We start from the raw sequence: 1,095,818 nt of genomic DNA, 5'->3' as shown, positions 1-1,095,818 counted from the left end.
AATTATATAGGCACTCGTGAACACCTCGTTTTCTTTATATTTTATAATTACTTTGAAGGTTGGAGAGACTTTAAATGAGTAGAATGAAATTCGTTGCAATAAGGAGATATATTAAAATTTTCTTACAGTTAAATTGAAGTGTGTGCTTCAATTGCAGAAATATAATGCTGATACACTGAGTTTACACAATATATCGTTAATTGTTTATAATATGGTTGAGTAATTCTACAAGAGGTATCAACTACAAAGATGACAATGCTTTGACCACTCGGATAATTAGTCCCAATCTGGGTGAACAGTTTACCATACTAATAAAACTTTATAATAAATTTATATGAAACTTTGTCAAAAAATAGTAGTGATACTATTTGCCTCTAAGATTCCAAATTATTGGTAGAGACCAGCAGAGCTTACTTGCTCGGAACAGACTGACAAAAGTTGCCATTTTTCTGGGGTTTATGTATTCTTAAGGGAATTGGTTGTCCTTCTTCAATAAGCATTGATATGTTGATATCTCTTTACCTTGGTTAACTCTTTTTCTTCGGAAAGTATTTTGGGAGATCTAATTAGGTTGCCACACCATCCAGTTTAGTTTCATCTTGTTATAAGGGATGGTGATAATATTTTTATTGTCGTAAATTATAATTTTATGGCTTTTTGTTACAATTTGACTTTTATGATCCTGAACCTTAATTGAACCAATATTATTTATTTTTATCAATTTGAGTCATAGTACATGTGTACCGTTCGTTACAATATATTCGTTTTATTAATTTATTCCATGGGGGTAATTCCATAATATATAACTATAATACAAGTTAATAATTAATAAATACCGTTACTGTGAAGTCTCTGCTACCTGTTGATGTAGATCCAGTAATGAGTCTGATGACACTGAGAATTTCAACCACTTTGACTCGGGCACGCGCCTGAGTCCCTTCTATCTGATAGACTCCGCCCCCTCATCTCCGCTACGGAATGTTGATGCCTTAAATCTTACGTACGTGTTTACATGCATATGTTTTTTATTCACTGGTTGTATTGTGTCGTCTTTAACACTTTTTTTTTCATCGGTATTTAGTTTGAGAATAGATGGGTGAAGAAGGGGGGGGGGGATAACCAGGGGAGTAAAGAGAGCGAAAGTTATTACTGAAAAGCCGTCTCACTGTAATATAAAAGAGTATTATAAACTTTTTGTTAAATTTTTATGCATACGAAGTTTAATATACGTTCAATTTTATTCATATGCATGAATACAAACTTAAATAATAGTTTATTTCTTTTTATATCTAAATGTATATCAACTGATTTAAAATTTTGAAAACATTGAGGGCTTTTTATAATGTGATAATTTTTAGTTTTCAAATTGTGAATTAATTATTCAGCTCAACAATTTTTAATAAAATTTTTAAAAAAATAATAATAGATAAACAGAAAAGAATGAAACATGAATGAAAATATAACAAAAATATAGTAAATATACACAATATATAAAAAAAATATATATATTGTAAATATATTTTTTTTTAATATATTTGTTTATTATAAAAATATATATTATTTATACTGAAATATATATTTTTTTTATAAATTTTTTTCATGGGAGTAATCCCATAAGATATCACTATAATACAAATTAATAAATATCATTATTGTTAAGTCTCTGCCACCTGTTGATTTAGATACAGTAGGTACTGAGCCTATAGTGACACAATGAGAATCCCAACCACTTTGACGCGGGCACGCGCCTGAGTCACTTCTCTTTGATAGACTCCGCCCCCCCTCCCCATCTCTGCTATGAATTGTTGTATTGAATCTTACATACAGTTATGCGTGTTAACATGCATATATATTTTATTCACTGGTTGCATTGCGACATTCTTTAACACTTTTTTTTTTACTTTACTTTTTTTTACGTTTACTACTACGTATTGCTAAGTCAAACACTTATGTTTGTTCATAAATTATGATTTTATAAAATTTTATTTAATCTATGTTCATTTTCCTATTATAAAATTATTCTAAATATTTGTTAGTTCAGCAAAACAAAAGTAGGGTGGAGGTATATCATTTGAGGCCACGGCTCCATTTTCGGACATTTAATATTTTATTTTGATTAATGAAAAAGTATTTTTAAAAAATTCCATTCTAATACAGTATGAAAATCGTCTTTAAACGAACTAAAAAAATTAATTATGTCATTGCGTATTTTACAAATTATTTTATTTTTAATTTTTAACCTTTCCTTACTCGTGTCCACTCGCCCGACGACTTTCATCGCGCGGCGAGCACTGTGCCACCCATGCTAAAGGAAATGCGACGTTGCCAAATTATAATGCTATAATGAATTATTTCTTATAGTAACATCAGTAAGTTTGGCAACGTGGTCACAAAAATTAAATCGACGATTTAAGTCACAAATACCCATACAGTAATTGTTATTGCAATTTTAGTCAGAAAGGCGGCGTCACGCTCATAGTGCATGTAACGAAAAGTACTTAAGCTAGGGTTTTTTTATTTTCTCTAAATATTTTTTCCCCAACAGCTGAAATTAAAAACAAGATCGAATAGACAAGCAATAATACGGTCTATACAATATAACTAAATAATAAAAAAAAAATTATAACTAAACAAGAGCAGCCAGGATGAGAGTCGCTGTCAACAACAGCCAACAGTCCGAATATAAAATTCCAAAAAATACTTAAATAGGTCATTTTATTTAGTTTTTGTGTAACCTATGTAATTATTAATATTATAATTTTGATAAATAAAAAAAAACTTTAAACAAAACAAAAAAAAAAAGTAACGAAAAGTTAAGTGGCCAAAAACAGTACTTCTACCCTATGTGGCTTTTGGTAATGATTTGTTTGAATTATCGAGTAATCGTGAGCTCAATCCCAATAACTTGAGGCATTCTGGGAATAGTCGCATAAATTCCAATGAACTAAATCGTATGACATCTTACTCGCCATTAATTAATGACATCCGTTACAATGCAGACTATGAAAATTTCGACGCTGAAATCTTACCTCAAGCTCTTCAAGTAAAGGAGTTAAAAAAAAAATTATAAATCCTTTAATAATTACCTCCTACCAGTGTATTGCAATTACATTTTCTTATGAATAGTAAAATTTACAAAATTTGATATGGAATCGAATGGTGGTCAAGAAAATATTATTTACGCATCGTTTTTGTATCCTTCTAATTATAGCTTATATCGAAAATGTAACTTCAGGTCCCAAATTTAAATGTCAGTCCTTATTAGAATGGACAATTCAGAATTTTTTTTGTTTTTTTTTTTATTGAAAAAATACAAAAATGCATTCGCTTCGGGAAAACGAAATCCAGCTAAGACTATTAAGAACTTCTTTTTTTATTTCGAACAAAGAAATACAAGTGTTAAACAAGCTTATCCATCCCCTACTTTGACGATAGTATATCACACTTGTGTTACAATAGTATTCTACACTCGTTGTCATTAATGCCTGGCCCCCTGCATGGCTAAGATTATATAGTCTGGGAGACCAGGCATTAATGACAACAAGTGTACGTACAAAAAAAGTTTTCAGGAACTATACCCATGCGGTCAAGACTAAACGAGATGGAGGCAACCGTTGCGCATTCTGTCTGAAACTATGTCATCTATAGTGAGATTCACTGAAGATAAGTTTTCTCAATGGGTAACACTCACATTGTTATCAACGCATATATTCCTAAGTTAATTTAAAGCTATTATATGTTGAGTGGGTTTAAACATAATTTTTAAGCCGCCTTTTATTATAATATATAATTAAAACACAAGTTTATATTTAATGTAATTAACTTCAGAGAATGTTTAATAAAATTCGTTAATTGTCTAAATATTCTTATTTTTTTTTCATATATCATTTAAATATTTATAAAAAAATCACTCATAATTTGATTATTGTGAATTATCAAAACTGTTCATACTCCTTAATATTTATTTATCAAAAAAATAAGTATATAAACAGTTTTTTTAAATATTACTTGAATATCATTACTTTTAATTAAAATCTGTATTATATTTATGCATAATTGCAATTTTATATCACCCATTCTCAAAAATAATTAAAAAATTGAATGCACGAGTGACATTGTTGAAATTTTGTTGTACTCATCAAGAATAAATACACAAAAAATATTTTTCAAGTAAAAAAATTTATTTACTTATAATTTTCCATATTCATAAACTTGTAACTTAAATCTATTAATGCATGCATACAATATTTTATAATTATATATAAATTCTAATACGTTAACATTATTATTAACTAAAGTTATTACATTTTTATAAATAACATTTTTCATTTTTCAGTTTAAAGACAGATTCAACCAGGACCATTCACCAGTTAATATTCACTGATTGTCAATACTTTTCATTTTAACATAGTACAATACAAAATTTAAAAATTAATAATAAATACATTATCATTCAATAACATTAATATTTTGTTTTTGTCTTTGACATTTTTTAGAATCATTTTTTGATCCTATTATAAATAAATATATATTATAAAATATATTTAAAAAAAAAATAAAAACCCTGATCAAACAAAACGATTCACTTAATGATGAATGTATAGCATATCTGTATAGTAGTAAAATTGAATCATTTTGAATTGTTTTGATTCGTTTCTAATCGTTTTGAATCGTTTCTGTTAATAAGGGAAAAAAAAAAAAAAAAAAAAAAAAACAATGACTTATTTATGCCTTGGTAGATATACCTCATAAATAAATTCATCAAAATTGTCATAAAAAATGTTAGCGTATACAATCGGTGTACGTAAGCACTTGTCAGACAATCTGAACTTCGTAACAAAATTATTTTAATAAATATATCATTTTAGCTACTCATTAAAATTTGCTACGTCACTAATCCTTCACTTTCTCTACTGGTACAAATAATTTAGCCAGATATTTATTCTACCGATTTTATAAGTGTTGGATTCTACACTTTAGCTCTAATTCCGCAAAAATCATTAATTTCATTGTTTTTATAGTTTTTAACTACAAATAAATTTATACTTGCAAACTATTATCTATTACCCTTTAAAAAAAATCCAGGTAAGATCATAAGAGAATCCATAGAAATTTGTATAGGGAACTGTGGGTATCTAGATTCCCATACAAAAAAAAAAACATATAAGAAGTTAGATATCTGGATTCCCATGTGTAAAAACATCCATATAGAAACGTGGGTATTCTATGTAACCATATAAAAACCAGGACTTCTATGTAAAAATTTTATATACATGGTAAACCATTTATAAGTCCACATCCCCTAGTAGAAACGTAATCAAGTATCTGGCCAGTAACTGGCTAGTTTAACTAGACTTAAGCTAGGAACTGGCTAGTATAATATCCAGTAACTGTCTAGTAACTGGCCAGTTTTACTAGATAGCAAATAAAACATGGCGACTCTTGTTGATCTTGAGGTTATTGAGTATTAAATATTGATTTTATTACAATTAAAAATTATAATAATAACAACAACAACAATAATAATAATAATAATAATAATAATAATAATAATAATAATAATAATAATAATAATAATAATAATAATAATAATAATACACGGAAAAGTTATAAAATTTATTTCTTAATTTATTATATTATATTTTTAAATATAAAACGAGAAACATTAATAACATAAAACGTCGATTTTTTCAACTTCATCCATTTTTTAAAATATATTACCGATTATTTTTATTTTGAAAGACACAATTTTTATTTTTTGTTAATTATTTGTATTGTTTCTTGATGTTTACTAAATATTATTCAACTTACAGGTTAAAGTGAAAAAATAAACATACACATACACTAGTATAAGTAGAACATCAGTGTGACCAGGGGTAGGACACTCAATGCTTTGAGATGGGAACGAAATTTGTCCACTTTGCGAAACTTATTGTCAAACTTAACAAAATGAAACTCAAGAATCTATAGATTTCGAAGGAAATTTTATTTCTGACTATATAAAAGTTGGCAGTATGTTGAGATAAATGAATCTCCCTCTGCTGGTCATTAAATTTGGCGCGAAAAAAGCAAAAATTTAAAAAATAAAAAAAAAATAGGAAATATTTTGCAGAATAAAAGATGCAAGTGTACGGTTCATTAGGATCTATAAATAAATATTCTTAACAATAATTAAAATAAAAATATTAATTTATTCTCATACACTCAATTCATATTTTTTATTAAAAGCAACTCGATTTGTCATACTTTATAGTAGGTTAGAACGGAATGTCCTTTTTATCACGCCGCCAGGTAGGATTCGATTTTTTTCTCCGACATATAAAGTATTGAATAATAAAAAATTAATAAATATATAAGTAACAAAAAAAAAATTAAGTCGCGTAGAATAGAAAAAATTTCATTTTTAATATTTAAAAAGAAAAAGAATAATTAAGCAGGAAAATGATCAATTATAGCTTTTACAGGTATTTTATAACGAAAATAAAATAATCTATTATTTAATTAAATCTACATACATTAAATAAAAAAAAAAACAGTTTAATTTTTAATATTTGAGGAGATTAAGAATAATTAAGCTGGAAAATAAATAATTATAGCTTAAACAGTTTTTTCGTCCCAAAAGTAAGGTAACTTATGATTGCAACCAATCTATATATATTAAATAAAACACAGAAATTATAAAAATATATAAATTAAATTTTATTGTATAACAATCAATCACGAACAAGATATGAAAATAATTGAAAATAAATATTTGTAATATTAAAATGTCTCATATAGGGAAATCACTCGAAGCCTGTACATTAAAATCTTCATGAGACAACGTAACGCTCCAAATTAAACCAGCTAACAGTTCTGAAAATAAAAATTAATAAATTGTAATTATATATAATAATTTCAATTCGATTTAAGAGATTATAATTAATGAAAATCTACAAACCATTTGCCTTTACCACTAAGTTCAGAGATTTTCCTGTCATTTGCTGCCTTTTGTTCGTCAAATTTCACTTGTCGGTTTAAAATATTACATTGTTGTTGAATAAGTATAGTAACAACTTTACTAACAATTTTACTAGTTCGTAATTTAATCAAATATTTACAACTTTATACCTAATAAATGATTGACTGCCAAGAAATGTAAATTCGCGCGCTAAGATTAATATACATATAATGCGCTTGCAATTGTATAAAATATTTACAATTTAGTGTTATTTAAGTAATTAATGAAAAAAATATATATAAATATGTATACACACAACACGATTATAAATTCAAAAAATATTTACAATTCAAAGTGCGCGTACATTCTGTCGCGTTACTTATTCAGAAATGACTTATTTTTATACGCCCTTATAGGTTTAGAAAACTTTCATAGGCCAAAAGGGCGTATAATAATATGTTTTTTTGGAATTTGTGACGCGACGTGCTTATAAATTCAGCACACACGTCGAAAATTAATGGGTTTACAATAATTGTTTAATAATGAATCAATTTTGGAAACCAGTTCCTCAGCGGGTGAAGTCTCCATATATTTTAAATAACCATTCAATCTCCTTAATAGTGCTTGATGAGATATCCCTTTTTTTTTTTTTACCACTTGCTGCATATTTACATACTCCAAGCCGTTAATATTGCTGCTTTCATTGAATGGGAACGGATAAACTTTCTGAACTGTTGAATTCGTATCCAACATTTCAAACGCTAATTCTGTAAAAAGTTTTTGCGTAAATCTTACAATTCCTATATGTACCCGATGAAATATTCAACCGATAGTAATGAGTTCGTAACATAAGTTATTCAAATTGTATATACCTGATGAACGTGTTCTCTGCCTTCTAGGAGTCGCTTCTCTAACACTTGTCGCGATAGTACCCATATCTACCGATCTTCTTTTAGATTTTTGTTGAATCACATTTAATGGCGTCCGGCTTGCTTCAATATCGTCATTAATAAACGTATCATTTTCAGCAACTTGTAAGTCACAAGTATCAATTGCATGTGATTTTCGTTTATTCAAACTATTCTGCCAGTCATCGTGGTCCACTGAAACTCGAACAGCTATAAGCCAAAGATTTTGTTTCATTGAAATTTTCAATATTATCGGTGTTTAATTAAAATGTATCATAAAAAAATACCTATGCTAGATTCAACCACATTATTTTGAGGCATAAAAGACTTCATTTGCTCGTCATTTAAAGGAATGATCTCCGTTGCAAATATTGATGGAACCGCATCACTTTTCAGTTTCTTTCTTTTGAAAGAAACATAATCATCGTCCGTAAAATGACAACCGCAAACGGTTCTTTTTTGATACAACATTTGTGGTGTAAGGCCCAAAAGGTCCTCATCTCCTAGAAGACGAACCCACTCTTTACAACTAAAAAATAAAAAATTATTATATATTATTTTATTATAATAATTTATAAATTATTTAAAAATGATTTTAATATTATAATAATTTATTACATTATTTTATTTATAAATTATTTTATTATAATAATAAATTGATAAAAGTATTGATATAACCTCAACTTTATAGTATACTTACATTTTTTCATTCGATGTAAATCGATGTAAAATACATACATCATTTTTTCTGGAGTGTGTGCAATTATGAACACTACAAATAGTCATGTCTATTATCTTCTTTTAATTTTATTCAATTTTTAAAAAAACACTTTATAAAATCACAATACAGCGTGTCACGTTGCTTCAGTTTTGTGATAAAATAAACCAAAATGGCTGAAAGGCTCACTGTGGCTTTACTTATTATTATTATTTTCAGTGCTACCACGCTCATAAAACTCTTGTTAAGGAATTTTTTTTGTCGTTGGGTTTTTCTTAAGTTTCGCAAAGACGGGACAAAATTGGGCATGGTGGGAGGTCAGAGTGTCCTACCCCTGAGTGTGACCAATGTTTACGATTCAGTTATAGGTGGCGCAACTTCCAGTTTTTACCTAGTTTCACTAGCCAGTTACTGGATACGATTGCTGGCCAGTTACTAGATATGAACGCTAGCCAGATGCTAGACTTAATCGAGTAAAAAATTGAACATTTCTACTAGGGTCGGAATCTAAACTAGGTTTCCATTTGGATTTTTGCATTATGTGGATTCCCATGGGAATCCATCTAAGAATATAAATAGAAATCTACGCTAAATTCCTATAGGAAACCATATGGGGAATTCACCCGAAAATGTCATTTGAGAATCTAAGATGAATTCTCCCGTGGATTTTTTTCATGGGAAACACAGAAAAAAAGGATTTGTCGGCGCAAGAAATATTTTTAATTATGAATTGAAGACAAAAATTTTCTTAGAACTAGAAAAAATTTCTCGATGCAAGAAATTTTTTTTCATCCTAATAAATTTTTTTTTGCCCCGAGAAAACTTTTTATCGCCTTAACAAAATTTTGGTTTTTAATTTATAATGCGAAAATTTTCTTAAGACGGGTAAATATTTTTTGCGTCAAGAAATACTTTTTTTCTGTGTAGCACTCAAATTGTAGTTAAAATAATTTGAGCATTATTTATTTTCTATAATTAAAATAAAAAAAAATATTGTTCAAATATTCTGCTTTTTTCATGAAAAAAATAGCTGATAACTAATAATATTTGACGTAAGTATGATATTTAAAGTAAATAATTATCGTTCAATAGTTTTCTTTCTGAACTATCATGGTTAAAGACATTTCATGAATGTTCAACATTTCGTGCTTGTTTATATTTTTGAAAAGTAAAATGTCTGGTTAAAAGCAATATACTATATGCTCTGTACCACTGAAAAAAAAAAATGTGGTTATCGTAACCATCTGAAGTATTGCTAATGGTAGATAATTGTCATAACAAAATGTATCGTTAAATTGCCAATGCAGGATTGCTGCATTAAGGGCCAGTTTTTCAAAACAAGGTTATTTTAAATCCTGGTTTCAATTATCATTGCTGGTATATCTATATACACTGGTGACAAAAATTAAGGGATATCAAAAAAATTCCAAATTTTTGAGTGATTTTCAACATGCTGTAACTCGGTGAAAAATGGTCGTAGAGTAAAAATCAAAAAAGCAAATTGTAGCCTCAAGTTTCTAGTTATCAGATCTGGACTTAAAATTTTTTTATCATGCACGGTTATGGAGTAATCCTATGAAAACCATCGCAAAAAAAATTTCCAAATTTATTCTCGTCTTCAAAAAAGTCTAGGGGCTTCAATAATTTTTTTTTGATAATCTGACCTTATGTCTTCTTTAGGAAATTTTATGCCCTTTAATTGGCCGCCCTTAAAAAGTCTCAAAAAAGTCCATTTTGGCTTTGACAATCAATAACTCAGAACATATTGGTCGTACAGAGAATGGAAGTAGAGTTTTGAAAACTGCAAAACATTCTCTATGTATTATTAATATATAGATATACTAGCAATATTAATTAAAACCCGGATAAAAATAAACTCGGTTTAAAAAACTGGCCCTAACTATCTTCAATTTTGAATAAAAGTATTTTGATATTTCAACAACTCTTACAGATTGCTATTATAGCAATCCAAACTGTTAATTTAGCAATTCGAATGGTTATATAGCAATCTAGATTGTGAATATATCAATATGTGTAGTTATTATTACAATACATCTGGCCGTAGCAACCATCTATGTAGATAGTTGATTTAATAAAATATTCGATAGGTAGTATAACAATTTAGGGCGTGTTCAGAAAAACACTCTGGAGATTGACAAATATTTATAGTCGTCCCAACCAAAAAGTCGTCGTCCTACTGCCATTGGTTAGCACGAATTTCCTACATCCCCACTATCCATTTTAGGACGACTTTTTCGTCGGGACTACTATAACCATATGGTTAGTAAATGGAAAGTCACGTGGTTTAATTAAAACTAGAGGAACGAAAAAATCTCTGATTAAGAAATCTAATTTGAAATGATTTGAGATCACGCAACTCTTAATCATTTTGAATCATTCCAAATTGTCTGAATTGTTTTGCTTTCGAGTATAAATTTTGGAACGAATCATTTTGAATCATATTGAATTAAAAAATAACGAAATATTATTCTATGATTTGAATTTAAATGACTTAATAAATCATCGAATTATTTTAAATTGAATTAAATGATAAAATACTGTTGAGATTTTTGGTTCCTCTGACAATTTAAAATCATTTTAAATTAATTTGAATGAGTAAATAATATCGCAAATTTTAGTTTCTCGGGTGATTCAAAATTATTTGAACTTTCAAATCATTTGTAATCAAATTAATTGAGAAAACAATATTGCAATTATTTTGAATTATTTCAAATTATAATTTTATATATGATACAATATGAAATAATTTTGATTTTTCAAATCATTTCAAATTAGATTTCTTAATCAGGGATGTTCCAGATACTGCATTTACCTTTTCCGTAGAGCTTTTGAACGCGTTATGGTATTAACATTGTTCCTCTGATTCAACCAGATAATATTTATGAACGCACAAGTTGCATCTTTCTTTTCCAAAGTGAATTTTCGAACATGCCCCTATCCTTTACGCAAATAAAGTATTGCTATATTAACAATCTGCGATTTTATAAAGTTTAGATAGTTACCATAACCTACCGGTATTGCTCTTACAGCAATATTTTTTTCTTAAGTGTACTTACCTTTTAAGTAAAATTTAATTTTTAATTCGGAGAAAGACAAAACATTGCTGATAACCAGATTTTACTGCATAATCGGAAGAAAAATCAGACTTATTGTTTAAAAAAGGTAGATTTGATTGGTATGGCAGGTATGTGGCTCGTGAGGTCAATGCATTTAAAATGCAAAGTTCATCTAAAATTGAATGAATGCTTATGTCTAAATACATTGGAAAAATAATGAAAATGATTAGAAAACAAAAGAGACTAAAAAAAACAATTAATTCATACAAATAATTCCATATCATATGAATGATTCTGTAAATAAACTTATAATATTTATCTAAATAGTTGCGCCAGTTGGATGATGAGTGAGTTGAATCTAGAAGTCTGCCGTTTCTTAAATCTAGAAGTATTCCATTGTAAGCTAAAAAATCGGCACCAAGGATTGGCCGGTAAACATCAGCAATTGTAAAATTCCAGGGTAATTCTCGTCCTAATCCAAGATCTAGAGTAATGGCAGCAGTCCCGTAAGTTGCAATCTCAGTGTTGTTCGCAGCTTGAAAGTTGCTATTCCAATCACGATCTGGTTTTATACGAGCTGGTAAACAAGATCTAGGAATAATACTGCATACAGCACCAGAATCAACTAAAAAAGAAATCCCTGAATTTTCATCAGTTACAAATAGGCAATTTCGTGTACTTGAGGATATGTCGGTTATGAAACATATTTGTCTACTGCGAATTCCACGTTTTTGTTGATTTTGAGCAGCACTTTCAAATTCTTGCGAGTCCAAATTAGATGATGAATCCAAAAATTCTTGATCTGCAATAGACGGTTCCATTTCTTCTTGATGTACTTGATCGGCTGGAGTTTCGTGACTGCGAGGTGATTGTTGATGATTCGAAGAGAAGTTGAGATCTTGAGGTGATCCATGAGTTTCTGGATTGACTGGATAGATCATTGAAGATTCCGACACAACATTTTTTGATAATTGCTCTTTGATTATACCAAACAAAGATTTTAAATTGGCAAACAATTGGTTTTGCCAATTTGTACTAATTAATGAGTCAAACATTTTGGTACCAGTGTAGTAAATATAGTTGGGCAGGTACTGTAGGTACCAATACCATGCGTCTTTGAGTAGAAATTATAGATCACTGTCACTTAGCATAGCATTTATTGCTATAGTATGAACTGTTTCCGGATAGCAACAGTACAAGTGGTCCACTTTAATGTACAATATGTTTGTGATGGAAGTGGATTCTTGATTGTTACAATTATAATTATTAGTTCCCAATTGTGTAATTTAATTATGTATTATTATTGTTGATTTAACAGAAGTATTTGTCTACCCCTTGGTATAGTAGGAAGTAACGTACAGTAAGGCGCTGTAATTGTATTTGACAGCGATCTACTTTTTAACAGAGACACTTGTTCTACGCACTACTGCTCTGCTCGATGATCCGTGAGACAATGATGGAGCCACCAATGAGGATTGAGTGTAGGGCCCAATGCACGGCCCCCATAATGACTCAGCACAAATGGGCTACAGATGGAAAGATCTATCAAAAAATCGATTTTCGATTACCACTTCGAGTCTGTTCACTTCGATCTTGGAATCGTATATTCGACACAAAAAGTCGATTTTAATCGATTTTTGAGTGAAAATTGATATACAGCCAAATTTAAATTAGAGTTGCATATGGGGCAAAATGTATGTCACATTTTAATAGCATGGGATTTTTTAATATCCAATGACAGTAAAAAAACGCGATAGATTTATTTAAAAGTCGAATGTTAAGAATCGATTTATGATCAACTTCAAAAACTAAAAGTCGATTCTAAGAAATCGATTTTTTTTTAAAGAAATGTCGATTCTCGATATCTCGATTCGAACCGGAATCAACTTTGCCATCCCTAAAATAGGCTGAAAATTTATCTGCACACATAATGAACGATTTTTGGATATAATTAATTATTAAAAACACTAGCACAGATAGCAAGGTAAGTTTCCAGAAAAATACTTTCTGATTTTAGATCGATGTCTAATTTTTTCGTCAATCTCTATAGATCTAAAGGCAGATATTTAAGACTTTTCTACTTCGATCGAAAATTTCGATGCGGATCATCTCAACTTATTTATATTTCATAAAATTCGGTGAATTTTACACAAAGTTTTTGAAAATGCAATTAAGGGTAATTGTTTAGATTTTTTTACCATTATGAGATAACTTAATCATGAGCTGAGAAAATAACTGTTAGATGAGTACAAATATGATATCAAAGAAATAATAAAACATTTTTTTAATTAAAAATTGAATGAAAATACTGATCATTTATTATTTTTATCAAGAAAATTAGTATTCGATTAGCCAATGAGACTTTATGTTCATTGGATTCTACATCAATGTGTAAAATCTTTAAAAAAATATTAAGGCTGGACTGTACTAATCGAATTTTTGAATTTTACTTTTCTTTTAATTTATTAATCAATTGTTATTATACCAGTTTTTATAGTTTCCGAAAAAATGTGTAAGACAAACGTTTTCGGAAGATTTTCATCATTCGAGTGACGTGATTATTCAAAACGTAATTATAATAGTAAAATTCTAAAACTCGGTTAGTACTTCCTACCCTTAAAGATTTCCAGTTTTGTTTCAGCGGAACCGATAATTCTTGATCGTTAATCATTGTCAGTGTCAGCTATACAAAGCGTTCCTAAGAAACCAACAGGGCACCTAAATGTCAACGTTAAAAGGATTGCAGCAATACTCGCTCCAGCAAATTCAGGTCCCAGTTGCAAACATACCATACCTCAATAGCTACTTTGACTGCAAGTTAGCGTCAACTTGGAAAGTGAGTTTGTCCGAAATCTATGCTTGGTATCGATCGGCAAAATTCCAGCAAAAATTAAAGAGCAAGATTTGCGATCCAGGGGTAGGACACTCTGACCTCCCACCATGCCCAATTTTGTCCCGTCTTTGCGAAACTTAAGAAAAACCCAACGACAAAAAAAATTCCTTAACAAGAGTTTTATGAGCGTGGTAGCACTGAAAATAATAATAATAAGTAAAGCCACAGTGAGCCTTTCAGCCATTTTGGTTTATTTTATCACAAAACTGAAGCAACGTGACACGCTGTATTGTGATTTTATAAAGTGTTTTTTTAAAAATTGAATAAAATTAAAAGAAGATAATAGACATGACTATTTGTAGTGTTCATAATTGCACACACTCCAGAAAAAATGATGTATGTATTTTACATCGATTTACATCGAATGAAAAAATGTAAGTATACTATAAAGTTGAGGTTATATCAATACTTTTATCAATTTATTATTATAATAAAATAATTTATAAATAAAATAATGTAATAAATTATTATAATATTAAAATCATTTTTAAATAATTTATAAATTATTATAATAAAATAATATATAATAATTTTTTATTTTTTAGTTGTAAAGAGTGGGTTCGTCTTCTAGGAGATGAGGACCTTTTGGGCCTTACACCACAAATGTTGTATCAAAAAAGAACCGTTTGCGGTTGTCATTTTACGGACGATGATTATGTTTCTTTCAAAAGAAAGAAACTGAAAAGTGATGCGGTTCCATCAATATTTGCAACGGAGATCATTCCTTTAAATGACGAGCAAATGAAGTCTTTTATGCCTCAAAATAATGTGGTTGAATCTAGCATAGGTATTTTTTTATGATACATTTTAATTAAACACCGATAATATTGAAAATTTCAATGAAACAAAATCTTTGGCTTATAGCTGTTCGAGTTTCAGTGGACCACGATGACTGGCAGAATAGTTTGAATAAACGAAAATCACATGCAATTGATACTTGTGACTTACAAGTTGCTGAAAATGATACGTTTATTAATGACGATATTGAAGCAAGCCGGACGCCATTAAATGTGATTCAACAAAAATCTAAAAGAAGATCGGTAGATATGGGTACTATCGCGACAAGTGTTAGAGAAGCGACTCCTAGAAGGCAGAGAACACGTTCATCAGGTATATACAATTTGAATAACTTATGTTACGAACTCATTACTATCGGTTGAATATTTCATCGGGTACATATAGGAATTGTAAGATTTACGCAAAAACTTTTTACAGAATTAGCGTTTGAAATGTTGGATACGAATTCAACAGTTCAGAAAGTTTATCCGTTCCCATTCAATGAAAGCAGCAATATTAACGGCTTGGAGTATGTAAATATGCAGCAAGTGGTAAAAAAAAAAAAAGGGATATCTCATCAAGCACTATTAAGGAGATTGAATGGTTATTTAAAATATATGGAGACTTCACCCGCTGAGGAACTGGTTTCCAAAATTGATTCATTATTAAACAATTATTGTAAACCCATTAATTTTCGACGTGTGTGCTGAATTTATAAGCACGTCGCGTCACAAATTCCAAAAAAACATATTATTATACGCCCTTTTGGCCTATGAAAGTTTTCTAAACCTATAAGGGCGTATAAAAATAAGTCATTTCTGAATAAGTAACGCGACAGAATGTACGCGCACTTTGAATTGTAAATATTTTTTGAATTTATAATCGTGTTGTGTGTATACATATTTATATATATTTTTTTCATTAATTACTTAAATAACACTAAATTGTAAATATTTTATACAATTGCAAGCGCATTATATGTATATTAATCTTAGCGCGCGAATTTACATTTCTTGGCAGTCAATCATTTATTAGGTATAAAGTTGTAAATATTTGATTAAATTACGAACTAGTAAAATTGTTAGTAAAGTTGTTACTATACTTATTCAACAACAATGTAATATTTTAAACCGACAAGTGAAATTTGACGAACAAAAGGCAGCAAATGACAGGAAAATCTCTGAACTTAGTGGTAAAGGCAAATGGTTTGTAGATTTTCATTAATTATAATCTCTTAAATCGAATTGAAATTATTATATATAATTACAATTTATTAATTTTTATTTTCAGAACTGTTAGCTGGTTTAATTTGGAGCGTTACGTTGTCTCATGAAGATTTTAATGTACAGGCTTCGAGTGATTTCCCTATATGAGACATTTTAATATTACAAATATTTATTTTCAATTATTTTCATATCTTGTTCGTGATTGATTGTTATACAATAAAATTTAATTTATATATTTTTATAATTTCTGTGTTTTATTTAATATATATAGATTGGTTGCAATCATAAGTTACCTTACTTTTGGGACGAAAAAACTGTTTAAGCTATAATTATTTATTTTCCAGCTTAATTATTCTTAATCTCCTCAAATATTAAAAATTAAACTGTTTTTTTTTTTATTTAATGTATGTAGATTTAATTAAATAATAGATTATTTTATTTTCGTTATAAAATACCTGTAAAAGCTATAATTGATCATTTTCCTGCTTAATTATTCTTTTTCTTTTTAAATATTAAAAATGAAATTTTTTCTATTCTACGCGACTTAATTTTTTTTTTGTTACTTATATATTTATTAATTTTTTATTATTCAATACTTTATATGTCGGAGAAAAAAATCGAATCCTACCTGGCGGCGTGATAAAAAGGACATTCCGTTCTAACCTACTATAAAGTATGACAAATCGAGTTGCTTTTAATAAAAAATATGAATTGAGTGTATGAGAATAAATTAATATTTTTATTTTAATTATTGTTAAGAATATTTATTTATAGATCCTAATGAACCGTACACTTGCATCTTTTATTCTGCAAAATATTTCCTATTTTTTTTTTATTTTTTAAATTTTTGCTTTTTTCGCGCCAAATTTAATGACCAGCAGAGGGAGATTCATTTATCTCAACATACTGCCAACTTTTATATAGTCAGAAATAAAATTTCCTTCGAAATCTATAGATTCTTGAGTTTCATTTTGTTAAGTTTGACAATAAGTTTCGCAAAGTGGACAAATTTCGTTCCCATCTCAAAGCATTGAGTGTCCTACCCCTGTTGCGATCATTCCTTGATAGTCAAGTTGTCAGCAGGCTGGCGAAAACTTTCTGCCGTAGTTTGTTGCCAAGTTGGCCGCGAAAATTGGCATTTCTGAGAAAACTGGTGGCAAAAGTTGGCATTTTATTAGTTGACGGCAACATGTCACCAACTTTCTGAGAAAATTGATGGCAAAAGTTGGCATTACACTGGTTAATGGAAAATTGCCTTCAATTTTCTCAAAAAGTTGGCGACAGGTTGCGGCAGTAATTTGACGCCAACTTTTTGGGAAATTTAATAACAACTTATAGTCAACAGTTACAAAAGCTGAAAGTTGTTGATAACTTGTCGTCAAGTCGGTCACAACTAATGCACGTTCTGATCAGAAAGTCTGGCGATCAGGGCTTTTCTAACAATTTTCACTGTATGTTGTACTTATAGTTAGAAAACTGGACAATAGTTGACATCCCTGATAGCCACACTATAAATATAATTGCTCAGCAAGTTCTGCAAAACATTTTTGGCTAACTTAACGACAAGTTTCTGGCAAGCCTCGTACTTGCGTGCAAGTTGATGCAAATCAACTGCCGTCATCTGAATGTAATTTGACAGAAAAACTTGTCATCAATTTGAAATGAAACTTTCAATCAACTTAACGTCATTGTCTGACAGTAACATTTGTAGTCCAATTGGATTTAAGTTACAGACAATTTACTGTCAACTTAAAGGTATCTGTTTGCTCTCCAACACTTTCCTTTAAATTGGCTTCAGAATACGGCAGTCTTGAAGTAAACTTGTGGTTAAGGTGACTATCAGAGATATATTTGCCGTTGAATTTGAAAGAAATCTACTCAGAAGCAACTATAAAATTCAACTCGTCCGAAATCTACAGCCGGTATTAGACAACAAAATGAAAACAAGCTTTTGCTGAGCATCCTGACAATCTGAGAGACTATAAAGAGAGTGTACATTGATCTAGAAAAAAATATTTTTGGTTTTATCCTAAGAAAAATATCGGAGAATATGCGCATAAAATTTTGAAAAGTCTTTGATATGCATTTTTATTTATATAATATATAAATTATCAATAATTTTCAAGCATTCTCGTTTTATATTTGAATAAAATACTGTACCTCACACAATTTCAAATAAAATTTCGACTAAAAAGTAAATAATTTTTGTATATTAATCCTATCCTTTCAATATCAAATAATTAAAATTTTTTAAATTCAAAAATTTTTAATTACTGTTCAGAATTTCAAGCATAAAATTTTTTCGCGCGAATATAATTGAAAAAAAAAAGTTAAACTTTTAAAACTGCGTGCGCAGATGATATAGCAGCCATAATATCCGACGTATTATCAGCTCCAACAAGATTTTATTACCCTTTTTATTTTACATTGTTAATTAATTTCAAATGATAGGTAAGTTTATTATTTAATATTATAATTTTTTAAATTATTATTAGCTGATAATAAATTTAACAATCACATCACTATTTTTTAAATATTATAAATCAGCAATAAATACTTGTAGGTTATAAAAGCATGAAATTTGACAATCATACCTCATTTAATATTAATAACCTGATATCTGTATATTTACACAACTGATATTTCCAGATAATTTATGAAAATAAATAAAAATGGCAGAAAATAAAAGCAGTTCGAGTGTAGAGGAAAAACCAGCAGAAGTATCACCAATGAGTCAATGTTACGAAAATTATATTCTCGTTGACGTGGGTGCAAATATGACGAACAAAAAATACAGCCGTGATCTCGACAGTGTCATCCAACGAGCTAAAGATGCTGGTGTACAGAAAATAATGGTAATTGGAGCAAGTGTACGTTCGAGTAAAGAAGCATTGCGGCTGACAAGAATATATCCAGGTGTACTCTATTCAACAGCTGGTGTACATCCTCATGACGCTAAATCATGGGAGGATTCAGATACATTGAGTGAACTCGAAAGTATCGCAAGTAATCCAGAGTGTGTTGCTATCGGCGAGTGTGGTCTTGATTACAATCGAGATTTCTCAGATCCAGAAACACAGCGCGCTGTTTTTCATAAACAAATAGAATTAGCTTGCCGATTAAATAAACCGCTGATTGTTCATGAACGTGGTGCACAAGCAGATGTTTTAGAGGTACTGAGTCATTACAAAAATCGTTTGCCACCAGTGATGATTCATTCATTTGTTGGGATGGCTGATGAAGCACAATTGTATATCGATCAAGGATTTTATCTTGGTATCACTGGTTATTTATGTAAGGATAAATCTGACAGCGGTGTACGACAAATACTTGAGACTGGCAATGTGCCATTGGATAAAATATTAGTTGAGACTGATGCTCCATTCATGTATCCCAATACTAGAGCTAGTAAGCTACCGAGTCATGTTAAAGAAGCACTAACTGAAAGATCAATGACTTTTCTACATCGTTATTGTACTTTTCAACGTAATGAACCGTGTGCCTTGCCGGCAATTGTCGAAATGATAGCTGCTTTTATGAACAAATCACCTGAAGAAGTAGCACTAGCAACTGCATTCAATGCTCTTAAATTATTTGGTTTAACCCAATGATTTTTTATTTACTTTTATTTACAGTCGAATAAAAAATTGTGTAACTTTATTTTTAAGGGGGACTATTAGTATGATCACCTGAAGAAAAATGAGTTTTGGGAATTTTTTTAAAGAAAACTACTGCATGGAATGTTTTGATGTTTCAAGGATATATTTGTGGATATATATTGAATACAAGATAAATTTTTTGGACCAAAAAATTCAAAATTCAACGAGTTTTTCACAATTTTTTAACGGTACAAAAAAAAGTTCCCCACTGCTGCAGTGATAGTGATCTTCACGGGAAATGAAATAAAAAAAAAAACAAAATGTTTATTAAACTAGAAGGTTTCTCCCGTACTATGACTCTCGGGCTGAAAAAAAATTAAAATTTAACGAAATGGTGGAGTGACTGCTCTTCAGATGGCTGTAACTCAAAAAACTATTCGATATGTACTCGAAATTTTAGTATGTTATTTTTGAAGGTATAGATTCGAAATATGCAAGAAAAACAAATTGATTTTTTTCAAAATTTCACACTAGTGGTCCCCCTTAATTAAGAAACTATTAAAATTATAATAGTGGTGCTCGTCGGTGCTGAAAAAAATAATTTTCAACAAATCTATAGGCAGCTTTTTAAGTGCTAGTAATTTAAAACAAACAAATTAATCGAACAAAATTATAAAAATTAATTATATTACGAATAATTTATAACAAGTATAACTTGTTTTGGATTTTTAATTGTTATTATGATTGGATATTTTTGGTACTAATCATTGTTATGTATTTTAAAATTATAAAACGCAACATGTTTTTTATTTTTTAATAAAAAATATTAAATAATTCGTGACGATAATGGTACGAATTATAATTTTTTTTTTAAATTTAATTTTACGAACATTTTATTTAGAAACGAACTAATTATGTACAACTAACTTGTTTTATAATATATTATGTATTTTGTATTGTGAAATTTATTTTTTTTTTTCAACTAAATACTCAGTAGTTAGTGTCACCGACATTAATTATTTAATTATTAATTTTTTAAATTTAGTTCCAATAAATTTATATACAGCCAATATATTTTACTGTTAAAAAAATAACAACTATTTTCGTATAATAAAATAATTGAATTATAATTTCGCAATTAATTTAAAAAACTTTATTTCCAAATTAATAAAGATGAGTATGGAAGATTAAAATAAAAAAAAATTAAAAACAATTAATATAAAAGTCATTATATTTTGATGTACAATAAACTGATAAATTTTAATAATTCACTTAAGAATTAATACTAGCTGATAATTCATCACTTTTTAATCTTATTGCTTGTGAGACATATCGTACTTGTTCTGGCTCTGTAAAACTAGTCCACATATCTGAAAATATTGGAATAACCGTGTAATTTGACTCGGTTTTTAATATTTTAATTATCAATGACCACATGCCGGTGAGACGTTGAGAGTTACGTGAGTACGCATGTTTTGGAATATACATGATCAGAATGCTGGAATTAAAATTTCAATTCATTCATTTTTTAAACTTGAATTATACTCAAGGTAAAGGACCCAGTTATTGACTCTGTCCCAGTTTCTGATATTTTCAACTTTATTTTAAATTAAAAAAAAATTGACTCGAATAGATTAATAAATTTGTTTTTAATTTTGAAAAACTTATCCTGTGCCTAATTAATAGCAATAACAAAAATAAAAAGAAAGTATCTTAATAAAAAAAATTTTCAAGTCGGGAGTCGCTGTGGAAGATATTTTATAGTTACAGTGTAAGAAGTTTACGGAAGAGTATTTCAAAATTGAATATGTTATCTTATCACCATGTAACTATAAAAATATAATAAAAAATACATGGATAGGTTAATAATTAACTGTAATTTAGTTTTAAATATTAATGTATCATTTTAAGTAACATTTTATTATCAAAATGTGAGTGTCGATAATTAATCTCAATTTTATAAGTATGTCACAGTTATTGAACCTAAAATTCAATCATGATTTTTCAATATTGGTGATAATACGTTTGTTTACGTGAATATTTATATTGAGGGTGATCTCAGATAGTGTCTCCACTTTTTTAAAATATTCAATGACCTTGAACTGTCATAATAATATTAAAATTTTATTAATCAATTTAAAAAAATTTTAAGCATTAATTGAAAAAGGACAACGCAGTTACAATTGTCGCTGAGATATAGATTTTCTAAAAAATTACTCACAGTTGTTATCAATTAGGAGTTAAACGAAATTCGGCAAATAAATTTAATCCTACAAAATTTGAAAATTCGAATTATAAAATTGACATGAAGATTTTGCTGAAATTTATTTTCCAAATTTAACTGCGTTGCCTTTTTTTCAATTGATGCGTTAGCTTTTTTTTTTAATTAATTATCAAAATTTTAATACGGGCATTACAATTGAAAGTCATTGAATAATTTTAAAAAATAGAGGGCACTGTCCGATAATAGTCTTAATATTTTATAACATAGTTTAAATCGTTTATGTCTAAAAAAAATCGTGTTTTTAACTAATAATTTTTGTTTATTTAAACTTAATATCACGCGGCTTAACAAATAATAAATCATTTTTAAATATCAATGTCAGAAACTATAAAGGCTAATGTGAGTATCAGGAACTACAGTACAGGAAATTTTAAGTGTCAGAAACTAGGGCTTCAAACATTACTTTTTGAAACATTAATTTAAATTATTAATTAGCTTTAAATTGTTATTTTGCACTTATGCCCTTATTTAAAAATTATAAACTTGTTTATTATATAGAATACTATTTATTTAAATTGATTTATATTACTTATCATAAGATAATTTCAGCTGTCACTCTTAAAGTTTCAGAAACTGGGACCCTTACTTTATAATTATTATAAAAATTGGTACAAAATAATGTTTTCATCTCAAATTCGAAATTTATCAATTTATAAAATAAAAGCTGAACTTTCATTAACTTTAAACCGATTTTATATAATTTAAAGTGAATTCAACCAAAACATTTTGAATAATCTATTTTGTATGAATTTTTTAATTGTATATTAATAATCATTAAAGATCTAAATTTTATATTTTGATACATTTGAATTATGATAAAAAAAAGTTGATTAACTTACACTTGGCTATCTGGTATAGGTTTTATGTCACTGAGTTTTTGTACAGAAGGACTTTCGTCACTATTAATAGCGATTGGAAAACCACCTTTTCTCAAAATTATAAGATGATCTAAAATTTAAATAATTAAGTGTTATTTTTAGCTTATTACCAATTTAAGGTGTAACGGTCACCGATTTTCAATTGACTTTATTCAGCAGATAAACATTGAAAACCTCAAATGAAGAGTCTTTAGCATTTTCTTGAACCTCAACAGAGGGTTGAAAGTTTCAAAAATGTTAAATCGTCTCCAAGAAAAATCTTTTTAAAATTCATATTTAATTTACGAGTCCAACAAAAATAGTTCCGTTCATTTCTTCAAGTGTGAAAAAGAGGTCGGGTACCGTTTCGCCTTAAAACAAATCTATGAAATAAAATTAATAAATTAAAACTTACCGATATAATATGCAAAGGGAGTTAGGATGTAACTTTTAACATATTGAGGACCACCGAGAGACGATTCTAGAGCTGATTTCAATGGAAGCGAGGACAATTTGACCTTCGGAAAACTTGATTCAAATGATTCGATAACTTCTTTAGATAATAGCGGTCCAGAATAATCGGGACAAAAACTCATCACAGCGTAATGTAATAATAAAAGATTTTTCTGTTCTTTGTAACTGAATGTTCCTAGCAAATTATTGCTCTCGAATTTTTTGTCTACAAATATTTTTTCTAATAACCGTGGCCAATAGCAATCTAATGATGCTAAAAATAATGCTGTTTTGGTCAATGTCTGATGTCTTGATTCTAAAATTTGTTCTTTCAAAAATGAATCTTTCAGTGAGTCCCAAAATATTGGTTTATAATCAGCTAATGACATTCCACATATTATATCTAATACTTTGTTTGTTTTAAGTTCGCTAAGTATTGATTTATCTTCAAAACATTTAGCAGCGATGTAGTCCAAAATTGCCGATGACGCAAATTTAATTTCGTTCAAATTTGATAAAATAGTCAACGCTATATTAACTCCCATATCTTTAGACACTACCACTTGAACAATCGCTTCTACTAATCCTTCATTATAAAAATAATCCTCTCTATAAGTAATAATAAATTTACACATTAGTCAGTAATTTTAAACTTTATTTATTATTTAATTCAACTAATAAATTTTTATCATTCCAAAAATAAAGGAATATCTTAAATTTGCAGTCTGCAATCGCTAGATGACTGCCAAAATATTTCAAAAAATTAAGATACGCTCAAAATTTGTTTTACTGACTGATACACTGTAAACAATCCGGAGTGAATTCGGAATGATTACGAATTTTCTGTAACTCCGAATTCGTTTCATCACTCAAAGTTTCGGAGTTTCAGAAAAAATCACTCTGCATACGGAGTTTGTTTTTCCAGCGGAGTGATTTCGGATAGATCTGAAATTTATTTCAATCCGCATTCACTCCGATTCGGAGTTTCAATATTTAAATAAATTCCAATTCGGAGTAAATTTCACTTCAAGGGGATTAAATAAAATACAGTCGTCCGCTACGCATTCACACCGGATTCAATCCGCGTTCACTCCGCAAATTTTTTATAGTGTATTTTGAAAATAAATAAATAATAAGAAGTCTACTACCATTTCGGCTGCCGAATGGCCTTTTTTGTATTAAATATCTCGAAAATAGTTACAGTAACCAAAAAAAGGATTAAATTTTTAGGGTTTACCAGAGGTGTTGCCCACAGTTTATAAAGATAAATGTAGTATTCGATTTCAAAATATTTAAACATTTCAATGTTAGTAATTTAAAATATCATTAAAAAAACTAAGAATAAAAAACAAAATGAACATATTTTAGCGCGAAATTTAAATATTAATAGAATTATTGAATTTATAAAAATTAAGATATAAAACTAACTATTATAAAAAACATTTGAAACCGTACAAAGGCACAAATTCAAGTCAAGCTGAGACCTTCCCAGCGATACCAAATTTAATCAAAGTAACTAATTTTTTCATAGATATGGCTTGGAAAATTTTTCTCCATATTTTCATGATATGAGTATAATAATTAATTTAAAATAATAAAAGTACTTACGAGTTTTGTAATTTTAATGCAATTTTACGAATGATAAGTTCTAATCTGTTTGCATGAATTTTATCTACATACTGAATAATAATTTTTTGAACTTTTTGAATCAACTCAACATTTATGTCCTGATTTTTAATCATCAATAAAGCCATCAATATTTTTTCAGCTCTCCTATGATCGATATCACGTTCATTAAATTTATTAAGAGCATTCATAATGTATGGTAAAGTTTCATTGCGAGAATCCAACGTACTCAAATACGTAAGAGAATTTACTAGTGAGTCAAGATTTTCAGTATCAAGCTTTGATTTAACGTGAGTTTGAAATACAATTGGCAATGCCATTTTCAGAGCTTCAATTAGTGGTGTTTTAGTGTTACATCTCGTCAATAAAAAGTCAATAAATATTATCTGCTCTAATGATAAAGTATTTATTGAGTGACGTATTATTTGTAGCAGTGATTGAACAAGAACAGATGATGCTGGTACTTGAAAATACGTTAGTGTTTTAAGTATTTCAATAATGTCACCATGTTGTAATTTACGAATATCTTTCTTAACAATTTCACACAGCGATGCAAACTCTTTTCGCCTTCTTATAGATCCATCGTGAACATCACTCTGTTTATCAAGTGTAAATAAAGTTGACAAAGCTTCAACAGCTTCCAAACCATTCATTCTTTTGAAATTGCTATTGAACAGATCAAAAACTTCTGTACTGTCTTTACAATTTTTCCATCTAAATTGACATCTTTTGTATTGATTAATTTCTGGTGTTTGTTTATAATCAAACACTTGGGGCTGTAGTATATTACTACCTAGAGTATTGAGAATAAAAAAAAAAATCATCATTTAAACATCTGATTATTATTACTATTATAAGAAATAAAATATGAGTGTGAATGTAGCGGATATGAGACAATTTATAAATTTTAAGTAAATTAATTAAAGTAATTAAATTTAAAAAAATTCACGTACTGATTTTTTATTGATCTAGAAACGCAACTTTTAATTTCTATCCCACTTACATTTTATTTATTTATTTCAAAATTTTAAATGACTATAAATGTAGCAGACACACGACAATTTTTTAATTGCATATAAAAAAATTAAATAATTGAAAAAATGAAATTTAAAAAAATGCATGTACTGAATTTCGAATTGCCTAAACATGCATTTTTTTATTTTTATTTTATAAACATTTTAATTTATTATTTCAAAGTTTTAAAAATGGTCAGATGTCCGCTAACTTTACTATCATAAATTTTTAAAATCGCTAATTGTCAGGTACATTTACTCATAATTATATACATTTAAAATACCTTCTGTCGTAAATTTAGCATAAGATGTTCCTAATAATCTTACAGTTGTGTAACGTGATGATCCTAATAAATTCCTTACTGTCATAGACATTTTGAAAATATTATTTACACTGTTTGCCATTTTTTTGATTTTTATAACTGCTTTTTTTTTTAAATATTTATAACTCGTGTCCAGTATCTGGGTGACAAAAAATAACCTCAAAGATACTAATGTATAAAATTAAAACTAGTGACTTTTGTTTATTGTGTGATTGTTTATGTTAATAAGATTAATTCAATCTCTAACTTGTATCATTGATGGTTATTATATCTCATTCCATTTTTTTGATAATTTACTTTTTATTTAATTCGGTAAAATTATGAGACCGACAATCGCGTGATCAGGCGGTTGTGCTTTTTAAAAATAAAACATGTCTGCTAAGAAGAATTTATTTATATATATTTCGATTTGTATATTATTTTAAAAATGATTACAATAAATAATTTGTTATATGTATTGCAATTTTAATTAGTTTATTAATTTCAAGATTTATATTTTTGAAATTTATTTATATTTTTATTTGATTGCTGCAAAGTAGAGGGAAAGGGTGACTTGTGGAAATTCAAATTTGGCGGGTAAATATTTAAAGATAAAGGTGAATTTAAATGAGCAAAATATGTTTTCAATGATCTGCTGCAGCGTAACGTGTAACAGGAGAGTTAATTTGGCGGAAAAATTCAAAATTTGTATTAAAATCATTTGTAACAACAATCATACTGATAACATTAAATAAAATTAAGTGAATATTGCTGCTTCGTCGTAGAAGCTTAAAAAAAAAATGATTATTATAGGAAATGTATGTAAATTTATTTAAGGCGCATTCTGAAATGCGCTGCGAGCAGCTGTCGCGTAGCGCAGTCGCTGTATTCAACGTTCAAATTTTTGCTAAAGTGGGGGCGATCGAATAATTGCCAAATCGATTGCTGTGTATCAACTGGCGGTCGAATAGCAGCAGTCAGTATCATCGACAACGGCAGTAGTAGTCCAGATTCTTCTTTACGTTTAAATTGAAACACAGTATTGCAGTTAATTCGCGAAATTGTTCATAGTAATTATTTAATTAAAATGTGCTGTGTTTGTAAAATTTAAATTGTGCAAAGTGTCTGTGATGTCGTTAAGTGTTAAGTGTTCAGTGCTAGTTTGAAGTGTTGCGAATTGCTGATGCTGATAACTTCCAAGTTCCTGAGCAAAACCATCTAGCATCGTCTGGTGGGAAATAGCAGTTAAGTGACGTTTTTTTAGCTGCAATTTACATTAAATCTCCAAGTGTATTAGGACACCCTTCTGCATATTATTTCCCCACCAAGGTTTGTTCAAACACTTGCGTGTTTTTTTTTTTAATTTTTTAAATATTTGTCTATCATATTCTGCCGCCATTTTATTTTAACCTACGATTTTTAGTTTTCTTCAATTTCTAATAATTTATTTTTCAAATATTTAAATTTACCGCGCAAGATTACTTAATAAGAATAACTAATAAGGGAGCATTCCGAAATGCGATTCGCTACAGCTGCTCGCAGCGCATTTCAGAATGCACCCTACATCAAAACAAAAATTTTAACAACTCCGAATTCAAAAATTGAAATAAAATTAATTGATAATTTATCTCGTTAACGAATTAAAAAAAAAATATATATCGAATTTATTGTAAATAAAAAAAAAGCACACAATGACATCTATTGAGAAAACAAAGAACACCAGGACGATGATTATTGAGAGGTAATGGGTAACGGTCACCTGGCCAGGCTAACTAGTTTACACCTAGACACACACCCATTTAGTTGTTTATAAACTGTCATATTAGTGAGGTTAAAAAATAATTGGAGACAACGAGTCACGTGAATCAGCTGATAAATTTTTCTATCATTATTTATTAGTTCAAGAAAAGTAAATAAACAAAAACAATTGGTGGCAAAAACAATAACAGTAAAAAGTTGTTAAACAAAAATGTCAGTGACAGAGGAAAAAGTACAAGAACTCGATAAGAGTTTTTTAGAATTCATGACTAAATCTGACAATGTTGATCTTGCGACTAAAGAAATTTATGAAGATCTTCTAGATGAAGTATTAATGGGGTTTGTATTTGATGTTCACCGTACTATAAAAACTGGTAGTTCAGATGTCGAAGAAGGTATTCCAGATGATGAGTCTTATGCCATTGTTGGTACGTTTTTATTTAATACAGTTACTTTTTTTCTTCTGTACTTATTTTGAATTAAATTTAATTTCGTTTATTTTAAATAATTTAGATTCACCGGGTCTGGATGTTTTTGGCCAGCATCCAATTAAAAAAACCCAAGAATGTAATTGTCCGAATTGTGATAGAGGAGTTGCGGCATGTAGATTTGCAACTCATCTTGAAAAATGTATGGGTATGGGACGAAATAGTTCAAGAATAGCGTCAAGAAGAATAGCCAATAGTTCAAAAGACATGAGTAACTTTAGTGGTATTGTTAGTGATGATGACGACGATGCGGATTGGAGTGTCGCTAACGACAAAAGAAAACGTAGAAAAGATCGTAACGGTATTAAAAAATCCAAACAACAGCGAAATTCACAAAAAAATGGTGACGCACAATCGGGTGAGCTTCAAATGAGTAACGAAAATTCTCCGTCCAACTACGACAATATGTCTTTAGAAGATAAGCGAACATTGTTAGGACAAATATGTGGTGTTATTTCGGAGCATACTAAAAAACTTTGTACACGTTCTGTTCGTTGTCCTCAGCATACTGATGATCAGCGTAAAGAAATGCGTGCAAACTTGGAAGTCAGTGAGGGCGGACGTCTTAATCAGGATAATTTTCAAATAGACGTTGATATGTTTGATGAAAATGACGGACAGCAATTACGGGAAACACTTTCGAGATGGGAGTGCGAGGGTTCTAATCAGTCAAGTCCGGCAGACTCGGCCTCGACAGCTTCGAACTCTTCGTTCACGAGAAAACGCGAAGGGAAATCGAAAGGAAAAGGCAAAGGAGGAAAACGAGATCGTGTATCCCCCATTTCTCAGGGAGATTAATTAATTTATTTATTTATTTAATCATATCATAGTTATTAAGGTATTATTTTAAATGATATGACTTCGAATAGGTTACTCTGATCAAATATAAATTAAATGTATATAATTATTTATTACTCGGCGATAAATTAATTGTCAGTTTTTCATTTCGTATGAGAATAATTCAAGTTTGTTTATCAATACTGAGTATTGGAATTAATCAACTGTTATATTTATAATTTTTTTTAGAATAATTGATATTGTTATGATTATATTTAATGTGATTTATAATTATTACTAATTTATGTATTTCGGTGAAATGGGTTTGAATCATGGAATTTTTAGTTTGATTAACTAAAAAAAATTTTTTTCTAATTGTACAGTAATTTAATTTTGTAAACTACTTACATTCATGCGACAGGATAATGTTAATTTAAAATCAATTATATATTAAATTTTTTTTTTTAATGTACTCGATACGATCATAAAGTTGTATTGAAAATTTATTTTTATATCTCACTGCTAATAAAAGAGTTGATAATTTAAAGAATTTTTTATATTTATTTTATGTAAACTAAAAAATTCCACCAAATAGTTTTAATTAGTATTTAATTTAAAAACTAAACACTAATTTTCACAAAGATTTTATTTTTAAGAATTTGTAATCGGAGGAAAGTTTTTTTGCTTTTATTCTTACGAAATTATAAAGACTTTTTATTATTTACTTTTTTTTTATTGTGAATTCTTAGCTAAAGTACTTTATTGATCTCAATATTTTAGAGTACTTGAGTTACAACAATGATATTTTTAATCATCTATTTATTTTAGTAAATTATATAAAACTGAATTTTAATATTCTATCAATTCTTCAAACGATCGAAAGTAAATGAAAAATTAAAAAATTTCAAATACTTCAAGGGTTTCATAGCAACTATTACAAAAAATTTAAAACTTTTTTTTATGATACTAAAGTTAGCCGACGTCTAATAATTTCTGGATTTTTTTTCAAAAATAATAAATTATGAAAAGAAGTATTTTAAAAAATTGCACTTATAGTTTCATCAATTTTCTACAAGTGCATATTTTTAGTTTTTTTTTTTTTTTTTTTTGTAATTGATTTACTAAAAAAAATCCGAAAATTTTTAACTGTTCGTTAATTTATGATGCTGAAATTAGCTGACGTCTAATAATTTTTGGATTTCTTTTTAAACCATAAATTAAAAAAAAAAAAAAATTTCAGAAAATTGCACCTGTAGTTTTTTAAATTTTCTACATGTGCATATTTTTAGTTTTTTTTTTTTAATTGTTGAAAAAAAATCCGAAAATTTTTAATTGTCTGCTAATGTCAGGATCATTTTTTTTACAAATACTCAGTGCAAGTTTTTCAAACCGAGTTTATTTTTAATCCGGATTTAAATTATTATTACTAGTATATCTATATATTATTAATGTAAAACTGACGATTCGGTTTGTCATACTCAGTACTCGTGTAATTTATTTAAAAATATTTTATTTAAAAAAACAAAAATTCAATTTGTTTTAGTTTCCAGTCGAATAAAAATAATTATTTTCTCTCCACATCTATGAAGTATTTCCAGTGATCCAAAGAACTAAATTTATTGTAATTTTAATTTTAAAAAAATAATTTATGTTTTTATTAATTAAAGTACCTAAATATAAATTTATTACTGTCAGTCAGTAAATTCTAATTATCTACAATGGATTGAATAAAATTAAATATGACCAGTCGAGATTGGAAATAATTGTCATATTTTTAATTAAAAAATTTTTTCCTCAAATCCTAAAAGTTGAAAAAAAATCAAAATTCAAAAAGTAGATAAGACATTTTTAAAATAAATTTAAAACAAAAACTTTATTTATTTTTCCATTTTAAATATTTTTAAATTTCGCGCGCTTTCTTGCAGCTGAATAAATATGATATATTTTGTGTGAGCTATAAGTTCTGTAGCAAATACGTATATTTACATCCAGTTAAAAATCACAACAAGTTATAAATAAATTTTGTCGTGTATTTTAATAAAGAAAATATTTAAAAAATGTTGAATTTACAATTAGAAAGTGGAAATTGTTCCCTAACAATAATTAACTGTCAAGAAGACATATCAATTAATGAAATATGGAATAATATTGAAAGTAAAGTAAGTATATTTTTTCTAACCTCAACATGTAGTCGTATTTCATACATACGTTAATATTAAATTTAATAAATTAATGCTTTTCAGGGTTTGGTGCGCAAAGATTTTTACATTTTAAATAATGGACGAGTTGTCTATGATGAGGATGCAATCATCTCAGGCAATGTCAAAATAATTCCACGCCTTGTTGGTGGTAAGGGTGGATTTGGTTCAATGCTAAGAGCGATTGGTGCTCAAATTGAAAAAACAACAAACCGGGAAGCATGCAGAGATTTAAGTGGCCGTAGATTGCGAGATATAAATGAAGAAAAACGTTTAAAAACATGGATTGAAAAACAAGCGTTGAGAGAAGAAGAAGCTGCTGAACGTAAAAAGAAAAAACTAGAACGACTTTGTGCGGAACCCAAACATGAATTTAAAGATCAACATTATGAGCACGAGAGATCAGTACTCACTGAGAAAATAGATGATGCTATTGAACAAGGTTTCAAAGTTGCTGTTACTGATAGTTTAGTATTACAAGAAAAAGAAGTTAAAGTTGCTAAAGGAGTTAAGAGGAAGACTATTCTTGATGATGATGATATTGATTCTGATGAATTGGATAGTTCAGATGACGAGGCTCAGTCTAGTCCGAAGAAAAAGTTTGCTAGTGAGAGTAATGACTCGTCAGCTGATGATAAGCACATTAGTTCTTCAGATAATGATGAGTTTGAAAAATCTAATCAGAATTCAGACAAATCTAATGGATCAGAAATTATTGATAACAGTAATGATAAAAAAGCAGCAGAAGAGAACAGCGATTCATCATCGGTCGATAAATCTTCGAACTCTTCAGATACCGATCAAGAAAATAAAGTTGAAATTATAAATTCTACCCTCGAGTCACCGAAAGAATTGAAAGAGAAAGAAATATCTGCAAATTAAATTTAATTTATCGTATTATTATTATATACTTTTTTATTTATTGATAAATTTTTATGAGTAAAAATTTATAATAATTTTGAATTAGAAAATATTTATAGATAAATTTGAAAGTAACGAAATTTGAAAAATAAAATATTTAAGAACACAATTAATTTTTGTTGTAAAAAATTTTTTTTATTTATTACGTCAACTATTTGTTGAGTTATAAAATGAAATAAAATATTTTCTAATAAAAAATTGGTTCAGTTGTGATTTAAATTAACGAGGTTGTTATCTTGACATTTTAGTAGCAACAGAGCCAATTATTATTTGACTGGATTTTTATATTACTCTTTCATCGTTATATTGTTCTTAGGTAATGGAGATAAGCTGACCTTGATGTTAATACATCGATATTGCGCTACAGATTGATTGTAGTGTTCACTTGGCTATAAGCATATTTGTAACAATTATTTATTATTTATATAAATAATAACAAAGTTTATTATATATTTTACTTATAAATAAAATGGATTATAGTCAAATTTATTTTTTTATTTATCATATTATTTATTTCATATTGTTTTGTAAATCCGGTAAGTTAATTTTATTAATTTGCAGATATTAATTATTTAATAATAACTGATAAATTATCACTTTTTGAGGAATTAATTTCCTCTCAATGATTTTTTATTAGAAAAAATATTTCATTAATTCAAAGTATAATATTGTGTTTTAATTTATTTTATCGAAAAAAAACAATAATTGAAAGCTGATATCACAAAGCACCCTAGTTGGATGCTTTTAGAACATAATAAATGTGGAATATCAAATACCGATCGAATAATTGGCGGTAAAAATGCTTCAATGGGAATGTACCCTTGGATTGCAAGAATTGGATACAGTAGTGATTTAACTGGGTCCGATATATCATATCGGTGTGGTGGTACTTTAATTAACAAACTTTATGTAGTAACTGCTGCACATTGCGTCTCTAATTTACCTGGCAGGTATATCGTTTTGAAACTTGTTTTTTTTTTCGTGGTAATTAATGTACCTGAAGGTCGGAACGTTTTTCGCAGAATGAAAATGAAAAAACGAAATGAAAAGTAAAAAATCGACTGGATCTAGATTTCTGAAATGTTTCGCATAGGTACTACATTGTAAAAAATTTCGATGTAAAAATGGACCCGGAGAACTTTACACGGCCGTTTACGCGCTTTTACACCAAGACATTTACACTACACCGGGTCCCAAAAAATTTTTAGTGTAGTATGCCAGTCAAAAATTGCAACCAATCCCAATTACCCCTTAGTCACCTTTAAACAGTAAAGTTACATAATTTTTTTTCATTTTCGTTGCACGAAAAACGTTTCGATCTTCAGATACATGCACTGTAAAAAAATAGCGGATTAAATGCGGACCGAATGACTATTTATTTATTTAATCCCCTCGGAGTGAAATTTGCTCCCAAGGGGAATTTATTTTAATACTAAAGCTCGGAATCGGAGTAAATGCAGATTTAAATAAAATCTAGATCACTCTGCTGAAAAGACAAACTCCATATTTACTCCGTATGCCGAGTGATTTTATTTAAAAATTCTAAACTCTGAGTGACGGAGTGAATTCGGATCTAAACAAAATCCGTAATCACTTCGAATCTACTTCCGATTTTTTACAGTGTGTAATTTAAAGACTAAGATAATTTATTGGTACGATGTATACATTTATTTATTATTTTTATTAAATTAGTTTCAAAGTAACGGGAATACGATTAGGTGAACATAATTCTGAGACTAATCCTGATTGTGAAAATGGTTACTGTGCGGATCCTGTTCAAGACTTTAAACCTATACAAATGTTAGTTCACAAGCGATACAATACACCGCATTTTAAAAATGATATTGCTTTAATCAGATTAGATCGACCTGTAGTTTATAATGGTCAGTATTATTATTATCATTATTTTTTTAATTTTATTATTATAATATTAATCTTCATTAGTACATTAGTCTCTTGAGTTTATAATAAATAAATATATTATGTTGCAATATAGTAAACGTAACATAAAAGTTCTTGATAAAGAAAAATTATATTCTTTTATAATTTTTCTTTTATAAAAATTAAATTTCTTTCAATATTGTTATCAATTCAATTCATTTTTGATGCCTCGATTTAACTTATTTTTTATGCATAAAATAGAGAATGAAAAAATGAAATAAAATCAGATTCGTTAGAATGAGTATTTTAATTGTAAATCAGTCGTTAATTTTTTTGGAGTAAATTATAAAGAATAAAAAAACGGTCACTTGTGTATTGATAAATGTTGATGTAAAGTACACTCTCTTAAAATGAATCAGTGAAAAGACGTGCAACTCGGTAATTATTCACTGCTAATCAGTCCCAAGTATATCACTGGTTCAATTAGTGATATACTTAGGACTACTTTCGCAGTGATTATTCACTGATTGGAGTACTTTTCACTGATTCATTTTAAGAGAGCACTAATATGAATAAATATATGTAGGGTAGAAGTAGCATTTATGGCCACTGATAAAAGTATCTTTGAACACATTTTGAAACATTAATCATGTCGTTGCGACTTTTACAAATTATTTAATTAAAATTTTATAAGAATCCAAAACTGGACGTAAAGTGGCCAAAAATGGTACCTCTCCCCTACATATATATATATGTATTATATTGTTTTAATTTGATACAGGATTTGTAATGCCTATATGTATGCCCGCTGGAGATTTATTAAAAAAAAATCTGACAGGAGGAATAGCTGAAACTGCAGGATGGGGTATTTTTGATATAGGTAAATATTTAAAACAAATGCATTGGCTTTAATTGGCAACAAAAATTTTATTGTATACATTCATTTTTAATATTCAAAAAACAATAAACTGGAGCATTTTTTTTTATTTTATATTTTATACTCAAATAGATTATTAAATTTCATATCGTTAAAATAATTACCTGAAATAAACAACTTTCATGATATTAATATCTGTTAGTTCAAATATAGAGTTTGGATAAATATAAAATTTACTTTGTTTATTAATAAATATCTTTTTCCATACAGCGAAATTTTTCATTTTGAATTTTATAAGCTCGAATTCATTTTATATTTAATAATAATTAAATTTACTGACATAAAAATATTTAATTTAATTTAAAATTAATTTAACAGATAATGTATATTTTAGGACACGTTAATTAAATTTTATCTTAACTTTTATTGTCTTATTTAAAAAAACTTGCACATTTATTAATTTTATGTATATTTTAATCAAGTGAATTTAAAATTATAATTTTTACTTAAAATTCCTAAAACATGATAAATTTATTTCAGTAAATAATAATAATTTATTTATATTAAATAATTAACAGATCATCCAAAATCGAGTATAGTTCTTCAAACAATAAAATTGCCTATTCTGGAGACTTATATGTGTGTTAGGTCATTTAAAAATCAAGCTCAAATCGATGACATGCAGCTGTGCGTCGGTGGTACAGTTGGTAAAGATTCCTGTACTGGTGACAGCGGTGGTCCATTGATGAAAGTTGAAGCTTTAAATGATATTCCTAAATATTATTTAATTGGTATTGTATCTTTCGGAGCTAAACATTGTGGTCAAACAGCTATGCCTGCTGTTTACACTAGAATAACTCGCTATTTATTTTGGATTTTAGAAAATATATCACCATAATTTTTATTTAAACTTAGATAAAAATTTATTTAGCTTGATGATTATTATTAATATAATATATTTTTAAAAATACTATTTGTTATAAAAACTTTATATAATAATATTTTAAGAATAATTATATTTAATTTAATTAATTAATTAAAAAAAATTTTAATTGTTTAATAAATATAATTACACTAAAAATTATCCATGATTTTTGTCAATAATAATTTAAATTGCACAGAAAAAAAGGATTTCTTGGCGAAAGAAACATTTTGCATTATGAATTGAAGACAAAAACTTTCTTAGGACGAGAAAAAATTTTCTTAGAGCAAGAAATCCTTTTTTTCTGTGTAAAATTTTAAATTATTTTTACTTTTAAATACCAAAATAATTTTTTATTTCGAAATTTTAATTAAATAATATTTATATTTTTTCAGATCAATTGTATATGAAATATATAATATTACATTATTATTTAAAACAATAAAAACGATTGTATTACATATATATTTTAAAGTACTGGTCGGCAGTGGTTACAAATATGAGCGATAAGGGAGTAATCAAATTCTAGATGCTCTGGGCATATCGCCTACGATCGATACATCAATTAATTTATAAAAGAGGCACCTGGCCTTTATACGATGCTGGTAGCCCCATCTGATTCACCCCTGTGTGGCCTTAGCTACTTTAATATATCAACGATCCGGCTTGTAGCTTTTAATTATCGGAACTATGCATATAAAAAACTCCTATATCCCCCACTTGCCAACAATTAAGTGTTGTTAGGCGAAGCCTCTGTTTTTATTGCTTCGTTGAACGAGCGTTAGTTATTTTGTGGCTTCAACTCGCTCTACACAATTATGTCACTTGTCATGTTTTATTAATTTTATTGACAGGTATGCTAAAACTACTTTGCCAAATTTCTTTTAAATAATTCAAATTTATTACTTGCCATACACTCTATAGTAGAAAAGCATTTTTTAAATGGAAGCATAAATTAAGTTCACTGCTATTTCATATCTAACCAGACGGTTTTACTTATTTATGTCTTATACTTATAAAGGATTTATTTAAGCTAATGGAATAAAATTTTGTAAACGGAGTAATTTTAACACATTGGGGATTGACTTTTTTTTACATACAGGAAAGAGATAAGTGGGCTCATTTTTTTTTTCTTAATAATTAAAATTACAATCTGCTAATTAACAATAAGTGATTTTTATGATATATATTACAGGTGCTAAAGGTAAACTTTATAGCTTGTGAGGTATTTAATTAGTTGAATCGGTTTTTCAGATCTGACGGTTTAAATCTTTTCAATCTTCTACTAATTTACTCGTTGTTCAGTAGGTTTGTGAGTAGAGTGTTGGGGTAATTTATTAATCTTGTCTGGTAGTTGGTGCTGAATTGTTTTATTTCAGATTTTACTGTTTGTATTCCGAGATCTCTGTGTATGATCTTGTTTGACACAAACCGTGGTGCGTTAACTATAGTCCTAAGTGTTTTGGGCTGGAATCGTTGGAGTATTTCAATATTGGAATTGCTGGCAGTTCCCCATAGTTTTACGTCGTAAGCCCAAATCGGTTTTATGATTACCTTATATATTTTTACTTTGTTGTTAAGAGATAGTTGGGATTTCTTGCCAATGAACCAGTATTTCGGCTGCCCAATTTCAAAACAGTAACTAACGAAATAAAATTTTTGAAATATGAATTGAGTCATTTTCACAAGACTCCACTGAAACTAAAAATACCAAAAAATCGATTTTATAAAATTTGTCCCTTACTGTGTTTTGAAATTGGGCAGCCAATATATGTATTTCTCATTTTGAGTTCCAGTTTTTTTTTTTTTTAATTTTAATGTGCTTAGCCCATGTCAACTTCCTGTCCAGGTGCATTCCCAGGTATTTGACCTTATTTTTGAATTTTTAAAAAATAATTTATTTGATAAACTTCAAAATAAGTAAAATTTTGCAAAAGACTACTTATGTTTTATTTTTTTGTTCTACTAAAAATTTGTGAAAAAAAAAATCGTTGTAATAAGTTAAATTTAAAACCATTCTCTTAAATATTTGAATATTTTATAAATAATTATACTGTTCATTATTTTCAAAACATTAATTCTTTTTATATGTATACTTGATAAAATTTTTTTGAAGACTGTAGTATTAATCCCCCCTTTACAGAGTTTGATAAAATAATAAATTTTTTAATATTAGTTATTTATTCTCAGAGATTAAACCATAAAAAATGAAATAAAGTAAAGTTATAAGTTATAAATTTAACAACAATGTTATCTTAAGATTTCATGAATCAGGAGTTATATTACTTTCTGGGTGCGTTAACTGAAGAATTTTTCAGTACAACATTACATTACATTAGTGTACAATATATGATGAGGGCTCTTTCACAAAAGGTAGAGAGTTAGGGTCATAAGGGCTCCTTGATATAAACTCGAGTCCGGCTGGATGAGATCTTATTATGACGCTCGTCCGTAATAACCGTCTTTAGGTGTTGGCTTGCCTGTTTTAAGAATATACCACGGAGAATGAATCGTGGTTCTGGCACATTACTGAACTATTATTGTAACGAGGTCCTTTTTAGTCACGTTCAACGTTTTACGGACTTTTAACACTCTGAGTGCAGTAGAGAACAGATCAAGTGCGGTCATCAGACACGTGCTTCCTCTTTGGTCTTAATACACAATGATCATCATTTTCTACATTATCTTTTTACTCATTTATAAATAAAAACATTTTTTACTATTTCCAATAAATTATAAGCTAATTTTATCAAACAAGCCAAACTCAGACCAATCAGAGTTTCATGTTTTGCTTTAGCTTTTGTCTGCTAAATTCATTTTTGGATTCGTGTTGGCTCTATATTAAGAAAAATAATTTACGAATTCAAGTAAATGCATTTTCTTGACCGATTACTTTTTAAATTAAGTAAAATTTTTCTAAATTAAATGTATATCTATTTCATTCGAGTAAATCTTATAAATCAGGGACGATTATTCATGTTTCTGAAGATCGGAACGTTTTTCGCGCAACGAAAAAAAAAATTGGGAAGTAAAAAATCTACTGGATATGCCAAGATTTCTGAAATGTTTCGTATGTAGATGCTGGTGAGTCAGCTAAAAATCTTAGGCCACCCCAAACCTCCTGAACTACCCCTTAAGCAGTCGAATTTCATAAATTTCTTTCATTTTCGTTGCGCGAAAAACGTTTCGATCTTCAGGTACGTGATTATTCACTTGATTAAATAAAATAATTTATTTATTTATTTATGTAGTTATATATCCCCTATATATATGACACATTTTCTGGTAACTACAAGTTATTTTTCTCAGTGAATTCAAATTAGATTTGTATTTTATAGACCTTAAAATAATCATCTATCATTCTAAGCAACTAGATAGCCAACAGTTAAAATTGTACATGCGCTAAATTTAAAATTGTTTCATTATTTAAACCTTCAGAGATTTAAACTCTACATTTAAAGCGTAACGGTAACCAATTTTCAATTCCTTTTAGTTCGATGAATAAATATCGGACATCTAACATGTAGAGTCTTTAGCGTTTTTTAAAATACTAACAGAAGGGAGAAGATTTCAAATTCTTAAAAATTCTGATTGGTCTTCGAAAAAAACCGTTTTGGAATTTCCACACGGAAAGAAATTTTTCGCGGATACCACTATGTTGTATGGTCGATTCTACCATACTGTATGGTAGCAAAGATTTTTTCTTTCGTTTAAAAATTGTGAGTATAGATGATTTGACCATCACAGGAATGGTAACATTCACGATAGTCATGGCGGATGAGGCTATGTCAGTATGGGCGTCAAGCCCATACTGCTTGGCGGTATCCACAATGCTTCTGGTAGATAACGCTATTCAATATTGTCAAATTACTTATGCCAATATTGTAGTATTACCAAAGTTTATTTGATTCAAAAAATAGGTTATACTCCCATGAAAAAAATTTATAAAAAAAATATATGTTAAAATATTACAAAAGTATATTTTTCATATAAAAAAAATGTATTAAAAATACATAAAAAATATATAAATATATATAAAAGATGTATAAAAAATATATTTTAAATTGCTAACCTTTAGCTGATTTTCATATATTTTTTATATGTTTTAAATGTATTTTGAATGTGTTAAAAATATATCTTAGAATATATAAAAAAATACATATATATAAAAATATAAAAAAATTATATAAACAATATATTTCAAATATATAAAAAATACAATTATGGAAATATAAAAAATATATATAAAAATTATATTTTTACTGTAACCAACAACTTAGAATAAAAAATATATAAAATTTATATAAAAAATGTATTTTTTATATACGTTTTTTTTTATATATTCATAACTATATTTGGTATGTATTTTTAATATGAATTTTCTTTTATATGAAGAATAAATATTTTTTATATTTTAACATGCACTTTTTTTTATAGTAAATTTAACGTTTCAGGTATGAGGGATCATTTTTTTTTTAAATTAAAAAAATTAATTAAAAATCAAAGTATAAATTTTTTCAAATAAGAATTATTTCCTAATATAACCTGTGATCACTTGTTTACATAAATATATTTTTATCTATTTATCGACGAAGTATTGCAGCTACATCTATGCGGTATTGGTAGTAATCCGATAGTGTATTGACTACTGCACAAAGATCTATTGCGGAATGCCCTAGTGGCATTGCCGTTTCTTCAATGTAGTATGGGCCTCAAGCCCATACTTATCTGGTCAATTCTGCTATACAGACATGTAAGCTACACAAAATTTTCTGTACTATACAGTATGGTGAATAACGCCATACTTATGGTACTTGCTGCAATACTGTAATAAGAGTATGGTGGTAAGTACCATACATTTCTTTCCGTGCAGTTACTGAGAATAGTTACTGTACGAGTGCAGCAAACATAGTTCCATTTATTTCTCTCAGTGTGAGAAAGAGGTCCAGTCCCATTTTCCCTTAAATGCAAATTGTTATGAAAAATATAGTTTATATCCCAAAATAAAACACGATTTCAGAGCTCGTGTGATGGCAGCACTCACCCTCGGCTCGCGCAGTCAATCTCACCCACGACAAATCATCTTGTTTCATCCCTTGCCACACAAAATATACCATTATAAATAATTATATTTTTAATTTATTTATGTAAATATATAAGCAGCCAAATTGAAATATTATCATTCAAATGAAGTAATAAGTATTACATCAACAAGCAATTAGTAATTGTAAACATTTGTAAATATGTAATTTATTAACAAAAAATTAATATAACATTATTAAAAATAAATAACCGTATTGTTTTTATTGCTGTAACATTATTTTGTAGTACATAGAATATATGCATTACATTCACAAATGGTATGAGGGTGCAGTACATATAAATTTAAAGTTAACAGCGAAGCAGTTAGTGTTGGCGTATATTAACTCGCGCAAGCGCGTTAAGTTATTAGAGAATCAATTACTCGTTCCTATTGTTTATGATGACCCCGAGGCATTTCTTGGCACTTCTCTCATCTCCTCACATCGATATCTACTGTCGTTCCAAGACGAACGTTTTAACGATCTCCTCTCCTCCTGACTTGTTTTTATTTTTTACCATTAACATTTTGTTAAATCATATTTTCATGATGATGTATTATGGTTAGTTTCGTATACCTTAACTCTGATGCTCTTCACATTTCATTCTTCTCAATTTTTTTTTTTTTTTTTTTATTTAATCCTAAGTACATCCGCATTTCACGTTTTTTTTTTTTAAGTTTACGACCGCTTAAAAATTTTTCCATTAAAATAAATTTAAGTTATTTATTTATTTATTTATTTATAAATAAATTCATGTTATAAAATATTTAAAAACTTTAAATAAAATGAAAAATATATTTTTAATAGGAATAATTTTATTTAAATAAATTGAATGATAGACGATAAATATAAATAAGAGAATAATAATAAAAATAATCGTAAGAATAGTATATAAATTGAAAGAGAATAAACAAATAAAAAATGCTAAGAACATACCTAAGGCATATAAAAAAAAAGTCGATAGAAGAGAGATAGGTGTTAAAACACGGCAATTAACAACAAGAATGACTGCAGAGAGGGACGAGAACGACGGGGACCACCTTCTCAGGCACTCGCTCGCGGTTAGGTGGCAAGATTTACTGCCGAACCTACACGTATTTATGAACTACGCCTTTTACCTCCCTTGCCAAGCACGCACTCACTGTCTCTCCTTGTACATATTGCCTTTACTCAACTCTGAATAACAGAGAAAGATTATTATTTTATACTTATGTTTATGTATGATCCTCAAAGTGTAAGAGAAGAAGCATCGGTAATCAAAATTCGGTATCAAGAACAACTTTCATTACAATTGTTTCATGTTAAAAACAAGATATGCTAAATATATTATATGTATGCATATATATATATCCTTAAATATATTTATGAGGTTCATTTTTTGCGTTAATTTATTTGATGAAATATTTTTTAAGGCGAGTAATAAAATTGTTTATTTTATTATTTCGAGATTAAATAAATTGTTGGGGTTATTTTTTTTTTTTAATAGTAATAATTAAAAATTATTTTTTTGTGAAATTCTTTTTTTGTATTCAGTGATGTTATGAAGCTTGTGATGTGAGGATTATGTTGATACAAATTAAGTAGAGTATATTAAAAGCATGAAAAATTTCTATTGCAAACGGTAATTTGATTGGACAGGATAATGAGATAGTCGTTACAGTAATACGTATGAGGGGAGTCCACGTGTCGTACTATACGGTAATGCTCTCACGCGTCATCATCCCCTTCAGTGCCTTTTATACTGGCTCCATTACACATTGTTACTGTAACCACGCGAGAAAACAAAATATCTAAATGTCTAATGCGAAACAACGCCACGTGCGATCTCACGTTTCTACAAAAAGTGTCATGGAGCTGTATTTTAAATTTACTCTTATGGGTTTTGTTCTTCATGTTGTATCTTTAATGTGAGCTTTTGTTAACATTAAAAATACAATCTATATACACTTATTCAAAAAATTAAAGGAACAAGAAAATTTTATAAATTTTTTAGTGATTTTTGGAAGGCTGTATTTTCGTGAAAAATGATCGTACCGAAAAAATAAAAAAAGCAAATTGAAGCTTAAAATCTCTAGTTTGAAGATCTTTCAGCAAAATAATTTTTTGTGCCACGGTTTTTGCGGAATCATGAGAAAAAGGTCGAGACAAAATTTTTCCAAATTTTTTAGTTTTGTTTTTTAGGTCTACGGGGCCGGGAAAATTTTTTTCGAAAAAACCAATGTATGGCACGTTTAGGAAATTTATTCAGCTACGATTTGCTTTTTTTTGTTTCTCTGTACGACGGTTTGCTGCTGAGATATCAGCCTTCAAATGAAAAAGGATCCTTTTGTCTTTGATTATCGATATCTCAGCAACTAATGGTTGTACAGTACATTTGAGGGTGGTGTTAAAAATTTGAATAAATACCCTACAAGCTTCATTTTTGATTTAAAAAAAAAAAAATTTTTTGTATCCTTAACATCAATTTGAAAAACCCACAAAAAATGGCCATTTTCTGGTTTTTTTAGTCAACTCATCGCTACTCTGTAAATATTGACAAAAAAAATAATGTTGCCAGGTAATTTTACAGCTTAATGTACCCCTAAACACCCTGGAAATTTTCATATTGATCCATTGAACCGTTTGTCCGGTCCGATTGCTCAAAGTTTTGTAAAACAATTAAAGGAACAAGTTTTGTTCCTTAAATTGTGAAATCGTTATCAAAATGAAAAAATTAATTTTTTTTTATTTTCTTTTATTTTTGCATTAGTTATTTAGTAAATATGAGGTAAAGAGAAAAAAAAAAAATTTCCAAAAAAACGAAAAAAAAACAAGAATTTTTTTACTTTTTACTCGGGGTTTTTTTTTATGCCTTAAGAAATGATTTCTTAACTATTAAAAAATCGTTTCTTAAATAGTAAGAAATGTTTGTTAAATACAAAAAAATGATGTTTAAGAAATGTTTTCTTAAATACTAAGAAATCTTTTTTAAATGCTAAAAAATCCTTCTATTAGTTTTTTTTTTTTTGAAAGGCTCATTATGCACACAGAAAAAAGGGATTTCTTGGTGTCAAAAATTTTTACTCACCCCAAGAAAACTTTTACTTGTCCTAAGAAATTTTTTGCATTATAAATTGAAAACGAAAATTTTCTTGGGACGAGGAAAAATTTCTAGTCCTAAGAAAATTTTGATTTTATTTCATAATGTAAAATTTTTCTTGCGCCAAGAAATCCTTTTTTTCTATGCACCAAATTTCGTAATTTTTATTAAACATAAGATAATACGATCATATTATATCGTGAACATCGTGCGCGATCAGCATTTTACAAATTTTAACATCTATTTCCATAAAGAAAAATTAATTTAAAAAAATGGTTTATAATAATGACAGTAATAAGAAGATTAGTACTGACCAGAAACATCAAAGATGTACTAATTGTGAGGTACTAGAACAACAAGTCAAACAATTAAAACAACAAATTTCTAAGAAATTATATCCAAAAACAGCGAGACCGACGGACAAAGGCGACTGGCTTAGATTTCTTGACTTAGATGGTGAATCACAAGAATTAAAGGTCTTAGATTCTAAGTTGTATAACGAAAGTTTAGATGTCATGGCCATAAAATCAGAGGCTACGACATCACCTGACAACATGGAGGTTACCATAAAAACTCCCGAAAGCACAGAGCTCATGGCCATTACTCCGGAAATCATGGAGCGTATGTCAACAACTCCGGAAAGCATGGAGCTTATGACGATTATTCCGGAAAGCATGGAGCTTATGACGACTACTCCCGAAATCTTTGAGCGTATGTCAACAACTTCGGAAAGTAAGGAGCTTATGGCTGGTACTCCGGACAGTTTGGAGCTCATGGCGATAACCACTGAATCTGATGATTCTTTAATTGACGACCCCTTCGATAATTTAGTGGGCACTTCGCTTGAGACAAATGTGTCTAAAAAATTATATTCGACCATAGTAACAAGAATTAATGCCAATAAGACACACATTTGTACCACGATTCTTTCGAGTGAAAGTGATGACAGTATGAATGAATTGAGTCCTAAACAAAACCCATAAAATTATCGCCCGAGGGGTTAAAGTATAACTAATTAAAAATTTATTAAAAATAATGAAAAAATAATCATTAATAAAAAATTTTTCGTCAGTTGGACCGTTTACTCTCCAGCCTTATTTGTTATTAGTTGATTTAAAAAAAATATAGGGGAAGGGGGGGAGGCAAAAGGGGGTATGGTAGTCAAAACGGGGTACCTCCAAAATTTGATAAAAAAAATTTTATATTTTAAATGGTTTTTAAACATTCCAAAATAACTTCTGTAAATATAATTAAACGTTACTTTGAATTTTTTTTGGTAAACTTTTTCAAAAATCAATTGTCAGTTGAAAAATATTAATGACGTTTGTTTTATGATAAAAACTATTAAAAATTTTTTTTCTCCTTTTGTATCCAATAAACATGTAAAATATAATTTTTCTTCCGGTAAATTACTTACAAAAAAATTCAACTTAATCAAATTCGTTCAAAATCCAGAAATTTTTTTTTTTACCTTTTTTAAGGGGGTACTCCACTTTGCCCGCAGAAATGAAAAATTTTTTTTTTCAATGGTAACTGAAAATTTCTTCTATTTACTTTGAATATCATTAAAAAAAAAAGATTTAGCGTATTTGAGTCCTCGAAAACTTGGTATTTCCTTAAATACCCCCTTTTGCCCCTCCCTCCCCTATTCATCAGCAAGAGTTTTAAATTTATCATTAAAAATTTTGTAAAATTATTGTTTTTATGTGGGTCTTCTTTGCTGCATTTTCTCTTAAAAATATATTTTTGATGTTTTCCTGAGTGAAAAAATCATAAAATTTTTTGAGATAACAGGGATGATTGTTTATTATAAAATTGTAATCATAGTTAAAATTTTATATTTATAAAATTTTTTAATAAAAAAAAATAAGTTGATTAAGATTTTCGTTTCGTTTATTTTTATCTTTTTATTTATTCCTTTCACACATTTGTCTCATCACCTGGACATTTTCATTTCAGTAGTAGGCCTGTGTCCTCTTTATTTATCGCACAAGTTGTTTTATTTTTCGTTTGCCCATCGTCTGCACTGATGGAGAGGCCTTTAGAGATTTCACAGCCTCATTTGTGGCCCAAGATATTTCGATGGGCCACATCACAGACAGTAGTATTCTGTATACATATATATTGTATATAACTACACATATATATTTACAGCGAGAATGAGGGAGCTCGATCAGTATATAGAGAGAAGGAAGATAAAAAGTGAGAGAAAGAAAGAAAAAGTGCATGGTGGTGGCCTGGCGAGTGGTAAGGGCTCACGTTACCTTTGGTGTGGCCAGGTGTCCGGTTACCCCGACCTCATCTTCCTCTCGGTGCCTCCGCGAGTTTGCCACCATCGCGCAATGTCCACGCGGTATAGTACTTTTGTTCTTTCTTTCTTCGTATCGTCCTTTGGTTCTTTTTCCTGAAGAGCCTTTAGTCCTTCGACGGATCGTCTAGAATTGACTGCTAATTTTTTATTTTTACATTTTTTCTATTCTCCAAAGTATCCATTGACTCGTTTTACTCACCTTTGTGCTTTTTACCACCCACGAATTTTTAAAAGAATTTTTTTTGTATTTCAATTTTCTTACACTCAAATTGATATGCATTTTTTTTTGTCTATCGATTAAATTATATTTTTTGCTGAAGAATAAAATTATTTACTCAAATAAAATAAATTAAATTATATAATGATATATATATATATATATATACATATATATATGTATGTATATATATACCCATGTATACATATGTATTTATATATGTGTGTATGTTGGTTATAAATAAGAGAGAAAGAGAGTTGGCATATATTCGCAATACTATACAGGTAATTCAATCCTTATGTCGAGTGGGTATGCGTCTGATCGTCACATCCACGCGCTAGCCACATCGACGCACAACAATACAATTATAATATGTATATACATGTATGTATATTATAATGCAGCTAAATAGAAATAAGGAAAGGACATTGAACAAAATGCAGAGCACCGAGTTGTAAAAGTTTGACTTGTATGTTTTTTCTATCTCTCTTTTGTACGCCCTCTGCTCTTCCGTGTGTTCTGCAACTTCAGGGTGGCGTCATGCTCGAGACGCTTCCGGTGTTGTATTACGTCGAGTATTTCTCCCTCCGAAATTTGCTCTTTACTTGTCCTGTCTTCTAGTAGTAGTGGACGTAGTGGTTATACTGACGAGGACGACGACGACATGATATGGAAAGGAGCCAGTGGAAGAAAAAAAAATATAAAATTTTTACATCGTACGTATATGCGATGGTAATCCAGGGAAGATGATCATCAGAGAAAAGAGTTTGCATTATTATTATTATTATTTTTAAAATATTTAAATGACAGTGTCATTTTAAAAATCATCTCTCATATCATATTTGCATAAAAAAATATTTTTAATTTACTCTGTTTAATTTTTTATTCTGCATTCTCTATTATTTTAATTACTATAGACATCATTAAATTAAGCTGAAGATGCTTATCTTGTGAAGATTTAAAAATTTGCTTTCATGTAAACAAAAGACTGTTTGATCGTTTTGTTTAGCAATGTAAGAAAAATGAGTAGAACCGACTAACGAGCCAGCTCTCACTCTGTAAATTATTAACGATAAATTTGCAGCAGCACGCGGGGTCTTTATCGTGTCTGGAGAATCGGGAGGTTCGGCGATGTGGGCGGGCGATGAACACCAAGGCCACATAAACTCAACGTGGTGCCCAATGTCCAACGCATGTACTACCTAAACTAAACCTGCTGCTATATGCCCCATCATTTGTTCTTCTTGTTTATTTTTATTTGCTGTTATGTTTACCATAAAAAAATCATTCCTTCCCATTTCCGTCTTCTTATCATTCTAATGATAACTCTTAGCAATTTTTTTTTTCCCACAAATTTCGTGTTATTAAAGCACATACACATTGACTTGCATTTAAATATCCGTTAAAGTATTTTTTTTATTGTCAAGTTAATTAAATAAAAAAAAAGCTCATTGATTTAAATTTTTAGAAAAATGCGCGTTTACAAATTTCATATTAATGTCAATTTAATTTTATACTCGTATAAATGCGTGGGTAGTAGTAATAAAATATAAGGATGCATCCTGACCGTTTATGAACTAAATTTGATTTTTGAAACATGGTTAACGCTGAGATTAAACACGCGTGTCTCACGCACCTAGTATAAGTTAGTAATAAAAATAATAAGGCGAAAAAAATAATGATAATAATAATAATAATAATAAAAATTAAAAATAAAAAGAGAAGATCGAGCGTGTTTTCCCGGTTTGCGAGTGTGGGAGTCACGAGATGGCCACCTGTCCAAGTGTGGTATGCACCGATAGCATCGAAGCAGAGCCAAACGGAACGAACGCCCAACACTAAGCAAAGACAAGGGCGGTAACTCACCCCGACAAATTATAGACCGGTCTGACACGACGACTCGAGTCTCTCGACCCCTCACACTAGATACTTTTGTCTCTTTCTTTCTCTTACTCAAGTCCACGAGGTCGTAACTTTCAGACTGCCTTCTCACTCACACTCGCGATTTTATCTTTCTGTTTTGCTTTGACTTTTACACATGGGAATGTACGTAATATCCATCGAAATGAATTTTATACCAAGTCCTTGGTTTTCTTCATTTTTTTTTTGCCAATATTTATTTATGAACAAGTAATTTCAATGATTTTTTATTATTATTTTTTTAGAAAAGGAATTTGTTTCATTATCAGATTATATAGTGAGAGCTGTACAAATGCTTGCTGATATCAGTGATAAACATCTTAAATATAAAATTTGCTGATTCTGATAATTTTAGTTTTTTTTATTAAAATATACGAATAAATATTATCGACTTGATTTAAATAAAAATGGATATCATTTTTATATGTATATATATTTTTTTTATATTTTAAACAATAAATTGTGTTAAATGAGGATACACATATTTTTAAAAATTAATGACGAGCGTTTTTTTTTTTATTATCAAATTATACTCTGAAGTGATATTGTCAATATAAATATTATAAAATTTAAAAGTATTTAAGATGATAACATATTTTCAAATCATAACTTTGAAAATTGGAAACTTAAAAAAAAAATCTGTCTATCGGTTAACCCTGCGGGCCAGCCCCAAAACTTCCCGCTGTTTTCAAGCTCCTTGAGCTGATCAGATTTTGGAATTGCTTGGTCGAGTTATTTCAAAGATATTCGCAAATAACCGTTTTTTACCATTTCTTTCTCCCACGTTATCTCTCGAACAAATTAACCGATTGAGATGGCTAAGGCGGCAATCGATGCGTTTTATTAAGTTCTAGAGCTGATTAGATTTTGGAGTCGATCGTTTGAGTCGTTTCTGAGAAATCAATAAAACACTGAAAAAACTAAAAAAATTTTTTTTCGTAATTCGCCAATATTTTAGAGTCTACTCGATCAAATGATTTGAAATTTCTAGGAAAGTTGATGGCCAACAACATCTTTCGATTGCCACCTTAACCATCCAAATCGGTTCATTAGTTAAAAAGTCACAAAGAGTTTACATACATACATACATACACACACACACACAGACACTCGGACATCAACCTGAAAAAAGTCAAAATAGCTTCCTAGGACCTCAAAACGTTGACCTCTGATGATAACTTCTGATGAAAGTTAATGTGATTAATGCATATGTAATTATAAATAATGTTAAAATGTTACACGGAAAAAAATGAACCATATAAATTGAGAATGACAAGTAATATAATGATAAAGTGATCAGTAAATACCATCATTCTAAATAGTAATTTTTTCGTTTATGATTCAAACGTGAATAATCACAGGATAAGTATGTAAATTTATTGTCTATGTAAAAAAATTACTATTACTCAACAATTTGGATGATAGTCCTCTCAAAAATTTCAAATTTTGTTACTGATTATTTGAAAATTTTTTAAGATGTTCTTATGTTGACGCTTTATATAAAAAACAACGATTGAAGTCAGTATCTTATAAATGATTTACGATTTCAATAATTTTATTAAAATTATGTGAGAATATGAGCAATAATTTACCGTTGAAATGATTTTGAGTAATAGACCAAATAAAAGAATATTTCTCTCTCTTAAAATGAATCAGTGAAAAGTACTCCAATATCAGTGAATAAAATATTCACTACATAAATAGTCTCAAGTATATCACTGATTCAATCAGTGATATACTTGGGACTGATTTGTAGTGAATATTCACTGATCTGCAGCACTTTTCACTGATTCATTTTAAGAGAACTGATCGAAAAATTCAATTTAGTTACAATTTTCGGAGAAATTAAAGTTAAAGAGAGCTAGCACCCGATCACTTGTGTATTTCTATATCTATATATTTACTAAATCTAAATATAAAAATACATGGAGTGATCGAATACTATGGTTTCCTGATCAGATACTAGGTCTTTTACCAGAATTTACAAAAAATAAATTCAATTTATTTAAACATTATCTGATTGAGGAAGTACAAGTTTAATCCCTTAACCTGTGATTTAATAATGGCACACTTCTAAATTAAAATATTAGTGAAAATAGTGACTATTTACTAAAGTGAGAAATCACTAATTTCAATAGTGGTTTACTCTCCACTAGCATATTGGTGAATATTTACTGCGTCAAAATAATGATTTTCACTAATTTGTTTTTGGAGAGCAGATAAATATTAAGTCATATGTATCTAATTATAGAATTTTTTTGGAACTCTCTAAACATGAATTAGTGAAATATGTGAATATTCACTGATTCTAAGTGCCAATCGATCCACTTTTTAGAATTATTGGTTCGATTTGCACTCTGAATTAGTGAATATTTACTTATTTTCACTAATTCATGTTTAGAGAGAATGAAATAAATATATTAGTTAGCTCAAAACACTTTTTTTTTCATTGTCATAATGAATAAATTTCTTCCCGCAGAAAAATTTTTAGTAAAAAATTACCCAAAAAATATGATACTGTGAAAAAATGTGGAAAATATCTAAATTTTTCCCATGCACATTGTAAAATATATACGGAAAGAAAATTATGGGAAGTTTTGCTATGCATTATGAGAATAGTTACCATAATGATATGGGAATTGTACCCATACTGCAATGGGGATGGTTCCCATAATATATATATATATATATATATATGTATATATTAGGGTGCTTCGTTTGAGATGACTATTTTTTTTTTCCAAGTCCCATGTCAAAATATCATTGTAAACATTGAAAAAAAATTCTCACCAAAGATGAGCTCTTAATTTTAATTTTAAGTACTCACTAAATGAATTTGAAATTTTCCCATTTGATTAACACGTAAATTTTAATTTTATTTATTCAATTATCTATAGCTTTACGGCATTTCAAGATATTTGATTGACCATAGGTGGAAATCACAGAGGAATCGTTCCTCTTTGAAAGTGCTTGTAGCTAATTTATGTTTTGTAACCGAACTCACCGGTAAAAAATCGTAAAGCCAATTTTTTCTCAAATTCCATGGTTTCTTTTATTTTACTCACAAACCATCAACTTCACGACAAAATTGTACAGGACTTTTTTTGTAGGGAATTTGATTTCCTACAAAAGAAATTATGTAAGCCATTACCGTAGAGCTAGGAGTATTCGAGATAAATCCAATTAAACATCTCAAAATTTGAAAAATCGCTGTTTTATCCAAGATTTTAGTACTTTTCGGTAAAATCATCGCTGAAAACACAAATAATGTATAAGAACAAAATATAAAAATACATATTACACATTCAAATGTAAATAGAAAAAGTATGAAACAATTATCTTTGTAGGTGAGGGTGGGGCAGAGCGGCCCCCCTAAGCCAATCATTATTTTTTGTGGCTTTCAACCATATGATCACTTTACTTTTGTCCTATTTCGAACTAATTTATGGACATTTTGCCAAAATTCTGAAAAAAAAAAATTTTTTTTTTGTGGGGCAGAGCGGCCCCCCTTCAAAAAGTGATAAAAAAATTTTTTTTTTCGTTTTTGTTTTTTTTAAATTGTTTTCATCTTTAAGAATGTATTTCTTTCTCTTGACAACTATTTTTGGTTTTATATTACTCGAAAAAAATTTTTTAAAGCGTAAAAAATCATTCACTCTCGATTACCTTAATTACTAATTGTTATTTAATAAAAAAAAAAATCAATTCTATAATTTTATTTTATTTCAAAAATTTATCAACTAAAAAAAAAAATTTAATTTTTATAAATTTTTAGTGACCAAATTTGCCTCTTACATAGAGAAACGGCCGAAAAATATGAAAAAATAATTTTTTCGGAAGTTTCGGCTGGTCCATTTTGCCCCAAATGTCATGCGTAGGGGTAAAAATGCGCAAACATATCGGATTTATAGTAATTAGTCAAAAAAAAAAATTTTTTTTTTGGTCAAAATTTCAGGGGGGCCGCTCTGCCCCAGGGGGGCCGATATGCCCCACCCTCCCCTATTGAGAGAGAAAGTAATTAAAAAAGCTTCCGATGATCAAACAGACGCGATTGGATTAAATGAAGAAAAGACGGAGGAAATGTAGTAGGAGACAGTTTTGTTTTACATGACATATTTTTTATGATATATTAACCATGATATGTCTTATATTTTTTCGACCACAATTTCATTAAAAAGTACTAAAATCTTGGATAAAACAGCGATTTTTCAAATTTTGAGATGTTTAATTGGATTTATCTCGAATACTCCTAGCTCTACGGTAATGGCTTACATAATTTCTTTTGTAGGAAATCAAATTCCCTACAAAAAAAGTCCTGTACAATTTTGTCGTGAAGTTGATGGTTTGTGAGTAAAATAAAAGAAACCATGGAATTTGAGAAAAAATTGGCTTTACGATTTTTTACCGGTGAGTTCGGTTACAAAACATAAATTAGCTACAAGCACTTTCAAAGAGGAACGATTCCTCTGTGATTTCCACCTATGGTCAATCAAATATCTTGAAATGCCGTAAAGCTATAGATAATTGAATAAATAAAATTAAAATTTACGTGTTAATCAAATGGGAAAATTTCAAATTCATTTAGTGAGTACTTAAAATTAAAATTAAGAGCTCATCTTTGGTGAGAATTTTTTTTCAATGTTTACAATGATATTTTGACATGGGACTTGGAAAAAAAAAGTAGTCATCTCAAACGAAGCACCCTAATATATACATATATATATATGTTACTTTCCGTGTACTACTCGATAGCATGTAAATGAAGTGCAATTTCTACTAACAACATAGTAAAAATTTAGATATTATGGCTAGATGTCCTTACAGTAACAAACTTTATGGGTAATTTTTACTCAAAAATTCTCCGCGTGCTTAATTTACATTTTTGATAAAAATTTTTAACCCGCCAAATGTGAAATAACAATTAAATCTTGTGTATTTTCATATCGTGCATTTATTAATTGACTTAATAACAATTTTTTCTAGTATCGTATCAAGTATAACATAACGATAATAATAATAAATATATTATGCATGCACTTATATTGCAGTTAAGTACTGAGAACTCTTGACAACAGTTCTTCAAACACCTCCACCCTTTTCTGATTTTATCATCATAAGTTCACGTCATCTTTTAATAACGAACGATATTTGATCCGTGATTAGAATTACAATAGAATAAACATACTCTGTTGTTTAATTAATTTAATTATATCGTTTTAGATGAAATGGCGATTTCACAGTAAATTTTGAAAAAAAAAAAATCGCGTGCTACTGTAAATTTAAATAGTTGTAAAGTATACATATTTTTTGTGTTTGAGATTTAAAAAAATAATAAAAATAGATTTTATATTGATGTATCCGAGTATAAAAATAAAACAATATTGGAAGCTGCATACAGAAAATATATAAATGTGACTATCGAGTGGTCGAATATCGAAAAAAATGTGTCGAATACGATCATACTATCTTCGTGTGCGACAGAATCGATGATGTCGGTAATCTGATACAACAGCAACGTTAGCATTCATGTCCCGCAGACGGCTTCCATATATACATCCCAAAGGGAAAATAGAGAACGTAACTTCGATCATCCACAATACTCATATACAGCTATTTTATCATAATCATAATACATATATATATATATATATATATATATATATATATATGGAGAGGAGAGTGGGGCATAATTACACGACACTTTCTAGCAAAAAAATATTTTTTCTTTTAATCTTTATCTGTAGTCTCTGGAAAAAATATGAAGTAGGGGAGGGTGGGGCAGAGCGGCCCCCCTCCAAAAAGTGATAAATAAATTTTTTTTTCGTTTTTTTTTTTTTTTTTAATTGTTTTCATCATTAAGAATGTATTTCTTTCTCTTGACAACTATTTTTGGTTTCATATTACTCGAAAAAAATTTTTTAAAGTGTAATAAATCGTTCACTCTCGATTACCTTAATTACTAATTGTTATTTAATAAAAGAAAAAATCAATTCTATAGTTTTACTTTATTTCAAAAATTTATCAACTAAAAAAAAAATTTAATTTTTATAAATTTTTAGTGACCAAATTTGCCTCTTACATAGAGAAACGGCCGAAAAATATGAAAAAATAATTTTTTCGGAAGTTTCGGCTGGTCCATTTTGCCCCAGGTGTTATGCGTAGGGCTAGAAATGTGGAATTCTACTAATTTTTTTTTTAATTTGACGATAAAAATATGAAAAAATCACTTTTTCCAAATTTTGGGCTTGTCCATTTTGCCCCAAATGTCATGCGTAGGGGTAAAAATGCGCAAACATATCGGATTTATAGTAATTAGTCGAAAAAAAAAAAATTTTTTTTTTGATCAAAATTTCAGGGGGGGCGCTCTGCCCCACCCTCCCCTACGTTGGTCACCCAAAATAAGATGACTATTTCAAAATTTGAACCAAAACAAAATGTTTTTTCGTGTTTAATTTCCAAGTTATTTTATTATGAATCGTCCAAAAGTTGAGTTGAGAGTAAAATGAAATTAAAAACAAATTTTTTTTTACCCAAAATTATAAAATGGCCAATCTACTCGGGGTGACTAAATTACCTCATACTTTTCCTAAAGACTATATGTAAATATTTACAGGATTTTTTTTTTATTTTTTAAAATGGTGTCTCAATTTGCTTCACACATTTATGAAAAATATCGTGTCTCATTTTGCCTCACTCTCCCCTATTTATGTATGACGTATAATATATACAGGAAAGTATTTAAAAATATATTCTTTATAATATTTTATTTTATTTTAATTGTTTTCTAGTATATAGCCGTAGTAACGGCCTTTTACAATTTTTGCCTTTATATCGCAACTGCTTTATACTTCTCTTTCTGCCTTCATTGTGCGGCTGTGGCCCGACTTGTACTTATACTGTACTGCATCATTACGGTGATGCCCTACAACCTCCCTTTGTGCAATAGAGGTGTAGTGGCGTAGGAAAACCACAGAGAAAACCTAGCCAGTACAGTTTCGGTTTGGGTGAAGCTCCAGTGATCGATAAAATTCCCATTTTACCGATCACTGGATCTTCATCCCGGGCCTAACGATCAGAGACCTTCGTTCGAACCCGACGCGTGGCTAAACGGTCACCCAGCCAAGTAGTGGCCATGCTCGATGCTACTTTACACCAAGCTTTTTACCAAGGCTGGGCCAAGACTGGCTTACAAGCCTGGCCCAAGGTTCTACAAAGTTGGGCCAAGTCTGGGCCAAGCCTGGGCTCGTGGTACTTTCCTCTCTGGGAAACTGTTCTATCTCACGATATTGATTCTGGTACCTTTGAAACGCCACCGAATATGAACTAATAAGTTAAAAATAAATTTATAATAGTGTCAATTAATGCTTATTTTATGAATTTCAGTTATGTCTCATCATTCAGAAGTTATGAGTATAGATGGAGCTGCGAATGTAAATTATTTCAATTTTTCTTAAATATTCGAGATCATCAATTTGTTAGAACTTCTAACTTAGAAGAAACTGTTGAACGTCAAGACGCATTTTACGAAATTAAGTTATCGCTTACGGTTCAAAAGCTTTGTGGAAGCCTGGAATGATAATCTCGGGCCAAGCCTGGTTGCCAGACCTGGCCATGCTTGGTTACCAGACCTGGCCCATGCTTGGTTGCCAGACCTGGCCCAGGCTTCCAGGAAACGAATAAATTTAATTTAAAAAAATTTATTATTATTAACCTCGTAGAATTCATGATCATTAACGTTTTAATTATCTAAGGGAGGTAAATGATGTGAAAAAAACTCGGTGGAAATTCTGCTGGACTCTGGGCGCGAACTGCCGTCCTTCTGATTACTGGGTCCGAACGGTAGCTACTGGACGAACCTACCAACGTTGAACTGGTACATTCATATGATCTACTTATATAAACTATAGGTATATCCAAACTTGGGTAATCCTACCTTGGCCCAAGCCTGGCTTGCCATTGGATGGCCAAGGCTAGGTTACCCAGTCCTGGCCCAAGCCTGGGCCAATATAGGTGTGCCAAAGCTGGGTTCCCCAGTGCTGGGCCAAGGAGGGGCCCGTTGTTCAACTCTGGCAGCTCCTGTATGGGTTATGAGATAAGTTTTAATTACTGATTTTAAAACTTCATTTTAAATTGATTTAAATAAGAAATATACTTTTCTATTCCAGGTACTCTCCGTGTACGGATAACACTAGTCATTTTTAACTTCCCGCTAAGAAAATTGTAAATTTTCAAAAATTCGGGAAGTTATTGTTTTCACCGCGATTTTCGAAAATCGAGTTTTCATCAGATGTCGACGTTTTGAGGTCCTAGGAAGCTCTTCTGACTATTTTCAGGATGATGTTCGATTATCTGTGTGTGTGTGTGTGTGTGTGTGTGTGTGTGTGTGTGTGTGTGTGTGTGTGTGTGTGTGTGTGTGTGTGTGTGTGTGTGTGTGTGTGTGTGTGTGTGTGTGTGTGTGTGTGTGTGTGTGTGTGTGTGTGTGTGTGTGTGTGTGTGTGTGTGTGTGTGTGTGTGTGTGTGTGTGTGTGTGTGTGTGTGTCTGTGTGTGTATGTATGTATGGATGTAAACTCTGCATATCTTTTTAATGAATCGACCGATTGAGATGGTTGAGGTGGAAAACGAAAGAGTTTTTTGGCCGTCAACTTTGCTGAAAATTTAAGATCGATAGATTAGATAGACTCTAAGATATTGAAGAAATACAATAAAAAAATTTTTGTTTATTTAGTTTTTTTCTAATTTTTCAGAAACGGCTCGATCGATCGATTTCAAAATCTAATCAGCTCTGAAACACGATAAAGCGCGTCGATTGCCACTTCAACCATCAAATTCAGTTAATTCGTTCGCGAGATATCGTGGGAGAAAGAAATTCTAAAAGATGGTTCTTTTGAAAACAATGGCATACAAAAGTATTTTCGAGCTCGAAGAGCTTAAAAATGTATTCACAACAATGTTGTCGAGCTCAAGGAGCTCGAAAACTGCGGGAAGTTTTAGGGCTGGCCCGCAGGGTCAACCGATAGACAGATTTTTTTTTTTTAAAGACAATATAATTAATACCACAGGAAAATTTATTTATGAACTATTTTTTAAACTTTTAATCTTGTAAAGAAAAACTAATGCAGATAAATTGTTCATTCATAACAAACTCTTATAATTTAATAGTTGAGTTTGTTATATAATAAGCATGTTAATACATGTTATAAATTAGGTAATATTTTTTTAAGAGTATGCACTTGATATATACTATATATATATATATATATATAAATATAGAAAATATAATAAAATAATGATGATGAAAAATGATCCATGACTTTTTGACTAAAGTATATTATCAATATTGAAAAAATAATATAAATCATAACAGACCATTATAAATGAATCCAGTTTACCGATTTCACATTTTAATTAATATTGCATTGAAAATCGCGTTACTGGACTTCGTTATATTGAAAACCAAAAATTCCATGATCAAATTTTTAAATCATTATTTATAATTACGTATTTATTACACAATGAATTCAAGTTGATTTAACCGAAATTTGTTATGAAATAGCTGTTTTAAATTATTATTATTATCAATAAAGGATTCTATATAAAAATAAAAAAATTGTTAGTTTATCAATACATAAATATAATATATTACAATTCTGATTCCATAGAATCAATACACTCTAAAACCAAGCGTGTAGTCAAAATTAACACACTTGCAAAATAACATTGAAACGCCATAAGCAATCTATAGATTTTTAACACACCGTGAAAGGTGTTTTAAGTGACTACAAAAAACTATAGTTTTGTTTATGGCATACACATAGAACACATTTAATGTGTGTTAAAATAATACACTTGTAACACACTTGGTTTTAGAGTGTAAGCATCAAAGTGCTTTAACATTGAATACAGCATATAAGTACAGGGTTGAAAACCTTTTTAAAAAATTGAAATATTTCATTTTGTTTTTTTGAAAATTGTGTCAAAGAAATTGAAAAAAAAAATCGTTTTTATTTAATGTAATAAAAGAATAAAGCTTTAATATGAATGAATTATTAGTAATTATACAAAAATAATTACATCGGATATATAGACATATATGTTTGTAATATATTTGCAGTGTTGGAAGTAAAGTTGATATGTACCTGGCACGTATTGACGTTTTGTAAGCATACAGCTGTCTGGCCTAGCATGATTGATTTTCACGTATACGTGGATAGAGTTCAGTATATTATGTTTTTGGTTATCGTTTAGTACGTTTTAACTATATTAATAACTATCTAACGATTAAAGCGTTTTATTACAATACGAAGTTTTCTATATGAGTTTCTACTGGTAAATTATTTATCAATAGTTCAAGATAAAAACTTTACGCCAGACTAATTTATATCAGAAGTTCGACTTGCTATAAATATATATAGATATATAAGTATGAAGATATATAACATTTGCGTTTATACATATATATTTATTACATTCATATTGTGATTCCTGAATAAAATAATTTTATTCAGAGTAAAAAGTTTAATGCATATATTAGATATAAATGTATGTAAAAATATGTATATTTCATGATTATTGAGTAATTAAATTTTTAAGAGAAATTGAATTGACAGTTTGTATGATATAATTTAGCGTCAAGGCGATAAAGAATTACTTATACCAAACAGAGGGAAAGGGCATAGAATAAAACAATCGCGATAGGACATCCCCTGTGGCTGTATGGTGCAGAAAACACGGAAGTCACTTACTTCTTGAGGTTTCGATTTTCAACGAATGTCGTATCTGCACTCGTAGGGACCGAGATGATCTCATTACAGAAGGGTGCGACAATAAATGGATATAACCTTCCCATCATATATACAAAATTATACAGTATAATAACTGAATTCTCCAGTAGCATTCAATATGGGTGAAAAATCGTTAAACTTGCAAAATAGAGACAAAAAAACTAATGGCAAGTTCGTTTCGCATTGGTCCCTGGTTTCCATGGATGCCTCTACCACGGAGTGAAAATCGATCTGCTCGTCGCACGACTTCTGTGAGTATTACGGAGCATGCGGAATGCAGACACTGTTTTGTAGTGACTTCCATTTTGTTTTTATAAATATATGTTTTTAAAAATGATAAGTATTTATCATGATTTTGAAGATAAAAATTATGGAGATTTTGTAAATGGATGACAAGATAATAAATTTGTAATGATTTTAGGAAAACTGACGGTATCAGAATTTTTGTTTGTATTGAAATAAAGCATTTCCTTTTCAAATTTAATAATGATTTTCATTTTCACGTTGTAAGGATAGATATTTTAAAGGTGAGGATCAGTTTATTGCTGATAATTAACAGATATTGAGAGAATTCACATGTAATAAATATGACGAAACGCCCAAATAATTGTATATAGTAATGAGAACCTAGACTTGAATTTTTACAGCAGTAAATCTACTATTTTTTATAATAGAAATTTACATTGTCTGAATAATTAATATCGAATATGAAATTAAAATTTTTAATCAAATCAAAATAATGCTCGAAAATCTGTTTTGTTTCGTATGTACAAAACGTTTATCTGTTGAATATTGCTAGAGTTTTGGTTACTTCTATTCCTTCAATTCATTAAAAAAAAACTTATTCAGGTTTGTCATGATAAATTTTTAACATTTCATTTACACAAATAATTTTTTATGTAAATTTCATTTTTCACGTTTCATTTGTACTCTCTACAAACGAATTAGTGAAAATCACGTGACAATCCACTATTTGGCAGTGAATAGTCACTGTTTACTAGTGGAAAATATACCACTATTTGAATTAGTGACATACTTTTCACTAGTAAACAGTGAATAGTCACTATTTTCACTATTTCAAATTTAAGAGAGTAGAAAGTACTATTTATTCAATAATACAGCAGTGTAGCATGTCAAGTTGAAATAGTATAACCAGGATAAGTTTACTTTATCCCTTTTTTTTCTAACCGTTAAAGATGATCCTAAACAGATTTAAGTAAAACTATAGTTCAATACAAACGAGAGTTGAAAATTTTCCGATTAATACAATAAGTAAACTACTCAAAGTTTGTAGCATCAATATGTCATTAATAAATTATACATTGACTAGTAAAAACGAATGTCACTGAATGTAAGCTCGTTGATCATAATTTTGCAATGATGTAGACTTTTTATAGTGATTTAATCTTTGACAAGCATCAACAATATAGTTAACCTCAACACTTTTGAGATTAACAATGAAGATTGGTGGTTGTTCATCGGTTTTTTCATACCGGGGTATACACCGCACACGTAAATGCTAGGATTGCTTTATATATTTAAGCTAGTCGAAAATGCAATGACGTGAATGGGTCCCAGGACGTGGCGCAATTACGTGGGTATTCAAACTCGCCATGAGGCCCCGTCAAAACCGGACCGTATACCTGGCGCCTCTGTAAAGCTTTTGTAGACAAACGATAGCAGTTGACAAGCGAAATAACATGTATACACTGGTATACTGCTTCTGTAGTGATGAGTTTCTCCCTAAAATATTTCTTCGTAAATGTGCGCTGTCGTATTCTTATATGGGAAACCAATATATATATATAAACATATTGTACTTTTTACTTTTACTTGATTAGATGCTCTCTTTTACGGTTTTTCTATCTGTTATACGGCCGTTTTTACTTTTATTTTATTCTTTCATGTCCTTCTGTCTTTTTCTAAAAAAAGATGTTGTTCCCCAACTCTCATTGTTGTGCAATAACATGGAATTTTTCTTCCGTTGGTCATCAGAACAACACGGGAATTAATGTCCATATGTTCATCATTTATTGCCTTTATTATTTATATTTAATATATGCTGTGTTTGTGAATTCAATATTTTTATTTTATTCTTTATTCATCACCATATCCAGTGGTAATAGATGATTGTGCTGTGGCAAAAATTTGACACTCTTTAATATTGTTCTACCTGGATGAATTAATAATACTTATTTGAATGCGATTGTAAAACATATATCATTTTTATTATCCGCTGACACATGCTACTTTGCCAAACACTCGTGGGTCAGAATAGTTTAAATTAAAATTTTGAAAGATTATGATGTATGTGTTTTACATAGATATATATTATGGGTAAAGAAATAATACGAAAGAAAGCGAAAGAGATTTCAGAAGCACTCTTTCTGACGGCTCTGTTGAAAGAGGTCACAGCAGGATATCCCAATGCAGTAGTCTTGGTTTTTTGAACACAAATTGGATATAAAATGTCAGTTATTCAGGTGTGATTTGTAGAATAAAAATAAATAAATAAATGCTACTGCTTTGACCTCATAAATTGTTTGAATTATTTTTTATAAAATAAACTGAGTTTTTATTTTTTAAAGGCATTATAACAATCGCTCTTAAATTAAAACTATAATTGCCGCAGAATCAAATTTTGAGCTCTATAATAATCGTAAATTAATTAAATATTTCTAATACGGTTAAATTGAGCTTTGATATATTCGTTAAGACTCTTTGGAGAATTCTTAAAATTAAAAAAAAAAATTAAAAAAAAAAAAAAACGGAGAGAGTAGAGGCAGAATCCTCAACACGTGGAAGAAGTTCCATCAGTGACACCAGACATCCACGTCGTCCCGTGTCAATCAAACTGGCTCAATGCCGAGAAGAAGGTTGCATACGTAAAACAAACGGCTCAACTGTTCTTCTGTCAGGGCCTGATGTTTTTCCTTCTTTCTCTCCTTTGCCGGCGGAAAGGACTCCAGTCCCAGAAATGTGGTTTTTAACCCATCAACCGTGTACCCAAAAATTTAGTTAAACATTTATTTTCATAACTTCCGACACAGCACATATTTTCTGTATAAACTTAGCTTTTTAGTCTGAAAAAACATATATTGTTTTCCGAGCAGAAAAGTCGCAAGATGTTGGTATACATATCACTTAAAAATATGGTTTTCTATTCTAGATTATATATAAACAATTGCGATTAGTTATTTATACAGTTAACAAAACGTTTTTATTTTAAATTGCATACTATAATTTTATAAAAATACTATTACAATAATTATATTACTGTTTCCAAGTAAATTGACCGTAACTACTTGTTTCTATTTCTTCAATTAATGTCAAAGTCTCATGAACTTTCTTAACTGTCATATGATTTGTTTATCATCTTCAATTAAAAAGTTTTCATGAAAATTTATGCAACTGGTTCTTTCAAAATTTATTATGAACAAATTTATTCCAAAACTTTATTTTTTTTTGTATGTAAACAAACACCGACTTTCGACAAACACAAAAAGTGTTATTTTAAAAAAAGTAGTTTTATGAATATTAAAAAAAATGTTAAGTTTGAATATAACACAAAGAGATTGAACATTGAAAAAGTTTTATACAATAACAACAAAACATCCTGAGTGCAAATAAATAAAAGGCGGGGGCACATATAAAAGTTCTGAGTCACATGCTCATACCCCTAAGTTTTTTAGCTCGATTTAGTTATTTCGAAGGGGTAAAAAAGTGGGTTCAACTATCGCGTAACTAGTTAGTTGGTAACATATTCAGCAACCAATAGTACAGAGGCGTTACAAAGCTGACCACGCCTGCTATCCAATAGACGTTTATATTCCTGGGCCCTGAACACACTGAAAGGTCACGCCCCTACCAATGTGTGATTTGGTGGAGGCACGAGGATGCTGAAACGGAACAGTTAAGATGTTGTGCGCGAACCAGTCGTCTCACATGCGTGCGTTAGCGAACGTCATCATAGTGGTGAAGCTGTGTGTTGTAACACCTAGTAAACTCATTAAAGTGTTGTTTTTCTTATGACCTAAAGTGGATTAGTCAGGGATAATAATAACGATGATGATTATTAGGATAAAAACAATAAATATTTATGTTATTTATTGAAGAATGCTATTTTGAACATTCAAATAGTGATTTTAATCTAGTGAATTGTGTGTTAATTATCTAGTGTTGCATATCATTTAATGCGATAATTCAATTTATATATATTTTAAATTATTATATGTTATATATATACATATTTAATGGACGTCATGGAAAGTGTGTTATATGTGAATATAATATAACTTGACAAATGAAAAAAAAATGTTTAATTTGATATTTAAGTTGGGATATCACATTCTCACTAGTGGCTGAACTAATAATAGAGTGCTGGTTCGCTTGAGAAAAATATATTTAGGAAGTAGAGAGACGAGAATATGAGTCTATAAATACCGTATATTCACATCTCAGACTGTGTGTTCATATATATACTTATTGTACAACCTGTAAAATATATAAACGTGTAATAAAAAAAAAAAACAAGGTATAAATCCTTGTTATCATCTAGGAACATAAAATCCGTTTTGCCATTAATCAGATATTGGGTAGCATGTGATCAAGTAATACAAGACAATTAAAACGTGTATGAATTTTAAAAAAATCCATGTATTTTTAATGAAAAAGAGGCCAACGGATTAGAGAATAATTGTAGTTGACCTCGCGGTAGCTTGGTAATTCGAGAAATATCCCTGGTGTTAGAGTGGTGTAGAGAGTGTACACAGAGTAGGCAGAGGCAACAGCAGTAGCAGCAGCACCAGTGGCTCGACTAAAAATATCTTGCTTCAAGAAGTCCGTGTATACTTTACTCTATATTTTAAATCTACTTGTATTTAGTTTTCCATTTCTATCTGTCGAATGTCGTTCAAGTGATCAAAACTACACGCTTTCATTATCATTTTTATTATTTTATTTTTGTTAATTATGCAAATACTTGTCAGAAGACATGATGATAAAACAATTTTACTTTTCTACTGATGGAAAATAAAGATTTTGGGTAGTAAATTGTGAGCGCATAGACACAATAAATACAAGTAGGCATAGTAAGTTGGGTTTTGGAGAAATAAATTGATAAAGAGGAATAAGTATAATTTAAGTATATAAAGTAACAACTCAAGTGTTGGTGAGACAGTGTGTGGAGAACGTGTCAAGTTCACAGTGGAGGGTGGAGGTAACGGTGTACCTGGGGGCGTTATTGGCCCCAATGAGGTGATGATGGGCTACGGTGGTGCCGTGGGGACCAGTGGCGCTATGGGACCGTCTTCAGGAGCTGATGTACTCGGTTCAACTGGTGATTATAGTCCCCAGGGTACCCCAAACTCACTGGGTGGTCACGCCACGGGGTCCGTCGATGCTGCTGGCACTTACAATATTACTGGTAGTGCCGGAGCCCTTACCACTTACAGCCCTCAAGACAGTCCTGCCAGCTCTGCTGGAGCTAGTGCCAATACTAATGAAAAGCTGCCCACTTTTGGGTTTACTCAGGAGCAAGTTGCTTGCGTTTGTGAGGTTAGTCCTTTTTTTGGCTTATTGTTTGTTTTCTTGTTCATATATATTTTGTTTTTATACTGAGAGAAAATTCAATGTTCGGTTACTTTTTTAACGCAAGTAAATATATGAATAGTTTCAGGGTTTAATATTTTTTTAGTAAAACTAACGAAATTTTATTTTGAATTCTGTAGTTGGTCGGTTCAAAAATTTCTTTTTTTACTTACAATTATCTTATTATGTCAATATTGAATTACCGAATGATATAATAATCCATTGTTATTTATAATTTCTTTTGTTAGATTATCAATGTTGATTTTTTAATCATAAACACTGAAAATATTTATGTTACATAAAATAACTCCGTAAATTATGTTTTATTTTCTTGGTCCAATAATTTTTAATGTCAGTTTAATGCTTCGTCGATAGCTTGGTCTGACAACGAACGAAAAATAATAAATATTTTTATTATATCATTTGAATCATCATATATACAAGTATTTTTGAACCGCACACTAAAGTTTGTCAGCGCGTGATCCGACGTTAAGAAATAATAGCCGTATTTGAAAGTATGTTTATGTTCATTATATTAATATAATATTTACAATATATCAGTCAATGGGATTTAAATTAATTCACTATAAATATGTTTTTATTATTTTTATTGTTCAGTTAAATAATTACAATAACGTTAAACTATAAATATATTTCCTTATATATTAAATACTAAATTTTTATAATGAATTTAAATAATACAGCAATTAATAATATTACAAACAATATAACTAATATTAATATTTAGAATACCCAAAGTTATAAATGAAATAATGAATTAATTGTTTGCGCGAATAACGGCCGTACGTCGTTAGCTCCTTGCTTTCGTCACACGGAACTTTTAATAATTTAAATTAATAATAATACTATGAAATATATGTATGCAATAACACACACATATATATGAATGCAGTATTTAAAGTCATAAAACAATTGTATCGTTAATGATCCGTGTGACGTGGGCGCTAGTTGTCTTGTATCGCGAGGAAATAACAATTTCGGGTTAATCCGTTTTAAGAAAAAAGGTCATAAAAATATTAAAATAAAAAATAATAATTTAGGTAACCGTTAATTAATAAATAACTGTAGGTTAATGAGGGGTTTGTGGGAGATGATCTATCGGAAATCGATAAAGATAATAATGATTGAGGATACGATAATGATAATATATACAAGATATACTAGAGTAAGAGGAGATCGGGATGAGTTCTGCCGACTAACAGTGTGCCCCTCCTGTCTATCGTCTTCAAGGCGATGGTGTCATCTGTCCAGGTACTCCAGCAAGCTGGTTCCATCGAACGTCTTGGCAGGTTTCTCTGGTCATTACCACAATGTGCACGTCTTCAACGGCATGAAAGTGTGCTCAAGGCAAAGGCAATTGTTGCCTTTCATCGATGTAATTTCAAGCAGCTTTACCAAATTCTTGAAAGCAACTCATTTAGTCCACACAATCATCCAAAACTACAAGCCTTGTGGCTCAAAGCTCACTATATTGAAGCTGAAAGACTTCGTGGCAGAGCACTTGGAGCTGTTGGTTTGTATTTTTTATAAATATATAGTTTGTGGACATGTGTGTTGGTTTAAAATGTTTTATATTTAATGAAATGGGTTTATTTTTTTAGGGAAATATCGAGTGAGACGAAAGTTTCCGTTACCAAGGACGATTTGGGACGGCGAAGAAACGTCTTATTGTTTCAAAGAAAAGTCAAGAAGTGTTTTGAGAGAATGGTATGCTTCAAATCCATATCCGTCACCGAGAGAGAAACGTGAACTGGCAGAAAGTACTGGCTTAACTACTACACAAGTAAGCAACTGGTTCAAAAATAGAAGACAACGTGATAGAGCTGCTGAACAAAGGTTAGTGATAGTTTTTAAATTAACAGTTGTACTATGTTATATTATATGCGTGTGTTAGCGAATGATGAATATGAACATCACATATATATCAAAAAATTAAAACTGTTATTAATATAAAAAAAAAAAAAAATTAACTAAAGTGTGGATATATTTTTTTGTATTTTTAATCTTTGGATTCTTTGGATACAGTATACCCAACTCTTTTGAAATAACACGTTTTTTCACGAGCCAGTGAATACGACGATCATGGACCGCAGGCTTTGAATTAGCATACGTTAAAAAAAAAATAATAAAATAAACTAAATAAAAATAAATGGCCTCAGTGTAGCAGTTCGATCAGATGGATAATTTTTTTATAAAATATTCAACGCATGTAGATTACTACAGACTTTTTTTGGATATTCAACCGAATTTTTTCTTTAAAGTTTAATTTAAATGTCTGTCGTCAGATTTTTATTGTTTTTTGACAGCTATCGTCATTTTATTAATCCATCAAAAGAAGTCGAAAAATTGGTGGCTATTTTTGTATTCTTTACGATTGGTTTTATGGTATAGCAAAAATTTTATCGCAGCATTTAATATTTTATTAGATAGTATTATCATAAATAAAATGATTTATGTAGACAATAAATTATTAAATTCAAAGATAAACTTTGTATAAATTTTTAGCTAATTTGAGAATTTTTCGTATCAAAAATAACACCCAGCGAACCTTTGAAAGTAAAGATTTTATCTCGTACTCGTTTCAGTAAATTAACAGATCAAATTTAAAAAAAAAAAGGTGAAATGCCAGAAATACATTTTATTCCGTTAAATAAATGAATATATTATATATTTAATGGAATAATTTATGTAATTATTTTCTTCATTATCTTGATCTTTAAATGTCACTTAGTTTATTACTGCAAATAAATAATTATTTTTGACGGCAAATATTTAAATTAAAATTTTGACTGAAAAAATATTTCGTCAAAAACGTCTGAAGTTTTATAAATGTAGTGAAGAAAGAGTTTGCATTTATTTTGAATTCTGTTGGTCAGTAACATGATTTAACTTGAAAGAGATTGTTGATTGATATATATTTATTTGCTATAATATATCAGTCAGCACTTGACCATTGATGAAATTAGTGAGTCGGAAGCATTATCACATATCCCGGCTACTCAAATATCGGAATGAAAAATACAACTCATGATCCGTGTTGTCCCGAAGGTCGTTGCTCCACATCCGATTTTAGATCGCCGTCGAGCCCAACGTAATGCATTACCATCTCTCCCACAACGTTGTAAGACACAGGAAAAGCACTAAGAATATATATATACATGTATACTGGGTGAGATTCTTGAGTAATATCTCGTTCCATTTTTATAAGAAACTAATGTATGAGGAATTCGGTTGTTTAATATTTTGAGAATATGAAACTATAATGCTGCAGCATGAATAAGCTAACTTTAGTCAAGTAGACTACTATGATTCATCAAGTAATAACTATCAAAATTCGTTAGTCAATATTATATATATGAAATTATTTTATATTTCAATTAAAATAATATTTTGTTCTCTAATTAATTTATCAAGTTGATGTAAAAATTATACACTCAGTTGATATCTTTCTCTTTAGTTCCAAAACTTTTCTCTCTATTAATTATTGTTATGACTATGGTAATTTATAAACAAGAAACAATTTGTTTCTCGGAAGTTTTGCTTAATCAGCAATCAATGTTATGAAACATATTTCTAAAGGGTAACTTTTTATCAAATTTAATTCATGGAAAAATAATTTAAACTTCAAATTAAAAGTCATTGGACTTTAAATTATAATCAAGATCGAGGTGTTTAGGTTTTTTTTAGTGATTCTATTTAAGTTTTAATCTAGAAAATAATTATGGAAAGTTTTGAGCTGAAGTAAGTTGAAAAAATAAATAGTTAATTCTATTTATCAAAATAATAAATAAAATAGCTGAGCAAATTTTTGAAACATTTATATTCTGATCGCATGGGAAAATAAAATTAACCACATAGTAAGACAATGTATGTGTGTGTGTATATATAGAATGAATTGATGATACTTGATCGTACTTCCGAGACGTGATCATGCCTAGTGCGAATCTGCCACAACTGTTGAAAGATATAAAAGTTGTCATGAGACATCGCATCCTTACACTTGGACATGGTGTTTTTACTAGATTGGTTTGTATATATACTATAATGAAGAGAGAGGAAGTGGGAAGCACCACCACTGCGGAACGGCCGCGAAGTCGACAGGAACGATATCGAATTTCTTATGGCTTCTGTGTATTCCCATGGTAGCGTGTGGCTGCCGTCCTCTCTCTTGTATACATTTGTAAATATATATATATATATATATTCAACCACAAATTTTACGTGCTACAATAATATATTTCCAGAGATAGGTATATTAATAACAGGAAATCCTACAATATATTACTATATTAAGTCGAATTTTCGTTGTGATATGTTCATTATATTAGCAGTAATCTATTGACTGATCGCTATGTTTTGGCGAAGTTGATAATTGAGAATCGAGATATTCATCGACTGCAAAATTGTTTTCACCGGAATTAATAGTCAATTTATATTAAATTATTATTTATACATAAGTTTGAAAAAGTAAAAATCGTCATAGAAGAAGACTTTTTGGACTATCCAATTGTGCTCCAGAAAACTTTTCAACTTTCCGCTAAGAAAATTGATAATTTTTAAAATAAGAGAAGTTATTGGTTTCGGTCCGATTTTCGAAAATCGAATTTCTAACAGATCTTAACATTTCGAGGTTCTAGGAAGCCATTCTGACTAATTTCAAGATCATGTCCAAGTGTATGGATGTGTGCATGTCGTACGTCTGTATATGAATATTCTGTAACGTCTGAACGGATTAACCGATTCGGCTTTTGGAGGTGGCGTTTGAAGCAGCTTATTAATTCCGACAATTTTTGAGAAATTGAGCATAATCGATACGTTCAAAGATATTTCAGAAATGAAATTTCTTCAAAAATGTTTTTTTCGGAAAATTTCTAATTTACTCCATGGATTGATTCCAAAATCTAATCAGCTCTAAAACTCTATATCATCAGCCCTAAAATTGATCCGATAACTTTTTAAAATTAAATTGAATTTGTTTGTTAAATCGATCGGGAAGATATCGTACCACATAATTTTTTAATACATAAATCATATCTTGACATTTTCTCTAACAAATTCTCTAGCTCTGAAAATATAGACATTTATTGAAGGAAATGGTTATTGAAAATTAGTCTGTAATCAGTAATTGCTTTGATAGTTAAAAAGTGATATGGTGAAGAAAAACTATTTTTCAATGACTGAAAACACCAGACACGCGATACATATCATATAATTTAGAGATAAACGGTTGTAGGATGTTACAGGGGGCGGCTGCCAAATGCTCTCTTGGGATAAAGAGTACGGGGGAATAAGTGTCTCGTGGGCGTTTGTCCCCATGAGAAATAAAACAAGCATAGATATGTACCCTTTTATATAACACCTTGTTTCCCCCACGAGACAATGTGTACAAGCCAAGTTTTTATTACGTTGGCGCAGTAAGACTGTCACGGTTCCACGAGAAACTCAATTGAATATCTCAGCATTTTTTTATCAAGTCGACAAGACCTGAAGTAGCTAAGTATTACATCAGTATATCAGTTATATGATAGCTTTACTCAGAAATTCCACGTTTTATTATTATGTAGACTATGATTATTTGTGTTATGCTTCTCATTTTTCCAATATAGATAAGAAATTACTACAACTGCTGACAAATTTTTATCAATAATTCGTGTACCCGCTGTATCAAATGATTTGAATAATAATTTTTTGAATTATCAAGTTTATCAACATAGGAAATTAATTTAATCAGTTTTACCCTCGAACACATTCGTCATAGATTTCATAATCTTCTTATATTAAAATACATATTGTCCTCTGCATTTAACTATTCGTAAAAAAATTATAAATTTGTGGAGGAATCGTATCTAAATAAAATAAATAATTATAAAATGCATAATTTCAAGGACAAGATTAATAAGGTTTAGATTCGTATAAGAGAGGGAGGGACAGAATGAGCCTCTTAAAAAAAGGGCTTATATAATATATTCTCAGTTGTTTTTTAATTTGCTTTACTTCTTTCTAGCCCTTTACCACACAGAAAAAAAATTGTCGACTGAAAGTAAATATCCTTGATTCAAAAAAATATTTTTGAAAATTTTTTCGGATAAAGTAGAAATCTCCTCTGACCTAGACCAATTCTCTAGGCTCAAAAAAATCTTGATTTGGTTCTCAAAAACGTTTGTCTTTCAAAATTATATTTTCTTGACTCAAGATAACTTGTTTTCTGTGCATGTATTTAATATCAATATGCCACGTCTATTGAAAATTTTTTTCACCCCTTTTACTTTTTCTAGCCTTAAGGCCATGTATTCGGAATCAATATGCTCAAAAAATTAAAAATTCAAATTTGAGGCAAAATGGGCCCTTTTATGTTATTTCATCTTAAAAGCTAATTAATAAATTTTTTAGAATATTCTCTCTAAACATGAAAACTTGAATTAGTGAATATTCGCTGGGAACCAGCTATAAGTATACCATTGGTTGAATTAGTGGTATACTTATAGCTGTAGAAATAGTGACTATCCACTGATTCATAGTGAATTTCACTAATTCATTTTTAGAGGGTTGATATTTCGCGCTTAATTATTTTATTGTTTTGGATACAGATAAATTGAACGGAATATGGCATAGACTCGTATAGCTCAACTGGAAGAGCACTCGGCGCGTAGCCGACAAGGTCTCGGTTCAACTCTCAGTTCGGATTATTCATACACAGAAAAAAAAATTGACTTGATTCAAGTGAAATATTCTTGAATCAAGAATGCTAGTTTGAAAAATTCCATTTTTTTTGCTTCAAGAATTTATTCCTTGGCTCAAGGAGTTTCAGGATTCTTAAATCAAGATTTGTATATGCTTGGTTCAAAAGTACATTTTTTTCACACAATAAATTTAACTCTCATACCAAGTAACAGATTTACTTGGGTGAAGTTAAAATTTTGACGCCAGGTGGCGCCTCGATGAGTATATCGTATTTGCTTGTTTTTCTTAATTCTCAGTTGGTTGTAGTTAGTTTTGAATTGTAAGTTCACAACTATGTATGAACATCAAAACATAAATCTCGCCGTTGATAATTATTTTTATTTAATGGATATAAATATGAACAAATTTCGTTATCATGATACCTAAAGTAGTAAATAATTACTGTGTTCAAACTTTAAAGATTTTCACAGTAAATGTATTTAATTGTCAATGGTTATTTACTGGATAACCTCAAATTTTCTATTATTGAAAATGTGGTCATTGAACGAAAATATTATTTAAATTTTTAGCATAAATAAATTTTTTTTTAAATAAAAATATGCATTAAACTTCCAATTTAAAAATTAGTATAAGTAACTACACTGTAAAAAATTCGCGGAGTAAATGCGGATTAAATCCGGAGTGAATGCGGAGTGAATGAATTTTTAATTATTCACTCCCCTCGGAGTAAAATTCACTCCGCAGGGGAGTTTTCGCGGAGTAGATAATTTTTTATTAATTTAATCCCTCCGAAGTGAAATTCACTCCGGAATTTTGGAAATATTATTAATAAAATATAACTCCACATAATAAAATCGAAGTAAAAATTCAAGTATTACATTATTGATCAGCTGATTGCACACACATACGCACATACATATTCAGGCACACACGCGCACTCGCACACACACGCACGCACACATTTGCACACAAGCACACAATCAAACACACACGCATACATTTGTACACACACGCACAAATTTGCACACACGCACAAATTCGCACACATGCACAAATTTGCACACATGCACACATTTGCACACACACACACACACACACACACACACACACACACACACACACACTCGCACACACACATTGTTTAGCAGTTTAATATAAATTAATATAAATTTATTTAAGTATTAAAACTCCGGATTGGAGTGAATTGGGAGTGAAATAAAATCCGCGTCACTCCGAGATCACTCCGCTAAAAAAAAACTCCCAATTCACTCCGCATGCGGAGTGATTTTTTTCAAAACTCCGGAACTCCGAGTGGCGGAGTGAATGCGGAGTGAATTCGGATTTAGTTTCACTCCGAATTCACTCCGGATTTTTTACAGTGTATTGTATTAATAAACTAATTAATAATTTTAAAAAATATATTTGTATATTTCTCAATCGATTAAAATAACATCCTGATTCAGAAAATGCGCTATACTCAAACTAAGTCGGTATCATCCTGAGTCAATATTATCAGCCTCAAACCAAGAGAAAAAAATTCTTGGGAGAAATGAATATGCATCTTGTTTGAACACATAAAACGCTTCTTTCAAGAATAAAATTTTTGAAAGAAAAATTTTTATTCTCGATTGAAGAGTTATAATTTATTTATTCAAGATTGAACTTTTTTTTGAATTGAAAAGTTTAGATGTTTCGAAACAAGAAAGATATTTTGAAGAAAATAATTTACTTGAACCAAGTTAATTTTTTTAACTGTGTATTACACGCAGAAAATTTTATAATAAGACTGAGCGAAAAATTTTAGATAACGGTGGGACAACTCGATATACTTGGGAATTATACTATTTGTTTCAGTTATTTTTAATAAAATTTTATTCAAATATATTCTAAAAGATAAATGTTTTTACTATACCACACATATTAAACTGTTCTGATTACTTATAAATTGATGAACTTCTAATTTGAAATTCAAGTAGTTCCTCATACGTTATATATACGTTTCCGCGACCTACTTCTTTGTAGACAAATAGGCATTCCATGTCTAATCCGAATTCAAACGACCAACAATGCTTAGAGTGCTTAGAGTATTTTCAAAAATATTTAATCCTACGCTGCTGTCAGTAACTTTAACAATTTTCGGAATAATTATATATTATTACTAAAACTTTATAATAGTTTCAAAAATTACTACAATTCAGGAGTTTGAATCGATGAATAATTATACTACAAATAAGTAGTAAATTCATGATTACTTGAAATATATATTTATTGACTATAACTACTAGATGCATTCTGACATCTTTGTTACTGTAAGTAGTTACAGCCATAACGACATACTAAATAATAGTATAGTAGTTTCAAGTAGTCATGACTCTGAATATGAAATTAGGAGTCAAAATAAATAAATACTTCCAAAGGTATAATAGTACTAGAACTATTTTAAAAATTCCGGCATAGACTATGATAGAACACGGTAAAAAATATTGTGTTAAAATCAACACAATTTGTGTGTTAGAAACGGTCCACACAATATTTGTGTTATTTTTCAACACAGACTATTTGTGTTGAATTTCAACACAAAATTTGTGTTAAAATTTCAACACAAAATACGAGTGACATAAGAAGTAACTTCAACACTTTTTAAATGTTAATGGTGACACAAAAAAAATGTTAACTTTTATATTTGTACCATGGATTATTTTTAGGTTATCAAAAGTGTCAACAATTATTATTTAACATTTAACTATTTTGTGATAGTAAACATGATCCTAAAGTTAGCAGACAGTCAACAATTTTTGAATTTTTTAATCAACAAATCAATTACGAAAAAAAAATAAAAATATGCGCATGTAGAAAAATAAAAAAGCTACAGATGCAATTTTTTGAATATTTTTTTTTTTAAACTATACGAATCATGAACTTCGGCAACTTAATTTTTTCATGTCCAATTGAAAATAAATAAAATCAATGTCCCAAAAATAATCTAACCAAGCAAAACTGATGCTTAATGGCGCTTCCCGCGTGAATAGAAGGAAGACATTTTTTTTTAACACAATTCAACTGTCGTTTCAACACTTTTTTTGTGTTGATTTTAAAGTAACACTTAATAAATGTTGATAATATCGATTTTTGTACTAGGTAACACTTTTAAAGTGTTGAATAAGAGATCGATTGAAAATTTTAAAGTAACACAAAGAATTGTGTTGATTTGACACAAAATAATCAACACAAAAAATTTAACACGGACCGTTTTTAACACAGATACACAATATTTTTTACTGTGAATCAAATAGTTGCTTATTATTATTAATTGACAAAAGTGAAAAAACTTTCAACTCCTAAGTAGTATTGATTCACGTTCATAACGATAAAACCTCAAACATCACTTCACTTCCTCTGAATGGGATAACAAAAGAGGGTGAATGCGGTGGCAGTAATGGCCTCTTCGTAGCGTAGTATGTCAACAAAACATTACTGATGGCGTATATACCAACCCCAAAGACCACCATACTCTCAACGCGTGGGCGTGCACTAATTTCATGGACACGTGTGAGTATATGAAAACGTATTTGTTTTCCCGTCATTTTGTCTCTGTATATGTGCACATACAGGCCCCGCTTTATCTTGGTGTACTGACTCCCCTTTTGAATGTGAAGAGCACTGTATAGCATCGTAAAGTACGGATAGGACGAATGTCGAGGCTAAAGATGAGGGCTCAAAGAGGAGGATATGACCCTTTTATATACCTATTTCAAAAGATTTGATCTCTCTTTTTTATATAAAGAACAATTGAATTTTTTTTTGTACAAACATTCCTTCAGATATAATTGCTCTACATTTCGTATGATAGTATTCTTGCAACACACATTGTTCACATTTAAATCAAATTCTAAAAAACAGTTTTAACATTTAATGAAAATATAATTAATTGAAAAATTATAGAATTTTTATATAAAAAATAATAATTTTATTTTTTAATGTAATGAGATATTGAAAAGTCAATGACAGTTACTTTTTTTTTAAATATCTTTTTCCATAAAAAAAAGTATGTTTAATTTTGTTGAAAAATAAAGGGACGCTTGTTATATCTGTGGTATATAAATATATGAGTCAAAAAATAATGAGAGAGAAAGGGAACCGCTTTCGTCATTCTCTTGGAGCTCTTACGACCTTCCAGGAGAGTAAATATTGGCGCAGCCACCCCTAGGAGAAATCTCCCTTGGCTTTTAGCGACCAACTACCATCCGGCTTCATCCCTCGTTACGCCGCCCTCGCTTTTTGTTGCTCATCTCTAGTATGCTCGGTATAGCGACCACCATTTTGAAACTCTCTGGTAACTATATAGATAATTTCACATTTAACCGAAATATTAAATTGAACATTAAAACATGTATAGTAATGAAGTTTGATGCATCAATTCTCTAATAACTCTAAGAATTAGTAAAAATTACGTGACAATCACTATTTGGCAGTGAATAGTCACTTATTGCCACACAGAAAAAAAAATACACGCTGCAACAGGACGCAGTCCTGTAGGAGCAACAGGATAAAATCCTGTTGCAGCGACAGGATTTTCATGTTACAGCAACAGGAAATATCCTGTGGGAGCATCAGGACAAAATCCTGTTTCAGCAACAGGATTTTCATGTGATAGCAACAGGACTGCATCCTGTTGCAGCACTTATTTTTTTTTCGGTGCAGTAAAAAGTATACCACTATTTGAATTAGTGACACACTTTTTACTAGTACATTGTAAAAAATTGGGAGTGAATTCGGGGTAATTACGGATTTTAATTAAGTCCGAGTTCACTCTGTCACTCGGAATTTTATAAAAAATTATTCCGCATACGGAGTAAATAGGGATTTTTTTTGAGCACAGTAATTTCGGAGTGATCTGGATTTCATTTAAATCCACATCCACTCCGATTCGAAGTTTTAAAATTAAATTGAAGTCTTTTTAGGAGTGAATTTCACTCCAACCCGGAATTTCAATATTAAAATAAACTCCCTTTCAGAGTGAATTTCACTTTGAGGGGATTAAATAAATAGTCATCCACCCTGGATTTACACCCGTTCACTCCACTAATTTTTTACAGTGTAAACAGTGAATAGTCACTATTTTCACTATTTCAAAATTAAGAGAGTAAGAGAATAATGTTATTTTATTTATTCTAAAACAACAAACGGAAGATTAACTGAAACCGGAGAGCTATTACACCAATTGTTTAAGGCATTGCATAAAAACTCGTAAAATGTGAATGAGGGACCATCAGGAAGAACTTTTATATATAAAAAAAAAAAAAAAAAAAACAGCTTTGCAGTTGTTTTCAGAGTAATTCACGTTATAACAACTCGCGGGCGTACAAGTTGGATGTATAATCTTTTGGCAATCCGAGAAGTTGCAGTATACTGTTTTAAAATATATTTCAGATGATCTTGACCTTTAATACCATGAAAAAATTTATAAGCTAGTCTTTTATGTGTTTAAAAACTGACATGTAGGAAAATTTTTATAAATAAATTCATATTTTATTTTTTATTTTTGACTATTGTAAATAATTAAAAATATTTTTTATTTAAAAAATATCATTATAAAAAATTCTATTGACAGACAAGTAAAACAACATGACTAACATTATTAATAGTTTAAATTAAAAATTTAGTTGCAATAACAGTATAAACGAGGATGATGACGATAAACGCATTTTGCTCACATATTCACAATTACAGTTATAATACATGAGTTAAAATTTAAATGAAGTAAAAAAAATTTCGTAATTGGTAGTGTAATGTCGGTATGTAAAGTCAATGAAATAAAAAAACATCGATAAAAAAAAATTTTTGAAAGTAAAAATGAATTTAAAAATTTAAAGATTAATTTATTTTATCAAAAATAAAATATTTAAAAAATAATAAATAATTTAAACATATCTTAAAGATAAAAAATTGATTATATCTAAACGACTCAAGTCACGAATTTTTAAACTCGAAAAAGGTCAACCGATTCAACCTTATAAAATTTTAAAAACAAGCATATGCATTTAAATGAGTTATTATAAGCCAACTAACTGATAAATCAATTAACGTCATGTAAATATATATTTTATACTGATAAATTTAAAAATCAAAGTTTTTTCTCCATCAGTAGATTTTTTTATTTTTAAAAAATATCGTTCTTACATTAACTTATGGAAGCTACATGTGAACGGGGACAGAGGGGGCATTCATTCATGCACGCGTTCTCAGTAGCATCTTTCTTTTTTTACGATGTGTCATGTCAGTCAGTATGTATAATATGAGCATGTGTGATGTACATGTGTGTTAAAACATCGTAAAATAAAAAAAACGTTTCAATATGTATATACAGAGACCGGGTACACCCCTCCACGTGCAGACGCATCCAATTTGCGATTACGGCCATTGGCAAGGATAATGATCCTATTATTTAGTTTAACGAAGTCGGAGTTTTATGTTACGTTACATGTATTTATATCTACATATGTATAGATGTAAATATACATATGAGTTTATAAAATATTTTTTGGGTGTATACGAGAGAGAGAGAGAAGGAGAGACAAAAATGTATTGATCATTACTTTCGTATCCATTAAAATCATTTAGCGATATCAGCTTCATTATTTATTGTAATTAATTTAAATGATAATAATGTTGCAGATTAATTATTTGATAAAAAGCATAATTATATTTTACAAGTAAACATAATAAAAGTTTAGTGAACTTAAAGTTTATTTAGCTGTATATTATATTTGTATTAATGTATATGTATATATGTATATTATACATAGAAATTTGTTAATCTACAGTGTCTAGTCTCTATAGTCATTATGTAATGAGGTAGATTGTATGGCTCATAGCCGACGATTAAGACTCTTACGAGGTTGTCTCGTCTGGCTCATCTAAACGTTCTAATAACTTGACCAACAATTTATGTCTCACGGTCACATTTTATATTTATGTTACTTGTATATGTCTTTATACAAAACTAAATACGCGATAACTACATTAAATAATGTATTAAATAATTATGATCCTTGAAACAAGTGTGACAGCAATTATGTGGATTTTAATTTTTGATAAAAAATTATATGCATTTTGTTTTTAGTCAACACATTTCTCAGACATTAATTTATATAATTGTAATTTATGTATCTTACAAGTAGTAAACACATTTTACACATAATATTTGTTTATTTAAAGAATATTATGTCACTTAAAGATTAAATAACAAGACTATTTTTGATTATTTGGAAGGCTCAAAAATTTAACTCAAGCATATTTATAAATAAAATAAATTTTAAAATAGTAATTGAGATGATAAATAATTTTTTTTTTCAACTATTGTACACAGAAAAAAAAAGATTTCTTGGCGCAAGAAAAATTTTGCATTATGAAATGGAAACAAAAATTTTCTAAGGACTAGAAAAATGTTTCGTTTTCAATTTACAATGCAAAAAATTTCTTAGGGCAAGTAAAAATCATCTTGAGGAGAGTAAAAATGTTTTGCGTCAAAAAATTCATTTTTCTGTGTATGCATTCAAATTTTTTGAGGGTATAGTGGCTCACTTTGATATATGAGTTAAATTTTAGTGAAATAAATAAAGATGTTAAAATGATGAAAATTTTTGTAAAATATTCAAATTATTAATTATAACTATCAGTGATTTCAATATATATTCGACTGTAAATATATACATATATATATATTATACAGTTCGTCAAGTCACAGTGGGTGTTCCCTAATCTTGGATCAGCAACAAGTACGATAATCAGTGGTTCTACACCTACACATAAACACATAACGATTACATACACTCATAAAAAAATTTTTTTTTATCTCTCTATCATTGTCAGACGACTTGTATATAACATTTATTTTTATAGTTTTGTAATGTATATCTTTTTGGGTGAGCTAAAAAGATAGAAGGATATGGACTATTGAGTACATTGGCAGGTTCAACGTAATCCGGATTAAATAAAATTTTGTAACACCAAAAGTGTTTTAGTATGATCCGGCGCATCTTTGTACTTAAATTCATTTTTTTATCTTATTTCAGTAGTAGCTAAAATATTCTATCTTTGAAGCCTGTTATTATTATTATATGTCTAACAGTTTTTAAAAAAATTTGAGATAAATAAAAATAAATCATGTGAAATAAAAATATATTGGAGCCATTGCAACCTATTGAAATTGGTAAATAAACCCTATTTTTATTTACCTGAGTAAACTAATGTGGATATTGTTTAAAGTCAAATAACAGTGTTTTCATTACCATCTACTTATAGAACCAGCTGTCGAACCCCATGAGATTGCTTTTTGGTATCTTTGGTTATGGTTGAGTTTAAAAACCCGACGCGAATAGAAGTGTTGACGGCTCACCTGCTGTTTACCCACAGTAACTTTAAAAATTTTTATATATTAATAAAGTAAGAGAAAAAAGTAGCAATATTAGAATATATGTAAATACATTTCTTAATATCGGGTATTCTCTTAAATTTGAAATAGTGAAAATAGTGACTATTCACTGTTTACTAGTGAAAAGTATGTCACTAATTCAAATAGTGGTATATTTCTTACTAGCAGTAAGTGACTATTCACTGTAAAATAGTGATTGTAACGTGATTGTCACTGATTCGTTTTTAGAGAGATCAAAAATATACTTCATTAAACTTTTTTTTTCCCCATTTCTGCTAAGAAAATTGAAAATTTTCCAAAAAAAGAAAGTTACTCTCTACAAATGAATTATTCAAAATCACGGCAAATCAGTGGATAGTCACTATTTGTCCAGCTATAAGTATACTGCTAATTCAACTAATGGTGTATTTATAGCTGACTCCCATCGCATATTCACTAATAATAGTCGCATTTAATTTCATTACTTCATTTTTCGAGAGTATTCTTTTTTTTCGAATTATAGAAAATTTTATAATACACTCTCTAAACATGAATAAGTGGAATAAGTGAATATTCACTAATTTTGAGTGCCAGCCGAACCACTTTTTGAAATTAGTGGTTCAGTTTGAACTTGGAATTAGTGAATATTCACTAATTTTCACTAATTCATGTTTAGAGAGCACGGAGAAGAAAAATTGTAGTTTCTACTATTGCCGAATCGTTATTATTACAATCGCAAAATTTTTAGCTGTAGCTATCTTAATATTTTAACAATTATAATAGGTATAGTTAATTCTATCATGTGAGATGTTAATATGTTAACAGTTACTACTTGCGTTAGTAATATTAACAATCTGACGGAGCTGCGACTAGTCGTTTTTAATACCAAGATAGTAGAAGTTACTATCCTAATAATAAAAATTACTATATAGCATATGAGAGCTTACTATAATCATTTAATGTAGGTTTTATTAGGCAATATAATAGTAGATATTATGCTACGATAGTGAATATTACAATTTTTATTGCTTCGGGTAAAAAAGATATAAGAAAAGTATAATGAATAAGCTTCGATTTTTTGACTCCCAATTGATTCTATACATCATAAAAAATACATCAAATTGACGCATTGGAATAAATTTACAAAAAAAAAATAAGTACACGCGCGAAATACAAATTGGAAGTGACAAAAATTTTAATGCACAGAAATAATTTTTTTGGTTTTAAATTTATTTAATAATTTCAGATATATAGCTAATAGTTAATCAATAGTCAAATTGTATGTTTGTTTACTTAAATTATTAATCTATTATACAATTAAAAGTACTGCTACGAAAAATTTTCTTCAATAATTATAAAATCACAAATATAGTTTTGCTCAAGTGACAAAATCACGTTGAAATCAGTTGAAAATCCGACGCATACTATCGGTTTGTTTCTAAATTCAAATAAAGTTTAACCTTCGATTCTTCTCCGTATTTAAATGTATCAAATAAATATTATGATATTCAATGATATAAAAATTTATTTCAGAATTACCGTATTCATAGATGTAATATCATATTTCGGTTTCTACATCGTCATGCACTGCTATTAATTTCACACCACTGTGACCAACTTTTGAAGTGCAATCAAATATCGTACCGGATTTCTCATATTAGCTCAGTGGCATATATAAAGTACGAGATTTTATTTGAAATTTTAATTAAACTTTCGTGCATAATCAAACTTTTTTTTTTTAATTACATTATATTTATTTTTAATATTATAAGATCATAGTACAGTTATTTTCAATTTTAAACCTAAACATTATTAATTATATATTTATAATAATTTACTGAATTTATGTATATGGTTGATAAAAGATTATGATAAAACTATGGTTTAAATATTCAATTTAGCTTCATTAATTATTCATGCCGATTATGCATCAGTTATGTTTACTCTTTGTAATTTAAAATAATATCGTCAATATTATTTAAATACGCGGAGCATATATATTTTGAAAAAGTATTAAGGATTTTTAATTTGCATACAAAATTATATTATCACTTATAATAACAAGATAGTTTTATATGAGAATCAATTTTGAAAAAAAAAAAAAATCTATAAAGTTTTCAAATTTAATTGAAATTTTATCGTCACTATCTCTATATGTATGATTAATTTTAAAAAGTTCAGTTTGGAAGTTAAATTTATCGTGCGGTTATAAAAAATGAAATTATTTTGAATATTTAAAAAATGTTATGAACAATTTATCAATTTCAAATTGTTTTATTGTCTGATGAATATCTTATTTTATTATGTCCAAACAAAACTGTCGTATTTGTAATGAAAAAATTAAAAACCATAAAACAATGTAATGAAATTTTTCACATCTATTATTTATTATTTGTCTTATACATCTCACGCGTGTTCATGTATAAACCAAAGAAGAGTCACAGGAACTTATCGTTCAGTAAATCGAAGTTTCCAACGACCGACTGCTGGCCCAAGAATTTTGTATAGGTCCGGGTGGTTAATTTATGTGCCAGGCGATTAATAAAATTCACAACGCTAACCCGATCGAAATCTCAGCTTCAATGGTCGCACGCGCATATGCATATAAAGATGGTGGTCTATACTGGACCATTAAGAGACAAGTTCAACAAAAATAAAAAAAATAAAACGGTCAAAATAAAAAAGTTGGTAGAATAAAAAAAAAATAAAATGAAACAAAATTAATTAATTAATTCTAATAAACACAAGCAGATTAGATATAATAAAAATAAATAGCAAATGGTCAAGTTGACGAAAAAAAAAGTGGCACGGTACATGAATAAAACGATAAACATATCTCGATGGTACGTGTCAAGAATTCTAATCAAAACGGTAGAAACATGCGATACAGGAGAAGAAGAATAAGGAGAAGAGAGGGAGAAGTCTCGTGTCGCGGTTCTTGGGATGTCCCGTCGCGGAGGAGCCTGGACAAATTTACTACTAAGATGTTTGGATAAGACATACCTGGTGGACACCTCATTCGGGTTATATAGGCCCCCCGGATGCAACGGGTGGCACCAAAATACCTCTTTCATGTACTGTTTTTCTGCTTTTAAGTCATTCTCTCTTCTCAATAAGGCACCAAGAATATAACAGAATAAAGAAGACTCTGTATCTTGATCGTGTCTCACGAAAATAATTCTTATATTCCATCGTGTCTATAACGGGAGTCATTTCTTTATTTCTTCTTTTTATTTTTTTATTATTTTTTCGGATATCTGTCTAGTAACATTATTGATCTCACTTTTGATTCCCACGTGATTTTCGACACGGCCGTTTCTTTTTCATTTCATTGGTGTTTATAAAAATCAGATAGGAATTTCGTTTTCTTCAAAGAAATAAGAAAAAAAAAAGTAGTTCGTCAAGATATTTACGGTAATATATTTAAAAAATTTTTATCGGTTATAATTTTTATGGCTGTAAAGTATGTTTGTTTCGTGCAAATTCATCGTTAAAAAACACCCTGTACACGTATTAAATTCGCGGGGTGTCAGAGCCCCGTGGGTCAGAACGACTTGTAAAACAAGCGGTTAACGATAGCCCGTTGTCAGGCTGGAAATAGCTGCGCGTGCAGCACCGCAGGTCCTCCCCGGAGGTCTGCTCTGCTAAATTGAGTTTACGAGACGTCACCGCGAGAGGGAGTTGTGGTATGGTCTCACTTTTGCTCACTTTTATTCAACATTTTTTTCTTTTTTTCCTTTTTTATCTTCCTTTATTCCATTCAATTTATTTATTTTTGTATTTCACAACCGGCACGTAATTCTCACGCCCATACTGTATATCCTTGTTATAAATCACCGTCCATGTGCGTTAAAGTTGTTCAAGACTGTTGCTTCTTTAGCCATTACTTCTATATATCTTCACAACAAAATATATAGATGACATTACTTTATCAATATAATTTCTAAGTATATCTACAGCAATTCCAACATTTAATTACGAAAATTATCTGAAAATATTATATTTATCAAATGTATGTAAATATTTTGAAAATTAACGAGCAATATTTTGAATGTTCCAGTGGCCAGCGAGAAGATAAAGGCCATGGCGGAGGTTTAGTTGACTCTAGTAGCGAAAGTGGAGATGATACAAAACGTCAATCTATAAATTCGACGCAACAACCACAGCAACCATCCCCATGTGCAGTACAACAGCAACAACAGCAGCAACAACAACCGCGAATGGTTGACCATCAACAATCATCAAACATGTACCAGCTTCCCGCGCCTGTTTCTGTTCCTAGTCCACTCTCTTATCATCCAAACCACGGGAGCACGAGTTTGAGTCACTCTCATACGCCCACTCATCATATGCACCACGATACTAGCAGTGATAGTGGCGACGATAAAAGGAATATTCATCATCAGCTTCAACATCATTTACAACCTGGCCACAATACCAGTCACAGTTTAGTCCATCCTACTGCTACTTTACCACCACCTCCGCCCAGTTGTGCTCAACAAAAAAGCCAACTGGATTATATGCAATACTACAGTCCACAGGTAATTAATCAATAATTGACATATTTACAGTATTGTTCAAAATATCTTTTAATTATTTTAATTTCCGTAAGATGGAAATGGAGTTAGGTTATTCGTTTTCATTTTTAAAAATTGTCTTAAATATTAAAAAAAAAAATGTATGTATGGTATTATTTCAAAAGACCATATATAGGGTAGAAGTAGCATTTGTGGCCACTGCTCCCTTTTTGGACATAGAAAATTTTATTTTGAATAATGAAAAAGTATAAAATAAAATTTCCATTGCAACAGTGTGACAAAAGTATCTTTATACACATTTGAGAAATTATTAATTATGTCACTGTGTCCTTCAAAAATTACTTTATTTAAATTTTTTAAGTGTTCAAAACTGGCCCTAACGTGGCCAAAAACGGTACCTTCACCCTATGTAGATTTGACTAGATAATATTTGTGATATAGTAAAACATTTTCGGAGTAAACGCCCAATAAATCTGGAGTGAATGCGGAGTGAATACGAAGCGGATGACTGGTTTTTTATTTGATCCCTTCGGAGTGAAATCCGGAGATTATTTTAATATTGAAATCCCGAATCGGAGTGAATGCGATTTAAAATAAAATCTAGATCACTCCGAAATCACTCCTCTGAAAAAATACTCCCTATTTACTCCGTACGCGGGGTAATTTTTTTTAAACCCTGAAACTCTCAGTGACGGAGTGGATTCGGATTGAAATAAAATCCATAATCACTCCCGATTTTTTACAGTGTATCAGTTAAAGGTTCAATTGAAAAATTAAAAAAAATAAATTTATGTGATAGGATTATCTGATAGGGACACCAACATCAGCAGACATTCAAAAATCATTGCCTCATACAGCAACATCGATGCAAATGGGAGCGATAGCGCCATCGATGGGCAGTTTGAGTCCCATGGGGCCATCAACAATGTTACCAAATTCAATGCAAAGCGTTAATGGTATGAATGCGATGTCAATGAATATGGGCATGGGAGCTTATCAAGGCATGAGTTCAATGGGTATGGCATCATCTCATGCTGGTTATCATAGTGGTCTTGTATTAGGTGATTACCACTCGTTGTGACCCTGGGTTCCAGGCAATCAAGGCAAGCACAATCAAGAAAAGACTTAGGTCATTTATAAATAATTGGCTTTTTTTTTAATATGTACTACTATAAGCATTTGCGTTTTTAAATTATCGCGGCATTTAGTTTAGTAGAACAAATATACCAAAAAGTAAAAAAAAGTAAATAAATAAATAAAAGAAAATAAAATAAAAAATCGGAATAAAATGATAAATTTCTTACGTTAAACGAGCGATCAAATCGTTCAATTTTTAGATGGTAATTATTAAAAATTTCAAAAACAAAAAAGTTATAAATAGATAAACAGTTATAGAAAAAGACAAAATAGCATTTCCGTTTTGGATTATTATTATACAGAATACAAGCTTATTACAAGTACATTCAATATGTATATACAATGATTGTATACTTGTTTACACAACTAACGCACTATATTCCTCAAAATAATTAGTAAATACTAACGTCCATTATTAAATACTACTGTACCGAGTTCAAATCATTCATTTATTTTACTCTGATGTATAAATTTTTGAATCAAAAAAAAAAAAAAAAAAAAAAAAATAAGTACCATAAGAATATTTAATTTATATTAAAATAATTTCACATTCTCTATCAAGACATTGTCTAAATTTTTGAGCTTTTGAGTTTTTCTGTATATATGTAGATATTAGGTTTTATGGTCTCTGGATTAGACGCGTCAATTTATTATCATTATTAATATTATAATTTTTCTTTCGTTTTACTTAGATCTCCCAGTAATTAGTGGATAAGTAGTTAATAAAAAATAAATTTATGTAGTAAGTAATACTCTATGAAAAATTATCTAAAGTGTAAATAATCAAAAATTCGAATAAATTCGTTTAATAGAGAAGTTCGGAGCTAGATAAAATAATTATAGATGTAAATGAATATTTATTAGGAACAAAAAAATTTTTTTTTCAAATTTAAATTAAGAAATTTCTCTACTGTAAGATTAAATGTGATACTTTTGAAACGATTTATTTATTTAATAATTTGAGCGGTACATAATTTGAATATCTTTAGATATATTTATGTAAGCTTTCATAGGAAATTTGATTTTTTTTTTTATTAGTTAATTTTGCAAAATCCTAGCAAATCTTTTAATATTCTGTTTAATTATAAATTTAATTTTGATCGTGTCCCGGACTTTTCTATACGAGTTAGCGAATTAGAAGATTACAAACAGGATAATGGTCCATGGGACAAAACAGGGTAGAAAGCCAGAGTTTTATGATTATAAATAAATATATATATATAAATAAATAAATATATATTATATTATAGGGGGACACGCATACTACGATTAAATAAAGTAAAAAAATAACAACATTTTAAAAATGTTTCAATATTACGATAAAACATAAAAAGTAAAATTTGAATTTTTTTTAATCATTGATTTATTTAAAATTAAATTTTTTTTCTTTTTAATAAAATTAACGCGCAACAATTTTTTACACGGCCCTCTTTGGCACAATTTATTCAAACTACACCCAACATTCCGAAGAATGAATATTTTTTAGTGAAATTAACAAATCTACAGGATGATAAACAGCATATATGTCATTTCTTATACAATAATATATTTATTCACCCGAAATAAAAAATAAATAATTATATTAATGATCCCTTGTGGTTAAATATTTTTTTCGCACAAAAGGGATAAAATAGTTGCCAAATAATAAATAAATGTTTTACAAATAAAGACAACATTAAAATTATTATATATATGTATGTATATATATGTAATTCTGATATTTTTTGTTTTTACGTTTTTGTCAACTATATTTATATATATGTATAACTGTTGTATACTTATAACAGAAACAAAAAATAAATAAAAATAACAAGCGTGTTCTTTAAATAGACTACAGACATCCCATAAAGCACACATTAATAAAAATATATTTAAAATAAAATAAATAAACAATACTTATGTATTGTCGAGAATAAAAGTATTAAAATGTAATGATTAAACTATCAAATAAAGTTGATGTTATTTAAAATCATAAGAGTATTGATGTAGTTTGAATTTATTATTATTATCATCATATCACAACAAAATATATTTCATTAATTTCTATTAACAACTTTCAGAAATAATTCATGATTAAATTTTTGAATGCAAGTCCTGCATGCAATCAGAATTTTTCACATTTTTAAATTAATTTCAGTACACAGAAAAAAAGGATTTCTTGGCGCAAGAAAAATTTTGCACTATGAAATGAAAACGAAAATTTTCTAAGGACTAGAAAAAACTTTTTGCGACAGGAAATTATTTCACGCCTGAAAAAATTTTTTTCTCTTCCCAAGTAAATTCTCGTTTTCAATTCATAATGCTGAAAATTTTTAAGGGCAAGCAAAAATTTTTTTTCGACGAGTGAAAATTTATTGCGCCAAAAAATCCTTTTTTTTCTGTGTACGTATGAAAAAAAAAAAAAAATAGAATAAATAAATAAATTTTATCATGTATTTTATGTTCAAAAAAATTTTCTTTTAGAAACATTTCAATAATTTTGAAAATATTAAAAGTGATATAAAATATATCTTTTATAGTAGCAATGTGTAATAATTCAATTCAAATCTGTTGGTTTATTCAATGAAATAGAGCAACTATGACAAGATAAAATCAAAAAAACGTTCTTTTAGAATTTCCAGGTGAAGAATGAGCCTACCTGTCATCTATTACCGATCTTTAATGATACCAGTTCATTGCTATACATATATATATGTATCTCATAAAGATTGCTCTTTACTATATTTTAAACAGAATTCCCTTCGATTGAATGAGCACTGAAAAAGCGCATCTGGCTCGTTTTCTCTCTTATGAGCAGACGGTTCTTTTGTGCCTAGTCCAATTCGTATCTTATCCAGTTAGAGATCGTCCGGGATTTCGGCACACGAAATATTTTCTGTATGTTCAACTGTAGATAGAAGTATGCCAGGCAGTTTAAACAACATGCAGACTCTATCTGAACAGTTAATTTACAATTAAAATATATTTTTCTCAAGCCCAAATTATCTTTATGATCAACAAGTTGTTATAAAATAATTTACTTTTCTTTGAATCTTCGATGTATCAATACCGTCTTGAAAAAAAATTTTAACGCACCTTTGAGTTTTAAATTCTTTTTCCTGTCAACGAGGCGGAATAAGAGCAGTCGACGCATGCTCATCGGCGTGTTATAATTTCGTTTCCATTTGGTCGGGTGGGCCTTCTTTATACATACATGTATACATATCTCTATCTTTCTATATATATATACATAATATCAGGCGGGATTTCGAGAGATCGTAAAGTTAAGCCGCCCCGGACCCCACAGACTCCTTTCCTTTCACGAGATCCTGCGTTAGTTGTATGACAGAGTCGAGTGGAAAAAGATATGAAGACGAGAATAAAGAGAAGAGTGAAGTAAAATCAGAGATGAAGAAGAACTTACGGCAGGCTTCCCTATTTTTTATTTTTATTTTTTTCCTCTTAAAGGAGAATAGACCTTGCTGTCAAGTATACCATCCTTGACACGAAGCACTCACAAAGGCTACTTGTTGGCGCACTGCGCCAAAACTCAGTGTTATACACTTCAACCCAAAGAAAGCAGCAGAAGAGTGAATATAATAAAAGTATAAGAGGATATATAAAAAAAAAAATAATAATAAATGAGCAAATACTCTTTACATGGACGCGAAAGACCAGAAAAATTTCTTAAGGATTATCATCAGCTGGATTACTTTTAAAAGAAGCTTCCAAGAGCTCTAATAACACCCTACCGATTATATTCTTTAGCATTGTATAATACGTCAGGGGATTACAATTATTATTTTATAATCGTTTAAATTTTATTTTAATATTAACCAAGTATTTTATTTTAAATTTAAAAATTTAACTTTATCAGGTTTCTTTATTGAGCAGAAGCTGAATATTAATACTACTCGTTAACTAAATGTCGTTACTTTAATGTCATAAATAAATAAATAAATATTTCAAGTAATTTTTCATTTAAAAATTTTAATGGATAAATAAAATAGCTGTGAAATATCGTTCAGGGTTATCTACTTTATCTAAGATAATAGAGTATATTATTCGAGATTGTTATCAATATATTTTACTACTGAATGGAATAAAGAGAAAGAGATAAATAAATAAAATAATATGTGTAAGTACAATGTGAGCATCGCGTATATTATACAGTAGAGTAATGAGTGTGCACTGAGGCATGATGTCCAAGTAATAGCCTCGTGCCGTTCCGCATATAAGTATGTATACCTATGGATTGCATCTGTCCCTTGCTCTTCTTCATCATCTTTCCTCTGCTATATACTACATATACTATATATATACTATATATACCATAACAGTGTAGATCGAATATCCACAACAATAGTATCCCGAGTGGAATATAAGTTACTACGTGAGACTAACGCCCTTCTCAGCCTGTCGAAAATAATTATGGTATCTACAAAACTAGACCCTTCAACACGATCATAATAATAAGCTTACTTTCATTGCATTAGATCACACCAATAAAAAAATATCCCTCACTTGAAATTTTTCATCGAATTATGAATACAGAACATACTCATTGTTAAATTTTTACAGAAAAGAAAAAATACTGCAGTAAAAAAATGTATCTATTGGAAGTTAAATTTGGAAAAAAATCGGCTTGTAAGAAACGATTATTGATAGTGATTTTAAAAATATACAGGTGACAAATGGCACCCGGTTCGATTCCCATCAGCGGTATCTCGATCAAATAGCTTGTTATCGATGTATCGCAGTTGGGGATCTCGATGAGCAAGCGTTAATCTTGACGTCTCGTATTGTTTACTGGGTTGTCGACGTAAGTTACGAGGATAGAGTTTGGTTTGAAAAAGAATTATTGAGAGGGAGCTGTATACAAGGTAAGAAGAAATAAAAAGATGATGGTGTAGTGGGAAAAAAGAAAGTTGTAAGTGTGATGGCTTGGTGTAGTAAGTAGTAGTAGTAGTGTTGGTTATGTATACGACCTCCCCGAGTGATTTCGAGAAGGAATATTTATGGACCTACCATCTGAAATTCATTTTTGCTGGTGCATAGGTTGCCAAGTAATTTATTTATGATACGCATAATCAGTCATTTTATTCATGTGATCTTATATTTGATTTTTTAGTTTCATATATTTTTTTTTTTTTTTCAGTAAAATGTCAGTTAATTTTGTTTTAAATAATTAAAAAATAGGATAAACAATTTTTGATGTGGATTGAAAAATAAAAAATTATATATGATTTGGGAGAATTAAAAATTTTGAAGTAAATAATGAGAGTATTATATGAATGATAAAGAAAATGTAACGAAGACATGATTTATGAGGACATTTATACTTTATGAAAGATAAAAAAAAATGTAATGTATACTTTTGTTAGCTTACAAAGTAAAAGATGAGTTTAAAAAAAAAGTTTTAAAGTTCTATAGCATTATAGTTGTGGGCACAAATAAAGACGCGTTTTTCCACGTAATCAGTATGTCTAGAGCTCACGCGAACGTTATAATAACGTGGAGACAATTTGTCGAGTTGGATGATAGTGGAGGAGAGAGGATGGAAGAGGATCTCGAGATGATCTCTGTCTCGCATCTGAGATCCTGACGTAGCTTGCGGGAGCGTTATGATTTGTGAGGGTTTAGATCCTGGATCCTGTCTGCGTCGAGCGGGCACCTACGCTTTCCAGGAACTTCCCGATGGTCGTTCGTTCATTCGTTTTCTTTCTGCTCATGCCCTCGTATGGATGATAACTGGAATAGGATGAGGATGAGGATGAGAGGTAAAAGTGAGTGCCGGCCGCCGGGCAGATCAGACAACGCGATTGTACACAGAAAAGGAGAAGGGGTGTAATGGAAGGACTAATTTGTGAAATTTAAATTCCGACCTCGACGTTTTAACCGCGTATTATTCTACCTTACTTATTCTCTCTCACTCACTCTCTTATTTTTCAACGTGCCCTTATTCTATTCGCTTTTATTTCATTTTTTTTTTAATTCTATTCTATTGTTTGTCTTTTTCGAAGAAAAACACTCAGTGACTAATTTTTTTCGAGCATCATTTACTTATGATTATGATGATATCTGTTCATTAATTTCATTTTTACAAGACATTTTTTTTTATAGATCAAATATATGTATATATTTATTTAAATACTACTATGCAAATATTTAATATTCAACTACTAATAAATTTAAAATGATAAATCAAAACGTCACTCTATCTATTGAAATAAATAATAGTAATAATAAACATTTATATTAATATATACACTGTAAAAATAACCGGGTTAAGTACAGGTAGTGTGGGTGTTAAAATTTTCGTTGTTTCAACACCGAAAGTGGTGTTAAAGTGACACCACCACCGGTGTAAATATTCATTACCGTTGTTAAAATATTTTTTGGTGTTGAAAATGTTTTACTTGGTGAACATTTTTACTTACTCGATCACTACAGTTAAAGTGTTTTTATCAATTAATTAAATTATTGGTGATTGAAATGGCGGGCGTAAAATTATATAATTTTTAAATAAATTATGTATAGCATAAATAATTATTTAAATAAGTCCAAAGCAAAATTGAAATTTCCGTCAGATAATATTCATTAAATTTTTATATTTTTTTACATGTAATACATTTTTTTTCTAATTTCTATACGTGGAATGTTTTTTTACACCGATTTAACACCTGTATTTTAACACCGCCTACACCGATGTTATTTTTCATTTTAACACCGCAAGGTTTAAATTGAGTTCATTTTTAACACCGCTCTTTTTACAGTGTATACACTGAAAAAAAAAATATCTTGAGTTAAGAAAATATTTTTGAAGGCAAACGTTTTCAGGAACCAAATCAGGGTTTTCTTGAGCCAAGAGAATTTGTCTTGGCCAGAGGAGATTTCTACTTTACCCGAAAAAGTTGAGATTTTCAAAAAAATTTTTTTGAGTCTAGAATATTTACTTTCAGTCGAGAACTTTTTTTTTCTGTGTACATATTAAAAAAAAACTTGACTTTTGTAATAAATCAATAAGTATTTAATCTATAAAGACATTACATGGATTAAGTATATAAGCGTAGAATAAGCATTACAATAGTTGATCATAGACTCGGTTGAACTTGAGAAGAAATTGAGAGAACAGTAGACATATAGCGAGCAAGATGTTTATGAACTGGCGGACTAGAGCCGGCTTTTCACTGGTAAGCCCATTGTTGCTAGCATAATACGGTTATGATTTAGTTTAGGTCGCGAGGATACGAGTGGTGAGTAGACCGAATACGACGGGAGAAACGTGAATAGGGGGCATCCTGACATATAGTCGTGGTAGAAGGAAGACGGGAGGTACTACCCGACAAGGACTCTGGTATCGAGTTACATGCTAGGGCCCCTCAGGCCCATCCACACGTCTCTGTACGCCCTCGTCCCTCCCCTCGTTTCATTCGTTTGTCTCGTTGTGAGTGAATCGCTTCGCGTTTACATCAAAATCATTCAAGAGCATATCAACTCATAATAAAAAATCTTAAGTTTTTTTTTTATTTTTTTACTGAAAACATTTAACCGAATGCCGGAACAAAATTGATCAATTCTACTTATTTTATATTATTATTTTTATTATTTTATTTATTTAATCGACTAACTGAGAGATAAATCAAGTTATTTATACTGAAGTAACAAAAGTGATTACATTTAAATATGTACATCAATGATAATAAATTATATAATAAATATTTTTAAAATTATATATTGTACTGAAATAAATAAAATAAAAATGATATAAAATGAATATGCATGATAAAATTTAGTAGAAGCATATTTATAATAAAAAAAAAAAAAAGTACTAGACATAAAAAATAATTTTTCTTATGAAATCTAAATAATCCGACACTATCAAAAACATGATTCTTATTATTTTTGAACGTAAATCCGTCATAATAAAATACCATTTGCGCTTGCTTCAGTTTACAATCTAGATGTTTTATCATTCAACCATAGAAACAGGAAGGGGAAACAATAAATTGATGGGGTAATGAGGTGGTCTCTCCCCATACGTCGCTCCGAGCTAGAGTAGGGGATTTTGAAGAGCCGGCTCACCGGTTCGGTTGTGCCGATAGCGATCGAACGGGCACGCGGTAGAGGCGCTAAGTAACTACCGATTGCATTCGAGATATCAAGAATACTGAACAGTATATATGCATATATATATAAATATACTTCGTATAATATACTAACACTTTTATTTATTTTTCATTTCTTTACGTATATATATATTTTATAAGATTTATTATAGATATATCGTAATATAAATACAATTACACGAATACATATATTATTTAATGTCTACCTGTAAATTTTATCAGTTGATTTGTAAAAAAAAATTTTTGTTAAAAAATCTCTCCAATTATTTTATTCATAAATAAAAATATTTTGTCTATGAATTTATCGAAATAAAATGTTTAAATTTATAAAATGTAAGCATGGAACATATGTGTGATGTCATGATGTGTATGTATGAGTGTGTGTACGTATACATGATGGACAAAAATGAAACAAAGATAGTAAAGAGGGAACAGCGAGTGAGCAAATAAAAGGGACGCGAGTGTACAGAGAAAAAAAATCCACAAAATGTGAGGCAGAAAAGAGATAGAGTATAATAAAAAAACCCACCTCTTTTTCCTTTTTCACCTGGCTCACCGCGTGGAGACAGACTCCACGACACACGATTGGCTGGAATACAACCCAATCCGAGTTAAAGTTACCTCCTCGTTATAACAACATACTGCAATTGGAATCCAAAGTGTACAGAGGGATTTATATTATTTTATTTAGATTTTTTGAATTAACGTTAAATTTACGGTAGTCTCAAGACAAATGATTGCTATTTCTAAGGTACGAAAGACGTTGAATAAAAGCTATTATATATATATATTTATATATGTGTATATATGCTGTGCTAGTACAAATTGATGTTATATATCGAGTATATACTGTCAATAATAGACTTTATAATGTAATTTATAATCCAATTTGAAAGACAATCTTGATTTTAAATATTAGACAGTTTAAATTTAATGATCGTTTCTGAATAAAAATTTTAAATAATGTTTGTCGGTTTTTACTTGCAACAGTTTGTTAAATTTTTTACAAATATTTAATATTTATAATTTGAATATTAATTGCAAAAATTTTAAATCAGTTAAAATAATATCTTTACTGAAGTATTTAAAACAAAATTTTTTTTTTGTCAACTTTTACATTTATAAAAAAATTAATTTTTTTAAAAACATCAATTTGTTTACAGTTTATATATAAGTAGGATGTATATTTGTCTTTACTTTGAATTTAACTCAGTTGGCCAGAAAAACCAGAGTCAAAGGTATATAAGGCACGACCTATCCCACTGAGAATCGTGTTTCAATGCAGAAACCGAAAACCATATCATTATGACGAAACAAACTCCGGTTTGACACTTGTACATCTGATCGTTTTCTTTCTCGTTGTTGTACGTATTCAGGGTTGTTTATTTTAATGACTTATTCATCGAATTATGTAGTTAAAAAAAAAAGATAAAAAAATTACATCCGCGTACACACTTTTTAAATACATAAATAAATCTTTACAAAAATAAATTGATAAGTGTGATATTAAAAAGCGCATAATACAATTTAAATTCAAGTAGAATAAAGGCAAAAAAAATTGTGCAGTTAAAATATTACGCAATTGATGATTCGAAAAGACTGAGCAGTCCTTATAGCTTCAATTTGCATGATTAAAACAACGGACGTCGATGATAGAGCTTTACATTTGTCCAAAGTGATAAACATCATATGAATAATGATGATGATGATGATGTTCACACACGTCGAATATTATTGCGAGAATGCCTGATATGGAATTCTCACGGTACCACGCCAATTGGAGTCAACTCATCTAAATACTCTATCCTGACGAGCTACCCAGCCATCATATTTATCCGACGGCAGGCTGATGCTCGGTAATGTCATCGAGCGATTATGCAGCTGCAATTAAACTCATCTTGAGGCTTAATTTGTCTTTACGAACCTTTATAACTAATAAACTATCCTTCAATAGTTTTTTATTTTTCGTTTAAAAAATATGTCGCTGCATTAATCAATTTATTATTCAAATAGATTACACTGAGAGAAAAGTCGATAGTCATTTTAACTAAAAAGACTTCAACTATTTTAAATTAGTTATTGATACTAATGCGTTAGTATGGCTAACTATTCAGTAGTTGCTCAAACTAAAAAAAATTAATGAAAGCAACTAAAATTTTTCAGTCTCCGAAAATTGTTGTTTTAACTAAAAAAATTTAGTTGATAGTATATGAATTTTAAAATTAACTAAAGCTTAATTTTTTTAGTGTATGTAAATAAAAATTGTTTTTATTATAACTGCTGATTTAAAGTTAATATAAAATAGTTGTTATAAATATAAATCTAGTTAATGGAACTGAAATTTTGATGTTACTGTAATTGAGTTAAATGTAGGCAGGAAATGGATTTTTAATTTTTTTTCAAAACTTAATGATTGAGTAAATAAATGTTTTTGAATCGCCAAAAACTTTTTCTCAAACATATTTTTTTTTGCAAAATTTTTTTTTTCTAAAAAAATTATTTTTCGAAGCATTTTTTTTTCCAAAAAATTTTTTTAGGAAACTCCAGTTGTTAAAAATATTTTGAAAATAGAAATAAATATTTATATCAATTATTTAAGATAAATTGGAATACTTAAACTGCACTGTCGTATAAAAATTTTCGATTTAAGCATAAAAATATGTTGACTTGAGAAAAAAAAATTTGATTCAAGATAAAAATTGTAAGATAATTATTTACTTGGTGCAAGAAAATTTTTCTTGATTCGAATTAACATTTTTCGATGTAGTTATAATTCGCAAAAATATCGGATAATTTTAAAAACCATTTAGGATCAATATTAATAGCTGACAAAAGTTTTTCCTTTAGCTAATAAGGTTCCTCATTTGTACGTTATGAAAACCTAAATCCTAAATGCGTCTTTCAAATTTTAGTTTCTCTACACTGTAAAATATTATTGGACTCGGTGTAGTGTAAATGTTTGTGTAAAAATTGTGGTGTGAAAATTACACTAAGTATCGTATTAAATTTAGGCGGTGCGAATTAGAAATTTTTCCTCCCTCAAGCGTGTATATGTGTAATTTATGATAATTTTGCGTTTAAAGCAAATAGTCATGAAAAAATTAAAATTTTCAAAATACGAGTTAATATCTAAATAAAATTGCTTAAACCAAGAGAAAAATTTCTTGGGAGAAAACATATGTATGGAGGAGAGGAAAGTCACCAGTACTAGGCAGCAGTAGCGGGAGTAGTTCGATGCTCGCCACGAGATCGCGCCCAGCCGCTGTGTAGTGTCCCTGGCAAGATATATATCTCAGAACTGTTAAATTCCAAAATTAAAAACAATTTCGTCATCAGTACAACTCTATCATTTGACAAAGTAACATTTACATATTTGGATTGTATTATAGTTTATCCTATATTACATCAAGACATTGATATTTATTATTAATGGTTCAATAAATAATTTATCTTTGAAATTAAACTTGAACTTTAAAAAAAAAAATAATTCTAATTAAAACTCTATAGAGTCTCTATTTAATAATTAAAACCATGTGAATGGTATATTTGTACGAAAAAAAATTATTTATTTAATGGATTTAACTAAAAAATATTAATTGAATTAACTAAAAAACATTGTAATGATACTTAATATTTTTGTTTGCTTTAATGAAGAAGTTATAGATGAATTAACTACCGAAGTTCAGTTTAACACATGAAAATTCCTAATTGAATACAAGTTTAAAAATCAGTTACATTAACTATTTATATAGTTAATTGAACTAAAAAATATTTAACATAACTACTTAGAGATATTTATAATAACTATGTATTGGTGTTGTAGTAACTCCGAAAAAATAGTTGAAGCGCTATTTAACTGTCATTTTATAGTTAGATTTACTGGATTTTTCTCTCAGTGTACTATTATCTAGATGATTTTATACATTATTCGGATATGGAATTTATAAAAATATTTATCATAAATACTTTACTCGATAATTATTCTAATCATTAATCAAACACTTACTGTTCATTAATTTTTTTTTGTTCAAAATTTCGTAAAAAATAATTTTATTGTCGGTGATTATAAATTTCAAATGATAAATCAATAATAAATATTTGAATCAGCAAATAATAACCGGAATTTATATAAAATATTTTATAAATGTATCCTTTTAATAAAATAATAATAATAATTAACATAATTTAAGCCTGTATTGATTATTATATGTGTGGATATGGATTTATGATATTCTGAGACAAATTTATATTGACATAATTTAAACTCAATAATTAATACTAACATGAATGTCCTAAAGCAAGAACATATTTGAGGTAAAAGAAAGACGTTGAATGACTGCTTATGCGACAAATGCGCGTCAAGCTTCGCGCGGACGTCAATTATGATTAATTAGAGCGTAGACTGACAGCGGACGGAACGGCTACTTAATACTTAAACTTGTTTCAATCCCTCCCTTGGGCGACATTCACTTCCTCCGTCGAGTGTATACAAGTTGAGATCAAATTCTGTTTTATACATATACCTACATATATAATATATATCATCTTTATTCCAAGTTTCTCATTATCAAAAATAATTTTTACTAATATATATGTAAACATGATATAAAAATGTTTGCAACATCTAACCACTTGTTATAGACTATGTAAATATGTCTCAGAAACAATAAACAATATTATTATATTATTACTAATATATATATGAGTAGGGTAGGGATACTGTTTTTGGCCACTTTAGGGCCAGTTTTGGATTCTTGAAAAATTTAAATAAAATAATTTGTAAAAGACGTAGTAACACAATCAATTTTTTAAACATGTTTCAAAATACTTTTATCCAAGATTGTAAATAATGCATTGGCAATTCCTTTAGCCATTAAATTCAATTTTTTAATCGCGAAAAATTCCATTGACCATTGAATTTAATTTACAATGACGAACAATTCCATTAGCCATTAAATTTAAATTTTTAATGGCAAAAAATTCCATTAACCGTTAAATTTAATTTTTTAATGGCGAAATTTTCCATTAGCCATTAAATTTAATGTAATATTTTTCCAATAGAAATTTTACAAGTGTGCTTTTCTCCCAGTATTACAATGGAAGTTTTTTTAATAATTTTTCATGAATTAAAAAAAAGTATTAAATGTCCAAAAGTGGAGCAGTGGCCACAATTGGTACTTCTATCCTGTACACTGAGAATTTATTTTTGTTTGAAATGCTATGGTGTTAAAGTAAAGCTGGACTATCTTGACCACCTGATGGAAATTAAAATATACACATATGTATGCAAACATTACTATGACCATAGCAATTTTTGCATGTATTATTTTGATTTCTGCAAGTGGCCAATATGGTCCGGCTTTACTATGACACCACAACATTTCGAAGGAGAATAATTTCTCGTGTAGCAACAAATCCGCTATACTAATATAAAGGGCAACGCTGTTTGATTTCTTGCTAATAAACTTAAATTTTTTGTTGGCTAACTGTAGATCCAAAGTTTTAGTTTCAAGTGAATGGGGTTAAAAAAAGTAAATATATGAAGGACGGTCTAGTGACTTTATAATTTCATTACGGTTGCTCGAAAAAGCCAACGCACCGTAATGGCTTGGGTTCCCTTTCTGAACGTGTTTATTCCGTAGACCATCTGGCACCATCTTCGGCGATCTGAGCAATCGATCGGAACCGATCGAGATCGATCCCTCAACATCATAAAAGTATAACGAATACCAAGTGCTATTCACTCTTCAAACATGTAATTTGCTTAATTTTCATTATAATTTTATACATTATAAATTCTCTTTTAAAAAGACCTCCTCAACGTTTCTATTCTTAGTAACTTTTACTTATTATTATCTAGCCGAAAATAATAAATTAACTACAAAATTAAAGGATACACCGTATTATATAAATATGATAAATAAATATATATATTAACTATCCCGAAATGTCACTTATATAAATAATTTTTAGAATTTATTTTATAAAATCTATAATTTTAAATTTAATCCTCAATAGAATTTTTTATTTTTCATCAAAAATTTATGAAATTTAAATTTATTTTCAGATGAGTCAATACTGAAGCACTTGAAATTATTTTATGACAGCTCTTTAGTAAATATTAATTAAGAAAGCAAACATATATTTTTAAAATTAAACTCTGCTATGTATGAAATACGTATTTGATAAATGGAGGATTCTTTGGTATAAGATATAAAATATAAGGGGAGTTTATTATTTCTCAAGTAGTCTTCTTCACCCCCAGAAATTCACCCGAAAACAAGAATCCCAACGAATATTTTAATAAAGCTTTCAAACATTTGATTAAAGTCAACATATACGTATATACCTATGTATATTTATTTATCTCCACTCGTGAGTCGATATAAATATGTATACATATAATAAATTAAACGCCAAAGATAACCAATATCGCCTTTGTTTAATATACATGATATATCCGGTGTTAAATAAACTCTTGCCGAGAAACATTACGTCATAGTTTATTCAACAGCGGATTTTTGTTGTGGCTTGTGGCACGACGCAGGTCACAAAGCGAAGACGCAAAAAGACTAATCAAAATGTATAATAATAAAGTTACGCTATAAAATCATCATCATTGACGTAGATGTTTGTGTAACAAACTCATGTAGGCATATATACTTTAGATAATTTGGTTTGTCGAATTTAATCTCTCAATATATAAATGTAAAAAAAAAAATAAAATGTTTGAAAATCCAAAAATGCATACCTCAATCGCTCATTTTATTTTTAATTGTAGCTTTTACTTTATAATGATAATTTAGTTTTTTTTATCGTGAATTTTTATTCAACTTATAAGTATCGATTTGATTTTTTTATTTCTTATTTTCAGTTTAATATTTTTTTGTTAAAATTTTTTTTAAATATCCCGTCTTTTTGTTTTAGATGTCGCTCTTTTTTTTTTAAACTTATATTGTTACGCTAATGCTGCTTCCAGTAATTGATCAAGAAAAAATAAAAAAATAATAACAACAGTAAAAATACACAGTAAAAAAGGATTCGTCAAAATCAACACATATCGTGTGTAAAATGAACGATTTACACTTATTTGTACGTTATTCTAACATGTTGTGAGTGTCGAAAAAGTCACACATGTATGTATGTTAGAAGTAAAAATTTTCCAAGAATTCTTTAATGATAATCGAGATTATTTTTAACATATGTGTTGATTTGACAGTAACATAAAAAAGTGTTACTTTCGTATAAAAAAATAACATTATTATGTGTTAAAAAGCTGTGTGTTAAATCGACACACAAAGGTGTTAAATATTCAACACTCAGAATTTTAACACACGTTTTTTTTTACACCTTAACGATACGTTTTTTACTGTGTAAGAATGGCAGCCAAATTTTTCGTGAATAATCAATTTTAAGTTTTTAATTAATTGCAATTAAACTAAAAGGATTCAGATAATGATTTTCCTAAGGGTTCTTGTTATAAAAAATACCAAACAATAAAAAAAAAGTTGGGCCGATTAATTGTGTCTGTCGAGATCTCGAGTTATCGTGTTTACTAAGTTGTATACGCAACAATTGACAGCACTGGTTTCTTGAGTTAAAATAATTTATTTTAAACTAATAAAATAACGAATGGACTCAATGTTAGGGTAAAATTGTCCCTCAATAAATTCTCTATATGCTAGTATACAATTTTACCTATTTTGGTGTAATTAAAAGAGCGTAGAAATATTTTTGAGTGAGTAAAAGAATCGGAAAAAAGCCGTTCATAGAGTACCCTCAGCGCTTTCGTGCTTGAGGTGTGCAAAATACAAAAAAAGTATAAACATTAAATTAAGTCTTAACGTGTCTTAAAGTGTCTTTACGATGGCTCAGAACATATATATGTATTGAATTACAAATAATTTTCAATCACAAGATGGCAATTTTGTTCAGTGATTATTATTGGGTGTAGTGAATATCTCATCACCGGAAAATGATTGCATCTAGCAACACTTTAGCATAAATATAATGGAGATAGTGATGAGCAGAAAGATAGAAAAAAAGACATAAAACGATGACGGTGCAGCAGTTTCGGGAGCGTATTCAATGACTCTGCCAAATTAACAAAGATTTATGGGCACGCCTGCGGGACCTATATTCCATTCTATTAACGTCGTATTATACGCGCCCGTCAAATTACCTGCCACAGCAACTAAACGATCCGATCCGGGTTTTACTTAAGGAGAAATAGAGTGAGAGAGATGAAATAAAGGGAAAGATAAAGAGAAAGCTATATAGAACAGTAGATATACATATATAAAATGTATGCGCTAATATAATGTTCTTGCGTGATGCTTTCTAACTCACCTTGGGTATGATAACTTCCTATCCATCTATGGAATCATTTCAATCAGTTAGCTCTATTTCACTTCAACATTACTATTTAATCGTTTTAATTTTAAACGTTTAACTCAACTACACATAAATAACCAGGTCTATTATCGTTTATCGTAATTTATTTAAGTAGGAAGCAATAAAACATCAATTGGATTTGTTGATAGAATTATAAGAAAAAAGTGTCCTAATGTTTTTATGAACTGTTTCATATTGTGTACAAATATATAAAAAATGAATATATATATAAATAATATATACATGAAATAAAATTATAATATAACCGATATGTCTACATAATAAGTGCCCGATCATCTGTTAATAAGGAAGCTGAACTGCGATGGCCAAGATAAGCGATCGTATTCGTCTCCCTGATGGTAAATCTACATACTTTATACCTGGTGGTCCTCGAGGTATACCGAAACATCAGGTCCACTGTCCACTTCTCCCTTTTTGCCTTACATATACACGTATATTCCTCAACTCGCGAAGGCCCTACATAATCTATGGGGACGTCGAATATGTCGTCACGAATTTGTTAATTTGCCCAATGAACTAAAAACTTTACCCCACATCACTTTCTCTTCTCCAGATTCTCCGAAGAAGATGAAGAAGGAGAAGAAGAAGCAGCCCAATTTTTTTTTATTTATTTAATAATACTTGACCGATTTCTTTAAAATTGTAAATACTTCACTGAGCTTAAACTCTCATAAACTATTACATTTATTACAGCTTACAGCAATAATAAATAAAATTTAATTGCAATGTTTTCAATAATTATAACGATTTGTTGATGCGTATTAAGGTTGTTTATTGCACTTTTATGGGTTGCATTGTGTTGGTTGGATGAAAAAAATAATAATAATTTAAATTCGTAGTTCGGCCATTTAAGAATAATGTTAAAACGAGAAATAAAAAAAGGGCATGTGTGGTAGAGTAAAGGAGGGGTGGAGAGTACGCAGATCATGTTTCCACCCGAACAGACAACAATATCTGCAGACAAATGAGCATCCCACCTCTATTGTTCGTTCCATCGGCACGGCAAAAACGTGCTTCAGATCAGATGCTGTGCTTTACTTCCATCACTTGGAATCTATCTACTGTACTAGTTATTACATAGACAGTATGCTTATGTATAGTCCTGGATCCTGGCTCTTGTGGTTCTTCAATATATTGTGAATCTTCTTTGGTCTTCCTATTCTGATATACTAACTGAGTGAGTCCTATCATCAATGTGGGGGTTCTCCAATCAACCTGATGCGGGCCATTCGATTTCAATGCTTCATTGTATTTATTATTTTAAATTTTAAACTCAAGTACTTTTATTGTTCAAGTTAATTTTCTTAGATAAATCTGTTCACTGTAAAAAAAAAAAAACGGGGTAAATCCAGACGGTGTAGGTGTTAAAATTTTCGGTGTTAAATTTCAACACCGAAAGCGGTGTTAAAATACCTTTATGAACATTTTTAGTTACTCGATCACTACAGTTATCACCGATTTAACACCGGTATTTTAACACCTTCAAATTACACCGGCTATATCGGTTTTATTTCATTTTAACAACGCACGGTGTTAAATTAGATTCATTTTTAACACCGCTCTTTTTACAGTGTTGTTTTTATTGTTAAGGATTATCAATACGTTTATAACCGAAAACTTTTTGTATTTTATCCAATTTCAGTCGAAGGCTATTAACTCGAACACTTAGTTTATGGAGGAGCGGAAATTTCCTGAAAATTTCGACTTATCGAATGCCCTTTCCCTTTAAAAGTGTAATCTACAATGCATGCGCTCTTGCATTTACATCAATGATGCATGTATAAATATACGCAATCATAGACTAATGTACAGCATCGGGTAAGAGACAACGTAACTTATAACGGGGGTCAAGATTGTGGGGAAGTTCCGAGTTAATGGAATTCAACTGTACTTGTTATTGTCATGTATTATAAAATATATAATTTGTGTTGATAAAAATATGAGTTACGAGCAGACAAATAAAAAAGCGGTTTTACCAGTTTAAATAATAAAAATATTTTTGTTTATGACGGATGTCATAGACACTTGATATGCTTGGTAATACACGTGTTAACCCTAACCTCGTTATAAATGATAAACCGCAATCATGGAACTATTTTTTATAAAGTTTAAGTACGTACGCCCTCACGATATCACGATTTACGAGTCAGATGACTTGGTGAACCACCAATCTATTGCATAATCAATGCAGTGGTCAATTTGTGGCTTAACTTCTAGACATGTCCAAATTTTTTTAATTTTTTTTTTAAAAGTAATAACAGCAATATATATTTTATAAATATAAATCATCAAAGGTCAATAAGTATAATAATGTTTTTATTGAAAAACTTTAATTTATCTTTGGAAAGTATAGACAATTTTTACTAATAATAGAAGGGATCAATTTAATTTTGTTTTAATCGAGTAATTTGATATCAGGTGGATTATCTAGTTTAGTTTTAATTGCTGATGAATATTTAGAGTATCGGTCCGAATTTCATCGTTAGATTTTTCATTTTCATTATTATTATTATTATTATTATTATTAATTGACGTTTTTAAACTACCATCATTAATCTTCTGATATTTTTCATTAGATACATTTCCTATTTTTAAATTATGGAATTAAGTTTTGATATTAAAATAAACAAATTTGTAACTAAGTATAACTTAAAAAAAAAATGAACCTTTTGTTTTATGAGGCTGAAGATCCGACTGAGTATTAATAAATTTCCAGAACTCTTTGACTTTGGCTAATTTACTTGCACTAGTTTCTTTTGAAAACACAATTATTATGTGATTGTTATTCATTTGTGCCATCTTTATATAAAAATATAAAATTTATTCGTAAAACAAGTACGGAAATGTTACTTCGAAGGTCTAAGAATATTTACTTCCCTACAAATACGTGAGGTCGAAGTTGAAAATTTATTTAAATTGAAATACTATAAGTTTATGATTACGCTTTGACAATTTGGTCCTGATATTTAGACATAAATATTTTGATATTGACGATTATTTAAATATTGGTTTATAGACAATTTTATGAGCATAAGCACCATCTGTGGTGCAATTATACTGTTTATGTCCTGAAAGTCTGTTGATAAAAAAGTAGTAGCTCAATCAACAGTCAAATTAAAGCAGATATTTCACGTGTACGTGAAATTAAAAATTACGATAGCAAAAATTGACTTCGATGAGAACTCTCTAGATGATCAACATTTCAACTCGAAAATTGATAAGAAAAATTTGACATCTTGATGACGTCTAGTACACAAAAAATTTCATTTCAATTTTTTGCTCTCTCCCACACGTAAAATTACATACAAACTTTATATTAAATAGCAGCTTTAATTTTACGTCAAATTCACTTGTTATTTTACGTATGTGAGAGCTAAAAAGTTGAACTGAAATTTTTTATATATACTGTACGTCACCGAGATGTCAAAAGTTACATTTCAATTTCTGAGCTGAAACTTTGGTTTCTTGGGATAATTTTCTAAAATGTACTGATTCCAAACATTTCTAATTCTCATGATTTGAGTCCAGTCTAAAAGAATCATTTATTTAGTTATGTTTAAACTGTATAAGACAGAATTTTATTAAGTAAAAATGACTTCAAAAAGAGCGACCTTCTAAATATTTTTAGTTTTCATAAAAAAATTTAAAATTATAATATGTTATTTTATTTTATATTGTATATTTTATATTAATATTTAATTAGTTTAATTGAAAATAAAATAAAAAATTGAGTGTCAGCGATATTGTATGACCATCACACTGAAATTAGCCAATGTTTAATAATTTTTGGATTTTCTTAAAACGATAAATTAAAAAAAAAAATATTTCAAAAAATTGCACATAAAATTTTTAAAAATTTTTTACATATGCATATGTTTAATCGTTTATTTTTTTTTTTTAAATTAAATTGTTAATTGTCTGTTCACTTCATAGTCAGGATCATGTATGATCGTAATTAAAATTATATTTCTGTCGATTCCTCATGAATTATTTTTTATGTTTATAACATATCCTCAACTATGATAAAAAACAGTTTAATAAAAATCTTAAAAGACTCACCGGTCGCTGTGAATGTTGAAGTTTATAAATAATCATTTTTATTCGTTCAAACGAGTCTTGGTAATTGTCTATAATCGGGGCTCCTGTTTATATCAAGCAAAAATCCAAATATAGACAAATTGCCATAAAACCAATTTCATTCTCTATCATTTGTCGGCGGATTGAAGATACATGTGCTTAATTAGGTGTTATTTAAGCCACAGTAAGTTATAAGTGTACACCAAAACTCAAAGTATATGTCTTGATACTGCTGATGATTTTCAACGAAACTAAAAAAATATAAAATGTTGTAATTATAAAGTAAATGAATTTTAATATTATTGTTTGCTGATTATAATTACTATCAGTGAAATCATTTAAATTCTGATACTGAAGTTTTTGATTTTTTTTAAACAGTAAATTATAAAAAAAAAAATATTTGAAAAAATTGCACCTGTAGTTTTTTAAATTTTCTACATGTGCATTTTTTTATTTTTTGTTTTTTTGTAATTGATTTGTTGAAAAAAAAAGTCCGAAAATTGCTAATTGTCTGCTGACTTCAGGATCATTTTAAATTAACAATGGTAATGATAATTACGCAAAGTTAATTACCAAAACATGCAGAAACAATGAAGCCTAACCTGAAGCTATTTAATTCTTCTAAAATTTTTTCAATTTTGTTTAAATTTCTATAAACATTCATTTACATATATCTTTGTTATAACTATCTTATTATTAAGATATTAAACTAGATTACTGAAACACTTGTCACACTTAATAAAATACAAAATGAATTTTCAAAACAAAACTTCCGAACGACTCGATGCTCAAGATGGAGTCATCTCTCATGTTCCCGCTTTTTCAAAAAGACAATTCCGTATCGGCCATTTGTATTTTTTTCAAATTATGACCACACACTTTTTTACTCATCAATATTTATAAGTTTATATTTAACGCAATTAATTATGACTTTTATCAGATTATTAAGATATTTTTTTAAATTAAACAATTGCTAATTATATTAAAATTCGAATAGTGCAAGAATAATGATGTTGCACTTGAGAATTATACTTTAACGTTAAATGTCTACTGTTATGTTACCAACATAAGAAGTTTATTTTTATACTGATAATTTTTTTAAAATTCCATCAAAAATGGATTATCAATTTACTTAAGTGTTTATAATTAGTCGATTTAATATTTATTACTATTGTAATTTTTAATAGATCCTGGATTCTGTATCAACTATCAGGAGCGTCGGCTTCTGGAAGTTACGATTGTAGACTAAGTTATCATATGATGGACAATCAAATTACTATTTTACCAGTAGAATGTCCATAATCTAGAACAAAAAAAAACCTTCAGATTTGGAAAGGTTAGAAACAGTTGTTGTCATTTTGTCAGTCACAATTGATAAATTTAAATAAATTTATTGTTATCACAATATTACTAATAATTTACCTTTATAGATTTTTTTATGATAAACGTAAGTAACGTTAATTTGTTTGAATTTTTTTAAATCAAATATGTTAGTTTTATAATTATTGGTGATTATGTCCTCAATGATAAATTTAATTACTACAAGAAATCAGCATAAATTATGATTTTAGTTTATTATTAATTAAGTAATTGCTTATAATTATTATAATGAATGTAAATTTTTATAGTAATGAATAATTTTTTGATTGTAGTGCTGGTAAAAAATAATTTTTAAAAAATGGCACACTACAAAGGAGCAGCCAGTGAAGCTGGAAGAGCAATGCAGCTGATGAAGAAACGTGAGATAGCTCAACAAGAGATTGAATTACGTAAGAAAAAAATCGAAGATGATTTAAAAATTCATAATATTGAAAATAAATTTGCTACTCACTACAATGCTGTTGAGCAGCAACTCAAAACATCAACAATTGGTTTGGTTACACTCAATGAGATGAAAGCTAAGCAGGAAAATATTGTACGTGAGCGTGAAAGAAAATTAGCACAAAAAGAACGTGAGAAAGAACAAGAAAAAGAAAGAGCTTTGGCTGCTAAACAAGCGGAAAAAAATAAACAGAAACGACAGATACAGGCGCTGTCATTTAATTTAGAGGAGGATGAAGATGAAGATCAAGTGTCTGATGTTGATGATGATCGCAATGACTCTGATGTTAAGACGGTTGAGAAATCAGACGATGATTCTAAAGATTCTATTCAGCCTGTCAAGAAGATCAAAAAGAATCCAGATGTTGATACAAGTTTTTTGCCAGATAGAGAAAGAGAAGAAGAGGAAAATCGGTTGCGAGAAGAACTGAGACAGGAATGGGCTATGAAACAAAATGCTTTGAAAGAAGAAGAGATTGAAATTACTTTCAGTTATTGGGATGGATCCGGACATCGGAGAAGTGTTATTATGAAAAAAGGTAATTAATTACTCTAACTGTTAGTTTTAATTAATGGATCAATTTATCTAATTAATTTCATTTATTTATTTGTTTAACCTGAGCTAAAAAATTAGTAAAAATTAATTAAATTTATTTAAGGAGGGTCTATAGTAATTTCGTCCCAACTTTTTTTTTAAACAAAAACTCTAAACGCCAAATTAAGAGCGAGGCTCGATGCATTACTCTATAATCTAGCAATCTACGTTTTCATTTTTCAAAAATGTTCATTTGTTGAAGAGAAAAACGTGGACAAAGTTTCTATTTACTGCGCAAGTACAACAAAGAGTATGATCCTGATGTTAGCAGACAATTAACAATTGGATTTTTTTTATCAACAATTTAATTTAAAAAAAAAAAAAAAAAAAAAAAATATGGATCTGTAGAAAATTAAAAATTCTTCAAGTGCAATTTTTAAAAATATTTTTTTTTTCTACAATTTATCGTTTTTAAAAAATCCGAAAAATTATTAGACGTCGGCTAACTTCAGTATTATATCATAAGACAGTACCGTTTGTCAATTTGAGTGTAATAGAGAAAAAATTTCAGCCCCTCTTAATGATATATTATTTAATTTTTATGACTCAATAAATAACAATAATTAAATTTTAAAAAATTAAGTCACATGTTTTAACTGGTATTAGTTTTGTATTTTATACAGGGAATTCAATATATCAATTATTACAACGTTGTCTGGAGGTATTGAGACGTGAGTTCAGTGAATTAAAAACTGTGATGGCAGATCAATTGATGTATGTTAAAGAAGATTTGATTCTTCCTCATCATTACACGTTTTATGATTTTATTGTTACGAAGGTGAATTTATAAATTTACTAGTTAAATGTTCAATTATTATTTTGTTTAAAAGAAAGATTTATTTAATATGTAATTTTTTTTTTTATGAACAGGCACGCGGAAAAAGTGGACCTTTATTCACATTTGATGTCCATGATGACATTCGTATGCTGCATGATGCATCTGTGGAAACAGAAGAGTCACACGCTGGAAAAGTTTTATTGAGGTAATTTTTATTTTCCCATAGATTTTTATTTACAAAATTAAAAATAAATATAGCGAAAAATATTTAATATTTATTTCTAATTACAGATCTTGGTACGAAAGAAATAAACATATTTTCCCAGCAAGCAGATGGGAACCGTTTGACCCGACAAAGAGTTATGACAAGTATACGATCTCTGATAAAAATAAAAAGAAAGATAAATCATAATTTATGGTAACGATTTTTAAGATTTACATTTTTATTTTGTACATAAAATTTGAGTGAGTATTTGATTTTTTTTTCTGGTTCAATAGTTGTAAGAATTCATTGGATTGACAATGAAATTATTTATTTTCACGTAATACTTCTTGTGTGGAAGATTTCTTAGTCAATAATAACTTATGTGAAGTTTTTTTTCCAATTCACTATAGACTAGAATAAAATAAAAAAAAAAACAGTTAAGGGATCAAATATAAATAAAATTAAATGAAATAAAATCAAATTAATTTTAAAAATTATTATAATTATTTCCGAATATGTCGTCATTTAGATGATCACATTTGTATACCTCTAGTTGTTCATCTAATTCTTTTAATGAATTTACTAAAATTTCATCAAACTTATAAGGATTAGGTTGATTATAACTATTTTCTAATATCACTTCAATAGGTTTGTTAACTGGCGAATCATTGCGTAACAATGATTCTAGTTGTAATTTTTCTTCGTCCGTTATAGAAAATATTTTGTGATTAAAGACAGCACTCTATTGGTTAAAAGTAAAATAATATTATAAAAAAATTGACGTTGTTCGAAAAAAAAAATGTAAATAAAATATTTTTACATTTTTAATTTCATGCGATAAATCTTGACAGGATTCAATTGATGAATCATTGGATTGATTTGTTTCGAGTTGAGGATTTGTATGATTAGAAACATCATCCGATGACACTTTTATTGAATATAAATTCAAATATTTTAGTGTATTCTTAGCTAGCCCAGCAATTTCAAAATTCGACATTAGTGATTCTTTTAAAATCTGACGATTTTTTAATTGTAAATTTGATAATTCATTTGATACCTCCTAGAAAAAATTAATTTATATAAAATAATTTAACTTGGTAGTTAATTTTAACTTGCCTTTAATTCTAAATCTAAATCGTTTATTGATTCATCAAGTTTTTCAATACGTTTCATTTCGTTTTCAATATTATCTTCATTAACTTCACTTATATCTTGATAGGAATTTGACAAGTCATGAGTCATGATATGTTGAAATTTAGTTTAGTTAATGTTTATAGAACTGATATTTAAGAAAAATTATTCTCAAGTTTATGCAAACATTTAATAAAAAACATTCTCTGATAACTTTGATATGTTTAGACGTTACTATGGCAATCAAATCATTAAGGAGATTCTCAGACAGTGCCCCCCCCCCTCCACTTTTTAAAAATATTCAACGACCTTGAACTGTCATAACAGTATTAAAATTTTATTAATTAATTTCAAAAAAATTGAAGCGTTGATTTAAAAAAAAGGCAACGCAGTTATAATTTCGCCGAGATATAGATTAAAAAAAAAATTACTCACAGTTGTTATCAATTAGGAGTTGAACAAAATTTGTTAAATATTTTAGCCTAAAAAATTTGACATATCGAATAATATTATTGACACGGAGATTTTACTGAAATTTATTTAACAAATTTTGTATTGCTCCTAATTGATATCAACTGTAAATATTTTTTTTTAAATCTATGTTTCGGAGAAATTGTAACTGCTTAGCCCTTTTTTTAACTTCCCGCTAAGAAAATTGTAAATTTTCAAAAATTCGGGAAGTTATTGGTTTCGGTCCGATTTACGAAAATCGAATTTCCATCAGATGTCGACGTTTTGAGGTCCGAGGGAGCTATTCTGACTAATTTCACGATGATGTCCGAGTGTATGAATGTATGTATGTACGTACGTACGTACGTATGTAAATACCTGTATCTTTTGAACGGATAAACCGATTTTGAACTTTAAGGTGTCATTCGACGCGGATTGTCAATATCTTGAAGCCGAGAGAAAATTGAGCTTGATCGGTAGGGCTCGTTCAGAGATGTTCCAAAAATAAAGTTTTTTGAAAAATGTTTTTTTTTGATAACTTTTAATGTGCTCGATAGATTGATTCCAAAATGGACTGGACTCTAGAGCTTTATAAGCCGCGTCGAATGCCACCTCAACCATCAAAATCGGTTCATTCGTTCAAAAGAAACCGTTGTCGAAAGAATTGAAAAAAAAAAAAATTTATATTTTTCCTGAAATATCACAAAAACGACTCGATAAATCGAATCTAAAATTTGATCAGCTTTAGAACTTGACAAAACGCGTCGATTGCCGCCTCAACCATCAAAATCGGTTAATTCGTTCGCGAGATATCGTGGGAGAAAGAAATGCTAAAAAATGGTTTTTTACAAAACAATGGCATACAAAAGTATTTGCGAGCCCGAAGAGCTTGAAAATGTATTCACAATAGTGTTTTCGAGCTCAACGAGCTCGAAAACAGCGGGAAGTTTTGGGGCTGGCCCGCAGGGTCAACTTATAGACCGATTTTTAATTAATGCTTCAACTTTTTTTTAATTAATTATCAAAATTTTAATACGGTCATTAAAAGTCATTGAATATTTTTAAAAAGTGGGAGGCACTGTTTAAGAATGGCCTTAAATTAACAATATATTTAAATAAGAAAAATGTATAATTATGCATAGGTTATTAATAATTGAAATAAAAAATAGTTAATGATCGTGTAATCAAATAAATTTGACAATCATTTTTGGATATCCCAATTCGTCTCGATCTCGTAAGGTAAAAGCCCCAGTTATTGACAGGGTCCTACTATTGACATGTTGTTTTAATTTATTAATTCTTTAATTAACTGTGTGAATAATCGCAATGATATACACTTCTTATCAATTTTGTGATATTTTCAAATAGAAAAATAGTTCTATTTTATTTCTGGGTATAAACTATTTGCTGTAAAAACAATTTATTTTCCTGAGTAGACCACCCTCCCTAAAATGTTTGGGATTTCTTAACAATTTCGTTTAGAGAGATCGTATTTTCAGAAACGGGTTCCCCTCTACAGTTCTAATGTAAATGTATCATTCAAAATTATTTCAGGTTCTTTATAGTCTAAATAACCCCAGAACCATTGATTTAGACTGATAAATCTTAATTATCATTTAAAAATAGGGGGTGTCAATAGCGACAGGCCACAAACTAAAGTAATTTAACTTCCTTAACATATTGTCATCCCAACAAGAGAATGCACCTCGGGTGTCGTCGGTTTTTACTCCCACTCTGGATGTTTTATGTGTTAAATGTTCTCCCACTTTTCTGTGCGCATGCACAGTTCATAAATGTTCGGTGGTGGGGGCAATTTCCGAGGTGTATTCTCTTACTGGGACCACTTTACAAATCGATATATTTATGTTAACACGCTGTCTAGTAATTTCATAATAAATAAAACGTTAAACAAAAAATTGTCGAAGCAAGAATAGTGTCGTCGAACTTATAAAAGAAATAAAACTGTGGCCTAGATGAATTGCACACCTCAAGCGCGAAAGCGCAGGTGTGCTTTATGGACGGTTTTTTTTAAATTGTAATTATCGTATTTTGTCGTTTTTAATTAAAATATTTATAATCGATTTGAACCTATTTGACGGTGGTCTTTACTCATTTTTTATAAACTGGGGCGCATTCGAGTTAGACTTGTCAATAATGGGGTCTATGGTATGTCAATAATTGGCTCTGATACTATTTTACCCTGTCAATAGTACCTACACACGACTTGTTGGTTATAAATTAATATATTTTTTATTTGATTTATCGCTATTTAAGTAAATGAATTAAAATATACAAGTAGAGACATCAATTAAAAACGTCCAATACAAAAAATGTAGATTACATTAATTTTAAACACGATAAAAAAATTCAAACAATCACAACATTCTTATAGTGTCAATGATGGGGGGTTTTACTTTAGTAGAACAAAAATTTTGATCAGCTGATTTTTTCAGTATTTTTATAATCTATGTTACTATTTCCACATAATCCCATTTTAAAAATAACATTACTTTTTAATCAAATTAAATTTGTCTTTTGAATTCGTCTTAAAATTTTTACCATAATTTATAAAATATTTATTATAATTAATAATAAAAAGATTTACCAGCAACAATCGTTTAAACCCGGGTCGAAAATAAACCCGGTCTGAAAAACTGGCCCTAAGTAATGATTATTTTTTATGTCTTGCTGTTACCATAGTTTAAAAACGTTGTAATAACGAGCGGTTCAAGATACATATACATACTTTTAAATAACGTTTTAATTTTCTTTATGCCGTTTATTAGGCAGATGTTATAAATTACGATTTCGTACATAGCAGATGCAGAGCCCCACTTTCATTACTGTTTGAATTACTTTTCTTATTGATATGAATACACTAATTTATTGTAATAACAATTTTTATTGGAAAAAAATAAATCATTTAGAATATATAAATCATTTAAAAAGAAACAAAAAGTAATGTTTTTAATGAGTTATATTTTAAAATTTATCTTATTAAATGCTAATAACAATAACAAACTGAAAGAAATTTATGAAATGAACAAGATTTATGAATGTTTTGTTTTATTATGATTTCGCGATTAACATTTTTGCGAGTAAGATTTTCAATTATTTTATTTAATTCGGTACGGATATAGATATATATGTATTTATAACTTTTCTATTTTTATTGATAACAAAAATAACTATCGATAGAAACATTTCCATACTTTGGAATTTATCGTTAATAAGATGCAAAAAATCATGATTGCAATCGTATTTTAACTTTTTTTATCCGGAATCATATAAATAGTCATACTTTCGTTGAAATTTTGACATTTTATTAAAGATTATTTTTACATTATAAATATTTCGAAAGAATTAAAAAATCGGTTCCATAACAACTGATCCCCGACAATTGACCCTACAGATTAGATCCAACTGACAACTGGTACTAATGACAACTGATCTAATTCATCAGTTCCATCAAGATTTTCATAACTTTCATTATCAATGATAATTTATCATCATCTCCAAAACCTTCATCCTCATCACTTTGAACCAAATGTCGATGGGATCAGACGTCGGTGGGATCAATTTGTAGAATTCAGTTGTCGTTGTATAAAATTGTTGGGATCAGTTGACGGCACACCTAAAAAATCATCCCAATTTAATTTTTTATTTTAAAACATTATAAAATAATTTATAACTCCACAATTTATTGCGTATTTGACGAAAAGTATTTATGAGCAATCGATGTAACTCTTGACTCTAGTAATTCTTGATACTTTCCATTTTCAATCGATCAATTTCGTACTGATATCTTCTCACTTGGGATTTACATCGGATAGTGTTACTTCTTCTTGGTCATTATAATTATTTTTATTATTAACTTCTGTTTGAGGTATAAAAAGAAAAAGAATGCCAGCTATAAAAGCTAGCATACTACAAAGTGTAGTAGGAGCCCACCAAGCAACATCACCAAGCAAATCAACAATATATGGCGCAGTCATAGCTCCAGTTTGCGCCATTACTACGCACGTTCCAAATGCAGTATTTCTCACATTACTAGGAAACAGTTCTGAAAAAAATACTAAACTGCCAGTCAAACATGCGGAAATACAAAATTTACCTGCTAATGCTAATCCCATTATTGTATTTTTATTTTCTTCAGGGACAGCTAAAATTGTTAACATTAACACAAATGCAACTATATAGGTCATAATGAGTGGTTTTCGAACGTTCAAAAACATCAGTATCACCGAAATCGCTATGACTCCTAGTATTTCATTAGCTGCCAATATAGACATATATACATAACGGCTCGATTTAAAATAATCTACACCTAAGGCTAAAACAGAACAAAAAATGTAATTTAGTTGATTTGGTTTACATACTTATAAGTTCAAAAAGTAAATTAAAATCTTACTAAGTGAAAAACTTGCAGTACAGGCAGAGTAATACGAAAAATTCATGATTATCATTTTTTTTCTCAAATCGGGATGCGTAAACAGAATTCTTAAGCTTTCGAAATTGCGATGAAAACAACTTTTATTTTCGTTTGGTGTTTCATGACATTCTCCCGATGACATTGTGAGTTCATTTGTTGAGTTTCCCACCATACTAATTGGTGTCATAACAAACGATTTATGATATTTTTCAATTATTTTTCGAGCTTCGTCATGACGATTTTGTGATATCAACCATCGCGGTGATTCTGGCATAAACCTGTTAAAATTTTTAAATTACAATTAATTTCAATACAGCTTGAAATATACATTAGGGTGTTTCAGAAACAACAAATTTTTTTTAGTATTCAAAAATTGAAAGTATACCTGAAAATAAAAATTTTGGTGCCAATCCGAGCTCTTAATAATGATATTAAAGTTTGCCTCAATCCATTTTTCTATTTTCCATTTAAATAACACGGGAAAAAAATATTTTTTTTTTTTTTAGAATTTCAATATCATGCTCTTAAAATCAATCAGAAATCTATTTTTTTAAGACTTTCACATTGAAATGAAAATAACTTGAAAACAATCCGGAATTTCAGAAAACTTTATTGGCAATAATTTGTAAGGAATAAAATTATCTACAAAAAAAATTTCATGACATTTTGTGACAGGACTGAGAGTTTCGCCGGAATAGTGAAAAGATCTCAAAATTTACCATAAATTTAACTTGCAGCTTAAATAACTTTTGAACAGTGGGATTTATCAAAAAATGATAAGAGGCTTTTTTGTAGAGCGTTCAATTTTCTACAGAAAAATTCAGTGTGCATATAAATCCGTTGATTGGTTTGTGAGCTAGAAAATTCTAAAAAAAAAAAATTTTTTTTCCCGTGTTATTTGAATGGAAAATAGAAAAATGGACTGAGGCAAACCTTAATATTATTGTTAAGAGCTCGGATTGGTATCAAAATTTTTAATTCTAGTGATACTTTTAATTTTTGGATACCATAAAAAAAAAACAAAAATTCTTTTTTTTTTTGAAACACCCTAATATACATTGATGATATAATTAAATTACCAAATGAGTATAACTATCGGTAGAACAAAACATGATATGGCCATTTGTAATTGCCTCCAATGAGGTAAAAAATAAGCCATACCTATAGTGAAAAAAGTTCCAACTGAAAATGTAATATCAAGAATACCTGCAAGCAGCTTTATCCTGTTACTTTTTGCGACTTCTGACACTATAAATTTCAATATTTCCATAAAACAGTAGAAATTATTTTATTAAAACTTCATAATAATAATCATTCCTTACAAATAGTATACCCTGAAGAATACATAGAACCCGAACTTACTCCGGTGAAGAATTTCAAAACAACATAAGCCCAAAACCATGGTACCAATGCAGTCAAAGGTCCAACAATAATTTGCAATATTATACTAATGATTAATGATTTTTTTCGGCCATATTTATCTGCGTATACTCCTAGAATTGCTGATCCAATCATTATTCCTAATGAATACACTAAAAATGTATTTGCTCGGTGTAATTTTTTGTCGCACACTAATTGCCACTGAAATTCATCAAAAAATAATAATAATCTTCATTATTATTATTAATTATTAAGTACAATATTTTGTGGTTATTACATACTTCGCTAACGATTGTTGATCCTTCTTTATCATCGAATGTAAATGATGAACAGGAAACTATCTTTGGTTTAGATTCAAAATCCTTGACATGTTGCACGGCTTCTTCGTATCCCAATTCCACAAGTTGTGTATAATTATAATTATATCGTTGACATGTGTCAACGATAGAAATATTATTTATTTGATTCGTAGTCCAATTTGTAGACGTGAGCTCTGGAGTTGAGCACCAATACTCAGGTATCTTTTTAGATGTACATTTCATGAAATATTCATACAATTAATTATTTATAAGAGACTTCAGCAAAACCATCAGAATTTATACGCGAAAATTCGGATTTAAAAATTTATTTTTAACCTCCCGTTAAGAAAATCTGTGATTTTCGAAAAATTCGAGAAGTTATTGTTTTCACCCCGATTTTCAAAAATCGAAATTTCATCAGATGTCAACGTTTTGAGGTCCTAGGAAGCTATTCTGACTATTCTCAGGGTGATGTCCGAGTGTCTTTATATATGTGTGTAAACTCTTTTTCACTTTTTAACTAATCAACCGATTTGGATGGTTGAGGCGGCAATTGGAAGAGCTTTTTGGCCATCAACTTTCCTGAGAATTTCAGATCATTTGATCAAGTAGACTCGAAACTATTGGCGAATTACGAAAAAAAAAATTTTTTTTTCTTTAATTTTTTATTGATTTCTCCGAAACGACTTGAATGATCGACTTCAAAATCTAATCAGCTCCAGAACTCAATAAAATTCGTCGATTGCCACCTCAACAATCAAAATCGGTCAATTCGTTCGTGAGATATCGTGGGAGAAAAAAAAATGCTAAAAAACGGTTTTTTTTCGAAAACAATGGCATACAAAAGTATTTTCGAGTTCGAAAAGCGGGAAGTTTTGGGGCTGGCCCGCAGGGTCAACCGATAGACCGATTTTTTTCATAAAAAAACCGATTATTTATTATTTCGTTACTCTTTAAAAATGAATTAGTAAAACTTACTGTAAATTAGTGGCTATTAATTTGATTTAAAATTTTTAGCTTGACAAATTTAATTCAAAATTCAAGTTCTACGACTAAAAATGTAAAGTAAATATTTTGGTATCGCATTTAATCCTCCTCTCTACAAATATTTTTCAAAAGTTGATACAAACCTCAGTAATAAATACATAGGACATGAAATTTATTCCAAATAATAATGACGCTAAAACATTGATGATAAAAATAATCCAAAGAAGTTTTGATCCTTTTCCTAGATCATCTATAGCTCGTAATAAACATTGTTCTTCTACTAATTTTATACGTTTGATATCCATTATTTATTTAACTATTTTTATTATATCACTATCAAATTTTTCTTATTTATTAACACACATTTTTAATTTTTTCGACGCTGCTTATCAGACAATAAAAAATTAATTTTAAGTGCAACAGATTGTTAAGTATAATTATAATTGATAAAACGATCGATGACTATCCCCACTTTTGTAACTGTTTGAGTTCGTTTTTTTTAACAATACAAATACATAAATTCACTGTAAAAACAACTTTTATTAATAACAGAGTGATAATTAGTGTAAAGAAGATAACGAAAAAAGACATTAATAATTGACGGTTATTTTATTTTCAAATAAATTTGTTTTTAAAACTCGATAGTAATCGAATCTTAATAGTAATAACATCTCATGATAAATTGAGCTATGATTTAATCAACAAATTTCTGCATTTCAATTAACTTTATTAAAAAAAAAATCTGGAAATCGATGGACCCTGCAGGCCAGCCCCAAAACTTCCCGCTGTTTTCGAGATCAAAGAGCTTGAGTCAATTTTGAGCCTTGAGCAGATCTTGATCAAGTCATGCGCAACTATTTTCAACTAAAGTCTTCCTCCAGAATTAAGTTATAATCTGGAACGAATTCCTTGTGTAAAGCTTGCAATTTAAATCTGGTCACAAGTATTTGCAGCAAGACACATACGTAGAAAAAGACACTAGCACCTATTGATCTTGAGAGCATGCTTGCTCAAGAATTGAAAAATATTGTTATATGGGTCTACAATTTTTTTCCATTATGCTGTAATATATATATATATATTAAAATACCTGCTGATCATTGACCTATTAATTCTTATATATTAAAAAAATATTGATTTATGGGTTCCTTCAAGTACTAAAAATGGTAACTAGACACTTACTTCCTTAACTATCGAAGTGTAATGTCAATTATCTACTTTTGTTCGAGGAATAGCAAGACAAAGAATTCCAGTCATAAGAGATAAAACGCTACAAAGTGTAGTAGGAGCCCACCAAGCAACATTACCGAGCAAATCAACGATATATGGTGCAGTCATAGCTCCAGTTTGTCCCATTACTATGCACGTTCCGAATGCGGTATTTCTAACATTGCTAGGAAACAATTTCGAAAATAGCACTAAGTTGGCAGTGTAATTTGCGGAAAAACAAAACTTTGCTGCTAATGCTAATCCTATAATTGTATTTTTATTTTCTTCAGGGATAGCTAAAATTGTTATCATTAAAATAAATGCAACTGTGTAGGATGTAACGAGTGATTTTCGACAGCTAAAAAATAACAGTACTACTGAAATTATTGAATTCCCTAGTACTTCATTGGCTGACAATATTGACATGTAAACATATCGGTTTGATTTCAAATTTTCAACGTTGAACGCTGAAATAAATAAAATTAATTTATTATAGTCAATTAGAAGCTTAGAAAGTTGAATTAAAAATTTTACCAAGCGAATAACTTGCCGCCGTGGTGACGTAATACGAAAAATTCATAATGATGATTTTTTTTCTCAAATCTGAATGCGTAAACAGAATTCGTAAGCTTTCGAAATTACGATGAAAAAAACTTTTATTTTCGTTTAGTGTTTCATCACATTCTCCCGATGACATTGTGGGTTCATTTGTTGAGCTTCCCACAATACTAATTGGTGTCATAACAAACGATTTATGATATTTTTCAATTATTTTTTGAGCTTCGTCATGACGATTTTGAGATATCAACCATCGTGGTGATTCTGGCATAAACCTGATAAAATTTAAAAATTATAATTAATTTAAATATATATTTATGATATAATTAAATTACCAAATGAGTATAACTATTGGTAGAACAAAACATGATATGGCCATTTGTAATTGCCTCCAATTAGGTAAAAAATAAGCCATGCCTATAAGAAAAAACGTCCCAACTGAAAATGTACTGTCAAGCATACCCACGAAGAGCTTTCTTCTTTTGCTTTTCACGACTTCCGAAACTATAATTTTAAATTTTTTTCATAAAACAATAGCAGATATTTTATATTGAAATTTCGTAATAAAAATAATTTCTTACAAATAGTATATGCCGAAGAATACATAGCACCCAGACTCATTCCTGTAAAAAATTTCAAAACAATATAAGCCCAAAACCATGGTACTAATGCACTCAAAGGCCCAGCAATAGTGTGCAATATTATACTAATAATTAATGAATTTTTTCGGCCATATTTATCTGCGTATACTCCTAGAATTGCTGATCCACTCATTATTCCTAATGAAAACACTAAAAATGTATTTGCTCGATGTAATTTTTTGTCGCACACTAATTGCCACTGAAATTCATGAAAAAATAATAATAATATTCATTATTATTATTATTAATTATTAAGTAAAATATTTTGTGGTAATTACATACTTCGCTAACGATTGTTGATCTTCCATTATCATCGAATATAAATGATGAACAGGAAACTATCTTTGGCTTAGATTCGAAATTCTTGACATGTTGTACGGCTTTTTCGTATCCCAATTCCACAAGTTGTGTATAATTATAATCATATCGTTGACATGTATCAACAATAGAAATATTATTTATTTCATTCGTAGTCCAATTTGCAGAAGTAAGCTCTGGAGTAGAGCACCAATATTTCGGTATCTTTTTTAAATGTACATTTTATCAATTATTTATAATAGAAGACTGCGTAATCAAATTTCATACGCAAAAACTTTAATTTCAAATTTTTTTTTTGCTCAAAAAGTGTATATAATTCAAACTTCATTATTAATTACTCGTACAAAAAAAAAATAGTTAGAAAAAGGTTGAAAAAGCGTTCATTACTCTAAACTTAAAAACGTGACATATGACGCACTTTTTTTGAATGATTTTGGAACTTTCAAAAGTACAGAGAAAAAAACAATGGTCTTTTTACTATTAATGATCGTTTTTACACTCTCTTGTAAAATTTTTTCGAGTCTCGATTAAAAGTGATAAATTTTATCATTTTTTTCAGTTCAAAATAAGGTCAGAAAAAGCCGATGTTGTGCTATTTCTCAAGGTTTTTTTTTAGCATATTTTAAAAGTATTAATACTATTAAGTCAATCATTGATTTTCCCCTCGAATTTTTCCGAGAGTTTAAAAATATTGAAGAAAAGTTCGTCGTTGTGTCACGCGTTGAAGTTTTGAATAGTCAACGGTTTTTCATCGAATTATTTTTATTTTATTAATTGATCATTTTCTACAATTTAGTCGAGCATAGCTGATGTTAAAAAACGTTTTATTTCACTATAAAGTTTATTAGTTAATTCCACAAAGTTAAGTTATTTTTTCTAGAAAATAAAAAAATCGTGATAACAATTTATACTTAATATTGCAAAGTTAATCCTTCAAAGTATAATATACACCGTTATGCTAGAATGAAAATTATTTCCACGCACAAAAATAAAAATAAATGTTTAAGCATCGCAATTTCATCTTCTTCTCTTTACAAGTATTTATTAAAAGTTGATTACAAACCTCACCGATAAAGACATAGGACATGGAATTAATTCCAAACAATAGTGTTGTTGAAAGATTGATGATAAAAACAATCCAAAGAAGTTTTGATCCTTTTCCTAGATCATCGATAGCTTGTAAAAAATATTTTTCTTCTACTAATTTATTTTCTTTAATTTCCATTATTTATTTAACTATTTTTATTATATCTCTATCAAATTTTTCTTATGCAATAAGTGCGTTTTTATTTTCGTGACACAGTTCATCAGACAAAAAAAAATAATTTTAAAGTGCAACTGGTTGTTAATCATAATTTTATTACATGGCCATTGATAACCCCCACTTTCACAACTGTTTGATTACGTTTTTTTCGTTAATATGATGAATACACAAATTCACTGTAAAAACAATTTTTATTTGAAACAGTCTGATCATTGAAGAAAAAAAGATAACAGTAAATGAACCCTGATTAAACAACTGAATTGATCGAATTAAACAGAATTAAATTTTTAATTCTATTTAATTCAGATAAATTCTGTTAATTCGGTACCTAAGTTAAAAACGAATTCTGTCTAATTCGGCAGGAAAACCAGAATTTGTCCAAATTAAAACGAATTTAAATAATTATATTCGGTTTAATTCTTATTAATTCGAAAATAATTTTCCAATTTCTGGTTCTGAACCCGAATTAAACTGAATTAAAACGAATTTGAAATTTTTAAATCGGTTTTATTCTGTTTAATTCAAATTCAAATTTTCAATTCAGTTGAACTCTGTTTAGAAGAATTTTACAGAATATAAAAGAATTAAAATTTTTAATTCGGTCGAATTCAGTTGTTTAATCAGGGAAATCAATAGTTGTGGGTCATTTTGTTTTTAAATAAATGTTTTCAAAACTTAATAATAACCGAGTTTTTAATAACAATAAATGTCTATACTCTATCAAAAAAAAAACCATGTGGGATTGCATGAGAACCCATAGAAATCCATATAGAAAAGTATGGATTTATGTAAGAATCCATAGGCATTAATATAGGAGTGTATAGATTTATATAAGAATCCATGTAGGATACAATGGGTACCTAGATTCCCATATAGGAACTTCACATATGAGCAGTTGTCTCCCTATAACTTCATTTTCGCTATTTTATTTCTTACGTAGAAAATATTTCTTGAGTCAGTATAAATTTTCTATCAGCGTACCTGATGGATTCCCGTATTGGAACTTCACATAAGAAACTCCGAACCTGCATCCCCACGTAGAAACTTCATATAGGAAACTGCGGGTACCTATATTCCCATATAGGAACTTGGATATATGGATTTTTTTGTGGGAGATTCATATGGGATCTGGGTTTCTATTTATGTAATTTCATAGAATATCTGAATAAAAGAACAGATTAATATTCCTATAGAAAACTATATGGGAATCTATATTGGAATCTATGCTAAATTCCCATATAGACTTTTTTGATAGGGTATGTAATAGTAGCAGTAAATATATATTTATTTCTATTTTATTAAAAAAATACACTCAGTTTCAAAAAAATTATACAAATTTTCAAATTTGAAAATCAAGGTCAATAATACTTTTACAAATTTCCTAGAAATTTTTTTTCTGAAAATACCTAAAAAAAAAAACATTGTGTCCACTTTCCAACAAGTTACGGACGTCAAACGCGACATATAAACGGTTTATCGTTTTTAAGAATAATTCATTTCTTAATTTTTAATTTTACATAATCGGGGCTGAAAGTCTTCTTTGGTAATATATGTTACTTTTGTCACTGATTACTTATTATTTGGTATTGTGACCCGATCCAGTAACTTCTCCATCTACATGAGTATCTTTTCCCGAATTTAGTTTTGTTTGAGGTATAGCAAAACAGAAAAGTCCAGCCATGAGCGATAAAACACTACAAAGCGTAGTAGGAGCCCACCAAGCAACATTACCAAGCAAATCAAGAATATATGGCGCAGTCATGCATCCAGTTTGTGACATTACTAAGCACGTTCCGAATGCTGTATTTCTAACATTGCTAGGAAACAGTTCCGAAAGAAATACCAAGTTGACAGTAAAACTTGCGGAAAAACAAAATTTCCCTGCTAATGCCAATCCCATTATTATATTTGTATTTTCTTCAGGGATAGTTGAAATTGTTATCATTAAAACAAATGCAACTGTGTAAGTTATGATAAGTGATTTTCGACTGGTGAAAAATTTAAGTATCACTGAAATTGCTAAGACTCCTAGTACTTCATTAACTGCCACTATTGACATATATAAATAACGGCTCGATTTGAAATTATCAACACTGAAGACTGAAATAAATAAAATTAATTTATTTTATATAATTAAAAGTCTAAAAAATTTTCATTGAAAATCTTACCTAGTATATAACTTCCCGTCGCAGTAACGTAATATGAAAAATCCACAATGAAAGTTTTTTTCCTCAAATCGGAATTTGTGAACAGAATTTTTAAACTTTCGAAGTTGCGATGAAAAAAACCTTTACGATCCTCTAGTTTTTCGTTACATTCTACTGATGATATTCGCGGTTCACTTGTCGGGCTTTCAATATTACTAGTCGATGTCATGACAAACGATTTATGATGTTTATCAATTATTTTTTGAGCTTCATCATGACGGTTTTGTGATATCAACCATCGTGGTGATTCTGGTATGAACCTGATAAAAAATAGAATTTATTGACATTATTATTTTTATTTTTATCATAAATTATTTCATTAAAAATTTCTATTACTGAGATAAATTTTTTTACTATTCATTTGAATCAATGAGATATTTTACTTGGAAAAATAAACTCAGAAAAAAGTTTGCATTAATTTTTAAAAATTAAATTAAGCAGAGGAACGATTATTTTCAATTCAAATCAATAATATTTACTCTCTAAAAACGAGAATCACGTAACAATGACTATCTGGCAGTGAATAGTCACTTATTGCCAGTGAAAAGCATACCACTATTTAAATTAGTGACATACTTTTTACTAGTAAACAGTAAATAGTCACTGTTTTAATTATTTCAAATTTTAGAGGGTAGAAAACTCTCTAAGATTAGTATATTGTGTGACAAGGGATGAAACAAGACGATTTCAGACTAATCAGACTGAAATCGTATTTCATCCTGAGTTACACACTAGATTTTTCATGATTACCTGCATCGGAACTTCAAGATTCAGTGTCAGCAGCCAGTAAGAAACAAGTTAATTTCAAGCCGATGATGCGGAGAACTTTTAGAGAATGAGAAATCTGTGATTTACAGTCATAAGTGCACTTATTAAATAGTAAATAAGACAAAAATATTGTTTTCACTCATTTTTTAGTAATTTTATTTGGTTAATTGAAACTGTTACTTAAAAAATGGAATGAGTAAACTGAAGTGACAAGTAAACGAATGATAGTAATAAGGCTGCAAATGAACATTAAATATAACTAACACAGAGCAGAAACAATTGTGTTTCTTCCCAAGGGAAGAAACACAATTGTTTTTGCCCGCTATATGAAGGTATTTGTGAATTACGAATTCGCTAGCAGTTGTTTGCTTGAAATTAGCTTGTTTCGACTGGCTGTAGAGATACTGAAACTTTGAGTTTCGATGCTGGTATCATGAAAATATATTTTTTAATAGTAACGATAAATTATTAAACTAAAACATGTTCTGTTGATAAAAGTATTTCTTCTGCTCAGTAAAATATATACTTTAGCTTGTAAGACTTAATTACCAAATCAATACAATAATCGGCAAAATAAAACATGATATGGCTATTTGTAACTGTCTCCAATCTTGCAAAAAATAAGCCATACCTATGAGGAGAAAAGTTCCTATTGAAAATGTAATATCAATAATACCAGCAAACACTTTTATTCTGTTGCTTGTCGCAATTTCCGACACTAAAAATTCAAATATTTTTATTAATCAGTAGTAATTATTTTATTTAAACTCCACAGCAATAATAATTTCTTACAAATAGTATACCCTGAAGAATACATAGCACCCGTACTTATTCCGGTCAAAAATTTCAAAATAAGATAAGCCCAAAACCATGGTACCAATGCACTCAAAGGTCCAGCAATAATTTGCAATATTATACTAATGATTAATGAATTTTTTCGGCCATATTTATCTGCATATATTCCTAGAAATGACGAACCACAAGTCATTCCCAACGAATACATCAAAAATGTGTTTGCTCGATGTAATTTGTTGTCGCACACTAATTGCCACTGAAATCAATAAAATAAAATCCACTGTTAATATTACTATTTATTCTAAATGTAAATATCTTATGTATATAATAATTACATACTTCATTAACAATCGTCGATCTTTCGCTGTCATCAAACATAAACATCGAGCAAGATACTGTACTTGGCATTAGTTCAAAATTATTTACATATTTTGTGGCTTCTTCAAATCCCAAATCAGCAAGATGTGTATAATTATGATCATATTTTAGACATTTATCAACCATGGAAATGTTATTGATCTGGTCTGTAGTCCAATCTATAAGTTCTGGTGTATAGCACCAGTACTCAGGTATCTTTTTAGATATACAGAATATGAAATATTTATTATGTTTCCATGTAAAAAAAAATTTCCTGCGGAAGTCATAAGATCTGAATCATGAACGTTCCGCTTGTAAGGGACTCAGAAACATTGACCGGTATTTTTTAGAAATAAGTTTATTTCAAAGAAAAAAGTATAAGTAAGCAAAGCATTGTAGCAGCATTGTCTGCAGGGAAATTTGGATTATAATTTATTTACAATTAAATATATACATTTTTAAAATAAATTTAGATAACTTTCATATCTTTTTGACCCGGTTCAATTGTTCGCTAAATTGACATAAGTTCTACTAAGTGTAGATCAGTATACTGGAGTTGGTTAGGTTATGTGCTTATGTTTATTAGTTGATTTTAACACGAAAAATGTGTTAAATTTACACAAATTTTCTGTCAAAAGAACAGATTTTATGTGTTCAATTTTATTTAACATAAAATTGGTGTTAAAGATCAACACAAACGCAATGTGTTGAATTAACACAAAAATTTGTGTAGACCGTTTGCAACAGACGATTTGTGTTGAATTTAACACAAAATTTCTAACTGTGTAGAGTAATGTAATCTTTACTATGCTGCATAGGCATATTCACTTGACATTTCTCTCTGTATAGTATCTGTTTCTGAGTGGCTTACAAGCGGAACGTTCATAATCCAGATCACTTTATGAGTTTTACAGGAAAAAATTTTTCTTTACACGGGTTATTTATAAAAGGAGGCTAAGTGACAATTAACACGTTTGAAATGAAAGTTTATGTTTCACTCTAATAAATTGATTATTTCGATATCGTTAATTAGTAAAAATTTTAAACTTCATCGATTGACAAATTTCTATCACTCAGTAAGGGACTAAGGTAAAATACCCAGTACTTGAACACATATGACAGTGTATTGTCTTTGACCACAATTTTAACAGGTAAATTTCATTATAACTGACAAAATCAGAGTGACTTAATAAAATATGTTCAATTCTAAATATGTAAAAAAAAAAAAAAAATTGGTATTACATATAGAAAATTAATTTTTTAAGTTATTTAAAAAAATCCTTAAAGAAGCCCAGTAGTTGAACATTAAACTGCGACAAGAAGCAGTACTTGAACGCCTCGAGACCAGTACTTGAACACATATTTAGTATAGCTTTAGACATTTTCTGTTACAATAAAAAGAAAAGATTTCAGGCCCAAAAAAAACGTATTTATTTTATTTAAACATTTTAATGTATTATTACAACAAAATAACAAGATTATAATTTTACTTATAAATTTTTCTGGGCTTAGGCATTTTCCAACCGCATAAATTACAATATTTTTAAATTCTGAAAAAAAAATATATGCATGATAATATTTATGGCATGTATTTATGGTATATTAATTAATTTATTTATTCTTATATGTTTTTTTACATACATTTATAAATAATTACGATTTAAAAAAAAGGTCTTACCTGTTGTTGACAGTGTAAGGTTAGAATATGTATTTTTTATTTTATTTAACAAACACTACTATTTACTTCAAAAATAATAAATTCTGTTTATAGTTTTCTTCTATTTAATTAGTTTATATACTTTTTTATCACTATGTGATGTAATTTATTTTTAAAAACACTTTAAAATGTTTATTCAACATCAAGTCAGAAATAGTTCAAGCACTACTGTCACGGAAAAATGAGAGACCGTATACTTGAACTCACGCCGCCATCTTGTTCAACTTTTGGGTTTTACATTTGAAATCAAGAGGTATAATTGAACGGCTAAATTTAATATAAAAAAATGATTGAAACACCTTATAAACAATAGAAGATTTGCAAAATGATCTATATTGTTAGTTGGTTAAGTTTTTTTGTTGAATACTCAAATATCTTACGTTATTTCACCATTTTTCTATTGTGGTGGTGACTATCATTTCTATTCAAAAATGAATACTAATCGACATTTTGATTGATCCCGTCATTAGATATTAAATAAATTATTATATTTAGTTTTAACATTAAAAACTATTTCTTATATCATTAAATAAGACATCAAATTATCTTAATACACATTAAATATTAATGTTTATGACAGAGGTTTTTTGATAATAGAAGAATTTCCAAACTGTTCAAGTACTAGTACCATTTTTAAAATTGTTCAAGTATTGGGTATTTTACCTTATCTTTTATAAAAAATACTTTGCTTCATTCATAAATATGATTTTGTTATTTTTTAGAAAAATATTTTTATTTAACAATGTAGTTTACTCGTTAGTATAAAAATATGTGATAGGACTAATTACAATAAAATTTTTAATTACAATTACTAGTATTTATTAAAAATGTATACAAACCTCAGCGACAAAGACATAGGACATAGAATTAAGTCCAAACAATATTGATATTAAAAAATTAATAATAAAAATAATCCAAAGAAGTTTTGATCCTTTTCCTAGATCATCGATAGCTTGTAAGAGACACTTTTCTTCCATAACCTTGATTTCTTGTTTACTCATTTCTTCTTAAACTATTTCTATTGTATCACAAATGAACTTTTAAATTTATATAAATATATAAAAATGACGATTTAATTTTTGTGACGTTACTTATCAGACAATATAATAATAACTTTAAGTGATACAGGTTGAAAAGACCAAATTTATAACAATAGAAGAAAGATAGTAATCCCCACTTTTCATTCTGTTTGAATACTTTTTTTTTTTTACTCTGACATCAATGTTTTAAATTTACAATAAAAACAATTTTTATTTAAAATACTGTGATAATAAAAGTAATGAAGATAAAAAAAATGACATTAATAATTTGTCGAAATAGCTTTTATGAGTTTTATTTCATATTCATTTAGAGTTGTATAAATTTCTAGGTCTTTACCAACCACAGTATCTATATCACATCATTTTATCGACCAAAAAATAAAATATCAGAAAGTAAATATTTTTCTTACTAATTAATTATTTTAATGATGTTCTTAAATTAGTTACATATTTTACACAGATAAATATTTTCCCATGACACGAAGATGATAAATTATTTTACAATTTCAAAAAAATTAGAGTAAAGTGATATTCAAATCAAATACAACAACTTCGAAAGATGAAATAAATTTTTTTTAGTATTAACGAAAAATTCTTGAAACAAAAATATGATATTTGAATGATTATCGATAAAATTCACCTGTTAAAAATCGTTTTTTTTCGAACACTTATTTTTTACATTCATACATTTAATTACATAATTATACACATGACGCGTAAACGAACTGATATAAATTAAATTAAATTATAGAAATTCAGTTTTGTAGACATAACTTATCAGGATTATTTATTTTCCTCAAAAGAAAAGGATCTGACGTCTAAGTAATATGTTGGCTTACGACTTAAATGACTTACAGTAGACTTATCAGATAGAATAGCTTCCATTACATTTTATTTTAGGCAATTACGCTTATAAATGTGTATATGTAAGTAAATCATTGCATGTATATATGTATGGATGTTTAAATAAGTCTTTAATTTTTTACAAAGTACATTAGCTACATAAAAATGCATGTCACCCGTTTCCTCTTATCTTTAAAAGTGGAAAATACATTAAAAAAAAAAAATTCGAGCCGTTTTTTTAAAATCATATGTAAATATATAACGTATATTTATATAATGCATTAACAAAAAATGTACATTAATATTTATTTTGAAACAAACATAATTTTTTTCTTTATTTAATTAAGAATGTCGTATATATTTTTTTATCTCAACATTATGTAATTTAATGAATTGTTTGATAACAAAACGATGCTACTAATTAATAAGTCTGCAACAAATTATTTTTAAGCGGAAAATTTTGGTTTATGAATAGATTAAAATAAAATTGGTTTCGAGTATAAATTCTTTAAATTAATTTAATTTTTGACAATTAAGTGAAAGCCCCCATTATTGACAAGGCCCCTACAATTGATATATTGTTTGAATTGATTAATTCTTAAATTAACTGTATGAATAATCGCAATGCTCAACACTTCTTATCAATTTTTGATATTTTTAAATGGAAAAATAGTTTTATTTTATTTCTGGGTTCACTGAAAGAAAATTTCTTTAAAAATTACTGGTATATTCATGGTAATCGTGGGACGAATGGCACGACCTAATCATTTGTGGGTACACTCAGAAAATTAAATGATAGGAATTATCATCTAGTGATGGTAAAATTTTTACTATCAATCCGATAGTAGTGAATATTATCTAGATGATTGTATAAATCATCTAGATCGTAATGTTTACTATATGGATGATAATTGTTACGATCATGTATGTTAACTAGAGTTAATTACTATTATTATTCTAAATAGTTATATCTATAATTTCTGATGGTAACAGTTACCATCAGAGATTATAATACTTACACGGTAAAAAATCGGGAGTGAATCCGGATTTAATTTAAATTAATATTATTATTGATGAGTTTTATATTTCAAGTATCATAGAACATAATTCGATGATAATCCGACCTACCAAGGGGTCTTGAAATATTTTAGACATCATGGAAATTTGCCAAATTCTGACCAGAGCGGCAATTTCCCATGATAGATGGAACCCTTCAATCTCCTCCGTCCATCTTACAGAATTCTGTAGGATTCAGAGAAGTCTCTAGGAAAAACGATAGCATATAAAAGTTAAGGAAGAACATTTCTCTACACTCAGAAAATTAAATGACAGGAATTATCATCTAGTGATGGTATTACACTCTAAAAAATCCGGAGTGAATTCGGATTGAAATTAAATCTGAATTCACTCCGCCACTCGGAGTTCCGGAGTTTAAAAAAAATCACTCCGCATACGGAGTGAATTGGGAGTTTTTTTAGCGAAGTGATCTCGGAGTGACGCGGATTTTATTTCACTCCCAACTCACTCCGGTCCGGAGTTTTAATACTTAAATAATTTTATATTAATTTATATTAAACTGCTAAACAATGTGTGTGTGTGCGTGTGTGTGTATGTGTGTGTGTGCGAGTGTGTGTTTGCGTGCATATGTGTGTTTGGGTGTGTGCAGGTGTTTGTGTGCGTGTGTGCGTATGTGCAAATGTGTACGTGTGTGCAAGTGTGTGCGTGTGTGCAAATGTTTGCGTGTGTGTATTCGAATGTGTGCGTGTGTGCAAATGCGTACGTGCGTGTGTGTGCGAGTCCGCATGTGTGCCTAAATATGTATGTACGTATGTGTATGCATACACGGAAAAAAGCGCAGCTCAAAATTAGCTAATAATTATAGTCGTCAAATAAAAATTACTTTCCTAAGAGAAATTTACAATCGCAATCCAAAAATTACTCTTATCAATGGAAAATTACATTTTTTTGTTGATTCTTACAATCAGTATTGTAAATTTTACGATTTGTAAAAGTTATAATACAGATTAGCAAAAATTGAATAAAGAATGGTAATAATCCATAATTATTTTACAACGATCGTTTTGGAAATAACAATATTCAAAAATCTCTTTGATAATATTACAATTCTGCGTTAAAAACATTTGTAAGAGTATAAATTTAATATTACAATTCATTAAGAATAAATTACTATAAAACTTATATTTCTTTTTATCTATTCTATAAAATTCAGTAGATAAAATAAAAAATATTAGTATAGAGTAGATAGTGATTTTCATTCGGAAACAACAGAAAAGTCACTCATGACTCAAGTTATGTTTACATAAATTTGGCAAAAATTATTCATTTATATCCCGATTATTACAATTTGTAAGATTATTAATTTTATTTTATAACATTTTAAAACTATTACTGAAAACGTTGTAAAAAGAACTCGGGTATTCTAAAAATTATAATATCAAATAAATTTTGTTGAGGTATTGCAGTTTTTAAAACATCGATAACGTGAATTGCTACTTAGCGGGTAAAAATTACTATTTGCCATTGTAACTTTTAATACGAGAAATATAATATCGACTGCATTGTATTTTATTTATATTTGACATATACTTCGAGATAACGGAAGGGTACCTGTAGCCGAGTGTTTAGCATGCTTGCACTTTAACTGGAATATTCGCAAGGCGTAGGTTTGAATCCCACAGTGGTAAAAAAAAAAAAAAGATGGTGGATTTTAAATTGGTATTGAGATATATACAAAAATATATACAGATAAATTCCCACGATATGTATATATATATATATATATATATATATATATATATATATATGTTGGAAAAAAATTTTATTATTACACACAAGGAGACAATTTTTACTATCTGGATTAGTAAAAATTCAATAGCAGTCTCAGTGAAAGTTTTATTCTAAGATAGATTTTTTACTAAATCAAAAGGTAAATTTTATTGAATGCTTTAGTTTTGTACTCTGAAACTCAAAGTAATTTTACTTATAATTTAGTAATTCATAGGATTAAGCGATTATAATTTTTACTCATTTAAAAGGAAAATTTCCACATTATTGGACCGTTTCAAGTTTGCCTCGGCGAAATAGTAATTTTTATTTGAAAATTAACGAATATTACCAGATTTTTTTCTCCGTGTATCAGCTGATCAATAATGTAATACGCGAATTTTTACTTCAATTTTATTGAGAGGAGTTATATTTTATTAATAATATCTTTAAAACTCCCCTCCGGAGTGAATTTCACTCCGGAGGGATTAAATTAATAGAAAATTATCTACTCCGCGGAAACTCCCCTGCGGAGTGAATTTCACTCCGAGGGGAGTGAATAATTAAAAATTCATACACTCCGCATTCACTCCGGATTTAATCCGCATTCACTCCGCGAATTTTTTACAGTGTATTAATTATAATCCCTGATAGTAACTGTTATCATCCGGATGGTAATTTTTACCATCCTGATAATAACCGTTACCATCCTGATATTATTATCTCTATTAGAAAAAATTATAACACTAACTATCTTTGCATTTAAAAACTTTCGAATCATTCTAGATGATTGGAATAAAAAATTTAGGATAATAAATACAATTACTTAATTTTCTGAGTGTAGAGATAATTTTTAAGTTTTTTTCAACAAATTATTTATTATTTCGTTACTCTTTAAAAATGAATTAGTAAAATTTACTGTGAATTAAGTAGTGGATATTAATTTGACTCAAAATTTTTAGCTTAACAAATTTAATTCAAAATTCAAGTTCTACGAATAAAAATGTAAAGTAAATATTTTGGTATCGCATTTAATCCTCTCCTCTCTACAAATATTTTTCAAAAGTTGATACAAACCTCAGTTATAAAAACATAGGATATTAAATTTATTCCAAATAATAATGACGCTAAAACATTGATGATAAAAATAATCTAAAGAAGTTTTGATTCTTTTCCTAGATTATCTACAGCCTGTAAAAATCAATCTTCTTCTACTAATTTTCTACGCTAACTATTTTTATTATATCGCTATCAAATTTTTCTTATTTGTTAACACACATTTTTAATTTTTTCGACGCTGCTTATCAGACAATAGAAATTTAATTCTAAGTGCAACAGACCGTTAAGTATAATTATACTTGATAAAACGATCGGTAACTATTCCACTTTTGTAACTGTTTGAGTTCGTTTCCTGCTATTAAAAACAGTGTGATAATTAGCGTAAAGATAGCGAAAAAATATGTTAATAATTGTAGGTCATTTTTATTTTCTAATAAATTTATTTTCCTAGAGTCATTATTACTTATGCTTATTTACATTTACTATTAATAAATTTGTATTCTGTAAAATTATTATTGTAAATAAGTTGATAAATAAATAAATAAATTTATTTTTAAAACTCGATAGTAATCGAATTTTAATAGTAATAGCATCTCACAATAAATTAAGCTATGATTCAATCAACGCATTTATGCATTTTAATAAACTTTATTAAAAAAACAATCTGGAAATTGGTGGACCTTGCAGGCCTCAAAATTTTTCGCTGTTTTCGAGATCGAAGAGCTTGAAAACGTTATTTTCAATATTTTCTAACAATACCTTTGATCACATTAGTGTGTTCAAACTTGAAAACAGGTACGTTTTATATTGAACTTGGGAAATTCAAGACATCGAACATAATTTATAAACAAGAGTTCTAAAATTTTAATTCAGGATTATGTCCAATAAAATAATAGATGATGGGAAATAAAAGGAGCAAAATACATTTATCCAAAAAATTAAAGGAACAAGAAAATATTATAAATTTTTTAGTGATTTTTGGAAGGCTGTATTTTCGTGAAAAATGATCGCATCGAAAATATAAAAAAGCAAATTGAAGCTTGAAATCTCTAGTTTGAAGATCTTCCAGCAAAATATTTTTTTGAGCCACGGTTTTTGCGGAATCATAAGAAAAAAGTCGAGACAAAATTTTTCTAAATTTTTTGGTTTTGTTTTTTAGGTCTACGGGGCCGGGAAAAATTAAAAAAAAAAAACGAATTCATGGCTCGTTTAGGAAATTTATTCAGCTACAATTTGCTTTTTTTTGTTTCTCTGTACGACAATTTGCTGCTGAGATATCAGCCTTTAAATGAAAAAGGAGCCTTTTGTCTTTGATTATTGATATCTCAGCAAGTAATGGTCACACAGTAATTTAAAGGGCAGTTAAATAAACTTGAATAAATTCTCTACAAGCTCCATTTTCGATTTTTTCAAATAAAAATTTTTTTTCATCCTTGATATCCATTTGAAAAACCCACAAAAAATGGCCATTTTCTGGTTTTTTACACGGAGAAAAAAAAATACTTTTATCAAGAACATTTACTTGAGACAAAAACATAAATTCTTGATAATTTTCAAGAATATATAATTTTGTCTCAAGAATTCGTAGAATTGAAGGAAATAATTTTTATTTAATTCAAGTAAAGCTATTCTTTTGTTTACTTAGAATATAATATCAAATTCATATAATAACAAAAATAAATTTGATGCTTTTTTCTCAATAAATTGATAATTAATAATAACAAAATAAATATTTTGAACGGATTTCTTGAACCAAGAAATTCTTGTTTGGAAAATAGTATTTTTTTTTCTCAGTGTAGTCAATTCATCGCTACTCTGCAAATATTGATAAAAAAAATAATGTTGCCAGGTAATTTTACAGCTTAATGTACCCCCAAAAACCCTGGAAATTTTCAGATTGATCCATTGAACCGTTCGTCCGGTCCGATTGCTCAAAGTTTTGCAAAACAATTAAAGGAACAAGTTTTGTTCCTTAAATTGTGTAATCATTACCAAAATGAAAAAATTAATTTTTTTCGGATTTCCTTTCATTTTTGCGTTAGTTATTCAGTAAATGTAAAGTAAAGAGGAAAAAAAAAAATTTTCCAAAAAACGAGACCAAACAAGAATTTTTTTACATTTTTTTTTTTTTTTACGTTTCATTCGGGGGGTTATTTTTTTTTTCGTTTTTCGGAAAAAATTTTTAGGACATAATAATTGTAAAAGCTTGAAATGAACCAACTTAGACTTACAAAGGATTAAATTTTACATACTCAGACTGACAAAGGCATGAATTAGACCTACAAATACATATATCGTAAAACGAACGAACTCAGAATTTTTTAAATCGACTCTCTGTTGGTCCCAAGCTGCTTCTAGGTTCTATTCCACTCTTAGGTATCATTAATCTACTGATAAAATCGCTGGATCACTTGCAGAAATTTTCTACTAGCCCTAGAATTTTTTAAATCGACCCTTCTGCTGCCAGTCCCAGGCTGCTTGTGGGACCTAATCTACCCTTGGGTGTCTTCTGTTAAGTCTAGCTACCTTTATTTTACGATTTATATACATGTAGGTCTACTTCATGCCTCCATAAGTCTAAGTAAGTTCAATTCAAGCCTTTGTAAGTCTAAGTAGATCCATTTTAAGCTTTCAAAATTATTACGTCCAAAAAAGTCTAATGTAGGTTTTCAATGCTCATTTAAGTTCAAAGTGTGCCTTAAATTTCAACTAGTAATTAATTTTTATAAGTAAAAAATAAGCCATGCCTATAAGAAGAAAAGTTCCAACTGAAAATGTACTATCAAGAATACCTGCAAGCAGCTTTCTTCTGTTGTTTTTCACGACTTCCGAAACTATAATTTTTAATTTTTTTCATAAAACAGTAGCAGTTATTTTTCATTGAAGGTAGAGTCTATATTTTTCTCAATTTATCTATAAACTGTCTTATTGAGAAGATTTGCATGCTTAGGTTTCCACTATATAAAATTGGTGTATTACCGTACGATGGTGTCCATGGATTATTTAGTGGAAAATTCATATAGGAATCTGGGTTCCTACATAAGTAATTTTGATAGAATATCTGAATAAAAGAACAGATTAATATTCCTATTGGCTGCGTGCACGAAAATACTAATGCTATTAAAACATCAGTGTGAGACGTATACATGCATAATGACAGCGCTATTAAAAAAGCGGACTGGAACTTTTTGCGGACCATACGTATACACAATACATATTTATTTCTATAGTAGTATGCGTAAGCGCGAGTAGCCAATAAGAAATCATACGGGAATCCATCCGAAAACGCCATGTGCGAACTCACGTAAGAATCTATGCTGGATTCCCATATGGATTTTTTTGATAGGGTATGTAATAGTTGCAGTAAATATTGTAACGAATGTGAAACTGATCTTTTAAAATATATGAATAGCTAGAAAACCAATGCGTTTTTCTCTTGATATATAGATGTGCCACTAAAGTCAGTCAGTCTTATATTGACAGCTTAACAGCATACGTCTTGTATCAATTAACTATATCTTTGACTGCCTTTCGTTTACTGCTGTTAATTGTGGTGTTGTTATTTCTATTTTAAGTGTGTTATTATTGTAGTGTATAAGTGATATTAATTATAAGTTCGGAATACTACAATATATATTTTTTCCTATTTTATTAAATAAATACACTCAGTTTCAAAAAAATTATACATATTTTCGAATTTGAAAATCAAGGTCAATAATACTTTTAAACATTTTTTAGACATTTTTAACTTCCCGCTAAGGAAATTGTGAATTTTCAAAAATTCGGGAAGTTATTGGTTTCGGTCCGATTTACGAAAATCGAATTTTCATCAGATGTCGACGTTTTTAGGTCCTAGGAAGCTATTCTGACTAATTTCAAGATGATGTCCGAGTATATGTATGTATGTATGTACGTACGTATGTAAATACCTGTATCTTTTGAACGGATGAACCGATTTTGAACTTTAAGGTGTCATTCGACGCGGCTTGTCAATATCTTGAAGCTGTAAAAATTTGAGCTTAATCGGTAGAGTGCGTTCGGAGATATTTCAAAAATAAAATTTTTTCAAAAATGTTTTATTTGGATAACTTTTATTTTGCTCGATGGATTGATTCCAAAATCTAATCAGCTCTAAAACTTTACAAGCCGCGTCAAATGCCACGTCAACCATCAAAATCGGTTTATTCGTTCAAGAGAAAACGTTGACGAAAGAATTCAAAAAAAATTTTCTTTTTGGTTTTTTTGAAATTTCTCAAAAACGACTCGAAAAATCAATTTCAAAATTTGATCAGCTTTAGAACTTGATCAAACATGTCGATTGCCGCCTCAACCATCAAAATCGGTTAATTCGTTCGCGAGATATCGTGGGAGAAAGAAATGCTAAAAAATGGTTTTTTTTAAGACAATGGCATACAAAAGTATTGTCGAGCTCTTCGAGACTCCACAAAAATTTTAAACTTAATTATTTTTCGTTCAACAAATAGGAACATAATTTATTTCTTAATGGTTAATTTTACATAATTGGGGCAGAAAGTCCTCTTTGGTAACATGCGTTACTTTTATCATTGATTACTTCTTATTTGGAATTGTGACCCGATTTAGTAACTTCTCCGTCTACACAAGTACCTTTTCCGTTATTTAGTTTTGTTTGAGGTATAGCAAAACAGAAAAGTCCGGCCATGAGAGATAGAACACTAGAAAGTGTAGTAGGAGCCCACCAAGCAACATTGCCAAGTAAATCAACAATATATGGCGCAATCATGCATCCAGTTTGTCCCGTTACTAAGCACGTTCCGAATGCTGTATTTCTAACATTGCTAGGAAACAGTTCCGAAAGAAGTGCCAAGTTGACAGTAAAACTTGCGGCAAAACAAAATTTCCCTGCTAATGCTAATCCCATAATTATATTTTTATTTTCTTCAGGGATAGCTGAAATTGTTACCATTAAAATAAATGCAACTGTGTAAATCATGATAAGTGATTTTCGACTGGTAAAAAATTTAAGTATCACTGTAATTGCTAAGACTCCTAGTATTTCATTAACTGCCAGTATTGACATATATAAATAACGGCTCGATTTGAAATTATCAACACTGAAGACTGAAATAAATAAAATTAATTTATTTCATCTAATTAAAAGTCTAAAAAATTTTCATTGAAAATCTTACCTAGCATATAACCTCCCGTCGCAGTAACGAAATATGAAAAATCCATAATGAAAGTTTTTTTCCTCAAATCGTAATTTGTGAACAGAATTTTTAAACTTTCGAAGTTGCGATGAAAAAAACCTTTACGATCTTCTAGTTTTTCTTTACATTCTACTGATAATATTCGCGGTTCACTTGTCGGGCTTTCAATAGTACTAGTCGATGTCATGACAAACGATTTATGATGTTGATAAATTATTTTTTGAGCTTCATCATGACGGTTTTGTGATATCAACCATCGTGGTGATTCTGGTATGAACCTGATAAAAAATATAATTTATTGACATTATTATATTTATTTTTATCATAAATTATTTCATTAAAAATTTCTATTACTGAGATAAATTTTTTTATTATTCATTTGAATCAATGAAATATTTTATTTGGAAAAAAAAAAACTGAAAAGAGTTCACATTTATTTTTGAAAATTCAATTAATCAGAGAAACGACTATTTCAAATTCACATAAAATTATTTAAAGAATTCTCTAAGATATTTTTTAGATTTCTGCTACGAAAATTTTCAAAAAAAGGGAAGTTATTGATTTCATTTCGATTTTCTAAAATCGAGCTTTTATCAGATCTTGACGTTTTAAGATCCTACACGGAAAGAAAATTATGGAAACTGTTCCCATAATTTTGTGAAATTTTTTCCTATACCATCATAAGAATTACTCCCATAAATTATGGGAGCAGTTCCTATAATTATAGAAATGTTTCCCATAATTATAAGAATAGTTCCTATAACTATGGAAATGATACCCATAACGTTATGGGAATGGTTCCTCTAATTATAGGAATGGTCCCTATAATTTATAGGAATACTTTCTATAACAATATGAAAATCATTCCCATAATATATGGGAACTATTCCTATAAATTATAGAAACCATTCCCATAAATTATGGGGACCATTCCCATAACATTATAGGAACTATTTCTATACCATTATGGGAACTATTCCCATAATGGTATAGAAATATATCCACATGGGAATAGTTCCCATAATAGTATAGGAAGAGTTCCTATACCATTATGGAAATCATTCCCATACTATTATGGAAACTATTCCTATAATATTATGGGAATGGTTCCCATACTATCATGAAAAAATTAATTTAAAGAAAAGTGTGGAAATCACTTCTACAATATACAGAAATATTATTAAATATAAAAACAAAAATTCAAACATTGAAAAAAAAATTTGCATTTGACAAAAACATTAAAATTTTTAACAAAATTTTTTTTTTTTTAATAAATGTAGTGTCGAAGACACTTTATTTGAATCTCTCCATATCATGACGGAAATTTCTACACTATTTTGCAAAAAAAAATTTTTATGATACTATGGGAATGGTTCCCATAACATTATAGGAATAGTTCCCATAATATTATAGGAATAGTTCCCATAATGGTATAGGAATTTTACCCATACTATTATAGGGATGGATCCCATCATATATGGGAAGCATCCCTATAATAGTATGGGTTCAATTCCTATACCATTATGGGTACTATTCCCGTAATGCATAGCAAAACTTCCCATAAGTTTCTTTCCGTGTAGGAAACTATTCTGACTATTTCCGAATAGACGTCCGGCCGTGTGTGGGTGTGTGTGTAAACTTTTTTTGTTCGACGATACCTTTGGAACAAATCAACCGATTTGAGCGTGTTTTGCGACAATCGAAAAGGCTTACCAAGACTTAAAACTTATCAGATTTTGAAGTCGGTCGTTCGAGTAATTTACAAGTTATACGAAAATAAAAAATAAACAAAAAATTTTTTTAAAGTTTTTGTTGCATAACTCGTAAATCACTCGACCAATTTAATTCTAAGTTTGATCAAACATAAGTCTCAACAAGCTCGTTTGATTGCCGTAAAGTACGTGCAAATCGATCAATTAGTTCCAAAGATACTGTCGGACAAAAATTCCTTTTTTCACCGAAATGTATATTTTTTCAGTCCGACTGTTTCATGAGCTCGAAGAATTTAAAAGTTTACCAATAATAACGATTTCGATTTCTCCGAGCTCGCACAGCGGGAAGTATTGGGATTGGCCCACAGGGTCAACCGTTTTTCAGATTTTTTTTTTTAATATCGACAATTTTCGAACTAAGACATGTTTTGTTGATTAAAGTATTTCTTCTGCTCAGTAAAATATATACTTTAGCTTATAAGACTTAATTACCAAATCAATACAATAATCGGCAAAATGAAACATGATATGGCTATTTGTAACTGTCTCCAATCTTGCAAAAAATAAGCCATACCTATGAGGAGAAAAGTTCCTATTGAAAATGTAATATCAGTAATACCAGCAAACACTTTTATTCTGTTGCTTGTCGCAATTTCCGACACTAAAAATTCAAATATTTTTATTAATCAGTAGTAATTATTTTATTTAAACTCCACAGCAATAATAATTTCTTACAAATAGTATACCCTGAAGAATACATAGCACCCGTACTTATTCCGGTCAAAAATTTCAAAATAAGATAAGCCCAAAACCATGGTACCAATGCACTTAAAGGTCCAGCAATAATTTGCAATATTATACTAATGATTAATGAATTTTTTCGGCCATATTTATCTGCATATACTCCTAGAAATGACGAACCACAATTCATTCCCAACGAATACATCAAAAATGTGTTTGCTCGATGTAATTTGTTGTCGCACACTAATTGCCACTGAAATCAATAAAATAAAATTCACTGTTAATATTACTATTTATTCTAAATGTAAATATCTCATGTATATAATTACATACTTCATTAACAATCGTCGATCTTTCACTGTCATCAAACATAAACATCGAGCAAGATACTGTACTTGGCATTGGTTCAAAATTATTTACATATTTTGTGGCTTCTTCAAATCCCAAATCAGCAAGATGTGTATAATTATGATCATATTTTAGACATTTATCAACCATGGAAATGTTATTGATCTGGTCTGTAGTCCAATCTATAAGTTCTGGTGTATAGCACCAGTACTCAGGTATCTTTTCAGATTTACAGAATATGAAATATTTATTATATTTCCGTGTAAAAAAAAATTTACTACGGAAGTCATAAGGTGTTCTAGATCATGAACGTTCTGGTTGTACGCGGCTCAGAAACATTGACCGGTATTTTTTAGAAATAAGTTTATTTTATCAAAAAAAGCACAAGTGTCGCAAAAATCCTGATAAAATCATGTCATATCATCAGCCATTGAACATTTGTGCTTTTAAAGTACATAATATTGAACATAAATTCATAGAAAAGGTTTGTTATGATTTGTTTCGGAACTTTTCGTGATTTTAATGCAAAATAATATTTACTATTTACTTGAATTGTACGATTAAATTATTCGTAAATTTTCTAATTATGCCAAAATTTTCTTTTTAGCGACTGAAAATCGTAATAGTTCTCCCATTAATTGAAATTTTTGTCAGAAGTAAATAGAGCTCAGATAGGAACCCCCGAAAAAATTATTTTTGGTTATTTTAAAAACTAAGCTCTCCGTTTAATAAAAATTGTATATTTGAAAGCTGATCAGAATTTTCTCGATTTGAATCAAGTAGTTTGAAAAGTTACAAATAATTCAAAAACTTTCGGATCCTCTTCTAAACAGTTGACGGCCGGATGTCGTATCGTTTCACGTCACTTCTGTGACTATTTTATTCGCTTGTCGATTGGTCGACTGAGATAGTGGCGGGATCCTCTTCTAAAAAGTTGATGGCCGGATGTCGTATCGTTTCACGTCACTTCTGTGACTATTTTATTCGCTTGTCGATTGGTCGACTGAGATAGTGGCGGGATTTTTGAAAAAATGAAGGCGAGCGAAGCGAGCATGTTATGTCTAGTAATTATAAATTTGATAAATAATTCGTAAAGTAACGAATAATTTGGAAATTCGAACCCGATTTGCACATACAGTAAAGCAGGATTCGTCGAAATCAACACATATCGTTCGTAAATCGAACGTTTTACACTTATTTATATGTTATTTTAACATGGCGTGAGTGTTGAAAAAGTTACACGCGTACATGTTAAAAGTAACAAGTTTTTCAAAAATTCTTTTTTGATAGTCGAGATTATTTTTAACATTTTTGTGTGTCAAAAAATCAATCGATTGCGACAGTTCAAACAAGATAAATACTGTGTGTTAAATTGACACACAAAAGTGTTAAAAATTCAACTCTCAGAATTTTAACACACGCTTTTTTTTATACTTTGACGATTTGTTTTTTACTGTGCAGTCGTATAAAATACTATCTGTTTCTGAGTAGCTTAAAAGCAGCACGTTTATAATCCTGTTCACCTTATGAATTTTACAGGAAAAATTTGTTTTATCATTTGTGCGATATAAGTGCTACCTTTGCGAACAAAAAAGCGTTCGCCAAGGTAGCACTTATATCGCATGAATGATAACAAAAAATATTTTACTTCATTCCTAAACATGATTTTGTTATTTTTTAGAAAAATATTTTTATTTAACAATAAAGTTTACTCGTTAGTAAAAAAATAAATTATGTGACAGGACTAAATTTTAATAATAATAAAATAAAATAAAAAAAAACGTTTGTGAACTTGTTTTTTTGTGTCATAGTTTCGTCTTTTTTTCTTACTAGCATTAATTAAAAATGTATACAAACCTCAGCGATAAAGACATAGGACATAGAATTAAGTCCATACAATATTGATATTGAAAAATTGATAATACAAGTAATCCAAAGAAGTTTTGATCCTTTTCCTAGATCCTCGATAGCTAGTAAAAGACACCTCTCTTCCATAAATTTTATTTCCTTTTTACTCATTTCTTATTCAACTATTTTTTTTATATCACAAATGAACTTTTAAATTTATATAAATATATAGAGGCTGAGGCAGCCGTTCGGCACGCGCGTGGCTCGGGCGATCACCAAAGTTAAGTAGCATCGAGCACGATTACTACTTGGCTGGGTGACTGCTTAGCCACGCGTGGGGCTCGAACGAAGGTCTCTGGCCGTTAGGCGCGGGATGAAGATCCAGTGATCGGTAAAATGAGAATTTTATTGATCACTGGAGCTTTACCCAAACCGAACTGTACTGGCTAGGTTTTCACTGTGGTTTTCCTACGCCACTGCACCCCCATTGCAAGGGAGGTAGCGGATCATCACCGTAATAATGTAGTACAGTATAAGCACAAGTCGAGCCACACCCGCACAAATTGGGTACAAAGGAATAATGAGCTAAGGAAATAAAGAAGCACGGGAAATTATAACGATATATTTTGTAAAAAACTAATAAGTCGTACAGTTAAAGAAAAATAACAAATAAATAGAAATAAATAGAAATGACGTTTTAATTTTCGAGGCGCTACTTATCAGACTAAATAAATACAATTTTAAGTGACATATATTGAACACACCAAATTGATAAGAATGGAGAAAAGATAGTAATCCCCACTTTTAATTCTGTTTAAGAATTTTTTTTTTACACTGACAGCAATATTTTAAATATAAGGTAAAATACCCAGTACTTGAACACATATGACAGTGTATTGTCTTTGACCACAACTTTAACAGGTAAATTTCATTATAACTGACAAAATCAGAGTGACTTAATAAAATATGTTCAATTCTAAATGTGTTAAAAAAAAAATTGGTATTACATATAGAAAATTAATTTTTTAAGTTATTTAAAAAAATTCTTAAAGAAACCCAGTAGTTGAACATTAAACTGCGACAAGAGGCAGTACTTGAACGCCTCGAGACCAGTACTTGAACACATATTTAGTATAACTTTAGACATTTTCTGTTACAATAAAAAGAAAAGATTTCAGGCCCAAAAAATACGTATTTATTTTATTTAAACATTTTAATGTATTATTACAACAAAATAACAAGATTATAATTTTACTTATAAATTTTTCTGGACTTAGGCATTTTCCAACCGCATAAATTACAATATTTTTAAATTCTGGAAAAAAAATATATTCATGATAATATTTATGGTATATTAATTTATTTATTTATTCTTTTATGTTTTTTTACATACATTTATAAATAATTACGATTTAAAAAAAAAGGTCTTACCTGTTGTTGACAGTGTGAGGTTAGAATATGTATTTTTTTTTTTATTTGACAAACACTTCTATTTACTTCAAAAATAAGAAATTCTGTTTATAGTTTTTTTCTATTTAATTAGTTTATATACTTTTTTTATCACTATGTGATGCAATTTATTTTTAAAAACACTTTAAAATGTTTATTCAACATCAAGTCAGAAATAGTTCAAGCACTACTGTCACGGAAAAATGAGAGACCGTATACTTGAACTCACGCCGCCATCTTGTTCAACTTTTGGGTTTTACATTTGAAATCAAGAGGTATAATTGAACGGCTGAATTTAATATAAAAAAATGATTGAAACACCTTATAAACAATAGAAGATTTGCAAAATGATCTATATTGTTAATTGGTTAAGTTTTTTTGTTGAATATTCAAATATCTTACGTTATTTCACCAATTTTCTATTGTGGTGGTGACTATCATTTCTATTCAAAAATGAATACTAATCGACATTTTGATTGATCCCGTCATTAGATATTAAATAAATTATTGTATTTAGTTTCAACATTAAAAACTATTTCTTATATCATTAAATAAGACATCAAATTATCTTAATACACATTAAATATTAATGTTTATGACAGGGGTTTTTTAATAATAGAAGAATTTCCAAACTGTTCAAGTACTAGTACCGTTTTTAAAATTGTTGAAGTATTGGGTATTTTACCTTATACAATAAAAAAATTTTTATTTAAATACTCTGAAAATAAAAAAGTGATATTAATAACTTTTTGAAATAGCTTTTATGATTTTTATCTAATATTCATTTAGAGTTGTATCAACTTCTAGGTTTTTACCAACTACATATATATTCTGGTCTTTACCAACTATATATATATATATATATATATATATTTTAGACTGGGCCAAAAAAATCGACTATTTTTTTTTTTTAACGATACTGTGGAAATATTATTTGGGATGACAAAAAAAAATTATTGTGACAATTTGAGCCTTTAATTTTAATATTAAGAGGTGTATCATCGCAATTTTGTATTTTTTTTTAATGAGCGGGTTTTTGTCTCATAACTCTCAAACCATCGAGATAAACGAAATCGACTCAGATACATTTTTTGAAGGAAATTTAATGCTCTACAAAAAAGATCTGATTGAAATTTTTCGTCAGATGAACCGTTTCTTTATAATCATGCTTTGAAAATTGGTATGATTTTAAAATTTGATTGTTCAACTTTGGAATTTTGTAATTCATGTAAAAATAAGTTTCTGGGAAAAGACAATGAATATTCTTGAAGGAAATTGAATGCTCTACAAAAAAAGTCTCTTAACAATTTTCGCTAAATTCACTCCTTCAAAAGTTATTCAAGATTATTGAAGTCGTTTTACATAACTTCAACCTTGAATAACTTTTGAAGGAGTGAATTTAGCGAAAATTGTTAAGAGACTTTTTTTGTAGAGCATTCAGTTTCCTTCAAGAATATTCATTGTATTTTTCCGGAAACTTATTTTTACACGAATTACAAAATTCCAAAGTTGAACAATCAAATTTAAAAATCATACCAATTTTCAAAGCATGATTATAAGGAAACGGTTCATCTGACGAAAAATTTTAATCAGACCTTTTTTGTAGAGCATCAAATTTCCTTTAAAAAATGTATCTGAGTCGATTTCTTTTATCTCGATGGATTGAGAGTTATGAGACAAAAACCCGCTCATTTTAAAAAAATCGAAAATTGCGATGATACACCTCTTAATATCAAAATTAAGTGCTCAAATTTTCACAATAATTTTTTTTTTCATCCCAAATAATATTTACACAGTATCGTTAAAAAAAAAAAATAGTCGATTTTTTTGGCCCAGTCTAATATATATATATATATATATATATATATATATATATATATATATGAATATTAGGATGTATCAAAAAAATCGACTATTTTTTTTTTCTGAATTATATCAGAAATATTGTTGGAAATGACGAAAACAGAATACTGTGACAGTTTGAGCTCTTAATATGAACTTTAAGAGGTTCCGCATTGCACTTTTCTATTTTCCATAAGAATAACATAAAAAACATTTTTTTTGCGTCTTCTGATTTTTATAAGTAGCTAACGATGCGTCATAAGAATAATTGGCAGGCATGTTTCTGTAGGTAATTGATTGCTCTACAAAAAAAAATTCTTATCATTTTTTGATAAATCTATTTGTTTAAAAGTTATTTGAGGTTGAAGTCGAATTCATATTAAATTTTGAGATCTTGTTACTTTTCCGGCGAAACTATCAGACCTATTATAAAACATTATGGAATCTTTTTTGTAGACAATTTTATTCCCTACAAGTTATTTCTAATAAAGTTTTTTTGAGTCCCGCATTGTTTTCTAGTTATTTTAATTTTAATGTCAAGCTCTTAAAATCGATCAGAAGACTATTTATTTTATGAGCTGATTAGATTTTGAAGTCGATCGTTCTGGAAGGCTCAAAATTTATAGGCTCAAAAGTTACTTTATATTATAAACAATATCCTCACCGAATTTCAGCCGGATATCTTTAAAATTGAGCTATCACTATTATGTTATTATAGCTACATCAATACTTTTTTAACACCCGCCAAGAAAATTTAAAATTTTCAAAAATTCGGGAAGTTATTGGTTTCGGTACGATTTTTGAAAACCGAATTTCTATCAGATCTTGACGTTTTGAGGTTCTAGGAAGTTATTCTGACTAATTTCACGATGATGTCCGAGTGTACGTATGTGTGTGTGTACGTCCCTACGTACGTATGTAAATATTCTGTAACTTTTGAACGGACGAACCGATTTTGATCGTCAAGGTGTCATTCGATGCGGCTTATTAATTCCTACAAACTGTAAAAAATTGAGCTTGATCGGTAGGGCTGGTTCAGAGATATTCCTAAAATAAAAATTTTTTTTTTGGATAACTTGTAATGTGCTCGATGGATTGATTCCAAAATCAACTAGGCTCTTAAACTTTATAAGTCGCGTCGAATGCCACCTTCAACATCAAAATCGGTTAATTCGTTCAAGAGAAACCATTGTCGAAAGAATTAAAAAAAAATTTGTTTTTTTGTTTTTTCAAAATTGCTCAAAATTGACTTGATAAATCAATTTCAAAATTTGATCAGCTTTAGAACTTGATAAAACGCGTCGATTGCCACCTCAACTGTCTCAATCGGTTAATTCGTTAGGAAGATGTCGTTGATGAAAGAAATAGTAAAAAACGTTTTTTTTCGAATATCTACAAAAAAATTGAATCGATCGATTTCAAATTCTAACCAGCTCTAGAACTCTATAAAACACGTCGATTGTCACCTTAACCGTCTCAATCAGTCAATTCGTTCAAGAGATATAATCGGAGAAAAAATAATAAAAAACGTTTTTTTTTCGAAAACAACAGCACACAAAAGTATTTTCGAGCTCGAAGAGCTCTAAAATGTATTCACAACAATGTTTTCAAGCTCAAGGAGCTCAAAAATAGCGGGAAGTTTTAGGGCCGGGCCCGCAGGGTCAACCGATAGACCGATTTTTTATTCAAAAAAAAATCAAATTGTCATTTTGAAATACTTATCCATTTAAATCAAATAATGCACAAATAAGTTAATCATTAAATGTTTAATAATTATAGAAGGAGCTTTCCATGTAAAACAATTTTTATTACAAGTTACTACAATATTTTTATAGATGACTGCGTGGACTTGTACAAAATGCGATACAAAAAATAGCCTTGCGTTAGAAGTAGAATCATGAGAATTTGGGCATTAAATATTGCGTTAATTTTGTGGAAAACTTCTACGTGCCAATACGTCACTATATAAATTTAAATCTGTCACAAGATGATAATGAAAGATTTAACGTCAATATTTTTGTATGACGCACATGATGTTGTGCGTAACCCTATCTAAAAATTCCCATAGAATCCACTCAACTGCGACAAAAACCGCATAGAATCCTATACACTGTATTGGTTTCTATGCGGTTTTTGTCGCAGTTGAGTGGATTCTATGGAAACTTTTGGATAGGGAAGAATATTAGTCACATGCCTCATTGATAAAATTGCTTTTGCGCATTATCATCCCCCGACAAAATATCTTATCAGCAAAACGTTCCTTAACAAAAAAACCCCCACCGTCATAAGCACTAAAATAAACATGAAAATTTAAAAACACCAATGTTATAAAGAAAGAAATTATATATTTATTTGAGTGTAAAAAAAATTTACATAACTTTTACATCACTCTAATCCAAAATAGCTTATAATTATAAAAAAAAAACAATATCATAGTTATTGAATTATATAAATACATTGAATATTGTTAGCCAAATCTTTAACATTGCGACATATATTAAACATCGAAATAACAATATAATAAGAGTTAATAATGAAGAATTACTCCAAAAGAATACTATAATACGTATTAATGATTCCACCGCCAAAATTTAAATCTTTGTTTGTTCTATTCACACCTAATTTGGATGCTTGTTTTTCATGAAAATTGTGGGAATGGATAAATAGTAAAATAAATTGAAGGTCGATGAAAAACTATATATTTTAACGGCTCGATTTTTAGGAAAATTGTGGAAATTATATCGAAAAATATTATGTCGGGAGATCTTTTATCTGTAGGATATTTTGTCGGGGGATGAAAACGTGTATTGCCGATAAAATTACTTACACCAGATTTGCTCAAGAAGAGCAACATATAAATATATACAATTATCTTCGTCTCTTTACCCCATCCCGATAGATAATTTTCGTTAAACTGCTTTGATACCTACTACTTTTCACTAGGAATTTGAACCATCTACCGTTATCTGCTTGTTTACATTAGTATCACTTTTTTTAATTAGTTTTATTTGAGGTATAAGAAGACATAAAAAACCAGCAATGAGTGCTAAAACACTACAAAGTGTAGTGGGAGCCCACCAAGCAACATTACCAAGCAAATCAACAATATATGGCGCTGTCATAGTTCCTATTTGTGCCATTACTAAACTCGTTCCAAATGCTGTATTTCTAACAATACTAGGGAATAATTCGGAATTGAGTACCAAGTTAGCGGTATAACTCGCGGAAAAACAAAATTTAGCTGCTAATGCTAGACCTATAACTATATTTTTACTTTTCTGGACGGCTAATATTGTTATCATCAAAATAAATGCAACCGTATAAGCCAAAATATTTGCATTTCGACAACTGAAATATATGAGAACCGCCGAAGCTGTTATATGGGCCAATATTTCATTAACTCCTACTATTGACATATATATGTAGCGGTCTGATTTAAAGTTATCAATACTTAGAACTGAAATAGAAAAAAAAAATGTAATTTAGCCGTGCAAAAAAAGTCGTTGAATAAGCGTTGAGTAGACCGAGAAATTATTCTCTTTTGAAATTCTGTGGGGTCATATCAAAGCTGGACCATGTTGGCCAACTGACGAAAATTAAAATAAACATAGAAAAAAATTACAATGGCCATGGTAAAATAAACGATTATATTAAAAATTACTGTAACTATTGTAAATTTTTCTATAGTCACAGTAATTTTTGCCTGTGTTTCTTTCAATTTCTGTAAATGGCCAACATGGTCCGGCTTTCGTACAACACTATATCATTTAAAATGAGAATAATTTCTCCGTGTTTTCTAAATTTCAAAATGTGACACAACGACGAACTTCCTTGATAAGAAATAAATGATTCAAAACAATTAGAAATAATTCAATTGTACTACTATACAGATATACATTCATCATTGAGTAAATCATTTTCTATAATCAGGGTTATTTTGAACGTTTTTTAAACTTTTAAGGATTCAAAGAACAAATCAATAGCTGACTACTATTGAATACTATTCAAATAAGCTGAAAACAAACGTTGAGAAATAGTTAAAAATCATTTTTTTTAAAAGTATTTTGCACGGAAAAAAATGATAAAATTTGACACTTTTAATAGAGAGTCAAAAAAAGTTTACAAATGAATAAAAAAATATTTAGTTATAGTATTTATCAAGTCCATTGTTTTTTTCGTTGTATTTTTAGAAATTTAAAAATAATTCGTCATTGTGTTACAATTTGAAGTTTAAAATAGCCACACTAGCAGATCCGAATTACGGTAAATTACCGGAATTTACGGCATTCAGAAGAATTACCGTAAAATGCGGTATTTTACCGTAAAGTACGGCAATTTTGTATTAAATTACGGTATTTTGCGGTCAAATACGGGAATTTATCGTAATCCAGATCCGCAAGGGCAACGCTTTTTCAATGATTTTTCATTTTACACAGGTAGCTACAATTAGGAATTTTAAATAATTAATCAAAATACTTACTAAGTGAAAAACCGACAAGCGCGGTGACATAATTTGTAACATACATAATCAAAAGTTTTTTTCTCAGATCTGAATTTTTAAATAGAATTCGTAAGCTTACAGAATTACGATGAAAACAATTTGTATGGTCTTTTTTTAATATTTCGGGATGTTCTGATAATGACAATCTGGGTTCATTTGATGGACCCTCTACAATATGATCCGATGTCATGACAAATGATTTATAATATTTTTCAATTATTTTTTGAGCTTCGTCATGACGATTTTGTGCTATTAACCATCGCGGTGATTCCGGTATAAACCTAATAATAAAAATCAAAATTAATTTTTATCAAAATTTGGTTGTATAAAAAATATTTTTCTAATATAATTTAATTACCAAATCAACATAGCGATCGGAAGAATAAAACATGATATGGCCATTTGTAAATATCGCCAATTAGGTATAAAATAAGCCATTCCTACAAGACAAAAAGTTCCAACAGCAGACATACAGTCAAGAACAGCAGCGAATATTTTCCGCAGGTTATCTTTTGAAACTTCAGATACTATTATGATAAAATAAATAAATAATATTTCCATGAGCCAATTATAATTGTTCTTACAAAAATGGGTAATCTTATATTTCATGATTGTAATTATTTCTTACGAATAGTGAAAGCCGAAGAATAAACAGCACCCATACTCATTCCTGTGAGAAATTTCAAAATAACATAAGCCCAAAACCATGGTACCAATGCACTTGAAGGTCCAGCAATAATGTTCAAAATTATACCAATTATCAATGAGTTTTTCCGGCCATATTTATCTGCATATGTACCTAAAATTCCTGAACCACAAGTCATTCCTACTGCATATACTAAAAATGTGCTTGCTCGATGTAATTTTTTGTCGCACACTAATTGCCACTGAAACCGATAAATAAAAACCCATTTTTAGTACAACTATTAATTGAAATTTATAATATCCTATGATGATCATTTCTTACTTCGTCGACAATCGTTGACATTTTACTGTTATTGAACGTAAATGATGTACAGTAAACTATCTTTGGCTTAAACTCAAGCTCATTGACATATTTTGTGGCATTTTCGTATCCCAAATTCACAAGATGCGTATAATTATGATCATATTTCTGACATTCGTCAACCATGGACACGTTGTTAATTTGTGCCATAGTCCAATTGGCATTTTCAAGTTCTGGAGTAGAGCAACAATATTCGGGTACCTTTTTTATTAAATATATATTTATTTATTGCATTCGTTGTAAAAGAAGGCTGAGGGAATAAAGTGGCCATCGAAAAATTTTTAGATCATATTTTTTTGTTTCATTACACACCCGCACGAAAAAATATGTATCCCGGCAAAATAGTATATATCCGGCTTATATCTTTAGTATTGTCGTATGTATGCTATTTTGCCGGCATATATTCCCGGATATCTATTTTTTCGTATGGGCAAGATCTTCTGGTCATATTCCAATTTCGTTCACCGGTAAATTAATTAATAATTTAAACAATAAAATTTATGTCTTTCAATAAATTAATAACATGTTTGATTGTTAATAAAATCGGTAATAACTTAGACTCTTAAATGAAAAAAAAAAAACTAAAAATTTTGGAGTCATCATTTCCCTCTCTCCTTCTTTATATTAATGGAAAATTCAATACAAACCTCAGCAATAAAAATATAAGATAAACCATTTATTCCCCATAGTATTGACGTTAAAATATTTATGATAAAAATAATCCAAAGAAATTTTGATCCTCTGCCTAATTTATCGATAGCTTGTAAGAGACAATTTTCTTTAATTAATTTATTTTCTTCTTCCATTATTTTTTTCTATATCACAAATAAATTTAACTGAGTGGAGCAACTCAACCAATTGATCTCAAAATTTCACTAAATAAAAATAATTATAAACTGTTTCGAATATATCTGGATTTATCTGAACTTAATAATTTGTCCTGCTGGTGCTTTTAATCCAAAGTAAAAATTTAATTTTCCAATACGAATTTTAAAATCGCTGATATTTTTTATTTGCCGGTAAGACATATAATAAGAATCATGCTGGAAAAAATTTAATTTCAATAAAACAATTGATAATTTCAAAAAATTATTTTTTATATTTCATAGTAGAAATAAATGCAATTATCGATTCCATAAAAATTTCTGTACAAAAAAAAAATTACTGTCATGTTACCTACACATGTCTTTTAATATTATTGATTAATTGCCACATTTCATTCAATATTAAAAAAATATATCAATAATTTTAACATCGTTCTCAGATTACGTCAATTCACAAACACTAACAATAATTTATTACAATAAACTTGTATCGATTAAAAATCTTATCGAGAAAAATTTTTTTTATTAACGTTTTCACTGTTATAAAAGACATGGTCATCGACGATCCCCACTTTTGTCACTGTTGATTTAGTTAATTTTTTTTATTGACATAAACATACCGCCATACTGTAAAAACAATTTTTATTTAGAAAGATAACAAAAAATGATATTAATAAATGTAGGCCATTTTATATTTTCAAATACATTTTTTAGAACTTAATAATCAAAAGATATTTCACAAATATATAGAATAATTAAAAAATAAACAATACAGAAAAACTCTTTTCGGTCGTTTAGATTTTTTTATAAATTTATAAAAATATATAATCGTGTGTACATTTTACGCATTAAAGAGAATCTTAATATTCATTTGTAACAGAAAGACAGCTTTGTTAATTTACTTAATTATAAATGTCTTGGATTTTTTTTTTCTTTTTATTGGAGATGTTAACAAAATAACAATGGATAACATTGAAATTCACCTATAGAAATATTATGACAGCTTGTGATAACAAAAGCTGATCAGGTAGGAACGCATAATTATAGATAAGGCTTATTCTAAACCTGTCGCGACAGTTGCACTCTTTGGTGGAACATTAGCCTTGGAATGGTGGAGCATAAGTTTTGGAAAAAAAATCATGTTTTTTTACTCATACGGTGTAAGCACTATTTTAGGCACGCTTTTTGTTCGACAAATGCTGTTTGCGTATTCAACTGTTACTTCGACTTTTGCGTGTTTAATGCGATGATTCACGTGCGACAATTACAAAATACTCGGCACGTAACCGACGCGGTCTGGGCTCGATTCCCAGTCCGGACTATTTGATTATTTTTCTGAATTTAGTTATAAATTTTTCTTTGAAATGATCCCTCTCTTACCCAATCCCCTCCTGTCCTAATTCTCTTTCCCCAATGCGAGAATGATGGAACGCTGCACGTACATGTTCCCGTATGTATGTGTACACGGAGAGAATTATCGAATCAATTTTACTCGTTAATTGTGAGTAAAACTGGGCCTAGATGAATAATTACTGGATATAGTGTTCAATGATGAGGTAAAAAAACCCAATATCGAGTAGCCTTTAAACAAAAAAAGAGTGAAAAATAAAGCAAAAGGAATCAGTTTTTATTCTTTCCGTATTTATTTTGTTTTTGGCCCAGGTTTAATCTACATTGTAGGGTAAATTTTATCAAAAAATTCTCTCCGTATACATGAATACATACTTTGCTAGTTTACAGCATTATTTAATGTGATTTTAAAGATGTGGAAAGCTTCATGATTTAGGCGCTCATGTGATTTAGTTGAGAATGAATAAAAACTCAGCTGTTTGTCGATCGAAATCATTTATTGATTTATCAAATTTTTCAATGCATTGTATTACATTTATGTGTTTTAAAATATCATCACATTTTTTGTCAGCGGTATGTATATTTTTTTTATGAATTTACCACACGGAAAGAAAAATATTGTCAGAATGACTATCTAACTTATCCTTAAATGACGTATCGTCAGAATAACGATTCGTATACCTTATTTAAGAATACTCACATGTTATTTTAATAGTCTATAGTATCGTTAAATTAAAGATATGCATTTAGGTTAGGATAAGTATTTCATTTATTTAATTCAAAAATACGACAAATAACCGTTGTAAACATACTAGTTTCATTGATATAAGTATCAGTTTTGCCAGCGTGAGGACCCGTATAGCTAAATTGGCTATACGTTGCATCGTTCTCGGTTGCCGGTTCCCTAAATACAGAGTTTGCGTAATAGTCATGTCAGAAATTCATAAAATGCCTAAAATAAGGATACGGATGGTCATTTTGACGATTCACTGTGAGGAAACTCTGTATAGCTGAATTGGCTAAACGGCGCATCATTAAGTAAGTTGAGTATAAAGCGTATAGCGAAAATAGCGATATGTATACTCGCTGTATATGTATACTCTGACGATACTGCACACCTCGAACGCGAAGCGAAGAGGTAGTGCTCTACTGTCGTCAAATGTCAAAGTAGGGTTGTCGTCAACTTAATTTTTCTCTCCGTACACTTTGTTAGGAAACATTAAAGTTTAGTTCTTTGATTTTTGTAGAACAAAATTTGGCATTTATATTATATATTTTCAATTCACAAATAAAGCATTTTCCAAAATTTTGTTTAATTACATATGCTAGCAATATTTTTTTTCTCGCCTCCGTGCGGAAAGCGTCAACTTTCGTCCCGTTGTGCATAATGAACTTGCCGCTTTCCGTCTCCGTCGAGGATAAAAATAGTATACACTCCTCGGGAAGTAAATAAGAAAGCCTCAGATCACATGTTTGTTGACCTCGGCTTCGCCTCGGCCAACAATTACATGTGATCTGAGACATTTCTTACTTTACTTCCCTAGGTGTTCAATATACTAATTCACCATACCTGCACCGAAAGTTTAAATTCCTGCCCTGTTTAGAGGGAATAAAGTCGTTCTTTTCTTTTATGAGAAAATTAATGGTACAAATCAGCATATACGCCATTCTTCCCATAAACAGAGGCAAAGATTCAAACTTTCAGGTGCAGATCTGGTGAAAAATAGTATACACAGCACGGAAGATAGGACGTTCCAATCGTCCTTCGGCTCGGGTTGGCAATTATACACGTGGGGTGGAATGTCCTACTTTCCTTCCTTGGTGTATAATATACTATTAGTAATTATTTTTGTCATCAAACATTTTTGACACTTATTATTTTCTCTCAATAAAGTTTTCCTCATACTTTTGATACCGCTCTGTTACCTCTTCTTTTTCCTCTGATTTTGTTTGAGTTATAAAGAGACACAGAAATCCAGCTATGAGCGCTAAAATACTGCAAAGTGTAGTAGGAGCCCACCAAGTAATATAACCAAGCAAATCAACAATATACGGTGCAGTCATAGTTCCAACTTGTGTCATTACTAAACTAGTTCCCAGAGCTGTATTTTTTACAATACTGGGAAACAATTCCGATTGAAGTACCAAATTAGCAGTATAACTTGCCGACGCACAACATTTAGCTACTGATGCTAATCCCATAATTATAACTTTACTTTCTTCGGGTACAACCAACCTACCAAAAACAGATTCTCTGTATAAAATCGCGCCAAGTACACGTTTAAAATTTTTTACAATTAAGAAAAGATTCTTTTTACAAAAAAAATAAATCAAATCGAAAAAATACCAAGTACCTAATATAATTCAAAATCATGAAAAACATTTTCATAGAATTGAAAAAATATTGAAAAAAAAAATTTCAATGTACTTGGTGTGCATTACTAAATTTATTCAAGCAAAATTAATTTCTAGAATTGATTTCGCATATAAATTATTTTCCAATAAAATTGAATGATATTCTTTTTTTCCAGTTTATAGGCACACCAAGTACATTGAAATTTTTTTTTTCAATATTTTTTCAATTCTATGAAAATGTTTTTCATGATTTTGAATTATATTAGGTACTTGGTATTTTTTCGATTTGATTTATTTTTTTTGTAAAAAGAATCTTTTCTTAATTGTAAAAAATTTTAAACGTGTACTTGGCGCGATTTTATACAGAGAATCTGTTTTTGGTAGGATTTGTCTTTTTTTTGTCGTGTTGATTGATAATGATTTTAACATACACTATTAGAAATCGATTTATAATTTAAGTCAAGTGAGCCTATATTGTTTATAGTATTATCTTGTAGAAACAATAAAATTGTTTGTTAACAATTGTAGTAATTTTGTACTGCTAAATATCATAACCTGATTAATTAATTTTTATAAGACAAAGAGCTGCAATTGTTTAACGACAGTTCCCTTTAAAGTTAACGTCAAATATATCCGACAACGTCGGACTTTTCTGTCAGTAATTTAAAACATCAAATGGCTTACTAGTTCGACCTCTCAGCACCTTCCACCTATTACAACTAGCATATGATGCTAACTATTTATCCTCCCGCCCCTCTGACCCAATGGAATGCATTTTTTTCAGAATCTCAATGGATTCAAAGTAGAAAAGGGTCTATTCATGATTTTTAAGCGTGTTATTTAGGTTTTAGGTATCGGGTGACAGGAAACATTCCAAAATCACTAAAACTATGTTTCTATTTTTCCGAATACAATATAATGATTTATTCATCTATTTATTCCAACTTTCTTATAATCTAAATAAATAATTTAATAAGTATGTAATACATTGATTTATTATTTAAATTATCGACTAATTATTGATAAGATGCAATAAATGTTGTAAGATCTCAATGTGTAAATTTCGAATGGAAGTTAAATGCACGCCTATTTATGATTTTCAAGTTCACTAATTAATTAATAGGTGGAGGCACTTGAGACCACTGAGGACATAACATGAGGAAAATTCCTTTATAGCACAGCATGGGGACTTCTGAAATCTCCATGTAGCACAGTTTGCTTTGACAAAAGTTTACTTACAAAAGTGTCCTTGAATTTTTCGTCAAATGTCCGTCAGCTTCGGACTTTTCCGTTTTTGACGACAACTTATATACAACCTGCTATACAATTTGATGTAAATTTACTACCCGAATTAGAATGCAAATTTACTTCAAAAGTTAACTAGAAAAAATTTATTGTCAATATTCAGGCAAATTTTTACATCAATTTATTGTTGACTCGGAAAATTGTAAAGTATTTTACCGTCATGTAGACATTTTTATGTATAAATTCGCTTATCTTCAGCAATGGTAAGAACGAACATTACAGACTTTTTTTTGTAGTAACAATTAACCTTTAAATTGAGGAAAAATTAACCGCAAATTTTTCTTTCCAACTTTTGTTGTCAAAATGTCGGCAAATTAAGGCAGAAAAATATTTAGGCAATTTCAATGTCAAATTACTGTCAATTTCAAACTAAAGTGGTTATTAGGAAAGTACCCTGATAGCCACCGTAACCGCAAGTGAACTTCAAGACACTGCCGTATTCTGAAGCCAACTTAAAGGAAAATATTGGAGAGCAAACAGTTACGGTTAAAATGTAACTTTAATTCAACTTGACTACAAGTGTTACCGTCAAACAATGACATTAAGTTGATTTTTCCAACTTTTGCTTTCAAATTGTCGGCGTATTTGGGCAGCGAATTCCGGTAATTTCAATTGTCAAATAACTGTCAGTTCCAAGCTAAAGTGGTTATTAGAATATATATATATATATATATATATATATATATATATATATATATATATATATATATATATATATGTATTAGGGTGATTCAAAAAACAAACAAATTTTTTTTTTCTTCCAAACAGGTTCAAAAGTTTCGTATGGATACAAAAAGACGCCTGTGAAAATTAGAGCTCTTAATATTAATATTAACATTGTCCGCATTGCATTTTTCTATTTCCCATAAGAATAACATGGAAAAAATTTTTTTTACGTCTTCTGATTTTTATAAGTAGCTAACGATGCGTCATAGAAATAATTGACAGGCATATTTTTGTAGGGAATTGAATGCTCTACAAAAAAAATTTCTTATCATTTTTTGAGGAATCGCTTTGTTCAAAAGTTATTTGAGGTTGAAGTCGAATTCATATTAAATTTTAAAATTTTCTTACTTTTTCGGCGAAACTATCAGACCTATTACGAAATATCATTGAACCTTATTTGTAGACAATTTTATTCCCTAGAAGTTATTTCCAATAAAGTTTTTTTGAATTCCGCATTGTTTTCTAGTTATTTTTATTTTAATGTCAAGCTCTTAAAATCGATCAGAAGACTATTTTTTTTATGAGCATGACGTTAAAATGAAAATAACTAGAAAACAATGCGGAATTTGAAAAAACTCTATTGAAAATAACTTCTAGGGAATAAAATTGTCTACAAATAAGGTTCAATGATATTTTGTAATAGGTTTGATAATTTCGCCGGAAAAGTAAGAAAATCTCAAAATTTAATATGAATTCGACTTCAACCTCAAATAACTTTTGAACAAATAGATTCCTTAAAAAATGATAAAAATCTTTTTTTGTAGAGCATTCAATTCCCTACAAAAATATGCCTATCAATTATTCCTATGACGCATCGTTAGCTACTTATAAAAATCAGAAGACGTAAAAAAATTTTTTTCTATGATATTCTTATGGGAAATAGAAAAGTGCAATGCGGACAATGTTAATATTAATATTTAGAGCTCTAATTTTCACAGGCGTCTTTTTTTATCCATACGAAACTTCTGAACCTGTTTGGAAGAAAAAAAAAATTTGTTTGTTTTTTGAATCACCCTAATATGTATATCCTTATGCATACCCTAATAGCCACTTTAGCTTAAAATTACCAGTAATTTGATATTAAAATTGCCTGAAATTCGCTGCCTGAATTTGTCGACAATTTGACAGCAAAAGTTAGAAAGAAAAATTTGCGGTTAATTTTTCCTTAATTTAAAGGTAAATTTTTACTATAAAAAAAAAGTCAGTAATGTTTCTTCTGACCATTACAGAAGGTAAGCAAATTGATACATAAAATAAATTGATGTAAAAATTTGCCTGGAAATTGACGAAAAATTTTTTCTAGTCAACTTTTGAAGTGAATTTGAATTCTAATTCGGGTGGTAAATTTACGTCTAATTGTTTAGCAAGTTGTATGCAAATCGTCGTCAAAAACAGAAAAGTCCGAAGTTGACGGATATTTGAAGAAAAATTCAAGGAAATTTTTGCTAAAGCAAACTGTGCTATTAGGGTAGTTCGGCCAACGACAGCCAATGACAACACCCTAATAGCACAGTTTGCTTTAGCAAAAGTTTACTTACAAAAGTTTCGTTGAATTTTTCGTCAAATTTCTGTCAACTTCGGACTTTTCCATATTGGACGACAATTTGTATGCAACTTGCTATTGAATTTGACGTAAATTTACTGCCCGAATTAGAATGCAAATTCACTTCAAAAGTTGACTAGAACAAAGTTGTCATCAATTTTCAGGTAAATTTTATGTCAATTTATTGTTAATTTGACTTGAAAAATTGTTAAGTATTTTTTTACCCTCAAATTGTAGACAATTTTATTTATAAATATGCTTACCTTCTGAAATGGTAAGAATGAACATTACCGAGTTTTTTTTTCGTAAAAAGTTACCTTTAAATTGAGCAAAAATTAACCGCAAATTTTTCTTTTCAACTTTTACTGTCAAATTGACGCTAAATTCGGGCAGCAAATTTTAGGTAATTTCAACATCAAATTACCGTCAATTTCAAGCTAAAGTGGCTATTAGGGCATCTGTATCTGTCATCGTGCTAAATATTATACGATTTTGATACCACCTAGCGGATATAACTAGATAGAACTTAAGAAAATAAAAGAAATATATTTTTTAGCAACCCACAAATAATATTTCTGTGGTATATATATCTACATATGTATGCAAAATCAGGAAACATTAAAAAAATACAAGTAAACTTTGAATGCGAAATGAATAAAAAAAATGCATCTTAGCCATTAACGAGGATTTATTTATACCATTGAAATCTAAAACGTTCTTATATTCTATTGATCGTCATCTCCTGATATGATATCGATAATTTAAGTAAGGATTGTTTGAATTTTATATCAGAATTTCTATATAACTCAATGAAACTATAGTAAAAAATACAGACTGAAGCACCGCTAGTGGCGCAAAAATGAATCATTGCTTTGAAAAAGTTTCAATGTTTTATTGAATCATGGCATTTCTTACAACTTTTTATTCTCTGGCAGTGCCCTTTTTGCATGAAAAAATTTATAAAAGTGTCTAAATTGGGGGTGCTATAGTATATGCTGGCCTAATTTCATTATTTAAATTAGTTCCCATTACTAAAATGAATAAAGTTTTATAATTTTAAGACGAACAATCAATCATCTTTCGAATGAAGAAGGAATTTTCTGAAAATTTATTATTTTAAAAAAGTTTTAAAAAATGAGAGCTAAAAAGAGCCAAAAACCACTATGTCTACGGAATAGATACACGGCAGGCTCGCGCCATGACACTTCACACATATACATGTGTTTGAACGTGTACTTGGCGCGAGACACTACCGTGTCTCCTGATATTGTGATCATTAAAATAAATCCAGCTGTATAGGTTACAATAAGTGATTTTTGATAACTTAGAAATATCAAGATTACTGAACCTGTCATATGTCCGCATGCTTCAGCAATTCCTATTATTGATATATAAATATAGCGGTTTGATTTAAAATTATCTACACTTAGAACTGAAATAGTATGAAAAAATTTAATTTAGCTAGTATATTTTATACAATTCGAAGTTTAGAATAATAATTTCGAATGCTCACTGAGTGAAAAACCGATTGTAGCTATAGCATAATTTGAAAAGCATGTAATCAGAAGATTGTTTCTCAAGTCCGAATGTGTGAACAAAATTCTTAAGCTTTCAAAATTACGATAAAAGAAACCTTCATGTTTTTTTTCTAATGTTGCAGGATTTTCTGATGGTGACAAGCTAGATCCAATTGTTGAACTTTTTACAACACGATTCGGTGTCATGACAAATGATTTATAATATTTTTCAATTATTTTTTGAACTTCGTCATGGCGATTTTGTGATATCAACCATCTCGGTGATTCTGGTATAAACCTAATAATAGAAATAAAAATTAATTTTCATCAAAAATCGCTGTATAAAAATATTTTTATAAAATATAATTACCAAATCAAGATAACGATCGGCAAAATAAAACCTGATATTGCTAATTGCAATATTCGCCAATTAGATATATAATGGGCCATAACGACAACAATAAAAGTACCAATGGAAAATATACTGTCAAGAATAGCTAACAAAAACTTTCTTGTATTATTTTTTGACAATTCCGATACTATGAATATTAATATTTTAATCAAACAAAGACAATTATTTTATTAAAATTTGATGGTAATAATTATTTCTTACAAATAGTATATGCAGAGGAATACATTGCACCCATGCTCATTCCTGTTGAAAATCTAGAAACAACATAGACCCAAAACCATGGTGCTAAAGAGCTTAAAGGTCCAGAAATGATTTGTAATATTATACCAATAATCAATGAATTTTTCCGGCCATATTTATCTGCATATATACCTAAAATTCCTGAACCACAAGTCATTCCTAATGCATACACTAAAAATGTATTTGTTCGATATAATTTTTTGTCGCATACTAATTGCCACTGAAAAATAAAGAATTAAATATTTAATATTAATTAATATTACGGGTGTTCTCAGACAGTGCCCCCCACTTTTTAAAAATATGAAATACCTTTCAACTGTCATAACCGTGTTAAAATTTTATTAATTAATTAAAAAAAAATTAACACTTTACTGTCTAAAAATGAATCAGTGAAATTCAGTACTTCATCAGGATATCCCTATTCAAATAAGAAGTTATTTGCCATCGGGTCAACCCGACGAGTTCCTGATCAAGACCTTGTCAGGATATTCTTATTAAAAAAAAAGTTATTTGCCATCGGGTCAACCCGACGAGTTCCTGATCAGGACCGTATCTGGATATCCTTATTCAAAAAAAAGTTATCCCATTTCTTCAAATATTTCATTTACAGGCTAAAAATTAAAAAAAGTACAAAAGAATATTATATAAAAATCACGTCAATCATTGTAGCACAGATTTTTTACTTCTTCATCAGTTATTCTTTGACATCATAATGAATATTATATTTACACTTTAAAGATCACTTGTGTATGTCAGCCCAGTGGATAGCATCGAGGACTTTGAATTGAAAGGTCGCAGGTTCGAGCCCAGCAGTTATCGGGATTTTTTATTAATAAAAAATATGTTTACTTCCTCTAATTAATGCTCTCAATACAATAGATAACGTTCTCGATCGAATTAAAATTCTCTTATTTTTTTCTTGCGATTTAATATTTTTTTAAAAATAATTACTAATAAGGTAATCCTGATAAGGATTTGATGAGGATATCCTGGTAAGGACCTGATAAGGCAATCCTGATATCGACGTGATGAGGATATCCCGGTAAGGTCCTGATAAGGCAATCCCGATAAGGACCTCATGGGTCTTAAGCGTTACATCCATATCAGGATCCTCGTCAGGATACCCTGATCGGGACCTTATTTGAAATAAGGTTAATCCGATAAGGACCTCGTCAGGACCTTATGAAAAATTCTAGTCGGGTGGTTGAATTAGTGGTATACTTATAGCTGTGGAAACAGTGACTATCCACTGATACGCAGTGAATTTCACTAATTCATTTTTAGAGATTAATTGAAAAAAGGACAACATAGTAGCAGTTTCGCCGAGATGTAACATTAAAAAAAAATTATTTACAGCTGTTATCAATTAGGAGTTAAACAAAAGTTGTTGAATAAATTTTAGCTTACAAAATTTGAAAATTCTAATTATAAAATTGACATGAAAGTTTTACTGAAATTTATTTAATAAATTTCGTTGTTTCCAATCGATATCAATTTAAGTAATTTTTTTTTTTAAATCTATACCTCGGCGAAATTACTACGACGTTGTCCTTTTTACAATTAAGGTTTTAATTTTTCTTTTAATTAATTGATAAAATTTTGATATACGCTTATGATAATTGAAAGTCATTAAAAATTTTTAAAAAGTGGGGGTACTGTTTAAGAATGGCCTTGAGGGGGACCACTAGTGTGAAATTTTGAAAAAATAAATGTTTTTTTTTTGCTTATTTCGATAGTCTATAGCTTCAAAAATAATATACTAAAATCTAAAGTGCATATCATGAATAGTTTTTTTTTTTGAGTTACAGTCACCTAAAGAGCAGACACTCATCGGTTCTCGAAAATACATTTTTCGAAATTGCTACAGCTATAACTCGAAGACAAATCATCCCGACTAGAATTTTTCATAAGGGCCTGACGAGGTCCTTATCGGGTTAACCTTATTTCAAATAAGGTCCCGATCAGGGTATCCTGACGAGGATCCTGATATGGATGTAACGCTTAAGACCCATGAGGTCCTTATCGGGATTGCCTTATCAGGACCTTACCAGGATATCCTCATCACGTCGATATCAGGATTGCCTTATCAGGTCCTTACCAGGATATCCTCATCAAATCCTTATCAGGATTACCTTATTAGTAATTATTTTTAAAAAAATGTTAAATTGCAAGAAAAAAATAAGAGAATTTTAATTCGATCGAGAATGTTATTTATCGTATTGAGAGCATTAATTAAAGGAAGTAAACATATTTTTTATTGATGAAAAAATCCCGATAACTGCTGGGCTCGAACCTGCGTCCTTTCGATTCAAAGTCCTCGATGCTATCCACTGGGCTAACCTACACAAGTGATCTTGAAAGTGTAAATATAATATTCATTATAATGTCAAAGAATAACTGATGAAAAAGTAAAAAATCTGTGCTACAATGATTGACGTGATTTTTATATAATATTCTTTTGTACTTTTTGTAATTTTTAGCCTGTAAATGAAATATTTAAAGAGATGGGATAACTTTTTTTTTAATAAGGATATCCAGATAAGATCCTGATCAGGAACTCGTCAGGTTGACCCGATGGCAAATAACTTTTTTTTGAATAAGGATTTCCTGACGAGGTCCTGATCAGGAACTCGTCGGGTTGACCCGGTGGCAAATAACTTTTTTCGAATAAGGATATCCTGACGAGGTCCTGATCAGGAACTCGTCAGGTTGACCCGATGGCAAATAACTTTTTTTTGAATAAAAATATCCTGACAAGGCCCTGATCAGGAACTCTTCAGGTCGGCCCGATGGCAAATAACTTTTTTTTGAATAAGGATATCCCTGATTAAAAAAGTGAATTGAAAAGTATTGAAAATTATCTCAATTCTTTTCAATCCCTCGGCGGTTTTGGAAAGTATTGAATGGAATTGAAATTTCGATCGTTTGAATACTTTCCAATTCCAAAGTGGAATTCGAAAGTATTGAAAAGAATTCAATCTTTCATCATTTCAATTTAGGTATTGAGAAGGATTCGGAAAGATTCAAAAATTTCAATTCATTTCAATCTTTTTCAATCCCACTCATGACCCGAAATGTGAAATTATTTAGGTATTGAGAAGGATTCAGAAAGATTCAAAAATTTCAATTCATTTCAATCTTTTTCAATCCCACACTTGATCCGAAATATCGGACTATTTAGGTATTGAGAAGGATTCAGAAAGATTCAAAAATTTCAATTCATTTCAATCTTTTTCAATCCCACACTTGATCGAAATATCGGATTATTTAGGTATTGAGAAGGATTCGGAAAGATTCGAAAATTTCAATTCATTTCAATCTTTTTCAATCCCACACTTGATCCGAAATATCGGACTATTTAGGTATTGAGAAGGATTCAGAAAGATTCAAAAATTTTAATTCATTTCAATCTTTTTCAATCCCACACTTGATCGAAATATCGGATTATTTAGGTATTGAGAAGGATTCGGAAAGATTCAAAAATTTCAATTCATTTCAATCTTTTTCAATCCCACACTTGATCGAAATATCGGATTATTTAGGTATTGAGAAGGATTCGGAAAGATTCAAAAATTTCAATTCATTTCAATCTTTTTCAATCCCACTCATGACCCGAAATGTGAAATTATTTAGGTATTGAGAAGGATTCAGAAAGATTCAAAAATTTCAATTCATTTCAATCTTTTTCAATCCCACACTTGATCCGAAATATCGGACTATTTAGGTATTGAGAAGGATTCAGAAAGATTCAAAAATTTCAATTCATTTCAATCTTTTTCAATCCCACACTTGATCGAAATATCGGATTATTTAGGTATTGAGAAGGATTCGGAAAGATTCGAAAATTTCAATTCATTTCAATCTTTTTCAATCCCACACTTGATCCGAAATATCGGACTATTTAGGTATTGAGAAGGATTCAGAAAGATTCAAAAATTTTAATTCATTTCAATCTTTTTCAATCCCACACTTGATCGAAATATCGGATTATTTAGGTATTGAGAAGGATTCGGAAAGATTCAAAAATTTCAATTCATTTCAATCTTTTTCAATCCCACACTTGATCGAAATATCGGATTATTTAGGTATTGAGAAGGATTCGGAAAGATTCGAAAATTTCAATTCATTTCAATCTTTTTCAATCCCACACTTGATCCGAAATGTCGGATTATTTAGGTATTGAGAAGGATTCAGAAAGATTAAAAATATCAATTCATTTGAATCTTTTTCAATTCCTCGGAAGTTCAGAAATTCTTTTATTATTTTGGGATTGAAAAGTATTCATTTTATGTCAAAATGAATACCTTGGGGTATAGAAAGTATTCGAAAGGATTCATTTCTCATCATTTTCAATACTTTTCAATTCACTTTTTTAATCAGGGATCCTGACGAGGTTCTGATCAGGAACTCGTCGGGTTGATCCGGTGGCAAATAACTTTTTTTTGAATAAGGATATCCTGACGAGGTCCTGATCAGGAACTCGTCAGGTTGACCCGATGGCAAATAACTTTTTTTTGAATAAGGATATCCTGACGAGGTTCTGATCAGGAACTCGTCGGGTTGATCCGGTGGCAAATAACTTTTTTTTTAATAAGGATATCCTGACGAGGTCCTGATTAGGAACTTGTCAGGTTGACCCGATGGCAAATAACTTTTTTTTGAATAAGGATATCCTGACGAGGTCCTGATCAGGAACTCGTCAGGTTGACCCGATGGCAAATAACTTTTTTTTGAATAAGAATATCCTGACGAGGCCCTGATCAGGAACTCTTCAGGTCGGCCCGATGGCAAATAACTTTTTTTTGAATAAGGATATCCTGACGAGGTTCTGATCAGGAACTCGTCGGGTTGACCCGGTGGCAAATAACTTTTTTTTGAATAAGGATATCCTGATGAGGTCCTGACAAGGAACTTGTCAGGTTTGCCCTAATAAGGCAAACCTTATATTAACCCGATAAGGTCCTTATGGTACTTCAGGCAAATCAGGAAGAAATTCTAGTCGGGATCCGATCAATTTGATTCAAATTACAGCTTCTTTTATATATGTTCCTACGTACCATGAACCTTCAGTTTTCCGATCGAATCAAAAACGTAATTTTGGCAGGACAAAAATCATCAAATTTTCGCGCAAAATTTGAAAGTTTTTTTAAAAACTCCATCATTTTGTTAAATTGAAATTCTTTTCTTAGCCCGAGGATCATGGTACGGGAAATATCATCTAGTTTAATAAACTTTGGTTTTTTTTGATTTCATGCACTGTGAAGGTCGTTATCACTGCGTTATCACTGCAGCAGTAAAGGGACATTTTTTTTTTTGGAGCTTTGAGATATTGTGAATAACTCACTGAATTCTGAATTTTTCGGTCTAAAAATTTTATCTTGTATTCATTATATACCCACAAATATATCCTTAAAACATTAAAACATTCCATGCAGTAGTTTTCTTTAAAAAAATTCCCAAAAATCATCTTTTTTTCAGGCGATCACACTAGTGGTCCCTCTTAAGTATAATTTATAGTATTTCATGTTGTTTGCATACTTCACTAACGATTGTTGATTTTTCATTCTCATCGAATATAAATGATGAACATGAAACTATCTTTGGCTTAGATTCAAGATTCTTAATATATTTTGTGGCTTCTTCATATCCCAAATCAGCAAGATGTGTATAATTATAATCATATTTTAAACATTCGTCAATCATGGAGACGTTTTTAATTTGTGCCATACTCCAATTAGCGTTTTCAATTTCAGAAATAAAGCATCGACTCCCAGGTATCTTTTTTAAAACACAATTAATAATATATTTTTTGTATCAATTGTAAGAGAATTTTTAAGAATTTTCAGTTTAATTATATTATCTTTAGCTTCTTCAAAAGTTATCAGTAGTTTTAGAATTTCCGAGTAAGTGCTCGTGTAAAAAAATCTTTAAAAAAAGGTTGAAAAAGCGTTGACAATTCCAACTTCAAACCGTGACACAATCACGAACTTTTTTTAAAAGATTTTTAAACTTTTGAAAATTCAAAGAAGAAAACAGTTGACTCAATATTACACTGTATGTAAATAATTTTGGTGTATAAATGGCTCTTGAGAACTTTACACAGTCGTGTAGTGTGAAATAACGATGTAAAAAATCTCCGGTGTATTTATCCATCTATATAATTTTAACACGGTGTAATCTACTTTTCTTACACCATTCCGTGTTACTCATTATAATTTTAATTGATGAGCAACAAATGATATTGAACATTTTCAACAACTTAATCAATAACTATATTAATTTTATTCAGATATTAAATAGTATTTTGAACATTTCAGTATTTTTATGATTATTTTTCTTAACACAAAATTATAATAAATTACACATTTGACGGTGGCAAAATTTTTAATGCACACCGCCTAAATTTAACTCGATATTTAGTATAATTTTCACACCAAAATTTTTATACCGAGTCCAATAATTTTTTATAATGTATAATAAAATATTTTTAGACTTTTTTGTCAACTTTTTTTGACTTTCCATTAAAAGTGATAAATTTTATCAATTTTTTCTCAGTACAAAATACAGTCAGACAGAAACTGATATTTTTTTCATTTCTAAACTTTTTTTATGAGCATATTTTAATAGTATTATGTCAATCACTGATTTTTCTTTTGAAATTTCAAAAGTTTAAAAAAAGTTAATCGTTGTGTGACGTTAAAGTGTAGAATAATCAACACCTTTTCCACTTTTTTTTAACAATTTTTTTTTTTTTACGGGTAGAATGCAAATAAATTTATTTTAACGGACATTAAGTTTTCAACTTAAAAATCAATTTTACGCTATAGAATATATGTTAAAAAAATATAATAAACGATTTTGTAGTCCTTTAAATTTTTTGACGAATTAAAATATTTCGCAAAATTTTTTGATTTTTTTTTGTTAAAAAATTGTCTATCATACAAAGTAGATTAAATATGTGTGAAGCTAATCTATTTGTAACTTGTTTGAATCAATGTAGCATAAAGATTTAGATAAGTGATAGAACTATACACATCAAACTAATAATATAAAAAGTAGCATGTACATAACTATGCGTAAAAAAAGACACTATTCAATATAATAAATAATTAGTTTCTGACATATTTTTCATAGTGTCAATATTTTAGACATTTATTTTATACTAATAATTAGTACAAATCTCTGCAATAAAAACATAAGACATAGTATTTAATCCATACTGTATTAACGTTAAAACATTAAAGATGAAAACAATCCAAAGAAGTTTTGATTTGTTTCCTAGATCATCTATAGCTTGTAAGAAACACGTTTCTTCTTTTTTATTCATTTCTTATTTAACTATTTTTATTGAGTAACTGACAATGTTGGTTCCTTTGAAGAACGCAGAAAAACTAAATATAAGTCCACTTTCACTTAGCCAAATTATCGCAAGTATTTTATGATTGCTCAGGTCTTTTTTTCTCTATCACTCTCAAATAAATGAACGTTACTATCCTTGTTGTATTCACACAGTAAATGAAAGCTTTATCATTTAAAACAATTAAAATGTCAGTCGCTAGATAATAGAATATTTGGGAGAAAAAAAAAAATTAACTACCAGCTATCCTTAGTTTAAAAATACATTTTTATAATTAGATATAATCATTCTTGTATATGTAATTGATTGCATGTTAATATTTTTTATCATAAAATTAATATATTACCTATATTTTTTTTCTTTTTCATCAAACAAATTATTCGCCTGTAACTAAAAAAATATCATTGAAGGTAATAAAAATTATATAAACTAATAAATTGATAAATTAAAAAAACAAACAGATATGCTTAAAAATTTTTAATTTATCTATATTTATTTAACTTTATTGTAGTCATGACACATTTAAATATTATTTTATATAATCAAAATTGATATATGCAGTATTTACAAAATACGTACACTGATAAAAAAGTTGACTTGATTCAAGAGAAAAAATATTGAACCAAGAATAGCATTTTGGAGAAAATGATTTTCTTGAGTCAAGAGAAAAAAATTCTTGAGCCACGAAATTATTCTTGGTTTAATTAAATTTCTCTTGGTTCAAGAATTTTTTTTCTTGACTCAAGAAAACCATTTTCTTCAAAATGCTATTCTTGATTCAAAATTTTTTCTCTTGAATCAAATCAACTTTTTTATCAGTGTAATTACCGATATGTTGAAAGTATATGAAGTATTCAATAGATAAATAAGTAATACTTGTCGATTATTAACAATTAAAATTTATAATAATGGATAATTATTTACAGTATGAAAATTGTTTAAAAATAATTTAAATTACGACATAAGTAAAATTAATAAGTTATAAGTAAAAACTACAATTCTGGTATAGTTGGATTCATGTGAACAATATTTTCAGGAAAATGATCCATAATAATATATTTTTCTTCACTTGGTTCAACAATATTATCAACAAATCCAAACCAATAAATAACAAGACCTGGGCCAAATCGATCCCAGTAGTTGAGAAATTGTTCTTTAACATGAGTTTTATGAATATAAGGCGAACCAAAACGTCCTTTAGACTCAATCCAATTTATTATGAAACCATCAACAGCCAAAGGAATTTCAAGTTTTACATCTGGAGTTTTATCGTATCCTCGTTTTGTTAAATCATCTTCCGTTAAATATGCGGCATTGCATTGGTTCAAGCAATGTTGAAGTTTTAATTCACATTCAATACCAATGGCCCTAATATATATCAAACAGAAATTTATGAATAATAAAAGACTTAATGAATTAATTAATTAGTATAAATTAGAACTTACTTGCCGAAGGAATCAGATATAAATCCATTTTTATCATCATATAATACACACTAAAAATAAAAAAAAATTAATAACTTCATATTGTATTAAAAAGTTAATGAAATATCGCGTTACTAATTCCGAAAGAACTTGTAATTTCTCTTTTTATTAACAATCGTTTTGGGACTTCAAAGCTAAAAAATGAAAAAAAAATTTTGAAAGTTAAAATGACATAAGGTAAATGACCCCTCTACCGGCCAGTTAAGCCTACATATTTTTTGAAAGCAATTTTTTAAATACCAAAAACCAATATTTTCCTAAATGAATTGAAATTTTTGTAAGGTCATACATTTAAAAAAAAAAAAAAAAAAAAAAACAATAATATCAAGTGGAAATTTAATAATGAATGAAAATACCATGACATCGATGTCCCCTCTATCGGACACTTCTTGTCCCCTCTATCGGCCAACTTAACGGAAATTTGATCTTATAAAATCAATTAATACAATTAGTTTTAAAAAAGTAATTATTATTATTAGATTTACAAGCAATTATAATCTTATATAATATATAATTATATATCTTAAATATCTCATGTGATAATTATAATATATTTATTAATTTTTTTGTTATTTTTTTGCTCTTTTAATATTTTTTTCTCTTATTTTTCTTTAGCTATTTTTCTTTTTTTTTTCAGCAGCTATAAATCTTTTTTGTTTTCGTTCTTCTGCTTCTAATTTTTTTCAATAGCAGTTTCTTTTCTTTGACTTTTTCTTCCTTCTATTCCCTCTATTTTCTTTAAGGTCATAGAAGTGTTTCCATTGCAAAGAAGAAATTACTAAGGCACTTTATCTTTGCATTTACGTTTTTTTTTCTGACTAGTTATTTTTCCGGGCCAAAATAATGCATGTTTAAAAGTCGGTGGAAAGTTTTCGGGGATATTTAGATTCTTGTCAGCATCAGATTGATTTTATTTTTCTCAATCAGCTAGCTGATCACCTGCAAAGAAACAGATTTAAATACAACATTCATGATCAATCAAAAATATATGAAATTCACCATGTTCATAGGTTTTATTTGTAGTTTCATTAATTATCTGAATTAAGTATCTATGATTTCAATGTTAACATCTTTAGCAAAATTATTTTCATTGTTAGGGATTATGTCACTATTCGCTGGTAACAATAAAACGTTATCCCCAAACTCGTTAATGTTAATTTCCGATGTTAATGTTGACATTTCAAATAATAGTTGATTAGGAACGATGTCTTGACATATAATAATTTAAAAAAAAAAAACAAAAAGCAGTTCATCAGTAGAAAAAAGACATTAAATAAAACAACTTTGCATAGACTTCCAAACCATAAAAAAGCTCAAATCTTTCAAATCACCATCCCATTCTCCATCAATACCAACTTCTTTAAATTTTTTCAAGGTATTTGGGTCAATATATTTCTCCATAGTTGATAAAGTTTCTTCTGTAGCTTCTGGAGATTCAATTTTATTTACATCCTGACTTTTTGTTGATTTATTTTCAAATTTATTATAATCGATAGCATTTGCTGATAAAGGATATAAACCCGTTGTTTTAAACCCATTTGACATAATACTTTTCAGATCCAAAGTGCCGACAGCTTTTTTTAGTAGTTTTGCAAACATCTCTTTTTTGATTTTGTCCCCATTATTTTGTATTCTCCAATCACTAATGACTTTTTGCCAAGCTAATTTTACAGGATGAAAAAATGAAACATCGAGTGACTGCACAAGATGTGTTGCATTAGGATGTAATGTAATTAAAACAATTCGTTTTTCACGGCAAAAGTCACTTACAGCCATCGTCAAACGAGATGAATGTCCATCGATGTAAAGGATAACAGGAAATTTAATTTTATTCTCCAGAAGCCATGGATAAAATATATTTGTTATATATTCGTAGAAATTTTCTCCGTCCATCCAACCACTATCCGACTTTCCTGTAACCCAACCTTCCGGGATATTTTCGCTTATACAATTTGGAATTCGTTGATAAGAAAACACAACTAATGGAGGTGCTAGATTGCCTGATGCACTAGCCACAAACAAGGTAGTGAGACATTCTTTATAATCGTTTTGAATTTTATTATAAACAGATTTGTCACCTTTTTTGACGAATACTTTTTCACCTTTTGGAGCTAGCACAAATGAAGACTTATCACCATTGAATACTCTATCTCCTTCAATATTAAGTAATAATTGCTTGTTTAATTCTTTTTCAACTTCAGAAAACCAATTGCAAATACTAAATTCACTGATAGATGCTCTAGATACAGTTAAATTTTGAGCAGTGCGTTCTGAAAGCTCTGGATGGCGATTTAAAAAAGCAGAGAGCCAACTACGTTCAGGAACTCCATTACTAAAAGGATGCTTTCTGTTTAAAGCTTTCAGAAGCATCTGAACACTTCCGAGTAATTGTGTTTTAGTGACAGGAAAACCATTTTCACTTATTAGCATCATCTATGAAACGCGGTGTTGTTCTTCTAAATTGGTTAAAACTGTTGATGGTCCTCCTTTTTGGATTTTAGGAGATAATTCTTTCACTTTATCACATAATGTAGACTTCGGTATATTATATTTTTTGCCAACTGCCCTTGCTGACTGCCCACTTTTAACTTCAGCAATTGCTGCTTTTAATTGTTGATTGTTATATTTTAATTTTTTAGGGCCTTTTATTTTATCTTCACCATAATTTCTCTGTGAAATAAAAAATTAATTAATTAATGAATTTTTTTATTTTAGATCAAATAATTTTATAACTACAAATTTAATATAAAAATTAATTAATTTCAATTAAAAACTTATCAAAAGATTTGTAAATCAACTATCATAATTTTATATCCACAGACAATAAGCTGGCCGATAGTACACGCAAAGTTAATTTAATTGTACCCATGCTCGGTCACCTTATTTTTAATATAAATCAATGGAAAAGTATTAATTTTTTTATTTCTAAAATTAATTTTTACTATACTAGTGATGTTAAAAATTTTTTTTTATATTATAGTTATTGTTTTAAATATAATATTTCTTGTCATCAAAAAAAAATTAACTTGAACCTACCTTTTAACAAGTCAATGTTAATGGAAGTTGGCGACCAAATTTTTTATTTGTTTATATAAATACACTTTTGATATTATTTAAATTAAATTTAAACTGTGATAGATTTCACAACCTGTTTTTAAATATATTTTTCATAGTGATCGACTAATTTGAAATCTACGAAATAATGAATTTTCAACGGAGTGGCCGGTAGAGGGGACATGACCGGTAGAGGCGTCATTTACCTTATTTCGTAAGTAATTCAAGTGAAACGGCCTTTTGGCTTTCAAAATTTTTTTTTCAATTATTAGCTTCAAAATAGGCCTACAAAATGATTGGCCAACCCCGAAATTCCCTGGTGTTTTCGAATCCTCTGAACTCGAAAACGTTACTATTAGTGACCTTTCGAGCTCAAAAAACGGTTGGACTGAAAAAAAATACATTCCCTAACGAACCAAAATTTCGGTGGATTTACCGTAGATTACGGTAAACTCACCGTAAAATGTCGATTTACCGTAATTTACGGTAATCCGCCGTAAATTACAGTAATTCGGTAATCCACCCGAATTTTCACGGCACATTTACCGTATTTTTGCGGTAAATTGACGGCAAATTTACCTATTTGCCGTAAATTACGGTACATTCACCCGAATTTTTACGGTAATTTACCGTATTCTGCGGTAGATTTACGGTGAAAATGCCATAAATTTACCGTAAATCAGGTCTGCTAGGATTACTTTTGAAGAAATCGACCGATTTGTACGTGATTTGCGGCAATCGAAAGAACTTGTTGAGACTTAGATTTGATTGAACTGAGAAATAAATCGGTCGATTTATTTGCAACTTATACAACAAACACTTAGTCTAATCAGTTCTAAGTCTTAGTGAGGCCTTTCGATTGCCGCAAAAAACTTTCAAATCGGTTGATTTACTTTAAAGATATCGTCGGACAAAAAAAGTTTACACACGCACACGGCCGGACGTTCACCTGAAAACTGTCAGAATAAATTTCTAGGACCTGAAAACATCGAGATCTAATGAAAACTCGATTTTCGACAATCGGACCGGATAAAATTATAAGTCCTTTTGGATTTCGTAACGTGACATTTATAAATAAATATGTATTGTTACCAAATATATTTCATAAGCTAAATCTGGATCTTCAATGAGCGTTGTATTCTGCAGATATCGTGATATAAACTTGCGAGAAACTGTGAAAATAAAAGTAAATATTTACATATTATATTTATAAATTTAAAATGAAAAAAAAAAAATGAATAACATTTTTTGTTACCGTTTGAAAAATGACGTTCTAAAATAACACGAGCTAATGAAACTGGAGGTAAACTCTCCGTAGCAGCCAGTCCAACAATTATTCCAGGTCGTTGTTCACTTTGTCTAGCTTCTATGTACCTAGAAAAAAATTTATTTAACTCACCCTCCTCTATATTAAAGGTAAATTTTATCTGATACTATAAAAAATTATAAAATTAATCAAATAATATTTCTTTTATAAACAAATAAAAAACTTACTGTTCATAATGATCATATTGAGTGCTAAGCAATTTATTTTTCCATGTTTCCTTTCTCTGCACCACCTCAGCAGATAAAATACTATGGATAGCATGAGACGAAACACTTGAAAATAATCAAATTTTTAAAAATATATTTATATTACATTTTTTATCAAGTAAAAGAAAAAAATATAACTTACTCAGGATACTTGTTAATCAACATGTGAGCACAATCACGTGTCAATCCTTTAAACTTTCCAATATCTTCGACAATTTCTTTATACAATTCTACCTTCATTTTTTTAAATATTTATAAAAAATTTCTTTATTTTTTAATTATGATAATAATGATAAATTACACATAAAAAAAAGTGATACTTCTTTCCTTCTTAGGTTATGTTGATTATATTCTCTTTTAAATGACAGCTGCTGCAACCTTCAGTCACATGTTGAAATTATCTTTTCTCACCTCCGGGCGGAAAGCGTCAACTTTCGTCCCGCTGTGCAAAACGAAGTTGCCGCTTTCCGCCTCCGTCGAGGAGAAAAATAGTATACACTCCTCGGGAAGTAAATAAGAAAGCCTCAGATCACATGTTTGTTGACCTCGGCTTCGCCTCGGCCAACAATTACATGTGATCTGAGACATTTCTTACTTTACTTCCCTAGGTGTGTAATATACTATTTTCTTACCGCCGGGCGGAAAGCGTCAACTTTCGTCCCGCTGTGCAAAACGAAGTTTTCGCTTTCCGCCTCCGTCGAGGAGAAATAGTATATTACACACCTAGGGAAGTAAAGTAAGAAATGCCTCTGACCACAAGTTATTGTTGGCCGAGGCGAAGCCGAACTTTACTTCCCTAGGTGTGTAACTATAGAATCATCAAAAGATTGGAGGCTGTCACCCAATAAAATTTAAGAACTAACAGAAAATTTAAAAAATAGTATATTACACACTTAGGGCAGTAAAGTAAAAAATGTCTCAGATTACATGTAATTGTTGGCCGAGGCGAAGCCGAGGTCAACAAACATGTAACCTGATGCTTTCTTATTTACTTCCCAAGGTGTGTAAAGCCTCAGATCAGTTACATGTGAACTGAGACATTTCTTACTTTACTGCCCTAGGTGAGTAATATACTCTAATTAGCTTCTTTACCATGCCTGCACCAAAAGTTTAAATTCCAGCCCTGTTTAAAGAGAAGAAAGTCGTTCTTTTCCATCTCTTCGGCTCGAATAGGCAATTATACACTCGGTTTGGAATGACCTTCTTTTCTCCGTTGATGTGTAATATACTATTTCTTGTATCTCTTAGTTTTCGAGTTATGAATTTTTTTCCGATTATTGCTAATCGGGCGGCGGAGCGGGGATCGGAGTGACCGCGGTTCTCAAGTTACCACTTCGCCGCCCGAGTAGGAATAATCGGAAAAAAAAGAATTCATAACTCGAAAACAAAGAGATACAAAAAAAAGTTATTGATTATAATCGCTTTAAAATGATATATCATTAGAAAAAAATTGTTTTATAATCAATTTACAAATTTAAAAAAAATGATTATTTAAACAAAACGGACCATTTTTTTAAATTTTAACTAGTAAATTCTTATTTAGTCAAAATACATAAAAAAGAAATGATTAATTTCTACACTCTAAAAAGAGCGGTGTTAAAAATAGACTCATTTTAACTCCGCCCGGTGATAAAATAAAATTACACCGGTGTAGGAGGAGTAATTCACCGGTGTTAAAAATACCGGTGTAAAAGCGGAGTAATACCGGTGTAAAAGCAGAGTAAACTGCGTCCGTTTGGAGCATTAACTTTAAAGATTATAAAACACAAAAAACGTCGGTTCTTTATGAAAATTAATAAAAAATATCATTTATTAACAAGTATAGTCATCCAGTAAGTAAAAATATTCACAAAGTAAAATATCTAACACCGGTAAAGAATATCTACACCGGCGGCGGCGATGTTTTATCACCGGTATAGTATATTTACACCGGCAGTGGTGTTATTTTAACACCGGAGAATTTTTTCTAACACCGGTACAGAATATTTACACCGGCGGCGGCGATATTTTTACACCGCTTTCGGTGTTGAAATTTAACACCGCCGATTTTAACACCTACACCGCTTGGACTTACCCCGGTGATTTTTTACAGTGTACTATTGATATATATATATATATATATATAAATATATATATATGAAGTGGTCTGATTTAAAGCTATCAATACTTAGAACTGAAGTAGAAAAAAAAATGTAATTTAGCCATGTAAAAAAAATTGCTGAAAAGACGTTGAATACACGGAGAAATTATCCTCATTTGAAATACTATGGTGTCATAGTAAAGCCGGACCATGTTGGTCACTTGACAAAATATCCGTATTATACTCCCGGACTATACTCATTATATTCTATCAATAAACTTTTCCTAATATTTTTGATACTGTACTGTTACCGCTTCTTTTTCCTCTGATTTTGTTTGAGTTATGATAATAACAATTGACACTTTTCTTCTTTTTGATTAATTTCTTAAATAACCATTTTTATTGTATAACTTATTATGATATTCTCTTTAAAGAACGCATAGAAACTGCATACAATTCTACTTCCATTTGGCCAATATATCGTAAATTTATTATAAATACTCAGGTCTTTTTTTCTCTATCGCTCTCAAATAAACAAACGCTACTATCCTTCCCTGTGGAAAAGGTCTTATAAAATCTCATAAAAAAAATTGGCTATGAGAAAACGATCAGTATTTGTCCACGAAAAATCTCAAAAATTCTTATACAATTATTTTCTCATAGATGGTGCATCAAAAAAAATTTTTTCTTAAAATTCTCATATAAATCATCAGAATCTATAAGAAACAGAAGCTGTAATATTGTGATTATAAGTACTTGTAAGTTTTTGAAAAATGTAAAGTTTACAATTGAGTAGATTTTGGAAATGAATAAGATTGTATGAGACGATTTCTGAAGTAATCATACAAGATTTGATACTGATTAATCAATGTGATTACAGTAATTTTCCATATAGTAACGAAAAAATTTATGAAATTGATTAAGGTTTATATGCTTAATTATTGAATTTTTTAGCATGAATTCAAAAAGTTTTTATTATGTATATTCAAGAATATTGGTATGAGTATTTTCGCGGAAAATCCTTAGGAATCTATTCACGAGAAATCTATGAAATTGATTCAGTTTATTTATTCATCAAAAATTACTCAAGTAAAAATTAATATTAAATATTAAAGTCATGATGTATTATGGGATATACTACAGTACAACCCAAACAGGTACTTGTTGGTCTGTCAAATGACAGAGGAGTACTCGAATAAAATCGTATTGAAATTTGGAATATAACACTTCTGAAATAAATGTCTTACCAGGGACACTACATGTCGTAGGCGCGATCTCGTGGCGAGCACCGAACTACTCCCGATGCTGCTGGCTAGCACCGGTGACTTTCCCCTTCTCCATATCGATCTTTTCTCCCAAAAAATTTTTTCTCTTGGCTTAAGCAACATTTGTTATTTTGGTCGGAGAATACAAAAATACTTGCGTGAAAAGAATAGTACTTGTTCCGAGAAATTTTATTCTGTTTAACCAAAAAAATGCATAAAATTTCGAAGAAATACATGTTAAATATTTTCTCATAAAATATGACAAATATTTTATGATATTCAATAAGATATTATCTCCTAGGATAACTCTTACTAAAACTTATAAATTCTGAAAATTTCGTATAAAAAAATAATCTTATTGCGATTTTGTAAGTATTATAACATCGGAATTCGCCTGATCAATTCTTATTGAAAATACATCAGAATAAACTGTAACAATCTTATAGAAGTGAAAGTACTTATTGAATCTCATAATCGTTGGCGGAATTCGAGTTACAAAATCTCATAAATTGAAAAATCTTACTCATTCTTTTAAAAATCTAGTGCGGAAATCATGATAGGAAAACATCAAAAGCTTTGACTCATAGATTCTCATAAAAATTCATATGAGAATTTTTTTAAATCTCATAGATATTTTCGAAGCTCATAGATTCTCATAAAAAATATTCAATATCTTATCAGAATTTATGAGAGCTTTTCCACAGGGAATTGTTATACTCGCATAGCAAATTAAAACTTGGTCTACGTTTATCTTTTAAACAAATTAATATTTTTTAAAAATAAAAACGTAAACTGCTAGGTCATAGACTAATACATCGATCCTCAGTCTACATTTTGCGTATAGAGTTTTTGTTTAAGAGAAATATTTGAAAAATAATAACTACCAGCTCACATTAGTTTAAAAAATACATTTTTAGGAAGATTTCTTTAGAAATCGGACTATTGCAATGGGTCTCATGTTCGAATTATCAAAGAATTTTGCCACTATATGTCTTATTTTACCGAGTAGAGTCAAAAAATACCATCCATTCAAAAGTTTATATATATAGATATACAATATATATAATAAGGTGATTCAAAAAAAAAAGTTTAATTTTTTTTTTCGCTCTTACCCCCTGAAGCGTTAGTGGTTGCCGAGAAAAAAATCCTCCCAAAAGATGGGCTCTCTAGCTCAACTCTAAGAGGTCGCTATTTCAATTTTAATTTCCCATCTAATTAACATGTAAAAATTTACTTTTTCACTAAAAGTGTAATTACTCGTAAGCTGCTCAATATTTTTCAAATTTATACAAAGATTTTCAAAGCTGATTCCGCAAGCTTTCCAAAACCCTATGATGAGTCAAAATTATCCCCAATTGAAGCTACCCGATGAAAAAAGATTTTATACAATTGTATAAAATTATATACAAAAAATGGCCCGATCCAATTGTATACAACTGTATAGAAATTGTATACAATTCTATACAAATTGTATACAAGTCTATATAATTATGTACAATTTTATTCAAATTATATAGAATTGTATACGATTTGTATAAAATTCAAAAATTTGTATAAAATATCTAATTATATATAGTAGGGTGGTCCTTATTTTGGACTTTTTCGAATTTTTATGCTCCCAGAGGCTTATGAGGTTCGAAAAAAATAAAAAAAAAATATCCTCAAAGTTTCAGGTCTCTATCTCAATTGCAACCCGTGCCGCACAGCGATGTAAGTTTCCCATTTAAATTGGCATTGAACAATTAATTTTCTATTCTGGCTAAAGTAATTGTTCAAAAAATTTGAAACTCTGTAGACTTTACCCTTATATTAGCAGCTACTCCTCAGAAATTTTACAGATTTTCAGCTACTATAATTTTGGGGGTACAGCATGATGAAAAAAAAGAAAAAAATTATTTTTTTTATTTTTATCTAAAATTTTTTTCAAATTACATATCAAACCACTCTGCATCCGTATCAGGAGTCCTTACTTTTTTTCATTCTCACATCCAAGTGGGTCAACGGCATATCTTTGTTGCACTAATACAGTAATCAGGAGCTTTGGACGAGTTTTTTTTTTTGAACAAACGAATATTTTCAAAAAATTAAAGCGCAGTTCGCTAAATAAGACAATAGTGCGTTAATGTGCAGTAGAGTGAAAAAAAGTAAGAACTTCTGATAAGGATGCAGAGTGGTTTGAAATTATTTGAAAAAAATTTTAGATGAAAATGAAAAAAATAATTTTTTTCTTTTTTTTCATCATACTGTACCCCCAAAATTATAGTAACTGAAAATCTGTAAAAATTCCGAGGAGTAGCTGCTAATGTAAGGATAAAGTCTACAGAGTTTCAAATTTTTCGAACAATCACTTTAGCCGGAATAAAAAATTAATTGTTCAATGCCGAAAACCCCGTGTTTTTTAAATGGGAAACTTACATCGCTGTGCGGCACGGGTTGAAATTGAGATAGAGACCTGAAACTTTGAGGATATTTTTTTTTATTTATTTCGAACCACATAAGCCTCTGGGAGCATAGAAATTTGAAAATGTCCAAAATAAGGACCACCCTAATATATATACGATGTAACGCGCGTTGTCATCAGGATAGTGCCCGCAATTCTTAACGGGTCTTCATGAAATTTTATACACTTATTTATTGGACAATTACCTTGATCAAGGCTTTATCCTTAAATAACTTTTAAACAGATAGTGATAGCTTAATTCTGGAAATTTTATCTTGAAGTTCGTACGAATAACTTTAATTTTCACTTATTACTTGTTTTTTTTAACATCTTTTCTAATGATTTGATGATCTCGAAAATTTCACAAAAAATTAAAAAAGCTTATTTTTGCAGCTTAGTCCTTTAATAACTTCGGAATGACAAGGCGTAACTCAAATCCTGAACATTCATATAATGTAGCTGATGAAATAACTATTAATTACACCACAGTATTGTATTTTTAACTCAGTAGTTCATTTTTTATGAAGTTTAACAAATTTTTGTATCTAAATAAGAAATCTATCTTTCTATTCCGGGTAAGGCCGGATGGCTCTTTTTATAATCAGATTTACTCATTCTTGTCTATATAATTGATTGCATGTTAATATTTTTTAACATAACATTAATATATTTTCTGTACATTTTTTATTTTTCATCAAACAAATTATTCACCTGTAACTAAAAAAAAAATCATTCAAGTAATAAAAATCAATTAAATTGATAAATTGAAGAATTAAAAAAAAAACAAACATACTTAAAAATTTATTATTTATATTTATTTCACTTGATCGTAGTCGTGACACATTAAAACATTACTTTATATAATCAAAATTTATATATGCTGTATTTACAATATATGTAAATACTGATATGTTAAAATTATATGAAGTATTCAATAAATAAATAAGTAATACATCGATTATTAACAATTGAAATTTTAAATAATGGATAATTATTTACAGTATGAAAATTGTTTAAAAATGATTTAAATTACGACATAAGTAAAATTAATAAGTTATCAGTAAAAATTATAATTCTGGTATAGTTGGATTCATATGAACAATATTTTCAGGAAAATGATCCATAATAATATATTTTTCTTCACTTGGTTCAACAATATTGTCAACGAATCCAAACCAATAAATAACAAGACCTGGACCAAAACGATTCCAGTAGCTTAGAAATTGCTCTTTAACATGAGTTTTATGGATATCAGGCGAACCAAAACGTCCTTTAGACTCAATCCAATTTATTATAAAACCATCAACAGCCAAAGGAATTTCAAGTTTTACATCTGGAGTTTTGTCGTATCCTCGCTCTCTTAAATCATCTTCCGTTGAATATGCGGCATTGCATTGGTTCAAGCAATGTTGAAGTTTTACTTCATATTCATTACCAATGGCCCTAATATATATCAAACAGAAATTTATGAGTAATAAAAGATTTAATAAATTAATTAATTAGTATAAATTTTAACTTACAAGCATAAAGAATCAGATATAAATCCATTTCTATCATCATATAATACACACTAAAAATATAAAAAAATAAATAACTTCAAATTGTGTTGAAAAATTAATGAAATATCGCGTTACTAATTCCGAAAGAACTTGAATTTTTTTTTATATTAACAATCGTTTTGGGACTCCAAAGCTAAAAATTGGAAAAAAAATCTGTCTATCAGTTGACCCTGCGGGCCAGCCCCAAAACTTCCCGCTGTTTTCGAGTTCTTTGAACTCGAAACGTTACTATCAGTGATTTTTCGAGCTCAAAAAGCGGTTGGATCGAAAAAAAATACATTACGCTGAAAAAAAGTAATTTTTGTTCGACGATATCTTTTGAAGAAATCGATCGGTTTGTACGTAATTTGGGGCAATCGAAAGAACTTGTTGAGACTTAGATTTGATTCAACTTAGAAATAAATCGGTCGATTTATTTACAACTTATATAACAAAAACTTAAAAAAAAAATTGTTATTGTTTATTGTTTGTATAACTTGTAAACTACGCGACCAATCGACTCCAAAGTAATCAGTTATAAGTCTTAGTGAGGACTTTCGATTGCCGCAAAACACTTTCAAATCGGTTGATTTATTCGAAAGATATCGTCGGACAAAAAAAGTTTACACACACACACGGCCGGACGTCCACCTGAAAACAGTCAGAATAAATTTCTAGGACCTGAAAACATCGAGATCTAATGAAAACTCGATTTTCGAAAATCGGACCGGATAAAATTATAAGTCCTTTTGGAATTTGGAACGCGACATATATAAATAATTATATGTTGTTACCAAATATATTTCATAAGCTAAATCTGGATCTTGAATGAGCGTTGTATCTTTCATATATTGTGATATATCTGTGCGAGAAACTGTGAAAACAGAAGTAAGTATTTACATATTACATTTATAAATTTAAAAAAATTTAAAATGAAAATAAAAAAATATATTACATTTTTTGTTACTGTTTAAAAAATGACGTTCTAAAATAACACGAGCTAATAAAGCTGGAGGTAAATTCGCCGTAGCAGCTAGTCGAACAATTATTCCAGGTCGTTGTCCGCTTTTTTTAGCTGTTATGTATCTAGAAAAAAAATTTTTTAACTCACTCTCCTCTATATTAAAGTTAAATATTATCTGATACTATAAAAAATTATAAAATTAATCAAATAATATTTTTTTTATAAACAAATAAAAAACTTACTGTCCATAATGATCATATCGAATGCCATGCAATTTATTTCTACATGTTTTCATTCTCTGCATCGTCTCAGCAGATAAAATACTATGGATAGCATTAGACGAAACACTTAAAAATAATCAAATTTTTAAAAATATATTTTACATTATTACATTTTTTTATTATGATGCTGAAGTTTGCCGACGACCAATAATTTTTGGGTTCTTTTTTAAACAATAAATTATGAAAAAATTGCACTTGTAGTTTTTTAAATTTTGTACATGCGCAAATTTTTTTCTTTTTTTTGTTTAAAACAAAATCTGAAAATTGCTAATTGTCTGTTAACTTCAGGATCATTTTTTATCAAGTATAAAAAAAAAATATAACTTACTCAGTATACTTTTTAATCAACATGTCAGCACAATCACGTGTCAGTCCTTTAAACTTTCCAATATCTTTGACAATTTCTTTATACAATTCTATCTTCATTTTAAAAGATATTTATAAATAATTTATTTATTTTTTAATTATAATAATAATGAGAAATTTCACATAAAAAATGTGATACTTGTTTACTTTTTAGGTTATGTTGATTATTTTCTTTTTTAAACGACAGCTGCTGCAACCTTCAGTCACATGTTGAAATTATCTTTAGAATCATCAAAAGATTGGAGGCTGTCATCCAATAAAATTTAAGAGCTAACAGAAAATAAATATATATATATGTATATACATATATATTACCGGCTGATTAGTTTTGTGTATATTCTTTTGTCATTGTATTGTATGTATTTAAAATTAAATTTTATTATTATCATCATTTAATAATAATTCAAATTGAAATTAATTATTGATAATAAATAAGTGTAATTATTATTTATGTTAATTGTCACACATGATTATAAATGAATAGAATAATTTTCTTTAATTAAAAGAAAACTAAATGTACTGATAATAAAATAATATTTGAATAATGAAAAAATATAAAAAAGGCAGTGAATCAAGTGATAAAAAAAAATCTACAAGTAATACTCTAGGTAATTTTTTAATTTTATAAATTTATTTGACAGCTAATGATAATTTTATTTTTAATCATTATAATATTGATTAATAATTTATAAAATTATTTTTCTATATAAGCTGCAAATGATGACAATAACAAAGAGGATGAAACGACGAAAGAAAAGGTTAATTCAACACCAAGTACACCGAAAAAATCAAAACCACCAGAGAGTAACAGTGAAACACCCGACAGTGATTATCATGATTTATTTACATTAACTCAAGATAAGAGTATAGATGTTACGTGGGATTGGAACAGTACACCGAGTAGAAAAAAAAATAATGACCGTACACCTAAGAGATCTACGCTGATACACAAGAAACGAACGTCTAATTCACCGTTGCTATACAATCCTACTAAAAGAAAAATAATAAGAAAAGATAATTCAAATAATCTTGATAAATTGAAAGCTGAGATGATTGCGTTACAAGCAACAATTGCACTGGAAACACACGTTTCTAATTCAGCTGATGAGTCTAGTGCTGGTCAGTCAAATAACGTTAATAATGATGATGATAATGATAAAGACGTTGACATTCCGGAAGAATTCAAATTTGATGATGATTTCAATGACGAGTCAGGTTTTGTTGTTTCGCTTCCTGATACTGTAATAATAAAGGACAGTGATGTTGGTAAAAATAATGATATTGATGATATGTTTGATGATTCAATGAATGATACAATGATAAGGTGTAGTCAAGAAATAGAAGAGAGATTAAAAATTACTCCTGATTCTAAGTCCAATAAAAATAGTAATAGTAATAATAATAATATGAATCGATTAAATAGTTTTAGTAGATCAAAATCATCAAATGATTTTAAAAATTTACCCGCCTCAAATTTTAAACCTCAAAATACTCTACCCGCAAACAAATTAACTAGTAAATTAATGTCAGAGGAGAGTCCAACAAAATTTACCAAACATAAGTCAGATCCGATCAACAAACCTTTGAATTTGAATGGACAGCAAAGTACATCGGGGTTAAAAAGTGATAATTCAAATGAAAATACCGCGAGTTTTGAGGATGATAATTTCTTAGATGATTCATTTGATGATTTTTTGGCATCCTGTGAAACGGATGTAACTAAAACTGAAAACACTGATGTGGTTTCGAAACCAACAGACAATCGTTATGGTAAAGTTTATAGTCCACGTGGAGAATCATTGATGACATCGAAAAAATCACATACATTTTTACCAAAAGTTCCTCATAAATCGTCATCGTCTTCATTTTCATCGGTACAATCTGGTGCTAATCGTAATGCTAGTGTTCCAATAATGAAACCAACCGGTACCATACCTAAAAATCCATCGATGTATAATAACAGGAACAGTAACAATAATAGTAGTAATAACAACAGTAATAATCGTATATTTAAACGTACAGAAAGTTCAACAAATTTAAAAACAAATGTACCAGTTAACGCTAGTACACCAACAAAACCACAAGACTGGAAATTTTTTAAATCTAAAAGTAATTCAGATTCAAGCTTTGAACAAAAAACAAATAACAACAAATTTTTAGCTCAAGATAAAAAATCACATTCAAATTTACGTAATAATTTTAAAGTCAATACAAGTACAAATTCAAAAGGTAGTTGCAGAGCGTTTACTGGGGCATCCGTAAGTACTGAACATCTGGCTGTTCGTCGGACTGCAACTTGTCTGGATTCCAGTAGTGCAAGGAAAAATATTGTTAAGGATAATACTCAGTTGTACAATAATGTTGACAGATTTGGGGGAAGAAGAAACGAAGGTCTTAGTATGTCTAAGAATAATCATACTGCCAGGCAGTTATCAGCAGCAGCATCATCATCATTACCATCATCGTCAAGAGATGTTTCTATTGGCATGCAGTCACTGCAACTCTGTACGCCCGAGGAGATTGAAAGAAAGAGGATTGAAGCTAAAATGAAATTGGAGGCAAGAAAAAAAAGATTGCAGGCAAGTAATAGTGATTTGGTGAGACCTAATGATAGATGAGACGCGACGATTGTTTATAGTGTTTGTTTATTTTATTATTTTCTTTCCTCTTTGTGACTAATTAATTTTTTACACAGATGTTTTATTCATGTGGAATGATTGGATGTGTTACGTTTATTTCTACCGATGATAAATTTATTGTTTACGATTATTATTTTTTTTTAAATTAAGATTAATTATTGTTTTAATTAACCTGAATTTTTTTTTCACATTCCATGTTTATAAAATATCTTACTGTGGTGTATAGCACTATGCAGTGTACAGTAAGTTGAAAAATTATATAATTTTTATATTTGTCGCTGCCTGTTAAATATTGTAAAAAAAAAAGAAAAAAAGTCAAAAATAGATAAAACTCAGGTTTAAAAATGTAAATATGATATAACAAGTTAATGATATTTTAAAATTGAAAAATAAATTTTCATTTTTTTATAATTTTTAGTTTCATTTATTTCATAAAAAAAAGCTCAAATGAAAAATTAAATTTGCTAAAAACATATTTTTAAAGATAATATTTCCTGATAGGTTTTCAAACTAAAGCCAGAATGAATTTGTATGATAAATATTATATATTTTAAACGAGAAAAAAGTGTTTTGATATTTCATAATGATATATGATGATGTACTGTTGAGATAACTAAATAATTAACTACAAAAAAGTTATTTATCTTTATACTTTTATATCTTTAATAAAAATTTTATATAAATAAAATTATTTAATCTTAACTAATATAAAGAAAGGTCTAAACAAATTATTTGATTACTTTTTAAATTAATGAACATTTTAAACAGAAATATATATTTTTGTATTTTTGATAATAATCTTGTCTATATTTTATTTTTTTAGAAAAAAAATATATCTTCATATCGATTATTTTTGTTATTTATCTCTATATCTTTATAGCACAGGTTGAGATTTCATCACTACATGTCTATGCATGTAATTATTGGAGTAGAGTGAAAAACACAAACAAAATTTTTATCTCAATAGGTTTTGAATTTTGAAAATTTAAAATTCTTTATTGGCTTCTTTATGATAAGTACAATATGAACAATAATAATTACTGAATAAATTTCTTTTTCTTCATTAATTAACAGCAATATTTCACTTATTTTGAGGTAAAAAACGATTTCTGATTTTGCACATCTCGAACGCGAAGCAGATTGTCACTAAATCAAAAAATTTTAAATTACTGGGATACCGCGAGGTATTGAAATAAAATAATAGAAATTACTTATATAGAAACCCAAATTCTATGGGAATCAAGTGGGAATTCAGGTACCTACAGTTTTCTCTGTAAATTTCGCATAGGGGAATCCAGATACCCTAAGTTTCTTCTCATGTGAATCCATATATTCCTATCTTAACTCCTATGGATTCTTACCCTGGCGGATCCGAATTGAGATAATTTTACAGTGTTACCTTAATTTACGATAAAATACGGTATTTTATAATAAAGGAACAGTATTTACGGCGATAGTATGGGATTCTATCATAAACTTGCAGTAAGAGAACGGTAATTTACTGTAAAATTGCGGCTAGCCTGAGGTCTTTTACCGTAGAGTGAAGTATTACACTGTAAAAATTCTAAAAACAAAAAAGCAAACGGTGCATGCGGTAAAAATGAAGTAAATTACGGTAAAGTGTCGCATTTTTACCGTAAAATACCGTCTATTGCTGTAAATTGCGCAAATTACGGTAATTCGTATCCGTCAGGATACATAATTCCGTACTTTCCTATATGGATTCCTATGGGTTTTCATGCAATCCCATATGGATTTTTTTGATAGGATAATTAATATTTAAGTATGTTATACATACATACTATTCCAATATCCCAGTTCAGGCCATACATACTCTCTTAATTTGAATCAGTGAGAAATCCACTGGTTCATTCAGTGAGTAAAAAAGTTACTGGTGAATCAGTGAGATTCAAAGTTGCTCACTGGTAAACCAGTGAGTATTGGGTTCACTGATTCAAACCAATGCAAAATTTAAGTACCTCGAGTGTCCGTTGTCAACAGCGACCTATGATTAGTTATACGTTATACCGGTTATAGAAAGTTATACATAACCTGATGTTTGTTTATTAATGTCGATTGAATTAATTAATACATTTCAAGTTAAATTGTGACTCTATTATTGCATTTTCTATTTTACATAAATTATATTATGTTTTTAATTTAAGCTATCCTCCAAGCCTTGATAATTTTTATAATTTAATCGACCATTATATTTGTAAAATTTCGAAGTTCGAGTGTAGTCTCTTTTTTCCACATTACTTTGAATAATTTGAATATGCTTAATATAATGAAAGTTGGATATAGTAAATTTGCGTAAATGTGCTTTTAATTTATTCATTTTACGTACAGTTAAGTTTGCAAAAGAATGGGCTTTTCTCCCACTACTTAGCTATGATGAAGTCCATGACTTTGCACTGACGCGCATGCGCAGTAATTACTTAATTGTAGAAAAATGGCGGGAGAAAAGCCTATTCTTTTGCTGACTCAACTATAAATAAAAATCTGTCTATCGGTTGACCCTGCGGGCCAGCCCCAAAACTTCCCGCTATTTTCGAGCTCTTCGAGCTCGAAAATACTTTTGTGTGCCATTGTTTTCGAAAAAAACCGATATTAGCATTTCTTTCTCCCACGATATCTCAGGAACGAATTGACCGATTTTGATGGTTGAGGTGGCAATCGGCGTATTTTATTGAGTTCTAGAGCTGATAAAATTTTGAAATTGTTCGGTTCAGTTGTTTCGAAGATATTCGCAAAAAACCGTTTTTTACCATTTCTTTTGCCCGCGATAACTCTCGAACGAATTATCCGATTGAGATGGCTAAGGTGGCAATCGACGCGTTTTATCAAGTTCTAGAGCTGATTAGATTTTGGAGTTGATCGTATAAGTCGTTTCTGAGAAATCAATAAAAAACCAAAAAAAAAAAAAATTTTTTTTAAATTTTTATTCTTTGTATAACTTGTAAACTACATGATCGATTTACCCCAAAATCTAATCAAGACTAAGTTTTGGTGAGCTCTTTCGATCGCCACCAAGTACGTTCAAATCGGTTCATCCGTTCCAAAGATATCGTCGGACAAAAAAAAGTTCACACACACACACACATACACACGGACGTCCATTCGGGAATAGTCAGAATAGTTTCCTAGGACCTCAAAACGTCGACATCTGATGAAAACTCGATTTTCAAAAATCGGACCGAAACCAATAACTTCCCTTTTTTTAAAATTTTCAATTTTCTTAGCGGGAAGTTAATAATGCCCTATGTGTAAAAGTTGGGTTATGATGAAAGTTATATCAAGTCACTGATGAATCAGTGACTTTTATGTCCGCCATTAAAATTCACTGATTTACCAGTGAAGTTCACTGGGTAACCAATGGAATTAAATGGCCGCCAAGATCACTGATCGAATCAGTGAGTTTTACTAGTAAACCACTGATTCAAATTAAGAGAATAATTTCAAAAGTGTTACCTCTAGAAATTACCGATACTTGAAAGCTACGGCTTGATTTGATGATAAATGCCGGCTATATCCGCTTCAACATAATGAAAATAATATTAACGTAAATTTATCATGAGATTTTAAGAACGTCATTATAAGTAGATGGAAGAGATTAATGGTTTTAATTAAATGATAAAATCATCTATTACTTCGGGAAAATGTATATTTTTTTTTATGAATAAATTTCTGATTCGAAATTTTCATAGAGTTTTAAAAATTAAGTGATAATTTTTAAATAGACTACTTAGCATTAAACTCATCCAAACTCGTTGGGTTTGTAGTCAAATTAATTCCGAAAAAAATTTGATTATTTATAAAGGGATAATTAAACAGAGAAGCCCAGCAATGAGTGATGAAATACCGCAAAGGGTAGTAGGGGCCCACCAAGCAACTTGACTAAGAAAGTCAATAATGTATGGTGCTGTCATAGATCCAAGTTGTGCCATAACTAAGATCGATCCCAGAGCTGTATTTCTAACGGCTATTGGAAATAATTCAGAAGCGAGTAACATGTTTACAGTAAAACTTGTTATTAAGCAAAATTTTGCTACCATTGTCATTCCCATGATTACATTTATGTTTTCTTTTGGAACAGCTATGATAGACAGCATACAAATAGACGCAAGTATATAAATTATACAACTTGCTTTTTTGCAACTTAATTTTAACAAAACTACTGGAATTGACATGAGTGCAATTAGTTCAATAGATGCTGCTATCGATGAGTAAATATAACGATTAGTTTCAAAAAGATCTATATTGAAAACTGAAACAAAAAAACATAAATAAATAATTGAATATGTATATTTATAAAATAAATATTAATTTTTTTCTTACTTAGACAGTACCCGACCGACAGAGTGACGAAGAATGCAAAATACATGATAAGAAGTTTTTTTCGCAAAACTGGATCTGAGAAAAGAATTTTCGATTTCCCAAAATATCGTTTGAATCCTTTTGTTTTCTTAGTTTTCACATCAGAACTTTCTGATCGTAATGATAGAGTTGGACTTTCTGTAATAAGAGTCGGTTTATTAATAGCTTTATAATATTTTTCGATTATTTTTTTTGCTTCGTCATGACGATTTTGTGATATCAACCATCTCGGCGACTCTGGTACAAACCTGACAAGTAGAATAACATAGATACGTTTTTAGTTAATGATAAAAAAATTAATTTGTTTAGATGAATAATATGTAAATTATAAAGAAAAAAATTTACCAAATGATAATTACTGCTGAAAAAGAAAAAAATGACAGTGCTAATTGCAAATATCGCCAATCCAATACAAAATACGCTATCCCTATAAGAACTAAAGTGCCAATTGGGAACATTGTATCCATAATTGTGCCAACTAAATTTTTTTTATGATTTTTTGCAACTTCCGACACTAAAATTTGAAAAATTATCACTTTATGTCATACATTTGTTTAAAGTATACTTAATTCTTCTTACAAATTGTGTATGCTGATGAATACATAGAACTAACGCTTGCTCCTATAAAGAATTTGGAAACAACATAAGCCCAAAACCATGGGACTAATCCAGATAAAAATACAAAAACAATTTGTAATACTAAGCCGACCATCAATGCTTGTTTTCTTCCATATTTATCTGAGTATATTCCCAAAATTAAATCACCTAATAATTTTCCAAGTGCATACGCAAGAAATGTATTTGCTCGATGCACTTTTCTATCGCAGACTAATTGCCACTTGTATGAAAGAAACATTAACAATATTATTATTATTATCAATAACCATAAATATTCGTCGTTGAATACTTACTTGATTGACAATCGTCGACCTTCCACTTTTATCAAATACAAACGATGAACAAGAAACAACACTGGTATTAAATTCAATATCTTCTACATATTCTATCGCTTCTTCATGTCTCAAACTTGCGAGATATGTATAATTATAATCATACTTTTGGCATTCGTCGATTATAGAAATATTTTTAATTTGTTCATCTGTCCAATTCGCATTTGTAAGCTCCGGAATGGAGCACCAATAATTGGGTACCTTTATAAATTTTTAGTTCATCACGTATAAATAGATTAATTTATAAAAAGTGATAAATACCTCAGCAATGAAGATATAAGACATCGTATGTAATCCATTTATCAACGATACTGAGACACAAACAGCCAAAACAATCCAAAGAAGTTGAGAACCCTCTCCAAGTTTATCCAAAGCTCGCAAAATATTCTTCTCTTGGGTTTTTTTATTTTCTTCACTTTCCATCATTTATTCAAATAATGCTAATGTATGATAGGTAAATTCGTTCTTAATAAAACCACATTAATAAAAAATATAAAAAAATCCTAACGACCTAATATCATAAGTATTGAATTTTAACAACCGTCTTCTTCAAACTGGTAAAACAATATGACTTGAATAAAATTCTTAATCATTTTTTTGTTTTAATATAATTTTTTTCATATTGATCAAACCTACAAACGATTGTACCATTTGTATAAATAAAAAATATACATAAAAGATATGTAAAATTTAAGTTAGGAAAATAGAATGGCTCGTTTAATAATATTATATTTAAATGCAAACTGTCTATTCTATAGTCCGACTTTTAATCACAGAAATCGCTGAACCCACGTAAAGGCCTCATTACTTTACTTTAACGTTATCATTATTATATTTTATTACTTCTCTAAATTTTATGATCATTATCATTATTAGAATTGCTGAGTATTACAAAAATAATTAAAATATAAATAATTTTTTATATAATAAAAGTTTCTGAGAAAATAGTAACACGTTAGTACAAAATACAGAACATCAAATTCCGGCTAGAATAAATAAGAAACTGCCGTCAGCCGGACCCACGTTACTGAAATGATAATATCAAGATACGTTTAAGTGATTCATTATCGCAAAGGAAATGATTTCGATAATCTATTCCAAGCGTTTACTGTCCTAAATGTTGAGGTGATTTACGTGTACCCATCTACAGATACTATTGAGAAATAACGCTAATTATACGCACTAATACTCTGCGCTAATAATCGATAAGGGAAATACTGGGTATTTGTTTAGTCTGACAGTCTATTTTTCTGTACTATTAATTGAAACGATAAGCTAAAAATTATGCAGTGATAAAAAACTCAGTTTTAAAAATGCAGATGAAACATAAAACTCTAACTTAATTATATGCCAAGGTCAGAGACCCAGTATTCGATCAGAGAACTAGTACTCAATCACTCGTGTATTTGTATATCTATATTTGCTAGATTTGACTAAATGTAGATATATAAGTACATGGAGTGATTGGGCACTAGGTTTTTCACCTTATAACAGAAAACTTTACAATTTGCGGATCTATTTATTTATCGTTTAGGATTAAACAAAAAAAAAGAAATAGTTCAACATTTGAATTTAATTCGTCTGAAAAACTTTTTGAGAGATAATATTTCTAGATAGGTCCTAAAAATAAAGATTGATTAAATTTTAATCATAAATCATATTGAACACAAAAAAAAATGATATTTGACAATGACACATAATGATCCAATGTTGAGATAACCCTGATTAAAAAAAGGAATTTGATAGAATTAAAAAGAAATAAAATGTTAATATTTTCAAATTCTGCTGAATACTGTAAATTCTTTTTCAAAATTCACGATTAATCATATTAAATACTTTTTAATACTAAAATGATCGAAAGAAGTAATAGGATATGACAGAATTAAACTAGCATTTAAAATTTCTGATTTTATTGAATCCTTTTAATCCTGAAATAATGTTTTCATTTAATTATCTTTTTAGGTTACAAAAGGATTCGACTAGTATTATAAATTTCTATTTCTACTGAATAATTTTTAATACTGAAATAATGTCTTCTGAGTCCTTCTGAATCATATTTTCATGATTGGATAGCATTCGTGAGAATATAAATTTTTTTAATTCTATCAAATTCTTTTTTTTTAATCAGGGAAGTGAATAATTGGCTCCGTAGTAAAATAATCGACAACAAAATAAGCAAACCATAACTTCACTCCAACAATGAATTATATATAACAAATTTAATAACAATGAATTTTTACAGTATCTTTAATATTTTATCTAAATTGAATATTAATATGTTATTAATTCTGCACATTTTATTATGATTATTTAACTGCAGTATCGATTAGTTATAGTTAACAACTATAAAGTTGCATATTGCAATTTACTCGTATACTCTTATACATCTTGAATACATTTTTGATATTAATGGAATTGTTTAATTTCTAGTAAAAAAAAGGATGAAAAAATAACTTGATTATTTTTCGAATCAATTTGAATTTTGAACAAAAATATATTATTAAGTTTTCGATTATTTTCTGTTATCCTTCTTTTTTATGTACAAGAAATATATATCTATATATATCTACAAATATTGTTTATCTCTACATCTTTATAGCACATATTAATATTTCATATATTTATGTTTACACACATATATATAAATATATATCTATAAAAATAGAATTTCTGTAAAAATCATAATTGTCTTATGAGAGACTTTAAAAAATCTTTGATTTATAAAAAACATAATTTATATTGAAGTTCGATATCCATATTTTTTTCAAGACCTTTGAATGTAAATATATACGACTTTAAAATTTTGATTTCCTAGAATTACCTTTACGAAAAAACTGGTTAGATTTCATGGTAATGCCGCCAATACCTGCTTGAAGATAAAAAAAAAAGAATTTTAATTGTTTTAAATTTGTCTTGACATTTCAATGACGTAATTACGAGAAGTTGAAAAAGATTACAACTTCAAATTGAATTGATGAAAATGTCAATTATTTAAAAAAAAAAAAAAAAAAATATAAGGTTTTTTTTTTTTTTAAGAATTTATTTAAAAAATGAGATATTCATTTTCAATGGACTGATTTATTTAAAATTAATAAAAATTTATTGGGGTTTCCGTTGAATAAATAAAAATAAATTAAATCATTTAAGTAGGGATAATTAAACAGAGGAGCCCAGCTATGAATGATGAAATGCCGCAAAGTGTAGTAGGAGCCCACCAAGCAACTTGACTAAGAAAGTCAATAATGTATGGAGCTGTCATAGATCCAAGTTGTGACATAACTAAGCCCGTTCCTATGGCTGTATTTCGAACCGCTATCGGAAATAATTCAGAAGCAAGTAACATGTTTACAGTAAAACTTGTTATCAAGCAAAATTTTGCTACCATTGTCATTCCCATAATTACATTTATGTTTTCTTTTGGAACAGCTATGATAGACAGCATACAAATAGACGCAAGTATATAAATTATACAACTTGCTTTTTTGCAACTTAATTTTAACAAAATCACTGGAATTGACAGGAGAGCAATTAGTTCAATGGATGCTGCTATCGATGAATAAATATAACGATTAGTTTCAAAAAGATCTATATTGAAAACTGAAACAAAAAAACAAAAATAAATAATTGAATATGTATATTTCTAAAATAAATATTAATTTTTTTCTTACTCAGACAGTACCCGACAGATAGAGTGACGAAGAATGCAAAATACATGATAAAAAGTTTTTTTCGCAAAACTGGATCTGAGAAAAGAATTTTCGATTTCCCAAAATATCGTTTGAATTCTTTTTTTTTCTTGGTTTTCACATCAGAACTTTCTGATCGTAATGATAGAGTTGGACTTTCTGTAATAAGAGTCGGTTTATTAATAGCTTTATAATATTTTTCGATTATTTTTTTTGCTTCGTCATGACGATTTTGTGATATCAACCATCTTGGCGACTCTGGTACAAACCTGACAAGTAGAATAACATAGATACGTTTTTAGTTAATGATAAAAAAATTAATTTGTTTAGATGGATACTATGTAAACTATAGAAAAAAAAAATTACCAAATAATAATTACTAATAACAAAGTAAATGATGACATTGCTAATTGCAAATGTCGCCAATCGGATAGAAAATAAGCTATTATTATAAGAAATAAAGTGCCAATGGGGAACATCGTATCAATAATTGTACCAAATAAATTTTTTTTGTGACTTTTGGAAACCTCCGATACTATAAAATTCAAAGGATTATTTATTAGTCACACTTCAGCCAAAATCAGAAATGATGGATTTCATTCTTACAAATAGTATATCCTGTTGAATACATAGAACTTAGGCTTGCTCCCACAAAAAATTTAGAAATAATATAAGCCCAAAACCATGGAAATATTACAGGTATAGGTACGAAAACAATTTGTAATACTACACTGAGAGAAAAGTGCTTAGTAACCTGAACTATTCAGCGACAGATATAAAAATATAGTCTCCTTAACCAATTTTTATTGTTACTGGAACTATATACTAGTGTGAATCAGCACGAAAAAATAGTTACATTAACTAAACTTAAGAAACTATTTTTGCCTCATTATGGTCACTACAAAACTTCAATCTTTTTAAATCAAGACTTAGTAGTGAACACAATATTACCTTTATCATTGAGTCGATTAACATAATATAGATACAGTAACTATGTTAGCTTAGTGACTGTATGATAGTTGGTAGAAATAATTTTAATAGTTGACTCAACTAAGAGTTTAGTTGCCGTCTCATAGAACTGCATTTATTTAGTTTCTTTTACTACTGACAAAAGTATCAACCGTACTATTTCATCTTAGTTGTCTAAACAACCAATTTCCAGTTAATTTAATAATTATAGAATATTTCTGCTGACTAATAATCAACTGTAAAAAAAAATTCAAAGGAGAATATAGTTATGGATATCCTTAATATTTAGTTTCTCTGGCTATAAATTCCGATCCTAATGCCAAAAGTGCGTACTGCAAAATATACACCTTATTGGTTCTGCTGAGCCAAAGAAGCGTATCAAACATTTTTTTTGCTTATCAATTCCGAATTGTTAAAAATGTGAAGATCGATTAAAAAAGTGAAAAAAAATTTTTTTTTTTATACCAAAAGGGCGTGTAAAAATTTTTTGTTGTCAATCAATTCGGAATTATTTATTAAAATGAAAATCAATCAAGATAATTTATATCTTTTCTCCCAATAAATTTTCCTTTTAGCTTAAACAACTTTTTTTTTTTTTTTTTTTTGGTTGAAGCATACAAAAATTCTCGCGTTAAAAAAATAGTAGTTATTCTGAGAAAATTTATTTTCTTCAAACTAAAAAATGCAATTGTTACTAAAAACTAACATATCTCCTATATTAAGAAATTAAAACTCTTTAAATAAGTAAACATTTTTCGATTTAAGCGTGAGAATATGTTGACTTGAAAAAAAATATTTCGATTCGAGATAAAAATTCAAGATAAATTTTTACTTGTCACAGAAGTTTTTATTTCTTAATATTAGATATTTTTTTGAAGCAAGATGTAATAGTTTTTTGTAGCAATCTGCACTTTTTTGTTTAAAGAAAATAAAATTTCTCTGAATGAGTACTATTATTTAGCGCAAGAACTTTTCATGCTCCAACCAAAACAGAATAGTTGCTTAAACTAAGGGATAAATTTCTTGGGAGAAAAGATATATATGGAGGAGAGAGAAGTCACCAGAGCAAGGCAACAGCATTGGGAGTAGTTCGGTGCTCGCCACTAGATCGCGCCCACCTTTTGTAGTGTCCCTGATAAGAAATTTATTTCAGAAGTATTATATTCCAAGCTTGAGAACAATTCTGGCATTAGAATTTATCTGTTATTTGACAGAGTGACTAGTATCATTTTTGATTGTAATATAGTATGTACTAAATTACATTATGACATTAATGTTTAACATTAATGTTTCCTAAAATAATTTTTGTAATAATAGAAAAACATCAAGTACATTTAATGTAATAGAAAAAAAATTTTCTGTATTTATCATATAAATGTTGGCTATTAAAGAAAGAAGAATTCAGTAACAATAAAACAAAATTTGCACTACAGATCGCTAAATAAATTTGTTTCTTGCAATACTAAATTATGGCAATGGTAACTATGAATGTTTAGTTACAATAAGTCAAATTAGTACATTCGCAGAAAGTTCGATTTTCTAGTGTGTACATCTAGACACAAATACTTTTTGCTACTATTATAAATGATCTGAAGAACTAAGTGTACATTATTAACATCACAATAATCTTAATGTTTATTAGACTAAGAATAAATTGCTTACTACAATATAAATTATAGTTATGTTAACTTTAAACTGATAGTAATAAAAACTTTCCCTAAACTAGTTATGTTCATTATTGCTATCTTAGTATATGTAACTAAAAATAGTAAGAACGACTATGTAGTCGTAGAGCACTTTACTGTGGCGTATTAGTTACTGAAACTGACTTCAATAGCTGAGTCGTCTGTGAACTACGATTCCTTAGTTCAGAAAACCGATTTTTTCTCTCAGTGTACGCCAATAATTAATGTTGGTTTTCTTCCATATTTATCTGAGTATATTCCCAAAATAAAATCACCTAATAATTTTCCTAGTGCATGTGCAAGAAATGTATTTGCTCTATACACTTTTCTATCACAGACCAGTTGCCACTGATGTTTAACAAACGTTAACAATATTATTATTGTTATCAATAATTACAAGTATTCGTCATTGAATACCTACTTGATTGACAATCGTCGACCTTCCACTTTTATCAAATAAAAACGATGAACAAGAAACAACACTGGTATTGAATTCATTATCTTTGATATAATCTGCGGCTTCTTCATATTCCAAGCTCGCGAGATACGTGTAATTATAATCATATTTTTGACATCCATTGATTATAGAAATATTCTTAATTTGTACATCTGTCCAATTTGCATTTGTAAGCTCTGGAATAGCGCACCAATAATTAGGTACCTATAAAAATATAACATTTATTTAAGTATAATTGGATTGTTTTATAAAAAGTGATAAATACCTCAGCAATGAATATATAACCCATTGTATGTAATCCATTTATAATTGTTACTGAGACACTAACAGCCAAAATCATCCAAACAATTTGTGAACCTTCTCCAAGTTTATCCAAAGCTCGCAAAATAAACTTCTCTTGAATTCGTCTACTTTCTTCACTCTCCATGATTCATTTCATTAATGATATATGACGGGTACGTTTTGTCGAAATAAAACTACTTCAATAATGGAAGCCGACGACATAATATCATAAGTATCAAATGTTAACAGCCATCTTCTTTAAACTGATAAAACAATATGACTTGAATAAAATTCTTAGTTAAATTTTAATCAGAACCTTACTTAGTTAAATGAATTAGTATCGGAGGATATAGGAACAAAAACTGGTGTAAATTAACGAATTATTACTTGCAAGTAATCATTCGTTAATTTACACCAGCTTTTGTTCCTATATTCTCTGATACTAATTCATTTAAAGTTCTTAATAATTTTTTTCTTTTAATATAAATTTTTTAATATTCATTAAAACTACAACCGATTGAACCATTTGTATAAATAAAAAATATACATAAAAGATATGTAAAATTTAAGTTAGGAAAATAGAATAGCTCGCGTAATAATATTATATTTGAATACAAACTGCTTATTCTACAGTCCGACTTTTAATCACAGAAATCGCTGAACCCACGTAAAGGCCTCATTACTTTACTTTAACGTTATCATTATTATATTTTATTACTCCTCTAAATTTTATGATCATTATCATTATTAGAAATGCTGAGCATTACAAAAATAATTAAAATATAAATAATTTTTTATATAATAAAATTTTTTGAGAAAATAGAAACACGTTAGTACAAAATACAGAACATCAAATTCCGGCTAGAATAAATAAGAAACTGCCGTCAGCCGGACCCACGTTACTGAAATAATAATATAAAGATACGTTTGAGTGATTCATTATCGCAACCGAAATGATTTCGATAATCTATTCCAAGCGTTTACTGTCCTAAATGTTGTGGGGATTTATGTGTACCCATCTACAGATACTATTGAGAAATAACGCTAATTATACGCACTAATACTCTGCGCTAATATAGTAGATAAGAAAAATACCAGACACTTGTTTAGTCTCACTGTAAGTTTACAGTGTATTTATTTAAATCATTTATTGAATCAAATTATCAAATACTTAAATTGGCACTGTGTTAATCCACTAATTTGTTGATTCACAATAAAATACATAATTCTGAACAATATACATTTTCAAGTCCAATTAATGGTTGACTTTTTACGTTAAAATCTAGGGATCTAATAAATTAAAAGAAGCAGACATAATACTGAATTTTTATAACTTTTAATCCGGAATCACTCTCAAAAAATTAACTGATTTAAATGATTTTGGTTGCAATCGAAATGTCATCTCAAAGAAAACGGCTGATAATATTTTCAATGTCACCGAAATTAATTAAATGATTCAGATAATTTCTACAGAATTCAATTGTGGTTGGTAAAATAAAAATAAATACAAAATTAATTATGATTATAATCTATTGATAAAATTTATCTAAGTTCTATTCTTCAGTGGTATTTCTTCTTCAGTGTTGATATCATTTTCATTATTTAGTTCATTTTTGGGTATTATAAAAATGAAAAGTCCTGTTGTAAATGATAAAGTAGCACAAAGTGCAGGGGGTGCCCACCAGGAAACTTGACCAAGCAAATCAACAATATATGGTGCTGTCATTGATCCAATTTGGCCCATAAGTAAACTTGTACCAAAAGCCGAATTTCTAACACCTGGGGGGAATGATTCTAAGCAATATAAGAAGATAACAGTAAAACATGCTGTTATAAAAAATTTTGATATCATTGTCATTCCCATAATTATATTTATTTTGCCTTCCGGAATTGCTACAGACGATAGAATAAAAATCGACGCAACAATGAGAAGTATAGCACTTGCTTTTTGGCAACTTAATTTTGACAAAATTATTGGAACTGAAAAAACTGACATTAGTTCGAAAATTGCTCCTATTGCTGAATATATATAACGATTAGTTTCAAAAAGATCAATATTGAAAACTGAAATAAAAAAAAAATAAATAATTGAATATACCTATACACGGAGAGAAAAATATCGCCAGATTAAGTATACGTATCGCTATTTTGGCTATACGCTGTATAGTCATCTTACTTAACGATACGCCGTATAGCCAGTTCAGCTATACAGAGTATCCTCACAGTGGATCGTCAAAATGACGATCCGTATCCTTATTTTAGGCATTTCATGAATCGCTGACATGACTATTGCGCAAACTCTGTATTTAGGCATCCGGCAACCGAGAACGACGATTCGTATAGCCAATTTAGCTATACGGATCCTCACGCTGGCGATACGGATACCTATATTAACGAAACTACATATCGTTACAAAGGCTATCCGTCGTATTGTTAAATTAAATAAACGAATACTTAACCTAACCCAAATACGTATGTTTACTTTAACGATACTATAGATTATTAAATTAATATGAGAGTATTCCTAAATTAGGTATACGAATCGTTATTCTGACGATACGTCATTTGAGGATACATTGGATAGTCATTCTGGCGATATTTTTCTCTCCGTGTAGATATATTGATAAAAATATAAAAAAATTTTTGATTTACCAAGGTAGTAATAAAGTGAAAAAGCAACAGAGAACACATAATACATGCTAAAAATTTTTTTTCTTAATATAGGATCTGAAAATAAAATTGTCGATTTTCCAAAATATCGTTTCAAACCTTTCTTAGAATTTTGTTCGGGTGTAGATTTTTCTAATGGTAATAATGTCAGTGTTGGGCTTTCTATAATAAGAGAAGGTGAATTAATAGCTTTGTAATATTTCTCGATTATTTTCTGGGCTTCATCATGACGATTTTTTGATATTAACCACCGTGGTGACTCTGGCACAAACCTAATGGGAAAGGGTATCAAAACATAAGTTGTAAAATAAAAATGATAAAAAAGTTTTTAGATAATGGACCGTTCATAAAATACGTTCGCACTTATGGGGGAGAAGGGGGTGTAGCTTACTATGGCAAGGTAAACAAGGGGGGACGAGGGGTCTAAGGAAACGTGACGTTCGCAGCTTCCCTGATTAAAAAACTGCGATTGAAACCAATTAATTCCAATTGAAAGTCTATCGAATTTCAATCGGAGTCAATCGGAATTCAGCGGTTTCAATCGAAGTTTTTAATCAGGTTGTCAAACAATTTTTAAAATTTTTCTCTCGGTTTTTTTAAATTTTATTTTTTCATTATGATAGAAATTTATTCTTTCATATTTGTGAGTATATAAATATTTCTATGTATATAATTCCGTCATAATAGGAAAGGGGGGTCAATCATTTGTGACGCAATATTGATAGGGGAATAGCGGAAATAGTGACGAAGGGGGAGGGGGGTCAACAAGAGTTAGAATTTTGTGTGACGTATTTTATAAACGGCCCCTAACTAAAATGAAAATTATAAAGAAAAATAATAATTTACCAAATAAGAATTATTAATGCAACAGTAAAAGATGATAGTACTAATTGCAAATGTCGCCAATCTAATAAAAAATAAGCGATACTTATAAGAATTAAAGAACCAATTGTAAACATTGAATCAATAATGGCGCCGAACACATTTTTTCTGTGACTTTTGGTAATTTCCGACACTACGATTTTCAAAATTATTATTCAACTGTCATACTTTATTGAAAAGTATAATAAATACTTCTTACGAATTGTGTATGCTGATGAATACATAGAACTAACGCTTAATCCTAAAATAAATCGTAAAATAATATACGCCCAAAACCATGGAACTAATGCACATGATGAAACTGCAATAGTTTGTAACAATACTCCAATAATTAATGCTCGTTTTCTTCCATATTTATCTGCGACTGCTCCCAAAGTTCCATCACCAACAAGTTTTCCAAATGCATATACAAGAAATGTATTTGCTCTATACACTTTTCTATCGCAGACCAGTTGCCACTGATATTAAAGAAACATTAATGACATTATTATTGTTATTAATAAATATAAGTATTCGTCGTTCAATACTTACGTCATTGACAATTGTCGACCTTCCGCTATTATCAAATACAAACGACGAACAAGAAACAACACTGGTATTGAATTCACTATTTTTGACATATTCTATGGCTTCTTCATATCCCGAATTCGCGAGATACGTGTAATTATAATCATACTTTTGGCATTCGTCGATTATAGAAATATTTTTAATTTGTTCATCTGTCCAATTCGCATTTTTAAGCTCCGGAATAGAGCACCAATAATTGGGTACCTTTGTAAATTTTTAGTTTATCACGTATAAATAGATTATTTTATAAAAAGTGATAAATACCTCAGCAATGAATATATAAGACATCGTATTTAATCCATTTATCAATGAGACTAAAATACTAGCGAATAAAACGATCCAAAGAAGTTGTGAACTTTGTCCAAGTTCATCTAAAGCTTGTAAAATAAACTTCTCTTGATTTTCTTTGTCTTCTTTAGTTTTCATGATTAAATCAATTAATGCTAATATATCACAGGTACGTTCTAATATTTATTAATTATTTACAGTAATTTGATAGAACAATATTACGAGAGTGATTTCTGACGGTTGACTTCTTTAGAATGATAAGACTGCATAATTATAGCACGCTTTGTTATTATTTTCTTTTTTTTATGTAATTTGTATTACATATAGATATGGATAATATTAGATGGAATTGCTGATACCGTACGCATATATAAGTAAGAATTCTTTATTTGAATTTATGCCATAATCGTTTTTTTATAATTGCCTAATATTATGATATTTAAAAAAACAAATATTTCGTAGTTAAGTAGATGTTTATTTACGAAAATTGGAACAATTACATACTAAATATAAATTATACTAAGTCCCAGGTAGATTAACGAGCTGTCAAAAGCCGGGCTTACGTTACTCAAAAGATAATTTAGAGATATGTACAAGTGATTTATTATCACAAAATTAATGATTACGACAAAAAAAAAATAAATTTTGCTTCTATTGTTTTAAATGTTGGGAAATTCATATATATTTCACAGTGATTCTGAAGAAATAAAATGAACTATACACAGTGATACGTGTTTCCACATTAGAGATAGATCAGAAGAATACCAGACATTTGTTTAGTCGCACCATTGAAGCAAAATGTACTTTCTTAAGTCAAAAATATAATTTAACTATAAAATACTTAATAACGTATTCTAAATCTATCAACTTATTTAGTCGTAGAAGAGTATGAAACTTAAGACAGTGTATATTTTGCAATCCAACTGCTAGATAAGTTTTATTTCGTTGAAGTCAAAGGATCAAAAAAGTCAAAATAAAGAAGATATATTACTAAATGTAATGTGAAAGCTTAGATTCACTTGTTACTTAATTTATAAATAGTATATTACGACTCTAGGCCAGAAGGTTGGATTTCCTCCAAAATATAAAAAAAGCTTGGAAAATCCAAAAGTGCACGGCTCATAATGCTTATTAAAAAATACAAAATAATTTATTATTTAAGTATCCTACTGAAGAAATTAGAATTGAATAAATGAGTAAAAAAAATAAATGCTATTGGTTTTATTATTATTATTTTTTCTTCATGCCCGGACGAAAGCACGTATTTTCAGCTTCGAGTTTATGGCAGAAAGTCTAACATTTCTGCTGTACTGGGATTACTCGCGCGCCATATGTAACAGCGGGCGGAAATAAAGTAACAGTGGGACGAAAAAGTTTTTCGTGTACACTGTTACCCGGTTATACGTATACTACCGTCACTTCGAGGAGATTTGCTAAAAGATTAATAAAAACTAAAAAACTATTTTTAATAAATTTAGTAATTTGAAAAAAATTAGAAATTATTTATGATACTGAAATCAGCCGACGTCTAGTAATTTTTTGATTTTGTTTTAAACGATAAATTATAAATAAAAAAATTCTATAAGTGCATTTTTTCAAACCTTGTTTATTTGAGTTTCTAAATTATTTGTTTGTAATTGAACAATCTCTGTATATTTGTTACATAACCGAGCCATACAAAATAAGAGTATACTCTAGTGACAGCTTTTTGTACCGCGAGCTGGCCACAAAAGTGGCACTTTCCGGAGTGTAATGCGACCAGAAAGATCGTAGAGTCATGTGGGGCAAGTGTGCCAAGCCCATGCATTCCAGTCCGAAATGAATGGGTTTACGCACATTTGACCCACATGATTCGACTTTCAGTTTGAAGAGCAAGAAAAATTTATTTTCTAATTAATTCAAGTTCTATTATTCTTAAGTGGAATTTCATCTTTAATCTTGATATTATTTTTATTATGTAGCTCATTTTTAGGGAGTATAAGGATAAAAAGTCCAGTTGTGAAGGATAAAGTAGCACAAAGTGCAGGGGGTGCCCACCAGGAAACTTGACCAAGCAAATCAACAATATATGGTGCTGTCATTGATCCAATTTGTCCCATGACCAAACTTGTTCCAAAAGCGGAATTTCTAACACCTGGGGGGAATAATTCTAAGCAAAATAACGCGATGGTCGTAAAACATGCTGTTGAGAAAAATTTTGATATCATTGTCATTACCATAGCTGTATATATATTTTCTTTTGAAATAGTTACGATTGATAGCATAGAAATAGACAAAATTACGTGAAGTAGAACACTTGCTTTTTGGCAACTGAAAAACATCAGAATCGCTGGAACACATGTGAGTGCTATTAATTCAATAATTGCTCCTATTGATGAATAGATATAACGATTAGTTTCGAATATATCAATATTGAGAACTGAAATTAAAACGAAAGTTACTAAATACTTAAATAAAGATATATAGAAGCATAATTTAAAAAAAAATATTAATTTTTTTCTTACTGAGATAATAACTGACTGAAAAAGTGGCAAAAAATGTATAGTACATAATAATTATATTTTTTCTCAAAATTGGATCTGAGAATAAAATTGATGACTTTCCAAAATATCGTTTTAAACCTTTTTTTGGGTTATTTGTCAATACACATTTTTCTAGTGGTAAGAATGTTCGCATTGGATCTTCTGTGGTAACAGACAGTTGATTAATAGTTTTATAATATTTTTCGATTAATTTTTCTGCTTCGTCATGACGATTTTGTGACATCAACCATCTTGGCGACTCTGGCACAAACCTGAAAAGTAGAAAAACGAATACGTTCTAAATTATAATAAAAAAATAATTTATTTAGATGAATAATATGAAAATTATAAAGAAAGAAAAATTACCAAATAATAATTACTAATAATAAAGTAAATAATGACAGTATTAATTGCAAATGTCGCCAATCTGATGAGAAATATGCAATACTTATAAGAACTAAAGTTCCAATTTGAAACATTGAATCAATAATAGCACCGAATACCTTTTTTCTGCGACTTGTAGCAATTTCCGACACTATGTAATTTCGAATATTATTATTTAATCAACATCTTTTGTTAAAAATATACACTGTAAAAAATTTGCGGACTGAACGCAGAGTGAATCCGAAGTATAAAATATTCCCATGATAACTATACACTGAAAAAAATAATCGCTAGCTGCTAGCGATTTTTTTCTTTAGCAGCTAGCGATTTTTAATCGTTAGCTGCAAGCGATTATTTCGCTAGCTGCTAGCGATTTTTTCTTTAGCAGCTAGCGATTAAAAATCGTTAGCTGCAAGCGATTATTTCGCTAGCTGGAAGCGATTTTTTCTTTAGCAGCTAGCGATTAAAAATCGCTTGCTGGAAGCGATTATTTCGCTAGCCGCTAGCGATTTTATCGTTAGCAGGTAGCGATTAAAAATCGCTTGCTGGAAGCGATTTTTTCTTTAGCAGCAAGCGATTTTTTCTCTAGCAGGTAGCGATTAAAAATCGCTTGCTGGGAGCGATTTTTTCGCTAGCTGGAAGCGATTTTTTCGCTAACACTGACTTATCGGTTCCTTGTATAAAAAAAAGTTAAGCATCGGTATAACTCGAAAATAAAACAAATACTGTTTTTATCATTAAAATAATTTATAAATATACATATAAATAAATATATATATATGTATATATATGTATATATGTATATATATATATGTAAATATATATATATACATATATATATATATACATACATATACATATATACATATATATATACATATATATATATACATATATATACATATATATATTTTTATTTATATGTATATTTATAAATTATTTTAATGATAAAAACAGTATTTGTTTTATTTTCGAGTTATACCGATGCTTAACTTTTTTTTATACAAGTAACCAATAAGTCAGTGTTAGCGAAAAAATCGCTTCCAGCTAGCGAAAAAATCGCTCCCAGCAAGCGATTTTTAATCGCTACCTGCTAAAGAAAAAATCGCTTCCAGCAAGCGATTTTTAATCGCTACCTGCTAACGATAAAATCGCTAGCGGCTAGCGAAATAATCGCTTCCAGCAAGCGATTTTTAATCGCTAGCTGCTAAAGAAAAAATCGCTTCCAGCTAGCGAAATAATCGCTTGCAGCTAACGATTTTTAATCACTAGCTGCTAAAGAAAAAATCGCTAGCAGCTAGCGAAATAATCGCTTGCAGCTAACGATTAAAAATCGCTAGCTGCTAAAGAAAAAAATCGCTAGCAGCTAGCGATTATTTTTTTCAGTGTATAACTGTAACTATTAAATTATTCGATATTTTTACTATGTATTGTATGAAATTAATATTAAGTGAGTTACTAAAACATTTTAAAAATTGAAAACATAATATATTATGTTCAGTTATTAATTTCGAAATCAATTATTCATCAAAATAATTACGTTTCTCGTAAAAAAGTTATTTTTTACTAAATATAAATTTATTTGTGTTAAAACTCCAGGCCGGAGAGAATAGGGACTGAAATAAAATATGCGTCTCTCCGGAACCACTCCGCTTAAAAAAATCCCAATTCACATCGCATGCGAAGTGATTTTGTTTTTCAAACTTCGGAACTCCGAATGATTCACTCTACATTATTTGAAGTGTAATGGATTATTTCTTACATATTGTATAAGCTGTTGAATACATAGAGCTAACGCTTGCGCCTACAAGAAATTTGAAGACTATATAAACCCAGAACCATGGAACTAATGCAGATAATGGCATGGCAACAGTTTGTAACAATAAGCCGATAATTAATGCTCGTTTTCTTCCGTATTTATCCGCGGCTATTCCCAAAATTCCACCACCTATCAGTTTTCCAAATGCGTATGCAAGAAATGTATTTGCTCTATACACTTTTCTGTCACAGACTAATTGCCACTGGTATTAAAGAAACATTAACAATATTATTATTGTTATCAATAACCATAAGTATTCGTCGTTGAATACCTACTTCATTGACAATCGTCGACCTTCCGCTATTATCAAATACAAACGATGAACAAGAAACAACACTGGTATTAAATTCAATATCTTCTACATATTCTATCGCTTCTTCATGCCTTAAACTCGCGAGATATGTATAATTATAATCATACTTTTGGCATTCATCGATTATAGAAATATTTTTAATTTGGTCATCCGTCCAATTCACATTTGTAAGCTCCGGAATAGCGCACCAATAATGAGGTACCTATGAAAATATAACATTTATTTAAGAATAATCGGATTATTATTTCATAAAAAATGATAAATACCTCAGCAATGAATATATAAGACATCGTATTTAATCCGTTTATCAATGACACTAAGATACTAGCGAATAAAACGATCCAAAGAAGTTGTGAACTTTGTCCAAGTTCATCTAAAGCTTGTAAAATAAGCTTCTCTTGAACTTTGTTGTCTTTCTTATTAGTCACCATAATTAAATTAATGAGTCAATGTGAATTGAAAGAAAATTCAGATCACTCCGCTGAAAAACAAGCTCCCTATTCACTCCGGTTTCGAAGTAATTTTTTTAAAAACTCCGCGACTGCGAATGAAGGCGTGAATTTTGATTTTGATACAATCCGTAATCACTCCGAATTCACTCCTGATCTTTTACAGTGTATCATAGGTACACTCTATTAATATAAAACTCGTGTTATATAAATACTTCAATATAAATTATTTACAGTAATTTGACAAAACAATATCGTGAATCTGATTTCTGCCGGTTATCTTTTCTAAAATGATAAAACGAATCATCATTATTTTTTTATATGCTTTTTATGATACCTAGATATGGAGAATACGCGAAACTGTTGTTAGCATATACTTATTTATAGAAATTATTTTTATCAAATTATACTCCTTTTTTTTAAATTAATGTTATGATTAACGTATATTATTATCAATAGTAAAATTACTGAATAGTTTTTATGATATTATGAACAATAAATATTTATTTTTTAATTCAAATATTCCGAAAAAATTACATGTATGCGCAGAATGTGCAATATAACGTCCCAGCCAGATTAACGAACTGTCAAAAGTTTGACTTTTAATACTAAAAAGATAATTTAATGATAAGCTAAGTGATCAACTATCAAAAGAAAATGATTACGATAATTTAATTACTTTAATCAATTATTGTCCCAAATGTTGAAGGGATCTACATGTATACTCTACCGTGACTTTAGAGCTGTACGTAATGATATATAGTATGTACCAGCGATAGACCAGAAAAATACCAGGCACTTATTAAAGTCGCACCGTTCAAGCACAGTGTATTTTTCTGAACTTATATAATTAATATAGCTAGACAATACTTGAAATGTTATTTTATAAATCTTTTAATTTGTTTAGTCGCGAAAGAATCTTAAATTTAGAACCGTATACATTTTTAAATCTAGTAGATAGGTATTTTTTTACTTAAAATAATCATAAACATAAGTTAAGATCTGATAAATTATCATTAGAATAAATCGATGTGCTTTTAATAAACAAATTGAATCGTAATAACAGGTAGCAAAAGTCGGTCCTTTCATGTTACATGTCTAATTGCCGTCGTCCATACAGATAAAATAGACCGTGTTAAAATCGACATTATTCGTGTGTTAGAAACGGTACACAGAAAATTTCTGTTATTTTTCAACACGGGCTTATTAGTGTTGTATTTCAACACAAAATTTATGTCAAAATTTCAACTCAAGTAGCGCTTAATAAATGTTAATAATTTCTATTTTTGTACTAGGTAACATATTTAAAGTGTTTTACACCCTAAAACCAAGTGTGTTACAAGTATATTATTTTATCACACACTAAATGTGTTCCATGTTTAAGGCCATAAGTAAAATTATATATATTTGTAGTCACTTGAAACACATTTAATGGTGTGTTAAATATCTATAGATTGCTTATGATGTTTCAATGTTATTTGGCAAGTGTGTTAATTTGGACTACAAACTTAGTTTGAAAGTGAATCGTTTATTTGAAAAACCCTATAAGTCATGTTCTTTACAAAATTGGGTTTTTTGCATTTTTGGGTTCCTTGGATGTCTCTCCATAGAAATCAATCAAAATATGCATCAAATCAGCGTTTAAAAAAAATTAACGGGGTGACAGCAATTTCTTTGAATTGAGAAATCCCATAAGTCAATGACTCAAATAAACATATACAATTTTAGTTTTACAGGAATAATTTTTTTTTTTATTCAAAATTCGCGCTTTTTTGAGGAATTAATTTCAAATGTTGTTTTGTTGTTGACTGTTATATGACTAATTAAAATGTTTAAATTAGTTCTAATTTTTTGTAATTTCTGAGTTTCAGAGTTCAAATACATATTTAATACTTCATTTTATCAGTATAATAAATGATTTGAGTGGAAACATTTAAAAACCGATGATTTTATAACTTTTTTTTCCGTTTGGTTGACAAATCCCATTAGTCAATCAGCTTTAAATAATTTTTTTGAGTAGTTTCAGTTAAAAAATTAAACTTTTCTTGTTGGAATCTTTTGCAGAGATGCTAACATTATTGTATTCAATTATTTATTTATTATTTTAATGTCAAGTTTTTCTAAAAAATTGTTTTTTGTGTTTCCTTAAAAATTCTGTTTCCTTGACTTATGGGGTTTCTCAAATAAACGATTCAAGTGTATTGTAGACCGATTTAAAATTTTAAAGTATCACAGTGAAATTCATTGATTTAACACAAAAAAATCTATAACACGGATCGTCTTTACGGCAAACACAATATTTTTTTATAAATTTGACTGAGTGATCTTATAAATTTTACTACTTTTAAATTTTATTTTGAATATGTAAGAAATTTCATGAAGAATTGTTTTCAATTAAGTTCAAGTTTTATTCTATATTTTCATTTCTTCTTCGGAATTAGAATTGCTGTCATTATTATTTAGTTCTTTTTTAGATATTACAAGAATTAAAAGTCCCGCTATGAGTGTTAAAGTACCACAAAGTGTATTTGGAGCCCACCAGGCGATTTTGCCCAGTAAATCAACAATATATGGTGCAGTCATACACCCAACTTGTCCCATAAGTAAGCTTGTTCCAAGGGAGGAATTTCTAACACTTGGGGGAAACAGTTCCGAGGATAATAACATGATGGTAGTAAAACATGCTGTCAAGCAAAATTTCGATAACATTGTCAATCCTAAAACTATATATATTTCATCTCTAGGAATTACTACTATCGAAAACATACAAATAGATGCAGTTACATATATAACAACGGTCGCATTCTGGCAACTCAAAAATATCAGAATCACTGGAACTGTCATGAGTGCTAGTATTTCAGAACTTGCTGCTGTTGCCATATAAATATAACGATTAATATTGAATGTGTCTACTGAAAATACTGAAAAAAGAAAAAGTGAGACATATATAGATATATATATATATATATATTAAGTTATTGAATAATAAAATGTTGATATTTTTTCTTACTGAGAGAATATCCAACCGATATAGAAACGAAGAATGAGAAATACATAATTATTATATTTTTTCGCAAGCTAGGATTTGTAAAAAGAATTCTCATACTTTCAAAATATCGATGAATTAAAATTTTGTATTGACTATTTTTCGTGCTTTCTGTTGGTATCGATTCACGCGTTAGATTTTCTGGAACTAGAGTCGGTGCGATTATATCTTTACAATATTTTTGGATTACTTTCTGTGCTTTATCATGACGATTTTGTGATATCAACCACTGCGGTGATTCGGGCATGATCCTGAGGAATACCATAATATTTATGCGTCATTAGTTGTAAAATGTGAATAATTAAAATAAACATTATAAACTAAATAAGTTTACCAAATAAGAATCATCAACGGAATAGTAAATACTGCTAGTGTCATTTGTAGGTATCGCCAGTTTGTTATAAAATAAGCAAGAGTTACAACAATACAAGTTCCAACAGGATACATAACATCAGTAAAAACGCCCAATATCTTTCTCCTGCTATCATTTGCAACTTCTGACACTACAATTATGAATAGTATTATTTAATTGTATTTTTTTGTTAACACTAGAATAACTTATATTATGTCGTTACATATTTCTTACAAATTGTATATCCAGACGAATACAAAGCACCCACACCTATTCCGGTTATTAATTTTAGAAAAATATAACCCGAAAACCATGGGGTTACTGCACTTGAAGGTACAACAATTATTTGTAATATTAAGCCAATAATCAATGACTTTTTCCTTCCATATTTGTCTGCGTACATTCCCAAAATTCCAAAACCTAAAAGCCTTCCAAATGCAAATACAAAAAATGTATTTGCTCGATATAAGTTTCTGTCACAGACTAATTGCCACTAATAATAAAAATAATTAAAAACTATGTTATAATTTATAATTACCAACATTACTCATTATTGAATGCATACCTCATCGACAATCGTTGATCTTTCGCTTTTATCGAGAACAATTGATGAACAAGAAACAACACTGGTATTAAATTCGATATCTTTTACATATTCTATCGCTTCTTCATGCCTCAAACTCGCGAGATATGTATAATTATAATCATATTTTTGGCAGTCGTCAATTATTGAGATATTTTTAATTTGTTCATCTGTCCAATTTGCATTTTTTAGCTCCGGAATCGAGCATCGATAAATGGGTACCTTCATAGATATATCGTTTATCAAAAATAAATAATTTGGTTCATAGTTAAAAAATAATGAGTACCTCAGCAATGAAAACGTAAGACATTGAATGTAATCCATTTGTTAATGACGCTAAAGCACTAACAATAAAGACGACCCATAAAAGCTTAGAACTACGCCCAAGTTCATCCAAAGTTCGTACAAGACATTTTTCTTGGTTTTTTTCATTTTCCATTATTTAGTTAATGAATTATAATATGCCACAAATACACAATAGAAAAATACAACATAGATTATAGATATATTACAAGTAATCGTTCATTTATGAATTTGACACAATTTTACAAGAGTACACGAACTGATGATCTGAAACCATCTACAGGGATAATATAATATAATTGAGATATGGCTCGTTAATTTATTTTTCAGATCCGCTATGCATAGATATAAGGATTATCATATAATAAATGAATTAATTTTTTTTTTTAATAACCAGACTTTTTAGTACAAGTATGTCTTGGTGCGTTCACGTGCCAGAATTGTGATTTTAATTCAAAACTTTACTTGTTTCATTTTATAGTGACTCCATAAATTATTACACAATCGAAAAATTTGTGTTAAATTTAATACAAATCACATGTCTCAAACGGTCCACTCAATTTTTTGTGTTAATTTAACACATTATGCTTGTTTCAAACAATAATACAGGTTTAAAACTTGTTAAAATCAGATAACGCATTAAACTTCAGTTAAATTTACACTTGATAGTGTCAAATAATTTACACAAAATATTTATTTAACCATTGAATTTTTATACACAAGAACACAACATTTTCAACAGTGTATATTAATATTATATCGGTGTTTTTCCGTCCTCATAATACGAAAGTGTATAATGATTTACCTATATATATTCCCGTATGTGTGTGTGCATCAACATATACTTTTCTGCTTAACAATTATTATTCAATTAAGTTACGATAAGCCACACCGTCTATCACACGGTAGTACTTCCAATTAATTATGTAATGCTGTTAACAGGAAATCTTGTGTTTATGCTCACACACTATTATTTTAACTTTTCTATAGCATTCATTTCTGCACATCATCTATTGACGTGTTTAAATAGCAATGTATGTATCTACCATTCTAAAAATTTATTTGAATGATTTTTCGGTAATTCTTTTTAGATTTATCTCCGTAAAAGCTACTTTCTTATTACTAATCGACTTCTACCCATTTAACAATTTTTTTCAATTCTTGAGCAAGTCTGCTCTCAAGATCGATAGGTGCTATAGTGTCTTTCTACGTATGTGTCTTGCTGCAAATATTTGTGACCAAATTTAAATTTCAAGCCTTACACAAGAAATTCGTTCCAGATTATAATTCAATTCTGGAGGAAGATTATAGTTGAAAATAGTTGTGCATGGCTTGCTCAAGATCTGTTCAAGGCTCATAATTGACCTTGAGCCTTGAACAGATCTTGAGCAAGCCACGCATTAATACCTACTGTAACTTTCATATTCTTGCGTACACTACCATGAGCAAGACATACGCAAATTTTGACATAGATTTCTTGATACACGATCTTGCAAAATACACATACGTAGAAAAAGACACTAGCAGCCAAGGGTCTTGCTCAAGATACTTACTCCAGAATCTTGCTCAAACACATGTTACTAGGGTATGTGTTTTAATCATAATTAATTGTTAACCTATATACACAGAAAAAAAGGATTTCTTGGAGCGAAAAAAAAATTCTTGCACCGAGAAAGTTTTTCTAGTTCTAAGGAAATTTTTGTTGAAACATAACATCTTTTTTGATATTTATTAAAAATTAAATTTCTGATATATTGTACTATTCAATCAGCCTTCAGAAAAGAATATAGAGAGTTGAAAAAATAATAAAATCAACAATCCGTATTTTATAATCAGGAAATAAATTATTATTCTGACAATGCACATGAAATTTATTAGACTTTTCGTGGATATATTGCAGGGATACATTTTTTAAAGATAATATTCAAAAATTAAAGTAAAGTATTAATATTTTTAAAACATGAATTAGCTTATAACTTATAACTTATAATTAGTTTTTTCTATTTTTATTTTAAGTCTATAAGTACAAATTTTATTTATAACAAGTCCAAATACAGAAGAAGATGATCAAGAGTACGCACTCTAAAATCAAGCTTGTATACAAGACTATAGTCAAAGTTAATACCTTTGCCAAATAACATCGAATACCATAAGCAATCTATAGATATTTAACATACCGTGGGATGTGTTTCAAGAGACTACAAAAAACTATAGCTTTAAATAAAAATATATTATTTACTATAGCTAATGAAAAATGTAAATAAAAAATTTAAATAATAATCTGATGTCATTCAGTGAAACTTCAAAATCGATATGACAACATTGCACGGAAATTAACATTGTGGTGATTATTTCTTCTTCAACGTAAATTTTACTATAACTAATTGTTTTGAGGTATCATGAAACAAATGAGTCCAGATATAAAAGCTAAAATACTACAAAGTGTAGTAGGTGCCCACCAAACAACTTTTCCCAGTATATCAACAATATATGGTGCTGTCAGAGAACCAACTTGTGCCAATACTAAACTTGTTCCTAAAGCTGTGTTCCTCGCGATGGTTGGAAATAATTCCGAATTAAGTAGCATGTTGACAGTATAAGTTGCTGATAAACAAAATTTCGACATTAATGCCACTCCCATTATTGTAATTTTATTTCCTTCAGGAATAGCGATGATCGATAGCATACAGACAGATCCAAGTCCATAAAGCATAATATTTGCTCTTTTACTACCTAAAAATATTACCAAAACTGAAGCTGTCATGTGTGCTAATATTTCATTAACGGCAACTATTGACATATAAATATAACGGTCTAATTTGAAATTGTCGACTGAAAAAACTGAAAAAGAGATTCACGAACTAATTAAATTATAAACAATTATAAATTTTAGATTAATGAAATTCCATACCCAATGAATAACTGACGGCTGTGGTAACGTAATGAATGAAATACATAATCAAAATTTTTTTTCTAAAATCTGGATGTAAAAATAATATTTTTAAACTTTCGAAATTTCGATGTAAAAAACCTTTATTTGTTTTTAATATTATTGGACTTTCAAGTGATGTCAATGCAGCCATTAAATTTTCTGTTTCAAGAGTCGGTGAGATAGAAAATAATTTATGATATTTTTCAATAATTTTTTGAGCTTCATCGAGACGACCTCGTGATATCAACCATCGTGGGGATTCGGGTACAAACCTGAAAAAGGCAAAATGCCGAACTCGAATTAACGCGAGGAAAAAAAGTGACTGTGATCTCCAAAAAATTTCTAAATTATTGTAAAGAATATTTCTGTCAAGTAAATAGATTGAAGCAAAAAAAAAAAAAAAGTTTACCAAATAACGATAACCAGTAAAAGGGCAAGAGATGACATTCCCAGGTGTAAATGTCGCCAATTTTGAAAAGAAAAAGCAAGAATTATCAAAGTAAATGTCCCCATCGGATACATTGAATCGATGATGGCTCCTAATAACTTCCTTTTATTATTTTTTGCAATTTCTGATACTATAAATTTAAATAGTTTTAATAAATTGTAATCGTATATTATAAAAATTAAAAATGTTTAATCAAATTTATGATAATATCCTACGAATAGTGTATGCTGATGAATACATAGCACCCACACTTATTCCTGTAATGTATTTAAAGATAAGATAAGACCAAAACCATGGAACTACTGCACTTAAAGGACTAGCAATAATTTGTAATATTAAACCAATTATCAATGACTTTTTTCGCCCGTATTTATCTGCAAATATTCCTAAAAGTCCTGTGCCAGAAATTTTTCCCAATGCATATACTAAAAATGTATTTGCTCGATACAATTCTCTATCGCACACTAACTGCCACTGAAATTTTTTTTTGTAACAGTGAATCGAAATTTATTATTATTAACAATTATTATTATCAGTTCACATTGTTGAATACATACGTCATTGACAATTGTTGACCTTCCGCTCGTATCAAATACAACTGATGAACAAGAAATAACACTGGTATTGAATTTAATATCTTTGATATAGTTTGTGGCTTCTTCATACCCCAAACCCGCAAGATGTGTGTAGTTATAATCATATTTTCGGCATTTATTAATTATAGAAATATTTTTAATTTGATTTATAGTCCAATTAGCATTATTAAGTTCCAGAATAGAGCACCAATAATCGGGTATCTTTTTGAATATACAGTTTATTGAATATAATTTATTTATTTAAAAAAAAATTATACATACCTCAGCAATGAAAACGTAAGACATTGAATTTAATCCATTTATCAAAGATACTAAAATACATACGAAAAAAACAATCCAAAGCAGTTTAGAACCTTGACCAATCTCATCCATAGCCCGTAAGAGATACTTCTCTTGTTGAATAAATTTATTTTTGGCTTCCATAATTTAATTAGTTATCAAATAACTAACAAAATTCACTCACTAAAACTCAATAATATCTTTATATTCTCACGCTAATCTTGTCAGAAGTGCAATAGTTGTTCATTTTTATTATACAGATTTCGTCATCGATGTCATGAGTTCTAGTTATTATCAAACAAGCCTAGTCCAATCATCTTATGCAAGATTCCCACTTCAGAGAAGATCTACAGTGCCACAGATCTGCCGAAAGATATCTTCCGAAAGGTCATGGTTTATTTAAGTAATTTTATATTATTTATGCAAAATACCAGTATAACAGTATAATCTTTTTCGTAGTTTAACTGTAAAATACAAATTAAATACTACCTATAGAAAGAGTTTTAAACATTAATATATTAAAATTTTCATATATGATAATAAAAAATAATCATAAATATGTCACATCGCTGATAATATATATATATACATAACATACACTGACCGAAACAAATATATATTATCAAGAAAAAATGCTTGAATTGAGACATTAGTTACTTAACTAACGCCAAGCAATTATTTTCTTCAATGGAGTAAAATAATTACTTTATTCAAGTATTTTATTTATTCAATGTCAGTTATTTATTTGTTCAATGTTAAGAAAAAAATTTGATTTTGTAAAAAAAATATGATTAGATATGTCTTTTTATATACAGTAGACTCGCGATTTTCTTCCAGTCCTCGGGGATTTTTGGAAGAAAATCGAGAGGTTAAAAGGCGTGGTAATTGGTAATGGGGATACGTATGTGTGAATATTTCGTGTATTTGTGCAAGAATAAAGGATCTTCAAGGAACATAGTGTAATATTCTAATATCTAATATTTATCATTTAACTCATCATATCAATGTGTGAAATATAGTTATAACTATTTTGATTTGTATACATTGTAGAATTAGTAACATTATTTGAATTATCGTTACAAATCTTAATTGACATGGTCCTTATATGATTGCTTTCATCCAAAGTAATATAAAAACAGTTATTAACCATTTTTTCGCTACAAATTTCTGAAAAACTTTCCTTCAAAATGTTAATAGCTATTTTATTTGATCTTTAGGTTTACTAAATAATGCGATAATAGCAAGAGCACAAGTAATACTTTTCAATCTGTTTTTGAATATATCTGTAAATTACTGGAATACGCAAAAATGAAAAACAAAAAAATTGTACGTTGTAAAATAAGTTACAGTTTGTCAATTATTAATATTTTTTTTAACTTATGAGTACATTGCTTACTATTAACTAACACTTATTATATTACGTACTGTATTACGTACTGTTGGGTAAACCAGTATGGAAAGGGTTCTGCGGGCGGAGCTACAAGGCAGTTAAAGTTAGAAATGACATAAAAAAAGGGTAAAATGGAAGAAAATCAAAGCGGAAGAAAATCGCGAGTCTACTGTATAAGGTAAGCGACCCAGTACCCGATCAGGGAACTATAGTACCTGATCACTCATGTATTTGTATATCTATATTTACTAAATTTTACTAAAAATACTCTCTAAACATGGATTAGTGAAATAAGTGAATATTCACTAATTTAGAGTGACAATCAAACCACTTTTTGGAATCAGTGGTTCGATTTGCACTCTAAATCAGTGATTATTCACTTGTCTTCACTAATTCATGTTTAGAGAGTAGATATACAAAGACATTAAGTGATCAAGTACTAAGTTCCCTGATCGGGTACTAGATCTTTTATCTTAATATTGTTTAGATTAGTTATATGAACGTTGATAAACATTTTTTTTATAAATAATTAATTTTACCCTACCTAAGATTCGAACCTAGACCGATCACGCGAGACTTATGACCTGTACGTTTGAGCTCGCTCAGCCACGATGGCTTGTTGGAAATAATGTTTTTAATAAACTTAAGGGGGGGGGGGTAGGGTTTTTAAATTATTTAAAAAAAATTTTTTTTTTAATTTTTTTTCTGGATGAACAATATGTCAAGAATATTGTGTACAAATTTTAAATCAATCCGGGTAAAACTAACGGAGTTACAGCGTTTCAAATGACCGGCCGGTATATCTGATTCTTATACCTGCCCGACCTGCCCCTGCATACCCCTAGTAGAAATCAGCTGCAATTTTCTTTGTTCTTCCGAATCCCTTTCTCCGGCTGTGTGTCTTTCAAAGGATGTAAACTGATGACTCAATATAAGTATAAAAATTCATATTCTTTGATTGATAGTTTATTTCAAATTTTCACGAATAAAAAACTTTAAATGGATTTTCCAGAAAACGTTGTTTTTAAAGTCCGTGAACATCATAACTCAAAATGTACTGAACCGATCCCTTTGAAAATTTGAACATTACTTCTTCACATAAATCAACAGGTAACTACGAAGAGTTTTTTTTTGTTTTTCATTTTTTTTTCTATTTTTTAATAACAAATTAACCGCGATTTTTTGAGCTAAAATCGCGTTTTTCACTTCCAAGTGCTGCAAAAAATCGAAAAAAAAAAAAAAAAAAAAAACTCTTCGTGGTTACCTCGAGAAATACATCAACTTTAAAATGCATATCAATTTTTTTTTTTCCGATGATCCGGTAACGAGTTATGATGTTCACCGCAAAACGACTTTTTTTCGAGGCGCCTCCGGAGATTCAACGTCACCAGCTTATTAATCAATATTTTTCGTTGAAAATTTTTTCTGATATTCTTTAAAAGTTGTACAATAATATGTGATTAAGTTTAATGAAATTATATTACTCGTCTCGCCGGGAAAAAATCACAAAAATATGCTTTTTTTTCGCCTTTAGACCCTACCCCCCCCCCCCCCCCCCCCCTTAAGTTATTCATCGATGTGTGTCATCTTAAATAATAATTTCCACAACTAAAAAAAAAAATTTTAATATTTAATATATTTATATTAGGCCGATTAATTGTGTCTATCGAGAGTTATCGTGTTTATGAAGTTTCATACGCAACAATTGATAGCACTGGTTTCTTGAGTTAAAATAATTTATTTTGAACTAATAAAATAACGAATGGACTTAATATTAGGTTCACATTGTTTGTTAATAAATTATATATATGCTAGTATACAATTTCTTATTTTGGTGTAATTAAAAGAGGTTAGAAATATTTTGGTGTGAGTAAAATAGTCGAAAAAAAACCGTTCATAAAGCACCCTCAGCGCTCTCACGCTTGAAGTGTGCAAAAATTAAAAAATTTCAATAACATATTATAAAAAAGGCCATTCGGCAGCCGAAATGGAAGGTAGATTTTCCAATTAATCTATATAAAAAGTTTCATACATACATATCTTGTGATACATGTTAGTGTATAGTCATGATATGAAATTAGGCTCGTTTTCTAAGAGTGAGAGTAAAAAAAGACAACGACTATTTTCGATAGAGAACTTCAGATAGTTGGTTTGACAAAACATTATATAGGTAATGTACTAAACTAACCTTCACGTAAACAAAGTATAGAAATTTTAATTAGTATGAGATCATAATTGTAATTACTATTACGATGGCAAGATCAGTTATAATTATAGGACGTACAGGTACGATTGAAACAGCATAAATAATAAAAAAAATACTTTTAAAATATAAAATAGCAGTGAAATTTACAGGTTCTTTTGTTCACACTATAATACAACTGACAAAATTGTATTATAATGGGAAATGCATAAGTTATGTGAAATGAAAACCATATTTTCAACATTTTTTGATTCCATTAAAATTTTTAAGGCTATCAAATTATTGGAAGAAATGGTCAAAACATTAAGTTTAAGGTCTTTAATTAAAGCTTATTAGACAATCTTTCAAATACTTTTTACTGGAGTTGTCTATCAGTTTTAGTTTTAATGTTATATGAACTTCAACAGTGAATAAAAACTGATTTTTTCGAAAACTCGTGGAAATTTCAAACAGCCATAACTTCACAACTATTCAAACGATTCAGCCCATCTTTGAACTTGATCAAGATAATCGCCTATAGAATAAGTGTGAAAAATTTCATTAAGATCCGATAAGAACTGTAGGTGCAATCGTAATGACAAGACCAGTTATAATCATACGTCGTAGAGGTACATTGGATACATCATAAGTAATAAAAGAAATACTTTTAAAATATAAAATAGCTGTGAAATTTACAGGTTATTTTGTGCACAATAAAATACAACTGACGAAATTTGATTATAATGGGAAATGCATAAATGATGTTGAATGAACACCATATTTTCAACATTTTTTGATTCCATTAAAATTTTCAAGGCTATCAAATTATTTGAAGAAATGGTCAAAACATCAAGTTTAAGGTCATAAATTAAAGCTTATTAGACAAGCTTTCAAATACTTTTTACGGAAATCATCTATGAGTTTTAGTTTTAAAGTTATATGAACTTGAAAGTGCATAAAATGTTTTTTTTTTTGAAAAATCGTGGGAATTTGAAACAGCCATATCTTCTAAACTAATCGAACGATTTAGCCCATCTCCGAACTTAACCGTGGTAATCGCTCATAGAATAAGTGTAAAAAATTTCATTAGCACCCGATAAGGATTCTAGGCGCAATCGTGTTCTCAAACCTTGGTTCTATTACATATATATATATATATACATACATATATAAATTTTTCAACGAATGGTATTTTCGAACTCTACTCAACTAACTATGATAGGTTGTGACAAAATTCCTTGAAAAATCGACCATGAGGACAAATACAATACCTAGATTTTTAAAAAAATCTACCTAATGAGCTATTTTCTTTTCAATAATTAACAAAAAATAAATTAAATTTTCAATCACTTATTTCTTCAGTAAATTTTATATATTTATAAAGATTTCCTTGCATTTAATAATTATAAAGAAATCCACAAATTATCATTAATATAACGGACAAATATTTAACATTTAAAATATCATTGGTCGATGAAAAATATATATTACAAACTGCAAAATTTTTATTAAATATCGATAAATATAAAACATAATATAAAATGTTAAAAACATACGATACTATGGAATTTCATATGTCGTAACAACAATAATAATAAATTTATTAATTATTTCAAAAATATGTGAGGAATATGGAGGATATTGGCAAAAATGAGCATCCTAGAAAAATAATTTAATTATTGGGATTTTTATTTCTTACCAATAACTTAATGGTCTCTCTATTCTACACCTAAAAAAATTATTTGTTTTCGAACGTTCTATAGCCTGTAATTAAATTTCTTGAGGTATCATGAGACAAAAAAATCCAGCTACTAGTGTTAAACTACCACAAAGTGTAGTAGGAGCCCACCAAGCAACGTAGCCTAATAAATCAACAATATATGGTGCTGTCATGGATCCAAATTGTCCCATTACAAAGTTCATTCCCATAGCAGTATTTCTAACGTTGCTGGGAAACAATTCCGAAATAAATATTACGTTGATTGTAAAACTTGCTGACAAAAAAAATTTTGCTACTAATGCTAATCCCATAATTATGCTTTTACTTTCTTCGGGGACAGCTAAAATTGTCATCATTAATATAAATCCAGCTGTATACGTTATAACGATTGATTTTTGACAGCTCAAAAACATTAAGACCACTGAAATCGACATATGTGCTAAAATTTCATTAACAGATACTATTGACATATAAATGTAACGGTTTGATTTGAAATTATCGATACTAAAAACTTAAATATAAATACATTTAGTTAATTAACTTGTTTTATATAGATTTAATTATTTTTAATGAAAGTGAATTAAAACTCTTACCAAGTGAATAACTGACCACTGCTGTGACATAATTTGTTAAGTACATAATCAAAATTTTTTTTCTCAAATCCGAATGTGTAAATAAAAATTTTACGCTTTTGAAATTACGATAGAAAAAACCTTTAGATTCATTCAATGTCGCAGGACTATCTGAAGATGACAATGTTCGCTCATTTGTTGGATTTCCTTCAATATGAGTCGGTATCATAAATGATTTGTGATATTTTTCGATGATTTGCTGAGCTTCATCAAGACGATTTTGTGATATTAACCATCGAGGTGATTCTGATAAAAAGCTAATAAACGTACAAAGTCTCGTATATGTAATAATTCATTAATTTTTACAGAAATTTATCTGTTTAATTTTATTAAATTAAAAATTTATTATATTAATATAGGGTCGGGTCAGAAAAAAATGGTATTTACAAATTATGGCGAAAATAATTAATTAAATAATGCTGTTAAGCAGGAAAGTATGTGTTCATGCACTCACACATATGGGAATATACGTGAAGCGTTTCACACTTTCGTATTATGAGGAAGGGGAATTGGGCAGGATAAGGAAGGAAACTTCTTAATGAAAAGTCTATAAATAAATTGAAAAAAATATGGATAGCCTGAACTGGAAGTCAAGTCTATGCCATAGTCCATTCACCGCCGGTCGTAAACATGGAGAATAAGGACATAAATCGTCTGCCGTAATGCAGAAATGTGTTACAGTAAAAATAATTTACTTACAAAATCACAATAATTATTGGCAGTGAGGAACATGCCATTGTCAGTTGTAAGTGTCTCCAATTAGGCAAAAAATACGCCATACTTATGAGACAGAAAATTCCAACTGAATACATAGAATCGACAACAGCAAATAATATCTTTCTTTTTTGATTTTTTACAGCTTCTGACACTATAAATTTTTTTATATTTTTAGTAGAGGTAGTAATCATTTGGTAATATATATAAGCTTACGTTATGATATCGATTATTTCTTACAAAGAGTGTACGCAGTGGAATACATAGCACCTATACTTATTCCTGTAAGGAATTTTAAAATAACATAAGCCCAAAACCATGGTACGAATGCACTCAAAGGCCCGACAATAATATATAATAGCACACCAATTATCAAAAATTTCTTTCGTCCATATTGATCTGCATATATTCCCAAAATTCCATTACCCAAAACCTTCCCGAATACATATACTAGAAATGTATTGGCTCGATATAGTTGTTTATCACAAACTAATTGCCACTGAAATTGATGAAAAAAATAACATGTTTAGTATTACTATTTGTTGTAAATTATAATAATTTGTGCTGATTGTTGGATACTTCATTAACAATCGTTGACCTTCCGCTCTCATTGAACATATGTGATGAACAGAATATTATATTTGGCATTAATATAAGATTATTGACATATTGTACGGATTTATCGTATCCCAAGTCCACGAGATGTGTATAATTGTAATCATACTGTTGGCATTCGTTATTTATAGAAATACTTTTTATTTGATCAATAGTCCAATTGGCCTCCGAAAGTTCTGGAATGTCGCACCAATATTCGGGTATCTTTTTAAACATATAGTTGACGAAGTATTTATTATATTGATTATAAGAAAGAGCTGCAGAAAAAAAAAGCGGCCAACCCAAAATTTTCAGTTAAAATCATTCTTTTATAGTCAAAAAAATAACACACGGAGAAAAATGTTGGTTCAAAACCTACTAATTTTTATTATGCTGTCGACGAAACTTGAAACAGTAAGGGAAGCATCCACAAAATTATTATGCTCATACGAAAAATTATTATGCTGTATCATAATACTTACTACGCGCGAGACACTTATCGATAAGATTTAATAAAAATTACTTCCATACATTATAATAATTGTGATGCGGCATAATAATTTTTCATAAGAGCATAATAATTTTGTGGATGCTTCCCTTACTGTTTCAAGTTTCGTTGACAGCATAATAAAAATTAGTAGGTTTTGGACCAACATTTTTCTCCGTGCAGCTTCTATGAAAAATTGAAAATTAAACAATATGGAAAAAAATAGTACCTAATTATCTTTTGATAATATTAATATACGATTAAACAGTATTTTGGTATAATGAAAATTAATGTGCAGAAAATATTTCGGGATCACCGTTTCAGTTTTTCTTCCCTTCTCTATATATATTTAGTGAAATTCAATGCAAACCTCAGCGATGAAAACATAAGACAAGGAATTTAATCCATTTAATAATGAAGTTGCAGTATTAAGAGAAAAGACAATCCAAATAAATATTGAACCTGTTTCCAGTTCATCCAATGCTTGTAAAAGATATTCTCCCTTTGTTAATTGCTTTTTTGGAATATCCATATTTAAATTGTTTTAATCACATCCAATATAATTTTACAAAAAACAAAAAAATAATAAAATATTAATCAGTAAACTATGAATTTAAATATTAATATTGCAAAAAAAAACTGTGTTCGTTCTTTTATGTCATAAGTAAAACTAACAATATACTAAAATGAGATGGATGCTTTTAACAATTACAATAGTAAACCAGTCAAACCATCTTTATTAATTAGTTAATTAGCCCTGGCGGTTTTGAATCACCTTGGAAACACCCTGGAAACAGGGTGGAATCACGGTGGATCCAGGGTGGTTACACGGTGGGCTTTTTTTCATTTTATCACCGTGGAATCAGGGTGGGTACACCGTGTAACCACCCTGATTCCACGGTGGTTACACGGTGTACCCACCCTGATTCCGGGGTGGTTACACGGTGTACCCACCGCGATTCCACGTACATCGCGTATTCACCGTGTATACACGGTGATAAAATGGCACAAACCCACCGTGTAACCACCCTGGATCCACCGTGATTCCACCCTGTTTCCACTCCCAGGGTGTTTCCAGGCTGTTTCCAGGGTGATTCAAAACCGCCAGGGAGTATAAAACAAGATATTATGTATACATTTGTTTTTTTTTGCATTTTGCATTTTGCATTATGCAAATGCATAAATTTAAATTTTCCATAACACACACAAAAAAAAAAAATTCTCGACTGAAGGTAAATAAATATTCTTGATTCAAGAAAATTTTTTTGGAGACCTAAATTTTCTCAGATAAAGTAGAAATCTTCTCCAACCAAGACGAATTCTCTTGGCTCAAGAAAATCTTGACTTGGTTCCCGAAAACGTTTGTCTTCAAAAATATTTTCTTGACTCAAGATATCTGTTTTTTCTGTGCATCTATTTCCGCGTGCCATTTGTTGATATGTTTACATAACAATGAATCAACTTTTTCACAAATTAACTTTGGTTATTTTTTTGCATTTTGTTGCTATACTATTGTTAATGTAATTAATAAATTAGTTAAATAATGCTGTTAAGCAGAAAAGTATGTGTTGATACACACACACACACACACACACACACACACACACACACACACACACACGCGCGCGCGCGCGCGAACGGGAACATATACGTGAAGCGTTCCACACTTTCGTCTTATGATTTTAGAGAATTAGGATACACGGAAAAAAAAATATTGCTCCTCGAACGATCTAAAGTATAGTAACTCGTAGATCGTTACCACAACAATACGTATGCTTATGCTAACAATACCATATCGTTCCAGTAACTATCTATTAGATAGCTGTGAGCCCTGTACGACTTTCCGTAGCCATCACTTCACACGGCATCGTCTAACCGGTCTAACCTTAACTAAACATCCATTTTCGCGCCAACTTTTGAATATTGTATAATTGTTGCTAGCAGACGTTAAATAAAAAAAATAGTGTAAAAAATAATTGTGATGTTGAAATATGGACCCTCGGGTAATTAATAAATTAACCGAGTAGAGTCTCCACAACTATGTTGATATATTTATTGATAAGTGTTTTTTTATGCTTTTTGTAATAAAATATTTCATAACCAAAAATCTAAATATTATATATTGTCGATGTTTTATAATTTAAATGTGATACGTAAATAGAAGAAAAATAATTAATAAACAAATGAGATCTGAATTATTATTTAATTTAAAATTAAATTACTAATAAATAAATTCAAAAAATTAAAAGATATATTTATATTTATATTTAAAATTTATTTAGACTATAACTAACTAATAAATCAGTTTTATAAATTATTTTATTTAATCAAAGTTATTTGCTTATCATTTATTTATGAATGATGAAGGTTTTTAAATATCTCATATAATTTTCAATGTGCGTGACGTCAGATAGGGCTCAGAACGATACCGTATAGATCTCAGAGATATCCACCGTATTGTTGTCAGAACAACAATACGGATACAGTAGATCGTTGCAGTAACAATCTAGTAGATAACTATAGCGGCTATAGCGTATTGTTACTGTAACTATACAGTATACTTCTGAGAACAATATTTTTTTCTCCGTGTATAAGCTGTTGTAGATATTGTAACTAAAACTATCACGGAAAAAAAAGTAAGCAAAATTTATTATATTGAAAGAAACCCAAAACCACCAATGGGATCTGATAGCTTTCACTTTCGACAAAAGTAAACAATTACTATTCCATTAGTAAAATGTGCTATCATAAATTAAAAATCACTAAACATTTGTATCTTTTATTTATGGAACAGTAATTTCTTACTTATGCCAAAAGTAAAAACTATCGGATCCATTTATGGTTTCGGGTTAATTTCCATAGAGTAATTATAACTAAATTTTGAAATCCGTTTTTTTCCGTGCACTTTTTAATAATTATTATTTGACTTTGAAGGAGTATAATTGTAATTAATCAGATTTTATGCTACTTTCTTTGATCTGTCATATTATTTTTCAACTATACGATTCAAATATTTATTAATTTGTGTAACTTATACATAAAGTTTTATAATATTTTTAACTTCCCGCTAAGAAAATCGACGATTTTCGAAAAATTGGGCAGTTATTGTTTTCACCCCGATTTGCGAAAATCGAAATTTCTTCAGATGTCGACGTTTTGAGGTCCTAGGAAGCTATTCTGACTATTTTCAGAATGATGTCCGAGTGTCTGTATGTATGTATGTATGTATGTATGTATGTATGTATGTATGTATGTATGTATGTATGTATGTATGTATGTATGAATGTATGTATGTATGTGTGTGTGTGTGTGTGTGTGTGTGTGTGTGTGTGTGTGTGTGTGTGTGTGTGTGTGTGTGTGTGTGTGTGTGTGTGTGTGTGTGTGTGTGTGTGTGTGTGTGTGTGTGTGTGTGTGCGCGTGTGTGTGTGTGTGTGTGTGTGTGTGTGCGTGTGTGTGTGTGTGTGTGTGTGTGTATGTGTGTGACCGGCTTATAACTTTTTAACTAATGAACCGATTTGGATGGTTAAGATGGCAATCGAAAGAGCTTGTTGGCCATCAACTTTTCTGAAAATTTCAGATCATTTGATCAAGTAGATTCGAAAATATTGGCGAATTACGGACAAAAAATTTTTTTTTTTTAGTTTTTTATTGATTTCTCAGAAACGACTCGAACGATCGACTTCAAAATCTATTTAGCTCTAGAACTTAATAAACACGTCGATTGCCGCCTCAACCATCGAAATCGGTCGATTCGTTCGTGAGATATCGTGGGAGACAGAAATGCTAAAAACGGTTTTTTTCGAAAAGCATGGGATACAATAGTATTTTCGAGCTCGAAGAGCTCGAAAATGTACTCACAACAACGTTTTCGAGCTCAAGGAGCTCGAAAACAGCGGGAGGTTTTGGGGCTGGCCCGCAGGGTCAACCGATAGACAGATTTTTTTATTAATAACCCCCATGAAAAAAATGTGTAAAAAAAATATATGTTAAAATATAAAAAAATATATTTTTAATAGCTAACTTTTGGCCTATTTGCGTATATATTTTGTATATATATTTAAATCTATTTATTCCAAAGACTTTTGAATTACTTTAGTCTATTTTTTTCCAGTTCTCTCTAATTTAATAAAATATTTAAAATAAAAAACTTGCAATGCTCACCTTGTTTTTAAATTCATCACTTTATTGATAACAAATTTATTTGAGGAAAAAAAAATTTCAAATAATCATCATTTGATATACTTTACTTTATTTATCCACTAAACACAATTTTATCGGTAAATAATAAAAAAGTACATCTCTAAATCTTGAAAAAAGCGCCATCTGCTATAAGAAGCGCGGCATCGTAACCATTTCAAAAAATTTCTTCTAGACCTTTTAAACAACAAATCATCTTCAAGATCCAACAGAACAAACCAATCATATCCATTATGAAATGTAAACGAGATAAAATATTTGTCTCTCATTGTGTACGAAGCTTAATGTACACATTATTGTTTCCATTGTGTTCACATCATAACCATAAGTAATGTATGTGTAAAACCCCGTATATATGTATGCGTCAGCATGCACGTGTGTGTCCATACATAAAATTCATATTTAACACAGATACTGAATGTGTAAACATGTATAGGGTGAGTTTTAGCGCCTCTAGCGGTAACAATGAACTTTAAAAATTTTATGTACCGAAGTTTCGGTTTTCCTGCCGCGGTCAGTTGCCACATTGCGCCCGAATAGCGCCGAGTAAAGATAAATAATGTTGTAATATAAACTATTCACGGTGTATGTACTGTTCTAATACAAATGTTCTGGATGCCATTCGGCATTTAAATTAAGTGTATTTATATTTACAATACAACAAACTAATATTAAACTTAAATGTATACTAAAAAATAAAAATGATAGTCAATCAAATGTAAAAGTTTTAAGTGCGGTTTTTAAAATCAGTGATTTTAAATCGAGTTTTAATAAGTTTTTAAATTAATAAGACATTAATAAGTTGTTTGTTTATTTTATTTAAAATATGTATTCAGACGGGCACGAAGTAGACGGCAGTTGGGTACTGCGCGTCTACGTTACGGATTTACAGGTCGAGAGAAATCTTCGCGTCAAAGGAGAGCTTCATATTGGCGGTGTCATGCTTCGTCTTGTTGAAGATCTTGGTAAGTCATCAGTTCAAGATATTTTTTTTTATATACTCTTAAATTTATTTTCAAATAAATTTATACTAATTTATTCTCATACATTTTTATATGTGAGCTTCTAAATAAATGAATAAAAATTTTTTTATTTAAAACCAAATTTTAAAAAAATATTTAAAATAGAAATTTAATGTTTTAAAACTCATTTAAAATTTTTTTAAGTAGTAAAATTTTCTATTCTGGTTCATACGACAAACAAATAATTTATTAGAAGTAAACGCAATCACTTTAGCTACTGCATTTTTGAATCATTATACTCCAAAATAATTATCATTAAACTGCCGTCAAAATTGAGAACTCGCATGGCTTTTAATTAAATACCGCTCATTAACTGTAACAACTCGTTTAATATAAGAAACTATATACATACATATGTACATACTTCAGATATGGCACAAATTCCAATCCTCAAAATTTTTTACATTTCACTGCGAACTCTCATACTGATAAATTTTTCTTGATTTAAAGTTTATCGTATAAGTTTTTTTAACAACTCACTATAATGACATTGTCAAACATTTTCAACAATCAAAAATTTATGTTATATATAGGTTTGCATATAGAAAAGAGCCGCGCAAAATGAAAATACAAATAGTCATTTTTAAAAATTTTAATATCTAATTTTTTACTTGTGGTTTATATTTTTACAAAATAAAACATCTTTTATTGTCAATAAAAAAAATATTTCTGGGTGTCCCAGTCGGCTTTCCTCAACATAAGTATATATTTATACATATATACATAGTTTACGGTTGAATTTTCGTGAAACTGTTTATCAGACGATAAAAATCAACTTTGAATGCAACAAGTTGTAAAATATGAGTTTATTACATAGCAGATGCAATCCCCTCTTTGGTTGCTGTTTGATTTAGTTTTTTTTTATTGATATAAAAATACACAGAGAAAAATAATCTATTGGAGCAAGAAAAATGTCACATCATGAAATGAAAACAAAATTTTTCTTAGAACTAGAAAAAATTTCTTACCCTAAAAAACTTTTTCTTGGCTCTAGAAAATTTTTTTATTGTCTCAAAAAATTTTTCGTTTTCAATTCATAATTCAAAAAATTTCTTAGGGTAAGTAAAAATTTTCTTGGGGACATTGAAAATTTTTTACTCCAAAAATCCTTTTTTTTCTGTGTACAAATATACAATAAAAATAATTTTCGTTATTGATGGATTTAAAATAATTTGAAAATCAAACATTTTGTAATTATAATATACATGTATATAATATAAAAAATGATAATAATAATGATAGCTTGTTATTATAATTTCAAATGAGTTTCTTTGGAATTTCATAATAACGGAGTGCATTTTATTGCATTTTAATAGGAAACAAAAAACAAAGTTAATGACGCATTTCTTGTATGATTTAGAGTCAACTTTATCAAAGGAAATAGCTTCCATTATATTTTATTTTAGGCAATTGCGATATTATATCTAAAATTAACTGTAGTATTCTTGGTAAAAACTATATCGTCATAAGCAAATGTGTAGATGTAATACTTCCAGTCATATATTTCATTTGATTCAGTACACACACATATATATATATATATTTATATTTAATATACATTAATATATGTATGTGTCTTTTCACTTTTTACAAGGCACGTTAAGCGCATAAAATTGCGTGTCACACGCTTGTTTTTCACTTTATACTGAAACATACCCAAAAAAAAAATACTTCCCATTTATAATATTTCACTTGCATATTTTTTGGCATTCAATCCCAAAACTCCAATTCACTGGTTTCATTTTTTTAATTTTACTTTATTATCATGACGTGATGCACTATTACGTTTATTGAAAAATCCTGTAATAGAAATGAGTCTGTTTATATTCAAATTTTCAGTGTCCCAGCTTTTATTTCCTCGACCAAAATTTTTTACTCCAAAAAAAGAGTCATAAAATATTTTTTTTCTCTACCGCTTCACAATTTGTAATCGAAACTGCAGCATAATTTGTATTGCAACAATATTTATTTACGATAAAATTTTTTTTAATACTCTCGTTGAATACTTGAAGTATTTATTGGAATGATAAACAAAAATTAAAATAAACAATTAATCTTTAGTGCACATTTAAATTTTCAAATGTTGCACAATGATTTTATAAATCAATGACATTCCTCAGTATATTTTCATTTATTATACGATGAATAAATACCATCTGTTAAAAATCACTCAAGTGGTTGTACATTTAGGCAGGATACGACCTTGAACAGTCGTCAAGTAGGGGAAGGATTTTGTGGTTCTTTTGTGAGACTTCACCATTACATGTTTTACTCAACATATATGTATGCATATATTTATACACATATACATATACACATATACCCACACATATAAATACAGCACTTAACATAGCTCAAAATCACAGGCATCACAGGTGTCCTTTTTGTGATATTTATTCATGCATAAAAAAGTTGACTCGTAAGATGAAAAATATCACTATATAATATTTAAACTGACATTTAAAATAAATTGTATACGTATATTTATTTTTTAAAAATAAACGACTCAATACATTTGACAGTAGTTCTGTTGTTGTTTTTTTTTATTTATTTTTGTATACAGAAATTGAAATTCTGCATCGAAAACAGGTCAAACGTCAAACTATAAATAAATTTGTAAAAAGTTTTTGTTTGCACTGAAAAAAAAATAACTTTTATGTAATCAATATTTTTTTGAGTAATAGATCGATATAAATTATTGCATTACTTATTTCATATCTAGCGCGATCATTTTCTTGACAGAAGAAAATCAAAATTTATTTACACTTCTGCAAAAAAAAAAAAAGATTAAAATATCTTGAAATGAACTTGGGTTTATTCGATTAAGAAAATTATTTTAAATGAAATCTTCAAATTTTTGCACCAAAAATATATATACAGTATATCTAATATCTAATATTCTAGATTGAAAATTTTTAATATCATAATTTCTTCTGGAAAGAATGTGCAATGATTCGAAAAGATTTTTTTTCACTCAGTGTACAATCTTATAAACATTTCTCATTTTATAAAGTCATATCGCATTACTATTTCCAAAATGACATATTTTTATATGCCCTTTTGGCTTTAGTCACTAAATTTAAAACCAAAGGGCGTATAATTTTTTTTTGAATTGTCAATCGTCTTGTAGACATTCTGAAGCTGAAAATTTTTTTTTTTAATTTTTAGCTATAAAATAAGTCTACAAGACGATTGGCAATTCAAAAAAAAATTATATGCCCTTTGGTTTTAAATTTAGTGACTAAAGCCAAAAGGGCGTATAAAAATATGTCCTTTTTGAACGAGTGACGCGATATATCTACTATTACCATTAAAGTTATAATTTAATTCCATACATACTAAAATGTAAATATAAGTACACATGTACAGTAAATTGAGGCGAGAATTTAATTGTTAAGTTAAGTGTAGCATCAGTTAAAGTATACGCATTTTAGTTCAAGATACCGTATGTCACCAAGCTTATGTGATGACAAGACAGCACTCTTATTATGGTCCTTCTGCAAAACGAGTAACTTGCCACCATGCTAAGACGTATGTAGTCGCTTGATATAAGAGAAGGCTTGGTCAACCTATAAGTATTTGCAATTCTGTGCAGATTTAATATATTAAATAAAATAAATTAAAATATCATTAGGATGTATTTTATGAAGACAGACAGAAAATTTCATTTAATTAAAAATGTGGTCTATTTTTTTATGGAAAATTTATCAAAAAATTATGCTTTGCACGTTTACGTTATACTATTGGAGACAAGGTCGTCCTTACGGTACACGTATTCCCAGATCGAGGCCATTGCACTTCACCTGGAAATACCATGACAGGTCGTGATTATGGGAACTATACAACACCTTTTCTATAAAACAAACATATCACTTTCTAGCAATTATTACATATTTCAACAACTTGTCTATATCATAACTGTACTTATCAACCAATTTAATCCATTCATTCATATTCATATTAAAACCATTTCATTTAAATGTCGCATTCAAAAAGAGATTATAAATAAAACGGTGGAAAGTTAATTCAATTTATTAAATCTCGAAACTATTAAATAAATTTGCTTATGCTTGTGCGTTTATTGTTATAATTGACAATACAATACTTATTGAAGAGATATGTAATTGATGTGTGTAACATTAAATACATATTTAAATATGTATATATATATATTAATGGGAAGAAAGAGAATAAAAAATAATTAATCATTCATATATGATTATATGTTTAATAAGTTTATTATTCAGATGATTCATTTTTTTCTTATTGTGTAATTTATTCATAATTATTTTTTAATCTTTAATTTACATTCATTTAAATTAGTTTTATTTTAAAATTAAGCTGATAAATTATTACTTTGTTTAAATAAAAATAATAAATTTAATTATAAATTAAAATTACATTTATTTAAAAATTTAAATTACTCTAAAACTGGTTTAATTTTCAAAACAAACTTGATAAATATTTATTTTTTTAAAAATATATTCCCTGAAATCCTGTTGAAATTAAATTAATAAAATTGTTTTTTACGAATTTAATAATTAAAATTCAATTTTGAGAAGTTCTTTAAATAAAATTAATTAATATTCATTTTTATTTAGATTAAAAGATTAAATTAAAGAAAAAAAATGTTTTTTTAGGAAATTTAATAATTTTAGAAATATTTTTTTTTATTTATCAAAAAACTGATAGTACTATTTCTACAGTATGTAAGTAACTTTTAAACAAGTTATTCTTTTAATACAAGAACAAAAAGTACTCATCAGCAAGTTTATGTTTTACGGTTGGGTTGGCTGGCCAACTTTCAGCGACGTGCCTTGGGATGTTCAAGGAAAAAAACTGTTTAGTCCTTTTGTCGCTGACTCATCATACAGCTGTTGATTCACAGATTGCTCACATTTATATTTTGCAAAATATTATTTAATAACATTTTGATAACATTACATAAAAAAAAAAAAATAAAATAAACATAAATCTTTCTTCTGCTATTTAGTTATACATAAATAATATAAAACTGTAATAACAATTCATACATATACTTAGAATTATGCTTTATGCATATTCAAGTAGATCCAGTAAAGTTACATTGAAACACGATATAATTGCGATTACCAATAATATGTAATTATCCGCGTGTATTGACCGCAAATATTAATTATTTAATTTACATTTTGATTGATAGATTTACCTGGGCATTCATTCGCAACCTAGAGTTCATATTCCAGTAACTTTTATTCTCATTATTATTTTTTTTTTCTTTCAAGTCGATAACTATCTACGATTATCAATTACATATTTATTTCTATTACGAAGAATCAGTAGCAGTGATTTAATAGTTATCTCATACAGAAATACGATAATTGGTAGTATGACTATGACTGTAATGTAAATTTTTCCTTTTAAAGATGACAATTCAAATAGGAGTAAAAGATTAATAACAACAATTATGAGGTAGATAGTTTATTTTATTGAAAATATTTAAAGGCGAAAGCATTGTTGACAATGTCTGGCGAATATATTGCCTTAAACCTTGACAAAAGTGACTCAATTACGTGCGTGGTTGGTTAAATTACGTCAAGGACGACATGAGTAAGGTTCCATATTACAAAAATAATGGAAACTATAAATAAATATTTATTCAGATATACTGACGCCTAAGTATCAAGCTGCATAATAAAAGAATACACAAAATATTAAACAATAATAAATTTCTATTTAAATTTAAATAATTTAATGAGTTAAAATAATTTTACTGTCCATAAATTGTCCTTATATGTTAATATAAGCGTGAAAAAAAGAGAATGTGTGTGTAGGATATAAAGACTGGAAAGATGATACATAAAAATCAACTTACTCGGTACACATAATATCTCATTTCCTTGTATTATGCCTATTATATGCTTACTACACATTATTACCAGTTAGTTTATAAAACAAGCAATTGTTAGATAGGATATCATAGTAAGCTGCTATATATTCTTTGAATTTTTTATTCCATTTCATTATTATATAATTTTAAATTCTTTTAATATTTTAATTTATAAATAATAATCAATTTTTCTCATACATTAAATCTGTATTTATTTATTAGTTTTCATTAAGTAGAATTGAAGATTATAATTAAAAAAATTTTTTTGCTTTTTATCAGTTTTTAATTTACGTAAAAACAAAAAAACATTGAAAAAAATTCAGCAAAGTTTTTTATCTTTGATATACATCTAAAATATAAATAAAGTAATTGTCTACTAAAATTAAATTTACACTGTAAAAAATCGGGAGTTAATTCGGGGTGATTACGGATTCCATCCACTCCATCACTCAGTTTCAAAGTTTTTACAAAAGATCACTTTGCATACGGAGTAAATAAAGAGTTTGTCTTTTCAGCGGAGTGGTTTCGGAAGTGTCGGGAGTTTAATTAAATCCGTATTTGGAGTAAATTTTACTCCGAGGAGTCTAAATAAATAAGCAGTCATCCGCTCTGAATTCACTCCGAATTTAATCCGCATTCACTCCTTAAATTTTTTACCGTGTATTTATGAAAAATTAATTTAGCAAAATTAGTGGTAAATTGCAATTTTATCAAAAATGTTTGAGTTCATTTTGCATTTAAGTATTTTAATTGACCCAATTTGCCCCATAATTCCCATTTTACGCTTCGTTGAGTTTTTGAAAGTATTTTAAAAAGCTCATTTTACCCCTCATAAATTATATATCAGCTAGTTTGCCCCAATTTCCGCTACTCTTGACTAATTCCAAATGAAATTGTTCCCGAAAAATTACGACCCGACACCGTATTCCCTGCATACTATTAAACTCATCAAAATTTAATACTTAAGTTAAATTAATCCAAATATTTTTACAACTAATTATAGGTTACAATATTGTAACAGGTGCATAAATGTATTTCATTCGCATGGACTTAAAGTTGTTAATATTGTTCTAACATTTCTCATTTGCGTCAGTAATAATTAAAAGCAATAATAAATATATCATTGATGTGAATAAGCATTAAATAATACTATTTTATCCGGCGTATCATTGATTACACCTTCAAACATATCACATTGAATTGAAATTAAAAGTGACAATTGCCATTATGAAAGTATAACAAATACAATTAATATAAAAATGCAATAGCAATAGTTTAAAAAAACAAATTGACATAATTATATTGGTGCCACTTACTTAACTGTCAGTGAGTACGATATAAAATAATAAAAAAAAAAATGTTGAGCGTGGGTAGAAAAGTCGAGTTCCCAAGAGAGGTATGTCACGTTCGTTGAGTCTTTGAGTTCCTTCTCTTTTCAAGTACGTATTGAGCGACTTTCAAGTACTTATAAGGCGAGCTTTCACCTCCAGATATCGCAAATTATCCAATTTTAAATTATTATTTAATTAAATAATGTTCATCTTCACTCTATTTACTCAATATTCTATAACACTTACCCGAAATTTATCATTTTTACAACTTTTTACATTGAGAGAAAAAAAACATTTTTAGAATATATACACATCAGAAAAAAATGTACTTGAAGATCAGAACGTTTTTCGCGCAACAAAAATGAAAAATATTTATGTAATTTAACTGCTTAAGAGCTAGTTCCGGAGATTGAAGGTGGCCTAAGACTTTCGGTTGACATATCAGCATTTATATCCAAAACACTTCGGAAATCTATTCGTCCAGTAGATTTTTTACTTTCAAATTTTTTTTTTTCATTGCGCGAAAAACGTTCCGATCTTCAGGTACATAGAAAAAAAAGAGTTATCTTGAGTCAAGAAAATATTTTGGAAGACAAACATTTTCGGGAATCAAGTCAAGATTTTCTTGAGCCAAGAGAATTTGTCTCTTATAAAGAAAATTCGTCTTGGTCAGAGAAGATTTATACTTCATCCGAAAAAATTGAGGTTTTCAAAAAAAATTTCTTGAATCAAGAATATTTCCCTTCAGTCAATAATTTCTTTTCTGTGTGTATTCTTACCAAAAGAAGTTATGTTATTAAAAATTATCAATTTAATATATTTTTGGTTCAAAAATTTGAAGATGTCAAACCAAATCTTTTTGGTGATCGAAGAAACTCAAGTTATTATGATCTTTTTTTTTGTAATCATGTAAATAAATCTAAATTTTCTTCTGTCAAGAAAATGATGCTTCGCGTTAGATATGACATTAATAATGCAATAATTTATATCGATTTATTACTAGAGAAAATATTGTTTTTGCAAGTTATTTTTTTCTCAGTGTAGATCGATATCAATACACAGTTGAAAATTTTGTGTTCTTCTGTATAAAAATTCAATGGTTAAATATTTTGTGTAAAATTATTTGAGACCATCAAGTGTAAATTTAACTTAAGTTTAATGTGTTATCTGATCTCAACAAGTTTTAAACCTGTACTATTGTTTGACACAAGTATAATGTGTTAAATTAACACAAAAAATTAAGTGTCCAGTTTGGGACATGTGATTTGTGTTAAATTTAACACAAATTTTTCTGTGTACTAACAATTTACTGTGTACTAACAATAAAATAAAATTTAAATTATTTAAGGTAAATTTGCATGAAAAAAAAAAAATTAATTGAATGAAGGTATTCCATTTGATTAAATAACTAGCTACATCCCATTCATCATTCTCTCCCTCTACTGATGTACTTGCTTCGTCCGTTAAAATTAAATATGTCTGGCCATTCAATTCGCTACGATACGATAGAAAATCAGTAGTCTTATATATGTATACATATATACTAATATAACAACTATATAGTATACACCCACTACAATATCATATAACATAAAGCTTTCTCTATACAAATATTGTTATATATATTTTATTTATTGCGCAGCATGTTTGCTAATACTTATCGAGAGCAGTGATAAAAAAATAACTGAATTTGATAAAATGTTACCTTGCTATGCGATAAATAAAAAATTTATATTATGTCAAGTATTGATTCTAACGAAAGATAGTAATTCTTCGTAAAGTAATGGATATGAGAACCAAATGTTCACGCTTAGTAATAGAAAAAACAAACTGATAACTTTTTCTGCTAGACAGTTCAGTAGACTCATCAATTCTCATCTTATAAGACTTCCATTAACTTTTTTTATTTTTACTCTTGAATATATTTAAGGGAACATATACATACATATTAATATATATTTTTCAATCTAATTTTTGAATAGTTAATTTCTTTGAAAGCTTTTTGTTTAAAAAAAAAATAAACGTTGAATGTCTTGACCGTAAAAATATTTTAAAAATACCCAAATGTACATTTCAAATATCGATATGAATATCTTTCTATAGGGTAGAGGTACCATTTGTGGTCATTGCTCCATTTTTTGACATTTGATACTTTATTTTAATTAATGAAAACGTGTAAAATAAAATTAACATTTTAATAGCGGGTTAAAGGTATCTTTGAACACATTTTAAAAATTAATTTTATCATTGCGTCTTTTACAAATTATTAAAATTTTTCAAGTGTCCAAAACTGGCTCAAAAGTGGCTAAAAACGGTACCTCTATCCTGTATATAATTTGGTTAAAAGAAAAATTCTGTGTTAATTATTACTGCGTTTTTTATTATTTCTTCTTCACTTTTAGTATCGACTGTTGATTCATTTTTGTTAATAAAAAATTGACGATGATTTTGATAGCAATTGAATAGAATTTTTATAAAGAGGCGTGTAAAAATAATATGAAAGAAATTGGTTGAATTAATTTTGAATTGTCTTTAATTTATTAATGTATATCTATTGGCTAACAAACAATATTCTAATTAAAGTTTCAATTGAATTTTTTTATATGAGAACGAATATGCGTAATTGGAAATTATGTCTCAAAAAATTGACTTACTGTGATGGTAAAGGTCTGGAAATTTGTAAATTTTTTCAATTTAACGTGGCTGTCTATACCTAACGTATTTTAGAATTTACAGTTTTTAAAAAATTTATTATTTCATCAGTATAATGAGAACCGAAAATAAGTTGCCATGATAATAAATTCATTCACTGATATATGCCTTCAAAAACTGATCGGGTCACTATAATTATTATATTAAATTGTCAAGTGACCTAAAACTTTACATTGAGTCCAACTACTCAAAACATGTGAAAAAAAAATTGATAAAAAAAAAAAGCCAGGAAAGTTGATTATTTTTTAGTGGCCATGAAATCATTACTTTTCTTATGGCAATGATTATCTTATCAATTCTATTGAATATTTTTTTAAAAATTGTTTAGTTTTCAGATTACAATATAAACTGGTTTAGATTATTAATGAATAAGGAATAATTAAATAAATTAGAGAGTTTGCGGAAAAACAGTAAAAGAGACAAACTAGGAAAGCTGACATTTATGGTCTATGGAGGTTGAAAATAGAAAATTAAATTTGAATTGTAATTAAACTATGTGGTTACAATAGACATTTTTTATTTTAGAAAATTATACCTTTAATGTAAAAATTATAGTCATAAATTTCCGTGGGGTATGAAAATTTCAATATATATTTCTATTTAGTAGATTAGAATATCTAATTGTCAGTAATATTTTTTTTCTTGAGTTTTGAGTAGAGGATTCGGGAAAAAATTAAGGAGCGCACCATTAACGCTTCGCAATTGAGGTGTACAAAAATAAAGTAAATTATATTTAGTTACCAAGAATAGTAAATTAACACACAATTAATGTCATTTGTCATAGACAAATTGACTTTGTATTTAGTGATAATAAAATAGTGTTTCTATTTAATGAAATAAAATGTCGAGAATAATGACAATTATTTAAATTATATGGATAATTTTGGTATTATCATAAAATAATAATAGAACACGGAATCAAGTTGGGAAGTGAATCAGTCGGATGTGATTCAGTTTAAAAGCATATACACAGCAGCAGGATGTTCATCCATACAGGAGCCTCGCGATTTTTTTCTCGCAATGCACACACCCGGCAGTAATACAACACAGTACAAAGTTGTATATAGCTGATATATGTTAAAGTTAAACGAGAATATGAGGACAATGGTACATTGTGTGAACTTCCTACAGTCTGTATATGAATATATATCTATATATATATATATACCATCCACGCCATACGTATATATGTATATATATAATACGACAGAGAGTGGATGAGAGTAGAGTGTAAAGCTGATGTGGTCACATAGAAGCATCCGTTTTTGATGGCGTGCCTTAACTTTATGTTTCTTTGCAAACTCTCCAACCAAACTAAACTTCAAGTCTTTTCTGCAGCTGCGGTATATAGTTTTAATATACATATACACATATACATATATAATACCAGAGGAACGATTTCGTAGCACGCGCAATGTGTTCTGTACCAAGCTCTCAGTTTAAATATAAACCGTGACGTCAGTTACTTTTTCTCTTTTCATCCACACGTCTGGCGCTTCGTGTGTAATCTTGAGAAAACATTCTTGTTTTTAAACAAAAAAATAAACCATTATTTTAGAGTTATCTTTGTGAATTTAAACTCAAGCCTTACATTACAATCCGACTATCAAAATATTCATAATAATTTTTAAAATTACTCTGATTCGAGGATTTTTTTTAACGTCACGGTTTAAAAATAATTATTCTTCGTAATATTTTTTGTTTATATTACATAAATTATGTCTTTATGATTAAGTTGACCTTTTAATTTTAAATAACAATTTATCTGCATAAAAAATATTAATTTTTAAAATACAAAATATTGCAATCAGTTATCAATTATTTTAATACTTGAAAAAAAATTTTAATACAAAAAATTAATTATTCTTGTGATCGATTTTTACTTTTTTTCAATAAAATCAATATTCAAATTTTTTGATTTTTTATGTACAAAAATAAATAAAACTACTTTTGCATAATTAGCAAAACATTCTTTTTTTTTTCAATTAATACTGTAAATAGAGACCGCTAAAGTATGAAAATTTATAAAATAACAGTCATGAATATTTTATCAATACTGTAAATATTTATCGTTAAAAATTGTAAATATCTTATGTCACTGGATATAAATATACTCATTTTTATTTTATTATTTTTTAAAAAAAATTTTACATTACAAAAGTTTTAAAAATTTTTAACAAAAGCATTCAAATTATTACAGTTATAAATTTTCCAATGCGATTATATTCCAGCTATTAATTTTTTAATACGCTAATAAAAATATATACATCTATCTATATATATATTTTAACCGAGTACATTTAAATATTTCTCTAAGCTATATATGATTATGAAACAAAATATAAGATAGTGGTGTATATATAAATAAATATATACATATATACACATAGACATATTATCTATATTACATTTAAATCACGAATCGTTAGATGTTTTGTTGGCAGTTTATATAACTTATCTGTTGGTGACATAGTTAACTAGTTATAGAGTCAAAGCAGCAGGTTCACTTGATTCTATACACTGAGACATAATAATAGCACTCTTTATACACCAAGTCTAGCTAAAATAATTATATAGCTACACTAATTACAGTCAAGCGCATAGATGACAAATTGATATAATAAATACCAAAATAAACAACCACAACAATAATAATAATTAATTAAAGAGAAGACAGAACACGATGGTTTCAGTGATAGTAATTATAATTACAAAGATGTACAGTGTAATTTTAATAATGCAAATGTCTTAGTTATGAATATTATTTAGTCATAATTAATGATAAAGCAAAAGATATACAATAGACAATGTAACAGTTGAAGAAGATAAGCTTCGTTTAAACTTTAAACTCTCAAGTTATATTATAGAACCAGCTGGTAATGTAACTGAAGGTGGTAAAACATTCCAGCTGGTCGGGTCAAAGAGTATTCATTAGTGCAATGTATTAAATGCGTGAGACCTTTGTCGCGTTTTGTTATGTGTTGGTTTAGTTTGCTTGTTAAAAATCTTAAGAAGTAGTTTGCTGTAATAGGAACCAATGAACGTTCTGCCTATTTACGCTATTTGTTAGTTTGTAAGCTATGCTATATTACCTCATTCTGTTTTATGTATGTACAGTCAACACTATGATGTGCAATGTACTCTGTATGGATAGTCCTTGGTTAAATACCACGCAATTTATTTTATTTTTATATTCAATCAATTTGAATTATTGTTTGCTATTCTGATGACTACCACTGTAATCTATTACTTTTGCTGTAGGCATCTATCTAACCTTTAGATATGCATTAACATTTCGCTGTTAATAATTAATAAACACAGGAATTATATGAAACTAATCTTTAAATGGACTCAATATGATTAATAGACCAAAGTCTTTATTTTTTAAAGCTCTATTTATGAGAAAAAATTGAAAGCGAAAGTAGAATGCACTCGACGCTTCGCGCTTGAGGTGTGCGAAATTAATCTTTATAGATTTAGAATTGAAATTAGTTTTTTTTTAATGCGAAGCAATGAATATTTTATGGTTTATGTAATTACTATTTAAATATTTTTATTTTATCGCAATCGTAAACACAATATACGTACATGTAATAGTTGTTTAAATGTATGAATTCTTGTACATAAATATAATTGTAAAAAATTTATAATTCCGGATATGTTGGGCACTTAGATATTTAACTCATTGATTATTCAACAACTATTGATATGTATAACAGTTAAATGACACCCTTGTCATGTTTGCCACTTGATACGTGAACAGACTTGATTCGCTCTTCAATATGATGTCGTTTGTAATATAAGTGTGGTGTTGTGGTATATAACCGCACATGCATTTAGTAATAGTGCACATGCTTTTATGATACACTATCTCATATACCGGGTGTCTATTTTTATTTATGATATCGATAATACATAATCATTCAAATAAACAACTATTATTATTTTTTTTTATATATATATACTTTTGAATTTTTATTTTCTTTGTTATTAAAATTATTTATTTACATGACAGTATTGCATTCTAAGAAAATTTATATTAAATTTTTTTTTTTTCTTATCAGGAAACTTGAGATGAAATTAGAACTTGATGTTAAAATAGTGCAGTTAGAGCAGTTGATTATAAAATAATTATTTGGAAATTATTTTTTTTTGTATCGATGATAAAAAATTTATAAAATTGCTCAGCTCATCTTAGTTTAATAAAAATTAAATATATTTTAAAATATTTATCTGACTATTATAAATTGAAAATTTTTGTTTCTAATTCATAATAAATCGAACTGATTAAAAATTCTAATTTAAGACGCTGAAAATTTTTGTATCCTTTTCCAAAATAAGAGGATTCAAAGATGAAAAAAAATCCAACGCAGCAGTAGGACTGTACTTATTTTGGCTTGTAAAAAATCTTGTCATGGCTCCAATTTGAATAATTTTATTAGATTTATCCCATCATCTTCATTTTCAGCGGACTTACGAAAATTTTTCAAATTAAAAAAAAAAGACCTCGAGGTCCTAAAGTGATTCTGTAAACAACTTTTTTTATTTTCTCACTTTTAAAATCTTTATAATTGAATAAAAAGTTCAGATTTTGCAATACTTTATATTAGTTCGAATGATGACAAGTGATAAGAAAAAAAAATGCTACAAGAAATCACAAAAGCTACACAGAAAAAAAAAATCTCAACTGAAATTATATATTCTTGATTTGAGACAATTTTTTTGAAAACCTCAATTTTCTTAGATATTCTAAAATATTTTCTTGAATCAATATAACTTTATTTTCTGTGTACTTTTAAAGGCCTGAAAAATATGAAACTTCTGGAAGAGGGGCAAAATACTGGTATTTCTTTGCAAATTTTATCATTTTTTAATTTTTTGATGTGGTAGTCTATCAATAATTTAAGCATTTAAGTAGAGTTCAATTCATCTAGAATAGAAAAAAAAATTTAATATTTTTATGACATACAAATTTGTAAAATATAATTTTTTTAAGAAATCTAAAGACTCGAATCTCGCGTATTAACTCTTATTTGACGACTTATTATTTATATGCAAAACTCCATTAATTTTCTAATATCTTACAATTATATTTTATTAATCAATAGCAACAATAACTGCACTGAAGTTTTGAATAAATGTAGTTAGTACAACATAATATAATACAACAAAGATCTTCATTCATTGAAAATCACGACTTAGTAAATATAATTATGTATAAACATATTTGTATGTATATTTTCCCTTGCAATTATTTAATTGAGTGTAAGTAGGAAATGTAAGTGTCATTAATAACAGAAGTACCAGTTATAAAATGGATATCATAAATATAGACTTAATTTATGTCATTTTCTCGTGAGTAATTTTTTCAACGTCACGTGACGGTGATTCATAATTTCCGTTTCGTCACCAAATTATCAGCTGAACTTAATACAAATCAACGCGGTTAAAGGTTTTCTATAATCTGCTGCTTACAAACTTCATATTATATTTAGCTATTCTACAAAGCAGTTATAAATATTTTACGGATCATTTGTTGTGCCGGATATTTTTAACCTTAAAAAATACATTTTTTTTCTGTATGTGCGGGCACTTTTTTTAAGATGATTACCTTTGTTATGGCTTATGACTTATGATCTATTGTAACATTTGGTCATCCTAATCTCCGGTCTTCAATCATGTCTCTTCCGGTATCAATGTAGATTCCTTTCTTTACTCTCAAGATAAATCGATAGTGTCAACATTTATGCGATCACTTTGTCAAAGGTTTCAAAAACTTTTTTTTTCAGGATGTAACGTCAAAAAAAAAGCTCGTTATTGATCTCCCGGGCTTTTAGTCACTGGCAGTAAAGAAGAAAAAAATTATATTAAAACCAATCAACTAAATATATATAAATATAACATGATACTTTTTTGTAGACTATACATACAATATATTTTATTAAAACATAAATATCTCAATTTAGTCATCAAGAAATGAATTAATAAAATAATCATAAGTTAATATTTACTTTTCATAAATTAATCTATAAAGAATACATTAATGAAACAATGATTTTTTTAATGAATAATTATATTGAGTCATTAGTCTCTGATATTTCTAATAATAGCATAACTAATTAAACCATTAACTGTTATATATTAATATATTTTCCCCTATCTCAATTATGAACTTAGCACTGCAGGGACGATGAGCTCATTTTTATCAATTAATTTCATACTTTTTTTATTTTATTTATATTATATATTTTTTTGGTTATCTATTTAACTCATGCTCATCCTCATTCTTAATAATTTACCACTGAAAGCAAACTCAGTAAGGCGTGTAAAGAAAAGAGGGCGAGACTCGGTCTATGCAATGAAGGATAAAATCGATTGTCACTAGAAATCATTCGATCAATCTTTTTTACTATTACATTTATTTAAGTAATATAAATCGCACTACTTTATTTTAACCACACTAAATCTTTTTATAGCCGTTGTAAACTAGATTAATTAAAAAATAATAACTGCAACTTGCTATTAATAAATTGAAATTTTATTTCAAATGAATGATTTATATTTAGCGAAAAATTTTGACGCAATAATTATAATAAAGTAATTGAAAATATATATGTAACGAAGTATAATATAACGTTTATTTATATATTAATTACATACTAATGCATTTAAATAAAATGTAGGCAGTACAGTTAAGTGTTAACGATGTTCCAATAATATCTATGATCACGTTTAGTATTCAAGCTCAGTATCCACGTTGTTTTTGATCTACTTCTTTGGCACCCGCCCTTTTTTGCGGTTTCTATAAATAATATGACCCAGTTAACTTTACGGGGGAGTCGCAGATCAAATTTATTATTTTCATAATGATCTAATTATGTAAAAAACAAAAAAGAGCAATCGCTTGTATTTTTAAAAATGAAAAAATTTCTATAATTTGAATCGAGGATGCAGATTTAAATATTTCTACTCTATTTATCTTATTCTTATTCTTATACTAAAAACTTAAAATATAATGGATCAAGGTCTGTTTTAAAAATAATATAAATTGACGTCTTAATTCATCAACTCCCGCCCGCATTGGTAACGATACAATCCGAATGATTCCGCTTAAAAATTTATAACACACATACATATATTTCATACTAATTGATAGTTGCAGTAATAGGGTCACGTGGCAGTAGGCTTTTACATGCACAAGATTGAAGCGATAGAGGGTAAAATGGTTTCTCTTTATTCAGCCAGGCTCTGTAGCATGCCATCTCTGGCCATTAAAAAATTGACCACACCCGTATGTAGATACATCATTTAATGTTGGGAAAAGCAAATTGATCCTAACGGAAATAACATATATGTATATATATATATAACGTTGAAATCAAACGTATCGAATTAAGTGACATGAAAGTTTGATATATTTATGATAATAAATACTCATTAATTTATTTGAATCATGTGAACCTATTATTGCTTCTATTCATTCTTTTTAAATATTATAATATACTGATATATGTTTTGATTTATTTTATTGATATATATTACTATTACTAAATATTATTATTAATTTTATTTACTGATTTAAAAATAAAAAATCTTAACTTAAATTTTAGTATAGGGGTGTTTGAATAGTTCAAACATACGTATTATTCGTATCGAATTGAATCGAACAATTCGAATTAATCGTAAGTTTTCAAATTATTTGAAACTTTACGGATAATTTTAAAATTTACGAATAATTTGAAAAGATTCGAACTATTCGAAAAATTTAAAATAATTCGGAAATTCGAATCGAAGAAGTATATTCAATTCGATTCGAGCCCAATTCACACACCCCTATTTCAGTAGTAAAAATAATTTTCATTTAAAATTATAATGAGTTTTTAAATGAATTCAAAAAATCCTTACAAATTTTCCCATAAATTTTGAATCAGATCTTATTTCAACTCTGGATTGAACAAAGTTTTATAAATATATGAATGTGTAGACGTAAGTTGATTCTCGTCTTTTAAAGTAAAAAACGAATGAATGTTAATAAAAATAAATATTTCTTCCCACATACGCTATCACAAATCTCAATAATCCATTCATCCCTTTAAAGAAACGTGTACTTTGTGCCCATCAATATTACTAAATATTCAAACTTCCCAGCAGCAATGCGTGTGCTGGGTAAAACTTTCAAGGGATTATGTAAAATAACTTCCGGCAACCTTTTGTGGTAAGTCAGTCGTTGCACGTAGGCGACACTAAATGCCTGTCTTCAGCTCAGAGACACCATATCAGGTATTCCATCGAAAAATTTAATACACACTCTCAAAAAACTTTCGATGAGTCCTATACCACTACTATATAAATATAGTGTGGATATAATATAATATATTCTAAATAAAATCTAAACTATCATGTTACATTAGTTTAGTATGCGGAAAAAAAATATTTATTGACGACTTTATCATTTTGAACAAGTTCTCAATTCAAGTTGTTAACAACTTTATTTTAATTTTCATTTTTTAAAACTATATATTTAAATATTTTTCATAAATAACTAACATTCTTTATTATTATTATTATTATTCAAATAATAAATAAAATAAAGAAGGGTAAAATAGACACCCTTTAAATTTTTCATTTAAAATCAAATTTAAAAGAGTAAATAAATCCCTCAAAATTTTTTCCAAAACTAGTCAACTTGACATTTTTTAATTTAATATCAAATCAAAAATTATTTTTTAATATTTTCTTTAAAATTTTGGATCAAATAATCGATAAAATTTTGCAAAATCATTATTAGAAGTAAGGAACAGATGTTTCTGACTTGATCCTTTTTTTGTATGATAGCTTATAGAAAATAAAATTTTGAAAAAAAAATAATTTTATTTAATTTTTTTCTAATGAGTCATCTTAATAAAATAATTAAATTTCAAAATATATAAATATAAAAAAATAAAATTTTAATTAAAAAAATATTTATTTATATATATGTTGACATTAAATATAAATAATATATAAAAAAGTATAACATTTCATAATAATTCCCCAAGTATATTTATCATACATTTAAAAATGCAAAATAAAAATGATAGTGTCCTTGATTAAATTATTAAATTCAACATACATATTCATTCATTCGAGCAGAGGAAGTTCATTATAGGAAACGTTTATTTTATAATGTCGTCACTTGCTTAAAGAATTGAACATTACGACTAACATAGGTGTGTTCATATTAAGTTGATACGAGTATTAGTCGAAAGTTCGTCATCCTATACGTTGACGTGTTAACAATATTTAATTACATAATTATATTAAAAACTTTTTTTTTTCTAATGATGACATTAAACTGCAAGTACATTAATTTATGTATTTTTTAAATTAAATGACAAAATGTCTCATTAAACGACACGATATCCATGAATAATAATAATTTGTTGTTATACACGATTAAGTATGAACTGCTTACAATATCAGTAACAATGTACTGACATGCAGACTTCAACGAGGTCAGTGATAAAATATACGAGTGTGCCACGATAAGAATCATAATATCTACGCTATAACACACACGTGCTCTTAGTTCTGCCCCCGGGATAAATAGATGAACTATTTTTTTTTTTAATGCTCTAGTATATATTTTTATCTTTTTAAATGCGCATTTATAAATCGATTATGATATAATTAAAAATAATTAATGTTTCATTAAATATTTATTACATAAGACCCAATGATTAAATTTAAATAAAAAGAATTTTTTTTTTATTTTATGATCTCATTAAAAATTATAACATTAATTTATTATTTATTAAGTAAAACGTTTAATGTTTTTATTTATAAATTAACATTTTTAGAAATTGTTAAATTAATTCCAATTTATTTAAAATAATTCTTTGAATTATTCTGCAACTATCAAAATTTGTAATTATAATTTTATTTATTTTGAACCCAAAATTATGCGAAGACTTTACCAATTGGCTCCAGCGGTAAATGTCCCGTTACCAAATAATACAAAATTTTTCATTAAAATCTCAGTCTTTCGATTTGTACCGGATTTAGTTGATTTGTATAAATATAACATTCTATATGCGAACTAAGGGATCAAATATGAAAGTCAAAGAAGTGTATGATCAATTTAAGATCAACAAATTCTCCTACAGAAGAGAAGTTGCTGATCGTATATTTTTCTACAAAACCGTAAATGGCCACATTGACTCCCCAGAAATATTAGAACAATTTGGTCTTGTCTGTAATAAACCAGGTTCGAGATCATACAGGTTGTTGAGTGCAACTCAATCATCAAAAAACTATGTGCACTATGGACTGAGGAACAGGATAGCGAATTCAGTTAACGATTATTGTGCTTCCATAAATTTTTTTGGTGATTCTTTATCATGATTTTGAAGAAAAATAAAAAATGTTGTACCACGTCACTAATATAAAATAGTATATGATATTATATTCTCGTTCTGTGTAGTTTTTGATTAAACACTTCTTTTGTAATAGTTAAATAAGATGTTTAGAGCCGATTGGCGTAAATAAATAAATAACCAATGTTATGCTTCACTCTAAAAAATTTGTGAAGTGAACGCGGATTAAATCCGGAGTAAATTCGGAGCAGGTGACTGTTTATTTATTTAATTCCCTTGGAGTAAAATTCACTCCGAAGAGGGGATTATTTCAATATTGAAACTCCGGTTCGGAGTGAAATCAACTCATAAAAGAAGTTTATTTTAATATTAAAACACCGAACCGGAAAGAATGCGGATTTTTAAAAAATCGTGATCTGAGTGACAGAATGAATTCGGATTTAAATAAAATCCGTAATTACTTCGAATTCACTCCCGATTTTTTACAATGTATATATCCCATTGTATAATATTTATAATTAATAAAATAAAATATCTTACGAAATAATAATTTTCATATTTAAATTTTATAACAAAAATAATCAAAAACTCAACCGTCTTATTCATAATTATTACTTCATGTTAATTAACTTTTTAATAAACTCCTTATTTACCAAATTTGCTGATAATTTATTTTTATTTTACAATAAATATTTTTTTCTAAGTATAAAAAAAGTATTTCTAAGTTTACAAAAAAATCCAAGTAAGAGGAAAGAGCACAGAGCTTCGCGCTTAAGGTGCGCAATAAAAATTTATTATATGTCTAATCTATTTACATTGCTATATAAATATATACATATGTATATATGTACGTATGTAAATATAAATTAATATTTAATATTTAGTTTTATAATATAATAGAGACTGTTAACTATAAAACACATGAGGAAACGTTTAAAATAAATGTGCGGTCATGTATAATACTCATACTCAGGTTAAACCAGGAAACGTAGAGTAGCTTTCGGTCACCATATAATTCTTAAGAATCATTTTAATTTGTCATAGTAAGCTACTAAGACTTGTAATATTATATGAGTGCAATATTAACAAGAAAATTTTTTCAATGTTTACTCATCTTTTAGTAGAAAAAAAAAAATAATAATAATAATAAATTAAATCTAGTCATTCGAATTTACATAATTATCTAATGCTAGTCATTAAAATCATCTAATGACTAATGGGTAATTTAATTTTTCTAAAATAAAATAAATCAAATTTTTCATATATAACTTTTTTTCAGTTAAAGTTCTGTTAATAAAATTTAAAAATAATTTACATTATCATTGTAAAAACAAAGTATAGGGTAGCTAAAATAAACAAACATAAAAAATGTATATATGTATATATATATAACGAAGAAAACTTATATTAAGTAATGTAATGTAAGGAATCTAATCCTCAAAGACATAACAGCAGACGTTTATAAAGATGAGAAACATATGTAAAATGGTTTCCGTTTCCCCTTAAAATCTAGTTTAGAGCACGTGCTTAAACAGTAATATAAATTGGTACTCGAAACCATACGAACTGAAGAAGAGTTTCTGATAATGATAACATAATCTCTCCCTTTATAAATAGTACACGATTTGTACTATTATAGCCTGAAGTTATAAACTATCAGTAGACTATTGGAAAATACAATTTATTATATTATCCTCGTAGGATAACATATATATCATTTCATTATTATATCTAGCCATGTGGTCACACCAAATGGCCTCACCCACGCTGACCCTGTTCGGGGTTCCGTATGAAATTACTCAATTGACCGAACATAATACACATTGAGTATCATCAGAAACTCAGGGATAAAGAAAATCAAGTTTAACTTAAAATTTTTTTAATTTTCTACCCACAAACCAGCAGCTGGAAAAATATTTCTGAGGATCCCCATTCCAGGCTTACCATTGAGTGTTTGTGTTACTTCTTTTTTACATCTTGAGCTTCCTTTATTCTATATAATATTTAACTATATATATATATATATATATGTATACTTTAACTGATTTTTCTCTGCATAACAGGAATATACGTAATAAAACTCAGCGTAGAAAGACTCGAGCTATGAAACCCCTTAAACACTACACTACAAAGTCTTTCACATTTTTCTTGTCTTTGCTAAGGGGTAGGTCTTTAGAATGAGGTCTTGGGAGTGGCTCTTGTACATACTAAACCCAAGAACAAAAAAAAATAAAAAATAGGGTGACAAGGGCTGTACTAGAAGTTCTTTCTTACAAAATACAACTGCCCTATTTATTTATGTAATACGTTGTACAAATATACATCTGAGGATTATTTGTGGACAAAATCTTTAAATAAACAAATTTAAAGACGCTTATGCGGTTTAGTTGGAAGCTCATTCTCTATTTAAATATAATACATTTAAAAGTATCTAAAATAAAGTAAAGATCAAAATAATGTAAATATACTTCAAACAAAGTTCTTTAATGTCAGTAGGTAAAACAAAGTTGAAAAAAAAAATACATATATATTTTCGGACAAATGTGTCAGTATAGTAGACTTTTATGGTTTTTCGTGCGGAAATTCAGTATTAAAACAGATGTTACCAATGAATGCATGAAATCCCACAGACGCACGTGTCTTGAATACGGTTGGTTCTGTATTTCAGCAACTGCATCGTCTAAAACATCCAGATTCTTGAGAAAATAAAATAAAATTTTTATAAAAAGACTTTAAACTGCCGAAAAAAAATCAACGTTTACGTATACAATATCAACACGAGTTACTTGCGTAAGCATTTAACGACTATCGTTAAATCGAATGCTTTTCAGAGCTAACATCCGCTTCAATGTATGCGTTGAACAGTAACGGACATCCGGAAGTATTACTACTTTCCGGATTTTTAAACATCAATGTCTTTTTTATTTTTTGTTGGTCAATTACTTTTTTTCTAATTATTTGTCATTTAAATTAATATTTTAGAACAATTAATTAGAAAATTTACTATTTTGAAGTATGAAAAGGATCGAAGAAAATAATCATAGATTTGTCCATCCATTTCCATGATTATTTGGAAGTATCATATCATTACTATGAAAATTTCAATGTGTACACTGTAAAAAATCGTGAGTGAATTCGGAGTAATTACGGATTTTATTTAAATCCGAATTTACTCCGATTCGAAATTTTAATATTAAAATAAACTCCCCTTTTGAGTAAATTTAACTCCGAGGAGATTAAACAAATAAACAGTCATCCACTTCGGATTTAATCCGCGTTTACTCCGAAAATTTTTTACAGTTCATTATTATTAATGTTATTACTTAATAAATTACTAATGATTGCGTTATTATGATTTTTTTGTAGATATTGCGATGGACTGGTCAGATCATGCACTTTGGTGGCCCAAAAGAAATCACTGGCTCACAAGAACAAGAAGCACTTTGGATCAGTATGGAGTTGCAGCCGATGCTCTTTTACATTTTACACCAATGCACAAAACACTTCGTGTACAATTGCCAGACATGCGTTATCTTGATTGTCGAGTTGATTTTTCCGTAAAGACTTTTAATGCTGTTATAAATCTTTGTAAAGAACTAGGTAACTCTTATTTAATTATTTTATTTTTTTAAATTATTCAATTTAGTAGTTTTCAAAATTTCAATGTTTTAATTTATTAATAAATGATCTATCAATAAAAATTTCATTTCATTTTTTTTTTAAATTTGTTTAAAGTAAATATCAGAGTTATTTTTTATAGAGTGAAAAAAAAATATATATAAATATCCTTTTATCACGCGAAGGTCGTGTTAGAAAAACAAGTGATAGCAGTTTTTAATTAAGCTAATGGGGTGATAAATTATCATACAATTAGAGGAAGCATAAAATCTGATTTGCTGTTAGTAACAAAATATATTATTTTATTATTAATTTTTATTTAATTTATTAGTTTTTTTTAAACAATCAATTTATGCTTACCAGGCAAATGAGGAAAATTACCAACCGGAAATGATCTTGACACATACTAGGTCATAAACTGTTGATAAATAGAAATAGTGACGCAATATTTACATTGACAATAACTTTATTATTTAATGTTTTACGTTGATCAAAGCAACAGTTTTTTTTAATCGTCACGAAAATATTTTAATTTTAAAGTAGCTCGTGGCAAAATTATTGGATTCGCGATGAAAATTTGAACAAATTTTTTTTTTCGAATTCACATATTTTATTCATGATTTTTATTATAAAATTTTCATATTTTTTGCTTCGATAATATTCGGAATTTTCGAAATTTCAGAGAAAATCGTATTTTTGGTCGTTGAATATTTTTTTTAGAAAGGTGCAAAAATTAACTGCTATTTATTAAAATTTTTTTAAACCCAATGATATTAAGTTTGACATTTATTGAGCGAAAGATGCAAAAAAAAATCTAAAAAACGGTTGACTCTGTGGGCCAACTCCAAAACTTCTGAGCTTCTCGAGATCAATAAACGATTGGACTGAAAAATTATACATTTTGCTAAAAAAAAGTAATTTTTTTCCGACGATATCTTTGGAAAAAATCGACGATTTGCACTCGCTCTGCGGCAATTGAAAGAGTTTGCTGAGAGTTAGATTTGATTAAACTTAGAAACAAATTGGTCGAGCAATTTACGAGTTATGCAACAAAAACTTGAAATAAAATTTTTTTTTATTTTTATTTTTCGTAAAACCTGTTAACTACTTGATCGATCAACTTCAAAATCTAATCAGTTCTAAGTCTTGATGATCCCTTTCGATTGCCGCAAAACACTTTCAAATCGGTTGATTCGTTCTAAAAATATCATCGGACAAAAAAAGTTGACACACACACACACACACGGCCGGACGTCCACCCGGAAATAGAATAGCTTCCTAAGACTTCAAAACGTCGAGATCCGATGAAAACTCAATTATCAAAAATTGGACCGAAACCAATAACTTCCCTTTTTTTCAAAATTTCCAATTGTCATAGCAGAAAGTTTAAAAAAAAAAAAAAACATTTTTTTTAAGGAATTAGACATCCAGAGGAGCTATCATTTTGTAAACCCCTTGAGCCTAATCACTTGAAGTACAACTTAAAAGATCTGCCAGCAAAAAAGAAGATAGAAAATCAAAAGAACGGGCATTGGAACGTGCCAGCGGATACAAACACTTTTATCCCAGTCAGTCAAAGTCCACAAGGATCGAATGGAAGTTTAGATCAGAGCAGTCCTTTTATGTGCGCTCCAGTCACCCCGAACAATAGGAATCACAGCACGCCCATCAGTTCTCCAGTTTCAGTAAGATCTACCTCTTTACTATTTTTTTTTTATATTAAAATATGTTTTATATTTTTTTCTGAATATATTAATAACTTATTATTATTATTTATTTATTTATTTATTATAGCATACGGGTACATGGAAGAGAAATAATAACTCGTCAGGATTTGGGAGTACCGGTTCATTCAATGCAAACAATAGTACAATGAGTTTAGAGGCATTAAATGGTGGCATGACCGAATCATTGGCTCAAAGCCCATCCGCGGCATCACCAGACGTTCATGCCAAACTAATAAAACCGAAAAATCTTGTCGAACGTGCACGAATGAACGTAGCATGGCTCGACTCATCTCTCTCAATAATGGAACAAGGCATTAGAGAATATGATATTCTCAGACTTAAATTTAAATTTTATTCATTTTATGACTTAAATCCTAAAACTGATGCTGTTAGAATAAACATGATTTACGAACAAGCTAAATGGCAGCTTCTTGCCGAAGAAATCGATTGTACTGAAGAAGAAATGCTTATGTTCGCTGCCCTACAGGTATTAAAAATATTTTTACACTAATAACATTAAACTGAAAACTAGTCCTGATAGATTGAACATGGGTCGTTTGTGTCCAAATATTCTACTGTAAACAGCCTACATGCCTCCGAATTTTGATGAAAATGCTTAATGAAAAAGGGATTTTCGGGGCTGGCAACAACTCTATCGCATAGTTACGTCCAAAGAAGACCTACGAATTCATTCAAATTTTTCCTTACAGAATCACATAGTTAAATAAGCAGCGGCCGCTAATAACCCATGTTCAACATTTACGAGTGCTGAAAACTTAGGGCTAGTTTTACTTCATACTTTATATATGTTCACTCTGCCCTCAAAGTTGTTTTATATCTTTTTCAATATTTAATCAACAGTTATTAAATTTGACCTACAGATAAAACAATTTTTTTTAAACCCACGGATATTTACCTCTATAGTGAAAAAAATTTTTTTTTCTCAATTTTGATAGAATTTATTCAAAATAATAAATTACTTCGGGTATAAAATTGATGCTTTTAATTAATAGATTTTTTTAAATTTAATCACCAAAAAATTTTCATTATAAACTTTTAAAAAATCGGTTTTAAAAATTGGTGACTACAAAAAATAAAAATATTTATTCGATAAAAATTCAAACAAAAAAATCTATTACATAATAAATTAATTTGTTACCTTTCGTAGAAAATGATATTTGGTTTATATAAAATGCCATAGTTGTTTTTCACGTTCCCTAGAAGACTTATGACTCACGATCCACTTGTTCGCGACCACTTTTAAATATTAATACGAACTATGTAAGCTAGATTGGTGTTGAAAAAAATTTTAAAATATGTTGAAATATAATTGCAAGTCAACCTGATCAATTATTTGATAAGGATTAATTAAAAAATTTATTTTATTACATTTCGAGGAAGCACGTCTCCATCATCGGGTCATAATATTTTAATTAATTTCAACGACACTAACTATATAATAGTTGGAAAAAAAAGTCAGCAATTAATACGGACACTTGGATTGTATCAACTCACGATTTATGACTTTTTTTTTTATAACACTATAAAAAAATATTTTTCATAGATATTGTTAATGGGGTTTTATAATGTAAAAAAATAAAAAATACTTTTATATGATGAGAAAATTTTTTATGAAACTATAAGGTCACGGGTCTTAAAAAAAAGTTTATCAAACTATTTTAATTTAGTGAGGTCCTCTTACTGATAGTCACGATCATAAATTACATTATAGTTACCATTATTTTTTTTCTCTTTTTTAATAAAATAAAAGTACTAAAAGTTCCCACGTATCTTATGACTGATCAAATTTATATTTTAATTAATTTAAACGAACAAAAAAAAACACTTGCAGCTAATGACAATATTTAAAAATTCATTATTAAAAATTCTATTCAATTTTCAAGGATAATTGTCATGGAAATATTAATTTTATATGAATATCAATTTGTTTAGATAATTAAAAAAATTGAAGCATAAATTTTAATGAAAATTAAATGTACACTGTAAAAAATCGGGAGTGAATTCAAAGTGATTACGGGTTTAAATTTAAATCTGAATTCACTCGGAGTTTCGGAATTTTAGAAAAAATCACTTCGTATACGGAGTGATTTCGGAGTGATCTGGATTATTTTTTAAAATCCGCATTCACTTCGATTCGGAATTTTAATATTAAAATAAACTCTCCTTTGAATCAATTTTATTTCAAAGAAATTAAATAAATACACAGTCATGCGCTCCGGATTTAATCTGGCGTTCTTCGCAATTTTTTTACAGTGTAACTGTGTAAAAATATATGTTCTATGTAATTAATCAAGATATTGAGTTGGATTTATATTCGAAAAATTTTTAAAATACAGTACCAATCTTTTTTTTAAAAAACCTTAATTACTTTTTGATAATTGATATTAGTGCGTTTATTAAGTCTTACTAATAAATTTCTCGTATTTAAAAACTAAATATTCATGGATAAAAATAATTTAAAATTAAAATTATGGTTTTTAAAACAAACATCAGCTTTAAAATTAATTGATCTATGGACAGTAAAAAAAAACAATTATTAAAATGACATAAAATGAAATTTTATGGCATTCATCACTTAAAAATTTAAATTAATATAAAAATAAATTATATAAGTAAGTTGATTTATATCCATCTGATTTGGAATTGTTAATAACTTCCAGTAATTTCCTTTAAATTTAAAAAAATATTAATAATTAATAGTAATAATCAACAAGTGTAAAGTGTAATTTAATAGACATTGAATGATAATATCTAACCATTAACGCGCGTGGGTACGGTCACTAAAAAATAATGAATTTTTTAAAGTGAACCCACGTACGTTCTCCTAGTTCAGGATAGATCGTGTAAAAATGAATTAACACGGCTTTCTCATTCTTATTTTTTAAACTCGTTGGTCTTTTCTTTGTTAATTCATTGTATGTCTTAAGTCTCACATAAAATATATATATCTATAGTACGATATAATACGGATATCACCGTATGTTTAACGAACAACTGCAACCCACGTCGATGACCTCGTGTTTTTATACATACACCTACTCATCACCAACAGGATCGATAAACTCGTCTCAAATTTATTCTCAGTATTTTCCATCAAGTCTTTTCTTACAATAATAAAATAAATATAAAAAAAAAAAAAATAAACAAATTTTGATTTATTTAAAAGGTACAAGTGAATCTCCAGGCAAGTATGCCACAGCCAAGTTACGAGAGCAATGGATCACCCTCACTGATAGAAGATGATATTGATGCAGCACTAACGGATTTACAAGTTAGTCTTGAAGGTAGCAGTATCAGTAATGGAACCAGCGATATTACTCAAGTACCAGAGCTCTGTGATTATCTTCGGTTCTTCAAACCAAAACGTTTTACGCTCAAGGCATTTAAACGTTACTGGTTCACATGCCGAGATCTACAGCTACGATTATATAAAACACGAGAAGAGAGCAACAGTTCTGAAGCACCAGCTTATATTATTAATTTACGTGGATGTGAAGTCACACCTGACGTTCATCTCTCTCAAGGCCGTTATGGGATTAGATTGGAAGTGCCCAGCGCTGATGGAATGACGGAAATGTGGATTAGATGTGATACGGTAATACATTTTATTTTATATTTATGAGTATTAGTTTAAAGTTACTGGAACTATAAGTATCTATATTGTAATTTATTATTTTTTTTTCTAGGAACAACAATATGCTAAGTGGATGGCTGCTTGTCGATTGGCTGCCAAAGGCCGATCATTAGCAGACTCATCATATGAAAGTGAAGTAAATAGTATCACTGCTTTCTTACAATTACAAAGACCAGCTCCAGCACCTGCGATTAGTCCTACTTCACTTAATATTACACCAGAAGATTACGTAGCGCCCAGATACTCTAAGAAACTTAGAGGAAAAGTGAGTGTATTTTTTTTACTATTAAATATGAGATAAAAATAGATAATCACTATACTTGATAAGTATTTTAACTCTGTATTTAAATATTTAACTTACTTTTCTCTAAAACTTTCTTTATTTTTTATCTAAGTACTTAGTTACTTGCTTATATCAACAAAGTCGCAAGTTTATTTAAATTCTCTATAAATCAACACCATTTATATACAGTAGTTTAACTTTTAATTTAGATGTAGTGATTACATAAATTACGATAATCGCGATCTCGATAAATACACGCGATTACAATCTACATTCCCAAGTAACACACGGATTTATGACATCTATAAGATGGCAGTTTTTTGACCTATCGATAAGGCACCAAATGTTGACAAAATAATCAGAAATTTGTCATTGAAAAAATATCTGGTTAAAAAACTTGACACAAATGATGACAGAAAATAACTTACAAATAACTGTCAAATGTGTCATTTGAACGATTTTTTAATTGACGTCTTTTTTAAGAAGGGAAAAAGAACACAAATTTTCTATGGCCCCTACTCAAGTAGCTCAGAGACAACTTTAAGATGTTATAGAAATGTCTTTTAAAAGAAGAAGACAAATTATTTTTTAACTCAAAGTCGTTTTTTTATATAAATAAAACGTACAGATGTTGGTCCTAGTGCCATAGAAAATTAGTATTATTTTTCCTCTGTGTAAAAAAAGATTTCAATTAAAAATCGTTTAGATGATTTATTTTGCCACTATTTGTAATTTACTTTTTGTCGTCACTCATGTCAAGTCTTTTAAGCAGATATTTTTTCGGTGACATAAATTTCTGATCATTTTGGTGTCTTATCGATGTGTCAAAAAACAGACTAAAACTTCTATCTTATAGATGACACAAAGTCAAGTGTGCTACTTGGGTAGGACCAATATCTGTACGTCTTATTTATTTAAAAAAACTTGGCTTTGAGAAAAAATAAAATTTGTCTTGTCCTTTTAAAAATCATCTTAAAGTTGTCTCTGTGCCACTTGGGATTTTAATAAAATAAATTAATTCTGTAATTAAAAAAAAAAAATTTTTTTAATCTCACTAGAATAAATTATTAATATTTAAATATTAATTGAAATATTTGCCGGTCTTAAAAAATAAAAAAATTGCTATAAATTAATTAATTTATTATTATTTTAGCTGGTACAAAGAATCTTAGAAGCTCATGCAAATGTTAAAGATCTTCCATTGATTGAAGCTAAATTAAATTACATAAAAGCATGGCAATCACTGCCTGAATATGGTATATCATTATTTATTGTACGATTTACTGGTAAAAATAAAGACGAATTACTGGGAATCGCTAATAATCGACTGATGCGTATGGATTTGCACAGCGGGGATCATTTAAAAACATGGAGATACAATACAATGAAGGTTTGTTTTTTATTTTTATTGTATTATTTAAACGATAATAAATAAATAAATATTTGATTTTAGGCGTGGAATGTTAATTGGGAAGTAAAACACATGATGGTACAATTCGAAGAAGAGAACATTATTTTTGAATGTCAATCAGCGGATTGCAAAGTCGTACATGAATTTATTGGAGGCTATATATTTTTGTCGATGCGTTCCAAAGAAGCTAATCAAACGTTAAATGAAGAAATGTTTCATAAATTAACCGGTGGTTGGGTTTAAAAGTAATAAAAAATAAAATAAAATAATAATTAATATCTGACATTTAATAAAAATGATAATAACTAAAAGTAAATATAAAATAAAAGATAATAATATTTAATAAAATAATTGTTGGATAGTAAAATTAACTACGAAAAGATAACGTGTTTGTTATGTAACATAGAAAAAAGTTATTACTTACGAAATATTTTAAAACATATACATGAGTGCCTAGTGACTTGTTATTGTAAAAATAATATACAATATATAATTTTATATAATTATAAATATATAGATATCTATTGATAATTAATTATTAATCGAAGATAATGTGCAACATGAAGTAATCAAACCAAAATTGATTTATATAAGACCGCGAAAAAATTTGAATTTTAATTCATCATTTTAATTGGCGGTTTTTTTTAAATATTTTAAATGCTATATTTATATACAAGATTTTAATCTAGACGTTTAGAATTTTTACAACTAATTTTATTATATTAATATCTAATTATTATTATTTTTTATAACTATTAATTATCACTGTCATTTTTTTTTTTTTTAATTGAATATTGCTTTTTATTTTACTGCTAGGTGCCACTCTACAAGCATTCAATAATTAAACCCTTGGATTTTTAAATAATAAAATTTAATTAATTAATTACCTGTGTAAAAAAAATTTGTTTGTTCATAATGAATTTAGATCTGACTTTCATCACGAAACTCAGATTGTGACACAAATATAACTTTTATCATGAATTTGTTCCGACTTTTCGTCTAGTAAATCCGTATCAATTTTAAAATTAATTTATTACGTCTTTGAATTGGACTTGGGATGACTTCGATAGAAACTTGACTGAATTTTTACTATACTAAATATTTTGTCATTCATCATCATTTCATCAACATTCATCGATTCAGAAATTACCAATAAATTTTTTTTATCAAGTACTTAGTTTACGTAAATCAATTTCGATTGTAAAATTAATTTAGTGAATGAACTTGGGTCACTTGGATAAAAATTTGAGTCATTATTTTGTTGTGACAAGTTGTTGATACAAATTTATGATGAAAGTCATATTTGTATCACGATCTGAGTTTCATGATGCAATTTAAGTCTAAATTCATTATGAATAAAAATTTTTTTACACGCATTTATAAATATTCATAATTATGAAATCGATAAAAGTTTTAGAAAAGTAAACAAAAAATTTGAAAAAAATATCTGAGGGTTAATTGATAAATTATTTAATGAATTTTTGTAAATTATTTGTCTAGTTTATTTTTTACAACTGAGCAAAAAAAAAATTTTAATTGTGTTTCGTTTTCACTGTCATATTAATAGATGTACATTAATTAAATAAAATATAAAAATCTAGTTTTGTAAATTAATAGATTATAGTTTGTATATTAAAAAAAAAGATATATATAAATATATATTTAAATTAATATCTGCGTTAGCTAACGTCGTTAAAAAATATAATATTATTGATTAAAATAATATATTTTATATGTAAGAAGCTTTATTGAATACTGTAATAAATAATCCAATTAAACACGAGTATCAAAAATATTGTTTTGTAAATATATAATAACTTTTTTTTCTTTAATCATTTAAATTAGTAAATCTGCAATTTTATGTTACAATTTATTAGCTGTATTTTTTAGGGGATTGAAGGCGTAATTTTTTTTCGGATCAACTGACATACTGGTATTATTTTTGGGTAATGTTTCTGGTTCTTTAAATAATTGCATTGTTGTTTTCATAATTGAGTCATTTGGAACTTGGGATACGTCATTCGCCTGGTCATTAAATTAAATTATACTATTAATATTAAGTTTCAATAGATAATCAAAGATATATTAATTTTCCTTCAAGGTGGGCACAAAAAAATGATTTCAAAATTCCCTGATATTTCCCGGTTTTCCAGTAAAGTTTTTCACATTTTTCCCTGATTTAGAAATTTTATTCGTATCATTAAGATATTCAAAATTTTGATTACATTTTAATTGTCAATAATTAAATTAGACGATCAAATCATGCGAGAAAAAAAAAAGTCAATAAAATTAATTAATAAAGCCTACTGTTGATTATTCGATGCTAAAAATATGAAAGGTAAAATATTTAATAAGAAATTTTATGATTAAACAGTAGGACCTCGTTATAAGACTCTTAGTTTCTCTTTCAAACTATCGCGATACCTGGTTTATAAAAAAGACAGAATGATAGTCTTACAACGAGATCCGACGGTAATTTCAAAATACACTAGTCTCAAAAATTAAGGGATATTAAAAAAATTCTAAATTTTTGAGTGATTTTCAACAGGCGGTAACTCGAGGGAAAATGGTCGCACAACAAAATCAAAAAAGACAAATTGTAGCTTAATGTGTTTAGTTTTCTGATCTGGTCTTTAAATTTTTTTATTATTCACAGTTCCGGAGTAATCCAAAATCAATCATAATGATCGGAAAAAATTTATTGAAGTTCATAACCGTTTTTAAGACGAGCAAAAATCTCGAAAATTTTTTTTTTCGATGGTCCTCTCAGGATTACGTCGGGACTGTGCATAACTAAAATATTTCAAGACTAGATCAAAAAACTAGACACTCAGAGCTACAATTTGGCTTTTTTGTTTTTGTTGTACGACCGTTTTTCTTCGTGTTTTTTGAATTTTTAACTGTCACGATTAAATTCCCGGATACTTTTCGAAATTCCCTGACATTTCCCTGATAATTCGCGATTTTCCTGGTTTGTGGCCACCCTGTTTTTCCCTAAAGACAAAATAAACTAAAATATAATTAAATTTTATGGCTTCTATTATTTTTGATCATTATTTTTTTTGAAATTTGTTTTTGTTGATTATAAGATTGATAAAAATTTTCAAATTCACATATTTAAATTTTGACCTGAAAGTTTTAAAAAAATACTTATGGTTGTGATTTGAAGTAGCGCTGATAAGCAAATCTGAGTAAAAATGAATTAATAACATCAGAGTCAATGATAATAAAATATTTGGAAGCTAAACAGGATTTTGTCAATAATTAAAATAATGACAGTCGTTCAATTAGTCCAAAATTTTTCAAATGGTTTTGTCACAACTATAAAAAAAAATTAGAAGACAGAGCTCACGTTCGATATTGTAGCTCGAATGCTTGTCGAATTTATTTTTATTCAAAACGTCAAAAACATAAAAAATTTCATGGCTTATAAATTTTTGAGTCACAAATAAAAACTAAACCTCCATTAAATAATCATTATTGTTAAAATCATTTTTCAAATTTTATGAATTGATATTTAAAATACTTTTTTCAATTATAACATTTGGCGTGCATTCCGAAATGCGCTACGCTACAGCTACTCGCAGCGCATTTCAGATTGCACTCTTGATCTGATGTTTTTTTTTAGTCTAAAAAATACAAAGTTCAAATATTGTAGAACTCGTTAACAAAAAAAATTCATGATCAAAAGTGAAGCTGTAAAATTATTAAAAAATTATTTTAACATATAAAATAATCAAATTTTATTCTAATAAGATAAAAGACCCAGTACCCGATCACCCATACGTTTGTATATATGGGGCATTCCATGCCAAATTGGACAGTTTTGAAAATTTTAATTTTTGATTTCCTTCGTTTTGCAGTATCCTTCAGAAAACTCTTCCTGGTAAATTTTGAAGTTTTTTCGATGACCGGTTTGAAAATCGCTCTTTTTTGTTTTTTCGCTCGTAACTTGCTGATGATGGTCCAAATCAAATCATTTCATTTTTTTAAATTTTGATTTCTTCATGCGCTTTTTAGAAAAAAATACGAACAAGTTTTTTGAAATATTTTTCTATGTGATTTTCAAGTTTTTAATTTTAATTATTTTTCAGTCATAAAGTCCTTTACTTTTATTACTATTGGTTACGAACAGACTTTACAACTAATTATTAATTTCAAACACCTGTTTACAGTGAAAAATTGTAAAAACTACTTTAAAGAATTTGTAAAATAATCAATAGTGACAAAAGTTGGCATTCATTATAATTAATAGAGAATACAAAATTTTTTTAATTTGCAAAAATCTAAAATATAATAGCCATGAAGGTCCTAGATCAGAACAGGCTTAAAAGTTGTGGAATAGATTGCAGTTTGTTGTAAAAAATTTTCAAAAAACTCAAAATAGCTATGAAAAAAGATTTAAAGTTTAAAACTTTAAAATCACATAGAAAAATATTTTTAAAAACTTGTTCGTATTTTTTTCTAAAAAGCGCATGAAAAACTAAAGATAAAAAAAAATGAAATGTTTTGATTTGGACCATTATCAGCAAGTTATGAGCAAGAAAACAAAAAAAGAGCGATTTTCAAACGGGTTTTCGAAAAAATCTCAAAATTTACCAGGAGTTTTTTAATGAGTACCTCAAAATATGAAAAAATGAAGGAAATCAAAAATTAAAATTTTTTAAGCTGTCCGATCCCTGATTAGCAAGTACGATTTATGATTAAAAATTTAATCATCTCTAATCATCAAAGGATTATTTATTATTTTATGATCAAAAACGATTAAAAATTTAAATCGTTTTTAATATTGTTTAATCATCAATTGACGATTCATGAGTATTTCAAACGATTAAACCATTTGTAATCATCATTAATCGTATTTTCTAATCATAAATTTGGCATGGAATGTCCCATATGTACAAATATATCGGGTACTGGGTCTCTTACCTTACTAATAAAAAATAATACCTGATGCTGCATCGACGATGAATGACCGAATCTGTTAGTAAAAGACAATTTTTCCTTTTTACTTTTCAACCATTCATGTGCTAGAACACGATCAAGTGTAAGTCTTATCGTAACATCCGGCTCTAAAATACGTTTGACAATATTAATAGCAAGTGGTGACAATGTTTTTAATGCACGAGACCGAAAGACCCAATTTTTCCCCATCTGATCTTTAAGTAACTTTTTAATATTGTCATCTTTGAATGGCATCGTTCCATTAAGCATTATATACAATATAATACCCAGTGACCAAACGTCTGCCAGTTTTGGATTATACGGTGTACCAGATACAACTTCTGGCGCCGCATAAGCCGCAGAACCGCAGTAAGTGTAACTCAGAACACGTTTATTATCCTCATCAACGCAAAAACGAGCAAAACCAAAGTCCGCTAACTTGACATTAAATTTACGTGACAGTAATATATTTTCACACTTTAAATCACGATGTGCAATATTTTTTCCATGTAAATACTGTAATCCAGATGCCATTTGACGGAACCAAAGCTTTGCTTGTTGTTCAGATACAACACCGCTACGAATTATGTGATCCAATAAATCACCATTATCAGCATAACGCATAAAAATAAATACACGTGGTCCTCGTTGCAGTATACTGTGGACCTAAATAATAATAATAATATAATTAATAATAATAAACAAACGATTTAATTAATAATATTCGATTAAAATACTTGAATAATATGCGGGTTTTCAACTTTCGTTAAAATATCAAGCTCACGGGGAAAAAATTTTTCAAGAAAATCTGGCGGTGCTTTTTCCTTATCAAATATTTTACATGCAAGGCGCATTTTTTTTGAACTATTGCCATCTAAATATTCTGCTAGATGAACGGTCGCATACGAACCCTATTTTATATTTTAAATAAATAAATACACAAATTAATTACAAATACAACATATATATTACCTGGCCAATTTTTTTTCCAATAAGATAACCACGCTCTTCAAGAGCGCTGACTTCGGAATTTCGCGGGCTTAATTTCGTGGCCATCCCAAATTTTCTTCATTGGCGAAAAAAACCAAATTGATTAATTTATTATAAATTTAATTTTTTTAAATATCAATTAAAACGCCAATTAACGTGGGTTATGTATAATGATTAAAATTTATTGATAACATTTCGATTTGAAATTTTTAATGAATTTTTTTTTATAGGTAGTTGTTATGAATATTATTAATTTCTTTGATTTACGATTTTTATAATTGAGGTACGCGTTTCAAAAGATGATAGAAGTAACTGGAATTTTGTTAATCAAATCCAGTTTGTACCTTGTTGTACACTGGAATTATTTAATATGATAATATAGTGTCAGCCATTACTTAAAATTAAAAACAATTGCCAATCAAATTATACTAAAATAATAATATTTATATGACTACTTGATATATTTAAAAAAAATAAATTATTGAAATTAATAGACGAGATTTATAATTAAATTTTTTTAAATTATTTTTTTTTTATTTTATCAAATTATACAAGACTCAGATGTGATTATGCAGCTGGATCATCGCCCTTGGTCGTACGAGTGTAAATAAGTTGGGCATGATGCTGAACAACTTGTTTGATGAGACCCTTCTGGTGGAGTTCAATGAGCGCTCTCCTGGCTAAAGATCCGCGAATCTTCAATCTTTCACTCACGATTGAAGGGGTGATAAGTTTGTACTGTGGTACTTCCTTAATAAGTTTGTCATAAGTACCTTTGTCAAACAACACCTGGTTGTTTAACTTGTCACGTACTTTTCCTTTGGACCACTTCTATAAATTTGAAATGAAAAAAATAGATATTAGAAATTTATTCAAATAAATCTACAGTGGAATCTATGATACTAAAAATAGCAGCCGGGAAATTTTACTTTTAATGAGTGTGACTGTAGCAGCCATCAGACAAATTTAAAATTATTAATAAATAGAGTAAATAATTTAAAAAATAATATTAATAAAAAATGCACTTATTAATTGCAGAATTTTTTAAATGCGTTTTTTATTAAATTCCATTTTATTAATTATTTACTAATAATTTTAAATTTGTCTGATGTCTGCTACATTCACACTCATTAGTTTTACTAATAAATTACATATTATTGAGAAAAGTCAAATAAATTTAAAAATTTGCGCGTGAAAATTTAAAAAAGTTTTTCATTTTCATTTAAAAAATTTTTTTTTATTGATAAGATATTTTTAGATTTTACAGGCTGGCGAATAAAAGTGTTGGGAAATTTTCTGACTGCAGTAAAAATTATGTTTGTTTTTGAAGTCTTGTACTTGTGAAAAATATTACAAGTGATTTCAAGGAAAAAGCGATAGCAAATTTAAACTTTTTTCTTCGACTGATACTAAAATTTATTGACTTTTCCAGATCAATTAATACCCTGTGGTGAATTAAAAAATCATTTGGTGTCCACTGCTTTTATTATCATAAATTTAAAGAAATTTTTGATAGGGTATAGGTACCGTTTTTAGACACCCGAAAAATTTAAATAAAATAATTTTTAAAAGACGCAATGACATAATTAATTTTTAAAATGTACTCAAAGATATTTTTATCCCACTACTAAAATGAAAATTTTGTTTATACCTTTTCGTTAATTTAAATAAAGTATCAACTGTCCAAAAATGGAGCAGTGGCCACAAATGCTACTTCACCCTAAGTAGAGTTGAGAAAATAAACGTAGTTATTATTTTTGATTTACCTTCTTTTTGGCTTTACCACCAGATCCTCCTTCCTTCTTTTTCTGAGTCTTCTGAGGTTGCTTGGAAGAACCTCCCTTCGTATCCTTTTTAGGCGGCTAAAAATAAAATTATAAATTTTTAAAATATTGAAAAAAAAATCATAATAAAAATAAATTTTAATTAATTAATAAAATATCAGTCTCATTAAATCAGATTTAGCTACCATGGAGATGGTCTAGATTTAATTTATCATCATAAAAATTAACCAAAAATTTAAAAAGTTAGGTTATGACTTTTTATCAGACACTTTTTATTTAAATTCAAAATAAGTTTAATTTTTTAAATAAAAAAAATAAATTAATTAAAATTGTTGATAATAAAAATAATTATTTTACTACTTAGACATTTGGAAATTGTAATAATAATAATAAAATAAAAAAATATGAACATGCCATGTGACTCAACAATAGATCAACAATAAAGTTTTAATAAAATTAAATGATTTAAATACTTGCTGAGTAATAAATTTGCAATCAATAATTTTTAATAATTATTTAGTGATAACTATTATAATTATTATGCACAATATAATTATAAATAAATAAAATAATTAATAACTGGTAGCGCTTACCATGATGACCGATTTGCAAAAGAAAGATAGAGACCTCCACGCAGATGATGTCGGATGTTCTCAGTCCGCCATTACTGATAAGTCAAAAGAGAAACTTAATTATAAATTTAATATTTAATTTATTTAAATGACTTACATTAACAATGAATATTAAAATTAAATAATATTTATTAAATTATTATTAAAGTACTTTTTTTTAAATAATAAATTAATTTTAAATTAATGGCATACGCAAGAAACGGAACGAGGAATTGAAACTCAGCAGGAATGTAATTAGTAATGTAATGTTGCGTGTTACTTTTTAAAGTGAGACGAAGGTATGACTAATAGTGAGTTGGAGAGCAAAAATAAAATTATTCTATACAAAAAACAAATAAATGATTATACGGTCCTGAAATTAAAGTAGCGCGTTGACGATAGATGGCTGATTTAAACTTTAATTATTTCCCGCCAATTTTTGAATTCAATGTATTTATGATTATCAAGGAAACTTTAAAGTTATTTAAATAATTTATCTTTGTTTCAATTGATACTAAAATTAATTAATTAATATTTATGATGATTTAATGCTTATTTGTTTAATAGATAAAATTTGAAAAGATAAATATTAAAGATAACTTTGAATAAATTAAAACGGCTTTAAATTTATAATTTTATCATATACGAGCCTACGAAAAAAACTCTCAGCCAAAATCTACCGCGGAATGTTTACTTAAAAAATTATCTCTCAAATAAATATTCAGCATTTTTAAATCTTATCATTCAAAAAGTTTATCACGATGAAATGACTGACAAAAAAAATTACTACCATTTAAAATCAAAACTATCGACAGTTTGGAATTTATCAATTATTCTAAACAGTCGATGTTGAAAGATTTTAAATGATACTTTATATGAGTTAGCCGACGTCTTATAATTATTTAATTTCTTTCAAATCGATAAATTACAAAACAAATTTTTTTTTTTAAATTCCATCACAGTTTTTTTTTTATTTTCTACATGTGCGTATTTTTAGTTTTCTTATTTTTCTAACTGATTTGTTGAAAAAAAAAATTCAAAAATTGTTTATTGTCTGTTAATTTCAGGATCATGTTTAAATGGCAGTTTTTTTTTTTTTTTCTCAGGGATTTCATCGTGATAAATTTTTTGATTGATGATATTAAATATAGTGAATATTTTATAGTAAAGATAATTTTTTAGGTAGACATGCTACCAAAGACTTTTTGATTGTCTCGATTTTCATATTTTATCGAATCGCTTATGGCAGAAATTCCAAATGTGGTAAAATTTTATAATCTGGGAATTAGTGGACAATTAACAATTTTCAGATTTTGTTTTCAACAAATCAATTACAAAAAATAAAGAAAACTATGAATATGCACATGTAGAAAATTTTTTAAATTACCGGTTTATTTTTTTTAAATATTTTTTTTTATAATGTATCATTTTGAAACAAAACCAAAAAGTATTAGATTTCAGCTAATGTGAGGAATGAGTGTAGATGTAACTGAAAAGTGGTAATTTTTTAAATTTTTCAATAAATGAATAAAATGTAAGTAGAATAAAAATTTTAAAATGCGTATTTAGATCAATCGAAAATCAGTACGCGCATTTTTTCAAATTTCATTAATTTATTTAAAATTTATCAATTGTCTCATGTCTGCTACATTCACACGCATACTTAGAATCGTAAGATACTAAACGATTAAAAATTTCCGTAATTTTTTTTTTTCAACAAATTAATTACCACAAAAAATTAAAAATATGTACACGTAAAAAATTTTAAAAATTGTGAATGAAATTTTTTTATAATTTATTATTTTGAAAATAGTTCAAAAATTATCAGATGTTGGCTAATTTCAGTATCATCTCATACTTCAGTATCATAAAATTTTTTTCAAATTCCTCAATGAAAGAAATTTCAAAATTTATGAGCGTTTACTTACTGGTTGCCACTAAAATTTTTTTATTTTAAATAATAATAAATTTATGAATGTGATTGAAACTGACAAGTGGGAATTTTTAAAATTTTTAAATGAATAACTAAAATGTGAGTAGAATAAAAATAAAAAAATGCGTATTTAGATCAATGAAACCCCCGTACGCGGATTTTTTTAAATTTAATTATTTCAAATCATTTATTTATTTATTAAAAAAAACACAATATTCAAATTTTTATCATCACAGATTCTATATAAATTGTAGTGCGGTGGTTCTAGTTTCCTATTCCGTTTCTAAATAAATATATAGAACAGTGTAAAAGTATACCTACAGAGAATGATAGCTGATTGGTTGATTGGTTCAGTCTATTCCCTTCACCCTTCACCTTTGGATTCAAGCCATGGCTGTAACCCGTGTGTTTCTACAGCCGGGAGTAGTTAAATTTATTTAAGTAACAATAATATATTAAATATGAAATTTATCAGTGATTAAATTTTTAACCATTTATAGTTATTGATTTTTTATTTAATTTTTATTAACACGGTAAGTCTATTAACAATTAACTACCATAACCTTACGGTGACGTAAGGTTGTTGACACGTCAGACAAATTAACTATTTCTTTAAATTTATATCCTTTTACTTTATTTTATTTATTAATTACACTATGTACATAAATAACGCACAATTAGTTTTAAAAAAATTTATTTATTAATTTCATTATTAATTTTTAATTATAAATTTAATCCATCGTGTTCCTTATGGTACATAATATTTTTTTTTAATTTTTTAAAAATCAACTTACGTTTAATCTTCTGTGTTTACTTATTAATTACAAAGCAATATAAATATTTATAAAAAGTATTTAAAAATTAATGTAATAATTATAAATTTCAGATTGTAAATTAATGAATTAGCAAGATGCTTCCATTATCGCACAAAGACAGCAAAAGCATAACTAGTAAAATAATTGAAAAAATATATGGCTGGAAAAGACTTATCTTCTCGGACCCCGACACAAGGAATTTATTTTTATTTTTACTACTTAATTTTTCATTTGCAATCGTCGAATTATTATACGGAATGTGGACCAACAGTTTGGGACTAATATCTGATGGTTTTCATATGTTCTTCGACTGTACCGCTTTAGTAACAGGACTGGTAGCATCAGTGGTAACTAAATGGCGAGCAAATGAACGTTACTCTTTTGGTTACGTCCGTGCCGAAGTGCTGGCAGGTTTCGTCAACGGATTAGGAATATTAGTTCTCGCATACTGCATAATGTCTGCGGCATTTGAGCGCCTTTTTGAACCACCAGAAGTAAAACACGAAAAACTATTTGTAGTTTCAGTATTGGGTTTGCTAGTAAATCTAGTGGGAGTTTATGCATTCCAACATGGACACAGTCACGGTGGACATGGTCATAGTCACGGTGGTGGACATAGTCATGGTCACGGTGGTGGACATGGTCACAGTCATGGTAACCATGCTGCCAACAGTGGACCTGTTGGCATTAGTCCTGGTGTCGGTGTCGGTGTTAACATGGAACTAGGACATGGGCACGGACACGCAGCTCATGGTTACGATCCACATTCACATAATCATAATCACAGTCATAATCATGATCATCAGGAAATAGAAATAGATACAACATTAGCAACAGGAAATTCACAGATTATGAAAGGAGTATTTTTACACATACTTGCTGATACACTTGGATCTGTTGGTGTCATTGTATCAGCAATATTGATACAAATGTTTGGATGGATGATTGCTGATCCAATTTGCTCGATGTTTATTGCAGTTATGATAACATTAAGTGTGCTGTCGTTGTTGAAAGAATCAACCAGCATTCTCATGCAAAGACAGCCAACGGCGTTGGATCATTTGCTTCCAGGTTGTTACAACAAAGTAACACAATTGTCGGGTGTTTACAGTGTACAGGAGCCTCATTTTTGGACACTTTGCTCGGACGTTTATGTCGGTACACTCAAATTAGAAGTTGCTAAGACAGTCGACCCAAAATACGTTGTTGCGCATACGGAAATGATATTCCATGCTGCTGGTGTAAGACATCTTACTGTACAGCTGGACTACACGTCTATGTGATGATCGTATGTTAGTGATATTTATGATAATGATAATAATATTGATTATGATTATGATAATATTTATAAATTAAATAAACAATGGCCAAATTGTTGTAAAGTATTGTCAATAAACCGTATGACTATTTGTGGTGCTTGTCAAAAAGAATTGCAATATCGTGCATTGATAAATAATGTTGTTGGTCTTATTAAATTTTTTGGCAATTATGTTGTCTCTAGAAAAAATTATTATAAATTTCATCTTGAAATTGTTTGATTAATTTCATTTTTTATGTTATTATTAATTTGTTGGATAAAATGGGGATAAATTTATAATAAATAACTTATTTGTAAAGATTTAAATAATTGATAATTTTACTAAATTGTCTGTAAAAAACTATATGAATTTTTTTGAGGCATTGAAATATCCATAGAAATGCGGAACTAAAAAAAATTTTATCTAAAATAAATTTTTTTTCATCGTCAGTTTGCTGATATTAGAATAAAAAATTGTCTTACAATTATTGGCTTGAAATAAGAAAAATTTTAAGGTACATAAATTATATATGTGTAATTATTTTTTTTTTTATGTAAAAAGAATTTAATTATCAGTTGTCAGTCGATATTTCGATGAAAAAAATTTATAAAATTTGAAAATTCGTAAGACCATTTTTCTTCTTTTTTAATTAAGTCTAAATAGATATGAAATGTTGAATAAGTTATTTATATTTATATATTTTTCCTTATTATCAAGTAAATATATTTGAAGATGAATATAAATAATAATATTAATGGTGTTAATGTTTAACACGCATGTGTTAAAGGTAACAATAAGTGAAAGATGAAAAAAAAAAACATTTGAAATGTATAATTTGTACATATAATTAATCAGTCATAATTAACTTGAAGGCTATAAGAAAATAAAAATTTATATCCTATCCATAGTATCAGATTAAAATAATAGTGGCGTCAAGGAGAACGTGGCAATAATACATTTAAAATAAATAATTAAAAATACTGAATAAAAATATTGCAATTTGAAATGTATATTGGAAGATTATATATAATTTATTGGATTAATTAAATAAATGTAACTACTGCCAAATTCTTATAGTTATTCAATAAATATGACAATTGTATTAATTTTTAAATTTATATATAATACAGATTAGATATTATTTTACTTTTATGTAAATTCTTTTATTTTGGAAATCAATATTTTACAAAAAATTCCGATTTTTAGTTTATAATTTTTATTATTTTTTTATTTTTAAAGACAGCTATCATTTATATACATAAATATATATAATTAGTAATTATAAAATTAAAATTAAGCTAATTGTTTTTTTTAACGAATATGAATTTTAAAAAATAATGAAATAAAAAAAAAATTCATTCGGACTCAAAATAATTAACGAAAGATTAAATTACTTCGTTTATAAATTTTATTTTTAACAAACGAAATTTATTTTAATTAATAATTAATTATAAAATTATATCTTTTATTATACTAATGTTAATTATTGAATTAATTAATATTTTTTTTCGTTTATTAATTGAAATTAATTTCAGAAGATCACATCTTATAAATTAAAATTTTTTATAAACAATTTTTGCTGAAAGTTCAGTTATAAATTAAAACTTAGAAGTATGTTTGAAAAAAATATTTATTTAGAGATATTCAAACTTTTTTCCAACTGTGGTTCAGTACCATCAAAATATTTATTTTATATTAATGTATTAATTCATTAATTTTGTTTAAATCAAAACAAGTGTAATTAATTACATATTTTTAATTTACAAAATATTTGAAAGCACGTCAAATATTAATTACAATTAACAAATTAAAAATATTGTTAACATTCCACACAACAAAAAGGATTTCTTGTCCCAAAAAATTTTTACTTATCCTAAGAAATTTTTCAAATTATAAATTAAAAATAAAAATTTTTTTGAGGCGGGAAAAAATTTATTGCGCCAAGAAATTTTTTCTACTTCCAAGAAAGTTTTTGTCTTCAATTCATGTTTCAAAATATTTCTTGAGCCAAGGAATCCTTTTTTCTGTGCATTTATTTTAAATTAAAATCCAGATATAATTTATTGTTGATTAAATTAAAAATATTTTTAATTGTAAAAATTAAACAAAAACTAATAAATTACTTTACATCTAATTAAAAATATAAGCTTAAGTTTTTTAATAATATTTTAATGATATTTTAAATGTAAATGATAAAAAAAAATAAATACGGATATATTGATGTTAAGTATGGAGCTGCCGTACTGCAGAAATGTGTTAAGTATAATATGTACATAATTAAATAGACAGAATTTTAATAATTATGTTTATTGAGTTTCATTTAAATTTACAAATTAAAATCTAGTTTTTACAATTATTTTAAACAAACATAAATAATAATAATAATAATAATATTAATAATTAAATACATTAAAACTGTTTTATTATTTTCACGATATGTGCACACATAAATTACATAAATATCTAGTATATATTGTAATATTGTATTACGATAAAAATATTAAAAATCAATACGTCTATTTAAAAATTTCAAAAAAATGTATACTTAAATTTAACTGTTTATTTATTATTTTTTTTTTTTTAATTTATTATTTAGATAAAAAAATATAAAAGAAAAAAACTATACAATTTATTCGATTTAAATGATAATTATTAATTAATAAAATCATTGTTATTTATTTTATAAAAAAGAAATACAATTTAAGCAAATGAAAAATACTACGCGCTCTTAATATAAAATATTACTATTATTTAAAATCTATTTATTAGTTCACATATACAATATACGTAATTGAATTATTTATAACTAATTATCTAATTTTGAACAATTCAACATAAAAATTATTTATAAAAGTTTTTATTCATGAGTATTGTGTTACGATTGAAATATAATATAATTATAATGACATGCTAAGATCATAAATTATAAGTTTATGTTCAACAATAATTAATTATACACTATTATAATTTATAATTTTTCAATTATTCTTTCATTTTGGCAGTTTTGTGTAAAGTATACTAGATAAATTTTTTATTTATACAATAATTATTAATACGGCTATAGTTATTTACTTTATAAATAAAATTTGCCAATTAACGCTAACAATTATTTGTAAATAAAGCTATCATTAATATAAACATTTATATTTTTTCTTATACTTTAAAATCGAGTATTGGGATTTATATTTATAAATATATTATATAATATAATTTACAATTCTATCTATCGCAACAATATATATGAATTTATATATAGTTAAACTTCTTATATATTGGTTTTTATCAGATTATGTATATAATCTATTATATATGAATGTATGTATAAATATTTTCTTTATTCAAAGCTTTTGATAAATATTAATAAAAATTCTTTTATCTTTTCTTTGCTCTCGACATCAGCAACGTTTTTGCTCACTAAGCTAGATTAATATTCACAAATGAGTGTGTATATATAATATATATACCTATAAAAACAAAATTCCTTCCAAAATGTTGGGAAAACTTTCAAATTTGTAAATTCAAATTATTTCTGCATAAAAAATTAAAAAAAAAAAAGTACAAACCTGGAAGAAAAGTCCTCACTAGTTGAAAATATTTGACACTTTTAATTATTTTAAAGTTAAAAAAATGTTCAACTCCAAGTTTAAAATTTTCCCAATTTTGGAAGCTCACAGTCATGAGCATTTTTGGAACAAATTTTTTTACACGGGTATACATATATATATATATACATACTTGTAAGAATATGTCATTTTACAGTTTTTATTTTTCGGTAACTGTTCAAAATCTCTTAGTAAAAACTTAATACAAATTCTTCAGTCCCATCTTTAATTAAAATTTTCCAGATTGTTTTGAATTTTTGACAATTATTTATTACGGAAGAGTCAAATACACAACTAAAAAAATTAACTTAAATTAAAAATAATTTAGAAATTAAAGTTGACGCTTGATTGTACATTCTTAAAAATCGGATTTTTAAATTTTGAATTTTTTATACATCTAGTATTATATCTAGTAATAAAATGTTTCAGTATAAAAAAATATCAGATAGGAGTAATAGGAATTTCAATCTACCGATTGATATTTCTTAGATTATAATGAGATTTTTTTGAACACAAGTTATTGATATTTTGAAAAATTTTAAGCAAGAATTTTATGACTTAATAGTAAAGTTCAAAAGTAATAACGTAAATTATTTTTTATTAATCATAATTGTAATTCTTTGGTAAAAAGGGATAAATTTTGCAATAGAGTTTTCATTGTCTTCTGACAAGATATAAAACTAGAAAATTTTTGATTAGTCAAAAAGAAAAAAATGTTTTAAAATTCTCATTCGTTTATTCGAGTATAAAAGGAAAATTGAATGAGATTTTTCCTCGATATATTTAAAAATTTTTATTGTAATTCAAAAAAATTTCCGTCTTTATCAATCATCCGGCTCTATGAGCATACAATTTATTAAAAAAAAGCTGATTGAATGAAATTTGTATGTCAGTTTATTAATTTCAAATATTTAAAATTTATTTTTTACAAAATTCAGATAAAATTTCTCGTCACTGCTAAAGAGACTGAATATTAAAAAAAACAATTTACATATTTAATCATTTCATGCTTCACAAAGCAGTATGATCAATAAGGTTGAAAGGACATGTTTTAATATTAAAAAATATCAACAAAATGTATGTATAATAAATTACGCAAGTTAATGTCAATCGCGACGTAAAATTCAAACTAACGATAGATTTCAAACGGTTTAATTTTTAAATTTATAATTAAAAAATTTCGAACAGTAAAGATAAAAAATATGAATTCTGTAAAATCACATATATTTATATATGTATATTTTATCATAAGACGTTTAACTGTATTAGTAACAGCCATTAAATAATTTTGTTTGTAAATTGTTATTAATTTAATCGTATGAAATTCATATAATAATTAATTAATAATTTCTTTTATTCAATTACATAAATTTAAAAAAATATAAAAATAAAGTTTTGATATTGTAATTAAAACAAAAATTATTTAAATGTATTCACGAAATTTTTTTGTTAGAATGTAAATGTAAAATGAAATGAATATATTTTTTTTTCCTATCTCTTTCATGCTCATGACAAGAGAGAAAAATGAATAAAATGGAAATTCTGATATTAAAGGGATCATATTCTATCCCCTTTAAATATGTCAGCGCTGGACGTTTTTTTTTTTCCCTCTTTTAAATTTAAAAATGTAGAATCTGCATTCAGAGAGGATTTACCTCAAGTTACTAATATTAGTTTCATTCATAATTAAACAATTATCATCGAAAAGATTTGAAATCTAATTTATCAATTATTTATTTAATTATTCCAAAAAGAGAATTTCAATTATTTTATTTTTTATGACCACTATGAAATTGAATTATCGTATTATTATCAAATATTAATAGTATTTAATATAAAATTTGTAAATACATATTTTATGTTTTTTTTTATACTAATAGTGTCATTTATAATTTCTACGTTATCTTTAAAATCGCATAGCGAACGCAGTATTTATTATTAATTGGTTAGTACTTCAATTTATTAACGATTTATAATTTTATAACTTTTAATTAATTAAAATTTTATTTTTAAATGTTTTTTAAATTTCAATACTTCAATTATTTAATTATCAACAATCGAATAATTCAATTAGTTTTTAATTGGATGAAATAATTGTCTACTGAAAATAACGTTTTTTTTTTTTTTGATAAAAAATTTTTATATTTTAATTACAACATTTTTTTCCGATAAATATTTTTATTTCTATTTTTGTTCATAAAAATTTTTAGATAAATTATATTACGGTACAACACAAATTTGCCTTTAAAAAATGTAACATTTTTTATAGATTTTTACGCACTGAACACTATGGCGTAAATTGAAATTTCATGTCCGAATTTCAGAATATGGTAATTGAGTTTCAGGAATATAAGTTTAGATATTTTTAAATTTAATTTTGAAACTTGCAAATGTTCGAGTTGTCACTCAAACCTTTAATTTTTTAACAATAAATAATAGTTTTTATTAAAAGACAAAGTTTTTTATTGTAAATTCAATTTGTAGTTTGAAACATAAAATATTTTCGGTGGTTTTTTTTTGCAACTTTCTTTTGGGTTGTCATGTACCAGCAATAAATCACCTTCCGTACTTATTTTTTCCTTTTTTTTTATTATATATTTATAGCTTGGAAATATTCTAATGTAATTTTTTTTCCTTGACACTAAAATTAATTATTAAATTTTTCAAATTAATTTTAAACTTTATATTTTTTTCTCAAGTTTGTCATTAACATCCAAGTAATTACTTATTAAAAAGTTAATAACAATATCGAAGCATAAATAAATAAATTATTAATAAATAGAACTTTTAGAAAAAAAAGACAACTGTCAAAAACAATCTTCTGGAATTCATTGGTAAACTTTCAACAAAATTTTTTTACGGCATCACGTGCACAGAAAACTTTAAATTAAATATTTTGCTGAGTTTTTAAAAAATTTTTTAAAATAGCATTTAAAAGTTTGGATTTATCGGGGTTGTGATTCTGAAATTTTCCATAAAATTAACCAGAGAAATTTGTAAACTTTCGTACGGTGGCTCGAAACATTTTTTTAGATCCAATAATATCCAATAAAAAAAAAAGTCGTGTAACTGCGACATCATTCAACTAACTCATTAATTCATAATTTTCAGACTGGTTTAAAATAATACTATTTTTTTGTCTTACACATACGAGTATCCTTGTTGTGCTCCAATTCAGTTAAATTGTACTTAAAAATTTAAATATAGAAATTTTATTCATGCAAATTATTTGCACTAATTTTATAAGATACTGAAGTTAGCCGTCTAAAAATTTTTGAATTTTTTTAGAAACAATAAAATATAAAAAAAAATTTTTTTCAAAAAATTGCACCTATAGTTTTTTAAATTTTCTACAGGTGCATATTTTTAGTTTTTCTTTTTTTTTTTAAATTGAATTGTTAAAAAAATAATCGAAAATTGTTAATTGCCTGCTAACTTCGGGTCATAATTTTGTTAATTATCATAATTTTTCAACTATAAAAAATAATTTTTCAGCACATGCGTATTCAGTTTGTAAAAGTTGAAATTTTTTAAAGGCTTAAAAAAAAATATTTATTCTTGTACTGTATCTCTATTAAATTGTACATTAAAATTTGATAATATTTAATTTTTTAAATATATTATTTGAAAACTTCTTTTTTCATTCAAAGACTTATTAATATTATTGTTAATAATAATAATAATAATTATTGTTATAAAATATTTAAAATGGTGCATGCAGCTAACTATATAAAGTAGCACAGTCTTTATAAATTTATCACAAATATTGTTTATTACTTAAACTTATTTTTATTTTTAGCATTTTTCTGCAATTTGCTTATTTTTAATCGACAAATAAATCCACCGGTGTAATTAATATCAATACGCTCGCCGTCTTCAACGGCAGCAACGAAAGCTTTAACAGCTTTAACATTAATATCTTTAGCACTTATTTCGACTAAATTACCTGGATATTTATCTTTAATCCATTTGCCTAATGTAGTGCACTGATTTTCCGTAAGTTTAATACCATCGAGACATAGCCAAGTTAGTGATTGTAAATTAGCAAGTACTGTTTGTATAAAGACATGCTCTATTTGTATACGTTTCACACTGTCAGTAACAACAAGACCATTAGCTTTTAAAAAACTTAAATTACAAAGCCGTAAATTTTTCGATATGTGTTTCATTGTTTTATCACTATTTTCAAGTGTTATTTGCCAGTAATTTATTCTTAATGTTTGTAAATTTTTTAAATTCATTGCCAAAGATGAAAAAAATTGTTGTAATATTTTATCATCAATAAATAATTGTGAGCCATTATTATTACCTATTTCCGATTTATCTAATGATAAATCTAAATCGCTTAGTACTGTAAATCCTGCGATAAATGGCAGTAATAAAGGACCACGCAATGCTAATCTATCGTTGACTGAAACCTAGAAAAAAAAAATACAAATTTATTAATTATAATTGCCATATGTTGGGGGTTTTACGCAGCGGTAGCAGTTCAGTATGTAATCAAAATAAATCAGGTTTCAAGTCCAGCTGACGTTGATTTATCATTAGATTTAAAAATTTATAATCAATTTTAAAGAGATAGCATACACAGAAAAACTGTATCATATTTTTTTAGGAAAATATGTTTTTTAGTTCAGTTTTTCAAGTTCACGGTAAAACTATCAAACATTTTGACATGACGGACTATTAAATGCAGCGTTGCATAGAACAGATTTTATACTAAAGGGAGATTTTAAAAGTAAATATTTCTCTACTAATTGGAAAAACGTACGGTCAATTCAAGATAATTTAGGTAATAATTCATTTTTACGCTCGGAAAAAAATAATTCAAATTTAAGGGGTAATGTTAACCGATTTTCAATTCAATTTGATTCACAGACAAACACTGGAAATTTAAAATACAGAGTTTTAGAGTTTTTTAAAACTAGAACAGAGGGCTTAAAATTTCGTAATTTAAAAAATTCTAATTCGTCTCCGAGAAAATTCTTTTAAAATTCTCATTTACTCTACGAGTGCAACAAAGCTAGTCCCGTTTATTTTTCTGAGTGTGAGAAAGAGGTCCGATGGCGTTTCCTCTTAAAAAGATCTAAATTTTTTTGAATTTTTTTTTTTTTTAAGACCTGAAATCTCTTTTAAAATAGTAATTTTTAATTTTTACATTTCGATAACTTGATTCTTTTTAGTTTTTATCCGCCTAGATCTCCACAGATTTTCATAGATCTACTCTCTTAAAATGAACTAGTAAAAAGTACAACATTCAGTGAATATTCATTGCACAAATAGTCTCAAGTATATCACTAATTCAATCAGTGATATACTTGGGACTGATTCGCAGTGAATATTCACTGATTTGCAGGTCTTTTCAGTGATTAATTTTAAGAGAGTAAATCATAAAAAAATCGATTTCCGTAGATCTAAATTATTTTTTTTCCAGTATTTTTTTTTTATTTGATATATTTAGTTCGCTGTACAGGAATAAAAATTTTATTTAAAAATAATTTCTATGCACTTTTGCTTGATTTTAATTGCTCAGAAAAATTCTAAAATAAGTAAAAAAAAATAAAAAATTATATGGTTGTTGATTAAAAAAAAAATCTGATAATGATAAATAATTTATTTAAAAATAGTTTGATATCTGCCGACGAAGCAGATGAAGTAGGCAGAGTAATCTTTAAATGTCAATAAGCAATTTATTATCACATCCTTTATATCTTCTGATTTGGATTTTAAATTGAAAAATGTCAAACCGTATATGAGCAATCAATAAAGTGCGAATAGAAGCTTTGACCGATGTTCCTCGGGGTAGAATAAGCTTCAAGCTCGTTCTCTTTGTATGAGAAAGCTATTTGTCAGAGTCTGATGCTGCTCACTCGATATCATACGATATATATGTATATATACATATAGATACATATAAATATATACTCACTTGAAAGCCGGCTAGACGAAGGAAAACTATCGTAGGGCATGTCGGGGGTGGTGCGGCTCTCAACAGTTCCGCTCCGACGTCGTCTCTACGACCTAATCTTGAAAGTGGACCTTCGTGGACGGCTAGATGCAGACGGGCATTGCACAAATTTAATTCACGTACACTTGTGCACATCAATAGCTCAGCAAATACTGCTAGACTGTCAGATTCCTGTAATTTATTCATCAGACATTTATTATAGTACTTTGTTAATGTTTGTACACCTCTTTAATTAAAGTTAACAACCTAAATTATTTTAATGTTAAAATAAACACAATTAATTTTTTTAAATTAACATTTCATTAATTTTGATTAGTTTTAAATTAAAAAAAAAAATAATAAGGTAAGAGACCCAGTACTTGATGAGGGAACTAGTACCCGATCACTCGTGTATTTGTATATCTATATTTACTAAATATAAGTACACTAATGCATGGAGTGATCGAGTACTAGTCCTCTGATCGGGTACTATGTCTTTTACCTTAATAAAATTAAAAAAATTTTTTTTTTCTGTAATTAAATACACTGTGAAAAAATTGCGGCGTAAACCCGCATTAAATTCGGAGTGAATACAGAGCGGATGACTGTTTACTTATTTGATCCCTTCAGAGTAAAATGCACACTGAAAAGGAGTTTATTTTATTATTAAAAATCCAAATCGGAGTGAACGCGGATTTAAATAAAATCCAGACTCTGAAATCACTCCGCTAAAAAAACAAATTCTCTCTATACTCCGTATGCGATGTGATTTTTGTCTGAAACTCCGTAACTTCGAGTGATGGAGTGATTTCGGGTTGAAATGAAATCCGTAATCACTCCAAATTCACTCCCAACTTTTTTAGTGTAAGATAAGAGACCCAGTACCCAATCAGGGAACTAGTACCTGATCACTCATATATTTTTACATCTATACTTACTAAATTTTACTAAATATAGATATACAAATACATGAAGTGATTGAATACTAGTTCCCTGATCGGGTACTAGGTCTTTTACCTTAAGTAATTTTTTATTTTTTCTAGCATTCTTATCAATTAATAATCACTTCCAATAGTCATGGAATGTATGGTAAATTAACCTTTTTTCAAATCCCCTGATAATCAAATTATTTATAAATATATATATAAAAAAATCAAAGCAGCTTTGAGTAAATATAAACTATCTAGTATTAAATCCGTTATAAAAAATATATATTTAAATAAAAAAATGCAACGAAAAAAAATAAAAAAATGTATATATTGAAATCCGATTTAATAGTAAGCCAAGGAAGTAAAGAGATTAACTTTAATAGACGTCGGATTTGAAATTATTTCCGTTTGACTTATCAATGAAATCGTTGATTTGGTTTATTCGAAAATCAATATTTTATTATATTTACTTTTCTTTTATTGAAATACCATTAAGATTAATATTTTAAGTAAATACTTAATCAGCTAGTCATATATTTTTACTTAACTTTACTGTTTCATTTTTTTTTTTTTTTTTTTTTAAGATAATGATAATTATATATATATTTAAAAGTGAAATTGCATTTTAATTTATCAAGGCGGATCGTAGATAATCTAAATTTTGTGGAGACAGTATATTATAAGGTGATTTATGAAGTAATTATAACGTATACGTAAGCTAGGTAATAAAGTGTTTGTATGTATTTAAATAAACCAGAGTTTATGGGTCCTCGTGTAATAACCGTTGGATTATCTCTAGTAGACTTTAATATACGACAAAACCGAGTGATAACATATATAACAGTCTCAATGTATTCATTACTCATTCAACAACCTTTTTACCTCTTTTTCAATTTTTTAAAAACCCGAATACTTTTAAATTACAATGAATTTAATGATTGCTGTCATTTAGCTTTACACATAATATTTTTAAATAATTTCATTTAAACCTTTGTCTTTTTAAATTATAATTATATTTTACGTCAATTTATACCAACGTTCAACAATAGTCATAATCATAATAATGATTATAATAAAATATTAAATTACTTTAATAGTTTTTAAGGTAATAAGATTTTTTTTGTGTATTATAATAAAATGAAAATTAACGGGGACGATGAAAATAAAAATAATAATAAATACTTATTAAGTTTTATTATGCTCGGTATTTTTTCTTCAACTTTCTTTACACATGTAACACTTATAAAAAGACACACGTATGTATAATAATTCTATAGATAAATCCAATTAACCTAGATGTACTAAAAAAAAAGTATAGAAATTTTTAAAAAATGAAAAGAAAAAAATTCTATTTAAATAAATTGAATAAAAAAATTTTATAACCCGGGATTATTTTAGGCAAAAATGAAATCTTTCGCGTTACTAATTCTAAAAGGGCGTATAATTTTTAGGTAGATTTTTCTAAAATCTAACTATTGTATTTGTCCTCATGGTCGATTTTTCAAGCAATTTTGTCACAACCTATCATAATTAGTTGAGTAGGGTTCGAAAATACCATCCGTTAAAAAATTTATATATGTATGTATATATATATATATATGGGATATAACGCAGTTTTGAGGACACGATTACGCCTACAATCTTTATCAGACCTTAATGAAATTTTTCACACTTATTCTATGGGCGATTATCACAGTTAAGTTCGAAGATGGGCAAAATCGGTTGATTAGTTTAGAAGTTATGGCTTATTGAAATTTCCATGATTTTTTGAAAAAATCAATTTTTTTCCACATTCAAGTTCATATAATTTTAAAACTAATACTCATAGACAATTTTCGTAAAAAGTATCTGAAAGCTTGTCTAATAAGCTTTAATTTATGACCTTAGACTTTATATTTCGACCATTTCATCCTATAATTTGATGGCCTTGAAAATTTTAATGGAATCAAAAAATGTTGAAAATATGGGTTTCATTCCACATAACTTATGAATTTCCCATTATAATCCGGTTTCGTCAGTTGTATTTTATTGTGCACAAAATAACCTGTAAATTTCACTGCTATTTTATATTTTCAAAGTATTTCTTTTATTACTTATGATGGATCAAATGTACCTCTACTCCCGATGATTATCACTGGTCTTGTCATTACGATAGCACCTACAGTTCTTATCGGATCTTAATAAAATTTTCCACACTTATTCTATAGGCGATTATCTTGATCAAGTTCAAAGATGGGCTGAATCGTTCGAATAGTTTTGAAGTTATGGCTGTTTAAAATTTTCACGATTTTTCGAAAAAATCAGTTTTTATTCACTTTTAAAGTTTATATAACTTTAAAACTGAAACTCATAGATAATTTCTGTAAAAAGTATTCGAAAGCTTAACTAATAAGCTTTAATTTATGACCTTAACTTTTATGTTTCGAGTATTTCTTCCAATAATTTGATAGCCTTGAAATTTTCATGAAATCAAAAAAAGTTGAAAATATGGTTTTCATTCCACGTAACTTATGTATTTTCCATTATAATACAATTTTGTCAGTTGTACTTTATTGTGAACAAAATAACCTGCAAATTTTACAGCTATTTTATATTTTAAAAGTATTTCTTTTAATATTTATGATGTTTCAATCGTACCTGTAGTCCTAAAATTATACCTGATCTTGCCATCGTAATAGCAATTACAATTATGATCTTATACTAATTAAATTTTCTATACTTTTTTACGTGAAGGTTACTTTGTTAGGTTACCTATATAATGTTTTGTCGAATCAACTATCTGAAGTTCTCTATCGAAAATAGTCGTCTTTTTTTACCCTCACTCTAAGAAAGCGAGCCTAATATCATATCATGTCTATATACACTAACATGTATCACAAGATATGTCTGTATGTGACTTTTTATAAATCTACCTTCCATTTCGGCTGCCGAATGGCCTTTTTTTTTTTTCATTGCCAATCGTTTTGTAAACTCATTTTATAGCTACAAATAGAAAAAAAAATTTTTAAAGCTCTTTTGGCTATCTAAAATTTTTTTCCCATTTTCGGCTTTAGAATAAGTCTACAATATGATTAGCAATTAAAAAAAAAAATTATACGCCCTTTTGGTTTTGAACTTAGTGACTAAAGCCAAAAGTGTGTACATATAAAAATATGATGTTCCCTTTTTGGGTAACTAAATTTTTTTCATAATTAAAATTATGAGTGAAAAACATTCTTTACACATTAAAAAACGAATTTTCAAAGTGTCAAGGAAAGCGTGTGTTAAAATTCTGAGTGTTGAATTTTTAACACTTTTGTGTGTCAATTTAACATACAGTATTTATCTTGTTTGAACTGCTGCAATCGATTGATTTTTTAACTCACAAAAATTGTATTTTATACTAAAGTATCACTTTTTATAGGGGAGGGTGAGGCATAACGGTCCCCTGAAGCCGGTAATTATTTTTTATGGCTTTTCATCTCTAGATCAACCTAATTTGGTCCTTTCTTAAGCAATTCTTAAGCCCCCTTCCAAAAAAAGCTTATAAAAGATTTTTGTTTTTTTTTTTGGACTTCAAATTTATTAAAGAAAAAATTTATTTAGCTGATATAACCAGTTTTATTGAAATTTTCATTTTTTGATTTTAACCATAATATAATCTATTGACCTAAAAGAGCTTTAATTAATAAATTTTTCAAATTCATTTTAGTCTAAAAAAAAATCATTTTTCTGTAGCAAATTTTTTTTTTTCAGGTGGTCCATTATGCCCCAGATATCGCAGATCAGCCTAAAATATCTTTAAAACATCAGAGATATATATCTCACGATATCATGATTTGACCGAAAATGAAAAAAAAAATTTTTACCGAGTTTCTGAAGGGGACCGTCGTGCCCCACTCTCCTCTATGTTACGGTCAAATCAACACAGAAAATATGTTAAAAATATTCTCGACCATCACAAAAAAATTCTTGGAAAATTTGTTACTTTTAACATATTTCGGAAAAATTATAATTTTGCAGTTACGAGATTTACCCAGAAAGGGGACGATAAGTCCGTTTAAAATTATTGACGCGATATTTCAATTATTTAAAATAAATAAAAATTTTTTTCATTAAAATGAAATTTATTTGACAGGTATGTCAATCAAATAATTTAAAAAAATTTAGTCAATAATTAGTTCAGGCAAGTTGTTAAGAAATCATCTTTTTTTTTTAAATGAATTTAAATTATTCATATAAATAAATTTTATTTAATTAATTTATTGGAATGAATTAAAATTTTCATGGTGAAATTTAATTAGTTTAAAACAAAGGGGTTGTAATGAAATTAAAATGTATTAATTATTTTATCTAATATATGAATTCATTTAAATGATTTCCTTTGATCATTTTCAATTACAAGATTTAATTTATTTAAATTAGTGAGCTAATTTAATTTACTTCAATAGATACTTTAAATTTTATTGGTGAATGTAAGAGCGAATTTAAATTGATATTGAAAATTTAAATATTAAATAACTGGAACATGTTAATTCGATTAAAAAAATTTAACTTATTCAATAGATATATTATATATAAAAAATGGAAAATTTGTCTGCTGAATTACCGATAGAAGTGTAGCCATAAGTATTTTGTTGAAGAGTTAATGCTACTGAGCGGTAGCGTAAAGTATTAGAGTGACTTGTGATTAAAAAGTTGAATCTCGGTGTATAGATGTATAGATATATGTACAGTCGGTATATATATAAGAACATGAACTTTACAGAGATATTTTGAGATGAAGAATACAAATACAATGCACTGGTTCGTTTTCACAAAGATTCACAAGGGACTGAACCTGAAACTAGTATAAGCTCTAGAGATGGTACTTGGTAATTGGAGACTTTGCTTCCGTGGCACGTTTCGATATTCACGTTTGGTGTAGGTGTAGGTGTAGGTGAAGGTACATGGTTCCAGGGTATGAGAAAGTTTAACAGTTTTCGAATAATGGGATGCAATGAAATGTCGCTGAGAGAATATATATATATAAATATATACATATACCTGTCGAGTGCAAATGCGCTCAAACTTTAGTCGTTCATTGTTATAGAGATGGGTTGTTGAGAATTTGTGGTTCGAATCAAATGGTCACCGAGTTCCAAAGTGTCTTATTAAACTATTATTTAAGTTTTCATTACAATCGGCTTATGCATTGACTATTTACTGATATATATTTTTATTATAAAGTGTAAAGTAATATGTTCAGTATGAGAAATTACTTTGGTATGTATAGAGGAAGTGATATACAGATAAGGCATCTTTTAAAGGACCCAAAAAATTTGAAATTTTTATTATTTTTTAGAAGGGTAGAATCATCTCACTTTGAAAATTAAAAAAAAGTGAAAAATAGTGAAAAGTTTAATTCAAATAAGAGTTTATAAAATGATAAATAACTAAGTTCGTTACCTCTATTCTAAATGTCCATCCTTCAAGACTCAGTAGACGGAGAGTTTCATTTCTCGCGAGTGCATGGCATAGAAGTCTCGAGGGATGATCATCAATTGCAAGACGAGGACTGGCTAGATCAAGAAGTTGGAGACACGGAGCTTCAGTAAGTGCAAGAACAAGAGGCATAATATCTATTGGCCTTGAGGCACCGGCTGCTCTTACAGCATCTAAATTTCGTGCTCGTCTGATTGTTTCTCCTAGACAACTTGCATCCAGACTTCCTTGCAGACATTTTGAGACATTCAAAGATCTTAATTTGCAGTTTTGTTCTCTGCAACAATTGTTATAAGATATTGATCGCGGTTAAATTACTGTATAAACTGCGGGTGCTGTAATAAAATATATAACATTTTTTTTTTTTTTTTCATATATCGAATTTCCCTCAGATAGACGATCAATTTACTCGGTGTAAAAATTATTTGAGATCATATTTCTCGTTCAAATTTTATACATTCACTATTTTTACTACTTTTTAGCCTTTTACGTGTATTTATTTTCAAATGAAATCAATTTTTTTTTATTTTATTAAATTTTCACAGCAAAGTTTGCATGCAAGCGAGTTATTAAATTTTTTTTTCTAGTTCCGAAAAAAATACCGGCTATCATTTAACAACTAACGTCTTTTGATTGATCAATTTGAATAATTAATGAAATGCCCACATATGTATAACCCGCCTTTTATTTCACTAGTTTCTATTTGATCAGTTAATTTTTTTAATTTTTTTTTTTTTTTAGTTTTACAAATCAATTTTACCTGAGTAATATTTGGCAATCTCATTACACAAGCTGACCCGGTTCGTTGTGCAAACAAAAACGTAAATTTAAATTTTCTCTCTTTATATATGTGCATTTATTATGAGGGTGAGTTTCATCGAACCATGTTGGTGAAGTTTTTTTTATTTTTAATTCATTTCTTTATTAAAAGGCTTTATATGCTTATTCATATTTATACGTTTAAATTTTATTTTATTGCTTACCGTCAAATACATTTGTAATTAGCTTTTAGTAGTTTACTTTTTTGTTAATTAAATTTATAAAAAGTTTTTATAATGAGAATATTTAAAAAGTTTATAACAAATTTATTAAAATTCATGAAATGTATAAAGGAATTTTTTTTATAAATTAATTATATTTTCTTTTAAATGAATTTTAAATTAAATAATTAATTATATACATATTCTGTTGTGTACAAAGACCAGTAACTAGGACACTATCAGTATTAATTAATACGCAGTGTAAATTTATACTGACAAATTACACCGCAGTATTATCATAATTAATTAACTTTTCGGTCAATTATAAATATCATTTTGAGAGTAATTTTGAAAGAGAGATTATTGACATAATTCTATACGTTGTCAAAAAAATTTTTGATTATAATGAAAATTAAAATAAGAAAAATTATTAAAAATTTGTGTAATTAAGTTATTTAAATTAAGCGAAAATTTACATAAGTCAGAAACGCCTTGTAAACTTAAAATAAACGAGCAACTTGCAGTCACTACGTCACTGCCCGAGTATCACTACCAAATATAGTAAATATCATTAACTCGTTTATTAAAGTCTTAAGAATTTACTTTCATATTTTTTCATTGATTCGCAAACTAATTGATTTCAATAATTGTATTAATTATGGGATTTTTTGAAAAAATATATACACGGTCAAATTTTTTTCGTGTCGTCAATATATTTTTTTTGCAAAATATATGTGCTACGATGAAAATACAAAAAACTGATTAAATTTTGTGGGTTTACCAGAAGGCTGCTGTCTTTCATTGATACAAAAAAAATTCAGTATCTAATCTCAGAGTATTTAACATTTTTTATGTCAATAATTTTATAAAATCATGAATTATTATTATCATATAAACATGGTATGGACTGAACTTTTTTTTATTCTCTGTTTATGATTTAAAAAAAATTAGAACAATTTTTTGTAAGGTAAAAGACCTAGTACCCGATCAAGGAACTAGTACTCGATCACTCCATGTATTTGTATAGATATATTTAGTAAAATTTAGTAAATGTAGATATACAAATACATGAGTGATCGAGTACTAGTTCCTTGATTGGGTATTGGGCGGCTGCCCAATTTCAAAACACAGTATCTGACAAAATTAAAATTTTTTAATCATGTTCACAAGACTCCACTGTAACTAAAAATACTAAAAAATCGATTTTGAAAAATTTCTCCCTTACTATCTTTTGAAATTGGACAGCCGTGGGTCTCTTACTTTATTTATGTATATTTAATTGGTATGATGTAGTATAATTACCGTATGGTACTGAAAATTTCATGGAAACCAGTTCCTTGATGGCAGGCAACGTCACATGTAGGAAGCGGATGCATCACAGGGAGACGATGACAAAGTACGCTGTCACTATTTCTCTTGCTATTACCAGAACTGCTGTCTTTGTCATTATCGTTTTGTGGAAGTGTGCCATTAGCAGTTGCTGGACTAGGATTGAGGCCAATACCTAATGGCAGACGTGGTAACGTTGCTGGTCTAGTCAAACTCCCGTAAGCTGCGAGGGTACCACGTGGAAGAGAAGAGTAGCACCGATTAACGGATAATGTTCCGAGTGTGTTTGATGCGCAACCGCTGCTTCCAGAGCCTGACCCAGACCCTGTATTTTATTTATACTAATTATCTATACAATTAATGTTTCATACTATACATTTACTAACTATTTATCTCTCAGTATAGGGGAGAGTCGGGCAAAATGGAATACTGCGGGTAAAATGGGGTTTCAAAAAACTCAGCGAAAGAATTTTTATTTTTTAATTGTGATTTATAACTCTTACAATTGCGTTTTTGCAGCTTAAAGTATCCAAGAATTATTTTTACAAAATTTTTAGGGGTTGACCCATTTTACCCGATTTTTTTTTTCATTAAAAGCAATCAAATATTTCTTCTAAAAGGAATTCATAAATTTCATCGCGATAAAATACTTTTTTAAGTTACTTCGGATTTTTAGAAAATAAATTTTGAATTATACTTCATATCTTTTAATTAATTTTTATAATTATTAACAGTTACTTTTTGATGCGTAGAAATTGTAAGCAATACATTCATTTTATTTATAGTATTAAAGTTAATGGACTCGAGTCGAAAGTTGAATAAATGAATTTAAAAAATGATAAAAATAATAGTCATTCTAATGTATATAAATATATATTTAATGCAAAAGTATTTGAGCTTAAAGGATTTAGAGTTTGCGGAAAATGTTTAAGTTAAATTGGATGAGTATTTTTTTTTTGTCAGTTATCTGGATGGATGAATGGTGAATAGATATAAGATATAAGTAAAGATTTTTATAGTAAGCTACAAATTTAGTTGGCAAGCGAATATCATAGGAAATTGAATTTACCCATACTAATCCCAGAGCTTGATGGATCTTCACTCTTAGTTCCCCAGCTTCCGGCAAGATTGAGTGCAAACAAAGGTCTTTCTTTGAGAAGGTTTGCAACAGATGCCAAACCATCACTACCACAGCTCAAATGGGGCAAGTGTAGTGCCTGTACTTGAGCACAATCGCGGAGTGTCTTGCAAACCCTACTGACTTGCTCGCTGGACAGATTCATATCGAGTACCACTCGTGATAGGTGAGGAGATGCATTTCTTAAACCTTGACAGAGAGCACACACTACACACTCCAGTCTGTAACAAATGATTCAATGCATTCTTTTTTTTTTTCAAGTGACAAGTAATTGAATTTAATGCATTTTCTGCTCAAGACAAATGAAATTATTTGTTAATATTTCTGAAAGGTTTAAAATTTTATTATTCTTTTATTAAATATTTTTTCATTCTTTAATAAATGATATTTATCTTTGTGAATTTTATTTTTTATATTTTTTATCTTATCTCAATAGCGCGGTAGCAATCCCAGAAAAGCTGGACAAATAAAGATTTTATATTTTCTATTACTTTAGTAAATGTGTAGATTCCTCTTAACTTTTATTGTATTTTATTTATTTTATATTTTTCTTAAGTTTACTTGGAATTAATTTTTCTTTACTTATATATTTTCACATAATCATTATAAGTCTTTTCTTTAATTTAACAAATAGCTGCGTAAATTTTCATCCTTGATCCTGGGTAATTTTAGTTTGTTAAGTTATTTTAAGAACGTGTAAAGAATGTTGGTAGAAAATTTTGTAGCTTGGCTTTTACTTTCAATTTATTACTTATTTAATTTTTTCTTAAGAATTATTGCGCTATTGTACTTTTTTATTTTTTATTTTTCTATATATTTTCACGGATCTAGACAATATTTTAGTGGTTTCTTTTTGTACTGTAAAACGTATATTGCACTACACTATTGCTCGTTCAGTAAATTATTTCATTTAATTAAATTTTACTCAAAAATTTTGTTAACGCGATATTTTTATTAAACCGGTGAAAAAATTAGTTTTCGTAAATTTATTGACGTGATATTTTGATTTATTTTTTTAAAGGAATATTATAAATTTTAACTAAATAATAATAAATATAAAAGTTACCGTAACTCTTGAAAAATTACTTTTTCAAAAAATTTTTACGGTGACTTAAAAATTAATGGATCGAGTCTGATAAATTATAGTCAAATTTTACTGATTACTTGTTTTGTTTCTTGAACTTGAATTTTTATGACCGGGTGATATTTAAAAATTTTTTCATCCCCTAAACTAATGAAAAAAAATGATACTGAAGTTCGCTGACGTCTAATAATTTTTGGAATTTTTTTTAAACCATAAATTATAAAAAAAAAAATATTTAAAAAAATTGCACTTGTAGTTTTTTTAATTTTCTACACATGCATATTTTTAGTTTTTTTTTTTTTTGCAATTGATTTGTTGAAAAAAAAAAATGCAAAAAATTGTTAATTGTCTGTTAACTTCAGGATCATAAAAAATTGGATTTCTTAATTACAGTCTAGTAAACAAAGCTCTGGTTCATTATTTTTGAACTATTGCAGAATTTTTTTTTTTAAAGTAATTTTTCATAATTTGTGATTTCTACAAATAATTAATGATTTTAAAAATATCAATAAAAACCTGATGCGTAATTTTTTGTTATCGGTTTAATGAGAATATACTAAATAAATTTGATGATATCATTACTTTTCTACAGTAACTTTGTTAAGAGATTTAATAATAATAATAATACCTGTCATTTGAGGATTCTTCTAAGCACGTAATAACAAGTTCAAAATCGTTAAGTTTCTTTTTACTAAGTACACTCTTGAGATATTCAGCGAGCCTTTGTGTTTCGTCAGTTGAAAATTCTTGTCCCAACAGTGAAGTTATTCTAACAAGTTTAACGCTTTCATTGTTAGAAAGTGCATTGAAGAAATTATTTAGATAAGTTGGATCAGATCCACGTTCAACTTGAAAGACAACTTCAAGAGCTTCAAGTGTACAAGCTGAGCTGGAAAGTATTTTCGCCCATCCTTCCAACTCAAGTGGTGATATTTGAACTAATGGAACTGGAGGCTTCTCATTAGGGGTCGGTCCGAAACCCGATGCTGCTCCAAATAATCGACAAACTGACAGAATATTATTGTCAGACGTTCCGGCGGCTTTAAGTAATGAGAATATCATTCTTGGTGGAATTTCCAGTGGGCATAGTTGGTTAAGAATTAAATGAGTTCGGGGGCCCAGTAATGCTGCTAAATGGCTTATTATTTCGGTGGGTAATCCATCTAACTCATTGCGCAATATGTTTGTGAATTGTGATACTGACGCAAGGTAACATGCTGCAAAGTATTGGATAACCGCTAGATGTATTGGCGTATAAATTTCTGTTTTTCGACGATGTCCGAAAGTAAAACCTCGTGTCAGAAACCCAAGTCTTGTGATATCGATTCCGCCACCACGAGTTCTTAACTCTGTTTCGGTGTAACAGCATTTACCTTTTCTCAAACTTGACAAAGAAAGTTTACCAAAGTCTTCGAGTTTCTTTTTATAATAAATAGGAATCTCTTCGTCAGGAGTCAATGAGTGCTCTAAACTTTTTTTAACAACACCTTTAATAGCTTCTTGTATCAATGTATTTGATTCGCTCGGCAATTTACCAGAATCACGATAAAGCGAACATAACATAATCCAACCTAATGGATATTGTATAAACTCTTTTGCAGACTGTGACTGCACATTTAAATTTTCTAAAAAATCACATGCATGCTCTGACAAGTTATTATGAATAAAATAAGCAACGCATAGTTTTTCAACATGGGACCACTCGAGACCAGTTAGAAGAATTCGGCGTTGTACCATACTCGACAAGCTTGATGAATTGTTTGGTGTACAGGTAACGAGTATTCTTGCATCGGGAAAAAGACGTGCTTCTAAAAGGTCTGCCGCATCTGCTAATGATGCCTTTGCACCTGAACATTCATCGTACCCGTCAAGAATAAAAAGCACACGGTCTTCTAACAAATGAAGTGTTCGCCACACTTGTGCTATTGCACCACCCAGAGCTGCACTTTTAGGCAGAAATTCACGTGTTAAGTAATTTATTATTGAATTTCCACGTAATTCACGTAATGGTATCATGAATGCAAGAGCTGGTCCATCGCCCTGATTTGCCCATTGATGAAGTAATTTCAAACATAAACTTGTTCGACCACTTCCTGGTCCACCTTCTATTGCAACTCGTCTAGGTCCTTCCAACAAAATTCCGTCACTCAACTATAAACACCGAAGTAATTCCTTTAATTAGTTAACTACCGATTAATTAATAGTTTAAATATTTTTTTTCTTTAATCTCCCGATATGAAAACCGAAAACTTTCAAAATAATTAGTTTAAATCCAATATTTGAAAATGGAGTTTCCCACACAGAAAAAAAGGATTTCTTGGTGCAAGAAATTTTTACTTGTCCCAAAAAAATTTTTACTTGCCTCAATTTCTTGGTGTGAGAATAAATTTTCTTAAAGCAAGAAAAAATTTCTTGCGTCAAGAAATTTTTTTTTTCTGTGCACAGATCTCAAAATTTTTAAATTCGATTATTTTTACGATGACGTTTAAGTGTGTGTGTGTGTGTGTGTGTGTGTGTGTGTGTGTGTGTGTGTGTGTGTGTGTGTGTGTGTGTGTGTGTGTGTGTGTGTGTGTGTGTGTGTGTGTGTGTGTGTGTGTGTGTGTGTGTGATTTTTTTTTGAGTTCGAAGAGCAAAAAGTTTTGAGGCTGTTTCGCAAACTCAACAATTTTTCCGATTAAAAATACAAAAATTTTTTTTTATATAAATGTACGATAAACATGAAAAATATTTAACTTATTATCTCATTTAATTAAAATTCTTAATAAAAATTTGAATATTATATATTGGTATATATTTGGTTAGAAATGTTGGTATTTATTATCATACAATATAAATATTGATGTAAAATATATCTATCACAAACATAAATTAAATTGAAATATATAGATACCTAATTTCGGAAACCTGGGGGTTTCTATCTATAATCGTAATTAATTAAAAGCAAATATCAAATTATTTACTGATTTAAAGGCTGAAAGTGTATTGATGTTTATGTATTGTAGAGAATAATTAATGAAGCACGCTTAATCCCCCAGTGATTTCATATTTAATATAGTTAATCGTCTATTTAATTATGGTAATTTGGAAAATTAACAACAATTATAATAATCATAAATTATATGTATTAGTTCACGTACTCGTATTGATGTGAAGATTTGATCGATTTTTATTCTCTCTAAACGATGCTCTTGGTCGTTGTTGTAGATAAGCTGTAAGTGGGGTTGAAAATGTGCTGGGCAAAATGTACCAGCTGGTAAAAATGAAGTCCATGGTGGCAAGTGATGAGGATCTCTTGTCGCTACTTCTTTGTAAAAGCTCTTCAAATATCTAATAAATGATATAAAATAATGGAATTTATTAACTCATTCAATTTATAATATTTTATTTAAATGAATTAAGTGTTAATTTATTTTCGATTAAACGCGTCCCAAGTTTCTTGAACCTGGACGAGTTTCTTCAACGGGTCTATTATTTTCGCTTTATTATGCACTGAAGCGTGTGCTGAACTTGAAAGACTCTTTGGTGGTACTTGAAAATTAAATATTGCTCACAGGTTAATATTTCACATTATAGTGAAATTTAATATAGACGTTACGCATAATTAAATTTATAATTATTTTTTTAATAATTAATTATTATAAGAGAAATCAAACATCGCATTTTCACTTCTTATTCTTATTAGAAATTTTTTTTTTTGTTGGTAAAGAAGTTATTGATTAAAAAAAAAAAAAATTATATTAAAGTGAGTGAAATTTATAAAGTAATTTTGAATAAGACAAAAATACCTTTAAATATTTAAATGCATCTCGATATTTTAAAACTGCATGAATATATTTAGCGGTCATTTCATGAAGGGAAAATGAAAAGAAAAGAAATCGCACGTAGTAAACCCGGAGATTTAAATTTAAAAAGGCCAATTTGTTTACCTAACCAAAGTGATTTAAATAGAAAAGAAAAGAAATAAAATGAAGATGTTTTTCACCGAAGTAGTCGTCCGACGGAGTCACGATCAGGTGAAGGATGTCCACTTGCACCGTCTAATTTCCTGGATGATGCTCGGACACTTGATAGATAAGCTGCTGGAGCTGGAGGTGGACTGCAGGGTGGATAGCAAACTGGACTACTATCTCCCGGTGTTGATACAGTGAAACTTTTTTCAAGTTCCTTTTTTTTATAAAAAAGAAAAAAAGCATTTTTTGTAATTTAGTTTATTCTGTATCAAGTAAAAAATAATTAAATATGAGATGAGAGCGGAAAAATTAGGACATCCAAAAATCTTTGTGGAAATTTATTTTCAAAATTAGTCTATTAAAAATTACCATTTATTTTTTTTTTTAACACTTTTACTTTTAAATTGTATGAAGGTAAAAGACCTAGTACCCGATCAGGAAACTAGTCCCCGATTACTCCATGTATTTGTAAATCTATATTTAGTCAAATTCAGTAAATATAGATATACAAATATATGAGTGATCGGGTACGAGTTCCATGATCGGGTATTAGGTCTCTTACCTTACAGATAATACTTTTGAATGTTGTAAGTCATGTTTATTATTTAAATACACTGTCGAAAGAGCAGTGTTAAAAATGGCGGTGTTAAAATACCGGCGTTAAATCGGTGTAAAAAAAAAATTCCGCGTATAGAAATTAGAAAAAAAAATCTATTACATATAAAAAAATTTACAAATTTAATGAACATTATTTGGAGGAAATTTCTATTTCATTATATACTTATTCAAATAATTATTTATGTTATACGTAATTTATTTAAAGATTATACAATTTTACGCCCACCATTTTAATCACCAATAATTTAATTAATTAATAAAACCAACGCTTAACTTTAGTGATCGAGCACGTAAACATATTCACAACGTAAAATATTTTAACACCGGGAATTTTTTTTAACACCGGTAAAGAATATTTACATCGGCGGCGGTGTTGAAATTCAACAAAAAATTTTAAAACCTACACCGCCTCAACTTACCCCAGTTTTTTTTACAGTATATATATATATATATATCAATCATTTTCACATGCATTTATATATGATTCATGTTAAATTTGATTTACAAAAAAAAAAAAGTTTTTTCATTTATTTTAGACGACCCCATTTTGTCCGAAAATGAAAAAAAAATTCTGACGCTTGAAAATTTGTGTTATTTTTTAAAACATAAGTACTAAGTAAAAAATTCACCATAATCAACATAAAAAAAAATGTGATTTTTTTTCGTAGTATCTTTATATTTCCAACCCTTCCCTATGTATGATTAAGTAGTTATTTATTCAGTAGGTGTGTACAATATAAAATAAAAAATTGTTTTCAGTTTTTAAATTCAAGTTATTTTAATATAGAATATAAAACATTGTATAAAGATATATAATAAAAATCATAAACTTAATATCGTAAGATAAGCGGATTATCGAAAAATAATATTCAACTTTCATAAAAGTTCGATAAAAAACTTTTTTGCTAAAATTCGTTTGTTGTTACAAAAACTTTCAGTATTGAGCTTTTGTATATCTCTGGAATGTTAGCAGATCGTTATTTATGATATTATTTTCGAGTTTTTTCTTTGTATTTTCCTTAAAAAGGTCAATCGTTTTAAAAATATATTGCAACATTGGGACGATAAATTTATCGAAATAAGGATGAGGAAAAATTTTATCGTAAAGAAATAAATAAATAAAAAAATGATAAAATCAGGGTAAAATCTTTTTCAATTTATTTTTTTATGAAATATATAAACAGTAATTATAAATAATAAATTTAATAAAAAATCATAATGAGTAATAATAAATGACATAAATAAATATACTAAAAAATATATTACTAATGTATTTTACATAAAAGTATTGAAGTCATTAAACATAATTTAAAATAATGAGTGACACAGAAGTAATGAGTAGAATACTTAGTGTTTTGCTTTGTGTTTGATGTAGATTACATAAACTTACCAATATGGAAGTACTTCCGAGACTTTGTTGTGAATCACTCAGCATAGCAGCAAGATCAGTCATCATTGAAGTTGAAAAACTTTTACGTGCTTGATGATAACAACGATGTTGTCGATTTTGTTGTGTCATATATCCGGAAATATTATTTGTGTTATCGATTTTCGATGACCAGATTTCATTGTCGTCGTTTCTTTGTAGTCCACAAAATTTACGATGGCTAATAAACTTATTGTCATTTTTAAACCAATCTGGATTAGGTCGAGGCTGTCGTGTTATTGCGTGTGATGATTTAACAGTGTTGTAATTCGAAAAGTCATCAGCACGGCTGTACCATAGATGACTAGGCGGATCGTGAGATCTCGGAGTTTCAATGGATTGAGTTTTTTCAATAGACGATCCCAATCCCGATGTCGTTGGTGTTGATGGATAATAAGAACGTTTCTGAATGTCTTTATTGTTTTCCACGTCATTAAGATATGAATCCTTGTCTCTCATTTCAAGTGAACGATTGTTTTCATGAATGTTGAGATTCGAATCGATTTCTGAAGACATTGTTGACGTATGAAAGTATTTTCGCTCATTCGTTGAAGTCCATATCTCATCAATTATTGAAGACTCTGCTCCAGTAGATATTGTTGGAGTTCTAGATATATTCAAAATATCTTATTGTATTTTTTGAATATTAATATAAATATAAGCCCTTCATATTATTATGCTAATTTTATTTACTTCATTAATATTTAAATAGAGTTGGGTAAAAAAGTACCAAGTACTTTAAGTATAATTGTATTCAGTATTTAAATTATTTTTGGGCGTATCTTGAAAGTATTTACACTCAATTATTATAATTTATGATACTTTGTACTGAATGATTCTGTATTCATTTAAATATTTTTATAAAAATTACTGTTTTATATCTATAACATATGTGCTTTATTATAAAATATAAGAAGATTTATTTAAACGAAATACATAATATAAATATATTGTGACGTCATTATTGATCGAGTTTATAATTTATAGTTTAATTGATAAATTGGCAATAACATTACTTAGACTTACTCATTATTATTATTTTTATTTCGTTAAAATTCATTATTTATAATGTTAGGATATTTAATATATTTAGGTATTATATGAAGTACTGTATGGATATAAGCAATTTCTTTGTCCCACTTTCACTGATAGGAAAAATCTAATATATGGATGTAATTTACGTGAGTAAGGAGGGTGTTCAAAATTGCTTGTAACAAGATTGTACTCTATATTAGAAATTTTGTAATCTGAATATTTAATCGCGAGTAACATATACCGATTTATTTTTCTTCCGATAAAAAAAAAAATAACGAGTACTGAATTTTAACCAAAAATCAAAAGAACTAAAATACTAATTTTGGTTTCTGTCAATATCGCACTGTAAAAATCGGGAGTTAATACGGATTTTATTTCAATCCAAATTCACTTCCAGACTCGGAGTTCCAGAGATTTAAAAAAAATCACTCCGCATGAGGAATGAATAGGGATTTTTTTATGGGCGGAGTGATTTCGAAGTAACGCGAATTTTATTTCAATCTGCATTCACTTCAGTCCAGAGTTTTAATACTTGAGTAAATTTGTATTTAATAGAAAGCTGTTAATTAGAAACATTATCATTTTACTAAATAATTAATTCAGATAATAATTTATAATTTGTTTTATAAATGTTTTAGTAACTCACTAAATTATAATTTCATATATATAATACATTAGGGTGTGCAATTTTGAGGCGACTTTTTTTTTCATCAAAAAAAAAACATTCTGAAAACTCGCAGGAAGGTGAGAAAAGAAGCCTGTTTAAAGCGGAGCTCATAATATTAATATTTAGAGGTGCCTATTTCTAATTTTCCATTTCCCATTTAAGTAACATGGGAAAAAACTTTTTTAATTTTTTGATTTTTCTAGCTCGGCATTCGCACCTCATATAAATAAATACATAGCATAATTTTGTAGAGAATTTAACGCTCTACAAAAAAGGTCTCTTATCATTTTTTAATAAATACATCTATTCGAAAGTTATTGGAGCTGGAAGTCAAATCTATAATAAATTTTCGAAACTTTTTACTTTTCTAGAAAAACTATCAGACTTAACAAAAAATGTCATAGGACCTTTTTTATAGACAATTTTATTCCCTACAAATTATTTTCTATAAAGTTTTTTGAAATTCTGCATTGTTTTCTAGTTATTTTCATTTTAATGCTAAGCTCGTAAAAATAATAGTCTTCTAATCTATTCTGACAAAGTTTCGGAAATTTATTATGGATTTGACTTCCAGCTCCAATAACTTTCGAATGGATGGATTTATCAAAAAATGATGAGACCTTTTTTGTAGAGCGTTAAATTTACTACAAGAATATGCTATGGACATTTAGATGAGGTGCAAATGCCGAGCTAAAAAAATAAAAAAATAAAAATTTTTTTTTCCCATGTTACTTAAATGGGAAATGGAAAATTAGAAATAGGCACCTCTAAATATTAATATTAAGAGCTCCGCTTTGAACAGGCTTCTTTTCTCACCTTTCTGCGAGTTTTCAGCCTGTTTTGTTGTTGAAAAAAAAAGTCGCCTCAAAATGGCACACCCTAATAATACATAGTGAAAATATTAAATTATTGGATAGCTATAGGCATAGTTTTTATGGGAATATTTGATACTTCGGTACAATATGAAATATTATCTCGTGGTATAGTTTATGTAAGTCGCATGACAGTTTGTGACAGTGAAATTATATTTGTAAAAGTTTTACTATCAGCTGCTCATAGTTTTTAAAAATCATTTCATGTCAATATATGTAAAGGGAGCTCGTAATTATTTCCGTATTTAATATGAACGTCAAAATATCAAAGACCTGAGCTCACTATGAGTATTAGTCATTTTTTTTTATAATTAATATTTTCCAAAACTCTTTATAATAGAATAATGAAAAGTTATCCACTTCGCGTTCACTCCGCAAATTTTTTACAATGCACGATAAAATACAAATATCGAGTTTATTCATAGCTTTATAAATAATAATAATAGCAATTTAAATTACGATTTTTTATGCTTAAAAAATAATCGATTAGATGAAATAAAAAATTTCGATTTACTTTGAATTGTAGAAAACAAAAAACAAATCAAATAAGTATCAAAGAAAGATTCATTTAAATTGGCAACACACAAATGGAAATAAATGAATCTTCAAAGTTTTATGGAGATAAAGATAAAATTAGATTAACTATTTAGTTTGAAATGTTTGATTAAAGAGTGATGTTCAATGTATTAGCTCATTCATTCCTATTTACGTATAATCCGTTTCCCTACAATCCAATCGTACTTTGAAAGCTTACTCACTTTTAATACTTTAATGCAGATTGTTTTAACTTTGAATAACTAAACCTACTAATTGTTTACGTTATTAAACGTTAATTAAATTAACTATAAATCAATTTCTTTATCCCAACTGTATAATGATTTAGAACTGAATAAATTTAAAACTCCAGTAAATAAATAATCAAATGTAGATTTTAGTCCATTAAATTTTATGACTAATAAATAATTGATCCCAGAAGATTAAAATATAAAATTATGCGATTAAATTTTTTACACTGAAAAGCTCTCAATCATTTGATCGTTTATTTTTTTTATGAAATTACCTTTCAATAATCACAGACTTAAATTATTGTATAATCACACGGATTAATTAAAATATTGATAGGTTATTCAATATGATATGAAGAGTATAATTATTGAGAGATTACGATAATCGAGATTATTTAAAAGCTGTTTTATTAATTATCTATTGGTTGTCACCGTAATTACTATAATTATAACTAATGATATAATAATAATAATAATAATAATAATAATACCTGTAGGATGTATTACGCTCATGCCAAATCTGTTCAGTGTTTTTTGAAGGTGTAGTTGGTGTTATTGGAATTGTCCGATGATTTGCGTAGTAACATCGCTGTGGAAAACCCATTCCTTCATCTAGACCAGCGGCCCACAATGATTCAAGTGGTAAATCATTGGTAGCAAGTGATGTATTGCAACCACCTCGGTCACTGGCTGTGCTACCATCATGATGTTTGTCCCTCATACTTGAGGGACATACTCTACCAGCACCCTGTAGTACACAGCACATAATGCTGTTACCACTGGCAACGTTGTCGGAGTCGCCAATTTCCGGCAACTCCCTGCTACCACCGCTCTGCAGGCAACCTATCGTGGATAGGTTTTTCAATCGTTTCTTAGCACGTAGTTAATCTTAACTTATGCTGTTTTTGCTTCTGCTTTTGCTTTTGATTATGATTTTTATTTTTATTTTTCAGCTGCTGCAATTTTGATGATTTTTTGTTCATGACATTATTTCTCTTTAAAAACATTTTGCTTGAGCTGCTTTATTTTTTATTCTTGCCGTTTCATTTATTTTCGAAGACCAACTTTTTTTATACATTCTGAAAAACGTTTTTATACACATATATATAAATATGTATATATAATACACATGTACTTTTTTTTTAATAGTTTTATTTTGTGACATTATGCATGACTTAGTGATATTACGAGTAATTTTTCTCGTTTTAAGTAGACCACTCCAAAGTGTATATATTTTTTAATATATGAAAAATTCTGCAGAAGATTATGAATATGCGCGAATTTAAACTATGAATTATGTTTATGAATCTAATGAACCTTTATGAGAATTCAATGGAAAGATAAATTATTTTTGTGTTTATATCAAAAGACTCTTGAAAGTATTCAAATAATTATTTTTGTAAGCGAGCGCGCTAATTTGTGTTTAAATAGAATTCAAGTTTTTATGCTTTTTTTAAAAAAAAAGTTATGTGAGTTCCATATTTTTTTAACTTTGCTGAAACGTCTGCTCAGAATTTTTTTTATTGGAAATTATTTTTTTTTAAGAGAATAAATTTATTTTACGTGAAGCTTTTAGTAACAAAAGAAAATTTAAGATACTTAGTATGTTATTATGAATATTTTGAATTAATAATAAGATTGAAATAATAAATTATTCGATACTGCGTATTAATTTTAATAAAGAAATGGAAAAGAAAAAGACTATGTTTGATGTTCTTATAGGGATTCTCAGTTTTATAAAAGAAACTAAAACATAAATTTTTTTTCACTTTTTAGTGAATATGTCAAAAAGCTTTACCAATTTCAGATGTTGAAAATTTACTGTAGATTTTTAAAAGTATTATTTTACTACACTGTAAAACGAGCGATGTTAAAAATGGACTCAATTTAACATCGCGCAGTGTTAAATCGGTGTGAAAAATTCTACATATAGAAATTAGAAAAAAAACATGTATTACATATAAAAAAATTTAAAAACATTTTAACACCGGTAAAGAATATTTACACCTACACCGCCTGAACTTACCCCGTTTTTTTACAGTGTACATATTAAATAATCAAAGAAAAATAATGCAAAATATAAATTTTCCACTTATTTATATGAGTTTAAAAACTAAAAAACTTTGGCCACTTTTCAAACCTTTGACTTTAGTTCAAAAGTTTACTACCGTAAAAAATACCGCTTGAAAAATGTGCAAAAGACATTGACCGTGATAAAGTTAAAAGTAAAAACTATAACTGAAATTAAATTACATTTCAAAATATTTTTATTTCAATGTAAACTTTTATATTTAGAACCTTTTCGAAAAGTTGATTTAGTAAACTTTTTGGCGTTTACATAAAATTTCAACAATCGTCAAATTTAAATTTCAAAAATAGGATCACTGAAGTTCAAACCAATCATGGACTCAGTTTTAGAATTTCCAGAAGTTTAAATCAGCCACTTATAGTTCGATAACTTGAATTTGAAAGTTTATCGTGGTGATAAATTTTATAATAATTTTTGCTTACGCAGACGAATAATATAACCCAAAAATTTTTTCAAAAACGATAAAGAAGTATTTTTATGAGTTCATAAAAAATGAAGCTCTACTTCTGCATATTTTACGTATCTTCGTATTCTCTATGTAATGAATCGGTTCAACTATTGAGGATTACTTTTTTTAATTGAAGTATTTTATAAAATCATAATTCTCTTTATTACTAATAAATCATATTAAAATTTACCAAACTTAAAATGTCTCTGTAAAGAACTTTTGTATCCATAAAAATAAATTTTTAACGACAGAATGAATTTTTTATGGCTAGTATCGGGAAAAATTTTTATTTAAATACATTAAATTCGTTACTGTAAATAGTGAACGATAGTTTTTTTTTCTTTCTATTTAATCACTGGTTTTATATGGCTGAAAAAATATATAAATAGGATTACGAAGAGTTATGATTCAATCAATCTGAAAATACTTTTTCGCCTCGAAAATCCATGATAAAGATAAAAACAATATAAATAAAAGTTTGCTGAACAATATGCACAAGATAACTGTAGTTATTGCCGGTAGTTTGAATCCATTACGACTGACCTCTCGACTATTAACAAACGAATTACATTTGGTGTCATGTGCACGCCACGTCTCAGTGAATGTCCGGTCGGTCGATGTACTGTTAAATTCAACACAAATTTACTTTTCCACTTGATCGTATATTTTATTATTATATTATATATTATTTAGTACAATCTGTAGCACATAACAAGTGTGTGTATCAATTTATTGAACCGTTGAATAAAGTGTGTATTCAACAAATCCCTTTTGTAAATATTTGTATTTTTTTTTTTTGAAATATTTCGTTTAGATCCAAACAGTTTCAAGTAATTAATTACTGTTGAAAAAAAAAATTAAATTAAAAATTAATTAAACTTTTTTCGCATACCTACAACAAAGAATATATCACACAATTATTCTGCTTCCATGATATTTATTTTTGTTTCGTACAATATATTTTTTATTTTATACTCCCGTACTTCCATTTAATTAAAAAATAAATTATTTTAAAAATTTTACTTAACACTAATTTATTTTGTTATTTCATTATTTACGGTCAAGACCAGTTGAATGTAACAAAAAAACAAAAAACAATAATTAAATATTTAATCAATAAAAATTTTTCACTTACCTAATTATAGTCAACAAATGTTTCGTTTACTAATAATTAAAAAGCGTTGAGCGGGTAAACATAAGTAAAGTAGGCAATTAATTCTTATGCCTTTTTAACATCGAATGCAATTCTATTTTATCTACAGTAGGACTCGTTATAAGACTATTAGTTTCTCTCTCAAACTATCGTGATACCTGGTTTATAAGAAAGACAGAATGAGAGTCTTATAACGCGGTCCGACTGTATTTCAAAAAAATTTGTCATCGTTTTATAATAATTTCAATAAGAAAAATTTTATTCCCCTTACTACTTTGTGTCATTTCGAAATCTATAATAAACCGACGATAGTTGAACTTTCGATAAAAATAATTTCCATTTTTTTTGAAAAATTTCGTAACATTCTGTCTTATCCATTCTTTCCATAAATTAAAAAAATGTCTAGTTTTTTAAAAAATTTGTATCAAACGAGTGATCGAATGAATGATAATTTAGATCCATTTAGGACATGTAATATTGACGTCTACTTGATACAATAATATTACCATGTAAATGTGTTTGAACAATATAAACAGACGCGAAGATAGCGGAAGTTAATGCTTTGTTCTTCATGCATTATTAAACTTATTTACTATCATATACATTTATAGAGAACCATTTACGGTTTGTGGTGATGTATAGGATGCATCTGACAGAAACTTTTAATTTTATGTCAAAAGCAAACCCTATATATATGTATATATAATACAATATTCCACCTTTCGTTTATGTTTATTCCGTCTCACTCACTCGTTTCATTCTAGATGACAAGTTTCATACCACTCGACTAACTAAATTTTCATATAATATACTATAAGTTTGTATGTGAATTGATAGGTATGATAGTGGTGATGATGATAAGTAGTAGTTAACTAAATACTATAGTATTGGTATCACTTTACTATAGTTATCTGTTTTATTCATCACTCCATAAAGTGGTTATACAATAAATTTGATTTGCAAATTTAATTTCATCTAATATATCACCAGCAATACCTTCGTCTGCTTTGAGAGTCTATTAAAATTATTTATTTATAAATATATTTTATAGCATACACAGAAATAAAGGATTTTTTCGCGAAAGAAATATTTTGCATTTTGAATTGAAGACAAAAATTTTTCTAGCACTAGAAAAAATTTCTTGGCTCAAAAATTTTTTCTCGCCTCAAAAAATTTTTTATTGTTCTAAGATAATTTTTATTTTCAATTTATAACTCAAAAAATTTCTTGGGTCAGGTAAAAATTTTCTTAAAGCGAGTAGAAATTCTTTACGTCATGGAATCCTTTTTCTCTGTGTACAGTTTTGAATTTATTTTTACATTAATAATAAAAAAAAAGTAAATTTTTGTTTTTCAACAAAACTTGAAAATTTTTTTTTTTAATTAAATTTAAAATAAAAAAAACAAAATAAATTTGTGTATTAAGCAACGCTTTATACTAGCATTCAGTTGAAAAAATATTTTTATAAAACAAATGTTTATTACATTTAATTTATTTTTCCTCATGCAATTCTATTGAATTTTATGTTTTTTTATCTATGATGCAAAAATTCAATTTTTTAATTTTTTTTTATTTATACGTTTTAATTGAATATAATATAAATATTTCATTTTCAACCGTTTGAATTTTTCGTAAAAAAATTAATTGGTTAAATGAATACAAATGTTTATAATAACTTCATTATTTTTCAGTATAAATGTTATCGAGAAAATATATATCATATTAAAAATTTATTTATACTACAGTATACATAAAATACTACACGTTGATATTTTAATGAAACATAAATAATTAATTTGCATACTTTCAGTTTTTATTTAGCGTATCATTTATGTTTTCAATACAGTGTAATGTAACGATACATTGACTACTAGCAACTATAATTAAAATAAATTTAATTCATGAAATTAAGTAGAAATAAAAAATAAACTTTTTACATATTCGTATTTTATAGATACTTGATATAAAAATTGTCAAAAAATTAATTAAATTTTTTTTAAAAACCCTAATAGATCCGAATTATTGTAATTTACGGCAAATTTATGGTAAATTTGCGGCAATTCAACGTAAAATTTGTGACAATATTGCGGGATTTTATGGTAAAAGTGCGGTATTTTCCGACAAATTCGCGGAAACATTGCGGTATTTTACCGTAAAGTACGGCGTTTTACGGTAATATGCGATAATTACGGCAAACTACAGTAACTTACGGCAAAATACGGTAGTTTGTCATAATTCGGATCCGCTAGGGAAGTACTAAAAACTAAGAAAATTTCAGCCTCTTCAAATTTTCCAATTTCTAATAATCATATTAATTTACCTTTATTTAAAAGCTTAAGTTTTTTTTTTTAAATTAAAAATTTCCAATAAATATTAAATAACTTGTCAATAAATATAAGTTTTGTAAATTTATTCTCTAAAAAAGTATTAATTATTAATAACTTCAAATTACAAAGTTTTAATGTTGAAAAGTTATTTTCTTACCTTAGCATTGAAGGTATATAAATATATTATATATATATATATATATATATATATATATATATATATATATATATATATTATATTGGAATATTTTACTCTAAAAGTTTTTTGATCTACTTTAATATACTTGAGAAATCGTTTGAGTTTTGTAGTAAGTATACTTAATGAATTCACTACTCGTCCTTTGAATTCATTACAGATACTAAATATTTTTTATGTCTCCTTTGAGATTTTTTTTATATCAGTTCATATATATAATGACTTATAACTTATAACTGGGTAAATATTTACGAAGCTACAAGAGTATTACCGGGACTGGCAAAAAAAAAAAAAAAAAAGTTTACTTTTTAGCAAAAAAATGAAAAATATGAATTTTCAAATTCAAAAAAAAAATAATTAGAACCAATGCAGTTCCAAGCTGAGCAAACGTTATTTTAATTACTGTGAAAAGATTAAAAAAATAAAAATTGTCGAAAATAAAATAAAATTGATGTATGAACCTATTATTCAGTCAGATATCCTCTTCGTGTTTAGAGGAACGTGTGAATTATAGAGGCCAATTTATATTTTTGCGTAAAAAAAAAAAACATTTGATTTGTGGTGAAATAAAAGTTTTAAATGAAATTAAAAACTATATTTATTTAATTAAATTTTATAAAAATAATTATTGTAATGATGTCGCATTTTTGTGTATGAATAAAATGAAAGAAAAAGAAAAGATCAAGTAGACTTAAGATTCATTTAAATACAATAATAATAGATGCTCGAGAAATGAAATCTTGACTTAAATTTTGAGGCAAATAAAAAGGCTAGCAATGGAAAGCTGTAGATAAATTAATGAAGACGGAAACCCAACAATAAAATATGAAATATTTTTAAGAATTTAGTGCCGGCTCTAGTTATTCTGTATCACAATAGAATTGTTTAAATAAAAATACTACAATGAATAAAGAACAAAGGAATCTTAAGTCTTGAAAACATTTAAAAACTTGATCTTTTGAATTGTTTAAACACCTTTAATAAATTCAACAATTGTTTGCTCTAGCTTACTTTCTGCAGCTCACTTACGACTTTACTTGCTTTTTTTTCCTTTGTTTTTAAGACCTGTTTTATCAACTTCACTTTTAGAATATATATCATATGTTTATTCTTAAATTCGTTATCAGACTCAACACTCACTTCTTTGTTTCATTGAGAAAAAAACTACTTAAAGTTTAACAGGTTGATTGAATTTAAATTTTTATTTTATTTAAATACAAATAAATATTCATTTTTAAATTTCATATCATTTCTCTTTTTTTTTTATTCATTCATTTTCTTAAAATCCTTTCACTTTGTACACTTTCACTGAAATAATTTTGAGTCTCATGCACCTTAATAATAAAAACTTGTCTTATACTCATAAGGAATTAATTTAACAACAATAAATTAAACGGCTGTCAATTAATTTATGAAAAATTAAAAAATTACGCGGGTAAATTATTTATAAAAATAAAAAATTAATGATGTGAAGATAATCATGGATAAATATATATGAAGAACGTTGTTTTGAAACAATGAAATTTAGTGAGGCGAAATTGCACATGGTCAGTAGAATGACAGAAAGCGCACTGAGTGTAACAGCCCCACCCGCGTACGGAAAGCCGACGCCGGGCGTAGAGAGATTCATCCCTATCGGTTGCCCCGAGCAACCAGGGTTGAAACGACGCAAGCGTCCCTCAACTTTAAAGACTAGGGCGCCGCCCGGTACTTTTTTACGTCTCGCTTTTATCTCTATTCAACTTTGCAAAAAATATTACGTATTGATATCTGATGTAACTAAAAAATCTATTGTAATCGTCAGTACCCTATATACTACTATTTTATATATACATATATACAAGGATATATATCAATATCTATGCACATCAAACAATGTAAACAATTCGATGTTTTGGCTCTACTGAAATTCTATATCACGATGCTTGTTCCGGTACAACGTAATAGAAAGTTGTAAACAAAAATTTTCTATTGTTTTCATTTACACTTGACATTAAAATAATAATAATAATAATAATAACAATAATTTTATTTCATACTTCTTTGTTTACACGTTAAATTTCTTTTTGATGTATGCACTTAGAATACAAAAATCACAGACTTGAGGGATATATATTTTGTCATATATGTCATACATGGATGGTACTGTTATTATATTATTGCAAAATGTAAGGCTATAAGAGAATCTATAACTCGTTACGAGTTAGATGACTGGTAACTTTGACATGCATGGATAATGTGTAACATAAAGCGCAGTGATGTGTACTAGGCAGCTTTGATTTATATATGTCTGTTATACATGCTATAGGGTTTGCTATTTCGTACATTATATGATTTTAGTACGTGACTATATAAACATGATATAATATGCGACGTAATGTTTATTGATAGTGATTCAAGTCACTATCCCAACAATTATGAAACTCTTTGTCACATGAAAATTTTAATTTTCTTTGCTTTGATCTTGATCTAATTTTCGTAAAATAATTGTTATTGAAAATTTTGTTTTCCAATTAATTGTTGGATTTTAATGAATCTTGCGGCAATAGAAAATTTATCAAGGGTCGCTCGAGTCAAAAGACAAATTCGGGTTTAAGTCTCAAAGGTCTCGATGAGGTTCTTGAGCATCAATTTAAAATTTAAATATTGACAACAGTACAGAAAGTTATCCTAGTTTAGTCCTCAAAGTAGTAGTTACGACCAATTTTATCACTTTGAGAACTGAACTGGAATAACATAATCTGGACTAGAGCCTCAAAATAGTCAAAACACGAAGGAATAATTTTATCCGCATTTGAACCGAAGTCCGGAATATAACTTTCCATTTGTTGAGGATTTTGAGGTCTTGATTATAATTTAAAATTGATAAATTAGTCGCATTTAGACCTCATAGTTCTCATTGAGGATTTTGAATACTACAATAGAGTTACTTTCTGGGCGGCAAAAAAAATATTAAAGGAATTGAGGCTTTTTAGGTATGACAGAGTGATTAGCTTGCCAAGTCTGGTCGCACCTAAGTATTATAGTCGAATATTAGGGCGCCACTGGAAGATGGACTCGGCCTTCCAGAACCGGATGTTAATTGTAATTTTTGATTCTCAGGGTCGTTTGTAAATTTTTATTTTGTGAGAGAGGAGAGGAATAGTGAACAGGCTGAAATAAATTTTATTAAAACTTTGCTTTTAATTTCAATTATTTTAAGCACCTTGCTTATTATTTATTTAACCAAACTATATTCTTATGACAAACTAATATTCTTATGACAAACTAAATATCTCGTCCCCTGGACGGTGTTCCTTATGACAAAACTAAATATCGTCCCCTGGACGTTTTTCACACTCCCACACACACACGTATTTTAAGCGTCTCCCGGACGTAACACACACACACTCTCTTTTTAAAAAACCGTCCACCGGACGTTAAACCCTTAACCTTAATACACCTTTATAAAAAACCGTCCACCGGACGTTAAACCTTATTTTCCTTAAATTCTACTTTTAAAAAACCGTCCACAGGACGTTAACCCGCATTTTCTTATTTCTAGTGTCCACCGGACATATCCTAAACCTAACTTATATTTTGTCCACCGGACTTACATCACAGACACAGTTTATTTTAACTAACATTAATTTGACTCTAGTTTTAACAATACTCAGTTACTTTTCCCCCTTAAATTTTACAATTCATAATTTTCAATACTCACAATTTTCTCATACTATAATTCACTGTATTTCCAATCAATTAATTTATTTTGTTTAATGTAAATTATAAATTAATTAATTTTACCACTTATAAATTTTCCACTCATTATTTTCTCTGATTAAATTTTTCTAATTAATTTGCCACAATTATTATTCATTTATAACTTTCAATTCCTAAATTTTTCACTGACAATTTTCACAATTAAATTTATTTCACTTTCAAAATAATCCGTTTCACTTTTTACTCACAATTTAATTTATTCAAACTCTAGTATCTTTTAATTAGTTTTTAGATATTTTATTCAACTTAAAATTAATTTAATAATCACGTTCTGACTAGAATTTGTTTTCGGGTTGACTAGAAATTTGACCGGTGAATTGACGTCACGCGGTTCCCGATTTTATTGACGTTAACTTGAGTAATTCGAGTAAATTAATAAATCTTAGGATTAATGCGGCCGACGGAATAAATTCCAGCCTGTATTAACCTTAAGATCAATTAATAAATTAATTTATAACGGCTGGAGAGCCTGGAATAAATTAATAAATCAATCGTTTTAATTACCGGATTATTTACGAGATAAATTTAGTTTTATTCTGGCTGTGGAGCCTTGAATAATTATTACAGAGTTTAAACCAGATATTGACGACAATTGACGCGACGGAACTTTCGAGAACACGAGATTGAACGGCTGGAGAGCCTGAACTATCCGTTTCTTTACGCGAGATCAACGGAAAGATATTAAGTAATATATTATAATTAATTTGCCAGATTAATAAAATTAATCAGCGGCTTGAATTAATTATAGTTTACCTCCGATTTTATTTCAGCAGTCCTTGGAATTTTTAGGTGATGATTTGCTTCGGGCTGCTACCAATCTCTCGATGTTAGTTGAGTTTTCAGGTTTCCGTTGTCCGGATTTCGTCCTCGTATTTTTGCTTCCGTTACAATTTTTATTATTTAATTCGCAATGTACTAGATAACCTTGTATTACAATGTGTCTGATCACTTTAGTCGTTCACTTACTCTTGTCTTCACTTGGCGTCCATCGCCTTCGGTCGTCCGACTGACTCTCTCTGGGTGTCCAACGAACTCTCTCGATTTTTGGCACGGCACTCCCTTATAACTCTTCGATTCACCCCCGGAAAACTCATCCCTACTAAATTAATTAGCAAAAGAGAGGGGCGGATGTTCGGGTCTCACTGATTAGCGACACCCGGTGACATGTCGAATCACTCAATTTAATAAACCGAATTATAATTAGGGCCCGTTATCGACCGTGGACAAATCCAAATTTAGATCTTAATAAATAGCCATTGGAATCTATTTTACCCTGTTACACTCCCCCCTGCCAGACTGTCACCCGGGTTCCGATGATCGAGAGGCCTGAACATCCTAAGAATAGGAAATGGCCGTGAACCCATTATCTAATATTCTTCTGTTTTCAGTCTGTTGTTCTTAAGTTATGTTTCTCCAGGAGCGTAATTATTTTCCAATGGTGTTCCAGTTGTCATTTACTTGCTTGACTACCAACGGACTGGTGAATTCTCTCGTTGATATCAGTATCTTGTGAGGCTGTTGTTTGAATAAATGTTGAGGCCTAAAGATCTGAGAATTGACCTGATGAAAATTTTCGCCAAAAGTTTGTCCAATTGTTTATTCTGGATTTAATTTATCACTGGACTTTGATGATTTAGTTTTTCCTTTATATGAGTATCCTCTGGCTTCCAAATCCTATGTTTACTTATGGTTGTCAACCCTTTGTTCTGAAGATCTTCAAACTTCTTTTTCACTTTAGGTTAAAACTTTAAATCCAGTTCTCGTTCACAAGTCATCGTTGCACTCATAGAATTATTTTTCTCACCGGAAATTAGTTCGAAAAGATGATTTTTGCTGCTTTCCTTAAATGCCAAGTTCTTATTTGGAACAAATGCTTCTGTTGATGACGTTGCTGGTATAGATGTTGAAGTCTGGACTGAGTAGTGGACCTGAGGCTCTGAGAATTGGTCGGGAGGACCTAATCCTGCAGAGGACGGTCTGGACGGATTAAAGATGGGGGCCTGAGGATTTAAGAATTGGCTTGAACGGCCAAATTTCGGAGTCCTCGACCAAACTTGATCACTTTCTCTATCAACTGTTTCGAATCCTGGATCTTCTAATAACCGAACTGTTTTAGTGATCACTCCATTAATGTTTACTGACTGGTCTTCTTTGATCCCAGAATTTATTTTATGAATGTCTTCGGTGTCAGTCGACATTCCCAACGTTGATGTTAATTGCGATGATGATGATGATGGTGATGATGAGGATGGTGAGGGGCCTGAAATAGAGTAAGGCGGTCTGGACAGGACCTGTCTCGACTCCAAGCGGCCGGAATAGTCCTTTTCCAAGTTAACGTTAATCAACCCCTTTGATATTCTTTGGACCACCTGAACCGACGGGGAATTCGGGACAGGTGTCACTAGTTTTTTCGATCTCCCTCAGTATTTGATGGAATTCTCTCTTGACCGGTATCCCAATAATCTCGAGACGTACTTGCTCTCGAATTACCATCTACCAGAGTTATTAAATTACACTTTTGTCTTGTGTGTCCAATTACAAAACATAAATTGCATACGTCTCGTCGCGGATTCTCACAGACTTCAAATGTATGTCCTGGAACTCCACAATTAAAACAGAGCCCTTTAGTTCTTGATAACGGTGATGAAAACCGATTAGAAGTCGATGAATATCTTGGAGCTCGATTAACACGTGGCCAGTAATAATTTGGTTGCCCTTGATAATACGGTGATCGGTAATTGTTGTTATTCGGTCTTGTCTGTACCCCATATTTGTTGTTATACGTAGACGGACTAGAAGATTCCATTGTGTTGCAATTTATTAACTCTATCTTGTCCTCTTCAATGCTGAGCTTCTTAGGTGTAGACTGTATTAAGCTAAATCGTGGTTTACCTTCAAAATTTAATGATTTAGGCGGTGAAGCTGGTTGTTGAGATTCCCCAATGCACTGAGTCGCTTCATGTAAAGCATTAAACAGATGCTCGTAGTTAAATACCGGTCTTGCAAACACCAGCAGTCTCAATTCATCTGTAAGATGATTTCTGATACACGCAACTTGTTCCTCGACAGGAGGTGGAATCTGCATGCTTTGGTATTTTTGTTGTAACTTTAGTACGAATTCTGTTGGACTTTCACCAGGTTTCATTCGGAGCTTACTAATCTCCATTATGATTTGATGGTCTGTTGCAGAGCTTCCGCAGGCTTTGATAAATTCCGACTTGAAATGCGAAAAATCTGTCCAACTCTTGTAGTTCGCATCGTACCATCTTGCTGCAGTACCATGTAAGATGTAGCTCATGGCTTTAAGTATTTCAGCTTGTGTCCAGTCCTCTCTCCGTGCTCTGGATTCTACTGCAAACAAGAACTCGCTGACAGACATTCCTTCTTGTGGATAAAATAAGTTACCCATTTTAAGACTTTGCATAATTCCTTTCCACCTTCTGTCATCTGTGTATAGAGCTGATGGACTTGATTGTAAATTTTGGATCGGAGCGGTCGACCTTGGCCTTGTATTCGGAGGGGCCTGAGGTGGAGGACCTGCCCACGACCTAAAATTGTCTTGAGGACCACTTGACTGTCTCTGTTGTGTCGCTTGAAGCTGTTGTAATTGGCCAGAAAGAAAATTAATTCTTTCTGCCAGTGGGATATCTTGACTTGGACCAGCTCTTTCTTGGTGAATTTCCGGTTGAGGTCTTGATGCAGCTGGGTGATCTCTCCCCCCTGCCAAACCTTGACCCATCGGGGCAAAGGTTGAACCGGCAAGTTGAAACTCAGCTGCTTGCCAATTGACAGGTGAACTTTCTCGGAACGAGTTTTCACGATGATTTGCCCGGTCCAATAATTCTCTCTGTGTCTCCATCATATCCCCCAGCATACGTGTCAGCATATTTATTGATCGCGAATTTTCTTCGTTGATGGCTCTCTGTTCCATTGACATTCGACGAGCTTGTTGTGATGCCAAATCCATTCTATTCAAAATGACTCTGAATTCCTGTGGAATATCTCCTCCAACAGCTTCATCTCCATCTTCAAACCGATCATCAACTATGTCAACTGGCATTGTGTCCTGTCTACCTAGTGGATAACGACTTTGAGATTGAGGTGGATTAATTATCCTGTTAATTGTTGCCGTTGTTACTGTTGTTACTGTTGATGTTGTTGATGTAGCTGTAGAAACCGTTGGTATTCGAGGTAAACCGGGATTATTCATTTGTTGTTGTTGACGACCACGACCATTTGATAATCTACGAGATTCTTCATTGACAAGTCCTTGTTGTAGATAATTATCCATTTTGTATGTGTATATGTATGTAATTATTTCAGGTGACAAAGTTTTCTTTTGGTTGGGGATTAATTTTAAGTTGTAAAATTTCTAAATATATTTTGTAAACTATTGTTTTATATTGTAAACGGATTATTTTATTTTGTAAATTAAATTTGTTATTGTAAATGTTTTAATCTATTTATGATGAGCAATTTGATGACTCATCAATGACTCATTAAATAATCTGATGATTAAAATTTAATTAAAATTCAATTAAACAATTAATTTGATTGTTAAAGTTTTATTTCAATGTAATTTTACTATTATCTATTGTGGCTAATTCTGACGCTAAATTTTATTGTATTTTTCGACAGTTTTATTTTACTTAATCTCTTGAATTCTTTTATTAGCTGGAAATCAGTATGAGTAATTTTATATGATTTTAATCCCCAATAATATTTTAATATTTATCAGTAAATATATTTTTGATACTTTTATTTATCTATTTGTTTGTCTTAATAATTTCTTTTCCAAATATTTCTTTTATATTTACCTATCTTTTTTCTTTATAGATTTTATCCTACACTATTTTATTTTATTTTAAAATTTTTCAAATAAAATTTCAATTAAAAATTTTACCCACACAATTTATTTTAAAATAATTTTTTCGAAATTAAAATTTTACCCACACAATTTTATTCCAGCAAATTCAAAATCTTCAGCCCTCTCACAAAATTTTACGGGGGGTTTACTTTTTAAGTTGGGCGCCAAATATGTCAGAGTGATTAGCTTGCCAAGTCTGGTCGCACCTAAGTATTATAGTCGAATATTAGGGCGCCACTGGAAGATGGACTCGGCCTTCCAGAACCGGATGTTAATTGTAATTTTTGATTCTCAGGGTCGTTTGTAAATTTTTATTTTGTGAGAGAGGAGAGGAATAGTGAACAGGCTGAAATAAATTTTATTAAAACTTTGCTTTTAATTTCAATTATTTTAAGCACCTTGCTTATTATTTATTTAACCAAACTATATTCTTATGACAAACTAATATTCTTATGACAAACTAAATATCTCGTCCCCTGGACGGTGTTCCTTATGACAAAACTAAATATCGTCCCCTGGACGTTTTTCACACTCCCACACACACACGTATTTTAAGCGTCTCCCGGACGTAACACACACACACTCTCTTTTTAAAAAACCGTCCACCGGACGTTAAACCCTTAACCTTAATACACCTTTATAAAAAACCGTCCACCGGACGTTAAACCTTATTTTCCTTAAATTCTACTTTTAAAAAACCGTCCACAGGACGTTAACCCGCATTTTCTTATTTCTAGTGTCCACCGGACATATCCTAAACCTAACTTATATTTTGTCCACCGGACTTACATCACAGACACAGTTTATTTTAACTAACATTAATTTGACTCTAGTTTTAACAATACTCAGTTACTTTTCCCCCTTAAATTTTACAATTCATAATTTTCAATACTCACAATTTTCTCATACTATAATTCACTGTATTTCCAATCAATTAATTTATTTTGTTTAATGTAAATTATAAATTAATTAATTTTACCACTTATAAATTTTCCACTCATTATTTTCTCTGATTAAATTTTTCTAATTAATTTGCCACAATTATTATTCATTTATAACTTTCAATTCCTAAATTTTTCACTGACAATTTTCACAATTAAATTTATTTCACTTTCAAAATAATCCGTTTCACTTTTTACTCACAATTTAATTTATTCAAACTCTAGTATCTTTTAATTAGTTTTTAGATATTTTATTCAACTTAAAATTAATTTAATAATCACGTTCTGACTAGAATTTGTTTTCGGGTTGACTAGAAATTTGACCGGTGAATTGACGTCACGCGGTTCCCGATTTTATTGACGTTAACTTGAGTAATTCGAGTAAATTAATAAATCTTAGGATTAATGCGGCCGACGGAATAAATTCCAGCCTGTATTAACCTTAAGATCAATTAATAAATTAATTTATAACGGCTGGAGAGCCTGGAATAAATTAATAAATCAATCGTTTTAATTACCGGATTATTTACGAGATAAATTTAGTTTTATTCTGGCTGTGGAGCCTTGAATAATTATTACAGAGTTTAAACCAGATATTGACGACAATTGACGCGACGGAACTTTCGAGAACACGAGATTGAACGGCTGGAGAGCCTGAACTATCCGTTTCTTTACGCGAGATCAACGGAAAGATATTAAGTAATATATTATAATTAATTTGCCAGATTAATAAAATTAATCAGCGGCTTGAATTAATTATAGTTTACCTCCGATTTTATTTCAGCAGTCCTTGGAATTTTTAGGTGATGATTTGCTTCGGGCTGCTACCAATCTCTCGATGTTAGTTGAGTTTTCAGGTTTCCGTTGTCCGGATTTCGTCCTCGTATTTTTGCTTCCGTTACAATTTTTATTATTTAATTCGCAATGTACTAGATAACCTTGTATTACAATGTGTCTGATCACTTTAGTCGTTCACTTACTCTTGTCTTCACTTGGCGTCCATCGCCTTCGGTCGTCCGACTGACTCTCTCTGGGTGTCCAACGAACTCTCTCGATTTTTGGCACGGCACTCCCTTATAACTCTTCGATTCACCCCCGGAAAACTCATCCCTACTAAATTAATTAGCAAAAGAGAGGGGCGGATGTTCGGGTCTCACTGATTAGCGACACCCGGTGACATGTCGAATCACTCAATTTAATAAACCGAATTATAATTAGGGCCCGTTATCGACCGTGGACAAATCCAAATTTAGATCTTAATAAATAGCCATTGGAATCTATTTTACCCTGTTACATAGGACTAAACTAGAATGTGTTTTTTGACTCGGGCCCGATTGAATTGAATTTTGATATTGAATAGACAACAGTCGAAGTAATTATTCAAAAAATGAAACTTGAAAAGTTTTAATTTTTTAATTTTTAGTGAATAACTCAGCAGAAACTTTAGAAATCACGACGAAAGCAGTAAGTTTTATAGAATTTTCTCAGATTTAAAACCAAGTAAGAGCCAATTCTTACTTTTTTTTTATAAATCCGTTTTATGAAAAAAATAAAAATTACTTTTTAATAAAAAAGATGTCAATAAAAGACATTTTAATAAAAAAGGATGGGATGATGTCCAGAAAACATTAAAGAGGGTAAAGATCAACTCTTTAAAATTTGGCTCTTGCTATTGGTTTTAAAATTGAACAGTCGTATAATTTTATGATTTCATCTAAATAAGTATTGTATAATTTTAGATAATGTTGTTATGCAATTTAATAATTGAAATAGTTTTAGTAAAATGCTGTAATTGTATGTAATGACAATAATTAATAGCTTTGGTAGTAGCGTAAAAAATAGATGGTGATGAAGAGTCATGACGCTATAGCGTATTACAAGTTCTTAGCATTTAGATAAAAGCATCTGCGACAATATTCCGTAGTTGTTCTCGCACTGAGTAAAACTTTTCTAATTGTCACAGTCTCCGTAAGTTTCTCAACTAATTTTATTTTTTTTTCTCTTACTTTATATTACTTTACTTTATTCTCAACATATATTCCATTCATTTTTAACGCCTTCTGCTTTTTTTTTCTTACTTTTGCTGTTTTTATAACACTTTTAATCTCATGAATATCTAAAAAAATATTTAGCTTGATAAATGAAAATTGAAATCTTTAAATTCTATTAATTTGTAGAGAAAAAAAAATAAAAAAGATCGATAAATTGAGTCGTTTAAGCTGTGCTTGAATAAGTGATAAAAATAATTAAAGTGGAAAAATTAAAAGAATGGTGGTAATAAAAAAAAATAAAAAGGGAAAAGTCTATATGCATTATCATTCAACTTTTTGAGAGGAAGGCATTCAAGCGCATAGTACGATTTATTGTGGCTTTTCTTGAGCGTTAAAGCGTACTATGTACTGCATACGTAATGCCGTCTACCCAGTTCAACTGAATCATAAATAGCTTCTACCACCTGTCTCTTTTTCTCGTTCTTCCTTATTTTAGTAATTCTTCTCTGCTGCTTACACCCAAACACGATAACACACTACTTTTCACATTTTCACCACCGTCATAATTTAAACTTCTTCATCATGTGACTTTCTGAGTGATGATACGATGACATGTGAATTCAATAAATATATATACTATTCATAATATCATTCCATTATTTAACAAGTATTTTAATTTTTCATTGTATCAGTATGCGAGTAAATTATTCATTTACTCCAAAACAATATTTAGTCATTTATATTTTTATAAATTTCATTACTAAGTAATTATTAATTCGTCCCCTTTCTGGATAAATCACGTAACTGCAAAATTATAATTTGTTCAGATATCGGTCAAAACATCTATTCTGCTACACGTGTGTTAATGGAAATATTAAAATTTAAAAGTCTCTCGAACATTCTGTTATAATTATTAAAATTTGAAGCTTTTTTTACGCGATAGCATACAGAAAAATAAATTTCAAAAATTAGTGTTTGAAATTATAACCCGAAACCTGGGTGTCAATATGGGAAATTTTAACCTCCCAAATAATAAATTTTATAATACTCCCTAAATATGAATAAGTGAAATAAGTGAATATTCACTAATTTAGAGTGCCAATCGAACCACTTTTTGGAATTAGTGGTTCAATTTGTACTTGGAACTAGTGAATATTCACTTATTTTGACTAATTCATGTTTAGAGAGTACGTGTCTTTAATTCTTTAAGTATCAGTTACGATTTTTAAAGTTCAAATATTAATTTTTCTTGCATAGACAATAAATTTTAATACTTATCTTATTTATCATTATTCACGTTTTAATTATAAATAAAAAAATTACTATATAGAATGATGATATTCACTAATCACTTTATCATTAGATTACGTGTCGTTTCTCAATTTATATAGTTCATTTTTTTCCGTGCAGTACTAAAGAATGTTTTTCACTCATAATTTCAATTATGAAAAAAACTTAGTTACGAGGTTTACCCAGAAAGAGGACGAATTATTATTTAAAAATAAATTTATTGAAAAGTGGAAAAATAAGGATTTAAAAAAAAATAATGGTATCGTAAAGTATTGCGAGAGTTATTTATATTTATTGGATAACGCTTAATGCATATATGATTAAACTTGAACTTATAGCATTTTATTTATTTTTGTGGAAAACAAAATAAAACGTTATCTGGCAACGATAAAGTTAACAAATAATTTGATGATTTATAAATATCTTTTTTTTGTAGGGAAGTCCAAGACAGGGTGGGTCAGTATATATATATATGATAAAAGTTTTTGAAATATATTTTAGGAAGATTCGAGCGAATAAGATCTACTTAAAATTTTTTTGTGGGAAAATAATCTACTTGTAGATTACAGAAAAAAATGGTTATAAATTTAAATATGTTCAATTTTCCAAAAATTTAGATCTTAGTATTCACAACATTTCGTTTTAAAACTAAATATTTTTTTTGTCGAGTATAGGTAAGTTCTTTTGTAATACTTTGTCTGTTTATCAAAACGGATATCGCCAACTTTGTTAAAAAAGTCATTTTATACTGAAAATTTTACAGAATTTGAAAACTTTTCAAAAACTTAATCGCTGAAGTAGAATAAAAGATTAAAAACTTTTAAAAAACGTAGTCGTAATGAAATTTAACTTATGTAATATTGAGTAATGCCGGAAAACGCTTAAGAAATTTGAATTCAATAAAAAAAAATTCAACTTTTGTGTTGATACACATTCAGAAATCACAGGCCAGGATCATATTTAATAAATTTTTTTCAAGTTGTCTATTTTATCCCGGATTCATTTATTTAAAAATTCAATGGATAAACGATAAAAATTTTCGATAAAATTTGTTAAGATTTAATGATTACTTTTTTTGTAATTCAATGTAATTCTTAACATCATTTTATCCTCATTCCTCTTAACTTCATCACAAAGACGATGTTAAAAAAATAAATAGTAATTTTATTAACGAATAAATCCTTAATTAAAAAGTTTTAAAATAAATCAGTCAAGTTTACTGGTATCTTCAATCAGTGTCTCATTTTGTCTCATTCCTACAAAAATTATTACAGGTTTAATTAAATTTAGTAACTCACCAATTTAACTGCATGATAATCCCCTTTCCTAAGCATATCCATTAGTCTTTGTCTCTCTATAATTTCTTTGGTAACATAAACTTTAGATTCATTCAATCGATTAGCTTCGCGTATATGTAAGTTTTTATAATCATCACTGAGAACACTATTAAAGTTAAATTGCTTAGCATGATTTGATTCAACCGATTCATTATTAACTTTTGGATTATCAACGATTTTTTTTAAACTTAAATTATAAACATCACTATTAATTTGAGTATTTGAACTATCATTATTAATCATGGTTTTTTGTTTAACTTTAAACAATTCAACGTGCATCGAGTCACTATTAGCTTTTGAATAAATTGGTTCAACTTTCCAAGAGTTTTTAGCATTAAGTAAATGGCTTTGAAAACAATCGTCATTCTTATGCTGAAATATTGAGTTTTCAGCAAAGTCCGCGACCAAAGTATCTTGAAATGTTGCCCGACTTTCCAGATCTTTAGTATGGATCGCTCCACGATCTCTATCTAACTTCAACGTACTTCTGCCCTCATAAGAGTCTTGTAGAATTTCATCCGTTACTTTATTTGTCTTACAACTTTTCGATGTCTCTTTTTTTTCAACTCGTTCTCTTTTATCCAACGATAATTTTTCTTCATCAATAATATTACTTGACAAAATATCATATTGATTTTTATTTAACTGATTAAACGAGCTCATAATTTTTTCATTTTTTATATCAGAAATTCCTTTATCTTTATCTTTACTTCTATTTTCTTCTTTACAATAATAATTATCACGTCTTTGTATCTTTGTACTAAAATTTTTAGTTTCTACAGCCGTCGATTTATCCAAGCAACTTTCAGAAGGCATTTCTAGGTCACCGCTATTCTGATCGATTTCTTTAGTCAAATTAATGAAACCTTGATCAGATTCTTCTTCATTGTCTTCTTTGTACACAGATCTCTTGGCAGCAGGTGCAAGAATACTCAGAAGGTCATCAGTATGAATAGTTTTACAATGCAATGACGATTTATTTTTAATCATTTCATCAGTATTCCGTGTTATCACACCATTATCATGTAATTTGCCAATGGTTATATCAAAATCACTATTTGTATTACAATCACCCAGTTGTTTACTTAGTAATTTACCAAGCGGCTTAAAACTCGAACAACCTGATTGATTATTTAATAAACTCTGTGCAGTTTCCTCTCGATTATTCCGATCAGTAAAATCTCTTCGTGGTGGCGGCGGAGGTTTTTTGACTTTATTTACCTCTTTGTTGGTAGTTTGTTGGTTTTGCTGATGATTAATAGACTCATTTCTAGTTTCATTGACGGATTCACTATTTACACGTTGATACACTCGTGCTGTAATTAACTGACGTCGGCTTTCTCTGGCCTTATTTAGTGCGGTTGCATCGTCTGTACACCTGATTGGTCTCTGACTAGCTGAGGGTATTCGTCGTATACTAGTACTAGTACTCACAGATTTAGATTTTGAATAAATAATATCTTGTTGACTATCTTGTTGATAATTATTTTTATCCACACTAGTTTTCATTTCTTGTTTACGGTATCGTTGTTGCTGTTGTAAATTAAAATAATCACCAGATGATTCAGACACAGTATCATTTTGGTTGTTAATTTTATAAACTTTTAAATTTTCAGTATCTTTTTGATGACGGTGGTTTCTCAAACCATTTCTTACTGCACAATAATCTCTGTATGTTTCCTTTTGTGAATTTATCTGATCATTACTTAGTATGGCCTTGTATTCACGTCTTGGTAATTGCTGTTCAGAATTTAAATTTTCAAAACTCACTGTGTCATTGAGGCGAGATTCCATTTTGTCATTAAGTAATCGTGATTCATTATTGCAATAACGTCTTTTTTGTTCAATATTACTATTTGATCTCGTTAAATATATTTCACGTTTAGTATTACCACTACTACTCGTGGTAGTATTATTATTATTACTAATATTTAATTTATTACAACTAGCATTGCCACTATTATTAATATTAGATTTATTTAACTGTAAATTTTGGCTATGATTTAACCATTCATCAACACGTTTTTGTACTTCACCTTTTTGTAAATACATAACTTGATGCGGTACTATTTTTTTATTATCATATATATTTGTATTTGATCGTACGATAAATGAATTAAGATGATCGTCAACAACAAATGATGCTTTGTGACCATCTGAAGAGATATGTTGTTGTTGTTGATGATGTTCTTTAACTCGATCTCGCGATCTTTGTCGCACCTGTGTCTGCTGGTTGACCCTGAGCACTTGTTTCTTGTCAAGCCTTTCACTTGAGTAGCAAGTGGGACGATGTCGCATTTTACCGGCTGTTATAAAGATTTGATCCAGCTGTTGCTGCTGCTGTAGATGCTGTTGCTCCTGCTCTTGGTGATGCTGATTGATATCAATATCAGTTTCAAAATTAACAGCATTCAAACTACTTGAATCTGATGATTTTTCACAATCAAGATCTTCATATTTATCGAGTATATTATTAACAGATTGTGTATCTATTGTACTTATATTGGAATTACTATTTTTTGGTATATTTTCGTCGCTACTAGAGTAAAGTTTATATTGATCTTCGTCATCAGCATCTGTATTGTCATTTTGTATTAGCCGGGGATTACTTACAAGAGACGACTTCGATTTTTGATGCTGATGTTGATGTGGATGTTGATGTTGATGCTGATGTTTATGATTATTATTATACGTTCTATACAAAGAAGTATCATTATGACTGAGGGGACTGTCGTCCTTCGGATTTTCTTTTGCGTCCATTGACGTACGACTTAATAATAACCAACCGTTTCACTGTTTCATATTTTTAATATTTACATTTTTATAAATATTCAAATATCACTTCAGCTATACCTTGACCGACTTTATTTACATTTGAAATCAATCTGAAACATGATAAAAAAAAATATTCATTTTAGTTTTTATATGCAAATCAATAGATACATAAATATATATAACAAAGTCATAGAATTATCAGAATTCGGTATAATATTTAATGAATTATAAATATTTAAATTTAACAGTACTAATAATGTTTCCTTTTTCCGGTTTACGTGACTTCCGAAATATGTATACATATACTATATGAATGAATAGAGATAGATGTAGAGATAGATGGATACTTGATGAGAATTTACGAATGTTTATAATCGGAGAATCGATCTATTCGTGAGACGAATTTTAACAGAGTTAAACGAACCATTTCAAGTACACTACCAATTTAGGACCCAGACATTTTTAATGTATGTAGATTTAAAAGAGAAAATAATATTGAATTATAAATAATAAGTTGATGGATATTTTTTTATTTTAATCATTTGAAATTTTAATGCTAAGCCGATTTATCGTGCTCTTAAAACTCTTATTTATTATGCAATTTTTTGTTTGTTTTTGAATATCATATTTTGAAATTTTTATTTATTTTAATACCCTTTTATTTTTATATATTTTAATGGTCGACTTCGATGTTCGGTAATAAATTTTTTAGTTTTATTGATTTATAATTGGAAATTTGGATAGCAAAAAAAGTCAATTACTTTTAAAAAAAAATTTCATATTTTTATAGAAATTAAATTTTCGTCATATAAATGGTTATTTTGTCAAGCGTTTTAGAAAATTTACTTATATGGGTTTCATAAAATTAAAATGTAATTTTTAATTTGAACTTCTATTTTAAACATAATTTTGTATGTTTATATCAAATATCGATGTATAGGTTATGTAACCGTCACTTACAAATTATTTTTTATTCAAAACTCTAGAGATGATTTGATACTTTTACACAATTTTTTGTAGCATCTTGAAAAAAAATAAAAAATTTGTATTTAAATAATAATGTCGATAATTCCAATTTATTAGTATAAATATCTTGAGATAAAAATATAGTATATGTAATAAAATTTATTTATTTCAATAAATGCTTATTGAGATTCTGTTCCAAGTTAAATTTTATAAATATTTAATAAACTAGTATTTATGTGTGTATATTTATGATAAATTGAGTCTAAATTATTGGCAGCAAATATGTTATCTGTTTAATACTAATAAATCTAGAGTAGCTGAAAATAAATTTGTATTCAATCTATATAAATAGGTATATACATTTTAAAAAACCTTAATACGTATTTTTCTTTCTCGGTATTTAATTTATTATTTATCTTTCAGTGTAAGCGATGCAGATAGATCTATTTTAATATTTCACGTCAAGTTTACAAAAAAGAAAAAAATTATTTTTGATAATTCATCAATTGATTACTCTTCGTTTCCAAATTCCTCAATTTGCTTTATCCGATTATTACACTGTAGAAAAATCGGGAGCGAATTCAGAGTGGTTACGGATTTTATTTAAATCCAAATTCACTCGGACTTTCAGAGTTTTTACAAAAAAATCACTCTGCATACGGAGTAAATAGGGAGTTTGTCTTTTTAGCAGAGTGATTTCAGTCCGCATTTACTCCAAATTTAATCCGCATTCACTCCGCAAATTTTTGACAGTGCACTAAAAAATATTGGGCAGCTAAATTTTGAAATCTACTAGAAGCTAAATTTTTTAAAGCCAATTTTTTTTTTTGTACTTCGACATTTTTATGAGTGTTGTCACGTCATTTTTCGACTTAAATGTCTTTTAATAAAAATTAATTTTTTGTTTTAAAGCAAAAATGTCATTTTTTTTTACCAGACAAATTGTACCAAAATTAAAAATTTTGTCCTATTGGATATTAAAATTGGGTAGTCGTATCGATGGAAATACGATTAATTAACCATTTTAATGGAAAAAATTTTATTTTACTGCACCAGCTAAAAACATGTAGGATAATAATTTGTAAAATTGTTACGGATGTTACGGTATCGATTTACTGTATGTTCGACGTGTCCCGAAAAATAAATTGAAATTGATGAATGGTTTTAAAAAGTTACTTTAAATATTAATATTATTTTAACAAATAAATGATGAATGATGAATGATGACATTTTACTGTCTCAATTAAATTATTTATTTATAAAAATAATTATTCATTTATCAAACTAACTAATAACTTTAATCGTAGCCATTTATTTAATAAAATTAGACATTTACGATTCCTTACAATTTATGTACAATGAAAAAGATTATAAAATAATTTGCATGGAATTAAATTAAAGTTTAATGTACATTCTTAGTAGCTACCAGTTACGCTCGAATTAAATAAGGTGTTGAAATTCTTCGTGAGAAATAATAAAAATTTTAATTAATCTCAATGTTCGAAGATATCATGTAAGTAGTTTTACTGATGTATATTAACTCCTAGTTATTTAATTATCATCATCATCATCACAATTCATCAGTTTAATTAAATAAAATTTTTTTATTCGGTTACATAACTTGTGTGTATTTAAAAATTGTGGTGTCATCTCTTGAGTGACGCCTACGTAAAGATTATTTTCTCTGTAACAGTGACTGTCTTTCTTAAATTAATCTTCAATATCATCATATCTCATTACACTAGGTTATCCATTTATGTACACGCCTACTGGTATTTTAATTAAATTAACACTTGATTATTGATCTCATATTTTGGCGAAAAAAAAAAATGTTTTTATCATCACGAAATTTTTTTAATTTAAATTATAATTAAATAATTGTTTTTTAATTTTAATGACAATAATTAAGTATGACACATTTAAAAATTTAAAATTCTATTAAATGTTTTTACCTCAATGATTAATCAATGACTCATTTAATTTAATTATTCATATATTTAATTTAAAATATATAATATTTGTTTTTTTTAAAATAATTAGTTAATTTTGTTTTGATGATTTATCAATATTTGATTTCATTTCGTAATTGATTAATATTCGATTTAAAATGTATCGAGTTTGATGTTTATTTTAATTATTAATCAATAAGAGTGTAAACAGTCCAATGTGCGGCTAACCCTGATAATTATCCAAACCAAATTTAATTATCATACTTTTCACATCATTATTTTATATTAAATGGAATTGAAATATATATCACAGTTGAGTATTATTTGCATAAAAAATTATTAAAAAAAATATATATATATATATATATATAAGCAAAAAAATGTCAATAAGTGTTGTAATTTGAGTTGATAGATGAGATGCGTGGATGATTGGAAATTTATTCTGTGGGCGAGCTGCTAATGTAATAGTATGATTCTATACATAGAACATGTTTTATGTTACATTACCGCGAGAATTGAATAAGCGAAGTAATCGCGCTATGTTATATTATTTGTTATTTTTTACTGTCATCGTCAAATTTATCTTTGAATCTATTCATAGATTTGGTATTCAAAGTCTTAATTTTTTATTTTATTGATAGTGAACTACGCGTTGATAAACTCACTGTGACTCATAAAAACATTAATTGTGGGGTAATTGAACCTTTAAAAATTTTTTTGTATACATAATCTATGATAGTAAAAAAAAATATTGCAACATTATAGAAAAAAAGGGACGCTGGGTATATTCGCTCTCACTTCCGAGAACGGATCTTTAAGGAATGCGAGAGTACCAGGGCCGTCACAAGACATCTAAAAGGGCCGACTATTTATTAAATCACTCCGAAATTCACTTCTTTCATTGCGCTATATTCGAAGCTATTAAAATCCTAAAACTCAACCGTTCTATTGTATTATAATTCATTGCATTGTGTCCTGTTACAAATGTTTACTGTCTTTTTAAACGAAACATAAATATGTAGTTTACTTTTTTATTTCCTAGACTGGAAAATAATTTGAAAGACATTATAATAAAATATAAGTGAAAGGCACAATTAGAGTATAAATAATATATGTGCAGAGTATTATACAAATTTCCTTTCATTTATTCTGGCAATGTGCAATGTGCATAGAAATAATCATCAGCTCAATGTACTTTTATTTTCTGAGTAAAGTCGCTGCATGGGGTTTTACTTGATGGGTCTCTGGACCCACCGCACGTCACATATGTTCTGCGCCCTTCGTTCATTTTAATTCTCTCGTTTCAGTTGTCATGATCCAGGAAAATTTTTAAGTTCAAGGAAATTTTAATAATTTTCATTCAAATTGTAATTTTTTTTTCTTTTAATTTGAATGTCAAAAAATATTCATATGATTTTAAACAACTTCATTGCTTATATATATATATATATATATCTTATATATATATATATATATATATATATATATATATATATATATATATATATATATATATATATATATATATATATATATATATATATATATATATATATATATATATATATAAGATAAAAACGCTATCGAAAAGAGAGTTTGTAGTGGATGTTATATATATATGTTATATATGTATATATAATATCAGAACATGCAATGGTTGTAGCTATTTGTGTAAAAGGTTATTTATTACTCTATCGTCAGTATAATCGGGATGGTATGTGTGGGTGTTTGAATTGTCAAGAGTTAATGTTTGTGAAGATGTTTCGGACGTTGTGAAAATACGCGCAACATGTCTGCTACTAAATTACTATCTCATTTTAATGTTTATGTATCTTTATTTAAAAATATATTTTTATAAATAATAATAATAAAAAAAAAATATTTTTCTGTAAAAAACATTCATTATTTATAAATTAATATCGACTTTTTTTATCGTAAATTCGTTACGTGAGATACAATTTTATGACATTTCAAGCAAAATGAAATGATATAAAATATAAAAAGTTGTTTTAAATTTAAATTTTAAACAATGTTAATAAATAACAATCGCTGGATAAAAAAAAACGTTGTTTTTAAATATTATATATCGTGTTATGGAGTAACTAGTATGTATAGTGTAACTGTTATTAATGAAACTATCAGTCAGGGTCGGCTATCATTTGAGCGGCAAGAGATCATTGGCATTAAATAAAATAGATAAATTCATTATCAGAATTGCAATCGCTTTTATTTATTTTTTTTCTCAATTGTTAGCACTTTGTTTTATCAATTATTATATTAAAAAAAAAAAAAATGTACTCCAATCCACAAAATTAAATTTTTAAAATAAATCGACCAGAAGACTTTAAAAAATCCACTTCTACTTACGTTTATTAGAAGTATTTTTATTAATCGCAATAAATTTTTATTGTCACGCACTAAAAAATAAATGTATGGAAATAAAATTTTATTGCAAATGCACAAACAAAATTTATATTTATATTCGTTTTTGTATAGATGAAATACGTTTAAATTTATTCACTGATGCGGATCATACGGAGCTCACGGAGATACTGAACATAAAGACATGGGCTATAGTATACTCAGGCCCCGATTGTATATAACTCCCACGTGGTTAGACCCGCGTGTCCACTTAATGTTTAAATGTGGGTCCCTGACCTACCGATCTCTATATTTATGCCCACTGATTTTTACACATTATTTTATAAGCTCATGTACTACAATAGTGTACTCGTTAATAGTCAACATAATTTATAATATTTAAATTGCGCAAATGTATATAAAGATGACAATTTTTTTCATAATATTTAAATTTAACTGTCTCAAGTTAAATTAATCTTGATTAATATTTACATAAAAATCGAGAAATTTAGAAATCAATGAAAATTTTTAAAACAATTAAAAATAGCCATTGATTATTTTTAAAAGAAAAAAATTCGTTAAAAATTCAAATTTACTTTTTTTATCATAAAGTCGGTGATAAAAAAAAATTACCGTGGCTGTAATTTTATGACTCAAAATTTAAGATATTTTCGGGAGTCTGATAAATCAAATGAATAAGAGAAATAATTATCACCCCAATATATACACAGAAAAAATTAATTTTCGACTGAAGGTAAATTTTCTTGATTCACTAAATTTTTTTTGAAAACTTAAATTTTCTAGAATAAAGTATAAATCGCATCTGACTAAGACAAATTTTCTTTTTTCAAAAAAATCTTGACTTGGTTCCTGCAAACCTCTGTCTTCCGAACTTCCGAAACATTTTCTTCACTCAAGATCTTTTTTTTCTGTGCAGCAATTCAAATATTTGAAGTTTAAATAATAAATATAGTTCAATTTATAAGTTTCTATAGTAGATTTTAAAATATCAGTAAAAAAAAAAATTTAGAGTCTGTTAATTGCGTATAAAAAATTTTCCAATAGTTAATGAATTATAATAATAGTACGGCGTTATCATCTTGAAAGTAGCAGGTTACGCATCACTGGAAGAGATATTGAGTTTTTATAGTTAGTTAGTAAAATATAACGGTAACTACAGTATCACTTTACAAACCGGAAAAGATCTAGGATTGTATTGAAATTAAGGTTATCGTTAGTCAAGTATGAGATAAAATATAAGTAAGATAATTTGAGGGAAACAGAGCACGTTTTAATTTTTTGTTTCAACATAATGTTAATGCGTTTTAAATTTATCTTATTGTTAAAAAATTGTAATTAAACTAATACTTATAGTTTTTTATGTATACCAATTTATTTAATATTAGATGATTATAAAACTTTCTCGTATTAAAGTTTAGAAAAATTAATAAATGGAAATCGAGAAAATTGACCTTTTATTTTTCTAATAATTATAGTGTTTAGTTGTTTGTATTTGTAAATAAAAATATACTAGCATGTTTATTAAAATGAACACAAGGTCTAATATTTATTTCTGATCTAAAATTAAATCCCATCTGATGTTAAGAGTAATTTTTTTTTTAATTATTACATTCATTATCTATTTACGTTACGTTTTTACGTAATGGATCTGAGTCATTTAGTCGTTTGCGCAGTATTTTTTCTTAATCATTTTCAAATGACATTTTCTACATAATTTCTGTTGTGAAAAATAATTACGTAACTTATTTAGGTAATTAGTGAAACAATTTATGTACTTCCTGTGACTGTACTTGAAAATTTTCATGAAAAAATTATTTTACAAATGTATAAAAATATTTACACTTTAAGCTGGAGATTTATCTTTTCGTAAGGTGAATGCTCCGAAACTTGACTGTGCCAAAATTCGGTCAAGATTTTTTTTTTCTTGATAAAAGGTATTTTAGGCAATGCAGTGTTATCAGCGATAATTTATCATAAAAATTATTTCAAAACTAAAGGAAAAATTTAAACCAAAGTTGGCGTTAAGTAGTCAACTCAAGGATATTTCAAATTTTTTTTTCTATTCATGTTTTTTATTTTAGTTGCCCTGACACTGCAGAAAATTTGGGGGGTGAACACGGATTAAATCCGGAGTGAATGTGAAGCGGATGACTGTTTATTTTATCCCCTCGGAGTGAAATTCACTCCTGAAAAAAATCATTTTAATATTAAAACTCTGAATCGGAGTAAATGCGGATTTAAATAAAATCCAGATCACTCCGAAGTCTCTTCGCTGAAAAACAAACTCCGCATTTACTCCGTATGCGGATTGCATTTTTTAAAAACTTCGGAACTATGAGTGACGGAGTGAATCCAGATTGAAATAAAATCCGTTATCATTCTGAGTTCACTCTCAATTTTTACAGTATAGATATTGAACATAAATTATGTAATTGATATATTTAAAGAGAAACTCCAAATAAAAGTTTAAATAATTTTTATCACTGAACCAGTTATCCTTTAAAAATATTAAAGTTTTAGAATACAATTTTTTTTTTATTGCATAATAATAATAAAAAAAAAAAAAAACAACCCGAGGTAGTAAATAAATGGATCGAATCCTATAAATTAAATATCTTTTACTCGGCGAATTTACGGTAAAAAATTAAACTATCATCAAAAATTTTTTACTGCACAAAAGTTTTAATAGATTTTTTATTTTATGAATTTACGAGTTGGTTTATTTTTAGCCGGTATATTGAATGAAAATAGTTGTCATATACTCGAGCTTATTGCAGTGTAAAAACGCAGTTGTACTCCGTACCGGCGACAGTATTGCTGTGATACTATACTGGTGTTTAGTGTTTTAGTGTTGTATTGTGTACATTGCACATACTATATACTCTTATTTTAGATTTTGGTGTGTATATGGTGTTCATATTCACACGTGTGTATTTAAACAACAGTACACACAATACATGGATGTTGTTTATTGTAAGCCTCATACGTGCATTTATTGTGTGCATTCTCTTTTGTTCCGTATTAAACTATTGTGGGTTATAGATGCTAAAGAATGCTCAGAGTCATACGATACCAGATGTTTATTCAATTGTCCACCCCTTTACTTTTAATTCCTCATTTTATTTTATTTTACTTTTTTCAATAATAATAACCCATACAATTATTCTTAATTAATAGCTAATATACTCTTTTTATAAAAAAATATTTGAATGCACATATTATTAATACGGACGTTTGATATGATTTTAATTAATTATATCCTATCACATATGAATATTTCATTTGTTAAAATTATCGGTTGATAATTTAGTCATAATTAATTTAATTTATTTAAGTGAAAACTTATACAATTAATTTTGATAATTAAATTTTAATTATTTATATTTGCAATATATTATATTTACGTTTATTAATTAATATTTCTGTTATTGATACTCAGTGTTATGGGTAAATTGAATTATGCTTTTTTTTAAGGTAAAAGTAGTTCATATTTATATGTATGTTTTTTTTTTAGAGTCTAATTGTTGCAAAGAGTATTATGATAAGATTTAGAAAGTTTCATTAGAGAAGTGATGGGTAAAATCGGGTATACAATGATTTTTATTTAAAAATTGTGTTTTAATAGTTTAAGATGCTCGAGATCTGTTGGTGTTCGAATATGTTTTACTTAAATTTAATTGTATTAACTCATGCTTGTTGAATTGTGTAAAAAATATTAAATAAAAACAAACTGTTTATTTATTTGGAGTCTCTCTATTTTATTCGAGAATAGAGAAATCATTATTTTAATGGCGATTGAAGGTTTAGAAAATTTTTTTTAAAGTAACGTAAAAAACTTAATACCCGATCAGGGACCAGTACCTGATCTCCCCATGTATTTATACACCTATACTCATAAATATAGATATTCAAATACTTGGAGTGTTCTAGTATTCGGTCTTTTACCTTATACTAAATAAGTAAAAAATTTAGCGTACTCATAGTCACTAAAGGGCATTTTTCTCTTCGTTCATATTTTTCCCGCTCTACCCTTGAAGAGTAGGTTTTAAAAATACCATTGATTCAGTTTATGGATATGTATTTATAAAACGCGCTTTGTCATCACAACAAACAAGGTGATTTTTAAAGTACTGACAAAATAGACAAGAGTGTGATCATCATATGTTGAAGTATTAACTATTTGAAATTTTAAAACTTTAAATAATCTAATTTTTGTATTCGAAGGAATTTTTTTAACCAATTTTCGAACTTTCAAGTTCTCGAATATCATTGCTTTTAGAAACTTCGAATTTTTAAAAAATACCCAAAGCTTGTACAATAATCTTGAATTTTGAATTTTTGATGTTCGAATACACAACTCAAGTTATGTGTAATGAAATAATTATATTTTTTTTTAAGAGGGTCCTTGTCGCATCTGTATAGTACATTAAGACGCTACAAATTTTTACAAAACCAATCGGAAACTTTCAAAAAATAAAATAAGGATTGCTAAATTATAGCGTAATGCATCAAGTTTGTATTCATCTTGTGATAAGAGCATTTATTTAGAAGAAAAACTCGGTCAAAATTACTTGCAAACCTCTTATAAAAAAACTACTTTCCAACTTGTGTACTTGATATTTTTTTAATTTAATAACTGTAATATTTTATTTCAATTGACAAAATAAGAAAAGCATAAAATCAAGTTTATTTTTTGCAAGACCTAAACTTATTCGGTATTACATTAATTACCGAACTTCTATACACGTAATAATATTGGAGCGGCTATTGGATTCAAAGAAGTTGTAAACTCTGAACAGATGGCGTTATCGGCCAGGCGACTATCTTAAATCATGTCTAATAATAATAAAAAAAAAAAAATATATACAATATCGGTCATTAATTCTTGCGCGGTAGCATAACATCGGGAAAAAAAAAACTTCTCTAAAGGAAAATATGTATCACTTTTTTATACAAATATTATCTATAAAAAAAAAAAATTGTAAAAAAAAAATACAATATTTAAAAATATATCTATATTAATTAAATGTAAAATTATAAATATGTATTGTAAAATAAGTGAATAAAAAAAAGTCCCTATAAAAAAAATCTCTAGATTTATAAATCACTAAAAAAAAATTACAATAAAAAAAAAAATTCCTACAAAGAAACATTTGCATATCTAAACATCTACTTAAAAAAAATATATAAAAATGAAAATCTCTACAAATAAAATATCTATAAAAAATCGGCTGTTTTGGAAAATCTCTATAAATCATCACATGTACAAATAAATATCTGAATAAAGTATAACCTCGAGAACTGGAAGCATTGCCACCACGTGCTCATAATCATGAATAAGTTCGTGTTGTAATATATAAGTATAAATAATAATAATAATAAAAATTATGGTTATTATTATGTTATTAAGAAAAATATAATAAATAATTTTAAACTTATAATAAGTGACTTCGAAAAACGTGAAAGATTCAAATCTGATAACTCCAAAGCACTGAGCCTGTAATAATTCATATAATTTTAATTTTTTTAATTTTATTAGTTAAACTTTATTTGAGAATATCATAAAATTATTATTATTTATTTTATAATTTTTAATTTTGTTTGACTATCAAGCCGTATGCCAGGATTCGATGAACGTCCAAAAATCACTTTTCTTTTTTAACTTCCCGCTAAGAGAATCGACGATTTTCGAAAGTCGAGTTTTCATCAGATGTCGACGTTTTGAGGTCCTAGGAAGCTATTCTAACTATTTTCAGAATGATGTCCGAGTGTATATATATATATATATATATATATATACTAATGCAAAAAATTAAAGGAGCAGAAAAATTTTATAAATTTTTTAGTGATTTTTGGAAGGCTGTAACTTGGTGAAAAAAAATCGTATCGAAAATTTAAAAAAAGGATTTTATAGCTTGAAACCTCTAGTTTAGGTGTATTTTTTCAAAATTTTTTAAAAGCTCCGATTATTGCGCAAACATGAGAAATACCGCGAGCCAAAAAATTTCTAAATTTTTTTTTTTTTTCGAAGAGCCCACGGACCGCGGAAAAATTCTTTCAACTAAACGAATGCATACATCGTTTAGCAAATTTATTCAGCTTCAATTTGGTTTTTTTTTTAACCTCGTAGGTCGATTTGTCGCAGAGATATCAGCCTTCAATTGATTATGATTACACAATTAAAGGAACAAAACTTGCTCCTTTAATTGTTTAGCTAAACGTTGATCGATGATTCCCAAAAAACGGTACGATAGATCAATTCAAAAATTTACAGGGGTCTTGGGGGTACATTAAGCTAAAAAAGTCTCTGGCAACATTATTTTTTTTATCGATATATGCAGAGTAGCGGTTGATTTACTAAAAAACCAAAAAAAGTCATTTTTTTGTACTTTCTTCTAATGGATGTTAAAAATAAAAAAAAATTTTTTTTTCAAAAAATGATGACAGGATCTTGTAGGGAATTTATTCAAGTTTTTAACGCCGCCCTTCAACTTTCTGTGCGATCATTGGTACCTGAAATATCGAAGATCAAAGCCAAAAGGATCACTTTCTATTTGAAGGCTGATATCTCTGCGACAAATCGTCCTACGAGGTTAAAAAAAAAAACCAAATTGAAGCTGAATAAATTTGCTAAACGATGTATGCATTCGTTTAGTTGAAAGAATTTTTCCGCGGTCCGTGGGCTCTTCGAAAAAAAAAAAAAATTTAGAAATTTTTTGGCTCGCGGTATTTCTCATGTTTGCGCAATAATCGGAGCTTTTAAAAAATTTTGAAAAAATACACCTAAACTAGAGGTTTCAAGCTATAAAATCCTTTTTTTAAATTTTCGATACGATTTTTTTTCACCAAGTTACAGCCTTCCAAAAATCACTAAAAAATTTATAAAATTTTTCTGCTCCTTTAATTTTTTGCATTAGTATATATATATATATATATATATATATACACTCGGACATCATTCTGAAAATAGTTAGAATAGCTTCCTAGGACCTCAAAACGTCGACATCTGATGAAAACTCGACTTTCGAAAATCGTCGATTCTCTTAGCGGGAAGTTAAAAAAGAAAAGTGATTTTTGGACGTTCATCGAATCCTGGCATACGGCTTGATAGTCAAACAAAATTAAAAATTATAAAATAAATAATAATAATTTTATGATATTCTCAAATAAAGTTTAACTAATAAAATTAAAAAAATTAAAATTATATGAATTATTACAGGCTCAGTGCTTTGGAGTTATCAGATTTGAATCTTTCACGTTTTTCGAAGTCACTTATTATAAGTTTAAAATTATTTATTATATTTTTCTTAATAACATAATAATAACCATAATTTTTATTATTATTATTATTTATACTTATATATTACAACACGAACTTATTCATGATTATGAGCACGTGGTGGCAATGCTTCCAGTTCTCGAGGTTATACTTTATTCAGATATTTATTTGTACATGTGATGATTTATAGAGATTTTCCAAAACAGCCGATTTTTTATAGATATTTTATTTGTAGAGATTTTCATTTTTATATATTTTTTTTAAGTAGATGTTTAGATATGCAAATGTTTCTTTGTAGGAATTTTTTTTTTTATTGTAATTTTTTTTTAGTGATTTATAAATCTAGAGATTTTTTTTATAGGGACTTTTTTTTATTCACTTATTTTACAATACATATTTATAATTTTACATTTAATTAATATAGATATATTTTTAAATATTGTATTTTTTTTTTACAATTTTTTTTTTTTATAGATAATATTTGTATAAAAAAGTGATACATATTTTCCTTTAGAGAAGTTTTTTTTTCCCGATGTTATGCTACCGCGCAAGAATTAATGACCGATATTGTATATATATATATATATTTATTAATTTAAAATATAATCTGATCAATAAAATACCGTCTTTAATTAATTAATTACAAATTTTTATTAAAAAATTTCTATCAAATACTTGATGGAATATGACAGTAACTTATTTTATCACTACTAGGTAACGTAGCTTGCAGTGAATAAAAAATTGAAGACCTAATTTACTAACTGCCACTAAAATAATTATTCACATGAGAAAACCTCCATAGCAGAATCAGTTGATAATTTTTTTTTATTTTAAAAATTTCTTTCTGATCATTTATCAGTAAAATCTTAAAGATAGTTGAATTAAAAATATTGTAAAATTATTAAACTTTAGATTTTTTTGACTTTTCGAGATTCAATTAATTTATTCACTGCGTATTCGTATCTTCATTTTCAGGTTTTGAATCATTTTTATCTCCATAAGTACTTATAGGTATTGTCTTTGCTGAATTTGAATTTCCACCAATCAAACGTATCTACGTAAATTAATAATGAAAATAAGTTAACAAACAAAAAAAAATAATAAAGTTTATACTTTAGAATTAAAAATGATTAAAAATCTATTTTAAATTTACGTGAGATTCATCTTGCACTTTGTTAATTGATTGATTAAATAAATTGCAGCATACAGCGAGAGGAAATGTTAAAAAAAATGTCAAATTAAGAATAAATTCAAGTTTTCTACAAACGAAATTTCATGAATAATTAATTCAAAATAATAAAATAAATTAATTGATTTTAAAAATATATGATATTTGATAAATAAATAAAATTTATTACCTACTACAAATTCTGATAGTTTGCGGTCTTTTTTCATCTCGATCAGAATCGATAGATGATATATCAGATTCTTCTATTTTAGTACCGTCGAGCAGAATATTTAAGCCCCACTGGCTAACGCCGGGTATGCAAAATCCAATAATCCACTTTAAAGTACCTGTAAATTATTCTCTATTGTCGAATATTATCGATTAATTTATCGTTATGAATTGTAAAGTTACCCAAAAGGAGTAAAACCACAATGGCCAGTGTGGTCCAGACCAAAATACTTTCGTAGATATTCATTGAATTTTTAAATTAAAACTCCCCTTTCAAATATTTACTTTGAAGACGTCAATAATATAATTATGGCCATAATTTTACATATAATTATTATATATTAAAAAAATTTATTTTCACTTCAATCTGTATTAATATATGCCTGTAATAACAGTACTATTGATATAAACTTTTTTTTTTTATATCCATAAATATTTTTAGCTATTGGAGGTTAATTAATATTTCTAAATTTATTTTTTATTACAAACAATTGACTGCGTAATTAAATGATTATTTCTATGAGACAAAAGTTTAAATTTGAAATTGATAGTTGCTTCGAATTGAAAAAATTTTGAGCATTTTTACTCGGTTTATACATGAAATAAAGAATGCATTTAAATTTAATTTTTAGAATTTTTTATAATTTTGTAAAAGGTTTTTTAATTTATTAGAACAGGCGGAAGCCATTTTTGGGAGTGAACATATATATGTAGGGGATTTGTTTTTTCAGTATTTTTTTTTTTTTTAGCAAAAAATGCCATTTGCAATTACACTGTTCTGAGTACAATAGATACCGACAAGCAGCCACAATAAATCTCTGTTGTCATTTATATCTCAAGCTTGAATTGTTGCCAGTTGTAAGGACACTCAAGATAATAAAAAGGTTAAAGTATTATCTGAGAATAATACTGTGAGACAGAATAAAATGCCTTGTATATTATAATTAAAAAATTTTAATAAATTTATATTGAATTAATTTTTATTTAATTAAAATTTTTTATTAAATTTTTCTGAATATTATTTTTGATAAGATCTACCTAAAATTTTATAAATTATGTGTACACAGTAAAGAAGGATTCGTAGATAATAACAGTGTGTTGAATTAACACTCGGAAGTGTTAAAAATTCAACACTCGTTTTTTTTTACACTTTGACAAATCCTTTTTTTTTACTGTGTAACGTAAATAAATCATACGTATGTCCTTTTAGACTATATTTCGATCATTTTAGAAGTTGATAAATTCGTGTGACATAAATAACCAACATACTGGACTTATAACTGTAATAAATTTCAACCGAGTCCATACGAAACTTATAAAAATTATTTATACCAAAAAATTATTTGCCACAGCTGTTAAAAGACAGTTTACTATTGCAATTTATATGTGTTTCTGTTGAAATAGTTTAGGATTTTGCGGGCAAAATGGGATGCTGAGAAAGTTATTTATCTATGATTTGTAATCGTACTTTATTACTTTTACACCTTTTTTTGAGCAATTTCAGACAGCCGGTCAGGACATATTTTTGCAAAATTTTTATCGGAAATTTTTCTTTCTTTCAAATTCCTTACTATTTTTGAGTTACGGTAGTTATTGTGCTTTAGAGGCCTCATCAGTATAGAATTCTATGAAACTAAAAAATGATATTAAGATAGATGTCTTAATGGTAATTTTAAAAAACTACACGGAAAGAAATTTTCTTTTAAAATTACCGTTAAATTCGCTGTAATCGTGGGACATAATGCGGCGCTTTTATTTACTACCATTTTTGAAATAAAAAATACGAAAAAATTTATTTATTTTGTGGTAGACTTCATAAAATTTACCGAAAACCGAATAAAATTTACAGTAGACTACGGTAAAATTTGTTGAAAAAAAGTTAAAAAATTATCTCATTTACCGACAAATGAGTAGGTCATGCCATTCGTCCCACGATTACAGTGAATTTAACGGTAATTTTTAAAGAAAATTTCTTTCCGTGCAGAATTTTTGACTGATCGTGAAGTGAGATATATGAATATCCCCTTTATGACACAGAGACTTCCCCTATGCAACCATGTAAGAGAAATTTCTACGTAGCATAGCCAAAAACTCCTACGGTATCATATGAAAAATTGTCATTTTTTTCCGCGGCATAAAAGTAATAAATTACAATTAAAAAAAAAAACATTTATTTTCAACAGAATTTTTGGGTACGTCATTTTTTCCGGCCTTTAAATTTCCCCAGAGAAATGTGTATGTGTACATATAGGCATGTGTATGTGTTTTATCATAAAGTGTCTTGACAAGTTGGTTTTATTATATAGCAAGCACAATGGGAATACCAATACAATAACCAGGTTTCAATATAGAGTATGGCTTCATTGAACTCTGGCATTTATATACGTAGTTTCTATAAAATCTCTTTAGTATTATTATAGTTCGATATGAAGTAATATCAGTGAGATTGTTATTTCACGGTTATGATCCGTGGAATCGTATCTATCAGTTAGTAAAGTATTTACATTTAAAAGATCAAGTTAGATTGAGTTACTTGTAAAATTTTAGATTAACTCGCTCTTACACCTTTATTTCTATATACACGTGTAGAATCCCACATACACTCAGAAAATATTACTAATTACTTATGTAACAAGTAAAGTATAGAAGTACCTAACTCCATATTTGATGAACTTCAAGTTTCTTTCTTCTCGTTACTCTACCCAGAAAAGAGCTTTATACTAATCTTGAAATAAATTTTATACAACGAATAATTTTATTACTTAAAAATGCAGAATTATTTTTTTAATTTTTTAAAAATAAGTTTTTTATAGAAAATCTGTTTCCAAAATTTTTAAATTCATTTAAAAAATATATCTCTTGTATCTGTGGTTGTTAAAAATAGTCATGATATTTAAAAAATCAAAATTAAATTGAAAGAGAGTTAATATGAAAATTAAGGTACAATAATTTTAATTATGTTTTCAAGAATCGTAATATGCGAACAAGTTGTTCAGACTTCCGATTGAAATAAATAACAGCATTCCCGGCAATGAAAAATGTATGAAAAGCTAATACAGAATTTAATTATAGTTGTGATTTTCGAGAAAGAATTTGTACTTCACCCTAAGCCAACAAAGTATTTTTTTTTATTCATCAAATAAATTACATTTTATTTAAATTATAACACCTGTATTTTTTAAGTATTTCCGCAAAAATAATTTAGATCCATCAGCATCTAATTTTTTTTCCATTTTAGATCAACATGATATATATATATAGAGAGATTTTGAGTTATTTGAATTATTCTTCTTATTTTTTATGGTACAAATTGGTAAAACCTTGATTTACTAGATAGAAATCGAGTAGATTTAGGAGCTTTTTCCAAGCTTTGTGTTTTTAACTTCTCGCGAAGAAAATTGAAAATTTTCAAAAATTCGGGAAGTTATTGGTTTCGGTCCGATTTTCAAAAATCGAATTTCTAACAGATCTTGACGTTTTGAGGTTCGATGAGGCTATTCTGACTAATTTCAAGATGATGTCCGGGTGTATGTACGTACGTATGTAAATATTCTGTAACTTTTGAACGGATGAACCGATTTTGATCATCAAGGTGTCATTCGACGCGGCTTATCAATTCATACAAACTGTAAAAAATTGAGCTTGATCGGTAGGGTTCGTTTGGAGATATTCCGAAATTAAAATTTTTTCAAAAACGTTTTTTTTTTATAACTTGTAATGTGCTCGATGGATTGATTCAAAAACCGTTGTCAAAAGAATTAAAAAAATTTTTTTTTTTAGTTTTTTTGAAATATTCCAAAAAACGACTAGATAAATCTATTCCGAAGTCTGATCAGCTTTAGAACTCAATAAAACGCGTCGATAGCCACCTTAACTGTCTCAATCGCTCAATTCGTTCGAGAGTTATCGTTGGAGAAAAAAATGGTAAAAAACGTTTTTTTCGAAAACAACCGCATACAAAATTATTTTTGAGCTCGAAGAGCTTGAAAATGTATACACAACAACATTTTCGAACTCAAGGAGCTCGAAAATAGCGGGAAGTTCTAATGCTGGCCCGAAAGGTCAACCGATAGACCGATTTTTTTTATTAAATTTAAAAATATAAATTTGAAATTTTAACGGATTAATAATTTGCCTTTTAGATTTCTGCAGATTTACAGAGATCTAAGCATCAAAAATTTAAGATCTATGAGGCCAAAGTAGAATCTAGGATTTAGGTCTTCCCGCACGAAAAAATATATATCCCGGTAAAGTAGTATATATTCAGCTTATATCTTTAGTATTGTCGTATGAATGTTATTTTCCCGGCATACATTTCTGGATATATCTTTTTCCGTGTGGGTTGATAGGTTTTTAATTTTTATTCCCATACATAAAAAATAATTTTGTTAAAAAATTAACTTTGTACTCTATTTGAATTTAAATTAAATTAAAAAGCCATCAAGACGTAATTATTTTTTGTATTAAATAAATTTATAATGGCTCTAAAAACTTAATAATATGAGCAAAGTTACTTCTATTTAAGCACTTGAAATTTTTATATTAATGCTTATTGCTAATTTGTATAGAAATATAATTTTGTAAGAAGTACTATAATTATTAAAATAAACGATTTCAAATTTACTTCTTCTTTTTCAAAATTAAATAATAAGCATACAATTTTTTTCATCAAAGAATTAATTAACGCTAAGTATAGTGTTTATAAAATTACAATTAAAAAAAAAAGTATTTAGATTAAATTTTTAATTAAACAGCAAAGATTAGAGATTTATATTTTGTTATCTATCCTAAGGGCTTGTTATGTACAAGAAACTCCTTTATCCCTGTTAATTTAATACGTTATTTTAACTAGCTGAAGTACAAGAGAAATAGGAATAGCTTTTATAGTAGTCTCTATCATTTTTCAACGAAAACCATTTTAACAATGGGTATTAAACTAATTAAATTATATATTTTCAAGCAATTAATAATCGTCATTAGTCAGTATTATAATTTAACACCGCAATAATGAGAAGCACTTTAAATGCTAATTGAATTAAAATACATTAACTTTGAAATTTTTTAAAATTTTTTTAAATGTTATAAAATAAATTTTCAATTTCAATTCATTAAAAAATTATTCAATTTCAATTAATAAATTTCGAAATACTAAAAGCCTTCAGTAATTTTAAAAATTCTAAATTTCAAATTTATATATATTATATGAAATTGATTTATCAATCACTGAATAATAATTGTCTATCAATAAATTAAATTTTTTTAAATTTATTAACTTATTAATTAAATTAAATTCATAAAAAATTTTCGACTAGTGGATTTTCATATAAACTATATATTGAATATCAATGGAATGAATTTTCATAAATAAAAATTTATAACAAAGGTTTGTTAATAAATAAATAAAATAAGAAAAAAAAATTGTATTTGTTATTTTGAAAAAATGAATTTTTTATTTAATTCATTTTCAATGAATAATTAAAAAATAACTATTTATAGTAATAATATTAATAATCATAATAATTATAATAATAATCGCGCTGGCGCGTTAAAACTAAAAGCAACTATTACTACAACTACTACTACAATGCAAAATTTTCTCTCCACTTCGAATCAATATGGCGTGTGACGTCACAGAGTAGGTTTTACCGTAGATGTTGCGCGCGAACAAGTGGAAAGGACTGATTCTAGTCCGACTACAACCCTAGTATAGGTACAGTTCAAGCATAGCTTCGGGGGTGGTGTTGCCGTTATTATAGTTGTCGTAGTGTTAAATATATATCTTATAATAGTTACAATAGTAGTGGTGTTTAAAGTGTGTGATGGCGTATGTCTCGTTGCTGGAAACCACCACACAAGTTAAACCAGCATCAAGATCAGCAGTAGCAGCACCAGTATCACCAGTACTATCTCAAATACAAATACAAATATAAATATAAATATACAAATATAGAGTGTAGGGGGTTGGCAAGCTTGTTACCGACTGTCAGAGAATTCAAGATACACTAGCAGTCAGATTTGAACGAGCATGAAGAAAACACGCGTCTATTTTGACGCGATTCACGATGACACTTGTGTTACCACTGACCTTGCTCTGTATCATTCATCAAGTATAATTAATAACAAGTTTATTGATCCTCTGAGGAAGAATAAAATAAATAATTTATCACCGTTTTATAAACAAAAGTCCTCAGGTTATTATTTAAATGAGTATGATGATAATTATAAAATGCGTGGTGACAGAAATAAATATAGAAAAGTTTATCATTATTTCAATTTAATTACTATTTTTGCTTTGGTGATTATCGGTTCGCAATCGGTAAATGCTAAACCAGAGGTATTTACAAATGCTTTTTTGGTAAAGATGAAACAACCCCTCGTTAGAGATATCGCTGATCAGGTGGCTCAGCGAAATGGATTTCTTAATCTTGGTCCGGTAAGTTTTTATCTTATTATTTTTATTTATTTTTATGTTTGTTATGGTTTTTATACTTTTTTTTCTTTGTTATTTCATATTAATTATATATGTATGTACATTGAAAGTGAGAGAGTTTCCGTAGTTACGGTTTAGACAAACACAGCTGTTATAAACATGGTTATACTTTTACACTATGTTGTAAGAAACATTTTTAATTAAACTTTTTTTTCTTTAAACTAACTTTTTTTTTTTACTGAAACTTGAAAAAAAAAATATTATTGATTTGAAATAAAACAAATGAACTTGAAAACTAGTGAAACGGAAAACAATAGATTGGATGAAGGGTTTTATTTATTGGAAATGAAAACTAATTATTGGAAATTGAAATGAATAATTTTTTTTTTTATCTTATAAAAATGTCAATCAGATCTTGTACATCTCACTTGTACTATTTTTGTATTGATGATATTATGCAATTTCATTTGTACTCCGAGAAAATCACGTAATCTCGTTATTGTAAATATGAATGGTATTACCGTAGCTGTCTCAATCAAAACCGTTTTTTTTTTTAATCTTACATAAATTAAACAATAATTTTTCATATTAAATATGAAATTTTGTATGTAGAGTATTTCTTTTTATGTAAGGAATGTTTGTCAATGACCATAGACAACTACGCTAAGCGTAATAAGAGGTAATTTTTGTTGAGAATCTGGAGTACAGTTTATTTTATGATATGAAAATCACAAATACTTAGAGAAAATAACGATGATAAAATGTAATGACCCAGCTTGGAACCAATTTTAGATTATGGCTTTCATTCCGTCGGTTAAGATATACTTTTACTACCATCGTGAATTTACTGAGATATTACACATAAAAAAAAATTATTTTGTTCAAAATCATGTCTGAATAAACTTTTTCTTTAATTTAATTTATTTTATTTTATTTACTTTTTTAATTATCAAAGTTTTTTTTATATTTATTTTTTAATTAAAAACTTTATTAGTTTATAAGACTTGAAAACTCTTAATGGTTGTATTAAAACAAAAATTGTTACGAATTATAATATCGAATGTAAGGATCTTTCATAAAACGGAGATGAAGTTGTATTTTATAATATAATTAACTTCCAGTATTGTTGAAATAAAGTAAATCGATATTATTATGATTATTATTATTATATATTACGATTGAAATGTAATTTATTAGCAAAATTAAACACCAAGTGCACATCAAATTGAATGATAGGTTCATTATATATTTATGAAGTTCTGAAACTTGGGATGAATACTTGTCTATACATAAGTAATAACTTATAATATAAATAAATAATACTTGGTAATGTTTTTTTTTTTATCAAAGCGAGGGTCGTGAAATATGCTCTATGTTGGCACTTTTTGTTTTTTTAGGAAATGGTAAATTATGAGTAATAGTTTACATGATTAAATGAGCCAATATATATAAGGCGTTGAACAAATAATTTATTGCCATCTGTCGGCTGATATTTCAATAATTTTATTTTCATTTATGATCATATTGATAAAAGAACGTTAATAATTTTATCATATTTATTTTAGTTTCATTTAATATTTTATTAATATCAGTGTCTGACATTTTTTGTTTGTTTTATGATTGATTATTTCTACAATCATAAATTGAGTTAGATTGAATTTGAGATGACGCTGAAAATAATTTCAAGGGTCAATATGATTTTAATAAACGAATATAAGAAAATTATCAAGTTTTTTGTGTTGCTAAATGGAAATTCTTAATATACCGTAGTTTTATAAAGATATCTATATATATATTTATAGATTTTTTTTTATTCTAGATAGTATTTGATTGGAAACTATTAAATAAATAGATTTTTGTTTCAATGTTAGAACATCATTTTAAAAAATTTAGAACATTATTTGGAATATTTGCACAAAAAATAAGAATTTGAAAATAAATTTTCATAATGACTTCTAAAAAAATTTTAGTAAAAGGGATATTTAAACCCTCAGTCGGAGAAAAATGCATTTTTCGAATCTTTCATTTATGGTGATAAATAAAAATAAAAAACATTTGGGGTGATTTTTATTATGTTTGCAGTATTATTAATAATTTTACAAAAGTTTGATAAAAAGTAATTATTATCATAACAATAAATCGAATCCTGGAAAATTACTTATTTTGTAACCACACGCAATAATTCAAAAACTAATAAACCGATTTCGATAAACCAAAAGTTCATTTTTATCGTGATTACTTTCGCCATCGCCAGCAATAGGATTATCACAATAGAGTCATGTTTCAAATTTTTTATAACCTTTAAATCGACACAATAGAGAGTAATCGAATTTTTATTATCCAATTTAAAATTTAAAATACATTTCTTAATCTAATCCGTGTAACGGATAAAATAACTACAGAAATAATTACCTTTTAGTTAATCGTTTTTTTAGCTATCACGAGAGCATTTTTTAAAAAAATTACTGCTCAAAAATTCCGATTACTCCCATGATATTGATTATTTTTTTCAATGAAATTCTATGACACTATAGTCAAAATACCAAAAAAAGTTTTCTCCCAACCAAAGCTTGAAAACTTTTTTTACCACAAAACAAAGTCAAAAACTAATTATTTGATCTTCTTAATAAGGATAGGATCTAAATGATTCAGATATTTATGAGTTAATTAGACTGACTAACGGATCATTTGATTCCCGTATTACTTAAATGAATTTTTAATCAAACAAAATACCGTAGATAAAACAAAGTTAATTTGGCATCCAAAATGGAAGTAGACCTCATTATTTATTTATTTTGGAAGTTTTATAATAAAATTGGATTGGTTCAATAAAATGAGTCACTAACACGCACAAAAGTGGTTCTTATTCCTTAAAATGTCTCTTTGATAAAATCGAATTAAGAATTAATTTTGATTGACATTTTTAATAAATTTCCAGATCAAAAACCGCCAAAGATAGAATAATGAAATTTTAAACATAACGTAGAAATCATTTCTGTCTTTTCTACCCAATAAACCTACAAGTTTCCGTTAAAAAGTTATTTAAAAAAAAAAGCGGCAGAAGTATAGCGTTTTTCATTGATTCAAAAATTTTAAATTACCACAATTTCAAACTAGTAGATCGATTTTTCCCATTTTCGAACTTTATTGAGATATTCATCCATAGAATAAGTGTACCAAGTTTCATTAATATGTAAGAGCGTTATATTATATTCATACATAAATTTTTGAACCAATGGTATTTTTAGAACCTACTCTACAAATAATGATAGACTATGGCGAAATTATTTGAAAATGCTACCACGAGGACAAATGCAATAGATAGATTCCTATGAAATTTACTAAAAATGATTGTGACTAATTTTGAATCAGTGAATTATTATTTCTGTGATAGTAAACTCTTTTATGTAATTTTGAAAACTATTATTGAATAAAGTTAAGATTATTTAATTAATTGATTAAAATTATTGAATCATATCTAAGTAAATTTACGTAGTAAAATATTACGGGAACCAATAATTATACAAGTATGACAGTAATTTATACAGCATTTCAATTTGTTTGTTGCTTAAATCTCAAGCAAACATTAGATAAACTTTGATACTCAACTAACGATAAATTTACAGTATTTGTGTTAATTTACATAGAGAAGCGCTACAGCATTTAATGGTTATATCAGCTTTAACTTTATCTTAAACTGTATTTATTGGCAGCAATTTGCACTTGCTGGAAAATTTCCTCCTGATCGCTATAATTAATTGAACATCACGGAGGAAGTCGAATTATCTATGCAATTTTCACAAACTTCAATTATCGGTTATTACTTCGTTATAAATTTATGCTTTTTTCTTATCTATTTCCGTTTTTTTTATTCAATAATATCAATTTATGTATAATTAAAATAAGAATATATCGAAATACTGAAGAGCGACGTCGTAATGACTGCAGTTTCATTTATAAAAGATTTTTTCTTTTAATTGTTAATTAAATATGATGAAGGCAAATAATTAAAAAAAGATAAATTGAAAGGGGTATAATTTATCAATGATCATTTCTATTTTATTAGAAAAATGAATTGACGGTCAAAAAATAATCCAATTTCAAATCTAAATACAATTTCACTCGGAAAATATTTAACCGGGAGAAATAATTATTTATTGGAATTGAAGGTAATTCAGCGTTAACGATTTGTGGTTTGAATAAAGTTGAGTAATCAATTCAAGAAGATATATATTTATCTTGACAAGTTACAAACTCAAATTGGAGATGATTGACAAATAATTCTATTGGTTATTCAGTTGAAAAATAATTTTATAATTTAAAATTAATTTTTAATATTTTCCTGGCAACTGAATTTATAGTTTTTATAATAGAAAATAATTTTCATTGAATTTTTTAAATATTCAGTAGGTAATTTCACGTAAATGTTGAGATGTATTAAAATGAGTTAATGCTTTGAAAAAAAAAATTTATCACAGTTCAAAAATTATGAAATTTCTCATAATTTATTATGACACAAAAAAATCCTGATATCTTTTAAACAATCGAGTTTATAAAAAAAATTTTTTCACAAATTTTGTAGTTGTTTTCGGGATTAATAAAAAAGAAAATACACTTTTTTATGTAAGATTGATAGTTTCACTCTAAATTGCAATTTAAGATCAGATATCGTGTAGAAATATTTAAGAAACTAAATAATTTTTCAAAAATTATTTTTTCACTATTATAAAATTATTTATAATGCAAAAAAAAAAAAAAATTGGAATAAAATATACAGTCATTGTATCCATAACATTATTATTTTTTTTATATAAATTAAATGATGATCCTTGAGTTAACAGACAATTAACAATTTTCGGATTTTTTTTTCAACAAATCAATTACAAAAAAATAAAAAATAAAAATATGCACTTGTAGAAAATTTATAAAACTATAGATGCAGTTTTTTCGAATGATTTTTTTTTATAATTTGTTTTAAAAAAAATCAAAAATTGTTGGACGTCGGCCAACTTCAGTATCACGATTCAATGATCAATATGTACTTTTATGGAGCAATAATTCATCTATGGAATAATAAATCCATTAAAATCTTAAGCATTAATTATTTTCTCAAGATAACGGTTTTTATTAATTTGAAAGTTGAGCTTTTACGGAAAGAGTTAACTCTCTTAGAGGTAAAGAGTACAGTTGCGTCGCGTCACATAACTCAATATACTCAATCGTCTAAAGTATCAGGTGTTAATGTCAGTACACATGCGGGTTTATATCTTCAAACACGTTTGTTGAGGTCAGTGGCCTTTATTTGCTAAAGATAATTACTCATAAAATTAATTTTATTTGCAAAAATATATGACAAACATATCTGTCATCATAATATATTTTATGTATTGATAAAATAAATATAGAACAGAATAGCATAGTAAAAAAAATTAAATCCGGCTTAAAGAGATCCCTGTATAGAAATGTAAAAAGTATTATAGACGACCTTTTATTACTGACGTCAAATATATAGCAGATTTTTTTTCTTTAACATATACATTTACATATATTACATTTATTTTATACCATCTACGTTTTATTTTTATATTGATTCAAAAAACAGCACATCAAATATATCAATGTTATACCTTTGATTTATTTAATGTATAAATGTATGTAGATATTTTTAACTCAACCTACACAGAGAGAAAATTAACGGAGTGGTTTCAATAAATTAAAGGAACCATAAAGATGAATTAGAGGGGCAGTATCTAATTTATTTTCACGCAACGGTTTTTAATGAAAATTTTTATTTTTCTTTTAATTTCTCCGACTATTGGTTGATTAATAATAAAATTATGTCAAGTTACATAATATTATAACGACATTACGACATTTATTATGTATATGATAATTACAAAATGTCATCAAGGTATGAATGATAAGGGACAGTAAATATTTTATTTAATTATCGCGTGAATTCATGACATATTTTATAGATTTTTTTCTATTAAAAAGGGAATGAATTTTTATTTATCTGGTGGAAGTAATTTTGAAGTATGTGTTCTTGGTGATTAGATTGTGTTGCGTAGGAGAGAAAAAAAAAGTCGTGACTGAAATCAATAACAAGTTGATACACGTAAATAGGGATGAGAATTGTTTTAGAATTTTTCATCAGAAAACATTTTTGTAAAACAGTTTTTTAATTTATTATAGTTTTTTTTTTTTACTGATGAAAAAAAATATATATTGCATTGCATATAGGAGAGATCGGGGCACAATAGTGCCCTAGGGCCTGACGGACCCCCTTAAAAAGTTAAAAAAAAAAAAAATTTTTTTTTGTCGTCATATTTTTCTGAGTTTGACATATTTATTAAGTTTGAGCGATACGAAATTCCTGGAGCATGACAGACCCCCGAAAAATTTTGAAAAAAAGAATTCACTTTATAATCGACAACTCGGCATTTTCACAGCGATTGCCACGAAATGGCCACGGACGCAATTTTGTTTTTTTCGGAGACATGACTCCTCAATTATTGATCAAAACAATTTGATTATTATAACAAATGTCATAATTTGAGAAATTCTTCCTACAGTTATCAGAAAATGGCATTTAAATAAATTATTTATGCAACATCAGGTACATAGTCGCGGATAGATCGCATGTGTAGATTCAGCCACATTCCCTGGGCTTCTTTCACTAATTGTCAGATAAAACCCTCCGATTTTCTTGAAAAATATTATAGGCGGAAAAAAAAATAGGCGCTGCAACAGGATGCAATCCTGTGGGAGCAACAGGATAAAATCCTGTTACAGCAACAGGAAAAATCCTGTTGCTCCCACAAGACTGCGTCCTGTTGCAGCACCTATTTTTTTTTCCGTGTATAATTTAAGAAATTAAATTTTTAGGATTAAAAAAAATTTAAAAGATGTTTCACGAACAATATTTTAGAGAAAAACCATACAGAGTTGAAAAAAAAATGTTTAGAGAATGATTTTTTTAATCATTTTTTGAAAGTGATAGAAAGTGAAAGTGGAGAGTCAACGTGCCCCGGAAAAATTTTATTTTTTAAATTATAGGAAAATTATAATGAATTTATTTGATATTGATCAAAACAACTTGTACCCGATGCTCAAAAACCATAAAAAATGATTAGCGGCTTAGGGAGGCCGTCGTGCCCCGACCTCCCCTGTAGATTTTTATTTATATTTTACGTCGAGTTGTGATTTGAAAAAAAAAACAGGCATCTATGAAATTTATTTTGTATAGGGTGAGAAAAATTTATAACATTTATGTAAAATAAAATATAAATATAAAACATATTTAATTTTTTTTTTTTTTTTTTCCTGTAATAGGTTTTGGGCAGCCAGACAGATTATCATTTCATTCACAATGCTCTACCGCATGCAAGAACTAAAAGATCCGTACCTCATACAAGACGGCTTAAGATAGATCCTTTGGTAAGTAGTTTTGTTACTTCGAAACTTCATAATCTAGTTTCGAAAACTTTTTCTCCTGAAATGTTATATTGAAATACCATAAACTTTGTTTGCATCTGCTTGTATTACAGTCGAGTTTTATTATACAAAAAATTATAGCAAACTTTGTTATAAAATTATGTGTAATACATGCTATTAATAAAACATAATTATGTAAATTCTACAACAAACTTTATCGGATAATATCGTATATTATAATATTATAATTAATTTTCATACATGAAATGTAAACATTACATAGCTTATGTATTTAAATTCTCTGTTCATATTAAATTTATTGTCATATGACCTGTATTGAAACTGCGTTTCAATGCCTGATTTCCCAATCAAAACAAGCTAATTTCAGACTAATGCGAATTAGTGAGTAGAAACTGATCAAGTTCTTCTCAAGGGAAGAAACTTATCAACTTCTGCCCGGTAAATTAGTTTCTGACTCCATTGCATCTCTGTCAGAATCGCATTCATTTATTGAAAACCTCTAAATATTTATATCATTGTATAATAACCAGCCAAACTAAAAGTTGTATTTGGAAAATGGAAAAAAAAATGAGTTCCTATAAAAAATATTATTAATTGAATACAAAGCTATTGTTTTTCTCGTTAAATTACCTAAATTTGCATATTTAAAATACAGTATTACATTTTCACCGCACCATTGGTAAAAAATTAGCTCGTTTCGACTGGTTCCAGAAATTAGCACTCCCAATATCAATGCAGGTAATATGAAAAATATAGTGCGTTTTACAGGATAAAACAAGATTTAAGACTTCGGGTAATGTCAGCCTTTGCCTTCGGCTCGGGCAATCAACATCCTTACCAAAAATTGTCTTGTTTCATCACTTGCCACACAATATACTACAGTTGAATCTCCCTAATGTGACTCTCCGTAATGTTACACTCTCTCTAAATTTAACAAGATTCTCTCCCTAGTGTTAACCAATAGGGATTGAGAAAGTTGACCTTTATGCCATCTACTGAGAAAAATTACAAACAAAGTGATGGCAAACAGTATTAGTTTCGCATTATCAGTGTCTTATTTAATTATTTATTTTGTATTTTGAATAAAATAAATTTCCGAGATGTCTTCATCAAAAGTATCGTGTTGTAGTCGCGGCTGTTCAAATATGCCGTATAAAAATAATACACAGGTGAAATTTTATCGTTTCTCCGAAAGTTCACTAAACACCGCGTGGATAACCTTCAAACGTCAAAAATACTTACGATAATTGTAACACTGTAAACATTGGAAACAGTGGTTTGGGCGACAGTTGTGCAGGTTATAACCGATTACTTATTTGACTCTTCGGTTCCTATAACATTTACAATATAACCAGATTCAAATAATTTTTGTCCTTTTTTATCGTTTTGACCTCTGACCCGATTATTTTTAATCGGTAAAAACCCAAATTTTATTATTTTTTTCATTTTTTATAAAAAAAATAATACTGTTCACTACAATGCTTACACCGCTATTGGCAGGGTGTGGAGTATAGGGTGGGGACAATCGAATCGATTGTAGCGCCTGCAGTGGACGAAATACGCGTTAAATCGCACTTGTCTTGTGAATAGTTAAATGAAAGCAATGTTAAAAAATAAGAACAAGTAGTTGTTGTGTTGTTAATTGCAAAAATACTGACAGAAATAGTAATTGCAAGTTTTATACATTTCCATCCATGATATTCATCTTTGGCTAAAAATTATTACGGAAATTTTTTAAATTACAAATTTTTAACCCAAAGTATTTTTAATTGTTGAGTTTTAAAATTTAAAATTACGAATAATTTAAATCACTTCAATTTCTTTACTTAATGCAAATTAATAATTTTAACTTTAAAAAAATTATAATTATAATTATTTTAACTAATTTGTTATTATGACTATTATTGTAGTTATTATTATTATTACAAGCTAACCTTATGTCGTTCAAAATAATATTTATTTTGTATTTATTAAAATTTTTTATACTTATTTTTTTCAGTACAATCTACTCTATATTTTTCCACCTTTCAAATGTGGTATCACACATATATTTCGCAATCTTTAAAAATTTTAATTATTTGTTTATAAAAACTTTCCGTATTCTCTCTGTGCTTTTTGAGGATGATTTAATGCGGTCGACAGATGTCGTTTTCGTCGCGCACCTTGCCAATACTTTTTTATTAAACACTAGGGCGCTCTACTTTCGACAAAAGTGCTGCCTCCACAGTTCAGGCACGATCCTTATCCGGTGTCCTACTACGTTTTTTTGTGCAACCAATAAAAAAAACCTTAGTGGTGGGCAATTCAAATTTTCCCACTTGTATCTATATGATTAAATCCTAACCTAAAAATGATTTTTTTTTTCGTACATCACACATTTCGACCGCGCAGACCTGAGCAGATAAGACACAGGTATTGGTATGGTGGGGACGACAGGATTTGTTAACATTACAGAATGGTCCTGGACAGGAGTGTTAACATTACGGAGATTTTAATGTATTAATTTTTAATTATATATCCTATTATTTAACAAAGAAATTTATTTAATGTAATATAATATTATATTATTTATAGCTTTATTTTTTAAAGGCCCATAGAAATACTTTAATTTTTTTCAATCGCTTATTATAGTATAGTTGACAAAAAAAAATTAAAGAGAAAATATAATGTAATATGTTATATTATAAATTTAAAAATTCTCTACCGCGGTGACAAAGTCATCCTGCACATGATATGTTGATTTTTTTTTTTTTTTTTTTTTTTTTTTTTTCACTTTTTAAATTGTGGAATAACGCACCTTGAACGCGAAATGGAAAGGTTGGGCTTCATTATCGACCTGTCAAGGTCACGTGATTTTTTTGTAATTTTTTTTTCCGTCAACATAACTAAGAAAGAGAATTTTCTTGCAGAGTCTGAGATTTTTTTTTATTATTTCATTTCTATTGTTGTCGAGAAGGGAATACTTACATAAATAAGCTGTTGAAATAAAAAAAAAATTAATGGAAAACTACAACAAAATATTTTTATAGGCTTCGAAAAACTAGAGCCTCTTCTATATATTTGATAATTTTTTTTGTTCAGATTTTACTTTTATTACTAATTTAACGTTTTCGTATTATTTTAAAAAAAAATATATAGTATATACCCATACTCGTAAAAATTGAAAATCTAATGATCATATAACAGCATAGAGAAGATTTAATAGAGACTCATATTAATGTAACGTTTTAACGATTTGATTATGAGTATACAGATAATAATAAATATTAATATTTGTTAATCCTTATAAATAAAACAACACAATAAATTTATACTAGGTTCACACAGCAGTACAGCAGATGGGTTTCAAACGAGTAAAAAGGGGATATCGTCCCTTAAGTGTGGATAATCTCGTGCCATCATACGATAGAAAATTAATTAAGGAGCAAGCAAGCCAGGATCCAACGGATCCATATTTTCAGTACCAATGGTATCTTAAAAATACTGGACAAAATGGGGGAAAACCTAGACTTGACCTTAACGTCGAGGCAGCATGGGCTCAGGGTGTTACCGGAAAAAATGTTACGACTGCTATAATGGACGACGGTGAGTCATATACTACAGATTATTTATTACTATTACTGCTTTTATAAACCAACATCACTCTTTGTAAACTAATACCACAAAACAAATCGACGGGATCATTAGTACACCTCCTCACTTTTTTTTTATAAACATTTTTTACGACATTACGTGCTCGGAAAACTTGGAATTGAACTTTTTCGGAGGTTTACTAATGGGGTCTGGCTGCCAAAATGACAATAATTTATTATGAGTTTTCTTTTTTAATTTGTTTTCACTCTTTGTTCGTTTCAGGTGTTGATTATATGCATCCAGATTTAAAATTTAATTACGTAAGTACTTAGACGCTTTTATTTTTGTCATTTAATCAATAACTGCCTGACTGTATATAATGCTTCAAATTGTATTCATATATTTAATATCGTATATACATTGACGTCACTGAGTATTATGACAACCTTTTTAGATAAAGATTATATCAATCGTGGGTGGTAATTTTTGTATTATTAAAATTTACATTAACTTTATATAATAATTTTCATAATATTCAAATTAAAGACAACCCCTACGGTCTTTTTGTTCTTCGTTACTCGCGGAAAATTACAAGTGAAAGTAGATACGTATATGTAGATAAATATAAAAGGTAACAAAGCTATAGAAGATTACTATTAACTTCCGGGATGATTGCAGAGTCTGTAAATTGTGTGGGTAGTGCGATATCAAAGTTAATACCTTGTCTACATCAGTATTAGTCATGACACTGTTGACCTTATAACAATAAAAAATTCATTATCTATCTATTTTTTATTCACGCAATGTGTTATATTCACACAGCATAGAGTGATGTATTTCGTATTCGTATTCATATTCATATTCATGCGTTGTTCTATATGGAAATAAATGTATTCTGTTCACTTGGAGTTTCTGAATTACTTTTTTTTTTAAACTTTAAGTTAATAAAAAAAATAAATCAGTTAAACAACTTTTTTTGTTATTCAGAATACTTTTAGACTTTTCTGTTAGAATAGTTAATGGAATTTTTTTATAAAAATACATTGCAATGAAAATCTTTGTTTACGTCAGTATAGAATCTAAATGACGCAAATAAAATTAAAAAAAAAAAAACTCGGAAAATTACAGTTTTATAATGAAATATTAAATATACATATTTAATATTGTTAGTATTAAAACTTATGTAGTAGTAATTATATTAAAATATCGAAGAATGAATTTTAAAATTTGACTTTTTTTGGTTTAATTTAAAATCACACTGATAGAATGATTCCTTAAATACTAAGAAATCTTTTTTAAATGCTAAGAAATCCTTCTGTCAGTGCATATTTACACAATATTAAAGTTTATTAAAAACTTTATTCAGATGTTAGAGCTCAAAAATTTATTATTAGTATTTTAAATATTGATTTTAAAATGATTACATTTATGTTAGTTATAATTTAAATTAAATCACCATTTTTTTTATTACTACACCGTCAAAGTTTTTGCCAGCACTTAATACAGAGGGTAGAAAGTAGCAAAAAATATAATAAGATAAGCCAAGGAGATAAGAATGACAATTAACCTTTTGAATAAATAAGTTACGGGTCCACGGAGAGAAAAAAATCGTAATGTTCACTATCGTAGCGTAATATCTATGATGTTAGTATAATAGAAACTATAATGTAAATACAGTAGGCTCTCCTCCCTGATTACGAAAAATGATTTTTTATCATTCATGCAATATAAGTGCTATCTTGGCGCACGCTCTTTTGTTCGCCAATTAGCTGTTTGCCCATTCAACTGTTTCCACGACATTTGTGTGCGTTGAACGATTATCTGCGTGCGACAAGTAAATTTGAGTGCGACAAGTAAACTTGTCGCACTCAAATTTACTTCTTGTCGCATGCAGATTATCGTTTAACCCACAAAAATGTCGCGGCAACAGTTGAATCAGCAAAAAGCTACTTGGAGAATAAAACAGCGAGCACTAAGATAGTACTTATATTGCATTAATGATAAAAAAAACTGTGTTCAATTCGTGCGGTGTTGTCGATTACCCACTCGAGCGAATGAGCGCACTCACTTCGTTCGTGCGCTCAACTTCGCTCTCGTGGGCAATCGACAACTTACCGCACTAGTTGTACAATATACTATAAATCCATGCTAAGTGTATTCTATCTATATATTAGTCAATTCAAGTTGTCTTAAATCATTCCAAATAATTTTTTTTAATCAAGGCTATGCTACATAGTAATTTTTACTATAAGTATAGTAGCCTCTACTATCTTAGTGGTATATTAAAAACGACTAGTCGCAGCTGCGTCATATTGTTAAAATTATTAACGCAAGATGGTAACGGTTACCATCTTTTGTGTAATTGTTGATATTACTCTAAAACCAAGTGTGTAGTCAAAATGAACACACATGCCAAATAACATTGAAACACCCTAAGCAATCTATTGACTGCAAAAAATTTTAAGTCCACGGTGTGGTGTGAATGATTTGGTGTTAAAATTTTCAACACCGTCGGTGTGAAAGTCGGACGACGCCCAGTGTTCAATTTTTGGCCGTGTGAATTAGAACGATTATATCAACGGTGTCAATGTTAACTATGGACGTTAATAGAATCATTAATTTAATAATTTTGAACCATAAAATACCTTATAATAGTCGTATAAATATCAATGGCGAAGGTTTATACATATTATTCATATACATATGTATATATATATTCATTTCAATAATAAAAACTGTTGTTGGGTGATTTTTAACTACAAATCTTATGATCGAACGTATGAGTTTTGAGCTAATAACACCGAAAGGTGTGAAAGATAACACTCACACCGTGTTAGAAGTACACCTCTTGATGATTCACTCTGTCAATTGATATAAAGGACACCATGTAAAGTCCTCGAGGACCATTTTCACACCGAAAATTTTTGACAGTGTAGATATTTAATACACCATTAAATGTGTTTCAAATGACTACAAAAAACTATAGTTTTGTTTATGGCTTTAAACATAAAACATTTAATGGGTATTGAAATACTACACTATGGAGACTATACACTAGGGTGAGCCAAAAAAAACAACCTATCGAATTTATGTCTTAAAAAAGACCTATATATCGAGAAAAAAATTCTCCCAATGGGCAAAATTTTTAGCTCAATTTTAAAAGGTGTCGGTAGCCATTTGAAATTTCCCATTTAAATAACATGCTAAAAATTTTTTTTTGATTAAAAATATTATAACTTTTGAACCGTGTGAGATAAAAATTCGACTCTAGAATATTCTTGTATGGCATTAAATTTCTTTAAAAAAAGTCCTGGGAGACGAATTTGTAAACTTGATATATCGTATACTAACAGGCCATCAAAGTCTAGAGTAAACAGAATCATACAAATTTGAGGCTTTGTTACTAAAAATGTCAATACTACGAGAAAACTTGTTATACATGTAGTGCAATGAAATCACCAACAATATCCACGTTGTTACAAATAATATTTTGTTATCGATCACAATAAAAGAAAAGTATTTGGAAAATCTAAATAAAGCCTTAAATTTGTATGATTCTGTTTACTCTAGACTTTGATAGCCTGTGAGTATACGAAATATCAAGTTTATAAATTCGACTCCCAGGACTTTCTTTTAAGAAATTTAATGCCCTACAAGAATATTCTAGAGCCGAATTTTTATCTCACACGGTTCAAAAGTTATAATATTTTTAATCAAAAAAAAATTTTTTGCATGTTATTTAAATGGGAAATTTCAAATGGCTCCGACACCTTTTAAAATTGAGTTAAAAATTTTGCCCAATGGGAGAATTTTTTTCTCGATATATACGTCCGTTTTAAGACATAAATTCGATAGGTTGGTTTTTTTGGCTCACCCTACTATACACACGGAGAGAAATGTCAAATAAATATTCCTATGCAGCATAGTAATGGTTACATTCCTCTATAGTTTGTGTCATGCCGCTCTTATGCGACTGCTTATACAAACTGTAGAGTAATGTAACCATTACTACTGACATTTTCCTCCGTTTACTATATAATCTCCATACTCTCTAAAAATGAATTAGTGAAATTCTCGCGAATTAGTGGATAGTCACTATTTCTACAGCTATAAGTATACCACTAATTCAACCAGTGGTATACTTATAGCTAGTTCCCAGTGAATATTCACTAATTTGAAGTAAATTTCACTGATTCATTTTTAGAGAGTATACTACACTTATAACACACTTGGTTTTGAAGTCATATATTAAGACAGTTACAATTAAAAATTTTGTGATTGTAATAATTACGATTCGGATATAATAGAAACTACAATATTTTTCTTTCCGTGTCGTATTTTCAATTTATTTATTATAATTCAACACTAAAAATCACGACAATGGTATTAAATTTGATTACTTTCCATAAAATACTAAATCCATTGAAAGAATAACAAAAATCATTGATTATTTACTTCAAGAGTGGTCATGCTTACAACAACTTTTTGACGTTAATATTAAAGTTAAGTGGCTTGAAAAAGCATCAAGCTTGTTAATTAGCATGTCGTTTTTATACTAGTATTTTTACTAAACCATTTTAAATGAACTGTGGGTATGATTTAATGTGAGTGAGTCAGTGAAAAGTTTTTATGCGAGAGTAAAACATGACTCGACATACCGCGTTTAAGATATGCAATAAAAAAGTAAATTTAGTTGATAAATATGAATAATCCTTAAAAATTTATTTTCAATTGCAGTTATCGAATGACATTTTTTAATATTCTGATAAAGAATGCCGTTATTTTTTATGTTGCAGAATGCAGAAGCATCGTACGATTTTAGTAGTAATGATCCTTATCCATATCCTCGATATACAGACGACTGGTTCAATAGGTAAATAAATTTATGTTATTTACCAATACATAAATATATGCATCTATTTAAGTTTCATTGTTACACGACATACTTTTATTGGATAAATTTAACGATACTTGGCTTGATAATTCTACTTGTAAATTCGGAAAGTTAAAGCGTTTTAAGAAGAGTTAGATCGATATCCACTTACTCACTAATGAATGTATTATTCACACAAAAGTTTCTGAAAAGATGTTAAAAGTTATAAATTTTAAATTTATACTTATAAAAGTTTTGCTAAAGAAAGTTTATATATTTCAGTCATGGAACAAGATGTGCTGGAGAAGTGGCTGCAGCGCGTGATAATGGGGTTTGCGGAGTTGGGGTAGCCTACGATTCTAAAGTTGCTGGAATTCGTATGCTAGATCAGCCGTACATGACTGATTTGATTGAAGCAAACAGTATGGGTCATGAACCAGATCTTATTGATATCTACAGCGCTTCATGGGGACCTACTGACGATGGAAAAACTGTAGATGGCCCGAGAAATGCAACAATGCGAGCTATCGTCCGAGGAGTTAATGAAGTATGAAGTAAACAGTTACATAAAAATTTTATATAAAAGTTTAATCCCAAGGTAATAAATTTTGACTTCAGAATTTCTTTCAGAGTAAATATTGAACGTGGTTAATTATCATCAACTTTTTTTTTATCTGTCAGTTAATAAAAAAAATATTTCATTTAATTATTTATTGTCTCGGTACTAAAGTCAATAGCTTTCTGATCGAAACGTAGATTAAAAAAATTATTAGAGCTGACAAAGTTGACATTTAATTTGATAGATAAACACTTGGATGTATTATTATTTGAACGTTAGTAAAAAAGGAAAAGTAAATTACTATTATTTTTTTTATTTAGGGTCGTCGAGGATTGGGGAATATTTATGTATGGGCGTCAGGTGACGGTGGTGAAGAAGATGATTGCAATTGTGATGGTTATGCAGCGAGTATGTGGACAATTAGTATTAATAGTGCAATAAATGTTGGACAAAATGCTCATTATGATGAGAGCTGCTCGAGTACCCTCGCATCGACATTCAGTAATGGTGCTAAAGATCCAAACACTGGAGTGGTAAATATATTTCTAATAATTAAATTAACTTGAGATATATAGAGAATGAAGGGAGGGGATGCTCGGGCTTAATAGGGTAACTAGAGCATTTTTTTTATTTAAGGGGGACCGCTAGTGTGAAATTTTGAAAAATCAATTCATTTTTTTTTTTTTTTATATTTCGATAGTCTACAGCTTCAAAAATAACATACTACAATTTATAGTGCATATCTAGAATGGTTTTTTGAGTTACAGCCATCTGAAGAGCAGTAACTTATCGGTTCTCGAAAATATATTTTCAAATTTGCTGCATCTATAACTCGAAGGCAAATCATCCGATCGATTTGATTTGAATTGCTGTTTTCTTTTATACATGTTTCTACGTACCTTGAACCTCCAGTTTTTCGATCGAATCAAAAATGTAATTTTGGCATGCCAAAAATCATCAAATTTTCGCGCACAATTTGAAATTTCTTTTCAAAGCTCCACCATTTTGTTAAATTTCAATTTTTATCTTAGCCCGAGGTCATGGTACGGAAAATACCTTCTAGTTTAATAAACTTTTTGGTTTTTTTGATTTCATGCACTGTGAAGGTCGCTATCACTGCAGCAGTGAGGGGGGGACTTTTTTTTTAGCGTTGGGAGATTGTGAATAACTCGCTGAATTTGGAATTTGTTGGTCCAAAAATTTTATCTTGTATTCATTATATATCCACACATATATCCTTATAACATTAAAACATTCCATGCAGTAGTTTTCTTTAAAAAAATTCCCAAAAATCATCGTTTTTTCAGGCGGTCACACTAGTGGTCCCCCTTATATTTGAATTTTAAAAAACTTCAAAGTATCAGTGACTATTTAGGAAAATTTTTTTTTTTCTTCGAAATTTTATTTTTACTCCCCTTCTATTCATTAATTTTATCACAAACAATATTTTTTACTTTAATGTATAAGTAAGCTCTTATATTCTAAATTTTGTCAGAATCACGACAAATTTAAATTTATTTTTATTATTTTGGGAATCACTTCATTCTACTCGAAAACGAAAAAAAAATTTATTTTATGGTAACTGACAATTTATTTTATTTTATTTAAAATAATATGAGTAAAAAGTAAAATTCGAGTTAAAAAAAACTCGTTGTTTCTTAAGCGTCCCTATTTCAGCTGGTTCTCCGTTTCATATATTAAAATATATATATATTTATGTTAAGTGCTTTTTACTGTTTGATAAAGATTAACCTAGGGTTTAAAAAAATATTATACTGGATGATTGAGTTAAATTATTTGACGGGTGATTTAAATAAATGAATAAATCAATAAATTGTTTCGATTGATGTTGAAATGATTTAGTTTTAAAAGCGGCTTTGAAATTTACTTAACGATTAATTTAACAAGAACAAATGGATGTTCAATAGTATTATGATATCAGTAATATCAAATTTAACGTTACACTGAGTAGATATGTTGACACAGAGAGCACCAATACATCCTATTCTCTCAACGTACCGAGTATTGAACGCTTTCATGTGATACATAAATTGGAACGACGGTTAACAGGACGACAGTTATACCATGACGTGACTGAAAATCTAATTTTCGCATGAATAATAATCTAAGGGATGGAAAATTTTCGAGTACCATTATAATACTTTTCTATTTATTTATAACATCATTTTTAAAAGATGTTGAATGCAAAATATATCTTTCATTCGTTTCTCATTCGAATTTTTGCGTGATGTGAAATAAATAGTATATTGATTTTATATAGAACAAAATGGTTTTTTTAAAGCTCGTTTTAGTTTTTAGGATACTGATGGGTATGATCTTGAAAACGTGTGTTTCTCCATATAAATGTAACAAGAGTTGCGATATATATATATAAATATAAGGAAAGTGCGGACGAAACGGGACCGGATGAGCAAAACGGACCACCCCGGAAATTTGTTGCAAATTGTTTTTAATCATCATTTTCGTACAATTTTGAGTGTCCAAAAATTTTTTTCAGAAATTTTTTAGTGGACTCAATGTATTGTTGGCCACATAAAATACATAAGGTGTCTTCTTTGCTACATATGTAGATTTTATATAACTTATTCATCTTCAATAATTTTGTTTTTTTCGGAATCTTTATTTACTGATAGTATTGCAAATCTCTTTTTTTTACTGATTAGATATAAATAATTTAATTACCTGGGTCAAAAATAAAACTTGATTCAGGCTCGCATCACCTTATTTTCTTTTCAAGTTATCGATTTGCCGACGATTTTCGTATAAGATCTCGACTTTTTCGAGTTAAATTAAATTTTTGTCAACTTTTATAACTTTTTTCATCTTAGTTTGAACTTATTCGTATTCTCTTCGAGCACGACAGTCATTCATCTTACTTTTGACTTGTTAAACCAAGTCAAAAGCAAGCAATATTTTTTAGTGTAAAAAGTGGTTTTCACGTTTCACCTTAGTTTGGACTTTTTCATATTATAATTTAAGTCGAATAAATCTAAACCAAGTCAATTTCGACTTGATTTCGATTTCTTCATCTTAAATCATGACTAAGTAATCCAATTAAGTCCATAAACCAAGGCGAAAACTCAATGTATTTCATACCTCCGTAAAAAAAAGTCGAGTTTGTCTTGTAAAAAACGGCTTTAAATTTCGACTCGGCAAACCAAGTCTAAATCAAATTTTATTTTTGACCCGGGTATGGTCATTTTTTACAAATAAAAGACAGTTTTTTTTACTTTTTTTTTTTAGTACGTTTTGATTGCAAGGAGAAAAAAGAAATTTCGTTTAATTCCAAATGGAAGTCAAAACAAGAAAATTCATCGTGTTCAAATGCACAAAAATCTATTTCCTTAACGCTCCGGTTTTGCTCATCCTTCCCCTATATTAGAAATATTTTATTATAAATTCATATCGAATAAATTTATTAACTTTTTATATATTTCTTGAGATATATATTATATATATATATATATATATATATATATATATATATATATATATATATATATAAATATACATTGAAACAAGGTAAAATATGAGTTCAATCTCATATTTTACCTTAATTTTGAATCCATAATTTATTACTGTTAAAATTGTGAAGCAATTCGAGATGCAAGAGATTAATTTGCCCAAAATTTTTCATATTTCGAAGGCTATTTCGTTTTACTTTAATATAAAAAAGAATTTTTTGATGGCAGTTTAAAATTTGCTTCATTTTCTTTAAATAAAAACGAAAAGTGAAAACTTTAGCATGCTCGAAATAAAAAAAAAAAATTCTGTCAATAAAAATTAGAGTTTCCTTAGAGTTTAGAAAATTTAATTTCATTTATGCAAAGCTTTGTGATAAAAAGTCTCATACTTTTAAAGATTAAATTAAATTACAAAATTTTAATAAAAACTATTTATATTTAATATAAATAATTAATTTTATCGTTCATAAAAATATATATAAAAAATAATTACGTTATTTAAAAACATGTTACAGGCGACAACAGACCTTTATGGAAAATGTACAACAACACATAGTGGTACGTCAGCTGCCGCACCAGAAGCTGCTGGAGTATTTGCATTGGCACTTGAAGCGAAGTTAGTATAATATTTGCATAGTAATGGTATAATTAGCTCTTTCACTAGCAACGAATTGCTTTTTTATAGTCTTGTTCGATACTTTAATCAATAAAATGTATGCATTTAAAAAAGTTTAATTTTCGTTTAACGACAAAAAAAAATGCTTAAAACATGGCATTGAAGTAATACTTGACCAGTAATTATGCAAATTTGAATTGAATTTCAGCCCACAGCTCACATGGAGAGATATCCAACATCTAACAGTATTAACGTCCAAAAGAAATTCTCTTTTCGATGCAAAAGGTCGATTTCATTGGACTATGAATGGTGTGGGGCTTGAATTTAATCATTTATTCGGTTATGGTGTCCTTGATGCTGGTGCTATGGTTGCTTTGGCTAAAAAATGGCAAACAGTCCCTCCAAGGTATCACTGTCAAGCTGGATCCGTTTTAACAAATTTGTAAGTTTTTTTTTTTATTTAATTAAATGTTATTATATTTTTAATGATACTGAAGTTAGCCGACGTCCAATAATTTTTGGATTCTTTTTTAAACAATCAATTATAAAAAATAAAATATTTGAAAAAATTGCACATATAGTTTTTAAAATTTTCTACATGCGCATTTTTCTATTTTTTATTTTTTTGTAATTGATTTGTTAAAAAATAAATCAGAAAATTATTAACTGTCTGCTAACTTCAGGATCATATATTTTTAACTTCCCACTTATGGATATGTGTAAATAAATTTTTGCCGTACGATATCTTTGGAACGAATTAACCGATTTGGAAGTAATAAGCGACAATCGAAAGGGCTCATAACGACTTAGATCCGATTGGATTTTGAAGTCGATCGGTTTACGCTCTAGCGGATCCGAATTACGGTCAATTACCGTAAAATACGGTAATTTAGGTAGAACCCTGCATTTTACGGTAAAATTGCGGCAGTTCACCATAAAATCGGCGGCAATACTGCGTTATTTTACCGTAAAATGTCGTACTTTGCAGTAAAATACCGCATTTTGCCGTAAACTTGCAGTAAATTGCGGTATTTTGCGGTAAAATACGAGAATTTACCGTAATTCGGGTCCGCTAAGGCGAGTAATACAAAAAATAAAAATTAATAAAAAAATGTTCTCTATGTATTTTTCATATAACTCATTTTCAAACTACTTGCCCGACTTGCCCCAAAATGTAATCAGTTCTAAGTCTCAATGCTCTATCCTAAGATACTATATGACAAAAATTAATTTTTTTTAGCCAATTGTATTTTTTTTTTTTTTTTGGTTTAACAACAAAATAAAAATTTTTTGACTTCGAAGAGCTCGAAAATTAGCAAAGAATAACGTTTTTGAGCTTTCCGAGCTCAAAAACAGCGGCAAGTTTTAGGGTTGGCCCACAGGGTCAACCGTTTTTCAAATTTTTTTTTTTTTTTTTAATTAAATGTTATTATATTTTTTTTTTAATTAGCTGTTGGAAATTAAAATATTCTATTGCTTATTAAATTATTTAATTACGAAGAAATTGAATATTTTATTAACCCTCAAACTACAATCGTAAAACATTTAACGTGAAATGTACGTCGGTAGAGTACGTAAGACGTGTATAACGGCAGTTATAACTTCAAACTTTGTAATTTATATTCCACTTAAAATTTAATTCGTTAACGAAATTAATGATCGCCCTAGTAAATTTTATTACAAGTATACTAAACAGAAGAATATATTTTTCATATAAATATAGCAGTCAACATTTCTCGAATTATAAACAAATAGATCAATAAATTGTGATATGAGTTATTTGTTATTGTGTTGAAATACCTGACAAATTAATTAACCTGCATATTATTAATTCTCTAATTAAAACTCGATCTGTATGCAAGATGTAATTGAAAAAATTTAATTAAAAATTTTTTATATGAAAACCAAAAGCTACAAATAGAATAAAATGTTATAATACACAGTTCTGTGGATGGATAAATTGTAATGAGATATTCTCATGTGGGCTTGTACATTGAAGGATGAGAAAAAGAGTATTTTATAAGTATTAAGTACTTATAGTTATAATTATAGTTTGTATTTAAATCATTTATATACCTCTACGGACATGTTATTAATTAATTACCAGGGGACTTAAGAAAATACGTAATTTAAATGCACTATGGCGTGAATGCACTTATTTTTAATAACTTAAAACTTTATCTTTTTTTTCTTTTAAATTTATTATTTATGATATATAAGTATATTTTATATATTTGCGTATGATATACATTATATCTGAGTATAAGCTATTTTTTCGTCCCACTTTTACTGATAGGGAAAATTTAATATACAGGCATAATTTATGAGTCAGAAATGGGTTCAAAATTATTTTAACAAGATTGTACTTTATATTAAAATTTTACAATCTAAATATGTGCTCCCTCATAAATAAATTCGATCGATTTACTTCTATTCTAATAAAAAAAAAAATAAGTACTGAATTTCTACTAGAAACTCCAAATTTAAAATTTCGATCCATACAAATTCAAAATTAAAAAAAAAAAAACAAATAAATGGCTGTACTTTTTAGTGTTTGTCGTATTTGTTGAAGGTCCGAAATATGATATTTGGTAGAGAAAAAAAAACTACTAAGTACAAAAATATTGAAGAATTTATAAATACAGTCGACTACCCGTCATAAGTTTGGTCTAGAGGACGTAGGGGAAGTTTTTTTTTAATTTTCGTTTTTCCACTACTTTGCGTTTAGTTTTGATCATAACTACACGTTATAAGTTTGTCTCATTTTATCTTATTTTAAACGTCATATTTACGTTTTGTCACGCCGGTATCTCGATTTTTCTCGTGCCTATAGTACTAAAACCTTTGCGAAATGTAGATCGTAAATTTTCATCACTAGTTCGTCTATTTTTTCCTATTTTTTGTTCATAATTTTTGACAATTTCAACGGAGGCTTATAACGGCCGGTCTGGTACGAAACTCAAAATAATGTTTAAGAGGGGAAACTGTTTGGACTCAATAACTGCCGATTGAAGCGAAGAGGCTTATTACGGACAGGCTTATAAAAGGTAGTCGACTGTACCCAAAATACAGATATCACGTTTGTCCATCCCTGGTACGTGTATTAATGCACGAATTAAGTTAATTGATTATAAATTGTAATATAACTCTATCATGTTGAGCATATTGTCTAGTATTCTTGTTTACACGATATGACGAACATATTTTGTTACCCTGTAGTTATAAATAGATTGTCTAAGGTTTCATAGTACAGGGTTGTATTTAGCAGGGTCAGTATCATCAAGGGATTGTCTTTGTTTGTTTGTATTTTTTTTTTTTTTTTTTTTTATTGACGGCATTTATTAACAGTTGATAAAAGTAAACAAAGAGATAGTCAAGCTATTTCGCAAAATTATAGGAGACATTTCACCTCTGATAAACTCACATAAAAACATACATATATACGTATGTTGTGTGCGTATGTGTGTATATTTTTATCTGAGTGTGGGGGTATATCATTAATCACAAGCAAAGGTTTACTTTTTCTACTAATTTACACCCTTTTTACTCACCCCATAAATGTTTTTATAGCGACATTACAACATCAAGACCTTGACTAAATAAATTCTGTTGACGTCAATGCTACGTCACTACCCCCATGTTATTGACACATGTGAAATATTCTATTTGGAGAGTAAGATTTAATTGGCACAAAAAATGAATATAAATCTTTATTGATAAATTGTATTTTCGAAAAAAAATGTATTCTATTTAGATTGGATTCTATTTAATCAACAGCAGTAAATTGATTAATTAAAAAATTTTTTATACCATAAAATAATTAAAATTTTTTAATTAAATTGGATTAAAAATATATTTTCAAATCGTACTTTGATAGATGGAAAATTACAAGATAAAAGTATAAATAGCTTAATGATTTTAATTATTAATTATTAATAATCTTGAGAACTTACATGAGAAAAGTTAAACAATTAGAACGAGGACGATAATTTAAATATCTGCCTTAGCGTGATTTCATAAAATTGACCCAAAAATTTATGCAACTCTGTAAATAAAGTTTTTATACTACGATCAATACGTCACCAACAATCCAACTATAGAACAGCCGATTTTGTTTACTCTATACATAATTATAATTTATTTATTTACCTCACGATACATTTTATTTTTAGTAAGTAGGGAATCTGGGGCTAAATCAAGTTTTTAAATAAAATATTTTTTTGTTTTAAACAACTGTACGCTCTAGAGTAATCAATTATTCTAACCATTGATTTTTTTATGTAAATTAATAAACATTTAAATTTAAAATATTTTGTACTAAAACATGTAAATTTTTTAATTTAGAAAAATAACGCAAGATAATTCAATTCAGCTGAAAATAAAAACTGACGCGTGTGCTGGTACTGAATCAGCCGTCAACTATCTTGAGCATGTACAGGCAGTAATTACTGTAAACGGTACGCGACGGGGTGATTTAGAGCTCTTCCTAACTTCACCCATGGCAACCAGGTAACATTTTTTTTTTATTTATTATTTATTGTCATCATTAATTTTATCGCCCGTAAAAAAAAAAGTTGTTAAATAAAATTGATGATGACTTGGTAATTATGTGATTAGTATTTTTCTTTTATAAAATATTGGACAATTCTTCACTTTTAATTTCATTCTTAACGTAATTCAAAAAAGGGTAAAAGCACCGGTTTTGAACACTATATCATTTGCAAGAATTTTATACTTTATTTTGATATATGACGGGTATAAAAAATATTTTTATTATGATGAGTTTTATTAAAATATCTGCGACTACATGAGAAACATCTGTCACGTGTACGCGTATTGCATGAATCTTTTTTCCGTGCAGTTTATTAAAATTCTTAGTATCCAAAATAGGTACATACTTTATTTATATTTTTAAATTTGAAAAATTTATCTAACAGAAGACTTTTGAAAAATTATTATTATGATATTATCTAATACGTTATTTCAAGTTGAGGAATATTAGCTTATATATTTTTATATATAGAGTCTTTGTTCTAAAGTTCGTAACCCACATTTAATTTTTTTTTATAAAAATTAAATCTTCAGAGCATTTTCCAGTTGAATATTATATATAACTTTACAGGTCAAATCTATTTAGAAATATGTTATAATTTTTATTGTTATATTTTTAAATAGTTTTAAACTCGTTCATTAAAATTTATTTATTTATACGTACTTAAGAATTCAATTTTTAATTGAATAGAAAAGACGGTCATGTGTTTAAATATTTGCGCAGAAATATAAAATGATATATATTAAAAAAAAAGTTTAATTAGACTTGAACTTATAATTGGGTTAAATATTTACTTAACATTTAGCATAAGAACTTATCAGGCTAAATAATAAATTTACTTTTTGAGAACAGATTTTTTGACTGTAATAAATTAAAAGTATATTTATTATTAATCTACAATGAATTAATTTTTATTCATAGAAGAATAATTATATACTGTTGTTTTTTAATACAGGTCAATGATTTTGAGTAAACGAGTTAATGATGATGATCATCGTGATGGATTTACCAGGTGGCCATTTATGACTACACATACTTGGGGTGAATATCCCCAAGGAACATGGTTACTTGAGGTAACAAAAAAATCTTATCGCAATTTAATAATTTAATCAAATATTTTTTTTCCGTACACAGAAAGAATTTTTATTCACCTCAAAAAAATTTTTATTTGTCCCGAGAAATTGTTTGAATTATGAATTAAAAACAAAAAAATTTCTTACATCAAGAAATCTTTTTCTGCACAGAAAAAAAGGATTTCTTGACACAAAAAATTTTTACTCCCCCCAAGAAAATTTTTTCCCAGCCTAAGAAATTTTTTGCATGATGATTTGAAAACAGAAATTTTCTTACGGCGAAAATGAATTTTCTCAGAGCAAGAAAAAACTTTCTGAGTCAATAAATTTTTTTTCGTCCCACGAAAATTTTTGTGTTCAATTTATAATACAAAAAAATTCTTACGCCCAGAAATTCTTTTTTTCTGTGTGCGTACAATTTTTTTCAAAAATTTTAACACAAAAAAAGAAAAGATGATTTAAAAAAAGTAATGAATATCGAGCCAAACTACAGTGCTTAGGAAAAGAACAGTAAGTTCACTTACTGCCTTTTATCTTATCAATGTTAATTAAACATTAAAATAGAAAAGCAGTAAGTGAAGTTATTGCCCTTTTTTTAAGCACAGCAACATACCTCTTTTAAATGCATTTTTACTTGCATTAGAATTTTAGTGTAGAAAAGTTAAAAAAAAAATTTTTTTTTTAACTCGAATTTTACGATACCCCATTTTTTTCAATTTTTATTGATTATTCAATAAATGAAGCGAATACTTTTTTTTACTTTCCAAAAATGAATAGTGAAATTAACTTCGAATTAGTGAATATTCACTGGAAACCAGCTATAAATATCCCACTGGTGGAATTAGTGGTATACTTATTAGCTGTAGAAATAGTGACTATCCACTGATTCGCAGTGAATTTCACTAATTCATTTTTAGAGGGTATGATTTTAAATGTTTGATATTGATCGTGATATATTATTTAAATATGATACAGGTAAGATTTAATTCGGAAACACCACAGCATGGATGGATAAAAGAATGGACGTTAATGCTTCATGGTACCAGCGAGGCACCCTACACTGGATTACCCGTTGCCGATCCACATTCAAAACTAGCCGTCGTTAAGAAAGCTCATGAAGAGCGATCAAGTGCGATGTAACGATTCTTCCCATTGCTATAAAATTATATTTAAAATTTAAATGGTAGGATTTTAATTTCATACCAACACTGACCCGAACCAAATACTCAAAAAATGATTAAAATCGATCTATAACCTGTCGTTTTATTTTATTATTTATGTTTTAACGTCTTCCTTAAAAAATTTTATTAACAATACATGAAACATGTGATTGAAATTACTATATTTATATATTATACTGCAAGTTTTTTTTTGTATTTTAAACTCTTAAATACAAGAGGTTAAAATATATAACGTAATTCCTTAAAACTTTCATCACTTTGATTTGTAATTAAAATTTTTTTAATACAGATAAATTATATAAATTTTGTTACCATTAAACTTACGTTATTTTTCCGATAATATGTTAATTGTTTTTTATTTTTTATACTCAAAAAATTGCACAAACAAAAAATATCATGAATTATTTATTTATAAGAGTACAATATTGATAAAAAAATTTTTAAAATATTTAATTTATATAAAAATATCAAATAGAAACAATGGTACTTGATATTGATATCAAAATTTAATGAAAATAGATATCGAGTTAGACATATAATCTATTATTGGGAACAATGAATTTGAAAGGAATTATCAATAATAACAGAAACAATAAATAATAAAAAAAGAAAGCTGTTATAAAGCTGATTCTTTTTGACTTTTAAAATTAATATTAAATTTACTCGCGTTTACTTGAATTTAAATTGTAAATGTATTTTTTTTTTCTTTAAGTTAATTTATAATAAGTTGTAAAAATTACTACTACACATTGATGTAATTAATATTTGTTATGTTTATTATAAATATATTGTATGATAGTTATTATTGCAGATTATTATTAAAACTAAAGAAACCTATGATGTTATAATTATAAAGTTTTATCTATTATAGAAATTATAAACAATAAACATTAATAGTAGAACAGAAATTAATTGAGAAAATTAGTCAGATTTTTTTTTATAATTAAATTTTTTGAATCTATTACATGAATAATAAACAATATATTTGAAAATATTATGAGTTGATGAAGTCATTAATTGATCGATTAATAAAATTATTATATTTAATAAATCTTCACAAAATTTTTGTATGATAAAAGTAGAAATTGAGTTTGTGAAGAAAAATATTGATAGCAATTTTAAAAAATCCAGTAAAGATAGAGAGAGATAAACTTTATAGAAAAAATATATATAATATATACAGATGACTTATACGATTGACGATTTGAAATCCTATTTAATAAACATATATATTTATGCATATATGTATATATATATATATATGTATGTATTTAATTATAGTTTGAAGACAGTTTAAAAAAATATAAACTTGGGATTTAGAAAAGGTATTCATTTAACTACTATCCAGTATAACTTTGTAGACAACTTAAAGTTGGCAATTAATATGTTGTCTTTACTACAAAAATTAATAGTTTATCTATAGATATTTATTTATTTTATTCTACAATAAAATTTTCACTTATTCAGACATTAAATATTATTAATAATCATTAAAATGATCAATTCTGCAAGATGAATTTTTACAAGCACAATTATGTTATGAATTTTTATTTTTTTAAATATAAAAAATATTTAAACTTTATTGAAGTACCTGCTAAATTTATTTTTTCTTTAATTTCAAATTGTAGAGTGCAGGGAATGTACGAAAATCGAAGGAAACAGATATATAATAATAATTATTACATGTATACATATGTGAGATTTAAAACAGTCAACAGAATAAATGAAATATAAAATTTTTATTTAGAATAATTTATTAGTAATATATTTTTAATTTCCTTCGTGAATCCTTTACTTTTTTATTTATATTAGGTCGAAGGAAGAGATAAATTGGGTATTCAAAATAATTATTTTTTTTTTATTTTCATTATTTCGCCTGTAAATCTTTTAATTACGCACTTTTTACATAATTTTTAACTATACTGTAAAAAGTCGGGAGTGATTTTGGATTTTATCCAAATCCGAGTTCACTTAGAGTATCAGAGTATTAGAAAAAATCACTCCGCATACGGAGTAAATAGGGAGTTTTTTTTCCAGCGGAGTGATGTCAAAGTGATCTGGATTTTACATAAATCCGCATTCACTCCGATTCACAGTTTTAATATTAAAATAAAGTTCCTTTGGGATTAATTTCACTTCAAAGCGGAGTTTCAAAATTATAATAAACTTCCATTCGTAGTGAATTTTACTCCAAGGGCATTAAATAAATACACAGTCATCCGCACCGTATTCACCCCGGATTTAATCCGCGTTCACGCCGTAAATTTTTTACACACAGAAAAAAAGAATTTCTTCGTGCAAGAAATTTTTGATTGTCTGAAAAAATGTCTTTTCTGTACAGTGTACACATTTATTTAATATTTTTAAATCATAGATAATGTTGCCCAAAAATATTCCATTTCAAACTTCAAAAATTTAAAAAAACTGACACCTCAAAAAATGATATCAAAAAATTTTTTTAGTGCGTTCATTTTGAATGTAAATAAATAATTTTTTTTTTCCAAAATATTACACTCATAAATAAAATAATTACTTTTTTGGAGTTTTGACAGTAAGTTAAAATTTTTAGTTGCCCATTTTATCCCGTAATGTTTTTTTTTCACCTCGTAAAATTTTCTAACATAAAATCTTAAACTCATTTCGTCATTTTCCTCATTAATACAAACAAAAATTAACTTTATTATTATTATTAACTTTCGAGAAATAGAAAATGAATTGATTTATTCCATTTCGATAACCGATTTATCAAAATGTCTTGACGTTAATTTCAGTAAAGAAAAAAAAAGTCTGAGGTAAGAAGTGATCTATCTAAATTTGAATCGTATTCAATAACAGATTTGCGAGTCAAATGTGCTATGATTAATTGCCCTGAATGGTAGAATAGGTATCCAGTGACATTTGAATAGTGATAAAATATATCTACATACATACATATACTAATAAATAAATAAAAAAATTAGTCAAAGGATAATAATAGCGGGTAGATTCAAGCACTGTAAATCATAATAATTGATTTTATTTGGTGTAACGTTACTACCGCTAGCATTTTTAAAATAATTATAGTTAATTTATAGCAATGAAATCGAATGCTTGTTATCCATATAAATAATGTGTCTTGGCGAGAGCTTATAATTTCATTAAGTTGACCTACATTCAAGTACGAGATTTTGTGAATATGTTTGTACGTAGGAGCATCAAATGCTAAAATCGATAAGACTACCACGAGGATCCATCTGAGTTTTAGTGCTACGGAAATGGATATTGGTGACTGATTAATATCACTTGGCTACGACTGTATTTTTATAAAAATTCATCTCTTCTATCCTTGATTTTATTTTTATTATTTTTTATTTTTTTATCATTTTTCATATACGCGCCAATTCGGCTACCGAACAAATTGTGATGTCACGACAAATTTTTCAATTAATTTTTTATTTTTATTTACTCACTATCTTTATATATTTTATTACATTAATCCAATAAATTTATTTATACTGGTTTTAGTTATTTTTTAAATTTCGAATAATTTGATGAATTTTTAAACCTACAGTTCAAATAAAGTTGTTTAAATGTTTACTATTCGTGACAATTAAAATTACAGTTAAGGTGAGTTTCGTAGTAGGCACAACATTTGAGGTTTTTGCGGCATTTAAAATGCCAAGAGCTTGCGCATTACATACATTAAGTTAATCGACAGAGAGGGAGTCGGTTGATGTGAGAATGCAAGAGTTGGTGGGTGATCAACCAGGAAGGGGTTGAAAGAGGGTGGAAAAGGCGCCACGGTGGTTGATACCACGTCCGTCTAGTAGTCCGCGTGTTACCTTTAAAGTACGTGGAGTACTGCATCGGTATCGTCTTTTTTCCCTTAACGGTATTTTTTACGTGAGCATGCTATTATTTATAAATACATTTTTCTATTTTAACTATTACTTTTATTTTTTTTTATTGTGAATAAAATTTCCAATAAATTGTTTTTATTTTTTTTTTTATTTAACTTTACCGAAGCTATTGTTTTAATTTCTTACAAGTTTAAATTTAGAATTGAATTTTATTTTCACATCGATTTTCTATTTAATGCACATGGTCTATAATTTTATATATGTATATTCATATATATGAAATTGTATCAGTATTAAAAAATAAAATTGTTTTTTCCTTTTTAATAAAATTTATATAAAACTGTAGATAAAATTTTCAGGAAACGACAATTTTGTAATGAATAAAAATAAATAATATATTTTTAAAAAACAATAACTTTAAAAATGTGTAAAAAAAATTATATTTGCAGACAGGAAGAGATGAATTGTGTTGAAACAAAGTTGTTACTGTAAACAAAGACGATATAACATTGTAATAATAACAATGGTTTAAAAAATAAGAGAGTGTAATTGAAGTATGTAGAAGGAAAACAGTAGAGAAATGAAGTTAATATAAACAATAAAGTTTGTTGGTAACAAAGTAAAAGTTCCGTCTGTTGATTGACGTCACGAAGCTCAGATAACAATACTGCAAATGTGGCTCTGTGTACGGTGAGCCGGGATAACCGTGGCCGTAAGGCCCGGGGTGGAATAACACGAACCGGCGGAGCTAAAATATCTTTAAGTACACGCGCGTTGTGTGTTCCGGGACCAGTGGCGGGGCCGCACGGGCCTAGTGGCGGTGGTGGTGGTGGTGGAGGCAGTGCTGGTGGTAGTGCTGGTAGTGGTGGCCCTGGTGGGCCTGGTGGACATGTATCAACTCAACAATATCATCAACATCAACGAGATCATCTCACGACGCCGACTCATGGACAAAATACTGATGAAACGAGCAATGCTGTCGACGAGCCCATGGTTCCTGTTGAAAGAGCTCAAAATACAGGAACCTGGATTTGTTGCATGCCCTGCTACTGGGTTAAACAGAGCAAATCTGTTCATAAAGCCCTGCTAACTTTTGCTATGCTACTTGTTACAAGTTTACTTGTTACTAGTCCCGTTTTATTTTTGATTACCACTCTGCCAGATGCTGATCAACCACGAAATTGTGCTCCCTTGGTAAGTAATTAATTATACTGCTAGCATAAGTTATAATTAGTTGTTTACATAATTATGATTTTTTTTTTTTGTCTGTTCCAAATAAATATATAATATGGTATTTTTAATTTGTTTCATACGAAATTTGAAAACGGCCAAATTCTAATTTATTTTTTTAAAATAAATTAAAAATTTTTAGCCTATTTAAGAAAAAAAAATCAATAAATCATAAGATTAATTACAGAATCTAGTTATGGAATAAATAATAAAAATTTTAATAGCAGAATAAATGAGTAAATTATATGAGAAATAAATTAATCAATTATTTTAAAAAATTTACTTTGTGAGTATTTACTCAGAATTTATTTTTTCGGTTTTAGGAATAATTAGATTAATTTAATAATGGATTTTGATTATAAGCTTTGGAAACTTATTTACACAGAAATTAAGTAAATTCTTCTTTGTATTTTTAGCTAAATGAAATTTGTATAAAAGCATTAAATTTAAACGGTAATTGACTTACACAAGCTGGTTTCTCGGTGACTTAATTCAGAATACAATAAATAATAATTTATTAGTCAAAGCGCCGTACATATTTTATTATTAAATATGCAAGTCTTAGTGTTTGACTAATTAATCAGTATTTCAAACTGAATTACTGTGGAATTTCTCGTATTTACAAACTAGATATACATGAAAGAAAAATAATTTTCAATTGAATTAATATTTCAAATAACTATCATCTTTAAAATTAATACTTTTTAAAATTAGTTTACTTATGAACCATAAAAAAATGATTATTGAAATAAAATAAAATAAAATTCATAGCGATTTTAATTTTCATAATATTTACGAGTAACCTGCAGTCACTACGTGACTGCCCAAATATCACTACTGAACTTATAAAATACGCAAAAAAAAGGATTTCTCGCCGCAACAAAATTTTAATTTGCACCGAGAAATTTTATGCATTATGAATTAAATACAAAAATTTTCTTGGAGCAAAAAGAGATTTTTTTGGTCAAGAAATAATTCATTGCACTAAGTAATTTTTTCTAGTTCTAAATAAATTTTTGTTTTCAATTCACAATGCAAAAAATTTCTTAGGGTAAGTAAAAATTTTCTTTAGGCGAGTAAAGATTTTTTATGTCAATGAATCCTTTTTTTTTTCTATGCACACTTTTTTGGCTTTAAGAAGCTTCCTAAAACCAAAAGGGAGTATAAAAATCTGTCATTTTGGAATAAGTAACGCGATATAAATTATATAGCTATATATTTAGTGACATTCGGTCATATTTAGTGACAGAATAATTAAAGTATTAATTTATTTAAAAAAAGGGGACTAAGCCCGGAGTTGATTCGGAGTGAATACGGAGCAAACTGTATTTCTTAAATTTCCTTGGAATAAAATTCACTCCGAAAGGGAGTTTATTTTAATATTGAAACTTCAGTTCAGAGTGAATTCGGATTTAAACAAAATTTAGATCACTCCAAAATTACTCCGCTGAAAAAATAAACTCCCTATTTACTCCGTGTGTGAAGTGATTTTTAAAAATTCTGGAACTCCGAGTCGCGGAGTGAATTTTGGATTTCAATAAAACCCGTAATCATTTCGATATCACTTCTGATTTTTAGGAGTGTTATATATTGCACACCTCAAGCGCGAAAACTCTGAATATGCTATATGATCGATCTATGATTTTCGACTCATTGACTCACATTAAATAATCTCTACATTCTTTTGATTACACTAAAATTTATAATCAAAAAAACTTAAAATACTATTATAAAATAAAAATAAAATGAGCGATTGAGTTGTGCGCTTTTTGGTTTTTCAACATTTTTACATTTCTGACTGATTTTAATTTGCCTATAACTTCAAGTAATTATTTGTTTTATATTTGAAAGAAATTTTTGAATAGTGCAATATATCAAATGACCATAGCGCTCGTATATATTTGATATACTTGTATACATGTTATGCCATTTAATAATGAACGTACTAATACTTGATGATGGTTTATTAATGTCAGACTACTAGATTATTTATGTCGCATATAAATCAACAGTAAATAATTTTCGATATTTTGTTTCCATAAGTTACGTCAGTGAGTCAATTATTAATTATTTAGTCATTTCAGATATAAAAGGAAATTGCATTTAATTATTCGTAAGCGTTTACATTTACATTGTTTATTCCCGCATCCATTTTGTCGTTACAGTGTATGTATATATTCATATATTTGAAACGAGAAATCGGTTTAAATTTTATGGACAAATTCAAAATTATACCGTTAAATTTTGGTGTGTGAATTTGTATACTCAATTATTTATGCAAATCAATATAAAATTTATCAAGTACATTTAAATGGTACAATTATTCATAAAATGTTTGTTAATATAACTACTTTGTTAATTTAATGAGAAGAGGTTTAATATTGATACAAATAATGGTCACTTGAAATTTTTTAACGTCAGTAATTAAATTGTTAAATTTAAAAGCCAATTAGCGTAGATTCGCTATGTCGTTATTAAAACGTTATCGATACATTTTTTTTTCTGTAATAAAATATAATGATTATTTGATTATTTACAGTTAACTGAATTTTACATAAAATTTAAAAAAAGAAAAAATTTTAATTAAAAATAAAAAAGTGATACAGATTAAAAAATGTCAGACGTAAATTATATAAAGAGTATATAAATTGATAGTGATAAAAATATTTTTAGAAGAAAAATAAATTTTTATGAAAAAAAAAACAATAGATATATGTATATATATATATATAGTAGTTAAATATAGCAAATGATATTTAGAAGGATAGAATGTATATTTGTGTACAAAGGCGTATAAATAAAAATATGTATAAAAATAGTTTTTATAGGAGTATAAATATTGTTAAAATAGATATTTTTTTTCACTTGTTGCATATGTGAGATATTTCAAGTAAACCAACTAACCGTTAATAATCAAACGCGATCTACAGTATACACTACACTACATCGTATATAACACATACAATATGACTTTGAACGGCCGTGATAAACCCCTGGTCAAGCTCACAGAAGCGCACGTGGACTTGTGTGTATTGAAGCCATAAAAAACCGTTTAGATTTGAAGGCAAATGTCAGGATCGATGCTTAAATTCTCTGATTTCTGTTCTATGAATACATTATTCCTAAAGTTACATTTTTTATTTTTTACTAAACTTTAGATTTTTAAAAAATGATACTGAAGTTAACCACGATCCTGAAGTTAGCAGACAGTTACAAATTTTCAGATTTTTTTTCTAACAAATAAATTACAAAAAAAAAAAAAACTAAAAATATACACATGTAGAAAATTTAATAAACTGTCGGTGCGATTTTTCAAAATATTTTTTTTTTATTGTTAATCGTTTTTAAAAAAATTTAAAAACTCTCAGACGTCTGCTAACTTCAGTGTCATAAGTTAACCGACGTCTAATAATTTTTGAATTTTTTTTCAAAGCTATAAATTAAAAAAAAAATATTTGAAAAAATTGCACCCGTAGTTTTTTTAATTTTCTACATATGCATATTTTTAGTTTTTTTTTTTTTTAATTCAATTGTTGAAAAAAAAATACAATTTTTAATTGTCTGTTGACTTCAAAATCATTTAAAAAAATGGTGTTAAAAATTTTAAATAACTGAGGATTAGTTTATTTTAATAAATAATCGGAGAGTAAATTAATAACTTGAGTAAAGCTGCATGACAATTTCGTTTTATATAGAATGCAAATATTAACTAAATTGTTATTGAATATTTCAAAATAAATTCGTGGCTTTTAAAAAGTTAATAATTGAATATTCAATAAATGAATAATTAAGAATGAAAGATGAAATAAAAAGTACGAAGGGAGTTAATATTCGAAAATATAAATAACAAATTTCGATATTAAATATTTTATTTACATGACATCAATGTCTGATTTTGTATTTTTCAGGACGAAGCGTGCATTAGAGAACGAGATGGACAGGATGAAATATGTGTTACGAAAGCATGCAGTGAGGGTTCAAGAAAAATGTTGGCATCGATGAACAGAGATGTGGATCCATGCAACGATTTTTATCAATTCGCCTGCGGTAGTTTTCGTGACCGAGAATCATCTCCATCTAGCTCTAGCTTTACTATTCTTCAGAAGCAAATCGATCGTAAAATTCAAAGTAAGTATCAGCAGATGCTATTCTATTTTATTATTAATTAAATTTTTATTTTTATAACACATACTCAAATGTAAATTGATATTTTATTACTAAACATTATCTTTAACAATAAAATATATTAATCCGAATTTATGATGTGTTAGCATCTGCTTTAAATTTAATTTTACTTTAAATTAAATTTTAAGACTTCATCAAGTTTCTCAGTCAATAAATTTCTACAAGTTTTCATTTTATAAATCGCCGTTTATAGAGGGGGGGGGGGAGGTCAGATGAAGTAAGATAATGCAAGCGAAGTGGAAGCATCTAAAAATTGTGATGTAAAAATTTTTTTTAATTTTTTAAGGCACTTGGAAATTTTTCTTATTCCATTAAATTATGAGCGATAAGTAAAAGATGTTTCATATTCATGATCGAAAAATGAATTTTGTTCTTATATAAAAAAATTTTCATTGATTCGTTACTTAAAATTGAATAAAAAAAATTTAATTAATCAGTCATTTATTTCAACTTTTTTTTTATAAAAAAAAAAAACTAATCAATGCTACAGAAACTAAAAAGTTAATTTGACTTTAAATGAATAATTAAATAAATTGATTACAAAAAACCGCAGCAGTTTTATATAAAAATTTCTTTTCGATGGAATATTTTTTATCCAATATTATTTAATCATATAAATTTTAAATATTCATATTAACTAAAAAATTTTGGAGTGAAATCCAGATACAGTGCATACAACGTTTTATGTTTGAGTTGTGGAACTGAATTTTAATTTAACGAGTTTCGCGTTGGTCAAAGTTCATATGAGCTGTTAATGTACCAAAAATAATGATAACAATTTATATGAAATTCGTCAAATATTTATGTTCAATGTTTGTTTTAGGTAGTGATAATTTATATTAGTTATTTACTTGTTAACAAATAATATTTGCTTATGTAAACAACTATTAATTTTGCAGAGTAAATGTTTTGAGTAAACCAGAGCTACGTAACGTTATTTTTATTGTATAAATATTTTAAGTTTAATCATAACAGATAACGTGTACTACGAGTTTACATTTTCAACCTCTCATATAATACTAATATAATATAACTTTTAAAACTGGGTCTTAAAGTTTTGCAGACACATGTTTCACGGTCAGGTTTTCTCATATTTCTTTGTCAGCGAATCGATAATATACAAATAAATCAACAATAATACTTTTGCATATTTTATTGTCCGTACATTCAAGTATGGAATATGATTCATTTGTTTCAATGCATAAGAATAAAAATAAATAAAATAAAGCGTCTTTTCCTTCATTTTGTTAAAAAAATGTTAATTTTTTAAGTGAATATTTTATAACAATAAAGGATTAAATGCAAATGGAAAATCAGAACGAATGTACGAATTATGAATTCTTATATGCGCAAGTACTTGTGAATAAGTTAGAAACCCGTTGAGTACAACGGGTAATCGTTGGCACATTGCTAAGATCATAAATCATCAGGGAAACCTTAAACTATCGTGAATTTTACGTAAAAAATATATAACTTTGATAGTTTTGCTCAAGGAAACTTGATTAATCCACTGAGTATTTATCTTAGACTATAAATAGTTATTTATACTATTAATAGTTAATTTTTTGAGTATTTATTACCTAAAAAGTTTAAAAAATGAGGTTTTCTATCGTTTTTTATAAATTAATAATCTCTTTGAAAATAAATAAGGTAATTATGCATAAGTACGGCTCTAACTATATTTGAGGACTGCAAATCGAAGAATTGATAAATCTCATAACTCTATTTTCAAATTTGAAAAAAATAATTAAGAGTTATTCAAAAATTCAGAAATTTTTAAAATCATGATATCTAAAATTTACACGGAAAAAAATTAATCGTGAATGCAACATGATGCAGTCATGTTGCATTCACATGATGAAATCATGTTGCATTCACATGATTTGTCATGTTGCATTCACATGATAGTCATGTTGCGGTAACATGAGAAAATCATGTGGCATTCACATGATTTGTCATGTTTCGGCTACATGATAATCATGTTGCGGTAACATGAGAAAAATCATGTTGCATTCACATGATTTGTCATGTTGCATTCACATGATAATCATGTTGCGGTAACATGAGATAATCATGTGAATGCAACATGATCTTCTCATGTTACCGCAACATGATTATCATGTGAATGCAACATGACAAATCATGTGAATGCAACATGATTTTTCTCATGTTACCGCAACATGATTATCATGTGAATGCAACATGACAAATCATGTGAATGCCACATGATTTTCTCATGTTACCGCAACATGATTATCATGTGAATGCAACATGACAAATCATGTGAATGCCACATGATTTTCTCATGTTACCGCAACATGACTATCATGTGAATGCAACATAACAAATCATGTGAATGCAACATGATTTCATCATGTGAATGCAACATGACTGCATCATGTTGCATTCACGATTAATTTTTTTCCGTGTATTAACTTCCCGCTATGAAAATTGAAAATTAAAAAAAAAAGGAAAGTTATTGATTTCGATCCAATTTTCGAAAATCGAGTTTTCATTAGATGTCGACGTTTTGAGGTTCTAAGAAGATATTCGGACTTTCGGATAAACGTCCGTGGGTGCAAGCATGTGTGTATGTGTGTGTGTATGTATGTATGTAACCTTTTTTTTCCGACGATATCTTTGGAACGAATCAACCTATTTGAACATTCTTGGTAGCAATCGAAAAGGCTCGCCAAGACTTGAAATTGATTAGATTTTGGAGTCGATCGGTCATGTAGTTTACAAGTCATACAAAAAATAAAAATATAAAAAGTTTTTTTTTTAGGTTTCTTGCGTATAACTTATAAGCCACTTGCTCGATTCGCCCTAAAATTAAGTCAGTTCTAAATCTTGGTGAGCTTTTTTTATTGCTACCAAGAACGCTTGAATCGGTTCAGTCGTTCCGAAGATGTCGGTGGACAAAAATTATTTTTTTTCAGTGAAATATGTGTTGCATCGATCTAACAGTTTTTTGAGCTCAAAGAGCTCAAAAATTTACAAGTAATAATGTTTTCGAGTTCCCTGAGATCAAAAACAGCAGGAAGTTTTGAGTCTGACCCGCAGAGTCATGCGGTTTTCAGATTTTTTATTAATTTGCTCAATTTTTCATGTATTTTGAAAAAAAAAAAAAAAAAAAAAAAAATGCTTAAAATGTAAAAAAAATCACTACATAAAAACTTTCAGGAAAAACCTTGAAATTGTAATTTTTTTTTAACATTCAACTAAAAAAATATACCGTCATTTTTTATTTTTCATCGTCATAACATTTTTTTCCATCAATCCGCGTTCAAACAGAATAATTTGAAAACAAAAGAAATAACCAAAACTTATTTTTTCGATTTTTTATCCTCAAAAATAGGAGAAGCCGCACTTGTACATAATTACCATAAGTAAATAATAGTAATAATTATAGTATTATTCAATGTATTAATTGTTCACATGATCCATCAATTATAAATATTAACTTTTTAAAGTGTTTTACTACACATGGAATTTCACATCTTAAATGAGTGATCTAATAATTAATTATAATTACATATTCAAAATTTCTAGCTTGTATAAATGCCTACAAAGTTTGTTAAATCAATATTGAAGACTCAACAGTCAATTATTCAAACAACAGTATTAACTATTGATTCTCTGCGTACTTGTGATTGTTCGTATATACTTAGACTGTTTACAACAGATACGTAAGAACATAATGAGTTTAAGATTACTCCAAACTACTTATGGGTACAGTAACTTTAGTTATGAGTACAGATACCTTGGTTACAAGTTTATAAATTTTATCTTATTATATTTAGTCTTGTAAAGTATTTAAAGTACAGTGTTTAAATATTTTCAAGGTATTTAACTCAGTATTGCAATCACTTTAGTGAAAAAATGTTTAGTAAAATTTTTTTTTTTTTTAAACTGTACGAGAAAAACCTATAATTTTTTTAAATAGTACCGCTATTGATAGTCTAGATGATATTTAAATTATTGATCAACTTATTCATAATGTATGTTAAAAGCCTCGCAGTCATTGTTTACGGCTTAAAACTTTTCTAACACTAGTTTCTATTATAAAAATTTCGATGCATGAATAACACCTGGTATTTGTATTGGTATTTAAATACTTTACGGAAGTATTTTGTTACCAATATACTGAATATAATACTTGTAATAAATTACCCACAAAATTTTTACATAATTTTTTTTTTTTATTAGTGGTTAGTAAACTCGGTATTTTTATTTGTATTTAAATAATCGCTTCGCTCATGCCGCCAAACCCATACTCGAGTATAATACCGATTCCACTATATGTATAAGATACTACTTAATCACGAGTGATATCTAAAGACTTTTGACTTTACTTCTCATGTTCAGTAAACTTCAGTTGTTTTTCTATACAAATTAAGTACTCAGTAAGTTCTTTTCGTTTTTGAAGCTATTCTCTAAAAACGAATTAGTGAAAATCACGTGATAATCACACGCAGAGAATTTCACGGTATTTTTTGCATCAGAAATTTATAGAAAAATTACTATAGTCATAGTAACATGAGGACAGTATGGAATTATTGTACAAATTACCAATACTGTAGAAATTTTTAAAATACATCGAACAGAATTTACAAGGTGCACTGTAATTTTGACGAAGCAACAGATAAAATTTATACCAACTGCATAATAAAATTTATTAGGTTCAATCAGAATATTTAGTATGCAGTTGGTATAAATTTTATCTGTTGCTTTCTCAAAATTACAAAGCATCTTGTAAATTCTGTTCGATGTATTTTAAAAATTTTTACAGTATCGGTAATTTGTCCGACAATAATTCCATACTGTCCTCATGTTACTATGACTATAGTAATTTTTCTAGAAATTTCTGATGCAAAAACTACCGTAAAATTCTCTGCGTGCACTATTTGGCAGTGAATAGTCACTTATTGCTAGTGAAAAGTATACTTCTGTTTGAATTAGTGACATACTTTTCACTAGTAAACAGTGAATACTCATTATTTTCACTGTTTTAAATTTAAAAGAGTAGAATATCCAGGTTCTAGCAAGGTTTTAAAATTCTAATCGTGTTAGAATAATGATTAATGAGGAGTATTCATTCATTTTTTTTTACCGATATAAATATATGATGTATTTTACATTCAGTGAGTGAAGATTTATTAAAAGTTGAAGTTCAATCGTTGAAGCACTACTGAAATAAATTTTAACTGATTTTTAAATACACACTATAAATTGAATAACTTCTTTTAGGTCAACTGAAATAAACTCTTACGATGTTCATCATCATTTTATTTTTTTTATTAAACGAAGTATTTTCATAAATTACTCGATAGAAAAAGTTTAAGCTTAGCAATAATTAGATTTAGTGTAAGTCATCTCATATATACATATATATATATATATATATATATATATTTATAATCATAATTATCAATTTATTAAATTAATGGGACTTCAAAAATACGAACTAACGGTGAAACAATTTATATTGTGTATATATTTACTTAGCATTTATTTAAGTTAAATTATAACTTTGAGAACATTACATTACCATCGATACACAAAACTGGTTGTTTGAGTCGCAAAGTTTGTTCGAAACACGGTTCACCTCACATATACATTATGAAAACTACCATTCAAGTTAAGATAACAGTATATAATCCTTTTTGAATTGCTGCCCATAAATCATTAAATTTATATCAATGTCAAGCCATTAATGCAATAAAAATCTGTGGGAAACTGTTACACTATTTATAACTTTCAAAAGTCTACACAATATACAGTAACTATATGTGCAATAAATAATTCTGAAAAAATTTATTTGAGTTTCCAAACATTTGAATTTAATTATATTTAAATTTATCAAGAAATATAATTGTCGACATACATGACGTAAGTTTAGAGAAAAATAAATTTTTGATAGCATTCTCGTTACTTCCTGAAATAGAGCATTCGATCGAGTAATTTTATATGCAGTGAACTCTGGATGTGTGTACAGTTATATAAATATGGATAAAGAGATGACGGAAAAAGAATAGTAGAGTAGTGTGAATTTGAAAGGTGAAATGATATTCATATATTCTTTTTGATATGTATATACTTATTTATGTATGTACCATTTTATATTTTACGACATGATTTTAATTTAATACTGAAGCAAAATGTTAACTTCGGATAAAGATAGTAAAGATAATTAGAAATTTTGCTGACTTTTCTCTAAGTCATAGACAGTGACATTAAAGGAGGGTAGAAATTCACTTTAAGTCACGTAAGATCAAAACTGAAAGACTGTTATATTTTTTTTGATAAAGTAAATATAATTTAATAGGCAAATACCCATTTGAAATGAAAGATGTGATACATAAAAAAAACATATACATTTAAGAGATTCCGTAGAAATAAATTCAGATTGGTTGAAGTATGAATAAAACATTATTAATAATTTTTTATTGCTTGAAAAATAATTCAGTCTTGTAAAAAATGACGAAAATGTTGAATTGGTCATAGATTATTAGAAATTTAGACGTTCGATTATTTTATATTGAATTCGTGTTAGTCTCGATGTGTCGAAAATATTTAATGAATTTTCAAAGCTGATTTGATGTAAATAACCGGTGATGTGACTATCGATCGATCAGCCCGAAAGAAACTGAAGAGCACTTGAGTTACTGAAAACTTTAAATCCGTTTTTCTGAAACTGTTTTCAAAGTCAGTGATCTCTTTTCCTCAGAAGGCTCACAGTTCATAAATGTATATAACATATTTCAGTACTGCAAGGACATCTATGAAACATCTAAATTATTTTCGTACCAATAACTTTACTAAATTATTTTTTTTTTTTTTATAATTAAGCCCTGAAAAATAAGTATTTAAAAGGCTAAGTTACGTCTAAGTATTGTTCATTCTCGTTTATTCTATTTTTAAAAATATTGATTTTGGCGTTTGAAAATGTGAGAGCGTGTTCTGAATTACAATTTGATAATATCTAACAACCAAATAGATAGATAATAGATTCGAGTGTTATCTTTCTAACTTCACAATTGGTTTCCAAGTTTTTTTAATTTAGTTTATAAAGAAGTTGAAAGTTTTTTTATAAATTTCAAATCAAATTGAATCTAAGTCATTTCAAGTTATAACAATAAAAAATTTTTTTTTGTTTTAATCGAATTATTAACTATATATTTAACCCTAATCGGTTGAACATGAGTCGTTTGTGTCCAAATATTCTACTGTAAACGGCCTACATGCCTTCGAATTTTGATGAAAATGTTTATTGAAAAGGGGATTTTCGGGGCTGGCAACAACTCTATCGCATAGTTAGAAACCCAAAGAAGACCTACGAATTTATTCAGGTTTTTCCTTACAGAATAACATAGTTGAATAAGCGACGGCCGCTAATGACGCATGTCCAACGTTTGCGAGCGCTGAAAACAGCGACACCGAATCAGCTTTAAAAATACATAATAAAAATAATTCCATAAAAAAAAAAGAATCATTATTCATTCATATTATCTGTTACAATCATCGTTATCGCAAATTTTAGGATAACTGTTTTACTATATTTTTTTTTTTACCTTCATAGCTCCGAAAAAGTTTGCTGTGTTGAAAAGTTCTGAAATTTGTATAGATACAAGCCGTTTTTTTTTTTTTTTTAGATCATCTTTTCGTGGCATGAAAAATGCATTTATTTTTTTTTAGTTTTTCAGCTGAGAAAACTGTGAGTAAAATAAAAAGTCCACGAAAAAAAAAAAAAAAAAAATAAGTTCGTAGTATTTCCAGGGATTCAAATGGAATGAGAAATTATATAAATTTATAATTTTCGAAAATAGATCAAAGTGGAAAGAGTTCCGAATCAAAGAAAAAAGAATGCTTGATTGCGGCGATAGCGAAATTATCGATAGCATTACTAATTTTTTCAAATAAAACTATCAAAGATTATTTTTATGCATTCAAGTCAACTTTTAGACGACCCAGACATCTATTTTTTTAATGAGCGAACGAAAAACCTTTAAAGGTTTTTGATTAAATATTAACTTTTAATTTGAATGCAATAATGATTCAGTTTCTCACGATAAACTTGAATAAATTATCATTGAATATAAGTAGTACGAAAAAGCAGGTGATAAAAATAATAGAATAAAAAATATTTAAGAAAAGTTTAAATGGAGTGGCTGATACGTTTACGAAGTTGCTTCATGCAAAATCAATGATGAATATTTGATATCCAAATGGTTATACTTGATGCATGAAATTACAATGATTGAACCATTATATACACAGAAACAAAGGATTTCTTAGCACAAGAAAAATTTTCTATTATGTAATGAAAACAAAAATATTCTTGGGACTAGAAAAAATTTTTTAGAAATTTTTTCTCGCCCCAAGAAAATTTTTGTTTTCAATTTCTACAGTGAAAAATTTCTCAGGGCAAGTAAAAAATTTCTTGGGATAAGTAAATATTTTTTGCGTCAAGAAATCCTTTTTTTCTGTGTACATATTCATAAATATGAGTAATAGTAGCTACAGTAATAATAAAAAATTTGTTCTTATCGTTATTGTTATAGCATTACTGGCCAATGAAACAGGAAAGATGGTCGGTGTTTTCGAGAAGATGGGATTTTTTTATTCAAACTGTGTTGCCCAAGCTGAAAAAGCAGTCAACTTCACACCAGGTAAAAAAAAATTAATCATGTATCCATGTATAATAAAAGTCTCATTTAATTGACTACAGTTATCCATTATATTTAATGATATTTTTCACGATGAATGTTTACGTGGCAAAAAAAAGTCGTAGAAATTCTGTATCACATATAATATTTTCTACATACTTCTTATAAAGTTTCGCCTACCTTTTTGCATACTGAACCGAAAGTTGTATAAGCTGATACCAATCAAGATAACTCTTTTCCGTAAAAAAACAGTTACAAATGGACTCCTAGTTAGTTTAATTACAGTTAAGTGAGGTTCACCCACTGCGATTTTTTAAATCCGAGCTCTTATCAGTTGTCGGCTTTCGAGGTCTTAGTAAACGTTTCTAATTATTTTTACAACGATTTTTAAGTACATATAATACGTTTGAGTTATTTGAAGAATTTAACTAATTCAGTGGATTTATTTAAAAGATCTTGCAATCTAATGTTTAAAAAAATAATTTATACCTAATTTTTATTTTGTACATTCTATAATTACCATATAAGAAAGTAATAATTTTAGAATGGAAGATTTGAAAAAAAAAAAAAATACTTGAATCTTCACGAGGTCCTAGAATGAGCTCTTAGATATTTCGGAGCTTGCCCACGAAGTTAACCGTTTTCCAGATTTTGTTATTACGGTGGTCAAGTATAAATAAATAATTTCACTGAAATAAGTACTGTATGTTGTTGTTATTTAGTTAATTGTTATGCAGTTTAGGCAAACATAAAATGTGTATCAATTATTACTAAGTTACTACACTGATTATAACTCAAATCTTGGCGGTTACAACACATGTATAATGTGTAATTTATTTGAGCTAACAATTCATTGGACCTCATATTTACCGGAAATATACCACAATTATAATCTACAATTAATCTATAATTGTCAGATTATATTCTGTCCTAAATGTATCTATAAATCAGATTATCGCAACATTGAAATAAATCTATGTACCACAAATCATGATAAGGTAAAATTTACTAGATTTATTTCTTGTTTTTATTATATTTACAGAATAAGATAAAAAGCTAAAAAACAACGGTGTTAAAAAAAATTGAATCAATACTTTTTTTTCACCATTTTTAGTATATGAATTTATCTATGAATAAAACAAAACTCATAAATATTTATGTATCTTCTCAAAGAAAAAAAAAATTCTATAAATATCACTCTCGACAAAAATAATATACTCAATACTCTCGATAGAAATTTAGATACGATGGTATCTTTTAAAATTAAATTGTCAATATACATAAAAAAAAAGATATTTAGAATTGACTAGATTTAATTTTCCAAAATTTTAAATCAATGTTGATCTCAAGAGTCATTTGTATCTGGAAAAAGTGTTGTATTAAATTTAAATCAGCTCATAAAATTTTTGGTTCAGTATAAGAAGTTGGGCGCCGTTATTTAAAAAATATATAAAAAATATTTTATGATATGAAATTTGTGTCATTGTTTTTCTATATAAATTCACTCATATAGATGTCAATCTTTAATCTAAACTCTTCTTTCATCACTTTTTAAAATCGAAATTAGTCACTTTTGAAATTTGGTACTTTTTTTTTAGCTTTGATCTATAGAGGTTCACACCGATCTTAATAATTACAAAACTAAATCTATCTTAGTAATCGACGAAAAATATAGGGAAAAATACATCTTAATATAAATGATTCATATTAGATCAGGAGTAAGTCATTGCTTAATACGTAGTATTACTTTTTAAACAGTAACCAGTGCTGTGCTACACAGTAAATGAAACATATGACTGGTTACTGTTAAAATAGTCGTCGTTCATATTTCAAGAGTATACAAACCCCTCAACACAGCTTTTGTTGCTGTAAAGAATGCGAGAGCTTACTATTTAGCGACAGGACTAGTTACTCAGAGATCTATGTAGATCTTACAATTCAATTTTTCGATTTATTGAACCGGTTGTTTCGTTACTTTTGGATTACATACAATATTTATATTTAGAATTTAATCTTCCAGTAGACTTTTGATACTATAGCTTATCATATTTATACATTATATTTGAAACAATGCGAGTATAATCCGTATTCTGGACGCAAATGATAAAATATTGTTTACTTTTTTTAAAGCATTGAATGAGTTGTATTTTTTATTGTTTGATGAATAATTTGAATGTTAAATTCTGTTTCTGATTTTTCTCATAATTTGATTATGAAAATAATAAATATGTAATGAGTAATGAAATAGAAATATAGAAATATGTTCTAGCTGTATTGAAATTAATAATTTTGATCAATAAGATTAACTTTGCTGACGTTAATTCTTTTTTCCTATTGCATGGCGATGTTTTTCTTTTGTTTTAACTTGACATATGTGACATTGTTATAACGGGTTAAAAAGAAAAATGCAATACAATGTCAATTGTTAAAAATGATCAAAAGAATTGTATTGTTGAAATTTACAAGTTACTGATGAAACAAAAAAATTGTGTCAATATTGTAAAAAGAATAAAACAAAATGGATAAGCTGAACTCAATATTTTTTAAAGTAACCTCAATATTTAATGCATTTGATTGATTTCACTACGGTCAATTTTTTTTCTATTTATTTTTACTGTTTCCTTTTTATAATTTTTTATTGACGGATTTGAATATAGCGTTTGTGCAATAACGCCGAATCACGCAGCAAAATATCGATACGAGGTAGAAAAAGAGATGTTCTGTGGATAAAAACGTTCCGCAGATATATCAAGTTGGGTAAATTCAAGAGAATTGCATCAAGAAAGAATAGACTATGATAAAAAAAATTGTGCTTTTGGTGGATGCAAAACTATATATTAATACTGCCAATATTATTCTCGTTGTTACTTATTTATATTCTCCTCTGTGAGATTTATTTGGTTTGTAAGTTTTGCTGTAACCTGAATTAAAAAAAAAAGTAAAATGACATTTTGATAAATTGACTTTTTTTTTGTTTTTTTAATGGCTGATTTTTTGCGATAAAATTGCATACGCTTTTGTCGGATTTTTTTATTTATAATGTTAATATATATGGTCATTATTAATCAATAGTAAATATTTATAGCAATAAATATACAATTTTTTATGGAAAAATATTTAGGTGACTGAATTCATAAATTTAAAATTTGTAGACAAATATATCAGTGCAATATTGTCAAGAATATTTATGACTGCCGAACGAAAATCACTTGAGTTTGTTATCTATGTTTTTGAAAAATATTTTTAATCAGATTTTATATAGAAGTATAGGGGATAAAGCGTGGGAGGGGGGATCAATACAGAGTTGTGCGAGCAAAACGGGTACCCCCAAAATTTTATTAAAAAAATTTTTTTTATTTTAAATGTTTTTTAAACATTCCAAAATTACTTTTGTAAAAATAATTGAGCATCGTTTTTAATTTTTGTTGTTAAACTTTTTCAAAAATCGAGAGGCAGTCGAAGAATATTAATGACTTTTGTTTTATGATAAAAACTATTAAAAATTTTTTTTTCTTCTTTTGTATCCAATAATTATGTAAAATGGAATTTTTCTTTATGTAAATTACTTATAAAAAAATTTAATTTAATCAAATTTATTTAACATCCAGAAGTAATTTTTTCACCTTTTTTAGGGGGTACCCCGTTTTGCCTCCCACCCTTCTCTACTATGTATCGTGTGTGATTAAGAAAATTTTTAGGATGATTATGGCAATAAATAATTTTTTCTTTTTTTATTACTTACTAGAGTCAAAAGTGTAATTTTTGCTTTTATGGTTGAGAACTTGGCAAAATGCTATCGTACAATTTCGCTGGCTAATCGAATTAAAAAGAGAAAACTACTTTGAAGTTTTTAGAGTAAAAATTAGTTTAGGAAATGTATTTAAGACGATGAACTTTCGGGAAATAAAAAAAACATTTTCAACAACTTAGTTCTTGCTACTTTTCATCTAATTTCTTAACAAAACTATACCTCAAAAGTTATTGAATCTAAAAATTAAAACTTAGAAATTTTGATAAATATCTAATATTTTTTTTATGAGTTAGTCCTTTTAAAATCATTAAAAATTTTAATGAAAAAAGCTATAAAATATTATAACAAATAATTCATTTTCTTACGTATGAATTGCTAAAATTCATTAAGCACTGATGTAAGCCTTCAAATTACCGACCGTTAACTAAAAAAGATTTGATGCATAAAAAATATAATGCCTTCGTTTTTATTACTCATCATAAAAAAATAGGTATCTTTGCTTTTTACATTATGCAGCGGATAAATTAAATATAATGTTTTAATCAGTTTATTATTTTATGTTAATAATAATATTACAGCAGTTTCATTTTAATGAACGCGGTCGTAAATAACGGGTACGCAAGTACATTTGCCATAAACTGCTTCCACAGTATGACAGGAACACAAACTACGGTTTGTTAATCATTACACAGCAGTACATCCGATATGTGAAGAGGTCAGATTACTTAATTAATCACAAATATATTTATATTAAACGAATAATTATTGAATTACACATTAACTATTGATATATAATTTATAATTGAGCTTATCGATATGCACTTATATGAAACACAACGCAATACGGATGAATTCTATAACATCAATAAAAAATTTTTCTATCATAGCCCTGTGATACTGTTCTCTTTTTGATCATTTTTTATTTCAACTTTAATAACATCTATATCATTATATATAATTAAATAGTATTTGAAATGTATTGTTGGAGAGTATAAATATTTTTGCATTGTTTGATGTTCCGATATCAAAGAGACATAATATAACTATTTTATACAATGTATTCGAGTGTTTATACATAAATTATCATTTTAATTATTTATTTTGCTACCATATTATTTTATCTGTTCATATCTAAATGTACTGTTGGATAATCTACGAACTATAGTTTGCATATTATAACATCCCAATACACAAGCAATTTATGTCGCACGTATTTGTAAAGCAGTATTGACAAATTCATATCTATTGCGACTAAATTCTTATTCTTGTAAGAGACATAATATTTCTTAATAATCAGTAAAAAATTTGGAGTGATTACGGATTTTATTTCAATCTGAATTGACTCCGTCACTCGGAGTTTTTAGTAAAATCACTCCGCATAAGGAGTAAATAGGAAGTTTTTCTTCACAGCAGAGTGATTTCGTAGGGATTTGGATTTTATTTCAATCCACATTTACTCCAATTCAGAGTTTAAATACTAAAATAAACTTCCCTTCGGAGTGAATTTCACTCCGAGGGAATTAAATAAATAAACAGTCGCCCGCTTCACAATCACTCCGCATTCACTCCAGATTTAATCCGCGTTTACTCCGAAATTTTTTACAGTATAATAAAAAATTAAAAATTTGATAAAATTTATGTATTTTTCTTGGTATTCATATGAAAAATAGAAAAATTTTTGGTAAAAATAATTTATAATTTAGTTTAATTATTTTTGTATTCGATGAGCTTTGTATAACTTTTACAAGTTGCTAGAAATAAGATATAAAGCCTATATATCGACACACTAATTATTGATGATTAATTTTTTCTCAATTTCTTTAAGCGTTCGTTACTCGCACTTATATATTTCTCTAGCATCTCATCTACTCTTAAGTAATCTTCATAAGTTGTAGAGTCAGGACGGCATCATGATGCTCATAGCGCGAGTAACAAAAGGTTAAAAATTATTATTATAAATATGATTTTTTGATTTATGTACAATGCTGAAAAATACACTTTTACTTTATAGGCAAAAGATTGGACAAAAAAAAAGTAATCAAATTTCGTGACGTTTTTGAAAACTAAGATGTCATAGAGATTATACGGCATGCAAATAATTGTAACATTTGAGTGATCAGTGATCATATAAAATGACCTATATTTAGTAAAAAAATCTGAAAACCGCCTGACCCTGCGGGCCAGCCCCAAAACATCCCGCTGTTTTCGAGCTCAGGGAGCTCGGAAATATTATTACTTGTAAATTTTTGAGCTCTTTGAGCTCAAAAATTTGTTAGGCCGGTAAAACATCCCTTCACTGAAAAATTATAATTTTTCTCCGACGATATCTTTGGAACGAATCAATCGATTTGAACGTTCTTGGTGGCAATCGAAAGAGTTCACCAAGAGTTAAAACTGATTATATTTTGAGATAAATCGGGCAAGTGGTTTATGAGTTATATGCAAAAAACCAAAAACAACAAAATTTTTTAATTTTTATTCTTCGTATAACTTGTAAACTACATGACCGATCTACCCCAAAATCTAATAAAGTCTAAGTTTTGGTGAGCTCTTTCGATTGCCACCAAGTACGTTCAAATCAGTTGATTCGTTCCAAAGATATCGTCGGACAAAAAACACACACACACACACACACACACACACACACACACACACACACACACACATACACACGGACTTTCATCCGGGAATAGTCAGAATAGCTTCCTAGGACCTCAAAATGTCGACATCTGATGAAAACTCGATTTTCGAAAATCGGACCGAAACCAATAACTTCCTTTTTTTTGAAAATTTGCAATTTTCTTAGCGGGAAGTTAAAAATGTTATTTATGAATAGTCATGAGGATTGACTAAAGTAGAAGCATCAAATAAGAAAATACGTTAACAAATATCCAATATCCAATATTTTTCTTAGATAATACCAATGACAATAATTGTTTTGTCGAATTTAAAAAGTAAACATGGCAAATCTGACTTACAATTCCGATGAAATAATCATTTGTGTTCAAAAGATCAGAAAAACAAAAATAAAATTCAAGCTTTTATTTACTCCCTGTACATAAACATTTCTAAATTGCATTTATATATAGTTTGATAATTTAAGGCAATATCAAATTAAAATAATTTTGTGTAAACACTGAAACAATTTCTTTCTAAATAAAGAATCAAAATAAATAGAAAAAAAGTATTTCCAAAGACGGTTAACTAAATATTGACAACTAGTTAGCGTTAATTCTTAATTCGTTAGCTTATAAATATTTACTCACAACGAAAAAAAACAAAAAATACACACACATATATATATATATGTCAAATTCATTGGGTTCGTTTCTTAAAACAGTGTGCAATTATTGGCAAAAAAAAGTGATAGCAAAAAACTACGACATTTATAAGTCTAGAATCTAAACGTCTTTTTGCCCTCCCACATATACAATTCAATTTGAATTACTCTTCTTGCCTTGTCCGTAACGTTTAAAAAACTCGAGGGATGATAAAGAATAGGTCAAGTGAATAAAATCTACGGAATAATCGATAATCTGATAACTTTATAGAATTTTATTGGTCGAAATCTCAGCGTGGCGTGATAATGACTTCCATGTATTCTAAGTCAATATAAAATATATACACTTTAGATCTTTTACAATTTTCTTATCGCAGTTAATTTATGTAGTGAATCATTGCTCTTATTAATTACTTGGAGAGCATCTCTTTATGTGAGCTATATGTCAGCCAAAATATTCACGGTGGTAAATTTATTCGACTTAACGAAAAATCAAATTTACTGGATAATGCCACTACGTAAATCTTATTTTTTTTATACTACCAGTATGAAATTACAGTTTTTAGTTCAATTACTCGATGATAACTTGAAAATTTGTCACTAAAAAATTTCAATCAGTTTTTATTTTTAAAAACACTCATTTTTTTATGTCGATAAATAGAATCGATTGAATTTTTGAACTGTTTTTAATTATAAATTTTTATAGAGTACAGTTTGGGAATGAATCAAACAAAAGTATGAGAATAAGTGAATACAGTAAAATCTGATCATAAACAACGTTTCATTACTCTTTCTTGCAAAAAAAAATCAAATTTACGTGAGAGTGAGCAGAGTGTCCAATGGTGCTTATAACCAGCTTCAACTGTAAATGGCAAACTATAAATCGTTATACTTAACGCTCGAACGAGGAAACATTATTGTCGTGTTTTAAGTTCTTAGCTGTTATGTAATATAAAAGCAGTAGTTTAGTTTATTAGTAAGCGCGAAATAAATGTAAAGGGTATCAGTAACCTTGACCAACTTTTTTTTTGAGCGAGCAAATAGCATTGAAGCTATTGATTTTAACAAATATATAAATTATTACTAAAGACAAGTACTAAATTAAAGAACAACATTTTCTTTAACGTTATCATCGATACTTAATTCAATTTTTTTTTCAATATCAAATTTTAAATTGTTTTTTTATCTTCGTAGCTAATAACTGCCAGGATATTAAGTCTACTTAATTTATTTGATATTTTTTAATATTAATACTTGTTAAATTTCATGAAAGAAAACATTAAAAAAAAAAAATTTTTTCGCGTGTACTCAATATTGCCAGGCTTTTCTCAATATTAGTTTGAATAAAAATTTTGTGAAAAGAGAATTTAATTTCAAATTTCATATTGTGTAATCAAAGAATAATGAGCTATATTTGAATGTTAATAAGATTTAAATTGTGATATTAAGAATAATGAATAATATGAAACACAATGAAGTGTGAAAACAATTTTCAACTATTTAGTTTTCATTTCGAAACTTAAGTAACTTTATTATAAAAAATTGTTGTATCAGCTCTTTCATTAATTGGTTTGCGCCTTATCTACTAGCATAATTTATACAACACAGTTTCAAGATTAAAATCAAATCGATTAGTGCATGAAAAATATAATTGTGCCTTGAAAATTAAATGTATTCAAATATAGTTTTACAAAATAATAGCGAGTTCATAAAATAAGTTAATTGACGAAAATTGTACTTAAATTTGACACTCAAATTAATTTAATTAGTGTATGAATCCCAATTAAATCGTAATGATTTATTACTATCAATGCGCACATATAATATACGGTTTCGAAAATGTGATAATTTCTTTATAAATGATTTGTATAATAATTATTTAAATGATTGTATTGAATTTATAAAAGAAATATTTGAATAATGTATTAATAAATTTTCGATTTCTTACTAAGCTTGATAACAGACTGACCTAGATTAAAAATCGTAGGTACAGAAACAGCAGTTTACGGTCACCAAATCACGAGCTTTAATTATGCGATAAGAAAAGCGTCAATAGTAATTAAGGTTATAAAAACTATTCAAATTAATAAAAATGTTCTTTAATCACGTTTTCACTGACCTTGATTTACAACATATACAATGAATCATAGGTCATACACAAAATTTTATTTTTCTCTTTTTTTAACTTCCCGCTAAGAAAATTGTAAATTTTCAAACGTCCGGGAAGTTATTGTTTTCACCCCGATGTGTGTGTGTGTGTGTGTGTGTGTGTGTGTGTGTGTGTGTGTGTGTGTGTGTGTGTGTGTGAATGTAAACTCTTTGTAACTTTTTAACTAATGAACCGATTTGGATGGTTAAGATGGCAATCGAAAGATGTTGTTGGCCATCAACTTTCCAAAAAATTTCAGATCATTTGATCAAGTAGACTCAAAAATATTGGCAAATTGCGAAAAAAAAAAAAATTTTGTTTTTTGTTTTTTAGTGATTTCACAGAAACGACTTGAACGATCGACTTCAAAATCTAATCAGCTCTAGAATTTGATAAAACGCGTCGATTGCCGCCTTAGTCATCTCAATCGATTAATTTGTTCGAGAGATATCGCGGGAGAAAGAAATGGTAAAAAAAAGTTATTTGCGAATATCTTTGAGCCAACTCAACCAAACCATTTCAAAATCTAATCAGCTCTAGAACTCAATAAAATGCGTCGATTGCCACTTCAACCATAAAAATCGGTTAATTCGTTTGCGAGATATCGTGGGAGAAATAAATGCTAAAAAAAGGTTTTTTCGAAAACAATGGCATACGAAAGTACTTACCAGCTCGAAGAGCTCGAAAATGTGTTAACAATAATGTTTTCGAGCTCAAAGAGCTCAAAACCAGCGGGAAGTTTTGGGGCTGGCCCGCAAGGTCAACCGATAGACCGATTTCTTTTATTTTAATTAAAATTTTAATCTTTTTTTGTTGATAAATAAAAAAAGAAACCAATTAAATTAAATCTTTAGTTTATTTTATATAGCTGATTTAATATGTATAATATATTACTGTCCAGCAATGAAAATTTTCCCTACAAGACCACTGGGTAATCCAGTGAGCCGCACAATCGGATTGTCCTGTACAAATGATTTACCGTGAATTAGTTTCATCCATAGTTATATAGATCATACACAAGGACTTTGGTTTATTTTTGCTGAGAGAAAATATATATACATCATTTTTTACCGGATTCCAAGGATTTAGTACGCAGTAAATCGTAAAAAATTCAAGGTTAAGAAATAGTCATCCGTATAAAGCAAAAATATTATTTATTGCCAAAAAATAATGATAAACTCAGTAATTTATTGCTTAAAAAGCATATTCAAAAACTGAATAAAAAATGTTTAATAAAATTCTTTACTTGTCACTAAAAGAGTATACACAGAATGACGATGTTGTATATAGTTCAAAAGTTCTTGAAAACTAATTACAAGTAAATAAAAAAAGTAAATGAGGCTCTTACACTCAAGAAATTCTCAAAGAGATTTTATGATGGCTTTTGTCTCTCTTAGAAATATAAAATAAAAGAATTCTAGTCACTATTAATGTCTAGTCAAAAAATTTTACGCTAAATTTAAAATTTAATTCTTGAAATAATTCTGAATTAAAAATTATTTTTATTTCATAATCAAGTGATAAATATAAAAAAAAAATTTTTTTTACGATACATATATATATATATATATATATATATATATAAAATGTACAATGAAATGAAGGTTCAAAAATCTAATCATAAATTTGAAAGGTTGAAGTTGATTTAATAAATAAACTAAATTTAATTTCAAGTTTTATAAAAGAAAAATGTGTATTCTACTGTTAAATTTGATGATGATAGAGTAAGTAATGAAACTACGCTATTAACTAGTTTATTACACGAATTACAATCGACGTTACTGAATTTTTTTTATAGATATTGTGTACGCGATATTGCAGTAGAGAATATCCGAAAGATAAAAGATCTGAAGAACAGAGAGTTTTATTTTATTTTTTGCTTGTCACGTTTAATACGACCCAATCTATCGTAAGTCTCTATGCTCAGTACTCTATTTTCTGTCTACATACCTTTTTGTTTGTTAGCTGATGATCATTTTTTAAATTTAAGTAATAAAAGTCCTTGATCAAAAATTCACGTCACGGAATGTAAGTCACAATCGGTCAATTACCTTTCTCCAGATGGACTTTTTTCTACGTCTGCTTTCTTTGTATTGATTTAACTTTATCTTGGTTTATATATCACCTTTTACTATCTATACAAGAGGTAAAGCAGAGCTTTTATGTACACATGTGATGAGATGAAATTCTTGCAATCTGAGTATATATCACGAGGCCTTTGAGAAAGCTCTTTAAAAGCATCAAACTATTTCAAAATACCGTCAACTTTTTAGATGTATATCTCTATACAATACGAGTATATATTTTTATAGCTTTATCAGTGTGGTAAAAAATGCTTTTAGTATTTAAAAACATACAAGCACTATATTCGTGAAAAATTGTAGCGTTTGAAATACCATTTGCAATATTTTTTTTTTCAAATTGGTATTGAGATAAAATTTGAAACAATTTTTAATGCAGTTAAAAATGTCGAGTTTTACTAACTGCTAAACGAAAAATGGATGGAAAAATTTTATCAATAATTTATAAAAAATATTTTGTCAAGTATATTAGTAGTAGTACCGTATTATTAATTTATTAAAATTTGTTCAATAAAAACGGGTGTAAAAAAAGCTTTTAACCCGAAAAAATAAAGACAAGTAAAAAGTAACGACCGTGAAGCATTGAACATATTTGTAAAAGAAAGCGTTGGCCGACAAAAATTACGATTTTGATTAAATTTCTGATTATAAAACGCAAAATTAATTTTAGAGTAAAACCGAAATCATTTTGTAGAACATAATTACCTTGCACTTTAAAGTGTCTAAAAATAATCGCAAAAGTAACAAATTACGACTTAAGACAGTTTAAAAAAAGTAATTTTCAGGTACTATATTTTGCTCGGTCCTGCCAAATATTTTTATTATAAATATATAATACGAAACATATCTGATGTTTTTTTTTTTAGAACTCAATTTGTTATCCCGATAAAAGAATCTCGCAAGTACTTTCTTGTCTAAGTGTATAGCACACACTGGAAAACGATCGAGTACGACCCGGAAATAAAGTTGTTTCCGGTACCACTATTTCTCTCTTTTATTCTTTCATTCATTTATAGTTTCAAAACAAGGTCAAGTCTATACCATTTTATTTTTTTGTCATTTATTTTGTTAATGACTATTTATTACAGCTATTTCCCCAATATTTTTTATAGTAATTTTGTAACATTCCACCAAGAGTTATCTTCATTACCACGGTCTATTGAGTTAGCAATAAAACTTTATAGAAAGGAAGTTCATGAAGATAATGTATTTCATAAGTATGAATGTTTAAAAGAGATATGATGGATATTTATAAATAAAATAAAAAAATTAATAAAAGTGTGAGTAAGAAAATATTACGTGACACATTAAATGAAATTTTTTGATTGACAGTTTATTCGCTGCTAGAAGAATCGGGTGGCTATATACCTCCAAAATCATCAGCCTCAACGGATATAACTCTTCTGGTGGCGACACTTCTTAAAATAAATGGCGCACCTCTTTTTGATTTCTATGTTGATGTCGACTTGTACGATCACTCACGGGTATCAGTTTTTCTCGATCTGCCCTCGAGACATTTAGCAGATTCGTTTTTCTCGAATAAATATGTAAGTCGAATTCTATCTCATATTTTTTTAATACTTGCAGCACTTTAGTTTTAAAAAAAATTTTATTTCAAAATGCTCTAATTACACACCTTAAATATTTGCGTTACGACAAAAAAATGTCTATTAAAATTCACGAAATTTCAATAGTTAGTTTTATTTATTTGATTTAATTTATAAAATTCTTTAGTCAATCGATTATTTAACTGTCTACTTACTCATGATTTAAAAATTTCAGGTAAATTACTTTTTTAATGCGATAAACTATTACGTATTATTTCGAAAACAATTATGATGAGTAAATATTGAAAAAATAAATAAAAAATATTTCTAGACAAAATTATTTTTAACAAGATTAGGCAATTATGACTATAAATAAAATTTAATACATAAAAGTTTACTCAGATAAAGTAGTACCGGAATTTTAGGTCTACATCATGAAGAAACTGCTGTAATTAAATGAAATAAATTAGATTTTTTTTTTCACAGTAACTAACATAATTTTTGAATGAATTATTGTATGCTAGGGAAAAAATAATTCAGATCAACGAAGACTTAAATCCCGCATTCTACTCAGACCTACATGGGTTTAATTTTTTAATTAATTAGATTTATGGAGGCCTGTGTAGATTTACGTGTAAAAAAGTTAAATAAGAGCAAATTGTTATACGAATAAAATTTTATTTTTGATTTTGAAGAGAATTTTGACTCATTGAAAATAAAATTTTAAAAAAATTTGATCTAGAGCTAAATTTTTTTTCCTGATACTATTTTTGAAAAGGTCTGAGAATTAAAATATTTTAATTACTAAAAAATAAATAAAAATTTTCAATAGATTTTATACTCTAAACGAATTGACAGTAAATCCTGAAAGAGATAAGCCTACTCAATGTACAGTTTCGATTTTATCAGATTTGCCCACATTCTAATGTCAAAACATACAAACAGACAAACTGACAATATCAAAATTTCAAATTACATTTCATTTTTTCACATAAATATAAATTAATATCTACTCTCTTAAATTTGAAATAGTGAAAATAGTGACTATTCACTGTTTACTAGTGAAAAGGATGTCATTAATCCAAATAGTGGTATATTTTTCACTGGCAATAAGTGACTTTTCACTGCCAAATAGCGATTGTAACGTGATTTCTACTAATTCGTTTTTAAAGAGTAATGGTATCCGATTACTTTGTTTAAATATTTTATTCTTGTAAACAATTAAAAATGAGTTTAATAAAAAAAGTCTACCTAAAAAATTAAACAGAAGTTTTGGAAGAAAATTGGAAAAATAAAAAATTATTTAAAACTTAAAAAATAAACAAATCAAGAAAGCAATTTATGTTAGGGTCTACTATGTATTGATTGAAGCAGAAAGTAAGATAAAAAGAGTTGGTAGAGAAAAAATAACTGTAATTGTAATTATTAATGACACGAAGACAGTTGAGGATATGTTGTAAAAAGAAATAGTCTAAAGGAATCGGTTGCAACATCAGTTGGATATCTATCAGTTGGGCACGACAGTCTGGAGCCGCGAGAAGTCGATCTCGAGACTAAGAGGATATGTAACATGGAACAGGGCATGGGTTGCATTGGCTCTCAGCCAAAATGTGCATTGACGATACGGCAAAACTTCTAATATCCCGCTATGACTTTACAGCTATCTTTTACGTTGGCAAGCATAAATTTTCTTTTTGCGGCTTCATGAACTTTGGCTAATAACCGATTTACTTTTATATTTTCAATTGTTTATTTTTTTTCTCAACTTCTACATACTTTTTGTGATTCGACCCGTCAGGCTTCAATATTACGTATCTGATATATGTCATATTTAATAAAGCTTCTGTAGCTTTCAATAACATTTTTGAGCTCTCAGATATTGATAATAACAGAAATATCGCAATAAATGACAGTAGTAATATACTTTACTTTTTTTTTTCTCATATAAAAATAACTTTTAAAGCTATTGATAAAAATCATCACAGACTCTCCCTCTCAATTATTAAAATTAAAATTTTTTCAGCATAACATTTTATGAATTTTACTAGCTATGAAATTTTGTGATAAAATTCACTCCGTGAATAAGAATAACCATAATATTTACGTTTATTCCGCAATGTAAATACACATTGTTTCTTCAAGAAACTTTTACTCGATTACTTTTTTTTTAACGTAAGCAAACTTTTTAAATATTCAAATCCAGTAAATGTGTTATTGGAAATTATGATCTATTTTGTTGTCAAATCAATTACTATCAATAAATTCAAAAGGAAAAATAACGTTTGAATTTAATATTTATTTGAGTACTTGTATGATATTGAAAAATAAATATGTCCCTTTTTATGGACAATAAAAATCAATATAACCACTAAGAATTATATAAAATTGTATTATATGCATTTTATGCAAAACGATCTTACTTTTGGCAAGTTTTCTCAGTATTTGTTTCAGTAGTAAAAACATTATTTTCTTAAACTTTAAATCGCTTTTATTTCATTTTATTTTTTTTTAACTTGGCACAGTTTTTTTTTGTTTTCCAAAATTATACTACTTTTCATAATTAATGATCACAATAAATAATAGATGAATGTAAATAAATTTGATTTAATGGAATAAAAAGAAATTTTAACTTTTAACAAGACATTAAACAAGAGTTAATACAATCGAAATTTTATGGATTCGAAATAATTTTCTTAAAATATATGTATATCGAAGACTGAAGACTAGTAGGAAATTGGCAATTAGCTGCTTTACCCTTCCGTAAAAATCTTTTAAATGCCTCAAAAGCTATTAAACTTTTATTGAAAATAAGAGACAGAAATCCGAATTATCCTTAAAGTATCGATTCCGGACACATTAAAAGACACGATGACGTAAATTTTTTTTTATGAAAGTAAAAAGACATTTTAATGTCGTCAGAATCACGCGTTAATTTTTGATAGTAAATGGTTTTTTAATTCGCAGAAAGACGGACCTAGATGGCACGCGGAAGCTAGTATGAAGAAAGTAATCCGTAAAAAAAGATCAAATCCTGCTGAGAGTCAAGCGTACACCGTTATCAAGGTAATTATTATCAAATTTAATAAACCTGAGATTAATTTAAAAATTAATATTGACCAAAAATTAAAATTTTTAGTTTAAAAATAAATTTATCTCTAATTACATTTAGCACGATATTTAATTTTTAAATCTAAATTTAAATTCAAATTCAACGTTTATGTAGAGTAAATGTTTTTGTGCAAGAATAACTCTTGAATTAAATAAATAGAATAAAAGCTAAAGATGATATATATATGTATATAATATCTTAAATTATATTTCTAAAGTGAAAGTTTTTAATTACACTGACAATATTTTTAGTCTTTTAATTAAGGTCTTAAAAATAGATGTTACTTATTTTATTTTATTTACAAAAGTAATTAAGATTTTCAAACAAACGTTTTCTTTGTAAAAGTAAAAATCTAAGGGATTTTTTTGTCTCGAGTTTAATTATAAAAATCCTAAGCCTATAATATATGGGATGATTGTAATGTAAATTAATAATTTGATTTATTTTGTGTCAAATAAAAATTGAACGATGAGTTTTTAATTTCTAATCATCGTTGGTAGTACTTGATCGTAAAATCTTTTTTAAAATTATGCAAATCCTCGGATAAATCCGTTAGATGATGCAGCTCCAGGATTTGATATACGGATTTAACTGTGAAAAATGATGGAACTCGTTAAAACTTTTGATAGAGACTATTTTTGAATGTCAAAAAAATACTATAAAAAATCTTGGTTTTATTCACTGCATACAATTATTCTTTGTATTACTACCCGAAAATATTCATTCTACTTCAAAATGTATATAGATATATTTTTTTCTAGAAAATATTTAATCTTCATTCTATTTTATTAAAGTTGGTGCAATGTTTACAAATATTAAATTTAAAAGTATAAATTTCTATATAAACATAAATAGGTAATATTTTTTTTTTTTCTAATTCAAAAATTTTCATCTGCTGAAAAAGTAATATTCAGAAAGTTTAAAACTTTAACAAAGTTTATAGTCGCTGTATACTTCAGTTCTATAGCTTTCGAATTTACCAGTTTTAGGAATATTATTCAATAGTTTCCATCCGTCAGAAAGTCAGATTTTACTGTGATGATTATAGTAGCGACCGAGCTAACCGACTGACAAGATCAATAATTCAAAATTTAATCAATAGGAACAGACACTTGCTAATGAAAAATTTTCAAAACTTTTTTTATTGAATCGGGAGCCCCAGACTTTTTATATTTTTTAATAAAGAAAAAAAAAGTTATAATAACATAGTATACTGTTATTATAATGTGTATGCTGTAATAAAATTTAAAAATACACTTAATAAATTTTTGACTTTATATATTTCATAAAAATAAATTAAACTGTATTTTTATATACTTTATTCTAAAAATGATATGTAGCTCAACAGATATTAAGAAACTTGGAAATTCTTCTGTTGCTTTATGGCTCCAAGAATTTATTTATAAAATACTTATAGTGTGGAGTAAGAGACCGACAATAATTTTTAAATGTTTTGGATTATTTTACATTTGCACTCTGCTCTAATTCCGCGTTCACTAAATTTATATATAGATATGTCTATATAGTGTATTGATATACGCGAGGAATCAAATCAAATTAATGAAGGATTTCAAGCTATTATCGTCGGTATTAAAGCAATAACTTATATCCCGATGCTGACAAGACAAAAACCTCAATTATAGATTGTTCAAAATATATATCAATATTATGAGTAGTCAGCAAATTCAATCACACTATCTGTCTATCTTAACGATAAGCCTCTCAAACTCACATAAATTTTTAAGGGTTTCTGTTAATTTGATTGATATTCAATAAGAATTTTTCAATATTTTCTTATCAAACAAAATAACGTATACTCAATAACTCGTCAATCAGTTGAATAAGAAAAAATGAATTACATCTAAAATTTATTACATTTTCTTAAAATAAATTTTTTAGTAATAAAATGTAGAATGAATCGACACTAAAACATAATGCCATTATTGAAATTTATAAAGTATTGACGATTTCCGTTGAGTTTTATTCTGAAAATAAATTTCACTTCTCATTGTGGAGAGAAAATAATTTTTATTTCTGAGAACAATAGAATGACCAATGAAGTTTTAAATAAATATTTTTATTACAAAGTTTTGTCGATACCAATGGAAATAAAATTGAATTATTTTAATGGAAAAATGTTTACTTTTGATCTTAACAAACTAAATTTTTTTTTATTCTTAGTGAATGTAGTGGCTTTTTTTTAATCAATATTACTTTGGATTATTCACAATTTTACAATAAATTAATTTTTTAAAGACACTAGTGAACTTTAAAAGTTATATTTTATTATAACGAAAAAATTCAAATCAATAAAATAGTGATTTCCATGACATTTTATTTAAAAAAAAATGTCGTATCTCACCAATTATAATTCCAATATAATTATACTAAATTATTAGTTACTCATTCAACTCCATCTCTCCCTATATTATAACGATTTTCTCTTTTCGAACCGTCAATTATTAATTATTTTATTCCGCGTTTTAATTGAAACACTCGAACAAAAATTAGTAAAAAGTATTCTTTACTTTTTTTTTAAATTTGAATTCAATTAAACTCTCATACTTTATCTCTGTAAAGATCCTACATTGTAAAAAAATTTTTGGACCCGCTGTAGTGTAAATTTCTCGGTGTAAAAATTTTGGTGTGAAAATTACACCAAATTCGGTGTTAAATTTAGGCAGTGTGAATTTAAAATATTTACACCGCCAAACATGTAAATGTATAATTTATGATAATTTTGCGTTAAGAAAATTAGTCATAAAAATATTTAAATGTTCAAAATACTATTTAATATCTAAATAAAATTAATTTAGTTATTGATTACGTAGTTAAAAATATTTAATGATTTTTTGTTGCTCATTAATCAAAATTACGAGTTACACGGAATGGTGTAAAAAAAGTAAATTACACCGTGTTAAAATTACACGGATGGAAAATTTCCACCGAGAGAATTTTACACCATTATTTCACACTACACGGCCGTGTAAAGTTCTCCGGGTCCATTTTTGCACGGAAATTTTTTACAGTGTATCAATTTTTTATCTGATAATCCCCAAAATGAGAGCTCAACGTTTTTAAAATGACATATTCTCGTGACAAATGTCAGGAGTTCCAGACTTTAAAAGTCATAAAATATGTAACTCGTAGCTTAATAAAAAATTTTGCACATTTAAAATTAATAGTTTAAACTCTGTTTCTGCTCTATAAATAAAATATCACTTATCTGACAATTATATTCAAATTAGTAATTAAAGTAAAAAGGGCTAAATAATTAAATGTGTTAAATTCTGTTGACAAAAATTTTCGAAGTATGCCATGTACTTGAAGCATTTTAATTAGTAATTCCATATCGGCTAGACATTTAATCGATTCACTTTATAAATACACCTACAGTAGCAGAGTTACGTAGTATTTACTAATTAATATTGAAATATATAACTTTGAATACTCAGTATTCTACATATCAACTACATTTTATATTATACATTCTATCAATATTATTTCAATAAATGTTTTACTCACGTCCATCGAATAAAATCAATCGTTTGACATTCGATAACGTACGTGAATAAGATCGTATATTGTAACGGATGTTACATTTGAATAAAACACAAGTTTTAACATCTTAAATATTTAAAATAAGATAATAAAAAAATATATTTATTGTAAAAGTTATATAAAATATTCAATAGTTTTAATTAATTTACAGAATTCAAGAGATGAATATAGATGTCGAAAAATAGAAAAAATACTTCATCAATATTTACCAGAGAACATGGAGAAACGAGAGCGTTCATATGAAACTTATCTTCTTTTACAATTTTGTTTATCTCTTAGCAAGGTATCAAATAATTTTTATTTATTTATTTACGGATTAAATTTTTTTTTTAAAAGTAATTTATAAATATAACTTTGAATTCTCTGTACTTGAAAGTGCACGTATGTATATAATTTAATTTTCTAGATATATCCACGGCAAAAAGATTTATATAATTGGGTTGATGTTGATCAAAGAGTATACATCCCGTATAATCTGACGTACCTTCAGGATAACTTCAATTATGTATGTTAATTAAAGAGAGATAAATAATTATTTAATGTACAGTTGAAATATTATACTCTGTTATTTATATGGTTGTTCCTCGGTTAGATAAGGTGGAAGACGCTGTTGAATATCACTGTGGATAAGGATACTTTTAACGATTTGTACAAGCATGGAACTACCGATGATCAATTTGTGTATGTCTACATAACTGCGCCTCGATATTTTAGAAGTTTGGGGAAATTGCTCAATCAATTTTCAAACAGGTTATTATTATTATTATTTTTATTATTAGTTATTATAGCTCACGGTCATTAAGTTACTTCCTGAATATAAACTAGTAAATTTATTTAATAAAAGTTTTTAATCAAATTAATTATCAAATAATTTACTTACTGAGTATTTAGAGAGAAAAAAAAAATGCATAAATAAAATTTTTAGAGATTAATTTTTTTAGTAACCGATTCGTTTACGCCTGGGTAAAAAAAAATAATTATTTTGACGTAATTTTAAAAAACTGAAAATAAAGCGAATCTCGCAAGTCAAAATCAAGTCTAGTTTAAGTTCTTTTTTTAATAAATAAAAAACATATTTTAAGATATGAAAACACATTCGGTTTTAATTTGCTTTTGCCTGAGTTGTCTTAGTACCGATTTACGCCAACTTAGTCAAATTAAAGTCACGTTGTCGTGGATTTGACTGAGTTGACTTAAATTTAAGTCAAATCCAAGTCAAAGTGACTTCAATTTGACTTAAATTTTTTAAGTCAAATCCAAGTCAAACTTGACTTGAATTTTTAAGTTAAAAAAGTTATAGTGAAGTTAAAAAAGTAAGGGTATTCAAAATCAAGTTAATTAACTCAACAGTAAACCAAATAAGTCCAAAGTCAAAACCAAGTTTTTTTTTTGACCTGTGCGGTTACCTAATATAGTGAATCAATATTTTATTTCACTTTTAATCTGAATTTTATGTAAAAAATGTAAAGTATCAAATGTTTACATTGATTGCGATGGTTAATTTTTTAAAAATACAAACAAGAGAGAAAACATAGGTCACACAATTTGATGTAAAAATTTTAAAAACTGATAAATTGTAATAGCGGAACGGAAATAACGATCTGACAGTTTTAAATATTTGATTTTCAATCATCGAATTTATACAATTAATTCAGACTTATTTCTGTGGAAAAATTTTTGACATTTATGTTATAAATGTGGAACAAAATATGCATAATAACTTTAATTAAGTCATCGATTTCGAACATATAAATGTCTTAATATTTTATCATATTAAGGTATTTATTATTTATAAAATCAATTCTAAAGTTCAACTGAATAATCATATTTTCAAAATGTAAATCCTCAAATTTTTTAAATAATTTATCATTCAGATAAAGTAGGTGACACTTAATAAAACATTTCTGGCACTTGATGCTGAATATTTAGAATTTTAAATTCAAAACTACAATATTTATTTTTACAACAATTTTTTATATTCCGCTCGGCATACGTTTGTTCAAATGAAATACGCGACTAAAATAAAAACCTTTTTACTTAACAATAAAACTCACTCAGTTAAAAGCTTTCGATTAAAAGTGACAGTTAATTTACTTTTTATTGTTAAACGTTTGATTTATTTGATTTACTTTGAATAAAATTAAATGACATTCAATTAATTTAAATAATACTCATCCTTCACTAAAAACAAATAGGTCTATAAATATAACATATTCTTCACAAGTAAATAATGGAGGTCAAATGTAGTTGTCTATGCAGAAAAACATTTAGCTGTACAAATATTCGTAGATGATACTCATACCAAAACCTAGAATATTCACGATAGCAATAGACAATCATTAGGTATGTAAAGTATCTAGAGAATTCATAGGTATACCCACGGGAATGATCTGCAACATCTGTGTGCTTAAACTCCTGATCGACTATATCTATACAACAGTCGAAATAGTTGGGATAATCAGTGGAAAACGGTCACAGGTGTTCAAATACTATACATCTACACTGACAACTAGCGTTAGGGATGGCTAACTGTTAGTTTTAAATGCAATGCTAGATTATTCAAAGTCCTCTCTATTCAAAGCCATTTGTATATCACCATTAACATGAGTAAAATGTATTAAACTAATAATCACATTATGCGGTCGCTATTATTATAAAAAATTATTATTATATTCATTAAATACTCAGTGTACAAATAACAAGATTAACTATGGGTTATAGGTCAAATTTTTAAAAAAATTTTTACTCAATTTAGTTACACTAGAGAAAAATATATGATACTAAAGTTAGCCGATGTCTATTAAATTTTGAATTTTTTAAAAACCCATAAATTAAAAAAAAATATTTAAAAAAATTGCACCTGTAGTTTTTGTAATTTTCTAGATGTGCATATTATTAGTTTTTTTTCTTTTTTAAATTAAATCATCGAAAACAAAATTTGAAAATTTTTAATTGTCTGCTAACTTCAGGATCATAAAAATGTAATAATTACTATTCTAAAAAAATTAAAAAGCTGGATTTTCAATTAAAACTGTCACTAGTCAAAAAAAATGCTATCTGTATATTTAAAATTTTTAATTTACCATTAAAACATACACTATAAAAAATTAGCGAAGTGAACGCGAAGTAAATCCAGAGTGAATGTGAGGCGGATGACTGTTTATTTATTTAATCCCCTAGTGAAATTCACTCCAAAGGGGAGTTTAGTTTAGTATAAGAAATCCGGTTCGGAGTGAAATTCACTCCTAAAAAGTGTTTATTTTAATATTAAAACTCCGAATTGGGGGGAATGCAAATTGAAATAAAATCCAGACCACTCGAAAATCACTCAGCTGAAAGAACAAACTCCCTATTTACTCCGTATGCAGAGCGGTTTTTTTAAACTCCGGAACTTTGAGTAATGGAGTGAATTCGGAGTGAAATAAAATCCGAATTCACTGCCAATTTTTTACAATGTATAATTTTTATATTGACTACCATGACTATTGATGCTAAAAATTTAACAAATAATGAAAATTACAATGTAAACTACACTGTAAAAAATTTGGGGAGTGAACGCGGATTAAATCTAGAGTGAATGCGGAGCGGATGACTATTTATTTATTTAATCCCCTCGGAGTGAAATGCATTCCGAAGAGGAGTAAACTTTAATATTAAAACTCCGTCGAAGTGAGCATGGACAAATAAAATCCTAATCACTCCGATGAAAGAACAAACACCATATTTACGCCGTATGCGGAGTAATTTTTTTTCCAAAAGCTCCGAAACTCCGAGCGACGGAGTGAATTAGGATTGAAATCCTTAATAACTCCGAATGCACTTTCGATTTTTTACGGTGTATATACGGTTACTTATTAAAATGTGATTATCGCTTTAATAGGGACGAACGAGGTACAATAAACGGAACGAAGCGATTAATTATTGTGCTATTGAAAAATTACTATATTTTTGGACAATTCTTAGTTTGTTCGGTCATGTATTAATTTTTGTGAAAATTTTTTTTCTCAATCCTCTTCTAAAAAGTTGATGGCCGGATGTCGTATCGTTTCACGTCACTTCTGTGACTATTTTATTCGCTTGTCGATTGGTCGACTGAGATAGTGGCGGGATTTTTGAAAGAATGAAGGCGAGCGAAGCGAGCATGTTGTGTCTAGTTATTTACAAATAAACCAATTAGGATATATAAATATTCATCTAGTTATTAATCAAAATTATATCAACTTGTTAATGACAATTAATGTCTGAATTTACAATTAAAATTTTTAACGTTAATTTATTTTATTGTGTACAATCAACGATGTACTGGAATTTTAGTGAAAAATAATAATTTTAATAACTCGCAACTCGTTACTACGTGAGTGCTCGAGTAATTATTAAATTTATATCAGGATTCTCATAAATTTTTAATTAGCTCATTAATTCAAGTAATTTGTTAATTAATTACAAAAAAAAACCATAGCACTTAAAATTATTTCAATTAATTTTCTAAATTTTTTGTTCAAAAATTTTTTTATGTCTCTATTATTTATAAGAAATTAAATGGGAAAAGTTAGTTTTCCAGATTTTAATTATAAGTTACACTTGTATATTAATAATTGAATCAGTCCACGGATTTTTTTTTAAACAAAACAAATTTTTTTATTCATTTTTTTAACCCAATTAAGAGAGCTATAAAAAAAACTAATTGAATATTTAATACTTGCGTAAAATGAGTTTCTTTTCAAGAAATTTAATTTTATATTTTCAAAGTAAGAGAATTTAAACGTCCGCCATTTAGAATTGTATAAATTACGAACAAATTATAATTTACGATGAGTAGAATTTCCAGATATATTTACTGCTATAAATTTTCACAAATATTGAAAAAAAAATAACAATAATGGTAGATATTTCTTGTAAAAGACAAGAAATTTAAAATTATTTGGAAATAATAATCATAATTTCCGATGGTATTTTAAAAATATTTATGAAAAAATAAAAATAGACATCGATAATAACAATAATTTAATATTTTAATATCTAGAGTTGTTCACAATGGTTTGCTACTTTTGTATGCAGTGGATACACTTCATGACATTGTGAACGTAACTGCCAGCAACAATTGGAATGTTTCCTGCAGTAAATTGACAAGAAATTTATTTTCTGAAATGGTTGGAGCCTTATATGTACAACAATATAAACCTCAATATTTACAATTACTGGCCGGTCGAGTGAGTTTACCGAATACTAAAATAAATAATGATAATAATTTATAGTACAACGTGAAAGGGCTACTTGAATTGATTTGTTATTTAGGTCAATAATTTATTCGAGCGAGTTAAGGAAACATTAGCAGAAAGGATATTAGTTAAATCTTGGCTCGATGATGATACCAGGGCACAATCTTTACTGAAGCTCACTGAGCTGCGAGGCAAGTTTCACGTTTGGCCTGGTTTTCATAATAAGTCTTTATTGGCGCATGAAATGGCTAAGGTAATCTTATAGCACTTTTGTCTAATCAACCGTCTAAGTACTGAATTACTGTTTAGTAATAATTATTTTATGGTTTTTTTTTAATAAGGTAACTATCGAGCCAGATTTTTTTACAACTGTCATTAAAAGATTTCGACAAATTCGTAACCTGAAGGACCAAGTTCTACGAGGAACATTAAATGATAGGTGAGTTGTCTATTCAATAAATAAGATAATTGATCAATTAATATCGCGGAATATGGGATACAATAGAGTAAACTGACAAATTATATTTTACCAAATTACAAATTTTTTTAAGAAAAATTACGTTTAACTATAACTCCATTGAAACAAAATTGTAAAACTAAATTTTTAAATATTTTTTAGCTCCTACATAAAATTTTCAACTTTTATTTTATTTTTCATTTTTTACTCTTAGATATCTCGTTGTGCCCCCCCCCCCCACCCTATATATTTATGTAAATTTAAAATAACTGATGTAATTAATATTTTTTAGATGGCGTAATCCGTATGCTGTCAATGCTTATTACGAATCTTCAACAAATTCAATAGGTAGAAACTTGCTAATACTTTTTATTTATAATTGAAAAAGAGTTCTAGCTACACTGTAAAAACTTTTTGGTGTGAATTGACGGTGTGAAATTTTATTGGTATGAAATATCAAGTGGTGTATTTTTAACACGGTATGAGTGTTTTCTTTCACACCGTTATGACAGAGTGTTTAGCTTGCCAAGTCTGGTCGCACCTAAGTATTATAGTCGAATATTAGGGCGCCACTGGAAGATGGACTCGGCCTTCCAGAACCGGATGTTAATTGTATTTATTTTATATGCTCAGGGTCGTTCGTAAATTTTATATTTTGTGAGAGAGGAGAGGAATAGTGAACAGGCTGAAATAAATTTATTTAAACTTTACTTTTAATTTTAATAACCTTAAGCACCTTGCTTATTATTTATTTAACCTTTTTATAACAATTAATTACTTATGACAAACTAAATGCGTCCCCTGGACGTGTACTTATGACAAACTAATATTCTTATGACAAACTAATATTCTTATGACAAACTAATTTTTACTACGTCTCCCGGACGTTTTCCACACTCTCACACACACACACACTCTCATTAAAAAACCGTCCACCGGACGTTAAACCTTGAACCTTAATACACTTTGATTAAAAAACCGTCCACCGGACGTTAGACCTTATTTTCCTTAATTACTAAAAAAAAACCGTCCACAGGACGTTAACCCGCATATTCTTATTTCCTAGTGTCCACCGGACATATCCTAAACCTAACTTAATCTTTGTCCACCGGACTTACATCACAGACACAGTTTCTTTTAACTAACATTAATTTGACTCTAGTTTTAACAATACTCAGTTACTTTTCCCCCTTTAATTTTACAATTCATAATTTTCAATACTCACAATTTTCTCATACTATAATTCACTGTATTTCCAATCAATTAATTTATTTTGTTTAATGTAAATTATAAATTAATTAATTTTACCACTTATAAATTTTCCACTCATTATTTTCTCTGATTAAATTTTTCTAATTAATTTGCCACAATTATTATTCATTTATAACTTTCAATTCCTAAATTTTTCACTGACAATTTTCACAATTAAATTTATTTCACTTTCAAAATAATCCGTTTTTCTCAATTTTACTCACAGTTTAATTTACCCAAACTCTAGTATCTTTTATTTAGTTTTTAGATATTTTAATTAACTTAAAATTAATTTAATAATCACGTAATGACTAGAATTTGATTTCGGGTTGACTAGAATTTTCGGCCGGTGAATTGGCGTCACACGGTTCCCGATTTTATTGACGTTGATAGAGTAAATCGATTGAATTAATGAATCTTAGAATTAATGCGGCCGACGGAATAAATTCCAGCCTGTATTAATCTTAAGATCAATTAATAAATTAATTTATAACGGCTGGAGAGCCTGGAATAAATTAATAAATTAATAGTTTTAATGACCGGATTATTTACGCGATAACTTTATTTTTATTCTGGCTGTGGAGCCTTGAATAATTATTACAGAGTTTAGACCAGATATTAACGACAAATGACGCGACGGAACTTTCGAGAACACGAGATTGAACGGCTGGAGAGCCTGAACTATCCGTTTCTTTACGCGAGACCAACGGAAAGATATTAAATAATATATTATAATTAATTTGCCAGATTAACAAAATTAATCAGAGGCCTGAATTAATTATGATTTACCTCCAAATTTTATTTCAGCAGTCCTTGGAAATTTCAGGTGATGATTTGCTCCGGCTGCTAGCAATCTCTCGATGTTAGTGGTGTTCTTTTCCAGGTTTCCGTTGTCCGGATTTCGTCCTCGTATTTTCTCTTCCGTCACACTTTTATTATTTCGTTCGTAATATGATAGATAACCTTGTATTACAATGTGTCTGATCACTTTTGTCGTTCACTAACTCTTGTCTTCACTTAGGCGTCCATCGCCTTCGGTCGTCCGACTGACTCTCTGGATGTCCAACGAACTCTCCCAATTTTTGGCACGGCACTCCCTTATAACTCTTCGATTCACCCCCGGAAAACTCATCCCTACTAAATTAATTAGCAAAAGAGAGGGGCGGATGTTCGGGTCTCACTGATTAGCGACACCCGGTGACATGTCGAATCACTCAATTTAATAAACCGAATTATAATTAGGGCCCGTTATCGACCGTGGACAAATCCAAATTTAGATCTTAATAAATAGCCATTGGAATCTATTTTACCCTGTTACACCGTTCGGTGTTATTACCTCAAATATTGTCCGATAATAAAATCTGTAGTTAAAAATTATCATATAATATATAGGTTGCAGCACTCCCGTGTAAAAGAAATTCGTTCCAAAAAGATTCCAAAAAAGTTCCGCACGTGGAACTTCTAAACATGAGACAGATTTGAACTTCGAACGGAACTTTTTTGGAACGTTAGTAATTTTGATGGTAAAAAAAAAAAATTTAAGAGCGAATTGAGAGTCGAAAAAGGACGTTCGTGGAACGTTTTTGGAATTTTTTATGGATGTTTTTTTTGTTCTATAAAAAATTCAAAAGTGGTTATTTTTGAACTATTTTGGCATGTTTCTGAAACGTCTTCAGTCTACAAAAGATGCAAAAGTTGTGATTTTGGAATGTTTTGGAATGCCTGTTTTAGTCCATAAAAAAGTCAAAAGTTGTGATTCTGGAACTTTTTTGGAATGTCTATATAAAATTCCAAAAAAGTTCCAAGAACGTCCTTTTCCAACTCTAAATTTGCTCATAAAACCTTTTTTCTACCATCAAAATTGCTAACGTTCCAAAGAAGATCCATTCGAAGTTCTAATCTGTCTCATGTTTAGAAGTTCCACATACGGAACTTTTTTGGAATCTTTTTGGAACGAATTTTTTTTACACGGGCTAGTATGCCATTATTATTATTGATGTAGATTTTAAAATAAAAATTAAGTATTTAGTGTCTAAGTAATCGAGAGTTTTAAGTAAAGAACTTATACGTTTACACCATTAGTGGTGTGAATGTTCTGACTCACACGGTCCAAAATTTAACACCATGCGTCATGTAACTTCTACACCGGCAGTGTTGAAAAATTTAACACCAAATTATTCACACCACACTGCGGACTTAAATTTTTTTACAGTGTACTGAAAATTACAGTTTTTTTTAAAAACTCGATATTGCACGCCTCGAAAGCGAAGCGGCGAGGTTGTGCTTTATAACGGACCTGTCAAGGTCACTTGACTTTTCCTCATTAAACTGTATATATTATTTTTATGTCACACTCACACGTTATAAAAAGCACATTAACCTAAAGAGGAAATACTAATTAATAAGACTGATACTTTCATTAAGTTATCCGATCCATATTATAATAAAATAAAAAAAAGTTCAATAAAAAATATGTATCGTGGACGTCAGTTAGTCTGTAGTCCAAAAAAAGTCTGTGGCACGGATATTTCGTGAACGGCTTGACAAAATGACTTTATTTTTTTTTTCACTGTCTTCAGAATTATGCAAAGAAGGTTCTTTTCGAAAATCACTACTGTAGACCCTCTCGTTTTTTTTTTGATAAATCGATTCTGTTAAAACCGGCACTATTCCATGTAAACAAACACACACTGCAGCCATTTTTCTTTTATTTTATTATCGGGAAGATTTTTTTATCATCGAACTTTGCTGATATCATAAGGTTCTACTTTACCATCAAATATTTTTTTTTTTTATTACCAACTGTCATAGAATTAACTAAATTAAAAAAAAAAACGACGAATTTCTTTCTAGATATTTATTAAAAAATTTTGTAATTAAAAAGAAAATTAATAATTTATATATTTCATTGTAACATGAGCGTTCGAGGTGTGCACTTTTGGATTTTCCAATTTTTTTTTTTTACTTGTATTCAATTACTGAATTACCAATTTCGAAAAAATATTTGTTATGATTTATTTTTATAAATATGTTTATATTCTAATACTTTTGGTATTTTTTATAAGACTAATTTTTGTTATTAAAATTAATTTTTAAAAATAATTATGTTTGTTTTCTATTTCTAAACAATCAAAAACAAAAGTGATACCACTTGCTATGATGACTGCCTGGTCATGGTCATGGGAAGGAGGACCAGCCTATTCTGCTCATGCAACTCTAGGCTCCGTAATCGCACATGAAATTCTTCATGTATTTGATCTTCACCATCGCTTGCCTTTAGATCCCGAAATAAATCTCAAAAACTGGGTTTGGATAACTCCTAAATCATGGAGTCAACTTGAAAGTAAAATCGAGTGCGTCGCCAGACTTTATGCTAAAAGATTCTGGAGAAAAGTTCAATTCTACGGCAATGAAGTGGACGTACAAGTAAATAAGAGATAATTATTATGCTGATTTTTAGAAATAATTGATACCTACTGACTAACTATCCATTTAATTTTAGTTTGACTGGAATGTCACGAGAAATGAAAACGTTGCTGATATTGGTGCTCTACAAATTTCTTATCAAACCTGGCATACACTCACTAACGGAAGAGATCGAGCTTTGCCAACTTTAGATGCTCTTCGACCAAGTCAAATGTTTTTTATTAGTGCCGCCCAGGTAAAAAATCTATCTGTTAAAATTATTCCCTTAAATAGTTTGTTATTGTCCAATTATTTAATAACTAACGGCGTTGTTATTTTTAGACTTACTGTACTAACATGACTGCCGAGGCCTATATCCTTTCCGTCGAGCTTGATTATCACACTCCGTCTCCAGAGAGGTATTCTATTACACACTATGTTAACAATTTGACATGTTCCATTAATTATTTTGTCTAGTTAATTTTATGAGATAAAAAAAAATCTAATTTTGAAGTAGAAAATTCATTTCATAAAATAAGCATTTATTAGGGGTGTGCGAATAATTCGAACTTACGAATTATTTGTAAATTTTTGAATAATTCGAAACTCCGAAATATTCATAAATTCTCGGTCATTCGAAAATTTTCTTTGGAACGATTTAAAATTGTAATAGTTTTTTCAATAATTCAAATTTTTGTCAGAGGTAAATAGAGCTTAGACTCGAATCTACGAAAAAAATATGTTTAGTAACTTTAAAAGCTAAGCTCTCTGTTAAATAAAAGTTAAATATTTGAAAGCTGACCACAATTTTTAAGATTCGAATCGAGTAATTTGAAATGTTACATAGAATTCAAAAACTTTCGGATAATTCTAAAATTCGAATAATAATTCGAAAAGATTCGAATAGTACGAGAAGTTTCGAATAATATGAGAAGATTCGAATTATTCAAATAGTTTCGAATTATTGGCAACGTTACGAATAATTCGAAAATCCGATTTATTCGATTCAAACCCGATTCGCATGCCTCTAGTATTTATTTTTAATGGATCTTATTTTGACGTTAAGTTATTTAATCGAAATTGATTTTTTCAAATTTTTTTTTTGGAAATTGCTTGTTTTACACACTTTTATTCTAAAATTGTATTGCAATTCACACACGTAACATAAATATAATGTAAATCACGAATTTTATTAAAAATATTAAAAACATAATATTTTTTCTATTTTCGCGAATGGAATATAAGTTATTTAGCATCTCATATAAAAATAGGAAACGCTAATTATTTAGTTCTGTCAAAAACTCTATCTTATCTTTGAAAAAAAGTGTCTTTATATTCCCTTTTATCGCGAGAGTCTAGTCAAAGTAACAAAGGACTTTTCATTCATCTATTTGAAGATGAAAAAAAAAGGGGAGATGCTATGTCACCTAAAGGTTATCTTCTACATAAATTCACTGCTAAAAAATTTAAAAGATGGTTTTGAAGATTTTATCAAAATTTCATGCATACAAATTTAAAATATAATCATTATTACATTTAAAAACTCATTTCTAAATATTTTTTTAACAACCTAATCATAGATTTTTATTCCACAAATTCAATATTAAGTTTCCTATTTCAATTAAAGTTATGAAAAGCAGAAATAAAAAAAAAAACAAATTGAAAATTTTTTATCGTAATTATGAAAATAATTATTTTTCATTTATACTGAATTATTATGATTATTTTCAGAGTTAACGTTGTTATGATGAACTCGCCAGCTTTTGCCGAAGCTTTTCGTTGTCCTCTTGGTTCACGAATGAATCCGCCTAACAAATGCAGCACATGGTGATAGGAATATTAAATAATCAGCAATTACTATTTTTAAAATTGATGGATCAATCACAAAAAAAATTGGCTCAACGTAAGATACTTTTAGACGATTTATGCTGACACTTGTAGATTTTAATCGATTTAATAATCAATGAATTAAAAAATTTATTGACTCGCCAATATCCAGAAAACACCAAACGGAGTATAAAAAAAAATTATAAGTCGCATAATAATCGTCGCGTACTTAATTAATACGTCGTACGTTTTAAAAGGTAGTTAATTATTTTACTGTAAATATTATTATATAATATAGAATATTATAAATTATAATAATGTAAAAGAATAAACTAAGAAACAATTTTAAATAATTTTTAGGCCTTATGGGATGGAGAATTTATCGAAGCACATTGATTAGATTGTTTGTCTTTTGCAACTATAAATGTTAGTAAAGCAGATCAATATCTTGCTAAAAAAAATTCAGAGTCTGAATATTTTGATCTAATATATATATATACGATAAGTTATTTATTTTATTATTTAAGCTTAAATATACATTATTTATATTTATTATCACCTTGAAAATAAAAATGACGCCTATAGTATTACTAAATTCATGTTAATAATTTACTAATCTATTTCTTTGTAAAAAAATTATGTTAACAAACTAATTAATATTAATAGAATAGAAATAATTTAATTAAAAATATTTTTCAGTAAAATACTGCGAATATTTGTCGAAAAATTTAATAGATTTTAGTAAATTAATTAATGCTATAGAAAAATGTAATTTCATTATGAAAATAGATGTACTAATAAATCTTAAGATACTTTAAACAAAGAAAAGTATAAACTTTTTTTTGTGGATAAAAATAATCGATACTTGTACAGAAAATTGTTGTAAGTTTTTTTTTGTTTTTCATAAAAACGTTTCTTAAAAAAAAAAAATTGAAAAATAAAAAATTTTTCAAACAAGTGTACCAATAATGAAATTTGGAGGATTGAAAATTCACATTTTTCAATGAAAGTATTCAACTGTGAAGGAACAAAAAAAAAAAAAAAACGAATACCACTGTCAATAAAAATTTATTTTTTTAATGAAACTTGAATGTCTTGATTGGTAAAATATAAATAAACGTTTATTGAAAAGTTACCGCGAATTTTGAATCTCGAAAAACTTTAAATTATAAATAATATCACATTCGCTTGAATATATTAAGCGGGATAAAATTTTTGCGTACTGCTCTTCTTATAAAAAAATTCAATTATAAGATACATAAATATGCAAGTGGTTTTTTTTCAATCTATAAAAAATCCAGTATAATTTGAATTGTTTTGAGAATTTTTTTAAAATGAAAAATAATTGATGTAATTAAAAAATTTAAACAGTTTGAATTTTATTTTTTGAAAAAAATTATAATGATTTGTACACAAAAAAAAAAAAGATTTCTTGGCGCAAAAAATATTTTTAATTATGAATTAAAGACAAAAATTTTCTTCGGATTAGAAAAAATGTATGGGCGCAAGAAATTTTTTTTTGCTTCAAGAAAATTTTTTTCTCGCCCTAAGAAAATTTTTTATTTCAATTAATAATACAAACAATTTCTTTGGGCAAATAAAAATTTTCTTGGACCGAGTAAAAATTTTTTGCGCCAAGAAATCCTTTTTTTCTGTGTATGCATAATTTTTATTAATGAAAATTACCGGAAATAAAAATTTATTGCGAATTTCCTAAATGAAAAAAAAAGCAATAAACGCTTTTTAGAAAAAATGCGTTCTATAAAATAATTTCGATGCGAAAAAACGATTTTAAGTCATAATTAATTGAAATATTTTTATGGCAATTTTTATTTGGTGATTTTCTGTGTATACATAAAAATAATTTAATGGAAAAAAATGTCAATTTATCGAGTCAAATTATACGCAAACGTAAATGGGACTCTAATCTATGTGGGTTAAGATGGATTTAAACATATAAATGAGAAGTAATACGAGAAAATAAATTGTAAATTATAAAAAAAAATGTTCTGAGTCGCAAAAATAAAAAGACTGTCAACTTCTTTGACTATTGTGTCAAAAAAAAATTGTGATTGCGGATTTAAAATTTGTCTGGAATAATAAATAAGTAAAAATAAGGCTCTTCAATTTTGTATCGTCAATATTTTTAATTCAATATATAGACTCTGGTACAATATAGAGAAAAAAGCTACAGCTAAGGTTTTTTTCACATTTAGAAAAGTTTTTTTGCAATGTAGTCGAATATAAATGGGAGAAAAAAATATATGAATAGAAAATAATTTATTTACGAGCAATAAATACTAGTAAATATTAGGATTAAAGCTGAATTTAAATAAATAAAAATTATTTTAATTATTAATGTCATATATTCCTAAAGGGCACAGTGAGTAGTATTGTTAATATTTAATGTTAAATATTGTTGAGTGCAAGAATTGTTAACTGTGATAGTTTTTGGCACTGCGCAATTTCGGGAATCCGTCTTAAAACTATCAAACTTCGTTGAAATTTTTATTAATATATGTAATTTATTATAATTAATAAATAACAGATGACAAATAAATTAATTTAAACATTTAAACCGTTGAATTTTATTATCATATTATTGTATGCAATGTGTAAACAGCTATATAATGAAAAAAATTAATAAACACCTTTTTATAGAAATAGAAATCTATAAGTATGTGCTTTATATTTTTTATTATGTGATTTAAATATCATTTATTTTGCTTCATATATTTATTATTTACTATTTATGAAATAAATCTATTTATAAAACTATCAGGGAGATTTCAATATAAAAACTTTTAAATTATGATTGAAAATCTTATTTGAAAAAATAAATTAAAATTTTTCTTAATTATATTTAAAGTCCAACAGTATAAATATCTATTACAAGGTTACGCATATAAACAAGGGTTAGTTCACTATAGACTAATTTTTGTGATATCATTTAGTGTATGATTCATAATATTAATACTTTCTAAAGGAAAATGAGAGCCCGAATTTATTGATTGCTAATGTACGACTAAAATTTTAAGTGACTAGAAAAAAATATTAGAAAGTTAACGTAATTGATTATAATATTTTTAATAATTCACATTTTTTGCATCATCATTTGACCTGTTATGAACAAAGTCAACATATGACTACCGACCTAAAAAGCAAGTATTTGTCTATGAAATTACGCGTCAAGTCGACTGACATAAGACAGTTTTTGTCTTGATGGGTATCGTACGTGAGGGACTGATGAGAAATAAAAAATTACTGCAGGGTAAACAGTAGGAGTAACGTTAAAGGAAAAAAATTTAATATAAAATAATTAAAATCAGGCACAATTTGTTTTTTCACCATACCTGCACCGAAAGCTTAAATTCCTGCCCTGTTTAGAGAGAAGAAAGTTGGACTTTTATCGTACACGAAAAAAAATAAATAGGTGCTGCAACAGGACAAAACCCTGTGAGAGCAACAAGATTTTTCCTGTGAAATCAATAGGATAAGGAACAAGTTTCATGTACCAATTTTTTTTGTCAGTATAATAAAATTTCAAAATTTAAAAAAAGATTTAAATGTTGAACGAAAATTCCAATTTTGAAAAAAAAAAATCAATTTCGAAAAAAATTTTGAATTTTTTTTCATATTTTGAAATTCCATTATACGGATAAAAAAAATTAGTACATGAAACTTGTTCCTTATCCTATTGATTTTACAGGAAAAATCCTGTTGCTCCCACAGGATGTGTCCTGTTGCTGCAACAGGATTTTGTTCTGTTGCAACACCTATTTATTTTTTTCATGTATGAGAAAACAATTGAAAAAAATTATGGCATGCGCCATTCTTCCCACAAACGGAGCCAAAAATTTAAACTTTCAGGAACAGATCTGGTGAACAATTGTATGAACAATATACACACTACGCAGGAAGGTAGGACGTCCCAATTCACGTGTTTGCCACCCTCGCCTTCGTCTTGGGTAGGCAATTATACACGCGGGTTGGAATGTCCTGCTTTCCTCCCTAAGTATATAATATACTATTTTAATAATTAAACAAACGTCAAATTTATTCTACAATCAGTAAATTTTATTTTTAAAAAGTACGTGGAAGAATTTTTTTAAATAATTTCATTGTTCGAGTTTTATTAAAAGTAAAATTTTAAATACATAGAAGTGAAAACTCGAGTTGTAGAAATTGAATTGAACGTAATAACTTAAGTTTTAATTTTTCATAGCGAGAAGTTAAAAATAAGTCTCGAAAGAATATTAAAAAGAAAAACTTGGTTCGTATTTATTCCATAATTAATGGAGTATAATGAAAAAAATAAAGTTTTTTTTATTGAACAAAGTAATCGAGCCTTGTAATTCATACACTTCTAAAAGTTTTGCCTAATTACAGATAAAAAAAAATAATTTTTCAAACTAAATATAAGTTCACTTATCATCTAGTTAGTTATTCCAACTGTACAACGTAGCAAATCAAAATTACAGGGGAGATCTGTGGAGACTGTAGCAACCTAGTCTCTAATCGTACAAAGTTTCGTATCCCATAGTTAGAAAGTTTTCAACATCACGTATTATCCCCTTCCGGAGAAAGGGGAATTCCTTGATATCATAATGGATCATTCCCACCACGTAATACTTGCTGGTAATTCAGAAGTAAAACACAAGTTATAACTTATAGCCAACGAAACCAAGTATCTAACAAGATATTTGGTCAAGAGTTTGCATGTCGACTCATGCATAAAAATAGAATATTTTAGTAACGATAATTATACCGACTATTGATGACTACTGAGAAATGATGAAACCAAACATTATAATCATTCGATTGAGATCAATTTGGTCATTAGATGAAAATAATAATCCGATTTTGTCACTATTAGTGTATTTTAATCCTGGTCTGCGAAGAGTTAGAGCTAATGTTGCTTATAATAATGACCCTATCCAAAAATCTATATGGAAATCTAGCTTAGATTCCTATATGGGTTCCCACATGGCGTTTTAGAATGGATTCCCATATGGTTTTCTATAAGAATACTGATCTGTTCTTTTATTCATGTTATTTCTTATATGTTCAGCAGTATATGACTTTTTCATACGGGAAGCATATCAATAGACGATAAACATAGCAATCCAGATACCCCGGATTCTATAGAAATTACTTACATAGAAACCCACTCTCTTAAATTTGGAATAGTGCAAAAAGTGACTATTCACTGTTTACTAGTGAAAAGTATGTCACTAATTCAAATAGTCGTATACTTTTCACAGGCAATAAGTGACTATTTACTGCCAAATAGTGATTGTCACATGATTTTCACTAATTCGTTGTTAGAGAGCAGATTCCTAGATGAATTTCCCACAAAGAAATACATATATCTCAGTTTCTATATAGGAATCCAGTTACCCACAGTTTCCTACGTGGATTTCTCATATGGGAATGCAGACGCACATGGTTTCCAGCATGGATTCGTATGTTAATTCATACACTCCTACATAAATTCCTATGGATTCTTACATAAATCCGTACTTTCCTATATGGATCCCTATGGGTTCGCATGCAATCTCACATGAATTTTTTCGATAGGGGATTCGTTCAATTTATCTGTATAAAATCACAGCCGCTAAATTTGTCTTTAGCTAATTTTTTATCAATATACTTCAATGTTTTCCTTCGATTGTTTATGAAAATCACCAAAATAACTCATAAAACATTTTTTAATTTTTTTTTTATATTCTAAGTTTTGCTATTATGTATTAAACAGCTCTACGGACCATAGAAGATTAACAAATTCACAAATGTATAAGATTTATATTCAACGTTGCGTGTTTGCGTACAATTAGTAAATATATTAATATATTAGTATTGATCCTCCACATTAACTCTAGTATAGACTCATTATTACCTAATTATATTTATACATATACATAATAGGTATTATTATTATTATAGTATTATATTATTTATATGTTAAATAGCACTGATGTTTCAGACGCATTTGGGCATGACAAATAATGAACAATAATAAAAGATTAATTATGATCATGCAGAGCTATCATCCTTCAGTCTGAAGCAAATAGAACATTTCATAGTTATGATCAATGTTTATAATGATTATAATTAATATTATTATTTGATTGATTTATTTAATTAGTGCTGAATATAATTCGATATGATTAGTATATATAATTACCGGAAATTGGATAAAGTATACGATTACTTAGCAAATGAATTACCATAGTAATTATATATGTAAACAAAGCTTCAAATAGAACTGATAAAAACAGTTTAATTAATTATCTTTTCCATTTAATTTTGAGATGAAAAGATACGAAATTCAATACCAAAGATACCAGCAGCAAACTTTTCATCTAAAATTTATCGCAAATGATCGATTACTTTTCGAAATAAGCCATCATACCGACAGATTAAAATATATACACTTACTCTTATATAATGCAGAAATAAAACGAAGTAACATTTAAAAAAAAAGTAGTCATAAATTTAAACAAAACTTCGTTTTAATTTGACACCCAATTAATTGAATACTATGTAAAACTTTTTTTTTATTTAGCAAAGTAACCGCAAGCCTCTAATTCATACGCTTCTGAAAGTTTTACCTAATGAGAAGGAAGAAAAAAAAATTTTTTTAAGCTGACAATAAGTTTGCATCATCTAGTTAGTTATTCCGATTGTACATTGTAGCGAAAAAAAATTACAAGGAAAATTCGTTTAAAAAAGTTTAACAATCTAGTCTCTAATCATACAAAGTTTTTTAACCGATAGTTGAAAACTTTTAAACATCAGGTATTATCCCTGCTTAGAGGAAGGGAAATCCCTTCGTATCACATGGATCATTCCCACTGCTCAGTACTTGAAAGTAATTCCGGAGTGAAACATAAGTTACATAGCTTGTAACGTATAGCCAGTGAAACAAAACATCTAACAAGACATTGGTCAAGAGTCTATGAATTAAAAAGCTATTTGTAAAATAAAGAATATGGTGACTGTTTATGAATATGAAGAACTTATGAAACCAATTAAAATGGTTAATCGACTGATATCGATATGGCCATTGGAAGATAACGATAATTCAATTTTGTCACGATTTAGAATTTTTCATCGAATTTCGATGTTTATTTTAATAGGAATACAAACAGTTGCTGTAACTGCTGATATTGTTCATCACTGGGGTAATATGAAAGAAGTTACTGAATGTGCTCTGATTGCAACAGCTTTTTATCTTTGCTTGTTACGACTTACGGTTTACACTATTCACGACAAAGATTTACAAACGTCAGTCCAAATAATGAAAAATGATTGGATTAAATCTGTTGGAGAAGATGAGTTAACACTTAAAGAAAAATGTTTGCCTATAATTAAATTAGCTAAATTTTTTATTATGACTGTGTATTCGACAATCGGTTTGTTTATGGTTGCACCAATTTTAGAAGTGAGTTCTTTATTTCTTTATTTTTCTCACGTACATTAAGTAACTAATTCACAGGTTTTTCACACGAGTGTGAGTACGGAATTTGACAGCTTATACTAAAGGTAAAGGCAACTTTTGTTTTCACTAGTTACGAAAAGTATTTTTTAAATTTAATGGTCGGAAAATAAAACAATTTACGACTACGAAATAAGTATTGATATTTGACGCATTTACCTTCGGTTCGCGCTATTATGCTCACACTAGTGCTGTATTGCTCGATAACAATAGATCAGTTACATTAAAATATTATTTTGAAATAGGTAAAAGTACTTGGAATGGAAGAAAAAAAGCTACCTTTTCGCGGTTATTTTTTTGAAAATCAAACAATAACCCCAGCATACGGAGGTCTCTATCTGCTGGGAGTAACAGGAGGGGCTTTTGGAGGAAGTATGATTGCCGGAGCAACAACTCTCAATCTTATTCTTGTGATGCACGGAGCGGCGAAATTTATGATTGTGCGGAAAAACATTGAAAGTTTGAAAAGCAATAGTGAAAATTCTGTAACTTTCATTGATTGTGTGCGAGGACATCAAGATGCGATTTTGTATTTAGATTAAATTAAATCGTCTTAATTTTAATAATCATTAAATGATTTTATTTTTTATCGATAGGTTTGCAGAACGAGTTGAAAACACAATAAACGTCCTTGTATTAGGACAATTTGTGATTAGTACTGGCCTCGTTTGTTTCGCTGGCTTCCAAATTACAGAAGTAAGTAACAAAAATAGTTACAGGTCCACTGGTCAGTCCTAAAATTTGTCACTGATTTTGAGTGCCATGAGTTCTTGAAACTCTGTAACACTGATGTTTTCTAAACACTACCATATCAAGAAAATTCATGTGGGATTGCATGGGAACCCATATAGGAAAATATGGATTTATGTAAGAATCCATATGAATTAATATAGGAGTGTATGGATTTAAATAAGAATCCATGTAGGAAACCATGGATATGTGGATCCCCTTATGGGAAATCCGTGTAGTAATCTGTGTACCTGGATTCCCATGTGAGAATTCATGTGTATCTGGATTCCTATATTGAAAGTTCATGAAGAAAACTGCATATCCCAGAGAGGAAAGTACGACGGGCTCAGGCTTGGCGCAGGCTTGGCCCAAGTATGTAAAACCTTGGCCCAAGCTTTTAAGCCAGCCTTGGCCCAGGCTTGGTAGGACTCTGGAATGATAACATTGGGCCAGACCTGGTTGCTAGACCTGGCCCATGCTTGGTTGCCAGTCCTAGCCCTGACATTTTTGCCAGACCTTGCCCATGCCTCGAGGAAACGAATAAATTTAATTAAAAAAAAATTTTATTATTATTAACCTCGTAGAATTTATGATCATTAACGTTTAAACTATCTAAAGGAAGTAAATGATGTGAAAAAAACTCGGTGAAAATTCTGCTGGGCTCCGGGCGCGAACTGCCGTCCTTCTGATTGCTGGGTCCGAATGATAGCTACTAGAACCTACTAATGTTAGACTGATACATTTATATGATCTACTCATTAAACCATAGATATAGCCAAACTTGGGTAATTCTACCTTGGTCCAAGTCTGGGTTGCCATTGGACGGCCAAGGCAGGGGCACCCAGTCTTGGTCCAAGCCTGGGTAATCATTGTAACGACCAGGACTGAATACCCAATCTTGAGCCAAGCATAGGCCAATATAGATGTGCCAGTGCTGGGCCAAGTAGGGCCCTGTTGTTCAACTCTGGCGGCTCCTGCATGGGATATCTGGATGTCCATGGAGAAAATCCACATAAAAAATTGTGGGTATCTAGATCACCATATGAGAAATTCACATAGGAATCTGGGTTTCTACATAAGTAATTTTTATAAAATCCAGGGTATCTGGATTTCTATGTCTACTCTCTGAAAACAAATCAGTGAAAATCACGTGACAATCACTATTTGGCAGTGAATAGTCACTTATTGCTAGTGAAAAGTATACCACCGTTCGAATTAGTGACATACTTTTCACTTGTAAACAGTGAATAGTCACTGTTTTCACTGTTTCAAATTTAAGCCCGGGGAAAACGATTTAGATCTGACCATATATAATTATATCTGATCAGATTTGATTTGTCAGATCTGGCCAGATCTTTAAATTGTCTCTATCTGACGAGATCTGGACAGATCTGATCAGATATAATTATATGTGGCCAGATCTAAACCTTTTTTCCCGGGATCCCTATTAAAAAAACAAAATTAAATTGCAAAAAAAAATAATATAGTTTTCATTCGATCCGAAATGTAATCTAACGTATTAGAAACGTTACTTAGAAGAGTTATACATGAATTTGATTGATGAAAAAATCCCGATGACTGCTGGGCTCGAACCTGCATCCTTCAGATCCAAAGTCTTTGACGCTATCCACTGCGCTGCTCCACGTATGTGATCGCGTGAATGTAAATAATCAGATATGAACAATTTTCATGATTATATCTGAGCAGATATAACAAGATCTGATTATGTTAATTGTTGTATTTAGTTCAGATATAGTTATATCTGGTCAGATCTTACGACATATACGCCGATCTGACTAGATATAATCATGTCTGACAGTCTATCTAGCCTAGATCTAATTATATCTCATTAGATCTGACCGGATATAAACGGTGGTTGGCCAGATATAATAAGATCTGATCATGTGTAATTATTAGTTCTGATCAGATATAAATGATCTGCAAAGATATAATTTTATCTGATCAGATATAATTTTATCTGGTCAGATCAAAATCATTTTCCCCGGGTAACTACTTAATCGGATCTGATCGAATCTGATGCTGTTGACAACTTCGATATAGTTATATCTGGCCAGATATGATAAGACCTTTTCATGTCTAATGTATTTTGCAATCCAGATATAGTTATATCTGTTTAGATCTGGCCAGATATGATAAGACCTTTTCATGTCTAATGCATTTTGCAATTCAGATATAGTTATATCTGTTTAGATCTGGCCAGATATGATAAGACCTTTTCATGACTAATGTATTTTGCAATCCAGATATAGTTATAACTGTTTAGATCTGATCAGATATGACTAGATCTGATCATGTCTGATGAATTTTTTAACTCAGATATAGTTATATCTGTTTAGATCTGATCAGATATGACTAGATCTGATCATGTCTGAGCTATTTTTCAACTCAGATATAGTTATATCTGTGTAGATCTGATCAGATATGACTAGATCTGTTCATGTCTGATGAATTTTTCAACCCAGATATAGTTATATCTGTTTAGATCTGATCAGATATGACTAGATCTGATTATATCTCAAATCCCATATCTAACCAGATATAAATAGATCTGATCAGATATAATTAGATCTGACCAGATATAATTATATCTGGTCAGATCTAATCCGTTTTTCCCGGGAGAGAGTATCGTCTACTAACACGCGTGTATGAATAAAAAATAGATTAATATTCTATTGGCAGGATACTTTTTAGCAAAAAATTGATTAATTGATGCTCTTTATATCAGTATTTGTAAGAAGTTCCCGGGAAACACGGATTAGATCTATTTATATCTGATCAGATCTATTTATATCTGGTTAGATATGGGATTTGAGATATAATCAGATCTAGTTATATCTGATCAGATCTAAACAGATATAACTATATCTGGGTTAAAAATTCATCAGACATGAACAGATCTAGTCATATCTGATCAGATATAACTATATCTGAGTTGAAAAATACATCAGACATGATCAGATCTAGTCATATCTGGCCAGATCTAAACAGATATAACTATATCTGGATTGCAAAATGCATTAGACATGAAAAGGTCTTATCATATCTGGCCAGATCAAAACAGATGTAACTATATCTGGATTGCAAAATACATTAGACATGAAAAGGTCTTATCATATCTGGCCAGATATACCTATATCGAAGTTGTCAACAGCATCAGATTCGGTCAGATCTGATTAAGTAGTTATGTATATATTATAGTACATCATATAAAGGATGAATAACAATGGGTCTTTAATTCTTTTACCATTTTATTTATTGACAAATATATTCCATTACATATTTGTTAACAATTTTTTTTACTATCTTTATTCATATGTTTAAAACAGTTATTTTGAACGTAATTATTAAATTTACTTAAATTATTGAATTGAAGCCTAAAAAAATTGCTGACTAATTATTGTCTATTACTACAATACAAATTATATTTTAATATATATGTTAATTTTTATATTGACCTATGATAAATGTGTAAAATGTTTAATGATTGAATTAAATAATTTAAGTAAATTTAATAATAAAGTTATTTATTTAAGTTTAAAATATTTTGAGATTGAGCTATAACTCAAAGATCTCACATTGGTCAAATTTATTGACGTGTAAACAAGTTTGGCTCGTATTACTTTCATTAATATAATTTAAGTTTAGGAATTTTTAATATAAGTGTATGATTAAAAATGTTATCTCAAGCGTAGAATGAGAATAAAAGACATATCTAATTAACAATAATTATCTTTCCTATTCCATAATAGCATCTGGATTTTATACATAAACATTAAAAATTTATCTAGAATAATAATAAAAAATATAGCAACTGAAAGATCTAGGTATCTCTATAGAGATCTGTTTGAATACATCTGTTCAGATCTAGTTATATCTGGCCATGTCTTGCCAGATAGAAACAATTTAAAAATCTAACCAGATCTGGTCAGATCTAATAAGATTGTTTTTTAGTTATATCTGGTCAGATCTGATTATATCTGGCCAGATCTCGTCAGATAGAGACAATTTAAAGATCTGACCAGATATGACCAGATCTAATAAGATTAATTTTTCGTTATATCTGGTCAGATCTGAAAAGATTATTTTTTAGTTATATCTGGCCAGATCTGATTATATCTGGCCAGATCTCGTCAGATAGAGACAATTTAAAGATCTGGCCAGATCTGCTAAGACAGATCTGGCCAGATCTTTTTATATATGGCCAGATCTAATCCGTTTTTCCCGGGTTATTGATTTGTATATTAAATCAAGAAGTATTACATCTTTATAAAAATTACAAATACATTTAACAATACACTAAATTAGGAATCGTATAATGTTATTGTATTCCAGGAGAGTTTATGAAAACGCGTACGCTTTTAATGGTATTTGTATCAATAACGTGACGATTTTTGTTAATTTTCCTAATTCCTATAATCCATACGATTCCCATATGGATTTGGCATGGTGTGGATTCCCATAGCAACCCATGACAGAATGAATATTAGAGTCTATGCTGGATTCCTAAAGGAAACCATATGAGAATCCATCCGAAAACGCCATGTGGGAACTCACATAGGAACCTAAGGCTGGATCCCCATACCGATCTTTTGATAGGGTAAATATGTACCTAGCTTCAAATAACAAATGTTATTATAGATGGCAGAAGACAGAGGACAACTTATGAAGTACACTTCCTTTCTCAATTCAGCAATTTTCGAGCTTTTTTTGTTCAGTTACAGTGGAAATGAATTATTAACTGAGGTAAGCGAATCATTAAATAACACCAGCTCTTAGTTTGATAAAAAAATGCCTTTTTACATTTATGTAAAAAAAATAATATAATTTAAATCAGAGTGACGCTGTTAGTCAATCCTGTTATGCATCAAACTGGGTAGGAACAAGCTTTGCAAAAAGTATGCAAATAATAATGACCCGCTCTCTTTCTCCCTGTAAAATCACAGCGGCTAAATTTTATGACATGTCATTGGCTAATTTTTCATCGGTATACATATTTCAATTTTTTCCATTGTGTCTGTTACTGGATTCATAAATTCATAAAGCATCTTTAAATTTGGTTTTTAGATTCTCAGTTCTTCATTCTCATATTTAACAGTTTTACGAACCATGGAAGTAGAATAAATTTACAAATGTACAAGTTAATTGCCATTTAACAATACGCATTTGTATACCAATGCATTAATATACATTATGAATATCAGTATAATAGTATTATATTTTAAAAATACTGGATGTAAAATATTATTAATTTATTAAAAACGTTCTTAATAAAAATAAATGAAAAATATTTAAATATTTTTAGACTTAGTTTAATATTAATTAAAACTTTTTTTTAGATTATGAGAAACTCAAGTCATCTGGTGAAATCTTATACAATTATAAATAAATATAATTTTTTTTGCTGTTTCTTTGTAATGTAATCATTGGATTAAATTATTTTTCGCGACATTTTAACAGTTATAGTGAAAAATAATATAATAAGTCGACTTAGGAATTATATTTGGTATAATTACCGGAAATTAGATTAAAAATAAATTTAAAAAAAGACATTTTTCAGTTGTTTAGGGTGGGGCGATCCATAAGACGACTTTGGTCTCGGGACCGACTTGAGAGTATTTTAATCATCTAGTACAACACGTGCAGCTATTCGGTGAACCCATATTCGAAACTACTCGGATTGCTTATATTTACTATTTTATTTTACAGAGTTAATATTTAAGAGTCGTTAAGTGTGAACAAATAATAAGTTTTTAACGTGATTGAGTTATAACATCTGGCAGGTGTTAAAAAATTAAAAAGTTTATTTTTAAGATGTACTTTTAAAAATATTAAGTGATAAAATAAGGCAATGTAGAAGTTTTTATAGCGACCCTTAAGTAGGAGTCAAAATGGCAAATATTAAAGTGGCTGTAAGAGTAAGACCGATATCCAACAGGTAAGTGATAATAGAAAATTTTTTTTAGCCATTAACGACAAAATATGAGACTGCATAAATTTATATTAATTGTAAATTTATTATCCAAATAATTATAATTGCTAAATTTATAGCATACATTTGTATACCTTAATGGACTAGAAAATAAAATGAATGCTCAAAATGCACTGACTCACATGGCTAAGATGAAGATAAAACAACAAACTCGGGGATTCTTACGTTCTAAAATACGAGTTTGGCTAAAATTAGACCTCCATTGAAAGTAGACTGGAGTTGAAGCCAGTAACAAATGTGGTGACACTAAAATAAGGACTACGATAACTTTTAAATTTCTTGCGTCTCTAAAAAAGATTCAGTCATTTTTAGAACAAATACGTATGACAGTAACATTTGACAGCTGGTTACTAGATTTTTATTTTTCATTTCTCATAACATTTTAGCTTTGTAGAAGTTTTTTTTAAGTTCTGAGATTCTCTGATGGTTTTATTAACTGAGTTTTTTAGGAAAAAAAAAAATATTGGGTACATAAAATAATGAAATGTATTTAATTTAAAGATTGTCTAAAGTAAAAGTGAAAGCAGAAAAAAACATTGCGATGGCCCACTAGTCAGTAGTTTAATGACTCCAACAGGAATAGCAAGAAACGAATGCTTAGCTTAGAATAACACCCTAGTTTGTGAGCTCATGAAGATTTGGTTCGTTTATTATGCTCGAAGCTGCTTTATACTTATACTCACGATTAAAATGAGAAAAGAGAACACAAAAGAAAATGATAAAATAGTAAAACAAAACTCATTGCTAACTGACTAATTTTATACGTGATATAAGATTTAATTTTATAAATAATTCAGTTAATGATACATGTAATTATTTATATTTTTACAACTAGTTTTTAAAAAATTTGAGATACCCAGAACTTATTAGTGCATTTTTTTTATGATCCTACGCAAATTAAATCCCGAATCATATTTCTTTTTTAAATATAGATGTACATTTTTATATTCGTTAAAAATGTGAAACAACTATAATTTTTTAAGGGTATCCCATTTTGCATGGAAATGATTTTTTTTTTCAATGCCAATTAAAATTTTTTTTCTTTTTCATTACAGAGAAATAAATGTAACAGGAGCGGAAATAGTTGTTCATACAGAGCCACAAAAAATTTCTTTGACAAATCTTAAAGTTTCGTCAAGCAAAACCGCTGACAGCCGGACTCGCATTAAGAGATACAGTTTTGATTACTGTTTCGATTCTTCCGATCCAACTGCTGAGAATTATGCAAGTCAAGAAAAAATTTATGATACACTTGGAAATTCGGTTATTGATGCTCTCTTCGTTGGATACAATTCTTGTGTCGTTGCATATGGACAAAGTGCGTCAGGAAAAACTTTTACAATGATGGGAGTCAAAGTAAGTTTATGATCTTGGAATCTTTTAGAATCCGGGGTATAGAATCAATCGAAAGACCATTATAGACCAATGCTAATTATTACGAGCTAATCGCTTGAAATTAATCGTTGTCCGTTTTAAGACCTCAAAACGTCGACATCTGATGAAAACTCGACTTTCGAAAATCGGAGTGAAAACAATAACTTCCCAATTTTTCGAAAATCGTCGATTTTCTTAGCGGGAAGTTAAAAAGAATCTTAGTATTTTTCGCTCTTTGAGCTCGAAAACAGCGGGAAGTTTTGGGGGTTGACCCCAACTTTAGGTAATCATAAAAAATTAATTTAGTGTACGATCTAGAATGAAATATATATTGAGGTGATTTAAATGTCAGCTGATATAAAATCACAGTGTTGGCCCCTCGACAATAAATTATTTTATGGTAACAATATTTAAAATTTCAATGCCTCTAGATCTTGTTGAAATAATCTTATTTTCAATCGATCGCGTATACGATAGCGGATTGAAGACAGGCGCATTTGTCTTCAGTAATGGAAATACTCTATTTCAATCAGCTTATTCAAACTCAGTCTTCCTTTGAAACGATAATGTAGCATTTATTAGATATTAATTTATGAAATAAAAAATGTGCTGAACTATTCTAATTAGCGATACTAATAATTGTCACTGTTAATTAATATATCATCATGGATATCAAAGTAGCTCTTTTCGACTAGATTTATTGGCATTTAAACTTGAAACTTCGATCCAGATAATTATGAAATATATAGTGCACAGCTGAAGACAAAACCTGCGGTATTTAGCCCCTCACAGCATAATATATTGTTGACGAGGCTATCAAGCTCAACAAGCTATCACATTTTAATTGATAGTCGTTCAAATACAATGATCATATTTAGTAATTTCATCACACGCTAGAAGTAATTTATAACTGATACTTGGTATTGAAATTTATTCAAATCATTTTTTAGTATAAAGACACTATAAAAAATTATTCCAATAACTTTTCACAGCAGATTCATAGAATTTATTAGGTAATAAGTGATCAATTTAATAATATTTCATCCCGATTCCGTGATACGATTAGTAAAAGGAATAGAATCATGACAAATTTTTTTGCAGGATGATCCAGGATTAATACCAAGAATCTGCAGTGGTTTGTTTACTCGAGCGGCTGATGAAATAGAAAATGGAAAAAAGCTTCATATATTTGTCAGGTAATGAAAGCTCATTTAAAAATAATAATAACGCCATCAAAGTGCTAACACCACATAATAACGATAACTGTGAGAAATTCAATGCTGTTCTCGTGTCGATTTCTGGGTATTCATGGACACGCACGAATCTCGTACAACGTACTTCTATAAATGTGTAAAATTATACCTCCCACAATTGAGGAGCGAATTGCACTAGAGCTTCAGTAGCTCTTGGCACCTGTTCTCGGTCAAGGTTTTACTGTTTCTTCCGTGCCATTCATCGTACATGTATATATGCATATAAGTATATCATTTTACTTTGAATCAAAGTAATTTTATTGTGTCATATTTGATTCTTTGATTAAAATTACTTCATGCTTTTATAATCAAAAAGTATATTTACTTCGTCATAAGTAATAAGAAATGAATCAACAATTTGAAGACTTTTGAAATTTTTTATATTTTAATAATTTGTTTGTTCATATTTTCAAACATATGTTTTATACTGAATTGAAAACTTTTTTTTTTATTTACTGAAAAGTTACAACTTATCCTATAAGATATTAATAAGTTTGGATGTCTTAGATTTTTATTAATAAAAAACTATCCAGTGATGTTTTCTAATTCTGACAGGAATTTTATTTATATGAAGCGTTGCGGGAGATCTAATCCCTGATTAAAAAAAATGATTTAATCCATGCTAAGTGTATATTTATTAGGGTGTTTCAAAAAAATCGACTTTTGTTATTTCTTCAAATGGCCAGCAAATTCTTTCAGAGAATAAGTTCTCAGAATAGATTAGAAGACTATTATTTTTACGAGCTTGACATTAAAATGAAAATAACTAGAAAACAATGCGGAATTTCAAAAAACTTCATTGAAAATAATTTGTAGGGAACAAAATTGTCTATAAAAAAGATCTAGTAATATTTTTTGATAAGTCTGATAGTTTTGCTGGAAAAGTAAAAAGACCTGGACATTTATTATAAATTTGACTTCCAGCTCCAATAACTTTCGAATGGATGGATTTATCAAAAAATGATAAGAGATCTTTTTTGTAGAGCATTAAATTCTCTACAAGAATATGCTATGGACTGATTTATATGAGGTGCGAATGCCGAGCTAGAAAAATAAAAAAATAAAAAATTTTTTTTCCCATATTATTTAAATGGGAAATAGAAAATTACGATCCGCGACCTGTAAATTTTCAAATTAAGAACTCTTACTTTGACGAGGTCCTTATTTTGGCATTCTCTGAAAGAATTTGCTGGCCATTTGAAGAAATAACAAAAGTCGATTTTTTTGAAACACCCTAATATTTATGGGGCATTCCACGCCAAATCGACCACTTTTGACCCCGACCCCTTTCGATTTGGCTGAAAATTTTTTTTCCTTTTATACCCCATTAAAATCATTTTTCAGAAAATTTTTAAATTTTTTTACCCAACCCAAAAAAAGTTATGAACTTTTCAAAAATAAGGCTTTTATTTTATCAAATAGCTATAACTTCTTCAAAAATTGACTAATCGGGACGTTTTTTTTTTCAAAATTTTTGTCATTGAATGTACTTTTCGGAACAAAATACAAAAAAATTTTATGATGATAAACTCTATGAAATTTTCGGCTTTTTAAAAAAAAACCGTGATTTTCTTAAAGTTCGTCATTTTTTATTTTTTTTTTATTTTCTCAAAAAAAACTTCATTTAATTCTGCAATTTTTCCCGCCAATCCTAGAGTGGGCCGACTATTCCTTCTATTTTTTTTTATCAATTGAAAAAAAAATTTTTGCCCAGTTGGGCTTATTTTACAAAACATCAGTCTGGAAATTTTTGAGGACTTATAGATGACGTCCGACTTTGAAGAATTGAGACGGAAAAATTTATTGAAAGTGGTAATCCTCGAAAAAAATTTGCATTTTTTTCAAAAAAGAAAAAAAAATTGAAGATACTTACAAACAATTTTATTGTAACTTTTTTTAAAAACGAGACCTGAAAACAAAGAAAATGAAAAAAAAAATTGCCATTTGTTTTATTTTCGAACAAGTTATAGGCTTTTGAAATAGCGATGGACGTTAGATTTTTTTTCGACAGCCTGTGACATGGTCAAAAATAAACCAAACGGCAATTTTTTTTTTCATTTTCTTTGTATTCAGGTCTAGTTTTTAAAAAAAGTTACAATAAAATTGTTTGTAAGTATCTTCAATTTTTTTTTTCTTTTTTGAAATAAATGCAAATTTTTTCGAGGATTACCACTTTCAATAAATTTTTCCGTCTCAATTCTTCAAAGTCGGAAGTCATCTATAAGTCCTCAAAAATTTCCAGACTGATGTTTTGTAAAATAAGCCCAACTGGGCAAAAATTTTTTTTTCAATTGATAAAAAAAAATAGTAGGTATAGTCGGCCCACTCTAGGATTGGCGGGAAAAATTGCAGAATTAAATGAAGTTTTTTTTGAGAAAATGAAAAAAAAAATAAAAATTGACGAACTTTAAGAAAATCACGGTTTTTTTCAAAAAAGCCGAAAATTTCATAGAGTTTATCATCATAAAATTTTTTTGTATTTCGTTTCGAAAAGTACATTCAATGACAAAAATTTTGAAAAAAAAAACGTCCCGATTAGTCAATTTTTGAAGAAGTTATAGCTATTTGATAAAATAAAAGCCTTATTTTTGAAAAATTCATAACTTTTTTTGGGTTGGGTAAAAAAATTTGAAAATTTTCTGAAAAATGATTTTAATGGGGTATAAAAGGAAAAAAAATTTTCAGCCAAATCGAAAGGGGTCGGGGTCAAAAGTGGTCGATTTGGCGTGGAATGCCCCTTATATATTACCCAATTCAAATTGTTTTAAATAATTTCAAATTGTTTTGAATTATTTCAAATAATTTTTCTTAATCAGGGATGGTTTGGTTCTTTTTCATCGCTTGACTTCCAAGTTACGATCCAGTAGCTTAGTTGCTTATTTATTCGGGCGTTGAGTCAATCTTGCGTGATGTCCGATGCTATGACACGGTACTTCTTCCTTGATGGTCATCATATGAAGGTCTATGCAGGGTGTTGTTGGATACATATCAGGCTGCGTTAACTATTGTTCTTAATGCCTTTAACTAGAATCGTTGGAAGATTTCCAGGTTGTTGTTACTTGCCGTGTCCCAGAGTTGGATCCCGTAGGCCTAGATTGGCTTGATTATGAATGAATTATACATGATCAAAATTTATTTATTTATTACTATCAATAAAATATCTTCAGCAGTATAAAAGAAGTTAAAAAGTTATAAAGTTTATATAGCACTATGTTGTTGGTTGGAATATGAAGTACAAATATGTTTGGTAATAGAAATAAGTAAAAAAAAAACTACATAAATGACATATAATATGAGTATTGTAAATCAGGTATCAGACCAAAGAATATATGTATAATATAGAATGGTGGTGGAATGGTGAGACGCGCGCGAGACCTTCGCGAGGCGTTCCGGTGGCCTCGATGTGTCTAAGCTCACAGTACCTCGTGACTCGCAATCCTAGACGGACGCAAGCTCATTGAACCGTGGTAAGGATTCCCGCTCTTTGCAGTGTATCACGCTCTCATTTTCATCGCAATATATTTATATTTAATTGCAGTGGCCATTCCGATTATAGTGAAAACATATGCATGTTTATTAATTTCATTTTGTTATTTAATTGTTCACTTGAAATTCATTATACTAGATAATATAATGATTTCAAATACTCATTTGACGCAATTTCATTGTAAAAATTTATGTAGAATTTTCATAAATAGATATTCAATAAACATCATTGTTGTTTTCAAAAATGTTCAAAACTCATAAAATTATTAGATAAATGTTTACATATTCACAAAATTTATTGATGGTATCAATAGCAGTTGAAATAAATAATAGTATAATTTTGTTTATATTGATGGAAAGATGGCTGTGAGAATGATTTATTAAAAGTAAAAAATTATAGTGTGGAGATCATAAAATTTTCTGAAAAATTTAAACAGATGCGCAATGTTTTCTTCTTAGTGATTGCATGTCAAACATCAAGCAGTTGGTAAAAATAGCAGCTAATGAATTTATGACTGCGATTAAATGATAAAAGTTTTCACACCAAGTTTAACGCATTGCTGTTTTGTTTAGAAGTGTTGAATTATAAAAGTTTCATATAACTTATGATTAAAGAGTTTAAGATTATTTCAAACAAATAATATCAAATTTTTCTTCGTTTATTTCAGTTTAGTTTTATATATAATCATTTTTTTCAACTCAATATTAGCGAAAAACTTCATACTTAAATGTTAAAACGCATCAATTTTAAGTTGAAACGAAATAAAAATCAGATTTTTTCTGACTCCATACTTTTACTTTGAGAAAAAAAAGTTGAGAAGAATATGAAGCTAAATATTTCTCAATGTATATAAATTCCAGCAAATAAATATTTAGTGGTATCAGAAATCACGTCAATGTTTTGTGGACTAGATAATAACATCACTTCAACAAAGTATTATGTACTTGTAACTTCAAAATGTTGTTTAACACTCTGGAAGAGCAGTAACAATGAAACAAACTTCTTACGTAACTTAAACTTTTCCAATTTAGTCTAACAAAATGTATACATTTCATTTCATCAACCACTTAGTTTATGAACAATTACACAATAAAATTTAAAACTTTGGTTATAATTATAATTTATCTTCAAATTATGTGCAGTCAACCAGGGTAACTTTGGCCTGTCAAGATAAAATTTTCCGCCCCAAAAAATAATATTTGGACAGGACGATTTTTTTTCTTTTTTCATACGTGTAATCAACAGACGGCTCAAAATATCAGAAAATCCGATTTGATGATAACAATGAAGTCACGAAAACTTTTACGAGGGGTCCAAAATACTCTGGCAGGGTAAAAGTTACTAATGTTGGCTGTATATTTCACAATATATATTTATGAAATAAAGATATTTTCGTTAAAAATTGCATTTAATAAAGAAAAAGAAAATAAAGAATTAAAAAAAGTAATTGGTTAAATGTTTATTAAAAACAAAAAAAATTACAACTTGAAAATGAATATTTAAAAGCAATTTATCACTTTCAAGTATCCAGAGACTAATTACTTAGTAATGGTTATCAAAAAACGAATTCTCAAGTTTTAAGTAGAAAAAAGTTTTAAGTACAAGGATTAATTTAATTTTTAACTTTGAATGACATTAAATCGTATGGCTTCGAATATTTTAATAGAAACTAGTTAAATATATTTCGTTAATGGCTAAAACGAAAAAACGTAATAAATATAATCGGAAGCTATTAAATTTTATTTAAATATTTTTGTAATTAATAAAAGCTTACGTTGATACTTTTTAGAACTTTTTTTTAATGGGAAAATGTAAATTTAATCGATAAAATGCATTAGAAAAAAATAAAAGCATTAAACCTTGATCAAAAATAAATTTTTACTGGCAAAAGAGATAAGAGATGTTTACAGCTAGAATAAATTTAAACGAAAAAAAGTAAAGAATAAAATCCACAGCTTACTCTGTTAAATTTATGGCCCATTAACTAGTTGGGAAAGAGATTTTCAGAAAGTTTTCCCAAACAGAAAGTTCCCATCATGGCATTGCATTATCACATGTTTGTTTTTTCGCTTATCTGATAGGTTATTGTTATGCGTGAAGCTATCTGCGATACAGAGCGCGTGTATTTGAACAGGGAATATTGAATTATTGTTTGGAAAATAATCTATTGACGCTACTGAAAATGTTTACAAATGACATGATTCAAAAACATTAAATAATATTAAAAAAGATCAGTATTAATTAAAAGTAAACAAATTTTTCTCTCAATTTGCGTTTCAGAAAATTGTTGAAAAAAGTTACAATTCCTTTGAAATTAATTTAAATTTGATGCATAACTGACATTGAAAATTACAAAATTTTCACTTTTCTTGCATTAAAAAAATAAAATATAAGCAAAGTCGAATAGATAATCGATGAAGCAACGACCAAACATGTCGGACTAGTGGCTCATACATCTACTGAATGAGGACGTTCGATCAGTTGCACGGCTGAAGTGCGCTTGAGAATAAATCGTGTTGTGATAAATTTTTATGAATCAACAGATATTTATGACAACCTTCGTGCGCGAATATGATTGTACAAGTCGTTAAATTTGATAACACATTGAGATTTAATAAAAAAAAAAAAATATCTTTCCTGCATTTCGAAACTATAAATTTGAAAAGAGTCAATTTCCAAATTTATCTCCTATAATGACCGTTAATAAATTTATGAGCTATTGTTATAAAAAAATTTGTATTTATTTTCAAATGAGTTTATGCATCAAATAATCAGTCAGTTAAAATATCTATTAAAATCTTATAAAAACTACGTTCTGTTATTTTGATTGCAAAATTTTTAATTACCGATTAATTCAAAGCAAATTATAATTTTTCATGTATATTTTAATTAAAATAAATATCGTACTCTGAGTAAAGCTTGAAAATGTTTTTATGCATAAAATATAAAGCTATTTTATAGCAGTATGCAATATCAATAGTAATAATTTTCACGATCGTGTTTTGAATGAATGTAATATTTGAACAATCAATAATACATTTGACTAGTATTTTACTCCTTTTTCTCCTGTCAAATCACTGTTCCTTCGCGCCGAATCGATTCTTATTTTGTAGGTCTGCACCTAATATCTGTCAGACACGAACTTAGTGTTGTACAACCAGTATGCCGTCACATTTATTTTTCTCTCCTCGGAATTTATGAAGATTTAAATTACTTATTCCCAACAGCATTAGTTAATTATTATATACACCATTAATAAAATGAATGAAGTCATCCAAGTTGATAATAAGCCCAACTGAGCTTAATTTTCATTACTACAATTATAATTAATTTCTTTAATTACTTTTAGCTAATTAATTTTGAATAATTTGTAACTGATTTCTAATAAATTAATTTTTGAGATGAAATCCAAAATTTTAATTGACAGGACTAAATTTCTATTTTTAACGATGTAATATTATATTTATTCATAATTCAATTGACGAACATATTGACTGATATTTTATAAGAGATAAAACTTATCATCAATTGAATGAAGATATTAATTACACTATTGATTATTACTTAGTCATTTTTCTCTAATATATACCGCAGGTTAAATAAATATAAAACAAAATATTTTGAAAAATAGTTACTGCAAATGTAGAACGAACATGAAACGAAGCAATATTGAAAGTCAATATACTTGAATTTGAATGATAAGATTGAATACATAATTTGCGGAATTTGCTTTTCTAGATTTAGAGACCGATAATTTTTAGATATGCATGCATGAAATAATTCACAATATGATTTCATATTTTTATTTGCAAGACGAATATAATCGATTGACCTATAGTTACATTCCATTAACCTGATAGCTTATTTACTGCGATTATGTATTCATAAAATGTAATAAAAGATTTAGTAGGTTTTTAATCTGATAAAATAATAATTAATTCGATACAAAATTGCTAGTAAATAATTGAATATGAATTACAAATTTATATGATACATTTGTTTTATTATCTATTTTACGGAAGCAGTAATTTTCTTTTGTTTTATTATTTTAGTTATCTAGAGGTTTACAATGAACGAGTCAGAGATCTTCTCGAACCTTCAACAAGTCCAAATAACTTAAGAGTTCGAGAACATCCACGATCAGGTCCTTACGTTCAAGGTATATAATTGAATCTTCTTTTTTAATATCCTCAAGTTAACACATCTAAATAGTTACTTTCTTTAAGAATTTTATTTTGAAATCAAAAAGATACTAAATAAAAAAATTCGGTTCTTATTTATTTTTAAATAAATTTTCAAGGAAAAATTTTAAGATCTTTATGAAAAGAATAAAGTGGCCAACATTTTTGAAAATTTATTGACTAAAATTGATTCATTAATATTAGAAGAATACTTTTTCGAAAAATTCAATTTTCATTATTATTGAATTTACTTCTACACTGCAAAAAAACCGGGGTATGTCCAGACGGTGTAGGTGTTAGAATTTTCAGTGTTAAATTTTAACACCGAAAGCGGTGTTAAAATAACACCGCCGCCGGTGTAAATGTTCTTTACCGGTGCTAAAAAAAATTCCCGGTGTTAAAATATTTTACTTTGTGAATATTTTTACTTATTCGATCACTATAGTTAGACAGTGTTTTTATCAATTTTTTAAATAAATTATGTATAACATAAATAATTATTTAAACCGTGGAATTTTTTTTTGTTACTCTCTAAACATGAACAAGTGAAAATAAGTGAATATTCACTAATTCCAAGTGCCAATCGAACCACTTTTTGGAAAAAGTGGTTCGACTGGCACTCGAAATTAGTGAATATTCACTTATTTCACTTGTTCACGTTTAGAGAGTACACTGATTTTACACCGATTTAACAGCAGTATTTTAACACCGCCAAATTACACTGCCCACACCAGTGTTATTTCATTTTAACAGTGTATACATACGCAAATCACATGCATTACTATAAATCCACAGTTTAAAAAATTATTAACTAAATTTTCATGCAGCATTTTTCGAATATTCTACTTAAAAAATAAAAGAAACATTTATTTTTCTGAAAGAGTGCTTTGAATTATAATTATTATTAGTGTATTTTTATTTTTCATGAAAAGTTGAATTATTTAAATTGACAAAAAAAAATATTTTTTCAAAGGACTGAGCCAACATTCAGTTGAAACTTTGAGTTCATTAATGTCTCGCGTCGAAGAGGGTACAAAAGCCCGTAAAACAGCTTCAACTTTACAGAATCACACAAGCAGCCGCAGTCACGCATTACTCACACTCTCGTTGGAATCCAGCGATAGTGCGGTTTCCGGACAAGTTATTTTAAAAGCCTCGGGGGCATCACGGAAAACGGATTTTTCTCGTGGCTGTAAATTACACTTGGTCGACCTGGCGGGCAGTGAAAATTCAGCTGCCTGTGCTGGAATAAATCGTCTAAAAGTGAGCAATGCATTTAAAATATTATATCCGTATTCATTTAATTATTTCATTTATAATTAATTATAAATGATAATTTTAAATAGTACTTTAATATTGACTATATATTAGTATTTTTATGTTGGTTTAAGTCACAGGAAGGAGCCAATATTAATAAAAGCTTAGTTGCTTTGGGTAATGTAATATCTGCATTAGCGGAAAGAAGTTCTGCGTCTATAAATTCCGGAAGGAAATTTATCCCCTATAGGGATTCAACTCTCACCTGGTTACTTAAAGATTCTTTGGGCGGAAATGCAACGACAATTATGCTGGCGAGTGAGTAAAATAAATTTTATCCTGTCAAAATTTTAATAAAATAACAAAAATTTTTCTATTCCAATTTATAGCCCTATTGTCGATACATTCATCAAATTGAATTGTAATTTCTGGAAAGTTATAAATTATCTACACTCACATTTTGAATAACAATAAAATGTTTTGTTTGATAAAAATAAATATTTAATATTAAAGAGACCGCTACTTTTTGAACGACCAAAATTGCGCACATGAGAATACAGAGTTTGAAGTATTTTTTTTTATGTATGTATAGTATTTAAATTATAATTTTCACATACTTTTTAGATGCTGACTTATTACTTCTCTAAATTCAGAGAATCGATGGTCATGAGTCCTTTCGATACACTTTTTTGACGTGTGTTGCTTAATTGAAATGTGATATTTCTTACGAGGGTCAGAAAATTCTGAAGTAGATAACAGGCGACATATATTTTTACACGAAAGAAAAAGAATTGTTGCTGCAACAGGAATAGGTCTTGTAACATGAGTTTGTTGCTGCAACAGGACCCGCCTTGTTACAGCTTCAAGATCAGGTATATTCCTGTTGCAGCCACATGTTCATTTCTGTTGTAGCAGAAATAGATCTGTGTCTACAACAGGAATAGACCTGAGGCGGGTCCTGTTGCATCTATAGGGCAAGTCCTGTAGCTGCGACAGGGTCATGTCCTGTTGCAGCAACGTTTTTTTTTCTCCATGTATTGAATTAAAAAAAAAGACTAAGACCACCATTATTGGTTTTCGCGATAAATTTACATATAGATATTCTTGTTCAGAGTAAAATTTACACAGAAAAAAAGGATTTCTTGGCGCAAAAAATTTTTTCTTGTCCTAAGAAAATTTTTACTTGACCTAAGAAATTTTTCGTATTATAAAGTGAAAACAAAACTTTTCTTGGAGTAAGATAAAATTTTCTCGGAACAAGAAAAAAATTTTTCAAGCGAGAAAAAAATTCTTGAGCCAAGAAAAATTTTTGTCTTCAATTCATAATACAAAATAATTCTTGCGCCAAGAAATTCTTTTTTTCTGTGTAATAATCAATTCATTATAATTTTTAACAAGTAGCGGTCCCCTTAAAAATAAATAACCAAATTATTAATAATAATACAAGTAATTTATTATGAACTTCGATAAAAATTATTTAAACACTTTTCCAGACTTACTATGATGGGCTGGTTAAAATTCAATAATCATCATAGAGCATATTTCCGGGATCGGTAAATAGTAGAAACAGAAATGGTAGTTGTAGGCTTATCGTATAATGTAAAAAAAAATGATAATAATAATAAATAGAAAAAATTAAGCAAAGATTAGTAATTTACTCTTCAAATTCATAAACTTTTTTTCATCGTATATAAAAAAAGTAGATTACATTGTTTACAAACAAAGTGGAAGGCTTTATATCAAACTCTTGGTAGTATATCAAGTAAACACGCGAAGTATTCGATATCAAGTTTTCCATTCTATATTTAACATTTTTAACAATATATTGCAATTTTTAAATTTAACATGTAAGTAATAAAAAATAACTAATCAATAACAAAACATTGTTTTAAATGATAAATTTGTATCAATACCGGGTTATTACTAACAATAATAATTTTAAAAAATTATGCCAATTATTATAAATTGCTAAGGTATAATTCAATAGAAATTTTTAAATTGAATTTTTAAATAAGTCAATAGTAGATAAATTTTTATATGGCACGAAAAAATTAGCAGTAGTTACAGTTGCGAGCTGAGTAGTAAATACACTTACCTAATTACGCAGCAATTAAGTAGTTTGAAGTAAAAAAAAAAATAAATAAATAAATAATAATAATTATAAAATATTAAAAATGTGTAATAAAAATATTGATTTAGCCATAAATTTTTATTTAAAAATAATGGTTAATTTTTATGACCTAATTTAATTTTACAGCGATATCGCCAGCTAGTGGAAGCTATAACGAAACGTCACACACTTTACGGTTCGCACAAAGGGCACAAAGCGTTATTAATAAGCCAGTTATTAACGAGGATCCGGTAACTAAAATAATACGTGAACTTCAGTCAGAAGTATCACGACTTAAAGCTCTTCTTGCTGAGAAGGTATTAAATTTCTTATAAATATTGTAAATAAAAATAGTACTTGTTTAAAGTAATTGATTGAATTGTTTTACAGAATGATCCGTTAACTGATTGCAAGTCTTTGTGCATTTGTCAAAGGAATCCTGATCAGACAGTTGAGCAAACAAATTTAAATACCAGATGTGTGTCAACATCAACATCACAATCACCGATAGAATCAAATTCTCTTTCGAAATTCCCTTACCCTTTGAGACGATACAGTTTTGATGATGGTTTGAGACTAAGATGTGACTCATTAAAGGCGTTAAGACAATTTGGATCGTTGGAATTTGTTCCAGCCACAAATAATGCACAAACTTTACAAGTTTCGGCAAGTTATAATAGAGCTAAAGTATCTGAATTAATCGATGATGATGATCAAGCCGATGAACCAGTCTTTGTTGATATACCGACTTTGGTTGCTGTTCTTATTAAACCCGACACAAGCGTTCAAGTAGACACTCATCAAATTGAGGAAATTTCAAGTGATAGTGTACTTGAAGATACCGTTGATACTGAATTTAATCAGGACATTGAACATCACTTTGCAAATTTAGTCGATGATCGAGTCGAAAATAATTCAAATGATTCTGTTAAATCTTTGTCAGTATTCAAAGAAATTACAGACAATTGTAATAAACAGCCTAGTTCGCTTGATACTCGGTATCCGAATTTGAAAATTCTTACAGAAAAGTCGTCGAAAAATAATAAATTACAAAAACAGTATTCGGTTGATTCAAATTTTGGTTTACAAGCATCATCTGTTTCGAAGATTTTACAAAAATACATTTCTAATGTTTCAAGAAGAGTACCTCAAGAATATGATTTTCCTCGAATTTTATCAACTGATTCAGAGGCACAAGCTAATTCTCAAGAAGAAAAATCTGAAGAACTAATCCATGTTAGAGAAGACGATGATCTAAAAGAAAATAAAAATCTTGACAAGAATCCGGAAAATCGAGGAAATGAAAAATCAACGAAAGAACTACACAATCCAAAGGCTTGTATTCAGAGAAAACAAAGTATTGATGGTTTGAAGAGAAAAACAAGCAAAGATAGCAGTTATAGTAGTTTGAAGGACGAACAATTATTTATATCTGGAACCTCAAAAGAATCTCTGAAACGTAAAAATTCATTAGATCCAGAGCAATTGCAACCGAGACCACATACGATAATACAACGCGCACGCAGAGCTGAAATAGTTGCTGCAGTTACAGAAAGGCTCTACGCGAGCAAGAAGACACCCGAGGACAGCAATACGGCATCAACGCCAGCCTCGGATATTCGCTCACCAGAGAATTCTGAAGTAAAACTTGCCTCGGTGACGAGGATGCGACTTCAAGAAATCTCAAGAAAAATGTTAGCCAAACGCCGACGTATTTGTGTTGATACCCAAACAGATATTTCCTCTACTGTTCGTGTACGAGAAATTGGAATTTTAGTTAAAGAACCTAAAATAATTCGTAAAGACGTTGCTGTTCTTACTGATCGTCACGAGGATTTCGATAAATTGCTGCCATGTAGCACTCCCGTTTTAAGAATAAAAGAAATGTCAACGTCTACAAGAGAATCACCACCTCCTAAACCAATTATTCTATTGAAAGATGCCTGTAATTTAACTGATGATTACAATTATGACTACGACACTATTTATTCACACCACCCAGACTCAGGTATTGTGTCAGATGATACTCATACGTACGCTGAAAGTAATCTATCAAGTACAGGCATTTCAGACTTTTGTTCCGACATTGAAAAAAGGCCAGTTGATAGTGTTAAAATGAATGATAGCTCAGTAAATACTAATATTGTTGAAGAAATAGTTGACACTTGTGCTCAAACGACACCTGAAGATTTACATCATCAACCAACACCGATTAATAAATGTTGTACGTCAAAACAATGTAATAACAATATAATCAAGCAAGTAAATAGTAAAAAAAATCAAGATTGCTGCCGACCAATTTTAGTAACTCCTCGTCTTTGTAAACAGCCAGTTGTAGTGAATGAACACTGTCATATCGCAGAAGAAGCTCCAAGTGAAACACACAAATGCACTCAAGAATCATCTTCGTGCAAAGGAGATAATCATGAAAAAAACATTATTTCTATTTCGGTACCTGATACAATTAATATTACTATTGAGTCTTCAAATATTTCAGAGTCAAAGCTTAGATTATTTGATAGTAATAAAGAACTTAAACTTAAAAATGCTGAAGTCCAAACGGATAAGAGAGATATCAATGAAATCGGTACTTTGACTGATATTAATATCAGCGGAATACACGTTAAAGATTCGTGGACAAGTTCACGGAGTAATAGTCATGCAGATACTAAAACATTTAGGATTGAAAATATATTTCAAGACCCACATGATACTGTTGCCAAATCTTCAAAAGTCGAGGGATATTCTGATGGAGCTAATTGTTCAATTGTTTATCCCGAAAAAACATCGTTTGTAGAAACTAACAAAGAAGATGACGCTTATCATAATTGTAAAACATCCTTAAGTTCATTAGAAGCAAGAAGAAAGTCATTGACCAGTGAGTGGCTTAGAAATCGTAATACTTGGTCCAATCAAAAATACAACTGTAGCCTGGATCAGCAAACAAATGCAGAACCAGTGTCTTTACCTCCAGAAATTCATTATAAATCGAAATTTACGGGACAATCAAAAAATATTCCGGAAATTCTTTCATGGAAAGATTTACATAATGGCCAGTCTCATAATGATGATACCAAAAAATGGAACCGATCTCAACTGATTGTTAATGATCACAAAACGTCAAATCGTATAACACCAAAAAGCTTAAAAATTGATGGAAATATACATTACCCTACAAAAATAAGGCATAATTACAGAGATATTTATGAGCAAGATATAAACTTTTCAGATGATAGCCTCGATTTCAAAGAAAAGCAAAGAAATTCGATTTCGAATGAAATTAAAGCATCAGAAATAAATCGCGAAATGAAAGATAATTTTAATGACAATGCGTGTCCTCCGGATATTGTTGTTCATGCAAAAAAAGATACTATTGATCCGTTGACATTTTCAGATAATATTATTTTAGATGATTTCGATGATAAGTATATAGAGTTACCAAAAAAAATAGGGATACGATTTAACGAAATACCTACGCGAGAAATTAAATCAATTTTTTACCATGTTCCTTTGATACCAATTGTATTTTCTGAAAACGGAATGAAAAATATCAATAATAGTAATACAGATAATGTCGAAGCTGCTACTGCTTTACCGAAGCCAATTATGAAAAATAGTATGAATTTTTCAAAAACTGCAAGTTCTGTAAGTATTAATGAATCTCGGTCAGATTCAGATTGCAAAAAAGTTAGCTTTGTTATGCCCGAAAATTTTTCAAATATTAGTGACACTGAACGCGAAGATGCGCACGGTAACAAAAATTCAAAAAATGGAAAACGAAATCTTTTTGAAGAATATCTTGAAGAAGCTATAGTTTTCATGCGAAACATTAATTCAATAAATTCTGATGAAAAATCTGATAGTACATTACTACCTAATCGCGGAAGTAATAATTTAAAGTACAATGAAACCTGTAATTCGGAGCACAAAAAAGTAAATCACCATACAAACGATGATTGCGATTTAAAAACTGATTGCTATGAAGAAAAATGTTCAAGTAATTTAGGAAAATTTGGACACTTTTCAAAACCCGATAAATCTGCTGAGACTAAATCTTATTTAGCCAAATTCAGTTCAGATAATGTAAATAGTAGTTCGTCATCGTGTTCAAGATTACGAAGTTTTTCAAGTGTTGATGACCTTCATTGGGACCACAAGCTTGAAAACAACGCCTACTCTAGAAGTGAATGTTATAACAGTAAATTTAGCAGAGTTATTGATGATGACAAATACTTTCATCAGTTACCTAATGCAGGTACCAATAAAGTTCATATAAATATTGACAATTCAAGAGAAGCGAACTCATCAGATTTAAAAAACTATAGTAATCATGGGAGAATACGAAACAATAATACGCCTAAAATGAAGAAACGTAGTCGTTCAGAATTTTCTGTAAGACCTAAAGCAGATTGTAGTTTTAATAAAAAAGTTGTTACATTTGATGAAAATAATTTACATTTACATAAAAAATTAACGAATAATGAAAGTTCTCTTATTGCGAAAGGAAGGAAATCACTAGCACATCCACGTTGTAGTATATCAAAATACGACTCTGCAAATGAAAATTCAAGTTCAAATGAAGCACTTGCTAATTTTATGGAGTCGATTGACGAAGCGTCGAGATTTAAAGATAAAATTAGATTTCCTTGTAGTCCAAGATTAAAGTTTTTACAATTACTCAGCGAGAGACGGAAAATTGTTGAGGATACCCGTAATACCAGTATTTCTTGAGCTGATTTTTTAAAGTCACAAATTGAAAGAAAAAAAGTTTATAAAACCAAGTCATCAATAAGACAAAAAAATATTTTCTTGCATGCAAATAATGACGTAATTTTTTATAATTAAGTAAATCGTGCAGTACTAAAAAACATCTCAAGTAATTGGTTTAGGACTTATATAAAAAATACAACAAATCAATTCAATGAATACATAATATCAAACACCAAATGGAACATGTTTTTTAAAAAAATCAACAAAGATTTAAATGAATGTATAATATTGATAGAGTAAATATTCAAAATAATAACAATATAAATGAAAGTAAAACATCGAGAATAAATACGATAAAGTAAATAAATCTGTAAAATATATGAAATATTTTATTTTATCGTATTAATTCGGTATATACTTATATTTTTGTATATTATTAAATTGGTAGTAATTATTAAAATAAAATAAGTACCAAAGATAATTAAAACTGTTCATAACAAAGAATTTATCGTTTAGAAAAGTAATTTTTAAAACTTATTATTAAATAATAATCTTTGTTGATAATTAATCATACGCACATTTAAGACAGTAATTACTTTTACCAAAAAATAATTGAGTTCAATTTAAAAAGTACATTATTGTATTAATTTTTCTACAAGCAATTAATTTTTTTGCTAGTAGTAATTATATTGCAATTAAAAAACACTTTGAGTAAGAAAAAAGTTGAATTATCTTGCACAGAGCAATTAATAAAAAATAATTATATACGTTATTTATTAATAAAAATTTAATTTTTATATGAAAAAAAAAAAGTGATAATAATTTTTTTTGACCGGAATGAAGAGAACAAATTGACAGATAGTTTACTATTTAAATGATTTAAATTAAACGAGTCAAAAAGTATCTATAGAAGTTGTAATAATTTAAAGATACTTAAGCAATCTCGAGTAACAAGATGTCAATCATATAAATTCTGTAGAAAATAAGATATAGTCTTGCTTTCTCAGCATCGTCTAAAACCAACCATCCTTAAAAACCTGTTCACTTTTGAATGAGCAGGTGTTTCATTCCAATTACTTCAACGGCTAAGATAATTTATTTTTTTCGACTTATTTGTTTTATACCTGGACTAAATAAGACACCACTGTCTAATTCATCATCGAGCGAGAGTAGCGTGCAGAAAAGGAATCATCGGTAATATATACCCTAAACTGGAAGAGAGTAATTACCTTAATTACATCGTTGCAACCGGCTCCTCGTAATGAAGCCATTAGTAGGAATGCATTTAGCTAGTGTATTTCTCTCTGGCACGTACACAGCATTTGCGCTTTGTTTACTGCATTAAATTTTGTTAAATCAAGGTGAATCCTCTATTTCATTAGAATCATTAATGGTAAGTACCAAAAGAGAAAAACTAAAAAATACAAAGCAGCTGTGAATTTATAAGTCTCAGAATAACATCAACGATCTTAAATATAAACATTTAAATTTCATGAATACTAATTTATTTATTTTCTTTAGTCATCTCATATTTTAGAGCTTGTTAATTTAAAAAAAAAAATGTTGAATTTTTTTTAGTAGTCAGGGAAACATATTTTAGGTTTAATTACTAAGATCTTGAAATAACTAACATAAAATAATTTAATTTATCGTATTATTTTGAAACTATCAAGTTTGAGAGGAATTTTTTTAATAATCAATTAAAATAATTGTTGAGTAATTTATTGTTTTCAGGAAGTAGAATATATATACTTTTTTAACCGGTTTTGGCATTAGACAATATAAAAACTCATTATAGTTAAATTTTTTCTTATGTGATTATAATTACGATATAATTTATGAAAAGTAATTTTAAAAATTGTGGAATTTAAAATGATAAAAAATACATGTGTTCGAATTAATTCCTGACTTTATTTTTTTCTTTGGTGACTAAATATAATTATGTCGTTAAAACTTTTTTTTCTATGATCAAATTTTGTAATTAACGAGACAATGATTATTTAAATAATTTTTATCTTTCTCATGTTTCAAACCCCAATAACTAACCGAAAAATTTAAGATTTGTAATTTTTTTTCGTTTTGACTCAACGCAAACGTGAGTTTATAAAACTATTTACGCCTTCAAAAGATGAAGTCTTCTGAAATTTTATTAAATTGAGATTCCTCTAAAATAAAAAAAAAATCATTATATCGTTGCACCAAATTTTATAATAATCGGTTGAATATTTAAAATGGTATTATTCCAATTAAAAATAAGTACCGGATATTAAAGTAATTTCCTGAGTGTTCCATCACAGACATACCAAAAATACTCTAAGAATCATTAAAAAAATCTATAGATTATCAATATATTGATAATAAATTACTGGTTGATACTGATAATTCCAGACAAATAAAATCGAGATAATGGCGATGCAGATTACTGGAATAATTTAGTTATTTTATAGGGGTTTAAATTAAAAAAAAAAAATGTTATTTATATTATTGGTATTTGATGGATGATAAACTACTGTATTAGAATTCACCGCACGTTCTGTATACAAGTGGCGTATAGAGTATGATTAATTCACGCTGATTGAGTTTGCATAGATATATTGATTGTTCGGAAAGTCGGTCACTGCAATGCACCAAACAATTCAATTCATGGCTATTTGCATACTGCGAATCATTTTTAATTATACTTAAAAAGATATTTTATGTTCAATATAATTCTGATTATTTAAGCTCCTGAAATTATCTCATCAAATCCCTATTTTCCCAACTCCATTTCAAATGATCGATTGTTAGCATGAAATTTTATTTGTATGAAAACTGAAATTAATAACTGATTGATAAAATCTTTAATGAATATATCCTATATTTATATTTAATTATCATTATTCATCATTTTTATTTCAAAACTTATGTCATTATTATTAAATTATTATTATTATATACAAGACGTAATTCAATAAACAATTAAATACTGAAGGACGATCGGTAACAATGCTTACAATTTATAATGACAAATCAAAAAATCTAGAAATTAATTTGTTACGTAACATCAAATCGTGACATCAAACAAAGATTTTTTATATAACTTAGTTAATTTTAATTTTTTGTTATTGTTTTAAACTTCCCGCTAATAAAATTGAAAAGTTTAAAAAAAGAAAGAGAAGTTACTGGTTTTGGTCCGATTTTTGAAAACCGAGTTCTGAACAAATTATTCCGCATTAAACGTCAAAATCGATTGATCCGTTCGAGAAATATCGTTGACGAAAGAAATTCTAAAAACGATTTTCGTTCGAATATTGTTAAGAAGATTGAACCGATCACTTTCAAAATAACATCAGGTTTAGTACTCGATAAAACACGGCGATTAGATGTACCTGAAGATCGGAACGTTTTTCACGCAATGAAAAAAAAATTTGAAAGTCAAAAATCTGATGGATGACTAGATGTCCGAAATGTTTCGCATATAGATGCTGATATGTCAGCCGAAAATCTTAGGCCACCTTCAACCTTCGGAACTGGCCCTTAAGCAGTAAAATTATATAAATATTTTTCATTTTCGTTGTGCGAAAAACGTTCTGATCAGTACATGCGATTAGTGTATCAAACATCAAAATCGACTGATTCATTCGAGAGATATCGATGCCGAAAAAAATGTACTCACAATTATATAATAAATTTTTTATATTTGTGAGTACTCTAAATAATTATTTAAAATAAATTTTTTTTTTTTTGCTTAATAATGTTATAAAAGCAATTTTTAAAATAACTCCGAGGTAGAAAAAAATTCAATGAAATAAACATCAAAGAGAACTGGGACAATTTATTAAAAATTCCGTGGCTTTTGTTAACATTTAGTCTGCTATAAAAATTATTTAATTTTTTATTAAAAAGAATTTTTTATTCGATAGGAATTATTAATAAGCAATGAAAATATCAGTGTATTTTTAATAACATCAAAGAATTATTTTCCATTAAAATGGTACAAAGCACTATACATCAAAAATTTATTTTTCATTTTATAAATATGTGGTACTGATGTACGCGAGGTAAAAATAATTTTTAAATAACAAAGTTAAAAAAATGTATCAAATTTACAACATATGTTTGTCCAATTCTTCAGTTGTATTTTTTAAACCAGCAATATATGAGCGTCCAGAATCAATCAATTCGTGACCATTTTCCATACCCTGTTTTGCTGTTTCTTGAGCCGAGTCCATAAGTTCTTGCAATTTATTTCGAGCTGATTCAATAGCTTTCCCTGCAGTCTCTTGAGCATACTCTATGGCCTCTTGCGCTCGGTCCTTGAATCTATCAAAAGCCTCTTGTGCTTTTTCCTGCATAGTTTGTTCTGGTAATGGCGCACTCTATAAATTAATTATTCTACACCGTATAAAACGCACTTTTCCTACTTGAGAAAATAAACGTATCTACTTGAATAAACACCTTGTTTACTAAAATAAATAGGTTTCTAAACTATCTTGGCGATTGAAAAACTTTAAAATAAATTAATCCTCACCTGAACGAGAAGAAAACTCATCAGAAAAAAAATAACAATCGTGTACTTCATTTTGTGTCCGGTAGCTTTGCTATTTCAAGACGTACTGTCGCACAATAAAATCGAGTTTGATATTAAAAGGATGTGTTGCACAACCTACGCTACGCTGTTTTTTTCTTTTTTTTTATTATTATATAAGAGGCGTTAATAAGCAATTATCTAGATTATCCTCAAACTACCGCGTGCATCGTAAAATGTATAAGACTTGCACGCTTATTGCCTAATCAAATAAAATAGACATCATTAAATATTGGAGCCTTGAGTATTTGTTTGTTGAACCAATTACTGATTTAATAAATTTTATAAGAAAATTTTTTTTCCGAACAACTTTATGTTAAAAACAGTTTTTAAAAAGTCACATATTTTAATTATTTTCGTTGAATGAGTTTTGAAAATAATCTAATTACAAATTATCAAAGTCAAAAATAACTCAGGTAATGAAATTAAATTAAAATTCCCACAAGAATAAAATGAAAAATTTGTTAACTTTAATTGAAATTTATAAATTTAATTAAAACCTACAAAATCTTGCAATTAAATTAATTAAAATATTTGCTCTATAGATACTATAGTATACTAGTTGTTAAGCCGACGTCATTTGTTCTTACTTCATGGAAATTTCAAAGTAAATATGAATGAATATAAAACTGCTTCTTGTTAATTAAAAGTATCTTTTTTCTGTAAAGAAGTATATACTTTTAATAAAAGTTGTTTTGTGAAATGTTTAAAAAGTATTCTCAAGCAACACTTTATACAAAAACTGAATTAATTAAAATTTATATTCAATTATTAAACACTTAATTTTCGTTATAAGGACAGATAAGAGTATACGCAAAGTTTGAAGTCTACAAATTACGTTATAGTGTCAAAATTAATCGTCGGTACAAAATTAGAGCTCTATCTTATGCATAAGTCATGTTTGAAATTCCACAATTAAATTACCAAAGTAAGTATAAACAAGTTAAACGTTAACTCATTTATATACTTAGGTTTACGCATTGTACTTCTCTGTGCGTGGGAATATATATAGGTATAGTGTATAGTATATAGTATATAATATAAAGTATATAGGATGTTTTATAGGAATATTAAAGCTATTGTCGCAGGATAAATTGAATATAAAAAGAGACCAGAAAAAGTATGTAAAGAGAAGGATTTCAGAAATCTCTCTAGTCTGGTTGGTTCGTTATGTTTTGTCTGTGACCCTACACTAGATTACTATACCTGGGTATTCCCTTCACTGTTAAACAAGTATAGCGACAAACCCAGAGAGATCTCGTCACGCGCAAGCAACCGTAAAGCGGTACTAATTTCATCGGATAAATTCCTTGAATATACACCGCACGTACGTGCATTATATTATAAGGAAAAACTACCATGAATTTTTGACATACTATAGAGTTACGCAGGATTTTTATAACAATAAAAAATCCACGAATGTCAATGTCATTGGGGAAGATGATGAATTAAAAGACACAATGCTTGAAAAGAAAAATAAATATGCCAAAGGTAGTCAGATTGGGAGGTATGTTTTTTGAAGCAGATTTTATTCATCAAATAAAGCTTCACTTATATTTTTTCAAAATTTTGTAATTATTATTTCAATACGAGCTAATTAATTATATATTGTAGAATTTAATAAACACATTGATCGGAAGAATTCAAATGTACGCAATTTAATTCTCCTGAATTTTAAATTATAGGATTCATTATAATAACATGCTTACGATTTCACGAAAATCATACAGGTGCCTTTGGAGCCTCATAAAATTTGAAAGGAACGGTAAAAAAAAAATATTAAAAAAAAAATATACGGTCGTTTATTTTGAAACATAAATTTCATGAAATTAAACTACGGTTTCTCGTTGAAAAATAATTTAATGATTACTATAAAATTTGACTTTGTTTTTTTTTTTCGACTATCTAAAATAGTACTTCAAAACTCCAGTCTAATTAAAATATATTATGGTGAAATTTTCTGAGAATTATGGTATGATAGTTTCTGCACTAATTAATTTAAAGAAATCTAAGTACAAAAAAAAATAAATTCATGTATTTTGAAATTATTTCTTCTAAATGTCTGAGTGCCCTTATGCACTGTATAAAAATTCGGTGCGAAAATGGCCTCGGAGAATTTTACACGGCCGTGTAGTGTGAAATAAAAGAGTAAAAATCCTCGGTGTAAATTATCCATCCATGTAATTTTACACCATTCTGTGTTACTAGTTATAATTTTTATTAATGAGCAACAAATGATCATCAAACATTTTTAACTACTTAATCAATAACAAAATTGATTTCATTTAGATATTGAATAATATTTTGAACATTTTAATATTTATATAAATTACACATTTACACGCTTGACGGTGTAAAATTTTTAATTCGCACGGCCTAAATTCATCTCAATATTTGGTGCAATTTTCACAGCAAAATTTGTACACCGTCATTTACCCTACACCGAGTCAAAAAATGTTTTGGTGTATGGATATAATAAGCGTGAATAATATTATTATGGACAAATTTCGACAAAACGAAATAAAGTATATTACTCGTACTCGTGGCTTGATAAAAATCGCAGTAACAATAAAATACGATTACACAAATAATAACACAAAGACTTATCTGCACCCAGCAGTCATAAGTAATTTGATATGATTGCACAAGCCGTTTGATGCTATTATTCCGGTCTGTAGTCATTGAGTGAAACCGAGCAGATCCCAGGTAGAAAGTAATCAATGGAATTAGCTTGTATTAAGCTAATTTTATCAGTTTTAGCCTAAAATTAGCTAACAAACTATAGTTAACACAAGGTTAGTTGGTAACGCTTTGGATCGCTAACATAAAGCTTGCAGTTTTAGCTTGCATAAACAGTGACAATTCAGCTTACTATAAGGTTAAAAATATATATTATTTTTAGCTAGAATAGATTTAGTAATTTAAGTTTGAAAACATGTTTACAGACAAAAATATATTTTATTATTTTTTTTTTCTGTACACAAACATCAGATATTGGGCATTAAATGTATAGTGTTATATATATTTTAGAAATATTAAACAGTAAATGTTCTTTTATGGTTGTCATTCATCGTTTTAACAGTAATATATAACGTAATCAGTTTTATGCTTGTAATGTAACGACGTTCTAAAAAATTCAAATTTTTTTATTATAAACATTAATAACTTGTGATTCAATAAATTAAAAAATTAAAACTTACGTACTTAGTAAATATTTTTCTTTATAAATGTTGCAAATAAAATTGAACTCATTTATCACTTATAAACAATAACAAAAACTCCTAATTAACCTCAAACTTCAGTTTTCAATGTACCCTTGGCGTAATGTAAGCAGATAAGGTAGTTTTCAGTTTAGAATCCAAGCTTAAGACGAATCTTATCTTACGCGTGGAAAAAAAGTTAACAGAAAGGTATATTTGGAGGTTAGTTACACTCTGAAGACTTGTCATAGAATTCATTCTAATAACAACCTAGAATAAAGCTTACAAAACAAGACTTAGATGTTAAGCTAAAATAAAGCTATTTTGAAGTTTCAAACTTGTCCGACTAAGACAATTTTCTACCTGGGGAAGTAATTGATCAAAAACTTACCATTTATTGTTGTTATAGCCTTTTCTACGAATAACTTTGATCTTTACTATGTTCAGTGAGCTTATTTAGAACCATCCTTTACTTTTTTGACTAAAAAAAAAAAAAAAAAAAAAATTATTTACCAGCACTATACGAAAAGTTCTTAACATTTGACGTAATTATAGACATATTTTTGTTTAATGCTGTATATTAATGTGTTCATATTTCTGTACAAAGCTGTTATTTTTATTGAAAATACACAAATGCATAAGCAGTGCGGTTTTTTGATTGTTTTGACTATCAAAACGTTCTCGAGTGACACAGAGCCAGGTAAGTTGTTTTATTTGTCAAAATCAAAATAAGATCGAAAGAAAAAAAATCGAGATCTAGATTGTGTAGTCTTTACGAACAGTTGTGACAGATGCGGGATTATATAAATCGTACCCGGACTAGTTATTCCTTTATATTGTACGCAACTTTTAGAAGAAATACAAATACATTGTCATTTTATACAAGAATAAAAGTCTCTTGTATAAATAATAAAAATATTCTGTCACTGATGCGTACACAGACAGAGCGTTTGGAATATTCAATCGGTGCATATAAAAATACTCTTTAGTTTTTATTTTTATGTCTACCATTGAACAATATAACGTTCTTTGATAACGGTTCTTTTCAAAAAAATGTAATTAAATTTTTTATTAAATTTCATACGTATTCAAAAGTTTCTATTTTAGTTGGCGATATCGAAAAATTTTTTTATTCCATTTTAAAAGTTTTTAATACAATGTATGTATTGTTTTTGTATTTTTTTTTTTTTTTTTCGTTTGATTGTAGGTGAAGTAATATCTCATTAATTATTTGCATTGATAAAAAACAATGTATTCATTTCTATAGACTAGTGAACTTTTAGTTTTTTTTTTTTTTAGTTCTTTGATATTTTTTTCATCGGATAAAAGGATTCTTTTGTCCGAAAACATACATTGAAGCATTATTTCTCGTTAATATGTCACACACTGAGAGCATATAGTTCAATAACAGTATTACTGAGATCAAATATTTGTTCAATTGTTAATCCTGTAGATTTATAAATATATATAGAACAGGAACAGTGGTTTTATAAAAATCTCTATCTACACAGAGGATGAATCAAATGTGGGTATATAATATCTTATCCACGGTTAAGATTTACTAAAATGGTAAATCGTTCATTCTTACACTCTCGTTTTATTTAGAACCCGCATCTCGATATTTTTTTTTTCCATTGTCCACCGCAGAAGGTAGCCGAGAAGGCTGTATAATCGCATTGAGATTTTTCGCCCGTGTCCGACTTGTGAATTACATCAGAAAACCGACGAGACGACGCCTCTGGTTTTCTTCGTTTGCACCTTTCTTATTTCCATTTTTATAACCACAAAGTATTCCTTCGTGGTTAAATCGTGCGAGAATAGAACTCTAAATTTGTTATTTTTTTTTTCTCTTTCTATCCACTTCTAAATGATATTTTTTCGTGGTCCGGAAACACGCCCAAATTGTTTTTTTTTTATTTTCTTTTTTATTAAAAAATACTGCCAGATGTTATATATTGAAACTTATTGAATGAAAAGTGAATCAATCAGAAAATTTTTTTATTAAAAAAAAATTAATCAATAGCTGAGATGTATTCGTTTGTTAGTTCGCTTTTTATTTAATCGCTACATTATGTATGTACATAGTAAACATTCAAATATTGAAAAACATTTGTACAAATATTGAAAATAAATAAAAGTTTATAATTTATTTGCCGTGTTTGAACGTTTAAATAATTTAATTAAAAAAAAATAAATAAAAATGATAAAATTTATTTAGAACATCGACGAATAGCTGACTTGGAATTTAATTAATGGCACATAGTGGCCTGTACAATTCCCTCGGACAACTATCTCATTCCGCACTCGCTGTTGTTTGAAAGGAATATTCGAGGATAATAAAAATAATAAAAAAAAAAAAAAAAACATTGAATTGACCTCGAGTATTAAAAACTATACAGCTTATAATTGAGTTTTTTACTAACAAGAAGTTTTCTCCCAAAGCTGCATAAACATATCTTTAAATTTAATATATTCATTACGAAAAAAAATATTAAAATATTTAGTGTTTAAAAAAAAAAAAAAAAGAAAAATAATAAATGAAAATAATGAGCAAATTTATAGACTGAATTTCCTATGAATATTTTAAATATTTATAAGTATTTCAAATATAAGGAATTTTTAAGGTTTCTTGATGCTGCTATATCTGAATAATAACTTGGAAGAAGTATTATTCAGTAAGATATAATTCCGTGACTTGATTGCATTCTATATTTAAATCATAAAAAAGTTTGACCGCAGGCATTTAATGTTAGGAAAATTGCTGTTCAAACTTTAGCAACTTTCGAGAATGTTGGACCACTTACTAGAGTATGGGTATTTTCTCACCACCCCGCGGCGATTTCATCATAAAAAAACTTTTACTATATACACCACACCTGACTCTAAAGTTTTTCTATATACATAGATATAATATATAATATTGTATACACATAGATATATATATATATATATATAAATGCGGCGACATCAATGACAAATATCTAACCCTAATTCTGTATACCAGTGTACAATAATGTTACTTTTGTACGATCGATTTCTTTTGAGTATTTCCGCATTCAAAAAAATATAAAAAAACCTGTAGATTCAGATAATAGACGAGGGGATATTTCTTTTTTACACGGAAAAAGCTGATGGTTCAAAGAGTGCCGTACGTGCTCTGGATGTCACTAGTGTATATAGTTAAACATGTTTTATTGCAGAGTAAATGAAAACTTTTGACAAAATACAAAAATATACCCAACTTTTTGAAAACTGTATTACGCCATTATATTAAATTAATCTATCTAGAGTTTGAATTAGTTTTTTTTTTATTTTTTTGTAAATATTTACCGAATTAATAATTCAAAGTACATTGACTAATAATTAACAAAGTTTTTAATTTTATAGTCAATATTATTTTTCATTCACCATTTCATTACCAACTATAAGCACATTACAAAATTTGATAAAAATATTTATTGTAACAAAATATTTAAAAATATACATGAAATTATACTATTATTTTGATAATTCAAACATGCATGTTATTAAGAAATCATGATTTTAATAGTAGAATAAATAATGACAAAAATAATGAGTATTCATAAAAATATAAAATATCTACTCATAATGCTATTCAACATTAAAAGAGTAAAATTAATACTGTTAAATAATTCAGCGATATTATTTAGTAGAATTATCAATTGAGCTGCTAACTACCAGCAGCTGAATTTTAAATGCTAAAATCAATTAATATATTTCTAAAATCATTAAACGCAAGACGATAAAAAATTATTCATGTCAAATAAATGCTATTATTGCACTTAAAATTTTTCAATCAACTAAAATTTTTATTTTTCAACAGTTTTGCTATTTTTGAGCCTGAAATCCAGTAATACTTTTGAAAATGATCTATCAATGGAATAATATGAGCCTCATAAAATTTACTGTCAAAGTTGAAAAAATATTACTTAGCGATATATTTAATGAGAATATGGATAAAAATTGTAGTTATTTTAATGAAGACTTATATATATATATATATATATATATATATATATATTATAATCCTGTGCGAAAAAAATCTATATCCGTTCAAAACTATTACATATATACCTCATATATCTAGTTTCAAGCAGATATGATTTTTACGTGTGCGAATAAAAGCTGTTGAAATGTCATCGATTTAAAAAAATCTAGTTTCAATAATATCACGTGGTTGATGTTCGTGTTTTGTTCACCTTAAACATAAACCAATATGTTATTGTTCTATGGTATATTCATACATATATTTTCATATCAATATGCACTCAATTTAAATAGTTTTTACTAATCATATACATTGATGAAATAACATCATTTTACAATGAAAAAAATATAATACTGTCTATTAATTAATAATCTTAATCAATAATATAATTAATTTGTCTCTCTGATTGAAAGAAACGATTCAAAACAATTCAAAACGATTCAATTTTCCTCTTATATAGATATACATTCATCATTGAGTGAATCGGTTTGTGTAACCAGGGCTGTCACTATGCACTAATAGCATAAAAGTATCGGTTTTGGACCCTCTACTTTATTTTGATGTATGAATAATATAAAATATATTGTTACCATACTAAGTGTAATTAAAGTATCTTTGGACGATAGAATCATTTTTTTTTTTTGCGTTTTATAAAGCATTTTATCAAAATTCCTAGAGACATCAATTCTATTTTTTAATAATATTAATTATTAATTAATAAATATGACTTTTGAGATAAATAAGAATTATACAAATAAATTATAGATTTTAACAATAACCTTTGCACACAAATGCAAGACTTTTAGAAATATGTTACATTAATTAGAAGGTGAATTAATACGAAATTGAACAACAATAACAAGATACGTAGCAATGGTACCAGTAATCTAAAAAAGAAAAAAAATTCATTTTAACAACATGTTCCTATAAGAATATATATTTTATAAAAGAAACTAATATATTATTTCGCTCACCATTGATAAAAGTGTACGGTCCAATGGTATAATATCACAAGCTGTAAATTTAACTTTTGAATGCAAAAGATCACTCGACAATTTAGTTAACTGTAATTTAAAAATTTAAGATACTCATAAATGAGTTTTACGATTAAAGATTCTCTCTCTATATATATGGAAAAAATTTTAATTTACTTGTTTTTCGGTTTCCTGATCCACTGTACATTGATTCAAAAGTGAATTAGTAACTTTTACTGTTTTTTTACTCTGAAAAAATAATGATCCGAAAGTAATAAAGTATTTGGTGATGGATACACGGAAAAAAGAGCAGTTGGAAAATTACAGTTTCTACAATAAAAATAGGCCTTTCGGGCAAAAATCTTTAAACATTAAAGATTAAACTGTAATTTTAGAAATTTGTTATAGTAATAAAATTAATACAATTTCAAGCAGCAAATTTTACAGTTTAAATCGACAATATCGATTTTGAAACTGTAATATTTGTTTTTTCTGGATAAAAAATGTAATTTTTACAGTTTCAGACTCGGAGCGCTTTACTACTATACGAAACTGTAATTTTTCAAATGCTCTTTTTTCCGTGTATCGATATGTATTAATATTGTATATTGTTAATTAGCATACCTGCTTTATTGTTGCTGTGACACTAGAAGTTAATACAATAAACAAAAAAACCGCCGATGATAGAGCGATTCCATTACACAAATATATTATATTTTCATACTTTTTTATTTGAAGTGCTGACAAAATTATAAAGTACAATCGAATTATATTTATTGTAACGTAGTGAATGATAGAAATCAAAACTGGTAATCCATAAAATTCAGCAATATCTTCACACATTTCACACAGTTCTATATATGCGTACTTTATACTTTCAATTTCATGTGAAAGTGACATTTGTGTTTCTGATAACGTTTTTACTACATTCCTTTCATTATTAAAAGTCCCTAATTTTGTAATAGTAGAATTGATACTTTTAAATCGTCTATCAATTATCTTCAATGATATTGTGTATTGTATTATTACCCAACCACCAATAAAATCCGGTGAAACGCGAAGAAGTAACGTTAAGATTGAAAATTGTGAGTGATAGAGTAAAATCGATATCGTACAAGCAGAGGATAAAAAATTGATAATAAATATTAAATTTATGTGATAATTATTTTTTTCTATTATATAATTTTCACATTTTTTCAACTTTTCATCCATACATTTTAATCGATTAATAACGCTAATTAATATTTTTTGCCGAAAAACATAAATGAGAGGTATAAATTTAATACACAGTATTGCAATAAATTTAAGTTTAGCTCTTATTGCAGGAGTCAATACTGAGTCAGATTGAACATGAGCCAATGACGAATTAAATTGAAAATAAAAATTCGATAAACCAATAAATGAAAATAATAAAATATTATAGCATGACCCAACATATGAAATTTTGCATTCGTTAATTTGAACATTGTTATGTCGTCGGTTTTTTAATAAAATTTCAGAAGTATCTAATGCCCAAGGCGATAATCCGACTATTTTTAAAAAAATATATTGAAAAAATATAAAATATCGATAGCACACTGAACGATATCGATTGTAATTAAATTTTTCTTTTAACTTGTTGAAATTTACAAGTTCCATTATATAGTTTATAGTTATAAAAATATAAAAGATAGAAATGTTAACTTCACGAAACCGGAATTGAGACTAATGAATACCTCAAGAATTTTTTTCTAGATAACACCTCGGTTCTACTTTATTACGTAATTATTGTTAATAATCTAGACAATCAAAGACAAGATGAATAATAACTTCAACTAATTAACTGATTAGTAATTATATATAGCATCCGCTGATTGTTTTTGCAAATATGTCATAACAACAGATAACTTACATATTGCCTACAATTGAAGTTAAGTAAAGAATTCTATTTATAAACTATATTTTTACGGTTTTCCTTTAAGAATAAAAAGTTCAATATATGTTTTGCCAACACGTGATAATACAACAAAATTGAATTTATAATTTTACTATATTGCAACTTTTCAAGATTTTGTACAAATTTTTCTGCACAGTTTACAATAGTGAACGAATAGAAGATAATTGAATGATATCGATTTAAGAAGCTCGTTTCTATTATTATGCGTGATTGTTGTCCACGTTTCTATTACTTCAAACAAAAACGGTTATCTATGAAATATAATTTTTATATGAGTATGTATATTAGTATAAAAATCTTTAAATCACGGATACAATTTACATTTAATTAATGAGGCGAATGACTAAAACTGAATTGAACAACAATAACGAGATACGTTGCCACAGTACCAACAATCTAAAAGAAATAAATGGCTTGAAATTAAGTGTGCAAAGTAATGTAGTATAAAATTTCAAAATTTTCCCACCATTGCTAGAAGTGTGCGATCTAATGGTATGATACCGCAAGCGGTAAAATCAACTTTTAAATGCAAGATATCACTCGAAAATTTAGCCAACTGTAATAGACAAATTGTAAATCATTGAAAATAAGTTTCACAATTAATTGAATTATAGATGAAGAAAAATTTCATTTACTTGCTTCTCAATTTTTTGATCCATTATACATTGATCCATAAGTAAGTTTATAGTTATTCCTATTTTTCTACTCTGAAAGATCCCACAAAATGAAAAACAAAATTTTTATTGGTTTTGAAATTTATTAATCTCTCTTAAAATGAATCAGTGAAAAGTCCTGCAAATCAGTGAATATTCACTGCAAATCAGTCTGCAAATTAGTAATATACTTGGGACTATTTGTGCAGTGAATCTTCACTGATTGGAATATTTTTCCATGATTCATTTTAAGAGAGATGATATATTATTAAATCGTTTAACCTGTTTTGTCGTTCTTGAAACATTAGAAGTTAACACCATAAATAGAAAAACTGCCGATCCTATAACTATTACACTGCATAAATATATTATGTTGTCAACTTGTCTAATTTGAAGTGCTGACAAAATTAAAAAGTACAATCGAATTATAGTTATTGTGACATAGTGAATAATCGAAATCAAAACGGGTAAACCATAAAAATCGGCAATATCTTCACATACTTCACACAATTCTAGATAAGCATATTTAATGTTTTCTATTTCAACAAAATCCAATTCAAATATTAGCGGCACTTTTTTCACATCAGTCAATGTTTGAGTTTGATCTGCGTTACTTTTGATACTTCCTAATTTTGTAATACTTTCATTAATGCTTTTGAATTGTTTATAAATTATTTTTAATAGCATAGTGTATTGGATTATTACCCAACTTCCGATAATATCAGGTGAAACTCGAACAAATAAAATCATGTACGAACGATGATGATAATAGTATGATACCATTACCATTAAACTCGCCGAAGTAAAAAAATTCACCAAAAATATCAAATAACTATAACAATTATTTTTTTCGATTTTAGGACTCGCGTAGTTTTTCAATTTTTCCTCCACACTTTCTAAGCGATTAAAAACACCGATTATTAATTTCTGTCGTATAATATAAATTATTTGTATAAATGCTACACAAAGTATTGCAATAAATTTAAGTTTAGCTCTTACTGTTGATGTCAATATTGAGTCAGATTGAACATGAGTATATGATGAATCGATAAGAACATATAAATTTGTCAAGCCAATAAACAAAAATAACAAAATGTTATAACATGATCCAAATAATGAAATTTTGCATATAATAATTTGATTATTGTTATGTTTTTGATTTCCCAAAAATATTTCAGAAATGTCAAATGTCCAAGGCGACAGTCCGATTATTTTATAAAAAAAGTATTGAATTAATATAAAATATCGATAGCACATAAAACGACATCGATTATAATCTAATTTCTCCTGTAACTTCTCAAAACTCATTAGTCCCATTATTTGGTCTATATCTAATTAGAAAAAAATACAAGAAACTGAAATGCTAACTTTACAATCTCGGAGTTAACACTAATCACTCGTTCGAAAATTTTGCCGATATAACACCTGTTCTAATTCATCGCGTGATTATTTTTTACCATTTACTTCATTATATTGGTAATCTAGTCAATCAACAACACACGTCGAGTAATGACCAACTGATAAACTGCTAATTATATAATTCATACTGATTATTTTTCAAAATATAGTAATACACTTACAAATATATCCGGCATTATCCGGGTGAGAATAATTTAAACTCATACATATAATTAAAATATAGTATATTATTCTATTTCTGAATTTCTTGATGAACTATGTTCGATGTTTATTCGTGAAGAAATAGAAATTGAGTATATGTTTTGCCGACACGCTATAGTACAACATATAAACTATATCTAACGTAAAATCAGCAATTAGTAAAGTCTATATATATATATATATATATATATATATATATATGTATCCATTCTATAGCCTTCAGGCTATATTACCCCAGTATTTATCCTTGATGATCATAAAATATCTTGTGAATTTTTTGTTAAATCTCTAAATCTTATCAGATTTTAGCTTTTTTAAGTTGTCAAAAGATTCAGGTGGATCGGTTGATTCATTCATAAGATATCGTCTAACGAAATTTATAGAAACTTTTGATTTTTGACGGTAAATATCTCGTGAACCAATGGACCGATCTTATTTAGTCTTTTGCTACAATCAAAAGCTTTTATCAAATATCTTAGATCTGTAACTTCTCCAAAATTCGAAATTCTAATAATCATATATTTTTTAGTTATATTTATTTGTATAATGTGAAATGAAGATAAAAACTTTTATAAAATTTGCAAATATTAGTGGTTGCTAATAATAAGAACTTGAACACAGGTAAAAATCATTTTCAAAATAAGCATTTGATTATTTAGATGCATCTAAAGCAAAATGAACAATAATAATGAGATATACTGTCATAGTATCAACAATCTAAAAAAAAAACATGGGCATATAAGGTAAAAGACCCAGTACCTGATCAGGGGACTAGTACTCGATCACTTCATGTATTTGTATACCTATATTTAATAAAATTTAGTAACTATAGATAAACAAACACATGAGTGATCGGGTACTAATTCCCTGATGGGGTATTGGATCTCTGACCTTACTCGTAATTAAAAGATTTATAATGAATGCCACATAAAATGCTATAATCATTTTTTTATTTTATAATCAGCAAGTTCGATCAATTTTCCATCCACATTTTTTAATTCATTAATAGCAGCAATTATCGATTTCTGCTGATAGATATAGATCATCAGTAATATTATAATTATACACTGCAATGCCATACACGCAGAGAATTTTACAGTATTTTTTGCATCAAAAATTTATAGAAAAATAACTATAGTTCTAACATGAGGACAGTATGGAATTATTGTACAAATTACGGATACTATAGAAATTTTTAAAATACATCGAACAGAATTTACAAGGTGCATTGTAATTTTGACAAAGCAACAGATTAAATTTATACCAACTGCATAGAAAAATTTATTAGGTTCAATCAGAATATTTAGTATGCAGTTGGTATGAATTTTATCTGTTGCTTTGTCAAAATTACAATGCACCTTGTAAATTCTGTTTGATGTATTTTTAAAATTTCTACAGTATTGGTAATTTGTACAATAATTCCATACTGTCCTCGTGTTACTATGACTATAGTAATTTTTGATGCAAAAAATACCGTAAAATTCTCTGCGTGTACATTTGAATTTTGTCGTCACTGCAGGAGTGAATATTGAGTCATTTACTATATGAGAATTGGAGGTATTATATAAAGCATGAATATGCAAAGCAGATGACGTGAATAAGAATTGTAAAACACCATAAGATAATCTAATGTAGGAAATATGACATATATTAATTTGATCATTATATCAACTTTCTGTTTCCTGCAGAATCTTTGAGATGCTTTCAATATCCACGGTGAAAAACCAATTATTTTTAGATATATCTATATTTATAAATATAATGAATATACATGAAAAATTAGTGACACACTAATTTCTTTCTATCATAATTTGGTTCTTCTATGCTTATTAAAATTTATTTGCTGCATTATTTCGTTTAAATTATGTTGGAAAAATATAAGACTGAAGTATTTACCTTGCAGTTAAGACTAATGAACACACGGAAAATACATTTCGATGCCGCACCTAAATTCTACTGAATCGCATTATTATTTTTTACCATTTTTTAATTATAATAATCTGATTAGAGGTGGATATGCGCAAGTAACAACATAAACTAATTAGCTGATTAGTTTTACTCCAACATATTTCTCTAAATATGCATCATCATAAAGTTGATGTTTATAATATAATATTTTAACTTCAATTTCCCATCATTATTCGTAATTAGTTTCAATTATTTACAAGAGCAAAAATAATAACGTAATAGCGTAAAGAATTTCAAATTATTATTAGTCTATAATTAAGTGAATTTTTAAATTAATGTCAAAAGTAAGAAGTACATTTTTCACACAGATGTATATTAATTGCGCAAAAATATGTATTTTGAAAATTAAGTGTAAGTTAAATTAATTTCGTTAAGAAAAAAAGATAAAGCTAACATAAGATTTGACATACAATACCAGATGCACAAAATCTTCATAGATGAATAGATTTCAATTTTACAAGTACACACAAAAAAAATTGATTGTCGCATGTATGTTTACTACCGTGCGGGCTTCGAACACTCAGATTGTCATAAAAATTTTAATAATTTAAATAGAATTTTATTAATTTAATTAAATCATTAAAATCTTTCAGCTAATAAATTATTTAAAAGTTCTGCTCTATCAACCATTACCACACATGACTATAAAAAAACTTTCATTAACTTGATTAGCTATCACGGTGTTGCCTATATCCGATCGAGAGTAAACAAAACAGCGAGTAATAAAATAAAAATATTGAACCTTCCTTTCATTATAGTTAAATAACACAAATTTGAACAATTACTTTTGAAAGGTTCATTCTAAAGTGGTCTCAAATACAACTAATCCAAAATAAAGTAACTCGATAAAATATTTATTACTAAAACTGTATGAGTCTTGTTTACGGTACAATTTTTTTTATAATAGAGCAGTTTTTATATCAGTTCATGATACTATATAAACTGTAGATACAATTCAGTGAGTTTACTGCCAAAAAATTTGTAAGCGAATATAGAGCACACCCATATCGCCTTACTTTTGACGAGTATAATATATATACAAAGCTATTAAATAAATGAAATATCCTAAAAACGTAAGCCGTATAAAAAATCGATAAACTTTTTAGAAAATGAATTTTTATTTTAAGATTCCCATAAATGTTTATATTGGGAATAAATTCACAGTTTATGTTTTACTTTATTCAACTACAAGAGTGTAAAACCTTTTTACTTTTCAGAAACGATTTTACAATTCAAAAAATTACGTTTTGCTAAATATATATATATAGATTTTGATTATTACTGAAAAATTGATCCAATAAATATATAGTCACTAAATTGCAGGAGCTTTGAAAATAACTTTCGAGAGGCAACGTATTGAATAAAATATGAGTATATATACACTTCAATAAAATTCGTAATAGACATACGAGCGATCAGGTAGGAATATCTAGTGCTTCGGTAAATGTTTGACCATACCGCTATGAATAGCGAACGGTATACTGACCACTACCTAAAACTTGTCACCCAATAGGGTCAATTCTTCTAATCTTGGAGGTATATCTCATATGGATACAAAATAAATATTATTGCTAAATACCAAAAATAAATAATAACTTGGCATAAAGCTATGATAAAACTTATAATAATAATAACACTCAGATACACACATATATTTATATTAATAACAATAATAATAATAATAAAACTGTATGTCTCGAATGAATATCAGTTAAAATATTGTTCTCTGGTGCTTGGATTCAAATTCGAGAACACAAAAGTCACTTGACAGATCGAGCAAGCCACCAAGCACCGATCTTCTTTTTCTATAAAGTTTCTTTTTTCTTACTACATATATGACACCCACTAGCATACACAAATAAAAAAAGCAGCCCGGCGGTTTCTTTTGATATAAGTGTCGACAGGACACCTGGCCACAACAATAACGACGTCCTGTTGAGAATATCCAGTCGGACTTTGGATCTACTTCTGACACGAACATAATTTAACATTCTCCCAGTGACTAATGTTATTTTATTCCGATGGATCCCAAGTTTTTATATGTTTGAAGTACATTAGATATAATTATTTACTCAAATAAACAAACTACATGAATAAAAAAATCTATCATCGAATTCGTTATTTTCTATTATTTATTTTTATGATTTTCGGTCTTACATTACAGTGCATTATCATAATATATTTATAATTTTATTCACTATAATTCTATCATAATATTAATTTTGAACCGCGACAATATTCCAAATCAACTAATCTATAGATTGAGTGAAGTTTAAAATTTTGAAAGCCTGTAATTTTGAAACTATCGAAAATAGAAAAGAACATTTAAAAAATTTTAACTCGTGTACGTTTATTTTATTATCAATCCGATTTTCTTTAATACGAGCTTACAAAATTTTCTGATGAAATTGATGGTTTTTGACTACAAAAGACGAAACCCTAAAATCCAATATAAATTGACTTGTAAAATTTAATAACTTTTGAAAAATTACATTTATCGAATAAGTGGCTGACCTTCTTGGGAAGATACGTGATTCGTTGCTAAAATATGACCCGAAATTTTTTCTCGATATACCCATCGGCAAGTTATAAAATTCAATACTAGTAAAAAAATTTTCTCATATCATTTAAATTCAGAATAAAAAATTGTGATAAGTGATGAGGTATCTTTAAATCAAGAAGTCTCTTTTGAAGAAAATTCTTTTTTGTCATAAGCAATCAATTTTTTAATATAAAAAAAAATATAATCGATCAGTATATATTATACTTAGATGAAATTATAGAAATAGATTGAATGAAATAAATAAAAAAAAAATTTAGACTTACGAAAAAAAATAACAATAAAATGTGAGATGATTGAAAAGTACATTTGATAGAAAATAATAATAAAATTTTAATCATTTTGCTTTAGAAGCCAGAAAATTTCTCCAAGTCTCAATTTACTCTTACGCCCCGTAAATATAATTTTATTTAACATAAATTAATTTAAAATTATTTATAAATATTTTAAATTAAAGTAATTGACAAAAAATAAATGATATATTTTTATATACAAGTTCTTAGGAACGACTTTAGCTCATTACTACGGAAGACATGAATACCTACCGGATTAATAATAATAGTTTATATACAAGTATGAGCTATTCATCATACATCTTTGCGACATGAACGGCGGTAGCTACTGTATAGGTTTACCCACGTGAAAATAACGCGAATCTCACGGAGCCCCGAATCCATCTGCCCGAACACGCCAAGAGCGTCTTCCTTCTTTACGCATCACATAGATAAACGGAATCGAATAACGCTACGCTTCAAATAGTCGGTAGTGAGATTTTTTTTCTTTCCTAAAATATATAAAGAGACAGCGTCTCATCCTACAATTTTACGCTGTTAACCAATAAGTAATAATGAATAAAAACACCCCATTGTCATCTCAACCGTGAGAGTTAATATTCGACCACACTTTAACCCTCTTCAGTGCACGCGAGCATATTAAACTGTAATCTCACTAAAAAACTTTAATAAGTATCAAATAACATCTTTTTATAAGGAGTACTTCATTGTAATAATTACCCGTGTGATTATTTTTTAAATATTTTAATTATTTATTTCAAATATTTACCTCATGGACAACTGATTGGTGGTATTTTTACTCTGAACAAATACACGGTTTCCCTGAATAAATATTTGGGACAAGATTAAAACAAAAATTACAACGAGGAAGAGCTAGCTATTTAACGAGTTTGCTCAATTAAACATCAAGATAAAAAATTCTAATTAATTAAAAAATTTTATAAAAATACCATGATTTTAATTGCTCGAGTATAAAATACAAGGAAACGTAACTGATATGTACGATATTTATTTTAGAAATAAAATAGTTACGGAAAACAGTAATTAATAAATAGAGATAACTTAATGAATAAAATAAATAAAATTTAACAAATTGCTGATCTAGAAAATTTAAACGTGTATAGGAAGTAAAAGTTCAAAGAATGAAAAATGATAGCGTCTTTTCCACAAAAAAGTTTACTAGTGATGGTAGTATATCTATAAGGTTAAAGCGATAAATTATAAAATTCATCTCATAGTGCTTTGTACGAGATAGTGTATACGGTATATGCTTGTATCATAATTGTACTGGAGTTCAAAAAGTTTTTCTACCGCAGCAAACCGCTGGTATGAAATAAAACTGTGCACAAAAATACCAGAAGAATATATTTGTAAAAGAAATGAAAAAAAAAATATGTATATGTATATATATATATATATATATATATATATATATATATATCTACAGTGTACTCTCTGGTATACATTGTATACTTTCTTAGAAAAATATTGCTTGCGAGAGAAACAGAATACTGAATTTTTATTTCATACTATTATTTAATAATTTTGTTTTTCTCATTTTCGTTTTACTTGTCGCGCTAGTTTATATTTATATGCAATCCTATTTCATCATGTATAACTTTTCTCATTCACTTGATTAGTTAAATTTATTTTATCCCCTTAATAAAAATATATTACCCTTAAATTATAATATTAATTATAATTTAAGATCAACTTTTACTCAGTTGAAGACTAAAAATTTAAATTACAATTTGAATTAGATGAACTTGAATGTATTTTTATTTCAAGTACTGTTCAAATATTGAACACTTCAGTCCTTAATTCTTTTTCTTTCCTTAAAACTGAAATATCGAGTATTTATAACAAGTACTCTATATTAAGTTACATCGATACTGTATTTTAGTTTTAAACTAAATACAAGTACTTATGTACTTAGTGTTTACTGTGTGTTAAATACTTAATCTATTTGTATTTAGTTGGGAAGTCACGTTTTTGTTCTAATTTATTTATGTTTCTAGTGAAAATTAAGTACTTAAGTACTTTCTGATATGTATAAAATAAAGAAGGATCGACTTTTCCCGAGATTAGATATTTAGATTATTGAAGTTTGAAGGTAAAAGTAAACGAGAGTAAAATACGATAGGATACTTGAGTAAGTAATTAATTTACTTGGATTTTAATTACCATACACGATCCGTTTTCGTCTACTTTCCACAATTCTGATAAATTTCCACTATTTTTGATTTAAAAAAAATTTTGTAACATAAAACTGAGAACGGGAAAAAAAAAGTTTTGTTTTAAATTTCCTAGACTCCTTTTTACGTAAAAAAACTACATTTTACTCCAAATTGTTAATAAAATTAAAAGTTGAACAGAATTTAAAAAAAAAATTGTTTTTTTTTTCATGTAAATGTTCTCGACAACCGGTAATGCTTCACTCTCTTTTACAATCTTGCTATAATTAATTTTCGATGCTCTTCTGACTCTTAGAGATATTGAACATACATAAAATTACTGTACATATACGCAAATATATAAAATATAAATATTTGATTTTAAAAAATAAAGGAGCCAAAATCTAATTTTACGACCACGTTTTTGATAACAAAACAAATAATGAATATGAGCTTCAATAATCAAATGGAATTATTAAGTATGAAGTATTAATTCAAATTATTAAATAAGAATATTTTTTAAACATGTATACCAAAAAACATTTAAAATCTAAGTACATACATTTGATATTTAAATCTTTAAGTAGGTATATTTACTTAGGTTAAATATTTTTTTTTCCATTTCTGTTTATAATATTTATCTAAAACATCTTTTTTCTACCACTTACTGGCACACGTGATGAAAAGTTTATTTACTTTCAAGAGCGATTATTAGTCTTTAATAGCCTCGTGATATCGGAAATAGTAAGAAAAAAAAAACCTTTTTTCTGACACGTTCAGATAATTTGTTTTTACAGTGTCGTATACTTTTCACATCCGTCCCACTCGACTTAACACCTAATTTATTTAAGAGGAAGTTTCAAGTTTACACCATGTGGACATATCGGCCATCGCCTGATGGTGGCAACCAATGATAAAAAAAATTAATAAAATAGTGATCATAAATCATTGACATCCGAGATACAACTTCCGAGTTACGGGCATAGTATCCTTACAGGAATCCTTGATAGTCGATATAAATTTTTTTTTTTCTATATATTTCCGTTCTAAAATATGTTATTTAAATAATCGGATCATATATATAATCCGCTACGAAATAACAAATTAATATAGTTTTTGATTAAATTAAGAGATGAAATAGTTTTTTATTACAAAAAATATTTAATTCAATTTTAAAAATGAATATGAATTATTTTATTATGGGTTATTATAACTGAGGTATTTTCTCGAACAGAGTTTACCGTTGAGTGAGATATGTAGTTATAAATATAAAAGTTTGCTGAATAAAATGCTGTTTAACATTCATTAATAATGATAACAAGAGCATTAAATGCTCACAATTCTTAGCAATAATTTAAATTCTTATCGTTTGTTATTCATTAAAATTTTTTTTATTAAACAACTTTGTATTTTATGTGCAGTTTTACGGTATTTACAATACAGTAGCTAGTGAAAGTTTAAGCATTAAAAATAAATAAGTCGAGGTAATGTAGGAAGAGTTTAAATTTATTTTTTCAGGTGAAAATAAAAATTTATTTTGTTGTAATACTTTTTACCGTAATTTTAGCTCAGAGCTTTATTATTTTTTATATGATGATAATTTTTATTTTTTTACTTTATTGTTAATGATAAAATTAAAATGTGACAATAAGCGCAACGAATCGAATAAACATAATGGAATGCGTGTCTTATAGAAGTGATCCGATAAAATGAAGCTGCAGGACTTTAATTTTTAAACGGAAGGGGAGGAGTCCTCAGAGAATCAAGTGAATAGGGTAACAAATAAGAGGAAAAGAAAGAAAAAAAAAGGATAGAGGGAAAAAGAACGAGAGAGAATGAGCTGTTGAATTGTACCATTAGTCCACAGGGGTCTAACTGGAAACTTTTTGTTGTAGTAAATTTCCTTTACTCCCGCGTCTCTTATTTGATGTACCCACAATACACATATTTTCAATTATACCAAATAATCAATACAAATTTGGATACTTTTTTACTTTTAAAACACATAAATAGTCATTATTTTTATACCGTTAAAATACTTTAATTTTTAAAAAGTTTTATTCATAATATTTATGCTCAACTATTTAAAATGTTAATATTAAAATAAAAAAGCATAAAAATAATAAATAAAATCGCTGAATAGAAATAATATATTTAATTTACATAAAACGAAATATTATTTGTTTTTATGTGTGTTCATAAAGAATTTTGTTTATTGAATTGTTAAAATTTAATAATAGTGAGATTGTTAAATCTCAAAGCGGAATGATAACAGAGAATAGCATTCATAAAAAAATACAATGTAAAAACAGTTTTTATTTTAATTTTTTTTTTGTATACATTTCAGTATACAGTTCTTGTTATTTTGTAGTTGAGTATATAATATGTAGACATATATTTACCAGAACAACAAAATATAAAGTGAGAAAAAGAGTATGAAGATAAAACATTGTGAATAATTGCAGCCGTCAAAGGTTTATGAGCTGTTTTTCAGCACGTGATGTGTATAGAAAAAGTGTACATAGACAATGCCAAATATACAATTGTTTATATTTATGTTTCATACATATATGTATGTATACATTTTGTAACATGTGAATAGTATTTACAGATTCGTACCGCGCGTATGAATACTAAAACCAGGAAACAAGATTAAAACGTTGTAAATTATAAATTCATATTTCTAAGACAAAAGTTACACAATGATATTTTATTTAAGTATTTGCAAACCGAGTAAATTGTTCAAGTTTTATAAAATTATACCTCAAGTTTTTATTTTCATCATTATCGTTCTTCAAAGAATAACATAAAAAAGTTTACAGCTTTATAATAATAATAAAAAAAAAAAAAATTCTTTATTTATTTTTATCTTCACCAAGAAATTTTTTTATTATATAATGATAAATCTTTTTGCTCTGTTTGTGTTTAAAAAATTAACTCAGTTAACAATAATTAAATTACTCTCGATTAAAATAGACAATAAAAATATTAAAGTTATTAAAACTTTAATAAAAAACATGGATATTTTTTTTCAACAAACAAGAATAATAAAATATGAATTTAATATTATAAATAAATTGCATATATAAAATAGCTTATAGTCGGGGTAGTTGATAAATCTGCCATATAATTTATAATTTTTTATACGATCGACAAAGTAAAAAAAGAAAACGATATTTTAATAGTTATATACAGTTGGTTGGATATAAAATACACGAGTAAAGCAATATCGGATACCCCAAAAGACATAAAAGTTTAACATTAACAATAGATCACAGTGATGTTTCGTGGTTACTGATCATATAGGGTGATGTTACAGATCATAGACACACCTACTCGACTTTACTTTTATTTATTTCTTACAAACTACACTATAGAAAAATGCTTACGATAAATCATGTTTCAGTTGCAGTACCATTATATGTCAACATTTGAAAAGTCAAGTCAGAACTGGAAGCAGAGCATCTGTCGGACATTAGACGGACGCACACCACACGCTACATACATGTGATGTTTCGTCCCATCAGTGATACAGGAGGAGGAGCACTCTCTTTTTAAAATCCTAGGTTCGTTCGTACGTTCTTCCTGTGACGTTCAAATTACGTACTGTAACTGGCCACAGCCCTTGTGTCGGCTCACTTCCTTTTATTAACCTTCACCCTCTTTTGTTGAATAAAAACATCTATGTTATCCCGCGCATGCGAAGACCTTGTTAAAGAAAAAAACCGATATTGTACACTGATTATATGGGGTGTGGCTATTTTATTCTTTATCTAGCTCATTTGTTATTTTATCACATTTTATAATTGTCTAATAATCTTTGCAGTGTACTATTAAATTTGACACTATAACAAAATTGTTATTGTCGCATCATTATACGCTCATTTTCGTGAGAATAATTCCTGAAATAACTGCGTGTATATTTAATAACACGCGTCCGAGCACACCATCATCATTTATTTTGTATCATTTGCTTAATTAATGATAAATTAATTTAAATAACTTGACACAGACTTTTTCATGCCATAAGTTAATCAGAAATATTGATTAATTTAATCATTTAACAACTCACTGTGACAAGTTTTTAAATAGATATACTGAATTTTTAAAATACCGCAGATGCAGAATTAAAATTACGATAACCGGATAATCATTTTATTGGAAAAATTTATTTTTATAAAACTTATCGTAGCGGTGTAAGGTAAAGGACCTAGTACCCGATCACTCCATGTATTTGTGTATTTATATTTAGTAAAATTTAGTAAATATAAATGTACAAATACATGAGTAATCGGGTACTGGGTCTCTTACCTTAGTACAAATTATATTTCTATTTAAAAAAATTTTGAATTAAATAATGCATCGATCTTTGAGTTATTGATGAGCCGCAAATATACTAAAAAATTTTATTTCAATAACTCACACGCTGCTAATTCGATTGGTATCAAAATTAAGCAGGTCTAAGTCTTGATGAAGCCTTTTGATTGCCGTATGATTAATTCAAATCTATTCATTTGCTCGGATGATATCGTTAGACAAAAGAAAGTTACTTGTCTCTGGAATGAATTAATCGATTTAAATGAGTCTTGTTGCAATCAAACAGGTTCATCAAGATTATCATGTGATTTAATTTTGAAATCAAATCGGTGGTTTATAATTCATTTGAATAAAAAAAATTGTTAGTTTTTATTTTTCTATTTAGAGTCCGTTTGATGTATTAATTTAAAAAACTAATTAAAAATAACTGACTAAATACTTTTTAATTTTCAGAACTATTCAACGAAATTTTGTTATAATTCTCGTTTGAAAGTATTTCCAAGCTGAAAAATAGTTAGAAATAATTTTTCGACTTTTAAAATATGGACATATGTTGAAAACAAAATTTTCTATACACAGATGCCTTTTTCTTAAAATTCCGAATTTTTCAAGAAGGAAGTAAAATAAATTTTTAGAAATTAAATAAAAGAAAATAAATATAAAAAGTTTCATCTCAAGTTTCACGTATCACGAATAAAAACAAATAAAAAAAATATAAAAATACTATAATGTTCAGTTTGTTTCTTCATGTGCCATATATATACGTTATATATTCATGTAAAATGTCTGGTTTGTTTCTAAAATTTTAAAATGTCAAGAAAATTCTTTGAATTTAAAATTTAACATCCCCATGCTTGCACAAGTGAGCGGTCTTATAGAGCACTCAGCATGCATCACAGACAGGTGGTTTTCAACGCTGTGATTTCGACAGCCCAAGAAGGCTCCCTTCAAATTTGAAAGTCGACTCGGTCGTCCCTAACACGTGGTCGACATAAAACAACTGACACCCGGCAACAAAGTCATTTCACAACTGTTTTCTATTGACAACTTAATGACTAGTTTTCCACAGTAAATTATTATTATAAATGGTTTTTGAAATTTCACGAAATTATAACTGCAAATTTTAAAGATAAGTACTTTGAACCGTATACTTAAAAAAATAAATGGTTTAAAAATTATAAAAATACACTAGATAAATTATTAGTGACAACTTTATCCGTTGTTTGCATTTGCAGATACTTTAAAATAAAAAACAAAAAACTTTATTTATATTCTAGTAGTAGCTTTCAATGGTAGAGAATAATTATATTAATATCGATATAACTTTGATATAAATATATTTTTGTATCCAGGTGAATGTTCCAATCATTGGCCATATCTCAATTATCGATTATCTGATTTATTTCTCATAAATAAAAGAGCTTAGAAGTTAAACTATATAGATATCAACAACACTGATAAATTTTCCAATTATTCTGCACTATAGCCTCGCTGACCTGATTCGAGCTTTAGAAAAAATTTTAATTCTCATAAAATAAATCTGTTGTAATAAATACTAATATTTACAATAATAAAATACAATTAAATTTTCAACGAATCAATATTTTTTCGTAAATAAATACCTATTCAAAGTGTTGTTTTATACGTTAATAAATATTTCATAGTCGGTATATAATTAATTAATTAATGTATTAACGAAATTCATGAAACAAAACTCCATTGAAACGTATTTAATTAACTCATTATTCAATACCATAAATATAACAACAGCGATCTATTAAAAGTTATTTAATTAAAGGTTATTGAAAATTTATAAATACATATATATATAATATATTACGTATTGATTATAATGCAGAGTTTGGTTTTTATATATCTACAAAGCTTTTTCATCACTGAAAATGAATTTAAAAAAAAAAAGTTAAATAAAAATAAAAAAATTGAAACTACGTACTGCACATTTTTGTTCACTAAAACATTATTTTCACATTCTAAAAACGTAGCTTTATTGTACGATAGCAGCAGTTGGTTCAAACTGGTATGTGTCGATGTAGAATGAGCGAATGGACCTTTAAAAATGGTCTGAAAAGAGGCGAATTTAATCCGAGTACTGATCGACGGGTTATTGTTAGTAACGGAATACCAAGTGAAAATGCTGAATAACCACACTAAACTGTCGAGGATTTAAATGAATTTAGTATGAAAAACATGAAAAACTCTCTTGGATTTCATTCAATCGTTTAACAATTAAATTAATCTCGTATTTATTGTCATTTGACACTAATATTGTAAATGTCACAAAGATACATTTAACTGAAAGATCCCATTAAAATTTACGCACAATTGAATCCGAAAAAAATAGTAAATATCTTCATTATTGACAACTTTTCAAGGACTTAAAATTTTTTTAATACAATCTATACATAATACATATATATTTTACTTCTCTTTATTGAAAATATTGACATTCACAAAGGGAATTAAATGAGTCTCTTTGCTGTCAATTTAATAAAATTTACTTTATCATTTACACAGAGATTCTTCTCTCATTCATTTAAAAAGTCCAGAATTTACTCTTTCAATTAATCCGACTATTATTCACAGAATGAGTAATACTTTTACTTTAATATAATTTTTATAGATAAAATTTAAATTGAAAAAAATTAGTAACTCTATCAGTTTAGTTTTATTATTATTTTTTTTTTTTGTACTTATGACAAGCTGCTATTATAAGTAATTTATTCGATTAAAAAGTTAAAAGAAAAGAGAACGAGTGATAATTTTAGTTTGAAGTTGAAGCGGCTAAAATAGGAAGGGCTGGTTGGAGAACGAAGGGCAGCAAATGTATAAAGCTACCCGCAGGGATAATCGATGGAGCTGCTAGTTGAGCTATATTTAAGCCCAGGCTTCATATATATATTAACCCTTTACTAATAATTTAAAATGAAATTTGTTCATGTCTGATTAAGCTCACTTGATAATTATTTTTCATCGCTTTACGTGACTCTCATATGAACTCCAGAGTTTTCGTAAAATCCTACGCAATCTAATTCATGAAATATCTTTGTGTTATAATTATTTTTACGTTTAAAAGTTTTGAATGTACAGCTTATGAAAAAAAAAATGTTTTTTTAATGAAAAATTTTTCATCTCGCTGTATTATCATATCAATAAATATTCCAGCATAACGTAAATCGTGAATTGAATAGAATTGTATTGTTGAGTTGGTATCGCGCCAAAATTAATTTCGTCCAAAGTTTCTGAATTATTCAAGATTAAACTTAACTCAAGCTTCATCTAGATATATCAAATCCACGCTATCTCTCATAATTTATTGAATTATTTTTTTATCTTTAATTGATAATAAATTTTCTTTCCTGTTTAATTTATTTCATTAATTTAATTTTAAAATTACCTTATCTTGAAATATACATTTTTTAAAAACAGAATTTAAATGAGATAATAAAAATTAAGTGATAAATCAAAAAAACGATTAGCGTATGCTACAGCCTAATGGCGATTAAAAAATTCATTCATAAGAAAATATATTTTATCGTTCAATTTTGTAAATGGACTTTTTCTTGAGTTATTACTATTCTTCAGAAAAAAAGTATTATCATAAAAAACATTTCGGAACTTTAATATATATTAATTTCAAAAAAATATGATTGTTGTTATTATTATTATATATATATTTATTATTAATTAAAAACTTTAAAATAGTTTGCTAATTGTAAATTCATTTGTGTAATAAGAAAAAAAAGTTATTCTATTAATTAATTTAAACTCTATTTGTGTAACTTTTAAATATGTACTTGTCCTATTTTTTGTACCTACTGTAGTATCTGTACGATGTTTTCAAGAGATGTTCTTGTATTTATTGGAGTATAAATTTATAAATGAAAAGATGTTAAAGGTAATGTAATTATGAAGGGTAGTATTTATTTTTCTATCTGTTTAATTGAATATAAAGGAGTAAAGAAAAAATAAAAAAAACATAAAACTGGCACAAATAATTAATGTAATAGATGACTAAGTATATATATGTATGTATGTGAATATTAGCGACTGCGCAATGTATACTCTGAAAGCTCGACACCGAGAAATAGGAGCTTCAGTTGTGTCGAGAACCCGCCAGCTCTTAAGGTGGTCCCTCCTGCCTAACTGTTTACCTTTATTTTACCACAATACAATACTGTCATTTTATATAATTCATTACCACGCATAAGCTTCTTTTATTTGATTTTATTTTTAAAATATTTTCATTTGTAATCATTTTTTTTTTTTTTGTCACTTTTTATAATATTCCGGTAAACTTTAATGAAAAACAGTGAATTAGTGATTCTTGTTTACAAAATTATTCAAGTGATATGATAAATAATAAACAGTTTTGTTTAAAACTATTTTACTCATTAGGAAAACTATCGCACTAATTTAACTACCGATTATCAAAATAAAAAAAATTAAATTAATTGCAATATTTGTAATTTAACCAGTAAATAATTTTACTTAAATAGTCTTCTTCATTACTGAGAAAATTGAGGTAAAAATAGCTAACAGTATAGAAAAAAAAAGAAGTTTTTTTTAAACTTTTTTTAAATCATAATGATCCGACTTGCTGAGTGAGTAGTTCTTAATGACACTTGTCAGAAAAACAAGTGAAAGAAAAATGAAGGGAGCGAAAAAGTGATCCATTCTACGTCAAGCCGATTGAAAAAAATGCAGTTCCGACGCACGTGACCAGCGTTACACACATGTGTATGTATATAGATATACATATATATAGATAATAAGTTTGTAGGCTTACCATTTATTTTCACGATTACACTAATTGCATCCACCTGCTGAATCTGAAAAAGAAAACTTTTTTTTTATTAGTACAGTAAGAAAAATTTTTATTAATTTCTAGTATAAAAAATACTCTTATTTTAATATCAGCAGTATGCAAAGTATATTTTACATTTTAAAAAGTAAATAACTTGATATTTTGCATAGTATACAAACATGTACAAACACATCGTCTTGCAGTACATCACGAGGTGAAAAAACTAGAAAATTATTTTAAAAATGAAAATAGTTTTGTTTTTTTAATGCTAATTTTTCATAATAAATTTTATTAATTCCTAGAGTTGGCTTTCATAAATATTAAAATTAATTAATATAGAAAAAAAAAAAGAATACTTAAAAATAAATTTTCTATGAATATATTACATATGTATGTCATGGATATTTATATTTAATATTAAAAAATGCAGGAGACCGTGTAGAAAATGCAAAAAATATAGAGCCTGTGTATGTTGATGTATGTAAACTCGGCACATATCAAATATATATATTTTTTTAACATACATGCTCTGCGTACATATATGACTTTTCCTACAGGAAGGTTTGCTGAATTCTATTTAGGTCATAAATCATACCGTGACACTTAGTTTTACGAAAAAATATAGGCAATGCAAAACATTTTTCTGCTCTGTGTTGAGATATACATTTTTTAGCTTGGACATTTTTCAACATAAATAAAAATATATATATATATATATATATATATATATATATATATATATAATTTATGAAAATCAGTTACATAAAACGTTAAAAACATTTTTTGTCTATCAATTTTGCTTTGTAATACAATAAAAATAATATCTCATAAATATGTCGAGATGATTGAAATTTATAAAAATTTTAATATAATGGTATTTTAATTTTACATCGAGGGTTGCGGTAATATCTGGTGTAGATAGCTATGTACTATAAATGACGTATGTACGATACACGTGTCTCTGTGTGACAAGTGATTACAAGATAATGAATTAACATGAAAGTATAAAATACGGTTTATTATCTTTTACCTATCACTTATAAAAATCATACTCCTATAATTAGAAAAAAAGATAATAATCTTCAACACATAATATTTTATATTTGTATTTGGAACAGTCTATTTTTTGCTTATTCGACAATGCTATTCTTATCTTTACTATTTATCTAAAGTACACTATGGTGTTAAATTTTTTCTTCATATTACCATAAAAAAAAGTCTATAAATATGTTAATATTATATACATTACGCGTAGTACATACTCAGAACTCAAAAGTAAAGATTAAAAAAAAAAGCTTTCAATTTTCTAGAATATTTTTTTTTTATTTCATTCCCAACAATAAAAAATAATTTTTCATGTATGGAAATTATTTATGAATACTCGACGAGTAATAAAAAAAAATCCTCATTCATCTCCTCACAATAAATTTGCATTTTCAAATGTAGGAAAAAATATGGAAGCTTTTTTCAATAGGTGCGTTCGTGCGTGCTTACAATCAGAATTAAGATATGAAGGTATATCACCCCCTTAGAGGAAAAAAATAATAAAATAAAATTATTTAGAACTAATATTAATATTAATTCCGTATTCTATTATTTAGAAGTATTACTGGAAAGTATCTCGAATTATTTAACCTTATTTTCATAATATAAAGACTGTAATAGTATGGAGATTTAATTTATATTTCCACATTTTCTATGTAGATGTACGATCTGAAACATATACTATATTTCTTTAGCGTACGTTTACGACTGCCAACACCCGGGATATTGGAGACGTTCCAACTCCAATGCTACAAAACGTGATCATTCGTGCGCATCCTGGGTCTCTTCTTCGTTCAAGATACTCGTTATAATATACATATATACGTGGATGTCTATATTTAAGGAACATCCTTATTTTGACTATTTTCTGAATTTTTATGATTTCCACTTCTAAATTGATCCCGAACTAAAAAAAAAGTTATTGAAAATTTTCAGTCCTTAATTTCAACAGGAAGTCGGATCAGTAAATTTAATTTATTTACTTTTTATTTCAATTTATCTAGTTTCTTTATAATACATTCGAAAAATATAACTAGAATCACATATCGTTGCACAGTGATGTAAAGTATGACCTATAAAAAAGTGAGGCACAATGGAAATGGCATACCCGAAATTTTTTTTAAAAAACTCGATTAATCTCGTTAGATAATTTTCAATTATATCATTTTTATATACACTGCAGACTTTTATTTAAAAAAATTTTAAAATTCGGAGTGATTACGGATTTTATTTAAATCCGAATTCACTCCGTCACTCAGAGTTTCGGACTTTTTACAAAAAATTACTTCGCATACGGAGTAAATACGGAGTTTGTCTTGTTACTGGAGTGGTTTCGGAGTAGTCTAGATTTTATTTAAATCCACATTCTCTCCACAAATTTTTTACATTGCGAACGTTGAATTAATGCTTTTCCAAAATTATATTAGCGCATTTGTGTCATACGGAAGTAACATATCAAGCTCGGTTAAACTATTTCATTGGCTTTTGCGGTAACTTTCTGATAACTTTTCGTATATCAACTATTGACTAACTTAAAGATTAATATGTAATGGCCGCAATATATCATTTGTGTTACTTTTGGCTCACATAAATCGGCTCACCGATGAACTGGCTAGCTCGTGAATTTCTACCAACTGTTCACATTGCGGTGTAAATTAACGATTGTTTTATTAGAGTTAGGTCATATTTATTTTTTAAATTTACTATTTTATTATTATTATATTTTTTTTCCCTACAATATTTTCCAATATCTGAGTGAATAAAATCGTGAAAGTTCGAGAGGATTATTAAATTTTTTAATCAAAATTATGTTCAGTTCAATAGAAAAAGAATTTTTTTTGCTAAAATTGATGAAAACAAGTTTTTTTTTTTATTTTTATTCTCTCAACCGAACGTTTCTATTATTCAAGTTGATTTTTGTCGATAATATAATTTTAGAGCATAAAGCTATATAACAATGTGAATTTTTTTTATTCCGAAAATATGAAAAAAGTCACTCTAATAATATTAAAAATTATTTTTCTTACAAAGCCATCATGTTTATAATAAATTTCGTTTTTATACTAAATCGAAACTACAATAAAATTTTTTTTTTACCTCATTTTGCTCTAAGAAATCAGAAATATTTATCGACAGCAATAAAAAAGATTAATTAGTTTTTCACTTTATTAATTATTACTTAGATTCATAGTATGAAACATTTGTCTCACTACGCGAGTAATCAATTCGTATAAATATCTACCTGAAGTATTTAAAGATTTTTTTTTTAATTAACGATCGGTCTAAAAATAACGAACGACTGAATTAAACTTAAATTTGAATTATTTTTTTAACGCCCTCATTTTACTCCACCTTTAATCTCTTATGCATAAACTAAAAATATATATTTTTTTAGATTATAACTTTGGAATTTATATTAACGATTTCTTAACATTCAGTATCCAATAAAATAGTATTTAATATTCAAGACATGAATGTGTAATATAATTAAGCACGCACAGCACATGACAAGATGTCCACAGATGTGAATAATCTACCATTCACCAGATGCGTATAATTTGGGTAATTATGAAAGTAATCGGCATTGTAAATTGAGATAATTTCAAAGTTTACTGTTATAGAGGAAAACTTTCAATGAGAATCTATTTATTTAAACTTCCAATGCTTATTTTCAAAGAAAAACATTTTGTCATGTGGAATAATCATTTTCTCTAATTAAAGCATTGAACTAACAATGACTTGTAAAAAAAAAAATGTTTGCATTGTAAATAAAATATTTTAAACTAAAATAACAAAGTAAAAAATAAATATAATAAAAACAATAATGATGTCGACTCTACTGTTTTTATTTACATTGAGTTGAGTTGAGATCTTACGAGGTATCCGTAATTCAATGTACAAGAGAGAATCCAAGTGGTTTTTGGGAGTATAAAAGACAGTGGCAGCAGACAGGCATACTTTCAAGCAGACATTTATTTGACATATCGATATTTAAATGATGTTACTATAGTAAAAGTTTCTATAATATCATAAAAATTGACATAAATTTTTTTTACTTCATTTTTCTTGAAAAATTGATACGATTGTTTTTCTGTTCTACTTGTATCGATCCTCAAAGAAGCGCGTGCTCAGCTGTCGCGTTTCAATTGCACATTTAAGACTCTACTATTTTTATGCAATTTTATATTTTAATTTATCATATTTTTATATACGTACATTAAACTGTGGCATTCTGCAGGGATATAATTTTTTCATGATCACTGTTTTAAATCTTTTAATGTGCGCTTAAAAAAAATTTACTGCATTTACCGTGCACCACTAATTACAATTTTTAAAAATAGCGGTGAGTTTTATCACATTCGTCATTTAAAATGCAGGCTCAGATTTTTTTTTTTAAATTTATTCTGTTGTTTTTCTTCGCTGATTAATCATATATCTGACATAACTTTGTAATAATATTAACTTAAAATTTTTGAAAAGTATTCAAATTATTTTCTAATTATGATATTATTTTAAAATATCTTAATGTGTTTTAATTTTCAGTTTATTCCATAAAGCTTCATTGTAGGTCATGAGCTTATTAATAATATCGATACATACTTTTTTAATATACTTCAAAAATTTTAGCGGTGAATTATTTTATAAGAGTTTTAATAAAAATTCAAATTTCGACCCCTTTAACTAAAAAACTATCTAACATTCAAACTTGTCTCAATCGACTATCGAAGGAAATTTCATGCTTTATAAGTCGTTTGATTAATAAAACCGGGTAAGATTTTTTCAATTAAATAAAAAAAGAACAAATTTTCTGTATCAAAGATAGCAAACATAAAATTCAGAGTATACTCTCAGAAATCGAATGAGCATAATAGTAATAAAAAATGATAAGGTTGAACTGAATAGCTATAAAATATCAAAAACTAATATTGATTGAGTTGACTCATATCATTAAACAAATAGTGGATTTATCAAAAAATATAGAGGAGAAAAAATAATTTTTAGCTGAATTTTGTCAGTAAGACCCGGGCATTCATAAAGAATATATGTATACATATATATCAAATATATATCTATTAAATGTATACAAAATCTTAGAGTTTCTTCTACGGAATAAGTTTTCTGTTTGCAATTAATCTCTTCCTCATTACAGTGAGAGAAGAGTAATTTGGATTTTAGCAACTAATTAGTGTTGTTAATAAGTAAACTTTATGTCAAGTTTTTTCATTAAGAAGTAAATTATAATTATTAAATAAACAGTATTTTATCAGCAAAATAACTTGAAACATTTTAACAAATCTGTGTTAATAAGAAGTTACTTCATTATTCTTGTTACTACAAATAAACGAAAACTTTTCAATGAAAATTAAATAAGACTGTTTTTGTATATGTATATATACTTTTTTTTCGAGATTCAAGTGTCGTGATTGTATTACACTGAGGAGTTTAATAAATAGTGTAATGAAATATAGATTTAAGAAAATTTAATTAAAAAGATAAATTGAATATTTTGAAATAGATAATTATTTGGATATTGGACTTGCCACACGATAGACGGATTATATATAAACCCAATTTATACTATCGAGGTAAGATTAAATTGAATGTATATTGATCTTGAAATTTAATAACTTGAATAACGGATTACTAAAGTCTTATTAAAAAATGTTAATAAAATGTATTGACATTAATTTAAATATTAAATTTATTCTTTGTATATTTTAATGAATTTTCATACCATCGATACATTGAAATTTTCCGTTCCAATTAAAGTATTATATTTTCAAAATAAACTATAATCCTTTGGATTAAACTAAAACCAAAAGTATGTAGTGAATACTGAGTAAGAAAATTTTTAAATTTCTTGAGATGAAATCTGTTTCCGACAGAATTTTAACAATCAATTGTAAATTACTTCTAGTCTGTTAAGCAGTAATGAGGATAAAAGCTACAGAATTATTTTATATATGAATAATAAAAGAGTAGCAGATGGAATATAAAAACTTTAAATCGAACAATGAATTTTGATTATGACTTATTAACTCTCATCACTAATGTACACTCACTCAACTTTTATGCAAAGCTTTATTGTACTTTTAAAAAGTTAATACTGTCATTTAAAATAGATAAGTTCTTAGTATATAATATGCTATTAAAATGTTTTTTATTACAAAAAGTTTGTTTAAGTAATAATAAATTTTAAATTTAAAAAATATGTATTTAACAAAAATATTGACAGCAAACACTAAATATACAGTTTAAATAAAATGATAAAGATTTTCCTGAGAGCTCGAAAACAGAAATTCCGAGGCACTCAAAAAATATGTGACTCAAGAGTAAATACTCATACATATAGCGTATAAATATAACTAAAGGAAAGAAGATAAAAAGTATGAAGCAACTATTATTTACATTCGCTGTCATCGCTGTCTCGACATTGCACGCTCAACATTGCACAAGGCGTTTCTGAAAGATATCAATCTCTTACTCAAAAACTCTTTGATCTTTCCAGAATAAACGCTTGAACGAGTTAAGAAGTCTTAAGGATCCGAGCGATTTGAATCAGGAACGTAATTCGCTCGCCAAAGTGATAAGATGAAGTGTTAAATGTAAATAAATGGGATAAAAGCTTACTTATGGTATGACTTGATTTATTAAACGCGGGATTTTAAATTCAAATTAATTGTCGGGTTATTGTTATACTGTTATTATTTATGGACACAAAACATCTGATTTATAGCCACCTAGCCTCCTCTAATCTCTTTTTATTTAAGATTTATTATTTTAAGATATTTATTTTTTTAAATTAAATTGTTGCCCAAGTCGTGTATATTTTTTTTTATGATGAACTAGGTCATTGATTAGTTTTCGATTCGACTTTTGAATATCCGCTTTAAAAGTTACTTCAGATTTATTCAGCTCCACTTTCAAAAGTCGTTTTATCAATTGATGTCAATATTGCTAAGTCTTAGCAATAATTTTAGACAATTTTCGGTAGGGTGGATCAATTGAGTTGGATAATACTTGTGGTAATCGGAAGAGTTAATTGAAATTTAAGGATTAAGTAGGAAATCAATTGAATAAGTTAACTTTTAGTTACATTAGAAACTCAATTTAAAAAGTTTATTTTTTTTGAATTGTATTATTTTAATATCCCGGAAGTTACTTGATTGATTTATCGCAAAATCTAATCAACTCTAAGTCTCGAAGAAGCTTTTTGGATACCGCAAGATGGATATCGGTTTATTTATCAAGATACCGCAAACGGAAATTTTTAAAAAGTAATTACTTTTTTTAAATATATTTTATGGAATCAAATTATTGTCAAACCTAGACAGCGAATACGATAAATATCTTGATATTTCAAGATCTTTATTATTGTTTATTTAATCTTAAGTAATTATAATATTAATATAATATATTATTACATCAATAAAAATTTGAGTTCGAAATATAAAATAAAAAATGGCCTCGAAACGAGAAAGAAATTAATAAATGGATTTTTTATTATAATAAAATAAATTGCCTTTTTTTCCTATCGTATAATAATAATAATAATAATAGAATAAAGCAATAAAAATTTTTTAACGCTCTGTTTAATGCGTTTTTATAAATAGCTTTTTTCTGAATATTTTTCCACCCCTAAATAACTTAGACTAAAATACAGAAATGAAAATAATATTTCATATTCTCTCTCCTAGGGGAAATCACGTGTTTTTCGGTTTTATGAACGTTTTTCCTTTACTCTCTTCTGAATTTCAACGGTGCGCATGTGGCAGTAGTCTCACAAGGGAGTACGTCAGTTCTCGCACCCCTAAATCACACCCCTTGTTGCTATCGCACCCTCCTCACACTTTCCATTCTCTTCCGCTGGCAACCTATTGATTCTTTTGTCTTTTGCTAGATTTAACTGTGGGTTATTCTTACATTTCGATTTATTTATACAACTAGAAACAAGACAAGCGGACATTTAATGTCAGACTACAACACTATTGACTTATTTCTCAGATTCAACAACCAGGCACTATAGCTATTTTAAACAAACATCACCTTAATGTATTTGCACACTGCGGAAATGGTAGTCATTTAGTTCCATTATCCCGAAAAAGAGAAAAAAAAAAATAAATAATTATATTAAAAGAAATTAATGATAAAAAAACATCGTTTATATCTTACTAACTGAACTTTAAACCCACTGAAAAATTAATTAGGGTCACTGGATTCTCCTGACTTTTTGCTGTTTTTTTTTCTTCTTTCTCAGCTACTCTAGAGCTCTTATTATTATGTTCCTTGAGAACTTGAAGCGATTTGTCACGTGTATCTAAGAATTATTACCCTCCAAAGCTAAGTATCTTAATCAAAAGTAACTGAAATTTTTTGTAATTCAGCAAAAAAAAAAGTATTTTATTTTAACGGAAAATATATTACGTCAAACGATACACTTTAACGTTAAAAAAAAAATATAAATTCTACATGTTAAATTTTTTTATAAATAATATATATTTTGCAAGTTTTGTAAAGGTTGCCGGTAAAAAGAGAATAAGCGTACAACAAGTGTAAAATTTTAAACGAAAAAAAATATAACGTACATAAAAATTTTAGTCTTGTGGAAAAATAATAATCTAAAAGAACTTTGAAAGTACATTTTTTTATATTTATACCTCTTTTACTGTGACCTCTTTATATTGTAAAGTATATGGCCCTTAAATATTTTCCTTTTAAAAATGTGGGACAGTTAAAAGTAGAGTTAAAAAATATCAAAATTATACGAAATTACAAGGCTCAACTTTTCCCTTAAAATATATAGATATATGTTTGAAAAAAAATTAAAAACCTATAATAACACTGCTGCCGCGAGAGTGATACAGCACAATTAAGTATACAGATATCTCAATTTATAAAATGAAGAAATAACTCAGATTATTGGATTTTTGAGAATATATCACAGGGCGGAGTTTAGAAAAGTATATAGTGTGCATGGTAGAGTAACTTTAAAGGATCCAATCGGCCGGACGTATATACCTTTTTCTTATTTTTTATTTTTTTTATTCTCTACCTAACAATTATCTTCGCATCTCACCCAACTGCTCCCTACTGTTTTGCCAGTAATTTTCGTCTTCCTTTTCTTATTTCAAGACCTATCTCTCTCACACTCACTTGACAGCACTAATGTATCTCACGTCTACTTTATCCTTTTTTTGTACCATCACGGTCAGAGAGTCCCGATCCCTATAAGACCTAAGAGTATTAGAGAGGATAATTTAGATATCATCCTTCGTCTTTTATAATGAATCCGGTCGTAAGAGGGGTCTACACTGCGACAAAGGCCAATACATACATGTATACATCTGTATATATGTATTAATGTATACAGATATAAAGCTATCATGGAGTGCTCGCGTGCCAACTGACGCGACTAAAACTAAATAGCAATGTCCGCAGGCCATACATAAACTTTCGAATACATATATGGATGTACAAATATTCGATATTATATATTTGAGCACCTGCATATGAATATCCCATTAACAACTCATAAAATCAAATGATATTTGCTTTTATATTATCATGTATATTGTATATATTTTTTATTTTATTATTCATTATTTATTTTTTAAGTATAATAGGTTATTATTATTATTAAATATAAATTCATAATATAATTTATATTTTAAATTGCCTCGATATTTATTTGTATATTTATGAAATTATTCACTATATTATATATAACGAGTGTGAACAGATTTTATATAATTTAGACTATCATTTAGCAGCAATAATATTTTCTCATATGTTTAATGTTTGAAATTTTCTCAGTATACAAAAAAAAAATGCAAAAAGTTCAGTCTTTAATTTTAATTTTAGGAGGTTACTTAGAATTTATCTTCTCGAAATACAGAGTGTTTTTGAGAAGATAATGAAAAAAAATTTTGTCCGGACTTATCAATCAAACGGATTTATAAGGCATGAAATTTTCTAGGAAAAAACCTATTGAAGCGGGACCATGTTAAATAGTTTTTTAGTGAGAGATTAAAACTTAAGTTTTAATCAAAATTCTAATAAAATCACTCACTACTTAAAGTTTTCAGACTACAAGAAAAATATAAGAAGACAATTTTACTGTACACTGTAAAAAATCCGGAGTGAATCCGAATTTAATTTAAATCCGAATTCATTCCGCATTGACTCTGTGGTCTGTGGATGTGTGTGCGAGTGTGTGTGCTTGCGTGAGTGCGCGTGCGAGTGTGTGTGTGTGTGCGAATGTGTGTCGGGTGTGTGTGTAAGAGTACGTTTGTGTGTAGGTGCGTATCAGTTGATCAGTAATGTAATACGCGAGTTTTTACTTCAATTTTATTTAGTGGAGATATTTTTCATTAATAATATTTTATTATATAATAATAATAATAATAATAATAATAATAATAATAATAATATATTTTATTTAAAGTGTATTGCCGATTGGCGTTTGTTATAATAAATAAATAAATAAATAAATTTTCAAAACTCCTCTCCGAAGTGAATTTCACTCCGAGGGGAGTGAATAATCAAAATGAATAATTAAAAATTAATTCACTCAACATTCACTCCGGATTTAATCCGCATTCACTCCGCGAATTTTTCACAGTGTAAATCTTATGAAACATATTAATATATATTGAAAAATAAAAAGTTGTGGGTATTTTAAAATTAGATCACAATAAGAAATATATTTTTTTTTTTAATTTATAAATGTCATTTTTGAATGACAAAACCTAAAAAATATTTTTGGACAGTTGACAATAATGATATTAATCGGAAAAAAAATGTATACAGTATTTTAAAAGTCAAATCCTATAAAATTCATCATGATCGAAAATTTGAATTGATGGTTTACCTCGGAGGATTTTTTTTTTTAGTGCACACTAAAAGATTTTAAATCGTGGACATGAAAAAAAATAATTGTTGCTACAGAATAAGCGTATACATAAAAAATAAATATCATATTTATATAACGTTTCGATAAGCTGTAATTTTTTCTTCAGGTATTATAAAAAATATTATGATAAAATGGCCAGTCATTTCATCGTGACAAATTCATCCAGCATTACTTCATTGACAGTATTATTCATTCGTCAGTTTGCGGTAAGTCAACTTGACATTTAATTCAATTCTAAACCCATACCATTCAATATTTTACCAATTACCATTTAATTCACAATCTATTATACATTTAAATAATAATAATAATTATTATGTTTATTTTAATCAATGATATTTACACCAAACCTTTAACAATTTTGATTGCCATTTTAATTAATGTATTCACCAACATAAACCAAATATATAAGTTTATATTGATTAAAATTAAATATCCTAATACTTGCACCGACGTATTCATTTAAATAAATTAATACCCTGAGAATTGTTACTATTTATAAAAACAATAAATCAATATTTCGTAAAAGTGATAGAATATTCTTCGTAGCAATTTATTTTATTTTAATCAGAACTCATTTAAATGCAAGTTCATCTTGTTCATCATCATCTTTATTTCTTCAACTACTACCAGACTAACTCTTCTGATTCATTTCATTTTTATACTTTTTTTTTTTAACAATTTATGCCAACCTCGCAATGTGACAATTTCCTGCTCTTTTCTACTTAAACTCTAAAGACTTTAAAGAAGGGATTTTTTTAGTCTATTTGCGAATTTATCCACCAGGGGACTCTTCTCTCTACTAACTCTCACTAGTATAGCTTAGCAATAATATATATATATATATATATATATATATATATATATTACTATGTAGCTTGACTATCTACGAGGTCGATACTCCCCTCTTTAGCATCACTATGTGCTTTCCAATAACAGATTCACTATGTATACATATATATATATATATATATATAGATTGAAGCTTTTACCCATCGGTAGAATGTAGAATGAACATTTGCAAAGCATTATGCACATATATATCCACTATATATATATATGTATATCGGTATAGTAAAAGTAGTATTGTAGAGGGAGAAATTCATTTAAGGGTAGGAGAGTTTCACGGATAAAATGGTGGGGAGATACTAAACTACTGAGTTGCTGGGATGTTTCCGCCGCCAGATCCGTAGCAACAGTGTATCTCACGTCATCGTTATGTGAAGATCTATTGAAAGTGAAATGTGTGTGGATATTCATAAAAATAAACTTCAGTAGATTGATATTTTATCAATTAAAACACCGTTTAAATCAATTATAATATAAAATTATTTATTATTTAAATAATAATAATTAAATATAGTTTAGTTATTTTTCGCAAACAGTATTATTGATTTAAGCATTACTATGATACTTGGTATCCATGTATTACGACTGGTCAATACTCACTATTGGAGTACACAGTGTCTTTTGGAGTTGTTTATTTAAATTACCAAATAAAAGTGTTTTGATAAATACAAATTTTTAATGTAGTGGATGTATTTATTTATCATAGTGATAATAATAAAATAGTAATAGTACATATTAACATTAATTACTCTGTTACTTTGGAGTTATTTTGTGTCAATGTTATTTATAGCTTATAAATAATATTGATTGATAAATTTGTAAAATGCAAATAAATTGACATTGAATTTACCATAAGAAATAAAAGAAAAAATTATCGAGATGTTTTCATTTCAAACTGATATGATGATGATTGAATTTTTGAGGTAAGAAACTAGATTTTGTTAGTGGTTAAAAGAACCTTTTTTCCAATGATTATTATCCATAAATAATTATCATTGACTTTCGTTTCTTCGAAATTAATCAAACCGTTAAAAGTCAATTAAAAATAACGAATTTAAAAAAAATTTAGTTTCTTTTTTAAATGACAGTTGTTTGTATTTTTGGCTAATTGAAAATACATCAAAAACGTGCTTATTGATTTTGCAATCCACTACGCCGTGAGTCATAAGTCCTCATGTCACTATCACAGACCATTGACACTCATTGCTAAATGTTCTATTGTAAATATTTAATATGCGTGTCATAAACATTTGTATAATGCCGGCTATAAATTACCATTCAATACAAATGTTTTGATTATTATAAAAGTAATTATTACTGTACATGTAATGCATTCATTAAAATTAATAACCAAATGATTTTAATCATATTAAAATTCAAATAATAATTTCTAGTATTATTATTTTTAAAGAGTTAAAAATAATATAAATCTTTATTGATTTTTTATATTAAAACTCGATTTTAATTTTGTTTTTATAAAAAATAGATCATTAACATTTGATAATTTAAAAAATTCAATGCAATTTTTGTAAGTTAAATTCATAATTTATAATTTCAAGGGCGCGCGAAATATGATTTTTGAACTATATCAATTTAAATTTAAATTTATTCATAGAATATTTCATTAATTTTAATCTATATCAGTTGATAAATAACATCAATAAATATACAATTATTTAATTAATATTGAGATAGTTAAAAACATTAGAGATTTAATAATTAATCGTGAGCCTGCGCGCAAGTATTGATCTTACATATATTTCACCCCTTGCTTCACTAACGTTATTACTGACTTGGTTATTTTATGACATTCCTAATGACATGCCATTGTCATTTAAAATTTCATAAACGTATCTAAATTAATCACCGTACTATATAAAATGAATAGACAAATTTTAAATTAAATTGATAAAAAGCAACCCTTTTTTTATATTATTCATTCATTTATTTTTCCACGGCAACGAATTCAAAAATAATCACATGGGAATCCTTTTAACGTTTCAATACTTTCTTTGAATACACCCTTACAAAAAGTACTCTCCAGTGATGAGATTACGCGAAAATGATATTCATTGAATTGGAAAGAGAAAATCGACTAGACTATCAATGCAAATGTTTATTTTTTACAATTCTTTTAGTCCTCTTTTCACCCCTCTCTCTATACTTACAAAATTTATTTTTAAAAAAATCACCTATAAAAAATCTATACAACTTTTTTTTATTTGAAATAGAGTCTACATTTTTTTTATATCAATAAATTGTAAATAAAAAAAATAATATGAACAAGTACACTCACGTAATATAAGTTAGATACTACGTAAAACGTCTGGAATGTTTTATAGTTTCCGGTAAAATTTACTGACTCAAGATAAATGTATATAAATGATATATAAAATACTATTTTTGATTTAAACAAACTCATAAAAAAACTATATTATTGTATATTGTGTAAATAGTTTAGATTTATTATTGGCTATTTCAAAACTTGTATACAGTTCAAGTGTCTAAATAATACAAATAATAATAAAAAATCAATAATTTTCAATTTATAGTACGTTCAAGAGGAGAATGGCTAAACTCGATAAATTGGATAACATGGATTGCCCAGAGTGTTCAGGACCACCACCGATATTTCGGTTACCTCCACCACCTAGGCCACCTTTCCTCACGGAAGCGGCATTCTGCTCGGAAGCACCTTTAGCCGAGCTTGAGGACTGTGTTGCTATTCCGGTAAATATTTATTAAGTTATTATTTAAACATTAAATCCTTCATATCTCAACTTAATTTCGACTTTAATTTAATTCTTCTACGACTTACACTAAAAAATCGGGAATTAATTCGGAGTCATTACGAATTTTATTTAAATCCGCATTCACTCTGATTCTGAGTTTTAATATTGAAATAAACTTCCCTTCAAAGTAAATTTCACTCCGAGGGGGTTAAATAAATAAACAGTCATTCGCTCCGCATTTACTCCGAATTTAATCCGCGTTCACTCCGCAAATTTTTTACAGTGTAAATAATTGTTTTAAAAAAAACATCTTTATACTCATTCTTCAATACATATTTTGTCTCTACTAAATATTAATTAAAAGAAAAAGTTTTTCGTTATTAGAGCATATATAGATTAAATCTATTAATTTAGTAAACAGTATACTGTACAGCGTATCCTATTAGCCTTGAGTTGTATGATAAACTTTTGGTACGAGACTCCTGAGTTTCTATTCTCTTAGGATTAAATTTATTGATTATTAAGACGTCTCCATAGAATGAGAGTAAGGAGAATGCAGTCACCTACTCAGAGCTTCGTTAAATTTGATGCATCACATAGTTGAATAACTTACTGATGACAAATAATTAAATTAATAATTCAAATTTTATTTTAGTACAATATCCTAATAAAAATAACAATATAAAAATAAAAACTTTTGAAATATTATCATACTCTGACGATTCAACTTTCAACACTTGAGATAAATCCCGTGCAAACAATTGAATTAATGCTAATACTCATCTCTGGCTTTTCTGTGGTTTAAGAATATAATACACACCTTATTTAACCGCATTCCTATGTGTCTTCAAACGAGTATGCATACATGATGAATTAGTTAAATGAGCCCATTATGTGTAAACAATGACAAGTATGTACATACTTAAGGGCGAAGAGAAAAGATAAATGGTTTCAACTTTCAAGAAATTATAATAATAACTCTTTTGCATAAAAAACCACTTAATAAACGTTTTACATCACGGGGTTTTATTGTATTATTAGTATTTCTTCTTTTTTTCCACGTCATAAACTAGATCTATGACGTAGGTAATACTGCTTATAAAGCTATAGTGACGTTATATTTAAAGTAATGTGGGTTAATATCATCATGTTTACAATAAATATAAACCAAATCGGTGACATTTAATAAGCTATTTATAATTTATTGTCTTTACTCATTGTGGGTTACTGCTCCTGTTTACTAATTCATAATAAAACTACCCACTACTTTTATACTTATAATCTTTTTCTATTATAGTCTTTGTATAAAAATAATTATTAAATTAAATATCACTTAATATGAATATTTAATATTTTTCAGATGATCGATGCGTCTTATCACGCCAATCCGTCATTACAAAACACAGCTTTGATAATTGCCTGTACTGTTATTTTGTTGTTAATGGCAGCGATAGTTTCCGTCGTATTTTGGAAGTGAGTTATTTTTAAAAATATATACATATTATGCGTATAGGGCAGGGGGGGGGGGGCAAAACGGGCTACCCCCAAAATTTTATAAAAAAAATTTGATTTTTTAAATGTTTTTTTAACATTCCAAAACCACTTTTGTAAATATAATTGAGCATCATTTTGAATGTTTTTTGTTAAACGTTTTCAAAAATCGATTGTCAATTGAAAAATATTAATGACTTTTTTAATGATAAAAACTGTCAAAATTTTTTTTTCTTCCTTTGTATCCAATAACCATGTAAAATATAATTTTTCTTCATGTAAATAGCTTACAAAAAAATTTAATTTAATCAAATTCAGTTAAAATCCAGAAATTTTTTTTTTTACCTTTTTTAGGGGGTACCCCATTTTTTCCGCAAAAATGAAAAAAAAAAATTTTTAACGGTAACTGAAAATTTTTCCTACTTACTTTGAATATCATTAAAAAAAAACAAGATTTAGCGTATTTGAGTCCTCGCGCACTCTAAAACCAAGTGTGTTACAAGTGTATTATTTTAACACACATTAAATGTGTTCTATGTTTAAAGGCCATAAACAAAACTATAGTTTTTTGTAGTCACTTAAAACACGTTTCACGGTGTGTTAAAAATCTATAGATTGCTTATGGCGTTTCAATGTTATTTTGCAAGTGTGTTGATTTTGACTACACACTTGGTTTTAGAGTGCGAATACTTGGTATTTCCTTAAGTACCCCGTTTTGCCCCTCCCTCCCTATAATAATTAATAAAATATAAAACTTGCTACAGGAAATTTTATGATTTAAAAATATAAAATGTAATTGAGGATTTTTAATTAATGAAGAATTTTTGTTTTTTAATTTGTTATAGACACAAAAGAAAAGTACAGAATCTTCTACCCTGTAAAAGTGCAGTAGCAGTAACAGCGACAACAGGACGTACCCGTGTTTTGCCAAATGGTCAAGCATTAACGGGCGCCAACAGTAATATGATGGCTGGCAATAACACCGCACGTCTCTATGAGGATATGATGGAGCACGTACCCCATTCGCAAATCCACAATCACTTGCCAGCTCAACTTAGGATGCAACCAACAATCGAGGTACGAGGTGTAGATTCCTCGAGGCAGCAGGTGAGCGATGAGTGCACTCCTGCATCGCACTACCTCGACTATCTTGATTATCGTGATCCACGTACGATTATTAGCACTAATAAAATACCAACAAAAGCAATACTTGGTGGTTATCGCACACCAATGGCTCTTTTAGCTAAAAAATCACAAGCTGTGATAAAAATGTCACCACCAATTACTACCCTACATCGAAATATCACCAATGACTATCATCATCAGCAGCAGCAAGCTACTGATGTCATTAATCAACAAAATACAAATACTAATAGCTTATTAATTAATAATTTAACGTTTAACAATCAAAATCAATATATGATGACAAATCAAACAATTATTCCGGGTTTGTCATTTGTTTCAATGCAGACAAATGTCAACAGATATTGTTGTGATAATTCGAATAAATTAATTACACCTCATTATTCAATATCAAATGATTTAATAACTCCGACACATAGATCGCGTTTTATCCCCACTACTGATCAATTATCTGAATCTCAAGCAACATGTAGTGGTAATAATACTTGTGATATCGTATCATCACAAAGTGATAAATATAAGAACAGTAGTAATTATGATAACAATAGGAGACGGCGACTATCTGTGGATTCTGAAGGTTATGCTTATATTGATATCGATGATTATTATCCGAATAAATTAGAAAGAAATACGCGCGGTAATTCTTGCATTGACGATAATGTTGATCGAAATATGTGCGATAACATTGATGAGTCGTGTCAAAGACTTCTCAATGATAATTCAGTAGCTATTTATGAGGACCCTGATGTTGAAGTTAAAAATAAACGTAACTCTGAACGGTATTGTAGCAATAATAGAGATATAAGCACTAATAGAACAGAATGTAACCCCGTAGATGGTACTAATGAGGAAATTTGTCCTCTTTGTACTATACAACAAATTCATCACCTCGTCACGTTACCTGATCAGACCAATAATTTACCTCACAATCAGTAAAACTATATTTATTATTATTATCATTATTGTTTTGGTTAATTATTTTATTTATTTATTTGTTTATTGATCAAAACTTTGGCAAGTTTATTTGGTTTAAATCATTATTTATTCAACCGAATAACATCGAAAAAATTTTAACAGATTAATCGCAGGTCGATCGTCTTCTATGTAAAGCAATCAGAATTCTCTTTATCAATGAAAAATTGATTTATCACTTACACTACTCATACAAAACAATTGCACTGACATTTAAAAAAGAAAAAGAGAATTTTGTTTTTTATAAATACAAAATAATATAATTTATTTAACACGACTTTAAGTTTTCAAATTATTTGAAAAACTTTATACTCCATCAAAAATTTTAATTTAAAAAATTAAAATAAAATCTTTTTTTTACAAAAAAAGAAAAAGAAAAAAAAATACAAAAATAAAATATTATTTTTTCCTCACTAATGACTAGATTTCATAAAATATATATTTTATTTTTGTAGTTTATTATTTTGTCTAGTCAATATTGAATTTAATCAAAATAATTATTGATTTATATATTATTCCCGCCTTTTATTTTTTTTACTGTAGTTCAAAGTTCGTACAATGATCGTACTCTAAACAGGTTTTTTTTAAATCTACTATATATGTATTAAGTAACAATAAAAAACATATATATCATTAGCTTCACGTGTAGCGAAGTAGGAAAAAAAACCGACCAATTTCCAGTTTTATTATTATTATTATTTTGTTTTGTAATTATTATTTATGTTTTATTATTATTAATATTATTAATTTATTATTATTATTAATTTATTATTTTTATTATTATTAATTTATTATTATTATTATTATTATTATTATTATTATAATTTAAATGCTGTGAAATATTTATAAATATCTGAGTTATTACTCAAAACTAAAACATATCTGTTACTTGACTATAAGTCATTTGACAATAGGTCAAAAAATAAATTAATATTAGTATTATTATTTTTTCAATCATTATCATTATTATTAATTATATGTATTATTTATTTCTTAAAAATTCAAGTTAAATAAATTTTTAAAATAAATATAATATTTCAAATGAGACTGAGATTGTATGAGTGTCTGTGTAAATGTGTGTGATAATAATAAAAAAACCGATAAAAAACTATTAAGAGAAAGTATAATCATTGTACATCAAGTATTTATTATTTATCGAAAAAAATTGATGAGATGATTTTAAAAAAAACTTATCGAAAAATAAAAATTACTTTACTGATAAAATTTGACAAGGAGTGGTTATTCACCCGGTTCATCATCCCATCCCATAATAAACAAAAATCAACTGTATTAAAATTCATTTTCAATACTAAGTGATTATTAAAATCAATCAGCTACTTAAATTTTATATTATTAATAAAGAAAATTTTTTTATTTTTATTGTTATCTATAAGATTTGAAATAGTATTTACGGATAACCACTTCTGTGATCAAATTTCATTCAGGCTTGAGTATATGCATATTCATGAGAAAAAAAAATTTATTACAATATGCATGAATCTATATCGAGTGAAATGAATATTGGATCTATTTGACAATCATTCTAAAAAAAAATCTATTTAAATAAAAATAATAATTTTATTCAATTTTCAAGGCTATAATAGTCAACAAAAAGACTAAAAATTATTATTGTAAAACTATATTTAATTCTTAGTAGAATTAAAAATTCAAATATAAATATTTGATAATTTATATAGTCATTAAATAAATGAACTTATTTTATTTAGAAAAAAAAATTGTGTTTAATAAAATTAAATGATACATATATAATTATTTCATTTTTTACCCTTTTTTAAAGTCTGAATTAAAAATATTTAAAAAAATGAAAGCACACCCCTAACACTTGGCAATTGTGGTGTGCAAAAAAAATAAAATAATGTGCTAATTATCACGATAAATCGACATCAACAAAAACGCTTTTCCTAAAACGCTTTATTTTGAATTAATCGCTGACGCTATTGACAATGGATATTATAGTACACACCGTAAATAAAAATAAAAATACATAATATATACCTTGACTACAGATGATTGATGTCAATAAGGAGAAGAATGGCAACCGAGGAGGTTTTGTGTGTAGCAGCCCTGGACCAGATCCATACGGATCACAAGATCTTTATAATCCAGTTTATGAGGAACTTTGTAATGGTAATTATCAATTGCAGAAACAATCAATACAAGAAAATAAAAAAAAATTGAGCATTGAATCATTGCTACATTTATAATTTGATAAGAAAACAAAAAAAAATTATTACAGGTGATAATCAACCTGATACAGACGAAGAAGGTGAAATAAACGGACGAAATCGTTTACATCATCGCGCATCAGCAAATTCAAAATCAGCAAGCGAAGATGAATTTGCTGAAGATGAATTGTCTGTTGGCGAACCTTCAGAGTCACGCGTGTTAACATCAGCATCACCTGGCCCAGTGTCATGGAGCACATGTCCTGCTGGATCATCACGAACTTCCCGTGAAAGACGTGGCAAAAGCCCCAGAAGTTTAGATCGACGCAGGAAAAATAAAGCTCATGATGTTGGTGAATTTCACGAAGGAATGCTTCTTGATGCATTGCTACACTTTTATCCAAATGTTCCTGGTAATTATTATTATTATTTAAATAATAATAAATTCTATCAATTAAATAAGATATAATAATTATTTTATATTTGCTTAGGTATAGCAGGAACTAAAAATAATTCTAGTCAACGAACAAAACCTGCTGTTACGGTAGCACATAAATTGCCATACTATGTGCCACAAATGCCTCCTCAGTTTCATACAATAAACAAAGAAATAATTAACAAAGAAGAAGAAAATCCTTACGAGAGTGTACCAGTTCTCGGTCCGCTGCACAATTATTCAAACCAAAATAAAACAAACAGTAAAGACAAATCATCAAATAAAGTACCGACAGTTGATGATTACAATAAATATCCACAATATGCTTCTGAATACTTTGGCTTACACAATCAAGTTGTAACGCCAATTTATACACAAGTTGGTAATGATTATTCTGACACCTACACTCAGCCAACTGATAAACTTTACTACAGTGATGATAGATATGCCCAACCTGTTTACTTTACTTCCCGCGATCCAGATAAAACTTCTGCTGGTAAATTGTATCAAGGACAACCCGACAGTAGTTTTGGAAGTGATAGTGGTTACAGTCATCATACGTCCGGTGGTACAACGATTTATAATAATGGTGGTACAAGAAGCAGTATTACACGGACTAATCATCGTAAAGACAAACATCGAAATTCAAATCATTCTCATCATTCCGTCGATTTCATATTTTCACAATAATTACTTACGATAAATTATTTATTTATTTTATCGTAAGCGCTAAGTGCAATGTCAAGATCATCAAGATTGTTCAATGGTTTTTTTTTTTTTTTTACTTACAATTAATATAAATATTTATATACATATTCTGAGTCAATAGTTGTAAATCAATTTCTTATACCAAAGCGTAAAAAAAAATATGTATAACAGACAAATCAATTTATTGGATTATTGTATATCATCAATAAATATCTGCCATATAAATTTGAAATTTTTACGAGATAAAAAATCAGAGGTTCATCTCATTAGGTAGAATAAAAAAAAAAAAAAAGTATACATCAAGTGAGATAATTTTGAATTAATGATAAGTATTATTTTTTAAGCTATTTATTAAATATTAATTTATACTGAAAAGAAAAATAATAAACATGTCCTTAAGATTTTTTAAAAAATACTAAATCTAAAAAAAAAAATTTTAATTGTACTATTTATTGTTTATCGAATTACGTTGACGTTAGATTAAGATAGAATTTTAAAAATAAAAATTAAAATTGGTTAATAAAATTTTTTAATAGACCAATATGTAAACCAACTAAGGACATTGTGATAATTAAAATTTGAGATGAACTTAATTATATTTTTTTGTGCGTCCATATTTATCTATAGTATATATGATAATTGATATAAGTAATTTTTGATCTTAAAACACTAGGGTAATAAATTCAACCAAAGAATGAGATAGTTTTGTACACGCTTATTCGTGTATCCAAAAAAAAAAAAAATTATGTAATCCGCAACTAGAATACTGTATTATAATTTATAAAACAAAAATAGAAACTAATACGTGATTAATATTTTTTTTATAATAATTAAATAATAAAATTTATTATTGCACGCTTATATCGTCCAATAGTTCAGCTTTCATTGTTCTGTGATTGTAAAAAAAAAGTAAAATTATACATAAAAAAAATTTTAAAAACACGAGTGAATTGTCAATTTAAGCAGTGACGTAAAGAAAGATAGAATTTTAAAATGAAAAATAAAAGAAATAGTGTTAAATAAAAATTCAGAATGCTATTATAGAACAAAAAGTCGTAGAATTTTCATAAAAGACATGTACGTCATCTTCTATATCATAAAAACAATCGTAGCTGGTAGACAATGTCACTATATAGACCTCAACTCTCTTTAAATTCTTGACTGGGAAAATTTTTTAGCAAAAAAGACGATGGGATCCGTAAAGATCGGGCTTACTCATCTCTTATCAGTATTGTCGCAGTAATAGATTATAAAAATAAAAAAAAAAACTTTTTTTAATACGAAAGAATCGAATGAAAAAAAAAAAAAATGGAAAAAGCCAGTTCGCAGAACAGGGTAAATAGTTTAAAAATTTATCTTTAAAATAACAAAAAATTTGAATAAGTTATAAAATCATCTACATTTTACCTCACAGAATTGTCTTAATATTAGTCAAGAACATGTGCAAATATTATTTTAAACATTATCGCATTCATACTAATAAATCATTAAGTAATCAATTTAACTTTTGTATATTTTATTATTAAAAAATTAAAAATTTGTTATTTTTAATAATTTTCAGTGACTATCAAGTTATTCATAAATCTTCCGAGAAATAAAATTTTAGGAAGAAATTTTTAAGAAAATAACAAAACATGGAATTAAGGCAGTTTTCTACTTTGAACGCTCGAAAAAAGACTATTTTTTATGAAATTTTATTGAGATTATGAATAAAGGTATACATATGTTTGTTAGGCTTAATAAACACACTATTGAAATACATTAAAGAAAAATGTCTTGTATATTTTACATACTTTTAACATACAAAAACATTATTCGAATACAACGCCTCGATTAGTAGATGGGTCTAAACTTGGTGTGAAAATTTCAAAAATGGACAATCCGTAACAGAAAATTTTTGAATTTTTAGATTCAATATATCACTATCAACCAGCTGAACTAGGATTTACAATGGACACCCTAGTTCAGCCGATTGATAGTGATATATTGAGTCTAAAAATTCAAAAATTTTCTGTTTCGGATTGTCCATTTTTGAAATTTTCACACCAAGTTTAGACCCATCTACTAATCGAGGCGTTGTATTCGAATAATGTTTTTGTATGTTAAAAGTATATAAAATATATTAGACATTTTTTTTGAATGTATTTCAATGGTGTATTTATTAAGCCTAACAAACTCTACATGTATACTCTACATCTTTGTTCATAATCTCATTAAAAATTCATAAAAAATAACTTTTTTTTCGCACCCTCGAGGTAGAATTCTGTCTTAATACATTTCTGTATTACGGCAGACGATTTATGTCTGTATCCTCCGTGTTTACGACCGGCCTTCACACGGAATTAATTTCGGAGTAAAAATATGTTTGTTTAAAAATTAGATATACAATAAAAAAATATTTTTTTTTTTTAATTATGTTATAAAGGGCAAATGTTTTCATCATCAATCATTAAAATAAGAAAATAAAAAGTAAAGTTAGCCTGTTAACATGATAATAAACAGAGAAGATAAGTTCTAATAATTTATATCCAGACAATAAATGCCATCCTGACGTATGCGTACATTCACACATTTATGTTTATAGTCATACATCACTTTAAAAATAGCTGAATCACTTGAGCAACCATAAAGCTTACAATGTGTTAGGTAGTAAAATGTAAATTAAATTTGCCTTTTAATTGCATAGTTTGATATCCCTTTAATTATGGAAAAATACACGAATATAAATTTAATAAAATACTAAAACCAAATTAAATTAAATTATAGTTCCACGAAATCATTCGTATCATCAATGTCTAGGAACAAAAATTTGAAAACATTATTATAAAAATCCGGATAATATTCACATGCGCGTTTATTGTCAGGTGAGAAATTAAATTCCAGTAGAACAGGATTAATTTCATTATTTTTCCACTCCAACATTAAATCAACAGCATACAGAGCTCGGCTTTGCTGATTAGCAGCAACCCCTTTACCCAACGGAGCATCAGCAGCAGCTTCCAAAGCTTCTTTAATAACTTTAAAAATGTTAATCTCAACGTTATTTTTCCATTCATCATCCGGATGAACTTTATTCCACTCGACAACAAAATCAGCACACTTGACATGATAAAGTTCAGCTTCTTCAGAGTAATTCATTACCGTGAAATGTTGCTCGTAGTCATGGAAATTGTCCAGAGCAAATGCTTTGTTAGCGAACCGTAAAAAAAAATTTGAATACGCGTAAACCATCAATGGTTTAACAGATTTTAATAACACGACATACCTGACATCAAATTTAACATTTCCTACACCAGGTCTTGGATATAAAACCGGAGATGAAATATATTTTTGTGCGATTTTAGGTCCAGTGCTCGGTAAACGTAAAATATGAAATAAATTATTTGTTACATGAATATCCAATCCTCTTGCTAAATTCCACGGCTTGCAAATCCAGTGGTTGTCTAAATCTCTAGCTTGACGATTTTGAAAATACGATACGAATTCAATCAGCTCAGTACTTAAATTGTAAGTAGTCGGCAACCACGAAGGATAAGTTTCTAACGTCTCTGGATTATATAAATTATCAGCAGCTTTCCTTCGACAGACAATAGACAATAAATCTTTAGTAGTCAAAACATGCTCATACGGAAATTGATTGATGAAAGTGTAAGGAGATTCTTGGCTTAGTTTTTCATAATCTTTAAAATGAACAACCAACCAAAGTACATCAGCTTCTTGTTCATTATCAACAATTTCAAAGGCCGGATCTGTTAGATACTGGCTGACAATATCATACTGACTAAAGACTTTTAATTTATCTTTTTTGCTCTCACCATTTTGGCCATTCACTGACTCATTGATTTGAGGTAAAATTTCAGGGATACGACCAGATAAAAAATACTGTTCATCTGGTTCAATTTGAGTGAAACTTCTATCAGTAAAATCATGATCAACCCAGGGCAGAAGTAAAGCTCGTCTCTTTTCTGGATCATTTGTTTGATTTTCAACAAAATCTCGAGTTACCTCTTCATTAAATTCAGTATTCTTGATAGGAAACAACAAAGTGTAAGTTGCATTTTCATTTAAATACAGAAAAGGAACGGTACGGAAATTAGGATCATCACTGTGATTTATTGCTGATCCAACTTCGTCCATTATATACCAAAGTGGTAGACGTTCCTCAACCGTTCCTTGGTTTAATGTATAAAATTGATTGTATCTCCACATTTCTTTGAGAACGAAATTTATTCTATCATTTTCATCTTCTTCATTCCCATCGTAGGACATCAGGTTGCACAAGCGATCTAATAGACCAGGAATTTGAGACAAATGACGATGTGCAAAATTGACATCATACAGCCAAGCATGATCAATTAAATAAATATTACTTGGATCATTGCATGCTAAACCCTCTTCAGCTGCTACAAATAATTTGTAACCCGGATCCTGTGGGGTCTTGACTTCATCAGTGTAATCAATTTTAGCGATTTCAAAAACAAGACCCGCGTCAAAAATATTATCACTCAATTTTTTAAACAACGTTGGCCAATAAATTTCTGGAATACCTGACAGTTCAAGCTGCGTTTGATGTTTTTGAAGAAAATTATCGTATGTATCCATTACTATTTTTAAATAGATTGTAAAAATAGATAATTTATAAAAATACGTAACACAAAAACTTGTTTCTTACTTGTTGTGTTAATATGTTTTTTAAATAATTGACAGCTGATTTCATTGTTTAGATTTTAAAAAATAAACAAACTATTACTCGAAGGTTATAAGACTGACATGTTTATTTTTTTTACGCATGTAAGGAATCACGATAAAGGGAGCGTCAGAACCTACTGCGGGTATATTATCAATGTGAAATATCAATGTCACTATTTTTAAGTTCTAGCCATATTTAACCCTGAGGGTGTACCCTATATTTTTCGAGACACGATATGTACACTAGATCTTTTAGGGCACAGTAAAGTTTTCAAAATTTTTTGGCTTTCAAAAAGTCGGAAAAAAATTTCGGATTACTTCTTGAAGTGTCTAATACATGGACCAGAAGTTGCCAAAGTCAAAAGTTTATAATTGTATTGTCAACAAAAATTGTAAAATAATCGAAAAAACGGAATTTTTTGAGAGTGTGAATGTAGCAGACATTAGACAAAGTTAAATTATTAATAAATAGAGCAAATAATTAATAAAATAAAATTTTGAGGAAATGAGTATTTAAAGAATTTCTAAATTAATAAATGCATTTTTTATAAATATTATTTCTTTAATTATTTATAACTTTAAATTTCCCTGATGTCTGCTACATTCACACTCGTAATTTTTTTTTAAATTAACTGTTTCTCCAAAGACCCAGTACACAAACGCAGGGTTAATTTTTTAATATTTTTGTATAATAATAATAATAATTATTATCATTATTATTATTGTTGTTTTTAAAAACTGTTGATTACTTTTATGAGCGTAATCAGTAATTTTAAAATGTATAAAATGTCATTGTAAAAAAAATGAAACGTAATGTTATGTAAAATAAAATACTTGTTCATTAAGAATAAGAAAAAATAAATTGTTTATTGTAATCAATACTCACGTTCTGATGATTTATTGAAATTGCTAATTCAGAGGCTGGAGCTGTAGCACGAAATTAAAAGTTTTACACTCAAAACACTTGATTTAATTACGCTAACACTCAACAAAACTATTAAAAATTTATAACACTTTAAAATAATACTTTAACTTTGACAAAAACCAATTTACATCACTTTTAAATAATAACTTTTACTCAATGCACTAAAGTCACCAATCACTTTTAACACCAAAAGTACAACACTTACACTTGATACAATAACTGAATATTTATGATAATAAAAGCAGCAGGGACAAGAAACTTTTGTATAATTGAATCAATAAATTCAATATTAATAAAAAAAAATGTAATAAAAAATATAATAAATCTGCTGATTTTAGTATCATAAATATTTATAGCACTTAAAAAAAAATAACACTGAAAACACTGAAACTATCGATAATTTATGACACTGAAAATTAATACTTGTACTCAACACAAAAATTGAATTTTTATATCACTTAAAAAAAATAACTTTCACTGAAAACATTTAAAACACTAAAAATTTAAAACACTTTAAAAATAGTACTTATACTTAAAACAGAAACTACATATTTATATCACTTTAAAATAACATATTTTTATGAAAACACGTAGATACCGAAAATTTATAACACCGAAAAAATTGCTGCTACTGTCAACTCCAGAAAGCACTTGGCTTAAATGTAAAAAAAAAATTATATTTCGATAGTTTTTCTAATCTGATTACTTATGTAATGATTTGAGATCAATAGATATTCGAAATTGATAACTAAGGTTAAATTGATTGTTAATTAATAATTAAATGAATTTAAATAAATAAAAAGCCAGGGGGGGGGGCTTTGTTCAGTTAACAGGCAACAAATTTATGTTGGAATTAAAATGGCGTCCTTAAATTCAAATACTGAATTGTCGCGCCACTTTGCCGTAGCGGACAAAATTAAAACTACGCGTTTTTAGGAGACAAAATTTTTTATAACAAAATGTATAGAATCAAACTAAAAAGATAATATGAAGTAAAAATATCAGTTATTGATTTAAAAATCAAAAAAATAATTAATCTAAGTCATTGAGTTAATTAATTGACTTAAATCATTGAATCTTTAATTAATAAAATAAATCTCATAAGTGGCGGTATTTATTTTCAACAAAGAGATACGCATTTTTGTCTTACCATTTTCTTATGAATTATGAGGCAGCTGACTTGAAATTTATTCATCAATTTGAACTAAATAGTATCAAGAAATTATTTAGACATAAAAATGTATTAATAATATACTTTAAATATGAGTTTTTAATTTTTTTACGAGGAACGACAGCAGCAGCTTACTAACGACAGCGAGGGAAGAATTATTTGGTGACTGCGCAACTCTACGGCGCAGTATTAAGAAATAACTAATAGCGCCATCTTTAAATAATTTAAATATGATTCTGAAGTTAGCAGACAATTAAAAATTTACGAATTTTTTTTGCACCAAGTTGTTTACAAGAATGAAAAAAACAAAAATATGAACATGAGAAAATTTTAAAAACTATAAGTGCAATTTTTTCAAATATTTTTTTTTTATAATTTATCGTTGTGAAAAGTATCATAATTTAAATTACAGCCAAAGTAACTCAGAGCAACTTGAAAATGTCACAATATGTATGGCATTACAAAAGAAAAGGTAACTTTACTTGTTATCACGATGTGAACTTCTTGATCTTGATATCAAATATCAATAGAAAAAATCAAAAATGATCCTGGAGTCATAGGTAAGTTCTAAAAATATGTGAAAAAAAAAATAATTTTATATATAAATTAAAGATAAGAAACAAGTGGTCTTATGAGGTTATTAAAAATAATTTATACTTAAAAGTACAAAGAAATTTATTCAGTTATATTTTACAAAAATAATTACTTTTATTATACTTGACATTTCTATAAACATTTTTATTTTTATTTATTTTTCGTATTTCATAAGTATTCATTACATAAATTTTAATGATTCTGAAGCTAATAGACAATTAGCAATTTTCACATTTTTTTTTTCTTTTTTCAAAAAATAAATTTAAAAAAAAAACTGAAAATATGCACATGTAGAAAATTAATAAAACTGCAAGTGCAATTACTTAAAATATTGTTTTTTTCTTACACTTTATCATTTTTTAAAAAATTTCAAAAATTATTAGACTTCGGACAAATTCAGTATCATAAATTTTAAAATTAATAAAAATTTTGTAATTTTTAATAATCATATGATAAATTTTATCAATAAAATGGTATAATTAAAATTATCTTTCATAAACATCAATTTAAATTTTCAAAAATATTTTTATCAAAATACATAAAAAATTTATTAATCACGTAACATCTATTAAATATTCACATAATTATATTTAAAAATATTTCTTTTCGATTCGTAATTAATAATTACATAAAATAATAACAATTACTACATATCAAGTATCAAACATGCCGGAAGTGAAAACTTGTTATGTATTCAGTATTGACAAGTTGAACCGATATAGCAAATGGATCAGTCGGATGAAAAGCTAATGCGACAAGTCTTCGTGCATACACAGGAGTTGTTCTCTCTCCCAGAATTCCAAAACGCATACAAAACCTCAAAAGCTCTGAATCTCTTGCATAAAATCGTACAGGACTTCCAACACAAGATGTAGGCCTGTCTATCATCTGCACTATTTTTTCATCATAATAAAACAAAGATAAATCGAGATACGGTGAGCTTGAATAAGACTGAGCACTAATTGGTAGTTGGGATAAGAGTCTTTTAGTTGGCAGCTTATATCGTTGATGAATCAGTCGGTGGTAAATATTATTCAGAGGTGAGCGCATGTACGGAGTATCTGCATTTCGAAAAGAATCATTAAACTTTTCAAATAATGTTCGCATATGTGATGAGTTATTGTCATAAGCGTCTATAATTTTAGCAGATACCATATCATAGACAACGAACAGCGCGGAATAGACTTGCGGTTCAATTATTTGTAGAGTTGCTATATCTTCACTAACGTAACGTATCAATATATGTTTCCTATCTAATAATTGCATCTTCGACATTCGTAGTGAATTTAATTTTTCAAAGCATTGATAAAAACGTCGCAATTCATATGGACTACCTGTTGTTTTACTGACATTAGCAGCTCGTTTATATAAATGTGCTAATAATTTATGTTTCAAAGTATTTGTTGTTTTATCTTTGAATGGTCTTGTATTAATATCTGGATATGCAGTTGATGCGACTATATAACTTTCATCTTCTAAACAAAATCTTCCTATTTTTCTGATATCAACAAACAACCCATCGATAACTTGAAATATATGAATTGTTTGATGTTGAACAGACAGAACGGCCAAAATTTCTTTATACAAATAAACTCCTTGATTGTAAGATAAATAAATTTTGTCGGCTACAAAACGTCTATAATCACAAAATTGTCCAGTTTTAATATCAACGAGATAAATGCAATAATCTTCAAGTGGGGAAATTGGAGTAGGTGCAAGTGCTTCGTTGTTGGAATAAATCTGATAGAAGTGTGGCCTCAATTCATCAGAAATATGTCGAACTGAACCAACAATTACATATCTACTGTCATCAGTAAATAAACAACACTCTCTATTAAGACGTTCATCGCTGTCGATTATATTAATTACCCGTTTCTTCTTGAAAAATTTATGAAAAATATTATTGCGTATATGAAAACTTGCATTGTCATTCTTGTGACCAATAAATTCACCTTTGCAGCCAACAAGCAATTCAGCTGCTGCTGAAGGACCTTGGTACTTATAAATTTCAATTGACGTTAGATCAGCACTAAATGCCAGAAGATATTTGCCATCAGGACTGAACTTACGCAAAAAACACGGTGGTTTTTCGGCATTCAAAACAGTATAATTTGGAAAAACGTTTTGATAAAACTTACGTTTCGTTAGTACTTGAGTACCTGGATACTGACAGCCAATTATTTCACGACGTCGTAAACGTAATATAATATTTTGAACTGGAAGTTTACGTGGTATTATTGGACAGGGTCCATTTACAAAGTCTATTTTACCCTTTTTCATTTCCATCTTTTTTCAATAAATATTTTTTACACTTGTATTTATTTTTATTTTATTTTTATAAATCACACATGAAATTCATTTTTTAATAACACTTAAAACCAAATCTAAATTATGTTCAATCATGTTCGTTAAAAATATTGTTAAAAGATTTTCTATTTTTGATCTTCATTATTGCAAAAAAAAACAACATAAAAATTGTTCTGTTTTGATGATGAAACTTAACCTAACTTTTTTGGAACGTTCATAATCACTGTAATTTTGATTCCGATTTATGAAAGTAAATATTTTAATGTAATTTGTAATACTGTTCAAAAAAGACACTCATTAATATGTATTTTATTGAATTCATATTTTTGATATGAAGAAATTTGTGAATAATTGTTATATGCACTTTTATTATATTATTTTTGACGAAAATTTGATTTCTATCGATTATAGATAAATTGGAAAAATACTACTTGAAGTTCAACATGGCCGCCAGTACTGAAAAGAAAACTGTTTTCATTTTTTTAATTAAGAAAAAAAATTATTATGTTGGTTATTATAAGTAATATTACCTGAATATTTATTAATGATAAATAAATTGATTAAATAAATTAATTTGATTCGACTCGGTTCAATTTTAGAGTTTTTTTATTCATGTTTGAAAAATGGATAAAATAATAATTTTTCTTAAATTCACTGACTAAATAATCAGGTTCTACTAAAAAAAAAATAGTCGAATTCGTAAAATTTTTAAATTAATAAACTTTGGTTAAAAATTCGAATTATCTTAAAACATAACGAAATTCAAATTCATTCTGAGATAAATTGAATTATAGTCCACGGAAAATTCAACCTTTTTCTGATTGAATTAGTAATTTTAAGCAGGAAATATGTATTGATCAAAACGAATTAATTAATTAAAACGGATTATCAGTTACTAATTAATTGAAATATTTAAAACCGCGCTCAGCAGGCTTAAACTCCTTATAATTAAATGATAATGTTTTAAACAGAGGCTCAGTTTCAAACTTTTTTACTTTTTAATCGAAAGCTCATAAAAATTCTTAAAAAATGACAAAAAATGTCACCAGAACGAATTTATCGCACCTGTCAAAACAATGCCACAAGTGCTTGTCATTCAAAAATTCGAATATTTCCCGCGGCAGTGACAGGGGTTGTTTATTTCAGCCAATAGCGCGCGTGCGATTGTACCATCTTGGATTCGGACTTAAAGAATCGATCTCTCGAATAGTTTGAAACACTAATCGAACTTTCGACATTAAAAGTCGATTACATAAATAATCGATCTTTAATGATACATTCTACTCTTGATTCATTCGTATAAGTATTTTTGACATGTCAGAGAGAGATATAGACAATGAAATCAAGATTATAATTTCACACGCATTTAAAAATCTACGAAATACTGTATTTGTTTATACCGTTTAAAATTTTTTTTTGTTGGTATAAATACTCAAGTTAATAATGAACTTTAATTTTAAAATAAATTAAAATCAAATGTTTTATTTGTTTTGGTGCAGTTTTGTAAAAAGTGAATTTCATTGTGAATCTTCAATAAATATATTGTGACGTTTATTTATTACTCATCTGGAAGTATCAGTCGACAAAAAAAAAATTTTTTAATCATGGCTTTGACAAACGTTTTGTTGATAAGTCAAGTTGCCGGATATGTCGTTGCTTCAATACTGTCATTATGTATAATTGTTCCTATGAGTCTTCATCAGGATGAATTCAAGTATTTTTTTTACTCACTTGCTATACTAATAAATAAATAAATTACTCATTGGTAACATTTATGTTGTTTTGTTTATCTAGAGGTCATTGTCTTCTGTTCTCAACTGGAGTTTGGCAGGAAACAGACGGGCAATTAGTTGTCAACTGGGGATCACAAATTTACTGCAACTATACAATATTCGTAGGGTTAATGCTTCTGATAACATCTTTGGTACAGATATATCGTCTTTCAATGTTAATGTATCATGGAGAAGACAGTTCATTTTTATCAGCTTTTGTTGATGTAGTCAGTTCAATATTTTTAGCAGCTGTAACTCTTATTGCTGCAACATTTATAACTCTTGGTTTTATGACTTGGTGTCAATGCATGTCCAAAAGATTTCCATCTTGTGATCTAGCAGCTGGTAATGATATTGATAAAAAAGACAACATCAATACGTCGGGATTTTATATTGAATTAGGTGTCGCACAATTTGGTGCTTGGAGCAGTCTCTCTGTCTGGGTCGGTCTGTCAGTATTTGCTGTTTTAAAATTACTTAAATATCATCAGCTTGAAAACATGAAAGTTTCTATGTTTAGAGAGAGACAAAGATTAATTGAAGGCACGAGTATAAGCCAACCGTACGAAATAAATTAATTTATTATTTTTAAAACTAGCTCCAAAAAAAGAATGATACTGAAGTTAGCTGACATGAAATAATTTTTAGAAGCTTTTTAAAACGATAAATTATAAAAAAAAACATTTGAAAAAATTACACTTGTAGTTTTTTTAATTTTCTACATGTGCATATTTTCATTTTTTTTTTTTTTGTTTTTTTTTTTTGTAATTGATTTGTTGGAAAAAAAATCCGAAAATTATTAATTGTCTGTCAGCTTCAGGATCTAAAAAAATAATGTATTAAATATACTCTCGGACAATTTTATTTGTTGGAAAAATTTTTTCAATACTGATATAAACATAATTTTTAATATAAGTTAATACATATGTTTAATATTAAACATAATCTATAGTTTGTAGTCAGTATTAGACATTTCTATCATAAGAATTTGTTAAATTTTATATTCAAAATAATTATGAGCCAGTTGGAAAAAAGAAAAGTAATGTACATATCATAAAAAATATCTTACCAATTATTTAATTAAACTCACTAATTAATTCACAATATTTATGTATATATATATATGTTAAAAAAAAAAATATTTTATTGTTTAAGTTAATTAAAATTATAAATAAAAATATATTTTTGTTTTATATAAATATAAATTTTTATTGGCTAAATAAATATTATAAATAATAATCAATAACATGTTAAAAAAAATAAACAAATTTATATAAAATATATAATATTAAGGTGACTCAAAAAACCAACTTTTTTTTATTTCGAGTCTCATATGAAAATTTGTTAGCTTAATGTTTTAAGAACCCTCTCCAAAAATCAGCTCAATACAAAATTTTTAAGTGGTCGCTCGAAAAATTTGGCAATTCCAAAAATGATTCACATTCGGATTTTTTTTTAAATTTTTTCTTTCTGGCAGAAATAATTTCCATCTGTAAAATCAATACCATGCTGAAAATTTTAGTCCAAAATGTAGATTTTTAAGCGTCGTTCAAGAATTTTGAATATTAACTCGTAATATGTAACTAATACTTCGAATTAATTTTTGAATTTTTTTATAACTCAATTATTATCACTTCACTAAAATGTAACTTTTGCGTAACCGAAAATATACTAGACAGTCTTAAACAATAAAATTGAGTATGATTTGAATAACAGTAAGAACCTAAAAAGAGAATTAAAATATAAAAAGTAAGTAAATAACTCATTTTTTCTGTGTCGGGTTCTATTTTTATTTATCATGATATAAATTGATGGTGAAAAAATTGAGATGCTTTAATATTAACATTCAAGGATCGCTCGAAAACGTCAAAAGAGAGCACTCGGAAACGTTCAAAGTTCTTGAGCTTCGGTAAATTATTTAAATTTCGAGTTGAAATTTTCAGTATATTATTTTACAGATATAAACTATTGCTGTCACGAGAAAGGAAAAAATTAGAAAAAAAATCCGAATTTCAATCATTTTTTGAATTTTAAAAATTTGTGAGCGACCTCTTAAAAAATTTTTATTGAGCTGATTTTTGGAGAGTTCTGAAACCAACAAATTTTCATATGAAACTTGGAAAAAAAAAAAAAAATCGATTTTTTTCGGTCACCCTGTTATATATATTAATGAGTAGTGTTTAGATTAAAGAGGTTTTTTGCAAACACCGAGAGAATTTCTGCGACTGCCAGGAGGGCAAGAAATTTGCGGCACATTTATGATAACAAACGGCGCAGCATCTGTCGATATACATTGAATTTCATAAGTAGTTTCATTAACACCAAGTACTCCATCAGGTGCACAAGGACCGCCTTTAGTTCGTAAATAATAACAAACTCCATTATAATTGACTAAACCATCTTCACCGCAAGGATTAACTTTGCACTTTGGTACAACGTCGTCTGAAGGCAGTACAACATACTCGCCTTTATCACACGGGCCTTGTCTGTAGGCTTCATGACACCTGTGACTCAATGGAAAGTAAAGAAATCTAGGTCTACAATCACAGATCCACACACTTTTATTACCAGCTCCTGGATAAAGTAACATATTCTCTGGACATTTGTCCGGAATATAAACTGGTATTCGTTCTGTTACCTATTGAATATAAAAAAAAAAAATTAATTAATTTTAATTAATTATTTTACTACTGATAGATTTAACATTACATACCGTAGCTATATTTCCACTAATGTGCGACGTCTCTTCGTCAGTTGGAAAATAAATGTCTTGACAATTACACATTGCAATGATCATAAAAATACTTGATAAATAAATAAACATCTTGGTAAAAGAAAAAAATTAGTGCTACGTAATCCGTATCGTAGTGATTCGATGAGATTTATTGAATTGAATGATGGTCTTCTGTAAACTCGATCCACTGACGGAAGACTGGTTTTCCCTTCCTATTATTAGATTGCTGATAGAACTGACTCTCCAAATAAGTAAACACGTGAGATGAGTGACACTTATCTTATGAAGAAGATTTATGTGATATATTATGTTGCTATTAATCTAGTCTTTAATAAATTTTAGACTAAATCTTCACTAAAAAGTACCAAGGCCGACTGGCGTAAAAAAAATTGAAAGGATATCAATCAAATTAAATACCGAGGTTAACGGTAAATCGGAAAAAGGACTTTTTTTATTTTAATCCATGTATAAAAAATAAATATTTACAAAACAAAGTCAAAGCCTGTTGGTGTTAAAGTATAACTTAAATTTTTATCGTTAATTTTAATTATAATCTTTTTTCTTTAAATTAAAATTAAAGATTCATATGATTATTATTAAAAATACTTAAATTTATATTTGAACGTCTCAAAGATACATGTCCTTGAACTTTCCAATCGTCGATTCGAGCGTGTAAGTGATTGCGTAAAGATAATAAATTTGTCCATCTTATTTAATGTAAACACACAAATAAATATAGATAATTATTATTTAGTTCAATAAAATATACCAGAGTTATTGATAAATAACAAAATATTATAAAAGTTGTCGGCATATTCCATGAGCGGCCATACGTGAACCAGGCGCACAACGTCTTACTGGAGCCATTATCACTTGATAGACGACTGGAATGACTTCTTGACAGTTTATCTCATAGTTTTCTTCATTGACAATCAGGGTTTCACCTCCATTACATGGTGGGCCGGATTTCAAAAGCTTGTGACATTTATTTTGGTACATAACAGAGCCTTCTTCGCAGGGATTTTCCAAGCACTCGGCTGTAAACGTACCAGGACTGATAGCTAAATAATTTCCTGATGTACAAGGACCTCGGGTGTAGGGTTGGAAGCAACCGTCCAAAGGCGGGTAATAAAGATATCCTGATACGCATTCACAAATATATTCTCCGTTATCCTCAATGATGGTCATGTTTACTGGGCACTTGTCTAATTGTTTTTCACTCTAATATACAAAGATAAAAAATTTTAATATCATGTCGGTATACTAGAGCTACATTTTATTATAAATTAATTTAAAATTTACTTACAGTCGTAGCAGGGGTACTGGTAATAACATTAATTGCAGATGTAGGAGTTGTTGTAGTGGTATTATTAATTTTAATTTTCATTTTCATTTGAATTTCATCACCGGGAAAAACGATATCTTGATTCAAAGAAAAATTAAAGAGAGAAATAAATACAAACACTTTTTTTATCATTATAGAGAAACAACTTCGTACAAACGTCTTGTTAATAATGTAAAAAATTAAAAAGTGATGCTCGGAAATCCCAAGTTATTGTATATATTTTTAGAAAGTCGTCATTAGCATTGAAAACCTTCAACGTTTTATTTAATTTATTTTTTTTGCTTGTTTTGAATACCATCAAATCCTTGAAACAAATATATCGTTAAGAGCGACTATGAAGAGTTAGATTAAATGCGAGTTTAAAGTTCACATTTATATTTTATGGAGATAAAATAAAATATGAGTTATCTGTATGAGAGATTTTTAACTAAGTATAAATATAAATAAATTTATACAACAGTTAATTGATCAACAATTGTGATTTAAAATATTTTTATAAACAATAAATATTTACATGACTTCTTTTTAACAGTAGTTACAATAATTTAAGTAATAATAATGAAACGAAATTATAAATACTGCTACGTTTCTTTTTCTAAATAAGGTTTTACAAATTCTAAAAATGAACTTGTTTCAAACTGAGGCCAAGATTTGACTATTTTAAATAACATAAATAACTGAAATGATGTCAACTCAGCAAATCTAGTGTGGATATTTAAATTGTGTCTTATTAATTGTCGTCCACATCCAGGAATCCATTTTCTAAAATGAAAAATTTTTATTTTTAATTAAATTATAAATTTACTGCATAATAAAGTAAAATTTATTGAATTTTTCTTCAGGCAGAATGACATGTCTACTTAAAACATCTCAATAATTTTTTTATTCATCTTCGACTTTTCTCAATGACGACTTAACAATGGAAAACTACCAGTTTTATTTACAACACAAAGCGAATAAAAGAGAATTACTCGTCATTAAGTAGAGTTGAAGACACAACTGTTTTAAGATTTAATAATTTCCGCGAAGTAAAAATATTAAAACTAAACTTGCAATGCCTGTCTTTAATTAACACTTACTCTAATGATGGAATAATACGTGAATCGCGTCGCCTCAAATTTAATTTCAAAAAATAAAAATATATAATAGCATCATGTTTGGTAAAACTATCTGAGATTAAGTCTTTTTTAGATTCTAATCGTATCACAGACATCTTTTCATTGTCTTCAAGATAATGAATGTAATTATGTCGATTCGAGCTCACTGCCATATTAAATGGGTAAAATGATTCTCTTGGTAATGACCCAAGAAATTTAAAATCGAAAAATGTTCGGAGAAATACATTTTTTGCTCTGTGAAATGTGTTATCAGGATTATCCTCAAAGCCCTGCAAAATAAATTTTAAATTTATTACTTTGGTGTTCGTACCTGGCCAATTCGATAATAAGTAATAATTACAGTTTAAATGTATTGATAATTTAATAAAATATGTAGCTTTATACACAAAATAAAAGGATTTCTTGGCGCAAGAAAAATTTTGCATTATCAAATAGAAACAAAAATTTTCTTAAGACTAGAAAAAGTTTCTTAAGGGGGGAAAGGGATCTGAGATACGAAAAAAAGGGCATATTGTTGTGATTCTTTTTTTTCAGAGTACCTTCTTTACTAAAATTCTTAAAATTTGTGACATTATTAAGCATCATTTCAAGAATATTCTGCTAAATTTTCATAAAAAAATTTTGAAAAATAAACCAGTGGTAGTGGGGAGAGCGGAGTCACTCTACAAAAAAAATCTCCATGCGGTAATCAGGATAACTCATGACTGTTTCATTCGAAATAAAAAAAAACTAAAAAGATTTCTTGAGTACATAACTTTATCTTGGATTTGAACGAAGGAATAAACAAAATATTCATTTTTGAATTTTTGGTAACGGTGCAATCAAAAAATTCTGATTTTTACCAAAAATTGCTTCTTTTGTTTAATTAAAAAATAAGTAGTTATTGAAAAAAAACAAATTCCTTCATTCAAATCCAATATAAACTTATATGCTAAAGAAATCTTTTTGGTTTTTTGATTTCAGAAGAGGCAGTCACGAGTTATTCTACCCACGGCATGGAGACTTTTTTTTTTGAGGTGACTCGGTTCTCCCCACTACCACTGGCTTATTTTTCAATATTTTTTTATGAAAATTCATCAGAATATTCTTGAAATGATGTTTAATAAAGTCACAAATTTTAAGAATTTTAGTAAAGAAGGTACTCTGAAAAAAAAAATCACAAAAATATCCTCTTTTTTTTGTATCTCAGACCTCTTTTCCCCCTTAATGCAAGAAATTGTTTCTCAACGCAAAAATTTTTCTCGCTCAAAGAAAATTTTCGTTTTCAATTCATAATACAAAAATTTTTTTTGGGGCGAATAAAAATTTTCTGCACCGAGAAATCCTTTTTTTCTGTGTACCTACAGTTATAAGTAACATACTTTTTTTTTTTGCCTGATAAAATTTACGTCAGAGGGTATTAACTTTAACTCAACTGCCAAATAATTATTTATAAAAATAACCCACATCATTAATTTATTTGCTACACATAATACAGTGTTGTTACTGTCGTAATATTATTCAAAAATAGCTTTATAAAATTCAACCGTATAAATAAATTTATGTTTCCTATTTAAGCACAAGGACCCCCTTTAGATTTAAATAGAGAAAAACTTTTTATCAAAACTAATCGTGAAATTGAATTAGAAATTCGACACTTTTTATGGAAATTTATAAGCTGGTGTTAATTGAACCTTATTAAAGTTTATAAAGTTTTCATTGAAAACTAAATATTTTTATTAGATTTCATAAGCATGAATGAGAATTAATTGGATTGTTTAAACAGGGAAGTTAGTATTTAGAAAATTGATAAAAAATTTCCTATAAATAATTATAAATTATAGTATCAAAATATAATCAATACATTTAAATTTAAATTATCATTATAAAAATATGTTAAAATTATTATACTGACTTTAGCAACTGATGGACGAGTAGCAATATATAAAATGACACGTCCGAAATCAGACAAATATCGCATCAACATTGAATATGGTAAGTAACTTAAAAATTGACCGTTAGATACTGCTCCAACAATTTGCATCGCAGGTTCTTCATGCCATTGTTTCTTTTCAATTCCCTCAAAAATTTTTTGCATATTTGTATTCCCTGCTTTTAAGTCCGTTATTTCAATATACTGTAAACTTAAAATATTGTGGTGCCGTACCTCCACTCGATTGCCATATTTTTTTACAAGAGGATCGAGGTACCAATCAAACTTACGAAGTCTTTCATATAAATAAACCCGAGATACACCATTTCTAAGTAATTCTTCAGTTAAAAATCCAGGACCAGGATTCATCTCCAGCACAGGTATATTTGGTTTTACATCATTTACAATCATGGATGAAAACTCTTTAGCGGTAGTTTTATTCAATAAATGTAGGGATTGAGGAACACGTACTTTTTTTAAACATTCTCGTGGAATGTAATTCAAATCAACATCACCTGTATCAATCAGTGCCTGGATAACCTTTTTATTGCCAGCAATTTTTTCGTTTAATGTGTTTTCATCTGAATTGTCATTTTTATTAATATCTAAATCTGTATCACTGTAACAAGGTAGGTTTTGCGGTTGTGATGTTTTTGTATAAACGTCAACGTTAAATAAACCAACTTCAGTTTCTGGTGGCTGTTTTATTCGTGTAACAAACATTCGGAAGATCATCTGAAAATAATAGTACACAAAATACTTTTAATAAAAACTGAAATAAACAGGCAAAAAACAGCATAATAAAATATTTTACATAAATTAACTTACATTAGTTTTACTCTTCACTGACATTTTATCATAGCTTTTATTTATTATTATTTATATATTATAACATTTACCAAACATGTGCAATAATTTTAAATTACTTGTTGACATTCTATATTTCATTTACAGAAATTCATTTTACCGATCAAATGTTAAATAAAAAAAAAATGATGACCCTGAAGTTAGCAGACAACTTAAAATTTTTTTATTTTCGAAATTGCGTTCAGTAAATTAATTACAAAAAAATCTAAAAACACGCGCATCTAAAAAATTAAAGAAGCTATAGGTGCAATTTTCAAATATTTTTTTACATTTTATCGTGTTTAAAAAAATTCAAAAATTATTCGACATCGGCTAACTTCAGTATCATAAAAAATTATGAGTGTGAATGTAGCAGATGTCCGACAAATTTAAAATTATAAATAAATAGAGTAAATAATTAAAAAAATAATGTTTATAAAAAATGCACTAATTAATTTTAAAATTTTTTAAGTGCGCATGTTTTTAAATTTAATTTTATTATTTATTTACTCTATTTATTTATAATTTTAAATTTGTCGGACGTCTGCTACATTCACACCCTTAAAAAAATAAAAAAATTAATAATTCGGTCACATGATTTCAAAATGGCGGTCGTTTGAAATGTGTAATGACATCATTTTTTGTTCTTAAATTTATTAAAACACATTTTCATTATTTAATGTTATATATTATTAGAACAATATCCTAATTATCAAAGGTTACTGTACATAGAGAAAGTAAATAAAATTTTGTTTGATTATTTTTAAATTAAATAATACTGATTAATATTTTTACCGCCTTTTTTAAAAGTTGTCTGTCACTCATAAATTCTTCGTGCTGTTTTTGACGCTTATTTATAAAACTAAAAAAAAAACGAATTCAATTGATATTGATGTAAAACCAATGGAATAATTCAAAATATATGACAAAGGTTAATTTAATTCAATTGAGATTCAGGTAAATGATAAAATTATTAAATTAATTTGATTAATTAATTACCAATCCTAGTACGTTACAAGATTACAATAACTTGGAATTATTAAATAGTAATTATATTTGTTTATATTACAGATAGACCAGTTATTTAATATTAGTTCATATATATAAATTAAAAATGGCACAGTGCCATCCACTGGTGACACGTTTGGTTGCTTCATCAGTGACAGCAGCAACGCAAGCAGGAAAAATAATTCGTGATATATTTACACAAGGAGATTTAAATATTATTGATAAAGGAGTTAATGATCTGCAAACAGAAGCTGATCGTTCTGCACAAAATTGTATTATAGAATCACTGAGTAGACAATTTTCAGACATAACTATTATTGGAGAAGAAGGAACATCCAGATGTGAAGTTCCATCAGACTGGATTGTTACTGATTTAGATCAAGATGTATTGAAGGTTAAACTTCCTGATTATCTCGAAAATGTTTCTCCGAAAGACGTGTGTGTATGGGTTGATCCACTTGATGGTAAAATAATAATTATTATTTATTTATTAAATGTTATGACATTGTCTTCTAGTAGATTGACGTATCCATCAATGATTTTTATTAGTGTTTTACTTTATGAATATTTATTTGTATCATAAACTACAAAATTTATAAGGTAAAAGACCTAGTACCTGATCACTCCATGTATTTGTATATCTATATATATTTAGTAAATATAGATATACAAATACATGAGTGATCGGACACTAGTTCCCTGATCGGGTACTAGGTCTCTTACCTTCCCTGATTAAGAAAAATGATTTAAAACAATTTGATTCCATTAATATATAGATATATAGTTAGCATGCATTAAATCATTTTTCTTAATCAGGGTTTCTACTTATATTTAACTTGAAAAATATCAGCATACATTAGGTGTCATACTTTCTATTCCTCAATTTCGGCCACTCTGCTGTAGACATAGATTGCCCCTATATATCTTTTGTAACCATCACAACTAGAAAAATTATTTTCATTTATAACTGAATTTTATTACTTAGGGCCAGTTTTTTAAACTGGGTTTTAATTATTATTGCTGGTATATCTATATATTACTAATGCATAGATATACTAGTAATATTAATTTAAACTCGGATAAAAATAAACCCCGAATTAAAAAAACTGGCCCTTAGGGAATGTAGTCAGTTTTTATTATAATCAATTATTACTTTTATTTTATGAGTAATTAAAAACATTATAGGTACTTCTGAATTCACTCAAGGATTAGTGGACCACATTACAGTATTAGTTGGTGTCGCAATAGGAAAAAAAGCTGTGGGAGGTGTAATTCATCAACCTTATTATAAAGACGTTCAAAAATCATCACTAGGTCGTACTCTGTGGGGTATTGATAAAGTTGGAATCGGTGGGTTCAAGCCAATCCCACCACCAGCTGGAAAAAAAATAATTACAACTACACGGTATTGGAATTAAACTAATGAAATATATATATATTTTTTTTTATTGGTATTGAATAATAAATGAGTTATTAAATATTGTACTTATAATTTCTAAAATTGTAATCATTAGGTCGCATTCCAATAAAACTGTTCAAGCAGCACTGGATGCTATAGAACCTGATGAAGTCATACGAGTTGGAGGAGCTGGTCATAAAGTAATGCTTTTATTAGAAGGCAAAGCAAATGCCTACGTATTTGCAAGTCCTGGATGTAAAAGATGGGATACTTGTGCTCCAGAGGCGGTGCTACATGCCGCAGGAGGAACTCTTACTGATCTATATGGTGATAATTATCCGTATGATGCTGATACTGAACATCCTAATACTAAAGGAGTACTGGCTACAGCACCCGGTGAACAGCATTCGTGGTATCTATCACGTATTCCTGATCAAGTTAAACAAGAATTGTAGTTTTTATTTTTATTAAACATCACAACGCATTTAGTTTAATTTAAATTAATTTTTTTTCCCTTGAATTGTTTTCTGATAAAAATTAACACGTGATTTCTTTATGAGAAGATAAAAAATTTGAATTATTATACATGAAATATAGTTTTACGGTTTAAGCGCAAGATTAACGCGATTAAATATAATATATATGTACGGAATAATTATTAGACATAAATCTATTATCATAAATTGCATTTAATTATTGAATTAAAAAAAAAAATTATATAAATAAATATTAATTTGATTAGTGAGCTTTAGGCTTTGCACTTTTCACTTTTTTTAATTTTTTCAGTCCATTTATATTTGCTTTTAATAGATTCCAGTATGCCTGCTGGAATTTATTTACATCCTTGGAATGAATCTGAAATAAATACAAATTTTTTAATTATTTATTAAGTATATTTGTGATATATGAAATACATGAGATAACTTTCAGGTAATTTACATTTACCTGAAGATCGGAACGTTTTTCGCGCAATGAAAAAAAAAATTGGAAAGTAAAAAATCTACTGGATGACTAGATTTCTAAAATATTTGGCATATAGATGCTGGTATATCAACCGAAAATTTTAGGCCACATTCAACTTCTGAAACTACCCCTTAAGCAGCCAAATTACATAAACTTTTTTCATTTTCGTTGCTTGAAAAACGTTCTGATCTTCAGGTACATTGATTTTAACAAGTAGCGATCAAACAAAATAGTTGTTTTTCTAGATAAATAAAAAATGAGTGTGAATGTAGCAGACATAAGACAATTTATAAATTTTAAATAAATAAATCAATCAATCAAAATAATAAAATTGAAAAAAAATGCCCGTACGGGTCTTGTATTTTTCTAAATACACATTTTTTAATTTTTACTCAACTTATTATTAAATTTATCATTTAAAAAAAACTCAAAATTTATTAAACGTTGGCTAAGTTCAGTATCATAATTTTATTTAATACTTTTCCGTGAATTAAAATAAAGTATTTAATGTCAAAAAATAGAGCACTGACCATAAATGGTACTCCTACACCATCCAAAATTTAATTCATTTTTCATTATTTCGAAGTCTAATAATTTTTGAATATTTTAGAAACGATTAATTACAAAAAGTTAAAAATATTTGAAAAAATTGCACCTATAGTTTTATAAATTTTCTACAAGTGCATGTTTTTAGTTCTGTTTTTTAAAAATTAAATTATGCTAAAAAAAATTGTTAATTGTCTGCTAACTTCAGGATTATAATTTTTCAACGAATGATTTTAAATGAGTCCGATAATTAAAATTACTAGAGAAAACTATCGTAATAAATAGTAAATAAATAAATTATTGAACTTACAACTGTAGAGATTTTTTTCGAGTGTAATTTAGCTCTTACTAAACAGAGATACTCTGTTGGTTTTGGTAAAGGAGGATTACCTTCTCTAGGTTCTGGTTTATTATGTCCATTGACTGAAATAATATTTATATTTAATTACTCATAACAAATAAATTAATTAAATAATCAATAGAGAACAGTAATTGATATTTACATCTTTTAATAGTCAGAGCTACTGAACCTGACAGCCGTGACTTTTCAAATAACCTAGTGAGTTCACTCAAAAACTATAAAATATATAATCATAATTAGTCATCAAATGTATATAAATACATTTATAATTTATTATAAACATTTAAAATTTTAATTTTACCACATCATTTTCTATTAAAACCATTCCGGTAACATATGCCTCGACTAATGTCGAGCATGTGCAAAAAAAAATTATTAATTTAAATAATTTACAATTTAATATTTTATATTTCAGGTTATGTTCAAAGTGACAACGACGACAACGTAATTACAGCAAACGAAAAATATTTAACTACAGCCACCTGTCTTAAAATATTTAAATATTTTTTTTGCTTACCAACAATCGACACTAAACAATATCAAAATTTATGAGTGTGAATGTAGCAGATATGAGACAAATAAAAGAATTAAACAATTAAAAATATAACAATAAAAGAAATGCACATACTGATTTTCAAATTCTACGAATGCGAATTTTTTAAATTTTATTCGATTCAAATTTAATTCACTTGTTTCAAAATTAAAAAAATTGACAATTATCAACTACATTCACACTCATCAAAATTTCCGAATCGGAGCATGAGCACGAGGGTCCGAGAAAAAAAAGACCAACTAGTCCATGTTTATTCAAATTAAATTATTTAAAATATTTATTTAAATTGTAAAAAGTCAATACTACAATTACTTTTCATTTAAATAATATAATTATAGGCGGGTTTTAGTTGGAGTAAAATAAAAATGGATACAGGTATCAAAGTTAAAATAACAAGTAACAATGAGTGTTTATTTGATAAATCAATTGACAGTTCAAATAAAAAAAATAACAAAATAAGTAATTTAGTTGAAAACTTGAAAGTGATGCAACAACAAGTCAATGACTTCTTGACAACTTTAATTGAATCTCAACAGGTATCCAGCAAAGGTGAATGAACCCACTTGTTGAATAAATTCAATAACTATTTTTAAAATTTTTCTATTTTTATTACACTATAATTTATTTATTGCTAATAATTTTATATTAAATGAACAATTATAGATGAATCTCCAGAAGTATCCAGTGAAGATGAAGATTCAGATGACGATAATGATGGAGATACGATAGATACTAAAAAATGTAAATTGAAATAAAATTATAGACCGGTTTTAATAAGCGCACCGTTATATACTTGTTTTAAAAAAATAAAATAAACTGACAGTTGAGAAAACGAGTACCTGAGGAGTCCTTTATCAATTCCTGACCTTTTTCTCTTGATTCCTACGCATTATTATGTTCCTGGAATAAATATAAACCTACAGTTAGTACACACATATATAAATATATATACAAACACACTTGTTTATATTGATACTGATACGGTTTAGGTGTGTGGCGACACATACTGTAATCATCTGTGATGTCAAGACAGCTGTAATCCTGGTAAATAAACCAACAAAACGTCAGTATTTATATCAACATTCCCATCAGACAATTATATTTTAAAAAACTGGTAATGTATTTTACTTATTAACATTTTAATCATTAATCTTATCATTGTGAATATAATTTTTATAATCGATATCTCATATCATAAGTACTATAACCTCATATATATGTAATAAGAATAAGTATTATATATTTTTTTTTTATTTTTTAAATAATCGTGAAAGCAGCAGACAATTTGCAGTTTTTTTATTTTTTAATAAACAAATTTAGTAATAGGAAAAAAAATTTTGAGATTTTTTTTTTTAAATTAAAAAGCTGGATGTCTGTTACTTTCAGTATCATTATTTATATTAGTATCGCAAGATCAATTGTTTTTTTTATTACAAGTATTTAATAGTTGGGAGTGTAATGGAATTAAATAATTAAATTAAAAATGGATAATTTATAGATGAAAAATGACATCGACGTTGTCAAATCAAGCTCAGTTGAGATACATGGTAGAGTGGTTCCAAGAGTGGTCTGAAATGCAGCGTGGAGATTTTTTAAATATTCTTATTGAACGATGTGGACCAGCTGATTTAGTGAACGGACTCGTGCCTGGTATCGAAGGACTGGGTTGCAATAAAGATGAACCAACGAGACCACCAAGTTTGTTTCAATGTCGTGTAAAACTTTTCCAAGAGTGGAGCCAAAATTGGACTCAGCAGGAGAAAGATAGTCTACTGGGTTCCATAAAAAATATTGACGCTAAATTCGCTGAAAAATATGAACGAAGACTGACTACTGGCAACGCTGATGAAGAAGAATCGTAGATTTTACTTTTAAGCTTTTTAATTCTGTGAGATTTATTAATATTTTTTTATAATCATTTTTTAGATGTCATTTATTTTTGGATACTTACATACAAGTTCGGCTCCACTTATATTTAATATTTCAATATGCCATTAACCATGATATCCATGAATTAATTAATTTAAAAAATTCAAGCCTTGTTATTATTATAAGTGTGTAAATCAGCCTTGATCAAAAGAAACAATTCAAAACGATTCAATTTTACTACTATATAAATATGCATTCAGCATTGAGTTAATCGTTTTGTTTAATCAGGGATATGATAAAGACCAAAGTTACGTGTTCTTTATTTATTCAGTCTACGATGTTTCGTTGGTATCATTCCAAAATCATCAGGAATCCATGAGAACGATATACATTATTATTTAAAATCATCAATCATGAACTATATAAGTAAATTTCAGTTTTTAAAAAATAATCATGAAATCAATATACATAAATTACAATTAAAACAGTAAGTCAACACAAAGTCATTGGATTTTCCATTGCTTACTACCTCCTTCATACGTTTATTATACATACATTCAGTCTCCATTTATTTGTCAAATTTTTTTTTATATACACGTGATAACTTTAAATAATAATGTATATAGATACCAACGAAATGTCGTAGACAGAATAAATAAATTAAGAACACGTAATTTTGGTCTTTATCACCTGATTTACACACTTACTTATAATTAATTAATGTATTTCATTCAGTTTCCAGAAAATTTATGAAAATTAAGTCGACAGTATCAGAATTACTAGTGGCTTAGATTACAAAAATTGATGACAGAGGGTACACTTTTAAAAGTTGTAATAAATATGAACTCAAGAAAACAAAGTAGAGCCCCACTTGTATATAAAAACCTTATTCTGTTTAGAAAATTTTGTTAATGTTTTTATTATTTGCGCTGATAGTTTTTAAAAACTAACATCTAGTCTGCTGTCGTGTCACGTTATAATTAAAAAATATCTACATTCCATCTATTTATAATTATAAACATTCCATATGTACATATCATCATTGACTGTAAAATCGACTGGCAGATATATACATCTATATATATAATTTCATAAATTAACAGTAAGATTTAAAAGTACGTAGGAAAATATATTTTAAACAGCAAAACATATATTAGTTTGGGTATATATTTACCATTATTATAAAACATACGTAATATAATAGTAATGATTTTATGGAATATATTTATCTACAATGACAATACATTTTCTAGATCTAATTTTTTAGTATAAAGTACATGTATACATATATTTATATATTACATAAATATTGTATGTGTATTTTATTAGTACACGTGTTAAATATCACAGCTTTTTAAAGTATAATCAGTTCAATGTGCCGTTTTTTTTTTTTTTTTTTTAATTCACTTATGTACAAAAGTCAACACGAAAATAGTTAAATTTAAATTTCTTTCTCAATTGTTACTTAAATAATTGCATAACAAATAAAAATAAAGCATTGCTAAATCGCAAATCTGGGTTAATATTTACATTAAAATAATTATAATTACAATTGTAATTGCAAACTTTTTTTCCTTAATTTAATCAACAGTTAATTGGGTTGATTATGTTGAAGCCACTTGGTACAAATTGATTTAATGGCAGACTGACCAAGACTATCAGCTTCTTTTAATATTCTTCGGATGTCTTGTGCTCTTGAATGTTTAACAGCTAAAAGATAAGCAGCTTTAAGTTGTTTACTTTCAATGTAACATCCAATTTTTAATTCAATATCCGTAATCAATCTTATCAGAGAATCAATTTGATCTTTAGGAGCTGGATTTGTTTCAGTACGCGAACGATCTAGTAAAAATTTAATACAATTAACTAACACGCGATCGGATATTGTATTGGAATTCGGCGATCCAGAACTACGGCAGCATTTAATCAACTGTTCAATAGAACTTATTTTTTTGTCTTGTGCCAGTATATGTCCAACTAATGAGTATACTTTTTGATGATGAAGATTGTAATCTTGCATTACCCGGAAAGCGATACCGAAACCTTCCTCAACATTACGTCCGCATAAAATAGAGAGTACAGCTAAATGTGTTCTTTCTTGTTGATTACCAAAAAGTGTCGGTGCATTTCTTGGCTGCAGGCCCTCGCTGTCCATAAATGAAAGCTTGCTGAGAAATTCATTAACAGATCTTCCTTCTTTCTCACAAACTCCCAAAAATTTTGCTATTTCCATTTGCCGCGAAATAGTATTTATATGTTTATCTATTTCCGTCGGCTCCATTTCCATTGTAAGACTAGTTTGCCCACTAAAAGACGAACTTCCACTTTTTCTTCGTCGTCTGTCAAAAATTTCATCTTTTTCACTCTGTAATTCAGCTTCTAAATGTCTCTGTGCGTCTATTAGGAAATGACTTCGCATACCAATATCCGAATAACTGCTTGCGTCCATTACGTAAAAACGTATACAAGTCATTGCAGCTCTAACGTAATCCTTCATAAATAATTGAAGCTGATAAAGTGTATTGAATAATTGTTTTTTTTCTAAATTATGACAGGTAAATAATAAGTACTTTTTCCATGATAGAAGACTTGGATCTTTTAATTTAATTGCTGTGCACAAATTTTTAACAATTCCATTTTTAAGGCAACCCAAAAAGACAACGTTAAAAAATAATTCGGGCTCTATTTCATTCTCTAGGATGTAAGATAAACATTTATCTAATTCTTTGTAACGAACAAAAAATTCTAAAATAGAATTATAGCTGCCGTACATCAACAAGTAGTATAAACTTTCTTGATATCGAAAATTGCTGGTAGTTGAGCTTAGCTTGGACACCGTATACTGACCATAAGATATAGCTTTTAAATTATTCAAAGTGTTCAATATTTCTTGAGCCATTGAACTTTTAGAAGTTGTTTGTTGTAAAGAATACTGATCTGTAGAATTAGATACTTCGAGAATCTGTAAAATTTCTCCTAGTAAAGGCGGGTCTTTTATTGGACGATTTTTCAACCCTGTTTTCGTTCTTACATCCTTTTTTTCTGAATCCCTATCACTTTTTGTTCCTTCTCCAGTGTCTGAAGAGTAAGAAAGTAGAACCCAGTCTTCCGGCACATAATCATCTTGATGAACTTTATCTAAACAGTGTGAAAATTTCTCACGTGCTTTCTCATAGTATCCAACTTTAAGACAGGCCTTTCCCCAAGCTGCCCAAACACCTTGAGTATCCAAACCAGACTTGGTACTGACATTCAACGCCAGTCTCCATTGTTCCTTTTCAGTCAATAAGTCTCTCAATCGTCGCAATGTATGATCATTGAGATCATCTTGTGGAATCAATGAAAGACAATCAGATGAAACGAGAATGCTGATAAGATCAACTTGAGACAAAAATCTATCGCAATCAGTCAAGCCGGTATTAAGTCCCAGCTTAGCGCACTTAACTTTAGCAGCCAATAATAGTGATCTTATCATTTTAATTATTAAACTATGATCTATTTCTGGATTAACTCGTCCTCTTTTATCAGGATACAATAGCTTCTTCATCTCATCACAACGATCAAGAAGAAAAGTCGCATATGTTTTGTGATCAGAGTGTAAATTTAGTATCGCTAAACACAGCGGAATATTTGGCGCATATTCAAAACAAAATTCTTCTCTCAATGTTCGATTGTGAGCCTCTTGAAGTGACAGTCTCCAACAATCAAATGTCTCACTGCTGGGTGTTGATGATGCACCCTGTGCTTGCATTGCAGTTTGTCGCTTACAGTCATTGCAAACACGTACAAGGACTGAATCCGCGTATCCTGGAACTCGAATTCGTTGACCTGAACAGGTTGCACAAACAACTCTACCACATCTTCGGCAATGATGCCTCCGATTAAACATAGAAAAAATAATAGCTCTACAACAGCTGCATTCACGTGCTTTATCATCTGGAATCCATTCTTCTCTTGTTGGTATATTTACAGGCATAAGAAATTCTCCACTTTGGCTTAATGAATTTTCTTTAGACTTGTTGCTGTCATTGTCCCGATGCACAGCCACACGAAAGTCTAAAGATTTTTGGGCATAAAATCTAATAATACAATCAAATTCTTCACGTTCAATACCACTAGAGACAAAATTATCCGAGCATGTTTTTAAAATTTTTTGTAAATTATCGAATTTACAATTCATAAGTAATTGCTCGAACATAACAAGTGGTTCATTAATTAAATGAATATAAAGTGGCCTGTCTCGTAAGTCCAATTGATCTAAAATTTCAACTCCCAATAAACTCCGCTGATATTTTTCACGTTCGACAGTTGAATTATCCAATAAATATTTAATTATAAATTTTAATGAATTTATAGATTCTAATTTATCAATAATACCATTGCATAATTTTATTGACAAACTCGCTGGTAATGCAGCCAATAATTTACGCGCATGTTTAAAATAATCTTTTTCATTTTTTAATAATCCCATAAAAAGTTCTTGCGAAACTAAACACTGGATTTCAGATGATGGTGTTTGATATTCCATCCATTCTAAACAGAGCTCATACTGATTTGCATCAATAAGTGACTTGACTATTCGCGTTGGATCTGTTTTTTCCGTACGATAAACGACATTATACCAATTAACTTCATCAAGATTGTCATCCAATTTGCAATAAATCAACATCTTATCAAAGACAAGAACTCTACAAAGAATTTCACTTATCTCAGACCTGCAGTGAGCTGGAAGATCATCAATATCTGCGTGATTTAAAATGTGACGTAGTGCTTCTTCGCACACACGAACAGGCCACGTCTTAACTTTGGACAAAACAACTTGAGCTAAAACGTGTACGTCTCTTATCTGATAGAGATATTGTAAGATTTTATTGTAAGTCAGATTAAACTTATTACTGATAATTAAACTCGTTATTATTTTATCTCTCAAGCTTTGTAACTCGGCGTTAATCATTATCAATGAGTCTGGAAGTGCGTCAAGTATCGTTAGACATTTTTTAAATTCACCGTTTCTTAAAATAACTTGGAAGTAATCCCACAATTCAGTTGTTGATGAGCAATTCTGTAGACCAGCAACCGTTGAATTTTCTTCATAAAGAACTTTTAAAGTTTGCGCCCAAGGTGATTTAAATAAATTTTCCAATACCACAGTACGGTCTAGATTATCACAGTTGCTGTCACGTATTGTTGGACTTTCTTCATGAATTCTTTGAACTAGATAAGATAGGAGCCAACAGTGTCCTTCTAAGTACTGCAGTAAATTCGGTTTAATAATTCTACTTCTCCAAACTGATGAATTATCTTTATCTTCTTTATCTATTTCACTGTAATCAATTATTGGTTTTTCATCGCTGTACTTTAATTGAATGTCGTAAAAATATTTGAATGATTCATACTCAATACTTTTGTCAATACTTAAATATTTGTCTATAATTGTTTTAGAGCCTTCAGTATTTATCGTAAGATCTTCGTATATTTTAACAAGTTTTGGAAGACAAATGACACTTTCACTGTCACAATTAATATAATTATTTAGATAACCGTGAACGGATGTATTGATATCTTCATTTAGGCTTTCTGGGTGATAAATTTTAATTATAGGAGATCTTTTGTATTCATTTATCATTGAAAATATCACACGAGGATCTTGTTGCAAGTCTAGATCTTGCCAAGCCGGTTCATTAAGTTCTTCTGGATATTCAAAACCCAATGACTCATCATCACTGAGTGATTGTCCGAGTAATTTTGATCTTAATGTGAAAAGACTGACGAAACCAAGATCACCTATTTCGTAACCGATTGTACTCAGTGATATTGCGTGTCTTAGATCACTGACTGGTGGATCTTTACTCCAAATTTCTAAGATCGCGTGAAGCATCATCAGGTTCCAGATGTTGAGGAAAAACGCCAGAGTATGATCACCAAAAGACAAATAACTCAAGTCCAAATTAGCTAAGCTTTGAGTTTTTTTAAGAATTTTAATAATACTTTCATTGTCTGACAAACTTTTCAAACCTGTTTCAAAAATATTTGACGAATCATAAGCCGAGCTTTTAAGCGTTTCTATAAGTTCTGATAAAATATCAATAATACACTGATTTGGATCATGGATATCGTCATTGATAAATTTTTCAACAGTTTCGTATTTATTTAAAACAATAATTCCCCATCTGTTATTTTTTATCTCATGGTTATCAATATTATCACCGCACATTAACTTCGGACAGCAGTTAATTAAAATACAATAAGCCAGATTAACTTGTAGTTGATTAGCAACAATCTCCAGTGTCTCTAAATCAACATCCAAATCAAATATTTGGTAACCAATATAAGAGTCAAGTGAATTTTCTAACAGAGATGGTTTCATTCCGACTATATTTATATCTTTAAAAGGAGGAGCAATCGATCTAATCAATTCTAAGTGAGCATTCAATCGATGTAAATATGGTTCCCCATTGCTACAAACCGATAAAATATTTTGTAAATCATTTTTAAATTTATCCTCTTCATTCTTATCTTTTATAAAATCTATTAGCTTCGTTTTATTTTCAAAAATAATGAGTTTACGTGATAAATTTGACCAGTAATCATTTTGTTCTCGATATTCTTTAACCGAAAATGGAATTCTCGCATCACAAAGAATATCAATAATCGGTGTGCCTTTACTTTCATGAAACAGCTGATAAATTGTTTCGAAAAATTCATAGTAACGGGTATTAATAAGCTTTTTATTTGACTTTAAATGTTTCATTGCTATTTCAGCAAGATTTTCTGATGTCTGACTGTCTTGGCCCATAGTCAACGCTAAATCAAGTGTGACCAGCGTCATTATATCTTTGGCATTATTAGAATCAGAACTTAACATAATATTAGACTCTTGCGATGCTAAAAATGTCTCGACTTGACTTGTCATACGTGTCGCTTGGATACCATCTTTAGCTGCTTGACGGATAAAATCAAGGGTGGAATGTTTAGTGTCCATTTTAATTTCATTCTTTGATGGTGTAGCTGTCAATTGTTTTGAAATATCTTGTCTGAATGTACGCATTGCTTGTGAAAATGATATTTCACCTGCCAAATTACTGTCTTCCATATTGAAAGTCTGTAAAAAAAAAAAATAAATAAATAAAATATAGTAATTATGGAATTATTATGTATGTTTTTATTAATCTTTGGATTTATCATTGAAAAAATTGAAACCTCATGGATACCCGACTATACAGTTGCGATAAGTCAATTATTTATCAATAATTAATAAATAATTATAAAATTTTTATTAATTATTAAAATTACTAGGCTAATTTTGAAGATCATACAACATATGTTTTATCATTGGGTAAATTTAATGACGAAGATTTAAATGAAATGATTAAACCAGAAGATTTGGCTCATTTTCCATCAATAAATAATAATAATAATAACAATAATAAATATAACGCATTGCATTTGCATGCTGAACGTTACAATAAACGAGCTGTTGATAAAGAGCAGAAAAATTTTAAACATTTACTAGAAATATCTAAAAATGCTAAAGAAAATAATTTTATTGAATTTAAATCATTAAAAAAATTCAACGAGGTTACTGGCATATAATAATTATAGTAATTGGTGTTATGTAAATATTGTATTATCATTTAATTTTATTTGTTTATTATAATTTAAAGTCTGAAGATTCAAGGGGATTAAGAGAACTCGAAAGATCTGCGACTGAGTTATCAGATTACGGAAAAGATTATCAAGAAAATGATTCATTTGTTATCGCGAGGTCAACCAATGATAGTTACAGTGAGAAAAAATATGAATCAATTGGTGAAGAAATAGAAGAAGAAGAAGATTATGATTACGAAAGTTTAAAAGCTGAATATGATCAACAAATAATTGATTCTTTTTATAAAAATGAAACTTTTAATTTTACTGATGATGGCCAACCGGAAGATACACCTAAAGAATTTGTAAAAGATTTGGTTGTTATTAAAAAGCCGCGAAATTGTACGCAAGCAGAGTTAACTAAGTTTGGACTTAAATCTTTTGAGTGTTTGATGTTTGATTATCAGCACGCAATAAAAAATAAAACTGACATAAAACTTTTGTTAATAAGAACATGGATGGTCATAAGAATATGGTTTTTTATATACATTTGTATAGCGATACCTTGTTGGTGTCAAAAAGGTATAAATATTTGAAATAATAATCTATTTTTTATTAAAAATCTTTTAAAAAAATTTAAATAAATTAGGTTGGTGCTGCTGTTGTTTTCGTTGTGAATTTTGTTTCCCTACCCGAAGAATTCAAAAAGTAAGAAATTATTATGCTCTTAATCCACCTGGAAAATTTGTTGAAAAACCACTAGCTGATCCAGAACATCCGTTGATTTATGAGCCAACAAAAGCCGAGAAAAGAGCTTACCGTGATTTAGGAAAAGAATTGAAAAAATTATAATGTATTAAATTTACCTCAATCACACGTTGAGCTTCAGTTAAATTATCTTTCCACAAGCATCTCAATACCAGAGTTTCCTTAGAGGCCAGCATGTAACTAAGAGTAAACTCTTTAGCTTGTTTTGAGCTTTTTTCATTCGATGTATCTTCACTTTGAGATGATATATTTTTTACACGTCTGCGACGTTTATTATTTTCATTGACAGTATTCCCGACTGAACTACTTTCCGAACTGACATCAATGTCTGAGCGTAAGTCTGGTTCATCAGACGAACTATCATCAAATTTATATAAATGTGAAGTCCTTTGTTGATGAGCAATTGAATTTATTTTATTTTTAACAGTTAAAAAATTTTTTTTATCCACTTCAATGTCTGGCAGTCCTTGTCTTTTTAAAAATTCCGTGGTCGTTAATAACTCTAGCCGCCAAGATGCATCACTGAGATATTTTTTCATAGACGATATTCTATTATCAAGTTCTTCTAAGTCTTGATACGTCTTTGAATCATTCTTCAATCTCGTGTACTCGTTATCAATTACAAAAATACAGCGTTTAAGATAATGCAATGTCTCTCGTATGGCATATTTGTTGCAGATAAATCCAGTTTCAAAGTGACATGAATTTTTATAAGACAATGACGATGGTTCGTCATAAATATCATCATCATCAACCTCATCTTCATCTTCGTTGTCACAATCCGACGTATTTTCGACACTCGTTAAATCTTCATAGCGTATAAATAACATGGTAAAAATATTTTCTAACACTTCTAATCGTAATTTTAACGGACTAAGATTATTAATATGCATTTCCATACAATTATAATGATCAATTATTGTTTCAAATTCAGTATTATAATTATTAGAAAGTGTTATAGCTTTGAGCGCGCTTAGCATTGCATAGTAAGCTTGATAAGTTATTTTAGAATCCGCCGAATCTTTTAATAAAGGATACACGTCATCAAACAATTTATTATGTATATCCGGTACATACATTTTGATAGTAGACAGGACTGATGATGATTGAAGATAACGAAAAATTTGTTTAATATTATAATTTTTATGGGTTAAAAGTGATTTCTTATTGTGTTCAAAAAAATCATTACGACATTTGATGATCCACTCTAGAGCATCCAGGTGATTTTCAAGAATATTTTCGAATTTAATCATAAATGGATCCTTTGAATCTTTAAATTTACAATTTTTAATAATAAATCTCAGAGATTCGGACATGAAATTATTTTTTTTCCACATTTCATTGTTTGACGACGTCTGATTTGTATTTAAACAACTATCGATACACTTTAATAGTAATGGTATCCAAAGATTATTTAATACACAATTATTTAGTAATCTATCAACTTTATCCAAGTGATTATTTATCGTTAATATATAACATATTTCTAAAATATCTGATAACCAGTGAGTTCTATTTCTTAATACTCTTATGAATATTTCATTGGCATTTAATGATACCGCTGATGATTCATCTTTAGCATCAAAAATAGCTGAGCATATTTTAGTAACATTATCTAAATTATTAGGACTCTTATTACGCGCATAATTATCATCGCAAAATGTATGCCACATTTTAAAATATTTAAAATCTTTACGTGAAAATAATGACAGTTCGATGTCTTTAAATTTACAAGTTTTAATTAACATCGGCCATAGCCAAAGCTTAAGCTCTTCCTCTTTTGATTCCGTGATATCAAGATTTGATAAAATAGACAACAGAGTTCCCAAATCATTGTGGTTTATAAAATTTATATTTTTTTGGCAATTTATTACTCCACTGTTTATTTTATTGTTGTTTGTTGAACCAGGAAAATTTTTAGCTCTGTATAAAATGTCTTTGATGACTTTAACATAAATATCTTGAAGCGCTGAATCTGTTGCGGCAAAAGACGGTGACCATATACAGAGTAATTGATCTATCGTCCATTGCACCAATGCTGGTTTGTCCCACAAATGTTTTTCTAAAAACTTTAAACTACGTTCAGTAATCTGCGGAGAAATTTCATCAGATTCTTCTTTTGTTATTGTTTGTGCTATCGAATCATAAAGCTTGAGCAATTCCTAGACAGATAAAATAAATAAATAAATTTAAAAAATTCTACTGCGCAACTAAAAGTCTAACCAACGTCCAATAAATCTCAGTAAAATTTAAATATTATTATTATGTATACCTGCTCAATTATTTCAGGTACATTATTATCAATTAAATGTAGTGCATTTTCAAGCTGTAATAAATTTAATTGACCTTCTCTAACGTCATTGTTAGTCAACATTGCCAATAGTTTGTAAATAATCCATGAAGTTTTCTTGGTATACTCGTAACAACTGAAAGTAAATACGCATGCAATAGTTATGATTCATTTGGTGATAATAAAATATGTATATATATACATATGAATATGAATATGATCTCATTTTATTAAAGAGTTTCTATATTAGCTTAGAGTTATTATGCATTATTATATTATGATTATTTACCCTATTGATCTACATAATTCAACTGCTGCGCCATTACTATCATTCGAGGATTTAAAATTGTTTATGTTTTTTTTATGGACGACATATGCAGTATACCATAGTCTTGATACAATAAAATCTTGTAATTTTGTTAAATTTACGTTTGTTGACATTATTACTTATCATTCCACGGAACATATCACTGCTAGCAGTAACTCTTGCCACGTTCTAGCACACGTTTTATTATTGTTATTAAATACGTTTACACTTAACATATAAAATAGAGTTTTGTGAGAGATACACGCGTTTGTTTGGCTTGTTAAACACTGACTGGCGCTCACGTGCGTGCAATAAAACAATACTACGTAATGCGTAATGTGTATGTGTAAAATATGTTGATAATAATTTTAAAAAATAAGTATGGATGTAGTGTTATCTCAAATTACAAAATACCACATATAAACACAAATCATGATACACGTGTCTGAAGGATTTTTAACATTTTGAGCTCCGTAATGGTGACGCGCGCGCCTTACTACGATTAAAAAACTAACTCCAAAAAGAACGTACTCATATTTATGTGTCAATTATAACCGCGAATTATTTAACTTTGTTGACTAATTCATATATATTAATGCCCTGGCAGCATTCAAGTCGGAGTGACTGCTTTACTTGGTCTTTTTGAAGGTGTCCTCAAGAAGTCTTATAATGAATTCTTAAAGGTGTCATTTTTAAGAACTTAATTAAGAGTTCTTGGACTCCATAAATAAGACGTCAGTTTTGTGACGTCTAAATGTATTCTTTTTTATGATACTGAAGTTAGCAGACGTCTAATAATTTTTGGATTTTTTGTTTAGACGATAAAACATAAAAAAAAAAAAATATTTGAAAAACTGGCACCTGTAGTTTTTTAAATTTTCTACATGTGCATATTTTTTTGCAATTGATTTATTGAAAAACGAAAATTCAAAAATTTTCAAATGTCTGCTAACTTCAAGATCATTCTTTTTTTTAACTTCTTAATGAAGTCAAAATTAGGAGCTCCTTAAAACGTCATGTTAAATTGATACTGAAGTCTTATTTGCGAAGTCAGAAAAAAAAACTCTTTTTAAAGACGTCTTACTGAGTTCGCTAGGCTCATTCGACATCTTGAGAACTTCTTAAAGACTTCTTTAAGATGTTGATAAGACGTCCAAATCATAAACAGGAACTCATTCAGAACTCATCAAGACGTTATTTTGCTATCTGGGTGTTTAAAAAAAAAAATTTTTATTTTTCTTTTGGTCGCAAAAGTTGGTTTTAAGGGGCGTCACCGGAACTTTTTTTTAGACTCAGAAAAAATAAACGGGACTTTGTTACAGATCGTAAATGAGAATTTTGAAACAATTTTTCTCAGAGACGAATTTGAATTTTTGAAAATACGAAATTATTAGCCCTCAGTTAAGGTTTTAAAAAGTGCTAAAGACTCTCGATTTTAGATTTCCAGTGTTTGTCCGTGAATTAAATTGAATTTAAAATCGGTTGACGTTACGATACTGAAATTAGCCGACGTCTGATAATTTTTGAATTGTTTTTAAAAATGATAAATTATGAAAAAAATTATACCTGTAGTTTTTTCAATTTTCTACATGTGCAAATTTATGAGTGTGAATATAGTAGACATTAGACAAAGAAAATAAAAGAAGATAAAGAAAATCTCAGAAATTTTTTTAAAACACCTGCCGGATTAAAAATAATAGATAGATTCACTATTTAAACCTTGGATATTTTAAATGTATACAATAAAATCGAGAAATTAGCTCTAAAACTGTCTATGAGCTTAACAAGCGTGTTCGGGTCCAAGTCGCTTCTTTATAAAAATAAAATCTATCAGTATATCAAGAATAATTTTAAATTAGATAAGAAAATAAAATAACAAATTATTGTATGAAATATAATAATTATGTAATAATAAATTTTTATTAAAAATACATGTACAAGTTAATTTACCAAACTGATTTTAAAAATGATTCATATAAATTTACATGAAAATAATATAACGATTATCAATCAGACTGTAGAGGACCAAAACAGGTCGTTGTTTTTCGTTTCGCAGTTCCCATATTTTATCGCATACTTGTTCAATATATTTTTTTTGATGCAAATGTCTACAAAAAAATATCAATTTTATTTTAAAGATAGAATAGTATATTGTGTGACAAGGGATGAAACAAGACCATTTCAGACTAGGGTGATGTCAGCCCTCGCCTGCGGTTCGGGCAACCAACCTCACCCTAGTCTGAAATCGTGTTTTATCTTGAGTCACATACTAGATTTCCCTGATTAAAAACTCCGATTGAAACCAATGAATTTTGATTGAAAGTCTAGCGGATTTCAATCGGAATTCAGCGGTTTCATTCGGAGTTTTTAATCAGGGTTTTCATGATTATCTGCATCGAAACTTCAAGATTCAGTGTCTGCAGCCAGTAAGAAACAAGTTAATTTCAAGCCGATGATAAGGAGAACTGTTAGAGAATGAGAAATATGTGATTTACAGTCACTTATTAAATAGTAAATAAGACAAAAATATTATTTTCACTCATTTTTTAGTAATTTTATTTGGTTAATTAAAACTGTCTCTTAAAAAATGAAATGAGTAAACTTAAATGACAGGTAAACAAATGAGAATAATAAGGCTGCAAATGAACATTAAATATAACTGACACCGGGCAGAAACACGCATTTTTCTGCCCGCTGTATGAAGGTATTTTTGAATTACGAATTCGCTAGCAGTTGTTTGCAGCATCGGCTTGAAATTAGCTTGTTTCGACGGGCTGTAGAGGCACTGAAACTTCAAGTTTGATGCTGGTATCATGAAAAAATAAATAAACAGGAGCTGGAGAATTGTATAACTTACTCTTCAATAACAAGTTGAATACTCTTTTGAAAATCTTGTTCTTTTTCGTCAATTTCCAAAAGTTTAAATAGTGTCCTGATTACGGGCATCTCGAGAAATAGAGCGAACACTTCAATAGACACTTTGCAGGATATACGTTGCAGAGAAGCTGACATTTGAGCTAACATGGTGTTTTTATAATTTCTTCTTACGTTATCAGACAGCTTGTCTCTTTCAGTAGGTATAAAATTAAAATTAATATTATGATAGCTTAATGATGAATTTGTAGAATCAGTGGTACGTATTTTGCTATCAGATCTGTTTAAAACTGGCAGTGTGTCAGTTTGTCTTTGTAGATGCTCTGTAATTTCAGTAATACAAATTTTTTGTTCTTTAAATGTATCGTATTCCCATGAGTATAAAATAAGATTTCCTATTCCACTGTGCAATATAATTACATGAGGAATTAAATTTTCACGACAGTACTCAAGAATTTCTTCAGTTCGACAGAAATCAAGTTTAGTTACACGAAGACCAAGAGACCATAATTCGCGAAAAAGATCAGCTAACTCATGCTCTCGTTCTGGTTTACTGTCAATAAATCCTACAGCAACATCTATTCTAAATCTATTTATACTTATTTCATTATTTGTATCTTCTAATATCACTTCTTGAATGGCACAGACAAGTTTATCAAGAGAAATACTTAAACCGACACCGTGATGTGATACTTCTTTGTTTGTTAAACCTGAGCGTTTTGAAATTTCTTTGAATGATTGGAGCATATTATCGTACCGACCACCTGCTGCTATTACATCCTGGCCTGCAGATCGTCGTTTGCGTTTTAAATCACAAGATATTTGAAAAATTATTCCGCTGTGTTGCTTCATATTGTGAGCCAAAAGCGGGACGATGACGATTGACCACTAGAATAAAAAAAAAAAATTTAATTAGGATGAAATTTTTTTTTTTTATTTATTTTTCTACTTATTGTTGAGAAAAAAAATTTTAATTGAGTAAATGTAACTATACCTTGACTCCTAACGCTTTAACATGAGCAGTAACAGTCTCAATTTCTCTAAGAGCATTTTTTGCCAAGACAGCAGCATCTCCTTTTCGCTTTGTTATTGTCTTAAGTATACTCGCGATCTTAGAAACATTGTTTTCAGTATCAAATAAATTTAGAAGTGTCTCCATAGCTTGGTCGGTCAGACATAAACTTATAAAATGTGTTTGCACTTGAAGCTTTGAGCACTTACCGTCACGTGCATCACATAGTATTGAATATATGTCTTGATACTTCTCGGGACCGATCCCGCAGTACATGAGAACTGCATGGAGTAATGAAGTGTGGTTTATACGAACGGTAAAATCACGTTGACATAACTCTGAAAATTCATTAAAAATTTCATAGGAAATACGGATGAGTTCCGCTTCAGCCATTAGATCTACAGTTGAACTTATAATGTCAAAGGCACATTCATACAGCTCTCTGGGATGAAATCCATGAACCTAGAAATATAATCAAGTGAAATAAACGAGTAATCATTAATTGAATGAATTTTACTGATGAATGATACCTTTTTCTCTCTAAATACTCGTTCGATGGCATACCTCCGAAAATGTAAAATATTATTCCGCGCAACATATCGTGCGAATGGTGCTCTGAGGTCATGAGGGATGGTTACAATACTTCCAGAGTGTGTCATTAACTTAACACAAGTCTCGGTAAGATCGTACAACTGCCCAGACTTAGGCATCAATAATGGTGTCGCTAAGTAAACACCTCCATGGCGTTGAAATACGTCAATAACTTCAGATTTAACGTGTTCATGCAAAAGCTCATTCACCACTGACACTGAACTGGTAGCTGGCCGACTAGGTAAATTCATATCGTAGGTTATATCTTCAGCTGGGGTGACTTCTTGAGCAAAACAACAAGCAATCATATATTTGTAAGCTTTACTTTGACTGTTTGACAATGTGTGTTGTACCATTTCTTGTAATTCCGCCTCTACTAGCAACGGTGGAGGTAGATATTCAGACGTTAGAAGCTCTTGAGCTGTTGGTCGTTGACTAGGGTCATGATTGAGTAACCAACTGAAAGGATTTTAGTCAATAAAATAATAAACCTTTTCTTATTCATGAATATACATACCGCAAAAGATGAATTTGATGTGGCATTTCAGTCTCGGTCATATCAGAAGGAAGAATTATTTCTTTAGATCTTACTTTTTGAAGAATAGTAACTCTTTCCATTTTAGTTTCAGGTGGTTTGTAACACATTTCAAAGAGTATTATCCCAAGGCTGTAAATGTCAACCTTTTGATTATATCGAGCTTTTGCTACTTCAATTCTCAACTCTGGAGCAACGTAGAGAGCAGTTCCCACTTGACCAGTCATTGATCTCGGCTCATCGAGAATGATATCATTTTTATTTTCTATTTCAGCTTCTCTTTCATTATCGATTGTTTGTACAATCGAGCATAATATATTTGTCGTCGCTAAACCAAAATCGCCAATTTTAACATGATCATTACTGTCTAAAAATATATTTACTGGTTTTAAATCCCGGTGAATCATTCCTTGTTGATGAATATACGCGATACCCTCAACCATTTCTCTAAACAACCGCCAAACACGATCTTTATCTTCATACAAATTATTATCAATTGCAGTTCTCAGTGTACTTTTTTCACAAAACTCCATTTGTATATACATAAATTTAGTTTTATGTTCCATAATACTGTTCTCTTCGCTCGTTATTTTTTCCGATGTTTCGTATGACTCTGCCTTAGAATCAATTATTTGAGATTCACTATCTATTTTAAATTCTATACTGTCTGAATCATCCAAAGATTTTTGCGGAGAATGATATGATTCACTTTCATCTTCGGTATCCTCATCACTAAAATTACTGCTGTAATCTTCATCAGAAGCGACATTTGACGGGTTCTCAAACGACACCGTCCACTCAACATCATTAACTGGCGTCAATAATTTTATAATTCTTTCAGACTTGAATTTTTCTGAATCTCCTACTTTATTTTCATTAACAGTCGTAATTTCTGATGACGACGTAGAATTTCCTCTGACTTTATTTACAGTAACATTTTCAATCCACGAGTTATAATATCTTACAACATTTTCATGATTCAGTCTCGAGAGTAATTTAACCTCCCGTATCATTTTTTTATTTAACTCACTTATCTTTGGATTCAACGCAATTCGTTTGATGGCATAAAATCTACCGTCTAATTTATTTTTCACTTTCCAAACATCACCAAACGCGCCTTCACCTAGCAGTTGAAGAATCTCAAACTCATTTTTAAATCGTGAATTACTATCCAAAGTTGGCAAATAAGATTTAAGATCAAACGTGGGCTCTTCAGATTCAGAATTTTTATCCTCATTATCATCACATTTTGGCAATGACAGTTCATTAACAATTGGTGTCCGAATAAAACTGTGTTGCTGTAATTGTTTAGCAGACCATCGCAGTTTCTCATCACGATTCAAACATTTTGACAAAAAATCTCTCAACGTTGACGGCAAATTTAATCCCCAGTCCCCTTCATTGTCTGACACTATCTTCACTTTTAATAGCGTCAGAAGTAAAGTACCGAATCTATAAATATCTAATTCTTTTTCCCCTTTTTCTTGAATAGAAGAAAAATTATTATTGATTTTACCCAGACAACACGAACGATAAATATCTGAAAGCCTTTTGGTTAACGAATAATTAGACACTCTCACGACACCAGTGTTGTCTATATATATGCTCGAGTCTGTTAAATCTTTATGTGCAATATTATTATCATGCAAATACTCCAATGCACCGAGAACTCCCGTGGCGAGATATCTCAGCATATCAATATTTACAGGAATATTTTTTTTTTGAAAAAATGAACAAGTTGTACCAACAACGAATTCTTGAAGTATATAAACAACAACACTATTTTTATTTTGCAAGTACTTGATATTTAAATAATGAACAAGATTAGGATGGTCAAGTTTTTGTAGATAATACAATTCTTGTTCAATACTTCCTACTTGTTTCATTAATTGTTGCAAGTCTAGAGTATCTGACTCACTATCTCTTTCTTCACGCGGTGAAAATTTAAATGGCCACTCGGTAACAGCCAGATGCTCAACAGTAACAATGTCAACACCCGCATAAATAATTGATCCTTTAGCACTGTGTCCAAGACATTTAACCAGATGAACTTGTCTTTCATCTTTATTACTTAAAAAATTTAATACTTTTGTGTCCGCAGCTTCACATGATAGATTTCCTGAACTTTCGGATGTACTTAGGCATCTTCTTCGAGAGTATACTCGTACACGTTCTTGAGGTGACGATGGGAATGACTGAGAAATTGTATTGGATTCCAGAGATGACCGTGCCAATCTTTTACGATCACGAGACTCTGCTTTTAAAGTTTCTTGACGTCTTTGAATTTCATCTTGCAATACCTTTTAATCCGTGGAAAAAAATAATTATAAACATGACAAAAAAACCAATCAGTTCAAAGGGGAAAAAGGGTCTGAGATACAAAAAAAAAAATCGGTCTGTCAGTTGACCCTGCGGGCCAGCCCCAAAACTTCCCGCTGTTTTCGAGCTCGCTGAGCTCAAAAACATTATTGTGAATATATTTTCGAGCTCTTCGAGCTCGCAAATACTTTTGTATGCCATTGTTTTGTAAAAAACCATTTTTTAGCATTTCTATCTTCCACGATATCTCGCGAACGAATTAACCGATTTTGATGGTTGAGGTGGCAATCGACGCGTTTTATCAAGTTCTAAAGCTGGTCGAATTTTGAAGTTGATTTATTCAGCCCTTTTTTGAGAAATTTCAAAAAAACCAAGGAAAAAATTTTTTTTGAATTCTTTCGTCAACGGTTTCTCTTGAACGAATGAACCGATTTTGATGGTTGAGGTGGCATTCGACGCGGCTTATAGAGTTTTAGAGCTGATTAGATTTTGAAATCAATCCATCGAGCAAATTGGAAGTTATCCAAATAAAACATTTTTGAAAAAATTTTATTTTTGAAATATCTCTGAACGCACCCTACCGATTAAGTTCAAATTTTTACGGCCTCAAGACATTAACAAGCCGCGTCGAATGACACCTCAACGATCAAAATCGGTTCATCCGTTTAAGAGTTATGAATATTTACATACATACATACGTACGTACGTACGTACGTACACACATACATACACTCGGACATCATCGTGAAATTAGTCAGGATAGCTTCCTAGAACCTCAAAACGTCCAAATTTGATAGAAATTCGGTTTTTGCAAATCGGACCGAAACCAATAACTTCCCGAATTTTTGAAAATTTTCAATTTTCTTAGCGGGAAGTTAAAAAGAGGATATTTTTGTGATTTTTTTTTTCTGAGTAGGGTAAGAGCACCAGTACCCAGCCCCTAACCAGTAGCCAGCTGGTCATATACTTTAACATTGGCTCAAAATATATATAGATATAATTTAACATGAGGTGGCTGGCTACTAGTTTGGGGCTGGGTACTGGTACTCTTACCCTACCTTCTTTACTAAAATTCTTAAAACTAGTGACATTATTCAGCATCATTTCAAGAATATTCTGCTAAATTTTCACAAAAAAATATTGAAAAATAAGCCAGTGGTAGTGGGGAGAACCGAGTCACTTTAGAAAAAGTCTCCATGCCGTAGGCAGGATAACTCATGACTGCCTCATCTGAAATCAAAAAACCAAAAAGATTTCTTGAGTACATAAATTTATCTTGTATTTGAACGAAGGATTTTTGTTTTTTTTTCAATAACTACTTGTTTTTGAATTAAACGAAAGGAGCAATTTTTGGTAAAAATCAGAATTTTTTGATTGCACCGTTACCAAAAATTCAAAAATGAATATTTTGTTTATTCCTTCGTTTAAATCCAATATAAGCTTATGTGCTAAAGAAATCTTTTTGGTTTTTTGATTTCAGATGAAACAGTCATGAGTTATCCTGTCTATCGCATGGAGACTTTTTTTTTTGAGGTGACTCGGCTCTCCCCACTACCACTGGCTCATTTTTCAATATTTTTTTATGAAAATTTAACAGAATATTCTTGAAATGATGCTTAATAATGTCACTAATTTAAAAAATTTTAGAAAAGAAGGTACTGTGAAAAAAAAATCACAAAAATATGCTCTTTTTTTTGTATCTCAGACCCCTTTCCCCCCTTAACAAATAAATTTAAACAAACCTGACGTTCATGATTTTCTTTCAACTGCTTCTCCTGCATCTCGGATTGAATTTTTTCTTCACGACGTGATACCATCTCTTCATAAAAACTTTCATAACTCGGTTTATTATGCGTATGTAAAAATTTCTGAATGTGCTGACTTAGCTCATAGATCATGACTTCTCCTTTTAATTTATCGGCCAAGTCTTTTACTTCTGAATACAAAACACTGATTTGTTCATCAGAAAGACCTAAACTATTTTTCAATTGTAAATGCGGAACACTGTAAATAATAAATTTATTTTTATTACAACTGATATATTATTTAATTTAAAATTATAAATAATTGTTAGTTTATTTATTTACTCTTCTGGATATGTATCTCCACAAGTGACACGTAAGTCTATTTGTGCATAAACTTGTACTGGTCCTGACATTCCCTGTGATGGTGTCAATGTGATGCTTAAGTCCATTGGTTGCCATTTTCGTTTTCTTGCTATTTTATTATTTCTAAGATCTTTTAAATCATCTCCAAATATTGACTTGAATTTTAAATAAATTTATTTAAAATTTATGTGATAATTTATAATTATTTGAAATGACGAAATAATAAAACTACTTTACATACCTTTAAAACTTCAAATTCATTATTTTGTCTATCTTGACATGATTCTAACTGAGACATTGTCACTAATCATTAATTCGTATTTTTTTTACTTGAATATTTCATTATTGTGTAAAAGATATATATTTACAATAAAAAATAATATGTAATTTTATTTATATACTAATATGTACAAACCGACATGTTGTTGAGGTTAACACTTGATAGAATGTGCTGGTATATTTATATATTGGTGTTGGCAATTCTGATTCGTTGATTGGTTTATTTGAATTTTGTAAGCCAATCATAAATGTGGATTCTGGTTACAGTCGTTTCAAGTGATTTATTGCGATATTGGTATAAAAAAAATTCGTTCCAAAATTTTCAAAAAACATTCATGACAGTGAACTTTCGAAATTGAGACAATTTTGAACTTTAAGTTGAACATTTTTGGAATTTTGAAAAAATTAGAAAGTGAACAATTTGCAGGTGTATGCTTTTTCTGCGCGCTTTTTTCAATTTTTTTAGCAAAAATAATTTAATTTGACAATTTTTTGGGTTTGCAAAACTTGAAAAAAAAAAAAAAAAAAAAAAAAAAAAGTATTAAGTAGGAATTCTGAACATTTTTTACTCTTACCAGAATTATTCAGGCATGAGGAACAAAAAAATTAAAATGGTTTGAAAATATTTATCCGGCAAGCGGGATATAACAACTGTCAGGAACATTTTTGAAACCAATTTTTTTACACGGGTATTTATTATTGCGAAAACATGTCTACTAAAAGCTTTAAGGGTGGGCAGTACTAACCGAATTTTTAAATTTTACTTTTCTAATTACGTTTTGAATAATTACGTCACTGTAATGGTGAAAACCTTCCGAAAAAGTTTGTCTTACACATTTTTTCGGAAGCTATAAAAATTTCTATAATAATAATAATTGATCAATAAATTGAAAGGAAAGTAAAATTCGAAAATTCTTTTAGTACCGCCCAGCTTTAATTATTGATATTATCAGGTATGTTTATGATAGTGAAATTTTGACAGTGATGACTGATAATTTGAAATCTTTAAATTACTAAATTAAATATTAATAAAAAAATATTTGAAGTATACACACAGAGATTTCTAAAAATCCTCCACACGAATTTTTAAAAATTATTATCTATTGATATTTAATTTATTAATTTAAACATAAAAAAATTGTCAGCTTTTCGCTGACTGCACTGTAATAATTTACTTATTATATTCAATGTCAATAAAAAACTAATTTTTTTAACACATTTTTGATAAACATGAAGCAATTTATATGATTTATTCGAAAATGTATTAGTTATTGGCATACTCTGCGATTTTCATGAAATTCCGAATTTTCGTGCTGTTCTAACAGATATCACTAAATGTATTTTAATAACATAAATTAATGCATTGTATGTTTATAAATCGAAACTCAAATTTTAACTTTCAAATGAATATTTTAATGCTGAATAATGAGAGAAAAATTAAAACAACAAAGCACTGTCAATACTTTTATAATAAAATTGAAAAATTGCTTTTATTACATTTATTATTATACTCCAATTATATTTTAATAATAAAGTAAAAGTGTATCACTAAAATCTGTGTGTCTTAAAACAATTTCATTATGTTAATTTTTCATCTTTTCGGAGCAGACTCTTCATGAATTCATTTCAGACATCTGCATGCTGGAAATATTATTTATTTCTTCTTTCGATGTCACATAAGTTTTCATTCAAATCGGTGCTTATCTTACATGATTATATACAAATAAATAAATAAATTTATTAATATATAAGCAGATGTATCGATAACTATTGGAAATTATTAATTTATTTATTAAACTTACCAACAATGTGACTCATTCGATCCTGATACTCTGAATTTATCATCAATTTCAAATTTTATGGAATTTAAACAACATCCATAATAAATAAAATAATCTTGTTGACTTCTGTGTAGTGTTTAATTCTATTATAACTTTAAAAGAGTTTTATTTTTAAATAAATTTATTGATATATTATATATTTGTCTTTGTCATAAATTTATAAACATTTTGATAAATCAAAAAATTGGTGAAATTCTAAAGTGCTCAGATCGTGACCCAATGGAGGAGTGAAAAAAGTTGAATTTTTAAAATTATTAATTGATGTAAAAAATTGTAAATAATATCATACGTCATATCCATTAGCGCAATGCAAGTATAATATTACGAAAAATGAAGTTATTTTAGTAATTTCGGTTTTTAATATATCAGAGGATATATTATATTTTTTGCACTTTTTATTTCTTTTATACGACTGTACGTCATTACACAAAAATATATATCAGCCGCTGAAAATACGAGTTAATTAATTAATTTATCTTTTAGTTTTTATAATTTAAAATTAATAAATGTGTTTTAATTATAAGATATTATTAATTGCTAATTACCGTCTCCGAGAAACCCTTTAGCGATTGCAAAAAGACCATTTCCAAAATTGTTATAATAAGCAAATTCTAAAATAATATCGTACACTTGAGTAATAGTGAGTGAAACAATGAAAAACAAATGTGCATAAAAATGCGGCATTATAAATTTGTAATTATCCTGTAAATAAAATAAAAAAAATTGAGAATTTTATTTTAAAAAGAGTAAAAACATTATGATGATAAAATTTTATGTGTGAATGTAGCAGATATGAGACAATTTATGAATTTTAAATACATAAATAAATGAATTTATTAAAATGAAATTTAAAAAAATGCACGTACTGATTTTTTAATTATCTAAATACGCATTTTTTAATTTTTATTCTATATGTATACTCACTAGGGTGTGTCATTTTAAGGCTATATTTTTTTTTTTACTGCTATACCAGAAAATCTGGTAGTATATAGAAAATAAAAAATTATGCCGCTGGGCTAAAGGGTTTAAGTCCAATAGCGGCTTAGCTCATCAAAAAATTCGATTTCCCATTTAAATAACACGGGAAATTTTTTTTTAAATTTTGAGTGTTTTTAACTCATGAACAAATCAATAGATCGAATTGACTAATACATATTTTTGTAGGAAATTGAACGCTCTACAAAAAAGGTCTCTTATTATTTTTCGATCAATCCATCTGTTCTAAAGTTATTAGAGCTCGAAGTCAAGTTATAGTAAATTTCCAGATCTTTTTACTTTTCCGGCAAAACTATCAGACTTATAACAAAACATTATAGGATCTTTTTTGTAGACAATTTTATTTCCTACAAATTATTATCAGTAAAATTTTTTTAAATTCCGCATTGTTTTCTAGTTATTTTCATTTTAATTTCAAGCTCTTAAAAAAGTAGTGTTTTGATCGATTTCAAGAGCTCGACATTGAAATTAAAATAACTAGAAAACAATGCGGAATTTGAAAAAACTTTACTGATAATAATTTGTAGAGGATAAAATTGTCTACAAAAAAGACCCTACAACATGTTATGATAAGTCTGATAGTTTTGCCGGAAAAGTAAAAAGATCTCGAAATTTACTATAACTTGACTTCGAGCTCTAATAACTTTAGAACAGATGGATTGATCGAAAAATGATAAGAGACCTTTTTTGTAGAGCGTTCAATTTCCTACAAAAAGGTGTATTAGTCAATTCGATCTATTGATTTGTTCACGAGTTAAAAATACTCAAAGTTAAAAAAAAAAATTTCCCGTGTTATTTAAATGGGAAATCGAATTTTTTGATGAGCTAAGCCGCTATTGGACTTAAACCCTTTATCCCAGCGGCATAATTTTTTATTTTCTATAGACTACCAGATTTTCTGGTATAGCAGTAAAAAAAAAAATATAGCCTTAAAATGACACACCCTAATACTCACACTTTATTTATTTGTTCCAAAATTTTCTAATTGTCAGCTACATTCACACTCATTCAAAATTTTGAAGAAATAATTCAAAGTTAGTAAAATTAAAGTCAAAATTACATTTTACTTGTCATTTTAGAAAAAAAGTTTCATAATTTTTCATGATCCTGAAGTTAGCAGTAGACAACTAATAATTTTCTAATTTTTTTTTTTCAACAATTTAATTTAAACGAAACTAAAAATATGCACATGTAGGAAATTTGAAAAGCTCTAAGTGCAATTTTTTTTTTAGATTTATCGTTTGGAAAATATCGGCTAACTTCAGTATCATAATTTTTTTATACATATGTTATAAGTAAACAAATATAAATAAATTAAATGTATATATACATATTTACATATATTAATAGCATAAAAATATTAGGACAGACCTTTTGTGACCCCCAAATCATAAAAACCGCGAATAGCAGCATAATAAAACAAAGAGGAACAAAAAAATAAACTAATTCTGGATCATCTAAAATCCGAGGTTCATAAACATCTTCACCATCTTCTGTATAATTTAGTCCCAAATTATTAAGATCAACTCCAACAACCGCTACAATAAATATAAACCGAAACTGCAGAATAACAAGTTCATAAAATTAGTGACAACAAAATTTTCTTTCGATTAATAGATCAGTCACTTACTATTTCAAAAATTCCAAAAATCAGTACTCCAGTTTTTAAAGACCACAAGCAACACTTGTACATTTGCAGCTTCATGATTTTTTTTTTTCAAAGTTTAAACTTGAATGCTGGATGATAAATATACCTACTGGTAACAGCAAACTAAGAAGTTGTAATTAAAAACTTAACAACCTTTTTTTCTTACGTTTTTCACTTAATCCACAGTAAGAAGAATATGTTACCAAGAAATATTTATAAAGTCGGAACTATATTTTTAGTATCGAGCTCAATAAGTTCAAAATAATTTATCACAGTTTATTAATTAATATTTAATAACTTAAATTTTGAAAGTTATTTTTTTTACAATTAAACTCTGCGTAAAAAATGTAAATTTAAATGCATCGGTTTTTAATACTGGAGTAATGGCGTATGCGAATGTAATATTTATCATTATTGATATTTCCAAACAAACTCAGCTGGTTATTCACTTTGAACTTAAAGAAGGTGGCAAGTTCTAGGGCAGACTGTATACAGTAAGTCGATTGACATATTTTTTGCATTAAATATAATAATATTTATACTGCAATAAATAAAAACTAAACATGTCTTCTCTTGACTAAAAATTTTGAAAAAATATAAAAATTCAAAAGCAGATGTAATAAAATTGCGTAATGATTATTATGTATAATTAATTCTTGTAATGTAATTAGTAAGTAATAAATTTTAATTGATAATTATACAAAAAACAATGATAAATTTTTATTAAAAATATTTATGTACAAGTTTATAGAACTATTTAATATAAATTTGTACAAATGCCCTCATATGAAAATCATGTAACGGCTATCAGACAGACTGTAAAGAACCAGTATAGGTCGTTGTTTTTCGTTTCGTACTTTGCTCATTTCGTCGCATACTTGTTTAATATATTTTTTATGATACGGATGTCTAAAAAAAATTTATTATCAATTATTAGAAATATTATAGAAGAAAAATAATAAATTATAAAAATATCGCGTCACTAATTCCAAAAGGACATATTTTCATACGTCCTTTTGGCTTTGGTCACTAAGTTAAAAACCAAATGAGCGTATGGCAGTGTTACAATTCTACTCACATCTCTTCTCAAGGGAAGTAGCTACAACTCTACTCACTCACAACTTTACTCAGCTTCAACTCTACTCACAGTTTTTTTTACTCAGGTTTAACTCCACTCAATTATATCTTTACTCAGTTACAACTCTACTCACAAAGAATTGCTATTTTATATATAGGCTAAATAAAATACGTGAGTAGAGTTGTCGCTGATTTTAGTTGAAGCTGAGTAAAGATGTAATTGAGTAGAGTTAAACCTGAGTAAAAAAAACTATGAGTAGAGTTGAGGCTGAGTAAAGTTGTGAGTGAGTAGAGTTGTAGCTACTTCCCTTGAGTAGAAATGTTATGAGTAGAATTGTAACACTGCCATAATTCTTTTTCAATTGCTAATCATATTGTAGACTTATTTTAAAGCTGCAGTATTTTTTTTTTTTAATTTTCAGCTATAAATCAAGTCTTCAAAATGAACGACAATAAAAAAAAATTTTACGCCCTATTGGCTTTAAAGTATTTCTTAAACTTAAAAAAAGGGGTATAAAAATATATCTTTTTGGAATTAGTAACGCAATATAATACGTACTCTTCAATAATAAGCTGAACGCTCTTCTGAAAATCTTGTTCTTTTTCATCAACTTCTAAAAGACTAAACATTGTCTTTATTACAGGCATTTCAAGAAAGACAGCAAATACTTCGATAGGATCTTTACATGAAATTCGATGTAAAGAAGATGATAACTGAGCTAGCATTGAATTTCTATAACTTTTTCGTCCGCTACTTAATAATTTATCTTTTTCAGAGAGTACAAAGTTAAAATTAACATTTATTGAAATATTTGGGGAATTAGTAGTGGATTCCATAGTGTTTGTTTTACTTTCGGATCTATGTAAAACAGGCAGTGGATCTGTTTGTTGTAAACTCGTATTTTGTTTTTGTAAATTATCTGCAATTTCATTAATAGAAACTTTTTGTTCCTTAAATCTCTTCAATTTACGTTCCCAAGAATATAATAGTAGATTATCTTTGTCACAGTCTAGTATAATTACGTGAGGAATTAAATTCTCACGGCAATACTCGAGAATTTCTTCGGTTTTGTAGAGATCCAGTTTAGTTACACGAAGACCGAGAGACCATAACTCGCGGAAAAGATCTGCTAGTTTATGTTCTCGTTTATTTTTCTTATTAATGAATCCTACGGCAATGTTTATTCCAAATTTTTTCATATTTATTTCAATATTTGAATCTTCTAATAACATCTCTTGAATGGCACATACTAATTTATCAAGAGAAATACTTAAACCGACACCATGGTGTGATATTTCTTTACTCGTTAAACCTGAACGTTCTGAAATGCGTTCAAATGATCGTAGCATTTTGTCATATCGACCACCTGTAGCTATTACTTCTTGACCAACAAGCCGTCGTCGGCGTTTTAAATCACAAGTAATTTGAAAAATTATACCGCTATGTTGCTTCATATTGTGAGCCAAAAGAGGTGCGATGACAATTGGCCACTAAAAAAAATCATAATTTATTGAAAAACATTTTATTTGCAAAGCAAAAAAATATTATTAAAAATAAAATGAGTGTACCTTGACTCCTAATGCTTCAATATGAGCAGTGACAGTCTCAATTTCTCCAAGAGCATTTTTTGCCAAAATAGCAGCGTCGCCCGTGCGGATGGTAAGTTTTTTAAGAATACTTGCAATTTTTAATACATTGTTTTCAGTATTAAATAGAGTAGAAAGTGTTTCTATCACTTGATCAGTTAGGCCTACGTTTCTAAAGTGGGATTGCTTTGGAAACTTTTGACACTTGCCGTCTCGTGCATCACCAAATATTGAATAGATCTCTTGAAATTTTTCTGGTCCGATTCCGCAATACATAAAAATCGCTTCAAACAAACAAGTATGATTTAGACGGACTGTAAAATCGAATTGACGCATTTCAGAGAATTCATTAAAAATTTCCCAAGCAATACGAATAAGTTCAGCTTCAGCCATTAAATTTACAGTTGAACTTATAATGTCAAATGCACATTCATAAAGTTCTTTGGGATGAAATCCATGAACCTGTAAATATAATCAAGTGAAATAAACAAAAAATTATTAGTTAAATCAATTTTAGTGATAAATGATACCTTTTTCTCCCTAAATACTCGTTCGATAGCATACCTCCGAAAATGTAAAATATTATTCCACGCGACATATCGCGCAAATGGTGCTCTGAGATCATGAGGGATAGTTACAATACTTCCAGAATGTGTCATTAACTTAACGCAAGTCTCGGTAAAATCATACAATTGCCCAGACTTGGGCATCAATAATGGCGTCACTAAATAGACACCTCCGTGTCTTTGAAATACATCAATAACTTTAGATTTAACATGCTCGTGCAGAAGCATATTTACTACTAATGATGAACTGGTTGCTGGCCTGTTTGGTACACTCATATCGTAATTAATATCCTCAGCTGGAGTGACTTCTTGGACAAAACAACTAGCAATCATATATTTGTAAGCTTTACTTTGACTGTTTGACAATGTGTGTTGTACCATTTCTTGTAATTCCGCCTCTTCTAGCAACGGTGGAGGTAGATATTCAGACGTTAGAAGCTCTTGAGCTGTTGGTCGTTGACTAGGGTCATGATTGAGCAACCAACTGAAAGGATTTAAGTCAATAAAATAATGAACCTTTTCTTATTCATGAATATACATACCGCAAAAGATGAATTTGATGTGGCATTTCAGTCTCGGTCATATCAGAAGGAAGAATTATTTCTTTAGATCTTACTTTTTGAAGAATAGTAACTCTCTCCATTTTAGTTTCAGGTGGTTTGTAACACATTTCAAAGAGTATTATTCCAAGGCTGTAAATGTCAACCTTTTGATTATATCGAGCTTTTGCTACTTCAATTCTCAACTCCGGAGCAACGTAGAGAGCAGTTCCCACTTGACCAGTCATTGATCTCGGCTCATCGAGAATAATATCATTTTTATTTTCTATTTCAGCTTCTCTTTCATTATCGATTGTTTGTACAATCGAGCACAATATATTTGTTGTCGCTAAACCAAAATCGCCAATTTTAACATGATCATTACTGTCCAAAAATATATTTACTGGCTTTAAATCCCGGTGAATCATTCCTTGTTGATGAATATACGCGATACCCTCAACCATTTCTCTAAACAACCGCCAAACACGATCTTTATCTTCATACAAATTATTATCAATTGCAGTTCTCAGTGTACTTTTTTCACAAAACTCCATCTGTATATACATAAATTTAGTTGTATGTTCCATAGTACTGTTCTCTTCGCTCGTTATTTTTTCCGATGTTTCGTATGACTCTGCCTTAGAATCAATTATTTGAGATTCACTATCTATCTTAAATTCTATACTGTCTGAATAATCGAAAGATTTTTGCGTAGAGTGAAAAAATCCTCCTTCATCTTCACTGTCTTCATCACTGGAACTGCTACTGCTACTACTGCTGTCTTCTTCAGAATCGTCAATTGTCCGAGATTCCAAACTTTCTACATCATTTTTTTTTGTCTGTTTAACTTTACTTTTATTAAAAGACACACTGTCCGATGGAGATGATGAATTATTTTTATCATTAATAACATTTACATTTTCAATCCAAGAATTATAATATCGCACAACATTTTCGTGGTTCAGTCTTGAAAGTAATTTAACTTCTCTTATCATTTTTTTATTCGATTGTTTGCTTTTTGGATCCAAAGCAATTCGTTTTATAGCGTAAACTCTACCATCTAATTTATTTCTGACTTTCCAAACATCACCAAATGCACCTTCACCCAACGATTCAAGAATTTTAAATTCATTTTTCATTCTTGAATCAGACGTTGGCTCCTCCGGCTCAAAATTATTTTCTTGTTTATCGCAGTGTTTTGGTGACGATATATCATTTAAAAAAGGTGTCCGAATAAACCCATGTTGTTGTAATTGTTTTGCTGACCATCGTAGTCTCTCATTACTATTTAAACACTTTGACAAAAAGTCTTTCAATGTCGACGGTATATTTAATCCCCAATCAGCTTCATTGTCTGATATTTTTTTAACTTTAAGCAAAGTCAAAAGTAAAATACCAAATTTATAAATATCTATTTCTTTTTTTCCTCTGCCTTGAATTGTAGAAAAATTATTATTGGCTTTACCTAAACAATTTGAACGATAAATATTTGAAAGTCTTTTCTTCAACGAATAATCAGATACTTTAACACTTCCTGTATTGTCTATATGTATATTTGAATCTCTTAAATCTTTATGCGTAATATTATTTTCATGTAAATACTCTAATACAGAAAGGATCCCAGTAGCAAGATATCGTAACATATCAATATTAACAGGAATCTTTTCCTTTCGAAAAAAAGAACACGTTGTACCAACAACAAATTCTTGGAGTATATATACGACAATACTGTCTTCATTTTGTAAATACTTCATATCTAAATAATGAACAAGATTAGGATGGTATAATTTTTTCAGATGATTTAGTTCCTGCTCAATACTTCCTACTTGTTTTATCAACTGTTGTAAATTAAAGTTCTCTGACTCGCTATTTTCATCACTGGGAGATGAACATTTTAGTGTCCATTCAGTAACAGCAAGATGCTCAACAGTAACAATATCAACACCAGCATAAACAGCTGATCCTTTAACACTATGGCCTAAGCATTTACCTAAATGAACTTGTCTCTCTCCTCTACTGCTTATAAAATGCAACAGTTTTGTAGCACGACGCTCAGATAATGGACTATCTGGACTCTCAGACGAGCTCAAACATCTTCTTCGAGAGTTCGCACGTACACGTTCATGAGGTGACGATGGAATCGACTGAGATATTTCATTTGATTCCAGAGACAAACGTGCTATTCTTTTACGATCACGAAGCTCTGCCTTCAATGCTTCTTGACGTCTTTGGATTTCATCTTGCAGCACCTGTAATTCATCGAAACAATTAACATACCAAAATAAAATAAAATTGAACAATAAGTTGTCTGAATTTGATGGATTCTCCAGAAATGTTTTCAGATATCAAGTTCAGTTGCGAATAAGAATCCAAGGGAAAATAGACTTTTAGAAGTTCCATACTCCAATAAGTCGTTTATACAAAACGGTCCCAGAAATAGAATTTTTAAATTAGTCAATGACTACTCTAAATTCATTTAAAAAGTCAATTCAAGTAAAAATCGAAAATAAAAGTAAAAACTGAATCCAATAATTAAGAATAATTAAATGATTCTGAAGTTAACAGACAATTAAAAATTTTCGGATTATTTTTTTCATCAAATAAATTACAAAAAAAAAAAAGCATATGTAGAATATTTTAAAAACTATATGTGCAATTTTTTGAAATATTTTTTTTTTTGTAAATTTATTGTTTTTTAAAAAATCCAAAAATTATTAGACGTCGGCTAACTTCAGTGTCATATAATTAAACTGTATAACTATTTATGTTTATTTCTTTTTTTTTATTATTATTCGCACTGTGATAACGCGAATAAAAATTGTAAAATTTTGTAAATTCTGGAAAGCGTTAAATAAATAAATACAAAAACGAACCTGACGTTCTTGATTCTCTTTCAATTGTTTCTCTTGCATTTCAGATTGAATTTTTTCCTGACGACGTGACACCATCTCTTCATAAAAGCTATTGTAGCTCGGTTTGTTGTGTTCGTACAAAAATTTTTGAACATGCTGAGCTAATTCAAAGATCATAACTTCTCCCTTTAACTTATCTGCCAAACTTTCTAATTCCGAATACAAAACGGCTATTTGTTGATTGGAGAGACCTAGACTATTTTTCAGTTTAATATGCGGGACACTGCAAGTAATAAATTCATCATATTATTCATTTTATTATCAAATAAACAACAGATAAATATTTATATATTTACTTACTCTTCTGGATATGTATCCCCACAAGTGACATGCAAGTCTATTTGTGCATAAACTTGTACTGGTCCTGACATTCCCTGTGATGGTGTCAATGTCATACTCACACTCAAAGGCTGCCATTTCCGTTTATTTTTATTATTTCTCAGATCTTTAAGATCTTCCCCAAATATTGACTAGAATTTGAAATAAATTTATTAAGAATTTATGTCATAATTTTTAATTACTAGTAGAAATGACGAAATAATAAAAATATTCTGCATACCTTTAAAACTTCAAACTCATTATTTTGTCTGTCTTGACATGATTCTACCTGAGACATTTTAACTAACAATTAAAATTTACTTCTATACAATTAATACATACTCTAGTGTAAAAAATATTTTTAATTAAAAAATTATATCTGATATATAAAAAAACCGCGGACTTGTGAGGTTATAGTTTGTAATTTATAAATATCACTTATTATTACGCATTTACAGTATCAGCAATTAATAGTTATCGCCTACATTGTAAAGAAATTTATTTTAATACTGCTTCTATTTAGCGTAATTATATTTATTTAATTATAAAATTACACTCATTGTATTTATTTATTATTTTACGTTCTAGTAATTTTATATACATATATTTGAATCATCACATGAAGTTTATCAGATTGTTTTTACACTTGAAACTCAATGTGATACACGCGCGTTTTCCCACATGTCCATGATATTATTATTATTATTGTTATTGTTATTATTTTTACAGAGCGGGAAATAAAAAAGAAAATAAAAAAAATATTGAGGAAATTAATGACGGTAATGATAAGATATAATTTTAAATAATAAAATATAATAATAAATAAATATAAATGAATTATCAACTGAAGATAAAAATATAAATGAGTGTGAATGTAGCAGCAGACATCTGACAAATTTAAAATTATTAATAAATGGAGTAAATAATTAATAAAATAAAATTTTTAAAAATGCGCATTCAAAAAATTTAAAAATTCATAAGTGTATGTTTTATAAATATTATTTTTTTAATTATTTACTCTATTTATTAATAATTTAAAATTTGTCTGATGTTTGCTACATTCACATGATCCTGAAGTTAGCAGACAATTAGAAATTTTCGGTTTTTTTTTAAACAATTCAATTACAAAAAAAAAAAAAAATTAAAAATATGCACATGTAGAAAATTTAAAAAACTACAGTTGCAATTTTTTTAAATATTTTTTTTTTAATAATTTGTCGTTTTAAAAAAATCCAAAAATTATTAAACGTCGGCTGACTTCAGTATCATCGAGAGTTTGCGTTTCGGATATTTTTGATTTCTTACCCCCACCATCAAGGCGCAAGCCATTGATATTAGATTTAAATGATAGTGGTAAAAACCGAAAATATATGAAACGCAGTTTCGCTAATCCAACTATACAATTATATACATATAAATTATAACAATTAAAGTCTGATTTAATTATCAGGGCTATTTATTTAGCTTCAGTAATTACTGAAAATTAAGTGATAAATAAGTAAATAAATTAAAGAATTTCATTTTAAAAATACTGTTCTTATTTTTATTTATAAATTAATATTTCTAACATTTTAAATTACTCGATTTAAATCGACAAAATTTTTAATAGTTTTAAATTATTTAATTTTTATTTAATGGTGAGCTTTTTATTATAGTTAGTACAGATAAAATTTTATTTTTTGTGTAAATGATTTTTACAAAATTAATTTTAAAAATAGTCGTTTTCAATGTCTTAATCATGATTTTCCTATTCATGGGTTGGTTACTTGGTGTTGTATGACCTTCTTGCATTGTGATCTTTAATTAATTGTGAATAGGTATCACGATAAGACTTCAAATGCTTTTCTAATGAAGCTTTGTATTTGTATGATATGCCGCAATGGTAGCATATATATAATTTTTTATTCATGTGTTTCTTTCGATGTATGTCTATTCTATCTGATCGAATTGTTTTATATTGACATATTTCACAGTAATATAGGCCAAATACTTTATGTACGGATTTATGCAATATTAAACACCCCAGAGTTGGAAATTTTTCTTCGCAGAACGTACATGTAAATTTTGCAGCCGGTGGAGTTATATTTACTTGTTGTTGCTCTAAATAAAAATAATTATATAACTAATTTTTAAATTATATTTAAATGATTTCGAATATAAATTTATTGGGTATATTACTAATTGGGCAAGAGATAAAATAGGCATGTAAATTAATTACACGGAGCAAAATGGGCCTTGAGAATTTAAAAAAGTGGTAATGCGGACTAAGGTTGAGCCAACCGAATTTAAAAAAAGAAATTTATTCGAACTTGAATAAATATGACATCAGAGTTTAATTTAATTATTATTTTTTTATTGAAATAAATTTTAGCAGAAAAAATTTACCTGACTTGAATTAAGATCTTGAATAAAATTTTAATTACAAGTTCATGTAATAAATTATTTATTAATATTTAGAAAAAATAAAGAGTAAAATTATTTTATCTTTGATCGATCATATATTATAGACTACGATAATAATTATAAAATTATTAAAATAATTAACATATTTAATTCATATTAACATGAATTAAATTATATACATAAATACCAAAAAAGTATTAAAAATTAAAATTAAAGCCTGTACCTCTTGTGATAAAATTAACATTGTTTATTTCTACGCGAAGTCGAACATATTGAAAATAAGAAAATCGAATAATAAAATTAATAGTAATGAAGAATATATTTATTAGAAGATAAAAACGACATGTTTGCGAGTAAAAAGCAAAATAAAATCTTAGTTATATTTTTATTATTATTTAAAATAAAGTTTCTCTGTACAGATGATTTATTCCTTCTTATGATCAAACCAATAGCTTCTCTATATCAAGAAAAATAATTTTAAAAAAATGAATATAAAGATTGTTGTTGGTAATAATAATTTTGTTGGTAACTAACTACGTCGATTAATAATCAACTAGATAATCGTTAATTGTCGATTTAATGAGTTATTATTATTTCTTTATAAGAATACCAAAAAAAAATAGACAAACATTTGATTGATTTACTGAACATGACTACACTGTAAAAAATTCGCGGAGTGAATGCGGATTAAATCCGGAGTGAATGAATTTTTAATTATTCACTCCCCTCGGAGTCGGGAAAAAACAGATTTCAGACTGCGGGTGATGTCAGCCAACTTTACCCTTGTCACACAATATACTATTTCATTTGTTTAAATTTTTAAATGATAAAAATAATTATCAGCACTTTTATCATATTTTAATTAGATAATAAATAAATATTATATTTTCAAAAATACATACGGACAACTTCATCCTGGTTCTCTACATCTGGACCGTTAGCTTCATCGTCGCTGGTTATATCAATAATTTCTGGCGGAGTGCTCATTTTGTCAATTCTTGTTATTTTTTATCGTATTGTTGATTTATATAACTTAATTCCTAGAATTAAATTACAAGTTACAAATAATACGTTCATATTTTTATGAACTACGATTAAAACATAGCCTAATTACCTGATTATTTATAACCGTAATTAAGCAGTGATGGAAATAATGTAATTTAACAAATTCGTAACTCAGATTTTGTATATATTTTTTAGTTAAATTATTTAATTGCTTATGTACGTTTTTTTTTAAATTAACTTCAATAAAAGTGCTAGATTTTTTTTTTTTCACTTCCAGTAGAAAATGGCGGCCATACATGAGATATCAAATTTAAATCAAATGAAAAAGACTATTGTCTTTCTAACAAGAGATTCGACAGTTAGTTTTAGCGCCACCTTTAATTTTAATTTTATAGTAAACTATAATTGGATTAGCAAGAGTTTGCGTTTCGGATATTTTCGGTCTTTTACTTCCACCATCAAGGCATGCTTTTTATATTAAATTTAAATAATGGGGGTAAAAAACGAAAATATCCGAAATGCAGTGTCCTTAATCCAACTATAAAATTATACATATTGTAGCGATTGGTATCTTAAATTTATATCACTTATACACTACAATGATAACAATGATTCGCACTTCCCTAGACCATTTACTAGCCGAAGAAACATAAGTACAAAAAAACAATTTGACAAGTATTATGTACATAATTGTAAAAAATAGTCGTACATAATACTTGTCAAATTGTTTTTTTGTACTTATGTTTCTTCGGCTAGTAAATGGTCTAGGGAAGTGCGAATCATTGTTATCATTGTAGTGTATAAGTGATATAAATTTAAGATACCAATCGCTACAATATGTATAATTTTATAGTTGGATTAAGGACACTGCATTTCGGATATTTTCGTTTTTTACCCCCATTATTTAAATTTAATATAAAAAGCATGCCTTGATGGTGGAAGTAAAAGACCGAAAATATCCGAAACGCAAACTCTTGCTAATCCAATTATAGTTTACTATAAAATTAAAATTAAAGGTGGCGCTAAAACTAACTGTCGAATCTCTTGTTAGAAAGACAATAGTCTTTTTCATTTGATTTAAATTTGATATCTCATGTATGGCCGCCATTTTCTACTGGAAGTGAAAAAAAAAAAATCTAGCACTTTTATTGAAGTTAATTTAAAAAAAAACGTACATAAGCAATTAAATAATTTAACTAAAAAATATATACAAAATCTGAGTTACGAATTTGTTAAATTACATTATTTCCATCACTGCTTAATTACGGTTATAAATAATCAGGTAATTAGGCTATGTTTTAATCGTAGTTCATAAAAATATGAACGTATTATTTGTAACTTGTAATTTAATTCTAGGAATTAAGTTATATAAATCAACAATACGATAAAAAATAACAAGAATTGACAAAATGAGCACTCCGCCAGAAATTATTGATATAACCAGCGACGATGAAGCTAACGGTCCAGATGTAGAGAACCAGGATGAAGTTGTCCGTATGTATTTTTGAAAATATAATATTTATTTATTATCTAATTAAAATATGATAAAAGTGCTGATAATTATTTTTATCATTTAAAAATTTAAACAAATGAAATAGTATATTGTGTGACAAGGGTAAAGTTGGCTGACATCACCCGCAGTCTGAAATCTGTTTTTTCCCGACTCCGAGGGGAGTGAATAATTAAAAATTCATTCACTCCGGATTTAATCCGCATTCACTCCGCGAATTTTTTACAGTGTAGTCATGTTCAGTAAATCAATCAAATGTTTGTCTATTTTTTTTTGGTATTCTTATAAAGAAATAATAATAACTCATTAAATCGACAATTAACGATTATCTAGTTGATTATTAATCGACGTAGTTAGTTACCAACAAAATTATTATTACCAACAACAATCTTTATATTCATTTTTTTAAAATTATTTTTCTTGATATAGAGAAGCTATTGGTTTGATCATAAGAAGGAATAAATCATCTGTACAGAGAAACTTTATTTTAAATAATAATAAAAATATAACTAAGATTTTATTTTGCTTTTTACTCGCAAACATGTCGTTTTTATCTTCTAATAAATATATTCTTCATTACTATTAATTTTATTATTCGATTTTCTTATTTTCAATATGTTCGACTTCGCGTAGAAATAAACAATGTTAATTTTATCACAAGAGGTACAGGCTTTAATTTTAATTTTTAATACTTTTTTGGTATTTATGTATATAATTTAATTCATGTTAATATGAATTAAATATGTTAATTATTTTAATAATTTTATAATTATTATCGTAGTCTATAATATATGATCGATCAAAGATAAAATAATTTTACTCTTTATTTTTTCTAAATATTAATAAATAATTTATTACATGAACTTGTAATTAAAATTTTATTCAAGATCTTAATTCAAGTCAGGTAAATTTTTTCTGCTAAAATTTATTTCAATAAAAAAATAATAATTAAATTAAACTCTGATGTCATATTTATTCAAGTTCGAATAAATTTCTTTTTTTAAATTCGGTTGGCTCAACCTTAGTCCGCATTACCACTTTTTTAAATTCTCAAGGCCCATTTTGCTCCGTGTAATTAATTTACATGCCTATTTTATCTCTTGCCCAATTAGTAATATACCCAATAAATTTATATTCGAAATCATTTAAATATAATTTAAAAATTAGTTATATAATTATTTTTATTTAGAGCAACAACAAGTAAATATAACTCCACCGGCTGCAAAATTTACATGTACGTTCTGCGAAGAAAAATTTCCAACTCTGGGGTGTTTAATATTGCATAAATCCGTACATAAAGTATTTGGCCTATATTACTGTGAAATATGTCAATATAAAACAATTCGATCAGATAGAATAGACATACATCGAAAGAAACACATGAATAAAAAATTATATATATGCTACCATTGCGGCATATCATACAAATACAAAGCTTCATTAGAAAAGCATTTGAAGTCTTATCGTGATACCTATTCACAATTAATTAAAGATCACAATGCAAGAAGGTCATACAACACCAAGTAACCAACCCATGAATAGGAAAATCATGATTAAGACATTGAAAACGACTATTTTTAAAATTAATTTTGTAAAAATCATTTACACAAAAAATAAAATTTTATCTGTACTAACTATAATAAAAAGCTCACCATTAAATAAAAATTAAATAATTTAAAACTATTAAAAATTTTGTCGATTTAAATCGAGTAATTTAAAATGTTAGAAATATTAATTTATAAATAAAAATAAGAACAGTATTTTTAAAATGAAATTCTTTAATTTATTTACTTATTTATCACTTAATTTTCAGTAATTACTGAAGCTAAATAAATAGCCCTGATAATTAAATCAGACTTTAATTGTTATAATTTATATGTATATAATTGTATAGTTGGATTAGCGAAACTGCGTTTCATATATTTTCGGTTTTTACCACTATCATTTAAATCTAATATCAATGGCTTGCGCCTTGATGGTGGGGGTAAGAAATCAAAAATATCCGAAACGCAAACTCTCGATGATACTGAAGTCAGCCGACGTTTAATAATTTTTGGATTTTTTTAAAACGACAAATTATTAAAAAAAAAATATTTAAAAAAATTGCAACTGTAGTTTTTTAAATTTTCTACATGTGCATATTTTTAATTTTTTTTTTTTTTTTGTAATTGAATTGTTTAAAAAAAAACCGAAAATTTCTAATTGTCTGCTAACTTCAGGATCATGTGAATGTAGCAAACATCAGACAAATTTTAAATTATTAATAAATAGAGTAAATAATTAAAAAAATAATATTTATAAAACATACACTTATGAATTTTTAAATTTTTTGAATGCGCATTTTTAAAAAATTTTATTTTATTAATTATTTACTCCATTTATTAATAATTTTAAATTTGTCAGATGTCTGCTGCTACATTCACACTCATTTATATTTTTATCTTCAGTTGATAATTCATTTATATTTATTTATTATTATATTTTATTATTTAAAATTATATCTTATCATTACCGTCATTAATTTCCTCAATATTTTTTTTATTTTCTTTTTTATTTCCCGCTCTGTAAAAATAATAACAATAACAATAATAATAATAATATCATGGACATGTGGGAAAACGCGCGTGTATCACATTGAGTTTCAAGTAAAAACAATCTGATAAACTTCATGTGATGATTCAAATATATGTATATAAAATTACTAGAACGTAAAATAATAAATAAATACAATGAGTGTAATTTTATAATTAAATAAATATAATTACGCTAAATAGAAGCAGTATTAAAATAAATTTCTTTACAATGTAGGCGATAACTATTAATTGCTGATACTGTAAATGCGTAATAATAAGTGATATTTATAAATTACAAACTATAACCTCACAAGTCCGCGGTTTTTTTATATATCAGATATAATTTTTTAATTAAAAATATTTTTTACACTAGAGTATGTATTAATTGTATAGAAGTAAATTTTAATTGTTAGTTAAAATGTCTCAGGTAGAATCATGTCAAGACAGACAAAATAATGAGTTTGAAGTTTTAAAGGTATGCAGAATATTTTTATTATTTCGTCATTTCTACTAGTAATTAAAAATTATGACATAAATTCTTAATAAATTTATTTCAAATTCTAGTCAATATTTGGGGAAGATCTTAAAGATCTGAGAAATAATAAAAATAAACGGAAATGGCAGCCTTTGAGTGTGAGTATGACATTGACACCATCACAGGGAATGTCAGGACCAGTACAAGTTTATGCACAAATAGACTTGCATGTCACTTGTGGGGATACATATCCAGAAGAGTAAGTAAATATATAAATATTTATCTGTTGTTTATTTGATAATAAAATGAATAATATGATGAATTTATTACTTGCAGTGTCCCGCATATTAAACTGAAAAATAGTCTAGGTCTCTCCAATCAACAAATAGCCGTTTTGTATTCGGAATTAGAAAGTTTGGCAGATAAGTTAAAGGGAGAAGTTATGATCTTTGAATTAGCTCAGCATGTTCAAAAATTTTTGTACGAACACAACAAACCGAGCTACAATAGCTTTTATGAAGAGATGGTGTCACGTCGTCAGGAAAAAATTCAATCTGAAATGCAAGAGAAACAATTGAAAGAGAATCAAGAACGTCAGGTTCGTTTTTGTATTTATTTATTTAACGCTTTCCAGAATTTACAAAATTTTACAATTTTTATTCGCGTTATCACAGTGCGAATAATAATAAAAAAAAAGAAATAAACATAAATAGTTATACAGTTTAATTATATGACACTGAAGTTAGCCGACGTCTAATAATTTTTGGATTTTTTAAAAAACAATAAATTTACAAAAAAAAAAATATTTCAAAAAATTGCACATATAGTTTTTAAAATATTCTACATATGCTTTTTTTTTTTTGTAATTTATTTGATGAAAAAAATAATCCGAAAATTTTTAATTGTCTGTTAACTTCAGAATCATTTAATTATTCTTAATTATTGGATTCAGTTTTTACTTTTATTTTCGATTTTTACTTGAATTGACTTTTTAAATGAATTTAGAGTAGTCATTGACTAATTTAAAAATTCTATTTCTGGGACCGTTTTGTATAAACGACTTATTGGAGTATGGAACTTCTAAAAGTCTATTTTCCCTTGGATTCTTATTCGCAACTGAACTTGATATCTGAAAACATTTCTGGAGAATCCATCAAATTCAGACAACTTATTGTTCAATTTTATTTTATTTTGGTATGTTAATTGTTTCGATGAATTACAGGTGCTGCAAGATGAAATCCAAAGACGTCAAGAAGCATTGAAGGCAGAGCTTCGTGATCGTAAAAGAATAGCACGTTTGTCTCTGGAATCAAATGAAATATCTCAGTCGATTCCATCGTCACCTCATGAACGTGTACGTGCGAACTCTCGAAGAAGATGTTTGAGCTCGTCTGAGAGTCCAGATAGTCCATTATCTGAGCGTCGTGCTACAAAACTGTTGCATTTTATAAGCAGTAGAGGAGAGAGACAAGTTCATTTAGGTAAATGCTTAGGCCATAGTGTTAAAGGATCAGCTGTTTATGCTGGTGTTGATATTGTTACTGTTGAGCATCTTGCTGTTACTGAATGGACACTAAAATGTTCATCTCCCAGTGATGAAAATAGCGAGTCAGAGAACTTTAATTTACAACAGTTGATAAAACAAGTAGGAAGTATTGAGCAGGAACTAAATCATCTGAAAAAATTATACCATCCTAATCTTGTTCATTATTTAGATATGAAGTATTTACAAAATGAAGACAGTATTGTCGTATATATACTCCAAGAATTTGTTGTTGGTACAACGTGTTCTTTTTTTCGAAAGGAAAAGATTCCTGTTAATATTGATATGTTACGATATCTTGCTACTGGGATCCTTTCTGTATTAGAGTATTTACATGAAAATAATATTACGCATAAAGATTTAAGAGATTCAAATATACATATAGACAATACAGGAAGTGTTAAAGTATCTGATTATTCGTTGAAGAAAAGACTTTCAAATATTTATCGTTCAAATTGTTTAGGTAAAGCCAATAATAATTTTTCTACAATTCAAGGCAGAGGAAAAAAAGAAATAGATATTTATAAATTTGGTATTTTACTTTTGACTTTGCTTAAAGTTAAAAAAATATCAGACAATGAAGCTGATTGGGGATTAAATATACCGTCGACATTGAAAGACTTTTTGTCAAAGTGTTTAAATAGTAATGAGAGACTACGATGGTCAGCAAAACAATTACAACAACATGGGTTTATTCGGACACCTTTTTTAAATGATATATCGTCACCAAAACACTGCGATAAACAAGAAAATTATTTTGAGCCGGAGGAGCCAACGTCTGATTCAAGAATGAAAAATGAATTTAAAATTCTTGAATCGTTGGGTGAAGGTGCATTTGGTGATGTTTGGAAAGTCAGAAATAAATTAGATCTTAGAGTTTACGCTATAAAACGAATTGCTTTGGATCCAAAAAGCAAACAATCGAATAAAAAAATGATAAGGGAAGTTAAATTACTTTCAAGACTGAACCACGAAAATGTTGTGCGATATTATAATTCTTGGATTGAAAATGTAAATGTTATTAATGATAAAAACAATTCATCATCTCCATCGGACAGTGTGTCTTTTAATAAAAGTAAAGTTAAACATACAAAAAAAAATGATTTAGAAAGTTTGGAATCTCGGACAATTGACGATTCTGAAGAAGACAGCAGTAGTAGCAGTAGCAGTTCCAGTGATGAAGACAGTGAAGATGAAGGAGCATTTTTTCACTCTACGCAAAAATCTTTCGATTATTCAGACAGTATAGAATTTAAGATAGATAGTGAATCTCAAATAATTGATTCTAAGGCAGAGTCATACGAAACATCGGAAAAAATAACGAGCGAAGAGAACAGTACTATGGAACATACAACTAAATTTATGTATATACAGATGGAGTTTTGTGAAAAAAGTACACTGAGAACTGCAATTGATAATAATTTGTATGAAGATAAAGATCGTGTTTGGCGGTTGTTTAGAGAAATGGTTGAGGGTATCGCGTATATTCATCAACAAGGAATGATTCACCGGGATTTAAAACCAGTAAATATATTTTTGGACAGTAATGATCATGTTAAAATTGGCGATTTTGGTTTAGCGACGACAAATATATTGTGCTCGATTGTACAAACAATCGATAATGAAAGAGAAGCTGAAATAGAAAATAAAAATGATATTATTCTTGATGAGCCGAGATCAATGACTGGTCAAGTAGGAACTGCTCTCTACGTTGCTCCAGAGTTGAGAATTGAAGTAGCAAAAGCTCGATATAATCAAAAGGTTGACATTTACAGCCTTGGGATAATACTCTTTGAAATGTGTTACAAACCACCTGAAACTAAAATGGAAAGAGTTACTATTCTTCAAAAAGTAAGATCTAAAGAAATAATTCTTCCTTTTGATATGACCGAGACTGAAATGCCACATCAAATTCATCTTTTGCGGTATGTATATTCATGAATAAGAAAAGGTTCATTATTTTATTGACTTAAATCCTTTCAGTTGGTTGCTCAATCATGACCCTAATCAACGACCAACAGCTCAAGAGCTTCTAACGTCTGAATATCTACCTCCACCGTTGCTAGAAGAGGCGGAATTACAAGAAATGGTACAACACACATTGTCAAACAGTCAAAGTAAAGCTTACAAATATATGATTGCTAGTTGTTTTGCCCAAGAAGTCACTCCAGCTGAGAATATTAATTACGATATGAGTGTGCCAAACAGGCCAGCAACCAGTTCATCATTAGTAGTAAATATGCTTTTGCACGAGCATGTTAAATCTAAAGTTATTGATGTATTTCAACGACACGGAGGTGTCTATTTAGTGACGCCATTATTGATCAGTAAAATTGATTTAACTAATAATTTTTTGTTTATTTCACTTGATTATATTTACAGGTTCATGGATTTCATCCCAAAGAACTTTATGAAAGTGCATTTGACATTATAAGTTCAACTGTAAATTTAATGGCTGAAGCTGAACTTATTCGTATTGCTTGGGAAATTTTTAATGAATTCTCTGAAATGCGTCAATTCGATTTTACAGTCCGTCTAAATCATACTTCTTTATTTGAAGCGATTTTTATGTATTGCGGAATCGGACCAGAAAAATTTCAAGAGATCTATTCAATATTTGGTGATGCACGAGACGGCAAGTGTCAAACATTTCCAAAGCAATCCCATTTTAGAAATGTATGCCTAACTGATCACGTGATAGCAACACTTTCTACTCTATTTAATACTGAAAACAATGTATTAAAAATTGCAAGTATTTTTAAAAAACTTACTATCCGCACGGGCGACGCTGCTATTTTGGCAAAAAATGCTCTTGGAGAAATTGAGACTGTCACTGCTCATATTGAAGCATTAGGAGTCAAGGTACACCCATTTTATTTTTAATAATATTCTATTGCTTTCCCGGGAAAAAAAGTTTAGATCTATTCTGATCAAATTAGATCTGTTGTTTCAGATCTGAACAGATCTGCATTTTGACCAGATCTGTTTAGATCAAATTATATCTACTTTGATCAGAATAGATCTCCTTGGATCTAAACAGATCAAGGTAAATAAAAAACACTCTTAGATCTGCTCAGATCAAATTTGATCTTATTAGCTAGATCTAAATAGATCTGATTTTTCATCTCCATCCTAATAAAAATTGATATGTCTGATTAAAAATATAATAAATGTATCACAATAATATAAAATATATAGGATTGAAGCCATTAAAATTAAAAGTAAACGTTTTATGTTCCATATGAGATCAGCTTTATCTTCTCCTTCGAATGATACAATTAAAATTCAACTTAATAAAGATTCATTTTCAAGATCACTCTTCTCCAAACAATACAAATTAACATATAATTAAGAAGATACCAATTTAAATAAAACAAAATATCCAATAGTTATTGATCTCGACAGTAATACAAAATCAGTATAAGTAATTAAATATTGTCATAAATTAGACTGATTTTTTGTTAAATAAAAATGATTATAATCAATATGAAACATTTTGCATAAACATAAAGGATCACTTTTTTATGAACAATAATGAAAGTAATCTCATTCTAGGATATATAACGAATTGTTCCTCAAAGTATTTAATACTTATTTACCCAATGAAAATAATAAAATACTAAATTTCTCATAATTTTTTTTCCCGAGAAAAAGTTATATCAACTCAGATCTGGTTTGATCCGTACAGATCCAATTTGATCTATTTATATATACTTCATAAATTGGTCGTTTAATCAATGTTGATCTATTTTCATCTGACTAGATCTTGGTTGATCTAACTTGATTTAGGTTGATCTGACTCGATTAGATTTGATCAGGGTAGATCCGGACTATTTTTCCTCAAAGAAAAATGTCATATCTAATCAGATCTAGTTTGATCTGAACAGATCAAATCAGATCTACTCTGATCTGGGTTCAGTATAAATTATAATCAAATTTGATCTGAGCTGATCTAATTTGATCTAATTTGATCAGAATAGATCTAAATTTTTTTTCCCGGGTTGCAAATAAAATGATTTTTAACAAATTTTGATTTCTTTTGGTGGCCAATTGTCATCGCGCCTCTTTTGGCTCACAATATGAAGCAACATAGCGGTATAATTTTTCAAATTACTTGTGATTTAAAACGCCGACGACGGCTTGTTGGTCAAGAAGTAATAGCTACAGGTGGTCGATATGACAAAATGCTACGATCATTTGAACGCATTTCAGAACGTTCAGGTTTAACGAGTAAAGAAATATCACATCATGGTGTCGGTCTAAGTATTTCTCTTGATAAATTAGTATGTGCCATTCAAGAGATGTCATTAGAAGATTCAAATATTGAAATAAATATGAAAAAATTTGGAATAAACATTGCCGTGGGATGCTTTAATAAGAGAAATAAACGAGAACATAAACTAGCAGATCTTTTTCGCGAGTTATGGTCACTCGGTCTTCGTGTAACTAAACTGGATCTCTACAAAACCGAAGAAATTCTCGAGTATTGCCGTGAGAATTTAATTCCTCACGTAATTATACTAGACTGTGACAAAGATAATCTACTATTATATTCTTGGGAACGTAAATTGAAGAGATTTAAGGAACAAAAAGTTTCTATTAATGAAATTGCTGATAATTTACAAAAACAAAATATGAATTTACAACAAACAGATCCACTGCCTGTTTTACATAGATCCGAAAGTAAAGCAAACACTGAAATCCACTACTAATTCCCCAAATATTTCAATAAATGTTAATTTTAACTTTGTACTCTCTGAAAAAGATAAATTATTAAGTAGCGGACGAAAAAGTTATAGAAATTCAATGCTAGCTCAGTTATCATCTTCTTTACATCGAATTTCATGTAAAGATCCTATCGAAGTATTTGCTGTCTTTCTTGAAATGTCTGTAATAAAGACGATGTTTAGTCTTCTAGAAGTTGATAAAAAAGAACAAGATTTTCAGAAGAGCGTTCAGCTTATTATTGAAGAGTACGTGTAATATCGCGTTACTAATTCCAAAAAGACATATTTTATACCCCCTTTTTTAAGTTTAAGAAATACTCTAAAGCTAATTTTTTTTATTGCCGTTCGTTTTGAAGACTTGATTTGCAGCTGAAAATTACAAAAAAAAAAAAAAACTTCGCTTTAGAATATTTTTGTTTTTTCGGTCCCATATGAAAATTAGTTTGTCTCACTAAAAAAAAAAATCTGTCTATCGGTTGACCCTGCGGGCCGGCCCCAAAACTTCCCGCTGTTTTCGAGCTCCTCGAGCTACATACATACATACATACATACATACATACATACATACATACATACATACATACATACATACATACATACATACATACATACATACATACATACATACATACATACATACATACATACATACATACATACATACATACATACATACATACATACATACATACATACATACATACATACATACATACATACATACATACATACATACATACATACATACATACATACATACATACATACATACATACATACATACATACATACATACATACATACATACATACATACATACATACATACATACATACATACATACATACATACATACATACATACATACATACATACATACATACATACATACATACATACATACATACATACATACATACATACATACATACATACATACATACATACATACATACATACATACATACATACATACATACATACATACATACATACATACATACATACATACATACATACATACATACATACATACATACATACATACATACATACATACATACATACATACATACATACATACATACATACATACATACATACATACATACATACATACATACATACATACATACATACATACATACATACATACATACATACATACATACATACATACATACATACATACATACATACATACATACATACATACATACATACATACATACATACATACATACATACATACATACATACATACATACATACATACATACATACATACATACATACATACATACATACATACATACATACATACATACATACATACATACATACATACATACATACATACATACATACATACATACATACATACATACATACATACATACATACATACATACATACATACATACATACATACATACATACATACATACATACATACATACATACATACATACATACATACATACATACATACATACATACATACATACATACATACATACATACATACATACATACATACATACATACATACATACATACATACATACATACATACATACATACATACATACATACATACATACATACATACATACATACATACATACATACATACATACATACATACATACATACATACATACATACATACATACATACATACATACATACATACATACATACATACATACATACATACATACATACATACATACATACATACATACATACATACATACATACATACATACATACATACATACATACATACATACATACATACATACATACATACATACATACATACATACATACATACATACATACATACATACATACATACATACATACATACATACATACATACATACATACATACATACATACATACATACATACATACATACATACATACATACATACATACATACATACATACATACATACATACATACATACATACATACATACATACATACATACATACATACATACATACATACATACATACATACATACATACATACATACATACATACATACATACATACATACATACATACATACATACATACATACATACATACATACATACATACATACATACATACATACATACATACATACATACATACATACATACATACATACATACATACATACATACATACATACATACATACATACATACATACATACATACATACATACATACATACATACATACATACATACATACATACATACATACATACATACATACATACATACATACATACATACATACATACATACATACATACATACATACATACATACATACATACATACATACATACATACATACATACATACATACATACATACATACATACATACATACATACATACATACATACATACATACATACATACATACATACATACATACATACATACATACATACATACATACATACATACATACATACATACATACATACATACATACATACATACATACATACATACATACATACATACATACATACATACATACATACATACATACATACATACATACATACATACATACATACATACATACATACATACATACATACATACATACATACATACATACATACATACATACATACATACATACATACATACATACATACATACATACATACATACATACATACATACATACATACATACATACATACATACATACATACATACATACATACATACATACATACATACATACATACATACATACATACATACATACATACATACATACATACATACATACATACATACATACATACATACATACATACATACATACATACATACATACATACATACATACATACATACATACATACATACATACATACATACATACATACATACATACATACATACATACATACATACATACATACATACATACATACATACATACATACATACATACATACATACATACATACATACATACATACATACATACATACATACATACATACATACATACATACATACATACATACATACATACATACATACATACATACATACATACATACATACATACATACATACATACATACATACATACATACATACATACATACATACATACATACATACATACATACATACATACATACATACATACATACATACATACATACATACATACATACATACATACATACATACATACATACATACATACATACATACATACATACATACATACATACATACATACATACATACATACATACATACATACATACATACATACATACATACATACATACATACATACATACATACATACATACATACATACATACATACATACATACATACATACATACATACATACATACATACATACATACATACATACATACATACATACATACATACATACATACATACATACATACATACATACATACATACATACATACATACATACATACATACATACATACATACATACATACATACATACATACATACATACATACATACATACATACATACATACATACATACATACATACATACATACATACATACATACATACATACATACATACATACATACATACATACATACATACATACATACATACATACATACATACATACATACATACATACATACATACATACATACATACATACATACATACATACATACATACATACATACATACATACATACATACATACATACATACATACATACATACATACATACATACATACATACATACATACATACATACATACATACATACATACATACATACATACATACATACATACATACATACATACATACATACATACATACATACATACATACATACATACATACATACATACATACATACATACATACATACATACATACATACATACATACATACATACATACATACATACATACATACATACATACATACATACATACATACATACATACATACATACATACATACATACATACATACATACATACATACATACATACATACATACATACATACATACATACATACATACATACATACATACATACATACATACATACATACATACATACATACATACATACATACATACATACATACATACATACATACATACATACATACATACATACATACATACATACATACATACATACATACATACATACATACATACATACATACATACATACATACATACATACATACATACATACATACATACATACATACATACATACATACATACATACATACATACATACATACATACATACATACATACATACATACATACATACATACATACATACATACATACATACATACATACATACATACATACATACATACATACATACATACATACATACATACATACATACATACATACATACATACATACATACATACATACATACATACATACATACATACATACATACATACATACATACATACATACATACATACATACATACATACATACATACATACATACATACATACATACATACATACATACATACATACATACATACATACATACATACATACATACATACATACATACATACATACATACATACATACATACATACATACATACATACATACATACATACATACATACATACATACATACATACATACATACATACATACATACATACATACATACATACATACATACATACATACATACATACATACATACATACATACATACATACATACATACATACATACATACATACATACATACATATATACATACATCACTTTTTTCTTTATTTGAATTTTTATAAGTATTTTATCATCATAAACAATGTATATTTTTATCAATAAAGTAATAATTTTTGATAAGCAGTCTGAAGATTTCAAAATTACAATTATGGACGATATTCTAATGCAGGTAAAAATTACTAGAAACATTAAATGCGAAAAATGTCAAAACGAAGAAAAAGTCTTGTTAGAAATATCGTTAATATCAATAGTTTAATGTTAATTTTATTACTTCAAGTATAAAAACTATTCCTTGAGATCATAAAGGTTCCTAGAGAAATTGAATTCAATAAGTTTCATACATAGCAACATTGTTTTCTAAGCGATTAATAATAAATAGAAATGTAAATTTTGAAAAAAAATTAGGTTCAAATGGCTGCAGAAAAAAATTGGCTGATGTTTTTCATTCGATCAAAAGTTACTTTTGTAGAGAATTGAATCCCCTACAAAATGGCACCTTGGCCATTTTTTAATCAGTTATATTTAATGACTTGTAAAATATTAAGTTGGGATAAAAAAAAATTTTATTAAAAAATTCTTATTTACGCGAGCGCTAACTGAAAAATAGACATATCGAGCTGAAATTTTTTCAGGATTTTTTTTTTTTAGTGAGACAACCTAATTTTCGTATGGGACCGAAAAAAAAATATCGATTTCATTTGGCACAGTCTAATATATATATAAAATTTATCGTAAACACTGAAAACCAATATATTTTAAATAATTATATTAATATCGATTGTTGCTGGTGTCAAAATTGTTAAACTGCTGGCAAATAATTGCCAGTATCTAGCCTATGCATGAAATTGAATCCCGCAATGTCATATTTGCATCTCCGATGTTACCCTACTTCTGTGCCCTGATATTGTCGTCACACTTTCAAGTACTTGCTCGATGAATTACAAGATTTATTAATCTTCTTATCCCTGTGTTTGGATTTAGTTTGACTCCCGCATTTCTTAGGAGCTGATTCAATACCCGCAGGATATTTGCTTCTGTTCATTTTAATTTTTACTTTTTTTTCAGGTACGTCAATTCTGTTGAGCCTCACAACAGGAAGATATTCTATCGGGATAATCAACAGACGATTTCCTGCAGTGTGTCAAGACAGCACGTGGTTTTTGTGCAGTTCTGAAAATTAGCGTGCAATTAAAAATAAAATTATTTTATTAAATAAATTTAAAAAAGAAAATAATTACCCGCTGAACCAAAGGATTTATAACAATCCTGACAAATATATTCAATGCTATGAATTTTGTAGCAGACCTCATCATCTAGATTCAAAACATTGTAATCATTATTGACAAAATCCTACAAGCAAAATATTTATAATAAACATTTGTTTAAAATTTAAATTATAGCGCGCGATCATTCGCGCTCGAAATATGGAATCACTTACTGATGGGGCAGCAGGTTCTTCAGTCAAAAGAGTTTCAATGATTGTTGAAATAATTATACTATTTTCTGGAAGGCTCAGGATTCCCACACTCGAAGACATTTGTTGGGAAGCTGTTTTCCATTACTATCCAGACTTGAAATCAATGACTGACAAGGAAATTATGTCCCTCGGTCTTCCATTGCAGTTACTCAAGTCGCGTATTAATTAATAAAATACTTATAAGTAAATTCATCGTATTCATTTTTTTTTATTTATTATACACTAGCATTTAAAATTATAATGTTCATAAATCCATTTGAAACCAAATTTATCATTTTTAAAGTTTACTGTTACTTTTCTATAATAAAAAATGTACTAAAAAATTTTATGTCTTCACGGAAAAAATCGAACTATAGAAATTGAGAACGACAAGTTATATAATGATAAAGTGATCAGTGAAAATTATCATTCTAAATAGTAATTTTTTCATTTATGATTAAAGCGTTAATAATTACAGGATAAGTATGAAAATTTATTGTCTATGCAAAAAAAATTACTATTTGAACTTTAAAAATCGTAACTGATACTTAAAAAATTGACGACACGTATTATAAAATTTATTATTTGGAGTGTTAAAATTCCCCATATTGACAACCGGGTTTCGATTTATAATTTCAAACACTAATTTTTAAAGTTTATTTGTTTCCGTGTTGTTTTTTTATTCTATAATAATATATGTCACGAATTAGACAGTTTATTTTTTATTTATATTAAAAATTACCTTTTTTTTCTTTAATTACTATTTTTTTTACGTATTCTTCACCCTGATCTAAAATCTTTATATTTAATTCCTAGTCACACAATTTACTATTTCACCAGATCTGTATCTGAAAGTTTAAATTTTTGCCTCGGTTTGTCTGAAGAATGGCGCATGCGTTAGTTTCTATCATTTCCTTATTCTCAGCAGAGAAAAGAACGACTATCTTCCCTCCAAACAAGGCAGCAATTTGCACTTCCGGTTCAGGTGGGGTGAAAATGAGTTAAAGATTTTAATAATTAATTTTCTATTGTCCCAGCAAGAGAATGGACCTCGGTTTTTACTCCCACTCTGGATGTTTTATGTGTTAAATGTTCTCCCGCTTTTCTGTGCGCATGCGCAGTTCATAAATGTTCGGTAGTGGGGGCAATTTCCGAGATCTATTCTCTTACTGGGACCACAATATTTTTGTTTTTTCCCTCTTGCTGGGTTTTGTGCCCAGCTGGCCTTTGAAAGTTTCGTACAGCCAACGTTTGTGGAATGAACCACAATAGTTATACGGCCCATGTATTTTACTGAGGTCGCTGTTGTCGAGATATCCACGTGTGTTTCGTATTAATAAAATCAGTTAACCTTTGAAGTGATACATAAAAAAAAAATAAAATAAATTACTTCAAATAAGATTTTCATTCATCAATAAAAATTGCATGGAGATTTTGATTTTTTTTATTATTTTAAAAAGTGAATAAAAAAGTTTAATAATTATTATGATACTAAAGTTAGCCGAGGTATGATAATTTTTGAATTTTTTTTAGATCGATAAATTATAAAAAAAAAATATTTGAAAAAATTGCACCTGTAGTTTTTTAAATTTTTCACATGTGCATATTTTTATTTTTTATTTTTTTGTAATCGATTTGTTGAAAAAAAAATCCGAAAATTGTCAATTGTGTTAACTTCAGGATCATTAATTATTTAAAAAATGTACGCATTCAAGCCGCACGTGTTTACTAAACACTCTATATACAGTATTACAAAACCTGAAGGAAAAATGGAAGCAATAATATGCTGTGATGGTAAAAATTTATATTTTAACGGCAAGTCTGCAAATAATAGCGAATTTCATAATATCTGGGAGTACAATTTAGCTGGACAACAATGGAGATTATTGATATCAATAAGGCGTCTAAACAATTCACTATATACTAATGATTTAATTATTGGTACTATTTTTGAATCAAATTATTTAGGTATTTGCACACTACAAAGGCAAAACACAAGACAAAGACCTTTCAATGACGAACTGTCAAGCCGCACATCTCAATTACATGTTTGTGATTTGAATAGTAAAAGTAGTATTGTTCGAAGAACAAGTGGACAAGCTCCATATCATGCATATCGACATAATTTCATTCGCCATGGAAAATATTTGTATATTGCCGGAATCGAAAGAGATTATAATGAAACCTTTTTCGATGTATATAAATTAAATATGGAAAATGATGTATGGGAAGTTGATTACATCTGTCGAGGACTTGATGCTAATGAACCAGTTGGTGGTGGTTCGCATCATACTTTAGTTTACAGTAACAATATGATTTATATATTCGGTGATTGTGATCTTGGTCGCAGAAGGGGTCCATTTTCGTTTCTCGTAAGCACTTTTATAACGTTGACAAATTTTTTTATAAAAACCAATATTCATGTAAAATGTTTTATTTTAGAAAATATGGGCGTTTGATTTGGAGAAAAGCTGCTGGAAAATAATAGACACTTATGGTGATGAAAATCACACACCGCAATATCCAACTGATAGAAATGAAGTCTGTGTAACGAGTTATACTGACCCAGATTCTGGTGAAGTAAATGTAATAATATCTGGAGGATCATTTCATAATCAAGAATGTGATGTCTATGTTAAACTTTCTGATGTCTATTTTGAGTTTTCTGATGTCTGGAGATTGAATCTCACAAGTTTAAAATGGACGTGTCTCGAGAGATTTGGTACTGTCTTGCCTTATCACGCTTATAGTCATTCAATGACCATTTCTCCTGCTGGGAAATTGGTTTTATTTGATAATCAAATGTCTGATATCGACGTGGAACAAGTATTAATCATTAAATTTATTTACAATTATTACTTGTTGATGCTATTAATGTTTGAATAATTAAAACTGGTAATTTATTTTAGAAATATAGAGGTTCTGCTTTACACTCAACTTGGCTCAGGATTCCAAAACTCACAGACATTTGTTGGGAAGCTGTTTTCCATTACTTACCAAACTTGAAATCAATGACTGACAAGGAAATTATGTCCCTCGGCCTTCCATTGCAGTTACTCAAGTCGCGTATTAATTAATAAAATACTTATTAGTAATTTGCGGCTGAGGCAGCCGTTCGGCACGCACGTGGCTCGGGCAATCACCAAAGTTAAGCAGCATCGAGCATGATTACTACTTGGCTGGGTGACCGCTTAGCCACGCGTCGGGTTCGAACGAAGGTCTCTGATCGTTAGGCACGGGATGAAGATCCAGTGATCGATAAAATGGGAATTTTATCGACCACTGGAGCTTCACCCAAACCAAACTGTACTAGCTAGGTTTTCTCTGTGGTTTTCCTACGCTACTGCACCTCCATTGCATAAGGAAGGTAGTAGGACATTACCGTAATAATGCAGAACAGTCATTAGCACAAGTCGGGCCACAGCCGCAAAAATTAAGTGGTAGCGTCAAAAAGTAGCAAGAAAGTTTGAACGCCTACTTTCGGAAAAATTGAAAGCTTAAGTAAGGATCGATCAGTAAGTGAAAGAGACTTAGTTTGTAAAATAGGCAAAAACAAACAATAAGCGAGGCGAGAAAAAGTATGTAACAAAGGAGAATTTGAATGTAAAGTCTTGTGAAATACGAGTAGTGATACAAGTAAAAATAAAATAAAATAAATACTTATAAGTATAGTCACTGTATTCATTTTTTTATTTAAAATACCCTAGCTCTTAAAATTGTAAGGGTTGCAAATTTATTTGAAACCAAATTTATTACTCTCCAGTTGACCAATTGCTGATAAATTTTTAATGAGTAAAGAACAGATTTTTTTTAATCAAAAATTTTTCCTATAAATATTGAAGATAAATAATCCAATTATCGAAATATTTTTAAAATTTACTGTAAATTTTACAGTAAAAAATAACAATACAAAATTTATTGTCTCTTTTTTCATTTTTTATATCATTGATTAGACATTTAATTTTTAATTTTTATCAATAATTATCTTTTTTCTTTCAATTATCATTTTTCTTGAGAGTATAAAAACAACCCATTCTACCCCGACAAGAAACGTCTGTAGGCGTCTAGGTAAACAGATGACCCTGAAGTTAGCCGATATCCGACATTTTTAAAATTTCAAATTCCCTAACTTTAGGAAAAAAAACTTTTTTTGGATTTAAAAAAAATACTCGTGTTTATTTTTTCAAAATTAAGACGATTATTTTTTTAGTTTAGTAAAAAAATAATTATCTTCGCCATAATTCAAAAATTATATTTTCAATTATTTATTTCTAGGTTCTAAATTGATACGAAAATCAAAAGCTTGCTCTGTTTACCTACCATTTTTAGAAATCTACACGGGTATTTTTTTATTTTTTCGATTATCAATTCTAATTCCTGAAGTTAGCCGACATCAGACATTTTTTAATAAAAAAATTCTCTAACTTTTGAAAAAAATTTTTATTTTTAAATTGAAAAAAATACTCGTGTTTATTTTTCCGTAATTTAAACGAGTAATTTTTCAAATATAAAAAAATATATATATATTAGTTATAATTCAAAAACTAACATTTCAATCATGTATTTTTTGATTATAGATTAATATAAAAATTAAAAGTTTGCTCCACTTATTTATTATTTTTCGAGATCTACACGTGTATTTTTTTATTTTTTAAATTTTTAATTCTAATTTCTGAAACTAGCCAATAGGTGGCATTTTTTAATTGTTTACTAAATATATTGTTTACTAAAAATTGAATACTAAATATATTTTATGTACGTTATACTTTTAATATTTGTTACCTAGGTTAAATTATAGTATAACTTAACATTAGAATGTAAAAAAACTATTAATGAAATTGAAACTTCTATTATAAAAGTTTATTATTATAAATATTATTTATCTAAAAATAAATTGAGACTTTTTTATTGTTGTATTTGCTTATAATTTTAAAATAAATACTATAAATGTTAATTTTCAAACTATAACTTCACGAAAAAAAAAAAAATAGGTGCTGCAACAGGATGTGTCCTGTTGCTGATGTAACAGGAAAATCCTGTTGCCACAACAGGATTTTATCCTGTTGCTGCAAAAGGACGGCGTCCTGTTGTAGCACCTATTTTTTTTTCCGTGTTGACTATGAGTATATTTTTTTAAAACTAAAAAATTACTTGTCTAAATTCCAGAAAAATAAGCACGAATAATTTTGATAATTTAACAAAAAAAGATTTGTTTTGAAAGTTATGTAATATTTTATTTAAAAAATGCCACATATTGGCTAGTTTCAGAAATTAGAATTAAAAATTTAAAAAATAAAAAAAATACACGTGTAGATTTCAAAAAATAATAAATAAGTGGAGCTTTTATTTTTATATTAATCCATAATCAAAAAATACATGATTGAAATGTTAGTTTTTGAATTATAACTAATATATATATATTTTTTTATATTTGAAAAATTACTCGTTTAAATTACGGAAAAATAAACACGAGTATTTTTTTCAATTTAAAAATAAAAATTTTTTCAAAAGTTAGAGAATTTTTTTATTAAAAAATGTCTGATGTCGGCTAACTTCAGGAATTAGAATTGATAATCGAAAAAATAAAAAAATACCCGTGTAGATTTCTAAAAATGGTAGGTAAACAGAGCAAGCTTTTGATTTTCGTATCAATTTAGAACCTAGAAATAAATAATTTAAAATATAATTTTTGAATTATGGCGAAGATAATTATTTTTTTACTAAACTAAAAAAATAATCGTCTTAATTTTGAAAAAATAAACACGAGTATTTTTTTTAAATCCACAAAAAGTTTTTTTTCCTAAAGTTAGGGAATTTTAAATTTTAAAAATGTCGGATGTCGGCTAACTTCAGGGTCATGTAAACAGAGTGTTTGTTACAATAATTCTTTTTTCGCCGACCCCTGTTCACACTCATAATTCAGTTACGAGTAGTCATTTTGACTAAATTTCAAATTTTAGTTCACCATTCTGTCACTTCAACAAACTGTAGTGAATTAATTTGTGCAACGTCCCCAGTATGGAGACTAAAAAAATAATAAATAAATGATTATAATTGTAATTAATTAAAAAATATATATTTTTGAGGTCATAATAAATAAAAATAAATATACTGACAATAATATTTTCTTAAGTAACATTAAATACCAATAAATTATAAAAATAATAAAATTGAAAGGTGGTTAAGAAGAGCGCTGATTGGTCGGTTGAGAAGCCGGTGTCCTGGTGTACTGACGAATGAAACAATATTATTTTCGCGGTCTTTGCTACAAACAGATTGGTCATGGAGTAAACGTGTTCATGAAAATAGATGCCTAAAAGTATATTGAGGGTGAATAATATAAAAATATATAAATAATATAATTTATTTAAATACAAGTGATAGAGTAAATGCAGTGTTGATAAATACTCGTTTTGGGTAAATAAAATAGTGTAAAAGTAAATGGTGTTGATTGGGTTGGTAAATAATTAGAGAAAGTGTGTGGTGGCATAACGAGTAGGGAAGCGCGGCCATTTTATGTTAGTATGACGTAGAGGCTGGGTGTGTAGCACAGCTTCACGTTGAACCGTCCGTGTTGATTGTAATAATAGCGAACTAAAGCGATAAACTCTGATGCTGGTCTTGAGATAAATGTACGGCGTACGTACGGGAGGTGTGATTTGTAAATAAAGTTTGGGGCAGAAGGTGGGTATTGTTAAGGTAGAGTAGGTTTAGCTAAGTGGTTGGCGTAGTTGTCGGCATAAAGCACAATCACAGAGAGCATGAGCGAGGAAAGTAATCCCCGTACACTTTACGTGGGTAATCTTGACCCATCGGTTTCTGAGGATCTGTTATGCACATTATTTTCTCAAATCGGGCCTATAAAGGGCTGCAAAATAATACGTGAACCCGGTAATGATCCTTATGCTTTTGTTGAATTCACAAATCATCAGTGCGCGGCTACGGCGCTGGCCGCCATGAATAAGAGACTCTTCCTCGATAAGGAGATGAAGGTTAACTGGGCCACGAGTCCGGGTAATCAACCCAAGCTTGATACCAGCAATCATCATCATATATTTGTTGGTGACTTGTCGCCTGAAATTGAAACCCAGACACTTAAAGAGGCATTTGCGCCCTTTGGTGAGATAAGCAACTGTAGAATTGTACGTGATCCTCAGACCCTGAAGAGCAAAGGGTATGCGTTTGTGTCGTTTGTTAAGAAATCGGAAGCTGAAGCTGCGATAAATGCTATGAATGGACAGTGGTTGGGTTCACGGAGCATTAGGACAAATTGGTCCACCAGAAAACCACCGCCACCGAGATCTGAGAGACCAAGGCACACAAATAATAGTAAACCCAATTATGAAGAGGTAATATTATTTTATTCATCATCATTATTATTATTATTATTATTATTATTATTATTATTATTATTATTATTATTGTCATTACTAATATTATTATTGTTGTTGCTGTTGTATTTTTAATAGGTATTTGCACAGAGTAGTCCAACAAACTGCACAGTCTACTGTGGCGGATTTACAAATGGCATCACTGAAGACCTAATTAACAAGACCTTCTCTCAATTTGGTACTATTAATGATATTAGAGTTTTCAAGGACAAAGGCTATGCTTTCATTAAATTTACGACGAAGGAAGCGGCAACACATGCTATTGAGGCTACGCATAATACAGAAATCAATGGTAGTGTTGTTAAATGTTTTTGGGGAAAGGAAAATGGTGATCCTAACAGCGTTGGACCAAATGCTAATCAACAAGCTCAACAGGTAATTATTATAATTATAGTTATTGACTATCATTACAATTGGAGTATTGTTTAAAATTATTGTTGTTTTTTTTAGGTGACTGCCGGAGCTGGACAATATCCTTACGGTTATGGTCAACAAATGAGTTATTGGTATCCACAAGGATACCCACAGATGCAAGGTCAGTTCTTGCAGCCAGCTCAATACTACAGTCAGTACTATAGTCAGCAGCAAGCTCAGCAGTACATGAATAGCATGAGAATGCCGGCACCGGCTGCTGGCGCGTGGCAACCTGGACAGGCAACAGCCGCACCCCCAACTGGAACAGCTGCTCTTCAGCCAGGACAGCAAACTATGGTTTATACAATGCCGCAGTATCCTACACAATGAAACCGATCTTGCAGATACTAAGTAAGACCAATCGATTTTCGAGACATGTGACAAATCAGATTAAAAATGGATTTAAATAAAAGTTTTATTTAAGAAAACAGTAATAATAAATAATTTCTCGATAATATTCAAACAGGGGCTTCTTTGAGTAATAATTCTAGCACGTGTCTGGTACAAAAAAACAAGTGCGTTCACGCTCTCTCCATCATTAACCAAGAATTATTTACAAAACATTTAATAAATAATTAAATAAAATAAACATTGATACAAGATGCATTATTAATTACACATTGATCTTGACGATTCTGCATATCGGAATAATTTGTTATTATATATTCTTCGGGACTAAAAGTATTCGTATACAAAAATTAAAAAAATAAAAAAAAGAAACAAAAACAAAAAAAAATAAAAAATAAAAAAAAATGTTGTTCATCTATATTTCCATATCCAATTGTTAAATCACTGCAAGCAAGTGAACTTAAACTATTGTTCAGTGAATAAAATTGCTAGTTTTCAGAAATGAATTTTTAATTACAATTGTGCGAGCGTGACGTGTACTGTATAATATTTTTCATTGTAGTTTTGCTACGACAGAGCCCTGTACTAATTTAATATTTAATGTCATATCCATATTAAATAATTTGAGTTTAAAAAATTTTTTTTGTTTGTTTAAATATTTTGTTTATTTGTGAAGCGTGATTACCGTTGTTTCCTTTCTATAAAGACTAAGTTTTTTTTTTTTTAAATGACTTTTCGATGTGAGATTAGTTTTAGTCTCAAGAATAAATAAAAAAATTGGATTAACATTGCGTGATGAAAAGTCTAGGGCTCTCAATGTGGAGCAATCATAGCTAATGTAGAAAATTAATTGACAAAAAAAAATAATAAAATGACAGTGCGTTTATTGTCGGTGGTTGTGAGACAGCGTATGTTTCACCATCTTAAAAAAATTATTAAATTATAATAATTTTATTAATGGTTTGAGTAATAAAATATTTAAATTTATAAATTGTAGATTGAACTTTCATTTATTTTTCTTAATCTATCAGGGCTAGTTTTTCAAACCGGGTTTTGAGTTAATATTGCTAGTATATCTATACATTAACAATATATGGATATACCAGCAATAATAATTTAAACCCGGATCAAAACTTAACTCGGTTTGAAAAACTGCCCCTTATTTTCTTTCTTTCTCATTCTTTCTATCCTATTTTTTTTTTTTTTTATTTTCACTAACATTCAGACTCTGACTCTAATGATTATTTGTAAATTTTGCTTTATCATTGGACGACATTTTGATCTTAATTAAGAGAGTCATTATAAAAAATAAATAAATCAACAAAGTTACATGACATGTCTATTTATCCATTAGTGTCTTCCAAGTAATTGTGTGGTTAAATGAAGATTATGTCGAATTATAATAATTCATTTTTATATCATAACTAACTATTAAATAGTAATTTTAATTGACTAATAAATAAACAATACTAAATAAAAAATTCATTAATATTTATTTATAAATTGTAAATTACTGTTGTAATAATTTTTTTCAACGTGATTTTTTTTTTACTCACTCTAATTATGATAAAAAATTTTTTGTGTTTTGTGTTATAGAGTAAAAACAACCACCGATAATAAAATTTTTATAAGAATGCCCCGAAATTTCCATTCGCACTTTTCACCAAAAACAAAAAAATTGAAAATAATAAAAAAAAAAGAATGAATAAAAATAAAAATTTGTCCATAGTCAGTTATTAAGCGTAATGTGTAAGACATAGTAAAAAAATAAACAATTCTGATTTAAAAAAATGATGATACGAATAATATATAGACAAAAAATTATAACTACAATATAACTGAAAATTATAATAAATGAATAAGTAATAAAACGCTGGCAGCAGTAAAAAATTCTGACTATGGATAACTATTAATCAGTGAAATAATGGAAGACGTAAAGAAAAGAAAAAAGAAAAAAAAATGATAAAAGAATGTTATATAAAAAAATAATTTAGGTATGTGGGGTTGGCACAAACCTCGACAATGCTTAGGATAATGTTATCTTATAATAAAAAAAAGAATAAAAAAACAAAAAAAAAAAAAAATACAAACAAATTGTCCTTTAAATGAAAAAAAGGAATAAATATTTAAAATACATAATCGTATTTCTTTTTTATAAACTTGATATGCCCATTGAAATAATAACTAACCAGATATTTAATTTAAACGCGACATTATTTTTATTCACCATCTCATATATTACATTAATAAATTGACTTAATATTGTTTTATAATTATATAAATTTAAACAATCGCATACGCGATGGCGACTAGAAAATAGCTAGTTCACATATGATTCGAATTAGTGAATCAACGGCAATTATGCGCTACTATAATTAATGCTATTAATTTAATATAATTATTATTTTTTAAATATAAATATAACATTTTAAATTAAAATTATTAATTAACGAATACATCGCAACGATATTTAATATAAATAATGAACTGCTTCTACTCTATTATTTAATATTAATTTCAAAAAATGGAAGTCTAATTTGGTAATAAATTACAACAATTATTAACAATAACTAAACATAATTTGCTTATTACATTCGAGGAAGTCATGAAATGTAACTGAACTTAATTTAAACAAAAAACAAATTAATAATACAAGTAATTAATGATTGTACATAGCACATACAGTAATGAAATTATTTTCATCGCACAATTTCATATAAATTTACACCAAAGCATCGGTTATTAATATGAATCCATCATAACATCGAGTCCAATATGTAAAATTTCCGAGCCTTTTACATTTTATTTATTTTTTTGACATTTTATTTGACATATTAATCAAAAAGTGATAAGTAATTGTTAAATCACATTATTTATTTTTTGTTTTCTTATTTAATTTAACGCTATGAGTTTATAAAAGTAGCAAAATAATTGGATCAAGGCTGAATTGTATCGGAAGGCGTAGGAAAATAGCATTTTTTCATTTAATGCTGTACTTCCCTATAAATCGATTAGATTGATTTTAACTTTTTTTTTTTTTTTGTTAAATTTTATTTTATTACCACAGCTTTCGATCAAAATTGAATAATAAATATGTGCTGGTAAGTGCGCATTTTTTTTTATCTTTTAAAAAAAAATATATTTTTTTTGAGCTTTGGAAAACGTTCATTATTATTATTATTACTTTTTTTTTTTTTTGTATTCACCCGTACGTTATTGGAGAAGTAAAAAAAAGCAATGATTACTATAAACGTAACGATATGACATTGCCATTTAAACATAAAAGTGTTATCAAGCTTATCGTAATATTAATATATACATACAAATATTTTTTTTACGGAATGTTTCGTTAATAAATTAAATAACAAGTTACAAATACGAATTACATGTCTTGGAATATATATAATAATAAGAAGCCTCAAAAAACATTAACAATAATTTTTTTTCTATCTTAAAATAATTAAATAAGATAACAAATTAAATAGACGAGAAAAAAAAGAAAAAATAATTTTATAGCAGCTTTCGTGTTTGTACTTATTTCATCATTTATGTTCTATTTTGCGTAGCAGTAAAAAGCAACTGCAAGTTATAGTAATACAATTAAGATTAAAGAGGCTCGCTGTTAAATTTACATAACAATTCGTTTAAAAATATCACATACATCGTTCAAATTTTACGTACGATTCGAACGACAGTAGTTACGATATTACATTTATTTTTATAAATATATATGATCGAGTATCAATTATATATAGGGAGCGAATAAATATACATGCAAAATTACCGACATCGGTTATCTTTATATTATTTGCATGTGAAAAATACAATTATTATCATCGATAATTGAAAAAATTAATAACTATTCTCATATCAATCTACTTTTTTTCTCACAACAATACACAAATATTTTGATCACAATGCAACCATCGACACTAGGGCGATTCAAAAAATTTTTTTTGTCTCTTACCCTCTGAAAACGTTAGTGGTTAACCGAGAAAAAAATCTTCCCAAAAAATGGCCCTCTAACTCAACTCTAAGAGGTCGCAATTTTAATTTTAATTTTACATTGAACATGTGAAATTTTTTTTTTTCATTAAAAGTTTAATTACTCATAAGCTACTGAATATTTTTTAAATTGATGCATAAATTTTGAAAGCTGATTCCTCAAGCTCTCTGAAACCTTATGATAAGTCATAATTATCATAATTGAAATGCCAATTGAAATTATCTGAAAAGTATCGATTTTGTATAGAGTTAATATCGACGTTCTAATTAGCAAATTATCTAACTCTATTTCAGAAAATCTTCTATTTATGCGAAAAAAAAGTGATTTAAAAATTTTTTTTCATCTAAAAATCAATTCCATATTGAGTATATGTATAATATTTTTGTCTAAATTATTCAAATAAGATTTGTTCCGACTATTAGTATCTGAAAATTGCACAGAATCACCTACTAAAAAATATGAAGTTAGACAATTTGCTAATTAGAAGGTCGATATATTATATAGTTTTGGAAAGCTTGAGGAATCTGCTTTAAATAATTAAACTCTTAATGAAAAAAAAACATTTTTACCTGTTAATCAAATGTGAAATTAAAATTAAAATTGCGACCTCTTAGAGGTGAGCTAGAGAACCCATCAATTGGGAAGATTTTTTTTCTGGGCAGCCACTAACGTTTCAGAGGGTAAGAGCGGAAAGAAAATATTTTTTGAATCACCCTAATCGACATACTGTTATTTTATTACTAACAAAACCTTAAGGACGAAACTCTTTTACTTTTCTCTTAACAAAAAAAATTTTTTTAATCAAGAAGACTGAACAATATCACTGTTTTCCAATAGAAAAAAAAGATTTAGGATTACGTATTTATATTCGTTGTCTAAATAATTTTTCACATTTCAAATCGATGTAATTTTCAATCTCTCATAATTATTTCAAAATTAAATTTTTTTTTAAATTCTGATTGCTATCTGAGACATTATTTCACTGGTATCATATTTCTTACGGTTAGTATTTTATTTTTTGATATAGGTGTTTTTGTACATGTGTTTTAAACTACGACTAGATAAGTGACTGTTTATATTTTTTTATTCTTCATTTTTATTTTATTATCCTTATGGACGTGCACTGTTGCATTTAAAAATGTAAATATACTCCTTTTTTTTTTTTTTAACTATTCTTAGTATGCTTAAAAATTAATTGAAGCTATAGAAACAATTTTTTTTCTACCAATTTCTAGACAATTTAAATTTATTAAATGACTTATCTTTTCGCAGTTGCTAATAGTATCACTTAAAAAATCCTCACTGTTACTTATGGATGTAATTAATAACAAAATTTGCTTTGAGATCCTTCAGTACTTTTATCCTCAATGCAAAAATGGTAGTAAAAATGTGAGCGCTTTTTTGTTTTATTATTTTTTTCTCTTATTAGAGATATTACAGATATTCAAGTACGGAAGCCCTTAAATGGGCGCTTTATAAATCAAAGACTTACATCTCCGTACTCGAGACTCCACTTTTCAAATGCCGCGAGGCTTGACGGTGATACGGATCGGCGAATTCTCTTCAATGAATCCAAAAAATCTTGCAGAGTGATGTTGCGAACGAGGTTTAAATCAAGTGCCTTTACTTGCTCAGGATTTAATTCTATAAAGAAAAAAAAAATTACAAATAAATATAATTAATCATAAATTAAAAATACTAGTTTGATAAAAAGTTTACCTCTAATAGGTCCAAGAGCAGCATCCTTTGCTAAACCAGTTAAATCACTTCCAGAATATCCTTCAGTAAGAATTGCTGTCTTATGAAGCTCTTCAGTTGTCAATGGATCACTGTGTTTACCCAAAAGTCTCTTTAAAAGTGTTACTCTGGTTTGAAGATCTGGCAAAGTAACATAAACACGTTTAGGAAATCGTCTTAATGCTGCTTCATCTAATTCCTGCGGTCGATTAGTTGCCGCCATAACAAGAACACGTTCATCTGGATTACAAGGTAACCCATCAAACTCAACAAGAAATTCTGTTTTTAATCTTCTTGATGCCTCGTGTTCATTGTCACGTCTTTCACTCAACAGAGAGTCAACCTCATCAATAAAAATAACTGACGGTTGGAGCTCTCGTGCAATAGCAAATAATGCTCTTACTAATTTTTCTCCTTCGCCGACATACTTCGACGTCAAACTAGCAGCAGATATTGAAAAAAATGTAGCATTACATTGAGTTGCTACAGCACGAGCTAATAAAGTCTTTCCATTACCAGGAGGTCCAAATAGCAACAAACCTCGTGCTGGTGTTCTCAGACCTGTAAACAGTTCAGGTCGAAGAGACGGCAGTATTACCATTTCTTGTAGCGCTTGTTTAGCAACTTCCTGGCCAGCAATATCGTCCCACTGTACTGCAGTACCACCTTCTAATATTTCATCTAAAATAACTTGGGCTAATTTAGGATCAACTCCTTTTAACATTGGAACTTTTCTCGATGGAGTTCCACGGTTGCTGTTTGAACCTCCAGGTGTACCGGGACGTCTTATAGGAGATCCATTTCCAGGCACTGATAACTGTCGTTTCATGGACGGAGGTGTCCCCAAAGGCTTTATTGGTGTCGTCCGATGACACGAATGTGTTGGTGTCGACCGACCCATACTCCGCGGTAATGTTTGACTTTTACTTATTGTCCCCGGTACACGTTTACTCGCAACAGTCAGCTTCCTACCAGATGCTGTAACATTTTAAATGTTAATTTAAATTTTAAATCTTCGTTAAATAAATATTGAATTCATAAGTTAACATTATACACAAAGCTCACATTTATTGTAAAAAAAAAAAAATTAAGTTGCCATGCTGGTAATTATTAAAATTCTAACTAAAGTAAAAAATAAAATAATTATTATTTCAATACCTTCTGAAGTACGAGTATGGTTATTTTTTGGCGACAATGGTCTTTGCATTGTCGACTTATTAATATGTGTATTTGTACCGTGAGTTGTATTGGCAGTATGAGAATTATTGATGTAGGGTTTGATGGAATTATTACTAGGGTCCATTAAAGATTCATTTGACCGTAATACCGATAAATTTTTCCTTATTCTTGGATACTTTATTTTATTATTACTATCAGAAGCATCAGAAGTACTCTCCTCAGTACTTTTTTCACCACCACGACAGTCATTAGCTACTTCCAGTTTTTTCAGCGCACAAATATTCGCTACAAAAAAATAAATAAAAATATTCTGCGTCATGCTTTACACATCAGGCGACATTTAAAAAAATATATGCACATCTAATAATTATAATTATTTTTTAAACAAAAATTGTTAAACAAACATTAATTATGATTCAGTGAACTACTCACAGTAATAATAATTAACTATAAATAACATGCCAGTATATAATGTATTGATAGTTTAATTTTAAAAAAATTCGTGCATTAGTTTATGACAGTTAAGATTAAATTATAATTATAAAAGTGCATTCACATTGATTTTATTTATCTAAACGAGTAAATAGAATAAATAAATAATTATACCTAAAAAATCAAGTCGATCCTTGGCCATTACCAAATTAGCTCGCATTTTTTCATGTAATCTCTGTGCTCTCTCGTAAACTTCTCCTCTGCCTCCATAACATTCGACAGCAACTCCCTTCTCTAATTCTCCAATACCTTTTTTGTATAATTCAATTGCCATCTCTTTATGTCCTAATAAAAAATATAAAAAAAGGTTATATCATTTACCATCTATACAACATAATTAAATACTAACTTAACATACTGATGACGTTTTAATAATTAAATATTAAATTCAAGATCATGAGTATTTGGAGCAAAAAAAAAAAAACAATAAATATGATCCTGAAGTTGAGTGTGAATGTAGCAGACATCAGACAAATTTAAAATTATAAATAATTAAAAAAATAATATTTATAAAAATTGCACTTATCAATTTTAAAATATTATAAATGCGGATTTTTTAAAATTTTATTTTATTAATTATTTACTCGATTTATCAATAATTTTAAATTTATCTGACGTCTGTTACACGCACACTCATTCCTGGTTGACAGACAATTAACGAATTTTTGATTTTTTTTTCACCAAATTAATGACAAAAAAAAAAACTAAAAATATACACATGTATATTATTTTTTTTATAATTCACATTTTAAAAAAAATCAAAAAATTATTAGACGTCGCCTAACTTCAGTATCATAATAAAATTACTATTAATTTTAGTCGTTTCGTTTTCTATTCATTGACTCGGTATTTTTAATAAAGTTTAAATACAAAGTAAGACTCATGTCAGCAACGCAAAATGTCTGATTGTACAGCAGCATTAGTTATTATTCTTTTATTTAAATACCCGTGATTTTAAAATTAAAATTAAGAATAATAATAAAATTAATACCTTCATTCTCTTCATCAATTTTCAAAGCCTTGCTAATAAATTCAAATGCGCGTCGATGATGATGTTTTTGTTTAGCAAGCAACGGGTCACCAGGACCAGGCCCAGGTCTTCTTGCTATTTGCGACATAACAGAACTATCTTTATCACTTGATACAGCCAACAAATCGTTTGTTTCAGGCCTAACAATAATCTCAAACTGACACTGTCCTTTATTTGCTTTAGTTCTACGAATCAAGTGGTTTGTCGATGCGTACAGATACTTAAAAACAACAAACAGCTGATAAAGCAGAGTTCTCAACACATTAAAAACAAGAATAAGTGGGAACGAAACGACATAGAGATTACGTTTGTGTATAGACGGTTGTGGTCCATCAATTAAATTATGCCGATGACGATGATGATGGTGATGGTGATGATGATGATTCCCGTAGCTTATTGTTGTTGTTGCTTTATCACTGTTTTCTAATTTAGTAACTCGTAATTTTTTTGGCGACTTTGATCCGGATTTACGTATTGAGCGCCCGCCATCACTGTAAGACATTTCCTCCCGCGGTATTTACTTCTTTTTTTTTTAAATTATTATTTTTAGTTTTCGCCTTGTCCTCAAGCTGATTATTTAATTTACTCGAACACTCAACTGTTAGCCACTTCGACATTCCCGATTTTTATTTGAATTATTGGCCCACTTGCTGGGTGCAGAATTATCCTGGTTCCTACAATATTTTATTATATGTCTATATATGTATATATATATTGTTGGGCGAGTCTATCCGGTCTGTTTACATTCAACTATATATTAAATATATATCTCATGAGAGGCTGTATGTACTGCTATGTTGTCAACTGGCAAAAGACAATTATCGTACTGACATACAGTAGCAAGTACGTCTACTAATTCAAAGCTCTATATGTACTTACTGGTTTTCCTTTTTTTATTTTAGAGTAATACAAAACACGCAATCTTATTGATTCTATTTATCTAGAAATAACTGCACGCACTTGTCAAATTCCAATGCACAATCTACATGTATTTCGCTGAACCTCTACCCAATATTATCTGCACCCGCGTGCGCACCCCTCTTCATTTTGTTCACTTGCGTGCTAGAGACTGGTCACATACAACCAGATTAACTCTGTAAAGTATTTTTTTCTCACTCCCTTTTATTCAAAAAGAGACTTTTTTTTTTTTTTTAAATACAATCGTATTAGTACCCAGTTCCAAGAATTATTTTATCGCAAATGGATAACGAGATCATTGAATTTCTTCATAGAATGTCCTTTTGTAGGGTTAATGAACTATATAATTAATTATCGCTATATATGACCATAGTTTATTTTATTTGATTTATTATTACACAATTTGCAATAATTATTTTTAGTAATGATAAGAATTAGAGAGAAACAGTTTTTTTTTACGAAATCATTGATACTCAAAGTAGCAGACATTAGACAATTTTATTATTTTCCCTGATTAAGAAAAATTATTTGAAATGATTCACAACAATTTGAAATGATTTAAAACAATTTGAATCGACTAATATATAGATATACACTTAGCATGGATTAAATGACTTTTCTTAATTAGGGTTTATAAACAATTTACTTGTAAATAAAATAAAATTTTTAGAAAATGCATATAAAGATTTTAAAAAATTTTTTATGTGCAATTTTTGAAAGTTTTTTCTATAAATATTTTATTTCTTTATTCAAAAGAAATTCATTTTTTAATGTCTGCTACTTTCAGTATCATAAATTTTTTTTATCTGATTGTAGACTTTTCCCGCCTTCCTCAATTTGGGCGGCATGAACCCAGCCAACATATATAAATTATTTACATATCTTGCATCGAGTAAATGAATTGATAAAATATTTATGATATGTATTGTATGTCTCAACTTGAAAAGAAAAAAAAATTAACTAGCACGTAATAAGAAAAAAAATAACTAATTTAAATTTATAAAAAAAATGCTAACACAGTTTTATATATGAATCAAGAAAAATCATCATGGAGACAACTTCCAATTAACGACTCTGCATTTGTAATTATCAGTAATTTGTAATATTTTATATCTTACAAAACATACAAATAATGGCTAACGGTAAATGTTATTGTTTTGTGCACAACATTGCCGTGTGTAGCTAAGAGAAGATTGCCGCTACAATATCACATATCGAAGGTGGTGGTCCGATACCAACACCTAGCATCGTTAAACATGCATGCCGGCTGTTGGATTACCGTTTGAATATTTAATCTATGGCGGTTCCTAATCCTGGGAAATGAAAAGAGAAGAGTTTCTGTTTTTGCATGTATCTCAATCCTGTCCCCAATTACAGAATCTGGCACGTGGCCCTATTAGGACGATAGCCAATAAGGAAAAAAAAAATCCTGTCCCCAGTTTCATTAAAGGAATTATCTTATTTAAAAAAAAAGGAAAGCAAAATTAAAAAAAATTTTATTTTGAATATCTTTATGGGTAATTCGAGTCACGACTCGCGCTGGTAAAAATAATTTATTAATTATAATTTATATTTTTACCGTCTGGAGCTCAAATTTACAAGGCTCACCTGTAATTTTGTTTTAAATATTACTTCTTTAAATCATCAAATCTTTTTGTGTTGATCCCATTTTGGCCCAATTTCCCCGGGTCAAAAATAAAACTTGGTTTAGATTTGGTTTACCAAATCGAAATTTGGAGCCGTTTGTCACAAAACAAACTCGACTTTTTTTACGGAGATATGAAATACATTGAGTTTTTATCTTGGTTTAGGCTTCACTGGCTTACTTAGTCACGATTTAAGACGAAAAAGTCAAGATCAAGTCGAAATTGACTTGGTTTAGACTTATTCGACTTAAATTATAAGGCGAAAAAGTCAAAACTAAGGTGAAATAATTTTTATTTATTAAGGCGAAAGTACACGGAGAGAAAAATATCGCCAGAATGACTATCCAATGTATCCTCAAATGACGTATCGTCAGAATAACGATTCGTATACCTAATTTAGGAATACTCTCATATTAATTTAATAATCTATAGTATCGTTAAAGTAAACATACGTATTTGGGTTAGGTTAAGTATTCGTTTATTTAATTTAACAATACGACGGATAGCCTTTGTAACGATATGTAGTTTCGTTAATATAGGTATCCGTATCGCCAGCGTGAGGATCCGTATAGCTAAATTGGCTATACGAATCGTCGTTCTCGGTTGCCGGATGCCTAAATACAGAGTTTGCGCAATAGTCATGTCAGCGATTCATGAAATGCCTAAAATAAGGATACGGATCGTCATTTTGACGATCCACTGTGAGGATACTCTGTATAGCTGAACTGGCTATACGGCGTATCGTTAAGTAAGATGACTATACAGCGTATAGCCAAAATAGCGATACGTATACTTAATCTGGCGATATTTTTCTCTCCGTGTAAGGCAAATAAATAACTTTTTTTCGACTTGGTTCAGCAAGTCAAAAGTAAGCTGAATGACTATCATGCTTGAAGTAAAGACGAATAAGTTCAAACTAAGATCAAAAAATACGAATAAGTTGAAATAAGTTGAAGCTAAGATAAAAAAAAAGTTCAAAAAGTTGAAAAAAATTTAATTTAAGTCGAAAAAGTCGAGATTTTATCGAAAAATCGTCGGCAAATCGATAACTTCAAAAGAAAATAAGGTGAAGCGAGTCTGAATCAAGTTTTATTTTTGACCCGGGTCACTATATTAGAATAATCCTACAAATTAAAACCTGGATGACAATAATCTGAGAATATAAATTTAACACTTTTTTTTTAAATAATGAGAAAGTATAAAATAAAATTGCCATTTTAATAGTGGGATAAAGTGGCCAAAAACGGTACCTCTACCCTGCACAGAAAAAAATGTTATAAGGAAATATTTTAGAACACAAACGTTTTCGGTAACCAAGTTATGATTTTTTTCAAATTTTACTTTCAGTCAAGAATTTTTTTTCTCTTTGAATATCTTATTCATTATGCAAAACTGGTATTAAGCATCCGCGTTTTTTTTTAACATTCTGTATATAAGTTTTCCATTTTTTATTACCGGGCAATCGTTTTACTAAATGCATTTATTTGTCAAGAAAAGTTTTATTTTTTTTTTTTTTTTAATTAACAAATGAATCATATAAACTATTATTGCTTAATTTTTCTTATTTTTTCAAATTTCATATACGTTCAAAAATATGTTCATGGAACATAAAACGTCAAATGATAATCTATAATTATAAAAATAATTTGTAGAAAAAAACTGGCTGAGATATGAATAAATAAATTGATAAGTCTATCAAAAAACGTTAACTATGAAATTAAATATTTCATGGATTTAATTAATTACTTAATTAATAATTAATCAAGTTTATACGCATCGTATAATTTAAAAATATCAAAGTTAAAATAATTTTTATTGTCTGGTATAATAAAATAAAAACAATTCATTTGTGTCAATGATTTACATCAAACTTTGAAATTATTTATAGTGATCTCATATAAAATATATTGATATATTTAAAGTACGTGATAATAAAATCAAATTTTATCGTCTCTCGATACTAATTTTAATTTATTATTACGTTGACGTCAAATTATTGAATGATTTTCCATGACATAAATCATTTTTATCATATAAATTGACGTATTGAAATCCTAAACAAATGACGTAAATCCTCAAAAATATTAATTGCCTTTATTTAGTCACGTAAGAACAGAATATATGTATTCAGACAGACTATATAAGAGCATCATTTTCTGCTGAGACCATCATATACAAACTTTTGGAAAAATAATTTGATACGAATATAGTCTTACTTTTAATAACTTTATCGTGTGTGCAAAGTAAAAACTTCCACAGACAATAAATTTTTTTTACATTGAAAATTACCAATTGCATAAAAATGAAGATTCAATCAGTTATATTGTTTGGGATTTTGGGAGTGATTGGCTTTTTCTCATACTCAGAAGCATACGCAGATAGACACAGCAACGTAGAATCACAATTAAAAGCTATGAATAGGCCTACAATGGACTGTTATCTTGGTAGACGCACTTGCAATTATGAAGATTATTATGCAAAACGTGAGTAAATATTTCCTAGAAAATTTTTTTAATAAAAATGTAATTGAATTAAATTTTTAATTTATTCACATTCACAAAAAAAAAATATGTTTACGGTAATAATAATTTTTAATATTTTATATTTAGAACACCTTGCAGACAAGTTTAGTCACAATTGTTCTAAATGTGATGGTAATATGAGACAGAAACTAGCTAATCAAATACCTATGCTTAACTATCTTTTCCCTGAAGACTTTCAATTACTAGTAAATATATATTCAGCTCCATCAGTTTTGGAATGTCTTCTAAACAATGGACCTTGTAATCCAAAATTAAAGGCTTTCAAAAGTGAGTATTTTATAGTAACTATTTATTTTTAGTTCAAATATTAATAATTAATATTTACTACCCAATTTAACGATACGGATTAAATCCGTAGTAAATGCGGAGTGTATGACTATGTATTCATTTAATCCCCTTGGAGTAAAATTCACTCCTAAAGGGAGTTTATTTTGATATTAAAATACCAAACCGGAGTGAATGTGGATTTAAAAAAAATCCAGATCATTCCGCTGGAAAAACAAAATCCGTATTTACTCCGTATTCGCAGTAATTTTTTCTAAAACTTCATAACTTCGAGTGACGGAGTGAATCCGGATTTGAATAAAATCCGAATTCACTCTCAATGTTTTACAGTGTAATTGTGTTTTTATTTTTATTTATGGACTTGAATTTAATTACAGCTATATTGCCGTATTATTTAAAAAATAGTGAATGCCCCGGTTGTTCCGATGATTTCAAAGAGAAAATGGTCAAACGAATTAATTTTCTCATAAAATATCGTCCAAGGGAATGGAGAAGAATTGTTGAAAAATACCGTAGGCAGTAATTATCTACATTATCCTTCAAATATTTCCAAGATCTTCGTTTAAATAATTATATTGATGATCAAGGTACGGAGTTTGTGCTCAACAATAAGAATAAAAGAAAGGAATTCGCGCTAATTCCCCGGTATCAAAATGACAATCGCGAGCAAATTTACGTGAATTAAATTAAAAGATTATTTTCTTTTATTTTTATTGTTGAGAACAAACTTCCGTACTCTGTTGATGATAAAAAAATATTGCTTAATTTACAACAATGTTATAACAATAAAAAATAATAAATAAATAAATTTGAATAAGAAAAGATTTTAAAATTCCTTAATGTATTTTTAAGTTTTATTCGTTATTATTTGTTAAGTTTATTCTAATGATATCCTATAGGATGTAGTCTTAAGACCGTAAAATACATTATTTAAAATTATTTATCATCCATTATAATATATCTAATCTTTCGTTAGCTCTATTGACTTATACGCTTTTAAAATAAATTCTTTTAGTTTTTAATTTAGTATCGTCAGATAATAGCAAAGTTCAACGTTTTATTTTGACGTCCTCGTCTATCACATTTATTCTATCGTTCTGTCTATAAGTATTTGACCAAGGAAATGTATTATAAATATATATTATTTATTTTTATTATCGTATAATTGTAAATGAAAAAAAAACAAAATAAATTCTTAATTATCAATTAAGATAACTAAAATTGTCATTATAAATATTTCAAATGAAATATTTTAATTTCATTAAAAACTTATTTCTAGAAATATCCATTTTCTTATTTCACAACTTTATTTTAAAATTTTTGGGGATAATTCTTGAACCCTATTCGATTGTAAACCTATCGACGTCATGTCAAGGGCGGGGCAATAGAATATATAAAGACCTGAAAATCATGAATTGAATACAGTTTATAACAATTTTTTGACCAGCAATTACGAATAAATATACAAATTTATCAATTCTTACTGTAATTAAAATTTATTCACTAAATCGTATCAATATGGAAGCTTGTAAAATTATTTTCTTGTGTGCTCTGGGAGCTGTCGCTTTGATTTCAACTTCTTCAGCACAATATCAACTTACTCAGGATCAATACAATATGTTGAAGGCTCAGGTCGATTGTGTTCTCGACAGAGGAGTTTGTGATGATGTTGGAAGATTTGCAAAACGTAAGTTTAATTAATTAATTAAAAAATATTTATATCATTGTCTTGAGTAATAATAAATTACATTATACATATATCAATTTACAGAAATTTTGCCAGAATATATGGCCACCCGAAAATGTTCAATGTGTGATGACGCGATGAACGCCAGATTAGGAAGAACAATTGGCTTAATGCATGCGTATTTCCCAAATGAATTAGTTGAAATTCAGAATAAATACAGCAGCCCTAGAGCAAGAAATCAAGAAGTTTCTCAAGATAAACTTGAAGCCTTGAAAGCTCAAATTGATTGTGTTCTCGACAGAGGAGTATGTAATGAAATGGGAGAGTTTGCAAAACGTAAGTTAATTAATAATTAAATTAATTATCACCTGTAAAATATTTTGATACATATTTTGAATGACAATTAATAATTACTATTTGTATCACCTATTATTTAACAGGAATTTTGCCAGAATATCTTCGTACCGGAGTATGCTCACAGTGTGATGATGAGATGAACGCTTTAGTAACAAATACAATGCAACTAATGCACGTTTATTTCCGAAAAGAATTAGCTGAAATCAATAACAAATACCTTGGCCAGTCAAATTCACGCCGCCACTCATATCATCATTAAATTTTCTCAGTGATCTTACAATAAAAAAAAAACAATATCATTAACACGTGAGTTTATTATGAATTTTGATTCATTTATTAATTAAAATTTAATAAAGTTAACTTTTAATTAAATCTTTAACTCTATTTTTCTTGTAATTAAATTATATTTGTTGTTTATTATTTTACAGAAATTTTATCTCTGCAAAATGACGAAATACATTTATTTATATAAAGGTATATGTAAATTTATATAAAAAAAAATTACATAAACCACTTAATACTACACTGGAATGTTAGAATATTAATAAAATAACAGATAAAATATAGTTTTTAAAATTCAACCAAAAATAATTAGATACCTAAATACACAGATGACTCATCGACAAGGAATTTTACGTTATCATAAATATAATTTAGACATTAATATGTATAATAACAAATTTGTGATGGAAAAGTTATCAGTCTGATTTAATGAGTTGTATTAAAATTAATTTTTCATGTTTAATAAAATATAAAATATAATTGACCAAAAATTTTATCTCTTCCTCATTTATCATTTTATTTTAACCCATAATTTATAAGTTTTATTGTTGAAATAATTCATGGGATAGTTCATTATAGCCTAAGTGTAAATTAATATTTAAAATAAATCGAATGTATAAGTTAACGTTAAATTTTAAATATATTTTAAGTAGCAAGTACATTAAAATGTAGTTAATAATAGTTCAACATTTTAAAGCAATTAGATAAAATTTTACTTAAGTATAATTACTTTTTTTCTGGGAAGTTTAGGTACAGTAGTTAATGAAGGGCGTTTATAAATTTAAGGTAAAATCCCTTCCTATTTACCAGGATCCTAGTAAGGGATATATGTATATATGTATAAGTATATATAAGATATATATGTATAAGTATGTCAGACAAAACTAGTGTTGCAGTTGAGCACAAAAGTTTGCCGTTTGAAGACCACGTCTGGTTGTTAATAAAATAAAATTCAATTTGACTTTTTTTTAAGTTACTTTTACTTGAGTGATAATGAAAGTCCGTCATTCTATTTGTTTATTACTGACTTTTTTTGGAGCTTTTGCTCTAGTTTCTAAGGCAAATGCCAAGTATGATAATGTTCCACAAGCTATTTTGAAACGTTATTTGCCTCATATTGATTGTCTTTTAGATCGGAAACCATGTGATTTTTATGGAAAAAAAGCAAAAGGTAAATTTACTTTGAAAATATTTATATATGTGGAGAAATAATCAAAAATTAGATTAAATTTTATATTTATTATCATGTTGAAAATTTAAATTTATAATAAATTACAGCACTGATGCCTGATTGGTTTAAAAATGAATGTGCTAATTGTGATTTTATGATAAAAACGTATGCAAAAGAAATGATACCAGAAGTTCAAAAATATTTCCCTGATGACTGGCAATTAATTAAACAAAAATACGGTGGTCAATCATCAGTTCAAAAAATCGATTCCAATCCAGCCGGAAAAGTTGATGATCAATCAGAGTTTAAAATAATTCCAACATATCTCGAACCTAGTATACAACATTCTCAATATCCAGGACACAAATACCGTCCAGGAACTCCAGTATCTAAGAAGCCGACATCTCAAATTTCAGTTACTGATGTATTTTCAAATAACCCTAGTTATGGAGCAAAAGCTGTGATTTGTCTGGTAGAAAAAAAAGGTTGCGATCCCATGACGCAGTATTTTAAATGTAAGTTTTAAGTAAATTTTTATTTAAATTTTTTAAATGACAATTACTCATTATTTATTGAATATATATTTTGTTTTGCTTATAGTATCTATGTACCAATTCATTAAAACCAATCAATGCGTCGGATGCGAGGTGCCGAAAGTTTTCAAATGGTATACAGATATGAAGAACTTCTTGGCAAAGAATTTCCCTCGAGTCTTGAGAGATATTATTGCCACAGGAGGACTCTAATAAAAATAATTTAAACAACATCAACATCAAATTATACTTCAAATTGTATTTTAACACCATAATTAAATGAATAAAACAAAAAATTAATACTGAATTAAATCAAATTATTCAATTTACTTATAGTAATTTTCCAAAATATTTTATAAGTTTATTTTTAGAGTAATTACCCATTAAAGTTAAATTAAAATTTTATAAATAATTTAAAATATTAAGACATACAGAGAATTCACTACTTTTGTGACGTTAATTTATCTTTAATGGGACATTTTAAAGTCTAAGTAAAATATATAAATACATAATTTTAGGGATATTGTCAAAAGGTGATTAAGAAGGAGCTTCATTATATCTGTATGACGACAATGGAACAACATATAAATTAGTTAAACTTAGAATTCAGTTATGAGTCAACTTTCGTCAAGAATGCAGTGAATTTTAATTTGTTTTTACTAATGCGTGACACAAGTTTATTTAAATTTTTAAATTCAGTACTGAATAAAAATGCACCATATTGGAAAAATTATAGTAGCTGTTTTAGCAGCTATTTCATTTAAATTAAGCGGAAAACCATACCTTGAGCAAATTGAATCAGAAATAAAAAATAATTTTTTAAGTAGATTTTTTTGTCTTATTGGTGAAGATTCCTGTGATGAATTTGGAGAACGATTAAAACGTAAGTTTATTTTATATATATTGTACACGGAGAATATATACGAATTTTTATTATGCTGTCGATCAAACTTGAAACGGAAAGTTGAGTCATCAAAAAATGATTAGATTGTAATAAAAATTATTTATCTAAATTAAAAATTATAGTAAAGAATACAAAATTTTTAGAGGCTCACAATAATGATTATAGTACAGCATAATAATTTTTTAGTAACTAAAATTCCTGTTTCAAATTTGGTTTGGAAATTCGTACATCTTTCCTCCCCATTTTTCTCTGTGTACGTTATTATTATTGAAATAATAAATTATGTTAGGGTTATTATTATTATTATTCCAGATCATATGAGTGATATTATTGAAAACCAGTGTTCAAAATGTTCATTACAAATGCAAGCAGTGGGATGCGTAGCAATACCGCATCTACAGAATGAATATCCCGATTTATGGGAATTTCTTTTAAAAAAATATGACAATAATCAATCTCAAAAGAAGTCCATGGATTCATATTTTTTAAAGGCTTATAACTGTCTTATTTTTGACCTTAATTGTGATTCGTCTCTACAATTATTGAGAAGTAAATATCAAATTTTTCTTTAAGTCAATAATTTTTTTTTTTAATTTTTATTAATCATAAGTGAACATGGTTTATTTTACAGAAGCGTTGCCGTTTTTACTAAAGTATAATATTTGTCCAGGATGCGATGATATAGCTATGCTATTTAATCAACAGTTGAAATTGGCAAAAAAAAAATTTCCCGCTTTCTGGAAAGAACTTTGGGACAAATACGCCTTCTAAATACTAAGATCAAATTTTTTTTACTTTTAATTGAAAAATTAATTAACTAAATTATATTTTTTAAAATTATTTAAATACACTTATTTATAATTATACGAATTTTTTTATACTGCACAAAAATAAATTAAGACAAATAGAATAATTATAATACTAGATTAAAATTTTTATAAATTAAATTATTTTAAACTATTATTGATGAAATTTCAATATCTATGATTGACATATTCTGTTAAGACGTCAAAAATAAAATTGATAATGTCACCAATTTGAATGACAGGAGTTAATGAATCGTTATTATTATTATTATTATTATATTTTTAAATGGGTATATTCAACTTTTCTACATATACAATAAATACATTTTTTTCTTCACTCATTGAATTTCGAAATATCGATTTATGATAAAGTAATTGTTCTTTAAATTCCTAGAAAAATTATTGAAAAACTTTTTTGACGTATGACAATATTATTATTGAAGTTTAAGTAAATTATTTAACGATCAAATTATTGATAAAACAGGTGTTTACCCGGAAGACATTTTTATAATCACATTAAATTTTTCGTTAATGATGTCAATGCATTCATTTCATCGTAAATAAACGATAGCCTTGTAGGAAACCTTACATACGTATACAAAATAAGGGGCGGGGGCAAAACGGGGTACTAAATTTTCGGGAACTCAAATACATTAAATCTTTTTAATTTTTAATAAAATTCAAAGGAAATAGAAAAAATTTTCAGCAGTCGTTGAAAATAAATTTCATTTTTTGCGGACAAAATGGGGTATCTTCTAAAAAAGGTTAAAAAAAATTTTTTTCGGCATTTTATCACTTATTAAATGTAGAAGTCTAGTGTAAGTACTTTTTATTTTAGTGCTACTTTTTACTTTGAATAATTTCTCAGTTAAACTATTAATCATTCGAATCGAAAATTTTGTTTTTACATTTAGTTAATAAATAACTCGGAACACATTGACCAATTTTAATTTTGTATATTTTTAAAATCCAGTGTAGTTTGGATCCAGCAAAATTTTTTCAGAGCATAATTAAAAATTTAAAGTATCTTGAGTAAAAAATATGGAAGTTTTTGAACTTTCATTACAAATCCATCATTATTAATCTTATTAATAAAATATTTATCATTATTGTATATAATTACAACGAATAATAGAAAATTAACGTTAATTATTAATAATTACGGGAATTGGCAATAAAACTAAATTTAAATGATTAAAAAATAAATTATTAATTACAAAAATGGCATTTATGTTTATTTTAAGTTACTAATAAATTTACATTTAATCACAAATAATTTAGTTACTATGGCATAAAAATGGCAATAAATCGTTTTATTTTCTTTAAAAATTTGTATGATAATAATAGTTCAAATAGTTATTAAATTAAAAAATTGTGCACCTTGATAATCACAGATTTAAAATGTATATCCTTAATAAATGCATTAAAATATATAGTTACATAAATCTATAAGAACACAGCAATACAAGTCACGCTAAAGAAAATCCAAGAACTTGTTCTAAAGAATACTCAAACAACTTCAAATCCATTTTGTACATTTTAGCTAATTTCTTAATTTGTTTATAAGTGAGCATTGAATAATAATGCTCCAATTTTCCTGCCGTTGGTTCATTGCTCGATGCTCTCATTGGAAATCTATTAAATAAATCGACCATTAAAATTATCCCTGATTAAACAACTGAATTCGATCGAATTAAACAGAATTAAATTTTTAATTTTATTTAATTCAGATAAATTCTGTTAATTCGGTACCTAACTTAAAAATGAATTCTGTCTAATTCGGCAGGAAAACCAGAATTTGTTCAAATTAAAACGAATTTAAATAATTCTATTCGGTTTAATTCTGATTAATTCGAAATAATCCCCCAATTTCTAGTTCTGAATCCGAATTGAACTGAATTAAACCGAATTTGAAATTTTTAAATCGGTTTTATTCTGTTTAATTCAAATTCAAATTTTCAATTCAGTTGAATTCTGTTTTGCAGAATTCGACAAAATATAACAGAATTAAAATTTTTAATTCGGTCGAATTCAGTTGTTTAATCAGGGATACTACTTATTTAAAAACATGATATTATAATTACGTTAACGATCCAGCGCCAATTCTTTCCAATATTTCCATCGCATCTTCAGCAAGTGTCTCATACTTGCTAATAAGATTATAATTAACATCACAAGGCAAACATAATTCATAAATGGGCTTCCAATGTTCGTTGCTTGTACCATTTATGTTTTTATCAGTTATAAAATCAACGAACTCACTGAATGTAACGTCATCTCCGTTTGTCAAAGATTCTTTAGTTGGATTCCGTCTGTAATTCTGTTGTAATTAAATTCTTATATTAATATTACACAGTACTACACATTTAAACATATAATAAGAATACAGTGTAAAAAATTTACGGAGTGAACGCGGATTATATCCGGAGTGAATGGGGAGTGGACGATTGTTTATTTATTTAATTCCCTCAGAGTTAAATTTACTCCGAAGGGGAGTTTATTTAAATATTAAAACTCCGAATCAGAGTGAATGCCAATTTAAATAAAATCCAGACCACTCCGAAATCACTCCGCTGAAAAGACAAACTCCCTATTTACTCTGTATGCGAAATGATTTTTCGTAAAAACTCCGAAACTCCGAGTGACGGAGTGAATCCGAATTGAAATGAAATCCGTAATCACTCCGAATTCACTCCAAATTTTTTACAGTATAATTACGGCTGCCCAATTTCAAAACACACTAAGGGACAAATTTTTCAAAATCGATTTATTAGTATTCTTAGTTCCAATGGAGTCTTGTGAACATGATTTAATTCGTATTTCAAAAATTTAATGTTGTCAGTTACTGTCTTTTGAAATTGGACAGCCGATTACTTATACAATAAATAATTTAATTTGCCATTTACTTTTATAATCTTTCGACCAAAACGATTTTGAAAGTACTTGGAACCAATTTCATCTTTAGCTTCAAATTTATTTCTGTACGCCGAAAGTAGTCTTTCAAGAGGATGTCTTACAACAATAAGTGTATCATAATATGATAATTTACGTTCAATTTCCGGCATCGTAAAATTACTCAATCTTTTAAAGGTACCAGCAGCGTGAGTAAGATTTCCCGGTATTTCAAGGGGATTATTCCCAGACCATTTCCCAGTTGCAATCATCAAAACACGTTTCCAATTAGTACAGGCAACCTGTTTACAATTATTTACGTTATTATATTACCATTACCATTACCATTACAACTATTATTATTATTATTATAGTAATCAAAGTTAAATTAAAAAAAAAAAATTTTTTTACAATATAGATAATGATTTATTACCTTCGGTACGTAGCAATAAAGCAATTCAAGCTCATCATTTACAAGTATATTTCTAAAATCATTTGGTATCAAGACACGTTCGTTAATTTTTTTAGCTGTGATTATATCTTCACAGTTATATTGTAGCTTCTCTTGACGTTCCACCAAAGCGGATCTTGCTAATGCATTTGAACCGATCGATGAATAAGCCGGTTTATTTCGCTTAAACTTATTTGATAATTCATTATTATTGTCATTGTTATTATTTATATTTATATTACTATTGTCATTATTTATTTCCAAGTGTACAAAGGTAAACATTAGGTAAATTATTATAAGTATTATCTTCATGACTCGCCATTGTATCATTATACTTTGACCTTCGCTTCATTGATTTACCTTGAACGTCTGAATATCATAACCAAGTCGTTGTGCACGTCTGAAATATATATATTATTTATAACAAGTACCATCTTTTAAGTTTAACCATGATAATAGTGATAATTTATCACTGATAAACTATCATCTATAAGTAGTTGATACTCAAATTTTATATCTACTGGTAAAAAAAAACAAATAAGTTTAATAAAGTGTCTGTGATTATGTTCATTGAAGTAAACATTTGGAGTTCACGGGTTAAGTATTTAATAATTTTTTTTACTCAATAATTTCAAACGAGGTCAATTTTAATTTTCTTGTTTCGCATTAGAAGTATTAAGTATCTCGAATAACTGGATTCTATTGGGTGTCAGTGGGTCGTATTTACAAGACAAATTTTTTTTTTATCAATAATTTTAATAATCAATTTTTTAATACTCAATATTTTACAATTGAAATTAAAAACTAAATCGTTTTTTGTTAGAAGTAACCCTGAGAAACAAAAATAATTCAAAACAATTCAAATTTAATACTATATAGATATACGTTCATCATTGAGTAAATCATTTTCTTTAATCAGGAATTAGATAAAATTATTATCGAATTCGTATTGAAGATAAAAATATATTTTAATTAAATTTAAAAAAGCAAATGAAAAAATAAATATTTTAATAATTTTTACAAGAACGAATTATTTTAAATGTAACACTTGTCAGAAACATTTAAGGAATTTAATGTATTTGAAAGGTCGGACGAGTAAAAAGAATGAGTAACTGTACACGTTATTTGTGCTGAGCTAAGCTTTAAAAAACCGCGAAAAATTAATTTAATATCCAATTAAACTAACTACCATTCATTTTAACTATTAAGATAACGAGATAAAAAACAAATGTTATGTTTTTTTTTGTTAAATAATTGCTGAGTAACTCACGTGGCTATTACAATCTCAAGATACATTATTACAGCATTAAAGTTACCGTAGGTCAAAGATTAGACAACATTTATTTTGTAATAAATCATTGATCAATAAACTTAGAAGACAATAAAAAAAAAATTGATATAAATAAAAATAAAAAATTTTTAAATTACTGTCAAATAATTAATTAATTTAAAAAAAAGGCCGTATCTTTTTACAACAACTTGCGTAATTATAAATTTTTTAATTGGCTATAAAAAAAATTTGAGATATTAAATTGAAAAGTGTGTTGGATACTCACATTACAATATCCTCAGTGTATTTGTTAAAAAATAAAAACCTGTCTATTCCGTCAGTAAGTGACACATTCACCGTACACAAGACCTTGGTGAAATACAAGTTGGACGTAGAGATCCGAACAAGTTTGCACTTTAACTCAATTTACAGAACAAGGTTCCATCGAGTATGAACGAAGGTCTCTCCCCGAAATCCACTCTCGATCACCACGCGATCTGCTGCCAATACTCGCGATTTTTACTCTTTAATATATTTATTTATATAAAAAAAAAAATATTAATGGAATGTCAGCTTGCAGATAATCTGTTGATCCATGATATGTATATATTTAGTGTCCGCGCTCAAGAAACATAAACACAGTCTTGGGTCTTATGGGTACCATTTACCATACGACATTGATATGTATACATGTGTTTATATATATGTATACTTACTTATATATGCACGTACGTTGCTGACTGATATGAGAGTACTTTGCGTGCAAAGAGATTCAGAGAAAGACTCTGAATCTACTACACTTAATTTTATCCGTTTCATAGTTTTACTCCCTCCTAAAATCTTAACACTCCTTCTCATCTCTTCTTATATTACATTAGTGGCCTTTCTTTATTTTTCGCAATCACTTTTTTATTTCTCTTTCATTCCATCTGCCTATAAAATAAATATTTCTTGTTGATCTTTAGAGCCAACGGGATTTAAATAAAGACAGAGACATTTTTTGAGAGATTAGAATATTATTTTTAGAACTTTTAAAGTCATATTTAGTTTCCAAATTCATTTTTCAATTTTTAAGTTTTTTTTTTTTTTTTTTTTTTAATGATTAATTAGTCAAAATAATTTATAAAAATATTTAATGTGCATTCAAATGAGGATAAATATTTTAAATATGGCTAATTTAAATTGATTTATTTTTAGTGTGAAAGTTAAATTAATTTGTGTAAATACGAGATTTATTGCGTAATTGGAACTTTATATATATATATATATATTATATTACATATTTTCTCACATAGTAATAATAAATCATTGCTATTAGCAACACGTCATGTTGTCTAATATTTAATACTGAATAACTCACAAGTTGTTAATTGGTTTGCAAAACAACTAAAAAATAAATTTAATGTCTTTACTTTTAGTCTCGGTCATTATTAGTCACTTACAATTATTATATCGTTTGATATTTTAATTTTATAAATGAACACTTCAAATTAAATGTTTGTTTATGACCATTTAAATCTAAGCATGGCCATAAAAAAAAATTAGAATGCAAACAAAATTTATTATATAGAAATACTTGTATTTAACAACAAACTTAAAAGTCACCGCCAAAAGACTGCTAATTAAAAAAAAAAATAATTCAAAGATTCATAATTTATAATTTTCAATAAACTAAAAACTTAACTTTTGATTACTTTATTGTTTATATTTTTAATATTTTTGTGCATAATTTTAACATAATTATCAATTGACGCCAGTCGTAATGCAATTTTCGCAATAACTTAATTTATTATTCGTTATTTACAACTTAAATAAATTTTATTGCTGAATAAAATTTATGAAAAATATTACAAGTTTAAAAAAAAAAAAATTAATAAGTAATAATTTTTGATTTTGAAACTTTATAATAAAATAAATAAATTTTAAGTGAGGAAGTATTTCAGTAGGCGATGAATGCAAAGAAAATTAAATCTATGAATTATGCATGCGATAATATCTAAAGATGATATAATAATACATCACATATATATTTATATGTATGTAACATAGATAAAATGATATTTGTAAGTAAGTTTACTGTACAGTGCATTCACAATTGCACTGCTGAGCTTAAAAAATAATAAATGATAACTTACTGTTATAAATTATTTTGTTATTTAATTTTTACGACAAATTACTAAGTGAGTAATAAATTTAATTATGGATTAAAAAGTAATTATTAAAAATTAAATTTTTTTTTTTTAAACAAATGTGCCAGTAGATTTTGAATAATTGAGTAAAGCGCGTATCAAATCGCGCGAGCAGTTGATCAACAAACTACAGCAAGTATAGAATAAGAGAGAAAGTGTTTTAACATTTATGAACGTCTCAGCAGTCACAAGAAGCCGGTGAAACTGATAAGATCGGTAGTTCTTGTTCACTCTTTGATGCAAAAATTTTTTATTTATTTGTTTACTTGTTTATAAAAATTAATTGTGATACAAAAAATACCAAAGATATTTTGAAAGCTAGTTTTTTTAATTTTGAATGAATACTTTTTTTTTACTATTTTTTTAAGAAGTGATGTGATGACAAACTGTAATAATTAATTTTATAAAATTTAAAACAATAAATGTTTATTATTGTTGAAGAAAATGCTGCTATCAATTGCTCTGTGGTTATTGGGGGCTGTATTAATTCTCTGGATATTATTGGATCCGGTTAGTAGAATATCGCGTGCGATATATGAAATAATAATTCCATTAATAAGTTCAAATCCAATTGAATTGAAAAGTAAATTCGGTGAATGGGCAGGTAAGCTTATTGATAAATTTTTATTATTCAATTAAATTCTGTGTTATTTTTATTTATTTTTTCCTGTGTTTATTTGCAATTTAACTTTGAAAGTTGGATAAAAAATTAAATAATGTAATGACATTTTTTTTATGCAATTAATGATTGCGATATAACTGTTAAATTATTTTCCAGTGGTGACTGGCTCGACTGATGGAATTGGCAAAGCTTATGCGAAAGAACTGGCTAATCGTGGATTCAATTTAGTTCTCATTAGTCGTAATCCCGAAAGGCTTGAAAAAACTAAAAATGAAATATTAAACATTAATCCAAACATACAAATTAAAATAATTTCAGCAGACTTTTCTAAAGGAAGAGGAGTCAGTGTTGAAATAGAACCGCATTTACGAGATATACCCGTTGGAATTTTAGGTAATTTACTTTTCAATTAATTCATATTTTTATTATAAATTAATAACTTTTCGCAGCAATCGTATGAGTTAAAAATATATATATATATATAGATTTAAATTTTAATTATTTAAAATTAACTAAAATTTTTATGTAGAGATAATTTTATTTTAACCAGTAGTTATTTTTTTTTTAAATAGTTAATAACGTTGGAAAGCAGTACACATATCCAATGTATGTTGGTGAAGTACCGGAAGATGAGCTTTGGGATATAATAAACATAAATATCGGTGCTGCAACTTTAATGACACGTATTGTAATACCAGGTATGCAGAAACGACAAAAAGGAGCTATCGTCAACATATCATCCGGCTCAGAATTACAGCCATTGCCATTAATGACTGTGTATGCAGCGACTAAAATTTATTTAAGAAGTTTTTCCGAAGCTCTAAGAGTCGAGTACAATAAATTTGGTATCACTGTTCAGCATTTAACACCCCTGTTCGTCAATACTAAAATGAATGCATTCTCTCAGCGATTGCAGGTATTATTATTTTTGAATTATTATTCATTGTTTAATTGCGTAACCAGTATCACTGAAGAATCCTGAAATAATATAATGAATAAAATGATCGTGAATTATTATTGAATATAGGTATCCACATTCGCTGTACCGGACGCAACAACTTACGCAAAGAATGCTGTTGCAACTCTTGGAAAGATCGACAGTAGTACGGGTTATTGGGCTCATGGTATACAAGCTTTTTTTACACTTATTCCCCCAGTATGGATACGCACGAAAATCGGCGAAATGATGAATCAAACATTCAGAAATGATTATTTGAAACAAAAAAATATGTAAACCTTGTAAATATACATATATAATTTATAATTTATTATTCAACAAAATAATTTTCGATTATTCTATATAAATTTTCATTGAATCTTGAATTACTTCTTCACATTTTTACATCTTCTGTACATTTATTCTTAAATATATAATAATAACTCTAGCATTTTAATGAGATACATTTTAAAAAATTCATATTTTCTTTTCTTTTGTTTGTTTGTTTTTTTTTCGTTTTTTCACTTTCGTATCTATTAATATACAGTTCTTGCTTAGTAATAATAGTTATTAGTACCGATTACTTTTATTTATATTTTAATTAAATGTTTATCTTGTTAATTTAATAATAATAACCACGTATAATAAACTACTGATACTATTTTTGAGTATCTTTTTTTTTAAGCCTAATTCACGTAATATATAGCATCCATGATTATTATTATTATTATTTGTTATTGTTACAACTCGGGAAAAAAGTTTAGATCTGCTTACATCAAATTAAATCAAATCTTATAAAATTTGATCAGATTTCATGTATAAGAAGGTATGAATAGATCTGATTTGATCTGTTCAGATCAAAGTAGATCTAGGCTGACATAATTTTCTGGTTAAAAATCAGCCTGTCTAGATCTAAACAGATCTAATTTGATCTGGGCAGAAATAGACAAAATGCAGATCTAAACTTTTTTTCCCTTCCCGAGAAGTATTTTTTTTTTGTAACTACTTAAACAAAAATATATCTATTATAATTTTATATTGAATGGATGACACAGTTTCGTAACAATTTTTTTTTTTTACATCGATATATATATATATTACATATATAGATTACTATGCAATTTTTCCATTACGTATCGGCGAATCGTATAATTGAAAAATTATTGATACTTTGTTCACGTATCGTAAATTTAAAAAAAAATAAGTAAATAATTATTGAATAAACTCGTATCGAAGCAAATAAAACGCAAAAAAAAAAAATTATCATTCGATTTCCTTTAAAAAAAAAAACAATTTGTACTTTTTTTTAAGAACAATTATATTTTTATCTTGTTTGTATTTTAAATTGCAGTACATATCTTTATACTGTAATTATATGTATATATAAATAATTTTATATAAATTATAAATTTTTAAAAAATACTAACGAATTAAATTCTTTATTTTAATTATTCCAAGGCTAATAAATATAAAAAATTATTGAATTATCAAATAAAATTTAATTCTTGGATTTATTTCCTACACTAATTTGCATATGAAATAAAAAAAGAATAAAATAATTTTATTGATAAACAAGAAATATTAAAATAAATAATTATGTAAATTTCATTATAAAGCTTAGACATAAAAACAAAATTATTTTAACATGTACCTTCACTTTTTTTAATGACATTAATTTATTAATTTACATAATATACTCGTTTATTTTTTATTTATTCTGGATAAATAACCTTGACAATTACACTTAAACTTATCACAAAATTATTACTTTTTTTTAATTTTTTAATTTACCTACTAAATTCCTGTATTGTACAATTACTATTTACTCTTATTTAATTTAATCCAAACATTTAATAAATACTAATAATAATTTGATAATTATTATCAACACTAATTAACGTTATAAAAAAAAAATCAAATCAAATCAAACGTTTTGTGTGATAAATTTAAGTTTATTAACAAACGAAAAAATTCCAAACTCTATTACAGGATTGTACGATTGATAACGCGGAAGACTTAAATAATTATGTTTAAAAAAAGTTATAAATAACAGTATTCATCTCATCCTACAACGAGGTATCAATAGTTTAAAACTGTGCGTTATAAAATAATCCGGGTATCTGATACAAAAAAAAAAGTAATAATTACTTTCGATGATTGTACATAAAAAACATGAGGCTGTACTAATAAATATAGACAGACCTCATGGTATTATGTCTGTAATATGTCATCTACTTCATATATTATCATAGCACCTTTATATAAATATTCTGTTTGTATTTCCAAAAAAACAAAAGTGGTAATAATTATTTTCACTTTATGAAGTTATAATTTTGTTTTATTGATACTTCTTATGAAGATTTACTTTGTTCTTTAAATTTAATGCTCGTTGAGCTCCGAAGATTCAGTGCATCACGATGCATACATCCGATTTATTTCATGCTGATAACGTTCTTGTACAGCTTTCCTTTTGACTTTAAATGCTGCCGTAACAAGACCCATGTCTGGTGACCATTGTTCAGCACACAATTTAACAGCTCCGGGTATTTCAAACCTTTGAAGATTGGCTGAAAAAAAAAGTTTAATTAATTAATTTCAATTTATAGCTGGAAAATTTATGATACTGAAGTTAGCCGACGTCTAATAATTTTTGGATTTATTTAAAGACAATAAATTATTTTTAAAAAATATATTTAAATAATTCCACCTATCCCTCTTTTAATTTTCTACAAGTGCATATTTTATTTTATTTTTTTTTTTTTATTGTAATTGATTTGTTGAAAAACAATCTGAAAATTTTAATTGGCTACTAACTTTAGATGAGTGTGAATGTAGCAGACATCGGACAAATTTTTTTTTAATTTTTGAAAATGTGAAATTAGAAACTCGGGGAGTTTAATCCAAAATAAATGCTTTTAAATCGTGAACAAAATCAATTAATCTTTGTACTAACTAATCGATTTTTTTAAAATTAGTCGATAGTTAATAGAATGCGCACGCAACTTTACTTGGATTTTTAGTTTATTCTCTAACGAACAATAGCAATTAAATCGACAATTGAAAAAATATTTGAAAGTACATTACAAAGTGTTGTATGTCACAAATATTTATAATTTAATGTCTAATAATTTTATTACACTTCAAATAATTAATTGAATAAGAATATTTGAATAAACAATCTCTTTTTTCCGAATGTTAACAAATTTACATGGATCATCAGACACAGTCGGCGGAAACGAATGATTAGGTTTTGAATTAATAATTTTATTTATGAATCTGAATAATACATTTATTTATGTAAATTATTACTCAACAAATACATTTATTTAATAATTCATTGAATTATGAAAACCGTTTTCAATATCGGAACATAAGTAGCAACTGTAATTCATTCCGTATCTGTAGAATTTATAAATTAAATTTCTATTTTTAATTCAAATTATATTTAAAAAAAGTTTAAATATAAAAAAAAAATTATTATTTTTTCTTGTGAGAAGTTTAAATGAATATTTATATCGATAATAAGGTCGACTTTGTTTTTTAATTACACGAGTAATTTTTTACAATAAATCGATTATTCAAACTTCATCGATAAATAATAGGACGCGCGCGCAACTTCACTTGAATCTTTAGTCTATTCTCTAACGGTCGATGGCTGATCGTCAGCTATTAAAAAAAAATTTTTAAAAGTATACTTTAAAGTGTTTTATGTCGCGAGTTTTTATAATTTAGTGTTTAATAGTGTTGTTGTTATGTGAAGTGATTAAGTGAGTGAGAATATTCAAGTGAGCAATGTTTTTTTTTTTTTTTTTAATATTAATTCATTCACATCGATCATCAGGCACAATTGGCGGGAACGAGTGATTAGCTTTTGAATTAATAATTTCATTATGATTATGAATGTAGCCGAAATTCGTCAATTATGATAATTTTTAAATAAATCAACAAAAATTAAGCAGAATAAAAATTAAAAAATGCACATTTATAAAATTAAAAAATGCATATGCGCAGTTTTGATTATTTTTATCTTTTTAATTGTTTAATTAATTTATTTATAATTTAAAATTTGTCTCATATCTGCCGCATTCACGCTCATAATTTTATTTATGAATTTTGAATAATTGATTTATTTGTGAAACTGTAATTTTTTTTAATTAAAAAAAATCTTTTCGATCGTAAAGCACACTCTGATGCTTCGCATCATGAGTCGTGCAATTACGAGTTATTTATATATATAGAAATATTTGTAAGTCGTTCGTAGAAATTTTTCCTTCAACATTGAGTTTGTTTTTTTAAAAATAAAAAAATTGACGGTTGTTTACAACTTTTAGTATCATATTTATTTACGAAAATTACTCAACATATATTTTTTTATCTTATCAATAGTTGAATTTTTAAAATTAATTTCCGATAGGCGAATGAAATCAATATCAGCAATTTATTTAATTTGTATTGACATGAATTATATTTAAAAAAAAAAAAAAAACTTTTAAATATAAAAATTAAAAAAAAAATTTTTCTTCTTGTGAATTTTTTATGAATATTAAATTTATATCAAAATTAAATTCGATTTATCATTTTTTAACAACGAGTAATTGTTTACGACAAATCGATTATTCAAAATTCATCGATAAATAATAGGACGCGCGCGCAACTTCACTTGAATTATTAGTCTATTCCCTAACGGTCAATGGCGATCATGTCGGTAATTAAAAAAACGTTTTTAAAAGTTCATTTTAAAGTGTTTGATGTCGCGAGTTTTTATAATTTAGTGTTTAATAGTGTTGTTGTTATATAAAGTGATTAAGTGAGTAGTGTTTTTATTATTATATTATTTTCGAATATGGATTTATGGACATCAATCTTCAAATGTAATTGGCGGGAAAGAGTGAGTAGCTTTTAAATTAATATTTTTTATTTATAAATATTGAATAATCAATTTTTCTATGCAAGTTGCCACTTAACATCATATTGAGCATATAATTTATTGATTTTTTAAAAATAATTTTCTATAGTCGAACAAAAATAACGCCGATAGCTCGTTTAATATTTAAGTTATAACTCTTGACACTGATTATTGATGACTGATTTAGGGTCGAATTAAAAACCGTTCAATAATTATTAAAAATTAAATCAGAATCAATAAACTCCTAATAATTGAAAAATGAAGTACAAAATTTAATTTTCGAAAAAGAATGTTCTATTATTCATTGGCGGGAAATTTAAAAAAAAGTTATCTTTGGGTTTTTAAAAAGTCGTAATTTAAAGTCGTTTAAAAAATTGGAATAAATTTATCAATCAAGTCGAATTTTGTAAAAAGTTGAATAGATTTCAAATGACTACTAATAGAGGAGGAAGGGGCAAAACGCGGCACTCAAGAAAATTTGAAGTTTTCGGGGACTCAAATACGTTAAATCTTTTTTTTTTTAATGATATTCAAAGTAAATAGAAAAAATTTTTAGCTGCCGTTAAAAAGAAAAAATTCATTTTTTGCGGGCAAAATGGGATACCCCCTAAAAAAGGTGAAAAAAAAATTTCTGGATATAAAATAAATTTGATTAAATTAAATTTTCTTGTCAGTAATTTACATAAAGAAAAGTTACATTCCACATAATTATTGGATGCAAAAAAAGAAAAAAAAATTTTCAATAGTTTTTATCATGAAACAAAAGTAATTAACATCATTCGACTGACACTTTTGACTCTTGAAAAAGTTTAACTACTTACTTTAAATTTTCAATTTTTTATTTTTTAATCACTATTTATTATTAACTTCAAAGTTAAAGTTGGAAGTTAGTTTTAATTCCAAAGAAGATATTTTTAAAAAAGCAATTATTTATCGCTTAAAGTAATAGATTCAAAAATGATTAAAAGTTAATTAAATTTAAAAAATTGTAAATATTTTCAAGTTGATTATTAAAATACTTCTGAAGTAATTTGACCCAGGGAGTTCTTTCATTGTAAATTGATAAGAAAATAATTCAAAATAATACTCAATTATATTTACAAAAGAGACTTTGGAATGTTTAAAAAACATTAAAAAATAAATTTTTTTAGAAAATTTTAGGGAAACCCCTCTCCCTCCCCCTACCCCGTTTTGCCTCCCTCTCTACATTTAAAAGAAAACAGTAAATATAAACTTACATTTCTTGGCATGTTCAATGAGTTCTTGCAAAACAGCTTTTTCTATTTGTGGATTCTCACAAAGCTGTTCAAAATTGTCAGATGGTACACCGAGACGATTAGCTATTTCTTTCAAATGTACTGGATTGGGTACAACCAATGCCACAGTATAAGTCTTATGAGGATCACCATACACACAAATATTTTCAATTAGTCGACAGGTTTTTAATTCAGATTCGACTTTTCCAAGTGATACATATTCACCAAACTGTAATTTCACCAAATCCTTCTTACGATCTATTAATAAAACAAATTAATAATAATAATTATTATAGAAGAATAATCAAAAAAATTAATAATCAGCATTAAAAATAAAAAATGATAAGTTACCAATTATTTTAAGGCATCCATCGGGAAAAATTTCACCAATATCACCAGTTCTAAACCACCGTTTACCGTCTTTATAGAAAAAGTCTTCTTTAGTTTTTTCCGGTATTTTATAGTAACCCTGAGACACATTATCACCGCCAATTATTATTTCACCACGTGGATTAGGAGTATCAGTAACTCTGTAAGACCCTTCTTCCCAATTTTCTAGTCTCACATCACAACCAATAGCTGGTGCACCAACTCTTCCCGTGGTACGGTCGTAATCTAAACATTCATCAAATTTTCATAAATAAATCATTTTTACAATAACAATTAATCAATAGATAAATAAATAGATTTATTTATAAAGATACGTACAGTCCATAACACTGACTGACGAACAGGTTTCTGTTAAGCCATATCCTTGAAGTACTGCAGTGCATAGACAAATTTTAACTTGAGTATGCGTTTCTGGAGTAAGTGGAGCACCACCTGACAGTATAAACCTCATTCGCCCGCCAAGAACTTGTTTAGCTGAGCTAAATATTAATCGATCGAAGAAAGGTGTCTCGAAGCCGAGTTTTGTCCACTTGAGTTTATATTGATAAGCAAATTTAAAGATGGCCTGACTAAATGGTCCCTTCTTTTTTACCTTTTCATTTATTCCTTTAGATATACGGTCAAGTATTAGCTAAAAATAAAAAACAAAAAAAACCATTAAATTTTCTATTTAATTTAAAAATTCAAGTGAGTAAAATATAAATTTAAACATCAATATGGAAGTACTTACTGGTACAGCAGTTATACATGTAGGACGTAGTATAGATGCATCACCTTTACATCCTCGTTGAATTTTACTACTAGAATCAATCATTGTCAATGGAGAACTGTAACCAATGGGTACTCCAGCCAATAAAGCAACACATTCAACAAGAAGTTCAAATACATGTGCCAGTGGCAAAAAACCGAGAAAAACATCATCTGGTCTAGTCTCACAGGCGCTACAAGATGCTTTAACATTGGCAAGGATATTTTTATGCGTCAGTATAACTCCTTTGGGTACACCAGTTGATCCAGATGTGTACATAATAATAGCTGTATCATCTGTTTGTGGAGCAACAGACTCTACATTGGACGAGTTACCTACTTTAATAACATCGGAAAATGGCATTAAACTGACTCCTTCTTTGAATCCAGTTGTGTCTGTTGGTACCAACTGATCTTCCATGTAAATAATACATTTAACTTCAGGGGTCATTGACAATAGATTTCGGAATTTAGGTAGTAGTTCATGACTCGTTATCACGGTATCGACTTCTGTTTCATTTATCCCGTGGGCAATGGCTTCATCCCCCAGTGTCGTGTAAATAGTTACGATAGATAGACCTTGTTTGAAACATCCTTGTGCTGCAATCATCCATTCAGCTCGTGTTTCTGCATATATTACGATGTTTTTTCGCTTTGTTAGTCCAAGTTCTGTTAATCCTTTTCCAAATGACGTTACCAATCTTTCAACGTCTTTATAACTCTTCCATTTATAATCACCCATATTGTACTGCAATAAATTATCGTACAGTTAAAATTTTTAATTTTATTAAAAATGAATGCACCTGAAGATCGCAAGGAAAAAAAAAAATTGGAAAGTAAAATATTTACTGGATGACTAAATTTCTAAAATGTTTCGCATATAGATGTTGGTATTCCATCCGCGAATCTTAGGCCACCCCCAACCTCCGGAACTACTCTTTAAGCAGTCAAATTACGAAACTGAAGTCAGCCGACGTCTAATAATTATTGGATTTTTTTTAAACGATGATTTATAAAAAAACAAATATTTGAAAAAATTGCACCTGTGGTTTTTAAAATTTTCTACATCTGCATATTTTTATTTTTTTCGTAATTGATTTGTTGAAACAAAAATCCGAATTGTCAATTGTCTGGTAACTTATGAGTGTGAATGTAGCAGACATCAGACAAATTTAAAATTATTAATAAGTAGATTAAATAGTTCATAAAATAAAATTTTTTAAAAATGCGCGTTTAAAAAATTTAAAAATCAACAAGTGCATTTTTATAAATATTTTTTTTTTTATTATTTACTATATTTATTTATAATTTTAAATCTGTCTGATGTCGGTTACATTCACAGTCATTGGTAACTTCAGAATCATATCAAATTACATAATTTTTTAAAATTTTCGTTACGCGAAAAACGTTCCGATCTTCAGGTTCATAAACATTAATTCTTGTAACTGAATTACCTTTTTGAAAACTCTACCATTGGGTTGAAGTTCATTTTCTTCACCGAGTATCTGTCTTGTACCTAAACATTTTTTATCTCCATGAATTTCGGTAGCATAACGTAATACTTTATCAACAGTATCTATATTAAGTCGTTCCAATTCAACATGAATCGGTCCTGGCTGATCAACATTTCGGTACACAATCGAAGTTTCATCTTTATAAATCGGTTTTGCACGAATTTTTCGTGATAATTTTCTCTTTTCCCATGGACGTTGGAGAAATAGATAAACTGGAAATGTCAATAAATCGTAAACATACGACAGCGCTTTCAATGCCGTGATAACTCCGCTGATCCAAAAGCTCTCCATTTCTCTGTTAATTAAATACAACAAATATTAATTTTATTATTTCAAAAATCAAATAGATACTGATTACAAATCAAAGCTTTATATGATAAGTAAATAAATATTTCAGAATAAATAGAATAAGCAAAATATATAATCAATTATTTAAATCTACTAGTGATAGTCATGCTAAAAATATCCGAGTTACATTAAAATTTTACTTTGCATACCGCATTATATTTTTTTAATCATTGATAATTATTCTTTTTTTTTAAATAAAATTCTCGAGTATGATAAAAAAAATACTTAAGCCAAAAAAATATATCATTACAAAGTAATTACTTAACATGAATGATATTTAATTAACTAAATTTCAAGTAATTAATAGTACTTAATTAAACACACGGGTATTTAAACAAGTACTAATAATTATAAACTTATGCAAATATTTCCTTTCACTAAAAAATTACATATTAATTTTTCATTGTTAAATTACCTCAGTACTCCACGAACTTTTTTATCCGCAATTTCAACAGAATACGAAGTTACTTCATTTGACATAATTAAATGTCAATTAAATTGTATTTTTATTAATTAAACGCGTATTTATCAATTCACGATTATGAATTTACACAATTTTTTTAAATTATGTAATATTATTTTATATCACTAAAAAATTAAAATTTAAATTGTTTTTCAAATAATTGATTATAAGTATAAATTAGATAACGAATAGAAAAATAAATTTATACTAAAATAATACTGAAGAAATACGATCTTCTTACACCACATCGGCTGTGGTGACTGAATTCAAAAATTGAACTAGACATAGGTGAGATCGCCGAGAGCAATAATGATAGGTCGTTATCGCATTTGGACTTTGCACATGTGGTTTGATGTTTTATATATATATACATATACATATACATATATTGATACATATATATTACATTAACTTGGAAATATACAGAAAAGACCTTGTCAAACTCTAACTACTGTCCACTCTCTTTTATCGTGATCTGTTTAATTGTCTAGATAATATTAACTAATATTTAAACTATTAATTTTTTTCTATATATATATATATATATATATATATATATATATATATATTATATATACACATGTATGTACTTATTGTTTTATAAAATCCCAAAGTTCAATCGATCGCACACTAGACTTAAATAATAATCCATTAAGAGATAAAAATTTGATAAATTTTCAACGAAAATGATACGGATTATCGTAAATAAATAAAATATGTAATGTATAAAATTTATTGTCGTATTTATGACATCGATCTATAATATTCGATCAAAAGAACTTTGACCAAAATTTTTTATGCAAATTATACGCGTATTTTTTATTTATTATCGATACAAACTTCGAACTTTGAACGTAATTCGATCACGTATTAATTTGTTTTATTGATTTTTTTTCGTTCAATAAATTTGTAATAATAGATCATTCGAGTATTAAGTCTCTATAGACCAAAGGTAATTTTGGTATATCATCAATTATGATTATCGTAACTAAGACTAAATTTAAAAAACTAGAAACAAATTTTTATAAATATAAAATTTTTATAACTTATATAATAATTTATGAGTACAAATATTTCATACTTACAATAGGAGAGATGAAAAGAAATTTTTTAATAAGTGGATGAAAGCATGATTGATAAGAGCATAAGCCGTGTTAAAATAATAAATTAAATTGCAAATAAATACATGCAAGTGATAGTAAGCAATATAATATTTTAATAGATAAATTATCTATCGCAATTAATCAGCAATGATTAATAATACCGACAATTTATCATACAATGCATAGTAGTAGCATTTTATATGACAAATTAATATTGATATCGACTCACAATTTGTCGTCTACAATCATGGTGATGGGTTTTGATTTGTTTGTATTTTTAGATTGAAATCTTCGTTATTAATTCTTGAGTAACTTCTGGTAATTATTATTAGTGGTATTGGTGTAATCACACGCCAGGTTATAATCTGTTTTTTTTTTTTCTGTAAAAAAAAATTTATCCAAAATCTATCGTGATATCGTTTACTACTAACTCAATTTTCAAAATACTTAGAATATCATGCTTGTATTTAAATAAAAATCAAACAAATTTTTAAATAATAAAATATTTTAAAATCGATAGATTTGAACCGCTTTTGTATGAAAGTAGAAAAAAAATATTTCTTGGCGCAGAAAAATTTTTCATTGTGAAATAAAGACAAAAATTTTCATGATCCTGAAGTTAACCGACAATTAAAAAAGTTCGGATTTTTTTTTCAATAATTCAATTTGAATAAAAACAAAACTGAAAATATACACAGGTAGAAAATCGAAAAAACTATAGGTGAAATTTTTTTTAATATTTTTTTTTTATAATTTATTATTTTTAAAAAAAATCCAAAAATTATTGAACTGTAGAGCAGTCAGTTAACTTCAGTATCATAACATTTCTTAGGGTAAGTAAAAATTTTCTTGGGGCGAGTAAAAATTTTTCACGCCAAGAAATCCTATTTTTCTGTGTACATATGAATAAACTAAACTCACATGCTCATCACAAAACAAAACAAACTTCTGTATATCAAATTGCATCTACACTTCTATTAACGATCTTCATTGATCAAGATTACTGCATTGCTCGTTCTTTGCAACAAACCAGACTTTAAAGACCATCATCGTCATTATTATTATTGTTATAATATAAATATATACATCATGTATGGTACAATTATATCACTGAAGAAGAAACGCGAATATATATTCACTAACAATTTAATGATTGTGCCAACGAAACGAATCATACACTCAAATATATGAGTTATTTATCATTTATTCAGAACTTATATATATATATATATATATAAATTTTGGCTGACATTATTAAATTAAAATAAAAATAATAATGTCAACTTGACATGATAATTTTAAAGAAGGATCTAGGCAAAGATAAAATTTATAGACCTCGAATAATTAAAAAATTGTCAACCTTGATATCGATTACTCAAAGATTACTATTTTTTATTAATATCATTATCATCAAAAAGAATAATACGTTAACAAATATAATAATGTGTGAACGACAATGCTATTTATTCATCAAAATATTAAGTACAGAGTCCAATCGGCTTGTTAGCACTAAAATTTTCATCTCGTCTGTGTGATAAATGTTTGCAATTCGCTATTATCCAATGGCAACTGAGGAATTTAATTGAATGTTTAACGAAGCATTCGTCAAATTATTTATATATATATATATATATATATATTATATGATGATGACGTAGATTAACGTCAGCCTCTGGTTACTGACCACGTGTTTTTCATTGTCGATTTTAAATTTACGTCAACAAACTTTGGACTTTGATTTCATCAGACACTACGTTAAAACCTTCAAGCATTTCAAGGTAGAATATACTAAAAAAAACTTCAAATTAAAGTTTATTATTAGATACACTTATTTATTTTAATAGTTATTTCTCAATGTAAAATAGCCATTAATACTATCACTCGAAGTTATTTCTCAACCTCTGTATCAAGTCTTAATTTAATTTTAATGTTATTCAAGTTCCTTGGACAAAAAATTCTTCTGTCTTCATATCTTTTATAAGAAAAGAATAAAAAGAAAAATAAAAGTTCTAAAACTCCAAGAGTAACAACAGGAAGTGGCTGATGTTTGTATGAGGGTAGTAAAGGGAAATAACTTTGAACATCAAGACATATTACCCAATGACGTCCTGCATTTTATATGTGAACTACACGAGTGTAAAACAGCTAATGTAACCCGTATCACTTCCCTGGTCATTCGTTCATTATTATCTTACTTACTACACCCTCCCACATGATACTTTACAACGCACACTCACACAACACTCATAATATCTGATCGTAAGGTCAAATTCGCTTAAATAACAGAACAGTTGCATTCCTAATGCACTTAACTTTATTTTTCTTATTTGATTTATTATTTTTTTTTATTTTAAAAAGCTTTGACTATCTCCTAATTATGTTTATCACTTCAACACCTGCTTGTTGTTGGTATAAAAAAAAATACTGCAATGAATAATGCAAAGAGATTGTAAACAACGATTACAATCACCTGAAGACATACAAATATCAGGGTTAATATATAGTTCACAAGTCTATGAATGAATTCTAATCGCATAAGTGACATGAACTTACACAATGAATTATTATAAGTCCACTACACTACATATATATACACATATCTAATATATGTATGTTTAAAGTTTATTATTATTATGTAGTATCGATGAAAACGGCTGATAAAAATTTCACTCACTAAAACATACACTATTGTATGTAAGTATATGATATTATGACCCCAACGCAATTACTAATTTGTTTATCAATTAATTAACAAGTTCTGGTATCTATTAATTAGTCATAATAATTATACAAATGTGAGTGTGAATGTAGCAGACATAAGACAAATTTAAAATTATAAATAGAGTAAATAATTTAAAAAATGCACTTATTAATTTTTTAAATGCGCATTTATTAAAAATTTTATTTTATTAATTGTTTATTCTATTTATTTATAAATTTAAATTTGTCTGATATCTGCTACATTCACTCATATTCAAATGCATAATTTATTTAAAAAAAAAATAAAACGAATAAATGAGAAAAGTTACAAAGAATAAAATTACTCGATCGATGAGAAAAATTTAAGAGAATTATTAGTCATGTGATAGTTTCTTATCAATAATAATATCAAGAAAAATAAAAAACAAACGTCCGAAGAATTCTGTAAATATACAAGAGTAAAAAAAAATAATAAATGTCATTATTTATTAAATCGGAGTGGGCAAAAAAAGTAGAGACCAACTTTAACCTTGTGAATGAATTAATATATTTACTACAGCGAGATATGATTGATTACCATCACCAAATAGTTACGTAATAATTTATAGACACGTGTGCAAGTTGAGGACGTTAACTCTGTAATAATATTTCGATTTAAATATTTTAAAATATACCTGGGTATTTTTAAAAGCGTAATAAATTATAGGTTTTTTTTTAAATTCCCACACCGCCACTACAACTATCGGTAGTTAATAATAGAAAAATAAAAAAATCAGTGACAGATAATAAAAAAATAATAAGTAGAGAAGCAATATGGAGCTTACCCTTTACAGCGTAAGTAGGTCTTTCCAAATAAGTAAAGTTGGATTTTTATTTAATTGACAACAAAAAATAATCCTTGATCTCTCGTAAACTTCTCAGCCTCGTAATTGAAACTGTTAAAAATATAAAATTTTTTTATTGTTAATTAGGTCATTGACTATTAACACAAATTAAATAAATATTAAATTTCAAATTCATAAATTAAAATATTAAAATAATTAAAAATTATTTCAAACCTTTAGACTCTTTTTAGTCGGTAATAAATTTATTTATAAATAATTAATTTTTATAACAGACAACTCTCTAATGTATCAACATTTACTGTCTCGTTTGTTACACAGATTCAGGTTAGGTGAGATCGTACGTTTAATTTTTCGAGTTCACCAGATCGTGGAGTCTGCCAACTTTGACCACGTGACAATCGCATCGAACATCTTTTATTAAAAAAATAAATAAATAATTAAATTTTAATTTGTACTCAAATACAAAAAATATAACAACAGTTCAATGACATCCTCATTAATTAATTAATTAATTCATCAACTCATTAAAACAATTTTTTATTTTCTTTACATGACAACTCGTAACGTCACAAAAAATAAAAAAAATAATTTTTTGAATTTACCTTCGATTCGAAATTCATCAAAGCGAAACTGTCACTTTATTTACTCCGTTCTGTAGTATAATTAAATATGAGCAAAAGAAATAGTTTTTAAATATTTAATTTATAATTTAATTAAAAGTTTTACGCTAATTCATAGTAATTAGTCACTGGCACAATAAATTTTATTAAAATTTTTATCAATGACTGCGTCCTAATGTGCGAAGTTCATTTGACATGATTAAATAACAGTATTAGATTTACACCTTACAGAATAGACATTATGTTAAATAATGTGTAGATTATATTTTTATTAAAGGAATTTTCTTATATATTTTAAAGTACACTGCGTTGTAAAATAACGATGCGTATACACTAGACATGCCAGGGACACTTAATACTGGACATATCTTTAAATCTATGAATGTATATAAAAGTTACCACTAATGTAATTTGTGAATCAGTGTGAGTAATATATATATATATACATATATAGAAAATATAAGTATAAATATATATATACTATAAGCTTCAGCAGCTGTAACTTCTAATGAGAGAGCCTGTTTGGTTCGTCCCCAGAACAAAAAAACATATACAGACTGTACATGTGCATATAAGTATATTTATATATATAAATATATACATATAGGTATAAACCATGAGATGAATACTGCGCGCGCGAATAGAAAAAAAGAGGGAGTTGTTTGTTAGAATTAATTTTTATTAATTGAAAATTAATTATTGACATGAATAATTAATTTGAATTATTACAAGTATACTTTACGATAGATAATTTGTAATTAATATAAATTTATGTAGTTATTAATTTTATATGACAAAATCTTGGGAGTGGAATAATTTTTAAAATTATTTTGAAAGATAAGATTTGAATTTGAGTATAATGAGAATTGATAAGACCCATTGGTAATTTAAAATTTATAATTTAAATAATTACTACAAATCTTGGATACATGTTACATTTAGACCAATCACTGATGAGTATTTTTAAAGTGGGGATGTGGCGTGATCTACCATAAATGACGTCACAAACTCTGTAAGATCGATACGGAATTTATTTTTTTTTATCAACAATCTGTTAACACGTGTTATTTATTATTATTATTGTAACTATTTGGTAAAATATTATTGTTATTATTATTTAATAATAGTAATAATAATAACAATTGATAATGACCCACCGCAAAATACCCGAAAAATAAATTTATAAACGCGAGTTATTTATGTTTTTAAAAAATTATGTATTGAAAAAATTTTTACTATAATTTATGTTGTTTACATATCGGTAATGTTGGTAACGTTTCTAACAACCGTGATATCATTTGCTAGTACTGGTAATTGGCGACATCTTTGAGTGTAAATGTCAAACTTGATAAATTTTTTGATTGATTGATGAAAAGGTCGGTAATTGAAAACACGTGCCATGTGGTTTGGTATTTTTTTTAGTTTATAAATTAATTTAATAAACGGCTGGCTATAATTAGTGTACTAAAATTATTATAATTAAATGTGTGATAATTTTGAGAAAATTATTCATCATGGAAAATGTTACGCATTTGTGGAATATTACAAAATTTTTGTCTAAACACAAAAACCCACAAGCTAATGAACTTCGCAATTATTATGTGTGAGTATTACATTAATTGGTATATTATTATTATTATTATCACTTTTTTATTGTTTAGTAGTTTCAAAATAAATATGTTGGTTAAACCATTTATATTTGTTTTGGTCGGCACTTATAATTTGAGAATAATTAAAGGCACATCCGATCCAAATCTATAAAAAATTTTTATTTATTGGTGATATTTCGCTGGTTTTATGCACCAGAATCTTCAGACCAAATCTAAAATTTATTTATTATTTTACAATTTTTACATGCCAAGTTTTATGCAATAAATGTTTTTTCATATTATAGTTATAAATAAACATTAAGTTTTTAAATATTTCACTTACAATTTTAAATCGAAAAAGTAAAGTTTTTTACAATATTTATTTTACAATTGGCCTTTAATTATTATCAAATTTTCATTGCCATTGTTGTTATTTATAGTTATTTATACACTGTAAAAAAATTTTAGTGTGAAAATGGTTCCCTATGACTTTAGACGGTCTGCTCGGTGTGAAATTTTCTTGGTGTAAAATATCAAGCGGTGTACGGCTACCCTATTTCAAAACACAGTAAGGGACAAATTTTTAAAAATCTATTTTTTAGTATTTTTAGTTCAAGTGGAGTCTTGTGAACACGATTCAATTCATATTTCAAAAATTTTATTTTTCTCAATTACTGTTTTGAAATTTGACAGCCATGTACTTTTAACACGGTATGAATGTTTTCTTTCACACCATTCGGTTTTATTGCCTCAAATATTGTCCAGTAATATTATTTGTAGTTAACAATGATCAAATAATTCATAGGTTGCAACGATAGTGTATCATTGTTATTGTTGATGTAGATTATTTTAAAGTAAAAATGAAATACTTAGTGTCGGAGTAATCTAGTTCTCTGTGTAAAGAAAATTGTTGAAAAAAGGTTCAAAAAGTGTTGACTAATCTAAACTTCGAAACGTGAAACAACGACGAACTTTTTTTAAATTTTTGAAAATTCAAAAGAAAAATAAAAAAATATCCCGATATTATTAAGATATATTACAACAAAAAACGTTTAAAAATAATTCAAAATCAGTTTCTTCTGAACGTATTTTGAACTGAAAAATATTATTAAACCTAGCATTATTAATGGAGCGTCAAAAAAAGTTTACATATGAGTCAAAAACCATTATTTGTAGTATTAAGTCAATTGTTTTTTTCTTTGTATTTCGAAAAGTATAAAAATCGTTTAAAAAAAGTTTATTATTGTGTCACATTTTGAAGTTTAGAATAGTAAACACTTTTTCAACTTTTTTTCAAGTATTTTTCTTACAAGGGTTTAAAGAAATATCTTATACATTTACACCATTGGTGGTGTGAACGTTTCAATTCACACGGTTCAAAATTTAACACTGTGCATCGTGTAACTTTCACACCAGCAGTATTGAAAATTTTAACACCAAATCATTTTCTGTACACCGCAGACTCAAAATTCTTTACAGTGTAGTTGATTTTAATTAGATACTTGCGTTGGTTAAATTGAATGTATAATTAAAATAATTATTTAATTTAAAGACAATGCTGTAAAGAATTAACAAGCGATGGAGAATTACCAAAACAAATTTTTGGTACAAATACAATGTGCTCTTATTGCGGTTCGTTATGGAATACAGTAGATTACAAAGTAAGATTGATCCGTGGAAAATCAATACCGAATTCAGTTAAAAAATTGATTAAAAATTCAAATAATAATTTACAATTGTCAATGTATCAAAGTAGACTAGTACGTAAATGTATGAAGAATCGGTTGAATAAATTGCTTATAATTTGTTCAAATTGTAAAAAGAAAAATAAAGTTACGTTAAATAAACCAGATCGATTAAAAATAGAGAAACTAGAAATTATGACTGATAAAACACCGAAGAAAAAAAAGAAACGGATTAGAGATAAAACTGCTGGTTTATTGATAAATACTCCGAATGTAAAAGATGATCAGAGGGTTGGGATTAAAAAAATTGACATTGATACACCTAAATTATTAAATTCCAAAGAGAAGTATAAAAGAAGCAGTAATATTAATAATGCTAACGCATCCGGGAGTAAGCCGAAGAAAATAAATATTTCAAAATTGAAGGGAATAATCAATACATCAATTACACCGTCCAAAAGAAGTAGTCTTCATAATTTTTTAACTGAGCTTGGATAATTTATTTGTATAGTATTATTATTTTTTGTATTTTTATAAGTTAATGATGTAAATAAAAAAAAATATTTTTATCTCTCAACTTAACGAATATTTTATTGATTACTTTTTTTATAATACAGAATTTTTTTACCATTTATCGACAGAAAGTTTCTGAAAAAAGTTCGGAGCAAGTTAAGTAGATAGCGCAAGTAGTCCAACTGTGTGTAGAATTTTGAAATAAATATTTAAGTACTCGTATCCTAAATAAAGAAAAATCTATAATAGATTTTTCATTAAACTTTTTTGAAATTTATAAATTTTTTCAAATAACATTACAATTAAAAAAATATATGAATTATATTTATACACAGTAATTTCTATAATTTTACAAAAACTTGTAGTCATCAACTTTCAGCCGTTTGATGTTCAAACGTATGTACACAATATGTTATAAATTATAAACAAAAGTCTTAAGATAACAATTGTATGTTTCCATGTAATTGTTGCTAATTTTTGTCGTCAAAATTAAAATTCATTATTTTAAAAACAAATTAATTAAACTTTATACAGAATGTATGTTTGGAAAAATAAATATTTCTGTTGAAGTTACGTCGTAAAAAGACGACGATAAAAAACTACAGATACTATGCGGACATTGCGTATTAAAAATAATTCTATAATATCTATGAAGCATAAAGTTTGCAATTAAATTTTTCGCTGATGAATTGAATTTGTTGACAATTTTTAGTTGATTTAACTTTTAGAAAAATATATTAGATACTTTCTAATCTTGTGTGTTGTTATGTCTGAGATATTTTTATCTCGCTGATTGTAGTGTGCAGTATTGAAATAAACATAGAGTCAGAGATAACTGCGAAAATATTGATCAGAAAATCAATGGAAATATTTTCTGACCGGTATATAGAATAATAGTATATATTTATCTTATCAAATATAGAACACTAAATCAGAGCAGGAGATTATATTAATATAGGCAAGGTTGCGTTCTAATTTTCGGCTAGTAGATGATTATAATTCCCCTGAACCATAATCTGCATGAATCGAAGATGAAGGCAGGTCTGTATGACGCATTTATGCCTTTATATCAAGTGAGATCTCATTTATGAGATTGAACCTGTGGGCTATATGATTATTGTCATTGTTGTTGTTGTTGTTCTTGTTCTTGCTCAGTTATATTCACTATTTGGATTGTCAACAAGTCAAATATATTGTTGACAGAGAATTCTCCGTCTTGTCTTTTCCATCTCCCTGTATTTGTCGCGTACTGATCTCATTTGCTCATTATTACGCTGGAGTAAACAGAACAGGATCGAGAGACAACCTGACGTCATTGTAACTGAAGATATTGCTTGAACGTTGAAAGCCAGTCACATTCCACCCACGACAATCGGCGGTAAATTTAAATAAAGCAGCAATATCACCACCATAAGAAAACCTATTAGACGCGTATATAATAAAATATTATAACAAGATTTACTTTTTCTCAATCGATAAAGTTTAACAACATTAATAGAAAAAAATAATAAAACGATGTATGATAAATAATATCTTTTCATTCTTTGTTTGAATAGCTCATACAAAGCTTCATCATCATTAAGCTATAAATACATACATTTATGTACATATTATTATGTACAAGAACAATAACCCGTAGATCCAATGAAAAATGATTAATTATAATCTATACGGATGAGTAAATATTAAAAAATATAATAAAATAAAATTAAAAAATAAAGTCAATCAAGTACATTGACGATTATTGAAGTTAAACTACATGAGACAGAAGTACTTGGTCCCGTCTCTTACTGGTTTGAACCTCTGTTGGCCGGCTACATGAGGACAAGACATCATGATGACGAAGGGCATCGTCGAGGACGCTGAGGGTCGGTACCCGGTTGAACGAGTACCTGCGTCCAAGGCAATAGTGATATGGAGGCAAGTCCAATGGAAGCATCAGCAGCAAGAGAACAGAGAGTGGATAGGAGGTTAGGTACTAACAGCAGCAGTGGAGGGCCGCCGGTAAGAGAGAACGGTGAGACCGGTGGAGCGGCTATAGAGACGCAGAGGCAGACAAGAAGAGACGACCGCTTGAAATCCCTCTTCTTCCCGCCTTTCCTGCCTGCTTGCCGCCCGTCCGCCATGCCACTACGAGGCAAGCGAACGTACAGCTAGGCCGGCACGGTCCTGTAGCCCATTTGGCATTTCCCCAGCTATAGCGGCGGTCCTGTAGCCCATCGTTGTTATCGTCCCGCAGCTGCATAAAGTCGGTTCTCCCTGTCTCCCCCTCCAATCCCCTTGTCCCGCTCGTCTACCGCCCGGCCCCTCATCCCGGCACTACCAACTATATGTATGTACCCCACTTCGACCCTCGCGCGCGTTTTCTCGGTATTCCCCTCGCTGTCCCGCAGTTCCCCTATCCATTTACCCACACTTTACTCCGCATTCCCCTCGAGTGCCTATCCATTAGTCGACGTTACCTGGCAAGCAACAGTCCCCACCGCTCAAACTGCTGTCGTAACCTATAGGTTTATCTTTGTCTTGTGACATGAACGCTACCTACAGAGACGCTACGGTACTATCGTTATTTCTCCCACCAGTACATGCGACATAGCTTGCAGCATAGAGAGTCGTTAGTGCCGTCCTTGTTTTCCTATTGATTCCCCGTGCCCCACCATATTTCCCCCTATCCCACCCTGCCGCAACGATCACCGTACTTGCTACTCTCTTGCTCACTTGCTCTTTTTCTCTCACTCTCTCAGGCTGTCTCTTGTCCTCTTTCTTGATGTCCCGACCGCGCCTCGTCCCCTCACGATAACCTTGGTGGAGAATAACCCGTCGTTCAATTCAAGGAATTATGACGACGCTCTCACTCCCACTCTCTTCTTACCATCTCTAGCGATCTTCCTCTTTTCCCGTTTCTCCTCTTTCAATGTGAGAGAAAAAGAAAGACTCACTCGAGAGAGACAGCACGACTATAAAGTGAGATACCCGATACTGTCGCGCTGCCAGGGACATTCGAAAGGATCTTGCTTTAGCTTCAAACTGCTTCGTACATTCTCCTTTCGTCCTCACTCGCTTCCATATTCCCTGATTCATATTGCTAACCAGAGAATATCGTTAAACAGGGTGAATAGGGGACTAGTAACGAAGCTCGGCATCCACATTCAGGGGTTAGAAATGTTGTCCTCTGTTTGATGAAATTGTGTCTCTACATTGCATATATGCTTCCTCTATGCTACTGTTCCATCCTTTCTCCCTCTCTATCTATCGTCTATCATCATACTCGATGCGATGTTGAGTATATGTACACGTTGTATATAGAACAGGTGGATGCACCATCGTCATATCACACACCGATCGTATGCGCAAGTGCTACACTATTTGGAGGTTAGGTTCAGGCGCTTTGGTTCCCCGTTGGAGAACGTACACAAAAGACCCTGTCATGTTGAAGAGGATCTATTCTATCCAATGTTCATTAACCCGTCAGCACTCCCGTCAGCTTTTCGGTATACTTTACGCCCGTGATGAGAGTTTTGCTCACGCTTAACGCCTAGGCACCAAACAAATTTTTTCAAATTTTAAGCAAGAAAATATTTTTCATAAATTAATCACTCTATGTATTATAAGAATAATAAATAATAAATAAATGATAATTGTAATTTATTGACGATTAATAAACGTAATTTAAACTTTAATGAATTCAACCGAATAACTTCGCAGACTGCCGAAGGTATACGAGCAGTCACGAGAGTAACCGAACGTAGAATTTTTTTACTTACGCCTTTACGCCCGTGATGAGGAAAATGCTCACATTTTTTAAGTAGCATAAAAAAAATTTTTTTTATAATTTCTATGACAACCGAACAAATTTTGTTCAAGCGGAATCTGAAAATAGATAAAACTATTCCAAGATAGAAAAAATTTCAACTATTCGTTCCATTTGAAAAAAAAAAGTTATTCATGTTTAAAATTGAGCGTGAGCAAAATGCTCATAACGGGAGTGCTGACGGGTTAAATTTTATCTGTTCTACTCTCTTGACAACACGGTGTTACTCGTTTAAATAATACCTTTCATTCTTTCCCCTTTTTTTTTATAATACATTTATCCGCGGCTTTCGCGGTTGCATGATTTAACTCACAATTTTTATAATACCCCATACACTGATATATTATACGGAATTATACGGTATTTTACATCTAATACTTGTTGAATACCCATCATTCAATTGAACAAGTGTTCAAGATTCAATAGTAAAATAATTAAAAAATAAATCCGTATAGATATATTTAGCAATATATCATTGCCCTTATTGCTAATAACTTTTCATAATGATAATAATAATAAAATTTAATTATATGAAAATTATTTTTTGATTGCTCTAAAAGCTATATAATCTGCAGTAAATATATCAAGCAATCTATATAAAATACAATTTAGCACTTTTAGTGCGTATGTAAATTACTCTACACCTTTATTGCAGACGACGTTGGAAGCTATTGGTGGTTCTAAAAAAAAACCGGCCTCGAAACTCCTACAGTAAAGGGACTTGTTTGAAGCAGGTCTTAACCTTTTGGTTTAATAAAAAATCCAATGCTTTCACTCCTGGTATCTTTTCAATTTAAATATATTACAAGTGCAACTTTAAATTTCATTTTTATATAAAAATTTGAATCATCATTAGTACAGTACGAATGACTTGTATATTAGCGCAAGGTCAAGATGAGTTATTCAATAAATCTAGTGTAGAAATACTCAATAGACAGCCACTGCAGCAGCATCACCAACGACTACTTGATGAAACTCATCGGATTAAACCTATTGGTTAGTAATCATGAGAACCAAAACCTATTGCGCAGCAGCCGCTATACTATACTTACACGTCCTTACGTAAGGTGACTATAAAGATTACGTCACAATTCAACATTGTGATGTGTCAAGAATTTTTTTGGACTGTCTGAGAGGAAAAAATTCAAGAGATAAAATACAAAAAATAAAAATTATGACAAGTGAGAGTGAGAAGGAGAGAGCGAAGAAGATGAAGAGATAACTCTTTTAGATCTTAAATTTACTTATAAATTCTCAGCTAGTCTGCTTCATTCATATTTATTACGTGATGTATTTGTATCTGTTTATTTTAACAAGAGAATATATGTATACCCAAAAAAATTCAAGGAAATCGTAGTATGTAAGTTAATGGCTGAATAATAAGAACGAAAGTCTTGTCTGTTAACAAAAACGCCAACACTCTCTAGGTTGATGCGAAAGAAATGTACAGAGTGCTTCCGGTTCACGCGATAAACTCTTGGAAATATTTACCATGCTCTACTGGGTGACTTGGTCGTTGTCATTGTGGTTGTTGTCGGTAAAACAGTAACATCTATACAGTGACTTTTGAATGTGAATAGATAGATCGTGAAACTTGAAATAAATGGCAACGACGACGACGACGACAAGTCTGAGAGGATAAAAAAACTCTTATAAGGGTACGGTATCCGTATACGGTCGGGGTAGTTTAAGGATGCAGAGCCCCCAAGAGGCAAAGGAAATTTTTTGCAGAGTTTATTTGTGCTCGTCGTCAAGAGGGCGCTTTTTTCCGTGATACCATGTGTGGTATAGTGCGCAAAAGGCGAAACCTTTGTGGACCCTATTTTTTTTCGTCACCAAAAAATAAAAAAGAAAAATGAAGGAAAGAAACTGGGAGTATCTTGATAAAATCGGCGAATAAATTTTTTTAAAATTGCAGACTTTATTAAAAAAGCTTTTTTGAATTAAAAAAAAAAAAAGTAGGCATATAACAATGAAGAGACTTGAAATTTTAATGATTACATAAGTATATACATCTTAGGTACTTGATAAATTAAAAATAAAAGGTAAAAAATAAATTTATCATCAGATAGCGGTAAAATCATCTGAGAATTTGAGATGAGAATCGCCGCAAGTGATAATTAATTTTTTTAGAGTACGAATCTCCGGAGAAATATCGTGAAATTTCCACGCCGGGTAATATCATCGTGGTGTATAAGAGCAAAGAGAGAAAGCACTGGTGAAAGGCAGAGAAAGGGAGAAGGAGAGAGAAGGAAAAAGCCGAGTAGAAATTCTTCCCTTAACGTTGAGGGTAAGAGAGAAATGGAGTCGAAGCGATGGAGAAGAGACTGAGAGAGACGGAGTACAGTGTTGGGTCGAACGTAGTGGTCTCGGGGTAGAGAGCGAACATGGATCGAACGTAGGGTGGTTGGTGCTATAGAGAATACACTGTGAGGCGAAGAGGGATGAAGAGAGCTTGGATCTCTACTACCCTCGGCAGAGGGTGTGTTCCTTCTCTTTTACAACTTCTCTCTCTTTCCCTTGCTTTCGTTCTCCCTATCTATTTCTCTTTTTATTGTGCTCTTAACTGTACTCTATTTCTCTCTCACTTTTTTATTTTCTTCTTTCTTTGTACTTGGTACTTTTCACTCAAAACGTGGCGCCCACCTCTGTCTACTTAGAGACTGGGTGCTTTTTAACAAAACAAATGCTTTTTAAAATATTAAGTGTTATTTAAATTGATATAAATCAAATGCATAACAAAATCTGGAACGAAACATAAATATATTAATTGTATTTTTGGTAGACAAGATAAATTTATGTTACATAATTTAATTGACTCATTATAATTTTAACCAAAGATTTTAATTATATTTTTTGATAAGTATTTTAAAAATATTTCTGACTAATAAACATAAATAAATATGTTAATTGTACGAAAGATACAATGAAGAGCTAATTAATTAATTACTGAGAGAGTTCATTGAATATCATTGAAAACTTGACAGTCAATTTTATCATTAACCCCTTAATTGCTTCTACAATCACATAAACTGTTCGCACTATTTAATTTGTTTACAGCCTTGAGACATATATACAGAACACACTTTTTGTTTCCGATTTTTAATTGCTCCCCTGATTGTCTACCATATGTGTTGTATAATTAGTCACTGGCAAGCGTTTTTTTCTGTTCTTTACATTTTTATTATTCTCTTTTCAACATCTCAATTTTTCGCAGCTTCATCACTCTTTTCTTTTGTTATATATTTTATTTTGCTTTTAAATTCCCAATGGGTTTTCATACAGTTTCACACGTGATTTATTTTATTTACTGTTTACTTTTTTTTATGTACTTGCAACTGTGATCTTCACTCCAGTGAATCTTTAATAATCGCCGTAGTAATGATTAACAAATAGAAAAATAATTATTCTATTGTACATTCTATAATTTTTTTACAAAACATTATCCATATATCCATACATACATTTTATTTTACCACATAAAGTTTTTTAATTTCCGTGCATATATTTATCTTCACACTTCAAATAAATGTTTCAAATAATTAATAAAAATAAATTCAGTGAAATAAAAAAAAATACAGTACTATAAAAAAATAAAATTCATTTAATTGCATATTAAATAGTCGTTCATTAATATTTGATCATTAAATTATTATATAAATATGTTCACAATTGAATATTTATAATAATTTTTATTCAATGTCATCAATATAAAATTCATTTTTTTAAAAACAAACCATTAAAAAGATATTTGTAGTGCTCTACCGTATCGATAGCATGTCTGCATACAAAGCATACAAATATCACATAACTCTGACATCCGTGGGCTCAAGGTCGATCATAGGGTCGTAGTCTTCCCACGACCCGTGATAGTCGCAAGAGGTACTTTTGCAATGAGGCATACTTTGTAATATTATAAGCTTTTATAATCATCAAACATTTTAAATATCATCATCATCATCATCATAATTATCATTAGTGCAATTATCATTTCAATATCACCAGTCATTCTTATTTATGATATTTTAATACAAACACAAAAAAAAATAATTTCTTGGCGCAAGGAAAATTTTATAATATGAAATGAAAAAAAAAAATTTCTTAAGACTAGAAAAAATTTCTTTGGGCGAGAAATTATTTCTTGCTCGAGAAAATTTTTCTTCTCAATTGATAATGGAAAATATTTCTGGGGACAGGTAAAAATTTTCTTGGGTCGAGTAAAAATTCTTTTCACCAAGAAATATTTTTTTTCTGTGAACATTCTAATTATTCTGATCAACATAATTTCCGGTGAACCAATTTTTGTGATGACTCTTGAGCTAACTCTTTGACATTAACGTGCGTAAAAGAGGCCCCAAGTAAAGATGACTCGGTGCTATCTTAGCACGATGGCTACGTATAACCACCACATAACACACCACGGCTGTCACTATAACCAACATGAAGACGAGGTGGACGGTGTGGGCGTCACGGATCGGCTCCCAGCAGGAAGCCGTGCCTACCTGTCTCAAGTATATACGGTGCTATTTCGCCTTTACTTTTATCTATTTTATTTTCTCGCCATTTTTTTTTATTCTTCTTTTTTACTCCTTCTTTCTTTTCATATATGTATATGATACATAAATATATATTTATACACGTTACATTACAACGTTCCTTAGACTCTCTCTCAGTGTAAATTCTCTCTTTCTCATGGCTTAAAAAAGTTTATTCTCAATGATAACTTTATAGGTCCAAGTCAGTGGAAATTTTATTGTAATGACCAGTGTGACGTTGCAGAAATAAATGTTAATGGAGGATCTGAAGATATTTTTTACCGATGTTTGCTTTGATTTTATTTTTTTGGTTCTTATAAATTTAGTAGCATAGCTGCTCAAAATTATATCTCTAGATCACATATATATTTTTTTATACGCATATAAGTATGTGCTATAGGTGTATATTATACATGATATTGAATGTAAAAAAATCAGGATCCGGGTTACTGATCCAACTCCAGCAAACAGAAAAGTGCTGAGTGTCAGGAGAGTATAGGTAAGAGAGTATAACCTCGTCGGTGGGCCACATTGTGGAGAACCCATGCCACCACTACGCATTGAAAGTAACGGTTAAACTCCTACTTCTTTCGCCTGGAATCGTCCTACTTGCTACCATCACCGTCGTTATACCACGCGATCCATAGAGAAAGATCTACTTGCATTGCTTTAGGTTAGGTATACATATATTTTCTAAACGGTATCATCAACATTTCTCGTTATATTATATATTATATACTTAAAATCTTCTTACGATATATTTTTCATAAAGTAATTACCATTACTTTTAAATCATTAGTAAAAATATTTATTATAAATACTCGGGAATAAATTTTTTATATTTACTTACTATAAATTTAATTATTAATCATCATCAATAATGAAAGTAACAATAACATTTTAATTGTTATGAGTAAGAAGAGGTAATTAATGTAAAGCTATTAAATAAAATTATTTAGTACAAGTTTATTATAATGGAGTTGTCGATATATATATACGAGCGCGCGCGATATTTTTTGAATTAAGGACAATAATACGTTATAAGAAATAAACGATCCAATAAGATGCGAGGTCGACAAGCACTCGGCCAATAGGAATCTTCATACCTTAGTTTAAAGCGTTTAAAGTCACGACAGAGCGATAACTTGACAGCATGAGAAAACAGGGTAGCTCGAAATAGCGAATCGATTCCCGCGCAAAAACCCGCGCGCGCAACATCTAACCTCTTCTATATTTATATACAAATTTTTATACACATTTATAACTCACGTGAATTTAAATAATAATTCAAATCCACCATATTTATGTTTAAATATATATTATTATAGTCATATCAAATTTAAAAAAAAATGTATATGCAAGAATAATTACAATCCATCATTAATTAGTGAGCTTTAATTTTCTTTTATATTATTGAATTTGAGAAACTCTCATTGTATTATTCCATTGTACAAACTTCCAATGAGATTTTAATACAATTATTTTATACATTCTTTTATATATTTTTTTATTTTTCAATACTTTTCATATTATTACATTACAAAAGTTGAGTTACTATTCAAATTTATAAACAGCTTTTAGTTTCAATGGATTGATTTTTGAATTTCAATTTATTCAAAAGATAGATTTATCGAAACATATATATGGATATATAATATGTCAATGATTAAATTTTGGATGACAATATAATACATTTGAATTAGATGGAAATATAATCTGACCAGCGGTTGACATAATTATTCTTGTGGGTTCGCAACAATGTAATAATTGTACTGTTCAAATGTTAATATATTTGAGACACGCAAATGTATAAATGCGCACACGCCGCGTCTGAACTTACATCGACATTATAAATACATATATATTATTCTACACTGGTGTTATATATAGTATAGGTATGGTGTAAAGTCGTAACCACATGTCTGACCACGGCCGGTAAAGAACTACTTCGACTGCCATTTCTACTTATTCTTTTTCTTACATCTCTTTCCTTCTTCTTTCGCCTCTTCTATTTCTTCTTCATTACATTACTCTTCGTTAAACTCGTTTTCTTATTTTAGTCCAAGGCAACCACCATTACTGCCTACTCTATCTCTCTCTTTCCGTCGTATATTTTAAACGTAAAAATAAAATTTTCTAAAATAGTCAGCCCACGTTTATTCCTACATAAAAATAATCCACAAAATATATAAAATACATTTTTTCGTATTTTCTTCATATTCTCAAAAAAAAAAAAAGATTCTATCTGCCTATCACAGCGTTATTGTTCCTCGAATGAATTTACAAATAAAAGTTAAAAAAAAAAAAAAGAAAAAAATAACAAAATAAAAATAATAAAAAATGCGAGTTTTCTAGATCATAACACGCTGTATATAAAACCATTGAAGAGAAGAAAAAGGTATAAAAAAGAACGGTTGGAGTAAAAAAAGGGATATTTGTGTGGCAGGAATGGGGTCCATGCAGCTCGGCCATCGGGTTCTATCTGACAGTGTATTTTTGTTGAAACTATCACCCCCACCAGCCAGACAAAATCTCTCCTGCCCCGTTATCCCACCAGTTTCCCAATGACGTCAGCACAACATCCACCAATAGAGAGCGGGCTTGAATTATACAGCGAGTGCAAGAGGAGAGTATATGAGAGGGGCCAGAGGGGAGAGGAAAGTCGAACATGAGGCTGGATTACACTACCCTGGCTCCTTGGTTACGAGGACAACCCTCTCGCTCCCAAGCAAGGACTTCCGCTCTTGTGGAAAACTCCAATGAAGAGTACTGCTAAAAAATGAAACAAAAATAAGTTGAAATTGTTAACCGGAAGTCAAGTACAACCACGAGGTTTCGCCGGTTTTAAAGGCGTACATAAGATAAGGAGACGTCTTTTACGAGATGATTAATTCAACAACAAACGAACATCCAGTCATCATCCGACTTACCTTTCACCGTACTCACTGCTAATACTTATACTCCTGCTGCTGCTGCTGCTGCTGCTGCTTTCACTCTGCAATCTCCGTGTCAAGTTACGCCATTTAAAAATTATTTTTAACTACATTCTACCTATAGTTTCAATAATTATTTATAATTATACATACATCGATCATAGTATCTTCATATTAAGAAGCAATTAATTTTAATATTTTACTTATTGATGATTAAATTAATTTTTGTATTAATTGGATCAGAAATTATTAAGTTGTAAACACAGTTTGCCCAGAGAGAGAGAATTAGTGAGGATTCGAAAAGAGTAATAAAATACACTAATAGTATTAGAGAAAATGTACGAGAGTGATACCAAACATTGAAATACATATACATATATACATATATTGTGTATGTAAAATGTATATAGATTGGAATAACTACTAGCTGCAACACAAATACATATAAACTAGTAAATAGCAAGTACCGGGGTGAAAATTTGAGTGGGAGACTCAGATCCAACGGTAAAACTCGAACTGTTTTGCAGATGAGAGTAGGAACTAAAATTCAACTGCGTTAAAGTCACGTATATATATATTTATATGTACGGATAATATATAAATACATACACATATATACCGTTTGAAATAGAGTGATAGAAGTGCAACGACTAAAGAGAATAGACCCAAGAGTTGAGGTGATCTGCAAATGTGTAGTCTATAGACTAACTACTGATGTCAATGGTTTATTAGTATGGCAAGTTAAATATCATAAGCTTGCTTAGTGAACTTTTCAATATACGTTTGTTGATACATGATACAATATACTGTGCTATATGTATGCCAACACTTGTTAATAGAATAGAATATATAAAACCCGTATAGGAATTTTATTTTTTTCATTTTACAATTAAAATAGACAAGAGACGATGAGAGGATATTGTACGCACAACCCTCTCATTATATCTCGTCTATCCTTTTACTCATTACGGTTATATTTGCTTTTTAATCTCCCTACAATAGAATAGAAGTGATGTAAAAATAAATTACATTCAACCATTCATTTTTTGTATTTCTTTTAATTAATTAATTTCAATATCAACTCGTTGAAATTAACAATAAAATTTCATCTAATTATTTATTACTTCATTAATCAGTAATTAATTTATATCGGTATATAATTATCCACGTTAACTCGATCGACTCTAATAACAGAGCAATTTCTTCTACCATCCGCACCCTTTCTCTCTCTTATTTCTCTCTCCTCATTCTTATATGTATACAGATTTAGCAAGTGGCTTCAATAAGTTTAGCAGTAGTTTGTATACATCTATATAGATATATGTAATAGTTCTATAACAGTACTCTCGTGCCCAGAAGACAAGACAACCGAAGAGAAGATGAAAGATGTAGAGAATGAGACAGGGTGAGTTTAAGGGAATAGTATACAGCGAGTTCCCCGGCCTACGATTAGGAAACTTTCCCAAAGTTTGGCGAACTTTCAGGAAACTTGTCGGGCGAAAAGTTAGAATGGAAGGGAATAGTGCCACGTGGAAACTGTAAACACCCAGTGATTTTTAATACAACTTTAGATCTTTGATTCCTCAACTTGCTTACATTAAGTATCACCTTGTAGACTGAAATTCATATTTTTGTTTGTTACTGAGTTTATTCACAATTGAATTTTAAAAATTAACATTGACTTTTCATATTTTAAAAAGAGATGAATAAAAATGCGGTTGTTTTTATCGATTAAATCAATATGAATGAAATATCCAGCGTATAAATATAGACTTTTCGGGTTATTGGTTGTTATTTGCGGCATAAAGAAAATGTTATGTTTTGGCGGGAACGCTTGAAGGTATTTTCCCTTTCTATGACCCAATATATCGTATTATTGGGTCACTAGCATTCACATCGCCTCGTTCCACCCGCGTAATCGGCCTTCTCTTTTATTTCACGTATATATACGTTTTGTATTCTCATCGTGTTCTAGTATTTCATTGGCTTTTATTTATATTTATATAGAAAATATACCCATACCTGTGTTGCTTGCCTGTTATAATTTAAAAAGTTTCAAATATTTATTCACAATTAAGCTTAATACTTGTAATTTATTTGTTTTCATTTAATATTTTAATTGCTGATAATATTTATTGGTTGGTTTAAAAATTCATTGACTTGTTTGTTTATTTGCGGATGCTATTTACCGCAGTGTAAATAATTTAATTGACTGAAAATTTCAAATTTTTTCAATAAAATTTACTTTCATAATTACTGGTATACGTGATCTCTATTATAATAATTATTTATTATTTTTTTTTTTTTATAAATTTTTTATTTCCCTTATTAATTAATAAATTACGATTGATTGTTGAAAAAAATTTGAGTACCTCATTTTAATTTTGACGAATGCTTTGCACAGCAATATCTAGCTTACAAAATTTAATAAAAAAGAATTCATTAATTTTTTTTCTAAAAATTTAATCATTAAAGAAACAGAAATAATAGACAGAAATAGTATAGAGGTGGTGGATGTTTGAAGAAAAAAAAAAAAAATGATTACACTGTAAAAAAGAGTATAACAAGACGAAGCAGGAAGTAATAAACGGCAGGATATAAAAAAAGTCTACAGACAATATTAAAAACAAGTAGTACGCAATATCTTGTGCGTCTTCTCTTCTCTCTACTCTACTCTGTTAATAATGTACAAACTCATTGTCCGTTGTGTCCCTGTGCTCTATCCTCTATCCTGTATACTATCCTCAATACCATCCTTCAGTATTATTAATGTAACGATAAAGTAAACGAGATAGAGAGGACAATTTTAAAATATATTTTGAAGCTGACCACTCGCTTATAACCCTGTTGGTAACCCTTTTTACTTGGATATGCCAGACTACTGTCGCTCCACGTTGGTTTTCCTCAGCTCTGTTCTTTCAACTACTGTTTATCTCTCGAAACTCCATTACCGACATTTTCCGTGAATTCCGCGCCCGGCGCCGTCGCCGAGGACGAGGACGAGGGCGGACAAGAGAACTTGATGCAATGAAATTTGAACGTGGTCTTACTCTATTTCTGTCTCTCTCTTCCTCACTTATTCGTGCAATTACTCACTCGCCATCTTGCTTCCTCCCATTTTGTGTCTCTCTCTTGCTGACGTTGATAACGAGTTTACCGTCTTGCTCTATCCGGGCTCGAGTAGACAGCCATGCCGGTAACTGAAGTAGGGATAGACGGACAAGTACAGGGTTGGGGTGCAGAGTGAAGTACCGAGTGAGAAAGATAGAGAATGAGAGAGAGGTAGAAAATGAGCACAACCAGCAATAGTAGTGGAAGTAGTAGTGGTAGTATTATATATATATATACATATACAGTACTCTGGTTCTGCGCGTTAGTTCAACACTTGGCAACGTTGCTTTTTATGAGTACAGTACCTATATGTCGGTAGCTCTGGCTGCGACTTGGCAACGTAGCCGTGACTCAGCAGCACAGAACTACACTGCCAGCAACGTTGCTTTAGCGTTTTATCCACTATACTATAAGATCAGGCCTTTTGCAATTCACGTTTTGTAACTTGATTCTACAGTGAATAGCCAGCCTAGAGGCGTAGTTGGTTATGCAGCGATGCAGGATATCGATGCCGTTTGCCGATCGAGCCACGCGACGTATGTCATACCGTCATTGAATCATGGATTTTTTAATAGTACGCACACAGGAGCTATTTTGTCTTTAATCAAAACTTACAATAATTAATTATAAAAATTCATATTTCATATATTTATCTCATATAAAATAAAATTTATCAACTATTCAAAATGGAATTGGATTGATGAGAATGAAATCGAGACCTTGTTAAATAATGAGGTTTTTCTTCAATTAACTTCTAATAGTAATAGACAAAAATGTTTGATATTTTTTTTTAATACTGAAATAACATGTGACATTTGATCAAAATAGAAAAATTAATGGTTGAAATATAAAACTTTATGTAATCCAAGAAATGTATCGATCGGTAAATAAAAAAGCAGCGAGCGAGAACGATTATGCGACAAAGTTGTCGGATCGATTGTAAATGTGTTTTCATGTTTTATAACTACGCAACTATACAACGGTTCTTTATTAAGAATTATTATATCAACAGCCGATAAGGGAAAGACCTTTCTGGAGAAGATTTCGCAGTCCCGCGTAAATGCGTCGATGTTGATGTTTAATATGATGCTCCTAAGACTTACGTTGAGAGCTGGGTTGGTTGGTTATATGGATGGAATGACGAAATCCCGAGCATCAACGGTTATAGAAAGACGTATATACTTGCAAGAAGAAGGCGAAGGAGAAAAAGAAAGAAGAATAAGAAGAAGAAGAAAAAGAGGAACACGTTAAATTACTTGATGTCGGAGTGGGAGAGTGTTGAAGGCCGACGTTTTGTAACTCTTCGAGCATTCCTTCTTCGAAAATTTCGGCTCTCACTCGTTGAGCAATACCGTTTATTATTTGCAACGGTCATTCGAAAACAAAATTAAGTTAATTAAATAAATTGAAATATTGAATACATTAATTATTATTATTATGATCCTGAAGTCAGCAGACAGTTAACAATTTTCGAATTTTTTTTTTAACACCTTAATTTAAAAAAAAATGAAAAAAACTAAAAATATGCACATATGAAAAATTTAAAAAACTATAGGTGCAATTTTTTGAAATATTTTTTTTTAAATTTATCTTTTTTAAAAAAATTCAAAATTTATTAGACGTCGGCTAAATTCAGTGTCATATTATTTTTGTATGTTTCCAATAACGATAATTTTTTTTTAACTATTGGATTCCGTACTCCGTTTCCTAAAGCTTTTACTACTAAATTGTTTTTTTTTTTTTTTTTTATTGAAAACATTAAATATCCGGAATTTCCACAGACTTGACGAAAGTAAATAGAATTTATTTATTCGCCAACACTTCCGCATCATTTGATTTGAGAAAAAAAAATTATTAGCCGTCCTGATAAATTCAATTTATAAGTTTTTTTTTTTTTTTTTTTTCAATTTATGTCTTATCTATAAAACATTAAAATGCACTTGAAGAAAAAATGAAACAATGATTAAATATTTGAATTTGTTATTGGACTATTTATCAAAAATTTTACAAGTGAAAGAAAAGCTAGGTTTATTTTCTCTCAGGCTTTCACCCTCGAGTTATTTAAACTCTCTCAAGCTACTATTATATATATAACATAAATACATAGAGTACTTGTACAAGATCTATAAAACACTGTACAGAGATGTTAAAAAAATGACAGGTGTGACGTGAACGTAGAATAGCAGGCAACTGCGATATCGGTGATACAACATATCAGTGAACGTGGATGAGGAAAATTCGTAGCCAACTACTCTCTGCTCTGTAGTAGTATACCACATGCACGATAGTTTTCAGTTAAATTCAATTTAACGCGTGACTCATATCACATGAAAAAGAAACTTCGTCGTTACCGACTGCGTTTTTTTAACACAATATAAGTTTCCTAAAATAGCCAACTCTAATATACATAATAAGCGCATCGAGCGTTTTAAATTAAAGTTATAATTGTCATCATCATCAACAGCATCATGAAAATTTTTATTTTTAAATCAATAAAAGTTAAAAGGATCAAGATAATTAAATTAAATCTTAAGTAAATGTTTACTAATATCTTAATTGCGGGTTTAATTAATCAATTAATTAATTAATATATATACAACTGAATAATTATAATAATGAGATAAATTTTGAGTGTGTTATCAGTGTCCATAAACGCAATCAATTTCGCTTATGTCAACTTAATGGCAATGACTAGCTGCGCAACCGTCAGAGTAGTTGCACACACAATGATCTACATGCATCCATTTATATAGTGTATATATGTACACTGAGAGAAAAAAAAATTTTTTTCAAGTATTTTTTTTACTTATTTCTGTGAATACTTAAAACAAGAAATTTTTCCTAAATTGAAGTATAATATTTCTTATTTTTAGCAACTATTGCTTCGATCTAGTAATATATTACTAGATACATGAGTTACTTGTAACAAGCAATTATTTCTTGAATTAAGTTGACATATTTCTATATTCAAGAAAGCAATTACGTAAGCCAAGAAAAATCTTTCTTTGACCAAGCAATTTTTTTCCAAGTTCGAGAATATATTTTCTCAAGTCAAGAAACTTTATTCTTGGCTAAAGACATTTTTCGTATTGAGTCAAATAAAAAAGTTCTTGAACTAAAACAAAAAAAATTTTAAACTTAGTAAAAAATTTCTCATCTTAAGTGATTTTTTTTTTTCAGTTTGAGAATATTTTGTTCTCAAGTCAAGAATCTTTATTCTTGGCTAAAGACATTTTTTGTATTAAGTCAACAAAAAAAGTTCTCGAACTAAAACAAAAAAAAAGTTTTAAACTAAGTAATAAAATTTCTCAGCCCAAGTGATTTTTTTTCCAGTTCGAGAATATTTTTTTCTCAACTTAAGGAATTTTTTATCATGGTGTGACGAGTCACGATATTTTCATATATAAAAGAAAAACATTATTAAAAGAAAAAAAAATAAACGCAAAAAAATATAATGCGTGTAAAAAAAAAATAAATAAAAATAAATAAATTTAAATGAATAAAGAGATAGAGAAAAAATAAGGCGAGTGAAAATAACAAAGTGTGCAAACGCAGAGTGCGAAAGAAAAAATTTGTACCAGGAGTCACCGCTAGGTGCAGAAGAGCGCTGCAACATTTTCCTACTTGGACAGTTAGAATAGAAGTAATAAGTTCCGTTCAAAGGAGTGAAAAAGTCACTCTGTCAACTACTCCCAACAGGATAATATCCTAATAGAAGAGTACAAGTACTCTTGAGGTAAATACTTGTGAGTAGATTTTTGGAATGCTTTTCAGTCATAACTACAACAGCGCAGGGGAATCCGAAGAAGCATCCATACGGATTAAATTTAAATACTAAATATAAATAATTAATTATTGAATTGATCATTTCATATACTAAATAAGAAGATTTAATTATTAAATTTAAATATTTTAATTACTAAATATAAATTTTTAATTACTGAACTTAAGTCGTTCAAATACTGAATGAAAATTTTCAATTATTATACTTTAGTGTTTTAAGTAGTGAATAAAAACTTATAATTATTAAATTAAAGTATTTTAAATGCTAAATTAAAATATTTCAATATTGATCACGAGTATTTTAAATACTAATCTTTGATTTTTAATTATTGAACTTGAGTATTTTAACTACTAGATGTGACTTTTTATTATTTAATTGAAGTATCTTAATTACTAAATTAAATTTTTTTCATCATTTATTTCAAGTATTTTAAATATTAAATTTTAGTTTTCTATTATTTAACATTAGTATTTTTTTATTAAACCTAAGTTTTTAGTATTAATAGATTTCACAAGTATTTTTACTAGAATTAAGAAATTATTTACTCGGTACTATTTAAGTATCTAAAATACTTGAATCAAGTATTTTTACTTGAAAATATGCACTTTTTTCTCTCAGTGTACGTTGTGTGACATATATCATACATGTACATGTAATATATTTATCGATTTATCCAGCTATCCATCCATCAGGAATTCTCATTGGATCATCGACCGGATGTCCGACCATACCGCTCCGATCCCTTGACTGGCTTTCGTGTAATAGTTTGGGGAACAGCTGTGTGAAGCACATGTGAATCCCGAGGACATCAGGCTCAACTTGGGACTGGGCCTACTTTACTCAGTATGTACTGGAGTTCCCTTGGTTCTTTCATTCCTGCTTGCTTATTCTACAGACATTATATACTATTCTGTTCATCATATCCATTTATACAGGATACTGTAAACTTGTAGCAGAGAATTTTGTTTCACAGTATGCAAGTACACCATTACATTATCGGATGGCTTTTCAGCGACTGCATCAGTAGAGTTTACAGCCAAAGTAAGATAAAGACGTGGGTTCGATGTAGCAGTGTACGCATACGAACAGAACAGAACCAAACGTCCTGCCGGCTGTTCCTTGCAGCTGTCTAATACTCACCTCCATTTTGTCTGTTGTCTGCTTCTTGAATTGTTACATGCACTTTGTTCTTTGACAATAACTCTACAATTACACACACATATTAACAATATTATGTATTGTTTTCAATTTAAATTATTGATCAACAATTTAAATTTAAATAATAAATTTTTACTTTTTTAAAATAATCTATTCGTTAGATATTTTATGATGATAAATACGCGTAAGCATGTGTGTTATTTTATAGGAAATAAGGAGAGATTATTTTTTGTCTTGTTACGTTCACGCGTTGCATATACTAGTTCTTTGTAAAGCTGGTGCAAGAAGGAGTTACGTGTTCACAATGTTACGTCATATATTCTTTCTCCCAGCAAAGGCATTCGTTTCGGAGTAATCACGAGGCCGTTTTATTTACTTGCAATCGTGATATATGATACTTTTGACTGAGATACAAATGTCGGTACATATTTTGAAAAATTTTAAACTTAACAAAATAATTACAATTTTTTTTTTTTAATTAAGCAGTTTTTATTTTTTATTTTTATGCAAAAAGTGTTTATTTATTGGACTTATTTTTATAAAAATTTGTTATTTTATAAAAATTCTAGAGATATTATTTTATCTAATTTATATTTTTGAGGATATGACGTAGTGAGAATCACATCTCTTATTTTCTCTGTTCTTTTGCTGCGCATTAGCACCGGGAAGTCCAACCACATCGCGTTTTCCCGTTGCGTCACGCATGCCAACGTATAACAGTACACACTATATATATATGAGACATACGTATTCAACAATTCTTAAATTTATATAGAATAATTCATTTTGTCACTTAACATTTTCATTTAACCAAAAGTTTTAAAAACTAATTAACAAAAATTCAACAAAATACAAATAAAAATAATTTTTTTTTTAAATTTGAAGTAAAGTAATAAATTGAACTTTTTAATTAATTAAAAAAAATGACGTACAACAAAGTCATCGTGTCTCAAAAACTAAAAGTCACTTTACATTCTCTAGCTCTCTCAATAAAAGTAACACGTAAAAAGCTATCATAAATCGCAAAATAATCTGATTCCTCGTCTCAGAAAATAAACGTCAGCCAGGTATGAACGTGTTGGTCTCGCCCACCATCATCAGGAATAACGGGATGCAAGTGACCTCGGATCACAATCGAGTACCGAACGGTGGCTCTCCCTATACTCTATACATACATTTGACTTGATATATCTTTTCTGTGTATAATATTATGAGATCGTCGACCTTGCACTTGGTTTAATCTTCTTTCAAGCAGCAGCCGCAAAAGACCCTCGTGTGTCATTGTCGTTCCCTTAAGAACCCGAGATCTAAGCAAGTGTTTTTGTGTACCACAATAGTGCAAATAAAATGACACACAAGCTCTGTGAACAAAATAAAAAAGTCTCAACATACTTGAACAAAAAAAAAGTAAAGCACATGGAGTCGACTGAGTAGATGTTTAGGTTGTGCATATAAGGGTATACCCACATATACCCCCGAAAGAGTACTCGCGCTTTTATTGCTTTGATAGCCATCGTCATGCAGACACAACATGTACCTGTTGCTTATTCTGTTGTTCTCCACAGACGTGATATCACCCTCAAGGCAAAGTCCTCCTCCGCTACCTCTCCTTCTTCTCTGTCTACCCCCTTAGCCTCTTGCATTGGAACGATGGACACCCTCTTTCAAGCTTCTTCTATATTCAAAGTTCGTGCATGCACACGCTCACTTAGGGGCTTTGCTACAAAGTATCTCAGTGTCTCAGTTGAGTTCATACAACCCAAATACTCCAACTAATATATTCTTTAGCCACATACTCATACACATACAAATACACTCTTGTTATCCGTTAAAATATCTTTCTTTTAACTTTGTGGTAGTAACTATATACTTGCATATATATATTTATACATAAAATACCCGCAGGTTCACAAACGTTTGTACATGTATATATTTATATAAACCAAGAGAGAACCAGCAGTAGAAGTTTCTTCATTCATAAACTTGGACTGACTCCCCGATATAGTAAAGTGGAGTCTTGTCCCCCTTATATTCTCCACGGCACTTCGGGGTTGTGGCCTCATAAGAAGCCAGTTATGTAGGTTACGCTTGAGACTTCGCTGACGTGCAGGTACTTAAGAATACACTCAAGGTCATGGCTGGACCCGTTACATCCCTCGGCAAACTTTTTCCTTATTCGATCTCTGTCTCTCTAACTGCCGCTATTTTTATTTTTATTTCTTTTTATTCGCCCACATTTTTTCCCCTCTATTTCTTTTACCCCATTCAAACGTAGTCCTGCCACCACCGCAAAGCGCCCAGCCGATTGACCAACCGTTTTGAGCTTTTCATCACATAATCGTTTCAATCCTATCCACGATTCTTTATATACAAAGAAATACCGTACTTTTGGATTTTATTTTTATCTGAGTAACCAATACACTATGTAATATGTATTTCATAAGATTATTACTGATTTATTTATTTATTTTTATATATGTACGTTAAGAGGTCAAGTTCACAAAGAAAGAGAACTCTGAATAAATAAGCATTGCACGTGTTTTTATCGTATCGTGAGGAATATATACCCCAAGGGACTTTAAAGAGGGACAACCAGACAGAAACTCTCTCTTCAGAGTTGTCTCCATTTCCCATTCATGGAATACCAAGTGAGATATACATATATATCTATGTATATACTTAGGCGAAAACAACCGAGAGAAACGAATGTAAGCATAGCAATTCAACCGACAAGTGGCGCCACACGGACTTGATCCTCTACCCGAGTGGGCCACAAAGTTTAGCATAAGGCGGTGACATACACCTTCCGTTTCTGAATCTACGTATATGTATATCTATATCTACGTATGTATATACCTATATACATGCCAATATATGCAGGCAAACTACGAAGAGTCGTAGGGGGCTCGAGTGGGTGGAGAAACGAGTGAGAAAGCGATAAAGGGTGGTAAAGTTGAGCAACAGGTTCTCTAAAGCTCAAATGACACGCATCAGTGATTTTTTTTTTATTTTTTTATTTTTTATTCACACTGGTATCTTTTTTACCTCGTTTGTCAAGTTTATACATCGACGAATCACGGCTATATTTATATTGATTATTTAATATGATTAATAATCTGCAAGCTGTTTAGTATTCATCGAGCAAGTAAAGACAGTTTACATTTACGCTGCTACTACAAATACTATTTATACACTTGTCGATCAACTTAACAAATAAGGCAGACAGCATGGCGCCATTTAACACATACATATGTATATACATATAAATATGATACTCACTCACAAAACTATATCTTTTTCATCTCACTCTTTCTTGTGAATTAATGCGCATGATTAACATGTTGTCATTCATTGGAATTATATAGACTCACTGTTTAGGTATGTTAAACGAAACATATTAGCTGAGTTTAGTAGAGATATAGAGAATAGCACACAAATGATCAACACGTGGTGTCAAATGAATATACCGTAGGCGTTTCAAATTTATGTATATATACATCCATACAGTTACGTTTCATTCAACCAAAGTGCTATGGGTTTATAACAAAGCATCAGTTTAGTCATCTGGGGAATCCCCGGTATTGCAAATCTTTATGTATATATGTATATGATGTATATATATATATACATCATACACCCTGTGGTAATATCAGGCCCACGTGACTGAATAAGTTAATACCTTGGATGGCCGATGTACGTCACGAGTCAGCATAATCGTGCTTTCACGTACGACTCGAGATCAACGTCGTGGAATGTGCAGCCATACACACTCATATTATTTAACTTATGTGGTTGTACATACAAAATAGCAGACAAGTAAAAGACCTATGTGTGCAATGTGTATATATTTGACAAAAGCAAGTATGGTGGTGATTCTCTTGATTAGTATGTTGATGTGTGGCACAAGCCGTTGTTGGCGGCGACAGTTAAGTCATGTAATAGGGATCGTCGAGATGAATATGTGAATATGTGCCACGCGAACAAGAGACAAGTAAGCGGGCAAACGAAAGGGAAAATGGGGTTGGAGAGCCGCCTCCACTGCCACCATCTCCTGCGGCAGCTTTGAATGTATATACAATATACTGCACTCATTCCACTTGACTCTGCTCTGCGTCGCATTCTCAATACATGCATCACACCCCGGTATCTACACGCAATGACTGGTATGGCATTCGATTCACTGCATATTCTAGTATACATAGATATATATGATCGTGCAAGAGAAGGATTGATATGCTGTGATACATATTCTGATTCACCTACACCATAATATTTCAGAACAGAGAATAGCAGATAGGGGAGTAGACATATGATATATACGGAATGGAAGGTCACATGCGACACTCATCGCTACGCTGTCGGATGACACAAAAATTTCCATTTTTTGTCACCTACACACGCGACAGCTGCTCTCTGGCATGAAAACTTTTGCTGCTGACCTTGTGTCACATATATATGCCAGCTTTATTTACTCTTTTTTATTGCTCGTCTATATAACAACGGCATTGTTACACCGTACGCGAGTCTCGCACGTTTCATTCATTACAAAAAGTCGATAGATCGTAAAACACTTCATAGATAAATGTTATATACATATATATAGATATAGATATATGCGTAAATATGTATACATTCCGTCCGCTGACGATGCAACCGGGTTCGCTGTACTGGTAGGTTGGAAATATGGTTGGTATATTATTATATAAAAAGCTTTTATAGGAATTTATTTACCGGATAATTGCTCGATACGAAAGATCATTGATCTCGATTACCACACATTTAATGGGGGTAAAATGCGTAACGTGTCGTGTATAAATATCACTATCATCTCTTGTGATGTGTCTATATATAAACTTAATATATAGATATTATCAAGGGAGAATTTAATACATACACATGTTCTGTATCTCGTTAGGACTAAACTTGTTCAGCTTGGTTGGAAACTTAGCACGAAAGACCCTAGTGACCTCATTGTCTTTCATACTCGAGCTTGAGAGTAACACGACCCGCCTTGTCTTGCGTATTAAAGCCAAATTAACAAGATACACAGATATATAGATATACCCATACAGGAGCTGCCAGAGTTGAACAACGGGCCCCTACTTGGCCCAGCACTGGGGAACCTAGCTTTGGCACACCTATATTGGCCCAGGCTTGGGCCAGGACTGGGTAACCTAGCCTTGGCTATCCAATGGCAAGCCAGACTTGGGCCAGGACTGGGTAACCTAGCCTTGGCCGTTACAATGATTACCCGGACTTGGGCCAAGACTGGGTAACCTAGCCTTGGCTATCCAATGGCAAGCCAGACTTGGGCCAAGACTGGGTAACCTAGCCTTGGCCATCTAATGGCAAGCCAGGCTTGGGCCAGGACTGGGTAACCTAGCCTTGGCCGTTACAATGATTACCCGGACTTGGGCCAAGACTGGGTAACCTAGCCTTGGCCATCCAATGGCAAGCCAGGCTTGGGCCAAGGTAGGATTACCCAAGTTTGGATATACCTATGGTTTATATAAGTAGATCATATAAATGTACCAGTTCAACGTTAGTAGGTTCGTCCAGTAGCTACCGTTCGGACCCAGTAATCAGCAGGACGGCAGTTCGCGCCCAGAGTCCAGCAGAATTTCCACCGAGTTTTTTTCACATCATTTACCTCCCTTAGATAATTAAAACGTTAATGATCATGAATTCTACGAGGTTAATAATAATAAATTTTTTTTAATTAAATTTATTTGTTTCCTGGAAGCCTGGGCAAGGTCTGGCAACCAAGCATGGGCCAGGTCTGGTAACCAAGCATGGGCCAGGTCTGGCAACCAGGCTTGGCCCGAGATTATCATTCCAGGCTTCTACCAAGGCTGGGCCAAGACTGGCTTACAAGCCTGGCCCAAGGTTCTACAAAGTTGGGCCAAGTCTGGGCCAAGCCTGGGCCCGTGGTACTTTCCTCTCTGGGTACTTTAATGACATACAAGTCGTTTATCTCTATTCCTCCTATGGTTTAACCCCTACCATTACAAAACTATTAAACAGCTTTTGTTCTTCCATGTGTAACCCATCCCTTGCGAAAACGCCGGCCGCCCTCATCACGCGCGAGAACCACTTCTCTACCAACTCTAACTGTTAAACGGTGACTCTCTCGCTCGCGTTGTTACACGATGCAACAGGTTTAACAAGAGTCTACTCTTTGGCATCCGGCAACACACTTCCGGGCCAGTATCCATTTACTTCCGATAATTTTACTGCCAACCCAAGAGTTTGTGCAAATTTCTGTTTACATAACGAGGATCCTTAATTCGTTATAACTCTAATTTAAATTTTACATTCATTCCCGGGACTTTGAAAGTTCAAAAAAATAAAACTTTATGAGTAATTTATTTTCACTTTGATAAAAAAAAAATTTAAGAAAAATATCTTTCAATGAAAAGAAAAAAAAAACATAAAAGATTCGGATGAACTAGGTCATCAAGAACAGATTCGCATATGGATAACAGAATAAATGCCGTCACAAAATAAAAAAAAAAATTTCCGGCGTCACGATGCGCGATAAACTTGACCTTGCTTTTTACTCAGAGTTGAACTCGTTCGTCTCATCCCCGTTTACTTTTACTTTTTATGTACCCTCGACCTTTTCTAGTCAACTTGACGACGTATTTGTGACTTCAAACTTTAGTATACATCTTTACACCGCCTTAATACTATCAAGTAATACGACATACATACTTACATATATTTTAACTTTTTTATTAAACACATTATTTTATTTGTTGTTACGTGTTTACTCTCGAATGTCGATTTAACGTATGTACAGTACTCTTACTTTAACGCACATCACAAGGACAAGTTTACTTGCTATGGATTTAACTTGATGTTTTGTGTGTCACCCATCACATATCAAAGTTTACTCACCACATATACAATGACTATTAGTATACAGACGAGTGATAGACAACCAGAGTAGTGAGCCCAAGCGTGCAAAATTGCTACAAGTTACGTGACAACCGTAGTCTTCGACTAGTGACGAATGCAGGATACGTAACTCACGTACATTTATATCTATTCAATACAAATATATATGTACCAAACTATATACCACCAGTCCATTTATGTGTACACACATGTATATATATAAATATATATAGATATATAACACAAATAGAAGCAGTCGTGTACGCACACAAGCTACACACTGTACTTGTCTGATGGCTGTCACCGTGGGAATCTCGATCGATTTGTCTAGACGATAAACTTCATTCAGTAGTCGTGACTACTACGATAGCGAGGAGACGCGAGCGCTGAGTCGTGCAGGGGGACCATATAACCATCCAAGTAAAGTGCACTGAAATAAACATTCAAACGGTTCTCTGGTTCAGCTGTAGTAGCAACTCGCGTAACACATCGATAACTTTAACTGTACTGTGTATACCATCAGTTCGATGAATGAACCACTCGATACTCAGCAATTCTAGTGGAAAAAAAAAAAAAAATAAAAATAAAAATAAAATAAAATAAAATAAACCAGGGCAAATGTTTTATATTTCACTTTTGCTTGTGGGTATACATAGTATATGTAGTATAAAATACCACACCATCGCCGTTGACATGAAAAAAGTTTAATCGTTTAATCGGTCGATCACCTAACTAACACACAAAGCGATACGAGAAAACTTTTACAAGCCCAGTATATAGTGACTCATTGAGTTGTAAAGATAAAATATTTTAAACTCGCGCCTGTTATGTACTTATTACACAATTTTACGCTACATTTTTTACGTCATTTTAACATCAAACGTTAAAGTAAAAAAAAAAAAAAAAAAAATATAAACATGTAATACGTCACGACCATATATTGATCTCGAACAGATGTTTCAATTTAATATGTTGTGACTAGAGAGTCAATGATCCAGCAAGTGTCACACACTATACAGACATAAAAAATGAATATAAACGTGTAAACTCGTCACATCGGAATTCGACCATAACCTACCGTGATATATAGAGACATATATACGTACATAAATACGTATATACAGATAAATACAAAATCCAAACGATTTCAATGGCCTGAAAGTTGTCAAGTCTTTGGCTGTACATCGATCAACCGGCTGGCTGCCGAGCTCATGAAAAATTCATGCACCAACAGACCCAATAAAAAGTTAATTGTTTTGATATACAAAGCTTACTGTTATGTCGTATGCCATAATATCTTTATTTCAATGATCCCGATAAAACGGTACGAGACTTGTCACTATAGCCGAGGTGATAAAATTGCTCCGTCCACACAAATCATGTACACATGCATATACATAAAGACACAGACGTGGATCATTAATCCATCAATTCATTCATCCCGCCAGAGACTAACACGTATATGTTTATATCTGCATGTATAAAATATATAGATCAAATACATGACATTAATATAAACGATGAGTATTATTATCTGAATACACATATAAGCCTCTCGTACGATGTTTACATCACGAGTAGTTTCCCTTTCTGTTGATCGTCCTCGGCGGCGGGCACACAATGCTCGATGATTTCGATCAGTGAGAGAGTAAATGCAGTAATCGGTATTTGTGTGCCGCTGTTAGTTCCACGTGCCATGTTCATTCATGGATATATATCTTATCGCTTTACAACCTCCAACTTCTCTATTCTATCCATTCTTCCAACTCTACCTAATTGCTCTATCTTTGTCGTTTCGTTTGCCAACACTCAAACCACACAATCTGATCTCTCTTGCTACTGCTATTACACTTCATATATATCTATATACAATTATATACCCATACATAAACATGTTTTCTGTCTTGCTCACCTGCTACATTAGTACTGAAGATGGGACGAAGTGAGTAGAGAGTAAAGTTTGCACGTGGGTAATCTCTTGGGTATTTCAGCACGACTGCACACTATGTACATATATATATATATGTGTATATATATGTATATATATATACTGACAACGACGTGTTTCACCTATTACCGAAACTTATCCGACTCAACTGTAATATACCTACAGTAGTTTAAGTGAATGAACATGGCATCGGTAGAACGTGTAGGTATAGGTAACATTTCTACAAGTGGTGGTACCTCTCATGATAGCTGCACTATTATACAGTACTATATAGAGGATTTGCGTCGTGACGGTATCCGCGAGTCACATTGTGTTGCGTCCATGGGGTTAAACGGCTTCCCAAGTCGGTCAATAGTTTCCCAATGTCGGCCTTGTCTCTTTCTCTCTCTCGACTCATCTGTCTTCCTCTCGCGTCCTCTTTCACCCTCACGGCCCCTCGTGATCTCGCTCACGCTCTCTACTCGTATATACTACTCGGCGTTGCTGTCTGATGCCTGTTTGTGTTCACCCGCAGCACTTTATTTCACACCGACAGACAGAGCGAGTAAATGAGTGAGACAAATATATAGTAGTATATAATGTATACAGTGTGTAGTAGGTATATAGAATATGTATGTATGTATGTATGTATGTATGTATATAAGGTTAAATCGTTTGTGTGTCCAGTGTGACGTGTTACTGGGCCATTATCCGTCCCGTCAGATACGTGCACACGGTAAATCGATCTTTTCGTCCTTCCGGGAACTGTTACGAGCATCCAAGACATGAATGAGCTCCACTCCCGATCGTCCTCGCGTCGTTTTCACCATTTCATTGGTGAACCATTCAATACATCACGTAATCCGCTGTCGTATCTACAACCAGTGGTACCAAAGTCATTTTTTATGTATTGTACATACGTCTCTATAGTTTTATATATAGACTATAGTAAACATATGTAAAAAAAAAAGTAATAGAATAACTGAACACAAAGATAAAAAGTGAAAGAACTCAAAGAGAAATAAAAAAGCAATTACTTTCACTTTCCGTGTACAATAAAAAGCGATCCGATATTTCCAAAGGCCCGTGATATATATAAATATATATACTCCTTATAAAAAGTAAGCAAAGCATAAATAAAAGTTAAGCTAAAGTCAAAAGCAAGTTTATGGATGTTTAAACGTGAAGCTTGTACTAGAGAATTCTCAAGAGTCTCTCAATTGACCGTGAGTCTATGTAATGTCAACTTTAACTGGTAGCATCCAAAGTCGTGCAAAACTCTACTACTACTTCTACTACTACTACTAATACGGCGACTACTTCCAAAGAAATACACAGAGAGCATCAATCCAAGTGAAGCAGCTCAACTGCCTTTTAACTGACGAGACTTTTAGTAAGAGATAAAAGATTTATATACATTTATGGGTATATAAATATATATATATATGTATGTGTAAAGAGATATATTATATATACAAGTGGTAGTCTTTGGAATTCGTCCCTTCTGCACACTTGCCCTGGTATTTCGCCGAGTTATGAATGGAGTGTAGTTTACTACGTACACCATTAGGCAATTAGCCGGTGGTTATGGCTCTGATACTCAGCTATTTTCGTGTGCTCTGTAGGGGCCCCAGGGTATAAACCACTCAAAAGAACACACGATGAATGGCCATGGTATTAGTACAGACTAATGGTTCTTTCTCTCGTTTCAAATTACGTAAGGTCAGTATTTTGTAACTCCCCCATTATCGATACACATCGCACATAATGATCAACAACAATATCCCGCCCATAAATATGTTCTTACCAACGGCATATAAATAAAAACACTTAAATCTCATTAGTGATAAAACACGTTTTAAACTTAAGCTATTTTGTACTCGTTATTATTAAATTTTAAAAATGAATAATGGCACATTTTTTTTATTACAATCAAGAGACAAACCGGCACGTGCCGTACATTTAAACAGGAGCTGATTATTTTTTTTTTATATCTCTCTCACTTATGCATTATCTCGCCGCAAGGGGTTGCGTCAGGTTAATTAACGCGTGCACATGGGTGCACTCACGCGACTACGAAAACCAGAACGACAATGTATATATATAGATATATATATATATATACTTCAGCAACATATATCCATCAGAGCCAAGTGTATATAGTTACATACACTCACACACATGTATATATATTATGTAATATGCATGGTGTTAAAAGAGAAGGACAGCTTAAGTACTGTTCTATATATATATGTACACTGACTATATATATATAGAGATATCTCAACAACAGCTTGCATCTACAACACACAACACAACACAAATTCAATAATATAACACACAGACTCCTCCTCATCATCATCACCAGGTATAGTTGTTGCAAGCGGCAGTAGACGAGGAGGGGAAGGAGAAGGAGGTGGAGGAAGAGGAGGACGACGACAGGTTATTAGTCTGCTGCAGGTCTAGCACAGCAAGCGAGAATAATAGGCTAGGTGTGACATTGCCCCAGAGTTGTCGAGTCTCTGTCATTGGCTCGTGCCAGTATATATACACGCTGAATAACCACCCATCGTTAGTCATTATAGCGTTCCGAGTAGTAGGTAATATGTAGGCTAGCTCTTTTGCTTTATTTGCTCAGTATGTTATTCTAACACATAACACACTCTCCATCTTCTCCATCTCCATTTTCTTGCCCACGTTCTCACTCTACATAGCATGTAGTGCTCGATTATACTCATTGGCGTGTCATTGTAATGTGGGTCTAGGCGCCGTTGTCAACGACTATGCCATTCCGTTGTTGACGACAGGTGTCGCGTGGTGTGTGCGGCCCACCATTGTTCCTCAATGGGTCTCCCTTTGGTATTATACTCTACAAGCTCTCGCGCGAGTAAATCTCTCGGCGCTTATCCCTCTTCGTCCTCTTTCCTTTTATCCTCTCATCCTCTCTCAATTGCAGAGTAGGACAGCATTTAATGTAAGTCTTGGGACTAAATCTTTGCAGCCAAGTTGTACACTAGACGGATCTTCATCCTTGTTGGATAAATCAAATACCCCCTGAACTGTCTTATTCACTCGCTCACTGTTTCCATCCTTTTCTTGTTCTCTCACTATCTCACTATCTTGTAAAGTGGATCTTCGATGAGAGAATATATTGTATATAGATATATAGACTGTGTACACTGAGACGAGAATCAAGGAATTTATCTTTAGATCTTGAGACTCGAGATACTACTGTCGATATCCACCAAACAAATCTCAAGGGCTCTACTACTTTCTCCTCGTGTTTACATCCGCTTAGTTTGTATATGTCTATGTTTATACAAAAGGAACAACATGAAGATTTCGCACACCGGCAAGATTTATACGCGGTTTAAATTTAGATCCCACAGTATCATCGTACTACAAAGAATCCACACAGGATGAAGGAAAATATGAGTCACTGGGACACAGAAACGAGAAACAAGGAAGAAAGAGGAAGGAAACAAAAACATCCGTCTACATAATACTTTTTTTTGTCATTCTATTTTTCTATTCCTCTCTCCTTCTCATTTTTTTTTCTCATGTCTCTGTTAGTTGTTTTTTACATCACTTCCTCTCTACATTAACTCTCTCTCTCCCTCTTATTCGTCTTGTACCTGATACTGCGATTTTAAAGGACTGGCACATACCCAAGCATACATGTATGCTAAAGCTATGAGAGAACACACAGGAGTACTCAGCGGTTATTCCGCTTGTGTAACTGTCAAACGGAGGTAAGTGCGAATGAAATTACTAGACTCAAGAGTGTGTATATGAAACGAATCAACACGGCAGTGTTTTGCGAGACGTATTATGTCAAAGTTTTCGTGTCTATACATACATACATGTATGCACATATATGTTTATCAGTAGTTGTATAAATATATATACAGTAACGTAGACGTAGTAAATATTCACTTTCCCTTCTTCTTTCTTATATATTTATTATTCCCCGAGGGAAGGGTCATGCTCATGGAAGCCATTCACAGTTTGCTTTCTTTTGTGCATAAAGAAGTGCTGTAAGCTTGCTCATATCGTGGTATATGTGTTTTATATATGTACACAGTAATAAAGTGGTTGCTTCGTGACGGTAGTGTATTTACATACCTGTATACGCTGCCAGGAAAAGCGTTCGTCGACGACACCGTAATCATTGTGTTGTTGTAGTCGGAGGAAGGAGGGGAAACAGCGGAAAGGAGACGGCCGCGAGTTAAGTCAGACGGAAATTGAGCACAAACGGGTCAAAAGATCAGGTCACTGGTACTAGAGGGTCACGGTTAATCTCTTTTCTTTCATCTCCACCATTCTTACACTCAATTATATATATTTCCTCTACTACTATTACATCCATTGAATTAAATTACCCTTATTTTTTTTCGTCATTGTTGCAAATATATACATAATATACTGATTTATTTAAAAATTATCACTTTTATAATGTTAGTTTTTTTTTATCGTACTTCTATAGCATTTTATTATTTTATAATTTAATTATCGATAGATGTAAAAAGAAAATAAGTTTTTAATTGAACTACTATTCATGGTAATTGAGCCGAATAATTAATTTTCTTAATTACATTTGCAGATATTGGAAGGAGTGAAGTGCGGATGGGGGATGCGGGAGAATGGCATCAAAGAGCCGGAGGATATAGATTTCCTACGTTGACTGGTGGTGTGCTGGATGGTATAATGGTAATGGTGAGTGACTTTAAACTAATTTGAAATTCAAGGCTTTCCCCCAGTTTGCAAGAGTATGCTGCCGGGGTATTTGGATCAGCTGACTGTAGTTTGTCTGCACGTCTTAGATGCATATCCCATTCATACCCCTTTTAGGTTCTTCCCTCATCTCCTTCTACTTTTATATATGTATATTCACAAATATATATATAATATTCTTGAAGGTGCTGCATTCCTTGGTGGGTGCTTGGCATATTCCTCATTCCCTTTTACCCGCAAGCGTAAGCCTTTCATTCACACGTACGGACTTATACTCACAAGTCCATTGACGCTTTTCTCATCCTTCTTGCATCCTTTTCCTGTTATAAATATATATACATATATATCTTTCATGCTTCTTTCACATCATCCCTTTCACATACCCACTCTTTTTAACTCACCCTCTTACTTGCTCTTTCACTTTGACCGCAATCGTATTACTATATCGTACAGTTTTTCTTTTTTCCTTTTACTTTTACTAACATTCCCTTGAGCCTTGAGCTTAAAATACCGTAAAAAAAGTAGCACATAGCCGCCTTCACTTTGTGTATGATCGTAAACAACAGTCAGTCTACTTGAACTTGATAGGATTGCTGACAAAGGACAGCTCGAGACGAAGGAAAAGAGAGATAAAGAAGGTTAAGAGTCTTTGCTAGGTACATACATGTATACATAATATATAAAACGATTAGATGTAGAGTAAGGGAATAATGGGCAAGGTCATGTATATACATATACGGTATTATATAGACTGTAGATCAAACATTGAGAGATTTTCGTGATTTCACATCAACTGAGGTTTAAAGCACATGCTCATATAAATATATATGTATGTATATATTTATGAGTTACTATGTGTAATAGTATATAGCCGGGCTTCCACAGTAGGTCAAGTTCAAGCGGTCGCAGTCGGTGGTTTACGCTGATTCGATTTACGTCGTTAACTCTCCCCGGTTTATGTGTAAGCCTTGCAAACTCTGTTGAGGGTGTGCAATGAGGGTGCAACGTTTGCTACACTCTATACACTTTACGCTACGCTATTAATCAGCCAACGTGGATCACTGGATTTTGTATTTGTGTATGTTTATGTATATAGATAAATATATATGTATAAGTACATGTATATGTATATGTATATATAATCTAATCTCTATCAAGTTGGTTTAGCGTCTACTCCATTCACAAAGCAATGTACAACTGATTCTACAATATCGATTAACTTGAAAGTGAATCCACTGTATCGTCGATTAGACTTACATGTCTGTGTACATAATGCCGATGATGTTGCCGATCCACTGTTCCGAGGTATGTATAACTACATAAGTGTGCGTGTAGGTCTGTCTGTGTAAATGTTACAACAGTAGACCACTCGATAGAGAAGGTAAAGTGTCTATTACAGTGAAAATGGTTTTGCGATAGTGTATACACATGTATGGGTGCAATAGTACAACAGTAGAGAGCCCATCGACGGAATTCCCGACGGGTCGGTGACCATTAAGAGCGAGAGTGCCGCAAGATTTCAGTCATTTCCTCGTTTACCCCACTGTACACTGGGTCAAGTTCAATCGAGGGAAACTCTCTTTGGAGTGAGAGGCATTTATATAGAGAGACGTAAAACGCGAAGAGGGTGGAATACTCTGGCATCACAAAGCGGTAGGCGGACGAACGCGAACCAGAGACTAACGGGGGACGAGAGAGTTTGAGGCAGATTGAGAGTAAAACGTGCCACGTTATACATATATATGTATATATATATATTGAGGTAGGAAGAGACAGACTGAAAGAGCGTATAAGTGAGCGAGATAAAAAATATTGAGTGAGTCAGTGAGTGCAAGAGAGACGAAAAATCGTTCTCCAGTTTGCTGAACTGAACCGCCAATCGATTGTCTATCGAGATAACAAGTAGGCAGTCGACAAAGTTTCGAATGTCAGATTAAACTTTTGTCTCTGTCAAACATTCAATTTTCTTTTCACCAGTAAAACTTCCTTCTTACTCCTTCTTACATTACACGCTCTGCGAATAAGGAATATACCTGCCATTTATATATCTATGTATGTATATATGTATATATATATCCGTAAATGTAGGTGAACTTGAGCGTACACACCACGTGCTTGCGATAAACTGCAATGCTCTGTTTCTTCTGTCATTACATTTTGAGTTTTTTTATTATTTATTTACATTGATATAAACCACCAGGTGAAAAAGCTGACATTCAGTCAGATCAAGAATGAATTTTTTTCTTTTATTTATTTATTTTTATCAAGTTTAAGAATAACGACACACTCTATATACTCAACTGCGTATGAAAGAGTTAAGAGACATGTTAATTGATGACCATTAATGTCTTCTTCCACTTTAAGATACCGTTTCTTATCGATCGTGATCCACGCGCAACGATTCTCGGCACGTGGATAAGACTCTCAGGTTACATTACTCTTCTCTTCTTCTTTACTTCATCGTATATATATGTATGCCACACTCGTTCTTATCTGCGGTGATCGCGACGACTCACGCGATCGGCCCGTTAGATCACTTTTACGTTTCAATTAAATTCACTTACGTCGTATGCTCTTGTTTTATTGTTATTTTAATTTTTTTTTTCTCTTTATCACACACAAATATACCCACAAGTATACGATTCTCTGCGTTTTCTCTTTCCCATAGTTTCTTTTTTTACTTTTCTCCCACCCACGCGGGATTACCCACGTGAATCCAGGGGTAGTATACGAGACAGAAGGTAAAAAAACGTATTAAACGAAAATTAAATTTGCAGCACGTGTACTCGTGGAGAGAGTCTGGAAAAAAATAAAATAAGTAGACAAAGAATAACAATGAGATTGAGAGAGAGAAAAAAAAAGAGAAAGACGAAAACGTAAATGTGGCAAAACAGGCGCCACTGGTGAACCATTTCGTCGTGTTTATTTTGTGCTGTTTTTCAGTAGGTCAAGTTTATACAGAATGAAAGATTTTCAATGGGGGTTTGGACGACATGAAAAAAAGATAATAAATACGCTGGATACATTGATGACAAAGAGACAAAAGTACAAGAAGGAGTAGTAGCAGTAGTAGTTGTATAGTATAAGAAGAACGTGAGCTCGTTCTTGTGTTACTAATGAGCCATCAGTGTCTTATTATTGAGACATCGATCCTCTTGGGACAAAACCTTGTTTGCTTCTTTTTAATTTTTTTATTTTCTTTCTCTCATCCAAAGGGGAATGAACTTTTTATAAACTGTGTTTGTATATCCAATCCTTTCTTATCCCACTCTCACTTTCAAGATCCTTTGGTATAAATATATACAGAAACAGAGAATGAATCACGCGATCAGTTAACATATATTTTTATTTTTATTTTTATTATTATGATATTTACATGCATAATATATTTACAACCAATATCTCCCAAACGATTACCGTTTAGGAATCTCCCATCAGATATAATCGGTGAGATGATCTGTGGATTTTCACTTTATCTCTTTGAGTCATCGGCCTCAAGAGAGTTGGAAGTATTAGGTTGCCGCGGTAATAGTATTAGTAGTAGTAGTAGTAGTAGTGATAGTAGTAGTAGACGTATAAAAAAATCATAAAAAGGCAATCGGAGCACGTGGTGACTTTTATCTCTCGTCACTCGTCAAGTCTTTTATTGGAAATATCGAGTACCAGTACCGGGTTTCAAATTGAGTGCGAGTAGTGCAAGAGAGCGAGAGAGCTGGCACAGTATAGGAAAATGTAGAGCAAAAGAGACCTTATATATATACATCGAGGTGTGAAATAGCATGAGGGCCGTGAGGGAAGCGTCGAAACTTTTGCCGTGGCATTGCAGCGAGTAAAATCGACGAGAGAGTAGAGAAAGAGAGGACCAGCAGTATGAGAGCATCAGATGATGAGAGGGTTTGGTATGAGAGAAAGAGAAAGAGAGGATGGTGGATATGCAGCAGTAGCAGCAGCAACAGCTGTTATCGCGTTACGGTTCGCACGAGCGGCCCGTAACTTCATATCATCACCACCACAGGGTAGGAGTGGAGTTGAGTGCTTCCCACTCGGTGAGTGGGTCAAGTTCGGAATGCTTATGATAACAATCCCCTACTTCCACTCTCTTCTCTCTCCTTTACATTTGTTCCAGTTCCTACCCGCCCTATGCACATTTACACTAAACCAAGCCCTTCCGTCTGCCTTACTATTATCCCACTCTTATTATTATTATTATTATATATAATACATACCAACTACCCTCTTACTCGGGCCATGTCTTATCCTCTTTAATATTGTTCAAGTTTCCTTTATATCTTTCCTTTACATTAGCTCGTACCATAATTCTCACTCTACTCCACTACTGGCATAACCCGACACCACTGGTGGTTAACCCTCATTCACTACTGCCGGCTCTCAACTTACTTACTTGCTTGCTTTCGCTTCTTCTTCTTCATCTTCTTCTACTTCTAACATAAACCCCCCGTTGTCTTGCTCACAAACTCCCAGACAAAGTTCAAGAACAGATGTCTCCGTCTCTTTCTGTCTGTCTGTTGAAATTAGTGTCGCATTTCCCAGATGTCTCAGACGGAATTCCGTGACGACTAAGACCACCACCACAGCTCTGCTGCTACGACAACAACCGATTAAAAGAGAAAAGAGAATAAATTGAAAGCAAGCAAAGAAAAAAAACAGATTACCGTGGTATTTATTACGTAATTGAATTTATACACAAGAACGACACCTGTTTTCGTGTAGTGTATTAATGGGGGCATTGATCCTGGTAAAAAAAGGTCGAGGTCGAGTTCGAGTTCGAGATCGAGTGGTGCATGCACACTATAAACTCAACAGTCTCAACAAAGATACAGCCATTATATGTACTAGGATTCCAAAGCGTTTATATCGAAATAAAAGCACGTGTGTTTAGTCTACTGGCTCGAATTGAATTGACTCGACGGTGCTCTTTAATAACTTCAGGGGATCGGCGTTTTTATTTCTATATACTCGTAACTCGTAATGTATTTCCAGTATATAAGCCAGCAGAAGGTAGGTAGGGTGATTGTTAAAGTGCGATGGATACTTTCAGTTTATATGTATATATATATTCGATTCCGATATCGTTCACTCGCTCATAGGCATACATTCAGGCATGCTGCATACATTTATACATATATGTATATATCTTCTTTCCGTTCGAGTCAATCTGATGCAACAAGTGTTAATGTACATGCACTTGACACAGGTGTGCCATGTATTCATACATATTTGCTGGAAAAAAATGAACAAGAAAAAAAAAATAAAAAGAATATTGTATAGCAGGGTGAAAATAAAAATGCATTTTTATATATTTACATACACATAGACATGTGTAGTAATATGTATATGGATTCGTCAGCAATCGAACACGTACGTACCCCGTGAATGATCGACATTACACTCTGGACGTGAGCCAACAAACTCAATTTAGTGTATATCAAATAAGTTTATATATATATAGATATTTATCCATGTCCATGTTAATATGCTTGTGTTGTATGAGTGTGAATAATTTATTAACTTGAAGCACGCGCCAACATGAGACTTATTATATATTTATCGCTTTAATAATTCATTCATTATGTATTTATTTTCACGGTTTATTAAAAGGATTTAAATTAACTAAATTTCATTCACACTACTACACACTATAACTGTTCATTCATCGGCTTTTCATAATAAATAAATTTATTTATTAATTAAATATTACGTTAAATGTACGGTTATTGCTGTTGTAAATGAATGCTGCATATATTATATACAGTGTAAACAAAAGTATACAATATATATATGTATGTTATGACAAACATCACAAGTATTAATTATAACAACACGTAGTCATGATGACGTTAAATGTGTGTATACTTTAATAACAACTTAATTACTGAAATGTGCATTATTACCACGTGTTAGGAGCTGATGGCGTGCGCACGTGGTCAAGTTGAGGATGCGGGGGAGGCTTCTGAGGAAGAGAAAGAGATGAACATAAAACTATAATAATAATAATATTAAAAAAAAAAAAAAACGGAGCGAGTGATGGTGAAGGTTTGAGCAGCTTTGAATGGTTTAATGGGATTTATGAATGGATAACGACTCTTGTCTGCTTTTTCTCTCGTGCACGCGCGCGAATAGAAGCAACTGCAGACGGTACATGGTCGTCTCTACTGGAATTGAATATCTACCTGTAGTAGAATACTACTACTCCTATTCAGCTCTTTTTTATCTGTGTATAAAGTAAAGCTGAGAAGCTGGCAATTATATATATATTTATATTTATGTAACCATTAATTATATTATATTTCATTCGTTTGTCGGTTTTATTTTCACCGATTTTTGTATTAAGATCAATTAGACGGTGGAAAGTACTGTAATTTTTTTTCTTTCAACTAGAAATTTAAACGGTACTTTGCGGATTTAATTTTTTTACTGTTACTATTATTAATCTTTTAACTTTTTTGTTCAATAATTGACTGGTTAGTGATAATTACAAGCAAACAAACAATTTTTGATTGACGAAAAAGTTTTCATTTTATTTCATTTATAGTAGACAACACGAAGATCAAATAATTTATTGCAGGTTCATTGATAAACTAATTAGTTGATTGGGCCCGTTTATTTTTTGTATCTTCAAAAGATTTCCATGGGAACTGTGAGCTCTATGTGAATGTCTTCATTAGTTGAAATTGAAGGCGAGGAAATAAAACTAAAAAAAAAAAAAAGTGGCGTATAAAAAAGAAAAAGGTTAAGTCAAGAACGTTTCAAATGGACGATAGAAAGGAAAAGGCATCAAGGGAGAAACCTCTTCCGTATATTCTCAAACCACGTCTTAAAGATGAGCAAGAAGAGGAATCGCGCGTGCCAGACGCCGTACCGTGTTGAGTATTCTTACTCACACAAAAAAGAACTTACTTTATAGAATCCCCGAGGCTCCAGTTCGGGAATGCGAGACGGTGTATATGGTTCTCCGCTTGCTGCCACGCCGTCGTTTCCACTCACTCACTCACTCACACTCTACAAGTATAACCGAGAAATCCGCTTAACAAAAAACACACGACTCCTCCCCATTCAGAAATTAAGTCATCGACTTTGAACAAAAAAAAAAATATTATCTCATGATAAAAATCTACTCTCAATCCTACACATTTATTTTTATATCTCTTTCGCACACATATTCAGTCTTACAAATACTTTCGTTTATTATTTATTCTCATAATAAATCAAATATTTAATAAAATTCACATAAATAAACACCGATTATTATCGTCATAAAATTAGTATTCGTCTGGAATAAATAAACATGCGTAGAAATATATCGTGTAGTCGCGTCTAGTCTGCACGTGTATTTGTCTATGTGGGTACATATCATTATATATACACATAACATATATTATATCTAGATACATACTCATAGTATTTGTACATAACATATATTTTACATATATATATATACATGTATTAATGTACGATGTACGTGTCGGGACGCATTGAGATTTTCGCGATAAAATTGAGGCCACTTGATAGAATCCCAACAACGTGATGCTTCACTCACGATTGCATAATATGTTTATACGTCTTTCTGACATATCCACATATATATATATGCTAATATACATTTATATCTATATCTATGTAAACCGATGATTCATTCATTCAGTTATAACCGTTTACCTTTGTATAAAATACGTTCATTGACCGATGCAATTGCTAAGTTTATATACATATAAGTTGGTGATCCGATACAGTTTAATGTACAGACATATAAATGCAAACAAGATACAATTGAATAGAAGCATATAATATAAAACACGCTATTAGATTCGCGCATGTCTATACAGTATTTCATATCTCTTTCTCAAACGCTCTTACAAAATAAACGCAATAAGCTAATGTAATATACTGCCGGATAATCTACGCGGCCTTGTCAAGTACAAACGTCTGTGAAAAAAAAAGGAAAAAAAATGATATATAAAATCAACTGGACGCGTCATATAAGCGAGACAAAGATAGCTGTATATATCTATATATATATTGTGAGAAAGTAAATAAAGAATAAAATAAATAAATAAAATAAAAACATGAAACTCATTCCTTTTCCTTGGTCACGAATTGCGATTACGACATGCGCCGTTTTATCGGTCGACGATCCGAAATACCCATACCATGATGCCAGTAAAGTGCCGGACGACGGCACATACAATCGTTGTAATACACGATAAGCTATAACTTATTATTAAAAGAAAACAGATGGTCAGCCTTGACTGTGGTCATGGTTACATCAATGACAGTGTAAAAATAATAATAATTCTGTACTTTTATACGTCGTAATCTTTTACGGCGTGTTTATATTTTTATATATCTATTGCTTTTATGTAATCTTATCAAAAACTCCCAGCTTATAAATTCAATTCAAATATTTAATTCATTATAGTAATAGTCGTTTTTAAATTAAATAAATATCTGTATCGTGTACGCTGATTTTCAAGATCAATTACAATCATTTTTTTTATTCGATTATTCAATGAACAATTCGAGTGGTCGATTCTGATAAATTAGTGATATAATCTGTAACAGTCGTTTTTCGTTCTCGTGTGTCAATGTCATGATCTCGTGGAAAAAAAGTAACATCAAAATATATATATTTATTTATTTATTATGAAGTTCCAATGAACTTTAAAAACTTGAACAATTTTATGACTGTTTTACAAACCTTTAAGAGGAAACGTCACTGGACCTCTTTTTTACACTCAGAAAAATAAACGGGACTATCTTTGTTGAATTCGTAGAGTAAATGAGAATTTTAAAACAATTTTTCTCGGAGACGAATTAGAACTTTTGGAAATATAAAATTTTTAGCCCTCTGTTAAAACAGTATTCTACTTTGAACCCGGGTCAAAGAAATAACTTGATTTTGACTTTCCTGACTTATTTGACTTGCTTTTGACTTAATTAACTTGATTTTGACTGTTTTAATTCTTTTGACTTGAATTTGACTTCTTTAACTTAGAAATTTAAGTCAACTAAGTCAAATTCAAGATAACGTGACTTTAATTTGACTAAGTTGTCTTACTTAGTACCTATTTACGCCAACCAAGTCAAATTAAAGTCTCGTTGTCTTGGATTTGACTTAGTTGACTCAAATTTCTAAGTTAAAAAAGTCATATTCAAGTCAAAAGAATTATAGCAGTCAAAATCAAGTTATTTTTTTGACCCGAGAACGCTCGAAAAAGAGACTATTTTTTACGAATTTTTAATGAAATTATGAATAAAGATAAACATGTAGGATTTGTTAGGGTTAATAAATACACTATTGAAATACATTAAAAAAAATTTTCTTATATATTTTATATTCTTTTAACATACAAAAACATCATTCGAATACAACGCCCCGATTAGTAAGAAGGTCTGCGCTTGGTGTTAAAATTTCGAAAACGGACAATCTGAAACATAAAATATTAAAATTTTTAGATTCAGTTATATCACTATCAACCGGCTGAACTAGGATTTTCAATGTACATGCAAAAATAACAGAATGGCAACGAAAATGAAAAAAAAAGCTTTATTTTTTTTATTTTCGCCATTTTGTTATTTTTGATCGAGGCTTTGTATTCGAATGATGTTTTTGTATGTTAAAAGTATATAAAATATATATGAAAATTTTTTTAATGTATTTCAATAGTGTAGTTATTAAGCCTAACAAACTCTACAACTATACTCTACATCTTTAATCATAATCTCATTAAAAATTCATAAAAAATATCTTTTTTTTTCGCAACCTCAAAGTAGGGTTGACGATACTCCTTAAACAAAATATCATATAATATTGTTGTAATATATATAATAGTTGTTATTTATTAAAAAAAAAAAAAACACAAACATGAAAATCTCTCATTTCAAAATAACAATTAAAAAAAAGTGATTTACTTTTTTCAGAAAAAAATTGTTTCAAATAATGCAAGTGTTTCATTTTACCCCGTTCTTCTATATATATATATATATAGCGTATATACAATTTTGCGCATCTTAAAAGCCGGTTTGCGCTAGAGTAGTGCGACTTTGGTCAGAGTCCAGGGACGGTGGCCTTGCTACTTTGGTGTGGTGTGCCGTATGCTTATATGCGACTGATGTTAGTTGAATTATTAATTCTATATGTTGGGTGACGCGTTACTTACGACAGTATGATCTATTTGCTTCTATATACTTTAACCACAACCGTCTCTCGAAGATATTTATTTTAATCATAAGAAATATAATGACTTCCAGACCTTCAGGACTTTTTCAGTGTATAGTTTTAATTTAGTTGAAGGAGATAAATAGGAGCTCAAATAAAAACTGTACATGCTGAAATTATTTTATGTCTTTTAGAATTATAATTGCAAATTATATTTTTGTCATTAAAATTATCTCGTTACTTTTTTAGTGTTTTAAAAATTTAAAAATTTTTGAGTCTTAATAAATTCATTCCTATTTGTATATTGATTGAAGCTGTGTCGTATAAATTTTAAACATAATTTTATATATCAAGTACATACTTAAATATTGATGAAATTACTTACAACGATATTGGAATTTAGTGTAACAATTTATATTTTATTATTGACAAGTTTATTTTGGGAGACTGTGAAATTTGAATAATCGATTTATTACTTTCTAATTTTCGATTTCATATAAATAATTGATGCATACAAGTAAAAGCTTTTGTCTATATAATGTATAAGAATTATTCGAATAATTACTTTGTCGATAACTGCCGGAAAGGTAATTGCTTTGCAATAATATATAAAAGATTATTTGTATATTAAAAAATCTCAGTAATTGGAGTAATGTCTATATAAAGAAAACAGAGGGATCAAGATATACGACATAAAATTTAACCGCACTTGAATCATGTATGAAAATAAAAACAATTCATTTTAACAAAACGAATAAGTGATATTGAAGACAAAGAAGAGAATAATAATACAATGACTAAAAATTGAATACGACCCCTAGGAAACAAAAGAAATAAAAAAATTTTAAAAAAGAGTTAAAAGGGATAAAAAAACATAATGTATAATATAAAGCGAGAGAAAATAGGAAGGGAAAAACGTATGCGAAAATACGCAGAGTACAGAGTTGAAAATCTCGAGGAAGGGTAAATTTATCTGTTGGTGCCACATTGCCGAGGAAAATTTTGTTCTTGTATACATATGTATATATACATATACATGTTAAACGAGTACGGTATAATCGTATATATAATTTAGTATATTTCTACATTCCGTCCAATTTCATCTTTCGTTGATGAATTTTGTTCTAAAAAATAAAGAAGCATAAAACTTTAAGAAGAAAATATAAATTATTTTTTTAGAGACTATAAATTGAAAATACATAAAAATTTTTTGTTTGTTTATTTTATCTCAAATTTGTCTCTCAAAAATTTCATAAAGTAAACATAGAAAATTTATGACCGTGTTTATTATTCTCGAAACTAACACCTGCAACTAATTTGTTAAAAAACGTGACCACAAAGTTTTCAATTTTTATTTTTTTTATTTATATTAAATCACAGTCACGGCACCTATGCACCCACTTATATCTATATATATATATATATATAGAACAAATAAATGGGTTGTGATAGTTTCACCGAAGTCATAATTGCCGTGACGCGAAAGAGCTAAACTAACGCACGTGAGACATAAAATAAAATATAAGTGTATGATAGCATAGGGAGAATGGGAATGATTGTGAAGGACAAACCCATTGAAACAAAGTGCAATTTATAAAAGAAAAGACAAAGATAAAGTAAAACTGCCACGCGCCAGACTACGAGAAAGCAAGATACAGTAATGAGAGCGTGAGAGCACTGAGGATGGATATAAAGAAAGAGATATAAAAACATGTTTGCAAAGAAGTTTCTTGTACACACATATATATGTATAAACTAACCAACGATTGGTTTATTTTGCATCCACAGCAAAATTAAACTGCGTGCAGGATATCTTCCCAAGGTTTGAGAAGCTTCATGTCTTTTTATCTTTCTTAATTTTCCATTCTCGATAAAGTGAACACAACAATTATACTGAAGTTAGCCGACGTCAGAAAAAAATTGCACCTATAGCTTTTTTAATTTTCTACATGTGCATATTTTTAGTTTAGTTTTTTTTTTTTTCGATTCGTTGAAAAAAAAAACGAAAAGTTGTTAATTGTCTACTGGCTTCAGGATCATAACACAACAATAAGCAAACAAAATAAAATTGTTTATTGTTTTAATGTATATATATTTTGTTGTGAATTTTTACAAGATAATATAATATATGTATAAGCGGATGCTGAAGATGATGGAAGTATTAGTATCGATAGTAGTATATATGCTTGACGAAGAGTCCAAGTTTACAGTTATATAGGCAGTTCAAAAATGTTGGGTATCAAGTAAGTAAAATGAGCAAAAAGAAAAGTAACTGAGGAGAAGAGGAGAAGGAATAAAATAAAATAAAAATAAAAAAAAAATAAATAAATAAAGAGCAACGAGAAGTCGCGCGAGGTGGTGCGGTGGTGGCGTGCTGCAATCACGGCGAGCAAAACAAGAAAGTGGGGTCAGTGGGAGAGAGACAATAGACGGCAAAGAGGAAGTTTGAGAGAGAAAGAGGACAAGGGAGATAAACTTAAGAGAAGAATGTGCGAGTGAGAAAGAAGGATAAAATGGTCTTTATATAAAAGAAGACAAGGTTGAGAGGTCATTGTTCTGGTGAGTATGATAGAGATGGAAGGATTGAGCAGCACACAACTTTGGCATCAGGCCACTAGAAAGAGAAAATTTCTCACGAGCTGTTTGTGAATCTTAACTGGTGGGTATGAGCAAGAGGGACATAAACAAATGACTGCAAGAAATGCGAATTGCTGATGAGTTGAACGGAGATAAAGGGATAACTCTGTTTGCGAGTAAGAAAGAGATAAGATGATAAAAAGTATGAAGAAGAGAGCTAAAATGAGAGAAGAAAATACTCTATGAGTCTCAGACTCGCGACCAGTTGCTGTCTCACTTTAACTTGTTATTTGTTTCGTTTAACTCGTCTTTTTTATCTTTGTTTTGTTGGTGAACGCGCGCGCGAGAGTTTGCATGACAAAGACAAAGAAAAAAAGGCTATCAACGCTACAGGCGGACACGAAGGCGCGCCGTTTTGCGCTAACAGAAGACAAGAGCACAACTTAGAATGCGCACGTCTGCTAAATCACTGAATCTGACTGAAAAATACAGATATAGATATACATATTAAAGTATTTAAAATGAAAAGTTAAAAAGTCTTAATTTGCTGATATTCAAAACTTTCAGTTCCGTTTTTATTGAATTTATTGGAAAAATTCTAATAATTAAATCTTAGAAAATTTATTGAAACTTTATATCTTCCGAAATTGAAGATCTAGTGCACCTTAAAGAAATGAAATTGTTAGGTTGCATTTAATAATAATTGTAAAATTTTAAACTTTAAAACCTTTTTGTAAAATGTTACATTATTTGTTTCAAGTTTTCGTCAAGTATTTTAAACAAAATTAAAAACAATCAGTAGTTCCTATTTATCGATTCTTTCTAAATTATTTACAATAGAAATGCTTAGTTTTCAATTGAAGAAAATTGAAGAAAATAAATTACTCTTCTTTCAATAAATTGAAATTTTTTTAAATTATAATCTGCTTAAGGAAAGAAGAAATAACTTAAATTTTTTATTAATATTCAAAAGACTGTGAGATATTGATGTGCATTAAAATCTTAAAAAAGATCTCAAGAAATAAATTTCTTAAAATTTATTTTGAGAACTCAAGAATAAGTTTCATTAATAAAAAATAACCTTTCGATTTTAAAATATTAAAAGTATATTGTCTCTTACAATTTATGCAAGTTAACTATTCCTGAAATCAATGACGCTTAAAAAAGTATCACTTTCCATTTTTAATAACCTCTTGAGTATAAAAGTTTTTAGCTTCTCTTTATAATCGGCCGATAAAAGCAAAAAATATAGCGCTTCGTTAGAGCTCCAGGCATTTATCCCAAGTCTCGAAGAAGTAAAAGATTGCGCGACGGACTTTCACCGTTCACGCACGTAAACAGAGCAAACTTCTCTTTCCTAAATGATCGACATACATATCATACCAATTCTCAACCACACACACACACGCATCCATCTTTCCATTTTAAAATAATTATAATTAACATGTCCTAATAAAAAACCAAAGTAAAAATAAAAATATATAATATCGTCATGGTTTTAAATTTTGCTATGCATCAATCACTTCACAGCAATGTATATTCATAAGTTCGTTAATCTTCTCGAGAAGATTCATTCATTAATAGTTTATTTCCAATAAAAATAATTCAAGCGCAGTCGATAATTAAAGTAATAAAAAATATATATATAATAAATAAAAAATAATATGAATGAAAACGAACATTAATTCTACTCTCGTTTAAAATTAATTAAAGTAATGAAATAATTAACAGTTAACTGTAACAATAATCCGCGATGATAAAATATTTAAAAATGAATGAATTAAAATGGACTATTCATCTGATTGGGCTCAAAGCTCGAAAGTAAGCATAAATTACAATAAATTAAATAGGATTTCTAAAATAGCACACACAGGGTGGTACACGACCTTAATGTTGAAAATTTACTGAGTTACTTCGCGCCGAGGTCGTGCGCAACGTCATTTTATACAGCAGTGTGACCCGGCAAATGCCTTCTGCTGGTTCCTCGAGGCTGCTTTCTGCTGCTGTTGCTGCTGCTGCCGTTGCCGCCGCATAGAATAAGTATATAAAAGAAGCATGCTCGCAACCAAGAGAGGACCGGTTCCAAAGGATGCTTCCACCTTGTGCTGAGTGTTGTTGGTTGCTTACTATACCTCTACTGTCGATGAACGCGTTTATGTTGATGATACCGCGTTGGAGTTCAAGTTATTTCTGTATAACTTGTGTGTCGTTTTTTTTTTTTTTTTTTTTTTATTTATTTTTTATTATTCTCGTGATCATTACCATCAGCAGCAGTAACAGAGCATCAACAGCAGCATCCCATCCATATATGAATCCAATGTGGACACAGAATCATTCCCAACTATATCATTATCATTTTCCACCCGCGCACAACCTGTTTGATCCTCTTTATCGCCGGAATGACCATGAGGATATGAGTGTGTGTGTGTAGTTTTTCTACACCTACTCATATCACTTTCATTTATTTTTTTTATTATTATTATTTATTTATTTGTTCGTTATTTTAGATTTTTTTTCTTTGCATTGGATTAATATTACGTCTTATAAATAACATTACAAAAAGTTATTAAATCGAGGAAGTTGACTATTTTTAGTGTCATCGAAAAGATTTATGTTTATGGAGGCAATCAGTCTGTACAAGTAATGAGTGGTACATAAATCATGTAGAAAAATGAATTAAAGAAATAAATAATTAAAATTTTTAAAAAAGTTTACTATCGGAATTCGATAATTACGAGGATCAATAACTTTTAATAAATTTTAACAATTTATTAATGCTGTTGAATGAATGTTTTTTAGCGCGAAAGACACTTGATTAATTTTTAAAATTACTATGTGTATGTTTGTCGAAAACAGTCGTGATGGGTTGTGTGTCTGTGATGAGAGTAATAATAATGATAAAAATGATTTATTTGTCGCGTATAATAGAGAGTGTGATTGCGAATTATAATTATGTCACTATCACTATATATGAATTTTTTAGTGATGTAGTTGCTCATCGACAACTGTCTGATGTCATTTTCAATTTTCGCGTAATCCACTTTTTGAGGTTTTAAATCTGGGACTTCAATTATCGGATTTATTATTTAATTTACCAGTAAACCAATTAACAAAACTGTTGAATATTTTGTTTTAATTGATATTTATTTTTTATGTCAAAAACGTTGGTCAGAAAGTTACAAAGGAATCGTAATTTACAGCCCACATTAATCTATTTAATGTTATCATAAATTTATTTTAAAGACTCTGTTATTTTTAGTTCAAGTCAGGAGAAAATAAGATAAAATAAAAGGGTTTTAAAAAATTCTAAAGGGCATTCGGAAGAATTTATAACTGGCGTCATGTCTAGAATTAGAATTTATAAAAAGATTCTAAACGATAGTCAATAAATTCAATAATAATAAAAAAAATCATACCGTACATTTTACAACAATCATTTAATGATAGCAACAAAATTAAACCTAATTAATTAATTAATCAATTTAAAAGCTGAGAGTCGACAATGTGAAAGAAATAAAAGTTTTGTTTTTGTAGCTTGTGGAACAGTACATTTAATGTAGTAAATCGCGGTCTAGGCAAACACGTTAAGATTAACAAGAAGAAGTGGAGTCTCTATCTTCATTATTCGTTCCGGGGTTATCATGTAGGCCGTGTGACGTCATATCATCACGGCTTTGTCAACAAAATGGTTAATGAAACAGAATATGGTTGCTTTTAAATCGAATAAATATATATAAATACATACCTATTGTTAAATATAGCAAATTGAGTAATTTGATTGTAGCGATAAATAAAATTAATGAAGATATTGCTGCTGTAACAAGATGGTGTCAACTAAATAAACTCAAAATTAATGCCATAAAAACCAAGGCGATGTTTATAGGTATCACTCTTAACATAGATTCGATAGATTTAAATCACGTTCCAGAAATTATTATCAACGGAGAGCCTATTGAGTATGTTAGTATACTATAGATTTAAATACCTTGGTGTCATGATTGATTCAAAGCTAACGTGGAAGGATCAAGTTATGAAAACTTGCATCACGGCATCACAGATACTTTATCGTTTTTGAGCAACAATTAATAACCTGAATACTGTAATAAAGCGCCAATTGGTCGTCAGCTTAGTTCTACCGATATATGATTACTGTGCAGCTGCACTAACTAACATTAATCTAAATTAGGAAAGAAAACTAATAGTATCACTGAATAACTGTGCGAGATTTGTATTACGTCACATAAATGTACCTTGTCTGAGAATTGGCTGGCTGTCACCACATAATCGAAGACTATACTTTTTAGGATGCTTATATTATGGTATACTCATGCTAGAAAAGAACGCTCTACTGAAAGAATACATCAGATTAAATCACAACATTGCAAGACATCGTAATAACAATAGAACTGATACACTTATAGCGCCAATTGTTCGACCAACACTTTATCAGAAGTCATTTTTGATACTGGGTACAACGTTTTGGAACTCGCTGCCGGCAGCCATCGATCACCATGGCATCGACTAGCAAACTTTAAAATATTATGTTACAATTGCTTATTACATCAGGAACAGATTGAAAATAATATGCCAATAGCATAGTTCGTGTCATTGTAATTTCGTAAACAATCACGTTACAGGGGATCCATTTTTTTTATTTCAACTTCATTTTTATCCTATTAATAATAATTTCTTGTTAATCTGGAATCAGTATAAATTGCTGTACACTTATTATTGTATACTGTCTTATGCACTGATAGAAGGATTTCTTAGTATTTAAGAAACCATTTCTTAAACATCATTTTTTTGTATTTAAGAAAAATTTCTTACTATTTAAGAAATGATTTTTTAATGGTTAAGAAATCATGCTTTAAGAAATGATTTCTTAAATAGTAAAAAATATTTGTTAAATACAAAAAATTGATGTTTAAGAAATGATTTCTTAAATACTAAGAAATCTTTTTTAAATGCTAAGAAATCCTTCTATCAGTGTGGTCATTAGAGGACGCATGTCCTATGACCAAATAAACTTACATAAACATAAACATATAACACTCTCTCAAAACATAGATATGAATACATATATATTATATAAGTATATATATATTTACTTCAATAAAAACGAATTCTTTTTTCTCGTCAATCAATCAATTCATCACACGTCAAATATTCCCCTATACATCAAATATGCGTTTTATTATTTTTATAATTTTATTTTACATATTTACATACACATTTTCTGTTAATTCGTTTATATAAATTTTCCAAACAAATAACTTGAAAAAAATATATACGTGATTAATAAATTGACGAAATTTATTCACAAACTTTGGACAATTTTCAAACTTTCATCTACTTGTAGCAATGCTACTACAATATTATAAATAATTTCATCGTACTTGATATCTCTTAGTATGTCATAACAACCTTTGTCTGACTCACATGCTATATCTACTGTGACCACGAGTCATCTTGACTCATCACTACTTGTTATTATAAGCTATATTCATGCAATATAAATACAAATACCATAAAAAATTCGAACTCTTCAACTTTGAACAATTTGACTTGATAATTTTTTATAAAAATAGGAAATTAATATCAATTTAAACAAATCAGAGAAATAAATATTTTTTAACTTCCCGCTATGAAAATTGTAAATTTTCAAAATTCGGAAAATTATTTTCACCCCAATTTCCCAAAAATTGAGTTTTCATTAAATGTCGACGTTTTGAGGTCCTAGGAAACTGTATATAAATTCGTCGTGCACCAAGAAATTCTTCTTTTTCTGTGTGACAATTTTTAACTACACGGAAAAAAAAATAGTGATGGCAACTCTCTGAGATAGTACTGAGTACTTTCTGTCTAGATAGCAGACAGTACTGTCTGAAATTTTTTTTTTTTCTTACAGAAAGTACTCAGTACTATCCCAGAGAGTTGCCACTACTATATTGTTTTTTCCGTGAAGTAAGGGTGATTCACGAATAGATTGTTGAAAAAATTTTTGTAAAACAATAGTAAATTATTTAAATGATGGTATTCATAAAATTTCATGATTTTTTTCAACAATACTAATTTAGAGATAACCCGTTAAAGTGGAACTTACAACAAATTTTCATAAAGACAACAATAATGAACAAGTTTCCCAAAACTTTGTAATTTGTTAACTGAACTCAAATTAACGACCTTGAAATAACGGACTCTACTTTGTTAGTGACATATAGTACTCGCAGAAAATCGATTATTGATACATATATACAAAAATATGTTATCTTCAGATTAACATCTATAATACGTATGTATAATATCTGGATAGATCGACTTAAATATACAGAATAACAGATGGATAAGTAATAACTCTGAGAAGGAGATAGAAAAGCTCAACTCTGTTTATTCGTGAGATTCGTCGAGATATATACATATATACGGAACGGATATATCGATCGAATGTCAAGCTCGCCGTGGGCTACTACGTCCAACCGTCAGACTTGAACAGACAGCAGAATTGCGAGGCCCTATACTGTATGTACTACTTGCTGCAGAGCTATACTCTCTGGTACTGCTTCCCGTCCGTCGGTCCATACGTACATCCGTCCGTCGAGTTCATCCGGTCTTCGAATAATGCCAGAGTTCACCTAAATATAACCTTCACTTCGTATGTGTCAACTATATAAACTCAACTCTCAACTCTTAACTATATATATTTATATATACACGTATATAAAGAAAGGCAGAGAGAGAGAGAGAGAGAGAGAGAGAGAGTTGGATTTAGTTGGTCTTTCTCATATATGTGCTGTTTGTTACATTACTCGACGTCTTCTCGGTAATATAACCATTCAACTCATATACGGCATCTATATAAATTTATTGAATATATCTACACCTCACGGAGCTTTCGTGTTCACTGAAAATTTGCATATTCAATCTTATCATAATCATAAATGGTACCATTGTTTCTTCACTTCATTTTTTAATTAATTATAAAAAGTTTTTTTTATTTCCATCGAGCATTTCAAAACTATGAACTGGATCTGAAATTTTTCCATTATTTTTTTAAAAATAAATTTATAAACTCCGAACGAACAATTATAATTATTTTTTTTAATCAAATTACATATATATATATGTATGAAAGTGAGTTTGTATAGCGCAAGATAATTAGATTTAATTGCAATGCAATTGACAGTATATTCAAGGGTTTTCTATAATACTGGATGTATAGACTGGATATATATCTGTGCATATAACTGATCAGTAGATTGACACACAAGCATAAGCATATCAGAGATATGATGTTTGTGCAAATTCAGTATTACGCGCAATTCATAATGTACACGATGCGCACTCAAAACGTATGTGAGTGATTTTAGATCATATACATATATGTATATAGATATATAAAGCTTAGATACATAATAAATGCACCCGACTATATATAAACAGGAAGATACGAAGGTTCTAGTAGTATTAGCAGTAGTATACTGTAGTAGTAGTAGGAGTAGTAGCAGCAGCAGTAGTAGTAGTAATAGTAGTAGCAGTAGTAGCAGTAGTAGTTATAGTAGTAGTGGTAGTAATATAGATGGTGGTCGTGGTGGTGGTGGTGGTGGTAAAAGCATATATAGAATATGAGTACGGGGGTAAATGCGCAAACGCGAGGGTCGAACAGTAAAAAAATTGGCCCCAGTATCCGAGGGGAGGGGGGTGGTCGTATCGATCGCGCTAACATCGAGTCCGTGGCGTTGGTAGTACACCCGTAGCGGGAGCTGTGATGATGGGGTACCAACGGGACGTGGACGACGTCCAACATCCCCTGGACCTTCTCTCTTCCGTTCGTCCCTCTCATCAATGTCCCTCGTCCTCTTCCTCTCATATACATAACATACCTACCATCATCCTCTATATTCTATATCCTTTCTATATCTAATACTCTTTCTCGCTTACTCTCACAAAAAATTTTCTCTCTCCAATTACTCTATCGTTTTACATTTTCCTCACCTCATAAAAAATTTAACGATACCACTTTTGTTTCAATATATTTTATCAATCTAATTTTTTATTTTATTTATAAAAAAAATTTCCAATAACTCAAGTCGTTACGCAAAATAAAGATTGAGATTAAGATTGTTAATAAATAAATAAGTACTGGATTAACTTCTTTAGACGATTTTTTTTTTGTGTAAACGACGTTCATTACAAGTTTGTGAGTAACTTTGTGCATGAATGGTACGTCTACAAAAGTCTTTGTCCAAAAGAAGAAAACTCGGTGGTGAAGCTGGAAGTAATAGCGGAAGAGCTCGGGTTTTCTCATGCTATGAAAATAGACAAGAGAAAAAAATTTAATAGATAATACAGTAATATAGTACAGAAAAATATGCAAGCTAAAGTTTATGGGGAGCTAAAACTCGCCAACAACCTTCAGGGTATAGCTACCACTGTTGTGTACTGTAGAGTGTAGCTCCTATTCTGCTTATACGACCAACGCCGCACACGTGGCGTGTTGGATCGAGTTTGAGGGACGAAAAAATACGGCGTGCTATGGTTGGTTGGAAAATAGGTCCTGCTGGGGGTTCGACCCCTCGACGATGAGGGTGCAGGACTTTACTACTCAACCCCTGGTTTTGTATATATGTATACATATATGTGACCGAGGGGTTGAAAACTGACTCTCATCAGACTCTTTGAGAAAATCCATCTTCTGCTGTTACTCATCGATCGATTTTTATAAATCTACGTCGCATTTTAATCTTGATCATAGTTGTACTTATTTTCAATTTTAAATATTTTAATGTTAATATTTATATTGATTTATATGTATGCGTATTTTTGCATATGACTCCTAAAAATGTCAGATGGGTCATTGAGTCGCATGGTATCTTGAAATATGTGTATGTATATAAATATATAAGACCTGATGGTGTAGTGTAGGTTCGCAAAAAAAAATATGATTTGTTTTTTTGGAAACAATAACAACGACGACGTAGACTGCGGGAGTTTCTTGTTGAAGAAAAGAGGGCGCCAACGTTGTTTCGAATCCCTGCCGCGCGCTCAAAAGTATACCAAGGGAAATCGATCCATGCGCTTTATACTTTTATAAGTATGTATATATTATAAAGCTCATGCCATCCTCGTCATTTGTTGAATTGATATATATTTACTCTTTAACAAACTGATATATTCCATTTTTCATACAAATAATTAAATTTATCGACTAAAAAATTTCAACCATGAAATTAAAATAACTCTTATTTGGAACAATGAACTTTCGCTTTTAAATACTTTTCATATTTAATAAATCATAATTGATCGCTGTCGGAAAGCTAAAAGTTGAAACAAGCGTGAAGACAAAATAAAAAATAAGTTTAAGAAATATGAAATCAATGACTTTATAATATTAATTTTTCTGGTCAAATGCGATGGTTTGTCCTGACGATGAGGTCGCCGTTGTCGCAGTCCCCTCACGACCCGAGGGGGATCGATCCGCGCGCACTCATCGACCTGCCCCGTGGGCAGAACTCGAACTCGAACTCGAATAAGAAACTCAGCACCAAAACCAAGCACGCGGAACACCATCTACGTAAAAGATAATTTGTAGAATTCAGTACTCCTACTGGCTCTATAATATTATATATATTATATATATTCCCCTCTCAGTGCTTGTATTTTGCGTACTCGTTGAAAATATAAGGGTGCAATGTATCATCTGTAGATGTATGTTTTCAAAAAGGATTAAAAAAAAATCGTATTTTTTTTTCGCTCAACTTTTTAAACGTAAATAATTATTGACACTTCTATTACTGTGTCTTTAGATATATTTAAATTACAGGACAAAGGACTCAAAATATATATAAGCGTATTTTTTTGGTTTTGATTTTTAATTAATGACTACGGTGATAATTTTAAAAAAGTAAACAAAAATAAAATGTATTATTTTAGCATCAAGTGATGAGGTTAAATATTTAATTCGGCAAAGTGCACATGGACACAACGTCAACTATATAGTACATTGACAAAAAATATATCGATCGATATATTTGCGAACTGAGAGAGAATGAGAACAGAAATAGGATGTATAAGGATATCTTTCGTGGAGGACAGAATGTCGATATGCTTTTACGTTTCTGGTATCCCCATTAAATTAATTAACTCAAAAAACTATTTTAGAAAATGAATATTTTCTAATCAGGTTATTAAATAAATAGTTTATGGACATGGAATATTTTTAAAATTTTTCAAAAACATATTCATATATATGCCCATGACTGAATTAAAATATAAAGTATTTATAAACGAGATTTTAGTTAATTATTCTAACGGCCCAAGAGATAATGGGTTGACTCGATAAAACAATATGCTTTAACTAGATTGATGGACATGGATATGGATATGATCTTGCAAACTGTCGATGTCAATATATTTTATGCGTTAACAATGTTAAATAACTATAGCAAATTTTTTTGTTAATAAACTCATATTAGATTAATAAAATAAAATTGTCGTTGGTGAAAGTACAAAAAATTTTACCAATTTAATTGAAAAGTTTTTGTGTACAATTAACGAGAATTAAATGATAAAATAATTTACGAGATTTTAAGCAGCGGTAGTAAAAAGTGCGTAGAATTTTCTAATTATTTTGGGTCCGTATAGAATATACAGAAGCCAGAGGAGAAATTAGAGATACGCCCTCTGCTCGGGCTGGTAGTTTTCATGTGCGACGACGGAGAAGAGGGTGGAAAAACTCATATCCCCTAATGAAGTAAAACGGGACGGTGGAAGTGAGAAAGAAAGTGGAGACTCTACTCGTGAAGGAGGAGTTTCAGTTTGTGGAATAGACGGTAAGCGGGCAAGAGGAAAAGAGGGAAAGCGCCGTGTTATTTGGCAGAGAGTTCCGAGAAGGGGGTTGGGAGGATGTGTGTGGTGAGGCGAGATGATGGTAGGAGAGAAAGAGAAGTGAAAAAGCGTTGTGAGTGAGAGGGATCGGGTGGGTGAGAGTCTCAGGCAGTATAGAGGAGTGTGGGAATGAAAGAGGGGTTGAGAGGAGGATGGTGAAGGCGACTGAGAGTCTCGCGTTCATGAGAGTAAGAGAAGAAGAGTGTGGTGGTTGAGAAAGAGTGGAGGTGGTGAAGGAGGATGAGAACACAGACGTGGACGTGGATTGTGGAGGAGCCAGCAGTGGGGGTGGAGGTGATGGAAAAAACGTGGAGGTGGAGGATCGCAGCAGAGCCACGATCGACGGTGACAAAGTATCCTGAGATGAGGGAAGGAAAAAGCTACCTCTACTTTTGCGTGTATAGATAGAAAGACCTAAAGAGAAGGTGGAGGAGGTTGAGGTAGAGCTAGAGCTAGAGGTAGAAGTAGAGGTAGAGGAGGAGAATATGCAGCAGGCAAACGAGCAAAACGTGAAATATGAAATGCAAGAAATTACGAGTGATAACGAAATTTTGAATATTTTACTTTTTTTCTTTCTTCATTGATTAATAAATCAAATATTTTTTAATAAACAAGAGACGGATTATTTTGTTATTTATTATTTCATTCATTGAATGAATGAACAATTAATATAGAAGATATTAATTTATACAGCAGCGTATGGATAAATTTTGATTTTTTTTTTGCTATTAACGACGTTGGAAACGATTGTATCCAATTAAAAAGTTGACCCTTTTTGCACGCTCGTCCGATATCAAAACTTACTTCCATTTTACTTTAATCTCAACGGCCCGTTTAAGTTTATTTTTGTTCAAAAGTATATAGCCGCTATGAAATATAAATGATGTATGCCACGTTTAGTATATGTTACAACAGCAGAATCATGTCGTAACAGACATTTTTTTAAATTTCAAGTTTATTATCATTTTACAGCTACTTTGCAATACAAATTTACCACTAACTCATATTTTTTATTCATGAGTCAACTCAAAATTTCTCCGTAGTTGAAGCAATAAACCAAAAAAAAAAAACACTTACACAAACAAAAATTATAATTCGAAATTATCCAATTAATTAGTAATACAGTTTTGTTATCTGAAAAAAATTCTATAAATTTTGAATGAAATTTTTTGCTATGAAAATTTGAATCGCACAATTTTTGAGTACGATATACGTCATATATTCGAAATACGTAATATGCAGAGTTATCAAAATTATACAGTTAGTACATACATATATACTTTTAATTACCGTCTATTTTGAACTCACATATAATTTTCATCACAATAATAATACCTGAAATAAACGGTCAACGGCTGCATAGCAGTACTTATATACATACATTCACAGGTAACATGAACACAATACCCATCATCGTTGGATAATACTAGAAATAGTTGTTTTCCAAACTTCGAACACAGCCGGTAACACTCGCGAGCATAATGAATCTATATTCCAGTGGGGATGATGTACTTATACATGTATGCAGTATTATATATCAACATATAAATATATACAACATCAGAGTTGTCTGATGTTAAGGCCAGTACATATAGTATCGTGTGGATGAGGTGGCTATCGGGGCGTATTCTCATCATCCTATATGATTGAACACATCACAACTATTGGTTGATTTTGAGTAGTTTCTCTGGGCTGGTATACATAGTGCATGCGTGGCCCGTAGCCGCGCGCTTTTCCAATTGTTACACGTTTGTCGATGAACGAGTACACTAGAATACAGAGACGAATAACAAGAGAACCGAGTAGTCTGTAACGCGTCAAATGCGGGAAACACGAGCAAAATCAATGGACTTTTCAGTATTGCGGCTGGTACACAATTGTCTCGTTGTATTTGCCTCGTTTATAATGACTAATGGATCCATGTGGATACATACTAAATATCTCTCTGTATGTCTATATTTTGGATTTCTCGAGGGTGTGAGATGTATTTATACATATGCTGTATTTATTAGTTTGGTTCACATATATTTGCTATCGCTAAAGTGGATGAAATACGCACTTTATAGCAACATACAGCCAAGTTATAAATTAACCTAATTGAAAGGGTCTGCAGATTGATATTTCCAGCATGTAGGCTTCATAATTTTTAGCATATCATTAGGGAATAATTATTTATTTTAAAATCAAAAGGGACAATTTTCACATATTATTAAAGCATTTAATTAAATTCTTAACTCCTTTAATTTTATAAGTTGACATTATTGATCAATTTTCTCATTAACTTCAAGTTTAAAAGATATTAATTAATTTTAGTCTATACTATTATTTATTATTAAATGACGTTAATTATATCGTCAGAGCTAATTTGACAAAATAATTAAAGTTAAAGTGAAGTATAGTTAATAAGTTAAAATATTAATTTTAGTGTTGGTTTAATATATGAGCCAAAAACAGATTTCATCTGTAAAAAGTGCGCCAAGAATGCATCTGTCATAGCGAAAATTTTTGAAATAAACAAAATTACCAAGTACCTGAATGGTACATAAAAATTGATAGTTAGTGATTTGTTGGTCAATAAAATTTAATGACAAGTCAAAAATTGTTTCTGTGCCTCTTAGGTATAATTTTTATATAATCCAAAAAAGAATCAAATTTAAAAATATTAAGGTAAATTTGGCGTTTCAGTATCACCTTAAATAAGTCATAATTGTATATGGTACTGATTCGCCAAGTTCATCCGTATTATTTTTCAATTTTATTTTTTTATATTTCCTAAAAATGACCCAAGAGGCAGAAAATTTTTTTAACATTATAAAAAAAAATAATTCATCTATATGTCGTATCCAAAGTCATTTAAACTCTAAATTCAAAACATTTTTTATAATTTAATTTTGGTGTTTTAATGTTAATAGAACGATAGTTGGTTTGGGTATAGATACACGGTCAAAATTTTCGCGCTCTTACTGTTCGCTGCATACTTGGCGCGAGACATGACCGTGTCTCTTGATACTTTTAAAATAGCAGATTAAAATTGATTATTAAAGCCATTGAAATTTGACAAGATACTTCTTATTAAATATTAAAAAATGAACAATTAAAGCATTCCGATTTCTTGTTAATGAGTATAAAAAATATCAATAATTATCATTAGTAAAAGTATATATTTTATTATTAATAAAGTATAAAGTTCACAGTCAATCATGATTATATTTAATAGAAAAGAAAATAACTGCATGAATTCTTAAATATTTTTAATTCGACAAAAGATAATATTAATGTTAATATTTTTTTTATGATCAAACGTCTTCTATAACGATAATTATACATTTCTAGTCTTGTACAGATATTATAAAACATACTTAAGCCTTTGAGTTATGTACGACTAACAAACCATCAAAGATTCGTATATTATATGGTGTATTGAACTTCCTAGATGGAACAATGGTGCAAGTCACCTGCACAAATGCACACGGAAGACAAAGAAGGTATTAGGCTTTCTGGTAAGGGTGAAGTGATGCCAAACAGATTTCATATCAATGAATAGACATCATTGTCGATATGGAACTAAAGGCTAGCAACAGATTATAATATATATGTATAGTTTTAGTTCTACCTGTGGAATATATACTCCGTTTACCAATTCACGGAGAAGTGAAGATGAAGCATAAAAAACAAAAAAAAAGATAAAGGGTTTATTGGTGAAAAAAAAAATATAGAGGGAAGGCATTTATAAATATATGGAGGGATTCGACGATAAAAGAAGGGTGTACTGATGAGTATGACAAATTATAATTTTCCCTTTTCGATTCTGTAAGGGACGGAAATAGTGTGTTAGTCTACACACTTGCTGTAAGGAAAGGGCGGGCAAAACAGAATCGCTTAGGAAATAATGGATTTTTGTGCATTTAAATATGGTGAATCTTCTTTTTTTGACTTCTATTTGAAATAATTAGACCAAATATCCAGTAGTCATAAAAAAAAAATGATTTTCAAACCGGCAAATCAAACCATCTTTGAAAAATAAATTTTTTTCTTTTATTTGAAAAATGTGACTAAAGTAAAAGACCTACTACTATATTTCTGAAGACCTGTTTTGTTTTTTACACAAAAAAAAAAAACAAAGCTTTCTGTTAATTAGTCTGAGCACCGGATGGCAATTGATAATCATGCAATGTGTTCTTCTCCCGTAACCCTTTCTTTTCACCATTTAAACTTTTGTTGTAAGTTGTTTAGTTTTCGAGATATTTCAATTGCACAACTTGCCCCTATGATCAAATAGCCCTGCCCTGCCCTACCCGATCAGGGAACTAGTACTTGATCACTCCATGAATTTGTAAATCGGTATTTAGTGAAATTTAGTAAAAATAGATCGGGTACTAATTCCCCGATCGGGTACTAGGTCTCTTACCTTATAATAAAATTGTTTGTATGTATAATCTAAGTCAAAAAAGTGATTTGCAGTACTGGTGGTAAATCAACATGCGAAGGAACAAAATTATCGAGGATAAATAACAAAAAATTTAAATATATCGAAGAAGACACCATATATATTTTTGAAGCCAAAATTACGAGCCTATTAGAAAATTCCTAAAAAAACATTTTGAGAAAAAATATTGTGACGAAAAAAACAATGTTAGGAATAATAAATAAAAACAAACTCAAAGTAACCAAAAAAAAATACAAGAGACGAAAAGTTTGTTTTTCGTTTCTACTTTTATACTATCTTCGATTCTTTTGCTTATGTATATTCTTTCTTCGATAACTTTATCATATTTTCAATGCACTGGTACACTATCACTACAATACTATGCCAACGTATTCGCGTATCGGTCCCCTTTTCATCGAAGAAGTAGTTTCATCGATTCATTACACAGGGCAACTTTAACGTTAACCTATAAGGATTCACCAATGATTAATGATCTATCGAAATTTATATTCTATAAGAAATTTTAAGCATATTTAAATCCATTGACAACATTTTCTACCCCTGAATTTTCAACAGACGGATGTAATAATGACAAATTATTCGTAATCATAGTTGCATTTATTGAGCTTATATATTTTAACATACATCTTAAAAAAGGTTTGAGACTGATGTAGGCAGATTGAATCTAAATCCACAGAAAACTCTTCTAATCCAGCTCAAATGGTATAGTATCGTATTCTTACCACAAAGATTTAAACACGTGGATTCGAGAGAGATTCACTATGATGCCACGTGGATAGCGGCTTTATCCTGACGTCACGGGTGCATTGTATGCTGCTACTTCGACGTTCGTAGTACATTATATACTAGAATAAGAGTGAGATGAATGTACAACCATGTGCTAGTTATATACATACATATAATATATACCATTCTTTGTATATATAAGTAAAATACTTTCAAGAAAATATGGAGAGAGTATAAAGAAAAAAGACAGATAAAGTTAATAAAAAAAAAAAAAAGACGTGTGTACATTCACTCACGTACGGCAGGGAAGCCAATACAATTGATATAAATTACCGGGGATGCACTTCGCGCGTAATACCATCACTACTACTGCTCTATACCACTGCCACCACCACCGCCACCTCAAATACCACGTTGTGCTAACAGATTGAACAAGAAAGGGATTTATTTTCCCGCGTTAATTACAATAAAAATAAAAGCTGATTGATACACACACATCATAAAATACCTGGATAGATATACAACGCATGTTTATTTTTTCGATACCTTTTTTTTCTCTATTATGCGTTTTTGTTGTTGTTTTCGAATTAATTATTTTTTCAATTAAATCCATCACACGGTTGTGTCGACGAAAATGGGACGATTTTTAATCAAACTGATGACGGTTTTTGTATTATATAATCACTCTAATAAATTAACCATCGGCGTTATTAAACTGATGAATGACAGTAATATATAAGTATATCATTAATTCATTATTTTTAACAGTATGTTATTAATATTGTGTACATATTTTAAATATTTATCATTTAAGTCCATCATTATTTTTTATCTCATATCGCTGAACTAATACTAAATAAATTGAGATATATTTTTAACATATACATATATTTATATACAGAGAATTTCGCAACTAGCGCGAAATTTCTGAAAAGCTCATTCGTTAGTCCACGGATGAATACATACGTGTAATTCATGGTATCTGTGTGTTAGTGTGTGACAGAGAAAGGATCAACCAATGGTAAATTTTCTCTGTTATATACACACACGCGTATATATATACCATGACGATCTACAGAGAAATCCCTCGACCAAAGCCACGAGCGAATCAAACTTCTACATGTACATCTAGCTCAAATATATGTATATATATTTATAAATCTATATATATATATATACATACATTTATATATATTTTTATACAACAATATATGCATATATATGTATACATAAGTGCTTTTATGTGTATACACATATGAGTTGATGTGTGTAAATATATATCCACTAAGTTTTAATGTATAACACTATATATATAGATATATGAGAACTGAGCCATAGAGTAGAGCATTGCCCCTCACACAAATACGCACACACGTTTGGCCTGGCACAATTACCAACACAGATCGATTTTGGGTATTCTCTCGCGCACATACTCCCCTTTCTCCTGCTTCTGATAGTGTACAGTAAACTCCCACTCGCACTACTACCAACAGTGGGATTCCCCACTCCGACTCATCACTCGTGCCACCACCCCTTTCTCGTGGCACCCCTTCGCCGTAGTCGGCGTTTATTTCGCTCCCTCTACTCGATACTCTGCTTGCGATTCCTCATTCTCATCTGCCGTCAAACTCCCTCGCTTTTTTACTCTACACTATCTGTCCTCCTTCAACTTACTTTTGTTGTCCCACACGTGCATACCATCTCTCACTCTTTGCCCACTGGTCACAACTTTCAATTTGTTATTTTTACATTATTTCGCGAACTCTCTTTCTGCTTATACTGCCTTAGCTTTTTTGTTTATCCCCTTGTTCGATTGTTTTCAATGTCACTTTATTTTGTTTCTTCTTAAAAAAGATCCGCTACTCCTTTTAACAATTTTTTTACTTGTTGTTTGCTAAGTACACGTGTTTTGTGCCGTAAATTTTTTTTTTGTGCATTAATTATTTATATATTTTTACTATACACAAATAAATTACATTCATTTTTATCATAAATCCAATTAATTCTTTAAATTGATAGTTTCTTTCATGGGGTAAGAAAAAAAATTAATTAAATTAAAAGTCATAGTTATTATTTTTATTCATTAAAAAATATGTACAGGAATTTATTATTTTACTATTTTTACGCACGTCAATACAATGTAAAAAAAGTACATCCATATTGAGAGTTACAATAAATTCGTAAAAAAATATCAGACATACAACAGCACAGACAACAATAATGCATTAGGCGAAGTAAAAAAATAAAAACGTTTGTTTCACTTTTCGCTCGTATGTCTCATCACATTTAATTCTGATCCAAGCTTCGTCAAGGAGTAACGTTGACGCAGGGTTGTTTCTCCCTCTGCCTATTACTTTGCTTCTACTCGACACAACCAGAAATACATACATATATATCGTACCGACATATAGAGGGTATGTTTCTGCAACGTGGGTATAGTACGTAGTCATATATATATACCATATATACAGATATGTATATATAAATACGTCAAGTCTCGTTTCTCTAGCAATTCTCTTTCTCTCGCCTTAGCTCCCCTCTTTTATTCACGTCTATCTTCCTTACTGTTTCTCCCTCGTTTTACAGCACCCGTTCGTTCGTCGTTATTTCTACAGTCTACAGTATACACTCTTGTTCTTGCTCTTGTATATATTCTCGCACACATGCGCACAATATATGGAATTGTAGTGTAGATTTAGTAATGGTAGTGGTAGTAATGGTAGTAGTGAGTGTATAAGACGAGGTAGAACGTAGCAGTAGAATCTTGTCTCGAAACCCGTGGTTACCCCACCAGTTTTTCTCAATTTAAACTCAGCTCTCCCCTACAATTCTACGGTAAAGTGCGATGGAGAAAACATGAGGTATTGTAATAAATACAGAAGCAGGATAGAGAGTCTGGTCGTAAAACGACAAGAGGAGAATGCCAAGGAGTGAGAAGACGGAATAATAAGAGGGAGAGAGTGAGAAAATAGTGAGTAAAGGAGGATATTTTGGACGTAACTACTTGGAGAAGGACGAAACGAGGTGACTCACGGGTGGGGTTTTGGTGTGAGAGCAAGTCAGAAGGAATATATAGAGAGAGAAAGAGAATTAGAGTTGTAGGAGTATACATAAACGAGATGTGCTGTATCTATAGAACAGAGGAGAAAATACACTTGAGAGTGGGAGTTTATACGACGGCAGTGAGGGAGAAGTAAAACTGGTAGACAAAGATCGAGAGATCCCACTCCGCATATTCCAGCCCTTTCTGCCATGGCACAACGCAGCTAGCTCGTTCGCCGTTAGACAGGCTTCGGAGTTCCTCTCTCTAAAATATCTCACTGAGAATATTATAGAGACCCGACAGTGTGCTTGGCTTCACTGCACTAAAGAATGACGAAGATAGTAAGAGAGTAAGAGAGTAACCGAGTGAGAGTTTAAGCTGAAGAGAAGGATGAAATGAGTGAGACAAGTTGAAAGTATAAGAGAATGATGACAGAGAGGGAGTTTTAAACTGAGGGAGACAGGGAAAGCTCGCGAGTTCCGCGACTACTGGAGAAATTGAGATAGACATAAATTATTGTTATTATTATTATTATTGTTATTAATATAATAATTATTATTATTATTATTGTAACAGAAAAAAATAAAAATTTTCTAACTTTTGTCATTCTACAATATTTCCAAATGTCTTAATATTTTCAAAAAATATCCCCATCAATTCAAATGATTTAAGAAAAAAAATTTATTTTGAATTTCAGTAACCAGAAAAAAAAACGCCGTCAGATTAATTCCTCGTTATCCAGCCTGGTCCACTGAGTAGCTCCAAATGCACAACAAAATACATAAAGACACTGGTCTTAACCCGAGCTGTGACACAAGGTAAGAACAGATGATCAGATCCCTCTCTCTAGCATACGAGGGGAAATGATACAAGGAGAGTCACCTCTCGAAGTCTCTTTCTTTTGTCTCCCTTCAAAGTGTCTTTTGTTCGTTCGTCTGACGTCCCCCAGGAGTCCACGTCCTACGTGTTTCTTTTTCTCCTCAGCGACGTACTCAATCGGGCAAGGGCCCCAATCGTATCTCTTCTCTTTTTTCCCGCTACTTTAAATTTCCACAAGCTTCATTAAACAAACTGATACCAACTAAATCCACCAGCTTTTCCTCCACCTTTTTCCGGTGTCTTAAATAATTTATAAAATTATCTTAATATCGCCGGGGAAGCGAAACAAAATAAAACGAAAATCTAAATAAAATAAAATATAATTCTTATATTTCTTAAAACAAATCTTAGGCATTATCCTTGCATGGATAATAATATCTCAGCTAGAGAAATACCACATCTCTCTACAACTCCCAGCTAAGTATAATCTGCAGAGTCTCATCCTACGGCACTGCATCATATCTAGCTCTCACACTCTCTTCCTCATCCTACAGCTCACTCTATCTCACTCTTTCTCTCTCCAAGTTCTCCTGGATTCTCTCCTCCGTTCCTCGTCAAAATTCATCCCTACCAGCATCGCCTCTGCACTCTAGCACCAGCACCACCAGCATCACTCTTTCTCCCTTACTCTCTCCTCATGATTTAACCAACAGGATTGGTCGATCTACCAGACCAATCACCATTCAGTTCCGGGCTTTGCGCATTCCCCACACACGTGGCTCGACATATACGTCCATATTTCCGCGGGACTACGAAAAATGTCAAAAAGTTTGGTTTTCAAGCGGCGGAGAACGTGGTCCTGGTGGTGATGCTTCTCTATCTACCGCGAGAGCGCTCCGACACGTCGGCTGGTGAGCCGCGACCACGTGGCATTCATCCTCTCTCTTACATTTTTATTCTCATTATTTTTTTATTTTTAGTTTCGTTTCTTTCTGTCTCATTTCTTCGCACATTGTATTCTCTGTGTGTTGGATTCTCAGCTGCTTTTCAAACTAACACCACTCTTTTTATCATTTTTTTTTTTATCTTTCCCCAACACACAGCATCATTTCTCACTTTTTGTTTTTATTATAACTCTTCTACTATTTACTTGTCTCGCTAACTTAAGTCTGTTGCGTACGAGACGCGGCAAGTTCGAGGGCGACTTCAGACACTCTTTTAGATTTTTCTATGATATAGTCTGGCTGAGTATACATACATTCTGTTATATACATAAATATAAATATTTATATTTATATACACTTGACTTTATTGTAAGCTCGGATATACTATCGAAAGTGCACTACCCTAGTTTCCGCAGTACAGTCACACCGTCTACTTGATGTCGTCTTGCCTAAAATATAATATCAGTCAATTTAAAAATTTAGGACAACACACATTACCCAACTTGGAAATATAAATATAAATTAACATCATACATGATGTATTAAGAACAATTAACAGAATGTAAATTTTAAAAAACAGGTAATAGGTTTTTTTATATGAAAAATTAATCTACGTAATTTAAAAATTTCGGCGCGACAATCGTCCTTGGTCGGACGACACAAGACTAGTATATATATATTCGCGAGGCCGTGTCCGAAGGTCGCAGGATTGCACGACTCCAATACGTCTGCATACGTCGTCGCCTCTGGCGAACTTTGTATGTGCACAAGAAACTCGAGACACGTGTGTAGACATAGTGAAAAAAAAAAACAAAAACACCGTAAAACAATGATAAAACAATGTACATCAAATTATTAGTCTAGTATAAAATAAAACTAGACATTATTATGACAATAATAAAAATAATGATTTGATTACATGTAAGAATGAGTATGCATTAAGTAAAAAAAAATTAAACATTTAAAATGAAAAGTTAATCTCGTGACTTTTGTACTCGAAAAAGACCCGCAACTTCCGGACATTTCGTGATGCATGTCTCGCGGCAGTATACAAATACATACAAGTCACCGTGGATTCTTTATTCTCTGTAGGTGTGCTTACTTTTTGTTGACATGCGTTTATATGTCGATATCTGACGCCACTCACATATGAATACATATATATGTACATATAAGCTTGAAGGAAAGTAAAGAACTGCTACGGTAAATAACTCACGAGAGAAAGAGAGTTAAAAAAAAGGTATCAGAGGCCAAAGCCAGCTTGTGGCCTTGTTGCTGCCTAAATAGGTCACCATGACAGAAACTGTTATAAATTATAGAACAAAGATAGCGATCAATTTTCGACTTGGATTCATATGGTGAAAATTTTATTTATTTAAAACTTATAATTCTTAGATTTTATTAAAAATGGACCAATAATTATTGTTGGAGCAATTTTTTTCTCCGTGTACTATAATTATTTTTTTAATTATAGAGAATTAAGGAACTAAAAGTTTTAGGGCGGATAGAAAAGTTGAGTATAAAATATGATAAAATATGAGTATTAAAAAGTAATTGTAGTCAGATAAATGGTACAGTGACGAAGAAAAGATGAAGTTGGAAGTATTAGTAGTAAAACTAACTAGTTACTTGCAAAAGTATGTCGTTGCGAGAAGTATAGAATACTTGGAACATATATCGTGGTTTTACTTCAAGAGTTGAACGGTGACTCAGGCCGTCACAAATAAGTGTGCCACGGATATTCCTCTCTTTATTCTTCAACTCTCTTGTCTGTTCTCTTGACTTGACTGCACGCGCCGCCGCGCTCTTGATGCCGTTAAAAAAAAATTTTTTTTTTTTCGTTGCTAACTCTATTACGAATTGCTGACCATGTCCGAAAAGCTAATTGACAATCTCATTATAATATTTCATCAATCAAAAATTATTTTTCTGACCAAAAAATTTTTTCATCAAATTACAAATTTAAAATCTCCAGTCAATACGAATTTTTCGTGTTATTATTACTAGATAATTAAAAATCATTTTATTAGTAAAATACTTTATTATCATACCCACGTAATTAGTAATAATTACTCCAATATCCATCATTTATTTTAATTTGTTAGATTAAATAAATTTAGTGTTATTTTATTTTTGAAATTTTCACCGATTGAAATCGATAATAAATTCTTGATAAAATTTGATGGATATCCAATACTACAGCAGCGTGTATTGAGTAATTATATCATGAGAATGGAACGTGTGCTGATCAAGGGTTTCCAAATAATAACACAAAATATTTCATAACATGCCTAAAACGCACCACGAGGATTGGCAACATTTTAATCGCTCACCACGTGGTTCAAATACTTGAAATAATCTACTACAAGAGCCATCATAAAACTCTCGAATCATAAAGCTTGCTAGCTAATTCCCAAGCATTAAAAAAACTTTTTCATTCATTACGTATTTTTTTTTCTTCATCGCCGCAACTTTAATACTTATATTTTTATTCCCCTGAGCAATCTATATAATGCTCTAAAGAAAAAAAAAAAAAAAGCTCGTAATACTTATTCTGATTCAACAAGTACAAATGCAAAGCAACAACTTTATCGTTGATGATACACCAACTCCAGCCGAGTTTAGTGTCCAAAGTAAAGTAACATACGTAGATGTAGATGTAGATGTAGCATCATAACATATCAGAAATATATGCACGAACCTGGTAATTTTTTATTTATATTTTTCTCTCTATATATATTCAATCCATGTATTACACACACGATCTTCACTCTTTAAACTTATCCGCCAACGCTCGTGGCGTACAGAACAGAAGTGGTACTCTCTGCTACCGCAATGAAGCTTGGTATGGAATGCGACCGAGCTAGGCATCAGCCTTGAGCTGGCCAGTAGCGCGAGTCAGTCTAAGGTGCGACTTTATTTTACATTTATATTAGGTAGATTTTTCCCGCGTATTTATGCACTATCCGACTCACATCAACACCACAACCAGTTTGACGTCTAAAAATTATTAAATCAATAAGAATAATAAATTTAGTCGTGTCATGACAGGTGGTTAATTCATCATATCGCACATTAAATAAATATATAGATAATATCTATTTAGTATCGCTTTCTATATCTATATACTCTCATCAATAGCGCCAAGATCTATCGCAAATGAAACCAATCCAAAGTACACATCAAATAACAAAAACCGCTACCCCGACCTACACTAAATAATATCACCCCCACTAAAACATTAGACTTAACTAATATAGGTATATATAAAATATAGTATTAAATCAGACAAACACTAGTGCCCAATCGAGTTAATCCATCTGTTGTATTCACACGGCTGATCATCCCGAACGATTAATATTCTAGCAACAATGATTTGGGCCGTTGCCCACGCACGCTTTACATCATATATGAGAGAGTAGATTAGTAGCCGAGTTATAGCAGATATGAGATGAGAGTACACCAGAGCAGAGTAAAGACTAGATTTGACTCTTTGGCGCGCGACCACACAGCACATAACACAGCTATTACAATAATAACAACAACAACAACATCACCCAGTCTTTCACGCTGGGCTGCCTCAACGTGTCGTAAAACTAATCTCCGAGATACCGATTACATAAGCCGCCCTCTTGTTCCCGTAATTCCCTCAATATATAGATAGAGTTTGTTAGTTTTATACATTGTATATAGATATATGTATGTATACATGTACCAATATATATATATAATACTACACTTGTCGTGTCTTTCTCGTACATTTAATGCTTGACTCGCACTTTCCGTGGGTCGGTTCGTTGACGTACGTGCACCCGACCTACCTCAACTACTGGTGTATACTGGCAAATACATATATATATTTATATATATAAACTCAATCGTCGGTTTTGTGTTGCCACTGTCTATTTACCTTCAATGTCGTTATACTCGTCTGCGTGCCGATGCCCGTGTTCATGCATCATAAATCTTGACAAATAAACACGCGTTTCTATTATTAATGATATATTATGATTGTGTATTTAACTTACGAGCAAACCAAGAACTTAAGAACTGTTTATATATAATATATATCGAATATCATAACAGTATATTATGAATAAAATTTATAAGTTATTAATTTAGTATTAGAAATAGCACGTGTGTGATAATTTTAGAGACGTTAAAAGTTGACAAAGTGGCTTTGAATATAAATATAAAGAGATTTTAAAATCTAGAGACTGTTGTGTTTAAACCGCAATCCTACCCTAGCTAGGTCAGGGTTATAAGCGTCAGACTTGGCAATTTGTGAAAGAGAATAAAAGGAATGAGTATAATAGGGATCACGACAAGACAACGAAAAAAATAAGAGAGAAAAGTGATTTTGTGACTGGTAATCTCATGGGTCGACACGTACTCTCGTTTCTTAACTCATTACAGCCTTTTATTTCCTCCCTTTTCATCCTCCTACTTCTTGTTCACGGAGCGTTGATCCCTACACTAGTATAAAATTAATTGAAGATAACACGCGCCGCGGCAGCAATTTTCGCACTGTTTTACCCGGCAACTTTATACTGTTTAAATTGTTCCCAGTGAATCACGTACCAAAGCAGCGGCATCAGGTTACCTAAAGTGGCCGCGGGACTCTTTAAAAACTCGGCTTTTAAGTAAACGAAAGAATTTACTCAGTAGTATGAGGCCACTTGCCACTCTACCGACAAAGAATTAAACATGTCCTTTTTTCAACCATATATATATACATGTTTTGCAAAAAGGAGAAAGTTTATTGCCTTTATATATTTATTTATATTTCATGAATCAAAACAGAGAATCACAAGTGTGATAAATAACTCGGGTTAGTTAAGAAAATAAAAATTAAAAAGAAAAGTTAATTATACGAATATATTAAAATTTTTTTTTTTTTATAAAAAAACAAAATTTATATACACGCAAGGTGATGAGATTCATCGAGTTATACCTGTATATATATATGTGGATATATATTTATATATGTTTGTGAGTATGTGTAAATAAGTAAGAAAGAAGCAGAGATAATTTTTCTGCACATGAGGACATAAGTTATTTCTGATGTCAATGATATATATTCTTATCATTAAATTCCAAATACTGATAAACGGGAACCGCTCATTTACTTTTTTTTATTTTCAGCACACATATAAATTACACCAATTAAATTAAAAGTATACAACGTCACTGCTATTAATAACAAATGTCTTTATTTTTCAAATTTAATTGATAGAAAAAAAAAAATAATATAAATAATTTTATAAAGTTTTAATAACAAAATAAAACTGAAAAGTAAATATAAAATAATTATAAATATTTTATGCACATTAAATTATTGTTGTACATGGAAGCAAATTTTATTAGCAAATATTTTCTGTAATAAGGGGTGTATATACAAAGTAAATTAATGTTTAATGAAAAATATTATAGAACGCTGGTGCTGTACACAAAATTTTCCCGGGCTCTGTTGCGCGTCAGACGGTTATATATCCGTACAGCAATATCTAGACGCGTACTGTTTTATAAATAGAGAACGCGCCCTCACTACACACTCAAAGCTACACAATTAAGCCTCATATATGTACATACGTTCACCAGTCGAGTGAGTCCCCAAATTGTTTTCGTAAACTATTTTTGATTTTATACATCGCATGTTATTTTATTACTCTGAGGCAAGAATATCATTCTTATCAACTATTTACTAATTACTGTTATTAGTAATTATTTAATTGTTAGTTAAGTAACAGGAGTTAATCAATGTATGCACGGAAAAAAATAAACTATATAAATTGAAAAACGTAATGTAATGAAGTGCTTAGTAAATATTGTCATTCTAAATAGGATTCGATTTATAGACGCAGATAAATTTTTAGGAAAAATGACCCAAAAAGTTTGATACTGTGAAGACATGAGATAAATCGTCGCCTTACGGGTAAATCTCGTAACTGCAAAACTATAATTTTTTCAGAAATCGGTCAAAACATCTATTCTATTACCCGTGCGTTAATGGAAATATTACTCTCTTGAAATGAATCAGTGAATTGTGCTGCAAATCAGTGAATATTCACTGATTTGCAGCACTTTTCACTGATTCATTTTAAGAGAGTATAATTCACAAGTCTCTCGAACACTCTGTTATAATTATTAAAATTTGAAGCTTTTTTTACGCAATAGCAGTCCTAAAGTATGTTTTTCACTCATAATGTTAACTATGAAAAAAAGTAGTTACGAGGTTTACCCAGAAAGGGGACGAAATATCTAAATTTCTCCCATGCACATTTTAAAATATACTACTCTATAGAATATAAATGAAGTGCAACTTCTACTAACACCGAAGTCAAAATTTAGTTACTGACTATAGATGGCCTTACAGTATCAAATTTTATGGGTAATTTTTACTCAAAAGTTATCTGCGTGCAATTAAAACGTAAATCTTTACAGGATAAATATTAAAATTAATTGCCTATGTAGAAAATATGGATATTTGAATTTTAAAAATCGCAACAAACATTAAAAATTTATAACACGTATTATAAAATTTATTGTTTGGAATGTTAAAATTCTCTATATTGACACCCAGGTTTCGGGTTATAATTTCAAACACCAATTTTTAAAGTTTATTTTTTTCAGTGTACACTGTAAAAAAATAGAAATTAATTCGGAGTGACTACGGATTTTATTTAAATCCGAATTCACTCCAGCACTCGGAGTTTCGGAGTTTTTTAAAAAAATCACTCCGCAAAAAGAGTAAATAGGAAGTTGGTCAATCCAGCGAAGTGATTTCGGAGTGACGAGGATTTTATTTCAATTCGCATTCACTCCGATTCGGAATTTTGATATTAAAATAAACTCCCCTTCGGAGTAAATTTCACTCTAAAGGAATTAAACAAAGAAACAGTCATCCGCTCCATATTCACTTCGGATTTAATCCGCATCCACTCCACAAATTTTTGACCAGTGTGAGTAAAAAAGGCCTAGTACCCGATCAGGGAACTAGTACCCGATCACTCCATGTATTTTTATATCTACATTTAGTAAAATTTAGTAAATATAGATATATAAATACACGAGTGATCGGGTACTAGGTCTTTTACCTTATATTTAACTATTAATTATAAATTAATAAGTAACTAAAAGTTAATTTTATTTTTTGGAGTTTAATAATTAAATATCAAAACACCTGAGCGACAAGCATTGATTGCGTTACTAAAATGAAAAGGGCTTTTTTATACATAAACTATATACTACTCCGTTCTCCATCGTCATCGTATCTGAAAGTTAGTTTCACTCTGACGTCGATGAAAGGATCTCTGCCAAACCGGCCGAGTTATTATCCAAGTACAACGCGGGCTCTCCGTTACTTCGAATATAAAATATAAAACTTTATTTGTCTCGACGTCAAACCCAATACTGTCAAAGTAATAAAATAATATTAGTTTAGTAAAACACCAACAACAAAATCACAAAAATAAATTAAATAATTAATACCATATACATTTATTTATTTACATATTTAAATATATATAAGTATATTCGTATAAATATTATAATATAAAAGTATATATAGAAGGAAGAATAAAAATAAAAAGTATGAGCAAAGAGAAAATATATAACATCGATTGCTCTTTCTCACTGTTTCTCAACGTGTCTTGTCTACTGTCTCTCTCAGACATTTGTATCCGCGCATCTTCTGTCTGCGTCTCTCGAGGTCTCCAAGTAGTTGCGCCCTCGCATGTTCCTTCGGGCAGCAGCCGAAGACTACGGAGCGGCAGTGTATGAAAATGTCGCGCAAAACCGCGTTTTATTTAACAGCCACATCCATTATATATTTTTTACAAACTATAATATTATATTGTTTTATATATTAATATTATTTATTTAAAAATATACTATATGAACGATATATACTGCAAGTTATAAAAAATATTTACGATGAATTTTCTTTTGCTGGGAGGATTATAGAGTCGCAATACGACAAGGCGAGCGTAGTCGGGTTTTGTCTGGTGTCGTGGCACGATTCTTTCGCTGGTAACAATCTACAGTTTATGCCAGTGGCGAGTTTAAAACCTAACGGATGCCGTACTATGTGGGTACCATTGGGCCCCGTCACTATTTTTATTTACCAGGCCCAAATTTTTAATAAAAATAATTCCCAATTTTTTTATTAAAAAAATATTTTAAAAAATTTTTTTGACTCAAAAATTATTTATATTTTTTTTTAATATAATAAAATGTCCTTCAGTTCTCCTTTAGAAAAAAAAAAGAAAAAAAAATTCACTTGAACAAATTTTTAAAAATATTGATTTTTTTAAAAATTAAACTTGAAACTCTGTAAATTTGTAACAGAGCTCAACGTTTTGCATCGTCACGTGTACCTACGGATCGATGAAAAAGTAATCGATGTCGTGCGCGCCAGGGTTTTAACTCACTGACAATATTTTAAATTTATAAATTGTTTTTTTTTTTTTTTTTAAATTCAAATAAAATGTTTTCCACAAAATTTGACTTATTAAATAAATATCAGATATCTCTATATGTCATTGCAAAAATTAATTAGGTGTAGAGTTAATTTTATTAACAGTTTACAATTATTTACACACCATAATTACACTGTGTATTGTGTGTACCTGTTTTCCCGAATAACTATTTATATACATAATGCATAGTCGTTGGTAAATTTGAATAGGGCTGTAAGTACCTTTTCATTCGACGGTAATTGTTCTATTACCTTCCTCCTCTCAATTACCCCGATACCGTAGTACTTGCGGTGTGTCTTTCAATAAGGATTATCTTGTGTTTTAAACGTCATAAATTATGAGACGGCTCATTCATCGTTTTATATACCAAGCAAACTCATAATTTAACTTTAACGCCGTGAATGACGTTTGACGCCTCCTTTACTTATTACCCCATACATATATACATATATACATACAAATATAAATTTATATGTATACATATATACTTAATCTATATAACAGAGAGTACATCGGCTATTTGTTAAGTTTGGGCGTTTAATCGAAGCATTAAATTGATTTTACGATCAGCTGTTAAGATTACGTACCGATACACCCCGATACACACACAAATATACATCTACATCGACACTATACATTGCCGTGGTATTACACACAGCTCTAATATTGCACGTGTAATATATTTGTATGTTGTGTTAGGATAACACGTGGTTATACCGACAAAGTGTCCAGTGTTAACAGCCAAACGATATTCATTTTCATCGGAGGCATCGGAGTAACAAGATACAGAGACCTGACAATACCAACACATGCAAATTACTGATTTCATAAAAAAGGACAACGACAACAACATCAACAATCATACGGACGTGTGTATATTTCTACGAGGACCTTCCGAAGGACGTGTTTATTATTAGTATTTTTTATTTTTCATCTCACCGCGTGGTTTATTCTTCTCTACGGTACACGCAACTAAAAACGTACATACATATATTATATTATATAGTTATATATATGTTGCTTAAATGTATGTATGTATATAAGTACATATAACTCTTGAATAAGTATCGCGCGTCGCGCGCACGCATTCGGTGGCATTTCACGGCGCGCACCTCATTAAGATTTTACGACTTGTTGGATGATGGACGGGGTCATTTACACCCGTTCATTCAGAAGCTGTTTCCACGTTTTGCATATTACTTACTACAAACTTTGTATATAAATGTTATAAAATTAATTACCATCATCGAGTCTAAAAAAAATAATGACGTCTCTATATCTTCAATACTAGAGAATAATTCTCGGTACTTAGTATTTAAAAAAATTCAAATTTTAATGAGAGTAAATTTAAAAAAAAACTAAATAGATAAAAAATGAAAGCGCTTGTGGATCGACAAGAATGTGGAGGCTGAAAGCGCTTCGGCCGAGTGCGCAGTAGTTTACAGCAAGCGAACTAACAGCCCTGGCCTCGTCTCCCTTGGATAATTTCTCTCGGAGTTTTATCCCACGATCGAGAACAATTGTCCCGGGTTCTCCTGCGTCGTTGCGACGGCACTGAGTCCCGTAGCGCTGAGCCGGAGTGCAGGTGGGCCGAGAGCCCACGGAGAGACCCGAGTCTGTACGTAGGAAACCCGAACATCGGTACTCGTCGAAGACTGTTGTCAGAGTATTTCAGTAATGCTTTACATGGCCAACCAGCAAGTAGGTTTGTCCGTGAGAGTTGTTTTACGTCCAGTGATCGTGCGGTGTTTTATTGTACAACCCGTGCAAACGTTATACACACTACACTACGGCTTACGGCAATCGTGAGACCGTGACGATTATATATATATTCTTATATATATATATTTAATATTAATAATTTAAATAAAACTAAAACTTGAAGATTCAAAGTTTCTATAAAATAAAATTTAAACTTAAATAAAATCGCAACTGTGGACCTTTAAAGGTCGATTTTTTTTTCTTGTACTTGAAAAAATAAAACGGCTTTATCTCCTGTGCTTTGTATGGTTTACGAACGATCCAAGATGCTGTCATCAGTGCCAGCTAAATAATAATGTGGTGCGACGTTGGTCAGGTGAGTTTAGTGAACGTTTACACATCTTGAGGATTTACGGTTTTATTTTACCGAAAATGTGACATATATAATAATTTAGTTATAGTTTTTAATTATATTATCAAGTAAAAATATCATTATCGCTCTGTAATACGGCTCCGATAAATGTGGAGGTGAATTTTTTATGGTGGTAAAATAATTCCGAGTATGAGCGAAACCTTCCGCTGACCCGAGTGCTCCAGACGTCCAACTATTTGTACTCGGACGTTTTTTTTATGTTACAAGTGTCTTTTTTCATCCACTCGGTTTTTCATCATTTGCTTGCGTTATTTATTTATTTTTTTATTTTCCATTTATAAAATTTAAATTCTGTGAAAAAATTGTGTTTTTTTGTTTGATAATTTATCATAGGCGAGCATTAAATTGTAACTTTTTTTGAAATTATTTTAAAATTTAGTACTCTACTAATAATTTTCTCTAAAAATTATTTAGTTCCTTGTATCCGAGCTTTTACAGTTTATTTTAAAATCAAAACTGAATTTGAATTTTCCGAGCGTAACAAAAATAAGTAATTATTACAAAGATAATTTTGGTAACAAGCGTCATTGTAATTTAAATTTTTATCAGCTCGTAAAACTTTCACCTGTGTTAGATAGAAAAAGTCTGAGGAATATTAATAAATATGTTAAAAATAGTTAATTACAGAGCCTAGAGCTGTTTCAATAGATAGTAAACTGTCAAAAAAGTAAAACGAAGCGTACGATAATGGATAGCGGTGGAATGTCAGATTTGACGCGTGGTAACCTCGTGTTCGGTTGTTTGAATTTGAAGCGATCCCGCGTTTCTTTGGTCTGGTGAGTGTGCGGAGGGAGTGCGAGGAGGAAAGGAAGTACCGGATTCGCGAGTTGAACGAATAGAGTAGATAAGAGAGCGGGGAGAGACGACAAGAGCATCAGTAAGCGGCTGAGCAGACTGTTTTGCTTCTTCTCTTTACTTGTGTTATATTCGATTAATTCTATTGGAGCACTTGTGTTGGTATATAACATTACAAGACATCAACCCATCGAGGTATCTGTACACATATACATATATAAGTATATATATATTTTACATGTATGTGTGATATAAGTATAGTAAATCGTCTCACACATAAGTACTACAATAATATATATATATATATTATATGTGTACAGCTCTACCATCGTTAAGTACAGGAAAGTCTCGCGGGCACTTATGACCAACCATCGAGCGGCCAACCGTTTCTATGACTACCTTTACAACAACAACTTATTGTAGGGAAGTTTTTTTTAAATATCACAACTTCATTTTCCACCTTTACTTCACTTTACGACCACAAGTATTTCTTTTTATGCGTGGCTTCAATTAATGTTTACTTATATAAGTAGTAAACTGAAGTTGCAAAAAAATGAATAAAATATAAGTACTTATATAAATATTCGTTTAATATAAGATAATATATATACTATTGAAGCGTTTATTTGTAAATTATATTGTCGTAAAAGTCAAAGAACTTGTATTTAATTCAAGTACTTAGTGATTGCACTTGCATGCATGTATATATATATATATATATATATATATATATATTTATATAAGTATTTATTTAGACATGATGTATCATATTTTCGAGACTAAACGCATGACTAACGCACACGGCTTCGCGAGCTGCCGAGAAATTAGGTCTCGAGCGATGCCTGACAAAAGCCCAACTCCACGTGGTTTCCTCCAGTTCATCCCCCTAATAGAACTCCGCTGTATATATGTATATATATGAGTAGTTTTAGTCGCGTGCCCCACTGACGTATCTATTGTCTTTTTAACAGAGCCACCTGATCTAAAGAAACTTATTATATATATAAACAATATGTATATAATATAAGTATTATAGTCACAGGTGGATTGTCAATGAATTCAAAGTCAATAGCGACGCATTGATCGGCTATAATTGATATTTTATTACACATACATATCGTATATTGTTCTATTATTATCACCATCATCGTAATCATGAACATAATCATAATGAATATTAAATCGAGTAGAAATAGGTGATGAGTTTTTAAATGGATAGGTCGTTGAATTCGAAAGGTATAAATAGAAGAGACGTTAAGTGGGGAGTGGATTTAATTGTGACGCAAAAATAAACCAGTTGGATTAGTAAGTAATGATATGAGACATGTCTGGGCTTTGCGTCTCTATAATATATAATACTAGAATACGGGTCATTTTCCGGTTTGGACATGTCAATGCGTTCTATATAAATATACATTGGGATTGTATGCAACAACAATCTAGCTTGTACTCCATAAATTTATATCAAATGTACACATATCATCGGAGTTATCGTATGCGGCAATAGCCAATGTAGCGAGTGTTGACTGAAACATTTTCGTCCAGCAGACATGTCTATTTTTTGTTTGTCTTTTTTTTATTGATGACGATGATGATGATAGATAGGCCGTAGTATGTCTGGTAGCAGGTGTTGCGAGACAATATAAACTCAAAAATATCTATATACATGTAATTTATATGTGTATCTTTATGAATATATGTTGATATAGAGGACAAGTAGATTGGTCTTTTCCCCCGGAGAGCATTAATGAGAGTAAGAGCGGGATAGGCAGTATAGAGAGTGAGATATCGTCGTTGGGATCTGTCAATAGATTTCCCATTCATAAATTCGCCTCGAGCGTCATAGTTTCGTTAGCGTGAAAACTCTGCGCAAGCGACCACGTGGTGGCTTTGAAGAGCAACGAGACTTGATTTACGCGCGGTTTGTTTCACAGTTGCGCCCGCCTCCTTTCCATCCCGCCTCTCATTTGTCTGGCTTGTTCACTTTATATACACTCTACACTAACGCCGACGTCGACCTCTTGCTCTTTCTTTTGCTACTTCAAACACCTCCACAACCTTAAATACTACTACTTATACTACCTCTACCTCTACCACTACCACTATAACAACTGTATAAACTCATACTGATATTTACCGTACTCGTTATTCATTATTTTTTCGCACACGATTTACTTGTCATGCTCTCACGTCATTCGTCTCTCTTATACAAATAACTTATAATAAATATACACTTAGGTATTTGTATTATCACCAGGTTATTAATATTATTTATTTTCATGTATACCTGACCCTCGACAACAACTTATCCTATTCAAATATACCAGCATGTTTTTATTATATATATAATTATCAGTTTTACCCACAACTATTACATGATTCTGCCAAAATAACAATTTATTTTTCACATCCAATCCTATTCAACCTCATTTCAGTCAAAGACAAACCAAAAAAATTTAAATAAAGACTGAAAGTGAATTAAGTAAATGAATTTACATTAGAACACGTGGTCTGTCTGGATCTCTTGCTAATAGACATTTATTCAAGCGTGGTATTGTTTTGTTTACATTTACAAATAGACATAGCAATTAAGAGACCACTCACGGGTATTACTACAAGCGAATCAGCTGACTCAAGTAGTAAAAAAAATAAAATACCCAAACATATACATACACATACAAGTATACATAAAACGTAGTATCTCATCGCGATTACACGTCACTAAAAAAATGTTGACTATATGAATGTACTACGTAATAATATAATAAAAATGTATGTACACGTGAATTGATGATAGTAAGATAATTTATATTATTATCGATGTGTGTAATTATCGAGTTGTAAACAAGTGCTGTATATAACTATGTATTACGTGACATCGTTCGATTATCACATTAAATGTCATTGACTTTACTTTTATATGTTTTTATATACATAGATGTATGTGTATGTATATAAATGAAAATAAACTGTTGACTAATTCTTTCATCAACAGGTATAACAATACATAGTTTAAAAACATCTAAAAATAATCTATAGGTTTATGAATGATTTAGTGTAGATACGATAATCGAGTTGTACTTAAAGTTGTTATATTTTGTTTACTTAAACTATGAGCCATCATTCTTAATTTAAAACCACAGTGGGGCGTCTTTGTCCGAGTTACCAGTTAATTTGTACATTTTGAATCGTTCAGGTATAGTGTTAAAGTGTAATAGTAGTAGTAGTAGTAGCAGTAGTAGCCGAGAAATTACTTGGAGCATAGACTTTGTGGTAATGAAAGATGAATAATATGGTACCTGTCGTGCGGGGACTCAGTTGCGGTCTCAAGACCCAAAACGACAAATATATAACACCACAGTGTACCATGCATGGTATATAATAGAGAACAGAAGAGAAGAGAATGGTTTATTGGCGCCGGCTCTTTGATTTCGACACACTCTATGTTACTGCTGCAGGTGTCACACCAGCTATATATAACTACTACTATATAACACACATTTTTGCCATTATTATTCTCTTTTACACTCATTCGTCGTCTGTCCTTGACCCTACCTAAACCTTCTATATAACGAAACTCGAAAAATACTACCATCGTTAAACGGAGACGTTTTGCCAGAAGGGGAATTTACACTCAAACATCTTACTATGTTTATATATTTATTATATCTTTTATTATATCCAAATACTACAGATCGACAATGAACGATTGCCCGGAGCATTTCCTCATACAATTACCTTCACAAATACATATCCCTTGATTCACCGGCAAGATATCTTGTGCACGTGTTTTTACAACTCTGACAGTGACGCTCATCCGCATATATCTATATATATTTAAGTACTATAGGATGCATAATATACACATGTACATGTACACAGGGAAACACGCGACATCGTTTCAGAGACAGAAGCAACAGCTGACGCTATTGACAGATCGGATGTACATATACATATATATGTATATATATATATAAGTACTTTTGAGTGTTTATATGCAGGAGGAAATAGTAAATACACGTGGTTCCACGGAGAAATCGAAGCTCCGCAGTATGCGTGGAGCGTGTCATCCCTCTGCTTATCACCCCTCAATTCCCGGCGACGGCCCGGTCGCCAACCTCTTTCTACTACACTACTTCCACGTTCTCTCATACTACTACCCCCTTTTCATTCTATCTATATATGTATGGAGCACCTACCCCCTAGCCCCCAATCTCCAATCTCTTGTGAAACGTGTAATGCATTTCGACGTCCTTGCTCTCATTTCACGATTTACTTTCCGATACTTTTGCCCCGGAACTGTTTACTATTATTATGTATATTTGTATTTTAAATTCCTTTATTTTTTTTACCCTCGTCACGGAAAGTGATCAACCTGCTGTACTTATTCGCATTACTCTGAATATTTTTCGAGGTCGTTTACTTTTATTAACGAAATTAAGTTTGAGATACTGACTAAACATGCAACTTGGAAACGTCACGACGATGGTTTTGACCGCATGTTATGTGCAATTTCGTTTATATGTATACAAAAGACACATAACAACAGGTGATGAATAAATGTACCGTATAATACACTTGTGTTTATCAACTTAAATACATTTTAGTCTAGCTGTTTAGTCTAGTTAAGATGTTTCTTATTCACCTTGTGTTAAATAAATTTAATGCAGGAATTGGACTTTAAGAAGAGACAGATATATAGCCATCAAGTTTACATGTCATACGCCTCGTGTAAATTACAAGATTCACTTTAAAGTTTATACTTATGCTGAACTATGCATAAGTTAATCTCACGGAAACACGCAAATGTAAATACTATTAATTGCATATAAAATGTAAGCGAGTACATGTATACAAAAGTAATTGTCCGTATAATAATATATAAACGTTATCAAAGAATGATCTTGTATCCATTCACCAATTCTTTCGTACTCTTGTTCCTCTTTCATCATCATCATCATCGTCGTCGTCGTCGTCTGAAAAGTGTAAACTCAAAACACAGAGACCACAAAGCTACGCATGTAAATTCTTCGTTATGCTTATACACTTGAGAGTTCTTTCACGTGGATAAGAGAGCAGTAGCAAGTTGGTAGTTAGTGGTCGGCCCCCTGTCCCTTTACCTCTTACACTCAAGGGAGCATCAGTGAGTAATAAGAGGCATCAGCATCAGTACCAGTAACAGCAATAGAGAGATGTCAGAGGAGGCCGAAGAAGCGCCACTGGACGCCGTGTAGCGACGGATATCTGAGGGATCACGTGCCGCGCATAACTTACTTTCCCACCACTCCTTTCAAAGTGGCACGCGCCCCTCGTGCCGCTCTTGTCTGGTGTTGTTTGTGTCCGCCTTCCTTCGATTCCTCGATTCGGCCCGATCAGCGTGCTCTCTGTAACCTTCGTCAGTCGCCAGTGTCGATGCGACTATAACAGACAGACACCACACATTTGTATCGCCAGCTCTACAATATAAATTACTGCATTTGATGACACTCAGATTCGACCAGCTGATTTATTTTATTCATTAATAGGCTTTCTTCCGCCATCATTAGATCTTATGTTCATTTTCAATAAACGAAAATACTTAAAAGTATTTTCTACCACCATGAGCTTTGATTTTCACTGAGTAAATTTTCTGAACCCGATAGATGATCAATAAATCCTAAGGCTCTTCTTTGAATACGAATTTCTGTAGAAAAAAATTTCAAATTTTATTAAAAAGTATTACTTTTAACCACGTGTTTTGGGTTTGTAACTTTTTCTACTTATTCAGCCGTGATATTATTTTTTTGCTGAAGGCAATCTTTCAAGCTTGCACACAGGTGGCACCGGGTATCGTTTACTCGTGTAAAATAGTGCGATGCAACGCTGATAACGCATGTTAATGCTGCTGTATATATAACTATGTACATTTACTTGCATATATGTATCTATGCATGTAAGTAAGTAAGGGAGAGACAAGAAAAGTGTGTTTATCATATGCAAATTTATTGAGACTGACTAGTGGTACGAGAGGAGTATAAAAAGATTGAAAAGCGACGGAGGAGAAAGATTTAAAGAAACAGCAGGAAGAAGTTGCCGTTCAGTGAACGCAAGTACTTGACGAGTTTCTCTTGAGTTGGCAACAACTACTGGCAGTAGCTACGAAAAACCATACTGTTTATATATATACATTACATATATATATATGTATTCTTCTTCCTTATTTTCTTTTACTCTTTTATGTCTATATATATTCTATCGGCACAAGTTCAATCTTCGGAAGTCTTTTGCTCGACCGAATAGTCCTGGGTATAAATCCAATCGATCAGAGATTGGTTTAGATTAAATTGTCTGGAATGGAAGAGTCATTTAGGATCTTTGGAAAACTTTAGTCCTTTATTATTATTTTTCTCTATCTATATAAAATTTTTTTATTTTTACAATATATCAGTGATTGTTAGTAAATTTTTCTACGTAAAGTCGCACTGAAAATTTGTTACAAAAAAAGGAGAACAAGCTGATGAATAATATAAAGGATTTTCATATGTGAATAATATGCAAATGTTGATAAATTATTAATACAAATAATAAATTAAACCACGTGTGAGGTTTTTGCATTCCTGTACAGGTGGCAGCACGCGATAGTACACTCATACAAATATCTGCATGCTTACTTACAATATCAGACATACTCGTGAACTCGTTACCACATGCACACACTAGTCCCGACAACAACGACGACGCGACAAGATCTTCTGCTCATAAGCACGTTAGTTGAGTCTACTTACGCAAGAATTCTATACTAGATACGCACCACTCTTACATACGTACTAGACGTACATTGGGTTTATAATGCATGCACATGTCTCTACATATACATCAAGTTATCACATACGTATGACGTACCTACCGCCTACACAACTAACGTACAAAGCCTAAGTATCTTCATATATGTTGAAAATTTATCTCGTAACCATACTTTAGTGAACAGGAAAAAAAGATAATTTTCTTATAGAAAAAATAAAAAAGGCTAATGTGTGTTCAACCCCTCGACTTGTATTGCAATACTGGAAACTTTTTAAAACTTATTTGTATTCGTTTTACATAATACATCAACTACGTCAGTTACGACATTGTACGTACGACAAACAACAATGTAACATAATAAACAAAAGCTTTATAATTATTTTTGCTAACTGAAAATTTATAATTTTAAAAATAAAAAAAATTATAGATATTTAATTCAAGATTTGAATTGAATTATCAATAAATATGTATGTAGAGATCATGAACTGAGAGCTTTTAATTTGTATTTATTTTGAGTAAAAAAAAATTTTATCTTAAATCAAAGTCAGTTGCTTAAGTAAATTAAATTACTGACGCCTGCGCAGAATGTTGAGGGAATTTTACTGGCATCTAAGTCATGTAATAGTAGTATTGGGTATAGTAGTATAGAGGTTGAGTTGTTTTTTTTTTTTTTATACTCTTTTTTTTTTTTTTTATTTATTCCTTTTTTGCTGTGTTAGACGTTTGCGTCGACTCGCAACGGAGTAGTGGGAGGTTTAATAGGACTTTGGCGCCACGACGGCGGCTGAACGAAGTACGACCACGTGCGCACGCTATCGAACGGCGCCACCCCCGATGGAGCCTTGCTCCCCTTTACTCCCTCTCGTCTCTCACCCCTACAGTCACTGTATGCTCTTGTCCCCTTCAACGTCTCGCCCACACTCTCAGTTATATACATCCCTATATACATATATATGTATCCCACCCGTCCACACACCCCAACTTTACTCTCCTACTCAACCCTCTCTATGCACTGCGTTCAACTAAAGCATGGCATGTACCCCCTTCTCGATCCTACATATATATATTTATATACATATATACAATCTATGTACATACGTATGTATATGTATCTCCAGCCTGTAGCTGTATTTTCGAATGAGCTGGATATATCGCGAGTGCTATATAACGTGTACGCTTACGCCATTACCGACGCTTGAATTTCACTTCGCTTTAGTCAAGCGTTTAAGGAATTATTCTCTTAACTTCAACCGCTTATTCAATATATTTTTCATCTTAAAATATATTTTAATGTATATATATATAACTTTTATATAGTAAATAAATGCTTATGATAAATTTAAATCATTAAAAACATTGTATTAAATAAATTCAATTTAATGAGATAATTAATTTTGTGAAATTAAATTTACTGAAGACAAAAGAAAAAAAAATAAAAGGAAAATATGAATCTCGTAGTTTAGAAAAGTACGTTGGCTCGAAGAGAATGTGCATGTATATGTAGTCAGATGAACCTTCTTCTTTCTTCTTGGTCTTGTTCTTCTTATTCTTTGGAGTGAAGGAATTTCCAAGGTGTATTCCCGAGTCCACACATGTGTACGTCACATCCTTCCAAACCAGTTTCACACGGACACAGGAGTAGTATAAAGTCGAAGCCTTTACTTCGTCCTCCTTGAGAGATCGACCGATCTCTCTTTACTACTCTCTATATCTTTCCTCCTCACTGTCTTTTTTTCTTCTCGTCCCTATCCTCATTTTTCCTTTCTACATCACCTCCTTGCGCCCTCACCCGCCCACAAACTATTTTCTCTCTTTTTCTTTTTCACCTCATTACTTTTTTTATTTTCTTTCTTACGCTCTTTTTTTCTAGACCTCCTTTATTTTTCTTATACTTAGTGGCCCCTTTTTCCTTGAAACCGTCTCTTCTCTATTCTCACATGAGCATGCCACGAGACCTCTCTTTCCTCCGGGCATCACTCAGGTGATTTTTGAAACTCTCTCATGTAAGTACACAAAGTCAACATATAGGCTGCAGTGCGATCGTGCGTGTTCAAAATGAAAAATTCAACCGAGATGTAACGGTATCACTTATACCCTAATACCTCCATACTTTTGCAGCCTTAAACTAACTCATTATTAACTTGATGCTGTCAAAGGGTTGAAGTTTACATTCACTTGTTCGATTTTCAAGTCAAGTTTAATATGTTAGAGCCTAAAGTTTAAATTGATAATCAAGTTATACACATATTCTGGTCAGTCTGATCTTGCACTTGTCAAATAAACTCAATGTTGCTTTGTTTGAATTTATTTATTTATTTTTACTGTAAATAAATTACATACTAGAGCATTGAATATTGATGAGCACTTATGAAAAATGAATGATTATTGTACATAATACAATATCAACCAAATTATATTGCGGGGAATTTCTTGTTACTGTTTTTTCACAATCTAATGCATCGCGTGTACATCAGGATGTCACACCACCGATGATGTTTGTATTTTTCCCGCGCATCAATTGATAACATATCGGCTGCGGTGCATATACGAGCTGGTGAAATAACAAAATACATATACATTCTATCAAGTTACATACATGTATACCGTGTATGAATAAGTATATATGTATATAAATATGAAGGTGGGGATAAACAGTAAGATAGTTTAGTTTAGTTGCATAAAGTGGGGAATAGAGAGCGCTAAAAAGGTCGCGGGTAGTGGGGGTTAAATTGTTAAAAAGAGACAGATAAAGAAGTTGTGAGGCAAGAATAAAAAATAAAAATATATGATGGTCGTGTGAATGCCACCAGTCGGTTGAAATCAGTGGCATTGACGAGAGCACGAGAGAACTCGCCGTCGACGAGTATTAGCCATGCTAGTCTCTGTTAATTCTATATATATACTGGTTATCTTTTTTCCTCTTGTTGTATTCTATCTCTTGTAATATGTCTGTCCTTATTTTTAAGCTTAATGATTGGTCACAGTAGTTGTTGCTACCGCCACGGCCAGAGGCTCTCTAATTGCCAGTATGATCCCTGAACTCACTGGAGATAATCATCCTCAGGATCCCAACACAGTGAATATCTCCGTGGCTTTTGATCGTCTAAATAATAATACACACATGTGTTTCATCTGTTTATTATTATTATTTTTTTTTTTCTATATGATGCTGTCACAATATTTCAAACCTGTGACACCCATCAAAGTTACTGCAGTAGTTATTTGCATTCCATTATTTTCAAAAATATATCAAAATAAAATAAACTTGTTGGTTTTATGTGCATCAATGGTTCTTTAATTATTCTGTATAAAAATTGCCAATGATTTGTATCAGACATTTTATATGCATATATATACATGTAGATTTAACCAAAAACAAAGTCTTGAACGAAACGTTACGAAGGCCAACCAGATAATAGAAATGGTGTCTCCAAGTTTCAGATCAACCTGTTTGGCGCGTTTCCACGGTTGAAAATTCTTATCCACCCTCGGCATCACTTTCACGATGAATAAAAAAAAAATTTATATAAAAAATGAAAAAAAAGTCGACTTGCTTCGTAAGCACAATTTTTCTCAGCCTGTTTTTTATGTAGTTGATTTTTCAACTTTTATTGTATTATTATTATTTATTTTGTTTCTTTTTCGAGTATCATGATAAACTTTAAAAAGATGCATTTTAAAAAGTCTATTTTTGTTTCTTTAAAGTTCATTTATCTCATCCTTTAGTCTCAACGGAAAATCTATACTTGAAGGAATAAAAGATAAAGAGCAGCCTCATCTACTCTGTCCCAACTATATACATTTTAATCTGCATTATTGTTATTATTTTTTTATCTAACGAAGAAAAAAGTAAAAAATAAATTGGGGTTTTCAATTAATCATTTATCAGAGGGATCACTAGTGTAAATATAAAAATTATAATAAGGTTAATAAAAAAGCAATTAATTAAAGCATAAAGCAAAGGTTCAATGTAATCTTGTGTCATTATAATAATGAATAACTTGACTTTTCTCGTGGCTTTTCAGACTCGGAATCGCTAAGAATTGTTAGATAGTCAAGTCTAGTCTAGTCTTGTGTTAAGTACAGACAGAGTAGTAGAGATCTGACATAAAGAAATAACGAGAAAAATAATCAAAATTTCGAATAATACTAATACTATAACATGTATAAAATATAAAAGAAGCATAAAGTAAAATACGAGTGTAGAAGAGATGACGAAGGAGAAGAATAAAAACAGAGAACGACATTAGAGAATGAAGACGAAGAAGTTGAAGCCAAGACGAGTGGAAGTAGAAGACGTTGGTTGGGGCTATGAGCGAATCGATGTTTTCGTTTCGGAGAACTTTGGAACGAGGGTGGGCCGAGTAGGGTCTGTGAATCAGCCTCTATACTGCTTGCAGTCGTCAGAGCACCCGCTTTACGGCAGTCGTGAGAGAGAAAAAATATAAAAAGAGAGTGAGTTGTATACGAGTGTTAGTATGAGCAAGTGAGACCCTCTATATATATTTATATTTATATGTATATGTATATATATATAAAGAGTAAGAGAAATAGAGTGAACGTGTCAGACAAAGAGAATAAACGTAATACTCGCTCGTGGGGAGTTGCCATGGTAACCCCTTCTCATTCCACCCCTCGTATTCTCTGGCTATGAGGCCGCGAGAGTGGGAGTCTGCGCGCGCACTGCTGCTAGCTACTAGCAAGAGTGTGAGCCATTTAGAGAGTAGGACTTGTTGTATTATGAGTTAGAGTATGAGTCGGAGTTGGAGTGGGACTGGTGGGAGAGAAGAGAGTGGGATATGATGAGAGTGAAGCGGCGAACGGGAGATCTGCTGTGTGTGCGGGTGGCACGAGGAGTGAAAGGGGGAAATATAGCGGCTATAGCGGTGGAGAAGCGAGGGAGGAGTACAGTAAAAGAGAGGAATAGAGAATGGGAAGGACGCTATCAAATCAAGAACGTTGAGACGAGGGAGAGAGAGAAGGATAGAATGAGAGAGAGAGAGAGAGAGAGAGAGAGAGAGAGAGAGAGAGAGAGAGAGAGAGAGAGAGAGAGAGAGAGAGAGAGAGAGAGAGAGAGAGAGAGAGAGAGAGAGAGAGAGAGAGAGAGAGAGAGAGATGAGAGTACCAGGCCGCCAGTGCAATCAACCCGTTGTCCGCCCCTCTCAACTGGGGTGAAACTACCCTCAAGTCAGACGAGGACGCATATATATTGCAGAGGGAGAGCTCCCGTTCCGTGGCGAGCTGATACGAGGTCGGGCGCGGTGGCGGCGGGGGTTGGAAAAAGCAACGGTTAAAAAAAAAGGAGAAAAAAAGAGAGCGCGGAATTACGAGAGATTAGATGCTGGGCCAACAGTAACGAGGCGCCGTTGGTAAAACAGTCTTATCTTTCTCGTTCTAGTCCTCTGTCTCTTTACTTTAACTCTTTGTATAGTAGTTGTAAATTTTTATATTTTTGTTTTCTGTCCCGAAAATTTCATTTTACTTTATCGATGTTCAGCTGTTTACGTTTCCAACGATGACCCCGCCTTGTACGAGTTTTTGTATCTCGCTGACTCAAAGTTATTTTCCGTCAATAAAAATTACTATCTTACAGACACGTTATTTTTAAATTCTCGGACTTGAGTTTAAAGTTAATATTCGGTTTTTTTTTTTTTTTAATTTTATAATTTCTCATGCAGTATTACTTTTTGTTTATTTAGTCAATAATAAACTAATTGTCTTATCTACATTTAAAATTAAAAATCATTGATTCTCATTTGCTGTTGCTTGTAATCAACGGGTAAAATTCCACGTTGATTATTTTCTTGTAACAGAGCGAATTGATACCTTATTTTTTAGGCTGCTACGTTCTCATCACCGTCACTGGATGCCCCAAATATCCACGGGTAGAAAAAGAGTATCGTTGCTACAGGCTCAAAGTTGACCTCTGGGTGAAGGTGTTGAGCATACGCTTTTTTTTATATACATGTATATGTATTTATATATTGGTTGGTGTCTTGTAGTGTTTTATATAAAACCGTAGTTGCTCTATTCTCCTGAAACCAGTTTTCCTCCATACGACTGTCAAGTATGCAAGTAAGAAAGAAAACATGTATAGAAATATTTGAGAGGGAAAGAGAGAAAGAGGGATGAGAACACTCGCGCAGGTTCTCTTTCTCACTGTGTGTATTGCATACACCACGACCAGACAATATGTACACATACGCACAATATACCTACAGATATATATGTATATATATGTAAGCTTTGACTGTATGGCACGCCACGCAGTGCTGCGCCACACGTCAGCTAAACTAGAAAGTTGCTCCAACCGACACCAAAGAAGCAGCGCAACTCGCGCGCGAGGCTATGAGCCTTTCGAATCCCAACTGACATTATTTTCTACAGTTCAACATAATAATCCTAGCAATATTACAAAAGCCAAAAAATTATTTAACGTCAAAAATTTATTTTTTATTTTATAAAAATAGCAATTTAATATTTTAAATAATTTGTTTAATCATCAACTTTGTATAGTATTTAGAATACATTGTTTGAGAAACTCGTTCAAATTTCTCTTTGTCATCATAATGAGAAGAAGCAGAAAAGCAAGAATAGAATAAGAATAAGAATAAGAAAAAAACTACTTATATCACGGTCAATTTATATTTGTGGCTCATTGGTGTATAAGTAGTTAAGTTTAATTTTCACTAGTAGACGTATTGACAAATTTAGGACACGTCAAATGATCTATCTCATTAGGGCGTTCACTGGGATCACCCTGGTCTAGGCCAGTGTCGTGGCGACAACCCCATTCTCGTGTACTCTGCAAGTAGAAAGTCTCATGAGGCATTTATGTTCGACAGTAGTACGACGTTGAGCGGACTCGAGAGCGTGGGTATCAGCACGGAACCAACGCTACAACGCATCAGTGCTCGGTTGCCACATTTCGAGGCCTCTGGCTCTGCCCTCTCGCTCTTCCTCCGCGAGTACGCGGTTGCCAAGTCTCAACTGGCGGGAAATCAACGTTTCGAAAAATCTTTTACCGACCAACAAGCCAAATTATTTTATTATAATTACCCCACTATTATTATTAAAAAATTTTTTTGTTTTCTAATAATATCATATATTTCCTTTACCTCATTAACTCGCCATTTGTTATTTCTATACTCAAACCTACACTTCCATAACAGCATATAAGTCTACAAAATGTATATACATATTATACTGTTTAATATAGCATAGGATTAAAAATAGACGAGACCACCGTCACTGTGAAAATAGTTACTCAAAATATGCGTTTTCGTGTGCTTTCGGGTTTTAGTTACGGCGACATAATATATATATATATATACATATATAAGTATATATAAGTAAACGTGATGATTTTCTGGCGCTCGCGAGGCCAAAGAAGAAGGAAGGTGTACAGTTTTAGACTACGGACTGGCGCGTCGGCGTCAAGTTAAAAATAACAGTACAACCGATCAACCAGTCGTTGCCGTTGGTACTCTACACTGGTATATATGATGTCTCGTTGCCGTTCTAATCTACCCAGTACTACACAAAAAGTGTCATGCTACTTATTTTCTTCATATCACACATTACCTTACTCATTACGTTACACATACTTATAAATTTTACACTCGCTACCTAATTTAACATTTTTTATACAATTTCATTTTATCATTACATTTATTTTAGTCTCTTATCTCATATCACAGCAAACTAGTGTATTTTATATACTAAAACATTATTACTGCGACAAGTTACAGTTTATTTGTAGTATATAAATCAGCTGACTGGCATTGCAAACACAGTACTGGACTCTCTTTTCTTACTTGTCTTTTATTGTTTACTCCTCATAAGTACATTGGTCTTTGGTCACTGCCAAGTATTTTGTGCTGTCATGACTCGGACTGAACACACTACAGTCGTGGAAGAAAACACTGGTCAACCAGCAGTTGTCCTTCTTATTGTATTCCTCTGGTTATTAGTTTAACTTTGTCCTTTCGTACGTTATTCAATTATTGAATTGTCATTTTATTTGTACGTCGATCGGAAAAGTAAAAAGACATTGCAGGATGACAAAGGCTGCACCCAATGAAAACTACACTTCGATCACGGTGGTTAACAATCTTGGGTGAAATTTGTTGAGCAAACTTTCACGAACATCGCGTAACCTTGCCTCCGCCTTGGGCTTATATTCAACCCACTGGAAATTTTATTTTTATACTAATATATACATGTTTACATATCATATGTAAATATTCATTATATTTTGCATCCAAACATGTAAATATCTGTACATAAAATGTGTTGATTATCTTATTACGTGTATCCAAATTCACGCATTTAGCTTTTCGTTTTAAACATTTCCTTAAATTGATGAAAAAAAAAAAATAATTTTTGTTCTCCGAATTGTTGAGTTCGCGCTAAACATTGAACTGATAAAAGAATAAACATCAAAATTTTTCAATGGCAAGTAAATATAAAGGACGAGGTCAATCAGGTGCATTATATATTTTATCTTGGTGGTAAATCACGTGTAATCATTCATAACGTTTGTTGAGATGTATCACGATCGCCCAGGAAGCATAAAGAATACCCGAGAGTCAGGAGATCCCAATACTCTTGTTTAACTTGAAAGAGGTTACAGCTGGTCTTAGGATATATATCTAATACATATTACTAGTCTACTAGTTACTAGTATAGATAGTTTAGGATGTACGGTATCGTTTATTACAGCTCTGTAGTCTGTACTCTGGATGCGGCCGCTGGCGTCAGAAGAGTGTACATCGCACTCACTTCCCACCTCTCCTTTTTGCACTTGGTCACGAGCCACGTTATATTATTATTGCGGGATAAGTTTAACATAGAATCAAAGTGCAACTAAGTTTCACGGATCCCAAGAGCGCTAACAATCCTTCTCATATATGATGAGAGACCACGCGGCCTTCCCAATTACTCGTATACGTCCTCAAATGCACAGAGGTCATTGAATTCCATTTAGTAACGCACCTGTATACCTCTCATATATGTATTTATATCCTACTCATGCCTTTTTTTCCTTTATATATGTATACTCATATAATGTATATGTATATATATGTATCTTCACAGCTTCAGAAGCTAGAGTATAACAGCCGGACAGGATGAAAATGATTACAACCTGGTGGTTTGAATTTAGTATAGAGTGTGGCGGCTGGTAGTTGGAATATGGTACGATGAGATATTGCATTCTCTTTTCTTATATATAGCCAACAACACACTATGGCCACACCTTTCACCAACACCCAGAGCAACCTAAGAGTGTAAGTTGTTGGTTGCTTGCTTATGTTGGGTTGCTCGGCCTGATTGGTTATATGCTGGTGTACTAGAGCTGGTTGCCAGCGGCGCAATCGCCAGAGAGTAGCATAGCCTCGTTCTATGTCCTGTGATGCTGAGTAAGAGCTATGCTAGTAAGCTGCTTGAGCAACCCAACGAACCGGCTCTGCTGGACCTGGCTGATGATTGCAAGACTCTGGCTCTCTACTCACAATCAGTTGCGACTAACAGTAAACTCTCCCACGTAGTTATAATACTCTAGCATGCGAGTTAGGTCTAACACCGCGGTCGTCATTGCTGTTGCAAAAGGATTTGCTGCAGTCAAGGGTCTCCTTTTGCTCCAATGTCCAAGTTAACCTGGATTTAGGCTTAGGTTCTGTATTCTAGAGCATAGACAAGGAAGTGTATATAAGAATATACATTGTATACAGTACAGCAAACAACTGTTAGTCTGGTATCCAGGTATCCACGAGGAATACCATTGCTCCTAGTCTCCATAGCTTACACCAAGGTAGTAACTAATACCGAGGATTCAAAGTTGAGTTTAAGTAAATGCCAAATAGAACTTCCTCCGTCGCTTCGACGACTTGGACAAAAGAACCCGACAGCCGCTCCGACCCTTCGTTGTATATAAAAGGCTCTGGCAACCCTCCTTCGAACAGGGGTACCGATGGGGTCTTTACCCTAAATATAACAATGCTTTTCTGCTTCCCCAAAGCACAAGAGAGCTCAGGCATCAGTATTACTAGCTGCTGCTGCTGCTGTTACTTATGTCTCTCTCATATCGGTCCCTTGTTCGTGATCTAGCCTGCTTGCCCATGTGCCCTTCGTTTTTCTATGAGATCCCTTGGGTCCCCTTCGTCCCCTTCCTCTTCTCGGTAATACAGTATTGTTGATTTTTATATTTTAAGAAAATTATTTTTCTCTATTTTCAATTTTAGTTTAAATAATTTTTATTTTAAACTTTTAAATATTATTAGAAATTTTTATTTATTTTAAAAATAATATCTTATTCATGTTTTTTCTTGTTTCTTTTTTTTTTTTTTTAAACAATTAATATTTAAAATATTGAAAATAATTAATTTGCTCGGTCAACATTTGATTGACCCTTTTAGTTGTGATTAAAATATAAGTAAAACAAAAAATTGTTTGTTTTTCTACGATTGTAAAAGACGACCCGAAAAATTCAAAGGTAATTTACTGTAGGAATAATTCAAAAGAGTCTTTCCGCTGTACGGTTGCCTTTAAAGTATAATCCAAAATTCCATTCTTCCAATACCATCAGCTTGAACACAGTTTGCCGTAGAAGGAGAATCGCTGAATCATGGGTCAGCTGAGGTAGAAGGTAGAGGATACACATCATATATATTCGGGCCTAAAAGTGTCTGACCCTCGTCAAAAATTTCTAGCGGGGTCGGTGAGATCGACATTCGAAATTTTCTTTACCTGAAAAAAGGTCTCAGGTAAAACCCAGGTAGGACCCCACAAAGAGACATTCTTCGGACTTAGGATATTGCTTCTATGATAATGTATGCGTCCTATAGAAAACTACACGTACAAAAAAAAACTTAAAATTTATTTCAATTTTCTGCATAATTTTTCATCACCTCTAAATAATAACTCTTAAATTAATCTTAAATCAACTGCTCTATTCAAAAAATAATTGTTTATATTTTCATACATCTCAATCAATATTTTCCGAAAACATCTTCATATATATTTTACAAGAATCACTAAACACAAATAAATAAGATGTAGACCGAATGTTCTATTATTATAAAGTGTTTAAAATTTTGTTTTCCGTTAGTGCCGTAATGCACACAAAAGCTTTTTCGTGAGACAAAGCTGTAAACTTTGGACTCTCAGATATCACAACACTAAGTGCACTGTATTTACTGCACAATGTTGTTTCCTTATGTTTTACGTCACAATGTAACCATCTTGCCACTTTACTCCAATCACACTGTCCCAAAATTTGTATTTTCTTTGAGTTTTTTTCGTATTTTCTTTGCTGAAAAGATAAATCTATACATTAACCACATTATGCACTAGGCAAAAAGGTAAATAAATAAAAGTATCAACAGATTACATTTTTTATTGTGAATTCAACACCTCTAATACTAAGTCTTAGGAACCTTAATAAATTTAAATGCACCTACTCGTCAACATTGTCGGTAACAGGTTCTTCTATAATACGTACTTATATATTTATATTGTGTTTTATTATATATCTATTGGCATTCTTGCACTCCCTTCTTTTTATTCTTCTTTCATTTTCTCTCATTATACTCTTTGCAAACACACCTTGTCATTGTCCCAAAGCCGCACAGTTCCGGCTTTATGGTTTCTCGACTAGGTCACTACTCAGCAGTAGTTGCAACAGGAATAGTAATAGTATAGTGCGTAATACTATGTAGAAAAGGGGCTAATAATACTAGCTAGAGGGTTAAACCTGCTGAGTGGCCCCTTTATAAGATTTAAACTCCAATTTTTGTCTTGTCGAAAAATTACATTTTATCTACATGAGAGACAATTTCAATTTAGAGATCCAAAGGAAAATAAGGATAATGTATAATGGTACATATATATAGATATAAAAAATTAAAAGAATGATAGACCTTAGGGTTGAGTTATACATAGACAGAATGAGATAGTATGATATATAAATACATTAGAAGAGCAAGAGAACATTGAGTCCCCTTGTCTCCCACGCATCAGACTGCCCGCTCGTTCTTGCCTACCATATGGCCTTTTTTCCTTCACCCTTATGTTACTCTTCTCTACCTTGCTCTTCATTCTTTTTAATGCATACACAATACACATACACATACATACATAAATATATATGTACATATGTATATATACCCTGATGACTCTTCCTGTCAGATGACGAGGGCGCGAATTACTCACTGCACACACGTGCATTCTTTTCCACATTCCGTCAGCCACGCGAAAATCCGGCCTCTACTTTCCCTTTCCCCTTTATTAATTCTATTTGTAAATCATTATTATTCGTGTTAAATTATCATATTTTCATTAATATCTTAAAGGCAAACGAATAATTATTAACGGCTTACAAAGAAATAAGATACCAAGAGATTAAAAATTAATTTTAAAATAAGTTATATAAGAAATTGAGCGGATAGAGTGTAGTTGAGAGTCCCTGGGTTAGGGGAAATACAATCCCTCGTAGAAGTTTCCTTTATTCATCCCCTAATGCAACTTTCACCCGCGTGCAGGCCATCAGTAATGTCTAGCTACAAATATATATATATACATATATGTCTATGGGGTAGCCCATTTATCCCCTCTTCTAATGTTTTCCCGCATATATGTGTGACTGTGACTAAACCCCTCTGTTGTTGTACGCACTTTTATGTGTGTGCACTCAGTCTAGTGTCCATGTACTACTATATATCAGTACATACATATATATTTATATATAAATGTGGAGGAGACAGACGAACCGAGTGAATGGGTTAGCTGTCATCTGGATTCATTAGGGATTACGTTACGTTTTACGCCGACACAAAGGTACATACATACTCGATGAATCCTATGTGTAACGTAACATATAATTTGGTGATTTTATTTACGCACACTAAAGGTATCGGTTAATGAAAAAATTTTTTACACACAAAAAAAAAAGCCAATACAACAAATAAATTTTTTTGTGTTCTACTCTAAAATAATTAAAAAAACGTCGCGATTTAAACGAGAAATTCTTTTTTGTCAGAGAGACTGACAGTATATGTATCTTACAAATTGTTTAAAATAAATGGAGACATTGCATTACAGAGACTTGGCAAGTCACTAGGACACTCATCTTTATCATTATTTCTAAAATCAATTACATACATCAGCTCACAGTAGTGACATAAATTATTAAATGATCACCAGTCTCATACATTGTATTTAAATATCAGTATATAGGATTCAATAATCGTCTTGGTTTTGTGTCGTAAAGTTTCAAGTAAGTCCTTGAAGTCGTTGTCGTGTTGCTCGGCAATCTTATCCGCGAGGTGTTGATAGCGCTCGCGGTTCGCGTGCTTAATCTTTCGACTTTAGACCTAGCCGTCAATGTATACAACTCATCTTTAAACTTTAAAGCTCTTCATTAATAATTAGGATATCAATAGCTGTCTACATCATTACAACCATTAAATTTTTTATTATAAATTCGTATTATTTACTTACTAAATTTAACAAGTTTTTTTTTTTTTGGATAATATTAAACACATATCTTGTTTTTAAATTTCTATAAATGATATTTAGCTGGCAGTGTGAGTCAAGTATACTCTCAACACCGACGCACACACGCACATAAACATCTTTCTCTCTCTCTCGTCTCCTTTCAAAAATAACACTCAGCCGGTTGACGTCATGCCTGGCATCAACGAGGCGCTGCTGCGCACTCAACGTCGTCGTCGTTCGTCACTGGAGCCTACACAATAACTCATGATGATAACTATTCCGTGTATTATTCACATATTTCATTATTTGCTTTAATTATTACAACAATTTAAATCTTTTTTCTTACCAATTTTAAAAATCAACTCCAATAAAACCAGAATTCACTGAAATAATTTTCACAATCAACAATAATATCAATTTTAGTCGGTAAAGAAAACTCAATAATTTCATGATTATGCTTTGATCACTTGTTCATAACAACAGTCTGGTATCGAATTAACTTAAACGACGTGACACTAGACTTGTGTACTTAGCAAATTATCGTAAGCGCCAGTACAGTAAATTGTTGTCGTGCATCAGGGTCACATTAAACACCCGGAAGCATTGAGGGTCGTCATCGATAGTTGTCTCGAGGACTAATTATTTTTAGAAACATGATTTATGTACATCCCTTACCCATATTTACAGTAATCCTTTTTGTCCAGATATATCTGAAGACCATAAACATTTTACTTTTCAAAATCCACTAATTTTGAATGAAAAAAAAGAGAACAAATTTTCTGGAAAATTATAACATGTATGTAGTAATTCAATCGGATATTTTGTATGTCTTTACATATGTATATGTATATATTTACATAATACGGTAGGAGGAATAAGAAAAGGCAGAATCGAACGACTAAAAGGTCCTCTTCCTTGACTTTGATTTATTACTGTATGAAAGGCGTGTGCATTTATAGCAGCAGCACAACTAATCCGTTACGCTGACCCTAGATTTCCACGATTCAACAAGTGCTTACGTTTGAGTATTATCGGTTGCTAAATATCTGGCACAACTTCTTAAAATTATACGTCTGATGGAATTTAAATTTAATCCCTTTTTCAATAGTGATAAACTATTTTAACCGGTTGCATAAGTATACTCGCCGCAAAGTATTTTATTTTTTTTTTTTATTTATAAATGTAGAGATTTTTTGAGTTCGTTCATTTTTTTTTTTTATATTTATAATGGGTTTGTTTACAAGATCGGTGTACATAATAGTTGAAATAATTATTGACTGTATGTCTGTCGAGTAATTTTTAATCACGATGATAACTTAGCAATGTTTCAAGTCCACGTGGGATATTGTCGATACTCTGATAAGTGAATAAAGACACTCACGGTGACATCTCGTGGTATTCCAGCCAACTTATAAAAGCCCAGGGGCTCTCAATATTTATTTTATTTACCGCAGTATATGTGAATGTATGTATATATGTACTGTCTCTTTGTCCACGCTTTCAAATTCCCCGCGGGTTGTATGTATTTTGTGTGTGTCAAAAGTGGGAGGTAATCATCTTACTTTCTCTTACTCGCGGAGGTGGATATCTTAGCAGCTCAAGACTGTCATTCTTAGTACTTATTTATTTTTCATTATTTCATTATCATTATCATGATTATATTACAAGATAAACAATAAAAACAAAAACAATTTTATTTATTAAGTATATTAGGTTTTTAAAAATCATACGGCGAAAATAAAAAGTGAATCGAGACATTAAGAAATTAGGTTGATACCCGCATCGTGATAGTTAATTAAATTCATGGTCATGACTAACACCCTCTGTATTTTTACTCCCAGACAATTTCTCTTCCCTAATATATAAGTATATATATATATAATACTATACAGTGTAGTATGGTAGTATCTATTCTGAAGATGACTTGATTCAAAGCCAGGAAGGGGAGCCTGACGTCATTACCCTGGTACGTTCTCGCCAACGAGCCAAAGGTCTGAGTCACTGGCTGTTAGTTTGCCTTCTGTCTTTGGATTCCAGTTTATAAACGAAATAAAACAATGAAAATATTCTTATCTACATAAATATAAATGACCAGTGTTATAACTGAAATGTAATATAGGATTTTTTTATGATTACAGAGTTGTGCAATGATGGGTCTGCAGGCCACGGCAGGAAAACGTAAACTGGAGGGAGGTGTGGGCTGCATGGAGTTCGACATGGACATGGGCGAAAGCCCGTCGAAGCTTGGCAGAGTGGAGGGCAGTTGGTGGGCAATGGAGGATAGTTACACACCGCCACTTAATCAATCGGCATCATCTTACTACGATATGGAAGTCAGTTCGCCTTGTCTACAGGCGAATCCTTGTCAACCGGCGGGCAACTTACCGCCAGCTGGATCCCAGTTACATCATCCACCTCAGCACTACTATCATCAGCGCAATAATGTCGGTAGCAATGGTGGTTACAACCAGTTATCAAGACCTCAACCTCAGTGGGGAGCGCCTCATCACTACGAGCCACCGACGATACGAAGAGAAGAGAATGGAAAGAGTTACCTGGAGCTTGGCTCGAGTTACCGCGCCAATGAAAGATGTTGCGAGGGCTCGAGGTCCAGTTGGTGTCGACGTGGTAGAGCGTGTTATCGTCAACGTAGGCTAGCCGTCCTTAATATCTCGATGTGTAAATTGGCGAGGTATCGTCAGTTTCCAGATCCTAGTTTACATCGTTCTGTTTTAATTTGCAATACCTTGAGGCATCTAGAGCGGGAAATGGAGAGAGACAGGAGTCCACCGCCAATGGAACCAGTTATTCCCGCACCCATGGCCCAACTTCAGCCATCTGAACAGGGTAGACTGACGCCTTTTCCTATGCCACCCACCGCGTCCAACGAAACGGACGTTGACTCTGGTATTGGTGACAGTGACGACAGTCGTTCCATTAATTGGGGCAGCGTCTTATCACTGTCGAGTCAATCACCTCTGGATCCTCTCAATAACAATGAACTGCTAGACGTTGATATTGGACCTGAAATAGATCTAGACTTTATGCCTGGATGGAAATTAACTCCCCTGTCGGCAGACGACATCCTGAGAAGTACAAATGTCGCCGTAGCCGCGGCTGCAGCCCAAGATCACCATCTCAATACGACGAGTAATAGTACTATTAATCATAATAACAATATAACAACAAGCAGTACAACTAACAACAGTTGTAATAGCAGTAGTACGCACGAGTCGTTGATGTGTGTCGGCTCATAGCCCCCAATACTCGCGTCGTTGAGCCATCTCATCGACTTTTACCCTCTCACACCACAGGGCAAATAAGTGCCCCTGAGTGACCTTGAAAACGACGGTACGACGTAGCGACGTATTCCAACGGGATGACCCCGGTGTTGTTACGTAGACGCTCGCCGGTGCATTTTATAATGCAGTCGTCGTTTGTTTATTGAAAGATTAAACAATTAAACTAAATAATATGGCTCGTGTCAATTACACTCCACTCGATTCTCACTTCCTCGTTGATTGTTGCGGATCGACGCCTGCGTCAGCAACTTGAATTTATAAACAACAATAATAAAAAAGGAACAACATCCCTTATCATCTTAGTCGCAGCGAATAGAACCAGCAGCATCAACTTTTAAACGGATCAGCGACTTAATAACCACAGCTGGACGCTCAATATCAACTGTGGATAGAAAAATCATCAACGACGATACGAAATCCGCGCCATCTGCATCATTATTATAATTGTATTTTTAAATTTTCAACGGACAAGGTACCCGGGCCGGCGATAATTATTCAACTTAATAATAGTTATTGGTGATAATAATTATTGAGGATGATGTTAAAGATTTTGTTATAGTTTATAACAATATTTAGTGTCTTTGACATAAATCCTTTTCCACTTATTTCTACCAGATATAGTAATGGAAATAATTTTTAAAAAAGTTTAAGCTTATCGCCTGCCTAGCCAACCAACGTTGAGACTTTATAAATCTTTATACAAGAACGTCCCTTTTAAATTCCGTTAAAATGCGTGCCTCGGAGTGACGTTCTCCAGCGGCACTAGTGTCGTTGCTTAGGCCCACGGATCGTGCCCAATATTCTCACACACTAATTGTACAAATATATATACATATATATAATAAAAAATAAATAATATGTAAATATATTTGGTGCTAAGGCACCAGATCCTGGTGCTTTTGCATTCTCGTTCGTTTCATCTCATTATTATATATGTTATATTTGTCATTATAATTGCACGTAAAAATAATAAAGCAGATTGGGAATTAAATAATTTAAATAATTTCGTCATTGTCGATGATATTGCCGTCACCAATCGCGTTTATACTGTCAAAAGTACCTGGATTATTAATTTAATAATTAGGTAGAATTTTTAAGGCTTATCACTACTAGGAAGTCATGCCCGCCAGTGCGCCAATGATCTCTCATAGTAGCTAATTTACATTATTTACATGTCATTTAAATAATATTACTAATAATATACGAGCGGCTTCCTTGTATGAGTGTGTGTATGGCCTCTAAGAATTTTTAAGAACGAAAGCGTGGACACTGTCAAAATAAATAAATAAATGTGTCCATATTTCTATTGCAACGATTGATTAAATCTCATTATCATGTGTCCACATTCATATCCAACTATCAGTGCAGCTATTACTTAAAAAAAACATGTACTTGAAGATCAGAACGTTTTTCGCGCACCGAAAATGAAAACCGTTTATGTAATTTTACTGTTTATGGATGACTTGGGGGTAGTTGAGACCAGCCTGAAATTTTCGGTTGGCATACTGACACCTGTGCAAAACATTCAAGAAATCAGATCCAGTAGATTTTAAACTTTTAATTTTGTTTCTTTATTTTTGTCCCGCGAAAAACGTTCTGATCTTCAGGTACACAAATAAATAAACTGTTTGACCAATAAAATTATGTGAAACCAGATTTAGATATTGAATTAATATTTACTTGACAGGTTACTTACTTAAAAATAATTGTTTGATGAAGACAACCTCAATAATACTCAATACAATGTCTGTTGATGATCAAGTACTCCGTTAATTATTATAGTAATTATTAAAAAATGGCAGAAAATTAATGGATCATTTAAATACATATAGATAAATTGTTTTTTATATTATTTATTTTTTCATAAAATAATGTAATGAAAATATTTATTTGTTAATTAATGAATAATTATTAAAGCAATATTAAGTTAATAAAGTTTTTGTAAAACTAATAATTGTCTATATAGTATGATCCATATATATTGATAAATGTATGTGTAATATATGAATGGGTTGTTTTTTCTTCATTTTATAATATTTTGAGATTATTATTTAAATAATGATTAGGGCAAGCGCAATCAGATATTATTATGATTATAATTATTATTATTTTTTAAATTATTATTATTATTATTATTATTATATTTTAATTATTAAAAGAAATGTTATTTCGTCCAGGGCGAGTGCTTGGTTCATGTAAATCAAGAGTCATTACAATTTTATTTTTCAAAATTAATCCAGCGGCAATAGAACAAATAAAATTAAGATTTTAAATAAAAATTAATAATTACAGCAGACAAAACGTATTGAGCGACGGAAATTTCGCCGATAATGATGATGACAGTGATTCATTTTGACAAATATATAATTAATGATTCGACTAAAAATTTATAAATTTAAATATTTGTATTTGAATGATAGGTTTAAAACAATTTGATTAATTGGTTAATTAATGAGTGTGTAAACGCGATTGGACGAGGATGCGATGTAAGAGTGGGCTATGCACGTCATAGTGTATGTTGTTGTATCTTCACATGAATGAAATATACAAATATAAATATATATAAATATATATTTATATTTTTTTATATAAATATATATAAATATATATTTATATATATTTATATATAGAAACATATTTGGTGACTATACAAATTGTAAATAGTATACATATTACACAAGAGTTAGATTTAAGAAGCGAGAATAAATTGGTATAAAATAAATAAAATATACATAAGATATTATATATATTATATATACTATATATGAGAACAAGAAGTATATATATAAAATTATTATATATATTTACCTTTTTAAGTGATACAAAGCGTTTATTAAGACTTGCTTTATTGACGAAAAAATAATTACATAAATATTTAAGCACATAAATATATATAATGCATTCTATGCCAAATCGAACAGTTTAAAAAATTTTAATTTTTGATTTCCTTCATTTTTTTATACTTTGTAATACTCATCAAAAAACTTTTCTCGGTCTATTTTGAGATTTTTTCGATGACCTCTTCGAAAATCGCTTTTTTTTTCGAACATGTCTTTCAAAATATTTTTCTATGTTACTTTCAAGTTTCAAACTTTAAATCTTTTTTTTTTAAGTTCATGTGATAAAAATTTTTCAAAAAGATCAAAATATGCAAGAACTTTGAAGGAAAAGTTTAAAATTTTTAAATTATACAGAAAAATATTTAGGATAATTTGTTCGTAATTTTTTCTGACAAGTACATGGAAAAATAAAAATTTCGAAAAAAAAGTTTCGGCTTAGACCACTATCAAAGAAGTTATTAGCAAAAAATGAGCGATTTTCGAACGGGTCATCGTAAAAATCTCAAAATTTACCAGGAAGAATTTTTCGATGGGTACTACAAAATATAAAAAAATAAAGAGAATCAAAAATTCGAATTTTTCAAACTGTCCGATTTGGCATGGAATGCCCTATATATATAAATTCATTTTTTTAATTATGAAATTTCAGTTAAATTTTAAAATTATACTCGTTTAAATTAATTTAAATTGCGATAGTCATGTTAACTGATCATGTCCTAAATATTCTTCCATAATTTATAATTTTTTATTATTCCTTCTGCGTTTGCTATCTTCGTATAAATTTTCTACAGTGCGAAAATTTCACGCTGGTCGTGAATTTTCGGTGCGATTAATTTTTGTCATAATTTTTCAACGCAATACAATTAATATTTTAACAATATTTTTCAATAAGTATTTTAAAATATTTATTTATTTATTAATTTTTAATCACTTACTCTGAAATTCATCTGATGTATTGGGTATTTTATGTTTTAAATAATTATTGAAATTCGTAATTTTAATTGAGAAAAATAGAAATTTGTAAATAAAGCAAGTCCTAGTAACGCCTCGGGAAACTTAGGGCAGGAAAGACGACATGTGTACATTGTAAATAGTAGTGCATAAAAGATATGAAGGTTTTCAGAAAGACAGAGTTAAAGTTGCATCGAAAAATTACGCCATTTTCTCGAAGCGAAAGGACGCGGAAGAAGGATGGAAATATATTATATTATTATTTTTATTACAATTAATATTTTAACTAAATTTATTTATTATTTAAACGCTTATGTAAAAATTATTATTATAAATTTTTACTTGCATTAATTTATTACACGAAATTTTTTATCGCACAGTTTAGAATTTGTGTTCAAAAATTCAACTCAAATCTATGTTCCAAACGGCCCACTTAATTTTTTGTGTTAATTTAACACATTATTCTTGTGTCAAACAATAATACAGGTTTAAAACTTGTTGAGATCAGATGACAAATTAAACTTTAGTTAAATTTACACTTGATGGTGTCAAATAATTGACACTAAATATTTAACCATTGAATTTTTATACTCAAGAATTTATATACAAAATTTTAAACTGTGTGAACATTCAATACTGCTTTCAAAAGCAATTTTTAAACTGATAAAACGATTTTTAAAATTTATTTTTTAAAAACCCGTCATGTGATTGTCCTGAATTTGCTTCGAGGTTTGGCGTAACCTTTTTAATAGAAAATTAGAAAAAAATAAAAATAAAATATATGATGCACGGTATACCTCTAAAGAGCGTACTGATCTCTCGATTTTTCATTGTTCTTCTAAAACCGCATCGAAAATTTGAAAATTTTTAACAAAAAAACGTATAATGATTATCTGGCATTGGTCTTAGATGGACAAACTAAATTTTGCAAAAGAAAATAAATATAAATATATAAAAAAAAATCGGGCGTACAAAAGTAATGACGTATATAACAATATAAATAATTCTAGTCGTAAGCGGTTTGAAGTAACAATCGGAAAAACGAGTGGTCTGGACGTTATTTTAGTATAATAATGTTGTATCACACATACATACTGTTTTACCAAAATATCGGCAGCGACGAAACAGAAAAAAACAATAAAATTATTATTCATTGGATAAAGCAACACAATATGGACAACAATAATAACAACAAAAGAAAAAACAAAATAAAGAGTATTATTCTATATATAATAATGATTAATAGTTTTCATTACCTATCTCCCTAACAAATTACATATGACAAATATATTTCAGCTTTACGAATTCGGTTACTGGTGAAATTAAGCTTAGCCAGTAACTAAGTAAGTAATATAAAATAAATACAATAATTATAATTTTAAAACTATGAAAAGCAAACTGTATCATCATATATTTTCGTCTGGCCGAAGGATCATCCAGTGGTTCTTTTAATAAATACTTTTTTATTCCAGACCAAATTGTATGGCCAAATATTGGCCATTCAACAGTGCGTAAATCATTATAAAACAAAAATCTGTCTCGATGATTCATTCTCTCCCACATTTTTTGAGTTTCTGTTACAGTTACTCGCCAATCGGATGTACCCCAATATAATATAGTCTTTAAATTCATTGTTATTTTATAGAACATCGCAATGGCCCTACAGTTTAAGAAAAATAAAACAAATACATTAATATCATCACGTTATTAAAATAAGTAAGTGGTAAAGTTTAAATAATTTATCTTACTGTGGTTTTTGTAACATTGCCATAAGTACAATATCTGCAATTACTGCTGGTATACCGTGGAATATAAAATGAAATACATAAAGTAGAAAATAACATGGTGCTTGTATCATGAAAGTTGGACCAATCATTCGATTGGATGGGCTCTCTGCAATTCGTGCCTGTCCGTTATCTTCAAATTCTTTCATAGTAATAGGGTTGACTGTTGATGAAGCGTAATTAAATACAAAAACTTTTCCGATGTTTTGTGTTCTAGAAAAATAATAAAATACCAATAAGATTTTCAACTGCAATAATTGTCTGACATTGGCGTACACCAAAATATAAAAAAAGCACTAAATTTATAAGGATAACAATTATTTTTATCAGCAACATATTTGGCTTAACAAAAATATTGTATATTTGTCTATCAACAAATACTATCTTATTGAATGCAATTTTGCCTAAATTAAATTGTATTGTTATAACCTGTTCGTTACAGTATCCCATGTAAGAGCAAGAATTGAATTAGTACACATATCAGCGGGAACGTAATCTTGTACGGAGTCTGCTGGGGTATTTGTATGAATAATACCTAATCCGTAACCAACAAATAACAATACTGGTCCATTGTAGTTACCACACCAACCGGGAAATGGTTCCTGGTAAGTTGATATTACTGTAAGAATTTGGAAAATTAGTAATTTAACTTATGAGTGATCCGCAGATTTTTCAATATGTAATAAGGAGCTTACTCTGACTCGGTCTGTAAATAATACACGGGTAAGACGTTTCTTTGCCAAATTCTTCGACTAAAGATTCAGCGATTGATTTACCAAAAGTGTAGATGTTAGCCCACGGTTTACATGTCTCGTCTACAGTTGCTTGCGGTATACCGTTTTTCGCGATTTCATCCGCGTCGATCATGTCTTGGACCATCTTAAGACCCGCTGGTGGCGGGTAACATTTTTCCTCAATCACTTTGTTATAAGAGTGCGAGTACGCAGTTGATATATACATGAAACACACTAATTTTTTGCACGCTCTAGCCAATTCGATCATATATTTTGTTCCAAACACATTACACTTGAGACTATCTGATATTTTCGTGGCAAATTTAACGTTTGATGCATTATGATAAATCATGGTCACTTCATCTATTAACATCTTTCTGTCTTCAATGGACAAATCTAAGTTTTCTTCATTCAAATTTCCTTCAACTATACATACTTTAGATTCAAAATTTGGTCGATAACTACGTAATTTTTCAAAAATCTAAAACAACATTTTTTTTTTTTATATTAATTTCGCTGTTATGACTCTTTATTCATAACAAGTAATTAGTTAAAAAGTACGTACCTCGTTTTGAAAGTATTTTTTCATACGTTCTTTAGCTGAAACTTTGTGTGATCTCACAATTAAAATCAATTTTTTAATCCCCGCACAATCTCTTAATATTTTTTCAACAAAACATTTTCCTAAAAATCCAGTGCAACCCGTCAATAATATAGTTTGCCCATAAAAAAACTCTTGTATTTCGCTTTTTTCCATTTCATCTTCACCAAAATCATCCTCGTCACTAATTCGTCGATAAGTATCATCCATTGCAAAACGTATAAGAATAGGATTCTATTTATCCAATAAACGTTTTATTTTGGACAAATTAACAATTACTCCATGATATACAGAACTAAATAATAAAAAAATAATCTAACACTATTAGAACGTAATGTTAATTCCAGTACCATTCATAAATTTACATATATGAATGTTTTTTTTCACACGATCGATTTCAATTGACTTAGGCACACTGTTTCCAGTTTTCACAAATCATTCAGCTTTTATACTAGAATGATAAATGCCAAATCAAATCCATATTCATGAAATAATAAATGTAAAAGAGTGTATAATGCATAGTTTTTTTAAATATATTATTTACAAAAATGCTGAAACACCGCAGTTCACGGCCAAAATATTCACCAGGTCTACTTATTAAGTGTCTTTGTAAGTCGATATCATAGAATAAAGTTACTTCAACATTATTCTATTGATTAAATAAATTTTATGAACAATCATATACTTAAATTAAAGATTGTATTTTATTTATTCATTGATAAATATAATTAACAACATATATTACATAACATAATCATTAACAAATACATTGATATAGCATTTCATAATATAAATTTGATATACAGGGTGATCTAAAATTAGTGATCTAAATCTCACCGGTGTAAAACTAATTTAGATCACCCTGTACATGATTAATGACAGTTAAATTGCAAAAAAATGGTTGGCTATTAGTTTATAAATGACAGTAATACTCTGTAGATTTTTTTGTCCTTCAGAAGTTTCAAATTTTTTCAGTTTTCATGACTTGTACACTGTAAAAAGAGCGGTGTTAAAAATGGACTCATTTTAACTCCGCCCGGTGTTAAAATAACATTACACCGGTGTAGGAGGAGGAGTACTTCACCGGTGTTAAAAATACCGGTGTTAAATCGGGGTAACCGGCGTAAAAGCGGAGTAAAATCGGTGTAAAAGCGGAGTAAAATCGGTGTAAAAGCGGAGTAATACCGGTGTAAAAGCTGGATAAGCTGCATCCGCTTGGAGTACAAACTTTAAAGAAAGATTATAAAACACAAAAAATGGCAGTTCTTGGCGTTATTTTAACACCGGAGATTTTTTTTTAACACCGGTACAGAATATTTACACCGGCGGCGGTGCTATTTTCACGGCGCTTTCGGTGTTGAAATTTAACACCGCCAATTTTAACACCTACACTGCTTGGACTTACCCCGGTGATTTTTTACAGTGTATAATTCTTTACGATATAAAAAACAACATTCTCACTCCCTGAAAAGCTTATTTGACAAATTGATTCAGTTGTGTCTGTGTCAGTATTTCTCAATTTAAGTACATATTTAAGCACACAATGTGACAATAAATGAATCACCGGTCAATATACCTTTCAGAACTCGTATATTTTTTAATGGTTCGTTTTATCTGCAGTGACATTTAAATCGCTGAATAGTGTTATGTGACCGCAATTATCATAATATGAAGGATTCCGAGGTAATTTATAAATTGTGATAATAGTAACCCGACATTTGAGTTTCGTGAATATTTGTATCGGTTGAGCCAGAAAATTGTGAATTTTTCTCAATACTTTTTATTGAAATAATGTAGAAGAGGCGGTGAGACAGATTCCCATTCCACAATTAAATCCTCCCCTAAAATCCTACAAAATTTTTTTTTTTCAAGTTTTACGTCTAGTAGAAGCTAAATTGTTTACTTGTGTAAATTTATTAACCGAGTATGTTAAACCCACATGATAAAAAATTTTTTAAATTTGATCCCTGCATATTTTTCTCTTTCTCAGAAGCAAAATAATTATTTTGTGCCTTATAAATAAGCGGTTCAGTTAAGAAGAACTTAAAATAATGTAAAAAAAAACTTTTAAATAAATATTTACTTATTTTTATTGTTATTTATAATAAAACATTTATTCAACAACAAATATCAGTGATTATGTTCTACTATCTAATGATTCAACAATTAATATCGATAATTAATGTTATGTATTGACAAATGTTTCCTTCTTCTACAATTGTCTCCAAAGTCACGAACCCAATTTCGTAAATGTAAAAATGGATCCAATTTTTCTGTTGACTCAAAATTTAATTAGTCACAAAGTAGACATCGTGGATCATCTACAAATAATATGGACGAAAACCAAGAGCTTGAAAATGAGAAACAATCATTTGAAAAATTTTTATTTTTACTTCCGGATCAAGTCCCCAGAGTCAAAAAACAAATTCGGATTTAAGTCTCAAAGTTCTCAATGACGTTTTTGAGGATCAATTTATAATTTGAAGATTGACAAAAGTATAGAAAGTTATTCTAGTTTAGTCCTCAAAGTAGTAGTTACGACCAATTTTACCACTTTGAGGACTAAACTGGAATAACATAATCTGGATTGAGCCTCAAAATACTCAAAACATACAGGAATAATTTAATCCACATTTGAACCTCAAAAGTCTCATTCAACGTATTCTCCCCTCCCTTTCCTATCTAAAATTTTTCAAAGTTCGAAGTATAACTTTTCATTCGTTGAGGATTTTGAGGTCTTACTTATAATTTAAAATCGATCAATTATCTGCATTTAGACCTCATAATTCTCATTGAAGATTTTTAGTACTAAAGTAGAGTTACTTTCTGAGCAACAAATAAAATATTAAAGGAATTGAGGCTTTTGAGGACTAAACTAGAATTTGGTTTTTGACTCGGGCCAACACACCTCGATGGACAGTAGTATTTTATTTTTTATTCTGGAAGGAGACAATATACTAGGCTAAAAAATACGGCAACTAATTATACTAAGAGTAGTATATTGCATTATTCATAAATCAATCATCAACCTACATTGAGGATTGCCGTACAGTCATGTTTAATTATTATCAATCAAGCCTAAATGTACTTCAAGAACTTCAAAACAGGACAATAAAAATTATATCAGGCATAAATAAATATACTAAAATAAAATTGATTTTACAAATTTTGGGTTGGACAATAGTGAATCAAAAATTAGTACGTAATTACTGTATTAGTTCAGTGCGCATACATTAATTCAAAAATATAAGTACATATGTATGGATACGTTTATAACACCGCTTCCAAAAGTTCCGAGTCTTTCATTTGGTAGCGCTGTCGTTATGCATGAATACGTTTTACACCGATATTTTAATAGCATTGTAACGGAAGTGGAACTGATTTTAAATCATTTGAATATTTATAAAACAAATACCCTCTTCTTATTTATTAGAAACGAAACTAGATTCAGTCCGTCACTTACGATCTTTCTTTGCTTTTCTTTACCACTGTAATCGTGGTGTTGCTATTTCTAGTATGTGTGTTTTTGTAATATAAGTGATAATAATTCATAAGTTAATTAATTATTACAATATTAATATATTTCCACACTTTCACCCCTTCGTTAACCTGAGACTCAAGTAAATCACCAAATTTTATGATCCTTACTGTGTATGAGTCTGAAGCTTTTTTGTACTGATTCACTGTTCAAATGAAATGAACGTTAATGTTATTGAGTCATAATAAATAACTAAAAAGTGATGGTAAAACACCCTCAGCGCTTTTGTGCTTGAGGTGTGGAATAAATAAAGCAATTGTCGATTTAATTACAATATTAGTATCAATTCAAAATGATACTGGTTATTAAACGTATACAGTAAAACCTGGATTAGAAAGAAACCTCTATAACTGCGACTTTTTGCCAGGTGCTGGCACCGTCACAACTGACAGCGAGTGATAAATCAAAATTTATATCAGTGAATAATTATTGACGGAAAAAGTTATTTCAAACAAACCAAAATAATGGAGTTTATTAGCTAATTTCGATGTCATTAAATAAAGTATTTTTTTTTAAGTCTATATACATTAATTATTTGTATTTCACTTTTATTTCTTATACTAATCTTGCCTGTCTGATTGTCCTTCTATAACTGAAAAACCTCGATAAGTGAGAAAAAAATCTTGGTCTCTTCGAGTCTCACTTATCCAGGTTTCACTGCATTAACATATACCTATTTTTACCTTTACCTTTTTATCTTTACTAATAATAATTATCGTTAAATTACTTATTTGAAACTTTTTAAAATCAAAGTTTAAAATAATGATCGCAAATACGAGGGTTCTGAACGTTATTTTAGTCTAATAAAATATTGGATAAACATATATATCGTTCAACCAAAATTTTGTCATTGACAATACAGAAAAAGCAATTTTAATCATTAAATAAAGCAAATCAATACAAATTACATATTTACACGCTTGACGGTGTAAAATTTTTTAATTCAAATCGCCTAAATTTAACAAAATTTTTGGTGTAATTTTCACACCAAAATTTTTACACCGATATTTACACTACACCGAATACAAAAATGTTTTACAGTGTATTGATATGATAATCACTCTGAATGTGAGTTGTCAGAAAGCTACGTCTGAATTTCACGTTGTTGACTGCAAAAAGTTGATGTTCAATTAATTGACGCTAACTTTTTGTCAAAATGAAAGCAACTTTTGTTCTTCAGCCTATTCCCGCAACTTCCTGGAAATATTTTCTGTCAACTTGTCTTCAAAAAGCAGGCATCAATTTACTATACAATTTGTAGTTCAAGTTGTACTCATATTGTATTCAAAAATTGAAGGAAATTTTTATTTCATTTGCTCAGCAAACCTGGCTATCTGTTGACAATTATGAGTCACTAAAATGCATCTTACGGCGGACACAGTTATTATTTAAAACATCACGATGTACCATCGTAAATTTTTGATACATATACAACTTACATTGTATTACAACAAAGTTATCACAGTATTATTTATTTTATTCGAAAGTTTATAAATGGAAAGAATAAATTTAGTAGTAAATAAAGCTTTTAATTTGCAATTTATTTTTTTTTTCTTTTTACGATGTTAACACTAATTTTTTCTAATGACTTTTAATACAAAAAGCCTTCGATAAAATTACGGTGTCAAATAGTATAAAATGTAACTTACATGCTATGTAATTATGATTCTATTTAAGATTATCTAAGATTTCGATGTTAACACTGTAAACTTTATTGGAATTATTTTTCCGTGAGTTATACATATACATATATATAATGATTAAAAGTTTTTAATACCTATCTCCTTAACAAATTACATATGACAAATATATTTTAGCTTTACAAATTCGGTTATTGGTGAAATTAGACTTAACCAGTAACTAAATAAGCAGTATAAAATATATAAGATAATTAAATTTTTAAAACTATGGAAAACAAACTGTATCATTACATATTTTCGTCTAGCTGGGGGATCTACAAGTGGTTCTTTCAACAAATACTTTTTTATTCCAAACCAATATGTATATCCAAATGCTGACCAATTAATAGTGCGTAAATCATTATAAAATAAAAATCTATCACGATTATTCATTCTATCCCACATTTTTTGAGTTTCTTTTACAGTAATTCGCCAATCGGACGTACCCCAATATAATATAGACTTTAAATTCATTGTTATTTTATAGAACATCGCAATGGCCCTACAGTTTAAGAAAAATAAAACAAATACATTAATATCATCACGTTATTAAAATAAGTAAGTGTTAGAGTTTAAATAATTTATCTTACCGCGGTTTTCGTAACATTGCCATAAGTACAATATCTGCAATTACTGCTGGTATACCGTGGAATAAAAAATGAATTACATAAAGTAAAAAAAAACACGGTGGTCGTATCATGAAATTTGGAGCAATCATTCGACTGGATGGGCTTTCTTTACCCTTTGGTACACAGGCATCTTCAAATTCGTGTAAACTCATAGGATTGACTGTTGACGAAGCGTAATTAAATACGAATACTTTTCCACTTTCTTGTTTTCTGGAAAAAAAAATAGACAAATACAAGCCATAAAGTAGTAGTAAGAGCTTTAACTGCCACAATCATCTATTTTTAGTCGACACTTAAATATAAAAGAGGAAAGCATGAGTTTTTCTAGTTAACAATTATTCCAATCAAATATACATCTTCGACTTGATAAAAATTTCATAAATAGACGACAATGTTCATTAAACGAATATGAGGTGTACGAGTTCCAATTACTAACACTATAAAAAAAGGTGTAAGCATCATAATGCATTTATATATTCAATGCCTTTTAGTCATTCAATAATTGTTTTTACTGTTAAGAAAATAAAAATTTCAAAATACTCTCTGATTTTTATAAAATCTCCAGTTATCGTGATTTTTTTAGGATATCCAAAAAATATAACTTGTTTTTCATTTAATCTTTTAAATTTAAATTAAATTTTTTTAATTTTTTTAATCAACTAATAGTATCTTCATGAATGCAATTTTGTCTTTAAAGCTAATTGTACGATTCTTACCTATTCGTTACAGTATCCCATGTAAGAGCAAGAATTGAATTAGTGCACATATCAGCGGGAACGTAATCTTGTACGTAGTCTACTGGGGTATTTGTGTGAATAATACCTAATCCGTAACCAATAAATGCTAGTGCTGGCCCATTGTAATTACCACACCAACCAGGAAATGGTTCCTGGTAAGTTGACAGTACTGTAAGAATTTGGAAAATTAATAATTTAACTTATGAGTGATCCGCAGATTTTTCAATATGTAATAAGGAGCTTACTCTGACTCGGTCTGTAAATAATACACGGGTAAGACGTTTCTTTGCCAAATTCTTCGACTAAAGATTCAGCGATTGATTTACCAAAAGTATAGATGTTAGCCCACGGTTTACATGTCTCGTCTACAGTTGCTTGCGGTATACCGTTTTTCGCGATTTCATCCGCGTCGATCATGTCTTGGACCATCTTAAGACCCGCTGGTGGCGGGTAACATTTTTCCTCAATCACTTTGTTATAAGAGTGCGAGTATGCAGTTGATATATACATGAAACACACTAATTTTTTGCACGCTCTAGCCAATTCGATCATATATTTTGTTCCAAACACATTACACTTGAGACTATCTGATACTTTCGTTGCAAATTTAACGTTTGATGCATTATGATAAATCATGGTCACTTCATCCATTAACATCTTTCTGTCTTCAATGGACAAATCTAAGTTTTCTTCATTCAAATTTCCTTCAACTATACATACTTTAGATTCAAAATTAGGTCGATAACTACGTAATTTTTCAAAAATCTAAAACAACATTTTTTTTTTTTATATTAATTTCGCTATTATTACTCTTTATCCACAACAATTAATTAGTTAAAAAGTACATACCTCGTTTTGAAAGTATTTTTTCATACGTTCTTTAGCTGAAACTTTGTGTGATCTCACAATTAAAATCAATTTTTTAATCCCCGCACAATCTCTTAATATTTTTTCAACAAAACTTTTTCCTAAAAATCCAGTGCAACCCGTCAATAATATAGTTTGCCCATGAAAAAACTCTTGTATTTCGCTTCTTTCCGTTTCATCTTCACCGAAATCATCTTCTTCACTTATTCGCCGATAAATATCATCCATTGTACAATGTATAACGTTACTTATCCAGTTTACGTTTCGTTATAAAAATAAAAATATTGTGACAGCTTAAACGAGTATATAAATAATTAAAATTTAAAAACAAGAACAACACTAATTGTTGCGTAATGGTAATTCCAGTACTGTATGTAAACATATATTTATGTATACATGTTTGTTATTTTTTGCACAATTGTTGCTAAATGACTTAAGCCCACTGTTTCAAATATTAACAAATCATTCAGCATTTATACGAGGATGATAAATATCGAATCAACTGCATATTCATGAAATAATCAATTTCAAAGAGTATAACGCACAGCGTTTTGAATACATTACTTTTAAGTATGCTGACACACTGTGGTTCACGGTCAAAATATACATTAGGTCTACCTGATAAGTGTGTTCGTAGTATTAATATTTACATTAATGTAGCTTACGTAGTTGAGCAACATTGTAGTTCAAATTTGATACAGTTAATGACAATCAAATTGCAAATGAAATCTGATTATTGATTAATGAATAACAGTTAACCGTTAATGTGTGTTTGCCCTCATAGCTCGGAAAATATGAATACTTAAAATTTATATAAAGTAGCATAAATGCATCTATTATCAATGATTGGTATTGTTATGATTTTCATGCAAAACAGTTCACTAATTTTTTCAGATGCAAAATTACTACCGTTATGTATTTTAGAACTTAGCTCAGTATTATTAATTACCGGCATACATTTGTAACTTATTAACAGAAACTTGTCATTAGTTCACGATACGAATTAATAAAAAGGGCGACGTTTAGTAAAATTAAATATTTTTATCCCAGATGATGATTTTTTGTCAGTGAGTATTGTCAAAACTTCTCTGTCTATTTTCATATTTTATTCCATTACCCAATAATTAACATAAAATATCATCTACTTATTAATGCCAATTCATTTCCAATATACACTAATTGTATAAGTTAAACTTAGTTATTTTAAGATACTAAGCAATAAATTTTGCTTTGTGATATACGCTATTAATTTTGATGTAAATGATTCTCATTTTTAAATTAATTATGGTTCTGGTTTAAAATTAGTATATGAATACGCTATTAAACTTAAACATTCGTTCTAAATTAGTGAAATTCTTAGCATTATTTATTTTCGTGACTGTTTCGAATTTGCTTTGATTTATGACTTTTAAACCTTGTGTGTGTGTGTGTGTGTTCGTGCGTGTGTGTGTTAGACAATATATTTGGATAGACAGTACAAAATTAATTGAATTATCTAAGTCAATTCATTTTAATTGAGACAGAACTAAATATTTAAAAAAAAATATTAACGGAAAAAATATTAAGATTTAAGAGATTATTTCTATTAATTATAGATAAAATATACGAAAAGAGAACACATCACGATTCTACTATTGACGTTGAATATCAATACGATTAATGACTTATTTGTCATATTTTTGACGATATGTTTTGTCTTGGATATTTAGCCTTGTAACCATAAAATTAATCGAATTATCAAAGTCATTGAGGATCCGTAAAAATTCGAAATCGATTGATTAGGCAAATTTGGAGTTATTCCGAAGACTGAAAAATGGTGGGCATTTTTGTATCAGTTGATTTTTTTAAATAAATTTTATAGTATTTAATTAGTTAACTTCAAAGACTATTAAGATCTGAATCTTAAACCAGCTCGTCAAAGGCCGCCGGAATCTTCTAAATTAGTTAATCTATTCGGGTAACAATGTTGAGAAAATATTTCAAAATAAAAAGTTATCTCTATTTTTTTGTAAAAAATTTATAATTTTCGGGTACATTTGATCTCAAAAAGTAGCGAATTCTAGAAAAGAATTTAATTAAGGCGATGTACAAATATATTTTATCTTTACGAATCCAGTTATTGGTGAAATTAGGCTTAGCCAGTAACTAAGTAAATAATATAAAATATATACAATAACTAAAATTTTAAAACTATGAAAAACAAACTGTATTATCATATATTTTCGTCTAGCCGGAGGATCATCTAGTGGTTCTTTCAACAAATACTTTTTTATTCCAAACCAATATGTATATCCAAATATTGACCAATCAACAGTGCGTAAATCATTATAAAATAAAAATCTATCACGATTATTCATTCTATCCCACATTTTTTGAGTTTCTTTTACAGTAATTCGCCAATCGGAAATACCCCAATATAATATTGCCTTGAAATTAATTGTTATTTTATAAAATATCGCAGCAGCCCTAGAAATTAAGAAAAAATAACAAATATTAATATCATCAGGTTATTAAAATAAGTAAGTGTTAGAGTTTAAATAATTTATCTTACCGCGGTTTTCGTAACATTGCCATAAGTACAATATCTGCAATTACTGCTGGTATACCGTGTAATAAAAAATGAAATACATAAAATAGAAACCAACATGGTGCTCGTAACAGGAAATTTGGACCAACCATTCGAATAGATGGGCTGTCTCTACCTTTTGGTACTGCGTTATCTTCAAATTTTTTTAAACTCAAAGGGTTGACTGTAGATGAAGCGTAATTAAATACAAATACTTTTCCATTGTCTTGTTTTCTAAAAAAAACAAAAAAATATCTAAAGTATTGATAAGAGCTTATTCTGCGACAATTGTCAAATATTCAAGTAGAGTTCCGTAGGGAAAGTGTGCGCATTTCCGTCCGAAATGAATGGGTTTGCGCACACGCACTCAAAGCGCACACTTGCCCCACATGACTCTATGCTAAAAAAAGATTTTTTGTCAATTGGTTAAGAAAAATCTTAATTGTTGATACTGTCAGAAATTTGTCAGGCAATAGAACTTACTTAGATATATTTATGTTAATAATTGATAGACTTTCCCAACAAATTTTTTTTTATGCGTCGACTGATTAATTAACCCCTTATTTTTATTAATCAATGAAATGATTCAAAAATATGAAGCATACTATGAAATTAATCAAATGTACTAACTATAAAAATGTTATATAATCTTTATAAAATCATGAATAGTCGTGCTGTTTATAGAACCTTACATTTTATAATTTTATTATCGTTCAATATTCGTATTGTGGACTATCTTAATGGGTGCAATTTTGTCTTTAAAGTTAATTGTATGATTATTACCTATTCGTTACAGTATCCCATGTAAGAGCAAGAATTGAATTAGTACACATATCAGCGGGAACGTAATCTTGTACGTAGTCTACTGGGGTATTTGTATGAATAATACCTAATCCGTAACCAACAAATGCCAATGCTGGTCCATTGTAGTTACCACACCAACCGGGAAATGGTTCCTGGTAAGTTGATATTACTGTAAGAATTTGGAAAATTAGTAATTTAACTTATGAGTAATCAGCAGATTTCTTAATATGTAATAAGGAGCTTACTCTGACTCGGTCTGTAAATAATACACGGGTAAGACTTTTCTTTGCCAAATTCTTCGACTAATGATTCAGCGATTGATTTACCAAAAGTGTAGATGTTAGCCCACGGTTTACATGTCTCGCTTACAGTTGCTAGCGGTATACCGTTTTTAGCGATTTCATCCGCATCAATCATGTCTTGGACCATCTTGAGATCCGCTGGTGGCGGGTAACATTTTTCCTCAATCACTTTGTTATAAGAGTGTGAGTACGCAGTTGATATATAAATGAAACACACTAATTTTTTGCACTCTCTAGCCAATTCGATCATATATTTTGTTCCGAACACATTACACTTGAGACTATCTGATACTTTCGTTGCAAATTTAACGTTTGATGCATTATGATAAATCATGGTCACTTCATCTATTAACATCTTTCTGTCTTCAATGGACACACTTAAGTTTTCTTCTGTCAAATTACCTTCAACTATACATACTTTAGATTCAAAATTAGGTCGATAACTACGTAATTTTTCAAAAATCTAAAACAACATTTTTTTTTTTTATATTAATTTCGCTATTATGACTCTTTATCCACAAAAATTAATTAGTTCAAAAGTACATACCTCGTTTTGAAAGTATTTTTTCATACGTTCTTTAGCTGAAACTTTGTGTGATCTCACAATTAAAATCAATTTTTTAATCCCCGCACAATCTCTTAATATTTTTTCAACAAAACATTTCCCTAAAAATCCAGTGCAACCCGTCAATAATATAGTTTGCCCATGAAAAAACTCTTGTATTTCGCTTCTTTCCGTTTCATCTTCACCGAAATCATCTTCTTCACTTATTCGCCGATAAATATCATCCATTGTACAATGTATAACGCTACTTATCCAGTTTACGTTTTATTATAAAAACCAAAAAACTACGATAGCTTAAGTGAGTATATAAATAATTAATAATTATTAAAAACGAACAACACTATAAGTGCGTAATGGTAATTTCAGTACTGTTCGTAAACATATATTTATAAATACATATTCGTTATTTTCGCACAATTGTTGCCAAATGACTTAAGTACACTGTTCCCAAATTTTACGACTCATTCGGCTTTTATACTAGAATGAGAATCGCCAAATAAACTCCATATTCATGGAATAATAAATGTAAAAGAGTTTACAATGCACCGTTCTTAATATATTGTTTTCGAATATGCTGACGCATTGTGGTTCATGGTCAAATTATACATCGGGTCTACCAATAAGTGTGTTTATAGGTTGATATTATAAAATAATACCTATTTAAATATCATTATTTTATTTATTAAATTATATAAATAAATAAAGACAAAAGTAAAAACTTAAAATTTATTTATTTATAAATGTCATTAACAAAATATAATTTTCAACAAAATCATTCAAATAAATACATAATAGTTTACGTGGTAGAGCAACATAATTTAACTTAATACAATAAATAAATGAAAATTAATTTTCAAATAGAGTTAAATTAGAGATAGATTGCGATTCGGATTATCATGAAGAAATGGCAGGTTCGACTCGTTGCTCTGAGCAGCTCTGAGTACATTCATTTTCCTTACATTTGCGTCTTTGTTTTTCTTCTTTGAACTTTGCCCTGATATAATTTAATGCATGGAAATATATGTACTCTAAACAATGAGCCGAACTTGCTATAACATAAAATCTTAACATTTTCCTAAAAAACCGAAGATACCCGAATCGCATTTTCTACTAACCCAGCTATAAAAGTTGATTATTAATTAATAATTTATATGAGTATTTGTCAGTTGATTTACTGTTTAATTACCACGTTATTGTTATTAAGTCACAATAAATAAAGTAATCTTTGATTTCATGATTATTTTGGTATTAAATCAAAATGATAATTATTATAAAACATATATTAAAAATTATTGGCGTCATTTTTTTATTATTAATGATGTTAATTATCATAAAATAATCTATTTTAAACCGTTTTAAATTAAATTCAGTCAATCTCGATTAACTCGAATTCCATTATCTCGGAACTACCCCTCAATCTTGACCCCCACTACAAGCTAAGCTTTCTCCCACCCCATGCTATCCGTATATACGTGTTTGCGTATATTTATATGTGCATGATTCATGTAAATGTAAGAGCGCATGCGTATAGTTTACTTTTTACGGGAGAAGGGGCATCCGTTAACTCGGAAATCCCAAGAAATTGCCGTTTCTCCGTAGACTAACTGGCCGAGTTAATGGAGTTCGACTGTAATATTTAACGAACAGGGTGTGTTATTGCTAAAATATTTATTTTCATAGACCATGTGTTCCAGGTATTACTCTCGGTTCTAGAATTACCGTTCAGAATCCAATGAAATTTAACATATTAGCAGGAAATGATAAGAAAAAAATCCTTTTAAATTTTCGAAGAGATGCAGAGAAAAAATAAATTTGATGAAACCTGGGCGTACTCATGTAGCTCTTCAAAATTTTAATCAGACTTTTTTCTCATCATTATCTACTATATATATATATATATCAAATTTAATTAAATTCTGAACGGTAATTCTAAAACTAACAGCATTATCTTAATATAAAATATTGCATTAAAAATTATTAGCGACCATCGGATGGATTAATAATATTAAAATTATCACTCCTTTTAATGACGTTATCAAATTCTATAGTGTAATACAACTATATTTTCCTACTTGTTAACTTATTTATCTCATTAATTAATAAACCGAATATTTTATAAATTCATTTATAGTTTCTCTAATAAATAAAACATGTATAAGATTTTAATATACTAAAAAAAGTTCCGGTACGAAATTAGCATCGTAACCTTTACTCCGTTCTTTTGCTTCAAGTGTAAGCATGGACTTATTTTTATACTTGATATAGTTTTGATGTAAAAAAAAATACTAGATTTGTTTAAAATCTTTGATTAAATTTTAAAGTAACAATTCATAAACTACAGTATATTTGTTTTATAGAAAAATAATTGAGTATTAAATAAAGTAAAATAGCTGACAGTATATTATTTTTTACCGTTTTCTTTGGCCGTTAGAATTATTACGTTTGGACTTTTTTTTCTAACTTATATCTGATACACATACATATTTATGTTATGAGTTAATTATATTCAACAAACTACGTAATCATTTCCATCGTTACCACATTGTTAAAATAATCGATTACAAAATTTAATCCGCTACTATTATTTTTTTTTTGCTTTTTATTTTTTTTGTAAATAATTGTTACTATTTTTGTTTTATATACGCACTATTTTTTTTATTTAATATCTTATATTTATATAATGGCACATTTGCATTGACAATTTTATAGTTATACATATATATATGAGACCGTGACAAATACAATCGATATTTTGTTTTTCGATCCGATACGAAAATTACGTTATGTAAAATAAAAAAAGTGGGTACCAGATTGTGCCCTCCAATTCTATTACAAAACGCGCATTCACTTAAATGAGATTTCCCATTTAAATAACAATAGGGAAAAATTTTTTTAACTTTGAAAATTTATAACTCGTTACCGGATCAATAAATGGAAACAAAGTAACATATCATTGAGATTCGAACGCTCTACAAAAACAATCTTTTATAATTTTTTGATAAATCTAACCGTCCACCCATGGGTCCGAAACAACAAATATCGATTTTATTTGGCACGGTCTAATATATATATATACAGAAAAAAAGTTTTGACTGAAAGTAAATATTCTTAATTCAAGAAAGTTGTTTTGAAAACTTCAATTTTCTCGAATAAAGTAGAGATGTCTGATCGAGACAGTTTCTTTTGGCTTCAGAAAATCTTGACTTGGTTACCAAAAACGTTTGTCTTCCAAAATAATTTCTTGACTCAAGATAACTTTTTTTTCTGTGTATAAGTAAACGAATGAAAGAGTATTAGGGCCATTTTGTTTTTTTTAAACAACTAACATTAACAATAATTTTGAGTTTATGCATCCTAAACTAGTTAATAAAAAGTTATGAGAGGCACTCAATTTTTTTTATAATCCATCTACTTAAGACTAATTAATCACTACACATATATTGCTATTTTTATATCACTATAGTGAGCGATAAAAATACTTTTAACAAAAGAATGTTTGTTTATTAAAGAATTAAATTTCCCTTTATCGCAACTAAAATGTATTTTATAAATTTAAAAAATTATTAAAAATAAATTATTTAGTCAAAAAAGTATTTACTTTGTATAGCTTTTATCTGCTCACTATATTTGTAATAAAACTAATTTAGAAGTGTAATATAACATCTTTAAAGTGTATATAATTTTATAATAAATATATGTTGAGTTAATTATGTAAAAGTATATGTATATAAAAAAGATTCTAGATTAGATGATTGTACATTAGATAGAAGGCAAAGATGGACCGATAGTCAATCGACAGAAGTTTTAATTATTTCTAGTGTATTTGGACCTTAATTTTTTTTTCTAATAATACTAATACTTACACTGTAAAATTTGCGAATTAAATCCGGGGTAAATTCGGAGCGGATGACTAAATGTATGCATTTAATTCCCTTGGAGTAAAACTCACTCTGAAGGGGAGTTTATTTTAATATTAAAAGAGCGGATGCAGGTTTAAATAAAATTTGCAATCACTCCGAATTTACCCTCGGTTTTTTACAGTGTAGAAATAAGTTAATAAATAAGTCTATTATATAATATTGACTAATGACAACAGTGGTTTGAAGTGATTATTCAATAGTCACATTATCAATACCGATTATGAGTATTGATATATTTTTGTATAAAAAGTATAGATCACAGTATTATTAGCGTAAGTCTACTTATTTATTTTACATTTAGAATAAGTGTTGCGTTTAGAGAGTTAGCTATTTTTTTTCGGTTTATTTACTTAGTTTATATAAGATTAATTCAAAACTTTGTTTGATTAACTCAATTTTAATATAAAAAAAAAGAATCAATTGAGCTTCTTTAAAAAAATACTTAATGGCAATTTCTAATTCAGGGTGAGCTCCCGTGAATGAACACAGCCAGTAAATGAACTTTATTTAACTTTTACTTACACATTAAGATTTTTCGCGAAAAAAATATAATAACTGTTTGATTGATTACTTTTAGAATTTAAATTCTAATTTTATTGAATCCTTCTATATCAAAAGATTGAAAAATAGACTGTATATTCACAAGTTAAGCGTTCATTTATTGGCTCAGGCACCCTAGTAATGATTTAATTTAAAAATTTATTTGTTTTCATACTGAAAGTTGATTTTACTTGGGCTAAAAATTGAAATAATATTTCGTTTTTATGGGCGACTGAAATGTAAGAATTTTGAATAATATTTATATTATTGGAATTTTTGACTGTCTCTATAAAATAATTAATAATGAAGGGGACTGGCATTACCATTTAGCTCAAACCTTTTGAAATAAAATTATTTAAAATAAATCATTAAATATTACCCACCTAATGTTAAATTATTACTTCTGTATTTAGCATGGCAGGAAAGCAATGAACAATAGCGAATAATTTTTATCGTCTCACCTGAAATTTAATTTTTTTCAGCTACGACATTTGTTTACTCATTTATTTTTATTTTAAATAGTTGAATAATAATTCTGTCGTAAACGAAATGGTACGATATAATTTTCTATGAAAATTACGTACCAGTTTATAAATTCAATTATAATCATTAATACTGATTGTCTGTATCAGTGAATTTAAATTATTTCAAGTAAATAAATGAATACTTTTTTTGTTTTTATAACAGATAAAATTATTATTTTAAATAAAACTTTTTTTGACGTATAGCTTAAAGTTTGTAAAAGTATTCAATTTAATTCAGTATTAGATTCAATACAAAAGTATTGAGCTTGAATGCCTAAGTCTTGTGTCCTAGTCTTAGGTTTGTTGCAATGCTGAAAATCGGTCGCAACCATGTACTGTATAAAATTTTGGTGTAACAATGGCCCCTGAGAACTTCACGAGGCCGTGTGATGTGAAATAAGGTAAGTGACCCCTCTATCGGCCAGGCCCCCTTTATCGGCCACTTAGTCGAAAAATCGATATATTTCCACAATAAGTACGTATTCATGCGTAAATAGTTTTTTAAAAAAAAGTGAAATTAATCTAGTTTAGATTAAACATACTTTGATTATTGTAAAAATTCATTTTATAATTATAAAAAAAAATAGTAGTGCGTTAGATGCGATTTCTGGTGATTTCTTATCAGGTAGGTTAAGTATTCTTGTTTTTTCAATAACCGATTACTAATTCAAAATTACAATAAAAGTCCGATTTTTTTTGTTATCTTATTAACTTGTTTCATAGTAATTTTAGGAATCAAAAATTTAATGATTTTTGCCTAATTTATATTAAAAATAGGGTGGCCGAATATAGATACAAGAAAATTACCTCTGTGTGCATTATCGGCCACCTTAGTTTTATTTTTTTTGAGGTTATCAGCATTTATACGCAAAATAGTCAATTTAATTTGTTAATGTCGAAATAAATAAACAAATTGATTAAGTTAAATTTCAAAATAAATATAAATATTTAGAATAGACGTAAATAAATTATATACATCCGATCAGTTAAAATGTTATCTAAAAGGAGGCCGATAGAGGGGGCAGCTAAGCCGATAGAGGGGACATCAGGAATTGAAGTTATTTGCATTTATTATTTAATTTCTAATTAATATTTTTACATATATTTTTTTTTAATTTGAAGTTAAATATATAGGCTTCAAGGTTCTATCACTGTTTTATACATGAATTATTTTTTTTAATTTTAATTCTTAATTCGAAAAAAAAAATACGCTTAACTGGCCGATAGAGGGGTCACTTACCTTAACTGTAAAACTAATTTTTTTTACAACATTCCGCGTTAAATAGCATTTTAAACATTTCAATATTTTTATGATTATTTTTCTTATCTCAAAATTATTATGAATTACACATTTACACGCTTGACGGTGTAAGAATTTTTAATCCACACCACTTAAATTTAACGCGATATTTGGTGTAATTTTCACACCGAGTCCAAAAATTTTTTACAGTGCGTGATATAAAGACATAAATTAACTGCCGTAGTACAGAAATTTATTACCACAAGTATCAATATCTAATCTAAGGAGTATATTTGTAAATTGTTCGTAAGTAAAATGTTTTTATCATTAATTAAAGAATCATTGGAATAAAATCTATGAACACTATCAAAGTGTTTAGATATATCAGTCTTTGAAGAAAATATTTCATTGCAATATTCACAATTAAGTGTTTTTATTTCATGTACTTTAATATGTTTAATTAATTCATATTTTTGTGAGAATATTTTATCACAAATAGTACAAGTAAATGGTTTAATACCACTATGAGTACGTTCATGAATAGTTAATGCACCTTTACGTGTAAAACTTTTATTACAATGTTGACATGTATAAGGTCGTACTTCAGAATGAACTTTCATATGCTGACTAAGATTACTCGAGCATCTATATTGCATATTACATATTTTACATGCATACGGACGTTCACCAGTGTGAATTCTTTCGTGAATAAGTCGCGCTTCTTTGGTAACAAATGCTTCGCCACAAAATTGACACATGTGTGGTCTTTCCGTTGTATGTATTGATTTAGTGTGATATTTTAATGAACTTTTGTTAGCTAATTTTTTACCACAAATATCACATTCAACTCTTAGCTGTGTACCATTGTGTGTACGCTCATGATTTAATAATGCAGCACGTTTAGGAAATGCACGTGAACATATTTTACATTGAAATATTTCTTTATCATTACATTTTTTTTTAATACTTTCAAGTATATCATTATCAGTGTGCTCTTTACGATGTAATTTTAATTCACTCATTGATTTAAATCTGCATTCACATACCTAAAAAATATTATCATTATTTCTCATCGTAACCTAAATATTCTTCAGCTTAATTTAAAGTTCAATAGATAAATTAATTTAAGTCCATTATTACTTTACTGTAAACTATTAATTTAATTATTATGGTTACTACGGTAGATAGTAATTATATTAAGCTAATTACTCAGTACAAAAGTCCTTAGAAACGTTTTATATATAAATATAATTTTTGTGTTTTCAAACTTATTAATTGAATATATATATTTTTATAATGAAATATTAATTTAATGAAAATTTCATGTTTATGTAAGAATTTTTAATTAATGACAATGAATCAGAATCATTAAATGTTTAAATGACTGCAGTTTTATTATTCACAAAATGTTAACAATTCATTAAAAATGTAAATTTCGTTAATTATATAAATATATATGACTGTGTAGTTACCAGACAACTAACAATTTTCGGATTTTTTTGTAAACAATTTAATGTAAAAAAAAAAAAACTAAAAATATGCACATGTAGAAAGTTAAAAAAACTATAGGTGCAATTTTCTGAAATATTTTTTTTTTGTAATGTATTGTTTTTACAAAATTCAAAAGTTATTTGACATCGGCTAACTTCGGTGTCATAAATGTATACTTTATTATTATAGTAATATAAATATATTAAGTTTGAAGAGATATTTTTATAAAACGGATCAAATATTTTATATTTTATAATGCATAGCCAAGACCCGATCGATACCGGCCTGGCAAGTCGCTTTTCTAAAAATCATGAAAAAATAAGCGTCTACTTTGTGTCTTGTTTATAATTAATTATTTACATTTTTTTTAACAAAGCTGCATTAATTTATATTTTTTTTTATATAACAATGTATATAATGTAAAAACACGTTTTTTTTTCGTAGACTGAACTCTTATGTTGGTGAGCAAAAAATAATTATTAAACATTGCTCAAGGTACATAAGTACTTTTACGTCAAATTAAATCATTTCTTTTATTTAATATTTTGATAAATAAATTTATAACTCGTAGGAGGTTTTTGAATTTTAAAAGAGACTCCGAAAAATTTGTTATCTATCCTAACAATTATAATACAGCATTACTATGATTTTTATATGAAACTTGAAGTTAAATTAATGTTCAAATATTTAGTAAAATTGATCGTGTAGATATTCAAGTATAAAATTTTTTAACGAACCTGCTTAATAAAGACAATTTTGATGTATTGTGTAATATACGTTTTCAAGAACATAAAAATCTACATATGATAAAATTTCAGACCCGTTTATTGCAATAAATGTTTGAAAAATTGGATATCTTTTCTGTACCTCTGACACTTGCGCAGAAACGAAACATAACTTATACTTAAATAAACGAGAATTTAAAATGAGCCATTCTTACAGATAAATTGAAATTTTGAAACGAATAAAATTTTCATTCGATAAATGATAACTTCATACACCGGATTCCATATTTTGTTCAATAATTTAAAATTTTATCTATAGAAATGGTTTATTCGAAAATTGTCATTTTCATTGTTTTAATATAAAAACGAATTAAATAAAATCTGCATTATTTTTTTTTGTTAGGTCAATAATTTATATTTATACCATTCGTAAAAAAATTAATCAATTTTTTCTTTAATTTACAATTCAACTATAGAAAAAATTTTTAAGATGCACAATCAATATAAATGTTTTTATTTAAGACAAAGTTTTTATTGATAACGTGCAAAAAAATTAAAAAAAAGTTGGAAAATCAATGCATGCAGAACTCGCTCATTCAAAAAGTGATCAATAGATTTTTTATCAATAGAAGTTTTTATTAATTATAACCAAAAAGATTTGGATAGTGATTTTCAAAAGAGTTCTTCTATTTAAGAATTCAAGTGTAAAAAAAATTAAAATAGATCAATCGGTTGTGCATTTTTCAAGTTGTTGTTTTTACCAACATCTGTACATACTGACGGACATCACAGGTTTTTTTTTACATTTTTGTTTTTCAATCATTACTTTCAAAAAAAGCGACTTAAAATTGTGTTCATTTTATTCATAAATAAACTATCTTTCAAATGGTACGAATTTTGTTCTAGTTGAGGATATTTGAATAAATGTAAATATGGTTTTTACGTGAGTGAATCAACTGGGACCGAGTAAGCGTTAGCAGGACACATCTCATTGCTTCGCAATTGAGTTGTGCAAAATTGTTCTTAATTTTTCGCAATAGTGATCCCCTTAAATTTTTATATAACAATATATATTACAACGATTGCTAACAAAAAATACAAAAAGAGTAATTTTGTTAAAAATTTGGAATAAGATTTTGTACTGAGAATGTCTATGTATAATTTGTAAAACACTTACACTACAAGTATACATCCCGTCATCTTTATTATGTCTTTTCATATGCGTATTCATATTACCCCTGCGATTGAATGATACACCGCAAATAGGACAAGTGTGTTTATTCAAACCATGCGAAAGTCGATGTTGTCGTAATTGAATTCTTTTAGAAAATGCTTTTTCACATTGTTCACATTTATATGGTTTATCGCCATTATGTTGATTCATATGTTCTTTCAAATGAAATCTGTGATAAATATAAATGCAAATTGAGATGATAGCATAAATATAAATAGCATTGTATCATTATACTTATAATTGTGATAAAATAAATATATTAACCTTGATCTGAAAGCATTGCCACATACTTCACAATTATGCCTCTTTTTCTTAGTTACATCTAAATGTGTACGTTTATGTCCTCTCAAATTATTTGAATGTTTAAAACTTTTACCACAAAGATCACATAGATAAGGTTTATCTTGACGATGTGTAGCCTCATGTACATCTAAGCTTGACCATTTTTCATATATTTTATCACAAATACCGCATTTAAATAGCATTTGCAATCCACTGTGTTTATCAGATATATGATTTTGTAAATCTTTACGATTGAAAAATGACAATGAACAGTGTCCACATTTACGTTCTTGATCTGGAAAAGTTGTTCTTGTATGATATAAGTCATGTATTAATAAATCTTCTTCTTTACTAAATAAATCCTTACACTTTTTGCACCTAAATGCGGGGTAACCACGTTGATCATTGTATAGTACATCAGTATCATCAAATGTTTGATCACTATTAAATATATTCTCCGTTATTGGATCCACAATATCTTGATGGCTACTCGTTTCTGTTAATGCACCTTGTTCACATTTATCTTCATACTTATTATTGGCATTATTTAAACAATTTATCTGTTCTTGTGACTGTTGATTGTTATCTATTATTAAATTATCAACAGTATTTTCCACAATTAAATTTTCTGATGTATTATTCGTAATATTTGTAGAGTCAAGTGATGCTAATGGTTCTAATAATAAATTATTTAAATCTGACTGTAGTACATATTTAAAACGATCATCTAATTTTGTTGATGTATTATTTGGACATTGTATAACTGTTTGATTAGTTTGTATTACTGGATTACTTTCTGTCACTTGATTATTTAGTTCAGCTACATCTATATTGCTAGATTTATCTTTTTCGGTTACTACTTCTAACTCATCAACTGTTGAAGTATCCATGCATATTTCATTATTTATTTCTATTTCATTTAATGAAATTAATTCGCGATATCTATCTTCATTATTATACTGAAATTCAAAAATAAATATAAATAATTTAGACTCGCTGAACAATTTACGATAAATAACAAAATTAAAATAAAAATAAATAAATTAATATTGAAACCATTAATTAATTGTGTATTTAATAAAGAAAAAAATAATTTATGATTAGTGAAAATATATAATAGTCGTAAATATAAACTATAAGTTGTATTGTGGACCATAAGGGTGCAAGGGGAAATCAATACTAGAGTTTAGTAAATCAAATCCATTTTAAAAATATTATGGTGAATAGTCTGTTATAACAGAAAATTAATTGTCTATAATGATAATTAATAAAAAAATTTTTTTTTTAAATTCTTATAATTACTTTCATTTCACGATTACCAATTAACTACTAGATTGGGATATTCGGCTATTATTATGCTCCTTTTCCAAACATTAATAATATGATAGTTTTCCCTGATTTACTTAGATTTAATTATACCTAAGCAAGGACTCAAGCTAACTCGATTAGTGAATGTGCCAACTACATGGAAGAATTATATAAAACGTTGCCCAAAAGATAAACTTTTAAATACGGCGAATAAATATTTAGAGAACTTGAATTATTTTGGAGGTACTCTCTTGCTAGTTCTAAACCCTCAGCTAAAACTCTACTAAATAATTGTTAAGTTGGATCAATATCCTGAAAAATTCAAATTGCAATGTTCTTTTATTACTTATATATTGAAAATCAGCCAAAGCATCTATATGTATTTTTTGTAAATTGCATAAATACGTTAAATAAATAAATAAAATAATTTAGTTTAATAAAGGACTCTTTAATGGATTCGATAAATTGATAATTATTCTATAATTTTTTAAAAACACTAGTCACAAAAATTAAGGGATATTATAAAAATTCAAAATTTTTAAGTGATTTTCAATACGTTGAGGACAATATGCGAATTTTCACCTTTTTTTAAATCAACATTGTCGCTTCAAAAAAAAGTTTTTCATCAAAAGCCACTAATTGTGTCTTATAGAGACTGTTTCGCAGTTTTAAAAACCCTACTTCTATTTCCTGTACGATGAATATGTCCCGAGTTATTGATTGACGAAGTCAAATTGGACTTTTCGTATTTAAAAGGTGATAACTCCGCGCCTAATCGTCGTAGGGACTTTTCAAAGGCGTCAAATTAAAGGATATTAAATTCCTTAAAAGACCTTTAAGGCGAGATTAACAAAAAATAAATTAATTGAAGCCCATAGATTGTTTTTAAGATGTGCAAAAATTTGGAAATTTTTTTTGCGGTGGTTTTCTTACGATTACTCCGAAACTGTGTATGATAAAAATTTATAAGTCCAGACCTGAGCACTAGACACTTGAAGCTACAATTTGATTTTTTGGTTTTTACTGTACGACCATTTTCCTGAGGGTTACAGAGTGTTGAAAATCACTTAAAAATTTGGAATTTTTTTAATCTCCCTTAATTTTTGTGAGTAATGTATACGTAAAATGATGGCTAAAAAAAATTTCAACGGTAATGTCAAAAAGCTTACCTTAGTTGGAAGATTAAAATATTTTCTCAACCTAATATCAGTTTGCAAGCATGTAATAACTAAAGAATGAGAAATTTCTAATTTATCATAGCAGTCAGAGCAAATTTTTTGCGGCATTGAATCATTTGAATCAACAGCTATTGGCAAATGTAAATTTATTTTATCAATTATTTTAAAGTTTGTTTGATTGTCAGAAAATATATCGATACCATTGCCGTTTGATTGGCCGCATAATCTGCATAAACTATTATATCTTACTGAAATATCCTCACTACCATTATTATCATCATCATCAAATTGTTCTATATTAATATTTATATTGCAATAATTATTTAAATTTCCATCACCACTATCAATAGAAGTAACATTACTATTTATTTCATTAATATGATTACTAATATTACTGTTTGATGCATGTAAATCAGCACTATAAATTGTATTTTCATAATTTGATGTTGCTGTGTCTTCATAATTATTTGATGGACAGTCATTGACATCGTTAATACAATTATTTAATTGCATTGCGTTTATAATATTATCAGTTGCTGGTGTATATTGTTTCAATTCATGATAGTGTGGTTCTGATGGCGATTCATTGTTTATTGATAATTGATGGTGAAATAACGTTGGTACAGCAGCTTCTGTTAATATTATATTATTTGTTTTACTTATGAAGTATCGATCTTCAATATGATCTGAGCATATGTAATAATTATTATGCAATTCTTCATTTGATTTAATTAATAAATCTTGTCGCCCACAATTGTGTGCCCAAACTGTAGACCTATTTTAATGAAAATATTAATTTTATTAATAAAGTAATAATATCCCTGATTAAAGACTCCAATTAAACCCGATTGAAACTCAATCGGATTTCTACCAGATTCAATCAGAAACAAACATTCAATTAGAATTGCTCGGGAGAGTTCCAATTATCTAATTGAAATGTTTCAAACAGATTCAATCGGAAAATAATAAATGTATATTTTGATTATTTTCCGATACAATCCAATGAAATATTTTATCGATTTAATTGCATTTTATCGGAAAATAATAATTTTAATTTTCCCGATTAGAATTTTCCAATCGGATTCAATCGGAGTTTTTAATCAGGGAAATTAATTATTGTAATTATTTAAAAATAAAATACTATAGAAAATATATAAATATTATTAAATTTTTTTGATTTTTATTGAAAGAGACGTCATAATAAATTTAGTATTAACCCTGATTAAACAAAACGATTCACTCAATGATGAATGTATATATAGTGAAAAAATTAAATCGTTTTGAATATTTTTGAATCATTTCTAATCGTTTTGAATCGTTTCTTATAATCAGGAAATGTAAAAACATGTTTTCAGTAGATAAAAAACGTATTTTTTTTGTTTAAAATTAAAAAAATAAATAACAAAATTTAATTAAATGAATAAAATAAATTTTTATCAAAAAATAAACATTTGATTTCATAAAACGAGATTAAAAATCTTACATTTCATTGTTAGGAAAGCTGATAAAAATAATGTCACTTGAATCTTCATTTTTAGATGAATATTTACATGTACTTGCTGCGCAAACAACTTTCATCATTTTTATAATAATAATAATTATTATTATTACAGTGAATTAATATTATATTGAATTTATAGTGAATTTATAATTAAATAAATAAAAATAATAAAAGTAAAAAAATTATGTTTATATTTAATCACAATATAAATTTATCATTTGTTGACTAAAAAAAAAAAATTTAATTACTAGTCTTTTAGTTTTCGGTTTTAAATTAAAAAAAAAATATTTATATTGTTAAATAAATAACATAATCAAAATATTTAAATATATTGGATTTAAAAATAAAATATCAGGCATCCCAGTGATAAAAAAATATCAGCTGTCAAAGACAGCTGTTTTGTATATATGGTTGTCAATAATAAAAACAAAATAAAAAAAAAGTCAAACGTCAAAAAATATTCTTAGAATAGCACAACTGTCAATTAGTTAATCGGAAGACCACAGTATTTAATAATGGCGTTAGTTTTGTAATTACACACAAAAAAAAGACACTTTTCACATACACAATCATATGTGAATGTTCATACAACTATGCCCTCTGTAAGAATTCATCTACTTGAGATTATTGTGGCGGTAAATTTAAACCGAGATATTTTTATGCAATTTATTTTATGAGTGAGAATGTAGCTGACAAATAGCAATTTTTTAATTTTAGAATAAATGAATAAAATGTAATTAGAGTAAAAATTTTAAAATGCGTATTTAGACAAATGAAAAATCCGCACGCGTATTTTTTTAAATTTAATTATTTCAATTAATTAATTTATTTATTTCAAATTTACAAATTGTCTCATGTCTGCTACATTCACACTTATGTTTATTTTTACTAAAAATTACTTAATAAAGTAAAAATTGTGCGATATAGCCTTTGAATTTTTCTGTGCTTAATAGGTCCAAAAATTTTGTTTGCAAATTAATTACCCTCAATTATATACATGGTGATTGACTATTCATTAAAAAAGAAACAATTTTTCAATCAAAAGGATTTAAGTATTGGATTTTGGTCAAAAAACTATATACAAATAGCCAAAATTTTTATCATAATTTTAAAAAAATTATTTTTCTGTCTATTGTTAAAAAAACAAACATATAGATGTATATCCAGTATTAAAGTAAATCATAATTTAAATATAAATATATTTGTAATAATAATAATCCTGAAGTTAGCAGACAATTAACAATTTCCGAATTTGTTTTTTAAAAAATCAATTACAAAAAAATATAAAATAAAAATATGCACATGTAGAAAATTAAAAAATGCATGGACGCAATTTTATTCAAATTTTTTTTTTTTTTATAATTTATAGTTTAAAAATTTGTAGTACTCCAAAATTCAAATGTTTTTTAAAAAATTGAATAAATTTTTATTTGCCATATTGTTGCAGGTTGCTGTTTTTGTGATTTTTTTGTGTTTTAGAAAAAAATTAAAAAAATACAAAAATTATTAGACATCGGCTAACTTCAGTATCATGTAAGAATAAGTTTTTGAAAATGAGCGTGAACTTAGCTGGCAGTTGTCAATTTAAAAAATTTTGGAATAAGTGAATTAAATGTGAATCGAATAAAATTTAAAAAATGTGCATTTATCGAATCGAAGAATCAGTACTTATGTGCATTTTTTAAATTTTTATATTTTTAAATGTTTAATTCGTTTATTTGTAATTTTAAATTTGTCTCATATCTACTACATTCACATGAGTATCAATGTAGCAGACATCAGACAAATTTAAAATTATAAATAAATAGAGTAAATAATTTAAAAAATAATATTTATAAAAAATGCACTCATTAATTTAAAATTTTTTAAATGCGCATTTTTTTTTTGAATTTTTTTTTATTAATTATTTACTCTATTTATGAATAAATTTAAATTTGTCTAATGTCTGTTACATTCACACTCATTTTTAAATTTATTTTTGAATAGTAATAAATGATTTCAAATTTAAATAAATATTTTTAATCACGATTTTGTTTAATTTAGTTTATAAAGTTACCACTTTACAATAGTGGCGTTAATAGAATACACATATATATATAATATATATAGACCACATAGACATTTATGGAGTACGTACAATATCGGTCATTAATTCTTGCGCGGTAGCATAACATCGGGAAAAAAAAAACTTCTCTAAAGGAAAATATGTATCACTTTTTTATACAAATATTATCTATAAAAAAAAAAAATTGTAAAAAAAAAATACAATATTTAAAAATATATCTATATTAATTAATTGTAAAATTATAAATATGTATTGTAAAATAAGTGAATAAAAAAAAGTCCCTATAAAAAAAATCTCTAGATTTATAAATCACTAAAAAAAAATTACAATAAAAAAAAAAATTCCTACAAAGAAACATTTGCATATCTAAACATCTACTTAAAAAAAATATATAAAAATGAAAATCTCTACAAATAAAATATCTATAAAAAATCGGCTGTTTCGGAAAATCTCTATAAATCATCACATGTACAAATAAATATCTGAATAAAGTATAACCTCGAGAACTGGAAGCATTGCCACCACGTGCTCATAATCATGAATAAGTTCGTGTTGTAATATATAAGTATAAATAATAATAATAATAAAAATTATGGTTATTATTATGTTATTAAGAAAAATATAATAAATAATTTTAAACTTATAATAAGTGACTTCGAAAAACGTGAAAGATTCAAATCTGATAACTCCAAAGCACTGAGCCTGTAATAATTCATATAATTTTAATTTTTTTAATTTTATTAGTTAAACTTTATTTGAGAATATCATAAAATTATTATTATTTATTTTATAATTTTTAATTTTGTTTGACTATCAAGCCGTATGCCAGGATTCGATGAACGTCCAAAAATCACTTTTCTTTTTTAACTTCCCGCTAAGAGAATCGACGATTTTCGAAAGTCGAGTTTTCATCAGATGTCGACGTTTTGAGGTCCTAGGAAGCTATTCTAACTATTTTCAGAATGATGTCCGAGTGTATGTATATATATATATATATATATATATATATATATATATACTAATGCAAAAAATTAAAGGAGCAGAAAAATTTTATAAATTTTTTAGTGATTTTTGGAAGACTGTAACTTGGTGAAAAAAAATCGTATCGAAAATTTAAAAAAAGCATTTTATAGCTTGAAACCTCTAGTTTAGGTGTATTTTTTCAAAATTTTTTAAAAGCTCCGATTATTGCGCAAACATGAGAAATACCGCGAGCCAAAAAATTTCTAAATTTTTTTTTTTTTTCGAAGAGCCCACGGACCGCGGAAAAATTCTTTCAACTAAACGAATGCATACATCGTTTAGCAAATTTATTCAGCTTCAATTTGGTTTTTTTTTTAACCTCGTAGGACGATTTGTCGCAGAGATATCAGCCTTCAATTGATTATGATTACACAATTAAAGGAACAAAACTTGCTCCTTTCATTGTTTAGCTAAACGTTGATCGATGATTCCCAAAAAACGGTACGATAGATCAATTCAAAAATTTACAGGGGTCTTGGGGGTACATTAAGCTAAAAAAGTCCCTGGCAACATTATTTTTTTTATCGATATATGCAGAGTAGCGGTTGATTTACTAAAAAACCAAAAAAAGTCATTTTTTTGTACTTTCTTCTAATGGATGTTAAAAATAAAAAAAAATTTTTTTTTCAAAAAATGATGACAGGATCTTGTAGGGAATTTATTCAAGTTTTTAACGCCGCCCTTCAACTTTCTGTGCGATCATTGGTACCTGAAATATCGAAGATCAAAGCCAAAAGGATCACTTTCTATTTGAAGGCTGATATCTCTGCGACAAATCGTCCTACGAGGTTAAAAAAAAAACCAAATTGAAGCTGAATAAATTTGCTAAACGATGTATGCATTCGTTTAGTTGAAAGAATTTTTCCGCGGTCCGTGGGCTCTTCGAAAAAAAAAAAAAATTTAGAAATTTTTTGGCTCGCGGTATTTCTCATGTTTGCGCAATAATCGGAGCTTTTAAAAAATTTTGAAAAAATACACCTAAACTAGAGGTTTCAAGCTATAAAATGCTTTTTTTAAATTTTCGATACGATTTTTTTTCACCAAGTTACAGTCTTCCAAAAATCACTAAAAAATTTATAAAATTTTTCTGCTCCTTTAATTTTTTGCATTAGTATATATATATATATATATATATATATATATATATATATATATATATATATATATATATATATATATATATATATATATACATACACTCGGACATCATTCTGAAAATAGTTAGAATAGCTTCCTAGGACCTCAAAACGTCGACATCTGATGAAAACTCGACTTTCGAAAATCGTCGATTCTCTTAGCGGGAAGTTAAAAAAGAAAAGTGATTTTTGGACGTTCATCGAATCCTGGCATACGGCTTGATAGTCAAACAAAATTAAAAATTATAAAATAAATAATAATAATTTTATGATATTCTCAAATAAAGTTTAACTAATAAAATTAAAAAAATTAAAATTATATGAATTATTACAGGCTCAGTGCTTTGGAGTTATCAGATTTGAATCTTTCACGTTTTTCGAAGTCACTTATTATAAGTTTAAAATTATTTATTATATTTTTCTTAATAACATAATAATAACCATAATTTTTATTATTATTATTATTTATACTTATATATTACAACACGAACTTATTCATGATTATGAGCACGTGGTGGCAATGCTTCCAGTTCTCGAGGTTATACTTTATTCAGATATTTATTTGTACATGTGATGATTTATAGAGATTTTCCAAAACAGCCGATTTTTTATAGATATTTTATTTGTAGAGATTTTCATTTTTACATATTTTTTTTAAGTAGATGTTTAGATATGCAAATGTTTCTTTGTAGGAATTTTTTTTTTTATTGTAATTTTTTTTTAGTGATTTTTAAATCTAGAGATTTTTTTTCTAGGGACTTTTTTTTATTCACTTATTTTACAATACATATTTATAATTTTGCATTTAATTAATATAGATATATTTTTAAATATTGTATTTATTTTTTACAATTTTTTTTTTTTATAGTTTTTATTTGTATAAAAATGTGATACATGTTTTCTTTTTGAGATGTTTTTTTTTTCCCGATGCTATGCTACCGCGCAAGAATTAATGACCGATATTGTATATCTTTTACTCTCTTACACACAACAGCAGTTTGACAATTACTATTTCTATCTGTCTCACAATAAGTATTGACACCGTATGCGACTGTACCCTACTGTACTAACTATTAACTATTAACAACTAATATGACTGACTGAGTACAGTAACGTGTAGTAGTCTTTGGACTTACTCGTCGTCAACCTAACCTATTTTATTATATTATTACTTTATAAACCTACTAACATTATATTTATAATATCAATGATAAAACAGAGTAAAATAGAAAATACTTTATATCGTGATACGTGATGGCTTCAATAATGCCGCATTTTCGTGGAAATATTTATCGTTTTATTAATGATACACTACTATTACAATACTTGGTAATTTTATTTGGAGTATTTAATTTATCATTGTGTCTTTATGAGGATCAAGTTGGAAAATTTGACTGGTAAATATTTCATTATTATTATCATATCTTTTAAATGTACATACGTATATATATACATACATACACGTATTTTGTTGAATTCATGTTAAGGTTATTGCAAGCAGCTAATTAATTTTGTACACGTATGCTAAATGAATTGACTTTTTTTTTAATTTCAGGAGACAAAATTACGTTGGAAAAATCAAATTTTCTAGTTTTGATACCGTTTCAGCAGCGGCAAAATTAATTGTTGCTACTGAAGAAAATGTTGTTGCTGCTTTGAATTTAAAATCAGGTATAAATAAGTCAGCTGCTTTATTGATATTTTATATATCATTGTTATTATTTAATTAAATGTCCCACTAATAAAATATGTCGTTTTAAACTAAATCACTTTGATTTCAAAAAATCAATTTGATAAATTTATTTAAAGTTCAAATTTATGAACGTGGAAATACGTCATAAATTTATCCCTGTTGTTCATAAGATAAATTATTTATTTTATATTACAATTTCTAAAAAAACTTAAGAATTGATTGTAATAATTTTAATACAGGTCAAATATTATGGAGAAGAGTTCTAGAACGCGGGTATGCTGGTAAAATTCATGCATTAGGTGGAATATCTGATGGTGATTTAATATCTGTTAGCGGCGGAGTGCCTGCTATCGTACGTGTTTGGGATTTAGCTACCGGACACATACTCAATGAGTGGCCATTAGCTGAACAAAATCCTGAAAGGTAAACGTCATACCTTAGAGAAACTATTAAAAATTACGATAACAAAAAAAAAACAGCAGCGCGTCTTCATTTCTATTTTAAGGACATTCTCAGACATTGCCCCCCCCCCTATTTTTTAAAAATATTCAATGACCTTAGGCTGTCAACCGTATTAAAATTTTATTAATTACTTTCAAAAAAATTAAAGCATTAATTGAAAAAAAGAGAACGCAGTTACAATTTTTAAAAAATTTACTCACAGTTGTTATCAATGAGGAGTTTAATGAAATTTGGTAAATAAATTCTAGCCTAAAAAATTTGACATTTCAAATTATAATGTTTACATGAAGATTTTACTGAAATTTGTTTAACAAATTTCGTTTAACTTCTAATTAATATCAACTGAATAATTTTTTTAAAAATCTATGTCTCAGCGATATTAATTATTAAAATTTTATTACGGTTATGGCAGTTAAGAATCTTTAAATATTTCCAAAAAATGGGAGGGCATTGTCGGAGAAATAAGTTCTACTTAGTTTTACTATAATAGTGTTGTTGTATCTGAGTAGACATTTATGGCAGAGATGTAGATGTGCTAAAAAACTATTTACTAGATTTATCTATAGAATATTATACTTAATAACTTAAATATTTTTTCGTACAATAAATTATTTTTTTTTTTAAATATTTTTAGGAGTTAAAAAAATATATTTTATAATTACAGTAGATTTTATTTTAGTTTTACTAGAATTAATATTAATTTTTACAGACTAGATACTCCATTCATATCATTTTCTACATTTGGATTGTACTCTATTGAAAGGTTTTATTTTTACAGATATATAATGAGCACTATTAAATATTTTTCACAATATCATTGTTGTGTTTGTTATTAATGAATCTGTTTCACAGAAAAATATTGTTACACTTTAATTTATAAATGTATCCATGTGTATTTATAACCAATTATTACTTTTATTTCAATGTCTAATAAATGGGATACATATATTTTTTTGTTCAATATAGATTAGAAGATGTCAAATGGCACTTGAAAGATGGCACATTACATCACATTCTACCAATTTATAGCAGCGGTATTGAAGTTACTTCGTACGACAGTAAGACTGGTGAAAAATTAGACACACGAAAAGTTTCAGCTCCATTTATAACGCCTGAGACTGAGTAAGATTTGAAATAATTAATAATTAATCTCTAATTTAACTAATTATTATTAATAAATTGATTTAATTACAGATGTGTTTTAGCAGCACCTTATTTAGCGTGTCTCAAAGGCAATTCCTTTGATGATTCACTAGCCATACTATTTCTAGTCCACTTATTTGATAATAATTCACAACCACAGACTATAACAATAAACAATATATTTGGTGCTGGTGCAAAAGGTCCGTTTCATGTTGAATCGATACCTGGTGATGAGTCAGTGCTGACAATAATTGCTAATGGTGATAATAGACAACGTATATTAATACCTGGTAATGTGGCAAATACTATTTCGAGAGATATTGATGCTAACGCAAATCTTTACGTTACAACTATTGACAGTGAAAAAGTTTTACTCGAGACAACGTATAAAAATGGGGTAAGAATTTTTTTTTTATTTTTACACAGAAGAAAAAGTTTTCGACTGAAAGTAAATATTCTTGATTCAAGAAATTTATATTTATTTATTTATTTATTTATTTAACGCCAATTGGCAATGAACATGAACAATTAACATAAAAAATGAAAGGAAAGTAACAGGCGAAATAATTATATAGGTAAACGCTTTAAGCGATGAATTGTAACATAGATATATAAATAATGATGACAAAAGATTGCACGTAGAGGGGTTCGTGGTTAGTCGTTGTAGTCCAGTACCAGCTTTTTGACAGACGTTTGAAAGGATAGGTAGTGATAGCCAAAGAAGTTCACATCCGAGCAGATAGCATTGACTGAATTGGATATTCCGTTGATAGTCCCAAAACGGACATAGTTTTTGGTGGATTTTACAGGATTTAGCAGCCGGCTATGTCGTAGGCCCGTTTTGAGACAGATAAATTCAAAGCGTTCAAGTATTTCTGGAGAGTCACTGTACCCGTTGATTACCTTGTAAAAGAACGAAATGTCGTTAACTTGTCTGAATTTTGCTAAATAATTGATTTGAAGATAATCATATACTGCGTTGGTGTCCAAGTCATGGCCTTTCTGACGTAAGAAGTAAGATAGGAACAACAACGCAGAATCTGCGTTGGATGTTTTCAAGCCTAATAACCAGTGTTTCGGTATAGGGTGCCCAGTTGACCGAGTTATACTCCCTAATTGGTCTCACCAATGAGGAGTAGAGACTAAGCAATGTAGTAACGTTGCTAAACTCTTTGCCTTCCCTAACGATGAACCCGAGGGTACGATAGGCCTTCTGAGTGATGTTGTCTATGTGGTGTGTAAATGATAACTTGCTGTCGATGGTGATTCCGAAATCTTTGATGGGCATATTGAAAACATCAATTTTTTTGGATAAAGTAAAAATCATCTCTGACTAAAATTAATTCTCTTGGCCTAAGAAAATCTTCAGTTGGTTCCCGAAAACGTTTGTCTTCCAAAGTATTTTCTTGACTCAAAATAACTTTTTTTATGTATAAAGTCAACTCTCAGGATCATCTTGGATTAACAATTATTACAAACGTTCTTTATATTAAATTTTTTAAAAGAAAATCACATTGATATTAGTTTGTAAGTAAAAAAAAAAAAAATTATTTAAGATTAATTATTAATTAAATTTTTTAGGTAACAGAAATAAAAGCTATTAATTTAATGACATCAGAACCTTTACCCGAGTTCACCGTATCTACATCCCACGGATCTCTATTCTCACCAACTATAAAAGCGTCTGTTTGCCCGAAATTAAGCAAAGGAATAATGTGTAGGCATTTATTGTCATCTGAAGATCACAGTGTTGCATTATTGCAGCATAATAAATTAATATGGTCACGTGAAGAAGCTTTAGCTAGTATAATTACAGTGGAAATAGTCGAATTACCAATGTCTGATCGTGACCAGACGCTTGAAACTGAGTTCGATCAAAAAGACAGTAAGTTATTGTTTTTTAAACATTTATTTACTAAGTCAAAGATAAATCATTGTTATTAATTTTATAACAGTACTCAGAAAGATATAGGTCGCAATTTATAATCTAACAAGCAATTGGCATGGTTCAATTTATTTATTTATTTAATATTTATAATTTATTAAATTTATAGTGTATCGTAACTTAAAAATATCGATGGAAAAAATAATTATTAGGAATACACTTCAAAGTAAAGGACATTTTGGTTGCGTAACAACATATCCGCGGGCAAAATATCCGCGACAAATTATTCTCAGACAAAATATCTGCGGAAATAATATCCGATGAATAAAATATCTACGGACAGAATATCCTGAAAATGGGCATACCAAAGATATGAATTCATCACATCAAAATTTTCATAGTTAAAAAAACAGTAAAAAAAAAATTATTAAAATTATATTTTTATGAACATTTATCGTTTAATTCATTAAATACTTAATGCGAAAATACATATGATTGATACATACATAAAAAGGTGTGGAATATAGTACTCTTTTTTCACGAATTTTGTGTGTGCATTACAAAAATATACCCACATATAGCGACATTTTGTCGCACGAATTTTTTTGTCGATATTTTTTTGCGGATATTTTGTCCACGGATATCTAAGCGTGTCACCGGACATTTTAGAGTTATTATTATTACTATTATAAATTATTAAATTTTCATTGGTGATGTAAAAAATTTATTTGATATGATACTAATAAAAATTATTTTGTGATTGGCTGCTGGCAGGTATCGATATAGGCGGTTCATGTAAGTAGTTTATTGCAGGATAGGCTGGTTTTAATTAATAATTGTTTCGATTTAAAATATAAATAATAGCATGAGCTTAGCAGTATTATAGTCTAAGTAATTTAAGCATGAAAGTTTAAATAAATCAGTGCAGACCGTGATTACTAAATCAATAGTTACTTTATTTATTTATTAGTTAGTTTAATTATTTATCTAAAAAAGTTTATTAATACCCGGCTATAAAAATTAAAATTATTATAGACATAATTGCTTGTTGTTTATCTTCATTTTATTTATTATTAATTTAATTTATTTGCATGAATTTACAGCAAGATTTTATTGAAGAATTATTTACGAGTGATATTTTTTATACTATAGATACTTTTATTTAAATTTGCTTTATTTATTTAGATAAAAAAAAAAGTTTATTAGTAATTTTAGTGCAACGATAAATTTTTTGTGAAGATTGTTTATATTTCATAAATTTATTTTTTTTTTAACTATTATTTGTTTACATTTGTTTATATTATCATTATCAGGGGATATTGTTGGAATGTTTTTACGAAGATTGACAGCTCAAATGAATCAAGTAAGATCATTATTCCAAACAACTTTTGACATTAATTTACCGCAGTCAAATCAACGAGCTGATCTTGTCAGAGATAAATTTGGATTGCATAAAATGATTGTTGTTGTAACGTCTGCTGGAAAGGTATAAAACATTTATTATTAATTATTAAACAATTTCTAAATAATAAAACTAAGGGCGTGTTCAGAAAAACACTCTGGAGATTGATAAATGTCTATCCAGTTGGTTAATAAATGGAGAGTCACCCGGTTTAATTAAGAATAGAGGAACAAAACAATATCTGATTTTATGAACGCATTGTGGTAGTCGAATTTTTCTTCTGGTTTAACCAGATTTTTGTGAGCGCGGAACACTGAGAGAACAATTTATTTGAGCCAAATGAGATTTGTTTCAGGCAAATAAATTCCATATTTGAGTGGACTCAATTAGTGTTTATTTGAGACAAAGATATGGCTCATTTGAATGAAATAATGATTTGTTTATAGTTAACAAATCTTTATTTGGACTTTTTTTTCAACCAAGATTTGTTAACTATAAACAAATATATATTTGAATGAAATAAATGATTTTTTTCAGTCAAATAAATTTATTTATTTGGCTCAAATAAATTGTTCTCTCAGTGAAGTTGCATCTTTTTCTTCTAGACCCTAGCGGATTCGAATTACAGTAATTAACGTATTTTACGGTATTCAGAAAAGTGGCCATAAAATCTGGTAATTTACCGCAAACTATGGAATTTTACGGTAAAATTGCGGCAATCGGCAATACTTTACGGAAAAGTGCGGTATTTTGTCGCAAATTTGCGATAACATTACGGTATTTTACCGTAAAATACCGTAGAGTACGGTTATTCTTTTAAACACCGTAAATTGCGGTATTTTTACCGTGCTGTACCTATTTTACCGCAAATTACCATAAAATGCTGCAACTTTGCAGTAAATTACGGTATTTTAGGTAAAAACACGATCAATTCTCGTAAGTTATGGTAATTTACTGTAATTCGGATCCGTTAGGGGAGTGAATTTCTGACATGCCCTAATCATTAATAGTAATATTAAATAAATAATTTATTTATTTAAATTTGAAAACAGTTGTTTGGAATTGAATCAAAGAAAGGTGAAATAATATGGCAATCACGAGTTAATAATATTGCTAGTCTTAAAAGTGATTCGAATACTATGCTCCTACATGTCCAGCGAGGCAGCCGTCATTTCCCACACCCTCCACAATGTGCATTGTTAGCTTTAGATAAGGTAAATTATTTGCTTTAAATATATTATTTAATAAACAATTAAGTCATTATAATATTTATTTATAATTATTCAGAAATCGGGAGAAGGTGTAATTTATGCATTTAACCCGATAACCGGTCATCCACTTGATGGCTTAGTAAAATTAGGATATAAATTAAAACAGTCAATGTTATTACAAATAACAACTGAAGATTTTCTTCGTCCGATATTACTTCTCGATACACGTGATAAAGTTCACGTTTATCCAGAAAATGCAACGGCTGTGGCAGCTTCTGTCAGTAAAAATACATACTTATTTACGGGTGATCAAGAGACTGGTGTATTGTCAGGATATTCTCTAGCATACAGTACTTCAAAGGTTTGTAATTATAAAATAATAATTAATGTAAATTTTAATATGTAGAATTTTTATTTATGATTTTTAATTATTAAATTTGTAGGAATTAATTGCTCACAAGGTATGGGAATTAATACTGTCACCAAAAAATCAAAAAATAACTCATATTGTGTCAAAAAATTCTCTTGGGCACGTGCATTCACAAGGTCGTGTTTTAGGAGATCGATCAGTACTGTACAAGTATATTAATCCCAATTTGGTAGCTATTTTAACTCAAGGTGTTGGTAATACACACAAAAGTAAGTTTATAAATTATTACTGTTTACTACACTACTTATAGAAATAAATACTATTACTTAACCCTCCGCCCGTCGCGCCACGGCGTTCCGCCGCCAAGTATTTAATATTGCGGTGTTGCCAAGTATTATAACAATGATATTTCAAAATTAAAAGCACACAAGCTTATGCGACTAAATTTTAAAAAATTTTTTTTAATAAAATAAAAACACTAAAGAAAGAGATGAATTAAATGAGCTGGAAATGAGTCGCTGGTGGTAACTGGCAACACTGCGCAGAAAATCCGAACAAATTCAACGCCCGAGTTTACTCGCCGCATTTCTCAGGTTTTCTAACAAAAAAAATTATTTTTTTAATATTTAAAATATTATTCATTCATTCGATACTCAAAAGTACAGTAGAAGAACTCATAAAATTTCAAAAGGCTAGGAAGTTTTTTTTTCTTTTTAATAATTTTTTAATAAAAATTGCGGTGCTGCGCTCATAACGTGAAGGAAGAAGGGTTAAAATAGATATTCTTGGCTCAAGAATTGTTTTTCGTTTATTTTTTTAAATAAACTTTATATTTTGCGCAACAAAAATTTATTGACAAAATTGATACTTATTTTCACTAGCTCATATTCTGATCAACGAATTACTTAATTCGAATGAATCAAAAATATTTGTATGATTATGTCAATAAATTCTTGAGACAAAAAGAATTTCGTACATTATTCATAATTTTATGTTGAATTTATTCAAACGACCAGACTTTTATATTGTTTAAATGAAGGAACAACGGCTTTACTGATCTACTTAATTGACATCATTTTATTATTTTTGCGGGTAACGTTTCGCTAATGGTAATTAACATCATCAGAGTTGATTTAATTTATAGTAAATTTATATGACTTAAAACTATTGATTAATATACCTAATTTTAAATATTCTTATACACTGTTTAAATTATCATTAAACTTAATTTTTAATGTAACTTATTATATAGACATGGGTCTGATGATGTTAATTACCATTAACGAAACGTTACTCGCAAAAATAATAAAATGATGTCAATTAAGCAGATCAGTAAAGCCGTTGTTCCTTCATTTACACATTATTCATAATTATCGATAAGTTAAATTCTTCAATCAATAAGTATTTTTTTAGTAAAAGTATCAATTTATTTCAGATACACTTAATTTATATCTACTGGATGTCGTATCGGGTTCAATGATATTTTCAATTGTACATAAAAGAGTACGTGGACCATTTCACATTGTACATTCTGAGAACTGGTTAATTTATAGTTATTATAATGATAAGAGTCGTAGGACTGAAATCGCAACAGTAGAACTTTACGAAGGTAACGTTCAAAGCAATACCACAGTGTTTTCTTCGTTGACTACAACGCGATTACCTTTAGTCGAAAGACAAGCATTTATATTCCCTGCAACTATTGAATCAATGCAGGAAACAATTACTGAGAAAGGAATTACTAGTAAACATATATTAGGTACATTTTTATAAAGTTAATATTTTATTTATTTGATTAATTAATTAAGGAACTAATTAAATTTATTTATTTTATAAAAGTATCTCTTGCGAATGGTGGAATTTTGGAGTTACCGTGGATGTTGGTTGATCCAAGACGGCCTATTAATCCCGAATTAAGGGAAGAAGGTGTAATACCTTATATGCCAGAGATACCGATCCAAATGGATGCCATTATTAATTATAACCAAAGTGTATTTAGGGTATCAGGAATTTATACAAGCCCCAGTGGCCTTGAAAGTACTTGTCTAGTGTTTGCTCACGGTATTGGTAAGTATTTACTATTGTAATTTATTTATGAGGGGTAGTAAATGGAAGCTGTCCACGTTTTCTCTTCCCAAGTAGCACACTTGGTTTTATGACATCTATATGATAGCAGTTGTGAGGATGTTTTTTTGACTTATTGATAGGGCACCAAAATGTTGACAAAAAAATCAGAAATTTGTCACCAAAAAAATATCTGCTTAAAAGACTTGACACAAATGACGACGAAAAGTAAATTACACACAATTGTCAATCAGTCATCTAAACGATTTCTTAATTGAAATGACTTTTAAGACGAAAAAAAAAAAACGAAAATTTTCTATGACTCTTAGGACCCAAGTAGCACACTTGCTTTTTTGACATCTATAAGATATCAGTTTTTGGGCTGTTTTTTGACATATCGATAAGGCACTAATATGTTCACAAAACGATCAGAAATTTATGTCACCGAAAAAATATCTACTTAGAAGACTTGACACAAGTGACGACATAAAGTAAATTACAAATAGTGGTAAAATAAGTCTTCTAAACGACTTTTCAATTGACATAAGACAGGAAAAACAACACAAATTTTCTCTGTCTTCGGAACCAACATTTGCATGCCTTATTTATACCAAAAAAGGTGACTTTGAGACAAAAAAAAAATTTGTCTTATCCTTTTAAAAGATATCTTAAAGTTATCTCTGCGCTACTTGGGGACTAACATCTGTAAGTCTTATTTATTTAAAAAGACTTGGCTTTGAAACAAAAAAAAATTTGTCTTGTCCTTTTAAGAGACATCTTTATGATATCTTAAAGTTGTGCCTGTGCTACTTGGGTTAACTAAATGAACATTTTTGAAAAATAAAAACGTAGATTGCTAGATTGTAGAGTGATGCATCGAGTCTCGTTCTTAATTTTGCGTTTAGAGATTTTGTTTGAGAGGAAAGCTTGGACAAAAATTACTACAGATTAGGGGTGCGCGAATATTTGAATGGTTTGAATTTCGAATCGAATGTCACTTCGATTCAATTCGATTCGAATACTATTCGCATACCCCTACTACAGACCCTCTTTAAAATAATATTAATAATTACTAATAAATTATTATTTTTTATTATAGATTTGTTTTATACACGTGTGGCGCCATCAAAAACATTTGACGTTTTGAAAGAAGACTTTGATTACTATCTCATCGTCTTAGTCCTCGCGGGACTTTTAGTAGCATCTTATATAACTAAAAAATTGGCATCACAAAAAGCACAGAAGCAAGCGTGGAAATGATGTCGTCACTTTACTACCACTAAAAATATAATAAATTAAAAATAACAAGAAAAAAAAATTATTTCAATCACTATTTCTTTTATCATTCGTCTTTATTCACAAATTAGGTAATTCTTATAAATATTTAAATACAACGTCATGATAATGAATCATGATGATAGTAATTTATAAACTAGCCCCTTTTTGTAAATGGCTCGTATGTAAAGTAAATTATAAAAAATACGTAATGTATGTTAGCAAAAAAAAAAAAAAAGAAAACAAAGATAAGATTATTAAATAGGTAAATAAATTTGATTTTTATTCAATTAAGATTACTACCTTTAAAGCCTTAAACAAAAATTTGTAATGTGTTTTTTAAATTAAAACTTTTTTGTTTAAAAATTATCGTTTTATTTTTTTTTTATATTGATTAATTATTCAATTAATTGTTTATTTACTTATTTATAAACGCCCTTCCGCAATTATGCATAGTAATAATAACAAATATAATATAAAGTGTGAATAATTAATCCTCAACATAACTATAACAACAATAATAACCAAAACAAAAACGATGATCAGAATTCTCAGTTTAAAATTGCCCTTTTAGCTTTCTTCTTGCAACTGTCCGATGATGCTCCAAAAAAATCTACTTCTGTGGCATCTTCATTGATAATTTTGGAAATTCTGTATAATGGAGAGCATGTCGAAAAACGTGATCTTTCTACACGCTGAGAAAAAAATGCTAACTATCGCATCTTACAATAGGGAATGATTACCACTTGTATGTGATAATAATTATCCTGCCCTTATGTTAACTATTCGTTTCTCCTATAGTAATATTTACTATTGCCAGTAATATTTCCCATCTAGATAATAATATTTCTTATGCCTGAAAAATTTTTAAATTTTGCCTTCTGAAATAGTAATGACGAGCAACCTGGAGTCACTACGTGACTGCCCAAATATCACATCTAAATTTATAAAATACGCAGAAAAAAAGAATTTCTTGCCGCAACAAAATTTTAATTTCCACCAAGAAATTTTATACATTATCAATTAAATACAAAAATTGTCTTGGGGTGAGAAAAGATTTTTTTGGTCAAGAAATAATTCCTTGCACCGAGTAATTTTTTCTAGTTCTAAATAAATTTTTGTTTTCAATTCACAATGCAAAAAATTTATTGGGGTAAGTAAAAATTTTCTTCAGGCGAGTAACGGTTTTTTGTGTCAATGAATCCTTTTTTTTTCTATGCAGACTTTTTTGGCTTTGAGAAGCTTCCTAAAACCAAAAAAGAGTATAAAAATCTGTCATTTTGGAATAAGTAACGCGATATAAATAATATTGCTATATATTCAGTGACATTCAGTCATATTAAGTGACAGAATAATTAATGTTAATTTATTTAAAGAAAATAAATACGATTGTCTTCTTTCTCGCGTAATTTAAATGTAATTCGAATGATATAGATAAATCTATTTAGCTCAATACTTGGCAATTAAAAAGAGTTTAAAGTATGAGAAGGCACAAATTCAAGTCAAGACCTATCTAATGATACCAATTTCAATAACGATAACTAATTCTATAATATAGATGTAGCGGGAACAAAATTTTCTTCATTCTCTTAATAACATAGATTATCATCTCGGATAAAAATGCGTACCATCTCCAATAGGAAAAGTTACCATAAAAGAATGAGAATCATTAAAATGTAAAGATGGAAATAGTTACTTCGTTAATATGGGAAGTATTACCACTTTTTTTTTCAGCGTGTAAAGGAATTTCCATTATCCTATTAGATCTCAGGTTTATATTTGGTACAGTAAAATCCAACATACCAAGCACCTTTGAGGCATCAAGATACCCATCAATAATATGAAATCCACTGCACAGTGTTAGATACTTTCTCCTATCAGCTAAGGAAGATAGTCCCGTATACTCGTGGGCTTGATGTCTGTCCAACAGGATTCCCTTCCTGCTATTGCCGTATCTGATATGTCTTAAAAATTTTCTTTGAACCGATTCCAATTTTTCAATCTAGTTGTTATAAATTTATAAACTGTCAATTTTAACTGACAGTTACTTCAATATTTATATAAATGTTTGTCTAATTATTTTTGAGAACATAATTATGAGAAATGAAACTGAGGAATGACAAGCAAATTGTTATGGTATAATTTGCGTAATTTAATTTTTCCACGTGGGTGTATTTGAGGCATGAATGCGGGTATTCTGAAGAGTATTGATTATTATTTGCGGCTGCGCAACCACCTAATGCCGATCACATGCCCACGTTCATCATTACGCGGGGGTACATGATGAGAATAAAAAACAGAGTGAATAGAACGCACGCGGTTTACTATTTTAAAGACTATTATGTAGGAAAGTGCTAATCTGTAAGACTGTTAATAATTAATGTGTATAAAACTTTTTTTTTTATACTGACACCCTAAAATTTTTATTTATCAAGTGGAGGAAAATTCGGTTATTTTAAATATGTAGGTATCGTTTTAAATAAAACATATGCACTATTTTGAATTTATTCACTTATAATTTATTAATAATTTTTATCAATACTTTTGTTTAGATATTTATGGTTCTTTTTTTTATTTTTAAATTTAATATCAGTTTAAAAATAAAATTTAAACATACAAAATCCTGCTGAAGTAACTTTCAAATCCATATGTTTGAATTGTATGTATATTTATTTAGCCGCAGTGCAGATTTATTCTATTCGTCAATAATTAAGTAAACAACCAGTTAATACTTCCGCCGGATTTTAATAATATTCAAATTGCCTCTTTTAAAATCATAGATTATGGAATTATGTTATGCGCTTTTTTTTTAATATCAACATCCGTTACTTATTATTCATATGTTTTTTAATTTAAAGCATCGTAATTAAAACTCCAAATCATTACAGCTATAAAATGATAAATAGTATAAATTTATTTGTTTCCACAAAATTTATATTTTGAATATGTTAAAAAAAAATAAACAAATTAATTTAATAGTAAACAGTAATTATTTTGTTACAAAACAATTTAAATTATTGAGATAATAAATGAATGAATTATCAATTTGTCAATTATTCAACTACATACGTAACTATAAACAATTACATGTGAGCTAAAAATACGTGTATTTGTATTAGTGAATGTGAATTCAACATTGCTTATCTAAAATTACAATAGCTGGACGAATGGAAACGAGCCCCCGGTTGTTATGCTATATGTAGATACTTCATACTTGATATCACTTTGAGACCAAGGTCGTAATTAATTTAACCAAGTCTCTTGTTTTGTTATTACTGTTTGGTTTTATTTTTATTTTTATTATTTAATCATCATTTGCATTTTAAAATAATAAATTATTTATGTTTTTCAACTTCATGCACTCAATACGCTGGAAAAAATTTACGAATTAAATCCAGAGTAAATTCGGATCAGATTACTGTGTATGTATTTAATCCCTTAGGAGTGAAATTCACTCCGAAGAGGAGTTTATTTCAGTACTGAATCTCTGGTTCGGAGTGAAATTAACTCCTGAAAGGAGATTATTTTAATGTTGAAACTCTGAATCGGAGTAGATGCGGATTTACATAAAATCCAGATCATTCCGAAATCTCTCCACTAAAAAACAAACTCTGAATTTACTCCGTATGCGGAATGAATTTCTTAAAAACTTCGGAACTCCGAGTGAATTCGGATTTAAATAAAATCCGTAATCACTCCAAATTCACACCTAATTTTTTACAGTGTATATATTTATTAATAAAAAATAATTATTTAAATTTTGATTAAAAAAAAGCGATACGCAAAATTTATTTATTTATTTATTCTTAAAATTTTTTTGAAAGATAAAATTTATAAGAAAATACAAAGGATGGTAGATGTAACAACGACTTTACCATCGAGCAATGGAGCGACGTTGATGGGACGCACAAAAGGTGCATTGAGGACCATGAGAACAGCATTAGGGGGTGGTGGAGAATATCTCCAGGGATTAGGAAGTAGAATAGGATCAGCATTAAGTAGTAGCTTTGAAGACAGCGAAGTCACGACAACTCCGTCCTCGCCGCCGTCGCCGCATTTAAATGATCAGGACGCGAGCCGTAATGAGGGAACAGCTCGACGGAAGTTGCGGTTTCCTCGGTAATATTCTATTTAAAAATTTATATGCTTCTATTTAAAACCACTTGTACAACAGAATTTGTTTATGTAAACAATTATATATAAATTGACTTTACGATTTTTCCTTATGATTATTTAATAATTAATATCATTTTCCTTATGAATATTTAACAACAGGCCCGGTGGAGGTTATTCTTATGAAGATTATGAAGCTATGACCCGACACAAACTTGAACGCGAAGCCTGTACGCGGTCACGTAGGAAATATCCTCCGGGAATGACGTATGAGGAAATCGCGTCTTCGAGAGCATCTGTGGAGAATAAAAATCCAGTGCAAGCCGAGCAGGAAATTAGTCCAGACAGAGATAGTATTGAAAGTATTGAACCTCTTCAAGAAAAAGATATCCGGGCTACTGGTCCAGATCCTTACGATAAACTTGATTACAAAACAGGTAAAAAAACCTATCTATAAAATTTATTTTCATGATATCAGCATCGAAACTTGAAGTTTCAGTGTCTCTACAGCCCGTCGAAACAAGCTAATTTCAAGTCGATGCTGCAAACAACTGCTAGCGAATTCGTAATTCACAAATATTTTCATACAGCGGGTAAAAATAATTGTGTTTCTTCCCTTGGGATATTTACTATCTAATAAGTGACTGTAAATTACATATTTCTCGTTCTCTAACAGTTCTCCGCATCATTGACTTGAAATAAACTTGTTTCTAACTGGCTGCTGATCTGAAACTTGAAGTTCCGATGCAGGTAATCATGAAAAATCTAGTGTGTGACTCAGAATGAAACAGGATTTCAGATTTCGGGTGATGTCAGCCTTCGTCTACAGCTAGGACAGCCAAATTCACCCTAGTCTGAAATCGTCTTATTGTATTCCTTGTCACACAATATACTATTTATTTGAATAAATAAAATCAAACATAAATATAACAATCAATGTTAATTTTTTTATATTTTTTTTATGAAGCAAGAGCTCCAGATCGCTATGAAACGGTTGTTTTCCGTTTAGGTAATTTAATAAATAAATAATTGTTACTGAGCTTTATGTTAATTACAGGTACATGTCTAATTGTGATCCCCTAGTTGTGTTTATTTTCATTCCCACGTATTAATAATTTGTGTATTTAATTTTTTTAATTTATTTATTTTCATAATCGTGCTCATGACATTTATTATTTTTTTTTTTATGTGACCCTGATCTGTGGCAATGTCAATAGGAAATGTAGTTTATTATCAAGCAAGTGTTACTGTTTAAATTTTCAACGATATACTGATAATACATACGTCAATAATAATTATTATTGTTATTAATTGCTTTAGGTAAAAACATAATTGAACTATAAGAATTGATAAATTGCTATTGCATTTTTTTTTTAATTTTTTTTTTTTTAAACTTCGTATTGTTAATATTCCTTTACAGTATTTAATGGAGTACAGTACACGGTGAACACACTGGATTAAACAACTCATACAAATTCCCATGTAGTATTTATGTACTGACATACATATATACATATACTTATACTTATACTTATTTTTTAGTAGATTAAATATATGTGCTTTGTAGCCGTGACAATAAAAAATAAATATTTAATAATCTGTATTATAAATTATAATTTTTATTTTTACAGATGTACCTTGTAGCAGTGGTTCAGCTAGTGATCAAGACGGTTACGGACCTAGTACGAGTTTGGACTCTAATATGGATGGTCGTAGAATGTGGGAAAGATCAGGTAAAATTTATTGGATATTTTTTATGAGTGTGAATGTAACTGACAAGTGGGAACTTTTTAAATGTTTGAATAAATAAATAAAATTTGAGTAGAATAAAAATTAAAAAATACGTATTTAGATAAATGAAAAATCAGCATAGAGAAAAAGGCTAGCTCGAAACCTACCAATTTTTATTGTGCTGTCGGCCAAACTTGAAACAGAAATTGATGTATCCAAAAAGTTATTATGCTCATACGAAAAATTCACTCTAAAACCAAGTGTGTAGTCGAAATCAACACACTTGCCGAATGACATTGAAACGCCATAAGCAATCTATAGATTTTTAATACACTGTGAAACGAGTTTTAAGTGACTTCAAAAAACCATAGTTTTGTTTATGGCCTTAAACATAGAACACGTTTAATATGTGTTAAAATAACACACTTGTAACACACTTGGTTTTAGAGTGTTATTATGCTGTATCACAACACTTACTACGCGCGAGAAACTTATCGATAAGCTTTAATAACAATTACTTTCATGCATTATAATAATTGGGATCAGGCATAATAATTTTTGATAAAAGCATAATAATTTTTTGGATGCTTCACTTCCTGTTTAAAGTTTGGTCAACAGCATAATAAAAATTGGTAGGTTTCGAGCCAACATTTTTCTCCGTGAGTGCGCGAATTTTTTTAAATTTCATTATTTTAGTTCCATTTATTTATTTACTTGAAATTCATAAAATGTCTCATGTCTGCTACATTTACACATCAAATTTTGTCATCATAATGTTTTTACTCTTTTTGAGTATCTGTTCATACCAATTAATACTGATGTGTTTAAGTTATGTTATAAAAATAATTTAAGGGTCTTCCGGTTCAGTACAATCATGGGCATCGAGTTTGTCGGCAGATAGTCAATCTGAAGAAGCTGCTGCTGATTTTATGAAATCATTTGTCCCGCTTCTTTTTGATGCTCCAAATAATATTGATCAAGAACAAAAATCCAGCTTTGGTCAAATGGTTCTTGTATGTATTTTTATAAATATTTATTATTGTGTATATTTAATTACTTGTTTAAATTAACATATATTGTTAATTACAGACGGAGTCGGGAAGAATATGGTTCGCAAGAGTTGTTAATGCCAGAAGAGCTCGTGCTTGTGTTTCAGAATCTTCATTTTATTCATTAGCACAACACTTTGCGGTTGCATTATTTGAGTGCCATGAAGCTGATGATTTTGCTCCAGCTAAAAGCCTAATGAATATGTGCTTTACATTTTACCATGAAGGTACTTTATAATAAATAATCAAATGTATAATGGTAATGAGAAACAGTATGGAGCGGGAAATTAATTAATCTTTTTTTTAGTCGAAGTTCCAGGTTTGGAACCGTATAGAGAATATTTGTACACGCATTTACGAGTTCAGCCTATCTGGAGATCCATGAGGTTCTGGACTGCTGCGTTTTTTGACGCCGTCCAGTGTGAAAGAGCTGCGAGACCTGTTCCATCAAGATCGAAATCACTAGATCGAGAGACAATTGCTGCAGAAGATCGAAAGTATCAAGCTAACATTGTCTTTGGTCAATTAGGGTACTTATTATCATCACAAAAAAAAGTTTTCGTAATAATTATTATTGATAAAAATTAAATAAAATTTTTTTTATAAACTTTCAGTACTTTTACATGTAATATGCACGCTTTTGGGTTATCAAGAAATCTTTGTTTAGAGTTTTTACGAAAACAATGTGTGATAGCTAATCTTACACCAGGTAAATATCAAATTTTATTTACTTAATTACGTTAAATTAAGTGTCTAATCGAAATTAAGCTTATTGAAAAAAAAAAAAAAACAATTAGGGTAGAGGTACGATTTTTGGCCACTTTAGGGCCAGTTTTGGACACGAAAAATTTAAATAAAATTGTTTGTAAAAGATGTAATGACATAATTAATTTTTTAAATTTATACCAGGATACTTTTATCACACTGTTACAATGTAAATTTTATTTCATACTTTTTCATTAATTAAAATGAAGTATTAATTGTCCAAAAATAGAGCATTGGCCACAAATGGTACTTCTACACTGTTGACATTATGAGAAGTATGTTAGATATTATAATTTATTTATTATATTTAATATTTATAATAAATAAATTTTTCTGAAAGTAAATTCTTATGAAATTTTATGAATATTTTCATAGTTGAAAAAGTAAGTCCGAGTCCAGGAGACGAAAGAATATTCTTTCACTGGAAGAATCGATTCAGTGAAGTATATTCTTTCAAAAATATATGAATATTAATTTATTTCAAGCTGTAAAATGGACAGCGTAGTTGCTTAAAAAAATATAACATTTATAAAAAGATACTCAAGTAACACACTTGGCTTTGGGACATCTATAAGATAGTAGTTTTGAGGCTGGTTGTTGACTTATCGACAAGACACCAAAATCTTGACAACAAAATTAGAAATTTATGTCACCGAAAAAATATCCGCTTAGAAGACTTGACACAAATGACGACAAAAAGTAAATTACAAATAATTGTCAAATAAGTGATCCGAACAACTTATCAATTGAATGACTTTTTTAAGACGGAAAAAAGAACACAAATTTTCTATGACTCCTAGAATAAACATCTGTACGTCTTATTTATTTAAGAAAATTAGGTTTTGAGGAAAAATAAAATTTTTCTTGTCCTTTTAAAAGACATCTTTATGACATCTTAAAATTGTCTCTGTGCTACTTGGGTATATACTAGATGTTTCATATTATTAGAACCTCTTACGAATATTCATTTAATAAAAAAAATTCTTATTAATTAAAGTACGTAATATTGTTTTAATTAAAATTACTTGGATCATAAAGTCAATATTGACATTTATATGAAATATAAATTGTAAATATAAATAGCTATAAAGCAATTAGCGTTAAAAGTAAGTACTTTGAGATAATTAGTCGGCAAGTATTTTCATATTGGACATGTACTTTAATTTATATTAATATTTTTTTAATAAATCACTAAACGTAAAAGGCTTTTATGATAATAAATAGCAATAAATATTAAAAGCATTTTTTAAAAACATGAATTGAATTGTGTGATTATTATTTTTAGAGCAAGAAAAAATGTTACGAGATAACATAATGCGCATGTTTGACGAGTCCGAGCCATGGAGGTAGTGAACTATAATGCGGGTGCCTTATGTTCGCGCATATATAAAAATGTAACGACTGAATTAGTTATTTCAATAGTAAACTAATAATCAGTATTTGTCAATTAAAGTGAGGTCTATTGTTTTATCTTCATTATTTGTTATATAAATATTAATAATAAATATTTTTTGAATTAAATGCCGCTAAAATCAAACGATATTGTGGTATTACTAAAAATGGAGCACTGATAGTTAAGTTATATCTTATAACTTAAAAGATCTTAAAAATTTAAATAAATTATATTAAATATTTTAAATAAATTATTAACGACTCATAAATTGTTGACTTGAAAGCCTTAATTATCTGAGATCACAATCATGTTAACTTTTGAGATCACTATAAAACTATGAGCTTCTTATATAGATAAATAAATCTTTCAAAAGTATTATAATTATATTAATTCTTTAAGAGAGACTTCTAGTGTGACCGCTTGAAAAAAAGATGGTTTTCGGGAATTTTTTAAAGAAAACTACTGCATGGAATGTTTTAATGTTCTGAGGATATATTTGTGAATACAAGATAAAATTTTTGGACCAAAAAATTCAAATTCAGTGAGTTATTCACAATTTCTCAACGATTCAAAAAAAAGTCCTCCCACTGCTGCAGTTATAAAGACCTTCGCAGTGCATGAAATAAAAAAGTTTATTAAACTAGATGGTATTTTCTGTACCATGACCCTCGGGCTAGGAAAAAAACTGAAATTTAACAAAATGGCATAGTTTTAAAAAAAAGTGTCGAATTTTGTGCAAAAATTTGATGATTTTTGACCTGCCAAAAGTACATTTTTGATTCGATCGAAAAACTGGAAGTTCATGGTACGAAGAAACATATACAAAAGAAATTGCAATTCGAATCTAATCGATCGGATTTGTCTTTGAGTTATAACGGCAGCAATTTTGAAAAATATATTTTCGAGAACCGATAAGCGGCTGCTCTTTAGATGGCTGTAACTCAATAAAATTATTCGAGATATGCACTTGAAATTTAAGTATGTCGATACTGCCATTCTAATATGTCGGATCCAACATTTGGTAAATTATTCAGGAGCCAATAAAAACGTTTCACGGTCCCAAAGAAATTATTTGAATTATGTTTACATTGGTATAACTTACAAATTTATTTTCATATTTTTCATAAAATGCAGACATTTGTAGTCAACAAATAATTTTGATTTATATGTTGTAAGAAAATTGAAAAATTATGCATAATGATCTTCTTTTCTTACCCATGTCGTTAATTGCTTTTTTAAAATTAACTTTCAATTAAAAATACTAAGCGTGACTGAACCTTTACGAATATGGGATACGACATATTAGAATGGCGCGGAAGTCTGCGTGTGGGATACGACACATTAGAATATTTATTTAAAAATAATAAATATACAATTTGACCTCTAAAATTATTACATAAGCTGCACATTGTTACAATGAATTCATTTTTCAAAAAAAGTTAAAATGTCTAATTTTGTCGGATACGACGTTTTAGAATGGCAGTATCGATGTTATTTTTGAAGGTATAGACTATCGAAATATGCCAAAAAAAAAAGTTGATTTTTTCAAAATTTCACACTAGTGATCTCCCTTAAAGTACTATTCAAAATTTAAGTATGAAATATTATGTAATTTAAATATGAAATTAAATATAAAATAATCTATTTAATAATAAAAAAAAGTAAAGTTAAAAAAATCATTAAAAATTCCATATCATGTTATATAAAAGTATGTAATCTTGACAATAATAAATAATTATTCAATTAAGTGTACTGGGACGGAGTTTAATCATAAATACCAATAAATTTTACATTGATTTTTTATTTTAGTGTACTCGGAAATGTTTAACCGCAACCAGTGGGTCTTTATCATTATTATTAATTATTATTACTATTTTTTTTCTTCTTGTCAACACATTTGATCAGCGGACATCACAATGTTTTTTTGTTTTTATATCGTCCACACAGTATTTAATATTAATTATTTAAATTAAATGTATGAGCGGTTTTTGAGACAAATTAGTTTAATTTAATATACAATTTTATTTTATTTTATAAGTTATATTTATTTTTTATTTATTTACTAGTTAGATTAATTTTAAATAGAGATTTTCATTAATGACAAAAATTTATTACATTGAGAATTTTAGATAATTCAAATTTAAAAAAAAAATATGTCATCATCTCAAAAACAACCCCTGCTTATTAAAGACAATCGTACTTAGATTATTATTAATATTATTTATTTAATTGTCTTTTGGTTCTTTTACACATTTCAACATGCCAGCATATTCTTACCATTCTCAAAAACACGCATACCAAGAGCTTTATTAAATAAAATTAATAATATTTTACGTAAATAATTATATTGTTTATTTAAATATTTAATTATCGTGTTATTTATTTATGAGCTTTTATAAAAGGAAGAATAATATCCCAATTTTTTTATCGTAGTAATATTTTAAATCTACTAAACCTTAAGGAATATCCAAAATATTGAATTTATAATTTATATGGTAATTTTTATAAATATTAAATGTATGCGTGTCAAAATTAGGTAGGAGATATTTTTCTTCCATTTTCATTTTTTTATAATTTATTTAATTTATAAATAAATATCGTCGTTGTACAATTTTTATCATAAATTTATCTTTATAGAGTTCAGATCCTCGATGATAAATAATTCATTTATATTCTAGAGGGTAAAGGATCAAATAAATTAGCTAAGACTATTTATTATTTGCAACGTTTCGTGTAATAATTTACACTTCCTCAGGCTCATAATTATATTCTTAACACAGTCAAATATATATATATATATATATATATATATATATATATATATATATATATATATATATATATATAATCCTTGTCATGTTTCATTTTCACAGTAATGGTAATGTCCAAAATATGCCATTAAATTTGAAAAAATTGAGCGTATTACGTGTTTAATTAACAAAAATAATTAGTAAAATTTTTAAACAGACATGATGTTACTTAGTATCTACCATTTCGGTCACCAAATGTTTGATCCTATACCCTCTAAAATATAATTAAAACAAAATTTATGTGTAGATTGAGTATTTCAAAGTATTAATAAAAAAAAATATTTATCATCATATATGAATGTTTAAAATTAATTAATTAACCAATTATTTAACTACAAACTTATAAATTAATAAAAAAAAAAAATTATTGCATACGATTTTTTGCTTCATTTATTCTTTTAATTTGATTCAATATTTAGTATCAATTAATTCATTCTCGGCAGTACACTTATTTTATCTATTTTATTTAATTAGCAGTAAGCCCGAATGTCCAGTGGTTGTAATTTTTTCCTTTTTTTATTTGTATTATAATAATAATTAAAAAGATATTTGAAAATTTTGGGTAAAAATATTTTACATTTACTGACATTCGTACTTATGCAAATTACTTTTCTTAATTAATCCCACTCTAATTAATTTCAATAATTCAATCATCTCATTCGTCTAACGCTATGCGAAAACATGATTATTACAATATCATTACATATATATATATAAATTTATATATATAAGTTACAATCTACATTACAGTACTAAGTTTCGAAAAATAATATTACAATATTTATATGTTTTTTTTTTATATAAATAGTGTAGTTGTGTAAGAGTTCGTGTTATTGTGTACCGTCAATAATTTCATTTTATTAATTTATATTCTTTTAAATCCTCCATAAATCCTCTTATCCCCGACTATTTTTAAATCGTCTGATTATTCGAATTATTAAAAATTTACAAATAAATTTAATTTACTTTTTTTTTGTAGTGACTGTTTTTAAAATATTCCGATTTTATTTATCGAACTGGAAAAAACATTTATCATAAATATAAATTCTCATGTAAATTACACAACATAATTTAATAAAACAGTCACCGATTAACTTACAAAAGAAAATTAATTGCCACCATAAATATAATTCGACGGTTTTTATTTTAATTATTTAATTCAATGAGGTTTTTTTCATCAGCTAAATATTTATTATTACCATAATAATAATGTGGTGTGTAAGTGTAAATGTTAAATCTAGGCGTTTTTATTCCCGCTTTATTTCACTTTAAATAACAATCAATTTTTTCTTTTTCTTTTGCATTCTATTAATTTTTTTCACTAGATATATCACAAACTGCCGGTGATAAATATAAATAATAAGTTTTGCATCAAATAAATAATAATTTAAATCGATAATAGTCATCACGGTGTCTTGGACACTAGTGTCGTGTCAGTCTTATCACTTGCATTCAATTTTAATAATAATTATTATCTCGATTTACCATTTTTTTATACAAATCAAAGATTTATCACCATTAAAAAGTATAACATTAAGGATTACAAGTTAATCAATTACATCACCGAGGTCGAGGTACATTTATTTAAAATAATTATCTACGAATTTACAATCATAGATTAAAACCTGACCATTACATATTATCTATTTATTGTTTCAATTAACAATAAATGATACTTATTTAAATATCATACTTATTTATTTATATTTTATAATATATTCTTAATATTAGGTGACGTTTTAGGTTTTTTATTTTTTTAATTATCTGCCCACGAAAAAAACTAGATAGTACTGGTTACTGTTTTGCACAGTAATCGAAAAACAATATCGGGAAAAATACATTTTAATATGACTGATTCATATTAGAACAGGAGTGAGTCATTGCTCAACACGTAGTATTACTTTTTAAACAGTAACCAGTGCTGTGCTACACAGTAAATTAAACATATGACTGGTTACTGTCAAAATAGTCGCCATTAACATCCAGAACAGTACTCAGACCTGTTCTGACATGAACGGTTACTAAATTCATATGTGTCTTTACTATTCTTGAAAGTAGAGATCCATAATTCAAATCTGTCAAGTATAGATTATTAAAATTTCATTCAAATCACTATTATTTATTTTTAACTTTTTTTATAACAAATTTTTCTTTTTTATTACAAAAGAGAAAAGTTAGAGTAGACTTCTATGTCAAAAATAGTAAAGACACATATGAATTTAGTAATCGTTCATGTCAGAACAGGTCTGAGTACTGTTCTGGATGTGAATGGCGACTATTTTGACAGTAAACAGTCATGCGTTTCATGTACTGTGTAGCACAAAACTGGGTACTGTTTCAAAAGTAGTAGTACATGTTAAAGCTATGATTCACTCCAGTTCTAATATGAGTCGGTCATGTTAAAATTTATTTTTCTCTATATTGTTTGTCGATTACTGTGCAGAACAGTAACCAGTACTATATAGTTTTTTCCGTGCAGTATTTATAACTTCATTACTTACATACAGTTTTAAATAATAAATTTACATTTTTTTGTTTATTTTCACATTTTAATATTTTTTTTTTTTTATTTATTATTTTTTATAGAACTTGTAGTCAAGGGGGGGGAGGAAAATTGTTTATTTCCAAGAAAGCAAAATAACAAATAAGCTATAAGCTTTTGAAGTTAAAAGCCATAAAATAACAATAGTAATAATTACATATATTTAGTATTTAAGTAAAGAAATAATTTTATTAATTAGTGTCAAATGTCACAGAATCTACTAATTATTATTATTATTGTAAGTTGATTAATTTTGCAGAGGATCTAAAAGCTTTTATATTTAGCTGCGAAAGCTTACTAATTATTAATATTAATTATTTAATTGAATTTATTTTAAATAAATATTTCTATCATAATTTTTAAAGTAAATAATAACATTTATATTTTTAAATAGTCGAGAATTGAGTTGCGCAATTAATTTAGATACCCGAAAAGATTATTTAGATTAAATATTATGTAATATTATTTAAATAGCATAAACTACCGTCAGTATGTTGATTAATTTGTGTCATTACTCATTACTAAGATTGAAGACAAGTCAATTTAAATTCAAGACAAGATTAAAGATTCTTTTGAATGTTAGTATTCAAAGTTAATTTTTTTTTTTAAAAGATACAATGTGTTGGGTATCATAAATATATATACAATATATATATTTGCATATAATCATACTCACAAAGATCTACATACGCGGAATAATAATTTCAATGCACGTGTACAAGAGAAAGTATTATTTAATTTTTTAAAAAATTTAATCATTTATTAATTAATATGCAAATATATTATTTTTAAGTTAAATAATTTACATAATTAGCTAATAAAAGCATTTATTATTTAATTATTATCGAAGAACAATTTTATTTTTATCGTTGACTGGACATTCGCTAATTTTTATTTTTATTTTACCATCGTGAGTTTTATAAATCTAGTCAAAAATATTATGCTGGTATTATTTTTATCTAAATATATGATTTAATTATCCAATAATTCGCCAAATATTATCTAAACAAATCTGTTGATTCAGAATTAGGATATTTTTTGTTCCATTCGATTACTACGTTAATTAAAGATTATCAAAGACTACACACAATTATAATTTATTATTTTTATCCCATTGAATAATTTTTTTATTTTTATTTAAAATAATCAGTAGTAAGTTTAAACAAATAATACAATTACTTAATATATAACAACTTTTATTATTTCTAACACTTTAATTATCATTAATATCAACTTTAAAGATAAACATGCATTAGTATAATTAACAAAAAAAGAATTGTCCTAAATGGACGGTATGAGATATTTATGACTATAATTAATTTGATGATTAATTCAAAACTAATATTCAACGGGAGAAAAATATCATTATAATTGATATATTCATATTATTTTTGTATAGCATAAGTGAACAGCATAGTGCGCGATAAGCTAAATAAAATCTATATATTTATTTCTACATGTAAATATTTGAATTGATGATCAAAAGTAATTGATCAATAGGGAAAGCATTAGTCAAATTAAATGTCGAGAATAACGTTTTGTTACACTGTAAAAAATTTTCGGGATGAACTCGAATTAAATCTGGAGTGGATTCGGAGCAGATGTCTGTTTGTTTAATGATACTGAAATTGGCTGACGTCTAATAATTTTTGGATTTTTCTAAAAACGATAAATTTGAAAAAAAAAGTATTTCAAAAAATTGCACCTATAGTTTTTTAAATTTTCTACATGTGCATATTTTTATTTATTTGTTTTTTTAATTTAATTGCGGAATAAAGAATCCGAAAATTGTTAATTGTCTGCTAACTTCAGGATCATTTTATTTATTTAATTCCCGTGGAGTTAAATTTGCTGCGGAGGGGAGTTTTTAATATTAAAACTCCGAATCGGAGTGAGTGCGGATTCAAATAAAATCCAGACCACTCCTTTTTTACAATTTTTTTTACAAACTCCGAAATTACGTGACTTTAATTAAAATCCGAATTCACTCCCGACTTTTTTACAGTGCATTGATTAATGTTTTTAGTTTAACTGTGAGTTATTTTGCGTTTAAATTGCCATTCGTAATTGCACAAAGTATACGATAATTTAATAGTCAGCAATTTGTTTTTATTTTTGTAAAATTTATTTAATTATAGAGCATCAGCAAACTAGCCTGAGCGGAGTTCCAGTGCGTTGGGAAGGACAAGTAGATAAACTTGACACAACCTAGTTGTCACTGGGAAGCTTAATTCAAGTGCAATTAATTCAATATACTTGTTGGTTTTGATATATCTTATATTTTCATTTATAAATTGCCTTGTGATTGCATATTGCAGCTGCTAAAACCCTTGACTCAAGTTAGGAAGCTCAAACTTCATTAGATTTCATAAACTTTTTATTTTTATGTATGTAAGGGAATTTTTTTTTTGTTATTCTTTTAAACCAACTTGTTTATAATTTTATTTTCACTTAAATTTTTTTTCAATTACTTGGGAATATTGCCACCGGTTTATCAGAGAGAGCACTTCGTTTTATGTACACACGTTTTTTATTTTCAAATTCATTTTCTTATTTGTTATCAAAATGCACAAAAAATAACTTTCAATAAAAGGGAAAGATATGTCCGCTGTCATTATTTGATTCTTCATTCGGTCAAAAAAATTTTTGTCAATATTTTGTTTTATAATTAAAGTCAATTAATTGAGTAATGAAATTTAAAAAAAAAAAGTTTTTAATGTTTAACTAAAATTGCCTAGAAAATTTTAAATCTAATTGTCTATTAGTAAAGATTTTACTTAAACTATATTTTATTTTCATTCCTATATTTATTTATTTATGTATAAATATAATGAATAATAAGTTCTATTTACAGACTAAATTAGGGCACGGAGGAACTCGTCCGTTTAATCCTTTTCCGTCTATAATCATTAATATTTATCTTTTTATGTTCCTCTAGTTTTTAATAACTTACGTTTCCATGACTTAGTGCGTTTTAATAACAATTTTAATTTTTTATCAATAAAAAACAAGGAGCGACATTTATTACTTTAAATAATTATTGGAAGTAATTAAGATTTTTAAAAATATAATTAAAGTGGACGATAATATCCCCCATAATTTCTAGGTTTAACTACACAGCCAAGTGTATTACATATATATTTATTATCAATATTGATATTTAATGACACATGTTTATAAATAGAAACAATAAATCAATAATCGTTAAATGGGAGTTAATTAAAAAAAATTATATAATAAAAAGTAAAATTAAAAATGAAATATTGTATAAAAATTTTGAATTATTTACTCAAATATTTAATCACATATCACTTTATCATTTTTTAATTAATAGTGTAATGTCTATAAATATGTACACGAGTAATTTACAGAGTACTCGACTATTACGTCCAATAACCATCTTTCTAATCTTTCCCTTTTTTTATTTTTAGTTAATATTATTATGATTATTGTAGTTGTTAAATTTTTATTATCGTAATAGTAATAAATAAAAATAAAGAACACGACTAATTATCGGTATTGTTTTTGTTTTCTTTTTAAATTTAAACTTTGATAGTGGCGTTTGATTCTGTAAATGCTGTACAGGAACATTTGGTTAATTTTTTTTAAAAACTTTACTTGTCAATTATTATTATTATTTCTTCATTTAAATATAGTCATTTTATTTAGTTCTATTAATAACAATAGCTATTTACTTTAATTTGTTTAATTAAATTATTATATAAATTTAGTTTTAATCAACAAGTCTTAATTAATATTACTGATTGATAAATTTATCGAGTAGAAAAAAAATAATGGTGCAGTTGAGAGAAACGCGAAAGACCTCGACCCATAGCAATGACTAGTTTAAACATTTTTAGTTTCACATTGTATTTAATTTATCAATTAATTAATTAATTAGTTAATTAACTGACTTGTTACACGTGCTAGGAAGACATTCCAGCATTTATTGGACGGTTGAAAACTTTTATAAATAATTATTTTATAAATAATAAATTAATTTTTTTAAAAATCATTACTAATTTAATTTTTTTATTTTAAATTTATCCATTAAAATTCGATGTCACGAGTTATCTTAAAAAAATCATTACGATCTCAAAAGTTATTTATTAATAAATTTAATAATTAATTAAAAAATATTTTAATGTTAAAAAAAAATAATTAAACAAATTTATCTGCAAACTTATTGTTCGTTTATATATCAATATTATCATCATTATGTATCAATCAGTCATATCAATAAATAATACTATTTAAATTGATCATAACTATTTTAATTAAATTTATCAATAATATATAATTATAAATATTTATACGTAGTAATTATTATTGTATGATCGTTGGTTAATCACATTACTCTCAACGTTAAAGGAAAAAACAATACAGTAGTGGCAACTCTCTGGAATAGTACTGAGTACTTTCTGTAATAAAAAAATTTTAGGAAGTACTGTATGCTATCCAGAGTAGTACTCAGTACGATTCAGAGAGTAGTGGATACAGTCTAGATACACTGTGAAAAATTCCCAATAAATTTTACTATGGGTAGTAAAATTTATTGGGAATTTTTCACAGTGTAGCATACAGTACTTTTTGAAATTTTTTTTTTACAGATAGTACTCAGTACTATCCCAGAGAGTTGCCACTACTATATTGTTTTTTCCGTGTTCCTGATCTTGCTCGCAGTTTTTTTTTATTTTATATATATGTGTATAATAATTGATACTACATATATCGTAAATAATAATCATGCACAGTACAATAAAAACAATTTTTTAATCGAAAATCAATATCAATTTAACGAGTATAAAAAATTGTCATTATTTTTTAAAATTTTATTTTGTTGTTAATTACCTTCACATTTAATACCTTATTGACTTATCTTATATATGATTAATATTAATATTTATTATTTATTATTTCGTGATGGCTCGAAGGCCCTAGCTAGTCTAATACAATACAATACAATACAATTTATTACTACTTGCACTTATGTACACGCAATGTACTAACATTCGTTTGTTAGTACCGTGTATTTCATACGTGTTATTTGTGTATAAATAATATAATATATTTATATTTATATTTATATATTTATTTGTTTATTTATTTATACTTATGTGTATGTATATATTTATATATTTATATTTATATTTTTATATATATTTATAGTATCCGTTCTTGGAGGAAATAAATTTTTAACGTTTGTTGAGAAAATTTGTGATTGAGGATTTATTTCGCTGAATGATTTTTTTTTTCTTATGGGATAAACAAAAATCCCGGAAGCATTTTTATTTTAAATATAAAAAAATAACTCGAATAATTTTAGTGAATAAAATTTTAAAAATTCATTTTCGTTTGTTCAATATAATGAAATTTATTATTCATAAAACCAATTGCGACAAAATATATATTTTATAAGTTTTAATAAAATAAATTTATAACATAAAATAGTTAACAGAAATTTTCTCACTTAATTTGGTTTAAATTAATTTTTTTTTTAACTGCAGATCATTTATAACATAATAATATCAATTAAAAACAATAATAATTTATAAACATTTAATTATACGAGGAGATTCATTACAACAACAAAAAAAAATGATAAATACTTTTTGTTCCTTATATCTAGTGGCCGGGCTCAGTTTAGGTCTGAAAATTGCACAGTCAGTTAAAACTAATCGAACCCATTGAAATAATTATTAATTTGATTTTAAATAATTATATAAAAATAAATGTACAATTACTTATTTATAATTATAACTTAAAATAATTAAAATAAAACAATTACAATAAAAATAATCTCAGTTAAACAAATTATTATGCATTTAATTAATTATTGTCATCTATCGATGATTGATTTTTAAAAAATGTCAACTTATTACAATTAAAACTAATAATATCATATTTAATTTCAATGGCTTCGTATAATCGAACTGCACGTGTGTAACTTAAAATACTTGTAACAAAATAATAAAAATAAAATTGTCATGAAATATCTCATCTCCATTAAAACTTAATTGTCTATAGATAACAGCACCAGAATTATTACACAATCGATCAATATAAATATATGTTTAATATTTATATATTTAAAAATTTTTTTTGACGGATTTAGGTGTTCAAAAGGGTGGTGTGTATCTTAGGCCATCATCCTGGTATTATGGAGTACAATATTATGTATAAGATGGATTTTGATATATGCACGCTTGTGTTGTTTAAGGAAAATCTCTTCTCCTTCCTGAATTCCTTATACAACAGCATCATCATTATCATCATCATCTGCTGTCTAGTAGCTGCTATTCTAGTCCCTCACTTAAATCATTCCTCGCGCCGACGTGTACCCACTTATGTACCATGTAGTATGTATTATGTTGTGTTATACTGTAGTGTCTAGTAGTAATATGAAGAAGTTGGAGTAGAAGTAGAAGTAGTAGTAGTAGGAGTAGTAGTGTAGACTAGGAGCTTGAGGAAGCGCTGATAGCCATCAAGGGTGCCGGTGGTAATGCCACCGGTATGTGGTAATATTTACACTGGGGCCGCATACAGGCACCTTTTACCGCGTCTCTGCACACGGTCACGCGGTTATCCACCACCTCCACATTTCCTGAAACCAACGAACATCAGATAACTGTTGATTAGATATATATAACAAGTAATATTGTACTCGCAGATAATTTTTGAGTAAAAATTACTCATAAAGTTTAACACTGTAAGGACATCTAACCAGTAACTAAATTTTTACTATGTTGTTAGTAGAAATTGCACTTCATTTACATGCTGTCGAGTAGTATATGTTACAAATTGCACGGGAAAAATTTAAATATTTACTACACGTCCTCAACAGTATCATACTTTTTGGATAATTTTTATTAAAAATTTCTCTGCGTGTATATTAAGACAGCTACTGCACTGTAAATAATTTTTGGTGTGATAATGGTCCTCGAGGACTTAACATTGTGTTCTTGGTGTGAATTGACGGTGTGAATCATCAAGAGGTATACTTTTAACACGGTGTAAGTTGTATTTTTTACACCGTTTGGTGTTATCAGCTCAAAACTCAAACATTGTCCGATCATAAGATCCGTAGTTAAATAAAAATTACCAATATCTATTTTTATTATTAAAATGAGTATATATATATATATATATAAGAATAAAACTTGTCCATTGATATTTACACGACCATTATAAAGTATTTTATGGTTCGAAATTGATAAATTAATGATTCTATTAACGTAAGTATTTAACATTTACACTGTTGGCGGTGTAATCGTTCTAATTCACGCGGCTAAAAATTTAACACTGCGTCGTGTAACTTTCACACTGGCGGTGTTCAAAATTTTTACACGAAATCATTCACACCACACGGCGGATTCCAAATTTTTTACAGTGTGTCTTTTGAACCATACACATGTGGATATGTTTCGTGAGTTTACTAAATATTAATATCTATATAATATATAGTAAGATATAATAATATTTTAGTTAATATTATATGTATATGATAAAACTTACCGTCATGGAGATGAATGAATTTACAGGCGGGACGGTTGCACAGTTGTCGATTAAAATCTTGGCACACCGGGAGGGTGTCCAGTAACTGAAAGAAAATATTCCGGTTTCTATATACGTACTGTTCTGTGATAAATAATCTATAAGAGTGAGTTATAAAAAAGGAAAAATAGTAAATGATAATAAAAATAAAAATAATAAGGATAGAGAAGTTATAAAAATAAAAAATTAAGGAAATTTTTAAAATTACACCACTTGTTCACACACACACACACACAATACACACACTGTTCACAATCTCATACTCTCACTTACTCTATCCAGTTTAATAGAGCATGGAAAACATAATAAATTACATGCTCTATAAAATGGATTGAACGTAAATATTAAGAGGTACTTAATAGCTAATGTGATACACGAGTAGTCGAAGATATTTTGCGATTAATTTATAAAGATTATTTATTATTATTATTTTTTTTTTTTCTAGTTACATTAGTTGTGTTACTCGAAAAAAAATAAGGTCGCAAGCTCATTTATACTTCGTCTGCTCGTGTATTCTTATATTTTTATTTTATTTATTATGTAAATTTGCAGTAGAACGTTATTATTATTTACTTTAATGTTTCTTATTTTTTTTTTTTTCTTAAACAGGGAAACCCTAGCGCTCGTATCGTGTTTCAAATAAATTTGCAAGCTAACCTTGCGTCTGTGTAATATAGAATTAAAAAATATTTAACTTTCCCATTAAAAAAAGGGCTGATTAAATAAAATGAAAATTATTTAAATATGTAATGGCCCATAGCTGTTTACAATACGTATTTTAAAAGTACATTCTCAATACATTTAGTGCAAGGGACGTGCCTATGAAGAAAAAGGATCCTAATTGATTCGCAAATTATTTAATACTTCGAAAATATTCAAATTTATTAATTTAAATTTAATTTTTCATTTTATTGTTTTCAATAAAATAATCATATTTATTTGCGAATCAGATATTGTATCAAGTCCTCTTCTCAGCGGGCCATTATTGACTTCAATGACTAGACTTTTAAATAAAATATCACAATTGATAAATTTAATTGGTTCGACAAAAAATAACTGTGTAAAAATAATCACTTCGCAAATTGTATTTTACGTTTTTGTCCTTTTTTTTTAATTAGTAATCATTTTAATTAAGTTATTTTGTAATTAAATATTGTATGATTGTTGTGTGACAATTGTGTGAACCGATAACTACATACTTTATAAATATCACTAAAAAAAATATATATATAATATATGTATACTGAATTATAAAATAATAAAAAATATTAACGCACGAATACATGCACTCCGGTAGCGATAAATAATAATATCAAAAAACGTTATTTTAATTTATAAAGATGCGTTGAGTTAAAAATTTCAAATGAATATATTTAATGCATATATATTTCTATATATATATGCATTAAATAATTGTGTATAATGTAAAAAAACGCGATAACTATTGATACAATTTTTGAACAGAAATTAATAAACATTGTGAGCACAAATACACACACGAATACGCGCATCTAATAATTGTAATAATAGTGATATATAAATAAATAAATTGTAAAAAAAAATGTTATAATAGTAATAATTTAAAAACTGTTACAATGAATGATAATTCAGCGAGTAGATTATAAACATCCAATTAAATAGATGAAAAATCGTGTTAGCAAAAAACGTTAGATTAAAAGCATTATACAACCTACCAAATATTTAATTAATTAATAATTACTAAATTGCGAGTAATCAAGGACGTGTAGTTATATATTTATACATACATATATATTTATAAAGGGAAAAAAAAATATAAATTTGTTTAATAAATATAGCTACGATAAATATATGTATGTAAATAATTATAACGCGCAGAAAAGTAAAATACTAGGCTCACCATTAAAGCGTGCAAATAAAATAATAAATAATTACGTATAAAAATAATTATTATTAATATTAATATAAGTATTCAAATGTAATAACTTTATAGTATAGACTATATATAAATGTAACTCGCAAATGTAAAAAAAAATAAAGAAAAAAAGTTAATTATATACCGTGTTCACTATATATGTATATAATATATAAATATATATCCTCCGGCGTACGTAGAAGGAGGTTTTGGGTTTATAACAAATATAAATGTAAGTAAGTACTTAATATGATGCGTATAATAGAAATTCTGGCAAATTGCTTAAAGATATGTATATATTTATATATAATTTGCTACGAACACAGAGTCTTGTCATGCAAATATAAATGGCCCGGGAGAAGGGGGCTTTAGGTGCTTGGGTGATTAACGGTGCATTAACAATATATTACCGGTAAACAAATATATAAGCGTCTTGTGATTATTATATAAATAATTAAATATTGTTAATGTATTAATGACAGTAGTAAATTTAACCAGAAATAAAAAATAAATTTATATACATTTATATATAAATATATAAATAAATATTTAAGACATTAAAATCAGTACGAATGTGAAAACAACAATAGCGAATAATAAAGTGTGTTTATGTAAAATAAAATAAAAATATATATTGTAAAAAAATAAAACAGATTACTTGTGGCCATTTCAAAGTGACGGATGGCGTTTTTAATATTTTTTTTTTTTTTTTTATGTAAACGTTATGTTGGTTTTATTTAGCACACGTCACCCAAGCATTTTTAGTTATCGCCAAGCGCTAACTACCGCCAATTGGTTTGTGTACGTGAATTTTTATTTAAACACACACATTCACTCGCTACTTTTTATGAATAATAGAGCTACGATATTTAAATTTAATAGAGAAAAAATAAAAAAACTTTTATTGGGATATTTGGGGTGATTCAAAATATATATATGTACATATATATTTTTATATAAAGGGCACCTTGACTATAGGATCTAATACTTCACGCAACAAACCAAAAGACAGCGATAAGTTAGCGGGAATTGGCGTGATACGAAAGATGAGGGAAATCGTAAGCTGTCAAATTAATACACATGTATATATATTTTATTTTGTTTATAAATATAAAATATGTATACATGGATATATTCTACTGCAAATAAGTTCAACACTATTTTTCAACTGCGATCTCCGCAACCATAACAACAATACACAGCCAATTATAATAATCAACAAAGTAGGCCTTTAACACCTTTCAATTCCGAAAGCCATAGTATATTTCAATGTAATATATTTCAACATATTAGTTTGTGTGTCGTTAAATAATATATTTTAATAGTAAAAAAAAGTATGAAATTTAATAATAAAGAAAAAAATAATATGTAGAACACAGAGTTGACAATCGCGTGCGTGCAAATGCGACTCGTTTAGCATTCACTGCTTTCTCTTATGTCATAATTAAATAAAATAATTATCAATCACGTTTTACAATTTTAAAAGTTGTGTTCATTAATATCAACAACATAATAAATAATAATAATAATAATATGCATAAAAAGCTGGTACTACGGAAGCAAAAGTGATGCACGGATGCAATTCAATAAATTTATTTATATTTTAACGTGCACCATTTATATATTTATGACAGTAAAGTCGCGTGAGAGTAACATTTGTTATCTATCATTTTTTTTTTAACGACAATTGTTTATTACAAAGCCGAGAATGACACCGAGATCGTGTAATATAGATTTCAAATACGTATTTACGTGCTCGTTAAATAAAAAAATAAAATTGCACAGAGTAAAGTTAAAAAAAAATATTAAATTGAGTATAAATTATTTATGCAAAACTATGAATTACTTTGAATGCTAATATTTAATTACTATTGATTACATTAGCTGTAAAATTAAATACAAACGTAACGTTAATTAAAATATATCCAATTAAAATATACCACCGAGAAAGGAAAATGTATAATGAAAGCTTGCTACAATTGAATATTCGATATCCTCAGGCTTTATAGAGAACGTCAATATAAAATAAAAGTATAATAATTATAATAATAATTACTATTATTTTCTAATATGTAATAATATATAACGATCGCATTTATGATAATAGACAAACACCAGGTAATATGCAGTGGTTATTCGCAGTTATAGTTGCGGTGAGCAGTCGTGAGGGAGACGCCCCCAAAAGCTACGTGTTAGCTGAGGTTAATGAGGAACAAAGACAATTGATAATTATTTAAATAAATTTAAAAAGTATTTTTGTCTGTGATTTTAAAAGTAAAACGAAATTTCAAATTTATTCAATTGCCCTTATCCTCTTTATCCTCAAAGGTTAGCAGCATTAACATATCAGGCCTGTATTATTTAAATAAAATCCGTAATTAAATGTAATAATAATAAATAATAAGATGTATAGTGACAAGTATTAATTAAGTTGTTTGAGGTAAATAATTTATAATTCGAGTTATTATGTAAATATTTATGGTAGATAATAAGAGGTAACTCTGTTACGGATTAAAGATAAATAATAAAGACTTGATGGAGGGTAAAAACTGGTTACAATAATGAGTCTACCTGTCCGCAGCTGTCTGTGTAGACGACACAGTGAGCGTTTTGAGGGACCACATGGGCCCCGACAGTGGCTAAGGCTGCTAAGGCGATCCACATGCAGCAAACGAGGCAGTGTTCGTACGATTTTTTTTCAAATAGATTTTTAAATTATTATCAAGTTTTTTTTTGGTTTTTTTCAGTACCATCATATTAGCGAATTCAGTACAGAACGCACCAAATCAAAGGGAGGATCAAGTTGGATGTCCCCTCCAGGCCACCCAGGTACATGTCCGAATAATTCGAAACGTGGCAGCAATTACAACAGGCGTGTAGAAACAATACGAAAGTTTTACAATTTAATATTCAAGCGTTTAATTATATTTAATATTTTTAAATAAATAAAATAAAAAAAATAGAATAAACAAAAATTATAATAAATTAAATTAAAATGCGTACATCAATAATAATAATTGGCCATAATTGTTTAGTTTTTTTTTAGGCCGGGTTTTTTTATAGTTACAATTGGTATTGAAGTTGTGATGAAGGATTTTAATTTTGTTGTCATTAATTTTTATAATTACAGTCAACCATGTACCAGGGTGATTAATTAATAATTATAATTAATATCATTAAATATTTTAATTTTTAATTAAAGTGAACGGGCATAGCGATAATGCGGCCGCAGTGCAAATTTACACCGTCAACAATTAAAAATATCAAGTAATTATAATATATAATTGTATATAATTATTAAAGAATTTAAAAAAAAATTTTGGTAAATAGTTAACCGATAATAAATGACAATTTGTGTGAAACAATAAATTAATTTGATCGAATTTAATTCAGTTAAACAAGCAATTTTCCCGAGGTAAATTAATTGCCGAATTTTAAATGCCAATTTGTAAAGTAAATTTTAATTTAATTTAAAATTTTTTATTTTATTATTGATTATTTATCAAATAAGTAAATATTAGTGATGACGCGTTTAAAATAATTGGTTGTAATTATTTTGAGTAGAAAAAACCAAGTGCAGACCATCAGTTGGCGATCCAGCGTGTCGTTGTGAGAGATGACGGGCCCAACACCAAAAATTTAATTTATTTTCGTTCATAGTCAATCAATCAGGCAGAAATACAAGAATAAATATTTATATTTATATATATAATAATTGTTATTATTTTTTTATGTTTGGTTTATATAGCAATGCAAAAGTAATGATGTAAAATCAAGTCACGCAGATATGTAATTGATCAATTTGCGGCAGTGAATGCAGCATTTGGTGGAAATTGCGTGGTGCGAATTCATTTATAATTATTATAATAATTAATCACGACAACGGTAAATATAGATCCACAATCGCCATATGATAGAAGAGGATTAAGATTTAAAATTAATTATTAGTTATTATTATTATGAATATTGATTTTGTTGTTGTTGAATTTTTTTTTTTTTAGTTTAAAATAAATAAATAAAATAATTAATATAATGAGTTACCGATAGTTTATGGGTTGGGTGATGTCAATAAGGAGCGGATATTTTTAAAGTCGGACAGGAACATGTCAGGATAGGCGAGGGTTTGAGAGCATTCCAGTGTAATTTTAAAAAAATATATTTTTTTAGGAAGTGTTGGTTCAGTTCAAAGACGTGCGGCGAATCCAGGCGAGGGCAAGCATGAAACAGAAAGTTCAAAGAGAGATCATGAACGGATTTGAGTTACATGCAGCACTAAAATAAATAAATAAATTAAAAATAATAAATATATTACAACGTAATTAAATTAAAAATTGCATTAAGATGATTGATATTTAAATTTGATTGCTTGCACATCAGCTTTACAAATATATATAATGGATATATATTAAATAAAGTGTGTTAACAAAATAAAATACGTTAGCTGTTATGCAAACATGTGCAAATTAAAAAAAATTAGAATATTAAACTTAAATTAACGGCATTAATAATTAATAACTTGCAAACGCAAAGATTAATATAACAATAATGATTATAATTATAATTATTATGAAGAAATAAAAGTAAATGTTATGTTGCGTGTGTGGAAATAATATAATTCGCAAAACGTTTGTGTATTGCACATGCACTAGTTTTTAAATAAAAATAAAAATAATATAAATTTGATATATGCATTCTTGTATTTGTTAAGAAAATGGAGGAGAAAAATAAAAGATTTAAGAGAAAAAATAAATAAATAAATAAAATAAAATAAAGACATGAAAACAGTAGCAATATATTCACGCTAAAAAGTAGCTATTTCACTCGGTACTCGCTCACTTGGATATTTTGAAAGTAGCATAGAGCGATCTACAAGGATTCCGGATGGAATCACAACTTCTGTTTGTCCAGTCAGCGTCCGATGTACCTTTTAAAGCCTGGATGCGGCAAAGCTGCAACAACTTACTTGCTATGCGGAGCTTTTTACTTTTTTAGTGTGTCCAAGAAAAGAAATAGTGTGCATATATATATGATATACTTTTCAAGTGATTGCTAATAAACTGCGACAAAACACACATACACATATATCTATTTTATTGTACTTTTTTTTTTTTTATATAGGGTAGAAGTACCGTTTTTGGCCCGTTTTGGACACTTGAAAAATTCAAATAAAATAATTTTTAAAAGACGCAATGTCATAATTAATTTTTTAAATGAGTACAAAGATACTTTTATCACAGTTAAAATGAAAGATTTTTTTTTACACACTCATTAATTAAAATGAAGGATTAATTGTCCAAAAATGGTACCTCTACTCTAGCAGAAGTATAAAAATATTTATCTTTTTCCAATGATAATTGTTTTGACGTCACTGAATAAAGTTACTCGGCTATTTTTTTACTCTTCACTTTTAATTCTTTTTTTTTTTCATTTATATGTATGTGTAATATAAATATTCAACTAGTGCAAATAATGATGCGTCATATTTATATATATGAGACGGCTGAAGCATTAATATAGGTTTTACAAATATAAATGATGCACGTGGCGTAAATCGTGCATTTTATATTTTCTACAGCAGAATATAATTTTATAAGCCAGTTAAAAAGGAAAAGGAAATTTTTATCTGTACCACCGATATTACCATTAATAAATGTTTTTTTTTTTGTTAATATAATAGTATAATAATATATAATTACGCCGAATGCATACATCAATTAATAATAAAATTATATAAGTATTTTTTTTTGTAAAGCTCTTGTATATTAATAATATACAGGGATTGTTGTATATATATCATTATTATTTTAAAAATTGAAAATAAAATAATCCATTGAACGTCTTTGATTTTCTTGTGTCTGATTTTCATCCCTCGTACCATGAAGTTTCGCATCTAAAGCGCTGAAAAGCCTTGGAAAGGAACCAGAGACAGGAGAATATAGTGGTGCAAGGGGTACTTTAGCACACAATCACTAGCGAACTCAAAGGTTCTGATAAATTTAAACTTGAGCTTTTGTCGGTGGTACTCGTGATGTATATAATACATTTATAAATATATATCTATATATTTATAAATGTATATATTTAAAGCAACTAATATTAACTATAGAATTAAAAAGAGACTTTGTGCTTGGATTTACAATAAACGATGTCCAAATTGATTTAGTTTAATAAATATTCATACATTGATAAATTTTTTTTGTAACAACTTATATAAAAAAAGATCTTTTTCATTTGCCATTTAAATTTACAATTTGTACATCTCAAAGGGTACGGAACTTTTGATCATTAAATCGGACAGTTTTTTTTTTACAGGGTATAAATTCAAGCAGCAAAGTCTTATTATTATCTATTTTGTTTAAAAAAAAAAAAGGATTTTTTTTTTTGAGGAAGCAGGAAGCGACAAGGTTATATAAAAGGCTATTAGCAAAAGACGCAGTATTGATTATACGAGTATAATAATAATAATAAAAATAAACATTACAGAAATATTTAGCTTGACGGGTAAACTTTTTTTTGCATTTTTTTTTTTTTGTTTTTGTTGTCGTCGAATAGATAAAGATAATGAAATAAGAATAAGCATTAATAAAAACAAATAATTTCATGCATTTTCTCAAGCATTATTATTACAATTACTGGCTGAATCCTGACGAAACCCCACGAGTGTGCATGCGCAAAAAAACGCATTCGATTTTCTCGATTTTAAAATAATTATATATATTTAAATAAAATTTTAACTTTAAATACGTGTTGCATTTAGCCACGATAAATATTTTATGTTAAAATATTAAATATGACTCTCGTGCACGACTAATTATGTCATTAACATATTACACTTGATTAAAATACAGTCTGACATATATATATGTATATATGTATGTTATTAATATATACTCTATGCGCGAATTATTTAAACACGACGAACGCGTGAAACTTTGCATTTGCATTCCCGGGGTCATACGCAAATAGTGTATTCGATAAATAGGTACTATACATATATATTTATATGCGTGAATGTGTGTAGTAAGTGTTTATCCAATAATTTACATGAAGAATTAGAAACGGTACGGTATACAATAATAAGTAGTACCTGTATATGTAATAATTGTTATTATATCATAAAATGATATCTTATGTCATAGTATTTGAATTTTTTTTTAAATATTAATCAAGACTCCAGTATTTTCTATCTATATATATTTTTCTTCATAATTTTATGTATTTTAATAAAGTATGTTTATTTTTCGTTGCACGCAACTTATATGCAACAATAATATTGCGCAAGTATTTGTATATATATATATTTTTTAATATGTATATAAATTTAATATATAATAATAATATTAGGCATATTTTATATAATAAGTAGTGTACTTTGTGATTATTAGTTAATGTTTTTTTTTTTTTTGTTTAAAATCTTTCTTTTTCCACTCATTCTAGATCTTATGGTGTTCCTATGACGGTGCGCAGTGGATTATTAGTGCAAAGGAAGGCACTTCCGCTGAATTTAACCGAATTAGCGCCCAAGACCTTAAAGCTAATTTATAAATTTATATTTTTAAATTTTAAAACTTGAATTAATTTCATTCTCAACGACATAAAAACTCTTGATTAGCAATAACACACATTAAAACATAATAATAATAATAATAATAATAATAATAATAATAATAATAATAATAATAATAATAAAAAATAACATTACTATTAAAAAATTATCTAAGCCAAAATATCAATAGTAAATTTTTTATTTTCTTTGACTAAAATAAAATAATTTTTTTTTCTTGTTAATTTATAAATTTAAAATTTAAAAATTGCATGAATTCATGACTAATTAAACTAGTAAAATTTTATCAGGCCTTGGGCTTCATCAATTCGTACCAGCCAACAGCTCGTTGATCTTATAATTTTATTTAATTATTATTATTAATATTTTATTTTTTTTTTAATCTAATTATATATTTTAGTATTCACTAATTTAGATATTAATTTAAACATTCAAATGAATCCTACATTACCGATTTGCAAGCTAATTGTAATAATAATCATATTTATTTTTTAAAAATTTTACTTTATTACTAAATCTTTTTAATTTTTAAGTACGATAGTGAATAAATTTATTTATCGCTTTATATTGGCTTTGGCGCAGCAATAGGCCTTTTTTTTATCCATCGAAAAATTTTCTTCACTACACATACAATTTATCGCCATATAGTTTTTAAAACCTTTTTTTTTACTTCATTTTAATTAATTTATAATTATTACTATTTTTTTATTAGTAATTTTGTGTGCTTAGGGCAATAATAATAATATATATTTATACAAACTATACTATCACAATGGACGGCCCTAGTGAATATATATTCCTTGTTAAGAATAAAAATGGTTCCCTTGTTTATTTTTAAAATTAATTAATTAATTATTAAATATCGTTTAATTTTTTAAATCTTTTTTGTCTGAATATTTATAAAAAATCTTCGATCTGACTATTTGTTACAACAGACTAAATAAAAAAAATAAATCTATGCGGTTTTAAATATTAACCGCTCTTCAAACTGGAAGACATCCGGCGTTATTTTTAGGCTTTTATTTATTTCGCGGCGCGTGTGTAAATAACAAAGTCCGGTTAGAAATAGTGTACGTTGTTTTCTCCACATTTATTATTTTTTTTTTTTATAGTTATTACTATTTCCTTCTATTACTTATTTTATATACTCTTTCTCTATTTAATTCAATTATTTTGTGCAAGTGTGCGTAGACCGCCGTATTCTCAGGAGCCATTTTTAATCTTGCAAAGGATCAAAGAACCCAGAGAATCAAGAATGTGAGAGTCCACTTTTTTTTTTATTTCTTTCATTAAAATTTAATTTTTAATTCACCTCCTACATTATTATTATCATTATTCAGAGAAAAATAATTAAATTTACTAAAAAAAAAAATTAATCATTTTTTGTAAATTCAAACTCTTGCAATAATTAATCTCTGAGGACTTTGATTTGTATTTAAAATTTTTTCCGACCGTCTTAGGACCTAATTTATCATCATACAATGCTAACTAATATATTTATTTTCTCCTACATACAGTACGCCTTTAATATATCTCAATACATCGACTGGAAAATTCTATCAATCATTGAGATTATTATAATCTATCATATTTATTTTTTTTTACGGATTATTCTGTACCTGATTATATTAATTTTTAAATATAATAATATATAAATGTACATTATTATATTATGATTTTCACTTATGAAAAGAATTGTATATCATATATATATATACAAGTATATAGAATTCTTTATATCACTCTCTTGTCAGTTATATATATTTGTATAGTATATATTTATATATCAATTCGAAAAGTATTCAAATCACTGGCAAGTATAGTTTTAAATATTAATATTATCATTTTTTTTCATATATATATATATATTATTTTTTTTTAAATAAATATCTATGCATTCGAGCACAGATATGTACAAGCGTATTGAAAAAACGCGACATTTGTTGGTTTATATTTTCCTGCATCTTTTTTTTTGTTTTTTCTTTTTTTTTGTTTTTTCTTTTTTTTTCAAGATCCATACGCCTGCTTTTTTAGTATAATATTTACTTGCACTCATTATTATTTTTTGTTTTATTCATATCACACTCGTTAACTTTCGTTCTAATATTCTTCTTTTATTAAGTTACCCTTGAAGAAATACATGTACTCACAAAAATACAATACATTAATTCACCATTTCCTTTTTATTTATTTATCTTTCGTTTTCTACGTTTTTTTTTTAATGCATTTTTATTTACTTTTTTTTTTAAACGTTAATATTATCGTTACGACGGTTCATATACAATTCTTGTTTATTCAAAAGACGATTAAATTCATTAAACGTTTTTTTTCTTTTATCTTTGCAGCAGGCGGTAACTCTGGCATTTTTTAAATTTACTTTTTATTTATAAATTTATAATAATAAATTCATCACTTTGTAAACTTTATTTATCTTTATTTAAAATCCATTTAATGCGTACTATTTATTTTGTACCGCAATGATGACGACTTTGTTACGGAACTCTCCCAAATATTTTTTATCGAATATTGTGTGTTTATAAATAAAATTAAACCTAAATATGTATTAAAATGTCAACGAATATAATTATTCAAATTTGTAACTTATTTGAATATAATAATAATAATAGTTATCATATAATAAAAACAATTAGAATTTTTAAAAATAAATTTTGACAGCAAGTTGAAACTTGTGTCTTTGGACAAGTTGCATACATTTAAAACATGATTATATATTATATGAAATATATAAAATCTAACGAGTGTAAATTTAGCAGGCATCAGACAAATTCAAAATTATCAATAAATATGATCCTGACACTAGCAGACAATTAAAAATTTTTGAATTTTTTCTAAACTAATTAATTACAAAAAAAAAAAAATATCTAAAAATATACACATGTAGAAAATTGAAACAACTATAGGTGCAATTATTTAAAATATTTTTTTTTTCATAATTTATCATTTTGAAAAAAATCAAAAAATTATTAGACATCGGCTTAATTCAGTATCATAAATAAATAGGGTAAATAATTACGAAAATACTATTTATAAAAAATGCACTTATTGATTTAAAAATTTTTTAAACGCGCATTTTTAAAAAATTTTATTTTATTAATTATTTACTCGATTTATTAATAATTTCAAATTTATTTGATGTCTGCTACATTCACTCTCATAAAATCTAGCGAGAACGTAATTAATAAAAGAAAAAAAAATATATAGAAAATTTATGTTAACATAAAACAATTATGTTTTATTAATTATAATTAATGATCGATGCATTTTTGTCCCGTAAATTATTGACAATGATCATTTAAACCAATAATAATAATAACTTCAATATTTAAATTGATAAAAATGTTTAAAAATAATTTTAATAGTTTAATAAGACACTAATTTTTTTTTTTAAATAGTAAATGTAACAAACAACCATATTGACAAAAAAGTAAAATAAAATAAAATAAAGATAATAATTAAAAGATAAATATGTAACTTAATGAAAACATTTTAAAAGAAATATATATATATATATATATTTAAAAAGTGACAGGCAGTCTTTAAAAATATAAAATGAATATAATTTAGTTAATAAATGAATTAACAACAAGAAAAATAATTATTTTTAATATAGTAGTCTTATATATGTGTGTATGATGCATATTAATCAGTGGCGTAAATAAGATTATATATATTATTATAATCCGTGGCATCGAATAATCAATAAGGCACTGTTCACTGACAATGTCTGACTAGAAAATGAAACTATTTTAATTTTGAAACATTTTTTAATCGGTCAGTTAAATCGATTATCAGTCGCTTGCAATCTTTATCATTAAATCTCCATTTAATTAAAATAAACAAACAAACAAACGAATAGATATATAGATAAGTTATAATTATAATAAAAAGTTTAAAGAAAAAAACTTACTAGAGATCTATTTAAATGAACAGAATGCTCAGCGATTTAATAATAATATTAATAATATTAATAATAATAATAGTTATGTATTATTATTTAAGTCTGTATGCAATAAAAGTATTTGAATTTATTTATTTATGTAGTTTTCATTTTCTTATAAGGCTGCATAATAACGCCAGAGCTGACGGGTATGGCGACTTGTGGCTGGGCTGCAATGGTAGCCGGGTTACCAGCTTGCAATTGAGGGACACCAGATAAACCGGGATTAACGCCGTGCATGCCATGGACGGCCATGCCTGGTAAAAGGGCGTAAGGATTTTGTAGGTAAGGATTGGTGTGCTGTTGGAGTCCTGCGGCAGCACTTGGTACACCAGACAATGAGGCTTGCATGTAAGGCGTAGGTAAAATTGGATGCTGTCTCATAAGTGAGTAAGGATTTATACTAGCAGCACTCGGTCTGGGATAGTGTAGCAAACTGGCTGGAAGATTTGAGGCAAGAGTTGCGGTACCCGGTATACCATGATGAGCTAGCCCATGTGGAAGCATTTGCCGTGACGCAGCGGCAGCAGCAGCGGCATTGTTTGCAGCAGCAGCGTGTACTGCAGCAGCAGCAGCGGCTCCAGATTGACTCATCGACAATGCCTGTTTGTTCAATGCAACACCGGTGTAATTCAATGCATTAAGTGGATTAATACCGTACTGCTGTGTCGCCTGTGAAAATTTAATTGCTTTAGCGTAATTTTTTTGTGCGACTTCTTTAGCCAGAGTGGCTGGATCCATAGCTGCGAAGCTTGTGGGATTCATACCAAGTGAATTAAGGACATTAAGGTGAGCCATATTGGCCATTGTGTAATTAGCCATTGAATTAGCTTGATGTTGCTGATGTTGCATATTTGCGATTGACGCTTGAATAGAATTCATGTTGGCCATAGACACCATATTTGCCATTGACGTTAGATTAGTCATGCTGGGCATTGATGAGAGTCCAGTTAATGAGGTCATTGGGTGGTTTATTGTTGCTGCTGTTGATGCAGAATGCACTGCTGCCAGTTGGCTCACTTGCGGTGTGCTTGTGTGATTCAATTCAGGAGAGTTCCGTGTATTATTTTCGTTATCATGATTTGAGGATGATATTTGTTTACTATTGCCATCGTTGCTGCCTACGCCACCTCCTCCTCCACCACCACCGCCGCCAACACCTACGCTTGGCGGGGGTGGAGGAGGATTGTTGGGATCTACGAGGACACCGTTTGTTTCGGCGTTACTCGAGGATGACGCTTGTTGGGAGGACGGTATTGAGTTTTGCGTACTCGCGATTGACTGATTAGAGGGTGGTTGGGGAAGGGGTGGTGTTCCAGCGTACTCACATGACACAGGCACGAAGGGCTGCGGCAACTGCATTAATTGTTGATAGGTCGTCGCGCCAGTTGCTTGATACACTGGCATCCCGGATTTGTCACCCGCGGGACGCTTGTACGGTACCATTCCCGGAAAGGCCTGAAATCAATGGTAAATGTCTGTTGATTAACTTGTTTTTCCTTTCCTACACCTTTTAAATATTTTATTTTTTATTTATTTATTTATTTATAACCTCGACTTGTTTATACTTGGGTTAAAATACGTAGGCGTGATTCCCCGCAGGATCACTGCGCTCGCTATTTATATTTGCTCATATACAAACCCTTATACTGCTTCTTTTTTTTCATTTGTTGATGTTAGTTTTTAAATTAAAAAAATAAAAAAAATACACGTATTGAAAAAAAATGAGGGAAAAATTAAAAAGTCGAGTAAAAAAATAAAAAAAATAATTTTCTTCATAAAAATTAATGCTACCGATTGCATCGACAAGAAAAAAAATAATAATTTGATTTTATTTTGATTATCATAAATATATGATGGTCGTAGCGCGGATTATAGTCAATAATCAATGTTGTGTATTTTTGAATCTTCACTTACAAAATTCTCGTAGTAGAATGATCCAAAGGACTTTGATTCCATCTGCAACAAAGACAGGATAGGTTTCAACTATTTTCGAGGACGTGGCAAACACGATTAATCTTCGTGCTTAAATACTTTTTTTTGTTTTGTTTGTATGTTATTTTTTGTTCTTTGGAACCGGGAAGGGAGCAGTGGGTGCTAGTGCATACAAGTTGTGCCGATGACGCAGCTTGCGAAGACGTTCCCAAGAAACGAGGTTAACGTTGTTGTTGGATTAACTGTAAAATTTACATCGAATCTAGCACGTGATACATGAGATTACGTAACAAATAGTCGTCTTAGCTTTGTTCCTAGATAAGCCAAGTAAATTTATAATTAATTATTATTTTTATTCAATAGTTTTTTTAAAAATTGATCACGCCGTTCATTTTTTAAAAATGAAAAACGAGTGTGCGAAGCTGATATTTCTTTGAGTTACTTTAATATTTACTTTTTTACTGACCAATTACGTTCAACCAGATTATTTAAAAAAAAAAGCGCGAAATTGTGTACGACCAAAGCTGTGGCAATGTTAAATAAATAAATAATTAAAAGGAAATAATAATTAAACTAAAATAAAGCGAGAGTTTGCGAATTATCAAACAAAATAATAATTAATAGAAGAAGTAAATAACTCAACATATATAATGAATAATAATAATGTTGTCTGTATAATTATAATAGTAATAATAATAAATGATATAAAATAAAATAATAAAAGCAGCAAAATTTTTTATTACAAATCGCATAAATGCAAACGACGTGTGCAGCGAAATAAAATGTCTATCGGAATATAATTCAATCGGAAGCTGCGGACAAGGTGCGAAAAGCTTTAAAGCCGATTATATTTACGAATCTTGATCTCTATATTTTTCATAATTTTTCACTATAATATTTATTATACATTGAATTGCAATCGATGACTTATAAAATTATTTGCTTTAAATAAACTCACGTGATTTTAAATATATTGAACTTAAAATAAAAATAACAGTATGATGTATTCGGTACTCAAAATTATTTAAATTTAGCGTGTGTATATAAAGCATAATCTATTATAAAGTATAAAGAAAGTGCTTGTATTCTGCCGGCAAAGTTGACGCGGTTGAATGACAAAATAATTTATTATTATATATTGCGGACAAAATCACCGTGTTGTCCGTTACTTGATATATTAAATAATGATGTATATATATATCTTAAGACATCAATGTCTTGATAGTCGTCGACAGGATGACGTCGGTTGCACCGTCACCTTGGGCTCGAAAAAGCACAACATGCATCACCGGCGCAAGCTTGAAATTATTCACAAAACCTCATTCACGCTATTACGCTAAATTTATATACATATACTCATACAAAGAAGTATATTATGTACATGTATAAGTAGCGTGAATTAAAGTTTAAACACACATGTTACACTTTCTATTTCACTGTTGATAAATTTAATACTACGAAAGTTTAAAATATAATAATTCATCGTTTATATGAAACAGTTGTAAATGAAAATGTAACGTATGCTAAGGAAGAAGTTTAAAATTTGTAGCTGTAGGGTTTGCAAATAATTTTTTTTTAATATTTTGACAGTCTTTTCAATTGTACTTTTTAATTACATAGTGGTGTAGAAGTAATTTTGTTTTGTAAGGGTTAGAAGTATATTTTATATGAGTAGATATTGTAAAAATGAATTTTTGTATCATATATTAGATTGTAAATAGGGTTATAGGTATAGATATAGATATGAATTGTGGAAAATGTGTAACAATAGAAAAGACTGAATTTTTTGCGGTCTATAAATACAATACGAGGCGTAAAAGCTCTGAAGACATGGTAATGCTAAAGTAAAATATAATGTAAGCGCAAATAGACAATAATAAAAAAAACCGCGAAGTAAGGATTTTTTTAAACTATAAATAAATGTACTATTAGCAAGTTTTTTAAAAATGAATTTAAATTTTAAGAAATAAAAATATAAATTTTTTATAAAAATTTAAATAAATCGTGCAATTTAGTCGCGAGTTAAGTCTGCAATTTAAAAAATAATTAATAATTATAATTGCATTTGTTAGACAATAAAGAAGCTAGAGCTCTAAGCGCGCTCGGCAGTGTATTTACAATCGCATTGACTATATTTGTAACTTAAAAATAGGCTAGAATAGATAACGAGCAATTACTGGGTATAAAAGTGATTTTGTGTACAAAATTACAAAATAAATATTTAAATCAGTGGTTCAAAACTAGTGCAACTGAAAATCTGTAAAGACCTAGTACCCAATCAGGGAATTAGTACATGGTTACTCATGTATTTGTATTTCTATATTTAATAAATTTTACTAAATACAGAAATACAAATACAAGAGTAACTAAGTACTAGTTCCCTGATCGGGTACTGGGTGTCTTACATTAGTTGTGGAAAAAAAAAATGTGATCGAAGAAAACTTTCAGTTAAGAAAATAATAAAGCGTTCAAGTAAAAGTAAGTGATATAAAAAAGTGTGTAATTGCTCGTTGTCTATTCAATAAAAGAAAGGAAGGTGTACATCATGCAAAAGCCGTGGTACCATTAGCAGATCATCATTGGTGTCGCGCATCCGCTTCTTTCCGAGCTCAATGCTCGCCATATTCGCGTTCTGAAGTCCTCCGGGTACAGCCGATGCCGGCACTCCTGACACTCCACCAGCCATAGCGCCCATTCCCGGCACGTTTGACGATAATGATCCGGCCTGGATTTTGCCGATTGTTTTTTTTTTCCCATTATCCATTTGATTCCAGTTGTCATACATTTATTTATTTAATTATTTATTTTTTTTTAATAATCCATAATGAAATGAATTTAGTTTTAGTGCAGCCGTTGCGTGGTTTATATATTTTATTGGCATGTGGCGGGCGGTGATTGGTCAGTCGTGCGTTTCAGATAGTTTTCGTCGGCAGTTTTGTTTTTCGCAGGCGTTAATTTTGGCAGGTAGCGAAGCGCACGAAGATTTTGTATCAGCAAGCATGAAGCATCGTCAGCAAGAGGGCAAGATAAAAATCAAAAAAAGAAAAAAGAATAAGTTAAGGCTTTGAGGCAGAACATAGTTGTCGTAAACTTTTTTTTTACTCGTAAATTAAAAAAAAATTTTTGCTTAATGTCAAATTTTGTTTTTTACTTATCTAAGACACAATTAAAATAATTATTGCATATTTAATAATACAACAACAACATAAAATAATCAAGTAATTTAAATTAGCAAACTATAATAAATTAAAAGCATATCCCGCTCGACGATCATCGATCCTCGTGGCATTCTGCGGGATATTTATACAGATATCTATAAATCACTGGCTATTTATGTCTGAAAATAAATGTAAAAAAAAAAAAAAGTAAAGAAATAACAACAAAATGCCACTCGTTATCGAGACTCGCGTGACCAAAATTGCATTAACTGTAAATAGCTATTACGCATAATAAACTAATTATTATATATAATTATTAATTAATTATCTAGACATAATCTATACACATAAATAAATTTATTAATTAATACGGTAATAAGTTAAAAATTTTTAGCGTTGATACAGACTCCGTCCATTATTGATACTGCGAGACCTGCAATTAATTCCACCATATTCTGGCATAAATTAATTTTAATAAGTTAGCATGTATACATATATTTATAGATATTATGTATAATAACGATGCGGCTATTAAATGTCTCTCAAGTGCGGGTCCATTGTACGGTTCGCATTGCCCAAGTTTTGATAATTACACGAAAATTACTAAATACAGAGAAAATAAAATTGGTCAGTATAAATTACGAATGAAGCGCAGTACGACAGGTTTAAAGGTATAGTAAGAATATTTTTTTTTTACTGCTCAGCATCTATATCCAGTGGATATTTTTTTCTGAAATAAAGTAAACGAGAGTTATGTAGTTAGCAAACAAAGTACATAAGTTTTATTGACTCTAGTGAATATTTGTTTAGTAATTATTATTTTAAATTATTTATTTTTTCATGTCTATTGCGTCTTCTTGTCATTGCTCGTGTTTATAGAGTGTATGGTTAAGAGAAGTGTGTCGTGCCATTTATCAAGGTGGAACAAAAGAGTGAATGATGTGCTTGTGCTTATGCATGTGTAATTGTCGTTAGTGTCGTTAATATTAAATAACAATACAGTTATAAGTACTTATATGTATGTATGTATGTATGTATGTATATAAGAGTATAATATGTATATGGATGTAAGTATGTGTGTATAAGTATGAGTATGTGATGGATGTACTTAAGGATTACCGTATTTTACACGTGACAAACATCCAATTAAATGGTGCTACAACACCCAAGAGTGCACTGTCATAATAAATCAACAATTAACTTTTATTTGAACATGTTTTTTTTTCTTTACAATATTATATTAATTGTTATTCTTATTATTATTTAATAGTAGAGTAATGATAATGTTTTTGTTATTAATATGCACCCTTTGGTTGTTGAAAACCATCCGTAGAGAATGAGACTTCCCTGCCAACAAGCTGGACTGCCAGAATCCGTAAGCGATTTCCTCTGACGTGTTCCGACGAGGATGTGGGCTTGGTCATCAGTGCCGACGTTGCTGAAAATTTTTTTTGCTCTTCCGGTAGTCGAGTTCAAGTTGAGTGTCAAGAATGGGAAAAAATAGTTGAGATAATAGCAGCAAGAGTTTTAAGTAATAAGAGAGACAGAGAGACAGAGATAGAATAATGGTTGAAAAACAAAAAAAAAATGAAGATTCAGAGTGATAATAAAAGAGAAAATATATAAAAAATATAGTAAATTAAGTAATCTTTAAATCTCGAAGGAAATAAATTTAAAGGCCGTTGTTTTATTGCTTAGCGGGCTCTCATTCGAACCAAGTATCGAACCAATTCTTCGTTTACTGACAGACCAATGAATTCCAACGAAGCGCGTTCTAATGCAAGTTTATTTTAGAGCCTTGAGATATTTTTTCATGCGATACTTTTTTATTTACGCAGACAGATAAACAGAAAAGAATAATATAAATGAATAAATAAATAAATAAAGAACAGAGAAAGAGAGAGAGAAGGAGAGATTAAAGTTAATTTGACAGTACGTATTTTTGTACCGACGACAATGCAGGGTGCATGAGGTGCACAGTAAACCTCGACTTTTATTCAATAAAGTTTTCAGTGAGCTTTTCCACCACACGTCACTGTACAATGATGTCTTCAGGTCCGTTGTCGTTGTTGTTGCCGATGTTGATGTTGTTGAAAGAGAGCCGACAGTAAAGTCGAATAAAATTCACGAGAACAGATTCTCGGACCTCCAGTTACGACCGTATATTTTTTAATTTTTTTTTTTATTATTATTATTATTTTGTTTATTATTTTTCTATACTTTTTTTTTTGTTTTCATATGAATTTTTCCCATTTTTGCTTGACTCCGAGATTATTTCAAATACGAGTGTAGAGGCGCTTTTGTGTTGGAGCAGCAAACAGCAGCAGGGTTGATAGCCGGGGTTCGTGCAGCACAGCTTGTCAGCAAGGTTGTGTTTTTATTTGTATCATTCATGATAGGTATTTAACTACTACGTTTTATATACAATTTTATATCCATTCGTCGTTTCCACTTGACTCCAAGAAATAAATTTTAAAAATAGGAAACTGACGTTTGTGTGAAAAATATATGTGTATATATTTTTAAATAAATTAATAATGTAATAAAACAATTACCGAAATTTTGTATATTGTAAAAAAAGATTTCGTGGAAGTGAGTGAAAACGAAGCGACCGGATAAAACAATAAGGTAAACGCATTATTTATAATCTATGTAATCAATCAGGTGAAATTGGTGTATTGCAACTAGATATATATTTATATATATATATATATATATATTGTTTTTTTTGCACCTGGATAGCTGCGATAGGCTGCTAGAAAGAGAGAAATAGAAACAGTGGTGTTGGTGATGATAAAAAAAAAAACGATATATAGGTATTTTTAACTACTCACTACATAACTACTTTTATGGCTTACGTCAAACAGGATAGATTTACAAACACAAAAGCAAACGATCGAGAAGTGAGAATCATAAATTTTCATTTATTTGTATTTAATTATGCACTTGAATATTTAAAACATATTTATTGTTTTTTGATGTGGTGATAAAAGTATCACAGGTTAATAAAATTCTCACGTCTGGATCGAATTTATATCATGAGCACGACCACTGCGTGGCATTTATTAAAGTCTTGTTATAAATTTTAAATAAAAAATTTTTAAATATTTATATTTTTTTTTCTTGATGGCTTGAAAGACTTTTATACCAGAGCATACTGATTCTATAGACTGATGAAATGTGACGCAGTGGTCGAAGCTTCTTTAATGCAAAACCCAGCAAACCAGGAGAGGATAAAAGTGGAGAAAAAAAATAAATAAAATGTAAAAGAAAAAAAAAAAAATATTTTATAAAAAGAAAAAATGTAACTTTAGGTACAGTGAAAGGAAAACCAATATTTGAGGCATTTACTTTTTGAATATATTCTTTTTTTTATATTTTTCTAGTTATTAAAAAAATTATAGCAAAAAAAAAAATACATATTAACAATATACGATACGGAATATGAATATTGAACACAGGGGTAAAATAAACGTACGAAGAAACATAAGAGCGCGCTTTGTATTCAAAATTAGTTTATAAATAAATATCTGAACTGAATATTATCGAGAATTATCGAAAAAAAAGTAAATTTACAATAAAAACTGAATAAAACGTTTTTGGACGGAATGTTAACGTAAAAAGGACAATTATTTAAATAAAGGATTTATATTTATATATATAATAATAATAAAGAATAAGGATTATAAAATAAAAATAATAGAGAAAGATAGAAGAGAAGAGAGAGAATGCATTACCGCAATGCTAGCCCGAGATTGTGCGGCCTTAATGTGGGCTTGAAGGTGCAGAGGGGGATGGAAATAGCGGCAGGGGTCCCGATTGCATCGGCCCTTGACAGCGTCCATGCAGACCGTCACAGAACCGTCCTCGTTCGCCTGCACCGTCTCGAGGGGGTGCGCAAACCGGCACTCCGTCTCGCCGCGTTTGCACGCCCCACGTTGAAACTCGCGACATACCTACAGCAAGAGCGAACAACACGCATGGCATAGCACTCTATCTATGTGGGTTCACTGTAGTGAAAGATAATAAAAGGGGGTGAGTAAATTGGGGGGGGGGGGCAGGTCAGGTCAGTGGCTTGGCTAGAGGTTAGGGGAATGCAAGGGGGTTTCATTTAATATGAGGCTTGTCAACTGGGGATACAATAGATGGGTAAGGGTATGGATATAAATATATATATGTATAGATATGGGTATATAGATTGATAATCAAGGGATGACAAGTAATCTAGAGGTATTTCAGGATGATAGAGTGTACAAGTTATATAAATTTATATATATAAATATTTTTTTTGTTTTTGTTTTAGTAGGAATTATTAAAATTTGAATTAAATAATGAGGTCTTACTAAAATGAGGATAAATAATAATTATAATAATAATACAGGTTTAATTATTACATCGTTAATCTACTCAGGCAAATGTTCTCGTAATTGTGAATATTGCTTTAACATAGTTATTTAATTACATTTAAATTTAAATGAACATTACTTTACACGTATGCAGATAGATAGATGTATATGTATATGTATATGTTTATGGATGTATTTTTGTAGATATATGTGTTGATAAGTGATAAATGTATGAGTGTAAGGTTGTATGAGTGTGTAGACTACACTACACTGATTCATTGAATTGTGATGCAACGTCACGAGAGAATTGATACATCAGTGATATTGATTTCATGGAAAGTCAAACGATATTCACATAGAACGAGAACGTGATTGCTGAAGGGACTAACGCTAGTATAGGCAGAGTGTGTTCAGCAGCAGCAATGGCTCATACCAAATGGGTCCACTGTGGAGCTCTGAGGGATATACACTACGCTGCTGTTCGGTCGTTTTGTGTTGTAACAATATTACAGGGTGATGTACACTAGGGGATTGTCGTAGTACTAGACTTAAGGGTAGAGCAGGATATATAGGGGACGAGAGTATGAAATTAATATAACATGAGTGAGTGAGTGTGAGAGATAAAGAGAGAAAGAGAGAGACAAGGAAGGAGTCATTGATCGCTGTGAATTTTGGTCTGACGATACTCTGATTGTGTCACTGAAAATCTACTTTTCAAGTCACGCTGACTTTTTTCTATTTTAACGTTCATTGATTTTATGATTAATTACATTACAGTATATTAATTAGTTTCATAAATTAAGAGCTATTGAAGCTAAATGATAAGTAATTGTAATAATAATAATAATAATAATAATAATAATAATAATAATGATTGACGGATATATGTGTAGTTTATACTATCAAACGACCAAAGATTCTGTTTTTACAGGTTTGTTTTCAGCTATACAATATATAATAAATCAGCCACTACATTTAATAATAATATTTAATATTAACTATCCTACTGAACGAAGCTCACAATAACGTGAGTAACTACATTATACAAATTACTCTAGTAGTCGCTTTACAATATTATATTAATAATGAATACGTTCTGTTATAGCATTAATAACAATTGTAATATAATTATTATTATTATGATTGCATGTATATAAATATATGTTGTATATATATATGTATACATATGTGAATAATAAGAGCAATAATAAGTAGTAAATGTGAGAACAAAGCACGCGTCTCACATTTTAGTCATTAACACTTGTGCGAGGGAGATCCGAGTGCCTCGTTGTCTCTAGTATCGAATGTAATCCACCACTCGTATTGATGCACATTGTTATCATTGTTAGAGCATCACGCTTGACAGATAGTAGCAAGGAGCATTTGAGAACGCGAGCGCGCGCTCACACACATATTCTCACACGAATACCTACTTACTCTCGTACATCAGATACAATTGCATACGGATAGATAGATAGATAGATAGTTAGATAGATAGATATATGGGTAGATAGGTAGATATATAGCCAGACATACGTACACACACGAAATAAGCTTAACATATTGCGCTGTCAGTGCACATCTGTATAAGTCAAGTACACAGCTAGCGCATAGACACGCGCTCTTGTAAGATACAGACAGTTATACAGTGAGATAGACAGATAAGGAGGTAGTTGATATAGTAAAGGAAAATAGAGAACGAGAGACAATCGTGCACGTAAGCCCAAGACAGGTGAAACGGCCAAAAGATGCGATTGATCTTTCATTTATTAATTTACTTTTTTTTTTCTTCATTATTTTTTGTGTCTATATTTAGTTGTTTTATAAAAATCGAGTGTAGTTGTATTTTTTGCTCTTTGTTTTTGTTTGATGTGAATTTTATATAATATATGTTATTGTATATGATCCAAATTGCATCTTATACTCGTCCTACTCTGTCCCTTGTGATTATGAATAACTGTCGTAATGAGGCTAAGTGTGTGCGCGTGCCATATCGTCCTTATATATACACATATATATATATATATATATATATATATATATATATATATATATATATATATATATATAAGTCAGAGAGCGTATTATACATTTATTATGCGACATGCGAGGTACCGCACGCCTCGTGACATCGAGTCGTGCTTGTGGCTATCTGAGTGTATGACGTATATATATGTATCTTGTTATATTCCCACCCATATTTCCTCCTACCCACTATAGTACATTTTCCAGTGTAGTACAGGTCGATCCTTTGGTCTCGTGATCTCTCGGCAGTGTGCATTATCGAGGAAGGAATGAGGATTGTGGTGTAATGGTAATTGTAGTGATCTGTGTGAATATTGTATGTATTTCTGCATATGTATATATGTGTACATATGTATGTGAGTTGTCTGTCGGTGGCAATATGAGGAATATTCATGTACAGTATCTCTTGTGGCGTTTTGAGTAGAGTAATGTAATATGAATTTGAATGTAAACGTGAATATAATATACAGGTGTGTGGTTAAATTTAGTCCAATGTCTTTTTATATTTTTTTAGTTAATCGCGTGTTATGAGATCATTACTTTCTCGCTACGTTTGATAAATATTTAAAAAGATCTAACATTTAGATATAAAACTGAAAGAAAGATCAGTCTAAAATAATTCTACGTAACATTAACATTGACAGTGATGCGAACTCAAAGTAGTCAGACTCAAAGATCATGATTTCTAAGTTTACTTTACTTTTTTTTTATTTTTCACTTATTGAGATATTGATCTTTGAATTTAAATACTCGTTAACTAATTATTAATGCACACGTAATTATAAACATAACAATTACTTTTGACTATATGCTGAAATAATTATTATAAAAGAAAAAAATAATTAAAAATGGTTTCAAGTTACATATTTAGTACGAGTGTCATGTCAAGTACTAAAGAAAAAAAAATATAACAGCAACAACAACAACAACAACAACACGATCAAGGCACATTTGCATGTCTTGAGCAGTCTTGTACCTTGATCGTGTCGAGAGTTAGTTCTTGCTGGTTGCCACTAGTACGTTTTGTAAATTACGTTGTCTGTATGTATGAAAGTGTTTATATAAGTATATGTTATGTTTTTGGCACGTGTTGGATAAATGCGTGACGTGAGTATACTGTAGCAAAAGTTAATTTGTATGGACATAAAAGTGTATTTCATATACAAATATCAACTCGATTATAAATATATATTTTATATACAAGTGAATTTTAGTGTTTTTGTGTGTTGTGTATATATATAAAGAAAGTCAAAGTCACATGCGCTTATTTAAATATTTAATGATAATAAGCCCTTTCTCCTGGCTGTAAAATAAATAAAATACCATAATAATTACAATTAAAATTAATAAATGCATTAGTAAAAATACTGATTAGAGAAAAGTAAAAATTATAATTATAAATTAAATATAAAAATTTAAATTATATTACTACGTAAGAAAAATTTGTTGGCGTTTATAATTAAATAAAGAGCGAAATTTAATACATTAGCGTTAAATTATTTTTTTGTGACCGTTGCACAACGAGTAAGCTGGTAAATAATAGCATAATAATAATAAGTAGTTAGCAAACATTAATATAGTTATTATTGTTTTTTTTCTTTACATATACATGATGGTTGTCATATATATTTGTAAATGTTGAGTGAAACGACGAAAGCTGAATAATATTTCCGCTAGAAAAATAATACAATATATTTTTCATATGAAATTTAATATATTGAGAGTTGATCAAAGCATTCACGTTACCAGCTCTAGAATAGATATAGCAATTAAAATAATAATAATAATAATAATAAAATATAATCAGTGCTACGACGATCAAAATCGAAAAATTTTAATTATTAATAAAATTCAATTTTTTTATTAATGTTTAAAGTCGTAAAATAAAATAAACGATAAAATATATCACTCGGTAATATGTGCGTAGCTTAAATTAATACGTGTGAAAAAAAATAAAATAAAATAAAAAATAATAATAAAATAAACATTTTTCTACTTAGCATCCATTCTACCACCATTCAGGTATGCGTTGCTTTGTTGCTTCCCTAATATATAATCCAGACTGGTTATAATTTTTAAATTGTTTTCATACAATGAATTTTTAATAAAAGCAGTAGTGAATTTATTATTTTATTGTAATTTTAATAGACACTGTAACCAGTCGGAATTACATGGCAGTAACTATATTTTTATTAATAAGTATTAAATAAAAAAAGACAGGCAGCAGGCAATCGTATTTGTATTTTAAATAATCGTCTATAAAAGATCGTTCGAGCGAGTGTAAATAATAATTATCGAATTATTTAGTTGTCTACTTATTTAAATGAAGACAAGAAGACGAAAAAGGGGTTAAATATGAGGATCACGAGGATTTTTATCACGAGGAGTATTCAAGTTGTCTAAATGTAGGAGAGAATCGACACTATACAACTATACGTGGACGTGGCAACTCTGTTCGAGATTGTACTTAGTGTAATAATAATTATTATCATTATCATTATTATTATTGTAAAATCAGCAATCAGTGAAATTTAAATTTTGAAAATTTGTACGGTCGAACTCCATTAACTCGGATTCCATTATCTCGGAACTTCCCCTCAATCTTGACTTCCACTACAAGCTACGCTGTCTCTTACTAGATACAATATATTTGTATGTCTCTGTATATATTTATCTATACATCATTCATGTGTATTTAAGAGCGCATGCGTTGTAGTTTAATTTTTAAGGAAGAAGGGGCATCCGATAACTCGGAAATTCCAAGAAATTTCCGTTCCTCCGTAATCTAACTGTCCGAGTTTAGGAGTTCGACTGTATAATTTAAGTGTATGAGAACATTTGATTATGTATTAGCGGATGAATTGTCGAAACGTATGAATATCCAACGAGGTTTAAGGTTCACATCACTAATCTGTTATATTTCTATTATTACGAGCGAACAGAGTCACCATAAAAGCACGTCAATATACCCATCGAACCACAAGAATCAATGTTACGGATTGTGCACTAGTTCGCCCGATTTTTTTTTTTTATTTTGATCATTCAGTAGTTATTTTTATTTTTATTTTTTAATAATAAATATTTTTCTGGTGAAAAATAAAATATAAAAACCAAAATGATAAATGTAATAATTAAATTAAACATAAAAGCTGTGAAAGCGATTTTTAAATCCAGATTTATATATTTTTTACGTGAGCAAATTAAATAAAAATAAAAAAATAAATGGTAATTTAAATGAACTGAATAAAAAAGCAACATATTTTAAGTTTAATAAAATTCAAAGTCGCGCAAATAAATAAGAAAAAAACATTTTCAGAAACAAAGTAAATGTTGAATAAAAAAAAAAAAAAAATGATTAATAAAATAAATTACGTGAAATACAATAAACAGTCTGAGCAAATGATTTAGTTTGAATTACATTTGTTTTTATTTTAATTCCATCATCAAAAGATTTCGCGTGACCCGGACTCAATGCAAGTCATCGCAGTACATCATCACAAGTAGGTATTATTTTATGATTATTGTTATTTTTAAATCATCAATTATTGTTATTTATTTTAATTAATAAGTTATAATTATTAATATCGTTAATCAATTATTATGATTAGTCAAACAGTCGTTCGTTCAATTATTTATTCACTTATTTATTATTAACTTATCCATTGTTTTTTCTTATCTGCAATAATGTGGGTAGTACGTAGTATCATCCAATTAACAATATCACATCGTGTATACTTTTTATTAAACTTTTGTCATCAATATTTTTTTATGTTTCCATGGCATATTTTATTTTTTATTTTTTATTCATGTTTTCTGCTAAATTATTTTTTTTATTTTTATTATTTATAATATATGACACTTTGGCCCGTGTTTTTGTTTATTAATTATTTATTGTTATTATTATTATTATATTAATAAATGTAGTATGGGCCACTTGCATACTCATGCCGGATATGAACCGGGTGATGTCCGAGGAACGGAGGGTATTGATAAATTATTTTTGTAAAAATAGAAAAAAAGATAAAGGTGCAGATATATATATACATATAAATATATAGATATATAATAATATATATATATATGTATATATTTATATAATAGGAATGTTATAGATTATATATCACGGGAATAATAGACACTTACATAGTGTAACGCCCGGAAGCAAATTTCGAAAATTCGCTTCAACCAATAACGTTTTTTTATTTATTATTATTATTATTTTTTTTAAATTTTATTAATAATTATTTATAATAAAGTTAAATATATTTTCAATAATTTATAATTTTAAAATTTAAATAAATTTAGTAAATAAGCAAATAGCCAATATTAATACTGTAATATTAAAACAAAAAATAATAAACAATATTAAAAATTTATTTAATTAACTAACAATAATTTAATAAATATTATTTTAAATTTATCAAAAACGTTTGTGGTTTAAATATAATATTCGATTTTTGCTACCGGTTCAGTAGTGAATACAAAATATAATTGATTAATTTGTTAACCTACCTACTATATACATATGGAATATGTTTTTTTTATGTGCGTATGCATGTACATTTTTAGTTTATAACTCAATTATTTTTGGGCGTAATTGCAAGTTAACATCATTTATTTTTTTAAATATATATGTTGTACATATTATTTAGTTTAGTTATTATATTAATAAACTTGCATACGTACATACATATATATATTTATATTTATATATATATATATATATGTATGTTTATTTAAAAAGTTTATTAATTCTCTATTATCAAACGTGCATCCGTACATAATAAAGAATTATTCATCTTATTATTTTATTTTTTTAATAATTCATATGATAATTATTATAAAATAATAATTGTAGTTGTAATAATTAAATTTATCGACAAACAATAAGATTTTTATAAGAACAATTGAATGAAAAAAATCAGGATACAACAAATAACAATTCACCTCTCCGTGTGCTTCGGACTATACAACATCATTTAGTTTCCTCTAAATTTTTCGTTTATATATGTAATTTATATCGTCAAAATTAATTAAAATGCGCACCACGTTTATCAAAGTTATTTTATTTTCTCTTAAATTTTCCTTTCGTCGTATTTGTCGAGTTAGTAGTTTATTTATTTTTGTTGATTATTTTATTTGTTCGGCGGCGTCCGTTCGGGACTAAGGTCTAAGGGATATATATGTCTATATATAATATTCACTCACATTCGTTTTTTCTTTTAATTTTTTTTGTTATCAAAAAAGTTTATCCACGAGTAAGATAGAAAGTGAAAGAGGGAGAGAAAGATAGATAGAGATAGAAGTAGTGGGAGGGAAAATATGAGAAAGTAAATGGAGGACATAAAGGGATTGACTAAGAATGAGGAAAAACACACGAAGGTAATGGGTAGATAGAAGGGAGTAAAAGTGGTAATTTCGTTGATCGCATAAAAAGTCATATCTCCCTTTTCTGATCGCCGGTAAATTCACTGGCGGATTTCTAAAGCTATCTAATAAGATTTACCTACGAAAAGGTACGTTAGACGTCGTTGATACTTTTCTTTTTATCATTATTCCTTACATTTTTATATTAATACATGTCATTAATATTGATCTTTAAATGTCGCGTCATTAATCGCGGGCCGAATTACACGATATAAGTATATATAATTTTCAAAATTAAGTTCCTTTATTATTATTATTATTTTTTCTTTAATTTTCAAACGGCAACGCCGCTCGACCCGCTCTCACTGTTACAATTAAATCTCGTTATTTTAAACGCGCGTTTTATCAAAACTGCCTGATGTCCTTACACATTATTATTGTATATATTTACGTGACTATCGAACCATTTCCGTATTAAGTTTGTAAAAAAAGAAAAAATATTACTATATATCTATTCATTCCTTGTATTAATATAATTATTATTTAATCAAAACGAGTGAGCTAATTGTTAAATACTCGCACAACACATGTCAGGTATACCTAGGTACATGAGTATACATGAAAATTTAAGTTGCCACAATTAGGCTTCATTATATATTTATTTAATGTATTAATTACATTTATAACTCTCACTCGCCGTGACATTTTTTTTTTCTTTTCTTGTTTTTTCTTCTTTCCATACGCGATATCTGAGATTACACACTATCGAACTATTAAATAATTCTATGTAAATTTTATAAATTAATTATTAATCCTATAAATAAGTTATTCATATCTAAATATAAGGTATTTATTATTTTTGTTGCACGTTAATTGCTTGGGTTCGCTGATAAACCGAGTCAACGGAAATCGCGGCAGATCGTTGCGCGGGAGACGTTGGGAGTAACAGTAACCTCATCATCGGGAAGCTTCTTCTTGACTTGGCGAGAAACATTTTCGAGTAAGGCACGAGCGTGTCCGCGCGCCCGTGTTTAATTTTAATTTTAATTTATTTTTTTTTAAATTTTATTACTCATCTTATTTTACTTTATGCCTTCTGTCTACACTTAACAACACGGGGGCCGCGTGCACACGTTTCAGGAGACAAGTAAATGGCCGGGGCGTGCGCGCAACTGATTGTAAAACACGCAACGTCTTGAGGAATCAAGAAAAAGAAGAATATATGTGTTGAGGAAGAAGAGAATAAGAATAATAAAAGGATGTCTCACGTTCGATATCGTGCTTTGCGCGCACGTTACCAACTAGATCGCGAGATTTTATTTATTTATTTATTTGTTTTTTTTTTTTTCTTTTTTTTCCACTTTATACTTTTTTTTGTATGTTTATTTTATCATTTTATCTTTTTCGTAAAAAAATACAATACACTTCATTGTCTCCGTGACGAATTGGAGACGGGTTGTGCGAGGTTCGACAAGTATTTTTATCTTGTCACATTATTATTTTTAGTTTTATTTTTTTTTTTTACTTGCATCGTGTCAATTTTATCCCTGGCACGCGATTCAATTTCCACGATCTGTGAATTATTATTTTTTTCGTTGTCGTCGACTCGAACCCGCGAACCCTCGCTTTTTTGACTCTGCGGCTTTATAGTATCCGGTGTTCATCGACACTCACATCCTCCAAAATTTGAGAAATGTTTTTTTTATTGTTTTTTTTTTGCTTTTATTTATTTTTTTTAATTTTTTTTTTTTTTAATTTTATTTTTTATTTTGTAATCATTCTCATGCTGACCCGACTATCATCAATGGTCCTTAATAATTTACAAACGTTTATTTATCAGTATCCTAGTTCATTAAATTCACCCTCAGGCCTTAAGAATGAATCGTTGTTTTGTATTTTATATATTTTTATTCAAACTTGTCTATGAATAAAAAATAAAAGTGAATTAAAAAAAAAATTATTTTTTGTTTATTTCATTAAACTTCGATACTCGCATGAACACTAAAAAATATTATTTTCACGAATAATCTCTTATCATATATTTAATCTTGTATTAATAATAATTATTATTATTATTATTGTTATTATTATTATTATTTTTGTTGCTTAATTCTCATTTAATTCACTCACGTCATTGTTCTCTACTCATTAATTATTCAAAATTCTATAAGAAAAAATCCTAGTTTGTCTATGGTCGTTTACAAACACGCCGAGTGCATATATAATAACATTATTGAAAATTTAAACCGCTAAAAAAATTTATAAACAATAAAACAGTAACTAAAAAAATAAATTTATATCCTAAATTATTTTATTTATTACTATTGATTTAATTTATTCTTTCTCATCTTGATCCAGCACTCAACGTGTCAACTGTCTTGGTGTACACGCCAGGGGAATGAAGCGACAGATCTCTTTTTATTTTTTTCTTGTTGATGTTGGCGTGAAAAGTAAAACGCTCTTGAAGAACCGTAGCAACCGACTACCAGACGAAAATCATTCATCTCGACTTTTCTCAGAATAAAGATGTGATGCACGAAAAAATTTTTACAAGAGACACATGGTCTGTTCGTGTTTTTTTTCTTTCCTTTCATTCTTAAGCATTTCATCATCATCATCGTCATTATTATGCATTTTTGTTACCTCAATAATTATTCATCCCCTGAGGTGTTCACCAACTGCTCTGTCGTCTTACGTTAAAAAACTAACGTCAATACGATGTGTCATAAATATATTTATGTATATATTTTATATTTTTTTATATATATTTATTTATATATAATAATAATAATAAATTTAAATGTATCTAAATTAACTCAAAGTATTTAGTGATCAGTAAATAATCACGCATTTAGATCTAGTTTCGCTTATTTTTTATTTTTATTATTATTTATTTATTTTATTTTATTTTATTTTTTAAATAAATTCACACGAGTGTATTGCGGGCCGTCTCGGAGATGGGATTACGTGCTAATCGACATCCGATCGCCGAGCGGTTAATAATAATAGTAATAGTAGTAATAATAATAATAATGATAATAATAAAAATAATATTAATAGTAATAATATCAATAATAGTATTTATATCTTATCATGTTGATGTTGTAAATAAATATGACGGTATTTATTTATTATTTATTAAAAATTGTATTTTTAGTAGTACGCGTGGACGTAAACGAGGTTGTGGATGGGATGATGATGATGATGAGGGTTATGTAGGGGTGTGCATACGGAACTGGTGATAGTGGGCGATGGGGATTGATTAACCGATTGCATCGTGGAGACAGGCGACACCTGATTAGGAGGACCTGCTGGGACCTGGTAAACGGCGTTAGGCCCTGTCATCGGGCACTGGGCTGCACCGGCGCCGTGTTGGCCGCCGTGCTGAATGTAGTTTGGTGGTAGACATACCTCGAGACGATCGGTACGTGGCATCTTCTGCGGCATCGCCACCGTCTGCTGCACCACTCCCAACGGGCTACCAACCCCCGTAGGGTCGGCTGGTCCCATTATCGCCGGCATTATCGGACTTGGCGTGAAGTACGGCGTGTATGTGTTATTCACCTGCGGCATTCCAGTCAGGTATGGATTGGTGGCCTGTGGAAATAAAGAGAAACGCCCCGGAAAAGATCCAGGAGGGCGTGAATTAGTTTTAATCTTATAATTAAATACTCGTTGGTTTATTCACGAGTTAAAAAGCACTGAGTAAGAGATTCAGAGAGAGACAAAGAGAGAAAGTTTTGCGTATTATTTTTTAATAAATATATTCATTGTGCTTTTATTTTATCTACAAATTATATTAATAATATATTTTAACTCTGAGTCGTCTTTTTCAATCGTTTAAACTCCCGCGTTAAATATTTTATCATTAACGTGCGCGAATTCTAATTTTTTAATTGTCATTTCAAATTTATTACTGTATATAAATGTATATAATATACTTGTATATAGATACATAACGTTATAATTTTTTGCGAAAGCAATTCGGTGACATCAAAGCACCATTGGAGAGTATGAATAAACGACTGGGATCCTTTTGTACGGATCACTTTAATATTACTGTTATTAATGTCTTCTTGTGCTCTTGAATCTTAACTTTACTCTACTTTTTGTCTGACACAATATAAAAATATATACGCTGTATGTATTGGTTGCATTGCTCGCTCTCCAAGTGTACATTGTGACAAGCCGTTATAACATTTATATAAATATATAAATACATATCCGTATATGTACGATAAGTTAATAAATAAATAAATAGATATAAATATAGATATGTATTTAAAATATATATATATATAAAAACATCTAAAGCATGCGCAAAAAAACATCAAACTGTATCAACTATATAAAGTTATATGTTTTCTTACTTTCATTGACATTATATATATATGTATATATATGTATATAAAAACTACAAGCTTTTCTAACTACTACACACTAGCAAGAGTAAACTTTAAAACTGCTCGACGACGAGATAAATTTATCTCAGTGTAAGTGTATATTGGAATTTCAATTATCTGGATTCTAGAACGCGAATTCAATTTAAAGTCAACTTTCATCAAAGCTTAGGTAATTAGAAGATTGTAATATACTCTCTGATACTCGTCGGCGAGCTTTTCAGTCGTCACTTAAAAACTTTTATCTCTCTATTTACGTTCAATGAATTAAATCTTTTTATTTATTTATTTTCTTTGAATTAACTTTATGTTATTTTTATTTTTAATTCTAATTACTTCAGCTTTTATTTATTTAATTATTTAATTTTTTTTTTTTTTTTTTTTATGTTCAATTAGTGAAAGCCAAACCAAAACCAAAAGTTACCATAAAGGCGTGGGTAGCGAGAAGTTGTTGCTGGATTTGCTGTTGGAGGTGATGGTGCGCAGATGGCGGAGGAGGTTGGCCCTCCTGTTCGCCATTTGTAGCGATCGGAGAATACACCAACAATCAACCACAACCACGAGCACCACAGCGGCAAACATAGGAGACAGACAGGCGGTCATACGTGTAGTATAATGATTCAATAAACAAATAAAAAAAAATCATACTTGTATCTATTGTTTTTTTCTCTTTTTGGTTATAAGTATTAATTTATAAATTTTTTTTTTCTTTAGTTTATTGTAAGCTATGTGTTTTTGATGGAATAACTAAGTGAGGGAATTAATAATAATTGTACTAAGGACGCTGTTATATATGTATATTAGGGTGGCGTTAAAAATTAAATTTTCTCAGGCGCTTGATAAAAAGCTTTTTCTTAGTGAACAAATACGCGGGGAATTTGGTTTTTTTCTTTTCAAGTAAAAAGAACACGTGCCTCAGGACGATCGAAGTTCAGTTTTCGATACAATCGCAGTTTTTTTAAAATATCTCATGAAATATGCAGATAAAAGGAAAAAATCATGGAAATAATTTTGTAGGAAATTAAATTTTTGACAAAAAAAGCCATGTTCATTTTTTTTTATAAAATGTGTATTTATGAAGATATTGTAAAAAAAACTTTTTTTAGATCTTATAAATTTAGCGTTTTAAGGATTACAAATGTTGAACATAACATTTTTCTAAGTATATAGAAACTATAACAAGCATTAATGATTAATATGTTACGAGTTACGAAGTTATCTATATTTAAGAAAAAAAGTCATTTTTAACATTCGTGATTCTTAAAATCCTCAATTGCTGAAATCTGAAAAAGTTTTTTTAAAATATCTTTGTAAATACACATTTTATGAAAAAAATGAATATGACCTTTTTTGTCAAGAATTAAATTTCCTACAAAATTGTTCTTATGATTCTTTCCTTTAATCTGCATATTTCATGAGATATTTTTAAAAAACCGCGATTGTATCGAAAAGAATTTTGATCCTCCTGAGGCACGTATTCCTTTTACTTAAAAAGAAAAAACGAAATTCCCACGTATTTTTTCTCTAAAAAGGAGCTTTTCAAGGGGCGCCTGAGAAAATTTAATTTTTAACGACCACCCTAATATATATATATATATATATATATATATATATAGCATCATAAAAATATCCGCGTGTGAATAATTTAATAATAAGCAATAATTTAATAAATTTGTATGATAATTGATGTATTATACAATTTCAAAAGTTATTTCATAAATATAAATATGAAAGCTATGGTACATATATATCTATATATACGTTTGTTAAACACAAGCACACATACACGCCGGCATGCGCGTTGATATCACTACTATATATGTTGCATTTCATTTAGTTCATTTAAATTCTAATACTCGCGAAAACCTCTCGTTTACACTTTGATTAAACTTATTAAGTATTCCAATATTTAATTTACTCAGTATATTTATTTTAATAGAATAAAATTTTTTTTTTTTATTATTTATGTATAAATATTAACGCTCAATTAATTTCATTATTATTTATTTAATTTAGTATTCATATATTGATGTTTTTTTAAAGAAAAATTAAAGTTGTTGAAATAAACTATAATTGAGAGGATACCGCAGAGTGGATTTATGATAAATTTAAAAAAATTATTTATAAACTCTTTACATGCAACATGCTATTAATGAACCGTGAGGTGAAATTTAAATGCTCATTGAAACGCATAAGAAAAAAAATGCAGTGGGATAAAAAAAAAACATGAATATCAGTGCATTCATCACATTAGCTTACAAACAATCCAATCAATTTAATTGGTTATATAAATATATATATATATATATATATATATATATATATATATATATATATATATATATATATATATATATATAAATCTAATTCACTAGTTGATAAAGTTTTAATAGCAGTAATACTATGGACTGACATGAATGATGGATGCATTAAAAAAAATAATATTAAAAATAGATTATAATAAAAGCATGTTTGATTTCCTGTTTATAAATTTGACATACCACTGTGGGCACCTGACCAGGCACAAGTCCTTGTCCCGGAGATAATCCCATTTGTTGCATGAGGGCATTTTTTAGGGCTAAATGATTGCGGCCATTTATTAGTAACTGATCCTTCAAATGTTGTGGTGGATGGAAGTATTTGCATGGTGGTTTTTCACGGTTGCATCGTCCCTGTAACCAAACAAATAAAAATATCAAGTTAGAAATATAAGTACTGTATTTGAAGTAGTAAATTAACACATTTATGGAAAATCAATGAGTCAAAATTATAAATGAAAATGATTTTTGTATTTTTTTAAACACTTGAAACGAGGATAACTTTTTAGCTGGGCTATCTGTTGGCATTTATAAAACAAAAAAATTTCCGAGGTGGAATGTCAATGAATGGAGAAATATTCTAGGGTGTATACGGGTGATTGGGCGGGGTCTGTGGTGGTCCGGGTGGTGAGTCAATATTGAGACCGCGGAAGCGTAATAAACGAGTCGATGGGCAATAAACGCGGCATCGATTACGATGGGAGTAGAATACCCAGAGCTTCCATAAATTGCATTTCGAATTAATCGCACACACACATAAATATATATATATACATGTATATATAAAGAGAAAACAATAATTTTATATCCGTTTTCAGCTTCATTTGCTTTTATTTTAATCGTAATTATCATTAAATAATCTTTAGATCTACATCTGATAAGTTCATTTAGTCATCAGTATAAATTATCTAAAACAAATAGTCAATTTTGTAAAGCGATAATGTTTATCTAGTAAATTACATATTTGTATTTGGAGAAATTTAACAAAGACGGTGTAGAGGAAGAAACTTGTGTAATGGTACACTAATTAGACTTAAACATTAATAGTTCAGGTAAGACGTTTGCTCACGGAGTGGATTAGAAGTAATGGTGTAGCTTGAAGCATTCTAACCAGTTGTTAACTATCAGTCAGTAACTGTACTCTCTCTCTATCTCTCTCTTTCTCTTTATCTATCTATCTATCTTAGTCTCATCCCTTTCAATGAAAATTCAGTGGCTTTTGGTAATAGTAATTTGTGCGCGTAAACTTGCGCCGGGATACGCCCTCGCTGTTGGTTCTAAACTTGCTAGTGAGAATGCAACGTGCTCTCAAATATCGGCTAATTAAGCACGTTTGCGGTTACATAAAGCTGATACTAAGCTTTAAATTTAGATTTATTTGATCAAGTCCATAAATAATATAGTTCTTGTTGGCTTTTAATATAATAAATGTATTAATAAAAAGAATAAAACTGAAACTGCTATTGTTATAATAATTTTTGCTGATGTCGGTAGTGGATTTATTCAAATGCATGAAATTGTTTTATAAGTTATGATGAGTTGTCGGCTGTATGCAATATACAAGACAATAGATTGTATTGTTCTATTGTATGTTAAAGAATGAGTTGGTTTAGGTTTTCAGATATTTACCTGTCGATCTTAAAATTGTGGTCTAAAAATTAAAGATTTTTAAATAAGCAAACAGTATAGCGTATGTTCAGTGACTCTGAATAAAGTAGTAAAGACTAACAAGCTCTCAATGGCTAAACCGACCACTATGGGTCTACCGCCACGGACGGACGGTTGAATACAAAATAAAGTTACCTTTTTATACTAGACGAGAAACTTTTTTATATCTATCGTATATACGTATTATATTTCATGTATAAACATGAAGATATTTAACCTAAAGAAAAGCTTTATTGAACCGCTATTATTTTATAAAGTTAACGATCTCGAAAATACTGACTCAATTATCTCATTTTTTTCTTCTCTTCTTAAACGACAAGATAATTGAACCTTTCAATTGATCTCCCTTTCTCTATTTCATGATTGTTTTCTTGTTCAATTTAGCTGTTCAATCGATTTAAGAAGCAGTTTTGTTTTCAGTTATAATTGAGTTATTTTTATTTCAATCCATTAAGGAAATGAATATAATATAAGAGTTCTTTGAAAAATATTCGTTAAATTTAGTTGATGAAATATTTATATTCACCATTTATTAATAATATATTTGAGTTATTTTAACCTACTCCCATTTTTTAGTATTGAAAATTAATTGAATATTTCAATTTTTATTTAATTTTTTATATGAATCAAATAGTGCATATATATTTATAATTCAAGAGAATAAAACTTAAAAAATTCAACGTATTTCTGAGGGTGAATACAGGCCGTTTCATTTCAATTATAGCCATTTTATTTTATAAATTTTTTGGACTTTCATCAAATAATAAATATAAAAAAGTACGTGTCTCTTATGCTCTTAGAATATTAAACAAGTGATACGTAACATAACATCGCATCTTTTTCTGTATCCATGTGTGATCTCAATGCGAACTCGAACCCGTCTCTCTTCCGACCCTTTTTGTGAGAGATCCGCCATTCATCTGCCTGAAGGTGGTCTAGACGAACAGAAGCAGCAGCAGCAGCAGCAGCAGTAGTAGTAGTAGTAGTAGTAGTAGTAGAAGTAGTAGTGGCAAAATGATCCTTCAGTCCGAGACTAACCCCACTTTATAACCCATGTGTACTCTTCCCATCTCGTGTAGTATATCCAACGCCCCTTTCTCAACAATTTTGAAGTAACTTTGGCAAGGGTGCAGGCAGTCAGGCAGCTACTACAAGCTTCTATAGCTGCTACTACTTCTACCTACTATTACTATGAGCCAACGCGGCGGGGTCGCGAGATTACTAGGATTTGCGCGTAGATTTACATATCGATTTTCCGTGATAGCCGAAGGACCACAATTTGCCTTAATTTTGTTCAAAGTATAACCTTATTTTTTTTTTTATTTTTTTTTTCCTACTTCCTCTTTCCTTTCTGTAGACGCCAATGTGTCGTTGGGATATGGAAAATGGGGGAGTTACAACCTCATTCTCCTCTTTCAATAGGGGCGTATATATAGAGCCAACAATGTATTACGTTAAACTCGAAATAGTGGAATGAAGAGAAATATGTTCGTTAGTCGTTAGTCGTTGGAATAAGTAGACGGTTTAAAATATGTGTTCAAGTCGGCTAAAGTTAGACCACCGACGACAGAGTCACGCGACATTTTGCAGGGGCTTCCATGTCCGATAATAGGATCAACGATGAGGTTCGCGGAAAATACTGGCACGTTTAAGCCTGACCGTTTATTCCCGGTTACTCTTCTTACTTTGCTTCTAGTTGTGCATTATTCTTTTTCTCGCTCACTCTTGTATGTATAGGGCTGGTGGGTGGATGTAGGTTGGTGTAACTCGGTAAGGCGATAAGCGAGATTAGAAAGGACTTTGCCATTCTCGGCGACTTTCTGCTACTATTGCAAGCGCCAGTGCTGCTGGTTCTGGTACAACTGCTGGTGCAACTGCTGCTGCTAATCTCTTCGCTCAGTTCTCGTCGATATCGTTAGTCACTATATGCGAGACAGCGCGGGAGGTAAACGGAAGAGGGTGAGAGTATATAAAGCTGCTTTAACGTCATCGCATAAATCGTATCCCGCCGAGTGGGTCAAGGCTCGGTTTGCGTCATACGACAAAACGACGCCGTAATTAATTGGAAATCTTATTTATATATTTATTACCCATCATGACAATCAACTATTTTTTATTAGGGAGTGATGGTATAAAAGGGATATAAAAACTCAGAGTTGATTATAGGAGACGAACGATGAGTCAGTAGAATAGTCGACTTTGATTTCTTATCTTCCTTCGTTCAATGATTCTTCAGATTCGATGAGGACGACGAAATCCTTATGTCTCGGTTGAGATGTTGTAGCGAAGCGCTGCAGACAAATCAATGAGAGACAGAGGATTTCAGAGTGGATCCTTACAGCTATACCTCGCTGCCAGTATTTCAGTATTTTGAAGAGCAAAAGTAGTAGTTGTGGTAGTAGGTGACGAAAGGTTTCGGGTTGATGCTACTCACGACAAGTTGGTCACGTTTTCACATCCTCTTCTAAAACTTGTAGTCGTAACTACTGACAAACCTCTTATTCTTTTTTTTTCTCTCTATACTTTTCATCCTGCACTTGTAAGTACTTTAAACATACCTGCCTGTTAGCAGGAAAGCTTGTCTTGTTCTCGTATTCTGCCACAAGTAGTCAAGTTGGTACTGCCTTTACCCGAGTGGAGAGTTAATTCGAAAACTCGAAAAGACTTGACAGTAGTTGTACATTTTTGTGTGTTTTAAGAAAAAAAAATAAAGATGAAGTAAACATAAAAAATAAGATGAGTGCTTGGTTTTATTTAACTCTCCTGAAGAATAAGTTGAGTTTGAAGTTGGTGTTAATCTTTTACTAATTTAAAATAAAGTTTGATCAAAGAGTACACTGAGGGTGCTGCTAAAGAATTATACTATAGAGTTAGCAATAAAAATAACGGAATTATTTAATTGCTCGTTGTGGTAGTTATGGAAAGAGAGGGAGAGAGAGAGAGAGAGAGAGAGAGGGTGATGGCAATGGGTGTGGGTTAAATTATTTTAAGAAAATAATCAAGTGATCGTTTAATGAGGAGCTCTTACCAATACCAGAGTAGAGCTTGAGTGCTCTAGAGTCTCTAGAGTGCAAGCATACAGAACATAGTCTCAACTCTCAAGCTAAGGGTTACCCACCCTTAACACTTGGCAGTTTTCTCTTTTTCTCTCTCTCCCTTTCTCTCCTTTATCCCGCATCTCCCTTTTTCTTGCTCATTCGCACTCTTATAAGCACGTTTTAACACAGCTTGCCGACATAACCGCCGCCAATCTTGGCCCGAATGTACTAGTCCCCCTTGTCTGAGAATTCACGATAATTTGCACGAGACCCACCGCTCGCTCGGGATTCGGAGTTCTTAGTATTTGATTCGTCAGCACAATTAAACGAATTAATAGGCGACCCTTTAGTCAAGGCAATCTTAAGCTTTGCATTCTCTTTTGCTCTTTATTCTCTTATTTTATTTTTATACCTTCTTCGTTCTTTCGTTTGACTTTCGCAATAACTGAGAGTTATGCATCACAGAGGGAAGAAAGAGTTTAAGTGAAAACGAGATGCAAAATGTCTCTTCACTTTCACCTCTCGATACCTCAAGGATTTTCTTATCCTCATCCGCCTCGAGACACAAGATAAACTGAATTAAACTCCATGAAATGGCTCTGAGGCGTCCTAGCGTGACGACGAGAGCTGTATATACCCGACATAACCCAACAGTTATACTGTATCTGCTCATGAGCGAGAAAGAGAGAATGCATACAAACTTTCACGTTATAATAATTTTCGCTAGTATATATATATATTTTAAAAGGGAATCTCTACAGCTACAAGGATTCATTCATTTATTTATTTATATTGTAAACAGAATAATAATTTAGCAAATTAGGCGCATCAAAGAAGAGAAAGTCTTTTAGCAATTGAACTGCGATGCTGTTACGGGTGTAAAGAAAACTCAAGATGGTTTCGTGTAAAGTAAGTTTGTGAGTGATAAAAAAAGAGTATATAAGAGAAGAAAACTAAAGGATGAGTATAAAGAAGTAGTAAAAGATGAAGAAGTAAAAGGGTAAAATAAAAAAGCTGAAATGTCCATGGCGTTTTCCGTTTGCCGGTGCTTTCTCTCTTTCATTCCCGTGCCCCTAACCTATTTTGAAGATCTTTCATCGTTGGACGTGCTAAAAGTATTTTTCAACATCAAAGTCTCGGTACCGACTACGAAGACGACAACGAGGAAGAGAACGAGGACGACTACATCGATGAAAACGACGGAATCAAGTCACGTACATGAACGGGGCTCACTACTATTACACGAGACGGCAACATCAACCGTTTTATCGGAGTATATACATAAGCTAAGTGGTACCCTAAGAAAGGAGGTGTGTATGTAGGTGTAGTGTGGGAGAGACAAACCGCAGCTTCAAGAGTCAAGGTAATTGCACGTGATAGCGAAAGAACCAGACGGTTGGCTTAAGAGACAAGGGGACACGTGGAAGAACTACAAGTCTCGATGTTTATCTGGCTGCTTGAACTACTGAGAGTATGAACACGTCACACTTGAATTAATAATTAAATACAATTAGACCTTGTCATATTTTTTTCACTTGTCAAGATATATTAATAGTGTGATTTATGATAGCTGATAATTTATAATAATTTTTACATTTTTTATAATCGTTTTATTTATTTAAATTGAGATATTATTCCTCCAATCCATTCCTCTCTGTATGTCGTCATTCCGAGGTCTCACATCTTGTCTCAGATTGTCTAAACATATGGTTGGTAATTATTTTGATGGTATAAGAAAATCACCTGGTCACCATCTGTTGGTTCGTTTAATCACATGGGAAATAATAATAATAATAAGACGACTTGCGAATTCGATGAAAATAATCCGGGTAGAGAAGTATAATATTTAAATAAATTTGTTGAACCTCACGAATAGCAATAACTAATACTATATAAATATATATAGCACACTAGCAACAGTAAATGGTGTGTAATTTTTTTTTTTTGTTTATTTCGGTTGTTCTACCCGTATGCCAGGTGCGCTGAGCCACCTGCCGTGTTTTGAAATCTGCGCCAATTCCGCGAAACAATTTTTAATTTTTTTTACAACACCGGAAATACCCAAGGTGGATATTTTTAACAATAGGTCTTGTTTCGTAACGAACCCCAAATGAAATAAAAAAATAAATAAATAAATAAATAAACAATGTGCAAAAATACGCGAGGATAATGTCCGTCGAGTTGGTTTAAATTATTAACGTATTTTAATTAAATTAAAAAAATATTTTATAAAATGTTTCTAAAGTATACGATGATAATGAATAATTCATAAATAAATGAAGCATTTTTAAAAGTAAGTTGTGTATAAACTCCCCTCGTATTTTTTTCCCTTGGGGTATCTTGCGTGTGTCTCGCGTGAAATGGCAAAAATTAAGAGCCGAGGGATAGGTCAAAAGACCTGCTGCCTGCGGTCCAACCCCTTGGGTACTTCATCAACACACTCAACTATAGTGCACTTTGAAATGACTTTGTAAACCCCTTTTATTTTTTTTATTTCACTTTTTTCATTCACAATTCACTGGCTAGAGCTCCCAAGTGTGTAACACTGATTCTTTTCCGTTCATCTTAACCCAAGTTTAAAATTCTAACGTCAATTAATCACTTCGATTCTCCGCTGAGTTTTTACTCGAAAATCCTAAGCCTAATTGCTTGTACAGGGAAATTTCTTTAGATGTGTATGCATTTATACATCTACAGATATAGGCATACTTTGAAGCAAGGACTGAGAGAAAGGAGAGTGAGAAATAAAGGAAACAAGGATCTCGTTTGAAAAGCTCAAGTAAAGGGGAACGAAAAGTGGTTTTGTGAGTAAGAGCGAGTGAGAGTACCTGTGTAAAGAGGAGAGAGAGAGAGATGGATAGCAACAGGTTGCAAGTAGAATGCACGAGTGACAACCGCGGAGCAAAGAGAGTCACTTCTATATCCCGAAGCAGTCCAGTTGGGCTCCTTATAACTACTTACGTCATTCTGAATTTCTACCTACGCTTGCTCTCTCTATCGTCTCTCAAACTCTTTTACTTAATCTTGTTTACGAGCCAGCAGAAAGTATTTTATACTCACGTCACTGACCTTTTAAGTGCACTTATGTTTATATACTTTCTTACATGAGTTATTTAATTGTCAGCGAATGATTTAACAGTCATGTGCTAATTACTTCTGCAGATATAAATTATTACTATCATGATGCATAAATGAATAATAATAATAATAATAATAATAATAATAATAACTAAGATAATAATTAGGACTTATAAGTGCTGCGTAATTAAAAGAGTACACAAGAATACGAAAATTAGATCTATTGAAAAGAGCTACTGAGTGATGAAAAGTAAAGAGATGAAGCAAATAGAAAATTTATGAAATGCATTCATGCAGAATATAAATTTGATGGAGATGATGAGATGATGAGTGAAGAGAATGAGTATGAAATGAGTAGTAGAGATATGAGCTTGTGGTATAGGAAGAGATAGAGGTGTATAAAAGCGGGAAAATAGAGAAAATAAAGGACGTTATGAAGAGTATAATGGGTATATGAAGGACACGAGTAGTAGCAGCAGCAGTGAACAGAGTACGAGGGTGAAAAAGAGGATTCAAACTAAACTCTGTTCATTTCCATAAATACTACTACTCTTCTGCTATACAGACCATTCGTGTCGTTTACTTTTATTAACTATTGTGGATCTTTCAAACTATTTTCTTGTGATCGTGTAAAATCTGTTAAAATATCATTATTATTAATGCTAGACAGTATTCTTTATATTTATCTTTTTAATGTTGCGGATTTGTATTAATAGGTAGCATTTATTATCTGCATGCAATATCATAATCATAAATTATGGAAATTATTAAATTACAGTTTTTGTTCAATATATATAAAACTGGGTCATGAAAATTATTATAGTAGTGAAATTTATTTTTTAAACTTTAGCAATTTGGTAATTAGTAATTAGGAATATCGTTAACTTTTTTTAGCCCAAATAAAAATAGCTGTGAATTTAATTATTTAATTCAATATTGTGAGTTTATTATTTTAAATTGAGTGCTATAATTATTAAAGTAAAAACAATGAAAGATGGATAAAAAAAATTTCGGGAATCCAAGTTTTTATCAAAATTGAATATCCTGATACTGGGCTAAATCATTTTATGAAATTATAATTTAATACAGAACAATGTAGAGAATCCGTATATATTTTAATTTATTATAGAATTGGGGCAAATCAAATCAAAAAAAAAAAAATCGATATTATTAATGTTCTATTTCTGTTATATAATTCAGTAGATTAAATTTTAATCAAACATTTAATTATTGGGAATATTGTAGATGTATTTTTGGTTAATTCTGCATTGCAACAATTCAAAAAATATACATTTATAATTTATCGTAAACTTGGTTAAAAAATAATCCGATGAAAAATTTATAAATATTTAAAATGTTTTTAGAGATCTTAAAATAAATGCGCGATACGTAAATTGTAATGAATTATTTAAGACATAAAAAGTACGAGTTGGGTTATTGAGTAATGGGTAGGGTTACAAGAATAATGAAAGGCAGGGGTGAAATTTAAGGGCCTGTTAAAGCCCTACCGCATTTAAGGATTTTTTTTCGCCCTGAAACGAAGGGAAAACTTTATCCTTACACGCGGCAGGCGGCTACAATGCGTTACGTTACATCGGTAATGTAAGAAAGTATTAGAGGGCTGCTAGGAGGAGTTTTGTGTGGAGTCAGTACTAGGTACCGATATACCCCGAGGGAGTGATAACAGTGCAATGTATGGTTATTGGCCAGTGGCATCGATTCTCCCAACGAGGGAGCCACAGATCACTCGCCGAACTCAAACTACCCCTCTGTCCCTTAATCCACTCACATTTCCTACTCTCCCACACTCAGCTCACTCATTTGTGTGTTTTTTGTTCTCGTCTTTTGCGTTTTTAAAATTACTAAATGATGCCTGTAGTAACTATGTAAAATATAAAGTGTAAATTGGAAATGTAGTTTTAAAAATAAAAGTAGTTTAAAATTTATTGCACTGATCTACTCTTATTTGTTAAAGAAAAGATTGTTACAAAAATATGTAACCTTTTTCGAAAAGTATATAGAATAAGTCTATTAAAATTAACTGGGAAATGTCAATGATTCGACCTAATTCTATTTTTACCAAATGAATTTAGTAACCTCTTGTAATTTTGAAATATCATGTTAAAATTTCAAGGCTTGTTCGTAGCGAACTTCTCGTGCGATATTTATAAAAAAAAAAATTATAATATAATACTGAAGAAAAAAAAACTTTTGTATATATTCAAGTCGATTGCTTATATTTTAGTCAGTTGATTGAAGGAACCTCGCGGGAGTAGTTATTTGATCTTGGACTTTTTGGATTGAAAGCCAGTTTTTTTTTTTGCTTCCATTTCTCTTGAACGATTTTCGCGCTCTCAGAATACAGAAATGCTCGAAGAATTTACATTCGGAGAATGGAAAACAGGGGAACACTAAAGACATTGAAAAAATAAAGTGATGAAAGCGAGGAGCATTGATGTGCTCAATCGTATTTCGAGACGGAATTTGATTTCTCTTCTTTGGTGGCGGTGGTAGTGAACGAGAGGTAATCGGTCTACTCGGCGAGTACCAGGCAAGAGAAAATGAAGCACGGTTTTACTCAGGGGTAGTAGATCAACGTTGTTTACCCGGGAAATTTGTTTCCACTAAATCTCTAGACTAAATTTGTCCAAGTCGATACACACTCTCTGTTAATTTACTCTACGGTTGTCTACATATCTATATAAACAGATATTTAGGGTGTTTCACTTTTAAACAGCATCTGTTTTTTTTTATTTATTTGACCTTTTCGAATTCGAATATTTTCAATTTGACGAGTATTCTTCTTTTTATTTATTTATATGACGTCTTTTCATAAAAGTTTTAATTTCAGATATACTTAATGCTTTTCAGGTAAAGAATAATCATTACAAAAAATGACACACCCTAACATATATATTTATATATATCAGTAAGGTGATACAATATATCTTACTGGCAAGGGAGTCTACTCGAGGTATTATCACTATACTCTGGCAATTAAGAGATATCGTTATCACTCCTCAAGGGCTATGTATTGTGTTTGTATATATATGAACATACGTATGTACGTTTGTATATATATGTATACGTGTATACACTCAGCACCAATGACAAAGTAAACATTGAGGCCGAAGAGTAATCCCAATGGCTGGGATATTGTCGATTTCTTACCCTTGCAATGGCTTTTATTGGATCACGAATTCCCCTCGTCCTGTATCAACTTTCATCTTTTTTTATGCTCGTATACTTTGACCAGACACAAATATAAAGTTGACGGTGTCTCTTCTTAGCTTGGCATTTTAATTAAATCGATAACTCGCATTGAGGTTACAATGGCTAAGTAGTACACATCGAATGGCATGGTTGTACAAACATTGGTGGTCTAGCTTGACGATATATATCGTCGGGTACCGAAAATATAAAAAAAATTCGTCACAGAATTCTGTCGACTGGGGACATGATTGAGGGTAAAGTGTCCAATCTGGGATCTCTCTGAGATACAGAGATGAAAACGAGAAGCCGAGGATGGTGTAAGTAAAGAAGTAGTGGAAGAGTAGTAGGGTGAAAGGACCTCGTCAATGGCTATGATAAGACTCCAGACGGTATTCGAGAGGATGATCCAAGGGCTAGTAGTTGGCGTGTAAAATTCACAGTTGAGATTTCGCCCTCGTTTTTACTTTTTTTTTTACGTTCTTTTCCTTCAACCCCAATAGCATGCTTTGGATTTCAAGCTAACAAATTTTATTTATTTTATTTTAGGTTTTTGTTCGCGTGCTACTCCTTCTTCTTATGCTTCTGATACTTTTATTCCATCTTCCGTTGGCTTCTTACAAAATTGTCTTGAGAATAGGAAACCACGCGCCGGATACCAGAGTGTAACGATGTTACACCGGAAAGGTTATATAAATAGAAAATAAGTCTGGAGGATGATGAAGGAGAATGAAAAGGAGAGAAAAGTATTTTCACCAGATAAGGCTAGAAATAAATGTATATACATATATATAAATAATAAAATAGAAATAGAATACAGCTATAGTATAGAACCGAGAGCATCCGATAGTATGCTACTGGAAATCCGGGCCCGCTAAAAGGAACGACGCTAGATTACTGGAGGATTTATATGAGATTTTTTCCTCGTCAACGCTCTATTGTATATTTTAATACTACATATAAATATATATACAAGCATAAATATAAATATTTTCATTGAATAACAACCCGCTTCGCAATAGAATTTTATAAAGAAAACTTTATAGTGATGTGCAATTTATAAAGAACGTTTACTTTTCCATCGGGGATTGTTGTATCACTCTGTTTTTATTGTGTGAGCTTAATTGAAACTATTGATACAAATTATTGTATTGATTTTCCACTTTTCCGGTACATTATTTGCAAATCTATACATGTTTTTTTTATTTGTTTATTTATGAAAGGTCAGTTGACAGCTCTCTCGTTATTTTATTCACCCTCTCATATTTGTCGGATTTACTCTTGTTGACACTATTAAATTTTCATTCAAGTTTTCAACTAATGAGTAACGGATGAGTGTGCAATAAGCGTCAAGTACATTTTTTACCATTGCAAATGTCTCGTTATCAAATTACTTTAGTCAGCAGTTTATGGTAGTATATTGAAAAAATGTTGAATGTCAAATAAAAGAAACAGGGTCGTGATGATTATTCAAGTAAAATATACCAGTATGAAATAAAAAAAAAAGATTTCAATATATATCTTTATATTATATTATTTTTCATATTAAAGAAAAAAGAGTGTGAATGGCAGATATAGCTGACTGTGATTTATTGTCAACAAGTTTCGTAGGAAATAGACACAGTCTAATGACAGTAGCGAGAAAAAAAAATAATAAAATCTCTTTCTGCTTGGTGTGTTGCAATATTTGAGATGTAGCGTAAACCACAATTAGTTTCATTTCTTTCTCGTTTCGTTCCTTCGACTTATCCCTCCTTCCTTGTTAATAGCTCTCATTCGACCTCAACTTTTCTCCCCCAGAAGATTATATATAAATATAGATATTGTATAATATAAATGATTTTCACAGTATTCTTCGTTTTCCCGTTTATTTGTTCTATTTTTTATCTTTTCTTTTTTTTTTTTTTTTTTTTTTTTTTTCGTTTTGTCACAATTCCTCAGTCGTGACGAAGACAGTAATGAGACAAATCAGAAGGTAGTCCGCTCTTGTGATTCCTGACAATTTTTCCAACTTCAATTTTTATCTGCAGACTAATGTTTTTTCATGTACAGAAGAAAAAAAACCGTAAAGAAAGTAAAATTAAAATCAAAGGACTGGGGTTGTAAAAAAATCAATTTTAAAAACTCGATTTATTGCCGAAGAAGAGCAATTTTCAACGACACGAATAATCAAATAGGTGCAGTTCTGAGAAGACAAAGAGAGCGAGATATATAAATGGAGGATACTTCCGCGACGGGAAAAGAGAAAGACAAATAAGGGTTGGGGCGGTTTATTGGATGAAGGAAGGGTAGAGAGGAAGAGAGAGAGAAAAAGAGAGTGTGAGAGTGAGAACGGATAGTTTGTACGCGGGAGAAGGGAATGGCAATAGTCAGAGTGGCGCCGCGACTCCCGTGACGTCTGTCGGCGCGTTGGCCAATCAATAGCATCCCCATGGCAACCACAGATAACATCGGACACACACCGTACCACACAACGACGCATCAGCTCATACTTCCTTCTCCGTTCGTTATCGAATATATAAACCTACTACTATACTACTAAATCCATTTCGGGAGCTAGGCCCATATGATATCCGAAGTACAACATATCAGCCATCATTATTATCATCATGATCATCATGATGATCGCCATCGAGATCACTGTGTCTCTCAAACTAAACTTGAACCAGAAAATATCAGCCGTCTCGTCGATCGTCTCTACATGAATTGGTCGGCTGACTATATGTGGTGGTCAACTAGTCGAATTTCCAAACCACTTGAAGCTATTGGAGGTACTCGTATTTCCGTTCGATATCTCTCTGTTCTGATAGAGAGCTTTGAATACTCAGAATGGGATATTTCTATTATTTTCTTCAATTCATTTCAACTCAATCGTTTTATTTTATTTTGTTAAAGCTTTTTGTTTTTTTTTGTTTTTTTTTTTTATTATCTCTCTGCGTATTTTCAATTTATTCTTTTTTAATAAATATCAAGACCCAATCGCTTGGCAATCTGTGAGGGATATTATAAGGTTGAATAATCGTGTACGTGAGAGCAATAACTTTTCTCTTTTTTATGGGTGACAGTAAAAGCAGAGAAATTAGGAAACTAAACTGATTTTATATTAGACGTAACGGTCGTGATGTAAAGTGAGAGAAAGCTTTATGAAAAAACTATAGCTGAATAGCAAAACTAGAGAGCTAAGGGTGTCGATTGCCAGACGAGAAAAAATAAGACGGGTGAAAGTTAAATGAATGTCGAATCGACAAGACAAGCGGATGGCCGATCGAAACGCTCAAGAATACAAAGTAGCTGGAGATTGGATTTGAAAATGTCTGTGTGAATGTGTGTGAGTGTCTGTGTATGTGTTAAACACGCGCAGTCTTTCTTTGCGATTGCAATCGAGGTTGGGTAAATCGATTGATTGAGAGCAGCAGGGGTGTGGGTGGTTGGGTTTTGAGTTAAGTTTCTCTTCTTCTGTCTATACGACACCCTGATGTTTTCTTTTTTATTCTGATTTTTATACTGCATACTGGACGATCGTGATTCCACTGGTGACTATGTCTAGCTTCAAGAGACACAAGAGAATGCGAAAAGAGACAAGCCGATCGAGTTTGTGCCAAATCTTGAATTTTCTTTTTTTTTTTATCTACCTCTTAGACACTTTAACGTCGATTTTTTATTTTTTCCGCTCACTTTTTTTAGTTCACCCGCTCCCGCGCGACAGTTTCGACAACTCGTATTAACCCTCCGAGGTCGTAAGGATATATCCAGTCGTTTTCTATTGCCCTTTTTCTCTTTCTCTCTTATTCTTTAGCTCTGACAGCAGGAGATCCGTATCGAAAATCTTGAGAGTAGAGCAAGCCGAGTTTTTGTCAGCCGTGAGTGCTATCTTTCTCTTTCTCATGCGATAAATCGATATCTCAAGAGTCAGTTGTGTCCTTGTCTACTTGAACGGTTTATCCACCCGCTACAATGGTTACTCTTCTGTTCATTCTCACGGATAAAGAGTCGACTTGTAAAAGAGGTGAAGAGATAAAGGCTGAACGCTGGGTGAGGAGATCCGGCTGAAACTAAACCTTTACAACACCTACGACTTTTACTACTACGACTATTCCTATTACAACTATAACTACCACTAACTCAGCAGCTTGAATCTTTAAAAGTACTACAATGCCTTCAATAAAGCAAGATTTTTACCCTACCAATTCCCGGCAACTCTTGTCTTTAGTAATACTCAAATTTTGATATTTGTAGTTAAATTTGATTGGATCAGCGATAATTGTAAAAGAATAAAAACGTTTTATAATATAATAACAGTACTTTTATTAAGTCTTTAGCAACAAGCAACTTATCTTTACGACAAAGTCGCGTCAAATTTTATGTCCCTTGTCGTGTTGTAGCGCTGAACAATATATGAAATATATAGTCCGTAACTGCATTTATGAGAGTCAATGGTAGTATAATATATCGGCGAACGGTACGAAAGGACACGCTGTGAAAGGAAGGAGCTTTTGTGCTAGAGGGTAGAATCGTTGGCGCCACTGAGGCTACGGTTTCATTTCCACGCGTCACACAGTGGCCGATCAGCTGGTCGAGCGTCGAGTCGGCCAAGTACCTGGACGCTATCCAACCAGGTTATTCGTTTCCCCCTATTCTCTTCTTCTCACTTCCATTCCCTCTGACCCCGATCAGCATTCTCCTCAGCAGCTATATTTTCTGCTTCTCTTCTTCCAGATTCCCACACTCTCCAGAGCTCTTTGTGTGAAAACCTTCACTGTCGGTTTGTGTCACGACACCGATTTGAAAGTCCAATCGCTCGGGAAAACGATTTGCAGATCGGAAAATCATTTTTAAATGCACCGGAATAAGATTTTTCATCATGTCAAGATGGATAAGAATTTTTTTTCTTTTGGCTTTTATAGTTGATTGAAGTCGTAGCACGTGCATTATGTACATGCATACATACATATATTTATACAGATATATATATATATATATAAACATGTATGTGTTTGTGGATATGTATATTTGAATGTAAGGGAATATCTTGGACATCCACGCCCTATTGAAGACCAATCCCTAATAGTCAAGGACGACAATTCTCCGGAGACACGAGAGGGAATCATGACCGTGCATTATTTGCGGTAGTGGCATTCGATATAGATGGCTCTGGGGCATTCCGTACGTTTGATTGAAAATTTCTCGAAATCCTAAGATGGTATGTCAGCCATCAGCAGCCAGACATTGAACGAGTGATCAAGACTCGGTTCTTAACACTCCACATCAATTTTATTATCACTATTATTATTATTATTAATAAAAATTATAGCTATTAATAAAGTTGAAAAAAGAAAAGAATTTTATATTCCTTCGAAATATCAAATAACAAAATTGATGTGTTTTTTTATTTCTCCATTTTTATTTTCGTCTTCGCAGTATAAAAATCACACTTGGTGCGAGCATTACTTTATATTACTCTGGCCTCTTTTCTTGTGAGCTCCTCCTCTATTTCGGCGAATATTACACGTGGAGGCAAGTACGAAGGGTATAGGCTGACTTTGGAAAAGTTATGACATGAGTGCCCTCTCGCTTTTTCTTTCAAAAGGGGAAGAACTTGTTAAGGCGTTGTCGATAAAACTCCAAGCTTGTTCAACCTTTTTTTTTTCTTTTTCTCTTTTTCTCGGAATACAAAAATAAAATATAAGATAAAAAATTATAACGATGCATTATGGCTGTAAGATATATTAAAGAATAAAAGTGAGTAGATCTAGTGAACAAAAAAAAAAAAACAAGGCAAAGTCTGATCGACGGAGTTTCAATGGGAAAAATTCATAAATTTCTGGTACTATAGCCTAAAGGCGACAGTGGCGACTAAAAAAGACAAAACAAAATTCCTTTCTCGTGTATCGTACTTGGGCGACTTTATTCTTTATTGCATCCGCGAGCCACTTGAATTTGATCCTACTCTTCAATGTTTCTCCACAATATCCACCTCCGCAAAAGAAACCAACCTCCTACGTCTCGTCGTGAACTGTAGTGCGAAACTTTTCTGAGATATGAGCTTGCCAGTTGTATAAATCGTTCGATCGTTATAGAGGATAAAAGACACGTGAATCGTACAATATCGGTATTGGATGTTAGATAGGGCGAGCAAGTGAGATAAAAGAGTGCACCAGTAGCAACAGCACAACCAGCAGTAGCTGCACAAGTAGTAGCAAAAGTAAAAGAAGAAAATGACATAAGAAAAAAAAAAAGAAAGAAAGAAAACGAGATATGGAAGTTGCACAGTTTTTGGAAGCCAGTGTCGTAGTTACCGCCTTACACTTTTCATATAATTCATCGAGCTTGTTCAAAGTCTGACGTTTGTACCCATCTGGAAACGTTATAGCATTCTTTAATGAAAAAAAAAAATATTAAAAAATCTCTGGTGAAACGGGTTGAATGTAGTAGTGATCGATATGCTAAAAACTTATGCAGTTTTAAAGCTATTAGAACGAGAAATAGAAAAAAAAAAAAATAAACCAGTGAATGTTAAAACGATCGTTACCAGGAAAGATGAAAGAAGAAAAACTAAAAAATTCCGACAGTTTTAGAGTGAAACACTTTGTCGAAATTACAACTACAGTCGGTTCGAACTGGCTCTCTAACCCTGTATGACTGGTAACCGCAGAGCAGCCGTCCCGAACAAAACCAATTCCTGCTGAAAGTTTCTATTCAGTACCAATGCAGTTGGTACCGTACCAGTCGCGTGTTACTTCTAGCATGGTACTCTCATCGTTTTATACCTAGCTATACTCTATACTGTATAGCTTACACACCCTCATGGTCTTCTCTTCTCTACCCACTGGCATCACTACACCAATGTGGCCCTTGCGCTCGTCCTTCTCAGTCATCGTGGTTAAAGGGGTTTGCTCGAGGGGTCGTCGCTATCCACCTACAACCTCCACCGCTAAATCGATATCACGAAAACTCTGTGACAATGAGAGCGGTAAATTTCCACTATCGTTTGGTTTTCTATTTGCAAATTCCACAGCTGTCAAAGAAACCACTTTTGTATATATATTTTAGTATACATATAACATATAGTTATATATGTGCTAGCCAAGTATCTACTGTACTGTCTGATTCTGACCGCCAAAGCTTGGAGGTTGTATGCTATTACTAGTAGTTATCTGAATGCACAATCGATACTGCGATGTCTAATCTCGTACACTGTGTGCTGTATGCTGTTTGTAGTGTAAAGGGAGGATTTATATTGAAACCGATGATATTATTTAAATGTCAAACACATAACACACGTCAATTTTTAACTTCCCTTTGCTCTTTTTTTTACCGCCCTTAGTCATCACACGTGAACGCAGTGACTCCCTCTTGACTCTATATCGCGTCATCATCCCCTACGTTCATTAAATTTTCGACTTACTTGCTTAGTCATTACTCATTATCCCTGTCTCTAGAGACTGAAGTAGCGGCTTTTTTTTTTTTTTGCTTAGAATAGCATAGCTTTTTTGTCTTTCGTGAAAGGTTTTATTGCGTGACGAGACAAAGTGACAGACGGCGGGCAGTCAGAGGTCTCCCTTATGATAACTCGATAATGATGTTTGATGTAAAGCAAGCAATGATACAACAATTGTTTGTAGTTTATCACGAACAAAAAAAATTTAATGTACTAAAGATAAAACAATGGAATTCGTCAGGAATTTTTTTGTCATTTGTATTCGTGTCAATTGCAAAGACAGGAGAGAGAAACTAAATGACTGACTATGTTGGGTTAGTAGAAATAGATGCAAAATGAATAGAAAAAAAATAATCTAAACGACGACAGGACACGTTCTCGTTAACGAAAAAGCTACTGGTGCTGTTGGCGTTGCACGCGAGCATGAGCTACATTCGGTGACGACCTTTTTCCTGATGTCCGTACATATATATGTACATACATATATATATATACTCGTTCACTCGCAAATGATTTATGGCAAATGAACATTTTGCAGTATATTTCTTTTGCTTTTTAAACTGTTTTAGTTGTGAGAATGACAGAAGGGTTAATTAACTTTTGTCGGTGTTGCATGCACTACTGGAACTCGTCCTGATGGCATACGAAACTATTATTAGAAGGCAACTTTGCACACGCGCCACAACTGTCTCGTTATAGGCGGCGTTGCAACTCACCGACTTACTACTTGGTCCTCTATTTCTTCACAACCGCAATGAAGCTTTAGTTGTTTAACTCACTTAGACAACATAACATAACATAAAACTTGAATAGTTTACATGAGAATTAATCATACAAGACCTTACCAGCTCAACTGTGTCACTCATATTTAATTGAAAAAGAATAAAAAGTCATCTACCACTTCATTGTCATCATCATTATCAGACATACCTGAAACAAACAATGGAGATTACTCGTTATTATAAATGTCACATTGTTCAATAGCATAAAATTAATTAATTACTACGTCAATTAATCACAAATTTACTATTCAGAAATATATTTATCAATATTAATATTAATGAAACAGATAATTAGCCGGGTAATATGAATAAATGGATAAAAGAAAAATTATGGCGCATAAAAATGGTGATTCGAGTATGATGCGAGGTCGCTGCTGCGGTAATAGTATATAATATGAAAAAAAAATCTAGGGTGTAACAGGAGCCTCGTTCAGTAAGACCGATGGCCCGACAATAAATTAGTAACACGAGACATGTAGGAGGAAGAAGTAAAGATGGTTTTTGGTGTGAGACACCGTCGTCATCTTCATCTTTTTTTTTGCACGCCCACTTGCGGGGTTTTGAAATTAGACCTCACAACTTTCTGTTCTTTTCCTACTACTACTACTACTACTACTATTACTACCACTTTTTATCTTTTTTATTTTAATTTTTTTTTTTGTTCAACTTCCTCTCTATCTTATGGCAGTAAAAAGAGAATCAAGGGGCACGCGAGTGCCGTCGTCTGGTTCATACCGTCACCTCGTTATGCTAATTATATTAATCCCCGACATCGGGGCCGCACTAAGTGGCGGGAACGTACCACCGCGGAACATCCGGGCGTTAAGTTGGAACATTTTGCCCAGGTCGCGCGCAAATACAAAGTGTTAAAGAGAAAACGAGATGGTGCCAACAAGAGTTGAGGTATTATAAGAATAATCATCACGAAGAGAAGTGGAGAAGTGGAGAAGTTGGCTTTAATTCTCGACGATTCAGCGTTATTCTTGTGACCCCAAGAGAACCGTTGAAAATGTGTATGTGTCACATGATGGCTATTATCATTGAGAGTTGACGATAATGAGGATCATAATTGTGTGCGATGAATGAAAATTACAAACATTAAGAAAAAAAAATATACTAGATTTTTTTTTTATTTCAAATATTTTTTTAGGTAAAAGAAGCGGAAGTAAATTTAAATAGAAAATATTTTCTTTAGTAATCTTCATGCATAATCTAGTTTTGATTTGAATGAATTTTGTATCTCATTCAGAAATGGGTTTTCCTGAATCACCAATATAGACAACTCTAGTAATAACACTTCCATGCGTTATATTCTACCATACGACTAGTATTACTTCTGCTGTACTACCACCACTGCTACAACTTGTATTTCTATGTAGCTATCGTTTGCGGAAGCGACTCCCGAACCACGAACGAATTATTCTGCTCATACTCATATGAAACGCTCCTCTAGATAGAGATTGAGATAGAGAGAAAGAGAAAGAAAGTGGGCGAGAAGCAGCTCTAAAGCAATTTCTAGTAACTACGATATCCATACTGCAGTCGTGGCCCAAGTTTCCAACTAATTTCCACGCGGTTCGCGTGCTTTCGTCTTATACTACTGCTGCAACTACTTTTTCTTCTTATTATGGCTCTTACTCTCATCTAACTCTCCCCTCATCTAGATATACATTTTTGGCGGTGGTACTCCTTAAAGTTGTGTTGTACATTTAACGTGTTCAGCTTGAAGAAATACGCTTGGGCAATTTTCTACAGACGTTGTAGTAGAAACAGCAGCAACAGCAGCTTCTGTACGCATTTAGATTCCCAAGAAGAAGAATAAGACTGAGAGGGTATACCAGAATGAAACAGCCACGGAAAACGTGGAATATCATATCGCACTTTCGTTTAATTAAATTCGGATCTGAGTTGCCAAAGTACTCGAACGATGCCGTGGGAAATCTTTAGAATACCGGCTGTGGTTAATGCATTCGCCAACGAGTTTAAATCGTCCGAATTTTTTTTTTATTTCAGCAATTTTTATTATTTAGTATTTTTTTTTCTTCTTTATTTCCATTTTATTCTTTCATTAATTTCACACCTCGGTGTTTCCCCTAACGTATCATGTTCCATAGCCATTTACCAGTACACGACTGGGAGTCTATTCATGGATATATAAGAGCAGAAAATGTTGATGAAAAAAAATAGCTGTAGCTATATTAAGGCTAAAGCTAACGGGATACCTTGCGGGAGTCAACGGAAGTCCCTTTCTGTTGCGACAAGGTGGAAAACTAGTGGTATTGGTGTTGATGTTGGTAGTATTGGTGGTGGTGGTAATGGTGGTGGAGGTGGAGGTGGGTAAGGGGTGAAATAAATTGAGAAACAGGGAGCAAACAGTCCTGGAGGATGAAGTGGAACGTGTACTCGAGTGAATGAATGGGCTGGTTGACTATAGCCCAAGGGTAAACGAAGAGAACTACAACGAAGGAGGAAGGGTTTCCAGAGAGAGTTTGCCATCGTGGCGTTCGTTTGGGTATATTAAAGCAATAATCATATAACAAAGGGCGTGGAGCGTCAATTCGCGGTCGGGACCGATGGTCCTTTCGGGAGAAATAGCATGCAATGTGATAACAATACAACCCGAATGCTAAACTTTAACTGTTACGACTTTGGTTGGTTGGTCAGTGAGGAGTAACGGCGGCGGCGGCAACGGGAACGAGAACGAATGAAAGTCTCGTGGGAGTTGATATTGATCGAATTGTGAATTGAATCAAGAACTTTTGATCAAGTTTGATAAAATGGGAAAACATGTTTCAATATTTTGTTACAAGATCAACAGATCAGTAAGTTTGCAAAGAGTTTGTAAGCTCTTGGGTTCTTCTTTTCTTCAAATATTATTTTATTCTATTACTCTTTTTTTTTTTTTTTTTTTTTCTTACATCAACCGAATTATCTTATTGTCTTTGTTTGAATTTTCGCTTTACATGTTTTAGCAGTAACCATTTAAGAGAGATACGAAATAGACGATTGTTGATTTGACGATGGAGGTCTGAAACCACTCGAATTGTGGTCTAACAATTCTGAGGGTTCAACGTCTAATGTAATGAACTCACAATGCTCGACCCCGCAAATAGCCCATAGCGGATAAGACAAAGTGAGCAAGAGTTGGGTTATATATATAGAGAGAGAAAGAGAAAAGGGGCCATATAGGAAATTTAGCCCGAGAAAACAATAAGAGGAATAGCTGAGTGTTTTGTGTGACAAACCAAGACTTATAATAGTGTTGAGAGATAATGTATAATCGAATTAAGACCATGAGAATAATTTAATGCAAGTAGTCGAGAAAAACTGTTAGTGCGCCTGACGTCTTTTCCGTAATTCTTTTCACAAAAGCTTGTGAATTTTGCAGATGGTGCTCGCGCGCTTCGTCTTTAATTTTTTTTATTTTTCTTCACTTTTTTTATTATTTTTTTTTACTTTGCGTTTCTCTTCACAGTTCCTCGGATGTTACGTATACGAGAAATGTACGGATCCTATATTTTTTTCCGGCTTACTTGTAAATTCAGACTAATTCGCTACTAGACAGTGCAAACTACTAGCCCGTTCATTCTGACAAAAATAAAAAAATTCCTTATAAATAACAATACTAAAAATAAAAATAAAAATGAATTTTTTTCTCATTCATTCAAAAACACAAGCAGCTAAATATTTATTATAATTTTTGTGTTGTTTGAAAATTACTCGGGAAATTTATACAACCGAGAGCAGTAATGCGAGCGCTCATATAGAATAGAATGTTTGCTTAAGAATGGAAAAGTACGTCTACCTCACGAGTATATAATGTCAAAAAAAATAATAATAATAATAAGAAAGGGAATAAAATAAAATAAAAAAGTGAGTGAGCAAGGGCGATTTCCCTCGTGGCAGGATCACCTTCGCGGCAAGTTGCGCTCTCGTATCGCGTGATAAATCGTGAATGCGCCGGTCATAATGTACACCGACGGTATAATTTCCTTCATGTATTTTTTTATTTCATTTTTTATGAGCAGCCGGTCTTCTGACCTCTAGCTGTGTGTAAGTCGAGTTATATCCCAGATCGTGTAGCAACAGCGAGGGATCAGATTGAGAGAAGTTGATTCTAACTAAAATACTGTTTTACAATCCCGGCATTTAAAATTTTATATATAAATATATATACATGATTTTTATTAACAAAAAAAAATTTTTTAAATCAACAATTTAAATATAAATATATAAAATAATAAAATTTATGTCTCATTTCATACAATAAATTAATTTTTTTATTTTTTCATATGTATTTATATTTAAATGTAATTTATTGTGAAATGTGTTGAACGAAAATTCAGAGCCGTCACTACACACGAATCCCCGGGTACAAGAGGCCACTAAATATAAACTTGATTTATTATTGGTATGGGATATTATTAAATCCGGTTACGTCGTTCGCCAGCTCAAACTAAGTTTCAATCTCTTTCCCTGATGAAGCGGGTGGTGGTGAACGAGGACGATGAAAAAAGAATACGTAAATTGTGGTAATGGTGGCGGAGGTAGTTCTATATAGTAGTAGTAGTTGTGGGAGTTAAAGTGGGAGGTTGGGAAATTTATTAGCTTTAAAAGCTGCCCGCAATACCGTCACGTTGAACTGGTTTCGTGACTCTCGAGCGAGGCCCGCACATCGCGATGCGCAACTTATAATCTTCTTTAAACTTTTTGCAGCATCGATTGACTGAGGCGATTGGACCCGTGATATACGCTATTTCAAACCGTCTACCTATCTTTACATTCAACTATCCTATTTTTTTTATGGCTAATTTTTTATTTTTTTTTTTTTGCCTGTCGGCTGTTGTATATATTTAACGCAAATTTGCCTTCTACTACTTTCTACGCCATACTTGTTCTCAAACTACATATCTTGATATATATATATATATATATATATATATTTTTTATCATAATCTACATCAATATTGATTGCTTGAACGAGGTCACTTTGTACAACTTTAAAGTTTGAAAATTGCCACTAAATGTAATTGGATTTAAAGCTAAAAAGAATTTCATTTATCGTAAAAGTTTTTATACTATAAAAAAAAAAAAAAATTAAATAAGAGAAAAATAAACTGATCGTATTTTTTTTATGACCGTGTTCATTTTTTCTTTTTTCGTAATCGACGCAAGCCAAGACCGGGACTTTGATGTCAATGACGCGTCACGAGTCATGAGTCTTGGAATGGGGTATATACGACGAGGGGAAAGTGAACGCATAAAAGTAAAGTGCGGCCGCGAAAATGGCTTACGAACATCGTAGTCCGGACCATGAGCGACTATTATCGAAGGTTTAACTGCAGGCTCGAAACAACCCAGGACTTCCGGACCCTTTTTGGAGCATTGTATAGCTATAAAGGGATACTCATTGCGATTGGTCTGCAACATAGTCATCTAAATTCGGATGGAAATACCATTCCCTTAAGTTTGACACTCTCGGGACATAATAATGTATATACACTACTGTGCATTACAGATATGATAAACTTTAAATTGTCTAAATTTAATGGGACATTTATTTACTTGATTCATTTTCTTTCTAGACAATCGAAAATTTACTCAATTTAAATTTAAGATTTAATTTATATTCAACTGTAATCCTCTTTTATTTAACTTTTAAACACTGCATAATTTCTTTGCAACTGATGGTTATTTTATGAAGGATTTTATTTTATTCTTTAATGACTTTTGTTTAATTAACTTTTTTTTCATTCAAATAATTTATACTTTCTTAAATATATATGGATAAAAATCTGATTACGTAAATTGTTAATAATGCCTGAGAAAATAACTCCATTCTTAATATAGTAATAAAAAATTCGAATTTTAAATATAGGACGATGTAATAAAAAATATGTGAAGCAAACTTAAGGGAGATATGGAAGGAAAAAATATTGTCTACGGCTGAATGAAAATTTTAGCGGTAAAATATTCTCGACCAAAATAATCCCAATCCATTTTGAAAGACAAGAAAAGTTTAAAAAAATAAAAAAATAAATAAAAACGAGTTGTAAGACGAGTAAAAAGAATCGATGAACCCGAGGGATGAAAAAGGAAAAGAGAAAGAAGCCCAGCTTTACGGGAATAGGGAGTAAATGCTCCATGAATGAACGATGAGGCCAGAGGGTATATTCTCTACAGCTTCGTCTCCACTAACGTACCCCGTCTTCATCCCTCAGCAAATTCGAATCGGATTTCGACGTCGTTGTGAGAAAACCGAGTATACGAGATAGACGTCGCGTTTGAAATCGCGATCTGCACCGACGCGTGATCCATATTGCATTCCTCACGAGGATGATGACGTCGGCCACTCGTGGCTGGGGTGATAATCGAACCGACGCCACGTCATTTTTTAATCTCGTCTTATTTTTATTTATTGTCCTTGTTATCCATGTTTCTCGGTCTTACTACAGACTATCATCCTCCTTAGTCATCCATTCTCACGCCTCGATCCACTCACAGTCAACGACTACTCTACTCCAATGAGAGTCTGATCACTAGGGAGAAATTTTCGTGACTTCATTCGACTTAACAACTGACTCATCCATTTTTTTTCTTCTCGTTTGCAAAAGATCAACCAGTAAAAGCTCAAGCGAATGGTTCTTCAGTGTCTTGGGGATACTCAAAATAAAAGCAAAACCAGAGAATAAAAGCAGCATCACATCACAGTTTTGATGTCGACGATGCTATCGTGATTCCGCTGACACCACCAACATTCGCATTCTCACCATTTTCCAATATATATGTGCTCTATTTCATTCCACTATCGTCTGTTTGGGGATTTTTTCTAAATAAGAACATCCGTATATACTCAAGTTACATGAAAGATTCATAGCACGTTGTCTGTACAGCTGACCATACTAATGCTCATCTTGAAAAGATATAATACAGGTTAGATCCTTCAACACTATGAATTATTTTATTATTTCATACCATTTTATTTTATTTCATTCATTTTTATTTTTTAATTGCCTCCAACCTGCTACTACTCGTTATAATTCTCGTTGCTTTGCACATACTTCAAATAATCGACTTAAATGTCTTGTTCCTGGGTTCGTTAGAGATGGGTGGAGATAATCATTAGAGTGAGCAGGAAATTGCTGTGTAGAGTACTACGTGGAAAGAAATATTTACGAGTAAATAATGAAAATAATTGATAATCGTTAGTAAAAAATATATCATGAGATTTTTCTGCAGAGCTTGTTGAACGTGCTATGGATTTATAAGAGTTACCACTGATCTGATGATTACCTTTCATTGAAGAGTAATTACGATAGTTTCCTATGGGTATTTTTTTTTTCAAACTCTTTATCGAGATTTTTTTTTATCAATTTCTGAGTGATAATAAATAGTCTGTAAACACGGGAATAAATTAATAAAATATTCATTAGTATTAAGAATATAATCATAATAAATATAATAATTTTTTTAAGAGACTCGTAAAGGTAATTTATAATTATAAATTGGGGAGAAGAGTAAAAAAGATATTAAAAAAAATTCCCTAGCAAAAACAACTCATGGGTTTTAAGAGCCGACTAAAATATACTCTCAATCAAGGTAAACCTCAGTATAAAATAAAAAGGAAAATATAAAAATGAGATGAGTAGCGAAAGAAGAAAAAAGAGAGAACGTTAAAAGAGAAATGATCAGCCGAGGCATGGATAGATGGCCAAGAGGGAAAGCAAGCTTTTACTTTCATGGAAAGGGTTGTTCGAGTTACGGGAGATTGAAGGAATGACTCTAGACTTTTGATAAGCTCCATCGAAGCAAAAAGTGTGGTCTTTTTTTCTTGTTATTATTTTTACTGAAAAACAAAAATAAATATATTAAATTATTAAACTACGGATAAGTGTGTAATCATAAAGGGACAGGGATTTTATCTTTGATATCAACCGACTTTTTGGAATATCAACAAGCTACTTGAATGTGCGCACCCCCTACGGAGAAGTAAACGAACGAACATTTTATCTTTTGTCTCGGTACCTTAAAGAGGAAAATCTATGATCGTCTGAAAGATGTTAAGTATATTTTATTTTCATTGTTTATCATAAATGTCAGCTGTGAATGAGAAATAAAATTAATTTTTATATATTTTTGAATTGATAAAACCATTGAAAAAAATTATCTTTCGTTAATGCAGCAAAAAATTGACGGGTGAAAATTTCCTGACCGCATGTTAAGAATGAGACATTAATTCGTTTTATTTGAATTGAAGTCAAAAATTTTTACGAACGTCACGTCGAATTTGATTTATATCAAACGTTGAAATCCCGAGGCGATGGCGGAAAAAGGCTACTTCAAAAGTCTAGCCGGAATCTTAAGTGAAAAAAAAAAGTAAAAAGTAAAAAAAGAAATTATAGGAAAGTAGAAAAAGAACCAGGTAGAATAAGACAGGCGGTTGAAAAACGCGGACGAGGCAGAGGGTTAAACAGAGAATTCTGTACGAGTTCAAAATCTCAAGTAGCCGTCAGGATTCTTTACTTTTATTCTTCGAGCAAACGAGACCTCTTCTTGATTTTAACTCTCAAATCATCGACCTATCCTCTCTCCTACATCAATCCCCATTGTCTTTTTGTTTTCACTTCGTTATTTGAGCTTTGGACCAAACGACGTCTACTCATTATATATTTTTTTTTGTCTTCACGCAAGAAACGATACCAAAAAAATAAAAAAGGAATCTCTGTCCTCAATGACAATTGACAAGAATTTTATTGTGATCTGCCAAGGGACGTAAATACGAAACTTTTCATTGGAAAATGAATAAAAGCGATCTCGATAACGAATGGCCAGAATATTAAACATTTTATTCTCCATTCTCTAAATATTTTCAATTGACCTTTTACATTTTATAAATATTTTCGTGTCACATAACTCTTAAATAATAAATTATTTCAATAGATCAAATTTTTTCTCACGATCAATCAGCTTGAAAAGTTGCTCTTGCTAAAGGTTAGAAAGAAATTACGTTGTCAGAATATACATCTATATCTATATATTTAGAGTGAGGTAAAGTGAAAGAGACAGAGGAAAGTAGAGGTGAGAGTGGATGCATGAGACGTGTAGCCGCGCCTTGAATTTTATAAATATATGCTGAGCCACTATATATCGAGTATGCTGCTGGTAGAAGAGTAAAAGTAGACGTAATATAAGAAAATAAAAAGAAAAAAAGAAGAGAAGGTGGCCCTGTATATATCTTCTGCGAGACATGAAAAATGCATCCAACAGCCCTCAAGGCACTTCGCTATTCAAGTCCGTGGCTATCCGTTGCCAACCTGCCGGCACTTTTTAGATCCAAAGTTACCTGCTTGCAGAACTTTTCAATGCTCGAGTAGTATCCGATATCCCGAATCTTCATCCATCTTTTGCCATCTATGCTACTTTTATAGTAGTACAGTACGGGTTAGAACGACGATTTTGCTACCCCTTATGACATTGGTATTCACTGAATTTTCCGTTCGTTTCTGTAAATGGCTCCATAAACTTTTATAATGTATGCTACAAGATGACTCGAGCTGGACTCTCTTCTATTTATGTCCTTCTAAATTTATAACGATAGTTTTTCTTCTTTATTTAATAAATCATAACTAATGATTTTATACCTTTATTTTCTGTTCTGCTCTTAAGAATTTTATCTATACCATGTATCATAAATTTATTGAATTTATTAAAAAATTTAGTTTGACAAGTTTTATTAAAGAATTTCAACCGAATATATAAATATTTAATAAATGGATATTTCATTTTTAACTGGCATTTACGTCGAGTAAATAACTAATTAAGATAAAAAGCTTAAACTTGGTGGCTTATAACAGGTCTGAGTCAAATTATCTTATTCGTTATAAAGAACTCATTTAACATTTAAACCAAAATTTTACAACTAGACAATAAAAATGAATTTTTAATAATTTTTGTTGAATAAATTTTGAAATTATCGTAAAAAAATAATATCATGTTACTGACGCTTTAATAATAAATCAAAATCAATGAGTTACATGATAATTTGACGGTTAAAAATTTACGAGCAAATGAAAGAATAATAAATACGAAAATCAATAATGGGATTTGATAGAAAGCACTGTTGATACGTATAATATTTATTGCTCAATCACTTGTTAAAATTTGTGACATTTAAAGTAGTATTTGTCGTCTCTATATACACGTATATTAATACATAAATGGAATGGGGATATATATATTGGGTGGATGAATTGTGAAAAAGCATTAAAGGGAGAGAAAACAAGGGACAAATGGTTGAAGGTTCATCTCTCTAAAAAGGGCGCGGTACAGAGTGCACACGACTAGTCTATCGTACACATCTATAAATAAATCAAAATCTACCAACCCAGAGTGAGGCATTACGAAGCATTAAATAAATTAAAACCAATAACCGTACCCCGTGTATTAATCATTTCTCTATCGATCGACGCCACATGTTTCCTCTTTTATGTCTTTTAGACAAGTCTAATAAAAAAAGTTAAACATGATATTATATGATTATTAATTTGTTTCTCGGAAAAACATTAATATAAATACTAAATGATATGCCGTTTCAATTTTTTTTATTTTCCTCTTTACTTTATTCAATGACAATGATACTAGTTTCTAGTATTGTGACTCACGTGGGAGGTAAACCCTTAGCTAGCGATCCCCTATTCAGCATAACCATGATATTAGTAGTAACAGACGTGTTGCCTTTTGCACACGCAAATATATCAGTCTGACCCCGTGTGTATGTACATCTGTACGTATATGTACACATACATGTTGTGCTTGTACAGGATGTGAGGCATACCGGAAGTAACGTCGATGGACGTTGGAATACTAAGAAATATATATATCGGTGCATGACCAATTTACGAGTCTTCCGAGAAATGGGGACGGCTGCAGCGAACGACCCTTTGGGATCTGCTGGCCGCTCGGACATCCGGCGCGTGCTGAAGGAAGGGCTGCACGTAAACCGCCACCCAGGCTAGCTAACAATACCCTATATCAATGTTTGAACGTGTTCCAAGTAGAGTTGTACTACGTCAGTAAAAGAAAAAGAAAGAAACGGGGTAAGCCTGTTTTATCGCTAGATCGTTTATATCCTACAATTGAAATCCTCTGTCTTACTTTGAGATCGTAAATAAATGCCTTTATTTTTTTCCTTTTTTTATTTTTCTTTTCGTTTGAGATAAGAAAACTCTGTCCGAAAAAGATCTCTTTGAGAGATAGACGGGAATCAATTTGATCGATTGGCTCCGTTTGCTTTTGAGTTTATGTGCATAAAATGAAATAAAGCCACATCATCAATGTGTGAAATAGGAAGTCGTTTTACAGTATAGTTAGGTTCTGAGAGAATTGACGATAGGTAAGCAAGCAGTTGCGAATGATGTTGAAATTAGAGGTCGTGTTTGTCTTGACGTCAGTACCCGTGTTGGAAGTCAGAAACTACGTCTGATTAGAGGCTCAAGGATACCCATTAATTACGACGGTATTACTCTAGAGCTCCAGATCTTACACCGGCGGTATGTCCCGCGAAAACTTAATCTCCAGTAACCGGGTTAGACCGGGTGGCAGCAGCACTGGCGTCAGCGTCGCGGTATACTCTTAATTAACGTCTTGATAATCATCCCGGTAAACACGACCCTTGTACCGTGACTTAACCGGCGTTTATCCTCGAATTGAGCTATAGCTTATTAGCAGCACTAACTCGATGAGTCCGAATAGTTGTGTATAAAGTAGTCCTTCTATGTAGTAGAATATGGTACAAAGTACAGTTAATGTGATGGGGAAGCAAAATATTTTGCTCGTTAAATAAATTTAGTTGAGGTTGATCTCGTTAAGTCGAGTGCTATTGAGGAGAAATTTGTCATCGATAAGAAGGCTGCTTTTGAGAAGGATATAGACGGAAAATTTTCTTAACGAACGAATGAACGGATGGACGGACAACCGGCGGAAACATTCATCAAGCAGACCACGGTAAGAGGAAAATAGTCATTAGTGAACATCTTGTAGACGCTTGTTGGTGGTCCCTTTGGTCTTCTCCGGAAAACTCGATTCATGCTCAAGATGTTGATGACGTGTTTTCCAAACGAGAACTGCTACTGTAGCAAAACTTATACACGACTGTTTGAAATTAGAATTCGGACGGCGATGAACTCCTCTCAAACTTGAAATCACTCGTGATTATCCCTAGCACTTTCTCCGTCTTTCGTCTACTGCTTCTCTGGTTTAACTTTGCAACGCTCGTCTTTTAAAGCGACACTGATGTAGGAAAAAAAAACTCAAATATTAAAAGTTGAGTGAAAAGTTGATGGTTTAAAAAAAATTTAATCAAGTTGATCGTGATAATAAGCGGGAATAAGACTGTGATTATAAAGTATTAAGTATTTACGGAGAATCAGCAATTTTAATTTTTGTATCTTTTTCGCAGTTAAATAAATTTACCAATTAAATCTTCACTAATGAGCTATTTAGAAATTTAAATAATTATTATTTTTTATTTATGAAGAAATATTTATTCTTATTTAATATCTGAATGCTCTTCAAAAAAGTAAAGAATAAAATAAAGATAAAGTGGTATATATATATATATAAAAGTAAAAAAATAAAAAGATACAAAATGAGAGGACTAAGTCAAGCGTCGCTCAGCAAGAAACTTTTAATTCACTAACTTCTGGATTAAATTATCACTCCAAGACAATTGTCTCTGAGAAAGATTAAGAAAGAAGTTCGAGGGTTTGCTCGCATCTCAGCTTCAACAATTGAGTATTCACGGTGAGTGGTAATTTCTCAGTAACAACAACAATAATTCTCTTTTCAAAAAAGATCAACTTAGATCTGTTCTTTTGTAAAAATAACAAAAAAATAAAACACGTGCACTCTGTTTAATCCTTTCTTTGTCGTAACTTTGTAATAATTTCATAAAATACTATCACTTTCATTCTCTGTGCGACATTCCCACGTTTTTTTTTTTTTTTTTTTTTTTTTGCTAAACTTAATAAAAAAAAGAACAAAAAAAGTCGAATTCACTTTGATTTCTTTTAGTTATATCGTTCGTATCAAAGAGACAAACACATAAATAAAGAACTATCAAAGAGATAGCAAACAATAGAGCTCATACATATTGTGAAATAAACTGTCTCTTTTTTATCTAATCTTATTTGGCGAAATAGGCGATGAAGCAATTGACATACGGGAACAAATAAAAAAAATAAAATAAATACATATTCTTATACATATAAACTACTCTTTCTCAACAAACAGAATAAATTTCAGTCGATTTACGAGCGGTAATATTTCCGCGTTGACTGCGCATTGCGGTGGTACGTAATCCTATGCAGCCATAAGAGGCTGAGAATGAAAAAAGAGGGGGATGAAATGGTTGGATAAGGCGAGTAGAGTCTGTCTCCGGCTTAGAACCATCTTCCTGTTTTGGCGAAACAGTGCTGTTATATAAATGGATAGGTAGAAACACGAGAAAGAGTAAAATACCCATAGGGGTCGAGAGTGTAGGGTAGGTATGAGGGAAGAGGGAATTCGAGTAAGCAGATGACTGTAAGAGGGATGGAGAGTCGGGGGATGCATCCAAAATAGGGATTTTAGAGAAGCCGGTGCCACGGTTGACTGGATAAAATATCCTTCATTGCTATTGCCGAGGTTACGAGGTTCCCGACGTCTGCGAGAGTAGTCTTTCTATGTCATAGAAGGGCTGGGTCTGCTGTTACGGTTGCTGGCAGAAAGAGGCCGAGCAAAAGAGGCTGAGTAGTAATCGAAGGACGGGAGTAGTCAAGAGTACACAGGAAAAGGTCCTGCATTGCGACAACTAATGAACCATCTTGGAACGGACCGGTGAAGTCTCGCGAGACGTGACGACGCAATGCAGTCAGCAACCTCTTAGCTTTTTGCTCTTTTCTTCAAACGGAAAGGACTAAGCTCCACCGGCTGTTTCTTATTCATTCTGGACAACGACCTAACCCTCATCTTCGTCAACTACAACTCACTCTGGCTGTCACTGTGGAGTAGTAAAACTGCCCGGCTCTTCTTTCTTTTGCATGATTTACTTTTTCCATTACATCTGACAATCCACGTTTATTCTCTCCTGTATTTGAATTTGAATTTTCTACTTCAATTCATACAAGGTTGACCGAAGAATTCTTTAAATTGTTTAAGAGAGAGAGAGAAAATAATTTTAAAGTTCAGTTGTTTTGGTAAATCAGGCAAAGCCTCAGAAAAAGTATATCACTGCTAGTTCTTTCATTTTTTTGCTTACCATATATTCCTTCATTTTTCTGTCTCTTTTTTGGTTACGTAATTGTATTAAAGTGGACGAGGGTTAGACAAACTCTACTACCGGTGCGTGGGATAATAAATTATCAAGAAGAATGCAGTAATGAAAGGACCAAGTTTTTTGGTACCGTAATAATTGAACTTAGAATTTCTGGTTAAATATATTGCTACCGTGAGTATCGTAAACGAAAATCGGAAAAAAAATAAACTAAATCACGGTCATGAATTATGTCAATTAAAAAAAAGGGGTTGAAGTAGTCACTAATAGTTACGAGTAATGAAATATAATTAGAAATGATAGTCAGTGAATTGCAGAAAAAGAGCTTAAAGAAATTCTTTAAACGATAAACGATTGAAAGCTTTCGTTTTGTCTTGATTATAGAAAACTAATTAGTAGATTCAGTCTAATTATTGAGAGTGTTTCCGGCGACTTAACTGTGGCCTTCCTTTTTACAAAATTCTAGTTGTTGTCTTCCTTCTTTCTTCTTCTTAAAAACTTGCTTCGTCAGTTATTTCACAGCCAGCGCGATTTTATCGCGAAGTAGATAAAGAGGAATAAAGACAGAAGTTACGTCCCGCTTCCGGAGCCCTCAGGCTACTGCTACCTCTACTACCACTTACTAACATCCAAGAGAGAAGGCTCGTAAAGCCGAAACGGTAAAGCTAGTGTAGAATGCCAAAATTAGCGAAAACTTTGTTGGATATTGTTTGGCTGAGGTGGATTCATGCACAAGCTAGTGCAGTTGCCCTGTTTGATTCTGTCTATCTAATAACATAAGCTTTCTCACTTTAGTACAGACTGATTGTTGTAGATTGTAGATAAATAGCAAGAGAGAGTATATATCTACAAGTGCAATTTAATACAATATACAAGTATGTAGAAAAAATGTGAACAGTAACAAGAGGCCGCTTAAAGTGCCTGTAAGGGCACATAGTGAAAGAAACAAAGGGAAAATTCAGAAAATGAAATGGGCGTCAAGTGATCTGAAACATGTGTTTTATAGATAGACACTCAACTACTTGACTGAACATTTTTTTACATAAATCTTTAGCCAGTACTTGGTAAAGCTTACATACATTCATGTTCTTTTTCTTTCATTTGCCTTTGAAAATTCAGCTTTAATGCGGTTGTTGATGATGCAAATTATTTGGGACAATGATTTACTCTTAAGGAATGAAGGGTTCAGCTAGAAATGTATTAAGTAGATGAACCCGAAAGGGTTGATGGGAAACCCATCATCAACAACCATTAGAGAATTTCTACTACACAATAGACGCCAACAACATCGTCATAGTTGTCTAGAGTAAGGAAAGAGAGAGAATGGCATAAATGATATACGCGTCAATTCACCCTGTTGTAATTCAATACTCACTACTATTTCCTTTGTCCAGGCGTCAGGCGAATTCGGCACACGCTTGGCAAACTTTTGATGGCTCAATCTTGTCTCCCGGCGGCGGCAGCGACCGGACCAACGACGGTTCTTTTCTAACTTAGCGTCATTCAAGAAAAAAAATACCGCCATGGATAGGAAGAGAAGAAAAAAGTTTTTGCGGCAATTCATCGACGACGCTCACGAGGATCCAATATGTTCCCTGTATCCTCTATTTGAAATTTATTCCCATAACTTTTTCTCTTCTCATGCATCCTTTTTATTTCATATTATAGTTTATTTTTATTGCTGCTTATAAAAACGTGTGCGCTGATTTTAGGTAAAACAATAATAATAATAATCAAATCCAATCTTAATTTCATGAGTTTCTCAACCCAAGTTTTCCGTAACTAGAGCCATCTAATAGCCATGTGCTTCCCGAACGGAATACATATATATAAGTGTACATATATTTAGGCATCTCCTTGGCGACCTAAATAACTACTATACTAGACTATTCAGCTTGTGGGTCTCGGGGTCTTCTTCACCATCAGTGAGGTGCTTCTAGCTATCGGGTTTGTCGCCGGGTAGAAGTAATTTTCGGGATATCTTGTCGCGCTGCGGTAAAATTACGTCGGCTTATCGAATGTAGACCCGAGGGAAGAGTGGAATGGTACGTGTGAGAGTATGAGGCCGCAAGTTTCCACGGCACTTAGGGGAGGTGCGAATATTCTGAGGGTGTACCTCAAGAGAATTGTGGTTAAGCTACGTAAAACGGTAAATATAACGTGTCTGCGTTATCAGTAACAACTGACTACATTACTACGTTGACTTTGTTGTGTGTACTTTGATAAATAAGTCAACTCGAACATAATGTTTGGTTGGTTAGATGCAAGTTATACAGAGTTCGTAACATAAATTAATTAAAAACAAAAATAAACAAATGATAATCTGTCAGTTATATACTCGTAATAAAATAACAAAGTTACTTCTATATAGAAAAGTATAACAAAGCCTCACTGTAAATTTAAACTCTGAATTGTGATTCTACTAATTATCGTATCGACTTTAGTTATATAAAGACCTTCCTTTTTGCGTTTCCAATTACCCATTCCCTCTCAGTCACTCTTGATAGTTTATTCTCTCGGGTACGGATTGATTACCCAGAGCTGAACAAGATACAATTTTCTAGTTTAACTCCCATCCAACAGCTACCTGTCGCTTGATATTAAGCAAACGACTGTTAACTTTACCCGATATTGATTTAATAATGCTTGAATTCTTTCAACATTTTGCTTTAAATCGAGTAAAAGAAAATAATAATATTTAAATTGACAAGGTTTAAAAAATAGAGCTAGCTGAGTACTGGATGAAAGATATGGAGCAAAAAGAAAGGGCACTAAAAAAGTAAAATAAAATGAGGATAAGACGAAGGCAAAAGGTTGGACGTGGCGGTGGTTGTGGTAGTGATGAAAGTGCGGCAATGTGGTACAGCCAAGGGCGTGGTATTTTAGCTTCATTTCATCCTTTATGCTGGCATGACCGTCTAGAATGAGAAGGAGGCACGCTGAATTACAACCCCTTGTGAGATACCGCAGAATGCAAGCTCAAAATTATACGGGCGTGAGTCGTTTCTACCAGCGTCCTCCTCTCGGAGTATGTCTGGTCTTGTCTCTGCGTCGGCAACCGCCAAACTACCTCAAGTTCGTCCTTACGCTACTTCTGTTACGCTCCACATTGCCACTGGTTGGTCAAACAGTTGGTTGAGTATCCACTTATATTAAATAAGTTATGAAAACTAATTAGAATAAACCGCACGGTACGTTTTCTCTGTAATTTATTATTCAGCATATAGAGTTATAGTCGTTATTTAATTAGTGTTATTATGTTATGCTAGTGGATGAGAAACAAAAATTATGAGATAACTTTTTTGGTAATCAAGTGCGTAACAAATTTGCTCACTTAAATTTCATTTTATTGTTCTTTCGATAAGAGCTTAAACTGGTTTTTTTATTGCCATTAGCAGTTTTACTCGCCATATGTCAAGAGAACTGAAACTAAAAGAGAATAAAGATATTCTATGAATTTAATGATCTCTTAAACATCCAATTAAACCGCCTATGAAACTTTGAGTGTAAACCTCTGAAACTATGAAACGTTATCGTTTATATACTTCAGGTAAGTTGGACAATTGCCTTAGAAGCTTCTGCTCTATCTTACAACTTTTCCTTTAGCCAGTCCAATAATATAAGTGGTGGATGATAGAAAACTCCTTCGAGGTACCATGTCACACTAAAGTTCGCTAGGTTTAAGTTGTAACCGCAAGAATGCTAGAGTTTGTTCGCGTTGTCTACTGCGGTTTCAAAATTTTCTCATTAATATAACTTTTTTTTTTATAATCGATAAATACTTTTTCTTTATAACAAAGTAATAATTTTAAAAAAAAAAATGCGACGGTTTAAGAAACGTAAAAAGAGTTAAGAAGAAAAAAATAATGTCGCGCAAAGTGGAGAAGAGAATAAAAGAATAGGAAGAAAATAAATTGAATCAACTCGACAGATTTAATCCTGATAATCTGGCGGATTTCAAAGAACGCTTTGTTGCCATAGCTCTCAATTAATTGTTTTCTCCAAGATTTCGTTCCAATACTTTTACTGCTTCATCCCGCGGTAATTAAATATTATACTAACACATAAAAATGCGCTGAAAAACAGTAAAAGTATTTATTTCATCTCGATTAATATGACTCTAATGAGCTATCACAACACAATGAGAGACTGATTAATTTTACAGGTACAAACGAGCCACAAAGCTTTATTATGAACCTTTTGACATGATGATCCTATTTAACGGATCATTTCAAAGGATAAAAATCTTTTCTCTTCTCACGTGAGGCACGTGGCGTCAGCAATACATATGGTCGGATTCACTCAAACAGGCAACCTATCGGTCCCTCGTCAACCCTAGAGTATCTGGTGCCTTTTTAGTCTCCCCAAAACAACCCTCGACAAGGGTAAAAAGTCTTGTTTGCAACAGACTTTTCGGCTTGCCACATCCAAATGGTGTGGCTGCCCACGTGCTCCCATGTCTACCTGATGTGGCAGGTATCCGCGGATACTGAGATCGTTTTAAAGAACAAAGAAAACGAAAAAAAAAAAAAAGGAAAACCCATGAGATGATTCGGGGCGGGAACGTGAAAAAAATTACCTGAACCAAAGGGAATAAAAATAAATAATAATAAACTTGACTACCGCGGAGGCAGTATAAAGTCTTCAATTTTATTCTATCTTTGTTTTTTATTCTCATGTTTCGCTTTATAATTTTTTTTCTTGTATTTGTTTGTTCCTTTTTTTCACTCATAGCTTCGAGTTGTTGGTTAAGTGAAGAGGATTTTAACGGATATCATTGCGGAAAACTACTCTACTTTAAACTGGACTTGTCTTCTGAACTGCTGTCTCTTATTATAATCTCCTCCTTTGCTCTATTTTGTGTATATAAATTTTCCCTTCCACAGCTGATGTACGTCCGAGAATTTTCTAACCACTATCGGGTCTCGTTTCTTGTAATTTATTTTTATTTTTCTTTTTTTTAAATTTTTCATTCGTATATTTTTTTTTTTTTTTTTTTTTTGGCAGTCGGAGATTACTTTCATCATTTTCAAAGTGTCGTAAGAGTTTAGTAGCAACTGAAAGTTGAATAGAAATAGATAGATAGATACAGTGGAATGTATGTATATCTAGATTTTATATACGAGGAGAAAAGTTGAAGGGTAAAATATTCATATTGAACCACAGTAACAACCGCAAAACCCCAGAGCCAAGAGCTACAAATAATACGTTGAAAATAAACTCGAGAGATGTAATATGATGAAAAATAAATGAAATTGCGGATGAGCAGTGATAAATAAAAGGTGAAAGCGGTTAAAATTATACCGACATAACGCACATAAATGTCGGTTATTAAATTTTTTTTGTTATTTTATTTAAAAAGTTTATCCATTAATACGATATTCAATTCCGCAATCCATGCAAGAATGCTTCGACATTCTAACGGGATTTACGAGAGACTGGAATTTTTCCGTCTCCCTCAGGGGGTTCACTGGCAATAGTGGCACCGGCTACAACAGTAGCTGTAGCGTTAGCGGTAGTAGTACTGGTAGTAGTAGCAAGTGTGCGATATGCACATCGATGAATAGGACATTTGTATTTTTTGAACTCCCCTCAAATCAGGTGTGTCGCCGCAGGTACATTGTTTCCAGTTCAATATCTCTATCTCTTTCTCAATCAATTTCGAACAAAATGAAGGTTTACGTTTCACTCATGCTATTTTCTGTTTATTTATTTTTTTTTTACTTTATTGTGATTGCGATTTAGCCTCAATCATTTTTTTTCGTGTTCGATTTAACACACAACCGCAATGTTTTCAGAGTACACTGTCGGTATACTATACACTAACACTGCTGCAATATAATACAATAACCCGTAGACTGGGTCTATTTTTGAAGATTGTCTGTTATGCAAGAGAAATGAAGGTGCACACGTGCTGTGGGTATACAGCTGAAATAGTATAGATGAAAAGAATACAGAACACATATACATAGACACGTTGAAAGAGTAGGCCAACACACGTACACAGAGATATTCGTATGGATATATATGTATATGTATTCATCAGTGGTAGGATGGCAAACAAAATATCGTTGGTCGACGTAACGGGACACGGAGCGACGTTTCAACTCTCAGGAATAGAAGAAAAGGGAGACGAGTAGGACAGAGGGTAGTGGTGGTAGTGGTAGTCCTGGACCAGGAAAACTCAACCGCGCGGTCGAGCAAACAATGACAGTGAAGCGGTATTGTTCTCCGAGTAATTGAATCCAGTCTAGCTTGTGCCATCTCGTCGGTTGTCCATTCTCATACTCTTATTTTCTAACCAGCATCACTACTACCGAGGCTTTTTTTACTACCACCTTCTTTCAATTTCTTCTACAGCGCTATAATCCTGATAGTCTGTTAGTTCTAGTAAAAGAAAAAAAAATAAACCACTACAACAAAATTCTTTCTGCGAGCAGGAAAAAATTCCGCGCAGATAAATAAAAAAGTGCTTCAAAGCCGAATGAAATGTTGAATAAAATCCAACAAAATAATTGAAATTCGACGAATGTCAAAATATGAAGTTAATTAATTAATGCGCACAGTAAAGCAGAACGAAATTCACCCTCACTCACAATAATCATTTCTCGAAACGTTAGTGTGGCAGGAGATGACACACCCTTGTGTACGCATAATTAAACAGCCGTGAATCGACACAAGAACACCACGAAGCGTCATACCGATTGCATTTACCCCTTCCGTGCATATATACATACACATACATATATATATGGTGATGAGGTCTGCCCTTTGCTTGCTCAGGGCGTGTGCATAACTCTCTTTTGTTTGTTTCTCGTTCATAGAGATAAAGAAAAAAAAAATAAAAAGTAAAAAGGAACAAAGAAAAAAAAATAGCTGGCAAGTGACGCGAAAAACAGCATCGAATTTCTAACGTCCACGTCCACTGCTGTAACTGCAACAAACGTAGGTTTACTCCTGACGTATACAACATTATGTGAAACGAGCGGTATTTTTTTACACCCTTCCTTCCCTCACGATCCCTTATCCCCAGGGTCGTCGAACGCTTTACGAGAGTTTTATGCCAACACTATAGACAGTATATGGCCCGTGATAAAAGATTGTCAGAACGTTTTCAATCATACTGTCGTTACTTGTGCTAATGTTGCGAATATACTTTCAATACTATTCGTACTCTGTACTCACCACATTACCCATAAGCAATCTTTGCTCAGAATTACTGTTATTGGCCGATTTTCATAAGTACATGTAACACTCACCTGTAACAAAAAAAATGAAAGCCAATTAGTTGTAATTCAAAGTTAATCCTGCTATTATTTATATAATAAGTAATATTGTCGATATTCCCACGCGCTGGTTGGTTATCACAAGGGGTTGTTAACTTTCCTGAGTAGAGTATGCCTCTCGTATATATTGCGAGGGCAAGTTTGGCTTAAAGTCTTAAAGGTGTCTCGTGTTGCACGCGAAATTCTCAAGTCATATGATTTAGTATCACAGGGCGTGCCGCCGGCGTGAAGCAAAACGCCGGCATCACACAAATGTGTAAGGTATGTATCTATATAGGAAAGCAAGAGTAGGCCCGGGTGGGCCAGAAGTTGCTACTCTGCTGTGAGAAGAGACCGCCGCAAGAGTGGTAAAGGTAGGAAGATGGAACGCCGGAGATGAGGATAGACGTTACTCTGTTAGAAGGGATGCCAGTTCCAGGGTGGAAAGACAGGCAGAGAAATTGGTAGAGGCAGTAGCAGAGAAAGCAAGTGGTTACTGAGGGAAAGTGAGAGAGGGTAACTTTCTAACAAGGCGGTTAGTTGTGGCTTAGCGACGCTATGAACGAGAAATATTGCTTGCTTCAAACTATATAGTTCTAGCACCAAGTACATCGTACTACAAAAGTAGTCCTATATATTCCGTACTCGCATAATGCCTTTAACACAGGACGAGAACGACGAGAACGAAAACTATATGATACTCTGCAAGAGGGTATACTAGCTTTATACTAGTTTACCGATATTTCATCGATACACGATAAGTGAGAACGCTTGGCCGTGTGGCCAAAATTAAAGGGTTAAATGCCTAGACTACTGTGGCTAAGTAACTTTTGCCGAAATGTAATACTATCAGTTAGTGATGACCAACTGCTTTAACTATTTAGTACTACTACTACTATTACTATACCTTGATCATGTGAATATATATAGAAATATCATTGCATATAAACAAGACTATCAAAATTTTATATGAAACGAATTGACAGTTTTTTATTTATTTTTTTTTTTATCAAGGAAGAATAATTTCGTTACTCTAGATTTTTCATTAAATATATCTATGAGCAGTGCACACTAGAGCAAATTTAATTCTATAAATTGTAAAACGGACGTACAGTCTCTACGTTTGTGTGTATGTATATATGGATATAAATGAGAAAAAGACAATGAGTATATACTCTATTTCGAGGTATGTCGTGTTCGTATTTGAATGTAATTTCCCCGAGGTATGGCTGGCTGAGTGGATAGTATATACGCGCGCGAGAGAGCTTCGATTGAATCCAAACGACCCTTTCACCCGTAGCACGTCCTTCACTAATCCCCGCCATCCAATTATTTCTGACGCTCCTTCACAGATCACTCCGACAATTAACGCTGTGAGCCTTGCTTTCCTCACTGTTAACCTCTCGAGGGTATCGATCGTTTTTCTTTCTCATCGAATACTTCCGTTTCAGCTTTTTTTTCGTTTAATGCCGCCGACGAAGACTCATGCCGCTGTTGCTCAAGCTGCTACTGCAATTTCTGCTGCTGCTGTTTCTGCTTCTGAGGATGCTGGTGGTATTCTTTAGTCTGACTCGTTACTCGAAATCTTTTAATTTTATAGTGGAGGAAGAGCAACAGCGCTCAGACAAGAGAGAAGAAACTTAAGTGTGTTGTCCAAGCGGTTAATGAGCTTCGAATGTTGTTCAATCGATCTATCAATTCTTTTTCTTAATCTTATTCGTTTTCTTCTCTTCTTCATTCCCGTTCGGTTCTTTAGTTCCCTCAGAAACTCTATTACCAGTTTGGTGTCATTAATCGATTGGATATACTTGTTCTTTTTTCCTTGATGTGAATTAAATTCGATGGGTTTGTGGTGAGTACTTTTTATCGATGAAATAGAGCGACGACGAATTAATTTGTCCACGTCAAGAAGTAGCTTAACATCCATAGAGAAGAAAAAAAAAACAAAGTCAAGTAAGAGAGATGAAAAAATATAAAAGTAAAAAAAGTCATGACGTTGTTGGTGTGTGGCTTTTTCCTACTTGATCGTGCGAATTCAGTTTCTTTCTTATTTATTTACAAGAGGAAGGAGAGAGATCCGGGTACCCTTAACCTTCTTGTCTGGTATACTGACGTAAGGTTTGCCGGCTTATATTTTATTCATCCCCTATTGAATTCGAGCTCAATCTCACAAGAGTGTCTCTCGCTCTCAGAGAGTAAGACTCTTGCGTCACTGTCTCTTCTCTCAGCTACTTCACTTGTACTTTCGTGCTCTCGAGAAATTCTCTCTTATTTTCCCGCTGAATCTTGTGGTTCTTTCCTTATTTCATTTAACTTTTTTTATTTTATTTATTTATTTAACTTTTTTCCATCTACGTCCCAACTGCAATCTTGGCTCTGTATTGGATAGTGTATGCCCCTTGTACTTTGTGTACGACTCACTGGACCCTCCAGCGAATGCATTAATGAACTTTGGCTACTCCAGAGGGAAATACCACTACAGTCTCAATATATTTTTCGTCTCAGCTCAACTATATTTTGTTGTTTTTTTTTTTTTTTATTTTCTATTTATTATTTCACTGGTTCAACTGTACAGACGGCTTACCCTTTTCATTTTTATTTCATCGATAAAGAAGGAAAAAAAATGATTCCAAGACTCTTGAATTTCTAACAAAGTCGTGACTCGAGATAGTATTCGAGAATAAAAATAAGTAGAAGGAGAAGTTGAACTATTGCAAACAGCCGCGACTGGTTGACTAAGAGAGAACACACGAAAAAGGGGTAGCATTTCTCAATATTTAATAGAGTCTGGGTGAAAGTGCTATCTCGACATTTTTAGAATTGTTAAACGAGTCAGAAGATCTTTCACGCTGGCTATTACGTATGTATATATATACCCATAATATCTATTATATATCTATATAAGGATTCGGAGGAAGTAGTAAGAGTAAGAAGAATAAGTTAACAGAGATGGAAAATTTATAAGATGAGACAGCAGTAGCGAAGCAAGACGACAAGGCTGACTTGGTTTGATCTCTCAGAAGGCCGAGCAAGTTAAGCAGCTGATGTCGAGAATTTCCGAGAATCGCTTCACGACCACGAGCTGTCAGACAATGCAAGAAATCTTAACTTTGTCGTTATTTCATTGAGTAAGTGAAAATTATTTAGCCCGTAATTCACTTGCAGTTCAACGAGGAACGCAATTATAATATCGCGTTATATTTATATACACATTATTTTTTTTTTTTTTGAAAGAAAATTAAAACTTGAACGAAACTTGGGTACGGCGCTTGAACGAAATAACATTTACTGTAGGTTTGGCTGCACTCTTTATTATTGGAAGACAATAGAGCAAGGGGTTAAGAGCCACAATTAATTAAGTGCATCTCAAAATGTATATAATATAGTTTGTATAGACATCAAGAGTCTCATGAAGAGAATAGATGTAGTGGATTTGACTAGAAAAAAAAAAAAAGTTGGAGATGCTGAGCAGCAGAAGCAACAGCAAAACTTGTGAGCATTAGATTTCAGAGGAATGAATTCCAAAAGAGATGTGCTTTTAATTACGTTAACGCTGGTGTCCGATTAAATGAACGTAGAAGCCAAACTCGACTAGCACAGACTAAATTTAATTATAGGACTTTGGCTAGAGTACTCAACCAGGTCTGAAGAGGAATGAGAAGAGGTACAATGGCTATGAAGAGACCGACTGAGAAGGGTTGGATGACGCTGGCCAAGAGAATCTAGAATACAGGCTGTACAACTATCGCGGAGGAAGAAAATCCAAGTATTTATATGACGGCAGTTTGTTTAGCCTCCTTTATTAATGGAGCAAAGGGGGCCCCCGTTGTAATTAAGGTTACCTCGGGATTCTGCCTTGTATACTGTATTTACAGTCTCGCTTTCATGGATACACTACACCCTACTTATGCTGTAGGTACATAATCCCCGCAAGAAGCTTCTTATACAGGCTATCCGCGACGTCCTACGAAAATTTCCCGTCGTTAAAAAAAATGCTCACCAATTACCGGAGATTTCGCTCTAATAATTATAATAATAGTAACGAGGCTTTTATATTTTAAATAATCTGATATTTTCTCTTTACCCAACCTCATAATTAGTCGCAGATTTTTCGTAAGAGTGTAACTTACAAATTTTATTAAGCTATAACTTTGCGAATAAACTCATCTAGCAAAAGAGTAGAAAGATTTTATTTTATTTTGTTCCTTTATTCAGCCGCAATATTGAATTTCATATAAATATTATTTATTACTCGGCAAAATAATATATTTACGTATTAAAATTTTTATTGTTGGATTAATATGTTAAAGCTGTTTATAAATAGTTTAACTACGACATAAATTTATATAACACGCAATAAAAAAAGGTAATAATTATAAGTTGGATAATGGAATCATCTTAGAAGCACAATGCAAATATCCACCTACGTAAATAATTTAAAACTTCAATCATATACACACATATTTCTCATTCGCTTCACGTCGCGATATGATATCATGCTTTAAAGTGATCACTCGTATACGCGTAGGCGCCGTTCCCACGCGAATAAAACACGTACGTTTTGTTCTCACAATAACGATTTTTAAATAATTTATATTTTTAAAAATATATTTATATATCATCATCACGTTATAATAAAATTAAGCGATTTGTGTGAGCACTTAGTGAATCAGTCAACGGTAAAATGTATCTGACAGCTAAAGTAGTGAGTAAGTCAGCAAAGAAGGTATGAGAGTTAAGTAAAAGGATATAAAGAAGATAATATGAAGCTACTTGTGGGTGTTTATCTCTCGTTTTAGTTCGGTCTTCTATGTAGTCTAGAGTATAATTAATCATCCAATACCCTGGCAATTTGACAATTAACTCATTCTATACCGGCTATACACTACATAATGACGTTGCCTTTACAAAGAGTATCAATAGAATTTTAAAAACTTTTAAAATTATTGTGTTAAGATCTATGAGACTTAATAACTTGTTGCGTCATTACTCGTAAAATTAATAATCAACTAGACACAGTGACATCAGCCAGTGAGATCTTTTAACTCGGTAATTGCAAGAGTCTGAAGGCGTTTCCGGTTAAGTTGTTAATATAATGATCAAACTGCGTCAAGTTACTTTGCACATAAATTTATACGTGAACATCATTTATATAAAGATATTTTTGCAATGCTCATATTTTTTTTTTAATGGCAAATATATATAACGTTGAATTACGTCATTAAATGTATATATTTCTTTTGGTGACATTAACTTATTGAATTTACTTAATAATTTATAACTACGATACTTGTATATATTACTTTTTAAATTCGTTGAAGCATTAACAAAAGTATGAATTTATATCGAATATATATGTAAATTGGATCTACTTGAATTTTATTATTTTTATTAATTCAGAGAAATACTTAATATTAAAGTGCAGCAATACCTATTAATTTAAATGTTACATTTTCGATATTTTAAATTATATTTTATTAGAATAGTGAATTATTATGGATGTTAAATATTATTATTTTTATTATATATGGGGTCATGGTACAAAAAAAAAAATGATATATTAAAATAAAATATAATAATGTTCGTTTTAATTTAAAATCTTCTCAATTTCACGGTATTGAATATCCAATATGAAATTAAATGATTTAGGTGGGATATATTTAACTACAGATAGAGAAACCGTAAAGTATGCGCATAGAGTGTGTCGCTCGGTTGAACGCGGTAATCACGAAACACTGAGCATGAATCGGTCCACGAAGTGGTTAAATCCGAGCGCACGTTTGCGACAAATAGTATGTGAATGCTTCTGAATAGGTGAAATAGAAAGAGATAGTATATATACATGTATATATAAATATAAATAGAGACAACGGAAAAGTGTACGAGAGTGAGACATTACCCGAGGGCGAAATACCAAGTCGAGCGGATAGGTTTAAAGCCGCGTAATTAACATAGGTGGGTAATTGTAAAATCGTTGCGTTACTGCCACTCCGAGTGGTTCAAGTGAACAGGCGAAACTGACAGATAAAAAGTATTTTCAATTTTTTTTTAAGTATCATCGTATTGTTTGGTTTTGTCCGTCAAAAACAAAAAATAAATATCGACACTTGTACTTTACACACGAGAAATAAATTTTTGATGGATGATTCGAAATTATATAAACAGTTGTAAAAGTTTTATAGAAAGTTTATTATATTATTTTTAACACACGTTTCTAGGAACATTAAATATGAATAATATAATCGATTATTCATGGCATAAATATTGAATGTATATAAAAATTATTTAATTACTTAACGGTTAAATGTAATTACACGATAATTGGGATAATTAAATCTGTAAATCAAGTTGCTGATAATTTAATTTTATCCAATTTATTGTAATTCATTATTTGTATTTTCACGCTCAAGTCCGATTAAAATATCAAAAAATTATGGTTGTTGTATAGAACACATTTTTAAGTGATAAACAAAATTTTGATAATAAAAAAAACACTAGTTAGAATCAAAATTAGTACAATCAATTTTATCCGTCAGGATTTTATTTATTATTGACATTTACAGAACATCAATAGTAAAAAAAAAAAAAAAGTTTAATTCCTGATGACATAAAAGTCAAAAGAGCTTTGAATAAAATAAAATACGAGGGAGAAAAAGCCATAAAATAAATATTAATGATTGTAAATAGATGGTATTTTTTATTTTAAAATTTGTTTGAAATAAATATATTGTGTGCGATTAAATGAACATTTAAATTTACATACGCGTGGTAAAGTTTACGTGTGAATCGAATTCTAAAATCGTATGTGCATAGTTACGCTTTGCGGTCCCCTAAAATCCACCAATAAAAGGATAAACGTAATTTCGATGAGTTTCCCCACGCAATATATGGAATAGTGGAAAACGTTGCTTGTTCATCCGTTTAAAAGCCAATACAAATACAATTCGACGAGACGATTAATCGTATGCAATGCACGCATTTCGCTAATTTTATTTGGATTATTCCTACTCGAAAATCAATTGACTACTGCCCTAAACTGTCCAGGCAGTTGATGACCTATCCTCACTCATCTATAACTCTATCTATCTATCTATGCTCTGTACAGTGTAATAGTTGCTCAGAATACTGTTTTTCATTACTTGCAGCCATGGTTGTTCCGCACTTTGATAAATAATGTTGACATAATTGGGAATACCCATTGACAAACACAAACGATAATATAATCATCCATCAATGGATCGGTGCCTCTATTGTTCCTTCCTTTAGTATTATTTTCATTTTTTTACTCATTTATTTTCTCATTGTAAGCCAACAACAATACGGTTTCAAGCATGAAATAATTTTTCTGCCCGTGTAAACTGATAGCGCGTATTTGAGTTACGAGATAATTATTTTACTGAAATAAATGGAAAAAATATCAGAGTATAAATATTTAAAAAATTTTCGTTTTTTATTTAGTATCCCAATATAATTATTTAAATATACAGTAATAATTTATAACTGTAAATAGTTATAAAAGTTTATCCGCCCTATCATTAAAATGCAAATCTCGTAGCACAAACTGCTGAATTGAGCTTGAAAAAAATTTTAATATAATAAACGTCAATGTGCGGCTGTTCAAGGGGACAAAGAAATCAGAATCAGGAGACCTTAGTTGAAGACTACAACTACGGCTACCAAGAGGACGAGGTAGAAAAGGACGAAGAAAACTGAGCTGCTGCAGTACTTATGGAAATTAAATTTGGTTTCCTAACAAATAACCATTCTACATGAGCCCTTCAGGGCACGACTTAAAGAAATTTCTTTCCAAACTTTTGGCTTGATTCAATAATTCCAATTTCATCTGTTTTTTTATTTTCTCTTTGCTGCTTCCTCTCTTCCTTTACTTAACTTTTTCATGTTATGATTAAGTATTATTTCCTTGCTATTATTTTTCGGCCTCGTTTATCTTTTATATTAAATTTTTACTTTTTTACTGAATTTTAAATTGTATAAATTAAGCTATTTGTTTATTCATTCGGTATTTATATTACACGTAATGCATTAAATATATCTAATATCTAATTCGCATTTATCGCGTGAATACCTCCAAAACAGCGTGGTTGACCTTTTGGTATAATTGGCTTTCAGCCAATTGTTCATGACACCAAATAAAAATAGTTATGTTAACGTTACATGAATGTCATTAATTTGATTTTCCTTTAAATTACATTTAGATGAGTATAAATACTGTTAATCGTAATTCTTAATTAAACAATAGAAATGAATGCACATACACAGTTTAAAATTTTGTGTTCTTGTGTATAAAAATTAAATGGTTAAATAATTTGTGTCAATTATATGACACCATCAAGTGTAAATTTAACTAAAGTTGAATGTCGTCTCCTTTCTGGGTAAACCTCGTAACTACTTTTTTTTTCATAATTAAAATTATGAGTGAAAAACATTCTTTAGTACTGCTACTGCGTAAAAAAAGCTTTAAATTTTAATAATTATAACAGAACGTTCAAGAGACTTTTGAATTTTAATATTTCCATCAACGCACGTGCAACAGAATAGATTTACTTGAAGATCAGAACGTTTTTCGCACAACGAAAATGAAAAATATTTATGTAATTTTACTGCTTAAGGGCCAGTTCCAGAGGTTGAAGGTGGCCTAAGATTTTCGGCTGACATATCAGCATTTATATGCGAAATACTTCGGAAATCTAGTCATCCACTCTCTTAAATTTGAAGTAGTGAAAATAGTGACTATTCACTGTTTACTAGTGAAAAGTATGTCACAAATTCAAACAGTGGTATACTTTTCACCAGCAATAAGTGACTATTCACTGCCAAATAGTGATTGTCACGTAATTTTCACTAATTTGTAATTTTTAGACAGTAGATTTTTTACTTTCAAATTTTTTTTTCATTACGCGAAAAAGGTTCCGATCTTCAGGTACATCAGAATAGATGCTTTGACCGATTTCTGAAAAAATTATAATTTTGCAGTAACGAAATTTACCAAGAAAGGGGACGATGTGTTATCTAATCTCGGCAAGTTTCAAACCTGTATTATTGTTTGATAGAAGTAGAATGTGTTAAGTTAACACAAAAAATTGAGTGGACCGTTTGGGACATGTGATTTGAGTTGAATTTAACACAAATTTTTTAACGTGTACAATAAATACGATAAATAAAAGAAATAATATTGTCAATTAATAATCGATAGTGTAATCGTATTATTCAAAAGACATTATCTTAAATTGAAATGATTATGATATTGTGAATATTAGCAAGTCGAAGATCAGAAATTAAGAGCGCACGTGAATTAACACGCAGTATATTTTAAAATATACAAATATTCATGTACTGATAACAGACTCAATTATTGAACTATCAGAGGGCATACTGTACTGTTTGCATTTCCAATTATTTGCCGGGGAAACGGTCTGCCAATACCGGGTATTCTCGATATCACTTCTCATCTTTTTTCTCTCTTTCTCGTTCTCTTTTCTCTCATTCTACAATATTCTTTCAAATACACTTATTCATATTTTTATTTTTTTATGTGGAATCGTGAGCATCGAAAAGCAAGCACAGCATTACTACCCAAGAAATAAATATAAAAAAAAATAAGTGTATATCTATATAGATGTGTACACGGCATGTTTGCTCTTTTTTGAAAGAAACGCAAGCATAAATAAATACACGAGATATTTTTTGGCAAATACTTTTTTTTCTGGTTGCACATATTTTACATTTTATTGAAATATATTTATTTGACTGTCCACTCTCAGCATTGTAACGTGTTTTGAATTTCAAAATAAAATTGATCTCTGATGCTGTAAAATTTTTCTCATGAATATTATTTCGATGGAAAAAAAATATATATATATTCAGCAGCTATTAAATTTAGTAATTATTCACAATCCAGAGCTTTCTCAATCAAGCGGTGATTATTTAGATGAGTATGTGTTAACGTACATGAACATAAATACATAAATAATTTTTCTTAAAAATGCATAATTCTCGTGATAGCAACACTGCTAACAGCAGAACCAGCATCACAGCGGGATAACGGCGTCACCGTGTCGCGCATAGAACGAGAGAGTAACGAGGGTGCGGATAAAAGGGACAGAGGAGTAGTATGTGACAGGGGTTGAAGCCGCACTTGCCACTGCCATCCGTCATCATGTCGAGGTCAAAAAAAATTTTCATTTTTTTTTTTTCACGTATAATCTGCAACACTGCACACGGAATTCAGCGAAACGCAGTGGTATATATCTACATACATATAAATACTACACCTATGTGTATTCGTAATCGTCGTCCGTCGTCTTTATGTTATAGTTCTTTAGAACATACATATTAAGAAAAAAAAAAAAAAAAAAAGGAAACCGCAACAAACAGCCGACACGGAAACGATTCGACGTTCTTTCTTTTCATTTTGCTCTTTTATTGCACTCGTAAAATAAAGAAAAAAATGTTTTCAGGTCACGCGCATATGTATCTGCAGACTGTTTTTTTTTTTTGTCTATTTTATCTTTTTCTTAAATTTTTTACCAGCACGTCTCCGGCGTTTAATTACTCCGAAACTAAAATTAAGAAAATTAAGTTTTCCAGAAGATTTGCAAGCGTCGGCTTGGGAAAGCAAACCCCCCTTCATCTACTTCTTCTTCTTCTTCTTCTTCTTCTTCTTCTTCTTCTTCTTCTCAAACTCACGAGATATCGCGTGTCACGGATAGCTACGACTTCCGGCTAACAGACTTTTCTGTCTTATTCCATTTTCTTCTTCTTCTTTTTCTACTTTGTCTCTTTCTGTTATTTTATTTTTTTTTTTTTTATCATTTTATCTCTTTTTGGATTTTCTTGTCTCTTTAACAAGGACGCAAAAATGTCTGGGAGCACCCAGTTGAATTTTATGGGCTCTGCTCTACCAACATAAAAACAAAAAAACTAAAAAAGAAGAATAATATTCTACGAGCAAATGAATAATATGAAAACGAATAAAGAACGATGGGTATAAAAAAATTTTCAGTGGGAATGTAAAACTCGGTCATGTCGTTGGCGCTTGTCAAGGCATGCACGAAAGCACATGACGTAGTAATAACTCCTCAGTTTGTTTCTATCCCGTTTTATTAGCTTCCTCTTCCTCTTCCTCTTCCTCTACCTCGTCTTGTTCCTCGTCGATGTCTTCTCCTCACTATTTCAATCAGAGCTCTAGCAATATTCTTGAGCCATATTTACTTAGCATACTAGCTAAATTTGTTGACAAATTGATTATACTTTAACAAAAGCGATTTTTTTTCTCATGAATACACAACAGACTGTCGCATTATTATACCAGGACAGAGATTGAGATTTCAAGAAAGAGAGAAAGCTTAAGTTTCATTTTACATCGCTAAAATAGATATCGATCATTCCGCTTAATCCAGTCAATTCTCTTTAATAGGTCAGAGTGCAGTAGTTAAAAACTCAGATTTACGACATCCATTTCACTTTGTCGAGATAGAGGGGATATAATTTTTGAAATAAAACGAGATGCTTTGCCAATTTTACAATAACTAATTGATTAGTTAATTAATTAAAGCTTAACTGTAATATGAAATTGTATACCTCCATTAATAATGCATTTGTACATATATATATGGCAGACCTATCGATCTATGGGATATTTGATATAGATTTCAAAGTAAATTTGCGGATAAACAATTTCTGTTGGCTGGAGATGAACTGATGAATAGCCAATCCACAGAAGTACACATTAGCAATGACTTGATTTTACACAGTGTTAAATCAGTGTTCACCACACGTTCACAATACACTTGTACAAAATATATATATAGATAGAGATACAAAATTGAAATCGAGATAGACAAGGATTGCCTGCCTATTACACAAAGTGTAATGATATAGCGACAGAAAGAGAGAGAGTGAGAGTGGGAGCTAGAGCCGTGAGGGTGAGGGTGAAGGATAATATAATAGAGGAAGATTGTGATTTGTGAGCGAGCGAGTGAGCTGAACGTTACGCCGCGCCGCGATTCCCGTCATTCTGTGATGCATCGCTGCGGCACGTGTGTGATGACACAGCTCTAGAGCTCTCTCGTCTATCCGCCCTCGGCAGCAGTAACAGCGGCAGTGGCAGTAGCACTACAGGACTGGCATTAAAGCTGCGTTACGTGCCCCATTCATTAACAACACAAGAGTCACGAAATTAATGATCGACGAGGAAAACTCGTGTACGTTTTTACGGGTATTAACGCCACAACGGAAACCCTCCATTATTTTGAAATACCCATAAGCTTATCGAGAGTTATCTGAATATACAATTAAAAATAAAAAAAAAATGTTTTAATTACAGCTTAGCCATTTCCCTCTTTAATTAACTAATGAAGGAAAATAATAATAAATCATTAATTATATTTATTGAATGTTAAAAAGACGTGTATTGATACGTAATGAATTTATATGCTGAAGAATATCGAGTGATTTTAAAATTGATAAGGGGTAAAGAGAGGTGTGATGACCGTATTGTTCGTTATCTCCCATTTTCCATGTCGATTCATTGAAGCTTGCGCGATGCATAGTCACCGATAATTACCCCCGAGGCTCTCATGTTCTCTCGAGGGCTTCGCCCGGTTAACGTCCATCCGCGTGAGAGCCAGTGTGCTATATATTTTTGTACATGTATGGATAGAGTACTATATCTATTTATATATCTGTATATCTATATCTATATATATGTGTGTGTGCAGCAACATATACACTTGGAAAGAGAAAGAGAGGAAGCGAGAGTAAGGGCCGTCGAGCGAATTTCGTACAAAATTTATGATATATCGGGGTGGCAGGTAATTACCCGTCGGATACGCCGGTTTCCCGCTTCGCTCGAGAGACTCGCACGAGAAAGAGGTCAGTGCCTCATTGTTGTGAACGTATCGCGGTTATATACTATTACAATTGGTCGTTGAGACTAGCTAGCTGTTTTTATGTACACGTGTGGCATGTACACCCAAATATAATATAACTATAGAGCGGTAGCAGTACCAGCACCAGTAGCAACAACAACAATAACAATAACAACACACTGAAGTTGCTAATGGAACTACTCACGAAAGAATGAAGACTCTTTTTACACCCACAGTCCAATTTTAACTGTGAATGGTTCCTTCTCTTTTTTTTTTCGACATCAGTTATTATTTGTATTTCATAAAGTCGGTATTTAATATACTTTTGTTTGAGTGATTTATGTTATTAAATATGAGTTTCATGTTTTAAAGTAATTTGTAACTTGTGTCGAAATATTTCACAACTTTATACGAAATTTATAATATGTATGTTTAGAATACAATAATCACAGTTAAGTATATGAATGTGAGTTGATATGTAGGTTTTACTATTATAGGAGAAGTAAATTCAGTAGATGACTTGATGGCTTGAGCAAGTAACGAAAATACGAATTATGGTGATGCATAGTGGTTGAACAAGCATCCCAGCTTGAGTTGTTTGGGGAATTGTGGTGGTCAAGGGACGAACAACCTGACTCTAGGGAGAGAAAACCGACTGTCGTATTCACTATGTTATTACTGCTATTGCTATTGCTACTGTTGCTGATGCTGCTACTGCTTCAGCGGCTAGTTTGTACATATACATATATATGTACTGTGGGCAACGATCGTTATGTGAATGAGAAAATGATAAAAATTGACGAAAAACGAATCAACAAAGCGAAGATACCAAAAAGCACGGGAATAAAACGAAAAATTTAATCGCCAGAGCAGACAAAAATGTTCAGTTTTACATTTATTTTATTTCACTCGGTTATAAAAATTTTTCCCGCGGGTAAAAATTATAAATACATTCGCTTGCAGAATTGCATCGTTGTAACAGTATTTTATATTTATATTTTAAATCAAATCAAATAATTAATTCATTAAGACATTAATTCGATAGAAGAGATAAAAAGATTGGATTAAGTGATTTGTAAAAGCGAGTATTGAATAATAAATATAAAAATAAATTAAAAGAGCACAAGTTTGACTATCACCGTTGATTGAAAGTTCAGAGGAAAAAAAACAAACAAACAAAAAAACAGTAAAAAAAGAAAACTCTTCAAAGTACTTTTAGCTGAGTCTGTTGAAGCGCGAAGTTTAAATTAAAGAAATCTACAAACTTACAAGGTCTTTTAGCCATCGAATTCAAGTTACAGGATATTTACGGGAAGGTCGTTCCGCAGGGTTAATTCTAACTCACAGTAGAACTTAGAGTGAGTCAAAGTTCCTTTTTCTTTGTTAGATCGAGCGAGAATAACTTTATCCCGAAAGCGATATCTTACTTGGTTCCCCTGTAGCAGTAGCAGTAGCTGATTTGCGAAGCTAGTCTTAGCAGCCAGTTGTAACAGTAGCAACAGCAAACCGATAAAGTGTAAGTATAACTAAGGGAAGAGAACAAGATTGCGGGTTTGCAAAACGCGACACGACGCAGTTATAAGGGAACCAGCGAGCTAGCATAAGGCTAAGCACAAGCTGGGGAGTAAAACTGGCCAAGTGGAAAGAGGAGGAGTTGCGTCAGACGTACAGACCTCACACCCTTTCCCCTAATACCTCCCGGCCCTTCCTCATCCTCTTCATAGCCCTCTTTCTTAGGTTGGGACATCTTGCAGCCGCTGGTGTGCCGTTCGCGTTCTCACGGATTTATGGATTTCATTATTGTCGGGCCTTGGTTGGTTACGCTAAGGCGCACGAAAGCGTACAAAGATAGGGGATAAGAGGCTGGTGGTGGTGCAGAAGTAGAAGAACCAGGAGGTGGAGAAGGAAAAGGAAAAGGGGAATGAGAAACTAAGAAAGGTTCAAGTCGCACCACCAACTTAAACTCTCCGTCCGCAGGGTTTGCATTTTATGAGCAGACAGGCTCTCGAGTTTTAGAGGAATTTCACTGCATATATGTGAATCTTAAACTGGGAACAACTACTACTCTCTTCATTCCTCTGGTCTTAGTAAGGTATTCTAGCTCCTTTCATCCTTATTTAACAATGACAAGTCGGTCGCACAAACTGGCGTTTAAGTGCACACACTAGACGGAAATTACTAGAATATTCTGTGCTGGACAGCCTATATCTCCTACTACTACTACTCTTACTACTACTAGAAATAGACATATATATGTATGACGATGCATTATCTATGAGTGACATTTCAGAACAACTGAGACTTGTGTTAAACGCGACAGCTGGAGACTGGTTTCACGTTAGAAGAGAGATATGAGTAGACGCGGAGGGTTGAACTGTTAGATAATTTACAGAGTTGATGCTCTAGCAGCCAACAACTGATGGATGAGGGACACACGAGTCTTCACTTCGACTTGTCTTCATTGATGCCAACCAAATTCCGGCGAATATTGTCTGTGACTACAGTCTATGTATACAGACCCGACATTGACAGAAAACGAGGACGAATGACATGGCTGCTGATGAAAACTGGGATAATAGAAAGCGATAATATAATACAGTGGAGAGAAAGTTATTATGCAAGTTACGATTTCGGGTATTATTGTATCATTATGAGGGTCTTTGAATAGACAAATTGTGTAGGCAACAAAATAAATTTGATTACCGAATAGAAACCTTAAGAGTGATCCCTATTCAATTAGCGGATCATTATTAAACATTTCAGAGAATATGAGTAATCCTGTGTGTAATTTCCCTGTAAAATTAAATCAATTGTCTCTGGGATTAATTTTAAAGCTCCATACGCGTATTATATGAGTGTGGGTAATCTCTGAGAGAATTTCTCGGGATTCTCTATGCTGGTTTCCTCCTTTGCGATCTCTTTCGCTCTTTATAACCCCTCTTGTTAGTAATCCAGCCGAACGGGAATATGTGGAAATAGTGGAAGAAACAACGCACCAGTTACTCTATATTGCCTATTGTAGGCTACAGGGCCTTACTAATAGAATTTAAATGCATTAAGCCGTTGCCTAGATCTACATTCATGCTGTCACATTCTGAAGCTTTTCCAGCTGCACCATTGATCCTCATAGCAGTGATCCACATTTAAGCTCAGATCTTAACGGTGTATATCTGCAGCATCCTTATCTCTAATAATAGAATATAATTCCTAATACACAGATTATTTCAATTAAACGCGGGTAAACTATTTTGAGCCTCATCGAATCTACTTAATACACGACACAAATTACTTTATCTCATTAAAAAATTATTCAATTAAGCGGTTCATTAAGATTTAATAATTCCAGGGGATTAAGTAGTAAAGCCAAATACGATAAAAAGTATTTAATTACAACTTTTAATTCAGTAATTAAAAAAATAATGCGGATCAATTGTTAAATTATGTTTGAAAAATATAAACTCTTATACTTTTACGAAAGTTATTTGTCAATAAATTATCGGATATTTAAAGAAATAAATTTAAACTTTTCAATACCTATTAATCAAGATAAAATAGTAATTTAGAGTAGGTAAGTTTTTTTTTTATTTTTATTAAAGCAACTCGTTGTTGAATAAAAATAAAAAATTTTTTTTTTAAAACTGAGAAAAATCTATTTCACCTTATGCTGTACATAAATAACCAAGTTACGAGAGTTAAAAAGTCGAGAGGAACTAAACGAAGGATTGGAATTGGGAGTAGTAGTCGGGTGTATATTATACCTATATAGCGATCCCGACCCGCGAAAGTACCAACGACAACTACAACTACGACGTTCGAACGAAAATTTATAGTCACTGCCCTTCTCCCAAGTTTCTCAGGTTCGTGTAAACAAATAACAGATGAACGTGCTACGCCTTCCAGCGCAATCTTATTACACTTTTCCTCGTCGGCTTTCAGACGCCGTGGATTCTCGTTTGCACGACATTCTTCACTTGACAGCACTCAAGTGCTCTATAATCATACAGCACGGCATTAAAAGTCAGCAGAAAAGTTGTCTCATCTCATCAACTTGCACCGTGTAAACTCTGGGTTGATTTAATCTTTATTTATTTTTTATTTTAACTTTTTTGTTGCAATCTTTTTAATTTTATTTTTATTTTACGCTGCATTGAAAAGTAAAACAAATCGAAAAAATAAAAAAAAAAAGGTGGGAACAAAAGGATAAAAGAAAGCGATGAGATTTTTCTACGTGATCTTTCGACAATGTCGACAAAGGTTACGAAGAAAAATTCTAGGTTAAATCGACACCCCATTCCATTGTGTAAGAGTTTCTTGGCAACAGACAGTAAGAACTGTAAGCGCCACAGAAGCAGTACCAGTTTAAAGTAAGAAGAGACGATGGTAGCAGTAGAAAATGAAGAAGACTGAGACCAAGATGAAGACTAAGACTGAGATGAAGGAGAAGAAGAAAAAGAAGTAGTATAGAAGAATAAAAGAGGTAGAGTAAAATAAGAGTAAAAAATAAAATGGTATTCGCTGCTCGTTCTTATTCCTCGTGCCTTCGATCAACAAGCCTGTCTGGTCTGGACTTTTCTCTTACTATGGATGCCGTTGCCAATGCGCTAGGCGTAAATGAAAATTCACCAAGTCAATTGTGGATTTTGTAGACGCGAAACAAACAAGCCGACACCAGCGGCATGTTTAACAGCAAATGAGAGAGATAGGAGCTAAGTCAGTTTTGTGTATATATATTGGTAGAAGTTAAAGATAAAATACAAAGGCAGTAGAGGGAAGTAGAGGGTAAAAAGTAAAAAAATAAAAGAGTTAAGTTGACTTAAGTCATGTTCCCTTCTTAGTATCTCGAGGCTTTCAGACACGTTTCATGTGTTTACTTAACGAGATGCGCATCCTTAATATGATGAATTTAACGATTATTGAAATGGTTAAGTCTGTTAGAAAAACATTTTGCGAATATATGTGTATGCAAAGAGAACATAATGTAATGTAACGGAAGAGAAAATTAAAAGTAATGGCGGAATTTATAATATGAAAAGTGTTTTTATAAACATGCGGTTTCAGAATACCATCATCATCAACAAGCAGACTTTGGTGTTCACAGACGCATTCAAAAGCTGCCCCGACACGGTTATTCGTGTGCATCCAATTGGACATTATAGTGAAAACATCTCCGTGTGTACATTTTCCATTTAAAACTCAAATATTCGGTAATGAATATCGTGGTTTGACGAGCACAGGTCGAAACTATACGCTACTGGTGATTGCGGCAGCACCAACGCCAGAGAGCTTTCATATTCTAGATTGGAAATATTGCTCAACGAATAACGTTGATGTACTGTTGGTTCGGTAGCGGTTATTTAGCCTCACCAAACCCACACTTTCTATGTCTTTTATTTTCATTTCAATTATATGTATATATAAATATTAATTTTTCATTTATCTGTTCATATCTAATTTTAGTATCCATATTCTGGTTCACTAACTCGCGATTGAAGATTATTTCAATGAAATTGAATTGAAAGAGCACATAATTTACTTTAGTTTAAAGAATATTAAGATAAATATTTACACGAGACTAACAAAAGATAAATGAAAATCGAATAAATTTTTATTAATTTCTTTTTTTTCTGAAAAAAAAAAAATTTTAAACACGATTGATGATAATTAAATGTTTTAGGGCTTTAGGGAATTTTCTTGAGAATCTGTGAGTTAAATTCGAGGGTAAAGAGAGAAAGACAGAGATAGAGTAGAAAGAGAGAGTGAACGAATGTAGGGAGAGATCGCCTAGGCAATTTGTCAATCCGAGCCATCGCGTCTGGTCGCCCGGGAGCGCTTTAATCGACGATCATTTACTCGCGAAGCACCATCCTCTTTTAAAATTTTCTTTTTATATTTTTTTATTTTCAAAGTCTAGTTTTTTTTAACTATTCAGGTAACAAACGTAGGTGCCATGACAAAGAGCTAATTCCCCAGCTGTATGTAACATTCTGCTTTGTTTCATCCGATTGACCATTTCAATGGGATTTTCTTGATCATAGTTCCCCAGAGTATTTTTTTATTTAACGATAACTAAAAAACAATAATAATATAGTTTACTCACGCAAGTGAGCAAGTGAGCAAGTGAGTTTTCTATATGGAAAGCAGATACTTGTAGATTGAAGATTACTGCGGAAAGGGTTGAATTAAAGGTAAGTCGAAAGAGAGAGAAGGAAATTGGGAAGGCAGTAAATGTACACAGTCATAGTATGTCTACGAGTTTCTAACGTTGCTCTTTACTGGCATGAAACGATGTGGAAGACTTTGGTAGAGCAAACAGGCGGCATATTGCCTTGGAAAACTATAAGACCTTCCTACGACGTTTTTAATAACGTTCTTACGTGACTTGTACCAAGTGTACCTTCTTCTTCCGTCTTTTTTTCTCCCGCTTCTTTCACTTCTATACTTTTGCTACTAACACTATTCTCTCCTATCAGGGGTCATAAAAGGCCGGGATAAAGAATCCTCAGGACGACAAACTCTCTCATGAAAGCACTGTGTAAGCAGGACGAAATGAAATTTCCGTGTGATTGAACACGGGAATTTAAAGAAGAAAGTAAACTCAATACACACATATACATTTATCAATCTATCTATCTATCAATCTATATATCCATAATATAGGAAAAGAGATATGAGGAATTGAATTTCATTGAACGAAAATTGTCAGCGAACAGTAGATAATGATGCTAATTACCGTAGTATTGTTTGCAACATAGATATCAAGATCGACAGGATGATGAGCTGATGCGTTCAAAAGGCTCTGTGTACACACCAATAGCGACGAGAAATAGGAGATACAACAACCTAATTGGAGAGGGGTAGCTAGGATTGAAGTGAGTCAATGGGATCGATAGGAACATTGTTAGACACCGGGAAACGTCTATTGAGTTGGTAGTTATCGCCTGAAACGTTCGTTACTCTATATATACATGTATATATACATATATAAAATTTTGCGATCAATCTTGAATTGGACAGGAGACTTGAGAATACTCAAGAGAGGCTACCAAAGAGGATCCTCTCGCTCACGATCCCAAGGCGTTACCGTACTACGAAAAATCGACTCTGAATACCCCTTAATGGCCCCTCGACATATTCCAACTGGCCGGGTCGAAGTGTACCACACCCTTGGGCGCTATCTTCTCCCGAAGCTCGTAAAAGCCCCATCCGTTTGACTTACGTTCTCGTCGTTCCTTCGTTATTTCGATCCTCGTTACCATCCTCAATGCCCTCGAATCCTACCACACCAGCTCCTTATATTTTATAGAGTGTACATAAATGTATGTGCATAATGTATTACATATCCCGTTACGTATTACTGGACGATGTGAGAAAAATATTTTTTATATATTTTTGTTTCTATTTTATAAAAAAAAGTTAAAAATAGTTTTAAATTTATGGTAAATTATCATGGTGGATTTTAATATTTATACTTTTAAGTGTCAATTCACGTAAAGTTATAACATTGCTATTCTATTCTACGAGAATAAAAGATACATTTAAAATCTTTTAGAGAGCTGATATCTGCACGTGGAAGTATCAACTGGGATTTCTTGTGTGGATATGCTGGATGAAGGAGAAATAGCAACTTATGGGTATAGCACAGTGGGATGAAGCGTAATGCGATCATACTCCAACTGGAGTTACCGATAGAAACAAAGGACTCGCTTGAGAGCTGCGAGCGAACCAGACAAAGTTTCAGAGAAACGTGCGCCAAAAGCAAATCATTCAGCTACTCTGTGTTTTCTCAAACTCTGTTTCCGTATAATTTTTTTATTTTTCAAATTAAACATCTTTCAGTTGCTACACTCGATGGATAATTTCATTTCAATGCAACAAACATCCTTTGTATTGTTTATAGTTAAAATGAAATAAATGATTGAAATCGTCGTTGCTATTAAATCAATTATTCTGTTATAAAACCCATCGCCAATTAGTTAAAATAAATAATTTGTAAAATGAGAAATAACGCCTGTAAAATAGCAGAAAATGAGATGAATTTAAGTATTCGTACGAGCTAAATAAAATAATCCTGTGTAGAGTCTTGTTTCGCTATTATTACCGGCTGTTAAATTAAAGCAAAAAAAGCGCAGAACAAATAGCCAGGTTGGCTACTCATTATATAGCAACTCGGTTTGTGTGCATGGTAAAATTTGGCTACATTCTTTTAACATTTTTATTCGTTATACTTTTTTTCCTCTCTTAATCGCAATCTCCGTTTTCTTTACCACTACACAGTAGTAACGAATTTCTATGTACATACAACCCACACCCAAAGAGTTGTAATACGAAAGTACTCGTCTCTTGAATCTGTGCGCCTAACGCTTTGCCTTTTCATCCCGTTTTGTGTCGCTTTCCCTACTAATTATTTTAATTAATCTCACGCTTGGTGGCACTGGCACATCGTTGAATAGCCCGCATAGCGATGATTCGCCACTGCAATTTCTAGTACTCTTGTCGTTCTCTTCTTCACGGAAATTGCTCCCAAACCAAATGAAAGTAATTGATGTATTATTAATTATAATTTATGTTTTTTAAATGCAATTGTTATTTCAATACTTATAATGATTCAAATTTTATAATATTATTCCTTTGTTTCGAATTAAAATCTTCAAAAATCGTTATTTTCGCCTACATTTTTTACTGTAAACTGTACGACCGTACGTGCCTAAGACGAAAATTTTCCGAGCTTCATTCCAATTCAGCACGTTTTTCTATCGTACGAAAAAGATAAAAAATGTGCGCCAAGAGAAAAGAACGAAGAAAAAGCCTATCGTATCTTCTGCACTGAGGGATTTCAGCAATTTATCGAGTATTTTTCTCTGAACCACCGCAATGAGGCCATGGAATTTTTCGCGAGGGAGTGAAAAAAAAAAAGAAAAAAAACGATAAATGTGGCAAGCATAAAAACCGCAGGTGAATTAAATCAATTGAAATCCTATTATTTACCTCGGCTATATATTCTGTCTTGATAAATGGACCAGGTCTACTAGAATATTAATGAAGAGTGTTTACCAAAAGAATAAAATTTACTTTTTGTTTAAATTAAATTTTTGACCGTGAAAATTTGTAAACTTTGAGGGTCTCAAGTAAAGCCATGGGTCCGATAATGAGAAGGCTTATAAACTAAACTTTTGATTCTCAAGACTATGAGAAACTTGTGAAGATACTTTAAAGCTTTGAGAATGACGTCTGGAGCTTCTTCACAAGGTTACTTTGGGGCTTGAATTCATTTAATGTCACACACAAGCTTTAGCTATTTTGTAACGAATAAAATTTATCCATTGCTGCTATTTTCACTTACTCAGTACGTCTAGCTTTATCTATACATATATTTATATATACTCAGACATAAAAAAAACTAATAAAACGGGTGTAAGTGAAAGAGCTTGTACAGTAAATGATGGTTATCGCACATAACATTTTATGTTTACATGGAAATGTGGAAGCTTTAGATATGAAAAAGACACAATAGTCAAAGGCTAATAAATTTTATACCTATCACGATGTAATGGGGAAAGAAAAGAATAAGACGAGAAGAAAAACCATTTATATTCTTCTAGGAAAAACTTATTTTACCGTTTCAATTTTTTTTTATATTGTAAAAACGCGACAAAAACGAGTATTCATGATATCACGAATGTTTAACGAACATGCACAATTCTTATCTTTTTTTTTTTATTACTGGCTTGATAAGCTTCAAGTAATGCCCTAGAGCACAAAGTACAATAAACAAGGCTTAATAATATATCGTGTAAAACCCGAAAATAAATTATAAAAGTTGGAAAAAAATTGCAAGAAAAAAAATAAAAATACTTCATTTAATTTTTTTTTCTCGACTAGTCATCTTGTCTCCGCAATAATTAAGAAAACATAAAGTCGGTTGAAGTGTGTTCTTGGTCGCACTGCCACACTGAATTTTTCCGACAGAAATGCGTTTTTGCGGCAAGAAAAATACGTTTGTTATAAAAAAAATAAAAAGTTTAAGTTGTCGTAGCAGTAATAGAAGTAGTAGCAGTTGTAGTCTGGCGGCTGTAGAGTGAGCGTAGCGATTACAGAGACTATAATGTCTCGTTATACTTTGGGGCTTATAATTCCTACCGCAATTCCATTTTGCCAGAGAGTAGTACACAGGGTTTGTGTGTTGTCTTTTGGTAAAAAGCGCGTGCGTATGCACAGTATACAAAAAAAAGGAGATGAATAAAAAATATAATAAAAAAGAGAAAAGAGGAAAAAGTATAAGGCCTGGTTACGGATGCCCAGAATGTCAGTTGTGGCATCTACAATAGTATATAACTACTACAGTAACAACAAGTACAACTATAACAACTCGGTCCATTTTCAGTGCCAGATGCTCTCGTGGTATAAACGAAGTTGAGATGAGGCAAATGAGTTTTTATTTATACTCTACTTTCACGTTAAATTATCTGCTTATCGTCCATCCAAATAATTTATACAGAAATTAAAATATAATCCTATCGTTTTTTTTTCTCTTATCCAAATGCACTACACTAAATTTAAAGATATGTACACTGTAAAAAATTTTTTGGACTCGGTCTAGTGTAAATGTCTCGGTGTAAAAATTGTGGTGTGAAAATTACACCAAATTCGGTGTTAAATTTTAGACAGTGTGAATTTCAAATTTTGACACCGCCAAACGTGTAAATGTATAATTCATGATAATTTCGCGTTAAGAAATTAAATTTAATCATTTGAGTATTGTGCCATTAATATACTTAATAATTAAGGATTAAGATTAAGTAACTAAAAATATTAAATGATAAATTGTTGATCATTCAACAAAAATATACCGAGTAACACGGAATGGTGTAAAAAAGTAGACTACACCGGGTAAAAATTACACGGATGGAAAATTTACACCAAGAGAATTTTACACTACACGACCATGTAAAGTTCTCCGGGTCCATTTTCAGACCGAAATTTTTTACAGCGTAGTAGCACTAGAATGATATTAATTTGAAGTTTAAATCGACTTACAGTACTGCCACGATCGGTAAGATACTTTTTTAAGCTCAATACCAATTTATCAGATCAGAATTCAAAATCTTACCTGAAACAAAAATATATAAAATTGTTATTCAACTGTAAAATTTATGGAAATAAATACATAAAATGTAGTACAATAGTATGTTAACGTGGATTTAAAAGTATATAAATATAGATATAGATCACGAAGTTGCATGAAAGATAAATGAGAGACGAAGAAGCGCGACACGAGACGTCCTACTGACCCGTTGGATCGACGCCGCCACCGACGCCTAAGTGACCAGCCTTTTCCGGTTTTTTTTAATAGCTAGGTGGAGCCACTGCTTGCTCGAATAACGCCGCGAAATTACTCGGAAATGTAGTGCTTACCGTTCGTCAGGGTCTATTACTTCTATTAGTTACTTTAATCTCTCACAAATAACCTGAAATCCATTGAAATAATAATAATAATAATTCATAAAACGAACTAAAAGGATAAAGATTAAACATTGATCTTTACTTTATACCGAGGAGTTTACACAAAAAATTATATTAAAGAATTTAAATCTGTATAAATCTGTTCTTTTGATGCAGACAGATAAAAGCATTCAGACAGAATAAAGAAAAAAATAATCATTTGAGACTGCAAAAAGTAAGCTCTGCAATTAGATATAACCCATACAGAACATGTATTTTAATAGAAAACATTGGAAATTAGTGAGGCAAAAAGAGACAAAGAAGTTGAGGGCTGCGTGAGTAAAACAAAATACCAACAGTGATACACTAATACAATTAACGAGGCTAAGCTATATTATACTGTTATATAACTGTATATGGGAAGAAGAGTTTGGTTTTACGGGATACAAATTTAAAATTCTACCTGACTGGAGACAGTCGTTGGGTTTTCCCTGGAGCTACAACACGGCAGGCACATCAGCTACTACTCAGAATATAATATACAAGAGAGCTTATAGGGAAAAAAAATATGACGGGGAATGGGAGCGAGAGAGCGAGAAAAATAAAAAAAAATGTGTCTGTTCATTGGCAAAAGAAGAACAGGCAGGAGAAAAGAGAGAGGGGGAGTGCCGTGAGAGAAGCTTAAAAAGTAATTACCGCTGAAGAGCGCCTGCTGGTTAAAAATTGGCGTACATAAAAAGTTTTCTAATTTCAGAAGCCAAGGGGACGAGTGAGTGAGAAAACACAAGTCTCTATGTCTATCTCTCTCAATCATCTCTCGTACTCGGTTCTCTTCTTGTATTAGAGCTAGTTGGGCGTAGACTTACACGCCAGTACATTGTACTATCAAGTTGTCGAGAGGTTTGAGCGATCCTCGTGATCCTCATCTCCATTCTATACTCTGAATACTGTTACTTTTCCTCTCCATGTTTGGAAACGAGAAAATAAAAAAGAAGAAAAAAAAAAAAAACGTGGCTTCGAGGTCTGTTTTATGGATTTTTATGATGATCGAGAATAAAACGTGCGGCTACAGATTTCAATAGAAGCAGAGAGAGAGAGAGAGAGAGAGAGGAGAGAAGGGAAAAGTAGAGATAAACATATATCTACAACGTACATGTATTAATTTTCATAGGTATATAATATAAAATATGTTGCTAAGTGAACAAAGAGAAAACTTGTAGCAGAAACTAAACGTACAGAGTGTACGTACTGCCTTTTGTCAGTAATTAAACATTAAAATTTAATGAGATATTACTCGTTATGAATATCATAATGCTTTTTACTCAAGACAAAAGATGTAAATGCACTACAAACTAGGCATTTAATACCTGAATAGACGCTAGAATTTGAGAACCACATTAATAGACATGAAATATACACAGTAATAGTGAGAGAGCGCAACTGAGGAGAAGATTTTGTAGAGGGTTTAAAATTTAGTTCGCTCATTTCTTCTCTTGAGTCGCCGTTAAATTCACAGCAGGCTGAATCCGGCGCGTCATTAAGCACGTTGTTTCATAATTCAAGCGACACACCAAGTAACATACACTAGTATGCTCTCTCGACTCTAACTTTTCCCCTTTTTTCCTTTCTCTTTAATTTTTTTATTTTTTTTTCTTCATCTCTATTATCTCGTTTCTTTCTCGTTCACTCTCTACTCTAATAATCCGAGCCGTCATCCACTAATTCTGTATTCTTTCTCCTTCATCCTTATCCTCCTCATCATTCTCTTTTTATTTCTTTCAACCGGCTCTTCATTTGGTGGTTCCTGAAGCTTGAACACTGTAACGCTGAGTTACCAACGGCGGCTAAACGTTGTCAGTATATATATATGTATTTCCGACTTCTTGTGCTCATCTACTGGCACAACTAAATCGGATTATGCTACGGATTTTGCTATCATCGTCACAGTAGTAGTCGTCGTTGCTGTCGTGCGATTTTACGACAATTCCAAAGAGAATAACAAGCCGTTTAAGACGTGCGACGATTAATGCAAAAGACGCGGAAGCTCTACGGAAATAATTTTAGCAACATTATTCCCATTTGCTGGTCCATGAAGTTACAACCCAGGAGTCAAAAGATGATGCAGTAAAGTTCATTAAGAATAAGTTGGGACGCCTCATTAGAATGTCGTTAGTCTATCCTACTGATACTGTTTCATATTTTACTAATTCTACTCATATATAAATATAAATATATAGATTATATTGCACTCTAAAGCATGGGATCATGGTACAAAAATATATACAATATTGAATATACCTCAAGAGGGATTGATTCCGCTAGTTAAGTTTTCCATAACCATTACTTTTTCTACTTGCATTTTTCCGGTTGTACACTCGTTATAAATAACGAACTACGTCATTGTCATACTAGTCATATCATACGAAACGAGACTGTCAATACAAAAAGTATCAGCGATTTGTTATAACGCATAATACATCAAATGCATGCCAGGAAGTTGTAATCTTTCAACAGAGTGAAAAGAAAGAAAAATATAAAAGTAAAAAAAAGAAGAGAAAAATAAAAAATTTAAAATTCACACATTTATCTTTCCCAGCGACTCAAATGTACCTTTAATTTGCGTATATATTCTAATGCCTTTCAGCTACCAAATGTAAACTTTCTAACGTCACACAAGAGGTCTAACAAGTCGTGAACAATGAATTGAGAATTGAAATGGTTAAAGTGGATTTAAGAGCTCAAAGAAGAAAATGAATAGGGGAATCGAAGTGAGAGAAGAGTTAAAGATTATGATAGCTAAATCCGGAGATGATGGAGAAATAAAGGTGAAGAGATTGCTTAAAGGCATCATGATCACACTAATACATACTACCATACATATACATATACATATACATATACATCCATATATAGAAGTGAAACAAGTTAAACGTAAATTTCAGCAGATTCAACCCCTAATTAACCGCCTATCAGAGCCACTCACGGTTGACGGGTTCGTGAAGCAGGGTTAGCGGTAACCGTTCCTTGCGATCGTTTGATGTTCGCGAAAGAGCAAAGTCTCCAGCTATAACAGCACGAACAGCAGATAAGGAACGATGATGCAGGAGCAATATAAGGGAAAATACACTAGAGTGCAAAAGAGATGGATGAATTACGCTGAGAGAACTTTGCTGACGTATAATAGTATAGTATACATATATAAATATATATATATGTATGTGTATACAAAGTAACTAATGTATCCATTGGCAACGAACGGAGTATTTACTTTTCCGTCATAATCGTGAATGTAAGTATGAGCTTATGGATCTACACTATATGCTTTGCTGGGCTGTACCACGTTAAAGTATTGTGAGTAGCGGCAAGTTGCTGGCTACACTATTCGTTGGTTCATTCGCAAGCATAATCCTTGCGGAAGTTAGGGTATCACGTACTGTATACTGTATGGTGGAACGTTAAACAGAATATCACACGATTGACGTGAAAGCGATGTTGTACAAGAGAATATAAGAGAACTAAGATTATATGACTATCATACAACGTTTTCTATGGACAGAGCATATCATAAAGATCTCAGATTACCAATTTTTTATAAACAACTTTGTGGGTAACAAATAACTATGCATGTATTATGAATGATGATTGTTGTTATTATTACTATTATTTTTTTTTAAAGTTGTATATTGTATAGAATTTGAAGGAGGATAAACAAAGCTGTAAAGTTGAGCAACTGACGACGACTCAGTGGTGCTCGTCGCATGTTTCCTGCAGTAATGCAAGTGTTTTCATTTTATATCTTCTCTTTCCACAGTTATGGATACAATGTAGTACACAGTTTGCTAAAAGTTTTGGTGATAGGTGCTAAAGTACAACTTGAAAAGTTACACTTGACAAAGTTATTGCTATTATGTTTTCCAATACTAAATGTTCATTTTTAAAACTCATACTTAAAATGTTACGATGGATATTTTTTACGGTACTTTTTTATGTTACATTTAAAAAAAAGTATCGTGATAACAGTATTCAATAATGTTTAAAACTCGATATAAGTTATCTTTACACATCAGTAACTTTAATCGAATCATTTTTTTTGAAAAAATTCATTTTAAATATTGACTATATTATTTTCAATTGAAAATAAAGTGAATAATCGGACAATATGTTATCAATATTTAATGAAAAATTATTTTCAGTCAATATATATCATCTACGCGTTATAACAAATTGAATAACAAAATTCCCGTATAATAAATTCCAGTACTTGAGTCAATGTCGGTTTATATTGAATAAATAAACGATCATCATTTGTTCTATAGACCGACATTAATAAAGATATAAAATTTCAAAAAAACATAAATGATTTCATAAATTCAAATTTAAATTAATAAAAAACTATAAATACTTGCAGGTATGTTTGAAAAAAAAAATTGCCATGAATGATTTAGTTACACAATAAATTTTACACGCATAGCAATGGTTGTAAATTAAATTTTCACACAAGTATGAGCTGAATGTGATGCTGCTACAAGTCTGGCTGTATTGAAACTGAAATTCCAGGGGTTTATAATCACCCGAGCCTCTATACAAGGTCCTTCTGTAATTGGGCAGTAGATATTTTTACTTAATTTCATTCTATTCAATTCTAACTCTATGAGAGAAAGCTGGGGCATGAAATTATAGTTTTAAAACAGCAGCTTAGTGGCATCATCTGGCATTATTCTGTTATCCGAAAATTTAATTCGTAATTACCAGTAAGCCAATAAATTTTAAGTGTCAAATGTGTAATTAATATTGACAAATATCATACCTAAACTTGTATTCATTTATGATAATATATTAAAAACTTTAATTAAAACTATTTTTAAATTTTTTCAAGAAAAATAAACAGGTGAATTTTTTTTCTAAGACGGTTTTACGTATTCATTATAAAATGTAGTTTACAAAAATTTAAGTTTAGTTCTAAAAAAAAAAAAAAAAAAAAAAAAAATATGGTGGAGCTGGAGAAACGCAAAGTAGAGATTACGATGTTAGAGGTGGTTGATTTTAATTTCACGGGGCGCGAGTCTTTGGTTACGCTTCGTACACAATCTACCTAAGCATTGTGGCTGCATGTACATGCACTTATACTTATACATGTATATACACTATGTACAAATATATATAGATACATAGGATACCAAAAGAGAACGACAAAGTTAGAAAGAGAGATGAGAGGGAACTGTGCGTCAGTTAAAATTCTACAGACTGTAGTGTCGCGCAATAAACTCAAGTGATAAATGACACGGCTCTTGCTGCATAATTCATGCTAACTAAAACAATTTAGGTAGATTAATTTGAAAGCCACTTAAAGACGAACGTGCAGCGAGGTGATAGTCGATCAGGTTGATTGGTGCTAGTGAATCGATTGCCGAGATCGGTAGATCGATAGGCATGTGTGTGTGTACGGTACATATGTGTATGGATCAGTTGAGTGTGAGAAAGCACGAGAAGATCCTGGTACAGTAGTGATCAATGGTGTGTCGTCCAACCGTGTCTAAATAATTAGCTGTCCCTGTCGCGAAGCCGTACCGTTTATAGACAGAGTTACCCTGGTATAGATAACAACAGAAACAGAGAACAGAGGAGAGACAAAATTAAGCTCATGTTATGTTAAATTATTTAGTCTACTCATCATTCAATCTTTTCATTTAAATTTATAAAATTCGCTTATTCAAACACTCCTGACATTTATACAGACTGTTAATTAACGTAATGATGGCTTGTCAACGAGTTCAGTGTAGACTTAAGTTATTATTATAAAGAGAATAAAAAATAAAATAAATTAATTAAGTGAATCAGCATAGAGCAAATGTGTGGTGTAATTCCATTTGTATGTGCTTGGCTGGTTAGTCGGTTTAGTTTGGTTGGGTTAATAAATAAAATAACTTGATAGCCAATTTCGTACGAGCTAAGTGTCGTTGTCGACGAATAAAAGTATAATAAATGTATATACAGCTATGAATAGACAAGAAGTTGAGCAAGAGGAGCAAGGAGAGCTCAAGAGGGTCTAGTGAAATATATTTCGTTGGCTCTTCCAAGAAGCATTTCGTTTGTGCAGAAAGAATAAAAAAAATGAAAAAAGGACTAACGAGTTGCCCAGGCTGAAAGAAAAAGAGAGTAAGGGCGAGATGGAGATAAAGAAAAAGGAATAGAGAGAAAAGGATATTCATCGCGCGAAACGTTCTCTTGTCGGGGACTATAGGGGACGTTTATGTGAGCCTGTTCACCAGCCATTTGCTTTAACGGCCGTACCCGAATATTTTCGATGGGGTTCCTTCTTCATGTTTTGGCCTCTCTTGCTCTTTCGCATTCCTCTCTCGTATTGTTTAAGTACGAGAGAAAGAAAATAACCATGATGATGAGGACGACGACAACAGCCAAATAGAACGCCGGACGTCGTTGTTCTGTTCTTCAAGAGCATGTGGTGTAGAGAAATATATAATAATGGATAAGCGTAAAAGAGAAATATGAGGGAAAAAATAAATAAATAAAATAAAATAAAAAGTAGAGGTTAGGGTGTAAGAGAATTTAAGTGTTTATGAGAAAAGAAGGCGTCACACACGTCCACAATATTCAAGGTAATATTCTCCTTCGCCACGGAGGTTCGCCTGATAGAAACCGTTTCACCGCGATTGCCTACGGCGATTACCTCTTTCGATTTTTCTTCAGCCACACGTTTACTTTTTTTTTATTCCACTCTCTCACGTCTCTAGCAGAAGCGTATCAGTCTTGTGTAACACCCCCACACACACACACGTACTCTCCTGAACGAAAACTTGGTGACAGTATCGACGAAGCATTTATGAAAAGCTCAAGTGAAAAACTCTTGGAAAACTTGTCCCAGACTTTTTTACACTCAATACATATTTTACTCTTATTTCGTTGCATTATTTTATCTAAATTTTTTTTTTTTTATGAAAATGCAACGATTAAACGTGTGATCATTGCACTTTTTATCTCTTTCACCTCTTGAATTTATTCACAGATTAGCCATCATGGTAATTTCGATGCTAAATAAATCGTTGTACCGTAAAAACATCGTTCGTAAATCCATGGGAGTTTTTTTATCTTCGTTTCACAGTTTAAAAAAAAAATAATACTAATAAAAAAAAAACAGCAAAGACGGTAAAAGAGAGAAAGAGAAAGGAAATTGAAGCTGAGTGTGAGATACGCTTAAACTCAACTTGTTTCTTTTCCACCCACTCATTCCTTTCATCCGCGGACCGCTACTCCCGAATCTTCTTATCCGTCTCATTTTATTGTAGGGGCTTATAAAAAGTGCATTGGTCAGAGGCGGGCTAAAAAACTATCCTACGTTGGAGAGCAGAATGAGAGTGAAAAAGAAACCAAGAAAATGAGTAAGAAAGACAGTATATATTAGATATATATGCTGTATAAAAGAGCAAAAGAATAAAACGCGAGGAAGAAAAAAGGTGAGCGGGAAGGGGATCGACCGACTGAGAGGAGTCTGTGAGAACTGAAACCAGTCTCGCAGAGTGGATCCTTACTCCGATGTTCCTTCGGGTCTTCCAAAGTTCTGAGCTCGACAGTTTTCTTTGTGCTGCTGTTAGCTCCAAGATTCGCGATATAACGGGTGACCAAAGAACGTTTACTCGATTTAAGACATTCAATTAAATACATAATGTCACGCAGATTTTTTTTAAAAAAGCCCAATCATTATTTTATCTTGACAAATTTTCACAATTTATTGTTATATTTAACCTTTTCACCAGGATAAAAAACTTCATCTCATATAATCACAATTCTTTATTGTCACCAAAGGCTTTGATGTTTTTTTTAGTTTTTATTTATTTATTTATTTTTTTATTTTTTTTTTTATCGATACTGACTATGCCCGAGGAAAAGCCAAAAGCCCGACTCACAAACGCGAGGGTAGGAACACACAATATTGCGGATCAATAAACCTCAATAAAGTCAATTTCTGTCGCGAAGCATCTGAATACGGAAATTTTGTATTCTGTCGGCTAGGCAAGCCGGCTGGGCAGGGATCGTGCTCCGAATACAGATTAAGTATATTTTATACTCTGTATATCTCTCGCCTACTCGCATTCAGTACTCGCATGCGCCTTTGTGCGTATATGTATCGTGTCTACATGTATACATGTATCTTATAAATGTGCATATGCGTGTGTATGTGATGCAAATATGTAGGTGTCAGCTAACTGACTAGTATACGCAACGCCAGAAAAGTTACACGTCAGTCTTCCGACTATTTTTCAACTAGTTTATTTCATCTTCTTTCTTTCCCAGCACATTACATACATACATAAGTATATATATATTTCAAAGCACAAAAAGCGACTCTGGAGCTTAAGAAGAGAAGGAAAAGTGTTGAAAAATAAAACCAAGCGGAACTCAAAGTTTCCAGTTTCTTTTACGATAAAGAACGTGTGTGTATGCTCGTTTAAAATTTTTCACTCGTTACTCTATTCAACATCGAAAAATATTTACATCATTTACACATTTATTGTGTAAATATTTTTAAACTGAAAATATAATATATTTTTAATAAATGTACCCAGAAAAAAAGGATTTCTTGGGATAAAATACATTTTTACTTACCGTAAGAAAATTTTTATTTGACCCAAGAAATTTTTTGCATTATGAATTGAAATAAAAAATTTTCTTAGGGTGAGAAAAAAATTTTTCTGCCCTCCGGCCGGAAAGTGGCAACTTTCGGGCCGCTGCCCCAAACGAAGTTGCGACTTTCCGGCTTCGTCGAGCAGAAAAATAGTATACGCACCTTGGCCAGTAAAAAAGAAAGCCTCAGACCACATGTTTGTCAGCCTCGGCTTCGCCTCGGCCAACAATTACATGTGCTCTGAGACTTTTCTTATTTTACTGGCCTAGGTATGTAATATACTATTTTCTAGTCCTAGATTAATTTCTGTTTTCAATTCTTAATGCAAAATATTTCTTGCGCCAAGAAATCTTTTTTTTCTGTGTACATAAATATAATTTTTCAATCTTGTTGAAAACAATTTTTGATAAAAATCTGGAAAATACGGTTAAGCGATTTGATCGTCGAATATTCTTTGTCGGTAAATGTAGAGCTTTTCATCGTATTTGATATCGAATATCCGAAAAAAAGAAAGTCATTCCTTGTTTTGAACAAAATCGAGTCCGCGTGAGTGAGCGTGCAGCTTTATAGATATCCATCGACGGTCCCTTTTGTACAGAGACTTCGATATTACTCAATGGAAATGCTTCTATCGACGAGAAATCACAGAGTATATATACCTATATATTTTATACACATATATATTAAGTGAATGCACATACGGTCCACATATATATCCATTTATAAATAGATAGATAGAATGTATGAACCCTTTCTGGAAGCAAAGAGATCAAGAGCTATTGAGCACTGTAGTATAGATAGCAAAAGAAAGATGAAGATAAAGAGAGATGTGGACAAACCGATAAAACGACTTATACTATCAATATACAAAAATTCAATTCTATTAGAATATATTCAACTCTCAGCTGACTTGAGCAAGTCTACAAGGATATAACATTACTTTTACCACTAGTGCAGTGATATAGTGTGCGGTAGCCCTCAAGCTTTCTCAAAATAGCAACGAGGGGTAAAAATATCTCAATGGATAATATATACATCAGCATGTGATGGAAAAAAGCGGAAGCTTTTATGAAATTTCTATATTAAATCGTAAATCTACGGCATACTGCAAGGGAACAAAGCTAATATTATTACACTATCTTAAACTTTTTTTCTTATTTTGGAGATTATGTTAAGCAAAAAATACAAAACAACAAAAAAAGGCAGTAAAGCAATTAGTGTATGTGTATGTATAATTAATTATTGTGTGGTATGTAAATAAAATAAATAAATTATTCGCACGGTGAATTTAAGGGAAACAAAATAAAAATTAAACAAAGTGGGGGATCTTTGGATAAAAAGATGAATCATCGACGTACGAAAACGGAAGTCGTGCACGAATAACACGAGGGAACACGCCCGAAGCTTTACGATTGGCTGGACAAACGCCGAAACGCCCGGGCCCTTCGATGGTCTCAAGGGCGAGGTTCCTTCTAGAAAAAAAAGGGCGGCATAGTGAACTAGGCAACTGACTGTAAGAAAGGGGTTGCTCTAGAGGGCAAGTAAAATTATAATAATAATAATAATAATAATAATAATAATAATAATAATAATAATGATAATAATGATAATAATAATAATAATAATAATAATAATAATAATAATAATAATAATAATAATAATAATAATAATAATAATAATAATGATAATAATAATAGTAATAAGAAAAAAACATAACCGACAAGAAATGGAGTAGGGCGACGATGAAAGAAGAGAATGCAAAGGGACGGCACGGGAGTTACGGAAGGCGGAGAGAAAGAATAAGAAGGCAACTGGAAACATGACGACTGAGAGGAATGGAAATAATAGCAGCTAATGTGCCCTCGTTCTTTGCAATTTCGATGGCATCGTGCACAGCAAATCGTTTATTTGCTCTTTCTCTTTTCAATTTCTTTATCATTACTTTTATTTTTTTTTCCTTCACCCTCTCTTTCTTTTAATACTCAATGAAATTTAAACGTAATGGTTTCATCGTGACGAGATTACGGAGGTTATTAAATTTCTTTAAAATCTCCTTTAGAGATAAACCTTGCGTGATGGTATGACGAACAAAGAATTTAAAAGAAAAATACGCAGAGAAAATAAAATAAAAAATCGGTGGTGAAAATTGACGTTCTACTTTGCATTTTCTATAAAATACTCAGTGCCTTTACTTAGTTCAGCGCTTGATGGTTCTCTTTTACAAATATAAATGTATGTAGATGTATATAAATGAGTGTATATAATACATGTAATGTATCCACTCACTAACGTAACCACCACGATCCTCAGGACTAACTCTACCCCCACTATCTGAGCTCACGTCCGCTCTCTATCAATTTATTTTTCTCTTCGAAGCGGTGGACCGCGTAACAAGCAACGTAAATCAATCGAGACCCTGGCATTGCGGCTCTTCTACCACCGTAAACTCTCTTCAGTGTAGCTCCTTCTCGCTTCACTTTACTCATTCTTTATTTCTTTCACTCACTCACTCATACACTCACTCTAATACACACGAGGAACCTCTTTACCTCTTTTTCTATTTCTCTCGTACCTCTTTACTCCATGTCTCTCAGCACAACACAACACAAAACTCCTTTACTTGCAAACCGACAAGTATTTGCTGTAGTAAACGTATATAGAGTAGTAAAAGTAGTTGTGTATAGAATTAAATCAGTATCAGAGATGGATATTCGTGTTGGTGCGACCCCGGGAAGCCTCTCACGTAAAGACGAGGCTGTGATGTCGTTCCGAGGTTATAAAAACCAAAGGAGAGATCCTTTTAAGACCGAAAATCGCCATTACGACTTCTGTATGTACGTACATCATGTTTTATTTTCGACACAAAATGTTTTACGTACACACGAAACCTTGCTCAATTTTAAAATATAACTTTCAATGACTTGTGTGTTCATGAATGAAAATTTAAAAAAACTCCTGTTTCAGGCATGAGTGTTTTTTCATTCTTTTTTTTTAAAAGAATAAATTAAATGTATCAGAACATCAAATAATGTTGCATATTAAATTTATGTATTTATATGCAAGATAAAAAAGTAAATTACACAAGTGTCATTTAAAGTTTATTTCACATGATATGTACGTCATGTAATGTAATTACGGTTAAAAAAAAAAAAAAAAGATTTAGAAGAAATATAGGACGAAAAAGAAAAATGAAAAGTTTGTTAAACATCTCTGCGCTCAATTCTCTCGCATTTATCTTTCTCTCTCTCGCATTGCAATCTCTGCAACGTCAACGACAATTTTTACTTTTTTCCACTCAACTTTTACTTCCAGTTCTTCATCCGAGAAATTTGAATAGGACAGAGTAATTTTCTACAATTCGTTAAAGTAGAATTATGAAAATAATTTTAAAAAAAGACAACGATATTCGCCATAGACACTGGAGTCGGATCAATGGAAGGAATTAGACTTAGAAATCAATAGATGACAATAAAAATAATAATAAAAGTCGTATATAATAGTGGAAAAAAATCTTAAGGTCTTAGGATTTTGGTATTCTCAGTTCGTAGCAACGTCAGCTCAGTCTAGAATGAAAAGAGGAAGGAGAGCTGTCGGCTGATGGTGAAGAATACACCAAGTGAAAGACATCTGTGCAGAGGGATTCTGGTAAGAGGGAGGTGATGGTAAAAGTAAAACGCTACTAACGCACGGACGAATTCATGGAATCACGATTTAATCGTATAGCTTCCGGTACACCACCCACGAATCGAATCAATCGGTTCTTTGAAGGTGTAAGTACACCATGCTATGGGATACCGACATTGAAGAGATGAGAAAGGAAACCAAGAAATACAATTATGTGATTGTCGAGAAAATAAATCATCCTACACAAGCGGATACATCAATTTTAAACGTCGAGGGTTTTTTTTACTCACTATTACTCTAGAAAATAATGCTAATGAAAACTCTTTCGTCAAGTAGACTGCCTTTGCCGTCAGTATATTTATTATATGTGCAGACTTGAGGTAGCGCAAGTTAGATACATACATAATAATGAACCTTATTCACTTTAATCGTAGACTTTAATCCCCACAATAAAATGCCTTGAGAGGTTCAATTAATTTCATTAAAATTGGTGAACCACGTACATAGTGTGGCAAAACGTATAACTGCAAAAGCTACGTGACTCGATACTCTTATCATAGATCTACCGCACACACAATTCTCTTTACCTTCTTCTCCGTCCTCATCTTATTTTCCTTATAAAGTGCTCCTTTCAAGTCTATGTACAAGAGAACATTAGCTTTGGTATTTCACAAAGGCTCTAAGACGTATATGAATTAATGATAAAGAACCGTGAAAATATTAACCATTTCGTTGACGACGTCGTGAGTACTTCTAAGAACCTGGTTATCGTCGGGTAGAGATCCTTGTTACCCACGCACATGCACATACATATAGACCCCCATTCATCTATCCATACATATATACGTAGACTAAAGAGGAAGTTGATTTATTATCGACGCGTCGAAGTAAACAAGGTTAGTAACGAGGCGCGTTAATCCGTTGCCTCGTTAAAAGCCCGTCTCGCCGATTAATCGATTCGCCCTGGAAACCTCTTCAAGTACACTCCACCATGTACATCTACCATCTACCAATACCATCACTAGTACCAGTACCAACACCACCATCACTTTTCTCCTCATCTACTACAGCCACCACTGAACCGATTTTTTTTTCTTCACTTCACAATCACCGAGGTTCGTTCAATTTATTATATTATAGATCCTCTTTGCGGAAATAATGATCTGATTGCCTTTCTATTTTACCCTTTATTTATATATTATATATATATAAAGCATAATGTGTTAGTTAGTTGGTTGGTATATAATTGGTATAATTAATTTATTGGATGATTAATCGATTGATAAATATTGTTGTGTTTAAAAGATTTAGTGATAAAAATAAATGAACATAAAAACAAGTGTTTGGATTTGATAAAGGCCTTCTGTTATTGTCAGTATGATGGTTATGTATAAAATGTTTTTGTATATTGTAAGAGAAGAATAAGAAGGGGAGATGGTTTTGTGTCGTCGACAAAGTGTAAGGGTGAACAACGACTAGTAAGAAAGGAGAACTGAAGGGAAATGAGATAAAGCCAGGGCAATGTTAATGTTTAAGGGTTCGCAGTAATAGTAGTAGTTGTGTTGGCGATGGTTGTATAGCTGTGTGGTGGTTGTGGTGGCGGTGATGTTGATGGTGATGGTGTAGGTGGACTGACTTATACCCTTGAGGACCGTGAATAATGCAGGCGATTACCGGCCCTCGAAAACGAGTGCGATAGCAGCAAAAACGAGCACACATATATTTATACACAACGGCAAAAGAAACAGTGAATGGTATGCAGATTTTAGAATCTAGTCATCGTTTAAGCGTCAACTAAAACCGGATGGGCTTAACTTTGTGCTGAAGAAGCGTGAGATTTGCGTGTGGCTTCCGCTGTGTTTCGAGATAGGCTTAAATGTGTGTTGTGGAAAAAAATAAAATAAATAAAGGACATTACCGAAAAAAAATGTTAAATAAAAAGTCAAAGTAGAGGCTGGTAGAAGTGAGAGTGGAAATATAAAAGCGATATCAATGTTGTGTTGTGTTATCACACAAGGCAAACTCAAGACTTTTTTTTTTTCTTATAAAATTCAACAGAAGAATTATTACGGCAAAAAATATCACCGTTTAAATTAGTTCTTTTTCTCTATACAACTTTATTTCATCTTTCACGATGCCATTTTCTCTACTACTATATAAGAGCGCTACAGAGTCTGTAATCTTGAGTGAAGATGCCGCGGCTTTGGATTTAAAAGTGAATATAACCACCGCTGCCATTGAGAAAAAGAGTGAGACACAGCTGTTTCTTTCTGTGTGTGCACTTGGTAAGATTAAAACTGGGCAATGTGATGAGTCTGTGAAAAATAAATTAGCTTCTTGGCTTTATATTATTCTTGTTCGCAAACTCAATGCTGCAAGTCAACTCAAATTAGTGCAGTATAAAAAAAACAATAATGATAATAATAATTGTATTTATATTTGCGAATAACTGCATTGAAAATTTTTATACTGATTAAGAAAATATAAAAAATGCTTATTGTAAAGAAGCTAAAAATCCGAAATTCAATTAGAGTTTGAATACGTCTTGAAAAAAAAAAAAATAATATTAGTAAAAAAAACCTGGCAATTTCATGTAACGCAATAAAAATCTTAAAGTTTAAAAGTGGCTTCGTTGAATTCTATAAATTCTACGGGATAAAGTTATTGAAAAAAACGAAATATAAATGTAAAAATGGCAAGTTTCTCTGTGATAACAGAGTAAAAATCGACACGGTTGAGATTGGCCAAGAGGTAAAAAAGAAATCCAGTTCAAAATTGCCCTCCATTCAATGTCAACACAACAAACATCAACAACAGTAACGACAAAAAAAATGGACACCATTCAACGGAGCGACTGTAAATCCATATAAACATTGCTTTCATTTTTTTTTTCTATTCTGATCAGATTTTCCGATAAGCTACAGAATAACGTAGAATAGCTTTTCGCTAAAACGGTTATTTTCGCGCGAAACACGTGACTCTGTATTTTTCAGTGGTCGGGGAGTTCCCAAAGAAACCAGAAGCAACTTGAAAAAATGAGGGTGGAAGAAGAAAGAAAGAAAAATTTCTCTCGATCGAGACATCATTTTCTATCTCGGGGAAGTGAAATTGGGTAGTGCTAGAAATCCCCTAGTGTGTGTTCGAAAGGGCTGGGTTACACTCAACGCAGCTGCTGAGAACGCGAAGAAGAATGAAAAAAGATACATATAGGTAAGCTATATCGAGTACAATGGTATTGAAAAAGCCAAAACATTGGTGTATCAGGTTATTTTTGTATTACAGACGGGAATCGTCGAATCGCTCAAGTGAAAATACTTTTCAAGTGAAATGATATCTGTGTGTGGTAGAGGTGGATCTCCGTAGTCGTTGTCGTAATCGTCTGTGTATACCTGCTGCGTCTGATGTCCTTTTTATTTTTTTATTTTGCTTTTGCTTTATTTTACCCCCGAGACATTTTACGACGAGATTGAAGGAAATGGCACTTGTACTCCCAGACGAATACAACATTATCTTGGTAAACGAAGAGAAAGAGAAAGTAGATAGGAGTAAAATAAAATTATAAAAAAAAATGTAATAATAATAATAAATATAGATGCTAAATGCGAACAGAGTTTAAGTGGAAATGCGTCAGATGCTGGGAGCTAGCAAGCAAGTGAGTGGCGAGCCAACACAACAAACCCGACAATCTGACAGTACTTATTTCGCTTGACACGAGAAGATAAGGTCGGTGGTGGCTGGTGTAGATAGCAGTGGGTTATACGCAGATAAATATCACTTGCTGCTCTCATAACGACGGTGCTAGAGGTGGTTGTAGTTGTTGTAAATGGGTACTCTTTGTCACTTTCACATACCTCACTGGTGTTTATTCACCACATGATTACGCTTTTCATATAGTTGTAAAGTTGTATAAATGACGACACACGCTAAAGGCAAAAGTAACCCCACAAACTGTGAAAATTATCCGCAATTAGACCGATGAAGCTTGCACTCTAGGGGACACGAGAGCAAATATCCTGCATATTTAACTCACTTTTCATCGTCACTCATTTTCATTTTACCTTCAAGATATTTTTTAACCACTTCTTTTACAGCTACTTTAGATCTCACATTATTTTCTTTCTTTGGATATTTATATTTTAATATTTATTCTTTACTAACAATTTTGTAATGATGAAGAAAATAACAAGGATATTAAACTGCAAAGTGAAGAAATAAAATTCGCTGATAATTATAATGGCAAGATGTTTACTTGGTTGTTTCTCTTTATGGTATACAAAAGTCTATGCAATTGTCAGGTACAACAACCCGTCACGAGCACACCCCGATCGAGAACCACTTTTAGACTTTAACAGCGAATAGCAAAGTGACTTGGAGAATATTCTCACCAAGAGAAAATAGAAATTGGCAACGGACGTCAAATACAGTGTAACGGTGGTGAAGATGATGGTGATGGTGGCAGTCATGGAAGTAGTAGTAGTAGCAATCGTAGTAGTAGTAGTATACCCAGTTGAGGATTTATCTCAAGAGGAACCTAGAGTACGACACGATGGGAGCTTATCCAAGCTTCGAGATGTTGAAGCTTGCAATAAACTCACGCTTGACTAATAGCTCGTAGTAATATTTGTCGTACAACCGGTACGAATATATATACATACATACATAGATATATATTTTGTACGGTCTAGTTATCACGTTTAAGAGTAATTGCAGAAGATAGTTCTCTCTTGGGTTGATTGTGATTAGCTCTCGGATCAACGCAAATAATATAAGGTATCTTAGCAAGAAAGTATCATTGATCAACATTTAAACTCAAAGTTAAGTAAAAGCATAAATGTATACTGTCACTTGGTTACAAATTCAACTTTGTGAAATTTCCATAACTATCTGTATCCTCAAGCTATTCAAGTTTATGGAATGCTGCGTAAGTATGAGAAGCAGTTAACCGTCTCTTTGTCTTGTTGATGCTGCATTATCTTTAGCCTTTGATACACTATATATATATATCTATGTAACAATAACAGCAGCAGCAGCAATAGTAGCAATAGAAGCGGTAACAGCAGTGGCGGTAGATCGTAAAGCATAAGTAGTGATGTCATTAGCTATTGTTCACCAAGATAATAAATGTAATTTAGACAAATAGACCAAATGATACGAGAACTAGTAGATATATATGTATATATACCTGGACAAGAAAACAAGAGAGATAATATGTTTGTGTGGTGTACACATACCGAGAGAAGAGAGGGAGTAGAGAGTTGTGAGAATACCTGCGGTGACATGTTCTCGTATATTCGCGAGGGTAAAACGTGCGAGGACGAGAGAGTAAACTCGTTGGTGGATGGGAAGCAGTTGGAGTAGTAGCGGCAGTAACAGCAGCAGGAAGGCGAACGACAGACATGTGTTGGTAATGCGTTGGTGGCGGTAATATTGCCGGGAGGCTTGGGTACAACACTGTAGGGCGGCCGGTGCGCTGGAACAATGCCTTATCGAGCAACATTGTCTACAGCAAGAGGAGGATGTGGATGGAAGCCACCGGCGAGGCCGTATACTGGTATACTCCTCTCTACTCTCAGCTCATGGACGATACTAGTGAGTGCCTGGGTAAATGTGCACACAACCCGTTGGGATCGCATAACCGGCGCTTGCCTGCCTGCCTGGTTGCCTGCCTGCCTAGACTGTGCATTGTCCTATCATCGAAAACTGAATATAGGCGATGGTATATAAGATCGACGGTGCGATCCACTGTGGTCTCCTGATCAAATTGGATCTACCGAGAGATAGATCGGAATATTGGGATAAACCACGACTATGAGAATGCCATGATACCTGCTGGACTGGCTCCCTTTTCGTCTCCGTCTCTCGTGTAATACTACTTCCAAACAATTACGTCTCATTCAGCTGTACTCCCTCACCCGGTTATTGTCGGAACAATTCGCCGACAACCGATGCTCTAGGCAAAACCAACTTTAGAAGGTTGTAGAACCAATGGCATAGTACAATTTGTTGGTATGCGACGCACGTCGCTTAGGAAACAGACAGTTTGTTTGCAAGCAATCTCCAACACTGCAAGTAACGACTCTGGTGGTAATATTGGTAGTAGTTGTATTAGTTGCCCAGTTTAATACGGAGAAGCCTCGAGGCCGTCAACTAGACCGACGAGCTTATGACAAGAGCTGATGGAGAAGGAGAATATCATATACTTCATTTTGGGAGAAAACCAATTCACTGAGCTATTCACCGCTTAATCCAATGTCTTTGGAATGATGGATAGATACAGGCCTGTCAATAATTCCGGGATGTTTGCGATAGACTTCCTAGTTGTTTTAATGGCCAATATTAAATCAAATTCAATTCACTGTGGACATTTATGGAGAAATTCTAAAAATAGTTACACAACGGATCTTCATTAATATTCAAAACTATAGTGAGAATCGGACATATATATAAATATATTTTTACTTCGCAGCGATAAATCGAAAAGTTTAATCTACTGGTGGATATTGAAGATAAAGCGATTGCTTGCGATATCTTGTCGTCTCGTATGAATGTACATTTGATACGACATGCACGATCGATCTTTTGTCCTATTTGATCAGTCCTCTTCTCGATTTACTTCTATACTATATACTTTCATAAGTCCGTAAACAATGTTTCAACAATAAAATATATTCAAAAAATAAATCAACACATTTCTGCATATGTGTATATATAAATAAAAATAAAGTAAATGTATATCTACATAAATATTTATAGTAATAATAAAGGAAATAAAGATAATACTCTTTGTACATATAACTGTACGAGTGCTACTACTGCTCCCTACACTAAATCTCTCGTCGGTCTATCCAGGGAGTTGAGAGCAGTTCCCTCTTACTCAAAGTGCTAATGAGTGTCACCTCGTAAGCCAATTAATACCCTAGTTCGTACACCTCACCCTGGTGAAACGACGAGATCGTACAAAGCGACAGACCCGAGAGGCTACATGACCGGAATACCCCCATGAATTGGTATGCCGACCACGCCTGACCACCACACACCAATTCACTGTCTCTCCTTCTCTTGTTCTCTCTGTCTGTGTATATATATTTTATATATCTATATTTATAGGTCTAACATCTACACTGGGAGTAGTATGAAGAAGAGCAGTAACAAAGTAAAAGTTATACTACTACGATGCCCAGCAGCAGAGGCAGTAACCCTGTACCAGTAATGCTACTATACGACTTAACTACTGGCTGGCAGTGCCAATGTCTTTCGTCGACGACAAGATTCCTAGCAGCCACTTTGTTGAGTTAACTTGAACCACCTTGCTATCGCTGCTGGTAACTGTGAAGGAGGGTGTTCTGTGGGTGTGAAGAAAGTAGTTCACAATCTTTCATACTCTGCCACATTTTGCGGCCGGAGCTCTTGGATACTTAGGAAGTTGAGTGTGCCTCAAGTACTCGCGAGGTGTTACTTCTTACTTAAAGGCACCGCCGACGACTTATGACGCGTACGTGACGGAATTGCTGAGAGTCGAGAAAACGCAGACAACGACGATGGTGAACTACTACAACTACTACTTCCAAAAACTCTTGACTTTATTTTCTCTTTTGTCTTGTCTCCTTTCTTGCTTTCATTTTTTTTTTACTTTTTTAGTTTAACCATTATTTTTTTCTTTTTAATACTTTTGGGTCTTTTCTGTTTCCTTTTACCTTCTTAAAACTCTAGAGACTCGGTTGCGACAATAAACCACGACACCGGATTCTCGGGGAAATTGAAGTTTCGGGCGACAAATTGTCCGGGTCTACTTGCGACCAAGAAACTTCCTAATCGCGAATAAGTACTATATCAGTATGAATGAGAGAAGTGAGAAGCAATGGGATTTATGAAGGCTTTGTTGCTGCGGAAATTACTATAAATTTTTTATTGTACATCTTAGTGTGTATTGTTGTTACTGTATTATTATTAATATAAGTTACCTTTGCGAAACAGTTCTTTATTGTGAATTTAAATTTATATTCAAACGCTAATTGACCACAACAAAGGTTAACGAGATATTATACTTTATATTGTCTATAGAGCACAGAGGAGAGTACGATTCAATCTTATTGTTTTCTAGTAAGTGTAAAGGCAATTTTAACGATGTACTTGAAAAGACGTGATTACTTGTTTCATTCAGCGATTATTTCCTTCAGGCAAGATGATGCTCTCTTGATATCTTTCAACCGAAGCGGAAGTAATGTAAATAGAAAAAGCATTCGATTGCTGTTACTGTTATCTTCAGAAAATGAAACCCTTCAGTAAGGGTATATAGCAAAAAGAAAAGAAAGAAATTTATAAAAAATAATGATAAAACTCTTTCAAAATATAGCACTACAATTTGAACATCAAAAGACGGTAATATATATAGCATACAATACTGGGTAAAATAACTTAATATATATACATATTGACGAGACTTAAATAGATGGGGAGAATTTAGCAAGTGGTAAGACAAACGGAATGATAATTCTCATCATCTCTCCTAGTCATTCTCTTTATACATGTATATGTATATGTATATATCAGTAGTATAACCACGTAGTCACCGTTTGTCGATGCTACCGCAATAATTCCTTATTGCTTTTCCAACCTGACCCTAACTCAACTGGAGACGTTCTTCAATGTCTCTATCTCTATACTCATGAACTACTATCAACTCAATACCATTTCTTACTCTCTCATTTACTCCTGCTATCTGGTAAAGAGATACTCCTCCTCAACGCTGAGGCAACTCACGTTCGCGTGTTATTCTACCCCCCAATCAGAAAGACGTCTTCTAGACCCTACGATCATCAAACTTTCACCCCTTCGTCTGGTTGCAAAGGGTTGCTGGAATCGTTAAATCTGGCGCAAATCGAAGAATCGACAAACATCTATCGCTTTTTTTTTTTTTTTTTTATTTTCATTTCTTTAGTACTTGGTCTTTATAGAGCACCTTACTCAACTCACTTACTCACTTACTCAAACTAAAACTCACTAGGTATTTTTCTAACACAACTAAGAAACTTAATCCATCCCAAGAGAATGTTTTCTTTCCCCTAGACTTCATACACCTCAGCGTTAGCTCTCGAGAGACATAAAATGTGAAACTCAATTGGTCAGTATACGCGAGAGGCACTCGAATGAGCTGCTAATAATCGAGGGACCAGCTGTAACCCGACAATCGGTCTTGATTCATTTTATTTTTATTTCCTATTTCTATATATATAATAATAATAATAATACTGAGTTTGAAAATACTCATACAGACTGTCACAAACCTACCTTGACATTTTTTTATATATATTTTTGAAGGGGATAAAATCACTTTTGCTTCAACTACTTCGTGCCAATAACCACACCATCAGTAAATTGATTTCAAACTTATAACTCACCTGCAACAATAAAAATAAATCCAAACATTAGTATATAAATCTACGCTTCATATATTTTTGTTGTTATCAAAAAAAAAAAATTATATTAAATTTTATAAATTGGAACAGATAACATAAAATATTGTGAGAGATATTGTTAATAAATTTGGTTTGACTGAAGGAAACTAGTATAAATAAAACGGTGAGCGCGTAAGCTACAAATGTAAACGTTAATTAAACAGTAATAGAAAAAAAAAATCAAACACAAATACTTAATGCTAAGTATACTTGAACGTCAAAGGACATTATACATAATATTGGTTTTGAATGCCAAGTGTAATGAGCCTTTGATCCATAATCCTCAGAGAGTAATACATGGACATCAAGAGAGAGCGAGTAGCAGATACGTCGTTCATGGCCGAGTACAGAAGCTCTAAACTGAACCCAAAGTAAATACATTAACCCTCCTCCAGGTTGTGGGGATTTGAGTGGTCTATATACATAATCAGATACAGTTGGCAATGGGTATTGTATCATATTACAATTACTAGATACATACAAGTTCTAAATGCAATACTATAGTATAGTATATCGAGTATGTAAGATGATAAAGGCATGCATGGAAAAAGTAAAGAAAAAAGGCTCAAACCGTAAATTCAATTAATGACAAATATTGAATTAAAATAAAATAATTTATATTAATAATTAATTTTGTTAACAAAGACATTTATAAAATCACATGAATTTAATTTGTTATCAAACACACATTTGGCTGTTTCCAATTTATACTACGTAGAGATAATTTACATTGATATTCTGTTTATGTACCGATTTTCTAGATAGTACATATAATGCCGATATATACGATGTATCAATTGATGACTCGATACATACGTACAATAATAAATTTTTCGATTGCCATTAAATCAATTTGCGATTTTGCACGCGAGGGAACATTGAATGGACCATCGTCCGCAATTTTAATCGTGTTATTACTGCCGCACCGTTAAACCAGTGTTCACATTTTTTTTTTTATTTTTTTTCTTTGCTTTGAAAAATATGTCCCTATCTATCTAAACGACGTCCAAGAGGTCTTGAAAAAAACTGTAGACTCTGTTAGATATTTCTTGAGAACAAAAGAGCTACGAGAAAATGGGGTAGGAAAATATCAACTCAAGAGAAAGAAAGAGGAAAGAAAGTAAAATAGATAAAGAGTATAAGAATTGAGAGTTATAAAAAGAAAAGTGAATTGCTATCAAGAGACATACATAGATACGAACCTATGTATATATATATACTAGTGGAATGGTGATACAGCGTTAATGGTGCAGTACCGAAGCCCGCACCTACAACCCCCATTACGATTTGCAATTACATTGCATTTCCCTGGTAAATGGATTGCCATGCTCGCGTTTGCCGGCTCGCGCGTTACGCGATTCCAGCGAGCAAGATCGCACGACGGGATTACACGCTGAGATTTATTGTACAGACGAAATAGATCCAAATGTAGAGGAACTATATCTTTATACTGCAACTCCTTCAATTTATTTTATTTAAGGTTTTTATATTCTCTTATATATTTATACACTACATCCTATAAAAAAGAGAGCTTTAAAGATAGCCGTTCTTAAAATTAATGCCGCAAGAATGAACACATTCCGTTCGAGGGCATTGAGAGTGTAATACATATAATAGTATCAAACTCGACTAGGAAATCGAAATTCAAGTACAATAAGTGTGACATATTATGGCTTAAGTGTACATGAACTCTTGTTGGGTTTCACGAGGAACTTAAATCCGTCGGTCCTCCCGCTTCGTGTACTGAGTAGTAGGTTTGAGCTAAATTAGATTAACGCAAATTACTGGACGCCATATTCTATACCAGTGGCTAGATTCCAGATACTCATGAAACGATTATATACTACGTTATACCCGTTAAACGTAAAGACCGTAAAGCGTAACGAAAAATTAGAGAGTAAAAAATAAAAAAATTGTAAAAAATGAGGATAGTAAAATCAATTACCTTGTGAAGATGAGAAATTTAATTCTGTTATATATGTATATATATATATAAAGTTATAAAAAGATAAATGTTTGGCCCGGGTAATAAATTATAAATTTTAATAGCTTTTTGTGAATAACAACTTGCTCGTGAATGTGTAATTAAACTTGGGTTCTACTATACGTACAAATAAGATAAGTATTATGACATATGTGTAATTAACTCAACCACTCTAGTACTCACTACCCTCATAAACTTTTTTAAAATAAAATGCGGCTGTTCTTTACATCTCTTTGTTATTCTACTTTATGTGCTGTCTCAAGTACCTTGTTTGTAAGAAAATAATCCTTTACCCGAGTATAATCCTCTGGGTATATTTTAAATCTTAAGTCATACTGAGAAAAATTACTGAGGATATTATATAGCAGTAAGAGGAAACCACATTAACGTTTTTGATTTTTATTTTTTAAATTCCGTAACTGTTTTTTTTAATTGGACTGTCACGTGTTGAATTATTTTTTACAATAGGAAAATGTTTGAGTAGTTGATGGATAAATAAAAATTTAATGAATGTGTTCAAGATGGACCTTACAGAATTAATCGATCGATATTAATTCAACTAGCGACTTATTTGCGTAGAACAGGAAATTCAATCAAGCGCTCCATTGACTCGTGGACACGATGAAGATGAGAAGGAATAGGAGAACAAAGTGAAGGACGATAATCGAGGTGTTATAGCATTTGTGAAAGCTAAATAACAGCAACAGAAACATTATTCTCATCACACTTTTATTTTATATCCCAATAGTTTGATTTATTATTATGATTCCTCTTTGAACTTAATACTTTATTATTCTTATAATACCCTCTTTACTTTACTCTTACTCTTTTTACTTTTCTCATAGCATTACTGCAGATTATAAGCAATATACCATCAGCTCATTCAATCGTCTGGTAATAAATCCGGTAATCCGACATTAATTCGATAGATCAGCCCGTTTGTTTTTTAAGCTACGGTAAATTTAATGAAAAAGTTTTGTACTCTGTCTTTAATAATTATAAATCATAATTTCAATTTTTTTAAATTATTATAGACAGAAAATTTAAAGACAAAGTTGTCTAGATATGCAGATAGTGTCCATTAATATGTCACTTTGTTATTAACGAAAAAAAAATCTAGAACCGGGAGAATCAACTGAGATAATTGTCGGTAGTGCCATTGGGAAGTGCGAATGAGAATATATGTATATAGAATATGAATCTACATAGTAGATATATATGTATATAAATTTGTGTGGGAGGTGGGACTGCAATTTGCGTAATTGAGCCGTGAATTATTTACATTGTCGGATGCGTCATACTTGCGCTTCAGTAATAACCGACGAGGCCGCTGTGCGAAAGGCGAGGGTCGGTGTTCCCTAGTTGACATTTCACACTGTACTATACTACCGCGACAGAGAAATGAGAGAAATTTCACATAGATTCATACGTTACAATACTACTTGAATATGCATATATATATCCATATATATATATACGCATATACTCTAGAGGCTAGAGAGAAATAGTTTAGTAAAAACGATAAAAATAAAAAATACAAGAGTAACTGAGAGAGATTTTAACAGACGCAAATAGACTGAATGTCGCGACAAGTTGGTGCCCACGAATGTTATGTCTCCAAATAGTTAAGGGAGAAACGGTCTCTCGTCGTTTCGTCTGTAACGCCTCGAGTCTGAATATGCAACGGATTTCCGAAACGCATAAGAAAGGAACCAAGGAGTTGTATCTCTATACACAGTATGCGAACAGGCAGATATTATATGTACATATTACAGTAGAAGGTATCAAGTTAAGAGTGAAATAATATGTATAGCGTATCACAAAACGATCATACTTTGTACCGGAAACTTGGTGGCATTTGTAAATAAAATTGCTTGGACCTTGTACAAGTAAATTTATAGCCATCTATAAAAAACGTATATCCATATATATTTGTAAATGTATAAAATAGGTATGTAGATACGTAAATAGACATGAACGTGAAGAGAACGGATGCTATGTTGGATAGACAATTATTGGTGACAATTTACTCTTTGACCCGTAGCTTTTATGCAACGAATTCGATACAGGAAATAAAGTGCTCTCGATAAATAGAAAAAAAAATAAAATGAAAATGTTTATCATGGTGTCATGTCTATCAACAAGATAATCGTCAAGCTTACAGCTTGTAGTATTTCATTTAAAAATGTAAACTGATATTTTCAGCCAATGAAAAACAACTAAAACGTTTTTATGCCATGTATTTAATTTGTGTATTTTTTTTTAAATGTATTACTCGTATGAATTTTAATGCCGATGTATAAATTTGATTGATTATTATATGTATTATGTGTCTAAGTATAGTACACTTTGTATTCTATTTAGTAAACTAAATGCGTTTGTCGATGGACTGTGACGAGGTCCTTTGAAAACATTTAGCGCACTACTTAGCGTAATTATGCGAGAACTACTACTCAAACCTCATCAGCCTCAACTCAACGTTTAAACCGCTTGTCGAGATACAGTAGGATGTTAGCTCACACAAGGCACGTTCTTGTCTTGCCACGATAGCACGACGACGACAACCGCGGCGAAGACGAACTTCGTACTACTACTACTACTACTACTACTACTACTACTATTACTACGTATGTTGGATGTGACACCCACGTAATACAAGTCTAGTCGTCGAAGCGAGAACAACAATCATCTCTGTTGTGTTGGCTCTGTCTAGCACGCACTTTCGGTCATGGAAATGCCACCTTGGTCATCGTGTCACAGGCGTGATTACAATGCCACTGAATAGTTGCCACCGGAAGCTACACCTCTGTCGTCCGATCGAGCATAGCCAGGGGTATTTTCACGCTCCAATGAGCCCGTTGAATCTACCAGCAAACATGCACACAACATGCTCCTATGGTCACGTTAGTCTACCTGATAAAATCGTTAAACTGATATACGAGTAATTAGAAATCGTATTTGATGTAAATTACAAATCAAATTAAATGTGTATTTGTATTTACGTATATATGTGTAGAAATACATATGTGTGTTTCATATCGATTTACATGGTTCAATTATTCACGGTAGCGAATAGAAGGTTTATTTTAAGACTCGTTTCGTGGAAAATATCTCCCCAGCGTTGACACACACGAGGGGAGTTAAAAAAAAGAAAAACAGAAAAAAAGCTCCGATTTATGAGTAAGTGGATGAGTTTAAGAGAGAAAAAAGTAGAGACAGGGTTAGTTCATTTGCAAGACCGATTGAATTAAGGGTTGGTACCGATCCTAAACAAAGAACAAATGTTTTTTTATAGACGACGAAAAACTTTTCGGATACTCTTGTCATTTAGAAGGAGAAAAAAAAGGGAACGAAATCGTCCAAATTTTTATTATTTTTTTTTTTTACTCTCTCTCCCATCGTTCTCTCTCGAGATTTTTCCCTTCTCTACATTGCCTCTAACTATTTTCCATGTTCACTGTTATTCCAGCGACGTTTTTTACGGGCACCCCGGCGATTCTCAACTTTTTTCATCAACTCTGTCGTGCTTTCGAATTTTAATTCTTTTTTTTTTTTAAATATATATATATTCAGTATATATGACTAACTATACATACGAGTATGTACTTTATCCATTGCTCACATGCCAGTGCAAGCGCACAGCTCATTCGATGTGTATATATAATACTTGAATTAAACCTCGAATACGAATGAAAAGAAGGGTGCTTGAGCGTGATTCGATATTGGAAAATAAAAAATTCCGAGAAAGTAGTGACAGTCATCATCGCAATGAATACGGGTTTTCATCTCCGGATCGATACCCTATTTCCTCTCGGTATATATAGCAACCACTCCTAGACCTTCGTCGATTAAATGCTTCGTGGACAGGATGACGGCTGTGGCGGCACGTCTTCTCTTCCCTATATCACGTGATGACAATCATAACTGGATATAACCGTGGCTTCTATTTATATGCATACATATTTTTGTATCAACATGTTTATTCAATCATGCTATAGAGAATTTCCAGATAAACGCGTCTGAAAATACTCAAGCAAATCCCAACATCAACATTCACAAAAAAAAAAAAATAAAAATGAATATAATTTTTTTTTTTAAATTGCAATAATTTATCGGCAATTTATTGCAGTCGAGAACGATTCGATTTTCATTTCGATTATTCATCAATGTTCCTCAATTTGCGACCTAACTCAATTTGCAATCCCGTCCACGTCAAGTGTATGCCCAGCGCACCCAGAGGGAAAACGAGTGTATATATAGATATTTATTTATATTTATATATGGTGTATATATATTGATAAATGGGATTCCCAGAAGTGCACAATTGTGACTAGAAAATACACCGGTTAAGTTTTCAAACAATCGCGTGGCAGGAACAGAGCACGGGAGTACGGGAGAACTAGCAGGTGAAATGCCAGCAGCGGCGCGGTGAGCCAGAGGATGCAGTCAGCTGACAAACATCCTAGTAGTGGGAAATGAAGGCAACACCGTCAGTGAAGAGATGGAGTACAGAGGACTACGATGAAGAGTAGGAGGAATAGGAACAGGACAGTTAATGGAAACCCATTGTTCGCTAATCAAATCATTCGCCCGTTGCATCAACGACCAACGGACACAGCAACACTAGTGCAGCAGTAAGAGATGAAAAAATCCAACCCTATAGAAATACAGGCAGTAACAATGAGAGTAAAGAGTCGAGGAGGATCGGAATAAACTCTGTATGCATCGGTACACACATACGAGCCAATGGATACTACTGTAATTATTGTCCCACTGTATTACCATTTCAAGTACCCTTACTATGCCCGATTGTTTATTTTTATTTTTATTTATTTATTCTTTTTTTTTTTTATGTCGGGGACTAGATGAAGAATATAAATCGTAACAAACGATAATTGCAATTGAACCAGCAGATATATAAGAAAAAAAATATATAATCAAACAAGTAAATCCTACTATAAAAATGGTGATTTATCGGCGCACGTGGGAAGTCTCGATAGATAGTCGTCTAGCTCTATTATAGTGGCAGACTAATACTCATATGTACAGACACATTGCCAGCATGATTTTCTCCTCTGTGTGTTCTATATTTTAGCCTGGAGACGATAATAAAATGTGTAGTCGAGTATGTAGTTGAATGAGCGATTACATATATACATATATATATATAGTCATATTGTAGATATATTGTAACGAATATTCAGTGGATAGATAAGTATAAATATGCAATGTATATGCACATGTTTATGTATATATGATGAGGTTTGATGGCGCGAGGTATACACGTGGTTTATACACTACAGTTTGAGCATTTTTGATTACTAAAAACTATACCTCTGGTTAACTATAAATTATCTGGCGGTATAAAATTAAAAAATAAAAGTAAAAGGAGGATAACTAACTGCTTCTAGAATTTCATTTCTCGAGTCGAGTATATCACGATTACGCGAGTCACGAGATAAATGTGATTTCAGTTTCTATTCGCTCTTTTTTTCTTCATACTGATGCTCTTTTCACCAGTTTAATATTTAAATTTAAAAATAATTAATATTAATAATTAAGTATACATTTAATAAAAATATTAACAAAAAATTATTTTCACTCAACTAAAAATTTTTAATTAAGAATATAATAACTTTTTGTCTTTAACTTTCTTTGCAGTAGTTTTTTTTACTCTATTTAAACTCAAAATGTACAATGAGCTCGTTGATTAAAATATTAATACTAAAGATCAAAAACGAAAGTAAAAAAAAAAAAAGTAATATAATAATTATAATTTTCAGGAAGAGAACAAAAGAAATGCTAAGTTGATATTTAATTTAATATCAGTAAAAATAATAGATAATAAAATATAATACTTAGTCAGTATTTGATTGTCTGCATAACTTGTAGACGTTATGGCGCCACGTTCAAGTATAATATATAAGTAATATAGGTACATAGTATAAATGGTATTGCAAGACGAGTAAACGAAACATTGTGTGCTCGGTGTGGCACACGAAGTAGAGTAAAAGCGAACGGCATATAATATTAGAGGCCACGACGACGACGACGATGCGATTCCCCTGAGCACGGGTTGATGACGCCGGTATATATACCAAGCAATAAGTACACACGGGAGAGGGTTAGAATTACGAGTCGCGCGCGTACGGATCGTCACTCCCTCCTGGCACGTGCGTGAGTAACCCGGGTACTCACGCATTAAGAGAAATATTATTAAGGGGGGTGAGAAAGATGGAACAAGAGTAAAGAAGGACGGCATGATATACATATACGTAATTGTAAGTCTAAGTACATACGTATATATACAATATATAAGAGACCAAGTAACTTGCCCTCATTTCCCGGAAGACTGTGTCTGCAATTTCGATACCTCACGCACATCGTGCGTGGCACCGTCACGTTTTATTACCCTACTGACTACCAATTTCAAGCATAATATCGCGGCAATCTAATTTTCAGAGTGTACATACACTACACAACGTGTGCACTGTACAATGTACACTATATTCTGTAGTTTCAATTCTCGCTGGTTTCAATATCTATATATCTATATTCTGTTATGACTCAGGACACGCAGCAGTCACTGCTCAGAATATTATTATGGATGTCGAGAAGCCGTATACAACAATGAGAAACATCAAACCAAAGACATAGAAAACAAGTGAGACAGATAGCAGAGAAAGAGATGTAGATGTATTTAAAATAAATTCTACTCTATGATAGCAGGAGAAAGCCTCTTAATTCGGTCATGGACATCATCTTAATGACCTCGTGACATTCGCATACTACTGACTCGACGTCGTCGTTAACTTTCGAGTTTCAGTGAAAGAATAAATAAAATTATATCCCTTAAAAACAACAATAGCAGCGTTGGCAAAACTTTGATATGTCATAAAAAATTAATAATGAAAAAATAAATAAATAAAGTATGTAATATAAACAAAAGTAAAGAGTAGAGTCGAGTGGAATGGAGTTGTATTGAGGCTACAGGACAATTGCTAAGAATATGGATGTCGTCCTCGAAACCTACTGAACTCTACTCTCTCATTCGGCACTAAACAACACAATATATACATATACATATATATGTACAAAGAAGACAAAATAACGTAACGTTTTTCTCGGTTGGATGACGTCGCAGTCGTCTGGAGCAGCATAAAATAAATGGGCAAGCATCGCGACTGCGTGGCCATACCAGTCACCCTAAAGCTCTGCAGAATAGCTGCTCTTGGTTCCGCCAGCTTTATTACGTGTCCTCTACCTACATACTCTCTTGCAAAAGAGCCCCTGCGGGACTTCTCGAGTTACCGCTGACGGTGTAAACAACCAGTCGAGAAGAAGGAGACGAGGGGCAAGAGTATGCCAAGCTTGCTGACAATATAACTATTGTGGATCTTGTGAAAATGGAAAGAGTTTTGTTGTGCTCTGTTGATACCAAGCGCTAAATTACACCAACAGTTATAACGCTATACTATTTATTATTTACGTTCATGCTTGGATTCCTGTACACACTAAATAATATATGATATATAGCATTACTTAAAAAAAAATATTTTTTAATTTTATTTGGGTTAAACGGATAATATAATAAATTGTTGTTTAATTTATGGTACTCCTCATTGTATATATTATTTATGTGAGTTGAGATTATTATTACTGGTTAAAACGAGATTTTTCGATTTCTTAATGTCGCTTTTGGTAGGGGAGCGGATGGAAGAAAGCAAAAAAGATAAGATGCGCGTGCATGGTAACCGCTGCTGCTCCTGCACGGCAGCATCCAACAGCACTTTGGAACTCGAAGGTCACATAGCCGAGATGAGAGTCAAGACCGGTTCCCCAGCTTGGAAGAACTCTATCTTTCTCTTACTTTCTTTCTCCAATTTATATATTTTAATCTTTTTTTTTTTTTTTTGTTATACCGACTTCATTTTTATCTATCGTATTCTCAGTGACGCTTCGCTTGCAGAGAGTGGATACTCCTGCTGAGGGATTGAGCAAAAATGCGAGACATCGAAGGAAAGTGAATTGAAAATCCTAGCAAACGTTTTTTTTTACTTATAAGTAGAAGATTTTTATGTAAGAAATGAATAAAAAAGTAACGAAAGTCAATGAAGAATAAGGGAAATGAAGAGACGATTGCAAGACTCACTAGTCAATATGATTTTACAATTCAACCGTACAATGTTAAAACTCTTGATATACATTTATTGAAAGCTCACAGCTTATGTCATTTCTATCATTGTCTGAGAATTGAAACTTTACTACAAGTAATGAAGAAAAGTATTATTATTAAAGACTCAAGACAGGATTTTTAATACGACAGTTGACAACTTTGTGACAACTGCAGTTTGTATTAAAATAAAAATATTTTTCTTACTAATCATCAATATAAAAAAAAATAACCTGACATTTATTAATAAAAAATGTATAATAAGACATCAACATCAGCTCAATTACTTTACGATGATTAATAATTTTAAAAAATATACAATAATTTGTATTAAAAAAAAAATATATATATATTTTTATATCATGTAGATTTACTCGGTAATTATTCTCTGATGTCAAGTCATTAACACCAGAATATATAGGAACATTAGTGAGCGGATATTAATTTGAAATACGACGGAGCAACGATGGCCTCGACGCCGTGGGCGATATTATATGACCGTCTGACTTAGTGCAGTCTCTTTTCCACTGTCTGCAGCTAAATGTACAAAAGAAACGATCGGGTCATAAAAATTTATTGAAATAATAACAATTAAATAAAATATTTAAATAATGAAAAAAAATGTTTATAAAAAGTTATTGTTTTGGTAATGTAGAAAATAAAGAATCGAACGACTGTAATAATATCGCGGAATAACGAACAGAACGGCGAAAAAAAACCGAGCGAAAAAAACAGAACAGCGAGAGAATGTTGGAATAACGAAAAAAAACGAAAGAAACAAAAAAAAAGTGAGAAGTGGAAGGGACGCGTCTAACGACAATGCGAGCATAGTTTCTATGAACAATGCTCTCATTATGTGGATGTAGGTGTGCCGCGTAGAAAAGCATGAGCTATCCAATGCGCGCAATGCGTACAATGGTGCTAAGCAACGTCCATATGTCCCTCAACGTTTTCCTCTTTGTCTCATTTCCTCTTCTACCAGTACTCTGAGTAAAAGCCCAGGCTTTGGCTTTAACGATAAAGACTCTATGTATATGTATATATATTTGCTGGTGCAGTAGGAGCATCATCGACTCGACAGAACAGCAGCAGTGGTTCTTCTATCAGTCACTTCGCTAATTGTCGTCCGCCTACTCTTTTCTCCGACTCTTATCTCTCTTTTTTATCTTTTCGCTCTATCTCATTCGTTCCCTCAGGTACGTAATCCCCAGTGAGCAATCCAATATGTTAGATATCCAACGCAGCCAGAAACCCAGACTTTTCATTGAGTGAAAAGAAGGAAAAGGTAAAAAGTAAAAGGGAAAAAATTAGTAAATGGGGAACCAGTAAAAACAAAGAGACTGAGTCGTAGGAAGAAATCTATGGGTTTTATTTACTTTTTTTTTATTCTTTGTTTTAATTGACGCACACTCAGCCCAACCAAGATACTCCAGGTGACTTCATGTGGAGGCGTGTGGCAAAAGGAAAAAAATAAGTAAAAAAACAAGGAAATAAAAGGGTAAAATGGAGAAAAAAAATAAGATGACGAAGAAACCAGAGTAAGGGCTTTTCTCTGACATCTAGTCCAAAACGATTTCAAGCCAACGAAGCCACCCTCTTGTCCCAGAAAACAAAAGAGCAGCGGCTGTTGCTCGCCCTCTACTCTCTTCCGCCTTTCTCGTTCTTGCCTTAGCTTACCCATCTCTTCTATTCTTCTATACAACTTGCTCATTTTTTTCCCCTTTATTTTATATTTTTACGTCAACGTTCTCTTGTTCCGCTTGTCTCGCGAATCTTTCGTAATATCGATTATTCTTTGACAAAACCAACAGACCAGTTGAGCTTTTAATTCTCCCTGGTCACGTCCCCAGTGTGTGCCTTAGTTTTAAGAACGAAAAGAGTAAAAGAGCGTACCTTAAAAAGTACCGTTTTAAATAAAAAGAGTATCATGATTGTAGTTCTCAATTCTCTGTCGGATTAATGTCCCATGAGCAACTCTTTTGCTCTTCACTTGATGGCCACTATACCCCTAACCCGCACATCGAGATTTTAAAATAAACGTTGCGACTTTGCAATTCATTCAGCTGGGAAAACTTTATACTCCAGAGACAACACCATTTTTTTTTCTCTTTTATTTTTGCTCTCGTTTCCGTAACCACGATCTGGAAACCACTGAAGATCAAATTACTAAAAATTTCCGCAACCTATAGCATTTTTACTTTTTTTTATTTTTTTTACTCCGATACAAATCTATGCCATCATCTCGACTTTATAAGAAAACGATTTTATATATATATATATAATATATAAAACTGCTGGTGGTGCACCTACGTGTCCTCAGTGTATCATTCGGATAAAAATACCAATATGAAATCCGAGGTAAGCCGATTCTTCAATACTCGAAGTAACTCGATCGTCACTTGCAATCTCTAATTTCGCGATGTGGTACACATTGAGATAAAAAAATATATAAATAAATATATGAAACATATATATACAAATAAATCCCAGTCAGAGAGCTTGTATATAAACTAAATATAAATATAAAAAAAAATTTCTCAATCTTTTTTTCGTAAATTATCATCGCAGCTTCAGAAAGAATAAAAAACTTAAATACCAAAGTATAATGAGAGACGACTTTTCAAAGTCAGAAAATAAATAAATAAAATTAAATTCAAATATAAAAAAGAAGATAGAAAAAAAAAAAAAGCAGATTCGTGTATCCTCTGGTCCCGTAGCGTAACAACGTGCAGACTCTGATATGCAAATGCATACGACTGCGGTTGAATTTTATCCGAGTAATCTGCCGGGTATAATTCGAAAATTCAACCGGGTCCCTGATGTGTGTTGCACCAGTGCACCTATACTGTACCTACTCTACTGTATGTATGTGTGTTGTACCAACGATGCACAAGAGGTAGAATTGCACAGGGGAGTGCACAGTAATTAATGCATTGTTAATCTACTATCTCTCACCATACGGCAACCAAAAGTGTGAGGATGAGTGAAACAAAATGAGTGAAAAATTATATGAAATTGCTGAAAGTAACTATGATAAAATGCGAGTAATCAACAGCCGCGAGTCTTTTTTTTTTTTTTTTTTTTTGAGATTTCATGCTTCCTAGTTTTCTACATTTTTTTTATCAAGTATTTTACGTTTAGTTGATAACTGGATTTAAATATTATTCCAAATTATAAAGTGGGAATAAATTAATGAGCATAGAAAAATATATGGATGAGTATTTGAGAAAAAAAAATATCAAGGTATAAATCAACGATGAACAGGTTGATTATTTGAGAGTGTTGAAGATAAAAAAATCAAACAGGTGCTTAGAAAAAAGCGAAAACGGTACATCATGTTGCTTAAACGATTATAGTTATTAAATATTACGACTTCACCTCTAGTGAGTTTAAAAATGTAATTTTTAAATTCAACTCCCGGCAACTACCGAGCACGACTACTACAGACTGTGATGTTGCGCTCTTGCTAAACTCCCTGGAACTAAAGTTAGTAAAACCTCAGCAAAGTATGCACATCAAGTATAAGAGATTGCGATGAATATTACAGAAAGTCCATTTCAGAAATCCAATACTCTTCAACATTCGAGTTTAAAATTTAAATTTAATTAAATTAAGTCTAAAGTTTATACTCTTGTCGAGATCTTTAAAACATTTCTTGCAAGTATTTGTGCTCAGTTTTGTTTTTTTTTTATTATTTTTATTTTCGTTATTTTAACAAGCATTTTATTTTTTATTTTTAACAACCAGTCATCGGCTGTAGCTCTTATATTTGATGAGTCATCTTAAGGAAAGTTGTGTATTACGCAAAATTCACGATATCTATCTATACACTACTACCATACTCATAAATTATATCGTATGTCTTTCTCCCTCTTTCATTCTCTTTCTATATATATATATATATATATATTTATTTATTTATATATAGACAGAAAGGACATTAACTGTTGTAAGTTTCATACAGATGATGAAGCTGCTGCACAAGGCAAGCAAGTAAAGTAAAGTAAAGAGAATCGAGAGACAATAAACTCTGTATAAGCAAATAGGGTCGAGTGGTGGTTCGTGGTTCTTCTCTTTCGTTCGTTCCATCGCGACACAGCGAATGCGCTTGCGGCATATATAGGAAGCGAAGCATCTAAATAAGGTCGAGATTATAGTACCAAGAGATGTGATGGTAGTAGTAGTAGTAGTAGTAGTCACTGTACAGTAACTGAAGCAGTAAAAGTAGTAGTAGTTGTAGTAGTGATGATGGGAGTATGGTAGTAGTTAGGAACCATCCTTGACTCCCTCTTAACAACAACCGTACGAGTCAAGTAAAGGGAGAATGGAAAGCAAGAGAACTTGTTTGGCCGACGAAAACGAACGCACGTCTATACATTATGTATGCGTTGCTCCAGCGAATATATATATGTACGGTACCAACGATAGGGTAGATAGAATGAGAGTAAGAGAGACGGATAAATTCGTACTTGAGTGCCTGAGTTAAATACAGCTCCAGCAAATGTATTTGCCGCTTTCCATAGCACCCTTGCTTTTTGCATATCCGTAATTAACGCGCCACTTGTGCATCCAAATTACTGTATATATGTATTGATATATATGCATACAAACAGACCAAACAGTGAGAGCCGTCGACTGTAGACCAGCACACAACAGAAAAACATCCATTTAATACTTGAAACTAATTATCTTAATTATTTAGCTTAGTCATCATTAGAGCAGTTTCTGTTTACATACACGACGCCTTACTCTGTAACCGATATTGTAACTGAAAGTCTTTGTTGGGTCCTTTTTTTGACTGTAACTACAACTAACAGTACCTTTATTATTTAGTCCAGTAATTTAATCATAAACATTTCGATCGTTTTAGTTTTTAGTCTGTATCATATCCTCTGTTTGTGATGTTTATTATTTATATAATGTAGAAAGAGAAGAGAAGCGAAGAGAGATGATGATGATGATTCTATGAATATATCAGAAGATATCATATTTCAAGCCGGTATAGATGTGCTCATAAAATAACATAACGACAGTGTAGTGTTGGTCTGTTAGATAAAGAAAATACGTATGAATAAGAGTGAGGATAAAATAGATGAAAAGAGACATAGATATATAGGGTATGCATTGGATGTGAGACGTGTTTTTTATTCTTTACCGACCACCCAAACTATACAGTGAACTCTCATCTCAGGGCCTGAGGTTACACTCGGCGAATGGCTTACGAACAAATAACGCGTCTTTGCTATTATTAGGCTCTCTCTTTATCTCTATCTTACTCTCGTTTACTCAAACTTACTCTTTCTTATACACATACATTACATTATATACATTAGACTACTCTCACTCGTGGCGCGACGGGTTCTCTCGTAATGGCGGAAGTACTTTTTGACTGTTGCCTCCGCCTCCGGGCGACTAAACGGATCGCCGAGAATAGAGTTTCGTTGGTTGGAGAGGCGTGTTTTCAAAGCTTTTTTTTTTTATTCTTATTAATAATATTATCATTATTATTATTTTTTCTTTTATTTATTAATATGCCTTATCATTGTGTCTCTCGTCATCTATTATACTTCTACAGCGTTTTGTGTGATATATCTCGGGTTATTTTTTATATCTTTTAATACCTAAAACTCAGTATCAATCTTAATACAGAATACAGACTCAAAACCTCTCGATTTATCTTAGATGCGGTTGGATATTATATAATACATATAATAATATCAAAGAGATTTATCAATCAGCCGGAGGCGCGAGAAAAATTTTTTTTTCTTTTTTGTACCACAACGTAACACTCTGCGAGCCCCGAGGGTATTTTATTTTAAAATAAAATTTAAAAACCAATTAAAACGTTACATAAAATATGAGAATGAAGTGAGTGCATGTGTGTGAAAGATATTAAGATATCGTTTTTTTTTATTAGCAAATGGAGGTGAGAGAAATTCAATAGGGTTCAATGTACCCCAAAATCGATAACACATGACGGCATATAGACATACCATACTGACCATGGAATGCCATTTGCGTGCCTCTACTATCCCCTTAACATCTCTCTTTCTCTGTTAGTCTCTCTATTGGTTGGTTGTAATGTCACTCCTGTTCTACTCCTCCAACCCTCTTTGCCGTTCCTCATAGACCATTCTATTACGCAGAGACAAGCACACCGACTAATGTCGTCCGGCCGTAAATTACCTACGACGCCGATAGATTGTACCACTCGTGTCCTTGATTCCCCGGTGAATCTCAACAGTAAATTGTCTCTAGACAATCATTGTTATTTAACTCTTTTTATTTTACTTCAATCACTTTTTTTCTCGTCGTAATTACTTTATTTTTCAAAATTGACTCTCATTACGATACAATAATGATAATAATCAATATAACAATCGTTGGATTTTGGTTTCAACAAATAAATTTTTTAAAAAATAAAAAATAAAAATATGCACTTGCAGAAAATTTAAAAAACTACAAGTGCAATTTTTTGAAATATTTTTTTTTTTATAATTTATCATATAAAAAAAAATCCAAAAATTATTAGACGTCGGCTGACTGAGTATCATAATAATTATCGTAAAATTAAAGTCAAATATATAAGAGTATATTTATTATTGATGACTAAATCATCGCGAAAGATAATTTTCCATTTTTATATTTGTAAATTTAAATGTCTAGACTCGTCTTTTCTTGCATTTAAATATAGACGTCAATGTAATACTTGTTTAATAATGATGACATTTAAATGAATAAATTTATAAGTCTTTTTAAAAATATATAAATTTTTTACAAATGAAACTAAAGTTGAATTTTTAAAATAAAAATAATTTTTCACATAATTTTTTTTTTTTTTTATAATAAAATTTAAATTTTTATAATAAAAAGCTAAAAATATGTTGTAATGAAAATATATTTTACGAGTTTTTTTTTTTTTTTTTTTTTTTTTTTTTTTTTTTTTTTTTTTTTTTTTTTTTTTTTTTCAACAAAAGAATGTTGAAATACCCAAGAGACCCCGCGGTATTTTACCCATTACTGAATTAAATAAAAATACCGTAAATATTTAATAAAGAAAGAAACAAAACTTTATATTTATGAGTTATATATACTGCAAGTTTGTCTTCCTTGATAATTAAATACCAACAACTATAATATTCCATTGGATACGTGCTAACTTATGACGTCTGTTTACTTGATTGACTGACTGACAACACACATAGGTCAACCTTACTGGCATAAATATCAGTGCCCGACTTGTAAGATCAATTTTTATAGACCAACATGACTCTCGTAATTTACGATACCAAACAAAAGATTATTTTTATATATATAAATATATACGGCAAAGTATATTGTAATGACATAATGATCGCGCATGGGAGTTAATCATAATGACGGTGAGAATTTTCTTTTGTAAAGGAATCAAGTCAATATATATATATATATATATATATATATATATATATATATATATATATATATATATATATATATATATATATATATATATATATTAATAAGTAAAGTAAAAATAAAATTTGCAATCTCACGAAAAAATCAGAAACTAAATGTCTGCAGACTAATAGTGGTGAGAACGGAAAGTAATTTCACCCTCTCGTGTTGAACGCATAGATGTGGGTCGAATGTATATAACTAAACTAGAGAACTACTGAGAAAAGTGTAACATAACACACGAGTACATAGGATATGTGAGTAGAAAACAACGTCTTTGTGGGGGTTGTAAATAGAGTAAACTATGTTGGAGGTACCAACAGCAATCGTACGTTTACGTTTAAACTTCATCGTTACACACTACTGTGTCGTTCCTATTTCTTTTTATTTTTTTTCTTGTTCTATTCTATATTTATACATATGTATATATATATTAAGCACGAAAACTAACAGCTAATGTAGTTTCTAGCTGTATTTTGGTCGTAGTAACAGACGCGACAGGTGCAAAGGCGTGGCAGCTGTAGCTCGTTTTTCGTGTGTCCGTCAGAGATAACTTGCTCTGTTCCCTCTTTATCTGTTTCCACATGTTTTGTAAACGTGGAATATTAAAAATGTAGTTTTTTTTTCTTTTAATTTTAATAGAAAATAATGATAAATATAAATAATATCTGAGCCGATGAATTTTTAAGTAATCATTTTACAAAGGGATAAAAATAACTTTTGATTGACGATAGGAGTTTTAACTGAGTAAAAATAAAAAAAATATTAAATAATTGTTGGGTATATTTGACATGGTGACTTAATGAAATTTTTGTAACAAACCACTAAAAAATGTAGGGCACTTTACGGTGGCAGACAGGTAAAAAAGAAATGTCAATCAGAAAGAAAGTATATATAAAACTAACTGACCAATAGAGTGATAGCGTGAGGGCGGCTTTTGCAAAACCCGGATGGACATCTGGCCCCAAGCTTTTTTGGCAGACATTTATATATAGATATAGATATAGATATAGATAGAAGTAGGTATGTAAAGGGAGTGATACTCCCTTTCCATTTTCTCTATCCCTCGAATCGTTAATTCCTTTGCCATGCGTAACGCCTGACAGCTGAATTAATTGAAAGTTTTAAGGTAATTGGAATCGATAACGCCGCTTAGTAAATGGGGCGAATTGTAGACTGGCCACTCATAACGTCACCAGAGGGTTAAATCACGAGTAAATTGGAAAACCAAAGAGACATTTTCGAGGATTGATAAATCTCAGTAAAGTTTGAGAGTTGATTAAAACTCGATAAAGTTATTGAGAATAATTTAAATAAAAAAAAAAAAAAAAAGAGAAGGGGAAAAAAAATATTTGAAAAGATAAAAAAATTATTAAGACGAATGGAAGTATATTTAATGGTGAAACATAGTATGGGTCGTAAGAACGATAACTCTAATTGTCGTCGTCATAATTAATTGAACCTGGCGCAAGAAGATCGTCGTTATTCACGCGACGAGATGATGAATTCTTGGACGACGCGTCAGGAAATAAAACGAAGATAAAATATAATATAAAATAAAATATAAAAAGTAAACGATGAGGAGGAGCTAAGACGATAATGTAAGTTGCCGGGGCATTCGTGGAACGAGGTCGTGGTCGAGGTACGTCGGACAACGTCGTCTTTCAGTAAGTATACAGACTCACGACATTAATACCACGAGTAAAAGACGATGTATGTTGAGTTTTTGAGGCTGGATATCGAACGGACAGACATACAAACCAACGAAAGGATGGACAGACGGACACGGATGTTTCCGACAGTAAATTGTACCCGAAACAGCATGGCTTACTCACCGACGAGTGTTAACCAGTATAAAAAGTCAGACAGTACAGCAACAAGGCTTTGGTGTCGCGGCGGGAAATTAAATTTCTCGGAAAATGAAATTTCTATCCATGCATATCACTACGACAGGACCATTATTGTTATTCAAAGCTACACACACACATTCTTTGGCTCAACTCTGTCTGTATTTATTTCCAACATATAAATTTATTTATAAACATTTTAGCGCCATCACGATAAAAAAAAATGTAGACATGTATGTTTGAATAAAAATTTAACAAACGAGAAAAACATGTAGTTGGAGAGCACGATCACGCCGGATTACGTCAATCACTTGGCCTGTTCGCACCCACGCCTGTCGCGCTCATTAACAGCGGGTTATGCAATCAATTTCGCATGTATCTCGACCTTGGGAATTATATATTATACCCACTATAAATCTATCATACTATTATTTTCTTTTAAACAATTGTTGCAGATATTTTTTATGTCCATCACTAACAATAACCACCACAAAAAAAAACTATTATTCTGCATCAACTATTCCAACGTTAATTATTTTTTTTTTTAAATTTAAAATAAAACTAGTTGCCAGTAAAGTAACAAAACTACTTGTTATTCGTCATTGACAAGCTTTTATTGGCCGCGCACACGATAAGAGGCATATATATTTATATATATTGGTCGCGATAAGCTGAAGCAGCTTACATACAGGGAATTTCTATCAGCTTATCTTGCTTATCTTTCCGATCAAGCCTTCAAGCTACAGTGTTATATTGTTGTATACTATATTCCATATTCTATTATATTTTTAATAATCAAAATTTATGTATAAGACAGTATATAATATTTTACGGCAAAAGAAATGAATAAAATCCAATTAAAAATAAATAAAAAGCATGCATTAAGATAACGTATGTTAAATAGGCGGTACCCATTATATATATAAATATAAATAATAATTTTAATAATAATAATAAAACTCACCTTGATACTGTCGTAGCAGGCTGTTACTCGTCCATTCTGCACCTCGACGTTGGCTGGTGGATGAGCGAATTTGCACTCCGTATCAGGCCTGGTGCACTTGTTGCGTTGAAACTCTCGGCACACCTCAAGTTGTAACCAGCGTGAATCCTTGCCATTAAGTAGGTTGTTCATGTTGACCATTGCCATCTTATTATCCTCGTGTTAATTGGATCGGTTTGAATCCTCGTGTAATCACGCTCACTCTTCAACTTCTTCTTCTTCTTCTTCTTGTAATTTTGTTTTTTCGTTAACTCGCCAGACGTCGTCAAATTACAACACGCGCCGTTTAACTAGTTTATATACATCGATGTGTGTTAGTATTTATTACTGCTTGACTTTATATTTTATTTTGTAAAATACTATTATTATTATTATATTTTATCTCTTTATAAATCAATTGATAAGCAATCTTTTTTTTTTTTTTATAATAATAATATATTACTGACGAAGAATAAAATCATTCAGTACAAATTCTCAATCATTGACTCATATTAAACTTGTTTCGCGAGTAACAATCTTGATTACTCATAAAACAGTAATATATGTTTATATTTTTTTTTACTTTACATCATGCATGCTAATAATTATTATTATTATATATTTAAAATTTGAATCATTCAATCATCAATCACACAGACTTTATTCTCGTCAGTAAAATAAATTTAAAATATCTACCTTTTAATTGTTTTATTGCCGTTTACACCCGATGAATTATTTTTCAATATTCAAAGTTATAATTATCCTTCAATCACACTCTTTGTATTGGATTAACAATGTTATTTGTTATCTTTGCTCACTTTATTTATAGCAAATATTATTCAATACAAGTAAATAATCAATTAATAGTGAGGTATATTCAATAATAACTTGTCGCTAAATCCATTAATAGATATCGACTAAAGTAATATATATTTATCGACTATTTATAAATTCTTTATCTTCCAGTTGCACTGAATTTTTTTTCTGGCGTCTCGTTGCTCGATTTTGGTCTAGGCCGTAAGATTAGGCGAAGATGAGCTGACAGTAATAACTACAGACACTTGCACAGGATACCGTGATCTGGTTTGGAGATTTAAATATTTTTCAGTTCAATGCCAAAGCTCTGGAAAAGCTTGGAAGCTGTAACGATCGGCAAGTGCACTCACTAGGCTTTAGCAACGCAGTATACTGTAATAGTTATTACAGGAATCAAAAATTCTTTAGCCTTTTAATTGATCTTACAAGAGTTTGGTGTTTAAATAGCTGTTGCTGTTGATTTGTGGAGCAGAAGACAGACTAGGTTGATGTGTGTGTCGCTGTTTAAACTGTTGGACGTAGTATGTAAGTCAGTGATCTGGTTTCACTGCTGCAGTGCGGCTATGTGGGAAAAAAGGATGTGCGAATTGGGTTATGATGGTAAAGGATAAAAAGCAAGGGAGGATGAAGAAGTGGGTGCGACGACGTGTCGGTGTACTGACGGGTCGAGAGGTCGAGTTGGGTTGTGAGTAAGGTCTTCAGATAGAAAGGCCAGATTGGGGAAAACAGAGCAGGATAGTGAACAAGGATAGTTAAGTGTAAGTTTTTAGTAAGTGAGAGGAGGAAAAAGAGAGAGAAAGAGAAAGAGAGAAAAAGACGGGACAAATATAAAAAGAGAGAGGAGGATAGAGGGGATGGGGGACCAGCGAGTTAGCGTTACGTCCCTTTCTGATCCTTGGATTTACGTCATTTATTCGGTCCACTCCTGGCACGTGCCGCAGGCGTACTCTGGTATTTTTCTGGAAACATACCAAAAAGCGAAATTTCGCGTTACTGCGGATGCAAAAGCTTACATTCAGGGTTTATTGTTTATTATGTATTTACTATGTTTTATTTTACTTATTTTTCGTTACTTTTGTAATATTTTTTGTAATGCAAGGACAATAGTATTTTCAAGAAAAAAGGAAAAGAGAAAGAGAGAGATAGAGCAATAGTTTGGGGATAAAAAAAAAAAAAATAAAAAACAAGCACGGCAAGTTTAAGTTTTTTACTTCGAAAGCGCAACTATCGAGGCAAGCACGCTCGAGAAGCTAAGGCACGGAGGGGGAAAATAGTCTCGATCGATATCTCGATCGGCGCCAAACACCATATCGCGTGCGTTCAGCTCTAACAATCCAATTGCACGAATTTTTGCCCTCACTGTCGTGATACTACGCTATTTTAATGTATGCTAGTTACTCCTTTTGTTTCTCTATACCTCCTTCTCCTCATATTTTATTACGTTATCCATATATACTATCCAAATGTACATATTATATACTACTGTAATACCTACTCGCAATATATGTATATCTATAGGATGTACATAATATGGAACGCAATATTACCGAGTAAATTGTTAGAGCGACTTGTTACCTTTTAGATTATGATCCCTGATCGGGGGGTAAGAGTATCAGGCGCAGCTGTCGTCGCCACTTGCATAATGTCCACTCACTGATTTATTTCTACAAGCTATATTGCTATAGATTATATGACATATATATGTGTTGTAAGATAACTATCATCGCCGGTTGTTCTGTCCAAAGTGAAACCACAGGTTTAATATAACCATTCTCATCCGGTGGAAATCACTTAAAGAGACTTATCGCGCACCTCCTCTTTTATTTACAGAGGGCCCATCGCTACCGTATTACACATTCAGTCCCGGCTCAACTCATGTCTTGATAATATACCGCCAGAAGGTATTTTCTCAAGTGTCCACATGACACATATCAATGCAGCTGTTCAACTTTGCTACATATATATGTATCTGTATACAGTAATAACAGTAAACCTACTTCGAGATGGTGGATGATGATGATATGAATATTACAGTACTCACTATTGTATGTATATTATATATATATAGAGAGTAGTTTGAGTTTATCATACTGACAATGTGAATGTTATCATAGAGAGATATCTATAGACGTTAAATTTTCGAGGCATCAAATAAAGATAATGAACAAACATAGTGATAGAAATAAATCGATAAGATTTTCATGTGTGTGTTTACGTTTATGTATGTGGGTGTGTATAGATATTTGCAAATGTGAATGAATGAGCAACAGAAAGTAGATGAGACAGAGATCGTAATTTTCCCTACGAGTATTCTGACAAGCCGCTTACACTAAGAAGGTCGAGAGTTGAGACTAAGCGATGTGACGTCTTCACTTGTCGCATTTTTATTTTTTTATTTTTTGTTCTAGTATATAATATACGAGCTCAAAAACCTTTTATATTATATCTTTTATATAGTTTTGTATATATATGAAAAAAAAAAAAATGAATTTTTATGTAACTATTCAAATCAAGTATGGCTGAGTTACTCTTTCGTGATGAAATTGTTTGCAAAAAAAAATAATAAAAATTTATTAGTGAGTGAAAACATGCGACGAATTTAGTAACAGTAATTAATTTATCTTTTTTTATTAGCAAGTTTGAACTAATTTCGGAAGGATGATTGTGATTATTATTAGTTATCACGCGAGTTAAATAAAATAGATTGATATGCTGATTTACTGGCCCATTGTATACCTGACAGGAGAATCAATACAGTATTTTTTTTTTTTTGTCTAACACACTTTCTGCCGTTGATGCTCGTGTTTGTTTAATCCAATCGACTGAACTGATTTGATTACGCTCAATTCAAAGTATTTTAGGATATTAAATTAATAAATAAAACTATTCAGCTTTATTTTCAACATTTTTTCTACCTCTATACATTCAGCTTCGATTTTATCATTTTCACAAAGTTTAAAAAATTTTAATTCAATTTTCATTTTAGCTTTTTCCCGTCTATTACTACCCGACATAGCCTTATTAAACCACATTTTTAAAACATGACCAATCTGTATCAACTATTTTAGCTTTGATATTTAAGCTGATATGAATAATTGAATTTCAACATCCGTTTAAAAAAAAACATTAATAATAATAATTGAGAGAGATGAATAACAATAACTATAAATAACGATATCAATGAATAGAGAGAACGAAAAAGAAAAAATAAATTTATGAATATTTAAAAATCCCGGGAATATGATATTGCTCGTCTTCTCGAGGGTCCTGTAACCGAACCGGTCTATCTACCCTGTGTTGCTGTTGTCATTCAGTTTAACAGAGTCTGGTCAGAAAACCATCGACCTCGTTATCGACAATTAATACCAAGCTATTGAATATGCACAATGTTGGCATATATGCATAAATGCCCGGCAGGTCACACCGATATATATATCGTTAAAAGTCGTAATTGTAGTTGTTGCATCCTATATCAACACATATATATATATATATAAAATTAACATATGATGACTTGCTCGCGTCACAACATGTGAGTATGTCGTCACACCTATTCGTAATTCCGTAACTCTGGACGTTATGAATTTTTTTCTGCACCTGAAAATTGGAGCGTTTTTCGTGGAACGAAAATAAAAAAACAAAATGAGGAATAAAAAATCTACTAGATCTAGATTTCGGAAACTTTTGCATAAGTGCTAGTATGTCAGCCGAAAATTACAGCCGACCTCAATTACCCCTCAAGTCACCTTTAAGCAGTGAAATTACAAAAATTCTTTCATTTTCGTTACGCAAAACGTTCGGATCTTCAGGTACATATTTTTTCTAAAATATATATAAAACTTACTGGCTACTGTCCGCAGTTATAATTTAAAAAATGAATGAAATAAAATAAATTTAAATGAGTAATAAAATCTATTTTTATTACTCAGAGGATGTAAATATATATATGTATGTATAAAAAAAAAGTAATAAAATAGATAGGATAGAAACAAAGTTTTATCGATTGGATAATGCGATCAGCGGACGCAAGGCCAAACACATAACGTTAATTTGTATTGATTATGCATGCTGTGAAGTGATTGGTCGATATGAAATAATGATAAAAATGTAAACTAAAACAAATAAAAAAAAAAAAAAAAAAAAAAAACTGAACGAGCTAAACGGAATGGCAAAACACAAAAGACTAAAAGCGATCATATGGCTGGAATATCAGGGCACACGAATGATAGGTGAGAGCTCTTTGACTCTTTCCGTCTGTAGATAAAATTCGACCTAGTCATTTGGAAATGTTAAAAAATCATTTCCAGGTCTATGGTTTATATTGCCTGCCCATTTATTCATTTTTGCTGTTCGTGTTATGTTGGCACGTATATATACGATATTGAAGCTACATCATACACATACTATAGTTCACACGATCAAAAATCTTTACAAGTGAGCGCGTTCATCGACATGTCAGCCATCTAGTGGTTAAATAATAACGCGTTCAGAGTTATAAACACAAATCACGCATTATATCCATACAGTACATTTAGACAAAGCATAAAGTATAGAGCATATACATACAATAGATATATATGTTAATATTAAATAAGCAGAACGACGTACTTATAAGACAGATAGATGCGCTTGGTCAACCAGTTAACTTGCGTACTTGTAAAAAATTACACATTGTTATATAGTATCTTGCAATCTATAAAAGCTTGATAAATGCTATTCAATTTTGCTCAATAATACCAACTATGTCTATAAATATCATTATCATCGTTGCAGTATTATCATTTGGAAATAAAAGGATTAAATATAGCTGATGAAAAACAACAATTTATCATTTTTCACAATAAACTATACAGCTTAGTAGGTAGTTATGACAACAACAACGACGACGTGAAGGGCGGACTCCAGACTTCACGGCCTGGTTCCTCCGCCATAAGAAAAACAAAGAACTGATTCGCAAAAACAAGAACCAAAAATTCTTTTTATTTGCGTAATAAATTTTGTTATTTTTTAAAATTGCAAAGTAATAAAAATACGTGAGAGATTGATTGTTTTGAAAGCTGATTGTACATCATGCGGATTCAATGACACAGAGATCGATTAGTTTAGCTCATAGGATATATAAACAAAAAACAAAAAAAAGTATATATGAAAAACAACATATCGCGGCAACAATTATTTTAAAAGTGGGCATTAGGTATATACTATCCACCATAGTACTATATGCTATATGTACAATACGACTACCACTCAGTGTGACAGGGAGACAGAAATAATAGGAAATAGAAGTGAACGAGCACAGGTGGTCATGTGAAAATGCACATGAAAAATAACGAGTCGGTTTTTTACGTATAACACATCTCGTTACTTTTTCCAGTCGAAACATTTTTTTCGAGCACACATACATACACACACGCGTACCACCACCACCACCACCGCCGCCAATGCATCCGAATAAGCGAGAAAAAAAAATAAAAAAGTGCACTGGCCGTAACTATAATTCACTTACGAGGCCCACAGTCACATATATATGTATATAAATATATATATAGTTAGAATGTTGACGGGTAGAACTGCGGTGATGCTGTTTCGGCTGGTCCACGGGCAGTGCTTTGCCGGCGGGGGTTAAAAGTGGAGCTATAACGGCAATTTAACGAAAAAATAACGCGGCAAACTGATGATACGGGTGTATCAAATGTTGCCCTGGCTCCCCGCAGCTCCAGGGTTATTCGATCTCTGGTATCGTGTGAGGTAAATAGAGATAAAGAGAGAAGTAAACAGAAATAAAGTGCCAGAGCGAGAGAGTAAGAGTGAATAAAAAGACCACGGTCTGGGATAACGCTGTCATGATTGCGGTTTTACTGCACTCCAGTAAGTTCCGTGACCAGTAGCCTTCAACAATCAGTTTTTTTATTAATATTTTTTTTTTAATAGATAAAATAAATTAATACACCGACTGTTATATAAAATAATAACAAGAGTAAATATAACACCCAAGGCTATGACATTTTTTTTTATTCAGTATTTTACAGCTGGAATCAAACACGAATATTGTTGCTTCATCGTAAACACATCGATAACATACGAGGATAGATTTTCAAGTGATTTATAGAGCCCATACTACCACGCACTGGATGTTCGATGGGCGATTATATGGATTGGAGATTAAAGTCGGCGTCAGAGAGTCGGTAGAGAAAAAATGACGATATATATATACATATATATTTGCAGAGGTAAAAGTAAACGCGAGTAGGCGAATAAAAAGTCGACGCACGTAAACCTTCTCCTTGTACTGTCCAAATGCAGACGAGATTCGATCGGAATCTCTGACGTGACGAGGATCGATCGAGTATGAATCGAGAATGCAATGGGGATCGATTCCACCAGAGTACTGAATCGAAACTCAATTAGGAAATTTTAGAGAAAGAGAAAGAGAAAGAGAAATGAGAAAGGAAGAGAGAAATAGTTTGAGGGATTCTGGTACACGTGTAGATAGATCGAAACTCGGACATATCGATGGAAATGGTCAGCAGCGAGTGACTCGATATGTAACCCAAATATCTCTTGCAGTTCAGCTAGCATTATATATTTGGAAAAGATAAAATAAACATAATATATATGGATGTATATATAGATAGAAGAGTAGGCTATACATATATACTGGATAAATTTTGAAACTCACAAGTTCCTGATGTGCGAGAATCTTCTCAGCTGAATTATGATAATCTAACTGCCGTATCTTGTACATATGTATGTATAATGTATAAATATATATATATATATATATACGTATATATAAATAGAACATATAGAATATACAGAAGACAGCTGGAAATGAATATAATAATCGTAAATGTGAATTGTAAAGTTATGAGATAGTATGACCAAGTTTTAGTGAAATTAATTTACACACCTAATATATTTTAATTTATCAGTTTATACCATTATATAAATTTATCTCTTAAAAATGAATTATACATGTACGAGTTTATTCAAAAAAACACACACGGGGACGAAAATATGTCAGACTAGAATTCACGTGGTTAATTAAAACTCCATTTGATCAATTTAAAACTGTCCGACAACTAAGTTAGATTGATACTTGACAAGATAAAAAAAATAATATATACATATAAGAACAGAAAAATATATATTTGTAGGTTATATCGGCAGGTCAACGGCACCTTTCTCTTTGCCTCTCTTAGCGTATTCGCACACGCGCGTGACCAAGTCTGTCACGACGCTAAAATTAAAACGAGGCACACCTACTATCAGTTTTGTTCACTCGACTCGTAAATATTATAAATGTCGGGGTCAAAATTACGAGCACCTTGTCTCTGTATTCGCTAATCTAATATCATATAATATAATATATTGTAACGTACAGCAATTGTATCTGTACACAATATGGTACATATATTATATACTATATATAAGAGAAGAAATAACCTGACACACTAGTAAAAGAGAAATATAAAATAAAGTAAAGAAGAGCATCGAAATGAGATATATAAGTGAGAAGGGTAGTGTGAAAAATGTATAAGATACAGATCCAGAGAAAAAAATGCTTTAAGCTCGCGTTACCAACCGAGTCCGTTCCTTTGTGCTTTCTCACTCAGTTGCATCCTCATAACACGTACTATTCTCATCATTCTCACTCTCCCCCTCCCTCTCCCACTCAATGTTAGCCAGATATCTATATAAAAAACACATACATTCATATACATATCTTCTCTCTCGACTCGTTCCTTTTATTTCCAGAGATCTCGTTCCTATTTGTTCTCTCTCATTCTCTTCACGCTTTTCTCTCTTTTAACCGTTCTCCCGTCACGCGTCGTTTTAATGCAAAGATGCAACTGGTGCCACTTCCCTGTACGTGAAACCCACTAGTGTCGTACATTTATATATATATAGTATGCATATGTATACTTAAGCTCTTTCATATATGTTTATACATCGACATCTATACAATATCGTGTCGTTACATTTACCGAGTTGTACGAACTGAGGACATTGCACTGGGTGTTCTTAATTCAATGTAACATGCTACGGATAAAGTTTTAACTGAAGAAAAAGTGAAAATAAGTAGGAAGCATTACATTGTATCGGTATATGTATATCGATATGTACAACAAATAGTGAAGAGTAAAATATAATAGCCATGAAGTATTTCACTTGTTGTGTTCTTCACTCCACTTTTACTTCACTATCGATTTTTCGCATATACGCGCAAGCAGAGGTAATGCGCAAGATATTACTTGGCGTTGAAAAAAAAGTGTGAAAATTGAAAAATTTTTAATGATCAATGCACAAACGAAAGGTATAAAGAAAGTCGGTCATATTTTTTTTTGTCACCAGCGGTGTAATATAACTCTGCAATACCTTTCTATTTATTATTATTGTGTTTTTTTACTTTTTATTTCATACTTTTTCTCTTTGATCTAGCCCTCGTACTGAACGATGAACGAGTACGGATTTCCGGCATCTACTGCTAAAGTTTGTCTTTTTCGCATAACACCAAATCAGAAACGTCAATCGATTCTCGATGCAATTTTATAAGTATTTAAAAATAATTGTTACTATAAATAAAAAATATTAAATAAGAATCCAAGTGAATTCACAAGCAATTAAAATTTTTTTTGAAAATCAATAGAGTACTTAAAAAGCGATTGCATCGAAATATACGAAACGAAATGAATTTATCTTAAACTCTCATCTTCTTTCATTGGTATTATTCTCTTTATTTTTTACCATTTCTCCAATACAATGTTCGCTGGCGCGCTATCGAACGATTAAAGGTTTCCTCCTACGTGGATCCACGTCTCTGTACTCATCGTCCCACGTATATATCTATATATATATATATATATAACTACAATACAGTGATCGCCTCCTTGCTCTGTACTAAAGAGAGATCTTTAATCGCCTTCGAAACAATACGCAATCTTCTTTTTGTGTTTAAATGGTGATCCTCATCGTCGGTCTTGACCGGTACTGTATTGACTATACTGTACATTTCAACAAGACCGGTCGATCATATACGATTTATAAAAATATATATAGTTATATACACGAGTGGGTCTTGAGGTGAGTGGGATGATAAAAATCAAGAGAGAAGTTCAAGTGATGACTATGCGGTATCATCCTGATACTAAAAAATTTTATATCGCGATGAATGCGCTACAATTTTTTTACATATATTTTTCAGTCTCAAATTTTTTTTATTTTTTTGCGTCTTCTATTTATGCATCATGTCTGTATTTTTTGTGATGTGGCTTTCTCTATAATAGGTATAAAAAAAGCAACATACATCAGACTTGAGTACGCACTCATCCGAAGTCAATCTTTCTCAAAACTTTCGTTGCGCGGATTTCGTCTTAAGGAATTGGATACTTAACATACATATTTTTCCTCAACAACGTGAATTTTCATATAAAATATTGAGTAATTTCAACTGTACTTTCACCAATATTTTCTATTTATTTTTTTTTGTTTACATTTCATTAACGCTGAATATCAAGTACACAAACGAAGGATGATAAATTCAACTGGAGTTTAAATTGTACCAACAAATGACAATGGAGAAAAAAAAATAACGACCTACGACAATGATTATTATAATATTAATGATAATGACAAGAATGATGATGATGAGTAACGCGCCTCATTTAAAGTTACTACACGGAAGTGCAAGCGCACTCAATGGTAACACGCATTCCGTGACGAGTGTTGCTGCGCTTTTAAAGAACTACATACATACATATATACATATGTAGATAAGAGAATGAAGAAAAAGAAATAAATAAAAAAAATGTGATATAATAATAAATAATAAAATAAAAAGAGAGGGAATCTAACATAACTGCTGCACAACTACTCAACTCTCAGTGTATATGAATTCGCACGTGCTTTTTACACAAGTCTCGTGACGCGTCTCAAAGCATATGGCGCGGTAACTTTTGCAACTTGAATTACTCGTGACGTGAAAGATTAATAGTTTGTGAGTGTGCACGATGAGAGAAAAGTAATTGAACTATATATTTAATATGATATAGTGTCATTTACTAAAAGTTGTAAAATTTATATGGTTAAAAAAAAATTATTTATTAACTTTTTTTTCTCTTTCATATAAAGTCATATTAAAGTGGGATAAAAATAAATCATTACCTTTTAAAGTATATATATGTATTACGCGTTTGGTTCACGACTTAACCTCGACTTTTCATTGCTGAATATATATGTATGTTATATGTATATGTCGAACTCGATTGCGGAATTCCTGCTGGCAGGATGTCGAGATTGCGACCGGTCGAGTGCAGATAGCGAGCATGGCTACAATTGCCCGTGAAGGAAAAAACATACATACGAATACAATATGTACAAATAATATATATATGTATACATGTACGTGTACAACAATGTATAGTCATTTATTTATATATATTTGTTGTGTATAAGTGTGTATGTACATAAACATTTTCTGGGCACGTTACATAAGCTCTTTTATATTTTTTTATTTAACGATCGTGAATTTGGAGGGCGATAAGCGACCCAGAAGCAACAAAAGTAAATAGTGACAAACAAGCGTGACGAATAACTGGACTCGTTCAGCTTGAATAAGTCACGAATCACAAGTGAAATCCGTATTCGTTCCATTGAGAGCAAAATAACAGAAGAAAAATTAATATATCTAACTAGTGTACAGCACTATAACAAACATACTGTACTATATATATATATATATATATATATATATATATATATATATATATATATATATATATATATATTAATTCAAAAATAATGCTGAGATATCACGGGGTTGCGTTATACTCGACATTTAAGTCACACGCTACAGGATAAAAATAAAATAGAAATAAAAAAATAATAAAAATTTAAATGCTCGTCCGCTGGCTATATGTCACGCGAGTGTAACGTATGTGAAGTGAAAATAATAATATAAAAAAAGATATCATAAAAAAAAATGAGATAGATAAACGAGAGAATACGAGAGTGATATCATATGAATTTCTCAACAGCCTGTAATGTCCGCACACTAACGAGTATATATGCGGGAAGCTATCATATGGGGACTTTATTTAACACACTGACACTGAGGAGACTGAGACTGAGATAGAATACGAGTTAGATGGACGGTATTAAGTATTCGGTAGAGGGGAATAATGGAATACGTACTATACGAGAAGCGCTTTAATGCTCGGGAATAACGTCACCCTGATAATATGAGTAATATAACAAGAGACACGTATCAACTCGTTTGTATTTCAATGAGCCATTTACTGACAGTGTTCGCTTAGGATTAGAAATAAAAACCAGACTCGCTGGTAATTATTATCGTACGGTAAAAAACTTAACTTGCCGTTTAATTGCAATAAGCTTCATTATTACAGAGTTTATCGCATGGCTTATCGTCGACTGTCGACATACACCGAATCATACTAAACTTACGAACTACGCGCAGAATTCCCCCTCTTTTAACATTTAACTACTCGCGTACCTTTAACCGGAACACGCGGTGATTATTTTTGTATCACGATGATAACGCGACCATGCTCCGGTTATTTTTTATGTGATTCTGAAATTAGCAGCCGATTCATAATTTTCGGATTTTTTTTTTCAACAATTCAATTAAAAAAAAAAAAGAAAACTAAAAATATGCACCTGTAGAAAATTTAAAAAACTGTAGGTGGAATTTTAAAAATATTTTTTATTTTTAAAAATAATCCAAAAATTATTAGACGTCGGCTAATTTCAGTGTCATCTTTTTTATTAATCAAAAAATCACTCAGTCTGTATATTATATATATAAATATATGTGTATGTATAAATATGGTTGCTGGCGATATAAGTAAGGTTGGAAACGCGGTAAAACGAATGTACTCCATTTTATAATCACGTTAGATAGCAAGTTAATTAAAGTGGATTTAAAAAAAAAAAGTATAATAAATATGAAACACTGAAATAAATATCACGAGTTTTAGTGTTTTGTTTTTAGTCAGTTATCGCTGGCACTCCATATTATTACATACATATATTTATATACATACATATATATCTAGCACTCTTATGTTAGTAAACGTAGACAGTATTACCCGGAACGAGTTTGGTTATACATAATATGTGCGCGTGACACGTCAAGAGACTAATCTTGCTTACCGCGATGCGTTTATTTTTTTTCCGAGTATTTTTTTTCTTTGTTTACTTTAATAATATTTTGTTTTTTGCGTTTGTTATAAACCGTCAATTACTAATAATTAATAATAAATAATATACGAGGTTTGAGGTTAAAAACACTTTGTAAAAAAAAACTTGAATTTAACAATCGAGTCACACTTACTTTTACCGTGTCCAATTGGTGAAAAGTTAACACAGCGATCTGACTACACACTCTTATTTTATTTTTATTTATTTTTTCTCTCACTGACAATGCCGGTGCAAATGATCACGATCTTTGATGTTTCTCCGTCTCATATCAGCCTTCCACTAATTTGATAATAATTTATCCTCTTGAAATTTAATTAAAATCAACAACAACAATAATAATAATTATTATTATTATTATTAAAATAAAAAAATGTAACTTTTAAAAAATGTCAAACAGATAAATATATATCACCAAATTTAAAAAATAAAAAAAATGACTGTCGTTATCAGATTAAAATAGTTGCTGTCGTTTTCCTTGTCGTTGGCCTCTTTTATTATCGTGTTGTAATTTAAATAATTATTATCACGACTCGAAAAGAGTGTTTTAGAGTTAGAAACGTTGAATATTTCTCACCAACGTTTTTGACACCACTCGCGACTGAGCGCCGTACGATGGGCGCGTTACGACGATCTTTGAACGACGACGCGACCGAGAGGTGACACAAGGAGGGGGGCGGTGACGGTGTTGAGGCTTAAAGGGAGTGGGGAAAACGGGGGACACGGGCGAATTGATGCAGCTTTGCGGCTAAAGCCTCGATGCGTTTTGCGAGAGGGTGAAAAGGTAAAAGAGGCGAGCGATGCTGGTTAGGCGACGGAATTGCGACTGCTCGGACTGCTGGAACTGGTGCCTGGCGCGACAGCGACTGTCCGCGATCCTAGCGCCACTACCCCTACCGCGCCTTAAATAAATAGCTCCTGCTCAGTCTCGTTCTTGCTTATTTCTATCCCCACTACCAAAATTATTACTCTACAACTCTACAGCCGGTACTACTTGTATATACTCCGGCTATACCAACACAGCGATAAACTCCCCACTACAAGAGCTCACAATCTTTCGTCGTCTCCGCGTCACCTGACGCTCCTCTGGCGCTCGATAAATATCCAACTGCGCATGCGCCCATAATTCCCACCATCAAACTTGCTTTAGTTCCCCTACGTCGCTCCTTTTTCGCTCGACAGCGATAGCCCGCTGCCGCCACCGCTGGAGAACCGGCAACACGGTTTGGCTTTGGACGCACATCGGCTGCTGACTATCGCTCTCACTCACTCACTCACTCACTCACTCACTCACTCACTCGCATCTAGTGAGTGGGTGGTCGTCCGGGGTGAGGAACAAGAGAACTACCAACACAGAGAATCAAGTGGAGAAGGAACGAGAGGAGATTGTTGGAGTAGTAGTAGTAGTAGTAGTAGTAGTAGTAGTGCTAGTGGAGCGGAGGCAAGAGAGAAGTATCCAACGTTGAGGGGAATCGCGACGGCAGCAGCAGCACCAGCAGCACACTATACACTACATCGCTGTAATCTCGTTTCTCCGAGTCCGAGAGACGACGACGCAAAGTCCGTACAGAGAGGTGGAGAATTGAAGAATATATACACACATATATAGATATGTATATATATACATGGGATGCCAAAGCACAAGAAACTGATAAAAAAAAAAAAATAATCAAAAAAGGAAAAGAATATTCTTTACACCGACGCGGATACGATCCCTTGTCCTGCCTGGTGCCTACTCCTCTCTTTTTCATTCACGCTGTCACAGCTCTCGCAAGTGAGATCGGTCGAACTGATAAAGACTCTGCGTCTACGTCCCTTGTGCTGATATCGCACACTTACTGCAATGTATATGAACCCGTATACAAATGTATTTATTTATATTATATATTTATGTATACATATACATATACATTTATATATACGTAATTATATTTTTAAAAGACTGTAATGCAAGTATAAAACCAAACAACCAAGCTTCTTTTGTATTTTATCGATAAATTGCTTGCATTCCATCGCGATACAACACTTCGACCTTAACCTTCCATCCTGATATGGGTGTGAGTGTGTGATACACTCTCTCTATACTCTCTCACGTCGTCGTCGTCGTACATCGAAATCGCGGTGGCGACGACATCGACATCGACAACGACGACGACGACGGTGCTGGTGGATGTAAAGAGATGGAATAGGATCCGATTCGAAATCCGAGCACTGTTTGGAAGAAACGCAATTTAACGTCAGATGAGTCATGACAATAAAAAAAATACAAAGTTTACAACTAACGGGTTATTATTTAAGCCGCGAGTTAATGAAAATAAATAATTAATTATAATGACAATGACGTGGTCTCTATTAACTCAAATGACTAATTCGAAGTCGTTAAAATAAGCAATTATTATTTACGGTTAATGTTTACATCCATTAGTTATGTATTATAATTAAAAAAAAATATAATTTATATTTATTTATTTATTATTTTTTTATCGAAGTATAGTAACGGAAGCGGATACACGTTTCCCTTCGACTCGGTGAACTGCGATAAGCCGCATGCCCTACCTCCTCTCTCTAGTTTCCCAGCTTTCGAGACGAGAGCTGTCGATATTTTACTAAGAATTTTTCATGCTTTGTACACCATCTTGAAAGGTTCTGGAGCTTTCCCGTACCTCCGGCTCGCGCTTTACTTTGCAATTTTTTGTGCAAGCTTTACCCTCTGGCATTCAAAACATCTTTCCGATACCACGATCTTTAACAAACTCACTCTTGCACCATTTTACATTTTTAAACTTTTTTTTTTCTCTCAATTGATCTAAGATTTTTATCATTTACATTTGCATTTTGTTAAGTTTCTAATAACTAACATTTGTTATCGCAATATGTCTTTTAATTATTTATATACACAATGTAATTATTGTCATTATTTAATTAAACCCTATTATTACAAAGTGCGTATGTATTATAATTTTACGAGAACGACGGGAGTAAAGGTAATTCAACGTAAGAGCTACTAATGAAAGACAAGTTACAAATGTTATACACGATTTCACTCTCCTCCCAACTCGTCTAATGTATATATAAGTTTTACGTTGTACACGTTTTCTTGAATCGTCTCATTACATACAACTGATCCTCTCATTTCATGACAGTGATAAAAGAGAAAGATACAAGAAAAAAAAATTAAAGTTAAACCATTACTGAGGTTTAACATTATTTATAAATATGACTAGAGGAATAATAAAAAAAAACTATCCTCGTATAAATTTGAGAAAGCTATCGATTTATAATATCTATAATTTCCAGCAGAGTTATATATATAAATATATATGAAAAAAAAAAGTAATAAACACCTAGATCTCGAGTTTTGAAATAAATATCGTAATAAAAAATTTAAAAACAATTATTTCTATTGACCATTTTCTTATACTCATATAATTAATAATATACAGTTACATTATTGTCTTATTTTTACACCCGTGGATTGCAATTAGAAACGGACGCGGTTTTCACCGCGGAAACTTGGAATCGAGTATCTCGAAAGTTAACACATAAAATAAATAAAGTAAATATATTTAAATAAGGTTGAGAAATACATAAATAATATACATATGTATAGATATAAATACTGCGGTAAAGCAGTTTACCGACACGTAATGAATACCGCGGCATACAAAGTGGCGTAAAATAGAATATTATCAAGCCGTCGCGTGATTCTCCTCGGTCGAATCATCAGGGAATACTGTAAAATCCTAGCAACCAAAAGTGTCCATGTGTACTGCGTACTGCCTTATTTTACGTCATCGTATTGAATCTAACTCTCAGTGAATCCCGGGAGTGTAAACTCAATGGAACTTTACTATACTTTGATTGTATGAATTGTATGAATATATTATGTACACAAAAAAAATATATGGATATATATATTATATGTATGTACAATGTAGAAAATGAAAAATAAATAAGACAAGCCTAACCGAGAGATAGTGAATAATAAATTAACAGTACAAAATATACATTAATAAATCGTAAAGTCAGTACACAAGATTTAAATATAGAAATTTAAATACAGATGATGTGTATACACTTAAACATTCCTCGATATCTACATCGCGGCTATTTTAGGTTTCAGTCAGCTGTTAGCTGCTCAAAATTAGCATAATGAAGATGAAAATGAAGACGATGACGATGACGAAGACCTAGAAGACTAACAACATGTTATCCCTACTCGAGTATCTGTATTTATCTGCTGTGTTACTCTAGAGCCCGTATCATTTCATTGGACATCTTTTCCAGCAGCAGTGTAGCATCAAATCGGAGCATATATTGTAACTCGGTAGAACTACACTGCTTACTGTACTACTGTCTTTGTCTTTTGCAGCTTTGCAAGCAGTATAAGCATCAGCAACAGTAGAGTGGTTCGGCAACTTGAACTCAACTCAGTTGACGTCAAGTCGGAGCATAGCAGCATTACAGTAGATGAGACAAAGTGAGAATAAGAGGAAGAGAGAGAGATATAAGGGGCATACAAAACAGCCATGCGAAACCTGCTGCACTGCTTGAAGATGGCACACCACAAGTAACAATACAGTAAGATAACAAGCTGTGAGATGATGTGTATATTCTAAAGAGAGAGAAAGAGTATTGTACTGAGTAGTTCCTGTAGTGTCTCTGACTCATCGGATACAACTTGACTGTTACTCACACGTAATACTGAAACATTATATACAATATTTCGTCCGCGTGACTCTACCTCAAATTCACCGTTTAATCTCAACATTATGTGTCGCGATAAAGCGTGAAAGCTTTGCCTCTGTCATTGCATGTTTGGACTATAACGACTGTCGTCAAGTCAACTAAATCCTATTTACAGTCATAATAATTATCTATACTTAATTATCCATCCTAACGTACTTGTTTTTAAGCTCTGCAATAAATTTATCATCACTGTTATTACATAGTTTTTTTTTTTTTTTTTTTTTACTTTTCTACGCTGAAAGTTTATTATTGGTTTCAAGTTTTGAGGTACTTTTTAAATTTTTCAGAATTATTATCGAGTCGATGAAAAACTAAACTAGAATATTAAATGTTGATCGATCTTTAATATTCATCACGAGAAGTCGATTTGATGATGCACTCGGTATGCATTGAAGATAAAATTTCTTTTGATATTTTATTTTACATTTTTATAAATTTTAATTTCATTCAACATTCCAGTGCTGTGAAGATAATGGATCTGGAGTCATTTTTAATGAGAAATTTAAATTAATAATCTTTGTGATAAATATTGACAAGTTAATTTGAGTAAAAAGATAAAAAATATTAATTATGTTATGAATTGTTTTTTTATTTATGATGTTTAATGTTATATAAAAGCCATATTATGGGTTTATAGATACTATTTGAACCTGTACATTAGCTAAATTACACAATAAGAAGACCAGAGATGTCAATTATTATTTGTTTTTCTCATCGTAAATCAAATCAACGAGCAAGACGTGCTTCTTTCATGGTCGAGTCAACTATTATTAGGTCTTTTAAAATGTACAATTGTGATTGGCTATAGTGTACGTGTCGGAATGAAAGAAAGATGGATAACAAAATAGAGGTAAGTATATATTGTTGTATATATAAAAGAAACAGAGACAAAATATAAGGGACTAACGGTCAACTGTTGACAATAATCTTATATACACTCATGTAAATTATGTTATGTAACTTTTATTAAACTCCTACGCCATTTTTTTTATTACTTTATTTCCTCCCTTGAGAACGTTTCTTCTCGTTGAATCGTTATTATTTCCGGAGTGTAGCACACGCTGACCGATATTTACGGTTACGAGTACACTCACCACGTGGAGCACAAATTGGTCCCGCAGGCGCTCGCACATAATACACGCGTGTACCAGCGTGTCGTGTAACAACATAAAGTCACAGTTATACTTGTGTGTCATAGAGAACGATGAGCTTTCGTTGGAAAACTAATAAAATTCCATCAGGTTGTAAATAACCCATGGTAAGCCCATAAACTTTAGAGTAATAAAAAATTTTATTAAAGATATAACAGAAAAAAAAAAAATAATAATATAAATAATACGTAATAAAAATAAATAAAAACCGTAAAATACGAATTTTAGATTTAAATGAGCGGCTGTATTTTATGCCGAGCATATCGATGATGTCGATAAAGATTAAATGAATTCATCGATATTCAATAGACGTCAAGGGTTACATTTTATTTGCATTATCTCATGAGAGTTGAGGGAAAATAAATAAAATGAAATGAAAATAAAAAAAAATAAAATAAAAGAACATCACAGACGCATTTTAAAATCGTCGAGAATATATATAGTAGATATAGAAAGTAAAGTAGCAGCAGCAGAAGACGCGAACAACCGTGTGGGTGTACAAGCCCAGAAACGATAAATTCTCGAAGGAAATTTTTCTACATACTTTTGCGTTCGTCAGACGCTATATACTTTTCTTAAGACCCGTCGCCCGAAGCTCGCACACTTCTAATACGATCAAGGATGCGTGGAGAGAATAAATAAATTCACAACGACTAAAGTTGTCAATTTTTTTTTTTTTCCATCAGTTTTCCCTATTTTTTTTATTTTTATATTTTATTATTATTATCATTTATTTATTTTTTTTTACACGGAACGCTCCCATCGGGCGTCATCACCCAAAACCTAACCAAGCCCTATTTTATACTACTACTACTACTACTACGGTGCTTATTTTCAACAGCATTATTACGACAGCCCGCCGGAGACGAGACAGTTCTAACGGTACGTGACGACTGCTTCCACTTCGATCGATCGCAATTTCACATGGTGACTCACACGTGTTGTAGCCATAGTGGCGCGTGTGGATAAAACACATCGTATTAAGCTGACTAATCCAAATGTCTATGTAAATTTACTCACCGCAAACTATTTACCGTCTACTTAAATATTTTATCATAATTATTTTTTTAATTTATACTATACATATACACACATCACTAAAAAATATATGTGTATATAAGTAATATATTGAGTATATATACTTTTCGTAAGATGAGAGATTTTAAAAATATCTAGATAATTTTGTTTGAAAGACGAAACGAGTAAACTTCTTCTGCAACGAGATCAGCTTGGTCCATCGTAAATCGGAAAGAACGCTGTCGTTTACCGTTTCGTTCAGTCACGTTTCAACTCTTCTCTACACTGGATCTACTCCACTATTCCTTTACTCTTTTATCCTCTGCTCTATATCATCCACCTGCTTCTTCTTCTTCTTCCTCTCTTCTAGGTCTGCAATCACTCTCTTATGTTTTTTTCCTTCACAATTCGTCTCTCTTTTGCGGCAAACGTAACATTTTTTCGAATTATCCGGGATACTTTAGTCTTTTTACGAGCACCGAAAGCAGATTGCTAGAGCCAATTCACTCTTACTGTATTGAGTTGAGTAAGGGAGCTAGAAACCTGCTGGCGAAAATAAACGTATAGATTAGTTTACAAGGTTTAGACACACGTGACCCATAGGTGGACCTCTTGCTCTCTGGTCTCTGACCTTACTGTACTTCTCTCCGTGTCCTTTGCTCTCGTCATCCCCTGATCTCACTACCACCACCACTGCCACCACTGAAACTGCTTCCTCCCTTTTAACATACACAGCAACCAGAAAACACCCTTTCTCAAAAATAACTGACCAGTCTCAACATCATATCTACTGATTTGACTGGCCGGTTTCGCGGGAACTCTCAACCTTCCGCTTCCTCTTCTACTGTGCACTGCACCTAGACTTGTTATTCCCGGTATTCTATACCAGTACACTAGATTACTAGTACAAGAGCTATAGAGTAGAGCCAGCTCGGGGGTTATATTCATACTGATATATATTATATACAGGTCACTAATAAATTCCAGTCGATGGCACAGATACATTTAAAAAAAAAGGTAAAGGGTCCACTTGGTCACTAGCCAGCCTCCGGAAGAGTGCATATGAAAAATAAATTTTTAAATCATACGTCGATTAATACGCTTTTATAAAGGGTGAAATACTATTTATATTCACTCGGACATGTCTCAGCAGTTCTTTTTTTATTTTTTATAACTGACGTTTTTTTCCGTATGAGAATATAACAATAACAATAACGATAGATTGCAAAATCTTTAGGTAAAGGCTAAACATACGATATAGCAGTTGACTATAACCAATTCCACGTATTTCTATCAAGTGTTCCCTTTGCTTTATACCGTGACTGGTCAAGGATTTAACTTCATATAACTTCAGCTTTTAAATCCATGCCAGGTATAAAATTTTCGACTCTTGTTTAGTTAAATTATTAAAAACTAACCTCTAACCAAGATTTAACGGTGATAAAAGGTTCCGCGATTAAGTAATAATCCTCAAGGTTCAAAGTAGCCTTTTTATTTTTTTTATCTCATATAAAAATCCTTTACTTATAAATTCCTAGTCTTCGGTTACGGTCACCCTTTATTATAATTCCCATGTTGTGCCAGATCTTCAAATTGGATCTTACATATATTTCTACATATATACACACACTGACCAATAAAAGTGTTGAACGGTTTTTTAGTATAAGAACAATATGGAATTTGAAATACTAATATATGAGGACACAAATATAAGAGATGAAAGATTCCATTTACGAATATAATACACAGAGACTGTAATAAATACAAAGATGACGCAATCGGCTACAAAGTCCATTAACATTATATTCGGTTACTACAACTCCATTCTGTAGTGCATCTACGTATAAAGATATATACATATATATATGTATATGTAAATGTGTATGTATATACCGGATTCTCTCGCCTCAGGCTCGTATAATTGCCCGTGCGCCTTAAAGTGCGTTAAGAAGGATGTGCGAGTTAACGTGGCCCGTTACATTAGCGGAGATGAACTCATTCTACTCTACAACATCTTTCTTTTGCTCTTTCTTATATAATCTCATCTGCTGTCCTTTTTCAACTACTCTTAACCTTTTTTAAATATATATATATATACATTAACATTAACATCGAATGCACTCAAAGTCGTGTACACAACAATTGTCCACGTCGTTTTTGCTTTAACGTTCGATTCGTTTCGTTAATTAACCAAGTGGATATCGTTTCTCTTTTTTCCTTCATTACTTATACTTGTACTGGACTTTTTGTCATCAGTCAACACGACCAGGCCATTCATGGTGTCAAGGGCTCTTTCGCTTCATTTACGAGTTCATTTATTTCCAGATGTTATCGCTAAAATCGCTATTAATATTTATTATTTAAATATGCACTGAATATTTTTATCATGATATTAAAATAAATGATTAATTTTTTTGTTAATCTTGGAAATAAAAATAATTGAAGAATCGGAACAATGCCTTGGCGGTTAACGATCCCAACTAATTTCGACTTGCTATATATTTCTCGCTTTACTCAGAGTTTAATCTAACGGTTAAACTCCCGCGTCCCGACGCCTCTCTCGCGGCGATGCAGGATTGTAATCTCAGCCGCCGAGGAAGTGAAGCGGGTGCGCGAGAGTGAGTCACGAATAAAGTTAGACGTGGTCACGAAACCTAACTCCTACTCACTCCCGTTTATTTCTTCTTTCTTTAAAACATCTTTTTATCTTTATTTTATTACTCTCACCTGTGATGCATTATTATATATTGTTGAGGATCGTGTGTGCCATTGTTCATGACTATATTTTCTAGCGATCTCTTTATTTCTCAACTTTAAATTTTTATTACTCTATTATATATTTATATTGCGTATTACACATATAATATGCAAAAGTTAAAAAAAATTTTAAATCCACTGAAATGAAATTTTTTCAGCAACGGGCAGTTGCGCGGCTCCTCAGTATTATAGCTGACCATTGGGGGTAATTATTGTCGTTCATGGAAAAAGTCTCACGCTCACACCCCTTTACTTGTTGAAATTCTGTCCCGAGGTCTAGCCATTTCTTGTCTTCCTTGTCTTCTTTCATATTTTCCCTTCTACTCTTTTACTTTTCAATACATTATGGCGGCGGCCCCTCGTCAACTCAACGAGTTCATGAACTAGCAGCGACAGCAGTAGCAATAGCCGCAGCTACAAGAGCAGTCTGGCTGGTCACTTCTCTTTGCAAATCTTTGCAGCCACTGATCTTTAATTTTTACATACATACACATCCCCACTAGTCTGTAATTTTTACCTCCTGCAGACTCAATACCATCACCCTTTTTACGTTACCCCTTTTTTTGTCCCGCCGGGAATTTTGTTCAGCGATCACGCGAAAAGACCGTGGAAGACCCCTCTTATTCTTTAAGTAGTTTCATATATGCAGACGAACGGGGTCAATTGTGAAAGCGTTTCTCGCGTGACGATTCAAAGAATTGATACTTTTTTTTTTATTTTATGTATTTTCATTTATTTGTTTTGTTGGCTTTTTATTTTTTTTACTATTCGTTTTTCTATGAAAAAACTAATCTTTGTCTTAATATTTTTCTTTTAGCTGAATATTCTATTTGAAATATTATTTCAAACAATATTAAAATATCGCATTTAAGACGTAGTATATATTGTATCTTGAGTTAAAAATATATATTTTTCTTTAAGGAAAAGTAAACAAGTATGAATTGGATATTATGACTTTGAGTACTTGGGTCGGTCTGAGGTTGTCATGAGGCCCAAGTTGTAAGTAACTGCAAGGCAATCTGTTCTGCTTCAAATTACAGACATATACTTTTAAGTTATAAGTTAAACTTTGATAAATTTTTCGATAGTAAAGCGTATTTTTACATTTATAAATTAATTTATTTCAATTTCCGATTACTTTTTTTTATTTTTACAACTTCCTAGACTGAGGGTGCCATTGATCACGCATTATTGTACAAGTATGTAATAAATAGTTGAGATTTACCACCAGTTGAGATTCAGGAAATGTTTAGGATATCCTTGAAAAGATCAAATGGACCTCGATTACTGGGAACTTCTGAGGTCAGAGATTCTCTTGGACAATGTCCTTCACATCCTGCCGGATCGCCGATTCTTTCGTTAATACATATATATAACCCATTTAATCATACATACATACATACAAACATACGTAGATATATAAATACATATACACACGTACATACATTTTATGTACGAAAGGTTTCCCTAGAACAAGACCCTTTCTTCAGACCTTTTGTCTACTCTCTACGGCACTCTCGCTTCATTATTTTGCGTTCGGGGTCCCGCCTACGCTTTATACTAATTTCCCATAAAGTTCAGTGTTCGGCCACAAGACGGACGTTACGACATAAATGAGAAAGAGAGACTTGAAGTAAAAAGGGATGAGAGAAATAAGAGAGGTCGTAACTACTATAATACCACTAACGCAGCTTCTCCTCTCGATTCCCATATGTTCTCTTCTACTATCCTCTTGTTCTCCCTCTTGGGTATTTCTATTTTTATTTTATTTTTTTTTTCGCCCATTCCGCAAAACTTTTCGTTCCGCTTGCCGAAAGTTTTGCTCTCGCGCTCAATCAGACCATTGAGATATAGACGGGGATTGGTTGAGTAAAGTGCAGTGGTTGCGCCGGTCTGCTTCACTGCTTTTTTCTTCTTCTTATTCACTCTTTTACTTCTTATTCCTCAACTTATTTTTTCGTCTTTCCTCACTATTAAACGAGCTGGCTGGTTGGCTGGCTGTCTGTCTGTCTTACTCTTGGGTGTAAATTTTTCTGTATAAATGAAAGAGAGCAGCGAGAAAAATCACGCTCTTACCACTCGCCTTCGAATTACATCCCTTAAGCGTTTTCCCACTTCCAACAAGCTTAAGAAATCCAAACCAACTTAAATTTATATGATAAAAAACTTGAAAACATATTCATCTTCTTTTTAACTACGATTATTTTTAAGTACATCCATCTATTCGTAATTAACGTTTAAAATATTCTGTTTTTTTATTTAAATTCACCGTAGATGAGTTGATAAAAAAAAAAATCTATAGAAAAATTCACATGAAATATTTTGAATAGACCTGTTTGCTGAAAATATACAAAGATTTGATATTTTTTCCAAGGGAAGCAGAAAAAAAAAATTTGCAAAGCCGAAATATTTAGCTCACGTACGGTCGAGTCGCGTGAAACAAAGAAACGGCTCGACGTTTAACAATGAGAGCGGACGTTACGAGACTCGGGCACCTGCCGTACCAGCAGCAGCAAGTCTAGAAGAAAAAAAAACCCACCCCATACGAGGTCTCCCGAGATTGTGCCGAGACAATCCACCGACAGCAGCTTCAAGAGTTCCTCTTTTTTTTTCTTTCTTTCTTTCTCATCTTTCTCAATCTCCTACAGTTGTTCCCTACTCTAAACTTGTCTCATTCTTCCTCGTCGTACGTCCAGTCTTTTCCTGCCTCTATACTTGTACTTCTTGCTTCTTCGTAGACACACTGTCTCTCTTTATCTTCACTTCACTCTTTTTTATTTTCATTTCATTTTATTTTATCCCTCACTATACTCTTTATCTTTATCCCTCTCACTTGTATGTTCTCGTTTCCCCCGAGCCTACGTGTTCGTTTTACACCGTATTCCGTCTGTACTTCTTCGCGGCAGTACACCACGGTAGATTGGACAGGTGCCACCATCCTACTGCTGCTTTCTTCTCTAAGAATCATCTCCCCAATTTTTTCCCTACGCCATTTATTCCCTGCTTTACTTCGTCGTCTTCTTCTTCTTCTTCTACGTCATCTTATACTTTTTATTCTACGTTAACTTATTTTTATTTCTCTTATACATCTCTTTACTCAACGTTAAAATTCAACGTACGTACTGCAAGCGTCAGATATCGTGAGAAAAGTTATGATTTTATAAATTGACTCAAGCTAACAAAAAATTTATATAGATTTAAAATATACTTTTTCCTCAACAATTCTATTGTTTGCTCAATACTCCAGTACAATCACTAACACAATTAGAGTAATCGTTTTTTTTTATTATTAATTTCACGCACTATATTCACTTTGAAACAACTTTAGAACAAGATTTTGCGTACGACCGGTTTCCATATATATTTCTTTGTAATTTTTTTTTCTAAGTAGGAATAATAATACATATATTCAGCTACGAAAACGTATATCGTACATCTCCAGGCACTTTAACGCCAACTTTTCATTTATATTTGTAATTTTTTTTTTGTAAAACTTTTATTTTACACCCGAGGGTGGATTTTGAGTAACATAAAACGTAATTCAGGGGTTTTTACTACCATAAAATCATATATACCATTCGCTTTAAAGTTACGGGGAGGAATTTTTTTTTTTTTAAAGACAGCTGCTATTTTGAGTTAATTAAATGAGTTTTACTTTGTAAAAAGTTTAATTTTGTTTTTATTTTTATGACTTTTTTTTTTGTTTTTTAATTTTATTGTTTCCTCGCGATTTAATCTCTCACGTGTATAATTTTGCGTTAAGAATAATACTGAGCAGCTGCTCGAAAAAGCCCTACAGTGAGATACGTGGAATCTAAATCAAATCCCGGACAGACACTAACACAAAGTAAAAAGCAATCGTTCTGGGAAATATATTTCCCGCGGCCAAACTCGTCGATGCCAACGAGAATTATTTTCGCGGACGCGTTTAAGACATTCAACCGTCTTAGTTATAATATAAATTATCCATATACACATTTTATTTCTAGTGTGTAGTTGTATACTTTAAACATCTCAACGATTCTACTCCCTCGTTTTATTTATACTTTTCATAGCTAATAATATATGTTTATATATATATATACATATATATATCTATGTACACTAATTTTATATACATTAAATAATGTAATATGCTTGTGTATAAATTGCTATTACGGTCCGGGGATTAAGCTTATGTGTTTTGAAGCAATGAACAAACAAAAATTTAATTCGTAACATACATAAGACTTATTATTGTCTCTGATGTTGACTCTATAATTCCATGACGATGATGATGAAATTTAAATCGTATATTTTTATAAATTCTAGATGAACCACTATGTGCATATATATATTTTATATTAAGATATAAAATAAATTTAAAGTTATAATTTTTTTTTTTTTATCATTCCCAAAAGTATTTCACTCGAATTGGAAAAGTGCCAGTGAGAGTTGACCAGCTTGTAAATATATAGAATCGTCTCATGTGAAAAACTGTCGTGTGAAAAGCTGGACGGTTCATTAATGGGTAAATAATTTATAAGGATACCAGTAAGTATAAATGTGTGGGAGATTGGGATTAGTGATGATAATTGACGATATATACCAACTAGAGTCTATATATCGAATAGAGAGCTCGTGGCATAAACCAATTAAGGTCTGACCCACATCGTCCCGCTCCCCTTGCGTAAATGCTAACACAACTGGGGATTCTACACATATATCTATATTTATACGACAAAGCAAAAAGGACACTCTGGGATTGAAGAAAAAAAGAAAAATGGCCTAGATATTTCAGTGGAATGACAGTACGAATGTTAAGATTATCCAACGAGTGCCGTTGTGTATTAAATCAAAACGGACAGACGTATGATTATGCTGGTTTGATGGTTGAAAAAAAAAAAAAAATAAAAAAATGGAGAAGTAAAAATGTAAATTTATGTATCAGGAAATTGGTTCAGCAGTTGATATTATAAACTTGTAAACGATATACTATCGGTAGATTTGTATATTTCATGACAACGAGAAATATCCATCAGTTGAAGATGACAAACGTACTTGGTTTTGCAAAAGACAGAGTACGTAATACTATAGACCGCGTTTCCGCCGATCGGGCGACGTTATAACGATTCGTAAACGTACTTTATGGCGCCAGCCTAGTTCCCGCGCCGACAGTTATTTTAGTATTGGCGTCAACGTCCCGAGGAAACTCACCACCTTAACATCATCGCTGTATAGAGATAGGCTTATTTATTAAATGTTAACTGACATTTTATTTATATACTATCTACAGTATATTTTTCTTATGGTAAGTGAGCGGTTATTAGTGCCACCAGACCACGGTTATTGGATTTATTTGATAGTTTGCGATTAATATTTAACTCTTGTTTCGTACATGACGCAGATGATAATGATGACAATGATGGTGATGGTGATGATGATGTTGATGATGCGTTTAGTGTGACGGAGAAACAAGACATAAGGGAAAATAGTCTATGCGTCTAATGCCACTAGTTTCACAACTCAGAACCTACACTGTATTGTATGCCAGGACGTAATGAACGCGAGTCTGCAAAAATATGCCCGTCGGATTGTACGTCGCGTCGACGTTGGAACGTTGAGAATGCGAGTGACGTTTGGTCGGTATATACACAAAGAGACGGAATGAGAGAAGCCGACCCTGCGTATCTCATTCTCAGCGCTATGGCGGGATCGGGATGGCAGGAATGTTCACGGTAGACCGATAATAAACGAGACCGACGTTAGTAGGCATACGCGTGTTTCTCCCACGCGTTGTAAAAAGAAAAATTAAATAAATTTAATATATATCTATATCTATAAATAAGAGAAAGATGGGATGAGGAAGAGAATCATCTGACGACATATATATGTGTGTATATATATATAAATGATAAAACGGGACAGAGGGAAAATTCTTGCGGAGAACTAGTGGAGGTCTCTCGGTGGAATTGATGAACGGAATCGTTGATAGGGTAAATTCCATTCGAGGTGAATATGCGGCTATTCGCTGAGACCATATCGGTTTATCCCCAATGAGATTACATCCCCGTGTATATATGTATATATGTGTATACATATACTGATGTCATTATCTTTCCGGTAGAATATACTAGATATAGGAATAAGAAGAAAAAAGATGGGGCTAAAAAAATTGAGAAAATATGTAGAGTAACTTGAGTAAGTGATACAGTTATCCTCCGTAAAAATGAGCATAAAAAAAATAAATAACTGATTTACGATCTAAAAAATATCCAATTTAAAATGCTTCGTGAATTTTCAGTCTTTTTGTCTATGCATTCAGTTGACAAAAAAAAAAAAGAGAAAATAAAAAAAAATTCTAGTCATACGATGTAAACTTTTCGCGGTGATATCACGAGTCAATAGACAATTGAAATAGCCTATTGCTTGTCATATTTTTGAAGTTTATTTTTCTCAAAAACAATGGTGTGGTGGGGAATATGAGCACTGTGACCCGCGAACAATATCGACGAGACGAAAATGTGAACAGGGTGACGTTGAAAGGTGAATTCTGTGTAGCTGACTGTGAAAACGGTTAGTCCAACTATATTATTCACGCGTATACACGGCTGTCATCGCTGAGTGCTTTCTCTTCCTCAAATGGTGAGATGCGGATATGATATCATGACAGGCCACGTCGAGAGTGTGCAGTGTGGAGGAGAGAAACGATGATCTGGACCTTGGTGACGACTGATTTAAACGTCATAGACTATAAACGGGCGAATCTCGTCAAGGGATGAATACCTAACGTGAAGTTCAGCTGACTCGTATACATTTTACTCTCGCTACATATCCATCCATACATATATATCTATGAATATATATTACATTCTTCTTTTTTATCATATCTGTTTTCGTCTTTTACTTAAATCTTATATTTTATAATACTCTGCTCACTGGTTTACTCTACTCTGCAAGCTCAGACATAAAGTACAATCTGGCCCATACATTCCAGTTGCGTTTTTATGTCACAGCTGTTCTTCATCTCTTCCATACTCTACAGTGTTTCGTGTTTCGTCTTAACATCAGCGTTGCCTCCGCATACCGATCTTGTATGCTCTACCTTTTTTTGTTTGTGTTGCCTTCCGCGTGTCTCTGCACTATACAACAATAACACCACCACCAACAACAACAACAGTATCATTTTGATCCCAAGCTTCAACCATACGACCAAATAAATTTCACTGCATTAAATCCAACTCTTGCAGGATAACTATTTTCAAGGACTATCTCAAACCAATGCTCTTTTTACCACCATTCCAACAGCATTGTTTGTTTACTCAGTCAATTATTCATATTATTTTTACCAACCATAAGATAAAACTGTTATTTTTACGTCCAAATAAAATTTAACATCAATAAATTCTACAGCTAATATTTAAAGAGCGTGTAGACTCGATACATGCCATCATTTATCACAAACTTTTTTATTTTCATTTATTTCCGAATGATAATAGATAACGTTTTTTTTTTTTTTTTTTTCAACTACGTACTAATTACATATAAAAATATGAGGATGGATATGAATTTAAATTGACATTAAAATAAACGAACGCACGATGTACCATTAGAGTGTTTTATATATATATATATATATTTAGATGCGTTGGTAGGGGAGTAAAATTGAATAGTTTTGTTATGATAATTGAAATCAATGAAATCTCCGCTCAGTAAACATGTGTGCATATATGTGTACGTGTATATGGGAAGAGTTAATTTATAAAGCCCTCAAATGCCTTAGATATATGCCACTATGACACATGATGTAACATGACAGATCGAAATAGATCAAACTATACACACACGTGATGACTGCATGAGACTACTCAATAAGAGTAAGTGAATGCGAAATTGCAATGCCAAGTGAAACAGAGTAAGAGAATCTATATAATAGTACTGGTAATTGGCAAGTGCGTGTTATATATATATAGGTTTAGATGAATGTGGGCGAGCCTACCACTCAATAATAATTAATTCAGCATAATTCTGAGGGTGATTGATGTTCGATTATCGACGGCCGGCGTCGTTATGCCACGTCGAGACTGCGGTAATGACGCATCACACTCTCTCCCCTATTTCTCTCTGTTACTCTCACTCTTCTTCTTACTCTCTTGCTCCATCGATTTTGATACATAGAGCTCGGTTAAATATACTTGTTAAAAAAGACTAACTATTTTTCGTTTCTTTTGTATAAATACTAGCCATTTTAAAAGTACACATCACGAATCAACGGCTACTTGATGTTTTTCATCCAACTCGATACATTTTTTATGCTGGAGATGAAAAGTTTCGTTAAATGAAAATAAAATATATTCACCGCATTTGCGGCTACATTATCTACTGGCTAGTATTCTTTCCATTTTTAAATTATTGTGTTATTTGACTATGGATATAAACTTGATACTTTTTTTTTTAATTATTCTCTTTTAATGCGTCCGCATAAAATCACGTCATATCGCGAAACCGGAGGCTCGTAGAAGACCCCCCGAGTCTCGCGCGCGCGTCGGACCGATCAACCGAGAAAGAGTCCCAGGATCCGACAACCGGGAACAGTTTCGAGTCGTCGAGTTGAATGGCATTAATTAGCTCGAATATGCAAATGGACACAAGGGGGAGAATGGAAGATCGATAGGTTTGATATATATATATATATATATATATATACATGTATGTACTGAGACACACGTAACGTTCCCCTCGTCGGGGAGACAAATACTATCTGGGGTACTCTAATGCAACGGATTGCTAAAATATCTCTGGCACTCGAGAAATTAATTCTAATTTGATGATAGGATTCCCAACAAATGTAACTAAAACCGGACTTAATAAATATTGAATCTTCTTTAAACTTGTCATTTTATTTTTTTTTTACTTTTTACTTTCAACCAATTCTTGGGTGTCTTACTTAGAAGTAGTAGAAGTTGAAGTAAAAGTTGAAGAGGAAGATGATGAAGAAGAAGAAGAAGAAAAAGGAGGAAGGTATTGTTGGTCTGTCGTTTGCGATCACCAACGGAACTTAGGTAGAATACAGTGGGAAGCGAACAAGTTGAGAAAGAGGGAGACAAAGAGAGAGGAAAAGGAAACGGAAGTTGAGGGTAGAACTGTGTGCAAACCCTAGTCTTTGGAACTTACTCGTATCACTTTAAAGTAGCCCTAAAATAAGTAAGGACAGATAAACTTTTTGAGAAAATACTCTAAATCCCTTATATATTTGGAATCTTACACTTTTATTATTTTTTACTTAATTATTTGTTCCACTCTACACTGAAAAACAGCGCCTCTACACGTTACGATCATCTTTAAACTTTTTTTAAAAATAAATAACGGCAATTGAATTATTTATTAGCCAAATAATGAATTCAGGCGCATGGATTTTTTTATTACACTACTTAGAAGTAGTTGATGAAAATTATTTTCGGTTGGTGGGTACCTTTGAGAGCTAAGTCTTTAGCTTTACCTTGTATTCTTAGACTCTCTTTTTTATTCCGTATATACTCAAGCGGATTCACTGGTGCGCCCTTTACGAGCTTCGAGTGGACGATGTGGTAGTAAACGAGTGTGGTTCCGGGCTCTAATGATATAAATAAAAGATGCCGGAGGTTGTTTGGGGTAATAGTACCGGGTGTGCAAAGTTACATTGCTACTGACTTTTCCTTCTCTACGCTTGTGTTTCTTTTTATTCTACATGCCACGCCACTTTGCTCTAACGAGAAACAATATACTCCGTTCTTGGTTATATAAGACATAAAAAGAATAAATAATAAATAAATAAATACAACAATATATCTATATATAGATATAAATTATTCCTTATATTGTACTTATCTTGTTGAATTTCAAGCTCATATATATTATATATATACCAAAGCCTCAATTCACATTTCAAGACTGTCTTATGCATGCCAATAAGCCGTGAACTATGTTATGGTGATTATCATTCGATGACAATTGAGTCGAGGAATTGGCTTTCACCCTATAAGCTTGAGGGAACAATTTCTGTCATGATTTCCCAATTTCCGTCTTTGCTTCTCTGATGGCTAAATTCTCAGGGGCATAATATATACACATATATACGATACCCAACTGTAACACGTACGTGTATATTATTTAGATTCAAGCTGGACGTAATCATTAACATCAATGCTATAAACATTCATATATTGATGTTCATAAAAAATCTATATAAATACATATATATAGATACGTATATTTGAATAAAAATGTATGAGTAAAAAATAATAATCCTCAGAGTACTATTATAGCATTGCTCACTCGACATCTAGCGCTGAGACACGTCAATGTCTTCTTTATCAGATATTGATGTACACGTTGAGAATACAAGATTAATATTGAATCAGCATCTTTAGTTCTTGGCTCTCTCACCTCTTTTATTATTATTATTATTATTATAATTTTCTCTTTCTTCTTTGTAGATTCTCTGTCAGTAGTAGTCGTCGTTTTCTCAGATCGCGTCACGCCTACATTGTAAGAGGATGAACAGCAGAACTGATGTACAGATTTGCTATTTCCACCATCACCACTAAAACCACTATACATACAGCATCAGCAACCACCAACTACCATCATCATCACCAGCACCATCACCACTACCACCCACTATTACAGATTCAAAATGTAACACGCGGAGTAAGCAACTCAAAGACGCCAAGATAGACTATCTAGCCTCCACTCCACTCTCATAATGTTTTTCTTCTCGCTCTTATTCGCGAACGCCTCGTTTTCCCGAGGGAAAATGCCGTGAGGAAAATCCAACTTGCCGACGACAATATACAAATTTATTCTACACGCGCGTGCCGTCTTGCGTGTACTATACTTCCTCCTTTATTTTGTTAGTTTTATTTTTTTTTATTTATTTACTTATTTTTTATATTTCTTCTATGCCCTATCTTTTTCTCATCTTTCTCTTTTATTCTCACTTTTCGCTGTCGTATTCTCACTTTCGGATTTTCCGCGTTCCTTTATCTCTTTCCGCCAGGCATTCCCGGAAACCCACCGAGTAACTCGTTTTACTTATTTTTCTCCATTCTACAGTCTCCATCTTCATTTTTTTTATCCTATTTTATTTATATTTTTTACCTATTTCACATATCTTTTTACTTTCTTCAATACTTTACATACATATGTATATGTACATGTATCTTTTGCATTTCTTCACCAGCAACTGGATCAAGACACGATTCCAGAATAAATAATTCTCTTTTGAAAAGACGAGAGAGTACAGCTATTCTTACTTCATTATACTACATTATTCATTTTTCATAAATAAAAATTGCCGACAAAAAATTTATTGTGTAACTATAAAACTTTTAAATATTTAAAATTTTATTATAATTCACTTTATTTAAATTTAGTATATTTTTTATCTTCAATTACTAATGGAATTTATATTAAATGTAAAATAAAATAAAATTTAGTATCAAAGCAGAGATAATATGAAGATTATAGATAGCTCGTCGATTCGTGAAGACAAAACGACAAGAAAGTTTTCCTTCAGGATCATAAGATTCTCGTTGGTCTTTCTCTCATTGGCTTACTCGTCGCCTCATCCTTTTGGTCCTTCTCTTAGAAAGTTACAACCTTGAGCAATTCTCATGGGTGAATGATCAAAGTATGTAAACTATCCCGAAACGACGACAGTAAGAGCAACGACAGTCTCCCGACAACGAGAACGTGAATAAGGACTAGAGTTTGAGGGCAACGATGCAATACATTGCGTGCAGTATCTTTACACGATTCATGACTCTTTTCGTCTACCAAAAATACACAAATATCTACATATATAAATTTACCATATATATAAACCTCTTCATGACACCATGTCATCTAACTTGAGATCATGTGAAGACAGAACAATTTTACAGGTCGAAATAACAAAGTTATTCATAGCCAACCCAGACAATATGGTAGAGGTGAGAAAGACTTGATTTATATATCCAACTAAACTCTTCTGAATTCATCTTCTTTACTATCATCCTCTTTATTCTATTTTTGTTTTTGTTTTATTTTTTTTGTCGTTCTTTCCTTTACTTTTCTTTACTTCTTTTTTTTTTTATTGTCGGCTGTATATTCCCTCGTGGCCTCAGCTTGGCCTCTCGCATTACTCTCTTACCCTAAAATCAGATGCTCTTTTTTACTAGACAGAGTCGATCTCTACTCGTCTAACTACATATAGAGACTAGACAAGAGTTTAAATATTCACGAGAGAATATCGGAAAGAGCCGGAACTACTTTGCCATCGGAACCCAAGAAGAAATCCTGCGGGCTTATCGAGCGAGTACTTTTTTTCTCTGACGATAAGGTTTACTTGTTTTACTATTTTTTTTTTTGGTTTTTATTATTCGCTTTCCTTTTTTTTTATTTCACTTTTTTCCCACCCGAAACGCGTCCACTTAAACGGCATTCGAGCCATTTAATCTCGTGGCACTTGCGTCCCGACGAGATGATCATTCTTCTGGGTTGCTGCCTCGAAATGGTTCTACCAATAACTCTACAATTACGGCTTATTTCTATCTGGCAATCCAGTGTCTGTGAAGAAACCATCGTTAATTCTATTGCCATTTTAAAAGATTTGTTGCAATATATAATAGATCGTTTGTATCTTTATTGTTATTATTTTTCATTCAAATTGTTTCTTTTTTTATTTTCTATAACTCTTTTAAATATACGTCTATCTGACTTGTTGAACGTCAGAGTAACTATTGGTATGAAAATTTTCATGATTTCAAAGTGATGAACTCTGTGACCTCAGATGTTGTCTAGGAATAGCAAAAGAGTGTTTGCCATGCAGGCGGCTGATTTCTATTGTTCTTTTACGGCCGTGTACACCTACACAGACTTACAAATCGCGACCTAAGATCATGAACCTCGTATATTATACACCACGATTCAACTAACTGACGTAAGTTGATTCACTATATTTAAAACTTACATGTATTATCTAGAGTAAATTCGATTTGATTTAATAAAAGACTCGACGATTAAAATAACGCCCATTGACACTCGTGTGAATTTGTTAAATTATAATTGTACACTCGTAACATTACTGACACTTTTACTATATTTTTGATTGATATTAAAAATTTCTGACGGAAGTTCCTAATTTTATTTCAGGTAATTACGACTAAAATTATAAATTTACGAATTATTGATTAGTTTTGTAAATTTATCTTCTTGCTCATCCTTTGGTACGATTTTAATAATTATAATTCTTGAAATAATTATTCGCTTTCTGTCAGTTTTAAAAATAAGAAAATTCAATTTCATTTTTCGATATAAACTTCAACTTCTTTATTAAGAATTTGAATCCGAGGTTGCAAAGCATTAGCTTATTGGCAAAAAATTAATCTGAATATAAATTTAAATGTTTGTCAATATTGTCAATTTAAATAACAACAATAATTAGGTCGATACCTCCTATTAATTGAAGGCAAGGAAAAAAACGTCACGAGAAATTTGAATTTCAAAAATAAAAATTACTTACAAATATTGATATCCAATTATTAGTCACTTTTAATTGCGCGGTTTATTTAAATAAATCTGAAAGAAGATTGTTATGATGTTGCTACAAAGCTGGCTTCTTTAAAACTGGATTTTTCTACGTTCTTAACATCTTTTACCCTTAAATCTTCTTTCTTATGATTGGTCGGTCAGTTCGCCCTACCCACGAATTTACGTGTCACAAACGAAATTGAATAAGACGAATTTGATATAAATAGCTTTATAATAAACAATTGAAACGTAACGTATCTCAATAAACTAATGATTATATAAGGTTTTAATTGTATGGATTAATCAATAATAATTTCCAACTTATAAAGTAATTAACTTCAAAGAAATTTTTTTTTTTAAATAAAAATTTTCCACAACGAAATAGACTTCTTTTCATCAACTTCTTTTTTTTTTTTGATTAAACTATTTATCAAGCTTAAAAATAAGGTGATATATCAAAGAAAATTTTTTCCTGGCATGATAATTTATCTCCTCTCATTCTCTACTCAGTTCAGAGGAAAATTGGCATTTTTTTTCGACACATTGTTGCATGTTATACATAATAAGAGGCAGAGAATAATAATAAAACAAAGCAAATACAACAAACAAATAAAAAAAACTGATATGCTGTTCAAAATACACACTCATCACACAGCACACGTTGAAGAACGGGCTGGCGACACTCTCATTTATCGTTTCTCTTCTACCTTCATCTCACTCGTTCTTTACTTTCCGCATGCTTTTTCTCATTCGTCGACGCATCTCCATGTCATAAAACTTATATATATAAAAATACGTATACATATGCATATATATGAATATACGTGGGTCGTGAGTATAAACGTACAGGAATGAGAACTCCCGCGTAATTTTTTTCTTTTTCTTTTTTCCTTTTCTCATTCTCTCATCTTTGGTAGTGTGATGCTGGGCACTTCATTGGCTCGAATGTTAACGCGCTCTTTTTATTCTTGTATGACACGCGTACACGCACTTTTCTTTTATTTATTCATTTATTTTTTTTTCATATATACCTATTACACTATACTACTATATACTCTTGTCCGTTTTGCGACGCTCATCCTGGCTGAAATGAATGACGAGGGTTGACGTACTTTGCCGTAGGCAACGCAACTCACTACATACATAAATCCATATACACACAGAACATGTATTAAAAATATCGTCTCATCATCTCTCTTACACTCTTTTATGATTCAACTCATGGTATTTTTCTCTTTTAAATTTTTTTCTACATTGCAGTTTCATGGCAGCACACCGGCTCAATTAACGCATCCAGCGCGAAAAATCGTCCGGCTAATGAATTGCGAGAAATATAGTTCATGTTCAACTAACACATATACTGTACACATCTATGTACATATTTATAATCTATAGGTATGTGTATTTAGTATGAAATTCGCATAGAGATAAAAGGTTAAATTAAATAGAATAAATTCACATAACAAAAAAAAAAAAAAAAAAAAAAAAACAACAGTATAAAATTTGTTGAAAAATTTATTTAACTAAATTCCACAGTATTCTCAATAGAAGTTGTAAAATTTTATCGTCAGTACTTTTTTTTTTTTTTTTTTTTTTCAAATTTTATTTGGTATTTTTTTGTGCAACTAGAGACAAGCAACATGGTGCGGAATTTTACGGGCGAAAAAACTCGAATTTCCGTTACGATCGCGAGTGCAAGATAACGTTTCCGTGCTCTGGTAGTGGTGGAGGTGGAGGGACAGAGAAACCAAATGAGTATAGTTATATAAAATGAAGAGGATGTATTTATGTATGTAGATAGAAAGCGAGAGAGAGAAAGAAAGAGATAAAGAGAGAGAAAGACATCGTTAACCGGGCGCAACATTGCACATGCTTATCCGGTGTCGTTTTGGGTTCCCGCGCGTACGCCTCCACCCGTTCATTTTAGCTCACGAGAACGTTAATCTCCTATACTATATGTATGCGGATAAAAAATACGCGACAGGAGGCGCCCACGTCCCGTAGGTATAACCACCACTGGTGCCGGTATTGCTATTGCTGGTGCTGATGTTGATGCTGGTGCTGCTGCGGCTCGTATTCTCGTATGGATATAATAACCAACCGAGAAAGAGCTTGTTGTTACTGTGTGTAATATAACACACACGTATATGTATCTGTGTAAGTGAAAAATGTAGTGCATAACCAAATGAAATGGCACAAAATGAAATGAACTAAACGATCTTTGAACACGTATGTCAGTGAGATACGCTGTTCAAAGTGTAGGTCGGTGCGAACGTGGGACGTTGTTGCCGAGTCGTCAAGTCGAGTCGCCTTTATGACCTTAAGAATTAATTCTCGTTAACAATGAAAAGAAGTAAATCAATTGTCCCCGGATCTCACTTGTCACTTTATTACTTGCTATGCTATATTATATTAAAAGTCTCTTTAAGAACGGTTATCAGATAATTTTGTCCAAGCTTTTCTCTGAAATAAAAACCCTAAACGCAAAATAAAGACACACCCGATGCTTCACTCTATGAAATAGCGAAGTGCACTCCAATTTTTTGATAACTTCCATTTGTTTACCAGAAAAATTTGGACAAAGTTCCCATTTACCGTACAAGTACAACAAAGGTAGTACTGTCCATTCACTTGAGTGCGAATAGAGGGACAAATGAAAACGCGTTTAAAAAATATTTTAAAAACAAGAAAAGTTTTATGAGAATAAACATCATAAAATAAATATATATATAGCAAGTAAAAAATAGTTAATATTAAAATAGTGTTTACAAACGTTGTCGACAATTGAACCTAGGTAAACATAACACTCGTTTAACTGGCACGACCACTTGTTGTTATAACTCGAGAATCGACGCGAAGGTCAGTCTTCGTGTATATGCATATACACACTAAGTAAAGTACACTGTAAACTAAGAGTTAAGTAAAGTCTGAAGATGTTGCTGGACCTTAGGGATAACACACTAAGTATTAAGTCTCTCTCTGTAAAATAACTTGCCGATAATTCTCGGAAACACTTTTGCTTATACCTATTACAATATAGAGGTTTGAATAAACTCGACGATTTTATTGTATCTCGACTTTGAGTGCGCGAGTATGTAAGTATGTATATGGACATAAGGAGCTTGTCAGACCAAGTATGTACTATATCTACTCTGTAGACCGGGTAAACTGCGTTATTCCTGTCGTTGTATATATATTTCCCGAGTGAATACAATCCTGTCCCTAAAACTAAGCTCAAGAATAGTTTTCATGTGAATTACCTGGTCTAATTTAATTCTAGTATTTATTTATCACAAGGGGCAGATCGTAGGCAGGAGCCTAGCCATTACCTTCTCTGGACAAAGCATAGTAACGCGCAGGGAGTGAATTTTGTAGGAAAGACGAAGACATCTATATATATACAAGACAAAGTTAAATGGGTACGAGGGGTTTTATTAGAACGTATATCTCTTTCTTGGATATATATATATATATATTTATATGTAGTAGCGTTGGAAGCTGCTGGAGATCGAAATGAAGGTATTAGCCATACGCGAGCAGAAGAGAGAAAAGACGATCATGCGCGGTCGTTAACGAAGTCATTAAGCTTTGTGGCAACTCTATTGCAATCAGCGTCAGAGGAATCGTGTTTATTTCATTATGAGTTGACTAAGAATGATTGGAGAGAGCAAGATCCTTACAACAATAACTTACACTTCCCTATCCGGGCTTCATATAATTCTAATAAATTTTTTTTTTCCTTTCATTTGTTGTTGTTCTTCTTCCTCTTGTGCTTATTACATTCACTGACACTGTTTCTCTCGGCCTTCAACCTCAACCCCTGTCGTCATTTTCATCGCAGGCGTTATATACTCTTCTTTTATCAAATTTCCCTCGCTGCTGGGTGTAGCAACAGCGATCGGGGTTTTCCGAGCACGTTGTTGGTATTCCGCCAAAGGAAACGCGATTAGCTTTCTTCCCGTGGTGTTGGTGTGACCGATCGGGTTTTCAAACAGTAATAGTAGTGGTGATGGAGAATTTAGTGAGATGCGGGAGAAACAACTCAAGACAGATAAATTATTAGCTAATGGCAGTTATAAAGTTTACTTATCAGATAATGATGATAAGTAAATTTGTAGATTATTTGTGTAAGTGAGTATGTATGAGTATAATAAATTTGTAGATGTCAGAAACAAAAGGCAAATTTACTTTAGACTGTTAACAAATTAAATGTTTGTGGTAGACAATAGTTGATAAAAGTGACGTAACGGGACTAGAGTAAGAGCAACAGAATAGTAAATGGTATAGTAGATAGAATGGAGGCTGCTCTGTTCAGTCAAGTTTAAAACTTTCCGTGCGTCTACTTGACTCTTCCGTTTCCGTGTCCAAAGAAGGCTCAAGTCGGTGTTTAAGTATATAGGTAAAGAGGAGAGAAAAAATGCGAGAGAGAGAGAGAGAGAGAGAGAGAGAGCAGTTGTGAGAGATTGAAATTAAGGGAGAGAGAGAGCAAGTGTTAGCGGAAAGCTGGGAAGGATGGAGGAGAGAGGGTGAGACCGGAAAGTAGGATTATCAATTTGCGTTGATTACCTCAGTTTAATCCACTCAGAGCAACTGCTCTCACCTGCCGTTGGCAGTTGTTGCTCTCTTTCTCACTAACAGACTCTATCTCATTCTTTCTCGTTCACTTTTTCATTCCCTTTTCTTCATCACTACTATCTATATATGTATAAACTATATATAGTACTTTTACCAACGTGCTGCTGGTACTGCTGTACTACCTTTCATTCGATTACTTTTATTAATTAACCAGAGGTTCCGGCAAATGAACAAATTAAATTATTCTCGTTCTTTTGAATCTGTCGAATTTCATTCTTTCTACTAACACTCTAGTATTCAACACCGCTTTATAACTATCTCATTCGAAAATTTTGATATTTTCAGAAACTATGCTACGTTTATTATTCAATTTAATATTTCAAGAGCAAACATTTATTTTTAGATATTTAATATAACTCTAATTAGTCATATTAAATACCATATTTTTTTAGTCATTTTTATAAAAATAAATTTCTACAGTAAAAACTTTTATTGCTATAAATTTAAATTCAACATTTATGATGGTATAAAAATTGATATCATTATGCAAAGTAAAAAGGGTGAGAATTAAAGCTATAAACATCTCTATTCAAATTTAATGGCTACTGGACAAAATGATTCGATAAGAGACATATTTCGCGTTTCGGACAATAAAATTTCAAGGTCCTTATTTTCTCTTTCTTTAGATCGGTTTCTCTATCGGTAAAAAGAACCCATTTGGGACACTAGAAAAAGGTTATATTGAAAGGACGATAAAATCGATACATATGCATGATGACGATCGTTTAAAGTGATGGCTCTCGGGACATGAGATCGATGTAAATATAAATTCACTCCTTATTTCCATACTATCGTACTTTAATACTCTCTTCTTTGGTTCACGACGGGACTTTTAAGTTGAACTGACCGGTTGTCGAAGAGTATTTATATCGAGTCATACTTCTACTTGAATTCATGGATATGGGAGGGTAAAAAAAGAGATAAACAAGAGTGAAAAAAGAGAGTGCACAGGAGAAAGAGATAGAAAAAGAGAAAGAGTAGTAATCTTTCGCATTCGTTTCAACGAACAGCGCTTTGCACTTACGCCACGAGGGTTCCGATTAAAGTCGTTCAAATGCGACGCGTCGTCGAGCTCTGGTCGGACGGTTCTGTTGTCGACGATCGAGACCAGTTGATGCTGTGTGAGAAATAAAATAAAAAAACTACTCAGCACACGTGCAAAAGTGCATATGCATTGAAAATCCGTTAAACGCTTTTAAATCCTAAAACGCTCGATACAAACATTGGCCGGACGTTATAACGGAAAATCTTTTTACTGTCGATGTTGAAATATTATTATAGATTTATAAACATTATACTAAAAGCAATTTAACAAAGATAAATTGCCGAGATAAATAAAAACGAAAATAATAAATAAATAACATACAAATGAAAAAGAATTGATTTTTTTTTACTTTCTTTCCCTGGATAAAATTAACTTTGAAGGGGTGTTTAAGTAATTTGTCTCGCAATTGCTAATTTCAAGGATCAAATTTGTTACGATGGCGTAGCCTTAATTTTTACCTATAGTCTAGAGCTTATAGGAAGAACGATAGCTAAGCAGAGATTTCATGAAAAAGGATCAAGGAGATGTGGAACAGTAGTAGAAGCACCAGCGGTGGCTGGGTAGAATAAGAAGGGCGGTCGTACCTGAGCCAAACAACGTCTGTCTCGGATATTTTGCTTCTAAATAACCGGTGAAGATCGTTAAATGTTGACGATTTACATACAAAGCACTTAACCTCACTTTACTAACGGTTACGAGGCCCAAGGATGTTCTCGCCCAGCAGCACCACCATCGCCAGGCTAAAAAGTACGGGCACGTTATACGATGCTTCAATATTTACGTGGAGGAAAGAATAAGGCTGATGGCCAGATAAAATTGAGTATGAAATGTGAGTGAAGTAAATTAAAAAAATTATAATAATAATTTATTAATATTACTTTTACGAATAATGATAATAATAAACGAATAAATCAATGGTTTATTTGTTATCGTGATACTGTCGCGATTCTGATTGACGTAAAAAAAAAATAAATATATAGCCAATGATAATATTTAGTGATTTTATCGTATCGAATCATATTGTATGACACAATCGGAATATCATATGAATATTAAAAGTATCATTTAATGATATAATGAGAAGAATTAATGGGATGAAATAGCTGGGGATGAAAAAAATAATAGAGATAATGAGCGTAGGTCGAGCGCAAACTCGTGATACCAATACTGACGGGACTGCGGAGAATTCCCAAGAGAAGGTAGAGTAATATGAATGTATATAGATATATAGATAACTTAGTATAAAAACAAATAGAGGAGTTGGAAGGTAGAAGCAGCAGCAGCAACAGCAGAAAGGTCGGCGCGGTTTGAATCGTAATCCAACGGCGTGCGAAATCGAGATGATATTGTCTCTCCGCGAACCCAGCAGACTAGGACCTTTCGTACCTCATTGCCGGGGCTCTCAAACTCGTAGCATCACTACCACTACCGAGGACACGAGCACCCCCGCTGAGACATTCGAAACACCTCGGCTAATTTCATTTTATTACAACTACGCTGTAGTAGAATAAGTGGTGGTAGTGTTATACCCTCTCACTTTTTCCCATCTCCTGTCTATTTATTTCACTCTAGCTTCAGGTTAAAGCCGACGCATCCATGCGGTTCTCTCATATTCTCATCGCGTTTTGGTAACTTGCTTCTCTCACTTATTTTTATACAAAGACAATTATCTATATATAGATAGAAAGGGTTGTTGAAATTAAAGCCAGTACACGTTTCGTATGAAAAGAGTCGAAGAGACGTGGCAAAGGATAGGAAGAAAGAGAGCCAGAAAAATTAACCAAGCTTGAAGAGAGGCGTGTATTTTTTGTGTTAAGGATATAAAAGAGTTGACTTAAACCTTTAGGATGGCAATATAAACTTTGGGTAACGCCCTGTTACCTAAAATCAAGACACGAGTGGGAATAAGTTGAAGAGGAGTGAAAGACAATTGAGAGACGATAGAAATAAAAGTAAAAATACAAATAAAAAAATATAAATTGAAATAAAAATAAAAATAAAAAACAATTACCTGGTGAAATGAATGCGTCACAATCACGCGATATATTTTTTTGGGTTACTCGAATGAGTCTAATTCGTTTAACCGCCGGAATCGGGGGAAACCCCAATTTTTCCGGCCGTCGAACGAACCGTTTCATTTTCTCTGAATGCTACTGGCTCGCGAACTCGCTGGAATATCGGTAGTATAGAGAGTAGAGAGATGAACAAGAGAGGGAGAGAAGGAGAGAGATAGGATGAGTTTAAAAGAGAGGAGAAGATGGAATTGATACATGGTCGATTCGCTTGGGGCATGGATGAACGATGGAAACGGGAAGGACTCGACGATGGGGGAAAGAGAGCAACAAAATTGGAGATTCATTGTTGTCTGGGGAGCCTCGTTACGCTCGGCGAGCCGTGACTTTATACCCGGAGAATCGTTGGGCGGCGTGATGCACGTGAGTAAGAAGAACAAGAAAACCAAGAGGAAAAAGAACTAGGAGGAGGTAGAAAAAAATAAATATAAAAAAAAAAAAAGCTCCAGGCGAGTTAATTCGTCGACCGCGAATGAGGGAACAGGATCACGCTAAACTGAGAGACTGCTGGATTAATGATCGTGCGATACCGTTGCATTTACTTTATGTATATCTATATATATATAGATTTATATTTTAGTATGCCGAGGAATATATATTATAGTGGAGATGCAGTGGAATTGCGAGGAGAAAAAATCTCAACTGAAAATACTTGCACGATGGTAAAATTAATAAAAGTGCACGTCAAATATTCTCCAGATGTTTTTAAATGAAATTTTTAGTCTTTTATTTTATTTCATTTTTTCTTTGCTCATTTTTTTTTAGTCATTTTTTCACCTTAAGTTAAAACGAAAATTACTCTGGCAAAAACAACTTTTAGAACAATTTTTGGCACACGTTACCCGGGTGCTTTTTGAATGAAAAGTTCAGAGAGTTTTTCTAGTCACTGAATGATAAATATACGACAGTGGGTTACAAAATAAATATACATCTGGCTGAGAGCAAACTCTCGTGCAACAACGTTATCCGCAAGTGCGACTTCCTGGCAAAACTGTCTTCTCGTGCATCTTCTTTCTTCTTTCCACTCAACATATTTTAACCATTCTTATTTTAGTTCTCTCGGCTGCCACACGATGTACAGTCGTCTCCAAGTGACTTTTGCTTTTCTCTTAGTGTGGTGAGTTACGTTTGTGGACACAAGTAAAATTAAAGAGCAAGAGGGTTGAACAACGCGGTGAGAACTCAGCAAAGAGACGACAAGATATATATGATGCTCAAGAAGAAGAGGCAACTAAGCTTCTCAGGAAATGGCTTCACCACACCAGACAATTCGTCTACTGGAATACACGGCTAGGTATTCTACCTTATTCTTTTACCTATATATGTATATGTTTATACGTGTACATGTGTAGACACATATATGTGAACGAAACACCGCAACACGTGGTTTACGTCGAGTTATACACCTGTACGGATTATCCATCATACTGTGAACAAAGTCTTTTATACCTTGCCAGCGAACAATTCACGAGTGAACGACTCGTGTAAAAATTTAACCCACCATTTTTATTTTACTCTGTGAGTAATAATAAAAAATTTATAAATGATGACAGTACAGAAAAAGAAAAACAGAATAAATAATAGTGTAGAATGATGATGGTAGATTTTCATGAACATTGAGAAGCATGCAATCATGCTAATTTAATCATGACTTGAATTTCGTTGGATGCGATGGATCCTCGTGTGGTTGCAAATGTAACCTGAGCGGATTCTAGCTCTCTCGGAGCAGAAGCATCAGAGTAATCGTGACCCAACTAATCACTGTGGTGCTTTTCGTTCAGCTGATCTGGATCAGAGTCCTACTAATTCTCACTCTCTCTGTAGTCCATTACTGTCTGTTAATGTTAATGTTTTGCTAAAAAGCAAATTGATATAAGACCACAAATCTCAATTATTAAATTTATCTTTTTATAAAACTTGAATTAAAGAATTGAAAAGATTTTTTAGCGCGGCTTGAATGTTAAAAAGAAGAATAAAACAAAACAAAAAAAATAAATTCATATAGCTGTCCCAGATATCCTGACACAGAGTAAAGAACAAAGAGAATGTGACATAGTTGATCTGGCAGTTGGCAAAGTCATAATTCCTACGACAGTTTCTAGTGCAATAAAGCTTGAGCTAAAATGAAGCTTTGTACGGCGGGGCAAAAGGAAGATGCAATACACTGACTGGCAAATGAAATGAAGAGGATTTGCATAGAGATTCAAGCAGCACTAGCAGTATAGCACTAGTACATGTACGAGCCAACGGCTATCGTCGGCTTGGTTCCAAGGTCTACTAACTCTAACCCGTCGACACTCCATGGGTTCCTCTTATTTCTTGAAATGAAATGTCCACGGTATTATACCTACGGTACTATACCCTTCATGTACGCTTCGGAGCTCGTCATTAGTTATAACAGACCAAAATTTATACAGACACGCAAAATTCAGTATCCATAGACCACGACGAGTGTTTCTCTTCCGCGACCGCACGATTGCACTACAAAACGTGCTGGGAGCGCAAAGATGACCTCTCTTTGCCTCCCAAACGAACCAACAACACGAACATTTTCATTCGAGTTACCAAAAGTTTTGCATGATCCGACCAATGTATATACATGTACATACATATATATATTTTTAACGGGCGTATTGCCAAGTGTGTATACAAAGTTTTGTGTTGCCACCCGCTGACTCGGTAACACGTAATCTTTACTATTTGCGAGCGTAAAAATATGTCTATGAATATATGAGGTTTTGACTGTTGGTGTCATAGAGGTAAAAACGAAAACCAACAGAAGAACAAGACAGGAAAGAAAATAACTAAAACTTTGAAGCTTTTGATGATGTTTCATATGCATGACTCCAAGTGTCAAATTGAACGATTTTAAAATGGGATATTATGACGAGGAGTGACGTCAGTTGGGCCAATGCCAATGGGAATATGTGCAGTCAGTTTTACTATATGTTTTGTATGATTAATGAAACCGGTCATGCACATAACTAATGAACATTTGCGTTAAAAAGAGGATTTACTACATTGTGAACATTGTCACGGTAATTTCTCTTTTTATATCAAATGTGATTTTGCGTCATTACTTTATTACTTGTTTTTTTTTTTTTTTTATATTTCATGCGAATTCGCTGACTAGAATGTATAAAAATTACAAGATTTGAATAATCGATTTGTTGATCATGAACTTAAAAGTTAAGAATGAGATTTTCCGAGTGGTAAATGAAAATTCAAATGGGCTGAGATGGGTTTGCGACAATGCACGTTATCGACAATGTATATCGTGAGAAATCGAATACTGCATCTCTCCAGAGATTTCAATATACAAATACACACACACATACACATACGCCATTTTTTTATTCTCGTATTTTCTACCTTGCACTCGATCATTCCCCGTCTCATTTTTACATATCTACTTATTTTCCTTCTCTTTCTTCGAAACCCTCGTACCTTTTCATTCTACTGTAGGATATTCTTCGTCGGTCTCAGAGAATCAAGATTAATGTTCGCGACGCGTGTTTCACCAGTGCCCCTGCTGGTCCCTTAAGAAAACGAGACTCGCGAAAATCGCGTTTGCATTCTGGTTTTGGCTCTTACAACTGTCCACCAAAGTTATAAAAATCCACACGAAATTTTAATAAATTTCTTCAGCTCAATTTCTACCAAATTTATTCATATGCTAATATTCGTCTGGTTTTTTATAAATAAACCAGCCCTACCGCCTGGTGAAAAATTTACCGTCAATCCCACAGTATCGATACTACCCGAGTAAAAAAACAAATTCCGATTTAAGTCTTGAAGTTCTCAATGAGATTTTCGATGATCAATTTAGAATTTTAAGATTGACACACGGTAAAAAATCACCGGGGTAAGTCCAAACGGTGTAGGTGTTAAAATTATCGGTGTTAAATTTACCCCCGAAAGCGATGTGAAAATAACGCCGCCACCGGTGTAAATATTCTGTACCGGTGTTAAAATAACGCCGCCGCCGGTGTAGATATTCTTTACCGGTGTTAAAATATTTTATTTTGTGAATATTTTTACTTACTCGTTCACTATACTTGTTAAAAAATGATATTTTTTATATTAATTTTCATAAAGAACTGACATTTTTTGTGTTTTATAATCTTTAAAGTTAATACTCCAAGCGGACGCAAATTACCCCGCTTTTACACCGGTATCACTCCGCTTTTACACCGGTTTTACCCCGCTTTTACTCCGGTTACCCCGCTTTAACACTGGTATTTTTAACACCGGTGTATTATTTCTCCTACACCGGTGTAATTTCATTTTTACACTGGGCTGAGTTAAAACGAGCCCATTTTTAACACCGCTCTTTTTACAGTGCAACAGTATAGAAGGTTATCCTAATGTAGTCCTCAAAGTTAGTCGTTACTACCTCAGTCGTTGAGCCCTCAAAATACTCAAAACATTACAGGAATAATTTTATCTACATTCGAACCTTAAAAGTCTCATTCGACGTATTCTCCCCCTCCCTTTTTCTATCTAAAATTTTTCAAAGTCCGAAGCATAACTTTTCATTCGTTGAGGATTTTGAGATCTTAGTTATAATTTAACCCGATAAATTATTCGCATTTAGATCTCATAGTTCTCATTGAGGATTTTTAGTACTAAAGTAGAGTTACTTTCTGGGCGGCAAATAAAACATCAAAGGAATCGAGGCTTTTGAGGACTAAACTAAAATTTTTTTTTTGACTCGGGATAATAATGGTTCGTGAGTTATGAGTAACTAAATGTACATCATTATGTTGTATCTGAATATCTATAACTATCTATACAGTTGATTGGACTTACTATTACAACTACCCTGCAAATCATTTATGAATCCTCCTAAACGACGTAGAGAACACTGTAAAGAAGCCAGATAAGCAAATATATAACTATTAAATGCCGATGTACTGGCGTGTATATCCGGTCTTCAAGTTGCGTATCAGCTCTAGCACTGGCTACCAGTGTTGTCATTGCGACTACTACCACTCCTGCTGTTCCAGTGCCACCATATTACAGCTGTCAGTGTCTACTAGATGGAAGCATGAGTATATAAACGCATCAGAACAAGACAAAAACGCATATTGTATAATACCTACAACTGCTACATGAGCACTTATAAATAATGTATACATATATATATGATTGTGGATGCATCATATATAATAATAATAATAATAATAAATGTACAATACAACTGATTACTATACATAATACCTACATCGACGCCACATCGCGGCGTGCTTAAACACCGTTGCGGTAATCAGGTTCGCTTGGCAACCAAAGTCCACTCCTACGCCACTTTACTTTGCTCGGCTGTTATTTATTGTATTCTGGCTCTCTGGCTAACGTTAAAGCGGCATGCCGAGCGTTGTTCAACGTAACGATCCTCCAACATTGCCTCGAGGACCTCCCGGACGCACTCTATACACACTCTCACTCTCATTCACTCACTCATTTATTTATTCAGCCTATTCCTGTCTCTACACTATTGCTTTCTCTCGCTCAATAGAACCCAAACTTGTATGTTTGTAACAATACTCCTCGTGTCCCATGTTCACCTTTAAATACAACGACAACTAAGTCACTTTTGTTAATTCACTACCATCATTCTCACCTCTTTCTCTTTTCCTCTCTCTTGTTCACTTATACACGTGAAGCCTCGTTAGAACTATGTGTAGTTTCGATTTTCGGCTAACGAACTGTACAAACAACCAAGTACCTTTGCAGTTGGCACGAATTATTTCCTCGAGAACTTGATAATTATTACAACTCTTGTATTACTCTATTCAGTTGTAAGTGCTTTTACAATTAAAATTTTTAAAAACAAATTCATTTAATTTATATATAAATAAATAATAATACAAATGCATAATTCTGTCTATCATTATTATTTAAAAAAAAAGGCAAAGATTGCAGGCCACACCTACGTAGAGTTAATGTGGGAGGAGACCTGGGGTGGAATCTTGTTCCTTATAGAAGAAGTACTTCCAATAGGTGTGCCTCGGTTGCATTAATATTGATCGTCAGTACACGTATAGCCTCAACTCACTGAGATTACTTCCTAACAGGAATTACCGACGTGGGAACTTTGTCGACGTTATTTTAAAGAGTTACCAAACTCCTGGGTGACGATATAGTTTCTGGGGTCAGGTGTCGCTTGTACTATACCGTATGTACGCCGTGGATGCTAACTGCCGTCACTCTTCTCTTACCATCCCTCGTCTACATTCTTCCTAGCAATATACCACAACACACGTCTTATCGTCGTTCGTTTCTTCAGCAGACTTTGCCGTCGTGCTGGTTCTACTGCCAGTGGTGAGAAAGACTCGAACGACGAAAGAGTTTCGCGCGTGTCGAACCTTCTCAAGTTTGTCTCACCTACACAACGACCAAGTCACTTGCACGCGCTTTATTTCAAACTTGTTGGTCAACTCTAATCCCTTAGATTACTTTTTCTTTATATTCTATTCAGTAAATTTCATCCATTCGAAACGTTAAAAATTGTTCTTGTTATATTTTATTTCATTTCGATTATCGAACATCGATACGTATTTTTTATTTTTTACGTTAAAGTTTAAATTTATTATTTTTTGCTTCGCTATTTTTTCTTTATTTTTTTTTCTGTAAGTATTTAAATTAAATTAGACTCAATTATAAATTACTATTAAATTACAAAACTTTTTGGTATGAATATTTTAATCTCTTATTATTTATATTATAATGATGTTTAAACCTGGTAAATGACTTTGTTAAAGCTCTTTGAAGTTACTATAAATTGCCGAAGAATTTGTTGAAAACTACAGTGACTAATCAAGACACAGTAGGGAAGAACATCGGCGAAGAGATGAGTGAGAAAGAAAATTTAAGTACAAGTAGTAAAAGAGAAGCAAATGATAACGAAGAAAAAGAGACAAGAGAAAGAGAGAGAGAGGCAGTGAATTTTCTTGACACTTTTGCCTCGGCATTTCGCCATCGTAGGTGTCAGAAGGGTAAAAGAGACGCAGCAGTGGGAGTTGGTCCTTGAGTTAAAACGGCGTTATCAGCCAGCAAGCACCGGCGAAACTACACGGGCCAACGGAAAGAGGTGAAGGGAGTAAGCTCGTAATTTTGCATATTACACCGTTAGTTATTTATTTAGCAACAATATTTCAAGTGAACGACTCTCACACGCGCCACCATCGCCACCGTCTTCTTCGCCGTTCGTATTTGCATCTTACCGTGCCGCTCGCGTTAGTCGACGGAAAAGGCCACAGTCGCCTAGAGTAAAAGAGAACGAAAATGGGGAAAGTAAAGACCCGTGTGAGAGGGACACAGCTCAAGCTACTTGATTTACTGGCATTTCCCCGAGAATACTCGCGCGATAATTCAGGAGGACGCGCTACGAATACTTGCCACCACTACCAACACCAGTACTTGTACTAGTACCAGTACCAGCACCAGCTACAGTATACCAGTGGCAACACCACCACCTCCTCCCACATCTTTCCGTTTCTCCTTACCCACCACCCCGCTAAATTCGCCATTATTTTTCTTACCCGCTCGTTTCGTGACGTGCGAGCCTCTCACCCGCGACGTCCTTTTTTTTTATCTTTTTATTTTACGTTTTAAAGACCTCGCTATTTGCTTTCTTATATGTACTGTACATACACGACACTATTTTATTACTTTTGTATCGCTTAATCGATTTTACACTCTCCCTTTGCTGTTGTTATTTAAATAATATTATTTGTATTCGTTAAAATAACTTGAATATTTGAAAGTTTAACTGTTGTAATAAATTAAATTTGTCTCAATGTTGACAAGAAATTTAACATTTAATTTTATAAATTGATGACATTTGTAATCATGTGACTCAGATGTTTAACATAATCATTAATTTCAGTATAAATATAGCAATAAGATGACAGTTGAAATTAATCGTAAAGATTAACGACGTATAAATAAAATATAGGAGTACTCATAACCTAAATGTATAACAATTCAAAATTAAATTTTCTATTATTATAAAGTCACAAGTCTATTGATTTTTATGTATTTAAAAACCTACGTCTGAAGATTGAAGTAAAAATTCTTTTAAAGAAAATGTTAGAATCTGAAGACTGAAAATAAACTTTTAAAATTTTTCTTTCGCTTGAGTCTCAAACTTGCGTACAAGAAAATTGCCTTTGATAAAATTCTTCATATGAACAATAAAAATGATATTTTAATTTTTATCTCAGAATCTTTAAATTTGTTAGCAATCAGCAGATTTCTAGTGTAATTGAGATTCCACAGCGAATAGCCAGCAAGTGTCCAACCCAGCTGTGAAATTAACACAAGGGTTACAATGAAGATGACCACAGTAAGACAGAAGCCTTGATATAATCAAGAGTTTCAGGAAGGACATAAAGTTTCGTCTACCAAAGTGTTGTCAGTACAATCGAGGGCTTGGTGAGAGAATATAACCTTGAAATAATTAAATTTCGTACTACGAGGGCAAAAGGGACATAAAAAGAGACAGATATGTATGTATCAGAATACACATGTATATATATTTATAGAGAGAATGAGTAGAGAAAGCCAGTGGAAGAGAGAAGTATCACTTTGATGTTGAAAACCAGTGGGATTTTACGAACCACAGAGTAATCCTCTTAGAAACGAAGCTAGCCACGGTGGGCAACCATTGGGATACACAAGACAGTGTAAAGGAAGATAGCGTGAATGATAAAGATAGTGGTATATAAATGCTAAGAGGGAATCAAGTGAGAGAAGAAACATTTTCAGAGTACAGTCGACTTGCATTACTGCAGTATGTTAATACCCTCATGACTTATGACTAGAGCATTTAACAGAACAACGTCCACCACTTCACTTAGATCTCACTATTCAAACATTTCATAAACTATCAGGTTTAATATATCTTTACACAACATATATACATATATAATGACTCAAGTTGTGTGTATTTATATTTATAATGGACTTCTGCGAAGCTAAATATAAATATATTTATAGAGTAAGCGGTTTTAAAAAGAGAAATCGCGTCGTCTATTTGTGTCAGCAAACATTTTATATACGTTTAAACGCGTGAGCTATTTGAAGGGTCGAGAGCTGAGAGATCTTTTGAGTTTAAAAGGTTCAGAGGTTACTATTCTCAACTTGTGAATGCAATGTTGTCGTATCGAACGACTTGTTGATCGGTCGAATGCCTGAGAGACAACTTGGCCTGCCTTTTTTTTTTACTTAGAAAATTTTTTCCTAAGCTTTGAATCTGATACTACATGTAATTCATACTCATTATCTATAGGCCCGAGAATAGGGGAAGGACTAGTGAGAGTAAAGCCGGACATCGATAGAATTAGGAAGAGCCGAAATACGATTAATTCAGGAAATTGCAGTACAGAATCGCTTGGATTACTGGGTTGCACAATCAAACTTTGGTGTGCAATCGAGCCTGATACATAAATTAATGAGATTATAACTGTAATTATAATTACAACTGCCGTTAAAAGAGAAAATTAATTTTTCTTCTATTTTTATAAATAGTTAGTAAGTAACTGGAGCCTAGTTTAATGTAACATTTAATATTTTATACCCGACAGTAATGAAGCCAAAAATCTAGGTGAAGTAATGTTGAAAATGTATGAATAAAAAACGAAATGAATGAGGTTTTTTGTTCAAAAAAAGTAAAAAAAAAAATATATATATATATACATGGATAGAGAAGTAACGGTATAGAAAAGCACGCCTGTGGCTTCAACTTTAACGTGTATGCATGTGTGTGCAACGGCTTCTTTCTGTCTTTCTCTCACTCTTGTGGCACTTGGCATTATTCCAAGTAGTATCGAATTTTGGATTTGGACTTGAATTCTCATTCGGATTCCATCCGAGTAACGTGTCAAGTGAAGGGAGAGAAAGACAGTGAGAAAAAAAAGTAAGTTAAGGATGTAAGGGTATATATATACGTCGCGTTGCGCAAACGACTTGCAAGCATTCGAGAGTTATATTATATAAATTTAATTGTTAATTTTGTCTAAAGTATATGCGTGTACTTGCCGGAGACATATAAATCGTCATAGCTGTCTAGAGATCTTGCGTGCTTGCCGAACTTTGTAGTTAACTCTCGAAACTCACCAATTACTTTGGTTGGCTGTGGCTTTGGTGGATTTGTTGCTATGGGTGATATATATTCAGCTGCTACGACTCCACGTCGTAATGTGGAGGAATAAAAAAAAATTTAATAATGATGATACCATGTAGACTTACCTGAAACAAAATTATAAAAAAAGGATTACATTAATAACGGCGTGTATATAAGAAAGAATAACCAGCAGAATATGAAAAGGTAAAGGAGGAGAAAAAGGGAATAATTTGATATTCAAATTTATATTACAATAGTTATCATAAAAAAATAATAAATAATAAGTAATAACAAATTAAATAGGTGGAAATAAATATGACAAGAGAATAAAGTAATAATAAAACAAAAATGTGTTTTCCACACGATAAAACGCAGTGGAAAATTTTTCGAAGCGTCTGTTTTATTATGATGCGGCAGTTACCTCACACACGACAACGTCGAAAGAGGAAAGAGGAAAGGGCGAGCAAGACAAGCTCTTTCGCGTGCTCTTGGGTCGTCGGGGTTGCTTGGGGTCGAGTCTCTACGGCCTCGGGAATCCAGCCAAGTGGGTTGCATACCCCTGGTTCATTCCAATGCATAGGATATATAAAGTCATAGAAAATGCGTTCTTGCATACAACATTTTTTTTTTATTTTTCATTTTATTTTGTGGTAGATTTATTTTTACTCACCTAGTCCACGCATGATACTTATAATATTTACATAAGAAAAAATGTAATTATAAAGACAATAAAGATCCGGTGAAAACGCAGTGCGCTAAAAAAGTTTAGCGGTCTCACACCGCACTTTTCTGTAAGTTTGCCAGAAACGTAATTCCTCTAAAAACAAGAGTTTTCATAGAAAGTTATGGCCCAATTTTACTTTGTGAAGGAAAATCCTTTTAAGAAATTCCAAAGTACTTACTTGGGGGGATGAAAGAAACGAGATAGAGATAAAAATAATTCGAGAGCCGTTGCTTGTTTTAAGTTGTGTCAGAAAAATTTTAATGTTCATAATAGAAATCTAAGTAATGTATGACAAGATGGGAAAAAATGAAGTGGTAATAAAATTTACAAATCGAAATAAAAAAAACGTTAAACAATTTAGAATAGTCAGCTATCGTCAATTTGTCGTCACTGCTGACTGTGTAGATGGAAATTCTCAATCTATCTATACACATTGATCTAATTTATAACCTGTTCATGGTGAGCAACGTAATTCTACAGCTACATTGTCTCGTCGGCTCTCTTATGCTCATGGGAATACCAAAGAATAGAAAGAGAAAAGACAAGAGGCAAAACAAGCGACAAGATCGTGTCCATCAAGATGGTAATGGGTCCAATCTGGAGCCCAAGCAAGAATCACCGATCGTATTTGTCTTGTGTCTTGTTATTTTCACATCCAAGCTGACTCTCGATCGTGATTTACTCGAAGCTGATTCAAAAAACTAACCCGCCGTATATTTTTGACATATTATTTATATATATATATATATATATATATATATATATATATATATATATATATATATATAAAAGCATATTCATTAAATTTCATGGACGACATTTATTATGCGAAATAAACAATACTAAATTTTCACATCAATCTAATTCATTCTATTAGACTCTTCTTTTATCCTGGATGCTATGTACGAACAATGCTCTTAAAGTATTGTATAAGTAAACGCAATAACACCTTCTGGTTTCTAACGTAGTGATATGCGAATGGACCTCAGCGGCTAATGTCGGGTAAAGCAAATTTCGCGTCACGCCCGTAGCATTAATCATCTAGTTGAATGGATAACCAAGACGGAAAATGAAAGACGAAAGTAATAGTAACGTTGGAGGGCTGTGTAACAGCACAACCAACCAAGAAATAACTTTCGTCGATTTTTACCCTCATCGTTTCTCGTCTGCGTATCTCCTTATATCTCACTTTTACACTTTTCATAAAGAACTCATCTGTCTTCTGTGCTACTGACTATATATACATATATACCGATAATAGATATACATATATATATATATATTTTAGATGGATAATGTTCTTAAAATTCTTTAGTATGAAATAAAAAAATAAAATAAGGCAGATATGCTACTGTAATTTTAAACATTTACATTTCTATGCAATGCGGATATGATTAAAAAATTTTATCCGAAAATTGCTGAACGAAATATATATTTATGAATAAATTATAATATATTATAAATGTTTATATTTTGCCAGACGATTTGTGTTCTTTTCAGAAATTATTTTTTCTTTTATTATTCAATTATTGTTTTTGTATACTACACTATACTAATCTTATTCACAGATAACGAGATGTGATTTGAGTATAAAGTTGAACGCCTCGACATCTCTTTCCACTTTGTGAACAGCTTTGTTTGGTAGATAAAACAATGGGCGACTTTCTATAGGCCAAAAAAAAGACACAAGAGAAGAGACAAGGGAGTAAGAAAATGTTGGAGAGAAAAGTTAAAAATAAAAGAGGCCGCATAATTAAAGCAATTAAGCGGAACTTAACACTGCGAGTAGGAGGAACGAGACACAGAAAGATAAAGAGAACTCATAGTTTAAATACAAACAAGTGAGTATAAAAATATAAAAAATAACGGGGGAAAGAGGTGATGCACGTAAAGAAGAGAGTCATGTAAGAGGAGTTGGAGGATAACGGGAGTCAGGGGGTGGATGTTCGTGTGAGAGAAAACAAAAATGGAGACACGCGAACGCGATGCGAGAGAAACGCTAACCACTATGGCAGAATATAAATTCAGTAAATGAGAGCCAAGTTTGGTAGTTACAAAACTTTTTATGGCGCGAAATACTATTTAGAAAAATAATGTCGCTAACTTTGTAGCATTTTCACGATTTATTATTTGCTCATAAAGCTACTCGGCAGGCGAATCTCATTGTTGATCTCCGTTAATTAACCTTGCAACAGACCAAAACCACCAAACGTCAACTTTTTAATTAATAGCATTGACGTTAAACTATTCCACTATTTAAATAATTCAATAAAAAACGATAGAAAAAAAAAAAAGTAAGAAAAAAGGGAACACGAACAACTAATTTAATAATAAAATTTTTATAAAGTTTTTACCTAATTGTCTGAGAAAATTAAATTTCCTACAAATTTAACTTTAATCCTAATAGATTAAACTTTTATAATTTGAATTTTTTATTCTATATTTCAATCCTATTAATAAAAAGTCCTGATAATTTATTATATTATATTAAAATAATTAAAACAGCAATGCTCATGTTGAATGAAGGAAAGTAAATCCGTTTTTCATACGATAAATTTTTATGAAAAAATTGTTTATATAAAACATATAAAAATAATAATACTTTGGTATTTGCATTCTTCACTCATTTTTTGCCGATTCCCTTGAACCTCTTTTCTCTCTTTACTCAGGACAAAGCGTGATGAAAAACAGTCTACAGCAGTAGTAGTATCCCGGGGTTCAATGCGTGGTTTGGTTTCGTCCCTTCCTGACAGTTAACGAGCTACCAGGATTTATTTAAAAAGTAAATTAGCTCCAGCGTGTCTCGATAATAAAATCAGTGTGCCGTTGGTTGGGAACTTACTTGCTTGCCTGGGTACTCTCTCACTTCTTCATTTCCCTTTAGGTACATCGGCGTTTTTTTTCTCTCAAAATTAAATTATACAAAATTACACTTTCATTACTGGTTGACCTAGATCCACCATCACTCACTTTTCCTTACTGTAATTTAGCTAATTAAACTCGTCTATTTTTTGCCTTATCTACTAATTTTAAAAACTATAAAACTTTAAAAAATAATAACTAACATGATACATAGGGTTAAAGCGTGACAAAGCAACCAAGAGAGTTAACCAAGTTGACTCGATCATAATGAACAAGTTGGAGAATAGAAGCCTTGCTCTCTTTATCTTCTCTTCTCTTCTTCCTCTTCCTCTTCCTCTCCCTCTCCCATTCTCTTTATCTTTCTGTTGGTGCTATTTTACTCCCTCGAAATTTGTACTCAAGGGTTACGACGACATCCCGTTATAATAACCATGTCCCCAGTGTGTCTTGCGAGTATGGGAACAGCTCATAATCTCTCATAGATTTAAACCCCACGTGACGGTTAACTCTATGCGTACACAGTTCGCGATATAGCTGAGTGTTACAATCAAGTAGTTGACTCTGCGATAGTTCTACAACCTGTGCATGTGTATTTACATGGATTTATACGGACTTTACTACTTAGAGTTGTTAGATTTTCACTCTACACTATATTGACATTGTGTCAAAAGCCAGTTTTGGTCTATATATGAATGTATATATACATCTAACTCTCTCTCAATGTTTCTTTATGCAAAATTGTCAACGCAGCAACATCCTATGTCATTAAATATTATGTTTCTCGTTCTCTAAATAAATAATGCGGGTGTGCAAATTCTCGAAACTTCGAATTATTCGAGGCGAATTGAATCGAACAATTCGATTCGAGATTCGCCTCGAGGATTCGAAAGGTTCGAAATATTCGAATAGTTCGGAATATTCAAAAAGTTCGAAATATTCGAATAGTTCGAAAGATTCGAACTTTTTTAAATCTCACGTTCATTGAATTAATGATCATATGGACTATTTTCAGGTACATATATAATAATACAATAGAAATACAATAGTTTTTCAATTTAATAAAACCATTAATAATAAATTTCTCAGATGCAATAACATTATGTACCGCAGATTCGGAAAAATTTCGAACTATTCGAATTTTCCAAACTATTCGAACTATTCGAATTTTTCGAACTATTCGAATCTTTCGAACTATTCGAATCTTTCGAACTATTCGAATCTTTCGGACCATTCGCATCTTTCTAACTATTTGAATATTTCGAACTATTCGATGTTCGACTCGAATCGAACCAGATTCTCACACCCTTAATAAATAATCTCGTTATATTTAATCAAAATTTTACGACTATACTGTAAAAAATTAGCGGAGTGAACGCGGATTAAATCCGGAGTGATTGCGAAGCGGATGACTGTTTATTAATTTAATTTCCTTGGAGTGAAATTCACTCCGAAGGGGAGTTTATTTTAATATCGAAACTCCGAATCGCAGTGAATGCGGATTGAAATAAAATCTAGATTCCTCCAAAATTACTCCGCTGAAAAGGAAAACTTTCTATTTACTCCTTAGGCGAAGTGATTTTTTCTGAAACTCCGGAACTCCGAGTTAACTCCCAATTTTTTACAGTGTAAATAGAGTTATTGAAAAATTATAATATAAAATTAATTTATCGTCATTTTGCATGTGAATTTTTTTTTTAATTGAAGTATAGTATGAATTTTTTAATGAGTTTAATTAAAAATAATATCTAAGTCAAAGTTATAGAATATAAAGAAAATTTTATATATAATTTTTGATATTTTTGTTTGTTTTTTCTGTTGGAGGGGATTTATATACAAATATAACCTCTCGAGTGTGGTTGTGCCTTTTGTTTGGGCACTCTCACACTCGGGCTTTACCTCGTTTACCAGCTCTAGTGTCCCACGCAGGCGCTATTGCCCGGGGTGAGAGGAGGAGAAAACAAGGGGTAAGAGCCGTGCAAATAGTGTAGATTACCTTGATTAGTTTGCCCTACCCATACTCTTGTGTACCCTTTGTCCGAGGGAGTAAAGCGAGAGAGTGAAGTAGAATGAGGAAGTGAGATGACAGTGGATGAGATGAGAGAGAAATATACCAAGACTAGGGCAGTATTTTGGATCAACTCTGAGAGATTGGATGTTTATGGAAGATTTTCTATTTGAATTTTTTACAACAAACAGCATTAAATTTTAAAAGATTAAACTATAATACTTTTATCTCTAAGAATTGTTATTTGAAATCATAATAAATGAGTAATATGAAAACATAGTTAATTAAATTGTCATGAAAGAACGTGACGATCTCAAGGAATGTAAGTAGTTATTCTCGATGCTGGTCAGACATTAAAGCCAAACAGTCTAGCTGTTTCACTGCTCGACTCGCTCGTAAAATTAGGAATCGCGTTAGATCTTCCGTGCATCCGTACTATGAGGGTATGGCTTGAGTGCTGACACCGACGACAACGACGAGGATGCGAATCAAGAAGACGTTTTTATGCGATATCTCGATGGCTAAATTTCTCTAGCCATCCCTTCGTCTTTGCGCCCCATAAGTTCGTTAGGTCCCTCTACCAATTTTCACTTTGGGTAAATTTACGAGCACCTAAAAGGCCGGTGAGCCAGTCTTCCGCTTTTCGAGCTATCGCCCTTTTGCCTTGTGAATCCTCGACAACTTTTTGCTTTAGTCTTTTTGCTCTAGAATCTCTCGGATCAAGATGTGCTAAGTGTCTAGAAAAAAATTTTAAAATGGCTTTCATGAAAAATTAATGACTATCTTATTCCAGCCCGTGGAAATAGTAAAAGAAAAAAAAAGTTGGTAAACTAATAAAATAAAATGAATGGAAAATATAATAAAGTAAATTTTAATGGTAAGTAAATAAAACAATTGGATGAAATTCAAGGGGAATTTAGGCAATGTAAATGTAAATGGAGATGGTATGTAGGTACGCAACAAAATCCGATAGCGAAACCTGGATGATCTTATTGAGTAAATGCAGAAGATACTAAAGTGTTGTAGAATGGAGACTGGAGGAATGGCTAACCATCGGACTAACCCGATGGCTCCCGGGTAATCCCGAAATGGTGACGATGTACATTGCTGTCGCAGTTGCTGCTACAAGAGCGAGAGAGTGAAAGAGAGAAAGAGAGAGTGTGTATAGAGAAGCTCCCGGGCGCATTACCCCCGGGCGAATGCCAGCTCTGCTGACAAAATGTTGTCATTCGCGGCTTATCTCGCAGCTCTGCAGATTCCCCAAGAGAGGGAGAGAGAGCGAGAGTGAGTAATGAGTGAGTTAGTAGTAAGTACAACAGAGACACCCAACAAGCGAGAGTTAGAAATAACAGAGACAGATATATATAACTGGAACCTGTCGTAGAGTGTCCGACGCACGGAATTCACCCGCGGAATCTGGTGTGTTGAATCCAGCTGAAATTCTCCAACGATTAACGTCATAAATCATTTTGGAAAACTTCGGAATTTCCAATTCAGCTGCTGAGATCATTGGGAATCGTATGAGTTATTTGACAGTAAAAAGAAAAATAATAACAATAATAATTTGATATAAAGAAACAAAGTTCCTTTTTGACTTTTGTATGTAGTGATCGGTAATATAATTATCATGAGTTTTATCAGCAGTGATCCCGATATCAGGAAGCAATTGACAACTTTCAAAGAGTCCATAAGATCAGAAGGTAGATGAGACAAGAAGGAAGAGACTGTGTGCTCTGAAGTGCACCGATGAGAAACCCGGTAAGAACGACAACGACTCTAATGTTCTGCCTTGCTTCACCCGAGGACGTCGTTTATCATCTTAAGAGAATGGGATGAGTCAATAGGGGATGAGAAACGATAGATGGAAACTGTTGCTCTCTCTTCTCTATAACACCATCACTTGCTCGTCGTTGTCTTTCGTATTACCTCTATCCTTGCCCTCATTCTCGTCCCGTTACGTGTCCTCATACTCGTCCTCATCATATATATACATATCTATATATATATATATATATCGTGAAACAGTAACTTGCACTTCACTCTCCTGTGAATTTATAAAGTACAATAACGTAACTTCACATTGATCATCGTCACTCTCAATATGCCACCTTTCATTCTTTTTCTTACTCCCATCTCTCTATATATTATTATACCTTATTCTACTTTATTTCATCCATACATATACATTTAGTTTTTTATACAGATATATCTCGATATATACACTTATCTACTGTTATATATTTGAAAGCAAAATGTCTCAAGTGTAAATGGGATAAATCGATAATTCTCGGATTTACCTGAGTTTCATTTACGTACAGAAAACAAAAAAAAACTAATTTCCCTTGTTCTTTATAAATATATTTATTTTTATAATGTTTTCAAGAACGTCGAGTCGGAATATACTTAAGGAGTGGAGCTGTAAACTTAACGCGACGATAGTATCTGTGAATAAGAGAAGACCGTCATCTTATATATATACATATAGAAGAGTTAAGTGCATACACAGTCACTATCGATTTTAAACAGACACAAATGTGTATATTTATTTATTTTATTTGATACTGTTGGCTATTGGTATTAAGGATGAAACGCAGAGCAGAGGAAAAGGCTAAACAGGAAAGCGATTATCTCTAAGATTCACGGAATTATAGGATATACGCCAATGGCATTCTCAGATAACGTCTAAAAGGTTTTTTATCGATAGAAAATAAATAATTAAATGTAGATGTAAATGTAAATGAAAATAAAATAAATGAAAGGTTATTAAGTCGGTAGAATATCATTATAAACATTAGTAATATTAAACAACACTTTAGTATTCACAGTAAATCATTCACAGTTATATAATCTGGTTGCAAACAGAAGGAAATAGATCTTGGTGTGTCATGATTTGTGTTGGTAATAAAATTACAGTAACATTTCAAGGTGTATAAGGCTGTGTCGCGAGTCTAGGGTGCCGGATATGTTGAGGAATTTGAATTAATTACGAACAGGGAAAGTGTATATAAGTCAGTGTGGAGTTTAGGATGATGAGTAAATGAGAGAAAGGGAGATATATATATATATATATATATTTTCAAGAGACAGACTGTCTCTTGTGTAAAGCGCGACATGAAAGAGTACTAGATTGAAAAAGGAGGTAAAGCAGAGAGGAGGAACGAGAGGGAGAAGAAGCAACAGTAAAGGGGAGCAGGCAGCTAGAAAGCTCGAGTAACGACGAGGGCGGATGTTGTGAAATTGTTCTTCCGTTACCCAACTTAGCCGCCTCCAACTTCACACCTCAAGTACTTTGAGGTAAACGTGGAACTAATTCGAAATTCCGCACTACCGTAGTAGCTCCTTATTTCGCGGGTGAATCGCGTTTATTGGCACATCACCACTAAGTTAAGACAGTGTGTTGGGTGTATAATAGAAGTGATAGTGGTAGTGGTACTAGTGTACTATCGCCATAGTTTGTGGTATCATCCCTTGACTAATTATGTACATGGAACTTTACCCGGTCATGCTTAGGTAATCAACTTTTCCTTTTAACCATCAATGACCCTGATACACTTTAAAACCCAGCAATAAGAGTCTATTAATTTGAGAACCCGCTCTAGCAGATGTATATTTATTCCCTTCAATCACCTTAATTATTTAGTTTAATTATGTTAAGTAATCAAGATAATAAAAGACAGACAAGGTTTGAAAAGCGTCATTCCTATCCTTATTTAACCGAAATATAAAAGTGATTTAAATGACGATAAAGTTTTAAAGTAAATATGAATTTAAGTAGGATGTTCAGAGCTGTACTTTAACAGAAGTAATCTCTTTGCAGCCCGGCAATTGCTTGTGCGTTAGAGAGTAGAGGCTTGAACGAGAGGTTCGAGGCAGCAGAGAGGTACCAAGGGATAAGGGATAGGGATGAAACAAGTGCGTTGGTTAGAGAGGACTGCAACAACTTCTATTAGCATAAAGCCTCTCTACAGAGGATCCAGACGCGACTATACGCGCATCATACCCAACTCCATCCTACTCATGCTACTACTCTCCTTTTCCTTATATACCCGGGCTTGAACAAGACTTCCCTCCGACGCCTAAACTATCAACCTTGTACCATCTTCCATCTCGTTTGCTCTATCCCAAAATATCCCTCATGAATTTGCCACGATTGTCTCGGTAATTTCATTGAAAGTAAAGCCTCCATTAAGGATAGTAGTTGTTGTAGTAGTTACTTGTTGTTGTAACACCAGCAATAGCTGTAGTAGTAGTAGTCGTAGTAGTAGAAGCAGCAGTAGTAGTTGCAATTATTGTTAAAGTAGTATCACTCTACAAAAGACGACGACAACAAATAGTTTGAATTGGTCAACATAATTAAGTTGAAATAGTAGTTTACTTAAAAAGTTTTTAACACCAGTAGAATTTTGAAATTCTTGAGATTCCATAAGAAAGAAACAAACATACCAGTGTAAGTTCCCGACACAGTTAGAGTCCAAGAGTTAGTTTCATTTGTACACTAGTTATGGTCAGGGTCACAGAGCGCTTAAATATTGGTCTTTAAACCGTAAGGATGGTGCACTTACCGCTGGTGTATTGCTGCTCTTTCCACAGTATAGTCACCCTGGTATCATATTATTTTGAGAAGAGTAAAGTTGGGAATAGAAAAGAATGAAAGAGGCATTTACCACTAGCAAAACTAACCCACGTAAAAGCACTAGTACAATAAGTAGCTTTAGTCTTACTGCTCATATCCACATAGATACATATGTATACTTACAGATAGAAAACACAGCACACAAGAAACATGGTAAAACAGCAGTTCTACTCACACTTGACACCCGTTCAAACTCGTTGTGCTTTCATTCTCTAACGTGGTACATACTAACAACAACGTATACTTGACTGGCCGTTCTTTCACGTCGTTTTCGTTACTGTATACGTACGTTCATGACATTAACACCCGCCAATTACACTTTGTGAATAGAAGAAAGTCGAGTGTTCAAATTCGACGTGCACTTCATAGCTGTATATATATACTTCTGAGTGTGTATGTGTGTTTAAATACAAAGAGAAAAGTTCTGTAGTGGTTAAAACACTACACATTTCTTGTCGTATCGTCCAATTGTTTCGACAAGATTGTCTCGAACTTTTCCCTTATACCCTGCGACACCTACGGGAATTACATGTTCGCCTTTTAGAATCAATTTCTTTAGCGTATTTGATCATTATTCTAAAGATGATTGTGCGCAAAGTTTTCTTTTGATTAAATTGCATGACACAAGTCTGAGTAGTTTTAGTTTAAGTATTTGATTGTTGCGAGATTAAATTAAAATGAAATGACACGTGAAGAATAAAAGAAAAAGTAAACAAAAGAGAAAAAACAATGGAATTTCAAGTATAGAGATGTGAGAAGAAAAAAAAATGAAATGAAAGTTGAGATGTAGAAAGACGAGGGATAATCCAGGTTCATAAATTTACCCAGCTGATAATAATTTTATCAACGTAACCACTCTGAGACTGTGCTTTTTAAAGACGTAAAGAGAAAGGGTGCACCTGTCTCATTTTGAAAATGTCTTTTAGACATCAGCTGTACGACGAGAGTCGCATGAATCCCAACTGCTAGATCATGAATCATATTGTAATGCGTTTGCAGGCGACGTGCCACTACTTTAGTAACTCAAGAAAGAGTCTAGTCATTTTTTGTTCCTTGGGCTAAAATCTCTATGGTAATCTGTGAATATCAATCTTAATGTCAAACATTCTGTGTTTTTATGCATACGTTTTATTTTTATTTTTGTTTCTTCTTTTTTTATTTATTATTATGATTATTATTTTTTTTTTCCCCAGTATAATAGGCACGATTAACGCTAAACCCGAACGTATACGTCGGTCATATCTTGCATCGTCTACTACTAAAGCTCTCAGTGCAAACGAGCATTGAGTTTACTGAGCAGCCGTTATCGTTCGAACTTTATGATCCAACATGGCCTAGTACGTCGTTTAGAATTTCTACTCGTATTAAATTATCGATGATCCGCAGCGTAAAAGGGTCGTCCTCGCTCAATATTTCCAAGTTGATAAGGCACGAGAAGCTACCCACCACTTGTCATTTTTCTTTAATGTTTCCTTCATACTCTTAACTATACATGTATATGTATATATGAATCTACATTCATTTTTTACATAGAAAAATTTTGAAGAACCAGAAAGTCTTTACACGCATTCACTTGACGTTAGTAGCTGCTCTTGTTGCTCTGCTTTTATAAAAGTAACTTAAGTCTTTAAGTGAAAACTCAAAGCATCCAGAACACAAGTTTCAATTTTTTATTATACTTCTCTTCATATAAATTTCGTGTTTTCGTTGACTTTCAAGGCTTCAGTACAACTGAAAAAAGTTCACAGAAATTTGAGATGAAACAGATGGTTGTGGTCAAGTAATTAAAAATTTTTCATATCTATTGATTTAATGAAAAAATAAAATATTAAAAAGAAATAAAAAATAATAAAATCTTTTTATTTCTAAACTATTCATATATCAACATTCTGAATACTATTGACTCATCAAATTTTTTTTCCTACTCTGATGTGGCAAGTCGTTTTATTTTGTCACTAGTTTTCGCACAAGTGAGAGATACGCGTGAACGCGTACCTGTCGGGTAATACGTCATTCAGTCCGTTTGTTTCATTCGGTCTCAAGCGGACTGTTCATTAAACGAGCCAGCACTTCATCAGTCGGCGCTACGAATAAAAGGTACAGCCGTGAAGAGTACGTGAGAAGAGACTATATACAATATGAAAACATATATACGGAATTTTTTTTCTCATAAATCCGCACACAATTATAATTTTCACCACATTTTGACAAAGACAAGTATTGAATTTTTCAACTCCATTATTTCTTGTGCTATAATATATTTCTTCATTTATAAATATATATTACAACAATCTGTGTATCATCGTGAAAAAGAATAAGACCGGCAATATTAGGCAGCATGAAGAATGGCTCTTTGTTTCAATTTTATTTGTTTACTTATTTATTTTTTCCTCCATCTAAAATAATATAAGGCTACAACGAATAAGATAGTGTGGTAGTAACGAGAGAACATAAACAATGTCTCGACCATTCTTTTTCACGGATTTAATACCTTGCGACCGTAAGTCGGTTGCTGAGCCAACGAGCGTTGGACACGCGAGCCGATTTTCGCGACGAAGGATCGCGTAATCCCCGAGAATCGTCTCTGGGGATATGTTACAGGTTACCCACCAGCATACTACTATCCTTGCCCCTTACCACTACCATTTGGCGTCCACTACTTTGTCAAACTGCACACTGGAGCTCGAACCATAACCTGATCCTTTTGAACCCGTAACACCTGCTCTCCACCAAAATCTCGTGAATCTTTTATTTTTATTTTTACCTCCAGCAATAAACTACCTACCAACCGCAATCCTATATTTTTCACCTCATTAATTTATCTTGAATACATCCAATCTATTATTTATTTACCCTCGATGTGTATTTGGTCAGCTGCGTGCAAAGTAGCTCTTTGATCGATCTGTCGAATCTCCTCATATCGCGAAAGTCAGTCGGTGTTACAGCTACCGATTCAGAGGCTACCAAAGAGAAGAGCGAAAGACTAGAAGCGATAAACCACAATAAGCCGAGTTATATTGGACGATGTAATGCGCCACTGTCTACTGTTTTCTAAACCCCCACCTCACCTCTTTCTTTCTTATCTTCCTCCATTTTCTTCTTATTCTATACCTCTAAAACCCCCTATACGTTTACTCATCCTCCAGAGAGATGGAACTGGGCAAAGTGCTCTAATAACTTCCACCCGCAATCGTGTGGACGGGATGCCAGGCATCTTTCTCTCTTTGTCCATCTAACAGTTTCTGCTCCCTTAACACTGCGTCATACTTACATGTATATGTATATATATATATATATATATATATAGACATTACTCCTCTATTATATTGCTTTCTTACTTTCACTCAGAAAATAAGCAAGCATTTCTTCCTGCACGTACTCGTAGGTTGTTTTCCTCTTTACCCCAATGGCTTTGTTTCTTCGGATTTTTCCCTTATTCTCTTTATTTCGCTTAACGGTCACGGCACTTCGCGGACCCCCGGGGATGTTGAAGCTGGGGCCTCACTATTGCTGCGGTTCACGCCCGACCACGTCTCCAGAGAGCCAATGAAAGAAATGCGAGTTAAGAACAAAAAAACATAAAAATAAAGAAATAAGAGAAAATAATAATAAAAGCATATATATATATATATGTATATAAAATATAGAAATGAAAAGAAACAACGGAGAAGAATATAGGAAGTATCGAGAATGAAAAAGAAACGGAACAAACCACTTTCCACTTCCGAGACTGTGGCTTTCCCTACTTCTTCGAATTCAAGTTAAGTCTCAGAGAGAACAAACGACAAACTCTTGTTCGTTTCCGGATTTTGGTGAACTCTTGAGCCCGATGATCCGTCACAAATGAATCTTATCCACGTTGTTTTTTTTTTTTTTTGGTTTTTTACTGTTATATGTACATCTATATTAAATAATTTTTTTTTTTTATATTTACTTTTCCGCGGAAATATTATCCTCGACCAATCCCTTGTGTTGTGTGTGATACTTCTTTATCTGATGTTTACGGCCGGCAAATTGAATTTTTTTTTGTTTCCTGTTTCCCTAGAGAATACCCGTGAAACGACATACCCGTTGTGTTCATGAAGTCCAGACGGAGAATATAAAAATATATCTCTTATATAGGTGAGTATAAACATGATAGGTGGACTGATAGTAGGGTGTAGATATATGTATACATAAATAGAAAGAGAGAACAAGAGGAAGAGGAAGAAGAAGAAAAAGAAAAAGATGAAAAAAATCATGAAAAAGCGAATGAGAGAGTATTATTCGGCTTAGCCACATGAGAATGAAGATGGGCAAATACGGCCGAAAAGAAAAAGAGAATAGAGAAAAAGGCATGGCGCTAAAGTCCAAGATGTCTAATTTGAGGGATAAGACCCCGAGTTATTGGTCATTCGGCCATACATTCGAGGGTGAATTGGCACATAAATAGTCTTAGAATATAAGGGAAAATAAAAGAAAGAAAGTACATTATGTGGGGGGTATACATCTCTTGTGTACATTACTTTTATACAACATCATTCAATTTTTACTCTATTTTATGAGTTTACCAAGACAATAAATTTCATAATTACGGTCTATTATTGACTCAATGTATTTATTCAATAGAATAATATTTAATTTTACTCCTCACGTTCTTATGCTTGTACATTTAAAGATAAAAAAAAAAAAAAAAGTAAAAGAACAATATTTCGAGTAAATTTAATGAGGATAACTCAGGGTAAATATTTTCACTTTGCCTGGCATGTAGTCACCGAGGGAAAGTGAGCTGACGTCTTAGGGGAAACAACTGGGTCTTTGTAAAGATTTGCTTCGATATCCGGATTGAAAAGAGTGTCCAGGGATTGGATTCCGTCTCTCGTCAGATAAAAAGACCTATCGATAGTGTACACGCGAATGGAGAAAAAGAGAAAATAGTTTATAATGCGATTGAAGTGGGATACAATACGTCCAACGAGACTATAGTCCCTATCGTACTGAAACTTGAACTCAGTTTTGTCAAAGCTCTACAACAGATATCTCACTGTCTAAAATTGTTTACTTGTCTCAAAATACCATCACTGACCGATTTAAAACTATCTATATAAATATATACTCCAATGATTTTAATCTGTTATTTATCTTTCTTTTGTACTTTTTTTATCCACACAGCAGTTCAAAATGAAATATATTTATTGTTTTTTAGTAGAATAAATTTTTTTTTTAATCTTGACCCTTTTATAAAGATATCTGTCTATAGTGAAAATGTATATAAGCAATAAAAATAAAAAATTTATTCAGTGAATTCTGCAATTCTCTCCTTAACTTCTCAATGAGAGTTTCTCTAACCTTTGGGGTGGTAATCGATTCGAGCATTAGACTACACAGTGTAGTCAGGTCGTTGGACCCACGTCTATGTGTTTCGTGAGGCCGTACAAATGTCTACCCTCATCCTTGAGGGTTTCGAGGGGTAAAGAGAGACAGCTATAGAGAACTAGTACAGCGAAAAGGAGAGGAGAGAGGAGTGAAACAAGAAAAGTGAGATAGTGATAAAGGGAGGAATGTAAGAGGTCTGCAATCGCAAAGGCATACGGCCACGTGGGACGACGATAAAAGTGCATAATTTAGCAAGACCGCCTTGCTCGTCGAGTCGCGTTGGCGTTGCAACTTTTATTTGCACCTCACCTTGGCCATTTTAAAATATAAAGTAAAAAAATATATAAAAGAAGAGAGAGAAAGAAATAAAGGAAAGCAGAAAAAGGCAAGGGGGAAAATACAGCGAGAAAATGTGAGTTACATTCGAGGCCGTACGGCTACTACTCCTACTACTTCTATTTTCTGCTTCTGCTTCTACTGGTTTTACTTCTACTTCTACTTCTGCAATACTATTGCTGTTGCTACTGCTGGGGTTACCATTTGCTATGCATTGAATTGAATTCTGTTGGACCGTATACACTGTTTTACTATTTCTCTTTTCTCTCTACTATACTTCCATGTTCACTTCTATCTCATCTTCTTTTATTTTTTACACCTCTGACGTTCAAGCAACACTATATACGAGGTTTTTACCAATTGGACTGTACGCTGAGAGATAATAAAGTTAGGTAAAAAATTTAAGGCTGAAAAATATATGACTGATACTAATTTTCAACTGAATAAATATATTATACGTTGATTTATATTTAATTTATATGCAAAAATATTTACTCGTAAATTTCACTTTATATTTAGTAGTCTTACAATATTTATTTGTATTCATACTTATTTTTAATCAAATCCGACTATTATTTCGTATAAAAAAGTTATTTACTATGGATAAATGCAGGAGTAAGTATATCAATACGTTCGAAATCTATAGATTTCAGTATTTAAAAGAGCAACGGTTGTATAACGTTATTAGCTGATAATTCTACCCATAATTGTGTGATGAATATATCTATTGAGTTAAAATTTATTTAAAATAAACAAAAATAGTAAAAATTAGTCGATTAACAGCAAAAAATTAGGTAGCTTGCTATTCTCTTTCTCGGTTTTATTGAAATATTAATTTAATGAATTAAAAACAACCAACTCAACAATAAATACATTTAATTTGTAAGAATATAAATTCCATACGATAAAAATATAGCTCCGGGATATTTATTTTTTTGTATGGGATAACAATCTGCTCTAAAATCATTTCGTTATTAAAATAAATAGACGTAGATATTGGTAAGGAGCTTGCGATTGAGTACTTTACTCTGAATGTAGACACATACGTAAAAGAAAAACCCAATAAGACATTAATTATTTTTTGTGTTTTTGGATCATTGGATACAAATTGTTTTGATTTATTTCGAATAAAGTTATCGTAATTTTGTCTTAATTAAAAAAAAAATGGGGAACAACAGCCCCTCCCTCTAAAAATTGACAAAAAAAATTTTGTAAATTTTGTTTTTTTAATAACTACATGGCCTTTCTCAAAAATATCGTTTTTTAAAAATTTTTTTTGTTATCTTTTAAGCTGAACTCAAATTAGAACAATTTTCAAGAAAACATGAGGGTTTGATCTCACAACTACTGAAAGAAGCTCAGAGAATGCCCCTAAATCTAATCCTGTAATCTATACGCGACCATGTACCTGATGCTGGACGAATAAAGTATTGGAATGATATTTTCCGATGACTGCAGATTAAATTTGTCAAATTATGATCTTTTCTATAAAAATTAAAGTGTGTCGAACAATAATTGAGGAGCCATGTTTCAGAAATAAGACGAAATTGGGTCTGTGGCATTTTTATAGCAAAGACTAAGATGCCGCAATAGTATTTTACACACCTAGGGAAGTAAAGTAAGAAATGTCTCAGATCACATGTAATTGTTGGCCGAGGCGAAGCCGAGGTCAACAAACATGTGATCTGAGGCTTTCTTATTTACTTCCCGAGGAGTGTATACTATTTTTCTCCTCGACGGAGGCGGAAAGCGGCAACTTCGTTTTGCACAGCGGGACGAAAGTTGACGCTTTCCGCCCGGAGGTGAGAAAAATATTTTTCTTGATCCCCGACCCGAAAGTACGGTCTTCCTGGTCGCATTACACTCCAGAAAGAGCCTCTTTTGTGGCCGGCTCGCAATGCAAAGAGCTGTCACTAGGGTGCGCTTATTTAGTATGACTCTGTTATTTAGCAAATATACAAAGATTTTTCAATAACAAATAAATTATTTAAAAATTAAAAAAGTCAAAATTAAAACAAATGCACATACAGATTTTTTAATTCTTTACATGTGAATCTTTTTATTCTTTATTCATACGACATTTTATTTTATATTTTTCAATTATTAAAATGAAAAAATATCCGACAAATACACGACAGCGCATGTGTCAAAATAGTCACGGATGCACCTGTCTATTTATTTATCATAACCATATCATAACCATAAATTTTAATGAAATTTGAAAAGTCTTGTGGCTAAAAATTTGTTATTGCATGTAGATATAAAATTAATAATGCAATAATTTATATCGATTTATTACTCGAAAAAATATTGTTTTCACAAAAGTTATCTTTTTTCTCAGTGTATAATTAAATTATAATTATAGTAGTATTATTAAAATAGCTTTGTCGATGTTATTTATAATAATGTGTGTTGTATTGCACATAATCGATGAACTATGCGAACGTAACGCAATATAGGTAACAGTGGCTAGACAATTAGCATACGGAGGCATACGTGTGGTCGCTCACGATTATCTCTGACGTTATATCTAATCACTACGCGTTAACGTCCAGACGCTCCTAGCTAGGATTAAGCTATAGATTATCTGCACATCATAGTGGGTCCATTGACGACATTTATCGCCCGTGATATCTAAACGATGGACCATTAGCACTAGAGAATAGTCTTCCCTTTAGATACAATACGTGTATACACTACTGTATCTTTTGTAGGAAAGGAAAAAAAGACTCGTCGGAAAATTAAAACGTTAGGTCAATTAAAAAATTCTACACTGAGAAAAAAAATACTTTTATTAAGAACATTTACTTGATACAAGAACATGTATTCTTGATAATTTTCAAGAATATGAAATTTCGTCTCAAGAATTCGTAGAATTGAAGGAAATAATTTTTATTCAATTTAAGTAAAGCTATTATTTTGTTTACTCATTATATAATATCAAATTCGTATGATAACAAAAATAAATTTGATGCTCTTTTCTCAAGAAATTGATAACTAGCGCAGCGCGGGGCTAGTTGATCATAGGAGCAAGTAGTGCAATCGAAATATCTCGAAAACTAAACAACTTACAACAAAAGTTTAAATGGTGAAAAGAAAGGGTTAAGGGAGGAGAACACATTGCATGATTATCAATTGCCATCCGGTGCTCAGAGTGGGGCACGTTGAGCAATTTGGAGCGCTCACGCATTTCTGGGAATAACTTGTAAATTTACACTCGGATCGTTTTTGTGTCACCAGACCATTTAAAGAAGACTAAATTACGAACCAAACAGCACATGAATTGATTAAATCCGATGCATCGTCTTAAAGTTATGGAAAATCAAACCGAAAAGTGATCAACTAGCCTCGCCCTGCCCTAATAATAATAAAATAAATATTTTGAACGGATTTCTTGAACCAAGAAATTCTTGTTTGGAAAATAGTATTTTTTTTTCTCAGTGTATTTGTCGTTAGAAACTAGAAAGAAAAGGAAAGATTTTTCTACTTGGTATTAATAAATGTTAGTTCTGGGTATTTTTGATCTGTTCGAAATGCAAAAGCTTGGAGAACGGAAGCAGCGGATACAAGCTGGTAATGCAGCGGATGTGAGTGTAAAGTAGCGAAATAACGAGGGATAAAGAGACTCGGGTAAAAGGTAGAACAAGAGCGAGTTAGTTAGAATATAAAGAGAGGAGAGAGATAGCTGGGAGGAATAGAGTTAGTTCAAGAGGTTTGCTTGATAAATTTACGGTTGCCTCAGCAGACTCGACATATTCTTCCTCGAGGTGGCTGGCTGCGTACTGAGACAGTTACGGACCAAGTCCGACCCTTGAGCAAAGACTAACTGGCGTGGTCTGACGATAAAATAGTACATCAAGCTTGCCTACTCTCTGATATACAGTAGGTACCTTTACTACGCAGTTTGTATTTACGAAATAAAACAAAAAGGAAATATAGAAGATAAAAAAATATAAATAAATAAAATTTCTCGAGTCAGTTGTTTTTTTAGAGTGTTGTACTGAATAAATGAATTGATGAAGTGTCTTATGTGAGATGGAAGAAAAAATAAAAGAAAAAAAAAGGAGAATTCATAGTTTACGTTTATCGAGAAACGTGAGAAGTAAAACAAATTTTCTTGGGGCAAAAATAAAATTATATGCCTATCCAAGAGGTAGCTTGTGTAGCTACGTAATGCACATCGTAGTTCTTATTTCTACTGTGGATCAGGCTTCTATAATTCACGGGGATTTATACAAGTCGACCTCGCAAAATAAAATGTTCTCTTCTAGACTCTAGATCGGGTGTAACTGGTTTATATATATGTATTATATACACGTATGTGCTGTGGCCTTCCAACACACACACTGAAGGTTAGAGGATACTTCAAGGTGGTTTTGAGTAGTGGCCATGGGTAAAAACCGATCGAATCATGTTACCCCCGTGTGCTAGTGCTACTGCTGCTGCTACTGCAGAAGTAACAGTACCAACGAGTAAGATCCAAGCCAGCTGTCAAAAGTTCTTTCGTTATAATTTATCATTGGGTAAAGTAGTTGCCGTAAAGTTGAAACGGAAAAAGATAATCGATTATGACTTTTGCTTATCCACTATTTCCAATTTACTTTTGGTCTATTCAACAAAAGTATCTTACTTTGTATATAAATTTAATTCAAACTTTAAGTATTTTATTTTTTATTGCGTTGTTATTTTAGGCAGTAGTTAATTTGTATGTTAAGTCAGACATTTAAGTAATGTCGGTGTAAAAATTAACAGATGTTTTTAGTCGTGACTATAGACGATGACCGACAGTCTGGTGGTTATTTTTAATACTGAAACTACGATTAATGTTTAAATGTCCATCAGTAGTAGTATATACTGTACTCTCTCTCTCCAATAATCGTAAGGTCCGTTAATTGGCTACTCGGTTAACGAGTCAGTCGCGTCGTTATACTTGGGCGTAAACCAGAAGTCCGTCGTTGCAGTAGCAATTAGATAATACAGTGGTTCATCTACTAAGCTAACCATAAGTGCATCAGTAAATGCAGTTTGCTGTGCTGTTACTCTAATTATTTTAATTTATCACTTGTATGGTTCACAACAATAATATTTAAATATTTAGTAGAACGGAACAGAAATCGGTATCTTGGTTATAAAAAATCATGCTTTTAATTTAAAAATTTAGCGGGAAACGAAAATATTTAAAGTTTAATTTCTGAGGTGGGATAGAAAAAATTTAAGTTATAGTATTTTTTGTTATGCTAGAAAATGCTCTAAAGTTCTAAATTAAATGAAGAAATAAAGTTTACAAATTCATGGGTCACTATGTTTTAGAGTACAGTTACGATATACACATTGAGATAACTTTGAATGAAAGATAATTAATAAAACAAATTAAATATTTTTTTATTTTATGTCTGAGTAGTTTATTTTAATGTTGAATACTGTAGGAAAATTCATCTCTCTATTTGCGTAGTTTGCTTCTCACGGAAATGATTCGCGTTAGTGAGCCCGCAATTTCGTATAAACACGAACCAGAATCGACTGGCAGTCTAGTCAGTATACGTTGTTGAAGGTAATTTTTTCGTTAGAGCGAAACAATTTTTATTCTACGTTAATATTTGTCCTTTTCTAACTTTTTCTATCGGTGTTGTTTTTCTCGCATTTTCGTGTGATACCCACCCGGGGTCATGACAACAGTTTCCTCTCCCTTGTGAGCACTAAATCACTCGGAATTTCTCTCACCCAGCATCAGTTTTCACTACTACCGACCACCACTAACACAACTGTACTACTACTTTCTCTCTTTAACTCCCGCGGGTCTCAAACATTTATCAATTATTTCACCTAACTTTTTCCGTGACACGACGGACAATCATGTAAGTTAGCCACGTTTGTTGCACTTACATTTTCTTCATGTATCAGTAGCCCTAAAAAAAAGTATATCAAACAAATCCCACCTGTCCCGGGTCGAAAAATTTGATTTGTTTCAAATGAAATAAAAATTTTAAGTTATTTCTACTAAATTTTACTTTTTAATAGTAGTTAATTAACATATGTGAAATTTAATCAAACTTTGCCCGTATTACTCCTTACTTAGACTATTTTTAGACTTCTTGAGTCAAAGAACAAATTCTATTTTAATCCTCAAAAGCCTCAATTCTTTTGATGTTTTATTTGCCGCTCAGAAAGTAACACTACTTTAGTACTAAAATCCTCAATGAGAACTATGAGGTCTAAATGCGAATAATTTATCGATTTTAAATTATAACTAAGGCCTCAAAATCCTCAACGAATGAAAAGTTATATTTCGGACTTTGAAAAATTTTAGATAGAAAAAGGGAGGAGGAGAATACGTCGAATGAGACTTTTGAGGTTCAAATGTAGATAAAATTATTCTTGTATGTTTTGAGTATTTTCAGGCTCTAACACAGATCATGTTATTCCAGTTTAGTCCTCAAAGTGGTAAAATTGGTCGTAACTACTACTTTGAGGACTAAACTAGGATTACTTTCTATACTGTTGTCAGTCTCCAAATTATAAATTGATCCTCAAAAACCTCATTGAGAACTTTGAGACTTAAATCCGAATTTGTTTTTTGACTCGGGATTGATTTCAATAAATTTTAATCTAGTTTTGGTCGCCTCTAGATCAAAATCAGACTTTTACTGCCTATATTATTTGTATTAATCTGTTTCGATCCTCGGGCCGAAAAATTTGATCTGATTTTAGTCAAACTAAATTATATTTGGACTAATTAGTCTGTCCCTAAATTTTTAGCTGTTTTTTTATCGAAAAACAATCAAAAACAGACTAATAGAAATAATAGGCAGTAATAGTCTGATTTTTGTCTGGATAAAAATAAAAGAGGGCAATATATTATGGTAAAAAATTTGATTTTGCGGCGACCAAAGTCAGACCAAAAATTATTGAAAACAAGTATGAACATAATGTAAACAAGGAATACAACGGGCAAAGCTCGAGTAAATTTCACATGTTGATTAAATACAGATAAAAAGACAAATTGAATAGAAATAACTTAGAATTTTTATTTTATTTAAAACAGATCAAATTTTTCAACCTGGGTCGCCCTTATATCAAAAACAGCTTAGAATTTTTATAAAAATTTTTAGACAATTCTACCAATTCAAATACAGGCCAATTAGTTCAAACAGAATCTAGTTAGACTAAAATCATATCAAATTCCTAGACCCGGGTGTAGTATAGTTTAATAATATATTATAGTTTAATATAGATTAATAATATATTAACTCAATTAATAAATCAACTTTTAATAAGAGTTTTTTTTTAACTTTCTTGGTAATTTAAACTTTTTGCTCAAGTTATTATTACATTGCATTTCAATTAAAACGATGCATGTATATACACGGAACAGTTAAAAGGAATTGAGAAAATTCCGCAAGCAAGTGAAGTTACCGGTGTTGTACAATAAGAGAGAGCGAGAACAAGAGAAAATAGAAAAAGGAAAAGAGGGAGACGCATAAGGTACTGAACCTCTCAATCGCGTGGAGACTTTGCAATTTGCAAGTTTTCTCTCCCTTCGATACACCCTTGTAACTTTTCTAATAAATGCCGCCCGTACGGTGCACCGAAGATTTTCCCAGGCCGATACTCGTTATTACTTGGCCGCAAGGGAATTGACGATGCCGTTAGAATTTTCGTATTCGCTACAGTAGCGTCGTCGCCTATTTTTTCTTTTTTACTTTCATTTTATATATTTATTATTATTTTTCTTTTTTTTGTTCATCTTGTTCTTTTACTTTTACTCTTATACTCCTTCCTTCCTCATCACACGCAGTATGTAGGGACAAGCCCATCAGCTACTTTGGCTTCACAATTGTCGTTGTTACTTGCTCTAATGAACACCAACTTTGCTGGTTCACGACGCGTACCATGTACCACCACAACTTCTCCACATGATTATCTTGTATTTGTATTAGTACATACATATATTTATATGTATATATATATATTTCGGACAATTTCGGTGCGGCCAATTGCGAGACGCGCTTCGATACGCGAGTCAACTACGAATTTGTCGCCGACGAGACAATCTCCCGGAGGCATTTCCCGAGGTTGGTCAGTGTCCATGATGATGGTCAAGGGGCTAAGCAACCTACATGTTAGTAGTAGTAGTAGTAGTCGTAGAATGAAGGAAGACACTGAAATACATTCGCCAGGAGGGCTCGATGGTGCGAGTTAACAGACAAGAGACGACGGCAACCACCACGACGACGACGATGACTATGGTACCTAGTAAGGAGTAGTAAGGGAGTAAGAGAGTTTTCCTCGTTACGTGGGCGATGCGACACGCTTGGAATCGCTTGTACGGCCGATGAGTCGTTTGGTATATATATTCTCCACGGCCGAGCTCCGTTCATCCTCTATGGCAGCGTAATTGCTCACGTACGCCTGGACTAACGGCTGAAAAAGAAATGAGATAAGCGGATGAGAATAAGAACAAGAATAAAGAGAAGGAGGAGTTTTAACAATGAAGCCACAGCAGAGAAAGCTTCTCCGTATAGTATATCGCAGGGTCAGCCGAAAACCTAACGACCCGTTGGTCGGTACCAATCGTTCGATGTTAATCGCCGGTTCCCTTGGCTCTTTTTATACCTTCTTCCTCTACTCTGCTGATGATTTTCAATGAATTGCCGAGATAGAACGTTATTTCGATGTATTAACTCGCCGTTACACCACACATTTTTACTACCCCTGATCGAGCATCAAATTAACGTTACTATTTAATTAAACGTATAAAAAAAAAAGTGCAAATTTGTTAACTCGATAATTATTTTCAGTCGACTGTTGAATTAAAAATATATTGTTTTATAAACGAATAATACCGTAGCGCAAATAGAAATGAATGATTAGTTATAACATCTTTATCCAAGATTCGCCACCTGAGCACTTACTATCCGGTTTTATACCTCTCACGCAGAGCGAAAATTCTTTATCTCCTGTACACTCTAGCTCGCTGCATTTAACCCCAGTGATATATATGCTCAGGACGCCGAGGCGAAATGTAAAATGTGTACAGCCAAGTCTTATGAATGTGTGTACTTTTGTAAATGAAAGTAAAAAATAATATATGTATATATGGAATATGAAATAACGACAGTAAAAAAAAAAAAATTGCGGAAAAAAGTGAAATATAAATAGACTACTTTGTCGAGTATGTACATGACAATGGAATTGCAACGATTGAACGCGTTTCTATAAAGAACACGTATCGAGTGAAATGGAAAAATACATAGGCAGTAGTATGCATTATGGAAGGAAAGAGAAGGGAGACTGAGCAGAATTCTTGGCTGAGTTTCTTCAAGTAAGTTTCTACCTAAGTCTTTTTTTTTGTACGTGCAACGAACAAGAAACCAAAGTATAAGTATTTGATGTATATATGTACAAATACCCAATATATATATATATGTATATAAAATATAAGCAGTAACAGCGGCAGAAGAAGTCAGTGAGAGTTGCGACTGTCATAGTCTACGCGCGTGTTAACTTGTTCAAGTTATTCAATTCGTACCGGCGACTCGCCACTTGTAAATTTATTTTGCAATTCAATCAAGAAGGTCTCTCTGCCCTTACGGCTTTTGCACGCAGCATACGGACGTTACGTGCGCGAGTTAGATAGGGAGTAGAAAATGTATGTAAGAGAGTAAGTAAGTAAGATAAAAATCTAAAGAAAGAGGGAGAGAGAAAGAGAATGAGAAGAGACAAAATGGAATGACGCAGATGAAAAGAGGAGAAAAGGCCAAGCACGTGTGTCGGCGTACATGGGCAAACGAGCCAAAGTTTTCATCTCGAGAGGGAAAACACCGTAGACTAAAATAAGAGTGAGAAACGACCTAGGCCGGGGTATATGTATACCCAAAGCAACTTTTTCAAGCCTCTTGACTTTTTCTCGACTTTCTGTTTACGAATTTCCTTCCCACCCTTCGATATATGTATGTTCTATGATGTCGTCTATATTTTAACATGTGCCCTTCAACGATCGCTCTGCACAGAGTCCGAACCGTCCAAAGTTCATCGTCCCGCCTTTTGAGTTTCAGTAAAAGTTTCAACCTATTGGCACTAGTCGCGCCTTCTGCTGCTGCTGCTACTTCACTTCTCCAATTCTTTTACCTTCTCATCCCTCTGTGTAGAGCTTTTCGTTTTTTTTTATTATGCTTAACTTTTTTCACAAGACCGAAGATATTACCGATACTTTAAAATACCGCGGAATATATATGATAGTGGATAAAAAAGTTTCTCACTTGGGTAGTACTTCTTATGCATTCTGCTTGCGAGATACCCTGGAATCTTCGTCAAGTATTATTGCTTTCAAATAAATCGGGCAAAAAAGTGTGAAAATAAAATAACCATGTCTCTATATTTGTATAAGAAAGATTTATTATTTATTTATTTTTTTTTTTTTTGTAACTCAATAAATAAATTTATTTTGTGTATTTCGAGGAAAAAAATAATTTATTATTATTCTACATTTTGAGGAGAATTTTCGTAATCTGTAAACACAATAAATTATTTTACTGTTACATTTAATGCACATAATAACTGTGAACATTCAAAAGAGTTATTAATATTGTGAATATATTTAAGATAAAATTACAATGTTTAGATTTTACACGTTAGTTTTACCCTTTTGTTGGAATGCCACTAGCAGTAGTAATAGTAGTAGTAGGAGTAACGGGGTGAGTAATTCACCAGAAAACGTTTGCGAGCTTTCAGTCTCTTAATTTTAGTAGAATGTCGGCAAGCAACTTCCATTGCAAAGAGAAAATACCTGGCGCGTTATGTGCCATAAACACGATAAACACCATAAATGTCGTGAGCTTGGCCATGGCCGACGAACTGCTGGGGGATGAATCAGAAGCCTTCGGGCACTCGACTTTCACACGTATTACGTACGTTCTTTTACAAGTTTTTTTTTTTTTTCTCAACGTTTTTTCTTTTTTCTGCTCTTTTTTTTTGTCCCTTGCCGACCACCATCCATTACTCGCGTCATTTTTCTACTCTTTGAACTTGTTGTTGGCTTTTTTTTTGGTCTAGAGCTATATCATGTTGCAAAGTCGCGTGCGTTTTGCTCTTGGCGAAGATAAAAAGTCAAAGCTTTGCTCTCCTTACATTTTACTGAATGTTTTTCATTATCCGTTTACTTTTCTTTCTTCTTCTTCTTCTTCTTCTTTACTTCCTTATTTTTTTTTTCTAATCTACTATTCTCATCACCACCATCATCTATTTTTACTCGTACTCAATATTATTTTTTTTTAACATCATCACATTGTCGCAGTACATTTTGAGAAGGATGAAAATGAGTGTGTTATAATGTACAACGACGTGGTGAAGGTAACTAATTAGTCATACTTGTCTGTAAAACTGATAAATTGTTCCGACGTTGTTCTAACAGTGAAGCCCATTTAATATGAGCAAGGCGAAGGTTGTCTTCCGCCACAGTCACAAGACGTAATTTCTCGACAAGGTACATACATATACGTGTGCATATATATGTATATATATATATATATATAAGGATCAAGTAAATAGCACTAGAAGTAGAAAGACTGAAGAAGACTAGAGAGTGTAGGAGAAGTAGCATTCAAACTTGAGCCATTTTCCAGACGTTGTTTTCAACGTTAGACTATTTTGAAAGCTTCATGTGAATTTTTCTCTTCTTGCTTTTATATTTTATCTTATATTTTTTTTTCTTTATTTCTTTCACACAACGAGTCTTCTTACGTTTGTTTCCACCAGTGGATTACATCATGATGGACGAAACGTGCAAGAGAGAAACGATGGAAAGCATTGCACGTACGCACTATACAACTCAAAGTTTTCTCGTAAAAAAAAAAGACATTTTTCTTTTGTACTTTCAATGAATCTCAGTTATTTTTTATTTTACACTTTTCTAACAAATTACTTTTTTTTTATTACACCCAAATGTTATATTTTATGTTGAGAAAAGAATTTATAAATTCATATACATGTAATATATGTTTAGTTTATTTTTGCTCGATGATTATCGGTTATTCAGTTGTTTCTGCATTTGACAGTTACTTCAGCTAATGGTAAATGAAAGAATCTGACACATGTGATAGGAACGTGTAATAACGTATTGCAATGATCAAGAAATTGATTACCCGTCGCACGATGATGTCAATCGTACAAAACCTGGCTTTTCATTATCTACGCAACTACTCTTTTCATTTAGATCTGCATTCCAGCATTATCTATTATTATCTAGTTATAATTCCAAGTTTATAACTTAGCTTGTATCTGAGAAACTGGCACACAACAGACTCCCCAGGGCACAACCCCCTTGAAAATTTGCCAAAAAAAATATATTAGATTGAAAATTTTTACACGGATAAATTATTCTCGTTTGAAATGCTATGGTGTCATGGTAAAGCCGGACCAAGTTGACCACCTTACGGAAATTGAAATAAACGCATGCAAAAATTACTATGACCATAGTCAACAATACAATGATTACAGTAATTTGTGATATAATCGTTGTCGATTTCATTATGGCCATAGTAATTTTTGAATGTGTTGATTTCAATTTCCGTCAAGTGGTCAACATGGTCCGGCTTTACCATGACACCATACACACAGAGAATTTTATAGAATTTTTTACATCAAAAATTTATAGAAAAATTACCATGTCATAGTAACATGAGGACAGTATGGAATTACTGTACAAATTACCGATAACGTAGAAATTTTTAAAATACATCGAACAGAATTTACAAGGTGCATTGTAATTTTGACAAAGCAACAGAGTAAGAAATTTAAATTTATTGAATAAAATTTAATCTGTTGCTTTGTCAAAATTACAATGCACCTTGTAAATTCTGTTTGATGATTTTAAAAATTTCTACATTATCGGTAATTTGTACAGTAATTCCATACTGTCCTCATGTTACTATGACATAGTAATTTTTCTATAAATTTTTTATGTAAAAAATACCGTAAAATTCTCTGCGTGTAGCATTTCAAACGAGAATAATTTATCCATGTAACAGCATAATTTCTTGTGGTAAGAATATACAACGATTCGAAAAGATTTTTTCTTCTCTCAGTGTAATTATTTAAATAAAAATTTTAATTAATTGTCTGTTGAAGCTACTAATTTTTATAATAAAATATTAAGTGTCAGACGTTGCATCGGTTTACGTCATTTATGCGTCGAAATGTTTCTCCACTTTACTGTACACGAGAAGAGACTTTATAAAGCACAGCCAAGGAGGTTTATTTGCGGCGTACTAAAGAGCGATAACTCTTGCTTGTACAACATCATGTCAAGCTGTAGCCATCTGATTTTCGGATCTCTGATATTTCAGTCTAATCGTGTAGATGTTGCCCAAGGTAAGAGTGATAACTCTCTAGAGAATCGCTATAATACATCTACTGTACTGCAATATATTACTGAGCAAAGAAATAATTGTCTCACCAGATTCGGGATATTTTTCTTTCGGGACTAAACTACTTGTTTATTTTGATCATCTTACCTGAAACAAAAAATTTTTAAATTATATAGCGACTAATTTGTTGTAACAACGGGTTTATTGTGACAGCAAAATTATCAATAAATCAAGTAGCAGAGTGTTAAAGTAATAAATTCGCTTTGTAAGTCACGAAATGTGTTGGTAGAAAATTAATCAACGCAGCTTCCTTGAATTAAATTTGACGTCTAGAGACACCACAGGACGAAATCTGTTAATTAAACTTGATAATCTTAGCTATCAAACTCGAGAAAATCTTTCCCGAGACTTAAAAGTGATTCGGTTGGGGTACTTTCTTGTTGTATTTTCCCTAAACTTAATTTTACACCTTAGTTGGTTTTAACACCTTTGGTTGATGATTCGTATGACCTACTATTTTTAATGAGTTATATTGTAATGAGTATTCTTTAAAAAAAAATCATTTTACTACTGAAAAATTTAATTTGTTCCATCATTGTTTGTTATTTAAGTTAACGCACTTAGCGATAATACAATGTCATTTATTACTTCAATCATCAGATTTTTTACCAATCTATTTTAAATTAAAACATTCCTGCACGGAAATAAATTGTAGCTACAGCAGCATCTGTAGTTGAGGTTACTACAAGTAGGAGTAAAGAAATGCCAACTCCAACTTGGAGTAACCTCAACTACAGATGCAGTAACGCCAACCATCATCAATGTTTACTACAATATTTAGGTGTCAGTGCCACTTATGTAGTATATTTTACTACATATTGGAGTACTCGCTACTACAATGTTTTACTACAATATTGTGGTTGGAAGAACTGCAATTTTTTTTTTCCATGTGCTATTTTAAAAATTCATAGAACTATGCTACACGGAAAGATTGGAAACCGACTGGTTACTGTTCTGCAACCGACTCAGTACGGTGCTGGAAGAAAATGCTCGGTTTTGGTGCAGCACCACACTAATTATTGTGCGGGGCCTCATTAAGTCGTGTGCGCATATCACTCAGTCAGGTTCCACACAGTAATCGCTGTGGCGCTGCACCACAACCGAGCATTTTTTTTCAGCACCGTACTGAGTCGGATGCAGAACAGCAACCAGTCGGGTTTCAAACTTTCCGTGTACTTTTCTAATTTGAAATTTGAAATTCATTGTTTATATTTATCCACTGTTAGAAGTATTAATTTGAGCCAAATAAGCCATTTCTTAATAGTTAATAAATGGCCTATTTGAATAGAAAGAAATGACACATGAAGTTAAGATTATAACCTTGAATGGAATGAGTGTGATTGTTAGTAAAAATTTATTATAATATTTCATTTTTTTTTTATTTTTTGTATAATAACTTTTATCTTCAATTAACATTAATTGTGTATTATTTTCTTTAAAAAAAATAAAATTAAACAGTCCTATAAATTATTTGTCATAACCTTACTTAATTAACTTCATGTGTCATTTCTTTCTATTCAAATAAGCCATTTATTAACTATTAATAAATGGCTTATTTGGCCCCGATAAATCTCATTAAATAAATCATTTATTAACTATTAATAAATCTTATTTGGCTTAAATAAATACTTCTAACAGTGTCTTAATCGAGCTTTTTATCCCGATGCAACAAAAAAAAAATGTATACGCGCTGTGAGAGGGCAGTATTAGGACACCGGACTGAAGAACTGCGTTTCTGACAATATTGCGCAGGTTGAAATGTCCTACTTTTCTCCGTAGGTGCATAATATACTATTTTTCAGGACTTTTTAGAGTTTCTCCTACTTACGGACATCACGATGAACAAAAAATGTTTATATTGAATGGAATTTTGTTTAACAGGAGTGAATCTACGCACCACTTTTCATAAAAATACATAAACAGTATCATCCTCATATGGGTCATGAGTCAAAAAATAAATTTTTTAAGACATTTTAGAGTTTTTTCTACTAGAGGTCACTATAATAAACAAAAAACGTTTATCTTGTGGTGACTTATTTCCTTTGCACTAGGGAAACTTCCAGGTTTCTGTCATCTAAGATATCGTGAGCACGATACTGCAACGATACCCTGAATTATTAAGGGAATTAACGTCACTGGTTTGAGAGAGAGATGGCAGGAGATATTAATATTTCAAGTAACAATGTACCTAGTGTAGAATATCTCTCGTGAGAACGGAATGATCGACTCTCTGTCTTCACTTTGAAAGACACCAATAATATATGCGATCATTATACAAAATATATGTACTGTGCATTGCATAATCTTTGGAGTATATAATGTATATATATATAGTAATCTAAGGTCAATATATATACTTATATATAAAAGATAAAGATATATAAATAGGTTATTGGTAAACCGAGTTATTATTAAACTGTTATAGATCTATATATTAAGTTAGTGGTATAAATTTGATCGTAATAAAAATGACAAAGGTAAAACTGGCTAAAGAGTATGAAAGTGAGTAAGGTTGAAGGGTGAATTGGTTATGTGAAATACCCCAGGAGTTTATCCACGTCCACATGGTGAATATTACATTCACCGGATTACCACCAGGGGTTGACTCATTATCGTCACCGATAATTCACCGTGCACCAGCTATAAATCCTACTAGACTACACGTGCTTTACAACGAACGGGCCCGTGTATTTACACTGATGTACGAGATCGCCAAGCGACTTCGACGCTTGTCACATGCGTATTAGCCTTCCCTACTCCTCTCTTTTTCCCCTGAGCAATAAACTTGCCAATGTGGAACCTCTACTACTACTACTGCTGTTGCTACGACTACTAAAACTACTACGACTACCTCGACTACCAGTTTCCCCTCATAAGGTCGTAAAATTTATTAGCCAAACCTTTATAAAATAATAACAAATAAATTGCTTTCAATAATATTCCTGTCCTAAAGTAAATATCTGATCGATGAAAATGTCAGTGGAGTTAATAGCGACCAATCATCGACATAAGAAAAATGAAATAGAAAAAAATGATAATAAATTATATTATATATTTTGGCCTTACTGTTTTTTTAAAATTTACTTAATTTTTTTTCTTCTGTTTTTCAGCATCATCTTAGTCAATACATAAGTAGCAAGAGAGTAGATATGTAAGAGCTTAAAGTCTGGTAGTCGACAACTAAAAAAGCGAAAAGATAGATAAGCCTTGACGCGTAGAATCGAGTGGCGAGAGAGTGCACTGAATATTTTATGTGGCATTCTCGTACGTCATTCGTTGGATGAATAAAAAAGACTTGCTGTCGGCGAGCTGTAACTCGTGAAACATAACCACGTCGTGCTATGCGTTTTCATTCTTTCTATATTCTACACTTTCTACTCCATACTGCTCTCTATTCTCTCCTTCTACTTTACTTCCTCCTTCTTCCCCTCTTTTTCCTCATACTCTTCCACCCACACTTCCTCAACAATACTACCTTCTCCTCTGGCACCTACTACTTCTCAACAGTGTCGGTATGTTTATTCATGTCTTTCAATATTCAATGATACTAAATCCATAGTCCATTATATACATCAACAGTTGTATCAATCGAAACGAATAAATTTTCTTTAGAATAATCCGACAATAAAGTATAAAAAAGTAAAAAAAAAATATATACATCTACAATTAATACAATTTGTCCTTAAGAGGATGAAAAAAAATATATATATGTATAATTTTGATGTTAATAAAATAATGGAACATTTTTTTTTCGACATACGAGCAAACAGATAAAATCTAAATTTAAGTTTTTTCGATAAAAATCATAAAACTTGTAAAAATATATTGATAAAAAAAAAGGCTTCTGTTTTTCTCCCTTTTAACTTTATTGCAATTCTCAACAGCTGTCGAAAATCGAGATCGTTCGAGAAAACAGCTGGTGCAATCTTTAGACTTCTTGTTTCGTTTTCACTATCCTGTATGTTTCTTCTGTTCTATTCGTATAATTTATCAAAGCTATTAGTAGCCCTTGTGTGTCAAACAAAAAAAAAATGCCAACAAAATAAAAAATAAAATTGTACGTGAGCAATTGTTGTAATCATTACTGTCAACAACATTCAGTAAATAGTATAAACCACACATTTAATTTTATCATTTTTTTTCTTTTCTATTTCATCGTTTTATTTCAAATCTCGGCATAAAAAATTTCCATTTTCATTTTTACGACGTATCGTATCACCTTTGACTGTAAATTTACGAGCAATTCGACATTGTACGTGCTCTGATCGTCATACTGATAAATTTATTTTTATTTTTTGTCCTTTACAAACCTTTTATTCGGTATACCAGATCGAGTAATGAAGCGCAACTGACGTGAATCTGCGAGGAAAAAACGTGACTAAGACGTGTTTGCTCATGATTGCAGTAGAAACACTAGTAAAATAAATCACTTCTTAAACGTCATATACTGGATTTTGATACTTTTCTCTACAAAAATCTACCCTATTATGCCCTTAGATATATTTAATCCTAAGTAAACTAATGAAAATAAATCTAAACTACTACAAGCAAAAAAAAAAAAAATACATGAAACAATACACGATTATTTTAATATTTTATAATTAATATTTTAATGTAGTATACCGCAGACAAACTTGTGGTTTCCGCAATCTCTCGAGAATGTCTTATTCAACTTGGAAACAACTAAGAAGTTTGAAAATGAAGACAAAGTCAGAAAAGTAACATATTACACTGCAGTAGTATTGTTCTCCCGCGGGATTCAATGTCTCGAGTATTGAAAAAGAACCAGTGTCAAGTTGTATTTATATAGTGTTTCGAGTCTATTTAACGGTTTTTTTTCCAACTCTTCTACGACTACTATTCGTAAACCCGAAAAATTACCCCTGTATCGGTGCGACCCTCAATCGGAAATCGAACACGCTTGTTTCTGACTGACGAAAAAATAGCCAGTGTACTAACCCGTAAATAAAACTGGCATACACCTTGACCGTACGAGCGTAACAGAGGTATTTAACAATCCTAGTGATTGCTTAAATGAAAGCAAAACAAACACAGTGAAAATAAAAATAAAACCTTAAACTGCAGACTATTTTCCCGGTACGTAATTTGCTCGTAATTAATTTGATAATTAGAAACAAAATATTACTTGGTGATAAAAGTTGTTTAATTAACATTCTAAAGATCTAAAAATATTTTTCTTATAATATCCAAAACAAAGTACTAATTTTAAACAGAGTTTCAATTTATGCTCTGTTCTGCTCTGCTTAAAAATTAAAATAAATTATTTTAATCTTGGCGCTTTAAACCCAATAAATCAACGAGATATTTGGTGTCGTAACGTACGGGCGTAAGACAGCTTGAAGCCGCATTTACCGCAACAGTAGCTCCTGGACCACCGACGTATACATGGCAAGGTGGGCTACTGTAGAATACTACCACTAGGGTCATAGAGGAAAATTACACAAAGAGAACAGAGCCAAGTGGGTGAAGGATCAAGAAGGATACAGAGTCAAAGGGAGACTTGATGTCTAGCACCTTGTTGTTACTGCAAGTGTATAGTCATGTTGTGCTCGGCTAATACATATTCAAAGACAGGGCGTTACGCAGTATACACATCCGGTTGATAATCGCTTGGTTCGACGCGTCGACATCAGGCACCCGTGATCGGGACATCACATCGACGACACGTTTCAGAGCTATCCGAAATCATCGTGTTTCTATATGTAGGTATTACTACAGTATTTATCAACATACGCTTGCAACATGTTTTTGTCTATACGGAAAACACTTTCGGATTCATTGTTATTTTAAGCTCGGATATGTGTACATATCCGTATCCATGACCTCTGACAGTTGTACACTGTATATACATTTGCTACCGATGTAACGTCGTTCACTCTATGTTGTATATAAAATGTATAGATATAAATATGTATACATATATACAAATAGTGAGGAAAAGAGAAAGATAAAACAAGCGGGACAGAGACGGATAAAGTTTCTCGTATGTTATTTGCTGCCCAGGCGCACCACTTGGCTCCACTTGGAGTCAATAAATTTCACCCAGTGCATACGAAACATAGGAAACATGCGGACACAGCTACTGAGAGACACTCAAAGTTGCAGAGAAGATTAAGAGAGAGGAAAAAGATAGCTACGAAATGACTAGCAAGCGAAACGTCTTCTTGAAACTCTGCCATCGTGCAATGTCAAATGATATTCTGTATTCTCAACGATATTTATATAAATTTTTATTACACATAAAAAAAAATGATTCAATGATACACAAGGAAACATCCCGTACATTTATGTTATTTACTTAGTTTTTTTTTTCGTTTATCAATTTTTTGTTTTTAGTTGAATTGATTACGATTGACAATGCACTTTTAAAAACGATTCGTGTGTTGCACTAGTAGCATTTGTACTACGGTGGTAGATATCGGTATACGTGGATTGGATGCCTAACGGGAAAATATGCGTCTCGCCAATGTATTGGAAGGATTGCCGTCTGCACTCGTATGCTACAACATTGGCTGTGTAATCCAAACATATTGTCTTTGCATGTACGAGGATGAAAGTGAACCATTCTATACGTCTATATATATGTGTATAACGGTGTATATGTATTTGTATATGGATATGGATTTATATATAGAGTATATACGCACCAGAGGGCAGGGATTCATTTAGTAAAAGCTAGAAATAGCTGATGAGAGTAGTGTAAGGTCATATATGGGTACAATGTTATATGTAGTATGTCTGTCATATACAATTTCGAGAATTGCCGTTTCTCGTTGAGAATATTTGCAGTAAAAAAGTGAAAAAACATTTTTTTTTTAAATATATCCAATCGATACGATAGTGGTCTGTTGCATGGAGGTGTAATGTTAATAAGCCCACAAGTAAATTGATGCTGCTGTCTTGCTTTTACTTTTTTTGTTTATTTTTTTTTCTTTATTTCCTAATTATACGATATATACCGGAGTTCTCTAGTAACAGCATTACGGGACTTTGCAAATTGCCGAGAACAAAGTTTTGTACGCGAAAAGTTGAGGGGAATGTAGCAAGTAGCGACGCCTACGTCGGTTTGCCAAATACTGAAGGGGGAAAGAGAAGAGAGTTGGGTAGACATAAAATGAGATGGGAAGAGAAGAAGAATTGAGAGAAAGCGCAACTGAACCACCTTCAGTTTCAACCAAATATTATTCTTTCTTAACGAACTAGTCTGCAGTGGATACTGACTAGATTTTATAAGAACTTGTCTGGTTGAGTCTGTATCCTCGGTCAGAGCCGACTCAGAGACGCGAGTAGAGAATCAGACGAGTAATAGAGTAGTAGTTTATTGTAGTAGTAAAAGTATTGGAGTAGTAGATATAGGACTGAGTGACAGAAGAGCGAATTGAATGGATGGATGAACGGTTATACGAATGTTCGGACCAAGTGGAAAAGCCGGAGAAAAGTTTTCTTAAAGCGCGAGAGTAACTAGAAGAGAAATAAAAGGATAAACTCACGGTATGAGGAGGAAGTACATATAAAGTAAGCTCAACAGTACTGGGGAGTGAATCAACGGTAAGAAAAGGAGGTAAGAAAGGACGGTTGAATTTACGAATCTAATTAACTTATTTCGATTTTTATTACGAGCTCCGTTGGCCATGGTAAGATCAAAAAATTGGAAATGTGTCAAGAACTTTCTTATTTAAATCGTATTTTTGTTTAATGAAAAAATTAGAGCTGATAAATATATAAATATGTCTATATTTGTATTTTTTTATTTATATTTTAACTGAATTTTACCATGATCAGTATAAGACGAAGAAATCGAGTTTTCTTAAGACAACAGTATGGTGACGAGAGTTTGTGAGGTATATACGATCAATGCGAAAACAAGAATATGGGATAGTTGATAAGATCAGCAAACTCGTTCCAGCAACGAACTCTATAGTCTCGTGTTCGTAGCACGCACGCACGTCTTGCTTTTCTGCCAAGCCTTGATAGGTATAATCGTCGGATCGTAAAGTGCGATCATCGTTAAGCTAAATTGGGACCTAGGGTTTGATTCTGCGTGCACAAATTTCGTATTATCGCCCGATAAAAACATATGTGCTCAGAAAAAATAATAATAATAAAAGTAATGCCACCATAAACTTACGTAAATTACAAAATAGTTTTTAAGTTAAATAAATAAAATTTTTTTTCTCACACAACAGCTATGAGAATTAGGATTAAAAAATAAATTGGAAAAAAAAATAAATAATCAAACAGACAAATGTACCTTTATCAAGTATTCTCACTTAAACAACCCCAAGGTAATCCACAGTAAAATCCTCTCGAAGTCTACTGGCATTTCTCTCTCCTTATCGACTTTATACCGTAGTCAGGGGTAGGGGGGGGAGGGCATCTTTGTTCTCAAGTCTCGACCGTGATTGCGAAATAAGCGACGCACCTGCTCTCGTAGTTCCCCTTTCTCTAACCCCCTCAATATCTAAGATATCCCACCATAAGTATTTCTAGCAACCAACCCACGCAACACACTCGACTCTAGCTCATCTTGAAAGACATCAAGATGCCTGCAAGGACATTGCGATGCGCTGAATAAGGATAAAATAAATACATAAAACGAAATACAGCAGTAGGAACACATCGGGGAATGCTTTTCCGGACTTACTGGTGGTGCTGGTGGTATTGCTACTGATTCACCCAACACACGGATAGTGGGCGTGTGTGGATCCACCCATGGACTCTCGGTGTACCCTCGACCACCCCGAGGTTCAAGCCGAATAACGTTTTGACTCACCAAGTCAGAACACGTACGACAGCATGGCTATATGTTTGCGTCGGTACCAGCTCGCCCTCTCGTCTCTCGTATCTGACTTGCTTCTGCTTCTTCGCCTACCTTCATTGATGCGACACAACGTTTCCTCAGTTCCCTCTCCTTTTCTTATTCTTCATTTTTTTTCTTCTTTCTTTCGCTATTTCTATCTCTCTTTTCTAGCGCGTGTCACCCTTACACAGTAGTACGTGGCCTAGAAGAGTGCAAGTACACGTAGAAGACGAGGGCGTATAAATTTTTCTTATGTATCTGTGTATAAATGTGTCCTTGTACGACATTTGGAGGTATTGCCTTGCCTACTCCCTTCATCCACTGCTTTTATAACTAAATTCTTGCGGACTTTGCGTGACATTTAACATTTCTCTACCCCACATCTACTGCAATGTCGAAATCTTATTCTTTCACACATTTTCTTTGTTTTGTCATTCTCCAGTTGTGATACAAAAAATATTAATAAAACATAATATTTTCTCAGATAATATGTCCATTTTATTGGTATATTGCGTTTAGTTCAACTAACGAATCTCGAGAGATATAAGAAAAAAAAAAAAAAAAAAAAAAAAGGTTTCATAAAATAAAAACAAAAAGAATCGAAAGACTTTAATAACGCCCATACACGTTTCGGACATACGAAAGACGTAAAGACAATAAAACTCCAACGTGTCTTTGGCAATTGAAAATTGACCAAGAGCCAAGGATTTAGACAATTGTCTGATCGACAAAAAAAAATATATAAATAAAGTAAAACAAATAAATACACGTGTTGGAAAATTGCAGTAATGCTTAAGTATATTTATATACTCTTTATTGTCTTTATTATCTGTATTAAATTGTGTGATGAAATTATTACGATTAGTGAATTTAAAAAAATCTAAATTTAAATAATTGAAATAATAAAAACGAGCAACCTGCACTCACTACACGGAATAAAATAAACTTTAAAAATTACTATTTGAAATTATAACCCGGAACCCGGTTGTCAATATGAGGAATTTTAACATTCAAATAATAAATTTTATAATACTGTCGCCTATTTTCTAAGTATCAGTTACGATTTTTAAAGTTCAAATAGTAATTTTCCTTACATAGACAATCAATTTCCATACTTATCCTGTAATTATTCACGTTTTAATCATAAATAAAAAAAATTACTATTTAGAATGATGGTATTTACTGATCACTTTATCACTATATTACTTGTCATTCTCAATTTACATAGTTTATTTTTTCCGTGTACGTGACTGCCCAAATATCACTACTAAATTTATAAAATACGCAGAAAAAAGGATTTCTTGTCGCAAAAAATTTTAATTTGCACCAAGAAATTTTATGCATTATCAATTAAATACAAAAATTATCTTGGAGCGAGAAAAGATTTTTTTGGTCAAGAAATAATTCCTTGTACCAAGTAATTATTTCTAGTTCTAAATAAATTTATGTTTTCAATTCACGATGCAAAGTATTTCTTGGGGTAAGTAAAATTTTTCTTTAGACGAGTAAAGATTTTTTGTGTCAAAGAATCCTTTTTTCTATGCACACTTTTTTGGCTTTGAGAAGCTTCCTAAACCCAAAAGGGAGTATAAAAATCTGTCATTTTGGAGTAAATAACGTGATATAAATAATGTAGCTATATATTCAGTGACTACATTCAGTCATATTTAGTGACAGAATAACTAAAGTATTAATTTATTTAAAGAAAATAAATACGATCGTCTTTTTTTCTCGCATAATTTAAGTGTAATTCGAATGATATAGATAAATTTATTTAGCTTAATACTTGGCAATTAAAAAGAGTTTAAACTATGAAAAGGCATAAATTCAAGTCAAGACCTATCTGATGATACCAATTTCAATAACATTAACTAATTCTATCATATAGATATGGCGGGAACAAAATTTTCCTTATTCTCTTAATAATATAGATAATATATTGCAAGATTAAAAAAAGAATTGAAGCATAGATAAATTTGGCATGTGCATATTAGTTTATATAATATGAAAATGTATAACTGAGAAGCCTTGTGCTAAGCATCGAATATCTATTTCACTTAGAACATATTCGATTACAGTGAACGATAACTCTCTAACTCGAGTAACTTTACGATAACTAATGTGTCGATTTAATTAATAACGTTGGTTGTATTACATGCCGATGAATGAGCCAACGGCGCCTGGTTGATTGGAAGTTCCCTGACTTTCCTCTATATCTTGTCTTACTACCCTGATGTGATGTGTTATATCCTTCAGATACTCTACTGTCAAACTTATATGCAAGTAGAACGAGGGATATTAACGTAGAGCAAGTGTTTGGCTACACTACATCTGAACCGAGACTAAACAGCGTATGATACTACAATGACTTAGTTGTTCGAAACCCATACACTTAAATAATAATATACAATGTATCAACTGAATACGTATGTTAAAACTGTTAAGATAATATTTAACTTGTATACTATGCCAACATTTAATCTACAAATGGTGAAATCGTATAAATAAAAATTGAAGGCGGATTTATTTTTATAAATGAACAAAATGTAGAGTATCATTTTTTGTTAAAAACAGATACCAGCAACACGAAGATGAAGTGAGACTGGGGTTTATTTCTCGCACGATATCCTCAAGTGTATAGTGTGCAGTATATAAGAGAGCCTGAGAGAAGTCGATCGTGGAAGATGGACAACGGTGATCCGAGACGCGGTAAAGACGTCCGTCACGTAAACGTACCACCACCGAAGCGAAACGCTTTCACGAATGGCCAGGATTCTGATGGAGTAAGAGAGAATAAGCAAGACGGAAAGTAAATGGTGATGGTGGATAGAGAAGGATATGTTGAGTAGAAGTGAAGGAAGAGGTGAAAGAGGCAAAGGGTTGGTTCTGGCTCTTCAAACGTTCACTAAAAACGATGGTCGTATAAAATTGTCGACTTTATCGGTACTTGGTCGAAACCGAAGTGAATATAAAATGCGTCATCCCCAAGGGTGACATATCGCTCTTAAGTACACATGCATGCTATAACTTGTGACATACGGTTACATTTACACGCAATGGCGATGCAGATGAATGATACATTTTCGGTAGGGCCTTTGTGGTTTAATAGCTAACAAAGAAGGAGTTTAAAATCCTTAGAATACACATATATATTGGCTCCCTGGGATCAATTTGGTTGAGTTAATATCCGCTTTATACCACTGATATGAGTTTATAGTATATATAATACATATAGACATACATAAATAAGTATATGTGTATAAGATTACTGTAGACTAGAGTAGACTAGACTCGACACAGAAAATATTAATGTCTTATTCCACGGCGAGGCTGTTCACTTGAACAAGAGATTTTGAATTAAATCAAAAGCACGTCATGAGAAACATTACTTAGTATACAGTCAGACATATCTCCACCCAGAATTGCGTCACCGTCACACTATCACCGGTGCGGTCGTGACGATAAGATATCCCAAGAAACCCCAGCAGACAATGTCGTTTCATCTACCAACCGTGAATCCAAGCAAGCAATCTCTCTTCAGCTCTTCTCTTCTCATCTCTTCTCTTCTTCGGTGGTACTCACACCTCTTACTCGGACAGGCTTTTACTTCAGTCGCATCGAAATTCGCTTGCCACTGCGTTTCTACACCACTCACAGGCTATTTTATCCACAGTGCGCTGCTACTATTATACAATATTGTCCACAGTTAAAAGCATACGAGAGAGACAAGAGTTTTTAAGTATATAGCTATAGAGTAAGTATATATAGTTTAAGTAGTAATAGTGGGTGCAGTAGCAGTCAACTTGAGCCGGAGCTAACGCCGAATAATCTTTTAATAAGATCTCTTAATATCCACCCAACTTAGGCCATTCTTTTTTTTACTTTATAATTTGTGCAAACTCATTATATTATATTATTTGTCTATTTTTATTTCATTATTATTATTATTATTATTATTATTATTATTATTATTATTATACTTAGAGTAATACACTTTTGGAAATAATAAACAAGATGGCTCATAAATTTATTTTTTATTCGCCCTATCTGTCGAGCAACTTGACATTACTAAGCATGAGTTGTAAGATCTGGAAAGATATATACATTGAGACGTGTCTTAGAGTTAAGAGTAGAAGGAAGAAGAGAAAAAAACGTAAATGTATCGGCTCGTCTGGAGTCTAAGAACCCTTTCAGACGGCTTCGTCTTATTTAAATAAAAGCATCGATCCCCACGCCTTTTTTCGCGCATTCTCTCGCAATACTATCTCAATACTCTCGCAAAGATGCGAGAGACGAGAGTAGAAAAATAAAAGAAAACTAAGATAAAATGAAATAATAATAATAATAATAATAATAATAATAATAATAAACTACTGAAGGACTTAGTTCCACTCTTTTCCGATTCGTTTCATTCTCCACTTGATTCTTAATCTACATACGTAACTGCAGCTCTCAATCGCTCTCAACTTATCGTTTTCTCTTACTAAAATTTTTTTATTCGTACAGATAAATCTTTGCTCTTGTTCTTGTTCTTTAGAGTCAGGGTCAACCGTAGAAACGAGTGGGAAAATTCAATCAAGCCCGCACACGGTTTGTATCGTGCCGTCTTAAGATAGTCCTGTCGTGTGACTATATACAGCAGTTTTCCAGGGTAAAGTACTGCAAGCTTGAGATCTGCTTGCCTGATTTACAGCTATCGTCTTTACTGGCTGACTCCCTTCTTCTTTATCTCAATCTTCCGCGTCTATATAGAACCTCTATTTCTATATAACGCTTTCTTATATTCTCACACCAAATCTCTTCTTCCATATATCTATATAAATACATCTAACTCTATTATTTTCACGTATAGTCTCGCACCAACAAACCTCTAAGTTCGAGAGCCTTATATTATTATTCTTTTTACTCGTTTTCGGTAAATATTCGGGACAGTTCTTTGGGATAAAATCCCCGAGCCAAGACACGCTTCGAATGATACTTTACGTTTTTAAATTTATTTTCAAATATAAATTGTGAACGAGTAATATATTCAATTGTTTCGAAGAAATAATATTTTTAAAGTGATTTTTCCATTTTCAAAATTAAATAGGATTTTTTTTTTGTTCATCTGATTATTTTGTACCGAATATTTTTATACTTGTATATTAAACTGATCTTCATAAAATCTCAGCATTGCAAAATGCTATTTTCCGCTCTATACTTTTCCTTATATTATTTGACTTTTCTTGTATTCTATTTTCAAATTATATATGAAAATTCGATATACCCAATGATTCATATAATATATAGTAACAGTAATAATAATAATAATAATAATAATAATAATAATAATAATAATAATTATAGCAATAATATAGTGGAAAAAAGGAAAAATTATAATAAGAATAAAGAGCGAAAGAAAAAAAGTATAAAGAAAATGAAGAAAATGGAGCATGAGGATGAAAGGTCGGTGGAATCGATAAGTGGTTCCGACTGCAATTTCGACAGGCAAAGTGAGGTTGCATCACGGCAGGCAATTACCCGAGGCCAAGTAAAAATGCCGTCGCGACGTTTTCTCCTTTCATCTCGTCTACTTGACGACCAGACGAAGATGAGTCAGCCACATGCCTATACCGCATTTAAAGATACTGGCTTATTGGGATGGACGAAAGTACCCGCCACCAGTACACAGTAGGCGTCGTTATTTCTTTCCTATACTATCTCTTATTTCTTCTTGTTCGTCTTCTTCTTCCTCGTCTTCTCCTGACTACTTATTCGTTATACTGTGTTATATATATATGCCTCTCCCCTTCATCTCTCTGATTTCGATAAAACGTAATCGATTCCCCGCCCATCGGACCCGGCCATTGCGCGCGGTCCCTCATCGTAAGCTATATACGGCAACGTTTTCAAAACTTTTCTTATCTACCTCCCCTACTTTATTTTTCCACAATATTGAGGAAGCTGTAAGTTCTTATACTTTTCTTCCTAGTCCCTACTTTCATCATTTATTCTTTCCCCCCCCCCCCCATGATCTATATACATACATATATATAAATGATGATGCATAGTGTGTACATCTTTTCCGTTGTGATAATAATAACCAAGCACACACACAATGAAACGGTTAGTTAATGACCCATCTTTATCTTTGTCATCAGATCTCGGTGATTGCTTTCAATCCAAATTAAAGCTACTATATATCTATAGTTATTGGCCATAACTACGACGACATGTAGCGAGCACAACACGTCGCCAAAAACTAATCAAGAGAGCAGGAAAATTGGGCATTCTTTATTTGTCTCGTCATGTCCCAAGAGATTATTGACGTTCATCTACTTTAATGTGATTGATCGATACGGCCTTCAACTTTCCAATTAAATTCCCGAAAGCCATATAGTAAGACCCGTGAGAATCAACGTGATTCTCTCAGGGACTCCTGACGCGATTTACATTAGTTAGTGAACGGGTAATGAAGATTTTTGGTTGGTCCTTAACACAGAGTAGTAAATGCCGGTGAGTATAGTGTAGTAGTATACAGGGTAGATGGAGTAACAGACGAATAGCTAGCTCTCGGTAGGGTAAAGTCACGGGATGCTGCTACTACTGGTGTACGCTCTTCGCGGAGAGAGCTGGCCTGGAGGTGATAACTCCTGATTTACGCTCTACCCCTACTCTTCGACTGTGTTCTTCTTCCTTCTTGTTTCTCTACTGCACAGTTATTTTTCTCGCTCACTCTCAGCGATTCGCGGTTCTCGTTTTCTCACAACCCCCGGTGTCTCTCCATATCGTTCGGTCTCTCTCACTCGCTCTTGTATCATAGCTACCGATGTTCCTCTTGCGAGCTTCTCGCAGAGAGGGCTTCTACTCCAATTAACTTTTAATGGTGCAGATAGGGAAACGTATGCCTGCCGAGAGTACACGACTCTCTCGTTCTCTTGTTCGCTTATAATCTTCCATCTCTCTCATTCTTAACTTCTATATATTTACCGTCTTTTTCACTCTCACCATTGAAATTTCTCATTTCATTTTCTTTATTTTCTACACACATTTTGCTACTTAGAGTTTCAGGTACTAGTTTCTTCTTCTCTTTCTTCTTCTTCCTCTTTCGCTTTTGGGTATTTTATATATTCTTGTTCTTGCTCTTCTTCTTCTTCTTCTTCTTCTTCTTCTTCTTCTTCTTCGTCTTTTTCTTCTTGATAATCGTGGTGTCCTTGTGTTAGTTCTTGGTTCTTTACCACCGTCGTCGTCCACCCGGACACCCTCCCACGGGATCCGTTCAAGGCAGCGACAACTTGTTAAGTAATTAAGTGTCGTTCTAAGTTTCCGTTTAATAATAATTTAGTGACATTTACCAACTCTCTTCTAGTGAGCAAGAGACAGAACGACAGGTCTCTCTGTCAACTAAGCTTTGCATTTGAAAATGTTAACGACGTATATACTCCCTAGCAATCGGGATGCTGCTACAAGACACGACTCTGATTATGCATAATTTATGAGTGATTTTATATCTCTAGTTACCTAAGTGCGAATGAAGCCCCTTAATGAGAATAAATGGGAAAAAGGGAAGAGAGAAATGAGGTTTATTCGATTTTCACCATCAGACGCGAGTATGAGAAGACTGACAGTACAACGGTGGGGAATAAAAAGGGATGATAGATAAAAAATATAAAAAAACTAAAGAGACCGAGTATAAAATGAGTGAAGGTAAAGAGAAAAAAATTTGTATGTGTATGAGAGAAAAAGAGAACAAGAGAAACGTGATGCGTAGCAAGGACCACTTGTGGAGTGCAGCACGTACTCCCTAATAATATTTTGCCACCGCATTTGGTCCCGTGTCGGCGCACAAGTGCTGGTGCATGGTCGGGGGAATTTATCCTCTCTTAGAACACGACGCGAACGAGCCAATTGGCAGCAGTGGAAGCCATAAGAAAAACCGTCAAAGGGTTTATACAATTTTTTGAATTTCATTTATACATCAGTTTACTTTTTTTTATTATTTATATTCAACAAATTCCCAACACTTTACAGCAAATTCAACTTGCGATGCCAATGAAATAACTTTAAAAAAACACTTCCCGGTCATTAATCACTGCTGGAGTCACATTATTTATTTATTTATTTTTCGTTTTAAATTCTCTACTCAATAATTTGCGTAAATCGATAACATCAGTACGTCTACTGACGCTTTATTACTGCTGATCTTTTCTCTCAGCGTATTGAAACGAAAGCTTTTAAAAGTGACATTGACCCAACAAATAAATTCACTCGTCGCAAACATTAGTCACCAAAATGTCAGGGTAAAAGTGTCGTTAAATTTTACAGAGTAACGGGCACACAAAACAAAAATAATGTCGAACGTGTTTGTCACTCACCGATGGATCATCTGATCTAAAGGATCCATTTCTCACAAATTCTACGCACATAAATGCAAGTTTACCCAATTAGACATATTTATTTGTTTAGTTATTTTCCTTTTTTTTTTTTATTCAAAATTAAAATTTAAAATGGAAAAACGACCAGTGGAGCGTATTTATCACTACCTCACACCACCCAGTGAGAAACTACCTCAACGAGGTATTCTCAATTTTCATTTGCCGTGGGATGTGTACGTGATCGGCATTCGATTGCGAGTGCGACAGATGCAAGCGAAAGGAGGGTGCGACTGCTGTATATGGTGACTGCTGCAGGGGTGGTCATTGATAAAATACTCGCGGAGAGGATGGATTCCAAGTGGTAGTTGTTGTAGAAATATAGAAGAAACCCAGACATTGTCATAGTAGTAGTAGTAGTAGTAGTAGTAGTAGTAGTAGTAGTAGTAGTAGAAGTAGTGAAAAAAAAAGTTTCAAAGATAGGACTGATGTTGTAAGAAGGTGGACACAGTGAGCGTATATATTTAAGGAGACGAGGGTGTTTTAAAAATCCAAAAAGTCGATCGTTTGTTAAAGAAATTCAATAATGTTCTGTTTGACGGGAGTCAATGTCTAAAAGTTAAACTTGTCATCATTTATCAATCTGTTTATTTAATTATTTCTGCATCTACACAAAAAGCCATCAATGCAATAAATAATTCATCGATTCATTTTTAATAATTTTTTAATGAAATTCCTTTTATAAAGCAAAGTAGTTACAGAGATAATGAGAAATAGGGAATACTGAAGTGGTTTCTATCGACATGAGCCACAGAGTGAAGAGTAAACAACAAGTAATACATCAAGTGGTTTAACGATAGAGTTTGAGGCAAAGCAATGGTGCTCTGCTCTACGAAGTATTGGAAGTTCAATTCACTAATGATGTCGATTATTAGCGAACCTCGCCGTAATTTCATAGATAACATAATAAACGTTTAACATATATGCATATATACATATGCTACTGTTATAACGTTCGCATGGAAATTTATACATTTGTCAAAAGTACATATCCCTCGACATGAATAGATTAACGTTATAGTGCCAGTGGCTTAGCTGCATAATCACAAGCGATAATTGGCCGCATGTTTCGTGGTATCAGAGTTTATTGATTCCCAACGAATTTTACCCCAGTAACCGAATCATCGCCTCTATTAATGTATATACGAACCGAGCATAAATAATTAAACAGTTTCAGGTAGAGAGTTGTTAATGTTTTAATTTTACGTTATTTTGGTATGAAAATAATTGAAGCGTAAATATAGCCATCATACATTACCAGTAGAGCAACAACAAGTTTATATTACATTATACACACAACTCTGTACTGCGATATACTACACTACGCTATAGACTAGAATAGAAATAAGAGCGAGAAGGCAGTATAAAGTGGATGACTGTGATCGTCAAAGTAATTCCAATCATAAGCGGTGACTACACTCTGTAGATGTGAGAAGAATAGAGGGAAATTGAAGCGTATATATTCAAGGACTTAAGAGAAAGAGAAGGAGAATGATGTTTGAGTGAGAGAAAGTAGAAAGAGGTATGAAGGAAAGGAACGAAGGCAGGAATTTCATTAGCGGTTCAAAATGAACCGACGGTCTCCGGCATCCACGCGATTCCTTTCCGTTCTCTCCCTTGCTCTTCCTCACTCACTTGATCTTATTTTATTTTATTTAACTGTGTTTTTTTTTCTTTTATATTCTTCCCTCACTCACCCTCACAATCTCTTACTTTCTCTCGCTTTCTTTGCCTTAACACTTTCTCTATTTCCATACCAAACTCTTTCTTAACCCAGACTCGTTTCTATTTCTCCCTTGATACTTGTTAAACTACCGCGACTTCCCCTTTTTAATCGTGTTAAAGCTGTCCAATTGCTTAAGAGTATTTAATAAACAGGTGTTTGATACAATTCAACAAAGACTTATATAATATAGTACAGCCTATTATATTGTCAAAAGGGTTAAGTCAAATAACAAGATTAAATATTGGCATTTAATTTAATTATACGCCGAAAAAAAAGGAAATAATGAAGAGATAATTTACAATACTTCTATCTTATCACCGTGAATAATTTTTTATTAAAAAATCACCCATGAGAGGCTTTGTTTAATAACACGGTTAGACCTAACTGTCACGAGCGAAATTAGAGCCACTACAAATTTAAGAGCCCAGAGAGAGAACGTTTATGTAGAAAACAACTAGCGTATGTATTTATTGTGTCTGTGTGGTAGATGTATGCTCTGTATAATGTATAAATGTATGGTTGTCCAGTGCAACGAGAGAAAACGACGCGAAACGACCCCAGGTGAGTCCGGAGACGAAGACTCCGGATCCAACTACTCGCAGAGGTCGATTCGTTTAATTTTAGAGAGCGCAGGAATACAGCACAGTCTTGTGTGTACCAGTAATAGCAATAACACCTAGCAGGCTAGTAGCAACTCTTCGTCGTCCGAGCAGTAGAGGCGATGCAATACCATTAAGCTACACGATGGGCGACCTAGATCAGGTATAGTTTTCCCACTGGTTTTACACAGCCAGATGCACACAAATGTTAAACTACCAACCAGAATGAGCTCGTTTATGTGCTTTACGTCCATTTTACTCCACACTATTATTTATTCTCTGTTCTCATGAATTTATTCTTTCATCCTCGCTTTTCTCGCTATTGAAAATTATTTATTAATTTATTGTCATTTATATTCTATTATACATTTTATGGATCTAATACTTTTTCCTGTTCCTTGTATTTTTAAATATTTCCTGGATTATATTGTGCTAGTGTTTATTTTCAGGAGAAAAAATAAAATATTTTATGAATTTATTTATTTTTAATACTGACTAAATTAATTAATTATATTTTCAAATAACGGAGAGAAATTATTCAAATAACTTAACGAAATTAATTTTTGTAACAATATAATAATAATGAAATTAAAATTAAATTATAATTGTTACAAAAATTGTATTAAAATTAAAATTTAATAATTTTCCAATGGTATGAAACTAATTTAATTACTGCAAAATATTTTTCTATAAAGTTTTAATAATAAAAGTTATTTTATAAATTTAAGAGATGATTTATTTTCATTATTAAATTAAAAGTTATTATAATTTAATGATAAACATGAATAAATAATTAAAGTAAATAATTGTTAGTTTTTAAAATGAACTTTTGATAAATTAAGGGGTTAGGGGTACTCAGGGGTATGAAAAAATGATGATTTTCAATAATTTTTTTTTTGTAGTTAATTACTTTATTTGACAAAAATAAAAACATAGCTTTATTAGAACACGTTTCGATTTGACTTCACGAAAATTTCAAAAAAAAAAATTAATAATTCAAAAAGTTATCGCTGTTTTTGTAGAGCCCGTTCCTCCCGAAGTCCTTTGCGGTGATCATCATAAGTCCTTGGAGATTCATCTAAAATCAATCGGACAAGAAAAATTAGTTTTATTAATAGATAATCTTGTGCCTGATCGAAGCTTTTTTTTTTTTTTCGAAATTAACAAAATGGCGGCCTCAGGAAATTTTTTTCAAATTTTCGAGAAAAAAACCGACAGTTTATTGTTAAAAAAAAATCGAAATTTTGAAAAAAAAAAAAAATCCTTCGATCAGGCACGAGTTTTTAATGTATTTCAAAAGTACAATAAATTTTATTGAAATCTACCGAGCAGTTTTTAAGTTACAGTGATCACCAGTTCAGAAAACATAGTTTTGAGAAAAACGCATTTAAAGTTTTGCTATGGATTTATGTCGAATTATAAGAATTATTTAATAACTTACACTGAGTCATCTATTCCTGGACCATATAATAGCTCTTCAGCCGACATAGCAGCTTCCAAAATATCGATTTGCTGGTGCCTACGTTGCAATCGACCTTCTCGGGTGTTATCATTAGCGCGCTTATCTGCTACTTTGATACGTGCAGCATCCATTCTTTCTGCATACCGATGAGAATTAGGCCCACAATTAAGTCCTAGTGTATTCATCAAGACTAATAATGAATTTATACCCTCATTAAATATACACATAGCAACGTATGCAGCTATTTGTACGATGGTAAAACTAGTATTTACCGTTTTTGGGCATATTTTCCATACTAGTTGGTTAAAGCTTTCATTATTATTCTGATTGAATCCACCTACACATCTTGAAAGTAAATTTTCATTACTAAGATCTTCGTATATAGGCTTGATAGCTTTTAAAACATCAGAAGGTAAAGGAGAATAATCGTGAGAAAAGGTATCAAGCTCTCCTCTTGCTTCAGCGCGCTGGTAAGAGCACCAAGATTCTTCGCCTTTTGGACACATATCATGATTCGGTTTTTCATCACTCGAGCCGTAGTGATAAAAGGTTGCCATTATAGCAGATTTCATATTTTCAATAGAATCACAATGCCGGCGTATTGCTAAACCATAGTACACAGTTAGTTTGTCTATTAATTTTCCTGTGAGCTTACCTCGACCACCAAGACCTTTTTGTTTACTCTTCAGCGTACGTAATCGACTCCCCATCCGCTTTTGGACATGCCCTATACATTCCTTTTTATTTACAGTTGTATTTTCGTAAGGATCTGATTTTATAATTCCTGAATAGGTCTTGGAGTCACCATCACCAATATAGTTGGCATACTTAACTCCATATTTAGTTTCAGAATACGAAAACATTTCGACCATCGCATCCACCTCCATTTTCCCAGAAGACCCTTGATGATTAGCAGAACACACATCTTCATGCGATTGATACCATTCCTCGAACTCAACAGTATTTGTTTTTTTTTTCCAATACTCACATAGCTTACAATATGCACTTTTAATGTTTATGTCAAGAATCTTTCCAGTAAAATAGCCAATTATAGAAGAAACTCCAAATGACGATGTATATCCCCGTTTTTGCCAGGTTCCATCTCCCGATACAGTTAGATGATTTATATCTTCATTTTCAGTTGTTGGCATTGCTTGCTTTTCTTCATTCACAGCTTTCGTCATGAAGGTTTCTGCGACGGCTTTACTACAATTCAAAATCTGTTTCAGTAAAATTGTATGCGTAGATTTATCTAAAAAAGACGGCATGTCCATCAGGCCGCAAAACTTGCACAATCCTTCGTATCCTATTCCTAGTATTCTCATTACAAAAATGAAACGTCTGTTTATTTCATAAGAATGCCCAACGAAAGAACAGGAAGGAATATATTCATTTCCACAGTTATTACATGCAACTACAATTTTGAATCCCAGCCCACGTGTACTTGCTGTTTGAAACACTACATTTCCATCACATTTTTTACATTTTATAAGAGCAGAAATTGCAGTGAATACCTGAATAAAATTTATTATTCGAAATTCAGTACTGCTGTCTTCAGGTACATCATCTTCAGTGTTTTGTTTTAATTTTTTAGAAGATGTACTCTGAATACTTTCATCACGTTCGGCTGTTTTCGGATTAAAAACATTCTTTCTTTTGACTGAACGCGACTTATTAATTTTTTCAGAACTCCGAAGTTCTCTTGAAACCTTTCTAGAATCACGTCCCATGGTTAATAATTTAATTCACTTGAGAAATAATTTATCACAAAACTATCGACTGATCAGTGCAACGACTACAGGTATACTGGCAACCAAAAATTATTTTTCAGTTCTTGTACTACCTACAAATTGTGAATATATGTAGAAGGATATATATATATATATATATATATATATATATATATATATATATATATATATATATATATATATAATTATAAATACATTAAAATGGGGAGATATTCATGACAATGAAACCCGAAAGGTCGGTTGCTTGCAGCTGTTTCTAGCTACCTGCTCTCGAATGCCACGTAGCACCCGAGCGTCCTTTGGTCATTGTTAAATAACTCGAAAAGAATTTGTCGGATTCACTTCAAATTTTCACACAATATTTTTAAAATATTATACTTTAAGAAAATGCAAAAAAAAAAAAATCGATTTTTTGAAAATTCTGACTACCCCTAACCCCTTAAATCAATTGGAAAATTTAAAAATTACCTTATAAGTATGAAAGTGAATATGTAAAGAAGCAAACAGCTGAAAAAAAGCGCAAACGTTTGAATTTTTCAAAGGCAAATTCAGGTAGGAATCACGTCAGTAAAGCGGCTTACCGTGTAAAAGACTTCCGGCAGTGAGAAAGGCGTCACTAATACTCTAACTGTACTAAAATACCCATGCAATCATCTACTTTGCTACTGGCATCACAAATTTAACGTATAAATTCAGTGTGCATTGAATTTAAGTCTGCATGTATTTCATAACCGAATAATGTGCAACGTAGAGCAACATAAGAAGATTTTCAAAATTTGTATCGGAAATTATTGAGGATAAATATCTGTTTATAACTTTGTTAATATTTTTTTTCTCTCTCGATTGTGATAATCTTACAACAGCATATCAACACAAGTTTAGGATTTCCTCAAGTACTAGTTGGTACTTTGGTAAAGTACGATGACCTTGGTAAGGATTCTGTGAACACAATAGGATCGACGTATGACGTCTTGGTGATATCAAGACACAAAGGAGGAGATACAGATAAGGGAAAATAGGGTAAAGCCATGAAGTTTCTTCAGGAAGTAAGACATTGTTCGTTACAAAGACGCGTTCTGAGCTAAACTTAACGTCCTATGATCACACATAAATAAACGTACATCACAAACAATCTCTTTTTTTACTTCCATCAAAGTTGTTTGAAAAAATAAATAAAAAATTGTTTAAACAAAAAGAAAAAAAATATTTTCTATTGAGTTGAAAATGAAAAAAAGTTTACATTTAGTCAATAGAAATAAAAGAGTCAATTTTTAACGCTTTGTTTGCGAGTCTAGAATTAACAAAGTTGCGATCAGTGAAAGAAAAATAGCGAGAAATAAACAAAAACAATAAATTTTGAAAAAAAGTTACAAGTTTGACCTATAAATTCAACTTTTCACATCAAAAGTCAAATATACTGAGTGAGCATTGTCGAAATTTTCGCTCACTATTTCACAGCACATTGTTAAATATTAAATACATCTATGTATAGCTATCACATTGAATAGTTTCAGCCAACAATAAATTTTTTTAAAAACAAACTCTACAAATCACGATTTTACTATTTTCATTATCATAATTACAAATGTTAAAAAATGTATTAGGTTAAAAATATAACTAGCAACGAAATAATATAATTTAGGGGCATTCTCAGACAGTGCCTCCTACTTTTTAAAAAAATGCAATGATTTTTAATCACCATAATCGTATTAAAATTTTATTAATTAATTAGACAAAAATTAAAACCTTAATTGAAAAAAGGACAACATAGTTGCATAGTTTCGCCAAGATATAGAATTAAAAAAAAAATTACTTGCAGTTTTTATCAATTGGGAGTTAAATGAAATTTTTTAAATAAATTGCCTACAAAATTTTTAAATTCGAATTATAAAATTGACATGAAGATTATACTGAAAGCCATTTAACAAATTTTGTTTCACTTCCAATTGATATCAGCTGTAAGTAATTTTTTTTTTAAATATATCTCAGCGAAATCCCGACATTGTCCTTTTTTTAATTAATGCTTTAATTTTATTAAGTTAATTGATAAAATTTTGATGCCATTATGACAGTTGATAGGGACTGAAAATTTGTAAAAACGGGGGAGGGGGGACACTGTCTGACAATGGCTTTAAATGTTTGAAAATTATAAAATTGACCTAAAAAAAGAACAGTATAAATCTAAATAGAAATAGAATAATATAAATGCAAATAAATTAAAGACTCTGGTCTCAACAGATAATACGGATAATGGCAATTTAAATTTACAAACTCGGTCTATTTGTTAGACAACCAAGTGACCCGAAACGTTAGTGATTTTCCGGAAACCTGACGTAAAGTAAATGTATCCGTTGACACTCAAATGGATATTAGCTTCGAAGCGACACAGATAACAGTTAGGTATCTTAAAGGCCATCTATTAAACGATACGACAAACCAAAAGATGTCAGCTGATAGCCAATCACTTTTACTGTAAACCAACCAATCTAGGAAATATATGAATATATATATCAACATTTATTTGCATATAGTTTAACCAATTTACCTAATTAATGAACTTCAGATACCTAAACCACATTATAATATAATTTCAAACTCTAAATAACTTGTGCATAATGGTCTCTTTTTCGCCCATTTATAACTCATTAATATTCGCGCATAAATGACTTAATTTGTCGATAATTAAATAACATTTGAATTTATATACACTCAATTCAAATGAGCGGTAAACGCAATTGACTCATAAAATGGAATAAAAAAAAAAATAAAAAACAATTTACCAGAGTTGCATTCAGTTTCATAATATATAAATATTAATAATTGAGGATAATTAAAGCCCATTCAGTTTCGCGGTTTTAAATGCGTACAAAAAATATATAAATAAAATGAATAAATACCAACAAAAATTAAATATAGCAAATGCCTGGACATAAATAGAGCTGCATAAATTTGTCCCTGGTGAACATTCAGGTTAATTATGATTATATAGATATATATTTATATGAAATGTGTTATTCGATGCATCATTTAATTTATTTAATTTTCCACAGGCAATCGTGATGAGCCTTTTAATTCTTATTATTTCTTCCCCTCACTACCAATCGTCATAATTTATGACGCAATATTGTATTCACGAGCGAGGAATAATATAAACCATAATAAATGTTAACTTAACAATCCATCTCGACATCTGTTCTGCTTAATATGTTTTTATATTTTTTTTTATTACAATTTTAAATATGAAATTTAATTTTAAATATAGAGGAAATAAAAGCTATGAAAATAAAATAATTTATACATCTCTATATTTATTTTTTTTTTTGTCTGTTGATTTTTCATCTTAATGTGACTTATCGCAAATGAAAAAATGGAAAATGCCCGTTATGATTTAGTCAACTCGATTTGGCACAATATCCTAGACAAAATATCCGCAGTGAGGATAGTAAAGTTATAAAAGCGTCAGAGTTAAGATTTCTCTGGCGCGCACGAGAGAGCATAAATGGAGGTTTATTTAAGGGTGACTCCTCGGCTGAACGATTGTACGCACGTATGTTAAAGTGTATACGATTCAGACCAATTTGTCACACGGCCACGCCATTATTTCGCTGTCTCGTAAAACGAGGGACGAACAAAGAATCGTGATGGTGGGATACGCGAGAGATTGCTCGCCCGGGGATGATTTAAATAGCTCGATTTGGCAATATCAACCTGTAGTAACACAATATCGTGTATCCATTTACTTTACTTTTACGTTTATTTATTTCGCCTTTTCCTCTTTTTTTACGCTGCTTTCTCTCCTTTTTTTAATTTATTATACAACTATTATTATTAAGCGAGCTTTAAAAACCATACGGCGACACTTTGCGAGCAATGAACACAACCAATTTGGCTCGCTGACGTCTGACTTATACTCGTGTTGTTCTACTTCCAGCTCGACAATATTTTCTGTCTGCTTTAGCGACATCATTTTTTAAATTTAATTATTGTTAAATTGATTTATATATATACATATATTTTTACAGACAACTCTTATTGCCTTTCTGGATAGATAAATTTTCATATAAGAAGAATATTAAAAGATTGGAAAGAATAAAAAAAAGTTTAAAGAAAAATTGAGAAAGACTCAAGACTGGGAGAAAGAACGAGAGGAGGGGAAAGATGAGTAAAGGGAAAGAATTTCGAGATCCGATAGGAACATCACGAACCCCTTGGGCCATCCGTAATCACTCGGAGAAATTGGAAAAGTGGGAGAGGCAAAGTCTGGTGCGGTTGCCGGAGTTGAAAGTAAGCTGCAGCGAAGAAAAAGTATAAGATGTAAAAAAATAATAAAAAGAATCGGAAATAGAGAGGGAATGAGAAAAGACACTACGAGAAGAGAATTGTGGAAATAAAGCAATGGTAAAGAGAAAACGCGAACGGCATCTTCGCTTTATTACGGGCGTGTTTAATGAATTCAAAAGCATGTTAACGCCGCTGCCAAAGAACCTCGTGAATATGCAGACCACGCCATAAACTTTGGCCAGTTATTTTTTAATTGTAGTCTTTATTTAGTTTATATCCTTTTATTTTGTTGCTGTGTCCTCTCTCTATTTCTTACTCACTTCAGCTCGGACTGTAGGCTGATTTTTAAATGCAACGCGTACATAAAATTATCCGACACTCTTGCCCATTTTTATTCTCTCCTTACCGTCTCGCCACTTGATATTTTTTTTTCACTCTTTGTTTACTTTTTTTTTGCATCATTATAAAACTAACTCGTCAACTGTATTATTTTAACTTTAACTGGATGCATAAAAATTATATAAATTTTCTCGCATTCAAAACAAAGTTAAAAGTACATTATTATGTAGGATAAAAAAATTTATCTATATATATACTGAGAAATAAAAGAAATTGAAAAAAATTTAACTCTAAATTTATTTTCTTTGAATTTTATCCATTTACCATTTTCGCTTTGATATCTCGCCAGGTAGTAGAGTATTTTGTAACGATTGCATCGGAGAAAGCAAGAAGAGGAGGGCTATGAGAACTCCACACCGATTCTCGTTGAGCCTACACTCACATCCAGATGCAAATTTACTAACAGCTCGAACGTCCTTACTCTCTTTCTCTTTTATTTTTATTCTCTTTTTTGCTTCTACCCTTCTATCAGTAATCTCGAACCAGGTATCTGGATGGGTATCCACGCACGCAATCCAGGGGCATTCTCGTTACAGCAAAGCAAAGATAAAAAGTAAAAGTACCACGCATATCAGACAGATACTCGAGAATTCGGCTCTTTCATTGTCGTTGTGTCAAGGAGGCAAACTCGAGAAACGAATGAATTTTAAAAATCCTCTCTTTTATTTGCATTATTTTTTCGTTAAATTCACGAGGAAAATAATTTAAAATTTTTTATACGCAACAAATGAAGAAAAAAAAGTCAATAAGCTAATTAAGGAGAAAAAACCTGAGTACACTTGTTTATATTCGTTGAATTTAAATAAAGTATATAAATTATATGAAAAATTAAGATATCAAAGTGATAGGAATATTTAAATGCAATTGAGTCATTTAAATATTTTCAAAAAAAATTAAATATGAAAAAAATTTTAGGTCGTGTCGCATAATTTACTTGGCGTGATGTATATAACAACACGAAACTCTGTCTCGTGTAAACTATGATATTCAACAAAAAATAAATAATAAAATAATATAAAAGGATATAAAATATGTTGGCATAATTTTTTAGTATTGTCACGTAATTGGTTTTGTTGAAAACGACCAACTAACGAATCTAAACTACTTCGTAGTCACGAACAGCCATGCAGTTATTGTATATATACAGTAAATATATATACAACTCTATGCGACTGCGTCCTCGTGTTTCGTTAGTTTACCTAAACACGATTATAACTATTAAACTCACTAAAGTTACTCGATTACATTTTATATACCGCACGCAAACATCTTCAATTCATTTAATTTACATTACATTTAATTTCTCACTCAACTTATTACTGTGTCTGGCAAAATAAAAATTATGTTTTGTAAAAAAATATATTAATTTTTTTTAGAGGCAATGAGTTACAATAATCGATTAAATGCTGGAGAAAAACAGTTTAGTGAAAAAAAAGAATTAAAAAAAAAAAACTTTTCTGGCAACCGAAGAGTTAGATATAAGATATCTGTGTGGCGTGTGAGAGGAAAAAAATAACGTGGGAAAAAACAGCTCGTACTCAGAAACGTCGAGGATACTAATGAGTGCTGGTCAAAATTTAATAGCATTAACGTAAAAGCACTTTAGATATATATATATATATATATATATATATATGTATTAATAACTCTTTTTGTCTTCTTTTTTCTTTGGATATCTTGCAACTCAATGACTTATTTCGAGCGATTAAAAATTTCCGACGTCAGTTCGGCCGAGCGTTGATAAAATATCCAACGACAATACCCCGGGAATATTTCCTCTGTACTGAATTATTTGAATGTTATAGCAAGTACGTTAGCTAGGAGTAAATTGCCAAGCCTCGACAACGCGATCTCCCGTACCTGCATCTTTCACAGGAAGACACACAGAGTTGTGGAAACGATGGAGCAGTAACATCAACAGAAGTACAGCTAGTACCAGCATCAGCAATGGTATAGCATACTCGGACGTCAGAATAGCACAACGGCAACGTCGGCAAGCGAGGTCGACGGTTAGTTGGGTATTATAGCATTCGCCCAACCCCCGTAGTTCAGTACTATAACTATTAACACAGCCGGGCTGCATGAACAGCCATATAGCCCTGTGGTATCCCTCTCTCTAGTATATGCTCTCTTACTCTCGCTACTCATCCAGGAACCTGCCGCACCCTCACTCACTCACTCACTCACTCACTCACTCGCCCACTCATTCACTCGTTTATTCTCTCTCATTCTCGCTCGTACTCTCCAACAGGCTGGCAACCCGGCAGCCAACCCCCTAATAATTTAATCGCTTTAGCGTCTGTGTTTTCACGCGCAAAGTAGGATTTACTGTAATGGTTCCCCGCCAGTCCCTCGCGCAATCCAACCTCCCGCATCCTCATCCCCATCTACTCTTTCTCTACCTCCTCTTGTACCTCTTATTCTTACTCCTTCTGATGCGCATCCTTGTCTTTCTCACTCACGTGCATCTGAATTCTTCAGACTCCCATCTAGAATAACTTCACCTGTCTAACACGCGCTGTTTTCTTGCTCTACCTATATCTTTAACTCTCTCTCCTTCTCTTTCATAGTCGGTCTATGGTCTGTCTTTGTCTTTTTTCCTCTTGCTTACTCGTACAAAATTTACTCCCTCTGTACCGAGCCTATCCCCGAGAATCCGCGGGCCAAGCTATTACCTCACTCATTCCTTTTGCTTCCCCACTGCGTTTGCCTTTTTCGGCGCGGGATTCCTCCTTGAGAAATGGCTCCCCAGAGACATGATTCTACTTCTACTAGTCTCACCCTCATTTTCTTATTCTTCTGCAAATGTACACTACGAAAAATTCATCCACCTTGCTATTTCATTCTCCACTACTATTTTCTCTCTATAACTTTACTTGTTCTTTTGATACACCAGCTCTCATCCACACTAGTCGTAATAGTAGTAGTAATACTTACAAAATTAAACTCTAGATCGTACATACATATATATACTACACCGATATATATTCAAGATAAACGTATGACAATATATCAATGTGGAAAGCATATGTGTAACACATTAAAGTACACAAGTCCTATTCGAATTCGATAAATCAACCTATATATATATAATATATACATATATATATGAATGTCCGGTCGTGCTAGCCATTGCCTATCAGCCATTATGCTCGTTGTCGTGATAAGCATCGATAATTTGAGTCCGACGCACGTCCCTGTTTTCACAGTTAGAGCGAGAGATGAGGTGTTGGTGTTACAACGGAACACTACTATATGTAGCGAGTGTATCAGAGAAAGAGAGAAAGACCAAGGGGAATATATAGAGATGAACAACAGAGAGACGAAAACGCGCGTGGTAGCTGGTTCTGAACCTGCGACATACGAATGACTGCACTTGGGGCGAATGCGATTACAGGATTTTCCTGTTGCACGTAACACATCTTCTATCTCTTTCTGTGCGATGGACGATTCACCGTGTCCCTGGACAGTGTTCAGGCGATTTGATATGTGAAATCGCGATCTGATCACACACATACACAGCGACTCAATGCATGCGTCGATCGATCGATCGATTTCTCGTGTTCCAATATACACACTATCACCGTCAATATTGTTCTCATGCAGCACATCATCCAGCTCGATTGTGCATTCCTATTGTTCAGACTCTGTGGTCCATTTAAATATTTTTTTATATTTTTTTCTCGTTATATTTTTTCGTCGTTATTCCCTCGCCCGACTTTATATTTTTGTATCGCTTTGGTAACCCCTCCTCCTACCCTGTTCCACCGCTACTGTCGAAAAATTTGAAAGAGATTATTGGAATTGGGTAGACCACCAAATTTCCGCCTCACTGAGAGTTGTATTATTGATATAAATTATCAAGCATACAGAATTTACGGATTTAAAACACACGACAAGCTTATGGATATAATATTAATAGTGATGATGATGATGATAATAATGATAATGGTGATGATGATGACGACGACGATAATAATAATAATTATTATGATATGATGAGGGTGGAAATGATGCCGTTAACTACGACAATAAACAGAACAATATTTTAATCAACATAACGTATAAACGTCACGTTTTACACCAAAATAATTTGATAATATCCGACGTATTCAATTAAAGAATTATAAAAGAGTACGTGAAATACATAGTTCAATTATTTTAAATTTTCAAAATCCAACTGAAATGACGTTATAACGGGAGGTAGTAACCATTACCGTGTTGGTAATGCAAATCGACCGTAATTCACCCGGCAAAAGGTATAACAGTCTGTGTATACAACAACACTGGCGGATAGTTGCTTCGTACATAGACCCAAATGAAGCAAAAACACAAATGAAAATAAAGTATCGAGTTGTGTGAATACGGAGGAGGGAAAAAAAGGAGGAACAAATATTGCGAGAGTAAAGCTTTCACATAAGTGTGCACCCTCAGTGCGTATAATAAAAGTTAACTATCACGCATGTGTACGATCGTAATCGTGAATTTTATTGAATTCATTCACGCGAACCTAATGAATATGAGGTAAAAAGAAAAAAAGATTAAAAAAAAAAACAAAAAAAAAAAAGATCCTAATAAAAATGTGACTGTCTATCAACATGGTTATTTCCAATTGTTTTAAAACGTTCCTATTATTTATCCTGTCGGATTAAATAGTTACTGATGATTATCTTCTTCCTTTTCTTTCTATACATTATTCTTTTCTTTCGTATATATATCTCACCCCTTACTACTTCCGTGTTTTTCTACATTAGGTTTTTCAAGTTTTTAACACTCTCGCAATCTCAACGTAACTAACAAACCGCTTGCCAGCATATTTTTTTACTTTACTGTCTTTTTCTACCTTTATTTTTGGTTCAGAGTATATGGAGCGTGAAAAAAAATAATATATATATGTATATTCTACTTGTTTTATTTTTTTAATCCTTGCCTTTCCTTTTCTAATTTCTTTTGTTTTAGTTTTTAAGGCCATACACTAACCACAAGGCATATGAATATCGCGCACCGAAAGAACAGCGAATATCGCGCACTGAGACTAATTCACGACTATGAATAAGCCCCGGGGTTTTGGACTCGTACAGTACCGTCGACGGTTCATCAAGCCCATTACTGAGCGGCCGGTTAAATCCATCGGATTAATTATCCCATCCACCGGCCACGATAACACTGTATATATCCAACGATTTGACGCTCTCGTGGATCAGGGTTTGATGAATCGATCGTATTTTAATACAATAATTATTTTTTTATCTATTTGTTTTGCTACCCTCCGTTAAGATACACGATTAAATTTTAATTCTCATTACTGCATAGTAATTATAAAATAAAAAAAATAATAATAAAAATAAATATACCATAAAAATAAAAAATTCCACCTTACCTTATTACCCCAACGAATATAAATTTCCTCGTACTCCTTCTTGGATCTTTCAGGATCGAATAAGCAGGCAGTAAATCAACGTGGTCCACGATTGAAGTTCACAGTTTACACCTTCTGTCAAAACTTTTGTTTTTACTCAAGAAGTCACGGCACTACTTCCCAAGAATATACAATAGTATTTATCAAAATACTATTGACGACATATAAAAGTAAGCTTCGGTAATCCGTATTGTGTATCAGTTTAAACTTGCGCCCGAAATCGATTTAAATGCCGGAAGTTCAACTTGTTGTTGCTTCCTTTATACTGATATATCTATATCTATACAGATATTACCCTCTCTTTCGGCAAACTTGAGATACTGCTCTCATAGACAAGGTCTGAAACTTGGCGGATTGCAGTAGACTCTCTCGACGTCTCTCAGTGCACTGATCCTGCAATTTCACAAACCATATTACTCTACTATTATCCTACTCGATGAATTGTAAATTACAATATATACATCAAATGATATTAACTAATGACAATAATACATGTAATATCCGATAAGGTATCAATGTAATATTCAATTGTTATTGTTATCATTAAATTCAATTATCGAAACTAATTAATTTAAATATTATTATTAATAATAATAACTAACGTACGGTATAATTTAACAAATCAGCAATTATCCAAATTATAGTTGAATAGAATAAACAATAATTCGAATCTCAATAAATAGCTGTAGCTGTTAAAATTATTATTATTATTAACGGACTTTAATATAAATTTGAATTTAAATTGTAACGTTCAAACGAGTCGTCCGTTTCGCGCGTGCGTTCGCGCACCTTGTATACTCGCGAATCGCGTCGCTTATCTTTTACACTTCTTGCAGTGTTATGACAATAGAGCGAACAAGATATTTTAAAAGAACGTACAGAGGTTTTAAAATAATTTAAAAAGTGAAAACTATCAGCGAGGTGTCGACTGACTTGTAGCTCAGACGACTAGCGGATGGCGAGTGGAAACTGAGTGAGACTGAACTGGGCTCACTACATTTTGCCTCTCGCCTCTTGTCTTCTTTCTCCCTCAGTTTATTCACTTTCTTTCTCTTTCTCATTTCTAGCTTCCACCCCTTGGTGGTTGAGGCGAATCCCTGTCTCCCTCTTACTTTTCTTACACTACTGTTTTTATACTCACTATATACCTTTCTTCTTTATCCTTATTTTATTTTATTCCTTCTGCTACCATCCTCATTCTTTATATCTACTCTTTTATGTCCATTTTCCTCCACTTACGCTCTTCTTATTTATTTTTTCGTAGACTTATTACCTTTTAAATTATCTTCAATGGAATTAAGATAAGAGTACCTGTAAAAAATAACAATTTCCTGTTTATTTATTTTTAAATGAATTTTTATTTTTACTTTATTGATAATATTGATGATATACCTCAATAATATCACTGTTTTATCATAAAAATTTATCATAATAAATTCCGCCCCGGATAATCATTTCGCAAAAATATCCCACCTGCAACAAAAAATTAATCACATAATTTGTTTTCATTAGATTCACTTTAAATTCGACAAATACAAAAAAAAAGATAACAATAAAATGAAACATATGAAGTGCACGACGACAATTACGAAGCAATTGTGTTGAGTGAACGGTCCTTAGTTTTTAATTGTATTCGTTAGCGGGAGTAGCGCACAATAACATTTGTCATTATGAAAAGGCCACGAACCAGCAGCATACCAACGTCAACTCTGTCGAGTATAACGTAAAAGCTTTTGTATAAAAAAAAAAAAAAAAAAAAATTTAGAAAATCCAAAAGTGCACGCCTCGAACGCTCATATTATAATAAAATTAATTATTAATGTTTTTTCTTTATTACAAAATTTTTTAATAAACATCTAGACTTTCCTTATTTTTTTTTTTAAATTTAGTTAATTAGATAACAGTTGGCAAGTCGACTTGTCACACGATATAAGAAAAAAAAAAAAAAAATTTATCTGATGGTAAAGTGGAGCCTTATAATATCAGCAAAGTTTCATGATAATCATGCCTACTTATATTTGTGGGGGAAAAATGGCGGATTAAGCATTAGTAAACATAATCAGTTTTCAGTTTTTAATTGATAATAAATGAACGAGAAGGACTACAGTAGTAATATTCAAAAGGCTTCTATTCTACTAAAATCTGAAGCTATTGAAAAAAAAATTGGACTGATTAATTGAGTTTTTCGAGAGATATCATGCTCACACACGGACATCCCAATTGACGTCCAACTAGTCTCATGTTAAATAATTTTTTTTCTTATTATAGTGTAGCTTAATGAAATTTTTAATTAAATCCAAATTATTCTTTAGAAATTGCTTTAGACATTGGTGTACTTTTTTTTCCACAGAGGCGAATTATGAAATCAGCAGAAATGATTAAAGGTAGGAAAATCCCGTTTTCACGACAAGTCGATTATAGAGCACAACCTCTCCCGCTATCGCGTCCGAGGCGTGCAAAAGTTGTAACCCAGAGAGGGCAAAAGAGAGAATGATATAGAGAAATATATAAACGACTCATGGTGCTCTTTCCTGTTGAAAAACTCGTGAAAAAACATGGGGATTTAAAACGAATCAATAGCACGTTCGTTCAAAATACTGTCCCGAATGCAAATCTAACGATTAGTTGCCCCAATTGTTGACAAAAATTCTAGTCTACCTTCATCTCCATACCGTCGAACGTGTTCTACCTGCCATCAGATTGATCTAAAAAATGTTTTGACCTTTTTTCTGTTAAAAATAGTAATTGGAATGCTATTAAAATTGAATAAAATTTTTTAACTATCAATTAAAATAAAAATCGAGTAATCTCTAAGCTTAGGGAGTAAAAGAAATTATACAAATATTGGAAAATTTTAGTGATATCTTTTTTCTCAATTTCCAATAGGACCCCAAAGTTTTATGTTCACTCCAGGAGACGAGTATAACTCGTAAGATACAGAATAGTAGTGCCAGTATCAGTAGGATACCCATATAATTTTCTCTCTCTTTCTCTCCCTTTATATTTATATACATATATACAAATGGAGAGGATGCCTGGACGACTTGTTCGTACTATATACTGACTGCTTATATACGAGACTTATTCCAATCCAATATTGAGGTGAATTGTATGTATATGTAAATGTGATATCGGAAAATCGCCAATACTCTTTATGTTTGGTATCAAAAAATAAAAAAAGAAAATATTTTATAAAATTTAAATGGAATACTACCTGTTTTAATTGTTATATTGTCTACTATTGATTACATAATTAGACTATTGACTTGATTAGTTTATTCGAAGGTATTTACTTATTGATAATGATGATGAATAACTATTTTATAATTACTTTAGAGAGGAAGTCATTTTGAAGTTGACACACAAATGGCATAATTATATGGCTAGAGGATTTGTGTACTTTGTTAAACAAACGAAATCAAACGTAATTACGTCATGCAGGAATGGCTGGAGAGAACAAAATGACAGAGCCAAACCAAATTCGCGGGATCTCTAGCATTTGGTACTGCGCATACCCCCATGCGCATTGTTGTCCATTTAAATTTTTTACGCGGGAGTTTTGAATTTAAATAAAAATCTTAACATTGAAATAAAAATTTTAAAACTTTCCTATAATGAATTATTTGGTATTTTCGCGGATTAATATTTCAAATTTAAGAAATAAGATAAAAAAAAAATTTATTTTCATTAAAAAGAAAATAATAAATGACTTTTATTAGTGTACTGTGTGCGTTACGTGAATATTTATGATACTGAAATTAGTCGACGCCGAGTAATTTTTAGATTTTTTTTAAAACCGTAAATTCAAAGAAAAAAAAAATTTATATTTCAGAAAATTGCACCTGTAGTTTTTATAATTTTCTACATGTGCATATTTTTAGTTTTTTTTTTTTTAAATTGAATTGTTGAAAAACATTCGAAAATTTTCATCTGCTAATTTCAGAGTCATGAGTGTGAATGTAGCAGACATTAGGAAATTTTAAAATCATAAATAAAAAGAGTAACTAATTAAAAAAACAATATTTATAAAAAATGATGATCCTGAAGTTAACAGACAGTTAACAATTTTCGGATTTTTTTTTCAAAAAATTGATTACAAAAAAATAAAAAATATGCACATGTAGAAAATTTAAAATACTATAGGTGCAATTTTTTCAAATATTTTTTTTTTTATTAAAAAATTATTAGACGTCGGCTAACTTCAGTATCATAAAAAATGCATGATCCTGAAGTAAGCAGACGTCTAATAATTTTTTGAATTCTTTTAAACAGTAAATTATATAAAAAAAATTATTTGAAAAAATTGCACTTGTAGTTTTTTAAATTTTCTACATGTGCATTTTTTTATTTTTTGTTTTTTTGTAATTGAGTTGTTGAAAAAAAAAAAAATCCGAAAAGTGCTAATTGTCTGCTGAATTCGGGATCATAAAAATGCACTTATTAATTTCAAAATTTTTCAAATGCGCATTGTTTTAAAATTTAATTTTATTAATTATTTACGCTATTTATAAATAATTTTAAATTTGCCTGATTCTGCTACATTCACACTCATTCAGGGTCATGAATATTTGAGTGTAAATTAAAAATTTAATTAAAAAATAATTTTCATAATGGCAACAATAATAATTTATAAAAAATGAAATAAGTTTTAAAATAGTAACCATTGAATAAATTTGTTGGGCGGAAAATCACGGCAGACAAGACAAATGAATGTATGATTATCTTTCGTGGCGGCCGGGTTGATTTGAGTTTAATCGACTTTCTGTGGTAACAACACTTCGTAACATCAGTACAACACGAGCAGGGTGTTGCTGTGTATATATAGAACAGAATGGAATAGTATAGACAAGTAAGGAAGCAAGCAAGGAGGCAGTCAGGCTGGCAGGAAAGCAGGCAGGCAAGCAAGCAAGCAGTAATACAACAATACAAGTAACCAAGAAGACGAGGTGCCTTCTCCATTTTCTCCTCTTACCTCTCTCCGTGACTGCTGCCGTGGGTTTGCCGTCATAACAGGCAGAATGGTTTAATTAGGAAGTTCGAGTGAAATAGCAGCCGCCCTTTGGAGCCCACGTAAAGTTTCTTCTCCCCTGTTGTTGCAAGAGAGAGCCAAGTATTTCATGTTAAACTTGGCCCTCTACTCGACCTCTGCGAACGGGTGCACGTTCAAGTCAAATCTACACCATCACCAACACCCAACGAGAACAACCTGCGGTTTAATAAGCAAAGTTTTAAGGAGCACCAGCTCAACAGTCAACTGGTAACTGGTATGGTCCCTGTCTTCTTGGAGATCTCGTTTCATCTTACATTTAAACCGTACTCGTATGACGAACAGCTTATCAGATAGTCATTGATTTTACAATAAATTATGCTCTGTATCACTGAAATTAATTAATTATAATAATTATAGCATCTAAATTATAGTTCATTGTACGCTAATCAGTAATTATTGCTGTTGAAAATCCTAATTCCAATATGATAGTGAAATTAGCAGACAGCTGACAATTTTTAAATTATCAAATTCTATGGTAATTGAAAATTATTTAAAAATATCCAGATATTTTGAAAAGGCCGCTATTTTCATTTTTCCAAATTATTTTTTATTAATTTTAAGGTGAAAAAATTTACAGCTGTCTGCTGATTATTAATAATAAAATGATAAAATTCACCGTTTATATACTACAAAGTACCATTCAATGCATAAAATATGTCTTTTAATTTCAAATTATAGGAAACACAAAATGATACTGAAGTTAGTCATGAGTGCGAATGTAGCAGACATCAGACAAATTTGAAATTATAAATAAATCGAGTAACTAAAAAATAAAATAAAATTTTTAAAAAATACGCATTTAAAAAATGTTTAAATTAATAAGTGCATTTTTTATGATTTGAAGTTAGTCGACCTTTAACAATTTTTATATTTTTGACATAACGATAAATTATTAAAAAAAATGATTAAAAAAATTGCACCTCTAGATTTTGTAATTTTCTAGAAGTGCATATTTTTAATTTGATTATTTTTTGGAATCGATTTGTTGAAAAAAAAATCGGAAATTTTTAATTATCTGTTAACTTCAGAATCATCATTTTTTGTAAATATAATTTTTTAAATTATTTACTCTATTTATTTATAATTTTAAATTTGTCTGATGTCTGATACATTCACACTCATAAGTTAGTCAACGTCTAATCATTTTCAGATTTTATTTAAAACGATAAATCATTAAAAAAAAAAATTGCACCTTTTGCTTTTTTAATTTTCTACATGTGCATATTTGTATTGTACTCGATTTGTTCATCACAATTCGAACTATTTATTATATTAAACATATTTTTATTTATTAACATTTACCTGCCTCGGTAATTTGAACCATGACTTTATTGGAGTACACATTGGGTTGAAGTGAAAATAGTGTAATATAAAGAAAACTCGATTAGCTCAAACTTCAACTTTTACTTCACTATCGATCTATCGATAATTCGATAGGACAAATTTTAAAAAGCAGCGACAACAAAAATTTCGAGTTCAATAGCCGCGTTCGTGTAGTGAAATTATTAGACAGCTGACAATTTTTAGATTATCAAATACTATATTAATAGAAAATTATTTAAAAATTTATCCAGAGATTTTGAAAAGTCCGCCATTTGCATTTTTTCGAATTATTTTTTATTCACATTGAATTTATTAATTTAAAGGTGAAAAAATTTTCAGTTGTCTGCTAATTATTAATAATAAAATGATAAAATTTACAGTCTCTATACGCTACAAAGTACCACTCAATGCATAAAATATATCTTTCAATTTCAATTTAAGAAGTACAAAATGATACTGAAGTTAGCCGACGTCCAATAATTTTTTAATTTTTTACAAAACAATAAATTATGAAAAAAAATTATGATACTGAAGTTAGCCGACATCTAATAAATTATGTATTTTTCGTAAAAACGATAAATTTAAAAAAAAAAAATATTAGAAAAAAATTCCTCCTATAGTATTTTAAATTTTCTACATGTGCATATTTTTTTTTTTCTTATTGAATTGTTGAAAAAAAAAATTCAAAAATTTGTAATTGTCTGCTAACTTCAGGATCATAAAAAATATCTAAAAAATCATGATCCTGAAGTTAGCAGACAGTTAAAATTTTTCGGATTTTTTTTTTCAATGCCAATTACAAAAAAAATTAAAAAACTTAAAATATGCACATGTGGAAAATTAAAAAAGCTGTAAATACATTTTTTTTTTTTTTTTTTTTTTACATCTATTTTTTTTTATCGGTTGCGTCTATTAAAATTCATAAAATTTTATTCTGTAATCAGCCGACACTTGAGAAGATTTTTATTTTTAAATAAATGAAATATTGAAATATTAATATGCAAATTTTTTAATAATTTTTTTTTCAAATGCCATTTGTTAACAAAAACTTGAAAATTAGCAAGCGTCTGATTATTTTTAGTTTCGTAATTATATTTTAATTTTTAGATATTCATTTATTCTTTTCTGTTTATCAGCTTCACATGCTTGTTTGTGAAAGCAAAGCAAGTGCTGATTTGCAAATGTATGATAGAAGTGATAAAAAGTGTTTCTCGGAAATAATATCTGAACAAGATGCATTGGCTCAACGGCTCAACTCGAAGCAGTCTAATACAAATTTAAAATGTTGATTGTTTTTTTTTTCTCAGCATACTATCGATAAAGCAGGTTATGATCCTGTAGAGGCGAACCTGGATAATCCCGTGTTCCGGACTCTGAACTGTGAATCCAAAGCTAAAAGGAGGGAGTTTCGATTACAAGAGCGCAAGAGGTTTGCAGCAATTAAAGCAGAACAAGGAAAACGTCAAGTGAAGGTAATTTATTTACAAAGTAATATATTTAAATTATATGGTCTATTAAGAGAACTTATTTTATTTCTTTTATATTTTATGGTACAGCCAGCAAGACCAGATGATCCACAGAAGTTGCAAGAACTTAAACCGATTCGCTGCCAAAGTGTCGTCGCTAATTTTGATACTTTTAGAGATGAATATCAAGAGCAGGAATATCCAATTAATAATTATCCACTTATTAAAGGAATAATGTGTGAAGAACATGATCGCGGAAAAAGATTTACTAATGGACATGCCCCGCTGGCCAATGAGAAAATGAAATTCGGCAAAAGATACTGGAACTGGAGAAACAAGCTGCTGGATCTGATAAGTCAAAGAATACAAATCCTTTCCATAATGTCAATAATGACTCGAGTGTCTATAAACAAACTAATCCATTTGCAGTACCAATCAACGACAGCTATGATTATGAAGGAGGTGCTGTTAATAATTCAACTGATGTCATTTACTGATCGAGTACACGTTACCCAAAAAACTTTAAATAAAAATGATATAAAAAAATAAAAAATAATAATAAAAAAATTAAAAAAATGGATGGTAATTTTCCCTTTTATTTTATTTATTTAAACATAGATTTTACTTATTTATTTAAAAATTTAAAAAATTTTCTTCAGTTTCATGAATTTTTCCCCTCGTAATTTTATGCCCCCGGGGCGTGTTCAGAAATACACTCTGGAGGTGAAAAATTACCTATCCAAGGGCGTATTCAGAAACACTCTGGAAGAGAAATATTCAACTCCTGCGTTCAGAAATATCCTATAGTCGAACCATAGATGCGATTTAACATTACAAAGGTACTAATCACACTTGGATAGGTAATTTTTCTCATCCAGAGTGTGTTTCTGAACACGCCCCCGGGGAGGGGTAAAAATATCGCATAATCTGGCAGCACAGGTTCATACGCTCTCAGTTATCTGTATCAGTTTGGATTATCAACGCAATAACATCTAGAGTGATTAATTGTTTCTTCAAAAACAATTTTGTTGGTAAGTTTATAAGCCGCGCGTGGTTTAATTTTAAATAAATATTTTTATTTATTTAATTTTTTTTTAAATTCTAGTAAATATTCACTATTATTATTATTTTCTACTTATTATATTTAATTACTCATTGTTATTTCATTTACTTACAGTTTTTTTTTTATTTTGAGGTTAAGTCGCTGGTTAGTTTTTGTCAGAATATAAAAATTTTTTAATTTGTGAATTTTATAAATTACAGTAAAATTTTATGACCCTGAAGTTAGCTCTTAGCCCTTAAAAAAAAAGTTTAGTTAAAGATATCTCTGAATTGGAGCACTTTTCAGAAATACGCTTAGTGGGGATTTATTTTTCGGGAAATTATGTATACAAATGGTAATGATGAAAATATTTTTTTCAAGCATCAAGAAATTTTAAATATAAAAGCGAATTTCTGAAAAGTGCTCCAATTCAGAGATATCTTTAACTAAACTGTTTTTTTAAGGGCTAAGAGCTAACTTCAGGGTCATAAAATTTTTTATTTAAATTTTTCACGTTAGTTTATTATTACGACTCTGTAATTAACAAACAATTAAAAACTTCATCATTTATTTGTCAACAAATCGATAACAATAAAAAATGTACGTAAAAAATTTAAAAACAAAAGTGCAATTTTTTTATAATTTATCGTTTTGAAAAAAATCTAAAAATTGTTGAACGTTACTTAACTTCAGTATCATTTATTATTTATAAATTTTAATTGAGAAAAAAAAATCAATTAGTTACTTATTAATTTCAGAAATGAGGCAAAGATATTCCAGCGACGTTGAGTCAGAGACCGAAAAGAAGTCGAAGAAGGAAGATGGTAAGAAATGCGAACCAGCTATACAAAAAATAATATCTATGTCGGCGTTGAAAAATATCAACAACATTCGCAAAAAGAATAATATATATGTATATATTTTCAATAAGCAAATATACATACATTCACACTAATAATTGTATGTATATTTGCTTATTGAAAATATATACATATATAATTATTCTTTGTGCGAATGTTGTTGATATTTTTTAACGCCGACATAAATATTATTTTTTATGACAATAAAGTTAGCAAACATTTAACAATATTTGGTTTTTTTTTAACAAAAAAATAAGTATTAAAAAAAATATTTTGAAAAATTTCACGTATAGTTTATTAAATTTTTTTAGAAATATTTTTTTTTTTATTATTTATTTGTATTTAAATGTATTTAAAGTTTAAATGTCTGCTAACTTTACTGTCATTTATTTTTTTTATAGCCGCGATAATTATTTTTATCATATATATATGATATATATGTATATATACATATATGTATATCTATATATAAATATTTATATACATGACGTTGTTCATAGGAAATACTGAGATTCAAAATTTAAAAACAAAAATTAAAATTTTGGAAGAGGAAAATGAAGAGCTTAAAAAACAATTGCGGACCAAAGATGAGGTCATTGAAAAAATTGTAACTGTGACCGAACGTATCAGTACTGCTCATACGTCCGATGACTCGTCGAACAGAACATCCGTCGTAAAGATAAATTGTAATCGGAACCGCAATTACTGCAAGCCCGGCAATGGGCGTCAAAGTAAGTAAAATTGAATGATTTGACATAATTAGATTCATTTTGACTTCTACAATTCTTTTGACTTGTATATGACTTTTATTTAACTTAGGAATTTAAGTTAATTAAGACAAATCCAAGACAACGAGTCTTTAATTTCACTTAGTTGGCGTAAATGGGTACTAAGTAAGACAACTAAGTCAAAAGCAAGTCTAAACCGAATGAATTTTCGTATCTTAAAATATGAAAACACATTTGGTTTTGACTTACTTTTGATTAAGTTGTCTTACTCAGTACCTATTTACGCCAACCAAGTCTAATTAAAGTCTCGTTGTCTTGAATTTGACTTAGTTGACTTAAATTTCTAAGTTAAAAAAGTCATTTAACTAACATTTTTTACGTGGTTTACAGACAATTTTAAACCGTACAAAAAACTTAGCCCCAGCGCCCGTCGACGAGGGATGCTATATCGCATTAAGAAGGAGGAGGAGAACAATCAATAAGATTGAAAAAACATTTTTTTATATTTGTATTTTTTTAAGAAAATTTAATAATTAATAAAATATATAATCATAACAAAGCGCGTGTTCTCATATCATGAGACACTATTGTCATGTACAAAATGAAAATAAATAAAGTTTAGTGCGTGATTAAAAAAAATAAATGCATTGTACGTTTTAATTGTACAGTAACTAGTGTAATTAATGTTTTAATTGATATTCCAGAGTGGAATACTTTTTCTTTGTATCATTTTGTTATTATTATTTTTGCTGTGAGTAGCATTGATCTAAACTATCAAAGTGCAATATTGATTATAGCCAGTACGATTTGAAGTTTATCTCATAAATGTTTTACTTCAACGTCTTCATATGTAGCAGCGTCGACGTCCATGTCCTCGACATAATTTCCATTTTTGTTTCCGTTTTCGTTTTGATTATTTTCTATTAACTATTTAAATAAATTACCACAATAATAATTATTATTATATTGTTAACTGACAAAATAAATAATAAAATATATTGAAATTAGTAGTTTTCAGTTAAAGCTCTAGCAATAATAAATAATAAATTACCAGATCTTAAATTATTAACTAAGCATTATGGCGACACATTGCGGCCTTACTTGGGACCAATAGACAATTAAGAAAGTAAAGAAGTTTAACTACGGTTACTTCTTATCATTATAAAAAGTAAAATACGGTATGCTAAAGTACGTTTTAGTTTAAAATCAACTGGCATTAAACTCAATACATTTCCTGATCCAATTATTTCTTACGATCGGAACTTTAATAGATTAAAATATTTTCTTTTTAATTTTCAGATAGGAATTCAAAAGAAACTTAGTTAAAACCAATTATGATTTAATAAATTCATGAAGAATAATTAGATAACTACGGTACATATCGTTTTTTAATTATGAGAACTTGATAGCAAATAATTTTTTCAAATATGGCTGTAAGAGCAAACCCTTTCAAATATATACCCTGATAGCCAGAGTTTCCGATCAGAAAGTTGGTGTACCTGAGTTGCGACTAACTTGATGACAGATTGCGGGCAACTTGGCTATCAGGGTACCGGGCAATTGGAATTCAAATTAAAGGATAAATTTGTTGAAATGAGAATAATTTCAATTTAAATACAAGATATCCTGACAGTTACTTTTTCATCATGTATGACTACCCATACAGCGCCGTTAAAAAATCTATGAGAGTCACACGGCCGTGCTTAGGAAGAAGGCAGTAACTTCAATTACTGCTTTTCTATTTTCCCAATGTTAAATTAAAATGGGGAAGATAGAAATGCAGTAAGATGAAGTTACTACCTTCTTCCTAAGCACGGCAGCACACATGTTAGCATTCATGTTTACACAGCATGTAGTAAAAAAAAATTCAATGAAGCCGGTAGTTGACAAGAGTGTTATCATTTTAAATAATAAAAATACTCTTGCATCTTGATTTTTTAAAAATTAAACCGGAAATTATGAATACTCATACAGTACTTGCTATTATTTTAACTGTTTTTACATTAAAAGTCGAATTTTTGGTGGACCCATTCACTGGCGCTTTGATTGCCACGGGCGCTGGCTTATATTTTGGAGACAATAAAGTCAAATGTTCGGATTATGAATGCTGTAACGATCACTACATTGATTATGATTTGACACGTAAGGTCTATTGTTAGTTGTTATCATTACTACTTTTTAAATAATGAATTTTAATGTTTGAAATTTCTTGGAGGATTAGATGATGCCCTTGAAAAAAATCTCTATGGGCAACATATCGCTTATGATGTTGTAGTGAGTGCCCTCCGTGCTCACGTAAAATCAGGTCATAGCCCAAAAGCTCTAACGATGAGCTTCCATGGGACTCCAGGCACGGGAAAAAACTTTGTCACCCAAAATATTGTTAAGAATTTTTATAAAGAAGGCGCTAAGAGCAAGTACTTTTATTTTTTTAGCGGGAGACTGAGCTTTCTTTTGCAGAATATGGTGGCTATGTACCAGGTATTTATTTATATACTCAGTAATAGAATTAAACTTACAAATTCTAAGGTTTTAACTAAATGGTAATTCATTTAATTTATTAGTTAATTAAATATTGCTGAGATGATGGATATCATTGAAAAGTCGATAGACTTGTGATGTCACTGTTCGACTCTCATAGATTTTTAATTTTATTTCAAGGGTTGAAATTTAAATAATACACAATTAAAATGAATTTAAGTATAGTTTTAAATGAAATATTAAATTTAAAGTCAGTCGGTCACCGGACACAGGTCCAGGCCTCAGATGTTTGTTGGTTGACTGACTTTCCTGCATCTGCAGATTTCGTATAAAAGTATAAAATTACAAATCGTCCATCGCATCTCAATTTAGCCTAGCAAACGTCGTTGAGGCCCGGGTCTTATGCCTCGTCATGAGTTTAGACTAGAAGCCACGATGGTGTTCGCAAAATCGCTTATCTGCTTTATTTACTCTGTTGAATTTTTCTTCATCAGAGTGACCAAAGTTTTAGTATGTGTTGCTGTAAAAATTAATTATAATTTTTTTTTTTTTAATTAAAAACCCAATGGGAACGTCACATAAATAATTCAATTTTTTTTTGCACGATTAATTGAAGGATTCAATTATTAATAGTCTTGTGGAGTGTCCACAATCTATATTTGTCTTTGATGAAGTAGATATGATGTCACCAGGAATTTTAAATGTTCTCGTGCCATTCATGGAGTACTCGACAGTCCAGATTTTCCATCGCGGCAAGCGCGTTAATGTGGAAACAAACAAAGCAATATTTATATTTCTATCTAACACCGGAATCCAAGAGATTGTCGAGACTTTGCATCATTTGTGGCAGAGCGGAAAGAAACGAGAAGAAATGAGTCTCTCGGACTTTGAAGAGTTGGTATCTAATGGAGCATTCAATGAGAAAGGAAGTTTTTATAAAAGTGACACGATAACTACTAGTTTAATTGATCACTACGTGCCATTTTTGCCACTGGAATCTGAGCATGTTGAAAAATGCATAGAAGCGGCTTTTAGAGAACGCGGTAGAAGTCCCTCTGCTCAGCAGATCCAAGATGTTATGAGTCACGTGACTTTCATTCCACCTTTGGAAATTTTTGCCAAGAGCGGATGCAAAAGAATTGAGCAGAAAGTCGCTAGTAATATTTATCGTCGCTCGTCAAAATAATTATTCATGCAAAATGTGATAAATATAAATTTATAATAAGTATTTTTCAAGAAAGATAACATTATATTTTTCACAACAAATCAAATAAATAAACTTTGAAAAGTAAATAGTTTTAATTTATATTATTTTGACGAATAATTAATTTTTTTTAATCACCCGTAAAAATATTTATATAAATAAATTATATATATTTTCATATTCGGTCGTTGATCTCAAAGAAATTCATTTTTATTGGCACTGAATTTATCTGTGGTTTTTTGCTGACATCCTTGATGTCAATACACCCTGGGTCAATTAAATTTAATAAATTACAAAGCAGTACATCGTCTCTCAGGGTGTATGCTAAGTCAAATGCAGTCGCTGCCGGCCAGTTGGCTTTGTGATCAGCTCTAAGAGCTCCACACCTTGTTAACCAGCTGGCACACTCCTGCCATCCAGTCTCAGAGCCAGTACCATTTTCACTTGTACTCATTGTGCTTCTTGTACTTGTGCTATTGGCAACCGGTGATTTTTAAATAATTATTTATTAAAAAAATAATAATTATATTTAAATTACTGTATTATCCCATGGAAGAAATGATTCATTTGTTACATTGACGTGTATTAATACTTGACTTATTTCATTGGCACTAAAAAATGTAAATAAATAAATAAATAAATAAATTTTTGTTAATTGGGGTAATGAGTATTTATTTATTGTTTTAGTGAGTGAAGATGGTCGAGTGATCGGTAATAATTACCTTCAATTAACATCAAGATCAAAGATCCCGTATTAGTTACTGGAGCAAAAGGTAACTGGGATCCACTGTGTAATTTAAAAACATTTGATCCATACGCCTGCAAATTTGAATTACACTCGAGTCGGACAACAATTGTGTTATTGTTGTGCGTTTGACAATATAATTTTGAGCAGTTTGATGGAATCATCATGTTTTTTGGCACAAAGATCAACACTTAATTATTTTTAACCTCCCATGATTATGTCCGGTTTTATATATGTATATATTATTATTATTATTCATTAGTGTTTTGTGTATTGTATGGTATTGTGATGTTTCAGCTACCAGCCCAATCCGCCCGTCAATACCGTCAACCACCTTCAATTACATATTAAATAATTTAATTTAAATTCAGATTGAAATTTTATCATATTTATTTATTAATAATCGTTCGATATTTTAAAAAAGTAATAATTTAATTTTCATAACAACCGAGCATTAATTAGCGCCATCTGCAGGCTTTTGATCGACAGAGTTGACAACCATTTCATTTTTTATCATAAAGATATACGACTACATGAACGTTATCTGCCCTCTACTGTTTACAAAAAATAAAAAAATTGCAAACTTTTGACTGTTGGAACTTTATTAAAATTTTCCTTAAGGCCACCATCTTTGAATTATAATTTCACCAGCAAAGAGTGAACTCAACAGTGATAGCACGATACAAAGAAAACAATTATTAAATTAAATAATTTAAGCTGTTATAGCTATTTTTATTAAATAATAATTTAAATTTTATATATATACGTATATATATAAATATATATATATATATAAATATATATATATATATATATATATATATATATATTGGATATTTTATTTTAGACTGAGAAAAAAAAAATACTTTTATTAACAACATTTACTTGATACGAAAATATATATTCTTGATAATTTTCAAGAATATATAATTTTGTCTCAAGAAATTGATAATTAATAATAATAAAATAAATATTTTGATTGGATTTCTTGAACCAAGAAATTTTTGCTTGGAAAATTGTATTTTTTGTTATAGAATTTTTATAAGTGAATGTGATTAAAACGGCGGCTTCAAGCTCAAATTTATCAAGAGATTTTATGAAAAACTGTATTGAAAATCTTCAAATACTGAAGTAAGTTAATTTTAAGTATTATTTTATTAAAATTTAATTTACACAGTTAAAAAATTTGTGTATTTGTGTTGAAAAAATATTTGGTTAAATTTTTTATGTTGATTTTTAACACAGAAATCTGTTAATTCAACACAAACCGTTTGTGTTATTTTACTGTAACAGATTTTTTATGTTAAATGATTAGAAAATTTAGAATGTAACACATTTCTTGTGTTAAACAAAAATCAATACAAAATTTGTGTTGTTTGACTAAACGTTTCTGCGCGATTCTTCATTACTATAACCAAGCAAAGCATTGTAGCAGCATTGTCTGCAGAGAAATTTTGTTTATAATTTATTTACAATTAAATATATACATTTTACAATTAAATTTAGATAATTTTCATATCTTTTTGACCTGGTTAAACTGTTCACTAGATTGATATAAATTCTACTAAGGATAGATCAGTATACTTGAGTTGGTTAGATTATGTGTTTATGTTAATTACTTGAATTTAACACAAAAAATGTGTTAAATTTACACAAATGTTCTGTTAAATCGACACAAATTTTCTGTCAATAGAATAGATTTTATGTGTTCAATTTTATTTAACGTAAAATTTGTATTAAAGATCAACACAAACGCAATGTGTTGAATTAACACAAAAATTTGTGTAGACCGTTTACAACAGACGATTTGTGTTGAATTTAATACAAAATTTCTAACTGTGATATCCCTGATTAAAATTATTTATTTATTTTATTTATTTATTGTTATTTGGCCATGGAGTCTAGGCTCTTTGCGGCCATCACGGATACAAATTATTTAATAAAAAAAGTATATAGTATAAATATATAATCATACATAAAAATAAATATAAAAAGTAAATATAAAAGTAAAAATACAACTGTAATCTATTTCAATCAAAATTATTGATTGAAAA

The 1,095,818-nt window shown here is 30.0% G+C and overlaps 76 protein-coding genes and 6 long non-coding RNA genes across 153 annotated transcripts; 34 read left to right on the top strand and 48 right to left on the bottom strand.

Annotated features, from left to right (window-relative positions):
* Positions 1–6,675: 6,675 nt before the first annotated feature.
* LOC130676003 (uncharacterized) lies at positions 6,676–12,698 on the bottom strand. Of its 3 annotated transcripts, XM_057481950.1 has the most exons (6): positions 11,644–12,698; positions 8,549–11,526; positions 8,136–8,377; positions 7,813–8,058; positions 6,941–7,707; positions 6,676–6,855 (listed from the first exon to the last, which is right to left on the bottom strand). In XM_057481950.1, exon 1 carries the CDS (start codon positions 12,696–12,698, stop codon positions 11,658–11,660), a length of 1,041 nt encoding a protein of 346 aa, XP_057337933.1. In that variant the 3' UTR covers positions 6,676–6,855; positions 6,941–7,707; positions 7,813–8,058; positions 8,136–8,377; positions 8,549–11,526; positions 11,644–11,657. The 3 variants fall into 3 exon arrangements, with proteins under 3 accessions (XP_057337933.1, XP_057337932.1, XP_057337934.1); XM_057481949.1 differs by having other exon boundaries at positions 8,549–12,698; XM_057481951.1 differs by lacking the exon at positions 11,644–12,698 and having other exon boundaries at positions 8,549–8,859.
* Positions 12,699–14,588: 1,890 nt separating this feature from the next.
* Positions 14,589–16,783, top strand: LOC130676005 (uncharacterized). Its single transcript, XM_057481952.1, has 5 exons — positions 14,589–14,910; positions 15,082–15,323; positions 15,401–15,646; positions 15,752–16,518; positions 16,604–16,783. The coding sequence occupies exons 1-4, from the start codon at positions 14,825–14,827 to the stop codon at positions 16,021–16,023; spliced, it is 846 nt and encodes a 281-aa protein (XP_057337935.1). The 5' UTR covers positions 14,589–14,824; the 3' UTR covers positions 16,024–16,518; positions 16,604–16,783.
* Positions 16,784–18,870: 2,087 nt separating this feature from the next.
* On the top strand, positions 18,871–21,072 carry LOC130675762 (3'-5' ssDNA/RNA exonuclease TatD). The gene is made up of 2 exons (XM_057481603.1): positions 18,871–18,990; positions 19,189–21,072. The coding sequence occupies exon 2, from the start codon at positions 19,212–19,214 to the stop codon at positions 20,148–20,150; it is 939 nt and encodes a 312-aa protein (XP_057337586.1). The 5' UTR covers positions 18,871–18,990; positions 19,189–19,211; the 3' UTR covers positions 20,151–21,072.
* Positions 21,073–21,351: 279 nt separating this feature from the next.
* Positions 21,352–27,060, bottom strand: LOC130675761 (FAST kinase domain-containing protein 5, mitochondrial-like). The gene is made up of 5 exons (XM_057481602.1): positions 26,656–27,060; positions 25,341–26,151; positions 23,695–24,341; positions 23,262–23,370; positions 21,352–21,636 (listed from the first exon to the last, which is right to left on the bottom strand). Exons 1-5 carry the CDS (start codon positions 26,774–26,776, stop codon positions 21,411–21,413), a joined length of 1,914 nt encoding a protein of 637 aa, XP_057337585.1. The 5' UTR covers positions 26,777–27,060; the 3' UTR covers positions 21,352–21,410.
* A 1,376-nt stretch (positions 27,061–28,436) lies between these two features.
* On the top strand, positions 28,437–30,213 carry LOC130676141 (ataxin-7-like protein 3). Its single transcript, XM_057482145.1, has 2 exons — positions 28,437–28,859; positions 28,945–30,213. The coding sequence occupies exons 1-2, from the start codon at positions 28,643–28,645 to the stop codon at positions 29,715–29,717; spliced, it is 990 nt and encodes a 329-aa protein (XP_057338128.1). The 5' UTR covers positions 28,437–28,642; the 3' UTR covers positions 29,718–30,213.
* Positions 30,214–31,663: 1,450 nt separating this feature from the next.
* On the top strand, positions 31,664–32,924 carry LOC130676109 (splicing regulator SDE2). Its single transcript, XM_057482107.1, has 2 exons — positions 31,664–31,855; positions 31,940–32,924. The coding sequence occupies exons 1-2, from the start codon at positions 31,754–31,756 to the stop codon at positions 32,774–32,776; spliced, it is 939 nt and encodes a 312-aa protein (XP_057338090.1). The 5' UTR covers positions 31,664–31,753; the 3' UTR covers positions 32,777–32,924.
* Positions 32,925–33,076: 152 nt separating this feature from the next.
* LOC130676110 (CLIP domain-containing serine protease HP8-like) lies at positions 33,077–36,642 on the top strand. Its single transcript, XM_057482108.1, has 5 exons — positions 33,077–33,351; positions 33,528–33,765; positions 34,508–34,698; positions 35,478–35,576; positions 36,152–36,642. Exons 1-5 carry the CDS (start codon positions 33,285–33,287, stop codon positions 36,469–36,471), a joined length of 915 nt encoding a protein of 304 aa, XP_057338091.1. The 5' UTR covers positions 33,077–33,284; the 3' UTR covers positions 36,472–36,642.
* A 27,167-nt stretch (positions 36,643–63,809) lies between these two features.
* LOC130675623 (homeobox protein six1a-like) lies at positions 63,810–88,228 on the top strand. Of its 2 annotated transcripts, none has more exons than XM_057481409.1 (5): positions 63,810–65,441; positions 66,747–67,008; positions 67,097–67,331; positions 84,650–85,130; positions 85,927–88,228. In XM_057481409.1, exons 1-5 carry the CDS (start codon positions 65,145–65,147, stop codon positions 86,206–86,208), a joined length of 1,557 nt encoding a protein of 518 aa, XP_057337392.1. In that variant the 5' UTR covers positions 63,810–65,144; the 3' UTR covers positions 86,209–88,228. The 2 variants fall into 2 exon arrangements, with proteins under 2 accessions (XP_057337392.1, XP_057337391.1); XM_057481408.1 differs by having other exon boundaries at positions 63,811–65,441; positions 66,726–67,008.
* Positions 88,229–103,047: 14,819 nt separating this feature from the next.
* Positions 103,048–107,741, bottom strand: LOC130675906 (uncharacterized). Its single transcript, XR_008991353.1, has 3 exons — positions 107,467–107,741; positions 106,847–107,115; positions 103,048–104,108 (listed from the first exon to the last, which is right to left on the bottom strand). It is a non-coding gene; the product is annotated as an uncharacterized LOC130675906 (long non-coding RNA).
* Positions 105,194–105,939, bottom strand: LOC130675905 (uncharacterized transmembrane protein DDB_G0281039-like). Its single transcript, XM_057481806.1, has 2 exons — positions 105,454–105,939; positions 105,194–105,372 (listed from the first exon to the last, which is right to left on the bottom strand). The coding sequence occupies exons 1-2, from the start codon at positions 105,584–105,586 to the stop codon at positions 105,215–105,217; spliced, it is 291 nt and encodes a 96-aa protein (XP_057337789.1). The 5' UTR covers positions 105,587–105,939; the 3' UTR covers positions 105,194–105,214.
* A 428-nt stretch (positions 107,742–108,169) lies between the features above and the next one.
* LOC130676763 (protein FAM50 homolog) lies at positions 108,170–163,464 on the top strand. The gene is made up of 6 exons (XM_057483256.1): positions 108,170–108,311; positions 108,517–109,224; positions 109,904–110,058; positions 110,151–110,263; positions 110,350–110,476; positions 162,902–163,464. The coding sequence occupies exons 2-5, from the start codon at positions 108,543–108,545 to the stop codon at positions 110,468–110,470; spliced, it is 1,071 nt and encodes a 356-aa protein (XP_057339239.1). The 5' UTR covers positions 108,170–108,311; positions 108,517–108,542; the 3' UTR covers positions 110,471–110,476; positions 162,902–163,464.
* LOC130676767 (uncharacterized) lies at positions 110,537–111,653 on the bottom strand. 2 transcript variants are annotated; one of them, XM_057483261.1, is made up of 4 exons: positions 111,380–111,653; positions 111,084–111,323; positions 110,811–111,005; positions 110,537–110,674 (listed from the first exon to the last, which is right to left on the bottom strand). In XM_057483261.1, exons 1-4 carry the CDS (start codon positions 111,503–111,505, stop codon positions 110,642–110,644), a joined length of 594 nt encoding a protein of 197 aa, XP_057339244.1. In that variant the 5' UTR covers positions 111,506–111,653; the 3' UTR covers positions 110,537–110,641. The 2 variants fall into 2 exon arrangements, with proteins under 2 accessions (XP_057339244.1, XP_057339243.1); XM_057483260.1 differs by lacking the exon at positions 110,537–110,674 and having other exon boundaries at positions 110,751–111,005.
* On the bottom strand, positions 115,146–119,386 carry LOC130676755 (organic cation transporter protein-like). The gene is made up of 6 exons (XM_057483240.1): positions 119,086–119,386; positions 117,938–118,177; positions 117,599–117,857; positions 117,356–117,524; positions 116,256–116,554; positions 115,146–116,177 (listed from the first exon to the last, which is right to left on the bottom strand). The coding sequence occupies exons 1-6, from the start codon at positions 119,245–119,247 to the stop codon at positions 115,654–115,656; spliced, it is 1,653 nt and encodes a 550-aa protein (XP_057339223.1). The 5' UTR covers positions 119,248–119,386; the 3' UTR covers positions 115,146–115,653.
* On the bottom strand, positions 119,523–122,999 carry LOC130676760 (organic cation transporter protein-like). Of its 2 annotated transcripts, none has more exons than XM_057483252.1 (7): positions 122,732–122,999; positions 121,633–121,872; positions 121,291–121,549; positions 121,045–121,213; positions 120,686–120,984; positions 120,125–120,618; positions 119,523–120,003 (listed from the first exon to the last, which is right to left on the bottom strand). In XM_057483252.1, exons 1-6 carry the CDS (start codon positions 122,891–122,893, stop codon positions 120,149–120,151), a joined length of 1,599 nt encoding a protein of 532 aa, XP_057339235.1. In that variant the 5' UTR covers positions 122,894–122,999; the 3' UTR covers positions 119,523–120,003; positions 120,125–120,148. The 2 variants fall into 2 exon arrangements, with proteins under 2 accessions (XP_057339235.1, XP_057339236.1); XM_057483253.1 differs by having other exon boundaries at positions 122,737–122,878.
* Positions 124,248–130,593, bottom strand: LOC130676756 (organic cation transporter protein-like). Of its 3 annotated transcripts, none has more exons than XM_057483242.1 (7): positions 130,457–130,593; positions 129,616–129,794; positions 127,042–127,275; positions 126,700–126,958; positions 126,457–126,625; positions 125,101–125,399; positions 124,248–125,032 (listed from the first exon to the last, which is right to left on the bottom strand). In XM_057483242.1, exons 2-7 carry the CDS (start codon positions 129,775–129,777, stop codon positions 124,509–124,511), a joined length of 1,647 nt encoding a protein of 548 aa, XP_057339225.1. In that variant the 5' UTR covers positions 129,778–129,794; positions 130,457–130,593; the 3' UTR covers positions 124,248–124,508. The 3 variants fall into 3 exon arrangements, with proteins under 3 accessions (XP_057339225.1, XP_057339226.1, XP_057339224.1); XM_057483243.1 differs by lacking the exon at positions 130,457–130,593 and adding an exon at positions 130,227–130,350; XM_057483241.1 differs by lacking the exon at positions 130,457–130,593 and having other exon boundaries at positions 129,616–130,101.
* LOC130676757 (organic cation transporter protein-like) lies at positions 138,146–145,071 on the bottom strand. 4 transcript variants are annotated; one of them, XM_057483245.1, is made up of 7 exons: positions 144,854–145,071; positions 144,350–144,547; positions 142,478–142,711; positions 142,139–142,397; positions 141,896–142,064; positions 139,671–139,969; positions 138,146–139,602 (listed from the first exon to the last, which is right to left on the bottom strand). In XM_057483245.1, the coding sequence occupies exons 2-7, from the start codon at positions 144,509–144,511 to the stop codon at positions 139,079–139,081; spliced, it is 1,647 nt and encodes a 548-aa protein (XP_057339228.1). In that variant the 5' UTR covers positions 144,512–144,547; positions 144,854–145,071; the 3' UTR covers positions 138,146–139,078. The 4 variants fall into 4 exon arrangements, with proteins under 4 accessions (XP_057339228.1, XP_057339227.1, XP_057339229.1 ...); XM_057483244.1 differs by having other exon boundaries at positions 144,350–144,522; positions 144,854–145,070; XM_057483246.1 differs by having other exon boundaries at positions 144,350–144,462; positions 144,854–145,070.
* Positions 149,897–155,268, bottom strand: LOC130676759 (organic cation transporter protein-like). 3 transcript variants are annotated; one of them, XM_057483250.1, is made up of 9 exons: positions 154,668–155,268; positions 154,319–154,589; positions 153,786–154,181; positions 153,100–153,339; positions 152,887–153,019; positions 152,761–152,802; positions 152,491–152,659; positions 152,112–152,413; positions 149,897–151,088 (listed from the first exon to the last, which is right to left on the bottom strand). In XM_057483250.1, the coding sequence occupies exons 3-9, from the start codon at positions 153,942–153,944 to the stop codon at positions 150,571–150,573; spliced, it is 1,563 nt and encodes a 520-aa protein (XP_057339233.1). In that variant the 5' UTR covers positions 153,945–154,181; positions 154,319–154,589; positions 154,668–155,268; the 3' UTR covers positions 149,897–150,570. The 3 variants fall into 3 exon arrangements, with proteins under 3 accessions (XP_057339233.1, XP_057339231.1, XP_057339232.1); XM_057483248.1 differs by having other exon boundaries at positions 149,898–151,088; positions 152,761–153,019; XM_057483249.1 differs by having other exon boundaries at positions 149,898–151,088; positions 152,761–153,019; positions 154,946–155,268.
* An 8,169-nt stretch (positions 163,465–171,633) lies between the features above and the next one.
* LOC130676765 (CDAN1-interacting nuclease 1-like) lies at positions 171,634–177,175 on the bottom strand. Its single transcript, XM_057483259.1, has 6 exons — positions 176,981–177,175; positions 176,800–176,904; positions 176,561–176,679; positions 176,398–176,477; positions 172,213–172,262; positions 171,634–172,135 (listed from the first exon to the last, which is right to left on the bottom strand). The coding sequence occupies exons 1-6, from the start codon at positions 177,076–177,078 to the stop codon at positions 171,760–171,762; spliced, it is 828 nt and encodes a 275-aa protein (XP_057339242.1). The 5' UTR covers positions 177,079–177,175; the 3' UTR covers positions 171,634–171,759.
* On the bottom strand, positions 172,837–174,893 carry LOC130676762 (uncharacterized). Its single transcript, XM_057483255.1, has 2 exons — positions 173,251–174,893; positions 172,837–173,190 (listed from the first exon to the last, which is right to left on the bottom strand). Exon 1 carries the CDS (start codon positions 174,682–174,684, stop codon positions 173,521–173,523), a length of 1,164 nt encoding a protein of 387 aa, XP_057339238.1. The 5' UTR covers positions 174,685–174,893; the 3' UTR covers positions 172,837–173,190; positions 173,251–173,520.
* A 6,241-nt stretch (positions 177,176–183,416) lies between the features above and the next one.
* LOC130676764 (CDAN1-interacting nuclease 1-like) lies at positions 183,417–186,010 on the bottom strand. 2 transcript variants are annotated; one of them, XM_057483258.1, is made up of 7 exons: positions 185,920–186,010; positions 185,735–185,826; positions 185,368–185,472; positions 185,117–185,247; positions 184,956–185,035; positions 184,144–184,193; positions 183,417–184,066 (listed from the first exon to the last, which is right to left on the bottom strand). In XM_057483258.1, the coding sequence occupies exons 2-7, from the start codon at positions 185,755–185,757 to the stop codon at positions 183,691–183,693; spliced, it is 765 nt and encodes a 254-aa protein (XP_057339241.1). In that variant the 5' UTR covers positions 185,758–185,826; positions 185,920–186,010; the 3' UTR covers positions 183,417–183,690. The 2 variants fall into 2 exon arrangements, with proteins under 2 accessions (XP_057339241.1, XP_057339240.1); XM_057483257.1 differs by having other exon boundaries at positions 185,735–185,960.
* A 111-nt stretch (positions 186,011–186,121) lies between these two features.
* Positions 186,122–188,926, top strand: LOC130676753 (uncharacterized protein DDB_G0287625-like). 2 transcript variants are annotated; one of them, XM_057483239.1, is made up of 3 exons: positions 186,122–186,380; positions 186,484–188,030; positions 188,141–188,306. In XM_057483239.1, exons 1-3 carry the CDS (start codon positions 186,317–186,319, stop codon positions 188,168–188,170), a joined length of 1,641 nt encoding a protein of 546 aa, XP_057339222.1. In that variant the 5' UTR covers positions 186,122–186,316; the 3' UTR covers positions 188,171–188,306. The 2 variants fall into 2 exon arrangements, with proteins under 2 accessions (XP_057339222.1, XP_057339220.1); XM_057483237.1 differs by having other exon boundaries at positions 186,126–186,380; positions 186,484–188,926.
* Positions 188,927–191,515: 2,589 nt separating this feature from the next.
* On the bottom strand, positions 191,516–194,763 carry LOC130676761 (organic cation transporter protein-like). Its single transcript, XM_057483254.1, has 6 exons — positions 194,000–194,763; positions 193,700–193,939; positions 193,368–193,626; positions 193,134–193,302; positions 192,750–193,036; positions 191,516–192,678 (listed from the first exon to the last, which is right to left on the bottom strand). The coding sequence occupies exons 1-6, from the start codon at positions 194,162–194,164 to the stop codon at positions 192,224–192,226; spliced, it is 1,575 nt and encodes a 524-aa protein (XP_057339237.1). The 5' UTR covers positions 194,165–194,763; the 3' UTR covers positions 191,516–192,223.
* A 1,979-nt stretch (positions 194,764–196,742) lies between these two features.
* Positions 196,743–198,870, bottom strand: LOC130676079 (solute carrier family 22 member 1-like). 2 transcript variants are annotated; one of them, XM_057482067.1, is made up of 4 exons: positions 198,031–198,864; positions 197,791–197,959; positions 197,407–197,693; positions 196,743–197,335 (listed from the first exon to the last, which is right to left on the bottom strand). In XM_057482067.1, exons 1-4 carry the CDS (start codon positions 198,053–198,055, stop codon positions 196,881–196,883), a joined length of 936 nt encoding a protein of 311 aa, XP_057338050.1. In that variant the 5' UTR covers positions 198,056–198,864; the 3' UTR covers positions 196,743–196,880. The 2 variants fall into 2 exon arrangements, with proteins under 2 accessions (XP_057338050.1, XP_057338051.1); XM_057482068.1 differs by having other exon boundaries at positions 197,178–197,335; positions 197,418–197,693; positions 198,031–198,870.
* Positions 197,443–205,511, bottom strand: LOC130676077 (organic cation transporter protein-like). 4 transcript variants are annotated; one of them, XM_057482064.1, is made up of 9 exons: positions 205,201–205,511; positions 204,901–205,140; positions 204,569–204,827; positions 204,334–204,502; positions 203,470–203,759; positions 201,876–202,881; positions 200,801–201,080; positions 200,500–200,739; positions 197,443–197,583 (listed from the first exon to the last, which is right to left on the bottom strand). In XM_057482064.1, the coding sequence occupies exons 1-6, from the start codon at positions 205,360–205,362 to the stop codon at positions 202,364–202,366; spliced, it is 1,638 nt and encodes a 545-aa protein (XP_057338047.1). In that variant the 5' UTR covers positions 205,363–205,511; the 3' UTR covers positions 197,443–197,583; positions 200,500–200,739; positions 200,801–201,080; positions 201,876–202,363. The 4 variants fall into 4 exon arrangements, with proteins under 4 accessions (XP_057338047.1, XP_057338046.1, XP_057338048.1 ...); XM_057482063.1 differs by lacking the exon at positions 197,443–197,583 and adding an exon at positions 199,365–200,426; XM_057482065.1 differs by lacking the exon at positions 197,443–197,583 and adding an exon at positions 199,365–200,426 and having other exon boundaries at positions 201,913–202,881.
* A 1,303-nt stretch (positions 205,512–206,814) lies between these two features.
* On the bottom strand, positions 206,815–211,056 carry LOC130676076 (organic cation transporter protein-like). 2 transcript variants are annotated; one of them, XM_057482062.1, is made up of 7 exons: positions 210,529–211,056; positions 210,225–210,464; positions 209,893–210,151; positions 208,113–208,281; positions 207,729–208,018; positions 207,441–207,643; positions 207,154–207,358 (listed from the first exon to the last, which is right to left on the bottom strand). In XM_057482062.1, the coding sequence occupies exons 1-7, from the start codon at positions 210,691–210,693 to the stop codon at positions 207,302–207,304; spliced, it is 1,383 nt and encodes a 460-aa protein (XP_057338045.1). In that variant the 5' UTR covers positions 210,694–211,056; the 3' UTR covers positions 207,154–207,301. The 2 variants fall into 2 exon arrangements, with proteins under 2 accessions (XP_057338044.1, XP_057338045.1); XM_057482061.1 differs by having other exon boundaries at positions 206,815–207,643.
* Positions 211,057–211,282: 226 nt separating this feature from the next.
* LOC130675574 (organic cation transporter protein-like) lies at positions 211,283–216,300 on the bottom strand. Its single transcript, XM_057481342.1, has 6 exons — positions 214,979–216,300; positions 214,675–214,914; positions 214,344–214,602; positions 214,092–214,260; positions 213,722–214,008; positions 211,283–213,632 (listed from the first exon to the last, which is right to left on the bottom strand). The coding sequence occupies exons 1-6, from the start codon at positions 215,129–215,131 to the stop codon at positions 213,124–213,126; spliced, it is 1,617 nt and encodes a 538-aa protein (XP_057337325.1). The 5' UTR covers positions 215,132–216,300; the 3' UTR covers positions 211,283–213,123.
* A 538-nt stretch (positions 216,301–216,838) lies between these two features.
* On the bottom strand, positions 216,839–219,711 carry LOC130676119 (organic cation transporter protein-like). Its single transcript, XM_057482116.1, has 6 exons — positions 219,233–219,711; positions 218,933–219,172; positions 218,591–218,849; positions 218,337–218,505; positions 217,907–218,199; positions 216,839–217,836 (listed from the first exon to the last, which is right to left on the bottom strand). Exons 1-6 carry the CDS (start codon positions 219,392–219,394, stop codon positions 217,376–217,378), a joined length of 1,584 nt encoding a protein of 527 aa, XP_057338099.1. The 5' UTR covers positions 219,395–219,711; the 3' UTR covers positions 216,839–217,375.
* A 4,554-nt stretch (positions 219,712–224,265) lies between these two features.
* LOC130676120 (organic cation transporter protein-like) lies at positions 224,266–228,819 on the bottom strand. Its single transcript, XM_057482117.1, has 7 exons — positions 228,761–228,819; positions 227,340–227,483; positions 226,468–226,707; positions 226,129–226,387; positions 225,874–226,042; positions 225,136–225,431; positions 224,266–225,053 (listed from the first exon to the last, which is right to left on the bottom strand). The coding sequence occupies exons 1-7, from the start codon at positions 228,761–228,763 to the stop codon at positions 224,593–224,595; spliced, it is 1,572 nt and encodes a 523-aa protein (XP_057338100.1). The 5' UTR covers positions 228,764–228,819; the 3' UTR covers positions 224,266–224,592.
* Positions 228,820–231,673: 2,854 nt separating this feature from the next.
* Positions 231,674–264,920, top strand: LOC130676790 (unc-112-related protein-like). The gene is made up of 8 exons (XM_057483297.1): positions 231,674–232,131; positions 255,822–256,055; positions 257,490–257,758; positions 257,868–258,287; positions 260,988–261,416; positions 261,508–261,720; positions 262,892–263,128; positions 263,192–264,920. The coding sequence occupies exons 1-8, from the start codon at positions 231,993–231,995 to the stop codon at positions 263,390–263,392; spliced, it is 2,142 nt and encodes a 713-aa protein (XP_057339280.1). The 5' UTR covers positions 231,674–231,992; the 3' UTR covers positions 263,393–264,920.
* On the bottom strand, positions 264,888–269,429 carry LOC130676792 (testis-specific serine/threonine-protein kinase 3). The gene is made up of 4 exons (XM_057483300.1): positions 269,066–269,429; positions 268,831–269,004; positions 268,100–268,759; positions 264,888–265,174 (listed from the first exon to the last, which is right to left on the bottom strand). The coding sequence occupies exons 1-4, from the start codon at positions 269,147–269,149 to the stop codon at positions 265,013–265,015; spliced, it is 1,080 nt and encodes a 359-aa protein (XP_057339283.1). The 5' UTR covers positions 269,150–269,429; the 3' UTR covers positions 264,888–265,012.
* A 154-nt stretch (positions 269,430–269,583) lies between these two features.
* Positions 269,584–271,540, bottom strand: LOC130676793 (40S ribosomal protein S25). The gene is made up of 3 exons (XM_057483301.1): positions 271,461–271,540; positions 270,850–270,945; positions 269,584–269,914 (listed from the first exon to the last, which is right to left on the bottom strand). Exons 1-3 carry the CDS (start codon positions 271,461–271,463, stop codon positions 269,651–269,653), a joined length of 363 nt encoding a protein of 120 aa, XP_057339284.1. The 5' UTR covers positions 271,464–271,540; the 3' UTR covers positions 269,584–269,650.
* Positions 271,541–273,754: 2,214 nt separating this feature from the next.
* On the top strand, positions 273,755–275,949 carry LOC130676791 (zinc transporter 7). The gene is made up of 2 exons (XM_057483299.1): positions 273,755–273,944; positions 274,298–275,949. Exon 2 carries the CDS (start codon positions 274,322–274,324, stop codon positions 275,507–275,509), a length of 1,188 nt encoding a protein of 395 aa, XP_057339282.1. The 5' UTR covers positions 273,755–273,944; positions 274,298–274,321; the 3' UTR covers positions 275,510–275,949.
* Positions 275,950–279,664: 3,715 nt separating this feature from the next.
* On the bottom strand, positions 279,665–333,975 carry LOC130675368 (uncharacterized). Its single transcript, XM_057480994.1, has 10 exons — positions 333,808–333,975; positions 325,712–328,635; positions 299,979–300,160; positions 299,134–299,323; positions 296,625–298,147; positions 294,844–295,133; positions 293,748–294,099; positions 291,430–291,742; positions 285,056–285,265; positions 279,665–283,544 (listed from the first exon to the last, which is right to left on the bottom strand). Exons 2-10 carry the CDS (start codon positions 328,508–328,510, stop codon positions 282,900–282,902), a joined length of 6,504 nt encoding a protein of 2,167 aa, XP_057336977.1. The 5' UTR covers positions 328,511–328,635; positions 333,808–333,975; the 3' UTR covers positions 279,665–282,899.
* A 7,836-nt stretch (positions 333,976–341,811) lies between these two features.
* On the bottom strand, positions 341,812–342,922 carry LOC130676259 (uncharacterized). Its single transcript, XM_057482385.1, has 4 exons — positions 342,681–342,922; positions 342,460–342,616; positions 342,255–342,360; positions 341,812–342,155 (listed from the first exon to the last, which is right to left on the bottom strand). Exons 1-4 carry the CDS (start codon positions 342,742–342,744, stop codon positions 342,048–342,050), a joined length of 435 nt encoding a protein of 144 aa, XP_057338368.1. The 5' UTR covers positions 342,745–342,922; the 3' UTR covers positions 341,812–342,047.
* Positions 342,923–348,208: 5,286 nt separating this feature from the next.
* Positions 348,209–376,430, top strand: LOC130675844 (neuroendocrine convertase 2). The gene is made up of 12 exons (XM_057481729.1): positions 348,209–348,930; positions 356,263–356,367; positions 359,703–359,970; positions 360,241–360,278; positions 364,755–364,831; positions 365,114–365,378; positions 365,711–365,923; positions 369,391–369,491; positions 369,700–369,933; positions 373,836–374,000; positions 374,999–375,116; positions 376,092–376,430. Exons 1-12 carry the CDS (start codon positions 348,523–348,525, stop codon positions 376,254–376,256), a joined length of 2,157 nt encoding a protein of 718 aa, XP_057337712.1. The 5' UTR covers positions 348,209–348,522; the 3' UTR covers positions 376,257–376,430.
* A 3,592-nt stretch (positions 376,431–380,022) lies between these two features.
* On the top strand, positions 380,023–427,016 carry LOC130675737 (endothelin-converting enzyme 1-like). 7 transcript variants are annotated; one of them, XR_008991331.1, is made up of 18 exons: positions 380,023–380,179; positions 380,586–381,330; positions 385,275–385,494; positions 394,116–394,223; positions 406,814–407,028; positions 409,993–410,091; positions 413,850–413,981; positions 414,105–414,203; positions 414,291–414,448; positions 418,722–418,908; positions 418,994–419,170; positions 419,259–419,356; positions 419,667–419,722; positions 423,768–424,051; positions 424,128–424,286; positions 424,373–424,449; positions 425,762–426,114; positions 426,218–427,016. XR_008991331.1 is itself a non-coding variant. In XM_057481573.1 (17 exons), exons 2-17 carry the CDS (start codon positions 381,127–381,129, stop codon positions 425,859–425,861), a joined length of 2,373 nt encoding a protein of 790 aa, XP_057337556.1. In that variant the 5' UTR covers positions 380,023–380,179; positions 380,586–381,126; the 3' UTR covers positions 425,862–427,016. The 7 variants fall into 7 exon arrangements, 6 of the variants coding, with proteins under 6 accessions (XP_057337556.1, XP_057337557.1, XP_057337560.1 ...); XM_057481573.1 differs by having other exon boundaries at positions 425,762–427,016; XM_057481574.1 differs by having other exon boundaries at positions 380,035–380,168; positions 425,762–427,016.
* Positions 427,017–432,708: 5,692 nt separating this feature from the next.
* Positions 432,709–439,259, top strand: LOC130675530 (odorant receptor 13a-like). The gene is made up of 6 exons (XM_057481271.1): positions 432,709–433,304; positions 433,604–433,887; positions 433,955–434,054; positions 438,747–438,851; positions 438,943–439,092; positions 439,173–439,259. The coding sequence occupies exons 1-6, from the start codon at positions 432,852–432,854 to the stop codon at positions 439,227–439,229; spliced, it is 1,149 nt and encodes a 382-aa protein (XP_057337254.1). The 5' UTR covers positions 432,709–432,851; the 3' UTR covers positions 439,230–439,259.
* A 411-nt stretch (positions 439,260–439,670) lies between these two features.
* Positions 439,671–488,340, top strand: LOC130675440 (uncharacterized). 5 transcript variants are annotated; one of them, XR_008991289.1, is made up of 10 exons: positions 439,671–440,043; positions 441,153–441,453; positions 442,573–442,667; positions 450,264–450,370; positions 451,366–451,655; positions 451,784–451,967; positions 453,907–454,076; positions 454,150–459,862; positions 485,830–485,989; positions 487,194–488,340. XR_008991289.1 is itself a non-coding variant. In XM_057481134.1 (8 exons), the coding sequence occupies exons 1-8, from the start codon at positions 439,997–439,999 to the stop codon at positions 458,488–458,490; spliced, it is 5,535 nt and encodes a 1,844-aa protein (XP_057337117.1). In that variant the 5' UTR covers positions 439,671–439,996; the 3' UTR covers positions 458,491–460,430. The 5 variants fall into 5 exon arrangements, 1 of the variants encoding a protein (XP_057337117.1); XR_008991290.1 differs by lacking the exon at positions 487,194–488,340 and having other exon boundaries at positions 451,790–451,967; positions 485,830–486,557; XR_008991288.1 differs by lacking the exon at positions 487,194–488,340 and having other exon boundaries at positions 485,830–486,557.
* LOC130675441 (uncharacterized) lies at positions 462,258–463,140 on the bottom strand. The gene is made up of 2 exons (XM_057481135.1): positions 462,980–463,140; positions 462,258–462,827 (listed from the first exon to the last, which is right to left on the bottom strand). Exons 1-2 carry the CDS (start codon positions 463,028–463,030, stop codon positions 462,555–462,557), a joined length of 324 nt encoding a protein of 107 aa, XP_057337118.1. The 5' UTR covers positions 463,031–463,140; the 3' UTR covers positions 462,258–462,554.
* LOC130675789 (uncharacterized) lies at positions 469,853–475,141 on the bottom strand. Its single transcript, XM_057481639.1, has 10 exons — positions 474,091–475,141; positions 473,791–473,862; positions 473,622–473,711; positions 473,500–473,551; positions 473,388–473,406; positions 473,111–473,117; positions 471,844–472,923; positions 471,397–471,468; positions 471,220–471,309; positions 469,853–471,132 (listed from the first exon to the last, which is right to left on the bottom strand). Exons 1-10 carry the CDS (start codon positions 475,123–475,125, stop codon positions 471,064–471,066), a joined length of 2,586 nt encoding a protein of 861 aa, XP_057337622.1. The 5' UTR covers positions 475,126–475,141; the 3' UTR covers positions 469,853–471,063.
* A 2,512-nt stretch (positions 488,341–490,852) lies between the features above and the next one.
* On the top strand, positions 490,853–514,801 carry LOC130675321 (uncharacterized). Of its 4 annotated transcripts, XM_057480903.1 has the most exons (8): positions 490,853–491,498; positions 502,629–502,728; positions 505,924–506,101; positions 507,464–507,576; positions 508,440–508,701; positions 511,737–511,857; positions 511,967–512,308; positions 512,387–514,801. In XM_057480903.1, exons 3-8 carry the CDS (start codon positions 505,940–505,942, stop codon positions 513,019–513,021), a joined length of 1,635 nt encoding a protein of 544 aa, XP_057336886.1. In that variant the 5' UTR covers positions 490,853–491,498; positions 502,629–502,728; positions 505,924–505,939; the 3' UTR covers positions 513,022–514,801. The 4 variants fall into 4 exon arrangements, with proteins under 4 accessions (XP_057336886.1, XP_057336887.1, XP_057336884.1 ...); XM_057480904.1 differs by lacking the exon at positions 502,629–502,728; XM_057480901.1 differs by lacking the exons at positions 490,853–491,498; positions 502,629–502,728 and adding an exon at positions 503,647–504,294 and having other exon boundaries at positions 512,387–514,800.
* Positions 514,802–515,050: 249 nt separating this feature from the next.
* Positions 515,051–517,817, bottom strand: LOC130675320 (tubulin--tyrosine ligase-like protein 12). The gene has a single exon (XM_057480899.1). The coding sequence runs from the start codon at positions 517,639–517,641 to the stop codon at positions 515,800–515,802; it is 1,842 nt and encodes a 613-aa protein (XP_057336882.1). The 5' UTR covers positions 517,642–517,817; the 3' UTR covers positions 515,051–515,799.
* A 2,966-nt stretch (positions 517,818–520,783) lies between these two features.
* Positions 520,784–522,985, bottom strand: LOC130675517 (DET1 homolog). The gene has a single exon (XM_057481256.1). The coding sequence runs from the start codon at positions 522,702–522,704 to the stop codon at positions 521,079–521,081; it is 1,626 nt and encodes a 541-aa protein (XP_057337239.1). The 5' UTR covers positions 522,705–522,985; the 3' UTR covers positions 520,784–521,078.
* A 1,042-nt stretch (positions 522,986–524,027) lies between these two features.
* On the top strand, positions 524,028–527,339 carry LOC130675985 (transmembrane protein 179). Its single transcript, XM_057481929.1, has 2 exons — positions 524,028–524,439; positions 524,520–527,339. Exons 1-2 carry the CDS (start codon positions 524,330–524,332, stop codon positions 525,073–525,075), a joined length of 666 nt encoding a protein of 221 aa, XP_057337912.1. The 5' UTR covers positions 524,028–524,329; the 3' UTR covers positions 525,076–527,339.
* LOC130675788 (uncharacterized) lies at positions 526,683–527,282 on the bottom strand. Its single transcript, XM_057481638.1, has 2 exons — positions 527,211–527,282; positions 526,683–527,135 (listed from the first exon to the last, which is right to left on the bottom strand). Exons 1-2 carry the CDS (start codon positions 527,280–527,282, stop codon positions 526,683–526,685), a joined length of 525 nt encoding a protein of 174 aa, XP_057337621.1.
* Positions 527,340–527,654: 315 nt separating the features above from the next.
* LOC130675981 (dimethyladenosine transferase 2, mitochondrial) lies at positions 527,655–533,551 on the bottom strand. 2 transcript variants are annotated; one of them, XM_057481926.1, is made up of 8 exons: positions 533,452–533,551; positions 533,248–533,314; positions 532,435–532,543; positions 531,589–532,341; positions 529,656–529,963; positions 528,730–529,338; positions 528,538–528,653; positions 527,655–528,452 (listed from the first exon to the last, which is right to left on the bottom strand). In XM_057481926.1, exons 3-6 carry the CDS (start codon positions 532,456–532,458, stop codon positions 529,158–529,160), a joined length of 1,266 nt encoding a protein of 421 aa, XP_057337909.1. In that variant the 5' UTR covers positions 532,459–532,543; positions 533,248–533,314; positions 533,452–533,551; the 3' UTR covers positions 527,655–528,452; positions 528,538–528,653; positions 528,730–529,157. The 2 variants fall into 2 exon arrangements, with proteins under 2 accessions (XP_057337909.1, XP_057337907.1); XM_057481924.1 differs by having other exon boundaries at positions 528,538–529,338; positions 533,452–533,527.
* LOC130675787 (uncharacterized) lies at positions 528,027–528,618 on the bottom strand. The gene is made up of 2 exons (XM_057481636.1): positions 528,538–528,618; positions 528,027–528,452 (listed from the first exon to the last, which is right to left on the bottom strand). Exons 1-2 carry the CDS (start codon positions 528,616–528,618, stop codon positions 528,027–528,029), a joined length of 507 nt encoding a protein of 168 aa, XP_057337619.1.
* Positions 533,552–533,566: 15 nt separating the features above from the next.
* On the top strand, positions 533,567–538,118 carry LOC130675984 (3'(2'),5'-bisphosphate nucleotidase 1). The gene is made up of 4 exons (XM_057481928.1): positions 533,567–533,924; positions 534,646–534,865; positions 534,975–537,831; positions 537,946–538,118. The coding sequence occupies exons 1-3, from the start codon at positions 533,567–533,569 to the stop codon at positions 535,312–535,314; spliced, it is 918 nt and encodes a 305-aa protein (XP_057337911.1). The 3' UTR covers positions 535,315–537,831; positions 537,946–538,118.
* LOC130675987 (signal recognition particle 14 kDa protein) lies at positions 535,531–537,164 on the bottom strand. The gene is made up of 4 exons (XM_057481931.1): positions 537,031–537,164; positions 536,872–536,944; positions 536,679–536,791; positions 535,531–535,714 (listed from the first exon to the last, which is right to left on the bottom strand). The coding sequence occupies exons 1-4, from the start codon at positions 537,052–537,054 to the stop codon at positions 535,598–535,600; spliced, it is 327 nt and encodes a 108-aa protein (XP_057337914.1). The 5' UTR covers positions 537,055–537,164; the 3' UTR covers positions 535,531–535,597.
* A 669-nt stretch (positions 538,119–538,787) lies between the features above and the next one.
* On the top strand, positions 538,788–539,144 carry LOC130675986 (uncharacterized protein C14orf119). Its single transcript, XM_057481930.1, has one exon. The coding sequence runs from the start codon at positions 538,788–538,790 to the stop codon at positions 539,142–539,144; it is 357 nt and encodes a 118-aa protein (XP_057337913.1).
* A 1,598-nt stretch (positions 539,145–540,742) lies between these two features.
* On the bottom strand, positions 540,743–550,648 carry LOC130675979 (uncharacterized). The gene is made up of 4 exons (XM_057481922.1): positions 550,086–550,648; positions 549,779–549,932; positions 547,605–549,668; positions 540,743–546,253 (listed from the first exon to the last, which is right to left on the bottom strand). Exons 1-4 carry the CDS (start codon positions 550,235–550,237, stop codon positions 540,743–540,745), a joined length of 7,881 nt encoding a protein of 2,626 aa, XP_057337905.1. The 5' UTR covers positions 550,238–550,648.
* Positions 546,235–547,611, top strand: LOC130675983 (uncharacterized). The gene is made up of 4 exons (XM_057481927.1): positions 546,235–546,373; positions 546,448–546,729; positions 546,816–547,320; positions 547,388–547,611. Exons 1-4 carry the CDS (start codon positions 546,293–546,295, stop codon positions 547,588–547,590), a joined length of 1,071 nt encoding a protein of 356 aa, XP_057337910.1. The 5' UTR covers positions 546,235–546,292; the 3' UTR covers positions 547,591–547,611.
* Positions 550,649–551,993: 1,345 nt separating the features above from the next.
* On the bottom strand, positions 551,994–559,994 carry LOC130675980 (eIF-2-alpha kinase GCN2-like). Its single transcript, XM_057481923.1, has 8 exons — positions 559,784–559,994; positions 559,522–559,697; positions 559,177–559,438; positions 555,098–557,415; positions 554,520–555,039; positions 553,972–554,451; positions 552,961–553,865; positions 551,994–552,211 (listed from the first exon to the last, which is right to left on the bottom strand). The coding sequence occupies exons 1-8, from the start codon at positions 559,838–559,840 to the stop codon at positions 552,085–552,087; spliced, it is 4,845 nt and encodes a 1,614-aa protein (XP_057337906.1). The 5' UTR covers positions 559,841–559,994; the 3' UTR covers positions 551,994–552,084.
* A 1,283-nt stretch (positions 559,995–561,277) lies between these two features.
* On the bottom strand, positions 561,278–564,797 carry LOC130675599 (uncharacterized). Its single transcript, XM_057481376.1, has 5 exons — positions 564,289–564,797; positions 564,030–564,218; positions 562,208–562,364; positions 561,624–562,108; positions 561,278–561,525 (listed from the first exon to the last, which is right to left on the bottom strand). Exons 1-4 carry the CDS (start codon positions 564,361–564,363, stop codon positions 562,020–562,022), a joined length of 510 nt encoding a protein of 169 aa, XP_057337359.1. The 5' UTR covers positions 564,364–564,797; the 3' UTR covers positions 561,278–561,525; positions 561,624–562,019.
* A 204-nt stretch (positions 564,798–565,001) lies between these two features.
* Positions 565,002–571,917, bottom strand: LOC130675598 (eIF-2-alpha kinase GCN2-like). Its single transcript, XM_057481375.1, has 8 exons — positions 571,547–571,917; positions 571,288–571,457; positions 570,949–571,210; positions 568,079–570,324; positions 567,501–568,020; positions 566,953–567,432; positions 565,943–566,874; positions 565,002–565,215 (listed from the first exon to the last, which is right to left on the bottom strand). The coding sequence occupies exons 1-8, from the start codon at positions 571,601–571,603 to the stop codon at positions 565,089–565,091; spliced, it is 4,794 nt and encodes a 1,597-aa protein (XP_057337358.1). The 5' UTR covers positions 571,604–571,917; the 3' UTR covers positions 565,002–565,088.
* Positions 571,918–572,530: 613 nt separating this feature from the next.
* LOC130675873 (uncharacterized) lies at positions 572,531–575,386 on the bottom strand. Its single transcript, XR_008991349.1, has 4 exons — positions 575,266–575,386; positions 574,823–575,088; positions 574,611–574,748; positions 572,531–573,405 (listed from the first exon to the last, which is right to left on the bottom strand). It is a non-coding gene; the product is annotated as an uncharacterized LOC130675873 (long non-coding RNA).
* A 45-nt stretch (positions 575,387–575,431) lies between these two features.
* On the top strand, positions 575,432–578,274 carry LOC130675875 (uncharacterized). Its single transcript, XR_008991350.1, has 4 exons — positions 575,432–575,552; positions 575,730–575,995; positions 576,070–576,207; positions 577,413–578,274. It is a non-coding gene; the product is annotated as an uncharacterized LOC130675875 (long non-coding RNA).
* A 456-nt stretch (positions 578,275–578,730) lies between these two features.
* Positions 578,731–594,186, top strand: LOC130676782 (eIF-2-alpha kinase GCN2-like). 8 transcript variants are annotated; one of them, XR_008991483.1, is made up of 8 exons: positions 578,733–579,271; positions 579,361–579,530; positions 579,608–579,869; positions 580,494–582,739; positions 582,798–583,047; positions 583,197–583,676; positions 591,424–593,273; positions 593,530–594,186. XR_008991483.1 is itself a non-coding variant. In XM_057483285.1 (7 exons), the coding sequence occupies exons 1-7, from the start codon at positions 579,215–579,217 to the stop codon at positions 585,524–585,526; spliced, it is 4,092 nt and encodes a 1,363-aa protein (XP_057339268.1). In that variant the 5' UTR covers positions 578,731–579,214; the 3' UTR covers positions 585,527–585,659. The 8 variants fall into 8 exon arrangements, 4 of the variants coding, with proteins under 4 accessions (XP_057339268.1, XP_057339269.1, XP_057339272.1 ...); XR_008991482.1 differs by having other exon boundaries at positions 591,424–593,320; positions 593,562–594,186; XR_008991481.1 differs by having other exon boundaries at positions 591,424–593,320.
* LOC130676783 (kelch domain-containing protein 10 homolog) lies at positions 593,515–595,474 on the top strand. Its single transcript, XM_057483290.1, has 3 exons — positions 593,515–594,186; positions 594,257–594,640; positions 594,724–595,474. Exons 1-3 carry the CDS (start codon positions 593,515–593,517, stop codon positions 594,889–594,891), a joined length of 1,224 nt encoding a protein of 407 aa, XP_057339273.1. The 3' UTR covers positions 594,892–595,474.
* A 2,566-nt stretch (positions 595,475–598,040) lies between these two features.
* On the top strand, positions 598,041–602,051 carry LOC130676781 (nucleolysin TIAR). Its single transcript, XM_057483284.1, has 3 exons — positions 598,041–599,163; positions 599,284–599,580; positions 599,656–602,051. The coding sequence occupies exons 1-3, from the start codon at positions 598,576–598,578 to the stop codon at positions 599,947–599,949; spliced, it is 1,179 nt and encodes a 392-aa protein (XP_057339267.1). The 5' UTR covers positions 598,041–598,575; the 3' UTR covers positions 599,950–602,051.
* A 3,000-nt stretch (positions 602,052–605,051) lies between these two features.
* LOC130676780 (spastin) lies at positions 605,052–609,501 on the bottom strand. Of its 2 annotated transcripts, XM_057483282.1 has the most exons (6): positions 609,291–609,501; positions 608,373–609,085; positions 607,496–607,666; positions 606,869–607,174; positions 605,693–606,688; positions 605,052–605,617 (listed from the first exon to the last, which is right to left on the bottom strand). In XM_057483282.1, exons 2-6 carry the CDS (start codon positions 608,911–608,913, stop codon positions 605,454–605,456), a joined length of 2,178 nt encoding a protein of 725 aa, XP_057339265.1. In that variant the 5' UTR covers positions 608,914–609,085; positions 609,291–609,501; the 3' UTR covers positions 605,052–605,453. The 2 variants fall into 2 exon arrangements, with proteins under 2 accessions (XP_057339265.1, XP_057339266.1); XM_057483283.1 differs by lacking the exon at positions 606,869–607,174 and having other exon boundaries at positions 608,373–609,499.
* Positions 609,502–613,093: 3,592 nt separating this feature from the next.
* Positions 613,094–615,410, top strand: LOC130676779 (uncharacterized). The gene is made up of 3 exons (XM_057483281.1): positions 613,094–613,458; positions 613,585–613,785; positions 614,181–615,410. Exons 1-3 carry the CDS (start codon positions 613,278–613,280, stop codon positions 614,324–614,326), a joined length of 528 nt encoding a protein of 175 aa, XP_057339264.1. The 5' UTR covers positions 613,094–613,277; the 3' UTR covers positions 614,327–615,410.
* Positions 615,219–616,620, top strand: LOC130676777 (uncharacterized). The gene is made up of 4 exons (XM_057483280.1): positions 615,219–615,490; positions 615,575–615,826; positions 615,931–616,153; positions 616,276–616,620. Exons 1-3 carry the CDS (start codon positions 615,322–615,324, stop codon positions 616,104–616,106), a joined length of 597 nt encoding a protein of 198 aa, XP_057339263.1. The 5' UTR covers positions 615,219–615,321; the 3' UTR covers positions 616,107–616,153; positions 616,276–616,620.
* Positions 616,621–616,924: 304 nt separating this feature from the next.
* LOC130676776 (uncharacterized) lies at positions 616,925–619,785 on the top strand. Of its 2 annotated transcripts, XM_057483278.1 has the most exons (6): positions 616,925–617,300; positions 617,408–617,815; positions 617,901–618,168; positions 618,352–618,716; positions 619,050–619,286; positions 619,369–619,785. In XM_057483278.1, the coding sequence occupies exons 4-6, from the start codon at positions 618,545–618,547 to the stop codon at positions 619,506–619,508; spliced, it is 549 nt and encodes a 182-aa protein (XP_057339261.1). In that variant the 5' UTR covers positions 616,925–617,300; positions 617,408–617,815; positions 617,901–618,168; positions 618,352–618,544; the 3' UTR covers positions 619,509–619,785. The 2 variants fall into 2 exon arrangements, with proteins under 2 accessions (XP_057339261.1, XP_057339260.1); XM_057483277.1 differs by lacking the exons at positions 618,352–618,716; positions 619,050–619,286; positions 619,369–619,785 and having other exon boundaries at positions 616,987–617,300; positions 617,901–618,149.
* A 1,050-nt stretch (positions 619,786–620,835) lies between these two features.
* Positions 620,836–623,216, bottom strand: LOC130676771 (carbohydrate sulfotransferase 11). Its single transcript, XM_057483271.1, has 4 exons — positions 622,869–623,216; positions 622,450–622,737; positions 621,628–621,863; positions 620,836–621,178 (listed from the first exon to the last, which is right to left on the bottom strand). Exons 1-4 carry the CDS (start codon positions 623,214–623,216, stop codon positions 621,013–621,015), a joined length of 1,038 nt encoding a protein of 345 aa, XP_057339254.1. The 3' UTR covers positions 620,836–621,012.
* Positions 623,217–623,284: 68 nt separating this feature from the next.
* On the top strand, positions 623,285–628,294 carry LOC130676772 (inactive hydroxysteroid dehydrogenase-like protein 1). Of its 3 annotated transcripts, none has more exons than XM_057483272.1 (5): positions 623,285–623,482; positions 626,787–626,949; positions 627,124–627,360; positions 627,540–627,883; positions 627,995–628,294. In XM_057483272.1, exons 1-5 carry the CDS (start codon positions 623,450–623,452, stop codon positions 628,199–628,201), a joined length of 984 nt encoding a protein of 327 aa, XP_057339255.1. In that variant the 5' UTR covers positions 623,285–623,449; the 3' UTR covers positions 628,202–628,294. The 3 variants fall into 3 exon arrangements, with proteins under 3 accessions (XP_057339255.1, XP_057339257.1, XP_057339258.1); XM_057483274.1 differs by lacking the exon at positions 623,285–623,482 and adding an exon at positions 626,222–626,336; XM_057483275.1 differs by lacking the exon at positions 623,285–623,482 and adding an exon at positions 626,430–626,561.
* Positions 628,295–628,405: 111 nt separating this feature from the next.
* LOC130676768 (long-chain-fatty-acid--CoA ligase 4) lies at positions 628,406–643,222 on the bottom strand. 5 transcript variants are annotated; one of them, XM_057483263.1, is made up of 10 exons: positions 642,779–643,222; positions 642,390–642,587; positions 642,156–642,266; positions 638,861–639,011; positions 636,658–637,012; positions 635,187–635,951; positions 634,775–635,087; positions 634,418–634,681; positions 634,049–634,324; positions 628,406–630,471 (listed from the first exon to the last, which is right to left on the bottom strand). In XM_057483263.1, the coding sequence occupies exons 4-10, from the start codon at positions 638,878–638,880 to the stop codon at positions 630,317–630,319; spliced, it is 2,148 nt and encodes a 715-aa protein (XP_057339246.1). In that variant the 5' UTR covers positions 638,881–639,011; positions 642,156–642,266; positions 642,390–642,587; positions 642,779–643,222; the 3' UTR covers positions 628,406–630,316. The 5 variants fall into 5 exon arrangements, with proteins under 5 accessions (XP_057339246.1, XP_057339250.1, XP_057339248.1 ...); XM_057483267.1 differs by lacking the exon at positions 638,861–639,011; XM_057483265.1 differs by lacking the exons at positions 642,156–642,266; positions 642,390–642,587; positions 642,779–643,222 and adding an exon at positions 639,553–639,698.
* LOC130676770 (uncharacterized) lies at positions 632,664–749,375 on the top strand. 2 transcript variants are annotated; one of them, XM_057483269.1, is made up of 3 exons: positions 632,664–632,792; positions 679,346–679,458; positions 746,921–749,375. In XM_057483269.1, exons 2-3 carry the CDS (start codon positions 679,369–679,371, stop codon positions 748,037–748,039), a joined length of 1,209 nt encoding a protein of 402 aa, XP_057339252.1. In that variant the 5' UTR covers positions 632,664–632,792; positions 679,346–679,368; the 3' UTR covers positions 748,040–749,375. The 2 variants fall into 2 exon arrangements, with proteins under 2 accessions (XP_057339252.1, XP_057339253.1); XM_057483270.1 differs by lacking the exons at positions 632,664–632,792; positions 679,346–679,458 and adding an exon at positions 723,241–723,650.
* LOC130676773 (uncharacterized) lies at positions 643,692–646,647 on the top strand. Its single transcript, XM_057483276.1, has 2 exons — positions 643,692–644,399; positions 645,938–646,647. Exons 1-2 carry the CDS (start codon positions 644,311–644,313, stop codon positions 646,566–646,568), a joined length of 720 nt encoding a protein of 239 aa, XP_057339259.1. The 5' UTR covers positions 643,692–644,310; the 3' UTR covers positions 646,569–646,647.
* On the bottom strand, positions 688,851–697,653 carry LOC130676775 (uncharacterized). 3 transcript variants are annotated; one of them, XR_008991479.1, is made up of 5 exons: positions 697,460–697,653; positions 697,262–697,401; positions 696,481–696,928; positions 695,976–696,407; positions 688,869–688,922 (listed from the first exon to the last, which is right to left on the bottom strand). It is a non-coding gene; the product is annotated as an uncharacterized LOC130676775 (long non-coding RNA). The 3 variants fall into 3 exon arrangements; XR_008991477.1 differs by having other exon boundaries at positions 688,851–688,922; positions 696,216–696,407; positions 697,262–697,653; XR_008991478.1 differs by having other exon boundaries at positions 697,262–697,653.
* Positions 742,205–745,919, bottom strand: LOC130676774 (uncharacterized). Its single transcript, XR_008991476.1, has 3 exons — positions 745,129–745,919; positions 744,786–745,032; positions 742,205–742,599 (listed from the first exon to the last, which is right to left on the bottom strand). It is a non-coding gene; the product is annotated as an uncharacterized LOC130676774 (long non-coding RNA).
* A 2,556-nt stretch (positions 749,376–751,931) lies between the features above and the next one.
* LOC130676769 (fatty acyl-CoA reductase 1-like) lies at positions 751,932–755,423 on the bottom strand. The gene is made up of 5 exons (XM_057483268.1): positions 754,959–755,423; positions 754,355–754,874; positions 754,089–754,278; positions 753,624–753,872; positions 751,932–753,535 (listed from the first exon to the last, which is right to left on the bottom strand). The coding sequence occupies exons 1-5, from the start codon at positions 755,202–755,204 to the stop codon at positions 753,148–753,150; spliced, it is 1,593 nt and encodes a 530-aa protein (XP_057339251.1). The 5' UTR covers positions 755,205–755,423; the 3' UTR covers positions 751,932–753,147.
* Positions 755,424–760,220: 4,797 nt separating this feature from the next.
* Positions 760,221–762,905, bottom strand: LOC130675412 (fatty acyl-CoA reductase 1-like). Its single transcript, XM_057481080.1, has 5 exons — positions 762,427–762,905; positions 761,823–762,342; positions 761,557–761,746; positions 760,802–761,050; positions 760,221–760,713 (listed from the first exon to the last, which is right to left on the bottom strand). The coding sequence occupies exons 1-5, from the start codon at positions 762,670–762,672 to the stop codon at positions 760,326–760,328; spliced, it is 1,593 nt and encodes a 530-aa protein (XP_057337063.1). The 5' UTR covers positions 762,673–762,905; the 3' UTR covers positions 760,221–760,325.
* A 1,547-nt stretch (positions 762,906–764,452) lies between these two features.
* On the bottom strand, positions 764,453–767,128 carry LOC130675410 (fatty acyl-CoA reductase 1-like). Its single transcript, XM_057481079.1, has 5 exons — positions 766,664–767,128; positions 766,060–766,579; positions 765,794–765,983; positions 764,996–765,244; positions 764,453–764,910 (listed from the first exon to the last, which is right to left on the bottom strand). Exons 1-5 carry the CDS (start codon positions 766,907–766,909, stop codon positions 764,520–764,522), a joined length of 1,596 nt encoding a protein of 531 aa, XP_057337062.1. The 5' UTR covers positions 766,910–767,128; the 3' UTR covers positions 764,453–764,519.
* A 265-nt stretch (positions 767,129–767,393) lies between these two features.
* Positions 767,394–780,970, bottom strand: LOC130675409 (zinc finger protein 182-like). Of its 2 annotated transcripts, XM_057481078.1 has the most exons (6): positions 780,607–780,970; positions 779,115–779,898; positions 777,005–777,596; positions 776,620–776,932; positions 776,299–776,524; positions 767,394–773,951 (listed from the first exon to the last, which is right to left on the bottom strand). In XM_057481078.1, the coding sequence occupies exons 1-6, from the start codon at positions 780,702–780,704 to the stop codon at positions 773,181–773,183; spliced, it is 2,784 nt and encodes a 927-aa protein (XP_057337061.1). In that variant the 5' UTR covers positions 780,705–780,970; the 3' UTR covers positions 767,394–773,180. The 2 variants fall into 2 exon arrangements, with proteins under 2 accessions (XP_057337061.1, XP_057337060.1); XM_057481077.1 differs by having other exon boundaries at positions 776,620–777,596; positions 780,607–780,969.
* Positions 780,971–785,840: 4,870 nt separating this feature from the next.
* LOC130676523 (ER membrane protein complex subunit 1) lies at positions 785,841–796,600 on the top strand. Of its 3 annotated transcripts, XM_057482809.1 has the most exons (15): positions 785,841–786,245; positions 786,404–786,519; positions 786,781–786,964; positions 787,713–787,766; positions 787,970–788,125; positions 788,198–788,543; positions 789,728–790,031; positions 790,806–790,826; positions 791,345–791,517; positions 792,486–792,647; positions 792,721–793,005; positions 793,088–793,283; positions 794,450–794,773; positions 794,854–795,081; positions 796,178–796,600. In XM_057482809.1, the coding sequence occupies exons 1-15, from the start codon at positions 786,103–786,105 to the stop codon at positions 796,336–796,338; spliced, it is 2,853 nt and encodes a 950-aa protein (XP_057338792.1). In that variant the 5' UTR covers positions 785,841–786,102; the 3' UTR covers positions 796,339–796,600. The 3 variants fall into 3 exon arrangements, with proteins under 3 accessions (XP_057338792.1, XP_057338793.1, XP_057338794.1); XM_057482810.1 differs by lacking the exon at positions 790,806–790,826 and having other exon boundaries at positions 785,843–786,245; positions 796,178–796,598; XM_057482811.1 differs by lacking the exon at positions 787,713–787,766 and having other exon boundaries at positions 785,844–786,245; positions 796,178–796,596.
* A 2,064-nt stretch (positions 796,601–798,664) lies between these two features.
* LOC130676528 (uncharacterized protein KIAA0513) lies at positions 798,665–805,532 on the top strand. Of its 2 annotated transcripts, XM_057482826.1 has the most exons (10): positions 798,665–798,816; positions 800,178–800,472; positions 800,629–800,903; positions 801,434–801,475; positions 802,098–802,199; positions 803,050–803,210; positions 803,287–803,473; positions 803,554–803,776; positions 803,861–803,955; positions 805,297–805,532. In XM_057482826.1, the coding sequence occupies exons 2-10, from the start codon at positions 800,204–800,206 to the stop codon at positions 805,359–805,361; spliced, it is 1,419 nt and encodes a 472-aa protein (XP_057338809.1). In that variant the 5' UTR covers positions 798,665–798,816; positions 800,178–800,203; the 3' UTR covers positions 805,362–805,532. The 2 variants fall into 2 exon arrangements, with proteins under 2 accessions (XP_057338809.1, XP_057338810.1); XM_057482827.1 differs by lacking the exon at positions 801,434–801,475 and having other exon boundaries at positions 798,666–798,816.
* Positions 805,533–817,219: 11,687 nt separating this feature from the next.
* Positions 817,220–1,080,173, bottom strand: LOC130676524 (uncharacterized). Of its 14 annotated transcripts, XR_008991418.1 has the most exons (12): positions 975,709–976,528; positions 963,234–964,312; positions 962,520–962,848; positions 855,459–855,629; positions 853,382–853,465; positions 851,969–852,154; positions 840,557–840,775; positions 836,204–836,386; positions 833,644–833,685; positions 833,055–833,184; positions 818,272–818,356; positions 817,220–817,360 (listed from the first exon to the last, which is right to left on the bottom strand). XR_008991418.1 is itself a non-coding variant. In XM_057482813.1 (11 exons), exons 4-11 carry the CDS (start codon positions 962,703–962,705, stop codon positions 831,823–831,825), a joined length of 2,433 nt encoding a protein of 810 aa, XP_057338796.1. In that variant the 5' UTR covers positions 962,706–962,848; positions 963,234–964,312; positions 1,078,827–1,079,258; positions 1,080,007–1,080,173; the 3' UTR covers positions 831,290–831,822. The 14 variants fall into 14 exon arrangements, 11 of the variants coding, with proteins under 11 accessions (XP_057338801.1, XP_057338796.1, XP_057338795.1 ...); XR_008991420.1 differs by lacking the exon at positions 853,382–853,465 and having other exon boundaries at positions 975,709–976,506; XM_057482813.1 differs by lacking the exons at positions 817,220–817,360; positions 818,272–818,356; positions 975,709–976,528 and adding exons at positions 1,078,827–1,079,258; positions 1,080,007–1,080,173 and having other exon boundaries at positions 831,290–833,184.
* On the top strand, positions 979,957–980,924 carry LOC130676529 (uncharacterized). The gene is made up of 3 exons (XR_008991423.1): positions 979,957–980,153; positions 980,609–980,703; positions 980,781–980,924. It is a non-coding gene; the product is annotated as an uncharacterized LOC130676529 (long non-coding RNA).
* On the bottom strand, positions 1,066,416–1,069,187 carry LOC130676526 (uncharacterized). 4 transcript variants are annotated; one of them, XR_008991422.1, is made up of 4 exons: positions 1,068,962–1,069,187; positions 1,067,288–1,068,858; positions 1,066,995–1,067,205; positions 1,066,416–1,066,631 (listed from the first exon to the last, which is right to left on the bottom strand). XR_008991422.1 is itself a non-coding variant. In XM_057482824.1 (3 exons), the coding sequence occupies exons 2-3, from the start codon at positions 1,068,743–1,068,745 to the stop codon at positions 1,066,628–1,066,630; spliced, it is 1,755 nt and encodes a 584-aa protein (XP_057338807.1). In that variant the 5' UTR covers positions 1,068,746–1,068,858; positions 1,068,962–1,069,180; the 3' UTR covers positions 1,066,417–1,066,627. The 4 variants fall into 4 exon arrangements, 2 of the variants coding, with proteins under 2 accessions (XP_057338807.1, XP_057338808.1); XR_008991421.1 differs by having other exon boundaries at positions 1,066,995–1,067,187; positions 1,068,962–1,069,186; XM_057482824.1 differs by having other exon boundaries at positions 1,066,417–1,066,631; positions 1,066,995–1,068,858; positions 1,068,962–1,069,180.
* A 7,428-nt stretch (positions 1,080,174–1,087,601) lies between the features above and the next one.
* Positions 1,087,602–1,089,996, top strand: LOC130675903 (uncharacterized). Its single transcript, XM_057481804.1, has 4 exons — positions 1,087,602–1,087,735; positions 1,088,505–1,088,570; positions 1,089,107–1,089,337; positions 1,089,725–1,089,996. The coding sequence occupies exons 2-4, from the start codon at positions 1,088,507–1,088,509 to the stop codon at positions 1,089,814–1,089,816; spliced, it is 387 nt and encodes a 128-aa protein (XP_057337787.1). The 5' UTR covers positions 1,087,602–1,087,735; positions 1,088,505–1,088,506; the 3' UTR covers positions 1,089,817–1,089,996.
* A 1,296-nt stretch (positions 1,089,997–1,091,292) lies between these two features.
* LOC130675786 (torsin-1A-like) lies at positions 1,091,293–1,093,081 on the top strand. The gene is made up of 3 exons (XM_057481635.1): positions 1,091,293–1,091,476; positions 1,091,550–1,091,815; positions 1,092,432–1,093,081. The coding sequence occupies exons 1-3, from the start codon at positions 1,091,293–1,091,295 to the stop codon at positions 1,092,999–1,093,001; spliced, it is 1,020 nt and encodes a 339-aa protein (XP_057337618.1). The 3' UTR covers positions 1,093,002–1,093,081.
* The last annotated feature ends 2,737 nt before the right edge of the window (positions 1,093,082–1,095,818 follow it).

Source organism: Microplitis mediator, chromosome 10 (assembly GCF_029852145.1).
Source record: "Microplitis mediator isolate UGA2020A chromosome 10, iyMicMedi2.1, whole genome shotgun sequence".
In the NCBI taxonomy this organism is placed as follows: domain Eukaryota; kingdom Metazoa; phylum Arthropoda; class Insecta; order Hymenoptera; family Braconidae; genus Microplitis; species Microplitis mediator.
Note: the sequence above shows the minus strand (reverse complement) of the source record. Positions and strands in the feature narration are given on the sequence as shown.

What these genes read in the sequence shown, in the direction of transcription:
- LOC130676003 (XM_057481949.1), bottom strand. Translation starts at nt 12,698, where the DNA reads ATGTTTGACTCATTAATTAGTACAAATTGGCAAAACCAATTGTTTGCC.
- LOC130676005 (XM_057481952.1), top strand. Translation starts at nt 14,825, where the DNA reads ATGACTATTTGTAGTGTTCATAATTGCACACACTCCAGAAAAAATGAT. An exon ending in TGTGGTTGAATCTAGCATAG is followed by an intron (nt 15,324 to 15,400) that starts GTATTTTTTTAT and finishes TTTGGCTTATAG; the next exon opens with CTGTTCGAGTTTCAGTGGAC. An exon ending in GCAGAGAACACGTTCATCAG is followed by an intron (nt 15,647 to 15,751) that starts GTATATACAATT and finishes AACTTTTTACAG; the next exon opens with AATTAGCGTTTGAAATGTTG.
- LOC130675762 (XM_057481603.1), top strand. Translation starts at nt 19,212, where the DNA reads ATGGCAGAAAATAAAAGCAGTTCGAGTGTAGAGGAAAAACCAGCAGAA.
- LOC130675761 (XM_057481602.1), bottom strand. Translation starts at nt 26,776, where the DNA reads ATGGCAAACAGTGTAAATAATATTTTCAAAATGTCTATGACAGTAAGG. An exon ending in GCATTAAAATTACAAAACTC is followed by an intron (nt 24,342 to 25,340) that starts GTAAGTACTTTT and finishes TATTACTTATAG; the next exon opens with AGAGGATTATTTTTATAATG. An exon ending in TCCCTTTGCATATTATATCG is followed by an intron (nt 23,371 to 23,694) that starts GTAAGTTTTAAT and finishes TTTAAATTTTAG; the next exon opens with ATCATCTTATAATTTTGAGA.
- LOC130676141 (XM_057482145.1), top strand. Translation starts at nt 28,643, where the DNA reads ATGTCAGTGACAGAGGAAAAAGTACAAGAACTCGATAAGAGTTTTTTA. An exon ending in TGAGTCTTATGCCATTGTTG is followed by an intron (nt 28,860 to 28,944) that starts GTACGTTTTTAT and finishes TAAATAATTTAG; the next exon opens with ATTCACCGGGTCTGGATGTT.
- LOC130676109 (XM_057482107.1), top strand. Translation starts at nt 31,754, where the DNA reads ATGTTGAATTTACAATTAGAAAGTGGAAATTGTTCCCTAACAATAATT. An exon ending in GGAATAATATTGAAAGTAAA is followed by an intron (nt 31,856 to 31,939) that starts GTAAGTATATTT and finishes AATGCTTTTCAG; the next exon opens with GGTTTGGTGCGCAAAGATTT.
- LOC130676110 (XM_057482108.1), top strand. Translation starts at nt 33,285, where the DNA reads ATGGATTATAGTCAAATTTATTTTTTTATTTATCATATTATTTATTTC. An exon ending in GTCTCTAATTTACCTGGCAG is followed by an intron (nt 33,766 to 34,507) that starts GTATATCGTTTT and finishes TTATTAAATTAG; the next exon opens with TTTCAAAGTAACGGGAATAC. An exon ending in ATGGGGTATTTTTGATATAG is followed by an intron (nt 35,577 to 36,151) that starts GTAAATATTTAA and finishes AATAATTAACAG; the next exon opens with ATCATCCAAAATCGAGTATA.
- LOC130675623 (XM_057481408.1), top strand. Translation starts at nt 65,145, where the DNA reads ATGATGGGCTACGGTGGTGCCGTGGGGACCAGTGGCGCTATGGGACCG. An exon ending in CAGAGCACTTGGAGCTGTTG is followed by an intron (nt 67,009 to 67,096) that starts GTTTGTATTTTT and finishes TTATTTTTTTAG; the next exon opens with GGAAATATCGAGTGAGACGA. An exon ending in GATAGAGCTGCTGAACAAAG is followed by an intron (nt 67,332 to 84,649) that starts GTTAGTGATAGT and finishes TGAATGTTCCAG; the next exon opens with TGGCCAGCGAGAAGATAAAG.
- LOC130675905 (XM_057481806.1), bottom strand. Translation starts at nt 105,586, where the DNA reads ATGGCACAAATGAATAACAATCACATAATAATTGTGTTTTCAAAAGAA. An exon ending in TCAGCCTCATAAAACAAAAG is followed by an intron (nt 105,373 to 105,453) that starts GTTCATTTTTTT and finishes ATTTAAAAATAG; the next exon opens with GAAATGTATCTAATGAAAAA.
- LOC130676763 (XM_057483256.1), top strand. Translation starts at nt 108,543, where the DNA reads ATGGCACACTACAAAGGAGCAGCCAGTGAAGCTGGAAGAGCAATGCAG. An exon ending in AAGTGTTATTATGAAAAAAG is followed by an intron (nt 109,225 to 109,903) that starts GTAATTAATTAC and finishes TATTTTATACAG; the next exon opens with GGAATTCAATATATCAATTA. An exon ending in GCTGGAAAAGTTTTATTGAG is followed by an intron (nt 110,264 to 110,349) that starts GTAATTTTTATT and finishes TTCTAATTACAG; the next exon opens with ATCTTGGTACGAAAGAAATA.
- LOC130676767 (XM_057483260.1), bottom strand. Translation starts at nt 111,505, where the DNA reads ATGACTCATGACTTGTCAAATTCCTATCAAGATATAAGTGAAGTTAAT. An exon ending in ATTTAGATTTAGAATTAAAG is followed by an intron (nt 111,324 to 111,379) that starts GCAAGTTAAAAT and finishes AATTTTTTCTAG; the next exon opens with GAGGTATCAAATGAATTATC. An exon ending in TATCGCATGAAATTAAAAAT is followed by an intron (nt 111,006 to 111,083) that starts GTAAAAATATTT and finishes TTTAACCAATAG; the next exon opens with AGTGCTGTCTTTAATCACAA.
- LOC130676755 (XM_057483240.1), bottom strand. Translation starts at nt 119,247, where the DNA reads ATGGATATCAAACGTATAAAATTAGTAGAAGAACAATGTTTATTACGA. An exon ending in CCTATGTATTTATTACTGAG is followed by an intron (nt 118,178 to 119,085) that starts GTTTGTATCAAC and finishes ACATCTAAAAAG; the next exon opens with ATACCTGAGTATTGGTGCTC. An exon ending in TACTGCAAGTTTTTCACTTA is followed by an intron (nt 116,178 to 116,255) that starts GTAAGATTTTAA and finishes GTTCTGTTTTAG; the next exon opens with CCTTAGGTGTAGATTATTTT.
- LOC130676760 (XM_057483252.1), bottom strand. Translation starts at nt 122,893, where the DNA reads ATGGAAATTAAAGAAAATAAATTAGTAGAAGAAAAATATTTTTTACAA. An exon ending in CCAATAGTTATACTCATTTG is followed by an intron (nt 120,985 to 121,044) that starts GTAATTTAATTA and finishes AAATTTTATCAG; the next exon opens with GTTTATGCCAGAATCACCAC. An exon ending in GGCGGCAAGTTATTCGCTTG is followed by an intron (nt 120,619 to 120,685) that starts GTAAAATTTTTA and finishes TATTTATTTCAG; the next exon opens with CGTTCAACGTTGAAAATTTG.
- LOC130676756 (XM_057483242.1), bottom strand. Translation starts at nt 129,777, where the DNA reads ATGAGTAAACAAGAAATCAAGGTTATGGAAGAAAAGTGTCTCTTACAA. An exon ending in TTCTTCAGGGTATACTATTT is followed by an intron (nt 126,626 to 126,699) that starts GTAAGAAATTAT and finishes TTGAATTTTTAG; the next exon opens with TGTCGGAAATTGCGACAAGC. An exon ending in GACGGGAAGTTATATACTAG is followed by an intron (nt 125,033 to 125,100) that starts GTAAGATTTTCA and finishes TATTTATTTCAG; the next exon opens with TCTTCAGTGTTGATAATTTC.
- LOC130676757 (XM_057483245.1), bottom strand. Translation starts at nt 144,511, where the DNA reads ATGAGTAAAAAGGAAATAAAATTTATGGAAGAGAGGTGTCTTTTACTA. An exon ending in CCTATGTCTTTATCGCTGAG is followed by an intron (nt 142,712 to 144,349) that starts GTTTGTATACAT and finishes AAATCTGAAAAG; the next exon opens with ATACCTGAGTACTGGTGCTA. An exon ending in TTCTTCAGGGTATACTATTT is followed by an intron (nt 142,065 to 142,138) that starts GTAAGAAATTAT and finishes TTGAATTTTTAG; the next exon opens with TGTCGGAAATTGCGACAAGC.
- LOC130676759 (XM_057483248.1), bottom strand. Translation starts at nt 153,944, where the DNA reads ATGGAAGAAGAAAATAAATTAATTAAAGAAAATTGTCTCTTACAAGCT. An exon ending in CTTATATTTTTATTGCTGAG is followed by an intron (nt 153,340 to 153,785) that starts GTTTGTATTGAA and finishes TTAATAAAAAAG; the next exon opens with GTACCCGAATATTGTTGCTC. An exon ending in TTCTTCGGCTTTCACTATTC is followed by an intron (nt 152,660 to 152,760) that starts GTAAGAAATAAT and finishes TTATCATAATAG; the next exon opens with TATCTGAAGTTTCAAAAGAT.
- LOC130676762 (XM_057483255.1), bottom strand. Translation starts at nt 174,684, where the DNA reads ATGATGCTAATAAGTGAAAATGGTTTTCCTGTCACTAAAACACAATTA.
- LOC130676765 (XM_057483259.1), bottom strand. Translation starts at nt 177,078, where the DNA reads ATGAAGGTAGAATTGTATAAAGAAATTGTCGAAGATATTGGAAAGTTT. An exon ending in TTGATTAACAAGTATCCTGA is followed by an intron (nt 176,905 to 176,980) that starts GTAAGTTATATT and finishes ATTATTTTCAAG; the next exon opens with TGTTTCGTCTCATGCTATCC. An exon ending in CAATATGATCATTATGAACA is followed by an intron (nt 176,680 to 176,799) that starts GTAAGTTTTTTA and finishes ATTTTTTTCTAG; the next exon opens with GTACATAGAAGCTAGACAAA.
- LOC130676764 (XM_057483257.1), bottom strand. Translation starts at nt 185,832, where the DNA reads ATGAAGATAGAATTGTATAAAGAAATTGTCAAAGATATTGGAAAGTTT. An exon ending in TTGATTAAAAAGTATACTGA is followed by an intron (nt 185,473 to 185,734) that starts GTAAGTTATATT and finishes ATTATTTTTAAG; the next exon opens with TGTTTCGTCTAATGCTATCC. An exon ending in TTTAAACAGTAACAAAAAAT is followed by an intron (nt 185,036 to 185,116) that starts GTAATATATTTT and finishes CTGTTTTCACAG; the next exon opens with TTTCTCGCACAGATATATCA.
- LOC130676753 (XM_057483237.1), top strand. Translation starts at nt 186,317, where the DNA reads ATGAAAAAATATAAAAAAGGCAGTGAATCAAGTGATAAAAAAAAATCT. An exon ending in ATCTACAAGTAATACTCTAG is followed by an intron (nt 186,381 to 186,483) that starts GTAATTTTTTAA and finishes TTTCTATATAAG; the next exon opens with CTGCAAATGATGACAATAAC.
- LOC130676761 (XM_057483254.1), bottom strand. Translation starts at nt 194,164, where the DNA reads ATGATGGAAAGTGAAGAAAATAAAAAAACCCAAGAGAAGAATATTTTG. An exon ending in TTCATCAGCATACACAATTT is followed by an intron (nt 193,303 to 193,367) that starts GTAAGAAGAATT and finishes TTCAAATTTTAG; the next exon opens with TGTCGGAAGTTGCAAAAAAT. An exon ending in TCAGCAGTAATTATCATTTG is followed by an intron (nt 193,037 to 193,133) that starts GTAAATTTTTTT and finishes TCTACTTGTCAG; the next exon opens with GTTTGTACCAGAGTCGCCGA.
- LOC130676079 (XM_057482067.1), bottom strand. Translation starts at nt 198,055, where the DNA reads ATGTATTCAACAGGATATACTATTT. An exon ending in TTCAACAGGATATACTATTT is followed by an intron (nt 197,960 to 198,030) that starts GTAAGAATGAAA and finishes TGAATTTTATAG; the next exon opens with TATCGGAGGTTTCCAAAAGT. An exon ending in TTATTAGTAATTATTATTTG is followed by an intron (nt 197,694 to 197,790) that starts GTAATTTTTTTT and finishes TCTACTTGTCAG; the next exon opens with GTTTGTACCAGAGTCGCCAA.
- LOC130676077 (XM_057482064.1), bottom strand. Translation starts at nt 205,362, where the DNA reads ATGAAAACTAAAGAAGACAAAGAAAATCAAGAGAAGTTTATTTTACAA. An exon ending in TTCATCAGCATACACAATTC is followed by an intron (nt 204,503 to 204,568) that starts GTAAGAAGTATT and finishes TGAAAATCGTAG; the next exon opens with TGTCGGAAATTACCAAAAGT. An exon ending in GCATTAATAATTCTTATTTG is followed by an intron (nt 203,760 to 204,333) that starts GTAAATTATTAT and finishes CTTTCCCATTAG; the next exon opens with GTTTGTGCCAGAGTCACCAC.
- LOC130676076 (XM_057482061.1), bottom strand. Translation starts at nt 210,693, where the DNA reads ATGGTGACTAATAAGAAAGACAACAAAGTTCAAGAGAAGCTTATTTTA. An exon ending in TTCAACAGCTTATACAATAT is followed by an intron (nt 208,282 to 209,892) that starts GTAAGAAATAAT and finishes GAAATTACATAG; the next exon opens with TGTCGGAAATTGCTACAAGT. An exon ending in TTATTAGTAATTATTATTTG is followed by an intron (nt 208,019 to 208,112) that starts GTAATTTTTCTT and finishes TCTACTTTTCAG; the next exon opens with GTTTGTGCCAGAGTCGCCAA.
- LOC130675574 (XM_057481342.1), bottom strand. Translation starts at nt 215,131, where the DNA reads ATGGAAAATGAAAAAAACCAAGAAAAATGTCTTGTACGAACTTTGGAT. An exon ending in CTTACGTTTTCATTGCTGAG is followed by an intron (nt 214,915 to 214,978) that starts GTACTCATTATT and finishes ATATCTATGAAG; the next exon opens with GTACCCATTTATCGATGCTC. An exon ending in GATCAACGATTGTCGATGAG is followed by an intron (nt 214,603 to 214,674) that starts GTATGCATTCAA and finishes TTTTATTATTAG; the next exon opens with TGGCAATTAGTCTGTGACAG.
- LOC130676119 (XM_057482116.1), bottom strand. Translation starts at nt 219,394, where the DNA reads ATGGAAGCCAAAAATAAATTTATTCAACAAGAGAAGTATCTCTTACGG. An exon ending in GGTCAACAATTGTCAATGAC is followed by an intron (nt 218,850 to 218,932) that starts GTATGTATTCAA and finishes AAAAAATTTCAG; the next exon opens with TGGCAGTTAGTGTGCGATAG. An exon ending in AGCCGTCAGTTATTCATTGG is followed by an intron (nt 217,837 to 217,906) that starts GTATGGAATTTC and finishes TCTCTTTTTCAG; the next exon opens with TTTTTTCAGTCGACAATTTC.
- LOC130676120 (XM_057482117.1), bottom strand. An exon ending in CTTATGTTTTCATCGCTGAG is followed by an intron (nt 226,708 to 227,339) that starts GTTTGCATTGAA and finishes ATGTTTAAAAAG; the next exon opens with ATACCCGAATATTGGTGCGA. An exon ending in AGTGGTCAGTTATTCACTTG is followed by an intron (nt 225,054 to 225,135) that starts GTAAGAGTTTTA and finishes TTTATATTTAAG; the next exon opens with TTTTTAGTATCGATAATTTC.
- LOC130676790 (XM_057483297.1), top strand. Translation starts at nt 231,993, where the DNA reads ATGTATTCAGACGGGCACGAAGTAGACGGCAGTTGGGTACTGCGCGTC. An exon ending in AAATCTTTGTAAAGAACTAG is followed by an intron (nt 256,056 to 257,489) that starts GTAACTCTTATT and finishes ATTTTTTTTAAG; the next exon opens with GAATTAGACATCCAGAGGAG. An exon ending in TTATGTTCGCTGCCCTACAG is followed by an intron (nt 258,288 to 260,987) that starts GTATTAAAAATA and finishes TTTATTTAAAAG; the next exon opens with GTACAAGTGAATCTCCAGGC.
- LOC130676792 (XM_057483300.1), bottom strand. Translation starts at nt 269,149, where the DNA reads ATGGCCACGAAATTAAGCCCGCGAAATTCCGAAGTCAGCGCTCTTGAA. An exon ending in TTGGAAAAAAAATTGGCCAG is followed by an intron (nt 269,005 to 269,065) that starts GTAATATATATG and finishes AATATAAAATAG; the next exon opens with GGTTCGTATGCGACCGTTCA. An exon ending in CATCGTCGATGCAGCATCAG is followed by an intron (nt 265,175 to 268,099) that starts GTATTATTTTTT and finishes TTTAATGACCAG; the next exon opens with GCGAATGACGTATCCCAAGT.
- LOC130676793 (XM_057483301.1), bottom strand. An exon ending in GTGGTAAAGCCAAAAAGAAG is followed by an intron (nt 269,915 to 270,849) that starts GTAAATCAAAAA and finishes TCAAATTTATAG; the next exon opens with AAGTGGTCCAAAGGAAAAGT.
- LOC130676791 (XM_057483299.1), top strand. Translation starts at nt 274,322, where the DNA reads ATGCTTCCATTATCGCACAAAGACAGCAAAAGCATAACTAGTAAAATA.
- LOC130675368 (XM_057480994.1), bottom strand. Translation starts at nt 328,510, where the DNA reads ATGGACGCAAAAGAAAATCCGAAGGACGACAGTCCCCTCAGTCATAAT. An exon ending in ATTATCATGCAGTTAAATTG is followed by an intron (nt 300,161 to 325,711) that starts GTGAGTTACTAA and finishes TATAAAAAAAAG; the next exon opens with GAACTTGAAAAAAGTTTCAC. An exon ending in TTCGTCTAGCCGGCTTTCAA is followed by an intron (nt 283,545 to 285,055) that starts GTGAGTATATAT and finishes TTTTTTTTCTAG; the next exon opens with GTTTCAGTCAACGATAGATT.
- LOC130676259 (XM_057482385.1), bottom strand. Translation starts at nt 342,744, where the DNA reads ATGAATATCTACGAAAGTATTTTGGTCTGGACCACACTGGCCATTGTG. An exon ending in TGTGGTTTTACTCCTTTTGG is followed by an intron (nt 342,617 to 342,680) that starts GTAACTTTACAA and finishes AATAATTTACAG; the next exon opens with GTACTTTAAAGTGGATTATT. An exon ending in ACTATCAGAATTTGTAGTAG is followed by an intron (nt 342,361 to 342,459) that starts GTAATAAATTTT and finishes TTTCGTTTGTAG; the next exon opens with AAAACTTGAATTTATTCTTA.
- LOC130675844 (XM_057481729.1), top strand. Translation starts at nt 348,523, where the DNA reads ATGAAGAAAACACGCGTCTATTTTGACGCGATTCACGATGACACTTGT. An exon ending in GACTGCTATAATGGACGACG is followed by an intron (nt 359,971 to 360,240) that starts GTGAGTCATATA and finishes TGTTCGTTTCAG; the next exon opens with GTGTTGATTATATGCATCCA. An exon ending in CAGATTTAAAATTTAATTAC is followed by an intron (nt 360,279 to 364,754) that starts GTAAGTACTTAG and finishes TTTATGTTGCAG; the next exon opens with AATGCAGAAGCATCGTACGA.
- LOC130675737 (XM_057481573.1), top strand. Translation starts at nt 381,127, where the DNA reads ATGGTTCCTGTTGAAAGAGCTCAAAATACAGGAACCTGGATTTGTTGC. An exon ending in TACAATTACTGGCCGGTCGA is followed by an intron (nt 418,909 to 418,993) that starts GTGAGTTTACCG and finishes TTTGTTATTTAG; the next exon opens with GTCAATAATTTATTCGAGCG. An exon ending in ATCTTCAACAAATTCAATAG is followed by an intron (nt 419,723 to 423,767) that starts GTAGAAACTTGC and finishes CAAAAACAAAAG; the next exon opens with TGATACCACTTGCTATGATG.
- LOC130675530 (XM_057481271.1), top strand. Translation starts at nt 432,852, where the DNA reads ATGGTGACTGTTTATGAATATGAAGAACTTATGAAACCAATTAAAATG. An exon ending in GGACATCAAGATGCGATTTT is followed by an intron (nt 433,888 to 433,954) that starts GTATTTAGATTA and finishes TTTTATCGATAG; the next exon opens with GTTTGCAGAACGAGTTGAAA. An exon ending in CTGGCTTCCAAATTACAGAA is followed by an intron (nt 434,055 to 438,746) that starts GTAAGTAACAAA and finishes ATGTTATTATAG; the next exon opens with ATGGCAGAAGACAGAGGACA.
- LOC130675440 (XM_057481134.1), top strand. Translation starts at nt 439,997, where the DNA reads ATGGCAAATATTAAAGTGGCTGTAAGAGTAAGACCGATATCCAACAG. An exon ending in GTAAGACCGATATCCAACAG is followed by an intron (nt 440,044 to 441,152) that starts GTAAGTGATAAT and finishes TTTTCATTACAG; the next exon opens with AGAAATAAATGTAACAGGAG. An exon ending in AACGACAATTATGCTGGCGA is followed by an intron (nt 451,968 to 453,906) that starts GTGAGTAAAATA and finishes TTAATTTTACAG; the next exon opens with CGATATCGCCAGCTAGTGGA.
- LOC130675441 (XM_057481135.1), bottom strand. Translation starts at nt 463,030, where the DNA reads ATGAAGTACACGATTGTTATTTTTTTTCTGATGAGTTTTCTTCTCGTT. An exon ending in TGAGTTTTCTTCTCGTTCAG is followed by an intron (nt 462,828 to 462,979) that starts GTGAGGATTAAT and finishes ATTAATTTATAG; the next exon opens with AGTGCGCCATTACCAGAACA.
- LOC130675789 (XM_057481639.1), bottom strand. Translation starts at nt 475,125, where the DNA reads ATGGGACTAATGAGTTTTGAGAAGTTACAGGAGAAATTAGATTATAAT. An exon ending in TTTCAAGAACGACAAAACAG is followed by an intron (nt 473,863 to 474,090) that starts GTTAAACGATTT and finishes GGGATCTTTCAG; the next exon opens with AGTAGAAAAATAGGAATAAC. An exon ending in TCACAGCAACAATAAAGCAG is followed by an intron (nt 471,469 to 471,843) that starts GTATGCTAATTA and finishes TTATTTTTTCAG; the next exon opens with AGTAAAAAAACAGTAAAAGT.
- LOC130675321 (XM_057480901.1), top strand. Translation starts at nt 504,251, where the DNA reads ATGTTTTCATTTCAAACTGATATGATGATGATTGAATTTTTGAG. An exon ending in GTTTCCGTCGTATTTTGGAA is followed by an intron (nt 507,577 to 508,439) that starts GTGAGTTATTTT and finishes AATTTGTTATAG; the next exon opens with ACACAAAAGAAAAGTACAGA. An exon ending in TTATGAGGAACTTTGTAATG is followed by an intron (nt 511,858 to 511,966) that starts GTAATTATCAAT and finishes AAATTATTACAG; the next exon opens with GTGATAATCAACCTGATACA.
- LOC130675320 (XM_057480899.1), bottom strand. Translation starts at nt 517,641, where the DNA reads ATGGATACATACGATAATTTTCTTCAAAAACATCAAACGCAGCTTGAA.
- LOC130675517 (XM_057481256.1), bottom strand. Translation starts at nt 522,704, where the DNA reads ATGGAAATGAAAAAGGGTAAAATAGACTTTGTAAATGGACCCTGTCCA.
- LOC130675985 (XM_057481929.1), top strand. Translation starts at nt 524,330, where the DNA reads ATGGCTTTGACAAACGTTTTGTTGATAAGTCAAGTTGCCGGATATGTC. An exon ending in CTTCATCAGGATGAATTCAA is followed by an intron (nt 524,440 to 524,519) that starts GTATTTTTTTTA and finishes TTGTTTATCTAG; the next exon opens with AGGTCATTGTCTTCTGTTCT.
- LOC130675788 (XM_057481638.1), bottom strand. Translation starts at nt 527,282, where the DNA reads ATGTGTAATTGTCAAGACATTTATTTTCCAACTGACGAAGAGACGTCG. An exon ending in TTAGTGGAAATATAGCTACG is followed by an intron (nt 527,136 to 527,210) that starts GTATGTAATGTT and finishes TATATTCAATAG; the next exon opens with GTAACAGAACGAATACCAGT.
- LOC130675787 (XM_057481636.1), bottom strand. Translation starts at nt 528,618, where the DNA reads ATGAAAATTAAAATTAATAATACCACTACAACAACTCCTACATCTGCA. An exon ending in CCAGTACCCCTGCTACGACT is followed by an intron (nt 528,453 to 528,537) that starts GTAAGTAAATTT and finishes TTTGTATATTAG; the next exon opens with AGTGAAAAACAATTAGACAA.
- LOC130675981 (XM_057481926.1), bottom strand. Translation starts at nt 532,458, where the DNA reads ATGTCAGTGAAGAGTAAAACTAAT. An exon ending in CAGTGAAGAGTAAAACTAAT is followed by an intron (nt 532,342 to 532,434) that starts GTAAGTTAATTT and finishes TATTATTTTCAG; the next exon opens with ATGATCTTCCGAATGTTTGT. An exon ending in CGTATTATTCCATCATTAGA is followed by an intron (nt 529,339 to 529,655) that starts GTAAGTGTTAAT and finishes TTTTCATTTTAG; the next exon opens with AAAATGGATTCCTGGATGTG.
- LOC130675984 (XM_057481928.1), top strand. Translation starts at nt 533,567, where the DNA reads ATGGCACAGTGCCATCCACTGGTGACACGTTTGGTTGCTTCATCAGTG. An exon ending in ATGGGTTGATCCACTTGATG is followed by an intron (nt 533,925 to 534,645) that starts GTAAAATAATAA and finishes AAAACATTATAG; the next exon opens with GTACTTCTGAATTCACTCAA. An exon ending in AAAATAATTACAACTACACG is followed by an intron (nt 534,866 to 534,974) that starts GTATTGGAATTA and finishes TGTAATCATTAG; the next exon opens with GTCGCATTCCAATAAAACTG.
- LOC130675987 (XM_057481931.1), bottom strand. Translation starts at nt 537,054, where the DNA reads ATGGTTTTAATAGAAAATGATGTG. An exon ending in TTTTAATAGAAAATGATGTG is followed by an intron (nt 536,945 to 537,030) that starts GTAAAATTAAAA and finishes TATATTTTATAG; the next exon opens with TTTTTGAGTGAACTCACTAG. An exon ending in AGCTCTGACTATTAAAAGAT is followed by an intron (nt 536,792 to 536,871) that starts GTAAATATCAAT and finishes ATATTATTTCAG; the next exon opens with TCAATGGACATAATAAACCA.
- LOC130675986 (XM_057481930.1), top strand. Translation starts at nt 538,788, where the DNA reads ATGACATCGACGTTGTCAAATCAAGCTCAGTTGAGATACATGGTAGAG.
- LOC130675983 (XM_057481927.1), top strand. Translation starts at nt 546,293, where the DNA reads ATGGAATTATTATGTATGTTTTTATTAATCTTTGGATTTATCATTGAA. An exon ending in CATTAAAAAAATTCAACGAG is followed by an intron (nt 546,730 to 546,815) that starts GTTACTGGCATA and finishes TATAATTTAAAG; the next exon opens with TCTGAAGATTCAAGGGGATT. An exon ending in ACCTTGTTGGTGTCAAAAAG is followed by an intron (nt 547,321 to 547,387) that starts GTATAAATATTT and finishes TAAATAAATTAG; the next exon opens with GTTGGTGCTGCTGTTGTTTT.
- LOC130675979 (XM_057481922.1), bottom strand. Translation starts at nt 550,237, where the DNA reads ATGTCAACAAACGTAAATTTAACAAAATTACAAGATTTTATTGTATCA. An exon ending in TACCTGAAATAATTGAGCAG is followed by an intron (nt 549,669 to 549,778) that starts GTATACATAATA and finishes TTATCTGTCTAG; the next exon opens with GAATTGCTCAAGCTTTATGA. An exon ending in AAGCTCAACGTGTGATTGAG is followed by an intron (nt 546,254 to 547,604) that starts GTAAATTTAATA and finishes TTTTTTTTACAG; the next exon opens with ACTTTCAATATGGAAGACAG.
- LOC130675980 (XM_057481923.1), bottom strand. Translation starts at nt 559,840, where the DNA reads ATGTCTCAGTTAGAATCATGTCAAGATAGACAAAATAATGAATTTGAA. An exon ending in GGAGATACATATCCAGAAGA is followed by an intron (nt 559,439 to 559,521) that starts GTAAATAAATAA and finishes TATTATTTACAG; the next exon opens with TGTTCCGCATTTACAATTGA. An exon ending in ATTCAACTTGTTATTGAAGA is followed by an intron (nt 552,212 to 552,960) that starts GTAAGTTATACA and finishes ATTTTTTTGTAG; the next exon opens with ACATTTGCATCAAAAAAAAT.
- LOC130675599 (XM_057481376.1), bottom strand. Translation starts at nt 564,363, where the DNA reads ATGAAGCTGCAAATGTACAAGTGTTGCTTGTGGTCTTTAAAAACTGGA. An exon ending in TTTTTGGAATTTTTGAAATA is followed by an intron (nt 564,219 to 564,288) that starts GTAAGTGACTGA and finishes GTTATTCTGCAG; the next exon opens with TTTCGGTTTATATTTATTGT. An exon ending in TAAAGGGTTTCTCGGAGACG is followed by an intron (nt 562,109 to 562,207) that starts GTAATTAGCAAT and finishes TCGTATTTTCAG; the next exon opens with CGGCTGATATATATTTTTGT.
- LOC130675598 (XM_057481375.1), bottom strand. Translation starts at nt 571,603, where the DNA reads ATGTCTCAGGTAGAATCATGTCAAGACAGACAAAATAATGAGTTTGAA. An exon ending in CATCAAATTCATCTTTTGCG is followed by an intron (nt 568,021 to 568,078) that starts GTATGTATATTC and finishes AAATCCTTTCAG; the next exon opens with TTGGTTGCTCAATCATGACC. An exon ending in GTTCAGCTTATTATTGAAGA is followed by an intron (nt 565,216 to 565,942) that starts GTACGTATTATA and finishes AATTTTTTTTAG; the next exon opens with ACATCCGTATCATAAAAAAT.
- LOC130676782 (XM_057483285.1), top strand. Translation starts at nt 579,215, where the DNA reads ATGTCTCAGGTAGAATCATGTCAAGACAGACAAAATAATGAGTTTGAA. An exon ending in ATGAGTTTGAAGTTTTAAAG is followed by an intron (nt 579,272 to 579,360) that starts GTATGCAGAATA and finishes TTCAAATTCTAG; the next exon opens with TCAATATTTGGGGAAGATCT. An exon ending in CAACCAGTTCATCATTAGTA is followed by an intron (nt 583,048 to 583,196) that starts GTAAATATGCTT and finishes TTATATTTACAG; the next exon opens with GTTCATGGATTTCATCCCAA.
- LOC130676783 (XM_057483290.1), top strand. Translation starts at nt 593,515, where the DNA reads ATGTACGCATTCAAGCCGCACGTGTTTACTAAACACTCTATATACAGT. An exon ending in GGGGTCCATTTTCGTTTCTC is followed by an intron (nt 594,187 to 594,256) that starts GTAAGCACTTTT and finishes GTTTTATTTTAG; the next exon opens with AAAATATGGGCGTTTGATTT. An exon ending in CTGATATCGACGTGGAACAA is followed by an intron (nt 594,641 to 594,723) that starts GTATTAATCATT and finishes AATTTATTTTAG; the next exon opens with AAATATAGAGGTTCTGCTTT.
- LOC130676781 (XM_057483284.1), top strand. Translation starts at nt 598,576, where the DNA reads ATGAGCGAGGAAAGTAATCCCCGTACACTTTACGTGGGTAATCTTGAC. An exon ending in GTAAACCCAATTATGAAGAG is followed by an intron (nt 599,164 to 599,283) that starts GTAATATTATTT and finishes TATTTTTAATAG; the next exon opens with GTATTTGCACAGAGTAGTCC. An exon ending in CTAATCAACAAGCTCAACAG is followed by an intron (nt 599,581 to 599,655) that starts GTAATTATTATA and finishes TGTTTTTTTTAG; the next exon opens with GTGACTGCCGGAGCTGGACA.
- LOC130676780 (XM_057483282.1), bottom strand. Translation starts at nt 608,913, where the DNA reads ATGTCTTACAGTGATGGCGGGCGCTCAATACGTAAATCCGGATCAAAG. An exon ending in GGATCGACTTGATTTTTTAG is followed by an intron (nt 607,175 to 607,495) that starts GTATAATTATTT and finishes ATTTTTTTGTAG; the next exon opens with CGAATATTTGTGCGCTGAAA. An exon ending in CCATACTCGTACTTCAGAAG is followed by an intron (nt 606,689 to 606,868) that starts GTATTGAAATAA and finishes AAAATGTTACAG; the next exon opens with CATCTGGTAGGAAGCTGACT.
- LOC130676779 (XM_057483281.1), top strand. Translation starts at nt 613,278, where the DNA reads ATGAAGATTCAATCAGTTATATTGTTTGGGATTTTGGGAGTGATTGGC. An exon ending in TGAAGATTATTATGCAAAAC is followed by an intron (nt 613,459 to 613,584) that starts GTGAGTAAATAT and finishes TTTTATATTTAG; the next exon opens with AACACCTTGCAGACAAGTTT. An exon ending in AAAATTAAAGGCTTTCAAAA is followed by an intron (nt 613,786 to 614,180) that starts GTGAGTATTTTA and finishes ATTTAATTACAG; the next exon opens with CTATATTGCCGTATTATTTA.
- LOC130676777 (XM_057483280.1), top strand. Translation starts at nt 615,322, where the DNA reads ATGGAAGCTTGTAAAATTATTTTCTTGTGTGCTCTGGGAGCTGTCGCT. An exon ending in TGTTGGAAGATTTGCAAAAC is followed by an intron (nt 615,491 to 615,574) that starts GTAAGTTTAATT and finishes ATCAATTTACAG; the next exon opens with AAATTTTGCCAGAATATATG. An exon ending in AATGGGAGAGTTTGCAAAAC is followed by an intron (nt 615,827 to 615,930) that starts GTAAGTTAATTA and finishes ATTATTTAACAG; the next exon opens with GAATTTTGCCAGAATATCTT.
- LOC130676776 (XM_057483277.1), top strand. Translation starts at nt 617,123, where the DNA reads ATGAAAGTCCGTCATTCTATTTGTTTATTACTGACTTTTTTTGGAGCT. An exon ending in TTATGGAAAAAAAGCAAAAG is followed by an intron (nt 617,301 to 617,407) that starts GTAAATTTACTT and finishes AATAAATTACAG; the next exon opens with CACTGATGCCTGATTGGTTT. An exon ending in CATGACGCAGTATTTTAAAT is followed by an intron (nt 617,816 to 617,900) that starts GTAAGTTTTAAG and finishes TTTTGCTTATAG; the next exon opens with TATCTATGTACCAATTCATT.
- LOC130676771 (XM_057483271.1), bottom strand. Translation starts at nt 623,216, where the DNA reads ATGATACAATGGCGAGTCATGAAGATAATACTTATAATAATTTACCTA. An exon ending in TTTATTGCTACGTACCGAAG is followed by an intron (nt 622,738 to 622,868) that starts GTAATAAATCAT and finishes AATTGTAAACAG; the next exon opens with GTTGCCTGTACTAATTGGAA. An exon ending in ATTGGCGCTGGATCGTTAAC is followed by an intron (nt 621,179 to 621,627) that starts GTAATTATAATA and finishes TTTATTTAATAG; the next exon opens with ATTTCCAATGAGAGCATCGA.
- LOC130676772 (XM_057483272.1), top strand. Translation starts at nt 623,450, where the DNA reads ATGTTCATTGAAGTAAACATTTGGAGTTCACGG. An exon ending in TAAATTCGGTGAATGGGCAG is followed by an intron (nt 626,950 to 627,123) that starts GTAAGCTTATTG and finishes ATTATTTTCCAG; the next exon opens with TGGTGACTGGCTCGACTGAT. An exon ending in TATACCCGTTGGAATTTTAG is followed by an intron (nt 627,361 to 627,539) that starts GTAATTTACTTT and finishes TTTTTTAAATAG; the next exon opens with TTAATAACGTTGGAAAGCAG.
- LOC130676768 (XM_057483262.1), bottom strand. Translation starts at nt 637,545, where the DNA reads ATGTCAAATGAAGTAACTTCGTATTCTGTTGAAATTGCGGATAAAAAA. An exon ending in CATGTATAACTGCTGTACCA is followed by an intron (nt 635,088 to 635,186) that starts GTAAGTACTTCC and finishes TTTTATTTTTAG; the next exon opens with CTAATACTTGACCGTATATC. An exon ending in CATTGAACATGCCAAGAAAT is followed by an intron (nt 630,472 to 634,048) that starts GTAAGTTTATAT and finishes TTTTTTTTTCAG; the next exon opens with CCAATCTTCAAAGGTTTGAA.
- LOC130676773 (XM_057483276.1), top strand. Translation starts at nt 644,311, where the DNA reads ATGGAAAATGTTACGCATTTGTGGAATATTACAAAATTTTTGTCTAAA. An exon ending in GAACTTCGCAATTATTATGT is followed by an intron (nt 644,400 to 645,937) that starts GTGAGTATTACA and finishes TTTAATTTAAAG; the next exon opens with ACAATGCTGTAAAGAATTAA.
- LOC130676770 (XM_057483269.1), top strand. Translation starts at nt 679,369, where the DNA reads ATGGGGGATGCGGGAGAATGGCATCAAAGAGCCGGAGGATATAGATTT. An exon ending in TGGATGGTATAATGGTAATG is followed by an intron (nt 679,459 to 746,920) that starts GTGAGTGACTTT and finishes TTATGATTACAG; the next exon opens with AGTTGTGCAATGATGGGTCT.
- LOC130676769 (XM_057483268.1), bottom strand. Translation starts at nt 755,204, where the DNA reads ATGGATGATACTTATCGACGAATTAGTGACGAGGATGATTTTGGTGAA. An exon ending in AAAAATACTTTCAAAACGAG is followed by an intron (nt 754,875 to 754,958) that starts GTACGTACTTTT and finishes ATGTTGTTTTAG; the next exon opens with ATTTTTGAAAAATTACGTAG. An exon ending in GCAATGTTACAAAAACCACA is followed by an intron (nt 753,536 to 753,623) that starts GTAAGATAAATT and finishes CTTAAACTGTAG; the next exon opens with GGCCATTGCGATGTTCTATA.
- LOC130675412 (XM_057481080.1), bottom strand. Translation starts at nt 762,672, where the DNA reads ATGGATGATATTTATCGGCGAATAAGTGAAGAAGATGATTTCGGTGAA. An exon ending in AAAAATACTTTCAAAACGAG is followed by an intron (nt 762,343 to 762,426) that starts GTATGTACTTTT and finishes ATGTTGTTTTAG; the next exon opens with ATTTTTGAAAAATTACGTAG. An exon ending in TGGGATACTGTAACGAATAG is followed by an intron (nt 761,051 to 761,556) that starts GTAAGAATCGTA and finishes TTTTTTTTCCAG; the next exon opens with AAAACAAGAAAGTGGAAAAG.
- LOC130675410 (XM_057481079.1), bottom strand. Translation starts at nt 766,909, where the DNA reads ATGGATGATATTTATCGGCGAATAAGTGAAGAAGATGATTTCGGTGAA. An exon ending in TATTTACAGACCGAGTCAGA is followed by an intron (nt 765,984 to 766,059) that starts GTAAGCTCCTTA and finishes AAATTCTTACAG; the next exon opens with TAATATCAACTTACCAGGAA. An exon ending in TGGGATACTGTAACGAATAG is followed by an intron (nt 765,245 to 765,793) that starts GTAATAATCATA and finishes TGTTTTTTTTAG; the next exon opens with AAAACAAGACAATGGAAAAG.
- LOC130675409 (XM_057481077.1), bottom strand. Translation starts at nt 780,704, where the DNA reads ATGATGAAAGTTGTTTGCGCAGCAAGTACATGTAAATATTCATCTAAA. An exon ending in GGCAATGCTTTCAGATCAAG is followed by an intron (nt 776,525 to 776,619) that starts GTTAATATATTT and finishes TATTTATCACAG; the next exon opens with ATTTCATTTGAAAGAACATA. An exon ending in ACGGGATGTATACTTGTAGT is followed by an intron (nt 773,952 to 776,298) that starts GTAAGTGTTTTA and finishes AATATTTTTTAG; the next exon opens with GTATGTGAATGCAGATTTAA.
- LOC130676523 (XM_057482809.1), top strand. Translation starts at nt 786,103, where the DNA reads ATGGCTTCAATAATGCCGCATTTTCGTGGAAATATTTATCGTTTTATT. An exon ending in AGACAACGTATAAAAATGGG is followed by an intron (nt 788,544 to 789,727) that starts GTAAGAATTTTT and finishes TAAATTTTTTAG; the next exon opens with GTAACAGAAATAAAAGCTAT. An exon ending in TACTAGTAAACATATATTAG is followed by an intron (nt 794,774 to 794,853) that starts GTACATTTTTAT and finishes ATTTTATAAAAG; the next exon opens with TATCTCTTGCGAATGGTGGA.
- LOC130676528 (XM_057482826.1), top strand. Translation starts at nt 800,204, where the DNA reads ATGGTAGATGTAACAACGACTTTACCATCGAGCAATGGAGCGACGTTG. An exon ending in CGGAAGTTGCGGTTTCCTCG is followed by an intron (nt 800,473 to 800,628) that starts GTAATATTCTAT and finishes ATTTAACAACAG; the next exon opens with GCCCGGTGGAGGTTATTCTT. An exon ending in ATTGTCTTTGGTCAATTAGG is followed by an intron (nt 803,777 to 803,860) that starts GTACTTATTATC and finishes ATAAACTTTCAG; the next exon opens with TACTTTTACATGTAATATGC.
- LOC130676524 (XM_057482813.1), bottom strand. Translation starts at nt 962,705, where the DNA reads ATGGCAATGGTCAACATGAACAACCTACTTAATGGCAAGGATTCACGC. An exon ending in CCTGCTACGACAGTATCAAG is followed by an intron (nt 855,630 to 962,519) that starts GTGAGTTTTATT and finishes GTTTGGTTACAG; the next exon opens with GGACGATGCAACCGTGAAAA. An exon ending in CTGGTCAGGTGCCCACAGTG is followed by an intron (nt 853,466 to 855,458) that starts GTATGTCAAATT and finishes AATGGCGAACAG; the next exon opens with GAGGGCCAACCTCCTCCGCC.
- LOC130676526 (XM_057482824.1), bottom strand. Translation starts at nt 1,068,745, where the DNA reads ATGGGACGTGATTCTAGAAAGGTTTCAAGAGAACTTCGGAGTTCTGAA.
- LOC130675903 (XM_057481804.1), top strand. Translation starts at nt 1,088,507, where the DNA reads ATGAGGCAAAGATATTCCAGCGACGTTGAGTCAGAGACCGAAAAGAAG. An exon ending in GAAGTCGAAGAAGGAAGATG is followed by an intron (nt 1,088,571 to 1,089,106) that starts GTAAGAAATGCG and finishes CGTTGTTCATAG; the next exon opens with GAAATACTGAGATTCAAAAT. An exon ending in GCCCGGCAATGGGCGTCAAA is followed by an intron (nt 1,089,338 to 1,089,724) that starts GTAAGTAAAATT and finishes CGTGGTTTACAG; the next exon opens with ACAATTTTAAACCGTACAAA.
- LOC130675786 (XM_057481635.1), top strand. Translation starts at nt 1,091,293, where the DNA reads ATGAATACTCATACAGTACTTGCTATTATTTTAACTGTTTTTACATTA. An exon ending in CATTGATTATGATTTGACAC is followed by an intron (nt 1,091,477 to 1,091,549) that starts GTAAGGTCTATT and finishes AATTTCTTGGAG; the next exon opens with GATTAGATGATGCCCTTGAA. An exon ending in ATATGGTGGCTATGTACCAG is followed by an intron (nt 1,091,816 to 1,092,431) that starts GTATTTATTTAT and finishes GATTAATTGAAG; the next exon opens with GATTCAATTATTAATAGTCT.